Here is a 1,000,000-nt window from a genome sequence, read left to right as displayed (position 1 = left end):
ATTGAATGCCCGTGCAAGAAAATATAACTTAACTCTTATCCAGGCCAAGGAGAAGGAGCAAAGACATGGAGTTGACTGGGCCTAGTGGTGTATGCTTGCCATCCCAACTACATGGGAGGCACAGGAGGATTACAATCTCAGAGTCTGCCTAGACTACAGAGTAAGTTCAAGGCCAGCCTGGACAATGTACCGTCCTCAACATAAAAATATGTTTTTACAGAGGAGGGGGCTGTGGCTATGACCTAGTGGAAGGGAGCTTGCCTGGTGTGAGTAACATGGTTGACTCACACTCTAAAACTAGACAGAGAGAAACAGATACTGAACACTTGTTTGGGCCTCAGCACTCATGAGCAGATAGGCTCATGTAAGCAAGTGACTCACTCAGTCATGGTCACACAGATGTGAAAGTTGGAACTGGCAGAAACGGACGTCTCCTTCAGGCCCCATCCCCCTTCTTTTCTTTTGTTCCTTCCTTTCGTCTTTCTTCTTCTGAGAAGAAAGATGCAATATAGTCCAGGTTGGCCTGGAAGTTAGACTCCTCCCACTTCAGCCTCCAGGGCTGGGGTTACAGGCCTGCGTGTGACTAGGCTTGCCTCAGAGCCTGCTTTGGTACACCGCTGTCTTCTATGATGGAACCGGTCTGAGGTGGAGAGCAATGTAGTATGATGGGGTGGAGACATTTTCTGTGAGTTTCCAGTCTTCTTAACCTGGCCTAGGGTCCCCTAAGAGCTTTTTGAAAGTAATGGACACGTGGACATTTTCCTCTGGAAAAGGAAGGCCCTGCATAAGCTACCAGAGTATTCAAGTTGGCCTGACAGTACATGAAATTATGTTCAAAGACTGTAATGTAAGCTCTCAATTAGTTTCATGTGAATTTGCTTTGACTGAATTACACCCCTGAGGCCAAATGAGGCCCTGGTATAAGGAAATAATTAGACTCTGGGACACGAAGAGCTAAAGTCCAGACTCCTGGTTCACGTCATGCTCCCAGAGTGGAGGTGGCCAGAGTGTAGTTTGTGCAGTGTCCCCAGAGCCTGGGGCAGTCTCTGTCCAGTTCACCACAGCTCAAGGCTCTGGACGCCCCGGGGAACAGCTCTGGCAGACACTGTAGATAAAAATCAAAGTATTTATAGACATAAGTCACTGGTGGAAGTTGTTGGATTGGAACAAAGGAAATCTTGATGTTATTTCAACTAGAAGTGTAAAGCAGGACTGGGAGTGGGGGGAAGCCAGACTGGGGGTGTAAAGCAGGACTGGGAGTGGGGGGAAGCCAGGCTGGGGGTGTAAAGCAGGCCTGAGTGGGGAAGTCAGGCTGGGGGTGTAAAGCAGGTCTGGGGGGGGGAAGCCAGGCTGGGGGTGTAAAGCAGGCCTGAGGGGGGGGAAGCCAGACTGGGGGTGTAAAGCAGGACTAGGGTCGGGGAGCCAGGCTGGGGGTGTAAAGCAGGCCTGGGGGGGGAGCCAGGCTGGGGGTGTAAAGCAGGCCTGAGGGGGGGGGGAAGCCAGGCTGGGGGTGTAAAGCAGGCCTCAGTGGGGGGGGGGGGAAGCCAGGCTGGGGGTGTAAAGCAGGCCTGAGTGGGGGGGGAAGCCAGGCTGGGGGTGTAAAGCAGGTCTGGGGGGGAAAAGCCAGGCTGGGGGTGTAAAGCAGGCCTGAGGGGGGGGGAAGCCAGGCTGGGGGTGTAAAGCAGGCCTGAGAGGGGGGGAAGCCGGGCTGGAGGTATAAAGCAGGCCTGAGGGGGGGGAAGCCAGGCTGGGGGTGTAAAGCAGGTCTGGGGGGGGGGAAGCCAGGCTGGGGGTGTAAAGCAGGTCTGAGGGGGGGGAAGCCAGGCTGGGGGTGTAAAGCAGGCCTGAGGGGGGGGGAAGCCAGGCTGGGGGTGTAAAGCAGGACTGAGTGGGGGAGCCAGGCTGGGGGTGTAAAGCAGGACTGAGTGGGGGAGCCAGGCTGGGGGTATAAAGCAGGCCTGAGGGGGTGTGGTTCAAAGGCTTCTGCATAGATGTGAATACTGGTGTTTGGATCCCTAGGTCACTTGTAAAACCAGGAAACATGGCAAGCACTTGTAAGCTCAGGAGGAAACAGGGATCCCCAAGGGCAAGCTGGCCAGCTAGGTTCGCTGGAACCACCAAGCTCTGGGGTCAGGGAGAGATCTCAACTTAGTAACTAAAGTGGAACACAATTGAAGAAGACATCTAACATCAACTTCAGGCCTCCTCACACAGACATGTATACACACACCTGAGTGCAGTTGTGTGTGTGTGCACATGTGGGCATACACACGCGTGCACACACACACACACACACACCACCACCACCACCAAAACCAACCAAACAAGAAGAAATATAAAAATGGGTAAATGTGTGGTACAGTTCCATTTAAACCATAGAATCCAAATAAGTTATAGGATATTTTGAATATAATTTAAACTTAAGTTGATTTTTAAAAAGAGCTGTTAAAGGCTTGTGCTAATAATCTCAATTTTGTAAACTAGACTTTCCTGGCGACATCAGAGTAGTTTTTAAAAATCACTTGATTATAATCAAAGCACTGTAATTTTTTTCAGATGTATCAAAAAGATAGTTTGGCATCATGATGGGATCATTCATATATATATATATATATATCTCCACATAAAACATCACAGATCATAGGAAAAAACCTAAACTCATCCTCCAAAATATACAATAGGATAGCAAACCAAACCAACATGGGCCCAAAACACCTGGAGACAATCTTAACAAGGTACATAGAGACTCATGTGAGTATAAATAGCCTTAAACATTACTGAAAACTTCAGTTTCTACAGGATTTTTGCTCCTATTTCTGGGTAGCATTTCAGCTTCTTCTCTGACATCAAATACCCTTGTAAAGTGCGAAGCCTGGACTGTGGCCACGGCTGAGCAGAGATAAATCCAAAGGCCTAGCCCCTTACCAAGCCCACCTCAGCAAGAAAGAGTTGGATCTTGTTCAGAGGTTGTATAAGTACAAGCAGTCTCAGAGAGTGTCCATCAAGGCTGCCAAACCCTCACCAGGGCCACCTCTGAGCTTGCTGTGACAGTGGAAGCTTTGGAAGCCTTGGAGATCATTCTACACCTCCCACTGCTGTATAAGGACCAGAATGTCCCCCAGGGTGCTTGCGTTATCCAGGCAGTTGCTGGAGCCTGTTGGTGGAGTCTCCAGACCTGTTCTGTCACCACCAAAGAAGACTGCAAGCTTAAGGTCTGGTGTATTTACCAGTCAACTAAAAGATGGCTGGGAGGGCGTCGTATCTCGATTGATAGAAGGCTTATCTGGCATGAACACAACTCTGGGTTTGGTTGGTCTCCAGCACCAAATAAACTGGACGCATGTCTCACACCTACTCATACTACTCCAGAGGTGCAGACAGGAGGATCAGAAGTTCAGGTTAATTTTTGTGGTGTTACATGCTGAGTTCAAGGCCAGCCTGGCTATTCAAAGTCCATTTCTAACAAAGAAACAAATTAATAGCATCAATGTCTCCAAGGCCATTCAGGGTGCCACATGCCTGTAACCCTAGCATTCAGGAGGCAGAAGCAAGAAGACCCCATAGCCTGACAAACTTGGGAAGATGATGTATCAAAAGAACAAAACAAAATGGTGTTCTGTTGGAGAATATAGAGAAGGACCATCAAGAAGGTAATCTGGAGAGTAGAGAGGCAAGAGAGCTCAGCGAGTAAAGGCACGTGCTGCCAAACCTGATAGTCTGAGTTTGAATCCCCAGCCGCACACCATGCAAAGAACCAATCCCCTCAGCTGTCCTGCGACTGGCACATGCATGCCATGGCACGTGCATGTGTCATTCCTCAAAAGAAACAACACCGTACTAACGTTTTAAAGACTTCTTCAGAAGAGTATCGGGACAGATGGTTTGCTGAGTGAAGTGGGTCTGTGCAAGCCTGGTGACCCCCATTCGGATCCCCAGAACCTGCATAAGAAACCAGAAGCTGATGCGCAGGTCTGTGATCCCAGCACTCAGAATTACCCATACATTCACAGGCCAGCCAGCTTGGAATACATAGCAAAGTTGCAGAAGCCAGAGAGGTGCTGCTGCGGAATAAGGTGGACAGTGAGGACTCACTCCAAAAAACTGTTCTCTTACCTCTACATGGGTGCTAAGCCCCCCTGTCCCCATCTGTCTGTCTGTCTGACTGACTGTCTGTCTCTCTCACACACACTTGCAGAGAAAAGTTGGTTTTTTTTTAAAAGAAGCTCATTTGTAGGCCTAGGGTGATGTTAGAACACCAACACCTACAATATTTAAATGTGCAACAGAAAAACAAGACTCAAGCAGAAAAGCAAAACTTTACACAAAATATTGATACATTTTCCTACTCATTAGCAATCTCATATCTGCAATATTGCCCTAAAATGCTATCAGGAAGGAAAAGATTTGGAAGCACAGCCATTGTAGCAGTGTTCATAATAAGGAAGATCTGGAGCAATTGCCTTCAGGACCATGATTAAATTGTAGTCCATCTCTACAGCAGAATGCTTCTGAGGGAAAAAGAAAAAAAATCTGATGTGCTAAGAGCTAAATTCTAGACTTTGCACATACCAGACAGGCTTTCTGTTGCTGTGTTCTAACCCTAACACAGTGTTTTTGAAGAATATTTAGTAACATGAGAAATTATGAAATGAGTTAAGAACACAAAATACTATTGTTAGTGAGCATGTCACAGAAATTTATTTCTTCTTTCCTCTTCCTCTTCTTTCCCTCCTCTTTTTCCTTCTTTTCTTTTTCCTCCTTCTTCTTTTTCTTCAAGATAGGGTTTCTCTGTGTAGCCCTGGCTGTCCTGGAACTCACTGTGTAGACCAGGCTGGCCTCAAACTCAGAAATCTGCCTGCCTCTGCCTCCCAAGTGCTGGGATTAAAGGCATGTGCCACCACTGACAGGCTTAGTCACTTTCTACTTGTTATGTCTAACTCAGAAGAAGCAATTTAAGGTCAACAGAAGTTCATTTGGCTCACAGTTTGAGTGCATTTGATCTGTTTGATCCGTCACAGAGTGGAAGGCATGGCAGAATTCGAGTGGTAGGAGTATGTAGTACTCCTTGTACCTTGATTGGCCTAGAAGAAAAGTACACTTAGATTGTTTTCTCCTCTAATGCTGTTTATTCAGTCAGAGGTGCCAGCTCATGAGATGGTGTTGCCCACAGCTAGCTTTCTATAGGGTGGCTCTGATGCTAAGGTCCTGTACCCCAATTGGTTCTTGATCTGTCAGTAAAGAAGCCATGGGCCAATTGCTGGGTGGAAGGAATAGGCAGGACTTCTGGGTTCTGGCAGGCAAGAGAGAGAGAGAGAGAGAGAGAGCGAGAGAGAGAGAGAGGAGAGAGAGAGAGGAATGGAGAGTTCACCATGCTTCTGAGGAGAAAAGGTGACCAGCCATGTGAGATCTCTGATGGAGAGGCCATAGGCTGCTCCTACAGGCAGGAGGTTGGAGATGCTTAGCTGGGACTAGATGTAACTGAGCAGCTAAAGTTGAAGGCAGGTGGAGAGGTGTGGAGCTAAGAGTATTGATAAGCACACGCTTCTCCAGGCGGGAGATAAGTAGCGCCCAACAATTGTGCCAAAAAGGCAAGTTGAAATTGAACTGTGTGTGCCTGTGTTCTTTATTCTTGGCTCCAATATTCTCTGGGTCGGGGCTGGTAGCAGGGGTCCGTTCCTGGAGCTTAGGTTGGGTAGCAAAGGCAACATCTTCCCTCCTTAGCCTGTCCACTCTGGAGACACTCTCATGGTCATTCCCGGATGTGCCTCCTAGTTGGCTCTAAAACCAGTCAAGCTGGCTGTGAAAACCAGACTTTACAGATGAGTATTAGCTTGTTGGAGCTGCTGTAACAAAATACCAGATTGAGTGGTTCAAATAATAGAAACATATCTTCTCACAGTCCTGGAGGTTGAAAGGCCAAGTTGGAGGTTTGTAGACATCTACCTGCTCCCTGGTCTGTCTCTGTATGCCCTAATCACTTCTATTTATACAGACATCAGTCTTACTGTATTATGGCCTACCTCAAGAACCTCATTTAAACTTACCTCTTTAAAGGCCTTCCCTTCAAATACTTTTACAATCTAAGGTCCTAGGGAATGATTTTTAACATGTGAATTTGTGGTGTGTGGGCACACAATTGAGTCTGCAAAAGTAGGATCCGGCTTTTGTTTTGAAATGCACAGAAAGCTGAGCATGGCCGTGCATTCTTACAGTCTCAACTCTTGGCAGGCAGGAGGCTGGGAAAGCAGTCAAGGTTTACAACCCTCAGCAGCATCTTGAGTTTGAGGCCACCTGGTCTCATGAGACCATGAGAGCCCACTTGGAAAATAAAAAGTAAATAAAAAGGAAGTATGCACAGATAAAAAGACTGGGAGGAAACGCAGTAGCCTTTTGGGTTTATAGTGCCCCGAGGGTTCATATTAGGTGGTAATTGGTAGATAGCTGTGTTTCCTGATTAGAGAGTTGAGAACAAGGACCTTTGAAGATGGCCTGCAGCCATCTTTACTAGAAGTTCCTAGTTAATAAATGGTTTCAAGTACCCTTGACCCCCCTCAGCATTCTTTTTTTTTCTTTCTTTTTTTTTTTTTGGAGCTGATCTTCCAACATAGCCAAAGCTGGTCTCCCACTCTTGATCCCTTTACCTCTGCCTTCCACTTCTGGGACTGCAGATTACTACCACACTCAGTTAAAGCATCCTCAACTTTACAGCTCCCACCACCAACAGGGTCTCCTGTGTCCTGGCTGATCTTGAACTTCTGGTGTACCTGAGGATGACTTTGAACTCTACATTCCAAGTGCAGGGATCACAGGCGTTTCACCATTAGATCCTCTGTGCTGTGCTGGGGATTGAGCCAGGGTTTTATGCTTGCTAGGAAAACTATTCACAAACTGAGCCACGATCTCAACACATCAGGCATTTTCATATTTCTCCCATTAATCTGAACACAGCAATTATAATTTGGAACCAAGAGTCAATACTATACTGTTTTATCAGGGGTGTACATTACTAGGTTATTTATAAAATGGCTGCTGTATTTCTCATGGATACATAATTTTTTTAAAAAAAGATTAAATAAGGATACTGGAGTGGTTCTGTAATAAATAGTTTACCTTTATTGCTTTTTATGTTATCTGCTATAACAAGATTGGATCACCTTTGTAACTATAAAAAAATACATCTGCTCTGTGTAGTATACACCTTTGATTACAGCACTTGGAAGGCAGAGGCAGGCAGATCTCTACCGTTTGATATCCACCCTGCTTTCCATAGTGAGTTCCAGGGCATCCAGGACTACACAGTGTGATCCTGTCTCAAAAAAAAAAAAAAAAACATATTGAAAACCATTAAGAGTATTCCATAAAATATTCCATTGATGGCAATGGCCTAAACCTCTAAAACTATAAGCCAGCTCAAGTTAAATATTTTCATTTATAAGAGCTGTCTCAGTGATCATGGTGTCTCTTCACAGCAATAGAAAAATGATCAAGATACTTACCAAGATCCTGCTTCAAAATAAAAACGCTTTTAAGAAACTGGGGATTAGGGCTGGTGAGATGGCTCAGTGGGTAAGAGCACCCGACTGCTCTTCTAAAGGTCCGGAGTTCAAATCCCAGCAACCACATGATGGCTCACAACCATCTGTAACGAGATCTGATTCCCTCTTCTGGAGTGTCTGAAGTCAGCTACAGTGTACTTACATATAATAAATAAATAAATCTTTAAAAAAAAAAGAAGCTGGGGATTAGATATGTGAGGCCCTATGTTCAACCCTCACATTGGAAAAAACGTTTCATTGTTTAGAAAAAGAGAAAAAGGAAGAAACCTAATGCTTTTATACTGCTCTAAAAGCATATTTAGTTGTAAAGGACAAAAATTTATTTATAGATTTGGATCTAAGAAAACCAAGAGTGAGAAGCCAGCATCTAGTGTGAATCTTTTTGCTATTTCATCCCTAGTCAGAGGACAGAAGCACAAGATAGCACATGTTCATCCTTGCATCACCTAAGAGATGGGGAGGGGAGGGGAGGGGAGGGGAGGGGTATGAGTCATCCTGTTATCAGGAACCCTCCCCCATAGCAGGCACTAGCCCACTGGTTAAGGCTGAGCCATTACAATTTTTTCCCAATGTGAGGGTTGAACCTAGGGCCTCATGTATTCTAAGCAACAGACGATATCCCCAGCTTTGTAAAGTTTTGTTTTGCTTGAACCCAGGACTTCAAACAAGCAGAGCACATACTCTACATTTCAGCCATTCCGTGCACTGTTTTTGATTTTTCAAGAATTTTTGTTTTATGGTGCTGGAGATTGAATATTGGGCTTCACACAACTGTTGTGATTTCCAACAGTTATTCAACTAATCTATAGCTCCAGCCCTATGTGTACTTTAATTAATTAATTAATTAATTAATTAATAATTGATAAATTTTAAGATAGGGTCTCTCTACATAGCTCTAGCTGTTACTGTCCTGGAACTCACTATATAGACCAGGCTAGCCTTGAATTCACAGAGATCTGTTTGCCTTTTCTTCCAAAGTACTGGGATCAGAAGTTCACACCATCACCCATGGTCTTCCTGCATGTGTTTTTAGTTCAACGTGTTTAGGTGGTGTGTTTGTGTGTGTGCGTCTCTCTCTCTGGGTAAATTATATTAAACTACAGGTGTTCATGAACAATCCTACCAAATAATTGTTATTACAGTGCTATTCTGAGTTTATAATTCGTAGAGTATATCTCAAAAAGATTATGTTTTAGAAATTTCTCCATAGCCATTGAATTATCTCAAGGCTACATTTGGCTGTTTGTTTTCAAGTGGTGATTAAGATGACATCAAACCAGACTGTATTATGTGACATAGCTAGAAACTGCACTTACATGTAGCATAACTGGAATCTCACTGCCACAGATTCAGCAGTTCAGAACTTTGTATATTCAATTTATTAATTTATTTTTAATTTTCTCTTTTATTTTATTTTATTTTAGTTTATTTATATATGAGTGATTTGCCTAAATGCATCAGAAAGTGTCCAATCCCCTGTGTCTGAGTTTGGGTTTCATTGCTATGAGGAGATACCATCTTAGTTAGGGTTTTACTGCTGTGAGCAGACACCATAACCAAGGCAACTCTTATAAGGATGACATTTAGGGGCTGGCTTAGAGGTTCAGAGGTTCAGTCCTTTATCACCAAGGTGGGAACATGGCAGCATCCAGGTAGGCATGGCACAGGAGGAGCTGAGAGTTCTACATCTTCATCTGAAGGCTGCCAGTAGAATACTGACTTCTAGGCAGCTAGGATGAGGGGTTTTAATGCCCATACTCACAGTGGCACACTTACTCCAACAGGGCCACATCTTCTAATAGTGCCATTCCCTAGGTTGAGCATATACAAACCATTACAGCTCCCTACCTTGATGATAATGGACTAAATCTCTGAAACTGTAAGAAAGCCCCCAATTAAATGCTTTTTGTAAAAAAAGAGTTACCTTGGTCACAGTGTCTCTTCACAGCAATAGACAGTGACTAAGACACCAAAAGAATTTGAGGGGTAATATATATCCAAGCTATTGTGCTATTTTAACTTAATCTCTAAAGCACCCACATTGCCCTGTATTCCCAGAACACTCCTCTGGACCCTCCCCTGTCTTTGGTTTCTTCTCTGTTTCTTTGGCTGGAAGGCTCTTTGCTTGTCCTTGTCCACAGAACCATGTGGCTAATCATAGCTCAGCTCAAACTTACTTTCTTACATACTATCCTTTTTTGGGGGGTGGGGTGGGGGTATGGGGGTAGTTGGTTTCAAGACAGGGTTTCTCTGTGTAGCTTTGACTGTCCAGGAACTCACTCTGTAGACCAGACTGGCCCAGAACTCAGAGATCTGCCTGCCTCTGCTTCCGGAGTACTGGGATACAAGGCTTGTGCTCCTACCTCCTAGCTGATGTCCCAGTGTTTAACCCTATTGCACCCCACTTTCTATTTCTGGACTGTTTTTACTTACTAGTTTAGGACAGAGAGAAGCAAGAATGTGATAATCACAGTTATTGTATAACCCACCACACTGGTGCTTAAGTAACTAGCATATTTTGATTTTGTTTGGAGTGAGTAATCTAAATATCTGAGAAATTAAGAAGATACATCAGAATAAGATGCTTCAGGGGGCAGAGGAATTGAATATAAGTGTTGGTTCTTTATTTAGTGTGAGGACAACTTGTGAAGTTTAAAAGTATTGCTTTCTAGCTGCCCGTCAAAAATGTTTGTTAGTTGAAAAATTTAGAATCACAGTCTGTCTTCCAAAATGAGCATCTTCATTGTGCCAAGTATTCAAAACAAACTGTATGTTCGCGGAATTGGAGTAATTAAACAAGGTCTCTGATTCCTGAATTGCCTTTTAAGTAGGTACGTGGCATAAGGAATCTTTTATATTATAACTAGCACAAAAGGGACAACAAATATGAAATTTAAACTGTCATTTGTGACTCTCTATTCCAGTGAGGGTAAGCATTACCTGATCGATTGATCACCTTCGCAGGCCACACGTAGGAGACGCTCCCCAAGAACTTCTAAGGTTAATGCTGAGAGGAGGTGACATTACTCCTGGAGGTAGCTAATTTGGCGGCACGCCTTCAAGCGCGCGCGCGCGGGCGGTCATTGGACACCCCTCACGGGGCGGAGCCTCCGCTTGCGGATGCCCAATCACCTGTGGGCTCAGGGTGTAAGGCCCTCTGGTGGCCACGCCCCTAGGCGGTGCGGGAGGGCGGAGGGGCGCTTTTAAGAGGCGGCTGGAGGCCGGCGTAATCAGGCGCGAGGGGCAGCCGGTGTGTCAAGTCCTCTGGCCGCCTTAGGCGGTGTCTGCGGTGTGCGCCTCTCGCCCGCCCGCCCGCCCGCCTGCCCGCGGCTCCAGTGTCCTCGCCTCGGCCTCCCTCCTCCGTCCGCGCGGCTGTCCCAGGCTCCGCGAGCCACCCCGGGACCTTGCGCCCGCAAGCTTTCTCGGTGCCCGACGGGGCCGCCTCGGGACATGGTGCCGTCCCAGGAGGAGCCCGCCGCCGAGCGGGAGACGAACGAGGCGCAGCCGCCCGGGCCCGCGCCCTCGGATGACGCTCCGCTGCCCGGCCCGGGACCCTCGGATGTCTCCGACGTGGCCGCAGAGAAAGTGGAGGTGGAGCTGACGAGGTCAGCGGGCAGTGAGCCCCCCGTTCCCCCCGAGGGCGGCTGGGGCTGGTTGGTGATGCTGGCGGCCATGTGGTGCAACGGGTCGGTGTTTGGCATCCAGAACGCCTACGGGGTGCTCTTCGTGTCCATGCTGGACACCTTCAAGGCCAAGGACGATGACAACATGGCCTTCAAGACAGGTGGGACGTTGCTGCGGGCCGAGGGGAGGAGGGCATGCGGGGTGGGAAATGGGAGCTTTTGGTGCGTCCTCTTGTGTTGGGAGGGTGTGAGCTTTGAGCCTGACCCGTCTCACTTGCAACCTGCAGCTTGGGGCTTCCCTCTGCCAGTTTTGTATGGAACCCAAAGGCAAGCAAGTTGCAGAGTTGTACCTGCCTGAGGCTTTGGACTCCTCCTTTCTGCACAGTGGGCGCCAAGAATCCACAGTACTTTCCTCTTAGTGGTGGGAAATAAACTGAACGTTCCAGCACCAACAACACTGCATTATCACTTTTACAGTCTGCTTTGTGACCGCCACGGTGGTGTGGTTATCTGCCTGCCATGCTGCAGAAGGAAAGGTGTGTTTGGGTAGATGCAGCGCAGGCCAGGACGGGAGATTGGCAAAATGGAAAAGTGGATCCCAAGGTCACAGGGAGTCCCAAAGGCAGCCCATTAAAAGTGGTAGTCGGTTGTCTCTCTGCACGCTCTACTATATTTAGACAGCATAGGAGGCAGCCACGTGGGATGGTAAGAGGAAGATAAGGGGTTGGACCTTCTGTTATGTTGACGTTTTTTTTGCCTTGTGGAAATAAAATGCAAAAGGTGCAGACTCCGCATTTTTGTCAAATGCTTTCTGACTGATTATGCAAAAGTCAAGTCTAGGACCGTCTGCATAACATTTCCCCCATTATTTCATCTCATGCTGCCGGGCAGGTGTTGTCAGCTCTGCTTGGGTGAGAAAATGGAAAGTCAGGGAAATGAAGTGTTTTAGTGAGGACCAGAATAAAGATAGACCTCATCGCCTGACTTGGAGACTGAGAGTCTCTTTGCTAAATCGGGCCACTGCTGCCTTTTGGGAAACTTAATAAGATCAATAATTTCTGTGTTTCACTCTGCTCAGCCTGGCCTTGAACTCAAGATCCTCTTGGCTCAGTTGGGATTATAAGAACATTCTGCACCATACTGGGCAATAATAGTCTTTTAAAAACTACAGCAGGGTCTCACTATTTAATTCTGGCTGGCCTAGAACTCACTATGTAGGACAGGCTGTCCTCAGATTCACAGAGACTTGCTTCTGCTTCTCAAGTGATGGGATTACAGTCATGTAAAAACCCCTTTAGTTTCTGTTTTTACAGTGTGTATTGCTTAGATTTTTGGTGTACACATAAAATAAACAGGATTGTAATTATAAATTGGAAGGTTAAGATGGGGTGGAGGAGAAAAATCCCTTTCTCTTTCATTCATTTCTTCCTTCAGTGCCAGGGATGGAACCGGGCCTTGGGCATGCTGCTCAAGGGCTGCACCAGTCCTCTACATTTAAAGCGATTTCTCATCATCTGAATATATTGTAATGTATTGTACTTTATGCATTTTTTTTTTTTTTTCTGAGACAGGGTTTCTCTGTGTAGCCCTGGCTGTCCTGGAACTCACTTTGTAGGCAGGCTGGCCTCGAACTTCTGCCTCCCAAGTGCTGGGATTAAAGGCGTGTGCCACCCTTGCTCGGCTATGCACTCTTGGACATTTAGGTTGCATTCTAAAACTTCTGTATTAAGTATTATTGTCCCCTCTTCTATGTGAATAATGATGTATCATACTTGATGGGGAATTTCTGTTCCTAAAGTGACTGTTGAAGTTGCTGTGTTGGGCAGATCAAGGGTTAGGCACCGATTGTTAGTTTTAGCTGGAGGAAGGTAAGCCTTTTGTGCCACTGCAGGACAGATGTGAAGACCCAATAGCAAACAGGATGATTCCACACAGTTCCTGATGCTTCTGAGGCTGAGTCCTTCCCTCATGAACACTATTTCCATCTTTAGGCAGTTCTGTGACACAGGCTTCCTCTACAGACATGGAAATCTGGGCTCACGTGAATTTCGGCTGTGAGCAAGATTCAGTCTTGGGTTTGTCTGACTTAAGGAATTAGGTTTTTAACTGCTCTGGCTAGATAACACTCAGCGAATCTGATCATTTAATGTTTATACAATGCTTCTGGGGCTAAACCTCTGAAAAGCTAGGGGCTTAGCTCAGTTGGTAGAGTAGTGCTTCCATACTGTATAGTCCAGCACTCCGTAAAGCCATGGTGGCATGTGCCTGCGGTCCCAGTACACCGAAGGAGAGGCAGAGAGACACAGGAACTCAAGGTCATATAACTTTTCTCTTTGAAGCAAGTGTGAGGTCTTCATAGTCTATAAGAGATCCTGTCCAAAAAATGCTTTTTTCTTTGCAACTAGTAAACAATGACCATGAGTTCAAGGCCAGGTTGAGCAGAAATTATTGATCGTGGTCTTGTCAAAAGATTTTTGAAATGTAGAGACTTCCACAGAGAAGTCCACTTTTTTTTTTTTTTTTTTGAGACAGGGTTTCTCTGAGTAGCCTTGCCTGTCCTGGAACTCACTTTGTGAACAGGCTGGTCTTGATCTCAGAGATCCACCTGCTTCTGCCTCGAGTGCTGGGAATAAAGGTGTGCACCACCACTGACCAGCTGAGAAGTAGACTTTTAAAATGGTATTTATGCAAAATTCTGGTTAGAGTGTGCCATGCAAGGCAGCTCTTCCTGGCAGCTAAAAGGAGATTTCCTTGGCGGTTCTCTTCTTAAGTGTATCTTCTTTGTTCAGTTATTTTTTGAGAAAGGTCTCACTGTGCAGCTCTGGATGGTCTCTGCCTCTGCCTCCAGAATGCCCACATTAATTCTCACATAATATATGATCTATTTCAGAATTCTCATGAAAGGGCTAGATTTATTAGTAATAAAGGGCTAAATTTAAATGCTGGGGTTGGAGAGATGGCTTAGTAGTTAAGAGCACTGGCTGCTCTTCCAGAGGTCCTGAGTTCAATTCCAGCAACCACATGGTGGTTCACAATCATCTGTAATGTTTGAAGACAGCTACAACGTATTCATACACATAAAGTAAATAAATAAATAAGTCTTTAAAAAATAGTAAATATTGAGATTTACTCCCACTGAAGTATAAGTGACTTCCATACCTGTTTGGTTCTCCCCTGCTAGTATATCTCCCTGTCCCCTCTCCTTCTTTTGAGATAGGGTCTCACTTTGAAGTCCTGGTTAGCTTAAAATCACTGTGTAGGCCGGGCTGTCTTGTCTTAGAGTTCTGGTATTAAAAATATGTACCGCCATGTACCACCGCCATGTACCACCATGTTTACTGTTTGGAACTAGTGGCAAGAAGAAACAATGCCGGCTATTCTCAGAGTTTAGGATCTGCTGAAATACAGATGAGTATTCCAGAGAAGGAATTCTCCCCTGAAACATTTGCACTATAAGGATCCTCAATCCTGTTCTAAAAGTCTGAGATTCCAAGGGAATTTAAGCAGTGGTGGAAACTGGGAAAGGACTGACAGCCTGTTTTTCTGGTTTCTCTCAGTTTCTCTGTGAAACTGAGGCTCTGGGCTGAGGATGGTAGCTGCAGTCCAGATTGGTCAGCAAAGTCACTAAGGCATACAGAGGACAGACACCAGTCTCTGCCATGCACCCATGTGCTGCTGACAAGGCAGTGTCAGTAGTCCAGGAAGTTAGAAGGAGTGAGAGAGCTTGCGCTGTCCTTTTCATTTCAGTTTTACCTATTCCTAAGCTCATGCTGTTGCCTGAGTGGAAGGCAGTCGGACGCTTTGGGAAAGAAAATGGGTACCACAGTTAACTGGAGCATTGGTTTCTGCTAGAATCCATGCATTTGTCTCAACTGCCGGAGCCTGGAAAACAGTGGACTGCTGAGTCTAGAGTTCTCTGTCTCCTCATGAAGTCCATGGTAGTCTTGGGGCTCATGGAAGGGTGCTAATCTTACCTGCTGTTTTCTTCTTGTGAATGTGTGTGTGTGCATGTGTGTACATGTAGATGTGTGTGCGTGTGAGGGTGTGCCCATGCCATGGTGTGTCTGTGGAGGTCAGAGGACAGTGTGAGGTGCTTGGTCTCACTTTCAGCTTTTACACAGGTTCTGGCGCTCAGGCTTGAGCAGCCAATGCCTTTACCCACTGAGCTATTTCTCTGGGCCCCACGTATGCTCTTTAATGGCCTTTCTTGAAAGCGGAGGTCTGTTTTTAAGACTGGGAAACACCACACAATATACTTCTCTCCAGACTATTTAAAACGCAAGTTAACATTAGGGTTTTGTTTTTGTTTTTGTTCTTATTTGTTTTTATTTTTATTTTTTAAATCAACCATTAGATGTGGAAAGAGAGGCTCCCTGTTCACAAGCTTTACTGTTTCACCACTTTCCCTTTGTGGTGAAAGTATGTTCTTTAGATGGTTCTGCCACTGAGCAGGAATTGGGTAGCATTCAGAAGTGGCAGCATGTCGCATTACCTCATTACTCTCTTTAGGAATAATAATAGGGTTTTAGCCGAAGCTTCAAGCCAGCTCGTGTCAAACCCTAAGTTTCCACATTTACCTTTACGTTGATATCTACTATAAAATCTAGACCTTCCATTTCAAACATCACTGAGTTGAATTGGCGGTAGACAGATTACCCAGAGAAAAACCACAGTTATTTGGTTATAGTTACGTGTGACATGGAAGCTTTCAGATTGCCATTCAAAGTTAACGGGTCCATTTTTAGTCATAGGGTTGATGAAGCTTAGTCAACTGTGTTGGTCAACAAATAAGAAGGGTACAGTAGCTAGCAGTCTAGCAGCAGCACTGAAAGGGAGACCTATAGGGACTGTCTGGCCAGATCCCTCTCCATTCTTCAGTTGCAGTGTTAGGGACCAACCAGATAGGTCCAAGAATTCCTCTACAGATAGCTCTTACACAGAACCTGCTAGTGTGTAGTGGGGTATTACAGGATTATATTTTAGCTTTTATGACTGGCTTTGAGGAAAAGGGCTTTAATTATTATTACCCACCTGGGAACTGGAGGGAGAGAATTCAAGTTGGGACAGTTTGCCTCAATGGAAAGTGAGTGAGAGACAGGAAGGGAAGAGAGGATCTGAGAAAAACTGCTTTTTAGCTCGGTTTGGGCTAGTTTTCTAAGCCCTAGAACAACAATGTAGTTTTGTGTTACACCTAAATTACTAGAGATTTAGATTGTCAAAGCCTTTGGCTCTGGAAGTCAAGGTTAATCCTGCTGCCTTTATCCTCAGGAGGTTTAGTTGGCAAGGAAAGCTGCCAGTACAACCAGGCTTGCCACTGTCTTAATGAAGTAAGTAATAACTGCTTTGTTGAGACGATTATAATAATAGAGAGACCTGGCTCATGTTCCTATACATCTATCCCTATAATAGCAGCACACGCTTCCTACTTCATTGGAGGGAGAAAAGCTAAGAAGGCTTACTTGTGCCAATAACTCATCTGAACCACTGGCTAGTAAGTCATCAGAACGCAAAAGCCATTCACAGAATTGGAAAATAAAGGATGAGCATGGGGCTGGGCCTGATAGTGTCCGTCTGCCTGGAATCCTGGGTGCTTGGGAGGTAGAGCCGAAGGAAAGTTCAAGGTCAGCCAGGGGTACTTAGTGAGTCACCACAGTAAAAGAAAAAAAAAAAGGTCCGGTCATGGTCATTTCCTTCCCTTTCCTTCTATTTTAACTGCCAAGTCAACACAACTAAAGATGTATCAGACTTATGTCAGAACAAGTTCTGAGATAACTTTTAGAATAAATTGTGGGTTAAGAGCACTGACTGCTCTTCCAGAGGTCCTGAGTTTGAGCCACCCACATGATGGCTCTGTAATGGGGATCCGATGCCCTCTTCTGGTGTGTCTGAAAACAGCTACAGTGTACTCAGATACATAGAATAAATTGTGTTCTGGGCTTTTGTGTTTGTAACTTCCGTACTGGAGATGAAATCCACACACACACACACACACACACACACACACACACACACACACACACATATATGTGTGTGTATGTTTTATATATATACATATACATACCCACACATATACATACATACATATACATATATACATACACACACACACACACACACACATATATATTCATGCTAGGCAAAGGCGCTATTGCTGCTTACAGTGCCAGCTCTGAGTTCTTGACATGATTTGTTGTATCTTTAAATTCATCCTTGTTAACCCAGGCTGCAGTTTCTGGAGGCCAATTCTATAGCTAGGTACTTGGCCCTTTCTGCCTATCCAGGTCTTTCACAAACCCCATGGCTCCATTTACTTTCTTGGGACCATTATTTCTAAAGTTAAGATGAGTGTTTACAATTTCTGGGCAGTCCCATTTGGGTTTAAATGCACACAATACTCAGTTAAAGTGAATTTGCCTTTTATCCAGCCCAGGGATCCTTCTCCCATCACCAGACACACCAGTTCCCTTGGGGACACACGTCTTCCCTGCATTTTCAGAGTACAGAGTATTTTGGGTTCCTTAAGTCACATATACATGGTGTGATGGTTTTCCCAGAGAGCATGTGGGCTCTGACTTAATTAATGATCAATCCATGGTAGATGTTATGGCATTAATAGGAGGTGGTGAGGGTAGTGAGTCCTATGGAGTAAGCAGGTCTCGAGGGTGTGGCCTTGAGGGTGATTGTTGGCCCTCACTCTTTCCTCCATTCCCACATCTCTGTTTCCTGGCTGCTGTTATGTGAATGTCTGTGCTCTACCGGACTCCACCATGGGTTAACACTTCAATACTACGAGCCCAGGTAAACCCTCCTTCAAGGTCTCTCTCTTCTCAGGGGTTTGGTCACAGTGACACAACAACTGAAACAGCACATCCAGGATTCGTATATATCCCCCTTTCCATTGTATTGGCATCCTGCTTCTTACATTGCCCCGTCCCCTTCTCCTTCATGCCGGTGTCTTTGTTTCATGTCTTTATTACTTTGGGCCTCAATTGCTAGGATCACATTATGGATTGTATATGTTTTGCTGCTTCAATGCCATCAGTGGCATGTGTTATCTGCTGGAAAATACCAGACTCCTAATTCCTGAGGTTTGCAAATCATGGCCCTTGTCTGACCTGACATTCCCTCCCTCCCTCCCTCCCTCCCTCCCTCCCTCCCTCCCTCTCTCCCTCATTCCTTTGTTCCCTCCTTCTCTTTCTCTCTTCCTGATATTTTTGAGGCAGAGTTTCTGTAGTCCTGGCTGGCTTCACTATGTAGAACAGGCTTGTCTGACATGCAGAGATCCACCTGTCTCTGCCTCCATGTCTGGCTCACCTCTCCTTTCTTGTTCTTTGTGTCCCAGCTAAGCTGGCAGCCTGTACATACCCAGGAGTGTCACATTACCTTTGTTTCTGTCCCTGTATGTGTACCACTCCTCCTCAGCTTGGTTGTTAGTCCTGTAGGGTTCCAGTGCCTTTCAGTCTTTATGCCACAGTCCTGGAACTTTAGGCAACAATGGTCACATTTTAAGCATTTGGGATGATTGGAGCTATTACATTTCGGAGATTTGAGACTAAATTAAAGTGGGTTATGAATTAAGCTTAAAGTGAAGGACAGAACTCAATTTCAACCTATTCTAAGTTAATCAGTAATCTGTGAAAGGATTCAATTTCTTCTCTTTTCTTTCTTTCTTTCTTTCTTTCTTTCTTTCTTTCTTTCTTTCTTTCTTTTTTTTTTTTTTTTTTTTTTTTTTGAGACAAGGTCTTGCTGTGTTTGCCTCTGACTTCTGAGTGGTGGGAATATAGGCATGTATCACTATGCCTGGCGAACAGAAGGCATTTTAAAGCTACCCATGCTTATTTAACTGGTAATTTGTATAGTCCTTTGTCATAAAGAGAAGGCTTCCATGCATTACCTTATTTTAAGTTTTCATTTATTTTGAGCCAGGATCTGGTGGTGTCCAGGCTGATCCAGGCTCCTGGTCTAATGGTCCTTCTGCCTCTTTTTCTCTCCTATCTGAACTGTACACATGTATCTCTTATTTTGGACTAGCCTTCTGTGTCAGCTTTTGGAGGCTACGTTTGGGCAGCAGGATAACAGTGTTCACATCTACCAAGTTGGACCTAGGAGTATCTGTTTAACTAGGGACATAGTTTTGTATTCATATGAAGTAAAACACCCTGCCCTTTCCCCTCAGTACAGTTCTCTACATATTTCCTTGTATTTTATCTAGATCCTCAAGAATGCCTTCTGTGTAAGCGTCAGAAGTCATGGTTTTGAAGACAATTCCACTTCAAGTCATGATAGCTCCATCAGAAAACTGACTTCATATTCAAATTAAACAAACAGATCTCAACAAAAACAAACTAAGCCCCAAATGTAACTGGAAAAGTCACCTCCCCAAAGCTCCAGGCCTCAGCTGCCTCAGCTGGTACTGCCCGCATAGGAATGCCGGTTGATGCTTTGGCAGTCATTCAGGATGGCCATCTCTAGTACACCTGAGTATTCCACACAGGAGACTGCCTGTCAGAGCCTGCAGTGGTGGGGGAAGCGCTACCCCGGACCCTGCTGAGTGTGTTGAATGTTTGTGGTTACACCGTGTCTTCAGTAACGGCGTAGAGAAGCCAGAACTAAGGAACTGAGGTGGAGAAGTCTTCGTTTCACCATGGCAGGGCATATTTGGGAGCTACTGATTTGAAATGCTGTATATGGACCAAAGCAGAGTTTCCGTCTTCTGTATTCCTCTTACTAAACATAAAAATCTCACGCTCTTCAGAGTGTCTGTACTCAGCGTCCCAGGGAGTTTATCTTCCCCTGAGTGCGCCCATCGTGCTAAGGAGTAAGAGTGGCATCTGCATCTCTCACCAGGCAAAGCTATGCCAGGCTTTCTCTCTAGCTCAGTTGTGAAAGCAATTAGGGCTCTCATTCAGTTTTTAGTAATTACTAGGTTTTAATACTGAATATATTGTTTGTGCATCTCTGGAATTTTGATGTATTCTTTCTTTTTTTAAAGGACTTAAAAAAAAAAGATTTATTTATTCATTTATTATATGTAAGTACACTGTAGCTGTCCTCAGACACTCCAGAAGAGGGAGTCAGATCTCGTTACCGATGGTTGTGAGCCACCATGTGGTTGCTGGGATTTGAACTCCTGACCTTCAGAAGAGCAGTCAGGTGCTCTTACCCACTGAGCCATCTCACCAGCCCTTTTGATGTATTCTTGCTATAGTCTCCTGACTTGAGAAGCACAAAGTGGAGTTTACAGTTAATTGATGGGGTTGAGCCGGCCCCATAGTGTTTGCCCAGCTTGTGGGAGGTCCTGGCTCTGGCCCCACCTTCAGCACTGCAGCAGCAACAGCAAAATAGTAAAAATTGTCAAGGTCTGCCTTAGCTAGTTAAATTCAAGCAAAAGATAATTGTTAAATTAATGTAAAAAGGTCAGGGGAATGAAGCAAGCCTGGTAGTTTACACCATCAACCCTAGTACTCAGGCTAGCTTGAGTCTGAGGCTAGCCTATCTATGTCGGAAATTCAGGTTAGCCTGGTCTATATTGCAAATTCAGGCCTCTATCATGAGACCCTGCCTCCTCCTTTCCATTACCCCCAAAAGTTCAGGGAATGTTGTTGCCTCCTCCAATTCCCTCCCACCCAGATAGTCAGGGCTTTGTCCTACCGTGGTCACACGTCAGCTGGTACTCGCCTTCCTCCGAGAGTAAATTGCTTTGACAGTGTTCTGCAGCAGTTCTGAGAGCTGAACATGTATTTCTGTTGTATACACAGATGAGATCTAAACTCCAATTCTCTTATATTTTATAAAAATAGAAAGCTAGGGGACAAGGGATGGGAAGGCTCAGAGGTTAAGAGCACTTGTTATCTTGCAGAGGACAGAGTTGCTTCCGTAGCAACTACGTGGCTGTTCACAGCCATCATAACTCCAGTTCCATGGGAGCCCATTTCCTTATCTGGCCTCTGCAGGCACTGCATGCACAGGGTGCTCAGATGGATAGACAGACAAAACACCCATACACTTAAAGTTAGAAAATGATTAAAAGCAGATAACTATGGCAGAAGTGTGTCTTGGGACCATAATCTCAGCACTCCAGAGACCGAGGCAGTCTACAAGTTCGAGGCCAACCTGGTCTACATAGTGAGATTTAGGCCAGCCAGGGTTATGTAGTGAACCCTTGTCTCAAAAGAAGAAAAGAAAAGAAAAGAAAAAGAATTAACTTTTTAACAAGTTGAGTTAAGCCTTGCACACGGCTTCTCTTCCTTTCTGCTGGGGATCGAGCTCACGGCCTAGACTAGAGCGAGCTCCTGGCACCTGTCTCCACTTCTGAGCCTACCGCCAAGCCAGCTGCCCACAGCCCCAGGCGGTGGTTTTTGATAGTAGAGAACCTTTCATTTGGTCTATTATGTCTTATTTTTATTTTTTATTTTTTTATTTTTATTTAACTTGATGTGGGATTTCTAATGATAGCACCGGGATGGCTTCATATTTGTCAGTGATTGGTTATTAGCGACAGTAATTGAAAATAGAAAATAGTAAAAGGAAGCAGAAGCTGTTTTGTAGGAATGAATAAATGACATAGCCTTTAGTCATACAAGCATTATTGTCTTACTTCTTCCTAGAGAATTTTTTGTTATGGAATAGATTGGAACTGGTAACTTGATTTGCTTAGTTTTATAGTTTTGTCTTTTAATAGTTTTATAGTATAGTTTGTTTTCTGAGAAAGGATCTCTCAATTTAGTCCTTGTTGTCTTGAAATTTACTATGTAGACCAGGCTGACCTTGAACTCTCAGAGACCCGCCTGCCTCTGCTTCCTGAGTTCTGGGTTAAAGGCGTGTGCCACCAACCTGGCCTTAGGGACCAATTTTAAATAAAATCAGATTATTATTCATATTTTGATTTTGGATTAAAAAAGGATACTTATTATCATATACATAATCATTTTCTTATGTGTTTGTTTGTTTTTATGTAGCTCAGGCTGATTTCAAACTCTGTAGCTGTAGGTGCTGGACCTGAACCCAGGGCCCCTGCACGAGCAACAAGCTGTCAAACGTTGAGCTAGTTTTCAAGCACCAGCCATCTTTAGAAACTTTTGAGTTTAGGATTTCAAAATTGTAGATGATAAATGATCGATTTAGTTCCTTTGTGGGTTTGTTTATTTATTTATGTATTTATTTATTTATTTTGTGTGCTAGGGTCCAAATCCAATGCCTGTGTTTGCTAGAGAATGCTTTGAGCTAAATCCCCAATCCAGGGATTATAGATTTAAAAAGAAGAGCAAGCACACAAAAAGGAGCTTTTGATTCCTATACATATCTACTTTCTCCTTTTGCTGATCAGCACATTTTACTTAGAGGATATTTCTCTATCCTGAAGGTCACCCACTTACTAGTTGTATTCATTGTGGTAACCTACTACCCTGGCTACTCTGGCCTTCAGACCAGGCCTCTGTGGCTAAGCTGCTGGCAGGGTTGTAGTGTCCCCTGTTCTCTTTCCTCAGCTCTGCCAGCCTAGGTGTGTTGAACAAGGCCTACCTGGAGCTGAGAGAAGGGATGGAAGCCAACTGTCAATGGTCCTTCTGAAGTCATCTTAACTAGCAAGAGCTGCTGTGCTAGCATCCTGTCCTCGGTGTTACTGCTTTTCTCTGCTTCCCTGGGCCCAGGCTCATTCTGTTGAAATACCTTTAATCAGTTGGTTTTGGTGTATATATAATATATGTCTTCAATAATTTTTTTTTGCTTTTGTTTTTAAAAGAATGCAGCCCGGCATGGTGGCACACACCTTTAATCCCAGCATTTGGGAGACAGAGACAGGCGGATTTCTGAGTTTGAGGCCAGCCTGGTCTACAGAGTGAGTTCCAGAACAGCCAGGGCTACACAGAGAAACCCTGTCTCGAAAAACCAAAAAAAAAAAAAAAAAAAAAAAAAATGCAGAGAACTCACTCAGTTTGTTGAGCAGTTATGTGCTTGTGCCATGCAAGCCAGAAGTGTGACTGATTCCATGCTTTTGAGAGGTTATAAAGGAGCAGGAATAACTCTGCTGTCTGTGTTGACAGCAATGCAAGACGCAGGGCTTTCTCAGCTGGCTAACGACGTCTTCATGAAGTGAAGTGCTAAAGATGACTTTTGAAAGATTTATTTATTTATTTAATGTATGTGAACACTGTAGCTGTCTTCAGACACACCAGAAGAGGGCATCAGATCACATTACAGATGGCTGTGACCCACCATGTCATTGCTCGGAATTGAACTCAGGACCTCTGGAAGAGCAGTCAGTGCTCTTAACTGTTGAGCCATCTCTCCAGCCCTAAAGAAAGTTTTCTAAAGTGGTTAAAGATTTGTGTGACATGAATGTATGACAGTAGCTTTTGAGTTAGGCTGTAAAGATTGGTAGGCTTTCTTCAGCAGAGTTAACAGATGAGGGCCCAGGCCATTCTAGTGTGAGTGTTTCCACTGAACTTGCCATCAGGCATGTGAGCCTCTGAATTCAGGGCACTTTCTGTTCTTTTTTTCTTTTTCCCCTTCCTGCCTGCCTGCCTGCCTGCCTGCCTGTTTTTTTTTTTTTTTTTTTTCCTCCAGAGTACTGGAATTAAAGTCATGCACCACCATGCCTGGCTAGGATCCATGACTTTAAACTTGATCACACATGGGGGTTTATTAAGTTTGTATCATTGGATTTGGTTGGGCTACAAAGCAGGAGTCAGAGTGGAGTCATAGAAGGTGAAAGCTGATAAGAAGAATGTTGTAGCCAGAGAGTGGAAGACTAGAATCTAGCTTAAGTTTGAACATTGATGAGCAGGCATAGAGAGAGACTGAGGGCTTTGGAGAGCGTTTCTGAAGTGTTTGAAAAGATAGTAGAAGGTTAGTGAGATGGCTCGGCAAGTAAAGGTGCTTGTCACCCAAACTGACAGTCTGAGTTACTGTAAGCCCTCTCACACACCATGCACACACACACACACACACACGCACACGCACACACACACACACACACACACATAAAGAAGATTTTTTAAAAAGACAGTTTGGGTTTCAGAAGGAAGAAATGGGCGGGGCATTAAGTTTACGAAATCCATAACTGAAAGGAAGCTGCCTGATGTTTTAGGGAAGTAGCTGAGAAGGACAAGATAGACTAGTTAGGAGGCGAGAAGGGCAAGATAGACTAGTTAGGAGGCGTTCTAAAATAGATGGAGGGAAGTGTGGGCAAGATGAGTGTGGAGCATGTGGAAGCACTGGGGAAGTACAGGGCTGTGGAGATGACTCATCAGCAAGAAGTGAGACCTGAGCCTCAGAACCTGCTCACAAAGCCGAGTGCACTGGTGTGAATGTGAGATCCTTAGCACTGTGTGCATGGATGCAGGAGAGTCGCCTAGAAGCTTGCGGGGCAGCCAGTCTGGAGGAAGCGGCAAGGCAGAAACAAGAGGGCCATGCTGCAGCAGGCAGGTGAAGAGAACAAACCTCAGAGAACCATCCTCTGACCTAGAATATGCTCTAGAATATGTATATCTGCGCACGCTGGTAGCAGGGGTCCGTTCCTGGAGCTTAGGTTGGGTAGCAAAGGCAACATCTCACACACTCATTCATACACTCACTCACACACACACACACACACACACACACACACACACACACACACACACACATTCATACACTCACATACACACACTCATTCACACACACACACATTCATACACTCATACACACACACATTCATACACATACACTCATACACACACACTCATCCACACACATACACTCAACACACATTCATTCATATACACACTCACACATTAATATACATACTCAGATACACACTCACATTCAGATACACACTCACACTCATTCACACACACATACACTGTCTCTCTCTCTCTCACACACACACACACTCATACACATTCATACACACACTCAGACACACATTCACACACATTCACACTCATTCACATACACTGTCTCTCACACACACTCATCCACACACATACACACACACACACATTCATACACATACACTCATACACACACACTCATTCACACACATACACTCACATTCACATTCATTCATATACACACTCACACATTAATATACATACTCAGATACACACTCACATTCAGACACACACACTCATTCACACACACATACACTGTCTCTCTCTCACACACACACACTCAGACACATTCATACACACACTCAGACACACATTCACACTCATTCACATACACTCTGTCTCTCACACACACTCATCCACACACATACACACACACACACACATTCATACACACACTCCCATACACATTCATTCATATGCACACTCATACGCACATACTCATATTCTCTCTCTCTCTCTCTCTCTCTCTCTGTCTCTCTCACACATACACACACACACAAACACAGTTAAAGTTTTAATTCATTGTGTGCATGTAGGAAATAACCAAAGAATAAAAATATTATATAAAACCTCAAACTTACTTATATAGAATGTTGGGCCGGGGATGTAGCTTCTTGGTAGAACACTTGTGAGGCCCTGGTATTTAATTTCTGTACCATAAACAAAAAAACATTTACTACCTACTCCAAACCAACTCAAACGTAAAGCCAAACCAGTCTGGGAGTTTAGGCTGTAGTTTGGTGGCCTCTAGATCATACCTTTTCAACAGCTATGGCCACTGTCCAGTGCTATAAAATCTAACATTTCTGTGCATGAGACTATTTTTTTTAAAGATTTATTTATTTAATGTATGCGAGTACACTGTAGCTGAACAGATGGTTGTGAGCCTTCATGTAGTTGTTGGGAATTAAATTTTAGGACCTCTGCTTGTTCCGGTTGTCCCCGCTCACTCTGGTCAACCCTGCTCACTCAGTCCCTGCTTGCTCCGGCTCAAAGATTTATTACATAAGTACGCTGTAGCTGTCTTCAGATGCACCAGAAGAGGGCATCAGATTTCTTTATGGGTGGTTGTGAGCCACCATGTGGATGCTGGGATTTGAACTCAGGACCTTTGGAAGAGCAGTCAGTGCTTTTACCCGCTGAGCCATCTCGTCAGCCTGAGACTTTTTTTGAGATTGTATTTTTTTTTTTTTTTCTAGACAGGGTTTCTCTGTATAGCTCTGGCTGTCCTGGAACTCACTCTGTAGACCAGGCTGGCCTCGAACTCAGAAATCCGCCTGCCTCTGCCTCCCGAGTGCTGGGATTAAAGGCGCGCGCCACCATGCCCGGTGAGATTGTATTTTTTTTTAACTGTTTGTGTACATGTAAGTACAGGTCATGTTTGAGGTCAAAGGCATAGGATGCTCTTAGAGCTAAAGTTATAGGCAGCTGGACGCCACCCAGCATGGCTGCTGGGGACTGAACTCAGGTCTTCTGCAATAGTTGCTGTTAGCCACTGAACCATCTCTCTAGCCCGTTATGTATATGTCTTTAAAACATTTAGTCAGCCATGGTAGTGGATATCTATAATCCCAGTACTTGGGAAGTAGAAACTATTTGATTGCTGTGAGGTTAAGGGCAGCCTGATCTATATAGTGAGACCCTGTTTCAAAAACATTTTTTTTTAAAAGAGAAATGTGTCTGAGTAATTTTTGAACAGAGTACCATAGTTTTATTCTATACTGGGATTCCTAGATTATGTCAGCCATTAGCAGGACCAAGGGTACCGGGGGCTGAGGGGAGCAGTTACCAGGGAAAGGCTGGCTCGACTTGTTTTGTTTTGTTTTGTTTGTTTTTTGGGACAGAGTTTCTCTGCGTTAACAGCCCTAGCTGTCCTAGAACTTGTTTCGTAGACCAGGCTGGACTTGAACTCCCAGAGATCTGCCTGTCTCTGCCTCTCTTTTTTGTGCCACCAACCCTGGTGAGTTTTTGTCATATAGAACACTGTTAAAGAGCAGAGAGATGGATATAAGGAGGTGGTGCCATAGATAAATGAGGCTGGGCATGGTTGCTTAAGCCTGTTTTCCTAAATCCCTGAGGCTGAGACGGGAGAATTGTGAGCAAGGGCATCATAAATTTGTAGTGTCTCAAAACTACAACAGAAACCCAAGATGGCTGGGAATGCACCTTTCACACTGGAGAGTAAAGCTGAGGCCAGCAGAGAGCTTTGGGAAGAGTGTGTATCTTCCACAGAGCATAGCACAACAGGAGTCAGGAATTCTGTTCTAGACAGACACAGGAGTGCTCCTGTCTTAAGAAAACAAAACCAAAACCAAAACAAAAACAAAAAAAAAAATCAAACACCCTCCCCAAACAAACAAACAAACAAACAAAAAAAAACCCAACACAATTCGTTTCTGCACATGCAGACACTGAAATCTGACCAGCAGAAGACATACCCTTGTGGCACTCATTGGCTGAGAGTGGAGCAGTTCCGGTTGAGATAATAACTGGTTACTTGGCTACATACAAGTAACTTTTTACTTAGTTTCCTGTCAGACAGTGAGCAGGGAGGGGAACAGATATAGACTCAGCCCTTGGAGATGTTCGAAGATACGTCCACCACTTCTGCTACTGAGCACGCCAGCCTGGCGCCTGTCATTGGATGACGACGAGTGTTGACTTGTGCTGTGTTGTAATCTCTTGGACGCAGGTCCTAGGTTGTTCTCTTGTGACTGAGGCTGAACCGAAGGTGCTAGAAGTGCAGTGACCCTGGAGGAAGAACCAGTCAGAGCAGGGGGTGGATGGGAGGGAAATGCAAGTTGTGCAACCATAGGATTTACTTTTTTTTTTTTTTAATTAAATTTATCCTTTTTGTGTATATGTGTAGGTGTGCACATGCCACCTTGTGCATGTGGAGGTCAGAGGACATCTTGTCGAGATTGCTTCTTTCCTTCCACCATGGGGATTCCAGGAACCAAACTCAGGTCGCCAGGTTTGGCATTACACACAAAACCATCTCCCCAATTTGCCCCGGCTCCATTTTGTAAGCGATGACGCCCCTTTCCCTTCAGTAACTGTTTCATCTTTTAGCATCATTTTCTATCAGTTACAAAGTCTGCCTGAAGGCAAATAGTGGCCCATGCCAGCGTTTTTATTTTCCTCAGCTGCTATGTGTGTTGGGAGGAACTAAGATGTGGTTTTCTGATTAGCAGGTATAAAGGCAGATGCTTATGGAAACTGGGGAATGGGGAAAGACAGTTGAGATATTTTTCTTCTGAAGAGTTTGAGAAACAGAAGGGCTGTGGACTTTTTTTTCACAAGGAGATAGCAAAGTTCAGGGGTTAAGATGAGCGAGGTTAGGCACTCCTTATGAGAATGCTATCATAATTAATTTGTTATGTGGTAGAATTAAAATTTTTTTTACATCTTTGATTGGGAAACAAATGCTGAGGCATTTAAAACACAGACTAATTTTGCAAAAAATAAAATGGTAAAAAGTTATCCTTAATCAAATTAAGCTGTCCTTTTCCTCTTAATTCATCATGATGGCTTTGGATGTATGGTGGCAACTGAGAGTGGATAATGCAAAAATGTCAAAGCAATGTAATCCCCATTATTCATGGTCACTTGAGAGGATAAACTAACCATTGGCCACTAATCTTGGGATGCTTACTCCGCTGACCTGGAAATATCCTTAATTTTTTTTTTGGAAAGCAAGTCAGTGAGTTAGTAAAGCTGTCAGAATTGATCAATTTCTCTAACTCTAATAGTAAGTGACTAGAAGCCTTTCCCTTCCTGCCTCATAGCACAGTCATTCCTTTACTCTGAAAACTATGGAGTGCATGCTAGAAGGGCACTCTATCCATCCAAGTTCAGAGACTTAGTTAGTGTAGGCGGAACAGAGCTGCCTTCAAGGTGCAGGCTGCAGACCACACGTCTTGTCTTGTTTTGTTTTAGAGACAGCATCTCATCCTGTGGCTCTTACAGACCTGGAACTCAGTTTTGTTTAATAGATAAAAAAAAATACAGTATTACTGTCTTATGGAATTTAAAATATTGATAAATACAAAATAAAACAAAAACATGTCCACCCAGAGACTTAAAGACCAATGTTCGTAGCAGCACTATTTATGAGAGGCAAAAACTAGAAACAATTAAAAAAGACCCAACATCTGGGATTGGTGATATAGGCCTGTAATCCAAACAACTTGGGAAGTTGAGTCAGGAGGATTGAAAGTTCAAGGCTACATAGCAAGACTCTGTATGTAAATAACAGAAAACAAACAAAAAATAATTCACACGCACAAAGAGAAGGAACCTGTAGAGAGGAAGAAAGTGAAGTTATCATGAGGGTAATTAATAGAATACGGTTTGTGAGGCTCCTGTAGTTGGGTTTGAGATCTGGGAGTCCAGAATCCATCTGGGTATTTGCAGGAGGGACTATCTACTTGGGATCTGGGGAGGAACTTGAGAAAATGTATGCATGTTTACTGAGAACCAGGGTGCTGACAGCAGGAGGTCTAGTTATGCAGACTGGAAGAGGATGGCAAAGGTTTGGCAACTGAGCGGTGATAAGACAAAGGACTGGAACCTAAACACAATGGGATCCATGCATCTGCAGTAAAGCCAGTTCCTAAGATTGTGCCTCCCTCCCTCCTGTGCTGTGCTCTGAGAGGTGATCAGTCAGTGCGAAGTGTACAGCTGATATAAGAACCAAAGCCAAACCATTTCATGTTTCTGTTGCCATCTCTGTTGATGGCTTCTCTCTGCCTGCACGCTGTCACTGGAGACTTGGAAATACTTGTGTAAGTTTTGGGTGATTAAATGTATAAAGCCTTACATTTTCACTTATGGTAAATATATATCATAAAGCTTGCCAGGTTGGTCATCTTAAGTGGCATTAAGCATATTCACAATGTGCTCACCTGTCATCGTTACCCTAGTGTTACCGTGAAGTGTAATTGTGTTATCCCTCTTCTGCCCTTTGTGTCAGTCCTGAGTTACAGACACAATAGGTTCCTTACTGAGTAGAGTACTCACAGCCTTGAAACCCAGACACTGCTAATACTGTTTAGGAGGCTTCAGTTTGCCAGGCACTTTGCAAAGCAGAGGATTGTGCTTATGGCATTGGGTTTATGGCTATTAAATTGCTGCATTGGCTTTATAGTTGTGTGGTTGTGATTTTTGTCACTGTCTTTTCCATAGCTGTGGAAGGTCTACAAGTGTGGGAGCTTTTATGTGCAGTGTTTACACAGTGCTTGGCTTGTGGTAGCCCATTCATTGGTGATGATTTGGTCTGTGTGTGTGTATGTACGTGTATACACATAGAGCCCAGAAGACAACCCTCTTGTTCTTCTTCAGGAGCTATCTACCTTGTGTGTATGGTTTTAAAATATGATAATTTTATTCATGTGTATAATAATTTTGATTATGTTTAGCGCACGCCCCATTTTCTAACTTTTCAGGATCTCCTCATCTCATCCCTACTCTCCCCCTAAAGATAACTCAGAGTTCAGTTAGAACTGCCTGTGTGTGCATGAGTGTGGGGCCACTCCCTAAAGCTTGCTCAGCTGACCAATGGTCATACTCCCAAGGAAGACTGATTCTTTCTCCACAGTGAGAGGGGGACCTCTGAGGGTTCCTCATGCTGCAGTGTTTACCTGTTTGATCATGTGCAGGCTTTGTGTAGGCAATCACAGCTGCTGTGAATTCATGAGTGCAAAGGCCTGTCAAGTCCAGAGGACATTGTCTTGCAGTAGTCCTCCTCATAGGATCATGTTAAGTGAAAGGGTGAAATTGAGAATGCTTAGTAAGATATCATTGTATATTCTTTAAAATGTGTAAAACAAGCTTTGAGAGGCAATAGCTTAGATGGTAGAGTTTTTGCCTGGCCTGCACAAGGCTATGGGTTTGAGCCCTAGTACCACATAAAACGAGGTGTGTTGACGTATGCTTGTAATACTGGTACTTTGGAGGTGGTGAAGGGAGGGTCAGAAGTTCCAACTCATCCCTAGCTACAGAGCAAGCTTGAGGCCAGGCTGAAATATAGGAGACTGTGCATTAGATAAAATAATTTAAAAATAATTCTGTTAAAAAGCTCATGTAAAACAGTTCTGCCATATTTTGATGGGCTGTAAAGTGTTACTGATACAAAGATTCTCTTCTGTGTGCACTGAAAAAGGGGAAGACTGGCAAACTGTGATATAACACTCGTTGTATATTGTAAAGACTTCTGAAAGTTTTCCATTGCTGTGAAGAAACACCATGACCCAGGCAAGTCTTGTACAGACATTTAATTGGGGCTGACTTATAGTTTCAGAGGCTTAGTCCATTGTCGTCATGGCAGGAAGCATGGCAGCATGCAGGCAGGCATGGTGCTAGAGGATCCAAGAGTTCTACATCTTGATCTGAAGGCAGGCAGAAGGAGACTGTCTTTTGCAGGCAGCTAGGGGGTCTCATTCCACATGGGTGGAGCTTGATCATAGGAGCTTTCAAAGCCTGCCTACACAGTGACACATTTCTGTACAAGGCCCACCTTGTTCAAAAGGGCCACGCCTCCTAAGAGTGCTACTTGCCATGGGCCAAGCATATTCAAACCACCACATGGACTCCCGTTTTAGGGATGCTGTAATATGAAAACTATGCATCTTAAAATGAAGGTCAGTATATTATTGGTACATTGGAGTAAAAGCATAGAACCATGCATAAAAATGTTATTATAGCCAAAATGTGGTTAGCTTGATGAGGGAAGAAGGGGGAATAGGGCCACATGAAAGACTTTAAGTGTATTTTGTAAAGAACTTAAAGCAAAAACGACCAAGTTAAGATTTGACAGTCAGTTGGTGAATGCTTATAGTTTTCTATATATTTTATGATGAAAAGCATATTTTAAAAGGTATATAAAAGTGAGACATGGTGCTACAAGCTTGTGATCCTTGTAACAAACCTATACATAGTGGATTTCCCTCACTTTTGTAGAAAGGTGGGCAGAACGCTTATATATCTTTGTTTAGAAATTAAAAGAAGTACCGTGTATTTTCTTAGTAAGGCTAACAAGGGGAGAATTTGATTTTAGATACATTTGTTTTTGCTGTTAGTAAACAGTAAAAAAAAAAGTTTCTGTTTTTTTCTTTGAAGCCAATTTTTTTTTTTTTTAGCTATTCCTTTATTCTGTCTTTCTTAGACATGTGATGTCTAGGAGGCTCAGGAAATGGAGGACCTTGCTGAAGTGTATTTATTATACAAGGTGAAGAAAATCCATTATCATGCCTGGAGAGCGATAAGGAAGCATTTATTTATTTATTTTCAAACCAGAGCCTTGAGCATCCTATGTAAGGTCTGTGTAAGAAGTGAACATATTCTACAGCCTCCTTCCCCAGCCTGGCTCTTCATATAGATGACATTCACTTCAAGCTCCGCCTTCCTGCCTCAGTTTCTACTGTGCTGAGATGATCAGCATGCCATCATGCCCAGCACAAATCTTTCTTTTTTTGCTTTTTACTAAGACCAACAGAGGCTTGCAGTATTGTATTCCTACTGTCAGCTGAAGGGAGTAGTAGAGTGTTTGCGTATAGTTCCCTAGACAAGAGTTGTGGAACTGAGAAGGTCATATTTGTTCTGCAGTACCTTAAGGACCCTTACTTTGTACCCACATGGAAAAGGAATCTTTTGTATAGCGTCATAGTATTGTTCTAGCTTTCATACTTAGGCATTTAATTGATGGTTTATTTACTATTGTCATATCTTATGTGTATGGGTGCACCAAATGAGTGCAGTGCTTGTAGAGGCCAGAAGAGGATGTTTGGTCCCCAGGAAGAGGAATTATAGGTACAGCTGCCATGTGGGTGCTGGACACTGAACCCAGGTCTTCCGGAAGAACAGCAAGTTCTTTTAACAGTGGAGTCATCTCTCTAGCTCTTGGTTATTGTTTTAAAGATAGGTCTTATTCCATAGCCTAGCTGGCCTGGAACTTGTGTAGCTCAGGCTAGTCTCAGGACATATCACTATCCCTGCCTCAGTTTCCCAAGTGCTGAGTACAGAAAGGAGCTACCACATCTGGCTTAATAGTTCTTACTATTAGTTAGAATGCTTATCAGGATCTATTTTAAAATATCAACGGTTGTCACATCAGGTCAGAAATCTTGCTTCCTGGTGTCTTACTTAATGAAATGTAAGGAAGAAAAGACTAACTGCTAAAGATGTTCGCCACTCTATTACTTCAAAGAGTAAAACACTTTACATGCCTTCAAAAAAAAAAAAAAAGAAAAAAAGAGCTGCTCAAATCAACGAGGATGTACTTTATGTACTGTGTTGCACTGTAAATGATAATAGTTGCTATGTAGTGTCATGACAACGCCAGATGGTGAAAGAACAGGCTATGTCACATGACTACAGTTCTAAACATGTGCATATAAAGAGACTATGGAAAAATTAAAGAAGTATATTGAGATGAAGGATTTCTCTTCTCACTATTTGTATAGATCTAGATCTAGATCTAGATATAGTTTTTTTGGGAGCCAGCCCTTTAAAAACTAAATTAGAATTTGTCCTTTTGAAAATGGCATTTGGTAAGTTGGTAGAGTAGAAGGTACTGGAAAACTAATAGTGACCCCTTTGAAGTTAAAATGAAAGCATTTTAAAGCCAGAACTGCTTTATTTAGCAAAACACACACTGACTATTTAATCTTGTCCTTTAGAAGGGAGTTGGCCTCACAGAATTGCTGGGAAGTTAGAATATTGAAGAGGATTGGTAAAAAAAAGTGGGAGGATCAAAGGCAATGTGATTGGCTTATTCATCTGCATTACCAAATAAACCAAGCTTTTGAACTGTGTCTACTTCAGTCAATATTTGGGTGTTTGCTTTGAAGCTATTTGTTTGCGATAATGCCATTAACATCCTGAACAGAGCCAAAGTCTGACCCTGAGATGGTAGAATCTTAACTAATCTTGTCATTTTTATAGAACTTGAACCCTCTGAGGACACGACGTACCATTTCTCGAAACTTCTTGTTTTGATTGTGGGTTCAGTGCTGATTTATGAGTGTCAAAGCCTAAACATCCCACTGTTGATGATGCCACTGTGTCACCAGAGCCAGGTGGGAGCTGACGAGTTGACAAAGACTCAGAGAAGACAACATGCTGCAAGAATCACAGCCCTTGATGCCTTACTGACCAGCCCAGCTTTCTGTACTGGGACTCATGAGTGACTGTGTCTTAGGCTCCAAATCCCATCCCTTCTGCTGCACTGCAACAGGGGAAGGAAGGAAAAGGAGGGCACAACCAATCGCTTTCCATTAGGTGCCATTAGAAAGTTAAGCCAATAGAGACTATCATGCCAATCAAAAATAAGTAAAAGGCATGTGCAAACAGGTCTCCAGATATAACACATGAGATTACGTGTAGTAGAGTTAACTATAGGTGAGAAAATAAAATAAAGGTCTATTAGAAAGGTAAAACATCTGCCTGTGGGTTTTATTTTTCAGACTTATGGCCTTGTAAGGCTTTTTTTGATGGTCCGCTCTAGTTTCAGTAAAAGTAATAGGAAGAGGAGATACAAAGTATAGCTTTCATGCGGGCTCTGCTGCTGGTCTGCCATGGCCTTTGTGGGGACAGAATGACATGGTTCCTGCCCGTGGGACAGGGCCAGTGGAAGAGTTCCTCCATGAGTGTTGGTTGATGGCTTGTTTGTATAGTAATGTACATATTTTATGTTTCTCCTTTAAGGATATCTTTCCTGTTAACATTAATATCTTCACTATAATCAAAGATAACAGGATTCTGGGAGGCAGAGGTGTGGCTAGTGTTTCAGCAAAACGGTAAATGCTGGGACCTTTATGACGGACCTTAAGACTGTGAAGAACTCTAAGGCAGGATCAGGTATTGGAAGAGACAGGAGAGAAGTATAGAGGGTCAGGAAATTGAATAGAAATGTGTAGCAGTGGGGGATGGGAAACTGGGGGTGGCCACTAGAAAGTCCCAGACTCCAGGGAAGTGAGAGGCTCCCGGGACCCAGTGGGGATGACTTTAGCCAAACTCCCCAACAAAGGGGAGACAGAACCTGTAGAGACTACCTCCAATGGATAGGCATGACCCCCAGTTGAGGGATGGGGTCACCCATCCATCTTAAAGTTTTTAACACAGAATTATTCCCATCCAAAGGAAAGACAAGGACAAAAAAACGGAACAGAGACTGAAAGGCCATCCAGAGACCGCCCTACCTAGGGATTCATCCCATCTGCAGATACCAAACTCAGACACTATTGCTGATGCCAAGAAGTGCTTGCTGACAGGAGCCTGGTGTGGCTGTTCCCTGAGAAGTTCTACCAGCACCTGACCAATACAGATGCAGATACTCACAGGCAACCTTCAGAATGAGCCCAGGAACCAAAATGGAAGAGCTAGGTGAAGGACTGAAGGAGCTGAAGGGGATTGCAACCCCATATGAAGAACAATATCAACTAACTGGACCACCCAGAGCTCCCAGGGACTAGATGACCAACCAAGGAGTGTACAGGGAGGGATCCATGGCTCCAGATACAGAGGCAGCAGAGGATGGCCTTGTCTGACATCAATGGGAGGGGAAGCCCTTGGTCCTGTGGAGGTTTGATGCCCCAGTGTAGGGGAATGCTAGGACAGTGGGGCAGGAGTGAGTGAGTGGGTGGTGGAGCACCCTCATAGAGGCAAAGGGGAGGGGGGGAAGGGGGAATGGAATAGGGGGAGTTTGTGGAAGGGAAACCAGGAAGAGGGATATCATCTGAAATGTAAATAAAATGAGTAGTAATAAAAAATGAGTCTAGAAATACATAATTTCTCAACTATGCAAAAAATGATGCAATATGAATAATATGAGGGCCTTCGCAAATCTAAAGAATGAGCCAGTTTATCAGAAAACTACAAAGGCGGACAGATACAAAGGCAGGTTGATTTCTGAGTTCAAGAACCTGGGACACAGCCAGTCCAGGCCCAGATGTGGTAGACATGATGATTTCAGGACTGAGTCCACCCAGCCAGTTGACCATCTGTGCCTAACAGAGGCAGGCAGGTCTGTGAATTCTTTTTCAATGTTAAAAGGAAATGTGTGTGCATGTTGTCTCCTAAGAGTCAAGAGGCTGAGGCACGGATCCTGATTCCTAGGATAATCAAAAAGAAACCTGGAGTAAATGTCTGGATTGATATGTAAAATAAAAGACTGGTTCTATGACCTGCAAGAGATGAGCTATCCAGAGAATTTTTCAGAATGGCAAGGGAGAACTGCATGGAGAACTGTCTCGAGCAGAACATAGAGAGAGCTGTCTGGAGAGCTCCAGAGAAAGTAGAACAGAGAGAGAAAGAAAGCAGAGCAGAGAAAGCGAGCTGGAAAGCTGTCTTGAGCTGAGCCTAGGGCGCCAGCTTCGATCCACGACTTGATTTCAAGTCATTTGTTTCTGCTGCTCACACACATCCCTTTTCTCAAAACCCCACTCCAAGCCAGCCATCCTTGGCACTCTGAGGAAGGTGTGCCAAGTGTCTTGTTATCTATGCACTCTAGTTTAAAGGAGCACTTAAAGAGGAAAGATCTCAGATATGGCGTGGGGAGGGTAGATTTCAGTGGCTGAGCTGATTTTCTTTTTCTGAAGAAGAGCTGACACTCACCTCTGACAGGGGAGCTCTCCCAAGCCTGTTCAGAAGGTGCTGCAGGGGCTGGAGAGATGGTAAGTTCAGCACTGAAGAGTACCTGTTTGTTGCTCGTGTGTCCCAGGCAGGGTCAGGGTGCATCAATGACTGGGGTATGGAGTACAGGTTTCAGAGGTGGACTTTTTCCTTCTATCATGTGGGTCTTGGGGACAGAACTCTGGTCATCAGGCTTAGTGGCAGGTGCTGAAACTTCTTGCTTGCCCCAACATCTTGACTCTGTGTTTGAGATAGGGTCTTGTTTGGAACTCACTCTGCAGACCAGGCTGGCCTCCATCTCAGACAGGTCTATTTGCCTTTGCCTCCTGAGAGTCAGGATTAAAGACATGCACCACTGTACCTGACAAATCTTTTTTTTTTTTTTTTTTTTGTTTTTGTTTTTGTTTTTTTGAGACAGGGTTTCTCAGTGTAGCCCTGGCTGTCCTGGAACTCACTGTGTAGACCAGGCTGGCCTCGAACTCAGAAATCCACCTGCCTCTGCCTCCTGAGTGCTGGGATTAAAGGCATGTGCCACCACTGCTTGGCACAAAATTCTTTATATTAGATCTTGGTTTATAATAAAGCCCTGTGGGCAGTGGAGCCTTGTCTGGTGGATTTGTACTTCAGGTCATACACCACTTGCTCTTGCACCTAGGAAGGACTCCTTGTGTTGGCTTCTAGTTCCATGACACCCAAGTCTTTCCTGTCTGACTGCTACTGCTTGGCTTCCACCTCGGGTCTGCTGTAGGCTTCCACATGGAGTGATGAGTGATGAGGAAATTGGTGCTCTGTACTTACCTTCCACCTTCCTCTGTGGCCTTGGTGACCAGGATGATTGAATCTCCTGGTCTTCCGGACTGTTAGTGGCCATCTCCACCACTGGCAGTGTGTGCGTGCATTTGGTGGGCAGCTGACTAGAGGCTCTGAGCACTGAACTCACAGCAGCTCAGGAACTCACAGAGATCAGCCTGCCTCTGTTTCCTGAGTGCCAAGAGTAAACATATGCTCCACTATGCTATGCTCACTGCCCTGCCTTTTTTGATTGATGTGATAAAATGCCTGGACAAAACCAACTTAGAGGGAAAAGCTTTTCTTGTGATTTACCATAGCAAGAAAGTCACAGCAGCAGGAACATGAGGGAGCTGGCCATATTATATCTGTAGTCAGGAGCTGAGGGCAATGGCTGTGAGGGAGCTGGCCATATTATATCTGTGGTCAGGAGCTGAGGGCAATGGCTGTGAGGGAGCTGGCCATATTATATCTGTAGTCAGGAGCTGAGGGCAATGGCTGTGAGGGAGCTGGCCATATTATATCTGTGGTCAGGAGCTGAGGGCAATGGCTGTGTTTCCAGTGCTTAGTTGACTCTTGGACCCAACCCATGAAGAGGTGCCGCCCACATTCAGATGAGTCCTCCACTCAACTCAAGAAAGAAACACCCCACAGGCATATCCACAGGTTAATTTGCTCTAGACAGCTTTTTAGTGGGACGGCCTTCCCAGGTGATTCTGGATTGTGTCAAGCGGACAATTAAAACTAACCATCAAAGCCCTCCTGTGTAGTGGGGCCCTTTGACTCATCCCTCTCATTGAGAGCCTTTTGTGATTTTTGTTTGTTTGTTTGTTTGTTTGTTTTTGTTTTGTTTTCTGCCCTCACATGTCCTGAACCCTATTACTTCCTGGCATTCCTTGGAAACTCACCTTAGCTGCTGTACTGGATGCTGTAAAGTCCTCTGAGAGGAGAGCACCTCAATTAAGAAAACGCCTCCAAAGATCAGACTGTAGGCAAACCTGTAGTGCCTTTTCTTAATTAGTGATTGATGGGGGAGGGCAGCCCACTGTGCGTGATGCCATTCCTGGGCTGGTGATCCTGGGTTCTATAAGCAAGCAGGCTGAGCAAGCCAGTAAGCAGCACCGTTCCATGGCCTCTGCATCCGCCCCTGCCTGCAGGTTTCTGCCCTGTTTGGGTTCCTGTCCTGACTTCCTTTGATGATGAACTGTGATGTGGAAGTGTAAACCAAATAAACCCTTCATTTCCCAACTTGCTTATTGGTCATGGTGTTTCATTCTAACAGTAGAAACTCTAGCTAAGGCAGCGACATAGTCAAAGACAGATAATCTTTGGGATTTTAAAGATGGAACCCAGAGCCAGGGATATAGTTTAGTGGTAAAGCACTTATCACTCATGGGTCAAATATCCAGTTCTACAAAATACAAAGATGATGGCTGGTGGGACGGCTCAGCAAGTAAAGGTGTCTGTTGCCAGGCCTGATGACCTAGAGTTCAATTCCCAGAACCCACGTGTGGAAGGAGGGGACTGACTCTCGAGAGCTGTCCTCTGACTTCCTTACCTGTGCCCTGGCACCATCCCTCCTTCAAATAGACAACACATGCCAAAGTGGTAAGAGAACAGACATGGAGCCAGTGGGCGACTGCTATTCTGAAAGGAATTCGGGTTGTGGAGGGTTGCGTCACAGATTTTTTTTCCCAGACAGAAGCTTTCAAACTGCTTGGTCTGTCAGTGAGAACTCCTTTCTCCATAGTGGGCTGTCAAGGGAGGAATCCTGACTTTCAAAGCAGCTTGGTGTTCAGTGAAGCTGCCAGGGTACAAGGAGATCCATCCTCTTAGTGCAGCCCTTTGAAGCATGGTTGGGATGAGGGCTCCTGTCCTTACCACGCTTGGCTCAGCTCAGCTCAGCTCAGCTCAGCTCAGCTCAGCTCAGCTCAGCTCAGCTCTCAGCTCCAGCTTCCTGCTTCCCCAGGGAACTGGTGGCTTCTGTTTCAGGCAGGTCCAGGTAGATGGAGTTTACTCTCCCTTGGCAGTTTTCACCCTGGGAGAGATACGAAGCATAATCACTGGGTACTGCTGCTGGTATTTACTCTCCGTTTCCTCCATTGCTAAGAACCATCCCATTTGGATGTGCATGTCACCCCACCTGTCAGTATAATGTCTTTACACTTGTCTTGGATGCTGCATTATTAATTTTCATTGTAGAAAGATCATCTTGCTCTCAGAGCCAAGTGTGATCTGGATCTTATCACGTCCTGTTCGTGTTTTTATTCTCAGTGTATGTGTGTTACCCATTCTGCCCACTTGTCATCATCCTGTCAAACTGACGGCTGGCTACCTTGTCCAATTGGAACTTTGCTTATGAGGTCTTGCTTCTTTCTCTCCTGCCCTCTCTGTCAAGAACAGTTCTCCCATTTGTAACTGTGCGTGGTAATCCTCCCAGCAAGGCTCCTTCCACACCTGGAAGAAGCCTAGCGTCGTGTAAAAGAATCCTTTCCCTACCAACCTCTCATTGCTTTCCGGATCAATTATTTATTTCCTTGTGTAGTTTGCATCCACTGAAGTATGTGTTACCATAGCCCTAGACTTGCTCCCTTAGAAAGGTCTTGGTCTGGAACAGCTGCCTTCTTCAGGGTGTAATTTAGTTAGGATCGACTATGGGAAACCCATTGGCTGAGAGTGTTTGCTTGTTGTTTGGCCTATTACTGAGCCTCTTAGCTATAGTTGTCTGATTTTGTGTTCACTGCTGCTATACAGTAAGGGTCTGCTGAAGGGCTGAAGGACTCTGAGGCTGAGCCTCAGTGGTTCCTCTGGGGTGCTGGAATGAAGTCTTTGTTCTCCTTTACCACCTACTTCTGTGAGCCCATGACGTGCTCAATCCTTTCTAACCTAAGTGCCCTTCTTAAAGAAGTGCTGATGTCTAGAGAGAGAGGAGTCGGGTTTGTGTGGTGATACATTAGGACAATGCTGGTTGTAATCCATCCTTTACTGACTTTCAGGAAGCCTCAGTTTGGAGGGTTAGTACTAGGAGCACGGAAACCAGTGGGCACAGGCAGAACTGGGGGCCGGGTCCTGGCGTTGCCTCCAGGGATTGCCGAGAGGCTGGTGTAGGGCAAGCCAACTTTCCGGAAGCCCGAAGAAGTAGCTTGAAATCAGGACGACTGTCATATCAGACGGGGGCTCCTGCTGAGTAGTGGGCTTTCAGTTGGCTAGAAGTAAATACACTTTAGGCGAGGGCTAGGCTCTATGTTTTCAGCACTGCAGAGTGCTTCTGTTTTGTGAAGTCAGTGCCACATGACAAGGAACAATCATTTTTGGTGTAATCTTAAAAAAATTATTTTATTTTGCTTTTTTGAGACAGAGCTTTGCTGTGTAGCTCCGACTGTCCCAGAACTCACTGTGTAGGCCAAATTGTGCTCAAACTTGAAATGATGATCCTGCCAGTGTAAGCTTTCTGGTGCTGGGGATCAAACCCAGGGCTTCTGCAAGCACTCTACACTGACCAATTTTACTTTTTAATTAGCTGGCTTGCTGTGTAGCCCAGGCTGGCCACAGATTATTGCTTTCTTGCCGCAGTCTCTTGAACAGTACTGTACCTTCTCAGATAGTCTTTAGTATAAGTCTCTAAAATTGTGAAAGTAGAACATATTCTTGAGAGACTTTCTAAAGGAGAAACAAATGTTTATAAATTCTGCTTATCCACTGTTACTCCTTCATCCAGTAATAGCTATCAGAGCTCAAGTTCACTTCAACTGTACAGTGTCTTTGCATCAGGTGCTAGTGGGTAAATGGCATATCATTAATCATGGTTATACTTGGTCAGGGAAGATAAAATATAGTTAGGAAATGTTTTAAATCAGGAAATACTTTTATTAAAATATCCTTAATTTTATCAATAAAATTAATTTTAACTGCAAATCTATTTTTTGGTTCCAGTGACATTTTGATGCATGAAATCTGTTAAGAAATGTGTTTTAATGTGAAGCTCTTTCTTCTGTCCTTGACCATAGTCAAAGTGACATTATATGTAAGTGGCAGCTCATTTGATTGGTTCATTCACCAACAGGCTGTTCTGTAAGCATCCCACAACAGTGTCCTTAAGGTCCCTTCAGTGTTAGTTTTTCTAGACATTAAGAATAAGGAGGTATAATTTCTGTGACATTTATGTGGCTAAAAACATTCCATATTCTTGAATGTCAATGATCATTTTTTAAACTTTTTATTGGTTCCTTGTGAATTTCATATCTTGCACCCCAGTCCCACTCACCTCCCCCACCTTGGACCTACTTTCCACCCTTGCAATCTCTTGTTGTGGAAGCAGCAGCACGCCACAGTGTGTCCCACGGATATTCCCTTTGCCCACACTTCTTTGCTTGCAGATGTTCATGGCTATGACTTGTTGGTCTGGTCTGAGGCCTCTGGCTTCTGCTAATCTCTCAATACTGGGATCTCACTGGGACTCCTCTTGGCTATCTTGTTGTTTCTCTGAACTCCAGCAGTTCATGTTCAGGTGGGCCAATTCAAAGCTTTGGATCTGGGCTGGAGAGGTATCAAGAGATGCTCAGCTTGCTGACTCTCACACTTTCAGGGCTGGCTCACCAGCAACCACAGCAACCAGGGCCAGCTCCACCCTGCTGCCCAGATGAGGGGCAAGTCTCACTCTCCCAAGTATTGCAGCTAGTGAGGGACATGACCTGTTATACTATCCATCCGCCATAGATGGTGAGGGATGAGAGAGGGGAGGAGCCTGTCTCTCCCTCATCCCTGCCACAGCCTAGCAGGCAAGAGTCAAGGCTAGCTCACACTAGCTAGCTAGTGTCCTGTGCTCACACTCTCTGGGCTGGCTCATTTGCAACCCCTACAACCAGGGCTAGTTCAACTGTGCTGCCCAGGCAAGATGCAGGGCTTGCTCTCCTGATTGCTGCAGCAGGTGAGGGGGACGGCCAGCTCTCTGGCTCTGATGACCTCGAGGTCAGCTCTCTGTCTGCCGAAGGTGGCAAGCAGTGTGTGTATGGGGGAGAATCTGTCTTGCCCATGTCATCACAGGGCTGACAAGTGGTGGGGCCAGCTCTCCCATGGTCACCTGCCACCAGCTCTGCAGTGCTGCCCAGGAGTGGTGTAGGGCCCACTCTCCAGAGTGCTGCAGCTAGGGGAGGACAGGGCCAGATCTCCTGCTTCCATGGCCTAGGCCAGGTCTCCCACCTGCTGTAGGTGAGAGGGAGGGGAGGTTATCCCTCCTTTGTCTACTAGAGAAGACAAAAGGTAGGGCCAACTCTCCCATGCTCACATCCTCAGGACAGGCTCACCTGCAACTCCTACAATGTGAGGTCTGAGCTCTCGAGGACTGCAGCTGGCTAGGTAGGGTGAGCTCCCCTGTTCTCCTGCTTCTAGGCCAGCTCTCCCACAATTCCCAGGTGAGGAGTGGGGCCAACTTTGCACAGCCCTCCGACATCAACCTGTCCTTGAGTGGCAGCCCAGACTAGGGACATCTGCCTGGTATTTGGTAACAGACCCCTGTTGCTGCAGAGCCATCAATTCAGACATGGCCCCTGGTGGAAGCATGGGCCAGGACCTTACTCACAGCAGGCTGTTTCTCACTACCCTTGAGTTTCCAGTTCCCCTTCTCTTCGTTGTGCCCCTGTTCTTCTGTTTCTCCTTCTCTTCCATTTCTCCACCACTGACTTGCTCCTGGGCAGGGGTCACCTTGATCATTGTATGCCCTCCAGGCGTGCACAGCCCTGGCCTGGTATCCATCTCAGGCTGGGTCTTTGTCTGGGCCCCATGGCACCAGTCTGGTGTTCATCTGGTCTTACTCCTTGCCCAGCATGCCCGAGTGTCCATCTGATCTGTCTTGGGCTCACTCCTGCCAGGGGCCGCTGTCCCAGGCAGGTTTCTTCTGGTCTTAGGCTTGTTTCTCTACCTGGGAGACTCTGGGCCTGACTGGCGCCAGACTCGTGGTTGTCTCAGGCTCACCTTTTCTCAGGGAGTGCTAGGCTACTAATCATTTAGCCATTCATAGTCAGAACACTGTGTAGACATAGCCTCTTTCCTCTCTGCCGTCTACTGACACACACGTGACAGTGCAGCCACATCTGCACTACGTCTAGGGGCAGGCAGTTATAACTTATACTGAGTATCTGTTGGAACTGACTCACTTGCTTTATAAGAAAGGAAGCCTGTGCACCATTTTACCGTGCTAGTTTATCTTTTATGGTATTGGTCATTATATTCTGTATACTGTGGTTCACATTCACCAGATGAAACAGATCTTTAGAACAGTTAGGAGACAAGCCTAGATCTTTGGTTTCACACAGGCCTTCCGTCTACGGTATTGAATGCTGATATGCCGTGATTACATTGCACTTGGAGAGAAGACAGGCGCAGCAGTGGGAAACACGAGACCGTGGTGGCTTTACTCAGACACAGCTGTGCCTTACACTGTGTACCCATGTGTTTGAGATGCGTCTTGTAAAGGTCAATATTCAAGTTTCTAGTGCATCATTTTAGATTTGAAGTTGAGACCCACTTAACTATTTCACTAAGAATTAAAGTCTTAAGCTGGAGGGATGGCTAAGTGGTTAAGAGCATTGTCTGCTCTTCCAAAGGTCCGAGGTTCAGTTCCCAGCACCTGCATGGCTGCTCACACCTGTCTGTAACTCCAATTTCAGAGGATCTGACACTCTGACACAGACATACATGTACACAAAACACCAATGTACATAAAATAAAAAGGAAAAAATATTTAAAGTCTTAGAATAAAGGATTTGCGAGCTTGAAGACTATATAAGTGAGGAACAAACAGGCTAATATAAGGCTGTAGAGGGGAGGTTGACTTTACCAGCAGTAAGTAGTTCTCGTGTGTGTGTGTGTGTGTGTGTGTGTGTGTGTGTGTGTGTGTGAGAGAGAGAGAGAGAGAGAGAGAGAGAGAGGAGATATCTTGCTGTTTAGCCCAGATGAGTCTTAAGGCTCTCAATCCTTTTTCCCCAGCCTTGAATGCTGGGAACAGACATGCACTACCACCATATCTAGCTGTGTGTGTGTGGGAGGGGGGCATGCACATTCATGTATGTGTGTTTGCTTGTGGTTCCCACCCTCTTCCTAGTCCTTCTCCTTCTCCTCCTCTTTCTTCTCCTTACAGGGTCTTGCAATGTAGCCCTGCCTGTCCTGAATTTACTATGTAGAACAGGCTGGCCTCAAACTCATAGAAATCTTCCTACCTCTGCCTCTCTACCTCTGGTAATGAGGGCACTATACTGGAGGGTCTTCTTTTTAATGGATGCTGACCCATTGGTTGCCTGCTCCTTATACTTTGGCCTTATGCAGTTGCAGCTGAAGGGTGGGTGGAAAGGCACATTAACTTAGGCTGAGCTGTGGCTAAGGCTGTCAGATGCATGCTGTTCCTGATAGCTGTGCCAGAGATGAAGCATGAGATCATTTTGTTGATTACCACATTTCTTCTTGACCTAGTTAGATTCATACTAGGCAGTCTGGCTATTTTAGGATGTTGTAATACATCTACACAGTACTTTCCAATTTGTTTTTACATATTTGCTTCTCATAATAAACCTGTTGAGTGAGACGACATGGCTGTTTTTGTATCACAGGAATAAACCAAACTAGAAGGTCGTATAACACTGTGGTTAGGAATACTTGTTATATTTTATATGAGTTATATGAGTCAGACTATAAGACCAGCTCTACCGAGTTGTTCATGCTGTTTTACTTTTTTGAGACACAGGGTCTCATGGAGCACAGGGAAGCCTCAAACTTGCTATGTAGTTAAGGCCCACCTTGAACCCTTGATTCTCCTGACTCTGCCTCTTGAGTGATGGGGGTTAGAGGTATGCACTACTCTCTCCAGCCCAGATCTACCAATTACTAACCTAGTAACATTGTAACAGTAAGCTCTCCCCTCCCTGTCTCTCAGCCTCTCTGTCTCTTTGTCTCTCTCTCTCTCTCTCTCTCTCTCTCTGTGTGTGTGTGTGCGCGCGTGCGTGTGCGCATGCACATGTCCATCCATATGTGTGAAGATCAGGAGACAACTCCTAAGAGTCAGTTCTCCCACAGTGTGGGAACTGTGGACTGAAAGCTTGGTGCAAGCACCTTTACTTTCTGGGCCATCTTCCTGACTTATAGCTTGTTTATTTTTTAATGCATGTATACCATGTGCATGGCTGCTGCACACAGAGGCCAAAGGAATGTATCAGGTTTACGGGAACTGGAGTTATGCTAGGAAGCAACCCGGAGCCATCTCTGCAGCCTGCCCTACCCTGATCTTTGAGGAAGGTCTGTCTTTGGAACCTAGGGCTTTCTGATTACTTAAGGCTGGTTGGCCAGTGGACTCTATGGATCTGCTTAATTTCTGCTTCCCCAGTGCTGAGATTATTGGCGCCTGCGACCATGCCCTGATCTCATCTTTACTAGTCGAGCTGTCACTCCAATTCTAGGACCGTTGGACACTTTAAATGGTAGTGAAGAATAAAGAGTGTTTAAAATAGTGGAAACAGGTACTTGCAAAATGGTTCAGCAATTCAGAGTACAGGGTCCTCTTCCATAAAACCAGGATTTGATGCCCAGCACTCTAGTGGTGGCTCACAACTATTTGTAAGTCTGGTTCCAGGGTATCTGACAGTCTTCATCTGGCTTCCACAAGCACAGGGTGTGTATGTGGTGTGCAAATATACATGCAGGCCAAGCACTCATACACATAAAAATAGTGGAAGCATGTACTAGGCACTCAACATGTATTTGGTAAAATAGTGCTCATTTTATTTATTTAACAACAAAAATTCAGAACTCCTCTGTGCTAGACATCAGGAACACACAGTAATCTTACATCTGAGCTGAGGTGTTTGAGACTGTATTCATTAGAGTCGTGTGACATGCATGTGCAGTGCAAAGTGCACACGTGTGCTCAGAATCAATGCTGCAAGTAATATGTTGAGCATTGCCAAAACACCTGGGATTTGGTAAGCAATTGATTCTGAGTTGATCATTGCATGTTCAAAACTCCTATCCTGTTGCCCTTTTCCCTTTAGCAGCCTCTACATTTAATTGTGTTATCCCTGAGAGATTTCAAACTTCAGTTCAGGAAGCTGTGCTCTGATGGAATCACATTTTTGTGGTAGAAATGGCAGTTGAGTTGCTAAGAATTTTATAGGGTGGCACGACCTTTGAGAAGAGTAAAGTGGGAGAGTGCTTGAGGAGGATGTTGTCAATCAAGACCTCATTTCACAAGGAGTGACACTGCTCTGAGACTTAGAGTGACCACATGAAGCTTTGAGGGAGAGGTGAAGCTGATGGTCAGGATCATGGTTAATGTGGTCTGCTGTGAAGAGGTGTGGAGACCAGATGGTGTGGGGCTTGAAGGCAGGGGCCGCCTTCTACATGTAGCAAGTTGAACAAGGCAGTTATGTGTTCACGTTGAGCAGACGATAGGTCAGGAGCAGTGACGGAAGCAGCAGGCATGTTTTTCTTGAAGTCATTTAGAGCCAGCAGTTAGCACAGGGCTCAGCATTCCTGCTTCTCTGTTGTGTTCTAATTTGATAATGGGTGGTACTTCTCTTGTATTCTCAACAGTCATGTATGAAATAACAGCTCTTATTATCTGTGAAGGGATCTGTTCTAACTGTATAAAGTGGCCTAGGCTAGAGAGGTGTAAACAGACAATATCTGAACCTCGGCTACAAACTAGGGATGAGGTAGTAGGGGAGTGAAAGGGAAAAGCAAGCTCCCCGAATACATAAAGCTGGGGATGCTGTTGGCCATGGCTCCTTCCAGTTACTCAAGGCTGGTGGTGGCTGCAGGGTGGTGGGCCATGCTCACCTCTCCCTGTTCACCAGGGGAATGTAGGCCGGGCTGCCCTGCTGCTGCCTTTGCTCTAAGGTCTTAAACTCTCAGTTTCCCCATCCCCACCAAGGTGGATGGGCAGAGACACCCATGAGTTCTCTCTGCAAGGGTTCTAGCTCCTCAGAAGTCTGCTCCTTTGAATCACCCTGTAAGATTAGATATTGGAATTTTCCCTTGCAATTGGCCTTGCAGTGATATGTATAATTATTACATATTTATTGAGTGCTTACTAAGAACTAGTTTCACGTCTTATAGCCCATGATTCTATCATCCTTTCCTGTCTTAACTGCAAAGAAAATGAATTATAGAGAGGTAAGCTAATCTTAGTTCTGACAGTTGGTGAGTGATAACAGCCTTCAAAACTGTGTTTAATCATCCAAGAGACTATGTTCTTAACTGTTTCTTTATAATCATGTGTTCAGTGACTTTTGTTGGTTATTTAATGTTCTGATAAGGAGAAATGGTACTCTTTCTTATGGAGAAAGAAGCTTGCCAGATGGAGTAACAGCTGGCTTATTTAAAGAAATAGAAGCCAGGCACACAGGTGCTCCAGCCTGACATCCCAGAACTTGGGAGGTGGATGGAGGAAGATGAGGGGTTCAGGGTCATCCTGCATTATGGAGTGAGTTTGTGGCCTGGGTTCCACAGGGACATAAGAGTTTGTCTTAAAACAATGGTGGCTGGTGAGATGGGTTAGCAGGTAGAAGAAAGCTTAATGGACTGAGTGTGATTTCTAGAAGTAGAGGACTGCCTGGAAATCCATCCTCTGAGCTTCACATGTCTGCCATGCCATGCCACGCCATGTCCATGCTCTCACACACACACACACACACACACACACACACACACACACACACACACACACACAGAGAGACACTAAATAAAATAGAAAACTTTAAAGAATTACTTATTTTTTATTTTATGTATGAGTGTTTTGCCTACATGTATGATAAGTATACAACATACATGGATGACACCCATGATGGCGAGAAAAGGGTGCTCGACCCTCTGGAACTGGAGTTATGGATGGTTTTATACCAGGGTTGCTGGGAACTGAACCTCTGCAAGAATAATCAGTGCTCTTAACCACGGGGCCATCTTTCTAGTCCCAGAAAAGTATTTTTAAGTCAATAAATAGAAGAAATATAGAAGTCAGTTTTGTAGCCCATATTATAGGCATATGTTCTGAAGAGTCTTCTGTAGACCACAGAAGTGGGAAGCGTTAAAGAAGCCTGTTTTCTGAGCTGAGAACTGTTCTTTTCTTTCTTCAAGCTAAGTGTATTATAGCTGGTGTGTGTGTGTGTGTGTGTGTGTGTGTGTGTGTGTGTGTGAAAATGACAGACTGTGGTTACCTCTTCAGTTTTATTATCATTGTTATTAAATAGTAGTAAAGGTCTGTAAATCAAGAAAATTATTCACCCTGACATTTTAAATACTCATTTCCAGTTCAGTTTTGTCTGTGTACACATAATTTACAAATTATTATAAGATATCCACTCATTTCTCATTTAGTATTTTTTAAGATAATAGACTTTGGAGTTAAGAAGTCTCCAGTAGAAAGGAAGAGACTGGGCCATGTAAAGGCTACAAGGCATTAATAATTGATTGGAGGATGCTTACCAGGCGGCCCACGTATCTGTATCTGGCCTTGGAAGGAGTAGCTATGTATTTGGACGTTGGAAAGTTCATCTTTCCAGACAGTCTGTCAGGCTTCCAAGAAAGCCAGAGGGAAATGGAAAAATACAGTGATGGAGAGCTCATGTGAGACTAACGAGCTGTTGGAGCTGGCAGAGAAGAGGAAGAGCAGGGAAGAGTGGTCCCCCCATAGAGTGTTTTAACTGTGGTTAAATTTTAACAAATGGGCAGTACCACACAGTTCGTCAGAATTGTCAGTGTTTTAGTCTTATTGATGGCTTTGTGGTTAATAATTTTATCAGGGTGTAAGAACAAAATACTTGACAAATACTATTTTTTGTGCTAAAACTGTTACTCTATATTAAATTTAGGGTTATATGTTATAACCCTATATATAATAAATCAATACTTTCTTTAACTAAGGGTGGATTTAAAGTTTCAAACAGATCTGACTGTATACTGACCATTAAGTATTCAAATGCTTCTATGACATAACCCTCAGAATGAAATCCTATATTCAGTATTGTCAACGATAGTTTCCTTTATCCAAGTTATTGTCTTTTTTTTTTTTTTAAGTTTAAAAGAGTGTGTATGTGCGTGTGTATGTGTCACACAAAGGCACATGCACATTTGGTATGGCACTCTCTATTCTGTCTGTGGGCCCTGGGGGTTGCACACCTACACTTGTACGTGGAGGCCAGAGGAGGCTATCTTTATTTTCTTGAATCAGGGTCTCCAAGGACACGCTCCTGTTCCTGCTCCTCACACCCCACAGCTGGGTCTACAGATGTGCACGTAGCCACACTTGGCTTTTCACAGGGACTTGCAGGATGTGAATGCAGATCCTCATGCCTGCATGTGCAGTGCTGTTTCCACCAAGCCATCCCAGTTCCAGCTCAGCAATAAACAGCAGATAGGCGTGTGAGGCCGCTAAGAGCACAAAGAATGCCATCTAGACGACGGCTGTCTTGGCATCCTGATGGGGTTGTTTATCAGTGGTGACGTCTTGAGCAAGTGACTTTCTCTGTGCACCAAGATGCTGGCTATCTGGTTGTGCTGGCTCCTCCCAAGGCGATTCCAAGGATTAAAGGATGTATATTTGTAAAACAGCACCTGCCTTATGGTAAACCATAAGACAAGCCAGGTGTATTTTTTCCTAATAATGAAAGTAATACATTGCTAAATATGTGTAGAATTCAGAAAATTGTGCTGGCTGCCTTTATGGGAGTAGCAGCGATGTTCCAGCGATGTGTCTTGCCTGTGAACCTTTGATTACTTGTTTCCTTCATTAGGTTGGTTTGCCTTGAAGAAGAATTCTTTTTAAATCCCTCAATCATTCTTTTACCACTGATAAATTAATACATTTGATGTATTTGGTGAATGAGTCTCCAGAGAACTGTATGCTTGTTTTACTACTAACTAGCTCCATGGCCATTTGGAGAATTATTTAGTCGTTGTGACCATCTCCTATCCTCCCAGTTAATAATTGTTTTGCAGGATTACCACAAAGAGTTAATGACATCTGTATATGCAAAGGCACTGGCTGTGTGCTTGGCCCTTTGGGGTGTTTGGGGGATATCTTTTCTGTTCATTTTCTTTATGATCTAACATTGGAATGAAATTCATTCTTCTCCGCTCCCTCTCCAGTTGCTTCAGGGAAGAAATCCAGGAACATTACAGGGCTTGCCTCAAATCTCTGAAAAGCCACATGTAAGCAAAATGAGTGTTCCTGCCAGAATTAGTCGCAGGTTCATGCCTCGAAAGCCTCAGCCCATGGGAGTTGAGGCAGGAGGATTTTTCAGAAACAAAACAAGGAAAGGAAAGGAAAGGAAAGGAAAGGAAAGGAAAGGAAAGGAAAGGAAAGGAAAGGAAAGGAAAGGGGAAAGGAAAAAGGAAAGGGAAGGGAAGGGAAGGGAAGGGAAGGGAAGGGAAGGGAAGGGAAGGGAAGGGAAGGGAAGGGAAGGGAAGGGAAGGGAAGGGAAGGAAAGGTAGGCAATAGAAAGCAGAGTGAGTGTGCAGCCCCTGTTTCCCACTAACAGAAGGTTTGCAAGATGATCCTGGTGCCTGTCAGGCTCATGGTGATGGCATTTGACATGCTTTCTGTCATTCCACTGTGAAATACAACCTGCATATGTATAGGAAGGTATGAAAACATGCATATATACTATCAAAAAAACATTGTGGGGCTGGAGGGATGATGGTTCAGTATTTTTAATACTAAAATTGATTGATTGATTGATTGACTCATTGATTGTGTATGAATGTTTTCTATACATGTATGTGTGAGAGATGAGCTCCTAGCACCCACACTGGGCATTTTACAACTGCCTCTAACTCTGCTCCAGGGAATTCCAACACCACTGGTTTCCAGGCACCTGAACTCACGTGCATATACCGCCCTCCCCCTAGAAATGCATACAGACACATAATTAAAAATAAAATCTTTACAAAGAAAAACATTTGCCAACCCAGCCAGATCTAAAATATTTTCATACCTTATGTCTGTGGAGACTTTAAAGTATGCCAGGAGATATTTGTATACTTTTGTCTAAGCTCTTAAAGCTATTAATAAAAAGTTTTAAAATGTTAAAATTTTCAGTTTGGATTCGGATTATAGCTCAGTGGTAGGAGTGCCCTAAATAGCATGAATGAGGCCCTAGTTTCAATTCTTTAACAATTCACAAAACAGTCAAAACCAGTGAAATTATGCTTTCCCTGATAAATAAAAAACCTTTATAACAAAATTAGAAAATATATAAAATTAGAGTATATTAAATAATTGAAATCAGTAAAATGTCAAAAGATGATGGAATTTAGTTATCTAATATATTTTTTGTTTTAGTATGCTTATATTTGGATGAGTAGTAAAGATACTGTAAATTATGTAGTTAGTTATCCTATAACATTAGTTTTATTTATTTATTTATTTTTCGAGACAGGGTTTCTCTGTGTAGTCTTGGTTGTCCTGGCACTCACTTTGTAGACCAGGCTGGCCTCGAACTCAGAAATCTGCCTGCCTCTGCCTCCCAAGTGCTGGGATTAAAGGCGTGTGCCACCACTGCCCGGCATAACATTAGTTTTAACCAGTGGTTCCCAACCTGTGGTTGCAACTCCCTGGGGAGATGTTGAATAATCCTTTAACACAGAGATTGTCTAACACCATTTGCATATTAGACATTTACATTACAATTCACAACAGTAGCAAAGTTACAGTTATGAAGTAGCAACAAAAAAAATTTTATGGTCAGGGATCACCACAACATGAGGAATTGTATAGCATTAGGAAGGTGAGAACCACTGTTTTTTTTTTTTTTAACTTTTTAAAAAAGAGCTATTTATTTTATGTATATGAGTACACTGTAATTCTCTTCAGACACACCAGAAGAGAGCATCAGATCCCTTTTATGGATGGTTGTGAGCCACCATGTGGTTGCTGGGAACAGAACTCAGAACTTCAGGTAGAACAGTCAGTGTTCCTAACCACTGAGCCATCACTCCAGCCCCAAACCAATGGTTTTTATCAGACCTTCTGGTATGATGGGGCATACCCTAAGTTCTAGGACTTGGGAGCAGGACAGGTGAATCTCTGTGAATTCCCAGTCAGTCTGGTCTATAATAGTGAGTTCTAGGCCAGCCAGGGAATACTGGGAGACCCTGTCTGTGTGGTTTGTATTTGCTTGGCCTATGGGAAGTGGTACTATTAGGGGGTGTGGCCTTGCTGGAGGAAGTGTGTCACTGTGTAAGTGGGCTTTGAGGGGTTCTTCTATGCTCAGGCTCTGTCCAATTTGGATGATACTGGCCTTTGGCTGCCTGAAAAGGACAGTTTTCTCTTGGCTGCCTTCTGATCAAGATGTAGAACTCTTGGCTCCTCTAGCACACATCTGCCTGCACACTGCCATAATGGACTGATCCTCTAAAACGCTAAGCCAACCCCAATCAAATGTTGTCTTTATAAAAGTTATCTTGGTCATGGTGTGTCTTCACAGCAGTAAAATCCTAATTAAGGCATCATCTAAAAGAATAGCTTTTAACCATTTCTTCTGTAAAATCACCAATTATGTCACTATTAAAATGGCATTTTGGTGTTCTAGTAACAGGAGTCAGTCAGAGACCCAAGGATTTAAAAATGTGATCAGTGTAAAGATTCTGAAGTTAAAAGCACAATTCCATTTACATTAGTACCTGCAGTGAAACACTTAGGTATAGATATATGAAGATTTACATAATATCTGTATGAGGAAAACTGATAAACACTATCAGAGAACCAAATAAGTGCAGAGATTTCCCCATGGTCACAGGTAGATTTAATATTGTCAACTCTTAAGTTCTTTCTAAACGCAAACCTTAACAGACACTATAGCATGTAGATCTACACATGGAAGCAAACATGAAGAAATAATACACATGTATCATTAGAAACTGAACAGAGTGGTTCCGTGTGCTTTCTTCAGCACTGCGAATGTTGGGCCACTGGAACAGCCGGAACTTCACATGCTGGGAGATTTTGAAGTAAAAATCACTTTAGTAGGAAGTTTGGCAGCTTGCAGCGAAGTGAAATACACTTTTGCATAATCTAGCAGTTGTGTTTCTTGATCAAGTTGGGAATTTACCACTACACAGCACCCTGCATATTGATGCTTTCTGCAGCTTTCCTCACACTGGACAGAGATGGAAACAACCAGGATGCTATTCTGTAGGTAAGTGAAACAAACCACGATACACCCAGATAATAGAATATTATTAAACACTACAGGAAACAGGCTGTTGAGGGGCTGAAGAGATGGCTCAGTGGTTAAGAGCACTTGTTGTTCTCCCAGAGAACCCAGGTTTCTAGCATCCACACTGTAGCTTAGAACCATCAGTAATACTGGTCCCAAGGAATCTGATGTCCTCTTTTGGCCTCCATGTGGCATATGGTGTACACATCCATGAGGAGATGATGCACATGTATCATTAGAAACACATACAATGGTCACTTCTTCATAAAGCTATACAAAACATTTTGTTTTCAAAACATTTTTCTTCTAAATATTAAGAATTAAGGTGGACAAGCAAGCCAAGACCCCTCAGTGAAGGAGAGTCTTCAACAGATGCAACATACAGTGCTGGGACAACTAGATTGCCACAGTGAAAGGAGCAGAGTCAGACCCCTACCTCGTACTGCATTCAGTGAACTCAGATGCGTCAAAGGCAAATTCAGGACGTAAAGCTATAAAAACCTTAGCAAAGAATGAGTTTATACATTGGTGACTTTGGACCAAGCAATGCTTTTAAAGATATGGAGTTGAAAGCCTAAGCAAGATTAAAATAGATAGTGCCTATGTCATAAAGCCAAGAACTTTTGTGCATCAAAGAACATCATTAAGAGAGTAAAGAGGAAAAAAAAAAAAGAGAAAATTCTAAAAATAAAAAGGAAAGAGAAGAGTAAGCCAGTGATGACTCAGTGGGGAAAAACACTTCTTATGCAAGCTTGGTAACATTAGTTTGATCTCTGCAACTCATATAGAAGGGGAAGGAGAGGCCTCAACACATACTATACCATTCTAATGTAGACACACACACACACACACACACACACACACACAGAGAGAGAGAGAGACAGAGAGACAGAGACAGAGTAACAGAGAGAGGGAGAGACAGAGAACGACAGTGAGATAGTTTTTAGAAAATGAAGAGGATGCATAGAATTTGGGAGAGTATTTGCAGGCCAGATATTCAAGGACTAATTTAGACTATGTAAAGAATCTTACAATGTAACAATGAAAAGATAGCAGCCTAAGAGTAAGCAAATGATTTCAATAGATATCTTTCTTTTAAAAAGTGGTATAAATGTCCAGTAAACATATGAAAAGTGCATTAGTCATAATCATTAATATAATAATTGCATGCTACAATATGGATAGGTCTTGAAAACATGATACTAACAATAAAATATGTTTTGTCTCCAGGATCTTATGTCAGTGTCACAATATAAAACACAGTTTCAACTTTAAAAGTCTCATAGTTCCTAAAACTTCCAATACTTTAATCATGTCTATAAAGAGAAAAAAGGACAAGTTATAAACTTTCTTATTCCAAGGATGAGGAGCGAGAGCAGTGACAGATCAAAGCAAGCCCCACATCCAACAGTGTAAAGCCCGTGGCGCAGAGGCCAGCGTCTGGGACTCATTCATGGTCATCAGGCTCCCACCCATCATCCACACCACGCACAGCTTGTCTTTTAAGATCAGAACTGCTCCACACCTGCAGCCATCTTTGGTAGCCATCCCATAGTCCCGGTATCTCAGATATGCTGGAGTCTCCAGGGCAACTGAGGCTGCACTGGGACCAGTGCCTCAGCCTGTCACAGTGCCACACCTCGGCTGCTCTGCTTGTCTCCCTCCTGCCTTCAGACCAGTGCCATGTGGTTTCTCTGCCACACTGTTGTGCAAGCTTGCTGTGCACTCTTGCTTCCTTACTGGACTTCAGCTTCTGTGTGCTGGCCCTGAGGAACTTCTTCCAGAAGGTTTCACTGTAATACAGATGAGCATCTTTTTCAGCCTCGGCTGGCCAGCACTGTTGTGTCAGTAAAGCACAGGTTTCCGTTCCGACGATTCTTACCTCAAATATATAAATGGCCCTGATAGTCTGCTTCCTCTGAAACGTCACAAGCCAGGTCTCCATTCCTGCATTCTCGCAACATTCTTTCAACAGTAGCTTTTAAAGCTATGGGCACATCCACACCAAAGTTCTAAATAAATACTTCCACAATCTCCGTCCCAATACCCCACCTCCCAAACAACCCAAACAACAAAATAAAATAAAACCCAGCACAGATCAGGACCATTGCAACAGTACCCAATGTTCCTGGTACTGATTTGTCTTCTAATTTGCTTTCTGTTGTCATTATAAACACCATGACCAAAGTAACTTGGTGAATAAAGGGTTTATTTGGTTTACAATCCATCATCAAAGGCATTAAGGCAGGAACTGAAGTAGAGACCTGGGTTGCTTGCCTGATTTCTCTCTCTCTCTCTCTCTCTCTCTCTCTCTCTCTCTCTCTCTCTCTCTCTCTCTCTCTCTCTCTCTGTCTCTCTCTCCTCCTCGTTCCTTCCCTCCTTCCCTCCCTCCCTTTCTTCTTTTTGTAACCCGCTTTCTTTCACACCCCAGGACCACTTGCCTGGGTAAGTGGTAGCACTTCCCAAGTGGATTGGATTCTCCCACTCCAGGCTTCAGCCTGTCTAATGGTGGATGCAGTTCTTCACATGCAGTTTCCTCTTCCCAGCGGTGTCAAGTTGACAATTAAGATTGGCCATCACAACTTTGTAGGCTTGCTTTCAAACTATTTCCTTCATTTATTCATCAGCTTCATTTGTCTTTTTAAAAACTACTTTTATGTGTGTGAATGTTTTGTCTGTATATATGTGTGTGCACTACATGTATGCCTGGTGCTGAGGAAGCCAGATGAGGTGGCTGGGTTTTCCACAGAACTGGAGTTAACAGACAGTTGTTAGCTGTCCTGTGGGTGCTGGGCATCCAACCTGGGTCCTCTGCCAGGTAGCGGTGCTCTTAAATGGTGAGCCATCTTTCTAGCCCTAGCTTAATGTCTTAAGAAACAACTTTTATAGTAAGTAAAAGATGTTTCTGATTTTATATCTACTGTTAAGAAGAATGTGTGTGTGTGTGTGTGTGTGTGTGTGTGTGTGTGTGTGTGTGTGTGTGTGGCTTGACTCCAGCCTGCCCAGGTAGTTTGTTTTATCTTGGCCCTTTAAATGGCTTAGTTTCCTGCAACTCAGTGGTACTTCCTGATAGCTTACTGTGAGAAGGAAGGTTGTTACCAGAGCATAGTTGGATAGCTGATATTTAGGACAGAAGCGTTGGCTATTTGAGAGGCCAGCAATCCCTAGACATTTGATTCACTAAGATAGAAATCTGTTAGATAGAAACTTGCTGTTTGGGTTGGCATTTTCTTAATTAAGACTTGTTTGTGCATGTCTATTTTAGGAAGAGACCTAAGAGTGTCTCCAGAGGTTTATTGTGACCTTTTATAGAAGGTGGCTGCCTCTGATGGGTAGCATATGATTCCAGACTAGTAAATCCCTTGCTTCTAGTTTTTGTGGTCTTGGGCAAGTTACTTAACACATGCTTTGCCTCAGTTTCATCATCTCCATGGAGGTTAGAATACTTTGACATGGATTGTTGTGAGAGCTGGGGTGGAGGACACAGGTCTATAATCCTAGCACTTACACAGAGACAGGAGAATCACAAGTTTGAGGCCAGCTTGGTCATTTCAGTGACAATGAAGCAGACTGAGAGTGAGACCCTGACTCAAGCAAAGCCTTGGTTGGGGCTGTGGTGTAGCTCAGTGGTAGAGTACTTGCCTAGCATGCACGGGGCTCCAGGTCCCCAGAAGAGAGTTGTAAGGATTAAACACATATAATAACTATAAATACAGATACAAACGCATATAAAGCTCTGAAGTAGGGCTCGGTACATAATGAACACTTAATAAATGTTACGTAGCTCTGCTGGGATGCAGAAGGGACAGTGGTTTGAGAATAACAGGAAGTTTACCTTGGAATTTGTCCTGACCTACTTAAATTACTTGTACTCAAGTAAACCCTTTAAAGTAATCACCAGCCTTCACCTTTCTCTTGAATGGGAGAACAGTGTAGCTCAAGTAACCTCAGTTAGTCTTTATTGTTCCATGGCTGGCAAGGTAGAATATTCATTTTCAACTTTTAAAGCCACACATGTAGGGATAGCAAGATAAACTTTATGGCGTTCTGAAATTCCACAAAGCAATCTATTAATTAAAGATTAATGTGATTGTGGCCCAGGCAGACCAGCTAGGGGCACACGTCTGCCCCAGCCAGGGGAAGCTATGCTTTGATTTGTCTCAAGGAATCTGCCTGTGTCTTGTATAGTTGATCTACAAATTCAATCTGTTCCTAGGCATTTTGATCACAGTTTCCAATCATGAGCTATATTTTTATGACCCTGAAGAGTAGTGCTCTCTTTGTGTTATTTGTTAGGTAGTTGTACTGCTGTGTTCATGTGATTTTAGAGACTTAGTCATAGGCCTTGATTGGTTCACTACCATTGATGACAGGTTTCTTTACAAAATGTTGATTTTGTGTGTGTGCATGTGAGCATGAGCTCATCGCACCCCAGAGGGTGGGGTTGGATTCCTTGGAGCTGGAGACATTTGTGAATCACTCAGTGCGGGGTGCTGGATTATACATCCAGTCCTCTGAGAGAGCAGTAACTGCTCTTAGCCACAGAGCCCTCTCTCCCCCTGATAAGTTACTTTATAGGATTAGTGATTGTATGTACTTGTAGTAAAAAAGGATCAGGTTTCTAGAGAGCCTATGCCTTGCTGCTTTCTCCAGAAGTCCTATTACAAAGGCAACAGCTTTTAACTCATTTATTTCTCATGCTTATCTTCATATTTCTTATTTTTGTATTTTTTAAATAATATGCCTATATGGTTATATTTTGGATTTTTAAACTTAGACTTTCTCTACAGATATCCTTCAACGGAATCTATCACATTATCTTAATTGGGCTGTGTGAAGGTGTTTGGTTAAATCAGTTAAAAGGTAATTTAACATACACTAAATGAGGTACTCTACTCAAATTCCAGCCTCACTATACTCAACGTTTGTGTGAATGTTTTCTCATCTGGGCAGGTACCTCTTTAAATGACTTAAATGGCTTAATGTTATGGTTCGTGTTTATTCCCCTGAGTTCATCTGTTAGGGTTTGGAGACACAGTCTCCCTCTAGTATATGCCCTGGCAGCTAGTGCATGTTTTCCTGTCATTGCAACACAACACAGGCTAAGATAGGTAATAGAAAGCATCTTGACTCTGTCTGACATCATGTGCATTAAATAAATTCCAATTGTCAGCTAGTCAGTGGTAGCACACACCGTTAATCTTAGCAATGGGGAGGCAGAAGCAGACAGATCTCTGAGTTCGAGTCCAGCTTGCTCTATAGATCTACTTCCAGGATATCCAGGGCCACACAGAGAAACCCTGTCTCTAACCTTCCCACCCCCCCAAAAGCTGTAAAACCATTACAGTTGTCATAACCAACATTAGTGGACATCAGTATCTCCCTCTTCATTTAAGGAAGAGGCTGGTATGAGTTAGAAGTGAGCTGGTCAGCTGCAAACCCTTCTTCCAGGCCTTGCCTGGTATGTTTATGTTATTGATAAGAATAGAATTTGGAGCCCCTGAGGACAGGTCACTAAGAAAGACAGCAGAAGCCCAGTGGGGCTTCTTAAGCAGACTTAGCTTCTTCTACCAAAGGCTAGGCCTTTACCCCAGAGCAGCCACTGAGACTTTGGGGACAGTTCCTGCTTTGGCTCTGATGGAAGAGGTCCTGACTGGGTCAGAGGTCAATGGATGAGGAAGGTTCTTGTGTTACAAATCTCTACTTGCACAATATCAGGATAGTTGTTTTTAATTTGTTCTTTGGGTTCCTATTTGTGCTTTCCATACTATCACAACATACTGTGTTGCTTTTTAAATTTTATAACATCCAAAATTATAAATGTGAGGTATCTTTTTCAGAAAAAGTATTTGTTATATTTCTCGGCTCTGTTGAAAGGAGTTCTTTCCAGCAAGTAGTGGTCAAACCTAGCAATACCTTGAGATTGTTTCTAGCTTACTTGACTTCTGCCCCAAATAATCTGTTCAAAATTCTCTGGTTTTTGGGACCACATTTGTAATTCCAGCATTTGCAAGGCAAAAACAGTTGAGGGTCTCAGCACAAGTTTAAGGCCACTAGGATTGCATAGTGACTTCTAGGCTAGCCAGGGTTAAACAGTGAAACCTTGTCTCAAACAAAACAAAACAAAACAAGGGGCTGGAGAGGGGGCTTAGTGGCTAAGACTGCTGCCTGCTTTTTCCAGAAGACACAGGTTCAGTTCCCTGTACTCACATGGCAGCTAACTCCAGTTTCAGGGGATCTGATGTCCTTTTATAGCTTCTGCAGCTCCAGGCATGCACATGGTACACAGACCTGCATGCAGACAAAACACCCATCCACATGAAATGAGTTAATTAAAAACGGAACAACCCCCTCCAAAAACTAAAACCAAACCTAGCCAAATGACAACAAACACTCAAAATACAAAAATTCATGAAATTCTCCATGGTATAAAAAACTTTAAAGAGAGAATTTAAAGTCCTGGAGAGATGACGCTGAAGTTAAGAGCACTTACTGCTCTTGGAGAGGACCCAGGTTCAGTTCCTGGCACTCACTTGGTAGCTAACCACCACCTGTAACTCCAGTTCCAGAGGACCTAACACCCTCTTCTGGCCGCAGTAGGGATTTGCATGCACGTGATCCCCATTTCCCCAGTACTGAGACTATAAAAGCGCATATGTGTGTCTGTCTGTGTGTGTGTGTGTCTGTGTGCCTGTGTGTGTGTGTCTGTGTGTGTGTGTGTGTCTCTGTGTGTGTGTCTGTGTGTGTCTGTGTCTGTGTGCCTGTGTGTGTGTGTGTGTGTGTGTGTCTGTGTGTGTGTCTATGTGTGTGTGTGTCTCTGTCTGTGTGCTTGTGTGTGTCTCTGTGTGTCTGTGTATGTCTGTGTCTGTGTCTATGTGCCTGTGTGTGTGTGTCTATGTGTCTGTGTGTGTGTGTGTCTGTGTGTGTGTCTGTGTCTGTGTGTCTTTGTGCATGGGAACTAGATAGAGGAGGATATCCAGTGTCTATCCTCTGTCTATCATTCTCTGCTTTATTCCCCTGAGACAGTGTTTCTCTGAACCTGTGGCTAGGCTGGCGGCCAGCAGGCCCCAGTTAGTTGGTCCTTATGTTTTATGTGTCGGGACTTTTGTGGCTTTGCAGAGCAAGTTGTTGGAGGCAAGAAGCACTGTTGCACTGTGGACAAAGAAACTCAATTCAGATGCAGGCGTCTCTGAGTCTGAGAAAGGTGGAGAGGTGAGGCAGTGGGTATATAGTAGCAACTTCCCTTTCAAAGACTGAAAAGTTAGGGTGACTATTTTTGCATGCACATAAGGATGTGAAGAACAGCAGAGAGATACATTCAAGGTGGCGTAGCATTTGAAAAACTTAGACTGAGTGACAAGTGGTGAGTGCCCCTCCCCCTATGTGGGGCACTGATGGTAAGTGCTGGAGAAGGGAGAACACTGAGGGAGTTTAGCGGAACCTTCTTGGAGTATGCTGGTCCTGATGTATCCTTCACAGAAGGGTGCTTTAGCAGCTTTGTTGGCTCCTAACTAGCTAGTTGAAAGAATTACTAATTTGATCTCCTACATTTAAAGAAAGTAAATTTTCTTTTTAAAAATTACTTACATATTCATTTACTTATTACTTTGTGTTTATGTGTGCACAATTCATGGTGTGTGTGTGGAGGTCAGAAGACAACTTGCATGAGCTGGTTTGTTTCTTCTGTGACACGGGGCTCAAGGATTGAACTCAAGTTGTCAGACTTGGCAGCGGGCTCCTCTTATCCAATCCTGAGCCATCTTGCTGACCCAGAAGCTGTGTTTCTTGATGTTTGAGAATTTTAAATATGTCTGAGCTTCTTAAAGCTGTACAAAGAAATTGACATTTAGGTGAAGAACAATGGAGTAATTCTTCACTGTTTTGGAGAATATTTTTCAATACCTTATGTAAAAAGTTAGTTCAAAGCTTTCCTTGTTAACCACTTTCCTGCTATCAGTCATCAATCCTGTTATAATTTCAAAGATTAAAGAACTGTATTAAAAGGATTATGTGTGTATTTATTTATACTACTTTATAGCTGTCAGCTTAGGTGTGCTGACTAGAAGTAATAAAAGCAGCATGGCTGTTTATAAGGAGTAATGGAATGCACAGAGCTGGGCTCTGGGCCAGGCCGTTGCAGTGGTAAATCTAGTGGCTTCCACTTACAATGTTGAGCATGCTTCGGCAAAGTGCTTAATCACCAAGCAGTGGCTACTTCACCTGTGGCTCTTGAAGAGGGAGTGGAGTGCTCTGGAACTTTTTTCAAACCTTATTTTTAATGATGGTTCTTAAATGCTTTAACCTCCCTTGTAGCCCATCACCCACCAGAGGTAGTGGGAAAGAAAGGATACGGGGAGGGGGGAAGTGGACCTGTTTAAAAATGTTCTTTGGAGCAACTCCTATCTGTGTTGTCTGGAAATTGGCAGTTCAGTTCACAGGTTAGCAGTGGCAGCTCGATCCATTCACAAACACCTCACAGATACACCAGCAGTCCAGTTCAGTAGAGTCTGGTTAAGCAACAGTGGTGACACGTCCTAGCAGAGACAGCCAGGCTTCAGTCTCCATTGGAGTCAACAGGAGGGACCAACAGGAACACCAGGAGAAGTTCTCGGCTGTGCCTTACTCAGGGAAGCAAAGATCAGGGAAGACGTGAGACCCACAAGCATTGCACAGCTTGCTGTACCAGCAAGCCAATCTCTGTCTCTGTCACTCCGTCAAGTGCTATTTATACCCTCTAAATATCACGTGTTCTGAGCTAGCATCTTGCCTTGGCACATGCATCCAATCAGCCCAAGTCTGTGAATCCCAACAAATGGAGCTCAACGATGCAATATAGGGCAGACCAATACATGCACGTTGTTAGCAAAGAATCCTTCATCACATGTCCTTTCATGTGTTTGCTTTAGCATAACATCCTCTCTCCTGTGTCTGCTTCAGTGAAACATCCCCTCATGAGTCTGCCTTAGTCTTTCACCTGTGTTCACTTCAGGAAAACACTCCTTCACGAGTTTGCCCCAGCAAAACACCATCCAACATAACTGACTCTCGAAAGATCCCTTAAGTTCCCAGTTCAGTGCTCCCACAGTGTCTCCCATGTGGCAGGAGCTCACTAAATGTTGGTTTCCATCCTCCATACAAAGACAGAGATGTGTACTCTGAGTATCTTTTAGTATCTTGAATGATATTAGTTATGGCTTTCATTCTTGATTTAGATACTCACGGCAGTGGTTCCTTGAGTCAAGAGGGAAACAGTTACCACAGGAAGAGGAGGGGCTTCGGGTTGAGTTAGGGGAGCAGGTTTCCTTGACAGTTGAGAACTTAAAATAACTCTTTAGAGTCTTCTGAAGAAATGATGCTTCCCCACTCACTGTAAGGCAATCAATCCATCTACTCCGTCAAAAATTAAAGATCTATAATAATAATACTGTGTGTATTTATCTATGTTACCTCATTACATAGGAATTTGATGTGGTTTTTCAGCCATCAGCAAGAACACAAAACAATCAGAAGTAAGATGTGGAATATGATGTTCAAGCCAGATGGAAATAACCCTTGGCATCAGCTGTCCTGGCTACATAGTTATTATAAAGCAATGAGAACAAACGTGTGCTAGGAAGCGGGGCATCTGGCTGCAGGCGAGAGTCACTTACAGAAGTACGGAGTACTGAGTGGACTGGGATGAGGTGGCCATAGAGCATCAGGAGCTGCTCTCATGCCTGCCCGTCCCGTCGGGGAAAGCAGCAGCAGCAGCAGCAGCCCCACCAAGCACCAAGTGCTCTCTCAGCAGTCCTCTGAGGGCCCTGGGAGGGAAGACCTGCGTACATGGCCTCCGTCAGGCTCAAAGTAAGGTATTTATTGTGTATATGTGTGTGCCCGTTTTCCTGGATCGTTCCACAAGTGTGTAATGACTGAAGAGGCCAGAAGGCATTGGATGCCTTGGACATGGGATTATAGGTGATTGTGAGCTGCCCAGTGTGATTGCTGGGAACTGAATTTAGGCTCTTGGCAAAAGCAGCAAGTGCTCTTAACTGCGGAGCCATCTACTCAGTTCCTTAAAAGACACCTTTATCGTGTGTGTTCTTTTGTGATTGGGTTACCTCACTCAGGATGATGCCCTCCAGATCCATGCATTTGCCTAAGAATGTCATAAATTCATTGTTTTTAATAGCTGAGTAGTACTCCATTGTGTAAATGTACCACATTTTCTTTGCCTGAGGAAGAGACTTGAGCATAGCAGTGACACACAGGAAGAGCCTCCCATAGAGTTTCTGATCACACTGCCCAGAAGATTTCAGTCCCGTGAGATGGACATTCTATTGTTGAACTGCACTGGCTCCATCTCTGTTAGATTGAAGTGGGCATAGTGTAAGGGTGCTGTCCTGTAATGGGAACCTAATTATGACTTGGCACACTGCCTTCTGGAAGCAGGCTGAGGGAGTTTACCTGCTACAGTAATAAGATTAAAGCATTTATTACTAGGAGAGGAATAAATCTCAATAAATGAGGTTTGCAGAAGTCTGAACTGTAGATCTAGGTTAGTGGTGAGAAAACTTTCCCAAAGACTATGTGTTAGTGCTGTTAATTTCCACATATAATGCGGAGCCACAGAGGCTCAGGAGCTGGTAGAGGTTTACTGTAGTGTGACTTATCTCTCCCAAAAACCCCAAACCTTGTTACTTTTCTTATTTAGGGTGATATATGCTATATAAGTTTGCCTTAGAACTACAGGTGTATGCCACCACGCCTGGTATTACTTTCCACACTTTCTGAGATTAAAAGTATATTTCTGGAATGAATGGTTACAATCAAGACAAATGAAGCCTAGAACAACTCCTGTGGCAATGGAGTTGGAAACACAAGTATTAATTTAAAGCGACTTAGTGTAGATCCTGATGGTTACAATAGATACATAGAAGCGTTACAGACGATAGGCCTGTAATTCAGCTACTTGGGAAGCTGAGGCAGAAGGATTATGAGTTTGAGGCAAGTCTAGGCTATATAGAAGAACCCTGACTCTTAAAAAAAATTAAAACTCCAAAATTATGTAAGTGGGGGCTATGTCAAAGAGTGACAGAGTCAAATGGAAGAGCCCTCAAAGAGCTTCTGGTAGTCCACAAGGTTTGACTATAACTAAAACCATATAACTTTGTGAGCCAGTCACTAGTGGGAATAAATGTCTGAAGAAATGAGTGTGGGTGAATATATTGATCTCCCATACAGAAGAATTCCAAGTAGTTTATGTAGGCAGACACTTAGCTCTCCAGCCTGCAGTGTGAACCTCTTTCCAAGAGCACAGTATGCAGAGGGGAAAGGAAGGCAACATCACAGTGGGGGATCCTAAGAACCCCCCTCCGCTAGCTAGCTGGTGGAGGTGACTGTGGGATTTGATAGAGTGCTGCTGATCCTTTCCACAGCAGTCACATCTAGGGGTGTTCTACAGTACCCCTGGTGAGTGCTGCTCAGGGCTGCCAAGGCTGTCAAACACAGGGGAAGTCAGGAGAACTGAAAGTCAGAAGGAGCCCAAGCAGACAGCCTGTCAAATATAATGTGCTTTCCTAGACTGGGTCTCAGAACAAAAGAGGACATTTGGTAAAATCTAAAGAAATCTGAATATGCTGGGCAGTGGGGGCCGACGCCTTTAATCCCAGCACTTGGAAGGCAGAGGCAGGCCAATTGATCTTTGTGAGTTTGAGGCATTCTCTGTGTCATCTGGGTTAAGGTGATTCATGTTATCATCCAGACTTTTATTTTTATGTGCCTGGGGCTTTTGCCTGCGTGTTACTGTATACTACCTGTATGCAGTGCCCACATAGGCCAGAAGAGGTGTCAAATTCCCTGAGACTGCAGTTACAGTTTTGAGATCTCATGTAAGTGCTGGGAGCTGAACCCCTGTTTTCTGAAAGAGCGGTCAAATGCTGAGTAATTTCACTAGCCCTTATATTTTGATTTTAAAATTGTCTGCCCATTCTTTTAAGTACTGAGAGAAACACACTAAAGTCTATGATGATTGTGGGTTTGTCCTTGAGTTCTGTCAGTTTTCATTTTGTGTTTATTATCTTTTTATATTAAATCCATATGTATATAGATATATAGGTATAGATATAGCCACTACCAGATTCAAGGAAATAAACATATTTGTTTTGGTTTTGACTAATCTTTCATGTAGGTTTGTTCTTCTTTAAAATCAGCAGTATTGAGATATAATTAAAGTATATAATAAATCACTATCTAATATAATTTTTCTTTTATGTGCATGAGTGTTTTGCCAGAATGCATGTATGTACGTGCACCATGGATTGCCTGAATGCATGTATGTACATGCGCCATGGATTGCCTGAATGCATGTATGTACATGCACCATGTATTGCCTGAATGCATGTATGTACATGCACCATGTATTGCCTGAATGCATGTATGTACATGCACCATGGATTGGCGTCCGGAACTGAAGTTACAGTTACTTGTGAGCGAGCGGCCATGTGAATGCCAGGAATTAAATCTGGGTCCGCTGGAAGGATCAGCCCGAGTCCTCTCTTTAGTCCCTAAGCTGCTACTTTATAAATACATTTTTAATGTGTCTGTGCCTGTCAGGCTGCTACCAGGCTTGAGGTAATAAATGTATTCAGTGCGCCAAGTGTCCTCGGCCCTCTCACGGTCCCTTCTTTCTCTATACCCACTGACCCAACCAGATGCCCACGGATGTTTCCCATCACTGCAGGTTAATTCATATCTGACAATGATCTGAATGTCTCTTTGATCTGCTTTCTTTTGCTGAAAATAATTATTTTGTATTCATCTACATTGAAGGTGATGGGGGATATGAAAGAGATTCCAATATTGATGGATCCAATCTGAAGGGCTGGAAATAGAATAATATATGTAGTAAGTCCAATGAACTCTGGAAAGTCTCAGCAATGGGTGGACCAAGGAGAGGAGAGACTATCTGAGCTTGCAAAGAAGATGAGGGACAGAAACAGCTCAGCAGATGACACAAATGAATAGTAAGTGGGAACTGCAAGATATCTACAGTGCAGGAGACACCAGAGCTCTCTCTAAAGGGAGAGGAAGCGTTCTCAGAAGGACCAAAACAGAAACTTTCCTGGAGCTAGGAAAACATACTGGAGGCAATTAGAGCACCAAACACATGCCTAGTGTTACAGTTAAAACACGGAGTATGCAGAGCAGAGACGTTAGATTGAAAGCGGTAAGAGAAACGCTGCCTAAAAAGGCAGGCTCATCCGAACAAGCCAGTTTATAGAACAGAACCTGTAAAAGCTAGAAGGGCTTGGGATAATGTATTACAAATTCTGAAAGATAACAACTGCCAACCCAGAATACTAAGCCCAGCAAGGCTTTTCTGTAATGACTGAAGAAGTAAAAACTTTTCATGACAAAAATAGACTAAGAGAACTTATGACTTCAGAGCCAGCTCTACAGAAAATACTTGAAGAATCCTTCAGACTAAAGAGAAAAACAGAATCATCCGTGAAGCCACAGGGAAGAGTACAGCAGAGTAATACAGCAGGAGAGGAAGATAAAAGACCCAGCACTACAAATCAACAGAATGGCAGATATTCTCCCCCCACCCCCTCTCTCTCTCCTGGAACTTGCTTTGTAGGCCAGGCTGGAGTGCTGGAATGGCTATGCCATCTTTTCCTCCAGCTCCTAGCCCTAGAGTTTCCTTTTTTTTTTTTTTTTTTTTTTTTTGTTGAGATGAGAAGATGAGATAGAGCAATTTGTTTCTCGGGTGGGTCTTAAACTAGCCACATAGCTGAAGATGCTCTTGAAATAATGACTCTCCTGTCTCTTATCTGCGGAGTGCTAGAGTTACAGGTGTGTGTCATCACCCTGGCGCATGCAGTTCTGGGGACAACCCCAGGGCTTGGTGCTTGAGAGCCACTTTACCAGCTGAGTTGCAAACTGAGTCCAAGGGCTTGAATTCTTTAATATCTTGAAACTTTACAGGAAATGGACATCTTAGGAGTTTCCAGTAGCAAATAATTATTCATTCAAAAATCTAATTGTTCTCAAATGTGATTAGATTACCCTAACTTCAATTGCCAATTAACAGAATGTTCTAATGAAATTTCAGCAGAGGTACTAAGATTCTCAAGTGTGAACTCAGAATGCCTCTTGTGTTTGATAGGTTTTCAAGGGTTGGTGTGATGCTTTAAAATAGTACTGGCAACTCTAAAACCTCCTAGAAGGAGTCTTGTTAGAAAGATCATTTTATGAGGTTTTTTTCAGAAATCTATGCGGTGGTCTCTTCCTCCTATGCAGGAAGATGACCTAGAGCATGCGCTCGCACACTTGGGATTTAGTAGAGTCCTCGGGCATCTCCATCCACTGCGCTCGCACACTTGGGATTTAGTAGAGAGTGCTCGGGCATCTCCATTCACTGTGCTCGCACACTTGGGATTTAGTAGAAAGTCCTAGAGCATCTCCATCCACTGGGGAGCACTGAGGCCTGAGGCAGCTCCTGGAAACCTCATCAGGGAGGGGCAGGAGGGACTTAAGAGCTGAGAGTTAAGAGCACTGGCTGCTCTTCCTCCAGTCTTGGGGTGTCCCGCTTCAGGTTTCCTCCAGCACTGCATGCACAGGATGTACAAACATACATGTAGGCAAAATGCCTGCACACATTAAAATGAGTAAATTAAAATATCCAGCAAGGAAAGAGCTATTGTTAGCCAGCCGCTCCCACAGCAAGAGCTGTACAGGAGGTGGCTGGGTTGGGGTTTGAAAGGATTTGTGAGTGCTTCTGTGCCTCCTACAGAGGCTGAGTAGGTGAGGGGTAGCCCCACAGCTGTTCTGACTCCTGCCAGCATAGACTGCCTGGAGGGGCGGGGCGGCTCAAACAGTCTTGTGAATGACAGCCAAAAAGCTGTCAGGTAGAGCTGTAGCCAAAAGGACTCAGAGGTAGGACTCTGAAGAACTCAGAACTGCATCTGAGAAAAAGTCAGCTCTAATCAGCATCATCTCTGTTGGCAGTGTCACTGATGTGTAATTAATGTCCTTGCTTTCCTTCCCCGGCCTCATTTCTCCCACACCCATCTTAGAGAGAAGGAACAGTTAGGGATGGGGAGTGATGGGAACGGCTGATTCCAAGTTTTTCCTATCATCCTTGGATCCTAGAAGATAGTCAGTTACTGAATGAAGGCTGGCTTGTTAGCTGGAATGGCTGCGGGCTTTCTGTTATTTAACATGAATAAAAAAGACCACACAAATATGCTGAAGTGCTCATCCAGTGACAGAGGAAACTGCTCCCCCCACAGATAAATTTGAGGGGGTAACTATTTAATAAACTTGCAAGCCTGTAAATTTTCATGTTTGACATAGACTTAATGCCCTATGAGATCACTCGTTTTTTAGCACAGAATTATGACTAATGACTATTATGACTGCTTATCTTTCAGTTTTTGGCTTTCTTTTGTATGCTTACAGAATCAGCAGGAAGGTGTGATTTTTTAATTTTTAAGATTTTTTTCTCGTGAAAGATAATATATTTTTTAGAAAAGATAAAACCATGTATAGTTTTACCAAACTCCACACTCGTCAAAGACTTCGGCAGGGGCTTTGTTGTGGCAGTGCTGTCTTTATTTTGTTTTCTTGGGCAGAGTGTACGCTGACTCATGAACATTGCATGTAACTGTACTCTTAGATTTCATGATGTGGGCTACTAGTTGATGTTCATGCCTTGCTTGTAAAAGTGCCTTTATAAACTAAGAATGGATGCTGGTGTTCTGTTCTGCTGGGTTTTGATAGTGTATTCTCTCTTTTGGTGGTTGTTTGTTGTGTTTGTGTATTTTTGAGACATTGTCTCACTCTGTCACCCTGGCTGTCCTGGAAGTCACTGTGTAGATCAAACCCCTGGAGATCCCCTGCTTCAGTCTCCTCAGCACCACCACGCCTATCCCAGAAACTGTATTTTAGACATAGGTTACTAAGATTTTTTTGAATGGGATTACACTATTATTATGAGTGATTTTTTTTTTTTAAAGACAACATCTTTGTAGCTCAGGCTGAATGGAAGCTCACAGCAGTCCTCCTACTTCAACCACCCAGTGAGCCACCAGGCCTAGCAAAAACCTTTCATTCTAAACCACAAATACTTAGTAGGTGGCCACAGTTATCCAGGCTTAAAATTAAAATCACAAATAACCACAAATATTTGCTCTAGAAAAACTGAAAAATTCAACTGTGTATTGTAAAAATATGCACAAAACTAAAAATTTAAATCAAATGTATGGGATGCTGAATCAACTTTATATACATCTTCCAACATCTATTTTACTTTCAGATGATGGAAATTTCCAAAAAAGTATGACTCAGTGTGTGTGTGTGTGTGTTTTGTGTGTTTTGCAGGGGGCAAGGGCGATGTAATCCAATTAGTAAAGTCCTAAAAATTAGCACTCACAAACTACTTAGTAAAAATAGCTCTGAGAAGTTGTTCCAAGAAGTACATAAACTCAGTCCAAACTCCTCACATGGCTCGCTCTTCCGTGTTGTCTGCAGACCAAGTTTTCAGCCTCTGCAGACAATGCCAATACCGTCTTTCCAGCTAGCTCCCTCCCCTAGAGCCTCTGCTAATGTTGGTTCTAGGTTGGTTCCTCGCGGATGGATGTTTTTCTTGGTTTCAACTCAGGCAGGTTTGGGTGGGCCAGGTTTCCCTGACGGTCTGGCAGAGCATCCTGTGGTCTCCTGCTAGTTAGTTAGGAACTGTGCTGCGTCCTCTGGAGATGTTCTCTTCATCATAGTGCGGATGTTGGTGCAGCAAAAATAAAGCAGCAGGCTGGAGAGATGATGCTCTGTGGTTATGATCATTTGTGCTCCTGTGGGGACCAAGTTTGTGTCAGACCCAAAAGAATTTTAAGATAACAGTCTTCTTTCTGATAAAGGAGGAACATTAGAATCATAGCTATTTAAGAATATCACATAATTTAAGAACAAGCTAGCCAGGTGGTTGCGGTGCACGCCTTTAATCCCAGCACTTGGGAGGCAGAGGCAGGCAGATTTCTGAGTTTGAGGCCAGCCTGGTCTACAGCGTCAGTTCCAGGGCAGCCAAGGCTATACAGAGAAACCCTGTCTCAAAAAAACGGAAACAAACAAAACAAAATGTCAGAAAACCCAAAAAGGAATAACTTAAGTTACAAGAAAACAAAAAGATCATGAAGGTATCAGTTTGGGCATCTTCATTTAGATGTTAGACATTACATTCTTACCTTTGTCCGGACTTTACATTAGGATGTATGGTCCAGCACTGAGGTTCACGGAACCCTCAGTAGTTCTGAGAAGGTAAATGACTAATCCATTTCCAAGATACTTAAACCAACTCAGAAGGGAAGTGACAGCTTTAGTGTAGGGTGTACTGTACACCCTCATGGATATAGGCCTTATTGGCTTATTTATTAAACTGTTTTGGGAAAAGCTTCTAGGCTTGATGGCAGATCATAGATCATTTGGTTCTTTGACATACTGCTATGGTTATTTATATCCTATGCTTTCTGCTTTTTTAAACTTTTTTATTTTTATAGAATCAGAAACTATGACTTTTGATTCCTACTACCTTTTTTTTTTAAGTTGTGGAAAATAGCATACTTGCAGAGAAGAAAATAAAACATTGTAGTTTCATAAATAATGGTAAAGCAAATACCCTAAAGTTATTGTCCAGGTCAGAAATAATACTATGCATAAGCAGAAATATACTATATAAAAGTCAATTTCTTTAGGACAAAAACCAAACAAACAAAAAAAGCCAAACAAAGCAAACCAAAGCCCTAAGTCCCGATGCTCCACAGATGTTCACTTCTTATCGCCTTGTTCCAGAATGATAGTGACCTTTTCTCCACTGAGTTACTCACAGGCAGACATGGTGGCTCACACCTGGACGTCTAGGAATCTGGGGGCCTAGTTGAGACAGGAGAACTGGGGTGAGTCTGAGGCCAGTCATGGCAACATAATCAGTTCCAGGCCAGTGGAGGCTACAGAGTGAGACCCTGGATTACAGAAACATCCTAAAATAAAAGAGTTATAGTCACTGTCCTGATTTTAGTGGTCATTTCTCTGTATTTTGACCTTCCTGGCATAAATTCCTAAACTAAATGTATTGTGAATGTGTGCGTGTGTGTGTGTGTGTGTGTGTGTGTGTGTGTGTGTGTGTGTGTGTGTGTGTAGGGTCTTACTGTGTCATCCAAGCTGACTCGATCTCATTTTCCTTCTATCCTAGCTTTCACGGTGCTGGGACCATAGGTTGCTCCACTTGTCCAGCTTTTATGAATTTTGTCTTTTAGATTATAGATTGCTTAAGATCACATATCAATTAGACAAAGTCATAGAAGAGTGTTCAATTAATTTAAACACACAAACTTTTTAAGAATTCAATTAAATACAGTTGCTGTATGAATTACTACTGTCCAGGTACTTAAGCAAGTGTTGAGGCTTGCGACTGATTTGCTGTGGCCTCTCTTTCCTCTGCCTGTCAGTGTGCACCAGTGGTCTTCTTTGAAGTGATTTAGCCACCTTCTAAATACAGCTTTCAATGTTGTAATGCTCTTCCTCTTCCTCCCCAGCGTGGGTGGGCTCGCTGTCCATGGGCATGATCTTCTTCTGCTGCCCCATCGTGAGTGTCTTCACGGACATGTTCGGCTGCCGGAGAACAGCTGTTGTGGGGGCAGCTGTGGGATTCATTGGACTCATGTCCAGTTCTTTTGTAAGGTAAGGACGTGGCCGCCACTTCACGTTGTTCTTGAGCCTTCCAGGTTCAAACTTCGCTGTTTACAAAGAGAATCCCCTTAAAATCTTAACATTCCATAGATCAGCAGTATGCCAGAGGCTAAACATTTAATTCATTTGCCTGCAGGGGCCAATTTAGATGTCAGGATGTATGTGTTCACTGGAGCCAAGAAAAATGTGTTTCCATTTGTCTTAATCTATTTATGTAAACCCATAAAGGAAACTATTTATATTTGTGAGTTATCTAAACTTGTGGCTTGAGTTTAAAGTCACTGCCATCTTAGATCTAAAGGGTTGAGTAAGTGATATTTAAAGTAATAAGCTTGATAGGAAAATTTATTGATGAGAATAAGGTCTTTTAAATCAGTGCCAACCCAGATAGAGAATTCCAGTCTATGGTTTAAGAAAATAATAAAAATAATAAAAATTTAAAAATATTAAAACATTTTAATATCATGACAAAATGAGGTGGTTAAATATTCTTGAAAACTTAATGTCATAAACTACATCTATTAGAAGAAAAGATGCAGGCCTCCAAAGACACTAATGACAGGACACGCTGTGATGTTCAGAGCTCTTGTCCTCAGTTCTCTTTGTGGCTCTGAGAATTTCAGTTAGAGGAACACTGGTGTACTCTGCCACACTGGTTGGTAGCAGGGGCCATTAGCAAGGAGAAGCCCAAAGACCATTCTCCAGCTGGGGCTTATCTTGCCTCTCCCCCATGCCTACCCTCGTGTTCCTTAGTTGAAAACCATGATGTAGTCCTTGGTGGCAGTCAGAAGGAATCCAGCTTGTAGAGTTGCCCTGCTTTCTAAGTTTCTTCTTATTTATTCAGAGGCATGCTTAGCTTCTCATGTCACTCCGTACACACACAGCTCTTCCTCAGTCTAAGCAAGCAGCTAGCATTTGTACTTTTCCCTTCAAATTCTACTCAGGTTCCTTCAAATTATACTTATTAGCAGCATAAGAAGGTTTTCATCTTTAAAGAGCCTTTCTGAGGGCTTCTAAACCTCCTGTATAAAAAGGAAAGTTTGTTTGAGATTCTGTAGGTACTCATGTACTGGACCTATAGCTTTGCCTCTCCTGAGGGCTTGGAGAGACTGCTAGGAGGAAAGGCTCAGAGCCTGCTCTCCAGCTGGATATTGTAACCAGTGTGTGCCTCTCCTTCTTCTGTCTCCATATCTCAAAGCCCAGGAGAAGCATTTCCAGAGACCACATTGACCTTGATATATGTAATATCCTCGCATGACTCAGTTTCGTTGTTTAACCTGATAGTGAAAGGCTGTCAGACCATCACAGAGTGTCACAGAGAGAGTGTAAGCTACCAGTGTCAGGTGGCAGGTCCACTTTTCCTGTGACTCTTCTTCTGCCTTCTAGGGAGCCTTCTCTAGCACACTGGTCACAGCAGTGTCCTGGCTCTGAGTCCTTGTAATCGTACTGACTTACACTACAGTTAGATGTCCAATCTCAACCACTGAAAGCAGCTGTTTGTCCTGAGGACAGACATGAGTGACAGAGGTTCTAGGAGAACAGTGACACAAAGGTTCACAAGAAGATGCGAGGCCAATCTCAGTAAGTGCATGAGATTTCAACTCATTCTCCAAAGACTGCTTCTGCTATATGCACATGCCCATCTGGCTTCATCATCTCCGTATTGTGAAGTTCCTCTAGCACTTGATATTTGTGATAATAATGCTATCAATACTGCTTCTAATATATGTTTTGAGGGAGGCAGAGAAATGCACAATAGATTTTACCTTTTCTTTAAAATTGTTTTGATTTTTGAGAATTCAAGAACTTGCAATTATTTTGGAAAACTGCTTATGTGGAAAATTTCATACAGAATGAAGCATTGGGAACTCGAGGCTAATCTCTGCCATACGGTGAGAGACTTTGTCTAAAAACAAAACAGGCAACTTCCCCCTCCAACCAAAAAGAATGAAGCAGGGGCTGGAGAGATACCTCAGTGATTGAGGACATTGGCTGTTCTTGCAGAGGACCTGGGTTTGACGTCCAACAGCCGCATAGTAGCTCATAACTGTCTATAACTCCAGTCCCAGGGGATTCAGTCACTCTTCTGGCCTCATAAGTACCAGGCACACATGGAGGACGATGTGCACGCAGGCGAAGCATCCATACACACAAATGCAGTAGTAGTAATTAAGATATACTTTTAAAGTGAACCGTTACTTGTTCTGTACGATTCTTACTGGGATAGAGATAAAAGTATTTCTTTAAGCAGGCCGTGACTAACTTGAAGCCACAAACACTTTTCAACCAAGTTTCTGTTTATTGTGTCTTTTGAGTCAAGAGTAGAGATTTGGTTAGTAGTCATCAGAGTGAGGTGAGATTAATCTGGAAAGGTCCAGAAGTGACTCTTAACGGTGGCAGAGCTGGGTGTGAACGAATGGGGCGGGGGAAGGGCTTCTCAGGATTGCCAGCGTGCCTTCATTTGATCAGATCCGAGTCCATGTGATACCTCAGTATGCTGGTAAGTGAGCATTATTGTTCAAAATTTAATTATTAACCAGCTTTATCTTTCTTAGTTGGTTTTACTACTGATAAGTCGCCTTTTGAATTGACTTTGCAAAAAGAAAGAAAAGATGGCAACTTTTCACTTGATTTCCTTTAGTCCTTACCTAAATTATTTCAAAGCACATATCCCTTCACTGTCCTAAGAAATGTAGTTATTTGATTAAATTAAACATTCTTATATCCTTTACTATTCTTTTGAGACATAAGAGCTTACTATAAAAGTCTGCAGACTGAAATCACTGCTGGGCACACTTAGTTAAGTCTTAGTGCAATCGGGATGTCACTTCTTCTTATCTTGCACAATGCAATACAGGAACAGCGCAATACAGGGCAAAGGTTGGTTGGCAGCCCTGGGCCAGTGCGGGTGGGAGGAGTCCAGCTGCTCTTCAATGCAAATGTTCTTGACAAAACACTGGAAGACAGTACCAAACATAGTCTTTTCTTGGTGTATATTGCTTAGTAAGCACCTGGGATGTGCCATAAAAATAATGAGTGTACACAGTTGAAATGTAATTTAAAAGTATTATTGAGGAAGATTTTATTGTCCGTTCCTGGCAGCTCTTTTCTGAGCTGTGCAGAGCACAGTTCTTACTCAATGCTGTATATGGTTCAGTAGAAGTCCTTGGCAGGGAACAGGGGACAAGGCACTGATGACCTTAATGGTCAGTTTTCAGACATTCAGATTAAGTGAAATATTTTACTGCTGTATTCTTGATTTATTAGGCTTTTCTCCATTTTTGATTTTTATTTTCAGAGAACATTGACAAGATCTGTTTTTGCTAAGGGAATTCCTTTAAAGATTTGCTCCATATTCCATGTGTATGAGTGTTTAGCTGCAGATATGTATATTCACCCTGTGCATGGCTAGTGTCCACAGAGGCCAGAAGAGGCTATCTTTGATGCCTCTGAGGTGGAGTTATGGGATCATGAGCTGCCATGTGGGGTCTGGGAACTGAGTCCAAGTCCTCTGCTAGAGCAGCAGATGCTCCTAACAGCTGAGGCCTCTCTCCAGCCTCTCTCTGAGACTTTCTTTTACCAAGCACCATTAAGAAAAGATTAAAGCTCTGTTCTGTCTTTTTCATCTTTACACAGCTCCATCGAGCCTCTGTACCTCACCTATGGAATCATATTTGCCTGCGGCTGCTCCTTTGCCTACCAGCCGTCACTGGTCATTTTGGGACACTACTTCAAGAAGCGCCTTGGACTAGTCAACGGCATCGTCACGGCCGGCAGCAGCGTCTTCACAATCCTGCTCCCTTTGCTGTTAGGAAATCTAATCAGCAGTGTGAAGCTCTTTAACACGCTGCGGATCCTCTGCATCTTCATGTTTGTTCTCTTTCTGGCTGGCTTTACCTACCGACCTCTTGTTCCCAGCACCAAAGAGAAAGAGAGTGGGGGCAGCAGAAGCTCATTCTTCTCCAGGAGAAAGCTTAGTCCTCCAAAAAAAGTCTTTAACTTTGCCCTCTTCAAGGAGACAACCTATGCAGTGTGGGCTGCTGGGATACCACTTGCACTTTTTGGCTACTTTGTGCCTTACGTTCACTTGGTAAGTATGCATCTTTGGCTCTGTTTGTAATAAATATCATCGGGTCACAAGGGAGATCTATCCAGATGAGCAAGACATGTCAGGAAGCCTGCCCCCAGACTCTGAGAATGAAAGGTTTTTCAAACAAGAGCAGTTCCCCCATCAGACAATCAAACAAAGGGTCTAATGGTGTGCTTCAGCATTTTAAAAATCCCAAGCAAACGCAGTTTTTTAAAAGGGGAACTAAAATCTTGGAATGAATTATATCAAGGTAAGATATGTGAAATGGGTAAGATGCTGCCAAGCCTGACAGCCTGAGTTTGATGTCTGGCAGCTCCCACAGTGGGAGGCGAGAGCCAGCTCCTGAGGGCCATCCTCCAGCCTTCACTGCTGCAGCTAGGAGCCCCTCCACCACCCATTCCCCCAGGAAAGAAATGTAGCAAAAAGGTCTGATCGATCACTTCCAGAAGGAGCTTGCTGATCTCATTCAGGGATCAATTGAGTGTAATGACCTTGTTAATATTAATAATTTTGAACAGATGGATGCAGAAATTACGTAGTTAACAAAATGACAGTGACTAATACAAAGAAACATTGTATCTATTTGTGAGATATTTCTGGAAAACACGAGAATTCTCATCAGAGAAGTATTTGAGAAATGACAGGGAAAATTTCAATGAGAGAAAAGCCTTAAAATTTTATGGGAAATTAGGATTTCAAGTGCTCAAGCCTTTTCTGTCGTTTTCTTCAATGTCAACATTCATCCTGTTTATACTGAATCACCAATAAACAGCATCAAGGTATTTGCCTTAGGCAAAATGTACTCAAAGGTGTTCTCTCTCTCTCTCTCTCTCTGTGTGTATGTATGTGTGTGTGTGTATGTGTGTGTATGTGTGTGTGTGTGTGTGTGTATGTATGTGTATGTGTGTGTATGTGTGTGTATGTGTGTGTGTGTATGTGTGTGTATGTGTGTGTATGTATGTGTGTGTGTGTATGTATGTGTGTGTATGTATGTATGTGTGTGTGTGTATGTATGTGTATGTGTGTGTGTGTATGTGTGTGTATGTGTGTGTGTGTGTGTGTGTGTGTGTGTTGTCTTCTTTCTCTTCCCTTCTCCTTGTGGTCCTCCTCTTCCTTTTTTTCTTTACTCTTTGTGGTGGAAAATAAATACAGTTCAATAATGAACAAAAACAGCGTTTGCTTCAGTTTTTCTTTGGTGTATGTTCTAACTGTGTGGGTGGGTCGGTTGGTTGTTTCTGTTTAAACCTTATAGTCTACTTTGGGATAGCTGTAATTTATCTTCAGTTAAAATTTTTGTTGAAAGTAACAGTGGCTCACAAAGTTCCTAGGCCTAGAACATCAGCTGATAACCACACCATGATTCCTTAGTGGGCTCCTGTGCACAGTTCAGGCCTAGAACATCAGCTAATGACTACACCATGATTCCTTAGTGGGCTCCTGTGCATAGTTCAGAAAGATATTGAGCCAAGGTGTTGTGATGAGAGGTGGGGAACATGTCTGGGTTTGAGAATAGTTTTGCTCTGTGAATTCTCTGTTGAGGACAAGCTGGGATGGTACGAAGCAGCTAGCCTGGCAATGGAAAAGCATGAGCGAGAACTAGGGGCAGGCATGGGAGTCACGTGGCATTCATAGTAAGTAAATCTGGTCTGTTAGTCCTTCTTTATTCTTTCAGGTATCTCTGCAACCATTGAATTAGGTTTTGTTGGAATATGGGTCTGTTGAGAAAGACTCAGCTTTACCAACCTACCTCTGTGACAGTTTCTTAGTTGAAGAAACACTTATTGTGTATCTCCACCCCTAGCCCCCTGTTTTGAGACTGGCTATGTAGCTCAGGCTTTCCTCTATGAATTTCCTTCCTCTGCTTCTGTAGTTACAGCATGTGTCACTGAGCCCAACTTTTTTTCTTTTCTAATTCTCATTGGTGCTAAAAGTTGAAAACACTCAGAGAAATGGCCATATCTGGTTATAAGGTTTACAATTAGTTAATTTCACATATTACTTAATCTGTCCCTTATAATAAATCTGTAAAGTAGGCAAGTACATCATTTTAACTCCTGGTTTATAGCTTCACAGGAGAAAGATAGTTTTTGCTTAGAGAATTAGAAAAAGTTTATGGCATTGGGTCTTCGGCATGAGGTGTTATGTAAACACTGGAGCTTTGATTAACTAGGGGATGAATTTTTCAGTTTGCTTTTCTTTGAACTTAAGCATCATGAAGTGCTCTCGGCTCTATCCATAATTTGAAAGTCAATGTGTATGCTTATTCTCAAAGCAAGTTTGGAAATTTTATTTTTTTGCATTTGATGTGGTGTGTGTGTGTGTGAGTGTGAGTGAGATCTTATGTAGCTTAGACTGTCTTTGAACTTCTGGTCCTAATGCCTCCATGTCTCAGGTATGGGTATGCACCACCATGACTAGTTGCAGTTGACTTTTTAAAAAGGAAGAACCAGATAACTCGCTGTCAAGCCTGTTTGCTTACAATCTTAATGTGCGGCTGCAAGTCTCATGGATCAGAGTAAGCAAATTGTGAACTTTAAGCAATTCTACCCTTCCAGAGAGTCAGGCCTCAAACCTTGAGTTTTCCTTAGCTCCTCCCTCCTGGACATTACACCCCTGATAGAATCAGGAAATTCTGGTGGCTTGCCACTCAAAGTCTATCCAGTATCTGACCACTCTTCACTATCATTAGCACCAATACTCTAGCCCAGGCCACCCCTGTGAGGAGGTCAAGGGACAACTCGGAGGACTTAGTTCCTCTATCATGTGGGTTCTCACACTGATCTTGGCTGTCATCCTTGGCTGCAAGCGCCTTCGCTCCTGAGCCGTCTCGATGACTCATCACTGTTCTCACTGATAGATAAGTTGATATATGACATATAAATTATTCTTACACTTTCGTTGTTTTAAAACTGTATGGTCTGTTACATAGGTCCTAAAATGTCTTAATTCCTCTGTCATGGTTGCCAAGGTAATTAAGTTTGTATAAGGCAATAAGCAGCCACCAGTTCTATTCTTGTCTTATAGGTCCTGGATTATATTTGTTTGCTGACATTAGCAAGGCTGTGCTTTTCATAAGAGAATGCTAACAGAAGCTTTGTGGATGGATCTTAGATGTTTATTACAGGAGAATTAAGTGCTTTCAATGTCCACAGGGCAGCAGTTGCAGGATTAACATTCTTGTCCCTTGTATACTATACTCAGGGGCTCCTGTTAATATGTTATACTTCCTGCTTCCCACAGTTAACCTTAGAGAGCTTTTGTAAGAACTTAATTCTGATGCAGTAAAGTGGGGGATTTTTGATCAAAATTCCTTTCAGCATTTTACCCCCAAGGGATAGTTTTAGTATGCCTACAATTTATTCAGTTAGTTTTCCTTTTTTTTTTTTTTTTTTTTTTTGGTTTTTCGAGACAGTGTTTCTCTGTGTAGCCCTGGCTGTCCTGGAACTCACTCTGTAGACCAGGCTGGCCTCGAACTCAGAAATCCGCCTGCCTCTGCCTCCCCAGTGCTGGGATTAAAGGCGTGCGCCACCACACCTGGCTTTTGTTTTCCTTTTTTTTTTTTTTTTTCTCCCATTAAAAATATACATCATATGTAATCTTAAAAGGAAAAAAATATCTAATGACCTTAAAGTGGCTAACAAGATTCTCCATGGTCTGGCTTCTGTTGCCTCAAGGGTCTCTCCTGGCATAATGGCCTTAAAGTGGCTTACAGGAGTCTCCATGATCTGGCTTGTGCTGCCTCGAGGGTCTCTCTGACATGCTGCTTTGCTCACTAAGCTCCTGTGTCCACCTTCTCTCTACTTAGATGTGCAGAAGGCACTAAACTGCCCTGAGTTCTATGGTAATCTGGCCATAAGTGAAGATTTCTTTCCCACCCAGCATTCCCAAACTCCTCACATCTGTCCTTCTTCTTTTTCCTTTTTTTTAAAAACAGCACTTAATAGTTTCTAATCTGTTTGAATAATTACACATCTACATGTTTTGCTAGGATATAAATCCCATGGAATTGGGATCTTTTTCTGTTTGGTTTGATATTAGTTCTCAAAGCAAATAACACAGTGTCTAGCACACAGTAGGTGCTCAAACATTGGCTGGAAGATAGCTCTATTATGCATAAGTCTAAAGCAACACATATAGTATTTACAGTCTTACCATTTTGCTCTTTAAACTCCTTTACATTCATGTCCTAGTGAAACTCATTCAATGCTTAACACATGAGCTCAAACTCAGCAAACCCAAGAATAATGAAATAACTACCAGTGTTGGCAGTTGTTGGCAAGGGGATGGGGGTGGGGTGGGGAGACGTGAAGCCTGCTTGCTGCTCTGATGCCCACTTTATAGATCTGTACTGACACTACAAGACAGATCAACAGTTCTGTCTCTAGAGGAGAAAACCTCAGATCCTGAGGTGTTGTCTATGGGAACAGATCTTGGGTGAGGAATTTTAGCATGGCCACAGATCATTATAACTTGGGTCATGTCTGTTTAGAAATGACAGTGATTCTATAAGTTTTTGTACTGCTTTATGATGTTGGCAGTTTAGTTTCAGTTGCTGTCAGTGTCTCTTACCAGTAGAGACACCGCAGCTCAGCAGTTCAGCACCTGTTTTCTTTGACTCAATGTGGCCAACTGGGCTTTGTTTTTAGGCTTTAGGCTTTGAATCACAAAAATCTTTATCAGGATGGCAGGCTTGTACATGGAAAACATGTAATGTGTTATTCATTAGCTCTATTACAAAATGTTTTGAGACAAGATCTTACTGTGAGGCTGGTTTCAGAATTTTTGTTTGTTTTATTTGTTTGTTTGTTTGTTTGAGACAGGGTCTTTCTGGGCAGTCCTGCCTGTACTGGAACTCACTCTGTAGAACAGTCTGGCTCCCTGTCTCTGACTCCATAGTGCTGGCGTTAAAGTTGTACATCACCATCCCTGACTTGGTTTCAAGTTCTTAATCTTTCTAGTTCACACTCCCAAGTATGGGGGTTAATCATACCATACATTATCATAGCCAGCCAGCATTAGTTTTTCTTTTCTTTTCTTCTTTTTTATTTTTTATTTTATTTTTTTTTCTTTTCTTCTTTTTTAAAGAACAATATATAAATAGATTGTTTTTGTGGCAGATGGTTCCAAAAGAAACTTTGACCTGGTAGAGATAGCCCATTTATGTGCTGTAAGATGGTAGATCATTTGCCTGCTAACAGCGCAATTAAGTGGATTCCTAAGTCCACTTATAATTGAGAATAAACAAGATGTACTTTTAAACTAGAATCACTCCAAGGCAAACAAGCACATAAATAAGAGATACTGTTCTGATTTGGATGGTGCCAGATGTTATCAGGGTGTGTCGTGGGCATTGCACGACTGGGACACTCGAGTAGCCCAGCAGCTCTATTCACTCAGCTCCAGCCAGATCATGTGGTGCAGAGCCATGCAAGTAGGGGAAACAAACAGTCTTTTATCTTTCCATGGTTTCCCCAGAGTTAGGTTCTGGTCCATTTCTCACCGAATGGATTGTATGAAGCTGTTTCGGATCCGCATAGCACTTCAGTGGGGGCGCAGAGCACAGAGCTCAAAGCGGGGCTGGGACGGTCACTGGGATGCTCAGAACTAAGAGTGGAATGGGTAGCAAACGTGTGGGAAAGCCCTGGCTCACTCTGTAAATCAGTCTGCAGCTGCTCTCCAGCCACACTAGGGTGACACCCATTGTATTTGTCCTGCAGATTCCTCTCATGTCAGAACACAGGCAGGGGTCGCCTAGCTATCCTAATGCTTAGGGTATGGTTTACAACCAGAGAAAGGACTCAGAAGGGAACTAGCTCTTGTTCTAAAGTGACAGAATAAGAGGACCCGTGTGACCCTATCCCTAACTCCTATATCCTCTCTTCTAATGGGCAGGTCATCTGAATATGAGAAAATTAAATCCACATAAAGCTACTTTCTATAGCTGTCACAAGCAGAATATGAACTTCAAAGTACTTTATGTTCAGTTTTATTTTCTACAATGAATGTTAACCATAACATTGAATAACAAAAATGTTATTCTTTCAATAGTTATTTGTTAATCAAATTTAGGCTTTGTATCTTACAAATAACTATTGTAAGAATGTAAAGGGCCTCAGCTTAGAGTCACCTACATTTATCTGAGGCCATTGGCCTACAGCAAAGGGCCCTACAGACTTAGTGTGCTGGGAAAGTCACCGCTCTTCTCTCTGGCTAGCAAGTGGTTTCACCAGGGGTTTCTGTCTGTCTACCCTTCCTTCCTCCCCTCCCTTTCCTTCCGCTCCCCTCCCCTCCCCTCCCTTCCCCTCCCTCCTTCTCCTCCTCCTCCTCCTCCTCCTCCTCCTCCTCCTCCTTCTTCTTCTTCTTCTCTCTCTCTCTCTCTCTCTCTCTCTCTCTCTCTCTCTCTCTCTCTTTCTCTCTTCCTCTCTTTGTATTTAAATATACTTTAGGCTTTACTTGTTAAGATGCACCATGCTTCTGGATAATAGCAGATTTTAATTGTAATATAGATATTTGCTCATGCTGCAAATCCCCCATCAGTATCAAAGTTTATTCAAGTTTCACACTCCTGTATTACACTAATGAGGTAGGGGCCTCTCATACTTCTTACATAAACTGAAAGTGCACTGTTATGATACAGGATAAACAGGGCTAGGAATCTTAATTTGAAACATCTCTCCTTTGTAAGGTTCTGCTTGGAGACCTGCTTTTGTTTGATTTACCAGGAGGCTTTGGACAGTGGAGAAAGTTGCTTAAGCCACTTTTACCGTAACTCCCAAGTTACAGGACATCTTTTTTGAAGCTCCTGCCATGAGCAATCACTAACTCTCAGGAGTACAGAATAGAAGGGAAACTAGCCTTCATATGAGTTAGAGCCGCAGTGAGTCTTTGACACCCAAAGAGTTTAAAGCTGTTGTCTCCTGGCTGGCTGTCTTCTGTGTGGTTCTCCCTTCTGTCCCTGTTGTACCTTTCTATCCTGCCCTACCTGGCAGCTCGCTCAGAGACTGACAGGAACTTTATCTTCTCTCATAACACATGGGGGGAAAAAAACTCACTTTGGAGGCATGAAATTGAAACATGGACAGTTATGCAACCCAGCTATCTGCATCCACGTCAGCTGAGCAGATTCTTGGCATAGCATGGCTTGCAAGAACAGCTGCAGTACCTAGGCGTCAGAGCACAGTTTGGTTAACTCCGCATGTCTGTTCTCAGAGCCATGCAAAGATTTGCTTTAGGCCAGTGAGCTCTTTAAACAAATGCAACATTGATTGATACTGTTTTCCCCTCTATTTTTTTAAGCCCCTGTTTTTATTAGCTTTTGTTTTCTACCCCGTTGAATGTGTCCACAGCATCAGGGCTTCCAGAGGAGACCCGGGATTGTTAGAGTGTACTCAGGAGTGTCACACTGCTGCGTGGGGCAGCCAAGAATCAATCTGGTATTCTGAAGAGCTTTAAATAAAAAGCTCTCAAATAAAAAAAAAAAAAAAATAAGAGCTTTAATAAGGAGCTTTAAATAAAAAATAAAATATTTAAATGCTCTCCAGAAGTATGTAACAGTGATGCAGGGGTAGCAATGCTGCTTTTGCTGGGTAGGACAGGAAGAGGAACGAAACACAAGAAAGCTGAACTACTGGCCCAGTTCTTCCGCCTTGCCAGTAACAGCTGCCTGTTCTTCTCTTCTGGATATGTTCAGAACTCAGGTTGTCATGTGAGTGACCTCTGCAGAGAACACAGGCTCACAGTAAGAGCCTTCTATTTTGCCTGTTGTTCATTCATCATTGTGTCTGTGTTGCATGCCCGCACTGTGCGAGTGCAGGTCAGAGCATAACTTTTAGGAGTAGGTTTTCTCCTTCCACTGAGGGTTCTGGGGATCAAACTGTGGCCATTGGGCAAGCACTCGTAGCCACGGGGCCGTCTTGCCACCCTAGCAGATTCCTTTAAAGCTAACGGTCACTGCGCACGGGTCAGGAGTGTTGTGTTGCTGCTGCTCTCTTTCTTACCACTCTTCTCCTTCCTTTCCTTTTCTTTCTCCTTCCCCTTCTCTCTTTCTTTCTTGATTTGTTTTTTGAGATATTTTCCCTATGTTTTCTTGACTGTCCTGCAACTCTCTATATCACTAAGGCTGGCCTTGAACTCATAGAGATGCCCATACCCCCCTCCAAGTACTGGGATTAAACTTGTGCACCACCATGCCCAGCTATGCTTAAATTTCCTGACTCCACCCAGGTACAAGCTCTGTCCGAGGGAAGCAACATCTACCACCATTACCACTGCCTCTCACTGTTAGACGAGGGCTTTAAGTTCCATTTTGCTCTAGGTTGCAAGGTTCTATTCTACACTGGCTTTAAAATGTACTTAGGATAGATTTTCCATTCTTTCAGGGTCCCTTGTCCTTGTCTATGTGTGACTTGTTTTAATTACAACTTAAACAGATTCAAGCACTCATGCATTGAATAAATTCAGAGTGCCTGTTGTGTGCCTCCAGCATTCCAGGTATGAGGCGTGAGTTGATACAGTGTCTCTAATGCAGAGAGCTTTATGACAGACAGCAAGGACATTCTGTGTTCCTGCTAGGATTTAGAGGACTTGGGAAGCCTAGGACATAGGACTTCTGTAATTTGTCTTTAAAGCCAGACAAAGGTCAAACACTTTTTAACCAACTTATTTTTTTTCTTGTGTAGTATATTAAAATTCTGAATGTTGAAGTTTCAAAATTTTTAGCCACTCTAGGATCCAAGCACTGTGTTTTCCTCCATGTATGTGACTCTTCTAGAAATCCTCTAGTGTTGCTCATTTCTTACTGGTTACTATGGGAATGGCCTCTTGCTGTGTTGCTGCGTTTTTCAGTGGTGTCTGTGCCATCTTTGCTTTTCCAGCCTTTCTAACCTTGCATTTATTTCCCTTCAGATCTCAACATCTGCTGCAATTTGACTTTTCAGGTTAGTGCCAATTTGCCTCCTGCTATTTTTCTTTTCTTTTCCCTCCCTCCCTCTCTCCCTCCCTCCTTCCCTCCCTCCCTCCCCCCCTCTCTTTCTTTCTTTCTCTTCCTCTCCTCCTCCTCCTCCTCCTCCTCCTCCTCCTCCTCCTCCTCCTCCTCCTCCTCCTCCTCCTCCTCCTCCTTTTAGCTTAATGGCGTAGGCAGTATTTGTCAGCATTCTCCTGCTTGAGGAGACTAAGAATCTTTACTCTGCCTACTGTGACTCATTAATGGTGAAGTTGTATATTCATTCACAAAACATTCATCAAAACATGTTGAGCTTGGGATATTTTAAAAAAACATTTTGAAGACTAAAATAATGTACAATATAGGAAGTTGATAGGAGGGGAAGGCATGATTAATAAATGTGGAATCTAGAAAACATACTGCTTACAAATAGATTAAAATGACCTGTTACCAAGGCATGGCTGAGCATGCCTGTTACCCCAGCTCTTGGGAGGTGGAAGCAGAGATCAGATCCAGGCTAGGATGGGCTATAGCAGACTCTGACTTAAAAAACAAAAACAAAAATAAGTAAATGTAAAAATTAAAACAGACCTGCTACTTTTAGCAAGGCAGAACAAGTTTGTCTTGTGCCTCAATTTGTGGCTGTCCAGAGTAAATATTTACAGCTATTACTACAGTAGTCTTTGGAAATAATGCATGGTTTGCTCTGCCATGAAATTATCCCTAGGAAGTAGGCCCCATCCTCTATATGATTTAAGATTTATAGTGAAAAGGGGAATCTACTTGTGTTTAAAACTATCTAATCTTAACTTACAGTAAGGAACTGTAGGACTATAGTTTTGTTTAGCCCTTGGGTTGTCTGGTGTATTTAATGTCAATATGGGAAAGGCTGGTGAAAACTGGATTTTGTTTACAGAAGTAAACTGGGGACTTCTGTGGAGAAGTGTCATATACATCAGGAAGTGGAAAGAAGGAACAGATAGGGGCGAATGGGTGTCCACATCAGTAGGTCAGGCTTCTGTTTGCTGCTATAGACCTCTGCCTAGCACATGCCTGGCACAATTTTTTTTAAAAAATAGATTTCAGGTTGAGCTTATATACTTTACATTTTAATACTCTATTGTTTCATTGTGGTTTTTTTATTCTTTGATATGTAACCCATGTTCTCTCCCAAAGTGATAAAAAATTTATCTTCATCTTATAGAGAAAAAAAATTTAATAAGATTTAGATTAGTTCCAAATTTAGAGCATTTAAAAGATTTACAAATGGGGCCAGAAGATGTCTCAGAGAGGACAGGCACTTGGCATGGAAACCTTATGGACTGTGTTCAATCCCCAAACCACACGCCAGGTGAGTAGAGTGCTGTGACTTCCACATGTGTGCTGGAGCCTGTGCACCTACCCACATATAATGCACACACAACAATCATAATGGATGCATTTCTTTTTAAAGGTATATCCATGAATGGTAAGAGACATGCAGTCTTGCTCCCTAGGACTTGCCCCTTTTCCCAGCTGCTCCCAGAAGAGCCAGGGTGACCACAGCCCAGCAACTCAGCAAGATGTCTGTGATCCTCTTGGCCCAAGCATATAACCATGCAATTTAAATGCTTGCATATTGCCAGATGTGTTGGCACACACCAGCAATTACAGCACTCAAGAGGTTAAGGTGTGTGTGTGTGGGGGGGGGGGTGTCACCGGTTCCAGGCCACATAGTAAAACCTTTAAAAAAAATCTTTAAAAAAAAAAAAACCTCACAAGGCCCCAAATAACAAAATGCTGTTATGTATTAATGATTGGATTTATGGTTCATTATAATGTCTTCAGTATGAATGTAGGGTGTTAGCCTGCTTGATCAGTTCTTTGTTTATGTGAGCACATGGCTGTCTTTATAAAGCTCCTGCCTTCAGGGCTTTTCACAAATCCTGTCTTTGTCCTTACTAGTTTTTCCTCAGAGGAGAATTGTTAGCTAGAAATTGATTCCTTAAGCACAAGCCGTCTCTTGGGGTCTACCTTCTCCACTCTTCAGCCCCAGGCCCTTCTCTGACGGGGGTTAGAATTGCCCAGGACTAGGGGTCAGATAATGCCTTGTCTCCTCTCTTCCTCCAGAGACACTATCTAGGCTCTGTGTCACGTTCATCTTCACAGCAGTCCTGTATCCTGCTCCTGGGCAGAGTACCACCCCACTGCTTCCCTTTCTTTTCCAGAGTAGTCTGCCTCTGCAGACTGGAGTTTTCTCTTGCTGTTGTTGAGACAGGGTCTTGTGTATCTCAACCTGGTCTGGGAGAGCAGGGGAGGGGGCCATGGGAAGGTAAGAGCTAGAGGCCTAGTTGGGGGAAAAAATCCTAGAAAGCAGCTAATGATGGCGCGTGTCTGTAGTCTCTGCACCTGGGAAGCTGTGTGAGGAGGACCACATATTCAAAGCCAGTCTGAGATGACACATAGTGACACTCCAAACAAGCCAAATCCCATCAAACTTAGGCAACAACAGCAGCAGCAACAACAAAGCCCAGCTTACTTAATAAGAACTAACTTCTAAATCAGAAAAGCCTTAACTAAATAATACTTTAATAACTAACTATTTATGAATCTTTTGCCATTCAAGGGGAAATAGAGCTAATTGGAAGGGTTTATATGATAATCTGGCGTATTGATACCATTGCCAGGAACGTTTTAAAAGGTAACGTTACTGTTGCCCTGAATCCTAGGGACTTGGTAGTGAGCTGATCTCATCCTTTCCGAGGTTAGCGTGAAGTCTGTCTTAACTTGCAGATGCCAAGCTCAGCTGGCTTCTCTTGCCTTTGTTCACTCTGAACTATTTTTCCAAGTTTGTGTGAATGTGCTATTGACGAAAGGTCCTATAACCACACCAGTTGGTTATTTAGCCAGGAGAAGACTTTATCACCAGGTAGTAAGAGTAAACTAAAAGATCACATTCCTCTCCTCTCCTCTGTCTTAGTCAATGTGAGCTGTGGAAATGTGAGATCCCTCAACAAGCCGGCTCACCACCACGTCCCTAGCTATGAAGTCTCTGTAGCTGTTTGTGTTCTCTGACTGCCCCTCCTTATACCCTGGCTGTCCTCTGTGGCTGAGCCCAGTGCCATCTTGACAGTCACAGATGAACACTGAATTCACAACTCAATGTGCTCCTGTGCACTAGCTAGGACCTAGGAATCCTAGAGTGTGAATATGATGCTCTGAGAAGAAGAAACTTTACAGAATCGAAATCAGAGCTGAGTGGGCTCAGTGACACTCTAGAGATAATAGGCTAAACAACGCCTTTTGTCATCCACAAAGAATTAGAAATTGTGGTGGTGGTGGTATTTTCCCCCTGAGACTGCCTGCATAAAGGTCCATATTCTACTGCTTGAGCTCCGAGAGCGACCATACCAGCAGCCTACAGTGTTTGGTAACTTTCAAAATACCTGGCATAAACAGTGACAGAGTAACCACTATCAACTTACTTAAAAAACCTAAAGTCTTCTTTAAAATTCTAAAATCCAAGATCATTTGAATCCAAGGCTATCATTTTCCTGCAGTGCTGGAGATGGACCCTCAGGCAGCTGAGTGCTAAGTAGTCGAGCTACCACCATTCAAATACATTTAAAGGCTATTTACCAGGCATCTAAAAATCCAAAGTGGGTTTGGTTAATTACTCAACCAGAAATTCTAAATCTTACTGAATCTTGATATTATCTAAGTGATGCTGTCAAAGAAATATATTTGCAAATATAAGTATATATAGTCTTTTTACTCAGAGGAAATTACTGTTTTTAAGGGGGGTAGATGCTTTTAGAAAAATGTTTACTTAGAAAATGTTTTCAAAATTGGACTTTAAAAAAAAAAACCTCTTTTCCACCCATTAAGTAATCTATTAAGTAATCCATTAAGTGATCTTTATTCCAGAAAGCTTTTTTTTTTCCAGTTGTTTTTCGTGTCTTAATGGTGCTGTGCCATTATCAATACCATGGAAACCCATTTAAATGAAATGGAAAGACTGGTTGTTTAAAAAAACAAACATAATCAGCAGTGATGCCTCCTGCAGTCCCCGCAGGGCAGGCCGAAGGTCAGCTTCCATCTGAGTCAGCTGCTGAGGAAGCAGGAGCTACTCAGAATCTGAAAACAACCCTGGGCAACCTAAAGATGTTAGTCCTTAAGGTGGCAGCAAGCAGGGACGGGCTTCCTTCTCAGCACATCTGTGAGTTGATCTCAAAGCACAGTTGGTCCGAGGGAATGCACCAAAATGACATTTTGTGGCTTATCAGATCCTTGGCTCTCCTACTCTGTCCATAAAGTTGTAGTTGAGTGTTTTGGTATAAAAGGCTTCATTTTATCAGAATACGTTTCTGCAGCTAGCTGCGGCCCACCTTTGTAACCACCTCCCATGGCTAGGGAAGCCAGTATGTAGTTCTCTTGCCAAACTTCCTTCTAATTTACTTCTAAATTTCCCTTTTTAAAAACCAAAAACAAAGATAGAGAAAACAAAATTGTAAAAAGAAGCACTAAGCCCGTTCCATTCAGATTTCCAACGATCCAGCTTTGAAGCCAGAGGGTAGCTTAAAGTTTGGCTTTGTGACTAATTCTGAGATTAACTATTAACGACTCTTAGCAGGGTTTCTACTCCCTTTCAAAGGTACAGTTTAGTTTTGTTTTGTCTTTTAAAGGAGCCAGGCTCTTTTCTTTGATTTTGCCTGTTAAAGAAAGACTGCCGGCTATGCTCCTGAACTCTGGAGGCAGAAGAATTTGAGAATGCGGATGGCTTGGACCGTGCAGTAGAACTGTGCTTCCTCCTCAAGCCACATTCAGTTAAAAAGAAAATATATTTAAACTGCATGCTCTTCTAGAATTATAGGATAGCTTTTTAACACTTTTAGACAGAGATACACATAGTTTTTTTTTTAACTTTTAAATTTATTTATCTGTTAGGTTCACTTATTTTCTGTGTCTGAATGTTTTTCTTGCATGTATGTCTATGTACCACTTGTATACCTGGTGCCTGAGAGGTCAGAAGAGGGCATCAAAAAAATCCCCTGGGACTGAAGTTACTGATGGTTGTGAGCCACTATATGGGTGCTAGGGACTGAACCCAAGTCCTCTTAACCCCTGAGCCATATCTACAGCCCCTTATTCTAGGTTTTTAATACAAGGACTAAACACATAGCTTGCTTGAAACTAAGTAGACAAAGCTGGCCTTGAAGTTGTGGCAATTCTCCTGCTTCTGTCTCTCCCAAGTACTGAGATACAGGTGTGTGCCACCATGCCCAGAAAGATGAGTGTATTTTTAGAAATTATTCTCAACCTCATGCAAACAAGAAGCAGGAGGCTCACGCTGCTTGCTGATCTCTGCTGTGTTGGCCTGAGAAATGCACTCCCCGTTAGGAAGCAGGGAGTTAAAGTCCCTTTGAATTCCAGAGTCACCCAAACATTTCAAAGCACTCATTAGCCAGTTTTAGCTGAGCCATGTAAACTTGAGATACAGGTTTTCTTTCCCCACAAAGAATTTACTGTAGAATTTAAGCAAATGTACATGCTTACCTGTTCTTTCCAGTTTGATGATGCGCATCTCAGGAGCATGGACAGATAGTTGACTGAGAAATCAAAATTGCCCCAAACCTGGCAAACCGTGAAAAACGCTGACTGGAATCTTGTCATCCTTCTAGAGAACACAATGAGCAGCAACAGCTGTAGGTGACAGACACTGGGGCATTTGGGGTTTTAGGTTTTTTGTCGTTTTGTTGTGATTTTCAAAGACTGCTCTTCCTCTTGCGGCCTGCCGTGAATGTCCTCTGGAGCTGCACTTCTGGTGGCTTCTGACCTCTCCATACTGCCTTGGCTACACTGGATAGAGAACTGGTCACTTGTTGCTTCAAGTCTACTGTCCAGATTCTTTGTTTTTTCTTCTGTTTTGAAGGGTTTCAGTAATTTCATTCCTTATTCTAACTGATAAACACTAAAATTTTCTATCACATTCCTTGTGTGGCAGGCTACATAAACATTATATGGAAGAGCGTGGACAAAAGGCACTTATACCCCTCAGAGTGCATATGTGTCTGAAGGAGGATCAGTGATAGCTAGTGATCTTGTTTCTTAGCCAAATAACACAAGTGAGGAAAGAGTTTGGACCTTTCTGACCTAAGGCATTTGTGGTTTGCAGGTATGTGCAGCTACGGGCTTCTGCCGTAGCACCACTGGGCTGTACAGTAACTATCCATTTCGTTTCCTTTCATGCCTGAGTACCTGAGAGCCAAAGCAGTCTGCTGTGTTTCCTCAGTGGACGATGCCTCCATCCCTGTGTGTCTTGCACTGTGACTCCCCTATGGGAGAGGCTAAGGGAGGGGTGCCAGAGAGGCTATTCTAGTGATTTGCATAAGCTGTGCCTTGAAAAAAAAAAGGAATCTATTTTGCCTTCAGTTGTCTGATCAGAAAAATGCCATTGATTCTAACAAGGACCCTCTGTTTAGTTACATTGAAGATGGTTAGGGAAAGGTGAACTGACACGCTTGGTCTTGCTGCTCATGGATATAGAATGAATACATTTTCTTTGGTTATCAAAACAGCAAGTTTCACCCAGTGTAAAACCAACTTCTGTGTCAGCAAAAGCTGCTGTTACTTGAGTGATAGAAAAATGTTTTACGAGCAAGTGATGCTCAGGATGTTGCCGGAGGTACATATTTCCATATTAAACTCGACACCTCAGTAAAAGATAGATGCTTGCTTCTGCCGTAAAGATGCATATGCATTCAGATAAAGTCTACAGCTAAGGCCAGTGTGGAGATGGCTCAGCAGGGAAATGTCCGTGCCCTCAGCCTAATGGGCTGAGTTCCAGCCCCAGACCCATGTGGCGGAAGGAGAGAACTCAAGACTGAAAGTTGTCCCCTGACATCCACACGTGTGCTGAGGTGTGCACACCCATCCCTCCTGCCACACGCATGCTCACTGTAAAAGATGTCTGTTTTGTTTCCTAAGCCAATCTAGCAGCATGGAAAGTTTGAGGCCAGCCTACACCATGTAGTGAGACCCCTTTTCAAAAAAAGACAATTTACTTATTGTTGTTACAAAACTAAACTTGTTTTACTATGGAGCACCCCTTATCCCAGTAAAGTTAACTTTAAATAACTGATCCCAAAATAATATCTCCTGAATAAATACTGGGTTCTAGTGCAAGCTTTCTGTTTGCTTTATAACTGAGTTAGCTAAGTGTGAAAGTATTTGTTCTATACATTTCTGTCTCTGCCCACATGAGTATTAGAAATACCAGTTTGACCCTATGCCGCGCTTTCTATTAAACTGAGCACATGATGGTACCCAGAGATGTGAAGAGGCAGAAATTCATAAGCCAGAGAGCAGCCATCCTAGAGGCTCAGCCAAGCCTACTTGGTACTGATGCCTCAGAGAGGAAGGACGCAGACCTGGCACCCACAGACTGTATCTCGTACAGTCTCTCACCTAATAAACACACTTTTAGTTTGAAGTTTTGTAGGGGCATGTAGAGAAGTTTTACACGTTGGTGCCCTTTTTTATTTACGTGATACTGACACAAATTTGATGTAGTAGTGTCCTTTATTATTAAAGAACTAAGTTTCTAGTTAAGGCAAAACTGTATTTTATTAAATTTAATAAGTAAAATAATATATAAAATAAAACATATATCAAATTAAATAAAAATATTAAAAATTATTAGTGTATATTCATTGTACAAAATAGTGGGTTTCATAACTGATCATGTGAGTGATCATTGGTGTATTTTGTATACTCCTAATATTCACACTCACATTACCTAGCCTCTTTCAAATCTTAAATATCTTACCTTATTTCTTATAAATAGATTGGGGGGAAAGGTAAAAACCTCAAAGAGTAATAGAAATGTATTAGGTTCCTATTCCTCATCTCTGAGTATAAACCAGCATCTATGAAAGCTGTAATAAGGGCAGGCTGGCCGTGTAGCCAGGTAAACACCCGCTTAGCATCCTGAGGCTCTAGCTTCGCTCCTCTCCTCAGCGTGGGGTGGGGAAGGTGGAGATCCGCTGGCTGCTTTGTAATTTTTCCTTCCGAAACCTCGGGAACATGCAGCCGTTGTAGCCATCTGTCTGCACTGGGCTGTTTTCCTCCAGAACGGGACCCTTGTTTAGCTCTGCGAGTTCCTGGTCCCTTCAGCAGTGCTTGTCACGTGCTTGCAACGACAAGGGAATTCTTCAATCATGCAATTCAAGGCACTGTGTAATTTAAATTAGAAAAGGTTTTAAGTTAGCTACAGTAAAGAAAAAGTAAAAAGGTAGTAAAATGAGATGTTTTTAATATTTTACTTAACTGAAATGTTGTCTGAACAGGCACTCAATATTAGGCAATTTTGTATGTGTCCCCCTCGCCGGTGACTTGTGGTTCTGGGCATGCATGTATTCAGCATATCTCAGCTTAGGCTTGCCCGATTTTAGTGCTCCTCACCGTGAAAGGGCGGTCTATCTAAAGGGGCAGTGGGAGGCAAGGCTACAGTAGCAAAGTAGGGGTCATCGTCAAATGAGGAGTCTGCACTATAGTCTACAGGCTGTAAACCCAAGGGGGGAGTAAGCCTACAGGCTTTCAATGGTGTGTTTGGAGATCAAGGAATGGGGCTCAAGCAAGAAGCATGTTAGAAGGTTGCTAGAGTGTGCAGGGAGGGAGGGACAAGAACCTGAACACAGGGAACAGACCAAAGGAAGTGTGTGTGTGTGAGTCACTCAGCCAGGAGACCATTACCATTTGGCGGCACTCTGATCTCAAGAGAGAGTGGAGTAACCTAAGATTTCTTTTTTATTGGGTTTTTACTGCTGTCCGTGAGATGATAATACTGTTAACCAAAATGCAAGAGAGCAACTTATAAGGGCTGGGTGAACTCAGTATGAGCTGTGCTGACCTTGAGGTGTCTCTGAAAGAGGCCATAGGTAATCCTAGTCTAACATGGAAGAGTGCCCAGAGACTTTAGCAAGACTGTGTAGAAACACTTTGGAAACTGGAGGAGCTACGAAGCCTGAGGGCACGGTGGAGGGAGAGACCTGACAGCCCCTCCCTCTGGAGGTGGCTGGGGTTGAGGCTGAGATCAGAGCTGCCCCAATGCAGATTTCAGCCAAGCACTGTTCTGTTTATGTAGCACTGGGTCTCAAAACGTCCTAAATTAAAGTTAGGTGCTAACATTTCTATACATGACCCACACTTTATATTTCTTCTAAATTTTAAGGGTTTTTTTTTTGTTTGTTTGTTTATTTGTTTTAATAAAAGAAGTCTGGGAGGAAGAATCAACAGTGTGGGTAGTAACGGTCCCTGGAAGTGTGCCTTTCTCTACATATGTCTGCTTCATTTGTCACAGGCTCAGTAGACATTTGAGCCAAGGATCAGGAGTTAATGAACATGCAAAGGTAAATCAGTGACAGATTATGGAGAGCTTTGACCAGCAGTTGGAATATAGGATGTAGGCTGTAACAAGCAACTTTTGAAGACAGAATTAGTGAGATTAACGCCCTATATAGGAAGATTATTCTGAAGCAGTGTGAAAACAGAGACGTTTAAAAATTACCATTTTTTATTTTTAATTAAAATTTTTAATTATTTATTGCTACGTGTGTGTGTGTGTGTGTGTGTGTGTGTGTGTGTGTGTTTTGCCTGCATGTATCTCCATGTGCTGTGTGCATGCCTACAGGGGTCAGAAGGGGTATCAATCCCCTGGAACCAGAGTTAGGCACAGCTGTGAGCTGCCTTGTAACCCAGGTCCTCTGAAAGAGCAGTCAGTGCTATTAACTGCTGAGCCGTCTCTCCAGCCCCAGTGACCGTTTTTTAATGAAGAGAAATGAGATATACCACTTCCCCATTGCCACATTGTTACTTGGGCTGTTGAGCTTGGTGGGAAATTTGCTTGCAGTCTCCTAGAACTCCAGTGGATGCTTAGCTTATAAGGGACAATGAATGCTAGGGTCAATATGGAAAAGTCAAACAAAATATGCTTCCTGGCTATCTGTGGCTCAGAGGTCACCATAGACACCATTTTACTAACCTTTAGGAGAAGAGAAAGACTCTTTATTTCCCTCCCCCATCTTCTACTGCACAGCCAGTATCCAAAAGATCCCGTGTAAAAGGATGGTCAAAATAAATATCTGTTCATTAACTGTATGCTAGCCACTCCTCCAAGGTGGTGTTAGTGTTGGCTAAGGCTAGGGTTTTGCATGTGCTTTGCAGGTGTGTCAGACTGTCCTAATTTTTAACTTCTCTATGCATATGTTTTACTTGATTCTTATAATCACCCTTGAAATAGCTACTGTTGCTCTCTCCATATTGTAGACAAACCGAGATCCTAAATCATAGCTCAGCCATGGGGCTTAGGTTTGGCAGTCTGAGAGATCTGACCACTACAGATTGTTTTGTGTCTGTATTTACTGGCATGGCACACGGAACTTACACTTCCATGTAGGAAGCTCTGGTAGGACATATTGCAAGGGCATCAGTTTTGTTCTGGTTCCCAGAAGAAATAAAACTCCAAAGATGACCTTCAGCCATCTTCCAGGGGGCAGGTAATCTTCCAGGTCTCCAGGCTCCTTTAAACAAATAGTGTGTGCTGACCGATCTGTTTACTAAAAATAATAATTATGGTAATAACTCATCTTTTGAAGTTTTGGTCTTCTGAGTCAAGGTCTTGCTGTACAAGCCAGGCTGCTCTGGATTGTACTATGCAGCCTTGCATTCTTAAACATTCCCTAGTCTGCCAAGGGCTGGGATTCCAGCGTGTGCCACCACCCTCAGGAAACTCATTCCGCTTGTGCAAGCTAAATCACGATAGATTTTCTTGATATGTTTTTCTAGATCACGGACTTATCACAGGAGCTGCTTTTAAATGTTTTGATTTTGAAGGGGGGTTGGAGTAACATTGTGGAGGGAGACAGAGCACATTTGATGTTTAATGATGCAGGCCTCCAGTCTTGTGAGGTTGCCTCCTGTACTCAGTGCAGTTTCCTTTTTCTTGACCTACAGATGAACCATGTAAAGGAAAGGTTTCAAGATGTAAACAACAAAGAGGTGCTCTTCATGTGCATTGGCATCACTTCAGGAGTTGGACGGCTTCTCTTTGGCCGCATTGCTGACTATTTGCCCGGTGTGAAGAAGGTCTACCTCCAGGTACTCTGGGCTCTCCTTCCCCTGTAGATGCAGGTTTGCCTACAGGTCCTCTCTGGGCACTCCTTCCCCTGTAGATGCAGGCTTGCCTGAAGGTCCTCTCTGGGTGCTCCTTCTGTAGCAGACTTCGTTCCTTGCACCTAGTGGTGCACTTGCACTAAATGTACCTATATGCATATATGCTGTAAAGATGTTAAATGCATTATAGAATAGAACTTCTGTAGACAGGTATTCTTTTCTTCTTTTCTTTTTTTGTTTGTTGAGACAGGATTTCTCTGTGTAGCCCTGGTTTTCCTTGAACTCACTTGGTAGACCAGGCTGGCCTTGAACTCAGAGATCTGCTTGCTCTTCCTTCTAAGTGCTGCATTTATGAGCTTGCTACTGTTACCAGCTTGCATATAGATTTTCAAGGACAAAGTAATCAGATTGCCTGCTAGGTGATATGGAGTGTGCTTAAACAGATTTTGATTCCAAGATTATTATTGACGGTCAGCTTGTAGTTGACTTGAGTCTTTCTTACCAGAACTCTGCAGCTTGCTAGATGTTGCAGAGCTCAGCACATTCTGTGATCCCTGGTTAGTAGTCAAAGGTCTTAGGGGACATGATAGTACAGTATTACAGCTCAGTGCGATAACAACTCCCTGGGAAAAAGCTGAATCACTAGTGAGGGTCTAAAGAGTATAAAGACATGAGAGCTACTTAAAGAGCTGGGATGTAACTTAGTAATAGCGCTTACCTTACACGCACACAGCCCTGCTTTGTTCCCTAGCATCACAGAAAAGTGGTTTTCTATAAGTGAGTAGGTAACTAGATGGAGACAGACGGAGATAAGGAAGAGAAGAAAAGAATGTCCTAAGGAGGGAAACCACAGGGTCCATAGATGTGTATATGTGTGTGCCTGGGAAGCTGGGCGCTTGAAAGGCATAAAGGAAGAATAGTAGAGGGTATAGCTGGAGTAAAGCCGGGTTAAGAAGACATTTATGGGCATGAAACTTGATGACCTTCCACACATAATGCTGCATAGAACCCTAGCATCGGGGACAGGGCGGGGGTGGGGTGGGGGGTGGGGGGTGGGGCATAGGCAAGAAGATCAACACAAGTTCAAGGCCAGACTGCTCTACATAGCAAGTTCCAAGCCAGCTGGGGTTACACAGCAAGACCCCACTTCAAAAAACACAGCCAAACAAACAAAAATGAAAGGGGATGAATGTTATTCGTCAGTCTACCTCAAGTCACTGTAGAGTTTTAAGGCAGGTACTGACATGAGCAGTGTTTTATGAAGATCAATATGGAAATTGGGAAGGAAAGAATGCAGTGGAGAATGGAGCAGCAGGAGTTGACAGTTACAAAAGGCCACATGTTGAATGGTTCCATTGATCTAAAATGTCTAGAATAGGCAGATCACTAAGAAGGTAAATAGGTGGTGGTTGGGGGAGTTGATAGTTTCTTTCAGGGGTGGTGAAAATGGTCTAAACTAAGATACGAATGTTGGTCTAATAATACACATAAGCTGGGTGGGGTTTATAGCAGCATTTAGAGGCAGTGACATGTTGCACAGATGTAAATTGGAAGTTGCTGATGGGGTCTAGATAGGAAAAAAACAAGGGAAAGCCATTGGGATCAAGCAGTAAATCAAAGGTACAGAGAGCAGGTGCCCGATGGAGCCACTTACGCTGGCCACACCCGAGATCTGTCGCTTGGCTAATGGTGGTTTCATCATCCTGTGAAATTAGAAACTCAGTAAATCCAAGGAAGACAGACTGTTTGTCTTTGCCACATTTGTGTATGGTACCTGTAAAACAGCCAAGTTGAGCTTGGAGCTCGTGGGTGGGTAGAAGCACTGTGGGACTTGAGCATTCAGGCTGCCAGGGAACTGCGAGGAAGGGACCAGGTTGGTAAGAAACATCTGGGAATAGAGTGCTCCTAGGGATATCAGGAACTAGTGGAGTGACTGAGTAAGAGGCCATCGGTGGCCACACAGATGAGTAAATGGGAATATAGGGAACCACATCCAAAGGACGGAAAAGGAGAGCCAGAAAGGGAGTGGAGGATTGATCATGACAAGTTGTGTGAGCAGTCTCATAAAAGGTGAAGTCTGGGAGCAGGAAAATACGTGGCACGGGTGTGCATTACAGATAAAGTACCTTCCCTTAGTCAGCTATAGTAATGCCTTGTACACGTTTAAGTAGTTACATTAGCAACACTGTGATGACCTAGATGATGAACGGAGTGTTCCACATGCACCATCTCCAGTCCTTGCCTGGCCCTTCAAGGAAGGCATAGTTCTTTGCTTCCACTTACAGATATGAACACTTGGGAACAGGGTCTGCCTTGCTGTGGGTCCAAGCAGACAGTCATGGGCCAGCATCTGTTACACAGCTAGAAGGAGGTGGAGACAGCGGCTGCCATCTGCCTCCTCCCACCAGTACTGGGAGTGAGATCCAGGCCTCGTTCATATTTATGTACTCTTATTAAATGTAGAGCCAAGTTGGGCACAGTGAAGCAGGCCTCAAATTCCAGCACTCGGGAGGCAGATGCAGGCAGATCTCCAAGTTCAGGGCTGGCTTGGTCTATGTAGTAAATTCTAGGACAACCAGGGCTATGTAGAGAGACCCTGTCTCAAAAGGGAGGGGTTTTGAAACAGCTCCATGAGTACAGCTATGGGCCTCAAACCTGATGGCCTGAGACTGATGCCCAGAATTTAGGGAAAGGAAGAAGGAAGAGCAGTACTCGACTAAGTTGTCCCTGGTCTCCACATGTGCTCTGTGGCACATACTACCCCCAACCCTACACACCCTGGGCAAGGCAGCTCACACCTGGATCCAGTACTCATGGGGCAGGGTTGCCAGCCATGCCAGGCCAGCCTGGCCTTCAGATTGAGACTCTGTCTCAAATAGTATGGAAGTCTTTATTTTACGACAGTCTTTCCACTCTTTATAATACTTCATTGTAGATAGACTTAACTAGCATTTTGCTGATCAGTTAGGTTTGTTTTCTAATGTCGAGATGCCCTCTTCTGGACATCTGTTGCACTGAAGACTTTCAGCTTTCATTTTGTAAAAATAATTCTGAATACTTCCTATGCTCTTAGACATTAGCCCAGGTAGAGTGGCACAAACAGGACAGACAGGGTCCCTGGGTTCTTAGCACAGCTCATAGCTGGGAAAAGTTAGGTGGTTTTAGACCTAGCAAAGGAGACTGGAATGGAGGAAGGTGGGAAGATGGGAAAGGGCAGTTATCCATGTCTTCAGAACCAAGATTGGAGATTTTACCTTACTGGAGAATGTTGGTATAGTTTTCAGTAATTTAGGGTTGGTAGCTAATTGGCCCACAACTGTCACACAAACATGTCCTGGTCTGCCTTGAACTTGTCTTGCGGTCTGGAAGGTGAGGAAGAAGCCAGCCATCTTGGAAATTTGCCACCTTTATTACCTACATATGGTCCCTCTCCTGCCTACTGAGGTGTTTGTCAAACTCCTAGTCCTCATATGGACAACATGTCCATATGTGTGGACTCAAGTGCCCTGGACTCTTGTGCTCATCCTGCGTGGGGTACAGAATGGGCTGAGGGTAGGAGGGCTCATGTTCATGTCCGGCTTCGTGTGTAAACTCTCTCTTCCTTTGAAAATGACAGTGTTGCTTAAGCTGTTTTTCATTTACTTATCACCAACATTTTACATGAGGGTATGGAGTTTACCAAATGTTTAGATAGAATCCAAGTACTTAACTCTGCCCAGACTGAATCAGAGGCCCTGCAGTCTCATTTCGGCTGGCACTGCTTTGTGTGGCCTGTTCTGTGCAGAAAGTCAGCCATGTTCCCTCACTCTCCTCCTGTATAGGAAGCACCTCCACAGCACTGCCGGCCCTCAGCGTCAGGAGCATCAGTCAGTCAGTGCCGGATGAACAGCCCTCGCCGCCTCTCCCGTGGCCACAGCCTGGTTTGGTTTGCAGCCTCCTGGCCAGAGGCTGTGACTGTCTGGAAACATTGTGTTAAGTAAGGGTGTTAAGGGCAGCAACTGAATCTGACTTGGTCAGATCAGTGATGGATCTGCCTGGAAGGATGCTTATGCTCGCTCAGGTGGAGCTTAGCTTCCCATGGAGCCCAGGGTCTGAGGAGAATAGGTCAGTGTTGTCTCTCCACAATGCTGTGCTTAGGAGAAGAAAAAAAAAGCTTGTGTAATGAAAAACTCATTTGTCTTCCAAACCAGGTTCCGGTATTGACAGATCAATATTTGTTCTGCATATTTGATATTTATTTGCAAATGATAAGGAAGTACTGATCCTCCTGTGTGGACCATTTATCAAACCTTGACATGTGCTTCCTGTGACCAGGAATCTCTGCACAAAAAGGACAAATATTTATTCCTCACAGCAGTTACATTCTGACCAGCTTGGACATAAACTCTACAGGGAACTAGCATTTTCCTCCCTTATCTCCTTAGTTACTGCCGAGGCAAAACACGGCTCTCAACTCAAAAAGAGTAATGTATTCTGGAGCTAAACATGAGTGACCGTGGTTCCAGAACATAGACTAGGTTAGTCCAAATTCCATGCTTCTAAGTGGGGATGTTTGGTGAGGTGTTTACCGCAGCGGAGCATTCTTAAAGCATGCCACTTTTCAGACGTGTTAGAAACATCAGGCAGGTAGATTAAAGCCAAGGGAGGAAATGGAAGCTCCAGGCCTCACGCCCTATCTCAGGGCATTCACAGCCACTTGGTCGGTGGCATTGGTACACTGAAGACAGTCACAAAGATATTAGCTCACACATAGAGGAGGGCAGGAAATGTCTACAAAAGAGCTAACAGTGGCTCTGGACTTGTAACATTCTAACTCCAACATTGTTGAAGTCCTAATAAGTTAGTTGGCCTTGGGCATTTCTGGTGGGGGGTGATGGGGAGTCAACTTCTTCCTGAGAACTTTCCTTCAATACAAATAAGGTAAAAGGGGGATGGAGAGATGGCTTAGAGGTTAAAAGTACTGACTACTCTTCCAGAGGTCCTGAGTTCAGCTCCCAGCAACCATGTGGTGTCTCACAACCATCTGTGATGAGGTCTGATGCACTCTTCTGGTGTGTCTGAAGACAGCAACGTGGACAGTGTACTCATATACATAAATAAATAAATCTTAAAAACAAAAGACTTAAAAACACACAAACAAGGTAAAAGGAACTAGGCATTGCTCTGAAGTGCTCAAGGAAGTGCTGTCTGTGTGAAGAACCTTGGAGTTCAATCCTCAAAGGAATACAAATTTATTTTATTAAATTAATCTTATCCTTTTTCATTCTGTATGTATATTTTCTCTGCATGTATACCTGTGCAGCACAAACATGCCTGGTGCCTGCAGAGGCCAGAGAGAGCATCAGATTCCCTGAAACTGGAGTTACAGATGTTTGTGAACTTCCATGTGGGCCCCAGGAATAGAACCCAGGTCTTCTGGAAGTGCAGCTAGTGCTCTTAACCACTGAGCCATCTCTCAGTTCCAAGTTAATAAGTCTTACAGTAGGCATGATAGTACATCTGTATTACTGTACTCAAAATACTGGGGCAAAGGGACAGCCTGGGATTTATTGCTACACCATATCTCACAGGAGCAGCAATAGTAATAAATCTTGGTCAAATAGCTGAGAAAGAAAGAACATAAGTTAATATAGGTTAACGAGAAAAAAGGTCTTGCACTTAGGTAAAGATTAAGAAATGCCCCAGATACGGAGTCTCTGGACACCCACAAGGAACCACACAGGATTCCCCACGGGATCCTAAGACCTCTGGTGAGTGGAACACAGCGTCTGCTCCAATCCAAGCGCTCGGGACCTGAGACTGCATTAATTAAGGAAGCAGATAACCCGGCCTGAGCAGGGGCACAAGTCCCTTCCAGTTCACTCCAGCAGCGGATTCCTTGTGCGCGGAGTTTCTGGACACCCCCAAGGTCCTCACAGGACCCTCCACAGGATCTTAAGACCTCTGGTGAGCGGAACACAACTTCTGCCAGGAGGCAGGTTCGAACACCAGATATCTGGGCACCTTCCCTGCAAGAGGAGAGCTTGCCTGCAGAGAGTACTCTGACCACTGAAACTAAGGATAGAGCTACTCTCCCAGGTCTGCTGATAGAGGCTAACATAATCACCTGAGGAACAAGCTCTAACCAGAGACAACTATAAAAACTAGCTCCAGAGAATACCTGATGGCGAAAGGCAAACGTAAGAATCCTACTAACAGAAATCAAGACCACTCACCATCATCAGAACGCAGCACTCCCACCCCACCTAGTCCTGGGCACCCCAACACAACCGAAAAGGTAGACCTGGATTTAAAAGCATATCTCATGATGATGGTAGAGGACATCAAGAAGGACTTTAATAACTCACTTAAAGAAATACAAGAGAACACTGCTAAAGAGTTACAAGTCCTTAAAGAAAAACAGGAAAACACAACCAAACAGGTAGAAGTCCTTAAAGAAAAACAAGAAAACACATCCAAACAGGTGATGGAAATGAACAAAACCATACTAGATCTAAAAAGGGAAGTAGACACAATAAAGAAAACCCAAAGTGAGGCAACGCTGGAGATAGAAACCCTAGGAAAGAAATCTGGAACCATAGATGCGAGCATCAGCAACAGAATACAAGAGATGGAAGAGAGAATCTCAGGTGCAGAAGATTCCATAGAGAACATCGGCACAACAATCAAAGAAAATACAAAACGCAAAAGGATCCTAACTCAAAACATCCAGGAAATACAGGACACAATGAGAAGACCAAACCTACGGATAATAGGAGTTGATGAGAATGAAGATTTTCAACTTAAAGGGCCAGCAAATATCTTCAACAAAATTATAGAAGAAGACTTCCCAAACCTAAAGAAAGACAGCCCATGATCATACAAGAAGCCTACAGAACTCCAAATAGACTGGACCAGAAAAGAAATTCCTCCAGACACATAATAATCAGAACAACAAATGCACTAAATAAAGATAGAATATTAAAAGCAGTAAGTGAGAAAGGTCAAGTAACATATAAAGGCAGGCCTATCAGAATTACACCAGACTTTTCACCAGAGACTATGAAAGCCAGAAGAGCCTGGACAGATGTTATACAGACACTAAGAGAACACAAATGCCAGCCCAGGCTGCTATAACCGGCCAAACTCTCAATTACCATAGATGGAGAAACCAAAGTATTCCACGACAAAACCAAATTCACATATTATCTTTCCACAAATCCAGCCCTTCAAAGGATAATGACAGGAAAAAACCAATACAAGGATGGAAATCACACCCTAGAAAAAGGAAGAAAGTAATCCCTCAACAAACCAAAAAGAAGACAGCCACAAGAACAGAATGCCAACTCTAACAACAAAAATAAAAGGAAGCAACAATTACTTTTCCTTAATATCTCTTAATATCAATGGACTCAATTCCCTAATAAAAAGACATAGACTAACAGACTGGCTACACAAACAGGACCCAACATTCTGCTGCTTACAGGAAACCCATCTCAGGGAAAAAGACAGACACTACCTCAGAGTAAAAGGCTGGAAAACAATTTTCCAAGTAAATCGCCTGAAGAAACAAGCTGGAGTAGCCATTCTAATATCGAATAAAATCGACTTCCAACCCAAAGTTATCAAAAAAGACAAGGAGGGACACTTCATACTCATCACAGGTAAAATCCTCCAAGAGGAAGTCTCAATTCTGAATATCTATGCTCCAAATGCAAGGGCAGCCACATTCATTAAAGACACTTTAGTAAAGCTCAAAGCACACATTGCACCTCATACAATAATAGTGGGAGACTTCAACACACCACTTTCATCAATGGACAGATCATGGAAACAGAAACTAAACAGGGACACAGTGAAACTAACAGAAGTTATGAAAGAAATGGATCTAGCAGATATCTACAGAACATTTTATCCTAAAAAAAAAAAAAAAAAAAAAGGATATACCTTCTTCTCAGCACCTCATGGGACCTTCTCCAAAATTGACCATATAATTGGTCACAAAACAGGCCTCAAACAGATACAAAAATATTGAAATTGTCCCGTGCATCCTATCAGACCACCATGGACTAAGGCTGATCTTCAATAACAACATAAATAATGGAAAGCCAACATTCACGTGGAAACTGAACAACACTCTTCTCAATGATACCTTGGTCAAGGAAGGAATAAAGAAAGAAATTAAAGACTTTTTAGAGTTTAATGAAAATGAAGCCACAACATACGCAAACCTATGGGACACAATGAAAGCATTTCTAAGAGGGAAACTCATAGCTCTGAGTGCCTCCAAAAAGAAACTAGAGAGAGCACATACTAGCAGCTTGACAACACATCTAAATGCTCTTCAAAAAAAGGAAGAAAATTCAACCAAGAGGAGTAGACGGCAGGAAATAATCAAACTCAAGGGCGAAATCAACCAAGTAGAAACAAGAACTATTGAAAGAATTAACCAAACGAGGAGTTGGTTTTTTGAGAAAATCAACAAGATAGATAAACCCTTATCTAGACTCACTAGAGGGCACAGGGACAGCATCCTAATTAACAAAATTAGAAATGAAAAGGGAGACATAACAACAGATCCTGAAGAAATCCAAAACACCATCAGATCCTTCTACAAAAGGCTATACTCAACAAAACTGGAAAACCTGGACGAAGTGGACAAATTTCTAGACAGATACCAGGTACCAAAGTTAAATCAGGATCAAGTTAACGATCTAAACAGTCCCATATCCCCTAAAGAAATAGAAGCAGTCATTAGTAGTCTCCCAGCCAAAAAAAGCCCAGGACCAGATGGGTTTAGTGCAGTTCTATCAGACCTTCAAAGAAGATCAAATCCCTGTTCTTCACAAACTATTCCACAAAATAGAAGCAGAAGGTACTCTACCCAAATCATTCTATGAAGGCACAATTACTCTGATACCTAAACCACAGAAAGATCCAACAAAGATAGAGAACTTCAGACCAATTTCCCTTATGAATATCGATGCAAAAATACTCAATAAAATTCTCGCTAACTGAATCCAAGAACACATTAAAGCAATCATCCATCCTGACCAAGTAGGTTTTATTCCAGGGATGCAGGGATGGTTTAATATATGGAAATCATCAACGTAATCCATTATATAAACAAACTCAAAGACAAAAACCACATGATCATCTCCATAGATGCGGAGAAAGCATTTGACAAGATCCAACACCCATTCATGATAAAGTCTTGGAAAGATCAGGAATTCAAGGCCCATACCTAGACATGATAAAAGCAATCTACAGCAAACCAGTAGCCAACATCAAAGTAAATGGTGAGAAGCTGGAAGTAATCCCACTAAAATCAGGGACTAGACAAGACTGCCCACTTTCTCCCTACCTCTTCAACATAGTACTTGAAGTCCTAGCCAGAGCAATTCGACAACAAAAGGAGATCAAGGGGATACAAATTGGAAAAGATGAAGTCAAAATATCACTATTTGCAGATGATATGATAGTATATATAAGTGACCCTAAAAATTCCACCAGAGAACTCCTAAGCCTGATAAACAGCTTCAGTGAAGTAGCTGGATATAAAATTAACTCAAACAAGTCAGTGGCCTTTCTCTACACAAAGAATAAACAGGCTGAGAAAGAAATTAGGGAAACAACACCCTTCTCAATAGTCACAAATAATATAAAATATCTTGGCGTGACTCTAACTAAGGAAGTGAAAGATCTGCATGATAAGAACTTCAAGTCTCTGAAGAAAGAAATTTAAGAAGATCTCAGAAGATGGAAAGATCTCCCATGCTCATTGATTGGCAGGATCAACATTGTAAAAATGGCTATCTTGCCAAAAGCAATCTACAGATTCAATGCAATCCCCATCAAAATTCCAACTCAATTCTTCAACGAATTAGAAAGAGCAATCTCCAAATTCATCTGGAATAACAAAAAACCTAGGATAGCAAAAACTCTTCTCAAGGATAAAAGAACCTCTGGTGGAATCACCATGCCTGACCTAAAGCTTTACTACAGAGCAATTGTGATAAAAACTGCATGGTACTGGTATAGTGACAGACAAGTAGACCAATGGAATAGAATTGAAGACCCAGAAGTGAACCCACACTCCTATGGTCACTTGATCTTCGACAAGGGAGCTAAAACCATCAAGTGGAAGAAAGACAGCATTTTCAACAAATGGTGTTGGCACAACTGGTTGTTAACATGCAGAAGAATTTGAATCGATCCATTCCTATCTCCTTGTAGTAAGGTTATATCCAAGTGGATCAAGGAACTTCACATAAAACCAGAGACACTGAAACTTATAGAGGAGAAAGTGGGGAAAAGCCTCGAAGATATGGGCACAGGGGAAAAATTCCTGAATAGAACAGCAATGGCTTGTGCTGTAAGATCGAGGATTGACAAATGGGACCTCATTAAACTGCAAAGCTTCTGTAAGGCAAAAGACACCGTCAATAAGACAAAAAGGCCACCAACAGATTGGGAAAGGATCTTTACCTATTCTAAATCAGATAGGGGACTAATATCCAATATATATAAAGAACTCAAGAAGGTGGACTCCAGAAAATCAAATAACCCCATTAAAAAATGGGGCTCAGAGCTAAACAAAGAATTCTCACCTGAGGAATACCGAATGGCGTAGAAGCACCTGAAAAAATGCTCAGCATCCTTAATCATCAGAGAAATACAATTCAAAACAACCCTGAGATTCCATCTCACACCAGTCAGAATGGCTAAGATCAAAAATTCAGGTGACAGCAGATGCTGGCGAGGATGTGGAGAAAGAGGAACACTCCTCCATTGTTGGTGGGATTGCAAGCTTGTACAACCACTCTGGAAATCAGTCTGGCGGTTCCTCAGAAAATTGGACATAGTACTACCAGAGGATCTCGCAATACCTCTCCTGGGCATATATCCAGAAGATGTCCCAACCGGTAAGAAAGACACATGCTCCACTATGTTCATAGCAGCCTTATTTATAATAGCCAGAAGCTGGAAAGAACCCAGATGCCCCTCAACAGAGGAATGGATACAAAAAATGTGGTACATTTATACAATGGAGTACTACTCAGCTATTAAAAAGAATGAATTTATGAAATTCCTAGGCAAATGGATGGACCTGGAGGGCATCATCCAGAGTGAGGTAACACAATCACAAAAGAACTCAAATGATATGTACTCACTGATAAGTGGATATTAGCTCAGAAACTTAGTATACCCGAGATATAAGATACAAATTGCAAAACACATGAAACTGAAGAAGAACAAAGACCAAAGTGTGGACACTTTGCTCCTTCTTAGAATTGGAAACAATCACCCATGGAAGGAGTTACAGAGACAGAGTTTGGAGCTGAGACAAAAGGATAGACCATCTAGAGACTGCCATATCCAGAGATCCATCCCATAATTAGCCTCAAAACGATGACACCATTGCATACACTAGCAAGATTTTGCTGAAAGGACCCTGATATAGTTGTCTTTTGTGAGACTAAGCCGGGGCCTAGCAAACACATAAGTAGATGCTCACAGTCAGCTATTGGATGGAGCACAGGGCCCCCAATGGAGGAGCTAGAGAAAGTATCCAAGGAGCTAAAGGGAACTGCAACCCTGTAGGTGCAACAACATTATGAACTAACCAGTACCCCGGAGCTCTTGACTCTAGCTGCAAATGTATCAAAAGATGGCCTAGTCGGCCATCACTGGAAAGAGAGGCCCATTGGACACGCAAACTTTATATGCCCCAGTACAGGGGAATGCCAGGGCCAAAAAATGGGAATGGGTGGGTAGGGAAGTGTGGGGGAGGGTATGGGGGACTTTTGGGATAGCATTCTAAATGTAATTGAGGAAAATACGTAATAATAAAAAATATTTAAAAAAAAAAAGAAATGCCCCAGATGTAAACCTTAAAAAAAATCAAGCAAAAAAGCTGGTCAAAGACAATAATTTTTTTGTTTTTGTTTTTAAAGACAATAATTTTAAGACGCAAAAAATTAGAGAAATTGGGGAAACCACCAAAATTAAAGAGCCTGGACTTCATTATGTTAATTGTTCCATGAAAACATTATTAAGTAAAATTGAGTGTGCCAAATACTGTACGAGATTGTCAAGTTCCAAGTAGTTACTGCCTGTGTGTTAAGTTTAAACTCCAGAGCTGGTCTTCTTGACAGCAATTAGTATTGAAAAAAATAGGAAGAAAAATAAGGTGTGTATCTATGTCTGTTGTAATTATGGTGAGGTAGCTGGAAGTTTGGTCTGTGATTTTAGTAGTGAAGGGCATTGAATTTGAACCAGGCATGATAGTTCACACCTATAGCATTCAGGAGATGGAGGCAGGAGGATTATGAGTTTGAGACCAGCCTGGATACATGATATCTATTTCAACCAAGCCAAGCAAGACAAAACAAAAATTAATTAGTATAGTTTAGTTTTCCTGGAGTTTGTTGGATTGCGACTGTTTCTAAGACTATCAATGTTCCTTTCATAGTTGTGGACAGAACAGAAAGATATCTGTAACTAGGAATAGTAGGCTCTTAGGCTCTGTGTCTCTGAACCGCTGCCTCCTCTTCCTGCTTCTTAAGTAGAGACTAGACCTTTGCTTGAGCTCACTGTCCTGGGGGCTGTTGGCTTCTGGGGTCATCTCTCGGAGCATCTTAATATAACTGAGGCATCGTGTGGCAATAGAACCTGGCTAACTTTTGGATAAAAATAACTCCTTAACTCTTTGGCTACTTGCTACCTTTTAGACATTTTGGTTATGTTTAGGCCTTTTGTCTCAAGCATCAAAATGTCTTTTACTTGTTCAGGATCATAGAAAGCGAGAGTCTGGTTGTGTCAGTTAGTTTTAAGTCAACCTGATACAAGCTAGGGTGATTTGGGGAGACAAACTCTCAGCTGAGAACATCCTCTGTAGATTGGCCTATAGGCATGTCAGACAGACATTTTTTTGATAAATGATATGGAGGGGTCCATCTCACTGTGGGCAGTGCTACACTTGACCAAGCCAGGAAGCAGCATTCTGCTTTCTTTGATGATGAACTGTGGTGTGGAACTGTAAGCTGACGTAGCCCCTTTCCTCCCTAAGCTTGCTTTCGGCCATGATATTTTATCTGAGTAACAGAGACCACGGCTCAGACAGACCGTACTCTCTTATGCATCTTATTCACTATTGTGAAACTACATTTATGCTTTCATTGAAGTTGGGTCAGTGAAAAAAAGACATTTCAATTTTTTAAAAGTGGGAGAATGGAAGATTTTATTCTTTCAGTATGAAGCTGGGTTTGTTGCTACACACTATAATCTCAGCCCTTTAGATGTGGAGACAGGAAGGTTGTATGTTTTAAGACCAGAATATCTATTCTTGCCTGTTTTGGTACCCACTGTACTTTTAGACATACAGTTATTGTACTATCAAGACTACGCAGCTGTTTAACACAACGGGGTCAGAAAAGCCACCTGGATTATGACTGTTTTTAAGTGTTTCTTAGTGCTATGTCAATAGACAGCGTGTGTAACGGCAGTGGTGAAAGCTGCCATTCCAGAGTTGGTTTCAGTCACCATTCTTCAGGAACTGCCCTGCTTCCAACTTCTAGCACACACCACTGGCCACCACACCCATTCTTTTTATGTGGCTGCATAGCGTCTAACTCAGGATCTCATGCTTTTATGGATGAAAACTGAAAACTGCCATTGTGAATCCCACCCTCTCTCAGGTTATGCACCCCTAGAGCCCTTAGGTTGTAACCAAGCTTGGTGTGGTGATGGGTTCTGTCCACTTGACACAAACTGCAGTGGCCAGAGAAGAAGAGACCTCAGTCAAGGAATCACTTTCATCAAATTGGCTGTGAGCGTGCCTGTTAGCGTGCCTGTGAGCGTGCCTGTGAGCGTGCCTGTGAGCGTGCCTGTGTGTGTGCCTGTGAGCGTGCCTGTGAGCGTGCCTGTGAGCGTGCCTGTGAGCGTGCCTGTGGGGCGTGCCTGGGGGGCGTGCCTGGGGGGCGTGCCTGTGAGCGTGCCTGTGAGCGTGCCTGTGTGTGTGCCTGTGAGCGTGCCTGTGAGCGTGCCTGGGGGGCGTTTTTTTCTGACTAATGACTCGTGTGAGGGCCCAGCCCCTGTGAGACTGCATCCCTAGGCAGGTGGGCATGAGCTGAATAAGAAAAGTAGCTAAGCAAGACCGAGGAAAGGAAGCCACCCTCAGTTTTAGTGCCTGCTTCCAGGTTCCTACAGGAGCTCTGCTTGGCTTCCCTTAATATAGGAAACAAGGCTTTCAATCTGTAGTAACAAACTTAAGGTCAGTTTAGTGAAAATGAAGCCATTTTTAGAATACCAGTCTGCAGAAAAGGACACCAGCATGAAGATAGGCAAAAGTGGCTGACATGACAGTTAGTGCAAGACAGTGAGGTTAAAAATTCCTGATCTGGAGAAACCCTGCTCTCCTTTTCCCATCAGCTGTTGACCCAGTTGCACAATCTTTCTAAACTATACTATCTAGTCCAAAGACTATCTATCTATCTATCTATCTATCTGTCTATCTGTCTATATGTACATACACACGTATTTACACATTTGCTACAAAGCCTTAGCTAATGACTCTTCTGGGGCTCAGTCACATGGCAGACTCCTGCAGTTTCCCAACTCAGTTCTAAGACAAGCAGGTAGCCCCTGGGGTGGAAGGCAGCACCTCTTGCTTCTCTACGACTCTTTGAGCTCTAAAAGCACCTCAAATTGAAAATGGACCAGAATGTTCTAGTCCTCACTCTGGCCATGGAGTGTTACCTGGAGTATAAGCCAAACAAACCCTTTCCACCCCAGCTGCTTTGGTCTTGGTATTTACCACAGCAATAGAGAAGCAAATTAGGACTGTATCCTATAGGCCAGTAGGAGGGAAATCAGAAGGGAAGATGCAGTGGTGCCTGCTTCTGTCTCTCACGTCCCTGCTTTGTTGCCCTGCTGCCACTGGAGGGCACCTGGCAGGAGCGTTCTGTCCACTCTGAGCCGCTGTGCATGTGGACAAGCTCTAGGCTAGCTCAAGTGACCCGTGGAGAGGTCAGAACAGTGCCTTGTAAACTAGTGTGTGTGCACAAGCTTTCTTCTGATCATCCATTTGGGATTTTCTAAGGCTTAAGACAACTTTCAGGAATTGTTTCTTTCCTTTCCCCATGGAGTCCTGGGCCTGGAACATAGGTTCCCAGCCCTGGTGACAAGAACCCATGTGTGATGGGCTCTTCCTGGCTCATTGTTTTCTGTCTGAGGTGGGCTCTCACCATATACTTCAGGTTGGCCTTAAGCTGTCAGTTCTCCTACCTCCATTTCCAGGAATGTAGAACTTACCCATAAAGTATAATGGGTTTCATGGGTTAAAAAATAATCAAGTGCTTGAAGAATAAATGTGGGCATGATCTCTCTAAACTTTATAATATCTAGTCCAAAGATTTATTCATATGTACATATACATATATGCATATTCTTTAGTCTTTATATATACATAAAATATATATATATAAATTCTGACTAAAGAATGTGCAGGCAGGTAAGGGGAGTTACTATTTAAATGGTTATGCTCTTGCTCCCTAATGAAAATAGTAAGGAAATATGATGGACTCAGTGAAGTTGATTCTGTGTTATCAAAGGAAGAGGGCAATTTCCCGAGAGCAGAGTTAACGTGAAGCTGTCTGTCCTAGGTTCTCTCCTTCTTCTTCATTGGCCTGATGTCCATGATGATTCCCCTGTGCAGCGCCTTCGGAGCCCTCATTGCTGTCTGCCTTGCCATGGGTCTCTTCGATGGATGCTTCATTTCTATCATGGCGCCCATTGCCTTTGAACTAGTTGGTCCTCAGGATGCTTCCCAAGCAATTGGATTTCTACTTGGATTCATGTCGATACCCATGACTGTAGGCCCTCCTATTGCAGGTAAATATAACAATTCTTCTATAGTAATTATACTAATTAGTAACATTTCCTACTTTGGATCCTAAACCTCATTTATTTGTAAAATATATCATTAATAGTCTCTTGTGAGCTTTCTCCATCTCATTTTGTTTGTTTGGTTTTTGTTTGGAGTTTTTGTTGTTGTTGTTGTTGCTTGTTTGTTTGATGGGTTTTCAAGATAGAGTTTCTCTGTGTAACCCTGGCTATTCTAGACCTAGGCTGGCCTCAAACTCAGAGATCCGCCTGCTTCTGCCTCCTGAGTATTAGGATTAAAAGGGGTGCACCACCATCTTCTGGTGCCTCATTTTTAATAAGACCATCTGTTGACAGTAGGTTAAAAACGTTTGTTGGGAACAGTCTGCGAGTATGTGTGTGTGTGGTTTTTGGGGGGTGGGGGTGGGGGTGGGGGAGTCTGTTAAGTCCAGGGCCTTGTATATACTAAGCAAGAACTTGCCACTGAGCTACATTCCCAACAAAATAGTACTTGTTGGGGCATTATGGGTGTTGAAACTTGGGCATGGGGTATACTAAATGCATATTCTTCCATTATGCTATGCATTTAGCCCCTACTTTTTCACAGTTCTGTTAGTATATATGTTAAGCAAATGGAAACATAAAAATGAAGATTCTGATAGAGTTCTAAGCATATACTACTTTTACCTAAGAAAACATACTCCTTGAAAAATGGTTGAAGAAAATTACATTTAGTGGAGAGAACTTGGTTGTCTATCAAAACATAACTATAAAAATAATGTGGTGGTACAGATCTATAATCTCCATATTCAGGAGGCAGAGGCAGGAGAAGAACTGCAAGTTCAAGACCAGCTTGGCCTGCATAGTGAGTCCTAGGAGAGCTATGGCTGTGTATAAGACTTGACTCCAGGGGGCTGGAGAGATGGCTCAGCTGGTTAAGAGCACTGACTGCTCTTCCAGAGGTCCTGAGTTCAATTCCCAGCAACCACATGGTAGCTCACAACCATCTGTAATGGGATCTGATTCCCTCTTCTGGTGTGTCTGAAGAAAGCTACAGTATACTCACATACATAAAAATAAATAAATATATCTTTAAAAAAACAAAACAAAACACTTAACTCTAGTCAGCCCATAGCCAAAAAGAAAGACCCAGAATCTACCATCCATGCAATGGAGAGGGATACTATTCAGCCATAAAAGTACTAGAGTGGAACACTGATACACACTACCAGGTGAATGAGTGCCACGAACATTACGCTAGTGAGCAAAGCCAAGTATGAGAAGGTCATATATCTCATGATTCCACTTAGATGAACTATCCGACATCTCCATAGAGACAGAAAACAGGTTAGTGAGTGCCAGAGACTGGGGAAGGACTTGAGAGGAGTACTTAATAGGGATGGAGTTCTGTTTGTTTTTTAGCATCATGGGAAGTAGATGTAGCATAGAGCATTGTGAGTTTACTACTTGCCACTGAATTGTTCACTTTCAATAGCTGACTTCATGTTAAGTAAGTTCTACCTTTAGAAGTCTTCTAAATAACTGAGTGATGTCTTACTTGGGTACTGGGTACTGAATTAGATTTTTCAATACAATTAGGATAAAGTTTTAATTATATATAGTTATGTTGCATGATAGAAGGGGCTCAGTGAACCTTAGTGAACCTCAGTGAGATTCACCTTAATTCATTCTTGTGTCTGAAACCACATTGCTGATCCAGGATGCAGGACTATTACTGAGCATATTAAGAGAAGCCTCTATTTCTTGATTGTTCATTTAGCTCAGTTTGGGAGATTTCAGGTCTACAGGCATTATAGTGGGAATAGCGTTGCTTCAGTAGGAATAGTAACTGCTTACAGACCAAGCGTAATGAGAGAGGTGTAGCAGGACACTTCTGAAGTAGGAAGAGCACACAGCCACTGACCTGGAGAATTACTCTGCCCGTTTCCTCAGTGGTTCAGAGTGCTTATTTACAGAAAACCTGTGTATTAGCGGCCACACATGCCGGGCTGGTTGATCTGTGTGAGACGCGTGCATTCTGAAGGCAGGGATGGTGTGCATGTACAGATCTGAGTTCTTTATGTTAGATGTGGGATGACTGCATTCACTTGTGTGCATGTGTTGCTGTGCCTCGGGATGCCTCTTAGCTGGGCATTACATGAAGTAGGACAGGCATTCTGTTCAGTATGGTTCCTGGATATTTTACATAACTAGAAGTTGCAGAGTAAAAATTCAAACACTAAGAAAACATAGAACTTGGAGCCCTAGATTTCTTGGGAAATTTAGAAGTAAACAAATACTTTTCAGAAGCAGAGTTTAAGAGTCCATCAAATTACAAACACACTTTAGGGCTTTCCATTTATTTTGAAACAGGGTCTCTATGTAGCCTACAACTCACTGTGGGGACCAGGCTGGCTTCAAACTCAGAGACCCATCTGCCTCTGTCTTCCAAGTGCTGGGATTAAAGTCTTATGCTGCCAGGCCTGGCCAAACTTGTTACTTCTTCCCAAGGAAGGGAAAGCCTTAGTGTCTTTCTCAAATGTACTTTAAAACTTCTCTTTTGGGCTAGTGAGATTGCTCAGTAGTTAAGAGCACTGTCTGCTTTTCCAAAGGACACTTTTCCTAGAACCCACACAATGGACAACTGCCCCTAAGTCCAGATGCCTCCTTGGACACCAGGTAGGCATTTGGTACACAGACATATATTCAGACAAAACACTCATACATCAAAAACGTTGAGTCTCTTTTTATCCTGACTCTTGGATTTATAGCTTTTAATGTTTTTGTATTACAATTTAAGGTGTTTCTTGTTAAAGTCAAATAAGACTATCTTGAGGTGTAGATATTTTAAAGAACTTTAATCTAGATGCTCCACCCACCTTCCACTGAGACAAGGGCCATTACATCATTTTTTAAAATAATTTTATTAGGTATTTTCCCCCATTACATCATTTTTAAAATATCTTAGGTGACCTCTGACAGGCTTGGGAATGCCAAAGCCTAGTTGCAAATGTTTTCCACAAGTGGTATTTTGGTATGACCTGTATTCTGCAGTAAAATTTAAAATCAGAGGATTTTTTTTTTCCTTCCTCATATCAGAAAACGTTTACATTTCAAATCTGTGATCTGAGCCTGCGATCAGTGTGACTGATCTGGGAGCCAGACTTGTTCCTCTGTCTGACGGCTGCTGTCTGCTCTTCCAGGGTTACTTCATGACAAGCTGGGCACCTACGACGTGGCCTTTTACCTTGCTGGAATCCCTCCCTTCGTTGGGGGTGTTGTGCTCTGTTTAATCCCGTGGATCCATAGCAAGAAGCAAAGAAAGATCAGTAAGAACGCCGGAGGGGAGAAGATGGAGAAAATGCTGGAGAACCAGAGCTCTCTACTGTCAGGCTCATCAGGAATCTTCAAAAAAGACTCCGCCTCGATTATTTAATGCCGTACATACCTCACCTCACGGGATTTGCTTTTGAATTTTAAGCCAGTTTTCCTTTTTATATGAATTGCAGATTTCTTATTTTTTTAATCATCCTTGGAATAGCACAAATGGGACATGAGCCCTTTATTATGACAAGAGCCATCTCTCTCCCAAGCAGCTTTGGTATTCCCACGAGTAAGGGGGAGACTGTCACAGGCAAGCACGTCTGGAAATCCAGCGTGAGCGTTCAGAGCTCCGAGGAAGGAGCAGCCTTGGCAGCCTCAGATGCTGTCAGCTGCTGCGTGCTTTGAACGTGCTTGGAGCTGCGCTGGGTGGGCAGCTCCGGGCTCCTCCGCACCGGAAACATTTTGTCAGTCCCTCTTGGTATCTTTTGTTCCACTGTGTTACTTTCTCCTTCATTTTTGGAATTTAAGCCTAGATCCTAGATAATAAGAGGCCAACCTAAACCTTGAGTCTGTTAAATGACTTAAGCTATGAAATTAGGAGGTTCTTACATGCTGTAGTCAAGGGACCTCCTGGGAGCAGATGCTACTGCTACCACAGTGGACATGGGGGAGAGAAAGGCCCTCTTGTAGGCGGCAATCAGGTGTTTCTTCCACCAACCTTTGTTCCCTTTGGTTTGTAGTGTGTTTTACTCCAGTAGCCAGAAACACCCCAAATTTCTGATTTTATATAAACAATAAAGTGAAGTAGAATGTATAAAAGATATCCTGGCAATTTTATCAGAGTTTTTCTGACTTCTGGGTTTATTAGCACTATGTTTGAGTGTTTTGTTGAGCGTATTATCAGCTGGTGGAGTGGACACAGATTGGAAGTTCTGTCCATTAGAAAATGTCTGATAGAAATAATTGCTTAAACTGATTTATGGAACTAATGATTTTTTTGGAACTAATGATTTTAAAATGTTAAATATATTTATAAGAAGCCCAATTTCTAATTTTTCCAAATTTTTTTTTTTTAGCAAAACTTTGCATTTGTATGTACAGTCTTGTGATATGCCAAGGAGCCTGACGGCCGGTGCTTTCCCAGCCTGCCTCTTGTGGAGTTTACGTACACAGACTGAGAGACTCCATTGTAACTAGGTGATACAATCTTTCTGCACAGCATCGAGTATGCTCCTTCCTCTTCTTTGGCCAGAAAATTAGTGTAGTATTTATTTATTGATTACCTCCATTGTCCCCCGTTTATGTCCCAACTGTAAGAAAGCTTTGAGGATCTAAAATTAAAACCAAAGTTGGGCCGTGACCCATTACTCATTTATCAAAGCAGGAACACACTGTTATATCTTTGAAATTGTATGTTAGACTTTAAAGGTTAAAATGCCAAGTATTCTTAAATCATTAGCCTCGATGACTGTTAGAGTGGAACGTAGCTTGCTTGTTCATGGGAGAAGAATGCTATCTTTTCCTAAGCACTTGCAGGGTCCTTCTGTTTCTAAGTTATCTGGAAGGTGAGACTTAATTTTATCATCTCCCTACTCAGCATTCCCTTTCTGTTGCATATAAAAGGCCGACCTCCCTCTCTCCATCTGTCAAGGGCGGGCTGCCTGGAGACAGTATAGACTCATTTTTGTTGGGAGTGGGGGTAGAGGTCTGGAGGGAAGAGGGGCTAGGAGTTGAAAGATGGAAGCTCTTCCTCTTAATTACAGCTTGCTTACCTATTGTCTTGTAAGAGCTCACAGCCTAAATGCTAAGTGTACACGTTCTTTTAATGGGTTTTGAATAATTGTAATTTATTTATTATTTATTTATTGTGATGCGGAGCCTAAGTAGATCTGACTGGCCTTCAGCTCCTGTCTGTTGCTTCAGACCTGTGTTAGGATGCAGCGGTGTGCTACCATGTGTGTCAAAAAGTTTGATTTTGAAGACCCAAGCTGGCATGGAACTCACCATGTAGCCCAGGCTAGCCTCAAACAAACTCACAAAGCTCTTTTAGGTGTTTTTGAAGCAGGCTTGGTTGTGGCCCAGCAGGGAGTTGGAACTTGAGGTCCTCCTGCTTCAGCTTCTTACACAGAGGGATCCCAGAGTGTGCCACCACCGCCAGCGTCACCGCCAGCGTCACTCACTGCCGACAGGTGCTTCTGTTTTAAATTGACAAAGGGGTTTTAGCAATTTGTTTGCAGTAAGATCTCTTTCAGGAGGGAAAATATTTTAACCATATTGGCCTTTCTTGTTCTTTTCTTTCTTGTTTTAGATAAAGTTTTACTAAGTAGACCTGGCAGGCCTGGAGCTCACAGAGACATGCCAGCCTCAGCCTCCCAAGTGCTGGGGTTCAAGGGCGGGCACACCACCATGTGGGCTCTCTTCCATGGGCTTATATTGTACATCTGAGAAGTTTTGCCTATGAAGTTATTACTGAGTTCGAATATATGGAAGTGTCTGATTGTTGCTAATGCTTAATGATTTAAGGTTTATTTACAAGAAAATGATCATCAAATCCAGTCTTGTGATGAACATGGCCTCCCAACAGAGTAACTTTAAAAAAAAAGTCCCTTCTCAGGGTATCTAGCACAGAGTGGATGTTTAAAATCACTCATGGGTGAGGATATGGCATAGAGGTAGGGAGCTCTCCCAACAGTCCGAAGCCCCAGCCAGCCAGACTCACTTCAAGGAGTAAAAATGAACAACAACAAAAAGGGCATATAGAAACTTTAACTGGATTTGATTAAGGGGATATTTTGAACATTTGAGCTATTTGTTTTTCAGTTTTTGGAGTCATTGGTCTTAACATTTTAGATCTTGATACAGATTAAAACTGCTGTGAGTGACAGTGTCAGTCTCCTGTCAGGTCCTCTCAGGACCATGCTGTGACAGTATCAGATTCCCCTCCCCACAAAACAAAACATGAAAACAGTGCCACCAAGAAGTGCACCCTTGTCCCAGGTCCCGGGCCCCAGCCTGCGTGCTTCTGTCAGTGGGACCCAGATACCTGGAGGTCACAGACTTAGGTCAGTCCTGCTTTCCTTCATAGACTTTGCCTCGGCCATTTTATAAGAATGAGACAGTAACTCACAGCCGCTGTTGCCTTTCTAGAGAGACGGTGTACTCAGGCTGAGGATGCTGGGTTCGCTGTAGACTACCCTGAGCGTTGTGTGCCGGGGTCTCACTGACTGCTGTACAGCTCCTTTGACAGCAGCTTCTACGTAGTGGAGCAGTGAGAGTGTCAGATAACAGAAGGCTGGAGAGGCGCCTCACCGCACCCAGCACCTATGTATTTCAAAAGTTCAGACTCTGTTAGCAAAACCTAATATTCCAAATATACCTAGTGCTCCAGGTGTGAGCTCCCTCCTTCCATCCATCATTCCCTTCCTCCCTCCTCTCTCTCCCCACCTCTCTCCCTCCTACAGAAGGTGCCAGCTTACTCCATAGCTGTATAAATAAAATATAGCTGACTGTGTGAAAGAGTCATGCTGGGTTCGACCAACATAGGTATTTTCCTAGTTTTGAGAAATCCTGTTCTTTTAAAATAATATAATTTATAATTGATTTTTTTAAAAATGTGATTTATATATTTAATATAGACAACCAAAACCTTTTTAATGAAGAGTGCTTTGTACTTTGGAGAATACAGTCATTTTACTGTGGGGAAATGTGATATTCTCAGTAAATGCAATAAAATTTTTAGCAAATTCCTGTAAGATCTTGTGATTGTGTTTCTGGGGCAGGGGAATTACTGAAATGAACAGTGTCTTGAAGAAAAGTAAAGTGTTTGTGTTTTATGCTGTGCATTTTCCTATTGTGTTTGGATATTGCCAAGGCTATAGAGATGCCTCATCGCACGCCTCAGGGGAGGGAATGCCCTGGCATGGTCTAATAGTTAAAAGCTTTTAGCCCTGAGGAGTCTGCCCAGGGTCTTGCCCAGCCCTGGCAGTAGCATGAGACCCTGTGGATCAGTTCTTTGCCTCTGAGCTAGGCTTCCAGAACACCAAACCTGCTAGTTCTTCTGGCTTTTGGCCACTCCATCCCTGTCTCTTATTCATCTCCTGAGTATTGGGATTGCATCAGGACCTGATTCTTGACTCACCCTTTGGAGGCAGAGTTGCTAATTGAGACAGGTTCACCTGAAGCTTATGTGGGCTCTTGCCTAAGCCTCCTGAGTACTAGGATTACAAATGTGTGCCACCACGCTCAGCCAGATACCTCTGCTTTGAACCCCATCGTACTTGGCTGACCTCTGTTTCAAACTGTATGCTGACATCACCCTTGACTCCTCCCAGCCTTGTGTTTCCCAAATTAATGACTCAAAAATGGGACTAAAAAGAATACACCAGTTTAATCTATGCCGAACTGAGTTCTTGAGATGGTTTCCTTCAGTGTGTGGTGACTTTATAATTATGTGGGTTGAAAGCATCCACCCCACTGTCTTGTCTCCCTCTGATCCACCAACAGTATACTAGCAAATCCGTTCCAAATATATCTAGAACTTCTCCCCTGCCTACATGGAGACAAGTCATAATTTATATGTTTTGCTTCTTTGTGGTTTCTGCTGCCTGGCCGTCAGAATGGTCTTGTGGAAATGTCAGATGAAGTTAGCTCAAAATCATTCTCTGGTGCCTGTTTCCCCTCGGACACAGTGTCATTGCTCAGCCCCCTACTCCTCTGCCTCCTGCCCTTTTCTCCTTCTCTCTCCCCTGCCCTCCCTGGCCTGTCTGTCCTCCTGTCTGGGAGGTGAGTGGGCTCTCCCACCAGGTAGCCACCCAAATTGGCCCTCTCTTCCTTAGATCTTTTCTCAAAAGTCCCCTTCTCAATGAGCAAGTCTGTTGGTCTCTCCGCCATGAAAACTTACATTCCTTCCCAACTGAGTCCGTCATTAGTGGTTGCCATTAGCATGCCATCTTTTTATCTTGTCTGTTTACCTTTCCCACTAGACCGTTAAGATTTATGAGCATAGAGCTTTTGGGGTCAGTTTTCTCATTTTTAGCTGCAACACTTTGAAAGGTACCCGGCATGAAGTACGCACTCAGTAGTTAGTTGTTGGGTATGTGTTTCTCAACTCCTCAATGGCAGCTTATTGGTTTTACTTTTAAAAACATTTCCTGAGTTAAAAACAAACAAACAAACAAACAAACAAACAAAAACAAAACCCCACATTGTGAGGGCTGGGGCCAGGGAGAAAGTGGCTGGTATGTCACTTCAGGGCCAAGATAGAGGATTGCTTCTACCTACACAGGCTAGAGATAGGAGGTATACTATACTAAGGAAAGCAGGGGCCAGGTCTCTCGCTGTTGTAGAAGGGGAGCTCATATGGAAAGTGGAAGGCTAGAGTCAGCACTGGTGACAGAAATGGAATCGGGTCACCATATTCTTACCTGGATTCCCATGTCTGCACTGACAGTCTAGCAACAGTGACACTCAGCAATACAGCAGCGATTAATATACCTCCATATCGAGCCTAATAACAGCAAAACTCAGAATAGATTCTCAATGTAGACATGGCTGCCCTTGAATGTACAGAGGCCTGCCTGCTTTTGTCTCCTGAGTGCTGGAACTAAGGGAGTTTGATTCCATCACCTGGCTCAGGATAGAGTCTCATTAACTAGAAGCCCATCCCCAAATGTAGACAGAATCTTCCCTTTGTTTCCTCTCTGGAGATGGATGCCCTTACAGACACACCAAGAAGTGGGCTTTACAAGCATCATTGCCCCTTCTACCTAATCAAACAGGCAGTCAAAACTAACGGACACAGGCGGTCTACCTCAGGGAACTACCGTGGATCGTTTTCCTCCAGGACAACCCAAGACTTGTGCAAAACTGGGCCCATGAACTTTCTGGAATGGTAGGGGCAGGGAGTCTCATAAGACTCCCGTACTCCCCTAGGAGTCACACAAAGTTAACAGTTCCTGAGCCACATCTTCCCTGGTGGTAAAACTGTTCCTAACTGTTCTTAAGGGAGCATGTTTCTGTCACCATAATTAAACTCACTGGTTCAGCAGACTAAAGTTGGTGGGATCTTTGGTTTGCCATTGATATCCTAGCTTGGGTAGGTAGCTGTTTGTGCATCTCCCTAGGAAAAGTTTGCAAGGAGTATTTGTAAGGTCTTTGCTGTGGGTGAGGAGACATGCATTTGAAACTAGGCTGTCTAAGGGTGCAGCAGCCACAGGGGAGATGCTTGTGTGGCATTCCTCCCCACATCTTATGAACTGGCACGGCTTGTTGCTACAGTGACAGTGGCAATGCCCCTGGTATGGGTGAAAGGCATGGGCGTCTGTCTGTCCGCCATGTGGTATGACATGCGTGGCAAGCCTGGATGAATCTGCTAGAGAATGTATCCCAGTCTGTGAAAGTACCACACACAGAATGGGACTGTAAGAGGGCTGTGGCCTCTGTCCTGGAACTCAGTGATCCATCTGTCTCTGTCTCCCAAGTGCTGGGATTGAAGGCACCATATCCTTCAGTCACGTGGTTCTTGTCCTGGGCAGTCATCCTTAGAGCTGAGTCCGAACTGCTTGATCAGAAAGAACTCGTCCACATAAAGGAGGAATGATAGAAAAAAAGACATGTGAATGTTCTCTACGGTTGCCTCTAAACTGACAGAAGAGTTAGAGAGGGAAGAAGGAGGGTGGAAGACGGAGAGGACTGGCTTGCTGTTTCTTAGGCTAGGGAGGCATTGGAGTACAAATTGGATCCATACTACACTGCCCCTCCCAAGCCCTGGAACCCATAAGAAGAACTGGGCAGTGACGAGGAGGATTGCAGGATAAATGTAACCGATGTTCTCCAGGACTGGCCTTTAAAGGAAGGGAAATCCATGGTGTGGCACACAAGCAAAGACCTTAATATAGATCAAGACAGAACGCTATGAAAACCAGGGAGGGTTTTTTTTTTTTTTTTTTTTTTTAACCATTGAACTGCTTGAATTAGGAAATATTTAAGATTCTCTCACAGCCTGGCTATGACCCATGGGGACAGATAGAATCAGTTTGAGTGCTGTGGACACAGACAAATGGTATTCTAACTAACCCATTTCTCCTTGAAACAAAGACTGCACAATTAGAGATAATACAAGGGAAATCAGACTCTGATGGACTAGCTCATGTGAGCCATTAGTTGCGTTTAGTTATTGACAGCTGAGATCTCATGAACTGGAGGACATAAAGGAAAGAGTGTTAGAAACAGCTCTTTTCTATCAAAGGTGTCTAGGCTGTCAAGGACCAATAGTCCATAAATATCTCCAATCTTATACAATTTAGGCACAAAGGAGATCAAATCTTTTACTGTCCTGCACTTGGTAAAATTCTTGCTTAAGCCAAGGCCGTGCTGCCTTCCTGAACTTGATCATAGCAGCCAATCTCTTCCCATTTTCCTTCGGAGCTGCTTTCCAAATTAGCCAGTTGGAAGCAGATTGTGAGGTTGAACCTCATCCAGTGAGAAACTGCCAAGCTCTCCAAAGCAATTCTTTTAGACAGAGGCCATCTTGGCTGTGTGCACTGCTTGCTTGCCTGGTTTGGGCCATGATATCCCCTTTTTACAAAAAGTAAGTACCTTGCTTTCTTCTTTGTCTTCATCTCCTTCTCCTTTTCTCCTCCTCCTCCTCCTCCTCCTCCTCTTCCTCCTCCTTCTCCTTTTCCTCCTCCTCCTCCTCCTTCTTCTTCTTCTTCTTCTTTCTCCTTTTCTCCTCCTCCTTCTTCTGTGTGTTTCTTTGTGTGACACTGACAATATTCCTTTCTAATAACAGGAATTCCAGGGATTAAGTGGGCATTCATAAGCAGAGGTTGATGCTAATTTTACTGCAGATGAGACTGTTTGCAGGGGAGTTAAGAAAGCGGTTGGCTCAGCTGAGACCTATGTCCTGTCACTGGGCTTTGGTGGCAATGCCGAGTCCCGTGGTGAGATCTGGTTTTTATGAAGCAGGAGGGGCTGTAACAGATTTGGATGGTTTAAATTGATATGTAAATTGGGTTCATAAAGTGCTAAAGAAGTAAAAGAGAAAAGGAAAAGGAAAAAGCAGGTGAAGGGCCAAATCACTAAAAAGGAAAAGCGAGGAAGATTTGCGAGGATCTGGAATCTCTAAGAACAGAAATCCATAGCCAAATTCAATGCTTGGGAAACACAGAGATGTTCAAAGCAAACGTTCAATGCAGACAAAAATGGTAGAGCTGTTCAGTGCAGACACTAAGTACATCCCAGGGGTAAAAATTGTTTCTGCATCCAGGGTCCCCTCAACAGCCATGTAGCCAGGGGCAGCAGGTAGCCACAGCATGGGCCAAAAGGCTTTCAGACTCGGGGGTCCTATATCAGCATAGCGGTGGAAACATAGCATGCTTTCCTTTGTGCCTGTGTTGGTCCGAACCAACAATCCCAGCTCCACCAAGCCTGGAATTGGGGAAGTGCATGGACATCCTGTGGCAAGAACCAAGACTGAAGAGGCAAGATGGATTGTGGAGACTTTCTGTGGATTCTAGGGGGTTTTCTAAACTAGAGCTGCTAGTTCAGGCTGCTGTATCCAGCGTTAATGTTTATATAGTGTTACTATATTTGCATCATTTCTATCCCTCTCTTCCTCCAGCTCTTCCCATGCCCACCTTCAGGCCCTCTAAATGGATGTCCTCTTCTTCTATAATTAGTTTTATTGCATTGCAACATTAATTTTTTGAGGAAACATTGGTACAAGTAATGGAATCTTGCCATGTTGTAGTGGACCTTGCTAGCCTTTCTCTTATCTTAGTAGCTCCTGGCTCCCAAGAGCAACTGGAATGGTGGGTGGTGGGCCTGCCACGATCCTGTTCTCCATTTTCAGAAAGCTCTCAGTTCCTAGTCGATGCACTGATAATGCCTGAGTGATTCATCTACTTAGAAAAGCATCGGAAAGACAGGCACAGATGGGAGAACAGGTCACACTCTGTGCAAGAACTCTTGGCAAGTGCACAGTTGGGGAAGTCACGGAAGACCCCCAACGTGGCGAGTGAGACTCTTCAGCAGCTTGTGACTGTTAACATAAACACAACACCAGCGGGGCAGTGGTGGCACTCTTTAGAAATCAACTAGAAAAGTTGTAATAGACTCAATGAGATTCCTGAAGAATGAACATTGAGACAGAGAATGGGAGTCGGGAACTGGTGAGAGATGCTATGAGGCAAGCTGGGAAGATGGAGGAAGCTGGAGAAGTGAAGAGACTAAAGCTCTTATGCTAAAGCCAGCAGCAGGAGGAGAATGAGAAGATAAATTGAGAGGGTTTCTTTTTCTTTTCTTTCTTTTTTTTTTTTATCCTTTTTGTAAAATGGAAGAAAATGAACCAATGGCTGTAAGTGGTATGTGCCTTTCCCCCCAAGATGTGAGAAATCGTGTGTGTGTGTGTGTGTGTGTGTGTGTAGAAATGAGTAACTTGAGAGAAGAAAACTGAGCCCACGATGTTCTAAATGATAGCTCCAACTCTGTGGCTACAGAGAGTCCTGGTTAAAATCATTGGGCCACAATACAAAACTAAAAGACATGAATGTGGAGAAAGGGACGGGGGAGGGGGGAGTGTGACAAAGAAGGAGGAAGATAAGAGAGGGTGGGGGTGAGGCCAAACATCCTGCACTAGTCACGTATGAAACTGTCAGAGAACATATGTAACCATTTTGTTAACAGGTTAAGGAAGCTAGAGTTATTTAATTTTGTGGAGAAAACACCATGCCATCAAGCGGTGGGCTTACCACTGAGGCAGTCATGGAGGTGCCATAGACCCCACAGCAGCTCAGGTGAGGGAAAGCTGGATTTTAAGATTTCAAAGTAAGCCATCACCAGGGATGATGGTTTGAGTGCTGGTATTCAGCCTGTGGAAAATAAAGTCTCGACAGACTTGAATACTGAGTCTTAGACCAAAGCCATGGCTGGAGGAGCTGACAGAATTGTCTGGGAGATCCATAGACAGCTGAGCATGCACAGACCAGAGGTATCAGGGAGTCCCAGCTCAGGGTGGACTGTTGGGAGAGGGACAGTGGAGTGTGAGGGTGAGCTATCTTTAGAATGATTTTTAAAAAAGACAGAAGACTCTGAATTAGAGATTTTTAAAAACCTGAATTTTAAGAGTCTATGTTTATATTTATCTATAAGAGACTGATAACTTTCAATCCTAAATCTGATACTGTGAGTTATAATTCTCAAGTTAGGCTTTATGAGTAAGTTAGAATCAGTTTGTTTTCACTTAAAAATTATTTTATCCTGCTTAGGGCCAGTGTAGAGGAATTTTAATCCAGCAACATGGCTGCTCTGGCCAGAGATCACATTAGCTTAGGAAAGGAAAAGAACAGGTCTGTGTGAATTGCCTGGAGGACACACTTTTAATCCCTCTGACCGGAATACAAACCTGTCTTTAGTGCACACCTTTAATCCCAATCAATGACATCTACTTGAGGGACAGACAAAGTGATGAATCAGAGAAAGAGTTGACAGAATGAGCCAGAGATAGGATGCACCCAACTGACAGGAAAGGAGCATCGAAGAGACTGGGGCTGGGCCAGAGGGAGTGAATCAGCTTAGTCCGTTCAACTCCTGCAGTGCAGTTGAGTTCAGCAGAGTTCATTCATGAGTTCCGTTCCATTTGTGCAGTGCATGCAGGCCAGCAGAGCCAGAAAATAAGGAGCCAGAAGATTAGAACAAATTGCCAAATTGTTAGAGGCCAAGCAGAGCGAATCAGTGGGAAGCTGAGAGAAGCCAGATTGAATCAGTCAGCTTGGAGAGGAGTTTGAGCCAGAAGAGCTGAGTTGAACCAGCCAGCCAGAGTTCAGAAAGAACTGGAAAGGGTGAGTTTATGCAGCAGCAAATCTAAAGCATTCTAGATTAGATTGTATCTAGGCTAAAAGTTTCCAGGCCTAGGGCTAGGGATACATAGAACAGAGAACGGAAATCCGTGGGCTCAGCCCAAGCTGTGTATTCGCACAGCTGTGTATGGCTCTCTTTTCATCCCATCCCATCATGAGGAAATAAATGTTTCTTTTACAGGCCAGTAACATTTTGTCTTTTTGTCGTATTTTTTATTTTCCTGATTTTCTCAGTGACCTGAGTGGTCAGCATGTTCTGGTATGTCAATATCTACTAGATTAAATGACATCACAGATTACAAACTTTTAGCCTTTTTAAAATGCCATTAAACATAATGACTTGTTCTGTAATTAAAATTAAAATTTATCAGATAATAAGCAACCTTTAACAGAAGTCAGGTTTTCTCCAAGTGGATAATTTACAGGAACATGGTTGATTTTGTTTGTTTGTTTTAAACAAAACAAAACATTCTTCCAGCTTTCTTCTTGACCATCTTATGAAAGAATGTTTTTCTCGGTATAAGTGATCAGTAATACAGAGATCAAGGAGGTTTTCAGGTGGAAAGAGCATTTTTCAGATAGATGATAAAGTTACATTGTTGTGTAACTTGAGTATAGCAAACGGAACAAATCCCGACAGCTGTACAGCCTTTCTCAGGCATTGCCAGGCTCTAATCATTTGTGGAAATTTGAACTGCCGTGCTTTTGAAACCACAAATTTGAACCCACACATGTGTCTTGAGCTATTTGGCCGTTGACTAGGCCCGTGATTGCTGACTGATCTTGGGGAACTGTATGTTCTCTCTGTGCTTGGATTCTCTCTGGACACCCGGGCTAAGGTGAGAAAGGAGCGTGGGGAGGATTGATGTGGCTCCAGGAGCCTATTCCGGAGCTTCAGCAGGTATCACTAGCCTGAAAGTTGAATAAAAGACCTGGAAAGCTCAGGTGTGGACGGAGGGTAGGGGTGGGGCGTGTAAAGACGACCTCCCAGCTAGCACTGGCGTGTTCCCTCAAGAGTTAGCAGCACACTTTATAGAAGCAGTAGCTAGGCTGCAGTAGCAGCTCTAACACGCGCTGAGCTCCGTTTCCTAGGCAACCACCATGACTTCCGGTTTGACTCCAGGTTGGCTAGTGGCCTGACTCTGTCACGGGAACCGCCACGATTCTGCAAGATGGAGAGTGAACATAACTCGGTGGCCAGCTGGGGCCAGGGTCGAAGTCCAGCCGCCGGAGGTCTTGAGTCAGGACGGTCCCTGGGGACAGTGCTATCAGGAGGGACCTCGGAGACTGGAGGAGCCTGAGTGCCGAGCCCCAGAGGGTGCACCGGCCCCCAGTAGCTCTCCGCAGCCGCCAAGCTGGAGCTGGACGTGAAGACCGGGAGCGTCGGGCCGGTGGCTGCGGCACAGAGGCTCCACCAGGCGGAGACCCGGGCGGAGAGCGAGCAGGCCACGGTGGCTTCCCGGCGGAGTGGCCGGACCAGGAGCGTGCTGCGCTGGTTCTCCACCGCGGTCATGTATGCCGCCTTCCTGGGGCTGGTGAGAGCCGAGGCTGCACCCCTCCCAGGCTGGGGCGCGAGCCTCCTGCAGGGGACCTGCCCTTCCCAGCTGGACTCTCACATTCGCTGCCTGCATGTTGTGTGACCTTGATCGCTGGGGCTTCAGTTTCATCCGCTTAACACATAGGCACTATTCTAATCACCGAGGGTCACTGTCAAGAGCGCGGGTGATTTTTGCCTAACATGATTTCCCCCTACAATCTATCTTTGTAGGGCTCCTCTTAGTACTAGGGAGACAAAAAAAGAGAATGCCAGGATCTGTAGCCACTGTCCCCTACACCTTAATTATTATACAGAGAAATACTTGGCTGGGGTGGGGGCTCTCTTTCTAGTGGCTTGATTAAATTACACCAACTGCTTGATTTTTACAGATTTTACAGATATAATGGCAAGAGCAAAATGACTTTTTCTTGTTCATACAAATGTTTAAGCGGTTGAGTCAAGCGCAGCCCTTACTCTGGTACAGCCCTCTTCAAACTAACTTCCATTGTATAAGTGATTTTCATGGAGCAAAGTACAAGGCTGTATGCGCTTTTTACAGATCCTGGAGCTACCCCCAATTCAGTGTTTGTGGCAAAGCTCCCCATTCCCTATCACTTCATGGTTGTAGGCCAACAGGGTCGAGAGGGTGAGTCCCCAGAGGAGAATAGCTTACTCTCTTCTAGACTCTGAGCCACACTCATTTCTTAGATTGTACTAATGGGACGGGATAAAGAAATCCCTGCAGATGCTTACTGAGCGCTCGCTCCCTGGGCTGGGTTTTGAGTCTTTGGAAGACGTGAAGTGTTTTCACTCTTCGTGTGTGAGCTACTTATTGCGAACCTGCGCTCACTCTGGTTCGTACCAATGCTGTCTAGGTAAGGTGCACAATTAACTTTGGAGCACAATGGTACAATTAGAATCGGTAGTTCTTGAAATGTAAGTCAATTAGAAGCTTTAGTTAAGGGATTTCTTCTAAGTTCCAATTTATTAGCCTGTAGGTCTTGTTACTCCTATTAAAAAGAAAAAGCTGGAAAAGTTCATTTTTGCTTCTTCTTTATACAAAGTGATGTTGCAGGAACATCTGAGTCAGGACTTAAAGACAGAACAAGAAAGTCAAGTTCAGAAGGAGCAGATTTTGATAGTAGGTCAGTTATCACTGTTGCCCATTTCTGGGCAGTGGCAGCCTAGTGGGCTGAGTGCCTGTCTGCTCAGTCCCTTTCTCCTGAACTTTGTCTTAGTTTGTAGTTTGTTGACGTTAAGGTCAGTTACAGTGTCCTACCCAAGAGTCTCTTTCTATTTGGTCCATTTGTGGAATTGAAAATGTCAATGGCAGGTTATTTTTCATAGTTCTTTAAGCTTTCCTCATGTTTTGTTACATAAGTTTCTATGGGTACAGAAAAACATTCATGACTCTTGAGGTAATACAGTATACCCGGAGTCAGTTACGATAGCCCCTAAGAGGATAGTGCCAAGACACTGAAATGGACCAAGATCAAACAATACACTTCATGCAATAGGTGCTCAATAAACTTAGACTCCCATTGGTCTTGGCTGGTATGACGGTGGTTAAGGTCCACAATGGCTGTAAGAGTGATTGCTGATGTAAAGAAGTGTCCAAGTTTGGCATGGTGACACACACCTGCAATCCCAGCACATAGGAAGTGAGGTAGAAGAATTAGGGTTTAGGACCATCCTCAGCTATATAGAGAGTTTGAGGCCACCCTGAGCTACATGGGGCTCTATCTCAAAAACAAAACAAAAAAAAGGTATCTTTTGTTTTCCTGAAGAAAATCATTAGTTCAGTAAGTTCTACATCCATCAACACTGTATGTAGTCTGAAGTCCTATGTATTAGAATTAAGAACATCAAAACTGTTCTGAAGCACGGCTGAGGATAACTGCAGGAAGTCTGTAAGACTGCACTGAGGCACAACATTAAACTAGAAACTTTGGAAGCTTTTCATGGCAAACTGAAAATCAGCACTTAAGTTTTACCAAATTTCAGCCCTACTGTGACATCTTTTAAAGTCAGACTAAACTTTCAAATGCTGTGAATTACGCAGACATTCTCTCACCCCCGAACTCCTTCCCCCACACCAAGTTTGTCCAACAGTTTGAAATGGCTGCAGAAGTCAAACCTTTAAAAGGTCAAAATTTACTCTACACTTTTCTTATGGGTTAGTATTTTCCATGGCAAGAAACCAAAACTACCAGATAAGAGGTATTTTAAAACCAATGACTAGTTGCTGGAGAGGTGGTGCAGCGTACTGCTCTTGCAGGGAGCACCATTTGTTCCTTAGTACCTAGGCTGGGCTGTCTATAACCCCCAGTGACTCCAGCTATGGAGGGACCTGATGCCTTTGTCCTTCTGGGGACCTGAGTATCTCCTGTGCACAGCACATCTGTACACATAATTAAGGAATAGTTAAATAATTAAATCTGTAAAAAAATATTTAACAGGCATTTGATTGCTTTTTTTGAAATTAGCAGAAAATAACAGACAAAAATCTCCCAGGATTTTGTAAGATATTGTTCCTTAGATTTAAGTTTATCTTCTAGAGGAAGAAAAACTCCATATCAATTGACTTCTTTTGTGCTTTCATGGTTCCTTGATAATCAAAGAAAAATTTAAATAAATTATGGTTCATGTTTCCTGCCTTTAATAAAAAACTAAAAGAAATTTTCTTTCATCCTTTTACTCCTCCCTCCTCTCTCCTCCTCCTCCTCTTCTTCCTTTCCTCCTCTTCCTCCTCTTCTTCCTCTTCTTTCTCTTCCTCCTCTTCCACTTCTTCTTCCTCCTCCTCTTTCTTTCCCTCCCCCCTCCTCCTTTTGACAAAATCTCTACCCCAGGCTGGTCTTGAACTCATTTTGTAGCTGATAATGACCTTGAACTCGTGATCCTCCCAACCTGACCTGGCAGGTACTGGGGTGACAGGTGTGTACGAGCATGCTCCATTTATGTACTGTGAAGGAGCCCAGGGTTTCATAAAAGCTAGGCAAGTACTCTACCCATTGAGCTACATATCCTGCCCCAATTGTTAATTTTGAGGTGCCTGTAGCTCTTCAGAACCTTTCCAAAAGCAAAGAGAGTGTGTTATGTGTTGGAGTTCTACTGAAGACACTCCTGAAATCTGTCCAATGGTTTTCCAACTGGTCCCTACTATACCACCTTTTGGATCATTTCAAGAGTGGCTGGGTAGTTCTGATTTCCATTTGGATTCCTCTCTCTTGGTTTTGGCTTCAGCATCTGCTTCTTTCACTGTATTTATGGTTTTAAAACCCTATGTGTTTCTAGAAGCTCCACGTGAGCAAGTTCATGGAAGCACTGTCTGGTGAACTGCACGCTGTGTGTAGGAGCTAAGCAGCTGTGAAAAGATAAAACAGTCTGCAAACCTGCCCCGCAGTGCTCTCCCTCTCCATGCTGTGCCCGGCACGTGCTGGAGCCAAGGTTGAAGGATGCTACACTAACAAGCAATAGTCCATAGACAGGATCCGATTCCTACATATTCTACAGGGAAATCCCCTGGAAAGATATCTGAACTTGTAGTTTTTAGAATTCAGGTTTTCAATGTAGTGTGTGTGTGTGTGTGTGTGTGTTTGCAACGTGGTGTTCACATGGCCATCAGGGGACAACTCCAGAGAGTCCATTCACTCCTTCCAATTATGTGGGTCCAAGGGACTGAATTCTGGTTGTTAGTCTTAGCAGCAGGTGCCCTTACCTGCTGAGCCATATAGAAACAGCTTAATAAGCCTAGTCCAAATTCCTTTTACTTACATGGCTTTAAAAGCACACCAGTAGGGTCATTAATACAGGGCTGTTGTTTTCCTGTATTCTGCCACAGTCAGACTGTCACAATGGCTGTAACTTGTCTTCGCTTGAGACTTTAGTGCTTGAATAGCATTTGGGGGGGGGAAAGAAACTTTTGTCATTCTTCTTGCACAAACTTTAAGTTGTTCCGGTGCAGCCTCAGCAGCTCCTTTACCCCCAAATCCATCGCAAGCAGTGGGAGCTGTAGGAAGTCCTCTGCAACAGCACACAGTTCACCAGGATGAGAAGGCCACAGTAGCAGAGTGGGCAGAGAGGAGCCAGAGGTTCAGCAGTGAGGAAGCCACTCTCATGAATCCACTGGGGACTCAGAGGTCTCCTCCCACCCCCCACCCCCAGTTAGTCTTGTGACAGGAGACATATGAACTTAAATATACATGCTATACATGCTTGAAACCCTTGGTAAGACAGGCTTGGCATCCACCACGCCAGATGCTTGCAGACCAACAGAATATTTCCAGGAATGCATCACATGGCTCTTTCCCCTGGGAAGTTTTCCTAATTTATGTATGAGCATGTCTAGAGAAACAGAAGTATCACCATGGGGGTGCTGGGTTTGTGAACCTGGACCTCCCACATCTTTACCCCAGCCCCTCAGGCATCTTTTAAATCAGAGCCACACTTTGTGCAAGGGTAAAAGTGAGGGGAAGGAGTTTGGCAGACCGTTCTGGTTTCTTCTTCACCACACCCTAGTCCCAACATGGAGGAAGGAAGTCTACAACACTAAATTTGTTCTGTTGATTGTGAAATATAAATGTTCTCACCTATCCTTAGGAGTGGCTTCTCCCTCCTCTGAACCCCTGCAGCATCTGATTGGCTGTAAGATTTATCGTTTCCCCAACTTAAGTGTTTGCCATGTAGCCAGCACCCCACAACTGCAGAGACTAGCCACCCAGGCATACTGTTAGAAACTTCCTCACTTGGAACTAACTTATTCTTACCACTTCAGGACAGGTGCTAATTTTTCATATTGACTGTTTTAGCCTCTGATTATCTGAAGGTTTAGGAAATTTCAAGGAAACCCACTCAAAAGGCAGGGACTGGTCATGCCAAACTGCAAGATCCAATCATGTAAGAAGCTGAAGGCAATAGGAAAGTCCTCCGCAGACCCAGGAGTTAAGTCCTTGTGGGTAGAAGAGTTTGAGCAGAAGTCTGTTAGATTTGTTCACCCATCTGTAAGCTTAGAGATCTAAACAAAGTCTGACGGCAAACATTGTGTGATCCTTTTCGTTCTCTGTTTCTGCTGGTGAGTAGGTTATTAATGGGAAAGGTCATGTTATTTCCAGGGAGTATAGAGAGCAACGATGAGAGCTGTGTGGCCTGTCAAGGAGCATTTCCCCTCCTCCAGTGTGACAGTGTCTCACTGGAGACATGTGACACTGTTGGCAGTAGTAATGTTTCCTATTTGGGAGCATCTAGCTCACCACCCCAGCACTGCTCTGGTGCTTGCAACAGCATTAGCTTTTGCTGTATCCATACATTATGGTCCCAGATATTTCTCTCAAAGGTGGGGATGGGGGGGCACCAGGTATTGGAGGGAAAAGGGGAAAGACAGAGTTCCCTGTAATGACAGAGAAGAACTCGCCTATGACCTTAGGGAAGTGACCCATAATTAGAGCAGTGTCTGATTTCTGAGAAGAACTGTCCCAGACCAGCTTTTCCTTAAGGTCTCCAGCAGAGGCACAATTTGAGCAGACATGAGTAGTCTCTTCCAATTAAGAGATACAGATTCAAGACCAAAGGCCCAGAAGTTTTGCTGCAGAGAAAAACCTGGAATGGCTCCTGCCAATGAACGAAGTGAAGGGAGGTTAACTTAATGGTTTCTAAAAGACCATTCTCCAAGCTCTAGATCAGGGAAATTCTGACCAGCACCAGTTGGTGGGTTTGATGGGCTTTTTTCAACCTAGAGAAATTATGCTTTGGTGTAATCCCTTAAATCCATGACTTCTGGGTAGTGCTATAGTTTATGAAAGTACAAGATCCATGTGTTCCTATCACCAGGGCTACAGCCCTTTAAAAAAAGATTTTCTGTGGAGTCCAGAAGAGATTGCCAGATCTCCTGGTCCTTGTAGCCCAGGCTGGCTTCACACTCAGTGTGTAGCCAAGAATGACACTGAATGTTTGATCCTCCTATCTCTCTCTCTCTCTCTCTCTCTCTCTCTCTCTCTCTCTCTCACGCGCGCGCGCACACACACACACACACACACACACACACACACACACACACACACAGCACCTTTATTGTGTGGACCAAAATGAAGGTTTGAAAAGCCAAACATTGGTTCGGAGCCTCTTTTTCATATCCATCCACAGATGCCTGGTTATGTTTTGAGTCACGTTAGCTCCTCCACGGTGAGTCTTGAAGAGCAGAGCTCTTGTTATCACAAGCTTTAAAGATTCAAGAGAGTCCCAGGCAGACAGCCAAGCTCCCCATGGGCCCATGCTTGGCAGAGGGTTTCCATCCTCTTAAACACCAGTTTTGCCTTTCCACTTCAGGTGCCTAAAACTGTTCATTAAATAGATTATGGTCGGTAATTAGACTTTACTCAGTCTTACAGAGTGCATTCAAACTACATAGCTTAATAACTTCACCGCTGGCTACTTAGCATGAGAATCTGCCAAGTCATTCCTTGGTACTTAATTCTGATTGTGCTTGATGCTGGGTTAAACATCAGCTTGAGGTTTATGAGCCACTGGGTCCTTCATTAGAAGTCTGAGATTCCTACCCAATCCAATGGAACAATCTTAAAGTCACAGTTCCTGGAAAGTCATTTCTGTGAATGTCCTTGAACATCAAACTGACAGTGGCTTCACAAAGTACCACCCTAAACAACTGTAGGTGACAAGTCTTAAAATGCCCATGGCCAAAGGCCTCATGAGAGTTAAAATACTGATGCACTTGGCATGTTGGTTATGTTTATCATGTATGACTTCCATGCAGTAAACCATGTTGTGTTGCCCATTGATCAAAAGTGCATTCATCCTTCTGATCAACTAGGAATACAGGGCCACAGTGCCTGGCTCTTGCATATAGCACGTAAAGATAATAGTTAAAATTATGATTGGAGAATTTTTATGACTGTTGCACTATTTCTGAGGCACACACCTTCAAAAGAAACAAAAATTATATCATGGCTTACTTTTTATCAATGTTTCCCATGTACTTTAATGGAACAAACTAGCCAAATTAATTGAATATCTCTGCTTTTGTAAAGAGAATTATCTTTTTGAGATATTCCAAGGATCCGTCTGGAAAACCTGCAAATTACTTAATTCAAGGTCAAGAAGACTCTTTGGGGCTCAGAGAGACGGCTCAGCAGTATCAAGCACTGGCTGCTCTTCCAGAGGGCCTGGGTTTGATTTTCAGTATCCACACACAGCTCATCTATGATACATGTTACACGTCATGGTTACATGCATGTAACTTTAGTTCCAGGGGATCTAATGCTCTTCTGGCCTCTAGAGCACCAGACATGCATATGGGACACAGACAGATGACTTGATTTGGGAAACTTCAGCAAAATGTCAGAGGTCACAGTAAACAACAGTCCCTCTTTAACCAAAGTGACACTAGCATTTTAAAGGCAAATGCAAATGCAAATGCAAAAAAATTGCAAATGCCTTGTTGGGACAACTTAGCTCTTTTACAGAGGACTTAGTTTCTTCCTGTGAAGAGAAACTTAATAGATAAAGCAGGGAGCACAGGGACAGTGGAAAGCAGGGAGCACTGGGCCAGTGGGAAGCAGGGAGCACGGGGACAGTGGGAAGCAGGGAGCACAGGGACAGTGGGAAGCAGGGAGTACGGGGACAGTGGGAAGCAGGGAGCACTGGGACAGTGGGAAGCAGGGAGCACGGGGACAGTGGGAAGCAGGGAGCACGGGGACAGTGGGAAGCAGGGAGCACGGGGACAGTGGGAAGCAGGGAGCACAGGGACAGTGGGAAGCAGGGAGCACAGGGACAGTGGGAAGCAGGGAGTACGGGGGCAGTGGGAAGCAGGGAGCACGGGGGACAGTGGGAAGCAGGGAGCACGGGGACAGTGGGAAGCAGGGAGCACAGGGACAGTGGGAAGCAGGGAGCACGGGGGACAGTGGGAAGCAGGGAGCACGGGGACAGTGGGAAGCGGGGAGCACAGGGACAGTGGGAAGCAGGGAGCACAGGGACAGTGGGAAGCAGGGAGCACAGGGACAGTGGGAAGCAGGGAGCACAGGGACAGTGGAAAGCAGGGAGCACTGGGACAGTGGGAAGCAGCGAGCACGGGGGACAGTGGGAAGCAGGGAGCACGGGGACAGTGGGAAGCAGGGAGCACTGGGACAGTGGGAATCCCTGTTTTCAAGGCCAAGTACTTCAAATGTAAAGCAAAAGCCTCCACAGTAGCCCATTAAAGACTGAGCCTTGCTGACTGGGGAAGGAGGTTGTAATGAATAAAATTGATGTTCTAATATTAAAAAGGAAAGGGGGGCAGCCAACATGTTAGGAAACCTTGTTTGTTGTTGTAACAGCAAACACAAAACTTGAGGTTTTGCAATGAACCTCAGATTTTAGAAAACCTTGTAAGAGATTCTCTTTAACCTCAGCAAATATGGCCACGTGTCCACAGCGTTCCACGGTGTTCTTTTTGTTTTTAATTATTATTATTAGATATTTTCTTTATTTACATTTCAAATGTTATTCTCTTTCCTGGCTTCCCCTCAAAAAACCCCTTATCCCCTACCTCCTACCCCTGCTCACCAACCCACCCACTCCTGCTTCCTGGCCCTGGCATTCCCCTGTACTGGGGCATAGAACTTTCAAAGGACCAAGGGCCTTTCCTCCCATTGATGACCAATTAGGCCATCCTCTGCTACATATGCCTCTAGAGCTATGAGTCCCACCATGTGTTTTCTTTGGTTGGTGGTTTAGTCCCAAGGAGATCTGGGGTACTGGTTGGTTCATATTGTTCCTCCTATGGGACTGCAAACTCATTCAGCTCCTTGGATACTTTCTCTAGTGCCTTCATTGGGGACCCTGTGCTCAGTCCAATGGATGGCTGTGAGCATCCACTTCTGTATTTGTCAGGCACTGGCAGAGCCTCTCAGGAGAGAGCTATATCAGGCTCCTGTCAGCAAGCTCTTGTTGGCATCCTCAACAGTGTCTGTTTTTGGAGGTTGTTTATGGGATGGATCCCCAGGTGGGGCAGTCTCCAGATGGTCCTTCCTTCAGTCTCTAATCCACACTTTGTCTCTGTAACTCCTTCCATGGGTGTTTTGTTCCCCATTCTAAGAAGGACTGAAGTATCCACACTTTGGTCTTCCTTCTTCTTGAGTTTCATGTTTTGCAAATTGTATCTTGGGTATTCCGAGTTTCTGGGCTAATATCCACTTATCAGTGAGTGCATATCATGTGTGTTCTTTTGTGATTGGGTTACCTCACTCAGAATGATAGCCTCCAGATTCATCCATTTATTTAAGAATTTCATGTATTCATTGTTTTTAATAGCTGAGTAGTACTCCATTGTGTAAATGTACCACATTTTTGTATCCATTCCTCTGTTGAGGGACATCTAGGTTCTTTCCAGCTTCTGGCTATTATAAATAAGGCTGCTATGAACAGAGTGGAGGATGTGTCCTTATTACATGTTGGAGCATCTTCTGGGTATATGCCCAGGAGTGTTATTGCTGGAACCTCCGGTAGAACTATGTCCAATTCTCTGAGGAACTGCCAAAATGATTTCCAGAGTGGTTGTACCAGCTTGCAATCCCACCAGCAATGGAGGAGTGTTCCTCTTTTTCCACATTCTCGCCAGCATCTGCTGTCACCTGAGTTTTTGATCTTAGCCATTCTGACTGCTGTGAGGTGGAATCACAGTGTTGTTTTGATTTGCATTTCCCTGTTGAACATTTTTTCAGGTGCTTCTCAGCCATTCGGTATTCCTCAGTTGAGAATTCTTTGTTTAGCTCTGTACTCCATTTTTTAATAGGGTTATTTGGTTTTTTGGAGTCTAACTTCTTGAGTTTTTTGTATATTTGAATATTATCCCTCTATTGGGTTTAGGATTGGTAAAGATCTTTTTCTAATCTGTTGGTTACCTTTTTATCTTATTGACAGTGTCCTTTGCCTTACAGAAGCTTTGCAATTTTATGAGGTTCCATTTGTCGATTCTTGATCTTACAGCACAAGCCATTGGTGTTCTGTTCATGAATTTTCCCCCTGTACCCATATCTTTGAGGCTCTTCCCTACTTTCTCCTCTATAAGTTTCAGTGTCTCTGGTTTTATGTGGAGGTCCTTGATCCACTTAGACCTGAGCTTTGTACAAGGAGATAAGAATGGATCAATTTGCATTCTTCTACATGCTAACCTCCAGTTGAGCCAGCACCATTTGTTGAAAATGTTGTCTTTTTTCCACTGGATGGTTTTAGCTCCTTTGTCAAAGATCAAGTGACCATAGGTGTGTGGGCTCATTTCTGGGTCTTCAATTCTATTCTATTGATCTGTCTGTCTGTCACAATACCATGCAGATTTTTAAAAAAATCACAATTTCTCTGTACTAGAGCTTGAGGTCAGGGATGGTGATTCCCCCAGAAGTTCTTTTATTGTTGAGAACAGTTTTTGCTATCCTAGGTTTTTTTGTTATTTCAGATGAATTTGCAAATTGCCCTTTCTAACTCTGTGAAGAATTGAGTTGGAATTTTGATGGGGATTGCATTGAATCTGTAGATTGCTTTTGTCAAGATAGCCATTTTTACTATATTAATCCTGCCAATCCATGAACATGGGAGATCTTTCCCTCTTCTGAGATCTTCTTAAATTTCTTTCTTCAGAGACTTGAAGTTCTTATCACACAGAACTTTCAGTTGCTTAGAGTCACAACAAGATATTTTACATTATTTGTGACTATTCTGAAGGATGTTGTTTCCCTAATTTCTTTCTCAGACTGTTTATCCTTTGTGTAGAGAAAGGCCACTGATTTGTTTGAGTAAATTTTTTGTTGTTGTTGTTTTTTGAGACTGGGTTTCTCTGTATAGCCCTGTCCTGGCTGTCCTGGAACTCACTTTGTAGACCAGGCTGGCCTTGAACTCAGAAATCCACCTGCCTCTGCCTCCCGAGTGCTATGTCATCTGCAAATAGTGATATTTTGACTTCTTCCTTTCCAATTTATATCCCCTTGATCTCCTTTTGTTGTCTAATTGCTCTATCTAGGACTTCAAGTACTATATTGAATAGGTAGGGTGAGAGTGGGCAACCTTGTCTAGTCCCTGATTTTAGTGGGATTGCTTCAAGTTTCTATCCATTTAGTTTGATGTTGGCTACTGCTTTGCTATTGCTTTTATTATGTTTAGGTATGGGCCTTGAATTCCTGATCTTTCCAAGATTTTTTTTCATGAACAGGTGTTGAATTTTGTCAAATGCTTTCTCAGCATCTAATGAGATGATCATGTGTGGTTTTTTTTTCCTTTGAGTGTGTTTAAATAGTGGATTATGTTGATGGCTTTCCATATATTGAACCATCCTTGCATCCCTGAGATGAAGCCTACTTGATCATAATGGATGATCATTTTGATGTATTCTTGGAATCAGTTTGCAAGAATTTTATTATTTTTGCATCGATATTCATAAAGGAAATTAGTCTGAAGTTCTCCTTCTTTGTTGGGTCTTTGTGTGGTTTAGGTATCAGAGTAATTGTGGCTTCATAGAACAAATTGGGTAGAGTACCTTCTGTTTCTATTTTGTGGAATAGTTTGAGGAGTATTGGTATTAAATCTTCTTTGAAGGTCTGAGAGAAGTCTGTACTAAATCCATCTGGTCCTGGGCTTTTTTTGGTTGGGAGACTATTAATTACTGTTTATATTTCTTTAGAGGATATGGGACTGTTTAGATCGTTAATCTGATCCTGATTTAACTTTGGTGCCTGGTATCTGTCTAGAAAATTGTCCTTTTCATCCAGGTTTTACAGATTTGTTGAGTATAGGCTTTTGTAATAGGATCTGATTATTTTTTTGGATTTCCTCAGATTCTCTTGTTATGTCTTTCCTTTCATTTCTGATTTTAGGGGGGGGGTGCAGCGAACTTTATTGTGTTATTATGAGGGTCTGGGCTGGAAATTGTGAGGGAGATGCTCAGTGTTGGGGGCCGAGTTGGGATAGGGACTCCTCTGCAACTGAGGGCCTCTCTCTTGCTCTCAGTGTCCTTGCTGGGGTGGGTGGTCTAGGGTTTCTTACTCTTTGGAGGCCATGTAGGCCATGAGGTCCACCACCCTGTTGCTGTAGCCGTATTCATTGTCATACCAGGAAATGAGCTTGACAAAGTTGTCATTGAGAGCAATGCCAGCCCCGGCATTGAAGGTGGAAGAGTGGGAGTTGCTGTTGAAGTCGCAGGAGACAACCTGGTCTTCAGTGTAGCCCAAGATGCCCTTCAGTGGGCCCTCAGATGCCTGCTTCACCACCTTCTTGATGTCATCATACTTGGCAGGTTTCTCCAGGCAGCATGTCAGGTCCACGACGGACACATTGGGGGTAGGAACAGGGAAGGCCATGCCAGTGAGCTTCCCGTTCAGCTCTGGGATGATCTTGCCCACAGCCTTGGCAGCACCAGTGGATGCAGGGATGATGTTCTGGGCAGCCCCACGGCCATCATGCCACAGCTTTCCAGAGGGGCCATCCACAGTCTTCTGGGTGGCAGTGATGGCATGGACCATGGTCATGAGCCTTTCCACAATGCCAAACTTGTCATGGATGACCTTGGCCAGGGGGGCTAAGCAGTTGGTGGTGCAGGATGCATTGCTGACAATCTTGAGTGAGTTGTCATATTTCTCATGGTTCACATCCATCACAAACATGGGGGCATAGGCAGAAGGGGCGGAGATGATGACCCTTTTGGCTCCACCCTTCAAGTGGGCCCCGGCCTTCTCCATGGTGGTGAAGACACCAGTAGACTGCACAACATACTCAGTACCTGCCTCACCCCATTTGATGTTAGCGGGGTCTCTCTCCTGGAAGATGGTGATGGGCTTCCTGTTGATGGCAAGCTTCCCATTCTCAGCCTTGACTGTGCTGTTGAACTTGCCGTGGGTGGAGTCATACTGGAACATGTAGACAATGTAGTTGAGGTCAATGAAGGGGTCATTGATGGCAACAGTCTCCACTTTGCCATGTGGAAAGCAGAAGGCAGCCCTGGTGACCAGGCGCCCAATACGGCCAAATCCGTTCACACCGACCTTCACCATTTTGTCTATGGGACGAGGCTGGCACTGCACAAGAAGATGCGGTTGTTTCTGGAACAGGGAGGAGCAGAGAGCCCATTTCTGATTTTGTTAATTAGGATACTCCTTGTGCCCTCTAGTTAGTCTGGATAAGATTTTAAATATTTTGTTGATTGTGTTTGGTTGATTCTTTGTATAGTTCATTTTGTTCTTTTGTTTCCACTTGGTTGATTTCAGCCCTGAGTTTGATTATATCCTGCTGTCTACCCATTTTGGGTGAATTTGCTTCCTTTTGTTCTAGAGCTTTTAGGTATGCTGACATGCTGCTAGTGTATGCTCTCTCTCTCTCTCTCTCTCTCTCTCTCTCTCTCTCTCTGGCAGCACTCAGAGCTATGATTTTTCCTCTTAGGACTTTTTTCATTGTGACCCATTGGTTGGGTATGTTGTGGCTTGGTTGCGAGCCAGCCAGCGGCTCACATGTCCGGGTTCGAGCATGGGAGGCAACCTGGAGCTGAAAGAAAAGAGGGAACCTTGGCGGGTTGAGAAATAATGGAGCCAAGACATGCTAGTCTGTTCAAGGTTCAGATGTTTAATGGCGACTGCCCTTATTAAAAAGGGGGGTGGGGTGGGGAGCCCATTCCTGCCAATTCATCCTTGGAGCCTGGAACCAGCTGCAGGTGATGACGTGCAGGATAGGGCCGTAGTCTCCGGAATAGCTCCAGGGTCTCTCATCAGGTAGCAGTAAATTGAAGAGGACAGTGGCTGAACAATAGAGTAATCTAGGGAGGAAGGCTCCACCCTAGGTAATCTCCTTAGTGGTAGCAAAGTCAAGGTCTGGCTCAGCCTGCTTCAGGCTTGTGGGAGGTTGCATGGCTTCATTTTCATTAAACTCTAAAAAGTCTTTAATTTATTTATTTATTTATTTCTTCCTTGACCAAGATATCATTGAGTAGAGTGTTGTTCAGCTTCCACGTGTTTGTGGGCTTTATGTTTGTGGGCTTTATTTATGTTGTTGTTGAAGATCAGCCTTAGTCCATGGTGATCTAATAGGTTGCATGGGATTATTTCAATATTTTTGTATCTGTTGAGGCCTGTTTTGTGACTGATTATATAATCAATTTTGAAGAAGGTACTGTGAAGTGCTGAGAAGAAGGTATATCCTTTTGTTTTAGGATAAAATGTTCTATAGATATCTGTTAAATCCATTTGTTTTATAACTTCTGTTAGTTTCAGTGTCTCTGTTTAGTTACCAGGATCTGTCCATTGATGAGAGTGGAGTGTTGAAGTCTCTCACTAATATTGTGTGAGGTGTAATATGTGCTTTGAGCTTTAGTAAAGTTTCTTTAATGAATGTTGATGCCCTTGCATTTGGAGCATAGATGTTCAGAATTGAGAGTTCATTTTGGTAGATTTTACCTTTGATGAGTATGAAGTGTCCCTCCTTGTCTTTTTTGAGAACTTTAGGTTGAAAGTTGATTTTATTCGATATTAGAATGGCTACTTCAGCTCCTCCCCCCCCCCCCCCCCCCCACACACACACAAAAGAAATCTGGAGAGAGGAGACTCAGCTCTAAACTTGCTCCTTTGCAAATCAAAGGCAACTTAATCCAATTCCCAAGAGCTCACAGCAGAGTGTGGAAGCCGGTGGAGGCAGCTGGCCACCTCTCTCTCCTGAGCCCAGCTCAGCATGTATTCTAGAGGAAGGAAGGCTGGGTTGCCTCTATCACTTATGATTTATTATTATTATTATTATTATTATTATTATTATCTGAGACAGAGTCTCTGAATGTGGCCAAAACTGATCTAGAATTCTTTTGTTTTTGTTTGTTTGGTTGGTTTTTGGTTTTTTGAGACAGGGTTTCTCTGTGAAGCCCTGGCTGTCCTGGAACTCACTCTGTAGGCCAGGCTGGCCTCGAACTTAGAAATCTGCCTGCCTCTGCCTCCCAAGTGCTGGGCACAGGTCACACAGGTGAAGCAGGGTGGGTGGAAAGCCTTGCCCAGGGCCCCGAGGACATGCTCTTGGACCACCTCTCCGCACTTGCCACACTTCTCCAGAGTCTCCTGGTAGCAGGGTTTGCACAAGGGCGCCCATCCTTCTGATAGAATCTCTGGCGGCGGCAGGTATGACAGGTGAAGCACTAGGCGTGGTACTGCCTCTTCATGGCCTCAACAGCCAGCTTTCGAGGAGACACGGGCTTGTGACAGAAACCACAGACATCCGTGGATGCTTCTCTCTCTCTGGAAGAGTGACGGGCTCTTCTGGAGGAGGAGGAAGCTCCTTTTCTGAGGGTTTGATGTGGCCAAGTGGAGGGTGGACAGACGACCCCTTTGATGGACCCTCTAGCAGGGGCAGAGGTGCTATCTCTTTTATTCTGTTGGTGATGCTTGCAGCTATGGCTCCTGATTTCTTTCTTAGGTTTTCTGTCTCCAGAGTTATCTTCTTTTGTTTATTGTTTCTACTTCCATTTTTAGATCCTGGATGGTATTGTTCAATTCCTTCACTTGTTTGCTTGTGTTTTCCTGTAATTCTTTAAGGGCTTCTACCTGTTTACCTGAGTTTTCCTTTATTTCTTTATCAGCATCATGAGATATGATTTTAAATCCAAATCTTGCTTTTCTAGTGTGTTGGGGTATCCAGGACTCACTGTGGTGGGAGTACTAGGTTCTGATGATGCCAAGTAGTCTTAGTTTCTGTTGGTAAGATTCTTGCCTTTGCCTTTTGCCATCTGGTAATCTCTGGTGTTAGATGTTCTTGCTGTCTCTGGCTGGGAGCTTGTTCCTCCTGTGAGTCTGTAAGCCTGTGTCAGCACTCCTGGGAGACCAGCTCTCTCCTGGCAAGACCAGTGCACAGCTTCGGAACAGCACCATCTGGGTGCAGATGTAGGCCCAGCTGCTCTGTGTGCTTCTGCAGCCCGTGTGCTCCTGAGTGGACCCACCTTAGAGAGTCACTGGAGAGAAAATGGTGATCTGCCCTGAGTCCCAGGGTCAGACACTTCCCGGAGGCAAGCTCTCCCCTGGCGGTGAAGGTGCACAGAGGACTGGGATCCACGGTGTTCTTATCTGTTCAGTTTCTGCCCTGTTTCCTCCTCTTATTTTTGAACTGATTATCCTATGTTAGTATAAAATTTGCTTTATTTTCCCTTTAAAAAAGCATCAGCAAGGCGCTTTCTAGGACTTCCTGCCTAAAGCGCATCTTAGCATTCCTGTAATCATTTTGGTCTTGCTAATTTTAGTTTCGCACACTAATTAAAGTTTTTTTAATGATTTTAAAATTACACCTGTGTGTGTGCACATGTGGGCGTGTGCATATGAGTTCAGGTGCCTGCTGAAGCTGGAGGTGTGAGTCCCTCCTGAGCTGGAGGTGTGAGTCCCTCCTGAGCTGGAGGTGTGAGTCCCTCCTGAGCTGGAGGTGTGAGGCCCTCCTGAGCTGGAGGTGTGAGGCCCTCCTGAGCTGGAGGTGTGAGGCCCTCCTGAGCTGGAGGTGTGAGGCCCTTCTGAGCTGGAGCTTCAGACAGTTGTGAGTAGCCCACTGTGACCCATGCTGGGAACTGACCCTGTGTCTTCTGAAAGAACAGCCAACCTCTTAACCCCCCCCCCCCCAGCCATCTCTCCACCCCTCTTGAATTCATTAGAATTCATAATATTTCTCTCAGGTGCTGTCACCTATTTTGAGACAAGTCCCTCACTGGCTTGGAAGTCTGCCATGAGGCTAGGCTGGGCGGCCAGCAAGGCAGCCCTGGGGCTGCAAGCACGTGTCCTCAGGCCCAGCTTTCTAACATGTGAATTCTAGAGCTCTAACTTGGACCTCATGCTTGCGTGGCAAGCTCTCCACTCACGGAGCCCTGCTGTTTAAATTTGAGGCAGTGTCTCTCTCACTCAGGCTAACTCTGAACTCATGCTAGATCAGGCAGGTCCTGAATTCTGTACCCTATTGTGTCAGCCTCCTGAGTTGCTAGGCTTGTATACCTCTGCCTTTAGGCCAGGTTAACATCTGCATAAAGTACATTTGTAAATATGCAAAACTATTTCATGACTACATCATATGGAAAAAGATTGAGGACCCCCCCCCCCCCACACACACACACAGAATTGTGTAATTTTTATATTAGGACTGAAAGTCCACACCTGTAAACTCAGCACTTACGAGGTGGGGGCAGAAGGATGCGTTTAGGGCCATGCTTGGATACTCAGTCTGAGGCCAGCTGGGGCTACAAAAAACCTCTCTCAAAATAACTGTATGAAGTCTTAAAATTGAAGGCTGTACATAGACAAAACCCAAAGGATCATATTGCTTTAGCAATAATTGTTTGCCATTGTAGATTTCCCTGAACTGCTGCGGATCTCAAAAGCAACCACAGTCTTCCATCGCGCCACTCCATGATAGAACAATCTGTTACCGCTCTCTTTAGACACTCTTTCAATTATTGTAGGTAAAAAGGTTTTGCCTGTTTTAAATTTTAGGGAATGAGTGTTGCTATCCTGGGACCCACATTTCAAGACCTGGCAGAGAATGTCAACAGAAACATCAGCAGCCTGTCTCTGATTTTCGTGGGCCGTGCCACTGGGTTCTTGTCTGGCACCATGATTGGCGGGGTTCTCTTTGACCACATAAATCAATTCTTTCTTTTGGGTGAGTAAACACCAGCCTTTGTTGTTCCATGCCTGCCGCGACTTTACCCCTTAGTCTCTGTGTGGCAAGCACAGCCTGCAGAATGCTTGACAACAGATGTGGGCGGGGCGGGGTGTCACTCCCTGGAAGCTGGGTGTCTAGAGTCCCTGTTCTTGGCAGCAGGAGTGAGTGTGTACTGATGACCCTGGAACCCGATGGGACGCCGGAAGTGAGTGTTGGCAACCCTGAGCAATGCAGACCTTTATTGTGAGTTTGGCTCCACTCTAGGTACCTGTGCCTCTGCCAGATAACCCTGAAGCTCTGCGTATCTGGGGGGGGGGGGGGGGGGGGGAGGAGGGGGGGGAGGGGCAACAGGGTCAGAATGTGTTCCCGGAACCTAGCTGATTCTGTGGATTCGGGATTGAGCATGAAGGGGAAGGGGTTTGTGAGAGACATGGTATAGACTGGTTTTTGCCTCTGTTGGCCAGTATCGCAGATGAACCCAGACTGGGCCTTCCCCATCCTGAAAAGACGGCAAAGCTCTTAGTGTAATTTTCCCAATAAATTGACACAACTATGGAAAATTGGTAAATGTAAGACACAAAACAAGGAAAATAAGTTAGTGCTAATGAATAAATAATTTATTATATTTAATGAATAAATAACTTATTATGGTACTTCTTATATTTCCCTCCCTATTCCCCCAAACTAATTAATTTAGGAACATTTAACCAGAACTTTTATATGAAAAGCATTGTTAACTCACGACTAGAATCTCCTATATTCTTATATGTGTGGCAGTAGTAAATTTCTGGCCTGTTTCCTTTGCTATTAAACTTTGTTTTGCTGTATAATTTATTATTAATAGTACTATAATCGTGTTTAAGTCACAGTAATTTATATCTTAGGTTACAAAAAGCCTTTTAGACTTTACATGGTTTTACATAACCACTGTAGAAGCTGCAACTCTGTGTTAACTCAGTCTTATTTTTTATGTTCTTATAGGTGTTTGCGATCCTGAGGGATACAGGGTTTTATAGCTTATTCTCATTTTTTTTTTAATATGAAAGTTTATTTTTGCAGTGGGGAATCAGACCCAGGGGCTCGTGCATGTTGGACAAGGTTTCCACTCCTGAGTTACGACCCCAGCTCCAGTAACTGACTGACTCTCTTCCTTTCTCCCCAGGAGCCTCAATGGTGGCAACTGCAGCGGGACTTTATCTCATCCCGTTCTGCAAGACAGCAGTCTTATTGATCATCACCATGTCTGTCTTTGGAGCTTCCGTTGGTGTTGTGGATACAGGTATGTGACACCTGCAGTGTCATCTCTAGGGCTGGTGGAACGGTCCAGCGGGTGGTGTCGACTGTCCTTGCATACTTTGGAAGTGACACAGACTTTCTGACTTGCTCCCGGGGCGGGGGTGGGGGAACGCAGACAGTACACCCTTGTAGCAGCTACACTTGTGCTGATTTGGGGATTGAGCTTTGAACAGCCAACTTAATGCCTTTGTTCTATGAGAGACAGAGTTACAGGAGCTAAACTTAGAAAAGCCCCCATCTGTGGTTGGCGATGCAGGAGAAATGGGCTTTCACTTGGGGATAAATTTCATCACTGTAAAGAGGAATTGATGGTTAAAATCAAGCATGGCCAGCATTTGGCTGAGAAAGCACTGAAGCAGACATGCAGCTAAAATACACCCTGTTTTCTGAGCCAAGAGAAAACGAGCCCTTTGATACTTTCTTACTTTCCTGTTAATTTTTCTTAGGTGTCCTAAGTCTTCAACGGTATAGCTTGTCTATATGCTAATATCTATTTGAAACCCTACTAAGCAGCGCACAGGATGTGCACTTTCCTTCAGCACCTGCTCTCTAGCCCTCTCTTGATGGTTTTTCTCTTTTCTTTTATTGAAAAGGGATTTTTTTCTAGCCTTTCCCCTCCCCCCACTCCTCCCACTTCCTCCCTACCATCCCTACCATCCAGATCCACTCTTTTCTGTCTCTCATTAGAAAAGAACAGGCGTCTAAGAGATTATAATAAAATATAAGATAAAACAAAAACCTGCACTTTGGAATTGGACAAAACAAACAAATAGAAGGAAAAGAGCCCAACTTAAGGCACAAGAAACTGAAACCCCTCCCCCACTCACACACTCAGTCACCCCATAAAAACACTAATCTGGAAGCCATACTATATTCGAGAAGATCCTGTGCAGGCCCAGCGCACGCTGCCTCCACTCTCTGCATTCATATGAGCTGTGTTCATGTTGACTTAGAGGTCTCGTTTTCTTAGTGTCCTTCATGTCCTTAGGCTCTTACGTTCTTTCTGCCTTTTCTCCCATGTGTCCCTGAGCTCTGAGGGGAGGGTTTTGATGGAGACAAGAAGTTTAGGGCTGAGTGTTCCAAGGTGTGTGTGTGTGTCTGTCTGTCTGTCTATGTCTCTGTGTCTGTCTATGTATGTATGTATGTGTGTGTGTGTGTGTCTGTCTGTATCTCTGTGTCTATCTCTGTGTCTACCTAGCTGTCTGTGTATGCGTGTGGGTGCGTGTGCCTGTGTGTGTGATGTCTGACCGTGGATCTCAGTGCTTGTTCCTATTTGCTGCAGGTAGAAGCATCTCTGATGATGGCTGGGCAAGTCATTGATCCACTTCCTGGCTGCAGTGTCCCTTGATGTTCTAATGTTATCTGATAAATCACACAGTACCTTATAGCTCAGGTTTCACTTGGTTGCAAAGTTACATGCTTATCTCAAAATATCTGGTTAAAATAAAATAGCCAAAGGCTCGGTGCTTAGGGCTTTTCAAACCCTTACAGGTATTCAGACAGTGTTGTGTGGATTCTGAAAGGTGTGGTTGTTTCCTGTAATGGGAACAGCAGCTCTTAGAGCATTCAGGTTCTTGATGGAACATTTTACATTGATTTCATCCACAATGTTCAAGTGGTTGCCAGAAAGCTTTGTCATTTGGCCAATCTGATGGTAAAAGTTTTGCTGGGTGTGATGGTTTGTATATCCTTGGACCAGGGAGTGGCACCATCTGGAGGTGTGGCCTTGTTGGAATAGATGTGACCTGGTTGGAATGGGTGTGTCACTGTGGGTGTGGGTATAAGATCCTCACCCTAATTGCCTGGAAGTCAGTCTTCCACTAGCAGCCTTTGGATTAAGACATAGAACTCTCAGCTCCTCCTGTGCCATGCCTGCCTGGATACTGCCATGCTCCCACCTTGATGATAATGGACTGAACCTCTGAACCTGTAAGCCAGCCCTAATTAAATGTTGTTTTTTATAAGACTTGCCTTGGTCATGGTGTCTGTTCACAGCAGTAAAACCCTAACTAAGACACCGGGTAAACACATACATTTCAAACATTTACAGTGCTATAGTATTGCTCTCCAGTGTGGTGTCAACACTGTTTTAACAGCCCTTTGCTAGTGTGCCTGGCTCCAGTGGGTAGTGGTTCCCCAGCTTGTAGTATTCCATATATGAATCTGAGATATTACAACACATAGTTTTCTGGAGTTCGTGGGTTTCCCTTAATCAGAGTCACTTGAGGCTAAGGTTGGGTTACTTAGAACGTTGTAGCATTATCGTAGCATTCCCACTGTGTGACACAGGCTCAGCCTCTTTGTAATGACTTGCTGGGTTGTTCCTGTATGATTTGATAATTTAACTTTATTCCTCATGTTTCATTGGCAGGTGCAAATGTTCTCATCTTGGATCTCTGGGGGGACAAAGGAGCCCCACAAATGCAGGCCTTGCACTTCAGTTTCGCCTTGGGTGCCTTTCTGGCTCCCCTGCTGGCTAAGTTGGCCTGGGGTACAGCACCTGCTCAGAACCACACCGAGTCCGACCTTGACACTCTGATGCTGAACCGATCCTCCAACGGCACCTCAGACTCCGTGTTTGCGGTACCCGATGACATGAATCTGCTGTGGGCATATGCTTCCATTGGCACCTTTATTTTAGTAGTTTCTGTCTTTCTGTTTGGTCTGTTTTGTAAGAAACATTCAAGGCAGAAAAAACCCAGAGCATCTGCTGAGGGAGCTCGAAGGGCTAAATATCACAGGGCCCTGCTATGCCTGCTCTTCCTCTTCTTCTTCTTCTATGTGGGAGCCGAGATAACATACGGCTCTTACATATTCTCCTTCGCCACCACCCATGTTGGCATGGAAGAGAGCGAGGCAGCTGGCTTGAATTCCATCTTCTGGGGAACCTTTGCAGCCTGCAGGGGCCTGGCCATCTTCTTTGCGACATTCTTACAGCCTGGAACCATGATCGTGCTGAGCAACATTGGCAGCCTGGTCTCATGTTTCTTTCTGGTACTTTTTGACAAGAGCCCTCTTTGTCTCTGGATCGCGACTTCTGTGTATGGAGCCTCAATGGCAGCCACGTTTCCCAGCGGCATCTCCTGGATTGAGCAGTACACCACCTTAACTGGGAAATCTGCAGCATTCTTTGTAATTGGCTCTGCCCTGGGAGATATGGCCATTCCAGCGGTGATCGGAATTCTTCAGGGACACTACCCAGATCTGCCAGTAGTTCTGTACACATGTCTGGGCTCAGCCATATTCACAGCTATTTTATTTCCTGTGATGTATAAATTAGCTACCTTGCCCCTGAAGAGAGAGGACCAGAAAGCTTTGCCCACTAGTTCTAGACTGTGAGGAAGAGACTACATGAGAACTTAAAAAAAAAAAAAAGGAATGAAACAGATTTTGAAGTTGCAGTGAGTGGTCCTTGAGGCCATGTGTAATGGAGACGTCTGGAGATGTTGTGATGGAGCCCACAGAGTGCCTTTCTATTGAGTTCTCTACACTGAATAAAAGCAACCCCCCTGAGACACACCTGGACAAAAGGGACATATACTGAGAGAGAATGAATTACTTAGCAGCTTTACCAAATAAAGAGTTCAATCAACTGGAAAGTGAAGATTTTTCCAAAACCTATTGGTGCTCAAGCTTTCTGACCTATTTGTAGAGAATGCTAGAAAATTTAGAAATGTTCTATGATTCTCAGTCATCCATAAACTACCAAATGGTCTCATATAGTAAGATCTCACTAGGAGACTTCTTTTTTTGGCAGACGAATAATTAGGTAGTGTTTATGGTCACCACCTTTCAGAGCCTAGGAAGAAGGCAGAGGAGGTTGGGAAGCTGTGGGCATTCTGATATATCAGCTGGGTTTTCTCAGCAGTGACCACCCACCCACATTCTACCATGTGCTTGTGAAATCTTTCTTGTAAGAGTCAGATGTTGCTATAACTGCTGTAGACCTGGGTCACAGCATGCCAGAGTGACAAAGACCGATTTCAGATTTTTACTGCTACAAAGGAAACACAGAGCAGGATTTAAGTTATGCATAGCTCTTCAACATGGCTCTGCTTTCAGGTCCTCCTGGGGGCTCTGAGTCATATCCTCTAGGTCATATCCCTGAAGATAAGATGATTCCTAAATTGATAATCTATGCATCATAAAGTTTTTGCAAGATGTCTCCTAGAAACTAATGTAACCTCTAGCCTACTCTTCATTGCAAATGTTAAATGAACCAAAGATGATAAAAAGATTAATTAACAATTTGATACTGATTACATGTGCCATTTAATGTACTTAATGCTTAATCTTCCTTTGAAAAATACTATTTCAGTGCAGAATTGGGCACATTTGAAACCAGGATATTCCTTAAAATAAACAATCATTTAATATTGGGACAAAGCTACTTTACGGTGTTTTTTTCATATACACATATAAAATAATGATTCACCCACAATTCATCCAGTAAAATAGATTCCAGTGTAAAATTCTGTCTTACATCATTATAAGTCTCAAACATATGAAGTGTTTGCTTAGACATCTGAGTTCAGTCGCTGAGACTCAAGGCAAACTTGTAGCCATGAGCTTTTGGTAGCTCATGGTAGCATGAGTTTCAGGCCAGCCTGAAATACAGCAAGGCCCCATCTGTAAGAAAGTTACTTCCAAACTTTGATGCAAGACAGTCACATTAACACCTCCTCCCACAGGGAAATAAAAAATAATCAGATCCAAACAAGACAAAGCCGTGAGGGAAGACACTAAATCCTATAACTCCATGTACAGAATGCGAGGTGTAACATGGCGAGCTTATGGTGGACCCCCATATCCTGAGTCTGCTGTTTGTAAGACACATGGTCATTCTCTTTGGCTGGATCTGTTCACTGCCTATAGCTTACTGTGTGTTTCATGTTCTTGGCAGTCTACATGCTTGTGGTATCTTTAATAGCTTTGCCTTCCTTCCGATAGGTTCATGTTGTTGTCCTGCAAGAGAATACCTGAAGGCATTCTGATTCTTTGGCACATACCCTGGGCTCCTGGCTTTTCCTTTGAAATGTGGGCAGAAGCCCCAGTTACTCCATAACTTTCACTCTGTATGCTTGCAAAATCGCATCTCAAGGCTGGTGCTGCCTTTGGCAACTGTACCTGAGCACACATGGACCCAGGCTGTGGTAGCTCCTCAGTGTCTTGCTGGCTAAACATGGGATTTTAGTTACTTCTCTGTTGTGATAAAATGCCCCGACAAAGGCAACTTATGGAAGGGAGTCTTTGAGGCAGCTGGTCACATTGCAGCCAGGAATCATAGTGCTGAGTGCCAGTTCTTTGTTGCAGGATATTTGATCACACTGTGAACTCCAAGATTGTGTTATTTACTGAGACAACCTTTTGCTAGTTATGGTGTGGCTCAACCTTAGCACACATTTTTAATCCCTTTGGCTGGAATACAGATATAATCTTAGGATACACCTTTACCCTCAAACAATGAAGGAAAAGTTAGTTTGTCAAAGGAAACATTTGAAAGTGGTGTCTAATTGAGAGGCAGACAAAGTGATGAATCAGAGAAAGATTTGACAGAATAGGATATGCTCAACTCACAAGAGGAGAGAGAGGAAATAGAGGTAACTTAAGAGAGAGAGCAACACAGAGAGAGAGATCAAAGAGAGAGGGGACTGTTTTACTGGGACATTTATACAGTTACAGAGACAGGTTGCAGAGAGAAAACATGTTAGAGACAGGTGAAGACAGAATGAGCCAGAGAATGAGGAGACAGAAGATTAGAACAGATTGTTAGAGTTAATATGAAGCCAAGCAGAGCAATTCAGTCAGAACCTGAAAGAGAAGTCAGTTTCAGTCAGTCAGCTTGAAGAGGAATTTGAGCCAGAACAGCTGAATGGAACCAGCCAGCCAGAGAGAACTAAAAAGGGAGTGACTTTATTCAGCAGTAAGTCTCAGAGGCTGAAAACTTTCTAGGCTTAGATCAGATTCTCCAGAGGTGAGAAGCTTCCAGGACTAGGCCTAGGCTAGCAGACTGAGGTGTCAACAATTACTTCAGAAGAATAAAAGTTATATTTACATTTCTTTTCTCTGTTTCTCCTTGCTTATTCAGTTCAGGACCCCATCCATGGAATGCCACTCAGGTAATGTGGGCCTTTCTACCTCAGTCTAATCTGGGTAATTGGCACCATCATCCCTGAAGCTGCATGTATGGCAGGAGATGCTAGTTCCTCTTTGGTTTACAGGCAAATCAAATAGATCCATCTGTGGGCACCTTTGAGCACAAGGTTCTTAAAGGAAACAAATTTGTTTCTCTTTGAAACAAATATGCACCACCACACCTTTGAGCCTGAGTTGTGGGGTGGTCCCAGGAGGTTCCTGCGGTGTCCTCAGGGAAGGCAGCCTCGCCAGCCCCTCTCTGTGCAGGGTGCTTTTTTCCTGTATGGCAGGCAGGACCAGGGGCCAACCTGCAGGATTCCTCTTTCCTTCTGATCTCTACGAGGACTGGCCCCATTCCAGCCTTGACGGATTGAGGGATGGAAATGATCCCAGGGCCCAGGCAGCCCAGATGAGTGAGCAAAGGCAGGGAAAACAGCTCTGTTTCACTCTTCTCTTGGCTCTGGGGCCCTATACAGCATCTTTCTGCCCCTTCTCCTTCCCCACTCTCTTCATTTCCCAGTGAGGACCACTCTAATGAAGTGGTCCTCAACCTAGGGGATGCAACCCCTTTAGGGGTCGAATGAACTTTTCACAGGGGTCACCTAAGACCACTGGAAAACACAGATATCCACATTATGAATTATAACAGCAGTCAAATTACAGTTACAAGGTACTAATGAAAATAAGACATGGGACAAGCATTTTCTAAACAGTCACTCTTTGTGTCAGGACTTAAAGAGTCCCTCAAAATGTGAGGTACTAGAGTTAAGAAAAAGGATTTGAAGAAATTTTTAGATTTTGTGGGAGGCATTTGTCCATGGCTCCCCCAGGAGGGAATGATTGATGAAAAAAGGTGGCACCAAGTTGGTGATTGTTTTGGTTTTTGGTTTTTGGTTTTTGGGTTTTTTTTTGGTTTTTGGTTTTTGGTTTTTGGTTTTTGGTTTTTCGAGACAGGGTTTCTCTTTATGGCCCTGGCTGTCCTAGAGCTCACTCTGTAGACCAGGCTGGCCTCGAACTCAGAAATCTGCCTGCCTCTGCCTCCTGAGTGCTGGGATTAAAGGCATGTGCCACCACGCCCAGCTAGGAAAAAAAAGATTATTATGAAGCATTTGGACCTACAAAAATACCTGTTATGGCCTTTAACTATTGGTCTCTTATTAATGATATTCTTAGAACCACCCCTAAATGGCCAGATCTCCAACATCTAGTGTCCAAGGGAGAGCAGCCTCTTAAACAATCCATCTCCCATCCTCCTTCTGCTAACCTAGCAACTCATACACTACTTTTGACCCCTTTAAGAGAGGGACCCTTGACCGCTCCACCTTCTGTGGCTGTTGGTGTCTCAGATTCCCCCCCCCCCTTACTGCCCATTAAGGATCTCTCTTTGCCCCCGCCTAGGGAAGAAAGTAAGATGGCAGACCCTTATCCTTCCCTCATTGATCTTGATAACGACCTGCTGCCCGATGACGAGGCAACCCTCAAGGAGGAGGCAGTTCGTTATGGATCAGAGCACTATTATGATCTGCCTAAAATGGCCACAATCGCCCTAGCCTCAGCCTTTCCCCTGAGAGGTGCTGCCACACTCCCATCTTTTCCCCCCACCACCCTATGGGACTTAAGATTTAGTTTTTGATCCACCTGCCATGTCCAGTACCTACCACCAGTTAACTGCTGATGTGGCATCCCTGTGCCACATGGTAGCGACCCAAAAGGTACAAGTACAACTGCTTAGAGCCCTCCAACACTTAGAGGCCGAATTGCTTGATCTAACACCTTGCCCCCAGCAACTGCCTCAGGTCCCCGTTAAAACTAAGAATGATCAGAAAAAGAGGGTCTTAGCCTTCCCCCTCTCCCTGCGATGGAGAAATCCCCTCACTGGACAGTGGAAAGGACCAGATCCCATTTTTATTTGGAGACGAGGGTCCACTTGCATCTATGACAAAGAGAATGCTGGCCCAAGATGGTTACCAGAGAGGCTAGTAAAAACTGTTAACCCACCTGTGTCCATAATGGAGTGACCGTCTCCTCCTAAGACAAATCTCATTTCTTTTCCAAATGCTGCTCCAGGCGAGGATACTCATGATCCTGTGGCTGACTAGAATAACTACCAACCTTCAACTGCCTCCTTCCAAATATCCTAACAATAAACATATCCCTTGGAATTACACTTGGGTGGTCCTCTCAGAGAGAAATGATGTTGTCTGGACCATTTCCAAGAGTACCACCAATATTTGGTGGCCAGCCAGCCTTACCCCCAATCTTTGTAAATTAGCACAAGGAGTGGCGGCCCCTTAGGGTCTTGAATACCAGCTAGATTTACACAAAGCCCCAGAAGATAATGTTCCCAACACCCAGAGTATTAATCCTCACAATTTATTGATCTCGGTTCCATCGGTCAGTCAAACCTGGCTGCTATAATTCCATCAAGCAAACCTTACTTCAAGGACAGATTTTTATGTTTGCCCAGGGCACCATCATGGCCGCTCCTTCCATCATAAGTGTAGTGGCAAAGCTGATTTTTATTGTGCCAGCTGGGGTTGTGAGACTTCTGGGGTGGCCTTTGGAATCCTACCTCCTCCTGGGATTATATTATTGTCCCCTGGAATTTCTCACACCCCCCAGAGTTCTTTAAATGTCAATCCTCTCTGTAAAAATTCTGACCACGTCACCTTGGGTTGGTGCAGCTCACTATTCATTACATTTACAGACCATGCTAAGTCCAAAGATTGGGTGCAGGGATTCTCATGGGATCTCTGCCTTTATCAATCAGGCACAGATACTGGCCTCACTTTTACCATTAAGCTCCTCAAAAAAACCCATTCATGCCAAATTGCCAGTTCCTATTGGTCCCATCATGTTCTAGTCCCTGAGCCACAGCCATCCAAAAAACCTGACCCTCCATCTTTTACAGAAACTGCTCATACCTTTACCTCAGAAACTCCCTTGTTCCCATAGCTGATCTTCCCCCCTCCACTCAGACCAAGAACCTTATCCTCACCTTAGTGAACAAACCTCCTCACACTCAATGCCACCTCCCCTAACCATGTTGATGACTGCTGGCTGTGTTACCATTCCCAACCACCTTTTTGTGAAGGCATTGCTGTTCCTGGCTGTTTTACCCCTACAAATGATCCCCACCATTGCCGCTGGCAACCTGGGGAGTGGAATGGTTTATCCCTCTCTTAGTCTCAGGATTGGGCCTCTGTGTGACTTCTAATACAGCCCCTTCACAACATGCTCACCTTTGTAATATTACCCTTGCACCTGATATTTATTAGTAGCCGGTATTTAGTTCCCCCAAATGATACCTGGTGGGTTTGCCTTGATGACCTCACCCACTGCCTCTCAGCCAGTGCCTTTTCTGCAAAAAATTCTGATTTTTGCATTCTTGTACAATTGGTCCCTCGATTGATTTCTTATCATTCAGAAGATTTTTTTTCATTTGTGAGATCAGTCCACTGATTTCTCCCCTTCACTGGTCCACCAGTGAAGAGAGTCCCTAACTGCCATCACCATTTCAGTCCTCCTAGGTCTTGGTGCCGTGGGCGCGGGGACTGGCATCTCTTCATATGTTCTCTCCAAGTCTAGGGATCAAGAACTCAGTGTCACCATTGATAAAGACGTCCACATCTCCAACAAGGCATTGACGACCTCTCTGATTCCCTCTCCTCCTTAGCTGAAGTCCTCCTCCAAAACTGCAGAGGACTTGATTTACTCTTTCTACTGCAGGGAGGGCTGTGTGCAGCTCTTAGGGAAGAATCCTGCTTTTATGTAGACAAGACAGGGGTGGTCAAAGAAAGCATGAGAAAAATCAGAAAAGGACTAGGGAAGAGAGGAAGAGAGAGAGAGAGAGAGAGAGAGAGAGAAGAGAGCTGGTATAAAAATTGTTTTTCAACCTCTTCATGGTTGTCAACCCTACTTCCTTCCACTTTGGGACCATTAGTTGGGTTTGTTTTTGTTTTTTGTTTTTTGTTTTTTGTTTTTTGTCTTTTCCTTATTTCTTTTGGTCTCTGACCTTTAACAGACTTACCAACTTTGTGAAACAACAGATAGATAATTTGGCAGCAAAACCTATCCAGATACCTATCTATCCAGGGTGCTCCCCAAACCCATCTTCACCCAACCTAAAAAAAGGGGACGCCTGCCCCTGGAACAAGTAGAGAGGGGCCACCCAGAACCCCCTCTGACTGGTAAACTAAGTTCTTGCTTGGGCTGCGAGGCAAAGCACTGCAAGGGAATATAAAACAAAAACTAAAAGTATCTTTCTGTGTTCCCTGAGGGATAAGCCTGACTGCATAGGAGTTGATGTCCAAACTATCCCCTCACCAGGAAAAAAACATCAGGACAGGTATGGCCCCCATGCCTCAGTGGACAATATCAGGTGGACCGGAGCCATTACAAGGCCCCCTTTAGTCACTGGAGGTCAGGCCTCTATTCCAGCCTGGCAAAGATTAAAATCGCAACAGTCCTTCTATACAAAGAAAAAGGGGGAGATGTTGGAGATGTTGACCTTGCTTGAATGTTACCTCCTTGTCAGCCATAAGTGCTTACTGGCACAAAGTCTTGGCCTCTGTGGGAAAGTACTAGCCCAGTTGAGAACAAAGAGCTATAGATCTTGTGGTCAGGTGCCTAGCAGCCCATTCTGTTCTGCTCTTTCTGCTGAACTTTTTACCCAGCCAGTATCCTGTTCCTGAAAACAGGTGCAGTCCTCAGAGACAAAGCGACTCTACTCCATTCCCTGCACCTCATATCCTGCTTCTATGAGTATATAAACTGTGTAGGAAAAAATAAAAATTTGTCAGCTTGATCAGACTTCCTGATTTGCTGTCTGTTCTTTGTGTCTCTTGTCCCCCCATTCTCTTCTAGGTGTTCCCCCAGTCCCTGGACAGTCCCCAGAATGACAATTTGCATTGCCCTGAACAACTTGCTTTAAACGAAGACTGTTTTGGGATGACTTTACAGAACAGAAGATGGTCACACATCAAGGCATTTTTGTAAACCCATTGCTGGGAGTATCAGGTAGGCAGACTCCACACAGTGAGGATATTGCTTCTAGATGGTCCCCTCAGCTTTGGGGATTGTGGAGACTAACCATCTAACTTAAAGAAAACTTGAAAGATTTCACCTGACAGTCTGACGGTTGTTAGGTCAGGCACAGGAGAAGGCAATGGACATCTAGGAAGGGTCTCTGGGCTTGCAACATTCTGCTTTCCACCATTTCCCCAACCAATTGGCCTTGCAGCACCTTTAACATGGGTGTGGTTTTTATTGCCTTTCTGAGAAGTTCGGTTTACATAGGCCACTCTAGGAGGTCCCTGCTTGGAGATTACCAGGAGCCACACGGTGGCTCACAACCATCTGTAATGGGATCCAATGCCCTCTTCTGGTGTGTCTGAAAGACAGTTACAGTGCATTCATATTTATAAAATAAATACATAAATCTCTTTTTTTAAATGTTGGTCTCTATTTTTTTAAAAAAGAAAGAAATGTGGTATAGTTATTTATAAGTTAGCTATAATTAAATATTATTTTTTCACAGAAGGCCAAAACTTAGTGTTTTAATGTAAATCTTAAATCTAATTCTGTTTAAATTTTTAAAAAAAGATTTTCTTAATATGTTAACTGCTCTTAATGGTATCTGTTTATAAAGTATTTTTATTTACTTATTGTTTATTTAATTATTGAGGCTGATCTCACTATGTAGTTATGGCTAGACAGGAACTCCTTTATGTAGACCAGGATAGTATTCAAGTCACAGTAATCTGCCAGCTTCCCTCTGAGTGCTGGAACCAAAGGCATGCGCTACCACACCTGGCCAAGTTTTTATTATTTTTAAAAGATTTTCTTTTGTTTTTAACTATGTGTATGCCTTCATGTCTGTGTGGGGCATGTGCACTTAAGTGCCTGTTAGACACTAGAATCAGGCATTGATCCCCTGAAGCTGAAATTACACTCTGTTATGAGCTAGCTGCCTGTGTGGACTAGGAACTAAATTCAGGTACTCTGCAAGAATAGTAAATACTCTTAACCACTAAGCCATCTCTCCAGCCCATAAAGTCATTTAAATGATCACTTTAAACTCTTGTTAGGTAGGTGGATCTCTGAGTTAGAGGCCGGCCTGGTCTACAAAGTTCCAGTCAAGCCAGGGCTACCCAAGGAAACCCTGTCTCCAAAAACCAAAACTAAAACAAACAAACAAACAAAAACAAAACACCAACAACAAAACAGAACCAAAAACTCTAGTTAGATACTTTAGATGGTCATGGTATATTTAGTGCTATATATACCTAAAACTGTGTGTGCATCTAAAAGCCAGGTGTTGAGCTCCATCTAGATTTTATTCAAAAGTAAAAATCAAAGCCACTAGCTTCTATTCAAGACTGCTGACACCAACATAGTTATTCAACAATCAAACTTCCGAGGCAAAGACAAGAATATAAGGCTCTAAGAAGGTTGTCAGTATTGTCCCCTACACTTCCCAGTTTGGCCAATTCCCAGGGGAAAATGGGAGGTTCCTAAAAGGCTCCCAAAACTTTATAAAATCACCTATCCTTCTGATCAGAGAGCCTACAGAGACCTCAAAGGACAATCTGAAGAGAAGCTGTCACCAGTGTTTCCAAGGGGACCGGGACCCTGACTGACCTGTCCCTACAGGTAGTACAGCTGGCACTTTAGGATGGACTTACCTATTCTGGACATTCCCACCCTCCTTGTGTCCCCTCCACAAACCCCACATCTCACATGGCCACAGATCAACATGGTAGCATACACCTATAGTCCTAGTACTTGTGAGTTAGAGACAGGAGGACCCAGAGTTCAAGGACTACAAGGGTAGTGAGTTCAAGGCTACCCTATGCTACATGAAACTGTCTTGAGAAAACAAGGCAAAACAAAACACAGCCACCTTAGTTTCCTCCATACAAGCCTGAACGACCTCCCTTGATATACCAATCAGGATTGCATTAGGCACCAGCTAGCTTTAGGTTACCTCTTAGCACAGCAAGGCGGAGTCTTGCTGGTACTTTGGTTGAAGGAGAGGAGAGCTACGTACGCCAACACTTCAGGAATGATAGAGGTTGAGATTCATGAGGTTTATAATCATGCTATCTGGTACCATGAGCTTAGCCAGGGCTCTGATCTCGATTGCATTTGGTTTAGTATCAAAAGTTTCAAACTGGGAGTCTGGAGAGATTGCTCAGGGAGTTGAGTGTTTGCTATGCTGTTGTGAGCTCTTGGATCCAATCCCTAGTGGCCACAGAAGAAGTTGGGAGTGATGGTGGAATCCCCATGCTGATGGGTAGAAACAAGAAAATCTCCACAGCTTGCGGGCCAGCTGGCCTAGCCAGACTGGTCCCAGTGAGGGACTCTCAAAAAGCAAAGTGAAACAAAACAGAGACAATAATATGGACAGGTTTTGAGGAGCAACATCACACACACACATGCAAGTACACATGCACACACACACATGCTTACACATGTACTCCTCCCACCAAAAAATATATATGGAGGTGGAGATATTCCTCCATGGGGCAAAGTTCATCATCAGAACCAGAGACTGGAAAGGAAAGAAGAAAAAAAAACAACCGTTTTCTCCTTAGTTAGTTTTCATCTGCTTTTGGTCTCTGGTCACCATGGGGGATGGCTTTCTTAATATATAGATGGTTCTTCTTCAATCTGGGAAGTTTACATGCAGTCAGGGAAGCAGCAGGGATGCCAGACACTACTATCAGATGGAGGGCACAAGCTGCTGAGAGCTTTGGATCCAGTGCTCATCCCCCACTACAGTGACCTACTCTTAATTATCAAAGATGATAGCCCTTATGAGTATTTTATTTACTCCAAAAGTCTCAGGTCAGAGGTGGTTGCCTGTAGACCTTCATTGCTGGGTCTGATGCAGCATACATGAAGTTAGGAACTTACAAGGCAGATTTAAAAAAAAAATTTATATTTATTATTTTAAAAAATCTTGTCTCGTGTGTGCGTGTGTGTGTGCGTGTGTGTGTGTGTGTGCATGCCTCTGTGTGTGCGTGTGTGTGTGTGTGTGTGTGTGCATGCCTCTGTGTGTGCGTGTGCATGCCTCTGTGTGTGCGTGTGTGTGTGTGTGCATGCCTCTGTGTGTGCGTGTGTGTGTGTGTGTGTGTGCATGCCTCTGTGTGTGCGTGTGCATGCCTCTGTGTGTGCGCGTGTGTGTGTGTGTGTGTGTGTGTGCATGCCTCTGTGTGTGTGTGTGTGTGTGTGTGTGTGTGTGTGTGTATGTGCAGGTGCCCATAGAGACCAGAGGAGTTGGATTCCCTGTGAAGCCGGAGTCACAGGTCATTGTGAGCCACCCAGTGTGGATTCCAGAATCAGACTCTGGACCTCTGCAAGAGTTGCTGACCTCTCTCTCCATCCTGGGAGGCAGATTTCAAGCACTAGAATGTAAAATCTCTAAGCTGTTGGCTGATCTTCCCTTGTGGGTTAAAAATGAACCAGTTGGCCTGTGAATGAATGATAAAGCCCTGCAAGCTGCCTGGGGTTCATCACAGGTTAAAGATAAAACCAGCTTTGAGGCTTCCAGTGGAACTGATCTAGTGATAACCGTGAAACATCCGGCAGCTTCTAGCCTGGAGCTGACAAGACTAAAAGGTGACTGGAGGGCGGTAAACAGAGTCATCTCACTCCTTCCTGGCTTCACGGCTCAGGTAAACCTCTGACCCGAAAAGCTGGCAGTCTGGGCTGACTCCTTTCTGTCTTACACACAGCCTGCTTTCTCTCTTAGCCACACAGAGCAACTCTTACCTCATTACAAGGTTAGACCAAAAAGACTAGGGTAAAATAGTTCCTCCCTGTTTGGCTCAAAAGTACGGAGCATTGCTTCTGTGCCTGATGCCCAAGCCGCTCGGGAGGAGGGCAGAGTTGTGCCTTCCACAAGAAAAACTTCAAGGAAGGCCACACATGGTGGCCCATAACTTTGATCCCAGAACTCAGGAAATAGAGGCACACTAATCTCACATGAGTTCTAGACCAGCCTGGACTACATGGCCAGTCAGGGCTCTGGAGCAAGACCATGTATAAACAAAAACAAAAACTACATCAAACAAAAGGTCCCGGTGTCTGCTTCTTCCTGTTTCACTCTCCACTCGGTCTTGTTTCTCCAAGGTGCACCAATTTTGTTTGTTTTATGTATTTTTGTCCAAGATACATCTTTTAGTCTATTAAAAATGAAACGTGGGCCTGGGAGGTAGCTCAGTGGGGAAAGCACCTCCCATGTGAATGTGAAGAACTGAGTTTGGCTTCCCAGGCACGTGTAAAGCTAGACAGGCCCGGGTGCACATATCGGACAGTGACTTGGGAGGTGTGACCAGAATTCCCAGAAGCTTGTGGGTATAAAGTATACACTATATACGTTACAGTATACAGTATACACTAGATACTATACACCATATACTATTCAGTATACAGTATACATTACAGAGTATACACTACATAGTATACAATGCACACTATACAGCATACAGTATATAATATACAGTATACAGCATATACTATATAGCACACAGTATGCAGTATACAGTACACACTATACACTATACAGTACACACTATACACTATACTGTACACAGTGTACAGTATGCATGTACAGTAGTAAACAACTAGAGAGCAGGGCTCAACCAAGATGGAAGGTGAGAACTAACACCTAGGGCAGTCTTCTGACCTCCACACAGGTGGTGTGTCACACTTGTACACACATGTACACACATACATATACACACACACTTTGGGGGAGGAGGTTTCAAGACAGGGTTTCTCTGTGTAACAGCTATGGCTATCCTGGACTTGCTTTGTAGACCAGGCTGGCCTCAAACTCATAGAGATTCACCGGCCTCTGTCTCCCAAGGTCTGGGATTAAAGGCTTGTGCCACGCCCACCCCAGCAATCCCCTTCTGTAGAAGTGTGAATTTCTGGCTGGAGATACTGCTTAGATGATTGTATTGCCTAACACATAAAAGTTCTGGTCCCCAGCACAGCATCAGCAGGGCACGGTGGAAGGCATCACTAATGCCTTCATTCTGGAAATGGAGGCAAGAAGACCAGACATTTAAGGTCACCCTCAGCAGCATAAAAATTTCAAATTCAGCCTGAAATGCATGAAATTCTATCCCGAGGAAGTAGGGGAAGAGAAGGAACAACTTCCTGCCCCTCCCTCTTCTATGGCCATCTCTCCACAAACAGCCTTTATTCAGGTGCTTGCAAATTTTCTTCATTGTCCTTGAGTCTTCTCTGTGTCTATTGCAGTAATTTTATGGGGGGTTTCTGCTCCACTCTACTCTGTTTAGTTCCCGATCAAATGACACACAGAAATCAGATCTTATTAACAAGCTGCTGGCCAGGTTCTAATCTGTCTATTAAAAACAAGAGAAATGCCCAGTTTCTTGCCAATGTGTCCTGCTTGGGCTATTTCTGTTGTAGCTGTCTGTCCTCAGGGTGAGCTTCTCTTGGCCATGTGCTCATGGTTCATCCTGCTTCATGGTGACCTCCTCCCCCTCTCCTCTTTTCTTCCTTCTCTCCTTTTCCCTACCCGAAATCCCCTCAATTGATCTCAAGTCCTGCCTCCCTCCCTCCCGCTGCCCAGTCACAGGCTCTAGCTTTTTATTTACCTACCAGAGATTATTCTTTACAGCACATTGGTCAGTGCAATGCCCATGACCAGATTGCAACCTAATCTTGGGGCACAGAACTCAGCATCTGAATACACAGTGCAGAAGAAAAACCCTAGCATCTCCCTTTTTTTAATCCAATAAAAGGCTATTCCTTTTACAACAATAAACTATATGCAAAAAGAATAATGATGGAATAATTTCTCTACAATGTTGGAGCATCTATCTTCAGTGTTCTGGCCCAGAGTATCTAACAGACATTTTGTGAAGCAGGAATTATGGAGGGCTTGCCTACCTTGTCTTTGCAAAGCTCATCAGTCAACTTCCCTGCGTCTCATTTGTCTAGTTTGGACAGCATTCTGTCTGTAGCTGAGACAAGGGCAGTTTTTCTGTCCCGTGGCTAGCTTGCCACATTTGAGGCAAAGTCCATATGGAGGTTCTTCACTGCTCATCATCTTCCTTGAGTTAGAATGGGGTTTCTTCCAAGAGCAGATCTGTCTCACTGCAAAAAAAAAAAAAAAAGCCATATTCTGTAGATCTCTGAGGTTTTTGAAGACCATCTATCTGTCTGTCCTCTGTACTGTTTGGTGGTGCACACATGTGGAGGTCAGGGGACAGCTTTTAAGAGTTGTTTGTCTCCTTCCACCATAGGTTCTGGGGACCACACTCAGGTCATCAGGCTTTCATGGCAAATGCTTCCACACACGGAGCCATCCTGACAGCTCCCGAAACAAGATTTCACATAGCCCATGCTGGCCTCAAACTCCTTATGTAGCCAGCAATGATGGCCTTGTATTTCTGATCTCTCTCCTCTCCTCCGAGTGCAGACTTATGCTGCCAAGGCTAAGAAGGATATGGTTGGCTTCAGTAAAGAAAGATCCAATAAAAATTGGCTTTAAGCTGGGTATAGAGGTTGTAACATCAGCACCAGGAGGTTGATGAAGGAGAGGATTGTTATGAGTTTGGCACCAGCCTGGGCTACAGAGTAAATTCCAGGACAACCTGTGCTACAAAATGAGACCCCCTTTCCTTCCTTCTTTTCCTTCCCTTTCCTTCCTTCCTTCCTTCCTTCCTTCCTTCCTTCCTTCCTTCCTCCCTTCCTTCTTTCCTTCCTTCCTTCCTTCTTTTCCTTCCCTCCCTCCCTTCCTTCCTTCTTTTCCTTCCCTTCCTTCCTTCCTTCCTTCCTTCCTTCCTTCCTTTCCTAGGTTCCTTCCTTCTTTCTTTCTTTCCCTGTTCTTTCTTTCTTTTTAAGATCTTGGGTGTTGCTGGAGCAGTGACTCAGCAGATAAGAACAGCAACTGCAGGTCTAAAGGACCCTGGTTCAAATCCCAGCAACTGCTTGATGGCTCACAGCCATCTGAACTGTCACTAGCTGGGCAGTGGTGGCACACACTTTTAATCCCAGCACTTGGGAGGCAGAGGCAGGCAGATTTCTGAGTTTGAGGCCAGACTGGTTTACAGAGTGAGTTCCAGGACAGCCAAGGCTACACAGAGAAACCCTGCCTTGAAATGTAACCGCCATCCCCCCCCCAAAAAAAAAAAATCTCTGGTGTTTTCTTTCCTTTTTTAAAAAAGATCTGTCTTGGTTTCCCTACCCCCAGGTGATGTACCTCAGCAAAGACTCACATTTATGGCCCTTTCCCATTCCTCACAGCCCTTCCAGTACCTGGAAGTATCTGCAGGAATTGGGGTTAGTGTGTGTATCTGAGAGTGAGCCAATGAGTTAAGTATTTTTCAGTCCTAGATACAGAACCCAGGCCCCTGAGTATGTCGGGCAAGCACTCAAGCTCTGAGCTACAGCCCCAGCCCAGCTTTTGTTCATGAGCTATTATTACATGGTCCATAGCAGAGATCTGCTGGCCATTCTTGGGCGAGTTGTTATGTACTCTGTAAGCCATAATCCTCTTGGCTGCACAGGGCTAAAGTGGATTGTGTGTCAGGAGGGTTGAGATGCTCCGTGTGAAGGCTGACCCACAAGGTTCAACCCGTATTGGTATTGGTAGCATGAATGTGGTCAATGGCAGCTTTAGAAGCTCAGTTGTTGATGGACAGGACTGGGAGTTTGGGAAGTCGTGCAAGGTGGGTCCTGACTTAACCTGAAGGGGAGACTCCCCCTTGCAGAAAAGAGTGTTGGAATCCCTCGGAGCTAGAGTTACCGGTAGGTTGCAAACTGCCCAGTGTGGGTACTGGAAACCAAAGTCAAGACCCCTGAAAATTCTGAGCCATTCTCCAGCCCCAGAGCCTCTTGGCTGGGTTGTTCTGAGGCTGTGCTTTCTGCTTTTTCTCCCTCAGGGTACCAGTGCGTCCATCTGTGTGCGCTTACGTGGGAGAGATACTGAACGTGCTTCCAGGAAAGCATCCGGTCTTCCAGGCAACCACATTCCCTTCCCCCAAGAAGCTGGGTCCCTGATTGCTGAGAAAGACCTATTTCTGCCAAACGGTCTTCTTAGGGGCTGTGCAAGATGGGTGCGGGTGTCGGCACCACGTGTACAGTCCAAAGTGTAACTTCCCAAGGTCCTGACTGAGGACTGTCCGTGGGGGAGGAGGCACTGGGAGAAGTCTTCTGGTCAGACAGAACAGGGGCTCAGAGCTCCAGGGACCCTGCTAAAAAGCCAGACCGCACCAAAAACCCTTTGTTTGGAGCCTCCAAGCTGGAGTCGGAAATGGGGTCCCGTGGGTCCGGGCCCACGTCTGTTGAGCAGCACCTCCTCCAGGTTGAGACCCAAGGGAAGAACGGGCTCCAGGCTGTGGGAAGAACACTGCGCTGGTTCACCACTGTGGTTCTGAACGCTGCTTTCCTGGGGATGGTGAGAGCTGAGGCTGTAACCGCCTGCACTTTGTATGGCCTTTGTGCAACATTATTGAACTGCCCTGGGCCGTGGGAGAATGGCTACAATTTTAATCAAACCTGAAATTGATGACCCTAATATTTTCCAACTGCAGCAAACCTTACTTGGTTTCTGTATGAGGGAGAGAGAGGACTGTGCTGGTGTGTACCAATGGCCCTCCCTGTCCCAGGTGGTTAGACAGAAACGGGCTTTCCTAAGAGTTCTTCCTTGGGTCCTGACCAGATCCAGCTAGCAGCATAATTTCACTCCAAGTAGGAAGTGACTTTTCCTAGGTTGCAGAGTTGGTTAGGTTGATAAAATCAGGACGATGTCTCTCTATGATAATCCTTCTTAAATTGAGCCTTCGGGTCCTTAAATGTTTTTCCTGGAGCAGAGTGCAAAGCAAGAAGTGACTTTTACTGACCGCTTAGACTTCTTTTCAGTCCACTGTTTGTGATGGCCTGCCTTGGTCCTTTGGTAATTGTGACCTTGGAGAAATGAAAGTGAGTTGTCTGTGGAGTGATTGCAGGTAACTAAGGATCTCAGAGAGGGAATCAGAGGTGGCTACTGAAATGAGCACAAACGGCACTTTCTGTGAAGACAGCCATGGTCAGTTTGGTCCAGTTATAGAATTCATAATGAACAATAACAGATTGGTTATGAAATTCTTTATACCTTCAAAGGATGAGCGCATAGAGACATCTGTGACTCAAGGTAACCCAATAAAAACAGGAGACAGACGTTATGACAGTTATCAGGTAGAGAGGACTAAGAAACCAGAGCACACTCTTTTATAACAAGTTTCTGCGGAGAGCCACCCAGATCAAAATCAAACAAGCCAACACTCACATAATAAGGAGATCAACAGGCTTAGGGTGCAAGTCTTCATGGCCTTTGTCTAGACCAGTGGCTCTCAACCTTCCCAATGCTGCGACCCTGTAATACAGTTCCACATGTTAAGGTGAACTCCCACCCCCAACCATAAAATTACTCTTGTTGTTACTTCACAGCTGTAATGTTGCTACTGTTATGCATTGTAATGTAAATATCTGAGATGCATGTGACCCCTGTGAAAGGGTTATGACCCATAGATTGAGAACTGCTAGTCTAGGGTATAATAGCAATTAAGACCATTAGTTGCCTGTAAAATTGCCTAACTTAAAGAGTTACTTATTTTTGCAGTTAGCCTGGCAACATAAGCTAGGGGAACCTGGAGAGCCACTAACCACAAGTATTTGAAAGCTTTGTCATAGCTGGGCTTGCCCTCTGCCACCCCTGATGCTCGCAGACTACCTGATTGCTGCTGCTATGAACACACAGTGTGCTCTCCCCAAGACATTCCCTTACTCAGTGTTAGTGTTGAGGGAAACCAGAATCAGCAGTCATGTGTATAGGAATGTGCATGTGAATATGGTGCCCAGGAAGCCAGTTAGATGCCCAACCTGGGTGCTGGGAATGGAACTGAGGCCCTATGAAAGCTAAGTACGAGTCCTAGATCATTGAAGCAATCTCTCCAGCCCCCAAAAAGGAGCTCTAAAGTGAAATTTTGTTCCACTCCATATGTGAATATTCTCAGCTTTCAGAGAGTGGCTCTACATTTCAGAACCCTTGGGAGGTTTTACCCGTTACAAAATCAGAATTCTCCCCAAGTTACAGGCAGCTTTACATTTCATACCACTCACACTCCACTGCTGCAAAATGAATACACAGAAACTATTAGAAGCTTTCTTCCATGTAGATTGACATTTTTATCAATGTCAAAGGTGGGCATTCATTTTGAGTATTGACTTCTTTGATTATGGAAGGTATAGAAACTTCCAGAAAAGTAATTCAGAAGGCAGAAGTCTGCAGTTTCAATAAAGGCCCTTGAGGTGCCACCTAATGGCAGCCAAGGAGACATCAATTAAATTAAATTCACCTCTAAGGAAACATATATCCATCAAGGTCTGGGGGGGGGGGGCTTCCTATGTTCCGTCTGCAGAGGTATAGCATCTCACTTAATGGCATAGAGGTTGACCTAATGTGACACCACTCAAGTGTTTGGTTTTATCCATAGTAATCCCTAGGTTTTGTGCATGGGATTAAATGAGGGTTGTGCATGCACAAAACCTAGGGATTACTATGGATAAAACCAAACACTTGAGTGGTGTCACATTAGGTCAACCTCTATGCCATTAAGTGAGTGGACAGTCATTTCCAGTGAGTGTCTCACACGCAGCAGTGATCTCCAGAACATCTAGGAGAGCTTTCCACTCTGCAATTCTAGTCAACTTGCTACGGATGTGCAGGGGCTTTGGCAATAGCGTCTGCCTGCGTGTGTGCTAACACCTTCAAAATGGCAGGGACATCATAGCCTATGTTCTTGGGAAAGCTGTCTGCCTGAAGGCTGGTCCTAGTGAGAATGTTCTTTGGATTAATGCACGGTACCATTGCTTACTGGATCATATCACAGTTTAGGTGGCTGTAAAGGACTCAGATGCTATCACCAGGGGTGCAGCAGTGACAATTCAGAAGGGCTCAGTCTATGCTCCCCAGTGGGAGTGGATCCAATTGCCACCCCTTCGAAGTGCTTGTGACTGAGGCCATCCAGGCAATGCAGGAGCTGGGCTCCCTACTGCCTTTGTGTCTGTACTTCCTTTTCTTTTCTTTTTAAGTTTATTTTACATATGTGAGTACACTGTAACTGAAGAGGGCATCAGATCCCATTACAGATGGTTGTGAGCCGCCATGTGGTTGCTGGGAATTGAACTCAGGAAGAAGAGCAGTCTGTGTGCCTAACTGCTGAACCATCTCTCCAGCCCCTGTGCTTTCTTATTTGATGAACAATTAGAGTGGCACTGTGGCCAGGAACCCTGCTGGGAAACACAACTTCTAATTTAACTGCAGCTACTGTTATAGTGTCAGTCTTTCTGCACAGGGCACCCTCCGATCACCTAGACAATGGGCACTTCAGGTGGAATGTGAAAGAGTGTGTCTGACTCAGCCAGCCACTAAAATCACGGGATTTGGTGCTTTATTGTCTTAACTAAAATGATGGATGGGATGAGGATGCAAACACAGGTTAGAAACCCTTCGCAGTGAAAGTACAAACCCACCAATGTTTTGTTACAGTCTGGGTCTCCTGGACCACGGTGTATCTTAGAGTGCAGAGCTTCTAATGTAGAGGCTTTGAGGACTGAGGAAGCACCAGGAGGCAATGGAGCTCTCCATGTGGCCGCGCTTAGCAAGAGATTTACATCCTTTGAAGTTCAGGTCCTTAGTACCCCATACTAAATAGGTTCTGATAGGTAACTGGACTTGGGTCAATCCCTGGAGTTCATTCAAATTGAAAAGCTTAATAACTTCACCGCTGGCTACTTAGCATGAGAATCTGCCAAGTCATTCCTTGGTACTTAATTCTCACTGTGCTTGATGTTGGGTTAAACATCAGCTTGAGGTTTATGAGCCACTGGGTCTGGGACTTCCTACCCAGGCCAGGGGAACTTGATCGTCCTTTCCGTGGTTGCCCTTTCAGACTAAACAATTAACTGCAAGACTTAAGGTGCTCGTGGTTAATGATCAGAGGAGAGTTCTGTACAATATTAGGGCATTTGGCAACAAAAGTTGTTTGTGTCTGTTGCGTGCCAGTTTTATGAGGTGAGTCTTGCTATGTTGCCCATGCTGACCACAACTCCTGGGCTCAATCCATTTCCCTGCCCTGGCCTCTTGATTAGCTGGGACTTCGGGGAGGGCTGCTGGGCCTGACTCTTACACATAGGACTTAAACATAAGAGAAGGCTGGAGTGCAGATTAGCTGAACTCAGGGCTTCCTGGAAGGCACTGTGCCAACTGAGCTGCACCCCAGCTCTGTAATGTTCCCATCTATTCAATATTGTCCTATGTCTTTCCTCTTCTCATCTTCCTTAATAAAATAAAACACCTTCATATCATATAGGCAGTATTTGTTTATTTATTTATTTATTTATTTATTTATTTATTTATTTATTTATTTATATGAGTACACTGTGGCTGTCTTCAGACACACCAGTAGAGGCCATCAGACCCCATTACAGATGGTTGTGAGCCACCATGTGGTTGCTGGGAATTGAACTCAGGAGTTCTGGAAGAGAACCACTGAGGCATCTCGACAGCCCCAACCCCCCCTTTTTTTTTCTTATTTCTAGTAGTTTAAGCTTTGTGCATTACTTATAATTTAGCATTTATTTACCTTAACGTCCAGGGCACAGTAGGAAGGAAGTCAGTAGAAAGGTTATGAAACAAGATTCAGATTGGGAATGTGTGAATTGTGCAACCTCTAGATGCCTAGGCCTTTTCAAATTCAATCAACAGCATCCTATGAACCATACACTACCCAAGACATATAAGTCAGGGAAGAATGTGGCTCCTCCTCTTCCTTTTTTGTTTTTTAAAGAATACTTCATTCACATCAGCTTGCCTAGGAGTGCTAGGATCACAGATAGTCACCACACCTGCTTTAGCATTTGGTGATAGAAGTCTCTTACAAGTTGGCAAGATCATAAGCAAATAGAAGAGTAGATATGTGAGAAGATATTTAAGACTTGTTTTTCCTTGCCCAAGGGATCCCATAGGAAGGGGCCATTAACTCATTTAACATTTATTGTATTACTATTTGTTTAAGCTTCACTGCTCTACTTAGAGAGGGGAAAAACCATGACTCTGACAGCCTCAGGACCTTGGAGGATCCTTCTGGGCTGAGGGGTCCTGACCATTGCCTCCCCTGCTCGAAGGCCTCCCCTGAGCCTCAGTCCTGCCTATTTGCTGAGTTGGAACAGCTTGTGGGTGTGTGGATTCCCAGGCCGAGGTACTGTGCCCTCAGCCTCATTTGGCTTAGCTTCTCTGGCTGTTGTGTCTCTATGTCATGTGTCTCTAGGACGCTCTGGTGCTGTGAGGGTGTCCACACCTTCTGAGGACAATAGCTATGGCAAACACCATGATCTCTCTGTGAGTGACTGCCCCTCATGTGTGCCGCTGTGAACCCTTTAAAACAGTGGTTCTCAAGCCTGTGGGTCCCCACACCCTTGGAGCCGAATTGCCTTTTCATAGGGGTCTCCTAAGACCTTTTGAAAACACAGTATTTGCTATTTACAGTAGCAAAATTTCAGTTATGAAGCAGCAACTAACATAGTTTTATGGTTGGGGGTCATCACAACATGAGGAACTGTAGTAAAGGGACGGAGCATTAGGAAGGTTGAGAACCACTGCTTTAACGAGTGCAAGGCACTGATTTTAAGACATTGGATTCTTTTCCATTGTACATCACAAGTGAGCAAGGTCATCTAAGTGAAAATATCACCGTTCTAGCTACTATGTACTTCAAAGATGTCCCAGCCCCACATGTACACAGGTTCCAGGCCCTTAACTTTGTGATGATAAATTAGTGTCCAGACACCTTCCCCTGAGGGATCCATTCCAAGCACGCCCTCTGGCTGGCAGTGCAGTGAGGTATCACTGCACCACAGAGGACTCTACATAAATCCATAGAACTCAAATCAAGAAGCAACCTGCAGCTGCCGTCTGCCGTCCAAGATCACTGGGCACAAGAGACTCTGGCTAGCACATGTGTATGCTCATTTGATGTCACGGCCATCACCGGAAGTCTCTTTAGCACTGCACATCTGATGCCAACCATTTGGTGTAATGTTATTTAAGGGGTTGCAGAGGGAAATCAGGAGTTATGAGCACCTACTGCTCTTGCAAGGGCCTGGATTTGCTTCTCAGCCCCATGTCATCTGGCTTCAGTGACTTCAGCACCCTTTTCTGGCCCCTGAATTCATGTAAGTGCATGTACACCCACTCAGGCACCCACACATATACATAAAACAAATATTGTGAGAGCTTTTTATTTGAGCAAAGGAAGATTCATAAGTCTGGCAACATCTGGAGTCAATGGAAGTAGACAACCCTACCCAAGAGTAGGGGAGAGGAAGATCTGTAGATAGAAAAAGAAAGGGATGTATGGAAGTACCTGTGATTGGTTCAGTTTAAATTTTGCCTTGTTTGAACATAGCCTACACATTGTGCAGCCCATGAAATTGCCCATGTGTTATGGAAAATATACTTGGAAGTTAGTGTGCTGACAGGTTGCATTAGAGCTCCTCACATACTGAGATAGCTATAGACCAAATTTACTTTGAACAATAAATTGTCATTCTTTAACATTTTATCGTTAAAGTCATGTTGTGCCTGGTGTGTGTATCCTATTGCAAGGAAGGTTGACAGTCTGTGCTTCTGATGACTGAGGGTTTCTTTGAAGGAAAGTATAGATTTGAGTAAGCTCAGTCGACTTATCTCCTATGTAGTCTATATATGTAGAACCCCATCTGTACCAGAAGGAGTTCACTTTTAATATAATAAAAATTAGAAAAATCATTTATGATTTTGATATGTAAATTATCATATTGGTACTTAAATTATAAATACTATACTAAAATGTATTTCAAATATAAGATTAATGGTGCATCTTATAAATTATGGTGATGATGATGATGGTGATGGTGACTGGTGAGATGATTCAGCAGTTTAAGATGTAGGCCATCAGGCTTGATGGTCCTGAGTTTGATCTTCAGAAGTTGCCGCAGACTGGCCTCCGTCAGCCCCTCCATCCATGGGAGAATCAGAGTCCCGGTACAGGTGGGTAGGGAGTCAGCGAAAAGTGACAAACAAATACGGACACAAGGGATGTTGTAATCTGAATGTAATTTGTCTCAAAGCGAGCATCATACTTATAAGTGACTTTTACACAAAACAGAGGAATGCATACAAAAAGCTAACAGGAACCAACTGGGATAAAAATCAATGTTAACAACTGGGATCTAAAGCAGCCCTACATAGCTTAATCTTAGAATCCAGGGGCAAGGGCTTCATGTCCTTGCCATAGTTCCAATTCTAGTCTATTGTATAGTCCACCTTCCCCCTAGGCCATTGTAAATTCCTGTGTATGGGAGTGACTCAGGTATCTATTGTTCTAAGTATATTATGTAGACTAGCCCTGAGATTACTAGCTCTATTCTAGTAAATTGTAATGCCTGATTTCTTTCACTGTCTCTCTTTCAATACTAGAGGTGATTTTGAATGTTACTGAATAGGTAACATTCTTACTGAATTCCAAGCCCAGAGTCGGCTCAAGGACTGCCTAGGACATTGGAACACTGGTGGAGGCTAATCTAACTTAGCTATATGTCAAAATCAATCCTTAGAGGGACTTATAATAAAACAATATTGAAGGAAAGCACACAGATCCACTCACTGACTAAAGCAAGGACAGATTTGGAGCATTTGTTTTATAGGATGCCACGGTTCCAGGAGACTAAGTTTCTGTGAACTTTTTGCCTGGGGACTGCGTCCAAGCTTTTGAACCTGTCACACAAGTCACTACTGGAATGGGTGTGGCAAGAAGCCACATGGTGGAAAGAGAGAACTGGTTCACACAAGTTTGTAGCCATCTAGCAGCCATGGGTTAACTGGGTACACCTGAAAGGGAGGCTGGAAATGAAAAAGGACAGGGGTTGGGGGGTGGGAGAGAAGAATGAAGCCAAGACAAAGGTTTCTGATCTAGTTTAATTTCAACACTATGTTTATATAGGGAAAGTCCACAGACCTATCCTTTTTTTTTTTTAAAAGATTTATTTATTTATTATATGTAAGTACACTGTAGCTGTCTTCAGACACTCCAGAAGAGGGCGTCAGATCTTGTTACAGATGGTTGTGAGCCACCATGTGGTTGCTGGGATTTGAACTCCGGACCTTTGGAAGAGCAGTCCAGTGCTCTTACCCACTGAGACATCTCACCAGCCCCCACAGACCCATCCTTTGTTTCAGCTGGATTGAGTTGCAAAGCAAGCTCAGCAGGTGGTCAAATTCTCAAAGCTCCTGTAGGAAACTGCAAATGCAGTGAGGCCTGGCCACTCCAGTTAGGTTGTAAAACCATGGGGGTGGGGGGAGTTGTTTAGCCTACTCAAGGCTGGGGGAATGGCACATTCCCCCTTTTTTTGTTTTTTAAAGATAAGCTGAATGGAGGCACAGGATTTACTTGTTTTCCATGATCCCATTTAGGGAATAGAGTGGTTAGGCAGCCATGCCTGTCTTAGGTCAGTGTCTATATTGCTCCTTCTTGCCTGTCAGGGAGAACAAACATAGCTTTTGATGTACATCTCTGGCTTAGGTCAATAGGAGCTCAAGCGCATGCTTACCTGTCTCTGGCCACTGGCCTTCAAAAATACACTCTTTCCCATTCAGGCCAAAGCCAGAAGGACATGTGAATGTGTACTCAATGCATTTCTTCACAGCAACAAATAACTGCCATGGTGAATAGCTGTGCTTGCTCAAAGTGTTCCTGTGTGAAGGCCACCAATCTGTTTAAGATACTGAAAGACCTCAGTGGGGAGACCCCCACTCACAAGTCCCGAGATGGCACGCATACCCAAGGAATCACGAGAGACCGTCTTGATGCAAACACATGAGGTAGTTTAATGACAGGGCTCCAGGCCGACACGTATCTCACGCAGGAGACAGAGGGGTCGACCACGAGGCTCAGAAACTAGGGGTTTATATACAAAAAAGTTGGGAGCAGGGGAAGAATTGGCGCGGTTACACAGATTTGAACAGTTTAAACATCAGCAAATTGTACATGCAGAGCAAGGTAACACCAATTCTGAGGGGCAGGTGCTTAACTTGGCTGAGATAGTCTAAACGACCCTGCTGAGATAGTCCGGACATCTTTGTATGCCTCTATCTTTATGGCTATCCAGTTCCTGGAATGACTTAACAGCAACAGCCTTTGTTCTTTGCCCTTGGTCCAAAAAGCCCTCCTGACTAGCAAGCCGCATGAGTCATGGACCTTGAATTTAATTTTCTTTCAATACATAGTCAAAAGTTAAAAAAACAACAAGATAAAATTTGTCTGCGAGAATGTCCCAGGTAGTCAATTCAGCTGCTATTGGCAAATATCAAACACAAACTCTGGCCATCAGATGTATGGGGGTGGCTTTGAGAATTGATAGAAAAACACTTACTGTCCAGTAAGAGTGGAGGGAGACTACACTGCAGGTTAACTCTGCTGGCTGATAGGGATTTTGAGCCATCTTCATCACTGGTATAATAATCATTAGAAGGCTCAGGATCTGTGTCCACTTGATGAACCAATCTTTCAGGCAGCCATCGGGCCAGTACTCTATAACCAACACATGCAGAACATATTTATGCCTTTAAAACCAGTCAGAAACAAAAATGAAGTGGCTACACACCTTATAAATTTGACCTAACAAAATTTTTCTTATCCTTTCTGGCTGTAATTTCAAGAGAAAAAGCACATTGTCAGTTGCTAAACCCAATAATTACAATTGCAGAGATATTTCTAGGAAAAAACAGCCATCAGCTTACTTGCCACAGAACTTGAGAAGCTGTTGGCCCCTTTAAAAGCAGGTTTACTCCAGCTGTGCTTGACTCCCAGCTCCAGTGCAGGGTCACTTTTCAGTTTCTGCTTTGCAGATTGAGACTGCCTTCTAAACCAGCTAAACTAAATCAAGGGATGGACAGCCAGCAGATTTCTTTTCAATATGAAACATAGAATAATCATTCAAACAACGAAACAAAACCAGACACACATGGACAGATTGGTGCACCAAGGAAAGACAATAGACAGAGAGGGAAGAGAACTTGAACCTGAACTAAGAATATCTCCAGTAGGAGCCAGAGAGGAAGCAGGATGTCTCCTGATTTCCTCCTGTCCCTAGGACAGCTGGACAGCTTTGACCATTTTCCTTCTTTTTTACTACTGTGTCCCAGAAAGGGGGCAACTACTTTTCTGAAACCTAGTCTCTCTCTCTCTCTCTCTCTCTCTCTCTCTCTCTCTCACATGTCATTTGTAAATTTACCATTCCTACTTCTGGGAACCATGCACAGCATAAATCTACTTAGCTAAAATCTTTTCTAACATCTGTTTCTTAGTTTGTTTTTGTTTTTAAAACCCTGCTCCTTTCTCCTGATGTAGGTCTTGCCTGCAAACAAATGCCTATATAGAATTCCCCCGTCCCATTTGTGCTGTCAACCCCTAGGTGAATTCAGCATTGGACCCAACACCTGTTCAGCCTAGCCTGTATCATTTCTTAATGCACCTCCTGCAACAACAGCCTCCAAAAAATAAAATTTATGGCTAGTGCTAGCATTAATGATATTTGTTGCTTAGCACTGTGCAGGATACTGTGACTTTTCTTCTGTTTTCTGTGGCGCTCCACTCAAGACAGTGTTTCTCAGTGGATCCTCTCAGTTTTCAGTCCCCTTGTTCAGGCTCCACCTGTAGCTGTCCAGCAGTCAGGGATGAACTGGGTACCTGAAAGGGAGGCTGGAGATGAAAAGGGACGTGTTGGGGGTGGGGTGTGAAGGGGGTAGGCTGAGATAAGGGCCAAGACAAAGGTTTCTGATCTAGGCTCAAATAATTCAGCACTCTGTTTATATAGGGAAAGCCTACAGACCCATCCTTTGTTTCAGCTGGATTGAGTTGCAAAGCAAGCTCAGCAGGTGGTCAAATTCTCAAAGCTCCTGTAGGAAACTGCAATTGTGGGGAGGCCAAATGACTCCAGCTAGGTCTAAAACCATCATGGGTTTGTTTAGCTTACTCAAGGCTGAGGAAAGATGTACAAGTTGTCACCTGATCTAGACATTCATTCACACAATGTTATACACATGTGTGCATGCACACAAACTAAATAAATGGAAAAAATAAAAATAATTATTTATTTGTTGTGCTAGCCATTGAACTTGGACTTGTGCATGCTAGACAAGCAGTCTACTACTGTTATACCCACCCCCATATTAGCTTTTATACAGAGCAGCCTTTTAAGGTATTGTCAAATAGGAAACAATGCAAGATAAAGTCACAGAATTAAAGAGCTTCCGAAAAGTTGGGAGGCTATAAACGAAGAAAAGCAACAGGAGCTTCATGGCTGTGCAACTTCAGTGTTACTGAATATTCCTCCGTTGCTGTGGGCCTTAAAGTCACTCTCTGCCTTGTACCCACACCCCATTTTTTTTACAACTATAAATTTAAGTAAGAGCTTTTGATGTTGTAAATCGCAGGGAGTGAGTGCTGCTGTGCTGGGACCCACATTTCCGGACCTGGCAAGAAATGTGAACCGGAACGTCAGCAGCCTTTCAGAAATCTTCGTGGGCCGAGCCCTCGGCTACTTGTGCGGCTCTGTGGTTGGTGGAGTGCTTTTCGACTGCATGAATCATTTTCTACTTTTGGGTAAGATAACAGTGGTTTTCACTCCTTTGTTTCTGTTACTAAGTTTGCAATTTGTCTCTGAATATGAAGTAGTATATTTAGCCTGTAATTTAGCATATTTAGTAATAGCCCGGAGATGTGGACAATCGAAGTATTATTATGTTTTGTTTTCTCCCACAACAACTGCTTTGCCAGAGTCTACTGTCCCGTGTCAGTGACAGGGACCCACTAACCCTGTGGAAAGAGTGCTAGCAATCCCAAGTCTTGTCAGCCTTCATCGAAACTCAGGCTCTATTCCAGGTGCTTGTTGGCCCCAAGAGTGGTGCTTATCCGAGGCAGCAGGATTCCTAGAGCTGAAGAGGTTAGAAACTTCTGCTCTTGAAATCTGGATTGGACACAAAGGGGGACAGAAGGTTGATGGCTACTGGGGGCTGTGTTTTTGTCTGGGCCTTGTATTCTCCTCCCAAGTCCGCAAACTAAGTTATTAAAAGTTTTACTCTAAACTGCTAAACTAATCCCTCCTTCTTTTGGCCTTTTTGTTATTCCATATATAAACATCCCTTTTGGTTCTTGGATTGTTTGTTTGTTTTTGTTTGTTTTGTCCATGTGTGCATGTGCGTGTGTGTATGTGGTATGTATTCATATGCACATGTGTGTGGGCTCACATGTGTTTAGATATGTGTGTGAGGGCATGGAAGCCACAGGTATGTTCCTTGACTGATTTCTGCCTTATCGACTGAACCAAGCTCTCTCACTGAGCCCACAGTTCACTGATGTGACTAAGCCAGCCAGCTTGCTCTGAGGAGCCTCCTAAACTCTGGGATTACAAGACCATGACCACCCAGCTTTTAGGTGGGCTCTGGGGATTGGACATGCAAGGCTCATGTTCAGTCCCTGATCCAGCCTTCTAACTACGCCCTCTCCATTTGAATTATTATTTTTTAATTATTAAAGTATGTTTAATTAGTTATTGTGCACATTCTAGAGCCCTTGTGTACAGATTGGAGGACAACTTTCTCCTTCCACATGTGGATTCCCAGGCTCTAACCCAGGTCATCAGGTTTGGCAGCACTGAGCCATCTTATTGGGCCTCCTTGTGGTTCTGGAGTGTAAAACATTTAAGTAAATAGTTTTTACTTCTTTTGTTATAAACTATGGCTTAATGGTATAATTTATAGTCCAATTCTGTCAATGACAGTATTAAATTCATTTCATAACTTTTTTAATCTTATAATCCATAAAGATTATACAAGGGCATGGCTACTTGTAGAAGGTACAACTCTCACCTTCACAAGGTCACCCTCTTTTAATTTGATCCTGCTTGCACTTGGAGGAGCTGTTATTATGTTGACTTGACTATAGGCTGCTCAAATACTGATCTTGACAGCTGAATTTCAACTATTTTCTCAGGGCTGTCCAACCTGCTCACCATAGCCGGTCTTTACCTCACTCCTTTCTGTAAAACAGCGGCCTTACTGACTACCATGATGTCTGTTACCGGTGTCTCCTTTGGTGTTCTGGATACAGGTTAGTGAATCACTCAAGGTCACATCTAAGACTTGGGCACACTACTGCTGAGAGGGGTGGAGAAGGCATTAAACGGCTCCCCATGATGGACTTGAAATGACAGGGAACTATGGATCTTGTCATAGAGCCATCGACTCAGAACCATCCTGCTAGCAACTGTTCTTCATGTAAATTAGGGCATGGATTTTCTAACTATCCAATGATAAATGATCTTAGAGATTCTATCCTAGGAGAGACTATGGGTTGTTGCTGTTAGGATCCAAAGAGGGAAAGCCAAGAGCCAGCGCTTTGTGCTATTTTCTTTGCATTTATTTATTTTTGTTCTTTGCTTTTCCAAAACCTCCCTCTACAGTAAAATTTCTGCATGTGTGATGATGTCTTTGAAACCTACAGGGATGGGGGGTGTGACTCAGGAAGATCTGAGAACTCACTGGCCATCTAGTGTAGCCAAATGGCAGGCTTTCAGATCAGTGAGAGAGATTGTCTCATGGCAATAAGGTGGGGGATGATAGAAGATGCTGAGCATTATCCTCTGGCACCTGCATGGGCACACAAGTCTGTGCATGTCCACACACTCATTTACCCTGCCCCACACAAAAGCCTGTTGAATGACATATGTGATACTGGTGTACTTCTAAATTCCAACCTTCTATCCTTTCTGCCTCTGTCTAACGTTGTCTTACAGATTTGGAAATATTTCATTCTTTAGGCTTTGTTTGGATGCAAATTCAGAGTAGAATGAATTTTTAAAATCAATCATTTTAAAAAAGAGATAGCCATGGGCTTGAAGTTTTAGACTTCTCTTCTTGTAGGTCCTCTGATAGAATTAATTATGTATCTGATTATTTATGTATCTGATAGATTAATTATGTATCTGATAGAATTAATTATGTATCTGAAATACATATTGTTTCCTGTAATAGGCTCATCAGGGCCAGGATTCTAAATGGGTATGTTGCATCTGTTTTAAGCATAAATAAATAGTATTTTTATTATTGCAAGTACAAAAAGAATTGATAATGTGTCTGAAGTGTATGTATACATATGCATATGTATATTGTTGTCTTAGTTAAGGTTTTGTTGCTGTGAACAGACATCATGACCAAGGCAACTCTTATAAGGACAACATTTAATGGGGGCTGGCTTACAGGTTCAGAGGTTCAATCTGTTATCATCGAGGCAGGAACATAGAAGCATCCAGGCAGGCATGGTGCAGGAGGAGCGGAGAGTTCTACATCTTCCTCTGAAGGCTGCTAGCAAAATATTGACTTCCAGGCAGCTAGATGAGGGTCTTAAAACCCATACTCACAGTGACATACCTACTCCAACAGTGCCACTCCCTGGGCTGAGTTTATACAAACCATCACAATTATATAATATATGTAAACAAGTAAGTGTGTCAAATGAAATTCCCCAGGGGCTTGTCAGCATATTTTATGAAAAGCCTTTGCTAATGTGCCTGGTTGGCTGTCATGTGTAAGTACGAGACAGTGTGTGCAGCGATCTTACGTCATGTGTAAGTATGAGACAGTGTGTGTAGAGATCTTACGTCATGTGTAAGTATGAGACGGTGTGTGTAGAGATCTTACATCATGTGTAAGTATGAGACAGTGTGTGTAGAGATCTTACGTCATGTGTAAGTACGAGACAGTGTGTGTAGAGATCTTACGTCATGTGTAAGTATGAGACAGTGTGTGTAGAGATCTTACGTCATGTGTAAGTACGAGACAGTGTGTGCAGAGATCTTACGTCATGTGTAAGTACGAGACAGTGTGTGCAGAGATCTTACGTCATGTGTAAGTATGAGACGGTGTGTGTAGAGATCTTACATCATGTGTAAGTATGAGACGGTGTGTGTAGAGATCTTACGTCATGTGTAAGTACGAGACAGTGTGTGCAGAGATCTTACGTCATGTGTAAGTATGAGACGGTGTGTGTAGAGATCTTACATCATGTGTAAGTATGAGACGGTGTGTGTAGAGATCTTACGTCATGTGTAAGTACGAGACAGTGTGTGCAGAGATCTTACGTCATGTGTAAGTACGAGACAGTGTGTGCAGAGATCTTACGTCATGTGTAAGTATGAGACGGTGTGTGTAGAGATCTTACATCATGTGTAAGTATGAGACGGTGTGTGTAGAGATCTTACGTCATGTGTAAGTACGAGACAGTGTGTGCAGAGATCTTACATCATGTGTAAGTACGAGACAGTGTGTGCAGAGATCTTACGTCATGTGTAAGTACGAGACAGTGTGTGCAGAGATCTTACGTCATGTGTAAGTACGAGACAGTGTGTGCAGAGATCTTACGTCATGTGTAAGTATGAGACAGTGTGTGCAGAGATCTTACATTACAGAGTTGAATCAGGTGCAACCTTTGATAATTTAGAACATTTGTCATGTATTAGGTAAGGTACTGTAATCACTTCTTTGTTGGTAGGTGGAAACGTCCTCATCTTGGATCTCTGGGGGGACAAAGGAGCCCCACATATGCAGGCCTTGCACTTCAGTTTCGCCTTGGGTGCCTTTCTGGCTCCCCTGCTGGCTAAGTTGGCCTGGGGTACAACAACATCTGCTCAGAACTACACAGAACCCCAATCAGACCGTTCAGCCTTGAACCAATCCTTTGAAGCCACCTTAGACTCGGTGTTCGCGGTACCCGATGACAAGAATCTGCTGTGGACATATGCTTCTATTGGCACCTATGTTTTAGTAGTTTCTGTCTTTCTGTTTGCTCCATTCTTTAAGAAAAACTCAAAACAGAAAAAATCCGAGGCATCTGCTCAGGGAGCTCGAAGGGCTAAATATCACAGGGCCCTGCTATGCCTGCTCTTCCTCTTCTTCTTCTTCTATGTGGGAGCTGAGGTGACCTACGGCTCTTTCGTATTCTCCTTTGCTATCACCCATGTTGGCATGGAAGAGAGCGAGGCAGCTGGCTTGAACTCCATCTTCTGGGGAACCTTTGCAGCCTGCAGGGGCCTGGCCATCTTCTTTGCAACATTCTTACAGCCTGGAACCATGATTGTGTTGTGTAACATTGGCAGCCTGGTCTCATGTTTCTTTCTGGTGCTTTTTGACAAGAGCCCTCTTTGTCTTTGGATTGCGACTTCTGTGTATGGAGCCTCAATGGCAGCCACGTTTCCCAGCAGCATCTCCTGGATTGAGCAGTATACCAGCATAAATGGGAAATCTGCAGCATTTATTTTGATTGGCGCTGCCCTGGGACTAATGGCAACTCCTGCACTATCTGGAATTCTTCAAGGCCACTATCCAGATCTCCCAGTAGTTCTGTATACTTGTTTGGGCTCAGCAGTATTAACGACTGTTTTATTCCCTGTGATGTATAAAGTAGCCACCTTACCTCTGGATCAAAAGCAGGAGAAAAGCATCAACAGTGAGGGCCAGAAAACTTTACTTTCTAGCTTTAGGCTAATCAAGGAAGCTAAATGAAAGTGGAAGGTGGAAAGGGGTGTGTGTGTGTGTGTGTGTGTGTGTGTGTGTGTGTGTGTGTGTGTGTGCTGTATGTGCACACATGCAATGGATTTTGCAGTGGTTAAAATGAAGAATGAGACATTCTCTAATAGAAATATAGTAGAAATGTTTTTTATAAAACCCACAGCCAAGGTCTCCAAGCTACTCTCCTGAGACACTCTGCAGCCTGTGTCCTCTCCAGCTGACAGTGAGTATGCAGTCATGAGCACCAGGTCTCCTGAGACTCCTTACACTGCCCCTATTGAAGTTATCTCCCCAACCCATGATTCCAGAAAAGAAAAGAAAAGAAAAGAAAAGAAAAGAAAAGAAAAGAAAAGAAAAGAAAAGAAGAGAAAAGAGAAGAGGAGAGGAGAGGAGAGGAGAGGAGAGGAGAGGTTAGGAGAGGAGAGAAGAGAAGAGAAGAGAAGAGAAGAGAAGAGAAGAGAAGAGAAGAGAAGAGAAGAGAAGAGAAGTATTTTTAAAATAAAACCCATGACCTCTATAATTCCTGTAAGACAGCTCTGAGAAATTAATGTAATTGCCAGCCAATTCTTAATTTCAATGAAGTGAGACATGAAACAGAAATAGCTTTAAGAGTGTACTCTTGAACTGGCGAGATGGCTCAGCGGTTAGGAGCACCAACTGCTCTTCCAGAGGTCCTGAGTTTAATTCCCAGCAACTACACTGTGGCTCATAACCATCTGTAATGAGATCTGGTGTATCTGAAGACAGCTACAGTGTATATAAAATAAATAAATAATAAATACGTAAATATTCAAAAAAAGAGAGAGAATATGCTCCTATTGTGAACATGGAACCATCTAATATATTTAATAATATACTCTGGTTCTAATTTTCTGAGAAGTGATTTTTAAAGCTATATTTCACCAATTCTAACTATAAAATTATGATACTCCTTATAATAAGTGTTGGTTCAACATTGCAGCAAGGCTAATCAACAGTTCCCTGCATCTTCATATATAAAATGTTGAATCTCATGATTTGATCCAAGAAAACATCACTATTTACTGTATTAAGATTATGAAGACACCTAGTTCAACATTATTTTTCTATTATCTTTGGCATGTGTCTGTTGTACATAACACTGGGTTTCATCAGAGCTGGGAGCTGGAGACTACACAGTGTCTTTTCAGGCCCTTGAACTACTCTACAGCTTGGGTTTGTGCTTTATTATTTCCGGGTTTGATTCTTACTGGTTTTGAGTCGTAGCTATGCCATAAGCATTGCAAACGTTTGACGATTTTACTTTTATTTTTTCCTATGTCTTTGTGTGCATGCATATGTGTCTGCATGTTCTCATGTGTGCAGATGCCTAGGGAGGCCAGAGGTTGACATTGAGAGTTTACCTTGATTGTTCTTCACTAAGGCAAACTGCCTGAATTGACAAGATCTCTGACACTCCTGTCTGGCTAGCCACTGTGTCTTAGAGACCCTTGTCTCTGCTCCCTGAGGGTCCCTGCCATTACAGAAGGACAGCTACAACTATCTGGGATTTAGGCAGTGTCTGGAGATCTAGACTCTGGTCCTCACACTTGAAAGATAAGTATTCTAAGCACTGAGCCATCTCCCCAGCAGCACCGTGTTAATCTGCAGTTCTCATCATCTGAGGCTCCTCTTCCCTGAGTTTAGAGCCCCTGGGAATGTGAGGAGTGGGTGTGGCCGCAGCCCTATGATGGCGCCCAGGACTGCTGCCAAGTCTTATGACTGGCACCTGACTTCCTCATATCCCTCAAGATAGCCACGTACCTTGAGCTGCATTGCGCAGATGCACCACAACGTAAGATCGGATGATGTGACAAAAGTAGTCCTGAGCCAATGAACGGTGCCTACGTGGACTGGGGTGATGGGGAGAGGACTAGAGGGTATAAAGGGGGATGGCGGAGAGTGGTGGGGCATTCTTCTTCCTGCACATTGTTAAGTTCCTGAATAAACTGCCTTGAGAAGGACATCGGTTTTGTCGCTTCTTTTCTGCTGGTCGGAGACGGTAGCGACATGGGAAACCAAGCTAAAGATGAGAAGGTAGTTTGATTGCTTGGGAGTCAAGGATGAGAGGATTTATTCGATGTGAGTGTGGTAACACTGGTGTGGGCCAACCTCAGATGAGTGGCTGGGTTGTTTCTTCAGTTGGTTCTCAGCCATTTTGAGTGGTAATTACACCATAAGCACACTAAACCGACAAAGGTTCCCAAGGTTTATGTTGTCCGACATTGTGTTTCTCTATTGCAGTGTGCTTGGATACTATCATCTCATGTCTGTAAATAGGAAATGTTGATGAGAATTGATTTCGTTTGTTGTAAGTGATGTTCAGCTCTTTTCAGTGCTCAGGACCAAGGCCAGAGCCTTACACAGGCAAGGCCAATGTTCTATCCTTTAGCTACATTCCAGACCCAGGACAGCTCCCTTCACAGCAACTGCTGTTAGCTCCCTTCACACCTGCTGCTACATATTGTACATAACACTGGGTTTCATAAGAACTGGTAAGCTGGAGTTCAGAGGTTCAGTTCATTATCATCATGGCAGGAAACATGGTGGCATCCAGGCAGTGATCCACATGCATCCAGTCAGAAGTCAGCAGAAAGAAAGCGTGACACTGGGCTTGGCTTGAGCTTCTGAAGCCTCATAGCCACACCCAGTGACACACTTCCTCCAAAAAGGCCACACCTCCCAATAGTGCCACTAACTATTGGCCTTCTCATTCAAATCACCCTACCCCCTAATCCTTCCCAAACAGTTCCACCACCTGGGGAACAAGAATGGCTCTATGGGGCCACCATCACTCAAACCACCACAGGCCTAGACAGTAACAGTTTGTGGTCACTTTGAAACTTGTTAAATGTGGATTCTGCCTTCAGCATCTACTTTAAGAGCTCGGGAGATGGAGCTCAGAGAGAGAAAAGTGGTGCTAAGAACATGGAATAAACTAGGAATCCACACTAAAAAAATCTACTTGGATCCCACAAACCAAAGTGTGAACTGTTTTCTATTACTATAACAAGTACTTGGGATGACCAGTTTATAAACAGAAAAAGGTTATTTAGGATCATAATTTTGGAGAATCTGGTTCATGATTGCTTGACTCCACAGATTTGGGGCTTGTGGTAAGGGTACAAAATGAAATAAAATCACGAATTTTACACCCAGGATACAGGAGGGGGATGAGACGGGCCAGACTCCCTAATTACTTTAAGAGATGAATGCACTGTGGCCTAAAGGTTTGCCAGCAGTTTCCAAGCTGCATTTCACATACTCAGTGGAAAACCATCAAAAGCTTTGCATGTTTGCCATGTTCCCAAAGGTCCCTACAAGTCTTCCGATGTGGACAAGAACAAAATCGCTCTGTGAAGCAATTGTTATTTTCAGGTGAGAATCAGTTACATGACATTGCTTTTCACCTTGGTGTGCAGACTTTTTCCCCAAGCTGTGATATGACAAGTGCTCAGTGACAAGAAACAGGACAATGTGACATTCTGCTTCTGCTACATCCAGGATGCATAAGCACAAAGAGAAGGGACTTAAGGTATAGAGTTTCAAACCCAGGGGGAAAACTGTTGACATGCCTATTTTGACATATCAAAGTGAACTTGGCCTCTGAGGGTTTCACAGCATCCCTCAATCCCTAGCTATTACAAGGTATGGCTGGCACACCCAGCCCTCTACCCTGAACTTTCCAGCCCAGGGCCTGACTGCCCTTCCCACAGAGGCTCTTTCCCATATAATCCAGACATTTTGGTTACCATCTCCCTCTTCTGTTCCTTTGGCCTCTTGGCTGCTGCACCTGGTTCCCCTCTCTTCCTCTCCTTTCTTCTCTCCCCTCATGGTCCAGCTCAGTCTGGCCATGTTCACTCTGGACTCTCCCAGATGCCCTCGCCCCTGACTATGCTCTCCCACACATCTATAATGAACATTCCCCCTCCATCACACTTAGAAACAGTCATGTCCTTCTCGTTTCTTTTTATTCATTTTCTCATTCAAAGGGAAAACAGAAAAACAAGTACATGTGTAGGCAGAGGCCTGCTGTTGATGTCAATAAAGTACAGAATGATCACCTTCAGACCTCTGCACACACATGCCTTGCATACTGTATAAAGTGAGGGCATCACCAACCCAAGGTATGGGCGAGGGGAAGGTTTTTGGTTTTGGTTTTGTTTTTTAAAGATTTATTTATTTATTATATAAACACACTGTAACTATTTTTAGACACCCTAGAAGAGGGCATCAGATCTCATTTTGGATGGTTGGATGTGGTTGCTGGGGTTTGAACTCAGGACCTTCGGAAGAGCAGTCAGTGCTCTTAACCACTGAGCCATCTCTCCAGCTGGAGGGGAAGGTTTTTATTGTAGATATGAGGAAGAATACAGCAGAAAGAGAAAGTAGTACATTGAACAAGGCCAGCAGAATGGATTGGGCCATGAGAAGAGAGAGAAAGGTGGGTGGGGAGAGCAGAGAGGAAGACCAAGAGAGAGAGAGGCAAGGGAGGCCAGCATGAGCTTTGGTATGCTAATAGTCAACCATTTGCCCTCAATTTCTTTTGGACCTGACACATACATACTTTCTTACAAGGGCTGGCGTGTGTGTAAAGGTGCTTGCCACCAAGCCTGATGATGATCTGAGTTATATCACCAGGGTCCACAAGACCTCTGACAGGTACATCATGTCAGATGTGTGTACATATGCACACATACGAAATAAAGAAAATAATAAGGTCATTTTTAAATTCCAAGGCAATATTAATAAAAAGGACAGCATTATTGTACATTGTTCAAAGTCTCTTTAATGTTTGGCTCAATAGAAAAAAGTTGGATTTCCACATTTCAATCTATAATAATAGCAACGTAACAAAAGCCATAGAAATGAAAAACAAAACAAACAAGCAAGCAAACAAAACAACCCACAATGTCTTAGATAAGCACGGTTTGGGCCTTGAAGTCCCCTGAAAAGAATCTTTAGTCAGCTCCAATTTATTGATTAACTTTCTTTGGATCCTCCTTAAATGACCTGACTTCAAACTGGAACAAAAAATAAATCTGTAACTGCAAATTTTCTGCATACTGCTTGCCAGCTGGATGGGCTCTGGAGTCAGTTAAGGTGCCTGCGAACCTCCAGGTTGGTGTGTGAAGCCATTCCAGAAAGGATTAACTGAGACCCTCCCCAGGGTGGGAGATACCTTCCTTCAGTTCTCCAGATAAAAGGAAGCCTCTTAGCCTTCCAGCATGGGCTGAAGGCCAGGTGCTTCCAATCCTTTCTGCACCAGACTGGGGCTTTTGAGGCTTCCAGCTTCGTGAGTCAAGCACCTACTGAGCCCTCAGGTTCTCCAGTACAGAGATAGCCGTGAACGGACTGCCCAGCCTCTGCCACGTGAGACAGTTTTGTGACTCCTCTTTCACAGACGCAGTCTGTCAGTTCCGTTCTTGTAGTGAACTCTAAAATATCACTCCCGTGTCAGCCTGTCATAAAATTCAACTTGCTTTCTATCTACTTCCAAATATCAAATTAAGATGCTGATGAAACTGAGCATTTATACTGTTCTTTCTACTCTGCCAACCAAGTAAGCAACTTCCCAGACTCTACACCTAGGGAGTACTTGGGGCGCCATTTCCACGCCCAAGCTGGGAGCAATCTACATTAGCAAAGCGAATCATGAGTAAGCTTTAAACTATCAGTGTAGAAGCCTGGGGGTGGCTCACTAGGTAACACACCTGCCGCAGAAGCAAGAGGACAGGCTAAGTTTAAAGGGACCTGGAGAGATGGCTTAGCAGTTAAGCGTTGGCTGCTCTTCCAAAGGACCTGAGTTTCATTCCTAGAATGACACTGTGACACTGTGCCTCACAAGTGTATATAGCTCCAGTTCCAGGGGGCCTGATACTCTCCTCTGAACTCTGAGGGCACTGCCTTTGAGTGGTTTGCAGACCACACATTCAGGCAAAACATTTATTTTAATTTTGTTCTGTTTTTTGTTTTTGTTTTTGTTTTTTTGTTTGTTTCTCTATGTAACAGCCCTGGCTACCCTGAAACTCATTTTGTAAACCAGGCTGACCTCAAATTCACAGAGATCTTCCTGTCTCTGCAGGGATTAAAGGCATGTCCCACCATGACCTGCTAAAAATAAAACTTTAAAAATTAAAATCAACTTTTAGAAGCTGAGTGATTGCAGTCCACCTGTGTAGCTCCAGTCCAAGCAGAGAATCTCTGGATCAAGGCGACCAGCCAGACTAGCTCCAACAAATGAGCTACATGCCAGTGTGCCCAGTGACCTGAGTTCAGATGAGAAAAGCTATGGTAGAAGGTGTCTGGCCTCCTCACACACAAGCGCATACCTCGAATGTATGCCCACATGTGTGAACACACACACCTGCCTGATAAAACTCTTATGTTGTGAGACCAAAACAGGGACAAGAACAATACATTTTGCAAGTTAATGGGAGACCAAAGCAGGAAAATGAGTCCTTGTGGGTTACAGGTTCTGTCTGCAGGTGAGGCAGTTAAATTACATTCCAGTTTGCCCTATGTTTGCTTGATCCATCTGTTCAGGATGTGCTTGGCCACATGTTGGAGGGAGGGACATGCGCAGGAAAACATCAGAATTTATACTGGCCCTGACTGGATGTGGGTAGGACACAGGGATAAAGGAAATGTGTTAGGATGTACGTTTGCCCCTGACTGGATTTATGTGAGAAGTAAGTTAGTCAAGAAATAAGTCAGAATGTATGCTTGGACCTGATTGGACCTCATGGGAAATGGGACGAATGTGAGTTTTTTAAGCCTCTGCAAAACATGATGTGTGGCCATTTCCTGGGAACCCAGAGGCGGGCTTGACCAGAGTCTATCATCCTGGCCAGTATTTAAAGTTTGCTTCATATTTGGTTCAAGTTGTCCTGTCAGCCACTCAATAATAATAAAACCAAGAGTTGAAATATATAGCCAGTGACTTGCTATCTGGTACTTGACAAGTTATTCTATATTATTTATTTATGCCCTAATTTTTTTCTATCTGTAAATAGGGTTAAGGTACAATTAGGATGTTTGTTGTGAGATAGTACACATAAAAACTTACAAATCACATTCAAAAAATATTTGTGGACAGTGAATAGAAAGACAGGCCAAGAAATATCAGGTATGGTCAATGCAAGGACACACAGGAATTTCGGAATGTCATATAAAAGGCAGCACCTCTGGCCTCCCTCCGTTCCCTAGATAACCTGGGCGGTTCGCAAGAGTTTCTACCCCCAAGTTTGAGCTTCTACCCTCAAGTTTGAGCTGGTTAGCTTTTTTCTTTTTTTTTTTTTTTTTTTTTTTTTTTTTTTTTTTTTTACTTCTTTTATTTTATTTTTTTTTCCATTTTTTATTAGGTATTTAACTCATTTACATTTCCAATGCTATACCAAAAGTCCCCCATATCCACCCACCCCCACTCCCCTGCCCACCCACTCCCCCTTTTTGGCCCTGGTATTCCCCTGTACTGGGGCATATAAAGTTTGCAAGTCCAATGGGCCTCTCTTTCCAGTGATGGCCGACTAGGCCATCTTTTGATATATATGCAGCTAGAGTCAAGAGCTCCGGGGTACTGGTTAGCTCATAATGTTGTTCCACCTATAGGGTTGCAGATCCCTTTAGCTCCTTGGCTACTTTCTCTAGCTCCTCCATTGGGAGCCCTATGATCCATCCATTAGCTGACTGTGAGCATCCACTTCTGTGTTTGCTGGGCCCCGGCATAGTCTCACAAGAGACAGCTACATCTGGGTCCTTTCAATAAAATCTTGCTAGTGTATGCAATGGTGTCAGCGTTTGGATGCTGATTATGGGGTGGATCCCTGGCTATGGCAGTCTCTACATGGTCCATCCTTTCATCTCAGCTCCAAACTTTGTCTCTGTAACTCCTTCCATGGGTGGTTAGCTTTTTTCAACTTGACACAAACTGGTCACTTGGGAGGAGACCTTAATTGAGGAAGTGCCTCTACCAGGTTGGCTTGTGGGCAGGCCTGCAGGAACGTTTTCTTGATAATGATTGAGTTGGGAGAGCCCAGCCAGCTGTGGCAGATGGCTGTGGGTGTGTAAGGAGACAGGTTAGGTAACCAATAGAAAGCAAGACAGTAAGCAGCATTCCATGGGCCATGGGTGTTCCAGTTTCTGATCCAGGTTCCTGCCTCAGTTTCCCTCAGGCATGAGCTGTAAAGTGTGAGTGAAATATGCCCTCCTCCATGATGCTTTTGGTCATGGTGTCTACCCTGGCCACTGAGACGGGCACCAGAACACAGTTCTCAGCCTCCATTTCTTCATACAGATTCCTCTGTTATCTCCTTGCTTTCTGAAGTTTGAAATATTTGCAGTTGTTGAGACATGCTGAGAGCTGAGGTTGCTGGCAGCCCAGTGTTTTTCAGCTGTTACCAGCACACTAATATGAAACTGTATAAGCAGCAAGAATACCAAGAAATTGAATATGTGATCCTCCCAGTTTACCCTCATCCATTCCCCCATCCCTTTTAGAGTTGTGTTCCTTTAAATCCATTAATGAAGTTGCATCTATGATAGTCCTGTCCTCTGAAGTTCCTCCAATGGCTGGATCCATATTTGAAATGCCACAGCTGATGTCATGTGGATTAGAAGCAGCAACAGCTGATCAAAACGACACAGGTCATGACAATGCACTACCCCAATTCCTCTTCTCTCTCTCTCTCTCTCTCTTGTTTGTTTGTTTGTTTGTTTGTTTGTTTTTTGAGACAGGGTTTCTCTGTGTAGCCCTGGCTGTCCTGAAACTCACTTTGTAGACCAGGCTGGCCTCGAACTCAGAAATCCACCTGCCTCTGCCTCCCAAATGCTGGGATTAGAGGCGTGAGTCACCGCGCCCAGCTCCTACTTCCTCTTCTCATAGCGAATTTATTTCTGAACATCTGTCCATTCCTGAGAAAAGCGCCTTCACGTCTGTCCAGACTGCCATCTACAAGGATTACTTAATTCTGAAGTCTTTCTAAAATCCAGACAATCAAGAGGTCTTTCATCGGGCCCATTACACAAGGAGCTGGTTTTTGATCTAGAGGTTTTAGAAGGAGTTGACCAAGGTCAAGATCTGTTAGCCTTGAAAGTAAAATGTCTTGGGTTGGGGAGCTCGTAAGTAGAGCACCTCAAAATGTTTTCACTGTTTCTACATAGTCCACTCCAGGTCTTGCACCGCTTCTAGAATTTGGAACGTGGACTCCTTGTTCCTGACCAGAAATTGGGCGGTGGTACTTTTACTTTTTCTGTGGCCTTCATCTGCATCCAGCTGCACTCCATTTAGTACTGCATTCGACTGGTCTCTGCCATCTTGGCCACAGCGAGAGAAGGAAGCGCTACTTTGCTGTTCTGTAATAACTACCGGTTGCTATCTGCTCTAACTTAGTTCACTGTGCATATGCTGGGCTTTGCGTCTCTTTCCGTTCCCTGGACCTGCTGGAGAGTTCCAGGGCAGGACAAGGCAGGGCAGGGCAGGGCAGGGCAGAGCAGGTAGTCCTGATTATGCTAGATGGCTCCAAGTGGTTCTGGTAGGCGCTTTTACAGTTCCTTAGCAGAACATGCTAGTGAGGTTAGAGAGACGCAGGCACCTACAAGCTTCGCACTTTTTTGCTTTATTTTTCAGACAGGATCTTTCTACGTCGACCTCCCAAATGCTGTAATTAAAGGTCTGCCTGCCACATTTCTTCTCTTTCGAAGCTGCACTTCCAAATTTCTCCGCCACGCGGCACCCATCAGTCAGCTGATGTCTGAGGTTCTGAGCAACAAGAGGTCTCCCGGGTAACCACGTTTCGCTTCCAGCAGGAGACCCCGCCCTCACTGGGTGGATCCTTCTTTAGTATCACGTGCTCACACTGGCTTGTGCAAGATGGGGCTTGAACGTCTTCCTCTTGCAACACAGGCATGTTCGAAGTCCAACTTTCCTTGACCTAATATCAGAAAGGTTCCTGGGGCAAGGTGGCACTAGGCGGAACCTACCGGATCTAGAAGGACGTTGAGTTCAGAGCTCCAGAGAGTTTGCCGAAAAGCTCGGCAGTGGCAAACCCAGTAGCCTGGAGTCGCCAAGCTGGAGCTGGAAGTGGAGTTCCGGGGTTTCGGGGCCGCGGCTGCTGGGCAGCGCCTCCTCCAGACCGAGACCACAGCGCAGAATGACCAGAAGGCGGTGGCCTTCCGGCGGAGTGTCCGCGCCAAGAGCGTGCTGCGCTGGTTCTCCACCGTGGTCCTGTATGCCGCCTTCCTGGGGCTGGTGAGAGCTGAGGCTGCACCCCTCCCAGGCTGGGGCGCGAGCCTCCTTCAGGGGACCTGCCCTTCCCAGCTCGACTCTCACATTCGCTCCCTGCACGTTCTGTGACTTGGCACTTCGGGCTCATCAGCTGTCTCATGGGCGCTATTTTAATCACTGAGGGTTGCTGTCCAGTTCGAAATTAATCGCACTGTTTTCTAACTGCAGCAAACTTTCCTAGCATTGCCTGGGTCTGTAGCCACCGCACTCTGAACTATTACTAACTCTACAATAAACTGATTTTTTTTCTAGCACTTCCATTTCTGGGTGGCCATCCACTTGGTTTTACAAATAGGCCCAAGAGGAAAGCGGCTTTTTCTTGGTCACACGGGTGTTTTAATGGTAGAGCCCGAATGTGTCTTACTCTGCCCACGATTCTATTGAAATCAATCCTGCTGCACTTCAGACATTTTCATAGAGCAAAATGTTACATTGGAAGTGCTTTTCGCCAATCCCTGTGTAAACTGTGAACATTTCTCTGTTACTTGGTAAATGTGATCAGGGGAAGTTAGGTTGGGTTCCCCCAAGAGAAAGCTACCCCCGGCCCTTTTAACAGCTTCTCAAAATTGGAAAGACTGACTGAAACCTTAAACACAGAGAAGCTTTCCTGTCAACTGATTAATTGCTTGGTGCAAACAGGTTCTCAATTCATTGCACTGTTAGACACGTTTAGCTATTCGTAACAAGAAAGTCTGAAGATGGCCAGGCTTGCCACCACCATTCTGTATGTCTGCAAACCAGCCGAGCTGCCCCTGCTACCACAGACATGACACCTCTCTGAGAAGTTTCCTTAAGGTATCATTTACCAACAACACCATCAGCTATTTTGACATTATTATTATTATTGTTGTTGTTGTTGTTGCTGTTGCTGTAACTGAACCCAGGATCTTATCCACTTAGCACACATGCAGTTGCAGCTGATCTGTACCCAGATCCTCAGCTGCCCTTTTTAGTACTTTATTTTAATACAAGGGCTCTCACTATGTGGCCTTGGCTGACCTGGAACTTGCCGCATAAACCAGGCTTGCCTCAAATTCATAGAGAACCACCCACCTCAGCCTTCTGAGTGCTGGGATTATAAATTCATGCCGCCACACTCAGCTTCACCGCTCTTTGGATAGTAGTAAAACTCAAGGAGAAATTAGATATAACATTGTATTTTACTAAACCTACACATGAGCTCACAACATGGGCAAGAAGATCCAAAGCTTAATTTTGTTCCACTAATTGAGGAACATAAATGTTCTCGTTTATCTTTCCGAGAGCGCTTTTCACATTTCTGAATAGGGAGATTTGATTTACTACACAACACACAGAATTTCCCCAAACTTAAATCTTAGCTTAAAGAACCATACAACAGCACCACCTATTGCCCAGAGTGAATTCAGAATTATCAGGACTCACTTAACATTCATGGCATGGTTGGAACTAATTTTGGAAGCTCGCTTATTGCCTACTGCATGGCCAGAACTAACTTTGGATATTGGCTACTTTGGTATGACTGTGGGAAGAATGGGAATCTCAAGGAAAACTATTCAGAAGACAAGAAAGAACTATGTCAGACAGCAAGTTCTAAATGAGCAGAGAACCTGGATAGAGTCGAGAAATGCCCCATAGACCAACCTTGGGCCTTGGGGACTGAAGAAATATGGCTTCCTAGGGTCCCTGGAACTCAGTCACATTTGTTCACTCCTAAGTCTGTATATCTCTTGAACATGGTCCAGTGGGAAACATTTTGTGGTTCCTTAGCATGAAATAAAGGCACATAGGATCACATAGCAGAAAGATCTTTCCTGAAGTTAGTGTGACCACTACATGTGACAATAGATCATGTGTGCTCAAAACCAACCCCTGCAGACATCGCTGAGACTGGTTTCCTGTATTTGCTGATGACTAAGTTATTAATTGCAGAGTCAGGGCTGTATTCCCAGTAAGTGTATGAGGCACAGAGTAGTGCTGTCCAACATATCCAAGAGAGCTTTCTCCTCTTCCTCTGGGGTCCTAGTGATGGATTAGATACACAAAGCCACATTGGCCATAGTAGCAGTGTTTCCTGATTTGAAGGTATTGATTAGTCCATAAACCCAATAGCTGCTGATTTGTCTTTGTGTTGTTGTTGTATGACATTAGCCTTAGATAGCCTCCATGGTACTATGTATCTTCACATAAGGAAGTGGAAAGGGATCAGGAGAGTTGGTGATAGGAGAAAAGGTTTTTCAGTAACAGATCAATCTTGATCCATGAGTTAAGCTGTCCGTACCAAGGATGTCTTCTGTTTCTTGGGGGAAACAATCCTGGTCAGGTTTGCTATAAGGTTGCCAAAAGATGTTTAGTTTCAAGAGTCTTGAGAGTTGTCCATCAGGGACTGAGGGCATTAATGTTTTGTGATACCAGAGCAAACACTAGTATGGTCTCTTCCAACAGAGGAAGCCACTTAATGGTGTCATTTCTAAAAGACTATTGTTCAGGATCCAGGTCGTGAAAGTACAGGTCATCTTCAGTGGGCTGCTACAGATTTCTTTCACTTGGTGAATATGCTTTGGCCTTAACTCCTGAGTCACATCACACTTCATTTGAATGGAGTGAGAGATACTTGGAGTCTATCACCAGGGGTGTGGCCCTGCAGGGGATTTGTCACAAGGCTTAGTAAGTCTGTGCTCTCCTATGTGAGTCGATCCAATTGCCACCAATGGGTCACACCAGTGATAGACAATTTGGCCCATCTAGGAACTGGCTTAATGTTACTGTGTTTGTGACAGTGGTGCTGGGAAACAAGTATTGATTGCTATTGCTGAAGAATTGAGGAGGGGAGGATATCCTGAGAAGAAAATACATATTTTTTTTGTCATGGTAGCTGTTTATAGCATTAGCCTTTCTATATAGAAAAGCTTCCATCCACCTAGAAGAGTAGCACTGAATTAGCAAATGAATAAACCTCAAACTGTTCAGGAGTTGCTATGGGATAAGGTTTTTATTATCTTACCAAAATTATGAGTGTGACTAACCAAATATCAGCAATGAGCCCTTTGTGCCATTTCCATAGAGCAGCCATCCATTGATGTTTGTTAATGTTTGACTTATTTCAGCTCTTCCATGATGAGTCTTGGAGTGCTGAGCTTTCACTGTTGGAAGCTATGAGGACCCAGTAACACCAGGCAGCCATCCAAGCTATCCCGAGACCAAGCTTGGCAATGCATTTACATCCTTCACACCCATTTGCATTCTACTACAGGTGCCTGAAACTGCTTATTAACTAGGCTAACATAAGTATTTGATTTGGGTCCATCTTGTGGAGTTTGTTGTAACTACACAGCTTGATAATTTCACCAGTAGCTCACGTGGAATGAAAATCTGCCAAATCATGTTCCCTTGTACTTAATGATTGTGCTTCATATTTAGGAGCCATTTTGTTTCTTCACTAGAATTATAAGTTTTAGCTATTCCATGGAACATCCTTGGAAATACCAGAACTCTGTACTTAGAATCCTTCCACAGATGTCAACACTAAACAAACACAGAGCAAACAACTGCCCACGACAAGACTTAAAATGTCCATGACATGAATCTGATGAAAAGTCACTACAGTAGTGAAGCACTTGACAAGAAAAGCTGGATATTTCTGCCACATACAATGTGGCACAAAACATGACATGACTTGTAGCTATGTCATTTGTGTTGGCCAGAACTCCCAGGTTGATCCTCCTGCCTCAGCCTCCTGATTATTTAGGACGACATGTGTGGACCATTGTTGTAGGTTCGTCTATACAGTTAAAGATAAGAATCAGAATTATGACTGCTGGTGGCATAGTAGAAGCATTTCATTTGTACGAGTCTCTGAACTATTACCACAGCGACATAAATGCAACTCACGGAGATCTTAACATTGCTTATTTGACTGTGTTTCCCATATTATATATCAAATTCACCCAATTAATTTGCCTCTACTATATTTATAGGAATATAGATCATGTTTTTGAGAAAGTCCAAATGACTTTCTGAAAGACCTCAGATTAATTCAAGGTAAAGAAAAACATGATTTAATTTGAAGAAGGTCATAAAAATATCAAAAGTTTAACACGTTTGATCAAGGTAGAATTGCTGGTCATAGTGAACAATAGTCTTTCATTTAACCAAAGTGATATTAACACTTCAAACTAAATTTTAAAAATCACAAACTGAGGGGTAAACTTGGATCTGTTAGTAAAGAGAACTCGGTTTCCTTAAAGGTGCTTTTTAAAATGTCACAAGTACAGCATGAATCACAGGAAATGATCTTGGTCATTTCTATGAATCTTTGTTTCTTGGGCCAACTACCGTAAATGAAACAATAACAACAGACCCTTCATACTTCCTATTGCACACCATCCACTGTACCAGGAAAACAAGAAGACCAAATCCTAGTTCTACAGTGAGTGTTAGCATTAATGCTCAATTTCTAGGAAAACTTCCAAACAATTCTCTTCTACTCTCAGCCAGCTAGGCCCACAGAGAGTTCTTTTCAGAGATTCTTTTAGTACAGACATCCTGCTGGACTCTAATCCTTTCTACTTTGGCCATATGTTCTTAGTTTAGAGAACTCAGAGAAAAGTGAATTCATTTTTCCTTCGTCATGCATTACTTTACAATTTTCCTTACTATTTTGGTGATAGTAAGGATCACCATGGCCAAGGAAACTTATAAAATAAAGACGTTATTTGAGAATCACAGTTTCAGAGAGCTAGAATCTATAACCACCATGGCAGGGAACATGACAGCAGAGACAGGCAAGCATGGCACTGAAGCAGTAGCTGGGATATTATGTGTTGAGACAACAACCACATACCAGAGTCAGAGAGACAGAGACAGAGAGACAGAGAGAGAATAAACACTGGGAATGTCTAGGGCTTCTAAAATACTGAAAAAAAATACAACAGATTAGTTTAATTTATAGTAGCCCTAAGGAAAGAAAAAGTAATAGACATTGATATATATATAATATATATATATATTATATATATATATATATATATATATATATAAGTATATAGTATATTACATTTAATGGTGAAAAAATCTATAAAAATATAAAATATTTTTTAAAAATCTATTTTAAAACTTCAGTTTTATTAACCAGACTACCCAAATCATATAAAGCCAAACGGAATGTGGTTAATCTTTTTTTAGACATTTGTAATACTATTCTCTTTTTAGATTTATTTCTTTTATTCTTTGTGTATTAGTGCTTAGTCTGCATATATTTATATACACCACATGCATTAGCTATCCTGTAACTAGAGTTATAGATGGTTGTGAGCCACTATGTTAGTGTTAGGAACCAAGCCAAATCCTTTGCAACAGCAACAAGGGCTCTTAACTGCTGGGCCATCTTTCTGGGTCCAGGTTCTATCTTCTTAAATAAAATAATTCTTAAATTTAAATTAGGGGCTGGAAAGATGGCTCAATGGTTAAGAGCACTGACTGCTCTTCCAGAAGACTCAGGTTCAAATTCTAGCACCCACATTGCAGCTCATAACTATCTGTGACTCCAAGATTTGACACTCACACAGACATACATACAGGCAAAACACCAGTCACATAAAATAAAAATAGATAAATTTAAAGAAAAGAAAAAAAGAATTAAATTAAATTTAGCAATATAGTCAGTATAATAGTACATACAAATATAGACAGATATACTTCAACATATAAGCAACAGATATTAATTATTTCATTTAAAAAGTCTAGGCAGAGCCAGGCAAAGGCCTTTAATCCTAGAACTTAAGAGGCAGAGGCAGGCAGATCTCTTGAGTTCAAGTCCAGCCTGGTCTACAGACTGAGCTCTCAGAAAGCCAGAGCTATGTACAATACTGGGCAGTGGTGGCACACACCTTTAATCCCAGTACTTGGGAGGCAGAGGCAGTTGGATTTCTGAGTTTGAGGCCCGCCTTGTCTAGAGTGAGTTCCAGGACAGCCTGGGCTGTACAGAGAAACCCTGTCTTGAAAAACCAAAAAAAAAAAAGAAAACAAAAAAACAGTGTCTCAAAAACAAAACAAAACAAAACAAAATAAACAACAAAGAAAAAATTCTATTGATCTTATGTTGTGTGTAATTAAAAAAAAAATTATTCTTGTTCCTTTGTTCAGGGTTGTGTTCTTGCTGAGCTCTGAGATCACTGTCCCGCCAGCCCACACTTCACCCGCTTACCTCTTCCTTCCAGCTAGCTTTGCCAAACTAGAGCTCCCACCAGCCCACTTTTGCTCCATGGATGGAAAACACTAGCACAGTTTTAATATTTTAAAACTAGCCAGATAGTACAATTGTTCGCTCTTACTGGCTACCTAGCCAACTGCAGGTGTCGGAGGCCACCATTACCAGCCCCCCAAGATCTTACATCTTGCATTCTCCCATTCCAAAAACTGGTCCGAATTCCTCTTTCCCTCCCTCATCTTCTCCTGGAACCCAGAAGTCCCACCTTTTTCCCTTGACCCAGCAATTGACTTCCTTTATTGACACAATCAAGAACCAATTAGGGACTCCCTCTACAATCTTGTGGCATCTTTGAAAGCTCTACTTTTCTTTCTTTTCTTTTTCTTTCTTTCTTTCTTTCTTTCTTTCTTTCTTTCTTTCTTTCTTTCTTTCTTTCTTTCTTTCTTTCTTTCTTTCTTTCTTTCTTCCTTCCTTCCTTCCTTCCTTCCTTCCTTCCTTTCTTTCTTTCTTTCTTTCTTTCTTTCTTTCTTTCTTTCTTTCTTTCTTTCTTTCTTTCTTTCTTGTTTATGTGAGTGCACCGTAGCTATCTTCAGACATATACCAGAAGAGGGCATCCAATCTTATTGCAGATGGTTGTGAGCCACCATGTGGTTGTTGGGAATTGAACTCAGGACCTCTGGAAGAGCAGTCAGTGCCCTTAATCGCTGAGACATCTCTGCAGCCTGAAAGCTCTGCTTTTCAAATGCTCCTTCTAAGTGAACAATCTAAGCAAACACCCACATTTTGTCTGCTACAAGTCTATGGTACCCTTAATAGGGTTAACTCATTTTCCATCAAGTACACAGGTTCTGGGTCCATAACCTTTGTTAATGAAGTTAACAGATGTTAATGAAGTTAAGGAAGTTAGCAGACTCCCAATTCCTCCTTAGACTTTTTGAAAGGATCTGCCTGAGGCCCCTGGTTGGATACAGTCCACTTAATTATCAGATTGAAAAGCATCCTGGACTTAATCCAGTATGAAATGCTCAAGTGCAATCAAGAGTCCAGTACACACATCTATATCATCCTAATCAAAGGGGAAACCTGCTCGTGACCCTGGCTGTCATGTGAGATTTTAGGGATCAGGGAACTCTGGCCAGAACATCTGTTCGAGTGTTTGGTGCTGTCATGATCCATAGAGGTCTAGTCCCAATCATCCACCTGAAGCCAAGAGGTCTAATTTAGTAAGAATTCATTTGAGCAAAGACACTAATTGTGAATTTGGCAGCTCCTCAAGCCAATGGAAGTAGGCAACCCTACCCAACGGTGTGGGAAAGGAAGGTTTACTATAGACAGAAGAAGGATGTCTTATTTGGACATAACCACGTGTTATGCAGCCCTTGAGATTGGCCATGTGTTATAAGAGATAGGTTTACACAGTTGCAGTGTGCTGACAGGTTAGGTTAGACTGTTACATACCAAGGCAGCTATAGACTAGAGTTATTGTTAAAGTTGTGCTGTACCTGTGCCTGTAATATGTTGCAAGGAAGATTGATATTCTGTGCTTCTGATATCTGATGCTTTCTTTGAGAAAAAGAGTTGATTTAAGCAAGTTCATTTGACTTGTCTCCTATGTATTCTACAAGTGTGAACCCCATATGCACCAGAAAAATTACCACTCTAATGATATAAGAAGTGAGGCCAGGTCTGGGATATAGCTCAGAGGTTCAGATTCCTTGCTGTTCTTCCAGAAGATCCATGTTTCATTCCCAGAAACTATGTCAGGTGACTTGAGATTGTCTAAACTTTCATTCCAGGAAATCAGAAGCCTTCTTTGGGCCTTCTTGGAACCTTCAAACACATGGCACACACACACACACACACACACACACACACACACACACACACACATAAAAATGTAAGGTGAGAACAATTTGGTAATTTAAACTTTTGCCATATAAATTCTCATGTTAGTGATTATAGTGTATTTCACAATATTGAAAACAATTTCAAGTACATATTTGAATATATATTTTAAAAGTATTTCAAGCATATGATAAATTCATATTCTATAAATTTCCTTTATTTATTATTTTATTATTTTGAATTGAGGTCTCATGTTGCCCAGGTACAATTTGAACTTGCTATAAATGTGAAAATGATTTTGAACTCCTTGATCCTTCTACATCTACACCAGGAATGCTGGGGTTACAGATGTGCACCACCACACTCAGTTTTGCTCAGTGCTGGGAAGTGAGCCCTGGCTTTGTCCATGCTAGGTAGGCACTGCACCACTGTGCCACACCTGCATCCAGATTTATTATCATTGATATATTGCCATGCTAGACATCCAATGTCGACTTGACCATGGTTGGCAAATACTCTACCACTGAATTATATCTCCAGTTTTACCTTGATGTTTATTTAAATGGGAAAAGCTACAAGAGTTAAATCAGATTGGGGCTGGAGAGGTTGCTTAGCACTTAAGAACGCTGGCTATTATTCTTCCAGAGGACATGGGTTCGATTCCCCAGTTCCCAGAGATCTGATGCTCTCTTCAGGCTTTCAAGCACACTGCACACCATGGTGCACATGCATTTAAATCACGTACAAACATAAAATAAAAGTAAATAAATATTTAATATTTTAAAGTAATTAAATAGTTTTGAGGGGAGAAACTTTGAAATGAGGGAAATCAACTAAGCTCTATGGCTCTAGTAATATTAGTATCATCATTATAAAATTTTTGCTTATTGTGAATGGGCCTTAAAATAATTTTCTGCTTTGTAACTCACTCCTCAGAACTTTTTTTGTAGTAGATAAAAAAACAAATGAATATCATCTTGTTTACAAGTACATCTTGCATCTTTTTTTAATTTCAGGGAGTGACTGTTGCCATATTGGGACCCACATTTCCAGACCTGGCAAGAAATGTGAACCGGAATGTCAGCAGCCTTTCTGACATCTTTGTGGGCCGTGCCCTCGGCTACTTTTGTGGCTCTGTGCTTGGTGGGGTGCTTTTCGACTGCATGAATCATTTTCTACTTTTAGGTAAATAAGTATCAACGTTTGTCTACAACTTGACACTAAGTATGAAAAGCTCAGGCTTAATGCAGACTCCACAGCAGAAATGGGTGGTGTGTGAGTGCCTTCCCTGGAAGCTGCACGCCTGTGCCTTCTACCTTGGCAGCTGGAGGGACTCTGTATTGAGCCCTCTGGAAGCTCAGAAACCCTGTATCAGAAATCCTAAAGCTACACTTCCCACTCTCAACCCTGATCAACCACGCAACTCTGCATATTTGGGGGTAGGGCAGAGCTCCTGGGGTCAGAGAGCTCAGAATGAGCTCTTGACACCTGCCAGGCTCAGGTGGATTGAACATGAAGAGGCAGGAGAAGGAGGGGAGTTGATATAGGCTGTATTTTTGTCCATAGTTTTCTATCTATCAGCCATGAACCCAGACTGCTTTTCCATATTCTGGGAAAAAAAAATTGACAAAGCCCTTACTATACTCACAATTGAATAAACTGATTTTCTTTATGGAATATTTAGCTTCACATTACTACCTGTGGAAGAAAGGAAAATAGTTTATCATTTTGAGGGTGGGGGTCCCTGCAAATACCATGGCACGCAGAGTAATGACCCTTATGAAGCATGAAGAAATTCCAGTTCAATATGACTTAGCTAGTTGGATTGGTTCAAACTTCAAGACTCTGACACCATCCTTTAGACATTTAAGTACAATTTTAGAAAAAGAAGTTTTCTGGTAACCATGACCTTAATCCCATTGCTACTACAATAAAGCTTAAGGCCTGACTACATCAAAACTCTCTTGAAGCCTTGCAGGATAGCACAGGCCTTTGATCCCAGCACTTGGGAAGGGGGAGGGTATACAGAGTGAGTTCCAGAGCAGCCAGGGCTACACAAAGAAATCTGTCTCCAAAACCCCAAAACCAAACAAAGCAAGGGACATGCTCTTAGTCATGGTGGAGGAGCAAGTTTACTATAGATAAAAGGGAGAGCATAGTTAGAGGCAGAGACACCTGGGAGAGTTCAGAGTGGACATGGCCAGACTGAGCTGGGCCATGAGGGGGGTGAGGGGTTGAGGGGGAAAGGAAGAGAGGGGAACCACATACAGCAGTGAAGAGGGCAAAGGCACAAAAGGGTCAGGTAGCCAAAATGCAAAATGGCTGGATTGTATAGGGAAACGCCTCTGGATAAAACGCTAGGGTGGAGGGCAGGGTATGACAGGGTCTATTAGCCCTGGCTGTCCTAGAACTTATTACACAGGCCAAGTTGGCCTCAAATTCAAGAGATCCACCTACTCTCTGCCCCCTAAATCCTACCATTAAAGACATGTACCACCACACCCAGGAATTACTTTTATCTTATAATCCATAATGATAATATAAGATTTACATGACATAACCCATTTGTATAAATTCCATAATTACCCAGTTTTAATGTGACTTTACTTTCACTTTTGCTTTGAGACATTGGCTTGCCCCTGTGGGAATACTGTTTCTATTACTGACTTTCTCACCTCTTCTTAGGAATGTCAATGTTGGCTACCACAATTGGTCTTTATCTTACTCCTTTCTGCAAGACGGCAACATTACTGATTGCCATGATGTCTGTATTTGGTGTCTCCTTTGGTGCTCTGGATACAGGTTAGTGACTCCAACTGTCACCACAAGGGAAAGTGGATAAAATTACACTGTCACCTGCATAGCCTCGTGACATGACATACTGAGATGGTCATAGGTTCACTCATTTAAACCCACCCTTTTAGCAGCTGTGTTTTGTGCCAACTAGGGCACCAGTTCTGAACAACTAATGGTTAAGTGAGCTATATTTCCCTGTTTGGGAGTATTGATTTGTAGTATCCAAATGGGAAAGGACCCCTGCCCTGTGGGTAATTACAGTGTGGTTTAAAGGGCTTTTAACCCTTTAAAAGATGGAACTTGATCATATTAAGATAAGAAGAATCAATGGCTTATTAGGATGAACTGAGGTTGGAGCCACAGTCGGGCTGTGAAAGAACTGAGACAGCCATGAGATGGCCATCTAATTGAGGACCCAGCCATTTCTGAGTTCAGAGAAACATACACTGTTCCCAAGTTATCTCCATTTACATCGTTGAACAGTAAGCATGATGTCTGTTGGCCCCAACTCTGGCTTTCTATCCCTCCCCTCCTTTCTCTGGCAGGATGAAGTTGAAGGTGGAAATATCTTATGCTTTAGCTTCATTTAGTTGAAAATGATAGGATGGAATTGGGTACTTGTCTGATTTTTAGAAAGAGCCACAGACTTGATGCTGCTTCCCTCTGGAGCTCCCCAGACAGTGTGAGCTCAGCTTCTAACAGACATTCTGTTTCCTGTTAGAGGTCCTAACTGGGTGTTTTGCTCGTATATAAATAATCTTTAGTGGCTGCCAACTCCAAATACATAAAGTACTCTCCATTCCTTTTGTAATTTTTTTTGTGTGTGTATTTTTACTAAGTTACAGTGTCTAGCAATTTATTTTCTCCATGTTTCATTGGCAGGTGCAAATGTCCTCATCTTGACTCTTTGGGGGGACAAAGGAGCCCCACATATGCAGGCCTTGCACTTCAGTTTTGCCTTGGGTGCCTTTCTGGCTCCCCTGCTGGCTAAATTGGCCTGGGGTACAACAGCATCTGCTCAGAACCACACCGAATCCGACCTTGACACTCTGATGCTGAACCAATCCTCCAACGGCGCCTCAGACTCCGTGTTCGCGGTACCCGATGACATGAATCTGCTGTGGACATATGCTTCCATCGGCACCTATGTTTTAGTAGTTTCTGTCTTTCTGTTTGGTCTGTTTTGTAAGAAACATTCAAGGCAGAAAAAATCCGCGGCATCTGCTGAGGGAGCTCGAAGGGCTAAATATCACAGGGCCCTGCTATGCCTGCTCTTCCTCTTCTTCTTCTTCTATGTGGGAGCCGAGATAACATACGGCTCTTACATATTCTCCTTCGCCACCACCCATGTTGGCATGGAAGAGAGCGAGGCAGCTGGCTTGAACTCCATCTTCTGGGGAACCTTTGCAGCCTGCAGGGGCCTGGCCATCTTCTTTGCAACACTCTTACAGCCTGGAACCATGATTGTGCTGAGCAACATTGGCAGCCTGGTGTCATGTTTCTTTCTGGTGCTTTTTGACAAGAGCCCTCTTTGTCTCTGGATCGCGACTTCTGTGTATGGAGCCTCAATGGCAACCACATTTCCCAGTGGAGTTTCTTGGATTGAGCAATACACCACCTTAACTGGAAAATCTACAGCATTCTTTGTAATTGGTGGTACCGTGGGAGAAATGGCCTTTCCTACAGTGATTGGAATTCTTCAAGAACACTACCCAGATCTGCCAGTAGTTCTGTACACATGTCTGGGTTCAGCCATATTCACAGCTGTTTTATTTCCTGTGATGTATAAATTAGCTACCTTACATCTGTAATGTGATCGAAAGGAAAACATCTCAGGGTCAGAACACTCTGCCCTTTAAGTTTGGTCCATTAAGAAAAGAATGAATGGGAAGGCACAGAAGAGCACCATGGGATGGATTTTGAAGTAGATGAACAATGCAGAGCAGTCTATATCAGATGCTAGAACCCAACGTTGGTGTCCTCACCAACCTTCTCAGGCACATTGTTTGGATTAACAGTACAGTTCATCTGTCTGTGAAATACTGTGTTCATCTGTTTACTTGTGGTTGTGACCAATACATGACAAGAAGCCAAGGAAAGTCTTGTTTTGTCTCACAGTTTGAGGGTACAGTATATCACGGGGGTGTGAACATAGCTACAAGAGGCTCCTTGTGTCAGGAGTGGGGGCTGGGATTCTCATTCCTTCACATCTTGATAGAACAGGATGTGGCGAGAAGAACAAAGGTGTGGCCAGGTGCAAAATCTTCACACCTTGTGCCTACTAATGCACTTCCTCCAGGGAGCCTCACTTCCTCCAGGGAGCCCCACTTCCTCCAGAGGAACCCTACTTCCTAAAGGTTCCATAATTCTCTAAAACATTGCCCCCAGACAGGAACCAAATGTTGAAACAGGTAAGTCCATTGGGGGCAGGGGTGGGTCATTTCATATTCAAGCTATAGCAAGTACCTTGTCAGAAGCAAGGAAAAAGGTGCTAAGAGAGAAAACAGAGTTTTTACTGATTCTCTGTTCCTTGGGGAAGTGGGAAATTGGAGGGTTAAACTCTGCCTGGGTTAGCCAAACACTCTACCAGTCTTCAGATCTTCAGCCCTTGGTTTCCTTGAATCCACACCTCTCACTAGGCCAACCAGAGAAGATAGATCATCAGTGAAGTTTCAGTGGTCTTTGCGGATTTATGTTCTGAGGTCCATGTGTAGGAAATGCTAAGATGTTTTGAAATGTTCTGTAATTCCAGCGTGTTACTTAAGTATTTCATGGTTTGGCGATCTTAATTTCTTGTTACCAGGCTCCTGATTTGGCAAGGGTCATTAGGCAGTATTTTATTGTCTCTTAACTTGCAAAGTGTGCAAAGAATTCTTTCATGTTTGAAAAGTTGGGTAGTGTTCAAACAGACCAGCTGTTGAGGAAGACAATGTATTTGTTGAGTCAGTGTCAGGCCATCCATACTCACCAGGGGAGTTGGGAAGAATAGGTTCATGAAAGATTGGACATGGACAGATGTTTTCATTTTGCTTGACTTTACTGGTCAGTGGATTAAAGAATGTTAATGACATATCTTCCTATATCTACAAAGAGATTATGCAGTGGGTTTTAAGAGAGCTGGCTGCAAGGTTTAACTCTGCCTTTTAGGTGTATCCATGCTGAGGCTCTTGCTGAGGCCTCGTTTGCCTCAGCCCCTGAGTTGTGATTCTAGGAATGAGATCGAGAAGCAAGCTTTCCAAGATGAGTTTGTCCAGTGAGTCTGCTGGAACGGACAGCGGTTCATTTCAAATGAAGATCGAGGCAGAAAGCTAGAAAGGCTCAGAGAGGTGCTACTGAATTTTGATACATGCCAGTTTCGTGTGCTACTTTTCATATACCCTCTGGCTTTCTGAACAGTGTGTTTGATCTAAAGGTATGTGTTCCTTCACACTTCAAGCCTCAACCAGTGTTTTGTAGTCAATGATCATTTAATATCATGACCAATTATAATTGACAGCTGCTTTCTATATACAGAGTAAAGGTAACATGATTTACATTCAGTGTCTTATTATTAGAAAAAAATGGTAACTACAGCTACAGCTCAGTAGACATTATACTACTTTAAAAGACAATTTTTAGGAAGAGATGCTATTTATTTCTTTGTTTACTTTGAGATGGGGTCTTACATTGCCATGTTAGCCTTGTCTCAAACTCTGGGACTCAAGCAGTCTGCCTTTCACAGCCATCTGAGACCCTGGGAGCCTTAAGAATATACCACACATCAGACTGAATATTTTTAATATATGAATTTGTGTTTATTTTCAGAGAGGATGTGTAGACAGTTTGTTTCAATACCTTGACAATAGAATTAATTTGGTTATAGTTGTGTTCAGAAGGGATTGGTGGCACTTTATTCTACTACATTAGTGGAAGGGTGAATTTTTATACTATATCTAGATATCTGTAGATACCTTGTACCCCTGCCTTTAAATATGAGAACTGTAGGTGGGTCTTTTTGAGCCCCCAGCTACCTCAGTAAGACATAATAGGTCTTGGCCTTGCCGTTTATAGATCTGATGTTTCCTGTAACAATTTGAGTAACAATCATGTTACAAACACTGTGAATACCTGACAACTTCCTTTTATAGTTAGGCAGTCTTTCTAGGGATTGGAACAGTTGGGTCACCCATCAGACAAGGCTCTGCCTCCCAGAGCGTTAAGCACCTGGGAAACCAGAGTAACACTCTGATGGTGGACTGCTGGTCTCAAGTAGGGGAGGAGAAAGACTACTGCATATTAAGTAGGACAAGAACTTATGTGTGCTATCTTTTATAAATGAGTAGAATTTCAGGAATGGTTTTATTTACTTCTTCCCAAGTTTTATTGTGAATGGCATTTAATTCCAACCTGATTGCAGTGAGTTTATTTTCTCTTATCTCTGTAAGTTGCTTCTGAATAAATCTTTGGTTTAAATGAAATGTCATACCTTTCTTCAGTATAGGCCACTTATAATATGCCCAGCACCAGGTGGTTCATGTAAGTACACTAACAGCTCTGAAGAGAATGGTGCATATTCTTCCACTGAGGCCAGACTTGTCAGTCCTCTGCTGCATATGCGCCGGGGGCCTTGGACCAGCCAGTTTGTGCTCTTTGGTTGATGGCTTAGTCTCTGGGAGTGCCCAGGGGTCCAGGTCAGTTGGTACCGTTGTTCTTCCTATGGGTTGCCATTCCCTTCAGCACATACAATCCTTCTCCTAACCCTTCCATTGGGGTCACTGACCTCAATGCAACACATGGCTATAATTATCTGCCTCTTTCTCAGTCAGTTGCTGGTAGAGTCTCTCAGAGGACAGCCATGCTAGGCTCCTGCCTGCAAGCGCAAGGCATTAGTACAAGTGTGAGGGTTTGGTGCCTATAAAACTGCTCTGAACTTAGTGGAGCATGTGTCCTTGTAGTATGGTGTAGCATCTTTAGGTATATGCCCAGCAGTGGTATAGCAGATTCTTCGGGTAGAACTATTTCCAGGAACTGCCAGATTGATTTCTAGAGTGTTGTACCAGATTGCCACCTCTTGAATCTGTGCCCCAGCTTTTGTTTTGGTTTTGTTTTATGTTGGATGTATGTAACTTGTATTTATTTAGTTTAAGGAGAAGCATGTCTGTTAGTCGCGTAGACAATGTCCCAAGCTTCTGACCTTCAGGCTAAACTCCTCCCCAGTTACCTAGTAATAGAAAAGATAGCAGCTCACCATAAGAGGGGCTGTTTAGCCCCTCCTAACTCTCTTGCTCTCTTGTTCTTACTCCTCTTACTCCCCTTACTCTCCTCTCCTCTCCTCCCCTCCCCTCCCCTCCCCTCCCCTCCCCTCCCCTCCCCTCCCCTCCCCTCCCCTCCCCTCTCCTCTCATCTCTCCTCTCACCCTCGTCTTCTCTTTCCCTCTTACTCTCTAGCCTTTCTTCTCTCTCTTTTCCCCTCTTCTCTCCTCTTGGCCAAGGCCAGTCTCTCTCTCTTTACACCTTTTCTCTTTCTCCCTGTCTTTCTACAATAAAGCTCTAAAATCATAGACTGTCTCTGCTCATCAAGGCCTGCTGCGCAGACTCTGCCTGTGTGGGAACCTCTCTCCCTCAGCCTTCTCCCCCATAACCCCGGAGCTACAGGGTGTCATTCTGGGGCTCCTGGTCAGGGGCTGCCACTTGTCCACCCCCTGCCACTTGTCGAGTGGGGTCAGTGGCTTAGATGCCCACCCGGGGCTGAGTGGAAAGCGTCTCACAGCCCTCCCACGTCTGCCTGCCCAGAGCATAGGAGGAACTCTGGCCAGACGTGGGCTATCCTCCCTTCCCTCTCCTTCCCCTGCCCCCTTTTAGTTCCCACATAGGTCAATGGTTATCAACCTTTAATATACTGCCTCATGTTGTAGTGACCCTGAACCATAATTTTTTTATTGGATATTTTTTATTTACATTTCAACTGTTTTCTCTTTCCAGGTCTCCCCTTTGGGAACCCCCATTCCATTCCCCCTCCCCTCCCTCTATGAGGGTGCTCCCTCACTCCTCCACTCCCATCTTCCCTCCCTGGACCATGACAGCCATCCCTACCTGATGAGATTCTCCGTTGTGTGATCCCAGTTCTCTGGGGCTGTGGTATTAGACACAGAAGTTACAGATGTAACTAAGCATCCATCCAGGGTTTCTGTTTTCTCTGTAGAGGACTTGTTTGCACTCTTTCTCTTTTCTTTTTTCTTTTTTTCAAGATTTATTTTATTATTATACATAAGTACACTGTAGCTGACTTCAGAAGAGGGCGTCAGCTCTCATTATGGGTGGTTGTGAGCCACCATGTGGTTGCTGGAGTTTGAACTCAGGACCTTTGGTAGAACAGTCAGTGCTCTTACCCGCTGAACCATCTCACCAGCCCCGTTTGTACCCTTTCAAATACTATGACCACGAATTCTCTTTATTCAACTGTCTTGGGTTTGGGCATATTCTAGGATGGACAGATAGTCTCAGCTGGTCCTCAGGATAAAAGGAGAGGGCTAGGATGTGTGTGTACTTAAGAGACCTTTGTGTTCCTTCTAAGTTCCACTTTATCATTTATTGTAGATGCCCATCATTCTCACCATACAAGTTCATGGAGTTCTGGGATGAATCTTTTCTGTGGCATAGCTGGGTCTCCTCTCTTATTCTTACTAAATTCTTTAGGATCATTGTGTTAATAGAAAACCAATGACATACCAGAGAAACCAGGACATTCAGAGTAGGACAACTTGACAATTCATCCCAGGCAGTGGGCCCCAGGTCACTGTGGGCCCCAGGTCACTATTCTGAAGAGCCACAGGATGGTTCTCAGTAAGGTTGCCCTGGTGAGCTCATCAGAGTTTGTGCAGTCTCAGATTCTCAGTGTAGTTTTTAGCGAGTGTTGGTTCCTTTGTCACATTCAAACTGTTCCATTTCTCACTTGATCTGACTATTCTTGTGATGTGATGTGTGTGTGCGCCCGCGTGCGTGCGTGCGTGCGTGCGTGCGTGCGTGTGTGTGTGTGTGTGTGTGTGTGTGTGTGTGTGTAAAACAGAAAAGAGAGTAGATGGTAAGCCACTGGGCGTGTGTGTGTGTGTGTGTGTGTGTGTGTGTGTGTGTGTGTAAAACAGAAAAGAGAGTAGATGGTAAGCCACTGGGCTTTTACCTAAGAGTTCCTCATATATCATGGCTAACTCACATTAAGCATAGATCCTAAGACTGACACATCTAACTCTTACTTTTCTTGGCTTTACAAATAATAGTAATTGCAACAACAGGTTGTGTTCCACTGTGATAAGAGAGTGGTGAAGGTCTCCCATCACTTTAGAATACTCAAGGGTCAGTCAGTGGTAGTGGTTCCCTGGAGGTCCAACCCCCAATCCTTCTCTTTTTTCAGACAGGTGTACCGAGGCCTAGCAGAAGACATTCTTAGCTGTCACCTCTCCAACAAAGGCTGAATTGTACAGTCACGTTTCCTCTCTCTCACGCTGAAGGGAAAGATTGCAAACTTTCAGTTTCCACTGTTGGGCTTTATTTTCCTCAACATGATCATAGTTTTGGTGTAGTTCTTATGGAGAACTCCAAGTGATAGGGTTAAGCTATGGATTTGAATCTGTTTTGAACAGAAGGAAGGTATAGCAGGGTTTGTAATTATTACACCAAAGCTACGCCCTCTCTTGGAGGCACCATGGGCCCTGGCTGCACTGAGAGTAAGGATCTGAATGGGGTCCTGTGGATACTATTTGAGGCCTGGATAAAATGTTGACACTGGGACTCAGTTCCTGCTTAGGATTCTATATCTTTCTGTGGCCTCCCCAAGATGCTCTTTCAAACTACATGAAATCACTGGATTCCATTAACAGGGAGTGTACTGAGCATCCCTAGTGTGATTCAGCTTGTCCCCCACCATCACGGGGTAAATTACCCATCTGACTGACATTCTGCAGCATTTTAGTCTCTGTTGTGGCTAATAATTGTTGTAAGTGGAGAATGCTGAGTCACCCCTTCAGCTCAGAAAGATCTGGATCATCTCACCTGGGACAACAAACTCCAGAGGGTCACTACTCTATAACAACAGGTATAGAGATGGGTGGAGATATCTATAGCTCCTGAAGATGGTTCTAAGTGTGGAGGTCACAGAACTCATAGAGAATCTTAGAATTATGCCCCGTGAGGTAGACCGAAGGAGCCTGGATCCCGTGCCACGGCATTCGACACACACTTGCCACGCATCAGCAGATGGTATCACCAGTGGGCCAGACCCACTGCAGAATCTGGTTCTGGAGACTTCCTCTGTCAGGAGAGGTCACAGCCACCCCCAGCACAGAAAACATCTTAGACATGTGAACCAGGTTCTCCCATTTATACTCAGAGAACCAGCAACCCAGAAATGGAAGGGATTATCCAAGTAGGATCTGCAGAATCCGCTGTGTCAAGCCCAGAAATAGCTGTTACCTCTCTGGGTCTACATTCCAATAGAATCTTTATTGGCCCTCTTGGGCCTGACTCGATGCAGGTGAGATGTTTGGATTTTTAGGGGCATTATGGAGAGGTGACTGTCTGAGTTCTTTGCTCACAACCTTGCCCACCTGATGCATCACCCAGTGTGAGGCTAAATAGTTAAGCCCCAGCCTCTGGTTTCTCTTTTGGGATATTTGTTGATCTCTCATACTCACAAGCTGAAGTGACTGAGAAATGAGAAGTATGATTAACAAGGGCTGTTTGTTAGGCTACCTGTGTTTGCAGCACATTCCCTACAAAGAGGTTCTTGATCCTTATAGTCTGGGGGATGGGCCTTTGTGGTGGCCAGCTGGAGACTTCAATGGATCCTAGGAAACAGAACAAGAAGAGGATCTTCTTCCTGTTGGCTGTCCTGTAAGCTCCCTAAGGACCGAGAGAACATTGCATGGAGGATCATTGCTGGCATCCAGTCCTGGGTTGTGGAATGTTCCTTCTGACTAACCAGTCGTATTGTCCACTTATTCCCAGTCAAATCAAGAGGTCTCCTAAGCTTTGATTTGCAAGTCACTCTGAGATGTCAAGATCACGTCACCTAAGACTGTGAGCTCCACAGGGGCACTGGCATATGACAACAGGTAGAGAGATGAGTCTTGAGAACCACAGCACCTGTAGGTGCCTGAGAGGGTGGAGGTCACAGCACTCATGGAGAATTCTACCTGATCATGGGACTTTGATGTTAGTCGAAGGGGTTGCTGGACTAATCCCTCCTTGGACAGAATGAAAGCGTCCGTCCGCAGTGTATACTGACCAACACAGCGGGTTCATGTTCTCTCCTGAGTATACTGTGGAGTTAGGCTTCACTGAGAGGAAGGGAGTGCCATGAACATTTCTTAAAGAGAAGAGGGATTGATGAGAGGCTGGCTTCCTTGTTTTGAGCTCAAACCACACATGATTCCACCCTGAGAACATGGGATTCAGTCTCTTTTATCTGACTGAGCTCATCTGCTGATCTGTCTCTGCCTCCGTTCCTCCCCAAGATCTCTGTCCTTCATCCCAGTCCTCAGCTCCAGGGATCCCCCATGACAGCATGAGCAGAGGTTAGGCACCTGATTGAATCTGTTGAGTTCCTCACCTGTGATGAGGATGTCCAGGGAGTCACTGGAGGATGACCACTCACAGGAGAGGTTGTGAGCACCATAGTGTCTGCATTGGCCTCCAGTGGAGCAGCTCATATAGCCCAGTGTGAAGTTGGTCATGGAAAGGCCACTGTCGTTCTGCTGGCTAGGGTGCTGCATGATGTCAGCTCCTCCCACCTTGTACAGAGCAAATCCATCATAGTTGATGTCAGAGCAACACTGCAGGGTGAGGCTCATTCCAGGGTCCAGGATATGGCCCTAGTGAGTCAGAAGAGAGGGCTTCTTGGACACTTCTATAGGGAAGGCGACAGCTGTGGACTGAGGTGTGGATCTTACCAAAAATCTTTGTCCTCCCATCCTGCCCAGCCCATGTCACAGCTTCTTCCAAGCAGGACTGGGATTGAGGACGCAGGCTTTCCATGTAGTCCTCTTTCTTCAACTCGGCAGAGGGACAGGCCTTGGGCAAAGGGCTTAGGGTCTCAGAAAATGATTGAAGAATGACAGTGGGGACTTACCTGAGATGAGTATTTGTTGGAGCTCACTGGATACTGACCACAATTGTGGGATATGCTTGTAGTGACCATAATATCTGAATGTCCTTCTGTGGCTGGGGATCATGGGTCCAGTAACAAACAGGGCTTGGTATTGTCCACTAAAGGTATGTACTGTGTGTCCAGTGAGCTGGTGAACTTCTGATCTTCCTTGGTGAGAATAAATTTATCATAGTGTCTTTGTGAGGCAAACTGGAGTGTTATGTTCCTTCCCACTGTCACCACAGGGCTGGGTAGTACTGACAGTCTGAGTTCAGAGTAGTCATAGGTTCCTAGGAAAGAAGGAGGCAGTTTGATACAAGTTCTCACACTGTCACAATGTTCTCTAGGACCACTCTGTGAGAGGGAAATACTCCTGAGAGCAGATCCTGGGATTGAGAATCTGACTGTCACCTTTGGCTTTGTGCTTTGACCAACCAGCTGAGCTGTAACAATAACAGTGATATTGTCCTGCGTGATCTCCTGTTACAGAAAGGATGAAGAACTTGCCATTGTCCCCAGGCTGTTGGAGGGTCTGTGTGCTCCAGGTTTTTTGGCTTCTCTCATTGTGCAGAAAATTTATTTCTGCATCCAGGTTCCCCTGACACCAGAGGTCACGGCTCTTCTGTAAGGGATCCCAGATCAGCCTTGATGGCTGGTTTGGAGGGTCTCTACATAGAAGAATGAGAGAAACACATGGGTGTGTTTGAAAGTAGCACAGAGAATGACCCACAGTGGATGTTGCTTTTTTCTTTTTGATTTATTCTTCTGTTATCCAACACACTGGAAGATAGCCTCCCATCCTTCCCTCCTTCCTAATATTACACAATCCTCCCCTCTCCCTCAGATTCACTGTTCCTCTGTGTCCTTTCAGAGAAAAGAAGGCTTTTCAGTGATATCAACTGAACATGGCATAACAAAATGCAAGAACACTAGGCACATACCCACATACTAAATACTGGACAGGGCAAGCCACTAGAAGCCAAAAGATCCCATGTGTACATACAAGCATCAGAGACATTCCCACTCCTGCTGTTGTCTGAACAAGAGCCTGAAGCAAGCCAGGTGATTGCTGCACCCTAATTTAATTTGAGCACTCAGGAGTCAGAGGCAGGTGGAAGTCTGATTTGCAGGCCAGCCTGGTCTATAGAGTGAGTTCCAGGGCAGAAAACCATGACTACACAGTGAAACCTCCACACACACCAAAAACCAACCAACTAACCAATCAAACAACCAAACAACAACAAAAAACAGACAAACAAGCAAACAAAAAAAAAAAAAAAAACCAAGCAAGCAAACAAAGTCCAAAACTATTCAAAACAGCCACAGCATGTATGCAGCAGGCCTAGGGCATACCCATGCAGGCTCTGTGAGCCCTTATGATACCTGCTTAGTTGATTCTGGGGGCCGTGTTCTCCTGGTATCCTTCCTCTCTCTCTCTGACCTTCCAGACTCCCTGAGCTCTAGTGGATTATGCTGAAGCTGATGCAGAGTAACAGAAGGCTTCATGAAGAATTATCTTCTATTGCACACCTTGGGCTCGGCTAGCACTGTCAGCCTTGCATTCTGTATTTTGGGTCCAACTGTCACCCATGCTCTATGTCAAAGTTCTAAAAAGTCCTGGATCCTCACATACACCACATACTATGTGGTTTCTGAGCAGCAAGGACAGGACACTCATCCTCAGATTGCTGCACTTAGCCCCATGGCCTTCCAGCCACCCCAAGAATAACACTGTCACGGCCCCAGGCCTGGCTCCTGGATGTGACGAGAAGAGCATTTCAGGACAGCCGCAGACACTCACCTGTCAGCACTGGGATCCAGAGCCTCAGAGTCAGTCCTGGAAGAGAGTTCTTTGTAAGAGATTTGTCCCTAAGGCTGAGCAAGTCCTCCCCTGTGCAGAACTGCCTGAGACTCTGGGCTTTCCTGATGGGTAAGTGCTGAGCTACAGGCTCTGATCATTTCCAGACCTCAGTATCCCTCCTCCCTCTCATATCTCACTGAGATGGAGCAAGGCTGTGAAGGTAAAGGTCATGGCATCTCCTCTCAGAGCCTGCAACTCTGCTTGAGGGCAGAGCTACAGAGCTTGTCTAAAGGGATTGGAATCGGGGTGTGGCCCTGGAGGAAGGGCTGTAGTTATGATGTGGTAACATTTCAGCAGCCCCACAGGCAGGGGCACTGTCCCGCTCAGACACCAGGCTCTGACTTCCTCAATGCTGTGACTCGGCCAGGCAGTAGACCCTCTGTAATCAGGTCTTACACAGATGGCATTTCGTCAGCCCACCAGTGTCCACCTCACCTGGGCTCATCACGGCAGAGCCGTTTGTAGCAGACTCGTGTGAACATCTCACACAACAATGCAAATTTACATGTGGTTTTGCTTTGTTTCTTTTCACATTTTTATGTGAAGTATTCCCTTCTTTTCAACATTTTTGATGCTCCTGAGAAGGGCCCTGCTGTGTATATCTGCTTGAAATAAGATTTAAAGTCTTTTTTTCATATTCTCAAGTGATGCATTACAATTGGGCATTGCAATACACATACTGTATATATACATATTACAAATATGCATACATATATGTGCACATTTGTCAAAGCACAGGTCTGGAGATCAGAATACAACTTGAGTAATGTGTTTCTCTTGTACAATGTCAATGCTATCTATCAGACTCAGGTCTTGAAAGTGGCAGCAGGCGCCTATACACTGAGCCATCTCACTGGCCCATCACTTACACTCATCATTTCCTAAGTCCTTCTACTTCAGTCGAAAAAAAAATTGATCCTGGGTGTGCTGGACCCCAAATGTTCCCACATTTATTTGAGTTTCTTGGGATACAAGTTGCTCCTGTATGAATATGGCCACGATTCTTCTTGCTGCAGTTCAGCACACAGCGGTGCAGGCACGGGCAGCACTTGTGAGCACCACGGTGTCATTGTGCTACTGTTGTGAACTTGAGAAGCTAGCAGAGGGGCTGCTGGAGGATGCCACCACACAGGCACAGCACCAGGTGCAGGGTGGACTATTTCTGGATGCTGGCCATGCTTGTTCTCCAACATTACCCCATGGGCTCCCACCAAAGGCACCCCACATCCACCATAGTCACTGAGCATACAGTGAGATAGCCTCTGCTGTGTTAGACCTGCCATCCTATGTGTTTATCAGGGTTTCCCCAGCTAAGAATGACTCTTGTTGTTTCTCAGGAACAGGATCATGCTGGGGGTAGGGGATCTCCCTTAGCCTTGGGCCAGAACTAGTGGCCGTATCTTGAACTTGGGTTGTGTTTTTGTGTGATTTCTTTTGCATCCACACTCTAAGTTTTCTTTTCTTTTTTAAAAATTGGTTATTTTATTTATTTACATTTCAAATGTTATCCCCCTTCACAGTTTCCCCTCCATAAACCCTCTATCCATGACTCCTTCACCCCTGCCTCTATGAGGGTGCTTCCCCACCTACTTGCTCATGCCTGCCTCAGCGGCCCTGGCCCTGGCCCTGGCCCTGTCCAGACTTCTGGACACGTTCCCCTATCCCATGTCATCAAGCCTCCACAGGACCAAGGGACTTCCCCCCTCCCCCCCCCCGTGATGCTAGACAAGGCAATCCTCTGCTACATATTCAGCTGGAGCCATGGGTTTCCCCTGTATACTCTTTGGATGGGTTTAGTCCCTGGGAGCTTTGGGGGGCCTGCTTAGTTGATATTGTTGCTCTTCCTATGAAGTTGCAAACCCCTTCAGCTCCTACAGTCCTTGCCCTAACTTCCTCATTGGTATCCCCACATTCAGTCCAATGTTTGGCTGTGTACATCTGCATCTGTATTGGTCCAGCTCTGGCAGAGCCTCACAGGGGACAGCTATAACCCGGCTCTGGTCAGCAAGTACTTCTTGGCATAAGCAATAGTGTCTGGGTTTGGTGTCAGGAGATGGGATGGATCCTTAGGTAGGGCAGTCACTAGATGGCCTTTCCTTCAGTTTCTGCTCCACACTTTGTCCCTGAATTTCCTTTTGACATGAGGAACTCTGAATTTATATTTTTAGGTGGGTGGGTGGCCCTATCCCTCAACTGGGGGCCATGCCTTTCCACTGCATATTGTCTCTACAGATTCTATCTCCTATTTGTTTAGTATTTTGGCTAATGTCTTCCCTGTTGGGTCCTGGGAACCTCTTGGGTCTTTGGCATCTGTTACTTTCTAGTGAACACCCCCAGTTTTCCCTCCCCGACTGCTACTTTCAAATTTCCAACCCTCTGAACTTCTCCCCTATCTCCTCCCATAACTGAACTGGTCCCCCTTTTTCCCTCCCCTCTCCCCCCTCTCCCCTCTTCCCTCTTCCCTTCTCCTCCCTCTCCCCTCTTCCCTTCTCCCCCCTCTCCCCCTCTCCCTCTCCTCCCTCTCGCTCTTCCCTCTCCCTCTCTCCCCCTCTCTCTCCTCCCTCTCCCTCTCTCTCTCCTCCCTCTCCCCCTCTCCCCCTCTCCCTCTCCTCCTTCTCCCTCTTCCCTCTCCCTCTCTCCCCCTCCCTCTCTTCCCTCTCCCTCTCTCTCTCCTCCCTCTCCCCCTCTCCCCCTCCTCCCTCTCCCCCTCTCTCCCCCTCTCTCTCTCCTTCATAGAGATTATTCTTTTCTCCTTACTGAGTAGGACTGTAGCTTACTCAGAATTACTCTTTGGTGTGATCCTCTTTTTTCTTGAGTTTCATATGGTCTGTGGGTTGTATCATGGGTATTCCAAGCTTCTTTTTGGCTAATATCCACTTATCAGTGAGTACATACCATGTGTGCTCTTTTGTGACTGGGTTACCTCACTCAGGATGATATTTTCAAGTTCCATCCATTTGCCTATGAATTTCATGGAATCATTGATTTTAATAGCTGAGTAGTGGTGCGCCAATCTTCCGTGTGAACTCCAAGGTTCCCAGAAGACTCTCCACGCCGCAGGCCTCTTAGCACATCCAGTACCTCGGGATCACTGGTGAGTAGAAAGCAACATCAGTTACAAAGAATCCCAGAAGGTCTTGTGCCAGCAGGAACAGGGACAAAGGAACCCTGCCTGACCAGAGGCTGGGATTCATTCTGGTAGGGGCCAGCCATGTACCATCTTCCGCACAAACCCAGCAGAGGGCCCCAAGGACCCAAGAGGACTCTCCACACTGCAGGACCCCTAGCAACCCAGGACCTTGGGGTCACTTGAGAGCACGTGGGCAGCAGAAGCAACAGAGCTTCTTGGACAGGGTCCCTTCGGGCCTTCTTCCTCAACCAGGACATGGAGCTGAGACCCAGAACCCAAGGCACCTTCCTTGCCAGAGGAGAGTCAGCCTACAGGTAGGGCTCTGACCCCAGGACTCAGGAAGTAGATCTGAGCTCCAGACTTCTGGACACCTTCCCTGCAGGAGGAGAGCTTGCCTGAAGAGAGTGCTCTGACCACCTGGGCGCAGGTGAGAGTTGAACTCCTAGGAGTGCTGATAGAGGCTAACAGAATCACAGGAGGAACAAGCTCCAGCCAGAGACATCTAGAACATCTAACACCAGAGATTACCAGATATTACCAGGCGAATATAAGAATATTACTAACAGAAACCAAGACCACTGGGCATCATCAGAACCCAGTACGCCCACCACAGCGAGTCCTGGATACCCCAACACACCCGAAAAGCAAGACTTAGATTTAAAATCATATCTCATGATGGTGGTAGACGATTTTAAGGAGGGCATTAATAAATCACTTAAATACATAAGAACACTGACAAACAGGTGGAAGCCCTTAAAGAATTACAGGAAAACACTGCTAAACAAGTAGAAGTCCTTAAAGAGGAAACACAAAAATCCCTTAAAGAATTACAGGAAAACACAACCACACAGGTAATGGAATTGAAAAAAACCATCCAAGATCTAAAAATGGAAGTAGAAACAATAAAGAAAACTCAAAGGAAGACAACTCTGGAAATAGAAACCCTAGGAAAGAAATCAGGAACCATAGATGCAAGCATCAGCAACAGAATACAAGAGATGGAAGAGAGAATCTCAGGTACAGAAGATTCCATAGAAAACATTGACACAACAATCAAAGAAAATGCAAAATCCAAAAAAAAAATCCTAACTCAAAATATCCAGGAAATGCAGGACACAATGAGAAGACCAAACCTATGATAATAGGAGTAGATGAGAATGAAGAATTTTCAACTTAAGGGGCCAGTAAATATCTTCAATAAAATTATAGAAGAAAACTTCCCTAACCTAAAGAAAGAGATGCCCGTGAACATACAAGAAGGCAACAGGACTCCAGATAGACTGGATCAGAAAAGAAATTCCTCCCGACACATAATAATCAGAACAACAAATGCACTAAATAAAGACAGAATATTAAAAGCAGTAAGGGAAAAAGGTCAAGTAACATATAAAGACAGACCTATTAGAATTACACCAGACTTCTCACCAAAGACTAGGAAAGCCAGAAGATCCTGGACAGATGTTATATAGACCCTAAGAGAATACAAATGCCAGCCCAGGCTACTATTCCCAGCAAAACTCTCAATTGCCATAGATGGAGAAACCAAGGTATTCCATGACAAAACCAAATTCACACAATATCTCTCCACAAATCCCGCCCTTCAAAGGATAATAACAGAAAAAAAACCAATACAAGGACAGAAGCCACGTCCTAGAAAAAGCAAGAAGGTAATCCCTCAACAAACCTAAGACAGCCACAAGAACAGATTGCTAACTTTAACAACAAAAATAATAGAAAGCAACAATTACTTTTCCTTAATATCTCTTAATATCAATGGACTCAACTCCCCAATAAAAAGACATAGACTAACAGACTGGCTACACAAACAAGACCCAACATTTTGCTGCTTACAGGAAACCCATCTCAGGGGAAAAGATAGACACTACCTCAGAATGAAAGGCTGGAAAACAATTTTCCAAGCAAATGGTCTGAAGAAACAAGCTGGAGTAGCCATTCTAATATGGAATAAAATTGACTTCCAACCCAAAGTTATCAAAAAACACAAGGAGGGGCACTTCATACCCATCAAAGGTATAATCTGCCAAGATGAAGTCTCAATTCTGAATATCTATGCTCCAAATGCAAGGGCAGCCCGAAACTTTAGTAAAGCTCAAAGCACACATTGTACCTGACACAATAATAATGGGACAGTTCAACACCCCACTCTCATCATTGGACAGATCCTGGAAACAGAAACTAAACAGAGACACATTGAAACTAACAGAAATTATGAAAGAAATGGATTTAACAGATATCTACAGAACATTTTATCCTAAAACAAAAGGATATACCTTCTTCTCAGCACCTCATGGTACCTTCTCCAAAATTGACTATATAATTAGTCACAAAACAGGCCTCAACAGATACAAAAATATTGAAATTATCACGTGCATCCTATCAGATTACCATGGACTAAGGCTGATCTTCATTAACAACATAAATAATAGAAAGCCAACATTCATGTGGAAGCTGAATAACATTCTACTCAATGATACCTTGGTCAAGGAATAAATAAATAAATAAATAAATAAATAAATAAATGACTTTTTAGAGTTTAATGAAAATGAAACCACAACATACCCAAACTTATGGGACACAATGAAAGCATTTCTAAGAGGGAAACTCATAGCTCTGAGTGCCTCCAAAAAGAAACTAGAGAGAGCATACACTAGTAGCTTGACAGCACACCTAAAAGCTCTAGAACAAAAGGAAGCAAATTCACCCAAGAGGAGTAGACGGCAGGAAGTAATCAAACTTGGAACTGAAATCAACCAAGTGGGAACAAAAGAACTATTCAAAGAATCAACCAAACCAGGAGCTGGTTCTTTGAGAAAATCAACAAGATAGACAAACCCTTAGCCAGTCTAAGAGAGGGCACAGGGACAGCATCCTAATTAACAAAATCAGAAATGAAAAGGGAGACATAACAACAGAACCTGAGGAAATTCAAAACATCATCAGATCCTACTACAAAAGGCTATACTCAACAAATCTAGAAAACCTGGATGATATGGACAAATTTCTAGACAGATACCAGGTACCAAAGTTAAATCAGGATCAGATTAATGATCTAAACAGTCCCATATTCCCTAAAGAAATAGAAGCAGTCATGAATAGTCTCCCAACCCAAAAAAAAGCCCAGGACCAGATGGGTTTAGTGCAGAGTTCTATCAGATCTTTAAAAAAGACCTAATCCAAATTCTCCTCAAACTATTCCACAAATTGAAACAGAAAGTACTCTATCCAATTCATTCTATGAAGCCACAATTACTCTGATACCTAAGTGACATAAAGACCCAACAAAGAAAGAGAACTTCAGACCAATTTCCCTTATGAACTTCGATGCAAAAATACTCAATAAAATCCTTGCAAACCGAATCCAAGAACACATCAAAACGATCATCCATCATGATCAAGTAGGCTTCATCCCAGGGATGCAGGGATGGTTCAATATACAGAAATCCACCAACATAATCCGCTATATAAACAAACTCAAAGACAAAAACCACGTGATCGTCTCATTAGATGCTGAGAAAGCATTTGACAAAATCCAACACCCCTTCATGATAAAAGTCTTGGAAGTTCAGGAATTCAAGGCCCATTACTAAACATAATGAAAGAAATATACAGCAAAGCAATAGCCAACTAAATGGAGAGAAACTTGAAGCAATTCCACTAAAGTCAGGGACTAGACAAGGCTGCACACTCTCTCCCTATCTATTCAATATAGTACTTGAAGTCCTAGCCAGAGCAATTAGACAACAAAAGGAGATCAAGGGGATACAAACTGGAAAGGAAGAAGTCAAACTATCACTATTTGCAGATGATATGATAGTATATATAAGTGACCCTAAAAATTCCACCAGAGAACTCCTAAGCCTTATAAACAGCTTCGGTGAAGTAGCTGGATATAAAATTAACTCAAACAAATCAGTAGCCTTCCTCTTCTCAAAGGATAAATAGGCTGAGAAAGAATTAGGGAAACGACACCCTTAACAATGGTCACAAATAATATCAAATACCTTAGTATGACTCTAAGTGAAAGATCTATATTACAAGAACTTCAAGTCTCTGAAGAAAGAAACTGAAGAAGATATCAGAAGATGGAAAGAACTCCCATGCTCATGGATTGGCAGGATTAATATAGTAAAAATGGCTATCTTGCCAAAAGCAATCTACAGACTCAATGCAATCCCCATCAAAATTCCAACTCAATTCTTCACAGAGTTAGAAAGGGCAATTTGCAAATTCATCTGGAATAACAAAAAACCTTGGATAGCAAAAACTATTCTCAACAATAAAAGAACCTCTGGGGGAATCACCATGCCTGACCTCAAGCTGTACTACCAAGCAATTGTGATAAAAACTGCGTGGTACTGGTACAGCAACAGACAGGTAGATCAATGAAATAGAATTGAAGACCCAGAAATGAACCCACACAACTATGGTCACTTGATCTTTGACAAGGGAGCTAAAACCATCCAGTGGAAAAAAGACAGCATTTTCAACAAATGGTGCTGGCTTAACTGGCGGTTATCAGGCAGAAGAATGTGAATTGATCCATTCTTATTTCCTTGTACAAAGCTCAAATCTAAGTGGATCAAGGAACTCCACATAAAACCAGAGACACTGAAACTTATAGAGGAAGAAAGTGTGGAAGATCCTCGAAGATATGGATACAGAGGAAAAATTCCTGAACAGAACACCAATGACTTGTGCTGTAAGATCAGGAATTGACAAATGGGACCTCATAAAATTGCAAAGCTTCTGTAAGGCAAAGGACACTGTCAATAAGACAAAACAACAACCAACAGATTGGGAAAAGATCTTTACCAACCCTAAATCCTATAGGGGGCTAATATCAAATATATAAAGAACTCAAGCCGGACGTGGTGGTACATGCCTTTAATCCTAGCACTTGGGAGGCAGAGGCAGGTGGATTTCTGAGTCTGTGGCCAGCCTGGTCTACAAAGTGAGTTCCAGGACAGCCAGGGATATACAGAGAAACCCTGTCTTGAAAAAACAAACAAACAACAAACAAACAAACAAAAAAAGAACTCAAGAAGTTGGACTCCAGAAAACCAAATAACCCTATTAATAGATGGGGTACAGAGCTAAACAAAGAATTCTCAACTGGGGAATACCGAATGGCTGAGAAGCACCTAAAAAAATGTTCAACGTCATTAATCATCAGGAAAATACAAATCAAAACAACTTTGAGATTCCACCTCACAGCAGTCAGAATGATCAAAAATTCAGGTGACAGCAGATGCTGGCAAGGATGTGGAGAAAGAGGAACACTCCTTCATTGCTGGTAGGATTGCAAGCTGGTACAACCACTCTGAAAATCAGTTTGGCGGTTCCTCAGAAAATTGGACATAGTACTACCGGAGGACCCAGCAATACCTCTCCTGGACATATATCCAGAAGATGCTCCAACTTGTAGTAAGGACACTATGTTCATAGCAGCCTTATTTATAATAGCCAGAAGCTGGAAAGAACCCAGATACCCTTCAACAGAGAAATGGATACAGAAAATGTGGTACATTTACACAATGGAGTACTACTCAGCTATTAAAAACAATGGATTTATGAAATTCTTTGGCAAATGGATGGATCTGGAGGATATCATCCTGAGTGAGGTAACCCCTATCACAGGGAACACACATGATATACACTCACTGATAAGTGGATATTAGCCCAGAAGCCCAGAAACTTGGAATACCCAAGATACAATTCACAAACCACATGAAACTCAAGAAGAAGGAAGACCATAATGTGAATACTTCTATCCATCTTAGAAGGGGAGAACAAAAGGAAGGAGTTACAGAGACAAAGTGTGATGCAGAGACTGAAGGAATGATCCTCCAGGGACTGCCCCACCTGAGGATACATTCCATAAACAACCTCCAAAACCAGACACTATTGAGGATGCTAACAAGAGCTTGCTGACAAGAGCCTGATACAACTCTCTCTTGAGAGGCTCTGGCAGTGCCTGACAAATACAGAAGTGGATGCTCACAGCCATCCATTGGACAGAACACAGGAATCCCCATGAAGGAGCTAGAGAAAAATATCCAAGAAGCTGAATGGGTTTGCAGCCCCATAGGAGGAACAATATGAACTAACCAATGCCCCAGGTCTCCCCAGGACTAAACCACCAACCAAAGAAAACACATGGTGGGACTCATGGCTCCAGCTGCATTTGTAACAGAGGATGGCCTAGTTGGTCATCAATGGGAAGAGAGGCCCTTGGTCCTGTGAAGATTCTATGCTTCAGTATAGGGGAATGCCAGGGCCAGGAAGAGGAAGTTGGTGAGCTAGGGAGCAGAGGGAGAGGGGAGGGAATAGATTTTCGGAGGGGAAACTAGGAAACATTTGAAATGTAAATAAAGAAAATGTCTAATAAAAAGAAAACTTTACTCGACCATCTAATACACACCATGCTTCGTTAGAACTGTGCTGAATCGGAAGAGTCATACACTGAGAACCACAGCTTTGAACTTAGATTTGTTTCTGGAGTTGCTGTTGCCCTGTGGCTGGGGACCGACTGGGTAGCAGTGTTGGTGAGGATTAATCTGCACGTATGAAAGCTCCTGAGTGAACTTCATCGAATGTTTGAGGAACGAAAGAAAAAGATAGGAGGTTCAGAAATCTCAGGCATCAGGACAGGGCTTTGGGAAGTTCCTGAAGGCCAAACCTCCTTCCCTTCAGCAGGAAACCCTGGGGACCGACCTCATCTTCAGGTCTAGCTGGGCTTTTCGTTGGGGCGCAGCAGAGTCTTCTGTGGTCCCATGGCCAGGCTGCCTTTGTGCGGTGACCCGGGAGACCAGTAGAGGTGCGAGCACCGCGTGGACCGGTGGCTTGCGAGGCGGCGTGGGGAGAGGCTCGGTGGGGCGGGGTGGGGTGGGGCGGGCTGCGCCCAGATCTTAGTCGCCGGGGAGAGATTGAGGGAGTCCAGAGCCTTTCCGAGCCGCCAAGCTGGAGCTAGAACTGGAGCGCCGCGGGGCTGTGGCCCCGACGACTGGGCAGCGTCTCCTGCAGGACGCCGAGGTCCCAGCGACGCGCAGTGAGCTGGAGGCGGCCGGGCGCGGCGGCAGAACCCGGGGCGTGCTGCTCTGGCTCACCACGCTGGTCCTGTACGCCTCCTTCCTGGGGCTGGTGAGAGCAGAGGCTGCCCCCTCCAAGGCTGGGGCAGGAGGCTCCGTAGGAAACCAGTTCTCCCCAGCTGCAGACCTGCTCCCCCAGCCTGCACAGAGGGAGCCCGGGTGCATTCATCTTCCTGGGTCTCCGTCTCCTCACTTAGAAAATGGACACGGTTCTAATCTTGGAGGGGTTTGTCAACTCAAACGGATTACGTTAATGTATTTTCCAAAGTCTTTAAACTTTCATTGTCACCTGTGCGATGGAAGGAGATATAGGAAGGGGAACCGGAGCCTTCTGTTCTGAGCCGGTTGCTCTTCTCCACAACCATCCCAGCCAGCTCCAAACTATTAAACTGTCAAACGCCACCTTGCCTCTTCCTGGTGGCCTAACCAAGTTTTGCCAACTGGTAATTTTCCTGACGGAAAAATGGGCCCTGAGAGGAAAGTGACTTTCTTCATCACCCAGGAGGTTAGGTGCTAAGACTCAAAAGCCCGCGGCTTGTAGCCGGGCGGAGCCACGTCCATCTTTAAGATTTTATTATTTTTAGACATTGTCTCACTAAGTAGTCCGGACTGCAGCTTAATTTGTGGTGCTCTCACCTCAGTCTCTGGGCTTGCTTCTCGGGCCACTTCAATGTAGGAGGGCCTACGATGGAAAGTACTGCAGGTGCTAAAGAGTCTTCACTGTGTGCAAAAGTCTTAAGTTCTGCGAGGGAATTTGGTTAGAACCTGTAGCCAGTCTTTCATTGAACCTGGTGCTTGCTTCGGGCCTGTCCACGCTGTAGTACAGAGTTCGTGCTATTAAAAAAGGGAGGACATTTGGTTTAGGGCAGCCCAGTGCATAATCAATTACTCTTGAAATATTGATGACTTAGAAACTTTTTTCTCAAAGGCACCAGTGAATTTTCTCTTCAACCCTTGATTCTTGCTAACACATTCTGCTACAGGCAACATTTTATTGATAAAGCCTTTTGTATATGTTTATGTAAGTATTTCCTAAAAAGTCTTATAGTCTATACTCCTGCCTGGTAGCTTTGGACTTTCATTAAAGAAGCTTATAGGTTTGGAAATATTCAGATGGTTGATTTCCAGCATATTATATGTGTGTAGTTCAGAGAAAGAAATCCATGTGTGCCAGAAGTATTGCTTTCTAAAAACATAACCAACATAAGCAATACGTTGATTACTTAATAATATATCAGTCATAAACGGAGTAGATTTAAAATAAAGAAAATACTTTGAAAATAAATTTGATATATCTTAACTATAAATGCAAGAAAATCTTTTAAGATGTTCTTCAAAGTCTAAAAAAGATTTGCAACCAAAGGCAAACCAATACAATTTAAAAGTTGAGCAGAAAAAAATTAAAAGGAGCAGATGACTCTAATAATAAAGGGTTGTGAGTTTTCCTGTTTATATTGTAATTCTCCTCCCATTCTCTATAAAGGAGAAGACAAATAAACATAAGTTTAATGGCTGTAAGTTCAGAGCTCCTTGCTTTTTAAATTTCAGGGAGTAAGCACTGCTATCCTTGGGCCTACATTCCAAGATTTGGCGAGAAATGTGAATCGAAACATCAGTGACCTTTCTATCATTTTCGTGGGCCGCGCCTCTGGATTTTTATGTGGCACTATGATTGGTGGCGTTCTCCTCGACTATATGAATCCTTTTTTACTTTTGGGTAAGCAGACACTGCTTTTTACTGTTTTTTCAATGAATTTTCAATTTACTCTAAATATTAAAAGCATAGACTGAAGAACGGTTGGCTTTGGAAACAGCTGTGTGCAGCTCCTGGGCAGTCGGGCTTCCGTAGCCTTCGCTGGAGGAAAACTATTCGGGAACCCTCTAGAAACCTGTTGGCCACCCGAGCAACGCTGACTTTACTGTGATATAGGCTCCACTCCAGGCACAGGCACTGGCTGACCCTGAAGCTCTGCTTATCTGGGGTGGGGCGGGGCTTCTGGGGCCACGGGGGTCAGAATGAGTTCCTGGAACCTGACCAAGCTCTGTGGACTTGGGCTTGGAGATGAAGGGACAGGGGATGCTGGGAAAGTGATAAAAGGCTGCACCTCTGTCCTGCCCTTGTCAGAGCTGAGCATGGACTGAGCACCTTGGATCCTGACCCTGGAAAAGAGGGCAGAGCTGCTGGCATGCCATTTTCAATAAATTGGGAAGAATAAAGACAATCTAGATTACTATACTAACACATCTTTGGAGGCAAGGTCAATAATTTATTGCTGATATATAAGTAATCATTATTACTTCCAAAGTGGGCTGAAAGTCTATTCTTTTTTCTGTACTTCATTTCCTTTTATCCCACAAATGAATTTATTTGGTAAAGTTTTCCTATAATCAGTTTTAACGATGGTGTTTTACTTTTGCATTTTTACATTATTACCTTATAGAAATATTCCTTGAATTAACACTTTTTGGACTGACTCAAACACTATAAAATTTATCTTTTGTTACAATTTCTAACTTGATCATTAGCAATGATAGAATTGGATTCAAGTCATAGTAATTTACATTTCTATGGCCACAAAACTTATAAAAGCTTTAGATTTAACCACCACATATCACCACTTCGTCTTTCATCTACTCATACTCACATTTTTGTTGTTGTGATTCGGTTTTACCTTTTTTTGTATTTGGGACAAGCGCTCACTATGTAGCCGGAAACTATCTATATAGATCATGTTGGCCTCAATTCATAGAGCTCTGCCCACATCTGTCTCCCAAGTGCTGTGATTAAAGATGTGCACCGCTATGCCCAGCCCAAGACCAAACAGCTTTAATTCAGTGTTAGTTTTCATTTTAGAATTTCTTATGATGTCCCTTTGACTTCTGACCTTCACAAACACTTGTTTTCTAGCTGGCTTTATTCTTTTTCCTCAGGTGTGTCAATGTTAATTACTGCAGTTGGATTTTATCTCATTCCTTTTTGCAAAAAGGCATTTTTACTGATTATCATGATGGCTGTGTTTGGTGCTTCAATTGGTGTTGTGGATACAGGTTAGTGAATTCTTCAGCTTCATTTCCAGTATCAGGACCAGTACTATGAGGAAAAGTAAAGTATATGAAATTAGAGTGCTACTTGTCTTGCTGTGAAAACACCATGGACTCACACCTCAGCACCTCATAATCACACCTCAACACCTTAGAATCACACCCCAGCACCTCAGCACTACACCTTAGCATCACACTTCAGCACCTCAGTACCCCAGTATCACACCTCAGCACCACAACTCAGCACCACACATTAGTATTTCAGAATCACACCTAAGCACCTCAGAATCACACCTCAGCATCACACCTCAGCGTTACACCTCAGCATCACACCTCAGCACTACACCTCAGTACCCCAGAATCACTTGTCAGTACCACACCTTAGTACCTCAGAATCACACCCTAGCACCTCAGAATCACAACTCAGCACCCCAGATTCTGGGCTTAGAGAACCTTTGTGGGTACCACATTCTTGTCTTTCTTCTTTGTTTTTTTTTTTTTATATCAGAAAATCTCCATGCTTCATCCTATCATTAAAGACCTCCTAAATTACATATAGATCTTTATTTATCCCTAATCCCAGTTTTCCATGCCCACCGTTCTTGCTGTATGGGAAGAAAAGCTATTTGATAGATCATGGAAATAGTTACACTTCTAGATTCATTTGAATGTAAAACTACATGCTTGTCTCCAAATATCTGATTTTTTTGAAGATAGTCAAATCCTAGATGCTCGTGGCTTTTTACATTGTGAGTGTTAAAACTGTGCAGCTCACAGTTCGGAAAATTGTTTTTGTTTCCTGCAACAATTAAGACAGAATTCAGGGCAATCTGGCTGGCATCTAGGTGTTTAGTATCTAGTTTAGACCTAAGTAAATAATCACTCCAATTGGAATTAGCACCCAAATGAAATACTGAAGCTTTGGTAGTTTTCCCACCATTAAATAACATTTTGCCTAGTATTGCTCATATATTTATGCATGGACCTGGGGATATGGCTCAGTTGGGCAGAGTATTTGTCTACAAAATACTGGGCTCAATCCCCATCACTGCATAGACTGAGTGGCACATTCTTGTAATCCCAGTACTTAAATGATTCTGATGGGACTTTCAAAAAATCCAAGATCATCTTTTGCTACATAGCAAGCTCATGGTCAGGAAAACATTTACGAGGGCTCTCTCAAAAATTACAAATAAATTTATCAGGGTTTTGTTGTTCTATTTCTGTGAAGAGATACTAAGACCGGGGCAACTTACAAAAGAAAGCATTTAATAGGGAGTTTGCTTACAGTTCCAGAGTATTAGTCCATAAGCATCATGGGAGGAAGCAGGGTATAATAAATAGTTTCTAATGAGTGATGGTTTACTAACTTGTAAATTCCATGTATGAGGATAAGATGTAACACAGTCCTCTGGTAATGGTGGGTTACAGCTCCTTAATTACAGAGGGGCTCTTGTATAAACTTAGAATGTCATAAAACTCCTACAGCCTAATATAAACACTAATAAAATATTCCTACTAAGTGACTGTCAGATTATTTCTTTAACTTGTAGGTGGGAACGTCCTCATCTTGGATCTCTGGGGGGACAAAGGAGCCCCACATATGCAGGCCTTGCACTTCAGTTTTGCCTTGGGTGCCTTTCTGGCTCCCCTGCTGGCTAAGTTGGCCTGGGGCACAACAGCATCTGCTCAGAACCACACCGAGTCCGACCTTGACACTCTGATGCTGAACCAATCCTCCAACGCCACCACAGGCTCCGTGTTCGCGGTACCCGATGACATGAATCTGCTGTGGGCATATGCTTCTATCAGCACCTATGTTTTAGTAGTTTCTGTCTTTCTGTTTGGTCTGTTTTGTAAGAAACATTCAAGGCAGAAAAAACCCAGAGCATCTACTGAGGGAGCTCGAAGGGCTAAATATCACAGGGCCCTGCTATGCCTCCTCTTCCTCTTCTTCTTCTTTTATGTGGGAGCTGAGATAACATACGGCTCTTACGTATTCTCCTTCGCCACCACCCATGTTGGCATGGAAGAGAGTGAGGCAGCTGGCTTGAACTCCATCTTCTGGGGAACCTTTGCAGCCTGCAGGGGCCTGGCTATCTTCTTTGCAACACTCTTACAGCCTGGAACCATGATTGTGCTGAGCAACATTGGCAGCCTGGTCTCATGTTTCTTTCTGGTGCTTTTTGACAAGAGCCCTCTTTGTCTCTGGATCGCGACTTCTGTGTATGGAGCCTCAATGGCAGCCACGTTTCCCAGCGGCATCTCCTGGATTGAGCAGTACACTACCTTAACTGGGAAATCTGCAGCATTCTTTGTAATTGGCTCTGCCCTGGGAGAAATGGCCATTCCTGCAGTGATCGGAATTCTTCAGGGACACTACCCAGATCTGCCAGTAGTTCTGTACACATGTCTGGGCTCAGCCATATTCACAGCTGTTTTATTTCCTGTGATGTATAAATTAGCCACCTTACCCCTGCAAAGCTAGTGCAAAGGAAGGAAGAACAAGGACCAGAAAGGTTGCTCTCCAGCTCTGAACAACATAAATGGAAACATTGCAGAAAAGTGGGATGGAATGGATTCTGAAGTAGTTGAAATGAAGAATCAAGGCATTCTGTAATAGAGAACTCTAGAACTATTCTGATTTGATACAGCCCACAACCAACACCTCTAAGGCAATTCCCAAATGCCTCTGTGTTTGAGCCCTCTCCAATGAATAGAGGCAACTCCCTTGTGATACACCAGGAGAAAATGGACAAATATTTGGGGAAGACAAATTGTTTAATAAATGCATATTGCTACTCTCAAGGAATCCAGGCCAGGTGGAGTCATAGCAATTTATCAGCAATTTCTAGAGATAACTAGAAAGTTTCCACATATAACTGCTAAAATGTTTTGCCTGCTCTGGAATTTCCAGAGTCTTCTATAATGTACCATGCTGTAATGAACATATTAAAAAATGCCTTTAGGCATGCAAAACTTAGCTCAGTCAGGATCCCCACTATACCTAAGGCTGCATCTGATCACCAGAACCCAGTGACATCACTCACTTAAGATAATCAGACACAGTCCTAGAACCCCATGGCACGCACTGGACAGTATATAAGCAGAGACCAAGAGCAAGGCTCATTCGGCACATCTGGGGAGATGTCACTGTGATCTGCCCTGCAGCTGGGGTCCCCCTCCAGATGCTGACCCTCAAGTCAGAGACTACTCTTAGAGACTGGACCTGACCTTCTGCTAAGATTCACTGCACAGGTGAGCAGCCTGGGGGAGATAGGATTAGGACCATAGTTAGGGACTTAGTGTGTGAACATTGTATAAAAAAATCTCAGCATAATAAAATATAACTTCTGTTATACTAACTATGCCTTCTCATACAGTAAGATTTTGTGACTCCAAACAGGAGTCTCATTAGGAGATATGATATTTTGTGGTGTGTGCAAAAAGATATTTGTATTTGAGAAGTTGGGTAGTGCACACATAGGGAGGCACCATGGATATGTAGAAGAGATAGTCCTTTGCTGAGCAAATCACCAGACATCCATATTCTGTTTGTTGGGACAAGGTTTTGCTATATAACCCTGACTGTTCTGGAACTCAGAGATACCCCTGCCTCTCTCTCTGCCTCTCTGCCTCTCTGCCTCTCTGCCTCTCTGCCTCTCTGCCTCTCTGCCTCTCTGCCTCTCTGCCTCTCCTCTGCCTCTCTGCCTCTCTTCCTCTCTGCCTCTCTGCCTCTCTGCCTCTCCTCTGCCTCTCTGCCTCTCTGCCTCTCCGCCTCTCCTCTGCCTCTCTGCCTCTCTTCCTCTCTGCCTCTCTGCCTCTCTGCCTCTCTGCCTCTCCTCTGCCTCTCTGCCTCTCTGCCTCTCTGCTTCTCTGCCTCTCTGCCTCTCCTCTGCCTCTCTGCCTCTCTGCCTCTCTGCCTCTCTGCCTCTGCCTCCTGAGTTCTGGGATTAAAGACATGGAACACAACAACAGGCAGTGGAGAGAGTAATTTTGATGCAAGAGAAACTTGTAGTAAAATTAATGCTATAAAAGATTTACTAAAAAACTTGCTTAGGAAATATTAAGTTATATGGAGTAGAATTTAGTTGAAGGGTCATTACCTCCAAGATTACTGTACTCACCAGGTGTGTTAGAAACTGTGAAAAAGACATTTTTTTTTATCATAATTGAAGTTTAGGGTTGCTGAGGAAGTTTCTGCTAAATGTTTATTCAACATGAGCAGTTAGGCTCTATCCCCATAAAGGACTTAGAGCCAGTCAGTGGGTCCATCTCCATATCAAAGAACATGCCTTTAACAGGCAGCTCAAGTGGACAGAGCAAAGTTACAACCATCATTGTGCCCTGATCTGCCTTAACTCTCCTGCACTCTTAACAGGAAAAACATAATTCTGCCAGGTGGGCAAGATGAGCCTGGGTGACAACTATGTGAAAAGAACAACACTGGTACACTTAAGAAACAATTCTGATAATACCTTTGTTGTATAATTCTCTCATGTGCCCAAGTCTCCAGACTTGCAGTCTCCTATGTCCGTTTAAATTGTTTGGCATATAACCTGGGGCCAGGACCTCAAAGAGACTTAAGGATGACAGCACCTGTGGAAAGAATAAGCCCACTGTGTGTGTGTGTGTGTGTGTGTGTGTGTGTGTGTGTGTGTGTGTGTGTGTGTATGTAAGTGAGCAAGATCGTCAACTGGAAGCCTGTTCTTCTTTGGGCATTATTCACAGCCAGCCTTGTGGGTTTTTGATGTTTCATTTAGTAATCTCTCTCTCTCTCTCTCTCTGTCTCTCTCTTTCTCTCTCTCTCTCTCTCTCTCTCTCTCTCTTTTTTCCTGGACCCACTCACTTTGGTCCTGCTCACTCTGACCACATTTATTTCATATATATGGGTACACTGTCACTGTCTTCAGACACAGCAGAAGACAACATCAGATCCCATTATAGATGGCTGTGGGCCACCATGTGGTTGCTGGGAATTGATCTCAGAACCTCTGGAAGAGTAGTTAGTGTTCTTAACGGCTGAGCCATCTCTCCAGCCTCTTTACTATTCTCTTAAGTATGCACAGTAATTTCTCACTGGGTAGGCATATTATTTCTGTAACAGTTTCATGGAAGAGTATTTGGAGATGAAGTGTTTTTTTAATTATTTACCTTACTAGTAGTGTTGCGTTAAAGAATGCTAAAGACTTGTTTGGTTTTATATTTTATGGTTTTATATTTTATGTATAGTATGGTGGTTTGAATATGCTTGGCCCAGTGAGTGGCATTATTAGGAGGTGTGGCCTTGCTGGAGAAGGCGTGGCCATGTTGAAGGAAGTATGTCACTGTGGGGGTGGGCTTCGAAACCCTCATCCAAGCTACCTGAGGACAGTCTGATCCTGGCTTCCTTTGGATGAAGATGTAGAACTCTCAGCTCCTCTGGTGCCATGCCTGCCTGGATGCTATCATGTTTCCTGTCTTGATGATAATGGACTAAACCTCTAAACCTGTAAGCCAGCCCCAATTAAATGCTGTCCTTTGTAGGAGTTGCCTTGGTCATGGTGTCTCTTCACAGCAGTAAACCCTAACTAAGACTGATAGGTTTACAAAATGCAGCATGATGCAGCAGCAGGAGGGCGTGCCTTGGTGGGTCCATGCTGAGACACCCCCTCCCACTCAGTATCAGTCACACAACAGGCCTAGTATAAAAGGAAGCTTATTTGGGACCTGGAAATGGAGTCTGGAGAAGAGAGTAGAGGCAGAGATGGAAAGGGGACAGAGAAGGACAGGAAGAGAGAGGAGAGAGAAAGAAGGGAAGAGGCTGGGAACACGTGAGAGAGAGGAAGAAAATGGGGGTGGGAGGGGAGAGAGAGAGAGAGAGGGCGAGAGAGAGAGAGAGAGAGAGAGAGAGAGAGAGAGAGAGAGAGAGAGGGAGAGAGAGATCGTTTATAAGTGAGTTAAGTGAGCCAGGCTCATACATGGGTGTTGCTAGGTAACTGTTGGGTGGAGCCTAGAGGGAATGCTAACAGACACATAGGGAATACTTTTCTTCAAGATGCAACTCTGTTTTTTTAGATTCATGCAGGTGGACCATGGGCCTCTTTTATGTCATCTGCTTATCCTTCATGTAGAAATGAAAGTTAGATGATTTTCAAAGGGAAAAACCCACAGGATTCAGAGTTTGTGTGAGACATCTGATAGAACAGCCCTTCCTTCACTTGGGAATTAAAAAAAAAAAAACTTAAAAATGTGCTACTATGGACATAAACTAACACTTCAATACTTCATTTGAGTAATTATATGAAAAACCACTTTTATTGCTCCATTTTTGTTACTATTATTGTCATTTTATGTTTTGGTTTGAGACAATGTCTTGCTGTGTATCATACACTGGCCTGGAACTGGTCATCCTCCTGCCTCAGCCTTCTGAATTAAACACCTGCACTTCCATGTCAGTTTAGTACTATATTTGATCCATCTTAAAATATGTCTTTTCTATACTTTAACATCTCTTGGAACAGGTCTTATATGAAATATATTTGTTTTCCATACAAATATGTAGTATACTTCATAATTAGTGTCTTAACTACTGAAATGTAGTAATTCTTTTGATTATGACAATTATACTATTTTACAGTTAATTTTTAAAAGTTATGATATTCTCACTGTGACAGCCAGGCTGCTTCCAAATACCTTGGATGGAGTGATTCTTTCTCAGTATCCTAAGTATGGTGCTTAGAGAGAGCATGGTCCAATACCTGAAGCTGTTACAGAGATGCTATGTCAGTGTATAGCTGACGGTTGGGTCTGTCGTATTCTCAATGAGGGCAGTATTTACACTATAAACACTATTAAACAACGAGATAATTTTTAATTATTTTAACTTAAAATGAACCAGGCTTTCTCAAGAGCTGGAGGCTTGTGCAGCCCCCTGGCCTTCTCCTTGAACTTGAAACACCTGGGACTCCAGTGTACAGATGCAAGGGTGTTTTGTAACCAAGGATCAGGGATGAGGAAGGCTAGTTCCTGTAAGTATGGCAAAGGTGGCCTGTGCTACCCTTAGATAAAGTCGAAAATTAACATGTTAGCTGAATGACATTGAACATCTACCATATTGTACTCTGTTTTCTCTTACCTGATTTCTATAAATTTGCTTTTGATAAAAGTGCTTTGTTTTAAGTGAACCAGCCCTGTCCGTGCACCCCTTATGGCAGCCATGAGTTGGTCTTAGTGACTTAACACCTTTGCACTGGTCAGGTGGATAAATGGATGCTAAAGGCTGCTGTTGTTTGTTTATGCTCTATCTTTTCCTTAGGCAGATATTACAAATGACCTCTGCCTCCCTTTACTGCATTTTCTGAAGCTCTTACGCCTTAGGCAATTGCTGTGAAGCTTGATGAACAGGGAGTCTATCTTTTAGCCTCACTTTTGGAGGGCAGAGGACAGAGCCCAGGGAGATAAGCATGGTGGTAACAATGTGGCACACATTTCAAAACCCACAATGAGCCCCACCAACCAAAGGAGAATGGCTGTTGTGTAGGGTTACAACCTCTAGATGGTGAAGTTGCTGGCCCACAGACCACATTATGGGTAAAGATGGTCCTCCTTTTGGGCGTCCCTGAGGACATTTGCTCCCTTTCTCCCATGACTCATGCACATAGCACACAGTGTGTACAAAACAAAATACCCTGCACAAACATCCATAGCTGCAATCCAGTTATATTTACTTTTCTCTACTCACTCCATTGACTGAAGGTCATATTTTTTCATGTCTGTAGAATACCAGTTTTTCTTTTTCCAATACTGGAGACTAAGTCCAGAGCCTTGTACATACTAGACAAGTGCTCTACCATGGAGCTATAGCTCTAGTCCAAGCTGCACGGATTCTACATCTTCTGCTGGCATGCATCCGGGGTGGGGCTATGCTGACACACACAGGCACTGTTCCTATGGGGCTTCACCCTTAACGCCGTCCTGTCATTGACATTCCTGAGATGATGGGCATAGTCCTTATCTGTGATGGCCTGTAATGCTACAAGCCACATTTGGTCTGAGTTTAGATCTTAAAATATGGCTTACATGCCGGGTGGTGGTGGCACACACCTTTAATCCCAGCACTTGGGAGGCAGAGGCAGGCGGATTTCTGAGTTTGAGGCCAACCTGGTCTACAGAGTGAGGTCCAGGACAGCCAGGGCTACACAGAGAAACCATGTCTTGAAAACAAACAAACAAACAAACAAACAAAGGCTTATATTCATCTCCCTCACAGGACAATTTGGGGGTTATATCAATGAAAGGATGTCCTTAACATGGTCCCTTGTTCATACTGATTCAATAATTTTTTATTATTTTAAATAACTATCAAATTTTATTTATTATATGGCTTGTATGATAGCAAATATAATCATAATTTAAATATACACAGCTTTATTGACTACTGGCTGCTGTACTGGAGTCTAGCCAGTTATCAAGAATCGAGTTATCACATACAGAGGTGTTGCCAGGAGGCATTTATTTCTTGTTCCTCTGGAAATTAACAGGAACTAGAATAAATATTGTGTAAATGCTTTATTAAATTGCACAATTTAAATTGCTACCATCTTTGAGAAAGGCCTAGACTCTGGGGCTGGAAAGATGGCTCAGCAGTTAGGAGCATTGAATGCTCTTTCACAGGACCTGGGTTCAATTCCCAGCACCAACGTGGCAGCTCCCAATGTCTGTAACTCCAATCTGAAACACAGACACACAGGCAGGGAAAGCACCAATGCACATAAAATAAAAAGAAATTCTTTTTAAAGAGGGGAGGGCCTAGACTCAAAGTCACTTGCGTAGACACTAGAGCTGAGAGGTACCAAAGATGTGTATAAAATCACAGTTGGTTATGAAGAGGTTTTCGACTCCCTTCCTAAATGTACCATGGTCAGCGTTTGAGCTGGGCTGAACAAGAGTCAAATGTTTTGTCTCTTTCTTGACAACTTCCTCATGTATAAAGTGCACACACCCCAACCCCCTGCTTTCTCTCTCACATTAGTCCATCTCCCATAACTCTTGGTGACCAGGAGACTGGGTTCAGCAATTACCGTCTACTCTTACTCTTATGGTCTAGTGTTTTATGTTGCCTTACACTTTTAACTTCAGAATTCACTTAGTATCGGATCTCTTAAATTTATTGAGATGTTTGTGGGCTATCTGGAGTGCTATTTCGGAGTCATCGCGTGGGACAAACAGCTTGAAGGTTAGCCCTTGTAGCTCCTGAAGGGAATAAGTGAACAAACTCTATCCTTTCCCACCAGCTTTAACTGCCAAGGTTTGCTCTCTCTTGTGCAAAGGACAAGAGTATAAAGGTGTAATTGGCAGTGGAGGGGTAAAACCCTAAACAGAGCTCCAGGGTTCCAGAACGGCTGCTCTAACTGGACAATGAAATGTACAGTTTGGGACTGGGCAAACTTTTGAGTGGTTTCCTTAATCTAGCCTTATAATGTTTTTATTTGTTTGTTCATTATAATAAAGATATTTTATTTAATAAATTAAATGGTATAAGGTTCTTTGATTTTAATGATGATAGAACATTTATATAACAAATATATTTACCTACTTTCATATTTGCAGCTCAGTGACAATACAGACACTCACATCGCTGTGTATCCAACCACTAGAGCCAGCACCAAAAAACTCATCTTGTAAAACTAAAACTCTCTTTTGTACATGAGCACTCCATTCCACATACCTGTGCTCCCGCTGATATCCACCACTCTAAATTCTTTGCCTGTGATTTGAGTCAGTGCCTTATGCAGGTATAATGATATAAAACCTGTCATTTTTATTAGCTTCTCTCACATGCCTTTGACTCATCAGTGTTGTGACACTCTCCAGCACTGCTTCCCATGTTCAGCTACATCTGTAGTGGACACTTGAGTTGCTTCCACTTTTTTTGTTACTATGAATGATGTTTCTGGGAATCACTTCAAGTATGGTTTTCAAATCTTTGAGGATAACTAAAGTTTTACCAGAGTGAGACATGGATATGACAATTGTTTTGGGGTTTTTTGTTTTTGTTTTTGTTTTTGTTTTTTTCGAGACAGGGTTTCTCTGTGTAGCCCTGGCTGTTGTGGAACTCACTCTGTAGACCAGGATGTCCTCAAACTCAGAGATTTGCCTGCCTCTGCCTCCCAAGGCATGCACCACCACTACCTGGCAGCAATTGTATTTGTTTTAATATTTAAAAAATTTATTTTTAATTTTCAATAAATATTTGCAGTACAGTCATATCCCCAATGATAAAACAACTGTTCTGAGTTAGCAAGAAATTAGGTTTACACAATTTTTCTAAGAAAAAATATATCCATTATGTAGCACTTAATAATAAAGCTGTCTGAAGAGGTCAAATGTGACACACCTGTGGCAAATTTTAAAAGACCATGAATCAAAACACAGTATCAATATATGCCTAGTCTATAACCTCAAAATCTTAATATATGCCTATTCTGGGACATCAATCTAGTCACTGTATGTTTCCTCGTCGCTATTCCTTCCTGCTTCCACCTCTAAAATAAGCCCTGATTATAGAACAGCGAGCCTGTTATGGGACCCTTGATATCACCCATTAAAATTCTGGCTGTGGTACCATGTGGTACACACCTTTAATCCCAGTATTTGGGAGTCAGAGGAAGGTGGATCTCTGAGTTTTGAGGCTAGCCTAGTCTACAGATTGAGTTCTAGAATAGCCAGAGCTACACAGAGAAACACCCCTACCCACTCTTCCCTAGATTTTTCTTTTTGTTGTTGTTGTTGTTGTTGTTGTTGTCTTAACAAAGGGGTGCTAATGCTACTAAATATCTAACACAAGCCAGACCCCTACAACAAGATGATCCAGGGCCAGCCATGATAGAATCAAAGGTTTTCCCAACTCTTTAAAGTAAAGCTCACTTCCACCTTATGACTAACCATCTTTTTCACTATGACTGTAAACATATTTTGCTGCATAGCTAATCAGTTACCATTACTACCAAAAGTAACAGTTGCCTTTAAGTAGTAAATAATAAGTTCAGGATGGTTAAAGCACAAAATCAACTGAGAATGACAAAAATTAGTATACAGAACTGGCCTTTTAAATCTGTGGGTCAAACCTCCAAGGGCTCAAAGCAACTATCTATTAATATTTGATCTGTACTGCACATGCAGACTTCTCCTTATCATATAGTACAACAACCATTTACATGAGCATTTACATTGTGTTCAGTGCCACGACCACGCCAGAGATGAGGTGAAGTGTTGGGGAAGATGTGCCTAAGTTATATGCAAATATGGTATCATCTTTATTAGACTTGAGCATCCATGGTATTGGTTATAGAGGGATTCCTGAGATTAATCATCCTGTATGAAGACCAAGAGAGAGAGCCACGTACTTTCCTCTGAGCCTTCTCCGTCTGTTATCACTGTTGTTACAGTTATCTTTAGGATTAGGGACTCAACAGCCATGACATCATGCCTACAAGACATCATGGTACACTCAGCTATATCCTGAGCCCTGACCATTTAACCTCTTAGTGCTGTTTCAAAGCAGCCAAGCAGCGTCTTCTGCTCAATTTTCTGATGTATGATAAAAATCTAATGATATAAAAACATTTGGCAATTAGCAAAGTGTTCTGAAAGTGTCTGTCAAAATGTAAAATATGAGTTCTAGTTATTTCCTCAATCTTGTCATAACTAGGAATTTGGACAGGCTAAATTAAATTTTACTTATAGCATAATTTCACAATAACCTCACCTAAATGTCTTTTACAAACATCAGTGCATATATATGGGATATATAATATAAAACTGTAAGTCGGTTGAGTTTTTCTTTTCTCAAAACAAATTCTGGTTGTAAAATACCTATGTATCATACAAGAGGGCCCAACTTAAAACCAAACCAAACCATTCTTACCAGGTAGAAAAATTTTCAAATTATTTACACATTCACAATCTATGTATTTTCTCATGGTCAACAAGTGGACTCAAATGGTTTAAGTTATCCCGCCATTTGAAGAGGAAAGTATCTGCAATTATCTTAAACCACAGAGTTAACTTAATTTTACCACTGACAGCCGTTTTCAAAGTTTCTCCCTTGATACATAGCAATAGCTTTTACTCTCATTGGGATCTGGATTCAAGGTTAAATTCTTCCTCAGAAACAGAATGTAATCAATTTCATGTTCACCCCAGATACCATCAGATTGGGTCTTGTAATAAACTCTTGTTAGATAATTCATTTAGATCAACCTCTTCCAAGGATATTCCCAACTCGGCTTTTAAGCGCCTCTGTGCCACTTACTTCACACCAAAGGCATTGTTCTCTTCCCGCTCGCCTGGATGACTACAGCAACTATTGGTGAAACAACCTGGAAAGGCAATTTTAGCACCTGATCTCTGCTGTAACAGGAGCTTATTTTCAATATTAAACAAGAAGACACTAAAAGCTCAATGTATTAAACCTTTGCCGATGTTTTCATTAAGGTGACAGTTTTTCTTGGTGTCAGCCCCAATTTTATTGTCATTTTCATCAATAAGAATACACATCTCTGCTAGAAGCTGAACCTGTTTCTCATTAAGATGGCTGGTATTTATTTCAGGCATTGTGACAGAATGTCTGATTTGATCTAGAACACAGAGATTCTAGCTGGAGATGCTCAACCATTGTATTCTTAATATTATGATATTCTTTTAACTTTACTATGTGGGCTTAGTCCTAATCCTATTTATCCAGAAGAGACTAGCTATAATAAGAGGACACAGAACACTTTTCCAAGTGTTGTTTCAAATCTGCATGGTATGCTGGTACAGTGGTGGCAGACACACCGTGGGAGTAACCAACCATTCTCTGTTGGATTTAAGGCCTACACCACGAGATGGAGATGGCCACTATTTGAGTGGCCAAGAATGTGAGACTAGATAGACTATGGACTTAGGGGAAAACCAAATACTATTGCTCTGCTAAAGGAATGTAGCAATGACTCCTAATGACATGCTGCTATACCTGTAGATCAGCATCTCACTTAGCCATCACCAGAGACGCTTTCTCTCTGGAGGAATTCAGAGAATGCAGGGACCCACAGTTGCATAATGTACAGAGAGTGAGAGAGATTGGAACACTTAGTCCTAAATGGGATGCCATCATCAAACTGCCCCCTTCAGGACTCAGGGAGCTACGTAGAAAAAGAGGCAGACAAGTTGTAAGAGACATGAGAATGGAAGATACCAAGGAATCAGTGACTCCTAGATACAACCAGCTGAGGTACATATAAACTCACAGAGACCAGGGCAGCATGCACAGGTCCAAGGCAGACTGGGTCTAAGCACTGGGAGAGGTAGACACATGCCTCCATCCATAATGCAGAAGCTATCTCCCACTGTCAATCACTTACAAAGCAAAAATTACTTTCCCCCAATGGAGTCTCAGTGTAGTAAGAGAAAATTTAATGGAATATTTGGAGATTTTTGTCTTCTAATACTTTGGGCATTTTTTAAACTTGCTGGTCTTTTGCTTATATATTATGGCTTCAAATTTTATGTTTTTATTGGTTTTGTGTGTGTGCATGTGTCTCAGCATGTATGTGGTATATGTGTTTCTTGTACATTTTTCTGTATTATTTTATTGGGGTTTTTTTTGGGTGGGGGGTTGTTTGTTTGGATAGCTGTTTTCTAAAGAGACAGAGAAAGAAAGTGTGGAGTTGGATGGCTGAGGAGGATCTCAGAGGAGATGCCCAGGTCAGAATATATTGTATGAAAAGATACTTTTTTTTTTTTGAGACAGGGTTTCTCTGTGTAGCCTTGGATGTCCTGGAACTCACTTTGTAGACCAGGCTGGCCTCAGAAATCCACCTGCCTCTACCTCCCAAGTGCTGGGATTAAAGGCGTGTGCCACCACGCCCGGCTGATACTTTAAACTTGAAAAGGTATTGTTTCAAATTGTAGATTGGTGTCTGACCTGTGATGATAGGTCTCACCCAGGTAGTAAGAGAACAAACTCAGAAAGTGTGCAAAACTGTGTTTCTAGATTGCTGTATATTTTAAGCAACTGTTTTGAGAGCTGACCACATGCTAGGTACTTCAGACTTAATGAACTTCCACCCTTATCCTTGGAGTTCTGTTTATCACTATGTGCACTAGGAATTGAGACATGAAGGAAATGTGGTCTACTTATATAAGTGAGGCACTGGAGGTAAGCCTCTGCAGGATGCTTCTTGTCCATGTCTATCCCTGTGTCTGTTTCCTGGCTTCCAGGAGGCAAATGGCTCTGCCTCACCATGCCCTTCTTCACGATGCCCCCCCTCACCATAGGCCCTGAAACAACAGAGATGGTTGTGTATCAGGTGAAGCCCGTGGAAGGTGAGCCTGGACCTTCTCTTATGTGTTAAGCAGCTTCCCTCATGGACTTTTGGCACCGCGGTGAAAGTGCTGACTGCTCAGGGCTTGGTCTTACTTTTCTGCTAACTGAATAGTGCTGTATTATATGAATCATTTTCTACTTGGGCTGCCTTGGAGGGAGAGGTGTGTGCCAGAGAATCATGCGCTGGGCCAGTCTGAGCCTCTCACAGCAGCTCTGCCCTTCTTTGGAACTGTTCCCTCCTCCTCTTCCTAGGCTCTCATCGTCTGTGAGTAAAGGCCCACCATTGTTCTAGTGGGACTAGCTGCTGGCGTTTCTGGTCAACCCACGAAGGGGTGAGCGTTTGGCTTTAGGTCTGCCCCTCTGCTCCCTTCTAGAGAGCTGGTTATCTCCCACTCCTGCACCCGCTACTCTGAAAGCACAGGCACTTACCGCTCAGCAGGAAGTTTCACTTTCAGTCTATTCCAGGGTAGACTGGCCTCAGTGATTGATGTTAATGGATACTTGACCGACGCTGGTAGACCCGAGAACAACATTATTTCAAATATAATGGGGGGGGGGAGCCCAGCTAATTGTAAATTTCTTTTTGTAAAAGTCTATAAGTCAAAGTTTGTAGACACTATTTTTAAAAACTTAGTTAGTGTATTCCATGTATGTGCAGGTACCCCTTGGAGGCCAGAGAGGGCACTGCGTCCCCTTAAGCTGGAGTTCCAGGCAGTTGTGAGCATCTCTACATGGATGCTGGGAACTGAACTCTGGTCTTCTGGGAGAGCAGCAAGAACATTTAACTGCTGAGCGATGTCTCCTGTCTCTGAACTGTACTTTTTATCCAGAATAAGTGCTAATACAATAGGGTAGACTTTACACTTGCAAGAGCTATGAATGGATCTCTTTTGTGGGAGACAGAATTACACCCTAAACCTGTGGACCAAAAAGTCCCCAAGCTCCTGCAGCTCAGTCAGTTGACAGGCACTGACAAAGACTTGCTGTGCTCAGTGAGCACTGCTCTGGGGCAACAGGGCAGGCAATCCCCTGCCTGGGCGGAGCTAGTCTCGCTCTTGAAAGCGGTTATGAGGCCGCAGTTACAAAGCCAGGCATCAAGTACAACCTGATGGAGTGCCAGAGACAAGACGCACTTAAGCGTTTGCTCTTCGAGAATTCTCAAATACTTCATTTGCAGTTTTTCTTTCTTTCTTTTTAGCACAATTCATATGGGTTAATGAACCTAAACCCAACAACAGCAGCAACAAGAAGAAGTTCCAGAAAACCAGCATCGGGGTTTGTCCAGTGGAGCTAAGAGAGCAAGCACTCCAGAGGCTGAGTTAGATCTCAGGTTGCAGCTCCTGATACCCAAGGGTGACCAAGGGGTTCAGCTTTCAGCTCTGTCCCTTACCACTTACAGAAAATGCAACTTCTGCGAGGTGTGTGTCCTCTTCTGAGTTAAGACAACCTTTGGGCCTTTTAATCCTTTTAACCTTGCTTTATTTTAAAATTGTGCATGTGGCGTGTGTGCGTGCATGTGTGTGTGCATATGTGTGTGTGTGTACATGGCTTTACACGTATGTGGAGGTCAAAGGGCAACACTTTAAAAGTCAGTTCTTTCCATCTGTTGGATCGAATTCAGCTAGCCAAGCTGGCATGGAAAATCTGTCACCCACTGGGCCACCTCTCCAGGCTTGACTCAGAGGCGGATGCATTCCTGAAAGGTCAGTTCACCTGATGAGTGCCTGAGAAGGCTTAACTGAAAATAAATTTGATGGAAAAGCAAAAACCTGTGAAGGTCTGTAAATTTGCAGCCTTGTGTCAGAAACAGAGGAACTGTAGGCACCCGTGGTCATCATGTTCATGATAAAAGTCACAAGTCCTCATAACGGAGAATGCAGGTACAGAAAAACGCACAGACCTGCCCTTGATAGAGTCCAGGTTTATGAGCAATGATCAAGGTTTTATTGTTTTAAACACAACCAGGAGGTTGATACTGCCATTCTTATCTTGGAGTACAAAGTGCTTTTCTCTGAACTGTGACATGAGAATCGTTTAATAATCCTGAAGGAGGCCAAAGTGCTTTCTGCTTCTGCCCTACCAGAGCCCATAAGCTCCAAGAAGAGAAAGGACCCTGGAGAGACTGACCTTTGAGCTCAGCGTAGTGTAATCTCAGGCAAAGCTCAGGACCAGTGCCTTTGGGAATGCAGACAGCTGGAACAGAGACTGATTTACAGGCTGGTGACTCCTTGTGTGCTCTTTGTGGGTGATTTTACTGTGTGTCCCCCTGAAGGACAAGCTGAGATGAGGAGATGCCATTTGCTGTTAGCATCGATGCTGCTCGCTCAAGTATGAAGAAAGGTGGATTCTGTCAGACACAAGCAGCTCCAGGCTCAGCAGCTCCGACCTCCTGCATACCACAGAGCAAGTGTGTCAATCACGGGAAAAGTAGCAAGAGTCCGCTCTCTCCTTCCTCTACATAGGTTCCAGGAATCAAACTCATGTCTTCAGGCTTGGGGGCAAGCACCCTTAACTGCTGAGCCACCTTGCCAATCCTTTAAATTATTGTTTGTGTGGTGTGTCTGTGTAAGTGCACCATAGTGTGTGTGTAAGTCAGAGGTCAACTTGTGAGAGCCAGTCCTCTTCTTGGGTTCTTACTGTGGGTTCTGGGGACCAAAGTGAAGCCATTAGGATGGTGTAGCAAACCCTTTTTACCCACTGAGCCATCTTGCCAGCCCTGACATTTTGATCTGTGTGCCTCTAAAGCCCATACTGATTTTCTAAGCTATTCTTTGTTTTCTCACAGTTGCCATATATAATCTGACCTCTAATGCGTGTTTAACCCCTTCACTGCTAGTTCATTCACTGTAATGTGGCCTTTGTTCCACACACACCTACAGATCTGCTCTAGCTCCAGGGACAGTTCTAGTCCTTGGGAACACCTTTATATGGTCACTTGTGTATCAATAACTTAAGTGACGGACTTGCCAGTCATTGTATGGATGCTGGGATGTGTTGGGAAGCAAATCTGACATGATCACTGTCAACAAGAGTGTAGAGTGTGATGGCAACAACCAATCAGAACACAGCAGTTCGTCGGAAGGGGACAGGTGACCTGAATAGGCATGATAAATGGGTACGTCTCCTGTTTTCCACCTTGGGGCTGGAACTCAGGTCCTTGTATACACTAGAGAAGTACCCTACCAGTGAACTTGAACCCTAGATTAACAAGTCTCTTTTAGCCCCCCGAGAGGAGGAGCTTTTGGCTAAGTGTGGTGTGGTTTGTGCTTATAATCTCAGAACGTGGAAGGCCAAAGGCAGGAGCTTTTAATCTACCAGAGGCTACAGAGTCAATTTGGGGCCAGCCTGGAATATACAGCTTTCTTTTCAAACAGGGTCTCTTGTTACCAGGCCAGATTCAAACTCAGAATTGTAGCCAAGGCTGGCCCTGCCTTACTGATCTGGCCTCTACTTCCCAAGGGCTGTGATCAGAGCCATACACCACCATATCAGACAAGAAAAGCCACTTGATGGATCCATCCAGTTTTCTTTTTGTTTCTGATTTCTCAGTGTCTTCTGTGAACAAAGCCAAATACCTCTGTTCAGCTCAGCTTGATGCGATTCTGTCTCATAGAGTTAGATGCTACCTAATCCTAGCATCCATAATCGAAGTCGATTGTATCCTGAAAGTAAATTTGATGTAATTAAACTTTGGCAGAGAGGAAGCCAGATTTTAGAAATATCTGTAGAAGTAAAACTGATGGTGTGGTCGTGCACACCTGCACCTCCTAACTTGTGGGAGGCAGAAGCAGGAGGGTCAGGAGTTCAAGGTCATCCTTGACTCTGACTCAAAACTGAACCAAAACAAAAAGATAACACATTAAGCTGATATACCTGGGAAACGGTTTCTATTTTGTTAATCTTGTTTTGCTAATAGATGTGCACTGGCCAAACCCACTAGTTGTGGTAGGGCACCTTTCCCACATCATCTTCCCTTCTCTTTCATTACTTTGTTTTCCATCAAGTGTCTCTCAAAGGCACTCTCTAGGATTAGTCACCTCTGTCTCTTTTACAAAATATCCAAGCTAACAGACTCATAGAAAGAAAGGTTTATTTTGGTCATGAGCCCAGAGGATTCGATCTGGAGTTGCTTGGCCTGGCTGCTCTGGGTCGAGACAAACAGATAAGCATGGCAGGATGCTCAAGTAGAAGATGGCTTCTCACATGGAAGCAAAAGAATTGGCCCTTTGGGTGCCATGACAGGGAAGGAAGGGAGGGAGGGATGGAAGGAGGGAGGGATGGAGGGAGGGAGGGAGGGATGGAGAGAGGGAAGAGGGAGGGAGGGAGAGAGGGAGAGAGGGAGGGAGGGAGGGAGGGAGGGAGGGAGGGAGGAGGAAGAGGAGAAGCTTGGGCAGTTTCACTTGCTTTCCTTTTAGGACTTTGATCAAACAGATCACTGACACTAAAGGTCTTGCTGTGACTTAGGAACTATCTCTGCTGTGGTACCCAAGTTTTTCCAGAAATTACTGACTGGGCCAAAATACAGCAGTGTAAGATCAGGCTAGAGAATCATACCTGACTTCTATGTCACATCTGCAGCCACTCAGGAATTCCTATAACTTTGAGGTCAAGGAAGTGATAGCTTATTAAATTCTGCATTACTGAAAGCCAGAAGATATGGGTCTCCCTTTGCACAGACAGCCTTGGTACTTTAGTAATTTCTAGAACTATTATTAAAAAAGAAAAAAAAGACACTACTATCCAAATTATGAGCTTACAAGACATAAACTCACAGAAAAGAAAACATAATTCATTCCATCTTCAAAAAGACAAAGATCTTTGTAACTATTGCAAAAAGCCCGGCCATTTCAAGAAGACTCCAAGAAACTGAAATAGGAATTCTCTCACTGAAGTAGCAGGCCTGAGAGAACTTGAAAGAAAATGGAGAATAGAACAGGACTGCTCCCCAAAATAAGGGAGGTTTTCATTGCTACCATGGTAAGAGAAATGGATTATTAACCAACAGGAAACAAAGCCTGGGGCTACTGGGTTAATTCCTACCAGACTTAAAATCAACCTCAGCATAAAAATAAAACGCAAGTGGTGGGAATTACTAATTTATTCTTATTGACTTTAAGGCAAATCCTATTGTCTTAGTGCTGTTCTATTGCTAGGAAGAAGGACCACGGCAATTCTTATAAAGGAGAGCATTTAACTGGGGCTGACTTACAGTTAAGAGTCTTAGTCTATTAAGCTCATAGCAGGGGACAGGAGCTGAGAGTTCTACATCCAGATCAGCAGGCAGAAGAAAGAGAGAGACACTGGGCCCCTACTTCAGCATCTGACACTTCATAGCCCACCCCTAGTGGCATACTTCCTCCAACAGTCATAGCTACTCTAACAAGGCCACACATTCTAGTCCCTTCAAATTGTGCCTCTCCCTATGAGCCAATGGGAGCCACTTTCATTTAAACCACCACACCTATAATTTAAATAGGAAGAGACTAAGGCATCCCCTCTTTCTACTGGTAAACTGTGTCCCTGTTCATTTGTTGAGATGTGACTGTTAGGAAACAAAACGCTCACATATTCACCTCCCAAAGCAGATAGTAACTTTCTTTAATTCAGGAACACTGAAAAGCCCCTATCCCAACATATTCTCCATGCCACTTGTGAAGGGATCAAACAAGACCTCATAGAAGAAAACCAATCATCTCCTTCCACAAATTTCAGGAGAGTTTGTGCAAAACAAACAAACAAACAAACAACAGATGTAGAATGAATAAGATTAACTGCCCCAGTTGAGGTAACAATAAATAAAAGCAGACCCTTGCCTAATATAAAAGATAAATACCCTTTGAGGCAAGAAGTTCCAATGGACTCAAACCCATCATAGAAGACTATCAAGAAAACGGGCTTATCACCCCTGGTATGTGATGCTTCACATCACACCAATATTACATATAAGGAAGCAAAAATGGAAGATGATAGAGACTTGTGCAAAATCTCCAGGCCATAAATGGCTAGTATTCTCTCACAATGCAGTGGTGCCTAAACCCCACTCTGTTATCTAGAGCTCTTCAAACTACAGCCTGTTTTTCAATGACAGACCTTGCAGTACCTCTTTTAGTAGTCTTCTTGCACCAGATGAACAATTCTTGTTTCTTACACATAGGAGAAATGGCAGTTCACTTGGTTTTATTGGCTAACATTTGTATTTATGAGCATAACGGGACATTTTCAGACAGGATATGCAGTTATCTTTACTCTTGACATAATTGAGAGTGCTCATTTGCCTGACATTGCATCTGCTCAGAGGAATGAACTGCATTTAGCCAGAGTGTACTGGTTAGTTTTGTGTCAACTTGACACAGCTGGAGTTATCACAGAGAAAGGACCTTCAGTTGAGGAAATGCCTCCATGAGATCCAACTGTAAGGCATTTTCTCAATTAGTGATCAAGGGGGAAAGGCCCCTTGTGGGTGGGACCATCTCTGGGCTGGTAGTCTTGGGTTCTATAAGAGAGCAGGCTGAGCAAGCCAGAGGAGGCAAGCCAGTAAAGAACATCCCTCCATGGCCTCTGCATCAGCTCCAGTTTTCTGACCTGCTTGAGTTCCAGTCCTGACTTCCTTTGGTGATGAACAGCAGGGTGGAAGTGTAAGCCGAATAAACCCTTTCCTCCCCAACTTGCTTCTTGGTCATCATGTTTGTGCAGGAATAGAAACCCTGACTAAGACACCAGAGTGTCTGTGCACTGGGCAAAAACCAAAACAGCTAACATTCACACACGGCTACTAGACATATGGAGTGGTGCATTATGGCATGCTGTGGAAACAAAGAGGATTTATGACTTCCTCTGGCCAACCCTTTCAAAATAGTTAACAAATCACAGAATAACTAGACGTTATCTATTTGCCCAAATAATTAGCCACCATTAAAATCCCAAGACCCTCGACTGGCAGCGGTGGTGACAACAGTGGTGGTTGTGATGGTGGTGGTGCACACCTTTAATTCCAGCACTTGGGAGGCAGAGGCAGGCAAATCTCGAGTTCGAGGCCAGCCTGGTCTACAGAGTGAGTTCCAGGACAGTCAGGGCTACATAGAGAAACCCTGTCTCAAAAAACAAAAACATCAACGACAAATCCCAAGACACTCTAAAATGGTGATTTTTTTCAACCTGTGGGTCACAACCCCTAGGAGGCCAACTATCAGATATCCTCACAATCAGATATTTACATTTGGTTCATAACAGTAGCAAAATTACAAAGTTATGAAGGAGCAAAAAAAAAAAAAAAAAAAAAAAAACCAACTGTATGGTTGGTGGAGCCGCATGTGCTGTCTGTCTTGTTCATGATGTCTCGTCCATGTCTAGCCTCTTCCATCAGGCTAACAGAGGTGCCACACTAAAGGACAACTGGCAAGAGAAGGGTGGAAATCGCATCCCCACAGTAATCTTTGGGTGGGTCCACATAGGAAGCCTATAATACCCCTAGGTGCCCAACTGCCTCTTCTGGAACATGTACATACACACTGGGCATCAGAAAAAAATGATCTCTTAGGGTAAGCTATCGTTCTGGAAACCCTCTCCAACAACAACTTACAAGGTATACTCAGGATGTCCTGTCTACCCCAAACACAAATACATAAGCCACTTCATGGGACACAGAGGCACCACCCTTTTCTGAATCGGCCATTTGGAACCTCACGTCCTCGGTGATCCCAAGCCTTGGGCTGGGTGGAAGAGCATCACTGTGTCTCACTTAGGACTGAGTGATCAACAGTCTCATTCTCAGCCCTCTGACTGACTTCTACCCACTGCAAAAACAAAAGGCTGAGAGTAACACTTATGTAGGGGTGTAAACACAAGTCTTTAGAAGGCAGTTTGAAACTACATGCAATCAGGAAACCAGAAGTAGGCTCCTCCCTGGGTCTAATGATTGCCCCAGCCATGGGCTTTGAACTGACTTACAGCACTAGTCTAGAGTTCTGTCCTGTGGAGTAGGTCTCAAAACCAAGCAGAAAGTGGTTAGTTACCTCCACGACACTTATGCCACCATTATACGCAGGGGGCATCTTGCCTAGTAGGTTGGTATTGTAGCAGGCAGAGTTATTCTCACTTTAAAATGCCCTTAAATTTTTTTCTTTTTTTTTTTAAAGATTTATTTATTCATTTATTATATGTAACTACACTGTAGCTGTCTTCAGACACTGCAGAAGAGGGTGTCAGATCTCATTACAGATGGTTGTGAGCCACCATGTGGTTGCTGGGATTTGAACTCAGGACCTTTGGAAGAGCAGTCAGTGCTCTTAACTGCTGAGCCATCTCTCCAGCCCAAATTTTTTTCTTTATCAATCTATTTTTAGATTTTTATTAAAAATGTTTATGATACAATGTATTTTTTCTTTTTTAAAAAAATTAGATATCTTCTTTATTTACATTTCAAATGTTATCCCCTTTCCTAGTTTCCCCTCCGAAAACCCACTATCCCCTCCCCCCTCCCCCTGCTCACCAACCCACCCACTCCTGCTTCCTGGCCCTGGCATTCCCCTATACTGGGGCATAGAACCTTCACGGGAAAAAGAGCCTCTCCTCCCTGACTAGGCCATCTGCCCTTAAAATTTTTGTGTTCTAAAGGTCCCACTAAAAATTTCAAAACACACACTTTGAGGCCAATCAGAAAACATCTGAAATAGTCTAAGCAAGAAATGAAGACAAGCAGAGTAGGAATGGAGAGGAGTTGGACGCCAATTTAAGAAACCTTTCCGAGACAAACAGGGAAGAAGTTAATGATCGTATGATTGAAGATAGAAAGTTGGTTTATGGGTAACAAGACCAAGTTTTGTAGTAGCTTGGGAGTCTAAGTAAGAAGGGATATCAGAGACAGAAGTGTAAGTGGAAAAGAACTTCAGATAAAAAATAGAATGTGATAACATTTGAGGCTATGGTCCCTGTGGTCAAATCTGTAGTCACATAAGAACACGGTTTTCCTTTTTCAGCTAGCATAGCTATTTGGCAAAGACAGACTGATGTCCAAGTCCATTCAACAATGGAATTGCCTGCAGGTTAAAATAAGTGTGGGCATGTGGGACCCGATTTAGAGCGTTTCTCCCAGGAAGGTAAAGCCCCTGGACGTTCCCCAAGCTTGTTTTCCCTGATCTCTAAAAATACAGCCAGAAAGAAGCTCTTTGTTCTCTATAGCCAGCAAAAAGCCTTTGTTTCTATACTTTACAACCAGAGATGCCTGCCTTCCTGTGCTGAGGACACGGAGATAAAAATTCAGAAAGAACTCACTCCCCACTCCTGCCTTATAAATTTCACCAAGGATACCCAGAAGAGAAGAACTCTCCTCCCAACTCCTCCCAACTCCTCCCCAATTCCTCAGCTAGCTGTTAAAAGCCCCCTACTGTTACCACTAAGGGTCAAACTCCCCTGCCCTGCACGGAGGAGGGACATCGGGACATCGTCCTCAGCTAGCTGATAATAAAACCTCTTGCAGTTTGCATCAGGTGTGGTTTTCTCTCGAGTCACTGAGGTGCTGGCCAGCTCATCCCAGGACTTGAGCGGAGGCCCAGCTTCGGGGGTCTTACAGGCAAGTGCATGCAACTCGTTTTGTCCCAGATTCTTTCTTTAGCTATTGTTTCACCATTCAGTAAAGGCCAGCGGGTTGTTGTCTGGCCTTTAGAAGCTGCTACTCTAACCTAATATTCCTATTTATAGATGGGACTGCGGTGGGATTCTGAGTGTTGTGTAAACTAACTGAGATACTTCACGTGTGAGTTTACACGTAAGGATCCATAACTATCTGTTCAGTGAGAAGCTGACGTTCAACATTCTTGTACGTCTAAGGAGCAAGGGCAACAGTTTGTAAATCATGTAGAGACAAGACCTTCGGGTTTCCAGGTGACCCAGGAGGCTGCGGAAGTTGCCATCTTGCAGTTCCAGGCCGGGTTTCTTCCAACGTTTTGCAACTTTGGATCGTCTTGTGCATGGGTTGCAGCTTGTACATCTTTGGCCTACATTCCCCAGGCCGGGGAAACTCACCTAATTGAGACTTCTCACCTGGGCCAGGCTGTCCGATCCCCAAGGCAACCACATCAACTTCCGGTTTGAGGAAGTCTCCTGATTGGCCGGCGGCTTTATTTCCGGCCTGTGATCCATGCAGGCGCTCTGCTACCGTGAGGGACACCGCGCCTGCGCGGCGGGGAGGCTCCGCTCCCAGGTCACGCTCGCGCGGGCAGGTCCTGGCGTTGTTGGCTCCCGGGCCGGGCGGGGCCGGGCACCTCCCTGCACACCGGAGGCCTGGTGCACGGAGCACGGCAGGTGGAGCCGCCACACTGGAGTTGGAGCTGGAGTTCGGAGGGGCGGGAGGGCAGCGGCTCCTCCCAGCCGGCCCGGGCGCAGAGAATGAGTCAGAAGCGGTGGCCTCCGTGCGGAAAGGCCGTGCCCAAAGCGTGCTGCGCTGGTTCACCACCGTGGTGCTTTGTGCCGCCTTCCTGGGGCTGGTGAGAGCTGGGCCCAAACCCTCCAGGCCACGGCTGGAGCAAGCGTCCTGCAGGGAACGTGGTCTCAGTGCCCTGCATCGTGCGTGACCCCTGGTGTATATCGGTTAATCCTCCTGAGTCTCAGTTCTGTCATCTGGAAAAACGGGCAAAATTAATACGTTTCCAGCACGAGCAAGCTAAGTTTCCTCCGGAAAACGGGGAGATACAAGATGGGGAGCCTGCTCCCCTTCACCCACTCACTGAAGCTCTAAATTGATCCCAGAAAAGCAGCTTTGAGGGGGCCTGACCAAATCCAACCAACTGCTTTATTTCGCAGATGGAAAAAAGGGCCCAGAGAAGAAAGTGGCTTTTCTGGTTAAATGATAGTATCAAGGACATGTTGCTTACCCTGTACACGGCCCTATTTAAATCAAGCCTTTAGATACTTAAATGATTTTCTTCACTCAAGTGCAAGAACTAAAAACGCCATAAAGACAGTGTTCCCCAGTGTAGCACCTGCTGCTGACCCGAAATGTCCTTTTGTGGACCAGATGGCTGTAACTCATTGTGTAGATCAGGATGGTCTCAAATTTCAGAGATCCTCCTGCCCCTGCCTCCTGAGTGCTGGGATGAAAGCTATAAACCACTGACCTAAAGTGATAACTTTTGACTCGAGTGCTATGAGAGCTAAACCTTTGACGGAGTCCCTTCTGGTCCCTCAATTGGAGCTTCAGTTTCTTAAAATTATTTTGATGGGAAAGTAGGGAAGAAAGAAAGCGTTGCAGGTACTGGAGCCCCTCGTGTGTAACAGGTATTGCAAGTGATTGCAGGAAGATCTGAATGAACATGCTGTGGCCCTGTGTGCTCCTGGTCTTTGTTCTTGGTTGCTGGTGCTTGGGGCAGGGAAACCACACGTGGGTTGGAGCAGAACAGTGCAGCACAATCAGGTTTTGTTGTTTGTTTATTACGTACAGGGCGCTGGCTGGCCCAGGACTTCATGCTAGGCTTTCACCCAGCTGTGTCCCCAGCCCACAATCCACAGTTCTCAAAACTCAGAAACGTTTCCTTAAAGGTTTTTAGGAACTTCATCTAAAACGCAAGTCTTTAGTTCTTGGCAGTATCTTGTGTAACATCTTATTGTTAAAATCATTCTGTCCGTGTTATATTTTGCTAAGAAAGCCTTACAGCCCTTACATCTCCTGATAGCTTTGGAGTGTGAGGAAAACTGTAGATTAGATTATTTATCGTCAGCATTAGACAGTTCAAAGGGACAACTTCTTGTGTGCCAGAAATATTGGCATCTTAGTGTAAAAATCAAAATTTGGTGCTTGGTAATTAAAAATTTTTAGCAATTAAATTTCGTATTTATGCATGTAGCATATTTGAAAATATAAGTATATATTTTGAGAATAGTTTGTTACATTCTAAATCCTTGTGCAGATGGTGTGCGTCGAGGCCAGAGGTGTCTTGCTCAATTGCCCTCCACCTTATTGACAGGGCCTCCCACTGAACCTGGAGCTCACCCATTCAGCCAGACTAGCTGGCCGGTGAGCCCTGGGGATCTCTTTCCTTTTTCTTCGGTGTGGGGTTCTAGGCATGCTGCTGTTTCTGTGTGTCCTGGCTAGTTTATGTCAAGCCAACACAGGCTAGAGTCATCTGAAAAGAGAGAACCTTAATTGAGAAATGCCTCCACAAGATCTAGCTATAGGGCATTTTCTTAATTAGTGACTGATGGGAAGGGCCCAGCCCATTCATTGTGGGTAATGCCATCCCTTGGGCTGATGGTCCTGGGTTCTATAAGGAAGCAGGCTGAGCAAGCCAGTAAGCAGCACCCCTCCATGGCCTCTGCATCAGCTCCTGTCTTCAGGTTCCTGTCTAGTTTGAGTTGCTGTCCTGACTTTCTTCAGCGATGGACTATGGTGTGGAGGTGTAAGCCCTTTCCTCCCCAACTTGCTATTTGGTTATGGTGTTTCATCGTAGCAATTAAAACTCAAACTAAGACAAGTTGGTACCAGGATAGTGGGGTATTGCTGTGACAGGCCTGAGCGTGTTGTTTGGGATTGTGGAAGGACCATGCTGTTCTTGTAGGAATGGGGAAGATAGGAAATGTTGAGAGCTGGGGCTGGAGAGGTGACTCGGGTTTAGAGCACTGGCTGTTCTTCCAGAGGTCCTAAGTTCAATTCCCAGAGCCCACAGCTATAGCTGTCTATAATGGGATCTGATGCCCTCTTGTGGTATGCAAGAGTGCGTGCAGACCAAGTACTCATATACATGCCGACATCTAAAAAGAAAAACAATGCTGAGAGCAGTACAGTCGATGGAGGCCTGGCTTGGGAAGTTTCAGAGGGAAGCAAAGACTCCCAGGCCATTGGAGTTGAGAATCTGTGCCTTTGCTTTGCTGGGGTAATAGATGCTGCTCAGCTGGGCCTGAAGAGTCCATTCCAGATTGTCTGGGAAGTGTTTTCCCAGAGTCAGCACACAGGAGCTTCGTCCCAGGAGTGGCCAAGGTTGCGCCTCCTCTTGGCAGCCCACTGTAGTATAAGTCACCAGGTAGTGCTGTCTTTGGAGGCATTAAGGAGTCGTGGAGAAAAGCTGAGGCCTGGCACTGTGTGGTAGGGCTGGAGTCTATGAAGAGAGCCCAGGAGAAGCTATTAGTGAAAGCGTTGCAGCAGAAGACCCCCACATTTTGGAGATGCCAGTACCTTGGGATGGCCACCAAGATCAGTGGGTGTAAGTGGAGTGGAGGGGTTGGAGCCTAAAAGACAGTTTGTGTACTACAGAAGGCAGTGCTGGAAAAGTGACCCAAGCCCAGAAGATCATGACAGTCGGACATTGAATTATTCACACTTTTAGAGTTTGGTTTTGCTTTTCTTAAGATTGTAACTGCTCTGGGTTGTCCCCCCTTGAAGTAAAAAAGTATTTAATTTTTATTTTACAGGAGTCCACAGCTGAGAGACTGGATTTTAAAGTGTTTGAATTTGTAAAGATTGGAACCTTTAAAGTTTGCAAAATGTTTTATATCGTGTTGTTGATGTTAAGGTGGGATCCTGGGGATGAACAAGACAGGAAAGGTGGTGGCTTAACAGTGACGTGTTTGTGTATCAGGTTGACAGGGGTCACTTGCCCTGGACTAGTTTTATGTCAACTTGAGAGATGCTAAAGTCATCTGAGAGGAAGGAACCTCAGCTGAGAAAATCTCTCCACAAGATCTGGCTGTTAGGCATTTCTTAGTGATTGATGGGGGATGGCCCAGCCCATTGTGGGTGACGCTATCCCTGGCTGGTGGTCCTGGGTTCTATAAGAAGGCAGACTGAACAAGCTGTGAGGAGCAAGCCAGGAAGCAGCACCCTCCCATGGTCCCAGCATCAGCTCCTGCCTCCTGTCCTAGCCTGCCTTCCTTCAAGCATGGACTTTAATGCGGAGGTATAGTCAGATAAACAAACCCTTTCTTCCCTAACTTGCTGGTTTTCCTGGTGTTTGACTGTAGCAAGACAAACCCTAACTAAGACACTGTCCTTTCTATGTGACTGGTGGGGATCCAGACTCAGGCCCTAATATCCACGCAGCGAGCACTTCACTGACTGAGCCATCTCCCTAGCCTCTGGTTTGTTGCATATTCATTATTAATATGGAATGGTCCTTTAAGGTATTGTTTAATGCTAGACAGTTAAAAGAGAAAGTTAAATAGTTGTGTGTGCTGGGATTCACTGGTAGTAGCAGCATGTGGGAGGCTGAGACCAGCAGATAGAGGACATCTTGAGCTACAGAGCAAGTTTGAGTCTCCAAACAAGACAAAAACTTTAAAGAAAGGATCAAAGGTTATGACTAGAAGGCCACTGGGGAGTCTGTGGCTTTACTGCTGATAATGTGCATGTTTTCTTAGTTCCACTGTGGTAGACTGTCATCTCCCTCCTGTGGTTTTGTTACAGTGGGAAAGCTACTTTTTGGTCAGTGTTCCAGCGATAGTAAGAGGCTCTCTTGCTTTTAACTATAGGGACTAAGTGTTGCTATCCTGGGGCCCACCTTTCCAGACTTGGCGAAGAACGTGAACAGAAACATCAGCAGCCTGTCTCTGATTTTCGTGGGCCGGGCCTCAGGATATTTATGTGGCTCTATGATTGGAGGAGTCCTGTTTGGCTGTATAAATCATTTTTTACTTTTGGGTAAGTAAACACCGCTCTTCTTTGTTTCTGTCAACAAATTTACAACTCAGCTCTAAATGGGGAAGATGGTGGATACCTGAGCCAGGTAGCGTGCTGGCATCCACTGTGGGAGCTGGGAAGTCTGGACTGATTCCCTGGGAACTCGATGGGCCCTGGGTGTGAGTGTTGGCCACCTGAGCAATGCTGACTTTACTGTGATATAGGCTCCACTCCAGGCACAGGCACTGGCTGACCCTGAAGCTCTGCTTATCTGGGGTAGGGGCGGGGCTTCTGGGGCCACGGGGGAGGAGGAGGGGCTGGGGGCGGTGTCAGAATGAGTTCCTGGAACCTTGCTGGGTTCTGTGGACTTGGGCTTGGAGATGAAGGGACAGGGGATGCTGGGGAAGTGATAAAAGGCTGCACCTCTGTCCTGCCCTTGTCAGAGCTGAGCATGGACTGAGCACCTTGGATCCTGACCCTGGAAAAGAGGGCAGAGCTGCTGGCATGCCATTTTCAATAAATTGGGAAGAATAAAGGCAAATCAATTGATGTATTAAAACTCACATTGAAGCAAGAATATTTTGTTGGTGATGATTAAGTAAATACTGTGTTACCAAAGCAGTGCAGTGCTTTAGCTGAGTTCTTCCTGTTTCTTCTCAGGGGTTTCCCTTTCTGCTACCACAGTTGGTCTTTATCTCATGCCATTCTGCAAGACAGCAGCCCTACTGATTGTCATGATGTCTGTCTTCGGGGTTTCCATGGGCATTCTGGATACAGGTTAGTGGATCCTTTATTGTCACCTGTGCTGTTTGGGACACTACTGCTAGGAAAAGGACAGCTGATGACATCACACTATCACAGGAACATCAGACTGGGACCGTGGCACCTAGCCAGACCACTGTCCTAGCAATCAGAACATCCGTTTTCCAGCACTCGCCTGTGCAGGAAACAGAAAGTGTGTTTCTCTGTAAGCAAGAGCTGATTTAGAATAGCCTAACCTGAAGGATGGTCTTTCCCTGGACAGACACGCAGGCTTTCCTTTTAGGATAGAATCCGGCCATCTTACTGTAGGAAGCTGTAATGATTGGGAGGACAAAGCAAGTAGAGAGCTGCTGGGCGGCCCCAGAAGAACAGACACAGCGTCCAGCCGAGTTGTGAGCTCAGTGAAGCCTTTCCTGGAAAGTCCCTGTTTTCCATCAGCAGAGCCTCTTCATAGAGCAATGTAGCATTTGTTCACCTCTAACTCCAGCATTCTATCCCTTCCTTTCCTCCTCTCATGTTTCATTTGGTTGTGAAGTTACAGAGTAGAAATGTGTGTTTATCTGAAAGTTAAGAGAGCCAAAGAATGTATGCTTCTGGCCGTCACCTCATAGGGTCTTCATTGGGACAGTGCAGAGTCTGACAACTGAGCTTGGTGCATCAGGACCTTTGGTGTTGACTTCTGTGACAGTTACTACTAGGTGCAAAAATACAAGGCTTTGATGATTGGCCACTATCTGATGCCAATCATCTCTCTCTCTCTTTCTCTCTCTCTCTTTTCTCCCTCCCTCCCTCCCTCCCTCCCTCCCTTGTAAGTAGATAGGTGTGTTATTTCAGTATGTCCCTCAGTGTGGTGTTGGCACATGCTATGAAAAGCCTTTGCTAATGTGCCTGGCTCTAGAGGGGCAGTGGTTTACCAGCTTATAGATTCTGTATGTTAGGAGGAGATGCTATGATGCATAGTCTGCGGGTGATCGTGGGTCAGAGCTCCTTAACTGAAGCCTTCCTGGTTATAGGTAGTGTCAGCTTCCCTTTTGTTCTTAAGTAGCAACGTAGTGTTCTCACTAAATGATTGTTAATTCAAATCATTTCCTTTGTTGGTAGGTGGAAACGTCCTCATCTTGGATCTCTGGGGGGACAAAGGAGCCCCACATATGCAGGCCTTGCACTTCAGTTTCGCCTTGGGTGCCTTTCTGGCTCCCCTGCTGGCTAAATTGGCCTGGGGTACAACAACATCTGCTCAGAATTACACCGAGCCCCAATCTGACCGTTTAGCCTTGAACCAATCCTTTGAAGCCACCTCAGACTCTGTGTTCGCAGTACCCGATGACATGAATCTGCTGTGGACATATGCTTCTATTGGCACCTATGTTTTAGTAGTTTCTGTCTTTCTGTTTGGTCTGTTTTGTAAGAAACATTCAAGGCAGAAAAAACCCAGAGCATCTGCTGAGGGAGCTCGAAGGGCTAAATATCACAGGGCCCTCCTATGCCTGCTCTTCCTCTTCTTCTTCTTCTATGTGGGAGCCGAGGTGACCTACGGCTCTTTCGTATTCTCCTTTGCTATCACCCATGTTGGCATGGAAGAGAGCGAGGCAGCTGGCTTGAACTCCATCTTCTGGGGAACCTTTGCAGCCTGCAGGGGCCTGGCCATCTTCTTTGCAACATTCTTACAGCCTGGAACCATGATTGTGTTGTGTAACATTGGCAGCCTGGTGTCATGTTTCTTTCTGGTGCTTTTTGACAAGAGCCCTCTTTGTCTCTGGATAGCGACTTCTGTGTATGGAGCCTCAATGGCAGCCACGTTTCCCAGCGGCATCTCCTGGATTGAGCAATACACCACCTTAACTGGGAAATCTGCAGCATTCTTTGTAATTGGCGCGGCCCTGGGAGAAATGGCCATTCCTGCAGTGATCGGAATTCTTCAGGGACAGTACCCAGATCTGCCAGTAGTTCTGTACACATGTCTGGGCTCAGCCATATTCACAGCTGTTTTATTTCCTGTGATGTATAAATTAGCCACCTTGCCCCTGGAATGCCAGCACAAAGGAACAAGGAAGAGAGAGGACCAGAAAGCTCTACTCTCCAGCTCTGAGCTACACGACTGTGAGGAAGAGAATGAGGAGGACGATGCAGAGAAGTGGAACGAGATGGATTTTGAGGTGGTTGAAATGAGTGATCCCGTTCAGGAGTCTGCAAGGGAGACTTGTAGAGAAGAGGGCTCTGGTCAGGTCCTTCTGGATGGACTGATTGCTGAGCCCTTTTCAGCCAACAGCAGTAATTCTCTTGGGAATCATCAGGACAAAAGGGATTAACACGAATTGGCTTACTGCGTGACTGCCACTCCTGAGGACACCATTCAGGGCAGAGCTCTGGCTGACTTTGAGCACGCTCTTGCACTTGAAATTTGTGTCTGTTTACAGGAAGCAGTGAGATCATTTGGAGTGTTTCGAATTCTCAGTCTTACCGTTCGTTGTGCACTGGGATCTTGTTAGGAGACTGTTTTGTAGTCTCCACCTTCCAGAAGGTGTTGGTGTGTGAAGAGCTGGGTAGTGTGCCAGGGGTCAGCACTGTAGAAAATGAGCTGATTTGCTGAGCAAAGACCTGTGCTGTGCAGTCACACCCCGACACGAGCCATTTGTCATGACAAAGAGCATCTTTGGAGATGGGAAGATAGTTTTCTTTTACCCTCTGTGTAGGGTTGGACTGAAAAATACTGCTGACTATTTATTCCCACACATAGGCTATGCTTCCTCCCTGACTTCATGCTCAGCTCTGACAAAAACCTCCTGTGATTCTAGAAATGCAATGAGATTATTTTTAACCTCCAGGGATTGTGTTTGTTTTGTTTCTTGAGTCTTTATAGTCCAGGCTGGCCTGGAATTTACTAAGTAGGCCAGGTTGGCCTCTAACTCACTGTTTTGTTTCTGTCTCCTGAGTTTTGTAATAAAGACGTGTACCACCATGCATGGTGAAACATGTAAGTTTTAAAGTTGTATCATATTTTTGCTAAAATAATCCATTCATTTCAAATGTACAAACCAAAACTGCCGGGTAGCCCTATAGTGCTGGAGCTTGTGCAATCCTGACGTTAGACAGGCATGGTATTTAGTGGCACTGCTGCGTTCATTGATCTACAACATGACCTTTCCCTTACTCTCAAGTGTCATCATTTAGTATTCTAGTAAATTTTAATTCTTGTTTCCCTCACATTTAAGAAAAACCAAAACCATCTTGCCAATCACTCTTGTGTTCATTGGTACAGCGGTTCATTGCATTTCAGAGATTATAGTATTTTTGCTGACACTTTAAAAAGAGGTTATTTTTATATGCTGTTGTCTGTGTCATTCAGAGAGCATCTGGGGACACGTTGATTTTATATTATCTTCTTAGCTTTTACTTTTGTCTAGTGCTGTTGACTTGACACGGGGCCTTGCACTTGCTAGTTAAGTGAGCTACCAGTGAGCTACGTGTCCAGCTCTTAGGTTTTACTTATAGGAGCTGTTTTAAAGTTACTATGTAAGTTGCAGCGGTATGAACGGGTCCTCTGGTGCCCTCAGCCTGCCTCATTAGCAAAGGCTGGAGCTGGGTCTTGCCGTTTTAGGATTTGACCCTCACTGGGTTGGGGTATTACATATATTCTGTAAGCCAGGCTAAAAGTTTAGTTTACAGATAAGGCCTCATCTGGTTGTGGTGATTGGAGAGCCCATGTCCACCTCCAGGACCACTCCATGAGTTTGAAGTACCTGGAAACCAAATCAAGATGGAAGACAGTGGGATGGTCAAGGATGAGGAGTACAGCTTCACAAGTGTGACAGAGCTAGCCTGGGCCAGCCTTTGGTGACTCTAGTCTGGGCCAACCTTTTGTAAATGACTTTCTCAAGTTTTATGCTGAGTGACAATGAATTGCTATGTGACTGCAATATGTTTGAAATCTCTTATAAAATTTTATGAATTTGTTTTTTTAAAGTGCTTTCCTAAAAAAAACATTATAATAAAGATTAATATTTTTTTCTGTGTGTGACTGTTGACTGCTTTGTAGCATTTGTGTATGTATAGCACATGGGTGCCTGGTTCCCAGAGAGGTCAGGAAAAGGGGTCAGTTCCCCTGGAACTAGAGTTACAGACATTGTCAGCTATCATATGGTTGCTAGAATTGAACCCAGGTTTTCTGAAAGAGCAGCCAATGTTCTTAACTGCTGAGCCATCTCTCCAGCCACACAACACATTTCTTGAGTATTGCCCATTGGTTTCCCATATGCCCATGGCCACCCTGATTCAGGTTACTAACACAACACTGGGGTGCTGGGTGAACAAGTTGGCAGTGGAGATTGGGGCTCCTCCTATACCTGTTGCTCTCACTAGAGATTGGGAATGAGCTTTGTCCTGCTTTAGAGCAGGGCATTAGGCAAGCAGTGGTTATTTTGCTAAAAGCACATTCTACCTTCAACACCTACTTTACAGGGCAGAAGATGGCATCAAGGAGAGAGGCATGGTGATAAGAACTTGGCATCAAGCTGGGTGGTGGTGGCACATACCTCTTATCCCAGCACTCGAGAGGCAGAGGCAGAACTCTTAGTTTGAGGCCAGCCTGGTCTACAAATAGAGTTCCAAGACAACCAGGTCTGTGACACAGGGAAACCCTATCAGTATAAACCAACTAAGCAACCAAAACAACAACAGAAACAAACCTTGACATAGAACTTGAAAATCCACATTAGAAATTCACCAAACCAAAATGTAAATGGCCAAATGAGAATATAGCTCTTGTCACAGTGTGTAATGTATTTCTGTATTGGAAAGAAACAATTGAGTTCAATTATAAACATTATTCTTGGGAGCTGGAGAGATGGCTCAACAGTTAAGAGCATCAACTGCACTTCCAGAGGTCCTGAGTTCAGTTCCTAGCAACCGCATGGTGGTTCACAACCATCTGTAATGGGATCTGATACCCTTTTCTGGTGTATCTGAAGACAGCAATGGTATACTCATATACATAAAATAAATCTTTAAAAAAAAAAAGACTAGAAACACTATTCTTAGGAAACTATTCTTGTAACCAATGGCCAGGTTTATTGCAGACAAATCAAGTAAACAGCTCAGCATGACTTGACTGCACGCTGAGGGTCACTGACAGGGAGGACTGTGCTCTTTGCTGGAGCTTGGACATATCTTCCAGGGATGCCTGCTTGTTGGCAATGTAACTGCTGACTGAAGCTCCTATTTCCTGCTGGCTGTGCCTGGTCGGTTCTGTGTGTGTGTTGACATTTCTCCGGGTGCTAGTCTCAGCTCCCCTTACAACAGGCATCCTGTTCAAAACTATCAGAAGGATCCCCTTCCCTAGTCAGCAGATTCCTCTGCCTGGAGCTGTGTGGCCTGTGATGTATTTACAGGAGTTGCTTCCTGATACAGTTACCCTCTTGGGCTGGTTTGAAGTAAATCCCAGGCTCTGCCCATCCAGAGAACAGCCTTATGAACCTGGAATTCATTGCAGGGAGTGTCTCATATTCATGCAAGTCAATTTCAAAAAGGATTAAAAACTATAGCTGAGGTAAAACGTCTTAATGATCTGAGGTGTAGCCTTGTATTAGAGGGTTCTCTAGAGGAACAGAACGTATAAAATGAATGAATTGTAGAATGAATGAATGAATGAATGAATGAATGAATGAATGAATATAGGCTGTAATGCCAGTGAAGGGGAGTGGACTTGAGGAATGAACTTGCTAGCGAGAACAAGAACAAGCAGGCAAAGAGAGTGAGTTCCCCCCTTCCATGTCCTTTATGCCAGCAGAAAGTGTGGTCTCGAGTGAAGATGGATCTTCCCACCTCAGAGCTCTGTGTTAAAGTTGTATCTTCCCTCTTCAGTTTTTTTTTTATTAATTAAAAAAATCCTGCATAGGTGTGCCTAGTCATTTTATGTTTTAAATACAGATAAAGCCAAGCTGATAACAAAGAATAGCTATCGGAAGCTCAAACCTTGTCACCTTGACACAATCGTATCTCCATAGGTCATGCTTAACTTACAAATGAAAACAATAACTGGGTATAATTACATCTAACATAATAGATAGAACTATCCCATGCATAATTGCAAACAGGTATACTTAGGTCATAATTATGACTAAATGATATAACTATCCATCATACACAAACACATTATGGATTTAGAATAGGTGGCAATAGAAGGTTGATAACTGTCCAACTCTAATGCTTTAAGGCTTATTATAAATATAAAAGTTTTGTGTCTTTTATTTGGGAACTAAATGATCTAAGGTGGGGTAGAAATCCTCAAATAATATTTACCATAACAAATTTCATGATTTCTGTTTAGTTTCTATATTGATGATGTAAGAGCCCTGAGGCCTTACCCTGGGTGCGCGACCCCCCCAAAACACAACCTGATGACAGATCGCTGCAATGGCAAGAGGTTTATTGTTCTGACACACGTGGGGTTGCTCAGCCTCACAGAAAGTCAACCTCGAGCTCAAAAAGCACAGCTCTTTTATACTCTTTTTATGGTGGGTTGAATATTATAATTGGTCAGCAAAGCAGCAGTATATTTTTAAACTCATTGGTTAGCTATTGATGTGGCAGGAGGTTCTGGTGGCAAGGTCAGGGTAGTTCGTGTTTTTTTTTTTTCGGAATTTAGTGTGGTGCAGGGTAGGAACATTTTTCTGAGAACTGTTATTTTTGTTATGGTTATTTTTCTGAGAATAGCTAATCTTATTTTGGCAGCTATATACTTGGTGTGGTCATTTTGATTGTTGAAACTATGTTTCTACATTTGGTGTCAAAACTATGTTTCTACAATGGTCCACTGGTGAGAGTGGGGTGTTGAAGTCTTCCACTATTAATGTGTGGGGTTCAATGTGTGATTTAAGTTTTAATAATGTTTCTTTTTTGAATGTGGGTACCCTTGCATTTGGGGCATAGATGTTCATAATTAAGACATTATTTTGGTGGATTTTTTTCTTTGATGAGTATGAAGTGTCCTTCCCCATCTCTCTTGGTTAAATTTGGTTGAAGTTTATTTTATTATATATTAGAACACCTACTCCAGCTTGCTTCTTGGGTTCATTTGCTTGGAAAAAAAATTTCCAATCCTTTACTCTGAGGTAATGTGCTGTTGTTCTTGTTGAGGTGTGTTTCTTGTATGCAGGAGAAAGAAGGATCTTGTTTTCACAACCGTTCTGTTAGCCTGTTGGGGGAAGGGGGTGCTTCCCTTCCTTTGCTTTGCTGGAGTGGGGCTGTTTATTTATTTCCTGTGTTTTCTTGGGTGTAGTTAGCCACATTGGGTAGGAATTTTCCTTCTAGTGTCTTCTGTAGGGCTGGATTTGTGTGTAGATATTGTTTCATTTTGGTTTTGTCATTGAATATCTTGCTTTTTTTTCATTCAGGTGACTTAAAGATTTGCTGTGTATAGTAGTATGGGCTGACATCTGTGGTCTCTTGGAGTTTGCAAGATTTCTGCCCAGGACGTCCTGGTTTTTAGAGTCTCTGTTGAGAAGTAGGGTATAATTCTAATAGGTCTGTCTTTATGTTGCTTGGTTTCCCCCCATCAGCTTTTAATATTCTTTGCTCTGTATACTTACTGTTTTAATTATTATGTGGTGGGTAATGTTTTAATTATTATCCAGTCCAATCTATTTGGTGTTCTGTAAGCTTCCTGAATGTTTATAAGGCATCCTTTTCTTTAGTCTGGGGAAATTTTCTTCTATGATTTTGTTGAAAATAGTATCTGTGCCCTGTATCTGGGAATCTTCTCCTTATTCTATTCCTATTATTCTTTTTTTCCTTTGATTTAAGTTTTACTGCATTACGATGGGAAAAGATACATAATTTCAATTTATCTGAATTTGTTAACATTTAAAAACATATTTTGAGTAAACAGACTTACATCACATTCTTCTTTCCCTTTTGTGCCCCAACTATTCCTGGAGAACCCTCTCCTTCAAAGCCTGGAATACCTTTCGTTTTTTATCATATTCTTTAAAATTTATACAATATTATAATAATAAAAATGAGTATTATAAAAGTTTTTTGATATAAAACAACAATCAATTGAACAGTCTTATGTAGATGTTTGTCTACAGCAATACTGAAAATACATTTTTCTCAATATAAATTTTGAATAACTCCAAGTATATTACCTGTATGATGTTTTAAAATATATCACTATTAGTTTTTTAAATGAACATAAATAAAGGCTTTCTGTTTGTTTGTTTGTTTGTTTTTAGTAGAGCTTAAAATCTTGGCTCTTACTGTGGTACAAACACAAAATAAGAACAGTTTTTGGACATTGGAGTTCATTGTAATAAGGCTATACTTCAATGTCCCTCACATCGTGAAAGGATTTTACCTCCATAGTAGCTAAGCTAAGAGTTGACAGTTCTGCTGCACCACGGAATGAATTGTAGGCATGATTTTTGGATACAGATTTCCTGCTACAGTCAAAGCTATTTGACTTGAGTGATTGTTGTCATTCTCAGCCCACAGGGAACAGGTTACATCCATTTAAGAAATGGTGTGTGTGCTAAGATGGTCTTTCCATGAAGTCATTCATCAACTGTTTCAATGAACAATGGTTCTGCTTGGAAGGTGGCACAGACATTAGGTGAGGGTAAGATTCTGGTTCATTGGCTGTGATGATTTTGAAAAGCATCCATCTCAGAAAAAGAATAACTTATAAAGTCTGCTTCTTCAAAATTGATACAATAATTATAAATATGAAGCAAAGCCTTCAGTCTCACTCTTTACTATTCTCTAACAAGTCACCTCTCAAATTAATTGTCTACATTTCTTTTGGATGTACAAATAATTTTGAAATATGTAAGCTGTTCTGAAAACCATAGTATAGTGTAAAAGCATTAAATAAACAATCCTACTAATAGAGAGGCTGAGATAGAAGAAACATGATTCCAAGACCATTATGTGGCACAGAGCAAGACCCTGTCATGTACAAACAAGCAGAAAGTGTATATGGATTATACAATATTGGACCTATTTCTCCCATTACCAAATTAGAGAGATGACGGGTTGACAGCCGACATATTTCTAATTCCTCATATTTTTGAATTTCAACTGATTAGGATATGTTGGTAATATTAATTTTCATATTAAGAGATATTAAGGAAAAGTTTGTTACTTCCTGTTAATTTTCTTGTTAGAGGTGGAATTATGTTTGTGTGGGTTTATTGAAAGGTTACTTTCTTGCTTTTTTCTAGGGTATAGTTTTCCTCCTTGTGTTGGAGTTTTCCATCTATTGTCCTTTGTAGGGCTAGATTTGTGGAAAGGTATTGTGTAAATTTGGTTTTGTCATAGAATATCTTGGTTTCTCCATCTTTGGTGATTGAGAGTTTTGCTGGGTATAGTAGCCTGGGCTGGCATTTGTGTTCTCTTAGGCTCTATATGACATCTGCCCAGGATATTATGGCTTTCATAGTCTCTGGTGAGAAGTCCGGTGTAATTCTGATAGGTCTGCCTTTATATGTTACTTGACCTTTTTCCCTTACTGCTTTTAAAATTCTTTCTTTGTTTAATGCATTTGGTGTTTTGATTATTATGTGTCAGGAGGAATTTCTTTTCTGGTTGAATCTATTTGGAGTTCTGTAGGTTTCTTTTATGTTCATGGGCATCTCTTTCTTTAGGTTAGGGAAACTTCTATAATTTTGTTGAAGATATTTACTGGCCCTTTAAGTTGGAAATCTTCACTCTCGTCTATACCTATTATCCTTAGGTTTGGTCTTCCAATTGTGTCCTGGATTTCCTGGATGTTTTGAGTTAGAAGCTTTTTGCTTTTTACTTTTTCTTTGACTGTTGTGTCAATGTTTTCTATGGTATCTTCTTATGCCTCAGCTGTGTTAGGATATCCAGGGTTTGCTGTAGCAGGAGAGCTGGGCTCTGGTGGTGCCATATTGCCCTGGCTCTTGTTGATTGTGTTTTTTACATGATATTTTAGACATATGGATGTACCTAGTGTTGGCTGTATGTTACTGATGCCTGAAGGACTTCTCAGAGAGGCAGGCAGAGCCTGACAATGGCTCTCAGAGAGCAGGACATTGCTCATCTCTGTCGGTTTGCCCCAGGTGGACCTGGCAGGAAGGGGATTGGCTGTAGACAAGTCTAAGCTAGATGTTTCTTGGGACAGCAGGTGAGCTATGGGTCAGATGATGGAGGTCAGGGGACCTCTTGTGACTAACCTCTGCTGGCTATGTCCCAGGTGGAACTGAATGGTGGGGGTTGCTTGGGGGAAGAGCCTAAGGTGGATGTTCCTGGGCCACTGTAGGCCTCTTTGGGAAAGCAGGATGCTCCTGGGGTCCTGCAAGTCTCCTTGGAACAATAGGGAGATCTATGAGAGAGAGGTCAGGGGACTACACACAACTCACCTATACTGGGTATGCCTGAGGTGAACCTGAAGCCCAAATAGGGAATTTTAACTATAAAATAATTTTTACTTTTTTTTTTTCCTTTTTGGTTGTGAGCCTAGCCTTTAACAGCTGAGCCATCTCTCTAGCCCAATTTTTACTTTTTAAGTTCAAGAAACCACATACGCATACTAAGATATTTTAGGGCTGGAGAGATAGCTTAGCGGTTAAGAGCACTGACTGCTCTTCCAGAGGTCCTGAGTTTAATTCCCAGCAACCACATGGTGGCTCACAACCATCTGTAATGGGATCTGATACCCTTTTCTGGTGTGTCTGAAGACAGCAATGGCACACTCATATACATAAAATAAATAAATAAATCTTTTAAAATGTTTTAAATAATTATGACGGCTGCTAATGTCAGCCATAATACCTCAGGAAACTAAAGAGGGTATACCTGTTGCTCTGTAATGTTAGCAAGGACAGCAGATCAGCTGACTAGTCCTTGACCCTCAGCCCCACTGAGGCAATTACTCTATAACCTTTGTTCATCTCCATAATCTATCTATCTATCTATCTATATACATATATATGTTTTTATATACATAATTTGATATATTTTTAATTGACAAAATTGTGTTATGTTGCTAGGCCCAGTGGGGTTTGCTTGAAATCCTAGCACTAAGGAGGCTGATGCAAGAGAATAATGAATTTGAGGCCAACCTGGGCTAATGAGTCCTTGTGAAAGAAAAAGAAAGGAGAAAAGAGAAAGAAGGAAAAGAAATATAGAAGGAAATATACAGTTGAGCTGATGTGTGCATTCACTTGTATTTACTTGCATTTGTTATGCTGCTGGCAATTAAAGTTAGAGCCCTGTACCTGCTTGGCAATTGTGGCATGTAGTCAGTGTGGAGCTGCTGACTGGATCATAGATGACTTTCTAGTGGCTACATCCTTGAAGGAAAAAAAAATGGCCCCACCCCCAGCAACTATTAACTGTCACTGCTCTTCTGTTATGGATAAGGTCTCATGTGTTTTGCATATATGTGTACCTCATGTTTCCTGGAGGTCAGTAGAGGGCACTTGGTCCCTTGGACCTGGAGTTAAGATGGCTGTGAACTGCTATATAGGTGCTGGAAAACACACCTGGGTCCTTAGCAATAGAAACAAGTGAGCCATTTTTCTAGCCCTGATTCCCAGCACTTTGACCAGTTATTAGTCTTTGTATTAACCACTGTCCACTGCAAAAAGAAGCTTCCAGTACTAAGGTTGAGAGCAGTACTAACATGTAGGTATACATTTAGCAAGACAATAATTGTAGGTGCTTCCAACCAAGGCCTGAGATCCTTACTAGCAACGGGCATTTGACCAGATTTATAATCCAGGCATGACTTCCTTCCTGTGGAGTGGGTCTCAAATCCAAGCAGAAAGTGACTGGTTATCCCATAATAGTCATGCCACTACTGTACCAATGGACATATCCTGCCTGGTAGGTTAGTGTTAAAGTAACTTTTATTGGCCAGATGTAATTGTTGTCTTGGAGGGTTACTGCTGAATAACCTCACCCTTTCTAGTTCTTTCTGAATCCTTGCTGGCTGGTTCAACTCAGCTGTTCTGGCTCAAACTCCTCTCCAAGCTATCTGACTCAAACTGGCTTCTCTCAGATTCTCACTGAATTTCTCTGCTTTGAAAAATTGCCTCTGAATTCCATGAACTGAACTGCACTGAGCTGACCTCAATTGATCTCTATGGCATTGCCTGAAGTAAGTCCACTCATGGAACTGCCCTCCCCTCCTGACTCACTCTGCACTGTTCTTAAGAAGCCTCTTTTTCATTCTGTCAAAACTTTCTCTGACTGGTCACTTTGTCTGCCTTTCAGTTAGTCATCACTTTCAAACATGGCTACTTCCTTCTACAAACTAACTTTAACTTCATTGGTTGGGATTAAAGGTGTGTACTTAAGGGTGTGTTTGTATTCCAGCCAGAGGGATTAAAGGTATGTCATTCTAGCCAGATCACACAGACCTAGGTCTTTTTGATCCCTTGCCAGAGTGGCCATGTTGCTGGATTAAAATTACTCTACAGGTTAGTACTGTAGCATTCAGAGATCCTTGCTAGGGAAGAACATGGATGACTCTTCACAAGCAGCACGTATAACAGCTCTGGCTGTCATATGTCATATGGCTGTTATACACAAGCTGGACGGTAAGGGGGATTCCAGGTTTATCTCTTTATGTCCTGAAACCAATATATGGCACCATTAGCAACAGGGTCTTACCATCAAGCTTTACTTGGTGGGCAGCTAGGAGGAATGGCAGTTGTATTATTTCAGGGGCTCCCTGGCCAACACCATAGGGAGGTATCTCACAACTGGCACTGAAATTTTCATTTAACGGCACATGGCTTCTAGAGTAGCATTATCCATCCATGCAGGGGACTTCTGTTTAAACTCCTTAAAAAAATTAAAATTACCTTACAAAGTAGTGGGTTTTCATAACCTCCTCCCTTGCAGATCTATTTTGAAATATATTTTGGGTATAAACTTACATAAATGTATAATTTCAAATAAAGATTATAATTTTTTATGTAAGTGTGCTTCCTAAGATAGACATAAGCTTCCCTTTACTTCTGATCTATCCATTACATAATAGAAGGGGCAGTGTAAATACAGGTAAGTCAGCACTTAGCTGTCATAAACCTTGGCCACACTTGGAACACTGTGTACCTTTCAACAATCATGTTAAACCACCAATAACCTCTGGAGCTGTAATATCCAAAATAAGTTCAAGACCACCTAGCCCCTTCCCCTCTGAAGGGACTTTCAGAAACATAGTGGTCAAAATGACTGAGTCTACAGCTGCCAAAACAAAATGAGCTGTTTTCAGAAAAATAACCATAACAAGATAGCAGTTCCCAGAGAAATCCCCCTATTCCACCCCACACTGAATTCTGAAAAAACAAAACAAAACAAAAAAAAAAAAACACAAACCGCCCTGACCTTGTTGATAGTTGTGACGTTAATAACTGTGACGTTAATAGCTGACCAAAATGTACTACTGCTTTGCTGACCAAATCATAATAACCCACCATGGAGGCAAACAAAGTGAGTCACTAGGCCAAAGGTAGTCACTATGCAAACCAACCAATGCCTGAAAAGGTTACTTGCTACACCAATTAGAATAAGCCAGCTACTCTGCTGCCTAAATCTGCCCCTTACAAAGGTATAAAAAGTGTGTTCTTTCTTTGTTCTGGGTCTCTTCTCTGGCCTGCGTGCTGAGAGGGGGGTCCCCAACATGTTGGAATAATAAAAATCCTCTTGCAGTTTGCAGTGATGGTGGTCTCTGTGGTCTTTGTGAGTGAGGGTCTTTTGACGCACTCCAATGGAGCTAAGTGTCATTTGTTGGGCATTGAGCTATGCAAAGACAGTCTGGTTTCCAGTTGAGGCTAGATGGTGAACCCCAGGACCCGGTGGGACAGAAGGAGTTCTCTTATGTCTCCTGGAACTCTGGCTCCTGTTAAAGTTACCGCCCCCTCAGCTCCCACAAGAGAAGCATGGTTAGTGGTCACATAGGCAATGTCCCAAGCTTCTGACTTTCACAGGCTACACTCCTCCCCAGTTACCTAGTAACAGAAAAGATAGCAGCATACTTTAAGAGGGGCTGTTTGGCCCCTCCTCGATCTCTCACTCCTCTTGCTCTTGCCCTTACTCTCCTTACACTTACTCTCCTCTCTCTTCCTCTCTCTCCCTCTTACTCTCTCTCTCTCTTTCTCTATAGCCTTTCTCCTTTCTCTCTGTCCCTTTCCCCTTTGTCTCCTCTTGGCCATGGCCGGTCTCTCTCTCTCTTTCTACATTTTCTCCTTCCCTCCTGCCTTTCTACAATAAAGCTCTAAAGCCATAGACTGACTCTGTTTATCTGAGCAGACTCTCGCCTGTGTGGGAACCTCTCTCCCTCAGCCCTCTCTCCTGTAACCCTACAGGGTGTTACCCTGGGGCCCCCTTGGTTTGGGGGGCTGCCCATTGTCCACCCCCCTCATCAAGTGGGGTCAGTAGCTTAGATGCCCACCTGGGGCTGAGTGGAAAGCATCTGGCAGCCCTCCCATGTCTGCCTGCCCAGAGCATAGGAGGAACTCTGGTTGGACATGGGCTATCCTCCCTTCCCCCTCTTTCCCCAGCCCCTTTTAGTTCCCACAGTCATTAGCCATATTGTATAGAATAACATGAAGGCTGGGGCTCTTCCTATTGAAACCCTCCAGATCATAGCAAGTGGAGGTAAGGTAGATTCAAGTTTAGGTCTGTGTGTAGCTTCAAAGCCAATGCTTCCTTCACTGAGCTAGTCTACATTTATACTGAGTTTCCCTGTGTGACTTGACCTAAGGTGGTTATTGAATCCTCTCATTCACCATTCACTATAATCTGACCTCAGCCCCCACCAGCCTGAAGAACTGTTGTAGCTCTAATAGGATCTCTTTATATGGTTGCTTTTTGTGGTGGGCACTTTTTAACCCCTTAATCCATGTAGTCATTTATGTATCAGCATTTGGAGTGATTTCCACATGCTAAGCAGTGCTACTTGGTGCTGGGGTATCTAGGGAACAAGTATTGTGATCTCTGACTTCATGGTTTTATTCTCTTGGATAGATGATTCCAAATACTGACACAAGCAACCTCCTTTAGGTCAGCAAACATGGACGTGGGAGCTTAGACCTGATTTGTAGCCAGTCTGTTGCACTACAGCAAAGTGTTCAGTAGGAAGCATTTACCTCCAAGGTGAATGTACCCTTAGTTACGATTTCCATTGCTTTCATGAAACACCATGACAAAAGCAACTTGGAAAGGAAAAGGTTTGTTTGGCTTACACTTCCATATTGCTGTCCATCATCAGAGGAAATCAGTCAGCACAGGAACTCAAACAGGGAAGGAACCTGGAGGCAGGAGTAGATGCAGAAGCCATGGAGGGTACTACTTACTGGCTTGCTCAGTCTACTTTCTTATATATCCCAGGAATGCCAGCTCAGGGATGGCACCACCCACAGTGGGCTGGGTTCCCCTCCATCAGTCCCAAAGAAGAAAATGCTTTACACACTTGTCTATAATTTAATCTTCTGGAACCATTTTTAAATTTGAGGTTCCCTTCTCTCTGATGACTTTAGGTTGTATCATGTTGACATGAAACTATCCAGCATATAGCCTTTGCCTACCTCTTCTCACTGGAGCGTCTCACTGCCCAGGTCCCAGGCTAATGACTTTCTAGTTCTTACAAAGCCAGTCAAATGTATATGTTGGAGTAGTACTCTGGCTAGTTTTTATGTCAACTTCACACAAGCTAGTCATTTGAAAGGAAGGAACCGCAATTGAGAAAATGTCTCTATAACTTCTGAGTGTAGCACTGGAAACTCTAAGACAGAAGTTGGTATCAGGAGTTGGGTATTGCTATGATAGGCCTGCCCATGTTTTTTCTGTAGAAATGTAGAGTTTAGGAGTTGGATAACAGAAAGCTGGTGATAATGTAATAGAACAAAGGGGCCATGTTCTAGCTCCAGCAAGCAGCAGAACTAGGCAACTTCTGCCATGTCGCTTTGGCTTTAGAGTCAAGAATAGAAGGGACTACTGAGACAACTGGTTAGCTGGAGCTAAGAAATTAGCAGTGATTAAGAAGAGACCAGCATCACTGAGGTGAAATCTTCTGGGACATGTTTTGTAAGAGCACAAAGAAGCTGTCTTCCAGGTGGCTGGACTTGGTAGTGTGTAAGAATTGCTCAGGTGGTACTGGTTTTGAAGGCATGAAAAGGCCAATGAGAGCAGCTGAGACTTGGAACTGTGAGGGCCCTGGGAAGGTCACTGGTGAAGGTGCAGCCTCAGTTGCAGTTAATGGCCCAGTACTGAAGGGGTCATGCAAAGAAGTTGAGCCTTGGAACCATGAAGGAAGCCTATGAGAGGCTACTGGTGAAGCCTAGTTGCAGTAGAAGACTCCAGCCAACTGGAGATGCCAGTACCATGGGATGACCACAAATAACAGCAGCAACAGTGTTGTCAGAGTGCTATAGAGGGCAAAGCTGGAGAAGTAACCCAAGCCCTTTGGAGGAGCCCGGATCATGTGTGGATCCTAGACACTGGTACAAGAATCTAATGTTGAGTTGCCTTGTAGACTCCAAGATGTCACATATGCTAGAGTCATGGGATACCTGCCAAGGAAAGCTGCTAACAGAGTAAAACCAGCCCAGAAGAAAGTTTGTTGCTGTCAACAAGAATTAAAGGAGCTGGAGATCTGAATGTGCTTTGACATCAGACATGGAGATGCAGTTTGGAGTTTGCCCAGTTGTTCTTTTGGTCTGGTCTGGTCCCATATTCCTTCACTATGTTGTTTTGGAGTGGTAATGTATATCCTTGTGAAGTTTGTGGTATGTGATCTGCCTTTTGACTTTATAGGGGATTGTAGTTAAGTGACTGGGTTTAAGAAAAGACTTGACTTTGGGCTTTTAACACTGTTGAGACTGCTATAGACTTTGGGGACTTTTGAACTTGCACTAAATGTATTTTGCATTATGCTGTTTACCTATGGCCCCCCATAGACTTATGTGTTTGAATAAGCCTATGGGGGCCAGGGAGTGAAATGTGGTTTGAATATGCTTGGCCTAGGGAATGGCACTATTAGGAGGTATGGCCTTGTTGGAAGTGTCACTGTGGGGGTCGCCTTTGGGCCCCTCCTCCTAGCCACTTGGGAGCCAGTCTTTTCCCACTTGCCTTCATAATATGCAGAACTTGTAGCTCCTCCAACACCATCTGGCCTGGATGCTGCCATGCTTCTTGCTTTGATGATAATAGATTGAACCTCTGAACCTTTAAGTCAGCACCAAAAATGTAGTAATTTTTAAGAGTTGCCTTGGTCATCATGCCTCTTCACAGCAATGGAAACCCCAAGACATCTTAACAAATTAAGGGAATGCTTAATGAAATTACTTTTGAGCTAGTTTGTGTGTGTGTGTGTGTTCACAAATGCAGAGGCCAAAGCACGATGTCTGGTGTCTTCCTTATTAATTTCTCCTTTATTACCCCGAGACAGAGTCTCTCAACCAACTGGACTCTTGTCATTTCTGCTAGGCTGGCTAACTACAGAGCTCATGGGACCTGAATTTCCACCTCTCAATATACATCCTTGCCTGGCTTTTTAAAAATTTAATGTAGGTGTTGGGGATTTGAAGTTAGGTCTTCATGCTTAAAGCACAGACATTTTTACCCACTGGAAAATTTTCCTAGTTCTTTTTGAGATAAATGAACACATGCTAAAAAATAAAATTTCTTCAGTACTACTAAAAATGGATCTGTCTGACCCGAGGAAAAACAAAACTATTAACAGCTGACTTATGATACAAAATGATTACTATTGAAATACTATTTTGCTACTATGATACATGTGAAAGTTCTGACACTACAGATAGCTCCAGCCCCCACCCCCCCCCAACAAATAAAAAAAAGATCCCAGAAAGTGAGGATTGACTATGGTTTAAAAAGACTTGTGAAGGATATGATTTGTATCTCTTTGGTTCCATAATTGTTATTTCCAGAAAGTTAATCTCTTATTTATAAAAGTACGTATTTAAATTCTGGCAGTGGTGAGGCATGGTGGTACACACCTTTAATCCTAGCACTGGGGAGGCAGAGGCAGCCTGTTTCACGGAGTGAGTTCCAGGGCAGCTGGGGCTACACACAGAGACCCTGTCTAAATAAAAATAAAACTAAAACCCCTGGCAGTGGGAAACTCCTGCATGGTGATAAGCAGCTGGCAGTCTATGAGCCCTTTCTATGGGAAAATAATCGGCATTTAAGCTTTTAAAAGGAAGGAAATGTTGCTTTGTTTCCCCTCCGCAGTCTTAATCTAAAAGTCTGACTGCATGGAAGTGAACTTCCTCTTACTGGCAGCAACCAATGTGATCTAAAAGGTGATGCTAAATTTTGTCTAGAATATTCTGCTGTCTTAAAAAAACACTAATCCCAAAGTTTTGGTAAAAGAATGGAAGTCAGGTTGTAAAAATGAGCCAAGTTTACCATTCTCCTCCAAGACAGCTAGCGTACTACATGTAGCCCAAGTTGAACTAGAATTTGCAGGTGCCCTGCCTCAGCCTCCCAGAGGTCTGGGGTTACAGGTAGAGGGGTGTTTGTTTATTTTGATAGGATCTTTTGTAGCCCAGCTGGCCTCAGATCTACCATGTAAATGACCTTGAACTCCAGGCCGTCCTGCCTCCACCTCCTAAGCGCATGCTTACTGTGCTGTGTTTATGTGGTGCTGAGGATGGAACCCAGGGCCTCCTCTATGCTAGGCAAGTACTCTACCAATTGAGCTACATCTCTAGGCCCCAAATTTACCTCATTAGAATTTAGGAAAGTCTAGGGTTAGATGGAACCCGTGTTGCTTATAGAACCGATGAAGAGAATTCTGCTTATGTTAAGATAAAAGTCATAGCACTGTATTTCATATTTTATTCAATTTTTAATTTGGTTTCCATTATTAACTCTCAAAACAAAAGGATTTCCAGTTTAAAAAACAATGCACTGACCACATAATTCCTTTTTCATTTTATACAGTTATACAAATATCCTAAATACACATTTGTGTTCAAGGGATGGCAAATAAGATTAACTGTACAGTACATAAGGAAAGAAAATATTTTAAGCATATTTAGAAGCAATAGAAATGTCTATACAAAACAAGCAAAATGGAATAAATTTTTTTATTTTATTTTTAAAGTATTGCAACAGGCCCACAGGTTTGTAACAAAAATGTCTTTGCACAGTTCCTCACAATGCCCCGTTAGTAGCTATAGCAAGACAGCGGTCTTTAGAAAAGAATGTTTCAAAAATGCTACACATGGTACTATTTGCACAGTTTGATCAAAGTAACAAATCTACCTTTGAGTCAAGCAAAACCTAGAGGAGATATACCAACAACGTGAAAATCATTGTATAAAATTCATTGCACATTATTTTACTCAGTTATTTGAAAAGTAAAAAAGTGTATTTACAAAATATTTTGCAGTCAAAATTATAAAGTGAGTGGATATCTCTAAGCAACACATCCTGATACAGACAGTTTAAGGAATACACACGAATGACTTTAAGAGGTTTTCAGTGTTCCTTCCACAGGGAAGTAAACATGATCTGTTCAAATGGATTTACAAGATGGTACATAAACTGGAGCAAATCCAACACCTGTATTATTATAAAACAATGTTCAAAGGTGAAATGATGCGGAATTTGTACATTGTAAGAAGTAAGCTATCCAGAGAGCAGCATGTATCCTTTTTAATCCCGTTAGCAGAAATCTTCATAGTCTTGGATGGCAGACAGACAGTGAACATCTTTGACTTGATGGAGGTTGAGAAAGCACCATGCAGAGGAACTGAGTGGTAAACACTGAGCAGAGAGCACCTGGAATTCTGTGACACTGCTAACTTAAAACTGGTCCAGTAACTGTCGCAGGTACGGGGCCTTGGATAATTCTCTGTTTACTCGTGAGAGTTTGAAAAGTACCGGGCAGTTGAGGGAAACACACGGGATATGTCGGTCAAAGGAACCTGTACAGTTCCTGCATATCTGAAGATGAAAGAAAACAGAATAGGAATGCTTCTGTGTGTATATACATACACACACACACACACACACACACACACACACACACCTATGTAAATAACAGGTTTTTAGATTCCTTCTTTTCTGCTACCTCAGTTAACTGGCAAACTTAACTCAGTACAGAGAATTCTGTCTGTTTCCTATCTCAGAAGCCTAGCCATATTTCATGGAAAGTACAAAACGGTCTCAAGATTCATTTTATTTCTTGGTTCACTTTCATTTACAATGCTACCTCGTTACACTGAAAGGCACAGGCAGGCTACCTGTGCTTGCCCAGACTACTGAACCAGAGCCCAGCACCTGGAAAAGCCCTGTCTCAGATCTAGTCCTACAAGACTGACCTAAGCCACTGAGACTTGCACACACTGCTGACAAAGTCACAACTGAGGATCATGATTTGAAAACATGAGCAACCAAAGCAGGAACCAACACTGTGATTCTATTAAACGAGGTGCTTATGCATAGCAAAGGACGGTGGATTGGGAGAAAATGTTAGGAAACTATTCATGTGATGAGAAATACCTACAATGAACAAACTTAACGGCAAGCCCCTAAAATATGAAAAAGCAGCTAACATCACTAACAAGCAGGATGATAAGACCACAGTGGAGATATGGGGGTACTGGCACATTCTTATAATCTGCCATATATAAGAATTAGATCTTATATATAAGAATTATATAAGTATAATTCTTATACTCTGGAGCGTCCTGAGTTCCAGGCTAGCCAGGGCTGTAACATTCTCTCTCAAAAAACCAAAAACCAACAAACAAATCTACAAGGAGATATCAGTTATCTCAATTAGAATAGTTATTTTTAAAAAAAGATATTAATGAATCAGAAGACAGTATGGGGACATTAACATTTAGGAATAGAACTAGTCGTGATGCAAGTATTTCTACTACTGAGCCTATATCTAAATGAATGAAATCACTATATCAAAGACACATTCAACTCCTATGTTAATTGTAGGTTCTATTTTCAACCATTCAAGATATGGCATCACCTGAGGTATGTAGCAACAGATGAATAGGAAAAATAAGGCATACCTACAAAATAGAGTATTGTTCAGTCATAAAGGAAAGCCCATCATTTGTAGCAATAAGGATGCAACCAACTGAAATAAGCCAGATATATAAGAAAAAAACGCCATATTTTCATATATAGAAATTAAAATTGGTCACATCTCATAGAAATAAAGAATGTAATAATGATCACTAGAGGGTTGGGAGAGAAGAAACAAACAAAGGCTGCGTAACAGGTATCAAAATACACTTACATTGGAAGAATAAGTTCTAGTCATGAACACAGCATGGTGATAACAATCAATAGTAATTATCCCAAAGGAGGTAGAAGAGAGGCCTTTGCTTAATCCCCAGTGCTGATATACATAAACCGAGTGCAGTGGTGCATACCCATAACCCCAGCAGGCAGGAGCTAGAGGCAGGGAGGTCAGCACAAATTTAAAGTCATCCTCAGCTAGACAGCAAGTTTGAGACCAGCTCTGGATATAAGGCCCGTCGGCCAAAAAGGGGAGGAGAGGATATTACTAATACAAAGAAATGTCAATTAACCTGATCCAGTCATTGCATACTGGCCGCACACTAAGTCATCACATTCTAATACATAAACATGTACTGTACAAGGTACATAAGGAAATATGTAATGGAAGAAGGGGCTGGGTTCCAGGGCCACTAAGCAGCAGACTTGGTAGCTCTGACCACACGGTTCTGGCTTTAGAGTCAAGGATGCAAGAAAGACATTGCTGAATCTCCCTCAAGTGGTTAAGGAAAGCCACTAAGGCTAGGGGAACATCAAGGGGTCTCTGTATGGAGGTTCAGAGAGACCACTGTATGATGCTGTGAAAGTGAAGCCTGGTTGCCTTGGGGACCCCAGGATGTTGGAGATCCAGAGCCATGGGATACCTGGCAAGGTGGGCTGCTAACAGGATGTGCGACCAGCCCAAGAGAAAGAAGCATGTTGCAGCCAACAAAGCTGACATTAGCTAGAAATCTGAAGAGTGCACACCAGACATGGAGATACAGAATTTGGAGTTTGCCCTGCTGGATTTTAGTTTTGCTTTGGTCCAGTATTTTCTCAGTTTCCTTTCCTACGTTTGGACTGATAATATATATTCTATGCCATGATCTGTTGAAAGTATGCCATCTGCATACAGAGCATTACAGTTAAGAGATTGCCATGAGTCTCAGAAGAGACTTTGAACTTTCTACTTTTAAACAGTGTTGAGACTCTGATAGACTTATGGGGACTTTAGAGGTCAGACTGAATGCATGGAATGTGGTAGTCTGAATGAGAAGGGTCCTCATAGGACCATAGATTTGAGTGACACTATGTGAAAGGCTTAGGAGGTTCGGTCTTTTTGGAAAAGTGTGGACTGTAAGCTAGACCTCAGTCGCATGCTTTCTTTTTAAAGAGTTGCCTTATCATGGTGTCTCTTCACAGCAGTAGAATCCTTACTAAGACAGTGCTTAAGAATAATTAATCACAGAACACATTTCTAGCAAAGGGGAAACATTATGATGCCTTACACAATCAGGTATAAATAATGCTTAGCTTCAAGTCATAAATGTAGTTAATATGATTACTAAATATGAAAACTAGTTTAAACCAATACTAGTGAGAACTCTTCAGAGTCAAGGAAATACAGAACAACTATGTGGTTAGAAAGGGGGCCAAAGGTGCAAGCATTCAGTCTTAAGCTACTTTGGAGTCTCAGGTAGGAAGATGATCTGAATTAAGCAGTTCTTAGGCCAGCCAGCTTACACTGCCATTTCAGAATCAAGTGAGACAGCATTAGACTGTGATTAAGGAGATGAACAAGCTTTAGTTCATTTGTGCAAGGGGTTCTGGTTTAAACATAGCTCACAAGGCACTGAAATTCTGATCTGTAAAATGCCTGTCAACTGAATGCACATTTTCCTAAGCACACTGGTCACTGTATCTAATGTCACATTATTACCACAAGCAAACTGTTTAGAAGCAGATACTCTGCAAAGGCAGTGTACTATTCTAGGAAGCATCTTGCTAATTAGATCTTTACCAAGAGCCTCCATCTACTCCCATTAGAGCATCTCTGTGCTGCAGCTGTACGCACTACAGCCACACTAAGGTGCCAGGACAAACTGATGACTAGTTAAGACCTTTCCATGCCTGCCTGGTAAGTAATCTAGCCTGGGACACTTAACTTGCTAAGTCTAGCTGAAATGTTTACTTGTAAGGCTTTTACTGGTGATTAAACCCAGAGTGTTACAGCTTGATTCACACTTAAATTTAAAATTTTAACACAAAAGGATACCTATGTTTTACCTTAAGAAGGCAGACATTTAAAAAATATCATTGTGAGGTCACAGACCCTGGAGGCAGACCTACAGCCACCACTTTACTAAACTAGTATAATCTCTACATTCTAAACATCTGTCCTTATACCTGCAGATAAGTGTAGTGTTCACCCCTCATCAAGGAAACTACTCTGTGCAAGAGAATCAATATAGAAAGCCACATGTAATCAAAATGCAGCCTTGGAGCACAGAGAACATTTTGGAAGAGAGAGCAGAAAGGTTGTAAGAACTAGAGAATCAGGGAGTTTGCCTTGCCTAGCAATGTCAGTAGCTACACTTCTAAAGTCTAATCAACATGACTGCCCAAACATGAACAAACAGACATATTAAAGTTGACTAACTCCAACAAAGAACTATAGCAACTCTAGGAATACTGAGAGCAGGAGAAATACAGTCTTTCTCTTTGGAAGACTCCATCAATTGGGGAAATCAAACCCAGGTCACCCTTTAGCTGATCTCCTTGATCTGGCCATGGACAACTGAGGGGGCCCAGGCTCCCCTGGCCTGACCACTGCCATCTCTGACAGGGAGCTTTTGGTAGTCACCACAGTATTAGGACACTCAATCTCCTGCCTTCTGGACACTGGGGCCACATTTTCAGTTCTGACAAGGTTCTGGGGACTCACCTCTCCTCATTCCTCTATTGTTGGAATAGGGGGACAGCCTTATCAGGCGCACCAAGCCTCACCACTCAGCTATATATTTCAGGATATCCTTCTTAACCTTTCCTTTTTAGTGGTGCCAACCTGTCCCAGCCCTTGCTGGGAAGGGCCTCCTAGCCAAAATGGGAGCCTCTATTTCTTTTGCTCCCTACATCTGCTTGACCTCAAACTCACCAGTTGTTCCCCTCCTGTTCTCCAAACCACACACTTTGACATACCTTTTCCCTTACTAGCCTCTCTCAGGTAGATCCCTGGGTATGGGATACCCCAGCCCCTTTATAGCCAAACATCTACCCAACTTATTTGAACCATCCTACCCCAGGGGGTCCAGGACAGCCCAAATCTATTTGGCCAGGTTCTGGCCTCTGACTCTCTTTATCTCTCCCTAAATCCAAGCTTATACAATATGTAGATGATCTTTTTCTTTGTAGTCCATCCCTGCAAATCAGCCAGGCAGATACCTCTACCTTATTAAATTGTCAGGCAAGGGATATAGAGTCTCATCTTTAAGGTCCAGCTGTTTACTCCTCAAGCTACTTATCTGGGATTAGCCAAGGCCACTACCATAGATAGAAAACACTTAATCCAGTCATGTACAGTCCCACTAGCAAGCATGAAATTCTATTCTTCTCAGGGATGTCTGGTTTCTTATGCTCCTAGATTCCTTCTCTCTCTTCTTGACCACCTTATATAAGGTGGCCCTTGACCCCTCACATGAACCCTTTCTTGAACCCATTACTAAGCCATCCCAGCAACTTGAACAGGCCCTCCTCCAGGCTCCAGCTAAGTATCATTAATTGTCCAAGGAACCCCTTATACTTTTCACTTTAAAGTCAGAGCCAGATGGCTGAAGCTGCCACGTTCTGCTGCTTGGTAGGGCTGAAATATGGCCCCGTTTTTCTATTACATCCTTCACTGCCTAAATTTGGCTTTCCTGGAACTTGCTCTGTAGCCTGACCTTGAACTCAGAGATCTGATGGCTCTGTCACCTGAATGCTGGGATTAAAGGCATGTACCACCATCCTTTTCTTTTTCATAAGATCTTTGTAAGTTCTGGATTGTAATTTATTCCAGATATAGTCAAGTTGACAACCAAGAATAGCCATCACAACCTATCTCTTGTCAATCTGACATAATCATATATCTTTATGTCCAAATGAAAACAATTACCAGGTTATAATAGCACCTAACATGATATAACTATCCCTAGTTCAACTTTAAACACATAAACAATAAGCTTTAAGTTGGGTGGGATCTTGCCCCAAAGTCACCACTCCTTTAATTACATGTAATATCCCTGAATGGAGATTTAGCTCTATTCCACTTCCTGGTGCCTCTTTAATCCTTGAACCATGCACTTTGTATTTTTCCTTTCTAAGCTTGCTACACTTGATAAAAATGTTCCTCATAAGAGTGAACCAAAGGACAAAGTCTAACTAGGCTTTTCTGAGACTTCCTTTGTCAATTCAATTAATCTAAGTATTTTTACCTTAGCCTCAGGAAAGCTCTTTGGACAAGGACAAGGAGCAGCCATATTCTTCACTAAAATGAAAAGAACCATCTCTAGGCAACTAAAATTCTTCTCCTCTGAAACCTCTCGAGCCAGACCCCACAGATCATATCACCTTCAGCACCACCGCCTTCTATGCTACTGCAAGAATGGCCCACTAAGCATCATTTACAGCATTCTTCTGCTTTCCAACATCCGAAAATCCATATTCCTACAAGCAAACACAGCAATACTCCAGTCCCTGATACCAAGAAGCAGTGATATTTTTTAGAACGCTCAGATCCTAAGTGGCAGGATGTAAGTAAGTTTTAATAAAGTGAGAGAAAACCTGGCTATTAGGGTGAAAGATCTAATGCAGATACTAGCTGCGGTGTTCCTTGCCAGGATACCTCTGGGAACAGAGCTGTAATGCTTTTGCTGGGGAAACCCTTCCCCTGTGGGTGCAGAGCTGTAACACGTGTAGTGGGGAAACCTCCCTTCCTGGAGCAGAACTGTTACATTTGCACTGAAGAAACCTTTCCCTGCAGAGCTGTAACACATTATTTTTAAATAAAAAATATTGGGTAGATGGCCATTGTAATCTAGGTTTAATAAACAATATTCAATCCTATAAAACAAAAAAGTAAATTATAAAATAACAAACCATTTTTACTTTAAAATTGTTAGTGTTAATTAAAAATATTAATATTTATTTGTGTGTTCCTGACTGAGCTTATGTGTATAATATTTTTGAAGGTCCCCATAGAGGCCAGAAGGCACCAGATCCTGAGAACAGGAGTTCCAATAGTTGCTAACTGTCTGTATTATGGGTGCTAGGAACTGCCCGAGCAGTAGACACTGGTATAGTCCCTGAGCCATTTCTCTACCGCCAACTGTACTAAGAGTCTATATGGTTAGAATGCTCACTTCACTGTTCACACTGGATTCACATCTCATTCTACCCTGAAGAGCTGATGCTGTCTCCCTGAAGAATCAGACCGTCTGGGTGTTGGGATCTACGGATCAAGGCTGTACCTTTATAAGCTGCTCCTGTTTACGCTCCAATTCTCGAATTTCTTGGTTGAGGATGATTGCTACATGCTGAGGTTGGCTCCGACATTTACTACAGATACCATGCTGAGTCAGGTCATCACACACAGGACAGTGCAAAGTAGTGAAATACTGAGAGATAGTGCCTTTCCGCCCTTCAAGTTCACTTCTGGAGGAGCTGGTAGCTTTCTGGATCTATAAATACATCAATTCAGAAATAAGTCAGAGTGATCTTCACAGCAAAGCAGCTACTCACCTAATTATAGTTTTTTCTTTCTCTTCTTTAACAAATGTTGAAAAATTGTTTTAGATAAGGGAGTATATAGAAGTGATCAAAGTCTTTATGGACCAAAGTCTTTTTTTTTTTTTTGGTTTTTCAAGACAGGGTTTCTCTGTGTAGCCTTGGCTGTCCTGGAACTCACTTTGTAGACCAGGCTGGCCTCGAACTCAGAAATCCGCCTGTCTCTGCTTCCCAAGTGCTGGGATTAAAGGCATGCGCCACCACCGCCTGGCTTTGGACCGAAGTCTTTTTAAGACTTATATGGACCTTACATTGTAAAAGATTTTATTTATTTTACATGTATGAATGTTTTACCTGCTTGCATATATGTGTAATACATATATTCCTTTTGGATCTCCTGGAACTGGGGCTATAGGTGGTTGTGAGTCACCATATGATGCTAGAAATTGAACCGGGGTCCTCTATATGAGTAAAAAGTAGTCAACCACTAGACTATGTGTCCAGCCCCTGAGCTGACACACCACTATCAGATGTCTTGTTTTGTTAGTCAGCAGAGTGTGGAAGTTCCAATGAAAGTAAATACAAAGCATTTCAAGTTAATTGGATACATACCCCCAGGAATTCTTTAGCTGGCATAGTATCTGTTTCAGAGATCAGGTACTCTTTTGACATGGAAATAATATTCTGTTCTTGGAGTTTATAAAATCACTTTGCATAAATAGGGAGTAAAGCATTTTAGAAATGTCACTGACTTAGAATTCTTGCTGGTCATGCAATTATATATAAAAAAACCAAAAAACAAAAAACTGTATTTCCTGGCTTCTAGCCAGGATATAGCATTTTATAATAACCAGCAAAGCTTCTCTGAAGTAGTTCTAACCTTAGTTTCCTTGCTTATGTTTCCCCTTCTTTCTAAAAATGTAATATAATTAAAAAAAGAAACGATTTTTCTTTATTAGTTTGGCTGAATACTATGAATTATTGACAAATGACTGAGCACATTTGAAGTAAATTCTCACAAACAGATAAAAAATGAATCCTCTTTTAGAAAAATGTGCCCCAGATGCTTCGACTTTTACCTTTCCAGGCCCCTAAACTAAGCAAGAGGAGTCCAAGCAAAGCTCTGTTCTAAGCTTCCACACCGGGCATTTGACTCAAGTGAAATGGTATCTGGAGATCAGTTCTTTCATCTGTTTTTTTGCAGGATTATGTCTAGATACTAAATCCCATGTATTCTTTTCCTTGAGAGACGATCTTGCTATGTTAACCTGGCTAGGTTAACCTCAAGTTCACCATTTTCCTGCTCCAGTTTCCAGAGTTCTGGAAGTATAGGTGTACACCACCACCTGGCTTATATCCCATGCATTTTATGTGTGCTGTGTATAGCATGTGGAGCTCACAGCTTGATTTCAGGTACTTACTTTCACTGTCTTCACTCCCCCGACCCTTTGAGACAGGGTCTCTTACTAAATTTGGAGCTAGACTGGCTAGACTGGCTGGCTATCCAGCCACTGGAACTCTCTTATCTTATCTCTGCCTCCCAGTGTAGGGGTTAGGGCATACACTATCTACCATTTTATGTGGGTGCTAGGGGTCTGAACTCAAGTCATCTTGTTAGTGGCAGCAACCACATATCCTCGGTCCCCTCCAATGTATTTCTTTCTTTTATAAAAAACATTTATTAATGTATATGAGAGCACTGTAGCTGTCTTTAGTCACATCAGAAGAGGGCATCAGATCCCATTACAGATGGTTGTGAGCCACCATGTGGTTGCTGAGGACTGAACTCAAGAGCTCTGGAAGAGCAGTCAGTGCTCTTAACCGCTGAGCCATCTCTCCAGTCCTCCTATGCATTTCTTAAATATCTACTTTAAAGGGCTGGGGCGATGTCTCAGTGGTTAAGAACACTTGCTGTCCTTTCAGAGGACCCCAGTTCAGTTCCCAGCACAAAAAAGGCAACCCACAAACATCTGTAACTCCAGTTTCAGGATATCTGATGATCTGATGCCCTCTTCTGATTTCCACTGTTATCAGACACAGTCATGTGTGTATACACCCACATAAACAAAAACACTCATAAAATCTTAAAAAAAAAAACCTTCCCATTTTGAAGTAATTTTGTAATTCACTTTTTTTTCAGTAGCTGATTTATTGAGTTATCAATAAATGGCCAATCAGCACTGAAACTCTTGGGGATTCATTGAATGTTTCTGTGGTTTGGAACTTGCTAGAAGCTGAGACAGTACACACAGATATTTATAATCTCTCCTCCAGGAAGCCTGGCGAGCACGACGTCCGTGCAAGTTTCAATAATGGAGGCTAAGTTCTCACTGCACACATAAAATCCAGTTACACTGAATTCTGAAGTGAACTATTTACAGGACATATGTTATTTAGTAAACTTACCCTTGGTAATTCTTGATACCAGCTGAAGACATCAATACCAATAAGAGAGAAGATTCTGGCCAGGGGTGGAAGAATTTGTTTGGTGATATAGTAAGTGGCATTCAGCCTCAGAGTGGGATCCTGTAAGACTTCTGCTGGGCGCCTTATCAACTGGATAAGGGGTAGTCCAGGGGTCCCATAAATGATGACATATGGCACTCGTTCTCCAACTCGAGGCTCAGAGCGCCGATCATAAGCAAGCATTTTCCTGTTCAAATCCAAATTAAGTACATAGACTGTCAGAGAAGGCATCTTGCCAACAAACTATTCAGAATTAAGCCTGAAACCAAGAGCAATCCTTCAAATTAGATTGTTGATTCTTTGAGAATTATGTACACTTTGCTCAGCTGATATCAAGTAGACAGTGCTGTAACAGTTTGAGACTTATGCTCTATAGCACTGTTACCTGGTTTAGGGATGAGTCCTTAGTGTTATTATATATAAAACAGTGAAAGAAGAGAGAAATTATCTAAACAATCTGACTGCAGAATGACATCTAAATGCTTTGTCATTTCAAATTTAAGGACTGTGAGTGATTCTGCTATGGAAGAAACAAATGTAATCAGACACATCAGCTTGATTGCATTTAGTTTCCTAAGAAAAGCTCAGAAGGAGAAATCTTACAAAGCACAGGGGAACATTTTGATTTTCATGAGGTTAGGGTGGGGACGTAAAGAAAACACTGCAGTTCTAACTCGATGTCTTTCTCCTACTGTGCTGCAGGCGACCTCTGGGCTATACTGGCTATGCACGGAGGATTATACTGGCTATGCACGGAGGATTATACTGGCTATGCACGGAGTACTATATGGCTATGCACGGAGGACTATATTGGCTATGCATGGAGGAACGGGCTGGAGTGCACATCATTACCTTGTAAGTTCAAGGGCTGGAACACAGGCTCCAGGCCTGTAAGAAAAACTTCCTCTGTACTCTTTAGCAAAGATAAAATCTTGGATGCTGGCCTTCCCTTCCACAAGTTTCATACATTGTCGCTGTACATACTGTTTAATTAGACTAATATCTCTTGTTTCGAACAGCAGCTTTAGAGAACGCTCAAGTATCTTAAAACAAAAAGATGCAGAAAAGATAAAATAGCTCCCAGTATGTTTCAGTATTATTGTTAAGTTTTCTTTAAAAAGCTATCTGGTACTGGAATCAAACACACACACACACACACACACACAGACACACACACACACACACGCGCGCCCATGCTCAATCCTGTGATTAGATACTAAAAATGATTAGAAACTGGAAGTATTTGAGACTTTATATAGCTTGTTATTTCTTAGAATATCACATAGTGTGAGAAAAATTATGTTGGAATGATATTCAGAAGAAACATTTGCTATGTGAGGAAAACATAAAACTTTGTTTTTCTTCAACAGTCAAAGCACCTGGAGAACAAGAAATATAGAAATATGAGAAAATATTATGTACTGAAAGAATCCAAGTTAGCTAAAGAAAAAATGAGAAATATAAATATTACCGATGAGTCACATAAAATAAAATAAAAAATCTGCCTTTTGCCTATTTTAATAGTGCAGGTAAGGGATGGAGTTTCTGTATGCACGGTTTCAGATATAGCGTGACGCAGCGGGCTGTGGACTGATTTAGTGGATTTCTCAGTCAATCTGGAATGAATTGAGTTTCTTTGGAGGTATCTGATGATTTCTTGTCTGAGTCCTGCTCCCTACTTCTTGGGAGCTGTTACACGAGAAGCTGTCCTATCTTCAAAGGCAATGCCCAAGAAACTCATAATTTTGATAGAAACATTGATAGAAAGGTATGGTAAGAGGTCTGAAACTAAACACTAGGGTAGAATAGTCTCCAATTAAAAATAGAATTCCCACAATTCACGCTTCTCCGGTATTTTCATGTAATTATGAGGCATAGTTCTTGAACTAGATGTGTGTTTAAGGACAGTTACGTTTCTTACTGCTGAGAACAACAGACACAGGACTCACCTTAGAGACAGCAGGGCAAGAGTCTCTTCTGACTGTTTCTATTCCTTTCGCATCAAATACTGGCTCCTTCTGATCCAGCGTTTCATACATGTAGCCCACATATCTCTTTTTTGTTTGCAAAACACAGGGCAAATACACCTGCAGTAAACAGGACACATGACTTACAGTACCTGTTTCCCCCAACTGGGACATTCTCTGTTACTGTTCTCTATATTCAGATGTCACTATAAAATATTTCAATATTCCCAATGAATTCCTATCTAAAACCTAGAATGCAAAAAGCACACAGAACAAATTGCCATTCCTTCTTAAAATCCACTCTTTCTGCACTAACTTGCTTCTACTTCAAGTAAAATTGCTTTTCAAAAGCCACTGATCATATATTAACTTTAAATTACTTTATACTTAGAGACAGCACAAAGCTAAAGTTCTAAGAATAAACAATGAAGAGTTCCTAAAGGCGCACCCTTACTGGCCTCCTCTGGATCTGTCCAGAGAGTCTCGGCAAACACATGCACTTAACATTCTAGTCTTCCCCCTCCTCTGCAAGCTTACCGCATACACTGCTTTGCACGTTGTATATTTAAGTCAATAGCTTTCTAGAGTATGCCATTAAAATGTGGATGGCTCGCCATCTGTCCTGGATCCACAAGAGAAGTCCATGGTAGAGGGGTAGTATGGCTCAGGTAACTGAGTACCCCCAGGACATGGAGGTTGCCTTCAATCTTTAGGCATTTAGCTATAGTAAACCACCTCACACCTCACATGATTTAATCTTTACGATAAATCCTTTTACTTTAAATTATAAAATTTATCCTTTTTCTTCCCCTTAAGCTCCCTTCCAAAAACCTCCTCATTTAACATTTCTTATTTTTCTTTTTAAAAATACAGTATATTTTTCGCAGAGTAGCATTGAATTTCCTAGGCTTAAGTAATTCTCTTTTGACATCCTCCAGAGCAGCTACAGGCATGTGGCATTATGTCTGGTCCATTTACTTTTTCTCAATTTGAAAGTACAAACTTTATGTTTGTCATGGTTAACATGGTAATAAACCATGTTTATATGGAATGCCCAGGCTTTATTGATAAACACATTAAAAGGCCTTAATATTTCAATTAAAAGGCAGGAATGACCAAAATGAGTAAAAAAAAAAAAAAATGAAACTATTCTAAGATCTATTAGAAATCTATTTAAACATAAGGGCTCAGAAAAGTTGAAAAAAAAAAACCCTAAAAACTAGACAGTTACTCACATTAAAATTAATAAAAAGAAAGGTAGGAAAAGTGGTTTTCATTCAATACAAGGAATATTATAAAAAAATAAGGATAAAACCTAACAGCACAATAGTGAACGAAGGCAAATTCATGATTACAGTGGAGACTTTAGCATCTTCATCTCAGCGAGTGACAGATCAGGGAGAACAGGCAGACTTTCACAATACTACCATGAAAAAACAAACCCTGAGCAACACTTCCTAGAGCATTCTAGCCATTGACAAAAAACCATAGGATTTCAAGGTCACATTAAAATTTACAAAGGCATACTATACCAAAGAAACAAATTTCAACAACTTTATGGACCACTAAAATAATACAAAGTATATTCTTCGACATAATGCAACCAAATTAAACCACTAACAAGGAATTTCTTACACAATTCCTAAAGACTAGAAATGAGCACATTTCTAAACAACCTATGGGTCAGTATCACTGAAATGAATAAATCAAGAAAACAAAAATGTTAAACTTGAACCTTAGCAGGTTTAGGCAGAAATTATTATATCTTTCAAAGTTTATAACAGATTAGAGAATCAATGAATCATATTTACAAATTAAGAGACTGGAAAACAAAGCAAACTAAACCTATAGCAAGCAGACCGACAGTGCAAAGTTTTTAAAGTAGTTTTGTTTTGTTTTTTAAAGTGCAATAAAGCAACAAATGCATAGCTAGAATGAAGAAAAACAACCCATAAATTACCAATTATCACAATGATGGGATGCCACCAAAGACCATGAAGATCCTAAAGCAATAAAGAAACATGAAGGATTCCTGCCAACAAATAGGACAATGTAAAAAAGAAAGGAATGCCATGGCAACCAAAAGTCACTAAAACAGGCAAGGGAAGAAAACTGGGAAAATGCAATAGCTTTAATGATATTTTTAGTTTAAATTAATCTTCCTGTAGATAAAATTCTGCTTCCAAATGGCTAAGTAATTCTAACAACCATTTAAGGAAGAAGTAATTGTATTAATTTTATACACTATTTATGTCTTTTAGAAAATACTTCAAAAATTTAAGTTAGTGTGTGTTTTTATGTGCAGGTGTGTATAGCTGTGTTTGGGAATTTGTGTGCCTTTGGGCGTCAAGGCCAGAGGACAGCCTTGGGTGTTATCAGGCCTCATTTCCCTGTTTGTTTTTGAGACGAGTCTCTCACTGGGCCTGTGGCTAAGGTAAGGCGGCCAACATGCGTGCTGAGATCCTCCTGTCAGTGCCCCTCACCACTCATGAATCAGGTCTTAATGTTTACATGGCAAATACTTTACCAACCCCATTTTAGTTTTACTAATTAAAACAACAAAAAAGTACCCAAGGAGCTGAAGGGGTTTGCAGCCCTATAGGAGAAACAACAATATGAACTACCCAATAACCCCCAAAGCTTATGTCTCTAGCTGCATATGTAGCAGAGGATGGCCTAGTGGGCCATCAATGAGAGGAGAGGCCCTTGGTCTTGCAAAGATTATATGCTCCAGTATAGGGGAATGCCAGGAGCCAGGAAGTGGGAGTGGGTAGGTTGGGGAGCAGGGTAGGGGGAGGGTATAGGGGACTTTCGGGATAGCATTTGAAATATAAATGAAGAAAATATCTAATAAAAAATTGTTTTGGGGGAAAAAGAAAATAACAAAAACAAATATTGATATGTAGCCAGGGTGGCCTTGAATTATGAAGACCAGGCTGGCCTCAAACTTGTAGCTACCGGATTGCTGCAGTTCCAAGAACTGGGATTACAGCAGTCCAAGGGCTTGGGCGTGTCGTCGGGGGATGTTAGCCCCTACTTGTTGACTGCTGGGATTATAGTCAGCCTTTGCAGCTATTCAGTTGAGGGCCTGGAAAATATGAAGCTGAGACGAATTACTTTGGTGTAGTTTTTCTAAACCCCTGAAACTGAAAAACCTACTGATATGCTGGCTGTTTTACAGCATTAAGCTTGGAGTTGACTGCTTTACAGCAAAATAAATGAAACTCTTTTCACATTTTAAGACAGTATTGAAAAAAAGAAATCGGGAGGCCTGAGGGCTACAGCTCAGTGGCCGTCTTGTTAGTATAAACCCTAATATTAGTATAAGTAATATTAGTATTAGTAACCCTAATGTTAGTATAAGCCCTAATATCATACCCACACGCCACACACACAATCCCCAAACCAAACCAAATGAACCAAACACCACAAGTGTACACATACAAAACGCTCCCAAACTGAGAGATCATATAAAACTAAAAACTTTAATATTCAACATATTTATAGAGCCAGAGACTGCCGATTGAGTAAGTCAGAAACATCTAAGAAGCACGTAAGCTCTGTGTGACTATTAACATTTTCCTCCCCTTACCTTTTCAAACTTCAGTTTCACTGGCCTAGGATTAGTAGCAGTAACAGCTTCAGCAATTTCTTGACCAATCTTAAAAGACTGCTCCTTGGTGGCTCCTTTCAGTAGTACAAACATACTAAGAGATTAAAAATATAGCAGGTAATGTGGAAGTCATAAGAACAATTTCTTCAAGAATTACTTCCTGGCTAATAAACAGTCTAAAGCAAGGATGACCTACTTCGCCCTCACTGTTCTTTCTCAAGTTGCTTTCTTTCAAGGCTTTCCTGTCTAACTAACTCCCTCCCCTTGATACTTACAGTATACCTTGTTACAGCTCTGAAAGGCTCAGCTCCGACTAAAATTCAGACACTGAAGCTGCCAAGGTCCCAGGATCATCCCTGGACAGCTAAGGTTGTGTATAAGTTAAGTCAATCAAAAAAAGTCTTTTAAAACTGTACTCCTGCCCCAGGATTAACACATGATTGGCTTTCTGTTATTACAGATCAATTTTTTTTTTCAAGAATTTTGTATAAATGGGACTATGTCATGCATACTCTGCTGGGTCTGGCTTCTTTCTCTCTGGATACCTGAGAGTCGCCTATGATGTTGGGGATAGCTAGCTCCTTTTTACGACTGGGTATTTCACTGTATGAATAAACAAACTTTCTATCTATTCACTTGACTCTAATGAGGAAAGTTCCAAAGAAGATTTATATACACATTTCTGCATGGACATCCTTTTTCCTTTTCTTAGGCAAACATAGAAGTGGGATTGCTGGTTTTTATGTATGCTAAGGGTGTGCTTAATAAATGACCAAACTATTTTTATTATGAAAGGTTATTATTTTTAAGTTTTTCAGTTGCAGTGATGAATATAAGCATTTAAAAATCAGGATGCATATATACATATGTTTGAGAACAAGTAAAATTCAGCTGTGGTGACAGACATCAGAGGTGGAGCTACATGGGGTGCTGGTCGGGAAATAGAAACGTGCTGTGGCTTGGCTAGAGTGGCGGCTGGCTCATCAGGCAGGCTCTTATACTTTCATATAAAGTAGATACATGCTACATATTTCTACTATGACCATGTTTCAATAAAAATCATGTGTGTGTGTGTGTAAGGAGGGTGGGGGGAGAGATCAATACATGAAGTATTCATTACTTTACCAGACGGGCCAAGTGACTGCAGCATGACACACACATGTGGAATAGCACTCCCCTCTACGTTCTCTAATTCCTCCCCATCTGTCTCCTAGAGCACACACTCTTCAGGACCAGATGTAAGAAAGCACATACTGTGTAATTCCATTTATATAAAATACTTGAAAAAATAAAACTAATCTACAGTAACAGAAAGTGAGTCACTTACCCCTTGGGTCAGGAGTACAAAACCTAGATATGTGTAGTCTGTGTATGTACAGACACATACAAGCATACTCACTATATTTTGAAAGTTATTATATATGAGGTTTTACCTAAGAGTATCAATGGGCTTGTTAGTAGATACACTGTTATGGCTAATTTGATTTGGAGCTATGCTTCAAGAGAACTGGCTTAGACGAACGACAAGTTTTGGTGAGAGTTCAGAGATGACTAGTCTAAAAAGGAAAAGATGTCTTTGTTGTCACTATTGCTTGTGAGATGTCAGGCATGCCTGGCCTGGAGCTCACTATGTAACCCACTGAGCCTAGAACTTGGAGTAACCCTTCTGCCTCTGCCACACCTGAGGAAAAGGTCTTACATCAGAGTCTATTGTCACTGTAATGTTAAATAACATTTATCTTTGGGTTAAGAGGTTCAAGTACACATTTAGAATATTAATTAGTATACATAATAGGGAGTAATTGGGGATATAAATGCTGCCTAAGAGGACTTTCTTAATTATAGTCCGATGAATTTCCCAAGAGATTCTGATTTCATTTCCCTACCCTGTAAGTATATATATTCTTATTGGAAGTCAATCCCTACACTGACTATGAATTACCCTTATAAACAGCTTGTCATTGGCTGAAGCAGGTAATATCCCACCAGATGGAATAAATATGAATGAGAAGCATTACCATATGAAGTAATGGTTTGAACCATGGTAATATTTAGTGTTCCTATTAATTACACTTAAGTGGGTAGCAATAAAAACTGCTCTAGTGGTAAAACAGCCTCCTCAGTCCTTTAGATCCCCCACAGATGGGAACCAGGACTCTATGAATCATGATCCTTGAAACTGAGGGAAGCAGTGGTCACTGATCAGCAGTTACCAAACTCCTCCATTCCGCTGATGAAGTAGTTGAGGCACAGAAGCTCAGTGAACTGTGATTGGCCATGTTAATAAAGTATAGCTGACAGCTTTTTAGATCCTTGTGGCTAAGATCTCTTTCACTCTGCCAAGCATTAGCTATTATTTCTAAGGCAGTTTTTCAACCTTTTATCATAATTATCATCCCAAAGAAAGAGTTACTTATTTTTTAATGAAAGTAATTATTAAGAAAGACATATATTTTGGGAACTTTTTGTACTTCTAATAACTTACTTGTACTCTGCTGGGGTGCTACTGTTCTTGTTAGAGTGCATATTCTAAATGAATTGTCCTTGCACAGATCAAGTAATGAATGATGGGCAAAGTGATACTGTCCTTGTATTTCACTGACTGGAATCTCAACATTCCCGTGAAATCTGATATACAGAAAAAGCACTTGCTAAGAATCAGAGCACGGAGCTCACATTTATGTCTCAATTATTGACTAGCTGGTGATAATTTCTTACCTAGGGTTGTGAACTGCCAGCCTAAATAATATCCAACTCTATCTTTTCTTTTGTTCTGAGAGCCTGTGAGTACTGGACTTTATTTGAAATTATTTTTCAATTTTTAAGATGTTTATATATTTGTTTTAAAGGAAGGGTCTCACTGTGTAGTTCTGGCTGGTCTGGAACTCTAGGTAGACTAGGCTGGACTTAAACTCACAGAGATTCATCTGCCTCTGCCTCTAAAGTACTGGTATTAAAAGGTGTGCACCACTCCCTGTGGCTTGTTTCAATTCTTAAAGATCTTAAATGGTAGATAACGTGCAATAAAAATCATGTTAACTTATGATTCTATGTGCTAACAACCAACACATATAGACTCTGGGTTAAAAGTAATAGTTTAAGTATTTAAAGTTTTTTGCTTTTCTACTAATTTTACAAAGAATTACAACATAACAAAGTTTGTTTTAGTAACTCATTTTGATATACTACCAAGCAGAATTTTAGTTGAGCAGTGAACTGCCCAAAGACAAACGAGGAGGGACATTAGGTAACACTGACAGAGCTTGGGAAATAGCAAGCTACCTCTGTCTGATGGTAATGGGAAAGTGGTTACGGGCAACAAGCTCTCACTTAGCATTAATATAGTGTTCACTTTATATACACTTTAACGGACTGCAAGATTAACACTGTTTAAGGATCACTTACAGGTTATCTTTATTAATTAGGGACACTATCTCCAACTGCTCTGTTGTACTAGATAGTGATCAGAGTTGCTGAGGGAAGTGCTCCAAGCACGAACACAATGTGACTCCAAACGTACTATGAAAACCACTTAAAGGATTTCCAGGTGCCATACAAGTAAGATGTTATATAAACAATGGGACCCTGAAAAATAGTAGTGTAAGTAACCAAGCAAGCAGGCTGGAGCTAGTGATCCAGGATCCAAAGCCACCCCATTCTTTGCCAGGCATGAGTGGGCTTGCAGAAGTCAGCACATGCCCTGGGATCTAATGGGTAAGTGGATTTGACTGTTTCTTCTCTTAGGACGTCAACAGATTTTATAATAATTTAACAGCGTAAGGCTTTGGCAACTGCCTTTTAAGTGCGTGGGTGGGTGCGTGCGTGCTTGTGTGGACATGTATGCAGGCGTTTATCTAGGAAAGACTATGACAATGAGTGCCCCTTTTTATTGTTTTCTACCTTATTCTTAAGACAAGGTCTCTCACCAAACTTTCCTGATTTTCCTGCAATGCTGGCAGCCGGGAAACTGGAGATATTCTTGTCTTTGCCCTCCTTACTGCTGGGGATACTCATGTGTCCATGTCTAGCTTTTAATATGGGTGATATAAATCCAAATTCAGGCCTTCATGGTAGTATAGCAACTGCCACGTTGAACCTTCTCCCTAGACTGTACTTGTTTGCTGCTGCTGCTGATACTACTACTACCACCACCACTACCACTATTTCTTTAAGGGACTTAAATACAGAGACTCAGAAGAATTATCCAACCAAAAGATCATATGGACGACAACAATGATGGAGGAGTGTTATTTAAAAGGATCTCCCCTAAGCTATTTCAAACACCAAAAAGAAGATATAAATAAATGTAAACAAAACAAAAAATCAACAAGAAAAAAACCCCACCTGTAAACCAATGCCCCAAACCCAAATACAATCCTCTAAATTCATTACCTGTCAGTATCACCATAAACAACCCTAGCACCCCATTTCTTGGTATCATTCACTAGTTTAATTGCTCGTTCCAAGGTCTCTCTGGCTTTGTGAACAATGCTATCACCAACCTGTTGATGATACAAACACATTGGAAATGATTTAACATAGCTCGGTAAGAGTCAACACATTTTAATAATACTAAAATCTTAATTATTAGATATTTTAAAAAATGAAATAATACAAAAAAATAACTACCAGTGCATCACAAAGTAAAAAAATGAATTTAAAAGAATCTATGACTATAGACTTGCCTTTGACTATGTCAGGACATAAGAAGGACTTCACATTTTTACAAGGTACATAGGTACGTTTGATTCTTGAAAGAATAAGCCTTGTATACGCACAGCCCAAATAACTGTTTGTTTGTTTGTTTGTTTGTTTATTTATTTATTTATTTATTTATTTTTTTGAGACAAGATTTCTTTGTGTAACAGCCCTGGCTGTCCTGGAACTTTCTACTGTAGACCAGGTTGGTCTTGAACTCACAGAAATCCGCCTGCCACTGACTCTTGAGTGCTGGGATTAAAGGCATGCATCGCCACATGTGGGTTTTCAAAGCCTCTCCTTTATATTCATAAAATCAACCAGGGTACAAAGTACTGTGTGTTGGGTCCAAGTATAAGGTAGGTGTGTCTACCTTATTTTCTACCTAAATTTCAAAAAAATTCTGTTTATGATAATTTATTTAAGTGCTGAAATTAAATCTCTGAGATTGATAATACATAATTTTTGTTAAAACTAAGTAAAAGAAAAAAGTACACAATTATATAACAAATTATATTTGCAGTGTTTAATTACAAACAAGTAAGTACAAAAATATGCCCATAGGGATCTTTCACTGTGACTACTGAGTTTTAGTAAGGATAAGGGCACAAGCTGATAGAAAATTCTAGGCCTTAAGCAACGTGAAACACATCTTCATTAGATTATGTAGTTTGGTAAATTAAAGAGATTTTAATTACTAAATCAACTGAGGTCAAAAGACAGAGAAGACTGCCATCCAAACCAAATGGAGCATTTCCCTTGAATTTTACAGTAAACTTGTGCATTCTTGTCTTTTTGTTAATAACCAAACAACAGTAATAATGATACTTCCCTTTTTGTTCCAAAAGTTGAAATTCCCAAACTAAATACAGATCTAACAGTATTCAGAAAGCTGTCTAAAGCTGCACTGCAAAGGAAACTATAGTATATGAGGAAAGGAACAGATCATAAAATGGAAGCAAAAATTTGATTTGTATTTTAAGTTAAGATAATATATCATATTGAAACTTTGAGTATATTAGAAAACGACAACTTAGTACATTAAAACACACTGAGAATCAGCATGCATGCTGGTGCATATCTTTAATCCCAGTAGTTAGGAGGCAGAGGAAGGCAGATCTCTACGGGTTCCAGCTAGGGTTTCACAGTGAGATCCTGTTTCAAAACAAAAAGCATAACCAGAAAACCAACCAACAAAGCACTAAATCATGTTATCTAACTGAAATCACAAAGTTTTAACAAAACGTTGAATCTCTGCTCAACCCAGAAGCCACCTTCTGCCCACCTTCCCATCTTCCTTGTAACACTGGAGTTACAGACATAGCTATGTCCACCTTAAGTGGTACTGGGAAGCTCAAGCTCTCTAGTGTGCACAGTGCCCCCAAGCCCTGACTGAGCCATGTTCCCATCCCGCTTCTCTCCCCTTCTCCCAGTGAACCATCTCTCTAGCCTTATGTTGGTACGTGACTGCGCGCGTGCGCACACACGTACACACACACACACAAATGTGTGTGCGTGTGTGACTGTAGCATACACAGGAAGGCAGAAGATAACTCCATGGAACCCACTTTTCTCCTTCCACATTTTTGTGGGTCCTAGGGACTGAACTGAAGTCAGCAGGCTTGCTTCATTAAGCAGCTGACCTGATGAACTCTAATGTCAGCTCTTGAGCAGGTGTGAGATTCACTTTGCCTCTTGTGAGCTGTGCACAAGACATGTGTGTGCAGTGGTCAGGGGTTGACATTAGATGTCTTAGTCACTTATTTCCCACCTTTTTGAGACAAGGTCTTCCATGGAACCCAGAGTTTATGCAGTTAAACAGACTAGTCAGTAAGAGCCAGTGAGCGCCAGGGATCCTCCTGCCACCACCCACTCAACACTTGGATACACGTAACAAGTTGCTGTTTCTGACATTTCGTGTGGGTCCCTCATGTTTATACAGTAGGCACTTTACTGAGTGAACTAACTATCTCTCCAGTCCATGGGGTGTTTTTTCTTTAATGTAATATTTGGACCTAACTACCAAATTAAAAGGAGTCAGTCATGGTGCTGCACACCTTTAATCCCAGCACTCGGGAGGGAGAGGAAGGCAGGTTTCTGAGTTCTAGGCCAGCCTGGTCTACAGATCGACGGTAGCCAGGGCTACCCAGAGAAATTCTGTCTTGAAAAATCAAAACAAAACAACAACAAAATTAAAAGGAATTATTTAGTATCAAAATTACTGTAAATACTATTATAAACTGGCACTGAAACCTTATGTTAGTAAATGTGGAAATATGCATATAATTTAAAAATTATTATTGAAATAAGAAAAGATGCATGTTTATAGATCCAATTTAAGAAAAACTAGTATGTCATGGAAATGACATTTTAAAGTTTAGTAACAAAGCAAAATACTTCAGTAACTACTCTCTTATTAAATGTGTTACCTCAATGCACGGCATTCTCCCAGAAAAATTAGCAGCCGTATAGCCAAACGTGACATTTGCTATCAGCTTTAGTCCTAGTTGACGGGCATTGAGCATCCGTGACAGGGCTCTGTCCTGCTTGTAAGACTTCATTGACTGCTTCACCATCAATCTAGTCTTCAAAATTTCTTCAAGCATTCTTGGTAGAACACCCTTTCGTACAGAAGGCTACCATAAAGGAGAAAAAGAAGAAGAGTGTATAAAATGCCTCAATCACACCCACATGCATATAGACTTCGGTAACTAAGAAGGAAACAAGCATACAACGGCCAACTGTCATAAACAGAAACATGCTACTAACAGAATAACCACAGGACTAGTAGCTGCCATTCACAATCATCACAGTTTATTTCTGTTGAAGAGTTTTTCTTTTAAAAGGTTCTGGTATTGTTTAAAAATTGAATGCAGCACTTCTATACGAGCTCTGAGAACTCCAGGAAGCAGGATGTCAACTAGTACATAGATAGCCATACAACAAACTCAGAGGGAAATGCTGTTCAAACTCTGATCGAGACCCCCATCCTTCTAGAGAGACACATGGGCCTTGTATCAGTCATAAACCACCTCAGTTGGTAAAGCGCTCACCCTAGCGACCCCACACAGTGCTCTGCAGGGAACTCCATTTATCTACCTTGGAAGAGTGATGAGCTGGGTTGACTCTGCTGACATTCAAACCTGCAGTTCCAGGGACTCTAGGTATTTCAAATCTGATGCTTAGAGCACTAAGCCATCCCCTCCGGCCTACATTTATTAGCAATCTGGAAGAGGGGATGAATAATGAAGTGATAACATTTGTTGTTGCCAAAAAAAAATCATTTGTATTAATCAAGACTAGGGAGGATTTATGAGAACTCTGGTAGGAATGAAAAACCACAAAACAGTATTAACTGATGATTCACAGACACGTGCAAAATAACGCATGTCAACCTGAACAATTAAAACTTCAGTTATAGGATAATCACACTTTTGAATATTAAAAAAATTATTTTTAAACTTTACATACTAGGTCAAAATGTAAATGGGGTTTTTAAGATGCTATTGAAGGGAGCTTAAGCAAACACCCACACATGTGACAGAAAACGTAGGTCAGTCTCTAATTCATTTGGTGTACCTTTAGAAGCCAGCCCAACTCTCCCTTTGTTTTATCATTTAAAAACCTCTAATTATTAGTTCGTATCAACTGTGAAAACCTTTATACTTATATACTACTATATTGTCATCATTGTCCAGCCCTTTCCCACCGTCCTCTCTATGATCTCCTTGCCTTTGCCTTTCCTAGCAGATCCTGCTTACTTCAGGTGCTCTACTACAAGCTCTACCTTCCACATGTAACAGACAAAGCGGTGTCTGTGTTTGGGTTTCAGGTTCCATTCATTTCCCTGCAGATGATATGCCTTACTATTCATTATGGCCAAATACTACATACATACATACATGTATGTATGTATGTATGTATGTATGTATGTATGTATATATATATATATCACACTTTTTAATCCACTTGTCGACTGATAAGTAAGATGGGTGTCCAGGCTGATCCTATTGCTTAGCTGTTGTGAGCAGTGCAGCAATAAGCAAGTAAGCTCTTTTGTATTCGGACTTTCTGGTTTATCCCAAGCAGTGATGTTGGATTCCATGCTAGTGGTGTTTTAGTCTGAAAGGCCTTCACAGCATTTCCATGGCAGCCATGTCATTTACCCTCCTACCCAGCTGTGGAGAACAAGGCCCCTTTCTGCTCTCACACGTGTTGGCCTTTTTTATTTCCTGAGCAACAGCCTCGATGACTGTGGTGAGGAAGTCTCAGTGCAGTCTAACTTACACTTCCTGATGGCCACAGACACCTGGGACCTTCCTATTCTTCTTTGGCCACTGCTATCTCTTTGTGATCACAAAGAAGATTATTTACTGACTGGATTGTGTGCTCATCTGGTATTCGGTTTCTTGAGTCCTTTACATATTTCAGACACATCCTGATCCAGGCTATATCTTTACTTGTGATTAATCCTGATTGTTTACTTTGCTGTAAGAAGCCTTGGAATCCCATTGGTTAATTCAAGTTTTGAGTCTTACTCAGGAAACTGTTACCTGTATATCTGTCTGAGCACAATGTACATGTCTGGTGCTCAGAGAGCCCAGATCCCCTGGAACTGGGCTAGCAAGCAGTTGTAAACCAGATGGGTGCTAGGAATTAAAACCAAGTAACAGGCAGTGCTTTTAACCACTGAGCTGCATAGCCCTTTCGATGCCTTCTATATTGAATGAATGGTAAGAGGGTTGTTGTTTTAGTCTTCTACATATGGATAATCAGGTTTCCTAACATTGTTTGTTGACATGACTTTTTTTCTTATATATATTTTTTGGCAGTTTTGTCAAGAATAAGATGGCATAGACAAACAGGTTTATTTCTAGGTTGCCAATTTTATTCTATTGGTCTGTGTTCTTTTTATGCTAATCCTATACTATCAAGCTTTTATTACTTTGGCTTTGTCAGTGTATTTGACATTAGGTATTCTGAGGCCTCCCCTCCACCATCACTCTTTTTTGCTTAGGATTGGCTTTTGCTATTTGATATCATTTGTGTTTCCATAAGACTTTTAGGGTTTTTTTTTTCTCTTCCAGTTTTGTGAAGGTCATAGGTACTTTCACAGGGTCTGCATTATGTAGTTCAATTTTGACATTATTTCATTTTAACAATATTAACTCTTTCATACAGTGGTGTTTTCCCATCTTGTTGTTCTTCAGTCTCTTTCTCCAGTGTTTCATAATTTTTATTTCTTAGATAAGGTCTCACAGTGTAGCCCTAGCTGGCCTGGTACGAGCTCTATAGACTAAGCTAGCTTGAACTCATAGATACCTGCGTAACTCTGCCTCCTTAGTGCTGGGATTAAAGGCATGCACCACCATGTCCTGCTTACTGCTTTGCAATTTTTATTGTTGAGGCCTTTCACTTTTTTGGTGAGGTTTATTCCCAGGGTTCCATTCCCCAATTAAGAATAGGATTGCTTTCCTGATTTCTTTCTCATGGAGGCATAATATTTTAAGATATAATACAAAAAGAACCATGACCAAATATGTAGAAATGCTATTTTAAAATGGATTTTTTTAAACATGGGAGAAAAAAAAACCCATCAAAACAAATCAATTGCAATTTCTCCAACTTTACCTACACCAAAAGCTGGGGATAGTCTATTCCAAAAATCTCTAAGAAAGAAATATACCACGAACTTACTGCTAAAAAATTTCTTCACATCTGACTTGTAATTAAAGTTCAATATCATCTCTTAATTGGTAGAGAATGATATTTTTGATGAGTACACCAGAATGAATTGGAGGGTTGGTGAGGTCTGCCTGTTCCATCAAATACCATGCATACCAGTAGTATACATAAATTCACTGCTAGGGAAATTGAAAAGAAATGAAGTTGGCATATAAGAGGTAATACAACTTCTGAAATCTATTTTCTTTATTCAACTAGAAAGATTTCTTCAGTTTTTCTTGAGGAGAAAGTATATAGAAAATAAAGGGCTCTTGTTAGTTTGAATGTCTTTTTAAAGAATGCAGTTATTAAATGTTAGTTTCATTCTATCTAAGATAGCATCGACTTTATTTAAAATAATGTGGAACAGCTGAAGGCTGTATACACTAAAGCAACTGAACTCTTTACCAGTTAACATCTTTGACCATCAGACTCTAAGCATGTCTGCCAGATTCTACAGAGGTAGATGCCATAGACACGCACTCCCCTCAATAGCTCATTAGTTAAATCCAAGTCTAACCAAAGCAAGATGGTTATTTTTCTTCAAAATTGTTTCCCAGAAGATTTTGGTTTTGATTTTATGAGAGAAAAGTCTTCAAGTAGTATAGCCTTATGTGCCAACAATACCCAAACCACGACTTGCTTTCTTAAAGGTAAGCCACAGTTGACTCCTTTCATTTACAAGCGAGTATTACCTTGACGAAAGCTACTCCATTGGGGGACACTGTGACGTCATGCCTAATTTGATAAAGTAAATCTGGAGGTACTCTTAGAGAGGTACAGCCAAATTTGAACTCATCATACCTGTTAAGAAAGAAGATGTTAAGCAGAGACGTTCTCAGAGCTTTTAGACATTTATAAAATTTAATCACAACTTCTCTTTCAGAAATGAAAACATGAATTTATGTAACTGGCAATATGATTATTTGGTTTATTAACAAAAATTCTTCATATATGTACGATTTATAGAAAGAAGCATTTCTTCTTTCTTTCCTTTCTTTTCTTTCCTTTTTTACTTTTTCCAGACAGTGTTTCTCTGTGTAGTCCTGGCTGTCCTAGAACTCACTCTGTAGACCAGGCTGGCCTCAAACTCAGAGACCCAACTGCTTCTACCTCTCAAGTGCTAGGATTAAAGGCATGTGTCACCACCATCCCACCAAACAAGCATTTCTAAGTGGCAGTACTTTACTACTTATGACTAAATACACACTCAAATACAAAATTTCAACTCAACATATAATCATGTTATATTAAACTCCCTAAGGAAAAATTCAAGTATAAGGTAATTTCAAATTTTCTTCTTAATAAAAGACAAATAATGATACAGCTTCCACAAGTGTTTCCTATGAGAGTTGGATCACTAGATGTGGTCTCAAGTACACAAAATAATTAAAAAGAAGATTCTATATTTCTTGAAATTAAGAAAAACATCCACTCCTTTGACAATTTAAAACATTACTCTTGTTTAACCTGAATTAATAAACTGTCAATCATTTGAAAAATCACAGCATGTTTCTAAGACAGAAGGAACTGATGACTGGAATCATTAATTTCAAAGTGCTGCAACGGAAGCTGATTTAACAAACAAAATCTCATTCTAAAGAAGACTACTGATATCCATGAAGAATAAAACAGAAGATGCGTCTCTCTCTCTCTGCTCACGGCTCTCCTCACATGAGCCATCTGTCTACAAAGCTAAACTAATCACACCACAGTTCATGTCCATTAGTAAGACAACTGCAGTAAATGGGTTAGCTGGGCTACATTCCAATTCATCTTATTCTTAAAAACAGTGAAGAAAGTCTATAATATTAATGCAAATAAAGTACTATAACATGGCTGTAAACATAAGAAAGAAATCTTACTTTCCCAAATTCTCTACATGGCCAAGGCAAGTGGAAAAGCAGTAGTTATATGCTATCACAATTGAAGGATATAGTGACTGGAAATCCAGAACAAGAACAGAGTTGCTATAGAAACGAGACTCAGGCTCCATAATGAGGGGAACACACTGTGGGGCTCTCATTTGGGATCTCTGTTGAATACTAGGTGTCACAGGAATATAGTTCATTGGTTTGGCAATACGCAACATCATTGACTCCACACGGTACTGCAAAGAGAAAAGGATACTGTTTAAATAAAAATATACTGTTCACATATATGAATGTATGTATGGTTTTCTACATCTGTTAAGTATTGTTTAGTCAAATTTCCAGGTGTCACTTAGATTGACAGAACCTTTATTTTTATGTTAAGAATATCGATTAGGATTTAGAAAATGCCAAACTTATAAAAACGTAAAGCGTAAAACATGGGAGAAATCGTCTTTCTTGGTTTCCCTGCTGGTAAGGGGCGCTTTTAACGATACTACAAGATTCAATTACTCAAGTACTGATAACAGATACAAAGTTAAAAAAAATCTAATCATTTCAAAGAGGTCAAAACCAAGTATCTCACTTGTGTAGAGCTTTAAAGTGTACAAGAAAAATTTCTACCTGTGAACCTCTTGTTAATACATGTAAAAACTGAATGCCAAAAAGTCTGGCCATTTCACTGGTTTTCCCAATTAGGTCCAGCTGTTCTAACATCTGGAGATTTCCACGGACACGGCTGACATAATGATCAACCATTTTCCATCTGTCGAAAGAGAATGCATGCGTGAATACAGGTAAAGTGGGGTTACTTAGGGGCCGTCACAACATGAACCTTTACATCAGTATGTCAGAACAGTACAAGGAGAAACTAGTAACAAGACAACATTTAAACTAGTACTTATGATAAGGAATTATAAGATAACTTGTTTCAAAACTTCCCTTGAGTTTTTGATAACCCAGGCCCAGTTCTCTATTTCACTTAGCAAAAAAAGGGTTTATTTATCCTGGATAATACCTAACTAGAGGTGGCAATATATGAATTTAGAACAGTTCTACCATCCCTAAACAAATCATCAAATGTAGGTTATGGTGTTAAGTTGAATATAAATGTTATTTATAGGTTTATGTATTACTTTTTCCTTGAGCTGTCACTGAGCGATAACCAACTTCTCTGTAAAGATTTAATACCAAAATCTAGTCCTTAATGTAGGCTTTGTTTTGTTGTTGTTGTTGTTGTTTTTTATTTACTTTTTTGCTTTGTTTTGTTCTGTTTTCCAAGACAGAATTTCTCTGTGTAGTCCTGGCTGTCCTGGAAATAATAATGTAGGCCAGGCTGGCCTCGAACTTAGATCTCCACCTGCCTCTGCTTCCCAAGTGCTGGAGTCAAGGGTGTGAACCATCAGCACTCAGCCCTTACTGTAGTTCTACATCACTTCCCTGAGGTTCCTCAAAAGGGAATGGAAGATGACTAGAAACCATGAGAGAGAGAATGAGTGTGAATCTGGGTAAGTGGGAGAATGGCGAGGATCTGAGAGGAGCTGGGAGAGAAGGAAACCAGGATCAGAATATATTTTAAAAGTATTTCCAATAAAATTGTTTTTTTTTTCCACACACATGAGTTGTTTTTTAAATGCAGTATCTTTTGCATCTTTCCCATCATTTACTCTTGTATTTTAATAAGCCAGAATGCACTAATTTTTAAAAACTGAACACCTGCCTTGCTTTTTTCTTCTTCTGGAGTCTAAGTCCTGTCAAGGTAGAAGTGTTTCTAGAGGAAGCAATCACAGACCTGGCATTAAACAGATGAACAACAGGTCTGCTAAGGGGCAGGGTACTTCTCATCCCAGAACCCGCGCCAAGGAGCTCAGCTGCTAAGGAGACACAGGATAGCACTGCCTGCCTCTGCAGACAGGCAGAGGACTTGTCTGCACCCAGACTGTAGTTACACAAAGCAGAGGTTCTCCCCACTGTGCTAAGAATAGGAGTGCTGAGAAAGCTCATGTCTAGGCCCCAGAAAACAAGACATTCCAAAGACTAAGGTTGGGCCAGGAGAAGCGAGTAACGCACTCCCTCCAATCCACTCTACGACTTACACAAGGCAACAAGGAGATGACTTCTGTTTTATACAACTATAATCCTTGCACTCGGGAGATTGAGGGAGAATTCCAAGTTTGTGGTCATCCTGGGCTACATTATAGTTCAAGGCTACCCTAGGCTATGTACAGAGATCTTGTCTTAAAAAAAAAAAAAAAGAGAGAGAATGAAAGAATGAAAGGAAGGAAGAAATCAAATGAGTTGGACAAATTAGAAAAATGTAAATTACTGTTGATTTATCAAAAACAATGAAGGACAGATAGGGAAGGCAATCAAAATCTTCATAGTAGTTAAGAAAGAAAGAAAGAAAGAAACAAAGCAAAGCTCAAGCCTAGAATGAGACAGTAAAATATCAGTCAAAAGTGTTTTCTTTGTTTCTTTTGATCAGTGAGGGTTAGGATAATTTATTTCCAGCAGATTTGCAGTAGATGAACTTCTAGAGGAAGCAGAGAAAGTTAACAGACACTAACCAAGAATATGGCCCAGAAATGTGTCAACTATAGAAATGAAAATATATGTTCATATAGACTTGCGTACATATTTATAACAGTTTTATTCATAGTAGCTACAATGCACACTGGTGTCTCTATTAAGAAGTGAATGAATAAACTGTGTATTTCATATAACTGAATAATAAGAACAACATGCAATATATTGAATCTCACAACAGTTACAAGTTAAAAAATTATATTGAATTTCATCACAGAAGTCCAACAAAAATCAACAGATTACTAATATTTCTATTTATATGAAGTGGCAAAAATAATCAGCTAATAGAAATCTCCTTGGTATTTACTGGATAGTTAGGCTTTGAGTGGACTGATTTGTTTAAGAGCTCTCTCCTGTAGTTAGTTCTCTTCCTTATGATGAGGCTCTGGTACAGAGTGAAGGCACATATTCAAAGTCAGAGACAACAGACTTTAAATGTGTGTCTTTTATTGGAATGTAACAGAAAGCTCAATGATACTGACTTTTAATTTTATTTTAAAAATTAACTTATCATTTTATGTGTACAGGTACTTTGCTGGCATGTGTGGCTATGCACCATGTGTGTGTCTGGTGCCTGCAGAGCCAGAAGAGGACACTGGATCACCTGGAACTGGAGTTACAGACAGTTGTGAGATGCCACATAGTTTGCTGGGAACTCGAACCTGGGTCTTCTGGAAGAGTAGTCAGTGCTTGTAACTGTGGAGCTATCTTTCCAGCCCCTAATAATGCTGATTTGAAAAACAAAAAACCAAAAAACCATACCATATCCTCTTGAGAGTGGTGAAACATTACCTGTAGAGATCTGTCTTATTATCAAACCAGTCCGACAAGACTCGGAAGGTAAAAAGGGGGAAACGCTGATGGAGAACATGAAAGCTCACATTTTCAAAAGTGTAGTTAGTCAGGGCAACCTAAAAAAAGGGCAAAGCAGAATTATAATTATTATTTTCTTTATGCAGAACATTTGTTGCCTTTTATCAGTCAACCCAGCTCACTTGGTTTTAAAAAGACCTAATACCACTTAGAACTTTCCACAGCAAAGATTATCTGTTATTAGTGAACCTTAATATGCTCAGCTTACAAGACATAAAATTTTTCCAAGTTTACAACTCATAAAGTATAAAACAGGGATTTTTAATTTCGATCCCATCTCAGTACAGTGATCCAAAGTCACATATTTTTATTTAAGATTTCTGTCATCTGCAGAACAACATCACACTTCAGCATTAAGTACACACTCATGCTCTCCCTTTCCCCGTCTCTCTCACACTGTCTGGAAAAGGTAGAGAAGGCAATGTTGTTGAGGTAAAGACCCAAAAAGTTTAATTAAGGAAGGACTGCCAAGACACTGCTAACAGCAGAATAAAGCCCACTGTTAAAGCAGCAAGTAGAACACATGTATCACAGATCGACTAAGTGGTGCAGAGAATTAATCTACATGGTTTTCTCAGAACTCAGACAAGGAGCAAAGAGATGAAAATAACAGAAGGGACCATATGGGGAACACATGACTAGAAAATAAGAGTGTTACCATACAGGCAAATCAAGTTCTTAGAGGAAGCTGAAAAATCTCAACAGTCAAATCTAACACTGTTCTCTGTATTGCCAAAATCTGAAAGTGGATGATTTAGAAGGTCTGTAAATATATTCAGTTTTCATGGTAACAGGCATATATTCCTTTAAGCAGCTAATATGCATCCAATGAGAATTATTACCTAAGAGTCAGTCAGTTTATCACTAAGGGCTCAAGGTCCAGTGGGAGCAGAAGATATCTAATGTTTATAAGGATCACACATTATAAGGCAGAAGATATCTAATGTTTATAAGGATCACACATTATAAGTTGCCAAGCATTATGAAAAACACAAATAAAAGGTAAAAAGATTAAAAAGGAACCTTTAGAACAACTCAAATCCAGAAAACCTAATTTGAATGTCTCTAGTATGAAGTAAATAAATACTCAAGGCTAGCTCTGGTCTGAAGGCTTGATTGTCTAGAATGGCTGGAGATACAGGGTACAACTAGCATTCAGGACTTTAAGGAAACTGTCAAATTGCCAGTAATTAAACTTTTAAGAGGCGAGAGGAATTTTTACATGGGTTAAAAAGTCACGCAAAAAATGTCACTCAAGGTAGCATAGCGTGTAATCTGAGTACTGGGAAGGAGGGAAGATCCAGACCAATGAGAGACCCTGTTTCAAGGTACAAGGTGGATGGCTCCTGAGAAACGATACCCATGTTGACCTCTGGCTTCCACAGACAGGTGCATACACAAATCCTCTGTGTGCAGCACACAACCGCACACGAAATAGCACCGCCCTCAAGCAGATTCACTCATGCACTGTTTCAAATTAGATTACATGTAAGCACAACTCCCGACTCATGGCACAAAGAGGAAACGGGAAGAAACCGAGGTTACGTAAATCTTATATAAAGAACCCACTGCCTTATCTGGCATGGGTAGCATGCCATAGTGTCCCAGCATGCTTGCAAAGTCAGTGTTGAACATAAATTCAGGACAGCCACAACAATCAGTGAAGAGAAAGGAAAATATAGAAATTTTATAATGAAAACGTAGTTTCAAATAGGAGACGCAATTGGAGAATGAATTATCATCTAGACATTTTAGCTATTATTACCCAAAAGTCCAGAATCAAAAAACAATCAAATTATAGTAGGAAACTTATATTTCATTTAGAGAAAACAGACAACTTCAAAGACGTAACATCTAGTAAGCCCCACAAGTGTATTTTTATTGTGTGTAAAATAACTATTTCTATAAAGAATTGCAAAGTAATGGGAGAATTTGTTGAAATCATTTAACCCAAAAGCCCATCCAACTGGATGCTAGTATTAACTATTTCTAAATACCTTCTCTCCAATTTTGCCTAGTATTTAAATTTATGTATTTTGAGAGTTTCCTTCCTAAGGCTAGACTAGATTTTCTTAATGATGAAATTCCACAACACTGAACACAAACCTCATAATACTCCATTATAGCTGTAGATTTTATCATTTTAAGGGTATTATTGTACAGCCCAGGCTAGCCAGAGATTAATGATCTTCGTGTCTTACTCTCCCAAGTTCTGAGAAGTACAGGTATGTATGTATGATATTCATTTTTCTTCTAGTTAAGTTAGAATAAGTAGAAAAACAATAAAGGTATAATTCTTTCTTATTTAGCCATCTTATATTTTGTAACTTTATTTACATATAATAGTAAATCACAAAACAGAGAATTTACCCTAATACTTTGTAATGAGTACACTGTTATAATGGCCTAATCTTACTTCCAAGCATTTCTGAGCAAATACCTTACCTCATTTCTCATTATTCTCCAAAGGTTCAGGGTAATTCTTCCAACAATATTGATTTCACTCATTGTATCTGATCCATAGTCATCTCTTTCTGCTGCAAATCTGTTTTCAATTTTGTCATCTATAGAAAAAGAATGTAGACTGCATCAAGACATCAAGACTCACAGAAAACAAGCATTTGGTAAATGATGCCAAAGAAAATGAGAACAATCTAAAGAACTAAGAATTAAGACTAAAGGTAAAATTTGATTCAGTTCTATCCATATTTCATATTAGAATAAGGGAATACCCATTATTTTAACTAAAAAAAAATCAATATATATATTTGCATTATATACATACATACATACATACATACATACATACATACATATTCTCTCAGAATCTGAGATACTCAAAAAATTCTCTTAATAGTTTATGGAGAATTCTGAGAGTTCCTTAGATCAAAGAGAAGTGAGTCTAGTCCTGTGGGTGATGGTTTTCTGAGAATAAAAGTAACAATAGATTTGGTGAATGTTGTTGACTACAATATTGAATATACATATTGTACCTTATACATCCATCATGTTCTAGGAACTGTACCAACATTGCTTCTTTACTTTAGTACAACCACTCTAAGTTTCCCTCTGTATTATAAAATTCTACTTAGAAACATTACATCTTGTCCTGGTTCATATGGTAGGAACAAGTAGTATTGCAAAAAAGGATGTCTTCACCCTGACGGCCACGTACACTCACCCACACACCTCTCATTTCTTTATGCTAAGGAGATAATGTTCAAAAATGATATTAGCAACAACATTCACACAGTGTTCACTGTTTTCAGGCACAATTGCAATCACCCTGGAAATTCTACCAGCACCTCCACTTTATGGATGAAAAAATTGTGCAACAGATCTATGAAGTCAGTTGCTTGACATTATACAGGTAGTTAGAGGCCTAGCTAGCATTTGAACCTAGGAAGACGTTTCTTCAGAATCTGTGCACTACACTACTACTGTGCTACCTCACTAACCGCATATCCCTTCTGCTGTACTCTGCTGCTTGACAAGTCTTAGCAATGACTCTGAAAGGGCACGTGCTCTCCTTCCCTCCCTCCTTCCTTCCTTCCCTCCCTCCCTCCCTCCCTCCCTCCCTCCTTCCTTCCTTCCTTCCTTCCTTCCTTCCCTCCCTCCCTCCCTCCCTCCCTCCCTCCCTCCCTCCCTCCCTCCCTCCCTTCCTTCCCTCCCTCTTCTCCTTTCCTTTCCTTTCCTCTTTCCACAGCTACTTTCTTTTCTGTGGTGCTGGGATCAATCTCTAAACCTCAAGTCCTTCAGACAGACACCCTAGAGCTGAGCTACAGCCTAATCTAGGACATTTTCAATCAGTCTTTTCATCTTTATCTCTTACAACCAAAGTAATTAACAAGTATACCTGATGGCTGCCTCTCTTAAACACTTGGAAAACTCTCCCAAAAGCTGTGGGAGCCAAAACAAATGTAAAAATTTTTGTAGTTATACAGACAACTAATGACTGCCCAGAGAGGGAGAACTAGTGTCTCCCAGGGACAAAAGCCCCAGTTAGTTATCCAGCACCAAGGGTCAGTCTTGAAATCATATACACATAAGGGACAGCAAACTAACTCAGCAAATTATATTTATGTTATATAAAGGTATATGACATATACAGTAATCACCATCAGTGTGAGAGTGAGTGAGTGGAGGTGTGGAGAGTGGGGACAAAGGATGGTCTAGAGTGAGGAAGGAGAAGTAAGATGTAATTAGATTTGAATTAAAAATTGAAAATTAAAAATAAAATGAACTTTAAAAAGAAAAAAACTAAAACTAAATAAAAAGCAAAATGAAATATGGATAATAAAAATGTTATAGTTGTAGAGGAAACAAAAAATTATTCACAAATCACAAGCAATTCTGATATAAACATTATTACTCCTTTTCTGTAAACTCAGTACCAAACTTTTGGGAACTGCTCTTAAAATTCATAGTATGTTTTTTGACTTGTCCTTGTCGTTTCCTACCAATTTAAGGAGCAAAGATATAAAACATGGCAAAACAGTAAAATCACAGTTTATAAAGCCAAGGGTTATGCAGCTTCAGATAACCCTTCATGAGGACTGTGAGAATATGAGAAACTAGTTCTAGGATACTGGATGAAGGAAGTACACGAAGGATGGAGTAGATGGTACGATCTGCTATAAAGATTTATATATGGAAATGTGACTAAGCGTGGGAAAGACCCACTATATAAAGCAGCACACGAACGCAGCTGTGAGAATGCAGGCCTTATTCTGCTGCTGCTTTAACCTTTCTATAGGTTACATCTAGAGCTTACCATAGCTTAGTTAAAATGTACTGAGCTGGAATTATGGTCTTTCCTTTCTCTAATGTTGTCACTATTTACTCTATAACTTCTCCGTAGTTGTAACAGAACATCTGCAGTTCTACGTACCCGGCACTCGAGAGATCATCTGACATAAGTCCACGCTCAGAGCAGCCGCCCTCTGTAAGAGGTAGCCCCAGGAGTGCATCTGAATCTCATAGCCTAGCAGAATGTCAGGGTCATACCTAGACAAGAAAAACATCAGCGCACACAACATTACATTTGGAATTGTGCCCAAAAGAACCACTGTTCTCATGGTGGAGGAAAAATTAAAATCTATATTTCCCAATGGCCATTGTCTTGGAAAGGGATGCGTCAGTAGCAGCTGTAAAGCTGTAGAATGACTGCTATAGAATGACTTAGAATAAGCCTAATTTCACTAAGACTGTGTTGGCAGAGTTTGACAACATCTGGAGAGAGAGACAAGCAGTCACTACTGTACTGAAGGCATGACTGCAAATATGATGTGGGCAGGGAAGGTGAAGGGTGAGACCTGAGTGGGCATGGTATTAGGATAAAGATCTTCCAGGTCACAGACTGCCATTTTTACTTCTTAACCTATACAGCCTTTCAATAGTGTTAATGCTGAGGGAAAAAAATAGGATTCAAACACTTTCCTTGTGATTTTAGTGTTGACTGGGTTCTCACACAAAGTAATGTCTAAGAAATGATAGGTCTGTCTTCTGAGAAGGAGCAATTCAGTTGGTAATAGATGAAACTACTGAGAGTATAACTAATGTAATGCAGGAAAAGCAAGCTTGAGAGCCTAAGGGAGGGGGCCCTCCCTGCCACTGCATGATTGTCCTGGTAAAGGCCACCTGACAATCTGTATCAAATTCAGGACTTACTCTGTGGCTCCTCTTAGGTCCTCTATGCAGTGACTATCATGAAAATATTTTTGTTACAGTACAAGAGAAAATAAACTTATTTAACTTCAAAGGGAAAACTGTAGGAAGAGAGGAATTGATTATTTTGTTTTGAGACTAAAACCTACAGCTGGCATAAAAAAACCCTCAAAACTATGTTGGTGGGTTTATTTATTTATTTTTTGATCTATGGGTTTCATTTGTATAATTTACTTGTATATGTAACTTATTATTATCATTACTAGCTGTTGTTATCTGTAACATGCTAGATAACTACTCTACCCATGATCTACATTTTTAACCCCCTATTATTTTTGAGACAAGAGTCTTACTATGTAGCCCAGGCTAGCTTCAAACTTCCAATCCTGTTTTTTTGCTGGGATTATAGAAGTAAGTCATCAATGCCTGGTTTATTTTTCATTGATTTTTATATTTAGCATATATTCTTATACAGTCAGTCAATGAAGTACTGACTGAATGCCAGACAATAAGCTCTTAGTTTTCTGGTGCACTGACATATTTTATGTAAGTTATTAATTTTTCAGATGTAGGTAATTAAAATTATGGAGGTAAGTGCTTATGACAAAAATACATTACTAGATGTACTTTCAACAAAGATTAATTATTAAAGTGAAAAGCAATAAAACAAACTGATTCAAAAATACTACTAAAATAGTGGCCAGCTCCCAAGGTAGAAACTTCTTTAAGTGAATAACACAGCTGAACTTTTGTACAATCCCCATTACTTCGGAACCATAGAAAAGTCATCTTAAAATCCAACTGAGAAGCTAGAAGCACATACTTTTCTTTGTTGTAACACCATAGACTTGCCTTTCCTGTCCCGTATTTGATGGACTGGGACTGAGGACAGGAGGCTGAGTGCGGTAAACTTCCTAAGGATGATCACACACTTCCCAGGGTCCTGCAGGTGACTCTCACCCTCTTTTATATCTTATGCCCTCTGCAACAGCAGGAAATAACTGAATAAGGCAGATGGAAAACTCGGAAAATACAAGACAATACCTCTTTATTATATTTGTAATCTCCTGAAAGAGAGCCTTCTCATCAGCAGCGTAGGTTACTTCTAATCCTGTAATTCCAGATCTGATAAGTAACGGGGTCTGACTTCTAATATCTAAGGAAATAAAATATTTGTTACATATAACATTGTATTATATACCACTATATAAAATTAATATTAGTCTTTACTTTTGCATTAAGGAATATAAAAACAGATCCCCCCCCAATAGTCCAACTACTTGAAAATGTCCTTGAATGGTTTTTCTAATGTAACATAGAGCTAAAATCAAGTTCTACATTTTTAGTTACCTTTTTAGTCTTCATTTATAAAATTCCCAAGCTATAACATACCACTTGAAAGAAAATTATTGTTTCTGTGCTTGTTTTTCCTAATGCTTTGTCTAGCAGATAATATTTTATTCACTAGTATGCTAGAAAATGGTTAATACACATTTCAAGAGAAAAAAAATACTTTAATGGGTTTTTGCTTGCCTATTTCCATTATGTAAAGCCATCTCACCATGGGTTATGAAAATTCAATGATTGGCTTGTTAGCTGGTGTTAGCCATGATTAAACATCAGATTCTTAATGTCTTTCTTCTATACTAAATCTTCCTCAGGAGACCTAAATAATTTGTAAGGGTTCCCTTTAAAAGCTCAGAGAAATACTTGCATTTCCTAAAATGCTTCTATGGTGTATGAAGAACCTTTGAACCAAAGTGCAGTTACTTAGGAAGATATATAAATAAAAAACATGGTAACTCACAAACTATTAATTTGTAGTAGTTAGCAATGTTCTAAAGCAAACATTCTGTGTTAGCAGCAAAATATCTGCAGATAATGAAGATTGTTTACCCAAGCTAATGATTATTTGGATTTGTGAATAATCAGTCGTGTATGAGTTATGTGTTAATTAAAAGTTTTATTAAGATCTTTGTGTCTGTCCACAGGGTTTCTGGTTTTCCCTCCCTGGTGGTGCTGAAGACAGAACCCAGAGCACTCCCATAACTAGGTAAGGGCTCCAACCCACCTCCAGGCTACCTATGGTTGTAATAATTAAAATAAGAATCACAAATCTAGGAAAATGTTACATATAGCTTCCTATCCAACCTCAGCCAACGTTAGAAAAGAGTATTCCTGCTTCCTTATGGCTCTTCAAGAAGGCAATTTTGTTAAGAGCCATTCCAAGCCAAGCATGGTACCTGGCAGATGCCTGTTATCTAGCACTTGGGAAGTAGAGGCAGGAAGGATCTATGCTCAAAGCAGGCCTCAGCTACACAACTAGTACAAGATCAAACTGGGCTGACTATGTGAAAGCCTGTTTGTCCCTCTTCCCCCACAACCCCCAATTCGTGGACAAGCACGTCATTGATAAAAATGAACAATACCTTGATGGGTGACTGTCTTGTCCTTATCAATTACGATTACACCCGTGAGTTCTGTTTTTTCTGTGTCTGGGAGTGGAGTGTCAGATGAAATGCAGTAGAACAAAGCACAGATTGGGTCAAACTCAGGATCTGGTTGTAAGTCTCTTCTAGTTCGAGCATGTAACTCCACACTGATTAAGGTCAGATTTTGTATCTACCAAAGGAAATTAAAAATTATGCTTAAAGTGGTTTGCAGCATGAATGGTCAAAGAAGTGCTTTTCACTAAGACTCTGAGGAAACAAACAAGCAAAAATATAGAAAATATGGACATAAAAGACAAACAAGCAATTAACCCATGATTTTCATAAACTTAAGATGTTTGCTTCCAAAATTAGATTTACTCATGCTCTCATTTCAAAAACTGCTTGAGCTGTCACTTCTCAACGGCAGCACTTAAAAAGTATTTGTTTAAAATATATGCAGTGTGACTTAATTTGTTCTTGAGGAAAAGAAATTAGTTCAAATGCTTATCCACATTCAAATCAGTCTATCACATTTCATAGTTAACTACATTAGAGCTGTGCCTTTAATTACAACTCAAAACAGAAACTGTCTGTTCCTATGTATTAATCTATATGTTCCTATGTATTAATATGCTACTACATAAGGATTACCTAAATTTAGACCTTTTGCACATGAGCCAATTTTTAAATTTTAATTTTACCTTAAGAAAGAAAATTAAGAGAACTGTTATGAAACTGACTACATAATAAGCCATTTCATCTGACAACGTATATGTGCTCACTAGCATGCAGCACACAGTAAACTGTTTCTACACTCACGCTTTGTTAATAAAAACCTCTCAATTGCAATTCTTAATTTCTTTTTAAAATCAAGACAGACAGGCACAGTGGAGCATGCCTGCCATCCTAACACATGGGAGCTTCAGCTTACAAGCTCAAATCCAGCAGGGCAACAGCAACAGTCTGTCTCAAAGACGAGGAAAAGTAAAAATAAATTAAAAGTCAACATCTGGATTTGGCCTGGATTCATGATTGCATGGTATATGCTACCATATACATACAGCTGGCATTGGAAAGTAAGACTATTTGGTGTCTTCTCATAATTATTCAGATCACATACATTAGAAAGGATTTGCAGTTATGATCCATGAGGGCTAATGAGGAATGTAAGTGCATGACTTCCATTCGTCATAGGAATAGAATCTGGCAAATCCATTCAAAGTACAATTTAGGAATATCTATCAAAATTTAAAATGCACATATCTTTAACTAAGAAATTCTCCTCCTGAGAAGGTATGCTATAAACTCACTCATTTAATCAAAATATAAGTAGAAGGAGTTCACTTGCAACTCTAAGAGCAAATGACTAGGAAGGACCTGAATGTCCTGATGGGAGATTAGCAACTAAGTTAGCGCCAAAGGTCACGTGACGACAGAACAGTTGGTAAATTTTAGCATTTTCAGAATAACAAGCCAGATCTGTATTTCTTACTACGAAGACATCACTATAATATACTGATAAATGGAACAACTGGATGGGGTCTTACATATGTTAAAATGTAAGTACATGCACAGAAAAGTCCTACAGAGGCCGGAAAATGTAAAACTCCTCAGAGCTTTCGGGGAATAAAACTGCCAGCCTGCTGTAGGACAGATGCTTACTTTACCATGTCTATCTTTAACACATACATGTAGAGTTTGTTGATATATATACTACATTCCTTTTAAACTATGAAAAATATTAATTATGCGTGTATAAGGAAGGTACAGAAATAATAAAGCAACCCAAAATCCATCACATTCCTAAGAACTGTATCTTTCAGTTTTTGTAAGAAAAACACTACAAAGAGTAGAGCTGTGAGCTAAGGGAAAGATTTGACTTATTTTCATTTAATCAGGGATTTCATAGCCGTTAGGTAAAAACTCAACAACTCAGCTGTATGTATATTCAGCCTAGAAACCCTGCTGGTGTGTGTGTACACAGAGCAGTGTGCATTTGTGTATGCTGGAAATAGATGGTGGGTGTCTTTCTTGGTTGCACTCCATCTTCTTTTGAAGCCAGGTTTCCTGTTAACTTAGAGCTCACTCACTTACTAGGCTGGCTGGCCCAGAAGCCCAGGGATTCTCCTTACTTCCCAGTCCAGGGGCACTACACACACATTGCCATACCCAAGACTCACAGGTGGGCGCTAGGATCTGAAGCAGCAAGCATCTCAGTGACTGAGCCATCTTCTAAGCATCCCCATGCCCCAGAATGTTTTCTTAGAAACTTATATCCTATAGGTTTTATTGTTAATAATTAGCACACATTTAACTTAGTAAACACAAAAACTTTAAGGGAAAAACCTCTGTCCTATAGCCAAGTAAAACAAAACAACCAATTTAATTAGGAAGAATGAACATGTATTAAGGGTAAAGAGAAGACTTGTATACATAATTCTAAAATTTCAAAATATTTTCTAATTTAATTTCTATAAACTAAATTTTAGTTATTAATTTTGCAAAAATGTGAGAATATAAATCAATCTCAGTAACTGGTCAATATTTACTTTTTTCTGTTTTACACAAGTACAGTAGAATAGCAAGATGGAGATCAACAAAGAGAATTTAATATATCCCTTTCTGGTTAAACATTTCCATCCTTGTCCTATGGACAAATCCTGCTAACTAAGCATAGTGTGTGCAGCCTTAAAGCTGCAGTTTTACCTCGTGTAAAGCCTTTGCCTCCTGTAAGTTCTGTATGCTGACTTTGAAACCGTAGGTATTGTTTAAGGACGGTCCATCAATCTGAGAAGTTTCTTTCTTTGGAGTATTTACTGCCGCAAACTGATTCTATTTAAAAAAAAAAAAAAAGGCACATTCAGAAAGGGCATAAGCAACCATTCTTTCTTTGGATTATTCTTGCTTAAACATTTTATGTACTTAGTAATAAATAATGAACATGATAAACATAAAGATTCTCTTTAAGTTTAAGAAAAAGTTTATTAACATTCATTTTATTTTAGTAACTGTAGAATAGGATGCAATCTATAAACAAACCCTGATTGACAAGCCCCAATCCTGAAAGCAGTGGTCAGGCAGAGCTCACATATACTTATATCATTTACACTACATCACTACATGGATATGGACCTTGACCTTTCTTGAAAGAACATCAAGTATTTAACATTTACAACTGCTTGGCTAACATTTGCAAATGGTGCACCTTACCCCACTCTACACATATTGGAGAAAAGCTTTCAAGCATTTAGAATAGACACTTCCTATTTCTTTTACAATTTTCTTCTTTTCTTGCTGCCCCCCCCCTCTTTTGTTAGCCATGTCTCATGCTACTGCCCAGATTGGCCTAGTACTCATGGTGATCCCTGTCTCAGACTCCCCAATGCTGGGATTACATGTGTGACCAACCATATCCAGCTCTCTCTGTTCTTAAAATACCTCTTATGCTATTTAAGTAGATTAACCATTTTATGTAACATGTTGACTTATGTTTACAATGCACTGCTACTTGTTTTTAATATCAATAGGTTATAATTCAAAACCTTTATAAATCAAAGTTTGTAGTATAGCCTCAGTATAAAAATACATCTTATATGTAATGACCTTTCTGAGTAGTAGATAATATGGAAGTGGTTTCTGTCATTTATTTCCAAAGATAATGTCTAATATGTATAGAAGTTCTACCTGACTACTGCTTTCATACTTCTCAATTAAGAACTATCATATCTTTAGTATTTGAATAAGGACAGTTATAATTCCTCAACTTCAATAATACATAATGCTGCTTTCTTTTGTAACTTGGTGAAGAAAATTAAAAATTAAGTAATATTTGGGAAAAAACCCAAAGAAAAAAATATATTTTTGTTGAGATTTAAAAAAAAAAATCACTTATTTAGTCAGGTGGTGGGCGTACACGCCTTTAATCCCAGTACTTGGGAGACGGAGGCAGGTGAATCTCTGCTCGTTTGAGGCTAGCCTGGTCTACAGAATGAGTTCCAGGACAGCTGGGGCTCTATTACACAGAGAAATCCTGTTTCAAAAACAAAACAAAACAAAACCAAACAACAGAACACCAACTCAAGCAACTGAACCATTCCTTAAGCTCTGCTGTGATAAGATGCTCTGATGCTGTTACCAGCTAATGTATATGTATCGGCATAACCTACATTCTGGCTGTCATAGTCACTGTCTCTGGAATATTTGCATTTACACATAAGAATCTTTTCTATCCCAACAATAAAAAACTAGATTTTTCTCAAAGATGTGTAAATAATGATGGCAAAAATAATACACATTAAGTTAGTACACAGAGAGCTCTGAAGCGCAGACTTGGCCTTGCACTGAGCTGTAGGTGTCTGGCACAGTTACCTCCACTTGCGTTGTCAGGAGAACTCTCCTGAGACCATCAGCATCACTTCCTTTCTTATTATACAACTTCTGGGTTTTTGGTTCTGTAGAAAGAAATTTCATTTTTAACTTGTACATCTGCTTCTCTTTCTTAAAGCAAATTTTGTTGTTTCAATCAAATATCATTTGTGAATACTGCTATATGCATTTTTTCAGATTTCATAATTTTAAAATGAAATTAAAACCTCCAATTTCTACAAAATACTTCATACTTCTACATTTTAAAATAAGCACATTTATGTTTTACTACTGAGCTAGAAAACTTAGTCATTACTCTTGGGGCTAATTCACTCATTTATCATGTGTTTCTGATGAGGAGGGAGTGACATAGTTTCTTTTGTATTCTAGAAAGAATTGTATATGGAAGTGAAATGACAACAGTTTCCCTTATCTGTGCTGATTGTTCTGGAACCTCTGGCTTCTGTTTACACTGTTTTGCTCTACCTACCTACCCCCATAATAATAGCTTTTAATTCATAAACTAGGCCCAGTAAGATTAACAAACCCAGTAATAAAACAGAATTATAATATACTCTAATAAGTTACATGCATGTTAGCTCTTTCTCAAACATTCTTATTTTCCCCACTGTTTCAAAAAGACTGTGTTTTCCTGTTCCCCTTGGCATCTATGAATCTATAAATGGTCAGCACCATTACTTCTATGCTCCAGAGCCATGAAGTAAAATAAAGGCTATTTGAACATGAGTGCTCCAATCCCACAACAGTTGGATGGAGTACTGAGACAACTACTAAATGATGAAAAAGGGTATCATGGATAGAATGCATACATCAGACAAAGAGATGGTTCATATTTCATGATATTCAAAATAGCACATGACTTAAAACTTATGGATCATGTACTTACAGAGTATTATAAGAGTATTTTTGGACTGCAGTTGTCTGTATGCAACTGAATTTCCTACAAACCAAATTCTGAGTGAGGGAGGAACTAATTGAGAATTTATATCTATCTAATTAAAGCTTGGTGTCTTTGAACTGAAATATGTGTAGTAGGTACACATAAATTATTTCTTCTGATTGCCATGCACCGAGAGTGTCTAAGAAGGCCTGTAGACACTTAGGCCAGAGATGATAATAAGCCACATAAGGTTGTGGTGGCAGAGATAAAATGAAAGAACTTGGTAATGGATTGAAAATCAAGGTGCTTACCAAGACAATCAGGTGGTGCTACATATATATTGTGTCTGACTCTGGTGACTGACGGGGTCATAGTACTATTCACTGAGAGAGAGAGACAGAGACAGAGAGAGAGAGAGAGACAGAGAGACAGAGAGAGACAGAGAGAGAGATGGACGGGGTGGGGTGGACTGAAAGATCAGATGTACCTGTAACTACTCACGGGGCACATGAGGTGAGATGGTGGTGAATGCAGGCATTGAGATCATGATTTAAGGGTTAACCCTTGTAGTACTTTGCACTGTCAAGCAGAAATGCCATATGGTCAGTGTTCTACTGCCTAAATTCCTGACTGGAAATACAAATTTGCAAATTACCAGAATTAACCCTATGGACAGGAATTTGATCATTTAGGAGAAAACCCAAGGAAAGCTTAAGACTTAATAAACTGCAACACTTAGATGACAACTAAGAATAGTAAGATATATTTAACAGAAAATTAAGTAGAAAAAAATAAAAATAAAGACAAGAGAAATTCCAGAAACTAAGCTGTGGTCAACATGTCAATGACTGCTTAGAAGCCATGATTAGAAGAATAAATTCATCCACTAGATTTAGTTATAAGAAAAATTTGAGGAACTTTTTAAAAAGTGTAATTACAGGCAGAATTCAGATTAGAGTAGGCTGATAAATAAATACAAAGTAAATAAGCAGAGCTGTTTTTAAGAGAATGTTTTTAAAAGAAAGTTGGCTTTGAAGAAGGAAATTTGGCTTGAGATATAAGGTTGAGGGAAATTTTTGGTTGTTTCTATATTAATCAGCAGGAAAGAGGCTGGGGATATACCTCAATAGTCAAGTGTATGTATAGGCCCTGGGTTTTTGAGACTCAGAACTGGGAAAAACAGTAACAAAAAGGTGGTGGAGATTTGGGTGTATGTGAAAAAGCCAATGGGGAAAATCAAGTTCAGAAGGTTTCTGAGAGGCTCCTGTACTTTGCCCAGGAGGTAGACAGGTACAATGGTGTTTGCAGAAGAAAGATGGAAGCATTTCCATGTTATGATTCTCTAAAGCATGATGCATTAATCATAATCCTTCATCTCCTGAGCTGCCATCTCGCTTACAAGCCAAGGACGTTTACCACATAGTCCAATGCTTCATCTTTGAAGAAGGATGTTGCCTTTCTACCATTTCTACACTTACCTACAGATAAAGGGCTAAGGCCAGTTGCTTCAGGAAGCTTTTCCAGGAATTTCCTCTGCATAACTGGTGTGCTATGAAGGCAAAGTGGATCCCACTTCCCAGTTCTTGCCCTAGCATGGATTGGAGAGATCACTTGAGGCTCCCACGATTCAGAGCAGGAGCTTTTTTGGATACCATCTTTTATTGGCTTTAAGAAGTTCTCAACAGCTAGGGAGCAAAGCTCCTTTCCTGGTGATGAATGTCTGTCATCCCCGTTTAATGATCTGAAGTCTGGGGATGCTGCCTGCTGCCAAGGTGGAATACCTGGAGAATCAGGGGAGCTGTAACTAACATAACAGTTATCATTATCATCTTCATCTTCCTCAGGGACAGCTGCAGAGGCAGCTGCTAGCAGTGTCTGACTGCATCCTGTAGTTGATGTTTGCAAAGCAATTTGAGACTTACTGACTTCTTCCTTGGTATGTGCAGAAGAAGAAAGTGTATGTGGGCATTTATCCACTTGTGGAGAGACTGCACATGTGTCACCTGGATTAAGTGAAGGGCTGACATTTTCAGCAGATTTTGTCACTGGAGTTAACTCGGTTTTAGGGAGTTTCTTTGAACGTTCATATTCTTCTTTGGCTTGAAGCCATGCTTGAACCAGTTGCCGACTTGGAGCATACTTGCAAGGCATAATTACAATTTTTTTATCTTCTACCATCTTATGGCTATTACTTGACTCTTTATTGACAACTGCTTGGCCATTACGAAGTGGGGACCCTGGTCTGGGATTCTGAGTCATTGCTGAGAATGCTGTTTTCCACAGGCGAAGTCCTTCCAAGGAAAAGTCTCCTTCAAATTCAATCAGGTCGTTTGGAAGTCGAGTTTCCACCATTAGGAGCCGGCCACCAATTTCCCTATAAATACATTTTTAGAATAAATGTTTCTGTTTCAATAAATAATTACCCAAAATAAGTTCCTATCTAACAGACTTAGGGTCCTCTTTGGTGTCTCAAATATAACAATTTCTTTTTCCCCATTCACCCCAATTGCAGACAAAATACTCTATCTGCAGCTAGTAATATGCTTTTCTATTTAACTACAAAATTAATTTCTTTTAGAAGGCAGCACCAATTCAAAAGAAAAAAGGTTTTACTTTTATTTTTATTTTAGCATCCCATGACACTAACTCATCAGAATCCTTATCACTATTATTAGTCTCTGTGTGTGTTTGGAGTATGTTTTTATATGGCCGAGTTAGCGTATGTGGAGGCCAGAGGGTGACATCCTTTCTTAGTTGTTCCCCACCTTATATTTTGAGATAGCAACTCAAACTAAACCATACGTTCATTAATTTGATTAGCTGGATGGCCAATTAGCTGCAGAGATCTGCATGGGTGCAACTCTTCCCGTGCTAGGGTTATGGGCAAGGGTCCAGATTTCCTGTGAGCACTCGGAGTCCAAACTCAGGTCCTCATTCGTCTGCAGCAGGGACTTTACCAGAGCACCCATCTCCTCAGCTATTCATTATTACTTTAGAGTACTGTTCCACTGTCAACATACATAGATTTAAAACAATGACGTTATCATGCGTTTCTCTATAGCCTCTTTCTGTAACTCTTTCTGTGCCTATCGTAGTTTAGCAAAGCCAATTGATTCAAACAAGACTTTGTATTTAAATTCTCTCAATATTAAAAAAAGCATATACTTGCTGGTGGTATACCACGAGGCCTAGGGTTCAATGTCATGTATCAAACAAAATTCCCATCTACAGAGCTGAGGTGAACTGCCATAATTCCATTCTGTTAGGTACCTGAGTTTGATATAAACATATGAACTTTGAAACTGGCAGAACACCAGAGGTTTGGTCCCTAGCTTGGGAGTTGGGGAGTTGCCAGAAACTTTAAGATGGGATTTGGTGAGAAGTCTTTAGAGTATGGGCACTTGTCACAGGATTTTCCCTGTCCAATGCCTGTGATTAGACTGGGAAAAGGGAGGTGGAATGAAGAGTTGCAGAGACAGGGAGGGAAGGCCAAGATGGAGGCAGATGTGAATCAGCGTGGCTTTAACAGCCACAGGTAGTTATGATATTATAAGATTAGAATAATTGGGATAGAGCTTTTATCATTATCAATTGGTTCTGAAATTATTGGATTGGTATCTTGTAAATTGAGATTTATTGAAATATAAATCTGATTAGCTATTTTTTAAAAAGTCACAGGATATTCCCTGTCTAATCACAGACCTCCTGCTGCACTAACGTAACTGGACAGGGAAAATCCTGTGACAGGCACTAGTCTCCTCTCTTCGGTCCTCTGCCACCCATGCCTATGCTGATGTGCTCTTGCCATAGACGTAATAAGCTCATCAACTATGCGTTCAGACAGACCTCTTCTCTTTACAGACTGGGCGGTATCCAATATGTCTCACAGTGACAGAAAGCAGACAAACAAAAACTTTAAAGAAACAACTTTTTAAAAAATCCAAAAGCTTAACTTTAGTCTGGTGAGATGGTTCTACAGAAAAAGGCCCTGCTGCCAAGCTGATGACCTGAATTTGATTCCTCAAGACCCATGTGGTGAAAGGTACAACTTGATTCCCACAAGTTGTCCTCTGACCTCCATACTTCTGAAATGCATATGCTTACACACACAGACACACACAGTATATACAAATATATTAAAGCTTATTGAGTAAAAGTTCCACTTCAAAAAGGACCATTGTGGGGTGTCCCGAGGTAGAGTGCTTGCCTATGATGTGAGGTCCTGGATCCAGTTCTCTTTCTTTCTCTTCTTTTAAATATTTATTTATTTTATTTACATGAGTACACCGTTGCTCTCTTCAGACACACCAGAAGAGGGAATCGGATCTCATTACAGATGGTCATGAGCCACCATGTGGTTACTGGGAATTGAACTCAGGACCTCTGGAAGAGCAGTTAGTGCTCTTAACCACTGAGCCATCTCTCCAGCCCCTGGGTTCAGTTCTCAACCTCAAATTTTCATGTACATACATAGTCTCTTCATTTTGTCCCTCCTTCCCACCTTCTCCTGCAATACATTGAGGTATTTTGACATTCTTTCAAATTCTGCAACATGTCAAAGTGATTCCTTGCTCCTCTAATCCCCAATGGTGACATGGAATTCAGTACTAGTAAATTTAAGTCTAAGAGTCATCAACTTAATTTCTCTAGGTACAGTTTTCTAGTTTGTGAATTTGCTTAATCAGTCTATAATTACAAATAATTTTCTTCACTGTTCTTAAAAATGCAGTAACACAGCTAGAAGACTAGCAATCAGTTATGAAATATTATAGAAATAAAAATTATTCAAAGTGACCCAAGGTGGGGGAGGATTAATTCTGATTACCTGGGCTTTTCTGGCACATCCGAAGGATTACTGCAAAATGGTTCCTGATATATAGCTTCTGAAAGATCATGATCTAGCAAAGTTGCCACAATTTCTTCCCTACTTGGTGGGGACATAAGTGGTTTCAGAATATGAGCAGTTCGAGGAGTAAAACTGCCATTTTTAGACTGTAAGGGAGAACTGGTAGACCTTGGTGAACTATCAGGAGTTGGTGTCAACACATCATTGTTCCTTGAGACATACAATTCTAAATCTTCCGAAGCTGCGTCCACAAGTTCCCCATCAGGGGAGGAAAGTATGGTAGTAAAAGAGGTATTAGCAGAGTGGAGAGACTGATCTGCTTCTTTGCGGTTATGACCTTGAATCCAGTCTGAACTGTTTGCCTGTGGGAGACTGAGAAACACTTCCTTACTCACTGAACTCCTATTCAGTCTTGATTTTTCTGTTAGACAGTTCTCTGCTTGCTGGACACAGAAAGATTCCATTATTGAGTTAGAATGAGATGTCAGAGGATGAAAGCTATTTTTCCACTGGCTGTGCCGATGATTCTCATTGTTATCCATAGCTACTTTCTCAAAAAGTTCGGGGTTTAAAGTACTGGCTCTGATCCATGGGCTGGAGTCGGAGACATGGTGCTTTTCCTCACTACAACTCTGTCTGTCGTGACTTAGCAGCTCACTCTTGTCTATAGCTTGTCCTGGAAAAAGATCCTGAACAGCATCGCTCAGAAACTTCTGCGGCAAATTCTGATCAGCTGGAACAAACTGACTACCAGAGTAAAAGCTACAAAATCCAGTCTGGCCAATTGTGTTAATATCAAAATTATAATTATGTTCAGGAGACAGGCTATCTTCAAGTGAATAACAACTTTCAAAACCTGGATCTGAGAAAAGGATGGGACTGTCATCTGATAGGGAATTATCCAAGTGGCCAGAGGTCTGCAGGTTTAGAGGGTCTACTTTTAGACGTCTGGGGGTTTGTTCCTTAGGTTTTGTTCTTCTGGGAGTTCGAGGTTTTCTTGGAGAAGTCACTGGTCGTGTTCGTTTATTTGCTTTCTTATGCTCATTAGAAACAGAAATATTCTTATCTGGCTGATGAGTAGACGTTGAGTCTTGTACGACATTTGTACTTTGTGCTTTCTGTTGTCTTTTTTGTAACAATTCTTTTAGAACAGCTAGCCCAGATTGTCCTTCACCAAATACTGAAGGTGTTGATACATTTTGATTCTTACATTGAGACAGCGCTTTGGTTTGTGAAATTGCTTCTGACAATGACCTTTGTTTTACCTTTTCAGGCTTAAAATTAGACATATCTAAAATAAAGCCCCTCTGTTTTTGCTCCCATGCTATTTGTTTGATGGGACTTTTCAAAGAAGTGACAAAACAATTAGGTGTCTGGCTCTCCTCAGAAGCTGCATTCCCTGGAGAACAAGTTTCACTGGTTTTTGATTGTTCTGACACACTCACAGTCTGCTGCTGACTGTCTTTGCAGTGCAAAAAATTAGGGGCACAGACTTGTTCTGGCTTTGATTCTAGGGAACTGCGATACTCATTTAACTTTCCCATAGATGACCCACAGTTTTTTTGTGTACTTGAGCTCTCCTCTGTCTTTGGAGATATTATACCTGAACATACCTGTGTACTCTGTGCTACCTGAGACAAATGGTTAGAAAGGTCAAATATGCTTTTTTGAATCAAGGTTGTTTCCTTTCGAGTAAACATAGCACTTTGATTATGAGATCTCTGAATATTAATTTTTGAGATTCCGGGCCCTATAGAACTATAAACAACAGAAGAATGTGAATCATCTCTCGAACTGGGGAATGTTCGCAAATCTACAGACTTCTTGCTTTCTAAGAATGAGGAAAAGCAGTTAGACAGCCGCTGTTGTGCACTAATTCCAGTGGGTTGGGCAGGAGGAAGAGGGTGATCCACGGCAGGGCCTGTCTGTGACATCTCTTTCTGTTTAGAAAGTGCTTGAGCGCCAGAACTACTTGTGAGCTCAGACACACTCTGGTGGTTCGGTGTGAGCTCAGCCTCAGAGTGCGGTTTCATCTTTTCGTCCGCAGGTATTGCATGTTTCCTTGACAGACTTTTCTCATTGGCTCTCTGTTTCTGCTTTGCTCTTGGTTTCTTCTTTCCATCATCCACTAGTTTAGTTGTCTGATTCCGTTTGTTTCTTTTGTTAGTAACTACAGAGGAGTTAGCAAGTCTTGCTTTTGACTTCTTAACCTGTGCTCTTGCTCGACTAGCTTTTCCTACCCGAGGACTAACAGTCTTAGTGTTATATACATTAGGACCCTTAAAAAGCATCGATTCCTTTTCTGCAGCAGCCATAATTTCTTCAGCTCTCGGGTCTGTGGGAGACCAGCAGCGTGGTGGAGAGGAATTGATAGGGCTTGTGCTTCTCTCAGAAAGAAAGCCTAGCTTTGACATAACGTCACTATAACTCAAGTCACAGTCTTCGGTTTCAGCAATGTATGATGGGGAGGGAGGAGAAAGGACAGCATGTGTCCGCTTCTTTCGGAAAGATAAAGTTCTTTTAATATTTTCACTGTTTGTTCTGTGTTGCTTACCAGGTTTTTTCTTAGCAGATTTATGTTTTGACTTCCTTCTGTGACTCTTCTTTGGTGTTAGTGGATAAATGGGATATTTGGTTGCAGGGGAGTCAGGAACTTTTGGCCAGAAATCCTTCAAAGGTGCAAGCTTTTTATAAAGTTCCATTTTTTCCTCAGTTAATATTACTTGTTTTTCTTTAGAATCTATTTTACCTAGTTTCACAAGCATATTTTTTCTCCCTCTAAATCTATTAATAATAATATACTTTATAATGACAGGGGGCAACTTTTTAGACATTTTTCTTCGTTTTCGGGATTTGAGAGTTCCATCTAAATTTTCACCGATTTCCATGGGATGAGGTAGGCTAATTTTTGAGTTCTGTGTTACAAAACTTGACTCACTATCTTCTGTTTCATAATTCACCTTGCGTTTGGCTCTCAGAGTATATTTATTTCCATATAGTCCAAAAGACTGCTCAGCTTCTAACGACCCATCTCCAAAGTGACAGTCTATAAAATGTTCTGTAGGTGGTTTATTTTCAAAGGTCCCATGAGTAGCTTTAGCTGAGTCACTACTCAATCCATTCTCCTTTTCGGAAGCACCAGTGTACAGATCGTTATGTGTACAGCTGTCTTTTGTGGCTCCAGTTTCAGTACTTTTGGTAGAAGTTTCCTGAAGACCTATTAATTTCTTTTTATTCAATTTTAACCTGGAAGGTTTATTGCCAGATTGTAATTTGTATGTGACAGGAGAAAGTTTCTGTGGCCTAGTGAGACAATTAGAAAGAACAACACTGGGGAAAAACATATAATGTGCTGCTTGCTGGCTGAGACTTGGCTTTTCCATCTTATGCTCTTGGAATTCTTCGTATCTGATTTTAAGTTTGTTTAGTCCACTCTCATCAGTGATGCTCTCAAGAGAATGGGCCATACTTCTGTTCTCCCCCGAAGACGGCAGCAAGTCACAGTTTTCCGTTAGCGAAGAGGGAAATACACCACTGAGAGATGTGCTGTTTCCCTTTTCGTTTCCTTCAGAGGATAATTTACGTTTTGAATGATTTAAGTCAGCAAAGTTGAAAGAGTTTTTCCCCAATATAGTCTCACTAATGTGACGGTTCACATGTATGCAAGAGGCATCCTTTTCAATCTTTCTCATGTTCGAGTACTTTCTACTTGGTACTTGTCTTGTAACAGATGGAATATCTTCTTCATAATCAAAAACACTACTTTCACAGGAAGATACCGGCAAAGACTTGTCTTTCTTACAAATCTCTTTGTGGGAATTATCTGAATGAACAGTACTACTTAAAGAGCCAGAGTACTTCATGGAGTAAGTACTTTCCTTTGTAAAAGTGACTGAATTATCTCGACCTTTTTCTGTACTGTTTGGTTGTGAAAGGTCTTCAGTTAAACCATCTTTGTTTAAAACATGGGAAGAAAGGGCACTTGTGTGTTTACACTGAAAGGTAATCTTAGCAGAAGACGGAGGTTCTAATGTAGCAGCATCTTTGTGAAAGATGGAGGGTCTTACTGATAGCTTGCTCGTTGCAATCACAGAAGAGTGGGCTCTAGAATTTTCATTGTTTAATGGATTGTCTAAAATCAGAAAAAAAAAAGAATATATTCACTCACAGTGTTAATTTCTTAAGGAAGAATTTATATTAAGTTTGTATGTCTGAAACAGTGACCTGAAAAAAAGAAATTATACAATCTAAACAATCAAGAGACCATACTAGTCATTATTTTAAACATATATTCTTTTGATCAGAAAAATGTTATAGTAATTTTAAAGGAATATGCAAAAATACTACCATATTTAAGCTTTTTCATAAAATAATATGCTTCCTCATGTTAGCATATTTCTTAGTTTCTTATGCTACTTCAATGATACAATAGATTCAACCAAGCAACTCACAAATATCCTACCCTCTTTAGAATAAGCAATCACACAGCTATAGTCACTTATATAAAAAAAAACCACAATATATAGTCATTTAAATTGTAGTCACTTAAAGATAAATTATAATCACTTAAACACAACACAAATATGTCACAAATAAAATACATTTTGAGTCACTAAATAACCAAATACAATAGGTTTGTTTTCTTACCACTATTTTCATCTGCAGTTCCATCTAACTGAGGTATAGAGAGATTGGCAAAAAGCAAACTATTATCGGTCCACTCCATTTCCTCTTCTGAGGACGAGTCATCTTCTTCGGTAGAACTTCTGTGGGCATTTCTGCACAGTGACCTAGAGGGCATTACAACTCATTGGTGAATACAGTCATTAGAAAACAAGGCATTTGGGGCTGGAGAGGTGGCTTAGCGGTTAAACACACTGGACTCTAGGTTCAGTCCTAGCACCCACATGATGGCTCACAACTGTCTGGATCTCCAGTTTCAGGGCATCTGATACTCTCTTCTGTTTCTGTAGGCAATACATGCACGTGATGTACAGATACACATGCAGGCAAACACTCAGACCCATAAAATAAAAGTAAGATCTTAAAAGAAAAAGGTGCATCTTAGATGCAATTTTTCTGACTTGATTATGACACTAAAAAATATAAAGATATGGAAGTAGCATTTTAAAAAGAAAGAGGTTTATTTTGCTTTATTAACATGCACTGCTACAGGACCGGCAAAAAGTTACCATAAACAGGATTTATAATCTCATTCATGTGACATAGAAGGCATCATAATTATTTTTTCTTTTTCTTTTTTTCTTCTGGTCAAGATAGGTTTCCCTGGCTCTTCAGGAACTATGCAGACCAGGCTGGCCTCAAACTCATAGAGATCCTTCTGTCTCTGCCTCTGCCTCCTGAGTGCTAGGATTAAAGGCCTGAGCTACCACTGCCCAGCATATAATTCTTACATTATAGCCACAACATCTTGGATTATTATCCTATATAGTCATGCCCTTGCTCACGTTCTCCCCTCAAACTATCTGTGGATAGGATATATACAAATATAACAAATGAGAATTAGGTGACTTCTAAAAATGTAGCATCCTAATATATTTTAAGGTATTCATACAGTGATCACTAAACTATGAAATGAAAATCAAGAAAGGTGAGATGGGGCATTCAAATATCAAGAGATTTTCTCAAGAGAAAGTAGCAGTGACCTAAAAAGAGCTAGAAGACAATGTGGTAACTGAGTTGCAAGGTTCCTGAAAGTTTTAGATGAATTGAGGTTTAGAGCCTCTAAGTTCTATCCCATATTTATGTTAGTCTGATACTTTCACTCCCATCTAGATACATCTAAGTCTTTCTTTCCATACCCAACTTGTTCCCTCTGGCCTCAGTTGCTTGAAAACATCTCTTTGTTATACACAGAACAGTTTCCCCTTTAAGCCTTTTACAATCACAATTTGTCATAAAATCAGTTATGTGCTAAAAGAAACTTATTACATCAGACATCATATAATGACTTTAATCAAATTGGTTATCTGATGTAAAAATCTTAATTTAATAAATGATAATTTTTGTTTTCATATTCTCTGCATCAGGAGCTTGCTGTCTCATACAATAACTCTCTTACTACCGACTCTCTTAGCAGATAACTGCTTTTTGATATAACAATCACATGAATATTTTCAATTTCCATGAAGTATTCATGAGTTATCCTCTGCCACATAAGGAATGGGTATGTGCCATTTTCTACATGTTAATCTTCAATCTACAAATGTTGATCACTTCTCCCTTAGCTACCTAATTAGACCAAAAAGTCTCTATTCAAATGTTCTTTTAAAATGATAGTGTTTGGCCAGGTAATGATGGTGCATGCCTGCAATCCCAGCACTTGGGAGGCAGAGGCAGGCGGATTTCTGAGTTCGAGGCCAGCCTGGTCTACAGAGTGAGTTCCAGGACAGCCAGGACTGCACAGAGAAGCCCTGTCACAATAAAAAAAAAAAAAAAAAAAAAAAAACACCACAAAAAATAAAAAATAAAAAATAAAAGTGTTCACCAATCTTTCTAGCCTTCCTTTTCTTTCCCTTTATTTTCTTTCTTCTTAAACTGTGATAAACATGGCTAAACATAACATTTAATATACATTTAACTAATTTCTTTCTGTTTCTATTATTCAATTTCTCTCTAATATGGTCATAAAATGTTTGAGTTTTAGAGGCAGACTCAAACTACTCAAGCTCCCAGAGGCTGCTCAGCTAATCACAATGCCATTTGTGATGGCTACTCTTGGTTGCCAACCTGACCAGGAATCCACTGAAATGTCTATCTCTGGGCCATCCTGTGAAGGATTTTTCTAATCAGATTATTTGAAACAGGAAGTCCCACCCTAAATGTGGGCAGCACCCTCTGGTGGCGCCCTAGATATGGAAAAGAACTTGCTTCTTGCCTGCTTGCCCTCACTGTTTCCAGCATGTCCATCCAATGTAGAATACCCAGGAAGCCTGCTGGCATTCAAGAACAGAATGGGGCGGCTGAGACATCTGCCTCATAGACTGAGTGACTACCAGATTCTTGGTTTCTTGACTGTAAGCCAATCCAATGGGTTCCTCTTAATATATATTATACATTATATATACTCATTATAAGCATAAACATACATCCCTGCTATCATTTCTACTCCTTTAGAGAACCCTGAATAACATATCAGTTCTGCTTGTTTCTTTCTTTTGAGACACAGGGTCTTATTCCGTAGCTCTATCTGGCCTGGCACTTACTGTGTAAACCAGGACAGCCTCTTACTCACAGAGACCCATTTACCTTTACTACACGAGTGCAGGGATTAAACTCGTGCACCATCACACCTGGGTCTTACTGACTGATCTTAAACCAAAGTAACAGTGCCTACTTCGGAGACTTTATTTTGAGATAGGTTCTCACTTTGTAGCCTTGGCTGGTATTATAGGCATATGTCACCCAGCCAGCTATTTGCTTCTATTACTATGTAATTAACTCAGGCTAATTGGATATGAGAGTCACTTATTTTTAAGTGGACTCTGCACAGGGCTACTTAGCTCTGTTAACAGTTACTCTCGGGAATTACTTTCCGAGTTCTATGGTAAGGAGGAGCTTTAGTTTTACCCATTTGTCCTTATAGGTGTCGGCACTGTATATAAAACACATTGTTTCTAGGTTTGTTTGTTTGTTTGAATGTAGCAGAACATGACATTTCTTGGAATATTAAATATATGCTACATGAAAAAAGTCATTATTTAAAGGAGATTTGGAAAGTTAATTTAGTTCTCAGGGCATTTTACAGTATGAATAATAACAATAAATTTTTACTGAAGTGCAGCAGTGACAAAAGGTACGTGTTAGAGTAACTGAAATAACTTTTAAGAGAAATCACCTCTTTTTGGCACAATGTTCTTCAATGTCACTGTCCCATCTCTGGGACATCACCACACTAAGCTCCATCTCCTCCTTCTCAATCTGGGGTTCGTTCTCTTCATCGTCACTATTTTGGGGGTTTTGAGATTCTCCAAAGGAGTGACATGGTAATGGCATCCTATTCTTTTCTCCTTGATATCCATCACTTTCCAAACCAGCAAGAAGATGGACCAGCGACTCATCAGGACTACTGCCCACTATAAAACAAGCAAATCAATCACCAAAAAAATAGCATAAGGTTTCCAAATGCTCTAACAGTTGAGACCAATCTCAAAACAGTGCAATGGACGCTGACACACACTGTAAGAGTGTAATTGGTGCAAAGGCTCAGGTGTTAATGCTGTAGCTCCCTTATCAAAATGAGTGCCTTCCACCATCCGAATGACAAGAACTTAGTGACTTTATTTAAGTGAAGGTTTTCAGGTTCCATCTCTCATCTATATGAGAATTTCTGGAGCAGCGCTCAGAGATCGGTGCCTTTAAAGAATTTCCCAGGCTTACCTAGGTATGAAGAGCACTAAAGAAAATACGGCCATAAGTGTTCAAAATTAAATACACCCAAAGCAGTGATAACTAAGTATAAGAAATAATCATGTAAGCATCTTATCTTTTACTTCAACTATACTCACAGGATAGTAAAATAAAATCTAGTTGAGAATCGTTAAAAGAGTTAATAGCTCAATTTTTATGAAGCCATACTATATATGCTAAGATCCTTAAAGTTACAAAGTCACATAATATCAAGTATTGAAAAGGCTGTGATGAAACTGGAATCTTAATTTACTACTGGTCAGGTTGTAAAATTTCCTTAATTTCTGGCATACATCTAAAATCTTTGTAATCTTCAAAGTGTCTTTTAATATGCTAAATATGACAGGATGGATATTGACAACCAGAAAGAGAAAGGCAAGATTAGAGTTGACTCTCAGTTCCATCCTCCAACCTGCAGTGTAGTCAGAGTAACTGATGGTTGACTTAATCACACTGGGCAATCAGTCATGCCCACATAATGAAATATTCACAGACCCCAAAGACTGCACATTTTCTTCCATTTGTGGTCCCCAGATTTTATACAGACACATAAAATCTAAAATCTCAATCTGGATCTCTCTCTCTCACGCAGACAGACAGACAGACACACACTTTGAAAGTAGAAGTAAAACTGATTAAACCAGTGGCTCTCAACCTTCCTAATGCTGCAACCCTTTTCTACAGTTGTGGCCCCAACCTTTCTGTTGCTTCAAAGCTGTAATTTTGCTACTGTTATGAATTGTAATGTGTTTTCTAATGGTTTTAGGTAACCCCTGTAAGAGGGTCATTTCAACCTCGAAGGGGTCATGACTCACAGGTTGAGAACTGCTGGTCTAAATGGACTTACAGGAGGGAAGGTGAGGTGAGAAAAAGGAATTACCAAGAATGAGGAGGATATATTCAGTGTACAATATATACATTTCAGAAAGCTCAAGTAAACAAACAAAAACAACATACAACAACAACACACACACACACACACACACACACACAGACACAGACACAGACACACACACACACACACAGGTATGTTCCTAGAAGCTGGCACAGAACATGGGAGCTCTGTGCATTTTCTCCTATCCCTTGACTTACTCATTGATTCTGGCTGTTATTGGTAACCTTTGTAAGAGCCTTTAACTAATTCAGTAGTAAGTCTGCTTGCCCTAGTTTGGTGATCTGCTCAATCAAATCTATTGAGCCTTGGGAAGGGGAATGGGAGCCCTCACCTGTGGATTCTGATTTAATCTCCAGGTTGATGCAGGTTAGAACTGAATTGAGCTAGAGAACATCAAGGAGATATCCATTCCAAAACTGACAGCTTGCTTGGTATGTGGGAAAATGCCTAGACATCCAGTCACAGACTTGTTCTGTGTTGACTGTTGTGGTGAGGAATATAGGAGAAACCGAGCTTATTTTCCCCTATATCCACACTACATAACCCATTAATTCTACTACCACATGTATATGCAAGAAAGCTGAAAGCATTCTGGTGGTTTCACACCTCTGATGTCCACTCTGAGTCAGCATATGAACTGATGGTTCATATCACCTCACTACGTTTCCATTACCTTTTTCTCCTCTTTCACCTTCCTCTCAGTGCCTCCCCAAATCAACTGGCACACCTGCTGTCGTGACATACATATTTTTTTTCCTCTTTTATGTTTCTGTGTGTGGTATGGGTGCAAATGTGTGTGCAGACGTCTGTGCATGCGCAAGTAGAGGTCTAAGGTGGATGTTGGGAATCTCCCTTCATTTCTTTTCCACATTAGCTTTTGTGAAAATACCTTCTCAAGGAAGTTTTTATATTATGGGATAGACAGCAAGAATACATAAAAAATTCAAATATGCAATATAAAAACTTAAAGGGACAAACAAGGAAGCAGCGTAATATTGGTGATACCAAGCAAACTGAGACACATAGATAACTGCTTCTGGCTGAAATGCATCGAGGAGGTAAAACAACACTCAGAAAACACTGTGCTTCTTCAGGACTCCTGGCTTACATGTAAACTCCCTCCTACCACAGAGAAGCATCCACAATTTTATTACTATGCTTCGTTTGGATACTGTTTTAAAATGAGTGTGTTTGGTTGGTGGGGAGCTGGCTCAGTAGTTAGTGTACACTTACTCTGCAAGTGTAAGGACCAGAGTTTAGACCTCCAGGAACCCTTATAATATTGGAGGGCAGAGCAGCCCACCTGTAGCTCTTGCCCTGGAGGTGAAGAAGGGCATTTCAGAGCAGGCTGGCTACCAAGACAAGCCGTAACAGTAAGCTGTGGGTTTGACAGATTCTGTCTCTGTGAAGAAGGTTGAAGAACAATTAAGGATGTTCTGACATTGTTCTGGAGCCTCAAGATGCATGGACACAACACATCCCTGCTTATCCTTACACATGCTAGAACATGTACATTTATATGCATACTATACACATAGAAAATAGGAAAATAAAACAAAATAAATTTGTTTTACCCCTAAAGCAATATGCTTTTATACAATATAGTTCAAGAACTATAGATCTTTCACAGTTGTTTATTTATTTTTTTTAAGGAAAAATGAGAAAACATAGAACTACTTGATCTAATGAGATAACTAATTTTTATACTCAGCATTTACTTAATGTGAAATGTTCACTTCTTCAAATCAAAGGAAAAAAAAAAAACCAACCAGAAACTTACTTTGATTAAAACATGACACATTAAGGTAGTGTTGCTACTTACTGAAAACTGGTGTCTCACTCAGTCTTTGAGTCAAAGGCTGAAAAGTCTGACTATTTTCTATGAGGTTCAAAATTGCTTCTTCATTAATAAGTGCTTCTTCTACTTTATGTTTAGTATTACCTTAAGACAACAAAGAAGACAAGAATATTAAGGCAATGCCTTGGTTCTAAAACCTATCAGCTTACACAATATAGAATTTGTACAAATTATAGAATATTACAGTATAAATTTACTTTAACATTTTGAAATATACTAAAAATGCAATATGAATGTAATAAAAAAGTCCAAAGAATATCATTATCAATCACATGTATTTTAAAAAGTAAAAATAAACAAGCAAGCTGAACACTGTGACACACATCTCTGACCCCAGCAGAGGGAGGAATACATATGCAGGCAGACCTCCCTGAGTTCAGGACCAGCCTGCTCTACCCAGTGAGCTCCAGTCTAGCTCGACCTATACAGTGAGACCTCTCAACAACAGAAACAAACAAAGGGCAAAGCACCATGAATTTATACATCACCAAGTACTCATAAACGCTTCTGCATTTTATTATATCCATACAGTTATAGTACTCTGATAAAATCAGTATTGAGACATACAATGTGTGTGTGTGTGTGTGTGTGTGTCTTTGTTCTTGCTGCGTTTTCTGATAAGATCTCCTGTAGTCTCATCTGGCCCGTAACTTGCTAAGATCTTAACTTTTGATAATCTACTTCCACTCCTAAATGCTGGGAATATAGGCAGGTATGGTGTTTTGTTCTCTGTGGTTCAAAAACAAGTAAATTCCCTTTTGCATTAATTGTATATTTTTCAAAAGCTTCCCATTTGTTACCTAAAAATAGTTTCTTTCAACATGTAAAAGAGGGTCTAAAGCCCAAAAAGAATCAATAATTTTGAGAACCCCATATTAAAATCTAGTAAGGGAGAGGAGGAGGAGAAAAAGCATATATTAAAGGGAGGGGGAGAGGGAGGGAGGGAGGGAGAGACTGACTACACACACAAAATCAGCAGCTAACTGCAAGTATTACAACTAACTGGAAAAATAGTTTTTGCTTAGACATTTAAACTGACTTGACACTTAAATGCTTTTGATTTATTGGAAGTTAAATAGGAAAAATATTTTTATATAAAATATACTACAAAATAGTAGATCTAAGACAGAGTATTTAATCAAAACAAACAAACAAATAATCAAAACCCAGAAAACAACTTTCTAAAATAAGCATTTGGTTAAAAACAAATCCTGGTTGTCTGAAACCAATGATGATACAGATAATTACAAACAATGATCAAAGTAGTTATGGGGAAAGCATAAATACACAGTACAAAAGAATGCTACAGGTAAAAATGTTAAGTAATACTATCAGCAGCTTTGTGCTAAACCCTGGAAAACTCAGAAAATGGGTAATGTCTTAGGGGAAATGGTATAAAAACAGACTCAAAGCAGAACAGAAGAACACCAGAGCAGAGTTAAGTAGCTACTTTACAAGGAAAGCCCGTCAACACAATGCTAGCATCTGGAGGGGCTGGGGAGTTTAATCTATGAAACCCGAAAGAGACAGATGATCCCAACTTAATAAGACTTCTCAAAAGGGAAGCTGAAACCTTACAACTTATTTAATGAGGAAAGTATGGCTTTTTCACTGATACATACAATTCTAAGAAAACTATTAGAAAAATAAATAAAAATAAATAAATCAATTCAAAAAAACGTAACTCACCATATTAAGAGTATAAAAGAAAGACTAATTTCAATATATTCAGAAGATTAGTAAATCTCAATCTAATATTCATCATATATTAAGTGGCTACAACTTCTAGCAAAATAAGAATAACAAAGGCTACTAACCCAATTAAAGTACATTTACCATGATCCTATGTAAATTTCAGTCTTAGTGATTTTTAAAAATATCTCCATACCTGCAATGCCAACATTGAGAAGACAGGGACATAAAGACCACCCCAAGACCAGCTTGGCTTATACAGAAAGTGCTAGGCTCACCCAGGCTGAAAACAAAAATTAAAAAAAAAAATACAAACAACCTCAAAGAACAAAAAACAAGAAAGGAGGAAGAGGTGGAAGAAAAGGTGGAAATTGAGGAAGAGGACTAGGAGAAGAAAAGAAAAAGGGAAGGAAAAAAAGAAGTGCTGGGTTTGAAGACCCTGATCACCAAAGTTTTTATCCTGCATCATTGTTGATGTTGTGGCAGGCCATTAAGATATGAGAAAAAGAGGCTATGAGAGATGGTTCAGCAGTTAAAAGAACCGGCTACTCTATCAGAAAATTCAGCTTTTATACCTAGCATCCACATGGCAGCTGAAAACCATCTATACGCCCAGTTCCAAGTGGTCTGATGCCCTCTTCTGGCCTTCACGGGCACTGCAGACATGTGCTACTCACTGTGGGTGGTGCTATACCCCTGGAAGCTAAACAAGGACCTGGGTATAAGCCAGGAAGCAGTGTTCCTCTGTGGACTCTGCTTCAGTTCCTGCTTCCAGGATCCTGCCTTGAGTTCCTGCCCAGACTTCTTCATTGAGCAGTGATGAACTGACACCAGAATGAAGCCAACTCTTTTCTCCACAAGTTGTTTATCACAGAAAGAGAAAATCAAACTAAAACTAGGATAGACATTGGTCCTGAGAGTGGAGAGTTGCTGTGAAGGGACCATGCTGGGCTTGTGGAGGATGGTGGAACCATTCAGAACTTTAGGATGGTAAAGCCACTAAGTGCTTAGACCTAATGAGCTATGGTGAGCTTAGAAGGTAAAAACTGTGCAGAGAAATGGAGACATTGGGAGACATGGCTTCTGAAGTTTCAGAGGAGAGCTAGGAATCCCCCCAAAAATCTATTGAGGCCATTTGTGTGATATATTTTTATTAAGAATCTGTAGAAGTGTAAGACCTAAACCCTATACAAAGAACTATGGGCAACTGAGAAAAGCTGGAGGCAAGAGAGGTAGCCTTCCCTAGCGAAGAGCACACCAATTGGGTGTTCAGTACCAAACGGTCAACCCTGAAAACATACACACATCATACAGACTGAAAAGGTTATATTTAGAAATATACACGCAATAACAATTAGTGAAAAAAAAGAGGCCATGAATTTGAAGACGTATGGGCAGAGGCTTAAGCGGAAGGTTTGGAGGGAGGAAGGAGAAGGGACAATGTTATAATGTCACAAACACACAAAGGAATTGGTGCAAGGAAAATTTGTGCTTTACTGGAGCAGTGGATGCTGCTTAGCTGTGGCTGGAAATCCATCTATGATTAATATGTCATCAGCATCACGGGGAAGTGTCTTCTGGGAAGTGTTTTCTTATGTCAGCACATACAAGTTGTAGTGGTGGTGGGAGAAAGACTGCGTATCAAGCTGGCACCTAAAAGTTATCTCTGCCTGGTACTGGTTTTGAAGTCTTAAGCATCCTCCACATGGTAATATGCATGTCAGATGCAAGATTGAAGAGGACACAGAGAGCAGCTGAGATCTAGCACTGTGTGGCAGATTTGGAATCCTTGGAGAGCCCAAGAGTAGCCATTGATGATGATGGTGCGGTGGAGGTCCAGCACGCCAGAAATGCCAGGACCAAGGTCTGAAGTGCAGCCAACACGAGTCTCTGAGACATGTCCCATGTGCCGGGATGGCAGAGAAAAAGAAGCAGAACTATCCAACTCTTCGGAATGCAGAAGATCACGAAGAGGTCGCAGGTGTTGGGCACCGAGTTCTTTACATTATTGGATGTTAGTTTTGATTTGACGTTAACTGTGCCATGGTTCTTCCCTCTTTGTATACAAAGGTTTATAGAGTTTTGTTGGTCTTATAGGTGCCCCTAGCTAAGACACTGTGGTGGCTAGAATGAGATGGTCCCTATCATCTTGGGCATCTGAATATTTTGTCTGTAGTTGCTGGGTCTCTTTGGGGAAATATAATATGTTGAATGAGAATGGCTCCAGTCAGCTCCGAGGTTTGGATATTTGGTCCTCAGTTAGCTTGGGAAGGATTACAAGTTGTTGGAAGAAGTGTGTCACTGGAGGTGGGCTTTGATGCTCCAACATCTTCTCCACTCTGTTAGTCTTCCCTCCCTCCCTCCCTAGTTCCCTCCCTCTCTCCTTCCCCTCTCTCCCATCCCCCTCTCTCTCAGTGCCTCTTTCCTGTGGATCAGGATGTAGATTCTCATTTGCTAGTGGGTACCATGCCTGCCTGCTGCCATGCTCCCTGCTATGGTGGTTATAGGCTCACTCTCTGAAACTGTAAGCCCCAAATAAATTGTTTCACCGACAAGTTGTCTTGGGTATGGCACCTTAACACAGCAAGAGAAAAAAAAGTAAGACAGAAGGCTTAGAAGGCAGAGCCTTGTTGGAGGAAGTGTGTCGCTTCAGAGTGAACTTTGAGGTATGGTTTAAGAGGTGATTCTCCACAGATGCCCTGCTGCTACACTGTCTTGCCATGATGGTGATGGACTCCTATACCTCGAACTGTACGCCCGAACACTTTCTTCTCCAAGTTGCTTTGGTCATGGAGTTTTATAACGGCAATGGAGAAAAGGAATACAGACAATTCAGGATTGTTAAAGAAAATCTAGACTTTTAAACTGTTGGAATTTATTTAAAAGACTGTGGGGCTTTTAAAAGTTAGACTATTTTAAATCATGGTAGTATAAGATCTTGTACATAAACCAGAAAGAAAATGCTATGGCAAAAGTGATAGGTTTATGTGTCTAGTTCAAAGGATTACTAGTCTCCTAGTGAGCTTCAACTGCCAACACAATTCACAGTGATCTGAGGGCATATCAACTGGGAACTGCCTGGATCAAACTGGCCTGGGGCATGTCTGAGGGACGCTTTCTCCATCACTTATTGCTGTAGGAAGGTCCATCCCATTGTGGGCAGTGCCACCTGTGGGCAGGTGGTCTTCTGCTGTGTAGGAATGGCAGCTGAGGAAGCCAGAGGAAGCAGCTCTCCTCCATGGTCCTTGCCTCTACTCCTGCTTGAGTACTTGTCCTTACTTTCCTCAGTGATGGACTACTACCTGGAAACATGAGATGAAATAAACCCGTCTGTCCTCCTCCAAGTTGCGTTTGGTCATAGTATTTTCAACAACAGCATAAAACAGAGTAGAACACACACCTAAGCCTTAGAATGACTTGAGGAAACTTTCCTTACATCAGGATAGAGAAGGATTCACGCCCCAGGTACAAAACCTAAGCCATCAGAAGGAGGTAAACATGACATTAAACATGACATGCAAAATACTAAAGAATTAAAAAAGCATGAGGAAGAAATAAGATGGATAAAATAAGCTTTAAAAAGGGATTTGTCTCCGGAATAAGTTTTGATAGGGAGAAATAAAAGAAGTTTTTCTCTACAAAATATCAGGAAGTCTTATACAAGAGTCCAGGACTTGAGAGATGGCACTACAGTTATGTCCTCAATGCTCTTGCAGAGTTCACTCCCCAGCAACAACATCAGGCAGTTCACAACCTCCTAGTCACTTCAGCGTGAGGGGACACCTGCACATACTCACAAACACACACACACACAATCTTTAAAAAAGATTTCCTAATGGGAAATGGCCTTTAATTGCTTCAACTTCCTGATAGTCCGAAAGTGAAGATTAAAATAAGAAAATTCCACATCAAAGAATCACAGTAGCATACATTCTTTGTATTTCATTTCAGTCTATTGTTTGGCACCTTAAATGTGATCAAGGGTCCTCCTGCCTAAGCACATCACATCTGAAACAAAGACTAATCTACAGAACCTTCACTACACTCTTGCCTACCAACTGTGTACAAACATAGTTTCTGCATGCATCTTATCAGCCAACTATTCACTTGTGTTCTGTAGAGAAAACGTTGCACAAAGCCATTGAGATGGCAGTCGTAGCCCTGGGCAAAAGTGAAAACGATCTAATATTTGTAGAGAGACCAATAAGTGTTAAAGTAAAGCAGTCAGCAGTTAAGGTGAATAATCAATGATAAATCTCAAAGTGAACATGTTGACATAAAAAGATGATAATCACTACTATTAATAAATAATAAATTAAAGGGAAATAAAAATTAAGCCTCAGTAAGATAGCATTTCATATACTCTAGAACAATTAAAGACATAATAGCAAGTGTTAAATAAAAACATTAAATCATAAGAAGCCTTACACAATGCTGGTAGTAACATAAAACAGAGTGCCCACTATGGAAACAACTTGGCATTTCATTAAAAAACCAAACACAAATTTACCACATGCTCTACAAATTCCACACTCTAGTGACTACTGAAAAGAAATGAAAACATACTTGGCTAAGCATTACTTTATAGCAAAGCTTACTTTGCAATCGGTTTATTTGCTACTACTTCCAATATTTTAAATTTCATATTTTATTGTTCATTTGAACATTATTTTTATTCAGTCAAAAGTAAAAGTAACTCAAACATCTACCAATTGATAAGTGAATTAACAAATATAATGATTGGTAATAAAATGAAATGAAATATTGATAATTACTACAGCATAAACCCTGAAAATATTTGCTAAGTGGTAGAAGAAAAAAAAGCCATATTGTATGATTTCATATGACATATCTAAGAATGTAGACAGACAACAATCTAAGAAAATGGTTGCTTGGGAACTGGAGCTGAGAATGGTCATGACTGCCAGTAAGGAAGCCTTGTAGGGCTGATGGATATTTTCTAAAATTAGATTACAGAGTAATTATGTACTTAAAATGAATGAATTTGTGCTATCCAAATTATTCCTCAATTGGCTGTTAAAAAATACATTTTGAATGAAAATGCTAGTCGCTTAATTTATGCCAATAGTGGCTTTGTATAAAATTTGAAACATTAAGTAACAGTACTTACTGTGGACATACACATATAAAAAATCATCATAAAATTTTACATCATAACAGTTTACAGAAACTTGACTACAGTGTTTATCTTTAGAGATTTAGAAAGGGTCAAAGAAAAGGAAATAATTTTTGCTATATCCATATTTATTCTGAGGGGTAAAACAAACAAGGAAACAGCCAAATACTAACATGAGTGTCCAATGAAATGTTTGTTTTAGTAGTTTTTGTTTAATTGAGAAGATAATCCGATAATCTCACCTTTGCTCAAATCTGTGTCTTTGTGGACTTCTATCATATTAGCTGGTGAACACGGTAGCATTTCAGGAGAAAGAATCTCCGAGTGTAATGTTAACTCAGCAGAGAACTCTTGGGATCCATTGCTGTAGTCCACAGATCCTGATAATGTTCTGCTTCATTAAAACATAACTTTTTATAACAAAACATTTAACAAAGTAGTAAATTTAGCTCTGAGATCTCCAATAAATAACCACTTACACTGAGAAATCATTCTGTTTGAGAACTTCTTGAAGTCTCTTCTGAAATTGTTTTTCACTTTCTGTTGCTGGTACAAATCTGCAATCTTTAAATTTAAAATGTACATTAGATAGCAAGTGATGAAATACTTTTCCTTTCTCCTTAAAGGAGCTTTGAAAATCACAGCAATTTATCTTTCTCCTGGCCCATATCCCACCATCTAAATGCAGTCCTGTTATAGGATCATACAAAAGGGAAATGGAGGTTATTAAACAATGAAATTAAGAACTTATTACCACTTCAAGTTTAAGTTCTATAATTATAACCTAAAACAAAACAGAATAACAACAACAAAACTATTGCTCTCTATTTATAAATACATCATGTACCCTGAAATTAGAAATTTCCTCCTTTGTAAAATACATTTCTATTTTAAAGAGCATAGAAAGAGATACTTAAATTTTACCAATGCATTTCTGGCATGCTAGATATTACAGTGACATGTAAATTTTGGACTGGGTTTCAAAGAGACTCATCACATGTGTTTTCTGAGCTGTCCTTTACATTTTTATGTTTAAAATTTTGCTGCATCTACAGTGTGTGAGCCTTCAAATTCTTTCAGATTATAACATTTAATTACGAAGGACTATTTCCCTCAGTTTCACATGATGATCAAGGTGCGTTTATATGACAGTTTCAGAGAACAGTGAAGACAATGTTTCATGGCCAACATTTTCAAAGTAGAACAAATAAAAAGGTGTTTCTGAGCAGGGATTCATGGTTTCAGTACCTTATTCGGAAAAAGAAGACAAGAATATATTTGAGGATGGAAAGGAAACAACTAACTGTGTCAAGAAGATACGGCACATAAAACAAGAACACAGAGACAGAGGGATGACTATAATAAAGTGATATTTTGTAGATAATTATAAAGATTTACTGGTTGTACAGCAATGACCACAGGAGATTTACATAGAAAAATTAGGGGTAATTAAGACACAACATTTAGTGCTGAGAGCACTATTTTCCCATTAGAAGCATCAGAGCATTGTTGGGCCTTTACCTTGTGACTCGGGCTGGCTGATTTGAGAGCTTTCGTTCCTGTTTCTTCTCCGCTGTTTTTCATCTTCCCATATGGCCTGCAGCCCAGGGTTTCCACCAATCTGAGCTACAATCACAACAATACTACAAGGGTCAAAGTGAAACACTCTTCTCTATAAACTCTTAAACTTTAATAAGTAAAGTGGGGGCTAGTTTGCAGTGCATCCCTGACTGGCCTGGAACTCATCATGTAACCCAGGCTGGCCTGGGACCCAACAGAGATCTGCCTGCCTCTGTCGTCTCAGTGCTGGGATTAAAGGCATGTACTATCATGCCTTATGATATTATTTTAGAAAAATGTGGTGTGTGCTATAATGAGCAAATTATCTCTATTCCAAGTTTATCATGGTGCGTCCATTTTAATTTTTTGGATGGAACCCATCCCTACCCCCCACCACCAACACACACACACACACACACACACACACACACACACACACAAACTAAGTAAAATTCAAACACTGATGAGAAATGAGTCTAAACTTCTGTCCATGGTATATAACCCGCAGGTAAACCTTGCCTTCTCCTTCCGTATCTCACTTCTCTGGTAACACCTCTGCTCTGCTTTCTCATTACATTTTGTGAGTAACAATGCATATCAGGAATAATCATGCGCATACCCTCAATGTCCAGCCTATTTAAGATGTCAGCAGCTACGGCATCCACTTCTAGTTCACATGTACTCAGGGGTTCAACACCTTCCAACAATAAAGAACTGTAAAGAAAGAATGTCAACAAATATAGTAATTAGTACAAACTTCCCAAGTTGTTGTTGCTGGGATCTGAGATTTTTCTTATGCAGGAATTCACACTTTGGCAGTAATGAGAAAACCTGAGAATATTAAATGAATTCATGATTATTCATGATACAATGTGTATGAAATAATGGGATGAAAAATTACAATGATAACCTATGGATACCATATAAATCGGATGCCATTTACTGTCCATATATTCAGAATCATATTTTATATGTGAGAAATATTTAATAATTAGCATGTGGATCTGGCTAAAATATGGTTAAGACAACACAAGAATTCACTAAAATTCATAAATATTTAAAATAAGCTGCCTACGGGCATTTTCCCCTACAATCATACATGAGGTAAGCATACTGACAGGTGGGCAAGTGACATTCCCTCTTCTTGTCCTCAGCCACTGCTGAGCTGGAGGCACTAACATTCTTCCCACGTGAGCAGTGAGTTCCAGCCGGCACAGATGACAACCTTTCCTTCTGATGAAAACTACAGACTGTTCTCACTGACACTTTTTGACCTGAAAACACTGCTTAGTTCCTGCAGAGCCACTAAAAACAAAAAGAGGAAGACACCATGTAACCGTCCATTCCTCCCAGAACTCATAGACACCTGGTGCAGATCCCAATTTTTCTGTTGCAAACTTTGTATCTCATGCCTGAGATACGAATGAAAATGAAAGATCAGAAACTTTGTTTGTAATAGAGGATGAAAGTTTTTAAAAAAGTTTTAAGAAGAACACTAAGAAACTTTCATTTTCTACCACCTTTCCTAAAGAGAATTTGGTGAACATTCAACACTAAGTTATCTGGTTGGTGGTATACATACAGCTCAATGGAAGAAAGGCTGCTGGAATGCCTAAGGTCTGGCTCTCATCTTTTACAGTTCCCTCACCACCATAAAACAGAACAAAGAAGTTAATTTGTTAAATCACAGACACACACACAAAGATCTTCGTATCATTTCTAAAGAAGGGCAGAGTAAGCTAACCTATCACAAACATATCCCTTTACCTTTCAGAAAAAATAATTCCCAAAGTAGGCTGGCCTCCATGTCCATTAACTAACCCAAATCCATGTTTCATGAATTAAGTGCTAGAGAGAAGAGTTCAGAGTTAACAACTTTCTTCTTACACTAACATGTTTTGAGACTTGAAAGAACTACATTGACAAACATAGGAGTTATAATAAAAATGAACATTATTAAGAGTGGTACTTTAGGGGAAAATACTTAGCAATACTGAAAAAATATAATCTCACAGTAGAAAAAAATTTGTTTCTTTTCGAGACAGGATCTCTCTACATAGCCCTAGCTGTCCTGGAATTCATGGTGCAGACCAGGTGGGCCTCAGTCAGATTCACAGGGATCTGCCTGTCTCTGCCTTTCAAGTACTGGGACTACATGTACACCACCATGTCTTGTGGTTGTTGGTTTTTGTTTGTTTGTTTGTTTGTTTGTTTGTTTTTAAGACAGCGTCTAGCTAAACATATAGCCCAAGCTGGCCTGGGACATGGGATTATAGGTATGTTATGTATCAACATAAATTTGCAACTATTTTTTGTCTTTATTACAAAACTATTTCAAAAATTTGATGCAGTACTTCTAGAGGGGAAAATCTTTTCAAAATAAATTATTTTCAGTAGAAAAAAATGGTAAAAGTTTTGGGTTATTAAGTAAATGCAAAAAATTCATGCTGGTGATTAAAGTTAGATAAAATTACAATGGAACTTACAGGATTGTTCCTAAATATTCTCTGACAACTAAATACAAGAGATTGACTAATTAGAATCATGGCAGACAGAATTTAAACACTTATACTCTTAAAAATACCTACAGGTTGGTTCAACTTGCCTTACAAGTGTGGTAGCCTAAGTTCAATCCTTGAAGCCAAACCCATGCAACAGTAGGAGAAACTCACTCCTTAAGATGTCCTCTGATCACCACAATACTCATTCTGGCTCGTGAATCTACAAATACATCTCTCTCTCTCCTCTCTCTCTCTCTTTCTCTTTCTCCTCGCCCCCCCCCATACACACACAGACACACACAATCTATTGGGTAGACAGTGGACTTCCTGTACTCAGACTGCTATAGCTTCATCTCTGTAGCAATTAACTCTGAGAACCACGGCACCTGATAATTTCCACTTAAAACACAAAATCAAGTAGAACATCTGGGTTGTATAAAAAACAAGCTAAGGAAACCAGACAGAGCAAAGCAGCAGGCAGCATCCCCTGTAGTTCTGCTTCAGTTCCTACAGTCGAATTCCTGCCTTGAGTTCCTGCCCTGACTTTCCTTCATGATGCACTGAGCTGAAATAAATCCTTTCCTTCCAAAGCTGCTTTCCATCACAGCAACTGGAAGTAACTTAGGGCAATTAGATAAGCTCTAAGTAAAACTGATCCTTTGGATTGATTGGTTTATCTGGCAGGGTTCTAGTTTAGCCTCAAACTTCCAATGCTTGTGCTTCAACTTACTTGAAGTGTTAGGATTATAAAGATGTATCCACCACTCAAAACAAATATTTTCATGATCATTTTAAGTTCAACCAGTAAGTTCTGTTTCATTTTGTATAGTTTTGGTAGCCCCAGCTGTCCTTGAACTCATTTGGTAGATCAGGCTGGCCTTGAACATGGAGATCTGCTTGTCTCTGCCTCCTACATGCTGAGATTAGTGTGCACCACCACTGTCTGGCAATTCATTTTCTTAATATGTATTAGAAATAAAGTCAAGGAATACTATGTGCCCACCCCATTTCTTCACACATATAAATGCACAAATCTGCTTAAAGAGAAAACAATCATTGAGTTGGTGGGCTGAGAGCAAACCCAGAAAAATGCTTGCCACACAAACATGCGACTCCATATTCACATCTCCAGTATCCATGTACAAAAGCTGGGGTAGCACCCTGAGTCTGTAATTCTAGGTCTGAGGACTAAAGGAGGATGCTCTCTGGAGCTCTTCAGCCTAACTGGCAAGTTCCAGGTTCAGTGAATGACTTCTAAGAAGTAAGATGGAAAGTGAGTGACTAAGGATTCCTGACTATGACCTCTGGCCTCTTCACAAACACACACACACACACACACACACACACACACACACACACACACACACGAACGAACGAACGAACAAACAAACTCCACAAAGATTAGTGAGCTAGTGAGATGGCTCAACAGGGTGCTTCTTGCAGGAAGATCTACTAATAACCTAAATTTGATCCCCAGATCTCACAAAATAGAAGGAAAGATACAACCTGACATTTGTCTTATGACTCAAACAATGCATCAGAACATATATGCACACACACTCACCAAATAAGTAACCACATAATATGAATTAAAATAAATATAAATTTAAAAAATAGGGTCAGTAAGATGGCTCACAGGGTGAAAACATTTGGTATCAAACCTATTTCTAGGATCTACAGGGTAAAAAGAAAAAAATGACGCCCACAAATTATACACTAATTTCTGTGCATGTGTGCACATATACAACAAATACATAAATTAATGTAATTAAAACCTTTTAAAAATTGGATGAATACATGAAGTTAAAAAGAAAAAAAAAAGCCAGGCGTGGTGGCGCACTCTTTTAATCCCAGCACTCAGGAGGCAGATGCAGGTGGATCTCTGAGGCCAGCCTGATCTACAAAGTGAGCTCCAGGACAGCCAGGGCTACACAGAGAAACCCTGTCTCAAAAAAACAAAAGAAAAAAAAAGAAAAGAAAAAAAAACTTTAACTTTGTTGCCAATACCACAGTAACCAAAATAAGAGGCTTAAGAAAGCTTTGGGCAATGCTTTGTAGGGCAATCTACAAAGGAAAGATGACTGATAATTGAGAAAGGCGATGGTTATGTGTCTGCTTTGTGATAGGAAAATCTAAGCATCTGAATATACTAAAAGCATAATCAACAAAACAAGTTGTATTTTGTCCTGTATTTATTTCCATAACTCCTTAATGTTTAGAAACCTAAAGAATTATTTTATTAAAAATATGTGCTAATTTAATTTAAAATTGCTATTTTATAATAACTGAGTTTGTAACTTGGTAACTTGCAAGACATCAATTCAGAGTGCATGATGAAGATTAATAACGGCAAGAAATGTAACAACCGGGGCTGGTGAGATGGCTCAGTGGGTAAAAGCACCCGACTGCTCTTCCGAAGGTCCAGAGTTCAAATCCCAGCAACCACATGGTGGCTCACAACCATCTGTAATGAGATCTGACGCCCTCTTCTGGCGTGTCTGAAGACAGCTACAGTGTACTTACATATAATAAATAAATAAATCTTTAAAAAAAAAAAAAAAAAGAAATGTAACAACCTACTTCAGGTCCTTTTTTTTTTTTTTTTTTTTTTTTTTTTTTGATTTTTCGAGACAGGGTTTCTCTTTCTCTGTATAGCTCTGGCTGTCCTGGAACTCACTTTGTAGACCAGGATGGCCTCAAACTCAGAAATCCGCCTGCCTCTGCCTCCCAAGTGCTGGGATTAAAGGCGTGTGCCACCACGCCTGGCAGGTTCTTTTATTAGTTAGGTAATAACTATGTCTTTCTGTCATCTGCCTTTTGTATATTTTAAAATGCCACTTAACTTTATATGGTTTCTCTGTGTCTCTGTGTGCAGGTGTGTGTGCCATCACTTGCACGGAGAGGTCAGACACTGTCTATAGGAACTGGTTCTCACCATGTGGATCCCAGGAATCAAACTCACCAAATTTGGAGGCAAGCGCCTTTACATTCTGCCATTTCATCGTCCTCTCCGCCACGGTCTGTTCTTTACACCCATGATTCCATGTTATGTTATTGATATATTTTAAATATAAATGTTTAAAAGACCCAATGTAGTAAAAGTTAAGTTTTAATTATGATGACCACTGCTGACTAATCACAAACATAGATATATAAAATGTTCATTTCTTTGACCACAGAGGCTAACCTTGGTATTTCATCCTCTTCCCACCTAAATAAAGTGCCAGCAGGAGAATTTCCTGACAATTGATGCTTGAATAATCCAGTTGCATGTGATGCATTACCTAGAGAAAGAAAGGAAAATTTAGATAAATTATGCTTTTAAACTTATTTTGTCTAATCAATCCATCTACCATTTATTTACTGGTGACAGGGTCTCATTACACAGCCTTAGCTGACCTAGAACTCACTATGTAGACTAGGGCAGTCTCAGGCTCATAGACTTTACATCCTGAGTACTAAGATTACATGCATGAGCCACTACATCTGGCAAATTGTATTTATAATTTGTACAAGATTATCCTTTGTAAAATAATTTACAAATCATGTAAGAACACCAAAAAATATTTTAAAGGATTACATATGTACAGTTGAGAGCAATAATTCTTAACTAGGAGTAGAAAAAAGTATTTGCAATGAATTGAGTAAGGAGCACTTATAAAATTTGATAGCATAATAACTATATCTAAATGGTTAACACTTCATTAAAAAATAAAGAACTAAGGTGCCAGGGTGGGTTGGTAACTAGGGAGACCTTCCCTTTCTCAGAGATAAAGGAGGGAGGAGCTGTGGGGAGGGGATGGGAGGAAACAGGTGGGAGAGCTGTGATCAGGATGTAAAGTGAGTGAATGAATAAATAAGTAAATGGAGAAAAAGAACTATATAAATATATATACACATATGTACACACACACACACACACTCTCTCTCTCTCTCTCTCTCTCTCTCTCTCTCTCTCTCTCTCTCTCTCTCTCTCTCTCTCTGTGGAATGCACAGACCTAAATAGGCCATCTACATCCATCCTCCTCCTAAGGCTCAGGGACCACTGCAGAAAAGATGATGGGAAGATTCTAAGAGTCAGAAGCAGTGGAGTACTAACAAGGACACAGCAGGGCAATTGCATATACAAATTTACAGCAGTAAAGACATCATGCACAAAACCTAGGAAAGCTTAAGCCAGGCAAAATTCCAGCATGGAGAGGGGAGTTGGACAGCCACTTGAAGCTGCGGAACTCTTGGAGAGAGGAAAGTCAGTTTTCGGTAAGCGTGTGGCCCTCACAGGTCGGTCACTCCAGTGAAGGCTCTACATCTACAAGGATATGGCCAGCACAAACTGTATTTGAGGAGATGAAAAATAGGACACAAAGCTGGGTGAGGAAGAGATGGTATGGATCTGGGAGGCATAGAGGGAGGCAGTAAATATGATCTAAATACAATATATAAAATTTTCAAAGAACTGATCCACTGGGAAATACGTTTTTATTTTACCTGTATGAGTATATGCTTGCCTGAATAGATGTGCCCCATGTGTGTGCCTGGTCCCCACAGAGGACAAAAGAAGGAATTAGATCCCTAGAACTGGAGTTATAGATTGTTGCAAATTTCATGTGAGTGCTTGAAACTTTGGGTGCTCTATAAAAGAAGCAAGTGTTGTTAACTGCTGAGATGTCTATTCAGCCTTTTCTTTTTACTCTTTAAAATGTGTTTTCATCTCTGAGCAGAAGTTTTAAATTTTAAGAAAAATCCAACTTACCAACTTTTCCCCTCATAGATATATCTAAAACTTCCCTTTCAAATTCAAGGATGGGTAGATTTCTCATCTAAAATACTTGATATTTTACGTTTGACATACATATACTTATTTCATATATCTATACTATATATTTTACATATATGTAATGCATTTTAATGACTTAAAAATGTGTAATTCATCTGGAATGGTGGTGCAGGCCTGAAATCCCAATTAAAGCAACTGAGGCAGGACTATTATAAGTCCAATGCCTACATGGGCTACAGATTGAGTTCAAGGTCAACCTGAACAACTTAGTAAGACCCCATGTCAAAATGAAAAGTAACAAGAGAGATGTGGATTGATGTAGAACATTGGTCTAGGATACACAGATCTCTGGATTCAATTTGCAGACAGATGCATGTGTGCATATGCATGCACACACATACACAGTATAAACCAATAAACTATATGTCCCAGTCATAGTATGTGGACATCCAACAATTCTACATTCAAAAATTTCTGAAATGACTATTCTTTCCCAACTGAATTATCACAGTACCACCGTCAAAGTTAAGGTGACTATATGTGAGCTGTTTCAAGTGTGAACCTATTTCTGGGCTCCAAAGTGCCAACCTTCCACAAAGAAATCAATAGGAGGTCAAGCCTATCTCATCCCTCCTTATATGACTTTTTTCTTAATGGTTTTTAGGATTTAAAGAAAACTACTCGTTCAGACCATCTGGTTCCTATGAGAGATTTTATATTACTCCAATCACCAAGAGGTTTGAGAAAAGAATGTTGTTAAAACGAGGTTATTAGCTAGTATTATAGTTTATACATAAATAAATAAATAATTTTGGTCTTTGAAGGGGAGTAATAGTAATAGTCTGGGTTAATGTGGACTTAAAAACATAGTATATAGTATATGTTGTCACTACAAAAATTTTCTTTCTAAAAGAAGTTTCTTTCACTGAGACTAAATTGTTCCACATCAAGATACTATTAATAGTTGGTGAGCCAATTTTATTTTAAAAACTACTGGTGAATATAACATTGTATAGTAGAACTCTGCACATAACATTCTTACTTGATGAAGATTACAATGTTAATTTTTCAATAGCCACTAATAATGACAACATCTGGATTCTCTGCTGATTTAAGGTGTGTTTTCTAGGTTTTATTTATGAAGACTAGATCTAATATACGATAGTACTAGTAAGAGAGGACACTCCAGGGAAGATCTACATTCACTTCTTCAACCAGATCCAAATATATTACCAGATTAGTAACATCTCAGCTCACATTCTGGGTTTGAGAATGGTTTAGTCCTAGGAGATAAACACTGCATTGAATGTATCAAGAATGTTCAAGTTGTCCATCTGTGTTCAACTAAAGAGTGCATCTACTGGCAATCCTACTATACTCTGGACTTTCCACCTACCAGGCAGACCTGGGTTTGGGTTTCTTTTATAACCAGGATGGTTGCCTCAAAGAAGATTCTAAATTTCCCATAATAAACATATGTCCTCAGAGCAAAAATCATCCTTACTAAACTACTATCTCTTTTTGTTTAAAGCTTTTATTATTATTGCATTTTTGGTGTGTTTACTATTATTCAACTATTACATAGTTTTTAAATGATTTTTTTAAAGAGATTGATCTGAAAATATAGCCCATTATTCATGGGCACAAAAAGAAGTTTGGGTAGAAAAGAATGGGAAGAATAAACCAAAGGAGAATGTTTAGTAAATTCAAACAAAAATGCTCGTCCCTGGCTGAAGACGTATGGCAACGAGGGAAGGAAATGTGGCAATCAGAAGGTACGTGCTGGCCAGAAAAAAATGTCCACTTTATTTTGTTCTAAAAGAAACAGAAAAAAGAGTAGGTAAAGTGTTTGCCTACACAAGTACATGTGTGAATGTGTACACACACACACACACACACACACACACACACACACACACACACACACACAGTCTCTTATGTAAAGGAAAGGAAGACCAATGAACCCAGAAATGTTATTCCCAATATATGTTCAAAAAAATTTTTTGTACACAAGAGTAAAAAATATGGAAAAAAAATCTCCAAATGCCCACCAACTGGGAAAAAAATGTACGTTATACACACAGCAGACTATTACTGTGTCACTCTAAGGAATGAAGTACTAATCCACGACACATAGATTAACCATAATAGGATATTAAGTAGAAAAATTATGAACCACATCTCTACTAATATTAGATATACAGGATGGGTATTTATTGGAGATTGGTTCTGATGCTTTTGTTTTATTTCGGCTCACAAAAAGCTGAGCTTCCAGACCCGAGGATCCCTGCCCCCAACTGGCTTCGGTTGATAATAAAGAATTGCGGTACAGCCATTGGCTGGGCAGGGAGAAGAGGTGGGACTTTTAGATTGTGCAGGCAGGAGACCAAGAGAGAGGGGAAGAAGAGGAGGATCACTTTCCACAACTGGAAAGCAGAGGGATCAGACTTAGGAGCTGCAGGAAAGAAAGCAAGCAGGCATGTAAGAATTCGAGAAAGAAACTCCCTGATTGGGTCAGGGCTAGCAGAGATGAAATGTTGATTTAGCAAGATCACTCAGCAAAGTTGGAGGGGAGACTGTAGCTAGACTGTAGCTAGCCTTAGGGAGGATGAGAAATGCCCAACCACTGAGCCAGTCAAGGCATACCAAAATAAGCTGTCACACGTGCAAACACACGTGTGCGTGTGTGTGTGTGTGTGTGTGTGTGTGTGTATGTGTGTGTGTGCGCGCGCGGGTGCGTGCATACATCCAGAGAGCTTTTGGGCGGGTGTTTAACTAATTCACCGCTCAGGTACCTATGCACAAACAGAAAAGTTTATTACTGATTATTTAGGAGTTGCAGAGTTGGGAAGTTTGCAGATTTCAATACCAAAGTATAAAAAAGTTTCCTTCAAAGTGACTAAAATATTTTAAAACTATGACAATGCCTATATAGTTCCAAACACATGAAACATCTTCAGCGTGTCTCCTTAGGAGTGGGTGATTTATAGAGCATGTACGTATCTCCACAAAGTAGTAAATTTATATATATGGGTATTTTGCCTGTAAGAGTATCTACTTGCCAGTTGTGTGCTTGGTGTCTTAAGATGACATCGATTCCTTGGAACTGGAATTAAAAATCGTTGTGAGGCAGGCACTATGTAGGTGCTGGGAATCAAACCTGTTGCCTCTGGAAGAGCAGCCAATGCTCTTAACTGCTGAGCTCTTAACCTCTACAGCTCCAGAAAATGTCTCCTGCAAAGCTCTTCCTGATAGTCTCAAACCCTGCTCTCAGCATTTCTCTATTCTTTATCCACTACGCATACTACTTTGTAAGCCACTGATTACACAGCACCCTTAGTCTGACTTGAAAAGTAACCGTACCTTTCCTTCTTGCTTTTCGGAACTTGACAGCAGCCAGGTTTATTAAATTCATTCCATAAAGATTGTAGTCAATGAAGAGCTGTAGGAGGTAGGGAATATGCGCTTCATGAGGCTGGTAACATTTATTCATTATGGCTCCGCTTTGCAAAAGTTCACATATCCTAAATTAGAAAAAGAAAGTTAGAGAATTATGTTCATTATCAAATGAAGCAATGATTACAGAAATATAGAAGACAAAAGAAATTCCCACTAATACTTAAAATTTTCATTTCATTTTTTCTAGAAATATGTATTTTATTTCAAGTTAAAAGTTTAAACCACAGTCTTAAAGTAAAATGAATTTTTCTCAATGAAAAAAAACAATTCATGGATTAAATGGGAAAAAATTAAAACCACCTAAGAAAAGCATTAGAGAAATTCATCCTAGGCCTGGCAGTGCTTGCCTATACTCTGAGCACTCGGCAAGGCAAAGCAGGAAGGAGGCCTGTGGTCTGCCTAGGCTTCCAACAAGATCCCATCTTAGATTACCAAGATGGAGCCAGCCCTTCCAAAGGTAACTAAAAGCCAACAGGTTTTTTTTTTCCAAATTTTTTTATTTAAAACAATTTTTAACTTATTTTTTGTGCACAAGTGTTTCCTTTCAGATATTTTTGTCTACTAAGTGTACTTGCATGGAGGTCAGAGGACATCCCATGGTGCTGGAGCTACTGATGGGTATGAACCATCATGTGGGTGGCTTGGAATCAAACCTGGGTCTGCTGCAAGAGCGACACATGCTTTTAACTGCCGAGACATCTTTCTAGCCCCCCAAAATGGTTCTTATACGTGGCTACTTGGCACTAATTAAACATGTTCTAACCTTAGTTCCTACTTGCATTCTTTTTAGATGTAGGTATTAAACAGAAAACGAAAAACTGTAACTGGTCTTGACAAATGAAGACATTTTAAAAAGACACTTGTGAGTCTCACACTACTGAGTCTCAGACTACTAAAACAAAGAATTACCAAAGTGAGGAGGGAGTCCCCTAGAAATTTCATGCTGGGGGAAGAAAAAGGCACCAACTGTATAGGAAACTTGTCTCTAGAAAAGAATTCACACAGTTCTAACAACGTGTCTGACTAATTTAAAGGATGAAACTCAGGCCTAGTCAATGAGGTCAATGGTGGGCTGTGTCACACCTTGAGTAAAACTGTTTAAATGTGTATATATTCACTTTCTAAAGTTTACTCTTACTTCAGGATGTTGAAAATAAACTGGTATGTAAGAGGAGAGGGTTTCCTAGCTAGATGTCTTGGTCCCTCATCTCAATTGTGGCAACATTGGATAAATCTTTTTCTGCTTTCCAATATTAAAAAAAAATACAGAAATAACTTCATATACACCACTAAAAATTCCCCAAAGAAATATCAACCATAAGTCCACCACTAGAGACAGTGTTACCATGGAAATGCTAGTTCCTTCATAATAGGGAACATAAGCAACATCAACAATGCACATCAAAAAAAGTCCTATGCCAAGAACTGAGAGGCAGAGGTGTCTCCGGAAGGCCTCTGTGAGTAGTCTAAGCAGGAAGTTAAACAAACCACAGGTTCAACTCTCTGAAGAGAGGGAAGAGTGTTTCACATTAACATAGTAGGGTACAGTAAAGGTTATAAGAAAGCAGTATATTCAGGAAGGGAAGCCATAGATACTGTATGTAGTCTAGTGTCAAAACTGAAAGAAATGCCTGAAGTCAGATTATAGACAACCTACTTAAAATGTGAAGTCAGGTTACAGTCATCCTACTTAAATATGAAGCAGTATATAATTTGCTGGAGAAGTAAATAGCAGGCAAACAAAACAATCATATCAGGAGGCTACAGTGGAAAACCTAGATTGATAGTTATAAGACAAACATCTGCCAAAGAGTCAGGAGAACTGTAAGGGTGACATGGTCACATCTGAGGAACTGACTGGAGATGGATGGTAAGCTAGGGAAGAATTGAGATTAAGCCAAATGGTGGTCATGTGTTTATTGAAAATGTAATGAATGAAAGAAAAGTAGTTTTGGTTTGGTTGTCATTTTGGTTTCAGAAAAATTAAAAACAGCTCTAAACGTCCTTAGTTTTAGTATAGTGGGACATTCTAGCGGAGGTCCCACTGAAAATGAACAGGAACAATCATAATGTTTTAACACTGAAGGCATAGCTAACATACTTTTGAGGTCTATATACTGAATAGGTTATATATTACAAACGCTTAACCTCAAGCAGAACTTACTACAAGTCCATGCTAACATTTTATAAATGAAGTGATGAATCTTCAAGAGAATTTAAATGGTATTAAAGATCACACAAAAAGGGCTGGAGAGATGGAATGGCTCAGTACTTAAGAGGGCATATTAGTCTTGCAAAGGACCCAGGTTGGTTCCTAGCACACACGCTGGGTGGCTCCAGCTTCACAGGACCAAATGACACTGGCCTCTGCAGGCGCCTATACTCACATTCACAGCCCACAATGTATTTTTTAAACTCACACAAACAAAAATGAAAAGGCTATAAAGCTGACATCACATCTTCTCTGTGAGTCCTCAGTCTTAAGCACACTGAGAGTCTATTTACCCTGTTAGTGGTTTCATGTATTGACTGGGAACTCAAGAGGAAAACTGAGACATTCATACTAACTTAAAGGTCACATTCATAAAAATGAATAAATAATATAAATATAAAAGGGAGAAGATGAAGACATAAAGGCAGTCCCTAAGAAACAATCACCAATATGAAAGAAAAAACAGCAACAATACGCAGCGGCACCAAGATGAATGATCATGCAAGTATGAGGATAATCAAAGGAGGTGTCAAAGTCTCAGAAACCAGCATATGCAGTCATTTGAAGGTTTCCTAAGTAGTACCACAAGCTCAAAAAGGAAAGACATAAAATGAATTTAGCGACAGTTAGTGAACAGAAAATTCAGTGGATTAGTTTGGGTAGAAACCATATGAAGTAAAGAATGGATGGGAGGTAAGACATTTGATATGGAGAGAGAAATCTTTCATGAAGAATTGATATGTGAGAGATGGGTGTGTTTATATGTATAAATGTCTGTATATGAGTATTCCAAGTAAAATTATGAGTATTGACATTAAAATGGCATGAAGAAGGCAAGTGGAGCCAACTGAAAGATGTAAAGCCATCACTGACAAGGAGCAGCAAATCAGTGTGGCGGTGGTCCAGACATCAGAATCAAACATAGGAAAGCATGGCAGAAAGGAGGAGGAAGGCTCTTGCCTAAGGTCACCTAACTAATAAGCCACGTTGAACTTAGACAATTTGCTCTTAAAAGGAAGTTTTGTGTTGCATTTATTTATTGTTATATGTGTCCATAGGGCCAGAGGGCAATTTGAAGGAGCACTGCTTACAGGATGTGTATCCTGGGGATACAGCTCAGGTGTCAGACTTAGCAGCAAGTGGCTTTCTACTGAATCATCTGGCTGCCCCCAGACTCCAAGCCTCACCCCTGTCAAATTTATTTTTAGAGTCTGAAATTCAACTACTTGATGCAGAGGACACATTAAGGGGAAAGAAAGAAAGAAAGAAAGAAAGAAAGAAAGAAAGAAAGAAAGAAAGAAAGAAAGAAAGAAAGAAAGAAAGGAAGGAAGGAAGGAAGAAAGGGAGAGAGAGAGAGAGAAAGGAAGGAATGAAAGGAAAAGAAAAAGAAAGAAAGAGAAAGAGAAAAAGAAAAAGAAAAAAGAAAAAAAGAGAAAAAGATATGGGGAAAAAAATCAGGATACAAAACAGCTAATAAGGAGTCAACAAAAAGTGCCCTCACTGCAGTCTTTACTTCAACAAAATTCTCCTTATTTTGAAACTACAATATTATCTTGTTTTTAGTCTTGAACATATGGACTGGTCAACAGGCCACTAATATTGTATCAGACAGTTATCATCTCTTACAAAAAATTCAACAAACTCACAACATCCAAAACAGAGAAGTAGGCAGGGGCCATAAACAAATGACCTACCTTTGAAATATCCTCCACACAATCTAAGCAGTGGCTCTCTTTCTACTCATAATATACAGTTTACATTCTTTACTGTAATGGTGTTATAAATTACAAAGCCTTTCTTCTATCGTCTTCTTTTTATTAATATAATATTTAAGTCATGTTTATTCATACTTTGGTTTCATTTATCTTTGTACCTTTTCACCATTGCAGGATTGTAAAGATAGATCTTCATAAAGTGTCTTTCCTTCTCATGATAACCATAAAAAGGCCTGAAATATAAGAAAAACATATTTTAAAACATTTCTGTAATTCAAAGATGAAATAATACAACTTATTGTCCTAATTAGGCTCTGCTGGCCTAATTCAGTCTTCTTACATTTAATATTACCCAAAACACATTTAAAAATACCCCACAAGCTTGCAACTAAACCTATCAGAGATTTATATATGAAGAAACACCAAAGCAGTTTTAAGATTTTAAAAGTTCCCCTTTGACAAAACTCAGGACCAAAAGGGACAGTGAACCCATTTCTACCTTACATTTAATCACTGCAGCTCTATAAAGAAGTTGTTCTTGGTGGTTTGATCCAGAATGGCCTGGATAGACTCATATATTTGAATACTTGGTCCTCACTTGGTGGAACTGTTTAGAGGAGTTATATCATGTGGGGTGGCCTTTTTTGAAGTCTCAAAAGCCCATATACCAAGTCCAGCCCCCAAACTCTTTCTTTTGCAAGTTACCTTAGTCATGGTGTTTTTATCACGGCAATAGAAAGGTAACCAATGAACCTATCAAGCAAAACCTCTAGACACAGAAGAGGAGCTTTACAATTGTGTTGGCTCAGCCTACTGAGGCCCCTACAACATTTCCCGATTAGTTTGGCTTGGCCTGCTTGAGGACCCTGGGGAATCAACTAGACAAACCTAGTGGTTCTCCTCTGGCCAAGAAGTAATGGAACAGCCTATTCTTAGAAGCTTGATCCTACATAGCCATTCTTAACTCAGGAAAATAGCTGGATAAACTTTTCTAGGAAGGTCATCTTTCAGGGGCCCAATGAAGTCACTGATGTAGCTCTCAGGCATCAACTGTACCACTCATCTCTCTGTAGCCTGGTCAAACAAGCATCTTTGACCAGGCATGTTACACCTAGATGGAACAAGCGAGTAGTCCAACCCTATCTTGACCTAGAAAAGCTTACTCATATTACAACCTAGCTGGGTCCAAGCTAAGGAAACTACTTTCTGGCTGGCAATATAATCCCAAAACCACCACTGGCTATAAAAACTTGCAGATACTGCTAGTGTTGATTACAATTGAAAAAGCTGAATGGATACATATATATATACATACATACATACATACATACATACATACATACATATATATATAAACACACACGTCTCATGAGGAACACAGATCAGCATGGTATATTCACTCAACACAATAGTTAGTCTCTCACTACCAAAGTCATCCCATAAACTGGTACAGGGAACTGATTAACCACCAGATGCACAAATGCCAGCATAAAGAAGCGTGAGAACTAATTCTGTAATATGGGCTTCTAAGGAAGGAAGCACAGTGATTGCTAGTAAGAGCACAAAGAAAAGGATATAAATTAGTTGGCAAAAATTCGAGAGAACGAATTTTCTGAAAAACTTAGTACAATATTAAGGAAAAACAGACAACTAAATGAACTTAGGAAGAGAATTCAAGACCTAACTGAAATTCACTAAGGAAAGATCATAAAAAAAAAAAAAAAAAAAAACTCATTAAAAATCTTGAAGATAAAAAACATAATGAATGAAGTTACATATGTAGCTGATTGAGAACTTCAACAGTTGATCGGAACATATAGAAGAATTTCTTGGCCTGAAGATAGTCTTTTGCAATAATCTACTTAATTCCATTAAACAAGTCAACGTTCACTTCATGAGATTTCAGAACAGACTGGAAAAGGCATTTTTTTAAAAAAATCTAGCCAACAAAACCCATGAGTGAAAATGCTATGACTGGCCAGGCAACTGTTGAGGTTAACGGTATGAGGGTCAGGAGTTCACAGTAGCCCTGGCTACATTACACTGACATTCACAGCCAGAAAGTTCAAAGCACGTCTAAAACATTTCATTTAAAATGCATCTTTCTGAAGAATATTATAGTCAAAATTCTGAAAACTCAAAGACAAAGTAAAAAGTTAAAATAAGAAAAGAATGACATCAATGGGATAATGGTAGAAGTCTCAGGGGAACTAGTGTATTTTTACAGCAATAGGACACTGACTAAGATACTTGCTGACTTTGGAGCTAGGCTGGCAGCCAGTCCCAACAACTACCCTTCCTACCCTATACCCCCCCCAATCCCCCGCCTTTGCCCATCAAAGAGTGGAGTTATAAGTATAATACAGGGATGCACACAAATATTTTTAGGGTGTCAGAGACCCAAACTCAAGTCCTCATGCTTGGACAACAACCATTCTCATTCATTGAACTATTTTCCCAGCTCAAGAAATGTTTTTTTAACAAAAGCAAAAACTGAGGGGCACCAGAGGGGACAACGCCTTCCACATCAGAAGTCACAGAGTAACAAAAACTCCAGTACCTGACAAACAACACCTCCCTTCAGGTTAAGTGGAAAGTCCAAGAAGCTCTAAAACAATATAGACTATTGCCATTTCTCTTGGACAGTGTTTTTTAACAGCACCTATAATCAGCTATCAATTTCACAAGTTTACTATCAAGAGGCAAACTATGTATCATATGCACTCATGTGTTTTATTTATAAAAAGTGTGTCAACACATGACACATTTTAGTAGCTGATGTCTTCAACATCTACACATATTAAATGAATCCAGTGAAAATTAAATAGATCAGAGATTAAGAGCTTGAAATGGGGATAGTAAGATGGGTTAGTGGTTAAAGATGTCTGCCACCAATGATGACTGAAGCTTATTTCCTGGAACCCACATGGTAGGAGTATTAAGTCCCCCAAGTTGTCCTCTGACCATCCCCCAAAATAAAATGAAATGAAAATAGATGAATAAATAAATGAATGAACGTATCTATGTATGGCTGGGGGCTTAAGAACCCTATTATGCTATCTCAGGCCATGAGACTGAACAGGAAAAGGGAGATGCAGGTGATTATACTGAGGAAGAAGTGTTCAATGAAGGCTCAAGAAGCCGGTGTTTCCATATAATTTTAGGAGGGCATGAAACTCTACTTATACCTACGATACGCTGACTGCGATTCTTCTCAAAGATGATGTAATGTAAACAATGCATCAGTGAGGAGCTAGGGAGATGGCTCAAAGGGTAAAAGTGCTTGCCATTCAGAAGCACAAGGACCTAAGTTCAAATCCCAATAATGCATGTAAAAGCCAGATGCACAACATATGTGTAAGCTTCTTGTTCCTACAAGGAGGAGGAAGGCAGAGACAAGAGAATGCCTAGAAATCATGGGCCAGCAAATGCAGTCTAACACATACAGCAGAAAACAAACAAACAAAAAAACCCCCCTATCTCAAAACAAGGCGAAAGGTGAAGTTGACACCTGAGGTTGTCCTCTAATTCCATGTAATGTGCCACAGCACATAAGTGCCCACACCCACACAGACACCACGTACATACTCACATAGTAATAATGCTTTAGAAAACCTGTTACTCATACTCTGGGTCAGAGCTATCTCTATTATTGTCACCAAGTAATTTCTGTTAAATTTTCATTTTGCTAGTTCCCAACATCTGAAATGTGCACACATCCATCCTTGTTTCTTACTTTAATCCTGTCTTACCTATCACTCACTGTCCCCATCCCCCCTGTCCACCACCGCCCACCACCACTCTAAACCACATTAGGCTAATTTCATCCCTCCTCATGAATTCCCTTGCTTGCTACCTCAGCCTGGAAAGCCCTGTTCCTGGCTTTTGCATAGCTTCCTTTCATCCTCAGAGATGCAGATTTCAGCTTAACTAACCTCTTTCAATACTGTATTCTCTGATTGTCTCTCTCCATCTTTCACTCTTTATGTTAAGATGTATTTATTTTGTGTGTATATGAGTGTGCTACATATGTGCCTGGTGCCCAAAGGGCCAGAAGAAAGTGTAAGATTGGATGTCCTGAAACTGAAGTTATATGTGTGTCTGTTAGCCATATTCTGGGTCCTAGGAAACAAACCCTGTTTGAACAACAAATGCTCTTAACTACCAAGGCATCCCATCATGCCACTTCTATCATTTTATAAATAATACTTACTACTTCATCCTATGTATGTGTGTGGCATGTATGCTCACATATGCACACACATGTACAGGATACACATGTATTGTATGTGTGCACACACATTCCTATAGAGGCCAGAGCTCAATATGAGTTGTAACAATATTGTTTCTATAATTTGCTACTGTTTCTATGAAGAAAAGGATAAAAGATGTATGGTGCTGAGATAGCTCTTCTTGGGGTGTCCACTTGACTACCCATGGAATTAACTACAAACCCAAGCAGCTGGACATGCCTGTAAGGGACGTTTTTGATTGGACCATTTCAGGTAGGAAGACCACTCTCAATCTATAGAAAGGACTTGGAAGGAAGAAGCTTTGTGCCTGCTTGCCTTCGGTCTCACTGGCAGTTCATTTATCCTGCTGCTGAGGTATTCCTGTACCCCACTTCTTCAGAATTCCAATGTATACTGAAGATCAGCTCAGACATTCTGCCTCATGGGCTGAACAATTACTGGATTCTTGGACTTTTTGATTGGAAATAACTATTGTTGGACTAGGAGGACCACAGTCTGTAAGCCACTCTTAATAACCCCCCTTTTATACATGGATAAAGATTCATTCTATCCATTGTTAACCTAGAAAGTCTTGGCTAATATACATGGGATCTCATTTTTTTAATGGTAAATTTCAACCTTTTCCTACTATTATGGTATTTTTCATATACATAAATGCAGCTCTTAGGAGATAGTCATCTTTACTCAAATAAACAGGAAGACAACCAACACTTATGTGGACCATATTATCTTTGCTTTGTCTTGGTTTTGTTAACAATCTCTAGTGCCTTTTTTTTTCAGTCTCTTAATTTCAGATACCAAATAAATATTTAACTATTAAATTAAAATTATTTGGAAATCTGTAATTCTGGTTTCATATATATAGCCCTAAAATATAGCTTAGAAATTCTATACATTATCTTCTAAGATTTTTTAGCCAAAAAAAAGTCTCTAAATAATTTTATCTTGCTAAGCTGGGGAATAAAAAAGATCTGTTTACATGCAGATGAGTACCATCCAAATCTCAACATGAACAAAAAGTCAGAAAAAATGGGACTTTCTCTCCTCTTCCTAGAACTGTGATGCAATTATCCTCCTGCTCCTGCTGACCACAGCTTCAAGCCCTCCAGTTCCTGTACATGTTGATTCTGCTTCTAGGACTTGTATCAAAAGTGTGCACGGTCTCAGGCCTTCAGCCTGGAGCTGAGAATTATACCATAATTATGCCATCAGCCCTTCTGGTTCTGAGGCTTTTCAGACTTGGACTGGCTACCAGCGTCTAAGGGGTTTCAGCATACAGACTGACTACTGTAGCTACTCAGCCTCTCTAACCACATGACACAATCCCTAACAAACGCTATCTCAATATCTGTATCTGTATCTGTGCTCTTACCACAGCTACATCTGTATCCTATTCTTGTCTCTCTTTTGCCTAATATAGTGCTCAACACTGTGAAAAGGTGCTGGTGTCTTCTAGTAAACAAGCAAGTGTGGTTATTTCTTCAGCTCAACTATTAGCTAGTGAAGAACAAAACCTAAAATAATTAAAGTTCTGTTAAATGCTAAAGTAAACAAAAATGAGCTAATATATAGACTGTACAGTCATGATGATCATGGCAATATCCTACTTAGATAGGAGTCATGCTTGAAACATCCAGATCTTTCCTCCACTGTGCTCCACCAACACAGACTCAAAGTTCTGAGCAACACAAAATAAATCCTGCTGTCATTCTTGACACATATCACAACTCTCAACTAACTGAACAGCAAATTTTGACTTAACACTCAGAATACATACAGAAGCTGATTTTACACAACTTCCTTGATATTACTGTACTTCAAGCTACCATACTTTACTACTGAGCTTCTTGCTTCTCTGTCCTTGTCTTCCCATATCTTTGTTCACCTACATAGTTGCTGAAGCAACCCTAGTAAGTCAGACCCTGGCAGCTCAATATCATGCAACAGCTCAGAAGAAAATGTAAAGTTCATAGAGTAGTTGCCTATAGTGATTCTCAAATTTGAGTATGCATCGGAATTGATAGAAAGGCTTTCAGCTGTCTGAGAAAGCAATGCCATGTAAGAAATGTATTAAGGAGAAGCCATGTGAAAGGAACCAAGCAGAGATACAAAAGGCTAGGATGCCCATCAGGTTTAGATCTGGTCTGAGCTAAGACAAAGGAGAAGAAATGGAGGCGGAAGCTGGGAGTCATCTTCCACTGCAGTTCAAATCAAAAGAAAGAATAGAGCAAAACTATTATAGAATTGTCAATCTTCAAGTAAGAGACTGCCTTAGTGCTCTTGTACTCAGAGACTGGCTCACGGAGCCTATGGGAAGCCCTGGATTTCATCACGCCATTGTTCAGGTACAATCCTGGTCCTTAAGAGATCTGAGAACCACAACTGTCAAATCAAACAGAGCTAATGCTGGAATATCTAGAAACTTGAAAATAAGTGGTCTACATGGTTTTGTTCTCATTCGTATCTGCCCACTCTCTGTCATTCTCTCCATCTCCTATTCCAGCCACCTGGACTCTTGCTTGCTCCCTCACTTCCACTGTATTCTTTTACATCTTACATCATTTAGTAGTTAATGTCACTGATTTTGTCAATGAGACCCTTCCTGAGCACCCAGTCTAAAACTGTACAGATCCTTATATTCTTCTTATAGTGCTTTCTGTTTTCTTTCCTTCTATATCAATTACCATGTAATAAATAAACCTATCTCATGTCATATGTACCGATTATTACCCTTTTCTTGTTACTAGAACATAACCTCTATGGAATTTTGTTTTGTTTAGCAATATACAAATAAACAGGTTAGATCTTGAATATCCTCCAAAGGTCCTACTACTACTGAGGAGGTACCTTTAAAAGGTATAATGGGGGGCATGTCTTTAAGTCATTAGGAGCATGTTCTCAAAAGGATTTATGGAACAGGTCTCTTCCTTTTCCTTTCTTATGTTTGCTGGTTTATAGCAAGTAATTTGTTCAGCTACATGCTCCTGTAATCATGTACTCTCTTAACACAGGCCCAAAGCTACTGGACCAGTGGATCATAATACAAATAGAATCTAATAAAATGTGACCCAAACCAAGTATTTTCTCTTTATAAAATGATTGTCTCAGGTGTTTTGGTACAGTGACAATAAGCAGAGCAACATACCAAGGACCTACAACAGTATACACAAGACCAAAAGGTCCCATAAAGTAAGAATTACATGAATTTCCACAGTTCTAGGAAGCAGAAAAATGGAAAGGGGTTAAAATAAAAATTCCAGTAAAAATTTACTTTGTAAAGCTTCAAAAAGAAACTCACCATAGCTCCATTATTATGACAGTAAAAAAAAAATGAACAAAATATATTTCATGTTTTCTCTAATTAAAATAACAAAAGAAAGGCAAAAGTGAAATTTAAAAGATATTATCATACTTACATTCCTGATACTAATGACACTTTGAACACATGCTGAGCAGTGGAAGATGGATTGCCTAAAGCCACATTAAGTGCTCTGTCGATACTGAATGCCATCTGAGAAAGATAGCTTTCTGGCTGCTGTCCATAACCATCGTATGGCACATAGAGGTAAGGAAAGATGCCATGTAGATGAAGACATGTCTTCTGACCTAAAACGTAACACATTGTAAAGTTTAGTCTTGAGACACATGCAGCAATATAACATTCAGAGTACAAGTCATTTAAATGTTCTAATGGCGATATAGCTTATGTAGGATAGAAGAAAATTAGTTCATAGCCACTGTGTTAACCATATTTTAATATAAGTCATTTGTAAGCATGTTGTAATCATAAGCACTGTACTAGATTACTTGTCTTCATGGTTTTACATACATAAGGACATGTAGCTGCTTTACTATTACAATCTGACAAGTTTCAGGTACCTCATTGAATCATAGTGTTAACAAAGCTTACAAAACTCACTCAACACTTACTAAAGTTAATGAATCTTCTTTGCATTAATGTTTTAAAGTGAGAAGTTTCCCTAAAATAGAGATATCTCTAGAAGAAAACATAGCAAAAAGGAGTTCTTGTGTATGAAATTTTGCTAGTGGGGACAGGAAGGGAAGTAAAGATAAAATGTTGCTATTACAAAGGGAAAAAAAAAACCAAGGTATATATCAGTTGAATGTAACAAAAATGGACTTCTGCTTATTTAAAATTCCTACTTGATGAAATGGTATTATAAGGAGAAACAATGTGATAGGGTGGGGGACCCAAAAGTATAAACTAAAAAAACCCAAGAATGCACATTTTTCAAATGCAAAAGGGGGGACTGACTAACCAGCACACTACCACTACCTGGGCACAGCCAAGATTCAGAAAGGAATGAGGGGCTGGAGAGATGGCTCAGCACTTACTGATCTTGCAAGATCTGGGTTTCGTTCCCAGGAGCCACCCTCTTCTGGCCTCCTAGGCTCCTGCACACATATGGTGCACATAAATTCATACAGGCTTTCATGCATACACATAAAAGATAAGTCTTTTTTGAAAGGAAAGAAATACTAGAAAGAATCAAAACAAGAAAAGGTGGGGGGGGGGGGGAGCCACAAAAACAAAATCCACAAGAGATGAAAAGAAGAGGCACACTACTTTCCTGAGCCTGGCAGGGCTCCTACGCGAAGAGCACTACCCTTAGTTCCCCCTGGGTACATGCCATGTGTTTGATTCCAACAGAGAGAACAGCAGCAATGGAAAAACATACCCATATTTCTCATGTTGCTCGTCAGTACCTTGCACTATTTCTGTCAGAAAGCTGTCCAAATTTCTTTCTACCTATGTATCCCTCACTCTGACCAGCTGACCTTTCTTTTGGTAGAAGTGGCTATTTTTATTGATCACTATTTCCCATTTCTGGCTTAAATATTAAAAAAAGTACAGAAAATAGTGTGGACATTTTATCATAAAAACATTGGTCTCCCAGACATAGATCCCACCCTGAAGACAGGGTCTCTTTATGTAGCTCTGAATGTCCTAGAGGCACAAAGATCCAACCTGTCTCTGCCTCCTGTGTGCTGGGATCAAAGGTGCATACCACCACATCCACCATCTTATTTGTAAGGTATTGTTACAAGCAGAAATAGCATATCTAAAAGTGATTATTCCAGCTAACAAAACTAGAAAGGTCAGCTTTATAATAAATAAAATCTACAGCTCCAAGGCCACAATATTCTGGTTTTTTTAATGCTGGACCCAAACTCACTACCTAAGAGTGCATGTGTGTGAAGCGAGTCCTGTATCACTGATCTATACCAGCCATGGGCAGCAATACTCTATCTGAACCACCAACTGTTCTAGTTTTGAAAACTTAGGAAATGCGTATCACTGCACTGGAAATTTAGTTTCTATTTAGACCAGCAGCTATGAAACTTAATTTCAGAGGAAAGAAAAATCATTTTAAGTTAAAAGCAAATTGTGTAATAAACTGAGTTCTAAATAAAATTATTTCCCAAAATTATAATTGAAAATTCTTCAAATAAAGAAAATTCCAGTACTGATGATGCGTGAGTTAAGAGAATGTATCATCTACAGATGACCTGCTTAAATGCTTCCTAAATAACTCATTAATCAAAAGTTTAAACACTACAATAGTAGATTTAAGCCACAACTCAATTAATGGCAAATATGCTAAACTAGAGACTGAAAATTTCAGAAAGACAAACATGTTTCCTTGAAGTTGGCAAATAAATTCAAGACCAGTAATTTAGAGAATCACTACTAACATCCCACAGGCAACTGTAAGGATTTAAGAAAATATTTTTTATTATCAATATATCTTAATCAAATATTGGTTAAAATGCTTAAGAGAAACAATTACAAATTTGATTCCCATTAATAAGGTATCTTTAAAAGTGACTTTAAAAACAATTCTAAAAACAACTCTATACTACACTTTTTACATTTTCTCCTTAGTAAGAGTCAGGAAATCTACTTTCCTATTCATAAGCTTTGGAATTACAAAAATCTGTGAATATATGACTTAGGGAAAAGGTAGAAACTACGTAGAAGGTACCAGGCTGAATGTTAATATCTATTTCCATTGCTGGAGGGATTGCAAGCTGGTAAAACCACTCTGGAAATCAGTTTGGTGGTTCCTCAGAAAATTGGACATAGTACTACCTGAGGACCCAGCAATACCACTCCTGCCCATTACCCAGAAGATGCCCCAACTGGTAAGAAGGATACATGCTCCACTATGTTCATAGCAGCCTTATTTATAATAGCCAGAAGCTGGAAAGAACCCAGATGCCCTTCAACAGAGGAATGGATACAGAAAATGTGGTACATTTACACAATGGAGTACTACTCAGCTATTAAAAACAATGAATTTATGAAATTCTTTGGCAAATGGATGGATCTGGAGGATATCATCCTGAGTGAGGCAACCCCTATCACAGGGGACCACACATGATATACACTCACTGATAAGTGGATATTAGCCCAGAAGCCCAGAAACTTGGGATACCCAAGATACAATTCACAAACAACATGAAACTCAAGAAGAAGGAAGACCATAGTGTGAATACTTCTATCCATCTTAGAAGGGGAGAGAGAACAAAACACCCATGGAAGGAGTTACAGAGACAAAGTGTGGAGTAGAGCCTGATGAAATGATGATCTAGAGATTGACTCACCTGGGGATCCATCCCATTTACAATCACCAAACCCAGACACTGTCGTAGATGCCAACAAGTGCTTGCTGACAGGAACCTGATATAGCTGCCTGGCTCTGCCAGTGCCTCACAAATACAGAGGTGGATGCTCACAGCCATCCATTGGACTGAGCAAAGAATCCCCAATGAAGGAGCCAGAGAAAGGACCCAAGGAGCTGAAGGGGTTTGCTGCCCCATAGGAGGAACAACATGAAGTAGCCAGTAACCCCAGAGCTCCCTGGGACTAAATCACTAACCAAAGAGCACACATGGTGGAACTCATGGCTCCAGCTGCATATACAGCAGAGGATGGCCTAGCCGGACATCAATAGAAGAGGCCCTTGGTTCTATGAAGGCTGTATGCTCCAGTGTTGGGGAATGCCAGGGCCAGAAAGCGGGAGTGGGTGGGTTGGTGATCAGGGAGAGGGGGGAGGAGATAAGGGGAGGATGTTCTTCGGAGGGGGAACCAGGAAAGGGGATAACATTTGAAATGTAAATAAAGAAAATATCCAATTAAAAAAAATCTAAAAAAAAAAAAAAAGCCAAAAACTTAGAAACAACTTTGCCAACTATGCAGCAGTTCTCAACCTTCCTAACGCTGAGAGCCTTTAATACAGTTCCCTCATGCTGTGGTGACCCCAACCAGCAAAACAAAACAAAAAACTGCTACCAACTTGAAAATGTCTAGTTTTCAAAGAAAATACTATAAACACGACAGACGATATGGTCTTATAGAAGGGAGTATAAAAGCATTGAGACTTCGTAAGTGTGATTTTGCTGTTAGGAATTGTAATGTAAATATCTGATATGCAGCACTCAGAGGGCTTGCAACCTGCTGATCTAAGGCACATGGCTTTTTAGTAACTGAAGCTAGACTTGATGGCAGACGGACAAATCTGAAACCAACAATCTTTTTATTCAACATTAATTAAATGCTCAATTTCTAAAAAGTGAATGTTGGCTTCCTTAATCTCAGTTCTTGATTTGTATTAAAATTGTGTTTCCTTAACTCATTTGATGACAAATTCTTTGGAATCTAAAGGACTTTATGTTTGAAGAACAGTAAATTCAGAACTAATGAACAACATACATGCAATGTGTTTACTAAATACTTGCAAAATGAAAGAATGCTCAACAAAATAGAATAATTGATCCAGGGGAAAACATGAAGTAAAAGCCTGAATGTATCTGAAGACAAAGTAATGCATGAAAGCAGAAACTGTGGCACAGGAGGAGCCGGGCATGTGAGTCTGTTGAGAATGCCTGTTGATTTAATTTCCTGCTCCCAATATTTCCCTCCACTCACGACTATACTGACAACAACAACACAGACTGACCTACCATTCTCTGCTCCCTAGGGACCATTTCCCCAGCAGAAACAACTGCACATGAATTCCTGCCATAATACTAACAGCCCTAATATGGAATGGGCATCACAGAATGAAAATGAGGAAAAATAAAACTAGAAACTCAAAAGTGAGAGACATGTACAAAATGAATATGCACACCAACTGCTTTATAGCAGCAGCTTTTACTGTAAACTCTGTAACTCCACAGTGGCACTGTTTTTATCTTTAAAAGTAGGACCATATCTATTGCCTTATGAAAGTGCTACCTCATATCAGTGCACGGATGACACAGCTGCAACATCTTATTAGAGACAAACTATTCTATTTCAACTTCATTAGTCGGGATTCGGCTCAGTAAGAGAGAGCATTCTAAGACGTACTACAAAAAACTGCATAATAATAATAATAATAATAATAATAATAATAATAAGCAGTACTACAGAGAGTTGCAGTCATGTCAAAAACCTTGCCTTCAGTCCAGAAACCTGTCTGCTACACTACACTAAAAGATGTGACAAAGAGAGCAATCTTTTAAGAATATTTTTGCAAAATTAATAAAAATTAAAGTATTTTAATCTAGTAAATGGTTTTGAATTCTTACAGACTTAGGGTATTAGCTCTTTCTAGGTGACATGTGGATCTAAGGAAACATTTATTTCCTTGTCTCCAGAAATTTTATTAGGGTATAGTTTATAATAAAAACAGAAAATTTTATAGGGTATATTTTGATATGTATATATTGTAAGATGACTAAATAGGATAATTAATATACCCATTCCCTTGCATATTTATTTTGTGATTAAAATTTTAGTATCCACTCCTAGTCAAAAGGTCATTTATAATTGATAGTTGCTGGCTAGGGAGGGATAATCAGTTTTCTTCAATGCAATGACACTGGATATATCAACCACAGTCCAAGGCGGGCCTCGTACTCTGGAGTAAGTGGTCAATACAGATCCAAGTACATGTATTTTGTGGGGTTTGTTATAGTTATTTTGAGAGAAAGAAAGAGCACATGGTTGGGTTTGTATTTGGGGGAGAGGGGGTGATCTGAGAGGAGCTGGAAAAGAGGAAATAATATGATGGAAATACGTTGCACAAAATTCTCAAACAAGTAAAAACATCTTTTAAAAGCTTGGAGAAAATTTAGCTCAAAGCCTTTGGAAAAAAAAAAAAAAGCTGGTCAATCATTAACTGTTCTAGGCTAGCTATGCAGAGAGTTCTAAGAATGGAGACTACAACTACCAGCCAGCAAAATTACTAAAGAAATAAAAACAACAAACAAATATAAACATCGAAGGTGTGGAAAACCTGACTTAAAAATATTGCCACCAGGGCTCAGTGGTTAAGACTGTTCTTCCAGGGGTCCTGAGTTTAATTCCAACAACCACATAGTAGCTTATAACCATCTGTAATGGGATCTGATGTCCTCTTCTGGTCTATCTGAAGACAGCTACAGTGCATTCATATAAATGAAATAAATAAATCTTTTTAAAAGAGGTGGTGGGAGAGGCTGGATAGATGGCTCAGCAGTTAAGAGCACTGGTTACTCCTCCAAAGATCCTGAATTCAGTTCCCAGCAACCACATGGTAGCCCGCAAGCATCTGTAATGGGATCTGATGATGCCCTCTTCTGGTGAGTCTGAAGACAGTGACAGTGAACTCATATACAAAAAAAAAAGTGAATCTTAAAAGAAAAAAAAAAACCGAAAAAACTTCTACCAACTTGAAAATGTCTAGTTTTCAAAGAAAACAATATGGTCTTACTGTAGGGCGTAAAAAAGCACTTCAGAGAAACTGTACCCTGATGTATGCTAGCCACAGAACTTACTGAGCAAAGGCTTCAAGGCCAGTTACTACGAATATTTCAAAGAACTAAAGCCACAAAAAAATTACACTTTAGACTCTAACCATTCTATGTCATTTAAGAGATAAGAGCATAAAGTCATAATTATAAAATTATGTTGAGGGGTTTAAGGTAAAAAGATGGGCTTTGTATGATGGCAACAGCACAAAGTAAGAAGAGAATGACACACAGTTGATGAAAATTATACAATAAAACTACATAGGAGCTAATCCAAATAATACCACGGTAAGATGGGGAAGGATAATTACCACAAAGAGAATAATCTTAAAAACTGCGTAGAAAACAATAAGGGACATAAACGAGAACAGTAAAAAAACAAAAACAAAAAACAACTAAGATAAAAGTAATGGCGGTATAAAAACAAGAAACAAACTACCAAATATGAAATGTAAAACTATGCAGAATCATGACGGAGTGTGAAACTTATCATATCTCACTCCACTCCACTCCACTCAGTTACTTGACAGAGTAAGTCTTTGGAGGTGGATTTTAACTGAGCTGAGAAGGCCTACAGGCTGGGGACCCCCAGAAAACAACAAAAAGACACAGAACCACCCCTCTCTCTGCTTCCCCACTGTGAACACAGATGAGTACTCTCACACTCCTGCCATCACACCTTCCTGAGAGCCAGAATAAACCTTGGAAGGCCTTGTAAGAAAGAGGACCTGCAACTGAACATGTTAGAAAATTGTTTCATTCTTATAATTCCTTTCAAATGCTAATAATTAAAATACTTATAATGTCCTTGTATCTTCCTTTTTTTGTAAAGAAAGGTCTCTTTCTAGGTTGAACAACTATAACAGAAAAGTATACTACAACTTTTTTTTTTCCTTCAAGACAGGGTTTCTCTGTATAGCCCTGGCTATCCTGGAGCTCACTTTGTAGACCAGGCTGGTCTCGAACTCAGAAATCTGCCTGCCTCTCCCTCCCAAGTGCTGGGATTAAAGGTGTGCGCCACCACGCCCGCTACAACTATTTTTTTGATAATTATACTACAAAGTTGTTGAAATAATACATAAAAGCTCATTTAACTTAATTGTCATACAAAAGAAATCAGTAACTACTTTGACTTTTAGTAACTATGAAACTCAATTTGCATACTGCCAAAAGCCCTACACTGTGACTTATCATTTTCTTTTTTGTAAAGCCTGGACCAAAGTGTGGATGCTTCAGTCTTTCCTAGAAGGGGAAACAAAATACTCAAGGGAGGAAGTAGGGAGACAAAGTGTGAAGCAGAGACTGAAGGGAAAGCCATCTTTCCTTCAGTCTGCCCCACTAGGGATCCATCCCATATATAGTCACCAAACCCAGACACTATTGTGGATGCCAAGAAGTGCTTGCTGACAGGAGCATGATATAGCTGCCTCCTGAGAGGCCCTTGCCAGTGTCTGACAAATACAGAGGTGGATGCTCACAGCCATCCATTGGACTGAGCACGGGGGTCCCCAATAGAGGAGTTAGAGAAAGGACTGAAGGAGTTGAAGGGGTTTGCAGCTCTGGTTGGTTGAAAAACAATAGCAACCAACCAGACCCCAGAGTGCTCCCAGGGACTAAACCACCAACCAAAGAGTACACATGGAGGGACCCATGGCTTCAGTCACTTATGTAGAAGAGGATAGCCTTGTCGGGCATTAATGGGAGAGGCCCTTGGTCCTGTGAAGGGTCAATGCCCCGTGTAGAGGAATGCCAGGGTGGGGAGGCAGGAGTGGGTGGGTCAGTTGGGGAATACCCTCATATAAGCAGGATGGGATAGGAGGTTTCCTGGGGGGGGGGGGGAGATGCTGAAGTGTAAAAAAAAATAAAAATAAAAATAAAACCACAACAACAGGTAAGATGAGTAGTTTGGTTTTTTTGCTTATTCTACTTCTAGGAATTAAACTCAGAGTGAGTGCTCTACCAGTGAGCCATACCTCCTGCTGAGGAACCAAGTGGGGGTGTTTTTTAAACATTTTAAGACTTATTTTGGGTATATAGGTAATATCCTTGTTTTGTATGTCGTGTTTGGAAGCTATTTAACACATGCACAGCTGCCTTATAGTTCTTATAGTTACACTAGAACTGTTGAAAGAAGTTGAGAGAGAGGATGTGTGTGTTCTATAGCTCCATGACTAGATTTTAGCTGGTCAGTAAGCCTGTAGCCTAGGCTAGGGTTTCATAAGCACTTCTCAGCTTTCCTCCCCTTTTCCATCAAACAAGAATGCGAGTGGTGTCTGCAACTGCATTTCTCGTTCTGGAAATGACTAGCCTCTGGGTAGCTTCCCATTTCCAGCTTCCCGGCTAGCAGTGCAAAGGCACCCCACCATCACCAACACCTTCAGTGGAAAGTCTAATGGAAGGCTGGGGGCTGCTAACGTTGGGCAACAGCAACTGTTAATACAGATGTTCACGCTCAGATTCCAACTACTTAGACTTCATTTCCTCACCACTTCCTGGCTCTACTGGCTTCTTTAGCAAGACGTGGCTCTCACTACTCACTTGTCTTCTAGCTTGGACATTTACCTTGTGACTTTGTTTTTTTGTTTTGTGTATTGTTTATTTTTATTGAGAGAAGATTTCACTATACAACTCTAGCTGTCCTGGAATTCACTATGTAGACCAGGTTGCTTTCAGACTCATAAAGATCTGCCTACTTCTGCCTCCCAAGTGCTGGGATCAAAGGTGCCAGCTTTGGTTTGGTTCCTTTTTAAAAAATAGGTTTTCAGGTTGTTCAGGTTCTTTTTTTACTGTGAAGACAAGCATGACAATCTCACTTCCTCCCTCTTCCCTCTCATCCTAGTCAGGTCTTCTATGGAGCTCAGATGGCCGTGAGCTGCAGATCGTGCCTCGGCCTCTCAAGGGCTGCTGTGTGCCACCAAACTTGGCACAATCTCTCATTTCTTTACATAGCTAAATTGAATCATAAATTGCAATATCTAATTGAATTTCTCTTTCTGAGAATAAGATGCCTTAGGTTCATCTTGTACTTTGTCTGCCCCAGATCTAGAATAAGTGATTTCTGTAGAGACACCCCCCTTTTTAAAAATGGGTAATGTTTAGAAATCAGAATCTGGAAACAGTGTAATCACAACATTAAGATGTTCAAGAATTCCTCCTTGGCTACATAGCAAGTTTGAGGTCAGCCTGGACTATGAGATTTGTCTGAAAATTCCCTCTCTTCCTAATCAGGTCTTTTATGTAGCTCAGATTGTCTTGAACTCCCAATCCTGCCTCAGCAACTCAAGTGCTGGTATGTGGCATCAAACGTGGCACAATTTCTAATAATTTCACCGACATATATTTCTGTTTCTATTCTATGAAAAACTATGAGCTCAAAATGATACCTCAGATCTCAACCCAATAACGTAGAGACATCCTGGTCCTCTATATGTTACTCTCCTGAGCAATAACAAGAAACCTGGTTCTGCTATTTGAAATATATGGTTTATTTATTATATATTTATAATTATATGGCTTCATACAAGCTTAGAACACACACAAACATACATACATACACACACACAATCGCAGAGTTACTACTTCACCACTGAGAAAATTTTATTTAAAAACTAAGATTCAGTGTTTTCTGAGTATAGAAAGTTCCTATAGAGTGAAATCTATAAATGGGGAATTTAGTGAACCCTGAATTTTCACAAGTGCAACTGTCATGTTATACAACATTTCCATCATCTGTGTTGTCTTTTTTGTGTGTTTGTCTTCATTTATCTTGTCACACAGTGGATCAAATGCTTAAAGTCAAGAGAAAGTCCATTCTTATGTGTTTGGCCAGCAGCACACCAAATCACATCACAATATTCATGCCAGTGTTTGGAGCTAGGTAATTTGCTCTAGTCATTTTAATGGTTGTATTGTGATATATCATAGTGGCTTTAATTTGCACTTATATGATGACAGGACTGTATAAAGTATTTTTCCACACTTGCATACTGGATATTCAAGAATATTCCTTAATGAAATGTCTATAGTCCTTTGCTGACTTTGTTTTTAAATGAGCTGCCTTTATAATTTAGCATAGAGTTGCTTAGACATAGAAAAGTTGTTAGCTATATGTTTTGGAAACATCTCAAAATCTGTGACTCACTTATTTCATTGTCCTATAATCACCTTTGTGGATGGAGGCGGGTATATGTATGTTGCATGTGGCTGGGTAGGGGTGGGGGAATCTATGTGTGGCAAGCTCCCAAATCACAAGGACTTGAATTTTTCCTGACACTCTCTCACTTCCTAATCGGGAATCTCCCACTATGAAGGTCATTGCCTACAGTATTATTTACATAAATGATATATTATGCTTATATAATAAAGTATCAATAGTCAGCACAAATCCAAAAACAAGCACCAGCCCTCAGACTGACTTCCTCAGGGTGTTCATCAGGAAGGGCACAGTGCCACATGTGCAGCACACATGGCATGGTCAGGGGCTCCAAGATCAGAGCAGCATGTAACAGGGACATGAGCTGGATAGCATGGGGGAGGGGCAGTGGCTACTGGGGGCCCTCAGTCAGAAGAGCTCTTGTCTTCTGGAGTACGAACACTGGCCAGCTAGAGCATCTAAGAGTGACAAAGTGTTAAAGATGACTGGAACTCTACTCTTCACATAGCAGAGACCTGAAACACAAGGAACTTTATGAAAATCCCATGAAACTTCTTTGCTTTGATCAATGGCGACCATGAAGACAAAAGAACTGGTCTCAAGCACATTTAGACCCAGGATGGTAATTTCTGAGCTTCTGTGTTTAATTTTTACATTTTGCAAGGGGGAAAAGTTAATTTTCAACCATATTTAATCTTCAAGTATAATACTCATTGTGTTAGCATACTGAAGAGGAAAATTGTATTTACAAAGATCCTTTACAGTTTGTAGTTGCATGGGTGGTTGCAAGAGTCGGCCTTTAGCCTCTTGCCAACAAGCATACACATATGTTCGGAATCACAAATAAACCCAGATACCCTTGTATTAGACACTTCAAAGTCAGCTTTCAAGTGCTAGAAAACCCTCCTATAGAAAAAAAGCAATCTTAGTAACACTAGGTTGAAGTTAACTAAGAGTCAATAACCCTTTGACATAAAGAGAAAGTGAAACAGAGAACTTCTAATATAAACTCAAGACTGTGGAAAGTAATTTTGATCATTTCACATTATTAATTGTTATTCAAGTTTAAGACCCAATTAAAGAAAGTCTGGACACTGCAAATTAATTAACTAATTTAATTTTATGCAATGTCAGAGGCTGGCAAACTTTTTCTATAACAGGACAAAAAAAAATTTAGGACGTAGGAAGCAATCTTTTACAACTAATTCCTACCTTCTTTTGGAGCATGGAAACCATCACAGATAATAATGTAATAAGGAGGACGCAGCATGATATATTAAAATTTTAGTAACAGAAAATAAAGATGGGGCAGAGGTGACATATGTACACAGGATGCTTCAGGTTCTAACATATAAGCCCCTTTGTTTCAATAGTATCTTAATGCCTGGTACAAAACACATGTTCTAAATTGTTTATAGATGTTTTTATCTTTAAAAAAATCAAAGAATTTAAACAAAATACCTCTTACCTGAGTATAAACAATATTTATCAAGCATTATTAAGAATTAAAAACTTTTGATAAAATGTCCAAACTATTCCTCATATTAAGCTCAAATATTGATTTTTTTACATTAAAAAATCACTTCTATCAATTTTAAAGAATCATTGTGCCAATTCTGAAATCCATTTAAAAGTAATATTAATTTTCTGACTCCCTTGGGCAATTTGACTATTTTTTATAAGAATAAAGCTAAGGATTGGCAAGATTGCTCAAAGTGCTTGTCATACACACTTGACCCCCAGGACCCATGTCAAAAAGAAAAATGGGTAGATGCAGTGGTACACATCTGTAACCCCAGCACTCCTGCAGTAAGATGGGAGGCAAGATCAGGAGAATTGCCTAGAAGCTCACAGGCCACTTAGCCTGGAGTATGCAAGCAACAGCAGAAACAAGAAAGAGCCTGCATGGGCTGGTGAGATGGCTCAGTGGGTAAGAGCACCCGACTGCTCTTCCGAAGGTCAGGAGTTCAAATCCCAGCAACCACATGGTGGCTCACAACCATCCGTAACGAGATCTGACTCCCTCTTCTGGAGTGTCTGAGGACAGCTACAGTGTACTTACAATAAATAAATAAATAAATAAATCTTTAAAAAAAAAAAAAAAAAAAAAAAAAAAAAAAAAAAAGAAAGAGCCTGCTGCAACAAGGTGCAAAGAGAGACCAGATTCTCCTAAGTTGTCTTCTGACCTCCACATGCATACACAGAATGTGTATACGTAATCTAATTAATACACATACACACTAAGGAATTTAATTTTATTTTTGTTTTGTTTTGTTTGTTTTTGTTTTTGTGATAGGGTACATATAGCCACCTACTGCTGGCTAGCCTGGAACTCATTATATAAACTAGGCTGGCCTTGAATTCACACTAATAAAAACTGTTTTTAATATGAAAAAGAACTAAAGCTGAAAAGTCATATTCCATTAGTTATTATTAATATCCTGGCAAGTGAGAGCCAAAGTCAAAAGAATCCTGTGAGTCAAAGGTGGTGCTGACTGACACCTTTAATCCCAGCACTGGTGAGGCAAGAAGCTAGGGCCAGCGGATCTCTGACTTTGAAGACACTCTGGTCTACAAAGTGAGTACCAGGATAGCCAGGACTATACCAAGAAAACCTGTCTCAAAAAAGAAAGAAAAAGGAAAAAAAAAAAAAAAAAAAAAAAGGAAGGAAGGAAGAAATAATGAATTTTGTGAAGCAATATACAGATATGCAAAAGATAATGGAAGTTGTACCCTGTTTATACAATGCAATGAACACCTGTAAGATTTCTCATAATATAATATAAATGACCTTATAAAATTAGAGCTTCCTCTTTAAATATTCGAATGTATTATTTTAAGTGTGTGTTTCTGTGTGTGTGTGTCTGTCTGTGTGTGTGTCTGTGGATATGTGCACATGAGTGCATATGTCCACAGAGGACAGAGAGACCAGATCCCCCTAGAGCTGGAGTTATAGGTATCCACCCAGCAAGGGGTACCGAGAATCCAACTTGAGTCCTCTGTAAAAGCAATAAGTGCCCTTAGCCACTGAGCCATTTCTCCAGCCCCTAGAATTTTCTTTGAAATAGCTTTTCTTCTTTACAATCAAGTAATTCTGACTAGAAAATATAGTATGAAATACTCTGGAGAGGATTTGAGCTGAATCTTTAAAAACTGAGTAGAAAAGGCTTTGGGTATAGATGAAATATGGAATGGATTTTTCTGTCTAAAATAATTTAAGGGAAAAAGGAATATATATATATATATATATGCATATATATATATATGTATATATATATACACATATACATATACACATATACACACACATATGAATGTTTTGTAAATAAACTGTTTTATTTTTAAATATATTTGTTTATACATATGAATGTTCTGCCTGTGCACCACACGCATGTCTGGTGCCTGCAGAGGCCAGAAGAAGGTGTTGGGTTTCCTAGGACCGGAATTACAGGCAATTGTGGGTGTTGGGAATAGCAGCCAGTGCTGCTGAACCATGTCTCCAGACCCCAGTGGGTTTTAAACACTACACATCGGCTATGTGGGAAAGGAGTACCTCAGAGAAAAACCAAGAAAGCTCCGCATCCAACACTTCCCACTTACAGTCTCTAGCGAGTACAGGGAAGAGAAACCCACATGAAAACTGGGAGTCTCCCTGGTTGGAAGAAACAAAGCCCTAAGGCTTGTTAGAAGTTGGTAGGCAGGGGCTGGTGAGATGGCTCAGTGGGTAAGAGCACCCGACTGCTCTTCCGAAGGTCCGGAGTTCAAATCCCAGCAACCACATGGTGGCTCACAACCATCTGTAACAAGATCTGACGCCCTCTTCTGGAGTGTCTGAAGACAGCTACAGTGTACTTACATATAATAAATAAATCAATAAATCTTAAAAAAAAAAAAAAGGAGATATTCTAACTTAATTTAAAAAAAAAAAAAAGAAGTTGGTAGGCAGAGTAACAGAGTAATAGTGCCGACTGAGTGTAGTAGGTCTGCAGAGTCCCCTAAAGTCTTTGCTGAGAATATCAGCATATGCCTCTGTAATCTCCTCCAAACAGAAAAGAAACATCCGAAGGCAACATTGAGACCAGGCTGCTTGCCCAGCACTCCCTAGCTAAACTTGCCTGACTCTACCTTCCAATAGTCAAGTAAGTGTTAATTTAGGTTTGACCATATGAAATGTTTTCTTTCATTATCACTAAGTTTGATGATCAATAAGACGACGACAACCCTGGGCAGCTGCTGGCTCCCTTCTTTAGCCTATGTCCAAAACTATTTATGGACAAATCAGTCAATAACAAGAACAGCCCAGGGGAATAATGATCTTAGTTCTTGAGATATGCAAAACTGAGAAGTGGCTGATCAGAATTCTCTGAAGTACCTGCTGTGAGAACACAGCCTCCCAGGCTTTGATCACAAAGATCTAAGAAGCCATTCACCAGGCTGACAATGCTCATCAGTCACGTGTGGAACAACTCCTCATTCAGCTCCAAGCAAAACTCCATCTTTTTGCTTAGGGAGCTCTGTGAATTAAGTGACCTTTCTTGTTTTGACTCCTCAACTCTGAGTACACTGTTCTGTCATGTGGTAATCAGACAGATAACCCTAGGAAAGTATATACGAAGCATCCACAGAGAGGGCAGCCTTACAGACTCTCAGGTCAAATCATTATAAGGTTATCATTTCAGTAAAACTACCTCTAAGCGGTAGTTCTGATCCTACCTACCTAAGAATACAACTAAAGCTTAAAAGTATTAATTGAAGAAAACTAGCAAGAGCAGTAACAGATGAGTCAAGAAATTATACAGATTTAGCAAGCAAAGCCTTCAGAACAGTTAAGCATTATTTATACACTCAAGAAATTGCCAGGTCTGGTGGTTCATGCCTTTAATCCTAGCCCTGGGAAGGCAGAAGCTAAGTAAGTTCAAGGCCAACCTGGTCTACATAAGTTCCAGGACAAGTGATACACAGTGAGACCCTGTCTTTAAAAAGCAAAACAAAACAATAAATTAGAAAAATACTTAAGTAAAGATGTAAAAAGAATACAAATCAAAATTTCAACTTAGTGATGTAAATACATATTTAAGATTAAAAAGTTATATATCAGAAATGCCAGATTTAAAGATCAATAAACTTGAAGACACAACAAATTGAAACTATCTTAAGCATAAGGAAAAAAAAAAACCCAAAACCCTGAAAATGTTTCACCAAAGCATGTGTAAACGATGACAACTTTAAACAAACCCACATATGGTATGTATAATTTAAGTCTCCAGAGAAGTGCTACAGAAAACTACTCAAAAGCAGGGAGGGGAAGGGGGTGTATGATAAGGTCTTAAAGTAGCACATGTGAGAAAACTACTACTATGGAGATGAGGAGAGAATTATGAAAAACTGTATATATGAGTCATTTAAGAACAAGTGATGAGACAAAAAATACACATTTTAAAAAAACTCTTATTATGTCTATTGTAATAAGTGAAAGCAGGTTTTCCATATCTGCTTTTGTTTGTTATTTTGACTGAAAAACACATCAGCTTATTTATTGTAGAAAAATATTGCCAATAAACCATACTAGTTAGCTCACAAGATGAACTGAAGATCCTACTTTATTAAACTTATTCTGCATGGCAATTTGGCAGATAAGACCGAAGCATCAATAGGACCCATACTAAACTATATATATTAATCTTACATGAAGATAGTAGATGCCTGGACCTGAGCTGGAAGTGTGAAGTGTTAGGAGCCAGGTCTCTAGCAGTTATAGAAAAAAAGAGACTCAAAAACAAATCCCAACAGGGAAAAGGCAGTTTAGAGCTGTGTTTAGTTAAGGGCACCTCACCGGTATCCAAAGGACACGGTATCTAGCTTTGCCACTCATACAAACTGGCTGCTTTTCAACTTCTCAACAGTAAAGCTACTTAGAAAGGCATTTGATTTCATTCATAATCTCCTTAGGTCAGAATAAACACAAATCTGTGTGCAAGTGCGCACACACACACACACAAACTGAGATGGCATTTTTAGACACATATCGCCTTAGCTGTGAATGAAACATTAAGTGTACTATTCTCAGGTTGATACTAACACTTCCCAGGAAGTCAGAATGTAAGTCCCAGGCCTCACACCTTGACCAAAATTAAAGCAAACGTTTGGCCAAATATAGAAAAGGTGGTTTTATAAGATACATCAAAGTAAAAATGAGCCTGACTAAAAATTTTCTCTGACTAGCTGGACATAGTGGCACATGCCTATAAGAAACAGTCAGGGGAAAAGATAGAAAATGTGAATTAAAAACAAAAAGGGGGGGGTGGTTAAAGAGATGGCTCAGTGGTTAAAAAAAAAATCAGATAAACAAATCTAAACTATCTTTTAAAAAAAAGTCGGGGCTGGAGAGATGGCTCAGTGGTTAAGAGCACTGACTGCTCTTCTAGAAGTCATGAGTTCAATTCCCAGCAACCACATGGTGGTTCACAACCATCTGTAATGGGATCTGATGCCTTCTTCTGCTGTGTCTGAAGACAACAGTGTACTCATATTAAATAAACAAATAAATAAATCTTTTTAAAAAAGTTACATAGCAAGACCCTGTCAAACAAATAAACAAAATAAACAAATAAAAAATAAACAAAATAAAACTTTTTTAAAAATCTTCTAAAAACTTGGAAATGTGAATGTTTTGAGCTATAGCCTGTTAAAAACACATTATGAAATCCTATAGACCATAGAAGAAGCATATCTGGTATCTTACATTAGCCAGTAAGTATTTTGGTAGGTCATAAAAAGCATTAATCATAAAAGAAATACTTGGACTTTCCAGACTGAGAGAAAATAATTATACAACAGGTACCTGATAACAGATCTGGACAAAATACAGTTTCAAATAAATGATAAAGGAAATTAATAACTCAAAAGCCCCACACCCCTGGCATACATATCTCCATCATAGAAGGAAGTGGTGAAAATACATTCAGTACTAAAGCTGAAGAGATGGCTCAGCAATTACAAGCACAAATGGTCTTGCAGAGGACCCCAAGTTTAGCTCCCAGGACCCATGTTAAGTGGCTCACAACTCCAGTTCTAAGGGGATCTAATGCTTTCTCTCCCTCTCCTAGCCTCTACAGGTATCATGGCAACACATTCATGCATGAACACATGAATGCACCCACATGAGCTTTAAAAAATATAACAAAAATTTTAAAAGATGTCCTTAGTCGTTAGGGAAATAAAACTAAAGACTACAATGAAATGTCATATTTTTACAAAAAGGGATACAATCTAAATACTGCATATAAACAAATGTTAGTAAGAATATGGAGAAACTTGGCCACCGACACACTGCTAGAGCTAATGCTATATTATAGTTATTTGGGGGTTAGGAGAAGCTTGGCAATCCTACCCTTGTAAGAGAAATGAAAGTATATAATCATGTAAAAAATACATCAGTGCCCACCGTAGATTTATTTATAACAACTCTAACTACAAACAATCTAAGAACCAATAGTTTAGTGACTGGCACAGCCATGTAATGGAAAACTAATTGAAAAATTAAAAATACCACATTGCTGACAAATGCAAGAGAATGAAAGAAACATATTCTGTATGATTCCATCTATATGAGATTCTAGAGAAGGCAGAACCATAGGAACCCTAGGAATACTGCAGATCAACAGTTGCTAGGGTCAAGGATGAGGAGACAACTGTACAATAAACGTTTTAATGTAACAGACATGCTGAGATGACTCATCTTACTGACCAACTTTACTATATGCAAATTACACCTCAATAAGAACTGATTTAATTTAGGCAGAGAAATGAATACACCTGCCCTTGATCTTACTTCACTCACAAAGATGTATTAACACTTGACAGATAAACAGCAACAGATAGGAAAATAAGATGTGGCAGTGACTGACAAGAAGAAAAAAGAAGAAAAAAGCAGCTGGAAGGAATGACTCAGCCACAAAGAGAAAGATGCTGCTACACTTATGTTGCATTTTAACTATTAGAATATTTAGATTAAACTTCTTATAGAAACACTTAGATGATGCCAAAGTGTTGGGAGCCGCCCCCACATTCGCCGTCACAAGATGGCGCTGACAGCTGTGTTCTAAGTGGTAAACAAATAATCTGCGCATGTGCCAAGGGTATTTTTCCACTACATGTACTCTGCCTTTCCCATGACGTCAACTCGGCCATGGGCTGCAGCCAATCAGGGAGTGATATGTCCTAGGCAAAGGATAATTCTCCTTAAAGGGGACGGGGTTTCCGCCATTCTCTCTCTTGCTTGCGCTCTTGCGCTTTTGCTCTCTGGCTCTGGCTCTTGCTCGCTTGCTCCTAAAGATGTAAACAATAGAGCTCTTGCTCTGCGCTCTGGCGCTCTGGCGCGCTGGCGCTCTGGCTCCTAAAGATGTAAGCGGGGGGCTTTTTCGTTTTTGGGGCTTGGGGCTTGCGCTCCTGCTCCTGAAGATGTAAGCAATAAAGTTTTGCCGCAGAAGATTCTGGTTTGTTGTGTTCTTCCTGGCCGGTCGTGAGAACGCGTTTAAGAGTTGGTGCCGAAACCCGGGACGAAAAAATCCGGGACGAGAAAATCTGGGACGAAAAAATCCGGGAAGAAAAAACCCGGGACGAGAAAATACAAGAAAACTCGGGACGGGAGTTAACCATCACCGGCACAAGGAAGATCCCTCATTCCGGAACCAGAACTGCGGGTCATGGTAACGAAGGTTCCCGTAAAACAGACTGTTGAGAAGGATTCAACTGCGTGAATTCAGAACTCTTCAGCTGGGGAATGATGGTAATAAAGTGTTCCCGCATCACAGACTGTTGAGAAGGATTCAACTGCATGAATTCAGAACTCTTCAGCTGGGGAACAGGAGTACCAGTGAGTACAGCTTTACAAGGTAAGTCTGGTCTTAAACTTTCTAAGGAAAGTCAAGACAGTCTATCAGAAGTAAAGTGGGAAATAGCTTTACAAGGTATGTTTGGCCTTAAACTTTCTCTAGTGTTAGAAGCCCTTTTGTTCCTTTTCACATGTTATCAAGTGGTTAAGGCAGGGCGGATTCTGGACAAAATTCGAGACAATCTATCAGAAGTAAAGCGGGGAGAGAGAGTAGGAGCAAAGAGAAAATATGGTACACAAAATAAGTATACAGGCCTTTCCAAGGGTCTTGAACCCGAGGAAAAGTTTAGGTCAGGTAAGAATACCTGGGGAGAGATTAAAAGGAAGGAGAAGAAAAAAGAAAAGAAAAAAGATCAATCAGCGGAGGCTTCTAGGAGAAGGAGCCTCTACTCATCACTAGATGAGCTCAAGGAGCCAGTTCTTAGTAGTTCTGAATCAGATGAAAAGGCTATTAGGGCCTGGAAGGCGCTCTCCCGAGCAGGTGAAGCCACTAGACAATTAACAAAGATCGTCCAGGGACCTCAAGAGTCCTTCTCAGATTTTGTGGCCAGTATGACAGAGGCAGGCTCTTGCAGCCTACAAGGTCTTATTGTCCACCCTGGAGTTGTAGATCAGGATTGTAAAGGGGAACTTCAGGTTCTCTGTTCTTGTCCTCAAGTTGTCTTTTCTATATCACAAAGGGACAGAATAGCTCAACTAATAATTTTGCCAAGCCTACATGGCTGTTTTTCCTTCCTCTGGTATTCCTAGAGCTGCCAGAGGGATTGGTTCTACTGAAAGTGATTCTGATTACTTAATAATGCCTTTAGATTGTTGTCAAATTTTATCTACTCCTCATGTAGGGGTAAACCCTCGTGGCATCAGGCCATTACAGGTCTGACAAATGGATGTCACGCATATTTCCTCCTTTGGGAGAAATCAATATTTACATGTTTCTATTGACACCTGCTCTGGTGTAATGTTTGCCACACCTTTAACAGGAGAAAAAGCCTCACATGTGATTCAACATTGTCTTGAGGCATGGAGTGCTTGGGGGAAACCCAAACTCCTTAAGACTGATAATGGACCAGCTTATACATCTCAAAAATTCCAGCAGTTCTGCCGTCAGATGGACGTGACCCACCTGACTGGACTTCCATACAACCCTCAAGGACAGGGTATTGTTGAGCGTGCGCATCGCACCCTCAAAGCCTATCTTATAAAACAGAAGAGGGGAATTGAGGAGACTCTACCCCGAGTACCAAGAGTGTCTGTGTCTATGGCACTCTTTACACTCAATTTTTTAAATATTGATGTTCATGGCCATACTGCGGCTGAACGTCATTGTTCAGAGCCAGATAGGCCCAATGAGATGGTTAAATGGAAAAATGTCCTTGATAATAAATGGTATGGCCCAGATCCTATTTTGATAAGATCCAGGGGAGCTATCTGTGTTTTCCCACAGAATGAAGACAACCCATTTTGGATACCAGAAAGACTCACCCGAAAAATCCAGACTGACCAAGGGAATACTGATGTCCCTCGTCTTGGTGATGTCCAGGGCGTCAATAATAAAGAGAGAGCAGCGTTGGGGGATAATGTCGACATTTCCACTCCCAATGACGGTGATGTATAATGCTCAAGTATTCCCCTGCTTTTTTACCACTAACTAGGAACTGGGTTTGGCCTTAATTCAGACAGCCTTGGCTCTGTCTGGACAGGTCCAGACGACTGACACCATTAACACTTTGTCAGCCTCAGTGACTACAGTCATAGATAAACAGGCCTCAGCTAATGTCAAGATACAGGGTGGTCTCATGCTGGTTAATCAACTCATAGATCTTGTCCAGAAACAACTAGATGTATTATGGCAAATAGCTCAGCTGGGATGTGAACAAAAGTTTCCGGGATTGTGTGTTACTTCCATTCAGTATGATAAATTTACTAGGGCAGCTAATTTGTCAAAAAGTCTTTTTCAGTATATGTTACAGAATTGGACGGCTGAATTTGAACAGATCCTTCGGGAATTGAGACTTCAGGTCAACTCCACGCGCTTGGACCTGTCCCTGACCAAAGGATTACCCAATTGGATCTCCTCAGCATTTCCCTTCTTTAAAGAATGGGTGGGATTGATATTATTTGGAGATACACTTTGCTGTGGATTAGTGTTGCTTCTTTGGTTGGTCTGTAAGCTTAAGGCCCAAACTAGGAGAGACAAGGTGGTTATTGCCCAGGCACTTGCAGCTCTAGAACATGGTGCTTCCCCTGATATATCTATGCTTAGGCAATAGGTCACTGGCCACTCAGCTCTTGCATCCCACGAGGCTAGTCTCATTGCACGGGATAGAGTGAGTGTGCTTCAGCAGCCCGAGAGAGTTGCACGGCTAAACACTGCAGTAGAAGGGCTCTGCGGCATATATGAGCCTATTCTAGGGAGACATGTCATCTTTCAAGAAGGTTGAGTGTCCAAGTGTCCTTCTCTCCAGACAAAACGACACGGGAGCAGGTCAGGGTTGCTCTGGGTAAAAGCCTGTGAGCCTAAGAGCTAATCCTGTACATGGCTCCTTTACCTGCACACTGGGGATTTGACCTCTATCTCCACTCTCATTAATATGGGTGGCCTATTGCTCTTATTAAAAGGAAAGGGGGAGATGTTGGGAGCCGCCCCCACATTCGCCGTCACAAGATGGCGCTGACATCCTGTGTTCTAAGTGGTAAACAAATAATCTGCGCATGTGCCAAGGGTATTTTTCCACTACATGTACTCTGCCTTTCCCGTGACGTCAACTCGGCCATGGGCTGCAGCCAATCAGGGAGTGATATGTCCTAGGCGAAGGATAATTCTCCTTAAAGGGGACGGGGTTTCCGCCATTCTCTCTCTTGCTTGCGCTCTTGCGCTTTTGCTCTCTGGCTCTGGCTCTTGCTCGCTTGCTCCTAAAGATGTAAACAATAGAGCTCTTGCTCTGCACTCTGGCGCTCTGGCGCGCTGGCGCTCTGGCTCCTAAAGATGTAAGCGGGGGGCTCTTTCGTTTTTGGGGCTTGGGGCTTGCGCTCCTGCTCCTGAAGATGTAAGCAATAAAGTTTTGCCGCAGAAGATTCTGGTTTGTTGTGTTCTTCCTGGCCGGTCGTGAGAACGCGTTTAAGACCAAAGTATCAATAGTGTCTACAAAGTAACATTCTTTTTCTTTTTTTGATTTTCAAGTCAGGATTTCTCTGTGTAGCCCTGGCTGGCCTCCAACTCAGTTAGGCCTGTCTCTGTCTCCTGAAGGCTAGGATAAAAGGCGTGTGCCACTACTGCCCAGCTCAAATAACTTTTTTATGGTAGGTTCTCAGAAGCACCAACGTATTTCCGAGCACCATTCCATTCTACTGCATTAGAATTCTAGGCGAAAAGGGTCTAAATCTACTGTTTAAGTTTCCTGGAGAGCCTTAAGCCGCAAGTACAGGGCTTCCAGTTTAGTGTCTATGGGTTCCTGAGTATGTGAACAAGCAGGTCTCTTTCTTGTGCTGTCTCTTGGGCTCTTTTCCTGCTGGTTTGTCTTGTTCAACTTCAATGTGATGGCTTTTATCATTTTATCTTTGATAATGTTATATATTTTGAATGAATGAATGAATGAAAACCTAACTACTAACGTAAAGGTTAACAACTAAACTGTCCCTTCCACCTGATGGGTGGGGAAACATTAGTTTACTCCAATAGAGTGACACTGGGTATATAAACCACTCCTGAACAGGCCAATGTATAATGGACTCCAGGTTTTTTGGGGTTGTGTGTATGTACACTTTTATTTGCTTGCAGTCTGGTGTGGGGTGTTTTGTTATTTTGTTTGGGGGATTTGTTTGTTACTCATTTTGGGAGTGGCTTTATTTTGTTGTCTTGGTTTGGGGGCGGATTATTGTATTGGGGTTTTATCTGTTGTGATGAATGTATACACTCAGCCCAGGAAGTGGTACTATTAGAAGGTGTGGCCCAGTTGGAGTAGGTGTATCACTGAAGGCATGGGCTTAAGACTGTCATCCTAGCTGCCTGGAAGCCAGTATTCTGCTAACAGCCTTCAGATGAAGATGTAGAACTCTCAGCTCCTCCTGCACTATGCCTGCCTGGGTGTTCCTGCCTTGATACTGGACTGAATCTCTGATCCTGTAAGCTAGCCCCAATTAAATGTTGATCTTGTAAGAGTTACCTCAGTCACGGTGTCTGTTCACAGCCGTAAAACCCCAACTAAGTCTGTTTTTTGAGAAATAACTTAAAGTTGGGTGGGGAAGAAGGGGACAAGGATCTGGAAGACTTGAAGGAAGGAAAGAATATGATCAAAACATACTTAAAGTTTCAAAGTTTTAAATAATTGAGAATATATGAAAAATTAAAAACTATCCCATAGAAATTCTTTTATAAATAAGTCTTGAAGAACTCATTAGAACTTATTTGCATTAGAAATTCAAATATGCACAGGTATACATGCACATCAATTTGTTTTAACAATGGACCAAGATCCAAGTTGTCAGGAAGCAGAGAGAGGATTCGGTGAATAAAAGCACTTGGTACCAAACCTAATGAACTGAATTCAGTCCCTGAGACCCACATAATCGACGTCCAGACCACTTACAAATTTGAGGGTTGTCCTCCATACTGATACATAATGATAATCTCTTTTTATCTGTAGCTATACACTATATGATTGGAATACAGTTAAGTGGAAATTCAAACATACACACACACATATACATATACATGCATATGTATAATAAATGTATTATATAATACACACACACACACACACACAATTTTAGTGTGTGAATATACAGCCTTAATATATTTACATGTACCTGGTACCCATAGATGTCTAAAAAGGATGCTGTGTCTCCTAGAATTGGGAGTTATAGATGGTTGTGAGCTGCCATTAGAGTGATGGGAACTATACTGGATCCTCTAAAGTACTCTTAATTGCTCAGCCACCTCTACAGACCCACAACACATAAGCTGCATCCATTCTTTATAGCATGATGAAACCTTATACATGCTTTGACCCACTATGCCTAGGAGTCCTTCTTTTGTCTAGGCGCCACTCCTAGACAAAAACATGGTATGTTCTACCCATGCATTAGTCACTTAGTAGCTGTCTTAGATTCTGTCACAGTATCGTAATGCTTGTTTGTGTTCAAGTAACTGCAGCTTTCCTTATGACCCCCAAACACAAGCTAATAGTGATCCTAGTATTTCAGACATGCCAAAGAGAATCTGCAAAAAGCTCTCTTCCTTTAAGTGAAAGGGATAAAGTACAATTAAATATTGAAACACAAGACTACATTCATGTACCTTTTATTATAATGCTACTAATTTTTCTTTTATTAATTTATTGTAAGATTTAAAAATTAAGCTTTATAATATGTATGTATAAAACTAAAAACTATTATCCATATATGGTTTAGAACTACCACAATATTAGCTATCAACTGGTAGTCTCATCAGCAAATGACAACCACTTCAATCATTAATTTTATTTACTACTAAAAAAAAAAATCACAAGAATATTTTATATGTGACGTTTTCTATTTTATAAATTTTGTTTTTTAAATGTTATTTGTGATGAGCTTGCTCTCTGAATCCAGTTTAATTACAAATATTTCTCTATGATCAAGTATTATATCAAAGGAAAACATAATTTGAGAGGGAGTGGAAGGTGGATATGATCAAGATACAGTGTACACACGTATTAAGTTTTCAAAGACTAAACATTTTAAAAATATTTAAACATAATTTCAACAATAAATCTAAAGGAACAAGCATTACAAACTGTGGAGAATAAAAGTGAATGAAATAGACCAAAATCCTTATCTTTATAAATTTTAGTTTTTAAAACAATTGTCAGGGGCCAGAGAGCTGCCCAATGGACCCAAATCTAATCTCTAAGACCCACACGGCTGAAGCATAGACCAATCTCCAAACATTGTCTTCGGACCTCTATGTTCTTGCTATGGGACATGTACACCCACAAATATCTGGAAAAATAAATAAGTAAGTAAAGAAAGAAACCTGCCAGGGCTGGAGAGATGGCTCAGCAGGTAAGAATGCTTACAGCTAAGTGAGATCACAAACTCCTAGAAGTCCAGCACAGTGAGGGGCCAATTACTAGGGCTTGCTGTCTGCCAGCATGTCTTCCTGTAACCTCTACCCTCACACATACACATACGCACATGTATCACACACAAATACACATATGTCATGCACAATATTCATATATATACACAAAAAGTAAAACATACAACACAACATTTATCATTTTAACCTTCTTGGGGTACACAATTCAACAACCCTGTTGTTCAACCATGATCACTAACCACCTTCCAAACTTTTCTGTCACCCCACACTAAGACTGTACTTATTGAACAAGAAGGTTCCATTTCCTCCTCCCAGCCTCTGTTAACTACCGTCCTATTTTATGGAACTGATTATTCTAATTATTTCATAAGTGAATCATGCAGTGTTTTTCCTCCACAAGACTTCTTTCCTAATTGTGGCATGTCTAGGCACTGTACACTGAGGACACAGAGATGCAGAGCATACTGTTCTATTCTCAAGAGCTCATACTGTAATAGAGAAGACAAACAAAAACTCTCAAGTCAAGATAATATGTTATCATAACTCTCAAATCACTTGTTTGCTCTAACAAGTATAAAACACAATGATGGCACAAAAGCCAAAGTGACTGAAGCAAGGCTTCACAACAAATGTAATGTCTCAAGACTGTTCTGTATGAAGATCCACATGAGCAGTTATACCAAATATAAAAACAGCATTTACTCATTCAAATCTATTTGAGGAGTGACATTGGTAGATAGTCTGCACACTTAAAACAGCCAAGGTCTGTGTTCCTTAAACCCTGGGCATATACAAAGCCTGGAGATATTCACCTGAAGGAAGAACAAGCAATTTAGAACTAAAAAAAGTCAGCAAGAACCAGTGGTAGCTGAATCAACAGCTCAGTGCCACAGCATGAAAACCTGTTACCCACAGTCTGTTTGTCTCTTTGTTTGTTTGTTTTTTCGAGACAGGGTTTCTCTGTGTAGCCCTGGCTGTTGTGGAACTCGCTCTGTAGACCAGGCTGGCCTCGAACTCAGAAATTCGATTGCCTCTGCCTCCCAAGTGCTGGGATTAAAGGCATATGCCACCACGCCCGGCGTTACCCACACTCTTATGAATACAAAATAGTTTGAGAACCTTAAAATATGTAAGAATACCAGTGGTACTGGTTAGTACTCACTCCTAGGACATTCCTAGAGATTTTTATTTCCTATAACTGGTAGATAGAAGCGAGATGTTATATATATGTATTATATATAATATATATACACATATATTATATATACACATATATGTATCATTATATATATAAAATTTCACAGGTGTATAAATGTTTTACCTGCATGTACGTCTGTGCACATGTGTGCTTGGTGCCCACGGAAGCCAGAAAAGGACATCAGATTTCCTAGAACTATATGGTTATGAGCTATCATGTGGGTGCTGAGACTTGAACCCAGGTCCTCTCAAGAGCAACAAGTGTTCTTAACCACTGAGCCGCCTCTCCAGCCTCAGAATTAATTTGTATTAATGAGAACATTGTAATGTCAAGACAATTTTGTTCAGGAACTACAGTTTGGGAAATATCTTTAGAATACAGGAAGTTGGTGATGGTCTCAGGCTGGAGAAGACTGTCAGATTATGTTTTAGGATTAGTGTTTTTATACATTGTTTGTCACATGTACTCTGTGTGTGTGTGTGTGTGTGTGTGTGTGTGTGTGTGTGTGTGTGTGTGTGTGTGTGACTGCCTCATACCTAGAGGTCAGAAGACTACTGGTGAGAGCAGATTCCCTATTTCCACCAGGCAGATTCTATGGATCAAACTCAGGTTGTCAGGCTTGACAGAAATCACCATTTACTCAACTGAGCCCTCTCCAGCCCAATTAATATTTTCTTTAATCATAAGATGTTGCTTTTATTTTACAAATAATCAACAGCACAAAAGTAGACACATCACCCACCTTTTCGTGCTTTTATTATGTTTGTCTGTATGTTTTCAATATATACATTTTTAAACAAAAGGATCATACTACACAAATTATTGAAGCTGCTTCTTCACATAGTCATGGAAAAAATTTCCTCCTTTGGTTTCTTTAAATTAATTTATTTATTTTATTTATTTTATGTATGTATGAAGAGAGTACAATGTCACTCTCTTCAGATGGTTGTGAGCCATTATGTGGCTGCTGGGAATTGAACTCAAGACCTCTGGAAGAGTAGTCGGTGCTCTTAACCGCTGAGCCATCTTTCCAGCCCCCCTTCCTTTGATTCTTAAATCTTTTGATGACTGCACAAATGGTACTATAAAAATCATTTAATACATCTGAACATTTAGCACATTAGATTTTTTTTTTTTGCTATAACATTATATACAAGTTGAACACTCATTCCTTAACAGGAAATAGAAAATCTTAAACTTTTTGAGTACCTAAATCATGCTCAAGAGATTTTAGAGCACTGCAGATTAATATTTAGCCTCAATCAATTCCTCTTTATTCAGTAGACATACAGGAATCTCATGACCAATGCCTCTGCAGACATCTGTATACACATGACATATGCTCACACAGTCACATACACTCATTAGTAATTAAAACGTTTAAAGAAAAACTAACTTAAAACCTAACGTCTGACAATCATAAATGCTGGAGCATGAATCATATACATTGTCAGTAGGTACATCCATTTTGGAGAAATGTTTGGATGCATGTGCACAATTTATAAATTTAAATTCTTATGGAAAATAAATAACAAATCCATATTCATTCTACAATCAAACATTAAAACAAATAACAACATGATAAACAGATGTAACCAGCCCCTTTAGCTCCAATTGAACATTCAGACAGAACCCAACAGATATTACTTATACTTCTTGATAAGATGTAGAACATGAAACAGCATGCCAGCATTATGTTTTTTAGTAGTCCTCAAAGCTACTCAGGAACTATTTTCCTTTGCCTCCTCAGGAGACAATCCAAGTGTACAAAGATGAGAGTCCAAGGATTGATGCATTAGCAATTCAGGTTTGGAGAGCCAAAGAGCAAACAGAAATAGCTGCCAAAGCTTCAGCAAGAGGCTCCTTCAATTATAGGAGCTGCCACACCCAGGAAGGCCCAAAGCTAGAACTCCATTCCCCAGAATTAGAGTTCATCTACAACCTTCCCCATTTTTATATAATTTACTAAATATGAATCATTTTTACCAAAACCAATGGCGCTTGGATATATAACTGACATTTTACCTTACCACCATCCCAGTTGAATAAAGCTACCAAGTTAACCTAAAGCCACAGGGATCTTAAGAGAAGAAAGGCTAATATTGGTCCTATCTTTACAAGAAACAAATAGAAATCAATGTAGAATAAAACCAAGCCAAACATCTATTGATATATTTCATTCATCAAAACTGCTATTGCTTTTAACACATCATAAACTTATTTCTGTACTAAAAGAAAGTAAAAGCCAGGCACAGTGGTGTATACTTGTGCTGGCTAGTTTTATGTAAACATGACACAATCTGAAGTCATCTGGGAAGAAGGATCCTCAATTAGGAAAATGCCACCATAAGATGAGGCTGTGGGCATTTTCCTAATTAGTGACTGATGGGGAGGGCCCAGCCAACTGTGGTTCTATAAGAAAGCAGGCTCAGCAAGCCATGATGAGCAAGCCAGTAAACAACACACCTCCATAGCCTCTGCATCAGCTCCTGCCTCTAGGTTCCTGCCCTCTATGAGTTCCTGACCTGTCTTCTTTGAATGATGGTCTACAGTGTGGAAGTATAAGCCAAATAAACCCTTTCCTCTCCAACTTGCTTTCTGCCATGGTGTTCCATTAAGGCAATAGTAACCCTAGACTCAGACAGCACCTATAACCTCAGGACCCTGAAGACTAGACAAGATCAAAAGTTTAAGGCCAGTCTGAAATACATAGCAAGACCTTCCCAAGACAATCAGGCAGAACACTGACAACTAAATGAGGCATTCACATTCCAACAGCTGGTGTATAAAAACACAGGGAGAAAATATGCTTTTTATAATGAAGGGAATATAAAATAACTCTTCTACCAAATTTTCATTAAAATATTTATGAGGGGCTAGAAAGAAGGCTCAGTAATTAAAAGTGCATATTACTTTCACAGAGAAGATCCAAATTCTCAGCACATCAAAAGCTCAAAAGACCTGCAACTCCAGCTTCAAGGGACCTAATGCACCGGAACTCACACATGCACTTGTGTGCACACGTAATGAAAAGTTAAAAACTAAGTCATAGATGGATCCATATGGAATGGAACTTGTACAAATAATCAGCAGCATAGATCGATTTTTAAAACTGTTACTGCGTGTGCTCACACATACAAGTAAAGACACATGTGACGGTAAGAAGATAACCTGTGGGAGTTAGTTCTTTCCACCATGTAGGTCTCAGGGATCAAACTTAAGAGGTATTCAGGTTTGATGGCAAGTTTCTTCCCAGTCCAATAAAATTATCTTTATAAAATTGCCAAAGAATCTCAGATGGACTAATGAGATAGCTTAGTTCATAAGCTGTGTGCCACACAAAGGACCTGAGTACAATTTTCAGAACCTATATACAAAGCCAAGCATGGTGGTACCTGCCCACTTTTTGGCAGGTGGAGAAAAGAGGATCCTTTTGACTCAATGACCAGCCATTATGATGACCTTTTATGATGATAGCCTAACCAGCAAGCCACAGGTCTGAATGAGAGACCATGCCTCCAGCCCCAATACCAAGGTGGACAGTTTTCCTAAGGAACACTTGACATTGACTTCTGGCCTTTAGCTATACAAATAAACATATGCATGCCCGTGCATGCTCACTGTGCGCACATCTGTACCGCCCCGGACCCCACACATAGAATTGTGGTGATTTACCATTAAAAGAAAAGAGACAAAAGGGATTGTGGGAGAAAGCCTTCTTCCTTTCCTCTGGCGGCAGCCATCAGGTGAACCAAGATGGGTGCATACAAATACATCCAGGAGCTATGGAGGGAGAAGCAGTCCGAGGTGATGCGATTTCTTCTGAGGGTCCACTGCTGTCAATACCGCCAGCTCTCTGCGCTGCACAGGGCTCCCCGCCCCACCCGGTCTGATAAAGCTCAAAGACTGGGGTACAAGGCTAAGTAAGGCTATGTCATTTACAGGCTTCGTGTCCATCGTGGTGGTCGCAAACGCCGAGTTCCTAAGGGTGCAACTTACGGCAAGCCTGTCCACCATGGTGTTTACCAGCTGAAATTTGCCCGAAGCCTTCAGTCTGTTGCTGAGGAGAGAGCTGGGGGCCATTGTGGGACTTTGAGAGTCCTGAATTCCTACTGGATTGGTGAAAATTCCACATATAAATTTTTGGAGGTTATCTTCATTGATCCGTTCCGTAAAGCTATCAGAAGAAATCTTGGCACCCAGTGGATCACCAAACCAGTCCACAAGCACAGACAGATGCGTGGGCTGGCATCTGCTGGCTGAAAGATCCGTGGCCTTGGAAAGGGCCACAAGTTCCACCACACTATTGGTGGTTCCCGCAACCTGGAGAAGGTGCAATATTCTCCAGCTCCACCATTACCGCTAATACATATGGTGTTTGTAAAATTCATATCCAATAAATGATTTAGGACAGGAAGGAAGGAAGGGGAGGGGAGGGGAGCGGAGGGGGGGAGGGGAGCGGAGGGGAGGAACGAATGAACAAACGAACGAACGAACAGACTGAAGAATGAGCCTGCCTATATTCACAATCCCACTGGGCTGGAGGTGGCTCAGTGTGTAAGTGCCTGCTGCATGAGCACAAAGAACTTATCTCAGATCCCCAAAGCCACTTAAGAAGCCAGCCATGGCTGTATGCATGTATAACCCTGTGCTGCAAGAGAGAGGAGGCAGGGACAGGCAGACCCTCAGAGGCCTGTCTCAAACAGAAAGAGAAGCAATGAAGCCACCCAATGTTCTTCTCTGGCCTTCACATGCACACACAAATATATGCATGTATATATGCACATATACACACAAGCATGATACACATAGACACACACACACAAAGTAAGACTTCTGTGAAATATCTGTCATGAGGAAAGCAAATAAACTGAAAAGGCCAAGAAGAAACAAGACAATAGACATATGTAGAACTAAGATATAAAAACAAAATACTATGAAAGAGAAAAAAAAAAAGAAAAACTATGCTGGGAATGAAAAAGAACAGATTTGATTTTGTTGAAAACTAAATCAGTAATGTAGTAAACAATAAAAGTGCTTATCAACTATGCAGAAATCAAAAACTAACAGAGTTAAAATGGAACTCAAGAGATGGCCCACACTATGGAAGAAAACCAACTCCAGCAAGCTGAGGTCTGACTTCTATGTGTGTCCCAGCACATTTGCACTCATGCACACTAAATAGATAAATATAATAAAAAAATTTTAAACCTAAAAAGATGAATGCTTAAAAATAAGACATTGAGGCCAGGACAACTAGGGCTACGCGGAAATCTTGTCTCAAAAAATAACTAATTAATTAAAAATAAAAAAGGAGACAGTGAAAATGGGTACAATATGTTTTAAAAGGGAAAGAAATATTATTCAATCCACAAGTAACAAAGTACTTTTAAAACTCCTTACTATTTATTTTTATATTAAAATTATCATAAAAAGGAATAAAAGGAATAAATATCACAAAAATATAATAAAAGAATCCAAAACTAAAAACGACCTGCATCTTTGTATCAAAAGGAGTTTCTTCAGCCCAGTGAGAGATAGCTGCCAATACTGACAATCTCAGTTCAATCCCCAGGACTCCCCAAGTCATCCTCTGACCTGCACACTTATTCATTCACTCATATTCATTCTCTCTCCCCTCTCTCTCTCTCTCTCTCTCTCTCACACACACACACACACACACACACACACAAAACTTTTTTAAAAAAAGTAAAGATATCAGAAAAATATTCAAGAGAATTGTGAAAAAAAAAAAAAACCTCTAGGACACAGGCACACTAAGGTATACTTTAGCTGACCATCCTCAACCATGCCAGTCAGTAACGTGTACACGCAACAAGTCATTGTCAGATAATCTAGGGTTCAGAAAAACCATTCTACATGCACAATCACCCCAAAACAGTATCTGAAAACATTATTTGGAGAAACTAAGGTAATAAAATTGGAGCCCATGCTGGGAGTATTAAAGCACAGTTGTAACTGTGTATCACCAGGCAGGAAGAGCTAACTGAAACGCCGGCAATTCCTCAGGCTCAAGGCCAGTCCCGCAGCCTGGACAACTTGCTACCACAAACAAACCGAGACAGCAACTCAATCTGTGGTGCTCTAGGGCAAAGCACTATGTTCAGTGGAACCCAAGCTACTTTAATTCAATATATAAGCTATCTTTGTTGTTATTTAATAATAAAAATAATCTTTTTTTTAAAAACGTATCTGAGAGTTCTGCACTTATTTGATCATCTGCATTCCTCCACTGATTATTCCCAGACCCACACCCCCTCCAACTTTATGTCCTCCTTTTCCCCTGTCAAAGTCAATTTGTGTTGCTCAAAAATTCTTGGATCTAAGGCAGATTTAAGGAATTTGTGTCCACTAAAAAAGCTAATTTTTTTGGCCAGGTGGTGGTGGCCCACACCTTTAATCCCAGCACTCGGGAGGCAGAGGCAGGCGAATTTCTGAGTTCGAGGCCAGCCTGGTCTACAAAGTAAGTTCCAGGACAGCCAGGCCTACACAGAGAAACCCTGTCTCGAAAACAACCAAAAAAAACAAAAAAACAAAAACAAACAAACAAACAAAAACTAATTTTTAAGAGATCATGTATAGTTTAGAACACTGAATACTTACAGAAGTCTTACAAAGCTGGGAGTACCAAAACCTGCCATTGTTTGTACACGTTCAGTCTCTCCACTGTGAAATCTGAAACCTGCAAGGCTCTACAAACCCAGGCAGTCTTGAGCATTGGCACAGGATCCTACACTCATCCTACAGTGATGGAGTCGCACTGTCAGCTGTGATTTATGTGTGTATGAAACATGAATGAATTTCATAGGGCCTGTCCTTAAGATATTTCATTATCTACAAGCAAACACACAAAATCTGAAACATTTGTGATCACATGTATTCTGAATGAGGGATACAAATCTGTATTACATAAGAGAAAATATTTTACTTTGTTCTTAAATTTTATAATTTCAACTGTATTTCAGTATATATGCTTTTTCCTCTGTACTTATGCTTTCTTTTTGTTGTTGTTGTTTTTGTTTTTCAAAGATCTGCCTGCCTCTGCCTCCCAAGTGCTGAGATTAGAGGTGGGTGCCATCACCACCTGGATTGTATTTATGCTAAGATAAAAAATATATGAGACATTTTACACTGTAAAGCCAAAACTAAGAGAGGAAAACAAGGTTATGTTAAATGTATAAAATTATGACATAGGTAGCAATGCCTTAACTATATGCGTGTTGTTAGGCCCAAGAGCGTCTTTTATCCCTGTCAAGAGGAGTGCTAACCTCTCTCATCATATAACACTAAATGTATAAAATGAAAAGGATAAAACAACAAAGCGATGGGTTCACACGGGTTTTTTAAACACAAAGTGACATAAGAGAATTAAAATACAGAACAGGCCATAATTTACATTAGGTATCATAGAAGCAATCATGTTTAAAAAGAAACAGAAATAATGACACAGGACAAGAAATATGATTCAAGAGGGAATCAAGTAAAGAATCCCTTCGGATTACTACAGAGATATCTATAATGTCATCCAAGTAAACTTGCTACAGATCTACAAGAAAGCAGATATAAAACCCTAAAATTAGCACTTAGAACTTTATAACAATATGACAGCAATTCTATCACTGTTATATAATGATTTTTATAATGCAGCTTGATTTTTTTCTAGTAATTCATCTTATTGTAGTTTCGAGTACCAGGAAAAAAAGTTTCTTCATTATAAACAGTTTAAAGAACTGCTATAAAAGTCCTATCAGTCAAGAAGCTGTGTGTGTGTGTGTGTGTGTGTGTGTGCAAGTGCGCACGCGTGCCAAATAGCATACACAGAAAAATTAGTAGTACAAAGTAAAACAAAAACAGAAATGGAAAATAAACTGTTCACAACAGACGAGACAAAAATAAATAGAATATACAACATTTAAAAACAAAATTTGGGCTGGTGAGATGGCTCAGCAGTTAATAGCACCCGACTGCTCTTCCGAAGGTCCAGAGTTCAAATCCCAGCAACCACATGGTGGCTCACAACCATCCATAACAAGATCTGACACCCTCTTCTGGAGTGTCTGAAGACAGCTACAATGTACTTACATATAATAAATAATAAATAAATCTTTAAAAAAAAAAACAAAAAAAAATTTTTTAAATGTCATATTTCCCTATGTAGTTGTACATTCTAAGATATGGCATCGGTTTAATATCAGCTTTTTTGGAAAGGAAAATCATTGTAGCAAAAGAACACACTGTGAGCTACCCTGCAACCTCTGAATTTTTGTTGTTGTTTGTTTGTTTGTTTGTTTGTTTGTTTGTTTTTCGAGACAGGGTTTCTCTGTATAGCTCTGGCTGTCCTGGAACTCACTTTGTAGATCAGACTGGCCTCGAACTCAAGAAATCCGCCTGCCTCTGCCTCCCGAGTGCTGGGATTAAAGGCGTGCGCCACCATGCCCGGCTTGAAATGTTTTTTTTTTTTTTAATGTTTAAAGGAATAATCAAAGAACTATCTGTCAATAATCTGTATCAAATAAGTGAGAAATTACTTATAATGCAGTGCATATAAATTGGTGACATAATAAATTCTAAAAGAAACCAGTAATTTGAAAAGTTAAAAACCATGTAAAATATAAAATACTGGTTTTCAACCATGTTCTCCCATGTCACTTAAGAATTACTATTTGGTTTTGATTCTTTATTATACTGCTGAGTAAAATTAACTATGGAAAAAAGATCTGGCAACCTTAAGTATGGTTGGTTGTTGGCTTGTTTGTTTGTTTGTTTGTTTGCTTGCTTTTTCGAGACAGTGTTTCTCTATGTAGCCCTGGCTGTCCTGGAACTCACTCTGTAGACCAGGCTGGCCTCGAACTCAGAAATCCACCTGCCTCTGCCTCCCAAGTGCTGGGATTAAAGGTGTGCGCCACCACTAGCCCGCCTTAAGTATATTTAAAACTACATTAATTTACAGAAAACATGATAATCTGTCTACTTTTACAGCTTTGAATTCCCTCTTATATCGAGTCCAGGAGAGTCAAATGCTTCATTCCAGATGCTACATAGGAGACAGACATGTCTGCATTCCATGGCTCCCTGAAATCTTACATAATTTGTACATTATTATTTGATAGTGGGACCATTATTATTTTTCCCAAAATGGCCACTTTTTTATTTATCTTTTTTATTATGTGATCAGTGGGAGACTAACAATCAAGTCACTCTAGTGTTGTCTAGTGTTGGGGAAGGGCCAAGTGACCGAAGAAATATTTTGTACTGATTTTGTGTATTTTTGTGTTAAAAATCACATCTATATATACAATGTAAAATAGGCAAGACTCAAAATAATACTCTGAACAATTATTCAAATTGACATTAAGTATTTTCTATCTATGCTATATAATCTGATTATCTAAAAATAGTCCTTTAGAAGATGTCCCTATTTCTTGACTGTAATATCAAAAGAACAGTCTCAAAATAAAAACAAATCTAGAAGAGGGAAAAAAAAGGACAGGTTATTTTTGAAATTTTTAAATCACATACTTTTAAAGATGAACTCTCCAAATAAGAAATGCCCATGCTGGATCTTTATTTATTTATTTATTTATTTATTTTTCATTTCTGTTCCAAGTATTCAGGTATAGCATCATCAAAATGTGTTTGAAAAGGTTCATTTAACACACACACACACACACACACACACACACACAAATTTATAAAATTTTTAAAATTACTATTTAAATAAAGAGCATTTGCTGTAAGAACAACTAATAGATACAAGCCAATTTTCTTAATATGTAAAGAACATCTCAGAACCAAGACTTCTTGTTGGAAAACAAGAAAATGAGCAAAAGAGAAATAGTATATTTAAAAAACAACAACAACAAAAACTATATGGACCAAGGACATAGCTCAGTTGGCAAAGCGCTTAACAAGCTCCAGGTCTGACCCCCAGTACCACATAAACCAGGTCTAATGGTGAATGGCCATAATTCCAGCACTTAGGAGGCAGGGGCAGGCCAGTCAAGTTCAGAGTCACTAAATAGTGAATGCCAGGACAGCCTGTGCTACATGAAACACTTTGTCTAAACATGCTTGTATGACTCTCAAACAAATGGGAAGACAATATTACTATAATAAAAAAAAAAAAATACAGGAATCCAGAGACAGATAGATCAGCAGGTAAAGGTACTTGCTATACAAGCCTGGTGCTCAAGTTGGATCCTGGGAACCCACATAAAAAATGAAAGAGAAGACCTGACTCCACAAAGTTGTCTGTCCTCCAACCTATATCATGCATACTGTGAAACATGCATGGGCATAAACACTATTATAATTTGAATATACTTGGCCCAGGGAGTGGCACTATTAGGAGATGTGGCCTTGTTGGAGAAGGTATGTCACTGTAGGCATGGGCTTAAGACCCTCATTCTAGCTGCCTAGAAGCCAGTCTCCTAGCAGCCTTCAGATGAAGGCATAGAACTCTCAGCCCCTCCTGGGCCATGCCTGTCTGGATACTGCCATGCTCCTACCTTGATAATGGACTGAACCTCTGAACCTGTAAGCCAGCCCCAATTAAATGTTGTCTTATAAGAGTTGCCGTGGTCATGGTGTCTGTAAACAGCAGTAAAAGACTAAGTCAAACACATACTGAAGAAGAAAAAAGAGGAGGAAGAGGAGGAGGAGGAGAGATGTACATTGTATTAAGATCCATACTTCCACCCATCAGATTTATGATAAAACACTTGAGAACATAATCCTCAGTATATGGTCTCATTTCTAGTAGCAGTACAGATTAAATAACCTCTATATTATAATTTTTATAATTTAAGAATGCCTGATAAAACATTTTTTTAAAATGTGGCACACAAGATAATATATGGTCTAGGGTCATTTTTTAGAATTAGTAAGTGTCTGCTTTCTCAGGTCTCTGAAAGCAGACAGGTAACTTTAAGAAACTTAAATGACTAGAGTAGTCTTTCTTACTCCACCTATTGCCTATCTAATAATACTTTCTGTACAGTTAGTACATGATGTATTTGTGAATGAGACGCAGAAGAATAGAACAAAAGTGATTAACACAAAGAATGACATGAACTATCAAATATATTACTTAAACACCTCCAGCTGAGAGTATAGCTCAGTGATAAAACATGTTGTCTATCACATAGGGTTTAAACCCTAATGTTATTATTAAAAAATTGTAAAAGTACTACTTAGTTTAAAAAGGTGGTAATATCATACTGTTAGCATACTTTGGGAAAATGAGTCAGCCAGCAACAGTATAAGTGATTATAATAATGACACCTAATTAGCCATACATCCTTAGGAAACCCCTAAAGACAAACCCTGTGATTTGTTTTGGACTATCAAACAAACAAACAAAAAACAGTATGGGACTTGCTTTTACTTGTTGCTCCTGTAAACTCTGGTGCTAACTTCAGGTGAAGAGTCACGGCTATCTTCCTAGAAACACATGGTTCTCTAGCACCCAGCCAACATCCAGTACTAAATTCCACAGCAAATAAATATTTTTGACTAACCACTTGACCTATCCACTGATGGCAGACATATAAGCAAGCCCATAGAGAAGCAGTAACAGAGATGTTTTAACTAATAGATGCCCAGAATCATAGATTAATGCAGCTATTTCTTGACAAGTTTCAGGGGGGATTGTTGTACAGCAAAAGTTAGTAAAAGTAGGTATGAAAATAAGATTTCTGATCAAATAAAATTCCACTTTACTTTTTCTGGTTTTTTAGCTCCCCAAATCCCACTGTCTGTGGAGGACTGGTTCCAGAGTTCCTACTCTTCTACCTCAGATATTCAAGTACTTATGTAAAGAGGAGTGGCACTTGTAAATGGCCTATCTACAGCATCCCCTGCATTGTAAATAACCTCTGGATTACTTAAAGTACCAAATACAATATAAATTCTAAGTAAACATCTGCTACCTTCAATTATTTAAGAAATAACAATAAAAAAAAAAAAGGTCTGCACACACGCATGCACACATACAGCATGGGTGCAATTGTTTTTCCCCACAAATACTTTCTCAGGCTGGATGAATCCACATATGAAGGTCTGACTATAGATTCACATACTACTTGCTTAATTATACTAAACTTACAAAAGTATTTTCTATTTGATTAACTGTAAAGTCCAATTTCCTTATAGAAACATTTACATAAAGTACTTCAGTCTAAATGATCATGGACTGAATATTGTTTAGAAGAAAACAGATCAATAGGGAGACCAAGTGTACTGTTAATGTGACTAAGAACATGCGCACAGTCACTGTCAGATACCAATAGTAACTATTACTGTATTCTGAAAACTCTTTATCTTGCTTTTGTACTTGCTTTGTCTAGTGAGTAACAGGTTAGCACCATTCTCTCACGTGCCCTCACTTGCTATGAGGCAAACATGCTCCACTCTCAGATGGAAGTCAATTAGCCTCCTCACGTCTCATTTCCTCCAGTGTAAAGTGGGAAAGCAGTACTTGTTTTTACAAATATAAAGACTAAATTACTTGGAAAATGGCATATAGTAAAGATCAATAAGAAGCGCAAAATTTGTTACTAAAAATAATATTAAAACAATTAACTAACATGTTTTCTATTTTAAAAACCTTAAGTGTAATCAACCAAAATATGATTTTTCTGATTTTGTGGCGGGGGGAACACTTAGAAATATATTCACAAATATACGCTGAAGACAATTGAAATATTAGCGAATAATGAATCACTTGGCCTATATTCCTCAATCTTAAATAGGTTTTAAAACCAGAGGCTTCATTTTTTTATATGTGTACTATAAATTCATAAAAGGCAAAAACAATCAAAGCAATAAATCCCTTTGATAAGTCACCTTTATTTTGACATTGGCACATGATTTTAATATGTTCTACCATAATTTATGTATTTTTTAAAGCATTACTAATGGCTTTGGAAAATAAGGCTCCTTCAAAGAAATACAGTTAGCCTAACCTGTAGCACTGAGAAACTACAGTTACTCCCTAATGGTTTACCACTGCCCCCTTTCAAGGAAAGATCAGACATGGACATTTATTTCCCTGCCCTACATAAAACAAGTTTTTGGTCTTTTTAAGTTATGCCTGGATAGGTGATTATAAAAATTGGCCAACTTTTAAGAGGTGTTTTAAATAGGTAATAATCTCATCTATAGACATGAGTCACTGATCAATACAAAGACCATACCCACAGTGTGCAAGGGATCTTACAGTAATGTGAGGAATACAGAAACGCTACACAAGTACATTTTCCAGTTCACTTCAATTTGAACATTTTAAAGAGCACATATGAGGTAACAAGAAGATTCTAGAGACAAGTATTTAAAAGGGTAACATTATGCTACTATATATGGCAGACATTTGCTGGGTTTTTGGGTTTTTTCCCCCCTGTTAATCCTGTGAGGTAGAAATCATTAAAATTTGTTTTGCAGAAAAGGAGATTAAGGTACATAAAAGTAAAGTAACTTGCCCAGGGTATCTCAGCACAAAAGGTAGTAGGACAGAGGAGTTATTTGGGGGTGAGGGGGTTACCTGAGGATAGTACTATATGGCTATTTCTACAAACAATATTCAAGGCAATAAGTCCTTTAATAGCTGTGTGGGAAAGGGGCAGGCTTAAGAAAACCAAGGAGATAAACTTTGGGAGTGGTAGAAGGAGCCAGAGGCTTAAAGAATGTGATATCTGAGTTGTTATTTTAAGGATGAGTACCAACTTCAATGCCAAGGATCACCCACCCCCCTTGCCCCCAATATATTAACCAAAATAAATTACTTACTTGAAATTGAGAAAAACAATTTTGAGAGTAATCTTCCTCAGATATATTATTCCATAGTTTTAAAACAAATAATATGATGACAGTTTAATTTTTAGGATGCTTTTATGTGGCTTGTCTTGGTTTTTATTCTGAAATGAAATTTAGATTAGTCATTTTCTTGTTCTGAGAAACTAGGAGTATGCCAACATGTTTTAACTTTACATTCTTTCACATAGCAACATGTATTCTTACTTACAAAGCCATCTATTTCACATCTTAAACAAACCTAATTTAATATATAAGTTACTTTTTAAGTGTAAATATATGTATATGCAAACTAAAATATTTCTTTTAATTCTTGTTATACTTTCTTGGCAATGGTAAGAAGTATAAGAAAAATAGAAAACTTTTACAAACTGTCAAATATCAGACAAGGCATTTCTGAAGTAACATTTATTTGTTAATATAGTTAATGTTCTCTGAACCCAAAGAAAATTCAATAATTACCCCCAAGGAAACTGACTTCAAATTCTTAGTATTTCCCAACCTCTCACCTAAAGCTACAATAGAACTGGCCAGAGGATACGTGTGAATCATCGCCCGCGGATAATGACTACCATGTGCTTCAGAAGCCACTCTGCTGAACATACACAATTTCTGCTGCAGAAAACAGTCCAGTTTCACAATACTAACTAAGCAACCAGAGTTTTCATTTAAATAATTTGAAATACTTAAAAAAAAAAATTCTGTTAGAACCAGAAGAAACATGGGATCATCTGGAAATCTTCAAAAAAAAATAAGTTTTTTAAAATCTCCCAAAGGTTAAAGGATTGTAACTAAGAGTCTGATTTTATTTCTAATTTGTTTTGGTCTCCTAATGCATCTGCATCATGTTTGGACAGTGAGTATCTTTCTGATCTTCTAAAATACCCATTTCTGTATTCTTTATATTTGCATGGCAATTGCAAGTTAATATAATTATTCATAATTGTATCCAAAGTTCACTGTAGCTTAAGTCACACTATTTCCTCTTATTTAATACCACTCTAGTGTTAAAACAGCAGCTAGGTAACAAAGTAACACACACTGCACAGCATATCACATATCATACTCCTTAAATTTATAAATATTCCTTTGAAACAACTAAAGCTGATGGCAACCAACACTATTTAAATGCAACCCACTTAAACTGCAATCTTTTTTTTCTTTTTTTCTTCTTCTTTATATTAACTGAATGAAAAGCCAGAAGAAAACGCATTCCAGCAAAGGAATCTGAGAAGTCTGATACATTTTTGATTATGTCTAATTTGAATATTGATTTTCATTTATAGGTGTCCTAAATTCTTTGTTATATGTTTTACTTATTCTTAAAGAACAATCATCACACTCACACAAAGCCTACTCAGATCTATTCTACAATTATATTCTCTCCTCTTCTAGACACAGTTTCAAACTATGTAAAAGAAATTAGTAATTCTCCCAATGTTCTGTATTTCATCTTTCAATTGTCATCAATAGCATCTCATTATAGCCCTTCAAATTTGAGAGAGAAAGGGCCAATGTGAAGTAGTGAAATCTGTCACGATTCACAGTTTTCATATCTTGACCCATACTAACCAACTAGTGTACACAGCCTGAAGATGTCTGTCTAAAACTCATGTGTGAATATTTATATGTATCATATATAGTATATGCATGCATTACCATACACAGTTTCATACACACACACACACACACACACACACACACACACACATATAAGGATGTCAAGAATGGTGTTTTTCCACCCTCACTATGATACTGGTAGTTAACACTTTGGACAGCAGAAGAATACACAGAATATCTGCATGGTGGTTAGTGGAAAATATACATTAAGTTAAGATTTAGAGTATTACAATAGATATTCTTTGATATATATATATATATATATATATATATATAGTGATATATATATATACATATATATAAAATGCAAAAGTTCATATTATGTGTAAATTGTAAATTCAAACTTCACATCAAGAATAATTTTTTTAAAAAGGGACACACATCTTCTATTAGATAGCTACCTTGCAGCCATCTAAGATGGTCCACCAATGCACACGGCAAGCATTGGCCCTAGAGATGGTCTTTCCCCAACCTGTCTCTAGCTCCCCAAAAGCACCTTCTGCTTCCCTGTCATCACCAGTGAGATGCACCTTGCACTGGATGGCATGCTCCTCAGGTACTCTGAATACAAGCTCAGAGCAACTCCAAAAATCTCTATTCCTCAAGAAACAGCTGTGGCTTACGGCTGATGTCATCCCAATTAGTGAAGCACTTTAACGCACTTCAGGTATCTAATAAAAACATTACTCATCCTGGTATTTATTAGTACCCCCCAAAAGCCTCCTTTTTGGATTCTCTAATTCACTATGGCCACCCTCCAAGGAGCTACACCCATCAATTAAAGGCTCCGATTAAAAGATCACTAACAAAATAAAATGTTAAACAGCACTGTAACAATCATTTTGCAACTGTTCACAGCAATTATTAAGACCTGTTCTTTCTCTTTTTTTGTTTTGTTTTGTTTTTCGAGACAGGGTTTCTCTTTATAGCTCTGGCTGTCCTGGAGCTCACTTTGTAGGCCAGGCTGGCCTCGAACTCAGAAATCCGCCTGCCTCTGCCTCGCGAGTGCTGGGATTAAAGGCATACGCCACCACGCCTGGCTTCTGTTCCTTCTCTTTTGCTTTACTCATTCCTGTAGCTACAACTTAAGCAGTTTTAATCTCTGGTGGCAACTACTATCACCAAATTTCCCTCTAGTTCTGAAGTCAATAGTACATATGCATTCCACTGTTATCTCTATATAAAACATACTCCAGTCCTTCACTTTGCCCTTTTCCTCTTAAGACATGGCACTACTGCTGCACAGGTATTATTTTATCACAGTGCTGCCACAGATAATCTTATATTTCATTTGACACATATGCAAAATGGGAAGTATAAAAGCCTTCGGTGGGATTGCTGATTTATAATAAAAGCGCACTTCCAATTTTGAACCTTTCCAAACTGCTTTACATGGGGCCCAAAGGCTTTATGATCTTACCACCAATGTCTGAGACTGCCGTTCTTTCCTCACCATTCTCAACTTATCCAAAGTAGCTTTGCAAATATGACAGATGATGAAATATGCTGCAGCTATAATTATAACTGTATAAGGCATATTATATACATATAACACTTTTCACATGAATTGTCTTTGTTCACTTCTCTACTAGTAGGAGCTATTTATTGGGAAGAAAGTGGGCCCTTTTCAAAAGTACAAATGAGCTTACAAGTTTTATTTACCTTTTACCTTGTGTTTTTTCCACAAATGGAGTTTTATTTGTGTTATAAAATTCAGAATCTAGCTGGACAGTGGTGGCACACGCCTTTAATCCCAGCACTTGGGAGGCAGAGGCAGGCGGATTTCTGAGTTCGAGGCCAGCCTGGTCTACAGAGTGAGTTCCAGAACAGCCAGGGCTACACAGAGAAACCCTGTCTCAAAAAAAAAAAAAAGAAAATTGAGAATCTAGCTTCAGTTTTTTCATACTCTGAAAGCCATTCATCATTCCTAAACCACATCAAAAATATGATCCTGTTCCTTATTTCACATGTTTTTGACAACTCTGGAAGCCAACTTACTTTTTGTTCAGAATAGTAGCAATCTATCTACAAAGATCATTATTTAATAATCATTTCTCAACTATAAATCAAAAATAGTATCTTTGTTTTAAGGTGCTAACACATATGAATTCATTTCTGAGTTTTACTCTGTTGCATTGCTATTGTGTGTCAAAACCATCTTAAGTCCTGGAGTGAGAACTCAGCTGGAACACTCACCTGGTATGCACAAGCCCCAGCGTCTGACTGACACTCATTACAAGAAAGCACATTTTCAGACACCTACTCCCACACTTTAAAATTAAAACAACTTCACAAACAAATAGATATGTCAATCTAAAAATTGCTAGTTTGCTTTACAAAAAAAAGTTTTTGACATTTTCTGAATTAATAATCAAGATCAAAACACCATAATGTAATTAATTATGCACTTTAGTGGATATTTATTTTGGAGAGCTGAATGAGTCTCATACCTTTTTCTTACTATGCTTCTGAAACACATCTAGAAAACTGGCTTTCTCTTAACAAACATGTGAGCAGTCTTTTACAAACTATTAAGTCAACATATGTTATCTGCAGAAAAATCTGAAAAATACAGAAGACTTTCTACATAGAACCAACCTTTATTTCAATAAAATTTTCTGCATTTAAATGATTATTTTGTAAGCTAATACTTTCACAACAGTTATATAATCTAAAACATGACTTAGGAATGAATGTTTTGCTGGAATATGCTCCATTTATGAAATTACTTCCCATTTGTTAGATATATGGGTTATTTTCTGTGATGACTATCATCCATTGATTAGTTTTTGCAATGAATGCTCATGTTTCAAGCATACTAGTAAGTATAGGTCTATAATTGTAAACAACAACAAAAACCATTACTAGCATTTCTGGAGGTTACAATGAGGAAAAACTAAATATTAATCTCCAACATATACAGAATAATAACTACAGCAATGCTACAAAGGAGCTTTAAACTTCTGGATTGGGAAGGCTTCCCTGAGGAAAGATAAACTGGAGTTTTAGAAGAAGAGGAGAAAATCTTCTACTCAGAGGGAACAGCAAGTACAACCCCCTCATTGTGGGAGGAGCATAGCAAGAAGGGGCTAACATAATGCCAATATGGCCGGAATACAAAGAGCCAGGCAAGAACATGGCTCAAGCCATGACTGAACAGAAAAGTAGGGCCACAGTATGCAAGACCTTGTGGACAGGTGGTTGACACCACATTAAGACAAGGAATTTTGTCTGTATTCTAAATATAACTGAAAGCTACTAAAGCATATAAGGTGATGTAATCAGGATTAAATTTTGGAAAAAAATCTGATTACAGTGTAGTAATCAGATTAGCAGGGGCAGAGTAGATTGGGATTAAATCAAGATTAGGAGGCCATTGTAGTAAATGCTATCAAAAATGCTAGGAGCTTGCACTAGGATGGTGATGGAATAATGAAAAGTAGATGGATTCAAAAGAGAATCAGATTTGCCAAAAAGGTTTCTATTCATCGATTAAAATCCCTGAAACTAGAACTAATGGGTCAAAAGGGAACATTTTAATGCACCAGTTCCTGGTGTATCAGAATACACTGCTAAGCTTCCCTGCAGAGACAAGTTTTCCTCATCTGTAAATTACTTTGTAACTGTTCCTCTATTCAAAATATTTAATTCTTAAAATTTTTAGATTACTTGATCCATACTTCCTTCATGAAGCCTTCCCTGGATTTCCCTGTCAGGGTGCTCATCAAATCCTCCTTTTGGAGCCATCACTAACTATATCCTACATTTCTGTATTAGCCTAAGAATTTTATGTTCAATTTATATTTTCATATTTGTTGCTTCCTGTTTTCTGAGTTGCTGGTGGGTAATCCTGATTTAACAAAGGCACAGAGAATAGGTTGATACACACATAGTAGCTTCTCCATCCTGTTCTAGACGTAAGAGGGTCCCTGCCTGTTCCTAATGTGCTGATCTGACTTTAGCCAAATATAGTATGTAAAACTGGTAAAGCTTTCTATTCAGGACTTAAAATATAAATTAAAGTGGACAACTTCGTTTGTGATTAGCATGACTAGATCTGTGCGCTCCAAAAGAAATCTCTAACAATTATAACTGAATAGGTCTTACATGATCTTAAAATATTTTTGAATGTTTAGCTAAAAGAATGAACAAGGTTCAAATTTTTTATAATCTGAGTTAAGCGTAATGGTTTACAAATTCATACTCATTTCAAATATATTTAATAATCTACCAATTATAGTAGTTCATTACAGTTAGGTTTATAAAATATAAGAATAAATCAATCAAGTAAGCACCTATAACTCATGTAGAATTCCAGAATAATAAAAAAAAAAAAAAAAAAGAACTCACCAGATTTCACGTTACTATCTACAACAATCTATACAACTATTCACCAAATAGGAGGAAAATGTACAAGAAAGTAGCAGAAAGCTGGGTGTGGTGGTGCACGCCTTTAATCCCAGCACTTGGGAGGCAGAGGCAGGCAGATTTCTGAGTTCGGGTCAGCCTGGTCTACAGAGTGAGTTCCAGGACAGCCAGGGCTACACAGAGAAATCCTGTCTCGAAAAGCCAAAAATAAATAAATAAATAAATAAATAAATAATAATAGTAGTAGTAGTAGTAAAAGTTCCTTACAGTAATCTTGAAAGCAAGCAGCTCCCTCAACAGTCTGTTTGACCTACTTCATTCAATGACTTAGACGGAGAACACCTTACTTACTCCTCCTCTGCATCTCAGCAGGGAATCTCTTTCAAAGGGTAACTATGCTTAACCTGGGGCTGAGAACAAGAAAGGCTCAACTAGGCTCAGCATGCACGGAGCACAGGAGCACTGAAGCAAAAGTGGAGATGTGGATTCTGGACGCATCCAGTTCCTCACCGGAGTCAGGTCCTCAGCAGCCTTGTATGTGTAGTGCCACACCCATGCAGATAGAAATGAAAAAGACATCATCCCATACTTTAGTCACATTGCTTCCCCCCCCCCCCCACAAATTACCAGAGCGTTATTATAATTTTTTTCTACAATGATAATGCTTGGGACACATCAAATAATGTATCAAAGTAATGTTTAAGACTTTTTAAAAAATGAATTTAGGGATCTGGAGAGATTGCTCAGCTGTTAAAGGCTAGCTATGCTCACAACTCAAAAACAATGAGTTTAGTGCCAATGAGAAGGCTTAGCTGGTAAAGGTACTTGCTGCCTGGCCTGATGACCTGGGTCCTAGGAACCCACAAGGTGGAACGAGTCCCTCTGACCTCCAAATGTCACCGAGGTGCTTGGGTACTCACATACACACACACACACACACACACACACACCATGGTGCTTGAAAACACACATGTACTCACACACACCATGGTGTTTGAAAACATGTGTACACATACACACACACACACACACACCAAAGAGATGTAAAAAAAAAAAAAAATTAATGAGTTTAAAGAACTAAGGGTTTCTAAAACGTAACTCCCTCACTCACATGAAAGAAATGAAGTGACTTTTATAAGGAATCACTATGTTCAATTAGCAAATGATCAAACCAATCAGTCAAAAATTCACATTCAAGTCTGAATATGCTATTTAAAAAAATATTTTCAAATTTCACAAACTCAAAACACAGGTGTTTAAATCCAAGACATTTATTTACATTACTCCAAATATGTCCTTAAGACAGGACAACAAAAGTTAACTGGACTGTTTCCTAAAGCAGAAAATTACTTTTCCTGCAACAGCAGTAATCCAATTGACTCGGAATTTATAATTCAAATAGCCATTTTGAGAGAAACTTTCTTCTGCTGATATTGGATCTACTTTGAATAGCAAATTCTGTTTAAGAAAAAAAAATCTTTTCTCCAAATCAAAGAATTACGGACTTCCAAAGTTAACACCTACAAGGTGAGGACTTACAGGTGTTACAAATGTCCATTAACATAGTTTACACATTAGTAATATGTCTGAATTTTGTAATAGTAAATTTGTTTTCATTAAAAAATTCTAGCATTCAAATTGTGTTTGGTTAGTTGGTTTGGTTTTTCAAGACAGGGTTTCTCTGTGTAGTCCTGGGTCTCCAGAACTAGCTAAGTAGGCCGGACTAGCCTTGAACTCAGAGATCCACCTGCCTTGGCCACCAGGGACAGATGATAGGCATTCAGCGCCACACCCACCAAACACTGATTTTTAATAAAATATTCTGGCCGCTCTATTACATTATTTCCAAGTTTTAAATCTACATGGCCTGGACTAGTTTTCTTTGGGAAGAGAATTTAAAGCAGAAAATTCTGCAGGGTAGTTTTCATTGAGTCTGGATTAATATTAACTCTACTGGGGGGCGGTCTATGACATTAAAAATGCTTGATTTATAAAAACTGGAGACTTTAAGTGTGTGCCAAGGACTTCAATTTTTTTTTCTCACATTGAGGAAACAAGATTTGTTTTATACTATGTAAGGAATTATTTTATTGTTTTCCTCTGACCTCAGCACCAAGGTATCTCACAAGCACTATTACCATATATTAATGAACCAATTACTGAGGTCTAAACTGACATTTACATCCATCTATGTGTCATGCTTGAAACAGAAACTTTTGCTTTAACCTGTGAATTATACCTTCAACCTTATACTCCTTAGCAACCTGATACTCCTTAGCAACATGATACTCCTTAGCAACGTGATGATTGCTTTTGCCTGTATCACAAGTACTTATTTTTTCTTCATTTATAGTATACATTTCCAAGTACACCACAAAAAACACAGAGGGTTTCTCTTTTTAATTGGAGGCTGGCGACCTATTGTAAGATATTCAAGAAGAAGAGATAAATATTTCTTATGAAATAGTTCACATTCCAACATTCAGAAACACAAGTGTCTACACCAGTCTATTTGTAAAAGATACTCTTTCACAGAATCGGCTAATAGCAAGTGAAATTCATGCAATCGCACAAACAAAAGCTTTCCTACATAATAGTTTTAAAATCACTCACGTATACCTATTGAGTGAGTGTAGCAGGAAAACCTATAACTCGACCACCATACAAACTGGACCACCACAACAATATCCTATTAGCATGTTGCTCTACAACTTGAAAATCAACTTCACTATCATCCTCTGCAGCTGAAAGGAGAACAGGCAGTGTATTACCCTGAGATTCCAAATCAAAACAAAGACAGCAGCACAGCATTTAAAAAGGTAGAAAACCTATCCTCCAGAACATTATAATGCCTCTGATTTTCCAGTCTTCCACGTCTCAAATGCTATACTTTCTACCAACTGTTACCAGCATTCCGGTTCTCGATCTTCCAAGGTTCACAGCATCAAACTCTACTTGAAAAAGGAGTCTTTTACCCAGCCTTATTTATGTCATTGGCATTGTTAACAAAGAGAATTCACATTAAAAGGTAGTAGCTTAGAACGAGTGTCTGTATTTTGGGAAATGGTATTGTCTTGGTAGTCCACAGAAGCTGACTGTAGTAATAAAGATGAATGGCGACGAAGGCAAAGAGCATCAAGTGGGAAATGCCGTCTGAAACCCCATAGGGCTATACCTTGGTAAGAATCGTCTTCCAGAATACGGCTTTACCATTTCATCTTAACAGTTTAAAGCATGTAAAAAGACGCAAAACTGAAAGATAAAAACGCAAAACCTTGTATATCTGGCCCCTAACCTATTTATATTATAAACCCAAAGAGTGTTCCAGAACATAGCTTGTCATTTCCCCCCCCCACCATTTCTTCAAAATGGCTTTTTTTTTTTTAATCTATTTTTAAAATGCAACCCTGCAACCCAGCCTAGAGGAATTTTAAAATGCCTATGCTGCTGAGCTTGGCTGTGTTTCCTAACGAATCCACCCCCATTAGGTGTAGTATTTTATGTTGGGCGACACAAACACGTAGTTCCTATTTCCATGGATGCACATTTCCTGAAAGCATTGCACCTGAGGATGCCGCTCTGTCCCTGTCGAGGCATTAAACTCTAAGCAGTCACGACCTGCACTCACAGAAGAGCCACATGGTCACTTCAATGAGAAAAATTATCTGGCCCCGGGCGCCACTTTCTACAGCCACAGCATCTCCGGCAGGGGCAGAGGAGAGCGAGGGTGAACAGAGGCAACCGGGAGCGACGGACAACACGCCTGACACTTCGCCTCTGCCCTCAAAGCCTTTTCTCGAACGGGGCACTAGGGACACGTAGCGAGTGGCCGGGGTCTCCGCCGGGGACCGACCTCTAAGGACCCGCGAACTCGTCCTTGGGGACGAGGCGCAGCCACCCGACCCACCGAGGCAGGGGCTCCAGCCTGCTCGCCGCTCGCAAAGGAGAGACCGGGCGCCCGCCGCCTCTCTGCCGCGGAGGGGGGCGCAGCGCTCACGCGAGCCCACATTTTTTTTTCTTTTGCGCCTCCTGTCACGCGCGCGAGAGAGAAGGCGAGCAAAGCCGAGAACAGGGCAGACTCCGCAGCGACCCTGTAGAGGGCCGCCGGCGGCGGCGTGCGCGCGAGTGCGCGGAGGGAGGGCAGCCCCGACGACCCGGCGCCCGCGCTCCCGCTCCCGCCCGCTCCCGCTTACCTGCCGGGGTCGCCCCGAAGACTCGTACCACCGGCACCTTCTTGACAGGGAGCTGGGTGAGCGGGGATTGGCAGGTATCCAGCCCCGGCAGCGGGCTGGCCATGTAGTAGTCGGCAGTCACTATCCGCACAGAAAACATGTTCGCCGCCGCCGCCACCGCCACCGCCTCCCCTCCACTCAGCGACCTGGCAGCAGCGGCGGCGGCGGGCTCCGCAGAGGCGCCTCCTCCCCTTCCTCCTCGGTTCGGCTTTTCCCCCCCGCCCCTCGCACGGACGCCGGGACGAGCGGCAGCGGCGGCGGCGCGCGGAGGCTGCGGAGGCTGTGTGCTGCCGCCGCCTCCTCAGACGCTCCGGGCGAGAGGCAGCGGGAGAGAAGCCCTCGCGCGTTCGTCGGGTCGGGTGGTACCGCTGCTGCTGCCGCCACGGCCGCCGCCGCCGGGAATCACACGGGCTCCTCGGTCCCAGGCTGCAGCTCTTGTTGCCATGATGATGATGTCACGGACGCAACCACTGGGGGAGGGGAGGAGGGGTGTGTGTGTGCGCGCGCGCGAGCGGCGACGGGGGGGGGGGAGGAGGCGGGCGGGCGCGCGCCCGGGGTGGGAGGGGACGAGGAGGGGGTTCTCCCCCGCTCGGAGCGCGCGGCTGGGGAAGAAGCTGGCGGGAAGCCGGGCCGCGCGCCGAGGAATCGATGATTCGGCCTGTGGGCCGGGTCACTGCGGCGGGGCCCGGGGAGCGCCGATAGCATGGATAGGCTCAGAGGGGCGCAGGGTTTTGGCGGCTTCCCGAGTTCCCCTCGCCGACCGCCATGTCACATCTTACGGAAGAGGCGGGGGCTGCCGCGGAGAGGATATTTTTTGTTTTGTTTTGTTTTCACAAGGTAAGGGAAGCCGCCAGCGGGAGAAGGGAGGCGCGGCACAGACCTCGGGCGGCCCTGGCCGAGCGGGAGGGTGGGAAGGAGGGAGGGCGGGCCGGGCGGGCGAGCGAGCGGGCGGGCGGAGCGTTGGACGTGCCGGCCCTTCTCAGGTAACGCGGCGGCGGAGCTGGAGCCCGGGCCAGCTCGAGGGGCGGGGGCGCGCGGGCCTCGGCCTATAAAAGGGCCGCCCTGGCGCTCGCTCCCTCCTCCGCCCTCCCCTCCCCCCAGCTCCGGGCGAGCCTCGCGCCCCGCCTCGCCCGCCTCCTCTTCTGCGGTGCTGCAGTGACTGCGCCCGGCCACTTAAGGAGATTTATTCACGCGCGGCCCTGCCCAGCTTTGCCCAAGCTGGGCAGATACACCGACAGCACAGGGATTTCCCACCGTCGTGGTTTTCTCCACCCCCCCACTCCCCCACCGCCTGCCCCTCTCGCACTAGGACAACCACTGTGGGTTCCCCCGCGCAGGCTACACACACACACCCCACACACACACGCGGCACGAGCGAGAACACGGAAAGACTTGTTTGCTCCACTCACCTCCCTCCCTCCACTCCTCTCGCGGCTGCTCGGAGAGCCCCGAGAGCCTTTCAGAGAAAATGTTGGCAAAAGGGAAAGGCTCCTAAAAGTCGGCGTGTTTTCATTCACTCTTAGTGCAAGATTTTACTACGGGTTGACACAGAAGAAAAAGGGGGTGGGGTAAGACATAAAATAAAAACCAACTTTATTTGGAGCTAGAAAGGAGATGAAGTGGCACAGTTAGGGATTGGGGGGTGCGGGGGCAACAGATGCTGCTGGTGAGGATGTTAAATTAGAACCTATGGATTTTGTCTGGCTTGGTCACTAATACTGGGCGTGACCTCGGACAAATAATTTGATTTTTTTAGGCCTCGTTTTTCACAGGTGAGTCGTCGCCGCCGCCCCCCCCCCCAATTCCGCCCCAACAAAAAGATTAAAGTAATAGGAAGCAGAAACTACAGTTTTCAGCTTTGAAATTTGCCACTGAAATTAGGACACTTGACAGTCATTATCCATCCAAAGTAGAGTTCATTCTGTCCCACTTAAAAAATTATACAGGTGCATTTTACTGCTTGTTATATTGCCTTGTATCTGGAGTGGGGTGAGAGCTCCTTGTTCACAGTCAATTGTGGATTTTCACATAAAATCAAAAGGCTTAAAGGGACACATTGCAGAACGCAGCGTTCCATACTAACAAATGTTAATATGAATTTATGCTTAGGGTGATTTGAGACTAATCAATACAGTAAATTTGCCTCAAGAGCATCATAAGAAGTGGCAAGACTAGGATGTAACCTACTAACAGCTATAGTACAGAGAATTTTTTACAAATTGACTTAAGTATTAGAAGACTATAGAAGAGACTTTAAAATATGACTTCCACACACAAGCCTTTTGTTCATCAGCAGTGTATGTATGCACTTACCGTGTGTTCTTTGGTACAAATAAACATTTTATACAGTCAGAATGTCAGATGGACAACACCAGTGATTTCCATGATGTCCATCAGTTAGAAACAATATAATTTAAAAATTACGCATAGACTTCATCAAAATATAATATAATAGTCTCAATTTTATACTGCTTGAGATATACAGGGCTGGCTGGTGGGGTTGCTAAGAATATGTTTCCATTTTCCATCCCCCCAACATGTGATTTAGTAAGTGACAAAATATTAAAATTAACAAAAAATATCCTAAATTTGTAGATTGGTGGTCTTGCTGCATGTCCTGTAGCACTTAGGATATTTTTTTGTTAATTTTAATATTTTGTCACTTACTAAATCACATGTTGGGGGGATGGAGAATGGAAACCTGTATGCTTAGCAACCCTACCAGCCAGCCCTGTATATCACAAGCAGTTAACATTTGTCAGTTATTGGAGCTCATTGACTGACATTTATCATCTCACCTATTTACCCAGAGCCTTTCAACCCTTCCATGACAATACTTTTAAACATCAGGTGAAAACATTTGCTTTTAACAATTATCTGTAATTGTAGGCAGAGACCATCTATATGAGGGGGAAGGAGTAGGTATATGGTGACTTAGTCAACAACAGGCAGCCCATTCTATATCACTGGCTTTCCTCACTATGTCCAGAACACTTGACAAGAAGAAACATAAGGAGGAAAAGAATTTATTTTGGTTTAAAGTTCTAAGGAATAAACTCTGTAAATGTGAGGAAGACATAGTCGTGAGAATGTGAGGTAACTGCTCATTTTTGTCCACTTAGGAAGCAAAGAAAGATGCTCAGTTCAGTTTCATCTTTTAATTTATGCAGGGATTCAAGATTATAAAATATTGATGTTCACAGTCGGTGTGGGTCTTCCCTCATCCGTTAAACCATTCTAGAAATACCCTTGTATTTCTGTGGTGATTCTAAATCTGACCAAGTTAACAATGAAGATTAACCATCATAACCTTCTAGCTTGCTCTTCTGTACTTTAGAAGCTGGCTTTTATAGTATTATAAATATAGTAATAAAAACTGGTTTTCAGACTCCCTTGCAGCTAGGGTACTAAGATTAGTCATGTGATGATAAATTTTCTAATTTTAGCCAAATAGCTAAACTCTAATATTTAATATTCAAGTTTCTAAAGTTACTCCCAAGCCACCAGAATGACTTTTTACTTAAATATAAATTAGTTGAAAAGGGTACTAATTAGTTTTCAGCAATCAAATGTACCGAATCAAAGTGTGTTTCTAAAAGTAAACAACATTACCATTCACCTGTATTTGGAAAGGAGCTTTTCTGGCAAACACCATAATGAGAGTGTCTGATTCTTCTGTGAGGAGTGCTAACTTTTGTCTGTTGTCACAAATGATGACTGGTTAGATAGTATGTATTTATGAGTTTCCACAAGAATTACACTAATATGAGGTGTACGTTTTTCTAGGCATTGTTTTTCCTGGAAGTTGTTTCTAACTACTTTCTGAACCTGACTCTCTGGCTTTGAGAGATTTGTGTGATATAAATCTCTTACTACTTAAAAAAAAGAAATAAAATAAAAATTTTTTAAAAGCCCAGTCATGTCTAATTGCATTAATTTGTGGGCCTCAGAGCAATATGAAAATGTAGGCTTGTGATTCAGGTACAGAGACAAAATGTCATTTTCTATACTAAACTATCATGTTGTTACTGCCTCCTCTTCTTCTCTTTCCCCTTTCTCCTTCCATTGACAATGTTGTTTTCCAAATTTGCTGATTTGTAGCCCAGACTGGCCTGGAACATATATGATCCTTCTGTTCCAGCTTTCTGAGTGCTAGGGTTAGAGGCATGCAGTGCCATCCTTGATTTAATTTGTTTTTTACTGTCACTTTAAGAAAAAAAAATGAAAATGTAAATTCCTATGATGAATTACACCATTCATCTTTATATTGCACAAAGCAGTTTAAAATGCAAATTTAACAGTACCTGATCGGAATTTCATGGCTTCTACATTCATATGTATTTGTGATGTCACAACAGTGTAAACTCAGCACAAAATGAACTCAACTGTTTTTATTTCCTTTCCTGTTATGCATATGGTCTAACAATATTCTCTACCTTCTGCTTACTGGTGAGTAAGGAAGAGCTAAAAGAAACAAAGACTAGATTGTTCTTTTATGTTATTTTCAAGTAAGTGATTGGTCTCAGGAAAGAAACATGAGTAAGAAGGGACTTATAGGATGCTTTGCTCACTTGCATTTCTTGTATGTTACCACCTTCTTTATGCACATGCAGCAAATTTTAATTCAAATGAAAATCATAGCATCTTAGAATTTTCAGTACCTTGACTAACTCAGTCATATATACAACATGCTTGTCACGTGGACTCTGATTTTGTCTTGTCCTCAGGAAACATCATTCAGACAGTATACAAATAGGTAGTGTACTGCCTGGTTTTGTATGTCAACCTGACACAAGCTGGAGTTATCACAGAGAAAGGAGCCTCCCTTGAGGAAATACCTTCATGAGATCTAGCTGGAAGGCATTTTCTCAATTAGTGATCAACGTGCGAGGGCTGATTGTAGGTGGTACTGTCCCTGGTCTGGTAGTCTTGGGTTCTATAAGAAAGCAAGTTGAGCAAGCCAGGTGAAGGAAGCCAGTAAGTAACATCTCTCCATGGCCTCTCCATCAGCTGCTGCTTCCTGCCCTGTATATGTTACAGTCCTGACTTCCTTTGGTGATGAACAGCAATGAGGAAGTATAATCTGAATAAACCCTTTCCTCCCCAACTTGCTTCTTGATCATGATGTTTTGTGCAGGAATAGAAACCCTGACTAAGACAGGTGGCTAGTAGGAAAAGACATATATAGTCTTTGCCTTTATGTATGTTCTGTTGTGTCACTGGACTTAACTTAGTAATTGTCTTAGTTAGTTTTACTTCTGTGAACAGACACAATGACCAAGGCAACTCTTAAAAGGACAACATTTAATTGGAGCTGGCTTACAGGTTCAGATTGAGTCTATCATCATCAAAGTGGGAACATGGGAGCATCCAAGCAGGCCTGGTGCAGGAGTTGCTGAGAGTTCTACATCTTCATATGTAGGCTGCTAGCAGAATATTGGCTTCCAGGCAGCTAGGATGAGAGTCTTAAAGCCCACACCCAAAGAAACACACCTACTCCAGGAAGGATACACCTACTCCAATAGTGCCACACCCTGGGCCAAGCATATACAAAAACCATCACAATAATCAAATATTCAGGCAAAAAAAAAATCAGGAATTTATAGATTTTTCTGACAGCAGATCATTAAACCAAGCAAAGGGATTTCTGTGTTTCCTGTGAAACAGTCATTGTACAGGACATTTACCATCCTCATTCCCTGGATATTACATGTTGTAACAATCAGAGATCCCCCATATATTTCTAAAGCCAGCGAAAACTTGCTATTCTCTACCAATTCCTAGAGTGCTCTCTTCACTATCTATAGCTATAAACCATAACATATACACACATAAATGTATTATATATATATGTGTATATGTATATATACACATATATATATACATATATACATATATATATATATTTGAGCTTATCAAGTAAGGAAGTGGGGGAGGAAACAACAGAGTTGAGTTTAAAAGCTTTCAAATTTCATACCCAGGAGAGCAAAATCAAGGTTTTTCTCCCAGTTGTCAGCAAAAAAGATCATTTATGTTGATTATAAAACAAATTTGAGGGATAAGATTGCTAAGATAATTACTTGGGCTTTTGTATATGTGATGCTGTGAAATATGTTCAGCCTAGTTTCTTAGCATATGAGTATATAATCCTTGAGTTTGTCAAAGTAATGTGTCTTTTTGTATGCTAACAGTTGATGTCTGGCCACGCCTAGGTACCTTCTGGGTGGGACTAATCATCAGAAAGATCAAAGCAAGATTAGAGATTAAGACTTTCAGCCCCATCCTCCAACCTCTGGGGGCTTGTGAATAGTTGAAGGTGAATTGAGCATTAATTTTATCAAGTATGCTGGATAACAACCTCCATAAATAAAAAGCACAGGATAGGATTCAGAGACCTGGAGAGCTGAACACATGGATGTTACTGGGTAGTAGTATGCTGGAGGTGCATGGAAGCTGTGTACCTTTCAGCCATCTTCTCACAAATTTTCTTTATACTAAACTGAAGCAAGTTAAGTGTTTCTGAGTTCTTTAAACCACCCCTGAAAATAATTGAGCCTTAGTAGGAGTTATGGAAACCTGGAAGTATTGCCACTCATAAACACAGATTAAACAGCCTGGGGTCTTCTGTAAGCCGGAAGACCACTGATGATTGAGCCTTCACCTCTCAGATCTGATGCTGTTCCGTAGATTAGTGTGAGAACTGAGCTGAACTAGAGGCACCAGTGGCTTGCTAAGTGAGTAGGGGGAAATCCTCACACTTGTGGGATCAGAAGTGTTCCGTGACAATAGAAAAGACTTTTGAGTTTGTTCTTTCTAGTCAGTGTCAAATACAAATAAACTACAATAAATTATAGTTGACTTCAGATGGTGATTTTTGATAAGATGTGTTTTTAAGCAAATAAGGTAGGTCAGTGGTTAAGAGCATTTGCTGCTCTTGAGGTTCTGCTCAGAGTTCAGTTCCCAAGACTCTTGTTCCAGTCACCTGCGGGAGATCTGATGTCCTCTATGGACTCCATGGACATGGCCACTCATGAACATAATACACATAATTAAAAATAAAATCTTCTAAAATTAATCAAGTATTTGTTGGGCCCCAAAATGTTTTGATTTCTCTCATTTTAAACCAAACCATAGATGAATCTTTTAAAGGTCTTACCTGTTATCTTTTAAACTAATTATTGGGGGGGTGGGGAGAGTGGTATGCTGGAAGTGCTAAGTTGAAGGAGAGAAGCTAAATTTTTCTCTCTCCTATTTTTGTTCTTTAGCAGTAAGGAAGAATCTCTTAAGGAGAGACCTACTAATCCTAGAAGAGATATTTTTTTGAGAAACCAAAGCTAAAAAGCTTTCACAATAGCATATATTACAACTGAGGTCTGAGCTTTCTAGGACCCTAATTTAAATTACATATTCAGAATTTATAATGTACTTCGGGCAGGAGGGGGAGACGAGATCTCATTTTGTAGCTCAAACTGACATGGAACCCACTGTGTAGCCTAGGCTGTCTCAGGACTCCTGGCAGTCCTACCCTCAGCTGCTTAAGTACTGGGTATGAGCCACCATACCCAACTGCTACTGAAACATTTCTAATGGATTATATATATATATAAGTAGTCTGGAAGAGACTGGAAAAAACACATAAAGTTAAGACTAGATTGGTTCCAATTTAAACAATTAACAGACCAAAGAAATCTTATTTGGAACAACATATTCCAAGATAGTTTTCCTGGCCCTGAAGTTCTTACCACACCTTTATTTTCACAGTTTGAATCAAATTCCAGGAAAACTTCCCTTAATAACCTTTTTATTGGTGCTGAATTCTTCTGAGATTGATCCTCATGCTATATCTTTATTCCAGAGATCAAAAAAAGACTATTCTTAGATGTCTAAATATGGACTGTCCCTTGTATTTCTTTAGTTTTTCAATCAAATGGGTTATTTTCAATTTGATATTTTAAATGTATATCACAGATATTAAGGAAAACCATAAAGTAAGCATATTCAATCCCTCCTAGAAATGGTCTGATTAACATTTTAGTTCAATTATTTCTAGAATTATTTTCTCTGAACATATTACACAGTGGAAATAGTGCCCTAATTTTGTGTGGACAGTTTATTCTGCAATGTACTAAAGCTCCCCATGCCAATTAAAACTTTTCATATACATTATTGACTTAGTCACTGTTCTATTGCTGTGAAGAGACACTGTGACCAAGGCAACTCTTATAAAAGAAAGCATTGAAACCCATAGGCCTGCTTACAATTTTAGAGGGTTAGTCCATGATCATTATGTTAGGGAGCAAGGTGACAGGCAGTCAGACATGGTGCTGGAGAAGTAATTGAGAAATATGTCCTGGTCCACTGGTCCACAGGCAGCAAGCAGAGAAACACTGGGCTGTGGACTTTTGAAACTTCAAAACCCCTACCTACCTCAGTAACTTAGTTCTCCAGCCATCCATACTTGCTAATCCTTCTAATCTTTGAACAGTACTACTCCCTGGCGACTATCATTCAAATATATGAACCTGTGGGGGCCATTTTTATTCAAGCTAGCAGTTACTTTAATGACTGCAGGACACACAGTGACAGGGATCTAGAGTAGCCTACTTATTTTCTATTGTTGGACAACAAACTGATTCAAACTTTACAGTGTTGTAAGTAGTACATTGAGAACTTTTCTTAATTGAAACCCTTTGTCTATTTAGAATGATATCGTTAATGTTTTTTAATATTCATATTATAGTTTATTAATTTACAAGAGTGCCAATGACTGACACTTGCCATATTTCCCAACAATTACATGCCATGTTCTTGTTGCCCAGTTTGTTTGCTCTGCCTCCCCCATGTTTTTCTGATCTGTTGACTCTTAAAATTTCATCTGAAAGATCGTTTTCTTAGAGAAGCCTTTCTAAACCCTGATTATGATTCATTGTTAGGTGCTCTTTATTTTTTCTATGGCATGTATCTGATTTGTATATTACTTGAGTAATTCCTACTTTCATTGGACTACAATGCTGCAGTCATCTGGATTAGAAGGGATTATAAAGTATGTGATAAATGGTGGATGATTCATATGATCCCATAAGCATCACAGAGATATATTGAAGTCTGAGATTTAAAAGGCTGAGGAGTTATCTCTAGTTAAGAGCACTTGTTCTTGCAAAGAATCCGAGTTCAGTTCCTAATACCCACCTGGTGGCTCACAACCATCTGTACCTAGTTCCAAGATATCTGATGGCTTCCTTTGGCCCATCTGGGTATCAGGCATACTCATGATGCACATAGATACATGCAGACAAAACACAAACATAGATCTAAAAACAAACAACAACCAGATTTAAATATAAGCAGTCAAAAGGTATTTTTGTGCCAAGTATTATTCTGTGGGCTGGAAAGACCAAAAAGAAAATTATAAACATGATTTCAGTTTTATGGAGCTTAAAATCTACTGAAGAGGTCAACAAACTTCCCATTAAGGTACAAATAGTTACCATTCTAGGTTTCTCAGGCCTTATGATCTCTGTTCCAATCATTAATAGATAAAACATAAACAAGAGTGTGGTTGAGCTCTAGTCAGACTTTAAACAAAGGTTGTGGGCTACATTTGACCTGGACCCTGTTATTTATTTTTTCTAACAGACAAGAACAGCTACTAAACAGATGATTTAAAGTGATTACTTAAAAGGACAGGATAGAAGAATAAAGACTGCTTTCGAGAAAATGATTGTCTTGGTCACTTTTATTACTATGAAGAGATGTCATTACTAAGGTAACTCTTAAGAAATAAAGCATTTAGTTGGGGGCTTGCTTACAGTTTTTAGAGGTATGATCCATTATCATCATGGGCCAGGAGCATGGCAGTAAGCAAGTGGACATGGTGCAAGCTCCTGAGACTGAACTGCAGGCAGAGAGATCGACATGGGCTTCTGAACCTCCAAAGCCCACCCAGTGACAATGGGGCTGGTGACTAAGCATTTAAATATGTGAGCCCATGAGAGCCATTCTTATTCAAACCACTACAGAGACTTTAAGATTTGAAGAAGACTATCTGTTTCAACAGTAGTAGGGAACTCAGAGAAAATCTAAATGATGATAACGTGAGTTAAAAAAAATTGATTATTGAGCTTCAAAATTAATAGAAGATAAATTTGTGTGAGCAGGGCATAAAATAAAAGGACAGACTGAGAGCATGAAAAAGAGTTGCTAATAAGAACAACTAAAGAATGAGATTCAGCAGTAGCAAGAAATTGAAAACCTACAGACTCTAGTCTACTATTTGATTTGGACATTCATTGAGACATGAAACATTCAGGTTGGAAAAGATAAACCTAAGAATCTTGAGACCCTCGGTTTCTGAAGGATGCCAGTTCTAAAGGATAAATAGTAGAATAGAGCTGAGGAGTGTCTCTTCCTCTCCTGAGGATGTCCTCAGGAGTCTGGAAAGGGATACAAGTGCAGCAGCTCAGGGATCCTCAGTCCCTAGCACAAATAAACCTGACCTCCACTCCCATCCTCCAGGAAAAACTGACCTGGTTGGCAATATTTTTCCCCCTAAAAGTTTTTAAAGAGTAGGAATAAAGTTATTTCAACATCAATAAAAATGTTACAAAGTTTGCACAAGGACAAGCATAGTTTGTGTTCAGAAACACCAGCTCAAACATTTTCACTTATATTAAATGTGCATTTTATTATTTAGTTCTAATCTTTTCGAGTTATTGCCCTAGTATTCCTAAAGTCCTTTGTTAGATTCTCTGGGTGATTCTAAAAAGCAAAGCAAGACATAGCCCAGGGCTCAAGCATTGCACTGCTGTTGACGCATGTTGTAAGTTTCTTGACACTGAGAGCCATACTTGATATTTCCTTTTTACTTTGCATAGTAATAAACATTTGGCTGTTGATGCAGAAATCCTTTTTTCCCATTAGCCTCTGCATTGCACCGTTTGTTGAGTAAACAGTGCCCAATCTGGCAACTTCTGTATGACTTAAACAAAACATGCAGCCGTCTAAACCAGTTAATATTCTCTAAAGCCGTCAGGAACACCAGTGTCCAGCTTGTTGAAGGTAGAAATCTTATGTGTAAAGACCAGCCTGCCAGGAAATAGTGTGCTACCATGTTCTTTGAAGTTTATAAAGAACTGTTGTATATCTTTATTTTCACATTTACCAAAAAAAAAGAGAGAGAGAGAGAGAGAGAAAAGTAGTTGATAGCTACCCTATATTCTCACCAGAAACTTTCAAGTCAGAACTATATAACAATCGAGTTATAATTTATTTTCCTAAACTTAGGAGAGCAGGAGCCTATATTTTGCTTGTTACCAGAATTAGCAAGAGACATCATTCTTCATTCAAATTAGCCAAGAAAACCTAGCCTCAGAATGAAAAGATGGACCAGTGGTTCTTCATGAGTCTGAAGAACTAGCTTATGAATGAAGATGAACATTACTTATTCTTGCTAAGCTCCTGCTTGGGTGTGGATTTGTGTGGTTTACACTAACAGTTTACAGCACAAGAAGGACCCCTCTTTTAGAGTATTCATTCACTTAAATTAAGTATACCCAGTATCTTTCAAGACTTAATTTATTGAAGGTTTAAAATGTAGCCTACAGATTTTCTTCACCTGTTTTTCCTGCACTCATCCTAATGAACTCAGTGTCCATGTAGTTAGCCTGTGTACTACTGTTGATTAAGAAAGGTTATATCTTGTAATACCTCAGACCTAATATTCTAAAATATAGTGTTATAAATTCTCCCATATCTACCCCAAATTAGCATTTCCTTAACCTGCTTGTCTCCCTTGATTCTCATTTTCTTTCAGCCACTCACTGCTTTTCTATACCTTTGCTCATGCCATATATCCAAAGTTCATAAATGTAGGCCTTACGTTCTCCAGCCAGTCTTGATTTTAGCCTTCTCAATAAGTTTGCTTGCCTGACACTTCACCTCCAGTGCTTTCCCCTCAAAGTCAGTCTGCTGTCCGTTTCTGATCTGTCTGCCATGGGACCTGTAGTCTGTAGACTTTGATCTCCCTCACAGCCTTCTCCTGTCTTCACTTCCTTTCTTCCCTAGCTGCCTTAAATTATGTCACTACTCTTGCCAGAAGCCAGACTCTCTTTCCCTGATCTGCAACTTGTGTAAGTAACCACCAAATTTAGCCTGGTGCCTGTACTCAGATGATACGGTGCACCTACATGTAAAAAAGACTTCAGTGTAGCTTGATATTTTAGCATGGTACATTTAAGATCACAGGCTTCGGTTAGATTCCTCTTTATCCATGCTGATGAGAATGGAGCTCTGTACTTTATAGCATATTAGGTTCATACTTTAAATGCCAGCAAATTCTCCTTCCTATATCTCAAGTAGTTAAGAGCACATTTTGGGTGTTATCTACTCTAACTCTGGTATAGCTTCTGGGCTTACTTTCCTCTTTTACCTTATGGTTGGGGGAGTCTAGTACATCTGATAGGGTAAATTACTAATACTTTGGAAATTAACATTTGATCAATTTAAAAGAACACACCTTAGATATTCTGGGATGAAATTATAACTAAAGAGAAATCACTCCTAAGGATAGTGACTAGCTAAGGAGGATTTTATAAACCTAAGTACTCGAGACTCAGGTCCCTTGACACATTTCATTCTTCCCTTTCACACTTTCCAAAAAATTATATGCTTTCCTTTCCTTAACGTAGCTTAGAGACAGTGCTAGTTGAGTGAGCATTGGTGATGTTCTTATTTATAACTACAGATAATGTAGTACATGGTAGAATAGAACAGTAACTAAGAATTGAGGCTCTGCAACCCAGTTTCTCTTTCCTGCTCCATAACTTGACTTGTTACTTTCTGTGTTATATTTGTCTCGTCTGTTAAATATAAACATGGCAGTACTTACCTTACAATGCTGTGACAGTCCAATTATGTATACTAAATGAGTTAACCTTAGGCTGGTAAGCACTCACTGGTTTAAGCTTTTAGTCTCAATTTAGACACATCTATTTCATAAAAATAGCCTTATTCACTAATAATATTAGAAAAATTTCAAAAGCTAGGAACTATAGGAATTTCAGTGATAATATGTTAAAAGTAACATTTAGAATTGTAAAATATTGAAGAAATTATTTAGTAGATCATTGGTTCTTAATCAGTAACCTGCATCAGAATTGTTTACAAGGTATTTAAAGACAGTTTCCTGAGCTCTCCCTTTCACATCCACTAAGTCAGAATGGCCATGGGCAAGCCTATCATAGGCTTCCAATCAAGAACCAATGGAGTGTGTAAAGATTTTAGATTGTAGATGGGAATATTGAGACTCGAAGTAAATGCTCACAGAGTGCTCCCTAAAACAAGAGTCATTCAAGCATCCACATCACTTACCTCCTCTTTGCATAATCTCCCTCTGTATGTGCTTGCCTCATACACTGAGAGAATCTAATAGAGAAATGTGTCTCTCTTTCAACAAAACGAAAAGAGTAAGAAGCACTCTTATTTATTTATTTATTTATTTATTTTTATAGTAAGAATAGAGTGCATGGGGAAGGGAGTTAAGAGTGTAGTAGAGGCAGAGAAAGGGAGAGACGGACAGACAGAGACAGAAGGAGTGAGTAGAGTATGTAGAGGAGTAAAGAAGTAGAGTCGGCCATGAGCACATCATGGAGTGGGGGAGGGAGGAGAGGACAGAGCGTGTGTGTGTGTGTGTGTGTGTGTGTGTGTGTGCGTGCATGCGTGTATGTGTGTGGTGGTGGTGTCATTATGTATTCCACATTCTCCATCTTATTTTTTTTTCAGACAGTGTCTATCAGTGAACCTAGAACTTGCTGTTTGGCTAGCCTGACTGTTCAGCAAGCCTGTAGGATCCACCTATCTTAGTTCACCTAACCCCAGTGCTGGGGTTACAAATGTTATCAGCCATACTTGGGCTTTTGTCTTTGTGGGTGCTAGGGATAAAAATTCGGGTCTGCAGGCTTGTGCATCGGTCACTTCTACTGAGCCATCTTTACAGCCCCAGTAAGTATTTGTGATGGTTTGTATATACTCTGCCCAGGGAGTGGCACTATTAGAAGGTGTGGCCCTATTGGAGTAGGTTTGTTACCCTGGGTATGGGCTATAAGAACCTCATCCTAACTGCCTGGAGGCCAGTATTCTACTAGCAGCCTTCAGATGAAGATGTAGAACTCTCAGCTCCTCCTATACCGTGCCTGCCTGGATGCTGCCGTGTTCCTGCCTTGATGATAATGGACTGAACCTCTGAACCTGTAAGCCAGCGCCAATGAAATGTTGCCTTGGTCATGGTGTCTGTTCACAGCAGTAAAACCCTAAGTAAGACAGTACTTTTAATGGGCACTTTATTAGGCTTTAAAAGTAACATTTTCTATGTAATTCATGCTAGGACCCTTTAAAATAAGATTTAAAGTAAATTGTGTTGTGTTTTTCATGTGGGCATCAGCCTTTATCTCAGTACTTCCCGCCAGTTAGGACAAGAGGCACTGTGTGGTAGAAGGCTGCTTAGTTCATACTCAGATTGAGAGACTAACAAGTGTTCCACAGCTTACGTTAGTTGTGCTGAGGGTTACAGCTTTCGGAAATAAATGTGTAGTGCTTATAATTAAGTGGACTTTTTTATTTACAACTTTAAGGGATTTGTTTGCTTTATTTTTTAGCATAACCATTGTAAACTATTTTAGGATTTTCTAAAATAGTTGCTGGAAAAAAATTAATAGCTGTTAGGTTCTTGTGTAACTTTAATGATTGGTAAATTAAAAGACTAAAAACCGTGTTGAAAAGGAAGACTAAAAACTATGGTAAAGAAGAGGAAGAAAATTTAGGTTTTTTTATTTTATTTTATTTGTTTGTTTTGGTTGGTTTTTTTTGTTGTTTTGTTTTGTTTTTTGTTGTTTTGTTTTGTTTTTTGTTTTTGTTTTGTTTTCTCTATACAGAGAAAACAGGGTTTCTCTGTATAGCTCTGGCTGTCCTGGAACTCACTTTGTAGACCAGGCTGGCCTCTAACTCAGAAATCCGCCTGCCTTTGCCTCCAGAGTGCTGGGATTAAAGGCATGCGCCACCACGCCCACCTCTGGGCTTTTTGTTTTGTTTTGTTTTTAACTTTAAACTTTTTTAAAATTAGGTATTTTCTTCATTTACATTTCAAATGCTATCCCAAAAGTCCCCCATACCCTCCCTCCCCCGGTTTTTTTTTTTTAATTTTATAGAGTAGTGATATTATCTTTTAAAAATTCTGTTCTTAATCTATAGTATTAGTTACCTTTTGTTGATATAATAAAAGATTATGATTGAAGGAAACTGGGGGCAAGTAGAGGTGTTTGGCTTATAGTTTAAGAAATGTGAGTCTGCTCTTCCCAGTGTTCTCTTGTGGGTTAAAATGGTGGCCCATGTGGAGCCCAGGACTCTGGCTGCTGGGTGAAGCAGAGCACTGGAAGTTTGACAGTGCACACCGCATGCTGCCACCAGGTGGGTGTTAGGCTGTGAGAAGCCTCAGGACTCCGCTTTTGGGATGAGAAAGCACAGTCTATGGTCCCCGTGGACTGCCGGAGTTGGCTTGGACTCTTAGGCACCACAGAGCCGCTGGGTGCCACAGAAGAGCCTGTTCTGGGGTCCCTGGGCCTGCAAGGAGGCTGAGAATGACAAGTTCTCAAACTCTTGGGCACTGCAGATGCTGCTGGATGCCTCAGAGGAGCTGAGAATGGAGTGTCAGCCTGCAGGCTGGCTCTAGCCCAGGGCCAAAGGGAAAAGATGGGGAGGAGAGTGCCCTTGGCTTGTTCTGGCGAGCCTGAGGTTAAATACCTTTTGCAGGTAGGAGTGTCTAGGAAGGGGAGCTAAGAGGTAGTAGAGGCAGAGAAAGGCGGGGGGGGGGGGGGGGGGGGGGGGGGGAGGGAGAGGAAAGGAGAGGAGGAGAAGAGGAGAAGAAGAGAAAAGAGGCCGGCCATGGCCACATGGAGGGGGGAGGGGAGGGAGAGAGGGGAAGCAAGAGGGCAAGAGAGAGAGAGGCAAAACTAAGAGAGTAAGAGTAAGAGAGGGAGGAGGAGGAGGAAAACAGCCCCTTTTATAGTGGGCCAGGGGTACCTGGCTATTGCCAGGTAACTGTGGGGTGGAGTTGAAACAATACCAGGAGCTTGCTTGGAACATTGCCCTATACGACTGATGGCCACAGAATTATGGAGAGCTGAGACTTGTGTCAGGAGCCTGGTGTCTGGGGGTATGGCAAACACCTTCCATTCCTTGCAGGAACATCTGCCGAGTCTCCGGGCTTTAAATCGTCACACAGATACAGTAAGACCTTAGAAGTAAGTTCTTACTGGCAAACAGTTCCTTTCTTACTTGGAATGTGGTTCTTCGGCCTTTATCTTGATTCAGTGAGATCCTTGATAAATTCTGCTTTGTATTGTTTAGTCCAAATTACAAAATTGTTCCTAAGCTTTAGTTAAAAAAAAAAAAAAAATCCCTACATGAAGGTTGAGTGTGCCTTTTTACCAGCACTTAGAAGGCAGAGACACATGGATCTCTCTGAGTTTGAGACAGTTGCTCTGCATAGCTAGTTCCAAGTCAGCCAGGGCTACACAGTGAAACTTCTGTTTCAAAACAGACCACAACAAAATGCCCGTTGATAACCAGGTGCAGACTGTTAGACAGTTGGGAACATGGAACGAGAGTATTGTCCTCAGTGTGGGGTCATTGATTCAGCAGCAGCATCACCTCAAACTCTGTTGGAAATTCAGTCTCATGGTCCACCTTAAGCTTATTAATTTTGACTTTCTGAGTATGGAACTCCAGCATTTTGAATATTAACAAGCTCTCTCATAGAGAAACTAAACTAGAGCTTAATGTGAAGATTAAGGTAATAGTAAAATTGTGTGAATCAGATATATGATGCTCACTCTTGAGAGTAGCTCATTTCTGGAAGAATGAGAAAGGATGGACAGCTAAGGTAGTAAGTAAGCAATAAGGTAAACAATGACACAGCAGCCTAGGGAGGGGGTGGGTGCTGCACACCTTTAGTCCCAGCACTTGGGAGGCAGAGGAAGGCAGATCTCTGGGAGTTCGAGGCCAGCATAGTCCGCAATTTGAGTTCCAGGACAGCCAGGGCTACACAGAGAAACCCTGTCTTGAACAGGGAGTTGGGCGTGGAGGGGTTGGGGAGGAAGAATGAGAGAGAATGAGCATGAACAATTCTGCTTAAAAAGGAGGGAAATTTTTAACAGTGGTGTTGGGACAAATAGGAGGACACATTTCCCTAGGTCACCAGTAGATGTCAAGCACTGTAAAAGCATTATTTAGCTCTACTAAGATCACTATTAGTGTTGGTAAATTCTTTATGTTTGTATTTTAAGCACTTCTTGTGATGCTCATTTCCCTGTAGATATGCAGTGATGTTGAGAGGCGGGAGCAATGTGGCTCCCAACAGCAGCTGTTGGAGTCTCTCTTTCTATTCCCACTGCCTTGAGCAAAAGGACTCTTGGTCTCATAACCAAGTGGGCTGCAGTAGACCAGCAGCAGCTCTCTGGAGCACTCCATAGACACCTTGAGAAACTACAGAAAAGTGGCAGTGGATTGCTTCTGGTTCCTGATGGTATAGCCTCAGCCAGAGCTGTTTGAAATAAATTGTACTACACATTTTGCTATCACAAGTCTTGAAAAACTCTAGGTGACCCTGCAACTGTTTCCTTGGCCAGAGCAAGAGCATTTCTGCTGATAGTGTAAGGATAGTTGTAACTAGTGCTAAGAGGCAAGGCTGTGTGATTAGTCCAAAATGTATGCCTTAATGACCATGATTGATGCTAAGAGGCAAAGCAAAGTGGTCCAGACATCCCTTTCTAGGTCTATATAAGCAGACAGCTCAAGCTCACTTAGGGATGCCGTGAGAGACACCACTGTCCTGCCTTTCTTGGTGTTGCAACATCAGGCCCAATAAAAGGCTTCTCTCAAGTGGCCTTTTTTTTTCTGTAGAGTAGTGTCTTTTTCTTGTCTGTTAGTAGTGCTTGCTGAGCTGGTAATGTGAAGAAGGCAACAGCAGAGACAGCAAAGGAGTGGTGGTCATGGCAGAGGTAGCAGAAGCCCAGTGGCAGGAGTCCCTGAGCAGTGAGCAGTCCCTGTGTGAAAGCAATCAGACAGCTATCTGCTTTCCAGCTAAAGAAGCTGCAGTGACCAGGAAAGAGGTAATAGAATGAGAGTCGGAGAAAGAGGACAGAGATCTGAAAATAAAGCAGGGTAAGAGGCTGTAAGATGCTAGAGAAGAGGACCTGCATACCAGGGTGCTAGAAAAAAGTCAAGGCCAAGGGTCTCAGACCCTGGACTGTAATAAACACAGGTTGCTGCTAAGGGTAGCAGAACTTGTGGCCTGCATGAGGACTATAACATTAGAGGTGCCACTTATTTGCTGCTGCTGTGGCCACTGCCTGCCACTGCCGCTCAGTGCATGAAATGAAAAATTGCCAAAGACTAGAACTTAAAGGGCTTCCTTCTCCTTGCCTTCCACAATTGGTCTCTGGATATAACCCGAAACTATGGACTTGTGTGAAATATTTCCATTTAGGTGGGTGAGGAAGGTCCCAGGGCTTTAGAACTCAGTCACACATTTTTTGGTAGCAGTTGGAAGAGAGTTGTTTGTTGGCTGTAGTTGTACATTTCTATCATCTCAGCACTGGGAGGAGAGATAGGTTGCTGCAAGATTGAGATCAGCCTGAGCTATGTAGTAAGACTATATCCAAGGAGAGAGATGGGGACAGGGAGGGTGAATTAATACAGATAATAGATATATTTACCTTTAGTGGTTTGGGACTACAAAAAAGTAAGTTAAAGTAATGTCAGAATAAGGTTTTGATAGCTTTTTTAAAATAAAGAATATGTACTTTAGTTGTGTAACAAACATTCCAAAACACAGAGCCTATGAAAATAATTACTATTATACCTCTCATGTATGCAGATTGGCTGGTGTCAACAGAAATTGCTTGTACAGCTGCAAGCCTACTGAGAGTTTTAGTCTAAATTAGGCTATTCCACTTACCATCATTTTTATCTTTATTTAGCTTGCATGTTCTTCTCTTAGAAATAGGGAACATTCTTAAGGCAAATAGAAATGCATAGGTCTCTTGAGATCTAGAGTCCAAAATCACATATTTATACTTCTGATTCATTCTGTGACCATAGCAGTTTGTGTGGCCCAGTCTATATTCAAGGGGTAGGAAGTAGAATGTCTCTCTGGAGAGGAATTGCAAAGTGACATGACAATTGTATGTGTTCAAGACAGGTTAAATAATAGAATGAGGAAGAGAAGAAAGGAAGGAGAAAGTTGAATGCCATGGGTGTTAAGGTTTAGTATCGCCACAGCGGGCCATGTGCTAACTTTGTTCCCAGGCTGTCATTAGGAGGTGATAGGAAAACTCTGTAGAATAAGTGGCAGATCCTTAAATCATTGGGTCTGTGTTCTTGAAGGGAAATCTGGAGCCTGTCTCCTTGTTTCCTAGCTCATGGCAGGTTCTGTCCTGTGTCCCTGCCATGTATCTTTACCAGAGGCACAAAGCATTTGTGCAACTGGTCTGAGATTGGAATGCCTATAAGAATGGGCAGAAATAAAGCTGTCTCTTCATAAACTAATTGCTTTAAGTGTTTCATTATAATGATAGAAATCTGACTAATACAATAGAGAATTAACCTTTGAAGCGAAAAAAGACACTTCTGGGGTAGAAAAGAAGGAATTTGATTGGATTTGACTTAGTAATAAATTACTAGATATTTAGTTAAATTTGAATTTCAGATAAACAATGAATACTTTTTAACTGCTTGTTCCCCCTGGTTTTGATTTTGTTTTGAGTTAAGATCTCAGTTGCCCAAGCTAGCCTTAAATTCACCATCTTCCTGCCTTGGGCTCTCGTGGGTATATCACCATTCTAGGTCTGTAGTGAGTATGTTTTCTAGTATTAACTGTATCACACAAATAGTTGGTAGTTTCTCAATTTACTATTTTAAAATCATTTTAAATACCACTTAAGTACTTCTATAACATAATATTTGAGATATGTTTTAGTTATATTTGAAATTTGAAGTTTGAAGTTTATCCAGGCATCCTTTATGTTATCTGCCAGCTCTCCTGTGGGTAGATTTTAAATAAACCCATTCTAAAGTAATTTCTAAAAGGATACATAGGCACATTGGGGAATTAGGTCTGGACAAAGTTTGGAACAGCTGTGGCCGCTCCAGAGGATCAGTGAAATGTTTGCTGAGCAGTTGTGAAGGCTCGATTAACTCAGGGGCAAGCTTTTCCCTGGATAAACCAACAGAGGTTTGCTGTAGTAATGATTACGGTTACAGGAACAATGCCTGCCTGTCCTTCCTTCCTTCCTTCCTTCCTCCCTTCCTTCCTTCCTCCCTCCCTCCCTCCCTCTCTATCCCTCTTCCTTCTTTCCTTCCTTCCCTCCTTCCTTCCTTCCTTTTTTCCTTCAGCAGCTGTGGGAAGAGTTTTCAGGCATTGAACAAACTTGAACCTAGGCTATCAGGGAAGCAAATGAACCCAAAAGATGAATGGGAAGGACTGAGAGTCTCTTAGTCACGGTGGGCCTTTACGTAGAAACTGAATCCACAGCCTTGAACTGAAGGAATAGTCTTGCATAATAATACAGTTAAAATTCAATTTTATATTAAGTGGAGCTAAATTAAAAACAAGAACACTGGAGACAAGATACTTGATTCTGAACTCTTGTTTTGTGATTTCTTGTTTGCACAAATATCCCTGTGTTTTAACTCTTTGTTTGTAAAATAGGAATAATACTGCTTGCTTAATAAACTTTTTTGTTTGTTTGTTTTTCAAGACAGGGTTTCTCTGTAGCCCTGGCTGTCCTGGAACTTGCTCTGTAGACCAGGCTGGCCTCAAACTCAGAAATCCGCCTGCCTCTGCCTCCCAAGTGCTGGGATTAACAGCATGGGCCACCACCACCCGGCACTTAACAAACTTAATAAACCTTATTAAGGAGTGAATAAGCCATGCCAAACACCTAAAACATATCTAATGCATAGTAAGTCCTCAAATGTTTCCAATTCTTATTATTTATTTTTATTATTTCAAATATCATTTAAGGGTATTAATAATTAGTAAACGAGTGTCCTAGAAATATTATTTTTAAAAAGAAAAATGCCATGTATAATTCATTGTGTATAGTGTCTATACAGCTAGCAAAGGGTGTGTTTGGTAAATGCATCATCACCTGTTGAAGCTGACGCTCACACAGCCTTATCATTTAAGGTTGTTTTCTTTAGTGCTATTACTGAGAAATAATTATACTCAAGTCATATATGTCTCATTTCCCTCTAGGTGAGCATGCTTTGGGATTTTCAGTTTGAGTAATTCCTATGGGGTCTACCACTCAGCAAGTTAAAGAAGACTGAATTCCTCCCAGGGGGCAGTGTTTGGGGAATGTGAGCAGCTTGTTTTCAAAAGATGTGTACCTTAGTCTGGCCCCTGTTAGAAGGTGTTCTGTTCTTTTAATTTTTGTTTTTCTTTTATCATGAAACACCTTTTCAAGTTATTTACACTTAAAAAGATTTTTAAAAAGTAAATGTTTTAATGGGAAATTTTGCTTTTATAAAGAAAACTTAAAACTAATTATTCATCTGTATTTTTCTGAAAATAAACAAACATTAATTGATATGTTATCTGGAAAGAAAATAAGACAAAAAATGTCTTTGCCTCTAATATTATAAAATAAGACAATATTCTCTGTTGGCATCTTCTAAGGAATTACCAGTTTCATGTATAACAACTTAAATGCATTCTTTAAGAGGAAGGACTGTTAGGTAAATCACATTCATTCCCAGCCTTGTCTAGTATAATGATATACTACACAAACACACTATTCTGTCCTCAGGAGGATAAAGGACATCTGAAACAGGACATGCCCTTGAGGAGACCTTTTTCTGTTTAAAGAGTGGTGAAGTAAAAGACTGAAAAGTAGAAGATAACAGAAAACAGTTTCCAGCCTTCTCCTGCACTGATGCTTGCTGTTCTCCTCTGTCCTCTAAGGACATTTGCTGTAATGACTACTCCATACAACTCATAGGTACCCTGTAGAGGACATATCACATTTCATTTATTATTATTCTACCATAATTATATTGTTTTCTTTTATATCCTACCATGGGGTTGGGGGGGTTGTTTGTTTATTTCTGTTTTTCAAGATAAGGCTTTTCTTGCATAGCCCTGGCTGTCCTGGAATTTTCTGTAGACTAAGCTGGCCTCTAACTCAGAGACAGCCTAGCCTGCCTTTGCCTCCCAAGTGGTAGGATTAAAAGTGTGTGACACCACCTTGTAATGTCTTAAGAGTTTTAACATTTTTTTTTTTTTTGTAAAAGATGTGAAGTATGCTATAGAAAACTTATAATTGACTGCAGGTATCTTAAAAGTAAACTTTAAGCTCCGAACTCAATAAAATTAGAAGCCTAATGGATTTGTTTTAAGCTACATTTTACAGGTGTTTTATTAGAGAACTAGATACTGTAAAAAGAGATGTTTTTAAAAAGATTAATTGAAATATTTATATTAATTGTATTGGAGTTTTCAATATCTTAAAATATAGTAGAAATGTATAAAGGTGATCAGTATTGAGAGATTCTATTTGAAAAATTGATAAGAATATATATTTGCTTGTGTGATTTTAAAAAGAGCTAGTTGTAGTTCAATCAGAAAGTAGAGTTAAGATTTAAACAAAATGAAATTTTAACATACTTAGAGATATACAGATCTTTCATTTGTACCCATTTAGTAAGGAAATCCACCTCAATTCAGTTAAATTTTATATTGCTTTGTCTTCTTTGAAACAAGTTTTCACTCTAGCTAATACTGGCCTTAAGCTTGCTTTAATTCTCCTGCCTCAGCCTCCCAGGTGCTAAGATTGCAGTCATAGCCATCATCCCAAACTTAAAATGATTTTTTAAATGTCATACATTGGAACGATGCTCGTTTGTTTGTGTGGTGGGTTGCTGTTAGATAGACTATCCCATAGCCCAGGTTGACCTCAGACTTTGAATGTAATCAGGGATGATCTTGATTCTCATTCCTCCTGCACACTGCCCCACCCCATGTGCTGGGATGATAGCAGCATCTAGCTTGAAACATTTTTAATTATTAAGAATGATGGTGTGACCTTTTGGAAAATCCAAGCTAGATAAATGATTTCAAATGTTTTCAATATTAAAGAATTTGTTTGCTATCTATTGTGGGTTTGACAACATTCAGGATATATATATATATATACACACACACACACACACACACACACACACACACACACATATATATATGCCACCTAACTTTATCTTCTGCTGATGCTTTGGAGATTTCTGAAATTAATATCTAAAGGGTTTCTAAACCTTTTTATTATGAAAATTTCAAATGTGTAGAAGAGAAGTAGATAGTATAATGAGATCCCTCATTATGTTTGATCTTTAATAATAAATGCAGATACTGTAATTACTCATGTAGTAGATGTTTGACAAATGCAAAAATGCTGTTGCTTTGATGAACACTTGAAAAAATTTGTGTAAGTCAGAATATTTTAAATATTTGCCAACCTGTAGTAGTTTGTATTTCAAAACTTGTTAGAAATTAGCCCATGTTTTGAACTACAATTGTATTCCTTTTTTAAGATTGATTTTATTTTTACTTATTTGTACCTCAATCTGTGTGTGGATACGTGCACATGAGTGCAGGTGTCCCTGTAGTCCAGAGACATTGTGTGTCCCTGGACACAGGCAGACTTACAGGCAGTTGTGAGTCACTAGAACTTGGGTCCTCTGCAAGATGCTCATTCTTTATAGCTGGACCATCTGTCCAACTACCTATCTTTCTTGCTTGCTTGCTTGCCTTCTTCCTTTCTCCCTTTCTTCCTTTCTTTTCTTTCTTTTTTCTTTCTCTTCCTTCCTTCCTTCCTTTTCTTTCTAATTGTGTTTTTATAATTCTCTAATAATTTGTAACAATGTATTTTGTTTGTGTTCATCTCTCCATCCAAACTCCTCCCAGATACACTCCCTCATCCTCACCACCTAACTTCATGTTTCCCTCTCTGTCTCTCCTCTTCACTCCTCCCCCTTCCCCTGCCCTCTTTTCTAAGGCCAGTTTGTGTTGGCCTACTCTTTGGAGTAGGGCCTGCTCTGGGTGTGGTTGCTATGGTTGCTATAGGTGGGGGGTCACACCATTAGAGAAAATGACAAATGTCACATTTCTGTGTTTCTTCAAATCTTAGCCAAGCTAGAGAGAGGCTCAGTGATTAAGAACAGGTGTGCTCTTGCAGAGGCCCCCAAGTCTGGATCTCATTGTCCATACAGTGTAGGGACTTGCAACCTCCTGTAACTTCAGCTCCTAGGGTTCCGACACTCTCTTTGACCTTCCAGGGCAATTGCACTCACGTGCATATACTCCCACACAGACATATATACAAAATTAAAAATAAAAATTAATCTTTAAAAAATAGATGGTAAGATGTTAGCTTTTGGGGTCCAGCTTTCAGTAATTTAGCCAATTCATCATAGTTAAAAAATCTATCCAATATAATGAGAAAAATTACTTCTTTGAACTGAAATACTAGGAAATATCACATGTGTTTCCTTCTTTTAAGAATGGGAATCAAACTTTTCTGCCACAGAGATTATTTGCCATGTTAAGCTTTAAGCTGACTCAGCAAAAGTAGCAGTACCTCACAGAACAGTATAGAGATAGATGACTTTACTCTCTGTATATACCACTCTGAAATTGTTCCTTTGTCAGGGTTAATTAGGGAGTCAAATCTCATATTAAGGATGATGTCTGTAATGGGTCCTTAGCTCTCACAACAAAAGTAGTAGGAATTAAAATGCATATTTTTCTCAAACTTGGCTTCTGTGGGCTAGAGTTGGCTCTTTTGGTAAAATACTTGCCATTAAAAAAAAAAAAAAATGAAGGCCTGAGTTCTGACCCCTAGCACACATGTAAAAAGCCAGACATAATCCAAGCACTAGGGATCCAGAGACCAGAGTTCCTTGGAACTCTCTGGCAAGTGTATCTATCTGATTGGTCTCTCACCCTTAGTGAGAGACCCTGTCTGCAAAACTAAGGTGGAGAATAGTCAAGGAAGACACCCAGCATTGACCTCTAGTTTCCACATAGAGCAAAACTGCATGCATGTGCACATGTACACACATTTGCATATGCCATACACACCAAAAAGTTAACTTCTGATTATTTTCATCTCTAAGGAAGTTTCTGACATAGGGAAATTTTGGTTAAGATACATCAGAGACCAGAAGAAAAAAAGTTTTGAATTAAAACAAAACATTGGAATATAAACATAGATCTTAAATTGCCAACCAGCTGGTATGAAAGTCATGATGATTATCAGGAACCTGTGAGCAGTAGTTTAGTTTAGTTTCGACACCTGAGGATGGGGAGTAGGGCAGAGATGAGCTCCACTGCTTCTGGCATGCCAGCCTGTTTCACGATTCCAATTGGACCTTTAATTCCTACTTTACACAGTGCTCTAAGCAAGACTTTAGAGGCAAAGAACAGCATCTATGGTTTCCTAAAGATCTGTAGACCAAACACTTTATGGCTAGAACAAGATAGGCAGGATTCAGAAAGTGTAGCAGATGGGAATAAGGCCCCATTCAGAATTAGAAATCCTAAATATTAAAGTGTTCTTTGAGCCTAAACAGATCACATAAAACTCCCCAGAATAACCCATAAAATGATTTCATTGAAATAAACTAGCCCTGTTCCTTCTAGCAGTAAAAACCATTTCCTTACTGTGAATGGTAATATTAGATCATGTAAATCTTCAAATGCTAATGTGGTGTGGAGGTTATATCATCTGCTCATAGGCTCCAACCTTGCATGGCAGCCAGAGAATGTGTATATTTGTGAGTAACTGACTGTAGGCTCCCAAAGCTGACTCCCAAAGCTTTTCCCAGAAGCAGTGATATTACCCAATGGGAGTAATGCCAATACTCTTACATGCTAAGAGAATAACATGCATTGAGTCCACGAAATTTCCTAGAGCATGGTGAACCTCAGCTTTGCCCCAGACCATTAGATGGAACTGCCTACTGTGTGCTAAGTACTATGTTAACTATATTTTCTGTTGTCATATTCATCCACTCAATAACTCTCAGGTGGAAATGTCCTCCTTTTACAGATAAGACAATTTCCCCAAAACTAGGTGATTTTTGTCTTAGGGTTTTTATTGTTATGAAGAGACACTATGACCAAGGCAACTCTGATAAATGACATATAATTGGGGCTTGCTTATAGGTTCTGAGGTTCAGTACATTATCATCTTGGCAGGAAGCACAACAGCATCTGGATAGGAATGACTCTGGAGAAGGAAGCCAGGAGCAAACTGTTTCTTACAGGCAACTACAAGGAGGGTCTCTTCCACACTTTGAAGCCCACCCCCACAGTGACACACTTCCTCCAGCAAGACCACACCGCCTAACAATACCACTCCCTACCATCCAATCATATTCAAACCACCACAGTGATGGACCTAATGAATAGTGAAATTGTATTCAAACATGTTGTGATTAAATCCACCCACAAAATAGTTAATGGATTTTATGGTTACAAGGCCTTTCCTTCATTAGTTTTTGGTTTGGTTTGGTTTTTTGTTGTTGTTGTTTTTTGTTGTTGTTGTTGTTTTTCTCTGTATAGCCCTGGCTGTCCTGGACCTCACTTTGTAGACCAGGCTGGCCTCAAACTCAGAAATCCGCCTGCCTCTGCCTCCTGAGTGCTGGGATTAAAGGCGTGTGCCACCACGCCCGGCTTTATTAGTTTTATAATCACTGGCAACTTGAAGTAACTCTGGTTTCTCTACTAGTGCCTACCCAACTCAGCGCTAAGAAACTTACTTTTGTGCTAAAGACCCCTCATACCACCTCAGATAGTTTTCATTCCTTTTCTGTTTGCTGAGATAAAAATACCTTGACAAAATCTACTTAAGGGAGGAATGGTTTGTTTCAACTCAGAATTCAAGGTTTAGTAAGTGCATCGTGGTAGAGAAGTCAAGGAAGCAGTGGGCACGTTGTACGTGCAGTCATAAGGAGAGCACTGAATGCATGTATGCTGCCATTCCTCTTCTCCACTCTGGGACAGTCCATACATCCCTGCCTGTGGAATGGCGCTGCTCATGCTAGGCAGGTCTTCCCACCTGACTCACATAACATTAACTCCCAGTAGATGTGCTGATGCTCATCTCCCAGGTAATTCTCCGGTTTTCCAGGGTGACAACACTATGCATCATGTCAGCAAAGGCACATGCATGCTTCTGCCACCTGCTCTTCTGAAGCCCCATATGAAGGGCCTGGAGACTTCATAACGTTTTGCATCTAGGAACACTAGCTGTGTTTATTATTTATGTTAGCTTTCTCTTACTGCGATAAATACCTGAGACACCTGATAAAGGTGTGTTGTTGCTCATAGTTTAGAGTTTCAGTGCATGGTCATTTGGCACCATTACCTTTGGGCCTCCTGTAAGGCAAGCGTATAGTGGTTGGAAACACATGGTTGAGCAATCTGCTTATCTCATGGCAACTAAGAAGCAGAGAAAAAAGGACTCCATGTCCCACGATCTTTACCTAAAACCTTCCATGCAGCCTCACCGGCTCAAGGCTCTACCTCTCTGGGGTAGGCACATAACCTTTAATACACAGGCTTTGGAGGAACATTGAAGATTCAAACTACAGTAAGCCCAAGAAGCAATTCTCAAATGATATTAAGTAAAATCCTTCAAGAACACCAATCCTGCAACTGGTGGTGCTAAGAATGCCAGAGGATGAGTTTCCTGTCAAACACTGTAACCCAGGAAGGAGCCTGCCCTGGTGATGGTAATTTCCATCCAGAGGATGGAAATTAAAACCCCAAAGCCCTGGATTTGTGAGAGGAATATTTAGCCCACAAGACTTTCTTCTGTTTCAGTAAATGAGCTGTTTTTTGTCATCTTGACATGAGAGTCATCTGGGAGGAGGGAACTTCATCTAGCAGATAGCAGATGGTCACTGATAGTTATTTTTTCTTAATGTTTATTTTCATTTATATGTGTCTTCCATGTATGTACGAATGTCAATGATCACCAGAGCAGGTGCCACATCCTCTAGAGTTGGAATTATAGGTGGCTATGAATTTCCTGACAGGGAATTGAAACTCAGTTCTCTGGAAAAGCAGTATGGGCTCATAACTGCTGTGCCATGGCTCCAGCTCCTTACTGTGCTGTCTTAATTACAGTGGATATGCAGTCAAAAGAACTCATGGGACTAGCTGGTCAGTTAGCTAGTGTACATGACACTAAATCCTAGCACACAGAAGGCAAAGGTGGGTGGAGTCAAGGTCAGCTGGTCTATAGAATGAGTTCCAGACTGCCAGGGCTACACAGAAGAACCCTGCCTCAAAAAAACAAAAACCAAAGGAACACCTCATGCTTAAGATAAAATTTACTGTAGATACTCAATATATAATACTCTATATAATCCATATGCTTGACCTTTTAAAAAAGTATTATCTTGGACTACATGGTTTGTTAAGGTAAAGTGTGCATTTCTAGCAGGCCCCGAATTTCAGTGCTGCTTTGTCATAGACCACCCTCTTGGTTAACAGGCTCTCAGACTACTCTGTCAATATAATAGCCACTAACTATATAGGAGTCTACACACTTGAAATGTGGTTAATCCAAGTTAGGATAAGTGTAAACACTTCATTCTGAAAACTCCATACCAAAATAAAAGGTAGGGGTAATATAACTTTTTTAAAAAGATTTATTTACTTTATTTATATGTGTACACTATAGCTGTCTTCAGACACACCAGAAGAGAGCATCAGATCCTGTCACAGATGGTCGTGAGCCACCATGTGTGGTTGCTGGGATTGAACTCAGGACCTCTGGAAAAGCAGTCAATGCTCTTAACTGCTGAGCCATCTCTCCAGCCCCTGACATAACTCTTTTACTTGACCATATTTTGAACATACTATGTTCAACCAAAACTTAAAATTGATGTTAACTATTTCTTCCTACAATTTAAACATAACTACTAGAAATTTTTAAATTATATTTGTGGTTTATATTCTGGACAGTGTTGGTATAGAGTAACTTGACAGTATTTTACTTCTCTTAACTTCAGTCTAGATTTTGTTTATATAAATATAATTTAGGAAAAGGATTAGTACCTTATTAATGACCAAATTAGCAACTTTTGCGTTTTATTATAAATATTCTTAGGTCTTCAGAAAAATTACAGATAGAGTTTAAGACAAATAGAAATCATAGAATTTGATCTCGGGGTGGGGGGAACCAGAGGTCTTTATGTTAAAACTTTTTACCTTAGAGGATTATTTATCAGTCTAGCAGGAGTACATTTGACATAGAATACATAAATGGTTCTTACATGAGAGGTGAGTTGCTTCTAACAACAGTTGTATTAGACTATGATAGCATCCATGGTACAGTGGCACTCTGAAACTTAGAGACTAAGACAGAGTTTTCTGAATCAGAGAAGGTCGCCTCACCAATTTACCAGGCTTACTTGAAATGCCCTCAGGTTTTATGGCTTCTCTCTTTATATTAGTGGTGCAAATCAGGCTTTAGGATTAACTCTTCATTTAAATACTCCATGTAATAGATGCTTATCTTTCTATATTTCTATATGTATAAACATACCTTCTAGTATTTCAAAGCAAAGGAATTGACGACCTGAAATGCTGAAAGTCTGAAGATGGTTTGTAGCAGAACAAAATCTGGGGGGTGGGAGGTGGGGGTAGCATTCCAGCCCTCAGTTACATGTGCAGATGAGGGCAGGATTGCTGGGATCATCAGAGGCTATTTAAAAAGGCTTATGTTACCTGTCACTTCTTAAAACATATTTATCTGGAATATATTTTTTCACCTTACAATTTTTTTAATTAGGTATTTTCTTCATTTATATTTCCAGTGCTATCCCAAAAGTCCCCCATACCCTCCCACCCCACTCCCCTGCCCACCCACTCCCACTTCTTGGCCCTGATGTTCCCCTGTACTGAGGCATATAGTTTGCACGACCAGTGGGCCTCTATTTCCAATGATGGCCGACTAGGCCATCTTCTGATACATATGCAGCTAGAGATACAAGCTCCAGGGGGTACTGGTTAGTTCATATTGTTGTTCCACCTATAGGGTTGCAGATCCCTTTAGCTCCTTGGGTACTTTCTCTAGCTCCTCCATTGGGGGCCCTGTGATCCATCCAATAGCTGACTGTGAGCATCCACTTCTGTGTTTGCTAGGCTCCGGCATAGTCTCACGAGAGACAGCTATATCAGGGTCCTTTCAGCAAAATCTTGCTAGTGTATGCAATGGTGTCAGCGTTTGGAGGCTGATTATGGGATGGATCCCCGGATATGGCAGTCTCTAGATGGTCCATCCTTTCGTTTCAGCTCCAAACTTTGTCTCTGTAACTCCTTCCATGGGTGTTTTGTTCCCAATTCTAACAAGAGGCAAAGTGTCCACACTTTGGTCTTTGTTCTTGAGTTTCATGAGTTTCACAAATTGTATCTTATATCTTGGGTATTCTAAGTATCTGGGCTAATATCCACTTATCAGTGAGTACATATCATGTGAGTTCTTTTGTGATTGGGTTACCTCACTCAGGATGATGCCCTCCAGGTTCATCCATTTGCCTAGGAGGGACATTTTGATTAGAATATGTTCTTGAGTTATTTTTCCCAACTGTGAGAGAATGAAAAGACAAATTTAGGAAAAATAATAAAGCATATGAATTATGAAATTTCTTAATTCAAGAGAAGAATGGACTTAAAATACAAAATATTTTTGCTGAAAATCTGGATTCCCCCTAAGATAATAATGATACTTCATAATAAGAGTACTAGAAAGTCCAAGTAGGGAAGCAAGGCTGATTTATTTTTGGTTCTGCAGGAATCAGCCTGGGAAAGGGTAAACTTAGCTGACATGAAAAAGCAGTGGTTTTTACATTCCTGCCCCCAGTTTCTCATTGGCTGAGTGCATCATGGACGTATAATCTTCTAGGTGTCTAGATTGCTCCCTCTTGAATTCACCATCCTGTTGGTTTGGGGCACAAAGTTTTATCTGATGTGTATTCCAGGGCTTGAGATTCCCTCCTTTTCTGGTTTGTGGTTTAGTCATAGAGCAGGCTGCCTATAACATTTCAACTCTAGGAGGAACTGAGAGCTCTCAGACAAGCAGGCTCCAGCTACCAGTGAGGGGAGACCCAGTGCGTCCTGCTCACTCATGGTTCCCCAGGACTGCGAGATGCACCTCATTCTGCAAAGGAACAATGGATACCCCCCCCCCAGATTATTCCATTTTCTCTGGAACACATTCTTAATCCATAGAGAAATTTTAGGGGGAAAAACCCCTCCGTTGCAGAATGCACAGTGTTCTGGCCTTTATGATTATAAATTGAACCTAATTAGAGTATTTCTATCATTCACGGTCATTCAGTGTTTCTCAAACTATCTAGATATGGGTGAGTCAAACTGCACTGGAAATAGCTACATAGACATGGTCTGGTAGTGGACACCTGTACAAAGCCATTAAAAACCAAATTCAAAACCGAAATTTGAGTCAAACAAAATAAACAATTCTGCCTAAGAATTATAATTGCTTTTCTTTGTTCTTAAGAATAAGAGAAAATTGCTGTTTTTAGACCTAAAATACATTTTTAGTAACCATTGAGTTTGTTTGTGTTTCAGTTAGACTCCCCCAAAGTGTCTAATGAGTCTTTTGAGTCTTTGGTGGTTTGTCAGTATTCATGTTGACTATTTTTTAGCATATTTATTGTACATAAGCAGCAATTGTTTATAGGAATCGGCCTTATTTCTACAAAATAACCTTTCAGGGAAGAGAGAAGAAAGGAGAGGAGAGGGAGGAGAAAGAATATGAATTAGTTTGGTCTCTAATAATGGTGAAATTTAGATATGAATTACCTTTCTCAAATAAGAGAGTAAACTTTAGGACATGCTGTGTAAGTTTTATAAAACACCGTGACTACCTTCCTACTCTCCTGAGTGCGCATTGAGCTACAACCCAGCCAATATCCCATTTACTCAGCTGTGTATAAACGGAAGTACACAGAAGAAGAAGCCCATCTAGATCTTTAATGCCCTGGTTTTTCTTAGGTATTATCATGTAATAAGTTGTACCAGTATAAGGGCATTAACTGATAATTAGTGTCTGTATAAACCTCATATGGATTTATGGTACTGTTAAATAGACATCATGCATATGATTTATTTATTGGAGTACTTTTATTAGAAGTGCTTGGGCTGGTGAGATGGCTCAGCGGTTAAGAGTGCCGACTACTCTTCCAAAGGTCCTGAGTTCAAATCCTAGCAAACCACATTGTAGCTCACAACCATCTGTAATGAGATCTGATGCCCTCTTCTGGAGTGTCTGAAGACAGCTACAGTGTACTTACATATAATAAATAAATAAAATATTTAAAAAAAGAAGTACTTGCACAATATGAAAAAACATGCCACTTCAAGCTTTCTATGTGGGTTGCCTATTCAAAGTCGTCATGGTATTTCTGAAAACATTTTTTTATCCCTCTCACAATAAGCATCTGTCTTCTTTGCACATGAATTTTCTCCATAAGGTTTTCACTTTTATTGTAATATTAGGGTAAATGGAAGTACATATAATATGAGGCCATCTAGATTTGTAATGCCTTGATTTTTTTAAGGCATTCTTGTAATAAGGAAGGAGTTCAAAGCAGAAAACATCAGTTCTACTTGTGCATATTGAGCTGCGAACAGGCCATTATTCCATTTACTTGGCTGTATATAAGTGGGCACATTCACCCTTACTATAGGACAGGCAAGATTTGATCTCTCTCCCTGGAGTAGCATATACATGATAAAAAGTGAATAAATATTGATAATTGCTTCTGTGTGTGCAGAGATCTAGAAGCAAAATGTTAGAGAACTGTTTGAGATGCATATAGGATTTAAAGACCAACCATGGCAAACGTAAGCATCTATTCTCCAGGTTTTGTAATGTACTTCATCGTACCTTTCTCAGGCCACCAGTACTTCCTCTCTCACTTCTCATCCTTTGCTTAGTTGTTTCCTGAGAGAAAAGGAGTAATCAGAAGAAACCTTGACAAACCACCCCACTACAAGCACTGCATGCAGTCACCTACCTGCATCAGAATTGCCTGCCCTTTCCTGCTTCTGAAGCAAATGTTCCTAGCTCTGCATCTCTGTAATTGGAACATTAGATCTTGTCACTTCCGCTACTCCATGATTGTGATTTAACAACTTTCCCATCTCTCCCACATCATCATGCTCATTTGAGTGAACCAGAAACCACCTTGTTAGAAACAACCGTCAGTTCTCTGGGGTTCTGTTCCTAAGATTTTTTTAAGGTTTGTTTATGTGCATATATTGGCACAGCTTTGGTATCACCCTGACTGGGGTAACAGGAAATGAAGAAACATCAGACTCATATACAGAAAAACTGAGATCCATGGATTATACATGCTGATAGAGATATGCCAGCTGCAGCCCAGAAACTTGATATGTTTATTATACACAATATGAACAAGGAGCATGTATGTTCTACATAGCCAACTGAGGAGGCAGGTTAGCTAATTTTGATAGGGGGTCTCAGTAAGGGAGTAGTCTCAGGCTGTATTCATCCTTGAGGAAGAAGCTGTAGCTCTTTCTGCACACATTGTCAACAGCTGTACTTGGATGAGGGTAAGGCCTTGCCATTCTCCTGAGCCTGAGCCAGGGAAGGGGGTCTGAGGCATTGCAATCCTTGACATGGCAGTGCTCATGTCAACAGTACACATTCACTCACTCATTCACGCACTCAGACCTTGCTCTCTAGCCGGGCCTCTGGGTATGTTCTGTGTGGTTGGGTATCCAAAGAAGCCAGAAGATGACATGAGACCCTCGAGTTAATAGCATTTGTGAGCCACCTTCCATGGGTGTTGGAAAACAAACTCAGGTCCTCTGGGGGATCATGAGCTCTCTTAGCTGCTGAGTGAGCGCTCTAGCCCCCGTTTTTATTTTTAAATTATGGGGTGGGAGCATGTGTACATACATTCAGGTGCTGGGAGAAGACAGGTGGTGGGTATTCTAAGAGGTTCTGGGCTGCCCAGAGTGGGTACTGGGAGCCAAACTCAAGTCTTCTGCAAGTGTAGAGTGCACTCAGCCGCTGAGCTGTCTCTCCAGCTCCAGTTGTCAGGGGTTCTTGCCGTAGCCTATCTGGTGTGTTTTCAGTTCCTTTCACCTTTCACATATTTTCATCATGACAGCCAGAATGATACTGTTAATATCCAAGACAGTCACTTCACCTTTCTGCTCAGAACCTCCTGGAGTCTCACAATTACTGAGGGTCAAAGTTAAAGTCCTTACAGACCCTTACTTGGTCTTCTCTGTCCTCTGGTTCCTTATACCTCCCTAATGTTATACCCCAGGTTCCCTTAGCTCTCCCTGCACCTGCCATACTAGCTTCTTTATTCTTTCTTGAATACCCAGGTATACTCCTAATATTTGACCCAAATTTTCACATCTTGTTCCTTTTAGTGTTCTCAAATATCACCTAATCAATGAGGCCTTTCCTGCCCACCCACTCTTTAACTCCTGGACCTCAGAAGGTACAGCTATCTATAAAAATATACTTGCCTACCATGCAGGAAGGACCTGGATTCTGTCCCTTGTAGGACTTGGAGGAGAAATTATTTCCCCCTTCTCTCTGCTCTCATTTCCCTTGTTACAGTTATCTCTATCTTATAAACTACAGCATATTCTTATTAGTTGTTTATACTGCGTCTTAGTTTGAGTTTCATTGCTGTAAAGAGACACCATGATCAAGGTAACTCTTATAAAAGAAAACATTTCATTGGAGCTAGCTGACAGGTTCAGAGGTTCAGTCCATTATCATCATGGTGGGAAGCATGGCAGTTTCTAGGCAGATATGGTGCTAGAGGAGCCAAGAGTTCTATATCATGATCCAAAGGCAGCCAAGAGGAGGCTCTCTTCCGCACTAGGTGGGGCTTGAGCAAAGGACCTCAAAGCCCACCCCACAGTGATACACTTCCTACAACAAGGCTGTGCCTTGCAATAGTGGGCCAAGCATATTCAAACCATCACAGTCTTAGAGCAGTTTCAGCTGCTCTGAGATCCATAAGTACATTGGTATTTTCACTTTTGTATCTCTCATATGTTTCTAGTGTATTACTGGGACATTGCTAGTACTCTACAAACACTGTTGAAGTACAAATCTGTTTTTATGAGGGTATAGCTGGAAATGACTTAGGAAAATAAATGCAGATTGACTTTGTTTTAATCTCTTTCACCAATTGTTTCATGGACATAAGTTAAATTTGTGTTTAGCTTCAGTTGGCCTATGCTAGACATTCTCCAGTCTAGGAATTATGGCTATCTTCTGTATATTTAAGAGTAATACATTCTGAAAGAAGTGTGTACCTTCAGGCTAGCCAGATGGCGCAGCTGGTAAAGAAAGGCACTCCACCAAACCTGATGATCTGAGTCTGAGCCTTGGCACTTTTATGAAAAAAGGAAAAACCATCTTATACACACATTTTAAACTCACCTTTACATGTTCATGGCATGTGTGTGCTCACATACAGGTGATTTTGTCTATTTTCCTCTCACTATTGAGATTATAACATTTATCCCTTCTCTCTCTCCCTCCAAACCCTCTCATCTCTCCCTCCTTGCTCACTTTCACACTCATGGCCTCTTTTTCATTAACTGTTGTTACACATATATTCCTAAATATAACCTGTTCCATTCATATGTTATCCATATGTAGGTTTTCAGGGCGGACCATTTGGTATTGGATAGCAAGTTTGTGTGCTTTTCCATGTCTCCCACCCACAGTGTTGCTTAGTTTCCTGTGGTTCTTTGTGTAGGTTTGAGACGTTATGGGCTTCCCCATCCACTTTGGCATATCTATTGGTGTTCTTCAGTTTGTGTTTTAGGCAACCATGATGATAGAAGTTCATAGATAGTTTATGTCTTTAATCCTAGTAGTCATGAGGCACAAGCAGGCAGTTCTCTGTGAGTTTGAGACCAACCTGTTTCTACATAAGGAGTCCAGGTCAGCCTGAGTTTCTAATGGCACTAGCCCTGTCAAAATGATGATGCTCAATTTTGGACTTTTACAATTACAATTTTCTTGATTTCTAATTTAATTATATTTTATGATTAGGAACTCTTTTTATAATTTTAAATCCTTTTAAATATTTTTGAGACTTGCATACAGACACAGTAGATGGTCTGGATGAATGTGAATGTTTGAAAAGAGAAATGTTGTAATATGGTGTATTTTGCAACATCAAATAGGCTGAGTTGCTTGATAACATGACTGAAGTTGCCCATGTCTTTGTTGATTTTCCATATGTTTGTTGCATCAATTATTTCATCAATCAAAGAAGATGAAGTCTCTGTTACTGTGAATTTATTGTGCCACCTTTCAGGTGGATTAGCTTTTACTTGTACTTTGAAGCTTTGTTAAGTAGATGAATATTTAGAATGGTTATAGTTCTTGATGATTCCTCCTTTTCTCATTATGAAATAGTTCTCTTTATCTCTGGCAATGCTTATCCTCTGACCTAAAATATACTTTGATATAGCTACCACTTCAGTGTTATTATGACAGTATTTAAAATGTATAACTTTATCTATCATTTTGCTTTTAATTCATGCCTTTATATTTAGAGCATATTTCTTATTGATAGCATACAGTTAAACTGTGCTTTATTGTCTAGTCTGACATTTCTGCCTAATTAGTGTGCTTAGTTCATTTGCAGCTAATGTAATTATTGGCATGATTGGGCTTATTTGCCATCTTGTATCTTGCTGGATTTTTTTTTATTCTGTCTCTGTTCATAGCCCTCCCTACCCCACCCCATTTATCCCAACCTCCCTCTTTCTCTCCCCCTCTTCCCTCTGCCTCCCACCCACATTGTATGTCCATGTATATATAGAGAGGCCCAAGTACAGCCTCAAATATGTGTTTCCTTAGCTGCTTCATGCTTTGTTTGTTTGTTTGTTTGTTTGTTTGGCCTAGAGCTTACCAAGTAGGGTAGACTGGCTGGCCATTAAGCCTCAGGCATCCTCCTGTCTCTGCCTTCTCAACCATTGGATTACAAGTGTGAACTACCACACCTGACCTTGTTTTCTAATGTGGGTCTCAGCTCTTGGGTGGCAGAGGCAGCAGATCTTTTGAGTTTGAGGCCAGCCTGATCTTTATAGGATGTTCCAGGCTAGTTAGAGCTACATAGTAAGAGCATGTCGAAAGAAAGAAAGGAAGAAAGAAAGAAAGAAAGAAAGAAAGAAAGAAAGAAAGAGGAAAGGAAAGGAAAGGAAAGGAAAGGAAAGGAAAGGAAAGGAAAGGAAAGGAAAGGAAAGGAAAGGAAAGGAAAGGAAAGAAAGGAAAAACACGATGTTTATTCCTGTGAGCAAGCATCCCACTGATTGATGCAAGTGGAAGTATCTTAAGCAAAATATTTGCACGTATGGTAGCCCAGTGCTGCCCATGTAGGTTATAGTGAAGTTATAGCTAGCTGAGGGTTTCCAAGAAACTGGAAAAGTTAAAATACTAGTGTTAAATCTGGCAGTGATCTTCTACCCAATAAGTTAAGTGAACTCATATTTAGACCTATTACTAGTATGTATTGTTAGCTGAGCAAATAGTGTATAGTGTTTAAAATATTGAGTACTTTAAAAGTCCTAAATGGAATGCTATATCACAACTTAGTATTTTAACAATAATTTAAAATACCATATATTAATTGTCTAATGCATTGTTTAAGTCTGTTGTCAATTTGTGAGCTCCCTAGTTTATATTATGCTTCTGATTCCAATCTCTCAACATGAATCAGTTCAGTGAATGTACTCCAAACCCCTAATGTTTGGGTGCGATGCTCATTTAGAGATGTGCTCCTTTTTAGATACATACATACATACATACATACATACATACATACATAGATGATAGATAAATAGATATCTCAAAGATATAATCCTTGAGACAGGGTCTCACTGTGTAACCGTCATTGGCCTGGAACTCACTGTGTACACTAGGCTAGCCTCAAACTCAAAGAGATCAACCTGCCTCTGCGTCTTGTGCTGGTATTAGAGTCATTCACCAACAAACCTGGCTGTTTTTTGCTAAATGATCCTTGTAGTAATATTGACTCCTTCAGATTTGTTTATTTTTTATTACTAAAATAATCATATTTAGTATTGAAGATGGTAAGCAAGTGCTCTACCACTGTACCGTATTCCCAGCCCGTGTCACGGTTTATAATCCTGTATTGCATTTAAGTTTTGGGATGATGTGATGGCTAGTTTTATGTCACCCTCACACAAGCAGAGTCACTGAAGAGGAAAGAGCCTCAATTGAGAAAATGCTTCCATAAAATCAGTCTATAGGCAAACCAGTAGGGCATTTTCTTAATTAGTGATTGATAGGGAAGGACCCAGCTCATTGTGGGTGGGGTTCTGATAGCTCTGGGTTCCATAAGAAAGCAGGCTGAACAAGCCATGGGAAGCAAGCCAGTAAACAGCAGTCCTTCATGGCTTCTGGATAGGGTCCTGCCTCCAGGTTCCTGACCTGTTTGAGTTCCTGCCTGACTTCCTTCATTAATGAACAGTGATGTGGAAGTGTAAGGCAAATAGACCGTTTCCTCCCCAGTTTACTTGTCATAGTGTTTCATCACAGCAATTGTAACCCTGACTAAAACAGATGATACAGTAAATACAAGATGCTTTTCCTATTTTTTAAAAATCTCCTAGCTAGGTGTGGTGGTGTACACCTTTGATTCCCAGCACTTGGGAGACAGAGGCAGGTAGGTTTCTGTGAGTTGCAGGCTAGCCAGAGTTGCACTAAGAAATCCTGTCTCGAAAAACAAAAACAGCAACAAAAAAATATCCTAAATTGAGAAATAACAAAAAGTTATTTTATAAATTTCATTTCCAGTATTAATTCCTTTTAATCTCACATTTTCTTTAACCTGAAAATTTTGTAATCTTACAGTTCATGTCAGCTCAGAAACAAATTTTCTAACTTGTTTGTTTGAAAGAATTTTTAATTTATTATTTTATTGGTTTATTTTTGCAGTAAGATACATTATCTTGTGCATGCTAGGCAGATGCTGTACCACTGAGGTATATCCCAGATCTTAGTATAGGTTTTATTATTATTATTATTATTATTATTATTATTATTAGTGGGGTTTGTTTGTTTGTTTTTTGAGGCAGGTTTCTCTGTCCTGGAACTGACTGTGTAGTCTGGCCTCTAACTCAGAGATCTGCCTACCTCTGCATCCTGAATGCATGAGCTACCATTCCAGCTTAGACTTGTTTTTTGTTTTGTTTTGTTTTGTTTTGTTTTTTTGAAATTGGATATCAATGGAAGTGCAGAGATGACTGGCCATAAACTCTCAGTCCTCCTGCTTCAGTCTTCCAGCACAGAAATTAACAGACCAGAGCCTACATGCCCAAACATCATTTTAACTTTAAAAGCACCTTTGTGGGAGAGGTGGCAGGGGTACCAGGGGAGTCTCGGGAAGCCCAGGATGCTTGGTCAAGTTAGTTATTCTTCTGTTTCTGGCTTCTTGTAACAGAATTGGCTTTGTTCTGCATGTTGGGTAGCATGTTGGAGTTGGAGTTCCATAAAAACTAAAATTTTCATTATCTCCAGCTGCTTCAAGAGCACACCCTAAGAGTATACTTAACCCAGCTCACTACTTGTATTTCTGTTGTGTTGCTGGTCCACAAATGATTTTTCATTTTATGAGAAAATTGATCCTGGGCTTTTTTTCCCCCGTTGTATCTATGACTACCATGCGTTTAGAGCAGACAGGATGTTGAAGCATGATGGGATGTCTTGGTTGGGGCTTTACTACAGTGAGGAGACACCATGACCAAGGCATGTCTTGTAAAGAACAGCATTTCCCTGGGACTGGCTGGTGAAATGACTGAGGTGCTTTACCACCCTTCCCTCTTCTGCTCTGACTGATCTCCCTCTCTCATTCTCTCACTGACTGGAAAGAGGAGCGAAGTCTAAGGGAAGCTAGGGCTTTCCAACCTCTGTCACAGGACAGACTATCTTTATGAAGCCCTTAGTCACGTTAGGAAGAATAATCAGATTGTCCTTAAATTTGTGATAAAGTAGGAGCCTCCCCAGGAAGTTACTACCCCTGAACTGGGGACAAAGAAGTAAAGCCTTTTTTTTTTTTTTTTTTTTTTTGCCTCATACTATGTTCTATCTACATTTCACTTAAATATGAAAAAAATTAAAACAACTTTCAGATTTTTTTTTTATTCCAGTTACAGCAGTTCACTTAGACTTGTGATTTGTGGAAGTATTTTAAATATTTCTGGAGGGATTGACTACAGAACTTTCTACATCTAAACCCTAAATATCTAAATACCATGCAAAGTAAATTCCTGTTGCAGTACAAAACTAGTGAAGTGACAAAAACACCTGCTAGCGTGACATAATTCTCACCAACCACCTTAGCGCCACTTAAAAAACAAACAAACAAACACACCCTAGTCTCTTAGGTGTACAATCTGTTTTTAGTTGAAGTATAGATGTGTGTGTGTGATCATTCTTACTGACTCATTTCAAAACTGGCACTGTCCTTGTAAGACTAGTCTGTTCTTGACGAAAACTAAAATAAAAATGCAAGTTAACTGCTACAGAAAAAATGTAAGCATCTTCCGGGAGGCAGTCTAATAGAGAGCACGTGACTGAAGAAATGACTGCCTCATTGTTTTACCAACGCCTTGATGGGACACCTTTAAATAGCTTCTTAACTGCTGGGGAACTCCCGAGCTGGGGTGGGGGTGGGGGTGGGGGTTGCAGAGTGAGAGGGAGAGCCATCAGTTAGCAATGGAGAGCAGACTTTGCTTATTTAACTGGGATTAAATACTGCAGGACAAGTGATGTGCTAAAATTAGATAGTAGAGTCCATCCACTCGCTGTACGCGCTATAATCCTTAGCAACTGGAGCTTTTTGGTTCAGATCAGGACACTGCAACATGAGAATGTAAATCACTTGCACCCCATTCTTAGGCCATTATACCACGGCTGCCTGCAGTTCAGGGCCACCGAATTATCAAAGACAGAATTTCCTCATCCTATTGTTTGGCCTTTGTTTTACTTTTCCTTTTTGTTTTTCTTTCATATGTGGGAAGACACTTTGAAAATAGTATTTAATTCTCTAATGTCCTGCTCTCTGTGTCCCCCTCAGCCATAAAACATAGACATTGGAAAGCAAGAACTAGGCAAGTACTGGGCACAGCACATTAGAACTTGTAGGAACCTAGTGGGAAAGATGATATAGAGTGGAGACAGAATGACTTGAAATCAGATAGAGCACTGGTTCTCAACCTTCCTGATGCTGTGACCCTTTAATACAGTTTCTCATGTTGTGGGGACCCCACCCATAATATTATTTTTATTACCACTTCATAAGTGTAATTTTGCTACTGTTATGAGCCATAATGTAAGTATGTGTTTTGTGATGGTCTTAGGCAACCGCTGTGAAAGGGTCAGCCAACCCCCAAAGGGCTCGTGATACACACAGGTTGAAAACCACCTAAGGAAGACCTACCAGCTTTTCCTTTCACTTTGCTGTTCTTCACTGAAAGAAGTCAGGACAGGAACTCACACAGGGCAGGAGCCTAGGGGGCTTGGTGCTGATGCAGAGGCCATGGAGGGATGCTGCTTATTGGTTTGCTTCCCTCAGCTTTTTTAGCCTGCTTTCATATAAAACCCAGGAATGGCACCACCCACAATGAACTGAGCCTTCCCCCACCAATCATTAATTGAGAAAACATAGCTGGATCTCATGGAGGCTTTTCCTCAAGTGAGACTCCTTCCTCTCTGATTACTCTAGCTTGTGTCAAGCTGACCCAGAACCAGCTAGTACAGCACCTTCACTCGATTTGGACAAGGGTAGAAAATAATAGATGCTGAGAAAGTGTTGTTATACTATTTCTGCTTCAAAAGACACTTAGGTGACTAGACAGACATGCTAATTGAGTGTTTATTATGTTGTATGATACGGTGCTGTACATTTGCTCACTTAGTTCTAGCAGGGACATACAGTACTGGGTCCTATACCTTCACTGCCTATGTCTTTAGGTTTTGCCTGCCCAAAGTTTCCTAAGTGGCTGGACCAGACTTAACACAATATTCTTAACCACTGATTTTCAGCCTCATAAAAGTGAAAACCCCTTCCAGGTATTCTACCAAATTTAATGGCAAGCCATTACTTTTTCATTTATAGTCACTGTTTGCCACATCTAAAAAGTGTTGTAAATTAAATGAGTGGCTGTAAAAAAACAACAACAACAGGGTCTCACACGGCCCAGCTTGGCCTAGATATCATTATACATTTGATACTAATACTCCTGTCTCTGCCTTGCTAGGATTAGATATGCAGTCCCATTTGTGTTTGGTTGGTTTGGTCTTCCCACCCCCGGCCCGGCCCCCACTCCCAGCAGGCAGTCTCCAGCTGAGCTATATCCCCAGCCCCAGAAGATTACATTCTAACAGTTCTGGAGGCTGGGAAATTAAGATGAGAGTGTTGACCAGTAAACTTTGTTTCTTATAACTCTTTGCTTAAAGACAGCCACTGTTGTACTGGGAATGTTTATGTCTCCAGGATTCACATGGTGATATACTAACCCCAAGGTGGGGCAGGACACCCTCATGAAGGAAACTGTCCCCTTATAAAAAACACAGAGAGATGCCTCATCTTCTGCACCACATGAGGACACGTAAGATGGTGTCACCTGTATGGAAACTTCTCACCATGTCTGCCAGCTCCCTGCTCTTGGACTTTCTAGAAATCTGAGAAGTGAATGGTGGTTATTTATAAGCCATTAAGATTCCTGGTTAGTTGTTTCAGTGTTCTTTGTTTTATTTTAGTGTTTTGAAAGATCTTGCTTTGCAACCCAGGCTATCCTTGAACTCACAGCAGTCTTCCTGCCTCAGCCCCTGAAGTGCTAGGATCTCATGGAAGCTTCGTGTCCAGTTTACCCTGGTTTGCTCCTGCAGCCTGAAAAGACTAAGACAGCTGTTTGTTCTTTGTGTTTGATCATTTATTTATTTAGGAATGTTTCCCTTTGTAGCCTAGATGGCCTAGACCTTTCTGCCGCTCCTTCCAGGAGTTTTGATTCTCCAGCAGTGCCACCACTTCCAGCCTGACAGCTGTTTTCTTGTGACATCCTCAGATGTTGTATGCCTGTGTCTAGTTATTAATAGTGTGTTGGGGTGACCCCATTTAAACCTCCCTAAGGGTAAATAAAGTTACAGTGTAAAGTAGTTAGGGCTTCAGCACAGGTTGAAGAAGGGCACAGTTCAGCCTATAACTGCACATGAAGCACAGAGCATGTGGTCCATGTAGAAAGGAGTAACCTGCCTGTCTTATCTATAAGAAGTAGATCCTCGTCTCTATTTGAGGTTTTTGATTCTTGGGCTGGAGAGTTTGGCTCAGCTTTTAAGAGCACTTGTTCCTCTTGCAGAGGACTCAGTTTTGACTCCCAGCACCTATATGATGGTTTATAGCCATGTATAACTCCAGTTCCAGGAGGTCTGATGCCTTCTTCTGACTTCTGCAGATACTAGGCATGTAATATAAAATGAATAATACATCTTTTAAAATATTGCTTATCTTAGCCAGCTGTGGTGATGCACCCCTTCAGTTCCAGCACTCAGGAGGCATAGGCAGGTGATACTCTGACTTCAAGGCCAGCTTGCTCTACATACATAGTTAGTACCCGACCAACCAGTGCTACATACTGAGACCCTGTGTTAAAAACAAAAAGTAATTATTTTAAAAATGTTTTTAGTTCTTTCATAGTTTTATTCATATGGTTGAATATACATGCATGTACACACACACCATATATACATATACATATGTATACACACGTACATAATTTTCAAACACCCATTACCTTCTGTTATTCCTGCTGCTCTGAAATCTTTTTCCTTTCCAAATCTTCTTCCTCTTTTGATGTCTTTTTGTATATCTGAGAGAGAGCAGCTAAATTTAGTTAGGATTGCATCCATGAGCATAGGCGGGAAGTTATTTACTGCAGCATATGCAGCCAATGGGGGGGGGGTGCTACACCGCTAAAGAAAGTGGCCAACCCCACCCTTCACCCCTAACAGCCATAAACTGCCAATAAGCTCTCAGGGAGGCCTGAGGCCTGATGAGCTTCCCCTGTCTGTGATAAAGTTTGACTAGCCCAATCTTGTGCATGTTTTTAAAACTTGTTTACTCTTTGATGATTTCATTCATGTATATAATGAATTACGGCTGTGTTAGGTACTCTTTTTATCCCCATTTATTTTATGGTAGGCCTTGCTGAGTGGAGATCAAAGGTATTTTAGAGAGAAGTCAGTGACTGCTGAGGCGGGAAACAGAAATGACGGAAGCATGTGGTAACAGCAAGGAGATGCCTCTTCTGGAGAAGAGCCAGCTTGAGGAACTGTCAGGATGGCCTTTATGACTGAGTGGAGTCAGATACTGAATACAAGTGCAGTCCCAGCTGAAGGCACCAGTGTCAGTTTAGTTGCTTGGTGAGGTTCCTCTGTAGACCCATGCTTCAGGAGTAGGATGCCTGCTCTTCTTCAGCCTGCTCAGTCAACAAAATATTCTGTACACTGAGGCCCCTCTTCCTTCTGCATTTAGAGTTGGGATATGCCTAATTGAATTCAAAGGTTTTGCCACGCAGTGCCTCTTCCCTGTGAAGGCATACAGCCTGACAAACAGCTTAAGCCTTGTAGAATGAAGTATGCATTCTCTGCCTGCAGTGTGTGGACTGTAAGAAAGATGAACTTGATAGAATTCTGAGACAGTAAATCTCCCATTTTCTTATGGTAAGTGATAGTAGCAGGAAAAAGTTTTGAATTGTCACACACCCTTACTGAATTCTGTCTCTCTTATTTGATTTTAGGAAAATTTCGAAATCTTTATGAGCCTGCTTTTAACCTGTTAAGCAAGTCAGTAACCATCACTGTCTTCCTCCACTCCCCACCCCCGATATTTTAGAAGAGCTTTTTTTTTTTCTTTTCTGGTCATAAATGCTCTCTGCCCTCAAGTAGCTGAAGACTTCATTTTGGTGTATCATGTATCCTGAAGAAAACACAGCTGGGCAGTGGTGGCGCACGCCTTTAATCCCAGCACTTGGGAGGCAGAGGCAGGCAGATTTCTGAGTTCAAGGCCAGCCTGGTCTGCAAAGTGAGTTCCAGGACAGCCAGGGCTACACAGAGAAACCCTGTCTCAAAACAAACAAACAAATAAATTAAATACAAAGGAGTGGAGTTGGCTTGTTCCTGCACCCTCCTCTGGTTAGCATTTTGCATCCTAAAACTAACCATCTTATGAGAACAAAATGAGCTGTGTGAAGATCATGTTTCATTTTGCTAGAAAAGGAAGGTCTATGTCCCCCTCATTTCTCAGCACCTGTGCCCTGTCTGAGGCAGATATATTTGAGCAGCTGTAGCAGCCTATGTCATCTGCTCCCCATGAATACACCAGTCCGCCCCGCCCACACTCTCCTCCAGCTTGTTCAGTTCTCTTTTCTGGATGGCTCACTGCCCTCTTCTGCCCAGTCCTCCTCATGGGTGCCCGCTCCTCCTCATGGGTGCCTGATTCTCCTCATGGGTGGCTGCTCCTTCTCATGGGTGCCTGCTCCGCCTTGTGGGTGCCTGCTGCAGTCTCAGGTTAGCCCAATAACGTCTTCCTTCCTTTTACCATTCTTTGTTTTAAATTTAAAAAGTGCTAGTGAAACATTTGATTTTAAGGTGGAGGGGGACAGAAAAAAAGAACCTATCTTAGATTATCAGGTGCTTTCCACGGCTTGCTCAGGTTCTGCTTGTGTTTGGTGGCATTCTCTATCTTGTGAATCTAATCTAAAGCTTTAATTTTACATTTGCATAGAGAGGCTACATGATTGCAGCCACGAGGGAAGGCCTCCATAGAGTTACCTTGAAAGAGGTGATGGAGTCTTCCTATGCAGAACACCATCCCAGAGGCTTCCTATAGCTCCCCATAGTGTCAGGGGACTTGCCACTCCCAACTCAGTGTGCAAACCAGTAGTTACGGACTTATTAAAAACAAACTAACTAACAAAAAACATGGTGGAGCAGAAACTTCTAGCTAAGGTCGGTTATAGAAGACACTGAAGGATAAAGTACCTTTTCACAGTATGTTAATGGAATTTATGTCCCACAGTTTTTAAGGAAGAACCTGTTCACATGGACTATTTCCTATAGTGTTGCTTGATTTTTGTTCATTTTGAAAATGAGGTTGCGCCGGGCAGTGGTGGTGCACACCTTTAATCCCAGCACTTGGGAGGCAGAGGCAGGCGGATTTCTGAGTTCCGGGCCAGCCTGGTCTTCAGAGTGAGTTCTAGGACAGCCAGGGCTACACAGAGAAACCCTGTCTCAAAAAAAAAAGAAAGAAAGAAAGAAAAGGAAAAGAAAAGAAAAGAAAAGAAAAGAAAAGAAAAGAAAAGAAAGAAAATGAGGTTGCTGCATAAGCCTGGTGACCAGAGTTCTAGAGGCCCATGTAAAAGATGAAAGGAGAGAGTTGCTCCATAAAGCTGTCCTATGAGCTACACACACACACACACACACACACACACACACACACAAATACTAGTAGTAAAGCTTTTAAAAATAGGAGACTATTCTATTGTTTTAAAGCAGACATGTTTTTAGACTTTAGGTAATATATAAACACTAATTTTTTTTTCTTTTCTTTTTTTTTTTTTTTTTTTTTGGTTTTTGAGACAGGGTTTCTCTGTGTAGCCCTGGCTGTCCTGGAACTCACTCTGTAGACCAGGCTGGCCTCGAACTCAGAAATCTGCCTGCCTCTGCCTCCCAAGTGCTGGGATTAAAGGCATGCACCACCATGCCCGGCTCTAAACACTAATTTTAAACCAAGTACTACTTAATATATTTGATTTAAAACATACTATAGGCACCAAGCATATAAAGTAAGTATAAAAAACTGTAAATTTAAAAAATATTTAAAAAAAACAAAAAAAAACCCTGTAAATTTTATTTTATTCTGTTGGCAACAGAATAATCTGCCTTACAAAACCAAGTAAATCGTCTCTTATCATTGTTCTTCAAAAACATTTTGTTATTTGCAAGTCTAAATTACACCTGCCAAAACTGCAAATAATATTTTTCATTTTCATTGGCTGCATTCTCCCTTCACTTCCTCTGTGTCTTTAGACAAATGGAACTAGTATTTCTGCAACAGTTTCACAAGAAATAAAAGAAAGGAAAAGAAAGACTCTCCATGCCTTGAGGGTGTGAAAGGATAGATGTTAGCATCCACTGTCTCTCAGACCAAGTGTCTCTAGTAAGACATTTGGTGTATTTCTGTGCCTAACTGCCCATTTTCTCTCAAACTAAGTTTCACTGCCTAGCAGAAAACATATTAATATATCATGTGGGAATTCATTAAATGGCTTTCTTAAATATCACAGTATATAATAAATGTATCTTTGCATAGAATGTAGAAGTAACTTGCTTGGAATGCTAATTAAGTTGAACTGAAAGCACAAGCTTAATGAGGACTAAATAAGAAAACAGAGCAGTTGTGCCTCGGCTGGCCCCGGCCGGCCGACTGTGAAGCTTGGTGAATGAGGTGGGGTCTCCAGGAGGAATGGAACTTGTAAGATAAACATATGGAAAGGCTGCTGGGTCTTAGCAGCTGCATAACTCCAAGGCAGGACTTTTCCACAGCAGATTTCACCCCTCAGAGGCTGGCACCCTGGGGAGGGGCAGGCTCAACAGTCCCAGCCTAGGAACTGGCTCTGATACCAGTGAAGGAGTTAGCAACCATAGGGTAAATGGGCTTGCAGCCAGAGAGGGAAGGTCAAGGGAGCAAAAATGGAGGATAATCTTCCTTCTGCCACGCCCTTTAATCTTTGCTGCTACCGGAAGGTGCTATTCACACATCAATTAGGGCAGCCGGGACAGATCTTAGTTAGGATAAGGTTCCTACTCAGATGATTCTAACTTGTGGCAAGATGTCATAGAAGGAACAGTGCCCTATGGAGAATCCCAAGGGAACTAACTGCCACTGTCTCTGTTTTATCACTACACTCATTTATCAACACAGCTCAAGGTTTTCTTCTGTAGAAAAATAAACTGTGTATCTTTTGATTCTTACGTTCCCTCTCCAACTTCCACAGAATAACCCCTCCAACAATCTTGCACGTATCTGAAGACCATCACCTTATCTTAGAACTGCCCTGCCAGTGAAGCTTCACTAACAAAGATGCTTTCAGAATCAGGATCTTTGTCCATGCGAGGCGTTCAGCACTGGGATGTTCTCATCCCTAGAGTACACAGGATGGAGTCCTTCTCAATGCCTTTTTCAATGGGTCACTACAGCAGAAAGGAGGGAGTCTTAGGCTTGGGACGCAGGGAAGAGTCTTAAGACTTAATTTAAGAGCCAGGCGGTGGTGTTGCACACCTTTAATCCCAGCACTTGGAGGCCAGCCTGGTCTACAAAGTGAGTTCCAGGACAGCCAGGACTATATGGAGAAACTCTGTCTCAAAAAAAGAAAACAAACAAACAAACAAACCAAACAAACAAACAAACAAACAAGACTTAATTTAAACTTGGTTGCAGCAAATGCCAGAGCTATTAACATTTCATCTGCTCCAATACATTTCATCTGCTCCAATAAACCAAGACAAAAGTTTTGATTCCTGTCCTTAACATTTAGGTGAGCCTATGATTTTAAGTGTGAGCTTTGAGTTCATTCTCCTGCCAATTTTGCCACTGGCCAGTTCTGTGTCCTTGGGCAATCCTCCCACTGACTCAGAGCTTCCTATACAAAGACACATGTGATGTTCATACCAGTGAAGATACATGCCTCTTCTCTGGGCTCCCTTCTCAACTCCCAGCACGCTCATCCAGATTAGCCTCTGACTGCCATTGCACCTTATGTGCCATTGAAACACTGGGTGTGGTTTTGATCACCTGAGGCTTTTGTTAGTCTGCCTGTGAAATACTAGGTTTTGAAGGCTCGACTCAGTCTTAGTCTATACTTGGTATGGATACTTCCTGGAAACATTATTTTTAAAGGCGCAAAAAGAAGAGGTAAGAAATTAGAATGATCAAGTAAGACTAAATTGTCTAAATAGCCCCACAGCTAAACCTCTATAGTCCTCTAGTCTTAAGTGCTTAGATTCCTAAGCAATTTCAGAGTTTCAGAAATTCTGTATGAAGAGGCTGAGTTTTTAAGTGGTTATATCAGAACAAGGAAAATGTAAATATATATTCATATATGTTATAATTTTAGGACTGGAATTTAGAATTCACTTAACGAGCTAAGCTTTATTTTACAAACGAGGAAACTGAGGCAAAATTAAATTATCTGCCCAAACTCCTTCACTTGGATCATCTTACAAGCTTTGAACTCTCTGGACCCTCAACCTGAATCTTGTCTTTTGAAAGAGTAGCTACAGATGTGGCTATAGATAAGAGTGTCAAGCACTGCCTCTGCTGGGCAAGTTGTATCTACTTACACATTTCTGGCTATCCATCAAACTTCAGGAAACAAACATCTCCGAGAAAATTAATACAAACCTGCCTCATCTTCTTCCAGAATGTCAGAGCGTGCTACAGTTCTACATTAAATTACTCCTTTAGGGAGTTGGCTATATAGATTGTAGTCATATAAATGTCTAGTCCCAGACTGGGACTTCAGACTCAGTGTTAGGGTGTTAAGCCATGAGTAGTGCTACCCTAAGACCAACTTCTTGGCAAGTAGCCTTGAGGTACAGCTGTAAGGTGACCCAGTACAAGGCCAAGGGCCAGAGCTCAGTGCCAATGCAAAAAAAAAAAAAAAAAAAAAAACAAGCCAAACACATTGGAACTAATTCCCAGGGTACTAAAAATGGTCTCAATTAAAATTTTAGATGAAAAGATTTTTCTTTCTTAGCCCAAGAACTACTTCAATTTATAAGGTCACAGAAAAAATATTTTCATATTTATGTTAATAAATTTTAGGGACCAACATTTTGAAACAATGTATTGAAAAATATTAGATTATTTAAGAAACTATGAAACTGCCTTTTGAAAGTAACCATTTTCATAAGATATGGTAACTGAATATTTTCTGTCTTTGAATATGGCGTAGTATAAACTTCTTCAAATGTAAGGTGGCTGTCCTGGTTAGCCATGTCAACTTGACAGAGAAGGCAACTTCAACTGGGAAAACACCTCCAGAAGACCCAGCTATTGGCAGGCCTGGGGCATTTTCTTAATTAGCACTGATAGGGGAGGGCCAGCCCAGTGTAGTTGGAGACACCGGTAGGCTGGTGGTCCTGTGTCCTACAAGAAAACAGGCTGAGCAAGTCAGTAAGCAGCACTCCTCCTGGCCTCTGTTTCAGCTCCTGCCTCCAGGCTCCAGGCCAGTGTGGTTTTCTGCCCTGACTTCCTTCAGTGATGAACTATGATATGGAAGTGCAAGTGAAATAGACTAGGGTTTAAATTTTACTTAATGAGCCATGCTTTATTTTTACAAACGAGGAAACTGAGACACGATGCGATTAAATTATCTGCCCAAACTCCTTTACTTAGATCTTACAAACCCCAGACCCTCTGGATCCTCAACTTGAATCTTGTCTTTTGAAAGAGTAGCTACAAATTTGGCTACAGGGTCAAGGGCTGCCCTCTGATGTGCAGGTTATACCTACTTACACATTTCTAGCCATAAACCAAACCTCAAGAAGTCGGTCTGGCCATGGTGTTTGACACAGCAGTGGAAACCCTGACTAGGACACAGACGTTGGAGTAGAAATGGTAGAAGAGGTAACCACAGTGGCAGTGATGACAACCAAAGTGAATTCATACAGATTTGAATTTGCAGCACTATTCACTAGCTACTGACTTTGGACAGTATGCGTAAACATGGAAGTTGAATTATTTATTGAAGTGATCCTTATCCTGTGTGTTGTAGAATCACCTGGATGCTTCTAAAGAGGATGTCTACCAGACCCCATGCCGCACTAATTAGCTCAGAAGTGGGAACCCTTCGTGAGTCATTTTTTGGAATAATTCTTATTTATTCTAATGTTAAAGGCTGTTCTGGTTTGCTTTCTGTTACTGTGATAAGACACTTACCAAAACCAACTTGGGAGGAAAGGGTTTATTTCATCATACAATTCCCAGGGCACAATCCATCCCTTGGGGAAGTCAGGGCAGCAACTCCATGGAAGAACCCGGAAGCTGAACTGAAACAAAGACCATAGAGGAACAGTATTACTGGCTCAGTTCCTAGGACTTGCTCAGCTTGCTGTCCTACATGATCCAGGACCACCTGTTGTGCCTAGGGGTGGCACAATGAGCTGGGCCCTCCCACGTCAATCATTAATCAAGAAAATATTCCGCAGATTTGCCTACAGGCCTATCTGATTGTGGCAGTAACTCATTTGAGGTTTGTTCTTCCCAGGTCGTGGCAATACTGCACAGAAAGACTAACTCTTGGTTATTTACTCAAGTGGGTCTGATTTATTCTGCATTGTTTTGGTCTCCTGTTCTAATCTATGAGAGATTAATGTAAGAAGTAGAAGTAGTCCTGAACAAAGGACGTATTCTGAAAATCACAGAAAATATGGTGACAAAAATGGATGAGGAACGTTTGTCCTAATCAACCTTTTAGAGGAGTCTCGAAAGGAAGAAAATTGTCTTTCTGGCCTTGCTGACTCAGAATAGTGCACAAAGCCACAATCAGATATTATCACTCTGTGCCAGTGTTGTTTCCAGCACACTTGTGGGAGGGCCGTTGCTTTCGGCGTCTCCATGTTTTCAGTACCTGCCTTAGACCTGGTGGGCTGTTGGGAATGGCCCCCAAGGCACAGCTATTTACACACCTGGTCCCCAGGTGGGAGAACTCTTTGAGACAGCTCCTCCATGGTGTCTGTCTCAGTTCATCTTCCAGGTTCTCACTGACCAATCCCCAGTTAAGTGTTTTTCCTTTTGTAAGACTGGTCTTGGTCATGGTGTGTTTTCACCGCACACAACAGTGGCTAAGACAGACGTGGCTGTGTTGTTCTGAGTCAGAAGCCTGAGAGATCCACGAAGGAAAGATAGGGGTATGGTACAATAGGGTGTCCAAAACACAGTAAGATTGGTTATGATGGTTCTTAAAGGCAGCTGGTTAGTTCTGAATACATTGAGTATATAGCTGTAAATTATCATGAAGTACATTATTACTGTTCTTGGTTACAGGTTGAGTAAAAGTGTGAGTTAAGGCAAGCTTTAAACACCATTTCCCAGAAAACCCATTCCAGCACCAGATGACTCTAGTTTGTGTCAAGGTGACAAATACTAATCAACATGAGGACCAATAGCAAAGTGGTTAAAACTGTGGCTGTAAAATCAAATTAACTGGACTCAAACGGCAGGTCTGCCATCTCAAGGTATTTGCATCTTAGCCTGTTTGAGCCTCAGTATTTTTATCTGTAAAATTGAATCATAATTTAGCATTAAGGTGTTAGAAGATTAACTAAGTCATCTAAAATGTAGCACACTGCCTATGGCACGGTGTCTAATTTTAGTTACTGTTGATATACTTTTGTTACCTATACTTCTATAATGGGTTTGAATCCCAGTTCTATGATATTCACAATCCAGCATAGCATTCTGAAAAGCCAGAAATATCTTACTAATGAACATAGAAATATGTGGAAAGTTGGGGTGGTTTGAATAGTAATGGCCCCCATAGACTCATCTGTTGGAATGCTTGTCCCATAGGGAATGGCACTATTAGGAGGTGTGGCCTTGTTGGAGTGGGTGTGGTTTTGTTGGAGGAAGTGTGTCATTAGTAGGTGGGTTTTGAGGATTTAGAAGGTCAAGCCAGCTCTCTTCCTGCTGCCTGCCCATCAGGATGTAGAACTCTCAGCTCCTTCTCCAGCACCACGTCTGTCTGTATGCACCTTGCTTCCCATCATAACAATAATGGACAAAAGAGTTGCCATGGTCATGGTGGTCTCTTCATAGCAATAGAAACCCTAAGACAGAAGTTCTATATGAATATACGTGTGTGTCTAATCCTCCTGCCAGAATTTGAGTGAAAAGCTGAAGTTGAGATTTTTCACTGACTTAAGTCCCTGTAAGATCTTCCGAAATATTGTTTCTTCACTTCGAAGAGGAAGGAAAAAACAATAATCAAGAGTGGTAATGTACACTTGTAATGCTAGCACTGGTCAGGCTGAGGCAGAAGGGTCACAAATTTGAGGGCAGTCTGAATTACATAGTGATTTCATGGCAGGCCTGGGCTACACAAGACTCTGGGGGGATGTAGGGAGCAAGGGAACCAATAACAGAACAAGCTGAGAAATGTATAGAAAATGTGCTTGCCTCCCTCGTGGGAAATACTGGGAGGAAGTCAGTAGAAAGCTGGAGGCTTCTAGCTAGGAAAGTATTTCTTGCTTTAGTAGTCTGTCTTAGTAGTTCACTGGCCTTAGCTCATGGCAAAAAAAAACAAAAAACAAAACAAAAAAAAAGCATCTAGATAAAGATTGTTCCCCATTCTTGGAGATTCTGTGAATCGGTTTTGTTTGGAGCCTGAGAATTCATATTCTCTCTGTGTGTCTATCTTGTTCTTCTGTGTCTTGATGGTGCTGGGTCAGAGACCACACTTGAGAACCTCAATAACTAGACATGGACCCTTATGTAATGTGTGCTCTCTCTCTCTCTCTCTCTCTTTCTCTCTCTCTCTCTCACGCTCTTCCTCTCCATCCAGATGACCTCCATATTGCCAGAGTTCAGTCTGTTCAGTAGTCTCTTCTCTGCCTTCATCTTGAACTGTATTTTCTGCAGTCACTTGAAGGTTAGAATACTGTTAGAACCTTGGGGTGACAATAGGCTGATACTGTGACACACTCACTATTGAACCTTGTCCCAACACAAGTGCTGACTTCCTGGTTTCTGTTAGTATCACTTTAATCCTGTTTACCCAGACTCAAACTGTGAGCATAATGATATCGTTATAATGAATAATATCGTTATCCATTTGATGTATAAAGAAACAGAACCTTAGTGAAGTTAGAATGTGGCTACAAAGTATGTACCAGAGAAACAAGTTCTTTATCTGTTTTATTCTCTGATACAGCCAAAGTGCCAGACCATGCTAATGTTTACTGAATGAATTAAAGGTCGTAACACAAGCATGAGGGAGCCAGGACTTGAAAGCAGATGTGCCTTAACCATAGTTACATATTTGCCTCTTATTTTTAGCCACTTTCCCCTTTCTTGTTCTGAATCAATCCCTGAACCAATCAAATTCATCTTTTACATCAGCCTTGAGCCTATCGAGTCTTATATTGTTTTGTGTCTGTGAACTCCCCTTCCCCATTTCTGGTGTTGTCTAACCTCATTAAATATATCGTTATTTGTTTATTGAAATATTTCTACTTTTCCTTATCCACACTCACTACTGTCCTCTCTGTTGTATACACAGCTTTTAACACAGGCTCTTTTCCCCTTTGAGGCAAATTCAATGCAGTATCTCTGTTCTAAGGCGGGGAGGTTGAGGTCGTTCTGATCCAAGCCAGTTCTTTAGATAAGTCACACATCCCTCTTTGGTTCAGTCTCCCCATCTGTAGCCTTAAACAGTTAGGAAAGATGGCTTCTTGCTGCCCAAACACTGCCCGGTGCTTAGATGTAGGGCTTGTAACACCATTGGCAAGATCAGGAAGGAGGAAAGCTGCGTGTCCAAGGGGTAAAATAAAGACATGTGTTTTAATAAAATCAGAGCAGTGTGTCATCAAAGAAGTTACATAAAATCAAATCACAAAATGAATAAATAACCAATGATAAAAGAAACTAGACATGGTAGTGCACACTTGGGAGATAGAGGAAGGAGTGGGTGTTGATATCCACACCAGCCTGGGCTACATAGCAAGTTCAAGGCCAACCTGACATGTACAGTCACAAGACCTTGTCTCAAAAAAGAAACAAAGGCTGGGGGTGTAGTCCAAAGATAGAGTGCTTGCCTAGCTGGTGCAAAACCCAGGGCTTGATACCCAGCAATGAAAAAGAAGGAAAATACAAAGACCTGTGTTCACTAGGGAGGGAACAGTCCTATCCACTTGCTGTGGCAGGGCTACAGTAGTCAAGGCACAGATGTTAGCCCATATCTGATGTCACATCCTCTTAGTATTTCAGGCAGAAAGGCTGCTGAGATTCCAGTACCTGTAAGCCAGGTTGGTGGTTCCAGAAATACATTGCAAATACTAACTCTATAATCCAGAAGTTGTCTGCTCAAGGCACACAAATTGTTTAAATGCTTGGGAAACTGCTCCCAGGGACTAAGAGAAAAGAGAAAAATTGTCATTCGTGTCTTAGTTAGGGTTTTCATTGCTGTGAAGAGACACCATGGCCAAAGCAACTCTTATTAAGGACAGCATTTAATTGGGGCTGGCTTACAGGTTCAAAGGTCCAGTCCATTATAATCATGGTGGGAAGAATGGCAGCATCCATGCAGACATGGTGCTGAAGAAAGAGCTGAGAGTTCTACATCTTGATCTGAAGATACCCAGAAGGAGACTGTCTTCCTCAGGCAGCCAGGAGGAGGCTCTCAAAGCCCGCTCCCACAGTGACACACTTCCTCCAACAAGGCCACACCTCCTAATAGTGCCACTTGCCGTGGGCCACATATATTCCAACTACCACACCTTGATAAATACCCTGTGCCTTACTCTACCTTCACCATGCTGGTGGCCTTGAGTACAACACATCCTCTCAGAGCTTTGGTTTCTCCTGTTCCTCATCTAAAGATAATAATAGGGGATAATAATAGCACCCTGCAGGATCATTGTATAGAATAAGTTTGTGGACTGCATAAGGTTGCTAGTGTAATGCGTGGAGCACAGTAGACACCTATGTCTAAACATGCCTTTGTTTAGAATTCCTCAAAACCCTCAAAGAGGGGAGAGGGCATTACAATGGTAACAGTGTCTATTTATACTCTGCCCTTGAGTATATTCGGAGTCTGGAATTATATTCATATTTATCTAGGAAGCATCCCGTGTGGGCTTAGATTTTTCAAAATCTATGCTAATTATGATTCTTCAACGCTTCAACTTCCCTTCTAGCCCACCACCCAGACTCAGGAGAGAAGAAAGGCTAAAAGGAAATGGGGTTGTGGACAATTCAGAAAGAGTTCTTTGGGATGATTCCAGTCTTCAGTGTCAGCAGTCCAGTTCACTAGCAAACACCAACATGAATCAGTAATAGCAGCTCGAGGTGTCTGTGGACATTATTATTGACAAGGTACTTCTGAAGTAAGACTGGAGTGCCAGGAGATGTGTATGAGAGATGTGGGGTGGACCTCACTTTATGTGCCCTGCGGTGGGAGATGCCTGTGTTTCTACAGAGAAGCCAGGTAGGAGGTCAGGGTGCCAGGGCTGACATAGAAAGAGAAAATGGCCAGAAATTAGGTCAGAGAGACAGTAAAGGTCAACACCCTGCAGGATCATTGAGTGCTTTATGGACACAGACACATCAAGGCCTAGGATGAGAAAACTACAGTAAAATACACTAGCACAAGTTTCATTGACCACGCACTCTGACTACTCTGCTAATCTTAGTACAAGTGCTGGTTTGTTGGTGTGTTTGTTCAGTGCTGGGAACTGAACGTATGTCTTCATGCTCTACCCTGATCTATACTCTCAACCCTCGAGTGTTTTCTTTGTGGACCTCACATAACTTTTTAAGGTGGCAAAGACTATATTCCCAGTTTTCTAGCTAATGAAAACAGAAGACTAAAGAGAGTAAGTACCCTGAAGGTCACACAGCTAGGAAGGACAAAACCAGAGTCACCCCCAGGTAAATGTGACCACATTTAAAATAAAATTACTACATTCTCTTTCATGAATATCGAACTTCTTGAACTGATTAAAATTTTCCAGTATTTTGCTTTATAATTTCAAAGTTAATAAAACCTCAATTGTGCACACTAATATGCATGCTGGTGTATCTCTCTTTAGTTATGCAGTGGTTAGCTGGGAAATTTTATTTTATTGTTTACACGCTTACCCTAGCGCTATCTAAGTCATTGCTGTGTGATTTGCTATTTATAATTTATCCTTCTCTTTGTTATTGGATGAAACATCCTTTAAAGCATTCCACAGCAAGGTGAGCACAAGTCAGACCTGCAAAATTTTTGGATAAATAACTGCAAAGATTCATTAAAGAATAATGAAGGTTGGTTCACATAGTACCAGGGATGCCCAGTTTAGCAAACATAATCATTCCAAGTCACCTTCAGAGGCACCCAGACGCCAGCAGCTATTTGTTTTAAAACCATCTTTTAGGGAATAACAACAAAGATACCTCCTTTATTAAAGGCCCTAAAAGTAAAATCATGAATTCACTTTGCTGGATTTCGTTACTGCTACAATGGAAACAATAGACATTTAACACAGGGAACACAGATGCCTTTCAGTCCGCTGTGGCTTTAGCATTCCCCCATTGTAGCCAGCCAGAGTCCTTGGCTGCTGGGCCAGTTGCCTTTTGCATGCTGATTTTCCTGAGACAGTCACTCAAGAGTTCTTCCTCTGGAGCAGAGTGTGGTGATCTCAGCCCCTGTAGGGAGTAGGGAAGCGCAGTGTGGGAATGAAAACACTGGGGAACAATCTCTCACAGAAGAATCAGTAGCTTAGTCTCAGGTTAGGTTTTGGGCCCCCAGCAAACATAATACCTGTTAGATCCTTTCCCTGAAGGACCACAGCCAAGACTTAAGCAAACATATATTTGTTCTGGCACAATACTTTTCAGTGACTAAGTGAGGTACACGGATGCATTTTATGCACACGTGCAAACCATGTGTCTGTGTTCCCACACTCAAGTATTTATAGAACTCACAATAGGGAAAATGGTCAGAAAGGGTTTTTTTCCATAAGCGCTGTTGAATATTGTTTCTTCCACCACTCACAATCAAAGGGATTAATATGTTCCCAGAAATAGTATTATTGAGATACATGAAATAAAATTAGGAGATATTTGTTGCTGGCAATAAGCTTTAGGTAAGAGCTGTTCTGGTATTGAAACTGCATCAAATCTAAAATGGTTTTTTGAGAGTAAGTGGTTCTATGGTGTATCTTGAGGCTGGTCCCAATTAGGCATAAATTAGAGTGTGTCTCGCTTTTCAGAAAGGGTCAGGAAATCAGCACTTGGCCTTGAACTCTTCACCTCTGCCCCTGTTGACCGTAAGAATAAGCCATTCCTCTCTGTGAAAACTAACAGATGCAGCCAGGCTTTGCCATTCCTCTGCAGAAAAGAGCCAGAGTTGTCAGCCAGAGCCGGTCAGAAGGAAGTAGCTGAGGAACTGGGGACTTTTTGTAGAGTGACAGCTTTCTGTCCATAAAGAAAAAGTCTCTAAAGCCACCAATGTGAAAGTGACATACTTTAAAGTGTCCAAAGGAGGCCTCCAAAGCTACTGGAAGCCTGTGCTGTCCTTTCTCAGAGCCTATTTTCTGTTTTCCTCCCATTCTGCAGCACTGATCTGCGACACTCATTGGTACACTGGACAAATAATTCCCCCATCTTTATAGCCAGCATAAAGCTCACAGCTGTGGAGTCTTGGTAATCTTTGCTGTGATTAATTGCCAATTACAAACATTTGATGACTATTTAAAAACCTTCCTTAGATGACTTATGTAGCTGACATGTGTAGTTAGTTGAAAAACTGAGGCTATGAAGATGGGTGTCACAAAAAAAGCTGAAGTCAGTCAAAATGTCACACTTTTCTGATCTCTAATAGAGTATTTTGCGCTTTCAACACCTAAAACATACCTGTGCCTGAAGGTCCAACTCAGTTCCTGCCTCCTACCCAGTCAGTCCTTTTCCTGACAGTCCTCTCTGAGCCATCTCAGCAGCTGTAGTGGATTTGGATTTGCTATCAGATGTATCATTGATCCATGAACTTGTCACATCAAAGGTCAGGTCAGAGCAGAATGGCTGCGTTAGCCGCCCCCTCGCCCATTTCCTCAGCACCACCAGACGCATCCAAAGTTAACTTCAAGGTGGGCCACTTCAGTAATAGAGTTGTGAGCCGGTGGTTTGAAGTTTGTAAGTCACTGTTGTGTACCACCCACAGAAAGTGTGCAACCAGTGATGTGCCTTGTCATAGTCATTAGGAGATTAATTACTAGTGTATAAGGAGAGGGAAGGGAATCATTGGAATAGAGAAAAGAAAATACAAGGAGGAGGAAAAGAGATAGTTTGGAAAAGGCAAACCCAGATCCAGCCTTCTCATTCTGGGATAAGATGCATTTCCTGTTTTCATGACAAAACATGGAAAGACTCCTTCCAAATGCATTTCGTGAATGATTGCCGACCCATCTTGCTAATGCTTGCTCTTTAGGGAACTGCACAGAAATCATGCATTTCCAGTTTGAATTAGGAACTAACTGGAAAGGCAGTTGCTTTGTGAGAAACCAGTAAACGCAGAAGCCTCATAACACTGGAACATTGTGGCAGTGGGAAAAGGCAACTCAGAAGGAGGCTCACCTCTCCTGACTGGTCCTGCTCTCAATGACTGTGAGACTCTCACTCCACAGTCCCTGCTTCCCACTGGCAGCAGCTGAAGCAGCTCATTATGCATGTCTGTCACGTGGTCCACTCCATCACCCAAATCTAACTGGGAGAGTAAGTCACCCTAACAAGACCCTTCAGTACACTCTTAAAAACTACTTACAGATGGACTCTTCCTCTGTAGGGACACAAAGAGTTTCCTTGTGCTGTGCCACATGATACAGGAAATGCATTATCCCTGTCCCAATGCAGGCACATGAGGAGGAAGCCCATGAAAGGGCAGCAGCTCACAAAAGCCCACACAGCTTTAGGGGGAGTCCTCGGAGGGGCTCACAGGCCAGTTTATGATAAGGGCAGAGAAAATCCTGGCTCTGTGAAGCTCCATTCATTTCGAATGCTAATGTCCACACCGGGAAAGGGAACCACAGCAGCATTCAGCTTTGACACAAACACTGCTAATCCTTGTTAGTTAGATTGTCACCGACACCTGCCCCCACACCCCCAGCTTCGTGCTAGATCTCCATTTATCCTTACAGTTTGGGCCACTTTATATTCTGTTACTTGAAGGTGAGTTCTCCTTTTAGACCCTGGGATCTTGAAATGGGTTTCCATTAGCTTGAATGGACATTTCTGTAGAATTAATCTTTACAGGGTTAGATTTACCTGCCATTGTTAAATCTCCTGTCTCACACAGTGTGATCAAGCCATGGTTCATGCAGCTGTCCAGCTAATGCTGAGAATAGAACCTGTGTCCACTATTCTAGACACTGGGGATGCAGCAGGGAACAGAGTCCTATATTTATTTTTTGGTTTTGGTTTTTGGTTTTTCGAGACAGGGTTTCTCTGTGTAGCCCTGGCAGTTCTGGAACTCACTCTGTAGACCAGGCTGGCCTTGAACTCAGAAATTCGCCTGCCTCTGCCTCCCGAGTGCTGGGATTAAAGGCGTGCGCCACCAACGCCCGGCTGAGTCCTATATTTATATAGATAAAAATTTAAAGAGGAGAGACAGAAAACAGATAAATATGTTAGTCAGGGTACATTACACTGGTTGGTGGCAGTAAACACGCTTGTATCTCAGAGGTTGAAGCAAAAAAAAGTTTTAGTCCTCATCAAAGAGTGGTCACTGAAGGTCAGAAGGAGGGACTTTCCTCTGGGTCACTTCCACATGGCACCCAGGCCATCCAGAGAACCACCAGGGGGTAAGGCTAGTCTTAGGGAGAATATCAAATGATACACGGATTCTCAAAGCTTATAACTGATACATGGCATGTCTCTCATTTTCAGGGCCAAAAGAAGCCATAGGGTTACAGCCAGCTACAGAGGGCCAGAAAGTGTAGTCATACCACATGTTCAGGAAAGTGAGCCACTCTTGGCAGGCAGAGCTGCCCCAGATGCTGATGGCTGCTGTGAAGAAAATCAGGGTACAGGAGATGGTGTCTGTGAGGTTGCAGAGAGTCTGAAGAGAGTCCTCCCCTTGGGCAGAGGATCAGGTCCTGTAAAGGTCTGTGAGAGCCATCAGTCTGGCATGTTTGAGGGAAGGCAGGGGAATCCAGGGGCCAGAGTGCTGTGAGTAAGAAGGTAACTTCAGAATCTAGTCAGCGGGGTGGCTGGGTAGAACCTTCTAAAAGGTCGGCCGTGTAGATTTTTGTATGAGGTCCAAGTCTTTTAAATATTTCCCTTATAAGAGTACAACAAAGCAGAGGGTCACTGTTGCCTGAATTAAAGACTTAATCATACAAACTTAGTGGATTACAAAGAAGCAAGAACGCTTAAGTGAATATCACAATAATATTACTGCCGAGAGATAACAGCGTCACTAGTAGTTTGAACAATTCAGTATAGCTTTGAACAATGGGCACATTTTACATATCCTTTTACAAGAAATTATTTCTTTTAAAACAGCAGCTTTTTCCCCCCTAATTATAAGCCAATATCCTATGGCGAATGTTTGGGCAAACACTGAAAGCTCAACAGGAGGATCCAAGAATCCTCCGTAGGCCGTCGTCCGGGACTGCTGTTACCATTTCGGTATGTTCTGCAGTCTTCTCTGGACAGCGAACAGGTTCTGTCGGGCCAATCACAGCCTCTCTGTGCTTCAGACTCCTCATCAGTGCGATGCGAGGAAGTAGCAGCACCTACATGTAAGCGCCATATGAAGTGTAGGTGAGGTGAGGAACACACATTCCTCACACATCTAATACTGGACACAAAGTAAGTGTGTGAGATTGTGTGCTGCTTTGTGTATTTCTGAATAGTTATCACACTTTATACATTATTTTATTCTTTTTTAAAACATTGTATCACCAGTATTTCCCCAAATCTTTGCTTATTTTCTACCCAGTGAGACAGTCTCTCTATGTAGCCCAGGTAGACCTCAGACTCACTACTATCCTCCTGCCTCTGCCTCTGCCTCAGCCTCTCCAGTGCTGGAGTTACTGATGTGGACCACTAGCTTGCCTTTCTAGTGACTACATACCCTGAACAGATAACTTTCCCTTAGTCATGCCCCTTTATTAGACGTTCTTCTTTAATATGTAAATGTTAAGACAGCCTCAATTTCTCAGGAAATTCAAAGGCCTTCTTTGCCTCTGAACAACTTGAAAGAAGCTGCCAACTTGATTTCCCCATCATTTACAAATATCTTTGTGAAAGATTTCCAACAAGACATTGCCCTACATAACTCAAGTTCAAACTGTAAAATTGGAAAATTAACATAGGAACATTGGAGTCTAATCCTCAGACACTAGTCAGGTGTCTCCACATCTCTCTCTCTTTAACATTTTAAAAAATGTGTATGCTTGCACGTGTGCCTGTGCGTGTTCCGGCGGAGTCAAGAAAGGATATCAGATCCCCTGAAACTAGAGATACAAGCGGCTATACGTCACTGGATGTGGATGCTGAGAACTGAACACAGGTCCTTTAGAAGAGCAGCAGATGCTCTCAGCCACCGAGATACTCCTTAAGCCCCTCTACTTCTTAACAACAAATTCCAATTCATAGACATAGATATTTAAACTGCGTGCCATGTCTTTTTAGTCTCTCTTTTGCTCTGGAGTAGTCCTGAGTGTTTACTGACACTTCTGAGGACTGTGAGCTGGCTGTTGTGTTAGAGCGGCCTTCACTGTCCGTCTGGCATATTAGAGTCACTAGAAGTGTTGCAGAGGTGCCGTGTGTTCTTACTGTGCGCTGTGCTATATACCATGTCTACTTTGACTTCGACAACCTATGACAGAGAATTTTCTTGGACAGACACTTCCCTTGCCCCACCCATGCTCTAGTATCTTACATCAAGTAACCTCTCTTTTGGGGATGCTCTCTTCAATTTGCCTGGACTCCAGCTCACACACCAGCCTATTTTTGTTTTTTGCAAAAATCCTGTACCTCATGTAGAATCTGAAACCATGTGCCAGATTGTACCTACAGCCTCAGCCAACCTGGGGTTCCAGTTCCCTGAACTATACCATCACTGCAATATGCTTTGGCTTTGACACTGTCTCAGGCTGACCCTAGCAGGAATGCCTTTCTCACCTGTTGGCTTAACATCCTACAGAAGCCCTCCCATGTGAGCCCTTCCTTCCCCCATTCTTCTGGTGCAATACTTCTTTAAGATTCACATTGTTTATGTAGGTTCTAGTAGGTTCCCTCACCTGACAAAAGCTTTCATTAGATATATTGTTGATAGTCTTTTGGTAGTAATGGTGTACTTTCATTTCAACAATTAAAAAATAACTTGGGTAATAAAATATACACATACATGATTTATCTGAGATGTTCGTTGCATTATCACATAGAGCCATTACTTTCTGTTAAAATTGAATTGACACTGTAAGATTACTTACATGACAATATTTAACTTTTCATGTGTTGGTAGCCATTTTGTAGGCATATCTTAGCATCAGAAATAACCAGGCTATGTTATGTGGATTCGTGAGAGTCATACTGGGTTATCTTACCACTTTTAGAGCTAAAACTTCTCAGTGATGAGATACAATTGAGTTTAGTTTATTTCAGTTGTTTGGTTTTGTTGAGACAGTATCTTGCTATGTGGCTCTAGCTGGCCTGAAATTCATTATGTAGCCCAGGGTGTCCCTTCAGTTTGTATCACCCTTTTACCCTCTGGATGCTGGGTTACCAGGGAAACAAATACCACCTCCCAACCCCCCTTAACTTCTTTATATGGGGGTTTCGTATCTTAATTTATTTAATAAATTGATTGTGGTTTTGCATCATAAAAACAGTCATGCCCCTGCTTTAATTGTCACAGACTAGTGAGAAACGAACGAGGCGAGTTTAGTTCACAAACAATGCAGCCGTGCAGAGTGCAGGTCACATGATTTCATAGCGCCCAGCACAAATGAAATCTCTAGTTCAAGTAGAAAAACATTTGGAGGAATTGGGGCCATGAGGAATGGGGCTTATAGTAGCCCAGGCTAAACTCAGAAGCACCCAAGCAAAGCTATCACTTTACTCAAGGTGTGAGCATTATATATTAGTCTGGCTTTGTTTATGTCACATTAAAACCTCAAAGTAATCTCCACCATGAACTTTTTTTTAGATTTTTTTGTGTATGTACTATATATTATATCTTACTATAGTTAATTATATATTATTGCATAATATATATGTGAGTGTCTTCCTTCATGTGTGCCTATGACTTCAGGGTCAGAAGAGGGCATTGGATTCTCTAGGACTAGAGTTATGGATGGCTGTAAACCAGGGAATTGAACCTGGTTCCTCTGCAGGACCAACAAGTACTCTTAACTTGGTGAGCCATCTTTCCAGGCCTATCAAGAACTTTTTATTAAAAGCTTAATTAAAAAAAAAAAAGTCAGTGTTGTACCATTTTTAAATCAGTTGTGCTAGGCTGAAGAGCTGACCTAGCTGTTAAAAGGCTAGTAGGTTCACAGTAAGAAATGTAAAAATCAGTTGGGTTAATCACAGTAATGAATGGGGCTAGATAGGTGGCTCCACTGTTAAAAGTGCATAGAGCTCACTCAGAGGACACACACTTGGTTCCCAGCATCCATGTTAGTGAGCGCACAATCACTTACAACACCAGTCCCCAGGGGAGATCCAGTGCCCTCCATGGGCACTGGCAGTTGTGTGCACACACCCTTACACACATATACATAATTGAACATAAAACAATGGTGGCTTCAATTGAGCAAGTTGATAGGAGGAAAACCTGTTAAGAATAATGATCTCTAGTCACATAATTGCTCATGGTGCTCAAATCAACCATCCAAACAAAATGCATAGCACCACTCTATTGTGCTTTTATTGTGTATTTATAGATGTATAAATTACAACTAACTCAACACTGGACATTTAGCTTTAGCAGTAACTGTAATCTAGAACTGACGTTTCCTTCTTTGAATTTACCAGGTGATTTTGTTTTCACTAAACCTACTTGTTTGATTATTTTCTTCCAGCTTTTTAAATTGTGGTTCTAACACTTGTAAAACTTGGGAGATGACTCAGTGGTTAAGAGCACTGGCTGCTATTCTAGAGGACCCAGGTTCAGTTCGCCAACACCAACATGGTACCTCACAACTATCTGTGACTCCAGTTCCAAGGAGTCTGATGTCTACTTCTGGCTTTCCTGGCACCAGGCATGCACCTGGTACACAGATATACATGCAGCAAGACAATCGTGCATGTAACATAAAATATTATAAAATGGAGCTTGGGAGAGGGTAAGGGCAAAGCACTTACCACACAACTACGAGAGCACAAGTTTGAATCCTAGCACTCACATAAAAGCCAGAAGACATGGCAGCCTACCTGTAACCCCAGAGCTCAGGAGGTGAAGACAGGAGATGCCCAGTGCAAATTGATGAGTATCAGGTTCAGCAGAGAGACCCTGCATTAGTAAATAAAGTGGAAGTGATCTAAGAAGGTGTGAAACACTAGCTTCCAAACACACGTGGGCACACACACACAACACACATACCTACCTGAGCCCATACATACACAAAGACAGAAAAGTTACCATCTTGACCAACTCAGTATTATTAAGAATGTCTGTAGTGGTAGGCAACAGATCCCTAGGAATTTTTTCCCTTTGTGTTTAGTTTTTAATCAACTATTACTAGAAAGCATTTATACTTAATTATGTATTTGTATATATTTAAGGAACATTTCAATGAATGCTCTTTAAGTCCCTATTGGGAGTGAGGGTTCCAGGAGAACTTTTTTTTTTTCTTTTAGGAAAATAATGAAGTTTGAAATACACCAAGCATTGGGATAGCTTTCTTTCAGTTTAATAGTACCCTGCCAGCCTTCCTGGCTTTTTCCTGTGTTTGGTCTACCCAGAGACTGGGCTGGAGATGACAATAAATCTTCATTTCTTAGGAAAGCAGAGCTTGAGAACATAGCAGGATTCCCAACCCAAATCCGGGTTTTCTGTCGTTAATAATAGGTATAATGTGAACACAATAAGCCAGCCACATTGTTTGCAATGTGGCTTACAAATCTATTATCCTATCTTTGAGGCCCCACAGGCAGCTTTAAAGTTAGCACTGTTACCAAGTTTTGCTGTTATGCCTTTAATTATCCTAGTTAATGCTGCCCAGGGCCTTGCTTCTAAGCAAGATTTAGCTTTAGGGAAAGAAGGCCATCTCCAGGTGCCCTGACTCTTCAATGACTTCTCTCTGACCTTGTTAAGAAAACAAACTATGCTGATCTGCACCTTCGGAAAGACTTCCTGAAAGCTTTAGGTTTAAAAACTTGTATTATCGACATTTTATAAGGTTTCACTTTCAGACTGTAAGAGTTTTGCTGTTAGAATCTGCTGTTAGATCTGGGGGGGGGGTGTGAGGGTGAGGGGCTGGGGTATGATTCAAATTTGGTCTGCTGAGATGGCTAACCGCTCCATGGCCTGAGCTTCAGCTTCATCCCAAGAACCTTGGTGGGAGGAAAGAAGCAATTCCATAAAGCTCTCTCTGTCTCTCTCTCTCTCTCTCTCTCTCTCTCTGTCTCTCTCTGTCTCTCTCTGTCTCTCTCTCTCTCTCACACACACACACACACACACACACACACACAAACCTAAAGACATCCAAAGTCCCTATAAACATTCCGTAACCATGGGACACAAAGCTAGATGAAAACCCGAGAAAGGGAGGAGGGCTTTTGAGGATTTACCACACTCAGGTACAACTGTAGACTCTTTCCTTCATCCTGACAGCCTCCCAGGGAGTCAGTTCTCTCTCTCTCTCTCTCTCTCTCTCTCTCTCTCTCTCTCTCTCTCTCTCTCTCTCCCTCTCTCTCTCCCTCTCTCTCTCTCTCTGTCTCTCTCTCTCTCTCTCTCTCCCCCTCTCTCTCTCTCTCTCCCTCTCTCTCTCTCTCCCTCTCTCTCTCTCCCTCTCTCTCTCTCTCTCTCTCTCTCTGTGTGTGTGTGTGCGTGCGTGTGTGTGTGTGTGTGTGTGTGTGTGTGTGTGTGTAGCCTGCTGTGACAGAGTAAAGTAACATGTTTAAGGTCATGTTATGTGTAAGAGACTTGGGCTGCAAACCTAGGCGTGCCTGATTGGTGCTGAACCACACATTAGAACCTGTGACGCCTGCCACAGATTTGGCTTGGCAGTGTTGCAGGTCGCATACTGTGACTAGAGAACTTGGACAGTACCGGTATTCAGTCATAGAATTTCTTCACCCACCCTGGCAACTTATCATTCTCTGCTCTCTTGCTTGTTTGTATATTTAGCTGAGAGGCTCAACTGCAGACATTTCCCACACCCTACTAAGCAGAGTGCAGAAATTCACTTGCTTTGTTCCAGCTATGCCAGCATCCAACAGGGTTCAGCTAGCCCTGCTGTGAAGCTGGTTTCCTCTCCTTCCTACCTGCAGCAGGCAGTGTCATCTGGCCCTTCTCCAGGAATGGAGCTGGGCTGCTCTTTAGAGAGGTGTGATGGATGGCCAGTGGTCTCGGTTGTCATTTATTGGTTGAATACGTACATTCTGCAGTGCTGTTTCTCCATTTCTTACATTCTGTCTCTGAATCTTTTATCTCATCTTCATGGTGATTTATAGGAGCCTTGAATACAATAATCTTAAAAGTGAGGAATAAGGAACCAATCTTCTGTTTATTAGGAATACACACACACACATACACACACACACACACACACACTCACTCACTCACACACACACTCACTCACACACACACTCACCACCACGTGCTTCTTTGAAGATTTGACCCAGAAACTGATCATCAGTCAAAGGTTCTATGAAGCTCAGAGGCAAGAGACTGACTTCTTAACCTCATGAGCTTTCCCACCCTGGCATGCATTCTCCTCAGCTGGACTTTAAGTAATTGCAGAACAAGTGTGTGTGTTACTTCTTTTGTGTATACTGCCTTACAAATAGTAGACTGTGAGTGAGTGGTGGAGATTCAGGTTGGTTTCTTTGTTGCTGTGGTAGCTGCTAAACTCTCCTTTGAATGGCAGTTTCACTAGAAAAGATAACAAGAGAGGATTGGGGCTTCCACCTCAACACTGGTGTGTCTGAGACTCTGGTTGGTGTCTTTTCAGAGAATGATGAGTGATACACTGCTATCCAAAGACTCGGTTCGGGATCTTGAATTTTAAAACCCTGCCTGTAGAGATGCTCTGCTCACATACTTTGGACACACACTTAAGCTCATCTCCCAGCATCCCCTGAAGCACTCAGATGCCAGCCTTGTCAGAAGTGGGTTAAACAGCTGCCTATAGACACAGCAGGAGATGCCCCAGATATGCCCCCTTGCTGATGTAGATATTGGGCTTCTCCTTTCTACAAGGCAGTTTAGGGTCAGGCTGATAGGTCCTTGGCTTGGGTGCAGGATTGTCTTTCACAGAGGAGTTAGTAAATGACTTCACTTAGGGAAACCTTCTAAATGAGATGCATAACTGCTTTCTTAAGCAAGATAGAGCAAACCTGATGTAATCTTTCCCTGATAACTAAGGACATTATAAAACTAATCAGGTGTTCAGAGAGCTGTGATGTGGTTGCTTGCTTGCTTGCTATGTTTTAAGACAAGGTTTTGTGCTGTAGCCTAGGTTGGCCTTGAACTCACCATTGTAGCCTGGCTGGCCCTGAACTTTCAGAGATCTTCCTGTCTTAAGCCTTTCAAGTGCTGGAATTCCAGCTTATCAGGAACTTCTGATGGGTTGTCTTAGGGTTTCCATTGCTGTCTTGAAACACCATGACCAAAAAAACAAATTGTGGGGGAAGGGTTTATTCTACTACTCTTCCATATCACTGAAGGAAGCCAGGACAGGAACTCCAACCAGGCAAGAACCTGGAGGCAGGAGCTAATATAGAGGCCATGAAGAGGTGCTGCTTACTGGCTCACTTCTATGGTGTGCTCAGCCTGCTTTTTTTTAATAGAACCCAGGACCACCAGCCCAGGGAAGGCACCACCCACAAGGGGCTGACCCCTCCCCCATCAACCACTAATTAAGAAAATGCTCTACAGGCTTGCCTACAGCCTGATCTTTCGGAGACTTTTTCTTTCTTTCTTTCTTTCTTTCTTTCTTTCTTTCTTTCTTTCTTTCTTTTTTTTGCTTTACAAAGTGACTGTGGGCGCTTGTGGTGAGCTTTCAGGGGCAGGAGTGGATGTGTGTGAAGAGCTGGGATCCTGGCTTTGGCAAGAGGAATGTCCCAAGTCACTTGGTGCTAATCCTGGTCTGCTCCATGGCTGGCTACTCAAATGAGCAGTTCTCTTTGACCCACAAAGTAATTTGAAGGTGGGGCAAACTCAGGATCTACCTCAGTTCGGAGTTCGGACTGCTTCTTCAACCAGTCCAAAGGAAAAATCTTTCCCTCGGTCCCACTCTCGGATGTGTGGCACCCCAGGCTTGGTGTCCCTCCTCTCCTGGATGATGACCTCCACCTTGCTATTCTGGGCCAGAAGAGCTGGGGCAGGGACAGGCTTTGGCTCTGAGGGCTCAAGAACAACTCCATCTCTTCTCTGCTTTCTTCTTGAGTTCCATCCTCTTTTGATTTTTTCATCTTCTTTTGTCGAAGCTTTGCCAGTCTTGCTTCTAACATAGCTTTTCTCTTTTCCTTTATGTTTTCTCGTTTTATTCTCTGATCTGTTGTTTGTTCACAGAGCATCTCTAAAGTTTTCATTTGCTTGTTTCTTAACTCTTTGTCTCGGGCAAAGGCAAAATACCCAACACCAAGTTGTCGGGCCTCATTTTCCCGATGTCTTCATGGTGGCTGGGCCCCATTGGCTTTTTCAAGGGCTCCCTTTCTTCTTCCTCCCATTGCTGACGCTGAAGTTCTTTTCCTCATGTCTTCAGATAACAAAGTTTTTTCATTAGCAGGACTAACAAAAAGTCTCCCCTGAAGATTTTTATCCATCTCCAATAGACTTGGTAAATCCTTTCTCATGCAGCGCTGGGATCGGCCCAAAGAGTCCACATAATCCACCCATCCCTCACTGGGGTCTGGAGGAGGAGCGATGTTTTTTTCAGAAAACTCTCCTTCATCATCATCATCTCCCTCTCCCTCGTTTCGGGACTCTCTCGTGGCACCAAGCACCTCCATTTCTTTTCGCTTGTCTGTGATCTTCTGTGTGAAATCCACAAGGTACATGTCCTCCACTTCCTCATCTAGAAAGCCTCCTTTAGTCATCTTTTCATATAATTTGGCCTTTTCTTCCAATTTTTCCTTTGCTTTGTGTAAAGTCTTCTGCTCCTCAAGCTTTTGTCCAGCGTCCTTCTCTGCTCGGCTTGTAACACCCACATTTTGTTGGCTTCTTATTAATTGTCTTTGGTTTTCCAAAAACTCCAGAATCTTTTAGAAGTTTTTCTTGTTTGAATTCTTCTTGTTTTCGAAAGAGCTCCATCTTAAGATCTACCAAGGAGGAGGTTGTAGCGTCCAAGCTTTTTCTTTTGGTCCATCGTCCCGCCAAGGTGTCCGGTCCCAAGACGCAGCCTCCCTGTGGCCTCGGTCAGACCCTACGAGTTCGCCCCCCCCCCCCAGACATTTTCTTAATTGAGGTAACTTCCTCTCAGATAACTTTAGTTTGTGTCAAGCTGACATAAAACTGTCCAGCACAGGGGTATTTATTACTACAGTATATGAATCTGAACCACTGAACCCGTGATTCATTTGATTTCACTTGGGAAAAAAATAGATATAAAGTTGCTTTTGTAAATGTCACTTGGCAGCATCTTAAAAGTTGCATATTTGGGTTTTTGGTTTTTTTGTTGTTGTTGTTGTTTTGTTTTTGTTTTTGTTTTTCCAAGACAGAGTTTCTCTGTATAGCTTTGGCTGTCCTGGAACCCACTTTGTAGACCAGGCTGGCCTCGAACTCAGAAATCCACCTGCCTCTGCCTCCCATGTGCCGGGATTAAAGGCGTGTGCCACCATGACCAACCGCTAAAAGTTGCGTTATTTAATGGTTTGTTTTTCAGTCTGTTGTGATGGGTTGAATAATAATGGGCCCCATAGGCTCATATACTCAAAGGCTTGGTCACCAGGAAGTGGCACTGTTTGAAAGGATTAGGAGGTGTGGCTTGTGGGGGGGGGTGTCTTTGGGGGTGGGTTTTGGGTTTTCTAAGGCCCAAGCCAAGCTCAGAATCCCTCTTCCTGCTGCCTACAGATCCAAATGTAGAACTCTGAGATACTTCCCCAGCACCATGTCTGCCTGCTGTCATTCTCTCTGCCATGATGTTAATGGACTAAACTTCTGAAACTATAAGCAAGCCCCAATTAAATGCTTTCTTTTATAAGAGTTGCCTTGGTCACGGTGTCTCTTCACAGCCACAGAGCAGTGACAAAGACATCTGTTTAAAATGTTTTCATAACAAAATCATGTTGTCAGGATGTCAGCTGCCCCTCTCCCAGGTTGCCAGTTTCTAGCCCTTCTTCCCTGGTGTCTTCTTAATCGTGTAACTGCTGACCTCCGAAGGGTGGAGAACTCGGCACTGCATTCAATAAGACTATAGACAAAAGAAGCTAAATGTAAGCACAAGTGTGACAGGGTCAAGGTCTGTGCTTGTGGTAGAGGAAGAACAGTAGAGGGTTAATGCCTTGCACCACAGCTTGGATCAGTTCTTAAGTCAGCCATGCTTTTCTTATTGGGGTCAAAGGTCAGGCAATATGTAAGGGGCCAGCCAAGACAACCTCTCAGGCCAAGAGCTGACTGGCTAAGCAAGCTGTCCTCGTGTCAACTGTTTGCCATGACCATGCTCACAAATTGTTTTAGGAGCCATTGAGAATGAGCACCTTGTTTTAAACGTTTATTGTAAACTACAGTGGAAGACATGTCTCTCTAGTCACAAAGGAGAATACTGAGAATGGTTATTTCACACTAGTATGACTTGGGCCTTATAAAATTAAATGTAAGCTTCCTTAGTCTCTAGCTTAGGGGTTCTTTATAAAACCTCTGCGGTTGTGTATATTTCAGACCAAGAATCTACTGCTCTGGAACCTACTGGAGAGGGATTTCAAGCCAGGGAAACATAAGTTCTCTCAAGTTTCTAAGTAAACAAACTGTGGATAACAGCAGATTGGAGAGCAAAATCAGTCCTTGAACTCAAGGAACCGTGACAGACAAAATGCAAGATGCTAAATCAGTCAGGTCCTGACTACGCAAACACATTTCTCTGGTTATAGAGAAAGAAGCCTTTGACCAATGCCAGTGAGGTTCAGACAATACTGTTGTACCCAGATAAACTCAGAACCAGCAGCTTTCAGCCCAAGGCATTGCCTGGGATTTGGCAAAGGCCGGGCAGGTACCCGAGGCCAGCTGCCACTCTGTGGTGAAGCTGGCAGCCAGGCTTATAGCCAGCCTTTTCCAACGCAGTCCTTTGATAACACTGATTACATTTCCCTCGATAGAGCCTGGGGCTGATTGAGCAACAGCCAACTTCTCTGGGTAACAAAGAGGAGGGAAAGTAATCCAAACACAGGTTTTATTATAAAATCCAGGGAGTGAGAGAAGTATGTTTATTCTGTAAGATAGCACACCTGCTCAGGCCCCGGAGGCTCATTTCCATCAGTTGCCATGGCAAACTCGTTATACTTCAGGGCCATGTGGCTTTGTTTCCTTTTGAAATCTGGTCCTTGTCCTACCTTCTCTAACAACTCCAACACAATGGCATGGGAGCCTGCAACAGCATAATTGATTTCTCTGTCTCTCTATCAACAGTTCACATTTGTTCAGCACCGGCCTGAGTCTGCCTTCTCCTTTGAACTCCTTGCTAACCGTGAAGGCATGCTTCGAAAGCTATCCTCATTAACATTCCAGGTCTCTCTTCCCTGTCAGCAACAACAAAGCCCGCATCAATGGCCTCCTTCCTCCCTGCTTTACTGAGTGGCTCTGTTCCATGTTTTGCTGCTGATCCAGGTGCCCAGGCAAACAACACTGGGCTAAGAAGCATGCAGGAGAGAGTAAAAATAGAACAGCAGCTTGGACGCATACCAGAGCAGCTACTTCATCTCCACTGCTTTGCACACTAAGCCTGCTGGGATCCATCAGGCAGGAGTCCTCTTGCCCTCACCTTCTCCCCTCTCCTCCCCCCTCTCCAGCTGCCTTCTTCCATCAGCACCTTCCCAGTGAAGGGAGCAGAGGGAGGTCAGGCATGGGACAAGAAAGATGTGCCCTGGTGGTTTGAACTTTGAAGCCATAAGAGATCTGGGGGCTGTGACTATGCCTTCCTCACAAGACTTTCTAGAAAAGAGTGAGCAGGCGCTGACCTTGTTACCTCTGCCTAGTCACTCGAGCCCATGCTTCTCATTGTTTATCAAAATCTCAACACTTCCTAAACCATAAATGTGGCCTGGGACCACACCCAGACATCCCCTGAGAAGGTAAATACACAAGTCAGCTATGCTGACCTTTCTGCAGATCACCTGCTGGGCTCGATGCTAAGAGCTTGTGAGCAAATCCACACTCACACCGTCACACTGAAGGGGCACTGAACTGCTCACCATGTGTTCTGAGTTGAACCCACTTTTCAAGGGGAAAAAAAAGGAAGACTTGGTATGAAGTTAGGAATGTGCTATCCCTTGGATGTAGGTCTTCCAGAATGCTAACTATACTGGTTGGATTCTTTTGTGCTGTTTTATGCCTCGTGGTGAACTGTACTGTTCCTGCAGCCAGCCCTGCCACCACACTCTCCCAAGGGCAGTTACTCAGGCATCTCATTTCTCCATATTTCTCAAAGTACCACTTTTGTAGCATCAGAACAATACTATTATATTTAAATATCACAGTATTTAAAGAGTAAAACACATTTTTAAAAAAAATTACTGATTTTTGAGTGCATGCACACACACACACAGCTTTAAAAGAAGTTGATATAATTGCAGATTATTGTCTTCAAGCTTCAGGAAGGTTTTGAGGAATTTTAAGTTGGCCTAAGGTTCACATAGAACCACTATAAACTAAATATGCCAAACCATGTCAAGAGAAGCCACACTCCATATCATCACAGCAATAATTAATTCCCTGAAGAGATTCTCCCAGCACAAGTTGTGACATGATCATTTACTCTTGAAGTCACCAGAGGGTAGAGGTAATCTTCCCTCAGTCCTCCCATGTTCAGGAGGCTGTGTTTACCTCAGGGAGGAACTCTGTCACTGTGGATAAGAACACCAGTAAACCCCAGAAGGTGCCATAGGCTCGCCAGCCTTGAAGCTAGATCGCTGGGGCTAATAGCCCTGGAGTGAACTTGGATGAATCAGTTTCTTTGGATCCTGCTTCCTTCCTGCATAAAACAAAACTCAGGGCCCCTTTCAGAATGAAAATTCCATGACAGAAAAGTTACTTTACAATGTCATTATTCTGCTGCTTCTTTTGTTTTGTGTGTTGTTGAGTTGTGTCATATAGAGCTATTTGTGCTGGAAAATAGCACAAGACTCTCCGAGACGAGAGGTGTGGCTTCTTTGTAGTATTTTCCCACGGTGTAATCTACCTTCTCATTTCATCTGCTATTAGGAGAGGGTCTTCCAGATTCTTCTAGGTACAGTAAAGAGAAACAGAAAGATCCTGTGGTTTAAAGACTCTCTCTGGGTCATTTCAGTGATCACAGGACTTTGCAATCCATCTGGCAAAGATGGCAGTGTAGTGCCTGATGAAATGGCTGGGCTTAGGGAAATGCTTTTGGCAAAACATCCCAAAACAAGGATGGAAAGTTCAAACTGGAGAACGTGCAGCCCCTGTTGAGATGACTCAGAAAAAGTCAAGTCTACACAGGGGGGATTTGTTCAAGGGGTAATAACTACAGCGACGATGATTCCTCTGATCGAAGCTGAGAAAAACACATCCCAATACTTGGATTGCAGCCCTATGCCGAGACATCTTTGAACTCTGTAGAAGTTAAATTAGACAGGCAAGTGTTTTGAAGACAGTCACTGAAATTAAAACTAGCCACTAAATACCAGAAAATAATCTGAATCTATACCCAGTATACCTGACTCAAATCAGCTTATTATGACTAACATCAGGGGTTACAAGGTTATTTTTACCAAGCTATATCCAGTTTCTACCCTACAAATAGATACCCAAGGACCAGAGTAATGTTGAAATAAACCAAGTGTTAATCTGAGTATCAGTGTTCTAAAATAATTGTAAAAATTCCTTTGCTGGTGGTGGTCATCAGATGTCAGACACTTCAGAGCCAAGTTGTCAACTCTAGGTGACTGTGAGCACGAACACACACACACACACACACACACACACACACACACACGCACACACACACACACGGGATGCTGTTTGATTATTTGACTGGTTTACATTTTGTTTGTTTTACACCGACTGCCTACCTACTGGTAAGCTGCAACCCTTTCGGAACTGTGTGTGGCACATGAGGGACTTTTTCTTAATCACCTGGGATAGTATAGAAGGAGCAGCTGCTGAATGCTCTTGAGAAGTTTCTTGAGGGGGAGGGGCACTAATAACATTACATTCTAAATCTTTGCAAACTGGGAACACTTCAAAGAAATAATTGCTGGGCTATTTCTGCAGATGTAGAATCCTCAATAATAGTCTCACCTCAAACGGAAACAATAATGAAGAAAAAAATGGCCGGAAGTTTGAAATGCTTTCCAGGAATTCAGGGTTGGCCAAACAAGAACACCCTACTAGGTCTCAAGTGCCTCAAAAGTAATTATTATTTCATAAGGCCATACAAACAAGCACTTAAATTATGCTATTTTTTCCTATTTAAAACCATTTATTCAATGTACATGTTGATCATAAAATCAAACTGCATTCTTTGTAACTCATTAGGAACTTTTCTTATTTGTAGTTGAAAGTATTTGTCCTTCTCTACAGTGACATTTGAGAGATGACAACCTCATAGTAAGGTGGAGACTCGTTTACTAAGTCAGGCAGAGAAAGGAAGAGATGGCTCTCATGGCCCAAGCATCTCTTTATTGACCTATCGGGCCAGATCACACACATTTTCTAAAGGTCTATGTGTTGTTTCTTGGAGACCAAATAAGCCCAAATTATTGATTTGAGAGTACTGTTAAGAACATTTTGAAAGAAGGAGCACCTCATGAGACAGTGTACCTGAGGACTGTGGGTGTTAGAACCTCAGTGTTAGAGCACCCAGGGCCCTAGAGTCACTCTCTAGCACTGGGGTGGCTAGGAGCAAGTTCTGTCAGATACATTGGTTCATGCTTATAATCCCAACACTCAGGTGCAGAGGCAGCAGAATTACACGTTTGTTATAAGCCAGCCTGGGCTCAGCAGTTAGAGGGCAGCCTGAACTGCACAGTAAGGCTCTTCTCCAAATAAGTCAGAGGTATATTTTTGTTATTATGAATCTGTTAGTTTCCTGCCTTTTAAAAACTGGTTACATTTACATTTACATTTAAGAAAGAAAATATATCCAGGTGTGGTGGTTTGAACAAGACTGGCTCCAAATTCATATATTTGACTGTTTGGTTCGCAGCTGGTGGACTGTTCAGGAAGGATTAGGAGGTGTGGTCTTATTGGAGGTGTGTCACTGCAGGTGGGCTTTGAGGTTTCAAAAGCCAATGACAGGCACTCTCTCTTTCCTTGTCTCCCTCCCTCCATCCCTCCATCTTTCAGATAAGATGTAAGCTACTATACCAGCACTATGCCTGCCTACCTGCTGCCACATTCCTTGTCATGATAACCATGGACTAAGCCTCTGAAACTGTAAGCAAGCCCCTAATTAAATGCTTTCTTTTAAACACAGTAATAAAATAGTAAATGCTGGTATATATACCTGTAATCCCAGCACTTGGAGGGCCAAGACAGGAGGATCACTGTAAGTTCAAGGCCATCTTACTGTCTATATTGAATTCTGGGCCATCCAGAACTCCATAGTAAGACTCCATCTCCAAAAACCAAAAACAGAACAGAATAAAACAGAAATAAAAAGTATAATTACATTTATCCCCTGGGAGATGTGATTATAAAAAATAAACACCCAGTTACTTAACTAAAGAGAATTTAAAGTTTAAGACCCACATTTCAGACCTTCTAGGGTCATTAGAAATAGCTTACTCAGGCTGGTGAGATGGCTGGCTCAGTGGCTCTTCTGAAGGTCCTGAGTTCAAATCCCAGCAACCACATGGTGGCTCACAACCACCCGTAATGAGATCTGACGCCCTCTTCTGGTGCATGCGAAGACAGCTACTTATGTATAATAATAAATAGATCTTTAAAAGAAAGAAAAGAAAGAAATACCTTTCCATATGATTTTATAAGTCTCCCAAATCCCAGAAAAGCAAAATGACTTGCTTAGTCAGAGGTACACTCAGGAGTGGGACAGAGATAGAAAACTAGACCATAACTCTGGTTACACAGCCCCTGTTCCTTTATGCATATTCTCAGATAGTTTTACATAAATGGCCAGACCTTTTTCTCTTCGTGAAGGGATGGGGGTTGAATCCTGGACTCCTACATGCTAAGCAAGTGTTCCACCACCGAGCTACACTCCCCACCCAATTACTCTGTTTACAATTAGGATTGCTTCATTAAAAGCCTCAACTGCAAGAGAAAGCCTTTCACGTTAAAAGGATGTATAACTTTCTGGTTTTAATCCTTTTATACAGAGAACTTTGTCACATTTATCTACTACTATATCTGAGCAGTTTTGTTGATATCCCAGAGCTGCCCTTTTCAGTATAAATTAATATGCCCACCTCCACTGAGATAAACACATTCTTACAAAGAATAATCATTTTATTATTTGAGCATGATTTAGACTGGTCTAAGGACACAGAGCATCTGACCGACTCATAAAAGTAGCTGAAGTGATGAGAGTTTTTGTGGTCATAGATGTTTGTTTCTGTCACCTGCAGCATCCAGGCACTGAAGCTCTGGAAGCCCAGCGAGGACAACTCAGACTCAGGAGACAGAGGACTCTGTAGAAGAGGTGTTCCAGGGCCTGGGTGCCACCAGCCAGCTCCGCTAGAAGAATGCTGTGAGAACAGGCTGGCACTGAGCTGGAGTGGCCATCGTCACAAGGGTACCACCTGAAGGGTGGGCAGAGGGCCTCGGGGAGGAGCCACATACTCTTCCTCCCTGAGCAGCCGCAGCAGGATGTTTTTCTTATTCTTGGGCCAGCTGTAAACATGAGTGTTCTGAAGCCAGGTCGGCACATGCTCCTGTGGAAGAGAGGGCAGGAACAAGGGTCACGGAAGGGAGCGAAGCCTGGATTCCAGATCCAGGGCTCAGTTCTGAACAGCTCTGGATGCCTCCGTAGGTGTTCCCACCAGGCTGTCTTGGGAGCTGCTGGTTTGCTTTTGGAGAGTATAGCACACGAAGCACTTTTGGCTTCTGGTGCAAGCTGTGTATCTCATTATGGAAGCCATATGTGTGCAGCGTTTTCCGTCAGTCTCCCAGGCTACCTGCCCTTTGCATGCCATGTGCTTTTCACCACCTCACATGAAAGGGGTAGGACTGAGGTCACGCTGAATGATGTGAATTCCCCTGGGGCTTTGGGGGAAGGATGCCAGGGCTGTGGGCTTAATCTAATTCATGATTCTTTCACTTCAAACTGAAGGAATAAAACAGAGCTCAGAGCTGTGAGCCTGGGGTTCCACCAGCCAGTCACCCTCAGGACAGCCCTCAGGACTGTCCGTGTGGAGCACATATTCTGGTGAGGAGAGACCATGAGAAGCTCAGCAGCAACCAGAATCAAAATCTGGAATTCTGCTGTCAGAGGAGGAGTGTGCAGCATCTAGGAGGATGCTTCGGAAGAACCACACAGTTATAGAAGTTGCTAGGCATGTATGTTCAAAAGCAACAGTGTCAGAGTGTCCAGAACAGCAATTAAGTAAGTCAGTGGGAAATGGGGAAATGTCACAGGTTTTAAAACTAGAGAAATAGAGATTGGAGTTCCCAGATGGCAGAGAAGAAGGTGGATAGTATAGAGTTCAGAGGAGGGTGAGACCAATAAAGAGATTTGCCAGTTAATAACTGCATTTAGTCCCCGGACAAGCCAGGGCCAGCAAGGATGAGGGGTCCTTTCATATGTATTGTGCATTGTTCGACCTTATGCGTCCAGTCCACAAATACTGGTGTCTTAGTTTGGGTTTCCATTGCTATGACATGACACCATGACCAAAGCAATTCTTTTTTTTGTTTGTTTGTTTGTTTGTTTGTTTGTTTTGTTTGTTTTGTTTTGTTTTGAGAGAGGGTTTCTCTGTATAGCCCTGGCTGTCCTGGAACTCACTTTGTAGACCAGGCTGGCCTCGAACTCAGAAATCCACCTGCCTCTGCCTCCCAAGTGCTGGGATTAAAGGTGTGCGCCACCACTGCCCAGCTCCAAAGCAGCTCTTATTTTATATATATATACATATTTTTTTTATTACGTATTTTCCTCAATTACATTTCCAATGCTATCCCAAAAGTCCCCCATACCCTCCCCCCCACTTCCCTACCCACCCATTCCCACTTTTTGGCCCTGGCATTCCCCTGTACTGGGGCATATAAAGTTTGCGTGTCCAGTGGGCCTCTCTTTCCAGTGATGGCTTACTAGGCCATCTTTTGATACATATGCAGCTAGAGTCAAGAGCTCTGGGGTACTGGTTAGTTCATAATGTTGTTGCACCTACAGGGTTGCAGATCTCTTTAGCTCCTTGGTTGCTTTCTCTAGCTCCTCCATTGGGGGCCCTGTGATCCATCCAATAGCTGACTGTGAGCATCCACTTCTGTGTTTGCTAGGCCCCAGCATAGTCTCACAAGAGACAGCTATATCAGGGTCCTTTCAGCAAACGCTTGCTAGTGTATGCAATGGTGTCATCGTTTGGAGGCTAGTTATGGGATGGATCCCTGGATATGGCAATCTCTAGATGGTCCATCCTTTTATCTCAGCTCCAAACTTTGTCTCTGTAACTCCTTCCATGGGTGATTGTTTCCAATTCTAAGAAGGGGCAAAGTGTCCACACTTTGGTCTTCGTTCTTCTTCAGTTTCATGTGTTTTACAAATTGTCTCTTATATCTAGGGTATACTAAGTTTCTGGGCTAATATCCACTTATCAGTGAGTACGTATTATTTGAGTTCTTTTGTGATTGTGTTACCTCACTCAGGATGATGCCCTCCAGGTCCAACCATTTGCCTAGGAATTTCATAAATTCATTCTTTTTAATAGCTGAGTAGTACTCCATTGTGTAAATGTACCACATTTTTTTGTATCCATTCCTCTGTTGAGGGGCATCTGGGTTCTTTCCAGCTTCTGGCTATTATAAATAAGGCTGCTATGAACATAGTGGAGCATGTGTCCTTCTTACCGGTCAAAGCAGCTCTTATAAAAGCAAACATTTAACTGTGTCTGGCTTATAGTTTCAGAGGTTCAGTCCATTATCATCATGGCAGGAAGCATGGCACATGCAGACAGACATGGTGCTGAAGAAGGAGCTGAGAGTTCTGCATCTTGATTTGAAGGCAACCAGAAGAGACTCTTTCAGGCAGCCAGGAGGATTGTCTCAAAGCCCACTTCCACAGTGACACACTTTCTCCCACAAGGCCACACCTCCAATAAGGTCACACCTAATATTGTCACTTCCCATTAGCCAAGCATGTCCAAACCACCACATCCGGGCTCTTCCTCTTGCAGAGTAGAGGTTCCAGTACATTCCTAACATCTAGGAATCCTCCAGAATGAGGCTGCCCCCAAGCTCTGAGTGCTCCAATCTGAGTGTCAAGCTATTTACTTAGCTTCTGTCTTCCCCTTTGCCAGGCCTAGAACATTCTCTGATGGCTTGGCTCATATTCTCTAAAGCTGTCAGCATACCCTTGGGAAAATGATGAAAACCCTAATGCGAAACCCAGCAAGGTTCACTTAGAGACCCGTGAGGATTCAGGCCTGCCTTCTATAGGTGTGAGGGTTGAACTGTGTGCAACAAAATAATTATGTGGAGCAGAAAGCAAAGTGTCCATCCTTTGGCTCTAACGTGAGAAATGAGAAGCATTAGATGATAAATGCCCTCATATTCTTGGGCACTTGCATACTTGATCCCCAGTTGGTGATGCTGTTTGGAGAGGCCTAGTAGGTATGGGATGGCTGAAGGAAGTATGTTACTTGAAACGGGCTTTGGGGTTTCAGAAGCCACACTCTCTGCTTCCCGCTTGTTGTTTGGGATGTGAGCCCTCAGCTCAGTGTCCAGCTCTAGATGCTGTGATTGCATGATTGCTGCCTCACTTCCCTGACATGATGGAGAAGCATCTTCCCCTCTGCAGTCACAAGCCCCAGCGAGCCCTTCCTTCCATACGTTGCCTTGCTCATGGTGTATTATCACAGCAACAGGACAGTCACTATGCACAAACCAGCCCTTCCTGTACACAGACGGAAATTAAGACAGCCATGGTCCTACCCGATAACACTTCCAGAATGCTCGGAGCCCAGTGCACAGAAAGCTAGTTGATCTTTCTGGGAACTCTGTTATCTCTGAGGGCTGTTAAAGAGTTGACAAGATTTTTAACCTAAAATCCCAGGTAGTCATCAAGCCAGACTTGAAAACAAAGATAGAATTATTGAGGACTGCTTGTTGGTTGGCTTGCTTACCTTCTTGGCATTTGGGAAGAGCACAGGGATGAATCTGAAGTTCATGCTTCCCTGACTTATGAACTCAATCTGCATCTAAAACCAAAAAATATGAAGACTTAATCCAGGGTCAAAGATGAGTTGATGTGTCAACAACACTACCAGCCCACAGGACAACTTTATTCTGGGTGGTTTATTTGAGTGCCAAATTGCTTAAAATTTTAAGCTTCCTCCAGACACATTATGCCACTTTTTCTGTATAGACCACTATGATGGCTATTGTTGGCTGTCAACCTGAGTACGTCTAGAATTAACTAAAAACTAAAGATGGGTGGGTACACAAGTGAGGGATTTTTGCTTAATTAACCCATTCAAAATGGGAAGATCCACTTCTAAGCCTGATCTTTGAGGTGGGAAGATCCACCTTTAATCCAGATCTTTTGAAATGCAAAAACCCACTTCTAATTTGGGCCACACCTTGCGCTGGAAGCCTTTATGAATGGAAGAAGGAAGCATTCCTCTCTGCCTGCTTGCTCTCACTCTCACTAGCACATCCATTCCTACACTAGATTAGAGCCTGCTTCTTCAGGATTCCAGTATATACTGAAGAGCAGCTGAGAAATCTGGCTTCGTGGATAGAATAGCTACTGGATCCTTGAATCTTCTGTTGGTAGACAGCCATTTTTAGACTAGCTGGACCAGAACCTTTAAGCCTTTAAGCCATTCTAATAAATTTCCATATGGAGAGAGTTCTATCCTTCTAGAAAATCCTGAGTAATACAGCCACTTACTGAAGACCTATTAAAATCACTTTCTGCTGGGCGGTGGTGGCGCATTCCTTTAATCCTAGCACTTGGGAGGCAGAGGCAGGCAGATTTCTGAGTTGGAGGCCAGCCTGCTCTACAGAGTGAGTTCCAGGACAGCCAGGGCTACACAGAGATTGTCTCGGGGGAAAAAAAAATCACTTTTTGGGGACCAGAAAGCTGGCTAGCAGGTACAGTTGCTTGCTGCCTTGTCTGAGAACCTAAGTCCTATCCCTGGAGCCCACACGGCGGAAAGAAAGAGAGAACTGACTCCTGCAAGTTCTCCGTGGATCTCTACTGTTTAGTGACACAATTTGTTTTCAGTTAGGGTCTCACATGTAGCCTGTAATTCACTACATGGCCCAGGTTGAGTTTGAACTAAAAGCAGTTCTCCTTTGTCAGCCTCCTGAGTGCTGACCTGGGTTTTAAAGATTAGGAGTATGCAGGGGCTGGGCCACCTCAGTTTATAAGATAAGGCTGGGTGTCCCTCTCTCAGTTCTTTAGTCTATGGCTTTATATTACTTGCTTTCTATTGCCAAGTATGAGAGTACTTCTAATATGAAAATGAGTAAAAGCTAAAACCCAGGGTTGGTTGGTTGGTTGTTTAGCAGGGCACCACTGATACGATTTGGACAATCCTCCCAAAGCTATCGATCTAGTGAGCAGGCAGGAAGGAAAATTGCTAACCAGAGGACAGACAGCAGAAGAGTGTGATGCTCAGGGGCTATCTGTTCTGCTTCTGGGAGCCTGGAGGACAGTAACAGGAGAGGGATCCCTGGGCATGAAGAAGGTTCTGGTCGGGTAGACAAAGGTGGGGGAAAGCGAGGGCAGAGGGCACGCAAGCCTGGAGGAGGTGTGTTGTTCTGACTGCAGCCATCTAGCAATTCACTTCTGGGGCACAGTAGGCCTGACAGAGGAGGCTAGGAGGTTAACCATGAGGAGCCCACTCTGTCAGGCCTGAGGTTCCCTCACCAGATCAGTCAGACTCTGCTCACCCAAGAGGATTTACCTACAAGAACTCAAACAAAATCAGAATTTTTCAATACTGAGAGAGTTAAAGTTTTCCAGATTCCCAAGGCCAGCACAGAGCTTTTAGCCATCTGATGCCAAAGATAAGAGCAAGGCATTATGTACCCTGAACAGTGTCATCCTCCGATTGATTTTCAGAGCAGAACCTTTTGTTGTGCATGAAAATAAAACTGAGAAGTGAATGTGGAGGCGCCGACAACCTCACTCTCACAGTGCGGATCTGCCACCCGGGTCTTCTCAGAGCCAGCTCCCTTCCAAACAGAAGACAACACCAAAAGCATACACCACATACTCAGTTCAAGTACCAGCCATGCCATCTCGAAGAAAGCGCCTGCAGTCAGGGGCTGAGTTACAGTAGAGGGAGGGTTCATTCCAGCTTCAAGGGCAGTGTGGGCTACTTGGTCTGTCCACTAGGCTCCTGCTCTGTCAAAGACAAGCCCTCAGCAGTATACTTTTGTTGTCTCTCATAATTTCTTTCAGAGACTGGCTTTCTAATGGCATCATTTGATTTGTGTAGTAACTACTCAGATGCCTAGAGGAGGCAAGGAAGTCGGCCTATCAATGGGGAGATACTGATGGCGCATCCAGTCCCTTCTGTGACGAGGAGAAGCCAAAGACATTAGGGCCAAGAAACCAAATTTGGAGACCACATGGCTATAGCTGGCACAGTCATTGGGTTGAACTGTGTGTATTACTGGCTGGCTTTTCAATATACTAGCACAACTAAACAGGTTTGTCCAGGAACTGGTAGGGACCTGGAGTCCTTCCCAAGTACCAACTGCTGGTTCCTGGGACTGGCAGGTTCTTAGAGATGTAGACAGAATGTCAGTATTCTGGGAATGTGCAGACATGATACAGACAGCTAAGGGATAGAAATATCCAGTCAGTCATGACCTTCATGGATCAGTTTATTTCTAAGAATACTATTTTTCAGACTCCACAGGCTGGCACTGGGTAAGACTGGATATGAGGCAGACTTAGCTCCTGACCCTTAGCCAGACCCTTGAATTTTACCACCTTACCTTAGCTTCCACTTTGGGTTGTAAACTCAAACAAGTGGTTCACACTGACAGAGATCCTAAAGACTCAGATGATAAGGGTGCTGCTTACACACCTTCCCTGCCCTCTACCCACAGGGTGGATGGTGGTCAACTTTTCTTTCCCCTGGGGAAAAGGTGGCCTGAGGCTACTGACTGTGTCCTGCCCTATGCTGCTTACTTAGTCCTTGCAGTGAGGTGTGATGATCCCCGATCTCCGTGCAGGATGAGACTGAAACTGGGTTGTGAGTTCAAGTCCAGTGACTTCCCTGCTCTTTCTCTAATGTCAGAATCCTTGGTAAAAAACAAGCCAGAGAAACCAGGGCCACTCTTGCCTTCAGACACACAGTTCCCACAGGACAGTGTGAAAGTCACAGGTCTAGTCTGGCTTCCTAGTTAAATAGAAATGGTCTCTAACGTATCTCTAAATCTACAAAGGACAAGATGGCAAGCAGTCCATAAAACAGCTAGCTCTGAAGCTGGGTAATATTTCCTCCAAGTTGTTGAGCAAGTTTGATTCCTTCTAAATTCTCCCATGGTTTAAGTGTAACCAAGCCCCACGGCACAGGTTAGGGAGTAGAATGTTCCCCACCTATCACAAAAGAACAAATATCTCTTTGGTTAAGTGTTTTCTTGTGCCAAATGCTTTGAATATCACTTCACTTATCTTCACAGCACCGTGTATAGTGATGATCCATTTTGTGAACAGGGTTGCAGAAGGGCAGGATTTAAGAACTTGGGCCATGGCCACATAGCCTGTGCTTAGGAGGCTAATGTGACACATGCTTTTTTGGCATGACAGAAGTGTCCTTCCCAATTTTCACTTGCCTCTCTGAAAAAGGGAGGAACAGAATGTAACAGCTACAATGCCCAGCCCACTCCACCACTCTAGCCTCCTAAAACTTCACACTTGTTGGTAAATAGCCAAGCAAACAAAGCTCTACTTCCTAGAACTTTGACTGATACCTCTAAGTTACTGGCAGGACCAGTTTGAGTACTGGGTGGAGGAGTGATGCTGCTTCATAGGTCTCAAGGTTCAAAATATCCTGAGCCATAGAAATAACTGTGGCATCCCCAAACATCCCAGTACCTTGAATGAAGAAACAACCCCCCTAGAGAGGGTGCCTGCCCCAGAGGAAGAGCCAGGCGCTGTGGTCCCTCACTCACCATCCGATGAATGTACTTAGTATGTAAGCCATGCTCGTCCTCGTCCAGCTGCGACTCAGCGCCTTCCACATCCTGTTTGTATTTGGGGCTGATTGCTACGATTATCATCACTGTCTTCTGTAATGAGAAGGAGGAAAGCATGTTTATGGAAGCAGGAAGCATGGTTCGTTTGGTGAAGGCCAGCTGGAAACTGGCCAGCAGGACCATACGCGGTCCCTGACCTGCTGGCCAGTACACGACCAGTCCCTCTGTGAAAGCAAAAGGCATCAGCGCCGCCCAACCCCCACAGGCCTGCTGTCACCTCTACCCCTCCCCACTGCCTCTGCGCCCAGCACCCACAAACATGCAGAACAAATGGTTCTGAGAGGAATTCTCCTGCCGTCCACAACCTTCTCTAATAAACATCTGATGAAATCTGAAATCACTGACTCTGCATGGAGGCAGAAAGACATCACCACTGCACGGAAAAGCACCCTTCTTCCCTGCAGCCTGATGTGAGCTGTCAGTCACCATGCACCTCCACTGCCCTGCTTCACCTGTGCACATCAGCACAGTCAGTAGGAGCAGACCCTTCAACACACAGCAAACGCCGGGCTGCAGGCAAAAGGAAGGCAGCAAAACCCAGCCTGCTGAGACTCCCACCCCACCCACTCCTGCCCAAAGAAGTACCCAGACACAGACATGCTGGCAGCAATCAATTTCTATCTTGTTAAAGCACAGAGTGTCCCAGTGGCTAGTATAGATTCTGTCTGTGGAAAACGAATCACAGGGCTGCAAGTGGGTGCCCTGGGGTAGCATGCTGCTTAGCTTTCAAAGCTGCCCAGAAACCTCTCAAGCCCAGTCCTACAAAATGCTTGGAATGGCCTCCAATTCAGCTGGGTTCTGCTGCACCCTCCCACCCCCCGCTATCATTTCCTCCTTTCCTATTCTGCTCTAGAAATTGTTTGTGCTGATTGTTATCAACCACCTGTGTCTGGTTTGACCATTATTTCCTGCCTCTGCATGTCCAGGAGGGTGACCCCATCCTTCCTTTCCAAGTTTTTGCATAGCTTCTAACAAGAGAGGCTTTGTCCAGGCTTCCTCAGACTCAGACTTGGGGAGAGTATCAGTGTTTCTACTATGAAATATCTTCACAAGCTAATTGTTTTTCTCACCAGCACACATCCTCAGATTTTTGGAACATACTTACATCTCGAAGATAGCGCTCCATCCATTTAATGATATCAATACCCCGGATTCTATCCTCAAATATGTCAATCTACAAGAAAAGGATGCGCAAAAGAGCTCTTAATGAGAGCTTTCTCCGAGTGCAGACCTCAAGAAAACACAAGATCCTACATACATGTGCAACCCTAAAAGTAGTGCTCTCAATAAGGAGGAACACGTGAGACCAAACAGAGAAGCAAAGAGGTTCGTGAAATATGCTCACTTCAGTGTTCATAGATATTTAAGTATATAATATCCATAGCTAGAATATAGTGTTTCATTTCAAAATGTGTCTGCAGCTACACAGTAATTATATGTTCAGAAATCTAAAAGACACAGTATATCACAAAGTTAAAAATAGTACAGTTATGTATCTGCAACTTGAAACATTTAAAGGCAGATTCTGTGACTTTAGTGAATATTTTGTGTACAAATGCTGAGATACAACTGTGGTGTTGGGTCATGATGATAGGATTATGTCAATTATACATCTCTACAGGATTGGATGAAAGTTGGGCGAAATCCAAGGAATCATCACAAAAACAATCACTGAGCTGGTAGAGAGGGGCTAAGGATGAAAGTCAAGAACTCTGGGACTCTGATAAGACTCAGAGTAGTCTTCTCTCCTGGAAGTGTGTGTGTGTGTGTGTGTGTGTGTGTGTGTGTGTGTGTATGCCTGTGTGTCTGTGTGTCTGTGTGTGTGTGTGTGTGTGTGTGTGTGTATGCCTGTGTGTGGTGTATATATCTGTGTGTGTGTGTGTGTGTGTGTGTGTGTGTGTGTGCCTGTGTGTGGTGTATATATCTGTGTGTGTGTGTGTGTGTGTGTGTGTGTATGCCTGTGTGTGTGTGTGTGTGTGTGTGTGTGTATGCCTGTGTGTGGTGTATATATCTGTGTGTGTGTGTCTGTGTGTCTGTGGTGTATGTATCTGTGTGTGTGCATGTATGTGTCTCTGTATGCATGTGTGTAGTGTGTGCACATGTATGTGGTATTTCTATTTGTGTGTGTGCGTGTGTGTGTGTGTGTGTGTGTGTGTGTGTGTGTGTGTGTGATGTATATAAGGCACTTCTGGCCCTGATATAGTTGTCTCTTGTGAGGCTATGCCGGGGCCTAGCAATATTAAGTATATAATAAATAGTCAGCTATTGGATGGATCACAGGGCCCTCAATGGAGGAGCTAGAGAAAGTACCCAAGGAGCTAAAGGGAACTGCAACCCTATAGGTGGAACAACATTATGAACTAACCAGTACCCCGGAGCTCTTGACTCTAGCTGCATATGTATCAGAAGAGGGCCTAGTTGGCCATCATTGGAAAGAGAGGCCCATTGGTCGTGCAAACTTTATATGCCTCAGTACAGGGGAACTCCAGGGCCAAGAAGTGGGAGTGGGTAGGTAGGGGAGTTGCGGGGGGAGGGTATGGGGGGCTTTTGGGATAGCACTGGAAATGTAAATGAAGAAAATACCTAATTAAAAAAAAAAGTCACTCCTGGTTGGAAGAGGCAATATACTGTGTACTAGAGCAGATGAGTTCAGAAGGTCTCTGGAGAAGGGTTATTTGATTAGACTTACTGTACACGTATTAATCAGCCTAGTGTTACCCTGCTGTTTCGAATGGACCAAACCAAGTCTCAGGTCTTCATCAAGCATCCTGAACCAGCTACTATCTTTTCCCCACATTAGTTCCCTTGTAGCACAGCATAAGCCCTTCTGCAGTGTAAGTCACACTGACCATCCCCCCATCCCCTAACTCTCACACACTATGGCCATAGTAGCAAACAACCCATTACAGCATCCTATCATTTACTCAGTGTCTCACATATGACCTCCTCATCCTCCTAAGCTCCCTCTAGGAGAGACTGTGATGAGGTGTGTGCTGGCCCATCTGCCAGTCTGTGATGTGCAGTCAGGCATTGCCATTTCAGACCAAGGAGGAGAAGCTTGGGCTCCACTCAAGCTTGCTGCTCTTCACCTTCATGACTGTGCTCATGAGGACTTATGGCAATACAGAAGAGACAAACGTCATGGTGCCATACACGATGTGAACACACCATCAGTGGTCATTATTCCTCAGCACGGACCTTGTTCCCATGCTCCAGAGACAGACCCACGTTCTGGGAGGTGTCTGCCTCTCTACGTTTCCATCAGAAATCTAGACTTGTCTATGACACGTTTTCCACACTGCTGGTGTTACGAGCTAAATTGTGTCCCTCAAATGCATATGTTAGCTGGAAGTGGTGGCTTGCACTTGCAATCTCCCTACTTGGGAGGCTGACGTAGGGGGATTGTCAGTTTGGCCAAGAAAGTGAGATTCTGTCTCAAAAAATAAGATAAAAATTAATTTATTGAAACTCTGCCATTACCTCATAATGTAACTGGATGTGGGATAGGGCTTCTCAGATGATAATTTGGGTAAAATGAGGTGCTGGTGAGCCCCAATCCAATAGGATTGGTGTTCATTGGAAGAAGAGAGAATCAGTATACAGCTCTGTGCATACACAGGGGAGGGACCATGAAGACACAGAGAGGATAGCCATCTCCAGCCAAGGAGAGAGGGTCCAAGATGAAACCAACCCTGTTCCCCATGTTCTAGGCCCAGCAGCCTCATGGCTGCTTTCAGGCACCATCCCCCATCTCTAGTAACTGTGTCCTGCTGGTGGCAGGACATGGCACTCTTCCTAAGGGTTTCTTTCCTAAGACCTACCCAAACCGGTATGCTGCGGTGGCTGCTCTTGTTGTTGTTGTTGTTGTTGTTGTTTTAATTAAATTCTCCTTAAATGACTCTTTGCTCCATTTCACTAAGAGGATCCCAATGTGTCAAGTATAACACATAGCTGCTCACAGACACAGGCTTCTACGGATAAGAGTCAAGGGGCATTTAAATCCCCCCTGAATTGCCTTGATTAGAGGCATTTAAAGGTTAAAACTGTGGCTATTCTCCAGGGGCAGTCAGAATCCGTATGTTTATATTTGAAGAAGGAAAAAGTGAGCTCTTGTATGCTGCCTCACGGCTCACGGCTCAGCTTTTATGTCACAGTTGCCCTAGCACTGTCTTATTCTGGAAATGAGAGAGTGAAACGTTATTCTAGGGAGTTGTGAAGTTGGATTACATAAATTGTAGGCATATCTTTAAATTTTTAGGTACTTTCATTTTTTAATGAATTACAGGGGGAAAAAAAAACCTTCAAATAAAAACTAATCACAGCCAGGCAGTGGTAGCACACACCTTTAGTCCCAGCACTTTGGGGGCAGAGTCAGGCAGATCTCTGTGAGTTTGAGACCAGCCTGGTCTACAGAGTGAATTCTTGGACAGCCAGGACTACATAGAGAAACCCTGTCTTGAAAAACGAACCAACCAAAACAAAATCCAAAACTGTTGAACACGCTAAGCAACTGCTTTATCCTCCAGCACCCCCACTTTACTGGTTTTTCACTCCTCTCTGGAATCTACTGCTGCTGCGTGCCTAGGAGAGGCTTCTGGGAAGGGAGGGAGGGAGGGAGGGAGGGAGGGAGGGAGGGAGGGAGGGAGGGAGGAAGGAAGGAAGGAAGGAAGGAAGGAAGGAAGGAAGGAAGGAAGGAAGGAAGGAAGGAAGGAAGGAAGCTCTATGATTGAGGAAAGCCAGTCCTCTGAGTAACAAGCTGCAGCATTTTGTTTCTCCTAAGGAAGAATGTACACAGCTTTAAGCTGTGCTGTCTCGGGTTAGCAGGGAGACAGAAAGATTATGTGCTTGAGGGCTTTTGGACCAAGATTACAGTGGACTGACTGTAGGGAGTGAATTAAAGTCATCTCCCCAGACCTAGCCCAAGCCATGATTTCCCTGAACAGAATCTTCACTCCTGAAAGAAGGTGTAAAAAGGCAGCCCTGTACAGTGGGGTACTCAGGTTTCTAACTCAAACCTCATAATCCAGTACAGAATAGAGGGGTCTGGTTTGGTACAGCTACCTTGGTGACTTTGCAGCCTCCTGTACCAAGGAGGGACCTTGGTGGCTAATGGCTGATGAGAAAGGGCAAGGGTAGAGTGCAGGAAAAGCCAGGCCTTTCCTTTAGCTAGGGCCAGCAGGACCCACGGCAGGAATTACCACTATTATAGATTCGGGGAGGAAAAATGTTGGAGACTTTGGGTAGTTTACACTGTGGTGGAATACTTGTCTAGTATGAATGAGGCCCTGGCCTTGACTCTCAGCATCAAAGAAATAGATAGATACCTAGAAAACAATTATCTAAACTCATAAGCATTTAGTTCATAATCACATAAATAATGAAACTGTTTAAAACAACAACTATTCATACTTTTTCATTATTGTTGTTGTTGTTGCTATCGTGTCCGACTGAACTGTAGAGCTTTTTCTCTTTGAATCGAGTACTTACCGCAGTTTGGAAGCCGTTCACCAACAGAAAGTTCACAAATTTCACCACCTCCATGGCTGTGTCCATAGAATAAGTGATAAAGACTTTCCCTAAGAGAAAATTTTCACAGTTGTTGAAAGCAATCGAATTATTCTTTTTTACACAGCCAGTCTATGTAGTATGCATTGCCTGTTGTGCTGGAGGGTGGTCCAAGGGCTTATGCTTGTAGTAGTGTGGGTTGCTGTCCTCTGTGAGACGGGCTGGGAGCTGTCCAAGCGAGTACATGCTGTCCAGAGTGAACAGAAGACAGAAGGGGCAGGGGAGAGTAAGGGCAGGCTCAGACAAGCCTTAGCGGGTCTTTGGAACGCCACAGGAGATGTTACCACCCACAGCCCAAGTGGCCTTCAGCTCAAGCCACTGCCTTGTTTCTTAGAGACACTTGGCCCTGTGCCCAAGGAAAATACTCTCCCAGCAGGCTAAGAAGCTAGGCTTGCTAAGGGGCCACCCAGCAGTGCCTGCTTTTGATCTCTTGATGCTCTCTGCTGCCCTGAACTCTTGCCTGACAAGACCAAGTAGGGGGTGGGAGAGGATGTGTTTGCTTGCCCTGCCCCCTTTGGCTCATTTTGGAGAGAGGTCAGGAAGCAGGAGTAGTCTGATGCCCAGATCAGAGACGTGAGTGCAGCTTCAGTGGTTTAAGGGGGACACAGTGCCTCAGGACAGTTCAGTGTTGCAGGTGGTCTCTTCTCTCACAAGCAAGCAAGGAGCCGTGGACAGAACTGTTGTGGACAGGCATGCCTTATCCAGCCAGAACCACTCTTTCCTCAGATTAAATAAAGTATTGGAGAAACGTCTTCACTAGCAGTTTGCTGTGGTAGATGAATAATCTCTATATGTTGCCTTTTAGTGTGGAATGCATCAGTTAAAATCTCAAGAAACCCCGAGGCAGAGGATTAAGAGATACTGAAGAGAAGATGAGTCTGTGTGCATTTATCTGTGCTTAGCCTGCTCCGAATGGGAACTCAGCTCTCAAATGAAGGTGTGTGTGGTATGTGATGGTGGAAGTAACCAGCAGCCAGGCAAATGGCAGAGCGTGGCCCTTTTCCACCTCCATGTGTAATAATTGCAGGACTCCCTTCCCAGGTAAGATGACAGAATATTGGGACCGTATGCCATGTAAGCCCATGTCTGTCCACTCAGATATTTTGTTTAATTGAAGTATATATGATTTTAAAGTGCCTCAGAAACAGATTTTTTGCGTGAAAACCAGAGTTATCATGGTCATAGAAGTCTTCCAGAGCTGGAAGTGACTTCAAGTAGAGATTCAACAAAAGCAATTAGCAAAGCAAAGGGCTGGGCTTGGTTCTGAGTGTCCCAGTTCTGGAAAGAGCGAGCCTCTCTAGCAGATGATGATTCAGAAGTAGTGACTGATTGCTTAAGATTTCTGGAACTAAGAATCCTAGCTGGCCTCACTCTCAGAACATTCTGGTGATATTTCAACATGTCTGGTTCTAGCAGCAAAATGTGGGGAACGAATCACTGCCTGACAATGAATGGAATATTTCTTTAAATAAAACTAAATTTCTTGAGTTTGCATCGGGGTGTGAAGCAGTATGGGCGATATGAGACAGTTTTTGTTTTTGTTTTTTCAGACAAGACTGCTCACTCCTGCAGAAAATGACCTTGTTCTTGAGAGCTGCTGCTAATTTACAGTGAGGCACTAGGTTTCTACCCAGTGCCACGTGAGCAACCAATCCATCTACCCAGGGGCACGGCACTGACGAGCAGCATCATTTAGAAGGAAAGAAGTATGGGTGGTGTTTGTTGTTTCCTGTGTGTTAAGGAAAATCCAGTGGTAAGCAGTTTGGGAGCATTGCTTCTGAGCTAGGCTCACTGAGGAAGGGGAAAGCTGCATTGTACTATCTACATAAAAATATAGCCGAGATTCCGGATGAGTGGCTAAGCCAAACCCTCTGAGCATGAAACCCCACAAGAAGAAGCCACGATGCAAACAACTCACGTAATTCTTCTGGCAAATTGCTGGTTCTTAGAGTTCCTCGGGCTAAGGGGTTGCTAGGGGGTCTAGGCACGGCAGCTAGGGATGGAGCCTGGGGACCATGTGGTCTCAGCTCTGCAGGAAGGTCCAAGGACTCCTCAGGGGCTTCCACTCCATTAGATGGTGGGCGGTAGAGCTGGTCCCTGCAAGGGAGTATGTTTACAGCAAATTTTTATCTTCATCACAAACACAGTTTAGGCAGACAGAAAAACTTTACAAACTGTGGGACCATTCCAATGCATGATCTCCCCTCTGCCTTAACTTCTTATCTGACACAGATGGAGAGGTGGGGCATGGAGTTTCCTTTGTAAAAAAACCAAGCCAGCTGGTTCCCATATGTGAGGACCTGTGCTAGGGGTCAAAAGAGGGACGAGGGATTTGATTTCTTTATTCAAGGTCTGTCTAATTGGGAAAATAAATCCCATGTACAGGTCAGACAAGGTCACCAGCAAAACAAAATAGCGTGATGGGTGACATAGAAAGATAATAGTAAAGGCTGCAAATAAAAAGACACAGCTTTTAGCTCGGGAGGGATAACATTTGATTGTGTTTCATAAGTTTTTTGTTTGTTTGTTTCTTTTTTTTTTTTTTTTTTTTTGCCATGTAGGTTTAAAAGCATTTCTCTTGGTAACAAGGATGGCTCAAGGGAGGGATACATGAATCTCGCTGAGAAGGGGAATCAGAACAGACATCTCAAGTAGATGGGGAGAGGGGACTGGACAGGGGTGGGGACAGGAACAGGAGGGATCTGGTGGGAGGACGGAGGGAGAGAGTCCTGAAGAGACAACTTGAAGAGCATGGGAGCCCATCGCTGGGATGCGCTAGGGCAATAGAAACTCCCAGGAATAAGTGAGGGTGACCCTAGCTACAACTCCTAGCAACGGGGATTTGGGGCCTGAACAGGCCCTCTCCCGTAACCAGGCAACACTTCCAGTGGAGGGGCTGGGACAGCAGCCCAGCCACAAAACCTTCAAGGTACAATATGTCCTGCCTACAAGATGTGCTGGGGTAAAGGTGGCTCAGAAATTGTGAGAGTGGCCAACCAATGACTGGTCCAGATTGAGACCCATGCCGTGAGAGAGATCCTACCTCTGACATTGCCCTGAAGGCCAGGAGCCATAACTGCCCCCCCAACCCATGTTAGAACCAAACAGCAATGGCAAAAAAAAAAAAGTCAAAGAAATTATTCCTAATCATATTCTGCTATGCTCATAGATTGGTGTCTAGCTCAATTATCATCAGAGAGGCTTCACCTAACAACTGATGGAAACAGATTCAGAGACCCACACCCAAACACTAGGTGGAGTTTGGGTAATCCAAGGAAGAGGGGGAGGAAGGCTTGTAGGGGCCAGAGGGGCCAAGGACACCACAACACCCCCCCCCCCGCCCACACACACACACACACACACATCAAGTAACCTGGGCCCATAGGGGCTCACAGAAATTGAACCACCAACCAGGGAGCCTAACTGGGACTCACCTAGGCCCTTCACACATATGTTACAGTTGTGTAGCTTGATCTTGTGGGATTCCTGACAGTGGGAGCAAGGACTGTCTCCCTCAGACTCTGTTGCCTGCCTCTGGGACTTTCCTCCCTACTTGGCTGACTTGTCTAGCCTTAATAGAAGAGGCTGTATCTTTCTGCAACCTGACATGGCATGGCAGGTTGATATCCACAGAGGCTGGCCCTCTTCTGAAGAGAAGTGAGAGGAGTGGACTGGGGGAGGGGAGAGGTGGCAGAGGCATTGGGAAGAGCAACTGCTGTTGGGATGTAAAATTAATAAAATCAAAAATTTAAGAAAGTTTTTTTTTTGTTACTCTGTAAGTGAAAAAAAATCTGACTGGTGACATGGCATTTCTATTATTATGATGCCTGCTGGCATTCCTGTGTGTGTCATGCAGAGGGGAAGAAAAACTGCAGGCCCTCCTGTGTGAGTTCTAGAAAACAATAGAAACACAGCTATTGTTTCTGCCACCTTTCTGATTTCTACTGGCACACAGTCACAGGTGTATGTGTTTTGCAGAGAACCCAGCATCCCTGGATGTTAAGGACAGGGGTGGCATCTCTCATTTGCCATAGCAGTTCTGCAGTAGAGAAGTCCCCGCCATCTGCATCAGTTGCGGTGATGCTGGAAGAGGAGGCTCCATTCCCTGGACCATTTTCTGACCCTTCTCTAGGCTCCAATTCTATAAGCGCCCAATCCCCTCTGCCTAAGACAGCTGCAGGTGACAGGTCAGATGGTGCAGCTACAGAGGTGCGTGCTGTCAAGGCTGATGCCTTGGGCTGGATCCCTGGGACCCACAGTGGAAGGAGAGAACTAGCTCCTCACGAGCTCTGTCCTCATGTGCTGTGTGTGGCAGTAGGCGCACACACCTCATGTGCTGTGTGTGGCAGTAGGCGCACACACCTCATGTGCTGTGTGTGGCAGCAGGCGCACACACCCAGAGAGGAGTGAGTGAAAAATGAGAAGGCACTACGGCTGGAAAGACGTCACTCCTATAACATACTTCTCCCATGGAAATTAAAACTAGACCTATAATGTTTTGTTTCTTTTTAAAAATTGGAGGTGAATATGTAAATGTGTTAAAGTCAGGAGAGTGAGACCATGGTTGTCATTTATTTTATATTTTCAATAGTTTCAAATTGTAAAATTTTAATGTTATGATATAAGTCTGTGAATGTCTAATTTTAATAGGCTTTTACTTATGTATTTACCCCAAAGTAATTTAAGTCTTAAAATCTTATGTAATATTAGAACTTAAAAAAAATCACAGCCGGGCTTGGTGGCGCACACCTTTAATCCCAGCACTCGGGAGGCAGAGGCAGGTGGATTTCTGAGTTCGAGGCCAGCCTGGTCTACAAAGTGAGTTCCAGGACAGCCAGGGATATACAGAGAAACCCTGTCTCTGGAAAAAAAAAAAAATCACAAAACCTCAACTGCATGAGAATGTTTAGGGAAGTTATTTATTTTATGTTTTCATAAATGTTGAGCAAATGAGGCCTCTAAAATATACTTTCAGCTACTAGAGATTCATTTCCATATTATTTATATTAACTCTTTTAATACACAAAGTTGTTTTATTGTTTCAAAAGATGATTACTGGTTTGATAAAGAAATGTTAAGGCCTTAATAATTAATACTGGCTAGTTTTATGTCAACTGGACACAAACTGGCATTACCTGAAAGTAGAGAGCCTCAAGTAAGAAAATGCTTTCGTAAGGTCTGACTGTAGGGCAGTTTCTTAATTAGTGATTGGTGGGGAAGGCCCAGCCCATTGTGGGTGGTACCATCCCTAGGCTGGTGATGCTGGGTTCTATAAGCAAGCAGGCTGAGCAAGTCACAACGAGCAAGCTGGTAAGCAGCACCGTCCATGGCCTCAGCATCAGCTCCTGCCTCCAGGTTCCCACACCGTGTGAGTTCCTGTCCCGATTCCTTTGAATGATACAGAGATGGAAGTCAGACAAACCCCTTCCTCCCCAGCTTGCTTCGGTTGTGGTGTTTTATCGCAGCCGTAGTAATCATAACTAAAGCAATGATGTTCAAAACCTTTCACATATAAATAGCATCATTAGATTAGTGGAAGGAAACTTCTGGTATTAAAGTTCCCCTTCAGATTAGTGGTAGGAGAATTAGCTCCTTAGTTAAACATTTTTTGGTATACTAAAATATAACTCGGATACCAGAACAGGCTTAAATTAGTGCTATAGAAACATCTGCTATGCAGTACCTTTCAACTCTCTTATAAATCTTTTTTTTTTTTTCCCAAAAAGAAAGGTTTATTTTAGGACTGGGTACGGTGACTCACATCAAATCCCAGCACTCAAGGTTAGAGGTAGATGCAGGCAGATCTGAGTTCGAGGCCAGCCTGGTCTACAAAAGAATTCGAAGACAGCCAGGGCTACACAGAGAAACCCTGTCTCCACCAAAACAAACAAAAACACAAAAAGCAAAACAACAGAAAGTAAGTCCAAAGTTTGGCCCAGTGGTACACGCTATTTGTGAGGGCCACTCAGGAGGATAATGACTTTGAAACCAGCAAGGGCAACACAGTGTGAGTTTGAAGATAGGAAAAACTACACTTTTAGCTCCTGAACACAAATGAGTTAACTCAGAAAAGGAAAGGGAAAGGGGAGCTTTCTTCTTCGTTGATCTGTCCCTCATCATCCACACCATCTTCCCTCTACCTCATAAACTTGCCGTGATCTATCTTCCATGATGGTGGCAGAGCCAAGATGGGCCTTTGGAACTTTGAACTAATGAAATAAGCTTTCATTAATTCCTCAGCTTCAAATAGCTTGTTATACCAGTGGGAAGCAGACCAAAACAAAGGGTTAGACAATGTTTTGAAAACCAGCATTATTTTTCTGGAAGAGGCATAAGAGAGATCAGCTCGTTTGGATGGTCTTGTTACGCAAGAAACTAACAAGAAGCCAAACGTTGAGGGCAGAAGGAACACCCTGTCAACCACTTCCTATTGTGCTCCAACCTGAACAGTCCATACTGAGCATCTCACTGTGGCTGCGCTGACCTGGGGGCGGGCCTACAGAGACCCTCCATGCATCTTTGTTGCAGCCACATCCTTTTCACGGGAGGGGGTGGTGGGGTTGGGGGCGAGGGTGTCTTACCATACCCATACCTCGGGAGCCTCGGGAAAGAGAAGTCTCTCTGTGCAGGTCTCTCTTCTTGGTCTTGGGGGCTGGAGTCATTCAGGATGACCTTCTGCACAGGGCGTGGGCCTCTTGCCCTTGCCCCAGGAAGGACCTGCCCAGGCAGAGCAGGCTGGAGTACTTGCTGGTAGGCTGCTGCTGGAGGGTAGCCATGGCCGTCTGTGAACACAACAGGAGCAGAGGTGGTCCTCAGCTACTTCATGCGAAAGACATGCAAGCTCGCTGAACAACTTTCTCCCAATAGCCACTGAGGGGTCCAGAGAGTAGCCACCTCCATAGTATTTGTCATATTTCTGTACTACTAACTACTTTTTAATATTCATGAAACTGATATACTTCTTTTCTATGAAAAACATCTGTGAAATCACATGTTTGACATTCTAACTAGAAAACTCAAAAAAAATTTAAGTCATGTTCTAATAAAATACTTAGAATAACACAACCATGAAGAGCCTCTCTGGCACCACTGTTCCTAATATCCAGAACCTAGTGCCTAAGTGTGATAGACTTAAGATTACATGCTGGGCTGGATGTGCTACATCCAGCAGATCTGGGAGCAGATCTCTGTGAGTTCAAGGCCAGCGTGATCTACATACTGGCACCCTGTCTTAAAAACAGTCAAACAACGACAAAATTACTGTGCACCCCACAGCTACTAAACACACACACACATAAACATAAAAATATCAATTAATTAATTTTAAAGAGCAACGATTAGAGTAAAGCCAAGCTGGCAGGAACCGACCCGATGTGAATATGTAACCTGGGAGAAAGTTGGTCCTAGGAAGGCCCCAGAGCAACAGGGTTCCAAGAGAAGGCCAGCGAAAAATAAAGAAAAATTCAAGGCTGGGACAGATGCCTCATAAGTTAAGAGTACTTGCTGTTCTAGAGGATTTGAGTTTGGTTCCCAGCACCCATGTCAGGAGGCTCACCATGGCCTGTAACGCCAGCTCCCGGGGACCCAGCACCCTCCTGTGGCCTTTGGCACATACTCACACAGACCTAAAATGAAAAATTGAAAAGAAATGCAGAGGAGAGATGTGAGGGTGGGGGTGGGGCTATGAGGGCATTACACAGGCCAGAGGGGAAGCTGGGAAACCTGAGAGGTGCAGGCACATGGGCTGAGAGAAGATCCTCGTGACCCAGCTGTCGCATCTACTCAGCACAGAAGCACAATGAGCCAGGAAACATAATCACTAAGGCCATAGAAAGCATTTTTTTCTTGTTTAAAAAAACGGTCATTGGTTTTAAATCCTCGCTTGACTTATAGTATTAGTTCTGTTGGCCTGCCAGTGTAACATATATGAGGGAGACACAGAGAAATAAACTGGCAAAGAACCTAGAAGTGACACAGTTAGGATTCACCCCGCAGGGTCAGGAATAGGGAGAATGGCACTGTCCTGTGTTTGGTATGCATAAGAATCCTTGCGTACTTTAAAGGCTTGTTCAGGGGAGTGGCAGCCTCCACCACAGAATAGCAAGCACCGATGTATGTGTACTAGTGTGTCTGTTTCCAGGTCCCCACTGTCTGCACTCGGCTTGGTTGGGTGACCCTGGCAGTTTACTAGGGCTACTAAGACTCTCAGGCCTGGCCAAATCCCCTGGAGCCGTTTCATTGTGTGCCTTGACCCTTATATCAGCCGTATCCTTCCTACCATTTTTTTTTTCCTCTTGCAGAAAGTGACTGTGACCCTCCAACCTAGACTGTCTACTAGCTTTGACAATGACCCCTGTCCTGCTATTGGTAAGCCCTAACTATTGCCAACAGAATGTTTGAGGGAAGGGAGGAGAAGAAAGGGATTGCCCAGGCTTGTCCCAACACGGGGCTGACAAAGGCAACCAGGACTGAGGGGGCCTCTAAGAATGGGGAGACAGAACCATGGAGATTTCTGTGGTCTAGGAGAAAGTCTGCCACTAAGGTTTTGCTTTGATGGCCTTCCTAGAGCCGGTCAGATAGATTCCAGGTCTAGATTGCCAGTGGGAGTTTGGGGCAGCCAGGCAGGTTGCTACCGCTGCTCAGGCTAAAACAGAAAAACCATCCTGCAGTCACGTCACTGACCAGAGCCCAGCTCTCCATTAGGTTAGCCTGCTTGGATTGAGAGACAGCTCAAGCTGCAATTCTGCCAGGCTCTACTGCATTTAAGATCCAGCCTTTGTGACCAGGTCCCTCTCCATCGATCTTGCCTCCCACAGCGCTGCCACAGGCTTATCATGGCCCACCTTCATCTTGAATACCCCAAGCTGGTCACCACCTCTGGGATCTGAGCTTACCATCTTCACTACTCAGAAAGATCTTGCCCTAAATCTTCACAGATCAACTTCATGACCCCTATCACCTACCTGTTCTAGGAGACCCAGCCCTCGACACGTTAGCCTCTCCTTCCCTTGGTTTATTTCACTTATCACGGGGTGGGTGGAGTTTTTGACATCATTCACCAAGCGAAGTGCAGCTACAGAGGCAGTGTTCAATGACTGAGCAGTTAGTAACACAGGCAGCTTATGCACGGAACAGGAGCCATTTTGAACTGTGCAGCCTGCTTGCTAAGTCTTGGTTTGCTATACTGCCTGCTTCATGTCTGCTGTTCACTCTTTTAGAAATCAGTTTTGCCCTCCAGAAATGAGAAAGACAAGGTCAGAGAGGAGAAACTGGCAGGGCCCTGAAAGCTTTTCAATGGGAGATGCTGAAAGTGAACTCAAGTGAAGTTTTCACTCTTTGGAGCCATTTTTTGCTTCCCGCACCCATTAATGAGTACCTAATAACATTTGATTCGCGTTAAAGGGACTCGAAAGCTCTAATCACAGGGTGTGCTTCCTTTCCAGAAGGCGGGTGTTAGTGCTGTTAATCAAAAGCCTTTGAATCGAGGTCAGATGATTTCGAGCAGATTACTTCCCCCGCACAACATGTTTTTGTCTCATAGCAACAAATCGTATCATTAAAATCGCTAAGCACGTGGGCTGTTTGATGAGCCGTAACTCATTTCTGAAATAGCCACCTGTGATAAGAAGTTACACCAGTGCGTATGAGCAGACGAAATGGCCCACCTTGTTGCTTCTTAGGGTATCAACAATATAATCCTCCATGCCATCCTCTTGTTTAAAACACAAAGTGACTATCAGAGGGTCATCCGAAATGAACCCGTTCCTTCTATGTGTGGAACTCGGGCCGTTTTGCCTGGACATTTGGCTAGTTGTTAAATTAGAAAGTCTGTTTATTAGGTAAATAACCATCTCTTCATTGCTTGAGTTTTATGTTGTTTTTTTGTTTGTCTGTTCTATGTTTTCATTCCCTGGGTCTATGTGCACAAGTGTATACCCCTCTGCATGCTTGCAGGTCAGAAGACAACTCGTGAGGATTGGTCCTCTCTGCCCTGTGGGTCCCAGGAGTGCATCAGGGATCAGGCTTACTGACAGGCATCCTTACCCACTGAGCCAGACTGCCTGGCCTCACTGCTCAAACTGTAATCCTTCTGTTCCACTAGCGTGGCCAGGCCTTTCTGGCTCCGTGCTGTGCTGAGTGCTGGTCTAGGTGTGCTGAGGACTGGAGAGTCGGAGCTTCTGTTTCCCAGAGAGAGTGGTTTCCCTCAGAATGGGATACAGATTCCTTCCCATGCTTTGCATCCTTCCTGCTCTGGGCTATCACTCTCTCTGCCCTCGTGGCCTCTGTTCTTGGCGCCATAGCAACATCAGTCTCTTTGCTTCTTTGACCTTCTCGTTCCTTAGCTTTCAGCTCAACTGTCTGTCAAATGAGACCTGCTCTGCCTGCCTGCCTATTAATAGCCTTTCCAACCCCTGGCATTTTCTTTATAGCATATATGCTTTCTCGTGTTATATGCATATTTTTATTTATTTTCTGTCTCCTCTGCTTGTGTGCTGTATTTGACATTGTGTAGTGCCCAGTACACAGCACGGCATGTTTTACTAAATAAATTGATAAATGAATGGGCATGTTTTATTTACAAGTTCATTTTCCTTCCTTCTTTCTTTCCCTGCTACACAATTAAAGATGGCTTTCAAAGACTTGATGTCACCAAGACTCTACCAATGATTACAGAGAGGTTTCTCCTTTCCCCAGAAGGTAGAGCCTTCTTTTCATTCATTCAACAAATATTTATAGAACCTCTACTCCCAGGCACATAGTGAGCAAAGATAAAAATGAGACAGTTCCCTTATGCAGTGCAAGATAAACAGAGACAGAGAGAAATCTGTGTGTCTGTAGGTGTCTGTTTTTCAACACAAACCCACACTAGTCAGTGTGTGAGAAGGCGAGGCATATAAATCAGGAGCCACCTACTTGAGAATTGCTACTCAAAAATAGCTTCCCACCGGCTTGTCTCCTGAGCCTAAAATTCCATCAGGAGAGTTTTCTCTGTAGGAGATGGAAGGTGGGTGATGTGACAGACAAATGACTTGCTAGCGAGTAACTCCTCCGCTCCGAGGCGGTGGGTGCTGAGCACAACATGAGAACAGCCGATGGAAATCTTGTACCGTGCTAAATGAGCGCCCAGCACCGCCTGTTGTTTGTCAGTCTCGTGAGCCGCTTGGCTCCAGTACAGACAGTCTTCATGTCACTGGGCTCTGACCACTTGGAATTGTAAACCAAGCCCTAAATGAGGTTTTCTGTGTATCAGGAAAAACCGTCAGCATTTTTCTTCCTTATTAAGATGGTAGTAAAAGAGCTTATGAGGGAGGAAATAAAAATCTGATTTTCAAGTTGTCAAAAAACATCACGATGAAATGTGATCAGTTTAGCCAGAAAGCAAAATGGCCAACATAAACTGTTAGATGAACTCCCACAGCTGGAAGCAGCTGTGGCTCCAGCAAGGCAACGCCTTCCTCTGTCGTTTCTTCCATCTGGTGTAGTGTTCCCTGCTTTAATTGTAAATGCATTTTAGCATACAGTCACACGGACTATCTCTGTGTGTGTGCGTGTGTGTGCATGTGTGTGTGCGTACATGTGTGTGAGGTGTGTGTATATGTATGTGTGCCTGTGTCCATGGGAGCATGTACCTATCATGTTATCATATTCTGCCACCTTAATAAAGGAAGCAAAAGTTGTATATAACATAAGGGCTCAGACTTCATCTGTTGACCTTCAGTTGAAAGGTTCTCAGACAACAGAGAACGACTTCTCCTGGAGCTTTAGTGAGGAAAACATTTCTTGTTTTCATCTACTTTGGATTTTTTTTTTAACATGAAAAGGATGACCAGTAACGTTACTTTTGCTTTAACTTGCAAAGCGTGAAGAAACACCATTTACATGGTGATCATTATTTATTTATATACTCATTAACAGGCAAGGAAGCACTGCTCTTCCAAAGCCGAGCAGAAGAACCACGTGGCCCTGGTTCCACTGCACAGCCTCTGTCAGGTGAAGAGCTCTTCTGAAGTGCTTTTGTTGGCAATTAAGTGCAGTTATAGTTCTGACATGAAACTAAGCATTTGTATACCTGTCCTGAATGTCTAAAATCCGTGCCAGCAAAGAGGGATCTGCAAGTGAAGGCTTCCTCCACAGGGCTGGGCTGCGGGATCCATTTCCAAATAGCAGCAAAGCTAAGAACTGCTCGCGCTGGGGCTTGCTGTCAGCCAGCCTCTTTGCTAGAGCCTTTAGTGCATTATCTCATTTAGTCCTCACAGCAACCTCCTGGGAGGAGTCCTTGATGCCCTGCTGGGCACTTCATTAATATTCCAGGGCCACAGTACCTAGCACAAACCCCCACAAGCACTGGGCCACCCTGATCCCTCTGATTAGGACTCTCAGGAGCAAGGGTCAAGGGTACGCAGTGTGAGCTAAGGCAAGCTCAGGTTTTAGACATGTTTGTTCCTTTCCACTTTTATTTATATTTTAATCATAGAAATAATGTTATAAAAAATTAACGCATGTCTATTAATATTACAAGGAAAAGTAAGTTCTTCCTTGATCCTTCTTAATTCCCGGCTTCCTCTCATGTTAGTACAATCCTTCAGGACTTTTAAAGGTGTATATTAACACAGGTAATTTCCTTTCTAGTAAACACATAAGGGATCAACACTGTATCTTGTCCCCACCCCCTTAATCCTTTTTATGTCAGAACGTATACACTGTGTTTATGCCACACAATACGGAGCCAGTAGACCACTGTATAAATAAGCCATGGCATGCAGGTGCTCTTCAGCCTGTGTTGAGCTATGACTCCATGCATTCATTACAAATGGAAAATGTCAAGTCAACCCCACAGCACTGTTACCTTCGGAGCTGACCACCCTGTAATGGATGGGCTGTTTATCAGAGACCTAAAGCTGAGCAGGCACTGTGGCTCTCTTCAGCCTCTGTCCAGTCCATCATTCCACACCATCCTCAAGTTAACTCTCAGATCAGAGATCATCGCTACTGCTCCTGCCCAGTATTAATTGGCAGTAGCTTGCTTATTTTCATACAGTGTTTTAAAAATATTATTTATTTGTGCATATCATACAGAGAGAGAGAGAGAGAGAGAGAGCATCAGATCCTTTGGAGCTAGAGTTACTTGGTTGGGTACTGGGATCCAATCTCTGATATTCCTGATTGAGCAGAAATTATTCTTAATCTCTGAGCCATCTCTCCAGCCAGCACAAAGTAGTTTTTTGTTTTTGTTTTTTAATAAATAACATGTGAGCCAGTATGTGGGTTTGTGGACTTTGAGGGCAGGTGCCCCAAGAAGCCAGAGGCATCAGATCTCCCTGGAGCTAGAGATGTAGGCAGCTAGGAGCTGCCTGACATGGGTAGTGGGAATTGAACACAGGTTAACTGGAAGGGCAGAGTACTCTCGTGAGCTCCTGAGCCATCTCTCCTGCCCTCCTGTCCTCCTGCCCTCCTGCCCTCCTGCCCCCAGTGTTTTAATAACATGCTGTTTGTATATATTTTTGCTTCTTTGATGTTTCTATTGGATACATTACTAAAAGTAAGGCTGCTGGCCAAAGGGTATGAATCCCCTTTTGATGAATAGTGAAACTGCCTTCCAGAAGTGCATCCAATTCTGCTCTTACCAAGAGTATATACAAAAGTATTCATTATCTTATACCCTAAGTATGTGCAAGGTTTTATTTTTGCATCCATCATTACATAAAATGTGTCATTGATTTTTTTTTTTGCATTTCTTTTTTAATCTGTGTGTGTGTGTGTGTGTGTGTGTGTTTGGGTGCCACAGTGCACATTGTAGAAGCCAGAGGACAATTTGCACAATGGCTATCCTTCCATTATGTGGTGCATCTGTCTCGGCAGCAAGTGCCCTTAGTCACTGAGCCATCTCACTAGCCCAAGTGAGCATTTTAAAACAATGCTGGAAGTACACTTAAAAGCACTGCAACCTATTTTATATTACGTATATATGCAAAGGATTTTTTAAAAAGCCCACTGGAAGTAAATATATCAAAAATCCCACAATAGGGACTTCTCATTGGGTAAAGGAAATAGCCCCTTTTCACCGTCTGGGCATATTTCATTTGGAGGAAACTACCCACACATTGCTGTTCTGACCAGAAAAAGTATCATTAGGTAAGGAGAAGTAGAATTTCAGAAGCCTTTTAAACTAACCTGGAAATGTTGAGAACTAAACCCAACATCTGCCTTACCAAAGTTTAGTTCCCAGCGTTTCATAGGTAAGAAATCCAGCACACCTGTGCTGTGACTGGCACTCAGCAGGCACCCGGCCCCGCCCACGTCCTCTGCCATCTGTGACAGGGAAAGGAGAGGAAAAGGAAGAACCCAGGAAGAAGCGCCAAGAACTAGGAAAAAACGAATTTTCTAGAACTCACTAGGATCTTCTCTCTGTCTAGAGGCATGTCTCAATGTGCTCCAATTGGGGATCCACTTTGTCCTAACTTTCCTAGAGATTCGAGTGAGGCAGGCCTTGGCTAACAAAATGCACTGTTAAGGTCCCTTTGCAAACCAACTGCTCATGCAAACGCCTGCACCAGAGAACACTCCCCGACAGCTAGTCTCTGGACGTTGGCAGTGTTGTGAGGTCTCGTTTCCTCAGTCCTAGTCCAGAACGTCCAGAAGCGGTAAGGATAACTTACGTGGCACCTGGTGGTGGTAGGGCCCTCCGGGGCAGTAGTACTGACAGTTCCATGGGGCCTGTGGGGAAGGATGGGGCGGCAGCAGCTGGGCGTTCATTGGATACCTCTCAAGTTCAAACTGAGGTGGCAATTCCCTGGACCTCAGAGGCCCAGGGAGGTCCTGCAGGTAACACGAGGAGGTGAGGGGCAATGGCCTCTCCAACTGCCTGATGCCCAGGACATCTTGGGGCTGGGAATCATAGCCAGTGTCTATCGTGGGCACATCTGGGGCTGCCCTGTGCCTGTGGGGCCCAGGCCGGGGCCGGGGCCGGGGCATCATCTCTTGGCCACCACTGAAGGAGTCTGCCAAAGCATTAGGTAAACTTGGGTCTGATTTGTCTGATTCATGGCCAGTGTCAGGAGAAGCTGCTGAAAGCTGAGATCCCAGCCATCTATTGCGTTTTTCCGTAAGTGTGAACCGATGCTCTGGAGGGAGGGCTCCGAGCTCAGACTCAGGCTCGCTGGCTCCAGAGGAACATGAGGAAATATCTTTGCCAAGTTCAGGGTGCCTTCTAAAGAAACTGGCTTCACCTTCCTCCAGGACTTTAGCTCGCAGGCAGGTGACCTGTTGTGACACAGGCTGGTGGTTTGCCAGTTTCAGGGGAGGGCACTGGAGCACAGACAAGCTGCTGGGTGCCATGTTCCTTGTATTGGGGGCAGGTGGTTCCAATTCCTCTTCTGGAGAGTATTCTGGGATCGGTTTCAGCAATTGACTCGGGAATGGTTCTGATTCATCAACCTCCACGGGAATGCTTCGGTTCATTCTAGTTTCTGAAACAAGAGAAAACATGCCAGTCTCAGAAGATAGATCAGTGCTTGGAGTTCCCATTTTATGACCTTAAAGGACCTGGTTCAGGATGTGGTTTAAATTAACAGTAGTGTGACAGCATTGTGCTCGCAGGGCCCCAGTCACATAAAGTTGTTTACTTAGCCTGCAGGCAAAGGCTCTCTGCTTATTAAGATATTTTATCTGGAAGGCAGTTGAAGAAACATGACCAGAAGTTGGTCTGTGGTAGGAATTGCTTACCAGCAAGGGGAAAACATGGGTGAAAGTCCACTGCCACATACTGAGGAGCTGAAGTGGGCTTCACACTGATTGGCATGAAGTGGGCTGCTTGTGTGCTTGGAGTGCGAGGATGAAAACCCCAGGAGCTGACACAGGACGGTCTCCAGAGCACGCTGTTGGTTGCTTCTCGTGGTTTTAAAGTGAGAAGCAGGACAGCATCTGCTGGTGGTGCATAACCTCCTCTCGGCCTGCAGGATGCAGGATGCAGGATGCAGGATGCAGGATGCACACAGCCCCCACACTGGGGCAGGAGAGAGGAGTGGGAGGACGACTTTCACCTTTTGAACTTTTTTTTTTAAACTTCATATGGCTATTGCTTAATTGAAAACTAAACAAGTTTCTTTAAAAAAGAAAGCACAAGCTTAAAACACATTGAAACAGGTCATGGTGACATTTTCTACTTAACAACTTGGGTCATTTGGAGGATGTATTTACCTCTGGGCACTGTGCCCGCAATGAAGGTAGCGAGGCCAAAGGCTTGTTAAACTATCCCTCAGCCCCTAGAGCCGCCTGATCCAAGCCATATTGCTTTTATCTCTTAGAATCGAGTTAACACAATGGGGGTGGGGGTGGGGTGCTTCCTTTGTCTAATCATTAGCCAGGTGCTGTGATGTCCAGCTGTAGGGCAAATAAAGGGGAGCCTGGAAAGTAGGGTGCTGTAGGGACACTGGGGCTTCACGGGAGGTTTCAGAGCAAGCGTTATAAAACAGCAAGTATCTGTAGGAAATCCCAGCGGTTTAGTCTACAGAGGGCCTTTGTACATAGCTCACTTCAAATACTAGAGAGAATAAGGCTGTGTGCGGAGCATTAAATTCCAACTTTGGATCTACGCAGCCTTTCAACCGCGGACATTTACTGAGAGCATACTGTGCCTAAAGTCACAGGTACATAGATTATTGTGTCAGCTTTGGGAGAATAGGAATTTACTGTCTCTCGCACTCTGTGCCCACTCCAGTGGAAGAAGACAGCCTGCACTATACCGTTTGCCTTTCAGAGGGAGGCCAGCAGTTGGCTTCTCACATAGTAGGCAAACATCCTATCTACTGAGCTACAGCGATGGTCTCTATCCAGTGGGCTTAACTGTCTACAGAAAACCATGCATGCCTGTAGACAAGCCTGTTAGCACATGCCTGTAATTGCAATTATTAAGGAGTCTGAGGCAGGAGAATCACTTAAGCCTAGGAGCAAACCACTCCTCTCATCTGCTCATGGCACACAGGGCATATCTTTAGCTTCCAGCTGTCCTCAGCCTCCCCTTTCCAGGCCAGCATGTGCGCCCCTTGGAAGAAACCCCACTGTCTAAATTCATTAGAACTTGTGAAAATGGTTAAGAACCTACCAAAAGATATAAAGTGCTCCAACTTTTATTATTTTTAAATGCACTCCTGTTACATTACCCTTGCAGTTCTGTCCATGGTTACAAAATGGAATGCACTGTGAGACATGCTTGGCAACCCAGCTGGTTAGGAAACAAGCATCCTCTCTGGGATGCCTGAGGGCTGCATGGTCTGCATGGTCTGCATGCATCTGTGAGCCCCGGATGAGAGGGAGGGCGAGGAGAAGGACAGTGAGCCAGCTAACAAGAAGACGCTCTGCCAGCTCACGTCATGTGATTCGCCTCCGTTGCTCAGTGTCCAAACAATTCAGGTGCAAATGTTCCCATGCCTTCTCTGGGTTTTCAAATATGGATATCTGGGAAGTACTTCCTACCAACAGATAAACTTGCAGATTTGGCTCTTTTTTTTTTTTTTTTTTTTTTGCTCAGGGGCTATAGGAAAGGTAAAATCACAGGTGACAAGTGTGACCATCTCAGGTGACTTAAAACTGGTCTGTAAAGGGGGACATGGCCCCTCAGATAATAGTAAACAAGCCTGTCCTGGCAACAAAAACCCTCGAGGTGAGACTGTAGCAACAGTAGTGACTACAAAATTACAACAGGCACTTGAGATTCTCAGTGGGTCACTACACAGTGGGCCCTTACTCCAGGTTAGTAGCCCCACCCCAAGCATAATCTCATACAATGGCTCTGCTTTTCAGCTGTCTACAAGAAGTACTGAATGAAAGAGGATGAGATCTTAACAAAATGGTTCCTAAGGCCCGGGACAGCACTGTCATGTCTGCCAGCCACTTGATCCGACTCAGAGAGAATGCACACAGGAAGGCACAGGGATCCTACCCCAGGGCCTTTGCACTTGTTGCTGTCTCTTAGAATATGCTTCCCTCCAAATACCTTCATGCCTTCCTTCCTTTCTCTCCAGAGGTCCCTCCTCACCTGTCACCTTCCCAGTGAGGTCTCCCTGGGCTCCCCCATAAAGTGTTTGCACTCTCCCCTCACCTCCACCCGCTTCCGTCTCTCCTTCCTCTCTCGAAATTATTACCACCCAACAAAGATATAGAATGGAAATATTCAATCCCATTTGTTTCCAAAGTTTAATTTCATGATAGCATGTTCTCATCTTCTAGATGCACCAAGACTCAACACCTAGACCCACGAGAGTAGATGCTCAGGAAAGATTTGCTGACTGAACACATGATTGTGTCTACGCCTAGCAGTACTTTGTTGCGGGATGGGCCCTGGCAGGGTTGGTAAAGCCCTCATTTGTAGACATGGAACCTCCCAGCTCCAGCCCTGCTAAGAACTGACAGAACTTGGTGAGCCCTGCCCAGCCTTCCTGGCTATTCCAGGGAGCAGATGCACAGAATGGTGGGGTTTATCAGAGATTCATTTTTAACTGTAGTAAATGTAAAATAAAATATTACTCTTTTAAAAAAACAACCCAGTGTTTCACCTCTGCTAACCATTTCTACTTTCCTTGTTTTCTTCTAGGCTAGCTCCATGTTTTGTTCACGTGACTCTCAACCTGGTGTGGCCTGGACTCTAGTCCCTGCCTCAAGGAAAGTCCAGACTGACATAGAAAATCCCTGCTCACCAGCCTTGACCTTGGGAGAAAGCCCCTGACCTGTGAGTGGACAGAAGGCCTGGTGGTCAGCCCGTGGGAGCCCTGGAGCGTGCACTGCTGGAGCAGCTCAGAAAAAGCTGAGAAGCCAAGACTTGACTGTCAGTCCTGGAGAATTAGAACATGCCTGCTAAATTTCAGTCCACTCTGAGGAAGGGGCAGTGCCCACAAGGAAACCTAGTGGGTGGGGTTCTGGCTGGGACTCATCTGGAGTTCCCAGGGCAGATGCCCGGCCCCAGCTTATAGACCATGATGCGGCTGGGCTTCCGTGTCTGATTCTTAAGTGCCTCAGGTAAACAGACTCTCCTTTGCTTTGCCAGGAGGAATGACATTACTATCAGCATTGTAAAAGTCTGTGGCCTTTGGGAGAGTAATTTTACTTCTAAGACTCTCCTCTACAGAGAAGTGTGCACACTGTTCCCAGTGGAGTCTATAAAGATAGCAAAGAGCAAAGACTTAAAACAGAATGGCTCTGGGTTTGAAGTGTTGTGTATCTAGACAATGAACAGCCCACCTTTAAACAAGCCCCACATGGACTGAAGCGGAGGCAGCTCCAAATGTATTAGGTGACAGTGCCACATGGCTCTGTGTGATGGTAAGATTATATGTGTACATGTCATCTCGAAAGGAGAATTCGGCTTATCTCTGGGGAGAGAGTCTGCATCTTTTCTCATTTGTACCGAGTATGGAGTGTGTATCTATCTCTCTGTCAGAAATGTCAAGGGAAGGGTTCACCATTGACCTGATGCTCACGAAGGTTAGGAACCAATGCCAACCACAATGCCCACCTCTACCTTCAGGAGACAGTAAACGCCTTAGAATACAAAACCCATAAACAACCAAGACTGTGGTGCCTGCTGGGGCTGGGCCTGAGCTGCACACAGAGGCTAGGTACCGAACAGCTGCCATGGTAAACTGGCACAGTTAGGCACGCGGCCGGGTTCACACGCCCTCTGCCCTGACTTTAAAGACAGCAGTCTTGGCCCAGCTTCCCTCACCCCCTATGTATGAGCAGAGAGCTATACTTGCTGGGTTTCCAGCTCTTGTATTTGGACTCCTCTTCTCTTTTCTCTTTTTTGAGAGAGGGTCTCACTGTGTATTCGTGGCTGCTCTGGAACTTCCTGGACCAGGCTGGCCTTGATGTAGATCTCTGCCTTCTAAAAAATAAAAATATGTTTTATGTGTATGAGTGTTTTTTCAGCATATATGTCTGTGCCTGGTGCCCTCAGAAGTCAGAGGAGGACATTGGGTCCCCTAGAGCTAGAGTTACGGGTGACAGTGAGCCAACCCAGAGGTGCTAGGAACTGAACCTGGGTCCTCTACAAGAGCAGTGGCCTCTTAGTCACTGAGCCATCTCTCCAACCCTCTTCATTTTCCTCAGCTCACTGTCAGTTTCTCTATGGCTTCCAAACCTCTAGTTTTTCTTTCCCTCTCCTAGGTCTGAGGCCAATATCCTCTACCCTCCCGCAACCCCTGCAGGATAGGGTTTGCAGAGAAGATCTTATCCAGCAGTCGAAAGCGTTGATACTTGCTGACAATGTGTGCCCCTGGTGTCCCTCCCACAGAACTGTTCATGCTCCCCTCTCCAGCCTTTCTCTGTACACAGCTCAGCCAGTATCCCTGAGCTGCCATGAGCTCTGCTCAGGTCTTTCCCCAACGTCCATGTCCTACAGTAGCATATCATACCTAACTCACCAGCGTCTCAGAAAGGAGGCCAGTAGTCTCCACAGCAGCTTTATGATCTCACCAGGGCCTCTGTCCTTCTGCTCATATTGGCCCCCCTTCTTGCACGTCCATCAGATAGCTTCCTACCCCTTCCTGTTTGCAAAGCAAGACTGTCTCAGGACACAAGTGAACCGACCTAATGCTATGCTCGAAGTTCACTGTCCCCTGCAGGTATACCAGGTAGTAGTAGTGTCACTGAACCTGTCACTGTGGTTCTAACTTAAAAGTGGCCTTACCCTGGACCAACCTGTATTCCTCAGGAGTGACAGCTACACAGAACTAAACTGCTTCTGGGTACAGACTTCTAGATTTTGATTGCTTCTCTACCAGCTGTGTAAGTCAAGGCTATGACCACAATAGAGTTACTTAGCTTCTCGGGGCCTCATCTACAAACAGAAAGGATTAGCAGCTCCGTCCCATAGTTGTGAGGCTAAAGAGGTCTATCTAGCATGGCCAGCATAGAGCCTGCTCCACACTGCAAGACACACGGCTTTCTAGATGCTGTCTCCTGCATGGTACACCAGGTAGTGGGCGTGTCACATGCTCCTGGCTGTCTAGGAGAGGATTCCCACCACACTGGATTCACATCAGCTCGTCTGGCCTTGGTCCACAGGCAGGGTATCAGGAAGCATTCTGCTAGTCCTTAATGAGACACACAAAGGAGCTTTTCCAAAGCCACACAAGAGCTTGGTGAAGGCAGATCAACCTATGGATTCTTAGCAATTGCCACAAGCCACTGTGATCCAGGGCTGGCAACTTTTTCCTATAAAAAGCCAAATAAAATATCCTTTCTGCTTTATGGGTCATATATTGTATTTCACTGTGTGTGTGGTACATGCACAGATACGTACACATTTGTATGCATGTGCTTACACATGTATGTGTTTGTGTGAGAGAGAGTGTGTGTGTGAGTGTGTTTGTGAGTGACTGTGAGAGCAGGTGTATGTGTGTGTATATAGGTGCATAAGTATGTGAGTGTGTGTGTCTGTGTGTGCACGTACACACCCATAGAGACAGGGCAGTTGCTTTTACTTTATTCTTCTGAGACAGGGTCTCTCACTGACCCTAGCCTTTCTGACAAGTGAGGTCCTAGGATCCACCTGTCCCTGACCCAGCACTGGGACAACAGGGACACAGGCATGCACATCCCTTTCCACGTGTGCTGGGGATTTGAGCTCGGACATCATGTTTGCACAGCAAGTGTCCTTATCCATGAGCCGTCTCCTAATGCCTCTCTACTTTCTTCCTTCCTTCCTTCCTTCCTTCCTTCCTTCCTTCCTTCTTTTTTAAACAACCCTTTAGATGTGTAAGGATAGGGGCTGGAGACATGGCTCAATGGTTGGGACCATCTCCTGCCCTTCCAGAGGAACTGTGTTCTGTTCCCATCCCCACGTGGGATGGCTTCTAACAACCTGTAACTGCAACCCCAGAGGGATCTGCTGCCTCTGGCCACCACAGGCAACTGCACTCACATGCATATTACACCCCCCGACACACACACACATACACACACACACACACACACACACACACTTAAAAAATCACTAAAAAACAAAAAATGTAAGCCGAGCGTGGTGGCACACGCCTTTAATCCCAGCACTCGGGAGGCAGAGGCAGGCGGATTTCTGAGTTCAAGGCCAGCCTGGTCTACAAAGTGAGTTCCAGGACAGCCAGGACTATATAGAGAAACCCTGTCTTAAAAAACAAAAACAAAAACAAACAACCAAAAAAAACCCAACAACAACAAAAAATATAAATTAACATAAAAATGATTCTTGGCACTGGGCTAAGACTAGAAAGACCTCATAGACTACGTTTAGCCCAAGGGCTACAGTTTACCAACTGCACATAAAAATTATGCTGGTGTGGCAAACTGTAAGCCAGATAACATGGATCTGACTAAGAAAGGTTGCCCTCTCTGACCTGTCTTTTGTTAATCTTCACTGAATGGTGGTTATTCCTAAAATGGTTACAAGGATTTTTTATAGATAGTAACTCATGTAGTTCTCACTGTGATCTGAGTTGACAGGTACTGCTGTTGGTTCTGTTTTATAACGGGGCGGGGGGGGGGGGGAATGAGGTACAGGCAAGTTAAAGAACTTTCTCGAGGTCCTATGGCCAGTAGCAGTTCAGCCCTAGAGCCTGCGGAACGGACAGCCCGCCACTGAGACAGAGGCTGTGTATTTGGGAGGGCAGGATTCAGAGCGTTCACCTTGACCTGAAGGGTTGGACACACCCCTCCAGTGCTCGGGAAAGCTGCTAAGAGGAAGCCAGGGTGTCTGCCTCAAGCAGTTACAATGGAGGCTGCCATCAGACTGCAGAGGCCGCTTGATTTGGAAAAAAGCACTTGATTGGATCTCATTAAATTTTAATCATAAACTGAATTCAAAATAAATTGAAACCTGGTTGACAGAGCACAAACAAAGGGTGATGATAAATGCGGGCAAAGCAGCTGGAAAGGTGATCGCTTCCAGGAGACATCTCTGAGGCAAGGACGGGTGGGACTTAATGAAGGCATTGTGTCCCTGGAAGAAGACAAACAGCAGAGCCAGGGAGAGGAAGGCAGGAGTGAGCAGCCTTCCTAACTCATAAACGGCCTAACAGCTCCTAAGTAATCAAGACTAGCTGATCACCAGAGGATTGGATTTGTGTCTCATGGATCCTAGCCTGGCCTTGAAATCCTGATCCTCCTGCCTTCACCTCCTACATGCTGAGATTATAGGTATGTACCACTATGTAGGCCGGATTGAAAGAAATGTGTGTCTGCGTGTTTGTTTGGTGGGGGTACAGTACATATGTGTACGTGCTCGACTGCTTTTGGAGGCCCGAGATCCAGGTCAAGCGTCCTCAATTGCAGGTGCACTCGTGTGGAGGACTGAGTCCCACACTGTGTCTTCTTCCATTACACTCCACCTTATATACTGGGGCAAGGTGTCTCCCCACCTCAACGTTGTGGTAGTTCTCCCAGCTAATTTGCTCTTCAGATTTTCTGGCTCTGTCTCCCAAGCACTGGAGATTCCAGGAGGGCTGCCACACCCGCTTGGCTCTTGGGTGCTCTCTGTGGGTCTGAACTCCAGTCCTGAAACTTGGGCAAAAAGCACTTTACCCTACAGAGACATCTTCCTAGGCCTGAACTTTTTTTTATTTTTTTTATTTTTTAAATACTGTCTGGGTTACTGATAGAGTTGAAGAGTCCTAAAGGCATACAACAGCATATTCCAGGTGAGCATAAGAAATAAAAACATGCATTAATAATACATGCATTAATAATTGGGAGGATCCTAAACTCTAATTTGGATATTTTCTTGTCTTGTCTTTTCTTTTGGTTTTTCAAGACAGGGTTTCGTCTAGGTAGCTCTGGCTGTCCAGGAATCCACTCTGTAGACCAGGCTGGCCTGTAATTCAGACATCTGCCTGCCTCTGTCTCCCAAGTGCTGGAACAAAAGGCATGCGCCACCCTCCACCAGATCTGGATCAGATATTTTCAGTCATAGATTCTCAAGGTATTTTTTACTCTCCAGAGAATAATTTGAATTTTCTTCTTACATTTATTGATTGTTTATATGTTGCACTGAGATGCCATGGCACCCAGGAAGACAATTGGTCAGGAATCTGTCCTCCATTTACACCATGTGGATTCCTAGCATCAAGCTCAGGTTGTCAGGTTTGGTGGCAAGTAACTTTACAAGCCGAGTCATCTCGCTGGCCCCAAAGACTAATAGGGTTTTTTTTAGTATGTCTAATCACAGATCTTTAAAACTATCTGTAAATTTCTTTGTCTACTGCCCAAATGTATGCAAATTACCATCAAATTGGTTTCCCTAGTAGTAGATTAGTTTGGAGGGAACTGTCTGGCTCACCTGAGTGATTCAAACCCCAGTGAGCAAACACTTCCAAGCTTGCTGGCAGAATTTGCCTGAGAGAGAAGCTGTTCCGTTACGATGATTTACCAGAGACTTTGAGGTGGTGTGAGCCTTGGAGACAAGGGAACATTTGCTGGATCTTACGAGGAAGACTCACAACAGGCTGAGGGCAGTCATAACACTCTGACGTGCAAAGTGGACTTGGGACTTAGTGCTGAACTTGAAATGGGGAGGAAGACTTCTGGGAACAGACTGCCTACCACATTGAAAGCTGGTGATAGAAACATGGAGAGAAACAACTTCAAGCCAGTTCAGGAGCTTTTGTTGCCATGGTCTGTCTGTCCGGCCGGCCGCCCACCTTCCTGCCTGCTTGCCCGCCTGCCTGCCTGCTTCCCATAAGGTGGCCTTTCTAATGCATCTGTTTGTGATTCCTAACTCAGTTCAGGCCACAGAGTGAAGCGGAAGGGACAGGAAGGGGATGGAAGAGAGGAAAAAGCCTGGGATCGTTACCGCTATGGGAGAAAGACCTTGTAGTCTGTGTGCATGGCAGGTCAGGAAGGATCGCAGGGGAGAGGCACGCCGGTGTAGAGTGGGCCACTGGCCAGGATGTCGAGGCAGATGACTTGGGATAGGAAAAGTTCAGAGATGGGCATTAGGCCTGAGAGGAGCAGTAGAAGGCTGGGCACAGGGTTCCACCACGGCAGAGGAGCCAGGTGTCCTGCATTGCTGAGGGAGTTGCCAAGACCCCATGCAGATTGGGTCTGCCGGGTGTTCAAAGGGAACAGGCTGTACGAGGGTCTCCCATCTACCCAAATATCTTGCTTTCAGCAATGCCATGAGGGAATCGAGCCAAAGTGGCAACATGCTAAGGGCAGCCACTGGATGGAAACCCACCCTTCCTTGGCTGCTTTCTAGTCTATGGTCTGTCTCCAAGAAGGCCTGGGGGCACACCTTCAGCACACACCTGCACGCAGCACACACCTGCACGCAGCACACACCTGCATGCACACCTGTACACAGAAGAGTGGGCAGAGCACCGAGTCTGGAGTACACATGGGCTCTGGGATGCCCCCCAGAGCTGGGCAGGAGACAAGGAACACTGGAGGGGAGCGGGGAGAGGAAACCCTGTTTCATGACTGAAACTATCTGGGAGACAGAACATTGAGAAGAAATAGGAGAGGCCTGGAGGACAGCGTCTAGATTCCAGCCATCCGATGCTTCTTGTGGAAGGTCAGCTGGACTATTTTGATAAAGAGGATCAAAGTTTAAGGGTCATTTACTTGGCTACGGAAGGACCTGGAAGTTGACCACACCTCCACCTGCATCCTTTCCTAGAGCCTACAGTTCATACAGATATGCTTTTTAAAGCTAATCTAAAATTGCCTGCTGCAGAAAATGATTTGAATTCAGGATCTGAGATTTCCATTCTGCAACACGAAAGACATTGATTTAATTTAGACAAACTACGCCACCGTAATCTATCTTGCTGATGCCTGAAAATAGGGCTTTCTCCTCTTAATTTTCAGTGTATTTGAAAGTCACTAATCCCTTCATTCAGGGACGTGCAGGCTCGAACACTGTGTGTCTTCGGGCCCTCTGAGAATCACTAAGCTAAGAAACTCTCTTGTCCCACAGTATCCTGCAACGTTGTCTGACCCTCCCTCCTGCTTAAGGCGGCCCCACAAAGTGAACCTGTCAGAATGGCTGCATCATTTGCCCCCTAACGCTTGTCCTGTGTGGAATGACTGGGGAGAGCAGCACCACATTAAGAGTGGCTGTGGTGGCACTTCTACCATCAAAGTGCTGCTACCCCACTTTCAGATGATAACACTTCAGGATTTGAAATAAGAATCAGGAACTCACCACAAGCAAACGTGCCCTTATTCCAGAATACAGAGAAATGAGGCTATAGACCAGAGCCTGGATTCCCTACAGAGAATTTAGCAATACCCAAAGCTCCTGGAACTGTATTGACAGTAAGTAGTTGCTCAAAAGAAACAATAATAACGTTTCTTAAAGCAGTGGTTTGGAAAAGGTTAAGAACCCAGCGTATCTGCCAGCTGGTGATGACTCTAATCATAGTCACCAGCCTTACATGGTGCTGGGTGGTTGCTCTGTTCCCTTTCCCCTCCTCCCATTAAAGGCCCACACACGGACTGCTGGGGCCTGGAGTGCCTTCCGATCCAGCTCCTGGCCTCTGCAGCAGGATCGTCTGCCAGCTCTGGAGCCTGCCTTGACTCTCAGTAAACACATGGGACATGAGCTAAATTCAAGAAATCCCATTTCCCCCTGCGTGGTTAAAGCCAGAAATGATGGCTGGATTCTAGGCTGCTCTCCTGCAGAGCTGCAGCTGCTACCCCACCCCCACCTCACCACCACCCCACCACCCCAACACCCCAACACCCCACCACCCCACCACCCCACCACAGGCTGCCTGCCCTGACAGCTGCTTGACCTTCACCCTGGAAAGCAGATGAGGGAAACTGAGAAAAAAAAAAAAAAAACTTTTTTTCAAAGTTTACGTGCAAGATTGAGTGCCTCTACAGCATCTGATGACATGCCAGGTTCTGGGGGCTGGAAAAATAGAAGCAAAGGCCTTCCTAATGCACTAGTAGCAGGGGTAAAATATATATGTGTAGTAATCAGTAAACAAAACAAGTTTTAGAGACCACCCATTATGGTAGTACCCTTCTGGGACTACCCTGGCCTTGGTTTCTTAGAAAAGAATTTAGACATAATCATGTTAGTGTGTGAGTGCACACATATGTATACACACACACACACACACACACACACACACACACACTTTGTGGATGAAGAAATCCAGGCATCTGGGAGCCAAAGAGAATTGCCTAAGAGATGCACCCACACCAAAGTGGAGGGAGAACTTGGAAGCACGTTTTCTGCTTTTTTCAATTACTAATTTGGTTTCTTTCCACGACACCCTTAGAAAAAGTCTCTAGTCTAAGAGGCCACTGTGAACTAGGAAGTCACAGAGAAGGCAGCTTCCAAGATCCAGTGTTTCTTCTCTGGCCTCCCCAGCACCATCCAGACCCAGCAAACCACTGGCTAAAGGAAATGGAGGCCTGGGGGGGGGGGGAATGTGGGGGGGGGGCGGCGAGCACTTTCTGACCCAAGAATGTGAGGCTGGTATTTTCCCCCAGCATAAAATAGAGAAAAACTGGGAGTTGGCCTTCCCGCAGTCCCTGACGTGTCTTGGGCTGAAAGCCAAGTACTTAATCCTTTCTACCATGGCTCCCTCCTTGGAGAAACAGTTTTGATTCGTTTTTAAAGACAGGTTCTTGCTACGTCACCCAGGCTGGCCCTGAACTCACTGCGTACTTTGATTTCTTGATGGCTGACTATGAGTACTGAAAACTCCAACCCGGCAGCGTGTAGTGCTGTGTGCCTCTCCTTATAGAGTTAAACTCAGCCAGGCCTGCCCGAGAGAAACCCTAAACTGGCGCCACATTCCTGCTGGAACTCTGTCACAGTCTCAGCTCAAACTGGCCTCCAGATGGACAAGGTAAAGGTGGGGGCATGAGGGCGGAGGGCGGAGGGAAGTGAGATCAGGACCTTGTGGCAACAGAGAAGCCAGTGGACTGGAAAGCCGGCCAGTGGTTAAAGAGGTCAGAGCAGCCAGGCACCAGTGAGTTCACTTACCTAAGATCGCCACCGACAGACGGCCCAGGGGGTGGTCGCTGGCTCTGCTCACGGGGATCCACCTTGGGCCGCTCAGACCTCCCTCGCCCTCTCCAGTCCCAGGTAAGTGGTGGAGCAGGCTCTCGAGCAGGAAGTGGATGCTGTATGCAAATCTCTACGGAGAGGAAGCCTCTGCTCAGCCTCTCCCCGTGGGGCAGTGAATCAACCGCCAAGAAGTCACTTTATTTCTTAAAACAGAAACCTCTTGCGTTCACCAGAGAGAACCAGCAACCAATTAGGCTGCATCCTGCTTTTACCACCCAGATAAGAAACTGTGAGGAATGCCCCGGGCTTCTGGGTTACTGCAGCGCCTGAGAAGGTGTCTCCCGGAGACAGAACTTGCGGTCTTCACACTGCTTATTCTTGAGCAGCTTCAAACGAGCCTGGGCCTGATAATGGGAGGGAATATGAAGCAAGAACTTTTAACTGTGTTTTTTAACTCACCAAAACAGATTTGCTGCCTGTAACTATGGGGCAAAGGATTCACTGCCTACAGCCCTGTGCAGGACTGTATCACACACACACACACACACACACACACACACACACACACACACACACCTCTGACTTCTCATTTCACAATCTTTTGATTTGGGTTTTTGTTTGTTTTGCTTTTTTGTTTGTTTTTGTTTTCGAGACAGGGTTTCTCTGTGTAGCCCTGGCTGTCCTGGAACTCACTCTCTAGATCAGGCTGGCCTCGAACTCAGAAATCCCCCTGCCTCTGCCTCCTAACGCTGGGATTAAAGGCATGTGCCACCACTGCCTGGCTCTCATTTCACAATCTTAAGTTTATTTCTTTCTTTTCCCTTTGTTTATTCAGTACACTACAGAATTTATTGCACAGACAGGGATCCTGGAGGCAGAACAATGGCACCATGCTATGTGTGGGTAATATAAATCCAGGTTATTTCTAAAGCACTGGAGGGTGATGGGAGCCAGTCCGGGTGTGAACTCTCAGGCCACCAGCCAGCACTGATCGCAGCCACTGAACTTCCCCCCTCTACCATAGAAAGTGTCTCAGACTGAGCCAGTCCAGTCTCTCCACTCTTGCATAGGGAACATTGCCCAAAATGTCCTCAATCAGATTGCCCCAGGTCTGCCTAAGTATTACACTTAAAGTTGTACCACACATTATAAACAAAGGGAATGTGGCTTGTTTTTAAAACTTTATAATAAAGTGGTACACATTGTGGTGTGTTCTTACAATGAAGTACTACTTAGCTGTTAAAACAATGAAAATTTGTATTCATTTGTATTATTTGTACAAACATGGGAAGGTGGCTTTGAGAAATTATTTAATAAAACATTATTCTTGACAATATATATATATATATGTAGTGACAGAGAGAGAGAGGTGTCCCCAGCATGTAGGACACTGCTTATGACATTGTAGGCAGTCACTGTATACCTGTTGGATCATCACGTCAGAAATGGCTGTAGCTGAGCCTGGTAACACAGGCCTGATAGTCCCATATTTATTAGCTCAGCCTTGAACTTTCTGCCTCGAACATTATTATTAGATCTTAGGGGTTGGGGGAAAACAACACTCCTTGTGGAGTGGCTGAAACGAGGGTAATTGGGGAGGGGCAGCTGTCAGCATTGAAAGGAGAACAGGAAAGGAAGGCATGGAAGGGGTGGTAGAGGAGAGAAGATGAACTCATTTCTCATAGCTGTCCTTAAATGGGCTGAGATGAGCCTCAGAGTAGTTTCTGGAAACCTCTGCCTTTGGAACCCTTTCCATGAGGAGTCAGGACAGCCAGTCTCCACCCAATGAGAGCTGTGGCCTGGGGGAAAGGCAGCAAGCCTAAGGCTTGTCTGAGGTTGCTGGGCACCCCTCCTCTCTGAATCCATCCTGAGTTTGGGGAATGGGATAACAGCTCCTTGCTGAGAGCATCTGCTGGGCCCCTCCTGGAAAGCAGCCCAAGGATGTAAACTGTTTATAGAGAGTCTCCTGCGCCGAGAAACTTCTGTCTGCGCATGCCTGGCAAGCTTAGACTGAAAGGAATGACAGAGGCCATGCCTGAGGACTGGGACATCAACATCTCAGGTTCCCAGATGCTATCCACTGCTGTCTGGATGCTCGTGTGTAACCTCCAGGGAGCAGCTCTTTCCTGAGGACCTTTGCACACCTTTAACAACCTTTAACCTTTAACCTTTAACTTTCAAGCAGACCCGAGAGGTGCAGAAGCTGCCATTTGCGCTGTGCCTTCGAAGAACACAACACTCAAGAGACACCTGGTAGCTTCTAGAAGGGCACATAGCTAATTTGTGGAGCAGCCAGAGCTGTCTCGCTTGTAGTGTCTTTCCTCCCTCGGCTGCTTGGCTCTGGACTGTTTCCTACAAGTTTGAGTGCAGCTGAGGTACTTCCCTTTCTTTATACAATTCTTGACAACACTCAAGAGGGGAAGGAAGGAAGCAGTAAACAGGCATGGCCATGGCTGCCAGTCACTTGGGTCTGTGTTTACTGTGTTTACACATGGATCGCTGCTGTCAAAGTCAAAAGGAGCAGGTCGTGGTGTCAAGACATGGGCTAACCATCTCACGCTGAGTTAAAAAGTCCAGAAGTCATTCTGTAGACCAGGCTGGCCTTGAACTCAGAGATCCGCCTGCCTCTGCCTCTTAAGTGCTGGGAGTTCCAGGACAGCCAGGGCTACAGAGAAACCCTGTCTTGGAAAAAAAAAAAAAAACCAAAACCAAAACAAACAAACAAACAAAAAAATCCAGATGTAAAGGATTTATGTTTGCCAAGTTCTAGGGCTTGTTTTGGTTGCCTTTCTGTTGCTGTGAGAAGATACCATCACCAAGGCAACTCAGAAAAGAAAGTGTTTAGTTAGGCATTACTGTTTCAGAAAGTTAGACTATGTGGTGGTTTGAATGATCGGCCATAGGGAGTGGCAGTATTAAGATATATTGCCTTATTAGAGTTGGTGTGACCTTGTTGGAAGAAGTATGTCATATGTTACCGCCTCCTATGCTCAGGCTCTGCCCAGTATGGAAAAGACCCTCCTTGCTGCCTGCATAAATGAGTCTCCACCTGGCTGCCTTCAGATCAAGACGTAGAACTCTAGGCTCTCCAGCCCCAAGTCTACTTGCATGATGCAATTCTTCCATTGATGATAATGTACTGAACCTCTGAACCTATAAGTCAGCCTTGGATATACTGTCTCTTCACATCAATAAAACCCTAAGTTAGTACTAGGGACTAGGGTATTACTGTGATAGGCCTGATCATGCTTTTGTTTGGAAGAATGTGGATTTTGGGACTTTGGATTTTAAATGCAATGGAATGCTTTAAGTGGGACTTAATGGGCCATCCTTGTAGGAATATGAAAGACTTTGTTGCTGAGAGTTCTGCATCTTGTTCCAAAGGCAGACAGAAGACTGGCTAGGAAAAGGATCTTAAAGCTTGTGTGATCTTAAAGCTCACACTCACAATGACACACTTCCTCCAACAAGGCTACACCTACTCCAACAAGGCCAACTTCCTAATAGTGCCACTCCCTGGACCAAGCATATTCAAACCACCACAGAACTATAATTCAAAAATGGAGGGCACACCTGTGAGAGATTGAGAGATTTTTCTGATTAGTTGAAAGTCAGTGAGTTCACTTCTAGTCCAGAACTTTGAGGTAGGAAGATAAGCCTCTGATTCAGATTTTGAGATGGGAAGACACAGGTTTTTTATCTAGACTTGAGATGGGAAGACATCTTTAATCTGGGCAATACCTTCTTCTGGAAGCCAATATAAGGACATGGAAGAAGGAAGGTTTTTGCTTTTTGCCTGCTTTGCCTTGCCTTGCTCACACAACCATTCCTTCATTTCCATTGGAATATACTTCTTCAGAATTTTTACATATACAGAAGACCAGCTGAAATACCCAGCCTTGTGGGACTGAGCAACTACTAGATTCTTGGACTTTCCATTCACAGCTAGCCATTGTTGGATTAGATGGACTGCAGCCTATGAGTCATATATGTGCGCATGTGCGCGTGCCTCTGTGTGTGTGTGTGTGTGTGTGTGTGTGTGTGTGTGTGTGTTAGAGTTTTATTTGCTGTGAAGAAACACCATGGCCAAGGCAGCTTTCATAAAGGACAATATTTAATTGGGGCTGACTTACAGGTTCAGAGGTTCAGTCCATTATCATAATGCAAGAAGCATGGCAGTGTGCAGGTAGACATGGTGCTGTAGAAGGAGCTGAGAGTTCTACATCTTGATCCAAAGGTAGCAAGAAGGAAACTCTGCCTTCCACAGACAGTCAGGAAGAGGCACTCAAAGCTCACTTTCACATGACACACCTCATCCAACAAGGCCACATTCTGCTCCAACAAAGTCATGCCTCCTAATAATGCCACTTCTCATGGGCCAAGTATATTCAAATCACCACATTCCACTCTCTGGTACCCGCAGGCTATGGGGGAGGGGGTGTCATACCTAGCCATAGCATAACAAAATATATTTAGTCTAATTTCAAAAGTCCCCATAGTCTAGTACAGTATCAACATTTAAAATTTCCAAGTCTCTTCTGAGATTCATGCAATCTCTTTACTGTAATCCCCTATAAAATCTAAATAAAAAAGCAGATCATATACTTCCAACATATTATAACACAAGATATACATTATCATTACAAAACATCATAGTGAGGAAATACTGAACTGCTACATCCACTCCAGTAGTAATACATGTGACCTGGAAGCAGTCCCGAGGCGAAAAGTTCATGGAAACTTAGTTTCCTGAAACCTGGAACCCTGGCATCTAGTATAACAAATGTTCCAAACTTGTCCTTGTGAATGGATCTGTGTGCTTTCTTTCAGTATTGTTTTATTATAGGTGCCTCTAAGCAATAGCTTGTCAAATACCTAAGCAAAATCTAACTTTGCTTCCTGGCCTTCACCAATGCCCTAGGTAGTCCTTGAGCCGACTCTGGGCTTGGAATTCAGTAAGAATGTTACCTATTCAGTAACATTCAGAATTGCCTCTAGTATCGTAAGAGAGATAGTGAAAGAAATCAGGCATTACTATCTACTAGAGAGTTAGAAATCTCAGGGCAAGCTTAGCAACTAAGTTTAGAATTCTTATTATAGTTAGGTACGGCAGATTACATTACTTGTTAGTAGAAGTCCCCCCATACAATCACTTAGAATAAAAGCAAACTACTCACATATACAGGAATTTACAGTGGTTTTGGAAGTATATCAAACTGTGGTTTAAGGAGGAACTAGAATATTGCATTATTCATGAGAAGGTTAGCTAGAGTGGAACTCCCTAATTAGAACTATGGCTTGGAAGCTGGGCATGGTGGTGCACACCTTTAGTCTCACCACTCAGAAGACAGAGGCAGGCAGATTTCTGAGTTTGAGGCCAGCCTGGTCTACAAAGTGAGTTCCAGGACAGCTAGGGCTATACAGAGAAACCCTGTCTCGAAAAACCAAAAAAAAAAAAAAAAAAAAAAAACAAACAAAAAAACACAAAAGAAAAACAAAAAAACAAAACAACAAAAAAAGCCAGTATCAAAACATGGCCTAGTCGGCCATCACTGGAAAGAGAGGCCCACTGGACTTGCAAACTTTATATGCCCCAGTACAGGGGAATGCCAGGGCCAAAAAGTGGGAGTGGGTATAGGGGAGTGGGGGTGGGGGAGTGTATTGGGGACTTTTTGGATAGCATTGGAAATGTAAATGAGGAAAATACCTAATAAAAAAATTAATTCTAAAAAAAAAAAAAAGAAGAAGAAGAAGAAGAAGAACTATGGCTTGGGCGTGAAAGCCCTTGCCCGGGGAGTGTAAATACCTCACACCTGGCTTCTAAGAATACAGCTGACCTTAGATAGAGCTAACTTTGTCTCAGTTGTTTTATTGCCTAGTTCCTGCCAGTCTTTATGCTTGCATTCCTCTGTTTTGTGTAAGAGTCATTAAGCATCCAGTAACCTCATTGTACCTTGCTGATGTGTCACCTAACTTCCCAATTTTCTTCTGTACTAAAAGTCTGATGTTCAATTTGACAAATTACATTCAGATATCACACTCCCTTGTGTTCGTATTTGTTTGTCATCTGTGCCAACTCCTTGCCCACCTGTACCAGAACCCCGTTTTCTTGCAGATTGAGGACCCAACTGAGGTTCATGTGCAGCCCTGGACCAAAGCAAGATCACAAACCATCTGGGCAAACTCCAAACTCTGCATTTCCACGTCTAATGTCCAACTCTTTTTGTCTTAGTTGACTACAACAAACTTATTTCTCTCTGGCTGGTTACACTCCCTGTTAGCAGCTTTCTTTGACTAGTGTCCCACAGCTCTGACACTTCTAACATCCTAGGGTATCCAAGGCAACTTCAACTTCACAGCTTCTTGTTCCAATTTCTGGTACCCACACATCAAATTCTGGGCTCCTCCAAAGGGCTTGGGCCCCTTCTCCAGCTCTGTCCTCTGTAGCACTCTAGGCTCTGACTGACTCCCCTCCATTGCTGCTTCTGTTTGTGATGGTCATTCCATGCAACTGACATCTCCAGTACTGTGGAATTTTCCACTGCAACTGGACTTCATCAAGAGGCTCCAATCATGATGCCAAGCTTCAACTTCATTCCTGGACTGTAAACTGCAACTGACAACTGAGGCTGCACTTTCACCAGTGGCCTTTCCTGGCCTCTCACAGTGCCAAGTCTCAGCTGTTCTTCATGTTCCCTTTATACCTTCAAAACCAGTACCACTTTGGTGACTAAACACATTACCAAGTCCAGCTGCCGCATGAAGTACAACATTGGTTATTTCTGGAACAGAGCTTCTTTGTGGTCTCAGAAAACACTTCCCAGAAGATTTCACCTCCATGATGTTTGTCTCTTCTTAATTGCTGCTACTTTCTTAGCTCCAGCTAACTAGCATCAATTGTCCTAGTGGTCCCTTCTATTCTTGACTTTAAAGCCAGAGCCACATGGCTGAAGCTACCAAATTCTCCTGATTGCTGGGGCTTGAACACACCCCTCTTGTTCTATTACATCATCACCAGCTTTCTGTTTTCCAACTCTTTCACTGCCTAAGCTTGGCTTTCCTGGAACTTTCTCTGTAGACTGAACTTGAGACTGCATGCTTCTGTCTCCTGAGTTCTGAGATTAAAAGCATGTACCATCATGCCTGGAACTAAGGTTTTCTCTACTTGAAACTTTTTCTGTCCCAGGTTGGCTTTGAGCTCAGAGATCTGCTTGCTTTTGTCTCCTGGGATTAAAGACATATACCACCACCATGTCTGGGCCTAAGCTTTTCACTGCCACTATGCATTAAGCTCTTAATCAAAAGCCTGTATCTTTCACCCTCAAGATCTGGGTCACAGGTATTGTCTTAGTCAGGGTTTCTATTCCTGCACAAACATCATGACCAAGAAGCAAGTTGGGGAGGAAAGGGTTTATTCAGCTTACACTTCCACATTGCTGTTCATCACCAGAGGAAGTCAGGACTGGAACTCAAGCAGGTCAGAAAGCAGGAGCTGATGCAGAGGCCATGGAGGGATGTTCTTTACTGGCTTGCCTCCCCTGGCTTGCTCAGCCTGCTCTCTTATAGAACCCAAGACTACCAGCCCAGAGATGGCACCACCCACAAGGGGCCTTTCCCCCTTGATCACTAATTGAGAAAATGCCTTACAGTTGGAGCTCATGGAGGCATTTCCTCAACTGAAGCTCCTTTCTCTGTGATAACGCCAGCTGTGTCAAGTTGACACAAAATTAGCCAGTACAGGTATGCATTCCACTTCTGAATTGTAGTTGGTTCCAGATTAAAAGTCCAAATGAAAACTGTTGAGTTGTGCTTGGCCATGTAGAAGGGGCGATGTGGCATGGTTTCCTGCCCCTGGAACAGAACCAGTGGGACTCCAAAAGTGTTGACAATTGCTGAGCATGGAAGATATATATATATATCTTCATATTCCTCTGTTAGGAAATATTCTCCCTGCCAAGGTTATTGGGGAATGTCCTCTCTGCCAGGGTTAATGACTCCATGACAATTAAAGACAGAATGAATCTGGGAGAGAAGGGTGTATGCATGTTCTTAGTAAAAATGATAAATTTTGAGATCTTCTGGATAGCCCTTAAGGCTGTAGGAAAGAACTCTGAAAACATGAGTTCAAAAATATATAATTTCTCAACCATGCAAAATATAAGGATGCAATATGAATTATAGAAGGGACTTTATGGACCTAAAAGAACAGAGGCAGCTGCACTATGAGCCAGCTTGTCAGAAAGATACAAAAGCAGGCAGATTCCTAAGTTCAAAGGCAGCCTGGGTCAGAGTGAGTTTGGGCCTTGATATGGTAGGAATGGTAATTTCAGTACAAGATCATATCCAGCTAAGTTTATTGTCTGTGCTTACAAAGGCAAGCAGATTTCTGAATTCATTTGCAATGTTTTATTTAAAAAAAAAAGTGCTTGCTGTCTTTTTCTAAGCATTAGGGGGCTAGAGTCAAGAAATGCTGATTCATGGGATAGTCAAAAAGGAACCTGGAGTAAATTACTGAATTAATATATAAATAAAAGACTGGGCTTTTGGCCTTCAAGAGATGAACTATCCAGAGTGTTTTAGAATTTTTTGAGCAAGAGAGATCTGTCTTGAGCAGAAGGCTATTTTGGAAAGTACCTCGAGCAGAACATAGGCCATGAGCTTGTACCCCATGATTTAACATCACTCTCAAACACCCCTTCTCTCTGGAACACGTCTCCAAGCTGAGAAGAGTCCTTGGCAAAAAACAATAGCTAGTTTATAATAATGCCTAACATGATATAACTATCTCTTGTTCAACTGCAAACACGTAAATAATAAGCTTAGCTGGGTGGGATCTTACCCCAAGATCACCACTCCCTTAATTCCATTTAATATCCTTGAACACGGGATTTAGCTCCATTTCACTTCCTGGAGCTTCTTTTTTACTAGAATCATAAAATTTGTATTTTTCCTTTCTAAGCATGCTATGCTTGATCAAAATGTTCTTCATGGGAGTATACCAGAGAACAAAGTCTGTGCTGGGCTTTTCTGAGACTTCCTTTGTCAATGCAATTAATCTGAATTTCTTCACCCTAGCTTCAGGCATACTCTAAACACTAGGGCAAAAAGCAGTCATATTCTTCATCAAAACATCACAAGAACAATCTCTGGGCAACATGCTGAAATTCTCTGAAACCTCTTGAGCCAGTTTAAATCTCTACAGTTTAAATCACCGTCAGCACCACTATTTTCCATATTCCTACTAGAATGTCCCATTAAGCCCTACTTAAAGTATTACTCTTCTTTCCAAAGTCCTCAAATCCACATTCCTCCAAACAAAAACATGGTGAAGCCTATCATGGCAATACCTCAGTCACTGGTACCAATTTCTGTCTTAGTTAGGGTTTTATTACTGTGAAGAAACACCATGACCAAAGCAACTTTTATAAAAGACAACATTTTATTAGGGCTGGCTTACAGGTTCAGAGGTTCAGCACATTTTTATCATAACAGGAAGCATGAAAGTTTTTAGGCAGACATGGTGTTAAAGAAGGAGCTGAGAGTTCTATATCTTGATCTGGAGATAGAGGCAGCCAGGAGGAGGCTCTCAAAGCCCACTTCCATAGTAACACATCTCCTACAACAAGGTCACACATATTCCAACAAGGCACCATGGGCCAAGCATATTCAAACCACCACTATGTGTGTGTGTGTGTGTGTGTTGTGTACCTGTGTGTATGTACATCTATATATATGCAAATACATATATATTATATACATATAGCATATATGAGCAAGAAATTCATTCCATAAGTTTTGTGAATCCAGAACCCTAATAGTGTACAACTCTTTTGTGTCTCCCACCTGACCCCCCACCCCCAGTGACAAACCTCCTCCAATGAGGCCATATCTCCTAAGCATTCCCAAACAGTTCATGACGGGTGTGGGGCTGTGGGTATAGGGGAAGAGCAGAGTAGGAGAGGGAGCCCACGTCCCACCAGAGTTCCAGTGCAGGCAGACTCGGGAGGATTGCCGGACACTTTCCAAGTGGCCCAGGTGGGCATCTGGCTGTGTGAAGCCACTGACCCCACATGGCAGGGGGTGGACAAAGGGCAGCCACCAGTACCAGGTTCTCAGTCTCTGGCATCCCACACAGAGGAGCTTGACTGGAGACCAGACTGTCTGTGCATAGCCCATTGTCCCACAGACGGGGACCAAATATTCAAGTATATGATGAACCTATGGAGCTATTCTCATTTAAACTACCTCAGGGTTGCTATAACAGAATACCAGAGAGTGGGTGGCTTAAATTATAAGCTTTTATTTCTTAAAGGTTCGCAGGCTAGAAGTCCAAGACACTAGAAGTGTATTGTGTATTGGTGGAAAGCCTGCTTTATGGTTCATGAATGGCCTTCTTGCTCTGTCTCATTCAGTAGAGAAGCCTGGGATGTTCTCTGGTCCCTTTTACAGGGGTGCTAATTCTATCCATGAGGTCTTGTTGCCACAATGTAGTTGCCTTCCAAAGGTTCTATCCCCTAATGCAATTGTATGAAGTAGGTATGACATTTCAGCATATGAATTTGAGGGAAATGGTCCTAAGAATGTAGTTAATAACACTTGGCAACTTTGCACATAACAAATAAAGGTAGTTTTCTCCACTCCCATAAAACTAAATCAAACCAGAGATGATGCTCAGCATTAATTCATGGAATAAAAGGGAAGAAAAGATTGATTGATTGATTGATTGATTGATTGATTGATTTATTACAAACCCGGTCTTTTCATGTTTAAAGCTTTACTTACAATCATGAGAAGACAGAGTGAACTGTAGTGACCCACCATGTATAAAGGGAGATAGCCACTCTCGTGTTGTCCTCTGAGAATGTCCCCAGTTCAAAGGGTCCTGAGCACCAATCATAGGCTGCCTGAGGAGTGTTCACTGCCCCAGTGTGTCTGTCCTGCCCTGGACTTTCACTCCAGCCTCTCAACCTTCCCGAGTACTGACCTTGGTCCTGACGCACACTGGGTGTTGGACACAGAAGCAGAAACTTACTTCTCAACACTTACTTTGGTCTCCTGATGGACAGGCAGTGGCAAGCAGTAGTTCCAACTAAGCAGCTAAGATGAGGCAGAGGCCCACGGCATGCTGAGTCTCTCCTGCTCTGCTTGGCTCCTTCCGTTCAGAATGGAAGCCAGCACAGGCAGGTGCACAGACTCAGCCTCACCTCTGCCGTCCCCACCAAGCCCTGGTTCCTCTTGCTACCTGTCTAGATGGCCTTTCCCTTTCAGCGGCATCCTCTCTGGGCATGTCTCCTGTCCTGTTGGCACACTGAATCAGGACCTCCAGAACCTAACAGAGGTCTTGGTATCACAGACTAAAAGCAGAAGAGCGAGTCTCAGCCACTAAGAGGCCTGCGTGATTTGATGTGTTATGTACTGAGACTCAATTGTCAATGAGATGGTCTTAGCAAGGGAAGGTCCCGAAGGCAGAGGTCTGAGGAGTGATACTGGTCACGCATTTCCCCTTTGCTTTCTCACCAGGTGAAGAGACAGAGGTCATACCCATGAGGAAGAGGCTCTTGGCAGACATGGAATCTACTGTCACCTTATTCTTGGATTCTTAAGCCTCGTAAACACTGGTAAAGAAATGTCTACTCTTTATAGTTTACCCAGTCTAGAATAGTCCCCTTTAGCCCACAAAAGATACATTCCAAATGCCTAAATCCTGAAACTCAACATACCAAGCCCTGTATATACTAATTTTTTTCTATGCATACATATCTATGATAATTTAATTTACAAGTTAGAAACAATAAGAGATAAACAATGGCTAATAAAATAGAAGTTATAGCTCTCTAAAATTACCAACATTTACTTTTATTCTCTGATGTCATTTTTAAATAACACAAAGATTGCTGGATGTGATGGTGGGAATGTGAAATGCCCCTCTCTCGTTCCTGAATGTGAACATTTGATTTAGAACTTGAGATACTGTTTGGGGAAGCTGTGGGAACTTTGGAGTGGACTGTGTGGCTTTTGGATGTGGGCCACTGTGGTCAGGCCTTTGAGAGTTACAACCTTCCTCATTTCCCTCCCCACCTCTGTGCTTCCTGACCCACCACAAAATATGTGCATCTGTTGAGAGCTCCGGCCTCCGAGCTTTATCACCATGATGCCCTAAATAATCCTCTCCTCTTTCAAGCAACTTTTTTCAAGTTGTTTCTGTTGGGTGTTTTGTCAGAGTGTCAAGACAAGTAGCCCACACGCGTGTCATACTTTTCCACAGGAATCTGATAACCAGGCTACTAAGCGACTGATGGGCATATTGAATATTCAGCAGGGGATGCTGGACAAATAGATGAGTCACAGGCAGACAGCGTGGGCAGTCCAACATCTCACCACACTATTCAAATGACGTACAGTTGTAATTCTTAAAAACTCATTTATTTATTTTGTTTATGTGTGTTTGAGGAGTACACATATACCATAGCGTGTACATGCTTGTACCATAGCATGTACATGGAAGTCAGAGGACAATTTTTGGAGGTTGGTTCTCTCCTTTCATCATGTGGATCCTGGGGACCAAAGTCGGGTCATCAAGCTTGGCAGCAAGCTCCTGTAGCCACCGAGCCATCTTTCCAGCCCCCCTGACGCACAGTTTAAAATGGAAGAATTGTTTGTTTCTGGAAATTTCCATTTCACACTTTCAGGCTATATTTGATGCACATAACTGCAGGTGACTGAAGCACAGATAAGGGAGATTATTGTAATTTGTTACAGATGCAGGTACACATGAAGATAAGTCTCCTTCTCCTACATAGTTCAGATTTATTCATCTCCTTCTCTTATGAAAGGGGATGCTGAGAACAGCAGAATTGTCAAGCTATGAAATAGCCTGTTAGACCATTACCCACGGCAATGGGTGCCTTTTACCAAACATTTGCATACTTGAAGGAGAGCATTCTAAAGTTCTGGGGGAAAGTCAAAGATTACCTGTTCCTTGGTAGCTTCCTGTGGTTAGTTGGTTCTGAAGTTTGGGGCAGTGTCTCTAGAGTAAGCCCTATAATCAGCTTCCTGTTAAAACCACCACTTCACTAGTAGCTAACCTTCAGGGTGCACTTGGAGGGCATTGCTCACTGGTACAGTGCTTTCCTGGGTCCAGAAAGGTTCCTATTCTAGTCTACCACCAAGAACAGAATGAGAGGTTTTGGAAGATGATAAGTACTAACCCTAAACATGTTGCCTGCTTTACACATGGCTTGTTAGAGCTTCTGTGTGAGGTGGGTTCTAGGAAAGGATACTCAAAAATAAAATCGAAAAATATGTTCCAAAGAGCAACTCTCCAAAAGGAAAATTAGCACTGAGGTCCCAGGCTCACAGCTAGGAAGATCAGACAAGGGAAGAATGTCAAAAAAGAGGCAGAAGGATGCAGTGAGGATTCTGGGATTTTGCTTAAGCATGTGCTTTCGTTTTAATCCCAGGTACAGGTGTGTGTGTGTTGGGGGCGGGGGGTCCCAGACTGTCCACAGCAGCTGACTATGATTTGCCTCGCGCTCTAGTAGAGGTGTGGTTTTGCCAGCTGCAGAGAGTTTCTGTGATTGTGTGACATTGGAATTCTGGCAACTTTTCAGAGGGTACATAAATGCTAGGGCTCTGAGAGGTGGGGATGGTTGTGGTTTGTTTGTAGTTGAGCTCAAAGAAGAAATAAAAGGAAAGCAATTAGATTCAGGGATTTTCCTAATTCCTCTCTCCCCTCTATCCTTGTTTCTATTCTATCTAGTGACTGGGGGGTGAAACTAGGGAGATAAAGGATGGAAAAAGAAGAACCCACACCAAATGTCATGGAGCCCAGCAGATGAGAAGATGTGACATCAGGATAGGCAAGAGCTTTTGTGCGATGCTTGATAGCAGGGGGGCAATGAGGATCCCCAACACTGTTTGGTGTGTGGCCCATTGTGTAAATCCTGACATCCAGTCCTATATTTTCCCAGTCTTCTTTTGTTGGATTCACACAATTCCTTGGCTTCTGGATGTACCCACAGGCAGCTTTATTTAGTTCACATAAAAAGTAAACTAAAAACTTTATTCTTAAAGCCTGGCATGGTGACATATGCCTGCAATCCTAGCACTTGGGAGGAAGAGGCAGGAGGATCAGGAATTCAAGGCTAGCCTTAGCTCCATGGTGAGCTCAAAGCCAGCCTGGGCTACATGAGACATTGCCCCATAGAACAAACAATAACAATAATAACAACAGCAAAACAATCCCACAATGAAAAATAATAAATATTACTATGGTTATTTGTAGAAACTTGGAATTCTTGTATACTCATTTCTAAAGTTACAGTGTGACCCAGAAATTGTGTGTAACACAATAGTAACACCATCACAATTACTAAGCAGATAAATGGGTAACAAAATGTGGTGCATACATAGAGTAGAATATTGTTGAGATCTAAAAAGAATGAGGATCTGACACATGCTACAACATGCATGAATCTGAGGATCTGACATGTGCTACAACATGCATGAACCTGAGGACCTGATACATGGTACAACATGCAGTAACCTGAGGACCTGACACGTGCTACAACATGCATGAACCTGAGGACCTGACATGTGCTACAACATGCATGAACCTGAGGACCTGACACATGCTACAACATGCATGAACCTGAGGACCTGACACGTGCTACAACATGCAGGAACCTGAGGACCTGACACGTGCTACAACATGCAGTAAACTGAGGACCTGACACGTGCTACAACATGCATGAACCTGAGGACCTGACACGTGCTACAACATGCATGAACCTGAGGACCTGACACGTGCTACAACATGCATGAACCTGAGGACCTGACACGTGCTACAACATGCAGTAAACTGAGGATCAGATACATACTTCAACACACATGAACCTGGGGACCTGACACATGCTGCAACATGCATGAACCTGAGAACATCTTCTCAATATAAGCCAGTCACAGAAGGACAAATGTTGTATGAACTACGTACATGAGGTGTCCAGGGTAGTCTTTTCAGATAAAAAGAGTTTTGGATATGTTGCAGTGGTGATGGTCCCAGAACTATAAAATGACCCCTATGCTACCTTGCAGAACAGGGCTCCGCAAAGATGTGAAGTGTAAGGCAGGGGAGCTAAGGGGCCAGGCAGTTTATATCCCTAAACATGGCTAGATAGATAATTTCCTGGTGTGTACTTTACCACAATTAAAGAAGCAGCCTGTGAGGTAGGCTCTGTGGCTCTCATTAAGATCCAAGGTGTTCAGTGGCTTGCTGACATACACAGAGCCCACCACTATCCCCTCAGGGCCACAGTCACCTCTGTACCTGGCTGTACAGGTCCCACTCAGGAGGAGCTCAGGACACTGGTCACAAGCCAGCGCCACAGAGATTGGTCTTGGTGAGCTCTGGCCTCTCTTTTCTGTGCCCTTCCTCCAACACTTGATTTTTCTGGCACTCATGTTTCCTCCCTGCCCTTCCCTCTTCAAAATCTGCTGGGTCGGGAGGCGGGGTAACTGATCTCTCATTTATACCTAAAGCACAGGGTGTGCATTTGAATCAATGTGCTGCCTCTCCAAGGGGTGCTTGCGTTTTAAGCCTCATCGGCTTCTATGAAATGAAAGGCTTTGTTTCATATTGAAGGACTTTCTGGCATCAGGGAGCAAGAGGGGAGGGATCAGAGAGGCACGGTAGCAGGTAGGGCAACCATAACCTAAGAAATGCATTGAATGGAAGCAGCTTTAAGCTGTGTTACAGGGAGGTGTATTTAATGGACAGGCAGATTTACAGGGCTCTGCAAAGATGTGAAGTGTAAGGCAGGGCGGCTAAGTGGCCAGGCAGTTTATAAACCTTCCCCTTTGAGCAAGCCTTGGCTCCTGATCGCCATCCTCCAGACTGGTTTGTCATCAGAACTATTCACACCCAGGAAAAAGAAAGCAGGGGGCTGATTTCCTTAGGGTATCGTTTTCCTGACAGCTCTCCATCCCTGTTCTCTGCTTTGTTGCACTGTAAAATTCCAAGCAGCTGGGCTTGGCAGCCGTACATCTCTGTCCACAGAGCCTGAGCAATGTGTGTGTGTGTGTGTGTGTGTGTTTTTTTAATTTTAATGCACGGCTGGCATAGAATGCCATACTATGTGGAAGGCAATCATTTATATGAGCATGCACGTTTTTCAGGTGCTTGACTCAAGACAGCAGTCCTAAGGAGCAGAAAAGCCCCTATGCAAACAGTGTCCGGAGTAAGAGCTTTTGTCTGATATAGGCCTCCTGGTTTAAGACTGGATACCACCTCCTGTCTACATATGACTTTAGGAAGTTTAACATTTTTACACCTCTATTTCCTAGTCTGTGTAATGAGTAGGAAATGAGGGTGTTTGTGTCTTGGTTCACCAAAGCTATAAATGCACCAGTCTGGCTGTCACCTTTGTGGGGTATAGGGCTTCTTGCCCCGCACAGCTTATGGACCAGAGGCAAGGTAGCCTGAAGCCCCACCAAATCCCTCGAACCTTCCTTGCCAGCACAGATTGTACATGTGCACCCAGGAGTCCTGGAGGCTGTTTTGAGAGTAAATGAATTGCCCTATATGCTTTATCTGGTGTTTCACTCAATAAAGACTAGCTACTATCATCCTAATAAATATTAAATAAATGCACAATTCACCTAGCAAACCAGAATCAGATCTGAGTTGATACCGTAAGAGAAGCAACTCAACTCAAAACTGTAGATAATTCTAAAATATTCATGCATAGCAATGAGATGAATTTTTATGCTAATCATTGACTAAGGATTCCTTGAATGTCAGAGAATTTAATACCAATCAGAGACTCCTATGTGGATGAGACTACAACTGAGGAGAAGCCGTTTGAGGGCGCGTTAGGTGGCTTTGTTCTAGTTAAAAGAATTGAATCTGAGTTCTATCTTTGGCCTTGGGTGGAAAACTGACAATCTAAACTGCACAATACATTACTATTGTCTTCTCATTTAAGAGTGAGTCCAGCTGGACCTGTCAATCACCTCGCCTGGAGACTACCCCTCAGGAAAACTGATTCACCTGAAGATGTTACAGAGATGGGGGAAATAATTATTCTCTTAATGAGATAACATGTGTGTACCTCCCTGAGAAGTCCCTCCCTCAGTCCAGCTGTTTGCAGATCTTTCCTACTAAGACAGCCTGCTTTCCCCAGTTCTAACTCCAAAACTGTAACTTCTCCTTTCCCCTTGTCTCATCTTTGGCTAAAGGCCAAAACCTCCTCCTGCTTCCAACCTCTGTACACTCTCTTTCTTTAACCCCCTCCAAGCCCCAGTTACTTGGCGCCCTTCCTTGCAGAACCTGCCAACTCTCCTGAAACCTACCTCGGAAGGCATGTCATGCTCTCCTCTCCAGCTCCCCTTTCCAGGCAGCAGTTGAGGTTTGTAGCTTCCTGACCTTGTGGTTTACTCCTGAGCGCCAATAAAAGAGTCCACAAGCTTCCCTCTGAGTCTATCTGAAATTATTTTGTCTCAGAATCCACAAAAGGAAACCCCAGTTTCCCTATAACAGGAGCTGAGCCTCCCAAGGGCCTTTGGTCTCTCCTGGGCTCTGCCCTGCCTTGCCTGGTGGTCCCTCTGGGGACAAGGTGATGGTGGAGATCACGACAGGCAAACCTGAGCTTGGCAGAGCCATCCTCATCTGTAAGCTTGGCGCCTTCCTAGAAGAAGAAAAATTGTTTATTCCATCAATTTAAGACATTTTCTCCTCTCAGCTCTGCCTACTTTTGGCAGACTACATGGAGAAGAAAGAGTAAACACAGCTAGTAATGCAATTTATAAAAGAGACATTCTTAGAATTGCAGTTTACAAGCAGAAGGCCAAGAGGACGACTCTTGGGCAGAGATAGACAGAGACACAGAGAGAGAAATTGCACTTAACATGCACACCCTCCCCAAAGCCCCCCAAAGCTCCTAAAACTCCTCCCCACTGGACTGAGAGGAAAGGACCTATGGTCTTTGTAAGGTTGACCCAGGGGCTAGGGAGATAACTCAGTTGCTGCCTTGTGGGCATGAGGATCTGACTTTGATCTTCAGGACCCCTCCCCCTCCCCCCACAAAATGAACCAGACATGGTGGTTCATGGTTGCAATGGTTTCTGGTAGCTACCAGTGGCCATGGAGAACTGGGTATCTGGAAGGAGAGCTGGGGATGGATAGGAAGGACAGACAAGAGAGGAATGAGACCAAGACAAAGTTTCTGATCAAGGCCCAATGTTTAATTCTTAAGTCTGAATTTAAAGGGGGAAACCCATCCCCCCACTTTGCCAGGATCTCCTGGGGAAAACAAGCTCAGCCTCTCAGCAGGTAGTGGCAGGACAATAGACTTCACCTAGGTCAGAAGACTCCACCCTAGGTGGGCTAGGGAACTGTGACAAACAAGGTCTGATTTAGGCCACTCAAGGCTAGGGGGAAGGGCACAGTTCCCAGTACTAGGGAAATGGAGCCATCAGTTCCCCCAGGCACTCTGGCCTGTCAGCCTGGCTTGGCAGTTTTCAGATTAGTGAGACTCAGTCTCAAAGCGTGGTAAACTGCACCCTCTGACCTGTACATGTACCATGCATACAGATTAATGTACAATGCACATCTGCACACACATATGTGCAAGCTTGTACACAGAGAAAGAGAGGGAGAGGGAGAGGGAGAGGGAGAGGGAGAGGGAGAGGGAGAGGGAGAGGGAGAGGGAGAGGGAGAGGGAGAGGGAGAGGGAAACTTGAGCTCTTTTTGTTCAGTCCAGTAGTTTGGTCCTCTCTGTAGTACTCTTACTCTTGTCTTAGTTAGGGTTTTACTGCTCTGAGCAGACACCATATCCAAGGCAACTCTTATAAGGACAACATTTAGTTGGATCTGGCTTTCAGAGGTTCAGTCTATTATCATCAAGGTGGAAGCATGGCAGCATCCAGGCAGGCATGGTGCAGGTAGAGTTGAGAGTTCTCCATCTTTATCTGAAGGCTGCTAGTGGAAGACTTGATTCCAGGCAGCTATGAGTAGGGTCTTAAAGCCCATACCTACAGTGACACACCTACTCCAACAAAGTCACACCTACTCCAACAAGGCAACACCTCTAAATAGTGTCATTCCTTGGGCCAGGCATATACAAACCATCATACTTGTTAAGTGAGAATAGGCCCTAAGGTCCATACCTGGTTTTCTGACCTCTGTGGGAACAGCCTTCACAGGCCCTCTGTTCCTTGAAGATGTGCCAGCTGACCCTGTAGGTTCACCTGGGTCCTCCTTGGAGGGTAAGGTGACTGGCTCTTCACCAGAAGGCTAACAGATGAAGCCTAGAGCCCACTCCTTACTTCCTCCACAGTATTCGAATAGTTAGTCAGGTAAACTGCTACCCAGAGGAAAGACTGACTGCCTTCCTCAGCCTTCCCTGTGGCTAGGCATGGTGCTGTGTCCTGATCAAGAATCTCTGAGATGTGTTGTGTGGGGCTCTGGAGTCACACAGACCTCTTTTCCTTCCTTCATCATAGGTTAGAACATAAGTGGAATACTGGTGGGAACTGTTAGAGACCATGTGGCTGACAGCAGCATTCAGGAATGATGGACCAAAAAGGAAGGCAACTGGGTCTGTATTGGAACCTACATCCTTCTGTGCCTAAACTCTTGATTTCCTTGTCTGATGGGGGGTTTTCCCATCAAGATGAATCCTTCATGTGAAAGACCCCGTTTTGGGGAGACCCATGCTGAAGTCCCAGGATGAGCCGATGCCCGATGCAATATCCCATGAGGTTTATTTGGGAATCAGCATGCTGAGGCCGAGCTTGTAACCCACACAGGGTCTTTAAAGAATAAACCGTAAAGTGAGGGGAGGATAAGATCACAAAGACTGGGGAAGTTGAATAAACATCGTAAAAATGGGGATGGTGAATTACAGCTCATCTCTCATGGAAAGGTTACAGGCTATTTTTGGTAAACGTTCATGGTCCCTTACACTATGGGTCAGGCGCCTGGGTGGGAAAGAACTCCATGCTGGGCTTCGTTTCTAGGGGTCTAAGAAACACACTGAGTTGGGGCCTTACACATGCTCTCTCTCTTGCTTCACCCCATTCCAGGGTATACTCTCTCTTCCCTTAGTCCTTCAGTCACCACAAGTCAAGGCCAGCATGGGCTAAGCCGTTACAAAGTATTGGGGTATTTGGTGTCCACAACAGGACACAGGAAAGAGCTGGAAATTCAAAATGGGGTATCACATAGACCCAATCCCGTATTTGCAGAAACAGGCCAGTTTGGATGGAGGCTCCATGTATTGCCTTCTTTCTCCCTCACGTCTTAATATCAGCTTTGCTCTCTGTCTCGAAAAACCATTCATTTCAAGTCCTAGGTGGCTTGTCATGTGGGAATGTGTGACCTTATAGAACATAAGATGACCATTGAACGACCTTGCTAGAATAGCATGCTGGGGACCTTCCGCTAGAAGGCTGTGATTCCTTCCTGGAATGGCCCAGCAAAATAAGCTTTACAAGAAAGCCCTGACCAAAAGACAGGCGCAGATAATGACCAAGAATGTTTCAGTTCCCTCTTCTGGTGACTAAGACCTCCCCTCACCATCAATGCTGCTTAGGGAAGGTCATGAGACACTTGCCTCCCTGAAAGGGAGAGGCTAATTACCATTTCTAAAGGGGGGAATCAAAAGGTCAGCTCAGGCCAACAATGGCCTTAAACCAACTTATGTTGTTATCAAGGCCTACCCTTAAACAGTATAAAAAGTGTGTGCTTAAGGGATTCGGGGTCACCTTTGACCCCCCACACCCCACACGCCTGAGCAATAAACCTCTTGTATATTGCATCAGTCTCCATCTCTGCATCTTTGTGAGTGGGACATCCCAGACGTAAGGCTTTTTGGGTCTTACAGGTCACCAGGTTGGCAGCCATATCCACTCCAGCCTTCTGGGCAGAAAACAAGTTCTACAGTCCTTCCCTTGAAGGACAACGCTGTGAGCTTAACATCCTAGGCTCGTGTGGTGTGTTTGCCTCCTACACGAATCCATTCAGAAGGAGCACTTGCTCTTCTGTTATCATTATTATCGTTATTATTATTAGTGTGCGCTGCCCTGTGTGTGATGAGTGTGAGTGTGGGTGCCCTCACATCATGGCTTGCATGTGAAGGTCAGAGAACAGCTTTGTGGGGCAGGTCAGGGGCTGGCTCTCTCTTCCTCTGTGCACCTGGGGATTCGACTCAATTGTTAGGCTTATATGGCAAACTCTTTTACCCTCTAGGCCATCATACTGTCACCAAAGATGTCTTTTAAAAAGCTTCCTATATAACTCCAAAGCACGGGCAAGTTACACACCAATGCTCTGAAAACACCTCATCAGAATTCAGGGCTGAGGACATAGCCCCAAGGAGCCTGCATGTAATCTTGGGTTTATCCTCCAGCACTGACAAAGTGTTTTCTTCTTGTGGAGTATGAATGTGTTTATGTATGTATCTATGTATGTATGTATGTATGTATGCATGCATGTATAAATTGCTTGATGACAGATTATAGTTCTATAAATCTGGATGGGGTTAATCTGGAACTGTGAATTCTCTCTCTCTCTCTCTCTCTCTCTCTCTCTCTCTCTCTCTCTCCCTGTCTGTGAGTGTGTGAGTATGTGTGAGTGTATGTGTGAGTGTAAATGTAAGTGTGTGTGAATGTATGTGTGAGTGTGTGGGCATGTGTGTGTGTGAGTGTGTGAGCATGTGTGAGTGTATGTGTGTTTCTTAATTCTTTTTTCTTTTTCTTTTTCTTTTTTTCTTTTTTTCGAGACAGGGTTTCTCTGTGTAGTCCTGGTTGTCCTGGAGCCCACTCTGTAGACCAGGCTGACCTCGAACTCAGAAATCCACCCGCCTCTGCCTCCCAAGTGCTGGGATTAAAGGCGTGCGCCACCACACCCGGCCGTATGTGTGTTTCTAAGGACTGAACTCAGGACCTTGCTCGTATCATGCAAGCACTCTTCCACTGAGCTACATCCCACCTGGGACTCTGCATCCCTAACATACTCTCATTGCTACTCGGATCGGTACTCTGTTGACCACAGTGTGAGTAAAATGTTGGTACCACGGGGACTGAGGACCCTCTACTTTGTCTGTTATCAGGGATTTCTGACTGGAATTATCTTCATTCTTAAGCCCTGACCTAAGCAATTTTGTTTGTTTGTTTGTTTTGTGTTTTTCCATCACACTGAACAGATAAGGTGGTGTTCCTTCTGTGCTGGGCTGTGGTGAGGGAAACTTACTTTCACAACCAAGCGTGTCTAACTTGGTTTCTGTTGCCCTAAAGCAAGGAAGATGTAGAGGGGAGAATTGCTTTGCATCACACTTTCACATCACCGCCCATCATCCGGAGCTGTCAGGGCAGGAACTCAGGCAGATCCTGGAGGCAGGAGCTGGATCAGAGACCACGGAGAAGTGCTGCTCAGTGGCTTGTTTCTACTTCTGCTCACCCTGCTTCCTTAGTTAACCCAGAACCACCTGCCTGTGGTGGCGCTGCCCACAGTGAGCTGGGATCTCCTCAAGCAACCACCTAGCAGTCCAGTCATGCCCCCAGCGCAGTCTAAGGAAGGCAACTCCTTAATTGAAGCGTCTTCTCCTCAGATGTCAAGCTGACAGTAAGAACTGCCGTATTTTCCTAAACGCGCCATTTCCCTCTGCCCACCTCACACCTCCAGACCCCACGTACACACATGCAGTAACTTATTTTTCGTGTTCGCTGTCCTTTCTTGTTGTATTAGTAAAGACTGAGACCTTGTGGTCCTGCTTTGCAAGGCGCCTGCCCTGAGCACCCACGTGGGATGAGAAGAGGCAGAAGAGACCTCCTAAGCCGGCACATACCTAATCCTTGCCACAGGATGAGACCTCAGACCCTGGACACACAGGACTCACCTAAGTGCTAACGACAGCGGCCAGTGTTGTGAAATCGTATAACCAGACTACAGAGCACCGTTTCTACCCAGGATGCTTCTGTTGCTTTCAGTCTTGAGCGCTGAAGCGCATGCGTGTACAGAGGGGCCCCTAGACAGAGGCACGCTGATTGGGAGGTTGCAGATCCGAGATTGTGTAGTGATTCTATCCTCAGTAAGTCCATACATCCCAGCGCCAAGTCCCTGCCCTGCATCAGAGACGGACCTGCCCTAGAAGAGCCCTCTTTGACATGTATAGTACTCAGTGAGGGGAGGTGACATCTAATCTCAGCCTCCCGGGTGACACCCCCCCCCCCCCAAATGCCCTGAAACCCACACAACTCTGCCAGTTGTATGTTTGGCAAACTTTTCTCCCAACGGGCAAGCCCTGACTGAGACCCGTTGGCCGTTCAGTAAGCTGAGGGATTTTTGCCCAATGCATGACTTGACATTTTCCTCACTGCATGTCAGGTGCAGCAGCCAGTGGCTCGCACTTCACTGTGCAAAGGGCCTGATGTTCTCAGGACACTTAAGAAGCTCTAATCCTTCTGCTTCTCCTGGGTCACCCTGAGAGGCTGCAGCCCCACCTCACTCTCTGTAGAATCTCTGAAGAGCCTCACAGCTACCTCCCACTCTGAATTCCTACTCCTCCAAAATATGGATGCAGCTCACCCCCCTACAAGAGAACCCCGAGAGCAGGCCCCCCACCTCACTCTTCCTGCCATTCTTCCTATTGGCCCAAAGGTCACCATCGCAATTGTGCTTACATAACAGATTTTAGCCCGAGGGATTTCAGGAAATGGTTTAAGATGGACTGGTTGTGGGAAGTCAGACTGGCATCTCCGCCTAAGCAAGTGTCTCACCGGCCAGCTTTCTCCCCTGGTTGCCCTCTCCCCAGAGACCCCTTGTCTTCCCTTCAGGGTCTCAGGCCTACATCTCAGCACCAGACAAAGAAGACAAGAATCTTGCCGCTTTATCAGCCAGTGTCATCTAATCCCTTCCCTTGATGGCAACGCTATCCCAACCATTTCTGATATTTCGCTCTTTCACAGCCAAGTCCTGTAAAGACTTAGCAGTTCCGCACGCAGCCGCCTACCACGGAGATCAATACTACCCCTGTGTTTTGTTTACTGGTAGCAACTAGCAAAAGAAATAAATAGAAATCAGGAAACACTTTGGTAACTCCACGTCTGGGTTCAGCCCAAAGGATGGAAAGCAAGAACTCGAACGGTTATTTGTGTGTGCATAGTCAAAGCAGTGTCAGTCTCAGGAGCCCAACAGTACGGAGCACTGAAATGTCTACCAGGAGGTGGACAAAGTAAGGCACATGCATACAACGGGCTGGGCCTTTACGGGGAGTTTGCATTCTGACGCCTATGACAACACGGAAGAGCCTTTAAATGTTGAGTGGAAGAGATGGCTCAGTGGGTAAAGGTACTTACTGTATAAGCCGATCCTGGCATGGAAGGAGAGACTCCTGAAAGTTTTCCCCTGCCCTACGCATGCACACTGTGGTATATGTGTACCCCCTGCCCCGCACACATGCACGCACACATGCATACACACAGAATAATGATAGTAAATACCAGCTTCCCAGATACAGGAGCTGAGGACAAAAGGGAAATACACATACTGTTAAAAGAGCATTTGCATTTTAGTAATGGATAATAGCAATGGCTGCACCACACAGTATAAATGTACGCTATGCCACTGAACTATATACACTTGGAGATGGACGAGAACCACATAAGGATTGAGTTACTCATAGCATTTACCACAACCTAACAATGCCTCTGCCTCTCGAGGAGCTTGAGTTCTTTTGTCCTCTACCCCTGCAGGCAAGGCACCTCCCCACACCCATCCCCAGGGAACCCCTAGATGGGGGCAGGTGAAGGCAGAGGGCTGGGGAGGGCCAGCACAAAGGCACTGCTTGGCACAGCTGTGCCTGCCGGGCAGCAGAAGGGGCTGTTTTTCAGCCTGCCTCTCCTTGGGATGCAGTATGAACACTTGCTCACAGGTAAGCTCCCCCTGAAAGACCCCAAATGCTTTGCTGCTTTCTGCTCTCACCTGTCTTGTGATGGAGTGGGAGCCAGAGCTCTCCCTGGGATTATTATTCACAACAACCAGCAAGCGATTAATTGCAGCAGTTGAAATTTATTGTGTGCTTGCTTCGACTCAAAGCCAGCCTCTGCTGGGTGTTTATTTTTCACTGTTGATGCATTGCACACAGCAGCCCCGAAGCATCTGAATTTAGAGCACATGCACTGTTGTGTAGCATCCCTGATGTCGCCTCCCCTAGCCTGAACCCCTGAAATCCATAGAGCTCAGAGCAGGGAATTCTCACTTGCTGGCCTATAGAAACAGTTGGGAGCAGGGGAAGGTTTGTGCTTTGTGCCTGGTTTAGGTGGCTGGTGTCTCAATTCATTTCAGGGGGCCCAGGCAATAAATCCTGACTAACCTGCCAGCCCAGGCCACTCTCACACTCCAGCTACCACAGAAACCCCCCAGAATCAGGCTATGTCTCAGAATGACCAGGAGACATTCTGTGGTCTGTACCTTCTTCAGGGGTACTGTACAGATACTAAGGGACATCTTGTGGCTTCTCCAGATCCCAGTCCCCTGTCCCCCCCCCCCCATCACTGCACTTGGCATAACACTACTCCCCACCCCACCAAGTGACTGTCTAGAGAGGACTGTGAGTATTAGTCCTAACAAGGCAAAACAAAGGGCTGCGTGCTCACTGAGTGCTGTTTGGAGTGCATGACAATTGAGAGAGAGAGAGAGAGAGAGAGAGAGAGAGAGAGAGAGAGAGAGAGAGAGAGCTTGCAATCTATAGCTGGCTTTTTATCAAACCAGAACTTGTAGGTCCTGGCTGACAATCAGCCAACAGCTCAAAACCACGAGGGACACTTCTCACATGCAGCTTCTGGCTGGCTATTAGCTCCCAGCAGCCTCCTGACCCTTTTTCCAGGGAAGTAACAGCTGGCAGCTGGCAAGGGGGCTGGCAGAGTGGGCAGCTTTTGCATCTCTGGGAACGGATGTAAGATTGGCAGGAAAGAAGGGATTTAAAATATGACGATTGTAAGCATTTTCCACTCGCCTCTCCTTATTATACATTTGGATCCTGGCTCTGATTGCTAAAATGCATTGTGCGCTAAGGAGCTTTGAGTCCCACCCCACCACTTCCAACTGTAGACATCCCAGCTCTCTCTATGATGAGCACCAGCCTAGATAATGATAGATTCTGCGAGTGTTTTCAACTCTGTTCTCTTTCAAACAGTTCTTAGTAGCAAAGATGATGGACAAATGACTCCTGAGATAGAGCTCAGATGTAGAGCTGGTGACATGGAAACACCTTCAGCTCGCTTGGGCCTGTCGGGCAAGGCCTTGTGTGGTGTCACAGCACCAGCGAGAAAGGGAAATTGGGAAGGCGAGAAGTATAGGCAGATTAACGCCAGTGGAATAGATAGAGATCAATTTCTTTCTTGTGTGTGCTCACAGGCTCTCCATCTTGTATGAGGAAGTGTGGGGGTGGGGACATGAGACAGGAGGCCCTGGGAAGTGTCAGGCAGAGCACCACTCAGGAGGATGAACGGCTTGTGACAGGCTTGTGCTGTTAAGGACAGTGAGGACATTCTTTGTGTAGCCCCATGTGAGGAGGAGTGGGGTTCAGGAATTAGTGGTGTGAGAGACTTACAACTTGTTGTGTGACTTAGGGTTTCTATTGCTGTGAGGGACCCCATGACCACAACAATTCTTATAAAAGAAAACATTTAATTGGGGCTGGCTTACACTTAAAGAAGTTTAGTCCATTATCATCATGGTGGAAAATATGGAGGTATGCAGGCAGACCTGGTGCTGGAGAAAGAACTAAGGGTTCTACATCTTGATCCACAGGCAGCAGGAGACTGTGCCACACTGGGTGTAGCTTGAGCATAGGAGACCTCAAAGCCCCCACAGTGACACACTTCCTCCAACCAGGCCACACCCACTCTAACTAGTCCACACCTCTTAATAGTGGCACTCCCTATGGGCCAAGCACTCAAACACATGAGGGTATGGGGACCATTCCCATTCAAACCATCACACCATGTGGGTCTTTCTGTACCAACTGTTCTTAGTCACACAGATGCATTGATAAAACGATGTTAAGTTGGAAGGAACACCAGTCATCCTGTCCCTACTCCAGCCCTGTGTCAGGAGCGCATAGGCCTTCCAAAGAGAAAAACTGCTTTCCTGCGTTCAAAAGCCCCAGGGGAAGGGAGCACTGATCTTGCCTTAATGGAGACACTTCCTTGTCTGAAGGTTCACGGACGTGAGCTTTCTTTGCATCCAGAAGTAGATGGTGCCTTCCTTGTGTGGAAGGCCTCATGCATAACCCTGTGTCTTATGTGGCTGCATACTTTGATTCATGATTAAGAAATGAAGCAACGAAGGTGAACGTGCTGAGTTTATCAAAGTGCAATGGCTGCTGTTCCCTCCGCTCTTACTTCTTTGTCTTGCTGGTGCCGTCACGCTGACCCTGGGGAACCAAAGACATTCTCCGTGAAATAAAGAGTAACATACAACTGTTCTAGTCAGCCCACGGCCAAACGTGAAATAGGCAAAGTTCATTATTAGAATCCCCACCCCCTTGCTTGGTTTTTCTTCTCTACTGTTTCCCGGCTCATCCCCAAGGTATTTACTGTTCTCCAGTGCCAGAAAAACAAAATAAACTACTTTATACTAGAGTGTCATTGATTCTCTGTGAATTCTACCCCAAGGACATTTGAATGCTACATCTGTCTGGATTCAATCAAGAAGGACAAACTACACTGTAATTTGAACAGGCAACATATAATACAAAGAATTATTCACCATAATAAGGGATTAAGTCAACAAAGAACTGGCTAATAAGAAGTAAAGAGAAGTCTAAAAGATGTAAGAATGGCAGATGGAAGGAGCGACCCTGAAGGATGAGATGGAAGGAGCGACCCCTGAAGGATGAAATGGATATGTGAGGGCCAACCTCAGGCTTTGTTGAAAAGGGTGCAGCTTTGGCACAAGATGGCAGAAACAACTCTGGGCTGCTGCAGTGGAGACACATACCAGAACTCTGAAAAGTTGGTGGGATAGGTCACTGTACTGTACAACTTGAGGTAAGGAAAATGCCACGAAACTGCTGGTCTCAAGCGCTGCTGGCCACTGTGCATCCTAGACCTGGAGCTTGAAGTAGCTGGTGCTATGGGAATGGGAGAGCTGCGGACATGGCACGCATAAGGGCTCCAGGGCAGCACACACCACCTCCTCACTGTCTCTCCAGTGCCTTCTACTGGAAAGCTTAACGTTGTACTCACCACAAAGGAAAACTGTTCGAAGGACACAGGTCCAGTTTTGAAGTATTCAATGAAGGATGTGTATAGAGCTGAGAGGCAATGCGTTGACAATTAGCACACATTTTAAAAGACAGGGGTCAGGTTTGGTGGGTAAGAATGTTGTGCAAGTGTGAGGACCGAGTTCGAATCCCATCACCCATGTAAAAAAACTACCATCAATGATCAGTGTGCCCGTAATCCTAGCATTATGGGGCAGTGACAGGCAGGTCTATGGAGCACTCTGGATAGATAGTCTAACCAAAACAGCAAGCTTCAGTTTCAGTAAGGAAATAAGTCAGACAGTGGCAAGATGCCTGACATCTTCCTCTGGCCTTGGCATACATGCAAAACTACACACCCAAAGTATTAAAGACAAAAATGAATGCGCTCAGCAACATGAATTTCTTGTAGTAAAGTTCTACAATAGGCTACAGGAAGGCTTAGCCAGAAGAGAGAGAGAGAGAGAGAGAGAGAGAGAGAGAGTGTGTGTGTGTGTGTGTATGCCTGCCTGTGGAGGCTGAAAGACCATTTCTGATGTCATCCTCCTCAGAAACACTACCTACCTCAGCAAGACAGGGTCCCTCACTAGACTGGCTGGCCAGCTCACCCCAGGGCTCCTCCTGTCTCTGCCTCTCGCTCAGGGATTTAAAAAGGAAAACTGGCATCTTTACATGATTTCTGGAGATTGACCACAGGTCTTCATGCTTACAAAGCACGCACTTTACCAACCGCCTGGAACCTTCTTAGCAGGGACTACTCATGGCCGACGCATCAGCGAAGTAGGCAGCAGAAAGGTAAATTAGGATTGGGTCAGATTATTAAGTGTGCTTCGAGGCGGGACAGGCCTTAAAGTCTCAGCTCCATTTCAGCTCTAGGCCTAGATGCCTTTGGGGCCAACTAGATCCCACCAATTTTATTTCTGCTTTTAAACATGTGAAGAAACAGCGCTCTCCAGCTGCTTTGCTCCGGAGTATGTAACGAGTTGCAGGCACTGGAACACAGCCCCCAAGGCATCTCCCAGACAGTTGCTGACATGCAGAGAAAGGCAGGGATTCTGAAACCAAATCCAAGGAGCGTTAGGGGACAGTGGCTTTGTATGTTGGAAGCCTGAGTCATAGCCCACAGTAGAGACACTCCGAAGGGCTGCTCATCCCACGTGCCACATGGCGAAATTGCACTAAAACCTGAGAAAGCTAAGAGTTTCGTTACCGAAGCTATTGCTGCACTAGGAAAAGAAAGAATTCAAGGATAACGTCAGTTCAGACTTACCCGAGAAACAGGACCCATAATTCCTGGTGCTCGAAGAAGTGAAGTCATATATTCTCTGATGTTGGGTGTCTCAGAGTGGTATTTTACAGAGCGCAGTGCGGCGCAGTGGGGAGGACAAAGCATGGCCCCTTGCCCACTTTACTGCTATATTGTGGATATGAAGTGTCCCCCTGTTGGTGACACTATGGAGAGGTGATAGAATCATGAGGGGGCTAGCTAAGCTCATTGGTGGATTACCGGACTATGAGTCTATGTAGCTGAATGGGCGGTTGGAAGGCAGAGCCTACTCAGAGGAAGTGGGTCACTGGCGCGTGCACCTTTGAAGTGTGTGCGTTTTGCCCTGGACCTTCCCTTCTTGTCTTCCCTGCTTCCTGTCTCACCACAGCCAGAAACGATGGAGCCAGCTGATCACAGACTAAACCTGAAACCCACAAGTCTTTGGAGTTGTTTTATTGGGCATTTTGTATTTTCTTTGTTATTATTGCCTGTTGGGGGGCAGGGGCCGAGCTCCTGGGTGCTAGTGTGAGCATGTGGGCACGTGACAGACAGAGAACTCCTTTATGGAACTGCCTCTCTCCACCTTACATGGCTTCCCAGGATCAAAGCCAGGCTTCTGCAGCAAGCTCTACTCTCTGGGTTAGCTACAATTACTACTGCTGCGATGAGACATTGTGACCAAAAGCAACTCAGGGAGGAAAGGGCTTATTTAGTTTACACATCCTGAACTCAGGGCAGGAACTCCATCTAGGCAGGAACCTGAAGGCAGGAGCTGATGCAGACCACCGAAGAGTGTTGCTTACATGGATGGTTTGCTCAGTCTGCTTGTTCACTTTACTGCTTGTAGAACCCAGACCCAAACAGCCCAACGTGTCCATACCCACAATCTACTGAGCCCTCCCACCGCAATCACTAATTAAGAAAATGTCCTACAAGCTTGCCTACAGCCTGTTCTTATGAAAGCATTTTCTCAATTGAGGAGCCCTCCTCTCAGGTGACTCTAGCTAGTGTGAAGTTGACAGGAAACTAAACCAGTATAGCCACTGAGCCTCCTCGATGGTGCTATCAGGCAATTTTAATACAGTACAAAAGCCTAACTAATCCATCCATAGAACATGAAGCGCAACCTCAGGGCATCTCCTCTTTCCCCTCCTCTGTGGGAGTGGTCACTGTCCAGGAAAGGCTGGAAGTGGGAGGGCACAACAGCATGCACAAGTGAACCCTATTGGTTGGAGAAGTCCAGATGAGACTCAGCTGCCCCATGGGAGGAGCCTCAGGGTCTGCAGGCACCCTTCTCTCTATCCCCTTATTCAGGGTTTCCTTTTACAAGTGTTTAGAAAGCACTCAGTATTTTCTCCATTTTAAAATACATACATCTACACTAAATATGTATTGAATACACATACACATTTTCCTTCATACAAACCTCCCACTATGGACTCTCTTTGGATGTGGAAACGCATTGCACATGGGCTTCCTTCCAATCGGCACAAACAAGCAAGGGAACTTCCACAGTAATCTTGGATTTCAAGGGTTTTGTTTCTTGTGGGGTTTGTTTGTTTGTTTGTTTGTTTGTAAAGCGGTTAGGCTTTGAACAGACCAGTGGACCCTTCTAACAAGACCTCTCATCTTGGGAACCTATGACCCTCAACCCTTGTGAGGTGAGCCTCATGTGAGAGGGTCTCAGTCTCTCAGGGGGTGCCTTGTGTGATACGGTGGGGTCGGCAGAGATCTCCTAAGCTCTGGATCCCGTGAGTCAACGCCCTCCAAGTAAATCACGTTTACCAGCAGCACGGTGCAGCATAAAGTTTATGGAAAATACACATAAATTTGGGAATGGAAAGAGCAGTTTCCTGTGGTGACAGGCAGCCAGGCTGGCATGCTTTTACGCCCCTCACCCCGGTTATGGGGCTGCAAATGGTATCAGGTAGAGGCTTCCATCATAGGGAATGAAATGAGTGTCTGCAGAGAGAGACAGCACCTGGTACCTGGGGTCTGAAACCAAATCCAAGACTGCTTTTTGTACTGTGCAGTTCAATTGATAAACTGGCTGGCGGCAGCTCAGCTCCCTCTAAACCCAGGCAGACATCTTTCTAGAGGTTATGGTGAACCAGGGTAAGGGGTTGGAGGAGGAGAAAGGAAGAGAATATTCTTTTATTCTCTCACCTTCTGTAGAGTTCTACTTCATGATTTTGTTTGGGGGCCGAGGACTTTGCAAAGGACTTCTAAGAGTGCACTCTAAAGCTGACATCCTTGGGAACCTTAAATACTGACAGTAACAGAGCCCTGTCCCTGAAGGGTTGTCTCGTGATCTGTATTTTCAGCTTTGCCATTGTGCTATCTGTGACTGCAAGGGGTCATGGAGTCTGTAGGGCCCAGGGCTTCTCATAAAGGCCAAACTCCTAGGCTTCCTGGTAGCACCTGTGAACCCATCCAAAGCATTATGAAGCATCCTCTCCAGGAAACGAGATGCTGGACTTGGGAGCTTGAAGGTGAGGCCATGGTGTTGGGATGTAAAGTGGTCCATCTTTGTTAGATGAGGACACCCCAGTGCTCCCCCACTGGAGTTGGGGGAGGCTAAAAGCCAGTGGAAGAGAGACCCAGTGAGGCACACAGAAAGGGAACTCTCATCTGGAACCCAGGGCTGCTGCTCCTCAGTCCTGTATGGGGGAGGGGGAGTGCAGCAGAGTGCATCCCAGAGCTACTAATGACCCAGGAAGATTTGCACAAAAGCTGAGCCTCTTGAGAGGAACCAGCCTAGGGGGCAGGGCAGTGGCAGTGTACCATTGGTCTGTGCTTGACTTCTGGCCTCCCTGTTTCTTAGCTGTGTAGCCTGAGCAAGTTTTATAAGCTGTGATATGAGGTGACAAGCTTTACCATGGATTCGGGGTGACTGACAGGCCTTACTGTGATGTCGGAGTGACAGGCCTTACCATGTGCCGCTGTTTGGAATTAGACCTGGGTTAAAAGGTGACTTAGTGGGACATTCCTTTGCTGTCCCATGTCATCCCCTGGATTCAGAATCTACTGGCTGACACAGAGGGCCTGGCACTGAACAATTCTTCCCTGGGTCCCGTCCCATCCCGAGCAGTGTGGAGTGCTGGGAAGATGGACGAGGAGAGAGTCAGCGGACCCAGCCTTTCTCCTCAGCTTTGTTGCAGAGACACAGGTCACACCCAATCCTCCTGGCCCGGCTTTGGTAAAACTGACAGATGTGACACTCAGTTTACTATGTCTCACGTGCTCTGTGCTCAGTCAGCTCAGAAGTGCCTTCTGATAAGAGACACTTGCAATCCCATTTTCCAGATGGGAAATTGAGGAGGAAATGTTACATACAATTTTTGTAGACATTACCTCATGGTCAAATTAATACCCCACAAGAGCAGTAATCTCTACAAAGAAAGTTGAGGTTCAGGGAAGTTTATTTAATATTGCATTTGTTGTTGGTTTTTCCTTCCTTCCTTCCTTCCTTCCTTCCTTCCTTCCTTCCTTCCTTCCTTCCTTCCTTCCTTCTCTCTCTCTCTCTCTCTCTCTCTCTCTCTCTCTCTCTTTCTTTCTTTTTTGGTAACAAGGTTTCCATTTTTAGATCTTGGATGGTTTTGTTCAATTCCATCACCTGTTTGGTTGTGTTTTCCTGTAATTCTTTAAGGGGTTTTTGTGCTTCCTCTTTAAGGCCTTCTAACCTGTTTAGCTGTGTTCTCCTGTATTTCTTTAAGTGAGTTATTAATATCCTTCTTAAAATCCTCTACCAGCATCATGAGATATGATTTTTAAAACGAATCTTGCTTTTTGGGTGTGTTGGAGTATCCAGGACTCGCTGTGGTAGGAGTGCTGGGGTCTGATGATGCTGAGTGATCTTGGTTTCTGTTAGTAAGATTCTTTTTCGCCTTTCGCCATCTGGTAATCTCTGGTGTTAGTTGCTATAGCTGTCTCTGGCTAGAGCTTGTTCCTGCTGTGATTCTGTTAGCATCTGTCAGCACTCCTGGGAGTCCAACTCTCCTGAGTCTGAGTGGTCAGAGCACTCTCTGCAGGCAAGCTCTCCTCTGGCAGGGAAGGTGCACAGAGGTCTGGAGCTCAGCTCTGTCTCCTGGCTGAGGATGAAGGCCTGAAAGGGGCCCTGTCCAAGAAGCTATGTTGCTTCTGCAGCCTGCGCAGACTGGTGTCTCTGTTTTGGGTATTTAAAAGTGTAGTCCCCCCCCCCACCCCCAGGAAGGTTACCCCTCAAATCAGAAGAACTCATGAATCTACATTTAACTAAAGCCAGCCCTGATTGACAGCTCCCGAGGGAGCAGCTAGCCAGGGCAAATGTGATAAATCTGAGCATGTCAGGGCAGAAGGCGTCATGATCCTACCCCTGTGACCAAGGACAGAGAATCTCAGAGATAGCATTGCTGTGATGAAACACCATGAGAGGACAGGGGTTATGTGGCTTACTCATTCCTTGAGGGAAGCCAAGACAGGAACTCAAACTGGGCAGGAATCTGGAGGCAGGAGCTGATGCAGAAGCCACAGAGGAGCGCTGCTTACTGGCTTGTTCTGCAAGGCTTGCTCAGCCTGCCCAGGGTGGCCCCATCCACAATGGGGGTCTGGGGGGTTCTCATATCAATCACTAATTAAAAAACTGGCCCACAGGCTTGCTACAGCCATATCTTATGGAGTTGTTTTCTCAATTGAAGTTCCCTCCCCTTGCACTGTGTCACACGGACATAAAACTAGTACAGAGGTTTGGGTTTTAAGAAAGAAAAGTGGGCTCTAGAACCCCTGGCTCCCCAGGGAAGACCCCTTGATGATGGCTCCAATGGCCTCTTAACCCAACCTTGAGAAGTGTGTCAGGATCTTAGAGGGGATGAGGGACGGTATATGACATAGCTACATTTATCCAAAGAGCTTCTGAGAAGGGAGTGGTGTGTCTAAAGAATGGCCATTGCACGGTAGGATGCCGGATGCCGCTCACTTTGGTGACATAATGTCAAAAAGAGTTGAGGTGAGGACAGAAGAAGGCCAATCAGGGTTGCCAATGTAACTTTTGACATCCCATCTATAAAATCAGGAGCTTTCCCTGAGCATCCGTCCCCATGCCCTTATATCTGTGGTCCCCTGGGACTCTCCTGAAGGACAGGCTCATCAGAACCAGCGGGGAAGCATCTCCTTGAAGTTCTCAGGGTTTGATCCAACCCAAAGCCCCTTACAGCCTCAGCTGCAGCAGCACTGGGGTGCCTGAGTCAGGTGCTGCCTAAGTCCCCAGACCAGCTTCACAGCCACTCCCAGGAACCGATCACAGGCCACCTGACCAATGATCCCAGGGACTTGCCTATTCAAGAGTTAAGGCATGCTGACCCTGTCTGGCCTGACCTGGCTTGGGTGGCTTCTCCAAAAGCTGAAGGCCATGGCTGAAGCAGTCTTAGGCCCTCACCAGAAGGTTGTATTCCCTATGTCAGTAAGGAGTGACTGATCTTGAGACAGTTGCTTCCCCAGATCAAGGCTAAGGACAGGAGCCTTGGAGGTTGAGCCAGTGGGGCCAGGCCTGGACCTGGACCATTCATGTGTGTCATGGAATATTCTGCTGCCACAGTTTTCTGTAGGAGGAAGGTGAGCGGGCACAACGGTAAGCACCCTACTTGCTATGTACTGAGGTTTGTGCCCCCCTCCCCCTGGGTCTATATGGTGAACTCCAGCGTGACAGTATTAGAAGTTGTGGATGCTGAGCGGTGACTGGATCATGAAAGCAGAGCCCTTGTGATGAGGGTTTATGCAGCACGCTGCTGTGATCTCCCACATCTCGGCCGTGTGAGAACACAGTAAGATCGCTCTTGGACTAGGGTACTGGTTTCTATCTCAGGTTCCATTCCCAGCACCACTTGGGAGCTTACTCCCACCAGCAACTGCAGTCTCAGGGAATGTAATGCTCCCTCTTTGCCTCCACAGACATAAGGCACATAAATACTACACAGACAGACATGCAGGCAAATGTCCCCTGTAGACTCACTTGTTTGGATGCTTGGTCACCAGGTGGTAGCACTGTCTGATGAGGCTTACAGATGTGGCTCTATAGGAGGACCTCACACTGTGGGGGTGGGAGTGAGGGGGAGGGCTTTGATGATTAAAAGACACAGTTTGCTCTCTGTGTGTCCTGCTGCCCTGTCTGCCACCTGGTGTCTTGACCTCCCCTCCCCCCCATGACAGACCTTATGCCTCTAGAGCCATTAAGCCAGAATAAATTCTTCACTCTGTAGGTTGCCTTGGTCCTGGCACTCACTTTCTCATGGCAATAGAAAAGTACTAATACAACCACACACATAAAATAAAAAATTAAAAAAAATCAAGATGACAGCTGTCTATGGACCATCTTGGTGGCAGAGACTCACAGATGCCAAATCATTTGACGTCTCCATGTTGGATTTCCCAGCCTTTAGACTAGTGAGAGACAAACATCCTGCTTGTCCTGATTTATAAGTCACCCAGTCTATGGTGTTGTGTTGTAGCAGCCAGGACAGACTGAGCTCAGGAGGTCTCAGGAAAGCCCAGGCCAGTCTTCATAAGGATTCTCATAGGGGATGCCAAGGCAGGCCTGGGGTCTGTGGTTTTAGGTAAGCTTGGTTGCCTTCTCTTCAGTAAAGTTTGAGAAGAGTCCAGGGTCAGTGCAAGAAAATGTACTTTATTTTAGCCTTTGGAAGCCTCTTTGAGAGGGCTCAGAACAAGTTCTTGATGTATCTATACCTATGACCATAAGGGTAAGTCCACAGGGGGAGAGAGAGGTATGGGAGCCAGGTGGGGGATAAGGATTGGGGTAGACACTGGGACATTTGGGCAATGAGCCATCACTAGGCTGGGGGTGTCTGGAGCTGGCTGAGCCCCAGGGCTCAGGGCCCCAGACTAACTGCCAGACCCACATCTGCAGACAAGATTGCCATGGGAAATTCCTACATGCTGGCACAATGCACTAACATCTCAGCACTGTCTGCCTTGAGGGAGCTGCTAGCTATTCTTGACCTGGAGCCATAGAATCTTGCAGTTGAATAGATGCGTATCCACAAGTAACACACATACACACAACCCTCTCCTGATGAGCCTGAAGCCAGGGGTGTCTCTTGGTTCAGCTAAGGGTGGGGCTGCACAGGCTCCCTATCCACATGAAAGCCTCTCGGATCAGGTGCACAGATGGCTTTGCCCGGTTTAGTGCTTTAATTGGAGACCACGGCAATCCTAACAGTAAGGGGTGACAGCATTTTTGCCAGGCGAACAGTTCCCGAAAGTCTGATGCTAAGCACCAAATCCAGTGTCATGGCTCCAATCAATTCAGGAAACAAACAACAACAACAACAAAATCCACAATTTATTTGCATCTCCGAGTCTCAGAACTTCTGGCCAAAAATGTGCCCTTTGATTTTTCATTCCTTTAATGTGAAGCATTCTCAAAAAGAATTTCCATTTTAGAAGAAGGGAAATAAGGACCTGATGCTGGCAAAAACTCTGCATTGAAGGAAATGAGACGGCAGTTGAAGTCTCCCGTCCTTGGACTGAGGTCAGTGTAGTATCTGAGGTCTAAAGTGTGTCAAGATCCCATCCGTGGCGAACTTGGAGGCCAAGAGAAAAACTCTAGGACCCAGACTAGCATCCATAGCTGGGGTAATGTGGTGGTTCCGTCAGGCAACCTGCAGCCAGGTTCAGTTGCTTTTAGAAGGCAGGCATTGCTTGGTGTTAGGGCCTGGAGGATGGAGAAGCCTTTAAGGACAGAGTACATCCTGTCTGGAGGTGTGCACCATTTTCTGAAGCCAGGAGACTGGGTAGGATGGTAGGGCAGAGAGAGTGGGGCCAGCTGGTATGAGTGGAGCCCCCTTGAATTAGCTCACAAGGAGATGACTCAGCTGATTCCAAAGGAAGAACATTCAGGTAGCATGGCTGACCTCCCCACGTGGGACTGTGGGCAGTAGGTGTCCCAGGATTGCTCGCTCTGGTGGCCCGTGGTGGTCTTCAGCCACTGATTCTTTCTGCAGTTTTTTGTACCGTACTCTACCATGGGACCTCTACCTCCAACTCCATCATCAACTGTCTATCCAGTCTCTTAGTTCTTGGTTCCAGCTTAAGGGAGATAATATGATGGCCAGTGGCTAACTGCTTGCTTCTCTGCGGCCAGACTTGACCCCTCCTATAGCGATTCTTTCTGCACAGCTGTGCGTCATGTGGTAACATGGCCGGGCCTACTTGGTACTGGGTTGAAAAGTGGAAGCTGGGTGAGGCAGGTTCTTCATACACAGGTCTCCTTCCAGTTGGAAAGAAGATGATGTCATGAAACATGTAGCTCTAGCTTATTCTTGACAAAAGGTGAGGCTGGAAATGAAGGCAGGCTGCTAATGTGTATCGAACTTCTGCCCCAGCCAAGCCCTTTTCTAGGAGCTGTTGGCTGATGTCTTTTTAAAAAAGAGCCTCCTTGTACCTTGTTCATCTCCTCTCATCATCCTTGCAACTTCTCTTGCTGATCTCCCACCCCACCCCTATCCCATCCCCACCCTACTCCATCCCACCCCACCTCACTCCTATCCTCACTCTTACCCCACCCTACCTCATCCCCATGCCACCCCGGCCCCAGCTCATTCCTACCTCACCCCTATCTCACCTCACCCAGTCCCCATCCCACCCCACTCCCACCCTGCCCTGTCCTGACCTCACCCCCACCCATCCTCACCCCACCCCATTCCACTCCCACTCCACCCCCATCCCACCCCACCTCACCCCCCACCCCCACGCCATCCTCACCCCACCTCCACACACTATCCATTTCTGCTTTCATATCCTACACATAGGACTTTTTTTTTTTCCTCAAAAGTCCCCTTTACTAACTGAGGACCCTGAAGCTAAGCAAGAGGCTCAGAGGTCAAATAGCTTGCCCAGAGTCACACAGCTAGCTGGTGACAGAACTGTGCTTTGAATCCCAATGCTGTATTGATTTGAAACCCTTCCTAGCCATGTAGCAAGACATGAGAGGGCACAGCCCAGCACATGGGGCTGCAGGTGCCTCACCAGTCACCAGTCCATGAGTCCTTTCTGTTCCTTTGGCTCTTGTATCCCTGCTAACAGCATCGCCATGTGCTCAATCAACTGGGCCCAGATCTCTCTAAATTGGTTTCCTTGTCAGTAATAACTGACAAGTAAGTTATTACTTGTTACTCCCATGACTAGTAAGGGAGGCAGAGGCAGGCAGATCTCTGAGTTCACAGCCTGGCTGGTCTACAGAGTGAGTTCCAGAATAGTCTTTGTTTTGTTTGCACAGAAACAAAACAAAGCAGCAGAAAAAGACTAATAGTGATGACAGATGGAAGTCCCCATGACAGCGGGGATGTTCAGGAAGTGCTTAGCCCGAACGCGGCGGTACTTGACCCACAGTGCCTACAGAATCCACAGAGAGACAATTCTAAGTATTTTCAGAGTTTTGGGTCAACCAGTCACCCAACATTGTCAGTGTTGAGTGAAGCCAGCTCTGGACAGGACAGAATCAAATGGGGATGGCTGTGTTTCTAGAAAACTTTACATACAAAAGAAAGCAACCCAACAGGCCCCGGAGGGTGTCCTTTTCTAGTCCTCACTCCTTGTCTCCCATTAGCTAATGGACTTTTTTCTCAGCCATGAGAAACTTGGGTTGGCACTGTTGGGTTTAGGGACTTAGGTGCATGTTTTACACATCAAAGCAGACCTGGCCTGCAGGTTCTCCCAGCATCTCTCAGTTCCTACCTGGCATACCCTGCCCCCAACCCTGAACTTTCCAGCCCAGGGGCTGGGCTGCCCTTCCCCCAGAGGCTACTCCCTATACAATCCAGACATTTTTTTTTGGAGGAGCAAAAAAAAAAAAAAAAAAAAAAAAAAAAAGAAGGATAGTGTGTGGAGGTGGGGTGAGGATGGCATGGGGTGGGGGGTGAGGTGGGGTGAGATGGGGGTGGAGTGGGAGTGGATTGGGGTGGGGTGAGGATGGGTGGGGGTGAGGTCAGGACAGGGCAGGGTTTTGTTCTTGCTCTTCCTCTCTCTCTCACCTCTCTCTGTGCGAGCCCTTTCTCTCTTTCTCCCACCCCTCCTCCCCACCCAATAAACCTGCCTATATATAATCTAATCTGGCTTGAACTGGCTCATTTCAACGGGCAGAGAAATAACCCACCGGCACAAGTATAGATAAATACTAAAAGAAAGACCAGCGGGCTGAGAGTGCTTGATAAGTGTATTGTATTGGAGGCTTCGGTTCCATCCTCAGCATGGAAAGAAAACAAGAGTGCCCAGTGAGAGAAAACGAGCAAGCAAGCAAGGACAGAGAGATAGGAGATGGAACAGTGGGGCTCACCTGGGGATGCTGACTCAGGTCAGCCTAGGATGCATGCCCCACCCTATGGCTTTTAAGTGAAGAGAGATGTAATGTAACAATTTATGGACTTACTGGAAGGGCTGGAAGAGGTTCACCAAGGGAACCACTCAGACAGCGGAACTGTGGTCTCCTGCATGAACCAGGAGGGTGAGAGACAGAAAACCAATGTTGGAGCTGCTGCTACAGAGCTGTGGCTACATGTTCTTGCTTCCTAGGGCATACACAAGCACAAGCTTCAGGGGCCTGGCATATACCTCCCTTTGGCCTTACAAACTTTCCACAACTACATCTGACCGGTATAGTCTAATTCACGGTTGTGGTGCAAACAGTATAGCAGCCTGGGAGATTCGGTTTTCATTTTCCTAGACACAGCATGAGGGGAGGCATACGAGGGAGCTGTGATAGCCTACACATTCTGGTGATGAGCTGCTATAAAACAACCCCAAACCTCATAGCTAGAGTCCTCAGTCATTTCTTTTGTTTAGAAACTTGGTTTGGGCGGGGCTTGGTGGGAGCAGCTTGTCTCTGCTTTGCCATGAGTCAGCTGGGATGTCTCAACACGGTTGATCCCCACGGTGTGAGCCAGCCCACGGGCCACCTGGGAGCTCAGGTCCTCACCCACAGTCCCAGCTGGGTTCTTGCTCAGCAGCTAGGAGCTATTGTGAAAGATGCCCAGCCTCCTCCATGCAGTCCCAGCTGCGGCCCTGAGGAGCAGAGGCCAGTCGTAGCTAGAAGTCCCTCTGAACTGCAGAGTTCTGTACAAAATGCACCCATGTGCATCTATTTCTGCCATGAGGTTTTGGGGTTGATTTGTGTTGTAGATTACCAGAAAGTGGAGGTGATGCTGGAGTGATTAGTGAGAAGGCAGAGGGGTGTGGTGCACCCCCTGCCCCACCCTGGTTGAGCATGGTCTCTGCCCTAGCACCCTCATGGTCAAGTGTGCCCACTCCTTAACTTGGATGCTTTTGTGTGCCCTACACTAGAGTCCACGCTCTGGCTGAGTTCTAGAAAGAAGTCTGTCATTGTTACAGGCTGCTACCTGGGGACCGCCTCTCCACAGTTTCTGATCACGGTTGAAAGGCTTAGATTTTAAAATTGCTACGAACAGGCAAGGCTGACTTCATGGGGCCATGATTTTATGCAGGGTTTCAGGACAGCTCCGGTGATTTCACACTGCAGGATTGACACCCCAGTTTGTGCCGTTTTTTTGTACTGCAGGATTTGAAAGGGTGGCATTCACATTTGAATCATTATCCTTTTGCATATTTATTGTAGCAATTTCCTGGCAGATGGCAGCAAAGCTTGTTGAGGTAGGGTCGCCTTTTCTATTTGCATAAAGCTGATTGATAGCAAGTCGCTGGAGACTCAGGTATAAAGTCTGATAAATCATAGGTCGGGGGCAGGGCTGGGGGCTGGGGGCTGGGGGCGAGGCAGGGAGGAGAACTGGGGTCAGGGAACTGCCTACCTAAAATGGGCTCCCAGGAGAGAAGTGTTGAGATTTGAGGGTTACAAAGTTCAACTTTGAGACCAGTAAGTTTCCAGAGGAGACTGGGCAACTCTCCTACAGGATGCCTGCTCAGGATGCAGTCCAGCAGCCACAGGTTTGCCTTGAAGGGTAGAGACCTAAGGGATACACGCCCCAGATCCTAGCAGTTGGGAGGGAGGCTGAGGCAGGCAGGTCTTGAGTTTGAGGTCAGCCTGGGATGCATAGTGAGAATACATCTTAAAAAAGAAAGAAAAAAAAGTCTGATTTTAATAAATTAACAGGGATCCTATGAAGGGAGGTGTGCCGAAGCAAACAAAGGAGGAAGCAAGAATGGTCTGATTGTAATGGGAAGAGGTGGAAAGGCGTGGGGGCTGGGACAGGAAGGAACGGAAGCAGGGAAAGCTGGCGGACATGGCTGTGTTCTGCCAAAGGGCAGAGGATGCTATAGCTACAAATGCTACGCTGCTTTGGAAAAATCTGTATTAGTCGTGAGCAAATATCATAATTCAGAGCACCAGTGCAGCTTCTGGCTGTCACAGTAGATTACAGGGCCCCTTTTATTGCAAAGGAACTATAGATGGTGAGACCTTTATGGTTGGAACAAGGCTCTCCATTTTGCGTTTGCTTTGGAAACCAGACTCTCAGGCAAGCATAGCGTTTTGTTTCATCTGTGTAACTTCCAAGGTCCCCTTTGGCTGCACGCATGCTGCTTTTGTTCTTGCCTTTGCCGTTTTAAGTACAGCTCTGCTCCATTCCAATCCTCCCCCTACTACTCAAAACCCAGAGACCGTCTGAGTCAGCGCAGACATACAGATAGAAGGAAGCATCACTTTCCTGCCCTCCAACATGGTGAGGTCATGGTTTAGTGATAGCAGAGACAATGATTAATGCCTTCCATTTTCACTTAGAGACCTTCAGGAATGTACAAACAAATATTTTCTGATATTCGCAGGTTGAGAGGAGGGGGGTGAAATGGCTTATGAAGGCCTTCGATGGTTTATCTTCCTCCTCCTCCTCCTCCTCCCCCTCCTCCTCCTCCTCTCACAATGATGCTCTGCTGGGAGCTTCCTGGAGCTGCCCATGTTTTTAAAAAATCAAAAAGTCTATCAAATTAAAAAAAGAGTCAATGCATTTTATGTAAAGGATTTGGGCAAATTAGTATTCATTTTTCCTAATCGTCCCTCCGTTACTGTGTGCATGATGTAATATGGCTAATTTACCAGGAACCATTGTTACTCATCTCTGATTCTCTATGCAAGTGCTGTCTCGTGCTAACCATTTCCTCATGCACTCTCTGGGAACTGACAGCCCTTCAGCTTCATTTAGGACGGCTGGGGCTCTAGTTCTCCATCTCCTGAGGCCTGGCCTCCGCCTGGTATCCTCCAATGCCCACTCACCCCCTTGGGGGGGGGGGGATCTGGAAAATGAAACAAAATGATCCATACACTTGGATTTGGTTTGTGACAAGCTTATGTGAATCTGTTTGTAAACACATGCAAAAAAAAAAAAAAAAAAAAAAGAAAAAAAATTCTCTTGTGCTGTTTCCCTATAGTATTTCATGTGTGCTTTTCATTAAAAACACTATTCAAATAATACTCATTTCATTCTCTCTTGCTTCCAATTAGCTACCCATTGATTATTACAGAGCAAGCACTAGATAATTAACTAAAGGAAAAATACCCAGAACAAAACAACCAGAGCACCTTGTGACTCTGAGCAGTAACTTTTATAAATTTGCAAATTGTATGACAGAGCAAATGAAGCGGCCAACAAGCGAAGAACGGACAAACAGGAGAGCTCTGTCAAATGTCCCAGGGAGAGCGACCGAGTTAGTACAAGTTCTTTGCCAGCAATTCTTGGATTCTATATTCCTAGTCATACTCCAGCAGGGACCCTGGGAATCAACACCCTGTCTGGTCCCTTATTCTTGGGACTGGAGAGATGACTCACTGGGTAAAAAAGTGCTTGCTTTGCCTTTGTGAGGAACTGAATTTGGGTCTCTTGTGCCCATGTAAATTTGGAGGCAGAGGCATATGTCTGTAATCCCAACATTCTTTGCACAAGGCAGGAGGCAGAGACAGGCGCACAGTGACACCGCATCTCTGACAGGCTGGCAGGTAAGGAAGGTTCCATATGCACTCGCTACACCTCCCCCACCCACACATCGAAGCACCTTACCCGTCTTTGACTGCAGCCATTTACCACACCTCCATCTAGAAGGACAGATGTGTGTGGGGAGGTGATGCATGTAGCTTTGCTTTTTCTTTGTTCAGATCCATTTACTGACCAGCTTCTGTGTTCAATGCATGAGAATCAGGTGTCACCTTGAAAGCAAGAAGTTCTGTCCCTATTATGTGACACCTAACCCACTCCACGGTGTGCTGCCTGCCCTGCAGACCCCATGCTGCACGGGTGCCTCCCTTCGACTCAGCCCTGGGCTTCCCATCTACAGACAGCTCTGGGTCTCTGTCTTCACTGGGGTGTGAATATTAACATACACCTTTGAGTTTCTGGTACACGTGGTCTAGCTCGGAGTGAACGTTCATCAGAAGTTTAAAGCAAGGAATAACTAGTCCTCATGTGTACCTCCTGTCATGTCTGCCTTCCTCCCACTCTTCCAGAGAGTGATGACCAGGGCGCCTCTCTTCCCAGCTCAGTCTTCTCCTTTATTTAAGGTTTCCATCCCTCCTGCTCTGATTTGCAACAGACTGGCCAGGAAAGCTGATCTGACCTCTGCTTCCAGAGGCTCCAGCTGGCTTATCTTTTCCTTTCTGTCATAAAGCTCTCCCTTGGCTTCCCTCCCACTCAACCATGAGGCTGTTCTTGTTTGAGTGGGGAAGTCAGGAAAGCCCCATGCGTAGGGGGCAACAATACCTTTTTCACGTTTAGTCTTCACACTACAATAAGTTACCACTTCATACAGAGCTTCTCACGTAGGCCAGAAGTACCTGGGTCATGAGAGCTGCAATAGGGGCATTGCAAGCCACAGGCCGTGGACACTGAACATCTGGAGGGCATGGAGATACTTTTTTTTTTTTTTTTTTAATTTTTCAAGACAGGGTTTCTCTGTATAGCCTTGGCTGTCCTGGAACTCACTCTGTAGACCAGGCCGGACTCGAACTCAGAAATCCGCCTGCCTCTGCCTCCCAAGTGCTGGAATTAAAGGCGTGTACCATCACGCCCAGTTGAGATACATTTTTATATGAACACAAAGATGGTTATCTTAGGAACTGGAATATCCAGTTGTCATAAAATTATCAAATTCAAATGGCACCTCACTTGCATGCATTGTGAACTATACCTCACTTGGTCTTTTACTCTGGGCAGTCACCTAGCACGGTCCAAGAAGTCTGACTTTCTACCGAGGGTGTTGTGCCGAGACCTGGGGGAAGGAGTGGGGTCACTGGTTGTGCCTGGTTCAGGCTGGAGAGAAAGCTTTCACAGTTATCCTGAAGACTGATGACTTCGAGTTGTAGCAGGCCAGGCTAGTGCTGGGGCCGCATGCCGCAGCTCCCCCACACCCAGCAGGCTCTGAGATAAGCGTGTCATCTGAAGGCAAAGCGCCACCCCACTGGGTGGTAGGCACCATCCATCTAACCATCCACTCATGCATTGGCCCCACATCTGCCAGAAGCTCATCTCCGTTCAAGGTGAGGGAGAGGAGAATCGTTAATGCTGGGCAGTTTCTGGTCTCCAGGAGTGCTCAGTCTGCCACAGAAAACCCACTGAAAGAAGAGAAGTGTTACTGAACACACGGGTGGTTTGAAGCACACAGTGACATGAGTTCTGAGGACTCCAGAGAGGAAGTCTGCTTGTTCTGGCTGCTGTCTAGGACTGCATTCTTACAGGGTGGTTCCTACAAAATCACAAACCGCTTTATATTTCAATGCCTAGAGTTTGAGAGGGGTGGGGTGAGAGGGTGAGAGGGTGAGAGAGAGAGAGAGAGAGAGAGAGAGAGAGAGAGAGAGAGAGAGAGAGAGAGAGAGAGGGAGTCAGAGAGAGACAAGAGACAAAGGCATGCAAAGTAAGTGGCTTACCACTTAGCTATATTCTCCCGCTTTTATTTTAAAATAAAGATATATAAAGAGGTCTCCATGTCCTTCCCATAGGATTCTGTATATTTCATACATCGGGAAAAATGAGGAATAGTTTGGATGTTTGTCATAAAACTTCATGGAATATTGATATAAACACAGTTGTGAAGGTTCATTTGATATTTAGAAGATAATAAAGGCATTTTTATTACATTCTGTAGAGTTGGAATCTACATTTGAGAATTAAAAAAAAAATTAAACTTAGATAATGATGCCACAGGCTGTTTTTCCCCTTCTTTCAGGATCAAAGCTAATCTCCTTCCTTCCCTCCGTCTCATCTCCCTTCCAGAAAGTATATTTCTGACACTAGCCTAACAGAAAGAAGGTCAGTGTAACACACAGTGGCAAGAAAGCCAACAAAAGCCATCTGAATGTATTAAAATATCTTCCAGAACAAACTGACCAAATACCATTTTACTCAAATACACCATTAGGAAACGCCCACCCTGTGGGCCGCCTTGTTCTGCGTCAGGGCCAACAATAGACATGGCATCTTTTCTGCAGCAAAGCTATGGCGCTTTTCTCCTGGGTGTACCGCTGAGCATCTTACCTTCCCAGGAAAGAACCATCCCAATTAATACGGCGGGCGCTGTTATAGCCCCGTGAGAAATCATAGATAGATTTCATAGCTCTGCTGGTACTAGAGAATCCTCTGCTGCCAAGACTTTACTCACAGGATTCCTGTCGTCTCCGGGTGAGTAAACACAGCCAGGTGCCTGGAGATCTTGAGTCACACGGCAGGTTTCGAGGGACCATGGTTACCCTTGGCTTTCCCCATGGAAACACCTGGTCACTGGGGCAGGGCCCTTAAAGTCCACTGAGTCGCTGCTGACATGTGGCACCCCGCATCTGCTGGGATCCTATCAGGTCCCTCAACGCAGCAGCCTGAGTGTGTGGTGCAACGACAGTGGAGTGAACCAATGTTTACTCTTGTGTTATGAAAATGGCCTTCTCCAGTGAGCTTCCTATGTGAGCTTTTAAGAGAATAGCTTATTAAAAAGGTATCCAAGTGCAAACTAGGTAACCCCAGTTGGCTCTCAGAGAGTAAGTCCTTAGTCCTCATTCTGGGTTACTAAAGGAAAGCAACAGGGGCTGGAGAGATGGCTCAGTGGTCAAGAACACTAGCTGCTCTTCCAGAGGACCCAGGTTCAGTTCCCATCATGACAGCTCACAACTGTCTGTAACTCCAGTTCCAGGGGATCCGACGCCCTTACACCAATACACATAAAAATGTTATTATTTTTTTTTTAAAGAGAAACAACAAAGAGGTTTTCTCCCCAAACATTTTCACCTGCTTCACAGTAAGTGCTATTTTTCCTTTGTCATAAGAGAACTTTCTGGTGAGCAACTTCAGTTTCCCGATCCCAGTGTCTATCACTTACGAAGCAGACACTTCCAGATGGGAGTTGAGCCTCCCTAGAAAGCACACTGGACTCTTGGAAAAACCTGTACATTTCTTTGGTTTCTTCCTGACTGTAGTTCTTCTATTCTAGAGTGCTCCAGGACTCTGACCTCGTAAGCGTGCTCTCTCAGTGATGCATGTCCTTAGTTTTCTTTTATATACAGGAACCCACAGAGAACTCACTTGATGAAATTTAAAAAGCTGTATGAAATTAAAAGTGCATTTTTTTTTCCCTCAAAGACTTTCAATGAGTCAAAACAAAAACCCTCCAGGGAATATTTGCAAATTGTCTAATGCAAAGTGAGGATTGAAAATAAAATTATCTTAACAAAAATCTAAAACCTGCTAATGACTAATCCTATGTGATAAAAACTGCACCTCGTAAGTTTTCAAAACTCTATCAATGGTATTCATATCCAAAATAGTAACAATTTTGATTTAAAAAATGTTTCATCTTCCTCCCCAAAACGCTATAATCTTTTCTAAAGGTAATTATTTCCACAACAATGAAAGATTTTCCTCCTTATATGGCTCCATATGACACGGTGGACTTAGAGTTGTAAGAAGGCAGGGCTGCCAGAGGCTGGGAGAGCATCTTGTCTGTACTTTGTCTCCAGACACACTGGCCTGCAGGGGAGGTTCGGAGTTCTGCAGGGAACCATGGTAGATCCAGGCCTGGATGGCTACCCAGTCCCCCCTCCCCCTCTCCCCCATACCACATGGTCACATGCTTAGCAACTTCATTTTAGAAGTAGGATACTTGGAAATGTATTTATGACTTGAGACCAAGAAAGACTACTGTCTCCTGTACAAATAGGACACGGTGAATTCCAGCGAGAGACAGTGCGGGATACACTATGGCGCTCAAGTACGCCCAGTTTTGCTTTAGCCACTCTGAGTTAGCCAGATAACTGCTTTGCCTTTTGGTGGGGAGGGTCTCCAGATGCTCTGCATGTTTCTGTCGTTTGGAAATCGCTGCACAGTGGCCCGATTTACCAGGTGCTTCCTCACCATCTGGGACGGGCCAGGTATGTCACAGAACGCCTAGGGTACCTTCTGTGGTGTACACAAATAAACAAAAATTTTTTTTTCAAATGTAAAATGCTCTCTTTTTAATTACTAAATTAGGAAAGTTAAACAATTTAAAAATGTAAACTCACAAGTAAATCATTAACAAAAAAAAGGAATTAAGACTTCAGAATTGCTAGTCAGTATTAAAAAACTCAATAGAAATAGGAATTGATTTGTTGTTAAACATACGTAATTCGAGGTTGGTACAAACAGCAACTAAAAATGTAATACTTTTTTTTTTTTGTGCACCCCCATGAAATGTAAAGTAGTGCATAGTTATTCACTGGAGCACTCCTGACACGGAGAGTCACTCATTAGCAGTACAGGACAGTAAAACACTTATTTTACAATGGGACGTGTACAACCCCCCACCCTTGCCTTCCCATAATTTTTAGTTGCATGAGAAAGTTTAGTAGGTTGCCATGACTACAATGCTATGGGTTTAGACCATTTAAATGTGGTTACAAGATTTATTAAATAAAAGGAAAACACCTGAACCCTTCAGCATTCATATTTATACAGGAAGTTTGTGTGGTCTCCGTCTTGCAGCTCTTGTGGTAGAACTGGCTGGCTGCTTTTTGCTTAAAATGCTCACTCCTAAGTTTCAAGAACGAATCACAGTTCGCTGGAGCAAAAACTGGCACTAAAACTCGTGACTAGGCCCTGGGACCTGAAAAAAGTCACATGAACAATCTATAGGTATGATTAGGAACCAAAAAAGTGCAGTCCAAATGGAGAGGACGTCATGCTTCGTAGAAGTCAAAAAATGAGGCCACCGGCTTGCAGGCTGACACCAGTGCTTTGCTGGCAGGGTTCTGCAGTAATCCCCACTCCGGTCCTGTAGCTATGTGGCCTACGCTGGCCAGTCTCCATGGTAGCACCCACATGGTGTATGTACAGGAACATATGTTAACATATATATCATATGTATAAAAAAGGGAAAAAAAACCCAAACACCTGTCCTGATCATTTTTTGTTAAAACATGAAAAAAAATTTTATTGTTTTAGACAAAGAGGCCACTTTTGGAAAATAATACTTTTTTTTTTTTAGTTGAATCAGGTGAAGACAGAGTTAAAATCACATAGGATTTGCTTTTTCTTTTTTAAAAAAGGAAAGCACTGGGATTGTTGGCACAGGAGCAGCTATTTACACTGAACAGAGGTTTGGCCTTTGACATAACATCGATACAATGCATTTCCAAGTCTGAGAAATAACACGCTTCTGTCTCAGATGGTTCACAGAGGAGGTTCGGACTGGGGGACAAGTGTCATTAATGAGGGCCGTGGAAGTTCAGCTTCAGAGTCACATGCAATCTGATCCTGGACGGTTCTCGCTGCTCTGGGGCAGCTGGCTACAGAATTGGAAGCTAATGGGGAGGGGTAGGGAGGCCTCGGGAAGAGGCGTCTGAAGCGCAGGCTCTCACAGGTTTTCACCGGGCTGATACTGGGGCTCTGTGGCCGTAAAGTAGTCCTCCAGGAAGCCCTGCAAGTACTCGAAGGTCGGGCGCTCTTCCGGATCCTTTTTCCAGCAGTGGATCATGAGCTCGTGCAGGGAGATCGGGCAGTCCTGTGGGCAGGGCATCCTATAGCCTCTCTCCACCTGCTCCAGCACCTCCCGGTTGTTCATGCCTGCGAAGACAGGGGCCAGTGAGAATGGGCACGTGGCTAAGGTTAAAGCATAAGGAGGCCGTCCTCCCTCTCAGGAGGGGAACCATGCCTGTAATAGGCTATCACAGCACGAAGGAGTGGAACAAAGGAATGGAGAACTCATAGATGCAAAAGCCCAGACAGTGACTCTCAAAGCACTACACGTGAAAGAAGCCAGACACAAGAGGCAGCGCACTGTACGATTTCACCTGGATGAGACCCTAGAAAGGCCAGAGACTGCATGATAGAAACCAGATCAGAGGTTGCTGCGCACGGATGGGGGTTGGGGTTGGGGTGGGGGCCACGGGTGAAAGGGCAGAGGGAGCTGAGAGGTGACAGAAGCCATGGTTGAATGCCCATGTTTTTCCTGTGAAAGGCCAACAGCAAATATTTTGTTTGTGTGGGCTACATGCAAGCTCTGTCTTATTTCTGTCACTGAAACAGTTTAAAACAAAGCCAGGTTGGGAGCCATGCTCTGCCATGAGAAATAACTCAGGCTGCAGTCCATGACCCCAGTGTAGTTAGTCCGTGTGAACAATCAAATTTCACTAGTCAAAACTCATGGGAGTATACTTTTAAATTAACCTTTGTTATGTGTAAATTATACTCACTAGGAAAGGTAAAACACAGGACTAGGGGAAGGGGCTTAATGTTGCTAGAATGTTGCTTAGAGTTGCAAAGTACCCAAGTTCAATTCTCAGCATGCATTCATACTAGGCGGCCTGTCATTCCAGTTCCAGAGCAACTGACACCTCTGGTTTCAGGAGATACTGGTACATACGTGCACATATCCTCACACAATTAACAAGAAACATAATTAAAAAGGAATCTTCGGGAGATGGAAAGATGACTCAGTCTTCCAAAGGACCCAGGTTCAAATCCCAGCACCCACATGGCAGTTAGTTCAACTGCCTGTAGTTCCAGTTCCAGAGGACCTGACACCCCCACAGAGACAGACATGGAGGCAGAACACCAATGTAAAGTTAAAGAAATTAAAAAAGAAATGTTTGTATGACTAAAGCACACAAACACCCTGTAGAATAAAAGCAACAGGTCTTCTATGTGCAGAGCTACAGTGAATGTCACAGTTTTCCTCATGCTTAGGCATGGCGTCTGAGGTTTGCCTTCATGCCAGCAGGGCTTGGCACCATCTGGCCTGGTGACCCTCACAGTGCTCTGAGGTTTGGGAACTGTGACAGGGAGGCAGGGTGTCTCTGGGGCCTTTGCTTATGAATGACAGCATCCGGCCATCTATCATCTGAGACCTCCCTGCCCCTCTGCAGGAGCTGCCTAATGCTGACATTCTCAGGCTGCAGAGCAGAAGGCATCATGGGAAGCTGAAGCAGGCATCACTCAGTGTGCTCCCTTCTCAGCTGCTTCCAGGTACTCTCTCCCTTGTCCGCCCACCCGCCTACCCTCCCTCCCTTTCCTCCCTTCCTTCTCCCTCTCTCTGCCAAGACCTTGTGAGCCTGACATCTAAAATCTTCCCTAACTCTTGACAGTTAGTTTACAGCAGCAAGAATCTGCTGTAATTTACAGCATGAGTCTCAGGGTTGTCACTAGTAAGGAATCGACATAATATTCAACACAGCCTTCTTTAATTCTGGGGGAGGTGACCACTGGGTCAGAACCTGTCACTTGGCCAGAGGTCACATTCCTGTTTCCCTCTGGAGGGAGCATCCAGGCTTCTGGGTTGCTCTCATCTTTGAAGCTGGACCTATCCTAGCTAGGTCTTCCTGGATGACAACTATTTCAGTCATCTGTTTGTCTAAGTCCTTGTAGGATGCTCTTTTATTCTCTGTACTTATAATTTCTGGTGGTGACAAAATTTAGCATTCCTTTGACTGTGTTTAAGTAGACCTTTAATATGACCAAATAATTTCACTCTAGCCAGGCAAGCCCCTTGCCTTGGGAGAATGCTGAGGCCAGTGTGGGAGTACCTTTTTCTGTTGGGTGTTCCCTGGAGCCAACGAGCTCAATTCCTCCCCCAGATACTGAGGAGCCAGGATCTAGGATGGAGAGCTGAAGGCAAGGGAAGGTACACGGATTGCAGCTCTCTTCTGAGATACTCCAGACAGAAAGGGAAGGAACGGAGGCCAGCACTTCCTCAGGAACAGTTCAAACCCCAGTAAGCTCAGGAAATGGCACTCGGCAGAATAACAGAGCTGAACCTGTTGGGGTTTGGTCTTCTTGTCTATTGTAATATTGTGTGTGTGTGTGTGTGTGGGGCAAGACCTGGAGTTTTCATGTAGACCTGTGACTCTGCCCCCAAGTTATTTTTGATTGGTAAATAAAAATGCCAACAGCCAATAGCTGGACAGAAGAGACATAGGTGGGGTTCAGGTTTCCTGGGCCTGGGGTGGGGGACAAGGGGGAATGAGGAAGAGGAGAAGGTGGAGGAGGAAGGAGAAGTGCCATGGGTTAGGAGGCCTGAAACTGTGGCCCTGAGGGTTGGCCAATTGGAATTAAGTGCAGCTCAAATGAAACAGTAAGTAATAGCTCAGGGTTATCGATAGGAAAGTAGGCTTAATAGCATAGATGGTAGGTATCTGCCCAGCTCTAGTGCTGATTGAGGCTTACTCTAAATATAGAGGTTGTGTGCATCTTTTACCTGCTAACTAAATGGTCAAAAGTGGCTAGAAACATTGGACTGGGATTAAAAATTTCTACAAACATGAAGCAGCCATAAACCCTCTGTGTTGTGAAGCCCTGATGGCACTTCCTTCCTATGTTCCATCCCAGACTCCCCTTCTGTGTTATGTAACACATCAGTGCACTGCCTTTAAAACAATGTCTGATTCCAATGTGCATTTGCTCCCATGGGAGGTTAGCTGAGAAGCTGGGGCTCCAAGACAGCCACCTGTCTCTATTCCAGGAAGCCTAAAGGGCCAAGACAAGAACACAGCCATACATAGGGGCTGGTATTCTCTCAGGCAATTCCTTGCTGCACAATTAAGTAGATAAACCTCTTAGTTTCATGGTGCTTCTGGAACTACACAGCTTGGGTCTGCAGGAATCTCCCTTGTTCTGGCTCCTGCCAGGAGCCCCTGGAGGAAAGGTCCATAGAGGCCTGAAGCTCAGAGGTATGACAGTAGACTCTCCCTAGAATCTGGCTTCTAGGGAGCAGCTCCAACCGCTCCAACCGCTCCCCAAATACATCTCAAGGCTTTAACCTGGCCCTGAGTGCACAGCACAGCACCACAGGATTCAATTAACTACTTTCCCAGAATTCCGTGAATTTTTTGTCAGTAAATGGTTTATTTCATTAAAAATCCAAATTCCTCAAATGGAAATACTTCTTTTCTTTAAACGTTTAATTCAGTCTCTGCCAATGGAAAGTTTAACTGGCCATTTGGGTCAAGCCTATTTTTCCAGTGCTCCACCCAAGACTTGGACATAGTACATGTGACAACCCAAAACAGCATGTCACATTTGCTGAGAAGGCCTCCGTCCATGGGACAGAATATATGCAGTATACTCAGTATATGCAGAGTGAGGACTGGACTAGACTGCAAGGCCACACTGTCAGCTTTGATATGCATTCTTAGCTTGCTGCCTCCTTTCCTGCAGCACCCAACCCCCACCCCATTTCTCCTTTTATTTTTCCAGGTACTCTCTCCAGACCTCCCAAAGTCCAGGGAATATATGAACAATTCTACGCACTGGCTGAAACAGACACATACCAACGGCAGCTTTGTCAAAAGAGTAGACACTGCAACTGACTGAGTGACGAGTGCAACAGAATAGCTGTCTTCCAACCAACCAAAGGCCAGAACACACGTGGGTGGGCGGCCCTGCAAACCTGCCACTTCTGCAGTGAACCTTTGCAATGGTCAAGATGTTCTGGCTCAGCAAGGACTCAGTGAGTTTGCCATTCATAAACAGTACTTCAATTAAGTACACCATGCATGATAATATTCTTAAAAAATACCCTTCCGTTACCCAGTTTGATCTCAGCTCTCCTCTGCTCCAGAGCTCAGGAGAACAGCATGTCTCCACTCTTTCCGAGGACCCAGGTGATGGGCCTGAGTTCACAGAACTCCACAACCTGCTGCTCTGAGATGTCCCTTCAACTCCTTCTTTCATGTTTTCAAACATGGTCATGGCTGTAACAGCTCCAGTCCTTCTGCCTAAAACATTGTAGCTGCGAGCCTCTGGCCAAGTGGACTGCACTCACTTCCTGACATGATCTCTGTATTATTCTTTCTGAGTCATTTTGCTGGCTTCCTTCTCAAACACGAGAAGTCAGCTCTCCAACTCTTCCTTCAAACTCAGACATTGTGCAGTTGCCACGCAGACTGTCATATGTACCCATGTTTTCTTTCCCTTATCCTTTGGGTCCTTGCCTCTCCTCTTCTTGTAGGCATCAGTATTATTCTTTGAGCTGTCCAAGAACTCAGTAGACCCTCCTCACTTTTCTTTCTGGCTCTTGAGGAAAGGAACAAAAGCCACTTCAACAGGCAGAACGCCGAACAGATGTCACTTCCAGACTCTGTACCTCTTGGCAGGGGACCCGATTTGCTCCAGCCTCAGCGCCTCCTTTTGTTAACAGAACACCTTATCCATCACCTTAGCACAAGGTCTCACCAAAAAAGTATTAATACTTTACTGCTTCCCACTTGTGTGGCTTCTCAAGGGACCTCAGAGCAGACGTACCTGTAGTCTGTGGTTTATTTTCTAGTCATGCGTGGACTTCACCATGGCTGTGGGAATCGGGACAACTGCATGGTGTAAATAAATGTTTTAACAATGGAGATGATACTCAGGCTATCTGATATCAAATTTCTTTTTCGAACTGAGCTTTTCATTCAAAGAGAATGATACTATATTGTGTATGGATGGGGCCTTCTGTCTCAGGCCCCTTGCTTCCCTGTATAAGCTCTCTTAAAAACCCATCTGTCTGCTTGCTGTTGTGAGCTGCCACACGGGTGCTGAGAGAGAGGCCAGTGGAGTTAATGGTGCTTGCTCAGCGAGCCTGCAGTGCACCGCTGCATGTGTTATCAGATTACCCAGTGTTTTCCCTTATCTTACAGGAACAACCAGGAGGTTTGGAGAGCCACTCCATGGATCAGAGTACAAATGTGGAGCAGAGGGATACTGACCAGAGGGTACAGATGGAGATGAAGGACTGACCCTGAGAAGACAATAATTACTAGTTTTGTTTACTGTTAGCCCCCTCACCAGTCACCTGGGGCAGCAGTTTTTATTAAAACCGCTGTATTAATAAAATCAGAAATGCTGGTTGGGAGAGCTGCGGCACACAAAGGTGATTTGAAGTGGATAATGCAGCATTATACTTTCTGGGCTTTTCCTTTCTTGTTTTCTTTTTCTTTATTTTTGGAGACAAGGGCTTGCTACGTAGCCCAGGCTGACCTGAAACTAACAGTAATAATCCTGCTCCTGTCTCCCAAGTGCTGGGATTCCAAGCCTGAGCTTTCGATAATACAGTGCTACAAAGAACTCCTCTGTCCTCTGAAGAGAGGAGTGAAAAAAGAGGGTGAAGGTGCCAGTGTGGGAGGCAGGGGCCTGACCACAGCTAAGACCAGACAGCGGCAGAGCGCTGCGCTCAGGCTGTACTGGGAGACTGCCCCTTCTTATGCCCTCCAGCTTCACGGACAGCCTCCTATCCTTTCTTCCCCTTATCAGCCACGTCAGCCAAGAGAAACCTTGCAGGGGAGGAGACAGCATTCCGAGCTCTCTGAAGGAACACAGTGTACTGCAGTGCTTTGGCCCTGGGGCCCATGGGCTGCGGAGGCAGAGGACCCATCATGCACTGCTAAGGTCAGCTGTTTTCAGACTGTTTCTCATGGCCCCTCTACCTGGACAGTCCACACTTGCCTCCTTGAGGGAGTCTGCCCCTGTCAGCAGCTTGAACACAAGAATACCTGTCTTCATGGCATGTGATCATGCCGGGGGGGGGGGGGGGGGAGGGAGGGGGCAGAGCGGGCGCTTGGCTCTTTACAGGAGGTGCGAGCAGTTTTGCTTGCTCACCTTACTCCTCCAGGTCATTACCAAGTGACTAGTTCTGCTCAAGGAAGTTAAGCAGCTGACACTTGCTGAAAGAACGATTTGAGGAGGCTTCCAATGCACAGACAAACAGATTTGCTTAAGAGAAGAGCCCTGTTCTGCCAGATCCCGCCAGCACACAAGCAGGTGTTCAGTCGAGGGCCACGGCTTGGCATGGCCAGGACATTCTGCCTATCGGGTTACTGGAATATGAAATTTGAACGTGGGGTCAACTTCTCAGAACTCTGGGGACAGAGGCTACCTTGCGGCTGGGAACACTCACCCCGTGTTGGCCATATGTGAGGATAACCGGGCAGAGTTATAAGGCTCTGGAGGCTATGGGGCAGCTTTAAAAATGTTTAAAAACCTATGAGTCTTCCTTTTTTTTTTTTTTAAAAAAAAAGTTCAAATGTTTCCCCTTTTATTCACACATTCCCTTTATTTGCTTCTACAGAGTCTACTGTGGGCAGACACTGCTGGGAATCAGAACATGGAAGATGCCCCGTTCCTCTCAAGGAAGGCAGAGCTGCCGGGAGTTCCAGACAGAGGCAGGCAGAGAGACCTCTGTGAGGTTGATGTCAGCTTGGTCTACATAGCCACTTCTCGGCTAACCCAGTGAGATGCTGTCATAGACAAATTCCTTGGGGTGTCCAAGATGTAAAGGGAGAGAGACAGCAGAGACACCCGAAGTCAAGTCTTCCCCTCACACTGCTCACTGCACACACGTTAGGAGAACACTCACACCTACAATACACAGCTACACCTAAGGCTCCGGACACTGCAAAGAGGAGGCAGAAAGACTCTAAGAGCCAGGGGACCAGCATTCTGTGAGGTTTTGTCTCCTAGTAACATCAGAAGCTACGCCTGTAAAGTCTCACCAGCATCACTGCCTAAACATGACCTGACGAAGGAGGACACCAATGGTTATGTCAACTGAATGGAAAAAAAGCCCAATGAGACCTGAACCCTACACAAAAACTATTGGCAACTGAGTGAAGCTGGAGCGAGAGGTGGCCCTCCCCAGGGAAAAGCACACCAACTCGTCATCTAGTGTGGAATGGTGACACAAGCAACCCTGTATGGACTTAGCAGGCTGTATTTAGAAATATATATGCATGTGTATACAGACACATCTATGCATGCAATATCAACTGATGAAAAAAGAGGCTATGAGTTTGAAAGAGTGTGTGGGGAGGGGTAACTAGGAAGGTTTAGAAGGAGGAAAGGCCAAGGAGAAACATTGTAACGAGAATACAAGCTCAAAACTAAACCCCAACAAAAAGAGTAAAAAGCATGCTTGCTTACAACCCCACAAGCCACCAGTCATCGCTCCAGGCCTCTGGCTCCCTGGCTCCTTGGCTCCCTGCAGGTGGCACAGTGCCCCTAGACACCCACCTGGCCCAAGGCTAGCTCCTATCAGAGTTATAGTCAGCGAGCACCTCTTAGTGACTTCCACTGTCACCATCTCCTAACCACATTCCTCTTTTGCTCCACTCAATGCTACTAGCCAGGGTGAGTGTAGTTTGTTGGTTTGTATTGCCTATATTCTTCAAGAAAAAAAAAACGTTCCTGAGGGCAGGAACTCTCGTGTTACTTCACTGCTATAATCCTTGGGTCTGGAAAAGCACTCAATGCATAACAGGCATTCAATAAATATTTGTGGACTTGTGCAGGGTGCGGCCTTCTGGAGTTATCTGGAGGGCAAGGGCAAGAGCCCTTGGCATCTTTAATCAGGACCAGAGTGAGATAATTCATCTGTTTTCCAGGATAACATTTCTGCTGGCGACAATGACAAAATGGTGGAGGATGAGGGGAGGAAGGGAGAGGAACGGGGTGGGGGGGGCAGGAAGTTCCATTAGGAGGTCACCACCCAGTGGTGACAGCCTGATACAGGCAGGGGCAGGGAAGGCGGAGGGGGAAAGAATTTGAGAAAGCTTCTAGAGGTGAAATGTCATGCTAAAATGCAAAGCTACGATTTTACTCAGCAAGCTCAGGAAACAGCTTTGGCGCCAGCATTACCATTGCGCACATACAACAATCCCTTAGCCTAAACACAGTTCTAATCTCGATGCAAAGAACACTTAAAGCGCTGCATACAGAAAGCAGGCTGGACTCCAGCAAGGATGGCACAGCTGATAGGCTGTCTAGGACTGTGAAAGGCAGCCTGTTTTCTGGTTGAGTTAGGTTTAAACCCTGGAGACCCAGCAGGTGTTCCTGCAAGGGACAGAAGGCGTTTGCTACGCCCCCAGACACTGGGCTCCTGACATGAGGCCCCAGCTCCATAATTCTGTGGCCACCAGTCACACAGGGCCCCAAGCTCCTGGTATTCTGTCTGGACTCCACCCCCACGGTTACTTGGCAACAGCCAGATATGCTCCTCCCCACCGTTACCTGGCAAGCTCAGGTTTCAAAAGGGATGTTTGCCCCCTACTCCCTCTCTTACTCCTGTTTCTGGGTTGCTTCTCTCTTGCTCTCCTCTCCGCACCCCCCTCCCTCCAATGTGGCCATGGCCGGTCTCTACTTCCCTAGTCTCTTCCTTCTCTTTAAACACCTTAAGACCATGGACTGTCTCTTCTCATGGGGACCCGCAGTGGGGAACAATGCTCTAAAGAACAGAACCTAATCTCACACAGAAGGCCTCTCTGCATTCTCAGCCACCCTTTTAACCAACCTGAGTTGACCACTGAGCAAGCCAAAGACTCTCCTCCCCTCGGGAACCAGCCTGAGCTCTCTTCCCACTCTTTTCCAGAGCCAGCCCCTAAGGCCCCTACTCTGTTCTCAGCTCTTCTGAGGCATTCTGTGGTACCCAAGAGCTAGAACCTGCTGTCCTCAGCCTCTGTGCAGGCCCGGGGACCCCAAGCCAACCCCGGCAGGTCCGCAGAGACCTCAGAATGAGCTACCCTGCCCCCAGAGCAGGGTCCTGCAGCTTCTCAAGCCTGACAGTGGCATGGGGTGCACCAAGTCAGACTTCCCATGTCCTGCCTTACCCAGCAGCCTGAGCCCTGGGCAGGATGCGGGACCCCATTTTTAGCCCACAGGGCTGCAGCAGGCGAGCTGTGCGTTGCAATGGTGTCCGTCTCTGTCACCCATCTTGGAAGTGGATAGGGACCTGACCAGCTCCCTTTAACCTCAGGACAACACTTCAATATTCCTCTACGGCTTCAAGGCCTTGTTCAGTTTCAGTGTGTCCTTCTTTCCTTCCTCCGTCTCTGGTCAGTTCAGTGAGCACAGCCTGAGGACACCAGCAGCGCCTACTCAGTGCTAGGTTGCCCTTCATCTGGCCACGCCTCTAGCATCACTCAGTTCTTCTCCAAGGCTCCCTTCTACGCTGACTGCACTGACTTACATGCTGGGTGGAAATGTCTGGGGATCTTTGCCAAGCTCATTTGTAAGTCAGCCCCCATCTCCTTTCACTGTCACTTATGAGCCAGAGCACTTTCCTATGTGACGTGGGGACAAAGGGCCAATCTCAGGTATGAAAGAACTCAGGCAAGTTTATCACCACCTTCCATTCTTGAGAAGAGAATTACATGAAAATATGTTCTAGGAAACTGAGAAATTAGTGTGTCAAAGTGCATAATGGAAGCATCTGATACACAGAGACCTGGACTTTCTCCTGGACTCCCACCAGCAGGGAATGGGAGATCCAGTGCAGGAGGGCTGAAGCAAGGTGAGCACTCAGCACAGGCTGGCCGACTGGGCCACAGCGACAACCATGGTGACATGTGGACAATGCTAAGTGCTACCCTCTGCTAGGCTAGCAACCCTGTAACTATAATGTCTCTGCAGGAGCTCCTCCCTTAGAGTTTCTGTCACTTTCAGAAGCCCAACTGAGTAGCTGAGTTACAAAATAAAACTAAGCAGTGTCCGTGGCTATGAGAACAGGTCTGGAATGGCCTCTCTGCTGCAGGCAGCTCTCTGGGCCATCAAGTCAACCTGCCAGGCTCCAATGGCTCTTCACGGCAGCACACAGACCCCTCACAACTGGCTCGGTCCCCTTTCTAAGGCCATCAAGGACGTCACCTCATCCATCGTCTCAGACCCTCCCTACAGTCTCTGCAGCTTTTCCGGGTGACAGGCAGGACGACACATCTTGTTCATCGTGAGCGAGCCTCTTGCTCTCCATGGTCTCATTTACTTGCCTTCTCCCTTGCCCATGGCCCCTGCAGGCAGCTGCAGTCATGGAAGGCATAGTAAATACACATACTCTGCTGGACCCAGTTCTCACTTAACTCCTCTGCTCTCTTCATGGGTCTCTCAATGAAGGGCTATCTTGTGTCCCCGATTCTGCCATATATATAATGAGAACTCAGGTCGGGGAGCACACACAGTCTGCCCATCTAAGTAACCTCCCCTCCATAAGCACGGCACAAACACTCTCCCGCAGTAACGCTCCGTGAGGGCAGGACTATTTAGTGGCTCATGGTTTTCCCTCCAGCTCGAATAGTACCTGCTCGGGGACAGGAACTCATCAGTGCCACCTGAGAGCTGAATGGCTCATTTGTGCTACTTCCCAAGGGAACAAATGCTAGGCCAGGCCACACAAAATGATGCTGAGTGAAGGCATCCACTCAGACTTGTAAACCTAGGTTATTTTCTTTGTGCTAAAACCCAACCTGACAAAACCCCGGTCTCCAAATACTTCCTCTTCTGAGCCCCCACACCCACCTCTTTGTCTTGGCCTCTGTGTGTGTGTGTGTGTGTGTGTGTGTGTGTGTGACCCAAGAACAAAAAGCATCTTTGTGTTACTGTAAGAGAAAGCTTCACGGAAATGCAAAACAACATTAACCTTTTCCTGTGATTGCTTTTAACACACCGGGTGTCTATAAACCTGGGGAGATCAGGAAGAAATTAGTTCAAAATATAGACAATAATAATTTTTAAAAAGTGCCTTCTCACTTTTAAAACCTGGAGACGGTATATTTTCATCCTTGAGAAGCAATTCAAAAGCACCCCTGCTGGGCCCCACCCCCTCCTGGGCAGCCCTTTCTTCTCTGCCAGTTGACTATTCCCAGAGTGTCTGCCCACTTGTGCATGCCGGAAGCAGCAGCCGCTGCAGCAGCCGCAGCCACAGCAGCAGCAGCAGCAGCAATAAAGAAGACGCACACACCCACACCTCCCAATGCTGGGCTGGGGCTTCAGAGCCTGGCACTTGTGAATCCTGCCTCAGTGCCAATCTTCCTCCCTTAGAGGTCTTGAGGCTGTACTAGCCTAGACAGAGGGGCTCTTTATGAACACTTCTCTGTTCTCTGATGATGACCAGAAACAATCAGACAAAATGAACAAAGGGATTACAAATTAATCGGCTCTCGCTGGCTCCTCTGACTGCAGAGATATGATTACAAGCCCAGGATTTGCAAGAGCCCTACATTCCTCATTAATCTCTACTATCGGTGCCATCACTGTGGGCCTTTTCTTTTCTCCCTTTTTAAGAGGCAGGGAATGAAGGGAGTGAGCCAGCTATGCTCTTTCTTTGCTCAGCAGTAACTGAAAAATATGTCCTTAACATTTCACAAAGCAGACCGTCCCTGCCCTGAAACCAGTAAAGTGTGGAGGCGAAATGGTGCGTGTCCTTTATGTCTCCGTCTGGCTAAGTTAATGAATTTAAGCATGGGCAACCTTAACCCACAGCTTCTTCACAGAGGGAGCATCTGACAGCCCAGAACAACTGCAGGCTCCCAGAGGCCCCCGCACCCTCATAATACACTCCATTTTGTGTATCTTGGCCATTCAGCCACAGGCAGAGAATGGGTTGGTCAGCCTAAACTGCCTTTCCTGCACCTCCGCCTGGGGCCATCTGGGGCTGGAGCCTCAGAGAGAACAGGACGGGCATCTTCCTGCCAGGCTTGCTCTGTGGGTCAGTGCTACGAGATCAAAAGGCAACAGGACCCTTTCTCCTTCCCTTTCCCAGACGTGTCTACAAGCTCCATTTGGGCACAGGCTCTGCCAGGGACATTTCTGCTGTGGGAGCCATGACACATGCACCTACTGAGACAGGACAAATTCCATGACCTGTGGGAACTGGAACATTTATACCAGCTGCTTAGCACATTGAATTTGGTGTACAGGTCACGGCAATTCTGAGTTCTGCATTCCCCTGGCTAAATACCTTGGCAGAAGGCTGAGCACAGGGCTTAGAAAGGCAGCTGGGCAAGACTCCTGTAAAATGAAGTTAAAATAGAACCCAACAGACAAACCGTTTCTCGGGTCTGTGTCCTTACCTGGGTATGGCACTCTTCCTTTGGTGACCAGCTCTGTGAGTAAGATTCCAAAAGACCATACGTCAGACTTGATTGTGAACCTTCCATACAGGGCCGCTTCGGGGGCTGTCCACTTAATGGGAAACTTCGCACCTGCAGAATGGAGACGCGGTTACTCACGAGCCGGAGATCCTACACTGGGGTGAAGAGGGAAGACGAAGTATTGGAAAGTCATCTGCAGGGGACAGGTTGGGGGACGAGAACAGGAAGAAGATGGTGAAGGAATAGCGGGTGTGGCGATGAATTATGCCCTGGGCCTGGCTCAGTGACTTTAAGCAAATAACTTTAAATCTTTCTTCAAAGAGTTGGACTTCAAAACTCTTGTATGTCAGTAAAGAGAAGAGCTAGCTAGCTTTCTGAACACGATTCCATGATCACACTGAATGGTATGTGCTTGGTCTGGAGTATGATTCCTGATTTGTGCATGTGTGTGTGTGTGTGTGTGATTTGAATAAGAATGGCCCCCAGAGGGTCCTGCATTTGAATGCTTAGTCAGCAGGCAGTGACACTACTTATAAAGATTAGGAGGTGTGGCCTTGCTGGGGTAGGTGTGGCCCTTATGGATGGAGTGTGTCAGTGGGCTCTGGGGTTTCAAAGCCCAAGGCAGGCTAGTGGTATTCTTCCTGATGCCTGTGGATCTGCATGTAGAACTCTCAGCTACCGCTCCAGCACCATATCTGACTGCACACTATCATGCTTCCCACCATGATGATAATGAACTAAACCTCTGAACCGTAAGTCATCCGCAATTAAATGCTTTCCTTTATAAGAGTTGCCTTGGTCATGGTGTCTCTCATAGCAACAGAACAGTGTCTAAGATAATATGTATGTATACATGAATACTCCCATATCTCTCTCAAATAATGCTATATTTTAATAAATACACACAGGATTAGGTCATCATACTATTCTCCTGTGTCCTGAGGTATATAAAGTCACAAATTGGTCTTATGAGGTGCCACAAATCACAGAAGTTCCAGCTTCCCCTAGGATGGAGTGAATGGATAGAGCCCATACATTATACTGAAATGGGCCATATTTTCTATTTCTTACACATACCATGGGGAAATGATTTTGCCCGTGGCTGACTTCTCACTTCCTCCTACCCATTCTGTCCATCTTTATTCCTGGGACGTTTTCATTCTGCACTGTGTGACTGCTTTCCTCCTATTTTTCTCCTACCAGCCAGAGAGGGTTCAAGTGAATAACACTACTAGACAGGGCATGCCTGGATGGCAGCTTATGAGTCTGATGGCTAACATTTAAATATATGAGCCTGTGGGGGACCATTCTTATTCAAATGAACACACACATAGACACACACACACCTGAACACACATTACACACACACACACACTCATTTCAAAGGCAGAGACACTTTCAAGAGTCTCTGGTTATTAGAAGAATCCGCTTTCCACATCTAAAGGACAGGCACAGCCCACCCTGCTTGTCTCAGAGTTAGAAAGATGTGGACAGATGAAGATGGACCTAGCAGCCTGCGTTTTCATGTTAGGGTCAGCAACTATAAAGCAGTTCTGGGCACTGCTTGAACAGCCCAAAGGAAAAAAACACAAGGATTTTGTATTAGTTATGCAAACAATAGCATGCTGAAATCACACTAATGATGCTTAGGAGCTGCCACAAAGCATATAAAGGCTGATAAAAATCAGAATTGTCACAGCATCATCTACGAAAAGTCACTATGTGCAAAAGTGGCAAATGATTAAAATCTTTAAATTATGGAGGTTTTAATAGCCAGACGTGATAAATTACAGCAATTACATTTTTGCTTTAAATACAGTACACCATAGCAATGTTAACAAATATACCCTGGCGTTTTCCAGCAATGCAATTTTCTTTTCCATCTCTTTCATGCCAGTATGAAATCAAAATTGCAGAAAATCCTCTGATTTCTCTCTGTGGCATCTCACCCTAACACTGGAGCAGGCAAGTGCTTATCACTCTCTTCCACTCTTATGCATTCCATTTAAAGTGAGTTTCTCTCTTTCCTTAAGTGCTGGCGACCGCCTGCATGATCTGGGATTCTCTGAGCAGTCATTTTGTTTTAACATTTCGTTAAAAGCATTCTTTACACAGCTCTCTGTCCTTGGTATTCTGTCCGTCCAGCTTCAACTCCAAGCCACTGGGGTCAGGGGGTCAGGCTTTCCTCAGTGTCGAGTGTACAGCCAGGACCGCACCTCAGCTGGAATTCTCTTGTTCATAAATAAATGAATGGATGGACAGATATTAAATACATCCTCACTTAGAGCAATCCATGGCTCTATAATCTGACAATATCTAAAGTAAAATGGGATATTTCTCTCTGGCATACATAAAAACCCTGTACCATAAATGGCAGGAAAAGAATCCTGGGGTCCTCCTCAGACTCCTGCAACAATGGCCAGTGGATGGGGTTCTGGCAGTAAACTACGCACAATTCAGACAGTTATCTTGGTCTCCCTTCTTTGAGACAGACTCATGTAGCTGAAGATGCTGTGCCCACCAACTCCTGGTCCTTCCTGCCTCTGTGGCTCGAGTCCTGGGATTACAGATGTGGTAACCTGTGGCTTTCACTCTGATTTTCTGAGTAAAGATTTTTTAAGATTTCAGGTTTTAAAAAGTAAATGTATCAGCCAGCTATACTAATCTGCTTTCTCATTTTCTCATTTTCTAAGGTATAATAAAGATATTAAACCAGGCAGTGGTGGCACATGTCTTTAATCTCAGCACCTGGGAGGCAGAGGCAGGTGGATCTCTGAGTTCTAGACCAGCGTGGTCTACAGAGCAAGTTCTAGGACAGCCAGGCTGTTACACAGAAAAATCACAAAACAAAGACAAAACAATGACAAAAAAGATACGCAAAATTTACATAAAGAACAGAGTCTGCATCATCTGAGGGTTTCTGACAGGAGGGCATTAGTGAGTATGCATGTGATGGGTGGGAGGGGACTTACATACAGTCAGTTTGCATTATTGCTTTGTAAGACAAAGTATTTTTCACACCAAGCAACAAGTATTTAAAAGGATAAAATTTAAAGAATGGCTTTGTCCATATTTTTAGTAGCTACCTTCAACACAAGCTTAAAAACATTTCTTTTATTTGTGTGTAAGTCTATGCACTTGTGTGCTGGTGCCCTCTGAGGCGGAAGGAGAATGTGGACTCACTTGGAGTCTGAGTGATAGGAGGTTGTAAAACCACTTGACTTGGGTACTGGGACTGAACTGAGGGCTTCTGGAGCCTGAACAGTGAGCCATCTCTCCAGCCTCAACACAACTTTTGTTTGTTCTTTTGTTTATTGAGACAAGGTTTCTCTGTGTCGCTTACTGCCCGGAAGTCACAATATACATGAGGCTGGTCTTGAACTCAAGAGATCCACCAGCCTCTGCCTTGGCAGGATTAAAGGTGTAGTTTTTGTTTGTTTGTATTGGTTTTCAGATTTTTAAAAAAAAAATAAAATTAATGTTTTCTTTTTCAAGACAAAAGGTTAAAATGAAGCAATGACAAGCTATTACTGAAAAGAAGTAAGCAGTGCTTAGTTTCCGACTTCTATTTGCTCTTGTCTTAGCTTCCTCCCTCCAGAGGGTACAAAGTCCCAGGCCTGACAGTGTGGTTCTGAGAGTGGGATGTCAGAGAGTTGGTTTCTCCTGGTCTCTCTGCATATGCCTATGCAGGGTGCAGGGGTAAAACCTGAGACTGAGAAGGGTATGTCTAAGGTCACCCAGCAATGGGGCACATAAGGGGTCCTGCTAGGGGCTGGAGTAAGTGCTTCATTTGGGCCAAATTAGAGAGCTTAGAGACTCAGAAGGAGATGAAACTCCCTGCTGTGCCACCCTCCCCACCCCTCTGCTCTTGGCCTGAGTGCTACGTGCTTAAAGACTTTGCCTGATCAATAACATTTGGACAGGTTCCCCAACTCCATGCTGCCATAGCAGCCTGTTTTTCCGAGTTATTATAGCTTGAAATGTGACAGATGCATAGGTTATCATTAGTGTATCTCTTGGCAGCACTGTCTCTGAGGGTTGGAACATGTCTTTGGGACAACTGTGTGTGTCTCCAGCTCAGAGCCTGGCATGTCTGGTACACAGAAGACTCCTGAGAGAACCAACTGGATGAGAGCAGAGCTGGGCAGTGCGTTAGCTGTCCAGCTCTCCTTCCTGCTGACTAGCCTTGGTTTCCTATGGGTAACTTATTTGGTCTCTTGTCTCTGAGGTGTCTTCCCTTGTTCTTGTTGACAGTACTAGTGTCATGTCTGGATGGCTGTTTAAGGGTCTAACAACTGCTAATTAACTACAATGAGAAAGCATCTGCCACACACTAATGAAACCTAAACACTTGCAGATTCCGAATTTTAATACCAAATGCAGAGTACTCAGAGCCCCTTAGTGTCAGAGTGAATCTGAGAGATGTAGAGGGAGCCATAGCTATGCTTCAGGGGACCAGGGAGGGGGCAGTTCCTGGGCTGCTACTGGGATGTTAGTGGTTTTGGTGGCAGAAAGAGCAGGCAACAGGGGGCCTTGCAGTAGTCATAGCAAGACGAAGTGGGCAGTAGTCATTTCTGGCTTGCTGGGCACTGGTCCTTACCATCGAAGCAGGTTTGTAATCATCTGTGTGCCTAGTCAGGGGAAGAGGCATGGCAGGTCTTACTCAATTACCTAAGTTTGTCCCTAAGAACAGTAACAACAACAAGACCCCACCTGACCGCTGCTGAGCTGGCTTGCTCTCTCCTTCCCACCATAAGTGAGCCTGGAGTTTTCCCCACAGGCCTAGCATCTGATCTACGCATAGCCTCTTCCTGTCTCTCTCGTCTCCAATGTCCAATTTTCTTCCACTCACTCTAACCACAGCCATTGGGGCTTCAGTGTTCCCGACTCTTCTCTCCACTATGTCCTCTCTTGTCACTAATTTTTCCTGCTGCGTGTGTGAGGGGGATGGGCACATTCAGATGTTTCTCATTTGAACTCCTGGCTCTTTATTTCCAAATATTTATGGGTTTCTAGGGTCTCCTGGCTTTACCTAAAATACAGCAACTGTAAGCTTAATTTATTGTTCAGTATATCATCTTACTATGTGCAAGATTATAAGAGAGTCTTGCAGTGGGCAGAAAAATGTCACCAAATGACTGAGTTAGAAATTAATTTTTTTTGAGGAGGGAGAAGGGGATGGGGAAAGGGTTTTTTTTTTTTTTTTTTTTTTTTTTTTTGGGAGGGGAAACCAGGAAAGGGGATAACACTTGAAATGTAAATAAAGAAAGTATCTAATAAAAAATGGAAAAAAAGAAATTAATTCTTACTTTTTACATCTAAGAAAGGAACAAAATCCCTTCATTTGTTTGTGTTTTACTATCCCTTTCTGGGGTTTGGTCACTGTGTTGCTAGGCTTCAGGGCAGAAACCTTAAGCTGGGACTTTTCTTCCCCTTGCTCTTTCCAGACCACTGTCCTCTTGCTGTTAACCTGGCACCTTGGTTCTGCTCTTTGACCTGTCTCTCAAAATTACCCAGATTCTAGTCACCAGTCCCGCTGAGTCCTCCTGCCTCGGTACCTAGCCTTCAGCAGTGCCCCTGCCGAGTCCCCCTGCCTTGGTACCTAGCCTTCAGCAGTGCCCCTCCAATTAATCCTTGTAAATGGCAGCTTCTGTAGCCATGTGGGAGGGTCCCAACTGAATTAAATCAGAATCCACCACCTGGTTTCCAGGGCGCACATATCCAGTCAGCCTCGGTTTTTCCTATTGCAAACATACAGCTAATCCAGGTTAGTTTGCGTTTCGCTCCTGTAGCAGGTACCACACCTGGCGTGATCACAGACCTTCTGTTGTATCGGCTTGTTTGAAATGCCATCTTTCCCTCCACTTGCCTAGCTGCAGCCTTCTGTCTGTCTCCTCAAGACTTCTTCCTGAAGTCTTCTGGGAGGAACCTGATCAGAAGTGGCAATTTAATGCTGGACACTACAAGCGCCTGCTATTATGGAACAGATCATCGGTACTAGCTCTGTGTGCCGCACATCTGACACACGCAGACGTTTCTGTTCTTCAGCTGAGAGAACAACACGTCGAGGAACAAGTGTAAGGCATGGAAACGGGATGTGTGGAAGGAGACTGGCTGCAGCGTCAGAGCACTTAGACCCCGTGCTCCATGCTGCTGAGTGTAGCTCCGAGCACAGCGCAGACCTTCAAGGTTGGCGTATTCTATACTTACACTGTCCCAGTACTTTGGCTAAAGCTGTTAAACCACAACTGCTCAGCAGCAGCAGCGACAACAACAAAACAACAAAGGCCCACTTGAGCAGTGACTTACTCAATCCCCAATGGCCAAATATGTTGTCTTCTTTGACCAAGATTTAAAAAAAACAAAACAAAACAAAACAAAAAACCCAAAAAAACAAAAAACAAAAAAAAACCCCAAAACAACAACAACAAAAAAAAAACTGACTACAAAGAAAATACTAGCGATATAATAATGTAAGAGATGATGGCTTTTCTCAGCCTACCCAGCCTAGTGCTCTCTGCTTTAAGTGAAGACGCGATGTCCGGTTAGAGTCACATCAGGATGGGCCACTCCAAGCCCAAGTCACAGTCCAGTTAAAGGAATGGCTGCATGCCCAATGGTCAGCCAGGAAACCTGTCCTCTACTTCTGCCTCAGACAGAAACGGGTCTTGACTTAGTAGCTTCCTGTAGCGGACTCTCCTTCATACGTTAAGATGGTGACAATGTTTGAAATGCTCACAGGGACACTCCAGATACCTTTTGTCCCAAGGCTGCTTTCTGAATGATGTAAAAGGAAGAGCTAGGAAAAAGGACCACCTCTCTGTAGTGACAGTGGCAGCAAGCCCGACGGTGGGCTGGGCTAGAATGTTCTTCCAAAGGGCAAGAATGGTCATGTAGAAATCAGGCTCTGCAGATACGAGTGGAGCTGGTAAAGACGGAATTTAATGACGTTAAAATAAATGAAGAAAAGGAGTTTTGGAGTGAGGCAAACCTGGGCTTGCAGACTGGGTTTGCCAGACCCTTAAAAGCCCAATTGTCAGCCGGGCAGTGGTGGCGCATGCCTTTAATCCCAGCACTTGGGAGGCAGAGGCAGGCGGGTTTCTGAGTTCCAGGCCAGCCTGATCTACAAAGTGAGTTCCAGGACAGCCAGGGCTACACAGAGAAACCCTGTCTTGAAAAACCAAAAAAAAAAAAAAAAAAAAAAGCCCCAGTGTTAGTTTCCTGTCTGTAACTTGGGATGGCAGGAGGTACACAGGTCTCAGCAGAGTGTCTGATGCCCAGTAAGTAACAAGCTGAGAGCTGAGAAAATGCTTTGATGGAGTTGCACTGACAAAGGCCCTCAGCATCACTGCCCTTCGAAACTTCCAAAAGCTGGAAAGAGGATGCAGAGAATCCCCACACTCATCCATCAGCCACCGAGAATTCCAAGTGTCCTCCGCCGAGTCCCTGAGCACAGCGTGGGGCACTCCAGGGTCGCCAGGAGGAGGGAGCCACTGAGTCCCTGAGCACAGCGTGGGGCACTCCAGGGTCGCCAGGAGGAGGGAGCCGCCGAGTCCCTGAGCACAGCGTGGGGCACTCCAGGGTCGCCAGGAGGAGGGAGCCTCCTGTAGGAATGTTCTAAAGCTGGAGGAATGCAGCTACTGGGCTGAACCTACAGAGCTACAAAGTGGTTTGTCTCGAAGATGATGGCTCGGGCCATGGAGGAGATGAGGGAGATGGGGGACAGAGAAGGGACCAGTGTGACTCATGACTTCCCCAGACACAGAACGGATCACAGCTGGGGTCAATACAAGCCTGTTGGGGCCATCACACACCACAAGCTCAGTCCAGCCTGGGACTGTCGGTGACAGTTCCACTGCACTGTCTCAGAGATTATCTCCTCCAGCTAAAGAAGCAGGGCATCGGAGGAAGCGATCCAAAGAACCAGGGCAGCAGAGGAAGCCATCCAATGCACTGGCTTCAACAATAGAGCCTAGGTTTCTAAACCAAAGAGCCACCCCCAAAGCCTCTTTAACTCCAAAGCCACAGACTGTGCGAATTATCCTATACAATGCTGAACAGTATGTAGTACTTTGACTGTACAGTCACCCTAGAGAAGAACAGCAGCCATGACTATGGCAGTAACAGTAAGCTGACTGGATGGTGGAGACAGCAAGAAGTCTAGGACAGGATATCCTGTGTTAGGAGCTGAAGCAAAGCTGACCCAACCTGGAATTTGGTGGTGATTCAAGTACAATAATAATTTCAAACCCGGTCAAATTTGGCAGAGGAAAACTCCTAATTCTCATAATAGGCCAAGGATGACGTTCAAATTTCCCAAATGCTTCTGAAATCATAAACTGAGTGTTTCCAGTTACCCCTGGTAACATATTCTGCTGAAATTTCCACTCTAAGTTCATAGAGTTTAGCGTCATGTTTTGAGAATAAATATAAAGGAAAATCCAGCTGCACGAAAGGATGATTGATATTCCATTTGAAATTTTTAGCTTACGGGGCTGGGGATGGGGCGTGGAGGAAGGAGTCTGACAGAGAAGGTGACAAGGATTAAGACAGTGCTGTCTCATCAGGGACTCTGAGAGGGGAGAGATGAGTGAAACCTGAGTGCCAGGAGACAGGAGTTGGGCCTGAACATAATGTAAAACTCTGGGCTGATTAACTAGGCGCAGATCCAAGGTCTGTTTGGGATAAATCCATGGAAGAAACGTTCAAGCTGAAAGCGTGAGCAAGCTCCCCGGGGGCTGAACAGTGAGCATGGATAGAGAGGGTTCTTGGCAGGCCCATTACTCGGTTAAGAATGTAGCAGAACACAGACAGAGTGAGCCACCCACCAGAGGGACCTGGGCGACGCCAGGCCACACTGTGCTAGGCAGTGTGGACAGTGGGGATACTGAGTGGGACAGGCTCATCATACTGGGGCTTGGCTCTGAGTCTAGAAAAAACGTCCCAAGAGGAGGGGACGTACAGAAGACAAGCATGACCACAGGTTGGTTTAAACTGTCTTCTGCTTTCCAATCTGGCAAAGTGCCTATGTTTCTGGGACCCTGTGGAGAGCAGTGTGTTGGGCCCAGGTACCTTCCTTTGGTTAGGAGAAAGGCTCGTAGCTGCAGGCAGTGTGCATGTGCTCTGCCTGTCCCTCACTCTCCAGCTGATGCAAATGCAGGCTCCTTCTGCCAGCCAGCAGAGTACGACAAGGAAGCCAGAAGACGTTTCTGATGTTTGATGGCAGTCTGCAGTTCCTATTTAAACACTTTAAAATCACAGAGGGTGACCATCTGCTTCCTTAGTGACGATTACCAAGAAACGTGGGCTGTACAAAGTGAGGGCTTGCTCCTGACCATTCATAAACAACTGCCAGGCAGCTCTGCCCAAAACAGCACAGAGGAGAGGACGATGCCCCTGTGAGCACAAAGCAGGACTACTGGTGGGCTGGGCAGACAGAGGAAGGTGCTCAGAGTCGGCTCAGGGACCTGTGCTGGCACCAGGCCCTGTCTGCATTCCCTAGGCCACCTCACAGAGCTGTCCAAGGATGGAAGTGGTAGAAATCAGTTTCCTGCCACCCTGCAAGCATTTTTAATCTTAAAAGGGACTAGGGAGAAATGAGTGATTTAAAAGCCCCCTTCGTTTATTTCATCTGGCTGTCAGCACAGCCTTGCTAGGAGGGGATGATGCTCCCAACAGTTCATCTCCATTTCCCAGCATCTGCCCTGCTCCCCTGACTACTAATCTAGGCGGAAGCTACAGCAGATGAACAAAGCTGTCCCTCCCAGAGACACCAGTGGTAGGAAGCCTAGAGACAGAGGCAGCGGAATACAAATGAAGCCGACTTCTGCCCAGGGACAGAGGTGCACCAAACTCTGGCCCTGGACAGTTCAGGGAGGCAGCTTGGCTCAGTTCTGCACGTGGGGCTCAGCACATGGCTTCTGGCAGCTCTGGGGATGATAAACTCCCCGTGTGGGCCTGTGGGGTGGTGTGGCCTGGTCACTTCACTACAGCCTTTTAAAAGCTCTGCCTGGGGAATAAGAGACGGGAAGAGGTTTGCTTTTCTTAAAAGATGGGTTCAGTTCTTTAGCAAGGAAAGAATTAAATTAAATTCAACAATTAACAGGATTCCACCTCCCCCCTTCTCTGCTGACATTTGCTGTTCAGGTCACAGCACACAGTGTGGGAATGGCGATGCTGTTGTTGACAGAGAACAAGAAATTCATACGCTGAGGGGAGCAGAGGGAGGGCACCTCGTGGTGAGATCAGCCTTGATCTGCCACTGGATTACAGGGCCTCTGAAGCAGCTGATTAATAATTCTGCAGGAGTCCTTGAGCTGGAACAGCGGCGGGCGGCCTGAGTCTAATAATCCCCAGTCATCAGAACAAAGGAAAGACAGGAACTGCATTCACAGCTCTGCATTGTGAAACTGGAAAGCTAAAAGAATCAGGGACCCAGTCCTTCCTGACCGTGTTTGTCAACCTAGCTGCCTGCTCCTTTGTGCTAAATGGCTACTGTGCTTTTTGAATCCAAAATCTGATTACATTTAATTAGCACCGGCATCTGGGATTTCTAATACACAAAGAGTTATTAAAGTAACAAATCTTTCTAAAATATGTTCTCCAAGAAAGAACGTGTTAATTTATGCAGTAACAATTTTTAACGTGAACGAATGAACATGGAAACTGTAACAATTATGAATTCTTTGTAGTCTAATTTATAAGTGAATTTTACTCTAGACAATAATCTATTCAATTTAAATGCTCAATACTGGGAGTATTTGAACAGACACATTTTTCTTGTTCTACTTAATATATAAACCAGTAACAAAGTTACCCAGAGTTCTGAGTGTTCTCCTTTTGTCCAAATAGTCCACAGACTCAAAGATTACATCGTTTTGACATGTGTTTCCTATATGCTCGTTTGGTTGCTGCCTTGGAACAAATCAACCAACCCACCAAACCCACAGAGAAACTCCATGTTCCTGCTCTTCATGATTCAAATGGGGACAAGGCCTGGCAGGAGGCAGTGGGAAGGCCCTGTACAGCATGGCTCGTGGGTACTATCTGTGGGCGTGTATGCAGAGGACGGCTGTATGTGTCTATAGGGTCAACTTATCACTGCTTTTGTTAATGCCACTGCCAACTGCACTAAGTCCTCTGTGGTGAGTGCTTCCTGTCTGTTCTCAGACCGTGTGACAATTTTGTTTGCAGAAGAAGGCAGGTTCAAAGCAACTTATCCCAGGTGCCCGAGCAGATCTGCAGAGATTCCAGGACTCATACTAAGATAATGCCACGACTTCTCCGGCCAGGCTCAGAGTCAGCCCAGGCCTGGCCATCTTTTTGAACAGAGTGAGGAATACAGAGAAAGGAGGTAGGAGGTCTGGGAGGAGAAAGTCCTGTGAGGGAGAACAGAAGCAAAGGACACCAAACAGCTCTGCCCTTTCTAAGCCACAGCCACCAGAGAGGGGGTCCCAGATGACTATGCTGAGGCCCAGAGAGGCTGCAACCCAAGGGAAGGCAGAGCTAGGCTAGCATCTGAGCACAGGTCTATCTAGCTGGGAAGCTAGCTCCTGAACTTCCCCCAGAGACCAGCTCACAGTGTGCAGCAAACACCGACATAAGCAACAACCTTCTCTAAGGGTTCTTGCAGGATTACAGAATTCTAGCACTCCATTTCTGGGAAGCCTGTACATACTGCACAGAGAGCAGAAAAGTGTGTCTGCAGAGAGCGAGGAGAAGGGCAGTGATAAGAGCTATGTCCACTGCTGTACACAGACAGTGCCAATAAATGTTCCGTGCTCATGAGGGCTGTATTCAGTCTTTAGGCCCCCATCCCCACAGAGGAACAGCGAGACCTGTGTTAGTGATATCCAGGAGAATTGCTACCAGGATTCATGTGAGAACTTATGTACATATGTGATGTCAGACACAATAATGATATATAATAAATATAAATAAAAACCATGTGCATGCAGCTCGGGGCTGTGGATAGTTCTTTTCTTTCTTTTTTGGGGGTGGGGGTGAGGGTGGGGGTGGGAGTGGGCAGTCTCTCTATGTAGCCCTGGTTGCCCTGGAACTCAGACCAGGCTGGCCTCAAACTCAATAGATCTGCCTGCCTTTGACTTCCTAGTGCTGAGATTAAAGGTGTGTACCACCATACCCACCCAGCCATGAATGGTTCTTAACAGGAGGAAAGAATGAAGGCCTGCCCAAGACAATGGAGGGGCAGGGTTAGTTGACTCTCCCTTCGTTGAGTTCAGAACAGAGGGTCTGTGGGACATGTAGATAGAACCAGAAAAATAGACTGGTCTGGGCTATAAATAATGATATGTGTGTGCTCTTGTACACATGCACATTCATATGCACACATTCCACACACATCCACTCACCTATCTATCATCTATCAATCAGTCAATCAATCAATCATCCACCTATCTGGCTGTGTATTATGGCTTTATAAGTACCTTTCCTCTATTGATTACTAACATTTTTTTCTCTTTAAATGATTTTTAATACCATAAAACCCTCTCTATGGAAAACATGTCAATCACAAAAAATTGAAGTTTTAAAATAATTCTTCATATTTTACCACCCTCAAATTTTTATAGATTGCTTACTCAATCATATAGTATCCATGTGAGGCAGGCCCTGTTACTATCTATTTTACAGAGGATAAACATGATGCTCCAAAGAGGTAGCTGATTTGCTTGAGGCCACCCTGTGTGTCAGTGACAGAAGTGGTTTAAACCTGGGGGTTCTGATTTCCAAACCAGGCAAGTCACCTAGCTGCAGTTGCCTTTTAAATCGGTGTTCTTGGGACAGCACCTGCTGCTGACAAGCCAGTACCAGCCCTTCTGACAGGGTGAGTACCCGGGAGATAGGGGTGTGTCTCCCGCCCGGCAGCTTCATCTGTACCAGCCCAAGTAGAGTTTGCCCTACTGCTCCTCCGTACAGTGATGGGGCACATGGTACCTCTGCTCAGTGAAATATCAGTCTGCTGTGAGAAGCCAAGGCCTGTTACAGGAAGCAAGAAGCAGATCAAAGAGTACGTCACGGCTAGGCGAGGCTATTCCTGAGAGTGGTGGCTTACTAAGGAAGGGATCTGTGAAGTCACACTCATGAACTTCCTTACAGGCAGAGGGAATCTGAAGCAACAGAAAACAGCCCTCTCTGGGGCCGATTGTGGACTAGAGTGGAATGAAATGGTCTTTATAGGTCTGTCTTTCTCTGTGAGGTGCTTTCAAAACTATGTAAACACATACCCAGTTGCATACCAGATTTGTCTACTTTACTGGATGAATGTAAATTTTAAAAAAGAAAATAGAAAAAAAAAAGAGAAGAGAAGAGAAGAGAAGAGAAGAGAAGAGAAGAGAAGAGAAGAGAAATCAAGTGTCCACAAGAGCAAGTCATTGCTAAACATGGCCAGGTCTAGCTGAGCTGAGTGTGCCAGGTTCAAATCAGCATTAGCCAGCTCTCAGCTGCTTGAGGAATGAGGAAAAAGACCAAGTCTGTGGAGAGTTCTCCCACCCATTTTCATTTTCCATGAGAAGGAACGGATGGCCAGGGGCTGTGACAGAGGAGCAAACAACTGATGCTGAGGAGAGGGTGTGGCTCAAGAGCACAGCCTCACCTCGAAGCCCTGGGCCCAGCTGGGGGCTCCAGTAACTTCTGGAAGGATCGTGGGACTGGGGGTAGAGAGGTGGCTGTCAGTAGAGTTCTAGGAGAGGCGTAGGTGACAGAGTGGGAAGGATGAGGGTCAGAGGACCCTGCTGTGGCAGTGGATCAGCTGCGATGCTGCAGCAGCTTCTCTGGGCTTAGATGCACCGGCACAGACACCTCAAATACAACAAATCCCAACTCATACTCATTCTCTCTCGCTGAGATGTTAAGATGGCCCCGACGTTCTCCCTTCTCTGCTGCTGACAGTGCCACTCTAACCATAGCCTACACCTGCCTCCTGGAAAGGGCCTTTAGCTTCTTTTTTAACCCTGAATGGTAATTGGCTCTTTCCAGTACAACTGCAACCTACCCATTTGTTTATTCTCTAGCAGCCTGGTCCTCTGTATAGTAAAAACAGAACAGCAGCAAGCGACACTGTCCAGTTCCTACTCGCTGGGGCTAGGTTAGACACACAAGTGCTTTCCAGTAGCTGCAAACACGCACAGACAGGGAAGATGCATTTGCAGTTAAAAATAAGTAATCTGCCCATGGACGAATCACCCAGCTTGCCCAGGGCCCAAGTCAGTGGGTATTGCTGGGCTTTGCTGCATGAGTTTAATGTTCTTGTGTTCTTTCTCATGCTAGCCAACTGTCCTTATGTGCCCTTAGGCTTCCTCTGCGTTCCCCCCTCCCTCCTTTCTTCCTTCGACGTGGAATCTTACAGTTTTGTGCATGCCAGTCTCGAACTCCTGGGCTGATGAGATCTTCCCTCTTCAGTCCCCAGAGGAGCTGAGACCACACAGGGCCTCTGCTTTGGCCTGGGTATCTCCTTAACAACTTTTAGCCAAGTTCCTTTGATAAACAAACTATTCAAACACTTGCTATGGATTATTTAAGCGACTCCAGATGGACAGAATTTAGTGCAGAGCTTATGACTAAACAAGAACTAGTTCTTATTTTGAAGTGTCCAGGCCATTACAAGGAACCCCAAATGATTCTAGTTGCTTCTAGAATGCTGTCAAGTGAAGGGTAACCTTCATAGGCACTAGGCCTGGTCTTGAATTCTTCTTTGACACTGGGCTTCTCCTCACAAGCCAGGCAGGCAGGGGGTGAGTATGGGGCTTGTAGGAGACAAAGACACATGGAAGACCTGTAACAGAGCTCCATACTGCAGTGTCCTTGTGTCCTGTGCTGTCACACCTTGTGTGTGTGTCTGTCCGTGGTGACAGACATTTCAGAGCACCTTGAGATGGGAAACTCACAACTGTTTTGCAAACAATTTGTCATTCATGGTCCTAAAATAGCTACATTTGGCACATGTTTCAGAACACTGCCTGCACTCCCATAATCAACACGCGGCACGGCTGTGGCCTGCGGGTGACATAAAACCCGACTTGCAAATATTATTAGGCACATGGACCAGCTGTCTAGAGGAGCTTATTAATCCCCGGCAGGAACGCCGGCATGCAGCACACATGCCATCTGCAGAATACATTGGCAAACACATGCCGGACCTTTCCATCTCGTGGACAGGCCAGGGCAGGGCAGGCACAGTGAAGGAACTGTAGGAACAGCTGGGCTAGCCAAGGCTGCAAAAGGAAAAGTCTCTCTGGTCCCCTGACACATGTGAATCTGAGAGGTTGTCCCTTGAGGCTTTTTCCATAAAATAAAGGGGAAGTGGGACTTAGGACTAATTCTCTCTGGTTTTCCATTCTATTCTCTGATTCACTGTCTTGGGGGGAGACAGTGGGCACAGCTCAAGAGCACACCTGGTCAGGTGGGCTGTACTGTTTTCAAATCCGGACCTTCCACTTGTGAGCTTTGTGATTTGTATGAACAAATATGCTAACTATGGGTCTATTTCCTGCCCCTTCCAGGTCCTGACGTGCCTTGGCCTTTCCTGGTTCTCAGCTTCAGGACAGCACAGACTGCCCGTCTCTCCTGTCATACTCTAGCTCCTGTAACCCTTATTGCTTACCCTTTTCAGTGTTTGGTATGCATCTGAAGACAGTTGACAAAGATAAGAAAGAAGAAATAATATTCTAAGAGGGAAAGGTGGACTCTTCTGTCAAGGAAATGCTGAACAAAGGACTGAGGCTTGTCCTTGGAAAGGGCCTCAGACTGTGGTCTGGATGTCATGGGGGGGAGGCAGGGCAGAGAGGCAGTCATGGTGGGAAGTGGGAAGGAAGGCTGCATGGCCAGGCTGAGAGGGCCCTGGATGGGTTCCAGTGCAGAACCTGACATGAGAGGTGCCAGCCGCCTGAGGCCACAGTCTTAGGCACCCTTATGAATGATGCATGACTTATGTACCCAGTCCATCCCAACAGTACTCTGGTAGCATCTGTTAGCTCCTGGCCTGACACCTCTCATTCACAGATGGGTCAAGGGTGTTAACCATAGACTCTACAGAGTTCAAAGTCTAGTTAAAAGTAAACAGTCTTGCACTGCTCCCTCTGCCACGGAGACTTTCTCACACACAGACGGAAGCTCCTGAGTTTCTTTGGAGCCATTTCCTAAATGGAACATGCTGGTTATCAACCCTCACAGGCTCTCCCTCAGGGCAAGGCCTCTGATCATATTCACTCAGACCCTCTTGGCATGCCCTGTCACCAAGTCACGTCTGTATTCCTCTCTGCTTAGAGATACAGCCTGCTTTTGTGACCCCTGACTTTGGGTGTGTGTCTGTGTGCATACCCCCCCCCCCCGTACCCCCCAGGATCCCACAAGGGCAAGAGATGGCGTGTGCCAGGGGTGGGAGTGGGGAATTCAAATAGCTGGGCGGTTTGTCCGACATGCAACCGAGCACTTGGATAGTGTCAGTACCTAGGCAGGGCCCCAGTTTAACATTTTCTCACATCATTCACTGCACTTCCATTCTGAGGCAAGTGAAAGGCGGAAGGAATTGCCAAAAATGAGCGAAACAACTACTATTCAACATAAAACTGCAGAATGCACCATCCTGTAATCCATCCCCACTACTGCTCAGCTTGGCTGGGGTGGCCAGGCTTCGGTTAGTTTCACCAAGGAAACCTACTCCCTGCCTGAGTTCCGGCTTTAAAACCCACACAGAGGCCTCCACTGTTGCTAGTTCCTCAGTGCTATGCCTGGACACTGCCATGCAAGCAGCCAGCCAGGAAGGCAGAAAACACCTTGGGAATTCTTTCCTGACATCTGGTGCTTGACAAACAATCCCTCCTCCCCAAGTGGGTTGGCTTCTGGTCTGGTACGTGGTTTACATAAAACTAATGTCTTTGACCCTTTGCAGGGGGTGGGTGAGGCAGGAGAAGAGACGGCTTCTCCAGCACTGCAGTCCTCCAGGCCCTCCAGACCATTTCTTTTCTCCTCAGCGCTCTGCAGAGCTCAGTCTCAGGCTGGTCCCAGCTGGTCCTGGCTGGGCCTGGCAGGCAGCTGCTGACTGAGATCAGGAATCGCCTCCATGTGCAGGCTCTCTACCAGGAGGTGTCTTTGCTCTGGCGCTACCTACTCCTGTTGCATTCTGAGCCTTGGCTCCCCTGCTATTTATTATGTTCTCCGTTTTCCAACACCACGCCTGTTCCTTTGTAAAGGAACTTGTCTGACTTGGAGTGTCACCTGATTTCTGCTCAGAGGTGGCTAATGGAGAATGAGCTATAACTTGGCTTCTCAAAGCCTTCTTTCTCCAAAAGTGGAACACCGTGGGCCTAGATACTTCCCAAAAGCCAGGCAAGCCATGGGAACAGACGCCCACTTACTAGACCAGCACTGCACACGCCAACTAGATCCACTAGCTCCCACCTGAGAACTGTGCAGCTCGCGCCAGATCAGACAAACAAAGGGAAGAGGGAGGAAATGAAGGTAAGGAGAAGGCTGTGCAGGCAAAGATCAATCAGGAGCCACTGCCCTGGAAGTGCCCACCTTGTCTTGCTGTGTATTCATTGTCTTCAATCAACCGAGCCAATCCAAAGTCAGCAATCTTGCAAATTAGTCCATTCCCCACTAGAATGTTTGCTGATCGCAGATCTCTGTGGATATAATTCATGCGCTCGATGTAAGCCATTCCTGCAGCAACCTGTGGAAACCCAGGGAAGGGGGCACAGCTGTTACACCACAACACCTTGAGAGTCCGTGCTGGTACAGCCACAGCCTGAATTAAGACCCCAGGCCCACCTGTGCCGCCATGTCCACAAGGTTTGGCAACTTCAGAGCTCTTCCTTCACCATCTTTTAAGAAGTCAAGCAAACTTCCTATGAATGAAACAAAACAATTTTAGTTTACTCAGAGAGGCAAAGATTCTCAATAGTGGCTGTATTTGATTTCCTTAGTGGAAGTAAAAGGGAGATGAAAAGGATAATTGCATCAATGGAAAAAGAAAGCTTTGAACAAAAACCAAGAAATCAAGTTTATGTTTTAAGAAGCGAGTTGTAGCTTCTGAAAATAAGCAGTGAGAAAGGAGTTAGTAAAACCAGAAGAAATGAACGTCTCCTTTTATGTTGTCACCAGGAGGAACCAAACCATCCTTCATGTCCCAGTAACCGACGACGTACAGGCGACTGATGTGGAGAGCCAGCTCAGGTGAGCAGGCTGAGGCTCCGACAAGTAGCAACAGTAGTGACAGTATTTGCTGGAAGGGCGTGTCCTCAGGCTCTATCCACTACATCAGGAATCCCAGAGTCAGACACAGATGCCCGTATTTTTAGAAGCTCTCTAGGTGCCTCAGGTACAAGGGACTTTCAGAACTGCTGACTTATTTTCAGATTTTAAGCATCCAAGGAATATGGGTGGGGCAGGAGCTTCCTAATTAGATCCCAGCCAGTCACGCCTGTGCCTCGGACAGCCAGAGCTTCAGAGCCACTCGTGTGAGGCTGAGTGAGGAGGCACGGATCTGACACCGAGGCGGAGATAATCATTTGCAGGGGCTGGATGGCTGTCAGTGTTTTTTTTTTTTTTTTTTTTTTTTTAATGCTTTAATCACAAAGTTATTTACAAAATAACCCTGGATCCAAAGGGCATATAATCTGCCAGGAAAAAATTCCAATTATATTTTAAAAGAAAGTACACAGAGAAGAAAAATTACCCTGGTGTCTTCTGATGTACAATGCACACAGCCTTTTAAGGCTGTTTCTTGTTTGGCTCATTTATTTTTCCAAAACAAAATGATCTCTGGCTTCATTCCCCAACAATGCCGGTTTGATTATAATGATGTACGCATGCTCACGTGTGCGTCAACACATGCATGCGCCGAGAGGGGAGGGAGGGAGGTCATGACTGCGTGTCACCTCTTCACCTGATGTTTAAGGGGAAAGCTGGGGGGAAGGATGTTGAGATGGGGACAGAACTTAACTCAGCAACCATCTGCTATTGATTACTTAGCGCTAAAAAGGGAAACCGAACAGAAGCCACCCATTCAAAATGGCAGCAGCTCTCACAGCCTCAGCTCTGCATTAGCTTGGATAGAAAGATGGATGTTTTAACTGTGCAGAGGAACGTTCCTGATGTGGAACATGCAAAAGGCACTGCACTTCTCAGGAATCCAGGGGCAAACTCCATGTTCCCCTTTTCTAAGTGTTATCCTGAGTGAGCAGAGTGGAATCCCTGAGGATTCCGGTCCCCGGCAGCCCTGTGAGGGGAGGAGGGAGAGGAGGGGAGGAGGGAGAGGAGGGGAGGGGGAGGGGTGCGGCTGACCTTTGCTCATGTACTCCGTGACGATGTAAATGGGCTCCTCAGACACGACCGCGTAGAGCTGCACCAGCTTGTCATGCTTCAGCTTCTTCATGATCTGCGCCTCCTCCAGGAAGGACTCCGGAGACATGGTGCCTGGCTTAAGGGTCTTTATGGCTACTTTTGTATTTCCATTCCAGGTACCTACAGATACCCCACAACAGTAAGTCAATCCAAAGGTACTCTTTTGATGGGAAAAATAATTTTGACCAGCAACTTTGTGCATAAAATCAGACTTTAAATTTTGAAACCTTAAAGTAGTTCTTACGAGCAAAGATAATGGCAAGGACTCTGTCAAGTATTTAAGGAAAAGCAAGTTTACTCACAGCTGTTTAATAATTCACTAACTTTTCCCATTTGATATGTATCACTCTTTTTATGGCTTATGCATATAATTGTGAATTTACACCAGAAAGCTCTGGGCTCTTATTTAAGTCATGACAGTCTAGGATTTAGAATTGGCCTGAGTATCCAACAGCTGTCCCTTAGATAAAGGAAAAGCCTGAGAGAAATTAGATTAAATTCCATCTTAGAGGCTATAAAAATCTGGCCATACCAAGGATGCTTGGAGTAGGCTTTCAACTGTCTACTGGATGAGACACTTGACTGAGTCCTTCAGAAGACAAGCTAAGTGCACCCTTAAGCACAGGCCAGGAGCACACCATCTCCTTGCCCATACTTTCCCAGGTAAGGTCAATTTCTCCAGCTTCCCATGAGTTAGCCACAGGAACAATGCCTTCTATCAGGTGGGCTGGGAAATCAAAGAGCAGCCAGGAAAGAAAAGTACGTACATGTGACATGTTTAAGTACGTCTTTAAAAATCAAGCTGACCCAAAGGCCAGACCTGGCTCATGGCCACTGTCAGTTCATCAGTAAAACAGGAATGAACTAGCTTGGCTTTCTGTTCTCAAATAAAAAGACAGAATTCTGGCTTGTTCTATTTCTAACCAATGGCTTTGAAGGATAATTTTATAAAAGGAAAATAAAAATCTAATTTGAGATTCTATTGCTTACAATTTGAAAGAGAATCCAGGTTCACACTAAGATTTACCTAGGTGTCATCTATGACTTTCCACTCTAAGGGGTCTATATCTGAAGCATTTATTATTCTGTTAAAACATAAAATTACAACATGCATCCTACAGGGGAAAAACAAGTGAAAAAGAACCAGTGGCAGGTGTAAAGAGTTCTTCTATCTCAGAGAGTGTCTGCCTTTTGGTGTAACGGGAACTCTGACATCATTTAGGTGGTCTACGGGATCTGACTGATAACATTTTGTAACTTTAAGCATAGTGCCATCTCCACTCCTCACAGCTTGGGTAACTGCCTAGGCACCTACGCCAGCTCTGATGTCCTGTGGGAAACACCCTGGTGCTTATGTAATGGCTTAAGATTGACACCTTACGACCATCTGTACATGTTGTATTCTTGTAGACTCTAAGGAAGGGAGACCCCAATACACTTTGTTATCATTTTATGGACAAACATTTTGGGGAGGGGTCTAAGTTTATAGTCTGTCTGTAAGTAAAGTTGCAACTGACCCAGAGGGCTATGAAAGCCATCTCAAGGGCCCAGTGCAGTTGCCGTTACTGAAGAATGTGCACACAATGAAGATATGTGTGCATGGATCCAAGATCTACAGGAGATTTTAACCATGTCTGATATAATCCTTAAATAATCCAGCGAAGCAGGTACTATTCCAAGTTTACAGATGAGGACTGGAGCCAGAGGAGTTAAACAGGCCCTGCATTTATACTTAATCACCCAGCAAGGGTTTAGACCCAGGCTTGGTGTGAAGAAAGCCCAGGACCTTACTCTATGGCATCTTACCATCCCATTTCACAGGAAGAGAAAGCGTCACCATCACTGGGTTCCTGTCCTGCAGGTGTTTAATGAGCCACATGAAATAGGACAGGTGAACACAGCGAGGTGCCACTGACTTCTGCAAACCTGGGTGGCTTGAGCCCATCTAGTCACAAAGGTTAAGGGTCTTTGTCCCAACGGCCACATACACATTTCTGTTCAAAACTGTCCTTTTCATTGGCTTTGAGATGCAGCCAAAACAGAATGTGCCCTCTGCCTTACCAAGCCACACTTCAGCGAAACACCCCTGCCCCAGCTTCTTCTCCAGAAACAACGAGTCACGTGCAACTTCCCAAGCATCTTTAGCCAATCCAGAAGTTTGTGGGGTACAACTTGATGAAACCACAGTTAAGTTAAAACACAAACCATCAGCTTTCTCTACAGGAAAGGGAATTAATAAAGAAAACAGTCCTTATAATCCATAATCATGCATGCACTAGGAAAGATGGAAGGTGACTTCCCTGACGGCAACATTGAGCCAGGTTGGAACACTGTAGCACAACTGGAGACAGCTGTAGTTCTTGCCTGTTTCTAGCTCTCTTTGAGAGATTCCAAATTTTTCCAAATAAAAGTTGAATAATTCAAACTGTCTGTTTGTCCTGATCATAAAATATCTTTATTTCCACCTTCCATCTTGATGTTTGGGATTTTCCAAACGAGGAAGCTAATAAGAGAGTAATTGAATCTCAGCATACCCATCCATACTTCCCCAAACTGCCCATTTCCCAGTCTCTTGATCAACTGCAGGGATTCTCGAGGGATTTCCCAGACATCTTTGGTTTTGACAGACAGATCGGTAAGCCTTGGCATCCCTTTGTGACAGGGAACTACTAGGCGGCAGCAGAGACCTGCGGCTCTCTCTGGAGGAGCAGGGCAGCGGTGAGGGAGAGAAGAGCAGAATATGTAACGACAACACGCACAGGCCACAGGAGATTCGACGCACATGAGCAAACATTTGCTGGAGGCAGATGAGGATGTGTCAGATATGGACACCGCTGTACCATCGGGCATGCTCGCTGCTCACAGGCACGGCCTGCTTTGGCTTCTGTGTACTTTAGTCTAATGAACTCGTATTCACTGCCTCAAATTCAAAATGCCCTTGCTACTTTCAAAAAGTACATATAAAAATAAAAACTGTCCCTGTCCCTTCCGGTATCTAGGGACTGAGGGACTCTCCCTGGTAAATGTCTGTTTAAAATGTGACTTTGGCATAGGAGCCTCCCACAGACCTCTGGTCTGTTAGAGCTAGCCGGTCTCAGGAGGACACCTGCAGCGGGAGAGGATGTCACATTCTCTGCAGTCCTTCTGACTCTACTGCTCCTGTGTGCTCACATTGCTTTTTTGCAATTTTCCACTAAAAGCAAACAAAAACAAAAACACGACCTTTTAAACAGCTTTCTATGCATAATTTAGGAGTCTGGATTTAAAGAAGTAATGGAAATTAACAACATTCACAGAAACTCAGTGACATGAAAAGCAGGGAAACAGTAGCTTCCATTCAGGTTACTGGGAACTTGGTCTTCCCCCACCCCTTCTTTTTGAAAAGAATATTCCTTTGAGAATCTAGCAAAGGTATGGGGAGACTGACTAAACGCCAACAGAGAGTAAGCAGGCAGGGAAAGATGGGGGCCAGAGAGACCCTGAACCGAGGGGGCCAAAGCCCCCTACGTCCCTGGAAGCCTCTTGGATTCTAAGCACAAACTGTGGCTGTCTCTTTTCTGGGAATTCTTAACTTACTTTTCATTCCTTTTTTTTTTTTTTTAAATCTGTTTCTGAGATGTTTAGGCAGGAAATTATTTATGTGTCGGTATTTCAAAGGCATTCTATGTGCAAGAGAGAAGAGGAAAGAGGAAAAGCCAATATAAAAACAAATCTAACTCAAGATGGATTTTTTTCCCTGAGATTAAAACTCGTCTAGGGTGCTTCACATCGGCTCCCTCCTTCAGCTTTATGATGTTATTAAGGTGCCCTTTCCAGCACACTATTTTCAAATGATCCAAACCCTGGGGACCCTGCGGATGTTTGCCTGTAATGAAATATATTTCAGCATTTGAAAAAAATCCTTATAACATACAGGCGTTTTGTGTATATCACTGAAGTGCAAGGAGGTTTTCTGCTCCATTTCTCTCAGTATTTCATTAGAATCCACATAGAGTGAGAGAGCTAATGCCCAAATCACTGGCTCAGCCACTGTTAATTTCTTAACTGCTCATCAGTGGCCAGAATCAGTACATAGGCATTTCGTATTGTTATTTTTAAAAGGCTACAAGTCTCTTTGGTGTGGCAGAAACAGCACAGGTATTTTTCAATGGTGGTAAAAAGGGTGTGGTGGCTCCGTCCGTAATCCCAGCATTTGGGATGCTGACACTAGAGGATTGCTCAAACTCTGAAAGTCCACCCTGGGCTACAAAGTGGATACTGGGCTCCCTAGGGCTACAAGTGAGACCTTACCTTGGAAAAAAGGAGGGGTCATGTACACATGCATTGTTTAGCAGGACACACTTGTTAACCAAGGAGGGCAAGCGGCACACACTAAACACTGCGCATAGAGCTACATATTTACATAAGACGCACATGAACGCACATACACCCAATAACTGAATGGCCAAGAACAGCAGAAGAACAGGATTATGGGACGTAAAGACAAAGTCTAATCTTTGTTTAAAGTCATCACAGTAGCCGGGTATGGTGGCGCACACCTTCAGTCTCAGCAGTAGGAGGCAGAGGCAGGGGGATTTCTGAGTTGGAGGCCACCAGGGCTATAGCGAGACCCAGTCTTTAAAAATTGAAAAAACAAAAACAAACAAACAAACAAACAAAAAACCAAGAAAGTCCAGGAGATGGAGGTAAGGGAGCTGTGGCCTCAGCAGGCAAGCTGGGGGGGGGGGGGGAGTGGGGGCGGGGCGGAGGGAACCCTGCAGCAGCACAGATTTTCTTCTACAGAGTGCAAGAATGTGCTTCCCTCTGCTGCGGTGAAGGATCAAGTGAGGCTCCCTGGGGGCCGTCTGAGCCTGCCTAGGGACAGCTCCTTTCCTCCTTTCCTCTCACAGTTCTGCATGGCAATGAAGGCAAAGGTAAAGAACGTGCAAGGATTTTTATTATGAAAATTAATATACAAATACAGCTTTCAAGATTTAAACTACTGCCTTCTACTGGGGGGAACTTCTGGAAAACACAGGAGGAAAATCCTATCTGGGGCAGAAGAGCAACAGAACCCCGGACTCCATCTGTCTGTCTGACTGTGGGGGTGGGCGGGCAGAGGACAGCTCTACCTAGTGACTCTGTCCCGTATCTCCTCCTCCTCCCTCACAGCCTCCAGTTTCTAACCGGTGACGGTGACGGTGACGGTGACGGCACTGGGGTTACCTGAGTAATGCTGTACCAGTTGCTGAAGTGTTTCAAACTGGGCCCGCGTTGTGATATAGTATCCACCATTGTCAAGCTTGCGGATTTTATAATGTTTGACGTGGTCCCCTTTCATATCATCCCAATCACGGATGGAAAGTGAGTAGGCACCTGGTAAACGTGCAAGCATTAGCCACACCAATCATCGGAGCCCCAGTCTGCTCTGCAGGCCTCATTTATGTGACTATTCTGATTAATAATTATTACAAACCATATGCGCACGCGCACACACACACACACACACACACACACATACGAAAGAGACAGATATATCTCCACTCTGTAACAGGACAAAGACAACTTTTGCTATCCTGCCAGTGTTCAGAGATGTTAGCAATACAGTTGACTTTGCTCTTGGAACTAAAAACTTCTGGTTTTTCTCAAAGTTTCCTTTCAGTTTCTTGTGTTGTCTAATATTGCACAGACCAAATCCCACTGGGATAGATGAAGAGCAGACTCCAGGTGAGCTTGCCTCCTGCTTTCATTTCCTGTGGCCTAGCTGAGAGGCAGGGATAGTGAGGGGCTGGGAGACAGGGATGGCATATGTGTGTGTGTGTGTGTGGTGGGGCTGTGGGTGTGTGTGTGTGTGTGTGTGAGGCAGGGATGGTGGGGGCAGAGGTGGTTGGTGGAGAGGCAGGGGTAGGGACAGAGGTGGTTGGTGGAGAGGCAGGGGTGGGGACAGAGGTGGTTGATGGGAGGCAGGGGTGCGGGAGGAACAGAGGGTGGGAACAAAAGAAATGGAAGTCTATCCCCTAGCAGGAAGCTCCAAAGCTCTGCTTGGCAATCTGCACAGGGACAGGTCACCAGTGTGTGGCAGCATGGTTCTCTGCCCCTCTGCCTGCTGAAGTGAGTTATTAAACAGAGGGAAGAGGAAGGAGTCCTCCACTAACAAAACAGAGTGGAAGGAAAGAAAAACAAATTTAAACTGGGTGGTGGTAGGGCAGGCAGACCTTTGATTTTAGCACTTGGGAGGCAGAGGCAGGTGGATCTCTGAGTTCAAGGCCAGCCTGGTCTACAGTGTGAGTTCTAAGACAGTTAGGGCTACACAGAGAAACACTGTCTTGAAAATACACACACACACACACACACACACACACACACCCCAAATCAAAAAGGTAAGAAAAACCAAGTTCCCGCCCTTCACTCGAACAGGAGAACAGGACGGAGTCTGAGCTGAGGCGGAAGCCTGGCCTCTGTTTCTGGAGGCGCCTCCCTCTGAGCCCGATCATCTCTGGGAGCTAAATGCAGTTCCAGCGTCTTCAGGGGAGCTGGAGAGCAGCAGGAGGCTCAGGCTAGAAGGCCCCGGACCAGGCAAGAGCCACGCCTTCCGATCCCAAAGACCTTCAGATCTGAACAGCACATCAGTTTTGCCCTCTCCTTAGCTTACCTTTGGTGGTTTCGCTCTCGCGGATAAGAAAGGTACCTCTTGGGTTTCCAAAGGACAGGAGCTGTCTCTCAGCATCTTTGCGGCCAAGTTTTCCAAAGTACCACCTTCAAGGGAGACACAGGCAAGAAAATAAATACACTTGTGACTGAGCAATGTAGCTAGCTTTTCCTCCACAAATTCCTTCGCCTCTAATGTTGCTTCCACTGCCCCAAACTAGTTTTTTCTAGCTTCATTCAGTCCTTTTTCAATCTTTCCTGATTCTATCCACTCTGCATCTCTTCCATTCTTAAAAAAAAAAAAATCTTGAATCATGGATTGTGTTCCTTCCCTCCAGGACGACAGGGATGTGTGTGTGAAATGCCACCTGCACGCACAGAGAGAAACCCACCACCTTGTTTGAAATGCCAACTGCAGGGGACGATTCCATAGCTCAGCTGTACGACCCTTGATTTCTGAGCATAATTACAACTCCTGGGAAATACCAAGACTCAGCTCTAGTATAAGGATCATCAATCAAGCATGATTTTTTTTTTAAAGGAGCCCACTCAGGATGGATAAAGAAGGAAGACAGATAACACTTCTACTTAGTCTCTACCTACAGGAATTCTGAAGACGGGAACTCAGCTCTACCCCTGATCTGAGATGGCTGCTGTTCTTGGAAGCCTGGTTTGATTTTCTCTCCCTGTCCAGCATTCGTGAGGAGCGTTTACCAAGTACCTGGCCTGTGCCCTGCAGTTGCGCTTCTCTGACACAGCTGCAGGGATTGCTTACTGCACATCTGAGAGAAAGCTGTGCACGGTTAATGGGCATGTCCATAAAAATGAGTCGGTGGTGCAGACATTTTAACATTCCCTTGCAACAGCACTGACAGCACACTTGTGCCGTGGCAGGAAGCCTCACAGGCCTCCTCAGGACCGGAATGCGTCTTTTGTCTCTCCACTTGAGCTGCTGAGTCCTAACCAACGCCCGGCAATCCGTTCACATTTCAGCACTGGATTGTATATGAGAGGATAAGTATGCCAAGAGCCCAAGGGAGAGTTCTGGAACATTCCACCAGAATCTGTGAGTAGGAGCAGCTTTCAGGACCAAACCATCACAGTATTCATCTATGAAAGCAAATGGTTTTAAAAATGAAGCTTCAATTCACCATGCCTGAATGTAGCTAGGAAGTTCACCATCAGATCCTTCTGTGAGTCAAAGAATTTCACCGAAGGAGCGTCACCTTCAGTGACTTGAGAAGTACCCAAACTCTCCACAATCCCAGCGTAGCAATAGCTGCTGTAAAGGATACGACACCAGCTATGTGAGAAATGTCTTTTTTTGGTTTGTATCAGTAACTCAATTAAAATGCTGTGTAAAACTGGTGAGAGGAAGGCCTGCAGAACAAGAGGTTACACTTAACCACACGCTGCTTGTGCAAAATACCGATTAATTGCACGTGTAAAAACCACAGGCTGTATTTTAAAAAGCTAACTTATACTCTAAAAAGCCCAAAATATTAAAAAAAAACCTTATCATTATAAATATGACTTAAATATGCACCCCCAAGTGGATTCTCAGTTAAATCAAAGGAATGTTACTTTGTAGTTAAGTTTTAAATTCCGAAAAGACACAGGAGATATTTACCAATCTGTCCTAAAAATTCAATACAAATACACATATTTCCTATTTTCTGATAATGAAACACACTAGTAACGAAGGGGGTAAAACAGCTCAAAACACAGTGCTGGAGAAGCAGAAACAGATCGAAGTGTAGGAGTACAAAAGACTTAAAGAAGAATGATGGACGCATGAGGATTAGGCTAGGGTGAAGGTCTACTCCTCTGTGCTGTGCCTCCGCAAATCCACAGCAGGCTGCAGGCCGTGAGCAACCGACAGTGACTCCTTTCTCTTTCTGGTGAGGTCTGTCCCTGTAGGTGGGGTAGAGGCCATCCATGTTCCTGAGCTTGGGACATCAACCTCCCTCCCCATTTCCTAAGAGTTCCTACAGGTTTCTCTGGAAAGAGAATGAACAATGACCAGTCAGCCATCCTTTGAGAGCCCCAGACTCCTACCACTTTCCAAAACTGCCTCCCTCCAGTGGGAGGGTGGGGCCAAATAACTGCTGGTCAAGGTCGACCAGCCACAACACCAACCGAGACCTCAGTCCAAGGAAAATATCCCTCGAAGCCCACAACTGCAGTAGTTTCCAAGTTGCTCTTCTGCCTGGGGAACAAAAAGCTATGTCTTTTCAGAAGGCTCAGTATTTCTGATTATCAAGCAGAGGACTCCTGTGTGTGTGTGTGGGCTTAATCTCTCATAATTATCTGCCTCCCAAGTGCTCAGGGAGCAGACTGCAGGCGCACGGTGGGCTCTCAGTAACACACACTGCAGCTGTGGTTTCCCCACATTGGTTTTTCATCTGGAGCAAGTTACTGGGTTTTCATCTAGGGTACTCACATAGAGCTTCTCAATCAGAAAACGGACGGGCTCAAAGGAAACCACGAAGTGAATAACAGTGTACTGCGCAGACTCGACAGCACAGCAGGACTGTAGCCTCTCAACCCTTAACCACTGGGAAAGGTCTTCTCGCTCCTGTGCTGTGTCACTGGCATTTTATGTGACAATTAAAAGCAGATATTTAGACAGACAACAACAACAACAACAACATACTCTTCTGCCTGGATGGAGTCAACTGGAGCCACGTAATTGCTGGGAATGTAACCAGTTTCCCCGGTTGTCAAGGAGCGGGCTTCCCACCAGTCTCCTTCCCTGCAAAGGAAAAGAAGGGACATGAATTGAACGCACCATCCAGCTGGGAATTCTGCAGGCCGACCCTATGCCTTTTCTGTAGCCTTGTGCCCCCTTCTGCAAACTTTCAACACGGGCCCTAAGAAATCCAAAGCACCACGCGCTGAAGTCAGAGTGCTTTTCTTACGTGCACGAGGCTCTAGGTTCAATACCCGGCCCCACATAAGCTAAGGGTGGAAATCCCAGTAGGAGGTTGAGGAGTTCAAGGGCATCATCAGGAGATCCTGAAACGGAAACTTTCCCACTTAGGGCTCGGGGAGGAGCATCTTTCTGGGTAGGAGGCAATCTTGAATGAGGGGTGTGTGTGTGTGTGTGTGTGTGTGTGTGTGTGTGGAGTACACACACCAGCCTCAGTTTACTTTGGAGAAGCAGTAGGAGGCCCAGTGAGGGTTGGATGTATGCTTAGTGGACCTATCAAGCTTGCTCTTGACGAAGTAGGAAGAAGACATGACCTTCTGCAGGTAGTATAAGAACACCACATAACAGGATTTCCTCAGACACTCTCAACAGGATGTTACTCTATTAAACATTCATAGCTCCCCCCACCCCCACCCCCAGATTCAGATGGAGGCCAGGCAGTTGTGTAGCTGGAGGGCAGAAGAGATCTCTGAGCCACTGCAGCAAAATTCTCAGAGTGTGAATCAGGAAGGGCACTTCCGACTCTCAGTTTACAGTCACTATATATAGAACTATTATCCATACGCTTGGATTCATGAAGGTTTATGGCATGTGAGCTTCCTCCCATTAACAGTGGGTGGGCCAATGATCATGTGCGTGGAGTTTAGCTGTGACTTGCACCAAATGAAAGCCTCTCTATCTATGAGGGCCAGGGAAACAGGCCTGCCGGTCACCATATTAGGCGCCTCAGCCTCTGACCATTACAGACACATCACCTCCTTTTCTTCTTTTTTTAGTCTGTGAAGGTAACAAGAGAAACCTCAGGCCTTTCTTTTCTTTTTCTTTTTTTTAAAATTGTCTTTGGCTGGGCTCTGTTGATGCTCAGTCAGGGAAGAAAACGTACTGATTTTGGGCTGGGAAGACCTTCCCCAGGTCAACATTAGGTAGACACCCTGGCCTCCTGTTAAGCCAGAGTCCTCCCTCCTTCAGGTTCCCTACAGAAAAAACTTCTGAGCAGGGGTACCAAGGACCAGTGACATCTGGTGGGGCTTTAGAAAGTCACAGAATAAAAGAATAAAATGGGAACTCATCCAAGTGGGTGTGGCTATGAGATAAATAACAGTAGAAAACACACACATACACACACACACACCCAAAGTGCTAATATAAGTTTTAAAAAATTATATTAAAAAATTATGTGTAGGCATGTGTGCCTCTCTATGCAGTAATGTGCAGAGGAGTGGAGGTGCCCTTGGATACCAGAGACCTCTATCCTGCTGGAGCTACAGATGGTTATGAGCTTATTGATGTGGGTGCTGGCAGCACACTCTTAACTCCTGAGCTATCTCTCTAATTTTGAGGGATTATAAAACCTATTTCTTGGTTAGGGGTGTTAGAGCACACATTTAGTCCAAGCACTTGGAAATAGAGCCAGGTGAATCTCAATGAGTTCAAAGCCAGCCTGGTCTACAAAGTGGGATCCAGGACAGTCAGGGCTACATAGTGAGACAACAAACAAACAAAGAAACTCCTAGCATCTTTCCTTTTTAACCTTATTAAACTAACAGATCAACCATGAGAGTGATACTGTAGTTCTCTTACCCAGAAAACTGTTTAATTATAATCACATTGTGTCCATATTCTTATTTGAAATATTTATACACATCAAAGAATTTACATAGACAAAACTCCCCCAAGGAGAGCCATGTCCTTTGTCAAGTGAACATCTCTCTTAGCTACCATTCGTGCATGTGTGCATGTGTGCCTCTGCCTTGTACATCTCATGACGTAGATGCTTTGTGGCCGCGTGCCTGCCTAGTGCACACAAGGCCAGGAGCCCATCCCCACCCCCAAGGAGAAAACCAAGTTAACATTTTAAGTCAGCACTGTTCCCATTTCTAGCCCCACAGAAATATATGTAGTTGTAAGTCTAGCATCTAAATGCATATTGGAAGTTATACTGACCACCATGTGTTTAAGAAAAAGGCTTTACCTTCATTTTAATAGTGAGTGTTTACTGCTCTGAAATTCCACTAGATGGAGACATTTCATCATTGAAAAACATAAAGATCACCCACTGGCTCTTCACAGCAACCAACCTTCACTGCTCCCAGCCTGGGAACCGCTCCAGACAGTGAAGAAGAATGAAGAGCTGGCAGCCCAGGCTTGTCTCCTAACGCATGCTAACCTTCATCAAGTTACTTCTAGTTAAATCAAAGTGAAAAAGAGCGAGCACCAATTTCAGGTGATGTCAGGATGTTGGGGGATCTTGCTGCAATCGGGGACAAGCCCAGTCTTACTCAGGTGACTGAGTAATCATGAATTGACTCACTAATGAGGCAATTTCCAATTTAAGTTAGTATCAGCTGTCTTGTTTTGGTGTAGCCATCTAAATAAGTTTACACACATTAGAATGTAACAGTTGTTCAGAAGAAAGATAGCACCACTCTGGACTTAACGTTTCTGGGCCATTTTTCCCCCTCACAAGAGTGACACACAAATGACAAACAGTCACACATTATAAGGCAAATGTCACATCTTGTGGCATTTTTCTCACACTCTATTCTCACTGGTCCTAGACTCAAAATATCTACTACAAGCTGTTAGGTAAATAAACAAGCAAAAACTATTTAATTCACTGGCAGCACCCATTCACCTCCACAGTCCTGCACACAGTGTTGGTTTGGAGCGGGATCTCTAACAGGACCCTTACACTTATATTTTTGGTTGTGAGCCTAGCCTTTAACGGTTGAGCCGTCTCTCCAGCCCAGGACCCTTATTCTTGACTTGAGCTACTGTAGTTAATCAGCATTTGAAAATCTGTGCCTGTGTGTGTGTGTGTGTGTGTGTGTGTGTGTGTGTGTGTGTGTGTGTGTGTGTGTGTGTGTGTGATGCATGCTGTTCAGGTATTCTTGCCAGTGTGTTTGCATGTCTACAGAGGCCAGAGGACTACATGGGCATCTTTCTCAGTTATTCTCTTCTTTGTTTTTGAGAAAGGGACTCTCACTCTCACTGAACCTGCAGCTAGCTCATTTAGCGAGACTGGGTGAGCAGTGACTCCTCCTGTCTGTCTGCTTTCCCAGGAATGGGTTACAAGTAGTGCTGCCTGCCACACTCAGCTTTCTGCGGACTAGACAAGGTTCCTAGGACTGACTGCTGGGGTCTGGACTAGATTCCCAGGCCTGAGCTGCTGGGAACTGTAGTAGGTTCCCTGGCCTGAGCTGCTGAGCTGTCTCTCCAGCCTATAAAGCTGCAGTTCTTTAAACTGTTCTTACAGTTCAGCTTTTTAATTCACTCGTACCTGGTAAGATACTGTCTTATTGTCTGACCCAAACCCGTGATTTAATCCGACACTGGTTGAGAATGGCTTCTAAGTTTTTGTAACAGACTCTGTTCTTCCATCCCGTCTTTAATCCTCAAGTCCCTCACAGGGCTGCGGCTTCAGGTGCTGGAAGTCCAGATACTTTGGAGATCAGATGGAGGCAGGAAGTGGCTTTGCCAAGAGCAGCCAGCCTTGAGCTGTCTGGCCAGCCAGGGATACTGGATTCTTCCTGCATTCCACAGCTGTACTTCTTACTCAAAGATAAGACTCTTGAAACTACTTTTATCACATGTCTGGGTAATACAAACTTTTTTTTTCCCCAGCTGGGTGGTGGTGGCACATGCCTTTAATCTCAAGCACTGGGGAGGCAGAGACAGGAGGACCTCTGGGTTGGACACAAGCCTTGTCTACAGAGTGAGTTCCAGGTCAGCCAAGACTACACAGAGAAACCCTGTTTTGAACACCAAACCAAACCACCAAACTTATTAAAAAAAAAAAAAAAATCAAACCAATTTTTTTTTTTCCTGATTATGACAGAAACTAGCTTTCAGTAGGTCCTGGGTCAGGCCATGATTGCACCTATGTAAAACACCCACTGCATTTTAAGGACATGCTGTTTCAAGGTGGGTAAATCACCAGTTACAAAGTGTGAGAACGGGGGTGGGGAGAGAAGGTGAACTTACAGTGCTGTGAACGCAAGCCTTTTACTACTGAGAACTCCCAACGGGTCAGCGAGGACCCCTCCAACCCTGTGTGCACTGGGAGGAGCCTTCTGAGCACGTCCTGATGGGAGGGGTAGTCAGAAGGAACACATGGGGGGGCAGCTGCCCCGGGGAGGACAGAGCCCCATTCCTCTCCTGTCAGGGCTGGTGGTGGTGGAGGGAGGGAGGGAGGCCTTCACACCATCTGCTCTGTCTTTTGCTCTGTATTCCCTTCCCTGTTATTACCCTTGACTCCAGGATATCGTTTTGCTGTACAAACCTTACTTTTCTTTTCCATAACCGTGAAAAGGGGCACTTAAATACCATGTAGGACAAAGAATTTTATCCTTAAAGGAAAAGTCCCTTAGCAATGTTCTCTTCTAGGAGAACAGGGTCAGAGGACCAGAGAACTCTGCAACCGTTAAAAGCTATGCAGTCAAATAAAATGCACAGTGAGATAGGCTGCATCCCCTAAACATTCCTCTAAAATCCGCTTTATTGACTGTGTAGACTCCTCCATGTTGACTGTGTAGACTCCTCCATAACAAAGGACAATGACAGGGACTTGACTTTGCCAGTGACTAACTGGGCCATGGCTGCAACCTCAAAACAGGCCTATGTCGGGAGTGTGCACAGGTGCCCAGAATTGTATGTGCCTTTTTCTACCCCTCTACTTCTTACTTCCTAGGGCCTACAGAGTTTCAAACTTCTAGTGACCTTGTCAGTTAAAGGACATTGTACCCACTGGGGAGCTTTACACAAAACCCAGTCAATAGACTCTGACAAGCAGCGCTCATCTGAGACTCAAACTAACAATAAGCAATCATAAACGGGAAGAGATCAAAGGCAAACGCCCCTCTCTCCAACGCTGCAGCCACCTCCCTCCATTCCCACCGTCACTTAAGACACTCCAGCTGCCTTTGATGGCAGCATCTGGGCTTTTCCCAGGTCACACCTGACACCACACTCTGAATTCTCAGCCCCACATCTCACCCTGGGCTTTGCCACCTGCCAGGACGGTGCACTGGGCAGCTCCCTAACCCGTGCTCTCAGATGTCACGGCACATACTTCAGACAGCTGTTGTGAAGGATCAGCGACAGCAATGACATGGTCAGTGCATACGGCACTTTCAATAAATGGCAGCCATTTACTATTTTAAAAACCCCTGTGCCTGCAGGAGCTCTCTGGGGGTGGAGGGGGAGGTAATTCTGGCTGCACGGACATGCTTAGTATGTGAGAATACAGTAAATTCTGTCCTTGAAATTTGTGGTAAAATACATGTAACATCAATGTATCACTTTTTGTATTTTTAAATGTGAGGTTACGAAACAGTAAGTCAGCATATACACTGCTGCCCAACCAGCACCAGGCGTGGTTATACACACCTTTGCCATGCATTTCAATAAATTAAAACACCAAAACACAGCCACCTCTCTTCTGGTGTTGACAACTGCTCCTAATTTTAAGCCTCCTGCTTTATGCAGACAGTGCCTGCTGGCATTTAGAAGAGTTACTAGTGTGTCTGGAGGCATGGGGTCTTGCTGTTGAAAATGTTCTCCGTGCAGTGCTGAGAGCCAGGGGCACCCTGGAGAAGGGCAGGCCTCCCATGGAGACACTCTTGAGGTTACAGGGGGTTCTCCATTGCCACACCCTCCTCTTTCCAGTATGTGTTACCTCTTACCTCAACCCCTAGGTTCCTCTTTTTTTTTGGGGGGGGGGCAGAAGGGCCAAGCTTCAAGCCATTCAACTGCCTTGAAATTCAGCCAGAGAAATCGCAATCAGACTTCTTAGCAAGAGCAGCGCCCACCCCACCTCACCCCAGGTGCCTCGTCCCAGGTGGCAGTCTTTGCCCATGAGTGGGGAGCACTCATCAACACACTTGAGGTGCTGAGGCACGACAGTACCATCTCCTTGGGAGTGGATTTTCCTTCCGTTCTCTCATCTATGCATGCTGAGGGAGGTGATGCTCTGGCACTGACAGAAAGCAGAGGCACAACTGCTTTTCCTCCACAGGTGCTAACTGTGGGGCTTGAAAAGGGTGTTAACCTTTACCCTAAGTTTGCCTGCTCCCTGGTGACAGTTGTTCCTGGTGGTCACATTCTCAAGTCGGTGAAAGGCCTCTGCTTTCTTCTTAAGAGCACAGACACTCCCATATTTTCCCTCAGGAAACCACCTCAACAGGCTTCACAGTTGTGAAGATGGGGGGATCTGGTTGCTGGCCTGAAGGGCGAGGCCTCTGACAATGCCCACACCTGAATAATGGAGAGCAGCTCAGAGCAGAGAGCACGTGGCTGGCACCCAAGCCGTGCGCCAGTCATCTGAGAATGCGGCTTTTCCCGGGGATGGGCACGGCTGCTTTATGTTCTTTACTGAGATGCAAACGCACGGACCCTGGGGTTAGAGAGATGCTAGAGAGATGCTCAGTGGTTAAGAGTGCTCGCTCACAAGTCTGCATCCCAGCAGCGTGTCTCTCACAAGCCTGTAACTGCAGTGCTGGCCGAGGGGGGTGTGGGGCGGGGGAGGGGGGGAGGCCACTGCTAAGCTTGCTGGCTGCCAGCCGAGCTGAAACCTAGGTGCTCCAGGATCAAGGAGAGACGCTGCCTCAAAGTGACGGAGGTGGACACCCGATTGCTTCCTCTGACCTTGCAACACACACACACACACACACAGAAGCTTGCTCTCTCGCGTGCACACTTAAGAAGTAGGCTCTAAAAGGACTCTGGTGCCCTCTTTAGCACTTAGTACCATGTAGTATTGCACTTTGTCCTCAGTTCGCTCAGGCTCGAATGCCATGAGCTAGTGAGTGCAGAAGGCATTCTTTCCTTACTTTCAGATAGCACATGCATTTGCTGTGAGAACCTTTCCCCCAAACCAAAGAGCATGTGTGCTCCACCCCAAACTTACGAGCTGTTCAATATTTGAAATTTTTCTCCTTTGTGAAAACTCAGGTCATCTTCCGTCCGTGCTTCATAGTCATAAAGCGCCACAAACAGTGTCACTCCTGCCAAAAAAAAGAGCGGAGACTATTACACAGGGAATTGATACTAAGAAATCACATTTTTGTTAAAGTCTCATCCTTAAAAATCTACACTTAGCATTAATAAACATATTGAGGCATTGTAATTAATATGGTCATAGTCACATGGCTGGCTTTATAATGTGGTCTGTATAGAGGAGGCTTTATGACAAAACCCTAGAGCTGACGGACGTTGACTCTGGATGAGCACTGAGTAAGAGACAAGGCTCTGACTGACATCAATCTGTGGCAAGTACTGGCCTACTTTATCCCCCACGTGTTTCCCTGAAGGTTGAGCTAAGGTCTGGGTAAATGGATCACTCTTCCATCCCTAGCACAAGGTAGCAGTGAATGGAAGAGACTTGTTCTGTGGCTCGGGGACATCGAGTCGTCTCTGCAATGCTCACCCCAGGTGGGAGATGCAGTGCCCTTGGCCCCCACCCGCAGCTGTGGTCATGGTTGTCAGTTCCGGGGTCTTGCTGTTGCTACTTCCTGCCCCCTTGGTTCTTCCTCTGCCTTGCATTTACTTCTCTCACTCTGGCTACTCCCTCATCCTCACGTCCATCTTAGGTTCTCTCACCTGCCGACTCCCATGGACTGTCCCACATCCCAGAAGTTCCAACAGCAAAAATCAGCCCAGCATTCCACTCAGTCTAGGGCTTGCCCCATGCAGTAGACAGAGCACAGTGACTCCTGCCTGGTTCTCATGCCCTTGTTCAGCACACTCTTCCTTAGGAACATAACAACTTGATTTACTTAACACAGTGTACAAAGGGGACAGATGTCCCCAGTGTGACACATGTTTCAGAAGAAGGTGACTTCTCTACTTCCACACTACCTTAAGGAGGGTGTCACGCCAGCATGATGACAGACTGGCTAACCCTGGCCAGGGACCTGATTCTGCCACTCATGCCTACAGCCTCTAACCGGGCTCTCCCTTCCAGATTCAGACCCACAGAACGCAGGTAATAGATATAGATCATAAATGTATGTGCTGTTTAAGCTGTTAATTTTGTGGTTGTTACACAGGATGTGATACCTAATGGGAGCTTTGAATTTCTCTGTAATTTGGCTTCTTGTTTTAATTTCGGCACATTTCCCAGTGTGATGGCTTATCACCACCTGGCTTCCCCTCTCCCAAGGCCACACTGCTGTGGGGATCATCCTTTCCAGGGAGGACCTGCCTTTCATCTGTCTCAGGTGCATGTCCTGACCGGGGAGCTGGGCTCCTTCAGTCTTCCTTTCTTAAGGTTTCTCTGAGATTAGGGGAGTCTGGCTTAGAACACACTGTGGGAGCCTCTACGGCCATGCCTACTCTGATTCCGTACTTCATTCACAGATGTCTCTTCTTTTATAAGAGCAGATCCAAGCCATCTTCACTCGTGGAAAACAGCCCTTCCTGCACTCTTTCTCCATCACTGGGGGGTTTTATGCCCTGGGGATGGAGGAGGAAGCAATGAAGACTGCTCACGACCTTAGGGGTCTGACAGCAAGGCATCCAGAAAGCCCAGGACACACAATGCAACCACTCCCCCTCCCCAAAGATGGAACGCCCGCCCATATCCCAGGCTCTGCCTCTTGAAAATATATCTTTAAACATATGTGCTTTTGCCTATGTGCACCATATGTGGGCCAGAGCCTGTAGGGGCCAGAAGAGGACACTGGCTTCCTCTGAACTGGAGTTGCCAGTGGTTATTAGCCATTGATGGAGGTTCTGGGAAGAGAACCTGGGTCATCTGTCAGAGCAGTAAGGGCTCTTAACCCCTAAGCCAGGGCACCTCTCCAGCCCCAGGGTACTGCGGTGTACACTTCAAATAATATAAGGAGTCAGATGGCCTCTTCCATTAAGTCTATCCAAGGAGCCCATGCTGGTGACCTTAATGAATGAGACATGTTCACTTGGGATTCACATCCAGCCTTCATGAATGAATGAACAGGGTTGATGCTTCTGTTTGCTTAATTAAGAGTCAGCAAACATAAAAATCTCAACAAACACCTCTCACAGTGGAGGTGCATGTGTGTTGAGTATTCATTTGGCTTTCCTTCTTCTTCTGTATTTTCTAAGGACAGAGGGCCCTAGACTGTTTGTCTGTTTCCTTTCCAGGCACCTGAGGTGGGGGGCAGGTACAGGCCATGGAGGTTTGGTTAGGGCCTCATACAAGGCTGGATTTGAGGGTAAGCTGGTGTCATTACAGCACAGGGGTGAGCATAGGGTTTGTTCTACAGGGTAGACATCGACAGTGCAGTGCTGGAAGAGACACGTGTCCAAAGGCCGGTCAGGACCCTCTTCCAACTCCACTGCATAAGCTGTCCACAGAGAAAGAGCCCTAGCCTCGGCAGCGTCAGCTCTCCGGGTAAAAAGCCATGATAGGTTGTCAGAGCAGACACGAGGCATCTGCCCCCAGATGAGCCAAGAGACGCTACATTCTTTTAAACTTTTGTAATAAACAATTTTGGAACAAATAATGCAAAATATCTGGTTACCATGGTTCACACTCTGGGACAGTATTTGGAAGACTACAAATACACGAGGCAGCTTACAAAGACTGTAGGGAATGTGTGTGAGGATGTATGGCAGATACGTTATAGAGCACTAGCTAAGTCAGCAAATAGATGTGCGGGTGAAACCCAGCCCTGTGGTGGGAAACAGAAGGAGCCCTGGGGGAGGAAGGGACGAGAGAGAATATGAAATGGTTTTGGCACACAGAGCTCAGCTTGAAACTCACACAGCCGGTGTGATATTTCATGGCTGTACTCCCAACGCTCACTAAGGCAGAGGGATTATTAACAGTCTGAGGACAGCCTGGGCTACAAAATGGCAGCCTGTCTCAAAAGTCACACAAAGCAAAACAACCCACACAGAGAATGTAACAATAGAATATAGAGATGAATGAAAACTCGAGGGCTGTCCAGGCTGGAATACTGACAAGCAGACGGAAATGAGGAACATGCTGACAACCACCCACACTGGCCAGGCAGGCCGAAGAGTGGGAAGAGGGACAGAAACTACCCCGTAAGTCAGGAAGGGTACATCACACTGGAGTGCTTGGGTACCCCCAGAGCTGGCCCTATTCAGGGTAGGCAGGACTGGGAGCCCTTGGCTGACAGGCCACAGTGGACACTGCAGTGCAGTTAGCAGCACTAACTGGTGCTGAATTCTCAGAGCAGTGACAAGAGGTCTCCTGCTCCTGAGAAGCCAGGCATTTGGTTCTTGGATAGTCAACTTGGGCCTAAAGTTGACCAAAACTTCTCTGTTAAAATGAGTCAACTGAAGCATGTATATGTATATGTATGTGTGTGTGTGTGTGTGTGTGTGTGTGTGTGTGTCTGTGTGTGTATTTGCCAAGATAATTAGGAGCATAACCAAAGGGCTGGTCAGATGCTCAGAGGGTAACCCACTCTTGATGATCCCTGGAACCACGTGAGATGAGGGAGCCAGTTCCAGTTGTTCTCCGATTACCACACACCTGTGGCATGCTTGCACCCACCCCATCCACACACAGCAATGACTGTGAAAGAGCACAGCTGTGCCCTCACCCATCCTGATTGACAATGGCTTACCTGTCCCTCCTCTCGTGCGTAGGGTCCCAGTGTGAGAGGAGGAGTTCACACCCCCAAAGACGGTGAGTCCCTGGCCCCCAGCTGCGTGGAAGTTGTTGTAGTTCGGGATGGAGGTCACGCCGAAGCTGGGGTAGTGCTGAGGGGTGGGGTCTGTGCCATAGCGGTACCCAGAGCTCTGGTTCAGGCTGCCGTCCCTCTCCTCTGTCAGTTTCGCTGCTTCTTTATCCTTACATTGCACACAGCCCATTATCCAAGCTCCTGATGGAAGAGAAAGGAGGCTGTGAGCATGCAGGTTTCCTGGCTGCTCTAACACGGAAGACGGGCAGGAGATGCATCAGGCTGATCAAAGCAGGGCCAAGGGGCAAGGATGAGGAGGTATCTCAGTCCTCGGCCAACCACTGCCCAAAGTTGGCCACCAATTTCTTAGGTTTTTCTTTAGTCACCGCAAGGACTAATATGAGCAATAAAGTGAGTTTTTCAACACTAGAGCAAAACCTTCCAATACAGTGCCCTCTAAGGAGGATGCTGGGTTACCTGGACAGGAGAGGATGCAGCCCCAGGACTATTTACCAGACACTCCCACTGTGAGCACTTACTACTCACAAAAGGATGGTCCGCATTAAAACTGAGAAGTAGTGACTGCGTGAAAGTAAAGCTGGGCAGGACCAGAGGCTGTCATGACAGCCTCCAGAAGCACAAGCACTTGACGCTGCTAATTAGCATTTCAATTTTCTATTAGAGTTTGACATTCTTAAATGCTCATTTAGAGAGAGTGTTGCTATGGTCCAGAGGCAGTGGTGGACGGAAAGGCTGAGCTATGCCGCCCCACCCTCCTCTCTCCTGCCTTCCCAGGGCTCCTCATCTGGTAAATCCCCAAAGATCCAGCTGCTCCTATCCGAATCCTGAGGGGCCTCCTCCTCAGGGCTGCTCTGTTTACTTCACTCTTCCTGCGTCAGCTCTTACCTTCCTGCTGGGGATGAGGCCTTGACCACATCTGCCCTTTCTTCCGGACAAGCAAGGAACCCACCATGTCCCAGTGCCCACTGGCTTCTATGCTTTCCTTCAGCTTGGGACCCACTGTGCCACATTAAGAGGTGGCCTGTCTACTGTCCCTCTGCCCCATGGACAAAGGTCCATTTCTTCACAGATATACGGCCAATGCCCAGCACACAGGAGTTACTGAAGAAGTGACAACCGGATGAGGAAAAAGTCTGTTTTGTGCTGTATTTCTTTTTCTTTCTCTCTGTACCAAACCCAACCTTTCTGCCAGTGACTTTCATCAACAATATGTCCTGCTTCCCTCGACCCCATCCCCCCTTTTTGGGGACAGGGTCTCACTATGTAACTGGCTGTCCATGTAGACTAGGATGACCTGGAAGCTGTGCATCACCATACTGTCCTGCATTTTCTAATGTTACTGGTATGTAGGTGAGAAGTGAGAACTCAGACATACAGGGAAGGTAATGAATGTTACCACTGTAAGTGCACTGTGGGCAGACAGAACTTGCAGGAAGTGTCCCTGCCAAGACTCTGAAAAGTCGCTTTGGGACCAAAGCGTCAAATAAGAACCACGTGACATGATGTCTAATAGCATACACTCTCTGGGGAAGGCAGGGCTGGCACAGACCAGGAAGAGATTCAAGACCATAAAGGGTAACTCATATCCACGTAGGAGCTGTCACAGGCTGAGGAGATGCTGGTGGCAGTTCTTAAGCACTGCGCTCGTCTTACCAGGACACATTAGACACTCCAGAGCTCTCACAACCTACACTTCAGCAAATGCTTAGTGAGTTGACTTCAAGTTCTTGGGAATGAGAATGTTTGTCAGGCAGTCGCCTACTACTTGAGCTGAGATCACCAAATCTGGAACCCATTTCCTCATAAATCATTCAAGATGAATTTACAGCATGCTGTGTCCAAGGCGTTCTCTTGTTTATGGACAGCGAAGGATTTTAATGAGTTTCCAACAGGAAACTATCGCCAAGGCATAATCTACTGAGGCATTTCACCACCACTGCTGCACCATCAGATGGGTATGTACCTCGCTGACTTTGTCTTAACTCTTCCATGGTACAACGTTGCTTTGAGCTTTGGCAAGGACCAGACAGAACATACTTGCTCCAAGTGCTTTTTTTCTTGGGGATTTCATTGATTTGTTTAAGCAGAAGATGTGAGCCTAGAATTAGAGGGTCACGCTCACACCTGGCACCCCTGTCCACCAGGAGACATAGTAGGCAATGCTTGCAGATGTTTTCAGTTGCCAAAACTTAGGGAAAGGGGTACTTGTACTCTGTCAAACTTCTTACAAGGCACAGAATAGTCTCCTGCAACAAGCAATTCCCAGTGTCACAGGTATTACCCGGGAGAAACCCTGATTTTCTCCGAAACCTAAAACCAATGAGAACTTTCACTGCAAACCATCTTTTTAATGCAACAAAGCCACCTCATTAGAACTCTTGCAGAAAACAGGATATCGTGTCTCACGTAACAAAGAAAAGGCAACATTCTAAAGTCCCTAAAAAGAGTTCCACAGTGTTAACACAGAATTCACAGTGAAGGTATGAAAGGCATAATCCCCTTGAAGTCAGGGCCTGGCTGCTGGTCCTCTGCTTCCCAGCTGTGTGCACCTTACAAGCCTGGTGCAGAGCTAAGCATGCTACAGACATCAAGTGACTAAACCAAAATGATCAAAAAACAATTTTGGAGAAGGTAATCTTTGCAGAGGGAACGCAGTGCATGCCCTTGATGTTCTGAGTTAACTATATGCTTCTACTCGGATCTCGCTCTATTCTTGACTGATTTAGAGGAAGAATCAGGAGTAACGAGAGAAATGGGAGCAAGACAAAACAGAAATAATGCAGACACTAAGAGTCCATCATGATGATCTGTGTGAGAATCTGTGGTCTTCACCCTCCCATGTGGCCCAGGCAGCCTAACTACTCCTAGACAGAGTGTGAGGAGACACTATACAGATGGCATTCTGTGTCATCAGGCTCCTCACTGTGAGGCAAACTTCTGGGCATTTGGACTAAGATAAGAATCTCTCTGCCGGGCGGTGGTAGTGCACGGCAATCCTAGCACTTGGGAGGCAGATGCAGGTGGATTTCTGAGTTCAAGGCCAGCTTGGTCTACAAAGAGAGTTCCAGGACAGCCAGGGCTATTCAGAGAAACCCTGTCTCGATAAACAAAAACAAAAAACAAAAAACAAACAAAAAAAACCAGAAAAGAATATCTCTATTATTCGGTGTTTTCTGTGTCCACCAACATGGAGTAAGTGTACTAACTATTCTAGTTGCTTTTGATTTGTAGGTCACTGCAAAGCACTGTCAGTGCCACTCTGACAACACTGGGGCCCTGGAGTGCTGACTCGTAAGACACCACATCCATGTACCTAGTCAATGTGTCTGTCTAGAAGAGCTGGCAGCAGAGCGTCTTCACTAACCTGACCTTGTGCGACCAGTCCAGATATCCAGATTATAGCCTGTTTCTCCATCCCTTTGAAAGCTAAGGGACCCTGTTTCCTTAAATGGACATAGTCCCACAAATCTATTTAAGTTACACAACAGGGGAAGAGTTGCCAGACACACTGAAACACAGCCACACCCTCCTCCCATGAGCACAGCAGATATGATCGCTTTATACTACGGTCATGGTGTGGCCTCAAACCCTCCACACAGTTCTTCTGTGACAGAGGGGGCCCTGCAGTATGGGGGGGGGGGCTCAGCTATCACAGGTCAGGTACGTTCTGACCAGAGGTGGGCCCAGGTGGGTACCCACTCTCAACTTCTGAGGCTGGGCACACAAACAATGAGAAAGCTTCCATTTCCTCAGCTGCCAACCCAAGAGCAATGCCCATGATCAAGTTCTACAGCTGCTGGGTAACAAGGCCTGGATGAGACACCGGGCATGCTGGCAAATGCCTTTCTCTGCAACATACAGGGAAAAGAGCCAATGAGTAGCCGCCATCTTAGCAGAGTAGGCTGCTACCTTGGAGCCAACTTAAGAAGGAATGGAGAAGTGACAGCTCTAGACTTAGCTCTTCATCCCTATCCCCCTCCCATGCCCCATTCTCACCCTGGGAGCCTAGTGGGCAGCGCTGGCCTGGGAAAGGACAGTGAGGTCTGGCCACAGAACTCTGACACGACTTGCCTCATGGTCCCTTCCACTCTAGCATCGCTCTTTCTTGGGCAAAGCTGACAATGGAGAGTAAGAAAAGGATGGGAGCCGGACCAACGACACATAAGCAATGAGGAATTCAGAGCAGAGTTGTAGGTCCCCTGCAGCTCCTCACACTGTGTCAGGGGCAGAGGCAAAAGTGGACCGCTTCATGAATGAACAGCAGTGGGATGAGAGAGGGCAGGAGGAGGCGGAGCACAGTCAGAGTGAGGCGACCTTAGGAGAGAGGCTCCTGGCACACAGCTTTTGATGCTGAGAAAATCAACACCATCCACAGGATGAGTAACTTTACTAGGACTTTAAGGAACTTTACTAGATTCTCGGCAGACAGTGAATCCCCTGAGGAGCCAGGGCAGCTGATTAGGAGTTTTCCGCACATAACTGCTAGAGCCTCATTTAGGCAGCTCAACACTATGCCCGGAGCAGTGGTAGCTGGGTTACAGAACCTGCCAGCCAAGTTTCCTGATTCACCAACACCTTTCCATCCTGCCCAATGGGTTGTTCCTTCTTCCTAGAACACAGCCAGATGACCCTGGCAGCTTAAGGGTCTTTATCTGTCTTTTCGGTACAGTCAGAGAGGTCCTAGGAATTAGGTGGATGGAGAAAAAGCAGGGTGCCTTGGTGCCTCTTGGTTGCATAAGCACTGGTGGAGGTCCTAAGCCAAAGGAAAGATCCAGCCGGGTTTGCATTGTGCAACTGTAAGACCTTGGGGGCTGAGCCGCAGACAGCCTTAGTGCTGGGTCCACCCTGTGTCAGCGCAGTGCAGTGCAGTTCTGCCCACTTGGCAAAGTATACTTGCTGCCAGATGGATGGAAGAAGTGAGCCATTTGTCCCTGGCCCTGCTGAGGTTGTGCTGTGGTGCGCAGAACTGTAAGCTACCTTCCAACTTCCTGTACAGTCTCCAGGATGTGTGAATTAAACAGCCGCTCCTGTGTTAGGCTGTGTCACTTGGCGTAGCCAACCTTAGGAAGGACAGTGTCCCCGTGAGCTGACCTCATCAAGTAAGCCCTGGAGGTCATGGCTCTTCTTGCACATGCAGAGCCGAAGTGTGAGAAGAAGCATTCAAAGTGAGGATCCTCTCTCCTGCAGCTCTTAACACGTGGCCAGATGTGGGCTCTCCACTGCTGAGGAGCGCTCACAGCTGGCAGAGCAGGGAACTGGCATGTCAGTTCCAAGACCACAGCAAACCAGAGCAACTGAGACTGATCAAGAGTCTGTGTGAGTCAGGAAACCGATTCTTCCCTAGCAAGGCCCCAGTGACAGCTCAGCTGACACCCTTAGTTCAGCCTCGCTGATCAGAGATTCCGGTCATGCTACGTGCCGGCTTACGGCCCACAGAATGGTGAGCTAATACACGGATGCTGTCCGAAGCCTGCAGAAGATGAATGCCTAGTTACGGGATGGGGCACTGTAGAGGTGGTGGTTCCACATCCTGGCAGTCATAGCCAACATCCGAAGTGTATGTATGCATACTCATGTATGCCAGGCACTGCACTGTACTGCACTGGAAAACGCAACCCCACCACCACATTCTAAGTCCTCAAACATGGGCCCTGTTATAGAGAGGTAGGGGAATGTGTCCACAGCTCAGCTCGGGGTGGGGACGAGAGGTGACAACAGGTGACTAGAGTCCATGTCCAGAACTCAGGACTTCTGCAACAAAGCTGCTTTCTGTACCATGGAGCCCTGGTAAGTCCACACAAAAGTGTACAAAAGAGGCATGGCGGGAAAGTCAGAGGGAAGGACGCCTCTTGACACCACGTCCAGGGACAGAGAGCACAGTGCCTCTGTTAGCCTTGGTGCCTCTGTCTCCATCTACATTCCACACTGTGAATAGTGGGTTCTATGGAGGTGCTGGAACCACAGTGAGTCACCTCTTCCTTGGTATGGTTTGGCATCTTAATGACTGTTTGAGCCAACAAAACTAAAGCAGCCCTCAATTTCCCCGTCTTCCCTATCTGTGGCAAGGGTATTTATACATACCACGAGGGAGGCGGTAGCGGAAAGTTTCCTTGGTATAAAAATGAGCTCTCCTATTGCATTTAAGACATGATTCACTTTACAGGCAAATTAACTCATGAAGTGAAGTGTTCGTATAATCTGCCCCACCCCCAACCAAACACAAAAGACGTATGTACTTGTGGTAGAATGCTGTGAAGGAAAGCCCCTACCAAACGCTCCTTCTGACACCCTGCAGTCTCTCAGGTGAGAAGGCCACGGGACAGGGGAGTGTGCACAACGCAGACACTGACCACATGCAGTGGCCAGAAGACTGGACCTGCTACGCATCAAATCAAAGCTTTACTTCACAAACAGCAAGTGTCTGGATCATCCATGTGTGTGGTCACTGCAAAGGCTCTGAGGGGACGAGGATGGATCCTGTCCCACCCTGACAGCAATGGATGAAACCAATCACTCATAGAACACCATGGCACAGCAGAAAAGAGGCGCATTCCCGGCACCTGGAATCAGCTCTGTCGATGCTTGTGTAGATAACCCCTAGGCTGAGAAACTGCAGTCTTTTCCTTTTTCCCACCCCACCCCCCTCACTGCGCCTGGAGCTCTGAAGGCTTAATGGAAGGGAGACAGAAGCGTGAGCCCCCGAGAGTGAGCATTCACACTGCTGTCAGCCAGCCAGCCACTGGATGGGCTCCCAAACCTAAATGGCCAAATGAAGTTTTAACAGGGAATCATGGAAGGGCTCCAGGGAGAGGGAGAGATGCTTCTTGCGCCCAGTTTGCTTTGGATCTCTGAGTCGACAGAAGAGAGAGAGAAGGTGCTGATGCAAATGAGAGTATTAGCCCTGTTTGTACGAAGGGATTCTGGAGAGGCAGGGCACACCTTCCCCAACTCTTCCAGACCACAGAAGAGTGTGGCACAGTTGGTTTTTATAAAGGAGCCATTACTGCCATTTAATTCCAGAACACATTCTTCATCCTCAAAGAAACCCCTGTGCTCTAAGCAGCCACTTGCCAATGACCCCTATCTTCCCTGACGCCCATCTAACCTACCTAGGTCTCTGTGGGTTTGCCTAATCCAGATATTTGGTATGGATTTAATCACATGATACACAACCTTGGTTTCGTTCTATTTTTCATCAGGGCACAACGCATTTAAGATTCATCTGCAGTGTAGTAATATAGCATTGTATTAAAGTTATCATTACATTAATCACTAAATATCTGTCACTGTATGACTATATCATAAGGTGCTCATCCATTTAGAAATCATGAATATCCTGGATACTTCCTCCTTTGAATAATTCTGTTATCCACATTTATGTACAAGTTTATTTTGTAGATAGATATTTTAAAAAATGGATTTATATAGATAAGACAAACCAACTAGGCAGGAAATGAGGGAACACTATTGGTAGCACCTTCCTCTCCCCCCACACCACTGAAGCTTTAGGGGAAACACCAGTTTCCACAAGTAATCAGGGAAACACTTAGATTAGTAAGTGATTTAATTAGTAACTAAATTCACAGATGAATCCTCTACCCAACAGTGACAGAGGGTCCCTTGAAATGAGTTTGCTCCTACAGTACTGTGGGGACTTCTGGTAAACCAAACTGGTAATGTCAACAAGGGGCCTAAGACAGGCTTGCCTTTGGGCCTGTGAGTATGTGCTAAGTGAGGTTTTATAAAATGCTGTTCATCACTTTGGAAATTAGAAAACATGCAAGTGTTTAATGAGAGGTGGTGAATTTATAAGGTATGTCTACGACAGAATGGTAAGCAGAGGAGAAAACAGACACGGTGAGTACTCTGAAGCAGTGCGCTGTGTCAAGGCAGCACTGGGCCATTCCAGCTACAAAATGGATGCCTGCGATGCGCTTTAGGGGGACAGGCTGAATCACCGCAGGCGCGTGACAGAGACTGCACTGTGAGAATGCACCATGTTGATGAGTTCAAGTTCCCTTGTTTCAGTTCTCAACTGAATTTGTATGTAAGTTGAAACAATCACATAGTAATAAAGCATAAAACTGGAGATGGGAGGGGAGCACATTAAGAGGCAACTTCTGGAAGGCACAATAGCTAACCAGTCAAGAGCAGTGAGCGTGCTTTCTACTCCTTGCTGGGTGCTGAGGGGTTGTGCAGCAAGCAGGCAGTGAGAACACACAGAGAGAGCTGCAGAAACCTTACTGTGGCAAGGGAAGCAGAGGCACTGATGTCAAACCTGAGGACGCAATGGGTGATCACGCCAGACCTGGGCATGAAAAGGTCAGCTTAGGAACTTTGGGAAGGTCATGAAACACCTGACCCTCCGGAAGGGAGAGGCTAATTACCATTTCTCAGACCACATGGCAGGATCGGACCTGCCGGTGGGGACACATTCCACAGTACTGACTGTTGCCACCTTCAGACAAGGAAAGTCTTTGTCACCTCATTCCCTAAAGACCAATCAGTTTAAAGGGTGCACTATTCCACCAATCTTATTGTGCCTAGTTGCTGATGCTCTATTCTGCCCCTGGAAACCATATAAGAACTCGCTGGGATATTGGGAGTAGCCACCACTCCTTCGGGTCTGGGATGGCCCCAGTGCACTGGAGCAATAAATTCCTCTTGCTTTTTGCATCGATCCCGGCTTCACGTGGTTCACTCAGGGGGTCCCAGGTAAGCTAAGGCTCCCCAGAGTCTTACAGGCAGACAAGGTGGGGGCAATGAATATGCTTCAGTTCTAAGTCCTATATGCTTGGAGACCCTAACCATGTAGGAATGACAATCCTTAATTAAGCAGGCTCTTCCTGGAACTGAGGGCTTGGACTGGGCTGAGCTGTGTACTGGCCAGCCCTAGGGAAGGGAGGTCTAACCAGCACTCACTCTCTGGATGCTGCTGGTTGTAGAGGCAGGGGGATTTGTCCTTATGCTTGTTGTTTTCACCCTTTCCAGCTGACACAGCTTTGACTTTTCTTTTTTCTTTTTCTTTTTTTTTTTTTTTTTTTTTTTGAGACAGGGTTTCTCTGTGTAGCCCTGGAACTCACTCTGTACACCAGGCTGGCTTCGAACTCAGAAATCCACCTACCTCTGCCTCCCAAGTGTTGGGATTAAAGGCTTGCACCACCACTGCCCAGCTAGCTTTGACTTTTGAGCTAGTTTTCCTGAATCCCGGTGGAGCACAGGAGGGAGCAGCCCCACTTTATACAACTTAGCACTCTTCTGAAACACTAAGGTCTGCTGGATACATCACTTCTCACTGCCCATATCCAGTCAGGCTTGTTTCCCCCACTCTGCACATGCTCTGTAGAACCACGGGCTTCTAGTCGCAAACTAGCACAAGCAGGAAAGCCAGTGTCACATCTGCGGCTCAGTCGCAAAGCCTGGCTCTCTGGCCTCCTCTGTTTTAGTAACAGTTGTAGCGGGACTGGCGGTGGGCCAGGAGTCACAGTGTCACCTGGCATAGGCACAAGCAAACACACTAGAACAAAGCGGCTGCCTGAACAGGCATCGCCAATGTCCTTTCTATAGGTAGGAGGAGGATGAGAGCCCAGGAGGTTCCTTCTCAGGCAGGACAAAACCTCACTCCGCAGATCCCCCCAGTCAGCATGGGGGTTCCTGGACAGATGATTCTGCATGAGCCCCAGCCTTTCAGAAAACAGGGGGTTCTTTCTCTTCCTTTAATTCAGTAGCACTAGTCACGAAGATCCAGCTCTCACAGAAGCAGATGGCCGGAGGGTGGGATGGCTCAGTGAGTAAGGATGCCTACTGCAAAGCCCACAGGTCTGAGTTTGATTCCTGCTAGAGGGGAGAACTGATGGCTCCCAAGTTGTCTGACCTCCACTCTTCCATGCCACGCCTTGCATGGAAGCTTTGCCCGGGCACACACACAGATTAAGTAAAAGTGTAATAAAAAAAAAAAAAAACAAAACAAAACATGAAAAGCGCATCGAAAGGAGCAAGCTTGGGACAGTGGGCGTGGCATCCCCATCGCTTGCCCCTTTGCTCGGAAGCACGGTTGTGGAAACAGCCACAGCAGAATCTGCCAGCCGCCATCTGCATTGCAAGTCTGAAGTGAGGCAGGCGTCTCCTCTGAAGAATGACAGGGAGCCCTGTGTCTCCCAACCACTGGGACTGCGTGTTGGCACTTCCTCCAAGCTACAAGGAACGCAGGAGCACAGCAGCAGCCTCTGCATCCAGCAGTGATTTAGGATTTCAAAGCTGCAGCAGCAGATTGGTGTGAATGTTGATAAACCAGGCAGTTGGGAAACACACTCAGCTTGAATTCCTGGGCTTCTAAGAGCAAAGAGCAGTGACAAAGGAGGCAGAGAGGCAACGCCAGCCAGCCTCCTCCCTCCTCTTCATGGTACAGAGTCTGAGAGGGAGGAAGGGGGTGGGGGTCTCTGCCTTCCTTGAGTTTCCTTCCTGCTGAGGAGCCTGGCTATGCAATCCTTTGGTCTTTCATAAGAGGTCAGCATTTAGGATTGCCCAGTGCCCAAGACCCAGGGGAAATGAAAGGAGGGAGAGAAGAACATGGAGCCACCTGCAGGCAGCCAGCACTGGTTCCCAGCAGCCCTTGGAGAAGAGCATCTGAGGTGACAAACTGGCTACTCTGAGGAAGGAGCTGCTACCGCCTCTGCTAACGCACTGAAGGCATGACTGAAGCCTGACCTTGTCAGTTAAAAAAACCTAAGTCAATCAAAAAAGGCGGCACACGTGTTTTATGAGCCACCATACATTTATATACACTATTAACTGAAAATAAATGCATGCTAAGGTAACCTAACAGTGACATTTACTCATGTATATTACTATTATTAATATTTTTATTATTACTATCATCAGTGTTGTATCAGAGAATTAGGAGCTTGGAGAATTCTGCTCGCAGTAGGCCTGAAAGAATTCAGTTTTGGGATGAGCACGGTGGTGCACGTCTGATCCCAGCACTCTAGAGGCCAAGGCAGCTGAACCTCCGTGAATCCTGCGGCCAGTTTAGTCTACATTGCAAGTTTCAAGACAATCAGGGCTACATAATAGAGAAAGCCTGTCTTAAAAAAACAAAAACAAAACTTTAAAAAAATCTCCCCCAAAATAGTTTTGACAATCCTAAGGCCCAAATTCATCTCTGATAATAATTGGAGTCACAGAAGAGGCCAGGAGAAGGGGTGTGGCACACTGCCCCTCATCCCACTAGACAGCCACAGTGGCGGTTTCCAGTGGGCCTATGACCGTACAGCTGAAGACCACACCTTGAGATTTTCTTCTATCCAGCTGTTTCCATGTCATTTCACCTGTGGGCTGACAGCAAATGGCTGTGAAAACCCGAGGGTCTTTATCTTTTAGATGACGTCTCCCTTCTTGCATCCTGTGGCATAGAAGGAGCATGCAGTGTGGTGGAAACCAGCTTCAACAGAGAGATAACTGGCTAAGGAATGGTGTGGCATCATGACAACAAGAACCTTGGAAGGCATCATTCACCCTAACTCATCAGCTTTAACCTTCAGGCAAGAGAAGCATGGACATCTGTCACGTGTGAGCCCTTACATGGAAGAGGGAAAGGTGTAAGGGGCATGGTCATTCTGTTATGACAACCTGGACTTAAAGGAATAGGAGGAAGTGATTATAACACAGAAATGAAGCCTGGATCCCTGGGGCACATGTCCATGTCCCTTTACCACTGGCCACAAGCTCCTCTGAGCAAGAAAACAACAACCATGAATTACGACACCTGAACAAGAACACGAGCCTTCTCAGCGCTTTAAATACGGTCTCTTTCAGTGCTCAGAGTGATCATACCCAGGCATTCAGGTAAGGAACATCGGCTTAACAGAACTAAAACACCTGCCCGGATTATGTAGTTTGTAAGGCTTCGGTCTGAGTCCACGTTACTACATTCATGTCTTCTATACTATACACTAAGCCATGATGTCTTTTGAGTGGGACACTCTGCATTTAGTCTCCTAGGTTGCTTCATACGTGTCTATGACATCTTAGTTTCTTAGTATTGGGCTCATGCTTTACAGAAGGGCTGAGAGTAGTGGCATCCTGTAGCAAGGATGCTGAGTGGCCTGGAGTGTAACCTCTTAATATCCTGGAGTCTAGTGTTCTCACTGATGGGCGATGAGGCTTCAACTAGAAGTGGTGATGCTGATGTTTTTGAAGAAGCCACAGCTTTTCTTTATAGATTCAAACAAAACCATGGAGCCCACAGACCAGTATAGTCCCTATGCTACGTCCCTAAGCTGAACCTTTGGATCAAGGGTTCTTGTGCAGTAACCTGGCCAAAGGGTTAAGTTTGGCTGCAAGTGCACACGTGCTCCTGCCGACTGTCACAGTGCCTGCAGTTTTACCTTAACCCTTACGCTAGGCTTCAGGTGTCCCTTCTAACTACAGTTTTCAGAAGTTCTCCATGTGCCCTTGTGGCTAGTATGAAGGACAACTTATGGTCTGGCTCTGTGGCTTCTGTCCCTACCTCTTCCTCGTCCTAGGGAGGCTTCTGTTCTCTCTCCCTGTCTGTTTCCATCCAGGAGGTTGCTAGGTACAGCTCTTCTTCTGAGCTCAGATGAGGAAGAAAGAAAATAATAACAAAATGAAGCAACTTCCCCATCTCATCCTTCAAACAAAAGATACCAGAAATCACCATAGTAACAATTCACCAGTTCTCACTGGCTTCATTTCCCTCGTGATTTTGTCCTTCTGCCCATATCCTTGTATCTATATTCATCTCTGCTCCCAGACTTTATTCGGAGAGCACAGTTTGATCCCTGCTCTGTGACAGACGCTGTGCAAGGTGAGCAGCTTCTGCCCTTAAGGACCTTATTTATACTGAAGAGGGAGACAGACAAACACACGGGCTAGCTGGCCTCAAGTCAGGAAGTAAGGTGAGGGAGTCGGTGATTTAAAAGGCTCAGAGAGGAAGGGGATGCCTCTAGGAGCAAGGAACAGCACACTAGTGAGAAAAGACCTCCAGCACACTGGAGAGCTACTACAGCAGGATGCTCTCAAGCAGCAGTAAGTGGCCCCATGGCTGATTCATATTTATAGAGCACTCAGCCATGTGCCATGCCAGGCCAGGCTCACTGGGTCTCTGCTTGAGAGAAGCTTGCAGTTAAACGGAACCGAAGCATGCAGATGAGAAAGTGGAGAAGCAGGCAGAGGCCAGATCGTACGTGTTGATTCTACCGAGGATCTGTACTTTATTCTGCAACATATAAATGACCTCCTTTGATCTACAATAGCCTCATAAGCTGAATATTATTAGCGTCACTGTTATATAGCAACAGCACCAGGCAGGGAAGTCAGTGGAAGGAGGTCAAGTAATCCGTGTCAGGCTTCATAGCTAGTCTGAACTGGAATTTAGCCAGGGTGTGGCTAAATCTAAGACCTACACTCTTAGCCATGGGCTGATAAGCCAAAGCATTTGTATATTACCCAGCGGGTGGCTGTCCAGATGCACTGAAACTGGGGAGAGAGGAACACAGTGGGGGGCAGTCAAGAGGAAAAGAGCGGGAGGACTGTGTAGGTGGCTGACAGAGACTTAGCTAAGTGAGATGCAACTCCGTAAGCCGGACAAACCACTCCATCCATTCTGGCTACCCATCTATACATAAACCATGCAGTGACCACAGAGGGGTAGCTTCTGAACCATGGATGCCTGCAGAGGTGACCTGCGATTGGCTTATGGAAGTTCCACTACTGGAGATCCCTGCACTAAAAGAGCCTTGTGATCTTTGGGGGTTTCGAGGAGTGGGGATGGAAGCTTATTGTGCAGCTGTGTAGGTGGTAACTTAAACATGGTGAGGGCAGATTGGACATAGACATCTGCATTGCAGGGCACCCAGAAAGCAATTCTACTGCCCACCACAGGTGCATGCGCTGGCTGGTGTTTAACAACAGACTGATATTTTGGGTTAGAATTCTACGGGTCTACCACCCTTCTCTGTCTGCAGAGTCTGCTCTGTCAGGCCAAATGGGAACATCTTTATCACAGCACACAGGAGACAGTGACTTCTCAGTTTTACATGAAATACACAGTTCAGTTTTCAGCTACAACAGGCAGCTGTGCTTGCATACAGAGGGTCGGTGTGGTCGGAGGGACTTGCTCACCCAACCAGCAGCACTCAACTCAAGGCAGCTCAGGGATGCAGTGCTATGTCCTTGCATAAAGCAAACTGGTCTGTTTTGGGAAACAAGCCTTATAAGACTCTAGGTGATGGTGACCAGAGTGTGGCTTCATGTTCTGCTCCAGTTCTGGCTCAATACCACCCAGACTGACTCAGCAAACAACAACGGTGCACACTTAGAATAAGCCATACTCCTGACAAAGGTTGATTGCAGACTGACTATCAGACGAAGGATAGTCCAAGGGGGGTGGGATATGGCCCCACATACAACAACCTAGTTCTCAGAGCGTCCTATCCTTCAGCCTTTCATGTGGATACAGTTCTCAGATGCATGCCCCTCTGGATTCCTCATTCCCAGTCATTCCCCTTCTCTCAAGACCTGCACTTTCTCCATAGGTTCTGCCCTAAAGCAACAATGTTGCTTAAAACTATGGTGGGGACTATGGGACAGACAGACCATGCCAGCCAGCATCTTGGAGGCTTCTTATTCAGTTTTCTTACTTTGTCAGGATTTTGCAACTATTTCTGTGCAGGCTTGTTGACAACCCCCCCCCCTTTTGTTCCTTGTTATTTCTTTTGTGCTTCCAGCATTTGACTCTTTAGGTTAAAACAGCCTCAAATTGTCTCCTCTTTGTTCTGACTTTTTTTTTTTTTTTTTTTTGACAAAATGAATACATAAAATTTTATCTTCCCTTTGTGGTACCAGAGTCTTTGGGAGTCAAAGCCAGGTGACAGAGTGTGGAGAGCCGTGCTGTGAGCAATCGCCATTATAAGATGGCGCTCGCTTCCACTGTGCCTAACTAGTAAACAAGCCTTATGCGCAAGTGCAAGAGTGAACTCACGCCTAGTCACTGCCCATCTCGGGGTGTAGTAATGGGGTGATGGGCGAGCAACTAATCAGGTGCTGTCACGCCACATCAGGTGCTGAAACGTCATGCTGCGGGCTATATAAGCAGCACCATTTTCCGGGTTCGGGGTCTTCCCTCCTGATAAGTAAGCAATAAAAGCTTTGCCGTAGAAGGATCCGGTTGTCCGAGTGAATTCTTGCCGGCGAGATACTAGCTCGGGCAAGAACAGAGCAATGAGAACTTTTCTTTCATTGTGACTTAAAGCTTCATTATAGATTACTGGCAAAACCAATCAAACAAACCAACAAACATTTCACCCACGGTTCAACCTAAAGAACGCATTTCACTTGATTTTCCGGACCTAAGCAAAACACAACACTGGCCACAGAGATCCTGCAGTCAGTGCTGTAATCCGAACACCAGGTCACCCTTAGCAGAGTTTTCAGCCTGCCAGGAGAAGTGCAGGTGAACACGCGGAGTAAGAAAATTCATGGACAGCTCTGGCAGCATGAAAACTAAGGAAACTTCAGAAAAGCACCTTCACACCCACTGAAGGTAAAGTCGGCCTTTCCTGTGGCCATTCTACTCCTAGACATGAATCTGAAAGGCATGATCGACAAAGCAGGGAGCTGTGCACTGCGCAGGCTGGGGCTTAGAGATGTGAGGAACTGTCTTCTCCCACAGCCCATAGGCACCACCCTCAGAAAGCCACCATGAGAGCTGGAGCTGGACAGCACATCTCTGAAGGCTGCTTTTCCTTCTCAGTGCCTTGCTGTTGGGGAGGCAGCCTGGCCCCATCTCATGGGGGAGGGGGTTGGAGTGTGGGCATATCCTCTAGCAGCCCTGAAGCACTCACACAGGCCTGGTACCCTGAAGCAAACACTCCCCAGGGTCAAGTGACATTATAGCAACATGTCAAAGCAAGGGTAACTTTCTGCCTCTTGTCCTCACTGTTTTTCTTCTTCTGGTTCAGGTTAACTGTGTGACAGTGGCTCCTTATCACCCTCATGACCAATCATTTCCCCTGCTGGGAACAACCTCCATCTCTTTAGAGAATGAAAGGGGAAGCCCATGGGTTGGCCAGACAGCCTCCTCTTTATGTTCATTCCCAGGGTTCTAGTTTGGAACTGACAAATCCTCACTGCAAAGAGCTATTGCCCTGTTAGGTTTAAAAATGTCTCCAGGTGTCAAAAGCTGTACAAGATCCACTGGGCTCCTGAAACCCACCTGGTCAGTAGCATGCGGAGGGTGGGGACAGTTTGAACTGCTAACTAAGAGCAGGCCTTGGCAAGATGCCTACGTGGGGCAGATACTGGGGTTGCTAAGAGGAAACTGAGGTGCTGGAAAGGTAAATGGCCTCTGGGATGGCATCAGGGAGAACACACAATGCTTACCACACACCCAGTCCCACCGCCTGCCAGAACTCTCCTCCCCATGTGGGGATGCTGTCTGACAACTGCCCAGCCTGTTTCCAGTAATCTTTGTTTGAGACTGCAGGGAGGAGAGGGTTGGGAGTAGAGATTCCATTGCACTCCTCGGCCTTACTGCCACGCTGGCTTCCCATCCTCCCAGATGGATGCAGGGCAGGGCAGAAAGGCATGGCTGACAGGGAGGCTCCTAGGTTAGGAAGGTGGCTTCTTCCCTGTCAGGTGGGGATCACGCCACTCCAAGGCTCTGCCACAGTCAATGCTGGTGAGAGAGAGGCAATTGGTACTGCAGCACTCTGATGTCAAAGGGAAGGGACGGCTGGGCCATGTGGCACAGGCAGACCTATAATCCTAGCTTCTCGGGAGGCTGAGGCAGGAAGCGTCTGGCCTGCCTGAGCTACATACAGTGACTTTAAATCCAGCTGGACAACTTGGTAAGAACATGCTTCAAAACAACAGCAACAACACCCAAAAGGAACATGCTGAAGAGAGCTCACTGGTGGAGGCTTGTCTAGCATGTGGTGAGGCCCTGGGTTCAATCCTCAGGGGCAACCTTACGTGTTTCAGATGGGCAGCCATCTGGAGCATTACCTAGTCACACAGACAGTAAGTAGTTGCTTAGTAGACACCAACAGATGTGTGTATGTGAGGACAGATTTACACCGGGGCTGAAGTGTTCTCTTGCTGGCAGAGCTAACCTGTCTGTCCTGGGTATGAATGAACCCAGAGACTTCCTGACCCCTTGAGACAGGCAGGCATCTACTGCAGACATCCAACCACCTCCTAAACAGAGACTTCGAGAAACAAGTTGACTGACAACATGGGTTAATATGATAAAAGCCTAAAAAGAAAGAAGAAATTAAGGAGGGAAATACTGTATGTCTGCCCAACATATCTGATCTCAGTTCAGCAAAGAATCTACTCTTTTTTTTTTTTCCAAGACAGGGTTTCTCTGTGTAGCCCTGGCTGTCCTAGAACTCACTCTGTAGACCAGGCTGGTCTCCAACTCAGAAATCCACCTGCCTCTACCTCCCAAGTACTGGGACTAAAGGAGTGCACTACCACTGCCTGGCAAAAATCTACTCTTTTATAAAAGGAATTACTATCATGGGACTGCTGTCCTACAAGGACACTTCTGCTGTGTTAAGACAGCATCTCCCTGTGTAGGCCAGGTTGGAAATTTTGTCTCTGCCTTCTGAGTTCTGACATCACAGGAATGAGCCACCACATCTTGCTAAGATGTATGTACTCTGTTGTTTTTCTGATTCAGGGTCTCCCTGTGTAACCTTTGGTAGCCTTGAACTTGTGACTTTCTTGCCTCTGCCTGCCCTGAGATTACAGGTGTGTTCAACTGAGCCAGGTTAATACATTTCTGATCTACTATTTGGGAGGAGGTGGTAGAAGATTGCTTATATTTTATTACAACTCTTGTGTTGAAAAATCTTAGTTTGCATCATATCATCTGAGTGCCAATTTAAGACTTACTAAATGAAGGCATTAGGGTGAGTGGTATTACTGCACAAAGTATACCAAGTTTACCTAAATTTCAATCTTTAAACACAGCCTTTCCTGAAGCATCTCTTTGGTGACTGACAGAAGAGCAAGGGGATCTAAGGGCTGAGGGGTTACACCCATCTCCACTACTTCTTAAAGCCACAGGCAGAATTCTGAGAACCCTGGCATGTTAGGCAGAGTCCTTTGCAGCCTGGGAACTCAAGGGGAACCAAGAACATGTGGGTTTACAGCAGTCATCTTTGAATTCTTCCGTGGCTCCTTGAAGGGCCCCCATGCTCTCCTCTCCCCCAACAGTGTTCCTGGCATACCAGGGTTGTCTGACCAACATGACTTCTCTACCTTTTCAAAGAAGGGGCTCAGACACCCCCACAGAGCAGTGTGCTGCTGAAGCCAACCAGTCCCTAGACGCTGTGGACAAGCCACCATAACCAGTCATCTGAACAAGGCCAGCTTGGCCTTCCTTACCTACGCTGTACTGACGGGAAGGGGTAAGTGACAGAGGATACCCCAGTTCAGCTAGAATCTGGAAACCTGCAAAGCTGACCAGGCTGTGTGGCAGAGCAGTCAGGGAGACTGATGCTTAGCAGAAGCTTGCGGGCTATGTCCTCAAGGTGAGCTTGTCAGGATGGTACAAGCTCTGTGGCTGAGAGATTGGGGATGGCTCCTAAGACACAGGTTCCATTTTTCTCTTCAGTTAGGTGCTGAACCATGCCTGAAAGACTGATGACTTCTGGGTGGAAGCCAAGAACTAAACAGAAGGAAATCAAAATAGAGAACTGAAAACCTATTTGGGCACTTGAAGAGATTTTTCTCTTTTTGAGTCTGGCTACTTTCTTTTGCTTGTTAAATGAAAAAGCTTTGACTATATAACTTTCAGTCCTCACATTTTTCTGTAAATTAAAGGATCTGAGTGGATCAGGGACCGGGAGCGGGGTGAGTGTTGGTTACTGCTGGGGCTAAAGGATTAGGCTGGTGACACACTGAGTTGTAGTGACCACATGGATAGCCACTCAGAACAAGTGAGCCACATCAAGGGCACACAGCACATAACCCTCCTGAGGCCAGTGAAGAGGACACACAGGACAACAGGCCCACAACACACCTGCTGAAGGGACACATGTACCCAGGACCTATGTGTCCTGCATCTGGGTTAGAACTTACCCGAGGACGAAGGTGATAATGGAAGGATACAATGACAATATACAATGACAATACATAACTAGCAACCAAGGCTCTGGGCTCAACATAGGAGATGTCATCCACTAAGGGTGTGAAGTGATTGGAAAACGGCCAGTGAAACAATCACAGAAGACATGAACTAACAGAGTCAGGAAAAAAATCTCCAAACGTATGCTACTCCTGGCCAAGGACTTCCTCTGTTAGACATTATCCTAAGAACAAAAATGTATATAAAGACTCAACAACATTCATTTCAGTGCAATCAGTGATAATGAAAAACTGGGAATAATCTAGGCACTCACCCACAGGAACTTAAGAAAACATATCAAACAGACTCCTATGAGGTGATTACAATGACAGCGTGGCAGACTAGCTGGATGTTCATGCCATGTTCAAGGAAAATGAAAGTTACAAAACCACCAGCCGAATGACGATGGCTGGCTCTCCTTCTAGCCCTCTAACCCAGCCACTCCGGAAATGACAGCTGGGGATGCATCCCTGCTGTATGGGGGATACATTGTAAGTATTTTATCAGATTTGCCTCGGCTCCCACAATCCTCTCTCCTTTGTACACCCTTTGTCTTGCTGTTCTTTGAATGCACACTCCTTGACTCAGTCCCTGCCAACGCAAGCTCTGCCTACCTGTGTGTGCCCAGCACCTTAAACTACTTCCACCACAAAGCACTCAGTGGATGGATGTTGTAATCTCATTAGGGTGTGACCTTATACATATGTAGATTAATCAGTGGGTATACCTTCATAGATGCAAACATGCCTATAATCCCAAGGAAGTGAGGCTGCCTGGCAGCAAACCTAACTCTACCAGAGGACCAGAAATATAGCTCAATGACAGAACATTGGCCTAGTCTGAGGCCCCGGGTTCAATTCCCAGTTACACACACACACACACACACACACACTGAACATGTACAAGAGAGAAGGGGATGACTAGGAAGACATGAATACACCAATACTGACTTCTGTGCTTGAGAGTGTATGTGTGCATGCACATACAAACACACACAAATGTGAGTACATACCCCCCACATATATACACAAAGGAAGGGGTGCAGGAAGATCACAGTATTGAAGATATGAAATTCTGAATTTGTTTTTTCCCTTCTACATTCATCTCCATAACAATAATACTTAAAGGATTTATTTTTATCTATATGCATATGTATATCTGTGTGCATGTCTGTGTCTGCTGTGTGTGCTCAGATGCCTTCAGAGGCCAGGAGAGGGCATCAGATCCCCTGGAGTAGAGATGGCAGGTAGTTATGAGCTGCCTGACATAGGTGTTGGGAACTCACTGTGGGTCCTCTGCAAGAGCAGCAAGCACTCTGAACCACTGAGCCATCTCTCCAGCTCCCATTAATGCTTTCTCTTGAGGCAACACTGATAAGGTTTTCCCTCATTTAGTTTTTAGAGTGTACGCATGTGCTAAGAAAATGCTGTCACAGCTGGCTTAAGACCAGACATCATAAAGAGAGGTCATAGAAGCCTTTGGTTTCATGTCCTTCCTCCTTCAGAGGAGGGGGGGATGAGACTCAGCATGGGTGTGTATGTGTATGTGTATGTGTACGTGTGTGTATGTGTGGGGGCTGAGGGGTCTGAGGCTCAGCATCGGTCTATGTGTGTGTGGAGAGGGTTGTCTGGTGGCTTCTACAGCTGAACATGAATTTGTCCAGTGGGATTTCCTGAATACTAGTGGCCCTCAAACTTCATGCTCTTGACCGTCACCTGGAAGGCTTGTGAAAACCACGCTGGGTGGGCCCAGCTGCTGAAGCGTCTGACTCAGTAGTCGGTATGAGGAGGGGCCTGCAAGCTGCACTCTGACAAGGCACTGGGTGATGCAGTTGCTATTGGCTGAGGCTGCACTTTGAACCCACTGGACTGAGCCACACTGCCTCTCAAGGCTTCCTCAGCATTTCTGACTCGTATTGCAGAAAGGGCACTGATTTAAGCAACAGCTCAAGCCAAAGAATTCACAGGAAACCTTGTTCTGTCCTCTCCCAGAAGTTCCTACTAAAGGAAGGAAAGGGAACAGGGAGGCCTGTATTACACTGTGTTTGGGTCCTCTCCATTTCATGTTCTGTTTAGTCCTTTCTACTACTGAACAGCAACACAACACACAGAACAGTCTATACCCAGAGGCGACAGTGGGGTTAGTTCAGAGCAGCAGGACCCTGAAGTCATTGTTTACTCTCCATCTTTCATTCTGACATCTGTCTCTAGTGGCATTCAGAGTCTCTGCAACAATGCCCCCAAAGTAGGAACAAGCATTCCCAAGAAATTCTAGTGTGATGTCGTAAGTTGGGTGTGCTGCACACGCCTGTAAGCTCAGCTGCTTACAGAGCACAGAGGGAAGACTGTACGGGAAGAGTGCAGTGGTGCTGTGGCAACACAGAAGGAAGAACAAAGAACTTCCCCCCAGTGACTTGCATGGCAGCATGAAGATGACCTGAGCCGATACTTACTACAGCAGGTCTTCTGAGAGGCATAGTTGTAGGATGCAGACTTTATCATGGATCTCAGCCTGCTGCACAGAAAGTCTTCACACATAACCTGTGTGAGGTAAGACCCTAATGGGGCCTTGTCTCAGAACATGACTACCCAACTCTTGGAGAAAGCTTGAACTGAAAGGCTAAAGCCAAGCACAGAGGTGAGAATGGAGGGCTGGGGAGATGGCTCAGTTGGTAATAGGCCTACTGCACTGAGAACCCGAGCTCGGATCCTTGTCCCTGCAGGAAAGTCACACAAGGCTATGACAGTCTCTAAGTCCCTACCTCTGGCTACCATATACATATGCACACACATACACCCGCACCTACACACCTGTGCACACAAGCATGAACTCTTTGGCATGGACACACACATATACCTGCATGTAAACACACACATTGGCATGTGAACACACACATGAACATGAACATACACACATACATAAGGAATGTATCATTTTCTGTCTTAGGGAAAAGTAAACTAGAAACCAGTGATTGCTTCTTTTCCACTCACTAAAGAAATGAAGGAGACAAGTCTAAGTGACCAGGTCTCCATACCTACAAACGTCCACATAATCGTATATTACAATATGTCCTACACCGTTAAGGGTCAGACTTGACCCCACGTTTGACAAAGTCCTGAGATCAGAAAGAGACAGGCTGACATTCCCTAACATTCTACTTTTGACTTGTCCTCCGCAGAGGCACGACACTGACACAGCTGCAAACACGGCTTCAGAGGCTGGGCACCCTACTGCTCAGCGTTTCTTTTATCAGCCTCAAGTTTGGGGTCAAAAACTTGACTCAATTCAAAATTGAGACCAAGGTTTAGTATTAGTGGGTTATTTAGGATAACACAAGGACAATGTGGTTTCTGTACCTGTCTGCCAGACTTCTTTCTCCCCTTGGTGACTTCCCTCCACATGTGTGACTCTAGATTTCTGGATCAGCTGCATCAACAGGTTTAAAGGGAATACTCTAAGTAATTGTGGCCATACCATCAGAGGAACCCCGGCTTCAGATGAGAGAGCTCACAGCTCATGTGATCAGTTTCCTGTGCCCTCTGCTAAGGGCCTCTGTGCCTCCTCCAGGAGGTACATTTTCTAACTGTGGCAGTTTAGCCAGAAAGACAGCAGAGGGGACCTTAAAAGGAAGGCAAATGACAAGAAGGAGCAGGGCACAGTGAGTGGAAAAGTGGAGAGGACCCCTGAGATGGAGTCCCAAAACTGTGCCGAGTGGACTCCAACAGTGAGCTTGCAGACACCCAACTGTAAACACCAAACTGTCAACTATGCCTGCCTGTGTTCTTCTCAGTAGAGCGAGTCCAGGTGGTAGGCAAAGTCTAATTGCTTGCTAACACCCAAGCTTCCACTCCCAGGAGTGTGTGTGTCGCTTTATATAGTATGGAAAATTAAAATTAAAGCTACCTCTTCAGTCAGCTTTGCACCAGCCATCCAATGTGAACTCCAGGCTGGGCTGAAGCAAGATGCAGGAGCAAGCCCTCTGACCTAGCAGAAATAGTTGCTTCATTCTACCAGAGTCAAGTTTAGGGACAAAGTTCTCCTGTACGGCATTAGTGCCCACACCTGTGTTCCTAGGGGTATTTACAAAAATATATTGTCTAAGCACTATGTGAATCAATGGTCACTTATTCCATAAGTTCAAATACACTCCTGCAGAGGATCACCACTCTGCTTCTCACAGACGGGACCCTCAGCCTGGGGTGGTTTATGAAGAAGATAAAAAGAACAGCTACTTGGCAGCTGATACTCTTCAGGCCATAGGGAGGGCACTCAGCTGGGAAGATCTGTTTGCCTTGGAGTTCAGAAGTGCTTTTACAGCAACTATTTGATCTTTCCTGGGAACTCACCCTTTCCCAGGCTGGTGGGAACACATGGGCTCCTGACATGGCCTCAGTGTTATGGCTAACCTGATGCGGAAGCCGGAAGATCGTCCGGCTTTTATCTTTCCAGTTTTCTCATTCTCACAGGGCCAGATGACACAGGCTGGCATCTGAGAAAGGTGTTTGAGCATGCAGGAAGCTAACTTGTCACCAGCAATGGTTAGATTACGGTTCCCCCACCTCCGGTTTACACTGTTAGTGGTGTATGCTCTTGTTTTCTTCTCAGACCTGAGTAGGGATTTCCTCATGCAGAGAGGGCGAGGGAGGAAGAACAGGGTGCCATCAGGTGTCCTCGCCAGTTTGGAATATAAAGCAAGGAGAGCAGGGCCAGCATCCCATAAACTGATGCTAGAGTCTGCTTCACTGGAACACTCTGGTCCTTAGCTGCCTGGAAGGCTGCTGCCACAGCGCTGAATGGATGAAGGACGGATGCAGGGATTCATTCACGCACGGCTAATGAGAAGGCACTGCACAGCACACAGTATGCACACCACACAGTGCACAGGATACAAAGATGGAAAGCCCGGCCCCGCTGTTGAAGTGCATTAGTGCAAGAGACAGTGGACAGACAGACAGACAGACAGGGATGTTTCTGCTCACCTAACTGACAGTGGTGTTTAGGGAGTTAGCATGCTGTTATTCCTTGCCTGGGGGAGCAGACTCAGGGTCTATAGTTTGAGTGTGACTGAGTGTCCACTGTGATTCAAAGTTTGGTCCATAACTTGGTGGTAGACTCTATGGGATCTGGTTTTAGTGGGAGATATTATTATTAAAGATACGCCCTGCAGAGATAATCTAGTCGGATTTGTGGGAGTGTGTGCGCGCCTGTGTGTGAGACTTTCTCCAGTGAGTTATTACAAAAGCCAACGTTGCCAGCCCAGTCCTTTCTGCTCCCAGTCTGAGAAGCAACCATACACTTGCTCCCATTGTTGCTGTCCCCGCAGTGAGGGGCTGGCACTCACCAAATCTATGCTCTGCTATTTGGACTTTCAGGTTCTGGAACCGTGAACTAAATGCACCACCTCACTGCTTAAGTGGCCTGCTCAGTTACTTTGTTATGATGACGTAAGGCAGATCCATACAGCGTCTGGGCAGCACCCGCAGAAAGGACTGGTGAAGGAGGGGTGGGGGAGGAGGTTCCTGGGCTGAGAAAGGGGGAAATCTGTTCCAGGGAACAGTAACGGTATTTGGCAAAGGGCAGGGCCTAGTGTGGAAAAGGGAGCAGGCCGTGGCAGTTTCTAAGCAGCAGCCACACAGCAGACTTGTGTTTTCAAAAGGTTAAAATTGCAGGTTAAGTCTGATGAGATGGCAAGGAAACAACAGGATGTCTCAATACTTCACGAAAAGTTCTGGTTTAAGAGCACACACACACACACACACACACTTTAAAACATATAAATAGGGACTGGAGAGATGGCTCAACTGTCAGGAGCACTGGCTGCTAGAGCTTCCACAGGTCCTGAGTTCAATTCCCAGCAACCACATGGTGGCTCACAACCATCTGTAATGAGATCTGATGCCCTCAATAGTGTACTCATAAATGAAATAAATAAATCTTTAAAAAAACAAAACATATAAATAAGCCCCAGGGGGAGTGAATACACACTGCCCCCAGCAGAGTTCAGAGATTTCTGTTTCCCTCAAGTTACTCATGAGCCCCTGATCTTTCACACAATTCTCGGAAAGTCTCCTGTGAACAGGAAACACTGTTTCTCACGTATGAGTGACCTGTGGCTGTCCTGAAGAAAATGAAGAGATTTTTCTGTGAATCTGGGGAGGCTGAAGGAGGCATGTGCATCTTTCGGCTTCTTTTCAACTGATCACCACCCTTCCAGCCCTCCATCCCCTGCTGTCTACATTATTTTCCTCCTCCTCAGCTCCAGATCCTCCATCCTCCTCCTCCTCTCCCTTGCCCCCTCTTCTGAGTTCACACATAATTTAGATACAGTGTGATATACAGACTGTAAATTTATAGTTCAGTTGGCTCCTTTGCCAATCCCATCCCAGTTGAAGGCTGCAATTTCACCATAATTTTTCTCTGGTCCAAATTTTCATATACATATAACCACATGGTGTGCATTCTTTGTGTTTATTTACTTTATTCAGGACATTCCTGAGATAGTTTATTATTCCTGAGTACTGTGGTAATTTCCATTGATTTATTCATGTCAGCAGTTTGTTGCTTAAAAAATGATCTACTATTTTTTGGCAGGCTTTCTTTCCCCTCCCCCACCAAATTTCTGTCAATCATGTAATAACCACTAACTCACAGCAGAGCAAAAGACACAACAGAAAAGACAATGGTATGTATGAGTCCCAACGAAACCATTGGCTGTCCTCCACGTTAACCGGTGCCCTCAGAATCCTCTAAAGGCAACTGAGGCTAAACTTCAGTAAATTAGGGCACACGCTCCCTTTGTCTTAGTGCTCTAAGTCTGGATCACATAAACAGATGGAAAATGGGTCTTAAGAGAAAGATGTCAACTTACTTGTGTAGTTGGGGGGTCACACAGATCATTTAGTTAACTAAAATACTTGTGTAACGAATTTAAAATGTGAGTTTGGGAAGATGGCTTGAGATTAAGAGTATTTGTTGCTCTTTTGGAGACCAGGTTTCGTTCCCAGTACCCACAAGGTGGGTTACAACCATCTTTAACTCCAGTTTCAGGGCATCGTGTACTGTCTCCTGGCCTCTGCAGGCACCAGGCATGAACATGGTACACAGACACACTGCAGGCAGAACACTCATATGCATAAACTAGAAGTTTAGAACTGTGCCTACAGAGGCTTGTGCAGGCTCGAGATGCGCTCCCTTATCTGAGTGACTCCATGGGAGGTAGGCTAAGACTGTCCAGCCAAGAAAGGAGATGATTAAAAGGCACTGAAGAATTTGTAGGTTTCCTTTCAGAGAACCACCACACTCATGCCAGTAACCGTTTGATTACTTCATGTATGTTCAACCAAGAGACAAGACACTGAAGCCTTACGAACACCCAGGAGCTCCAGCCAAAAAGGGCTCACAGAACAGCACAGTCAGGGGGCAAAGTCAGAGAGAGGTGGCAGCTGATGCTCAGTCTTAATTAACCTAGAGATACTTTACTCTGTTTAAAACACTCGCACTGACACCCAGCAGCTCACTGTCTGCCCTGCTGCCAGGATTTTACACAAAAGCTGGATACTGGTGTCCTGCTGATTTGGAGTACATTATTTGGGTCGGTTGGCTCTTCCCTCTCACACTACCCACTGCTTGTGCTGTAAACTGAGCAGTCATGTTAACTCCAACACGCCCACCACTCTTGGGGAATGATGGTGTTTCACACTCCCGTGCTGAAGACACACATCACAGAGTGCTGAGCTGAGCCCAACTGGATTCTGAGAACCATGTGGCTAGCGTCCCGTAAGAAGTCCTGAGGCATCCTTTCTGCTTCTGAGACTAGATGCACTGTTAGCTCTCTAGTGTTCCAAAGCAGCTTAATATTTGCTGAGCATCACTTATAGGCCTGATACTGTGCTTTTAAAAGTTTCCTTCTCAGCTCTCAAAGATGAGCAGAATGAACAGCCTGGGCGTCCCCTTTCATTACCGTCCTCCACACAGCCTTTCTGCAGTGCCATGAAGGAGGTGGCCGGCAGGGAGAGGCGAAGACCAAGCATGAACAAACAGAACACCAACGGCTTCCCTCTTTGATCTCTCTCCTTATACATTTTAACATTACATTTGGTAATTAGGTCAAAGTGAGAGATGCCACTGTGGAGAGCTAAGTTAAAGCTGAACAATTATTTCTCAGAAGATTGCTAATTAGACTGACAGGAGGAGGCTCTGGAATGTATAATCACTCTGATAGGCAGCTTCGTGCAAGGCATCTCGTAAATGAAAGCCATTTGAACACTTCACAGGAAGCAGCTGCAGCTGCTAAGGGGACGTGTGACATTAAGGAAATGCAGAATTTCATGGGGTTATTTCATGGACTCATATATCAGATATTTCCCCTTCTAAGCAGGAGAGGGCTGGGTTTCCACGAACTGTTCTCACTTCATATTGCTCTCATTTGGCTTCCCCAGCTTGGCTTCCAGGAGACAACTGTGGCATATTAAGAATAAAAATCCAAAGGAACATGAGCTGGCATTGAGAGACATTTATATTTCAAAGGATAAGGGCCTTTGTCTGGGTAGACAGTTTGGGTTTGATCGGCTATACAGAGCTGCACTGTCTAATATACTAAATTGGCATTAACCAAACATGGCTGGTACAACCTGAAATATAACTGTGAAGTACATGAGCGAACTGTAAAAACTTAACATGGACAAGGGATATAAAAATAACAATAAAATTTAAAATGTCATTATTTATAAAAATGATGTTTTAAATGTGCAGACTTAAATAAAACTTATACCAACATTACCGTTGTATTTCTTTTTGCTTTTCCAATGTAGCCAGTAGGAAATTTAAAACTACCCCCTCACCTGTTTCAAAGATTAATCTTCATTGTCAATTTGACAATATTTAAAAATCACCTTGAAAACACACTTTTCAGTGTTTAATGAAAGCCCTTCCTGAAGGGCTTAAATGAAGAAGGAAGACACAGTCTGAATGTGGGTGGGTGAGTGGCATCCTCCCCATGGGCTGAGGTCCCTAAGAGAAGGAGGAAGTAGGCTGGATATGAGCACTCTGCTTCCTAACTGTAAACAACAACAATAATAATAAATAACAAAAATAATCTAAGTAGCTGTTGAATGCGCCAGCCATCATGCAATGTCAACTGCCCCTCCCCCCATGAAGGACTGTGTCTCATCAAACTGTGAGCCAGGAGAAGCCTTCCTTCAGTGACCTCTTTGTCAGGTATTTACCACAGCAGTAAGAAATCGTGAGTCTACCAGTGCTTTAGTTTGCATCTTGTCCCTGGGACAGCAACTGGTATAGAGACTCCATGACAGACGACATCAGCCTAAGTTGCAGGTTTGTGAGCCATCCACAGTGAGATGTTCCCCAGGAGAGGAACACAACTCCAGAGCAGACAAACCCACATATGGTTCTGCGCTGGCCAGAGAGTGGGTGACCTTAGCTAGGCCACTTGCCATCTCCAGACTTTAACCTGTGCAACAGTTGATCCAAATACGGTTGAGAGTTTCTTCTCGTGATGATAGTATTTTCAGTCTCTGGCGATTCCTAAAAGCTAGTAACTCCTAGGTGAACAGGAATTAAACATCCCACATACACACACCTCAAAGTCATGCAGCCAAATGTTGCCAGCTTCTCTCTCTCTCTAGAGTGACATGCCTTTAAGGCTTTCTGGAGCAACAACTGCAAGCGACAATAATAATCATGCTCATGGTATACACACAGGGCTCCCCTAAAGCAAGGGAGAGAGTGTGGCTCTATGGACTCAAGTCTTAGGTGCTTAGATTGCAGCAGCATGGAAGAGCTCGAGAGTTCTTTAATGACCAAAGCCATGATCAAAGGTAATGGCAAACTCCTCTCCCTGAGATGGAGAATAAAGTGCTTTATTTAGACTGGGCTTCTTCCTGCTTCTCTTCATTTTCAAAAGCATTTCATTATCTGTGAGAAATCATTCCATATTTCTGGGGCAAATTACATAAATGTTTTTGTTGTTCATGATTCTAGTCTCTTGACTTTTTTTTTCTGGAAAAGGTTAAAAAAAAAAAAAGCAAATGTAGATAACTTAAATAGTGCTTAAGGTCTGCTGGGCATGGTGGCGCATGCCTTTAATGCACTTGGGAGGCAGAGGCAGGGGGATTTCTGAGTTCGAGGCCAGCCTGGTCTACAGAGTGAGTTCCAGGACAATCAGGGCTATACAAGAAACCCTGTTTCAACCCCCCCCAAAAAACCCCCCAAAAAACAAAACAAACAAAAAATTATAATAAACAGTGCTTAAGGTAAAGGTTTTAGCCTAATCTCAGATAGGTAGAATTCAAGCCCCTATATTTTAGAAAAACACATATTCAAATCTACACATGGAAACACATGTGGATTATAGGTAATGTCCTAAGTGAACCATAAAATGAAAAGAAATCTCTTGCTTTATCATGAAGATCTCTACAAATTCCAAACACCAACCCAGGGGTAGGAGTGTGTGTGTGGGGTGTCTCCTAATTCCTGTCTCCACGTCTGTAGGACCTTCTTGTGCATCCTGCATCTGACACCTTTAGCTTCTGACCAGGCAGGAGTGTACTCTGGTGCTGGTCCCCACATCCCAGTGACGATGCCTCTGCCTCTCTCTGCATGGCTCTGTGTTCTTCCTAAGGCTCCCTGGAGCTTGAGAAGCACGCTGGGTCCTGCTCAGCTTTGCCTGCACTGGAGATAACACAGTCGCAGCTGCTGAGGAGACACAGGGTGAGGGTGCTCTGCTCTCTTCTCTTGGGTCTTTCCTTTTCCTGTGGTCCACATAGATATCATGCCAGTTCGTGCTATTGTTAACTTTAAAGTCAAGCTGGCATTTTGACTCAACTGCTGAAACAAAACAGCACATGCTTCTACCCATTCTGTAATTTCTGGGGAATTCGGAAAGCAAAAAACGGGCTTAAACAATATTATCCAGTACCTTCACTTACAAGGACCATGGGTGACCGACAACTGGCCCACTTGTGGTGACTTTCAGCTCGCCTCGGTGGATCAGTTGTGCACGATCAGAGTTTTGTTTGGAAATGGACAAAGTGGCCTTACATTTCTTTCCAGTTGCCATTATCTATGGAACCACATTTGACAACAGACCGAGATTCTGAGGAACAGTGCTGTTGGCTTTCGATAGAGCCACGTGGTTTTATTCCTTTACTTCTCCATCATCTCCCTCACTCCTCACTGTTCCACTACTATAAAGCATTTTAATCCGCCTGATTTCTCAGTGGATTTTCTCAGCATCTTTGTGTAGGAACAGGAAGGATGCAGCTCTCTTTCAGATTTAAATGAGGCAAATGTGCTCCAGGGTGAATCCTTCAGTGGCCTGAGAATCCCAGAGCAGAGCTCTCTCTTTCAGGTAGGGTGAGTGTTTCCTCTTGGGGATTAATCTCTACTTTAACCTCAGAGACCTGGGTTCAATCAATCTAAAACAACAACCGTCAACGGGAAACAAAAGTGTGGAGATGGTATAGCACGTGTGAAATACTCCTTAAAGTGAATTCTGATTTTTGGTGTTGAAAAATGTTTCCAACATCTTAACATATTTTAAATTGTATGGTCCAGTCTTTAAGAAATGACAAAGACAGCTTTCAAATTATGTCTGATTTTTGAATAGTGTAATAGGAAAGCCCACAGTACCGTCTTCTCAAATGTATGCAAAAGCATGCAAAACTAAGGACTGATACAGTTGTAATGTGGTGAACAACAACAGTCTTCTAAAAATATCAAAGCAAAAGCGTGGGAGAGACTTGGGAGTATTGTTAGTCAAATCTTTGAGTAACAAATTTTATTACTAATTTGGTTAGTGGAAATATTGCCGTGTTATTTACCCTGTCATGGGTCAATCCTGACTCTCCACCCACCCTTTCATAACCACCCTCTCACCTGTCTCGTTATGCATCCATCCAATACAGCCTGTCAACTACTGGTAAGCTAAAAAGATGAATGCGCAGTCATCCTGCCCCTAAGCTGCTTTGGATAAAGGGAACATACAAATGATTATACATAAAACACAGTCCCGTGGCAGCTGTATGAGGAGAAATGAAGGAAGAAATGTCTCCCAGTGAAGAGATGAGGCAAGGCTGCATTGAGTTATTGGTTGGGTTATTGCTTTAGAATATAAGCCTTCTTAGAAGTAGGTGGGGACAGTCCTGGCCACAGGTGCAGGAGACTTGGGGGACAGGGAGGAGTCCACTAGGTGGCATAGGGCTTGAAGAACAAGGTCATTGCTGCTTTGAATAAATGAGAACCAGGAAAAGCCAAAGGAAAGAACTGGCTTTTGAACTCGGGCAGCCCCCTGCAGGATGTGCCAGCTTGTACAGCATCTGGAACAGGGGCATGACTAGGAAGAGCTTCAGCCATTCAAGTCAGTCTTGACTTCAGAAGAGAGGGTTGGAGCAGAACGGAAAGAGCCTGGCTGTCAGCTGGTAGAAGGAGGCGTGAATGGGAAGACTCAGTGGACTTCTTACAGTCTAGTTGACACACGTTGATATTTGATAATTTATCACCTGCAAGGGAAACTCAAAAACTGTGTAAAAATAGTTCTATGTGAACTTCCGTCCTATTTCTGTACCCTAAATCTTAGTAATAGTTGATTTTCTTTAAGGAAGAAAAGTCTCACGGAAAAAGTCTTAAGGTATGGTAAAGCGGTGTGTACGAAATCCTGCTTCAGTGTCTTAGCACTGAGCCTTGTCCCTCAGTCAGGGGACCCTGTCCCGGTTTGTTTTGACAGGGATCATAAATGTGGATCTTCATGGAGCTCAGCATCAGGTCTGGCCTCTCACAACACACTTGATGTGTGGGCTGTGGCCTGGGTGAGGAGAGGAGTGAGGGATAAGTCTGACAAAGGTTGAAGGAGACCCACACCTAGCCTGTGGTGTCCTGGGCATCAAGTGGGGCTCTCAGTCTTTCACCAACCTTGCTAATCTCTCAGTTGAAGACACAGAAAACTATCTTGGGAAAGCATTTAGATGAAGAGAGTTTTGGAGAGGCGGGAAATGCTGGAAGTGACAATATTAAGACATGGAAATACTTTGACAGGCTGGAGTAAGGGGTCACACCTGAGATGTCACACGGGAAAACAAGGCTTGAACAACAAGAAGTTACCAAGCACAGGATGGGGGGGATGTGGTTTAGTAGCAGCAAGTGTGAGAAAGATGCTGGGAGTATTAGCTGAAAGTAATTTCAGTTTGAGTCAACTGTATGAGGCAGTCACTTAACAGTGTGCTTTATTGTGACAGTAACTCCAGCTTCACTTAAGTTGGGGTTTCAGAGACAATGAGAAAGTGGGTGCTTCTGAGAAGACCAAGTTGGGTGAAGTTACTTAACATGCTAGCCACACTTGCCAAAGACAGGTTTTGCTGGTCAATACTGTGCCCACCTGTAGCTCCACTGAGCTAGTGAGGCTAACAGAAAGGGCAAACAGAACCTTGCCAAGCTAGGAGCCGCATGCCATTCTCAGCAAGTCTGAACTCTGACTCTCTAAACTGCAATGATAATGCAATTTTAGGCATCAAGAGAGTGATCTGTCCCAGAGGTGACAGTGCCCTCCTACCCCTCCCCATACAACCGCTGAGCTGTGTGAAGACACTGTACTTGCTGCTTGTCGAAGTGGAGACTCTTCACTCAAGGGTTCCAGACCCCAGTCTAGGTTTGCTTTCTTGGTGGTTAGGAGAGGATCCTAAGGGCGAGGTAGTGTGGCCCTTGGCTCACAGACCACTTGTAAGCACAGCAGGGCATGCCTTTCTACTCAGAGCTGGTCTCTGAGACTCTCTCTCAGTGTGTAAACTGTACAGTTGCTACTGTCAAACACAGCATGCTGGCAAACCAAGACCAGTATCACCTCCATAATGACTGTGAGAAACCCAGCCAGCCAGCCAGCCAGCCAGCATGATTTCTTAATGCCGCTTGATTGTATTTTAAAACAGGAACCGTGCTGCTGTGTGTATTCTCCCACCTTGAGCAGGATCCTGCTTATCTTCAGCTTGAACCCCCATGGACCTTGGTGTTCGTGCAGAAGAACACAGACAAGAACCCCAGCCTCGGGCTGGAGAGGTAGCTCAGAGGTTAAGAACACTGACTGCTCTTCCAGAGGTCCTGAGTTCAATTCCCAGCAACCACATGGTGGCTCGTAACTATCTGTTACAGGATCTGATGCCCTCTTCTGGTGTGTCTGAAGCTACAGTGTACTCATATCCATAACATAAATAAATAAAAAAAGAACCCCAGCCCCTACACTCACTTGTCCATCCCAAGTCAAAGTGATTCCCTAAGTCCTACAATGCAACTGGTTGGTTTCAGCCTCAGAACAGGATATTTCCCCGAGAGCTTGCCTTAATAATGTAATAAAACATATCTAACAACATATATAAGTATATATATACACAGAAAACCTGCCTCTATATACATGTGGTGCATCAATAATTTAGTAATCTCACAAGCCTTGACTATATAGAATCTAGGACTTGTCCACAAAAGAGTGATCGTATTGAAGGAGTTGAGACCGTGGTAATAAAGTCTAGCCGAAAAGCTGAAATGTGTTTCACTTAGAAGAAATGCTTGAAGCCACCTTTAAGCAAGCCACCAAATAGGATGGGGTATTGTATAGAGGAATATTCCTCTGGCCAAATGAAGGGCTGGACCCAGGACCTCACACATGCATACCCCACCACTAAGCCTATTACTAATTCACTAGCCCCTCTTCTTGTTTTAAAATTTGAGACAGGATCTAAGTTGCCTAGGCCTTGAACTCTCTGTAGTCTTGGAAGGCACTGAACTTGTGATCTTCCTGCACTGGCCACCCTGCAGCTAGGATTACAGGCTTGCACTACCAGGCCTGAGTCAGAACGATTTCCCTGTGATTCATTTGATGAGAATGTCCTAAACGTGGTAGAGATACCTAGACAGTAAATAGTTCTGGTGGAGTTTTGATGGATGAACAGATGGAAGGCAGGACCATCAATACTGATGATCCCGAAGCTTCCTTCAAGTATAAGCACTATGACGATATGGTTTTCCTTTTAAAAAATAGTTCCTGGTGTTGAAGATAACTAAGTAATATGAAAACAATGCTCTGAGACCAAGGAGTTTTGAGAAACTGGATTACTGGTTGCTTAGAAGCCAAATAATTCCAATGGTCTGAGGAGAACAGGCAACTGGTCTACCCACATGGAAAGCATATCATGAGAAATACAAAATGACAATATTGCAAGACATTTTTAACAACAACTCCTTTAGAACCTGATAGATTAATAAGGATAGAAAAGATTAGCAAGTATTAGGTTTAATTTAATGTGTATTTATTTACAAATCAGTTCTCTCAGCCCTACTATAGAGTAAATTTTGTGGAACTCTTATAAACATTTTATTCTTTTGTTAGAAACCCTTAGCAAAATGACTATGAAAAACTGTCATTGATTCAGGGATTTAAAAATGACGTTGATAGGGCTGGAGAGATGGCCCAGTGGGTAAGAACACTGACTGCTCTTCTGGAGGTCCAGAGTTCAAATCCCAGCAACCACATCTCATCTGTAATGAAATCTGATGCCCTCTTCTGGTGTGTCTGAAGACAGCTACAGTGTACTTACATATAATAAATAAATCTTTGGGCTGGAGTGAGCAGAGCCAACAAAAAAAGACACTGATAATAACTCACGAATCAAAGAAGAAACAGTTATGAAATGTTTTTGAACTTTTCATAACTGTGATGGAAAGTATTCTATATCAAACGGTGATAGAGTCCTCTAAAGTGGCACTTGGAAGAAAACAAAAGAGTAAAAGATTGAAAGCTGGAAGCAGAAAAGGACAAAAAAAATCAATAAATCAGAAACAAAGATATACTAGAGAAGATCAATAAAAAGTCTATTTGAGAAAATTAACAAAATATAAGTTGCATCAAGAAAGCCACAAAACTGGTACACATTAGGAATAGGAACAAGATTGTAGACTTAGCAGAGGTGAAAATAAGAACATACCATAAACACTGCATGCCATGACGAAGAACTTCATAGGAAAGGTCAACTATTACTGAAGACAAGAACCCCAAGCAGTGATGTTAACTGTTAAAGATACTGATTCACTAGCTAAAAACCTATTGATCTTCACCAAAACCACCAGGGTCAGGTAGCCTTAGAAGGGAGAACAAAAATCAGAAAACCATTTTTTTTAAAAAGAAAAACAGAAACAAACCAACACAGTAATCCATCCTCTTTATATTTTACAAATGTAAAACACCTACATAAAATCTGCTCAACTTACTCCAACCATGCAAAAATATATCGTGAGTAATTTGGGTTATAACAGTAATTCAATTTTACTTGGTTCCCTATCTTCTACGTCATCGGAGACAGGGTCTCTATGTTGTTCCCTGCTACGTGCAACAACTGACTCTCTGATGATTTAGTTTCCAAGTCACACTTCCTGGTCAAGCATTGTGATCTGGATGGGTGCTGCCACCCATGCCTTGGTTTATACATTCTGGGGATTCAGTTTAGGGTCTCATGCTTGACAGTGTTCTATTCACTGAGCATCTCCCCAGCTCCAGTAACACAACTGTTATTTACTGTGCTCGATAGAACTCTGGGCCTCACACATATTCAGCAAGAACTTTATCCTGAATCACACACAAACAATTGTTTAACTTTAGAGAATTGATAATAGCCATTCTCTTATCAGGTCAAAATGAAAAACCCTGTGATTTTAATCAACAAATGCTAAAAATAAATTCAAAAATATTTTTAGCACTTAGTGATTCTTTGAAAACATAAAATCTGAGTAAAGTACAGTCAAAGGGACATACACACACACACACACACACACACACACACACACACACACATATAGGAAGACTGTGTCTCATAGTCTGGAACTTGCTATGTAGACCAGGCTAGCTATTTTCTTTCTTCCTTCCTTCCTTCCTTCCTTCCTTCCTTCCTTCCTTCCTCCCTCCCTCCCTCCCTCCCTCCCTCCCTCCCTCCCTCCCTTCCTTCCTCTCTCTCTCTCTCTCTCTCTCTCTCTCTCTCTCTCTTTCTCTCTCTCTTTCATTCATTCATTGGAAGACAGGGTTTCACAGTCTGTAACTTGCTATGTAGACCAGGCTAACTTCTCTCTCTCTCTCTCTCTCTCTCTCTCTCTCTCTCTCTCTCTCTCTCTCTCTCTCTCTCTTTCTCTCTCTCTCTCTCTCTCTCTCTCTCTCTCTCTCTCTCTCTCTCTCTCTAGACAGGATCTCACAGCCTGTAACTTGCTATGTAGACCAGGCTAGCCTCTAACTTTCAGGAAATCTGCCTCTTCTGCCTTCTGAGTGCTGGGAATGAAAGGTGTGAGCCATTAAAAGGTGTAAACATGGTGATGTTCTGCCTTCATTTTAAAATTATGTGTATGTGTGTTTTGTCTGTGTGAGGATGTGTACATGTAAATGCAGCTGTTCTCAAAGGCAAAAGTCAGAAATACAGATTCCTCTAGAGCCAGAGTTACAGATGGTCATGCATTACCCAAGAGGGTGCTGAGAACTGATCTCAGGTTCTCTTAGCTGCTGAGCCATTTCTCCAGCCCCCAAGGGATCCTTTCTCAACCTTAATAAAGCACCACACTTATGGGTACCACACTCAAGGGTACTATACTCAAGGGTACTATACTCAGGGCACCACACTCAAGGGCACCACACTCAAGGGCACCACACTCAAGGGTACCACACTCAAGGGTACTATACTCAAGGGTACCATACTCAAGGGCACCACACTCAAGGGTACTATACTCAAGGGTACCACACTCAAGGGTACCATACTCAAGGGTACTATACTCAAGGGTACCACACTCATGGGTACTATATTCAAGGATACTATACTCAAGGGTACTATACTCAAGGGCACCACACTCAAGGGTACTATACTCAAGGGTACTATACTCAAGGGTACCACACTCAAGGGTACCACACTCAAGGGTACCACACTCAAGGGTACTATACTCAAGGATACTATACTCAAGGGTACTATACTCAAGGGTACTATACTCAGGGCACCATACTCAAGGGCACCACACTCAAAAGCATCATACTCAAGCGTACTACACTCAAGGCTGCAATGTCAAGAATCCTCCTTTATCATCAGTAGACAACCTGTGCTTTTTAAAACTGCAGCATTACCATCTCTTTTGGAGTGTTAAGTCAGGAGAAATAAGAGACCAAGAAGGAAGAACTGCAATTATTTAAGACAGTGGGACTGGTTATACAGAAAACCCAAGAGGACATGGATTAAGTCTGGGGACTGATAAGAAGCATCGGTTAAACTGCCAAGTATGAAAAACTTCAGTATGAAAAACTGTGTGTAGGGGCTGGAGAGCTGGCTCAGCGGTTAAGAGCACTGACTGCTATTCCTGAGGTCCTGAGTTCAATTCCCAGCAACCACATGGTGGCTTACAACCATCTGTAATGGGATCCGATGCACTTTTCTGGTGTGTCTGAAGAGAGTGGTAGTGTTTTCGTGTATATATAAAATAAACAAATCTTTAAAAAAAGAAAGAAAGGTATGTAGCGCTGGTCATGGGAGGTAACTTAAAAGGAGGACGCTGGTCTCTTTCTCTTGATCTCCATCTCCTGGTCTTCACCAAGCACCTCACCCAGATCAGCATGTGATGACAAAAACAACTCAGAACAAAAAGTAACCGAATTACACTGCAAAAGTACACGACAGGGACCGCAATTTCACAGAAGCCACTCAGGTTCCAGTCTACTCTGCGGTTCCCAACAAAACTCCAAACTCTACTCATTACCAGAGTCACATGTAGAAATTCTAGTCCCTGCATCTTTACCTCAAATGGAACACAGGGCTGAGAGGTCCTGCTGTGTGAGCATGTGGGTCTAAGTTTGGACCCCCAGCATCCACAGCAATGGATGCTGTACCATTCATCCACAGCCCTGGTGCTGCGGGCAGGGATGAGTGCCTCTCTGGAGCTCTTTGGTCAGCCAGCGTGATGGAATCAGTTAGCTCCAGGTTCAGTGAGAGTCTGTTTCAAAAACTAAGATGGAATCCCAGCATCAGGGAGGGAGAAATAGGCAGATCTCTGTGAGTTTAGGGCCAGTCTGGTAGTCTACACAGCAAAGCCTAGGCTAGCCAAGGCTACAAAGTGAGACCCTGTCTCAAACAAAATATAACACAACAAACACACCCACAAACTATGGGGGAGATAGGTTACAGAAGGCTCTCAGCATGGACACCTGGCCTCTGCATGCACACACACACACACACACACACACACACACACACATAGCACACATACACAAAACACACACAAAAAGAGGGTGGAGGGGGAGAGAGGAGGAAGAGGGAAAGAGAGGGAGGAAGAAGGCCAATATCTTTCCTTTACATGATTTAGAATCAATGCCAGCAGGAACAGAACCTCCAAAATGGCATCCACATTGAGTAGGAGACAGGTGTCATAAAGGGACACAGGTAAGAAGGAAGGCAGACAGATGAGAAGGTAAGATATTTCCTTCATCTCCTTGAAAATACTGTTAAAGGTCGCACTGAAAGAACCTGTTGAAGTCCCATGAGGCAGCCACCACATGCCATCTCTACCGGAAGAACTGCCTGAGCCGTAGCCTGCACTCCTAGTCCAGACTCAGGTGGCACTGCCGGTGTGGGAGTGGTGGATGTGTGGGGCATGATGCCAACAGTACCAGGAAAGCACGTGGGAACACAGTTTTCTTCCCTGAGAGGTTCTTGATTAAGTGAGAATACACACGAGGCTTACAAATAACCCTGACTTTCTGTGTGCGTGTGGGTCTGAATCAGCTATTAGTTTAGTAAAAATAAGGTTATCTGAGCATACTGCACAATGGTGTTACCTTTGAAACAAGTTAAAGGCCTAACTGACTGCAAACAATCTGAATCAACAAAGCTTGAGAGACGAGCTTTCACAAGATATAAAATGTGAAATACATTTCCTGACACAGAAAAATATTTATGATACATTGTAAACTTGTTTTAAAGCAGTACATAAAACATGTGGTATAAGTTTGAAATCATTTTTAAAAATATTTAGATATTTAGCAGAAAAGGACATTGAGCAAATACTAACAACATGCATGCTTATCTTTGTACAGTAGCTCAATGGCTTTGGCTGTTTTTCTGTATTTCTAACGACATCACACTTGGGAGTGTGCATTGCCCAGAACCATGAAAACACTTCCATTTAGCAAGGACTTTGAAATAGTGACTAATTCCCTTTCTGACCGTCCAAACCAATAAAAAGTCAAGTGCTTGGTAACAGCTATGCTGGACCCAGGTCTACCAGTGTCCCCAGGAGACACTGAAAGGACTCTGGCCAACCCAAGAAGACACCCACAAGTTTAGTCAAATAGAAAGTCACCAAGTCACTCCTGCCACCAGCAGCCAAACAACAACAACACCTGACAGCCTTCCTGACAATACCAGAAAGGAAAATACAAACGAGCAAGAGGCACACACCCAGAGAGAGTGGCAAACCCACACTGCTGCACGAAGCCTCTAATTGCCTCCGCACTCCTCTGGCACCCTTCCAGTTGCTTACACTTAAGGAAACCCAATTTCTGCACTCCTGGCAGCTGTGGAGGAGACTGGACATGTGGCAGGCAGGGACGAACAAGGACAGAGATCCATAAGCAAGGCTCAACTGAAGATCTAACAACAAGCTGAATGTGTGCTATGCAAAACGGAGCAAACAAGCGCGCAGGGCAGGGAGACATCAAGAAACAATAAAAATCATTCTGGGGACAAAGGCGGCACTGGCCTGTGTGGGCAGGAATGTTTCGGTGGCCCACACATCCCAGCAGCCTGCCAGTCTCATGCAGTAGGCTGGCAGAGGAGCCCAGGCTGCATTCAGGCTTCTGAAGGGGAAATGACCGGAAATGCAGGCACCCACGCTCTTCAGCGTGGTGCAACCAAGCTTCCCCTGGCAAGAATTCCAATGCTTCGAAATGCCAGCCCTTGATTCCATTCTCATGTTGATCCTGTCTCCCCTGCTCTCTGTACAGGAATGTCACCAATCACTCCCAGCCGGCACCCTTTCTGGGTCCTGCCACTCACCACTCATACACCTTCTTAGGAGTAATTACATAGGAAGTATTTAAAAAAAAAAACAAAAAAAAAAACCAAAAAACAAAACTACTCCAAGCACCACAGACAGAATGGTGAAGAACAGACAGTCGATGGCACCATGGTGTGAGAACATGTGTTCGCACCATCAGCTGCTGGAGGCAGGGCTAAGCCTAAGGGCAGGTTCCCCCGATCAACTCCACAACATGCCACACACCTCTGTCAGAGAAAATGACACTTGCTGTGAACCAGAAATGAAGTTAGCTATATTCTACATACTTTTTTTAATTCAAGTTCAGAATCTACATTTTTTTCTGTGAGCAAGCCCCAAAGAACCTGGGCAACTTTACGTCCATCTCAAAGGCAGGAAAGAGGGTGTTTGGGACTTGTGGTTCAGGCTGATTGCAAAGCTTGCTCATCACGCTTCTGAGAGGAGCAAGAAGGCGCTCCTCACTTACAGGATGCTCTTGGCACCATAAGGACAGTGTGAATACCAGAGTTGGAAAGTGAAGCTGAATGTCGCTGAGAAGGGTTGCTGTTAAAATGGCTTGGTTTCCTGGTATACCCATCATTTTGGAATCTGTAGGGACCAGGGAGATCTGAAGGTGGCTGCTTTTGTTTCCCCAGGTGCTCCCTTCTCCCCAGCAGCTGAAGCAGAAACGCAGAGCCTTTCTTGAGCTAGAACACACAGGGTCCAATGAAGAATCAAAGAGCTTTCTGCTGGGCAACAGGAGGTACTCACAGGTTACCCATTCAGTGCCTCCTTCCCTCCTCAGAAGGAAAACTCCGTCATGCAGCCCCTGAATGAGCATCTCTACCTCCAGCCATGCCTGCCTGTAAAGTCAAATAGGTAGGTAGCAGTTTCTGGATAGGCCAGCTCATCACCAAAGCAGGACTGAAGCACACTGGAGTGGGTGGCTGGATTTTTTTCTTTCTTGTGTTGTGTACCAAAAAAAAGGTTATGTTTTTGTATGTGGGACCGCGTCAACACGTATGCTGTGTATGCACAGTTCTTCTGACAACAGTGGAAAGACATCACATGGAGTCTTACATAAGTCGCCTCAGCTGGAGAAAGGGCCATTTTTCCTATGTGTGGTTTGGACTTCCCAAGGACAGCTCAGTGAGGAAGCTTGCTGGGCAGCAGGCCCACAGCCTTCTGGGAGATGCTCCACTTCTGCATTGGGCTCCTCCTTCTCCCATCTCCTAGCAAGTCTCAAATCAGTCTCACGGGGCAGAAAGCAACAGGGTAGAAGTTCTGGAAACAGCTTTTGTTTCCTCCACTGCTTGCGGTTAAGACAAGCTTTGTTCTGTTGATATCCTCGGCCCACATCAACATTTTACTGTGACAGCTTTCACACCAAAAGTTTCAAGTGTTGCTCTGAATGCCCAAAGCGGCCACTAAGCCATTCTCATAGGTATACAATGTGTTTGCTTTATGGCTTACCCACCCATCCAGCTATCCCATGAGTTTTCAACTACAAGTTTTTCAAGGTTTTCACTCTTAGGGGTGTGGGTGGCTGCACACATGGGACCTTGCTAGCTAGGAGAGCTTTCACAGATATGCAGTTGCTTAGTGCTTCAGTTTCTACACCTAGAATATCACCCGTAGCATCCCTGGGTACTGCAAAGGGGCCAGGATAGAATGGGAAATACACGCCTCATCCCAATTCAGTACGAGGTAGGGCCACACAGCCAATTTTAGTTCTCAAACTATGCTTTCTTTCTAATCTTTAGAACAAAATTGAATCATTCCAAAAAATAACAGCATCAAGTCCGAGATAAGATAATCAAGACTAGCTCATGGTTGGAGCTGGTGAAGGCATGGAGCTTTTTTTATGTTCCTCTGTTTCCTCTTGTGAATGGAAATGTTTCTATGACTAAATGTTTTAAAAAGCAAATTTGTCACTGATTTTTGTCAAGTCAAAATAAAAACTGAGTCTATTATTTCCTGTGTTTGAAAGATTTAATAAGAAGCCTCTGTGGCACGTGGTGAGGCTGTGGCTCACGATTCAGGGTTGGGGGTTCATGTCACCTCTTTCCATGGGTGCTGTAGGAGGTGGAGAGGGGAGCACGGCTCAGTAATCTGTGAAAGCGCCCCAAGCGATCTCACTCCGGGTGAGAACCTCTGTGCTGGCACAAAGTGCAGAAACCACACTTTCCAGTGTGTTCATTGTGAGAATCAACATCTTGCACAATCCAAAGCTGAGCCTGCAGCTCATCTGCAGGCTGAGGAGAGTAGGGGGCCTCTGACTTAGCAGAATCAAAACTGTTTCTAAGTGAACAGTCTCCCTCCGTTAAGTCAGGGGTGGCTTAGCTAAGCACCCAACTGGATTGCATTCTCTCACCTCCCTTACCAACTCAGTTGTAGAGCTAAGGAGTTACTTCACTGGCTCTCAGACTCAGGCACTTGGAGACACAGGCATGGTTGCACAGAAGCAAAAAGAAAAATGTCATGTCCTTTACCATACAGCTGCCCCCTCTTGTCCTAGTCCCTAATTCTTGTCTTTTCTGCGGAGGCTCATGCTCTCCTCTACCTTCACTTCCTGCTGAGGAAGACAGAGAGGGCTGTGAGGAGAGCAAGAGATAGCAAGTAGGGGAGCCCTGTCCCAGTGACAGGGATGGGATCATGTGAAGGCAGCTTCAACAGAGACCAGAACCATTGGCCCTTCTGTGGAGTTCCTGAATAAGGCGGCGGGGGGTTGGGGGGGGGGATTCCCAACAGAGAGAAAGTTCCTGAGAGAGAGAGAGAGACTCTGCACACATGCACAGATGCACAGTCAGTCTGGTAGTATTTTCATATCTGTAGATGATGCACTGAATCGAGTCCCCTTAGGGTTCATGGACTGAAGCCGACTTCTCACAGTGACTGCATTTAGAGACAGGGACTTTGAAAGAGTTCATTAAAGCTAAGAAGGTCACAGGTGTAGATCTTTCAAAGAGGGGAGGAAGGCTGGAATGTAGATCAATCTGCAGAGTGCTTACCCATGGTGCACAGTTCTGCCTAGATTCCCCACACCATATACAACTGGATATGTCAGTGCACTTCTGTACCCCAGCACACGGGGGGTGGAGGCAGCAGAGTCAGAAGTTCAAGACCATCCTGTGCCACACGGGCAGCTCCAGGTTAGCCATTTCGGGGGGAGGGCAGTTGGGGGGTGAGGGTTACTTGTTTTTTTTGTTTGTTTTTGTTTTTGTTTTTTTCTTCCACAAGACAGGGTTTCACTGTGTAGCCCTGGCTATCCTGGAACTTACTCTGTAGACCAGGCTGGCCTCTAGCTCACAGAGATCTGTCTGCTCTGACTCCCGAGTACTGGGATGGAAGGGGCATGCCACCACCCAGCCTTCTCCTCTTTTGAAATTTTACTTTATTTACTTTCTAAAACAAACCAAAACAAAACCAAAACAACAAACTAACTAAGAGGAAGAATCCTAACTTAGACCTCGTATTGTGGAACCTGTGGCAGGAAGACTGCAAAAGGCCAGCCTGGGATACGTAGTGAGACAAACTAATAACAATAATTAAAAAAAAAAGCCTAAGAAGTAATTCCAAAACAAGAAATCAGAGAAGGTGTGCACACACAGAACAGGCCATGTGAGGAAGCAGGGAGGCTCTTGGCATCGACAAGCCAAGGCCTTCAAGAAACTCCCTTTCTGGAACACTGACCTCAGACTTGTAGCATCCAGCCGTGGGGAATCTGCTTCTGCTGCTCAGCTCCCCTTGGCCCTCAGTCTCAGGCCTTTCGTTACGGCTCCCTGAGCTGATATACCAAAGGTGACCTGGATGGAAACAAGCACCCGGAAGTGACCTGTATCTGTTTCTCTGATGTGCTAAGGGTTCGAGACCACATTACACTGTTCTTTCACAAAAAGGAAACAGCGTGGGACATGGAGAAGAATGCTCAGCTTGAGGGATCATGAGGAAGGGGTCATCTCAAATAAGCTTTCCATTAAAAAGAATTGAGTGTGGTGTGTGCTGGGAACTAAACCTGGGTCCTCTGCTAGAGCAAACAGTGATCTGAACTGCTCAGCCATCTTTCCAGGCCCGCAGAAAGACTCCTGAGAGGGGGAAAGAGTTCCTGAAGCCTGGGGAGGGTGCAGAGTTGGTGTGGGTTTGCTGCTAGACTGCACATGAAGTGTAACAGCTGGATGTGGTGGGAGGCAGCTGGACAGAAACCATAGAGGCTCTAATGTCGCTTCAGCCTTTCTAGGCCAGGGCACAGGGCCAAGCGGACTGGGAAAGGTCTGAGGGAGAAAACGTGGAGACTGACACAGGATGACGAGGGAAGGCAAAGAGAGTGACGCTTGTCAGCACATTGTCTGAGGTGCATAGAGGGGAGGTGTAAGAATCCACAGCTAGTAATGCAACTCTGCTTCAAACACATGCCTAGGACCGATGCCTGTCCATTGTTCTGTTTAAAGTCCCAAACCAGGCTGCAGACGTGGCTCAGCTGTGAGGAGCACTGGCTGCTCTTTCAGAGGACCTGAGTTCAATTCCAGGTAACCATATGATGGCTCATGACCATCTATATGGGATCTGATGCCCTCTTCTGCCAAGCAGGTACACATATAGATATAGCACTCATATACATAAAATAGATGAATAAATAATTCTTTTGACAAGTTGTGATGGCACAGGCTTTTAATCTCAGCATTCGGGAGGCAGAGGCAGGTAGATCTTCATCAGTTTGGGGCCAGCCTGGTCTAGGGAGAATTTCCAGGACTGTCAGGGCTACACAGAGAAACCCTGTTTCAGAAAACAAAAACAAAAACAAAACAAACAAAAAAAGCAAGCTAGCTCCTGGTTGTCACCCCCACCCCACAGAATGAAGATAGGAAATTAGTATTGCTTTTAGATTTGAGAAATAGAGAAATTAACCATAAGGCTTCTAGGCCACAGGCCACCTCAGAAATCAGCCTTTTAAACACAGCAGTTGTGACTGGACTGGCTCTTGATGTCCTTCTCCACTAGAGCACAACCTAGGGTCAAGGTGAAATGTCCCTGTCATGCCCTGTGGCAGAGTCTCAACCTGTGTGCGTCTCAACCCCACAAGGTTGCACATCAGATAGTCATATGACAATTCATTAACAGCAGCATCATTTCAGCTATCAAGTAGCAATAAAATAATTTTATGGTTGGGGGGTCACCACAACACAAGGAACTGTATTAGAGGGTCACAGTATTAGGAAGGTTGCGAACCACTGCTCTATAGAATCAAAGAACCAACAAGGGTAATTTGGACAGACAGCTACAGAAATGTATAGAAGAGTGGTGGATGGGAGGGGTACTGACCACACCGACTGTATTTTCAGTGCAGGCTCAGCATGTGCTCATCTTCTGCTATAGTAACAGAATGGGTCACTTACGGAGCAGAGAGGTTTGTTTGAGCTCACAGTTCTGCCTGGCTTCTGTGGAGAGTGATCCCAGGGAGAGAGAGGGAGCAAGAGGTAGCAGAAGGAGCAGAACCTGCTGCAGCAGGCCTCTTCTAAGAATGAACCACGAGAGAAGCAGCAGGCCTTCTGGGCGACAGATCAGCCCTCACACACCCTCCTCTGGGCACAGGACAGCACCTTTCACTGCATCTTGTGAGGAAAACCTGATTTATACCATGAGCTTCCAGTACCCATGCAAGTACAACGCTGCCGTCTGTGATCAATGAATGACAGACACAATAACATTTTATCTTTTTGCCCATGGCTTTTCTAAAGCCTAAAGATATATGGAGATGAAAATCAGGTTAGCAATAACAATTAACGCTCCTAAGGTAAAATGGTGGCGTGCTCTTCACCTTCTGGTGCCTTAGCAGCCCGGCTCTAGGGTTTCTCTGTGAATACTTCCTGATGGTACCAATGTGTGTAGGTGTGTGTGTGGTGTGTGTGAGTGTGCGCTTGTGTATAAATGTGGGTGTGTATTTGTGTGTGTGGTGTGTGAGTGTGGGTATGTACTTGTGTGTGGTGTGTGAGTGTGTGCTTGTATGTGTGTACATGTGGGTGTATATTTGTGTGTGGTGTGTGAGTGTGTGCTTGTGTGTATATTTGTGTATACTGTGAGTGTGTAAATGTGGGTGCATATTTGTGTATGCTGTGTGAGTATGTAAATGTGGGAGTATATTTGTGTGTGTGTGTAAATGTGGATGTGTATTTGTGTGTGTGTGTAAATGTGGGTGTGTATTTGTGTGTGTGGTGAGTGAGTGTGTGTCTGTGTTTGTGCATCTCCTGCTCCCACTCTGCTTTCCAGGTACATTCCTATCACAAGTTTCCTCACACACAGTGATTACAGGATATTATTTTTATCCATTAAATAAATCTCTCTGTACCATGTGATTTCCCAGGGCAGTACCAACCATACACTCTATCAGCAGCCTCCAGGGGATTTGATAGATAAAATATCTTCCATGGTGGCAGATGTTAAAAGCTTGAAAAATGTTGAAGTTGTTTATATGCACAGAGTTTAGGACAAGTCTGTCAAGGTACAGGCTGCCCACAGCTCAATTCTCCCTAAGAGTGATGGATGCAACTGGGTCCATGTGAGTGGTTCTTACACTCTTCTTAACTGGACCCAGTTCCCAGGACACCGACTGGGCACTGAGACATCTGCTATCCCCCTAGAGAGATTCAGAGACAGGCTCCAGGTCAAGGGCCACTTGAGTCAGATTTATCTGCCCAAAGCCTTCGCCATGTCCTTTCCCATTCCTCCTTCCTCAGCTAACCACTGGGATAGCAAGCAAAAGAGAAACATTTTTACTCAAGAGATAAACTAAACCTGGGAACCAAGAGACACTTGTCTAGAGTCAATGACAGTCTCTGGCTACTTGGGACAAATACAGCCACTAAAAAGACATTGTGAGATGAACAAGAGCTAGCCACCCAAGGAAATAAAGATGGGGTTAAGCCAGGACTAAGAAGAGTGTTGTGCCCGTGAGCACTGCTTTAGGGAAGGGCGGGTAAGGAGAAGGCCTTCCTTCCCATTGCTCTGATTCCACATCACCTCACACTACAGCAGTCTGAAGGGCAGGCTGCAGGCACTCTGGGAAGAGGAAAAGCCACATCAAGTTACAACCTCAAGGACACACCACTGAGGGAATCAGGAGAACCCATGCACAGCTCAGGACAGCAGCTGGGGTGGGTGCCACTCTTCCTTCAGCTGCTGCATGACCTCAGAAAATGCACTGCAGGTATATCCAATGTGTCACCGAGAGTGGTGGACGATATGGGTCTGGGCCCCAGGTAAGAACATGAGACAATCTTTTCCCTACGAAACTTAGGTTTTACAAATCAGTCTGTGTGGGGGTGATCACCATAGATTCAAGGTTTCTTAGTCCCAGTCTTTTGCCAGCCTCCTCTCCACACCGTGATTATGGTCTAATAGGTCACACAATGGAGTCAACAAAGAGCTGCATTTGACAGAAACAGAAGCTGACCTTTCTACTGCTTTAATATACAGTGGTATAGTATATAAAAACTGATTCAAAAGGAAAAGCTGGGGAGATGGCTTACTGAGACCTAAGTCAGGATCCCCCACGACCATACAAAAGCTGGGTACCATGACACACGTCTGTAACCCCAAAGCTGGGAAGTGTGACAAAGAGCCATTGGGCTTCCCAGGCTTGCTAGCCTAAGTAATGAGCAGGGAGAGACTCTATCTCAAAAGGTGAGGCGGAGAGAACAGAGAATAGCATCAATGCCAACCCTGGGCCTCCACATTTATACATGAAGAGTGCACCCCCACATACACGCATGCAATACATACAACACATACACACATACAATGACACAGAGTAGCAACAAAAGAGGGACATAAAACTGGGTGTGGTAGAGATGTCTGTAACCCATTACTCCACAGGCTGAGATTATAGGTTAAATCTCCCAATACCATCCCATCAAAGGAAGCATTTGTGACATTTAAGAATATGCAATACCTGGGGGTGGGGGAATGGGAGACTTTTGGGATAGCATTGGAAATGTAAATGAACAAAATACCTAATTAAAAAAAGAATATGCAATACCTATGTGTTCTATGTGTTCTCTGAGAAATTACTAGATAATAAATATTTAAGAATCTATTGATTAAGAAGGAATGAATTATCACATCAACTTGGTCTTGAAAAAAAAATGACATCAAGCACTTCTAAGAAAAAGAATCGTGTAAAGTCCCATGGAGAAAGCAGAGCTATGCTCTAGCACGCGCCAGCATTTCCAGGCTGTGGCCTCCCTGGCTGCCAGGTCAGAGGCAAACTGCTGAACGGGCAGTTATGGTCTCACGAAGCATCTCCCTGTAATTAGGGTGCCAGGGGAAATGGCACAAGGAGGAGAGAAGAATGTGGCCTCAGATTCGGGGGAGGTGAGAGCACTGATTAGGTTTCTCTGGGGAGATTTAAGTGAAAGACCAAGCTACTGTGACCTCGGCCTGCTATGGGGCCCAGGAATGCAGCCAGGAGTCACCATGAACACACCTGAAAGGTGACTCCTTCAAAGTGAGAGAAAGACACAAAGTGAGAGAAAGACACAGAGTTCCAAAGGTGTAGTCTAAAGGTTTCATGGCACACAACATTTTGGGTATACATTGGGTTAGAGAAGACATGTTACAAGCACCAAGTTTACTGGTGTTGAGACAATGATTCAGTCTGCACTAGTGAGTTCAAGCCAGTGGAGGGAGCATGGCGGCTGGAAGGCTCAGGTGGTTTGAGTAAACACTGTAAGCCAGGAGGTGACCTGCCAGGGAACATGTTCTGGTTGCTACTGGAGAGCAGGCAATTTTCCCTTCAGGAAGCAGGAGAAGTAATGCCAAGAGATTCAAGATGATCAAGTGTAACTGGCAGGGAGCTGCGGCTCTGCGCCTAGAGTGGTTAATCTGTTAACCGGGAGAAGGGTGGAGTTCTCACACACGAAGGAAGGTGACGGAAGCTCTCAGTCTGCACTGCTGCTGCTGCCCTCCAAACCAGCGCAACTCTAGAGAAAGCAGGCTGGACCTCACGAGTGCTGTCCGCAGCCAGGCCCCTCCTGGAAGCTGTTTCTGTGCTCACTCTGCTTTAGTTCTTCCTGAGTACAGGCTACAGAGTTCCCTATGCTGTGTACACACTGATACACACGGAAGACAAGTGAGCACAAAATGGGCAAATACAGGACAGCTTGAAAAGGAAAATCCTATGATACTCAGAGGGAAGTGCCATTTAAAGGAGACATAAGAAATATCTACTTCTGTGCTTTTAATCAACTAATCAGAACTCTAAGGCTTTGATTTAAGGAAATCCAATGCCTTGGAGTATTAAATAATCCAGTTAAATAATGCTTTTGTAGCCTGTAAATCACGGCAGTGATACAGTTTTACTGCAGGATAACAGTTCCTTAGGCAGAGAAGAACCTGTGAGGAGCAAACACTCAAAGGACAAAGGAGCATCCAGTTCCTAAACACGGCCCCGCCATCAGGCCGCCTCAGCCAGCAGCAGTGCTGGGCCCAACTTCACACCAACAGCCGACTGCTGATGAATACCTAAGTCAGGACAGGGCACGCCCAGACCCAGACTTCCAGCTGCTCATCTGAACTCTAACACCATCTGCTCCTTTCAAAAGTGAGGGTCTTGCATCTCCCCAGCAGTTTGGGGACCTTCCCAGACTGGCAGCATCTGCAGCCTGAGGCAGGTACTGCACAATGGGAAACAGCCAGTGGAGATCTTGGGCATGGAGCCATGATGGAGAGAAGTGGCTTGATGTGAGCCCCACTTCACTGGCTGTGTGACCTTTGCAAGTTACATCAGTCATCTGAAGTGTGTAAGAAACAAGCAAAAGAAATCCTACATGCAAGGAGGCCATGAGACACTAGGTTATAAGAAGCGCTCTGCAGAAGTTACCCCTTTTGATCCCTAAAGGCAAGAGAGAAAATGTGTAGTACAATCTGCTATTACAATAAAATCTAGCTGACTACCACAAAAATCAAACATATGAAGATGTGTATCATATGGTACAGAGAATTCAAGACAAGAGAGAGCAAAAACTATCAGGTAGTCTTCCAAAAATAACTAGGATCCAGGCAAAGCTCATGCAGACACCAGACACAACCAGACGAGAGAAGGTTTCGTCACAGCCCCAAGGAAGGAAAACAAGCTGACATTACCTGCCCTGTGGTGTGGCATCATATTAGACACAAGGCATCGCTTACGATGCATTCTTCCTGAAAACAGTTTAATCTCTATTTTCACAGATTCATACTTAGAACCAGAACACAGAGATGCTTTTCTAGATGTCGCAGAACACACACACACACACACACACACACACACACACACACGCACGCGCACGCGCACACACTTACCCCTTTATATGTAACTGAAAGAGAATAAAGCAGACATATTACACATAGAACAAACGGTAACTTTAAGTAAACTGAGAGGTGTCTGTGTCATTGCTTACTCTCCTGACCAGTAGTTTTGACATTTTTCAAAAATACAAAGTTTGGGTGCTGGAGAGATGGCCCAGCAGTTAAGAGCATGCATTGCTCTTCCAGAGGACCTGGGTTCTGTCCCTGGCACCCACATCAATTGGTTCACAACCACTTGTAACTTGAGCTGCTCCAGGGCATCCTACATCTCTGTACACCTGCACTTAGGTAACATAAACCCCATACAGTCACAGAAAAATACACAGTTAAATAAAGTAAAAATAAAATAAAATATTAAAAGTTAGTGAAGGAAGGCAGAAAGAAAATAAAACAACTACTACTGCCACCTCCAAACACAGAAGGTAGTGGTGGTGAGCAGGTACCATCCCACCGGAGCATCTGTGTGGACATCTTCCCTCCATACACTCTCTTCAGTATTTCACTTTACTGCTTTAACGAATCTGGTGCATACTCATTCAAGCTGGCTTGCCATTGTTTCAGCTTCTTTGCTGGCTGACACCCAAACTGAACTTTACACAGATCTCTGTCAGCAGGCTGTGTTAATCCTCCAGGCAGGATGAAGCCTCAGGGCAAATCTACAACTCAGGATGGGACACCCATCAGAGATGCTGATATCTCTATTAGAATGAGTTCTTAAAGTTTTATTTTTTTTTAATTCTCTCTGTGTGTGTGTGTGTGTGTGTGTGTGTGTGTCTGTTTGTCTGTCTATTCTTGGAGGCTGGGGCTGCAGCTGGTTGTCAGCTCACCAAGAAGGATGTTAGTAACAGAACTTGGGGCCTCAGGAAGAGCAAAGAAACATTTAACCACTGAGCCATCTTTCTAACCCTATCAGGATGGTTTCCGGTTGGTAAGATTTGATAAAAGTCTATGGCCAGAGCATCTTACCGGACTCATCTTTCTCTCAAAGAGAAGGGTCTCATTTTCCTGTGCTGGGCAGGTACAGGGGACTGATTAGCCACTCCATGGCGTGTCAGCGAACCTGTTCCAGGAACAGCACGCTGTGCTGAGTTCTGGTGCATAGCGCAACATCACCCCATCTGCAGAACAGCCGCCTGAACCCCATGTCTAGAGTTCCCAGTGAAGCAGCAGTGAGGACTTAGATGCCTTCAACCCAATCATGAGTGTGCAACTGGCTCCACTTGTGTTCATTGCTCACCTAGCCCTGCCTCTCAGCATGGTGCTATAGGTGCTGTGGCAGCAGAGCCTTGTCTTTCACAGGCTCTGAAGGCTAACTGGCATCCCCACGCCACTCCCTATCAACAATGCCTCTAATTCTTCCGAGGACAACAAACACTCCCACACATTACAAATGCCCTGCCTTACACAGGCAAATTCAGGAGCCTCCGACTTTGCCTGGTGACTTGACTCCATCATCTAAGAACTAGCTTGGGAGGATCAAATGCATTGCAACCCTTTATAAACTTTGGAGGAGCAGCCCGAGTGACATCTGGATACGCAGCCTCCCCAGCACAGCTGAGACAGGGCTGGCCACTTGTGTCCCGGTCTTTTCTAACATACATGACAGCTTCTGACTCTGAAAATACTTCCCCTAAGTCAGTGAGCAGTTGGGGCTTCTACACGTCGCTACAGATTAAAGCCACACTGTGGCGTGAGTGCTGGAGTGAGGGCAGATGGCAAAGCCATGGGCAGGTCCTGGAGCAGCTTCACGGAAACTGGTTCAGGATGCAGCCAAAACTGTCCTGGAGAGAAAATGGCACCTGTCTTGTGAGCAAGTGATAAAAAGATGGCCATGGTGGCCTCGGCTATCAGGATTACACAACAAGGCAGAAGATGGCCCGCCCCTCCCGTATACAGGCTGGGCTTCAAACTTTAGACATCTCCTTACACATCTGAAAGGGAACCTTGGAGGCTGTGCCAGACCACCACACACAACAGTCTCTTGAAGTGTAAGCTGCGAGCCAAAGCTGAGGCGGGGCAGGGATTCTCCGTTCCGTGCCTCCAACCTTCTACAGAGCCTCTTAGCAGGACATATCCACCGAGAGACAAGCTGGCCCTGGTCCCTTTCCAGAAACTCCTCTGATAAAAGGCTGCCCCCACCCTCCTCAGGGTTCATGCTTGCTCTCCTCTGGCCTTCATGACTCAGGATGTAAGTGAAGCGCCTCTGTCCTCAGGACTGGTCAGTGCTTGGGGCTGCAGAGCTTTGTCTGCATGTCTCTGCTTCTCCACACCATTTAAATGACAAGCTGATTTCCTTATGCAATGTGGTTTCTCCCTTTATCAATCATTTTTAATTAGGCCTGGAAAATGCTGACTGGGCAGAAATACCCAGCTTCTCCTTTAAGGCTGGGAACCTTCTGTACAGGCAGAGCAATGAGGCCACGAAAGGCTGTGGACAGGAGGCGGAGCTCATCAGAGTCATGTGTCTAGAAGAAGAGAGAAAGCAGATGCTCACTGCAGATCACAGGCCACCAGGGCAGGACAATGATGTTCTGGTGTGACCCATGGCAGGGGTCTGGACCTGAAGCCATACAGACACTTGTCCCATGTAAAGCACAGTGTCTTTTACAGCCTCTCTCAACCATTTATCTTGGACACTTCTGTACACTGCTCCAAGATCTCTTCATCTTAAAGACAAGAACTGACAACAAAGAGTCCCCACATCCCTGGGCCTGGCCATCTGAAGCAAGGCTTTCTTGTCTGCCTTTGTTGAACACATTTCCACCTCATTCATGAGAGAGCAAAAAATACAAGAAAGGAATCAAGGATCATAAAGGCGAAAGAACATCACAGCAGAGCTTTCGTAAGAACATATTTATGTCCTCAGCATATGCCACGCCCTTTCTGGCCTGGAAGCTGGGTGAGTGTAACCTAAAATACACCACACAAAAAGCACAGTTACCCTCCCAAAATAGGCCCATAATTAAGTAAAGTCTTTTCAAGAGAATTGTTCTGCATCACAGTTTGACATATGTTGCTTTAATCTCCCAGCTTCAGCAAATGCAGCCATATTGGGCTACAGAAGTGCTTAGCAATCCACACTTAAGCCAGACTGTGGTGTCATGGCAAGTGGGTACAAATAAACAGCCCCGTGTCTCAAAATACTTGATCTCAATCAACTGTACCGAGACCTGTCCCCTCTCTCAGCACACCTTCATCCCCCAGAATCACTATCCATCCTTGACTCAAAATGAAGGACCAGCCCAGATGGCGACACCATTTCAACTAAAGACAAACTCAGCTGAGGAAGCTGGGGCCTGCAGCAGGAGACTGCCTCTTCTCTGCAGATGCTGAGGCCTGGCTGTGAGAACCTCTCTTCTCTTGTGGCCCATCATTCAGAAGGATCTGTCTGTCTGAATTCATTTACATCTGCTTTTCTTGGAGCCAGGGGTAATGAAGGAGGCTGGTTCTTGAGAGCCATCTCAGGCCTGTGTATTCTGAGCCCTTTTCAGGTGTATGTGTGTGTAGTTAGATATTAAAGTATTGTAAAATCTAAACTCTCAAAACAGGCACTTTCAGTATTTTTACTGGCTCTATCATCAGTTTCTCAGTTTCAGTACCACTGACATCTGAGGTCATTTGTGGGGTGTGTGCACATGTGTAGTTCTAATACTGCAGGGCATTTAGCAGCATCCTTGACATCACCAAACACCGCCTGGAAGGCGCACTGACCTCAGATGAGAACCACTGTTTTTATTCCTCATTGCATTTATCTTTCACGATGATATGGCCTAAAGGAGAGGGAGAATCTTGGCCATCTCAAAATATTCACAAGCTGTAGCTTTAAGAGTCTTACATTTCTTGAGTCATAACGAGGAATGAGAATCTGGGAAACGCTTGCGCCTCAGAGATTCGTCCACAGCAGTCTGCCCACGGCCTCAGCTGAGAGTGCCAAGACTGTTTCACCCGGACGGGGAAGGTGGATTTGCTACGCTGCCCTCCTTTCTCCATTCTCAGAAGCCCACAAAACAGACCACCTGCATGACCCATCAGTGGGCTCAGTCCTGAGAGTGATGGGTGGGACGGAGTTTAGGGCTAGGTGTCTACTAACATCTACACAGCAAGGCATTCCAGCCAGATCCTGACAGGCGTAGTGCTTCAGTGCTGGGCAGGTGCACAGGGAGGAACTGTAAGGCAGGAGCCTCTGCTAAGAGCTTCATGGGATGGGGTGTGACATGGACATAACAAGAGGGAAGGAAGACGGGGGGCGGGGGGTTGTTTAGTTCAGAGGACAGGGGGTGACAGAAGGAGGAGATCATCTAAACATGGTAGACAAGTGTGTGGGACACCAACATAACCTATCTAAGATCGGCAGGTGGCGTAGTGGGCACTTAAGCATTTGTCACATTACCTCCGTGTGACAGGCACTGTGGGACTCAGCCTAAGTCCCCATCCCACATGCAGTTCACTCTCCACCATCACACTTTAACAAGCTGAGATAACTGTCTTCTACAACTCACTCTTTCCATCTTTCATTCCCACAGAAGAAAACCCAGTCTCCTTACAGTACAGTTCTGTGGGTTTCCACAAAAGCCCACAGTTGTAGAAATAACACCACGATTAAGATATGGAACAATTTGGTCACTCTTCTCAAACAATTTCCTAGTGTCCCCTAATTGTTTATTATGTTATTTTCTATTAAGACAAACCATCTGGGCTCAGCACAATGAGTCAATGCATGTACACAGTGTCTGACAATCAAATCAGAATGAGCATTCTCACCTCCCAAAAGTAAGTATTGCTACAGGCTTGGGACCGTTATATCCCTAGTTATTTCTGAAATAAATCCTGTATTGTACTAATTAAACTTGCCGAGTGGGCTATTCCCTCCAGTGGCAATGTTAGACCTCCCAGTGAGCTGCCCGGGCAAGTTCCTCTTTATCTCTGAGAAGACTTGAAGCCTCTGGTTAAAATGTTGCTGAAGACACTTTCTGGCTCTTTAGAGATTATTGTAGAGACCTCCTGAGGCCACGTCCATGTCCTTGTCCCACAGATGAGACATGTGGCTTTAATATCAGCACTCTGTACAGCAGCAACAAGGCTGGTTCTCTCCCAAACACAGGTAAGCCAAACTGTTAGTTCAATAATCGATGTCGGCAAAGGCACATAACCACGGCACGTAACCACGGTAAAATCAAAAGGAAGGGTTGGAAATAAAAGCCCATATGAGCCAAACATATCGTGCACCTCGCTCTGTCCCTTCTCACTGACATGAATGAAAATAGTATCAGAACTTAACCAAAAGCTGGAAGGATGTGACCTCACTCGACTGTAACCGTGGCAGGAAGGTAGGCTGAGCTAGCAGTGCTTGTCTGACAGTGGCTTCCTTGGGTTCTAGAAGGAGGCCCAAGTAACAGCCGCTCTCCCTTACCTCCTCCCATGCCCCATCTCCGGGCTCATTATGGAGAAAATGACAGAGAAGCTGCTGTGGTAGCTAGTCACTGGGAAGTGACATGTCCCATTTCTCAAGTCTTCCTGCTGAAAACATGCACCTTCTGAGTGGCTTATCTTCAGAGGCAAATGTCCCCAACAAGGAGTCTGTCGGAAAACATGGCTGCTGTGGAGCACCTACTGTGCACCAGCATGACTCGGCTCACTAAAGGCCTCCGTTTACAGAAGAGCTCGAGACTCTGAGGGTTATTGTAAAGCAACAATGAGTACAGAGATTTAACCTAGGTCCCCTGACTACAGCCTGCCCTCCACACCACCAGCTGTCAGGACAGTTCTCTGCCTCCCAAGCTTCTGCTCCAGCCTGGGGCAGCTTCCAGGAAGAGTTGCTGCTTACTTTTTTTTTTTTTTTTTTCACTTCCCATTCTTCAAGCAGGTAGCTTCTCTCTCTGTCAACATGCAGGCCGTTTGGACTCCTGGCTTTGGAAACACTATCCCTCTCGCCTGTGCATTTGTTGCTCCTGTTACACAGCTGGCTTAGAGCATGAACTAAATTGACAATGGTGACCTGGGCCCTTATTTTGAGCTTCCCCAGATCTAGACTTTTATAAAATCCCATATCACTTAATAACGTTAGTTTTAACAAGAAAAATGGCATATTGTCAGAAAACACCAATTTAGTGACACATTTACTTAAAAACGTTCATTTGAGGTTTAGAGCAGGTTTGAAAGATACCTGGGCAGTGCAGGGCACCTCTCGGTGGCACCATTTTACACTAAATGTGTTAGAAATAAATGGAACAACACTTACCCAAATTTCCACCAACTATCACAAACTTTATATACACCACATGTCTTCGAAACCAGCGGTCGGACTGACTCTGAAAAAACAATGCAGATAGACTCCTTATTTACAATCTGTTTCAATGTGCCCAGGGCTTGCTCTCTTTGTTCCTCTTCACCTACCGATCGATCGATTGGGGCACCCATCCATGCAGCAAACTCCCCACCACCTGTTCCTTTGCTTTGTTTGCCCAGAAAAATGAAACCAATTTATGAATTATCTTAGCGTACACTAATAAGAAAAAAATACAAACCTGTGAGCAGTTGAATCAGTGAGAAACTATGCTTACAAATCCGAGAATCTCCAATCCTTTAAAGCGACCGAAAGCAAGAGAACAATGGACAATACCTAAGATTAAACTCCTCACCTTTCCCCCTGGGCTAATTCCTCTCCTCTTTATCATAGCTCTTCCTTCTGCCTAGTTCTGGGAGGTCGAAGGCTACTTTTCTCTCTCCTCTTCAGTAAATCTTATTTTCTTGTCTGTAACATAGGACCTGTGTTAGGCACTTTCCAGGGTCATCATTACTGTATTAACTCAGTCACACACGGGACACGGGGAGGCTGAGAACAGCAGCAGCTACTAGGAGCTGAGCACACATAAGCTTTGCCCATCTCGCTCCTCACTGCCCCATCTAACATGGCTTCTCACCTCTCCTGCACACCAGGCCCCAGACCTACTGCTGAGCTGTACCCAGGCTGGGATTTCTCTCCTGACATTCTATCTGGTCTGCGTCATGCCTTGCTTACAGAAAACCCATGCCCGGCCTTCACTGCCTCCCTCCCACCCCCTCCACTCACTCTCCTGGCTCTGCAAAGCATTTTCCCCGAACACCTTTTTCAGGGACTCTTCTTGTTACCCACACGTTTCCGCATGAGATAATGTCAGCCTGGGCTCATGCCTGTCCAGGCTTTATTTCTGCATGTTCTCAAGCAGGTGGGGCCTTGACAAGTGCCTTCCCAGGCTCTTCCCATCCCATCCATAACAGTAGAAGGCCCCAGGTATTTTCTTAGGCAGGAGCTCTTTGCCCTTCTGGACTATCTAGGCCAGTCTATAGCGTTTCTCAGAATTCTAAATGAAATTTTTGTTGGTGTTACTGTTAGTTCAATTTTTTTTTTCTTTTTTTAAGACAGGGTTTCTCTGTGTAGCCCTGGCTGTCCTGGAACTCAGAAGTCCGCCTGCCTCTGCCTCCCAAGTGCTGGAATTAAAGGTGTGCACCAATTTTTTAAAGAATAATATCTTTAAGTACTTCAAATTAACATGTGAAATTCACAGTTTAAAAGGAGGAAACTGCATCCATATTCAGTTATCAAAATATTTAACAGCTACATAGTGAGACTGTGTCTCAAATAAATAAATAGATAGATAAATTTGAGATTGATTTCCTTCGATAGTTCAATGATTTTCTGCAAAAATCTAAAGTAAATGCCATTTTTAGGAATCCTTAAATGAAGTCGTATTTTAGGATGTCCTTAATTGTAACATAACATAAAAACATTTATGAATCTACTCATATTCTATTCTATACAGAGCTAAATCTATTACATAATAAAGGAAATGCCCCAGTAAAGGAAAATGGAGAGTAGATTCCTGCCTGCTAGACTGGGGCCCTGACCCGTTAACTCCAGCCATGGCCCCAGTCCTTGCAGCCAAGAGTACCAGATTCAGGCCTCTCCTCACTCTCGTTATCTCATCATCTTCCATTGTTTCATTGATCTTCCTAGTTTGGGAGAGTCACATTATTTCTACCTCTTTATTCCTGGTTTACTAATACCCTCCCCTATCACCGGCACAGTAAGGGAAGCAGTCATCAATACTATCTGAATCAATCAGTGATTAAGTACACTGATTGTACAAGCTTGGCTAATATTAATATTAGCTCATCTCTTTGGCAGCATATGAGGTCCTAAAAGTGTAGATGGACATCTCAACATTCTATATTTAGATTATAAATGACCGAAGTTAGGCAACAAAATGTTCTCTTCTTTTTAGAGAGTGGATCTTCATGTGTGCTGATGACTGACAGGGCTCTGGGAACAGGCCAGCTGTTCAAGTATTTACTGACAAGTAACACCCTGGATGCCTACATGGGCATACGTGATAAGTATGGCCCCTGCGTCTCTAGAGCATCAAGTCCAGCAACCTCCCTTAGCTGGTCCAGAGCAGCCAGGAATCTCTCCATCTCCCAGGGTCGTGCATAGTATAGAATGGTGAACCATGTTGGCCAGGCCAGTTAGCAGCACTTGGAAACTAGACCAAGATCCAACTTCCTGTCAATCAAGCAGACCTGACCCTGTGGTGCTGCGGCAGGTCGACTGAAGAACTAGCCCCAGGAGTGATGTCTCTGCATATGAAACCAGAGGTGACAACTTCAGGTAGGTCAACTTAGTATCTGGCTACATCTTTTATTCCAAGCTCTGCGGCATCTATGATGAATCAGGGTCATGGTAGACAGGGTTTGTCCATATCCTTTTTATCCAAGCAGCTTTGTCAAGGGGTGACCGGGTATCTTTTGCCAAAAGCAAACAAAAAACAGGATAGCTATCCCTTTTCAAAGTGAAGAAAGCCTAATGATTTCCTCCAATGAGCATCAGTAACCAGGGCACAGTGACCAACTGTTTGGGCAGAAATTTACCACTGGCAGCATTTTCCACATCTAACATCATGTCAAGTGACTCTCAGGCCATGTGGCAGTGTGTTCTTCCTCTCCAGTAACTCCCAAGGCTGAGCTATTTATCTACTGTAGGAACGAGCGCTGGACCTAGCACATAACTCTTTTATACTACAGCACATTTATCGCCATCTCATTAGGATTTGGATATATGCTTTTAGTTACCAGTAGAAACAACTAACGCATAACAAAGAGTGGTTTGTCTTCTGCATCTTTGTGCAGTCGTGAAGGAGTAATGCTGATTTTGTGGGCACTCCCACACAACAGTGCATAGCCCCCTTTGTACTCTCTGTTTCTAGGGAACACCAAGGCTGTGCATGACATCTGAACACACTATGAACAGGGATGGTTCTCATCAATGCAGGGTTATGCTCAATTTCTTCTTCCTAAGGGAGCCCTCGCATACACTTCCCCAGCCACCGTGCCTTAAGAGCAGGGCAACAGTCCCTGAAGGGGAGCCATCAGGATGGTTTAGGGCTTTGCAGGACACTAGCCCACTGACAGGACCTTTCACAGGAGTTGTCAAACCAAGCTTTCCCAGGTGACTGCTGTGAATACTCTGTGTATACTCAGGGTGGAGACCCCCAGACTCTTGCCAGTGACCGAGTCAACAATAAACTTACAGGTCAACATAAGCCAACGAGACAGAAGAGTTTACTTACTGGGAGCTTCCTGCTCTTCTGGGAGGATCTCTTTTGTCCGGTGTGTGTGTGTGTGTGTGTGTGTGTGTGTGTGTTTGTGTGTGTGTGTGTGTGTGTGTGTGTGTGTGTGTGTGTGTGTGAGTGATATGCCTGGGACGTTCACAGCTCTGCTGCTGTAGCCTGGGGATGCATGCTGCTGGTCCTGGAGCTAGGGAGAGCACAGGGAAGCAAGCTCAGTGTAGATGAGCCCAGCACCTCTGAGTTCCCATGCACTCCTCACTGCTTAGGTCTCCGTGAGTGGAGGAGCTCTCAATCCTGAGTAAGGTTATAAATGAGAGAGAGTGGCAAGGCCCTGGTCACGCCCCTTTCTGAGGAGTCCAACTCTGCAGAGCTTCATTCTGTTCAGGGAACTGACCCAGCAGTGCCCTGGTTACGGTGACCGTCTCGTGTCTGCATTTCCAGAAGCTTCCAACTCAGCTGGACTCAATCTGCTAGCGGATATGCTGAGCACTTCCCAAATTATCTTAACCAGAGTGGCCACTGGTTGCCTTCCTGAGAAGTCACATGGATGTCATTTCCTGTAAAGACAATAGGAGACTAACTGCTCAGCCCCAGCCTCCAATAGGGAAGGTATGTAATTACTGAAGGGTAAATAAGGAAGAGCTTGGGGCTTCTGGATCTGCTCCAATTACTTGTGGGATCCGGTAGGTGGGTGGGTGGGTGGGTGGGTGGGTGGGTGGGTGGGTGGGCTCCCTGGTCTGGAAAAGATCTGAGGGCTGTATCCTCTGCAGGCATTTATACCCTTTCACATGTTGCTGGGTCTCAGTAAAGACCCAGATTTCTGAGGAAAGCAAGCAGACTGGCCATTACACAGAGCCACATGTGGCTTCAGTGTCATTTTGATTCCCATGTAGGAGTTGTGTATAGTTGTGGAGGTCGGGAGTGTCCCACAGACAACTCTGGTGTTTCCTTGCTTGTCAGCCCCATTGGGGAGAGGCCTATGCTGGGATTTACCTGATTCTGTGTCTGTTGTGGTGGCCTGCTGAGAACGAGTCTTCTGTCAGGCAGTGAGACGCTGCTATCTGCCTCCCTCACAGCTTCTGCCGCAGCTGCCCACCTCTCAGACCCTTTCTGCTTTCCCTTCCCTGCCCGCTTCCCTACTTCCAATTTCCCCAGTCCCAGCAGCATCCTGTGCCATCAATTCAAGCTGCCCTGCTGCCATTCTGGCTTGCGCCTCATCCGCTACCTTCAGCTGGAAGGCAGGACCTCTCCTTGGTCACTGCTGTGTCCCAGTGCTTGTGCAGATCCTGGCATGGGACTAAGAGAGTGTCTCACGGGAGCTCCTGCTACTTCCTGTCTCTGGCTTCTCTCCCGCCTTACTGTATATATGAATATTTAGGGCACAGGCTGCTTAGGTCCCAACTACAACCTGTCATCTGGGAAGGATTTATAGCCTAGACCCATACTTCAAAAGTGAGAAATGTTTTACTGTGGCTAAGAAGCTTGTGAGAGGCCTTCTAAGCAGAGGGCAGCAGAGATGGGCATTTTAGCCAGGCTGCTAACCCAGCGCTTTGGCTGCTATGTCAACACTCGTGCACACACGCACAACAGTCTCTCCAGGGAGCCTACTATGCAGTGAGCACTCAAAAATATTTGTTGACTGGCTGAATAAATGACTGGGTCTCAATGAACGTTGCAAGGGGTTGATCAGTTTGTCATATAGTGGAATGCTCTCCAAAAATACCGACAAGGAATGGGGGTTACGAAGCTGCCAGCCAGAAACCAGACTCTGTCCCACACGGTCACTGAGTCACGTCCATCCCGGACTGTTGAATCAATGACACTATTAGAAAGTCCATGACTACCAGGTATGATGACACACACCTGTAATCTCAAAACCTGGGAGGCTAAGGCAGGAGGATTACAAGATGATGCCAGCTTGGGCTACACATTGCTAGACCCTGTCTCAAGATAAAACAAAATCAGTGAATAAAAAACAAAACAAAACAAAACAAAAAACCAACCCAAGTACCTATTATTTATAAGGTTGAACACAAGCAAAGAATAAGGTCTGAGAGAGGTGGTGAGCCCTTCCCTGCCTTCTCCACTCCCCTGTGGCTACTGCTGTCATGTGTAGAGCTGGCATCTTTTGAGCACAGTAACAAGAGATTTAAAACTCAGCCCCAACTCCACCTCCTCAGCACAATATTCTCTGAAGACCTATAGCCAAATGGTCCAAAGATGAGAGCTCTGAGTGGTCCACTGACACACTGAACAAGCACCATACAAACAAAGCTTCACCCACCGCCAGAGCCAGGACGGTTTGCTAGTGAACCATACCCACTCTGAGTGACTGCAGACTTCCCTCCTCCTTTTGGGTGGAGTCGGGGGCTGACTAACAGGGTACTCTGGGAAGGCCTCACTGACCTATGGGCTAGCCCCGCCTGCCAATTCTGCTTTCCCTCCAGAAAGCTATATGGCCTCAAGCAAGGCTGTGGTTTTATGATTTGCTGGAGTAGAAGCAAACAGCAAAGGGAGGAGGGGGAGGAAGGGGAGGAAGGGGAGGAAGGGGAAGAGGAAGATGAAGATGAGGAAGACAGAGTGGAGAACAGCATAGGAGGTACTAGGCCAGCAGGAAGGAAGTACTGACCAAACACAGACTAAGGGAATGTCAAAGTCAAACTTCAAAAGCTGGCTGCTCCTTTTATTTTGAGCACTAGGAAGACACTGCAGAGGCTCACTTGTGTGCAAGGAAAGCACGGGCAGGGCAGAGGTTCACTGTGTGCAAGGCATCCCAGAACCAGCCAAGAGTTCATTCTTGGCTCCTAAGAGGCTAAGTGTAGATTCCTGAGATTGTGGCTCTGAAATTAGATTGGGGGCTCATGGGCACTGAGGCATGGACTGTAGGCAAATGGGTAGCTGAGCCTAGGGGGTGCAATTGCCACCACCAAAGCAACGTCCCAGCAATACCATTACCAACATAAGTTCATATCTTTATTATTACTACAATGAAACCTATAAATCAAGGGTACCCCACTCATTTGGGATTGTCACTAGAACAGTGAGTTGACTGTCTAGTGTGGGGTTGACTCTGAGCCTCTAACTCATTAAGATGAACTCATTAGGATTAGTGCCATAATCCTATCTTTCTGCCCAGTTGTGAAATCACCTCAGGCAGCAGATAGAGTGAGAAAACAAAGCAAATACTGTTTTTTATAGCAAACATGAATTGTTTCTGAGTTGCCCATTTATGTAAGGCTGTTTCTAGGACCTGCAATCTAGTCTGGATTAGAAACACTGCATTGCTGTGATGCCCACCTCCCACCCCGGCTCCCAGTCTAACCCGAGGGCTCCAGGCAAGGCTGGGGAAATGCACTTCTGTGTAATTTTACTTCTAGCCCAGAAGGCAGGTTAACAGTGAATCACACAAACCTGAGATGTAGGCCTTGACTGCATCAAGCTTGAGAATGGACAAGATTGCTAAAGAGTGTCTTAGCATTTAAAAATTAGTTTTTAGTACCAGAACCCAGAGTGTTTCTCACATACCCAGTGTACACACACACACACACACACTAACACACACACACACACACCTTTATATAGAGTCGCATGGTCAAATTTACTCATACACACTCATAAATACACACAAACATGCACACTCACATACATGCGCACACAACACACACACATTCAGCTTAACATGTACACACATACTTGTATGTATAGGCACTCATAAATGCACACCCATGCTCACACGTACACTTCTAAGGCTTATACTAACTTGTCATTATGAGGCAGAAGTGCAGCAGGCCAGGTTTCTTTAGATCCCATCTGCCAGGCCCAGCGTGCTAAGGGCACTGACAATTAGGGCTCTGCTTCCTCCTTGAGCCAGTACCCAAGTCTTAGCCTTGAATCTCAGAGCCCAGGTTAAGGTTCTTAGTTACAGCACTGATGAGCCAACATCTTGTCAAATTTATCCAGAACCTGTTTTTACCACCCCTGAGGACACAGTGTTTTAAACCAACACACCTCCCATAAAACAGGATTTCTCTGGTGTTCATTTTATTTGCCCAGCTCTGGTCTGGAGTCAGGGAGACTGATTTAAGTGCAGTTAAGCTTAGTAAACTTGGAGAAAATCCTTAATGACTGAATACAAAGAAGAAAATGCCCTTCTCTCCCTTGTGCTGTTAACAAACCTCCATCAAAAGACAGCCCATTCCCAGCACCAGGAGATGGCTCTGTGGCTCAGGAGCTCGCTGCTCAACCCCGGACTGAAGGACTGTGGTACATGGACTTGTAGACATCAATTCTCTCACAAATTCAATCTTTAATTTTAAATAAAAAGATAACTAGTGCCCCCCCCCGAAAGTAATCAGTAAATAGAAATTATCAGGAAATGTAAAGGACAAAAAGCAAGAAAAAGTCTGAAAAAGCAAACAAGGCTTTATCAGATATGGATATTCTCTATAAAAACCATGGTACAGGAGAGCCAGACCAATAGAACACAACAGTCCAAGACAGACAGACACCGAGTCAATGTAGGCATGACTGAATGTCAGCACATAGTTCCGAGTTCACCGAAGGAATTAAGTTGAATTGTACCTTCCCAAAAGATATGCTGAAGTCCTGACCTACAAGGACTTCACAAAGTGGCCTTAATTGGAAATTACATCTACACCTCCCTTGTAGATATAGAGACGAAGTTACGTAGAGTAACAGTGAGAGCTGGAGCCAGCGGGATTTATTTATTTATTTATTTTACCTAAAACAAGAAGAGACACAAGGAGACCCCAGAGAAGATGATCACGTGCTAAGGAAGAAAGACAAGGACCAGAGCAATGCAGCTGGAAACCAAGAACTGCCTGTCCCCAGCAGCCAGCAGAGGACTCTCCCTGCCAAGCCTGAGCGCTGGCTCTGGCCTCCAGAGGACATGTCTGAGAGGATCCATTTCTGTTGCTCAGGCCATAGGTCTGGTTGTCCCTGTTACAACAGTCCCAGGAAGGGAGTACACATAACATCAGTATCTTGAAGAAGACTGTATGAAAATTAGTTCTAGGGGCTAGAGAGATGGCTCAGCAGTTAAGAGCCCTGACTGCTCTAAAGAGGTCCTGAGTTCAATTCCCAGCAACCACATGGTGGCTTACAACTATCTGTAATAGGATCTGATGCCCTCTCCTGGTGTGTGTGAAGACAGTGACAGTGTACTCATATACCTAAAATAAATAATTAAGTCTCTAAAAGAAAAAGAAAATTAGTTCTAGATGAATGGCAGAATTAAGAAAAAAAATCAAAAAAAGGGGTTTCAGAAAACAACACCTTCACATTTTTCAACAGGCAAAGTTTTAAACCAGAACACACAAAAAACATACTGGGCAAAAAGGAAAATATCATAATTTGAATTATAGTGAAATTAAGAATCCCTTTATGAAATGACATCATCAGAATCAGAAGACGAGGAAGAGGTAGTAATAGTGCAGCTATCTGACAGCTAAGTCTACACATCGCTGAAGAAAACCCAAGGAAACGGGCAAAGAGTTGAGAAGGAAAACATGGGAAACAGCCAACACACTTCAAATATTTTAGTTTAACCATAAAAGGAAAGCAAATTAAGATCACGACAGCAACAGGCCCTGCTCAGACCGGCTGATGTAACCAGGACAGGCACAAGGAAAGGCCGGTGAGGAAATAGTGTTTGTTCACAGGCAGTCTTCTTGTTCACTGCAGGTGCGCATGCTCAGAGAGTGAACAGACACATCTCAGGACTTTGACCCCCAGGAGTACATACGTCCTGCAGAATACTGCATTTGCTTGCCCACTGAGGGCACTAGCAATAGTTTCACACTGGGGACAACGTAAAAGTCCTTCTGTGGTACAGCTGAATGAGTTCTGACATACAACGTGGGTCATACGGCCGCGGGAATGGATGATCTCCAGCTTTAACAAGGGCATGGGTAGCCGGGCGTGGTGGCGCACGCCTTTAATCCCAGCACTTGGGAGGCAGAGGCAGGCGGATTTCTGAGTTCGAGGCCAGCCTGGTCTACAAAGTGAGTTCCAGGACAGCCAGGGCTACACAGAGAAACCCTGTCTCGAAAAACAAAAAAAAAAAAAAAAAACAAAACAAAAAAACAAACAAAAAAAAAAAACACCAAGGACTTGTGCTATTCATGGAAGTGTTCTGATAGATAAAGCCCAACCTTTATTATTTAAGAACACCATTCCTAACTGCACTTGGTGGGCGTTCTCTGCTGAAGACCACAGGGGCCTAGGAGTTTCCAGTATTTGAGTTCATTCCTTTTCCACCTGGCTGCTGCTAACAGGTGAGCTCTCCTGAAAAATTCCTCCTCAATGTGCTTAATGACTTTTGCATTTTTTATGCAAGAATGCTAAACTTCCATTAAAAAAAAAAAAAACTAGTACTCCTGGCATTATCCCAAGGAAATCAGAAACAAAAACAGAACTTTCCTAAGTGCTGAAAGCTAAGCAACACTGCAAATTAATTTAAACAAGATAAGATAATTCAAAGATTTATAGTGCTAAAAGCTTCAAAGTGGCATTTCATTAAATTAGGGGTTTTATTCACTTAAGATGATTATCAAGGTGCAGACATTTCATACTGCATGTTCAGATGGTGCACAGCAGACAGTTTCAGTACAGTAACACAGCTATTTTAATTTTATCTTAATTGATAATTTTAAGTAAAATTTGGCTATTCAAGGCAAACTTCATGCACATCAAAAATATTTTCTGGAACCTTGGATTTACAGCCTACACTATCCTAGAAGGACAAATCTTGAAAGAGGGCATTTTTGGCCTAAGTTACACAGAAAACACTCAAGATGTCCTTCCAGCATCACTGTATGAGACCAGCCCATTCCTTTCTCATAGCAGCGTGTGTATAGGTGACTATTTCCAAGGCGTGGTCTCTGGTACTGAAATGGCTCTTAGAACTCCACCCAGGCCTCTGAATTTCCAGGTGCTTCGAGTGTTCACACAGGCACATGTTCACATCCTGAGAGTTAGCAGCAAGCAGTTACTGGCTGACCTCAGAGCAGCCAGCTTCAGAGGGAGGGAGTTGTGGACGTAGGTTTTGGGAATAACCTGTTCTTAGTCTTCTGGTCAGAATTAGCTGTTTTCATCACACACACACACACACACACACACACACACACACACACACACACATTCAATACAACAGTCTCAAGGAGCCCTGGTGTGTAGAACGCTAGCCAGATTGACCTTTTCGGGCAGTTTATTTCTAGGACCCTCTGGAAGAGAGGCTCATTTTATAATTAGGACAGCACCCTAAGAATGAAGGCCACCTGCACAGGCCGTGAGAGACACACACACGATGGCTCTATCCCACAGCCTCACATACTATGCTTTGAGAGGTATGTACAGACTGGGGGTCGTGGGGTTCCTGAGGAAGAAACCTCACTCAGCTAACCTTCATCTTGAGAGAAAGGCCAGGGAGCCTGGTCCCATGGTTGCTCACTCTACTCTCCACATCCACACTGTGGAGAGCTGTGAACCTTTAGTCACTGTTTCTCTAAACATGAGCTCTCCAAAGAGGAATACTTCTCACAGTCAAGTCCTGTTGCTCTTGCCCAAGCTTTCTGATGCTAACCCTACCCACAATTCCACCAACTGGCAGAGGATGATACTGCAGGTCCTTTAACCCTCTAGTCCCTCACTGGAATTCTCTAAAATGACATATGCTTCTCAAATAATTCCTCATCATGAATTCTGAAAGTGGAGATATATGACAGAAATCAAATATGCTAATCAGTTCAGAATTTATACAGATAGAAGAAACTACCCAGGTCAGTTCTATTAAGAGCTGAAAGTTCTGTCACAGGGCCAGCAAGTCATAGCTACAGCTGTGGAAAGATCTGACCTGGTTGTGTATGGTCTGTGGAATTAAGAAAGGGCGTTGACATTGTTTAATGGTTGGAATTTCAAATAATGAAAATGTATGGGCACACTGCCACTCCATTTGCTTGATTTGTCTGGGGCTGTGTCAAATAACAACAGAATTGTCTGAGTGGAGTCCATATGGCCCACAGAGATGGAAATATTTATAGTATGGCCTTTACAGAAAACCTGTGCAAGCCCTGAGCTAAAGTAATTGCTGGGTTTGCAGAAGGCTATCCCACCCTATTAAGGTCCCCTGCAACAAGTCAAAAGCAAATCCTAGAGCAGGTGTGATTCCCCCATCCAGGTATAAGGCACATCCCTGGAGAGCCGCCATCCAACCTACTGGACACAGGTCAGGAAATTCAAGTCATGTCTACCATTTCTTTAATTAAATAAAAGATAAACATTCAAGGACATTGTCACAGACTGAACTGTGCCCCAACCCTGTATTTATATTACCCCCCCCTTCCCCGTGGTGTATTCCACAGGACCATGGATGTTTGACGATGGGATCTTTAAAGAGGAAATGAAGTTAAAATGAGGTCACCAGAAGAGGAACCCTGCTGGGAAGGTGATGTCCTGACAAAGGTCAAAGACAGACATCTGCAGCCAAAGAGAGAAGCTTACAGAAGCAAACCCTTCCAGCTCCCAGAAGTGTGAGGAAGTAAATTTCTCTTGCTGATGCTACCCAGTCTGCTGTACTGGTAAGTAACTCTAAAAAGCAAGAGTACACAGAACCACTCTGAGAAAAATGGTTATCAGTCACACATGTATTTGACAGACACATCACAGAAAACTATTACCAAGTTCTGTGTGCCACCAAAAAAGTTAAAACTACAGAACAGCTTGCTGGAGGAAGAGATGTACATACACCCGCACATACATACATACATGCACACATTCATGAAAACAAAGCCACCACCAAAGGGATGCTATCACTGGGCCTACCTGGAGGCCATAATGAACATCTGAGGCACTTTGAAACGTGGCCTCCCAGCAATCCTACCTGACAAGTCACAGTTCATGGCCTCGGTTGAAAATGACACTGAAGGACAGGGAGAATAAGCCAGCTGTATCTGCTTCAAAGCTCACACAACTTCTCATCATGACTTAATTTCCATGTCACTGAGTCACAGGTCATAGCTCAAGTTTCAGGAGAGGTTGTTGTTGCTAAGAATATTTACTGAGTATTTATTATCTGCCAGGTTCTGTGCTGGGGGTCGCCCTACCCTATACAGTGCATGGGTTCTAGCTCTGATTTGCAGGTGAATGGTGGAATCAGGAAGAAATTAATTAAGTTGCTCAAGATTATACTACAAAGCTGCCAAGAGCTGCAGACCCTCATCTATCTGGCAACTGCCCTAAGCTCTTGACCACTAATTATCAACTCTCCTTCAAATTGTCTGCATGATTCCTAATGTAAGGACATAATTGCCTGTCTAGGTGTCTCTACTGATGGGGACAGAGGAGGGAGGAAGGGGAGGGGAGAGGAGGAAGGGAGGAGGAGGTAGGGAAGGAGGAAAGGAAGAGAGGAAAGGAGGGAGAACAGAGGGGGAGAGGGAAGGAAGAAGGGGAGGAAATACGCTGCAGACTCATACATCCAGCATACTACAAGTGGCTACTCTGTGTCAGATCTTGGTCACAGGGCTAGGGACACAAAAGCAAACAAAGCAGAAATCTTGGCATCATGGGCCATCACAGATCACACGGGTAAGAAAAACTCCTTAGAAACAGGATTTTACCATGTAAGTAATAATCACACAGGAAAATTCATGTGTGTTGAGGATATGGGCCAATGAAATTGCATTAGTTATATAAATTAGAAGAAGGTAAGAACTTTCTGGTAAATTAATTTCTGTGGCACCAAGAATCCATCCTAGGACCTACCTGTGTCAGGTAAATGTCTCTCACAGAATACTTCCTCACTGTAGTTTTACTTTATGAAGAATTAAATGTTTTTCTTTTAAGTTTTTATTTAGAATCTTTTTTAAAAAGGTTTATTTATTATGTACACAAAGTTCTGCCTGCATGTATGCCTGCAGGCCAAAAGAGGGCACCAAATCTCATTATAGATGGTATGAGCCACCAGGTGGATGCTGGGAATTGAACTCAGGACCTCTGGAAGAGTAGCCAGTGCTCTTAACCTCTGAGCCACCTCTCCAGCCCCATTTAGAATCTTTTTATGTATCAAAAGTTTATATTTTTACTTAATTCAAGCCTATTCTTGCAACAATAAATAACCAGAGAGACAAATACTTTGGTGCCAGAGCCTTTACAACAATGCTACTTACAACGTTAACTATGAGAATATTTAACTACATAGTAAGAGTGTAGTGAACGGCTGTTTACATAACTGAAAAGATCATAGTTCTTTAACCACATTACAAAATTATAATGTTAAGTGGAAGAAGCAAGATGAAAGCATGCACACAGAAATAACTACACTGGAACACTGTTACCTTGATATTGTAACACTCTTACCTTGATACTGGTGTGACTAAGAAACAGCTTCTTTACCTTCTTTATAGCTCACCACCCTGCCTACACTGAAAACTTTAAAATCAAGAACATTTTAAAATGTTACTATATAAGCTTACATCAACGAGAAGCTCTGCCTCCATCTTTTAACACCCGAAACTTGCTGAGGAACTTGGTCATCAAATAGAGGCCTCTGCAACACCACCCTAGGTGTCAAATACTAAAACTGTTATTTACATTTTTAAAAATTAATTTACACATTGTATGTGTAGTCTATCTGTTTGGTGGTATGTGTGTGCCGTGGTGTGTTTGTGTATAGATCAGAAGACAACTTGTGGGTTGGAAGACAACTGTGGAAGTCAGTTCTTGAGTTTGCCATGTGGGCTCTGGGGATCAAACTCAGGTTGCCAGAAGTGGCTCAAGTGCCTTTGCCTGCTGAGCCAGCTCTAACAAAGAGGTTTCCAAATAGATTCAACAATGACCAAGGACATCAACAGGATGAGACGAATAATCATAATCCATTTAACACACACAGAGTGGCAGACCTGCTCAGGCACTAGTGAGGCAGGTACCAGAGATCAAACTAGGTCTCTGGGAACAAATGAGCCACAGGGCTGACACTGGCCCTCTGCACCTGACCTCAGCAGGACGCAGCAGAAGGCAGAGCTCGGCAGCAATCCTCATGAGGCTCTGACCCAGCCTGGCCGTGTGGCTCCAGAAAGGCTGGCTTCGTGTCTGTGGTTCCAGCTGCCTCATTTGTAAAACCAGGATAATTCTGACCCAGTTGGAAGTGCTGTGGTGAGCAGTAAGCACAGAGTTCCGTGGGCTTGTTTTCACCTCTGCGGGGCTTGACGGATTCTGCATGCACACAGATAGGCAACGCTGTCTCCTGCCCTGGAAATTTTAGGTTTACTCTTTAAGAAATGAAGCTGGAGATGAGGCTGGGTGATTAAAGGGACAGTTCACAGACCTTTTCTTCCACATATTCTGATTAACAACCCCAGAAATACCCACTTCCCTATCCAGACAAAAGAAAGGGACCTCAGAGTTGTGGGGAAAGTACATTCACATTCTAAGGGCAAAGCTCGGTGTGTCCAGGCAGCCAGGGAACTGGTGCAATTGTGACCAGCACTTTAGAAATCTCTGAACGAGACTCACAGCTTTTCTTCCACCTCTAAGGAATGTTTTGTTTTTCAAGGAACATTTATTGTTTGTTTTTTTCCAGACAGGGACTCTGTCTATGTAGCCTTGGTTGGCCTGGAGTTCACTATGTAGACCAGGCTGGCCTTCAACTGAAGACATCTGCCTGCCTCTACCTCCCAGCTAGCTCCTGTTCATCTCCCAAACTGAAGTTCATTTTCTAATCAGTGGGAACACCTGAATCAATGAATTCCCTGCTACAGGCAAGGTGGGGGGGAAAGGCTGGGCAGGACGTGGTAGAGGGGGACACAGTGACCTGATTCCTCTCACTGACTGTGGGCACACAAGTGGGCAAATGCAGGCCCTGGCAGCGCAGGCCACTTTAACGCCTGGTGCTCTATTTTTTGTAGAAGCTAAGGATATTTGCTAGTTACAAAGTACCCGTTTTCACAAGTTCAGATTCTTTGTGTACAGTAATGACTGGGAACTGTAATGTTTAGATAGTTCCACAGGTAATGAGACCCTGGAGCCCCCTCCTCCTGGTTGTGTTTCATGACATTGGCAACCATCCAGTCAGTGCTGGCCGTGGATGCTCAGGTGAACACAGCAATGAGTTTGGAGTCCAGCCTGCTGGTCTTCCTCACCCACTACATCCTTTATTTCGGAGCCTCCTGAACTCCAGCTCCTACTGCAAATGAGCAGGCACAGCAACCAGGTAAAATGGACAGAGCTTGCCATCTGTACCCTGGGTGGGGTCAGCGCACCCATGGCGACAGCCAAGCCCAACTCTCAAGGGCATGATGAGCATGCTATGATAGACTCAGTAACTGCTCCACTTTAAAAAGGAGAGCTGTAAAAATTATCTTTAAAACGCTTGTTGATGCCCTGTGGGTATGAGTCGCCTTGTGAAGCAGGATCAAAATGGGTCTCTGTTATGGGTTTCTGCCAGCTCTTTGATTCTAAACAACTTTATTAATGTTAATAGGAGTTATGCACACATCAATGAGAAAATAAATTCCTTGGGTTTAGGGGAGCTTCAATTAGTGATCTGTATTAAGCAATGTAAAATGCTTTTTAATTTCCTTTCAAGTAATGAGACATCACCCCAGCTGGGTTGAAAATGAGGCTAAGGGCAGGAAAGACAGGCGGGAGCAAGCTCTGCAGCCAGCTGGGCTCTGCAGCCAGGATCTCAGCATCACTTAGAAAGTACAGCAGGAGGCAGGGACACATCAGGCCTAAGGGGCAACAGGTGAAGGGAAGCGAAGGCTGCAGGGGCGGAGACACCTGCAGAGGAATTTACTATCATCCAAAGCCGGACCCGCTGCAGCTGTGGTTCTCCAAATCTGTCACCACACTGTCCCATTTCCCCCAGAGCATACGCTAATACCATTCAGTGACTTCCAAAAGCATCAAGGCAGAAATGAAAATGTAAGCTAGAAGGAATGATGCGGCAGGATTCCCAAGAAGCAGGTCATCTTGCAACAGCAGACCTGCCTGGCATTTCTGGAAACTCAGCTCTTAAACTTCCCCTACACAACCTGAGGGTCTCTCAACTCTCCTCATGGGGAATTAATTCATGGCCAGACTACTGTTACCTCTAAGGATCATGGGTAGGATGCAGCAGAGAGCAGCACAAGTGTTGAATGTCTAATCTGCATGGCTTAAAGAGAGACCTGATCACATCTAACCTTGCCATCTCCTCCATTCGGTTTTCACTGTTTCACAGCTCTTGCCTTATACTTCTAACGCCTCACAGACAGTAAAAAGAAAACGAAGAAAGACCTCTGCCAATAAATAATAAAATCCCGCATAAAGTGAGAGCATGGTTAGTTATCAGGTGAGATCTGGAAAACTGGCCTGTAGTGTGGGAGGCCAGGCAGCACCTGAAACCCAACACACCCCACCCCCACCCTGGTCCTCAAGGGAGCAAAACCTTGACTTTAGGCTTACTGGTGACTCCCACTGTAAGCGTACAGACACCTTACCTTTGGGGTGTCTTGCAGTTAGGTATCTTAATGTAAATGGTTTCCACCATAATCAACATAGGACTCCATACAGTGTGTGCCTTTTACATTGGGTTAGCTGGCTTTTCAAGGGAGTTCCCCTTTTTTCTATAATATTTGCCTTTATCATCCTGTAGCAGAACAAATGATAATTCTTATAGAGTGTAGTTCAGCTGAACAGTATTCACGGACAGGAACATGCTGTCTGAGGAGATGTCTGAATAAAAATTCAACACATCTTCCACGCCAGCCACAAAGGTTCCTGGGAATACATCAGTCAGTCAGGAGTGTCTCCAGTGCTCCAGAATGACTGGAAAAAAAAAAAAAACACCAAAAAACTGAGCCAATTACAAAAGCAGTGTGTCTGAGACTGTGATACAAGCCCAGCCTGGCTTGGGCACTGCCTGACAATGTCAGCTTCTCTCAGTTTGGAATTGGAGTGTTCTGGAGACAGCCTTCCTGAGAGCAGCCACATGTTTGGTTGTCATCATCTAACCTGAATCTGCTGGGCCCTAGGGGAAGCTCAGGTTATACTGTGTAGGTGACAAGGAAGAGCCAGGCAAACATTCAACACATCTCACAGTTTAAAATGTTTGCAGCCCACTTGGCAGATAAAACTCAATGGGTACCATTAACCAACTGAGGAAGAATCCTTAATTACTATTTACCAAGATGGACTTGCAGCTAGCTTTGAAGAAAGTATGTAAAACTCTTAGGTTTCTCACCAGGTATGTTTTTGCTTGATAGGAAATGGCAGTCTGATACCAGATGACCAGAATTCAGATGAAATTCTTCTAAAACAAGACAGAATTCCCACTGCTGCTTTCTCATCTCTCTCTCCAGTAAACCTGTTCCCAGAATCAATCCCCTGTCTCCAAACTTCAGAACACCTGCTTCCAACAGGCTGTTTGAGTGTATGGTACTGCCTCATTTCTTTGAGCAATCTTTTTACACAACTCATAATTTTCAACTTTTCTAGTTCAGGTGATTATATTATTTGGTACCTATAAAAGTAGCCATTGAATTATCTGTGTTATCTGGGGTCTATTGAGAGTATCTGTAAACAAGGATTATGACCTGTCAAACCTTTGGGATCTCAGCCAGTCTCCTCCATCACATACTCAGCTTTTTAGTCATAATCTGCTTCATCTTCTCCAACCTGGCAAGGGGAGTCTCGTGCTATTAAGGTCATGGAACAGTGTTTCTCAACTTTCCTAATGCTGTGACCCTAATACAGTCCCTCATGTTGTGGCAAACCCCAACCATAACATTATTTTCATTGCTACTTCCAACTGTAATTTTGCTACTGTTATGAACTGTAATGTAAATATTGATATGTCTGATATGCAGGATATGATGTGATCCCTGTGGGGGGGTTGGAACCCACAGGTTGAGAAATGCTATCAGGAGGGAAGTAATGTGTAACATTGACTCCTGGCAGAGGTGTGAACAAACCCCAGAGATGAAGGGCAATGCAAGATACTGAACAACTTGCCTAGGATAATTTAATTTCTGAAGTAACAAGTCTAAATGCAGAATTACCTAAAGGCAGATCCAAGGAAGACAGATGCATACATAAAGAACACTACTATATTGATATTGGATATTTACTTTCCAAAGAAATACCAGAAAATACCTACCAAGGTAGGAGTGGGATAAACTACATAAAGAGAGTACAGAGAAGGATCAGCTTATGCCAAGTCCCTGAAGGAATACTGCAGTGGATACAGTTACTGACTTCTACTGATTTCATTGGTGTCTCCTCATCTTCAAATTAGTTTGTTTCAAAAGCTGCTAGTGTAAACTAAATAAACTTTATAAGAACATTTCATTTCTGAGAAATTAAAAGCCCAAGAAGTTACATCACAGACCCCAAAATAGAGAACCCAGAAAGGGGCCACACACACACTCTGAAGTTTCACTTTCCTGCTACTGAGTATCTATGCTCGGGAAACACACGACATGTCTCATACTACACCCACTGTCATGAGTGACATCCCTGTAACTATCTGGTGCCCAGTCTTTGTTAACTGGCAACAAAGGGCTACCTATGCAGAACTTAACAGTAACAAAAATCAGGGCTGTGTCCACAAAGCAGCTCTGCTGCCTGACTGTACGGACAGTTGAGAGTCACTAAGAATCCAGTCACAGCACTGAAAGACCTCAGCGGCCTCCATCTGAGGTTTCCTTAGCACTGCTTCAGGAGTCCTCAGTTCCCTTATAAAAACAAGAGAGTAGTAGGCAAGCTGGCTCTCGGCCTTCATCCTAAGTAGAAGAACCTCCAGGAATTTGTCAGGCCGCGTTCATCTGAGGAGGCCTCTGAGGACCTTCTGCCAACTGAGACAGCACCTGTGACAAAGCCAGCAGTTTGGTCGTACAGTGTCTTCTCCGTGGGGAAAGCTTGGAACATTAATTTTCCCACCAACTAAGAGGCTCTCAACCACAATCCCTTCCTCCCGGCCTTGTCATTACTCTGTGAAAGTGTCACAGAGCTGTCCAAATGTTAGGGGCACAGCCAAGCAGAAATATCACTGAGTAAAATCAGAACATGAGGCCAAACTCGAATTCAGATGCACAGTTTGGGACAAAATTATATTCAAAATGATTCAATGCGTATCTCTGATAGTCCCTGATGTTATGTAAGCCACAGTTATTAGCTGGATGTACTGATAAGCTATGGTAAGAATTACAGTCCAATACTTGGTTTCTCTTTTTGTTTTTCAAGACGGGGTTTTTCTCTGTGTAGCCCTGGACCAGACTGCCTCTGCCTCCCAGGTGCTGGAATTAAAGGTGTGTGCCCTGATTACCCAGCTTCACTGTGCATCTCAAATCCAAACTCAACTGGGCATCCTTATGCTTCTGCTGCATCTGGCAATCCACACGTGACTCACGCTGCTGCTGCTGCTGCTGCTGCTGCTGCTGGTAGGCTGCTCCACCCACTGGTCTTTACCTACACTTAGACCAGCACTGGCTCACCTTCTGAGCCTGAGGAACAAGGGTCTGCAGTGTCTGCTTAACCCTTTTCCATCCAGATGTCTACCGCCACCCTTTCAGCCACAGCCCCTTACCCTGGTGCCCACTGTGAGTCAACTCACAGTGTCACTCACTGCTGAATGACTCAGCCACCCTCTCTGAACCAACTGCCTCTTTTTTTTTTTTTCCTAAAGAAAAGGTCATTTATAACCACAAATTTAAATGATCGGATTACAAACCTTCTAAATACTTAAGTGGAAAAACAAATGTAGGCTGTGTGAAAGGAAAGCTGGGGCGGGGGCAAGAGAAGAGGGGGCTGGCGCTGCTCATGGGTTGGCTCTCTAGATTCTTCTACAGTTCTGCTTTTCTAACAGCTTCCTTTCTTTCCCGAGTTCACAACAGCACTTTAGGGGATGGAAAACACACACACACACACACACACACACACACACACACACACACGGAGGCTTAGACTAAGTAAGAAGTTTCTACTGACTTATAAACTGGTCTCCCACTGCCCCAGTATATGGCTGCACTCTAAGACTCCAGTGCAAGTCGGAGGGACTCTTAACATCTAATCCAGACTGTGCACAACTCAAGGCCCCACTGCCCACTCTTGCTTGGGCTACTTGGAGCCACACTCTTGCTTGGGCTACTTGGAGCCACAGAGAACAACTGTGCATTCCAGTGATTCCAGGTACTGTGGTAAATCAATCAATCAATCAATCAATCAATCAATCAAACAAACAAACAACAAACCATTCCAGGAACCCTTGAAAGCCACCTCAGGCTCTCCAAAGCCAGCAAGTCTCGACGGGACAGAAAGCTAAGCAGTGGAAGTGCCTTCGACACTACAGCATGTCCTACAGGGTCAGGTGTTTTAAGTCCAGCTCCACCCCCTAGAAGAACCTGTCTCCACTACCTCCCATCAAAGATGACCCTTTTCCCTAATATCTACAAATATACTAGTTTGTTTCTTGTTAATGTGACACTAACTAGGGTCATCTGGGAAGGAGCCTCAACAGAAAATGCCTCCATTATACTGGGTTATAGGGATTTTCTTGATTACTGATTGATATGGCAGGGCCCAGCTTACTGGGTGGAGTCATCCCGAGATGGACTGCATACGAGAGTGGGCTGAGCGAGTGATGAAGCAAAGCCAGTCTGCAGCACTCCTCCGCAGCCTCTGTGTGGGCCCCTTGCCTGTCTTCGCGTCATGCTATACTGTAAGGTGTAAGGTGACACAAACCCTTTACTCCCAGGTTGCTTTTTGTCATGGTGCTCATTACAGCAACAGAAAGCAAACTCGGACAGCCACCCACTAGCCAAAGGACTCCACCAAAGTCCCAAGGGAAGAGACTTAAAGTCAGCATTACATTGCAAAATAGGAAAAGCATTTAATACCCTTCTTTAGCAATTGGCTCTTAGTAGCCGTCAAGCTGCTGGGAAGATAGAAATGCCACAAGTCCTGGTCCACCGTGACTGAGGACAGAGTTTGTCACTACTAAGCTGAGTTTGCAGACCCATTTAAGGAGCTGGGGCACTTGGGTCTGCCCCACCGAATCAACACCTGCCAATGACATTTACGTTCTTGTCCTGAGATTTGGATGTGAAGTGTTTAAGATGGCAACAAGGCTCTGACTGGGGAGGGGAGGGGAGGGCTGGAGGACAGGGAGTGACACTCTGAAGATGTCATATGCTCCAAGAATTTTACATTTAATCCTCTCAACAACTGAAGGGGAAACTTATCTAAGCAGGCTGAAGCCTAACTCATGTCTTTTGGGCACCAGTGCTGTCTCCAGCTTGTCCATCTGTTCCACTCGGGCACCCAGTTTCAGCTTCTCCTCCTGGGGTCAGCACAAGGCCACTGCCTTCTCTAGCCATGCCCTTGGTAGACACAGACTGAGCACTTCATGGGCTTATAACAAGGGCTCTACTGAAGAGATCCATTCTAACAGAGGGCTTCTTTATATACTTTCTGCAATAAAGCTGTGTCCATTATGTAGGTAATTGCATTTTGTATCTTGGGGCACACTTAGGGAACCTCCACGAGTTGCCTGACTTAGCAGACGATGGTAAGAAGGCCATCACCAATGCTGAGCTTTGTCCTACATGACAAGAAAAGTCTCAAACTCTTAGGCAGGGAGCCAGAGGAAGCCGGTCCTTGCTGTGGTTTGTAGGGAGGTCAAAGAACACTCACCCCTCTATTTCTAATCAATCTCTCTCACTCCCCGAATTAGTCCCTTTCCCTTTCCCCGCCTCTCCCTGATCTCTCTGGTAATTTTGATGTACAACCAGAAGCGGCTTCCCTAGCTCAGGCTCGGCTGGCATGACAGCTGCCCCTCCCCCAAGACCCGACGTCCTTTAGGTTTATCATTTGTAATTTGAAAATCTACTGAGAAGGAGTGCACTATGGTTGAGGTCAGAGTCCTCTACAGAGGTTTAGAGTCCCTCTGACGCAAGCGGACCTTTGTCTTGTGAAGGCAGTGCAGCAACAGTACAGGTGTACCCCGTCGGTCAGCATAAGCAAGAAAGCACAGCAAAGCCACAAGGCCTACTGTGGTCCAGCAGGAAGCCTGTCAATGCAGACTCTATTACATTCCAAGGCCTGAAAGAGCCAGAGAGAACAGACACTTGAGCTGGGACAGGAAGGCATAAAAAGGTGGTAGGGAGGGTTCCCAATGAGAACTGTCCCTGCTCTTCTAAGGCCACTGCCAGTCAAGAGAGACCCCCAGAGGTGTCAATACTCCCACTTCCCCGTCCATCCCTCCTTCCAGTATCTAGGTGCTAAACCCAACCACAAGCCAGAGGTGAAAGAACTAAAGCTGCTCATAGAAATCAGATTGCTGAGGCATAGGCGAGAGGGAGAGGGCAGAGTGTCTGGGGGGTAGGGAAGTGTGAGGACGATGCCTGTGGGAAAATACCAGGGCATGCCAAACGCTTGGCATCAGTAGGAGACGGCATCTCATGCCCACTCTTGAGAGTACCTGATGCTACAGGTAACTGCCGAGTTCTGTTAACAGTTTTGCCAAAATACGGCTTTGTTCTGGCAAGCATGTTTTTTTGTTTTTGTTTTTTTTTTAAGATTTATTTATTTATTTATTATATGTAAGTTCACTGTAGCTGTCCTCAGACACTCCAGAAGAGGGAGTCAGATCTCGTTATGGATGGTTGTGAGCCGCCATGTGGTTGCTGGGATTTGAACTCCTGACCTTCGGAAGAGCAGTCGGGTGCTCTTACCCACTGAGTCATCTCACCAGCCCAAGCATGTTTTAAGAATACATTTGCAAATGTATTTCTTACATCTCAAATATCTAAAGGTACTTAATTCCATGAAAGAAACACTATTTTACTTTAGTCACATAAGGACAATCTCCATGTATTTTACGCTAAACTCCATTTCTTCTAAAAGAAGTAAACCCAAAACCACTGAAGGCGAAGGAACCTGTGTCTTTAAGTGGAAGGAACCACGGTGCTTAGGTCAAGCCTCACTCTGGAGCCTAGAGCAGGTGTCCTCTCCTCTCCGCTTCCTTCTCCTCCCTCTCCTTCCCCTCCCCCCTTTCATCCCCTTTCTCCTTTTCCATGTGTGTGGCTTTCCAGTCAGATTCATCTTAGCACACAAAGGCACAGTGTCTTCTAGGTATAAATGGTCTAAGGGGCAGAGCCATCCCACCTTTCAGCTGAGCTAGAGTTCCCAGGAAGCAGCATGGTTGGCTGACATTCCCAGCTGAAGGGTTACCCAGTGAGTGCTTTTCAAATATCCTTGTGTGTATCTCTTCTGGCAAAGAGGAAAGAGGCCAGGCTCCTGTGTTCCCTGTCAGCCAGGAGCTGCTGCATAGTGGCACAGGGGACGGACAGTGTGTGGTTCTAGGGACAGCGAGGTAATTTCTGAGCACAGACATGACAGGTGGCCCTAAATAACCTATGACCACAACATAAGAGCTTCCTTCCCTTTCAAGCTGTCTGGATGCTGCTGTCATGCCTGCAGCCATCATGCCTGTAGTACTCCTGTGTCACACCCAATGACCCTTCCTTCATCAGAGATGCACAGTCATTGGCACAGGTCTTCTCTCATTTCCATGATGTCTCTTATTTTCAAGGATGGACTTCAATTTATCTTAAATAATACTGGTTTTCTATGTAAGGCGATCATGAAATTTCACTTTTAAAATGGCTTCTAATAGAAAGGATGAATCTGAGAGACTACTAGTGAGGTAGCAGATGTGGTATACAAGTGACTCAAGTTTGAGAAACACTGATACATACAGCCGTGAGTCAGAAACACCCGGGTTTTAGTTCTAATTGCCACCAAGTAGGCAATAATGACTAATTTTATTGCCTTATAAAGAAATAATTCTTTCATTGAAGGTAGTAGCTCTTCCGGGCAGCTACTACTACTAGCTCAAAGAGAGCAATACTGTTTTAGCAAACTGCATTGTAACCTGAGTCCTGTCTCATGTATAACATAAAAGATACCTGCGGTAAATGATTGAACATTAAGGTCCAAGGATTTATATTACAGGTAAGATGATAAGAGAACATAAATACGAAGCAAGAAGACAGAAGCAAAGGGCAGGTCTCCTTGCAAAGGATCTAATGAGGGCCTTTGGCTGTCACTAGAATGTGAAGACAGGTTTGCAAAAACCTCTGATTCACACAGGCCTCCACGGCAAGTACCCAAGGCCATCAGGGGAATCAGATTACAGAGGCAATCTGTCATGGTTTGTGACTCCTTTTGATGTCAGGCTGGTATATTATTTCCACAGCACTGATCGGCAGAATCACTTCCCATAGCCGCCTCCCACACGACCTGTAAGTCTGACATTTTTGTGTAACTCTCTTCCATCCCAAGACACCCAAAGCCCTTAATTCTAACTTCTTGAAACGAGCATCCCATGCATGCTTATGGTTCCCACCAAGTTGAGAACTCGGGATACAGTAAACCCAGTAGTGCACAGTGTGTCTTCCAACAGTCCAAGCGTACAGACGCCCAACCCACATCACGCATGCCTGCATATCCCTTTCCCCAACTCAAGCCTACCCAGCAAGCACGGACTCTGCCAGGCCTACTCAGTACCTCAGGAGGTGACGTTTGAATCAAAATATTCTATGCTTAAGCTCATGTACACTCCCACTGTGCTGAGTATCAGTCCCAGCAGACCTCAGTCGGGAACTAGGGTCCTTCTTCTGTGCGCTGTTGTTTACTTGTTTTAAAAATGTCTCCACAAGGCACCCACTGCTTTCTACTCACTGTATCACCGCATGATATACTGACAAGTTACTGCTCCCGCATAAGGAAAAGTGGTTTCCCCAAAGAACAACAGGAGTTGTCTGGCACTGGGAGCAAGTTGTGTCCAGCAGTAACTGATGTGTGTGGCAAAACCAGCTAGCCATGCCTTCTGTACCCACTGAACCTTCGAGTAAATAGTCAGCAGCTGTTAACTCTAGGGGCTCAGTTTTAGACATACAACAACAGAGGGATACTTTTTATGATGTGTGGTTCCACTAGAGGATTTCTTTAGACTTGCTAAGTTGCTAGAATGACAGGGAATATCTAATTTTATCTAAGTCATCAAACTGATATTCAGAAGCAAAGGCTTTAAGCATAACGTAGTACATAACAGCTGATTTGCTGGTGGGCGTGGTGTTCACATAGCACAGTGTTCAAATCTACAAATGTAAGCCTAGCCAACAGTGAGCAGCACCAGTGAAGTTTCCTTCTGTACACTGTATTCTAATGGCATCCAGTTCCACCGAGAGATTTGCTTGAGAACAAAAGGCACAGTAAGGTTTCTGTTCATGGCTTCTCAGACTGCACATTTTGAGTGACTGTCCCGTCCTTGCCCCCTCCAGGAGTCTTCCTGCCTACAGTTCGGCAGCAGGGCATGTAGATGACTGGATAGAGGTCAGGAACTGACTTAAGACCTAGTCCTCTGTTGGAGAGGATCCTAGAAATGGTGTGGCCTGGTGTCCAGTGAAAAAGTTAAACCAGTCGGATTGCTCTACAAGGAGTCTAGAATTGAAGGCTGATACTGGCTAAGCTGACAGACAATGCATCCTTGGGTTCTGTGGGATCCATTGGGGCCAGGTCCCACAGGGCTACAGCTGCTTTGCAGATCCAAAGAATGGAGAAGACAGACAAGAAGACCCAAAGGCTATGGAAGCTGTGGAAACAGCCACAGAGAGTGGTTCTGTTTTAATGACTTCCCAGGTCCCAGGAGGCTCTTCAGTGATATTTTCTGTTTCTAAATTCTGTGAGATCTCTTCCTTTAAGAGCTATAAACTATAAAGGTGAAATCATCTACTTTGCAGATGAATATAGTCCTTACCCCACATCAAAGAAACTTTTCTTTGCAACATAGACCATTATAGAACACCACAACCAAACAAAATGCCGAGTTGTGGAATCCAGTCCCAAAGGAGCCACCTATAAAACACTCCTGGAATTATTACATAATCAGGGTAGGAAGACTGCAGGAGCCAGAGAATCAGGAAGTTTGCTATGAGATTGTGCCTTCTAGGAATGTCAGAAGCTACACCCATAAAGTCTCAACAATTCCTAAACAGGAGCTGAACAAGGACGACAAAATGCTCATATGTACAGCTACACCGAACCACAGGCAACAGAAGAAATGCTTAGAATGGGAGCAAGAACCTTCCCTCGGGAGGAGCACACCAGTTGGTTATCCGATACTAAGTGGCCAGCTCTGAAAACATGCATCCAAGTAATGTTATATATGTTTAGGACATAATATATGTATGTGTGTGTACACACATATATACACATATATACACATGCACACACATATACATTTTGTAAGTACAATTAATGAAAAAGGGGGACATGAACTTTAAAAAACAAAAAAAGAGTACAAGGTGGTGTTTGAAGGCAGAAAAGGGAAGGGGAAATGATATAATTATAGGATAATATAAGAGATACACTACATTATATCTTATATAATAAATATATAACATAAAATATATTAAAATATATAATTATATATACTATATAATGTAAATATATAAAACAGACACATATAATATATAATTTTATATTATATTTATATATAACATACATTTATATTATATAATACAGGATATATTATATATTTATAATTATACTATATGTAAAGATTGTATATATACACACATACTATACACTAAATATATACAAGATAATTCTGTAAAGAACAATAAACTCTTTACCTGAAGTAACTTGATGGAGCTTCTGTTCTGGTAACTGAAAACAAGTTCTGACTAAGACAAGAGCCCACTGGGGCTTACAGGGTAATCCACAGCATGACCAGTGATATGAAATAACGTAACAGCGGATCAAAGGAGGCTGGCAAGGCTCGACATGGGGCCTCGTGGTGGTTGCGTGCTGAACATTCTACTGACTGAGCCATTTCTACAGCTTTCTCTGTGTGTATATGTCTGTCTGTCGTCTGTCTTAATTTTAGATAGAGAACAACAGTAAGTAGAAATGACTGTGTTTTGGTTAGAAACTGTTTCTATAACTAATAAACGTTGGTCCAGGGAGAATATTTGGAAAAGGAATACTATGCTCATGAATCCCTTGGTGGACATCGGGAAGGAGCCTGGTGTTCGGTGCATCTGACGGCTGCTGCTTTCCAGGTAGCCCATCTCACCAGGAACGCTGGCTTTGAAACTGCATTCAAAAGAAGAAATCTTTGTTTTGATGTCCAGAGATCATGCTCAAGGACCTTAGTGTGTGGACAGCGAGCACTCAAATGTATAAAAGGAACCACACGGAACTGAACCTGCCCAAGAACAGTTTCCTTAAGAGCTTCCTACCGCTCATGTGGAAGCCAGACAGGCCTGGAGCTAAATGGGTTGAAGTGAGAAACAGAGCAGCTGCAATCAGCACTGTCTCGGTGAGTGTGTAAGAGGCCTTAGGGAGAACAGGGCATGGCTGGGTCGCAGGAGGGGAAGGGGCCAGGCCTCTGGGAGGGGGCAGCAGATGCTGATGCTTCAGGGGAGAAGAGCAGAAATGCCCAAGGCAAAACCCCAGACTCTTTCATCTAAATGAATGTGCTAATGGCTCCTGGGGAACGGGTAAGGGAGAGCTTAGCACATATGCCTTCTCTACTGTACTGGCTGTAAATACCCCATGTGCTTGTCTGTGCCATCTGCTTGGTGTGCATTTTGTGGAACTGTGTAGAAAAATACGAGGCAGAGAAAGAGCAAATGGCTACTAATATTTAAGTTGATAGGCTGAAAACTCAAATATGCTTACACAGCAGAATTATTTCACTCCCTTTAAAGAGCCAGAATTGTTCCTTTTTCTGTTTTTATAGGGGAGAGGGCAGGGCAGTAGATAGCTACAGAGCTTCTGAAAGGTCAAAGATCAGGTCATGAACAGAATGAAGTTAAAGGGTAAATCTCTTATTACTGGATTCATGCATCTTGGATTAATTACATGCAACCAACCTAGGCTACGATTTCTTCCTCCATACATGAGGGCTGTGTGCCACTTGTTTTCCAAGTAACATGTGATTGTCATCTCTAAAATACTGTGTTCTTTACATAAAAGACATTCTGGACACTTGCTGTGTTTTTGCAGAGGGAATCACACCCTTGATAAAGGCCCTACTGAAAATGACTGAATATTAATTACCTTCATACACACAGTGAGGTTACTCACACACTATTAGTGCCTCGAGATTAGATAGATACTGTAAACAATCCATCTGCCAAAACAGCTCTGTGAGGAGTGAACATTTACTTCACTGTGCATTCCTCACTGTAATCAGAAGGTGCCTACAAGAGTGTACCAACGCAATGTGCTGCGTGTAATCTGCAAAGCTGGATTGGTATTTTCAAGCTAAGACTTAGTATTTTCCCTCGTACAGATCTGCAATCACCTATAACCTATTACCTAACGTAGTGATTTGAAAGACTGTATAAAGCCCTGCATGAGCCAATGACTGGGTTAAGAGCTGTAACCTTGACAGTGGAGTCAAGCCTGTGTCGCATGGACAGAAACATCCATCCAGTACAATGGATCCCCAGGGTTCCTCAAACACTTCTGATGGCTTCCAATTCTGCCCCTACCAGAAGGTGCTTGGAAGAAAGATGCAGAGTGAGTATGGTAATTAACTGCTAACATGCAGGCTACTCAGACAGACCCCATATTTAGATGAGTAATTAAGTTACAGTCTTAAATGAGATGCCTCATCTCTCCAGATCTGAGTTGTCTTTGATAAAATGGATATAGTCATAACCATTCACTCACAGGATTTCTAAGACAAATCAGTGAACCAATGAGAGTCTTCACATGTAAACTCGTGTCACCTGGACCTTCATTGTGTCGGCGCAAGAACTTACATGGATACCAGCATCCCAAAGGGAAAGAGGTCTTACCTGAAGTGTGAACAAGCATGAGGATGGGTATGGAGCACCTACTGCTAAGCTCTCATAACAGAAGTGCCAAGAAAGTGTCCTAGTGAGACAGGAGCTACAGCAGACTGCAGGGCATCTTAGTAGCAGTTCTTGTAAGCCCTCATTTCTCACCCTAGCCCATGTGGGTGCCCCACTGCCATTTTCATGAGTGTATCAGTTCTGCAAGAGAAGGTGCAATGCTTGCTCTATGGAGCTGAAAACAAAGAGGGAATCCTACAACACACTCAAACACCATTCTGAGGAAAGACTTTAAAAAATAGGTCAAAACAGACAGGCTCGGTGACATATGCCTTTGATTCCAGCATGCAGATGGCAGAGGCGGGCAGATCTCCGAGTTAGAAGTCAGCCTGATTCACATAGCGACCTGCAGTCTAGGGAGGGCTACACAGTAAGACCCTGTCTCAAAGAACCAAAGCAACAACAACAGAGTGAAAGGACAATAAAACCTAACTGTTGAGTAAACTTTCATAAAAGAGGTTTAGAGTTTATGAATTAAGTTAAGACTCAAAAGACATAAAATGGGGAGGAGAATAATAAAAGTCAAGTGGGAGCGCCCGCCGCTTCCTCGGATGAGACCTCAGATTCTCCACAAGAAGAGAGTAGAGTGAAACCCTGAACGTGAAGAGGGGACGCTCTGCTTCTGCTCTTCCACTGGAAGCTTTCAGAATCCGCTAAGGGAAAGGTAAAAATACTCACTTGGTATGAGCCTTTAAACCAACTCTGTCCATGTGTGGCTGTTTCTCTGTGTGTCTATGTATGTGTATACATGTACACCTGTGTGAATACTGTATGTGTGTATATGCTTTAAAGACTTCCCAATAGTTTCTCTGAAAAAAAGGAGCTTCTCTTAAAATAAATCTGATAAGACAAAGTTCCCAAAGATGTCAATGCTGCCATTGCCACCATCAAAACCGTGCACAGCATCCAGTTTGTGGACTGGTGTCCTGCTGGGTTCAAGACTGGCATTAATTACCACCCTCCCTCTGTGGTACCTGGTGGAGAGCTGGCCAACGTACAGAGAACTGTGTGCATTCCAAGAAACACCACAGGCATTGCGGAGGCCTGGGCTTGCCTACATCACAAGTTTGATCTGATGTATGCCAAGCTTGTCTTTGTGCACTGGTATGTGGGTGAGGACATGGAGGAAGGGTGTTCTCTGAGGCCTGTGAGGACCAGGCTGCCTTACAGAAGGATGGGGAAGCTGGTGTGGATCCTGATGAAGGAGCAGGTGAGGAAGGAGAGGAATATCAATTTATTCTTTCAGCCCCTGTATCATGTCCGACTTCCAGAACTTGAGCTTCAGCATTAGCGGGCAGGTGTCTAAGCTTTTGTTATGTTCACTGTGTTAGCATGTCTATCTTTTCCATGTGAACCTGTAAGGTTTTTCCAGGTTGTCTCAAAGTGAAAGCTTTAAGAAGGAAGGAAGGAAGGAAGGAAGGAAGGAAGGAAGGAAGGAAGGAAGGAAGGAAGGAGAGAGAGACAGACAGAGAAAAAGAAAAATCTAGAAAGATACAGAGGAGGTGCCTGTCCTGGAAGGCTGCAGTCAGAGACAACAAGTCCCCTCTCCACAGGCCCCTGGGAGCTATGGACTGGGAGCTATGGACTGGCTTCAGCAGCAATCTCCTCCCAGTCCGTCAACTGTTTGAACACTTCCCAAAGAACAAAGACAACAATCACATTATTGCATAATGTATTTGACTGCGTAATAAGCAGCAGGTGGAATTTCAGTGAAGAATTCTATCATTTTCAGAGTATTCCTCATCACTGAAATTTCCTATTATATTAAAAATAATACATATGGTGTTTATTATTTTAAGTTGTCAAGAGAGTTTGGCACCTTGCTCTTGACAGAACTGCCTAGCTTCAAAAAGTTGCACATGTGGCTGGAGGAGAGGATTCCTGGTATTTGTAGAGATATGTCAGCACCACCTAGCCAAGTGGGAAGAGAAATGGAGATAAATACTTGGATTTACCTACAATATTTATATTAGCTATTCCTCAAATGCCTTTGATTTAGTTATGTTTTTAAAAGTATGGTCTTAAACATGAAGTTGCCAATGCTAAACCCAGCTCCATTTAAGGTGGTGACAACATGAATATGTCATGCTTACAGCAAGGATTCAGTAACTGTAATGGACAACCTATCTTTAACTCAAACCTGACCATCAGAAGGCAGTAACAACAACACAAAAACTCTCTTTAGGAGAAATAAAATTAAAACTTAAAAAACTGGTGCTTCATAGATCCTATGAAGTCACGGTTTCTCAGTAAAAACTCCCGTTCACTGCTACAGAAGCTCGTTGCTGTATTACCGGATCTCAGCATGGCAACTCAGTGCCAACTACAGGGCTGGAACAAGAAAGAAAGTAAATCTTGTGAATGAACAGCACCATATATAAATTACTGAGATACAATTACACAACTGAATTTAAACATTTTACTTGTATAAGGACCTAGGTGATGGGGAAGTCAATTTAAGAAAATGGCTCCTGGTACCACAACAGTAACAAAACTATGCCGTTTGCTGAGATATTGTCTTTTACTTTTTTAATGGAGTATGTTGGATACTTCTGTAATTTTTGTTCAAATGGTGAAGCTGTTGCTGCTCCTGATGCATTGCCATGAATGATCTTTTTATATTACTATCTCCACGGCTATATCACCTGAAGCTTTAGACACATTAGCTGTGATGTCAGCTTCGGGGTAAGCATCCCAGTTTATTGTGTTGGGCTGGCATTGCACATAAATGAGCAGCCATACTGATCTAGAAACACTGACATTCATTTTCCTCATTTTTAAAGGGGTGATGCGCTGTATTAAACATGTCAGGTCTTGTCTCCATGGATTTGATTACAGAAACTAATAAAGTATTCTTTAAATAATGAAAAATTGTGATATAAAACTATAATCAACAACCCGAAATCTACAGTGCTTTCTTAGTGTGTTCAAAATAGGTCGTAAACGAACGTACAGAGTTCTAGCCCCATGAGGAAACACTGCTGTAAGCCTGGATACACAGATGCAGATTTCTAGGGCAAGGGATGGGTTCTGGGTCATTTCACTTTTCTCTCTCGATTTTTCAGTACTTTTTGGATTACAAACAAACAGTGCCCACACACTTCCTCTTGGTTGTCAGTGGCCCTGTTCTCTAAGTGTCGTCCCCACTAATCACATCAAGAAATGGCTGGCAAAGAGGACAAACTTCAGACAATGTCTTCTTGATTTCTCAAACGTTCTGTATGTTCTGTGTCTGCAGCCCTCTCATCTGTGAGTTACTCCTATGACACGCTCCTAACAGAGTGAACAGAGGCACATGCATTTTAAAAGCACAGATGGGCTGCTTAGGTACAGCTCAGCTATTTCACCAGTCTTGACACACTGTCCCTTGTGCTGAGCCTGGCCTTCTCAACGCTCTGGCTGACCATCACAAGCCAAGGATGATCCCCTGCATTCCGTATTTATCCAAGTATATTCACCATTGATGGTCTCCATCTCTCAGCTCCACACACAAAGACCTCAACTTATTTAACCAAAGAAGCATTGCTTTTCTTGAAGGCTAGATGAGTTTGAAAGTAGACGGCCTGTACTAAGAACCCATGGTTTATGATCACTCTTCTCTTTCAATCGAAGAGAAAATGCTTGCATTGCCTGATAAACAAAAGCTAAGTGTCTCTCTGCAGATTCCACTGACAGCAATGTGTGTCCTTCACTGGGGCACTAGCCTGGTTCCTACAGTGCTGGGCTGTAGTTTGGACCAGCCTCAGGCCATCCTCTGAAACTCTGTATCTATGCACATGTGCCCTGAAGAATCAGCCAACTGTGAGAAGGGCAGAGCGAACACAGACCAATAACTGGCAAGCATCCCGCTCTGTGTGCCATTTATCTGAATTACTAAAGTGTGATGAAATTTACGCATGCCAAGCTGAAGCACCGGTTTCACCATACTGAGCCCAAGCATCATGTTTTCAATCCTGCACAGAGATGGCAACGTGGTGGGCTGAAAGAAACCGACGCCCGCTGGCTACACATTCCCTCCAGCTTCTAGGTGCGGCATCAATCCAGTAGGAAGGGGCTTTCTGAGGACAGCTACAGCATGTTCTCAACATGCACACCATTCTATATACCTGAGGTGCAAGAGTGGCTGGGTTAATCTGATCAAACTGGTTATGGCCTTAATGACTTGAGATAAATCCTTTTTTTTTTTCCTTTCCTTTTCAGACAGGCTCTTACTTTGTAGCCTAGGATCTCCTGGGAGTATACAACACAAGCTGCTGTTTTTCTTTCCTTTCTTTCCTTTTGTATATACAGTATAGAATAACCCCAGAGGCGTGAGTGCTGAGGTACCTTCCACTGGAAGCGACTGGGCTCTGCCACCAGGCTCCTTTGGTGTCAGTACTGTTCATTTACAGGATGCTGGTGAACCCAACAACCGCATTTTCTGACTGCTGGCACGGAGCCCTGGCTGTGGGCTGCCTCAGGGATCTGGTTCTACCTCAGCAATGGGACACGTCTCTGGGCCTTGATGCTGCAGAACTGCTCACTAGTTCCCTCTGATGCTGCTGTCATGTGCCTTCTTCCCCAGCACTGTCTACATGTGAGCCACAGTTATTTCCTTAGGGAGAGAAAACTCAACAAACTGCAAATAAATAGCACAGAACATGACCTCAAGCTGTCAGGTTGCTGTTCTGTTCTCTCCCCAAACTGGAGCAGTTACTTGGGCAAGTCTGACTTACAAGTATCACTTTCCTGTTTTCTATTCCTTTGAGTTCCCTAACTCAGTCCCCATGGACTTCACCATAGCAACCCACCACACCCCATTCGAACCCGGGCTCTCAAGTTCACTGAGCTTCAGAAATCATGTTCTTATAAACTTCCCTACCTCTGAACTTCTGCTCTCAGCCTCAGGCGGGACTTTTGAACTAGAATGACTCCCGTCACCAGCCTGCCTATGATCCTTTCTTACTGAAACCACCCCCTCTCTCTTCCTGTTCTCATCAGAAGCCCAGAAAACAAGAGCAAGGCAAGTCTCTTTTGCCTTCTCAGTTCTCCTACATCCCACCAGCCAGTCACAATCCTATAGAAAAGTAAAGTAACCATTCCCAGAGGAGCTCGTAAACGCCTGTCCAATATCTACATACAGGCGGCTGCCTGGACACAGACACTTTGCTTCTTTTCTGTTTCTGTCCTTTAAACATGTCTTATTACATCATGTCATCTGGACTCAAAGTCTCCAACTCTTGTCTGTTGATACTGAAGTCTTTCCTCTCCACCCACCTTTAAAGAGCAGCTTTCTTAAGGTCTTCACCAGAGTAAACAGAACTTTTTACCATCCTGTAACCCTGAGGGCAGATTTCACTTATGTACACACACACACACACACACACACAGAGAGAGAGAGAGAGAGAGAGAGAGAGAGAGAGAGAGAGAGAGAGAGAGATTCCTGTTTCTTTAGTATTAAATTTGTGCTTCTTTACTTGTTTTCAAAATTTGTCCAAGTAGGGAATTACATGATCAATGATTCCTACCCAGTCCTGGTAACAGTTCCACCTTCCCTACTTTCCCAAATATATGAATAAAATTTTAAAATATTCCCACACACTCACCCTTGGTGTCGTCTCCAGAGGGTCTGGTGATGAGAGATTTTGAGATGATTTAAAAGTCTCATTTCACCTCAGGATAAAGAAACTCATCCACTTCTAAGACAAACAGCTTACACTCTAAACACCCAGCCCATAAACCCAGGACCATTGCATGAGCATGGCACGGGCCGAGAAGCCATCCCACAGCTATCAGATGATAGACTGCACTGGCTTCCTCTTTAATCAGAGCTAGTAACAGCAGCGGAACACTAAATGGAAATAGACTCAAATTGTATGTGACAAGGCTCGCTTCATGAGCCCCAGAGACTTCCTACTGAAAGATGCTGTTCTATGGGAAGCCCTGCCTATCCAGCCATCGCGCCCTTACACCCTCTTTAAAGACAGATAACGCTTTTATGAAGAATGAACTACACACAAAATATTATCTGTTTTGGCAAAGATACAGAAACATAAACTTGTTTAAAATATTCAAAACCAAGCCACCAGATTCCAGTACTTCTTACAACCAGAGCAAGTGACATGTAAAGTTCTCTTTTGAAGACAGATACTTAAGGGCTGCTACTTGCTCCTCCTAAGAGGAGGAAGGCAAAACTAACTCAAAACCATTAGAAAAGGACCCGAGAAACAGGTTAACGTAACTTATAATAAATATACTAATATGTTGACTATGGAGCTTAGAATATTAAAATTTGGATTTAAATTATTACATAAATATTATATACACAGCTAAATTAGAATGACCTTACTGAAGGGGCAAAAACACCACATTTTCTTGTTGACTTAGTGAACATATATTGACAGGTACTTTGACAGAAGGAGACAGGCGAGACATGTTTCAAACAGCTCACAGTCCTATGAAAAACAGACAAGTGACCTTAAAAGCAACAACATGCTAAGTAGTATAATTACTAAAATGCCGTGCTGAGAAATAGCAACACGAAAGTGCTGCTACAGCATAAGGTACATAAGGCAGAGATTCATTTATGCCAGCCAGGGCTGGGATGCTGTACCGTAACATGATCCTGCTATGTTAAACAACAACAAACTATTTACATAGAAAGGATCAAGAGAAGAAAACGTATCCAGGGGTTAATCACGGTTAACCTGGAAAAGGAAGCAGGAAGGTGGTTTTAATTTATCTTATGTGTAAGAGTATTTTGCCTGCATGTGTGTCTGGGCACGGTGTGCCTACCTGGTCCCTATGGAAGCCAGGAGAGGGTACTGGGTTCTTTGGAACTGGAATAACAGGCAGAGGCCAGCTGCCATGTGGGTGCTGTGAACTGAACCTAGGTCCTGTGCAAGAACAACGAGTGCCCTTAACTGCTAAGCCTTCACTCCAGCCATGAAGGGGCCTTTTAAAAAGGACTGTCTTGTTATTATTATTATTATTTTTTTACCTTATTAACCTTCTTTTTTAAAGGTTTTTCTTAAAGTTTTTTAAAAAGTATTTGCTATATTACTTTTTAAAGATTTGAAAAGTTTTGGGTATAATACTTGAATAATGATAAAAAAAAAAAACTGTTGATGTCAACAGTGGAGGAGGTGGCAAAGCAGAACAGGACGGAGTCACCAGGAGCAGAAGAGGCTGGTGCTGGGTGTGGCAGCAGACGGAGCACCATCTCTCTGACTGTGAGGACCGCAGCTCCGCTATGGTCTGGGGCATGGCTGTGTCACTGTGACTGCGGCAGGGTGAAATGGCACGGGAAATGAGCTTCAGAAGATCACATGCCACAGGACAAGTGACAGCTTGAGCAAGGGAAGCCGGGACCAACTGATACCAGGCCACTGTCTGTCTCTTCCATGTTCATTACAAAACTAATTGTAGTGTGTTTGTGAATGACAACCAACCCCTGTGGCCAGAGGAAGGAGACAGAACCCAGGAAGCACTCACAGGGAGACAGCCAAGAGACTGGCTACAAAATGGCAAAACACCCTCTTTTTAAAAGAACATAAATCTACATTATTTTAATATGAAATGTCATGATTTTTAAATGATGGCAAAAACCATTCTAGCAAAATCAAAACATGTTTGAGTGCTACCTCAGTATTAAGACGTCCTAAAGGCTGGGGACTGAAAAGAAAAAGTCAGATTAAAAAGTGTGTTCCTCCCCCCTCTTCCCTTCTTAGGAACACTTTTTTACACAGTGTTCTTCCTTTTAAACACATGCAATATCTGAATTAAAAAGTCCCCTCCTCTTCTTTTTGGGATTCTATATACAGAAGCTCTGAGCTCTTACATCATGCTAACATAACAGACAGCTGGGGGCTGTTGTAACTGTTAAAATATGTGTCTGGGTGGGACTCACAATTAACTAGTAAAACATTTAAAGGACAGCATAAGGAGGGGCAGAAAAATCCCATACACAATTGTCTGAACCTTCCAGCTAACTTTCAGTTTATCAGACTTCCTCAGGAAACAACTTCCCACTTGTAGCTGACTACAACACGCCCAATGATTTCATTAGAATGCTTTTTTTAATCAGTGCAGCATATCACTTGTGCTTGCTCGCTGTGCCTCAGGGCCTGGAAGCAAGCGCACAGTGCCATTATAGGCCACTGGGAAGCACATAGCACCGGTAACCAGAAACAGTTTTAACAGGATAGCGTCTTCACAAAGAGCTGAGGCTCTCATGTAAGTATATGGTCTTTAAGGTCTTCACTGCAAATGCTGGAAAATGGAAAGAGATTTGATTTAAGACATGTGTTTAGTGACAGCCCCTGGGCTGGCATCACCGTGAGCTCTCACCACTGGACCTCACCACGCTTCCCTCTGGTCTTCATGGCATATTAGGGGACAAATATGGATGGTGATAAATGAGTGTGCCTACTTCCAAATGACCTTTCTCCTGGGACAGCAATCACAATCTCAGGCATCTGGAAGGGCTCCTCTCTTTTCCCCAGGGCAGGACTGTCCAGTGGGATCTGTATGAGAACCAGAGGCGACCCTGAAGAGAACAGAGAGGCTGCCCTATTTTTTTTAACTGGGAACATGGCTGCCCAACATGCCCCTCTTGCCTGTGTGCCAGACCTCACACTCAGTCCTGTGCTGGGTCATCTCCCTGCCTCGCCTCTTTGTTTACTTGCTTTCATTCATTACTCTGAGTTTCCTTTGCTGTGTGCTTTGGGTTTCGTTTAATTATTTTCTTCTCTAGACTTTCTTCCTTCTCCCATGTGGAATTCTTTCCCCACCACCTCCCTGCCCAGTCAACACCAGCTTTCAGCCACCGTGCTGCCACCAAATGCACCCTGCTGGCACTTCATCTGAGAACTCTTGTTCCTATCTTATTTCTATCAAGTCGCAAGTGCATACAATGAGCCCATCATAAATGAGTCCATATGTTTGCCAGAGACCATCTTTAGCCTCCCATACTTATGACGAGGGACTGCCTGTCATTTTCTCTGTTGCAGGCATTGCCTTAGCAGTCCAGACCTACCACAAGCACCATGTTGGTATTAAAGGACAGAAAGAGCCCATCGCCTCTGACTTGTTGGAACAGGGCTCCACGGAGCTTGCTAGGATCTCTTTGGACTGTATTTTCAAACAAAACAAAAGTTCTATGTCCTAAGGTGTTGCCTGTAGGTTTTTGTCTTTAACTTACCTACTATGCTTCCAAGATGTATGCTAACTGCTTCGGTGCTAACAACAAATAGTTACAATTTTGATCTGGCAACTGATGGAGTGCAGAGTATCGAAGGCTTGTGCTATTTAGAGGTAGCATCAGAAAGAAGATAGATGGCCAGAGAACTGGGCTCCCATTTCAGCATTTCTCCATCACACAGTACTGGTCAGGTTCCTTCCCATCAGTTAACGGAAGATGCCAACACCCGCCACACCAGGTTTCTGTACGGATTACACTCCATGTGGTAATTTAGGAGAGAACCTAAGAACAGAGCATCAGCAGCATCAGCAGCAGTGAGGAAACGAACGCTGCATGCTCGCTCCTATGCTGTCTCTATGCAGCTGCCTCGGTGAATTCTCATGCCTTTCTTCGCCCACCTTTTGGGAAGATCTTTCCTAATTTTGGTCTTTTTGTGATGTAGATCAGGAAGAAAGGGTAGGAATGTGAGCCTTGGTTAGGAAAGCTTTGGGGACACACATGTGAAGGTTAGAATGTGTGGGGAAGACTGAGGGGACAAAGGAGGACTTGGCTTATGTAGATTCTGTATCCTACTACAGCACTGAGATAGCCAGTACTCAGTTTATTGTTTTGAAACTATCTCTAGATTATATAATGTTTTTCACTATCATTATAAAATAATTCAGAACAGTTGGAGTGTCTTGCCCATTTTTTAAAAACTAACCATATAAATATGGGGGTGGAAGTAGACCACAGGTAAAAAAGAAGAGAGGTGAAAACTGGGCTTTTACTGTGGTAATAGGAACTGGGAAGGCACAGGAAGGTGGCCACTGCCAGTCCAAGGCTGGAGGCCAGGCCCAGTTCCCACCTCTGACTCACTGGCTCTGTTGAGTCATTAGCATCTCTCTGTGTTCAGTTCCCTTCCTGTAAACGGCAGGCTGGGAGGACTGCATTACTACGGCACCCTAGTTGGACTTTACAAACTGGTTTGGAAGAGAGACAAGAGCTGTGGCTTCTGCTGTGGAGTCATGCATGTATGTGCATATGTTTATTCATCTACATGTGTGGGCACATGTTGAGAACACACACATACACACACACTTTGGAGGTAATCCTTTATCAAGTTAGATCATTTAAGAAGAAAGCTTTCCAAGGGATCATTTGATACCCATTTATGTCCAAACAACAGAACTCTGAATCTAAAATAAATAGATTTCCTAAAAGCCTCACAGGTAGATTAATAGCCTCCCCTTATGCCTGGGGCATTCCCCTTTCTCTTCCCAGAATACTTTGTTTCCACGTCAAACAGACCCCTTTTTACACTGCTTCAGTATGTCTTGGAGATCACTGCCTGCCTCTCCTCTCTTCCCCAAGCAGGCTAAGTGGTCTTATTCACTAATTTAATCCAAATACCTAGAACAGCCAATAGCAGCCAATCTGCACACCTTTACAATTAGAAACTGAATTCTGTGTTTAATTTTTGGTAAAAGTCACAAAGCCATAACACTAGAAGGGACATCTTAGGATCTGCAGAGATGAGAAAACAGGCTTGTGGAAGAAACTTGCTGGATTCTACATAGAATTTCCCTTACATTTGGGTCTCGGTGCCTCCATGTACATCTCTGATCCTGGGAAACGGAGAACCTAGGTGGGAGGGGCCAAAGCAGTAAGCCAGCTCTGAACTCACTTGAAGGAAAGGAGTCTGAGAACAAACAGTAGTGTTTATTTACAGAACAGCAAGCTCCATAAAATAATGATAGTTTTGCTAAGTGGCAGCTGCCATCTAAGGGTCTCAGAACTTACAAGGGCCTCTCTCCACCATGGGAGGTATCATCGTCTGCTCTTGGTCAAGTGGGTTAGGAAGCTGAGCGCCCCTTGACCTTACTGCACGCTGGTTTGAAGACACTTTGGGGTGCTGGGTCCTCATCATAGTTTTTCGAATCCTTATCGACACCAAATGCAGCTTTATAAGGCTATCACAGAGACAGCAGTCTGTCTTCTCTTGGGTGTCCCTACAACTGTTGCTTTAGGGTGTGGAGAACTGACAACACTAGACTCTGTGTGCTGAGTCTTTCCATCCCTGCTGCCAGGTCAACAGAGACTGGGACTTCTTGAGCTTACCCTAAAGACCAAGCATGGCCACACTTGAGGTCTGTGAAAGACAAAGCAGGGGAGGACTGGCCTGCCCAATGACAGTGTTCCCATTTACTCCTCAGCTATTTAGACTTACACAGCAGGGCAATTGGAGGGAGTTACAACAGCAAGCCCTGCAAGGGACCTGGCTAGACAACATTCTTCCTTCTTTGGGGTAATGAGCAAACAGTAGAGCTGAAGCTGAAAGCCCCTCCTCACCAAGCTACCCAAGCCCTGTTCTCACAGGCAGGAGGGCTCAGCCTCTCGCTCCCCTGGCCTGAGATGATAGGGGTCACCAGTGGAGAGCAAGGTAAAACCAGTACCATGGGGCCCACCTTCCCCATACTGTGCTCAGAGCCCTGGTCTTTCCTGACACAGGTAGCTGTGCTGTCTTTGAGCTCCTCTCATCACAGTTTCTGGGACTATGTTGATCTTATACTCAGGCCAAGAGCATCATGACCCAGATCCCTAGCCTTTCTCCTCCAGCTCTGACCTCTGAAATAAGTGTATGTATGTATGTGTATGTATGTATGTATATATATATATATATATATATATATATATATATATATATATATATATATATATATATATATATATTTTAACTAAGCTTCCTGAGGTTTTTCAAGATACCATATTCTGCATGTATCATGGGAAAGATAATTCTGTGTCCAAGTGAATTTCAGAGGCCTGGATATAAAACATGTTAAACAACTGTGGATTCTCAAATATTTTAAAAAGTTACTGTATTATCATGTTTTGACCACCTAGACTCCAGCTGGTGTTACTGTTTTGTGAGGTTTCAGAAATTTTAGGAACTTAGGCCTGCTTGGAGAGGAAGCAAGCTACTAGGAATGTATTATACCTTTGGCTCTCCCTTCCTCTCTGTGTGTCCTAGGCACCATGCTGTGAAGTGTGTAAATACTACACTTAGATACACTTAAATGAGGTACTTAGAATCAGAATAAATACAAAGAGAGAACAGAATGTCTGCTGTCAGGGGCTGGGAAATGGGAAGAAGAGGAAGTTACTGTCTTGGTGGAACAGTTTCAGCTTTGCAAGGTGAAATGTCATGGCTGCGTCACTGAAAAGTTTCCTATCATGTGTATTCACCTAAAACAAATACATTAGATGGTGTTCTTTCAGTATGAACTCTCAGAGCCTTCAAATGCTTCATGCGGCAGGAATGCTCAAGACCGGAAATGCATCAGTTCACAGACGTCTCCAGGGACCCGTGTGCTTCAGAACTCACTGTAAGAATGAGATGCTGCAGGAAAACGGCTAGAAAATATCAGCTGCATCCCTCACTAGCCGACAACCCCTCACCTGATACACAAGATCACGTCCGGCGTGACTTATCTCGTGGACTAATAGCAAAATCTAGTTTTAAAAGAAACTACATACACAAAAAAAACCCTGAAGTATACCAAAAGCTATCTAAGATGTCGCTGTCAACTGAAAGCAGAAGTGAGCCCCTCCACCCAATCTTCTAAGCAGCCATCGGTTATCAGTGGGCAGAGCGTCAGACTGGGAAGCCGTGACCTGTGCATTTGCGTTATGGCAAACGAGGAGAGTAGGAGCCTGAAAGCTGACGCTAAGGGCTTGCTGATGTCACTGCTGTCTGAGGTCAGACAGGTCATGTGCCCACTCTGACCATAGCTTTTTCTGCTGTCAAAATGAAGTAGTCAGAGGAGATAATCTCAAAGGTTACTCCCAGCTACATGTGTCTGTGAAATACTGACACAGACAAGTCGTGGGTACCTGCCCAACTCCTTCCTCAGGTGTTAAGGGGTGGACCCTGTGCCTGGCTGGGTGCTAAAAGGGAGAACAAACGGAAGTATCTGTATTCCCTAGTTAGCCAAGAGGAGGTCACTTACTCCTCACAGGCAGAATCAGGAGAGGACAGAGAGGACATTGCCCATGCAGGGCCGCCTGGGTCTTTCTTCTAATCTCTTGGTACTGCTCCCTCTCAAATCTCTAAGTATTTCGAAACTGTACAGATTCCAATGGATCCAGACAGCATAGGATAACTGCTGAGTGAAGAGAACTACAGACCTCCACAGCGACAAGGATGCTTGGAACCATCTCCTGCAGAGCTCAAGGACATTTGTGAGATACCCAAGCACGGCCACAGACTGGCAATCTGCCTAGAGACCCTTTCAGTCCAGCAATGAGTCAGCAGTGCTGAGTCAGCAGTGCAGGGAGAGATGTAGTGCGAGTTCCTGGAGGAAACCTAGGGGAAACTTCCTGGTGGGAAGTGAGAGAGTTCTGCACCTGCTGTGGACAGAAGCAGACCCACCAATGATCACAAGGAGGAGGGAAGCAAGATACCACACACAGGAAGGACTCGGCTGGCAGTGCATAACTAGATGAGGCTGTGAACAGGAGTTGTTTAGGGATGGGGGCAGGTACAGGAGACTGGGACAGATTAAGACAGAAGTTGAAGGCCTGTATCAAAGTAGCATTGCGATAAAGACGGCACAGCTGTCAAAGGAGCACACGGCAGTCATGCCTGCCCAAAGGGAGTGTCCCAGAGGCTGAGCAGAGGAAGATGTCTATGACTGTCTATATGACTGAGGCTGCAATGGAGTAGCCTGGAGATCAGTGGTAGTGGGAAAGAATCTGTTTCTGTCTTATTGAAACATTATAAAGATAACGGGGTGCAAGTGTCTGATCTGTAGGCAAGCAGACTTCTGAGAGAAGAAGTGATGAGGTGCTCGGCACGGATCTGTACATCTCGCCTTTCTAGAGTGGACTTCTGTCTTCTGCTCTTGAATAGGCATTCAGACTACCCAGCTACTTTTTGAAGTAGTATATGCCATTTATTCTTGGACACTTCTCTTTATTTGCGTGAAAAATCTGCTGTGCTAGAGTACATTAAGATTAATGCACTAAGCCAGGCGTGGTGGTGCACACCTTTAGTCCTGCACTTGGAGGCAGAAGAAGACAGATACCTGAATTCAAGGCCAGTGTGGCAACAGAGTGTATTCCAACCAAGATGATCCAGAGAAACCCTGTCTCAAAGACCAAAACAACCACCACCGCCAATAATAATAATAACAGTAATAATAATAATAATTAATAATAATAATAATAAACAACTATCACCAAATTTAAGAACTATGGATGAATTCTATGGCTGCTGTGGTATCAAAGTTAAGATATAAAACCCTAAAGACGGTTGACATTGATTTAATTGGCAAAAAGTTTAAAAACTAAAATGTTAAAAAGCATACTTTTTGTTTTTGATAGGGTCCTGCTACGTTGCGTGAACTGGCCTTAAAGCTGAGGTTCTGCTCAGCCTCCACAGTGGTGAGGTCACAGGTATACAGCACCATGCCCAGTATGCCCCTCTTTTTTTTTAAAGTGGCAAAGAAACAAAAGACATTTTTATTGTTTGCCATGGTCTAATTAACTGTACTATCTGTGGATCCTTCCGGGGACTGATACAGTGTCTCAGTCTCCACTGAGCCCAAAATAAAACATCAGTAGTCTAATAATTCCTATAGCTCCTGTATTGAAATAACATAACAAGATCTCACATTGGCAGGGAATTAAACTCCAACTTGTGTCATCTACTATTTATCTATCTGAAAGAACTAGGTACCTGAACATGAAATTTTATACTGCAAGCCTCCTTTCCTAAAGCCTGTGTACTTTATTCACAGGAAAACCCTATAGTCGTTAGCCTCAAACCAACTTCTTGCTTTTTAAAACACTTTTCATCGACTCTGTGAATCTCACATCATGGACCCCAATCCCACTCATCTTCCTGCCTACCCTTGCAACCTGCCTCACAGAGAAACATTTTTTAAAAAACTAAAAAACCAAAATTATAAACACAAACAAACAAACAAAACAACAACAACAAAACTCTTCTTGTCCTGGAAGCTGTAGTGCCACAGTGTGTCCCACAATGCATCCTTCTGTCCACACAGCATGACTTAGAAATGTTCATTGCAATGAGTCCCTGATCTACTTTGAGGTCTCCGGCTTCTGCTGCACTATAAATACTAGGTCCTCGAGGGGACTCCACTTAGATATCCTGTTGTTGACCTGTGTCATGGAGCACTTTGTTATGCAACTTTGGATCTGCAGGACCGGTCCCTTCACACGCTCCAGCAGTGCATAGACAGGGTAGATGTTGGGGTGGGCCAACTCAGAGCCTTGGATCTGGGCCTGAGTGGTAGCTGAGCTGTTCAACCCGCCAGCTCTCCAGCACTGGCCCAGCAGGCTCACCCAATGCAGCAGCCAGCAGGGAACAGGGCAAGCTCTTCCAGACTCACCCACACCTACAGCACGAGGGGCCAGCTCTACTGTGCTTCCCAGGCAAGGTGCAGGCTGCTCTCAAGTACTGCAGCCATTGGTGAGGGGCAAGGCCAGCTCTCCTGCCTGCCACAGGTGCCGAGGAATGAAGGGGTGGCAACTCTTCCTCACTCAGGCCACAGTCCATGCCCCTCTTATAAGCACATTTAAGTCCTTGTAAATATAGGCTTTGTATAAAAACTAGTAGGAATGACCTTTCCAAACCTTGATCTGTTAAGACCTATATTCGCAGCTAGATCAAAGACGGCCAAAACCAGCCACTGGCACTACTTTTAACAGTCCCAGCCTTTTAGTCCTTGAGAGGATGCAATCAAGTGGAGTGTGCAGTAATGATGATAAACGTGACGTGCCTGTGATACTATAAATAAGTGTAACATATTCTCCCAACCCAGTTAATTACTTCTTGTGTAAAGCAGAAGAACCAAACTGTCTGAATTCGGAGAGTGGGAGAGCCCTCCTGTCTCTCTTAGGTAGTTTTACAATCCTAATTTTAGACTTAACAAAGCCTTTTAAAAGAAAGACGGTTACATTAAGATGACGGAAGTATGTAAAAATGTATCACAGAGATCCTCCTGTTATCTGATGGGTTTAATCATTCATCAGACTCTAGAGAGGAGGAAGAAAGGATGAAGAGTAATCACAACTGTCTAAGGGAGCATTGTGGGCCTGAGGCATATGTGTCTCTGTAAGCCACAGGGGACAGTGCCCCACACTAGAAGTTCAAGAGAGGGACATACAGCAGCATATCAGGTGACTCAGGAGATGGCCTGAAGAAAGATGCTTGGTGGATGTGAGCTGATGTTATGTATCCATTTCTTGATAAATCCAAGCAATCATGCATGCCAATGCAACACTTTCCCTCAGAAATTAGACCAAAGAAAACAAGCCCGTGTTTACTTCCTGGTGGGCTGCCTGTGGCTGCTAGAATCCACTACATCCAAACACCCAGAGACAGCACCAACTGATGGGTTTGTATGAAATTCCACCCCTATATCCTGGTTTGCCTCATACTAACTTGGGCTGGTATTGGGCCATGAGGAAATGTGGCCTTGCTCAGAAAGGTGCTATTCCCACCAACCCACCTATAGACGAGCCTGGAACCTGAAGTGACTAAAACTTACTGTTGTTGTTCTCTTATGACTTTAATTAGTTACATATTCCAAGATGCTAGCAATTAAAATACACAGTGGAATTGCTGCATCTTTTTTGGACTGTTGTGATGGGAGGGCCCTAGAGATGATAGCCCTTATTCTACTCTCAGCATGCCCAGTATCTTGCCCCAGGTCAGCCAGAAGCAAATGAAGAGTCTGCCGTTCTGAAGTGGACGTAGGGGAGACAGTTAGATGCTTCTCTGAAAAAGAGCAAGACTGTACTTCTGTTGCTTGTGTGTTTACATGTCCACAAGCCTGGGGAGATCTCAGATGCTCCAAGTATGATCTAAATACAGAATAACTTGAACCCACATGAATATGGGTTTTACAGAACAGATAGGTGCTAAAGATATTCCTGAAACCTAGGGCAAGATTATCCAGGGTTTCTGGTCAAGCTATTGCTGGCTACTACTGTTTAGAAATTGGTTTTCCTTTCTGTATTCTGAATGAACTTCCTCTGAGGTACATGAGACTCTACATCTCTGTGATCTCTGGTCCTGTTCCCAGCAGCCTGGGGGTCTCAGCAGCACCACCTCTGGGCTCACATTCAGCCCTGGAGACTTAGCCATCACTGCCACCAGTCTGTTTAGCAAACACATATTTCTTCCTCACCAAAGAAAGGGAAGCTAACATGGATGCCCTCAAATTAATATGAATGTCATTATACACATACTAAATATTTGTATGTCAAAATACACATTAAAAACAGTTGAAATCCTCAAGCTTCAGAAAGTTCAGTTTTTCAAATATCCCCTCTTGTGATGTGTCTTAGTCACTGTTCTATTGCTGTGAAGAGACACCATGACCAAAGCAACTCTTATAAATAAAAGAAAACATTTGATTGGAGGCTTGCTTACAGTTCCAGGGCCTTGGTCCATCATTATCATCATAAGGAGCATGGTGGCATGCAGCCCGACATGGAGTAGTAGCTGAGAGCTAAATCCTGATCCATAGGCAGAAAGACACTCTGAGCTTGGTGTGGGCTTTCGGAACATCAGAGCACACCCCAAGAGCCACTTCCTCCAGCAAGGCCACACCTGCTCATCCCTTTAATCCTTTCATACAGTGCCCTCTTCATGACTATGCATCCAAATACATGAGCCTATGAGGGCCATTCTTATCCAAACCACCACATCACAGAAAGCCAAGGAGTCTTCCCTACTCATCAATCATTTCTCTAAAATTATCATCAGTTGTCAGTGAAGTCCCAAGAGGGCGTAATCAGAGCCATGCCACAACAGGACAGAATAGAAACCAGACAGAAGGACATCATTCATAGCTTCTGGGTGTGGACTGGGTGAGGCTAGTATCACCAGGGAAGGGGAAACTGGGACCCAGAGTGGAGAGAGGGGGCTCTGGCAGGCCAACTGACAACAGCCTTGTGAATGGGGAAGATGACACATCTTTTTAGTTCCTGAGGCGCCAGTGCCAAGCAAAAATGTTTACCCATGGCCAAACAGCTGGTTAGTGGGAGAGCAGCAACTGAAATCCAGATCAACTTCCCTTACACCTACCCTTCTAATTAATTTTATTATAAAACTCTATAGTCACATTAGCAAACACAAACAAGATTATGGGAAATCCCATAATCTCAGATCCCAAAGACAACTATTAGCATTCCAGTGTGGTTTCTGTAGGCTTTTCCCGCATAGGAATTTTGCTTTCAAAATTAAGCTTGTATTTCACAAGTGATTTTCTCTCCTACTTTCTTCTTATTTAGCAACCTAAACAGCTGTCCGGCTGACTTATTAATTTGGGCACTCCACATTTTAACCAAGACTGACCTGCACCCCATGGGGCTTTGCAGGTTGGTTACACGAGGCAAACTCAAGCATGGGACATTAGGGTTCTTTCCCACCTTTTTGGCAGTGTACAAGTGTTAGTTACAGAACAACAGGATGTTCCTCAAATTGGAAATATCACCCTCAAAAGTGTCTAACCCGCAATACTACTAGTCAACACATAATGAAAAGCTACGATATATTTATCTTGAAGGTTTCAGCATCAGTGATCTCGCTGGCCTGGAATCAAATGTATCTGACAAATGTTATTATTAATGAAGAGGGTCCAAAAATAACAAGTTAAAAAAAGCTGCCCTTCTCAGCCTCCAGAGACCACGTGCTTTTAATGGTTTACTGCTCCACTTTCCAATTCAGAAACAGCAACAAAGGAGCTACCGGTCCCCACGTCTACATTTGGAAGAACGGGAATTCTTTGAAAAGCAAGCATACTCCTTTAAAACTCAGAGTGGTCAGTCAGTCACTAAGGACTGTGTCACAGCTCAGAGCCATTGCTATTCTTCACGCCATAGACATTTCTTCTCATTCTGGTCAAGTGAATGAGGAGCCCCTGGGAACTTCTGAATTTTCATCAGGTACAGGTAGGAAGTAGAAGAGACTGCAATGTGTAAGTAAGTGTGCCGAATAGGAATGACACAGAGCATGGCTGGCACAAGGGGCCACTGTGACTGCACGGAGGTAACTGGACAAATATTTGCATGCTCCTGTGGCTGTTGTGAAAATTTTCTTAGAGGCCAAGACACCATGCATCTGACCTGGAAACAGACCTGTCTGAGCCTGGCAGCACATGCTCCCCAGGCAGTGCCTACAAGTGCTGCCAGCTCGAACCTGGTGAGGAGAGGACTGGGCATGCCCACTGCAAGCAAGACGGACTCTGCTCCCTCAGTGTAATGTGACTCCTGTCCATGAGGTCACTTGCTACTGTTTCCCTGGTGACAACTTAAAACCCCCTCACTCTTCCTCAGTATCCCACGGTTACTCCACTCTTCAAAAGGAAGCTTACTTCACCACAGCCCAGTGGTGTCCCTTTCCTGTCCAATGTTTAGCTAACCCTGCTTTCCACCTTCTCCCCAGACTTCTCTCTCCTCTTCAAAGTTACTGTTTCCTCATAGGCATGCCAATTGTTGACCCACACTTCGGAAACCAATCTGGTTTTATCCAGTGGAGTGGAGGGTGCACACACACTCTGACTCAGGAGCTCTACCCTCGCGATCTCTCACAGAGAAGCTGCTGTAGTATGCACACTCAATGCTCACGGCAGCACTGATGAAAATAGCACAAACATAAAAAAATAAAAACAGAAATGACCCAGATACCCACTGACAGGAGAAGATACTTAAAAACTGTGGTACATCTTAAAGTGGATACCATGGGAGACAGCAGTAAGATAAATTAATTTCATCATGGTACACAGATGAATCTTGAAAAAGGTCAATGGTATAAGAATATCACTTAATATGGCACTGAGAGGAGCAAAACTTCACAGTAGGTTGGTTATTCATGGAGACTGACTGAAAGCCTTGGACGTACTAGGAGAGTACTGTAACCACTGAGAAATATCTTCAACTCCAAGTTAAAACTTTCAGAGAAACATATTCTGTTAGATCTAGGTTGTCTGTGACTTCTTCAGAATAGTTCACAGCACCTGTAGAACAGCAGGAATCAGAGCAGCACAAGTTCATTTTCCTCCAATGAGTTTATTTCCATCAGACACAGAGACCATGCCGAACTGAAACAAGATCATGAAAGGTGATCACAAAAAGGTGAGGGGAGGCTGACGCTAGGGGAGGATGCTGGGGAGCACCCACTGAAGTGAGGGGAGGCTGACGCTAGGGGAGGATGCTGGGGAGGACCCACTGAAGTGAGGGGAGGCTGATACTGGGGTGTGGGGATGCTGGGGAGCACCCACTGAAGTGAGGGGAGGCTGATACTGGGGTGTGGGGATGCTGGGGAGCACCCACTGAAGTGAGGGAAGGCTGACGCTAGGGGAGGATGCTGGGGAGCACCCACTGAAGTGAAGGGAGGCTGATACTGGGAGCGAATGCTAGGGAGCACCCACTGAAGTGAGGGAAGGCTGACGCTGGGGGGCATTTATGCTGGGGAGCACTTACAAAGCTTGGCAGTTAGAGACAAAGACAAGTGGGTTAGAGCACAGGGCTGGGCTAGCAGGTCTTTCTGAATGCCACAGGAAACAGGGTAAGAGAACCAGTACAAAGTATCAGGTGAACCAGGAAGACTCCAACAGAGGTAGCCGACTGGGACACGGGAAGGCTGTGGGAGAGAAGCCAGCAGAGGTAGCCGACTGGGATACGGGAAGGCTGTGGGGAGAAGCACCTGAACTCGGGGCTTCCTCCAGGTTAGTGAACAACACTGCTGACTGCAACCCAGTCAGGAGACGGGCTGACAGGAAAGGAAGCAGAAATCGGCTGTGAGCTGCCTCAAACCTGCACTGATAGGGAAGGAATGGGGCTCCTGGGGTAAAGTTCAGGGGTAAGGATGGCTGCCGAGACTTTTATGGAAACAAGTGTAAGAGTCTCACTGAATTGCATTTTACCTCCCAGAGTCAGATGGAGACAACAAATCAGAAAAGTTGCATTCCCAACAGATAATGAGTCCTTTTTCCTGAACAGCACATTTGCTCTGTCGGTTTGAAGTCATCATTTCCCAAGCTTTTTATTTTTTTCCTCTAAACAATCTTACTCTGATATAGTAAAATCTATAAAAATAGACCCCGATCATCACCTCTTCGTCACTACAAAAAAAAGAGACAGGCAAAAGATACTACATTGGCTAGTAGTCAAAACTAATGAAATCCAAATATTTGGAACTCCAGTGAGCATCCTGGTCTTGCTCCAGCAGGTGATGGGCTCTGATCAGTGAGCATCCTGGGTTTGCTCCAGTGAGCATCCTGGGCTTGCTCCAGCAGTGGCTGGGCTCTGATAGTTGACTCATGGCCTCCCAGACTCACAGCTCAAAGTGGGCCACTACCACAACTGCTATGTCACCTGCATATCTGAGGGCTATTCCACTGTTTTCCCACGATCAAATTTGCTTTTTCTTTTTTCCATAAGCAGCAGCTGAATGCACGTCCAGCTCTTTCATAATGGGAAAAGGTGCTTCTTCATTAACATTTTAAATTATTCTTTTCTCTGGTCTAGAAGGCCTACTTTTAAAAATATTCTTCTAAAGATGGACAAAATCACCCCCAGACAAAGAGTCTCTTTGCTTGTTTTAAATTAATATAACACTGAATCCTGACAGAGAACTACAGAAGAAAGCCAGGCAGAGAGGAAGGAAGGCTTCCTCTGGCCTGCTGTATAAATCTCCTACCCAGTAAAGCTGGGAAGTAAGCCAATGCTTGGCCAACTCGGCCCAGTGACAGGGAAAGGCCAGTCACGACCCAGCTCCCACTTGGGGCTCCCCTGCTTCAGGTGCTGTGGTATGAAAACCTGGCCTTTGGACACACAGCATGGCATCTATGGTTTTCTGATAGCACTGCATGTTTTGTCAGCGCTGAGGTCAGGACTTGCTCAGGACCCTCGATCGCTGTGCCCTTTCTGCCACGTGGTACACCCCACGTGCAACGCTGAGGCAATCTCAGTCTTTTCAGTCCTCACCTGGAGGGGCGGTGTAAACTGACAAACTCTTGACTCATTCCTGTCGACAGGACCGCACACAGGGACCCGCATTTCCTTCCCTTTACACTCTGACTATACTCACCACTGAGTGGCACGCCTACACCATCTGAGCAGTAGCCATACTCAACGGCTATGAGCTCTCTATAGAACGCACGGACCTGGAGGACCAGCCTTTAGCAGAGGTGAGCCCTTAAAGAGAGACTGGGAGCCGGGGGTTGAGGGGGCCATTGGTAAAGTGCTTGTCTTGCAAGCATGAAGACCCGAGTTGGACCTCCAGTACCCACATACCAATGGCAGATGTGTTAACACAAACGTGTAATCCCAGCAGCAGGGAGGCAGAAACAGGAGGATTCCAATCCCTGGAGCTTTCTGGTCATTCACCCCAGACCAGTGAGAGGCCTTATCTCAAAGGAGGTGACAGCTCTGGGGGTGACATCTGAGGCTGTCATCTAGCTTTCCACAAGTGTGTGTGACACACACACACACAGAGCTTACTACATCTGAGCACAGAATTCCTGCCCCTCCTTTAAAAAAACAAAACACTCACTACCTGTGCTGGGCAGTTTTCTGTCAACTTGACTCTACATCTGAGAGAACCTCAACTGAGAAAATGCCTCCTTAAGATCTGGCTTCAGGTATTTTCTTAGTGATTGGTGGGGGAGGGCCCAGCCAATTGTGTTTGGTGTCATCCCTGGATTGGTGAACCTATGTTCTGTAAGAAAGGTTGGGAAAATCACAAGGAGCAAGCCAGTAAGCAGCACCCCTCCATGGCATTCTGCATCAGCTCTTCCTCCAGGTCCTGCCCTGTTTGAGTTCCTGTCCTTACTTCCTTCGATGATGAATAGTGATGTGGAAGTGTCGGCCAAAAAAGCCATTTCCTCCCGAACTTGTTTCAGTCAGGGTGTTTTTGTCAAAGCAACGGAAACACTAATTATGTGACAGGAAATAGGCTCAGAATTTAAAACCACAGACACCAATGAAGGACCTTTCAGCACAGTGGCTAACCAAGAACCTTTTTCTCAGACTCAGGTCAGGGCACTGTCACATGACTACTAGACTCTGGGTACAGCACAGTACTAGACAGCCACTCACAGGGAAACCCTGGACCAGTGAGGATTTCGCCGGGTGGGCTGTGGAGAGAAGAAATGGTTCCACCTGAGGGCACCAACATCCCTGGAGAGCATGCTCTTGGGACAGGGTTTTGCAGTGTTCCTCAGTCAACATTTTCATCAAGCTGTTTTTAAAGAAGTAATAAATAACAAATACACAGTAAAAGGGGGGGGGGCCAGTTAGTTAGAAAAAAATAGAGATTTCAAGGTATTTCAGCAAGTTAAAATTACAGCCAAAACTGACTCAAAAATCTATACACAAGCACATGTTTAAAGAGATAAACCTGCTTTTCACTGTAACAGGTCTACACGTGGGATGGTGTCAGGGATGGTGCCATCACCTGCCGCTCACCCCCCAATCTGCACAGCTTGTTTACCAGCTCTGCTGGTGACCCCCTCCCAGGAGACCAGAGGATAAGGATCTAGGCCAAGGACACTCAAAATGACATCAGTGTTATGACCATGACCCTGGACTGGGGTTCCTGTTACTCTTTAGGCTCAAGCTTCTACCCTGGGCCTTCTCGTATTCAGTAGGAGGCTAGGCTCTCTTTACATTAGCTGCATGCCTATAGCTTGCTCTTAGCTCCATGAGGTGCTCAGCCAGAGATTCCACTGCCAAACATCTGTCCATCCAGATGACCAACTATCAGAGAGTTTCCCTCATGCCATGCTCAGGACATCATCTGAGCTAGGACCCATCCCAGGAGCATGGTCCAACCCTCAGATCTATTTTTCCTCTGGCCCTAAGCTGATCCTACCTGGCTGTTGACAGGAAACCAGATCTTCTAGCATCCAGAAGAAAGGAAATGTGTAAGGAGGATTCCCACCCAACACAAGCTCCATGCAAAATGGAGATGCTGCCTAGTTAAGCATATAGCTTGGCTCCCACCGGGCTAGCATTTGTTGAAAGATACAGCCCATGAGATGACACAAATGTACACAGCAGAGGAGGTGATATGAAGACAGAAGAGAGACAACAGGATAGGCCTCAAGCCAAGGACACCTGAAGCTACCAGGAAGAAGGGGAGAATGGATTCTCCCCAGCCTCTGGAGGTAGCACGAGCCTGCAGACAACCTTAATGCTAAACTTCTGATCTCTAAAGCCGCCAGGGGTATATCTGTTGTTTCAAGTCACCAAGTCTGCAATAATTTGTGACAGAATCCATGAACCAACCAAACAAAAACTGGTTGTGGGCTGCAGAGATCCTCAGCAGTTAAGAGCACTGGCTGTTCTTTCAGAGGACCCAGGTTCAATTCCCGGCACCCATATGGCAGCTCACAACTTTCTGTAACTAGTTCCGGGAGATCTGACATCCTCATACAGATACACATGCTGGCAAAACACCAATGCACATAAAATAAAATAAAAATTTAAAAACTGGTTGTGGGTTAAAGATGGGCAGTAATAACCTTCTTTAAGGCAAAATGTTGACATTGTATGCATCTTTATGGCTGGGACATGACTAGTCTCACATTGAGTGCAGCTCTGATTTTAGTGAGTCTAGGGGCAGTGACAAGCATCTTTTAGGAAGGCCCTTGTACCGATTCCATTAAGAATCATTCCTTCACATGCAATTTCTGCAGACAAGAAGTCTATGCAAGTCATAAAACCAAATACACCAACCTCTATCACAGAGAAATCAGACAGTAGCTCACAGCTCTTGAGGAAGGTATCCATATCAAATAGATATCAAAACAGATAGACCCAAGTAGCTGAGGCCTTGTCATTCTCTGTTGTAAGGAGGGCAGTATTTCCTCCCATCCAGCCCATGTCCTGTTCCATCTTCTCTACTGATGAGTGCTGCTGAGATGAAAATATAATAAAACAATCCCTAAACTCAGCATCAGAGAGACAGGCGTATCCACGGCTTCCCCATACCTACTTGCTGGTCCAGGGGAAGGAAGACCAGGGCTGGTTTAAAGAGACTTCTGTGGTGTGGGGCTTCTCATTGTCCCTGATAAAAATACCATTACTATTTTGATTACAGTAAGTAAGGGTGAACATCCCTTTAAATTCAGTGAAGAGATGAGTATAAAATTGCCAGTTAAATTGTGCACGGCTAATGACTGCCTTTTGCTCGACTGTGTTCCACTGCATCCACCAGAGAGTGGAGAGAGAAGGGTGCACCTGGCCTGTCAAGTGCTTGGAGTCCGGCCACTTCCTGGGTGTCAGTCCTTGGGTAGGTCATGTCTCTTCTGTTGAGCTTCATTCTCCTCAGAGGCAAAATGGCACAGTGGGCACAGCTACGCTGGCTCAGAACAGAGGCTGACCTGCTGGTGTTGGTGAGTGGTTCCAGAATGAACGGATAAAATGTTCTATGTCAGGACTAACAATCCACCTCAAATTGGCCCTCTTTTCTTGAGTTACAATAGTAACGTTTTTATTTGTAGCTCTTTTCTTGCAATTATCAATATCTCCCTGGCTTTACAAAGTCTAGAAGGGCTGTTTATTATCTTGGGAAGTCTGTGCTGGCAGAGAGCATGTTTTCTCTTCTTAGACAGTGGCACTTTTACAATCCAGAGATTTATGTAAGAGAAAGTTGGTCAGTTATTATGGGTGATACATAACTACTATTTTTGGCCCGGGACTAAAACGATTGCCTTTGAGTCTAAAACAGAACTCAAAGCATGCTCCTTCATTCAAAACTTACTGCCCCTTTGGTCCCAACTCCAAGCCTGGCCCCAGTCAGCAGCAGGAGGGTGGGCTGAGTGAAACACGATCCCCAGTGAGACTCTGAATTTGTCCTTAGCCTGTTACAACCAGAATGGGTCAATCCACTAGTGAGGGTGGATTGTCAGAGGCAAGGAGACTGTGAGCAAGTCTCTTATCCTACAGTCCCCTGGATGGGGCAGCCCCGAATACATGTGTCAATCACTAAAGGGCATGGCACACCTGCACATGGGAGATGCCCTCTCCCATCCCCACCAACGGGCAGGCAAGACAAGCATGGTCCTGTTACTCCATCCAGGAAGCGATGGCTTCCTCAGAAGGCTGGGAAAGGTCTTCCTTGTCCTCTTCCCTCTCTCTCCTACCTCCCCAAAGCAGCCATCACATGCACAGGAAGGTGGGACATCCCAATCATGCCCTCCCCACACTGGCAAGGGAGGCATATCATGTCACCCAAAAACTAGACTTTTGAAACCTCTGGATGAGCCGTACCATCATTGCTAAGTATCCGAGCTTAGAAAGTCCTTTGCTGAAACTGAAGAAAGACTTGCTAGCCTGGCTACCTATGGACCAGCTATCCAGTAGTCAAACTAGCATGACTCAGTATGTGGCCTTCCATTCAAAAATGTAACTATTTGTAACTAGGTTCTCTCTCTTCCCACAAGACTAGTAGTTCCACTGTAAAAACCCGGGGCCCCACCTCCGCCTTGGGAGTTAAGATGCAAACGACGCAGCTCTAGATGTGCAGGCCCACAGTCGTCCAGCAGGAGCGCTGCTCTGTGAACTCTGCTTTGGTAGGGCACTCTGGCTGTGGAAGGCCACCATGCCCTTTGGACAGGCAGAGACCCCATGGTCTTCAGTGCAGCTTTCTAGCTGCAGGAACTAGCTTGAAGGATTCTTGATCCTCCCGAGATGTAGATGTGCCAGGGCTTGACTCTCATGGAACGCACTGGAAACACTTTCAAGCTTAAGAGACAAAGGCCATCCAGGGCACAAGGAAGTCAGCCTGCTACATGAAGAGCAGCTATGACTGAAGTAGGCATTATTGTAATCAAATCTATTTAAACAAGGTTTTAAATTACTAAATTGAATCAATTTAATCAGCTTTTCATAAAAAAAGACATTTTCACCCAAAATTCATGTGCATGCAATTTCATTTTCAGAAGACATTCTATATATTTAAAGTAGTGAGCCACACTCCAAAGAGTAGCCCCCAGACTGCTAGAAAAAGTACAAACAATACAACTACTTTGATATTTTCAATTTGCTCTTGTGTCTTCTTTTATCTCTGGATTTGTCTGATTGCCCGGATTACATTATTCTTAAGAATTAGCTATTCATTTGTCTGCTTGACACTTTGTACTTCTGGAGAGAAAGCCAAAGAATGGCTATCTTATCTCCACATAATGCTATTAACAAGCACAATTTCCACAAATAAAATCCCTAGGTGGAGAAGAGAAGCCACTGTTTCTTGAGTGTATAATGGGATTGCTTCCACGATTTTACCACATACCAAAGTGGCTTCTCCTGGCTTGCTGCCCTTTCATCTGACTCTCATTCACTCATTTGTGCCTGCAGCTAGCAGTGTGAAGGGTCTGCTATGATTTAGGCATCAGGTTTAGCACAGATTTGGACTAACAAAGACTCCAGTTCAACAGGGAACACAGCTCCCACAGTAAGTACACAATTGCAGTGCCAGCTCTGAAAAAGACCGTGGCAATCAGCCACCAACTTGGGTGGAGGTGTCATGGAACAGTTCTTTGAAATGACACTGTTTCCTTACAACGTAACCCTACAACTTTCAAGAAGGTGGCACACGAGTATATTGACTGGCGCACAGTGTCCATTCTAAGGTAAGGTCTGGGTGAAAGGAAGGGTCTGCATGCAGACAGACAGACGCCACTGGGATTCCTGCTGTAACTACAGAACCTGGGGCAGCTCCATGGTGGGGCCACGTCCACGTGGGTACCACTAGGTCAGCAGAACATGCACAGGGCACACCAGTCAACCGACGACTGATGCTAGGTAATTCGGAACTGATGCTGACTTATGTGTGAGCTTTGGCATTCAAAATAAAGTTGCTTCCAATGCAGAGTTCTGTCTTCAAAAAAAGTCCACAACCAAAAGAAAAAGTAAAAACATCCCACAGCAAACACCAGGCCGGCAGTGGCTTTCCTCTGTTCATATGGTCATCAGAAATGGTTTGTTTATACAACAGGAACTCCTGTACCAGACAGACTTGGCACGTGTAAGCATCAGCAAAAGCAAGAGCTGGTACACGGTGCTTGATTGCCCTCTAACAACAATTGGAAACGATTCTGAATTAGGGTTTCTGCAAAGGGTAAACTTCATACGGCATTAAGTGATTTTCAAGTCATTAGGTGCTTGACTGAGGATTCAGGCAGAGCCCTTTAATGGCAGCTACAACCCACTTGACATCTACAAAGTTATTTCCTACCTCTAGTCAGCACCCCTTAATCTGTAATCCCTACTACTTGGAAATGCCCACAGGACAAGGTAAGTCAGATCTGCTCAATCCTTGGCTGGATACTTGTGCTGTGCCCTTGTACCTGCAGGGGCAGCCAGGAAAGCCTAGCTTCTAGGAGCCCCCACACGTTGGTCGGCCTTACAGAAAATTCTATAGCCTTGTGACCAGCAGCCCTTTTCTTATTTTGGTACAATATGTACATCAAAAAAAAAAACAAAAAAACAAAAAAACACACACACACACACACACACACATAGGGTCTGTGTTTCTAAATGTAAAACACGGATAATTTTACTTAGTTCCGAAAAGGAACAACTTTTTTGGTGTTTTTTTCCGCGGGGGATAAGGAGAAAGAAAAAGGGAGGGCCTCACCATGTAGCCCTGGATTGACTTAGAACTCAGAGAGATCTATCTGCCTCTGTCCCCTGAGTGCTGGGATTAAAAATGTACAACTCTTTTTCTAGCTGGGACCGCTGTAGTGGCGGGAAGTTTAGAGGTTACAGGGACAGTAATTAGCTTAAGGCCTTACAGAAAGTTAAAAGTTTAATTCCTTCGCCCTTCCCTCAACTCTTCTTAAGCTCCATATCTACCTGGGATTAGGGACCTAGATTAACTTTCCTGTAGTTACTACAGGCTCGGGCTGCCTGATCTGAGGGTGCAGAGCGAGCCCACGGCCTGGGCAGCACCACGGTTCCCCAGCAAGCCCTGGGATGTCTCTGAGCACCCAACCGTCTGCTGTAAGCCTGACCAGGCTAACCAAAGTCACAGCATGCTGACCTTCCATAATGGGGTCTTTCAACTCCTGACATCAAACCAAAGTGCACAGAGACTTCCAAAGCCTTCTCTGTCTTGTCTCAACTACAGTCCTTTTATGTCTCCAAGACCCTCTTGTTTGTATGAGCTGAAAAGCTCACCAATGCATCAGATCCCAGAAGTAAATTCTGTAGAAGCCAGAGGGCTGCCTAAGATACAGGGTCAGGATTACTTGTGAGTGCTCTAAATCAATGTTGCGGATAATATATCTCTTTGACTCAAAAGAAAAACATATCAAGCAAATTCAAAGGAGTTCTAGGTCAAGGAGAAGAATTTCACCCACACTGAAATTCAAAATGGGAAATAATTCTAAGTCATTCTTGGTGATGGTGGTGGTGGTGGTGGTGGTGGAGGAGGAGGAGGTAGTGGTGGTGGAGAAGGTGGTGGTGGTGGTGAAGGAGGTGGTGGTGATGACGGTAGAGGAGGAGGTGGTGGAGGAGGAGGTGGTGATGGACGATGAGGATGAGGAGGTGGTGATGGTGGAGGAGGAGTGGGAGTTGGGGGTGATGATGGTGCTGCCTGAAAGGGTGGAGGTATTGTTGTTGTGGTGGTGATGGTGGTGGCGGTGGTGGAGGAGAAGGTGGTAGAGGAGGAATAGGAGGTGGTGGTGGAGGAAAAGGAGGAGGAGGTGGAGGAGGAGGAGGAAGTGGTGGCCGTGATGATGATGATGTGACAATCTTCCTCCCAGAGGCAAGGAATTGAGAATGGATGGAAATCACACTCTAGGTGATGTAGTGGGACAGAAAAGAACTCCTCAGGAGAAGCCAGTACGGCTGACATCTGTTCAAGAGGGAAGAGAATTCAAAAAATATGCAGCCACTCTTGCAGAGAGCGCGGAGGAGTAGTCTCTTCACCCAGTCCACCAGCTGCTTTCTGGGTAGCTCAGCCCTTTCTAAGCTTCCAGATCTGCTCCAGTGTCATTCCATCACACTTTATCGCCTAAGTGGGTCCCTGTCACATCCTTTTTTGCCTCAAATGAGTTCAATATAATATCTAAAACCCAGTGGGCACACACACACAAATGTTAACTGAATGAAAGAATGGCCTATTACCCAATAGCCATAATTCAAAGACACAGCTTGGGCACAGTGAGCATTAGCCGTCGGGGGTGGAAGAGAAGGTGACATGGAACAGACTAATAGGGAGACTTTCACTCATTTAAAGGCAGAGCCCTGCTTTGGAAGGCTCTGCACCCATCCCTCAGCCGTTCCATTTTACTTAGGAAGAGGAAACCTAACTTGGAGCTAAAACATTGAAGTGAACTGGGGTATTCTATTTTGTATGCCAATTTTACCTCTAAGTCAGCTTCTCTCTTAGAAACCTATGAGGCTTGGCAGGACCATGCCTGTAACCCCAGCACTTGCAGGTAACGGCAGGAGAATCATGAGTTCAAGGTCATCCTCCGGTACATAGTGATTCTGAGGCCACCATGAGCCCTTCTGGATTCGACTGCAATCACAGGGCTCCACTAGACACACTTTCTAACGCACAAGGCACAGGATTTGTCAACTTACTTTTGCCACGATTAGATCAGCATCCTGTTCCTTTCAAACACTGTAAAACAAAAAATAAAGAAAAACATTAAAGAAGAACTAAATGGTGTCTATATGTAAACTAACACAAAGCACTGCCATATGGTCCCCACTTGTCAAGGATGATCAATGTGCCCACAGACTGTCCTCATTCACGTAATTTCTGCAGTTGCTACAGTCACCTGCCTGCAACAGCAAAGGCCAGTGGGACAGGAGGAATAAAGGGTAAATCATGACTTTACAACCACACACATGTGTATACACACACACACACACACACACACACACACACACACACCTTCTTAGGGCCTCTATAAGTCATGCATGGTTGGTGGACATGAGGAATGAGTATTTCAGCTCAGTAAGACGGCTCACATCCACCATCCAGGCACTCAGGAAGCTGAAGTCAGTGATCACACCCTGGGCCAAGGGCAAGTCTGGCTACAGAATGAGACCCCAATTCAAAGAAAAACAAAACAAATCTCTCTCCAGGCCCCGGCCCAAATTTGCCTTAGTTCTCCTGACTTTGTCAAGCCAGGCTCTTTTCGTTTCCTTCTTGTGAGAGTCTCACTGTGCTGTGTGAGCTGCCACTGAACTGAGAATCCTCCTGCTCAGCTCACCAGCTGTGCACAAAACCCGTTCCAAGGTGGCTCTTTGCCTGTTACCCCTGTCACCCCTGTTACCCCAAGAGTCAGTGCCTCCCTCTGTAGGCTCACTAACTTAAGTCTCTACTGACTGGTCTGCTGCATGCTAGCCCCAAGATGACCCTAGGGCCTTGACAGCACCCCTGGTCACGCTGGGAGCTGATGTACATTATCCTCTACAGTTTGTGGGGTAAGGTGGGTGATTTCCAGCTGGTGTGTTCACTTTGCCTACAAGCTGCAGTATTATAGTGTGTGGTTTGTTACCTGCCTTTAGCTGTCTGAATAAAAGTTCTGTTTTAGTAAAGTATCTCAAAAAAACAAGAACCGTGGCTGAAGGATGAGAGTGTCTGAGAATGCATGGAGGATGTATCAAGTCTTGAGTTGAGGAAGCTGAAGGCGAAGGGGCAGAAAGAAACACTTTCTTTCTTCCTTGGGACTTGTATGCCTTTGCAGTATGGTCTTTATCAGTTATCCTTCTAGCCCATGGTTTAAAATACTCCCAAATGCACTACTCTTCCCATCAAAAGCATCCCCTCCCACATGTACAAAACAGAATTTTTGCAGTGTTTGACAAGTTGCACTAATAACAGGATCATCATTGTTTCAAAGATGTCTCCCAAATTGGGGGTTGACCATAGGGAAGAAATCAGAAACTCATACACTACCCTCTGAAGGTGGGCATTCACATTATGAGTTCACTGAAGACAAGCAGGAGACCACCTCCAGTTAGACAGAGGCCCATCTCCCTGGCTTTTGAGACACACTGACCTGACTGAACCACCATGGTACCACAGTCTATGGCCTCTCTGCTGGCTAACCCACCAGGGATCCACAGCACTGAGCTGTGCAACACTGGGACCTGCTCTGTTCAGAAACTTTAACGTAGCCCCTAACAACCAAAGAAGTGTAAATCAGCACCACAAGGACGTCCAACTGAAGGCATTTGTGTCAAAGTCTTCCTTGCTCGGACACTCCCACAGGTTAGGAGAGCTGTTCTGACTTAAAGGTGACAACAGAAGAGGTTTCTATTTTCAAGGTGAGTGACTCCTTCATCCAATACAGAGGGCTTTAAGAGTCCTCACCTTTTCCAGCAAAGGAAGGGTATTTAATACTCTTATCTCAAGTGTGCTGCAAAATTGCGCAACACCAGACGCCCAATCCATAGCAGACTGTCAAGTCTTCCTTCCCTCACAACACTCCAGCAACTGGTACCAACAGGAAAACTGAAAGCCCATTTGGAGCTGGAGCTGCTGGCTCACTCCTGCACAGTCTCATCCATCCATATATACATACATACACTACCATCCAATTTCTCTTTCAGCCTTATTAAACAGATGGAGTTAACTAACAACGAGTCTATGAATTTACAGCCATAAGCACAGAGGGGGGTGCCACAGTTTTGACTTCAAAGCCTCGCATGCAAGGCAGTTTGGCATCTTTTTAGGCATCAGCTACCTTGTTTCAAAGAGAATATGGATGAATAAAAATAAATGTTGAAGAAGAATGTATGTGGCAGCCCCATCCAGAATGAAGAGTGTCATCCGCCTCTAAAACCACACATTGTTTTTCTTTATAGCTATGTTTTTGAAAGTGAAAATAAGTTTTAGCCTTAAAATGTTTAAAGGAAACAAATATTTTAATTAAAGATGACCTGCTTTTCTAAAATCACTTTAAAAACTAACTCTCCTGATTTATCTATATCGAAGCCTGACTGTAGGATATACAAATTTTAGGTTTAGATTTCCAGGTTTAAGGTGGGATAAATCTCCCCTACTCCCTGTGTAGGCCAGTAGAGATATGTATATGTAGATGTGGATATGCATATGTAGATAGGGATATGCATATGTAGATGTGGATATGCATATGTAGATAGGGGTATGCAGTGACAGAGTAACTAATAAAACTGTACTTGTTCACACATTATAAATAGTTGCCTGTATAATCTGTTGTAGGCTTTGGGATAGAAGGAACATGCTCCACATCTTTAGCCTTTGCTGTAGTAGTCCTGGTGTTTTGGATCACAGTGACCCTGACAGCACAATGGAAAGAGCTAATCATAAATGTCCAAATATCTGGTCTATTGCAGGAATAGAGACCAAAGGACAGACCCCCACCAAAGTTGTAGCACAAACACTACTATACACACAACTCTTTCAAACACATAACCCTCCATCCAGCCTTTGGGGGAATACATAAATACTCGAACAATGAAACCAGGGTCTAAGTGTGAAGGTACAAGCTTGTAACGCCAGCACTTAGGAGGGGAGGTAGGGAGGTTGGAGTTCAAGCATATCCTTGGCTTCATGATAAAACCAGCATATACTACGCGAGACCCTGTCATGGAAAACAAACATAAATACTAAATAAATAAATAAATATCTAGACTACAATTTTATAGTCTCTTGACATGGTATATTCCAGCTTTTGCTGATCTGACATTTCTGAGCACCCAGGGACACCATGACTTAACTTTGCAACAGGAACAGAGAAACTAGTGCATAAGGAACACAGTGAATAGCAACAGGTTGGAAGTGCTCTAGGCTAGAGAGGTGCGGAGGCCGACTGCCCGATGGAGGGCAGAAGGTGGGAAACTGAGGTAGACACCAGGCTGTACGAGAAGGAAGGGTAGGCCAGGCTGAGGTGAAGTGGTTATTTCTGGTTTCTTTGGAGACTCAGTTATGTCATGTGATGCTCCTCTGGAAGCTGTCTTATGAGAGTATGCTTGCTGGAACAGACGTGGTGTTTTTCTGGAAGCTGCCCTGTGAGAGGGCATGTGATGGAGCGGATGCTTGGGAGAGAGTGTGCATGATGTTTAGAAAGAATATGAATATAACCCTACAGGGGGTGAGAGGATGCTCTTGCATTGGTTCACCTTGCAACGCTTTGCTGGTCTTCCCTGATCTCCGCTTGTTGTGACTTCAGAGACAGAAACATGTAGTATTCCGGCTGCGTCTTGCCGCTTCTGCGGTCTTGTTCCAATTCGGCAGTCTCACAGTTTCTTCCGGACCGAGCCACTGCTACTGGTTCGTGTTTGCTGTTTGATTAGATTGGACTGCTGCTACTGATTTGTGTTTAGAATCTCTGCAAAGAACTGCTTCTAAACAGGTCCACATCCCTCATTTCCTATTAACCCTTCTTCTCCCCTACCTTTGGTCGGTGGTCTAGAAGGGAGGATGAAGGGATTAAAAACCCTTATTAAAGTAGGTTTTGAAAAATATAGGCCTACACTGAGAAGCCATGGAGGGTTAGGAGCACACTTCTGCACCAGAGTCTTGTGTTATGTTCTCCATCTCCCTGACTCGGGAAGTAGCACAAAAAGAGATTCAGTCTGCAGGCATTACCAGCACTGGGCGGAGCAGGGTCCCCCTATCTCACCAAGCCTATGGGCTAAGTGTAATTCTCTGCTTGTCAGTTTGCAATCATCCTTGAGTCTTTCTTTGGCTATACTTCTATGCAGAGCTAGAGTTCCTTCTGCTGTGTACTCACTTAATGTTACCGTTATCATTGTTTTTCTGGTTAGACTGGCAGGCAGCTCAGGGGAGCACTGAGCACGGTGCCTAGAGCACACAGGGGCTGTTGTGCCATCACCGCTGATGACTGAGAGCAGCGGTGACAAGGGGCAGTGACAGAGTAACTAATGACCCTGTGCAAGTCAAGCCGACCTCACTCCTTCCTGTGTGAAGAGTGGTCTGTGTGTGCACTGGATGGCGAAGGGAGGCAAAGTGTACAGAGAGTACGCTGCCCCACAAACTGAACTTATATACAATTAACCAGAAGATAACTTACCTCTTTAAATTTAGTCCTGGGGCTCCAAATTTAAAATAAATGACAAATATCCTATTGGAAAATTTTGCTTATTTTTCTACAAATCACTTGTGGTGATCCTTTTCATTTAAAAAAAAAGGTGATTAAACTCAACACTATGTGCTAAAATGTATGAGTAAAATGAAAATAAATAATAAAAAGGTGATCAAGAAGGCTAAGGAGATGGCTTAGAGGATGAGAGTCCTATGGAAGGCAAGGCCTGCTCAAATCCTAAGTGCCACATAAAGGCTGGCAGGCATGGCCAGCTGCCTGTAACCCCAGCATCAATGGGTGGAGGCAGGGGGATCCCAGTTTCAGGTTAAGTGAAAAGATTCTGTACCCTCTCCCCCAAAATGGAGGAAAACACTCAGGCTCCCTCTCTGGCCTCTCTGTGCATATGCACAGGCATACACACATACACACACACACACACACACACGCACACACACCTCAGTTACTGAAATGTAATCAACTATTGTCATAATCATATCTTATATGTAACAAAGGAGATTTAGGGTCCATGAGAAACTTGGGAGCATTATTTTATCTTACAAATGGAAGACTGAGAGAAAAATGAGATGTGTTTTCCTCTGTCACAGTATCTTCTTCATTCCACCTTCAACACTTCTCTCTGCTGGCAAAGGTTTAAAATATTCATTGACCTGCCAGAACCATCTACACACACATTACTGGACACACACCGCATCTGAATGGCTTCTTTCTGCTCCAGCAATCACAGCTCTATTCAGTCACAACTGAAGGAGGAACCTCAGGGCTGTACGGTGTGGTGTCAGTGGCAACGAGGATAGAGGATAAAATAGCCGTTTGATAGCAACGTCCCGATCAAGCCTGTCAACAGGGACAAGTGTTCCTTCGGTTATTCTTAACTTAGAATCCAAAGCACAAAAAAGACCAGGCAGGGACAGACTCTGCTGTAATCCCACAGAAAGCTTAGGCGCAGACAGAACACACACAGAAGCTCCTCAATGCTCTCCAGCGCAGGGTGCTCCTGGCTCGCTGCCAGGCCGTGGGGGAGAAGCAAAAACAGGACCACTTTCACAGTGGTCTACCCAAGGCCTGTGCAGCTGCAGACAGACACACAATGTCTGGAATCTTCCATGTTCATGGCCACCATGATGGCCCGTGTGCCCAAGTCTCGGCTCAGACAAGGCTGTTTATTGCAAGGCTTCTCAGCTCCCCATTTCCCTAAGAAAAATGGATTTTCCTCTAACCATTCCTCCTGGTTCCAGTCTAGCACTTTCTCTAGTTGTGCTGACCCAGAAACCCAACAAGGTTAAACTTGAGTCTAACTGCCACCTCTTGTCTCGGCTTCCCTACTCCAGTGTGGGCGCAGTGATGACATGTATGTGTAAATGGCGACTCCAGGCAAAGACAAAGCTGGAGCATAATGGTGTGGTACACTGACATCAAGAGGAAAGCCTAGCCGGTAGCACAGGCAAAGATGGCCAGCAGTCTCTCATGCTTCGAGTAGGACGGAGGCTTCAGCCAATGCTATGTGTGCTCATTTACTCTTTGTTTATAGAAGTAAATAGTCCTTACGCCTCCTTAACAAGGTGCGATGTACTCACTGAAAATTTTGTAAAATACAAAAGTCAAGGGCTGGGAGATGGCTTAGTTGCTAAAACACTTCCCTTACGAATCACAAGGAGCCGAGTTTGACCCCCAGAACTAACACACACACACACACACACACACACACACACACACACACAGAGCTGGGGTGTGGTGACACATGCTTGCAGTCCCATAACTGGGCAGGCAGAGGGAAAAAGATACCTGGTGCTCACTGTCCAGGCCACCTAGTCTCTTTGGGAGTTCCAAGCTAATAAAAGGGGGTAGATAGCATTTCTGAAATGACACCTGAGGCCAGACACACCCCCATATACACAAATGTGGATCCAGTATCCGCACATTAAAATATAGCATTGATCACTAACACCTTCATCCTGCACACCACAGTGGGGAGCACACATGTTCTCTGGAGGGAACCAGTAGGAGAAGTCTACCAAATAAGAACAATGCACTCAGATCAACCGCAGGGTCCATCTCTACTAGGCAGTCTACCCTACCTACCTAATGATGCCCCTCACCACCGACAAATCAAGTACACTCTAATAGAAAAGTCCAGTCCACAGCCAGGGAGAGAGCTGTTGGCCAGGAAACCAAGTGTTATCTACCCCTAGCCCTTCTATTTATATGCTCTGTGACTGGGCCTGTGGGTGCAGCCAGGGTCACATACTAAACCCACAGGGTCAGGCAGGTAAACAGCATGTGCAAAGCAGACAGATGAGGGAGAGCCAAAGACTGTGACTCCTTCCCAAGGTGTCAGTCGCACACTGCCCTGCCCTGGGAGTAGGGGAGTGGGGAATTGCTGTCCTTAGACATTTTTTATTTTTTTAAATCTCAGTTTTTATGTAAAACTGCCTGTTTGAAAGTATGATTCTATGTTTTAAAATGTGTTGTCTACTCCATGAGGACTACGCCTCACCTTCTCTTTCTGTCAGAAAGGAACCTGAGTGACTCTTGCATATCCACAGAGACTTATTAGGAACGTAAGCGAGGCTTGTATTTGTCATAGACCAAAAGCAATCCACGTACACTCACAAGCACGGAGCAGAGTGGCACAGTCTTTCATATCTGCTTAAACTGCGGGATTAGCACACACATTTGAAAGTAGACATGCACACTGGCTCCTGGATTTAAAACCCCCGGAGGATGAGTGCAGCCAACTGCAGATTTAGCAGAGTGTGGCGTACAAGCCTGACTGGAAAGTCCTGGTGACAAATGCAACGTGGAGGCAGGCAGTGTAGACAACCAGCATAAAACTGCAAAAACCAGGAGCTGACGCGTGGGAGAGTGGCCTGAAAAGCAGGCCGAAGGGAGCATACAACACGGGCGGCACTAAAGGAAAGAGACACGAAACCAAGGACTGACCAAAGGCATGGTGTCAGCAAAATACCAAAGTGTGCTGGATGCAGCAAAAATTGTATTAGTATATTAAGAAGTCAAGATCTAGCTACAGAGGTTTTCCTGAACAGGTCAGAAAACACAGACACAGACATGCACATACACAAACACACACACACACACACACACACACACAAACAAAAAAGACATGTCTTTACAACAACACACACTGCCCCACATTTTACACTGTGCCAGTTCTGTATCTGTCCCTTTTAGCCTACTTCTATCACAGTCTCTCTTTGCTAAAATACATTAGTTACTATGGAAACAATGTCATAGCGTGTAAAACCATTTACTGTCCTTGGAAAGGCGCTTGTGATAAAACTGAACAGTGGCACGCTTACAAAAGAGAAGCAACAGAAAACAGTTGCTCAAGAGCACAGTCTCAAAACTGTGACTTCAAAGTATCCTCTACCCCAGTGTCCTATGTTCCTGGTCGCTTGTCACATCCCTGTCAACCACAGAAGTGCCATGCTAAGTTATATAGGCCGTGAGTACTTAAAACAAAGCCTCTCATCTAACATCCTGCAAGCAATCAGCTCCCTTTAGCTCACACTTCCTTCCAAGAGAGAAGGAGAAGGGCTAGAAGATATAATGGATGGTCCAGGGTACATCTGTTCTCTTAACTGTCTTTGAAGATAGAAATAACACTAGAAACGTAGACCTGAATTTCCTTACCACCATGGGTAAGAAATAATCGCCTTCCGTTCTTCCTTCTGATTTCAAGTCAAGTTCACTACATTAAAACGATGTGTAGGAACTAAGCATGGTGGCGCACACCTGTAATCCCTGCACTTCAGGAGCTGAGACGAAGGACTCTGAGTTATGGGCCAGCCTGGAATACATAGTAAGACCCTGTCTCAATTAAGAAAATTTTTTTCATTTTAGTTTTGCTATATTTTGCTTTTTTTTTTGTCAAGAAAAGCTAGCAATCTCAGATTCTGTATAAAACTGCTCTATTTAAAAGCATGAGACTGCATTTTTAAAGCTGCTGTGTGTCTCCTAAGTTCTATACCTCGAAATATGTATAAACATATATACGCAAACACACATGCACAAACTTGGCAAGCATCATGTTAGTTACCCCGACAAAGCAAGCAGCGGGTATGTGTCAGAGAGGCCATGGAGAGCAGGTCTATATCCTGTCATAGAAGAGGGAAATGACGTGACCGCCGTGACAGGCTTCCTTTAGAGCCCACTGCTGTGGAAGTGAGGCTGGAAGGGCAAAAGCAGGAACAAAAGAGGGCCAAGGCGGGCGGGCGTGGAAACACGACCCCTGACCAGGGTGACTCTGACGTGGGACTCACTCCTCTGGCTCAGAGTAAGATCTACACGGGCTGCTTCACTTCAACAGCCACCTGTTACGGTGCCACCGACCCACCAGGCCTGGGCTTTGTACTCTGATGGTCTGGCACTTTTCTAACACAGAACTGCCTACCAGTCAGGCCAACACAGTGACGGGAGGTTTAGTTCAACTGTGACAGTCTCTTTCCTGCCCTTCCCAGTCATGTCACAAGGAGCCTTCCTGGGCTTACCAGAGTGCCTGGGACAAGAGAAATCCAGGTCGGCTAGCTCCATCCAATCCTGACTCGCAGTGACACATGCATTCCTCTGTCACAGAGGAAGTCACGGTGCCTCGGCCATACTGAGCCTGAGATGCACAGAATGCCAGCCGGAAGAATTCAAAGGAGACACAGAACATAAAGCAGGTGTGCATTAAGTATCTGGAGCAAACAGACCAGGGCAGAGCTTTTAAGAACCGCTCTCATTATAGCACTTCTGTCATTTATAGAACGGTCATGTTTAAATTGTCCACTATCTTTTCTAGCCACAGCGAGGCCAAAGAGAAAGAAAATGCAAGTTTAGCTTTTAAAACTAAGTGTGGCATCGCTGGTTTTCTTTTTCACACCAGGCAAACTCTACTCCTGAGCTACAGACCCAACCCCAAATCTTGTGTTTCACGGAAGTTGAAGATAAATGTCAATGGGTACAAATGTCTGTTGCTATTTACTATCCACTACGGGAATATCACACATCACAAATCTGCTGAGGAAGTACCACACTCCACTTCAGATGCTGACAGCTTCTGCAGTGAGACAGCTAGCAACGATGGCCTCACCCACGTGCCTGCAGAAGATTCATTATCATAGCACTGTGGAAACACTGTCCCCTTAAAGCAAATGATCTGGTCTAAATTGGTTTTGCTTACTTGGAGACTAAGGCTCTATGTGTCTGCATGTATACGGTGTGCACGGAAAGCGTTTTCATGTATTACCTTTGTTAGAAGAAACCCTTCGTCAACAGGGAAAGTTAAGGGAGTCTAGGTTTAGGCTCGTTTATCATGAGTTTTAAAGAAGGTCAACTGGAGTTCCCATGCATCTCAGGAGATCAGAATAAACCTTCTGGAAGTTTCATCTGTCACAGGTGAACTGTCTGTGATTGTTACTGCTGCTGTAATGGTAAAAAGCTCTACTCAAGAGATAAAATGACTTCTTTTTCTTGGGATGTTAAAACCTATGGTCTTACTTCTCTGACTATTATGAAGCAGAAAGTTACTTAAATTTTGGTTATGAAATACCAAATTCATAACTGCATTCAAGCAAGTGGCTAAATCCTACTAAATACAAAAGACATGAGGGAGCAGAAACTAACAGGTCACATTTTATACTCCTGTTCAGAAAAACCGATTGACAACATTTTTGCTGAATGCAAAAGGCCCTTCTTCACAGCAGCACACACATTATCTTTTGCCTCCTGTCAGCTGGGTGGCCCCAGTATGAGAAACCACGCTAACTCCACCTGACTCAATGGAACACTGATCAACAAGACCTCTCAGGCTGAGGGGTATTTTGCTTAAAACCGTTTGGAAATCTCTGAAGTCGAAGTTCATGCCAGCGAAATCAAGGGAGGACATTGAGCACACAAGCCGCCAAGATTCTGTGTGGAAACTGCGTCGTGATACTTGGGACTGCCTTGCCTTGTGGCAGGCTTTTGATGGGGCTCCCAGTTATAAGTGGACACCAGTTTAAGCTCTACACTAAGATGAAGTAAGCAGAGAAAACTTTGGTCCTTCTTCATCTAAGTCAAAGCACACAGAAGCGCTGCAAAATGACTTACTTCACTAAGTTGTGGACTGCAGGTATTTATTGGAGGTAGTAATTCTAAAATATGGAGGAAAGATTCATGATACTACTTGGCAAAAGTGTTTACACATTTCGTTATGGGGGAGGGGAGAATGCCCGGGAAGGGCCTCCATTTAGTAGAATTTGTTCTGCATTCACCAGGGAATCTGCACCTGCAGAAAGAGCCTCTTTTTCAAGCAGAGTTACTATGGTGTGTGCATAACTGCTACTCACAGGCATCCATTTCAGGAAGTAACCAGAAACATAATTCTGAAGGGATTGAAGTAACCTCGTGAGAAAATTAAAAACTCACTCTTCATTAAAAAACAAAAACAAAAAACAGTGACTTAGTGAGCAGCAAATATCACGACATTCTTGCTAATGCACAAATATTCAGGATAAGTGACGGTTTCTCTAATGTGTACATACATGTGCTTTTAGATTTTAGATGTGTTATTTTAGTCTTTAAATAGAACTATTTCACAAATCCAAATTTTTTAACTTGCCAACTAACACATCAGCATGCATATACATATATATGTATACACACACATATGTACATATATACATACACATATTTCTATAATTATATTTAGTGACTCTTCAATTAACTCATGGCACTTCATCTCTAACTCTCCTGGCTCTCACGGATAAGGGAAAACATTTCGGATTGAGATGGGCCCAAAGTGTCACAGTGATTTTTGTAGCGTGGACATCCGTAAGCATTGTCCCACCAGGCAGCTCCCACCACACCTCCAACCAACACATGTTTTTAAAAACAGGCCTAAAAGTTTCCTTTCAAAAATTACTAGTTATTTCAGGACATAGCAGGTTTTCAAACACATCTTCCTAAGTGTAGCAGCATGCTTGTATGCATGTCAGTGAGAAAGGACACGTAATTAAAGAGTTTGTCTCCCTCTCTCTTGAGTGTTCTGGAAAGTACTTATGAATTATACTTGGAAATGAATCCCTGCATAACGGATGCTTTATTTAGTACATGGGGACTGAATAAAAATGAAGGGCATCTCCCCTTGTGTTTAGGGATAGAATTTCTAGCATTTCCCCATTACGTTTAAAATACTGAAGCAGAGAGAACTAGGCAGAACTTTTATACACAAAGTAAAATTTAGTCTCCACCATCAGGGCCCAAGAAAGGCTTGAACTTCTAAGATATGTTTCCCTGATCTGAGGTCCCTCCTTCTGCAGGACTACAAAGAACTCACAGTATGCAAACCCTTGCTATAATCTGTGGTTCCATGTAGACAGCTCTAGCCTGAAGGTCACTTCGTGCTCAAAGCAAGCCTGACACAGGTATACTAAGCGGTGACTTCCTCAAAGGAGCGTATTCCTAGCCCTCCCACAAAGTGAAGGAAGACACAGCCTGACTGCTCAGCACACTCAACCATGTATTTTGAAGTATGCTACTTTATTTCTTAATGGTTGGGTCCGACCTAATTATTAACATTGCATTTCTGCTTATGACAGAAAAATACCACCTTGCTACAGTCTCTTAGGAGTTAGTACTTTGGTTGCTTCAGGCAATTAGTCAAATTAAACTCACCTCTAAGTGCCTCTCAAAGCCTCTTGTCCTCCCTCCTTCCCCCAGGGAGATTACAGACCACCACTGCAGTGATAAGAGGGTCTGGTCAAGCCTGATCTCTAAGTCCTTGCTGGCCCCTATGGGATAGCTCTTCCTCCTTCCTTGGGTACGGGCTTGGGAAGGCTGTCATACTGGTCAACTCTTTAGGATTTAGTGGTATCTAGCCATGTTCTCAAGCCAGTCTCTGGGGGGGTGTCTGAAATACTTCCTTCTCTGCATGCTCCACTCTGATCCCAGGATTCCCAGCATCTCTACACCCACTCAGAGAGTAAGTATGACTCTCAGAATTTCCCCCTACGCCATGTGAAAGCTTTGGGGTACCAAGAGGGGACAAGAGTTTCAGACCTGGTTCTGCCTAAATATAACCACTACTTCACGGTGGTTTCCTTCCAAAGTTCCACACAGGTAACAGGGTACACATGTCTTCTGCTTGCAGTGGTTGCTCCAAAGATCTTGAATGGCCCCTTAGAAGAATCCCTGAGGAAGGAGCATTTGGGTCTCCTTAAGTCTAGGCTTCTCCAAATCTCTGTAAGCACTTCTCACTAACCCAGGCAAAGATGTCTCCTTTCCATTCAAAGGGAAACTGTCCTTTCCTTCATGAGTGTCATACATCCATTCTAGCCTACTGAGGTTTGATTCCTTGGGATCCACAATTATTTTCCTTCTAAGAAAGCCTGCCTCTTAAATAAAGGCTTGGGCTATCTCTGGTCTCCAAAAGATGCTTGAAAGGCCTGCTTGAACATCAAAAGCTGAGCAACGCATTCTTGTCCTTGGCCATGTTCTGTCCTCCCCTTATCAAGAATCCTTAGCCCCAGTGGGAGAATAGTCCCAGGGCAGCAAGAATTAGGAGGAATCAAAAGAAAACTGAGTATCAGTTGAAAATGTTATTCCGGTCAAACTAGCTGCTCATAAGGTAACGTCCCCAGGGTTCAGAACACTCATTAAGGATAAAAGCAATACATGCACACATCCTTCTTTCAAAATATTTATAAATGCTTGAACCAAGGGCAATAGGAGCCAATGGTTTCCCGTTCTTAAATTCCTTACATCTAGTGTCCGTACTGTCTACAGGTTTTCTATTGCAGAGCAAAAACCCACTTAACAAAGAGTTACCTCTGCATCAGCATCTTCCTGGAACCTTCTATCTCTGAGTTTCCTTAGATGAGGAGGTCTTCAATTCTGTCTTCAATTCCAACATAGCTCCCCAGCGATCAGACCCTTCCCTACCACTCATTTCAAGCCTACAACCCATCCCTGATCCCCACTTTCAGTTGACTGAAATGCTGTTTTCTTTAGTGTCTTAGAGCATTCCGATCGCTTGACTAGTCGAATCAATACTAAACTCTAGGTCAGCACAAGGCCAGCTTTTCCATTCCAAGGCCAAAAGCACAGCTACACAAAGTCACAAAACTGCCCTAAGGGGAACCACAGAAACCCTCCAAGTCCAAATGGAGTGCCAGACCACAGATGCTACGATCCATCTGGTCACAGCTGCCCAGGATCCGTGTGGTCACAGCACACAGAGAAGCTGAGTGCTCTCGGAGCTTTCTCTAGACTCCCAAGTCCTCTTCTGTCTGTCATGCCACCTCTTCCTACCTCACCAACATCTCCCTTGTAGGTAGAGGACAAAGGGCAACAAGAACCCAGTGGATGCTCTGGAAGAGCAAAAACAACTGTTGAAGGGGCAGGGCCAAGATGTTTCATCCAATGAAAAGAGAACATCTGTCACAGCTGGAGAGATGAGGAACAGGGAAGGAGACAGGCTTGCCTTGGATGTAGCAGACTGGGAACTCAATCCCATCTCTCTGGATAATACTTGAAATAAGTGAGCTGCACTCTTTCCTTTTCCAGGAGCTGCCACACTTCCAGAGCACCTGGTTGTGTTCCTTCTATCATGGTCTCAGCTGCTTCCCAGGCACCCCTCACCACTTTCCACAGAGTAATTTGGCCTCTAAGGAAACTACCTCCAACTCCAACCATAGGAAAACAAGAGCATGTTCAATAATGACAAACCTGTGAGTATTCTTCAAAGAATTCTTCTTACAAAGGAAAGGGCGCAGTGTGCCCTGTCCTCTCTGCTTTCACCTTCACTTGCAGGAAGGCAAGCAAGGGAGTCACAGCACTTTCACACAAGAAGATGGAACATCTAAATTATTACCTAAAAGCAGAATATGAGGGAGGGGGGCTGGAGAGATGGCTCAGCAGTTAAGAACACTGGCTGTTCTTCCAAAGGACCTGGGTTCAATTCCCAGCACCCACGTGGCAGCTCACACCTGCCTGTAACTCCAGTTCCAGGGGATCTGATGCCCTCACACAGACAGACACGCAGGCAGAACACCAATGCACATAAAGTAAAAATAAATTATAAAAAAGAAACAAACAAACAGAATATAGATTGCAAACTGACTCTGAGAATCTATAAGCACAGCGGATCATCTGAGGGACTGCCCACAACAGGGAAGGAAGGTTTCTTAAGACAACCTCCATCTAGAACCATTCCTAAAAACATGCAGGAACACTAGCCAGAAAGCAAATTAGTGCACAGCTTGCTGTAGTTTAATACAACCTTTGAGTCTAGTGCTACTAAAACAGACAGTATTGACGGTGACGTGCACAAAAGAGGCTGGACATGAACAAACTGGGTAAATATGTCACATGGTGACATTAGAAGCCAGCAAAGGGTAAAGGCCATCTTGTCACAGGAGAATGTGACCTCCTACTCTTAAGGTAGGGGGCAGGGGAATTTTAAACTAGACTCTGCATGGCTAAAGCAAATAGCACACCCCACCCCCACTTCTCAAAGATCACAATAGCATTGTGAACAACAGTGATCACCAGGCACACTCCCTTTGCTTCTGCAGCTGTCCTACATCCATAGAAAATGTTCTTTCCACGCTAGCACATGAAACCCAGCACTCAGGGGAGGGCTAGGTAGGGGAAGCCATTAACGAGGAACCCCGGTGCAGCTCACAGGTGGCTCAGAAGACTCTTAGTGAATGCCTGACAAACACCTCCCATTGTGCTGTTCTGTCTTTTGTTGGGGGGTAAAAAAAATGACTGGACTGATTCCTCCTGTAACCATGGAAAACATTTTATAAAAAGCTCATTTCCTACCATCCCTTTGAAAGACACAAAAAAAAAGGGCTGAAGTCGAGCTGCAGTGTCAAATCCTCACTTTACCAGACCTTGGCTCTGGTACAGAGCCCTCCTACCTTGCTAAAGAGATCCTTCAGATGCTGCCACGTAGAGAGGGTCCTGCCATAGGCAGAGCTGAATGCAAAGTCCAGCAATGGCAGGTCCACTGTAGGTGAGGCTCTGCTTCCTCTGCCTCAGTCAGTGGGGCACAGCAACTGTGGGCCGGTCAGCTCCGGCTCCTTGACCACCCCCTGCTATATGCTCCCAGTCTCCTGCAGGCCATTCTGTATATCCTCCCTGGTCTTGCGCGTCCCTCTGCAGTGTGGGAGCCTCCATCCCTTGTCTTAGCTCCTCCTCTCCCTTTGAGAACACGGTAGCGGGGGGGGGGGGGGCGGGGGGGGACCTAACTACTTTCTTGACCATCCGAAATTTTCAGCGAAAGGCAAAAGCTTCCTAACAAAGATCTTTAAACACATGTCATGTTCAAGATGTGACGGATGGCCACTAAGCCTACACCAGTCAGTAGGGAACACATGCATCTTCTGCCACCATAAAGCTCGGAAGCTCGCCGTTTTGGGAAGATGCCAATCTAATACCATGATATCCGGGAAACCAGCTGCACCTCAGACCTTGTCCTGGGGTCTGTCCAAAGCAGCATCCTCTGACCTGCTGCAAAATGCAAGTAGACCAACCAAAGGATGGACCAGCAAACAATATGCTGGCACATAAAGGCCCAACAATCTCTTTGGAAAGACAGAACTCTCAGATAAGGACTTCAGGAACCTGGAGAGCTGTTCTTAGCTAAATTAGTAGCTGGAGTATTCACCTGGACAAATCCTAAAGCTCTTTGAACCTTGGACTTCTCGTATCAGCTTTTAAGTAACACGGCATGGCATCATGTATTAGAACGTTACAAGAGAGATGGATGCTCAATGTAAGAAAATACAGAGACTGGGATTCTAATTGGGCCTTGACAAACGGGAAGAATTCTAAGGGAAAGGGAAGACCAGGGTCCAGGAAAGGGCAATAAAAGCAAGAACACATGAGCCATGTTAAAGATTCAGTGAGTGGGCTGCCATCTTGGCTTAGTAGGGAGGTGAGCCAGGTGTAACTAAGGAAGGACATGGAGGGAGGAGGTTTACAAGGCCATCCTCAGGAATCTGGTCTTTCTCCTCCTACTCTGTGGGTGGTTAGCACACAGGAGGAACCAGGGTCAACATCAGCTCCCGCTGACAAGGATCAGGGCCTGGGAGTGAGGCAAATGTTCTCTGCAGGCCAGAGTCACAAGGACTCATATCCCAAGGACATGGACCAGACCGAGGTGTACAAAGAACTGGCTCAGAGCGACACTGTGGGGGAGGAGCCAATGGTAAGTGATAAGAATGGCCACAAGTTAGAGAGTTTGCTGATCCGCCAGCTTGGATTCCTGCGGCTGAGGACAGTTAGATGCTGGGCTTGCATTTCTAGGTGAGAGAAGAAACTAGAGCAAAGGGACACCCCTCAGACTGACAGACTAAGCAGGGACACTGGGAACAGAAACCAGTGCTACTTAAAACACTCTGATGTTACTCATGCGGTGAAATTAAAATTGAAACAAGAACCAAATTTTACCCTTGTCAGTATTTGAAAATGCCATGAACTGAACAGCATATGAAAATGAAGGAATCCATGGACGGTCACCTGCCTTCAGTGGGGTTTAAGCGGGACAGGCTGTCATGGATGTACAGACCCTATCACTTTTGGGGGCAGTGAAAGGAGGATTGGGGAAAGTTCCTCAGGCTTTGTTGTGGTAAAGAAAAACTGGCTCATTTTAAATTTTCCATTAAAGCCCTACTTTTCAATATAAAGCAGATGGGTTCCTTACACAACTTCTAAAAAGCCTACTATTTTGGGGTACCTCAAAGATGGAAGTTCTAAAGAAAATAAAGTCTCTGAATTCACCAAATAAAATCCCACTAGCACATTCAAAAGAAGCAGGGACTTAGAAATCTTTAAAATGCAAGTTGAGAGGTCTTCTTGTATCAGAGACCAAGGCTCCTCCAACTCTTGGCTGGAGGATCACCTCTAGCAGCTCCTTCGTGCTCCCATCACAAGAGCTGGAACTCTGCTTGCTTTATTCCCTGCCTTCCGAAAGTGCCTCCTCCCCCTCTATTCCCACCGCTCCTCCCAGCTACAGAAAAGATTTCAAAGTGTTCTATCTTCCCTGGCCTCCTGTAATCATAATGTGGCCTGGGAATGTGCACTCCAGCAGGGCCTAGGTACTCTGCACTCCCCGACACCCCGTGCCCTTTTAATGAGGTAAGACCTGGCTTTATTACCTGTTTGCTGTTCTACAAAGGAGGATGACAGAGGAAAGGGCAATGTGCTAGCTCTGGGGTGTTGGCATGGGAGCTGCTGGCTCAACACACTCCCTCATAGGCTGCTATCTCTTTTGAAGGATGGAGCGAAAGGAAAGGATGTAGACACTGGAGCCAGACCACCTGGTTCCAATCCCCAGCTCTGCCACTTACCAGCCCTGACAAAAGTCACCTTTATACTTCAGTTGTCTTGCTAAGTTGGGCTAATAATGTCATGGAATAATGCTGTGTGTCACTCTCTCAAATCACCCCGTACACCCCTGATTTGCCAAAGGCTTACATGGCGTTGTAAAAGTCCAGTACTCCCTGTCCCCCACCCATCTGACTCCCTCTTCAGCATGAGTCAGGCTGGGCTGTGGTGACAGGAGGTGGTAGGCAGGTGCTGTGGGAGTCCTGCGTGGGGTGGGGGGAACAGAGAGGGGGCTTCGCAGGAAGTGAGACCTCACTGCTATGTCAGGAGTGGGGTAAAGGTGCTTACATGTGCCCTAGCGCATGACAGAGAAACTGCAGCGGACAGGAAGCAGGGAAGAGGTAGTAAGCCTTCAGAAGCATGAAGCACTCAGGCCCAGCCTCACACGCTAGTAGCTGTGTGACGTGTGCAAGTGACCTCACAGCTTTAGGCCTCGGTCTCCCCGTGTGACTAATGGGGATAATAATATTGTGCCTGTCACATGGAGTTGTTATGATTAAAAAATTACCGTGTGTAGAACAGCAAACACGGGCCCCCAGGGGTCAATAAAAGGCTGGTGTTATCTGTCCAGCATATTCAGCCAAGAATGAGTAGCTGTGGTAAGCTGGGTACATCTTTTATTAGCAACAAAAATGGTGAGGAGCGTAAAGGCCCACAACATGTAATTCTCTGGCAAAGCTTTCTGAGCAGGAGTAAGGCCCAAGCTATAAGCCCTTCTGATACTGTAACTTTTTTTTTCTCCCAAAAGCTTACAGGAAATAGGTGCTCAACCTCTACTTTCCCAAGGCCGCATGGTATTGCTTTGAGATGGCAGACATACTAATGCAGAATGGATGTGTGCTTCCTAAATGTACTCAAGAAGACCAAGGTGGCCGCCTATCCTGAGGGAAGCCCGACACAGCCCTGTGGAAACAGGCGGAGAGCAACAGAAGCACCCTCTTCCAAATGCCACAACTCCGAGTCTAGCAAGCACTGTTAAAGTTTCATGAGTCAGTTAGCATTATCTGCTCTTCCCATGTTTTTATTAGGCCGTAAATCCAGTTCAATTTATATCCTTCTAGGATTACTGCGTCCTAATCAAGTCCAGAGTGTCACTTATCCCTACGCTGTCTATGCTACGTGTCACCCAAGCCCATCTAGATAATGTTGTTGAGGCTACTTAGGTTGTTTTAAGAGCTAAAAATTAGATTTCCTCAACGACAAACTCTCAAAGATGACCATATTTCTGAATAACCCAACACTTTTTTTCCCCCCAGAAATCAAATGCATGGTTTTTCTTTCTTTGTGGTTTCTTTTTCCTTTACAAAATCAGTACACATTCTGAAGTCAAACTCCAGGGGCTGAAGTATAAATAGGTTGCCTGACAAAAACAAAGAAACCCTTTAATAGAGTTGACTTCAAAATGCCTTAATGTTTTTGTTCTCAGGGATTAAAAAAAGGGAACACCCTCACAGAAGTAGGGGGAGAGGGGATGGGATAGGAGGTTTCCGGAGTGGGGAGGAGCCAGGAAAGGGAATAACATTTGAAATGTAAATAAAGAAAATATCTAATAATAATAATAATAGTATCTTTCTTAAAAAGATTCACCGAAGATGTTGTTTCAACCACACCATATGAGCAAATGTCCTATTCTACCTAACATTCTTGATCTGAGACAATCTTTCATTAAATCTCATTATAAACACTAAAAACTCCCTAGTATACACACAATACACTTTTAAACACACACATATACATACACATGCACTCATACATAGATCATGAACATACTAAGATATTAATGTAATTTCTGCTCTGTAAATGCTGGTGTGTCTGTGTGTGTGTGTGTATGTGTGCACGTATATATTAACAGTAGCGAACAGTTTACTGATATGTGCAGTGTGATTCTAAGTTCTTTACATTTGCCAACTCAGCCTCCATTCAGAAAGAAACGAAAGCAGAGAGAAGGCTCAGTGGTTAAGGATGTGTTGTGCACTTGGAGGGGACCCTAGTTCAGTTCCCTGAACCCCCATCAGGCAGCTCACAACTGCCAGTATCTCCAGCTCCAGAAGATCGGACCCCTCCAGCTCCTCAGACACCTGCACTCACGAGCACCAGTCTCACTACCACCCCCAATTTTAAAAAAGATAAAACAACAGAAGTGAAGATAAGGTTACACATCCAGGATAATCAATCTGGGGCTCTACCTTAGCTCCAGACTCTACACCCCAACCCTCTCCTGAACTGAAAGGCTCAAAACCTGGTGATGTAGGCACTTGGCATATGTTGCCAATTCTCTCTGGATTTCATTTTGCCTCCAGTGAAATTAGCCTGTTAAATTATATGATCCTTAAGATTCTGGGTTCCATGACCTTTAACCTTGGAAAAACTCTGAGTGGATTCTTTGTGATTACACATACGACTTCTGCACTTGTCTGTGGAGAGGCAGATGCCAAGATGGATACCTCTCTGATAGCTGGGTGATTCTCTGGTCTGGTTCCCAAACTTCCCATGCTAAATCCAATGGCACTTTTCATCTGTTTATCACCTCTCTGGCCCCAGCTAGGACAACCCCCCCCCCCCGGCCTGTCCCATATTTGGGATCTCCACTGAGGGCCTGTACCCCTGCTTCATTACTGGGTTCACCTTAGCCACATCTATTCTTTCTATTGGCACAGTCTTCCCAAGGGACATATTAACAGCTTCAGGTATTTTGTGATTTGCTACTAGCAAATTTATGTTTGATTCTAAGGTCTCTTCTGTAGCTCCAAGCCGAGCCATCCAGTCACCTGCATAAACATCCGAAGTGGCCACAATGAAGCCATCCTTCTGCACCCTTACTGGTCTCCATATCTGCAATCATTTCAGTGATATCTCTTCTCTGCCTCAATCTTTCTCACCTATCTCTGCTAAACCCTTTCCATACACACTTCATTTGCATTCTCAGACTCTGCAAACAATTCTCCCAGAATGGCTCTTGTCCACCCTTGGCCAAAGTCCCACACTATGACCAAGTTAGTTCATAAAATACAAATGAGGCTCATGCCACGGGTCTACTTGAAACTCCTCCTCTAAGGCACTCAGAACACGCACTTTCAAAACAATCTTTTCAATTTCTCCTTCAGCTTGGTTCTAGCCCTCTGTCCATATCTCCACTGTGCCCATCTAGTTTTGAACTAGTTACAGCATCCCAAACGATACAAAGGACTTCCCACAATATCCAGCTAACCAAGTCTCACTCCCACCTACCTCCTCCTGCACCTGGTGGCCTAGGGTAAAGATACTGTAGCCACACTAACTGTTCCTGATCCCGACTCTTCCCTTAGAATTAGCTACTCAAGACTATTGAAGCTTGTAACTTTCCTTTCACAACACAGTGATTATCAGAGACATTGTTTCATATCATTATCGCTCAGATTAGCTTGTAAGTGGAACATGACCCAGGGTGAGTGCTCAATAAACATCAGCTATTGTGTGTTGTTGCCATCTTCTCTAGTAGGCTGTGGGCTTCTGTAGAACAAGGGCTCCGATGCATTCAGTGCCACAGCCCTATCTCATTGCTTTTTTGCATGAAACAGCACAGTGTTTGTAGGACAGATAAATGTAAGGAAATGGTCACTGAAAAAAATAAAAGTACAATATAAACTGTAATCACCAGTATGGGCTGGACTCCTATACTAATGTAGGGGGTCGGTGGAGACCAGGAACCATTTGGAACACTAGCAGTTCCCCTATTCCAGGTCCAGAAGCTAACGGATTAGCCTCCATGTAACGTGTTGGATGAAAAGACACAGCCAAGAAAGCTGGTGATGGAAAGATGCTGAAGGAAAAGAGGAAAAGCCTAATTCCCAACTAAACCAGCAACTGTCATAAAAGAAAGCCGTGTCAGTGAATAGACAGTAACGGAGGTTCAGTCCTTAGTAACCTAAGCAAATAGATACGACTCTCACTCCCTTGTCTGCACTGTCCAGTCCCCATGAAGCCCTCCCTCCTCTGGGGTCACCAAGTGTCAGTTTAATTGTTAAGGAAAGTACGTAAAATGGTACTGCGATCTGTAAGGCTCTTCCCTTACAGAAACTCTCTGGAGTTTCCAGACTTGCCTGAAGAAGACTAGGCCAAGATGGGTGCTTCTGTGGTAAAAGAACCCCATCAAAGACCGCAGAGCCAGGACTGAGTGGTGGCTAAGGATCGCCCCGTGATAAGTGGTCCCCCGAAATCACAAAATGCCAGGTTTTTAAAAAACATGCTGAAGATGAAAATCAAAGCAACCAAACAATGATGGCTTTTGTTAAGTGTTATTATGCAAAAGTGTTTACCAAACACACAAGCCTTTTCCTTTCTCGGGGCACATGGCTAACCTACACTTCTCATTGGATTCTCTTGCTGTTAAGCATGGTCATATAGCCACGACTCTTCTAAAGACAGAGTGGAAGTGACATGTGCAGACCAAAGCATTTTAAAGGTAGATGCACCCTCCCCAACTCTTCATCCCACCAATCCGTTGAAACAGGTTGAAACTGTTACAACAGGTTATGGAAAGCTGTGGCATGATAGGATAATGGGACCCAGAATCACTCAGGACAGAAGAAAGCCAGCTACTGAGCAGAGACACCTATGCAGGGCTACATGTGAACAAAAATAAATATATTTTGGTTTAGCACCATTATACATTTTCAGGCCTGCTCTAGCTACTAACATGAGTCTCTTTTAAAAGACGTTGGGTCCATATCGTTGATCTAATTCACATTTGTCGCTCATTAAATGGAACTACCAGGTAATACCAACAAAAGTAAAACCTGACAGAAACCAAGAAACCATTGGGTTAGGTTCTCTACCCAATGGCAGAAATGGACAGAAAACAAAAACAGAATCTGATAATGGTGTTGGAAGACAAATTTGAAGACATGGTGGCTTGCCTGGAGCAGAGAAGCTGGCAAAGGCTTCAGAATTGACACGTGTGCTGGGCCTGGGCTTCAAGAACATCAGACGATGGGGGAGGGGACTTCAGACCTCCAGAAAGTAGAGGTGTTCGCCCACACTCATGCAACCTTATCATTAATAAGTGCCTCTGACTTGGTCAGTACGGTGCAAGTTTATCGTGTACTGACTTTCCTTTCTGGGTCTGGCATCCCAACAAACCAGCCTTTGTTTTCAGAGAACATTCAGTATTAGCCCTTCTACTGTGTGTGTATATGTATAAATATATATGTTCCACAAAAGATGTCAGCTTAATGGATCACAACTCTTTTCAGATAAAACAGCTAAAGAGTAAACTTGGGACAGTTTCGTTACTTTCAACAGTTGAGACCCCACAACCCAGGAATCAGCAGATCAGACCTAAGTTTTGACAAACTAAGCCTGAGACTTACATTAACATTTCTACCTTCAGAGGAACACCATAGGTTCTGAACTCAGACATCTACATCCCCTGTTCATAATTAACTAGACCCAAAGTGTGAGAGTTGAAACCACTTCCTCCAAGTCTGAATGTGTGGTACTCACTGGGTAGAGCCAGACAGGGAGACTGAGCACAAAGGGTGAGAGGCCGGATGTGAGCTTCCAAAGTCAACCTTGAAGCAGACAAGTGGTACACCTCCAGGGTCTTCCAAACGCCAGCCCAAGTGCTTGCTATCCATGGCCCCAGTTTCTTAAATAAAAGGGCTAGGCAGCATTGCTGGGCAGACCAGAGCACATTTCAAAAGACTTCACTCAGCAAAGAGGCCTTGGACTTTAGGGAATCCAGTCAGGCTGCCTCACTCGTGTTAAACAGTTTGATTCTGACTCAGACACAAAATTCTTCTGATCCCTCATCAATTTATCCTGTCTCAGGTATCAGTAACTATCCCCCAAGAAGAAAAGGGGGGAAATGAGGGATAGGGGAAGGTTCCTTGAAAGTATAGCAACTCCTAAAACAGCTGAAATAATCCCCCCCACCACCACCTTAAATAGAGAAAACTGCAGTTGCCACTCAATGCTACCAGTCTGTAAACACAGCTAAATGCCTGCACCTGCCACCCGGGATCCGGGAGCCTTCATTTTTTGGTAAGTGTGGCAGAAAAGACTAAGAGATCAACTGCTTCACCAGAAAGAAAGGGACGCCCCAGGGATGAGACACAAGAAGCATGGTGCCCTGGGTACTTTATGTGTCTCTCCTCTATGAACTGAAAGGGCTCTTTGTGTCACACACACACTCACACACACACACACACAGAATGAGTCTGATTTATTAGAGGAAGGAGGGGCAAAACGGGTGATTTTATTATCCCTCCTCCCAGTGAGTCCCAGCAAACGCCTCCTGGGCCCAAGCTTGGTGGCCTCTTTCTAGCTCAGTCAGTCCCTGTGGCCTCAAAGATAAGAGAGCCTAGAGGAGACCAAACAAAACCGTCTACCGACCTAGGGAAGTAGGGAGGAAATCCAGCGTGTCGAGAAGGGAGGAGAAATAAGCTTGAGAGAGCAAAAGGGGTGGGGGGACAGAGGAAGAGGAGGCAAGGCCAGACACAGGGGAAAGGGGAAGGGTGGGTGGGTGGTAGCACAGGAAGGGTGAAGGGGAGGGTGGGGGAAGTGCAAGGGAGGTTCCAGAAATAGGCAGGAGGATGCGCTGGGGAACGGCAAGGGCCACCGAGGGAGGAAGCCGAGAGGTGGAGGAGTGGGGCAGGGGTTGGGTGGGGAGGAAAGCAGCACGGGGCATCAATTATTAAGTGATTACATCATCCCTGACATTAAAACAACACACACAGCCCTGGTCCCCGCGGGGGGCCGCGAAAGGAGGGCGGGGGCGGAGCTGGGCCAACCTCACCCCCAAGCCAATTCCTATTTTCCACCCGGCACCCGCCGGCGGCCGAGGAAAGACACCCCGGTGCCTGCGCAGCCTCGGGGCGGCACCCCGCATCAGTGTCCTGCGTCGCGGGGCGCCCTGGAGGCTGCGCGGCGGGACCGCAGCGGGAGCAGCCCGTGCGGGGGCGCTGGGCCGGGCGTCTCCGCAGCATCCCGAGGCTCCGCGCATCCCCTGTCGCTTACCTGCTTGGCTTGGCGCTCAGCTCCGGAGCACATTCACATGGTCCTCTCCCCGCCCTCCTCCGGCGCGGCCCAGGCGGCTCCCGCGGCTCCGCGGCGGGGCCCAGGAGCTCGTGGGCCTCGCGAAGCGCCGAGGGGGCGGCGCCGGTGTCCCCGGCCCGGCAGCCCGGTCCCTCCCTGGCGCGGGTGGCGGCTTTGTGTGTGCCCGGGGAGTCCTCGAAACGCTCCGGCTAGAGGCGGCCTCGCTGAGCTCTTGACCAGCGGGCGGGTCTCGGAGGCCCGGCGCACGGCGACCCCTCCTCCTCTCTGCGGAGCCCCCTCCCCGCCGGCTGCGCTCCTGACAGATGGCGCAACTGCACCGACGCGCCGCCGCCACCGCCGCGGCTTCTCGCAGCTACTCTCGCTGATGCTCGGGCTGCTCCGGATCCCGAGGGGTTCGAGAGGGGGCGGGACACGCCCTGAGACTGTCAGGTCTTTCTGCCCTATCAAAGGGCCCGCTGAGGGCTGAGCGCCGGCAGCCATTGGTGAATGCGTCGGAGGCGGGACGGCCATGGGTGGGGCCGCCGAGTGGGTTGAGCTTTACAGTGGTGGCGGGCAGCCTGCGGTGCGCACGGCCACAGGGTGTGTGAGAGGATGCGAGGTTGGCGGAGAAGGAAGAGTTGTGTGTCTGAGGATCGTGTGGAGTTGCGAGTTGGTGAGGTGGGCAGGAGAGTGCGCAGGGAATGAGCTGCTTTCCACTTTGCCAGTGGAGACTGGCACCTGCCACTCCAGCCTCACAGCCATGGGAACCTATTTCTCCAAAGAGATAGCCTCGCCTTTGAGAGTGGGAGGATAAAATGGAAAGGTGTTAAGAATGGCGATGGCAAATTAGGGAAGTGAGGAGCAAAGTAGAGAAGTACCATTGCAGAAACTGGGAAAGCTAGGACCAGCAAACGCACAACAAATAGTAAGAAATTAATGACTTGTTAGTCTCATTTTCTTGGGTACCCAAATATGCTCCCCGCCCCCCCCCCCACACCTACCCCAGGAAAAGTGAAAGAGAAGTATGACTGAAATTCAAGGGGCCTGCAACAAAGAGTCCCAAAACCACCCAGTAGAGATTGCTTGTGCTTTTCCCTAGCTGTTTACCAGTGGCCATTGCTCGTCTGGCTCCTTGGGGCATTCAAACTTCTCTTGGTTTTCTTGTTTTCGCTGGTGGCTGAGCTGAGCTTTTTGCTCAGATTTTCCTTGACGAAATAATAGCCGGGTTGGTCTGCAGTCTTTATTTCCGATTCAGCTTTTCTATGGCAGGATGTAACTTCATAAAAAGAAACATTTTGCCTTCCTGATTTTCTTTATAGGCAATTCCTGTTTACTGAGAACTCTGTTTTAAGACATGTTCAGAATCATTTTCTTTAATGATTTTGGTAAGAAACTCATCCCTCCCCCTCAGCAAATCTAATCTTCTAAGAAGTAAGTTTAAGCGAAGCAGCCTTGGCTTCCTTAGGCGCTCAAGGTCTGTGTTATCTTTCCTGCTCAGTACATTTCCCCTGTAGTTTAAAAATACCAGTCTCTTTTGCTGACTTTTTTTTCTTTGTCTTTTCCGCAGTGCTCTTTTGAGAAATTTGCTGCTATTCAGTAAATGATCCTCATGTGATGGACGAGGAAACTGAGGACAAGAGAAGGTGACACTGAGGAATTCCATGTCCGATCTCTTCCTGAAACCTGGAGCAGATGGTACTAAGTCACTCCATTGTTAATAATTTCTTTGAGAGGAGTCTCATTTTTGGCATCTGCAGCATAATAGCTTCTTCACGTAATTAGTGGACCAATAAGAGGCAAAATGATTAAATGACAAATTAACCAACTCCCAGCAAGACTCTGTTCTGTTTTTTTCTCTTTACTTACTTTTGAAAAAAATAAATAAAAACAAAAAAACAGGAAAACCCCACAACTCTTCCTCCGGATAGCTTTAAAGGGATTCTGTCTCCACAAGAAGATTTGCTGATGTTGTGAACAAGTGAGAAAGCCCTGGAAAGATGTTAGCATTATTTCCCATTTTGATCTGCTCCCAAAGGTCATCAAAGTAGATTTGACTTAAACAGTGTCCTCAGCCTACCCAAGGCAAGCCATGCTTTGTTCTAAACCTGAAATTTTATTTTCTTACAGGCAGTATCTATTACCCAACAAATGGAGAGACATTGTTCTAGAATTTCTCTTAGATTTGGTTGTTATTTGCTTGGGTTTTTGTTTGTTCTGTTTCTCTCACCTTTAAGTCCCCTGTTTCTAGTCTAGTGTTCTTTTTTGGTTTGTCTAATCTGTGTTTCCTGTTTTGCTTTCAATGTATATTTAGTGTTATTAGCTAAGCTGTTTCCCATTTTGAGATTTTTGTTTTCTTACCAATCAAACAAGAAAATAAAAATGGTTACTGAAACTGGAAAAAAAAACTAATGTGCAAGGAAGGGAGATGGATCAGTGAATAAATGGCTTGCTGCTGTACACATGAGACTGAGTCTGAGTCCCCAAAACACACATTAACAAAGCCCCAAAACACACATTATCAAAACCGTTACAGCCGGGCGGTAGTGGCTCACTCCTTTAATCCCAGCACTTGGGAGGCAGAAGCAGGTGGATTTCTGAGTTTGAGGTCTACAGCCTGGTCTACAAAGTGAGTTCCAAGACAGCCAGGGCTATACAGAGAAACTCTGTCTCAGAAAAAAAAAAAAAAAGAAAGAAAGAAAAAAGAAAAGAAAAGAAAAAGAAAGAAAAGAAAAGAAAAGAAAAGAGAAAAATACAAAACAAAACAAAAATGAAAGCCGTTACAGTGGCAAGTGTCTGGACCTCCAGAAACAGTGAGAGACCCTGTCTGAGAAATATGTTAGAGAACCAATTTAGAAAGCCCAGCATTGACCTCTGGCTTCCACAGGCACTGCATATGTGTGCAAGTGCACCCCCAAGCATGTATGAACACCTCTAAACATGTATGCATACACACCTTACACAAAGACACACAGATATGTACAAAGGAAATGCATTCTAAGTGACCACGCCTCAGCATATGCCCAAAAGACATGATGACATCATACCTCACAGCTACTTGCTCAGCCATATTCATTGCCATTCTAGTCACAATAGCTAGGACATGGTGACAACCTAAATGTTCTTCAGCTAAAGACAATGTGGGACGCGTACCCAGTGGAATACTCAACTGTAAAGAAAAATGAAACCATGGAATTTTTCAGGCAAATGGGTAGAGCTATTTTGATAGAGAGCTATTTGGATAGCTATTTTGGGTAGAGATCATTTTGAGTGATGTGACTCAGACCCAGGAAAACACACATCCCATGCTCTTTCTCATCTGTGGTTCCCAGTTCCAAGTTTTCATATGTGAGTGCGTAATCTGGAGGAACTGCAAAGCCCCGGAAAGTAGAGGAGAAAATGGCAGAAATGGGGAATGGTGGGGTACAGGCAAATTGGAGGAGGAAATAGGAAAAATTGAAAGGGGTTAATTTGGGAGAGGGGAGAGAGATAAATACAGGAGAAAGAGGCATGTGGGTAAAATAATAGCAAGGGTGTCAAAAAGCCATAGTCATATTACTATCTATATATATAAAATTAAATACAAAACATGACTTGTATACATATACACTATTTAGTTTAAATGAAACTTTTCCATTGCCCCCCCCCCCCACAAGATACATAGACCATCTAAAAACAAAACAACACCAGGCATGAGAAGTTCTCTTTTGAGTTGTTGATCAAGGTTGTCCAAGTGACTCCCAAAACATTATAGAATATTGCTGTCATCATTGGTTGCCTCCAAGGTAGAAGATAAGTCCCTATTTCTTAAGGCACCATCCACTTCAGACATAGGACCAAAAGTATGTGAGCCGGGTCTAATCTGAAAACCTCCTCTGTGATGACTAACTTCGTGGCACCAGGACATTCCATGCAAACTTTCAAGGGAGAAAGCATCCAGTTGTCCTACCCAGCTATGATGTCTATGAATAGCAGCAGTCACCAGCATAGCATGATAACTGTCAGGGCACAATAATGGCACGCATACCTTGGTGATAACCAACAGCTCTCTAATTGGACTTATGGCCTGCTCAGAAAGAAAGAAACCATGCCTGCTAATAGAACCTAGTCAGTTAACTGGGGCTAAGTCAGGGATCTTAGATGAAAACCAATAACAGCCACTTCCTAACCAGCTTATTTCCTAACTACATTTTAAATGTCCCACCGATAGGTGTTCTTCTCACCCCCTCATCAAAGAGACTTCTCTTTGCAGTAGACGAAGATCATTACAGAGACCATGCAGTGCCTGGTCTCAGCCAATACATCAACACGGTTCCTGTACCTAAGGCTCAGGGATTGTTGCAGAAGAGGAGGTGGAAAGGTTATAAGCTAGAGGATCAATCAGGTGCTTGCTGTGAGTTTATGTCTTCCAGAAATGTCAGTGAGGTTACACTCATGAAGTCTAATCAACAAGGATACCTAAGAAGCCTTGAACAGTGACAACACCTATGGGGCATGCTAACATGGAAAATTAAAGCTCAAGGGATTTCCATTCTTAACAAAGAGTTATGAACAACAGGGGAAGGTGGTGAGCAAGAGAAATGGTCTTCTCCGTGTAAGGAGTCCCCAGTTGGTTATCCAATACCAAGTAGTCAGCCTTTAGATCATATGCATACAGGTAATGTTATATGGACAAAAAAATGTTGTGATATATACATATATGTATATATATATATACATACATATGTGTGTGTGTGAATATATATGCCATGAATTTGAGAAAGAGTAGGGAGGAATACAAGGAATGGGAAGAGTTGGAACAATGAAAGGTAAAGGGAGAAATTATGTAACATTAACTTCAAAAACTAAAATAAAATATTATAGAAGGAAAAATCCAATTGTTTGTACTTTTTCATAGACAAAATCTGCAAGTATATATACAAAATTTATCTGTGAGGTTCCCCTAAGAGATTAATAAGTCAACTTGCTACTTCCAAGAAGATACCCAAAAGCAACCCATGAGACCAGCACAACACTGCTGACAATGTGAGCTGCTGTAACATCTTTTTGTCTGGCAGAGGTATTAGACTGTGCCCATCATGATCCAGACCCTTTTAAGTCACACATTTCAGTAGAATTATTTTTCTTAAAGATCATGTCTCGGGCTGGAGGGATGGCTCAGAGTTAGAGTTAAAAGTACTGACTGCTTTTCCAGAGGTCATGAGTTCAATTCCCAGCAACCGCATGGTGGCTCACAACTATCTATAATGGGATCCGATGCACTCTTCTGGTGTGTATGAAAACAGTGACAGTGAACTCATATACATAAAATAAATAAATAATTCTTTTTAAAAGATCATGTCTCACCTTTTATCTAATGTAGCAATCACATCTGCATAAGATCTTATACTATATATGGCTACTGTTTTCATGAGTTCAAATGGTCTGTTATTAGGCTGTCAATGGAAAGATCAACAAAAGGCAGAGAAAATCATTGTATCAGTCAAGGTTCTCAGCTCTCTTTTGGGAGGAGTACTGCTCTCTGAGTTGCATGGGGGACCCGTCTCATTGTGTTCCATATGAGCTGAAGGAATAGAATATTCAGCATTAAAAAACATACTGTGTCTAATAAAGCCAAAAAAGGACTTTATTAGGAGATTGGCTCATGGATTCAATGGGTAGATAAGAACTCCGCTCAGGAAAGAATCAGCATCCAGACACACACCTGAGAACTGGCCAGGACAGCTCTCAGAGAACCCCCATACTACCACACTACAACCACTATAGGAGAGCAAAGTCTAGATGTGTATCCTAACCTGTCTTCCCATCCACGTCACTTATTAACAACTCCAGTCCTTAGGTGGAACTACCCAAGTGGCTGATAGGGCACTAGCTGTAGCTCAAATAGGAGGGACCTGAATATTCTATTCCTTCAGCTCATATGGAACACAATGAGACGGGTCCGCCATGCAACTCAGAGAGCAGTACTCCTCCCAAAAGAGAGCTGAGATGTTTAACCAGAATTACCAAACTGATACAGCAGTTGTTCACCTAAACCTGTGTTCTGGGATTGATGTTACATATTAAACAGGAACTTCTTCCTTTCTACTCATGATTTGTCCTCAGTAAAAAGATCACAGGCCAGAGCTCATCTTAGCTTCCTCAAACAGTGCCTGCTTAGACATAATAGGAATGAGCTTTTGGCTTTTATTTCATCTACATTTCTCAAGGGAGGGTTGATTGTCTCTGAGAGTTAATTATCTGGATTTACAGACAGTCTTTTGGCATGAGGGCTCCTGAGAAATAGGAAGATGGATGGAATAGTGCCTTTCCTCCTTCCTTAAGCTTAAGGGGTCCAGTCAGTCTTAGCGTGTTCCTGTTAATATCCTTCATGTAGAAACTCTAGTGGTGGTTCCTGGCTTTCAGTGTCCCCAAGTGGACTCTGGGTGGCTATGTTTATATGAAATTACTTACTGTAGGAGCCCACCCTAACTATAGTCAAATGATCAAGCCTAGACACTTATCCCAGAATAAGCCAAGTATTAGTTACTGAGAAATCAAAAATTAGACCAAAGTTATGCAAATGTGAATATATTAGTTAGGAAATGCCAGTTACTGTAACAAACAATCCTATCTCCATGATTTTACAGAACAGAAATTTAGATCTCTCTCAAGTCACAGTGCAGCTGTTCAAATGTGGTTTCAAACCTGGGTTTCATTGAAATCATTCTGTTCAAACAACTGGGAAATAAGGAAAAGAAGAAATGGCATGGCAGGGTTTAGGGTCAGTCCTAAAATAGCACACACCATTGTCTGTTAGTCACATGACTGCACCTCTATGCAAGGGAACCTGAAATGTAGAATAGTGAGCTCCCAAGAAGAAGAAATGGCTTTGGTGAATATCTTACCATATTAGGAGCTATTATAAGTAACCTGTGTTCAAGGAGACAGTGGATAGATACACATTTCACATCAGTACCAAACTCATTTTACATTTCACTTAGGTATATAATATAAATTCATAAGATAGTTCTAAACAGTAATTGTACAACCAACTACCACCCTTTAAATTTCACTTTGAATATCACTTTGTTTAATTGGCCAACATTTTATTTTGTTTATTGTATGATCTAGCAGTCCGTATCAAGCCAGATACTAAGAAGGCAAGGGATTTTTTTTTTTTTTTTTGCCAAGGTATGTGTCAGATGGCACCAATCTTCAGTTTGCAACCATCTGTTGATAGTATGTGGAGCGTAAAACTTACTCCGTGATTGCTATGTTCCTTTTTCAATTGCTGTGATAAAATACCCTAATAAAAGAAATTTAAGGGAAAGAATTTATTTTGTCTTTCAGTTTGAGGTCACAATCTATCATGGCTGGGAAGACATGGTGGCAGGAGCTGGAGGTGACAGCTGGTCACATTCCACCCACAGTCAAGAAGCAGAAATACTGAAGCTTGGTTCTTTGCCTTTCTATGGGGATCACAGCCCAGGGAATGATACCTCCCACTCTTAGGGTAGATCCCCCTACCTTTCTTAATCTGGTCAAGATAATCTTTCACAGGCACATAGAGAAACTTGGCTCTAAATCCTGCCAAGTTGACAATAAACATTAACAGTCACACTTGAAAAATCCTGTACCTAATTTTTATCCTTCAGAAATGTTAGTTGTATTCTTTCAGTGTGCTGTACTCCCAATTTTCTACAGATGAGTATAAGCAGGGTCTGAGTCGGTTATACTTCACAAGAGATGAGGGGGAATTGAACATTTTCACCCAGTCTGAAAGACACAAGACACGATCTACTTAAAGGCACATCCATTTTAAGGACCCCAGTGTACTCAACTAATCACCTATTATTGACATGGAAATCATCTACAGATTTTGGTTTTGATAAAATTGCCTAAATGCTTGTCTTTTTTCAAACACCATTTATGTTTTATTTGTTACATTTATTTATTTGTGTGTGTGCATGAGTGTGTGCGTGCCGTCATGCATATGCCACAGCAGGAGCATGGATGGCTTTGAGAGTCAGTTCTCTCCCTCCACTATTTGAGCCTCAGATTGACCTCAGGTTGTCAGTCAGGCTTGGCAGTGAGCACCTCTATTCTCTGAGTCATCTCACTATCGACCACACATGATTTGTACGTGTACATAAATCTGTCTGCCGGGAGCACGCGAAGCTGAGTGTTGAGTAGACACTGAGGTATCTTAGGGAGCCCAAGATGACTTTACATAGTCAGAGCTTATGAAATATATCTATGTGAAAATACACCCAAGTGTGTGTGCGTGTGTGTGTGTGTGTGTGTGTGTGTGTGTGTGTGTAGCCATGTGAGATTGTCAGATGCTTCCCTGCAATATGTGAGTCCGGATCCCTCTACCCCTTTTATGTTCTCCAAGTTTAAGTTTGCTGTCTTGCAAATTAGGCTCAGCTGCCCTAATATCTTAAAGCCCCGGACTCACTTAAGGAAGAATGCTGCTCATTACATTCCACAGAAACAGAACCGGAACCAGAAGTCAGGAAAACTGAAGCAGTCAGGGAAGGTACCAAATAGGCTGACATCATTCAGGGACCTTGGCAATTGAACTCATTTTAAACCAAGAAAACCAACTCTACTAAGATTAAGTTTTGTAGAGCACCTTTCAACTTAAGTAAAAGTAGTTTCATCTTGTATCTTTCTTTGTTTCTCTCTCTTTCTCCCTTCCTTTCTTTCCTTTCTCTCTCTCTTTCTCCCTTCCTTTCTTTTCTCTCTCTCTCTCTCTCTCTCTCTCTCTCTCTCTCTCTCTCTCTCTCTCTCTCTCTCTCTCTCCCTCTCTCTCTCTCTCTTTTCCCCTTGTTTCTTCCCTCAAGACAGGGTTTCTTCTAGAGTGGGCAAGAAGTCCACAATAAGACCAACAAAATCAACTAACCTGGACCCTTGGAGGCTCCCAGAAACTGAACAACCAACTGCAGAGCATAAAGGGGCTGGACCTAGAACCCCCACACACATGTAGCAGATGTGTAGCTTGGTCTTTCTGTGGGTCCCCTACAACTGGAGCAGGGGCTTACCCTGACTCTGTTGCCTGCCTATGGATCCTATTCCCCTAACTGGCCTGTCTTGTCTGGTCTCAGTGAGAGAGGATATACCCAGTCCTGCAGTGATGCCAGGGTGGGTTGGCACTGGTGTTGGGGGGGGGGGGTTGTGGACACCTCCTCCTTCTCAGAGGTGAAGGGGAGGGCAGAAGGGACCACGAGAAGAGGTGGCTACAATTGGGATGTAAAGTGAAGAAATAAATAATGGAATAAAAAAAAAAAAGACAAGGATCCTCACGTAGCCCTTTTTGTCCTAGGACTCACTCTGTAGACCAGGCTGGGATCCACCTGCCTCTGCCTCCCGAGTTCTGAGTCTAAAGGCATGTGCCACCATGATCAGCTCAGCCTTTGTGAATTTTTTAAATTGTTTGGGCTAAGGTCTATGTGCTCCCCTGCATTAACTCTCTCTCCATTAAAAAAAAAAAAAAAAAAAAAAAAAACAGAAGCATTCTATTTCTACTCAAATCTGAAGCCACACAATGGTATTCCTTTCAGCACTAATGCTTAATATTGTTCTGAAATCCTTGTAAATACAATAAGAAGGAGCCACATGTACGAAAAATGAGGAGACAAAATTCTTAATATTTCCTGTTAATGTAATTGTCTACTTGCAAAGACCAAAAGAGTTGATATTGTAATACTATTAAAAGTAATAAGTGAATTCAGAATGGGAGCCAGCTTCCAACAATACTAAGCCAGGTTTAAGAGCAATGAGTGGAATAAAAATTGCATGAAGTCTAAATACCCTTGAAAAAATATTTTTAAATTTTATTATATATGTGTGAGTGTTTTGCCTGTATATATGTCTATGTGCCATGTCCATGCCTGCTGCCTGCCCAGGTCAGAAGAGGGAGTCAGATCCTCTAAGACTGTCATTATAGATGGTTATGAGCTGCCATGTGGATGCTGAGATTTGAACCTCTGTCCTCTATAGGAACAACAATACTCTTAACTGCCAAGCCTTCTGTACAGCCCAATTATTTTTTTAAAGTGATACAAACACTTTATTAAGCAGTTGACAGGTTATGGGCAGGTATCTAGGACCTAGCAGCAAGTTTAGTCCAGCTTCAGGCCTTTCTTCTTAGTCCTGCAGCTAGAGCACAGCATTCTCTTATACTGGGCCTTTCATGTTATGGTGATGGAGTGGCTAGTAGTCTATAAATTCCATGAACATCTGCATACACTGTTCCTTTGAACCAGCCCTGCCCAATACCCTGGTTACTCCGGCAGCTTGATGGGCTTGCACATGACTAATGTCCATGATGGTGGTGACTCAGCAGGAGCACCTTGGTAATTATAAACATTGCCTTGTATACGTATATGAGCATATATGTATACTGTATATATACACATATATGTATATATGCATATGTGTATATATATATATATATATACACACAGTATGTATACATATATACATATGGTATACATATGTAAGGGGTGAGCATAAATCTAGATGATGTATTTATATTTAGGTGTACATATAGTAACTTGTACTATTAAAGCACATATGTAAGACAGTTTCACAATTATAATTTTTGCATGTCAAACACTTGTGTCTGGGTATGATCTTATGTGGACACATATCTGCCTATAGTTATAAAAAAATAGAATTTGTATGTATCTAGTTAGAAACTACAGTTTCTTACAGTAGTACTTAGAATACCCACTAGACACAAAAAGGACTTGTGTCTTGCTTTAGGTTTCCTCAGAAGCTGACCTGAGACAAAGATAAGTGTTAGGGATGATTATAAGACAGTGGTTCCAGGTCCCCAAGTCTAAGAGTAAGGATGGGGAATGAGGATGGGCAGGGCGTGAGCGGAGGATGCATCAAGCTGTCTTCCCAGGGTTAAATACAGCAGCGCCCATGGGAGCCTTGGGAGTAGGTATCTGGGGCATTCCAACAGAGGGGGCATGGAGCCAGATATTTACTCACTCTCTCAGCCAGGGTTCTCAGTGAAACCAGAACCATGCATATGAGCACACTGCACAGTTTAGTAGGCACTGGCTCATACAGAATGGAACTAAGGAATTGTATTATCTACTCTCCACAAACTTGAGACTCAGGAAAGCCGATGCTATCCAGGAGACTAAGGATTGAGTCCCAGAGAAGACAGGAGGGCTGATGACCCAGCGCAAGCTTTAAGAAGAAAAGGAGAGCATCTCCTCCCCACACTTTTTGTTCTCCTCAGGGGCCCAGATGATCAGATGGTGTCCACCTACATGAGGACAGAAATATGCTTTATTTATGCCACTGACCCTGGTGATGGTCTTACCTGGAAACAACCTCACAGGCAAGCTTAGAATTACCACATAAGCTGGGCACATTGCTGCCCAGGAAAACAGACAGGCAAAATGAATCGTCTCACTCAACACCACTGGCACTGAGAGCATCACTCTAGATTGCCAGCTTGCCCTGCTAGCAAGTTGAGTGTGTTCTTATAACCATATACTGTGGTAGGTAACCACAGTAGAGTCTACACACCCGGCATACAACAAACTGCTCCTAGCCAGCAGTGTGAACATCAAAGTGCTTGGTGATTCAGTGTCTCCTGTGTTCACCTAAAAGGAAGTAGGATGTATTTGTAAAAAAAAAAAAAAAGCACAGGGTTTTTTTTTTTTCCTGAAAATCATAAATTTAAAAAGAATTAAATGGAAAGACAGACCATGTTCCTGGGAGAGAAGACTTAATAATGTTAAGATTTCAATTTCCCCAAATTAAACTATATAAATCAAATGCAATTTCAATTCAAAATCTACTGGGGCCTTTTTTTTTTCTTTCTTCTTTTAAGTGTATCTAGAAGGGGAAAAAAAAATCCACGAATGGGAAGAGAGAAGACACTGAAACCTTTGACCACTGTAGATGCCGGCCTTATCAGATGAGGAAACAATGTCACTAACTCAGGAGTAAACAGATGCCTGAAGGGACCATTCTTCAAACTGCTGGGATACACTCAAATACTTACAAGCACATAATAAGTTGAATGTGTCATTTCAAATAAGCTGTAAATGCAAAGAGTATTAAATAAAGAGTATTGGGATAAGGTAAGTCTTAACATAGAACATAGGACATAGAACAAATCTAATATGAATTTACGATAAAAATGTAAATAAATGAAACATTAAAGTACAAGCTAGAAGAAAGTGAACATGAATATTCATGAGCTCACTGGATAAGTTCAGCATAAGCGTGGCATCTCAGTTTATTATAGAAAGACAGATGCAAAAATATCAATGTGCAAACATCTGTGGACCGAAAACTTCACAGAGAAAGCAGAGCAAGAGACCCTCACATGCTTAATATCTAGTAATATTGTATTCCCATAATATATAAACTCAACTCCTGAAAAATTATAATATACTTAATATTTAAAATGCAGTACATGTATGCAGCCCTTTCCAATCAGGAAAAAAATTTAAAATTCAGGAAAAGCTAAACAGGGAAATCTTTATTATTCAACAAGTATTTCTTTCTAGTCTGTCACATGGCAAGCACTGTGCCAGGCACTGTGGGTAAGCTGCTGAATAAATGCTATGTTCTGCTCTCCCAAATCTTTAAGTATAATGGCAAGGTACAACTGATAAGAAAAAAAACCTGAATGTAGCGACACATGGCTGTGAAGAGAGCAATTGGGTTACAGTACAGATGTGAAGGAGGGCATTGGTAGAGGCCAGAAACGCCTCTTTGAAGAGTTTAAAATTAGACTTGTTAGTGTAAGGGGTAGGAAGAATCATGGCGAACACTCCAACAAGAGGAAACCTCGTGTGCAAAGGCTCTAGAGTAGCCAGACAAAGTGATGCAAAGAGCAGAAAGGAGGAGGCTGGTATGGAGGGAGGGGAAGATGCGTGAGGCTGAAGAAGACATGGGTGAGAACATACAGAGCCATTATGAAAGCTAGCTTGGAGTTCAGTTTATACACTATGTGAAAACCATGGAGGGTTCCGACAGGTGAATAATACCAGTAAGTTTTACATGAAGAAAGTGCAAGGTCTGGGGAGACAGCTCAGTCCGAGAAGTGTTCTGTCATTCTGGGCAAGCGTGAGGACCTCAGTTCAGACTCCGAGCAACGAAGCAAAGACCTAGCTGTGGCTACGTAGGGCTGCAATCCCAGTGTTGGGGTGGCATATAGAGGTAGATTCCTAGAGAGCACCGGCCAGCCAGTCTAACCAAGGATAGGTGAAGAGTGTCTGAGGTAGATGCCCAATATTAACCTCTGACCTCTGCACAGGTGTAAGTGCACCTGCACACATGACGTGCACACACACATCAACACACACACACACAAGGCTGCTACATAGACAGAAGCTCAAAGCCTCTGTGCCAGGATCTGACTAGGATGACGAGTTAGCATGTTGCTGGGTGGAGTCTGACGACACAGATTTGGACTGAATTCAACACTGAGTAGAAAGGTCAAGATGAGTGCTGGGAATATAAACCATATGATTTGATTATGAGCAGGAAGGCAAGGCGAGAAAGAAACCCATCAATCTTTGGGCTTTTAACTTAGGTGGATGTGAAAACAGTGATGATATTTTCTAACAAATCCGAGGGGAAAAACAAGAAGAAGAAGAAGTGTCTGCAGCAAATTTTTTATGTGTAAATCCTGGCGGCGATGGCTGCGTTCCTTGTTACCTAGTCCCGATGTTTTGGGTTCCCGAATGAAAGACACACACACGCAGCCTTTATATTTTGATAGGCCTAAAACAGCTCAATGGCTGGGTCACTGCCTAACCTCCACATGGCTGATCTACCTCCCTCTGATATTTTGGTTCCAGTTAAATAGGAGATTCCTGAGATAATCCAAGAAGAGATGTTACTGTCGGTGAATATATGTGTTTCAAGCCCAGTGATTTGGAGTATACATATGGTGTCAATCCGGTGATTGAGCCATGGGTGGGTGAATGAGATCATGAAAGGAGAGACTCTTGCACTAGGATTCCTCATCAGGAAGATGAGGAGCCTAAGAAGGAATGAGTAGATAGTCAAAAAGGAGAGGAAGAACACCATCTAGGAAGGCAGGGTATTTTAAAGAGGAAGTGTTAAATGGTGGTTCTAGGTGACGTGGAGGTCATCAGTGACTGGCTGGAGAGGCTGAGGCCAGGGACCATGAGGAGGTGGAGGTAGAATATAGAGTTACTCATGATATCTGAAGGACTGTCCCCAAGCTCTCTGGGATACTTAAATCGTTACTCGAGGCAGTGTTTACAGTCTGTCTATGCACATCCTTCTGTAGATTTGAAACCTTAGGGTACATGTAATACCTAATATAATGAGGCATAAATAAGTGTTGTTGTTCAAGGAATGATAATTTTAAAGCTGACTTGTTTGGAAAGATTTGATTGAAAACAATTTCTGATTTGTAGTTATTAAACTCATGGATGCAGAGAGCTGATGCCTCTTTAAGAGCTTTGGGCCCGAAGAAGTGCTGGTGTAGGCACCGCTCAAAATGAAAACACAAATAAATGTTCACAAACAAACAAGCAAATAGCTCAGCAGTAACATGAACAACAAATTAAAATTAGGAAAGACAATTTTTTTACCTTATCAAATTGGCAAAACACTGACTATGCTCAAGCCGGGGGTGGGGGTGGGGAATGTACTCTCATTATTATAGAGATTATAAATTCATGTCACATTTTAGCCTCTTACTAACCCCTTCCCACAAATAGAACTGGGGATGTCATCATAGATAGATGCAAAATGGAACTAAATTCCTCTCCCTCCTCCTCCCTCTCCCCCTCGCTCTTTCCTCCCCATCTCCACAGAACCATTCTTGCTATCAAGAGGCTCTTGCCAGGACAGAATGGAGGGCTGTTGGGGAAGCACTTAGCCCACTATTCCCTGTCTCTTCTGGGCTTCCATTTATTCTGTTATCCTGCCAACTTTCTCAGATTTTTTGACAAGAACAGGAAGCATGGCTTACTCTCTGTCCTGAACATATCTTTTCCCCACCAGCTAACCTGAATGGCCAATGAGTTCTTGAAGCTCGTGTCCAAGCTACCAATATTTCAGTACATAAAAGTTTATTGAAACCTGTATATTGATTATATGCATTAGAAATATGAAAGGCCCCAGCACAACACTATTGTAGAAATGATACAAATGATCTCAGCAAGCAGGAGGCCATATTGGGCAACTCCTATGATTCTGAGTATAACTTGTTAGCATGAAGCCATAATGTACCTAGTTACTGGTGTGGCTTGACTATCCCCCTTCCTGTCTGCAGTGCCAGTGTCTTCATCTTTTCCAGCATCTTTGTCTTGGAATCCTGCCTGCTTTTCTGGTAAATCTTTTAAGAGTCAGGATCACTCCAGGTTCTGTTCTTTTGAAATCTATTAAGAGGGCTTCCTCTCTGCTCACCCGTGGTGTGTGTTCTTTCATTCTTTGTGTTCCCATAGCTATTTCCACTGTGGCTTTCAAGTCACACAAAGAAGCAAGGAGGAGAGGGGAAACGGGGTGAGTATTTTCAAGATTGGAGAATTGGGTCTGTGTCAGAAAGTATAAGCCTGTTTTCCCGATTTGCTCCTCTGTGTGCTCAGACCCCTGAGGATGGGAGAGACGGGGGAAGGAAGGAAGGAAGGAAGGAAGGAAGGAAGGGAGGGAGGGAGGGAGGGAGGGAGGGAGGGAGGGAGGGAGAGAGAGAGAGAGAGAGAGAGAGAGAGAGAGAGAGAGAGAGAGGAAGGAAGGAAGGAAAGAAGGAAGGAAGGAAGAAAGAAAGAAAGAAAGAAAGAAAGAAAGAAAGAAAGAAAGAAAGAAAGAAAGAAAGAAAGAAAGAAAGAAAGAAAGAAAGAAGGAAAGCCAGGAAAGTTATCTTGTGGGCAGAAGCAAGCAACCACACATTTGCACGTTTTGACCTATCATTTAGTATGCGGTTGGAATTCTCTCAGATTCCTGAACATCTATGTAAGTTGAAGCAAAAATGTGTTTCTAGCATTTCTGAAAAGAAATGTTATTATTTTACCTGAAAATCCTATTCATTCTCATTTTCTTAGCCCATGGTATCTCCTTCCTTAGGTTTAGCTCAGCTTCAGGCAGGAGGGTGGGAGATGTCAATTTAGCAAGATATTCATTAAGATGGGGCAGCCCCAGGATGCTGCTCCATCTCAGGAGCAGGGCCTCCGCCAGGAGAGAGCAAACTTCTAGGGGTACCTCAGGGAGCTCTGGCAGGATTCAGGTTCTCTCCCACCCCTTTTATTTCCCCTCACCTACCGCCCAACATTCCAGCACCTGTGTGAGCTTATTGTGGGGTTTGTGGGTTTTAGCCTTTATAAGCTCCTCCTGAGAAATGTTCGGTGCACAGCTTTGGGGTGTATATTCAGTAAACCATCCCTGTTTAACTGAATCAGTGTTCGTGTGGTTTTGGGGTGGTTCTGGAACCCCAACACTAGGGATCTTACTTTCTTCCCCAGTGTCTCTCTTTCTTTTAACACTTGTGTTTCAAAATCTGTATCAAATCTCTTTTAATAAACTCAAAATCTGTTTTGAAAAAGAAAAGGGTTCCTTTTAGAATTACCACTTTATGGTTCCCCAATTAATTGAGAGGTTGTAGTCATCGTTTCTTAATTAATTAATTCAGTGAACACCCACTGAACACCCCTTAACACAAGCAGTGAGGGGAGAGTTCTAGGGGTGTCTCATCCACAGTGGGGTACCCGGGTGAGCTGTTTAGAGACTCGGGAGGACTAGACAGCAGAGAAGATGAAGAGCTGTGAGGAAGGGTTTATACAAAGACAAAGACTCAAGGGACTCCATTATTTATAAACGTTCAGAACAAACAGACCATACAGCTGCTCCAAAGGTTTGCAAAAGACAGTATACAATGGTACATGTCATTTATTTAGTAGAAGTTAGGGAAGGGGTGTGATGGATAGGTTTGTTTGCCAACTTGACAGGAGGTAGGGTCGTCCAGGAGACAAACTTACGGATATGTCCCTGAAAGGTTATCTCCATTAGGTTAGCCTCTGGCTATATTATGTGAGGGATTATCTAGATTAGGTTAGTTGAGATGGGAAGGTGCAATCTCAATTCAGGGAATTCCAACCTATGGACGGACTAGGATCTTGGACTAATGAAGAGGAGAGTGATCATCTGGTCAGTACACTCATCACTCTCGGCTCCTTGGATGCTGATACAAGTGTCCAGCTGCTCGGGCACCACTGCCTGAAGCAGTCACTGCAATGACTGTCCACTATGACACCCTGACACTGAGTCAAACAAATCCTTCCTCCCCTACGTTTGCTTCTTACCCTCTTTTATTCTTCATGACAAACAAGCATGTAACTAATGCTTGGGCTTTAGCTTTGGGTTGAAGGGGATACAGCCCATCATTGCAGGGAAGGCGTGAGAACACACTTCTGTGGCATTGGAAACATGAGTGACTGGCTGCTTGTTGCATCAGGGTAAATCAGAAAACCAAGAAACTGGACCAAGTGATCACTCTTGAAGCCACCTCCGCCAGAAATACTCTACCTCCTAAACTACAACCTTCCAGATAGTGCCAGCAGTTAGAGAATCTGTAGGGGACATTTCATAACGTAACATTTTTTCCCTCCTTTTCACACGTTCTGAAATGTGTATTTGCATATTTCTTATTTTGTGAAACTGAAGTGTGTTCATTCATTAGGAAGGTTTAACCACAAAGCGATGAAAGTCATTCAAGGACGCTGACACAGTGACTGTCACCAGAGATACGCAGCATCCTAATGCTCTCCTGGGCACAGCTCTTAGAATCCATCTACAGAAGCACAGCTTGCTGCCCACTCTTCAGCATCCCTGCCTTTATCTGATACAGTTGCCATGTAAACACTCCTTAAAGCCAGGTGGGGGAGAAGCGTTCTCAGGTAAACTTTGGCTGTCTTCTCTTTCTTTGTAGTCTTTTTGCTTCTAATCACCATCAATATCCAGAAGAAAAGAAGGGGCATAGAGTCTGTAGACATGCTGGAGACAAGCCAGAAACCACGATATAGGTTACAGGTCATATATTGAAGAAGAAACAAACAAACAACAACAACAAAATTGGCACACACAACTTGGAACAATGGCAGGAAACCAGGGATGTGGTGATTTCTAAGTAATTAAGAGCTACTTAAAAAAAAAAAAAGTTGTGGTATTTTGTTTTGTTTTGTTTTCCATATTAACCACCTTGCATGTGTTCAAAGAAATTAAAACCAGAAACAGGTGAAGTAGAAAGAAAACAACAAAGTATCAAAATGATGTTAGAAACAGGATCGCCAATTAAGAAATTAAGTTGCTGGCTGGGTGTGGTGACCCACGCCTTTAATCCCAGCAATCGGGAGGCAGAGGCAGGTGAATTTCTGAGTTCGAGGCCAGCCTGGTCTACAGAGTGAGTTCCAGGACAGCCAGAGCTACACAGAGAAACCCTGTGTCAAAAAAAGAAGAAGAAGGAGAAGAAGAAGAAGAAGAAGAAGAAGAAGAAGAAGAAGAAGAAGAAGAAGAAGAAGAAGAAGAAGAAGAAGAGAAGAAGAAGAAGAAGAGAGAGAGAGAGAGAGAGAGAGAGAGAGAGAGAGAGAGAGAGAGAGAGGAAAGAAAGAAATTAAGTTGCTATACAAATATCGAAGGCTGAGGGTGTCACCTGTGTGCTTTGAGCTCAGTAACTCATAGCAACCCAGTGAAGAAGGTGTGATACTTCATTCCAAGTGTAAGTGGACAGTACTGAAGTGGACAGGCCAGAGCCACTTTTGGTTAAAACTGCTCTTGCAAAGACATGCATTTAATGTGCTTTCCAGAAGAGATCATTCTTGTACTAGACTATTTTCTCCTATAAAGACTATACTTTAGTGGTTTGTATTATATTCAGAATTGCTTAGTTATCACCAAGATATAATTTTGGATATTTTTGTCACTTTCCACTCTCTACCCACCCAAAATAAACCAAACCAAACCAAAACAAAAAACTCAAACCAAACTCCCCCCAAGCAAACAAGCAAGCAAACAACAACAACAACAACAAAACTATACCCATTAGTTGTCGCCCCATGAGCTTTCTCCCCGTGGTCATAGCAAGCGCTAATTACATCTTTATGGCTGTGCTCACTCTGCCATTCCTAAACGCTTGGCACCGTACAGCACGTAGCCTTGCCGGTTTGGTTTTGGTTTCTTCCTGTTTGTTGCCATGTTTTCAGTACTACCACATTAGAACTTCATTTCTTCTGAGAGTAGAGCACTACCTCAGATTGTATGTCCCGTTCTATGATTCCATGCCCTTGTTGGCCTATATGCTCCCTGCCCTATTAGAGTCACATTACCCAACAGAGACACCTAGAAAGCTGTTTAACTTTCCTGTCCAGTACTCCTCCAACTTCCACAATGCTGGAGCCTTCTTTCTCAGGACAGTGTTAACATTCTGAGGAAAGAGTATGCTATGCAACAAATTTTGAGAAATGCTACCTCAAATATTGAGCAAGAGAGCCTTTCAGGAGAGAGGCAGAATGGAATCATTCTAAATGCTTCTTTCCCTTAATCTGTCCCCGCATCTTTGCATATGAAATGCACATTATAATAATAGCACTAACATTGTGGCCCCATTTCTATTTTGAGTTGGGGAAAATAGGTTAAAATTTTCCCTTTAAATATGCCTCTTTTTGGTTAAAAAAAAAAAAGTAACCACTAGGTTGCTCTGGCAGAATTGCCATCTGTCACAGCAGAACATGTCACTCAGCAATAGGTAACTGCTGGAATGACATTTCCTTTATGGGGTGGTTCACCCCATCCCCATCCCTGTGACTTTCCGAGAACCCAGCGGTGGGTTTGGCACACAGTTAGGCATGCAAACCGCTGATGAAGAAATGGGTGTGGATGATAGATTTGTGACTGTATAATTTTGTGCAAATAAAATTGGAGACCCCTCCCATGTACTTTGTAGGGGAAGATCCATCAACCCTGGAAGCGCTAAGCATCCTGCTTCAGGGAGCAGTGAGTGAGGCACTGTAGCCAGGCTCAGTCTGCGCCCTTCTGCTTTATAATTTTGCGTTCTGACATCTACAACTTAAAGGTTGGAAACTCACTTCTCAATCTAAATTTCAAATGAAAAATGTAAAATTATGCCTTTTTTAAAGGAGGAAAAAAGAAAACTGGGCATGAGTTGTGCTAAAGGGAATTATGCCAAGAAAGCAATATCTGGGGTTTTCTTTGCTTGGAATGTTGGCGGTTGGGAAAGAAAGTAGGCACTGGTTCTCGGTGGAGGTGAAGAAGTGACAGGGCTTCCGCAGCGAACAGTTAACAGACCGCAAGACCAAAAGAAGCTGAAGGGCAAGCGTTGAGTGGCACCATGCCCGACTGTAGGGCAAGCGTTGAGTGGCACCATGCCCGACTGTAGGGCAAGCGTTGAGTGGCACCATGCCCGACTGTAGGGCAAGCGTTGAGTGGCACCATGCCCGACTGTAGGGCAAGCGTTGTGTGTGGTGCTGTAACCCTACCAAAAGGCCAGCATCGTGTGGCGCCTCAATTTTAGTCCTCCTTATTTGCACACCCAGTTTCTGGAGTGACAAAACTGTCACCCAAAACCAAAAGTGGATCTCAAGGCAACCTGTGGTAGAAAACTTGAAGAGAAGTGCAAGTTGCTTTGATCTTTGAGTGGATTGAGTGGCTCTCCCCACCGTAGTCCTCAATCAGATGTACAGCAGAGGATAAAAACCGCTATCTGTGTATTACCAGAGTCCATGTCCGAAGTGAATTAGACACTCCCAAGGAATGAGAAGTCCATTTAAATGATTCACTAATCATAAGATTATGCTAAAAATGACTTTGTTTCAAATTTGTACAGGAAGGTGTCATATTCGAAGTGTGGCTAAGGATGTAGTTCAGTGGTAGAGCACTAGCCTAGCATGTGCAAGTCCCTGGTTTCTTTGCCAACACTTTAAGGAAAAACAGAAAGAAATTAAGTATAAACCCAGGAATCTCTCTTCTCTCTTCATCTCTTTGCCATTTTATGTGTAATTTTGACATTCTTAGAGATGGCAAATTCCAAGCCAGCACATTTTGTAAATCATTCTATAGGTCACTTTGCCAATTTTCATTAAAAGTCATGAAGGTACCAAACAGGTCACCTGGGTCCTCTCCTGGGCCTCGGGAGCCCTCTTGGCCTATTTTCCTGAATTAGAATATGAATCAGTTCCTTGCCTTTCCCATCACCTCCATGCCAATCAACAGTTCCTCCTCCAGTATTTAATTTGATAGTAGCACACTGTACTGTCTTAACACATTTGAATAATAATAATAGCACTTCTCTCCAACTCTACCATGGTGCTGACCTCAGTGTCCAATATAAATTCTTTCTGAATAGAGGGGAACACTTAAAATAGAAGTTCCTTTTCTGAGAATGGGAATCAAGTGTGAAAAGTGATGTTTCTATTATTTGTTTGCAGAAACCTGCCAGTAAGGGAATCCTGTAGGCTGTGAGGCAGAGACCGATGCTGTGCCTGTCGGGAGGAATGCTTCTCTTTCTCCAGTGATCATGGTCCATCTGGGAGGAGAAAAGAATTTGGTCTTCAGGAGTAGAATTTGCAGGTTGGCTTGGAAACTGGACCACTTAACCCCTTGCTTACACTGGACCTGGTCTGCCATTTTGACATATTTGTGCAGTGGAGGGAGCCAACTTCTATTTGCCTTCTCTTTGCAAGATAATCTTCTTTTCTTGCTCCACAGCCCCTCCTGGGGATGGAACAGCTATAAGTAGACCAAGCTTTGATCCATAAGCCAGCCACTCATTAGGTAGAGTAAGCTTCCTGCTTCCTGCTTTCAGCACTGTGGAAGTCCACTCCCTGGGTTTGAACTGGGGATGAGGTGCTTTGGGCAGCTTGCTCATGAGCTGTCTGTTCTTCCCAAGTCACTCACCTCTGTGAACTTTCATGTTTCTATAAAGGATCTCCAAGTTGGATACACTCTACCCACAAGAATTCAACTCAATGAATTGTTAGGATAATGATAATAAAAAGTAACACACTTAGAACATTTTATAAATATCCCAAAGACCCACACAAATGGGGCAGACACTGAGCTTGTTGTGCAAATCCTTTGACTGGATTCTTACAGTTTCAACAAAGAGATCTGTGATCTCTTAGTGTGATTTTAAATAATGAGATAAACACCATGACCAAAAACAACTTGGGAAGGAAAGGGTTTATTTCATGTTACAGCTTACAGTCTCTCATGAAGGAAAGTGGACACAGGAACTTAGGGCACAAACCTGCAGACAGGAACACTGCTTACTCTCTTGCTCCCTATGGCTTGCTCAGCCTCCTTTCTTTGAACCCAGAGCTACCTGTCCAGCGATGGCATCACTCTCAGTGTGCTGAACTCTCCCACATCAATCATTTATCAAGAAAATGTCTCACAAATTTGGCTACAGGCCAATTGGATCAAAATTTTTCTTTTGTTTTGTATTTTTTTTTTTCCAGTTGAGATTCCTTCTTGCAAGATGACCCAAGCTTGTGTCAAGTTGAGAAAGAAAAAAAAAAACACCCAAAAACAAAAACTAATCAGCATATGTAGGAAGTAACAGTTTTCATGACAGATGAGACAGGCTTTGGGAGGCACAATATACCCACTGACAATTAAAGAAGTAAGGAGAAGGTTGGAGGCTGGAGAAACATATCTGGGGTTGTGTCCATCTGAATAGCACAGGGTCGATTATTTAACTTCAGTTCCTTCACAGATGGCGTCAGGAAGTGGAGCCTGTTCCTCATCACTCTGGTTAGGGTTGAAGAAAGACTAAAGAAAGCATCACTGGGTTAGCTAGAATTTCTAAGACCCACGGACTGGAAATTCATGTATATCTGTCATCTTTCAGAATTGTTCTTGAATCCAAAAAAAAGGTTCATTCCTTTCCTTTTGAATAGATTCTCACAAGTCAACACTTTCAAACCAAATGCTGGCTCGGCCTGCAGGAGCTCTCACTGTCTGTTCTCTGGATGAGGAAGGACAGTCTTGGATCTAACTGAGAGTATAATACGGAGTGTCCTTCTAAACCGTGTCGTTCTCACTTTACCAGCAAGATACATTTTGCTCTCCAGATTCTTGTCAGAGATTCGATAATGAGTAAACTCTTCTAACACATACTATGGCTGAACTCAATCAGATTAACACTTGAAAGCAAAAACTTAAAGGCCATTCTCATCTTGAACTCTAGTTCTATCTGTCCTTTCAGATTTAATCAGAAGTGCATGAGCCCAAGTGTGGGAGATGAAAGGGGAATGTCTGGTTCAGTCCTGTCTTTTTATGGATGGAGACCTCTAAGTGAGTTGCTGGTACAGAGCCCAGGTGCTGAGTATTACACCTGCTGAGGCTAAGTACCTGGGCTGTTGATGACCTAGCTTCAATTTCTCTTTCCTTTCCAGAAACCGGTTATATAAGGAAGAATGGATACATGTAGTAAAACCTTTCTAAAATGTGTTTCATGGAAACAAAATCACTGGTCCTTCCTTGAAAAGAAAATGCTTGGTTGGTCAAGTCTAAAAACCGAGCAACCTGCAGTCTACTCAGAGAACTCAGTGCACGATATAGTCCAGTTATAGAGAACAACACATTCCAAATACTCGGAAACATCCATTTCTTCCAGGCCCCTTTGATGGCCTCGATGCTGGTGTCCTAATCATACACTTTAGCTTACTCTGATAAGCCATCTCAGATCCTTTAGAAGGTAAACGGGTTGTGAATCCTAAACAAATAAAATGGGGCCTCTGCAAGCCTTGCTGTATGTTCCTGTTGGGGAGAGTGGTCTGTAACCGTCCTTCCCAATTTCCTGCTAGGGTCTGCAGCCACTGCCTCCTGGAGGACCCCTAAAGCTCTGTCTTACATCTCCTTGACAGTTGTGGAACACCAGGCAGGAAGTGTTCCAATTCACTTCTCACTAAAGGTGGAATGGGTATTAGACAGACTGAATTCATTACAATATATGTCGTCATTAATTTGGTCAGGCATCCAACCTTCTGCTATGAATAGGAGGTTGGACAAAATGCAGCTTGAAGTTGTGGGAATTATCCCCCAAACAAATTCCTGGGACTATAGAGTTACCCAGCCTAACCACTCAAGCCAGAAACTTTGTTACTATAGTTCCTTTGTGGAGCATCCAAGTACTGAATACTTTAACTTCTACTCATCAGTGTTTTCAAACCTGGTACACAATAGAAAGAACAGGGAGGCTTTCAAAACAGTATGCTTGGGCCTTCCCTCCAGCTGTTATGATCATTAACCTGTGTGTGGGCCAAGGATATCAAAGTGAAGCCAGGGTTAAAAACCATCCTTCTAACAGTGGCTTTAGTCAATCCTATCTTTTCTACAGCATGTCAGCATGTCATGGGTCTCTGCCATCACTGTGTCCCTCGTGGGACATGGAAACAGCTCCCTAACTGACTTTCCTGACTTCTGTCCCTTCTGAGCTTTTTTGTGTGGTACATTTTATGCATTTAAAACACCAATTTGGCTATTTAATTTTTTTTGGCTTCATGTACCAAAGTGTCCCTCTCTGCCTTATGTAAATCTTCTCCATTTGCATAATGGCAATCACCAGATTTATTAAGGAGCTGCTGCGTGTCAAGTACTGCACCAGGCATAACTACAGTATTTCATTTGATCCTCTCGGCAACCTGAGAGGTAGGTGGTAGCATTATCCCTGTGTCACAGGGAGGAGATTGAGAGTTCCAGAAGTGAAGTAAATTGCCCTGTCTTAGAGACAGTGTGTGCTAGAGGCATAATAGAAATGCAGGTCTATCTGTGCTCTTATCGGGTCCAGTGTTTTGGTACTTGTCCAAGTTAAAGACAGAAGATGAACGCTCTGGTTTGTAGCCTCTCCTTTCAAAATATCTGGAAGGATAAAAGGCGTTTACTTGCAAGTACAAAGAGGGTAGGAGAGGGGTCACTAGTTGAAATACTTCAAAAGACAGAAAAAGGATGGAGAAGGGGTCTTGCATAACATCCAGAAAGATGCATGTCTTATAGGACAAGTGGAACCAAGGAGGAAAGAGTGGGGTAGCCCTCAGCTAGAGAATCTAGAACAGCTGAGAGTGTGGGAGCTGAGTACATTAGAAGAAGTCTATTCACCTTGCTTGGGTCTGGGGCACAGAAAACTGACAAATACATAATCACCCCTGGGCAGCAGGAGGAGGTGTTACTTTAAGAAATGGTTGAGAAAGGGGGCAGAATTTGGAGACCACATGCATGGTATCATAGTGTGTGTGTGTGTGTGTGTGTGTGTGTGTGTGTGTGTGTGTGTGTGTGTTGGAGGGGTTGTCTCAAACTGCCTAAGGGGTCTGGAGATGTTGCTCAGGTGCTAGAGAGTTTGCCCAGCATGCACCAATCCCCAAGTTCAACCCACAGAACCATATAAAACCAGTGAGGTGGCACATGCTTATAATCTCAGTACTCCACAGACTGAAACAGGAGACTCCGAATTCAAGAGCATTCTCTGCTATGTCATGAGTGCAAGACCAGCCCTTGGATACACATGACTCTGACTTAGTGGTATGGGGGCCTGGGGGGTGGGTGGATGAGAGGAGCATATAGTCAGAATGGCCTGTCGGTGCCTTTCATTCCTGAACTCCTAGGATGAAAGAGACTTTCAGAGAGAACAGAGGATTCTACTGGAGAAGCCAGGGTTTGCCTGGAAGAGAGCACTGGGTTTCTGTTGTGTGACAAAGTTTTTCTTGGGGAAACACTACACAATGTCTACTCACTCCAGATAGGAAACCCTATGACAGACCATATTAAGGAGTAACTTGGTGAACCAATGAGTTTTATTGGGAATTATTTAAAGGAAAATCGGTGAGGGGTAACTTACAGGAGCAGAGATGACTCAAAGACAGCTGCATCACCAAAGCCCACTGCAGTGCAGGTGACAACTCACAAGGGGCAGCTGGAACACAGTGCAGTGTGCATGTAACTGAACAGGTTAGAGAGTGTCCCTTCCAAGTGACTCGGTTGGTTCATACCTCTTCCAGGAAACTCAGCTGTTTTCTGCTTCTTCCAGCTGCTGTTGTCTCAGAGTCTTCTTTGAAACTTGGCTTTGATCTTCTGAGAGGGTAGCTTGGCTTGTAATGTTTGCTTTGGCAGGGGTGGGGGTGGGGGTGAGGGGTGGGGCTAGTGAATCTAGTCTGTTTCAGGGACTTCCTAAAGCTATTTTGATTTGTTTACCTTTCTGCTTAAGGAGATTCTCAGCCTGATGGAATATTTCAATCTCAGGAGAAACTGTTACACAACAGCTACACTGGAGTACTCTGTCTGAAACATTGTTTTCTTGCCAGTCACTCCATATTGAGTGGGCTGAGGGAGCATGCATCTGGGGTTGAGAATGGGGGGGCAGGGGTGTAACCACAAACAGAAACCTCATACAACACTGGTTGATCTACTGGGAGGGTTTCCAGATCTTAACAGAACTATGATCCTTTTTGGCGACTTCAGGGGAACCTCATTTCTGTGCCTTTCTCCAGATTCCTTGGCTGAACTCCTCATCCCACCATTTCCAAGCCAGCAACAGCTGCTAAGTCTTCCCACAGCCCTTTCTCTGCTTCTCTTCTCTCTTCTTTGCCCTTTGAAGAATCCTGGCCATCACACTGAGACTGGTGGATGATCTCAGTCACTCTCTCATCACAAGAGATCTGGCTTATAGTCCAGTTCCTCCTGACATCTTCCTCTTTGCTGTACTGTGTGATATACACATAGGTTCTGGGCATAAAGCGTAAGGGTCAGAGAATCACTGGAGGAAGAACCCAGACTCAAATAGTATGCATAAGCAAAGAGTGTTTATCCTGCAGAAACAACCAGCATGCAGGGGTCAGCCATTTATTCAAAATAGCAACAACCAGACAAGCTTGCAGGCTCGCAGGCTCCTTTTAAGCACAGCTAGGGGAATTTTAGGGATAGTTAGATAATTTTTTGTACATTTCTAATTGGTTGCTATATTAGTTTTACCATTTTTTGTTAGGCCTTCTAGGAACTGTTTCAGTCCTTGGATTGGCTATCTCTCTCAGCTAAATGTCAGGGCCTTTGATTACTAAATACTCATTATCTGTGTTTTGTTGTTGTTGTTGTTGCTTTGTTTTTTGTTTTGTTTGTTTTTTGTTTTGTTTGTTTGTTCTGAGAATACTTGCTTGCTTCTTTAGCGTAGAGCCAAACATGGCTGCCTGTTCTAAAATGGAGTGAGTTAGGTCCTCTCAGAAGGTGTGGACATCTTTGAGAGAGGCTACTATTCTATCTTCCATACTCCCCAAGGTGAAAGAGTAAGAACAAAACCAAGGGAAGCCTGAGAACTTTCCACAGCTTAAGAGTTGTCTCAGGAGACATAGTGACTAAGTTTACTGTGGGGTCCTGTGACAGACAAAAGGCAGAAAGCAAAAACCCAAGAAAGCTGGCAAGATAAGGATTGCACAAGTGATATATTCATGTTGGTTCATGAATTATGACAAGGTACATACAACATGAGTAAGATATTAATCCCATTTACTTACTATATTCTATTAACTAATAGAATGCAATATGTCTTATAAAGAAATCTCCTTGCTATCTTAGACGTTTTCAAGGAATCGGAAACTATTCTAACATAAATGAGTTATTCTTCAGAACAGGAAAACAAAGGTTTTCCCTGGGGATACAGCAAGGATGACAGTGCGAGAGAAGTTTCTCACAATCTTCCTGGGTATTAGATCATTTAAAAACATATGCATATATTATCCTGTTAAAATACCAAAAAAGAAAAATATATGAGTGTGCAGTTCCTGGTCTTTACTTATTCAGCCTTCTCCTTGTAAGGTGACTTCTCATTTTTACCCAGCAAATCTTTAAAACCTTGGTCTAACTGAGCTGGAGACAAACTGATCATCCCAGGACTGAGGCAAGGAATGCCTGAATTTGAGGAGGCCTAGGCTATATACTAAGCTCCCCACCCCCTCTCTCTTTGTGTGTGTGTGTGTGTGTGTGTGTGTGTGTGTGTGTGTGTGTAGATCAAGGGCTTTGTGGGGTCTGTAACAACCAATGTAATGACCTGCTTCGACATTAGGCATCCTTGCATCTGCTGTTATAATTACGGATATGTCACATGGCATCGTTATTGGTTATTCAGTGTCTCCCTCCCCTACCAGGATGTGACAAACTCCTTGAAGGCAGACACTGTCTGATTCATCTTTGCATCCCCAAAGATGATGGAGGGCCTGCCTCACAACAGATTACTAACATGTTATGATGAGGTAAGAGTTGAGCAAATGAGTTGATAGATGAATAAATGAATTATTGAGAGAAACAGTCCACTGGCGGACCATGGGTCACTACAGGCTTAGAGCTGTTTTTCCTGGTAACTGCAAATGTTATGAATAGGAGATCATATCAAGATAATGACTATCTTGGCACACATAGAGGGAAGATAAGGTGATACCAAAACACTGGACTTGTCTGCAAAAGAAATATATGGGTTTAATATGCCCTAAATGTAAACTAGATGGAAGCTGTCGGTGGATAAACAGGTAGGCCTGGGAATAGAACTCAGTGCCTGTCTAGCATGTGCAAGACATGTTACAACCCCAGAAGCACAAAACCTTGCCAGCAAAACACAATAGCTGTAACTCACAACAGCACAACTGGGAAGAATACATGTTACTTTATTTGGTAACAGTGTAGGATAAATAATTTGTGGAAAATAGAGTTGTTGATATGAAGTACATATTTAAGGCCAGTGCACAACGAAACTTGATACACTGAGTCTAGTGTGGAACACAACAGATCCAAACAGGAAGTTGTTTATAAATAATAAAGCAGTGCGTTGTTTATTTATTTTTGTTTTGTTTAATTTGTTTGTTTGTTGAGACAGGGCCTCACTAGGTAACTCTAGCTGGCCTGGAACTCACTATGTAGACCAGGCTGGCTTCCAAATCACAGAGATCTGCCTGCCTCTTTATGTAGGGTAGTGGGATTAAAGGCATGTGCCACCATGCCCTGCTGAGTAGTGTTTGAAATCCTGTTATACTCAATCATATTTCCATCATGTCTAACTTCCAGCTTCTTGGAGAATCTGAAAGCATCCACTTGACATGCCCCTGCCTGCGTCTCTGAGCTCACTTTCTTCTTGTCATTGGGTTTCTTGAAGACTTCTTTCTTGTCCCAGGGAGCCTAGGATTTGCTCCCTCTTCCTGGCCTCTTCTTCCCTGATCTTTGTCTCAACCCAAATCCAAAAGGTTATCTTATGTTAACTAGCTCCACCTTCAAGTTCCTTCTTCCTACACGGGCCTGTGTCCTTTATTGTACACACTGTTGGTAATTATCATGGTTATTTGCATGTTTTCCAGATCTTAGCTTTGATTTGTTTGTTTGTTTTCCTCCCCTGCTAAAAGAAATATCACCTCTGGCCCAGACAACTTCTGTGTCTATTCTAGAGTCCAAGCTTAAAGACTGAACCCTTCATGACCCTCTGCTGGGCCATTATAAATGATTCAGGAAACAAGGGAAACGAACAACTGCTCAAAAGGCGATGGCTAAGGAGCAGTTAATTAGGGTGGGGCTTTATTCTTTTTCCCCCTCTTTGGGTAGGAGCCAACCTCTCGCCAAGCCATAATTTGTGTCTTCATATGTGCTTTTCAGACATTCATGTTTAAATGCCTTTCCAGGAATGCTTTGATGAAAAACTGGCTCACCTGTGTGGTCTGAAAGATGCTTACCTGGAGACACTATCCAGGCCCAAGGATGGCTTCTTGCCCGGAAATACCCCTTTCTTATTCTCCTTGCCTTTCGTCTCAAGGGTCTACTTTGTCAGCCCTGGATTTTAAGTCATGCCATTTCTGTGGGCATCTGCACCTGCTTCTTCTAACCTAAAGCACATGTTAAGGTGTGGGTCCTAGCACACAGGTATTCCTAGCTGGGCAGAAGCATATACATCTTCATGTGTCCTGACAAATAGTTTTTTAAATCTTTTTGATGTCACTGGTGGTGTGACTACTCAGACAATGGCTCAAGCCAATAGAAAGTCATTATTAGCCTAGCGGTGACTACACTGGGTATTTGGGACCCAGTGAAGTCCCCAGCCTTTCTCAAGGTAAGCTTCTAAGCATAAAACCACATCCTCAGTTAACATGCCTCGGTTAGCAAGAAGGGTTAGCCAGAAGCAGAACTACAGAAACCAGAAAGCAAGGTTAGTACATTTAGAGACCTTCCCAGAAGTAAGAGCTTGGTTGGATTAGGTCTTTGCTATTCTGGCAGCTGTTGCTGTCTTCATGCTGGGCTCCAAGGCCTGAATGGTGCCTCTGTCATGGTGTCAGCTGTGCTAAGGTCTGGGGCCTCTTACACTTGGCCTGCCTCTAGAAAAGAGAGGAAGGAAAAAATAAAATAAAAACAGAAAAGAAAGGGAACAGGAAGGAAATAGTTCACAGCTTATGTGATAAGCTACAACTTCCGGAGTCAGGAAGTGATAGGGACTACTGAAAACCTATAAGGCAGAGATAATATCAGAGAGAGTTTTAAAGTACAGAGTAAATAAATATTGATAATGGTCAGCTTGCACAAATAAAGGTATTCAGTGTCTGATTATTTTTTGCTCTCATCATATTTCCAGTCAATTAGAAGCCAGTATTGTTAGGAATTTAGTTTTGATGGAGTTATGTTAAGACAATTTTACAAATGTGGTGGTTTGAGCAGGAATGCCCCCCCTCCCCAGAGGCTCGTGTGTTTGAATGCTTGGTCAATGCTTGATCAGGCAGTGTAGCCTTGTTGGAGGAGTGTAGTACTAGGGGTGGGCTCTGAGGATTCAGTGTGTCTCAGTTCACTTCCTGCTGCCTGCTGATTTGACTATAGAACTCTCAGCTGCTTCTCCAGCACCATATCTGCCTGCACAGTGCCATGTTTCCTGCCATGATGATAATGGACTAAACCTCTGAAACTGTAAGCCAGCCCCAAGTAAATGTTTTCTTTGTAAAAGTTGTTATGGTCATGGTATCTCTTCACAGAAATAAAAGCCCTAAGACACTGAATAATATAGGTGTTTTCAATATTAGAGAACTTTCTGGAAAGAATGTAGGTCACATAAGAGCCATCAAATTGATCACTTTCATGGTCCTAATAATCCCTTGCTTGAAAATTTCCACGGAATTAGTTGGAGGAAATGCTTCTTTGCACAAAGGTGTTTGTAGCTAGTCCATATGTTTTGACAATAGCAGCAAACAGCAATGGGCCCAGTATTATGTAAAAATCCCATAATTGGTAATATGGACATAATTGTTAGTTTGGTTCACCATTTCAGCATTAAAAATGGTAGATATGAGAATCATATGGACATATAAGGAAGTATATTTTAAATAGCAAAAAAAAAAAAATAGACAACAGAGCATCACACAGTGTTCACAATTCTGTCTATATATTATGTGCCTTATATGAGTACCCATGTTTGTGTAGGTGAGCATACAGATGCCAGATGCAGAGTTAGTTGTGTTTCTCTGTCACTGTCCACCTTATTTTTGAGATAGTATCTCTCACTGAACAAGGAGCTCAGTGAAGTGGTAGACCAGCTGACCAGAAAGCCCCACTCTTGTGTGCACTCCCCTTTTTATGTGGGCCATGGAGATTCATACTCAGGTCTCCATTCCTTCAGGACAGCACTTAACCAGCTGAATCTCTGCTCAGGTTGCAGGTCAGCTTCCAGATATCTTAAGAACAGAACCTCATAAAGAACAATAAGGGCTTGCACTGGATATTTATGGAAATGGGAGTGGCTTAGATTTAAATATATATAATTGTCTTGTTATTTACTTATATTTTAATTGTAATGTTGATCAAATATATTCTAATGGCAACATTCCAGTAGACAGAATTTAAAAATAAGCTCTATCCCCAGCTCTGTAATTTCCCCCTCTGCATGATCAGAATGAGCAATCACTCTGGCAGACTTTTCCCTTCAGGGAAGTGTTCGCTTGAGCTCCTAGCAAACTCACAGGGAGAAGCACTAGCAGAGAGAGAAATCTGCCTCCTGCTATATTTTCACCAGCTCAGCTAAAAAGATGCTGTTTTTGAGCGTCTTTTGTGTGTTTGTGCATTATATTGCAACATTCTGGATACAAGTATGCAAGCAGACATCCTGAGTAGGTTTCCTCCTTCCTGTTCCATCTCCCTGGAGAGCAGACATGATGGCTGGATCCCCAGAAGTTCTGTCCAATCACAAGATTCAATAGAATGGTTCAGTCACTGTCCTTTGTATCTATATTATCTGTACTTTTTTGTGACCTGTGTTCTCATTTACAATGTTGTGTCTAAATTTCTGGTTCATTTAAATGTCTTTTAAATATCTATTTGTGTGTTTGGCTGTTTTGTCTTTTTTGTTTTGTTTTGTTTTGTTTTTTTGTTTGTTTGTTTTGAGATAGAGGTTCTCTGTGTATTCGCCTTGGCTGTACTGGAACTTGTTTTGTAGACTGGAACTTGTTTGGCTGGCCTCGAACTCACAGAGATCCTGCCTCTGCCTTCTGAGTGCTGGATTTAAAGGTGTAAATACCATCTTTAGTGAACTCACTTAATTTAATTGCATAGGTTATGTAGTCTACTGAATCCTGAAGCAAGTTAATCCCATGGTTTGGACATTTAAGACATTCCGGAGTTTTGTTGTTGTTGTTATTATTATTGTTGTTAAAGCATTCTTTTATAAATAGATTTTTTTTGTAAATAGCATTCTTACGCATTTGTTTTCAGTCTGATCTTTGCATATTATAGTGATGTATTAGCTCAGTTAAAATGAAGACAAAGAGTACTTTCATAGTCCTGACCTTGGCCGATTTATTTTACTTCCACATCTCCATTGCCAATGTAAAATAGTATTATATCCCCTGCAAGTTTATACTAACCCTGGATGCATCTGTCCATTCACTCAAATCTTTGTCTTTGTCCTATAAACTTCATATCCTGTGACTAAAAACATATGTAACAAAATATATGTATACATATAAACAATAAACTATGTATAAAATGTATAAATATGTATAAAAATATAAACATTTAAACTATTTCCAGGTGTAATAGTTACCTTCGGTTGTATCAGTTACCTTGTGCTGCACAATCAATAGCATTATTTATTTCAGCACCTGCACCTATCAAATGCCAATCATCCTTTCTCTCTCTCTGTGGCCTGTGGCAACCCTTCATGCCTTCATGCATTGACTGATGTAGGTATTTCATGTGCGTGGAATTAAAACAGTGTCTTTTGTGTGCATTTTCAGACATTATCCATGTTGTAGCTCATGGAGTAGGATTGTTTTCCTTCCAGAGGCTGAATGTAATGTATATGTGCATATAAGTATGAGTGTGGATGTATATACACACACGTCACATCACAGTTTTATCCATTCATCCATCACTGCTACTTGGATTACGGGCATAGGTCAGCCGTTGTGAGTAATATGTTGTGGATGTGAGTATATAAACATGTGTGTTTGTGTCACTGCCTTGCTGGGTCATGCAATAGACTTATGTTTAGTTTTTAAGACCCCACCTTAAACTAAATTTAAGGACCCGCCGCACTGATTTTCATTGCCTCTGCATCTGTTCACATTTCTCTAATTTAATTTTTTTATTCATTTTACATCTCACTCACTGCCCCCCTCCCAGCCACCCTCTCTCACAATCCTTCTGCCACCGGCCTTCCCTCTCTCCTTTAAGCACATGGGGGCCCTGGGTATCTCCCCACCCTGGCACTTCAAGTCTCTGCAAGGCTAGGTGCATCCTCCCCCACCGAGCTCAGACAAGGCAGCCCAGGTGGAATAACATATCCACAGAAAAGCAACAGCTTTTAGGATAGCCCTGCTCCAGTTGCTCAGGAGCCAGATAAAGACCAAGCTGCACATCTATTATATATGTGTGGGGAGGCCTAGGTCCAGCCTATGTATGTTCTTTGGTTGGTGGCTCAGACTCAGAGAGCCCCCAAGGGTCCAGGTCAGTTGAATCTGCTGGTCTTCCTGTGGAGTTCCTATCCCCTTCTGGGCTGCATTCCTTCCTCCTGTTCTGCCATAAAAGTCCTCAAGCTCCATCCACTGTTTGGCTGTGGGTTTCTGCATCTGTCTGAGTCAGCTGCTGGGTGGAGACTCTCAGAGGACAGTCATGCTAGACTCATGTCTGCAAGCTTAACAGAGCATCATTAATAGAGTTAGGGTTTGGTGCTTGCCCATGGGATGGGTCTCAAGTTGGGCCAGTTATTGGTTGGCCATTTTCTCAGTCTCTATTCCATCCCCAACACCTGCATTTCCTGAAAAACTTTCAACCCCAAATTTATTGTTTCACATTCTTTTCAACAGAACACATGGTTCAGGAAGCTTTATATCCTATTCAGCATTTATTTTTCACATTTTTAAATGATGGCCATCCTGTGGGTGCTTCTCAATCTGTGGGTCGTGACCCTTGAAGGGCTGCATATCAGATATTTATATTACAATTTATAACACTAGAAAAATTAGTATAAAGTAGCAACAAGATAATCTTATGGTTGCAGGGGTTGGGGGTGGTCACGGTAACATGAGGACTGTATTAAAGGGCCACAGCATCAGGAAGGCTGAGAGCCTCTGGATTAAAGCATCTTTTCATATGCTTAATGGTCATTGTATTATTCCTCCTTGGGAGAAGTGTCTATTCAAGTACTTTACCCATTTTTAAAATTGAATCTATGTATTTTTTGTTGTTAAATTATCGTATGTGTTTGTATATTATGGACACTAATCCCTTACCAGACACATTGTAGCTATTTTTGTATTTCATCGTCGCCCTTGGCTCTTCATTGAGTCATTTGATGTATAGACATTTTGAACTTTTACCAAGTGAAATGTATGTTCTTTTGTTGCTTGGGCCTTGAGTATTTGTTATGACTTGACCATACAGTGCTCGCCCTCTCCCGACACACACACACACACACACACACACACACACACACACACACACACGGGCGTTCACATGCTGAGTGTTTGGTCCCCATATTTTGGAATATTTTAAAGCAGGGTCTACCTGGAAGAAGTAGGTTACTGAGGGAGAGTCCTTCAGGATGCTTGGCCCTGGTCCCCTCTCAGCCCCTCTCATTGCTTCCTACCTGCCATGATGTGCACAGGTCTTAGTCACAGGACTCTTTCACTGTCTGTTCTATTCAAGCACATAGATAGGCCTGAGTGGCCAAGAACAGAAACTTCTAGAACCATGAAGCAAAAAAACTCCTTTCCTCTTTTTAAGTTGTTCTGCAGGTATTTTGTTATAGTAATGACAAGCATAGCTAATATTGTCTTTCTGGAGATTTTTCACTACGTTTTATCTCACCAACTTTTCTTTCAGGAGTATGCTTAAGACATTGGCCTATTTCAAGTTAATTTTTGCTGATATTGTAAAGCCAAGCTCCCTCTCTCCTCTTCCTGTTTACCCTTCCTCTTCTTTCTCCTCCTCCTCCTCCCTGTCTCCTTGTTTTTTGCAAATGCTCTAACACTGATCTGTACCACAAGGCCCCAGCCTCAAGCCCCCTTTTAATTCTGAGACAGATTCTTAGAGAAGATCCAAGGTTAGCCTTAACTGACATCCTCCTAGGGTACCCCATGGAGTAACTGGTATTTTTGGTGTGTGCCACCACACTTAGCTCCAGCGACATTCTTTGCACATGTAATGTCTTTATCAACGCTAACAACAGTTCCTGACGGTTTTCTGGCTACAAGCCATCAGTCATTCATTCTTTATTTGCTGTTGTGAATAAATCACTCCAGTCTCCCTTCTCCAATACATATGTGTTAGATTTTCTGACTGCTTCTTGTGGGGGCTTTTAGGAAATGGATTTTCCCTATTGATCACTAAATAGCTAGTTTCTTTTATTCTGGATTTTTCAGTTGATTTTTCTCAGGATTTCTAAGTAGATAAGAATATTTTTTCCTATATACCACATGAAATTTTTTCCTAACAAAATGAAGTTTGCTGCTTTCCCTAAAATGGGACCTTAATTAAGCCCCATTTAATTAATGAAGCCCAGGAACATGCATGTTTTAATTGTGTGTCATTGCCAGACATCACTGAGCTCTCGGCCATGTCTCTTGTATATATTGATTAGCACATGCTAATCAATGTTTGTCCCCAGACCAGCAAATCAGCATCACTTGGGAGTTTGTTAGAAATGCAATCTTGGGCCCTCCTCTAGACCTGAGTCAGAATGTGCATGCTAAAATATGTGGATAATTTCTATGTATCTAAAGCTGTGGCATTCTGCTTTAGAACTTGGTGAAATAATAGTTCTTCATTTCTTTAAACTTTTCCTCCTCCACTTCACAGGTAATTAGAGACTAGAGTCGCTAGAAAAAAAAATCATTCAAAAATAGCAGTAAATAGACTGTGAAGTCACAGGATACAAGAGAGAAATCGGGATTAGGAAGCAGCTAGTTCAGAATGCCCAAAATATAACCCTTGTAGCAGCTCTCTCAAGTTTAAATGTGGCAGAGTACCCTAATAATTCTAACTCAAATAATTCTAATCATCTTCTTTACATGGAGTCACTTTCTTTTATATGGCAAATGAAAGTCTATATCACTCCCACAGTCAAAACTTGTATTACTCTCCAAATAATGAATTTATTTATGAAACCTAATGTCAACAAATTTCAGAGTAAGGGGAGGTTGTACATCAGTGAAAACATTTTTTAAAAGATTCATTATTATTATATGTAAGTACACTGTAGCTGTCTTCAGACACCAGAAGAAGGTGTCAGATCTCATTATGGATGGTTGTGAGCTACCCTGTGGTTGCTGGGATTTAAACTCAGGACCTTCAGAAGAGCAGTCAGTGCTCTTAACTGCAGAGCCATCTCTCCAGCCCCCAGTGAAAACATTTTTAAAGGTTACTTAAAAATCAAGTTTGGAGGGATGAGGATGTACCAGGTACAAATGTAAGAGTTTTGATCCTTTCAAGGGTCTCAGGAGGTTTTCAGTAATATTGCCTGTACCCTGCAGATGAGAACACAGAGATGTGCAGATTTAGACAATGTGTGAGATGCGACACAGCTTTGAATCCAGGCACATCCAGAATCCAACAGTGCTACACCTTCCATGACTTCTGAGTACCAACAAATTCAAGTCAAAGTGTGTGTGTTTTTGGACAGTACAAAGTCTGTGTTTTCTATTTACATTTATGTTCAGTATCATGTATTGTGGTGACTTGAACAATAATGCCCCCCACCTCAGGCTCCTTTACTTGAATGCTTAGTCACCAGGCGGTGGAACAGTTTGATAGGATTAGAAGGATTCGGAGGAGTGGCCTCATTGGAGGAAGTGTGTCACTGGGGGTGGGCTTTGAGGCTTTAAAAGCCCACACCAGGCCCTGTCTCTCTCTCCTTCTCTCTTCCTATGGATCAGGATGTAGAACTCTCAGCTACTCCTCCAGCACCATGTCTGCCTGGATGCTGTCATACTCTCTGCCAAGAGGATAATGGACTAAACCTCTGAAACTGTAAGCCAGCCCAATTAAAAGCTTTCTCTTATAAGAGTTGCCTTGGTCATGGTGTCTTTTCACAGCAATTGAGCATTAAGACACTTATGGTAAGAGCTTTTACCCTAATTGAATGCCATCATTGTTTTACATTACTCAGTGAAGGTAAATGAAGTGGAAATTTCTGGTTTCTTTGGAGACTCAGTTGTGTTGTATGATTTTTTTTTTTTCTGGAAACTGTCTCATGAGAGTATGCTTTTGCTGAAGCAGACACATGGGAGGATGTTTTGCTGAAGCAGACACATGGTGGTTTTCTGGAAGTTGCCTGGGAGAAGGGCATGTGATGCTCTGCTATAATGGGTGCTTGGAAAGGTATAAATATAACCCAATAGACAGTGGATAATGATGATAACGGTGCTGTGTGGTATTGGTTCGCCTTGCCACTCTTTGCTGATCGTGACTTTGTAAAGAAAAATGCACCAAATAATTCCTTGTGGTGTTCCAGGAGCTTCTCTTGGCTTCTGCAGACTTGGGCCAATTGACAGAGCCTCTTGGTTTCCTCTGGATCAAACTCCCATTGCTGATTTGTGAATGGTGTTTGCTTGTGGATTGAGCTACCACTGCTGACTGTGTAAACTGAAATGCTGAGGTCCTGACAATGGAGATTGGATTCTCCCCAAAGAACTATTTTTAGACATTCTCCTTTGCCCTATTAAGTTTTCCTTTCCACTACCTCTGGTGGGTAGTGGGTTAGAAAGGAGATTAAAGCATTTCGGTACAGTTATTAAAGTAAGTTTTAAAAAAATCTAAGCCTTCATCACATATGTCATGCAGAGGACAGTTGTGGGCCTAGTTCCCTTCTTGCACCATGTGAATTCTGGGAATTAAACTCAGGACATCTGGATTTGTGGCAAATGCCTTTACCAGGTGATCCCGAACATCAACTCTTGAAAGGAATAGCTTGCCATATGTAGATAAAATATAATAATGTAACTAGGAATTCTGAGCATTATGGCTGACAACTAGATTCCTTGGTTCTAAAACCCTTTCCATGTAATCTAGTAATTAAAGTGCTTTCTTTAAAAAAATTGTTTATTTATTTTACATAAGTAGGAGTTTTCCTGCATGTAAATATGTGTTCTATGTACATGCCTGGTGTTCTTGGAGGCCAAAAGAAAGCATCCTATCCCCTGAGACTGGAGTTACAGAGTGTGAACTACCATATGGGTGCTGGGAATTGAATCTAGGTCCTCTGTAAGAGAAGCAAGTGCTTTTAACCACTGGGCAATCATCTAACCCCTTGAAGTGCTTTCTTGATTTGAATTACCAATGCCTGACAGACCCCCTTCCTCTCAACAAAATATTGGTAGTCACTGATATCCTGTGATAATTTGCATTTTCTAATTTTTATTAAAATATGGCTAAAATAAAACATGTGTCCTTATGTTCCCTAAAATTTTTGCCTGAGAATTATTAACCTCTTTGGTTTAGTTTTTGTTGTTGTTTGTTTGTTTGTAGGTATGTGTGGTTGCATTTAGAACCCAGGGCAGGGCACACACTCTACCACTGATAAACTCTCAGCATCATATCCCTCCGTTCATATGGGAAAAACCAGAAACCTATTAATGGCTACAAGGGAGTCATAGGGTTGGGGCATTAGTCTCTACTTCTACATCACTGCCCTCTCTTCAAATTTAGGAATCGATTCTTGGGTCTTTTAAAACTAAAATGGCTTGTTAGTCTTCATAAATCCCACTGTGGTCTATTGGTAAAGATGTTGGTATCTTTGATGTAGGTAAATGTGTATGGTGGAGATAAACTGTAGCCCTCAGATTGATGTTCAATATGTAGAACTTTGTTAATCAACATAAATTCCCCATGTGATCTTGCCTCCTGCCAGCTGGATAGGAAATCTATCTGCAGTCAGGTATAGCATCTGCTTCTCTCCAGCTCCAGACATTCAGGGGTCATGATCAGTTAAGGCTCCTAGCTATAGGGTGCAGTGGTTGCAGTGGTGACCTCTGCTACCCTGATGGTCCCTCTGGGGTTCTGCTGCTTCTGGCCTGCTCTGAGGCCCAGGACTGGCTGAAGATTTCTGGGCTCCTAGAAGTCATTTTGTCACAAGGATGGATGGCCCTCTATACCACAGCCTGCAACATCCTTTTCTTCTTTCATGATTGTGGACTCTAAGAAAGTGTCCTGGACATCAGCTTGCTCATGATTTTTCTGGAGTCATAATTTTCCCAAGCTATATAACATAATTCTTTGATTAACATGGGAAAATGGGACTCTAGGTGCTGTTGTCTGAATACCTTAAAATACCTGTTCTGAAAAGTAGTCATCGTTGTAGTGGTAACAAGAGGTAAGACTTTGGGGAAGTAACTAAGTTCTTCCATTATGAATTGATCGTTGCCTTATAAAAGGGTTGTAGAACATGTCTCTGATTTTTGTTCTTCTACTGGGTTAGGTGTTAACCTGAAGTAAACAGCACGGAGAAAGCTCTCCCGAAACAGCCCATTTAAAAGTGGCAAAAGAATGGTGATCTGCAATATATCTACCCTGCAATATATGTACCCTTCACCATGTGAAGACAATAGGTATATATTCAAGGAGGCAAGGGAAGGCAAAGCTTTGGAAATGCAAAGTGAACAAAGCTACATAAGTTGTTTTTGGAATCCTTGGGAACAGAAATAGTAGGGCAGCCTTGGTCCAAAGCTGAACAGATAGTTGTTATGTAGACATCTTCATAGGGAGAGCCAAGATTCTTTGTGCAAGATTGGTGTTTTGACAATCGATTGAGATTGTTCTTGTTATGAGGTGGCTGTGCCTATGGGTCTTCCCTTGATGGCTTCCTGGCTCTGCTGTGCCTGGATTTGGAAGCAGAGAGCAGCCTTGGTCAGCCACTAAACCTGTTGGTGTCTTAATCTAAAACTTCCAGGCCCCCTGAATGTGTAGAAATACATTGCTGATCCTCATAGGATACCCATACCAGTCAGGAGAAAGGCAGAATAAAAAAAGACATAGTCTACTAAATCCCTCTCACATATACAAAAGCATTTAACTGTAACCCAAATTTCATAATAACTAAACACTGATCTTTGTAGAGTTGGCCTTCAGTGTGTATACAGCTGACAACAGAAAGACTGAGGATGCCTTTGGAAAAGTCTTGCCTAGCATTGATGAGTCCCTGATCTCCAGTAGGGCAAAAAGGAAGAGGCGAGGGAGGAAGAGAGGAAGAAGTGGGGGAGGAGGGAGGGGAAACGGTTCATTGCAAGTGATTATGAGCACAAGCTATTAGCATTTTTCACAGAAGAGGAGCCTGCTTCCAACACCTCTCTTCCTGTAACCTAGCCACACAACCTTTGGCGGAAAAACATCTCATGTTTAAGAGGTAAACTCTTCAGGCATTATATCAGTGTTTTATTCATAGAACTTGCTTAGCCATGATTGAAGCCAAAGGTTGGCACTATCCTTTTTAACTAGGGTGACTACTGTTTTTGTGTATAGAGTCTATACTAATCTTCCTAATCCTGTGACCCCTTACTACTGTTCCTCATGTTGTGGTGACCCCCAACCATAAAATTATTGTCATTGCTACTTCATGACTATAATTTTTCAACTTTTATGAATTATAATGTACATGTCTGCTATAGAGATGATTTTAGGTGACCCCTGTGAAAGGGTCATTGCAACCCCTTTGGGGTTGTAATTTTCAAGTTGATAACTGCTGGTATAGATCCTGAGTCCCCATACGCTTTAGCCTATAGGGCTTGCCTGTGAGGGTCATCAAATGCTGACAGATGCCCTTTCATGGCTGGAAACCTTGCCAGTTCATGACTAGGGTGAAAGATGGCCAAGTTGCCAGAAACTGGACCACTGCCACAGTAACCACTAGCCAAGAGGGTTGGGCCCAGGACCCTGCAAGGTAGACCTTGTGTGCTAAGCAGAAGCCACCTTCAGCATGGAGGAGGCTATATCCTTAATCCATCTCTCCTCTTGAGTCATCTTCTTTTCTCCTTCTGTGCTTAGGCCACTTGGTTGCCCTGTATTCTTCCCGACCCATCAACTTGGGTCTGCTGACTTTCATTAAAATGACCTTCAGTCATTCCTAGGAATCTACGGGGCCCGCCCTAAGGAAGCAAATTCTTATAAGCCTAAGTAGGTTTTCTGGTACTTCTATTTCTAGAAAAGTTAGAAAACCACACAGTTTAAATTCTGTGGACCACCTAGTATGAGTGTATATGCATGAGAGAGAGAGAGAGAGAGAGAGAGAGAGAGAGAGAGAGAGAGTATGTGTGTGTGTGCTGAGTGTGTGTGTGGTGTGAGTGTATGTATGTGTGTGGTGTGAATGTGGTGAGTATATATGTGTGTGTATGTGTGTGATGTAAGTGTGTGTGTGTGTGTGTGTGTGTAGTGAGTGTGTGGTGTGTGGTGTGAGTGTGTGTATATGTGTGGTGAGTATGGGGTATGAGTGTGTCTGTGAGTGTGGTGAGTGTATGTGTGCTATGAGTAGTGTGTGTATATTTTTAAAATAAGCTGCCAGCTATAAAAACAAATGAAGAGATCAATGTTGGTGTCTATGCATGGCCCATGACTATGAATCATGATACAGAGAAGGCCTGGGCCCGGGATCAAGGGAGCTGGGTTTTCACCAGCCAGGCTACCTGCCTGTTTGTTGCCTGCTGACTATGTCCAGGTCTCCATCTCTCTGCTGAGTGGGGTGTGTAGATTAGGGCTCCAGGCGGAGAGTGGATCTTCCTCTCACACTTTGGTTGGTAGGGTTAAGAGAAATTAGGGAACCACAGGGTTCCTTTGTGAACAGTCTGGCTCTCTCCAGGTGTAAAGTATCATGCTTATCTGTGGTATCTGCCACACTGCAGAAAACACTGGATTTTTACTTACAAAAACTAAGTTAACCTTAAGATCAGCAAGATGGTTCAACAGGCTAAGTGTTTGCTGCATGGCCTGATAACTTGAGCTCATTCCTGGAACCCACATCAATATGGAAAGGTGGTCCTAGAGGACCAGTCCCAAACCTTGTCCTCTGGCCTGTCTCCCCTCCCCTGCTTCCCCACAAGCCATTATTCACACACACAATAATTATTAATTAACCAAACATCAGCATTGGTGTGATTTTGACAACATAATATAGGCTCAAAACTTAACCCATGTCATGGAAGGGAGGGAGGGGCAGGTACCCTGTGAGAACCTGAAATTGTCCAAAGGGGGCATTTTTTTTTCAAGTTCAAGCCATGCATTGTAACTGTGAACCTGCTAGGAGACCCTCAGGATGCAAAAGTCCTTGTCTCCCCTCCACTCCCCTGAGATGCCTGTCCTTTGTTTAGTTATCTGTGTCACCAGGCTCCATCTGGTTGTCTCCTGGATGGACTGGGCCCATCAGGTGGTAGAAAAGGGCAGAAGGTTCCTGAATGACTGTGTCTTTTAAAGGGACAGAAACCCTCAGTGATGTCTCCCTGTTGTCCAGAGGACTAATTTTATAATTCCTCTTCCCTTAGCTATTGTGTCAAAGCAACTGCCTGATTCAGGTGAAAGGCCCAGTGTGAGGCCAGCCACTCCAGGGGCTGTGGTCAGCTCGTGGACGGCAGGGGCCTGTTGTACTTGGGGAGGAGCTCCTGGGTAGGGAGTGTGGGATTGGAGGGTCAGCTTCTGTAATGATCACCCATTGAAAAGGGTCACTTCAAAAATATAGTCATTAAGGTAAGACATGCAAATTAGTTTGGAAAGACATGCTACCAATCAGATAGTGAACTACCTAAAGTCTTTTCACTCCTACTCCTAAAATGGTATCTTGGCTAGAGCTGGTCATTCATTCACTCATTCATTCATTTGCTCATTCGTTCATTCACTCACTTATTCATTCATTTATTTACTCATTCATGCATTCACTCATTCATTAACTCACTCATCAATTCATTCACTTACTCACTCATTCATTCACTCATTCATTTATTCACTCACTCACCCACTCACCTCATTTTTTTTCTCCAAGTACCAGGACTCTATCTGAAACTATTTTCTTTGGCTCAGCTCTTGACTTCTGTGAACTCTGGGCAGATGTTGCCCCCCTCATGGTGGCTGCTGATCACCAGCTTATCTTCCTTTCCCTTCTCTGAGATAATTTCCAACTATCAGCTGATGAAAACTAGAACCTGCTTCCTTTTGTGCCGATAGGCAGCAGATCCTGGGAGCATCTGTCTTGTTGTATAAAGCACTTTAATTTTGCATTTAAATTCCAAAAATCCCTTAGATGCTATCATTTGCAAACTGACTCCAGAAATACCAAATCATAAGGAAATTACAGCACAATAAGTATTTTAATCACTTTTTATTGCTTGCAATCAACTTGACAAATAAAAAAAATTACTGGAGTATTATTTCTTAAAGCATCCGGTAATTAGGTCTCTTGTTTCCCATCTTCCTGGAACCCAGTGAGCTTTGCAGGACATGCTGCTGAAGTCTAAAGTAACAGGCATAAGAGCTGCCTCGTCTCTGCACAAACGTGAATTTCTTTATTAAGAAACCTTTTTAAAAATCTTTCAGGGACTGGAGTCGTAGCTCAGTGATAAACTGCAAGGGTAGCTCTTGCAGAAGAGCAGAGTTTGATTCCCAGCACCCGCCAGAGGCAGTCACAACCACCTGTAACTCCAGCTGAGGGGACCCGCCGACAACTCTCACCTCTTCCCTTGGACAGCTGTGCTCACCTGTGCACACTCTCACACAGGCACACATCCAAATACAGAAATAAAAATAACACAAACAAATTTAAAAAATGAAAGCCTTCCTGCTGTGTGTGGTGGTACATGCCTGGAATCCCAGCACTCAGGAGGATTATCAGTTTGAGACTAGCATAGGCTACCCAGAAAAATCATATCTCAAAACAAAAACAAAACAACAGACAAACAAACAAACTCAAACATGGGCCAGCAAATGATTCAGAAGGTAAGTCATGCAAGTCTGATGACCTGAGTGAGGGGCGGGGGGAGTGACAGCAAAAGTTCCTTCTAATTAGCACGTGTGTATACACACACACACACACACACAAATACATGCTCACATATATATACATCCTCACACACACACAAATGCTCACACACTCACAAACATACACACATTCATACATTTATACACACTCACACATATACACACGCTCACACACATATACACATTCACACACACACTCACAAATGTATACACACTCATATATATATATATATATACATATACATATACATATACATATATATATATACACACACACACTCACACACATTCATACATTCACACACACACTCACAAACATATACACACTCACATGTATATACACACTCACACACATACACACATTCACACACACACTCACAAACATATACACTCACACATATACACTCATTCATTCATATACATACTCACACATGTATACACACACTCACAAACACACACACTCATACATATATACACACTCACACATACACACACACTCACAAACATACACACACATATATACACACACTCATACACATACACTCATATTCACACACATACATACACACCTGGACACACACTCTTAAGTACATAGATACAACCTGAAACTTCTAAAGCTTTTATCAGTGTTCCTTTGGGAATCTTATATTTTGAATAATAGCATATCTGTGTGCGGTGGTATGTACATGCAATACCAGCATTCTGGAGGCAGAGGCAAGAGGATTACCACAAATTCAAGATCAGCCTGGTCTGTATACCAAGTACCAGGCCAATTAGGGCATCATAATGAGACTGTCTCAACTAATAAAATAGATAGATAGATAGACAGACAGACAGGTAAAAACAGTATAATTGCAGGCCCCTGAAAGGTGTTTCTTGGCAGCACTCTCCTGCCCACCTCTGATCTTCCTGAGAAATCCACAGAGGGTAGTCTCTTCTCTCTGGGCATGTGCCCCAAACTTCCCTCTCTTTCCTGCATCCCTGTTACATCTCCTTCTTCCCTTTTTATTTTCTTTGTATCTTAAAAAGACAGATTTAGATATTCAAAAAAAGAATGATTATTATCTGGGAGGACATTGTCTCATCATCCTTTCCAAGGTGGAAGAGAACACATTATTTTTAGTTTCTTAGACAGACATTCCTAACAGGATAGTGAAATTATCTGTCATCTGTGACATCAGACTTTAGGGAGGTCTGCGGTCACACAGTAATTTGAAAGTTGCAGTTGGAATCTGATGAAATCACAGGGGGTGTTGCAAGAGACACCCTTGCAGAAATTTCAAAGTGATCTGAAGGCTGCTTAGTTAATGTATTGGCTTAAATATATTTTCTGTGTACTTCTTGCAAAGTCTAATTAGCATGCATGTTCTGTCACACTGTAGGTATTGTCGGTGGCTTTTTATAAATAAGCACTTGCTTCCTAATGACTCCATGAAACTGAATGCCAGCCACATATGTGCTCACCTTTAATCATGGTGCAGCTCTGCCAAAGACTTAATTACAAAGGAAAGGTGGGATCCTTTCCCGCTGGCTTTACACGCCTCCATCAGGCGTGTTGCATTGTGGGACATTAGGACGTCACTGTGTTTATCTCAATGCCAACAATACTTGCTTTCATGTACATTATATTCGTTGATTATTTCTATCTTTAGTGAGCAAGATCTATATCAGGTACTGTTCTGGAGTCTGAAGATAGGGAGAAATACCAGAAGACAGTTCACCCAATGTTTGCAGTCTGGATCTAACTAACCACCACTCTTAAGTTGAAGCACTCCAAGTGAGCCGCGTAGAGTAAGGGGGCCTGGCCAGGGATTTTTGGGAACAAATTTATTGGTGTAAAACCTCTATGTAACACTGTCAGCAATTTCATGATGTTATGAGTTATAAAAACCAGAAATGTATTTAAGAAGGAAAAAATACCTGGACTCTTCTCAATTAGGATAAAGTAACTATTATAGATATGTTGCCTGAAGGCAGTGTCTTAAAAGTTTAGTTTCCAGCATTTGGTCCTACTGGGTGACAGTAGACCATTTTAAGAGACGTGGCCCATTGGGAGGGTAGTTAAATCACATAGGGTATGTCCTTAAAGGGAATACTGGGACTGGATACCAAGAAAAGAGCAGCTACCTCCACCATGCACTTTGACATATGAGTCTCTCTCCCCTCAGGCCCCAAAATAAGGAACCATTTGGATCATGAGCCAAAAAAACCCTTCCCTCCTAAAGTTGATTTGCCTTAGTGTTTGTCACAGTAGCAGGAAGCTCACACAACAGCGCTCTGCAAAGTGCTTTATGAACTCATCAATGCTGCAAGACATAGGAGCTTCTGTTTGTATAGTTGACCATCAGTTAGATGCTCTGCATATAGTGGACCACCAGTGAGATGCTCTGTGTATAATGGACCATCAGTGAGATGCTCTGCATATAGTGGACCACCAGTGAGATGTTCTATGTATAATGGACCAGTAGTGAGATTCTCTGTGTATAGTTTACCAGAAGTGAGGTGTTTCGATAGGAATGAATTCTTCTGATTTGAAACTTAATGTTTTCAGAAATCAGTGCAGGATCTGTGATTCTGGAAGGAGACATGGATGAAAGTGCAAACGGCATGTGATGGTGGTAAGGCACAGCCCTGCCCCTCCTTTCCTCCTGGCCAATTCTGGTCTTCGCCCTATATATTATCCTCAGAGAGACTCTTCAAAGGACAACTCCATTTACTTACCTCAAACCATCACAGTCAAACTGACATTGCAATTCTATAGTATTTGGTTTCAATAAGACAAAAATAAACACAAATTACATCCACTTAACTTTATTTTAAATCATCTGCTGGGATTCTAGTCTCCTTCTAGAAACATAATTGTGTATCAGTTAACAATCCAGCATAAGAAGATTATAGGTATAATTTAGGGTGGAAAATGACTAGGGAACATTTTCTATAATTGTAAATTGAAATGAACTCTTTAGAAACAGCTAAATGACTTTTGGCAATGCTAAATCCTAGCCAAACCAACTAAAGATGGTTGTTGAGACATCTAGCTCCCTAGATTAGTCTTTGCTACATACTAGGAGGCTAATAAGGTTTCAGTCGTCTTTCTTTTGCTTCTTTTAGCTTGTCTATCTCCCCTACTCTTACATTTTTGCGGATGTCTGTCTTGTTTCAGTCAGGATCTAGATCTGGCTGTGGTGGACAGACATCCAAAACAGCAGAGGCTTAAATAATGAGAAGAGTTTGATTTTTTTCCATAATTGAGTTCAAGATGTCTGAAGGAATCTATTTTACTGAATCATCAGAGCACTTGGCTGCCTGCCTTTTCCATTCCACAGTGGGGAAGAGCCTGCCTTTCTTCAAGACCACAGTCTGAAGGTGGCATGTGTTACAACTGCTCATAAACATCCCATCAATGATAATGTCACATGTCACACCCAGCTGGAAGGGAGCTAACAATTTTCGTTTCTCTTTTGGTTGGCTGTGTGCTCCCAGCTGACTGGATATTACTGCAGGAAAAGAGGCAGATAGCTATTAAGGAGCCAATAACGACTTAGAGATAAATGTCGTATTAAATACTCAGCCTCGGGATCAAAGCTTTATACTGATTGCTCTCAGAGTGAAATGTCTAGTCCACAAGCATTAGTACCACGTGGGCACTTGATACAAACTCGGACTTTTCCATCGTCTACTCAACAGCGCCTTGGGTAGAGAGTCTTGAGTCTCAGGGAGCCTTCCCAGTGATTCCAGTGCCTGGTAAGACTTGAGAACCACTGAGCAGGGACTCACTTTTCCAAAATAGCTAAGCTGGGGTCAGGAAGGCTTCGAAGCGATCAGCTCCTGACCCTTGACTTCTCTGGTCCATGTTAAGTCACTCTGTCTGAATCGGTCCTCGTGATGGCTCATTGACCCAGCAACCAGAACTTCCTCTGATGACGCTGACGAGCTTGCTTACCACTGTTCCTTTGCTTGCCAGCATGGAATGACAGATCTGACACGGAGGACACATCTGAGTCCCCACTAACCATCGTCATTACTCCTCTCCCTCCTTCTGGGACTCGCTTGCCTCAGTCTCTCCCTCTCCATTCTAGAGTTATTTTGGGAGGATCTCTGCTGAGCAGCTGTCCCCGAGGAGGCATCCAGTGTCTCATACTGTATTTTCTTTTCCCCAAACAGCTAATTATGCTGCTGACGTCTGTCCAGTCCAGAGATGGGGGAAGGGAACAGTGGTTCAACAGTGAGTTGATCCCATGGAGAATTCTACCTCACACAGCGCATGCTTCCCCCAGCACCCTCCTAACTGTCAACAGCGGTGTCTGTCATCTGGTGGCCAGACATCCGAACAGACTTTGCCAATTAGAGAAGTCACACCTCTCGGTTGGCAGGCGCGTGCTATTGTGCCTGAGACCAAGGCAGAGAGCCATATGGCTTTCATGAAAAAGATTCGCCAAGGGAGAAACAAGGGGGTGCCCCTGAGGGCAGCCTGTGTCAGATGGGAGGCCTTTGCTGATGAAGTTCACAGGTAAAGCTGGAGGGTGGGCTGTTAGGTGGTGTAGATGTAATTCAGACTACTGCGACACCACTTCAAATCAGCATTTCCTTCAGGAATGCTGACATTGAATTTGGCTTGGCAGCCTTAAGCCCCTTCTGTTCTTTTCTCCTTTGTTATTTCCCCAGCTCTCTTATGGTGAACTCTTGAGTTTTGCTCCACTGTGTGAGGAAAACAGAACAGGGAAAATAATAGCAATCACCCCACCTCCTCAATGTGCGCGCGCGCGCACACACACACACACATACACACACACACACACTCACAGTTGTCAAGTTGTAAAGGCTGCTGCAATCCAGTTCATCGGCGTTCATTCCACCTCAAGGCAATTTGCAATGGCACAGGGAAAGTGCATTTGATGGTGGTTTTCCACATGAGTAAGGAAAAAGGAAGTTCTCCCTGTTTGGATTTGAATCCTGGTCCTCCACGGGTGAGCCATGAGTGGCTGCATCACTCAGTTGTCATGTTGGCCCCTGTTTCTCAATTAATAGAAGGGGCTCTGAGGCTGTGCTGGACTCCAGCATCCTTTATGTCCAAGAACACTTACGTTGTAAATAACCCAAATGAGGCTGAAGCGCAACACCACCATGCTCTCCCATAGAAACTATAGACATGTGAATTTATCTTTCTTCTAATTTTAATGTTGAAAAATTTCAATACTCACAAAGATAGTGAAAAAATATAAAGAGCCCTATACACTAAAAACCAGTTTCAACACTGTCTTGTTTTCTCTAGTCTAAAACCAAACCAAACCAAATCTACAATATAATATTTTATTGTCCTATTTAAATCTTTATTGTGTGTGTGTTCCTTGTATATATGTGTGTCCTGTATATGTGCGTGTGTGTGTGTGTATTGGCCTCTGACATTGTTCCTTAAAAAGCTAGTCATCTTGCTTATGAGACAGAGTTTCTCATTGACCTGAAGCTCCCTGGTTAGACTAGGTGGGCTGGACGTTGAGTCTGAGAAATTCTCCTGTCTCTGCCTCCCCAGTTTTGGATTATAAGCACATACCACCATACTTGGCTTTTTACATGGGCTAGGTGGAATTTAAGTCAGACCTTTGAATTTGTACAATAAATACCTGACCCACTGAGCTCCTAAATGTTTTACTTTTTAAAAAATCCTTTGCATTTGTGTGTGTGTGTGTGTGTGTGTGTGTGTGTGTGCGTGTGCATGCATGCATGCACGTACGTGTATGCACACATTATGGAACAGCTAATGTGAGTAAAGAACATATGCTTATCTCACATTTTTTGTGGTGAGAATATTTAAATCTGCTTGCATTTTCAAGAATATTCTATATTGCTATTAACTGTAGTCATCACATTGTGCAGTAGATGTCTTGAGTGTGTTTCTCTCGTCTAAATGGCATTTGTGTCCCTGGCAGCACCACCTGCCCTTGCCCCCTTACCACTCCAGCTGCAGACAACCACAATTCAATCTGTACTATTTCCTCCCATCTGCACCCAGGATTCGTGATTTTGTTTGTTTGGTTTTGGAGACAAGGTCTTCCTATGTACCCCCAGTTGACTATGATATATAAGTGAGGCCACCCTTGAACTCACAGAAATCTGCCTGCCTCTGCCTCTCGAGTACTAGGATTAGAAGTGTGAACATTCTATTAACTTTTAGATAGGATTTCATATAGTCCAAACTGGCCCTTAGCTCACTATGTAGCAGAGGATCACCTGATCCTCTGATCCTCCTACCTCTGCCGTGCCTGACTATATATTTTTCTAATTGTACAAAGTAAGGCATACAATCAGAACATTTCAGTACATGTACATACCATCTATCAATCATATTCAAACTTTCTCTGGTACTTAGTCTTTTGTCAGTTTATATGATCCAGCATCATCTGGCACCAAGGAACCTCAGTTGGTAAAATGTTTTCATCAGACTGGACCTGTAGGCAAGTCTGTGGAGCATTTTCTTAATTACTGATTGATGTCGTAAGCCACAGGTTAATATGATGGTGGTACCCCTGGGAAGGTGGTCCTTGGTGATATAAAAATGAAAGCTGAGTAAAACTGGAAAGCAAGCCAGTAAGCAGCATTCCTCCATGGTTCCTGCCTTGAGTTCCTTTCCTGACTTCTCTCAGTAATGGACTGTAAGTTTTAAGCTTCAATGAGCCCTCTTGTCTCCATGTTTGTTTTGCTCAGTGTCTTATCGCAGGACAGAGCTTGGTTCCTAGAATTAGGGGTTGCTGTGAGGAGCCTGACTGTGGTTTTTGGTGAAATGTGGAAGACTTTGGAATTTAGGATTACAAGAGTAATTGAATGCTGTAAGTAGATCATAGAAGCTTGGGAGTCCAGTCTTGCTTTGGTATTGTATTTCCTTACTATGCCCCGTTGCTTCCATAGTAATGTGCCGTTATATGTCATGTGCCATTACATGTTAGAGGTATGTAACTGACTTTTTATTTCATAGGAAATATCATTTTAGATCTGGTCTTGAGTCTCAGAAGAGATTTCTGAGTTATGAACTGTCTTAAGTCTATGAAAGATGTTGGACAAAATACATTTTGTATTGTGATATAGCCACAAGTCTATAGGGGGCCAGAAAATGGATTGTGTTTGAATACAAAATGTTCCCCCAATAAAGTATTTGGACACTTTGTCCCCATTTGGTGGTGCCATTTGGGAAGGCTTATGAGGGGAAATTTTGGTGAAGGAATTCTGTCACTAGAGGCAGGTTTTAAGAACACTGACTGCTCTTCCAGAGGTCCTGAGTTAAAGTCCCAGCAACCATATGGTGGCTCACAACCATCTGTAATAAGATTTGATGTCTTCTGCTGTGTCTGAAGACAGATATAGCATACTTATAAATAAAATAAATAGTTTTAAAAAGAATAGTTTAAAGTATTGGACTATTTCCATTTCACTCCCTCTGCTTTTTGCATGTGGATCAAGATGTAAACTCTCAAATTCTGGCCCTGGCTGCTATGCCTGTCTGTTGCAATGCCTCCCTGCCAAAATGGACTCTCTGGCATGATATCATAATCTCTCTGACATCAAGAGCCAAAAACAAACTCTTCATTCCGCAAGTTGCCTTGGTCATGGTGCTTTACCATCTCCTCTTCCTCTTCCTCCTCCTTCTCCTACTCCTCCTTCTCCTACTCCTCCTTCTCCTACTCTTCCTCCTCCTCCTCCTCTTCCTCCTCCTTTTCCTTCTCCTCTTCCTCCTCCTTCTGCTCCTCTTCCTCCTCCTTCTCCTACTCTTCCTCCTCCTCTTCTTCTTCCTCCTCCTCTTCCTTCTCCTTTTCCTTCTCCTCCTCTTCCTCTTCCTTCTCCTACTCTTCCTCCTCCTCTTCTTCCTTCTCCTCTTCCTCCTTTTCCTCCTCCCCTTCCTCCTCCTCTCCCTCCTCTTCCTCCTCCCCTTCCTCCTCCTCTTCCTCCTCCTCCTCTTCCTCCTCCTCTTCCTCTTCCTTCTCCTACTCTTCCTCCTCCCACACCCTAGATATTTTCTTTTACCAATTTAAATTTTCATGTACATCTCTAATTCAAAAATAAAGATTTAGAAAATATAACTATCATGCCATTGTCTCATCTAACAAGATTGAGGACTCTCCTCTATAGACTCTCTCAATAGTATTCATATACTCAAAATTTCTGAGAGTCTCAAGGATGCCTCTCTTTTAAAATTTCTTTTTCGTGACAGGATAACACTATGTAGCTCTGGCTGACCTAGAACTTGTTATATAAACCAAGCTGGCCTCGTCACACAGGGATATGTCTGTGTTTGCCTCCTGAGTGCTGGGAATAAAAGCATCACTCCCTATACTCACTGGAAGGTCTCGTCTTACCCTGTAGACCAGGGTGGCTGTGTAGCCCAAACTGGCCTGGAACTCATGGCACTTCTACCTCAGCTTCATAAATTCTGGTGAAAACTACCATATCCCACTCCAAAGATGTCTTGCTTTATGTTGGTCTGAGACTGGATAGAGACAAGATCCATACACCTATTTGCTTATTGTGTTTTTTTCATGCTTGACAGTTCTCTTTTGATGCTATTGATCTGTGAAATAAAAGAGGTCATTTGACCAGAAGCATAACCCACATTCTTGGTTTAGCTAATTACTGCCTGTGCCTTGTTATTTGTTCTCTATATTTTCTTTAAATAGTAGAGAGATTCATCTATATCAGATCCAAGTTCAGTTTGTTTGTTTTTTAAACACAGGCAGTGTTGTGAGCATAAAGTCTTGTTGGTATTTTTTTTCTGTATATGATGGGCATGCAAGTATATTTGTGTGTCCGTATGTGTGAGGGTGCACTGGTGTTTGTGGGTATATGTGCATGGTAGAAGGATTGCAGCTGCAGAGGTCTAAAGTTGATGTCAGCAATCTTTCCTGATGACTCTTCCGCCTGATTCTTTAAAACAGGCTCTGTTTGTCAAACCCAGAGCTCACTGATAAACTAGTCTCTCCAGCCAGCTTCCTCTGGGGCTTCCCTGTCTCTGCCTTCTAAGCCTGGAGTTACAGGCAGGCCGCCACACCCGCCAGCATTATGTGGCTTCTGGGGATTTGAGGCAAGGTCCTCTTGCCATGTGCTGAACACTTTAACTGCTGAACTTTCTTCCCAGTCCCTTGTTGATCATTTTTAATAATTTTGAGGCTGAGACTGAATTCAGATACTATCAAGAGTATCCATGTATTGTAAATCAACTTACTTTTATTTGTATTTTTTGTTAGCCTGTATGCTAGCTGTTCTATCAAATATTTTTAAATGTATATCTTTTATTCTATTCTCTTTAATCTTTTTCAGCCCTTTCCTGTTTCCTAAGGCAAATATTCATTTCCTCCCCCTCTCTCTCTCATGTTGAAGACAATGAGAAGCTGTGTACTTTAAAGAAACCTTTAACATGTAGCAGGACATTTGACCAGATGTCAGGATAAGGTGTTGCTCATTACAGCAACGAAAACAAATGCACTTTGCCTGGACATTTTGTAAACCTCTTGGTTGAAATCCCTAAAAGTAATTGAGAATTTATGCATGGGTAAATTATGTTAATGGGAGGCCTCTGAGAAGAAGATAAATAATGGTTTCAAGACTGCAGCTAAGATTTTAATTTTTTTTTAAAGTAAATGATTTTTGAAGAATCTTTTTGCTCAACAAGTACATTTTTGCTGTTTTTCTTGTTCCACTCCCAGACAGGAGCATTCTAGGGGACCGCAGGCTATGGCTGGGCCTGCTGGACAGGAGCCCATGTTGTTGGACAGCCTTGCTGATTTCCACTGCAGAAAAGGGCATGCCACCGAGCTGTATTCACACCACACTACACTTGCCTTGACTTTATTGTGACTTAGATCAGGAAATGAGACAAGCAACACACACGCGCGCACGCACACACACACACACACACACACATACATACACACACACACACACACACACACACACACACACACACACACACACTACTGTAGAGAAGGCTGAACTGGCCAGAATTAATTCCTATGTGGTTATAGTGGGTCTCACACAAACTCAAATGTGTTCATTCCCCTGTGGAGATAAGGCACTACAAGACAGGTGAAGTTAGCTTTGAAAATACAAGCTGTCTTTCATACTGGCCTACCAGGGGAGTTCCCTAGCTATCTACCTCTCTCTCCTCCCCTCTTAACTTTTCCATCCAAGCTCTACCTCTTACAGTTAGTGAGTGACTTTGTACAGGGTGCTGAAATTCCCCAGCCTCATTTGCCTGCTGCTTGCTTGAGGCTAAAAGGTTCTCACTTGGGTTTGAGGATAAATCTGAGGAGATTGGCATTTGGGAGTCTAGGGAGCACCATCCATATGAAAGATGTTGCTTTTATCTCTGGCTTCCCTGCCTTGCTTGTGATATAGGGCAGACTCTCTGTAGGGCTTATAGATGTATGGGATCCAGGCTTGCTGTCTTCTCTATACCTTTTGGTCTCCCCTAGATTCCTTCCATACCTTACCCGGGCCTGCGTTCTCATCTCTTTGTCTTCTCACGTGTTCTCTTCTGCACCTGCTGCTCTTTGCATGGCAAGCACAGCCCCAACTGTTTTGTTCTGTTAAATGCAGCCTCATCCAATGAGCTTCCTCTAATCTCCTCAAATGGCAGGGAACCACCAGGGGCTTCTTCTCCCTCTTGTTGCCCATCTCTCTATCTGTCTGGCTTATATTAAACCTCCTTACTTGAAAGCAGGAATCCTATCCTTCTAGCTCAAAGTCCTTTCAATATACAGCAAGGTTGGTGCTCGGTTTATTTGCTCCAAAGACAATTTAGAGACTAAATACCCTATGTTATTTTTAGCAAACGGATGCCGTCTTTCGCTAGCTCCGGGGCTCTCAACCTTCCTAGAGCTGTGATTCTTTATGACAGTCCCTCATGTTGTGGTGACTGACTCTCAACCATAACCTTATTTTCACTTTCCTTCACAACTGTACTTTTGCTACTGCTATGAATTGTAATGTAAACATCTGACATGCAGATGGCCTTAGGGACTCATGTGAAAGGGTCATTTGACCTCCAAGGGGTTACAACCCACACTGTTCTAGCTTATCCCTCTCCTATTCTTTCCTTCCCTCCCCTGTCCTTCTCTCTCTTCCCCTTCCCTCTCCTCTGTTCATTTTTACGGTGCTGGACATCAAACACAGAGCCTTGAAACTGCTGCACAACGGCTCTCTCAGGAGCATTGCAGCCCCAGCTCATTTTTCACATCTTAGAATTTTCACTTCCTGCAGTGTACAGCTTCATTTATGCACCTAATTTATGTATTCTGTCCCACCGTTAGCAGACCAGGCACTTGGTATTAGCCATCCATTGCTGTGTAATGAACTGTTCCAAAATTTAGCAACTTGAGAACAAATTCTATCTTATACTTTCCATGTGTCTTTGTTCAAGTTTCATTGCTGTGGAGAGACACCATGACCACAGCGACTCTGGTAAACGAAAACATTTAATTGGGACTGGCTTATAGTCTCAGAGATTTAGTCCATTATTGTCAAGGCAGGAAGCATGATGGTATACGGGTAGCCATAGTGTTGGAGAAAGAGTTGAGAGTTCTACATTTGATCCAAAGGCAGCAGAAAGAGACTGTACACCCCACTGGGCATACCTTGAGCATATGAGACTTCAAAGCCTGCCCCCATAGTGACATAATTCCTCCAGCAAGGCCACATCTCCTAATAAGGCCTACTCCCGGTGGGCCAAGCTTTCAAACACATGGGTCTGTGAGGGCCATATATATTCAATCCACCACACCACGAGTCAGAAGTTCATGTGCCACCATATATTGGTGGTCCTGCCTTGAGAGCATTAAGGTCATTGTACTCAGGTGACTGGTTAGGGATGTAGTTATCTGAAAGCTTGGTTGAACCTGGAAAGTCACTCAGAGACATGGGTGCTGGCTGGAGGCCCCAATTCTTTACCATGTAAACTTTCCTGTAGCTTTGTAAATATATTTGAACCATGGAAGACGACTGGGTGGTGCAAGGTAGAAGGAGGTAGAGAGAAAAAAGGATTGAGAAGGGAGAGGAGAGAGGAAAAGGGAGAAACTGAGGGAGAGCAAGAAGGAAGGGGAGGGAAGCATAGAAGGAAGGAGAGCCGTGGTTCCTTTTATGACCTGTTCTCTGGGCTTCTATCATCTGTAGCTTCTTTTCCCTGCTTGTTCTAAGCCAGTGTCAACTTTCCTAATGCTATGACACTTTAATACAGTTCCTCATGTTGTGGTGACCGTCAACCAAAAAATTCTTTCATTGCTACTTCACAACTAATTTTGCTACTGTTATAAATCATAATGTAATTATCTGTGTTTTATGATCATCTTAGGAGACCCTTGTGAAAGAGTCATTTGACACCCCCAAGGGGTCAAGACCCACAGGTTGAGAACCACTGTTTTTCTTGTATTACCTCATTTGGTCTTGTAAGATTCTGAGAAGTTATCTCAGATGGTGAAACACACCCGAAAGTTAGATTTAACTATGATCTCATTTTAAAAGGTCTAGATTCCAAATCTGTTTGTACCAGTCAACTTTCTGTCTTGTAACAAAATACTTAAGGCAATTAGTTTCTAAAGGAAAAATATTTATTCTGACTAATGATTTTGGAAGTTCCAGTCCAACACTGAGTGGCAAAAGTAAGACAGGAATAGGAAGAGACTGAGTGAGTGAGGTCTTTCCATCCCCTTTAAGGGCACACCTCCCACAGGGCCTTTGACTAGCAGTACCTTCAAAACCAAGCCTTGAACATGTGGGCTTTTTTTAGGACATTCACTGGAGCTAAAGAAGTGACTTGGATTTGATACTTTTATTTGCTACATTTAAGTGAACGACACAAGGAAAATAATTTATACCCTGGGAGGATTTTAGCCCAATTGTATGTGTCTATTTATATACACATGAATATACATGTGTGGCTGATGTAATAAATGAAAATCATAGGCCAAATACTGTTCAACATCTGAAAAAAAAACAAACAAGGAAAGGAAGCTAAACTTTGTAGTGAGAATTTTAGTTTCTTTAAAAAACACAAATAAGAATATGTTTTGTTTTAATCCCAGGTGTGGGATATGAGGTTGCTTCAACTGTCCCCAGCAGCTTACTATGATTTGCCTCGTGTTCTAGCAGGTTCAGATTTTGCCCTGCAGATAGTTTCTGCAATTGCGGACCTTTGGAATTCTGGGAACTTTTCAGAGGGTCTATAAATGCCCCAATATGTGGGTTGTTGGTTGGATGTTGGTGGGTTGTTGCTTGTTTGCTGTTGGTTGTAGTTTATTAGGCAGTCATTTGCAAAGAAGAAAGAACAAGAAGGAATTATATATCCTGATGGTGAGGATCAAACTTGCCCCTAATCAGCAGAAAGTAGTCTAACAATATCGTTGTCCCCTTTCTCTTTATCCTTTTTTCTCTCTTAACTAGTGTGAGGGGTTGAAAGAAGGGAAGAAAAGGCTGGGAAAGGATGGGAGAAAGAAGAACCACAAAGTAGCGAAAGACAACTACAAAACTTAATCAGTTTTTTAGCATAAACTTAGTTATCTGGATGTTTGTTAAAACTCCAACTGCCATTCTCTTTCCCATTTAATTTAGGGAGCCGAGCCATCTGCCTGGAGACCATAAGAAAAGTAACTGGATGTGACCCTGGAGACAACTGAGGGAGCAGCTTCTTCCATGGTTCTGGCCTCAGGTACCTGCTTGTTTCCTGATCTGACTTCTCTCAGTGACAGGTTGTTCATGTCGGAGGGGCTTTCCCTTGCTCTCCCACAGACATAATTGTTTTGGTCACTGAAGACCATTGGAAAACACAGTACGGTTCTATCTTTATCCATTTCATTAGTCCTCTATTAGTAAACAATCTGTTCATACTTCTGTCATTTGAGAAGGCACCTGACCTCATTTAATTGATGAAGCACTAAGTTGCATAAATGTGAAGTAACTTGTCAAGGTCACCTGGCCCATGACGGACAGTCAGGATTTGGACACTAGCAGCCTAGCTCCTGTGCCTGCTGTGTAAGTGCTTCATCATGCCACCTGTTGTTGTGACTTACATTTCAAGAGTCCACAAAAGGATATATATTAAAAGCCTGAGCAGCTGTGGTGCTTTTGAGAGGTAATGGGGCCCTTCAGGGGTGGAGTCTTGTGGGAGGAAGTTAGGTCTTAGGTCTCCCCATTATGATACTTAGCCTCTCCACAGGCACTAAAATGGCAGTCACCTGACAATGGCCTGAAACCACCATCCCCAAATAGTTCTTTCCTTATTTGAGTTATTTGGGTATCGTTTCAAAGCAATGGAGAGATGGCTTGTTGTTCTAGTTTGTTTTCTGTTGCTGGGATAGAATTTCATAACCAAAACCAACTTGAGGGAAAAAAGAGACTTTGTCTCATCCTACAACTCCCAGGTCACACAACCTGTCACTGAGAGAAGTCAGGTCAGGAAACAAGCAGGTACCTGAGGCCGGAACCATGGAAGAAGCTGCTCCCTCAGTTGTCTCCAGGGTCACATCCAGTTGCTTTTCTTATACCACCCAGGACTGCCTGCCCAGGGGTTGTGCTCCCACAGCTAGCTAGACCCTCCTCCATCCATTAAAAATCAATAAAATGCCCCCCATAGACATGCCCATGGGCCATTCTGTTAGAAGCAATTCCTCAATTGGGTTCCATCTTCCCAGAATGTCTCTAGCTTGTGTCAAGTTAACAAAAACAAACCAACACATGGATACACACCTCTTCCATTTATTCAGGTCGACAAAAACAAAGTCTACAACTCTGAAGGTATGATGTAATTCATGGATAAAGTGGGCTGCAATGTAGTATTGCTTTTTGTTGAGTAAGTGAGTAACTCTTCTTTCCTCTCACACTAGGAAATTTTCATCCTCTCCAATTGATGTTTATGTAGTGCTCAGGAACATACAACACGGCTGAAGGATACACACACACACACACACACACACACACACACACTCGCTGAGGGACAGCCAAGTTTCTGGTCTTCACACAAGGTGGGCTCCTTGATTTAAACATGAATCCCATCCTCAGTCTGTCTTCCAGGAGCAATGACAATTGGCATCCTTGAAGCAGCTGTAGGAAGTCACCCTCCCTTCATTTCTTTGCTTCATAGTTGTTTGGTAATCAAAGTAGCATTTCCATTTAAGGGAAGATACTGTAACCACGTATACCTAGCTCTGACTATTGGCTGCTACAGCAAAGGGGGCCTGTGAGGTGCACAACAAGAGTCATAGTCTCAGAGTGTTCACTCAAGGACATTTCTGTCCTTCAGGTACACTCTTCCACTCACCAGGATGCCAAGTCAAGCAGGTTAGCACCAAGTACCTCTGGGTACATGGTAGAAGGAAAGCTCCCCCAGTTCTTTTTTTTTTAATATTTTTTTATTATGTATTTTTCTCAATTATATTTCCAATGCTATCCCAAAAGTCCCCTATACCCACCCCCACTCCCCTACCCACCCATTCCCACTTTTTGGCCCTGGCGTTCCCCTGTACTGGGGCATATAAAGTTTTCCTGTCCAGTGGGTCTCTCTTTCCAGTGATGGCTTACTAGGCCATCTTTTGATACATATGCAGCTAGAGTCAAGAGCTCTGGGGTACTGGTTAGTTCATAATGTTGTTGCACCTACAGGGTTGCAGATCTCTTTAGCTCCTTGATTACTTTCTCTAGCTCCTCCATTGGGGGCCTTGTGATCCATCCAATAGCTGACTGTGAGCATCCACTTATGTGTTTGCTAGGCCCCAGCCTAGTCTCACAAGAGAGAGCTATATCAGGGTCCTTTCAGCAAATGCTTGCTAGTGTATGCAATGGTGTCATCGTTTGGAGGCTAATTATGGGATGGATCCCTGGATATGGCAGTCTCTAGATGGTCCATCCTTTTGTCTCAGCTCCAAACTTTGTCTCTGTAACTCCTTCCATGGGTGATTGTTTCCAATTCTAAGAAGGGGCAAAGTGTCCACACTTTGGTCTTCGTTCTTCTTCAGTTTCATGTGTTTTACAAATTGTCTTTTATGTCTTGGGTACCCCCAGTTCTTAATAGGAGTGTAGGATAGGCCAACGATTGTTTTCCTTAATACAACATTAACGCTGGGAAATCCTGAGTGGTGTCTGGTGTCTAGAATGAGACCTGAATGTGAAGGGGAAAGAACCTGATTCCAAAGAGGTGGAAGGAGATAATCACGGAGCACATGTGAGTGACATGGTGGGCAGTGCCGGCTATTCTCTTGTATCGGCTATTCTAGGTCTATCACCTTGACTACATCTAGAAATAACTAAAATCCAAAATCAGAGGGCTCCCTTGTGAGGGGTTTTGCTTAATTTAAAGTAGGAAGATCCACTTCTAATCCCAATCTTTATGTAGAAGATGCCTTTTATCTGGGCCATACCTTCTGCTGGAAGTCTATATAGGGACATGGAAGAAGGAAGCTTTTGTTCTTTGCCTGCTTGCTCTCATCATTCCTTCACTGACATTAGAGCCTACTTCTTCTGGATTCCAGTGTCTACTGAAGACCATCTGAGACATCCAGCCTTGTGGACTGAGCAACTTCTGGATTCTTGGACTTTCCATTCATAGCCAACCATTTTCGGATTACCTGGACCATAACCTGTAACTTATTCTAATAAATCCTGTGTGCATGTGTGGTTGTGTGTGTGTGTATGCTTGTGTGTGTGCATATGTGTGTATGTGTATGCGTGTATGAATCTTTTTAATTTTACACGTGCATGTGTGTATGAATAATTTTCTTAATTTTACACATGCTTAGGCAATGTTATTTGGCTGTTATATCTACCAACTCTCAGGCTTTTAAAATAACAGTTTTATAGAGTAAAAAGCACATTAAATAAAGGTTACTATTTCAACCACTTTTAAAGCTCAACTTCAGTGGCAGGAAGTTGGGCATTCTTAATCTAAATGTTCAGAATCTGAAACTTCTTTTTTTAGCAATGTTATGACTCCATACAGGGAACAGTCCACAGCTGACTTCATGTGACAGGTGGTAGTCAAGATGCAGGCACAATAAGAATATTGTATAAAATTTCCTTCAGGCTTTGTGTGTAAGTTGTAGATGACACAAAGGAATTCTCTCTTTAGACTTACACCTTATCCCCCAAATATCTCATTAGATATATACAAATTTTACCAAATCTGTAATCCTAACGTTGTGGTCTCAACATTGGATAAAGAGTTTAGCCAGTGATTTTACCCCAAGTTTGTCCAGAGTACACGTTTTATGTATTTTGTCTTGGTTCAATATTTTCATGTCCATTGTGGTTTTCATTTCCACTTTTTAAGCTCACTGTCTCTTCTGTGTTTACCCATAAACTACGTCACCCTGATGGCAGGCAGGGACTCTGCATCGTGAGGACTGAGACTAAGTCTCAGCTCAGCCTGTGTACACTGACAGCAGGACCACAAACTACGCCTGACTAGGACAGACTGGCTCTCGATCAGCAAGAAGGAGGTGACAAATGCTGTGTGGTTCTGAGCAAACTGTGTCTCTGTGGCTTTCTCAGCTTTAATGAAAGTAACATGTGATTTAGAGATCTAGGAAGAGGACTTAATATAAAGTATTTGGTAAGAGAAGGAATAGACATTTTAGAAAAGAGATGATCCAGGAATGGTGCTAGGCTGGATAAGGGAAGTACAGCTGGAATCACACATTACACACTGAAGTGACAGGATGGGAGTGAAGTGCTTAGCTAATTTGGCACAGAGTGAACTTTTAGCAGCTCTTGCAATAACTGTCATGGATTATGGTGCAAAATCCTCTCTTTTATTACGTATGAGTTTGGGAATCTGTCATTTTATTAAAGTCCAGTGTTGTGTACTTATTCAGACCCTTCTATTCTTGTTATTATTGTTGTATTCATGAATGCCTCATTAAAATATCTCAGGAAGATATGTGGATATGTGGATACTGCGGTCTGGGGATAAGATTTGCTATATTCAGCCATGGATATATAATAACAAAAGCAAAGTCAGACTGGAGGTAACCCATCTAGGATACTCAGCAGTTTATTTGCATTTGAGGGTTTTGAACTCACAAGGAAACATTCTTTATTAAAAAAAAATCAACATTAATCGATTGCAAAATAATTGAAGAATGCTAACAAATAAAGGAAATCAGGCAACTATGTCCCTAAATGCCATTAATGTTGACACCTATTGCGTTAGTCTTTTCTCTTTTCGTTCTCTGGGCAATGCAGCTTTTGGCTGCGTGTGCTTTGCGGCAGCTGTCACTCACAGTGACTGAGTCAGGCCAGAGTGGATGCTTCTGAAGATCTGGATTCGAGTGTGACAGAAGCAGGACACACAGACTGACCAAAATACAGACTGAGCTGGCTTTTATCAGACATAACATAAGAAGACAGTGTGCTCTTGTTTCTGAATGAACCACCCACTTGGCTTCTCCCTTTCCAAAGCCTGATTGTTTAGGTTTCCTTCTTTGCCCTAAGTTATTTGAACTCCTTGCAGAAAATTCTTCCTCTCTCCAAATATGAGTTGTTGTTTTTTTAAAAATTGAATCCCAGCTGTTAACAACCTTGGCTTAAACACTGTCAGTCTTACACCCATGGATTAGAACAGGGACTCAGAAAGTGGTGTTCACACATGCAATACTAAATCTAGTGTCAGGAAATAGAATTTTGAATGTGTATTAACAGTTCTGGGGTTTTTCTTGTGGAACACATGGTTCCTCTAAACTTTCAGCATTAAAAATAGTTTAAATCTTGTACACATTCAATGTGTATTTCCTCAGGAAAAATTTCTATACAGCTAATTGTGGAGTGATTATATTGGAGCTTTAGATAAGAACTGTTAAATTCTATCTTTCCACAGGTCCAGTACCTATCAAGTTTATACTCAAATGATTCTATTACGATGAAGTCAATGTTGGTGCCTATTGTTACATCAATTCTCAGCATGGTGTCTGGCTTATTTATTCAGTGACTAATGAATGCTACATATATATTCCATGCCAGAAACTTACCTATAGAAGCCAGCTTACAACTGCTATCTTTAGAGAAGTAAAATAACTCACCTAAAGCCTTTGTCTTAGTTCAGGATACAATGACAAATTATAGACCAACTGCAAAATTTACTGCTTTCGAGTCTGGAAGTTGAGAAGTCTAGATTAAGATGCCAGCAGATCTGATGTCTGATGACCACTTCTTAGTTTGCAGATAGCGAGGTTTTTGTTTTGTTTTGATTTTTTTCAACCAAAGGTGGAAAGAGACATGATTTCTGTCTTATTTGATGTTTCTATTACTATGATAAAACACCATGATCAAAAGCAACTTGGGGCCAGGCGGTGGTGGTACACGCCTTTAATCCCAGCACTTGGGAGGCAGAGGCAGGCAGATTTCTGAGTTTGAGGCCAGCCTGGTCTAGAGACTGAGTTCCAGGACAGCCAGGACTACACAGAGAAACCCTGTCTCAAAAAACCAAAAATAAATAAATAAATAAATAAATAAAAAATCAACTTGGGAAGGAAAGAGTTTACTTCAGCTTATACTTCCATATTATAATTCATCACCAAGGGAATTGAGGACAGGAACTCAAGCAGGACAGGAACCTGGAGGAAAAGAGTGAAGCAGATGCTATGGGAAATTCTGCTTACTGGCTTGCTCCCATGTGATCAGGTTGCTTTCTTATAGAACCTAAGATCATCACCCCAAGGATGGTACCACCCATAGTGAACTAGAACCTCCTACATTAATCATGAATGCCAATGACCAGCCTCAACTTGGAGAGACACCCTGAGAGAAGGGGTGTCTGGGAGCAGTGAAACAAAAAATTTGAAGTCAAATCATGTGGTAAAAGCTGAAGGCCTGTGCTCTGTTTAAAACAGCTTTCCGACTCTTCTCTATGTTCTCATTTCTCTGCAGATCTCCACACAGCTCTCTGCTCAAGACAGCTTTTTTTTTTTCAACTCTTAAAAACTCTCTGGATAGCTCATCTCTTGCAGATCAAAAATCCAGTAGCCCAGATTTTCTTTTGATTATCCCATGAATCAGCATCCCATGACCCCAGCTCCTTGATTCTTAGAAAGAGACAGCAAGCATATGAATAGACAATAAAATAGCTGGGTGGGCTTCTGCACCCAACAGCTGGGGCCAATAAAATAGCTGGGTGGGCATCTGCACCCAACAGCTGGGGCTGTTCCGCAGCCCTCTGCGCCCGGGTCCTTCCAGGGAAGAGCTGGTCTACAAGGAGTGCTCTGACTCCTGGGCTCGGAGATGACATCACTATTTTCTCTCCAATGACTGTCTAAGGCAGGAACCATCCAGGAGTACAACAGGGAGCAGGACTGATAGAGCAGCTGGAACAAGATCCTTCCGGTTGCCATCTGCATCCAGGAGCTGGGGCTGTTCTGCAGCCCTCTGTGTAAGGGTTCTGCCAGAGGAGATCTGGTCTCCCAGGAGTGCTGACACAGGCTTACAGGCCCACAGGAGGGACAAGCTCAAGCAAGAGACAGCAAGACCAAGTAACACCAGAGATAAGCAGAGGATGAAAGGCAAGCACAGGAACTTTACCAACAAAAACCAAGGCTACATGTCATCATCAAAAACCCAATTCTCCCACAACATCAATTCCTGGATACCCAAACACACTGGAAAAGCAAGACTTGGATTTAAAATCATATCTCATGATGCTGATAGAAGACTTTAAGTACATAAATTACTCCCTTAAGGAAATACAGGAAAACACAGGTAAACAAGTAGAAGCCCTTAAAGAGGAAACATAAAAATCCCTTAAAGAATTACAGAAAAACACAACCAAATGGGTGAAGGAATTGAACAAAACCATCAAAGATCTAAAAATGGAAGTAGAAACAATAAAGAAATCACAAAGGGAGACAACTCAGGAGATAGGAAACCTAGGAAAGAGATCAGGAGTCATAGATGCAAGCATCACCAACAGAATACAAGAGATAGAAGAGAAAATCTCAGGTGCAGAAGATACCATAGAAAACATTGACACAACAGTCAAAGAAAATGTAAAATGCAAAAAGCTCCTAACCTAAAACATCCAGGAAACCCAGGACACAGTGAGAATAACAAACCTAAGGATAATAGGTATAGAAGAGAGCAAAGATTCCCAACTTAAAAGGCCAGAAAATATTTTCAACAAAATTATAGAAGAAAACTTCCCTTACCTGAAGAGATGCCCATAAACATACAAGAAGCCTACAGAACTCCAAATACATTGAACCAGAAAATAAATTCCTCCCATCACATAATAATCAAAATACCAAATATGCAAAACAAAGAATATTAAAAGCACTAAGAGAAAAAGGTCAAGTAACATATGAAGGTAGACCTATCAGAATTACACCAAATTTCTCAACAGAGAATATGAAAGCCAGAAGATCCTGGGTAGATGCCATACAGGCCCTAAGAAAACACAAATGCCAGCCCAGGCTACTATAATCAACAAAATTCTCAATTACCATAGATGGAGAGACCAAGGCATTACATGACGAAAACAAATTTACACAATATCTTTCCAAAAATCCAGCCCTTCAAAGAAAACTCCAATACAAGGAGGGAAAATACACCCTAGAAATAGCAAGAAAATAATTTTCTTTTAAAAAACCAAAAAGAAGATAGCCACATAAACATAATTCCAACTCTAACAACAAAATAACAGGAAGCAACGATCCCTTTTCCTTAATATCTCTGAATATCAGTGGACTCAATTCCCCAATAAAAAGACATAGACTGGCAGGCTGGCTACATAATCAGGACCCAATATTTTGGTTCATAAAGGTAACCCATCTCAGTGACAAAGACAGACACTACCTCAGAGAAAAAGACAGGAAAACAATTTTCCAAGCAAATGGTCCCAAGAAACAAGCTAGAGTAGCCATTCTAATATCAAATAAAATCGACTTTCAACCTAAAGTTATCAAAAAAGATAAGGAAGGATACTTCATACTGGTCAAAGTAGATATCTACCAAGATGAACTCTCAGTTCTGAACATCTATACTTCAAATGCAAGGGCACTCACATTAAAAAACAACAACAACAACAACAACAAACAACAAACAAACAATCAAAACCAAAACTTTGCTAAAGCTAAAAGCACAATAATAGTGGGACACTTCAACACCCCACTCTCAGCAATGGGCAAATCATGGAAACAGAAACTAAACAGAGACACAGTGAAAATAACAGAAGTTATGAAACAAGTGGATTTAACAGATATTTATAGAGCATTTCACACCCCCCCAAAAAAAGGATATACCTACTTCTCAGCACCTCACAGTACCTTCTCCAAAACTGGCCATATAATTGGTCACAAAACAGGCCTCAACTCATACAAGAAGATTGAAATAATCCCATGCATTCTACCAGATCATCACAGACTAAGGTTGGTCTTCAATAACAACAAAAATAATAGAAAGCCCACATACACGTGCAAGCTCAAGAACACTCTACTCAATGATAACTTGGTCAAGGAAGAAATAAAGAAATTAAAGACTTTCTAGAATTTAATGAAAATGCAGCCACAACATACCCAAACTTATGGGACACAATGAAAGCAGTGGTAAGAGGAAAGCTGATAGCTCTGGGTGCCTCCAAAAAGAAATTGGAGAGAGCATACACTAGCAGCTTGACAGCACACCTGAAAACTCTAGAACAAAACGAAGCAAATAGACACAAAAGAAGTAGACAGCAAGAAATAATCAAACTCAGGGCTGAAATCAATCAAGTAGAAACAAAAAGAAATATACAAAGAATCAACCAAACCAGGAGCCAGTTCTTTGAGAAAATCAACAAGATAGATAAACCCTTAGCCAGACTAACTAGAGGGCACAGAGACAGTATCCAAATCAACAAAATCAGAAATGAAAAGGGAAACATAACAACAGAAACTGAGGAAATCCAAAAAAAAAAAAAAAAAAAAAAAAAAAAAAACCACCAGATCCTACTACAAAAGCCTACACTCAAGAAAACTAGAAAATCTGAATGAAATGGACAATTTTCTAGACAGATACCAGGTACCAAAGTTAAATCAGGATCAGATTAATGATCTAAACAGTCCCATAACCCCTAAAGGAATAGAGGTAGTCATTAATAGTTTCCCAACCAAAAAACGGCCAGGACCAGATGGGTTTAGTGCAGAGTTCTATCAGACCTTCAAAGAAGACCTAATTCCAATACTCTTTAAACTATTCCACAAAATACAGACAGAAGGAACACTACCCAATTCGCTCTATGAAGCCACAATTACTCTGAAAGCTAAACCACACAAAGACCCAACAGAGAAAGAGAATTTCAGACCAATATTCCTTATTATTATTGATGTAAAAATATTCAATAAAATTCTCACAAACCAAATCCAAGAACACATCGAATTGAGCATCCATCATGATCAAGTAGGCTTTATCCCAGGGATGCAGGGATTGTTCGATATACAGAAATCAAACAACATAATCCACTATGTAAACAAACTCAAAGAAAAAAAATGATCATTAGATGCTGAGAAAGCATTTGACAAAATTCAACACCACTTCATGATAAAACTGTTGGAAAGATCAGAAATTCATGGCCCATACCTAAACATGATAAAAGCAATATACAGCAAACCAGTAGCCAACATCAAACTAAATGGAGAGAAACTTGAAGCAATCCCACTAAAATCGGGGGTTAGACAAGGCTGTGTTAGACACTACCTGTTCAATATAGTACTTGAAATCCTAGCCAGAGCAATTAGACAATAAAAGGAGGTCAAAGGGATACAAGTTGGAAAGGAAGAAGTCAAAATATCAGTATTTGCAGATGATATGATAGTATATATAAGTGACCCCAAAAATTCCACCAGAGAACTCCTAAACCTGATAAACAACTTCAGCAAAGTGGCTTGATAGAAAATTAAGTCAAACAAATCAGTGGCCTTCCTCTACTTAAAGAATAAACAGACTGAGAAAGAAATTAGAGAAACACTTCCACAATAGTCACAAATAATATAAAATATCTTGGTATGACTCTAACTAAGCAAGTGAAAAATCTGTATAAGAACTTGAAGTGTTTGAAGAAAGAAATCAAAGAAGATCTTAGAAGATTGGAAAGATCTCCCATGCTCATGGATTGGTAGGATTAATATAGTCAAAATGGTCATTTGCTGAAAGCAATCTACAGATTCAATGTAATCCCCATCAAAATTCCAACTTGATTCTTCAGAGTTAGAAAGAGCAATTTCCAAATTCATTTGGAATAGCAAAAAACCCAGAATAGTGAAAACTATTCTCAAAAATAAGAGAATTTCTGGTGGAATCACCATCCCTGACCTCAAGCTGTACTACAGAGCAATTGTGATTAAAAAACAAAAAACAAAAAAACAACTGCATAGTATTGGTATATTGATGGCAGGTAGATCAATGGAATAGAATTAAAGACCCAGAAATGAACCCACACACCTATGGTCACTTGATCTTTGACAAAGGACCTAAAACCATCCAGTGGAATAAGGACAGCATTTACAACAAATGGTACTAGTTCAACTGGCAGTTAGCATGTAGAGGAATGCAAATTGATCCATTCTTATCTCCTTGTACAAAGCTCAAGTCCAAGTGGATCAAGACTTCCACATAAAACCAGATACACTGAAATAATAGAAATGAAAGTGGGTAAGAGCCTTGAGCACATGGGCACAAGGGAAATTTTCCTGAACAGAACACCAATGACTTGTGCTCTAAAATCAACAATTGACAAATGGGACCTCATAAAATTGCAAAGCTTCTGTAAGGCAAAGGACTCTGTCAATAGGACAAAACAGCAACCAATAGATTGCGAAAAGATTTTTAACAACCCTATATCCAACAGAGGGCTAATATCAAACATATACAAACAACTCAAGAAGTTAGACCCCAGAGAACCAAATAACCCTATTTAAAAATGGGATACATAGCTAAACAAAGAATTCTCAACTGGCTGAGAAGCACCAAAAGAAATGTTCAACATCCTTAGTCATCAAGGAAATGCAAATCAAAACAACTCTGAGATTACACCTCACACCAGTCAGAATGGCTAAAATCAAAAACTCAGGTGACAGAAGATGCTGGCAAGAATGTGGAGGAAGAGGAACACACCTCCATTATTGGTGGGATTGCCAGCTGGTACAACCACTCTGGAAATCAGTTTGGAGGTTCCTCAGAAAATTGGACATAGTACTACCAGAAGATCCAGCAATACCACTCCTGGGCATATACCCAGAAGATGCTCCAAACTGTAATAAGGACACATGCTCCACTATGTTCATAGCAGCCTTATTTATAATAGTCAGAAGCTGGAAAGAACCCAGATGCCCCTCAACAGAGGAATGGATACAGAAAGTGTTGTACATTTATACAAGGGAGTACTATTCATCTATTAAAAACAATGAATTCATGAAATTCTTAAGCAAATAGATGGAGCTAGAAAATATCATCCTGAGTGAGGTAAGTAATCCAGTCATGAAAGAACACACATTTCAATTTCAATTTTCTCTTTTTTTCATTTTTATTAGATATTTTGTTTATTTACATTTCAAATGTTATCCCCTTTCCTCGTTTCCCCTGGGAAAACCCCCTATCCCATTCCTGCCACTCCTGGCCCCAGACCTAAACTCCCTCTGTCCCAGGCTGACCTTGAACTCAGGAATCTGCCTGCCTTTGTATTTGCCTGTCTCTGTATCTTTCTGACAAGCTGGCTCATAGTGCAGCTGCCTCTGTTCCTTTAGATCTGTGAAGCTTCTTATACTATTCATATTACATCCTTGCATTTTGTATTGTTGAGAAATTATATATTTTTGAACTCTTGTTTTCAGCATTCTTTCCCACAGCCTTAAGGGCTGTCCAGAAAGTCACAGTGATCTATCATTTTGCTGAAACTTTAGACATACCTTCATCTCCTAGACTCATGCTGTGTCTGATTATCATAGAGTCATTAACTTTGGCAGTGAGGACATTCCTCCAAGAGCAAAATGAAAATATGTACACTATTATACAAACAAGCCTTACAACTAGAGCAACCATCAACAACCATGGAGGTCCATGCCCTGATGTCCCTGTCCCAGGGGCAGGAACCATGCCATTTTGTCCCTTACATGGCCATACTGGACTTGGCACATGAATCAAGAAAATACACTATAGACTTGCCTATAGGCCAATCTGGTAGGGGAATTTTCTCAATTGGAGTTCCTACTTCCCATATGACTCTAATTTATATTAAGTTGGTATAAAACTAGCTAGCACAATTGACCACTTATCAATTTGACACACAAACACATCACAGTTAAAGCACAGCCTTTCCTTTTTTTGTTCATCCACAATATATTAACACCAATCACAATATAAAACATTTTTTGTTGTGTTTCTTTTTATAAGGGCAGTAATTCCATTCTCAGCACTCCACACTCGCAATTAGTTTATTTCCAAAAGTTCTATCTTCTCACCACATTGAGACTTAAGTTTTCAATATCTGAATTTGTTAGTTAGGAGGTAAGGGGAGCACAAACATGCATTTCATTATCATCTTCTACTAATAACTGTCAGGGAGAGTTTGAATGGTAGTGGTCTTAACTACAGTCTGTGCTTTCACCACAAAGTTCTTCAGAAACTCAGGGATGACTGATTCTTTTTATTATCAGTTTTCATATAACTTTCTTAGAGAAGGCTCCAGAGAAAGGCCAGAATAATTCTTTCCATTTTGTGTTACTTTATACTCTATCGTGTTTTTTTTTGTTTTGTTTTGTTTTTAGAACTTACCAAAATTGCATTTACTTAGTGAATAATTTTCTCCTGTCAATGTAATATTTGTGAAAGTGGGAGCTATATCATTCACAGTGACATCTCTATGTTGTACCCCATTCATGGAGTTAGAGGCCCTGACAGCTCAGCTGTAGTCAGATAGTATTGTGTGTGTAACAACAGCCTTTAATGAATGGTGGACTAATATTATTTGTATGTGATGCAGAGAGGGAGTGAAAGACACTTAGAGAAATTAAAGCCCCCAGGGATGGGGCAGCATCGTTTATCCTCAATCTCTGAGATGTTAGAAGCAACTTGCCAAACATTGTTTGCCAGGCAATAAGATATGAAGAACAATGTATCATTAATAAAATACATTTATAAAATACATAAAGGACAATTGCTTACTGCTACAGCAATGAAAATATAATTTTAATAGAAATATATATACTATATATCAAGGGGTATTTGACATATCATTAGAACAAAGTGTGTATGTATGTACATCTATAATCTCCAACATCTAAGGACAAGTGGCACAAATGTAAAAAAATTGGAATCAGTGTGCAGTATTGGTGGGAAGGTTAAAAGGTGCATCATCTATGGTGTGGCATGATATCATACTTACTATTCTGTTGCTGTGAAGAGATACCATGACCAAGGCAGCTTACAAAAGAAAACATTTAACTGGGGGCTTGCTTACAGTTTCAGAGGGTGAGTCCATGACTCTCATGGCCTAAAACATGGCCCAGGGTGTGGCAGCAGGTAGGGAGGCATGGTGCTAAGAGTAGTAGCTAAGAATTTACATCTTGATTTGCAAGCTGCAGGCAATGGAAGATACTGGGCCTGTCATGGGCTCTTGAAACCTCAAAGCCCACCTTCAAAGACACATCTTCTCCAAGAAGGGCATACATACCTCCTGATCCTTCCCAAACAGTTCCACTAATTGTGAAGCCTATGCAGGCGATTCTCTTAAACCACCACACATGACAGTATTCTACAAAACTATTTTTTGGTTGTGTTTTTCATTGTGTTTTTCAAGACAGTGTTCCTCTATGTAGCTCTGGCTGCCTTAGAACTATCTCAGTAGACCAAGCTGGCCTTGAACTAAGAGATATGCCTGCCTTTGCCTCCCAAGTACTGGGATTAAAGGTATGTGCCATCACTGCCTGGTTTAGTCTACAAAACTTAAAAAGAGAATCTATTATCTGAATCTTCAGTTCTCTGCTGGTTATACATCTAGAAAGACTGAGAGAAGGTACTTGCATAGATATTTACACCCATGTTCATTCCAAAGAGCCCAGATGTGAGAGTAGGCCAGAAGCAATTGCTAGACAGTGGGTAAACAAAGCACAGTGTTGACAGAAAATGAAACACCACTTATCCTTAACAAGGCAGAAGATAATGTCACTCACTGCACCCTGACTGAGCTTGGTCATATGGTGCTAAGTGAAATAAACTTGTCATAAAGGACAATTGCTGGGTGATTCTACTGAAACAGGTGCCTACAGTAGTCACATTCAGGTCAGGAAGCAGAATGCTGACTGTCAGCAACTGAGGGGAGGGCAGATGAGAGATTATTCCATGAGCACAAAGTCTCAGTTTTATGAGGTAAAAAATGCCCAGTGGGTAAATGGTGGTGATGATAACACAGCTATGTGAGCACTGACCCATACACTTAATAATGCCAAGGTGATATATTTTATATCATGTATACTTTGCCACAATTAAACATTTATAAAAAGGTCTTTCATGTATATGTGTGTGTCTAGATAAGATTGTACAGAGGCTAGGACTAAGTTTGCAAAGGGAGGCAGTAAGCCTCCAAGATGACAATTACACCAGGAGAACAAAAGTTACTTTAACACTGTGCATAGCAAACTGGATCATATATTAGAGCACAAAGTTTACTGTGCAGCACTAAATGTGAGTTACCCAAGCTGCAATATGAGTATGAATTGGGTATATAAGATGATGTGTGTGTGTGTGTGTGTGTGTGTGTGTGTGTGTGTGTGTGTGTGTGTGTGTCTTTAATTAGTAAAACAAAATACCCACCTGATATTAGCAAGGCAATTTTTTCTCCTCCCCGGATCATCTCTCAGCATGGCCAAGCGAGTGAATGGAGATGCTCTAGGTCTATCTTACTAAGGGGAACCTGGCACTTTTTCTTTTAACATCTAGGGAGCTGAAAATAATAAAGAATAGATACGGTGTGTGTGTGTGTGTGTGTGTGTGTGTGTGTGTGTGTGTGTGTGTGTATGTGTTGAACAAATGTGTTGCCAATAAGGTGCTCCCCCAGCCTGCCTTCAGGACTCAGTGCCAGGAGCTATGTCATCACTAGCAGCTAAGTCATCACCCATTGCCAAATGCCCTTTAGAAGGTCCCTGACGTCACAGACTTCTCTCTTGCTCTCTTGCTCAGCCTGCCTCCCTCTATATTCCCCACCCTGCCCTTCTCTTTCCTCCTATCTCTCTTGCTCCCACTCTAAGATGACTGCCCCCACTAAATCTCTTGCATGAGATCTGCCACGTGGTATGATCTCTATGACATTCCTTGGCCCTGGCAAGTGTGGACCCGGACTCCACTGCTAAATTCTAACAAAGTGAACCACAGTGGGAGAATTTTGAAGTTAAGACAAGAATTGGCAGGATGGAGCTGGGCATGGTGGCGCACACCTTTAATCCCAGCACTCGGGAGGCAGAGGCAGGCAGATTTCTGAGTTTGAGGCCAGCCTGGTCTACAAAGTGAGTTCCAGAACAGCCAGGGCTATACAGAGAAATCTTGTCTCAAAAAAAAACAAAAAACAAACAAACAAAAAAAAAACAAATCAAAACAAAACAAAACAAACAAACAAACAAAACAAACCAAAAGATTTGGCAGGATGGGTGACCCTACTTACTCTCTGCATGGCCAGTTGTCTCTGGAATGAGCAGATTAGTGATGAGAGTAGAGGAGAAGAGAAAGTCTCCTGCCAGCTGTGGTTCCTTGGACTGCATCATAAGCCCAAGGCATAGAGTAGCACGGAAACATAGATGGCAAATGTTAGCACACTCTGCATCACCCCTGGAGAGCATCTGTGTTGTTTTAAACTAAGCACTGCTCTGGGTATCATGCACTTTAAACCTGCCCCTTTGTATGACATTGACATCTCAAATTCTCATTGCTGCTTTTCTCTCTCTGACTTTCCTAGTAAATACTACACAAAGTGAGCACTTGATAAGTACACAGAGCTGCAAAGGTTCCCTTCCGGTGACAAATCCCCAGCAAGCACTTGTTCCCTTCCGGTGACTTTAACAAGGCATAGTATTCAATGATGCCTGCTTCCTTTGAAAAGTATAAAAAGCAGCCAGGCAGAAGTGGGGCATCCATTTGTCCTCATTACCACAAGAAAAGGTGTCAAACGATGCCTAAGTGTTTTTCCTCCATGAGCCATGTTGAATCATTCAAGGAGAAGCCCAAGCTTTGCTTCTGAAGTCTCTAAAATCAGGAAGATGGTGGCCTCTAATCCTGGTTTTCTTGGGAGTGGCAATCTGGATGTTAAAAGATCCTAGCAGCCCACAGGTTTCCTGCATGTTTATGGACTGCTTTCCCCTGGTGGGCTTGTTGGTGTGGTTTTTGAAATGACGGTACCTTGGGAGGGCCATCAGGGGAGCACACACAGGCTCCACTTCTCAGTGTTCCTGTAAACAAAGCCAAGATTCTGTTTTTCCCACATGTTTCTAAACAAGACAATGCTCAAGTTGAAACAACAATGCCTGAACCCTACTCCTGCTTTGTCCTGCTCTGTCCTGCTCATGCTGCATTTAGCAGGCTGTGTGCCATCATTGTGGACCAGGCTCCCCTCTCACCTTGCTTTGAAGAACCAGCCACCTTCCATCTCAGACTTAAAGGCCATCTTATCATAAAGACAAACTAGGTTCCTTCCTGCTTATGAGTAAACCTCTGTTTCTCAAGGATTGGACTGTGTCCCTCCTGTAACCTTAACTACAAATGGTTCTGTAATGCCCGTTCCAGGACACGATGGCAATCATGTCTTTATTTCAAAAAGTTAATAACCATTTTGCAACCCTACCTTTGTTCCAAAAGGTTATCTGAACACCTGTTGTCATGACTACCTTGCTGTGCTTATCTTGCAGCCACATCTTTGTGCTTAGGTTCTGCTCCTGTAACCCCACCCATTTTGCCCGACAAGTTTCCCATTTAGAAACCCGTACCTCCAGAGTGGTTGTACAAGCTTGCAATCCCACCAACAATTGCAAGCTTGTACAACCACTCTGGAGAAATTACCCAAGGAGCTAAAGGGAACTGCAACCCTATAGGTGGAACAACAATATGAACTAACCAGTACCCGGGAGCTCTTGTCTTTAGCTTCATATGTATCAAAAGATGGCCTAGTCGGCCATCGCTGGAAAGAGAGGCCCATTGGACTTGCAAACTTTATATGCCCCAGTACAGGGGAACGCCAGGGCCAAAAAGGGGGAGTGGGTGGGTAGGGGATTGGGGGGTGGGTATGGGGGAACTTTGGGATAGCATTGAAAATGTAAACGAGGAAAATTCCTAATTAAAAAAAATAATAAAATAAAATAATAATAATAATAAAAAAAAAAAAGAAACCCGTACCTCTGAGCTATAAAAGCCTTGTTTTTCCTCACATCCAGTGCTGAACTTTCAAATCCTGCCTTAGGGGGAGGCAGCCTGTATATACCCATAAAAAATGTTGCTTTAATTAATTGATTGCATTGATTAATTTAGCCCTAATGATTTGGGTTGGTGGTCTTTCTCCTTCCCTCTTTGGGATGCACAACTTCCCTAACTTTCTCCTTCTAGAAGAATTTCTCTTGGCTATTTAGAATAGTCTCCTTCTCTCTCAAAAGAGCTACTGATATCTAGGTACTGATGCTAGGTTCCCCCTGCTTTATACAGCCTTTCCCTGATCATAGCTGACCTAAGGTGGTAAACTTAGATGTTCTCTGTCGTGTGACACATATGGACAGAAGGCAAACATCACCGCTGCTAACTTACAATGTAGCAGGCAGAATTTCTGTTCCTCTCTCCCCTATCAGTAGTAGGATGAGATGAGCTATCACTCCCACGGTGGTTGTGTTACATGCCATAGTTGCCTTGAAGTATGGGGCCTGATGGAGTCATGTATGCTCTTAAAATGGCCTGGAGCAGACAGGGAGGTTTGGAGCATGAATTTGATACACTGTTGCTAACTTGGAGATGGAAGGTCTATGTGAGAAGAGACTACAGTGACCTCTGGACACTGGTGAAGAACCCAGCTGACATCCAGGGAGGAATCAGGACCTAAGACATACGTTTACAAGAAAATAGATACAGCCAACAATCCAAGTAAGTTTGTAAGAGGTTTTATTCCGTTTCCAGACAAGATCTCCCCATGGTAGACACCTTGGAGAATCGGGGTTACAAATATAGTTGAAGGGTGTTAGGCAGTTGACTTCTATGACTATGAGATTTTAAATCATGTTGCTTTAAACCACTGCTTTTACAGCAATTGTTTATTGCAGAGTTAGCTACTTTTGTATCGTTGTGACCCAAATATGTGACAAAGACAAGAGAATAGGGGAGGGGCAGGGTTTATATGGGCTTATGATTTGAGAAGTTTCCAACCATCAAAGCTGGGGGACGGGCAGGCAGAGCAGAGAGACCCGAGAGACATTGACATCATGGTGAAGAGGATGCAGTGGATGCGACAGGAAGTAGCTAGTCATCATATACCTACCAGGACATTAGCACCACTGCTAACTTCCACAGCTCTCCCCCATCTCCTGAGGTTTCAGAACTTCCCAAAATAGAGCCACCAGGTGCTGTGACCTGTATGACTTTGGACTTGATTGGGGTGATGGGACAAAGGACAGACACATACACAGAAAATCTGGGAGTGGGTGGGCCGAGTGAAGATGCAGGAGCAGACAAGCATGTTTATCATATACTAGTGAGTGAGGAGGCAGGTTTATTGTATTCGTCTGAGCGAGGAAGCCTATTGGCTATCACTGCTGGAGGCCTCTGTACAGAAGCAGTTTCAGGTTGCAGCCATCTGGGAGGAGGAAGCTGTGGTTGATAGTTTTCCGCATACACTGGTTTCAGACAAAGGTCAGTCATTCTTAACCTCCTTAATTGGACCAGAAGGAGGCTTTCCCATTCCTCTGAGCCTGGTCCAGGAAGGCCTCACCATTCGCATGTGTCTGAGGCACTGGGGTTTTTCACACGGCTGTTCTCATTTCAGCAATACACATCTACTCAGAACATCAGCAGCGCCCCGTGAGCCTGTGGGGAAAAGGATGTCTACAGCCCCAGCATAGCTCCTGGCTTCCTTCCTGTCCATCATTCCAATTTCAGTCCCTTCCAGTGATGCCCTCTCTTCCTATGTAAGCTAACAGATCTGTTTTCTGCTGCCTATGACCCAAAGAACAGTCACCTAAGGACATGTGGACTTGGTACAACATGAACATTTATCTAGTTCTGGTACCTGGGGTTATGGCTCTGTGAAAACTTTTGAGGCTTTAGTAAGCTTTCAGAGGTCTTAAAATCTTAGGCAACTTGGAGATCATTGGGAGAAATGCCTACCCCCCCCCCTTTTTTCTGTTTAAAATTGTGTTAAAACCATGTTTAGATGTAGTGACAATTTCACCCTTGGTCCACAGATATGCCCACCAATCTACTTTGTACACAAGGAAAAAATCCATTGCAGTTGGCCTGTTAGGGTATACACTCCAAAACTCTACTGAAGCCAGGAGATCTGTTCATAGTGAGTGAAAAGCTAGGTGAGGCCCAAGCATGGTCAGGCAGTTTGGGGCTTGAAACGTGCCCAATCATCCTCCCTTCCCCGACCAGCTCCAGCTGGCTGCCTGCAGTTGTGCACAGACCCCAGCAGATACCCTGCCAAGCTGGCCCCTGGCCAGGCAGAGTGAGGAAACAGAATGACAGAGATGTCCAGGTGCAGACAGCTGGCTTGGCAGAGAAGGACCTGACTGACACAGAGGAAGAGAAGGGGTGAGCCACAGGCACCATCCAGACCCTGGGAACCATCCTAGACCAAGACTCTCACTCTGAGTCTGGAGGGTCTCCTCCCTATGAGAAGAGAGGATCGCATCCCTCGAGCCTCCTTTTGCTTTGCCGAGCTAGGCTGCTGCTGGAAGCAGAGTGAGAGCAGCAGGCACGATACCTCCGGTCCTGTGTACCCTTCTCCTCGGTGCTTACCTGGCACGAGGGAAACAAGACTGATTCCTACAGGCCTTCTCTCTAGATGTTTCTGTAGATGCCACGAATTATTGTAATCTTCTCTATGAAAGGGTGTTCTTGGTGCAGAAAGCATAACCAGGTTAGTTGCAGACAATGAAATACTGTCTTCTGTAGAGTCAATGGGGAAAGGAAGTGAATTGGGGCCAAGGATGGGGGTTGGGAGTGGGTGGGATGTAGGTGGGTGGGGGCAGGGACAAGAACAGTCAGAGCCTGGACATCTTCCAGAAGTCTTGCCCCTGAAGGGAAGAACACAGAGAGCTCTTTGGAGGGGTCCTCTCTGGGCAAAAGACAGGAACCCCACATTGCTTTGGTGTCCACCGTAGGGGAGAAGGGGTTGGCTCAGCCTGCCAGTCCCTGGGGAGAACCTAGCTGGTGTGAGGCCGGCTGCCAGCCCAGCCGCACACATAGCTGCATGTATTTGGATTGGAGCCCAGCAAGCTGAGCCTACTTGGCTTTTGCTGGTCCCCGTCCTCCCCCTCTCCCCCCTCGCTCCTAACCAGTTTCTTTGGAGCTTAGTGTGTCCGTTTATAGTATTTCTTTACAAGGAGAAAGAAGTAATGAATTGGCCGAATTCCTGGCTGAAAGTCCATCTTGGTATTCCATTGAGAGAGAGGATCTTATCTCTCCTTCTCTTCTCCCAAGAGAACCCAGAGATTAGGCGTTTTGCCATTTTTCAGATCTTTCCCCAGGCTTTAAAGCAACCAGATAACCGTCTTTAAGATAAAAGTTACTTTTTATGATGGATAGAACAAGGAAATAAAATATTTGGTTTTTTGTTTTTTCCTTTTCTATGCTTCTGTTTTCCTACTTGCAATGTTTCAGCAGTTTTGTGTGTGTGTGTTTGTTTGTTTGGGCTATAACATACTAATTCCAATCACTTTCTTCATAGATTGGTGAGACTAATTTAATGTTTATGGATCATAAAAACTTGTTTCTCCTATACCATTGTATGGCTGCACATATGTGCATTTCCTGCCATCTTTGCTGGAGCCTAGATAAACTCAGCTTGGCCTTGGCCCTGGTATATTTTGTTCCTTAGGAAAGAAAACAATGTATCCTTCCCAGATAACTTGGGTTGTCTGACTCTAGCTGGCTTGTGCCTCTGACCTCAGTGGAACCTTCATTTGGCTGATCACAGACTCCCTTTACCCATTTCAAAGGCTGAACTGGACTTTTGACAGCTGTCTGTCGGTGTGCTCTTTAGATAGTGACACAGGGGACCAGTTCCTCTGACCCCCCTGAGCCAACACTTTCATCAGCCCCAGGCTCTGCCAGGGGCCCAGCCCCTCCCCCTTCTTCTCTCACTTGAAGGCATTTAATTGAGAACAATGACAGAATATATTGAGAGAGAGGCTTAGTATTTAAAACTGGTACTCATGAAACCCCTCTTTCTGGTATGCAGTGTCTTAGAAAGACTTACTTATAAAGGATACTAGTTGTGCTGTTGTTCACACATGAAGTGTAATAGAAAAATCAGGGGTAGGGGTTGGGGCAAGGGTGGGAGTGGGGGTGGGGGAGGGAGCGGGAGCTGGAGTGGGAGGGGGTGGTGGGAGGGAATGGGGCTGCCATCTATGTTTTCTGGCAGAAGGAAGGGTGAAGGGAGGGATGTGAAAATCCACATCCACTGATGTTCTGAAGGAATGATTGCTTCTCCCTCTCTTTCCGTCTCCCCTAGTTCCCAGGGTGGCTGTGGGTTGTGGAGAAGCCTGTGGAAAAAGGAAAGAAAAGATCCCACCCCCAGCACCTGCACTGTGCCTGCTCCCTCAAGACATTTTTTTTTCACTGAATTAGCTTGAGTTACAGCCAGGCTGCCTTGCCTCCCTGTTAATGGAGCAAAATCTCCAGTGTCAATGCAAAAACACAGCTCTCACCTTAAAGGGAACAAGAGATCATTTATTCTGGAGCCAAATATGAGTGACCATGGCCTGGGAACACAGATTTAGGTTATCTCCAACTCCATATTTCAATAAAGGAAGAGTTTGACAAGGTTTGTACGGTAACAGAACAAAGAAATTCATAATTAAGGTACCTTTTAAGTGGAGTGGTGGGGATGTTGTGTAAGTGGACGTGGGGAGGCCTGGGGGGTTAAGGGGGCTTGGAGGTGGGCATGTCTTTATTATAGGCCAAAAATGCCATCCAATGGCCTTCCTTGGGCTTTTGGTTGGTGGGAATGAAGTGTCTATACCGATGGTCACTAGATGTTAGGTCATACACAGAAGAGAGTAATGAATGGCTATTAAAACTACTAAAGATGGCCGGCCTGACCAGGGTCACAAGTCCCTTCCAGTCGGCGCCAACACCAGGTCACCTGGGCACAGAGTCAGCGGACACCCCCAAGGTCCTTAGAGAACTCTCAATGCGATCTTAGGACCTCTGGTGAGTGGAACACAACTTCTGTTCCAATCCAATCACGCGGGACCTGAGACAGCAAGCATTAGGGAAGCAGAAAACCCGGCCCGAACCAGGGTCACAAGTCCCTTCCAGTCAGCACCAGCACCAGGTCACCTTGGGCACGGAGTCGGCAGACACTCCAAGGACAGCTTCTGAGGCAGACCCTGTTTTGGGCTCCAGACATCTGGGCACCTTCCATGCCAGAGGAGAGGTTTTGGCCTCGCCCGGAAGGGGTTTGCAGGAGCACCAGGGAAACTCATCTTGGTTCCTGGATCTCTTTGAGACTAGTCTGCACACATGAGAGTGTGGTCTACAGAAGCTAACAGCTTCTGGGACAGGCCCTGTTTCGGACCTTCATCTTCTGCCAGGAGGTAGGTCCAAACGCCAGATATCTGGGCACCTTCCCTGCAAGAGGAGAGCTTGCCTGCAGAGAGTGCTCTGAACACTGAAACTCAGGAGAGAGCTAGTCTCCCAAGTCTGCTGATAGAGGCTAACAGAATCACGAGAGGAACAAGCTCTAACCAGAGACAACTATAACAACCAACTCCAGAGATTACCAGATGGCAAAGGCAAATGTAAGAATCTTACTAACAGAAACCAAGACAACTCACCATCCTGAGAACGCAGCACTCCCACCTCACCCAGTCCTGGGCACCCCAACATACCCGAAAAGCTAGACCTGGATTTAAAAGCATATCTCATGATGATGGTAGAAGACATCAAGGACTTTAATAACTCACTTAAAGAAATACAGGAGAACACTGCTAAAGAGTTACAAGTCCTTAAAGAAAAACAGGAAAATACAACCAAACAGGTAGAAGTCCTTAAAGAAAAACAGGAAAACACATCCAAACAGGTGATGGAAATGAACAAAACCATACTAGACCTAAAAAGGGAAGTAGGCACAATAAAGAAAACCCAAAGTGAGACAACGCTGGAGATAGAAACCCTAGGAAAGAAATCTGGAACCATAGATGCAAGCATCAGCAACAGAATACAGGAGATGAAAGAGAGAATCTCAGGTGCAGAAGATTCCATTGAGAACATCGGCACAACAATCAAACAAAATGTAAAATGCAAAAGATCCTAACTTAAAACATCCAGGAAATCCAGGACACAATGAGAAAACCAAACCTACAGATAATAAGAGTAGATGTGAATGAAGATTTTCAACTTAAAGGACCAGCAAATATCTTCAACAAAATTATAGAAGAAAACTTCCCAAACCTAAAGAAAGAGGTGCCCATGAACATGCAAGAAGCATACAGAACTCCAAATAGACTGGACCAGAAAAGAAATTCCTCCCGACACATAAAAATCAGAACAACAAATGCACTAAATAAAGAGAGAATATTAAAAGCAGTAAGGGAAAAAGGTCAAGTAACATATAAAGGCAGGGCTATCAGAATTACACCAGACTTTTCACCAGAGATTATGAAAACCAGAAGATCCTGGGCAGATGTTAAACAGACACTAATAGAACACAAATGCCAGCCCAGGCTACTATACCCAGCCAAACTTTCAGTTACCATAGAGGGAGAAACCAAAGTATTCCATGACAAAAACAAATTCACACATTATCTTTCCACGAATCCAGCCCTCCAAAGGATAATAACAGAAAAAAAAAGCAATACAAGGAAGGAAACTACACCCTAGAAAAAGCAAGAAAGTAATCGTTCAACAAACCTAAAAGAAGACAGCCACAAGAACAGAATGCCAACTCTAACAACAAAAATAATAGGAATCAACAATTACTTTTCCTTAATATCTCTTAATATCAATGGACTCAATTCCCCAATAAAAGACATAGACTAACAGACTGGCTAGACACATAGACACAAACAGGACCCAACGTTATGCTGCTTACAGGAAACCCATCTCAGGGAAAAAGACAGACACTACCTCAGAGTGAAAGGCTGGAAAACAATTTTCCAAGCAAATGGTCTGAAGAAACAAGCTGGAGTAGCGATTCTAATATCTAATAAAATCGACTTCCAACCCAAAGTTATCAAAAAAGACAAGGAGGGACACTTCATACTCATCAAAGGTAAAATTTTCCAAGAGGAACTCTCAATTCTGAATATCTATGCTTCAAATGCAAGGGCAGCCACATTCATTAAAGAAACTTTAGTAAAGTTCAAAGCACGCATTGCACCTCACACAATAATAGTGGGAGACTTCAACACACCACTTTTATCAATGGACAGATGATGGAAACAAAAAGTAAACAGAGACACAGTGAAACTAACAGAAGTTATGAAACAAATGGTTTTAACAGATATCTACAGAACATTTTATCCTAAAACAAAAGGATATACCTTCTTTTCAGCACCTCATGGTACCTTCTCCAAAATTGACCATATAATTGGTCACAAAACAGGCCTCAACAGATACAAAAATATTGAAATTGTCTCATGCATCCTATCAGATCACCATGGACTAAAGCTGATCTTCAATAACAACATAAATAATAGAAAGCCAACATTCACGTGGAAACTGAACAACACTCTTATCAATGATACCTTGGTCAAGGAAGGAAGAAAGAAAGAAATTAAAGACTTTTTAGAGTTTAATGAAAATGAAGCCACAACATACCCAAACTATGGGACACATTGAAAGCATTTCTAAGAGGAAAACTCATAGCTCTGAGTGCCTCCAAAAAGAAACTAGAGAGAGCACACACTAGCAAACTTAACAACACACCTAAAAGCTCTAGAACAAAAGGAAGCAAATTCACCCATGAGGAGTAGATGTCAGGAAATAATCAAACCCAGGGGCGAAATCAACCAAGTGGAAACAAGAAGAACTATTCAAAGAATCAACCAAAGGAGGATCTGCTTCTTTGAGAAAATCAACAAGATAGATAAACCCTTAGCCAGACTCACTAGAGGGCACAGGGACAGCATCCTAATTAACAAAATCAGAAATGAAAAGGGAGACATAACCACAGATCCTGAAGAAATCCAAAACATCATCAGATCCTTCTACAAAAGGCTATACTCAACAAAACTGGAAAACCTGGATGAAATGGACAAATTTCTAGACCGATGCCAGGTACCAAAGTTAAATCAGGATCAGGTAAATGATCTAAACAGTCCTATATCTCCTAAAGAAATAGAAGCAGTCATTAATATTCTCCCAACCAAAAAAAGCCCATGACCAGATGGGTTTAGTGAAGAGTTCTATCAGACCTTCAAAGAAGATCTAATTCCAGTTCTTCATAAACTATTCCACAAAATAGAAGCAGAAGGTACTCTACCAAATTCATTCTATGAAGCCACAATTACTCTGATACCTAAACCACAGAAAGACCCAACAAAGATAGAGAACTTCAGACCAATTTCCCTTATGAATATCGATGCAAAAATCCTCAATAAAATTCTCGCTAATGAAATCCAAGAACACATCAAAACAATCATCCATCCTGACCAATTAGGTTTTATTCCAGGGATACAGGGATGGTTTAATATACGGAAATCCATCAACGTAATACACTATATAAACAAACTCAAAGACAAAAACCACATGATCATCTTGTTAGATGCAGAGAAAGCATTTGAGAAAATCCAACACCCATTCATGATAAAAGTCTTGGAAAGATCAGGAATTCAAGACCCATACCTAAACATGATAAAAAGCAATCTACAGCAAATCAGTTGCCAACATCAAAGTAAATGGTGAGAAGCTGGAAGCAATTCCACTAAAATCAGGGACTAGACAAGGCTGCCCACTTTCTCCCTACCTATTCAACATTGTACTTGAAGTTCTAGCCAGAGTAATTCGACAACAAAAGGAGATCAAGGGGATACAAATCGGAAAGGAAGAAGTAAAAATAACACTTTTTGCAGATGATATGATAGTATATATAAGTGACCCTAAAAATTCCACCAGAGAACTCCTAAACCTGATAAACAGCTTCAGTGAAGTAGCTGGATATAAAATTAGCTCAAACAAGTCAATGGCCTTTCTCTACACAAAGAATAAACAGGCTGAGAAAGAAATTAGGGAAACAATACCCTTCACAATAGTCACAAATAATACAAAATACCTTGGCGTGACTCTAACTAAGGAAGTGAAAGATCTGTATGATAAGAACTTCAAGTCTCTGAAGAAAGAAATTAAAGAAGATCTCAGAAAATGGAAAGATCTCCCATGCTCATGGATTGGCAGGATCAATATAGTAAACATGGCTATCTTGCCAAAAGCAATCTACAGATTCAATGTAATCCCCATCAAAATTCCAACTCAATTCTTCAACAAATTAGAAAGGGCAATATTCAAATTCATTTGGAATAACAAAAAACCTAGGATAGCAAAAAGTCTTCTCAAGGATAAAAGAACTTCTGGTGGAATCACCATGCCTGACCTAAAGCTGTACTACAGAGCAATTGTGATAAAAACTGCATGGTACTGGTATAGCGACAGACAAGTAGACAAATGGAATAGAATTGAAGACCCAGAAATGAACCCACACTCCTATGGTCACTTGATCTTTGACAAGGGAGCTAAAAACCATCCAGTGGAAGAAAGACAGCATTTTCAACAAATGGTGCTGGTACAACTGGTTGTCATCATGTAGAAGAATGTGAATTGATCCATTCCTATCTCCTTGTACGAAGGTCAAATCTAAGTGGATCAAGGAACTCCACATAAAACCAGAGACACTGAAACTTATAGAGGAGGAAGTGGGGGAAAGCCTCGAAGATATGGGCACAGGGGAAAAATTCCTGAATAGAACAGCAATGGCTTTGTGCTGTAAGATCGAGAATCGACAAATGGTACCTCATAAAATTGCAAAGCTTCTGTAAGGCAAAAGACACCGTCAATAAGACAAAAAGGTCACCAAAAGATTGGGAAAGGACCTTTACCTATCCTAAATCAGATAGGGGACTGATATCCCATATATATAAAGAACTCAAGAAGGTGGACTCCAGAAAATCAAATAACCCCATTAAAAAATGAGGCTCAGAGCTAAACAAAGTATTCTCACCTGAGGAATACTGAATGGCTGAGAAGCCCCTGAAAAAATGTTCAGCATCCTTAATCATCAGGGAAATGCAAATCAAAACAACCCTGAGATTCCACCTCACACCAGTCAGAATGGCTAAGATCAAAAATTCAGGAGGCAGCAGATGCTGGTGAGGATGTGGAGAAAGAGGAACACTCCTCCATTGTTGGTGAGATTGCAAGCTTGTACAACCACTCTGGAAATCAGTCTCGCGGTTCCTCAGAAAACTGGACATAGTACTACCAGAGGATCCTGCAATACCTCTCCTGGGCATATATCCAGAAGATGTTCCAACCGGTAAGAAGGATACATGCTCCACTATGCTCAGCAGCCTTATTTATAATAGCCAGAAGCTGGAAAGAATCCAGATGCCCCTCAACAGAGGAATGGATACAGAAAATGTGATACATTTACGCAATGGAGTACTTACTACTCAGCTATTAAAAAGAATGAATTTATGAAATTCCTAGGCAAATGGATGGACCTGGAGGACATCATCCTGAGTGAGGTAACCCAATCACAAAAGAATTCACATGATATGTACTCACTGATAAGTTGATTTTAGCCCAGAAACTTAGAATACCCAAGATATAAGATACAATTTGCAAAACACATGAAACTCAAGAAAAATGAAGACCAAAGTGTGGACACTTTGCCCCTTCTTAGAACTGGGAACAAAACACCCATGGAAGGAGTTACAGAAACAAAGTTTGGTGCTGAGACGAAAGGATGGACCATCTAGAGACTGCCATACTCTGGGATCGATCCCATAATCAGCCTCCAAACGCTGACACCATTGCATACACTAGCAAGATTTTGCTGAAAGGACCTACATATAGCTTCTCTTGTGAAGCTTTGCCGGGGTCCAGCAAACACAGAAGTGGATGCTCACAGTCAGCTATTTGATGGATCACAGAGCCCCCAATGGAGGAGCTACAGAATGTATCCAAGGAGCTAAAGGGGTCTGCAATCTTATAGGTGGAACAACAACTAACCAGTACCCCTCAGAGCTCGTGTCTCTAGCTGCATATATATCAAAAGAGGGCCTAGTTGGCCATCATTGGAAAGAGAGGCCCATTGGTCTTGCAAACTTTATATGCCTCAGTACAGGGGAATGCCACGGCCAAGAAGTGGGAGTCGGTGGGTAGGGGGGTGAGGGGAAGGGTATGGGGCACTTTTGGGATAGCATTGGAATGTAAATGAGGAAAATACCTAATAAAAAATGAAAAAAAAAACTACTAAAGATGGCCCAGGATGATTTGGCTGTGGACTGACAACATTCTAACTCTCTACAACTGTTGAAATCCTGATTAGTTAATCAGGAAGAGCCAGTGAAAGTCACCAGTGTGTAAAGGGAGGCCTCTTTTGCCCCAGATACTTCTCTGGACCCTAAAGCATACCACACACCTCTGAGGTCCCATTGGCCAGACAGTGGCCATCAGTGTTGAAGGCAGTTTGTAAACCCTGTTCTGAGTCACAGGTAAGATGCTGCAGCTTCAATATACACTCCTTGAGCTGCCTGTTCAGGATTGCTTCTCTGCCTCAAGGTGGAAGTGAAGGAGAACACGCGTGACTGGTCCCAAGTTACCTGCTTCTGTCTTCCTGTACCCCCTGCCTGTTGTCACCTTCATTTTCTCCACACCATTCATGGTGGTTTGAATAAGAATGGTCTGCATAGGCTCATGTATTTGAGTGCTCAGTCACCAGGGAGTGGCACTGTTTGAGAAGGATTAGGAGGTGTGGCCTTGTTGGAGGAGGTGTGTCACTGGGTATGGGCTTTGAGGTTTCAAAAGTCCATGCCAAGCCCCAACTCACTCTCTCTCTCTCTCTCTCTCTCTCTCTCTCTCTCTCTCTCTCTCTCTCTCCCTACCTAATGCAGATGAGGATGCAAAGCTCTCAGTTCATCTCCAGCACCATGTCTGCCTATGTGTCCACCATGATGATAATGGACTAAGTCTCTGAAACTATAAGCAAGCCCCCAAGTAAATGCTTTTCCTATTTTAAGAGTCGCCATGGTCATGGAGTCTCATCAGAAACAGAACAGTAACTAAAACACCATTGTAATAAATTTATTGAATTAAATGTGCTATCCAGGAAATTTTCTTGAGGAGTTGGTATAGTGAATGTGTCTGCCCTCAGGCAAGTGCTTCGTGAGATAGTTTGCACTCAACACTAATGCTGATTTTTCTATATGCGGTGCCTTCAGTCAGTCCTCCCCTGATCATCCTCTCACTGGAAGGGGGGGCGGGGAGGGTTACCCACTTTTACCTATTATGCATATATTTTAATTATTAAAATCACATTTATTTATTTGTTTTTGTTTGCTTGTTTGTTTCTGTGCATGCAAGTGGAGCTAGAGGACAATTTCCAGGTGCCAGTTCTTCTCCCTCCTCCTCATGAGACCCAGGAATTGAACTCAGGTCATCAGGCTTGGCAGCAAACACCTTTAGCCTTTGAGCCACCCCACTGGCCTGTTTCCATTTTCGTTTTATCTTTCCTTTTTAATAAACTTTTCATTGATTCTTTGTGAGTTCACATCATGCTCTCCAACCCTGTTCATCTCCCTATCCCTTCCTATCCACCCTCTGCTCTTGCAACTCCCCCCCACCCCGATAAGAAAATAAAAACAAAACAAAGCATAAAAACATCTCATCGTGGAAGCTGCAGTGTGTCACACTGTCCACCCTTTTGTCCACATAATTTCACTTGCAGAAACCTGTCCATTTGCAAGGAGTCATTGGTCTGGTTTGAGGCTTCTGGCTTCTGCCACACTATCAATACTGGGTCCTCACTGAGTCTTCTCAGATATCCTGTTGTTATCCTATGTCATGGAGGTCCTAAAGCTTTGGATCTGCAGGACCGGCCCCTTCACATGCTCAAGCAGTTCACTGAAAGGTAGATGCTGGTGTAAGCCAACTCAAAGCCCTGGGTTTGGTGGATCTGAGCCTGAGAGGTATCTGAACTGGTCAGATCGCCAACTCACCTGCACCCACACCACCAGATCAAGCTCTCCAGCATTGCCCTGGCTAGATCACCAGTACCACAGCCAGCAATGGGCAGGGCCAACTCTCTCGATTTCATGTCCTCAGGGCCAGCCCACCCACACCCACACCACGAGAGCCAGATCTACTGTGCTGCCCAGGTGAGCTGTGGGGCCCACTCTCCTGAGCAGTCAAGGGGCTGAGCCAGCTCTCCTGCTCTCATGACCCTCAGGCCAGCTCTCTGACTGTCTCAAGTGGCAAAGAGTGCTTGTGCCATCTCAAGGCAGATGACGGCAGGGACAGCTCTCCCTTGCTCATGATACCAGGGCCACCCCTACTGTGCTGCCCAGGTGAGATCTAGGGCCTGCTCTCCCAAAAGCGGCAGCCAGTGGGGGGTGGGGCCAACTCTACACAGCCCTTCGATATCAAAATGGTCCCAGGCTGCAGCCCAGACCAGGGACATTCGCATGATCTATAGTGGTAACATGCTCCATGGACAGTGACACAGACCCCTGCTGCTGCATGGCCACAAACCTAGACGTGTCCCTCAGCAGCAACGTGGGCCGGGACTTCACCATGGTCTCAGGTGGCAGCGCAGGCTGCTCACATCAGGCTACTTCTCTCCACCCTCGAGCTTCCAGTTCTACCTCACTTCATAATGCTCAAACTGTTCCACTTCTCTTTCTCTTCCAACTCTCCACCACATACGTGCATGTTGTAGTGGCTCCTGCTGCAGGCCAGTCAAACAGCTGGCAGACCTCTGGGTGTCTTCCCTCACCCGTGCCACGTGGTGTGGCTGTGGGCAGGCCTCTGGGTATTTATAGCTAGAGCTGCCTAACTCTGGTCTCTGGGTATCCTCTGCTCACCCTCACCGCATGGCATCTGTTTTTTCTTTCTTAATTTCACTTCTCATTATATTACACACGTTATTATCTGACTTTCCTAGCAGAAGGCGTGATCTCTGGGGATTTTGGATCTTTTTTTGTCCTCAGCATTTCTATGATCTGGTACATAGCAGGTACTCTATAAACATTTATTGCCAGCAGACACACAGTTGTTTCCCAACTTACCAGTATTAATTCTGGGCACCCTGGTACTGATTTAAGAGTCAATTAAAAACAAAGCAAAGCAAACAAACAAACAAAACCAGTTCAGTCAATTCAGTGTGCATTCTACCCAGTTCCGTGTTTCATGATGTTATACAAGTGGTCTGAAGGCAGCCATGATGAGTCTATTTACACCATATAAAGTGGCAAGTACTGAATCGAGCTCCCTTCTCTCTATTGTTCCCTTGGTTGATAAACATTTATCAGCAACCACTGTTACTAAAACCAAATCTCCTACAGCTCCTAAGCAGTGGGCACAGATGTCTGCCCGCAGGGCTTGTTTTAGAATTTCGTTCCCTGTCCTCATGACTGTTAATCTCCAGAAGACAACAGAAGCAATCTACAGGTCATTTCCAGATGAAGGCAGGACTGGTACTTCTGACTTCCTCCTGAGCCACTGGGGAGTCCAGTGCCAGCTTGGCTCTGTAGTATGTTGAGGATGAAATCCTGGTGAAAATGCATTAGACTGGATGAGAGACAAGGGAATTCAGACATCACTTCTGCGAGCAACTAGACAGAGTGTTATGGAGTCCTAACTAGAGGGCCCAGTCAAAGAAAATACAGATTTGTAGAAACTCAGGAGCGAGCAAGTGGGGATGAGAAATAGTAACACTGTCATGGCTGATGAGATGACCTTTGGGGCCCAGGGTCTAAGCAGATGAGAAGTTATGGAAATGGTCCCTTTGCAAGAAAAGGCTTAGTCTTGGTTAAAACTATGCTTATATCAGGGCTAGGGACCTGGCTCAGCCAGTAAAGTGTTTGCTGGGCAAATGTGAGGACCTGAGTTCAGATCTCCAGCCCACAAAAGAGCAGACTAGGTGGTATGTCTCTAACTCCAGCCTGGAGCACTGGAGAGTGCTTGAGGGGAGGAGGAGAGGGGACAGGTAGATCCCTGGATATCATTGGCCAGCTATTCTGTGTATGGTTTTATTTTGGTTAATAAGACAGGGATCTACTGAGGAAGATGCGTTGCACCAACCTTCACACAGACATGCATGTGTGTGTGCATACACATGATCAGGCACATACATACAGCACATAAACACAAGAATATGTACTTCTGGTCCATTTCAGGTTGGTAAAATTGTAATGTACAGCTACACGTGCCCATAGGCTAATAGGATGGTTAGCGGAAAGATGAAGTGATTCTCAATAAATTGAGTGTTTTTGTTCATGAAACAAAAGATTTAATCACAATAAACGACTGGACCGAAGACAGACTGATGATTTTAGGAAAGGGGAAAACGTAAGAGCAGTCTCTCAGTAAAGTAGGATATTTAATTGCGATTAGAGTTGCCAGACAATGTACTGGATCGAGCAAGCTTGACAAAGTGTGCCTGCCTAAGCTTGTGAACTATAGAATAAAAACTGGGTCAACAGTAAAGGTAAAGAGAGATTGGGGCAGGAGTGCAAGCAGCAAAAGCTACGGATTGGAAGTCCCAGGCGGGGACTGAGGGTTGTTGGAAGGAGTAATAACACTAAAACAAGTGAGAAAAGACAGGAAGTTATACTCAAAAGATAAGGAAGTAGAACGCACATCACAGAGACGCAGGTATAATGTAGATGGCTAAACTGGCATGGAAAAGGACAGAGAAGGTAGCTCAGTTGGTAGAGCACGCTGGTTCTCAAACTGTGGGTCACAACTTCTTTGGAGGTGAAAAGACCTTTTTGCAATGGTCTCCTAAGACCAACAGGAAACACAGATATTCACATTATGATTTCTAACAGTAGTAATATCAGATGTGACGTAGTGATGACAATAATTTTATGGTTGGGGGTTGCCACAACATGAGGAACTGTATTAAAGGGTCACAGCATAAGATGGTTGAGAACCACTGGCCAGTGCTTGCCTAGCCTGTATGAAACCCTGGATTCAACTCTCAGGACTACAGAAAACAAACATAGTGGTACACACCTGCCACCCCAGCATTCCAGGGGCAGAGGAAGGACAATCAGAGGTTCAAGGCCATCCTCGTGGCCATAATGGATGGAGGGACACAGAGGGAAGAAAGAGAGAACATGCCTTTCCTTCAAGTCTAAAGAGCAAAGAAGAGTTTTGTCTTTTGTGGGTGGGGGGTGGGGTGCGTACCCTTGGCTATCCTGGAACTCCGTAGGCCAAGATGGCCTCAAATTCAGAGATCCACCTGCTTCTGCCTCCTGAGTGTTGAGGATAAAGGCGTGTGCCACCACCGCCCAGCTTAGGTCTTATTAGAGACTTTCAGGAGTATGGGCAATCTTCATATCATGCAGTTTAGCTGGCCTGGCCTATCTGCTGATGGGCACAGAAGTAGGCACTGGAAGATAATAAACTTGTCTTATAGCTTTAGCCTTAAACCTCATCAATATTCAAAATTCTGTACCAATGCAACAAAATACAAACTCATTTTTAAATCAATAACAAAATTTTGTACCAATGTAAGATTATGGCTACAAAATGCCTTTTTTTTCAGAGTAGATTCAATAATCTACCTTTATTTGTCTAATTTCTTATATGTCTCTATCCTCTCTTTTTCTTTTCAACCCCCTTCTCCTTACCTAGGAAAGAAAGGAAGATAAAAATCCCCAAGGCTAAGCTCTCTATTTTGTTTCCTCCCTATCTAAAACCATAATTATTTGTAATCATCCTTTAAGATGACAACATATCTATAAAACAATCCAAACCGTCCTCCCTAGCTCAAGGGACTGGGATGATGGTCTTCTTATGACTGTTTCCTGCTGAACTGGGGCAAAAATTCCTTTGGAGGGGGGCCCAAGAAAATGAGAAAAATGGTTAGTTTTAAGAAAACTGCCTGTAGTATTGGTTGTCCAGTCTCTGTGTGCTTCGAAAGTGTAGTTGAAGGTGAAGTCCTGATTGGAACAATCTGAAAGGCTGGACCAAGTGAACTTGCTGATGTGAGCTTGAAAATGTCCGAGAACCAAGTCTCCCCACCCCCCAGACAGGGTTTCTCTGTATAGCCCTGGCTGTCCTGGAACTCACTCTGTAGACCAGGCTGGCCTCAAACTCAGAAACCCACCTGCCTCTGCCTCCCAAGTGCTGGGATTAAAGGCATGTGCTACCACTGCTAGAAGAAAGTTTCCACGCAGTTGAGTTAGGATCAAGCAGGGAGCTATAACAGCAGGTCTCAGCATCTCACCATCCCTGAGAGTGAATCCTGTCAGGGCAGCCCTCCTGATCTTTTACTCAGCACTATACAAACTACAATACGTATCTGTATAAAGACATATGTATGACTATGCAGTGTGCACAGAACAGTTAAGGTTGATTTTCCTGCTCTTTGTTTCAGTACGTGGAAGATAACTGTCTTTCTTTAGAAGTTAATTTGAACATATAATCAAACTGTAATATAAATCTCTGTTCATGTCATATGAAAGGATGGTATGCAGTAAGTCTGAGAATTTTGTAGCCAAGAAGACTTATTGGCCATACAAGCTGAAGTTCTGGCTGCAGACATGTATGTGTCCCATTCAGCTTCAGAGTTGTTTTAATGGAGGGTTTGGTGTTGTTTACCACCGGCTTGTTTGATCGTTTTGATTTTCTTCTTGTCTGTAGTTGATATCTTCAGGAGGTCTTCCTCTGTCATGTCTGATTTTTAGCAATTTGGAAGGAACCCATAGCTTTCCTTTTTCTGTTGAAATATAGGCATAACCCCTCCCCCAGTACACTAAGTTTCCTTTCTCCATTCTGAGGTTAGGACATCTTTAAAATAAGCAGGATGGTTTAGTTCAGCAGTTTTTCCATAATCCAATGTCTTTCCGCAACTGTAGTTTTTTGTTCACTAGCATTCAAAACATTTAAAGTTAATGAAGTACTATGTAACCTACCTCTGAGGGTCTTTGTTCCCCCCTTTGCTTGTTAAGCATCTCTTTTAAAGTACAATTGGATCTTCTATCACAGCTCTCACTTCAAAAGGAATAAGGAGTAGTTTATTCCAGAGCCAAAGTTATGTGATCTTGTATGGTGGTTTGAATGAGAATGGCCCTTGTAGGATAATATGTTTGAATATTTGGTCCTCAGTTGGTGGAACTGTTTGGGAAGAAGTAGTAGGTGTGTTCTTGTTGGAGGAGGTGTGTCACTGGAGGGGAGAGTTGAGGTTTCAAAAGCCCACACCATTCTCTGCTAGGTCTGTCTGCACTATGCCTGTGGACCATATGGGCACTCAGTTACTGTTTCAGTGGTATTGTGAGGTATCCATCAGAGAAGACCACCCTGATATGGGTTCAGGCCAATAGAAAGTCCTTACTAGTCTGCCAGGGACTGAACTGGGTGTTCAGGACACGAGTGCAGCCCAAAACCTTTCTCAGGCTGCCAGCACAAGTCATTGAGGTGGGCTGGAGGGACTACCTGGTTCTATAAAGTAGGTAGTTTCTAATTAAAGTTAATAGATTTTAAAAGTTTTGTTTTGTTTTTCTAAATCTACTAATCACAAGTTGTTAGTTCCAAGAGAGAGGTGGGAAAATATTGTACTATGGTGTGCCTATCTGCCTGGGGGGCCCAAGCACCTCTAGCAAGCCAGCTTGGGGGAGGCAGGCCAAAGACCAGAGAGGAGATTCCACAGCCCGTGTTTCCCTGTGGGGCATGAGATGCCACGACACACCAGACCGGAAGCAGAAAGCAGGGTCCCGGATAGATGCTGTAGTTCCCAATCTCCCCCTGGGTACCCAGGTGCTACGGTGTACTGTTGGGAGAGGAAGTCAGGAATGGGAGTCCGAGGTCCACCTTTCTCCTCAGGGCATCTGAATGCCAGGTAGGGAGGGGAGGCAGAGCCCAGCATGAGCAGGATCCAGTATGGCTGGGAGTAAGTGCTGGGGACCTGAGGGGCTGGAGACTTGAAAACCTTCTTCAGGAGTCTTAGCCACAGTTCTTTGAGGTGAAGGCCTTCTCAGCAGCGATCCTTAAGGAAGCAGCTCTCTGAGACAATCCTTGCTTGTTCATATTGCTTTATTTGGTGGTGGATGTGAGTGCACACACTTTATTTGGGGTGAACAGAGATTATATACCTCTTGGGGAAGGAATCTAAGATTCCCTGGGGTCTGAGCTCACTCAATCTTGCCAGTTCTTAAGCCTAAGAACTGTGTAGTAGTAAGGTCCCATGTGCCCTACAGGCAAGGAATGGCTGGCTATTCAGTGGGCTAAAGCTAGCCTAAGGTAAGATAATTAGAACCTGTAACACTCCAACCTCTTTCCTGTGATGGTTAAAGTTTGTCTTAAGTTTAAATTATTCTGCATAAGAGATCATAAAACAGAAATGCCTCTAATCTGTAAGTCCCTCTTGCCCAAAGGAAAATAACTTCCTGGGAAGCTGGGGGTTGTTTGTTGTTCATATAAGATAACAAGCCCCGTGTTTTTACTTCTGTAAACAAGCTAGATTGCTCCAACAGGATCTGCTCGATCACCAGGAGGCAGGAGCTGCACAGTTCATCAGGATGCATGCTTGCCTCCGATTGGGTAAAGGTGGGAAATACAGAGCCTTGTGGGTTTCACCTTCATAAGCCTCTGACTAATGTAATTCACGGCCATACTCTGGAAATGCTTGATATGGACTGGCTAGTGCTTAGTTAAGCTTTACTTCAAATTTGCTCAAAAGTTGTTGTAGAGGTCTTATTCTTGCCCAGTGGGGTTAACACTACAAGATTGCAGTTCTAACCGTTCAGTCATCCTTTGCAGACAGTTTCCTTCTTTCCTTATTTGTATATGTGTATGGGTTCCCTCAGGGGCCAGCAGAGGGTATTGGATTCCCTGGAATGATGGGAGTGATGGAGTGACAGGAGACTGAGTTTCCTGGTGTGATCCTGCAGACAGTGCTTTTGACTGCTGAGTCATGTCTCCAGCCCTCAGCTTTCTTATGCAAAGTGAATTTCATGGAGGGAGAAGTGTGTGTGTGTGTGTGTGTGTGTTGTGTGTGTGTGTGTCGGGGGGGGGGGGCAGGAACCCACACCAGAAAGGGGAGGGGAGAACTAGAGGGTTTGTGGTCTAACACAGGTATGTTGTAATGCAAAGATAAAAAGCAAGGTGACTTCATTTTGAAGTGTAAAAAACGACTACACTGAAAGGCTTAATGAAGTTGCTGGGTTTTGATCTGTCTGTTTTGTAACCTAGGTCCTAGACACTGAGAGTCCAAAGTGAAGTGACATGCAACTCGTAAGATGTTCACGAAGCAAAGACTAAATGTACAGATAATCCATGTGAACACATTGGGTTTATTTGTGGAACAGAATTAAATTCGAGGTTCTAATAATTGCTCCAGTAATTCTCTACATCACCTGCCAGCCTGCCAGCACAGGAGGCAGTTCTTGCAGCATCTCTGTTCTTTCCAGAACATTCTATCCACTTGGTAGAAGCAAAGTCCTGCCATTCTGATAACCAGCTCTTCATGAGTCCAAATGTCTGCTGTCCACCCACTGTGTTACTGTGGGGGTCAGGTGGGTGGGGGATCCAGGGCCTTTCCTGATAACAGTCACCAGTGGGACACCCTGGGGAGCCTTGGGAGGTGGGACGGTTAAAGACTCACTCCTGGCTCCCAGTAGACTAGGAAGGGAGAAGTGAGACCTGACAAGGGGCCCTTCCCCGGGGACAGGGAATCAGGTCAGAGTCGAGCTTCTGGGAATGCCCCAAGGCTGTGTGTAGAGAGGCCTGGATGTGCTGAGCCCAAGGTAGGCCCCCTTAGGGACAGAGGTGACAACCCTCCTGTTTTCAGCTTAATGACAAGGGTGCTGGTTTCAATGAATTATTAAAGCATTACCCTGATCCCGGAAGTCTAGGTTGGTTCCTTTATTTTTTATTTATTTATATTTTGTTTGTTTGTTTTGTTTTCTATTTAAAATTCATTGCAGAGATTACTTTAAAATGTGCCTCTGTTTGTTTCCGTTGAAACATCTCCTGGAGATAAGCTTTTCCTCATACACACCTTCCCAGTTCCTTCCTGCCTTCCTTTGCTGCTCAAGGGATGTTCTGAAACCTATTTGCAAAGGCACCCGAATCTGGGAGCACGGTGGTTTCATTGCAACCTTGTCAGAATTAAGTGTCATTGAAAGCCTTTGCTACTTGCTTTTGCTTTTGTTGGTATAAAATCTAATCTCAAGATTGCTTTTAAGTTAGTTTTTATTTTTCAGCCAAAAAAAAAAAAAAAAAAAAAAAAAAAGGTTTACATCTGTTTACTTTGGGTGTTTCTTGGTCCGTGAGTCGTTCGTTCATCAGCTTTTTGCATTTATGGCCCTTTCGAGGTCTCAATGTTTTTGTTCTAAACTGAGTGATCCTTTCACAGCGCATACATAGCCACTATTATTCCGAATGTGATATTCTATCTTCTGTACTCCACTCCTCCCCACCAGCAGCCAGTCTGTTTTCCTTAATGACCGTGCTTTGGAAAAAAGCTAGGCAGTATTCAATTTATTATTAATGAGGGTACACTCCTAAGACAGTGGCTCTCAACTTTGGCTACACACTGGAATCACCAGAGAGCTTTAAATTCTACCAAGGCTTATGGTTGGCTTCTGCTTTAATTGGCCTGGGCTTTGGGGGGTTTTAAGCACTCCCTAGGTAGTTCTAATGTGAAGCTAAAGCTGCGAATCAAGATCTGAAAGTTGGTAAATTGGTTGTTGGGTTAACCTGAAGTGTGAGCGGTGGTGGCTAGTAGCCATGGGAATGGCATTGTATCGGGCAGTGGTGGTACATGTCACTGTTGGGTGTCAAGGGCTAAGGACGATGTCAGGCTTCCTGCTGGTGTTAGCATGACTCAGGCAGCTCTCTTGGTTCTAGTTAGTGTTCTTTGTACTTATTTGCTTTTTCAACAAATCCAAAGCCATGCTACCTGCTTCTTTTAATTTCTCAACATTAGTCCTCCCAATCCTATATTTTCCTCATTTACCCACTGTGGAGCAGAACCTACCAGAACGTGCCTAGTCTCACAACTTCACCTTTATCTGCCCAAACTCATCACCTTTGAAAAGAGAAGTGAGAAAAAGCTCACCCTGGGCATTTAACTTAGCCCTCTCTGATCCTGTTTGCTCTGTGTGATTTATGTTAGAGAGGGAAGTCGATCTATGTGTTCTGAATGGCCCTGGCTCCCAGTTGCTTTGATGAGATGAAGTTGCTTTAAGCTTAATCTCAAATCTTTGCTGATTTGTCACCCCCGTTTATTGGTAAGATCACGCCTGGCTTTATACTGCACATAGAAATCCTCAAAATATGTGTCCTTTGTGCTTAGGGGTAAAATCCACTCTTTTTCTTCTTCTTCTTCTTCTTCTTCTTCTTCTTCTTCTTCTTCTTCTTCTTCTTCTTCTTCTTCTTCTTCTTCTTCTTCTTCTTCTTCTTCTTCTTCCTTCTCTTCTTCTTCTTCTTCTTCTTCTTCTTCCTCCTCCTCCTCCTCCTCCTCCTCCTCCTCCTCCTCCTCCTTCTTCTTCTTCTTCTTCTTCTTCTTTTCTGTTTTTGCCTTTTCTCTGATGTCAGTCCCTGTAAGCCCATTTAAGGATGGACTTAACTCTGTCAAGAGAATCTCTTTTGCTTGGGGACCTACTCTGGTTCACAGAAGCACACAGTCACATTTGGGGACAAAGCCTCATAGCAGATTCTACTGTGTAAACTCTGAGGATGGGAGGGTTTCTTCTAGTGAGGTTAGGAGGAAATCTGGGGTGCTGGGATATCTCAGTGCCTACACCGCTCCCCCAAACTGTACCCTAGATTGAGATGAGCAAGGGACACTCACAGGGAGCCACCAAAAGATGAATGGGAAAGAAAAGGCTGTCTTCTTCACTGTCCACCTGGATGTCTTGGCCTGCCTTAGACACTACATTCCCTGGAGCTGGCACTCGGCCTTAGCTTCTGTGATGTGCAATGTCGAATGCATCTTCAGCAGATCCACAAGCAATTATTGTGAACATATCCACCGAGCGTGGGACTGACTTCTCAGTCCTGCTTCACTGCTTGTATGTAAGTTAGAGTTTCTTGACACTTGAATTCCTACCTAACCCTTCTCCTAGGGTTTTAAAAAAGAATTGAAGTAGGCTCAAATGCTGTGCTGGGGTTTTGGGGAGGGGGAAAGAGGAAGTGGGAGGGGATGAATCACAGTTGGACGGTCTTCACAATGGACTGATCATTTGCTTCTTGAATCAACGAGTGAAATTGCATTTCCTGGCTTGTGGAAGAGGCATGATCCCAGTTATCCGCACAAAACCATGTGGGAAAGAAGGATTAGTGGGAAACAAAATCAGAACTAGTTGAAGCACACAGAATTACTGCACAGAATTAAGCAAATGTATTTGTTCCGCCATCATCTTTTTCTTTGTTTATTTTTCAAGACAGGGTTTCTCTGAGTCCTGGCTGTCCCAGAACTCAGAGATCCATCTGCCTCTGCCTCCAGAGTGCTGGGATTAAAGGCACGCTCCACCACACCCAGTTCAACTTTATTAATTTTGCCTCCTTAAGAAATAAATAAGTGCTGGCTGGATCGTCTTAAAAGCAAAATCAGAGCCTTGACAGGTCCTTGGACAGAGATGCTTTCAAGAAGACTGAAGGGCAAGATGACTATTGTAAGGAATCAGCAAGCCCATCTCAGTGAAGAGAAGCTATCTGAGCAGAAACTACTTTTACCAAACAGCAAAGATATTTGCCAAATGGCCGAATCCCAGGGGGAAAAGGGCCTGACCAGCGTAGGGCCTCTATCCAGAGAACTCCCTCTGCAACCAAGACTCCATATCATCTCTGCTTCCAGAAGCCTGCAAAGGAAGTGGCTTTGCTTCCAAGCAGAGGTAATATTGGGAAAGTGACCCAGACACATAACCATGAAAATCTGCCTTTCAGTAGAAAATTCTTATTATTTGGATGGTGTCAAGTTTTTCAAACTTCTGAGCTGAGGCTGTGGCTTAGTCAGAGTGGTTGTCTGTCACCCACAAAGCCTGAGGATGGATGGACAGCACTGCAGGTGAAAAAAGAACAGACGCCTAGATTCCCATTAGGTCTGAGCGGGTGGTGGCCCAGGTAGCCTAGAAGATGGTCCAGTGAGATTTATCTGGACGGAAGCGTCTCCACAGAAGCCTTCAAGTCTCCCAAATAAATTTCTGCAGAAAATAAGTAGCTCACAGAAAACAGAACAAAGCCAACCACATGAGAAATGTGTACTATCCAGGAAATTAATTAAAAACAAAGCAAAACAGACAGATAAAAGCTATACATTTAGAGAGGCTCTGAATAAAGGATTATTAGTCAAGAAATGTAAAGTCACAAGCTGGGGATATAGGGAAGCTAGGCATAGTAGCCTGCACTTGTAACCCAGTGCTAGGGAGGCAGACACTGAAGGTCCCCACTACCCACTAAGCTGCCAGCCTGTCCTACTTTAGGAGTTCTGGGTCAGTGACACACCCTATCTCCAAAGAATAGAAGTAAATGGTATCTGAAGTTATGTTCTAGTCTCTACAAGTATAACACACACGCGCACACTCACACACACACAGCCTAAACTACTCCACACTTGCTATGTTTAAACAAATAAAACATGAACTTAAAAATGTCTACATAGAAAAAAATTAAATATGGTCAAGCAATTCTAAGAAAGAACCAAGTAGAACTTCTAGAAAACATGTAACTGAAGTTTAAAACCATTATGTTATTTTAAAAAATAGAAAGAAAATTGAAAGATGGGTCAGAAGAAACTAGCTGGCATGAGGCATGTTAGTCGTGATGGCATCAAACTCAGTGTTCTAAATTTTGTACTGGAGGCATAAATAATACATTTCACAGTTTATTAGAAATTCAGTGTGATGCACATACAATGTTTCTGTGCAATGTATGTTACTGTTTATGCTGGGCTTGCAATATTACACAAAATTTCTTGTGTTTACTTGAAATTAAATTAGAATACAGTTTGATATTGGACTTAATAATAATCTGAGATTATTATTATTATTATTATTATTATTATTATGTAAGTCTTCCTTTCTAGGTTTATAACTATTTTACATTTGGTCCATAACATTTTATTTGATCTATTTGTATAGATCGAGGTTGAGATGGTGCTAGTCACATAGTCTAACACAGTAGTTACTCCAAACATATATGTGACTTGAAAGACAAAAAACAGAAAGAAAGAAAGAAAGAAAGAAAGAAAGAAAGAAAGAAAGAAAGAAAGAAAGAGAAAGGAAAAGAAATTCAGAGAAAGGAAGAAGAGAGGAATGAACTGATAACCAAAAAATAAGGTAACTACAAGTGAATTCCCTTACTGAGTGTGTTTCTAGAAGAGGTAAATCAAAGACAGCATAAATTCGGAGTTCTAAATGGACGATTCTGAATTACCTCTTGGGAGCTCTCAGTTCAAATTTGGCAGATAACGTGCATTATCAAGGGATAGCATAAGGGCTTTAGAAAGGCAATAACAACTTGGTAATCTTTTTAAAAGATTTTAAATGTAAAAAGCATTAATAAGGGACAATGGTAAGAATAAATTATGGAGCATAATAACTAACAAAGAATATATGTGCTTACTGTCTACGAAAGGTTCCGGAGCCAGGTGTGACAGCGCATGCCTTTGATCCCAGCTTTCCTGCGGCAGACGCAGGCAGATCTCTAAGTCTGAGGCCAGCCTGGCCACAGAGTCCCAGGACAGCCAAGGCTACACAGAGAAATATCATCTTGAAAAACAGACAAACAAACAAACAAACAAACAAGATCCTAAAAACAGCAAGGAGGTATAACACTTAGTAGAAGATGCCAGCTAGACAAGGGGAAAACAATTATACAGACAGGAAAACCATTTACCTTCATCACATAAATGATCATCATCAAGAGTCGTAAAAAAAAAATGAGAGGTGACATTCACAGTCCCCACAGATTTCTTGTTACTTTAAAGGAGACTAAAATAGTGGTAAGTTCTGGTGGATCCTTAACCACAGAATCAAACTTAATAGCACCACCAGCAGCTTAGTGAACGTTGTGCATTCTTGGTAGCATGTAATGGTAAGGACATAATAGTGTGCATCTTGAACTATATGAAATCTTGGGTTTTGAACAACAAAGCTAACAATGTCATGTGAGTCCGTGTAATAATATTTCTGTTTCTTGACATAAACGTGATTGCTCAGATTAACTAATGAAACTCAAAGTGAGACTCTGTGAAATGGCTGACTTAGAGTTTCAAACAGTGTTTTTAGAGAATTGCAGGGGTGGGGGACCAAGTGGGGAGATGCACTGGAGTGCCAAAAAACGGCCACAGGGACCAAATACAACAGTTCCCAGTGAGATCCTGGATGGCGAGGACAGAGCTTGGGTGTGATGGCATCCTTGCATGCATTCTACGATACATAATAAATCTCATTTAGGAATGTTTACTGGCATAACGATTATACTGTGGTTTTCCAGGGATATGTCTTTATTTTAAAGAACTTGTAGGGTAAAAGGTAAGAATTTCTGCAGATTCCTCTCTAAAGGTTCAAAGTTTGGCAAAGAATGAGGACATGTGCGTGTCACATGCAGAAGGCAGAATATACCATGGAATACAATGGAATGTCTAGGTGTGTGTGGGGTGTATGGATAGTCTTTTCATCCCTCTTGTAACCTGTCCCCAGAATTGAATAATTTCAAAATAAACAGAGGGTGGAAAAATGAATTGTCCTGATTTCACTCAGGCTCTGTATGCTGAGGGTCTGAATGCTGAACTGTCCGGTGCTTTTCTGAATGGAATCTTTTGACTCTAGGACCAGCTGTGTAATGACTGGGGTGCTTAAAAAAAAAGTCCCAGATGAAACAGATCCTGTCCCCTACCAAAGGGAAAAACCGAGTTCTACTCCTGAACAAATGGAGCTGCCCAGCTACGTGCCCTGCATCAGTGCTCTGGTGAATGGGACTCTGCTATGCACGGCGCAGCTGTTCGCTGGCACCTGAGAGCCATCTTCATCTTTGCATTAGGACAAAGCTCCCCCAAGACTGAGTGATGTTTTAAAAATATTGAATTTTTTACTAGGATCTTACAGCAACTGGGAAATTAAGATTCTGTAGAAGGATGGCACAACTGGAGATGAAAGTCCTTACTAAAAATAGAAATGAGTTCCCTCTTCAATGACTCAAGTATCAAGTTGGGTTTGCCTGGTGAGCAGAGGCTCAGGGCAGGCAAAGGGGAAGAGAGTATGGAAGAGTGTCTCTTTTTGTGTGTGTCTCTGTCTCTCTCTGTGTCGCTGTCTCTCTGTTTCTCTTTCTCTTTGTCTTTGTTTCTCTGTGTATTTCTGTGTCTTTCTGTCTTTTTATCTCTCTTTGTCTCTGTCTCTCTGTTTCTTTGTCTTTCTGTGTCTGTCTCTCTGTCTGTGTCTCTCGGTCTCTCCCTCCCTCCCTCCCTCCCTCCCTCCCTCCCTCCCTCCCTCCCTCCCTTCCTCCCTCCCTTCCTCCCTTCCTCCTAGTGCTATTGTGGCTCTAGCAAAGTCTCAGGCCAGGCTTCCTGCCAAGATCTTCTTTGTATTTCCCTGGCCTTCAGTCAAGTTCTGAGCGCTTTGTGCAAGTCCCTTCCTGTCTGCACCCCCACCCCTGCTCTTCCTCCTGTCCTGTCAGCCTTGCTTTCCTGTGTGCGCTTCCAGCCACAGCAATTTCTCCACAATTTGTTCTTATTTCCCTGGGAAGTAGAAATGATTGAAAATGAAAGCCAACCCTAACCACTCGCAGGTTAACAGGACAGGCAGGAGAGTGTTCAACAGGAAGAAAGGCCTCTTGGGAGTTCTGACTTCTCAAAAAGACTTAAACAGTCGAGTTTTAAGCAGACTCAAATGAACCGTGTACTACAGGCTGTAATCTGTAGCAAACAGACCTGGGTTGAGAACCCAGCTTCATCGTGACAGTGCAGTTACAGGTGAGTGTTAGGTTTAAGCTCTGAGGCATTCCCAGGTTCATATGTGGTAGGCTCTGTTCTCAGGGCATCTGTACACACATGAGACTATAGAGAATATTTCATATTCAAACCAGTGACATATCTTCCTTTCTGACTTGGTTTTGTAATGTGTGTGTGTGTGTGTGAGAGAGAGAGAGAGAGAGACAGAGAGACAGAGAGAGACAGACAGAGACAGAGACAGAGACAGAGAGAGACTGTCTGTCTATCTGTCTCTTGTTCACCGCTGTGTATGCCAGGCTAGCTGACCCAAGAACTTCTGGGTGAGTCTCCTTTCTCCACCTCCCATCTGGCTGTAGGCATGCTGGAATTACAGATACTCTTCTGGCTTTAAGTTGGCTTTAAGATTTGAACTTCGATCCTTACACTTGTGTAGCAAGTACTTTTACTCACTGAGCATCAACCCAAACCCCTTTATTAATTTCTTCTTTTTAAAAAATTTTTTCTCACCCACCAAGACTTAAACACACACACCCACACAACTTTGAAAGTTAAATAATTAAGGAGAGATTGAAGGTAGAAATACCATAAAGGCAGGGTTAGGGAGAGGAATTCACACATACCATAGTCAGGTATAATTGCTAGCCGATGCTACAACTTTACTGAGTTCCCTGGCAGCCAAAGAAAAGATGGGAACAAATAATTAAGAATAGCGAGGCCCCTGAGATTAAGAACATACATAGGATTATAATTCTTTACTTGAGCTTTTTTTTTTTTTCTTGTAGATTCTCATAAGGAGACCAAGTAGCAAGGGATGCCTAGCCTCAGTGTATCTTTACTTTCATAACAGACACGATGATCCGCTGCAGAGAACGGATCTTAGAACAGCTTTATTTAAGCTGGCGATGTACAGCTGGTGTGAAGTCTTAGGAAAGCAGCTTTGTGAGAAGCTAAAACAGCATCCTGTGTGTATACAGACCTCCAAGGCCCTACATTCCGCATAGGCTTGAGAGCTCTGTACACACAGGAATAAACAGCCTTGTGTCCTCTAGGCAGTGTGATCTTCTATAGCTCTTACTTCTGACAGTCAGTCTTCGGAGAACTGTAATCAAGTACAGTCGTAAGAGCGGTCCCTTTCTGCCACAGTGAAGGGCAAGGAGATGTGATTGGAAGAGGGGTACCAGGAGGACTAAAGTCCTTTTAACTAAAATCAGCATTCAAACAAGCACACCTGGCTGAACAAAGTCACTCCACCTTTGCATGTCGGGGGCTGAGAGACTAGCTACAGGGACAGGCAAAATAACTGATCATCCTGACACTGGACAATTCTTTGAAGTTTATTGTTGATTTTTAAAAACTGGATTCTACCTTGGTGGGGGAGGGGGGCAGGAGAGAAGAGCACAGACTTGTGCCTCAGAAGGAAGCACCCCAAAACATTGTCAGGAGAAAAGTTATGACTGGTAGGACTTGGGCTGATGTTCCTCTCCTGTGTTTTCCTGTGTTTGTCCTTTGTGGTAAAGATATATCACTATCACTTTGGCGGTAAGAAAAAGTACAGCAATGAAAGTATTCTAGGGGAAGATAACTATAGTGATCTGCTTCCATAGGGTAAGAGCCGGTGACGTTCTAGCACACTGGTTCACAACTCTCAAAGCATTTTAGAACACTTAAGAGAACTTTAAATTTAAGGGTACCCTGGCTCCATCCCCAGTTAAACAAAGTAGCATGTCTGAGACAATGGTTCAGGTACTGACATTTAAATAATGCCCTATAGGAGGAACAACAATATGAACCAACCAGACCCCTCAGAGCTCCCAGGGACTAAGCCACTAACCAAAGAGTACACATGGAAGGACCCATGGCTCCAGTTGAATATGTAGCAGAGGATGGCCTTGTTGGGCATCAGTGGGAGGAGAGGCCCTTGGTTCTGTGAAGGCTTGATGCCCCAGTGTAGGGGAATGGCAGGGTGGGGAGGCAGGAGTGGGTGGGTAGGTGAGCACCCTCATAGAAGCAGGGGGAGTAAGGATGGGAAAAACCGGGAAAGGGGGTAACATTTGGAATGTAAATAAAGAAAATATCCAATAAAAATATTTTATACTAAGTAAAAAAATAAATAAATAAAAATAAAATAATGTCCTATGTGCTGTTAGTGTGCAGCTGGTTAAAGACTACCCCACGCACTGTAGAACAGCTGCAATCATTTGACCGTAGACAGCGTTCAAACAGATACTCTCCTTAGTGGTTTATATACCTCTGTGATCTTGTCTTTGCCCTGTTGTTCAACACTGGCTCATTCATTAGCTTTCAGAAGAATATCCAAATATGGCACGTTGTAGACTGAAAGCAAAGCAATGCTGAACCAATCTGTACACCATGGTTTTCTGTCTGGGGTCATGGGAAAGAGGCATCCATGTTTAAACCGCAGTTGGTGGTTTGTTTTTAACGATGTGGTAGTGACAACTGAGTTGGACGTCTCAGTGGGTACACTGCTTTAGCTAGGAATGGTAAGGCTAACAGCTTACAGTCCTCAGTAGTTGGGGTTTTATTGTTTGTAATCATTGGACACGAAGACCTTGTATCTGATAGGTGGGTTTTTGCATAAGAATGTATGCCCTCAGAACAGGGCTGTCTTTTTAATACTGTGTTTCTATGGCTTAGGAAATTGCCTGATGCAAAATGGGTACCCATGTATAGTCAAGGGATGACTAATAGCACAGTTCGAATGCAGGATGGAGCAGCCCATACCACCTCGTGATGGAGGAGAAGGACAATGAAGCTTACTTCTCCTAACTTCATTTGCTCAAAGGCAAAGCACACACAGAACAAGGAGGAGGCCACCTTTCCAGGGCTCAGCCTCTGTCACTGTTTGCCCAGGTAAAGAGCCTTTCTGTGGGTTCTAAGTTTGTCCTGCTCCTAATTAGGTTCCACTTTGGAACTTCTCCATGACACTTCAGGGAGCTCAGTATCTGTTTCTCCACCAGTGAGTGTGTCCCATAAAAAGAAGCAGCTCAGGTCTTGGGGACACAGAGTCTGGGCAGGATGTGTTCCAACTGCTGCAGCATTTCTCCACATGGCTGGATTTTTTTTCCTCAGAAACAAAAGGTCCTGTAATCTGAACCTTGCAACAGCAGTAATTTATGCTTTTATGTGAGAGCTTGGTGAATTTAGGGTAGCCCGTGTGTAACAACCGGGTTATTGGGAATCACAGTTACACGATATTTTAACCATCTATTTTTATTATTCTTATATTTAGGTGTGTGTGTGTGTGATGGTATGTGCATGTGCAGGTACCCCACATTTCTAGGAGAGGGTGTTGGATCTATTGAAACTGGAGTTACCTGCTATTGTGGGCTGCCTGACATGATGGGTGCTAGAAACCAAACTTGAGTTATCTCCCATAGTTGTAAGTTCTCTTAATTGCTGAGCCATTCCTCCAGACTCACTTACATGCTAGTTTAGAAGCAACTTTGCCTTCCAGTGGGGAAGGAGAGGAGGATGGCCTGAGACAGCAGAAAGAGAATAATCTGGGTTCAGAGTCAGTTTGAACCAAGACTGAGCTCCGCAGCCTATGACTCCCATTCGGCTTTGCTCTCTTTACCTGTGGGATCAGATGCCAGCTCTGTGCAGACAGAAATGTTGAAAGGATCTGCATTTTTGAAATGCTGGATGCTGTTTTCTTTAGCTGCAGCAGCAACTGCTGTCTGTGACTTTCCTCTGGACTGTAAGGAATGTTGGTATGATAATCACAGGAAAGACCCTCTGCCGCTGGAACCACGGTGCTGCTCAGTCTTTCAATTTGACGTCCATGGCGGCCACCAGGGAATCCACGAAGGCTCATAAAACTTTACCCACACTGTCTTCAGTCACAGTGGAGGGGAGAAATAGAAAGAGAGGAGTGGGAAGGGTAAAAGTCAATTTCGAGCTTTGTGTACTGTGGGTCCTGTGGACTTATACACAATTCTCTCTCTCTCTCTCTCTCTCTCTCTCTCTCTGTGTGTGTGTGTGTGTGTGTGTGTGTGTGTGTTTATGAGAGAGAGAGAGAGAGAGATTTTGTTTTCAGAAGCTTGTTTCTTGGGGTACCTCAGAACAACATGGCTAGATTGTCCAAGGAATAAAAATCATTAATAGAGCTGTCTTCTGGGTTCCCCTCCAAACCACTGTCTGTATGCTCTGGGGAAAAGGCTCCAGCTTATTCACTAATTGTGTTATCTTTCCACAAGATATTCATTGTTTTGAAAATAGGAGAAAACCTCAACAGCTCTGAAGCATATAATTATGCTTTCTCATTACCCAACAGGAATGTTCCCTAGCGCTGTGATGATGCACTTGAGGATGATTTGGGGGGCGGGAGAGAGCTCAGGGGGCAGAGCTGGAGGCAGTGAGCAGAGCAGCTGGCCCCCATCCCTCTATTCTGTCATGTTCACTTTTTTCTGCCTAAGGGTTCTCACACATTGGTAGCTTTTCCACAAATCAACAGCCTCGGCAGGCAGTGTTCTGGTGCATTCCCAGGCCTCCTGTCACCCCCTCTCCCTGGTGATCAGTGTAATAAGTGATTTCAGAGTATTAAAGTGAATTCCACTACCGCTGAATCATATACAGACCCAAGGCCAAGCGATGACATCAGGAACATATGTGTTATTCTGAAGGAAAAACTTGGCTTTGGAAATGAGAACAAGATCTCCAGTGGGGAAGCCAGGGATACAAAGGCTAGGGGAAAACACAAAGAGGAAGAGTCCTCTATGGCTTTACCTCCATTGAAGTAGTTGCCTAAAAGGACTGCTGCCCTGAGACATTTGTGCAGTGCTGAAGCAGGTCTAGGAAGCTAGGATGTGTGTCCTGCACCAACAAGGCAGAAATGGTGAGAGGGATACTCTACTGGCTGTAATTCTTGATAACTATGATTTTATAAGCCTGGAATTTTTCAAGCAAGCTTTATTTTCATTCAGAGTGGTATCTGTGAAGTATTAATTCATTAATCACACAAGCCTGTCCCCATGTTGACCAAATGCAGAAGAAGATGCATTCAAGATCTGTGTTTATCTAAGCACATTGCGACATTGGGATGTGGTCATTTCTCCTTGTATTCTTTGGAAGCCACGGGACAAATTCTGATCACTTCCTAATTTGACATCATGCTTGAGCTTTATATAGTCCTTCTTGTTTCCATAGCAATGAAATCACTAAGCAGTATAAGGAGCCTGTGGAACAATATAGGAAACAAGACGGAAACTGAGTAGAAGAAATGACAGAAGTTAAGGTCAAAATTTCTTGTGCTCTAGAAATTTTTTATTACAGTTTTATTTATCTCAATAGATTAAGCCAAACCTCCTTGGTGCCACTAGGTATAAATTGTGTTTGTTTTCTCAGATCCTCTCAGGATTCAGGGTTATCTTACTGCAATCTTCAGTCCTGCAGATGCCTGCTGTGCTAATCTGCACAGGCATGAGTATGTGCGTACACATGCTGAGTCCATGCTCCAGTGTGTGCACACGCATGCTGGATCCATGTTCCAGTGTGTGCACATGCATGTTGGATCCAAGCTCCAGTGTGTGCACACACATGCTGGATCCATGTTCCAGTGTGTGCACATGCATGCTGACAATCTGTGCTCTCTTGTTTTAAGTCTGTCCTCCTCATCTTTCCAAATGGCCTTATTTCCTCGGATGCACTCACACTAGGATAAGCGTAACTCTCATGTGAGTAGGTAGTAATGGAATACTGGACAACATACTCATTCACCTAGCCACGCATTTGTTAGAAGTCTAGGCTTTGAGCAAGCATCCTGCGTGACAGACAAGAAGCACAATAGACACAGAGGCATAATTAGGTGGATGCAGTCATTGTTATGTGTTTTTTTTTTTTATGAGGAGCTCAGTGTGAAACCTTCCAGGCCCCCTGGGACTAATAGCTCCCCTTTTGTACATTCTTAGTCCTTGGGATGCTTGATTGACAACTGAAGTGTTTGGCCCTTCACCTATTAACTTCCATTGATGAGAAAATGTATGCCACAAGTCTAGTTTTTCCACTAGCTAGACAGACAAGGCGAATACAAGTGCAACATAACAGCAGCACTTCAGCTTTCGAAGGATGAGATGGATAGGCTTGTATGAGCATCTCCACAACTGCAGGGGTGGGTCCCTTGCTGCAACTGGGCTGCACTTTCACCAATAGCCTGCCATAGGCTCTCTTCCTGGTGCCAAGCCTCAACTTCTTTTCGTGATTCCTTTAATCTTGGGCCTTCAATGGCCATTGAGACTGCAACCTCACAAATGGCCAATCCTAGTGTCTCGCAGTGCCACGCCCAGCTGCTCATCAAATGGTGACTTCAGCAGAGGAGTTCAATAATCAGGTAGATAGGACGACCTGTTCTGTGGACAGTCAGCCTCTTTCCCCAGCCATCCTGGTTATTGCTCAATGGGCATGTGGACAAAGTGGCCATGGGGGCAGAGATGGAGGTTTATGTAAGGGCTCAACAACACAGACTTCCATACACCAAGGCTGACCTGGCTACCAGTGGCACCACTCCCCAGGTTGACTACGCAGCATCCTGGACCACTTCCTCTGTGGAAAGGACAATGTTTTGTTCTTGCTGGAGTAGATACTTATTCTGATTATGGATTTGCCTTTTCTGCACGTAATGCTTCTGCCAAAACCACCATCCACGGACTCACAGAATGCCTTATGCACCATCATGGTATTCCACACAGTATTGCTTCTGACCAAGGAGCTCATTTCACACCAGAGAAGTCCAACAGTGGGCCCATGATCATGGACTTCACTGGTCTTACCATGTCCCCATCATCCTGAAGCTGCTGACCTGATAGAAAGATGGAATGGCCTTTTGAAGATACAGTTACAGCGTCAATTAGGTGGCAGCAGCATGGAGGGCTGAGGCAGAGTTCTTCAGAAGGCAGAATATGCTTTGAATCAGCGTCTGATATATGGTACAGTTTCTCCCATAGCCAGAATCCACAGGTCCAGGGATCTGGGGGTGGCGGGAGCGGGGTGAGGGGGAGAAGGGAATAGTTCCACTCACTGTCACCCTGGTGACCCTCTAGGAAAGTTTCTGCTTCCTGTTCCCATAGCCCTAAGTTCTTTTGGCCAGGAAGTTTTGGTTCCAGAGGGACAAGTGCTCCTGCCAAAGCCTAGAAGACAAACTGTGTATGGCATAGAGGGCAGAGCTGGAGAAGTGACCCAAGCCATCTGGCAGAGCCCAGATAATCATGTGTGGATCCCAAACATTGGACATTCAGTTACTTACACTGCCGGAATATGGTTTTGCTTGGTTTAGACTGTGACTGTGTCCTGGTTCTTCCCTCTTGAAGAAGGTATTTAATTTAATTTTGACTTTTACAGAAGCCCTCAACTGAAGGACCTTGAAATTTTAAAAGAGATTTTGGATTTTTAGAGGTTGGCTTTTTTTTTTTTCTTGATCTTAGATTTTTATTAGTCCATGAATTCGTTTTTTGCTTTTTTTATTAGATATTTTCTTCATTTATATTTCAAATGCTATCCCGAAAGTCCCCTATACCCTCCCCCTTCCCTGCTCCCCAACACACCCACTCCCACTTCCTGGCCCTGGCATTCCCCTGTACTGGGGCATATAATCTTCGCAAGACCAAGGGCCTCTCATCCCATTGATGGCCGACTAGGCCATCCTCTGCTACATATGCAACTAGAGACACAAGCTCTGGGGGGTACTGTTTAGTTCATATTGTTGTTCCTCCTATAGGGTTGCAGACACCTTTAGCTCCTTGGTTACTTTCTCTAGCTCCTTCATTGGGGACCCTGTGTTCCATCCAATAGATGACTGTGAACATTCACTTCTGTATTTGGAAGGAACTGGTATAGCCTCACAAGAGATAGCTATATCAGGGTCCTGTCAGCAAAATCTTGCTGGCATATGCGATAGTGTCTGGGTATGGTGATTGTTTATGGGCTGGATCCCCGGATAGGACAGTCTCTGGATGGTCCTTCCTTCCGTTTCAGCTCCGAACTTTGTCTCTGTAACTCCTTCCATGGGTATTTTGTTCCTCATTCTAAGAAGGAACGAAGTATCCACACTTTGGTCTTCCTTCTTCCTGAGTTTCATGTGTTTTGAAAATTAAGAGACTGAAATGTGTTTTCATTTTAAAGACGGTGGGAGTTCTAATGCTATTTATGTTTTTAATGTAATATCTTGTAAGAAAGGAAGGGTTGTGATGTAATAGTGATGTGGTTGTGTGTCAAGTTGACAAGGGGTCAGTTGTACTGACTGGTTTTGTGTGTCAACTTGACACAAGTTAGAGTCACCAGAGAGAAAGGAGCCTCAGTTGAGGAAAAGCCTTAATGAGACCCAGTTGTAAGGTATTTTCTCAATTAGTGATCAGTGGTGGAGGGTCTCAACCACTGCGGGTGGTGCCACCCCTGGGCTGGTGGTCCTGAGTTCTATGAGAAAGCTGGCAGAGCAAGCCATGGGAAGCAAGGCAGTGAGCAGCACCCCTCCATGGCCTTTGCACAGCTCCTGCCTCCAGGTTCCTGACCTGTGTGAGCTCCTGCCCTGATGTCCTTTGGTGATAAACAGGGCTGGGGAAGCAGAAGCCGAATAAACCCTTTCCTCCCCAAGTTGCTTTTGGTCATGGTGTTTCACTGCAGCAACAGAAACCTACAAAGACAGGTTGGAGTATTAGCTAGTCTGTGTCACTGCACATAACTGAGAGGAATAATCTCAAAGAGAAAAAGGTTTATTTGAGCTCACAGTTCTGGCTATTTCAATCTGCAGTTGGTTGAACTTGTTTCTTTGGGTCTGTGATGGGCAGCCAAGCTCATCATATTGAGGAACACTTGCTAGAGGAAGCTTCTCACCTCAGGATAGCTGGCCAACAAAGAGACAGGAGAGGGGGCCAACTTCCCCTTTAGGGAGACACCTTTAATGACCTAACTTCCTTTGGCTGGGCCACAACTCCTAAAGGTTCCAATGAAAGGACACTAGCCAGCTCCCAAACATGGCTTCTCCCTAGTTCCCTCTGTCTTGCTTTAAAAAGGACAAAAAAGCTGTATTACATTCCTATAGCTAGCCCCTAATGTCTGTTTCCTTATTTGGCCAACTTCTCCTCCTAAGGCTGACTACCAAGGTCCAGCTATCAAAGCATTGAAGTCCAGCATTCAAAAGCCCCCTTTGGCTCACCTAATTAACATGCCCAATTAAAACTAAACTCCTCATCTTAATTGGGGGTGGGGGGGGCGATTACATTTATAAACTGCCATTTGCCTATGGGCCACTCTGTCTCCTTTCTGTCCACGGGCAGTCCTTTGCCTTCTAGGACAAATACCCCTTCACCCTCTCTTTTGTTTTGTTACCCCCTTTTCCTTGTACTCTACCTTCTGTTTTTGTTCCTTATCTCTGTCCACTGTCCCTCTGAGGCAAATAAAATTCCTTTGTGCCCAGAACTTGGTCTCAGGGGTATGTTGAGCCAATTTCAAGGTTCCCTAAAGGAACTACTTACCACACTGGTGACCATGCCTGAACACCCATGGGCCCTGGGGGAACACTTAGCAAACTTTGGTTTTGCAACAGTATCCAGGTCTGATGGGAAGGCTCAGAGCATTAAGGCTCTCAACCTTAACCCTGACAACCAGAGTTTAGTCCTTGGAAGGGGAGAAAGCCTGCAAGCTGTCCTTTGACTCCCACATGTATGTAACAGCACAGGCACATGTGTGCCCACAGCACATTCACATGTGTGTCCACATCACATGCACATGTGTGCCTCAACACATGCATACGTGTACTCACAGAACAGGCACGTGTGTGCCATAGTACAGGCTCATGTACATGCAAACAGCACAGGCACATGTTTGCCACAGCACATGTGTGACACAGCACCTGTGTGCCTACACTGTAAGCACACGTGTGCCCACAGCACATACGCATGTCTGCCACAGCACATGCACATGTATGCCCACAGCACAAGTGTTTCACAGCACATGTGTGCCAGAGCACATGGGAAATAAATGGGTAAAAAATTAAGTGGCATGTGTCTTCTGTTATTCATTAGGCAAACACCAACTTTCTTGGGCAATGTGTTTTTTTTTGGTCATGCTAGAAACTGGAGCTAAATCAGAACCTTTTGCCTCAACTCCTCTTGGTGGAGCTAGAAATGTTAATTCAAACACCTCCACAAAGACTGGCACCCAAGAGAATTCTGACACCTTCCCTCAGTTCCCATGCAACAACTTGATTGGTTTTGATTGTTTGTTAAACAGGGCGCCACACAGCACATTCTGGTTGTGAACTCACTAGGCAGAAAAGCCTGTCTTGAACTCTTGATCTTCCTGTCTCTACCTCCCAAGTGCTAGGTTTTATAGTCATACCTGACCATGCTTGGCTTACCTTGACAGGTTTTGAGGACTTTTCCTGTGAGGGTGGGCAGGTTGTGATGACGAGCCTTTGCTGCAGGTGCTCCGGAGAACACAGCACAGGTATGGAGACAGACTCTGGATAGGGGTTCTAGGAATCTGACTATCTGGTACCTTGCTTTGTGAGGTGGGTTTTAGCTCATGACAGCACAGTACTGATAAATGTTTGGCTTAAGTACATGGCCTAGCTGAAAAGAGTAACCTGCCTTTGTCCAGCTTCCTTCCTGTGTCTGTCCTCCAGCCTGTCCTTGTGTTTCTGGTAGCTGAACGCATATATACATTTACAGATCACGTCTCTTTTACAACTGTATTAGATGTTCAACAGATATTTATTTATTGAGTAAAACAGTTGCCGTGACCACCACTCTGAGTTGAGGTAGATAAGTAAACAGATTTTCAGGTCTATGCCTGTGTTTTACGTATGAATTCAAAAAGTTGCCCTGGAAATATATCCATTTTGCTTTTCTTGATTGTAATATAAAAAGATAAATATTCAACCGGGCCTTTATTCCCAGCACTCAGAAGGCAGAGTCAGGTAGATCTCTGGTCTACAGAGTCAAAGAGAGGGCTCTTCTTGTGGGGGTGTGTACAGCCAGTACACAGGGAAACTCTGGAAAAAGAAAACAAAACAACCAAACTAAAGCAAAAACAAAAAAGGAAAGAGAATATCCTACTAATGTCATGGCATTTGATTAACACTCTAAATACAGGTTAGCCTTCCGAGGCAAGGTTACATCTGAGAGTGACTACACTGTCTGAAGTGGCACACTTTATGTTCACGGCAGAACCATGAAAGAAGAAGTCACAATGTATGCAGTATTTTTTCTGCATTCAGAGAAAGATCTTTTTTTTTTTTTCCTGTTGATATCTGAATGAGCCTTTGTCTGGAAGTTAAACCTTGTTTTACACCAGAGAAAGTGACAACAGAAATAAAAATTTCATTTAATTTCTTGCTTTAGTTTTTCATCACTGTATCAAAATGTTTGAGAAAGAGAATATAAAGGGAAGAAAGCTTTATTCTGGGTCAGAGGTTTCTATGTACAGTCAGATGGTCAGTTGTTTTGGGGCTGTGCCAAGTAGGAGCATCCCTGTGGGAGTGGTCAGGGCATAAAGCCACTCACTTCACACATCTAGGAATCAAAGAGAGTAAAAGGCTGGAGTCCCCATATCCCCTCAAGGAAACACCTCCCAATTCCTTCCATTAGGCCCCACCTCCTAAAAGTGCCTTTGCCTCTAGATAGCACTATAGACTGGGACCCGGCCTGTAATGTGGCCTTTGAATGACATTTAAGATCCAAACCATAACAGTAGTTGACAAATAAGTAAGATACACACTCCCACCTCACCACTGCCCCTTGACACAGAGCCTCCATGAAGACTTGAAACCAGGAAGGACGTTAGGTCATTGGTCCTCAAAGTTACAACAGAACATGAATGGTACTGTGACAAATATCTGACAGAAGCAAGGAAGGAGAGCAAGGGTTAATTTGGCTCACAGTTTGGTATGCTTACAGTTCATTTCAACAAGGAGGGAACACTGAGGTGATTTGGTTAATGGCAACTGAAGCTCCAGACTAGAACAGAAGGGGGACGGGGGTTGGGGGGGGGGAGATGTATCCATATAGAATCCAATAGTGTGGGCAGCTTTTAGCTGAGTGGAGTGAGCACTGGATGTGGATATGCACGGGAGATCTTCTCTACATTGCCTGCCTCTGTCCAACACTCCTTTGTCTACCACTCCCTGATTCATGCTTGAATGGTACCAAACAATTTGTCTTTCTCTGCATATGATGTGTCCTTCCTTGCCGGTTCAATTTTGATCATGCCGTTCCCTTTGCCTGGAAGCTTGCTTCAGATGTTCATGTCCACTTGGATGTGTGAATCCCTAATTAATATCAGTTAAGGCATCATTTCCTTCAAACCCATCTCTCCCTCCTCATCCTGCGTTAAGATGCTTTTGCTTTTGTGTAAAGTTGTACAGTTTTGAAGCTGGGTAGTTCTTGGACTTGAACTAGGACTTCGTGGATGTTAGGCAAACATTCTACCATTGAGATCCAGCTCTGGCCCTTGTGCAAGTTTTTTTTTACTGTAGAAAATCACCAGAGAGGAATTCCTGCCCAAGCTCCAGTCCTTGCTGAGTGCCCAGGGCTGGAATTCTTGGTATCTTAGCGTCTCAGATGTTTTCCAATATGTGAGGATATTCAAACCACTCCTTTTCCATCTTCTTCCTCTGTTTGGTTACAACAGCCTTGCTAGCTATAGAATAAAGACAAGACGATAGAGAAAGCACTGGAATCGCCAGCTTCAAATAAGAAATGCTCCTGCAGTCGTATGAGGGCAAGGCATTTGGTAGTCAGGAGCTCAGACTCCCTCTCACTCTGACTCAGTCTGTGGCCTGTGGGTGACTCGGTTTCTTAAACCTTAATACAGGTAATAATGACACTCGCTGCTTTGTGAGGGACTATTAAAGTTAGCAAACTGCGTGCCAATGCAGGGATGAAAGGGGTTAAAAACTGTAATTTGTGAGGCCTGGTAAATTGTGTCGCTTGTATCTGTGTTGGGCTTGAACTGTAAGGCCAGATGATTCTTGGCCTTAACGCTGTCTTTTTAGAAAACAGGAGAGCCAGAAGGAAGAAGTGAGGTGTGTCGGTTGGCGTGCGGAGGAAGAGACGTCAGCAGAGGTCTGAAGCAGCTCTCCAACTTCCCTGAAGGCAAATGTGGGAAAATAAGAACTCTGGTAGACTTGCTGGACTGCACACTCCACTCTAGAATTTCCCAGGCAGACTCCAAGGAGATCCCCTGATCTTTGTGACCATTTGCCTTGTGACATCCAGGACTAGTTCTGTCTTCAGTTGTGGTGGTTAGCACAGGTTCTATAAATCCTCTGCTGAATTAGCTGAAGGAGGTTTTTCATTTTGTTTTTAGTATTGATGTACAAATAATTTATCTTAAAAGCTAGGCTCTAAGCTAGTATGCTGGATTACTTTAAAACCTGTGTTAGAAGCCACACTGGTCCCTGAATTCATTATTTTTGTATTGCTGTGACCAAATATCTGACAGAAGCTAGCAAGGAAGGAAAGGGTTAATTTAGCTCACAGTTTGGGATGAATACAGTCCATTTTAGCAAGGAAGGAATACCGAGTGAGTCGGGTAGTGGCAGTAGAAATGTGTGGTTCAGAGCCTTTGTGTAGCTTGGACAGAAGAAGAGACCTCAGAAGTTAGAAAAGAGGGCCAGCAGCCCCCATCCTTCTTCCATCCAGGTTCCATCTTCTGCAGACTCCACAGCCTTCAAAACAGGCCTGTAAGGTGGGAACCGACTGAAGACATGAACCTGTGTGAGAGATTTCAAATTCAAACCGTAAGAGCCCCAACTAAAGTCCTCTGAGACCTGGTTACAAGCTGATGCCTTCTCTGGGTGGTTTTGCTAGGAGAGAGATGATTTTCAAATGTCACACCCTTTTACTTTCTCCTCCTATTTGATGGGAAACAATACCTTGTAGGTGAACAAATCTTGGCAGAGTGTTCTGGGAGGGAATAAGAAATGGGCGGGGTGGAAATACGCACTCCCATGGCCTGTCTTCTTATCCCAATCCTTAAAGGCCTATGGCCAGATCTTCCTCCTAGTCCCTGACCCAAAACCATGACCTTGGAGCATCCCCAAAGCATCACCATGTGCAATAGGTTGTGACAGTGCTATGACTTCAGAGTGACCCTGGGACAGGGTTGTGAGTCCAGAGCATCCCTGTCATGGAGCTGAGTTTAAAGATCACCCCTGTCACTGTGACAAAACTGACCACAGCCCTCTCTTACCTGTGCCAGATGCAATCCTAAAGTGAATTCTGCATTAGTCAGAATGCTGTCCTGAGAGAGGCTAATGACCCAGAGGTGGAAAATCTAGTCTCTTGGGGAAACTGAAATGTTTCACAGGTCCCAGGGGTTGGCTGTGTCACCTGCTATGTGCTGGAGTCTGGAAGAGTGTTGGGCATGCTGATAGGACTTGGTATGTAAAGACATGTCATAACTAAGGGGTTATCAATGCTGGGAAATCTCAACAAAGCTGGAGAGTCTCCTGCTTTGTTAAGTTGGGCAACACTTGGGCTTCAGGAGTTCTCTCTAGGTACTGAGCACTCCCGGATTCTGTTTGAGCATGTTGCTAGGAGCTGACACGGCTACAGCTAAAGTGCACAATCATCCTTGTCTTTGCATCTATCATTCTGATGGGAAGATGTGCAAAGCAGAAGAAAACGTACCCATAGCACCACTGACAGGACAATGAGTGCTCTTTCCAGTCCTAGATACACATCTCTGCATCTATTTGGGATTGGGATCTTGGTCCAATCCCTCTCCCAATAACTCTCTTTCTCTATGTCAGGGCAAGCCAACAGGGGCTAACATAGGGAGTAGTTGTGGTTGGTTTTAACTTAGATGTAGGAGTGATCTTTACAATACTTGGCACCCAGTATAGCACAGGTGCTACAATCAGATGGACGCCTCAAGCTCATTTCCTTTCATGGATCTCAGGAGAAAGCCTGGAGTAGCTGGTGTGATCTCCTTTCCTGGAGAAGGTGCCTGCGAGATTGACTATGAGAGGGAATGGAAGTAGCCACGGAATGACTGGATCAGACAAGAGCTCTGGATACCAGTTCCACCCCTCCATTCTAGAAGAATCTAGAAAAAAATGGTGAGCTCTTGTGAGTTTTCAGCTGGAGCTCCATTCAAAAGTTTAATTTTTTAATGTATATGGATATTTTGCCTGAATGTATGTATGTGACCCACCAGAGGCCAGAAAAGGGTGTCAGGTCCCCTGGATTGAAGCCAGGTCCTCTGCAAGAACAGGTGCTCTTAACTGCTAAGCCATGTATGTCTCCAGGTCCCTACTTTAACTTTAACATTTGGATCTGGGTTAAAACTCATAGCTACTGAGTCCTCCTGTAAGATAGCTTTGAAATCAGATGACCTTAGCAATTGTGACATGTGACACCTAGGTAGAACACCAGCTGTCAGGGCACCAGCCCCTTGAAAATACTTTATTGGGAAGAATGTGGTAGCCCTGCTGTGAGCTTTGATGTGGCGCCCTTTTCCTTTGGATCTGCTTTTGCCAGGCCATGACCTGCTTTACAGAAGAATAGCCATGACCAGGGCCACTCCTCCTTGACAGGAGACAGGACACACTGTTTGGAGGGAGTGGCAGTGACCCAACCACCCTAGTTGTGGTTGTTGGAGAGCTGGCACATTACTGGTCCTACAGGTTTCTAACTTGTCATCGTGGCTGGCAACGTCCCCTGGCTTTTATTGAAGACTTAATTGAAGAGCATCTGATGCCTGAATGTCTTTGCTGCCTGACAGCCTTGAAAATGGAAGAAGAAAGAACCTGAACCAAATAACAGTATGCCCGGTGCATGCTCTCAGTCCTCAGGTGGAGCCTGGCAGGGACTATCTTTTCTGTGGTGTGCACAATAACTCAAGGAGGCTAGGCTGCTTAGAGGCTGCTTGGAGAGTCACGCATCCATCTAAAAGGACAAAATGTCAATCATTTGTATTTTTTTGTAAGGGACATGGATAAGGAACTGCTCCACTCTTGGCCTCTGGTGGTGACCCACATTCATATCATGGTGGCCAGAAGATTCCAGGTGAGTTCATTTACAGCTGTGCCAGCATACTGTGACATGGGACACAAAGAGAATTGGACCAGTTTAGGTTTGCCTCTTGGGATTATGATCCAGGAACTATTGAGAGTCTGGGAGAGAGGAACAAGTGGGTGCAGTGACTGTGCAATCATTGGGTGGAGACAGAGAGCGGGTATTTAAGTGCATCCTCGGCGGTCAAGGATGTGGGAAAGGAAACAGGATTGCTTCACCCCACTCTTATTAATGAGCATCTATTATGTGTCAGTCACCCATCTGGGAGGGAGGGATGCCTTGGTGAGCAAAGATGAACAAAAATCTTACCTTCATACAGCTGATCTTCTAGTGGGGTGACACCAAGTAATCAGGGGAAATTGGAAATAGAAATTGGGTGCTAGGGAGACTTAGAATCACCACAGGGCGCGCTGGAGTTGCTGGTGCCAGGCTCTGGGCTCCACCTCAAGCAACACACACCCAAGACAAGAAAAACGCTGGAGAAGAACAGAGTCAGCGTGCCCAAAGCTCAGACGTCTGCGTGATAACAGACAAACAGTGACAAAGAGAATTCATTATGCTATTTTTTTTTTTTAGTAACTTTAGACTTTTTTTCATAATAACAAATTTTTAAAGGGACCAGGAAGCCGTGAAGGAAGGATGTGGTCAAGGGGCCTTTAGAACATTGTGAGCAAAGAAGGGAAATTAACTGGACAGGGCGTTTTGCTCACCTTGGAGCTGTGGGTGTGAGGATCAACTGCTGTCCTGGGGTCTGTGGAGGTCCTGGGGAGAGGTCTGTTACAGTTTCTGTTTTTTACAGAGCTAAACATCCCCATTTGTTGTTGTTGTTGTTGTTCCCTCGTGTATTCCCACAACTAATTGCCTTTCAGCTACCATTAGGACTCCTTGTCCTTCATGCAGGAATGATTGATGACAGCAGCCGCTCTTTTGTACCTTTGGCTGGAACTCTCGGTGATCAGGGAAGGTGTGCATGATGAATACCGTGGGCTGCGTTTTTTCTCTGCTCAGGAGATCACCTCACAAAGGCTGGGAGTGGTGCTGTCTCTGTGATTTCGTAAAGCCCTGAAGTGGCCTAAGACTTTTTATTTTATTTGGAAAGCCTAGGACAAAAAGTACATTCAAGATCAGATGAAGGTCTATGCATGTTTTATGTATGTATGTATGTATTTGTTTGTTTGTTTAGAAATATCGTGTTATTGGAAACTGAGAAATTACAATAGCAGCAGTTGGAGAGATGGCTCAGTGGTTGAGAGTGTTTACTGCTCTTATGAGAGCAGTTTCCTGGCACCCACACTGGGTGGCTCATACTATGCCCCCTTCTGATCCCTTGGGCACCTACACTCATGTTCACATACAGACACACAAATACACATAATCAAAAAATTGTTAAAAGAATACAAAGACACTGTGTTCCTCGAGTATGGGAAAATGGACTCTTCCCTAGAAGTCAGCAGGTATATCTGACCAAAGATGGCAGCCACTGATGTGAAACACTCTCAGTTCTCATCCCCCCCTGGTTTCCATGGGTGGACCAGGCCTCCTCCTGTATAACTTGGCATTCTTCATGTCTATAAGGTTGAAGAAATATTATCTAAAAATAGAATTGAATCTATCCCTGACGCCTGTCCCATCTCGACCTTAAAACCTCTACTATTTCATCAGACTTTGCCCACAAATAACTCCAGGGAAGCCAGGAGTCATACTTACGGGTGTGCTGCAGGTGCCCACGTGACCTTGTCATAGTAGAATGTCATAGAACCAGTTTGTCAGAGAGCACCTTAAGCTCTTACTGATGAAAGAGCAATATAAACTGGAGGTCTTCTAATAACATCATTCTGCCTGTAGATTCCTTTTGTAGCACTTGAGCCAAGTGCTAAATTTACTTTTTCCAAGGAAATGTTTTCCTGAGGAAGGGAAATTTGGAAAAGATACGTTGCTTTCTTATACCTTGTAGGAAGAAGTGTTGAAACTTTGAGACTAATTAGCATGCACGCAGTGTTCGCATACAGTGCTCCGCGTCTTCGTGTTTATAGCTTGTTATCATCCAACATCTATAAACTACCCCTCCCCCGTGAACTTGGCCAATTTCATCAGTCCTGTTTTACAGAAAACCCTGGAGGAGGCGGAGAAGGTGTTTTGGATGCTATAATGCAGATCAGATTGTTGTAGAGATATTTGGAACCAGCCCACACACTGGCCCGGGACTGATGCAGACAGAGCAGCAGTGTGTTTTCAGTTGAGACTCACCACAAAGCTGCAGGACCAAGCCTTTTTGTGTAGCTGTGAGAAAACTGCAGGACGATCCCCGAAGTTGGGGCTCCTGTTTGGTCTCAGTATTCATTCTTTTGGGTATTGGGGGTCATCATCTAGAAAGGCTCTTGGAGAGTACACCTCTGATTCTGCAGGAAATACAGCTTTGGTTTAAATGACCTATGCATAGAGTCAGTTCTGGATGAGATGTGGCTTTGTAGCTATCTTTCTTTCCACCCAAGACTCATAAATCAGATTCATCCCCGTGGCCAACATGATCCCCATGGCCACCATGAAGAGAGAAACAATGAAAACTTACCTGCCTCTTAATAGCGGCCAAAGCAAGGCGCTTCACAAAGAGTTTTCAGCTAACAGTATTCTAAAAAGTACCTGATACTTTATTAGTCTGCTTAAAGATAAGTTAATTTGTTCCCATCAAGGCCACCCAAAACCAAAGCTTTCTCTGGGGCTAGTATCTTCAGATGGATGGTAGCAATTATTTTCTTTCTATTTAACAACTTACTTCTTCAGGTAGACACTGAAGCACAGAGAGCTAAGGTGGTTAACATGATATATGTCCTTGCATGGCAGGTAGCTTTCCCCTGGTTGGTGCCCCTCAGCGTGCTGGCTAGTGTTTTGTCAACTTTACACAAGCTAGAGTGGTAGTTCTCAACCTTCCTAATGCTGTGACCCTTTAGTACAGTTTCTCATGTCGTGGTGGCCATCAGCTATAAAGTTAGTTTTGTTGCTGCTTCATAAGTGTAATTTTGCTACCATTCTGAATAGAAATACAAATACCTATATTTTCCAATGGTCTTAGGAGACCCCTGTTAAAGTGTTTCACCCCCAGGGTGCTCCAAACCACAGGTTGTGAACCATTGAGCTAGCGTCATCTGAGAAGAGAGAACCTAGATTGAGAAAATACTTCAGTCAGATTGATTGATGTGGGAAAGTCCAGCCCACTGTGGGAGGTGCTACACCTAGGCAGGCAGGCGGTTCTTGGTAGTAAAAAGAAAGCAGGCTGAGCAAGTCATGAGGAGCAAGGCAGCATTCCTCACAGGCTCCTGCTTCAGGTTCTGCCTCCTGTTTCCTGCCCTGGCTTCCTTAATGATAGATTTCGGGGAGGAAGTATCAGATAAAATAAACCCTTTCCTCTCCAAGTTGCTTTTGGTCATGGTGTTTTAGCACAGCAATAGAAACTTTAGACAAAGGTACTCCCCTGCTGTCCTCTGAGCCTTTCACACTCTAAGCTGGCAGACTACAGAGAACACAAAGCCTGTAAGGCCAGATGTCACTTCTATTTGTTTTCCCTTAGTAAGACTGAGCCACATAGGAGTAAGCAAAGGTGGGAAATATGAACCCTGGCTGGTCAGCCAACTCTTAGCAAGAATGTCGCATTGCAAAAGAGGGGACGAAAATGCTGAGGAACTGGGTATCTCTCATCTCTGCCACTTCCCGTAGTAATGAAAGTATTGAGTGCAGACTATTTCCCATGGTGCTCTTAAGCTTGGCACCACTTTAGAAAGTACCTGACTTGTGCAATTCCCTTTCTTGTCAAATTATCTGTGGCAGTTGTAGAGCAAGGACCCATGTCACACAGCTATTGTGTGCGGGTCATGCCTGACCTGTGTGGAGGGCTGGATGGGGTTCTGTTTGCAAAATACATCCCAATGAACTCCAAGGAGAGGCAAGCGAGGAGCTGAATGGGAACCTTCCAGGCAGTGACGTGAGTGGGGACAGAGCCACTGTGAGAGAGGCTGAACCCCTTAGGCCTACAGATTCTGTCAGCAGGGAAGACTGGCTCTCTACGATCAGAATGGAGAGATACAATGGAGGACAGTGAAGCTGGCATTATTGGATCTTGCTACTATTTCAAACAAAACCTCTACATTGTATACAATGTAAACACATAATTTCCTATGTTACCATCTTCTTTTATATGACTGTTTACCCAGGGAACTCCTCAGGAGATAAAACTTAGAGCTAGCAGCATTGTTCATTTCAGAAACTTTCCCCAAAACTAACCTTTAAGAAATAGTATCAAACAACAGGTTACATCTTAAGAGTCTTGGAAACTCTTGACTTAAAACAATGCTTTAGCTGGGCTGAGCAGAGGTGGTGCACGCCTTTAGTCCTAGCACTTGGGAGGCAGAGGCAGATGGATTTCTGAGTTCAAGGCCAGCCTGGTCTACAGAGTGAGTTCCAGGACAGCCAGGGCTACACAGCAAAACATTTTCTCAAAAACTAACAAAACAAAACAAACCCATGCTTTGTTTTGTCCACAATTCCTAAACTATGATATTATTATCCTTGATCAGATTTGAGCATGCTTCCACATCAAAAGACTATCATCAACATCTCCAACAACATCAACATCTCCTTTGTTCTTATTCCCAACATCTTCGATGCTACCAAGTCTGAGGAATGTCCTTGTTTACTGCCATGAAAAACTGGACTCTCACCTGTTAGCAGGATGTTTGTGGGATATTATGTGCAGCCAATGTCCCACCGAATCTCTTAGCTCAGAAGGCGTACGCCAATTTCTAAAGGGAAGGAAAACTAATACTTCTACAAATAATGCAATAAAAATGTCACTCTAGTGACAAAGTGGCCTCTACTGGCTACTGAGAGGAGACCAGGTAAGGCCACTGGTCTCATTCTTTGGCTAAATGAAGAGATTGTTAACATTGGTGGGGACTGGTTCAACCTTCACTGAAACTCTCAGAAAGACTAGAACTCAGCAGAACACACCCAAGTGACTAATGTAGCCGAAGGATGGCAGGGACCCAGATGTCTCACAGGGACGACCTTGAGGCTAGAGGTCAAGAGTAGCCACCCTGGGGCACTCCAGACATGAGCAACATTGTGCAGGCAGCAGGGACGACTTCATGAACGAACTCTTACCTTGGGTCCCATTTGCTTGTCTCTGTAACCTTCAAGCATGCTCATACATGCTTTTGCTGAAAGGACCAGCATCAGAGATCCCATGACCTTAAGAATCAAGTGGCTCTGTCTTCATTTCAGACCACTGAGCAGCTAGAGAAAGGCGGTTATCAAGCAGGTTCAGGTTGAGCAGAATGCCTGTGCAGTTGGGATGGAAAAGAGCCAGGGGAAAGAGGCTGCTGTCTTCCCCATACACCCAGACTCTCAGGCCTCCAGGATCCTCCTGTGGTAGGTAGGTCAGTAGGTCACAGGCTGATATCTAACCTGGGATGGGGGAGGGAAGAAAAGGGAAACAGGAGGATTTGGAGGATTGGCAGAGTGAAAATCTGCACAGAGCACTTCAGCTCACCTTTGTTTTTCCCAAGAGATCCCTGAGCCTGCTCAGTCACGCTATACATTCTGTGAGTGAGACAGCTTACTCTGTTTTTCTTTTTTTTATTTTTAAATTTTTTTATTCCTTAATCTTTTTATACAGTCCAGCCCTAATTCCCCTCCCAGTCTGCCCTCTGACTGTTCCTCATCCTATACCTCCTTCTCTGTCTCCAAAAGGTTGTCACCACTCCCCCACCTCCACCCCGTCAGACCTCCCCACTCCCTGGGGCCTCAAGTCCTCAGGGTTAGGTGCATCCTCTCTCACTGAGGCCAGACCAGGCAGTCCTCTGCTGTATATGTGTTGGTGGCCTCATATCAGCTGGTGTATGCTGTCTGGTTGGTGGCCCAGTGTCTGAACAGTTTCTAAGGACAAGGGAAATCTGCATTGTAGGGGTGCAGGGCTCTGAGAGGTATGGAGGTGTTGAGGGAAGGAGAGGGGGTCCTGTAGAGTTTGGCACATTTCAGAAGATGTCAGGTCTGACAGAATGTCATACGAGGCTCTGAGGAGGTAGCATGGCATTCGGCATGTGTGTGTGCCGGCAGCTCACAAGTGAGGGTGGGTATAGACAACCCTGCCTACAGACTCCTTCGGTGCTCCACAAACCTCGCACATTTGCATTAAGTGCTCTGGAGAACTTAACCTGTGTGATGAGAACATCTGGCCGGCATTGACCTTCATGCCTAAAAAAAATAAGTATTTCATAGTAAAAAGTATCTAGGGTAAGAAACATTAAGAACAAAACAGAAAAAAACATCAGTGGTCTGAACTCTCTCTATAAGGTGAACAGCCCCGTTTGCATGGGGACAGGGAGGGGAACTGTGCTCAGTTGCAGCTGCTGAGAAACTTACAAGCAGACAGGTCAGGTTTTAGGTCTGGAGACTGACACCCCACCCCCAACCCCAGTGATGTGCAGTTGAGTGGTTAAAAGTTCTGAGACCCTGTGAGAACTGGAAATTCTTGGTTCTCAGCTGTCAGATGGAGAAAAGGGAAAGCAAGCAGGAGGAAGCTGTTCCCACTGAAGATCGATAGAGAGGTGAACGCATTCCGGTGGCGTGAGTGTGGGCGGAACAGCAGAGGGACTTAGATGGAGAGCTGGAGATGGGATTCTGTGGAGAGCTGTCCCAGATGCCACCAGGATTCCCCTCCCCTATCTGAAGGTGACTGTCAGCACCTTCATAACCTCACCACAATCAATATACATTTGTTTAACAAACAGATTTAGAATAGAAAATATTTATGTGAAAAGTTATCAGCAGGCACAATAGTAGTGCATGCCTATAATTCCAGCACTCAGGAAGAGCATTAAAAGTTCAAAGCTGGGCTGGAGAGATGGCTCAGCGGTTAAGAGCACCGACTGCTCTTCCAGAGGTCCAGAGTTCAAATCCCAGCAACCACATGGTAGCTCACAACCATCTGCAATGAGATCTGACACCCTCCTCTGGTGTGTCTGAAGATAGTACAGTGTACTTACATATAATAATTAAATAAATCTTAAAAAAGAAAAGTTCAAAGCTATCTTAGTCTACCTAGAGTTCAAGGCTAGCCTGGGCTAAAAACAGAGTTACTGAACACCTAGGCTAGGATTAGACCTTGTCCAAAACCAAAACAAAACACCAGCAAAATATGAGTATTTACTGAACTACTATTAATAAAGAGGACTATGAAGAGGTAGATAAAAGGGCAAACTATAATCACTTTTGATAAACTAATAAACTCATCCAGGGTTAAAAATACAAATATACAGAGAAGCATAACCCATAATTTACTCACATCTGGATGGATGCACACATTAAATTTGTCCCCTTTTTCCTTTTCTGGTGTCACAGGTTTTGCTGCTGCCAATACACCTGTAAGAACATGCTGTTGAACCTTCACTCATACCTACAGGCTAAATTAGAGCGCTGGCTGACTGAGCTAATAGGTGCACATATAAAAGTCATTGTAGGTTATACCTGCCCTTTGCAGAGGGGCACAGAACAGTTTTATACACGAGTCGGTCTTTACGTTATGATAGCAACGTGATCGCAGATGAGGTTGGAGAGGAATCTGCCCTGGTGAAGAACTGAATAGTCACCCATGCAGAGCCAGCCGAAAGTTACAAGAGAAGATGCTAAGAGTGGAAAGACCTGGGTCATATCCTGGCCTCAGCCTGGCTGCATCACGTGAGACAGAGAGACACCACTGTGGAGCTAGATTGGGATACAGCAGCTACCCTGAATGACAACCTTCCAAGTGCTATTGTGGGTTTGCATGTGTGGGCTGTGGAGGCCTTTCTTCCCAAGAATTGCTGTTTAAAATGCAGAAACTCATCTGCTCTGCTTCAATCATGGGAAGTAGCCGTGAGACCTGGTTCTGGCCTGTTCTTCCCAAGGTACTTGTGAGGGACAAAGTTGGGAGATTCGCATGTGTACCACCCTGCCTCTGCGTGGGGAGTTCATCACCCATTCTTGTAGCATTGGCAACGGTGGAAACTGGTTGGAGCCAGTTAGTTCGGGTCATTGATTATGCCATCAGGAAAGGCTTCGGGCACAGGGGAAAGACAGGAGGAAGCCTAAGGAAGAGAAGCCATCAGAACATCGGAGGTTGTGAAGCTGTCTGCTGCTTGAGGTGGCTCAAGTAGAGAACCCTCAACCAGCTTAGGCCAGATGCTGCACAAGAGATGAGTTCAAATATCAGGAAACCAAACAGGAAACTCTGCTTGAATCATCAGTCAGCAGACTGTATGGAGAGGGACCGCACGACTTAGTTAGACAAGGTGACTCTGAAGAGTATAAGGCGGTGAGCAGAAGTCATATGAGTGAAATCTAAGATTCAGATGTAATTCCAAGGTTGTACAAAGTTGACAGGAATGGGTTTTGTTGCTCAACAAAGGACAGGTTAACACTGAACATGACCCTCGGCTCCAGGCTCCATGAGAGAAAGCCCTATTGACTCACCAGTCAGTTAGGCAGGTGCTCTATTTCTGAGCAGCTGTTAAAAACCTTCGGCTTACGTGTCCCTGTAGCTCATTTATCCACTTATTTCTGTGACACCTGCTACCATGGGGGCTGGGAGGCAGCATAGGTGTACGTCTTGGCAGGCACAGAATAATCTGAGCTCCATTCAGTCAGAATGCTATCTGGCATCAGGGAGGTTGCCTGTACTCTGAGGGGCTTTGTGCCAGTGTCAAGAGATGTCTCCCTGTGAGACAAGGCCTGGAGTCACAGGTTTCTACTTAAGTTGGTTTCTCTCACATACACAGGACCTCACAAGAGGGTGCAAACAGGCCATCCTGAGCCTTGAATGCTAGAGAACACCACACTGAAGAAAGCCTGGGCCTCATTGTCTCAGGATAGTCTAAATGATGGTTCTCAGCCCGGGGGGTCAAACAACACTTTCACCGGGGTCACCGAAGACCATCAGAAAACACAAATATTTACATTACAATGCATAAAAGTAGCAAAATTATAGTTGTGAAGTAGTGACAAAAATAATCTTTCAGTTGGGGGTCACCGCAGCATGAGTACTAAAGGGTCCCACATTAGGGAGGTTGAGAGCCACTGGTCTAGAAGCAGCCCCCTTGCTCACCCGAGCCTTCGGAACTGGCTTTCACAGGCCATTGACACCAATGTGATGCCAATACAGGCATCCAAGTGGTTTGGAAGCCATCCCACTTGTATTCCGAGAGGACATTAACACAGCACTGCAGTCTTAAGTGGAGAGAAAGATGGAGTGTGGTCCAGAGAGCTCTGGGCTCAGACCAGTGGTGCTGTTTCAAAGCTCTTCTAGGAGCTGCACACTTGGCCATCCTTCCTTCTGCCTGTCTTGTGCGTGTTGCTCAGGTCCATTCCGGTTTTGAGGGGCAGCGGGAAAATAGTCCCTGACTGCTCCCTATATCCAGTCTCTCCCCTGTCCAGGCCAACTTGAGTAGAAATAAAATTTAAAAATATAAAGTGCCTACTACAATGCTATGCAAAGTGCTATGCACTTACTTAATTCTTGTGTAATTTTATAAAGATAGATAACTTCATTTTTAAAATGTTCATTAGTTTTTTTGGACATGTTTTGATTTTATTTACCTCACTTGCCCAACTTTTCTCTGGTCCATTCTCTTTTCCGTCCACCCAACTTTGTGCGTGTTTTGTCTTGTTTTGTTTTTGTTTCTTAAAAATCTCTGATAACCAATTTGTGCTGCCCAAATATGCTTGCACATGTGGCCTTCTACTGGAGAGTGGTCAGCTTCTCAGGGCCTACTCGGATAGACTAGGAGGCAGCCGGGCAGTGCCCTGGTACATTGATAACAGCTTTGACTACACTCTCGTTCTTCACCTTCAGAGCTCTAACCATTGAGAGAAGCTGCAGGTACTAAGGGTCTTTACTGCTGCTGTCTCCTCGTGTTTCTTGGTTATTTTATACTCTGGGTATAGCCCAGCAGAGAAAGAAATAAGCCCCAGTGGTGTGGGGTAGTAGTGGCGATCAACAAACATATAGTTAGTATTTCAGCTTGGCTTCTACTCGGGTCTGATTGTTTGATGGTCGTCTGGGAAGAAATGATACAATAGGGCAGTGGGGGAGGCATTGGAACCCGTTGAAAAGTCAAACTGTGCGGGGGTGGGGGGTGTTGAAAACATTCTTTGATGATTTGCTGTATCTTCTTTTGACTTCTGTGATGAAAAGCAATGTCCTTGCAGGCAGCACGAACCTACCCTGGGGAGTGAGGGAGCTGATTTTCTTTCACTGAAGTCTGCAGATTGCTTTGCAGTGAAGACCACGCGGCTCGGGCTTCCCCGCCCAACGGGGGAGCCGGGTTTGATTGTAACGAACAGCGACCTCTAGTGGGTATCTTAGAATTTGCATTTGGCAAAGACTACACAATGAAATGGGAATCCTGATCGAATTCCAAAGGAACAAAGGAGGCACTTTCCCATTGTTTTCCCTGGTAGAGAAGTCCGGGATCCAGGTCTGAAGAGTTCTCCTCATCTGCACCACTCACTCTTGGAGGTGATACTCGACACATTGCCTCCCCTGCCCCTTCCTTCAAACCTGTCACTGGCTTTGATTTTTAAAGGCTCTCCTGCTTGGCTCAAAGATATCATAGTCATCAACTTCTCTTAGTGTGATTGTGCATGTGTATATGTGCGTGAATGTGCGCGTGGGTGTGTGCGTGTGGGGGATATGAATCATCATGGCACTGGAAGATAGAAGATCAGGGCCATCCCAGAGAGCTATTGGGAAGGCTATTCTCCATAGGGGAATAGAGTGCCTGTTCACCCTAGTTCATTATGGCTTCTTCCTTGGGCTGCCATCCCTTTTCCCATATGAGGCTGTATGTTGCCTTTGAAAACAAAATCCTCTCCGTGACCCTACCTCTTCCACATAACAGCAGGTGGCTAGTGTAGGTTTCTTCCTGTTCTATAGCTCTGATCTCAGCCTCACCCACACCTAATATTCCAGGGTCTGCTCTCCAGGCCGAGTTAGCTCTGTCGATGGTATTCATTCCCAAGGAAAAATGGGGGCAGAGAGTGACCTCTGACTTTGTCAGGAGCTGGGAGAATTCTACTGGAGAAAGGCTGAAATCACAGCTCCTGGCCTGTGACCTCACAGATTTGTGATGGGAACAGGAGTCTGAGGTCTGGGGCATGAGAGCATAGATAATAGAATAAATTTAGAGACGTTTAAAGCCAACACAGTCTTGATATGTGGATGCTGTGATCACTGGGCTGGGGCTTGAAACAGCCTTTTAAACTAAGTTTCAAAATGGAGGTGCTGTGTGCCTTCCTGTAGCTTTAAGCTGTGTGTGACAAACTTCCTGTCCCCTGGGCTTTCCTCATACTTTGAACAAGGCTTAGGCATTTGCTCAAAGCCATGGCTCTCAGGGACAACCAGCCCATACCACCACTGCTCACACAAGCTCACGGCGTGATGAAAAGTTACCTGTCAGAAATAAAACATACATTACATGGATACTTTACTCCTTCCTATTCGGCAGCGACTGTTGTTCTGACAAAGACTCGATTCTTGGCTCAACTCCAGGCTGGCTCCTCCGGGCTCTCTTCTTGACAAGCCCTCAACCTTGACCTACAAAGACTTGGACAAACACTAACACAGTTTCTAAAGTTCAAAAGCTGCACCCCCCATGAACGGCCCCAGGCTTCCCAAACAAGCTGACTAGAACATTCAAAGCTATTAAAAGAACTTAATGCTTGTCGCAGTCGGTACCTGAAGACAGGACCCCTGCATCTCCATCGTTGTGGGAAGAAAGAGCCAAGTGGCAGTAAATATCGAGTAGACCAGGCTCCTCTTATAAGACTATTTTAAAAAGCAAATGGACCTGTGTCCAATCCCAAGCACACACATAAACTCTAAAGCAGGCCTGGCAACATACACCTATATGAGATTCATCACTGGGGGCAGGAAGGCTGGAAGAATGACATCATGAGAACTGAGACAGGGGGATGCCTATGTTCAATGAGAGACCCTGTCTCTAAAACCAAGGTGGTAAACAATTGAAAAGGACCCCCAATATGCCCAACTTTGGCTCCCACACATGCATATACACACATATGTGTATATATCAGAATACATGCATACACAAGCAATATTAAAACATAATTTTATAGTTTTTGAATAATTTTATAATGGCTTTCATTATAGATGATAGATTATGAAAATCTCTTATCTACTTTGTCTCTGTTTTCCTTCCCGCTGATCCCCATCCATTCTCCCTTTAAAATTCCTAGTCTCCTCTGCAGATTGAGGCTGAAGTCAGCTCAGGCTATAGTCTTTCACCTATCTATAGTCAATCAATTACCAATGTATATCTTCACCACTCTAATGGCAAGCTTTGTTTGTCTCTGACAGTCCATTCAGTGGATGATGGGCACTGGAGTCACTGCTTGTACATATTTGCCATGAGATATAGTACTGGATGGGATTAGAGGTGAGGAGGACACATCTGCCCCAACACCGGGAGTAACTGGGACCAGCAGAACCCAGACATCCAGGAACTCAGCCCAACCAGTGGCATGGGTTCCTTCTGGTCTGAGCCAGTGCCCTGAGCAGACCTTGGCTGCAAACTCCAAAGCCAGTTACACTGGCTCCACACCCAGGCACTCTAACACGCCCAGGATCACAAGGTTAACAGGATTCCAGGAGCTTGGTCACACCAGGATCTCAGAGTCCCAGGAGTTCTGACACAACCAGGATCACAGGAAGGACAGGCTCCAGTCAGATATAGTGAAGGCACGTAGCACTCGTGATAATCAGATGGTGGGAGACAAGTGTAAGAACATAAGCAACAGAAACTAAGGTTACTTGGCATCATCAGAACACAATTCTCCCACCATAGCAAGTCCTGGAAACACCATCACACCAGAAAAGCAAGATTTGGATTTAAAATCACTTTTCATGATGGTGATTGAGGACTTTAAGAAGGTCATAAATAACTAACTCCCTTAAAGAAATTCAGGAGAACACAGGTAAACAGGTAGAAGCCCTTAAAGAGGAAACACAAAAATCCCTTAAAGAATTACAGGAAAACACAATCAAACAGGCAAAGGAAATGAACAAAACCATCCAAGATCTAAAAATGAGAATAGAAACAATAAAGAAATAACAAAGGGAGACAACCCTGGAGTTAGAAAATCTCGGAAAGAGATCAGGAGTCATAAATGCAAGCATCACCAACAAAATACACGAGATAGAAGAGAGAATCTCAGGTGCAGAAGATACCATAGAAAACATTGACACAACAGTCAAATAAAATGCAAAAAGCAAAAAGCTCCTAACCCAAAACATCCAGGAAATCCAGGACACAATAAGAAGACCAAACCTAAGGATAGTAGGTACAAAAAAGAGCAAAGATTCCCAACTTAAAGGGCCAGTAAATATCTTCAACAAAATTATAGAAGAATACTTCCCTAAACATTATGAGATGCCCATGAACATACAAGAAGCCTACAGAACTCCAAATAGACTGGACCAGAAAAGAAATTCCTCCTGCTACATAATAATCAAAACACCAAATGCACTAAACAAAAAAGGTTATTAAAAGCAGTAAGGGAAAAAGGTCAAGTAACATATAAAGGCAGACCTATCAGAATTACACCAGACTTCTCAACAGAGTCTATGAAAGCCAGAAGATCCTGGGCAGATGTCATATAGACCTCAGAGAACACAAATGCCAGCCCAGGCTATTTTACCCAGCAAAACTCTCAATTATCATAGATGGAGAAATCAAAATATTCCCTGACAAAACCAAATTTACACAATCTCTTTCCACAAATCTAGTCCTACAAAGGATAATAGATGGAAAACATCAAGACAAGGAGGGAAACTATACCCTAGAAAAAGCAAGAAAGTAATCTTTAAACAAACCCAAAAGAATATAGCTACACAAACATAATTCCACCTCTAGCAACAAAGATAACATGAAGTAAAAATCACTTTTCCTTAATATCTCTTAACATCAATAGACTCAATCCTAATAAAAAGACATAGACTGACAGACTGGATATGTAAACAGTACCCAGCATTTTGCTGCATACAGGAAACGCACCTCGGTGACAAAGACAGACACTACCTCAGAGTAAAAGATTGGAAAACAATTTTACAAACAAATGGTCCCCCAAGAAACAAGGTGGAGTAGACATTCTAATATTGAATAAAATCAACTTTCAACCAAAAGTTATCAAAAAGGATAACGAAGGACACTTCATACTGGTCAAAGTAGAAATCTACCAAGATGAACTCTCAGTTCTGAACATCTATGCTCCAAATGCAAGGGTACCCACAGTCATTTAAAAAACTTTACTAAAGCTCAAAGCACACATCACTCCCCACACAATAATAATGTGAGACTTCAACACTCCATTCTCAGCAATGGACAGATCATGGAACCAGAAACTAACCGAAGACACAGTGAAACTAACAGAAGTTATGAACCAAATGGATCTAACAGATATTTATAGAACATTTCATCCTAAAGCAAAAGAATATACCTTCTTCTCAGCACCCCATGGTACCTTCTCCAGAATCGACCATATAACTGGTCACAAAACAGGCCTCAACAGATACAAGAAGATTGAAATAATCCCATGTACCCTATCAGATCACCATGGACTAAGGCTGGTCTTAAATACCAACAAAAACAACGGAAGACATACATACACATGGAAGCTGAACAACACACTACTCAATGATAACTTGGTTAAGGAAGAAATAAAGAAAGAAATTAAAGGCTTTTTAGAATTTAATGAAATTGAGGACACATCATATCAAAACTTATGGGACATCAATGGTAAGATGAAAACTCATAGCTCTGAGTGCCTCCAAAAAGAAACTGGAGAGAGCTTACAGTAACAGCTTGGGGGCACACCTGAAAGCTCTAGAACAAAAGGAAGCAAATTCACTGAAGAGGAGTAGACGGCAGAAAATAATCAAACTCAGGGCTGAAATCAACCAAATAGAAACAAAAAGAACTATATAAGAATCAACAAAACCAGGAGATGGTTTTTTGAGAAAATCAACAAGATAGATAAACCTTTAGCCAAACTAACCAGAGGGCATAGAGACAGTATCCAAATTAATAAAATCAGAAATGGAAAGGGAGACATAACAATGAACTATATCTTAAAATAATTATTGTTTGTTGAATATTAACAGTTGAAAATATTAAAATCATGTTCTACACACATCATGGAAATATTACTGATAATTTTTCTCACTGTGCTTGAAATTAGCATTTTCTTAATGTTTAACTTCAAAGAGTTTTTGCTATTTTGACATTTTAAAAATATGCTTACTGATAAAATAATTTCTCTCCTAGAAACACTGATAATATTTTTAAAGTAAACTGATTGTTAGACAATGTACTCAAATGAGTTTTAAATACTTTCTCACTATGTCAGGTGGTATCATACAAGGGCTTTTGAATATATTTCTTAATGATTCATTTTTAATATTTTTTGCTCTTTTACTATGCTTAACTCCCAAAGAATATTTTGTATGTTTTGAAATAATTTTCTACTCAACATTAGATATAGAATCCTCAGTTATGGATAGTATTAAATGTTCATTATGATATTTTTAGGGTATGAAAGGATATGAATATAAAAGCGGAACAATTTTATGTATTATTTGATTTTCAAAATACTCAATATTATTAATATGTTTGATGTATAAAATGAATTTAAATAACAAAAATTTTAAGAAAAAACAAAAACAAATATAGTACTGACTATTCAAAGAGACAACAGGAATAAACTCATCATCAAACCAAACAGAAGATGTTAAGCCACAACAAGTTTTCAGGAAGGAGTCTGAAGAGGACGAAGGTTCTCATGGGAAATGATCTGTGCCCAGCTTTAGAAATGTGGCCATATAAAGCAAAGGCAGGCGAGCAACTGGGGAGGAGGTCTGAGTAACAATCGGAGCTGATAAAGCAGACTGCAGATTGAAGACCACAGAGAGGGTCTCTGTCGTGGGGTTGGCAGGATAGTATCCTTTGATGAGTTGGGTTCTCAAGAAGGATCAGCCTCATCTGGAGATAAATGGAGAAGCAGATACAGGCTGTGTGCGCCCTGAGGCCAAGTCCTCATGGCCTTGCCTCTGGCTTAGCTCCTCCGGAAGCTCTGCCTGGCTCCTGGCCATCTGCCCAGCAGATGTACCTGCTCCGTGCCAGTGACGGTTTCAGACCCAAGACTCCTCTTAGGGTGCCTCTCCCTGCTTATCCTATGTTCTCACCATGTACTCTTCCCAACCAGGAGAAAGCTCCGGAGGAAAGATGCTATTCAGTCCCTGGTCTGTCTGGAATTCTATTCAAAATGTGGCTTTGCTAGCTAGGCTGTGTAAGATTGCCTTTGCACCTTCATCCGTGCCAGCCCTGCTTCATCTTTTCTTTCTAAGTGCCTGATGCATGCTTATTTGGGGCCTCTGCTCTCCTTCACTGAAGTGTAACTCTTTTGAGCCTTAATCCTCACCCATAGCATTATTGGGAAGTGATAGAACAGTGGAGAGAAATTAGGTCACTGGGATGTGCCCTTAAAGAGAATCTTCTCTTTGCTTCCTGGCTGCCAAGAGCTAAGCAGCTTTTTTTGATAGGGGCCCTGCCGTGAACCATTGCTTTGCTACGGGCCCAAAATGACAGGGCAAATCAATCAGGGCTTGAAATCTCTGAAACAATGAGCAGAGACAAGTCCTTCCCCCTAAATGGTGTTTGGTTGTAGGGTTAAGGGGGTTCCGAGTCAGCTCTGCCCTATCACGGCTACTGGTGAGGCAGGCTGTGAAAGAGTTGACCACACTTACCCCAAGGCTGTTGCCCAGTGGGTGTTGGGCAGTATGGAAGCTCTGGGACACCGCTCCGGGGTGGTGAAGCGCAATCTGAGGCTGGGGCTGTCTGGTTCTCAGGCTCTTGGACACCCAGGCGCTGCTAGGAAGAGCTGAGAATGGAATGCTCCCGGCCCACCCCCCACAACCCCCACCCCGTTGGATCTGTTCCAGGGCCAAGGGGGAAAGGTGGAGCTCTGGCTGGTCCCATGGGGAGAGTCCTTGGCTTGTCACTGGTTGGCTTGAGCTTGTGCTAGGTTGTGGCTGTGACTGGGAGCACAGAGAAGCCTTCTACGGGTGATTAGGTGGCAGCTCTATAGGCAAAGGCCTTCTCCATGGCTCCCCACAGCGGATCCCAATGAAAACAGACAGTCCATGGTTTTAAGGCGTTTATTGTTATGGTGGAAAGTGGATGAGTAAAGCGGATCTCACTTCTCAGGACGGGCTTGAGATTAAATACCTTTTACAGGGGGGAGTGCCTGGGAAGGAAAGCTTATTGGCTAAGCCCTCCAGGCCTTTAGGTACCTCATTAAAATGGAGATCTGTCTTGAGCCTATGTGACCACAGGTCATGTCCTCTACCTGTGGAGGAGTTTGGGGCATTGGCCTTACATGACTGATGGCCACAAATTTATGTGGTTCAGCGGCTAGTGACAGGCCTGGTGGCCAGGAGCAGGTGAAACGCCTACAGGTCCTTCAAGGTCTCAGGGCTTCAAGCCTTAGCTTACCTGGGGACCAAGCTGCATTTCACTGTTCCACATTTGGTTAGTGATGGAAAGATAAAAAACAAGACATTTTTCTCCCGGTGGGGTCTGTGTGTAATTTCAGATGTTATCTTTCACATCCATGTTTTCCAGTTTTAAGTGTTCTACTTCCTGTGTTCATGTGAATGTCTTACTGTCCCCTAAAACTCAAACCATCTTCTGCTGTCAGGAATCCTATCCTTACCAATAATCTGACTCTTCATCCGTTAATCTAACCCAGAAATCCAAGTATTTTTTTTACTGTTCCCTTTTTAAAAACTTTTCCAAAATCAGCCACAAGTCTTAAGGGCTTTTCTTTATAATTTTATTTATTTTTCTGTTTCTTTGTATGTGTGTAGGTGATGTATGCATATATGTGTGGATATGCTCACCTTTACATACATGTGTGGAAACTAGAGGTCAACTTCTGGTACCTGCTTTATTTATTTATTTATTTATTTATTTATTTTTCATAAGTGGAGGCTCTTAGGGAACCAGGCTCACCATTTTGGCTATGCTAGCTGGGCATCTGTCAGAATCTGCCCTTCTGCACTTCCCAGAACTCATATCATAGATGTGCCACCACAACCATCTTTTTCCCGGGTGCTGGGACCCAATCTCAAGCTCTCAAGCTTGTACAGCAAATACACACTGAGCCAAGTCCTCATCCCTATAAATTTACTTAAAGATATAAAAGGGGTTTTGCCATATATTGGCGGCGGGGGGAGGGGGGGCAGTGCACACATAAAGTCGGAAGACAACGCAGAGAGATGACTCAGTTCTCTCCCTCCCCAAGTCAGTTCTGGAGAGTGAACTCAGGCTACCAGGCTGGTGGTGAGTCCCTCCACCTTTTTTACTGATCCTTACTTACTTGTTTTTTTAAACTCAGGGTCATGTGTAGCCCCCACTGACCTCAATTTCACTATGTAGCTGAAGATAACCCCACCTGCTCCCACCTGCCAGGAGCTGGGATCCCGTGTGTGTGTGTGTGTGTGTGTGTGTGTGTGTGTGTGTGTGTGTGCTACAGTGTCCATTTTACATGGAACCCAGATTAAGCTCAGTTCAGGGCTTTGTGCATCCTAGGAGAACTCTCTACCAACTGGGCTGTGTCCCCAGCCCCCTTCAAAATTGTTAATTAAGGAAATATTTGTTTATTGCCTAATATATGCAAAACACTGTGCTAAGCACTCTGAGGGGGCGTGGTATAAAGAATTCTATTCTTCTCATGAAGAGTTTTATAATTTTGGCTGATGAGTAAAATATTCAGGAAGTATAATTTAAGGTCAAAAACAATGAGTCACATGTTACAGTTTATGAGAATCTAGATGAAAGGAAAAAAAAAATCCCTTCTAATTAGATTAGGGAAGACTTCAGAAAGATGGGACATCTTGAAAATCAGGTAGTATTTGGATATACAGATCCCAGGGGAGGAAATAAGCCGGACAGGATGCCAGAGACAAGACAACTGTGGGTCTGGATGGGAAGGCTCGGTTGGGGGTTCTTAAGTTCATTTGAAAGGCACTGGGAGGAGGCTGCAGAATACTGAGTGGATAATAACGCATCCGAGCTGTACTTCAGGAATGCTAATCTAGTTGCAGATTCTAAACCGCATTATAGAAGAGAAATGCAAAGCAGGGGTAATTATCCGGGACAGAGGACAGAGCACAACAGGGACAGTGGGTGGAGAAATGCAGTCTTGGGAAGATGGAAGAGAGGGTAAGGCGGGGCAAGCAGAACTTCACATGCCGTCGAATGTGGAGGACCAAAAGAAATCTGTAACAAAGGAATGCTGAGATGGTGGACCCCCCCCCCCCACAGGCTGAGCCCAGGATCCTGAAACCACAGTTGGATAGTGCAGTAGCTGTTGGGGGACCACGCTCCTCTCTGTCATGATGAGCGATAAGGCTCAGAAGTCACGGGCCATTGCCAGGGTGTGGCTGCAAAGACAAGATCACCACAGATCTGTCTGAAGCACACTGATATGGTGAAAGGAGGAGGGTATGGAGGAGGTGCCTCAGGAAGTGAGGAAGAAAACAATGTCAGAGAAGACAACCATGGTGGTTCGAGAAGGAGTCCCTGGCACTGCCCGATGTGCTAAGACCTAGGAAAGGTGGAAGAGAATGCTGGGTTCATAGGACCTTATCTCCTTCCTTCATCATACTCTTAATATTATTTTCTGATAGAAGTCCTTGTTTCATAACCCTGGGATCCTCTCTCTTTTCTTCTCTCAGCTCCTACAGTCCGCCAAACAAGTCCATTGTTTTGTTATTTTCAGGATTGCTAAGGACCAGCCTCAACTGGAGAGGGGTTCTGAGGGAGGAGTGTCTGGGAGCAGTGAACGCAATGACTACAAGTTCATGGGTTCAATCTGACAACCTACGTTCTGTTAGAGATAGCTTTCCAGACAGCTTTCTGTAGGTTCTGCTCTCTCCGGAGATCTCCAGGCAGCTCTCTCTTTCTATGTTCTGCTTGGCAATTCTCCAGGCAGTTCTCTCTTTTTATACTAAAAAATTCTCTGGATAGCTCATCTCTTGCAGATCACTGCCCAGCGTTTTATTTACATATCAATTCAGTCATTACCCCAGGTTCCCATTTGATTTTCCCATGAATCAGCATCCTGTGACCCCAGCCCCTTGATTTTTAGGGGACAGCAAACTCACTTTTTTTTCTTCTTCCTATTACAAAAGGATTCAGAGATCTGACTGTCATTGTGAAGTACAGACAATAAGCTAGCTAGGTGGGACCTCGAATTGAAATTAACCATTTCTACCATGCCTGGGCCTGGATCTCTCTGTCCCAGTCTGACCTCAAACTCAGGAATCTGTCTGCCTTTGTAAACATAAAAAATTTAGCTGGGTAGGGTCTCCTGCCATTACCACTCCCTAAATCTTTTTATCTCCTTCCTTAGTATCTTTCTGATGAGTTGACTCGAAGCACAGCTGTTTTGTTCCTTTAGATTCTCGAAACCCCTCATTTAATTCATATTGCATCCTTATATTTTGCATAGTTGAGAAAGTATATATTTTTAAATTCATGGTTTTAGAGTTCTTTTCCATGGCTTGCAGGACTGTCCAGAAAGTCCTAGTGTTTGCCATTTTGCTGAGCCATAGCCACACAGCACTCCTGGACATCTGCTGTGCATGGAGTCACTAACATTAGCAGGGAGGACATGCCTGGAGGGAGGAACAAGAAAATATGTACATTATTATAAGAGCAAGCCTTATGCCCACCACAGCCATTGACACTCATGGAGGCCCATGCCTTGTTGGCCCTGTCCTAGGGACAAGAACCACGTCATTCCACCCCCACTAAGGGCACAGGATTCTGTCTATTTTGTGTACACACATGGGGGGGGGCAAGGGGGAGAGGAATTATTTTAATGAAACAGTTGTTGTGGTTATTTTAATGATAGGAACCTAACAGTGCAAATCTGTTGGGCAGATAGCAAGCTGGAAACCCAGGCGGGGTCTGACCGGATGAACTCCGCCCAAAATTATTGTTGTAAGCCTTCACCTTCAATGGCCTTTCTCCCTTCCCAAGTTTAACAGGTCTACACATTAACCTTCAAAGAAACACTTAGATTAGTATCCAAGTAAATAGCAGTGGTATAATCTACTAGAGTTGACATAGCCGACTATCACTATGCAATTTCTAGTGGAGTCGTACAGAGTACAAACAAGTTCTGGTGTGTCTGAAGGCAGCTACAGTGTACTCATATAAATGAAATAAATCTTAAAAAAAAAACCACAAGAGAGAGAGGGAGGGAGAAGGGGGAGAGAGAGAGAAGAAGAAGGAGGAGGAGGAGGAGGAGGAGGAGGAGGAGGAGGAGGAGGAGGAGAAGAAGAAGAAGAAGAAGAAGAAGAAGAAGAAGAAGAAGAAGAAGAAGAAGAAGAAGAAGAAGAAGAAGAAGAAGAAGAAGATTGTCACTGGTACAAGGCTCTGGAAATGTTTGCATATAAAGACTGGGACAGGGGTGGGGGTGGAGGTGGCGTGGTAGAGAGGAAAGAGGGCTTGAAAATCCTAAGTCACTGTTGTATGTGGCTGAACTGAGATAAATTTTAAGGGGCTCAAAATTAGAAAAGAAGTTTGCTGTTGCTCAGACAATAGACAAGAACTAATACTACAGTCTGGAACTGTGAGAATGAAGTCAAAAGCGACCTAATAAGGCTAAGTAGATACTCCAGTGGCAGAGAGACAGTTCTTGACAGATTTTTTTTTTCCTCAGATGATAAAAGAATAATTTTTGTCTGGAAGTTGGTTGATTAAAAAAAAAAAAAGGTGGGGGAGATAAAACCCTTTTAGGAAATAAAGACACACACAAACACACACACAGAGTCATGTGTTTGGAAAACAAAACAGCTTACAGCAGATATGCAGATATTGCTGCAAAACAATTGGAATTAGCATTGCTGAGACATTCCCAAGCCTGAGGAGTCTCCCCATTAGCCTTCTGTGCATCTAGGCAAGGAGGCATCATTACACAAATTACAAGCCTGGAGAAGGGGCTTTTCACGGGGTGAACTTGCGAGAACAGTTAAACCAAAAGCAATTTTGCCTGACTGCAATTTACTCTATTCCCTCCGCTGCCGTTGAAGATATTTATGCTTGAGCAGAATTCTCACTCCCAATCTGATTTCTCCTTTTTCTCAATCCAGCCATGAAGTCATCCAGTTCTCTGTTTGGGACAATATGATTTGCTGCCATGGAAACAATTAAGATATCATAAATTTATCTTGCCCCTCGAGATCAAAGAGGAAAAGCAATAATACTAACATTTTTTTGCAGTTCAATAATGCCGTTCACCCAGCATCTCTGCTTAGTAAAGAGCATCGATCCGCAGATGGAGAAAAATGAAGGGGCACGCACGCTCCCGCTGGCTCATAGACAGGGTCGAGGATGTCCAGAGAGTTCCAATCCCCACCCAGCGCGGCTGTTCAGGAGTCAGCTCTCAGTTTCTATCTTTGTGAATGACAATGAAGAGCTGGCCCGGCTCAGCGCCAGCACTTCACCAGCTGTTCTTCATTACAAGAGTATTTGGTGGAACCTGGTTTGATAAAAACAGACAAACAAAAGCCCTTGGCGACTGTCACAGGGTGAAAATATTTATAGAGGGGAGGAAAAGAGGTCTGGTTGGAGAGCATTAACGCGCAGGCTTTCCTGCCCAGCTCGCTCCTCCAGTGCCCCTCCAAGTTCATTCTCTGGGCTCCCAGCCATGGGCCAATCGCTCTAGAAGCTAATGGCCCTTACTTAATGAGCCTCTCACTTGTACAGACCCTTCCCCCCAGGATCTAGGAGAGACCTTAGTGATGTGTTCATTTGAATAGAATAAAAATATTATTTTTTTTGTACTCTAGTTTCCTCTTGTGTTAAAGGATTCTGGAGCTTTGAGGGGAGCCTGCTGTGGGAAGATGAGTTAGGGAGGAATTTGGGTTAGGTAGTGTATTAAACTTAAATTATTTTCAGTTGTTTCTCAGTGTTAGTGGCTCTCAGGAATATTGTTAATGCCCACTACCTGCTGACTCCTCACTCCGTGAGTGGTGAGAAATTTGAGTGTGCCTTGGGTAGGAGTCATTGGAACAAGACACTGCAAGCTTTCCTTGTGAGTGGGATGTACAGGGTGCAATAATGCGTCTTTTACTTTGAGGCAGATGGATGCCTTAGCTCTTCCTGGACCACACTGACCACCTACAGCTGATTATGATGAGAAAGCTCCTAAATCTCCACTGAGTTTGTTTCCTGTCTTAGTACCCTTGGCCTTGGACTTAAGTATGAGGTACAGTTTCGGGGGCTTCTCTATGCCCATGGCTACTGCCCAAGAAGCCAGTTTGCACCTATAGGTGCCTAGTTTACATCTGAAGTCAATTTAATATCCATTGATTCAATGGCTCCCCTCTGAGTGACACTGGTATAACACAGATCACCTTCATTATTAGCTGCAGTTCTTGTTCCCTTGCTCTAACAAGAGGCTAATGATGATGCTTTGATGATGCAGTTAGTTCAAAGACTGGCAGCTGTGACTGGGTAGCCACCTTTGCCCCAGTGACGGTGTGCACTTTCTACAATGTCACATGTGCTTTCTCTTAAGGACTCAGCTTCTCTTTCAGTCAAGTTTCCATGTCGACAAACTGGCTCATGCCTAGAAATTTGGCAAGGACATTTGGTTGTAATTTATTTTTGTTAACAACTGTGATGGCAGATTTTGGTTGTCAACTTGACTGCATCTGGAATTAATTAAAACTTAAATGACTGGGCACACCTGTGAGAGACTTGTTTGTTAGAAGACCCTTTTCTGATGCAGATCTTTGGGGTGAGAAGATGTACTTTACTCAGGACCACAGCTTCTGCTGGTAGTCTATACAAAGGACATGGAAGAAGAAAGCTTGCTCTGTTTGCTTACATGCTTTCACACTCTCTGGCAAGTCCATTCCTTCCCTGGCATTACAGCATACTTCTTCAGGATTCTGGCGTATACTAAAGACCAGCTGAGACATCCAAGCCTCATGGACTGGACAACTACTAAATCTTGGACCTTACATATCAGTGTAAGATGGCCATTGTTGGACTAGCTGGACCACAGGCTGTAAACCATTCTAATAAATCTCCCTTATATATAATATAAAAATAATAAATATATATTTGTTCTATAAGCTTTGTTCCTCTAGAGAACCCTTATATACCATCTGAGTAGCATCCTTGCTGGACAGCCATATTTTAGCCTAGGGAAACTATTTGTTAATAGTGGAGAGCGTTTCCTTTGAGAGGGCTCATAATAATCCAGTAATCCAAAATCTTTCTCTAGGACTAGATAACTTCGCAGGTAAATTCAGCCACAGGTATCTCTTGGGAATTGCCCTTGTAGATCCCATCCTAACATTTCCCCTAAGCAGCAAGACACAAGCTCTGGAGACAGACAGTAGAGGCTCTACCACATACTATCTAGGCACCATTTAACAAGTTACTTAATATCTTTGGGACTCATTTTTTTTTTTAAAGCTGCAATCTGGGTATAGTCCAGTACTCCTTTGGCAGTTGTAATGAGTTCAGGTATATAAAGCATTTATAATAATGCCAGTACACTTTGGCATCATTACCTGTGATGGTTTGTATATGTTGACCTAGGAAGTGGCACTATTAGGAGGTGTAGCCTTGTTGGAATAGGTGTGTCACTGTGGGTGTGGGCTTTAAGACCCTCCTCCTAGCTGCCTGGAAGCCAGAATTTTCCTAGCAGCCTCCAGATGAAGATGTAGAACTCTCAACTCCTCCTGCACCATGCCTGCCTGGTCACTGCCATTCTCCCACCTTGATGATAATGGACTGAACCTCTGAACCTGTAAGCCAGCCCCAATTAAGTATCCTGGTAAGAGTTGCCTTGGTTGTGGTATCTGTTCACAACACTAAAACCCTAAGACAGAAGTTGGTAGCTAAACATATACAAACCATCACATTACCTAAGTCTCTGTTATCCTGGTGCTTTCCTTCAGCCAGCTCCCACTCAGCTTCACCCAGTTCCAGATGCAAGCTGTGGTTTCTGCCTCCTCTCTGCTCCTGCAGTAGACTGTGATGGCCTGCACTGCCATACTCTTCATGACCTGGAGGTTCCTGCCTGTCTGTTTTCCCTGCCTGGTTTTGTGTTCTTCCAGGGCTCAGATCTTGACACGGTGCAGCTATTTTTGAAAACTTTTTTTTTTTTTTTAATTTTAAAATGAGCAAGTGATCATGTATCATGGGAACTGGTTAATTTCAGGCCTGGTTCTGAAGTGATTTTAGAACTGGCCATCTCTCTACCAGCTGTGGCTAAGTCCTGTCAGGTGTGCATAACCACATCCATAAGACTACTTGCTAACCAGGCTCAATAAGTCACACTCCTCAGCGTGTATCTATAGCTGTGCAGCAGCTTTGGTTGAACTTTGTACCTGAAAGGAGGCTGGAAATGAAAAAGGACTGGGGGGTGTGGATGGGGGTGGGGTTGGGGTGGGGATAGGAGTGGTGGGAGATGAGAGAAGGATGAAGCCAAGACAAAGGTTTCTGTTCCCGGCTCAAAGTTTCATTTTCCAGCACTGTGTTTATATAGGGAAAGCTCACAGACCCATCCTTTGTTTCAGCTGGATTGAGTTGCAAAGCAAGCTCAGCGGGCAGTCAACTCCTCAAATCTCAGGTAGGAAATTGGAAATGCAGCAAGGCTAGGGGACTCCAGCTAGGTGGTTTAGGCTACTCAGGGCTGGGGGAAGGGCACCTGTACTCATCTCCTATGATAGTTACCACCCTGATTTGTTCCGATTCTGGACGCTTGCCCTGTCTGGGCTGTTGGACTCACTCATTTCTGGTTTCCAGGTTCTTAGGTCCTGAACTCTGACACCTTACATCCTTCAGCATCTGCTTAGACCTCCAGGTTCCCAGGCTTGTGTAGACGTTAGACCCTGGTTCTTCCTCCCAGCCCCATGCTCCCAGAATTAAGACTCACACATGAAATATATTTACAAATACCTTGGTCATATAGCTAGTCTCTTCTCTGGCTAGATCATAACTTAGAATAACTCATTAATTTTAACCTACATTCCTCCCAAGAGATACCTGTGGCTGAATTTACCTGCGAAGTTATCTAGTCCTAGAGAAAGATTTTGGATTACTGGATTATTATGAGCCCTCTCAAAGGAAACGCTCTCCACTATTAACAAATAGTTTCCCTAGGCTAAAATATGGCTGTCCAGCAAGGATGCTACTCAGATGGTATATAAGGGTTCTCTAGAGGAACAAAGCTTATAGAACAAATATATATTTATTATATTTTAACCTACATTCTGCCATGTGGCTAGTTACTTGTGCTCAGGTACCATACGTCCATCTCCTTACATCTTCCCCAAGCGAATCTCTCCTGTGGCTCTACCTCAGAATTCTCTCTTCACCCGGATGTCCCACCTCCTATTTCCTGCCTAAGCCATATAAGCCATCAGATTTATTATTGACAGATTCCACATCCATACAGTCATAAGATATCCTCTCTACAGGCTTGTGTTCTGCTTTTAGAAAGGTGACATCAGATCCCTTGTTTCTGTTGTGGCTTCCTAGTTCACAGCTTTTAACAGCCCAAGAAGCCCCAAGGTCCCTTTTTATATGTTTTTCTTAGCCAGTTGACCATGCTACTATCTCTGAGTCAGTCAGAACAAGGGCTTCCTGGAATAGTTGGGCTTAAGCCACTTCTCCATTCAACTACAACTGGCCAGTTCCATGCATTGTCAGGTCTAGCCACTTTTGACACTGTCTTTGCCCCCAAAATAAATGTAAACAGGCTCGGTGTGGTGATGCATGCCTTCAAGCCCAGCAATCAGAAGGCAAAAGCAGATGGGTCTCTGTGAGGTTGGTGCTAGTCTGGTCTATAAAGGTAGTTCAAGCCAAATAGGGATACATAGTAATGTTGTGGATAGCCCTGGGGCTAATTATATTTGATGTTAATTTCGTTCTCCTGTGAGTGGTTATGAACAAGGAATGAGTCAGCACTCAGGTGATTTCCTGTAAACCTACTTCCCACCTTAATTTGTAAAATAAAGAAGAGCTGATGATTGGGCAGATAAAAGGGAAGGTGGAGAGGAGAGAAGGAGAAAATGGAAGAGGGAGAGGATGCAGAGGAGGAAGAAGAAGAAAAGTGGAACAGAAGAACATGGCCTGGAGAAACCGCAGATTCTAAGGGGTCTCATAGATGTGGAAGATGGTAGTGTAGCAGTAGATCTGCCCAATCTAGGCACACAGCCTGTATTCATATTAATTGAGTCATGTTTTCATTGCTGGGGCATATTTGGGTTGGAGATTTACTGCAACATAGTAAGACCGTATTTCAAGAATTAATTAAAAATAAATATAAACAAGAGTTTCGGGCTTATGCACATTTCTGATCACTGTCAAGCAGCATGTGTTGGGAAAGAGATGGCACTAATTCTTGCTATTGGATTCCTGTTGGGCTCCTGACTGTAGCCCAACAGGAAGTTGTCATTGCCTGATGCCTAACATAGGTGTTTGGCAGTACTGCACAGCCTATGAGAACGGGAGCGTGATTTTGTTCACTCCCCATTCTGTGCCCAATGGAGATGATGCTCAACAATTACAGGGCTTTTCTTCAGCGTGCAGATACATTTGTGGACAATCTACACCTGACATTCCAGAAGCTGTTCTCAAAGATTGGCTTGTGAATCACTCAGAATTCTCTGAACTGTGCCCTGGAAGCATGGTTCTCAGCCAGGCTTATGGAAGTCAAAGCACTGCTTTCTAGTTGCAGGAAAGCCTGAAGTCTTATCAACATTGGGAACTACAATGGAAACAAACGTCTGGGTGTGTCTGGGAAGAAGTTTCTAGATTATGGTAGTCATGGGTGGAAAGACTCACCCTCGATGTTTTGTGGGCCAGCACCATGGACTGAAAAATGAAGAAGCATCGGAGAAGCAGCAACTATCTATCACTCTGCTTCCTGAGAGCCCAGCACGACCTGCTCCTGTTACTGTGCCTTCCTGCTGCAAGAAACACTCCATGTGAAAGAAAATAAAACTTGAGACCTGTGATTTATGTAATTTATGTCAAATAGCCCAAAGAGTTGTTTGTGAGCTTTGAAACCTGGGGCTGAGAACATAGCAGAACAGGCCAGGACATGCCCGGGCAGGCCCGTTGTTAAGACATTCCTGAGGCTGCTTGGCCATAAAGATAAAGAGAAAGACATGCTGGACTGTCCCGGCGCCTCCCTATCTCCCGCCCTTCTGACCTAAGTTAAATGTTATCTGCATGTACAGTCTGCTGATGTTCAAATGAACCAATCATGTGAAACCGCGCCAATTCCTCCCCCAGCCCCAGCCCCTTTTCTATAAAAACCCCTAGCTTCCAAGCCTCATGATCGAATCCACTGTCTCCTGGGTGAGATATGTTTTGACCCGGAGCTCTGCCATTAAACTACCTCGTGTTTTTACATCAAGACAGTCTGTTTGTTCGTGATTCTTGGGTGCACGCTGAATCAGGAATTGAGTGGGGGTCTCCCCACTAGGTTCTTTCACATGTTAGTCCCATCTAACACCATGAAACTTTTGTTTGCAGCAAGGAATTAAAATCCTTTTTATCTCCCCCACCTTGGAACACCTTTATGTAAATGTTTTAGTTCAACTCCCTGATTCCTAGTAAAGCTTATATTTATTTACACATTTTCTTTTCCACTACATTTCAAAACTCAAGTGGCCAACCCCTTCTGGCTCTCCTTTCTTTCCTTTGCACCAATTCATTTAAAAACAGTCAACTGTGAAAGACTGAAAGGCTCCCCAACCAGCAGTCACCACCTGTGACTGCTTTGATATTTTTGTTTTGTTTAAGTGTTCCTTTGTGTGACACTGAAATTATCCCTAATTCTTCCATTATGGACTATATCCCTTGGAACTGTAAGCCAAAAGACACCGACCTTTCCTTAAGTTGCTTTTTACAAGTAGTTGATCACAGTGATGAGAAAAGACACTTCTGCAAGGCTTTTTATCTAGAGAATGATAGATTAAAGAGTTAGAGGCTCTGGATTTGAGCCCAACATCTGTGCATTTCATCCTAAATAACCAAATACTTAGGATTATTTCAGAGTGAGAGTGACCTCAAGAGAGAGCAGGATCAAGAGTTATGCAAATTGCTCCCCTAGACTACATTCTGGGGCTCTTGGCTGGGTTTGAATTCAGGAACCTGAACTAGGGTGAAGTGGTCAGTGGGGAATCCCGGAAGGTAGAAAGGCAAGCATGGAACAGAATGTGATCAAACAGAAAGCACCTATGGGACATTAATACAGGGACGGAGGCAGCAAAAGTGCTTGGAGGAAAATACGTCAAAGAATGGAAATACAGGACAGGAGAGTTAACAAAGAAGGAGGCTAGTCTCAAAAGCATAGAGAAACATCACCAGGAATTCTGTAGACTGTGTATGGCTTTGTCTGCCAAATGAGCATTAAAGGCACTGATAAGGGATCCACAAGGCCAGGTGTCCTAATTAGGGCGACTGTTGCTTCGATAAAATCCCATGGCCAAATGAAAGTAAAGTAGAAGAGGGCTTGTTTGGCTTACGTGTCCACGTCATTGTTCATCATCAAATGAAGTCAGGACAGGAACTCAAACAGAGCAGAACCTGGATGCAGGAGCTGATGCAGAGGCCGTGAGGGTGTGCAGCTCACTGGCTTGTTCCATGTGGCTTGCTCAGCCTGCTTTCTTATAGAAGCCAAGTCCACCAGAATAGGCTGGGCCCTTCTCCTTCACTCACTAATTAAGAAAGTGCTCTACATGCTTGCCTACCACCCAGTCTTACAGAGAACCTTGATTTTCTCATTCAAGATTCTCTCCTCTCAGATGACTATAACATATATCAAGGTGATATCAAACTAGCCAGCATACCATATTGCCTTGCATCATGTAAAAGATCCTGAGATTGTGTAAAAGATTCCAGGCCTACATCTGGGATGTATTAGCCAAATTAAAGTATGCATAGGAGAAAGACAATTCTACTTATTTCAGCCCCCTTAGACTTCCTCCAACTCAGTTGCCCACATAAACAGCCAGGAACCAACATGATGAGTGTAACCACTCCAGTCCTAGGCTTCCTTTCTAAGACAATGTATTCTAATTTTGATAACATATTTATGAGAGGACATGGCATTTCCCTCCCCTTTCATGGTTTTGATGGGGGTGGTTCTCATTTATACTGTGGGGGAGTGCAGGCCTTTAAGTGAGACATTGAATCAAAGCTCAAGGTGGAGTTGACTGTGCGGAAGATCATCTCAACTATGCAAGCCACAGACTTATCATGAAGCAAGGCCGGTGCCATGCCTCCATTACTTTAACTTTTCATGAGGTATGGAGGAGATAAGTCATTTTTGTCCTTTTTGCAACATAACTTTATATAATTAAAGACTAATTGCTCCCCTGGTCTCTTTCTCACAAACCAAATACACGCTCTCTTCAGTGTATTTTCTCCCAAGACTTATTTTTCAAACTTTTAATAGTTCTAATTTTTTTTCCACTCTGAAACTTCTTTGATTAGTTTGCATTGATTTTGAGATTTGGAACTGCAGAGGAATATGCTTAGCATTCCCACTAGGTTTGAACTTGGCAAAGGCCAATCAAGAGTAATAAACACATTCCTCTTGGCTGAAGAGTAAGCTATCTACACACCCAGCCCCACATGCCATGCTCTCTGGTTGCAGTGCAGCCCTCTGTGGACTTCCAAATCATTACTGACGCTGCGCTCAGCCAGTCCCCCTAACCCCCAGTTCTCAGCTGGATCCATATGGAAGCCATTTGCTTGCCCTTGCTGAATCTTATTTTATTGATTGGAGCTCAGTCTCTAACTCTGACTATACACATATTCTATTACCTTCCTCCACTCCATAAGGTAAATTTTCCCCAGTGTTCCAATGCTTCAGCATGAATACTTTGTCCAATAAGATTCACACCTTTTGAGTCCATACTAAGTGAGCTAACGAGAGCTTTTGCTAATTTATTCTTTCAATAATGATTGAGATTCCAGCATATGCAAGGAGTAGAGAATGTTCATGGAAAACAAACAATAAGAACGAAATCTGTATTTGTCCTTTTTTGGACATAATTCTAATTCAGAGTTTATGCTCATCAAAGGGTTTTGTCCCGTGACTAAGTAAGCATAGTGGCCTAACTGCTTCTAGTAGCTCCCTCCTCACTCTCTGCAATGCACACACTACAACCATGTACAGTTTAATGCTGTAACTGGGAGGAAGTCAAGGAAACAAAGGGTTGAAAGAGATAATGTAAGAGCTTGCACATATAGCCATAAGACTCATGGTGGGGCTCTGAGCTGCATGCCAGGAGCTGATAGAGTCACTCATACTCTGAGTATAAACCCAGGCTACAAAGCCAAGAGTTGAGGGAGAGAACCATTATCCTGGCCTATCTAGAAGTTTATTGTTCTGGAACATTGGTTACTGGACATGTTGAGCCCACTGCAAATATTCTTCTTGACAGGAGGCCTTCCAATAAGTGTGTATCCATGTAGCATATGGGAGAGGCCCGGTGATGCTAAATTGGCTCCCATCTGGGAAATTCCTAAAAGCACAGGAAATGGGGATGTGACAACTAGCTTGGAATGTAATAAGTAGTAGCTAAGATCACAAGTCAAAGACTTGATCAGAGCAGGCAATGAGAGAGAGTAGGAAAAGGGAAAATTAATATTGTCTTGTTTTTTTTTTAATGTGTCAGGACTATATCATACACTGATATTGTTGGGCTTGTCTTTCCATACAGTAACCCTCTGAGACAGATAACATTATCCTTATTTGCAAATAACTAACGTCACATTAGTAGGGCTAAGTAACTCAGTCAAGTCTGGATTTGGCTATAATTCAGCTTGGCTCAGAGAGTACATCTTCCATGACATCATTTCATTGTTTACGATGACTGAGATTCATTTCCTATTGTCACGTGTCATATGAGCTAGTTGTGTGAACTTAGTGTCCTGTGGGAGAGAGGATTCACTCTTACAGTTTCAGGATGTTGTTGTGATTCATTATTGTCCTCTCATAGGGAATCCCTGAGGGAACAGTGGGGAAGGTGGATAAGACCCCTCGTTTCTCTAATAAAACGATCACAAGCTTGCCCTGGTGTAGAGCTTTTCTTCTGTGGCATAGAAATTTGTCACTTCTTTTGAAGGGAAGGACACACACACTCAAGTTTCTGCTGAAAGTTAATAATCCTACTATTATCATTTGATCTAGGAAACAGTGATTCACCCTGTTGATTCTCAGATGGTTGTTAAGAAAGAGTTGCGAGGCTCTCAGCCAGTCATTTTCTTTTCTCAGTGTTCACTTTGTAGCATTTCCAGCATTCTCCGTTCCCTTGACTTGGTGTGCGTGAAAGTTTAGATGAGAATGTCCCACACAGGCTCGGATGTTTGAATACTTGGTCCTTGGTTGGTGTTTCTATTTGGGGAGGTTTAGGAGGGAAGGTCTTGCTGGAGAAAATATGTTGCTGGGGGCATGCTTTGAAATTCCAAAGTGCCATGCCCAGTTAGCTCTTTCTGGTTTGTGCTAGTGATCTGAGATATGAGCTCCAGCCATCATGTCTGTCACTAGGTCCCTCGCTGTCCCCAGCATCACAAACCCTAATCCTTGGGAACTATAACCATACCACGAAACTCTTTCTCTTATGAAGGCTTGGTCCTAGTCCTTTATTGCAGCAATAGAAAAGTGAATAAGACAATTTACTACAAGCCCTTTTTACTTGCATTGCATTACTAGTAGTAATGTATTCACACTTGTGCCCAACTAGAACATCTTAATACTTTTCTTTTGTCAACCACAAATAATAACTAAATCCATAAAATGTATTCAACTCCTACTGGACAGGTTTCTAATCACATGATATTTTATTATCCTTTAAATATCTGATAAAATACATCCCACAGATGAGCATGTGGAGACCCCAACTTGTAAACAGAACCTCATGACTTCTCAGAGACCTAGTTGAGTTTATTAATCCAGACTGTCTGATTCCAGGCTTACACTTCCCACTGCCATACTGGACAAGCCCCTACAGTGTATCAAGGCTGCTGTCTTCTGTCTTCAAAGCCTCGACTACTTTCCCCTTCACAAAGCTTTGTATATCAAGATGGTGCTGTATATGATGGTTATATATATTTTTTGAGTTTAGATTAGAAAGAGAGATCCTAAACAGTTACAATTAATTTTGGGTCAGAATTATATATGTCCTTTTAACCATCCTTTCAATCCTGCTCTTCAATTAAAAAAACAAAAAACAAAAAACAAAAAGCAAAAAACAAAGTTAATTAATGTCTAAATAGACATCATGGAAGCTGTAGGAGAGGGTGGAGGAAAGTAAAATCATATTTGGAAAATCTTCTCAGCCATGTCTTGTGTAATGATGATTGATTGCTATTAATCTAAGGGTTATCGAGTGAAGTTCCCAGCACCTGATAGCAGTGATTGTACAATCTGGAATGAGCAGCGAGAGGCCTTGGGAGAGGTGAAGGATCTGATTGGAAGCAAACACAGCCAGATGTAAAACAAAACTTTGTGAAGCTCTTTAGTAATGATTAACTTCTGGGAAACTGATGAGCACCAAGGCCTGCTACGTGCAAGTGAGTTGTATGAGCAATTTAAAGAGAAAGTAAGACAACAGTCTGTCCATTATCAGTAGCCATATGGTAGCATTTCACAAAGCAAATTCAGCATTATATTGACTGTATTATACTTTCGTGTTTTGTTACTATCAATGGGCCACTCATCATTCCAGGTACTGGGTACATAATGGTGGTGAGAGAATATTTTGTTAAGACCCTAACTGTCCTCTGTTAGGACAGACTCAAGGGAAATGACTTTAATTAGTGAGGACACCGGTGTTTTATGAGCCTGGGAAACTGAAGGTTAACCCTTGGAAGCGAGGGTGTGCCTGCTGTGCAAATACGAGGATCTGAGTTTGGATCTCCGGCATCCATCTACGAGCCAGGCATGGTGGCATGATGGTATCTGTATTTCCAGTGCTGGAGGGACAGAGACCGTCAGTTCTAGGAGTTCATTGGCTAGTCGGTGTTGCTGAAACAGTGAACTTCCGGTTCACAGAGTGACCCTGCCTGACGAGATGGAGAACGATAGAGGAAAAGACAAAATCGATCTCTGGCTTCCGTATGTACATATACCACCTTTCCTCCATGTGTGCACATGTGTTCGCACATACAAAAATAAAGAAATAAAAAAGATGTAATGGCATGTTTTGTGTGTCTGGAGGAGTGCCCTTACAAATAAGATATTTTGAAGGTTACAACTGTCTTGCCTTTTAGAACATGAACTACTCTTATACCTAACTTATTTTGTTCTTCTTGTTTCCCTGAGTGACTACATATAAACCTATGTATTTTGATGTACTTTGAATCTGCTCTATCTTCCTCATTAATAAGTGACCTGAAAATTATCTCATTATCAGAATACATTTTAAGAATATTGTTTTCACTTGTATCTGATGAGTACCAGGGGAGAAAGTAGAAGTTTACTGAGTGGGAAGAGCTTATGAGATTAAGTAGGGTGGTCCCTGGGGACTTTGCTGACAGTGTGGCTTTAGAACTCAGCGCTCCCTCCTTCCCCCACCCGGACCGACCCTACAGGGCATGGCCCCTGGGGAGTTTTGATAGCGCTTACTCCATGTGCTGGTGTCGGGATATGGGCTACGGAGAAGCCTCAGGACACTGCTGGGGTGTGTGCGTAGAGGGGGGGGGGGAGCGCAGTCTGTGACAGGACAGCCTGAGCTGGCTGGGGGGTCCCTGGGCCTGTGACAAGGATGGGGCCATCTGGTTCTCATGCTCTTGGGCACCCAGGTGCCACTGGATGCCACAGAAGAATGGAGATCGGAGTTGGGGACCCTGAGGACTGGATCTAGCCCAGGGCTGAGGGGGAAAAGAGGTTGAGCTCTGGCTGGTCCCATGGGGAGAGTTCTTGCTTTGACTACATCTGAGGGTTTGAACTTGGTGGCAGCTGTGGCTGGGAGCCCAGAGAGGCCTTCTACAGGAGATTAGACAGCGACAGCGGCTCTGTATTCGAAGGCCTTCTCCATGGCTCCCCACAGTGAATCCTGATGAAAAGAGACAGTCCATGGTTTTAAGGCATTTACTGTCATGGTGGAAAGTGGACAAGTAAAACCATCCATATCCCACTTCTCAGGGTGGGCCTGAGGGAGGAATGTCTGGGAAGGAGAGTTTATTGGCAAAGCTTCAAGTCCTTTAGGTACCTCATTAAAATGGAGATCTGTCTTGGGGCTACATAACCACAGATCATGTCCTCTACCTGTGGAGGGGCTTGGGGCATTGCCCTTACATGACTGAAGACCATAAATCTATGGAGGGCTGTGGCCAGCGCCAGGAGCCTGTGCTCAGGAATCAGGCGAAAGACCTACTGTCCCTTAGGGTCACCTGGGTTTATAGCTTTAGCTCAACCAGGAACCAGGCTGCCTTTCAACGTCCCACAATGGACTGCTGATGTACAGTCCCTCCCTCTTTTTCCTTGTCCTTTTGAGACAGGGCATCACTAACTTGCCCAGGCTGTCCTTGAACATACCCGTAGTTCAAGCATGACTTAAAATTTGTGCTCTTAGCAGGGCAGTTGGTGGTGTACACCTTTAATACCAGCACTTGGGAGGCAGAAACAGGTGAACCTCTGAGTTTGAGGCTAGCCTCATCTGCAGTGTGAATTTCAGGACAGCCAGGGCTACACAGAGAAGCCATGTCTGGAAAAAAAAATCTATCCCCTACCTCCAAAAAAGTATATGTGTGTTCTTCCTGCCTCGGCCTCCTGAGGAGCTGTGATTAAAGTTGTGTGCTATTGACCCAGGGGAGCCTGGCATTTTCTAACTACAGTAAAGAGTTTCAGAACACTCTGGAAGGCCTTTGAGGCTGACCGAGAGAAGGGGGGTGGTATGGAGCAGATGAGCTCAGAGAAACAGGTCATGGAGCAGAGAGCCAAAGAGCCAAAGGCTCCTTGGATGTTTGTAAGGCCATCTTTTCCTGAAGTTTTGATCTGAGGTGAAGATCTTACATATCTTCAAAGACTCACTCCGGGATCTACAAGAAGGGCCAGGGTGAAAGCAGTTAGACCAACCAGAAGACTCCTCAATCCACACAAGAGCTGATGCTGTTCTAGACCCAGACATGAGAACTAGCTACTCTGTGTTTCTACTAAAGGTACTCTCAGAAGGTCTAGGTTAGTAATAGGATAAAAAGACAGAAGCAGCCTGGCTGGAGCCACATCTGTGGCAGCCTGAGGTGAGAAGAGTTCGTCAGCTGAGCATGACTTCTAGAAGCACTTGTATGTGGACCAGAGGGATCCTACCCAGTTCCCTCCATCCCGTAGTACAGAATTCCAGCAAGTCCTATTCGGGATTTTCTAATCACTGGTCCAGAAGATGCAAATATTCATGATTCAAGCTAGCAATTCTCCCCTAATGAGCTGTTTGTAGGAGCACCCTTCTCATTACCTATTTCCCCAAGTTGTGTTTCTTATAATGTCATTTAAAAAAATTGATTATTACTTTTTTTTTGAGACAGGGTTTCTCTGTATAGCCCTGGCTGTCCTGGAACTCACTCTGTAGATCAGGCTGGCCTCAAACTCAGAAATGCCCCTGCCTCTGCCTCCCAAGTGCTGGGTTTACAGGCATGTGCCACCACTGCTTGGCTTGACTTCCATATCTAAAATGCCTTTTTCTGGGGCTGGGGAGATGGCTCAGTTGGTAAAGTACCTTTTGTGCAAGCATGAAGACACCTGCTCAGATCCCCTGGTGGGATATAAAAAGCAGTCTGAAGCCCCACACATCTGTGATCCCACTGCTGGTGGTGAGGCCAGGATGGGGTGGGGAAAAGACATGGCTTGGATCTCTGAAGCCCATGGACAAGCCAGTTTAGCTGAACCCATGAGTTTTAGGTTCAGAAAGAGACACTGTCTCAAAAATTAAAGATGGGGCGTGAGAAAAGAGATCCCTGCTATTGACCCCTGATTGCCACATGCATGCACACAGACCTCTACACACACCCTCACATACCTATACAAACATGCACACATGCACACACATATACACATGCACACACACATACACACATGCACACACCACATCATACCCCCACACACCACACACAAATTCACACACATGCACACCATACTCTTACATACACCACACACACATGCACACATCTCACCATTCCCACACACACCACACACATGTGTACACCAATGTGCGAGCACGCACTCGCGCACACACACACACATATGCATGCATACACACACATACACACACATGCACACATGCACATACATGCACACTATACTCTTACATACATCACACACCCATGCACACATCTCACCATTCACACACACACACACACACACACACACACACACACACACACACGCACATATGCATGCATACACATGTATGCACACATATAGCACACCCCTGTCACATGCACACACAATTTCATTTTCCATGTTGTGGTAAATATCTTTTGAGGTGTTTGGCAGGCTGTAATTCTTACCTTTGAGGAGAGTCATTTCCCCAAATCTCATGTCTGTTATGTAATTCTTGATATATATCTTATGTAATCCTTAACAAGTAAATAATCACTCTTTGATTTGTCAGTTAATAAGCCTTCATTTTCTTAGGTAAGCTTTGGCTGTCAGTATGAGAAATCTCACGGTATCTGCAGACAATGTCATTTAAGTGACTAATGCACACATTTGCATCCATATATGTTCATATATTGTGCTTATTTTTTATAGTTTGAATTAAAGTATTACCCACAGGTTCATGTGTTTGACACTTGGTGCTCAGCTTTTGTTACTGTCTTAAGATGTCCTGCACTTTGATAGGTGGGGCATAGATGAAGGAAAAGGGTCCTTGGGAACTCAGCCTAAACTGCTTTTAGTCCCAAGTCTCCACCCCCTGTTCCACAGCCAGAACAAGTCCCAGGAGTATTCCTCACACCAAGCACGCAACTCTGCCTTCCTCACCATGCTGGACGGAACTCTTCCAAACTGTGAGCCAGAATAACTTCTTCCTCCCTTAAGTTGCTTCTCTCAAGCATTTTGTCAGTGATAAAAAAAAACAGTATCTGGTTTGAATTCATACACATTGACATCCGAAGGCTGTCAACATCTAAAGTATGGGCTCTGGGGTTATTTCTCAGCTGTGGTCTCTAGATACTCTCAGATTTCAGGCTCTTACTCAAGTCTTCTTGAAAGCTTTGTTATCACACAGTGGGGCTAGAATCAGAGACTGCTGAAGCTTGGGTACCCAGCAGCCTCCCCAGGGCTCTGATGCTTCAGGAGAGGTCGCTATGCCTCATACCCTTTTCTCCTGAATTCTAACTCAGGTCTGTTTCTGGTACCCAGTGATGCCACCCAAGATATCTGAGTAGCAGCCAACAGTCCACCTTGCTGAGTGCTTGAATTAAAGTGACAGAAACTTGGATAGAGCTGATTCTGAACAAAATTAAATCACTGAGTAACTGTGGTGGTTTGAATGTGAATGTCTCCCATAGGCTTGGATGCTTGAATACTTGCCCCAGCTGATGGCACTGTTGGAGGTATGGCCTCACTGGAAGAAGCGTGTTACTGGCAGGTGGGCTTTGAGAATTTCAAGACTTGCCCATTTCTAGTTTTTTCTCTCTGTTTCCTGCTTGTTTCTCAAGATGTGAGCCCTCAGCCTCCTACTCTTGATACCATGTAAAACTATCTTTTATTTGCCTGATGTAATTGTCGTCTTAGAGGTTTATTGCCTTTATCTGCTAACCTAGGCCTAGTCCTGGAAGTTTCTTGCCTCCATATAATCTAATCTAGATTAGGCCTAGAATGTTTTCAGCCTCTGAGACTTGCTGCTGAATAAACTCATCCTTTCCCAGTTCTTTCTGATCTCTGGCTAGCTGATTCAACTCAGCTGTTCTGGCTGAAACTCCTCTCCTGACTGACTGATTCAATCTGGCTTCTCTTGGCTTCTCCTGAATTGATCTGCTTTGCCTCATACTAATTTTGGCGATATGTTGTAATCTTCTGGCTCCTTCTCCTTCTTTGGCTCATTCTGTCTTCACTTATGTCTAGCTTGTTCTCTCTCTGCAGCCATCTCTGTACAACTGTCCTGGTAAAACTGGCCTCTCTCCTTTCCTTTCATTGCATTGCTTTATCTTAAGTAGCCTCTGTTTTGTTTTGTTTTTTCTCTGTTCTCATGAGAGTTGGGCATGTATTGTTCTGTCAAATCTTTCTCTGATTCATTACTTTGTCATCTGCTCAATTAGACATCACTTTCAAACATGAGTGCTTCCTTCTACAAACTAACTTAACCTTCATTGTTTGGAATTAAAGGTGTGTGCTAAGGCTGAGCCACACCACAACTAGAAACAGGTTTCTCCAGTAGACAACACAATCTCAGGGTTCCCAGTGTGATCAAATATCCTGCAACAACACCATGCCTTCACTTTGCCATCATGGAGTCTAGCCTTCTAGAATGGTAAGCTCAAATAAACTCATCTATAAGTTACCATGATGATGGTGTTTTATCCCAGCAATAGAAAAGTAAACAGTACAGTAACAAACATAAGGGCTGATCCAGGGCAGTCTAGTTTCAGAAATAGACAGATTCAGGTGTTCATTAGAGCACCTGGCATAACATAAGTTAGAGATGCTCACTCCCTGACTCAGTTGGCTTTGGTTTTCAGGTGGGCTGAGCTATGAATCCCCAGGCATTGGCAGCTCCAGGTTAGTTCCCATGATCTTATGACTGGTGAAAGGGGAACAGAGTCTAACAGCTCCATCTCATGACTTAGATCATGTGCCAAAGCTACCCCCATCTCCAGAGATGATGGTGTCTCACACAGTATAATGGGTTTGACTCTGTAGCATGAGGGTGAGAAAATGACAGAAAATTGAAAACCAGCAAAGGAAGGAAAATGGATGCTAAGCTGACTTACCATTATGGGGACCCCCTTTTAGCTCTCTCCCTACCCCCTTGAACTCCCCTCTAAGGAGGCCTAGCAACCTCCCCTAGGGCCAGTGTTCTGCTGCCCACTGAATTCCCAACTCAAGACAGATTGTGTCTTTTACAAGTAAAACAATGGGGTGGCTTCTTGAGGGATTTTAAGGAAAAACATCCTCTCCCACTCCCTGCTTGAATTTAATCTTTTATATTTCCACCAGAAATAATTTCTAGTGTTCTTTCATTTGCAAATAAGGGCTGGTGTTGTTTTTTACCACATGTATTATTCAATTCATGGTAAGCCTCCCTCCCCTCCTGGATCAGCCTGTGGGTGTGTGTCCTTGAATTTAAATGAGAATATATCTGGATGGTCAAAAAGAGTCCATTAGGAAGTCTGGGAGGCCAGCAGCCTGGCTTTGTGCTGGTGGGGGAGGCAGGGAGCCTGCTAAGCCTGCTTGTAACAGTATGACCTACAGTGGAACACTGGACCCGTGGGCTCTAAGATTATCAAAGACCTGGCTCCAGATGCATGGGGCACGTTTCACAGATGGATTCCAGCTCTTTTACAGCCAACGTTCTGCCCTGCTGAGTTCCTAGAATTTATACTGCCAACGACATGGAGTGGCGGATTAGTTTGTGTCTCACAACCCGTTCCTGATTATGATTTATCATTCTCCTGAAAAGAGAAAACAGTGCTCGAGAAAGGAGCCAAGTGTGAGTTCTCCTGCTCCTAGTTGGGTATAGGTGTTCTGAGCTGTTGGTTGGAATTATAGGTGCAGCTTGAAAAACAAAAAAGAAAAAAAAAATAACAACAAAAGCAATGCATTTCCACATGTAGCCAGGGATGGATGTAATAGCTCTCCCTTCCAATGGGCTCTGTCCCCATAGCAACGGGAACACTGCAGATAGAAGCTGGAAGACAAATATCCCAGGGCCCTTTGGCTCACTCTGTGGACCCTGGGCTTGGTTTTGTCCATCCTGGCTCAGAGATTTTGTTGGCTGACTCAGCAGCTAATGTCCCTGGCCTTTTGGAGCTAGCTCCATCTTGATAAGCCCCAGAATGCCGCTCGTAAGTGTTCTCTGATGTGTTAAGGAGATTTGATTGAAACTGGATGCTTTTTCAAAGAATGGCTAAGTTGGAAACCTTTCTTAGGAATTCCTAAAACATAATTTTTTTTAAAAGGAAAATCTCCTTAAAGTTTTCTTCCTCTTTCCTTCCTTGAATACTAAATGCTATTAATTAAACACGAGGCAGGGCAGCAGTCATCCTGGAGAGAACACAGGGAGAGAGATGCGCTCACTGCCCTGTGCATGTGATGACTATACCAGTCTCATAAACGTGAAGCAATGCCAGGCAATAATTGTTCCTTTTGTGACTCTTACTCAAGAAAACATTTCAACATCAAATAAGTCCTCAGAGCATTGCGCAGCACTCATGAGATTAGACAAGTTGTCCCTGTAACTGCCAACACCTGGCTGCATTTGAGATGACTCTGGGAATGTGATTCCATTCCCTATGCCCACCTCTTCTGTCTCTATGTCTCTGCCTCTCTGTACCTGTCTCTCTGTCTCTATGTCTCTGCCTCTCTGTGCCTGTCTCTCTGTCTCTGTGTCTGTCTCTTCCTCTGTGTCTGTCTCTCTGTCTCTGTGTCTGTCTCTGTCTCTCTCTGGCCCATCTTTCTTTATCAGGTTTTTGCACAGCATCTCTTCAATATCTAGTTCATGATGAATTTTATTCTTGGGGAGATGAGGGTGAAGGAAGGTTGGAGAGAGAAAGAAGGGAGAGAGAGAGAGAGAGATCGATCTTCACTTCTGGGTTTCCGTTTGAAACATTCCCAGCGGTGAAGCTAAGCACACTAAAGTCAGAACCACTGAGCTTGTAAAGGCTCTGTTCTAATGGAAGCCCTTTCCAGCAATAAAGTTTGCTTATTGTTGAGATCTGCCCAGATCCCACCCTATGTCCGTACATATTGTGAAAAGTGGTGATTTTTCAGCCTGTGCCTTGCCCTGGGGGGCCCTTTACAATGATGCTATTTTGATTGCAAATTCAGAAGTAAGATGCCTGCCTCTTGGGGCCGAAAATACAGTATCTTCAGTCCAGCACTACCTATGAAGCTCAGGTTGATGAAGAATTTATTTCTAACAGTAGAAAGGTCCCCCACCAATGGATCAAAGTAAATGGAGACTGTAGGAACACATGAACATAAGAAGGCCAAATGAGGAGAACTAGGCCCAAGAACTTACCAGACACACCACACTGAGGAAAGTTTGCACTTTCCTTACCTGGACCCCAGAGGCAGAGAGTATCCAATGCTGTGATGGTGGTGGCCCCACCAACCTGTCATCTCACCACCCAGTGTGTACATCAAGTGACTGACAGGCTGAGAACTCCTAACTAACCCAGGTTCTTCAGCCCAGCCTACTCCCTATTACTGACATAGACTGCTCAAATTATCATCTGTTCATCTGTCCAGTGGTCCACGTGGGCCAGCTGTTCATCTGTCCACCCAATTGTCCACATGGATTCCACCCTGGCCTTCACCTCTACATCCTCCTTCACACCTTGAATCTTCAGTTCAACTCTGGCCAAGCAGCCTGACTATAGAGCAGTGGCCACATCTGTAACAGGATCTTTCTGCAACCCTATATTCCCTGCTTTCAGCAGCTCAGACCTCTTTAAAATTCCTTGAACAGTTTGTAGCCTCTTTAACCCTTTGTTGCCATTCTTGAACCTACATATGTACATACATACAAGAAAAGGGGAAGGGGAAAGAAGGGAAAAAAGAGGAAGAGAAGAAAGAGGAGAAGGAGGAGGAGCCAATTACTGTGTCATGCGTAATGCATGCCCTGAGAGTCAATGATTAAAATTGAAACAGAAGAACTCTGTTTGTCTTGGAAAGCTATCTAGGAAAGTGACACTACTTGACAAATTCTTGTATCGTGTGAATTGTCATTCAACAGATTCTGACACTCAAGGAACACAAGGGTGTTCATCTGTATTTCTGACATAGCCAGGTCACAACATTTATTAACCTTTTTCTTCTAGGGAGAGAGCCCATGCATAGCATCTTCTTAGCCTCAGCCAACAGGACTTTTCTTGCTATAAGACAGAACCCAGCTTGCCGTGAATCCTAGAGGCTTTATCAAATGTCACCAACTAAACGTGATGGTTGTAGTGAAGAGTGTGGCCCCTGCTGCTGCTACTCTCCTTGGGTGGGTCACTTTTCTATATGACTTTGGCAGAACACATGATCCTTCTGTGCTTTCCCTTTCAGCTTTTCCAGATAAGACAATAGTGCGCATACCACAGGGTGGTTGTGAAAAGTATGTGCTGGCTAACTAGTGTCAACTTGACCCAAGCTAGAGTCGTCTGAGAGGAGGGAAGCTCAATGAAGAAAATGCCTCTATAAAATCCAGCTGAGGGCTGGTGAGATGGCTCAGCGGGTAAGAGCACTGATTGCTCTTCCAAAGGTCCTGAGTTCAAATCCCAGCAACCACATGGTGGCTCACAACCATCAGTAATGAGATCTGACTCCCTCTTCTGGAGTGTCTGAAGACAGCTACAGTGTACTTACATATAATAAATAAATAAATCTTAAAAAAAAAATCCAGCTGAAGGCAAGCCTGTGGGCATTTTCTTATTTAGCGATCGATGGGTGAGGACCTAGTACACTGTGGGTTTGGCGGTCTTGGGTGTTGCTATAAGAAATCTAGGCTGGGTGGTGGTGGTGCATGCCTTGAATCCCAGCACTTGGGAGGCAGAGGCAGGCAGGTTTCTGAGTTCAAAGCCAGCCTGGTCTACAAAGTGAGTTCCAGGACAGCCAGGGCTATACAGAGAAACTCTGTTTTAAAAAAAAAAAGAAAGAAGAAGAAAAAGAAAGAAAAGAAAAGGAGAGGAGAGGAGAGGAGAGGAGAGGAGAGGAGAGGAGAGGAGAGGAGAGGAGAGGAGAGGAGAGGAAAGAAATCTAGTAAGCAGCACCCCTCCGTGTCCTCTACATCAGCTCCTGCCACCAGGTTCCTGCTGTGATCTCCTTCAGTGGTGAACAGTGATGAGGGAAAAATAAACCCTTTCCTCCCCAAGTAGTAGTAACCCTAACTAAAATAGTACTTAAATTGACCTAAGCACTTAGAACAGTACTCAGTGCTGGGTCAGCTATTGTTAATAAGTCACACCACATGGGCTCCCTTCCAAAGGCTTCCATGTTGGTGCAGTCAGCAAATGGCACAACAGACTCTGGGTGCTTGCTCCTGAATTTCTTCAGCTCTCCTTTTTCAGTTTATAAATGCCATGCATACTTTGGAGGGATTAAGACTTGGCACCATGTTAAAATTCAGTTTGTTAAGAACATTACCATTATGTATTTAAAAAAAATCTCTATGTGGGTCACCCCAACAACTGGAGTGGGGTCTGTCCCTAAATCTTTTGCTTGCCTGTGGAATCATTCCCCTAACCGAGCTGTCTTGTCTGGCCTCAATTGGAGATGCACCTAAGTCCTGCAGTGATTTGATGTGCCAGGGTAGGGTGATATGGGATGGTGGTCTCCCCCTTCTCAGAGGAGAAGGGGAAGAGGAATGGGGAGAAAGGCTTTGTGAGGGGAGTATAGTGGGGCAGGGACTGCAATGAATATGTAAAGTGAATAAATAAACAAATTAATGAAAAAAGGGGGAAAAAAGGGTAATTTCTTCTGCTGTGGTGGTTTGAATTATAATTGTTCCCATAGGCTCATGAATTTGAATGAGTGCTCATTAGGGAGTGATGCTGTTTGATAGCAACTAGGCGGTATGGCCTTGTTGGAGCAGGTGGGGCCCTGTTGGAGGGAGTGTGTCACTGAGGTGTGTGTGTGGGGGGTGAGCTTTGGGATTTCAAGTGCTCAAGTCAAGCTCACCCCCCCTTCTCTCCCCCCCCCATGCCTATGGATCCAGATATAAAATTCTATCTACTTCTGCAGCACTATGTTGGCCTGCATTCTGTCAGACTTCCTCCCAATGATGACAATGAACTAAACCTCCGAACTATTTATCTTTATAAGAGTTACCATGATCATGGTGTCTCTTCACAGCAATAGCAACCCTAACTAAGCCAGAAATTGGTACCAGAGACTCAGATATTAGGATGGAACCTGTTTTTGTTTGGAAGACTTTGGTACTTTGGCTTAGAAAAGTAATTAAACATATTAAGCAGGGATTAATATCCTGTTAGGAACACGGAAGAGTGTGATACTGAGAGTTATTAGAATTGTGGGGCCCCCAACTCAAAAAGTTTCAGAGGAGGTGAATATTAGTATGTAGCTTAGAGACCATTCTTATATTTTGGTGAAGAAGGGGGATGCTTTTTGCCTTTATCCAGAAACTGTGCCTGAGGTTAAATTGAAGAGTTTTAGAGTAATGGCATTGGCAGAGGAGATTTCAAGACAGCCTAGTATTGACTGTGTTGTGTGGTTATTAGTGGCCAGTCTTATGAAGATCTATAATGAAAAGAAGCATGGAAAAATACAAAATGTACAGTTTTAAAAAAAGGGGAGGGGTGTACCCAGAAGTGAAATGGAGCTCTTATGTTCAAGGAGATAAACAGATTAAAGAAAACTCTGATATAAATAGAATAAAGGTGACCTCAGGGCAAGGCCATACCCACTTAAGATTTCAATTTATAAAAAGAGATTAAAGAAAAACTTAAGGTGAGTATACCTTTTTTAAAAAAATTTTTATTAGATATTTTCTTTATTTACATTTCAGTGGGTACTCCTTTAATCCCAGGACTCAGAAGGAGGAAGCAAGTGGACTTCTGAGTTAAAGGCTAACCTGGTCTACAGAGCAAGTTCCAGGACTGCCAAGTTTAAACAGTGAAGGAAACCATCAAAAACAGAGAGTTGATACAGACATTGTTGAGTGAGGGGGCTAAGTTCCAGCCCTAATAAGCAACAGAACTTGGCAGCTTGGGCCACATGGTTCTGGATTAAGAGTAAAGTATATAAGAAAGGGGTTGTAGAATCTTGCTCTGAGTCTAAGGAAAGTCATTGAGGCCAGACATGTGGCAGGAGTGTACCTGTACGGAGGCCTAGAGAGGCCATTTTGTGAATCTGTGAAAGTGAAGCCTGGATTGCCTTGGAGACCCCAGGATGTTGGAGACGCCATAGTCGTGGGATGCCTACCAAGGAGAGCTGCTAACAAGGAATGGAACCAGACCAAGACGGAGAAGCATTTTGCAGTCAACAAAGCTGAAAGGATTTGGAACTCTGAAGAGTGCCTTGACATCAGACATGGAGATGCAGAATTTGGAGATTGCCCAGCTGGTTTTCAGTCTCCTTTGATCCAGTATTTCCTCACTTTGTTCCCTTTCCTCCTTGTGGCTGTACTTTTGTATACTTTATTGGATTCTTTTATCTACCACCTTTCTTCACCCTTATCCCTTCAATCCCCCAATACTAGGTAGGAGAGAAAGAAGAGTAGAGGGGAAAGTGGATTTAGATCTCTTTAGACTGCTTCTTGCTGATCAGGAACCTAGAGTTCCTAGGGGCATTTTCAATTTTCATTGTCAGGATATCTCTAGATAGCAGTCCAGAAATCCAGCAATCTAGCAATAGCCAAAGCAGCGAATAGCAGGAACAACAGCAGGGACCAGGAGCAGTAGCAGGGGGAGCAGCCACTGCCACAGCTCTTCTCAGGGCTCACATATTTATACCATATCTCAAGAGTCCCCAGAATTTGAATGTAAACTAACTGTAGCAAAAAGCATTCCCCTCCTAGAGTACAAGACAAATCATAGTTGGTGGTTGTGGACTGTGTGTTAAAATGGCCAGCTGTCACAGAGCTAGGACCACTAATGGAAGTTTGACTTGGCGCACCCCATGCTTCCACCAGGTGGGCTTCAGGCTTCGAAAGAAGCCGAAGGGCCTGGCTCTGGCGGTCGGGAATGCAGTCTGAGGTCCCTGGGTCCTGCACGGAGGCCAAGGACAGCAGGTTCTCACTCTTGGACACCACAGACACCACTGAATGCCTCGCAAGAGCCGAGAATGGAGTACGGGGCCCGTGGGGCTGGCTCTGGCCCTGGCATGAAGGGAAAAGGGCAGGGAGAGAGCTCCAGCTGGGTCCTGAGGGGAGGAGAGTCCTTGGGCTTTCTTGGTCGGCTGCTTGGGTTGGTGGAGACTGTGTCTGGGAGTGCTAAGGCCTCCCGTGGGAGATTAGATGCATGGCGCTTTAGAGGAAGACCTGTTCCATTGCTCCAGTATGGCGGGTCCTGATGAGAAGAGACAATTCAGGATTTTAAGGCACTTATTGTAGAAAGGGAGAGAGTAGAGAAGTAGAGGCCGACCATGGCCACATGGAGAGAGAGGGGAAGGGAATTTAGAGAGGGGGAACAAGATGGGGAGAGGGAGAGGGAGAGGGAGAGGGAGAGGGAGAGGGAGAGGGAGAGGGAGAGGGAGAGGGAGAGGGAGAGGGAGAGGGAGAGGGAGAGGGAGAGGGAGAGGGAGAGGGCGGAGAGGGAGAGGGAGAAGAGGGAGAGGGAGAAGCAAGCGAGAAGCAGGAGTAAGAGAGGAAGGAGGGGGCAAACAGCCCCTTTTATAGTGGGTTGGCCTACCTGGCTGTTGCCAGGTAACCGTGGGGAGAAGCATACCTGGCTGTTGCCAGGTAACTGTGGGGGTGGAGTCCAGACAGAATACCAATAGCTTGCCCTATGTGACCAACAGCCACAGAATTATGGAGCTGGGGCCTCGTGTCAGGAGCTAGGGCCTCCCATCCCTTGCCTAGTTATCTGCTGGGTCTTAGGAGTTTAAATCTAGCTCAACCAGAAAACATGCTGCCTTTCACAGTCCCACAGTGGACAATCTGAAGTAATCCGGTTTCCCACACAAAACAAAAACACAATCACATAACAGGACACATACTTGGGTTTTTTTTGTTTTTTGTTTTTTTTCCAGATAGGGTTTCTCTGTGTAGCCCTGGCTGTCCTGGAACTCACTCTGTAGACCAGGCTGGCCTCGAACTCAGAAATCCACCTGCCTATGCCTCCCGAGTGCTGGGATTAAAGGCCTGCACCACCACCGCCCGGCTCATAATTGGGTTTTTAAGAAACCAAAAATTCTTACTAGGCTTCCCTCTTGGAATGGTAATGTTTATCTCGTGGCATTGTATATTGGAAGTATGTGATCTGCTTTTTGATTTTCGATTTTACAAGGGGTTATCGTTAGACGATTGCCATGAGTCTTTGAACTGTGGACTTTTAAGTATTGGAACTGTTGTAGACAGTGGAGACTTTTGAAGTTGAACATTAACAAGACAGCAAGAGAAATTGAAATTATATTTTGCTTGTCCCCTCTCTTCTTTTTTCAGCACTGGGGAATTAAGCCCAGATTTCAGGCACACAAAGCAAGTTTCCTACCATTGAGCTTCAGTTCTATTGTTTCTCTCTTTACATGCTTAGTTAGGGTTTCCATCGCTGTGAAAAGACACCATGTCTAAGGCAAGTCTTATAGAGGAAAACGTTTAGTTGGGGCTGACTTACAGTTTCATAGATTCAGTCCATTATCATCAGGAAGGAAGCATGGCAGAATCCAGGCAGACATGCTGCTGGAAAAGGAGCTGAGAGTTCTACATCTTGATTTTAAGGCAGCCAGGAGGAGATCTGGACCACACTGGCCAGACTTGAGCATATATTTGAGACCTAAAAGCCCCATCTCCATAGTAACACACTTCCTCTAACAAGGCAACACATCCTCCAATAAAGCCACACCCTCTAATAGTGCCACTTCTCATGGGCCAAGCATCTTCAAGCCACCACACATGCTAGTCCAGCTGTGTGATAAAAAGCAGCTTCCATTGGTGTTCTCAGTGAACTGCCTTGATCAGAAACAAATGTCTCTATGCTTATAAAGCTTATTTTAAAGCAAGGAACAACCCTTTCTCGTATACTTACTCTTTTCTGTGATCCTTTCTGAATTTACAAGTAAAATATTTCAATATTTCTTTCTCTTTCTTTCTTTCCTTTCCTTTTTTTTTTTTTTTTTTTTTGGTTTTTCTTTTTTTTTCCCCCTTTGGCCTTGGATTTCTTTAATTTCTCAATATATTTTAGATTTAGCCTCAAAACATTTACAAAATTTTAGGCAGATAATTTTTTTCTATTTATAATTTTTTTAATATATTTTTTTATTTTGTATTTTCCTCAATTACATTTCCAATGCTATCCCAAAAGTCCCCCATGCCCTCCTCCTTTTTTTTTTTTTTTTTTTTTTTTGGTTTTTCAAGGCAGGGTTTCTCTGTGTAGTCCTGGCTGTCCTGGAACTCACTCTGTAGACCAGGCTGGCCTCGAACTCAGAAATCCACCTGTCTCTGCCTCCCAAGTGCTGGGATTAAAGGCATGTATCACCACTGCCTGGCATGTTTCATTTTCTTAATGAATGATTCTTTTAAGTAAATGTTATTTAAAGTATGTTTTAAAATATTTTTACTTGTGTGTGTGTGTGTGTGTGTGTGTGTGTGTGTGTGTGCATGCTCCCTTGTCACTGTGTGAGCCACATGTCTGTCAGTCACCTGGAACTGGAGTTACAAGCATTGTAAGTAGCCCAGTGTGGGTACTTGGAATTGAACTCATGGTCCTCTACAAGAACAGCTAGTATTCTTCACTGCTGAGTCATCGCTTCATCCCCTTTAATAGAGACTTTTAAAGGCAATTTAAGATGTAGGGCAACGAATCAGTCTGCTATCTAGACACTGGGCTTTTCCCGGGGTTTGGGTCTAGTTCTTTCTAGGCTGCAGGCCCCTTCCTCATACAGATGTGGTGGCTATGTACCCACCTTCAGCTTCCACGGAAAAGAGTGATTACCATGTGATCTCACTGAGCCTCATTAAGCTGCCTATAAAATGAGACAGGGAGACACCACTGTTGCACAGGACTTTTATGGAGATTAAACGGCAATGCACATGTGTATACTTGTCACCTTGCAAGCACTCAGTTTGTGATAGCTGGTGCTAGAACTCCAGTCTTGATTGAAAATTGTCCTGGTGACCTCTTAAGTGTCACCCTTTTGAAAAGGTAAGTGCATTAACCCTTTCCTCATGCAACCCTAAGCAAGAGGCTTGTGGAATCTTCTAGCAAACTCCACACAAGCTGTTGCTAATTCAGTATGCCTCCTGCCATTACCTTTGAAATAATGCCTCACAATTTCTCAAACCTGGAATTAAAATCAGAGAATGTAGTCATTGCCCTGAGTTATATGAAGCATAAATAAACTTCTCTGGGAGAGTTGGAAACTTTCCTAGTTTGAAGATAATTAGCTCTATATCTCTAGAGTCAGTATATAAACACGCAGTGGCTGCCATCAACTCAGAACCTTATAGAATTTGGAAGCCGGCTGGGTATCAACTACCTAAGAGCCAAGGAATCCCTTCTTCTTCTTCTTCTTCTTCTTCTTCTTCTTCTTCTTCTTCTTCTTCTTCTTCTTCTTCTTCTTCTTCTTCTTCTTCTTCTTCTTCTTCCTCCTCCTCTTCCTCCTCCTCCTCCTCCTCCTCCTCCTCCTTCTTCTTGGAATTTGGAAGCCGGCTGGGTATCAACTACCTAAGAGCCAAGGAATCCCTTCTTCTTCTTCTTCTTCTTCTTCTTCTTCTTCTTCTTCTTCTTCTTCTTCTTCTTCTTCTTCTTCTTCTTCTTCTTCTTCTTCCTCCTCCTCCTCCTCCTCCTCCTCCTCCTCCTCCTCCTCCTCCTCCTTCTTCTTCTTTTTTGATTCATTTAAAAATTTATTGAGAGCAGCTAAGGATACAAAGGTTAAAACATGGTCAAAGAAATGAGGCATATGCACAAGTGGTACAGAAGCAAAGTTTTCGGCATCACAAGAGTAAAAGAAAAGTGCTTTAGGAAAAACAAGATTGCTTCCAGCCTGCAAGGGGGAATGGATGGCCAATCAGGAAAGGGGATTGAGATGTCTGGATTGCTGATGGTACTATATTTGTTTCTCCTTTTCCTCTTTCCCCATCTTTGGGCTTAATTTACCAGTAGTGCCCAGGAATGTTCCATGTGCTTTTTCTGTACTTGCTTGCATTTTTTTGCCTTAATGTCTTCTACAGAACTAGGTCCTTTTGGTGTTTTAGTAGTCTTTTCCTGTTTTTTGAAGGACTCTTGACCCTTTGATCTTGGTGTTGACGGTTTTAAGTCTTTTCCATTTAGGTTTGATTTTTGTGCATTTTTGGCTGGGGTATCTCGTACAGATTTCTTCACTGGTACCTTTTCTTCAGTTTCCTCTTCTTCAAAATCATCTTCTTCTTCTTCTTCATCATCCTCATCATCGTCCTCATCATCTTCATCAAGTTTTACTTTTTTTCTGTGGAACCTTGTTACCACCTCCAGGAGCAGATCGCTTTCCAGACATGCCTAAGAGTTTTACGTCCTCCTCATCTTCATCTTCAGACTCTGCATCTTCCTCTACAGCTACTAGATGCTGTCCACTAATGTGCACAGGCCCTGAACTACACTTCAACCGTAAGACCACAGGAGGTGTAATTTCAAAGCCCCCAAGGGAAACTGTTGGTTGTACAGACATTTTCAAAGTTGCCAGTGTGACTTTAATTGGACTGCCTTCATAGTTCATTGCTTCTGCCTCTACGATGTGTAACTCATCTTTTGCCCCTGCTCCTAAACTGACCGTTCTTAACGACAACTGGTGCTCATTTTCATCATTATCCACTTTAAAGTGATAGTCTTTGTCAGCCTTTAGTTCACAGCCGAAAAGGTAGTTCTGAGGCCTAAGAGGACTCATGTACATATCCATCGAGTCTTCCATGAGGTGGAGGCGCGCACTTCGGTGTGGGGGAAGCCGGACGGAAAACAACTGCCTCCTGTTCCACAGAACAGCCGCACAGGACGGAATCACGCCCCAAGGAATGCCTTCTTGTGTTAGTATAGTCAGCTTACATCACAAAGGAGAGGTTCAATGTCAAGGACAAGCCTTTTATTGGGAGTTTGCTAGAAGGACTCACAAGATAGACTTTGGGAAAAAGAATCAAGGAGAAAAAAAAAGCCTTACCTCCATCCCTCTCTTTCTGGTTCCTAGAATTCAACAACATCAGCCACAGCTGGTCTTGTAAGTTGGGGCAGGAGAACGAATTCTTCCTTCCCAGTAGAATCCTTCTGGACAATACACCTTGAAAAGCCTTCGGAAGTTCAGCAAAATGACTTAGTGTCAGCATGGTGCTATGGAACTTTAACGTGAGTGACTCTATTTTTACTTTTAGACTGATCTGTTAACATTCAGTACAATGAACTCTATAATCTTTATTTAACAGCATTTAGGTCATCTCCATGTCTTGTCTGTTGTGAGCAACATGTGCGATGGTTTGTATATGCTTGGCCCAGAGAGTGGCACTATTAGAAATTATGGCCCTGTTAGAGTAGGTGTATCACTGTGGGTGTGGACTTTAAGACCCTCATCCTAGCTGCCTGGAAGCCAGTAGTGCCTGCAGAAGAGGATGTAGAACTCTCAGCTCTTCTTGCACAATGTCTGTCTGGATGCTGCCATATTCCCACCTTGATGATAATGGACTGCACCTCTGAGCCTGTAAGCCAGCCCCAATTAAATGTTGTCCTTTTAAGAGTTGCCTTGGTCATGGTGTCTGTTCACAGCAGTAAATCCCTAACTAAGACAACATGTCAATGTACATGGAAATGATATCTCTTTGTGATCTTTGGATATATAGGTAGAATTAGTGGATCAACTAGTACTTCCTTTTTTTGTTTTGTTTTGTTTTTTGTTTTTTCAAGACAGAGTTTCTCTGTGTAGCTTTGGCTGTCCTGGAACTCACTCTGTAGACCAGGCTGGCCTTGAACTCAGAAATTCACCTGCCTCTGCCTCCCAAGTGCTGGGACTAAAGGCGTGTGCCACCACGCCTGGCTGTACTTCCCTTTTTAATTGTTTGAGGGCCCTCCATATCGGACATCTTTTATCTGTATTCACCCCTGGCTGCTCCAGACTTTCATTACTTACCACCCAAGTACTAAGAGTGTGAAGATTCATCCACCTATCTCTGACTACTCTGCAGAGAGAGAGAGAGAGAGAGAGAGAGAGAGAGAGAGAGAGGCTTTGATTTTCTTACTAGCATTTATAACTATGGCTTTTACTTATTTTGATCTATGATCATATTCCCAACCGTAAAGCAGTACCCAGCATATAGTAAGACAAATCCTTGTGCAATGACTGTCAGAATGCATGTCCTAGTGGCAAGAGTCACACATGATGGGGGTGGTGACTCACACCTGTAACCTCAGCACTTGAGAAGCTGAGACAGAAGGATTATGGAGAATGTGAGGCTAGCCTGATGTGGTGGTTTGAATGAGAAAGACCCCTTGTCAACTCCTATGTTTGAATACTTGGTCCCTAGTTAGTGGAACTGTTTGGCAAGGATTAGGAGGGGTGGCCTTGTTGGGGAAGGTGTGTCACTGGGAGTAGCAGATAGGGTTTCAAAATCCTATGCCATTCCCAGTGTGCTCTCTGCCTCCTGCTAGGAGGTTTCGGATTTGATCTCTCAACTCCTCCTGCACCATGCCTTCACTTTCATGGGCTCTACCTAACCCTCTTAACATGTCAACCCAATTAAATGGTTTACTTTATAACTTGTTTTAGTCATGGCTAAGAGGGGGGTACTGTTGGTTAAATAGAGGATCCTCTGGGAGACAAAAGGACGAAAATTCTTGAATTTTCTTTGGCTTCAGACGTTTTCAATTCTTTTATTTACATAGTTTTAGTTCTACTAAAATTCTCCTGCTAATTTGAGTTTTCTGATAGTTTCACAAATTTAATTAATTAGTTAATTAATCAAAATCATAGGAAGACCATTATTGATTAAAAAAAAAAGTCACATCATTCTAATTTCAAGGTTTCACTTTAGGAAAAAAAAATGCATGTAATATTTTCCCTGTGGTCCCCCCTGTTCCCACCTGGTCCCACCCGGCCATGCAAGATCCTTTGCTCTGTGTGGCACATGGAGAACTTATTCCATTAGTGTCTAGTGAATGGTCATAGTGGTCCCACAGTTGTCACTCTCATTGACCTTAGGTGTCCCTGTTCTATATTGAAGATAAATTGTGAAGTATCCCAGCACAAGAGTGATTTTCAAATGAGGACCTATGCCAGGATTTATGACATCTCCTGCCATTGCCACAGGAATAGAAGGGATGTTTAACCGTGTAAGGCCAATTTTTGCACAAGTCACCATTCATGCTGCATGAATATTAATCAAAAGAATCCTCAAAACAATTCCACAAAGTAGAATACTTATTTACTCCATAATTACTTTGCAAAGGTCATGTTTTTAGTTTTCCGGGGCTACTGTTAGAAACTTATACAGATAAAGTGGCTTAAACACCAACATTTTCTTGTCTTATACTACTGAAGAGCAGACACCTGAATTGAAGCTGTATCACAAGCCCTCTGAAGATCCTGCAAAGATACTGGCTCCAGGTTCCTAGGATCAATCCAGCATAGCTGATGTCTTCACAGGAATTCTTCTCTTACTTACTTACTTACTATGTCAAATCAGCCCTCTTCCCCTCAAGTCATTTTGGATTGGGGACCCAACCTACTCAAGTATGACCTTGTCTTAACTCAGAACATGCACAATTGTCTTAGTCAGGGTTTCTATTCCTGCACAAAACATCATGTCCAAGAAGCAAGTTGTGGAGGAAAGGGTTTATTCAGCTTACACTTCCACATTGCTTTTCATCACCAAAGGAAGTCAGGACTGGAACTCAAGCAGGTCAGGAAGCAGGAGCTGATGCAGAGGCCATGGAAAGATATTACTTACTGGCTTGCTTCCTCTGGCTTGCTCAGCTTGGTTTCTTATAGAACCCAAGACTACCAGCCCAGAGATGGTATCACCCACAAGGGCCCTCCCCCTTGATCACTAATTGAGAAAATGCCCACATCTGGATCTCATGGAGGCCTTTCCCCAACTGAAGCTCCTTTCTCTGTGATAACTCCAGCGGTGTGTCAACTTGACACACAAAACCAGCCAGTACAGCAATGGTCCTGGTTCCACACACATTTTGAGGTGCTGGGGATTAAGCCCTCAATATGTGAAATTTGACTGACTGTGATTCCACATTTATAGACACCCACTATATTCACCATAGCAGAGATTAAGTGCCAGAGATGTGGCTTGAACCTGGCTCTGTCCTGTTGGCAGCACACAGAGCTCTGTTCAGCATGCTCAGAGTAGAGTGGGGTAGGTGTTTAGTTTGGATATTGTGGTAGTTTGCACAGGAATAACCCCCATAGACACATGTTTGAAAGCTTGGCCAAATAGGGAGTGGCACTATTAGGAGGTATGGCCTAGTTGGAGGAAGTGTGTCACTGTGGAGGCAGGCTTTGAAGTCTCATATACTCAAGATATGTCCACTGTGGCTTGTAGTCTTTTTCTGCTGCCTGCAGATCAACATATAGAACTCTCAGCTCCTTCTCCAACACACAGGTCTGTCTGTCACACCTGGAGGGAGCCTTGGAAGCTCAAGAGCAAACACACACAAGGATAGCAGTGACAAATAACCAACTTGTAAACATTTTGTTTATTCTCTCCCAGCCCTGTCATCATAGCCAGAGGAGGATATCAGTTACCTTCATAGTCACCTTCCATACACGATCTGTCACTGATTCTGGAGATAGGCTGGCAGCCACAAAGCCCCAGTGATCCTCCTTTATCTGTCCCCTGTCACTGGGGGGTACAGGCATATGGCCACACACAGCGTTTCTACGGGACTTCTGAGGATTTGAACTCAGATCCTCACACTTGTGCAAGCGATTTTATAGGACCGAGCTATCTCGCCATCCCAGAACCAAGTGTTGATATTGTTGAACACTATTTTACAGTTCAAGGGAAGACTGGATTCTAGCTTCACATGTTAAGCAGTTCTGAGGCTATGGCATCTAGGCCAGGTGTCTATTACTGATTGACAAAGAGACCTGAAGAAGTAGAAGGAGGTAATGTCAAGATAGCTGCGCTACCAGGTCCCTTCTGTGATTTCCTACCTGATGATTTCCTGCTTTCTGCCCAGCTTGACTGTGTCAGGGCTAGCATCAGAGGCTATGATAGAAAACAAGCCACAGAACATTGAACAGTTTACATGGGAATACTTAGAGTCTGATTCTGCTCAAAGTGAAAGACTCCAAGAGGAGCCCCTCGCTCAGGCCTCAGGACAATAGTGGACACCCAAGAACTCACGACAGACCTGACAGACCGAGCTTGTTGCAAACCACATGAGGCTTTATTCGGGAAAGCCAGAGCTCTGGGGACGACTCATATCCCACGCAGGGGTAGAGGAGTCGAGGGGAAAGAATTCCCAGTTTTTATAGGCCCTCAGGGGGGAAAGGAGAAGGGGGAGATTAGGGGATTTCCAGATCTAAACAATGTCTATTTTCAAGAAATGGGTATGGGAGGGGTACAAGGAAAGAGTCTAATGAAGGTGCAGCAATGGGCACACACCTGGTCAGAACATTGGCAGACACACAGGTTCAAGGAGTGGCCAGATCATTGTGCACCTCTATTTTTCTAAATCAGCGAAGCTAGTTCTGCTAACACTGACGTCTATCTTGCCAATTTCAGGGCTTCTGTGTCCTTTTACATTCTGCCAGGATCTTTCAAAAGCAGGATCTGCCTTTATATCAAGCACCGGGTGTGGGAAGTGGCTTCTTTCATCACATTCTTTCCTCCCGTCTTTTTAATAAAAGCACAGGTAGCTCAGGGCACTTGTGCAAGAAATGCATCCACAGCTGCTCTTACTGCTGAAAAATGCAGAGAGAATGAGATGCAGCTTCTCAGCCCAGAGAGAAAAAAAAGAGTCGCAACTAGCACCTTGGGAGATATTGCCAATTCCCAGCCTCTGAACTCAGACCTCGTCTTTACATGGGTTTCCACTAGTGCCCAAATGACAAGGAGGTGGAATCATTCCTCAGAACCCAATTCATGTCTTTTAGAATTGTGTGCTTGGAGACATCTATGTGAGCTGTGTGCCAATGGACACAGTTCTTTCTGGTATATCATTTGCTTCAGTCTTTTCATAGCAAATGCTTTGTTTAAGAACCCTCCTAGGTACTCCTTCAGGTGGCCTGACAGAAGTGAACCCTAGATAATAACTCAAATCTATTCAATTGTCAGAGTGGGAAAACCAAAGTCCTTCCAGAGTGGAGCTTAGATTGGGTTTATTTCAGTCTAAGCCTGTAGAGTACTGCACCCTCACTGCAAGCAACCATTGTCCCTTATGCATGAAGCACAATGTATTGTACATGGTAGGCATTAACTAAATATATATTTAATGAAACTGAATTTCCTAACACTGTCAGCAAAACTTGCATATTATAGGTGGGGATTTTCAGATACCTTCTTCTGTCTTGCCCAATAGGGCTCTTCAGATCTCTGAGCTTCAACCGCCTAACCACATCCTGTTGTGCTCAGGCGCTCACAGCCAAAGGCTTGCAAAAGCAGTTGATTGTACTGAAGTCTACAGTGATAAGTGATTACCGATGATAACATTCTATAGTTGGCCTCCTGAGTATGAGAGTTATTGCCTCTGATGTTTAGAAGGTAGATGTGAGCTGGAGTCTCTTTCAGGACTGTAGAGAGGAACATATCCCCTAGGTAGCATTCCTCAAAAATGGATCAATTCAAAATGGCCTCTCATTTTGAGTCAAGATATTTGATACCTAAGAGTATTCCTACTAGAAGGACACAGTATGGACAGAAAATTAAGCTTAGGTGGTAAAATACTTGCCTAGCATGTACGAAGGAAGTCCTGGGCTTGATCCCTAGCACCAAATAAAACCTGGTGTGGTATCACATACCTCAGATCCCGGTATAGGAAGGATCAGGAGTTCAAGGTCATCCCAATTACATAGGAAGTACAAGGCCAGCCTGAGCTACCTGAGAGCCTGTCTCAAAACTAACAAAGTATGATAATTAGTTCTATTATCAACTTGTCACAATTTAGAATCACCAGAGAAGAGACTGAGCAGGGGATTATCTACATCAGTTTGGCTTGTTACAGTATAATTGAACCTGTTTCTAGTTAGGGTGTGACTCGCCTTAAGCACACCTCTTTATTCCCTCTGGCCAGAATACAGACACAACATTGGTACTCACCTTTAATCCCAAACAATGAAGGTAAAGTTATTTTGTAGACGGAAGCAGCCATGTTTGAAAGTGATGTCTAATTGAGTAGCAGACAAAGTGACAAAAATCAGAGAAAGATCTGACAGAATAGGATATGTCCAACTCTCCTGAGGAGAGGAAAGGAAAACTACTCAAGGAAGAGACAGACAGCATAGGAAGAAGAGAGTACAATACAGGATACAGTAGAGTTCCTGGAGAGGAGGACAATTGAGTTGAGAGGGAGAGTGGAGCAGCACAGAGAAGGAGAAGGAGGCAGTTTTACCAGGAGAGTTTTACAGAGACAGATGGAAGAGAGAACAAGCTAGACACAGGCAGACAGAACAAGCAAGAGAATGAGAAGGAGCCAGAAGATTAGAAGAGATTGTGAGAGTTAGTTGAGGCCAAGCAGAACAATTCAGAGGCTGAGAGAAAAACCAGATTGAATAAGTCAGGTGGGAGAGGAGTTCTCACCAGAGCAGCTGAGTCAAATCAGCCAGAGTTCAGAGAGAACAAAAGAGGGAAGGTGAGTTTATTTAGCAGTAAGTCTCAAAGACTGAAAACATTCTAGGCCTAGATTAAATTGTAAGGAGGCTAGAAGCTTCCAGGACTAGGTCTAGGTAGTAGACAGTCAGTAAACCTCCAAGACAACACTTTTAAAAGGAGAATAAAAGTTACTTTTGCATTGGCCTGTGAGCCTGTCTTGGGGGGTTATCATGATTATATTAATTGATGTGAGAAGACTTGTCCACTAAAGGTGGCACCATTTCCTATTCAAAAGGATCTTGAATTGTGTGAGTGGAGAAACGGAGATGAACACAAGCATCCATGCATTAATCCATTCCTCTCGGCTCTTGACTATAGATATAATATGACTCACTATTTTAAGTTCCTGCTGCCTTGACTTCCCCACAGTGAGGAACCTGCAACCTGGAATTGTGAGTGGAAATAAACCATTTTCCCCTTAAGTTTTATTTTTTGGGGGTGGTGGTAAGGTTATTTCATCACTGCAACAGAAAATGAAGACACAAACAGGCAAAAATAAAAATCACACATGTGAAAGTAAGTAAATAAGTGAATACAGTCACAGGCCAAGGTGGAGGTCAAAGGACTCCTCCTCTGGTGGGAACGTTGTCTGGTGATGGGTGACTACTGCCCTCCAAGATGCACAGCTTTGCTTTGGCTTGCATTTACTTCCCCTTCCCTCTTTCTCAGTTGTCCTCCAGTCCACCCAGCCTTCCAGCTCACTTTAAAAACTGTGGACTTGTGAGGTTAATGGGCTCTGTGTTGTCAAACCTGCTAAGGCCTAGGGGAAGTGTTAAGGCCTGGTAACCATTACCTGTCTAGCCTCCCATTTTGTGGTATTACTAAGGTCATAAGGAAACTTTCTTCTATGTTGTTACTAGTGTTACTGAGAAACTCTCTCATGCTCAAGTTGATTACATATTCTGTTATGTTCTGTGCCCTTGGAAACCAATCCCAATAGAAGTCAGAACTGCTTTGTATAGTTACCCACTATAAGCTTGGACCTAAACCAACCACCCAACAGCACTTCCTGCACCTGTGTATAATCTTTTATTATTTTTGCTTTTGTACATTACCCCTGGGATAGACCCCCAACATAAGAGTGACACCTGCACTAGTATAAGAAACTCTTTGGAATAAGACTTCCATTCTGAGTAAGAGCTAAGTAAAGTTTAAATTCCCAAGACCTCCCTGGGAACTGACATGTTACTTGGCAGAAAGAGACATGTTTATGGGCAACTGACATCCTGGTTGGCAAGTTAAGACATGAATATTAAGCAAGGCAAGTCCCATACCACAGTTGAATGCCCCAACCAGTGGGCGCAGGATAAGTGTACAACAAAGACATGTTCCTACAGAAATACCCTATCCCTAAGTCCTGATTGGTGAAATAACTTGGCACAGATGTTTGTAGATCACAGGCTTTAAAAGCCCTATAGGATCTTTACTCAACATCACGGTTCAGCCCCTGAGTATGGAACGTGTCCCTGATTGATCAGTCTTGGAGTGTGGCATTCAATAAACCACTCCTGCTTGACTGAGATTGGTTTCCAGTGGTTTGTGTGGCAATTCCTAGACCCCAACAAACCCAAGCTCCCAAGTCAATGAAAGCTGCAGAATCATAGTTTTACATTTGAACTTTGTGAGTTTCCCCTGGCAGCTCTTTCCTTTATTTTGGCACAAATAAAAATGCAAAACCAGTGAGAGAGTCAGGAAGAGCAGAGTCGAGAGGAGTGGCAGGCTTATACCTGAATCAAGTGCTAGTTTAGGCAAATGGTACAAAGAAAGAACAAAGTATGGTCCTTGAAAGGCCTGTCTTTCTGTTTGACTGTCATGCAATGGTAAGGGGAATAAATGGCTTCAGAAATGCCCTGATTTGGCTGAAAAATGGCTCAGCAGTTAGGAACACTCATTGTTCTTGGGTTTGATTCCTAGCATGGCAGCTCATAACCAGATGTAATGCCAGCTCCTGTCAGCCTCTTCTGGCTCTCTGGGCATTGTACCCACACGGTGCACTTACATACATGCAACCAAAATACATATGTAAACTAATATCTATTATTAAAAAAAAGTCCTAATTCTCTCAACTGCTCTGATGTCAAGTGCAATGTGGACAATTTTTTTTGATGTTTATATATATTTTATTAATTCTTTGAGAATTTCATATATTTTGATTTTTTTCAATTTTCTACCAGATATTTTCTTCACTTAAATTTCAAATGCCATCCAGAAAGTCCCCTATACCCTCCCCCTACCCAACTCCCCCACCCACCCACTCCCACCTCTTGGCCCTGGCGTTCCCCTGCACTGGGGCATACAAAATTTGCAAGACCAAGGGGCCTCTCCTCCCAGTGATGGCCAACCAGGCTATCCTCTGCTACACATGCAGCTAGAGACATGAGCTCTGAGGGGTACTTGTTAGTTCATATTGTTGTTCCACCTATAGGGTTGCAGACCCCTTCAGCTCCTTGGGTGCTTTCTCCAGCTCCAATGTGGACAAATTTAATGGAAAGAGACTTAAGGGATCTATTAGAAGAAGTATTCCACCTGCTAAGTGAGGCTTGATTCGTTCACCACACTCCTTTTGGTCAATACTCCCCCACCCTTTGGTAGTTGTCACAAACCACTTGTTTATTAAGATGGCAACAACTTTTTATAAGTTCTTCCTTGTTATGCACAGATGGTTGAGTTTGGAAGCATAAATGCAAAGGAGTGATTGCTCTGGACTAGTCTAAGGGTCACACAAACACATTGTAGCTTGTGTACAGCTAGAAGCAAGAGGAGAAATAGGAGACAAATGCAGACTTCTCTCTGTAGAGCTTCTGCATGGATTCCTTCTGTTGATAACTTTCTCCATGGACGACCACACTTTTCATGAGGAGCTCTTGACTGTTTAATGTAGAGGGAAAGTTAGTAGAGTCATTGCATCTAGGGTAAACATCACAACGAAGTAGTTGTTTTTTAGAATGACTTAGTCCTTGAAGAAATCGTTGTAGGAAGCAGTGATTGTTTTCTGTGATTCATACAGCTGCTTTTCTGAGGAAGCTTCACAGCCTTTGCATGACTTTAGAAACAAGATGGTCCTGGAAAACCTGGAAGGGCTTGCATTATTGAGTACTAGAAAATATGTACAATAAGAACCGAAGTTGCAAGGGTGAGGTGCGCCTTCAAAAAACACATAGATTAGATCTGGGTTTTAGTTTGAGGAACTTGTTTTACTCTAAAAATATCTTTTGTGTGACAATCAATAAGTATACTTCTGTATGGCTGTGTGTGGTTCAGCCCATCAGAGACTGTTCCACCCTGCAACTGAGAATCAATCCTTCATACATCCTGCAGGGACCCTCTTTCTTTGATCGACCCATGTGATTCAGAACACCAACAATTTAAGGTTCAGAAATTGGCTCTTTTACATACAGATGTCCTATAAGTTCTATGTCTTTGACACTGTTCTAGAAAGAATTTTAGGGCTCAAGAATTAATATGGGCTTCCCTTAGAGAAGAGGACTGTGTAGCAGGGTCACAGCCTTGGGCAAACAGCTGTTCCAGTGGCTGCTTTCCCAGTGGTGGCATTCTCAGTGGTAGGACAACCATCACAGTGATATGTTGACGTTCTACTCACCATCTGTCCAGATGTCCCCTCTGTCGTAATGAGGGTTTTCATTGCTACGAAGAGACACCATGACCAAGGCAACTCTTAAAAAGGCAACATTTAATTGGGGTTGGCTTACTGTTTCAGAGGTTTAGTCCATTATCGTCATAGCAGGAAGCATTGGTAGCATGCAGGCAGACATAGTGCTGAGGAAGGAGCCAGGAGTTCTGTCTTGATCCGAAGGCAACCGGAAGAGACTAGCATCCTCTGGCAGCTAGGAGGAAGCTCTTTTCCACAATAGGTGGAGCCTGAACATAGGAGAAAACCTCCAAAGCCCATCTACATAGTGACACACTTTGTCTAACCCGGCCACACCTCCTAATAGTACTACTCAGTATGGGCCTAGCATATTCAAATCACCACATCCTCTAACTCCTGCCTTGTGTCTAAGCTGTTCAACAGACTGGGGGAATCCAAAGCCATGAAAAGCTAGAATCTTGTCCACCTGTTATCTCATAATAATCCCACAAAGATGCAGATATCACATAGGCATTTGGATGCAGTGTAACAACTGGGACCTGTGACTTGGAAAGGACTGTGTCCTGGGTCTGGAACAATTTGCTCATTTCAAATCAAGCATGAATTCAACAAATAACATTCAGACACTGCTCTGAGACTTACAATTAAAGGCCTTTGAGTAGATCTCCTTCTTCCTTGGGCACGTTGTGATATGGCCTCACCCTGCGACTCAATCTTACTTTCCACTATGGCACAGCTTGCTTTTCCTGGCATCTCTCTGGGCAGTTGTGAGGTGCACTACTTCCTGCTGTATGCAGGGTTCACTGACAGCCCCCTCTCTCACCTACCATGTCAATTTTCTTCATCATTTTGCCCGTTTCTATAACGTGCGGAATGTTTGGTGTCTTGATGAGCTTGTGAGATCACCATCACTAGGCATCCAGGAAAACATTGGTAAGGAGTTTTTCGAACCTCTTGGTACAACAGAAAAATGGGCGTTTTGAAAAAACAGGAATCGAGGGCAGTTTCTGTTTTGCATTTTGAACTAAAGCTGCCATAAAAGACTGCCAGAAGTCTGGAACCATTTTGCTGGCTGCAAGTTGTTAAGGAAAGCATGAGCAAGAATGTTTCTTTTTTCTTGAGGCCAGTTCATAGCACCCTGGAGCCTGTCCTTGGCTCTATCGGCTCAGCTCTGTGCTCTCCATGCTGCCCTTTCCGGACTTCTCAATTGGCTCATCCTTCCCTCCAGACTGACATAACCCTGATTCATGTCCTTTGAACTATTTGCCCCAGCATCATTGGTCGTCTCCTTCCTTCTGGTTCTCAGAATTCATTACAGTCTGAATGCTACCAACATCAAAATGATCTTCTTCTGAAGGGTTTCGAAAGTGACTTTTCTAATGCAGTGCTGAGCTGGACAAACACTGGATAGGTTATAATGCAATTGAAGTAGCCGTTGGGTGTGCAGTCCTGTTGACAGTCACATGCATGGATGTTCAGGACTTTGTACCAACTAATAAGTGCTTCTTGCCCTTCTACTTTCTCTCCCTCTTCCATGATCTCTTTTCTTTCATCTGTAAAATGTATTTAAAGAAGACAACCTGTTTCACAAATTATATAATTTACCCCCAAACTTCAATAACTCTAAAATCTCATATTTATAGTGTCATTTCTGCCATTTGGTATCATGCCCAGTATGTCATGTGTCATGCTTGGTAATTTTTTTGTTAGGATACTGACTGACTGACGGACTGACTGAATGAATGAATGGCATGAGGAAGCATTATATTTGCATGTGTTAGAACCTGGCTGTAAAATGGATGCTCAATGTGCAAACAGCCAGGCACAATAAAACTTTGCTTCCCAGCATGCCCTTTTTTAGTCATGGTAATTTAAAAAGAAGAATTATTTATTTTTATTTTGTGTGTATGAGTGTTTGCCTGCAGATATGTGTGTGTACCACAGGAGTGCAGTGCCTGAGGAGAGCAGAAGAGGTGTGGATGTTGGGAACTGAGCCTGGGGCCTCTGCAAGAACAGCAAGCACTCTTAGCCACTGAGCCACCCTTCCAACTGTAGGTATGGCAATTATCCAGATCATAACTGGTCATTAGTGTCCCTCAAACAAACAGAAAAGAGCCCCCTAATGTCTACCCAAGTTCCATTTGCTTCACTGAATTCCTCTGGCCATCTTTTTCTATGTCTGTCTCACCTGCTGCCATTTCCTAAAACAGTGAACAAGTCTGAAATACTCCTATGTGTTGAACACAAGTGTGGGCCTTGTTCCCAAAGCCTTCTTCCCGGATACTGTGTAAATATACACAAGACCACTCATGAGCAAATCCAACATGGAAGGAGGGCTTTCTCTCCTGAGGGCCCTACGTTGGCTCCTTGAAATCTGGCGGATTTGGTTAGCAAACATATATTCAGTGTACATTTTTGAAATGGCACAGAGGGAAATTTGTTTTGAAAGGAGGGAAAGAAAGCAAAGCCCTTCTCCCGTAGGTCTGTGGCTGACAAGCTTCAGTTTAAGGGTTGGCTTGGACTCTGTTTTCCTTTCCAGCGGGTATGCTTTGAGTTGGCACACAAATGCCATGTGTGAACGGTGTGGGAGTCGAGAAAGTTGCGATGCTGCTTGACTTTTTAAAATTAACAGTGGAATCCTTATGAGAGGAGTGTAGGCCTGGGAATGTGCCATGCACCATTCTCTTGACTGCATAATTAGGGAGTTCTCCATAATAAAATGGTTCTCATCCTTGCCAAAGTCGGTGCCCCTCCTCCACCCTCTCCTCCAAGACACAGTGGACTGACAGTTGCTTTGCTGGCTTCCCTAAGCGTTATAATTCATTCTCAACCTAGCAAAATGACCTGGCAATAGGGTTTTTCAGGGAAGGCTAAGAGATTGTAAATCCCTGCTCCTCAGTTTGTCTGTCACCTTTATCTGTCTGGCTTTTCTGACCTGCAGTGAATAATTAGCTCACCTACACAGTGTGCACAGGGGCGGGGCGTGGTGGAGTGCTCCCTGGTAAGGTCAATTTCTGGGGGCTGGCTGCTCCCTTTGTAGGAAGATTGCAGGGCTGTGGTCCTTCACCTGCAACATCTCACTCAAGGGAATTAAGAATACAGACTCAAAGGCCCTTTACTAAGTCAGAGTGCTTTTAAAAAATAAAGATGATTCCTGAAGTTGAACCCAGTGCCTTGGTCCAGCTAAACAAATGCCTTCTCATTCAGGCCGCGCCCACCTCCAGAGTCTATGTCTTAAGATATTCCTCCTTGGTGACTCTTGTGCCCATGAAGTCTGAGTATACATCTGGGGGCAGTTCAGAAGACAGCCTAGGTTTCTGCATTTAGTATCAAGCAAGCACGCAGGAGCCACCCGGTCAGTTCTCAAGGAACATTTATCATATTTTAAGTGTGGAAATGAGAATTGTAAGAAGGAGCTGTCCTTGGGGTTCCTAAGAAAAACTCCTCCCAAGCTTGCAAGGTCTAGGCCAGGACCTTGGCCTAGGAGTGGAGTAATGTAGGGACGTCCAGTGTTCTGCGGCTCTTACAAAGCCAGCAGCTGTAGTGCAGGCTAACCCTGCTCCTTGTGTTCATATGGACTGGAGAGTCAGCGCTGTGAGGAGAGAAAGTTAAAAATGCATATGGATTTGGAATTTTGATAAAAAGCAGCAGTTGGAGCAGATGCACGACTGGGCATGAAGGTAGGCCTGTGTCCTGTGTCCTGTGTCTGGTGTGGCTTTCCCACTGGTGACATCATGCTTAGTGATTCTACGATGGCTCCAAGACTGTCCCTCAGTGACCCATTTCAAGTGTTCTTTTCAGGTTCTCAGAGCAAGGCTTACGTCTTTACTTTCTCTCCCATCATCCAGCATCTTTCTAGTGCTGGTTACTTTTCCTTTAAAATTGCTTTCCCGTTCATTTCTTCCCCTTCTCTTCCTGTGACATTCCCATAGTCTAAGATATTAGGGCAATGGACTATACCAGTTACATGGCTTTCTTGTGTCCAAAAACTTACCCAAGCCTTAACTGTAAGAGCTTATTTTTTTTATTATGTTATGTATGTGCATACAAGGGCAGGGGCCCACAGAGGATCTGGCCTGGAGCTATAGTTACAGGGGCTTTGTGAGACACCAGATATACTGGGATTTAAACATGGTTCCTCTGGAGAAACAGTACGTGCCCTTAACAATGAGTCATCTCTCCATCCCCCAATCATATCTTTAAAGTGCCTCTCGCTGCAGAGCTTCTTAAGATCACGTCCCTGCTCCATGATACATCGACATTTTGGCCAAATGTTTTCCTTTGGCCTTCAAAGCTCTAACCACTAGACCTCCCATCACCTGACAAAGCTTGCCACTTATCGATGCCCCACCTCTAGCTATTCCACCCAAGATAAGAGTCCAGTGTTCAGTCACATTATAGTTAAGTCTTTACAAGATTTTTGTACAAGACTTGCATGTGGATTGAAGCAGCACCTTATGTCTAAGCCATAGGTGGCCATAAGGATGACGTTTGTTCTCTGTAGGCAAGGTGTGACTATAAGTCCTAGTAATGGCACACACAGAGTTACAACAATTATTCATTAAAAAATTGTGAGAATGGAGACAAGCCGAGTTTGTATGTTGTGTTAACATGTTCACAGCTTGTGCACAAGATAGAGGGAGGGGTGTAGTTTAGACTCCCTCAAGGAATGGCTTGCTCCTGAGGTGCTGGTAGGTCACTACTGCTCAGATCAAGAGAGCACTCCAGCCTAATGTCTCCCACTTGAGGCAGCTCAGTTTGTGAAGGAATGGACGAGGTAAAACTATGAAGGCCTGGCCACTTTAGCCTCAGTCTCGTGGAATGAATAGTTCCAGAGTGTGGAAAATGTAGGACCTTTGTCAAGTTGTGCTCTCAGGTTAGTGTGTTTCTCTGCCCATCTCTGCTTCCTGCCCCTTCCCTTCACAGCTTTTGGTCTCCAGGAAGCATTTTGCCCCTGAACCACCACCTCAGCGTCGAAACATATCCTTTGGTGACATCACTAGCACCTTAGTAGCTCCTGAAGACACCCCTCCCCCACACTGCATCACTGTATTCTGCCCAATAACCCGGCTCATGCCATCCCTGTTCCACTCAGTGCCCTTTCCTCTGATGTCTTGCACATCTGATTCCCCTTATTTTTCAAGGTCTTTGAGGAAGCTATCATGTCTTCCTGGAAAATTTTCTGATGTGTGTAGTACTTTCCTTTATTCCTACACTTATTTGTATTAAATAAATATTATTGTTATTATGTGTGTGTTCATGTATGTGTATGTTTGTGCACGTTTGTGTATGGGTTATAAGGGTTTGAGCCTGATGTGGGAAGTTTTGACTGTGCATACCCCATGCAGCCTCTGGGCCGGTGTTGGGCTGTGAGAAGCCTCAGGACCTTGCTCTGGGGGTGGGGAAGTGTAGTTTGAGGTCCCCAGGGACTGGCAGAGTTGGCTGGGGGTCGGGGTGTGTGTCCGGACCTGCACAGAGGCCGGGACTGGCTGGTTCTCAAGACTCTTGGGCACTGCAGATGCCGCTGGTTGCCGTGGAAGAGCTGAGAACAGAGTGGGGACCCGCAGGCTGGGTCTAGCCTGGGGCCAAAGGGAAGAAGGCAGGAGGAGAGCTCTGGCTGAGTCCTTCCGGAATGAGAGAGTCCTTGGCTTGCTTGGGCAGGTGGCTTGGCTTGGTAGAGAGTGTGACTAAGAGTGCAGGGAGGCCTCCCGCAGGAGATTAGACGTGGCTCTTCAGAGAAAAACCTGCTCCATTGCTCCCCATGGCGGGTCCCGATGAGAAAAGACAGTCCATGGTTTTAAGGCATTTACTGTCATGGCGCAGAGAGGTGATGAGTAAAACCGTACCCCACTTTCTCAGGGTGGGCCTTAGGTTAAATGCCTTCTGCAGGGAGGAGTGTCTGGGAAGGGGGTTTTATTGGCTAAGCCCATTAGGGCTTTAGGTACCTCATCAAAATGGAGATGTGTCTGAGGCTACGTGATCTGTGGCCATGTCCTCTACCTGTGGAGGAGTTTGGGGCCTTGCCCTTACATGACTGATGGCCACAGAATTATAGAGAGCTGAGGCCTCGTGTCAGGAGCCTGGTTTCTAGGAGTGTGGCAAAACACCTACCATTCCTTGCCGGAACACCTGCAGGGTCACTGGGGTTTTAAACTTAGCTCAACCAGAAGCCAGGCTACCTTTCACGGCCCCACATGTATGTGCATGTGTGTGTGCCTGTATGTATGTGTGAGTACGTGTGTGTGTGAGTACGTGTGTGTGTGTGTGTGTGTGTGTGTGTGTGTGTGTGTGTGCAGGCTAAATGTTAACCTGGGTTGTCTTCCTCAATTAATCTTCATCTTAGTTTTATTTTTCCAGAACCATTAAGAGTTTAATGAGGTATCTAGAAATAAGATCAGCATCTCCATGTCAACAATTTTTCTAGAAACCTGCCTAACAAGAACATGACCCTTTTTTCTATAACAAGAAGTCAATGAATAGGGCATAACTCCAATCAAGAGTGATATTACAGCCGGGCAGTGATGGTGCACACCTTTAATCCCAGCACTTGGGAGGCAGAGGCAGGCAGATTTCTGAGTTTGAGGCCAGCCTGGTCTACAGAGTGAGTTCCAGGACAGCCAGGGCTACACAGAGAAACCCTGTCTTGGGGGAAAACAAACAAACAAACAACATCAGAGTGATATCACACTGAGATAGAGATAGAGACCGCTGTCACATCAAAGGAAAGGTTTGATGTTGCAGAGCTATTAATATGCTCCAGATTGATTTTTGAGACACGTTTTCTCACTGAGCTTGTTGCTCATGGGTAGATTGGCTGGCCAGTGACCCCAGGGATCGGCTGTCTGTCTCCCAGGTCTGAGGTTGTTATGGGTGAGCATTGCTGCCCTCTGACTCTATATGGGTTCTGGGATCTGAAACCAGCTCCTCACGCTTGCCCAGAAAGCACTTTATTAACTCAGCCCCTTACCTTTACTTTAAAAATCAAATAAAAATTCACTTCACCCTAACAAAGCAGCTCAGCCGCCACAGCTTTTCTCTGGCTGTCTCATGTGACTCAGAGACTGAGGGCATCTGTCCTAGTTTTGTTATACCAAAGAGCATGCGGCAACTGATTAAAATGTATGCACGAAAACCATGTTGACACATTAGGATACAATCAGGAAAAGACTTAATGCTCACAGCCTGGAGCAGTACATTCCAAGGCATGATTTCTGCATTTTTCCTTAAAAATAAATGGGAAAATAAATAAGCTAATAACATTCCCTCTGTCAACTTCATTAAGATAATGTTGCCTGCGATACCTTCCTCCTGGGAGCTGGCACACTGGCCATGAGATAGGGGCAGTTTGGTAAATAAATCTGGTTACCTTTATTTAACCCAAATCATGTTACTAAGAACACCATACTTATGTCCCCTTTTTAAATGGTGTTGATGTCTCTACAAAGTTTATATTTTGCAGAGTAGCACCCATGTGTTGGTCAACAGTATAGTGAACATAGGCTCTGAGAGTATGGATAGTCTTAGATACCCAGAGATGGACACTCCACAGCCAGTTGTCACTGATCTCCACGAAGGGGGAGAATGTCACCATTAGAGAAGCACAGGAGGTCACTGGAAGTTGGTGGTTAGCCCCAATGGTTCATGGTCTTGGGTGGCCAGGCTAAATCCTGGCTGTGCATGGGTAGCACTGGAAGTTTAAAAACACCCTGAAGCCCGCTCTCACTCCATAGGCACTGACCTGGACCCTGGGTTGCTAAAAAACTCTCAATGCCATTCTATCAGCCACCAAAGTTGAGCGACTCTGTTCTGGGGTATGGGGATGCTTAAACACTTTTCTTCTAGGGTCTAAGATCCTTCCTTTCCAACTCACTCTTTCCCCTTTCCCCTTCTCCTCTTTCCCTCCAGTCTCTCAGCTCTTTTTCTTCCATCCCTCCCCCTTCCCTGTCTCATGTGTGGTAGGGGTTGAGCTCAGGTCCTTCTGTGCATGCTAAGGTGAGTGCTTTACTACTAAGCTATAGTCCTAGTCCCTGTATTCCCTTTATGGGAAATCAAAAGCTGGATAGAAACACAGGATTCCAGGCCCTACCCAGCTCTCCATGTGCACACACCTGAAGGGTAGAGGTTGAGTGTAGGAAGCACTGAGCTGTACCTCCTGAGCAAGGGACACTCCAAATGCCTGTCTTGTGTGACTGCTTCCTAACTCATGATCATCTCAAAGCTTGGTCAGTCCTGGCCCATAGCAGCCCTGGCTCCAGAGCCATCAGCTGCCCTGGAGGATGGTTATCTGTCACTCAGATGGTCCTCCAATCAAAGGTGTAGAAGGCTCACTAGTTAGTATTTTAAATGGGGATCCTAATTTGGTGATAATCTCTCCAGATCTGAGCTAGTAAGTTGGAAAAATAAGAAGTGTAATTTTATTTACATAGATGACAAAGAGTATCAGAAATTCTTTTTTTTGAAAGATTTATTTATTATTATATATAAGTACACTGTAGCTGACTTCAGACGCACCAGAAGAGGGCATCAGATCTCATTATGGGTGGTTGTGAGCCACCATGTGGTTGCTGGGATTTGAACTCAGGACCTTTGGAAGAACAGTCAGTGCTCTTACCCGCTGAACCATCTCACCAGCCCTCCAGAAATGACTCTTTACCCTCTTTGTTTTGGATTGCATACAGGAGAAGGAGAAGTAAAAGATGAGGGCTCCAGTGGACGAGGCAAGGTGGGGAAAATAGAGTGGACAGAACCTGGCAAGCTCCTGCCTTCAGAGCATCTTGCTAAATCCATCAAACAGGGTTTTGGCTGCCCCAGGCAGGACTACTGTACTGCTGTAGCTCAAGTCTGAATTCTGATGGTGTTCTTGTTCATTAGCAAAAAGTTTCTGTTTGTAAGGTTTTTGTGTGTGTGTGTGTGTGTGTGTGTGTGTTTAGTGAAAAATAAACTAAATAGCCTATGTTGGGTGATAAGTTGATGTTGTGGGTCCCCAAATCCATTCTTTTTCTCTACCACCAAGCTTGCCATATGTTGAGAGTGACCACACACCCTTTCTGAGTTTTTAAAAATTCATTTGTTTATCTATTCTATCAATTTATCTTTTTTCTTCCTTCCTTCCTTTATTTATTGCTCTTTTTTTGAGGCAGGGTCTCTCTCTCTCTCTCTCTCTCTCTCTCTCTCTCTCTCTCTCTCTCTGTGGACTAGGTATCCTCAAACCCACAGAGATGCCTCTGCCTCTGTCTCCCACATGATGTAATTAATGGTAGGATCCATCAGGCTCAGCATCTCTTAGTCTTAAGCAGCCATAGCTCTTGTTTGCCTTTGGGCTTTTACTCATCAAGTGGCTTCTTTAATTCTTGTTGTTGTTGTTGTTGTTGAGGCAGGGTTTCCATGTGTAGCCCTGGTTTTCCTGGAACTAGCTTTGTAGAGCAGAGTGGCCTCTGCCACCTAAATTCAGGGATTAAAGGCCTGTGTCACCACTGCCCAGCAACTAGCTCCTCTGTTGACCCATTCATTCTATAGACCTTGGTTAGCCACTGTGCTCTGAGGAGCAGCACTGGCTTCCTGGTATACCAGTGCTTGCCTGCCCACAGCAGAACACATAGACAGGACAGTTTCCAGGAATAGCCTTGTATTAAAAGAAGACACTGATGGGGCTAGTGAGCCCAGCAGCTGGGAGGTAGAGGCAAGATGATCGTGAGTTCAACATCACCCTTAGCTACATAAAGGACTCGGGGCCAGACTGAGCTTCATGAGATCCTGAAGTGGAAACGTCTGGTTTCTTTGGAGATTCAGTTGTGTCATGTGGTGGTTTTCTGCAAGCTGTCTTATGAGATATATTTTGCAGAAGCAGACACGTATTTTGCTGAGGCAGCCACTTGAGAGGACGTGTGATATTTGGAAAGAGTATAAGTAGAACCGAACAGACAGTGAATGATGCTCTTGTATTGGTTCGCCTTGCAATGTTTTGCTGGTCTTCACTGATCCTTTGTCTTGGATTTGTAGAGAGAAGTGTGCCTTGTAGAATTCCAGCTTCCTCTTACCACTGTCTTGGAGCCTCACAGAGTCTTCTGGATTGAGCCACTGCTAGTTTGTGTTTGGTGTTTTGGACTGGACTGCTAATAGCCTGACAGTGAAGATTGGATTCACCCTAAGGAACTACTTTTAAACAGGTCCACATCCCCCATTTCCTATTAACCTTTCTTCTCCCCTACCTCTGGTAGGTGGGCTAGAAGGGAGGTTGAAGCTTTAAGAACCCTTATTAAAGTAGGTTTTGAAAAAATCTAAGCCTACAAGATCCTGTCTTACAAAATCAAAAAGAAGGGCTGGAGAGACAGCTCAGCAGTTAAGAGCACTTCTTGCTCTTACAGAGGAATTGAAGGGTTCATGGCACCCATGGCTTACAACCATTTGTAACTCCAGTTCCAGGGGATCCAACACTCTCTTCAGCCCTCTATGGGTACAGGACACATACATGTATGCAGACAAAACACTTATACAAAAAAGTTTTTTTTAAAGAAAAACCAAAAAGTTTGATATATTACCTCATCAATAGAGCAGACTAATCTGTTTGTTTGTTTTGTTTTGTTTTTTCGAGACAGGGTTTCACTGTGTAGCCCTGGCTATCCTGGAACTCAGAGCAGGCTAATTTTTTTTAATCTAAACTAGAAGATGGTTATTTTGAATGCTTGCTCTAGTACATTGATTTTAAATTCCATTTTAAAAAGAAGACAAGACATTGATTTGTTTATAAATATTATCATCTGATGACAACCTAATCTCCCCTCTACAGGAAGTGAGGACATCTGGCCCAAACCTGATGCCAGTAGCCTTGAGAATGAAGGGTGTGGTCCTTCTGGTGCTTCCGGCTACACGGCTCTGCCTTGGTCTGATGAGGCTAAACATAAACAAGTGCCGAGAACTGAGTAAGAACTGATGACGCTCGCCTGTGTTGGACACTGCAGCAATGATATTAATTCTTATAGCAAGAGCCCAAGAAACAAAATGTCTATTTTTGTATCTCTGAATTCTTAAAAGGGGTAAAAGGGAAACACAAGGTTCTTGGTTACAAATCAAGGACATGTTTTTGGTTGTCTTATGCAAAAAACCAAAACAACAACAAAACCTGACTCAATGTCCACATGCTGGGCAGCTTAAAGAACTAACAGGAAGGCAGAAGAATTAAGCACAGGAAATAGGCAACCAAGAAAGGTTGGCCTGGAAGGCGGTGAGAGCATCATGGTGCAGGTGCAAACATGCACTGGTCATCACACCAACAGGCAGTGTGCAGTGACACACAGTGTGCAGTGTGCAGTGACACACAGTGGACAGTGGGCAGTGACACACAGTGGGCAGTGACACACAGTGGGCAGTGACGTGTGCATCACCATCACTGTCACACTGGTGGTGTTGTACATCTGTCACCCTTCATGTATCCAGCCTGGGGCTTACACCCACATCGCATATTCCAACATGTGGACACAAGTATTATTTGTTTTGTGACTTTTCTTGGGGAGATGAGCACAAATGGCTATTTGCCTCAAGTAGAGTACCAACAACAGACCAAGGAAACCATCATCTCCATCTAGTTTGGTAAGCCAAGGAATTATCTGCTAAGAGGTTGCATATAGAGATGTGGCCAATCTCAAACATTTGCATCACTAGAAAGTCCCAACGTAGGATTCCCACATGGAAAACTGCACAGGCAAAGTCTCCTCTCCAGTCAGCCTTCTACTTCCTCTATGTTCTAGAATCTCCCAAGATCACCTGCAGCTGGAACAGCATTGCTTGCAACCATAGGGGGTGATTCAGGAAGGACTGAGTGCCTAGAGTTTCAGGTGAGGGTCTGATGTCCCTCCCCTAACCCTACAGAGCGAACTTGACATTCCTCATCCTGTGAGTGTCTGTGCAGTAGTCAAAACTGCTCCCATTTCAAGATGTTAATGGACACGCCATGCACAAAAAGATAACCTCTACAATGGGTCTGCAACTTCTCACTGCAGCAGTAAGAAGTCTCCTATCATAATAGTATTGGAAGAGAATGGGGTGTGTGTGGGGGGGGGGGAGGTGGAGTGTGGGCCAGAACATGACATGTCCAGTAATATAACATAATTATATTATAACTATAATAAAGTGACTGGATGATTTTAAATAAAGGCAGTATCTTTAAGACTGAGTTCATCCATCCTTTTCTATGTCCTTTACCTGTGGTAAGAGTCTGTGAAGGTTTGGTGTTGGGATGGTAGTCACCAGCTAGATTGACACAACCTAGAATCACCAGGGAAAGAATAGAATCTCAATGACAAATTGTGTAATTGTGTACATTAGATTGGCCTGCCTGTGGGGAACTTTTTTTTTTTTTTTTCATTCAAGACAAGGTCTTTCTGTGTAGCTCTGGCTGTCCTGGAACTCGATTTTTAGGTTAGGTTGGCCTCAAACTCAAGAGATCTGCCTACCTCTGTGTGTTAGTTTGAATATGCTTGGACCAGGGAGTGGCACTATTAGGAGATGTGGCCTTGTTGGAATAGGTGTAGCTTTGTTGGGAGAAGTGTGTCACTGTGGGTGTGGGCTTTGAGATCCTCCTCCTAGCTGCCTGGAAGTTAGTCTTCTCCTGGTTCGCTTTGGAATAAGCTGTAGAACTCTCAGCTCCTTTTCCAGTGCCATATCTGGAGGCTGCCATCCTTTAGACTGAACCTCTGAACCTGTAAGCCAGCCCCAGTTAAATGTTGCTCTTCATAAGAGCTGCCTTGGTCATTGTGTCTCTTTACACAGCCATTTAAGATCCTCCACCTCCTGAGTGCTGGGATCAAAGGCCATGTACCACCACTTCCTGGCAGGGAGTTTCTTAATTGGATTAAGTGAAACAGGAAGACCCACCAGGAATGCTGGGTCTGGACTGGATGAAGAGCAGAGGTGCTAAGCATGGGCAGGCAGGCAAGCACTAAGTTACTGCTCTCTGCTCTCAACTGAAGATATAACTCCACTGGCTGCTTCAGGTTCCTGCGGCCCTGACTTGCCTGCGGTGATGGACCAGAACTGCAATTGTGAGCCAAATAACCCTCCCTGCTCTCCCCCTTTTAGTTGCATTTGTCCTAGAGTTTTACCATAGCAACAGAAAACAGAGCTAAGACAGGTCCTTGCAGCTCGCCTGGCCTCGTGTGTAGGGAAGGAGACAGGAAGTCTTCTCATGGCAGGTCCACAAGTCCATCTGAATTAGCTTAAGCAAAACCGACAATTTACTCCAAGGGTATGGAAACTCATAAACCACAGCTTAATAAAACATGAAAAGAGGAAACAAGAGGAATGCGCTTCTTATGGTACCCAATAGGAGAGGCTGACACAAATCCAGAATCCAGAATGCTGTCGGGCTTTGACATTAGTATTATTATAGAATTAATATAGAGTGGTTTTCTATCCTAGGAATGGTGAGTATCTGTTGGGTCCATTAAATGTTTTCTTTTTAACTTTATGAAATCAGAACTAAATCTATGCCATTTTACAGAGCAGGAAACCTAGTCATAGAGTGCTGCCACGCCAGGTCTCCTGTGACGCTGAGCCTGTCACTGAGGCCATCGCCGGGTCCCATTTTCCTGCCTCAGGGCAGTGCTCTTTACCCTTTGCTCCACAGATTCTGAGCACCGCCCACGCCATCATCAGCCCAGTGAGAAGTCACTTTTCTGTCTCTAAAGTTCAGTCCCTCAGAGGTGGGACTGAGGGACTTGTGTCTGGTGATGGGGCCAGAAGGCAGGACGTAAGCACTCAGAGCTATGCCTGCCGGCCACCATGCTCCCCACCACAATGATCATGGACCAACCCTCTGAAACTGTAAGCGAGCCCCCAACTAAATGCTTTCTCCTGTATGTTGCCTTGGTCATGGTCTCTTCACAGCAATAGAACAGTAACTAAGGCGAGATGTTAAGGGACGTGGCCTACAATCTGGGGAGATGGGTGAGCATGGGGCTTTGCATGCAGGAGAGACTGAGGCTGTAGGGCAGCCAAACACTTGTCAACTGGTATTCCAACTTGGCCTCCTGCATGCCTCCTTTGTTTTCCTTGCTTTGCAGACATTTAGAGAAGTATTTCACTTTCAAAGGCAGCGACTTGCCCATTCTATGTGCTATGTGCATCTGATTCTCGTTCTCTTTCGTGTATTGCTTCCTTCCACCACTGTCTTGTCATTAAAAAAATTAAAATAAAGTCAGGCCAGTTCTCCTTTGATCATGCTGCGTTTCTTTTCTCTTTCCTTTTCCTCTGTTCTTTTTTTCATTTTTTTTTTTTGGCAGACTGTCTTAGAATAATCATGAAATAGAGGGTGTGGTAATCATTGGCCAAAAAAGGGAAAAAAAAATCAATCAACAAATAAACACATGACTCCGGAATTATGTTGTCCAGCATGGTAGCCTCTAGTTACACGTGGCTATCTCAATTTAAATAACTGAACTAAATACAACTAAAGTGTCTTTTCACCATTCACAGCAGTCATCCATTTGGTACTTAATAGCACACTAGTATTCTATATTATAGAATATTCCAGTCACTTTACATTGTTTTGCTGTCTAGGGATGTTACTGATCCCAACAATAGTGCAGATGGCCTGAGAAATGAGCTGAGTGGCAGAAGTGGCCCCTTGACCTGAAATGGCTCTCCTGCTCCCAGGGGCGGCAGAGTCCAGCTTTCTTCCCCCGCTCCCAGGGGCGACAGAGCCCAGCTTTCTTTCCCACAGCTGCGCTTCCTGTCGATTGCTTCCTGGCAAGCTCCCATGTGTGTTTTCTCAGGACCAACATTTGTATCACGTGACCGTGAGTTATTTCTTTTACAGCGAGCAAAAGGCAGTAACGCAGTTTCTTAGGATTGAGACTGACATCCACTTCTGGAAGTGAATTTTTTATGCACTCGCTTAGCGAGGGGCGGCACTGAAGGAAGCTACAGATCGGAAATGCTGGTAAACAATGTGAAGTGTTTAGCAGAGAAAAGCTTCGAGATGCCGGAGGAAAGGGAGTCCCCATGGTCTCCATCATGGGAACCCTTCTGTCTCTCCTTTTTATAACCTTCCAGAAATGGCAGGCCATTCATGACAGAGGCACTTCGGTTCCTTAACATTATCTTGTTCCCACTGGGACAAAATTTACTTCATGCAATAGCAAACTATAGACGCAGTTTCTGGAATCCTTTGCTTCTATTGGGGACAGGAGGATATCCTGTAGTCTGACGGGGTTCCCGGTGATGTTTCTTCCTAGAATGGGAGGAAAGGAAGTCTTTCACAGTCTCCAGGCTTCAAGTGAACCATAGAAAGGAGGACCATGTGACCTGCAGGCTGCGAAACCTAGAATCCCTACCCAAACCAAGGCGGAGGAGGAGCCTAATAATGATGGCTCTCAGCCTAACAGAAGCTGGACCTGGGACCACAGGTAACTTGATGGAAAGGATTCTAAATATAGCTAAAATTCTAAATATATCGGGATAGTTAAGCTTGAGAATGAAAATTTTTGGTTGCAGCAGTTGTATATACTAAGGTTGGCTATAAAGTCTTGAGACTGTTCTGTGATAGGCCCACCCAGCGCTCAAATGACGTTTGAGTAGCAGCATCCAGGACGGAAACATGCTTCCCACGGTGAAATCTTGACTCGGGTTTATTTGGGGGATCTTTTGTGGAGGGCTCTGTCAGCTGACAGTCCCATTGTATACAAGAATGAGCTCGGTCAGGATCCACTTCAAAGCAAAGGAAGATGTGTTTCCCGTGAAAGTCTGTGTAATGCTTCGGAAGTCTCAAGGAAGAGAAGTAAGGGGAAGATGGAGAGTTGCATTTGAAGGCTGTAGGTGCAAAAACTCTAGGATTTGTGAGCTGAGTCGCTCTGGACTACGTTTAAATACTTATTTCATTTAGGCGAATGCAAATGAGACAACATAAAGATGCCTCCTATGTCTGATTTGCAAAGAAAGAGAACAATACTACATTCTAATCTACAAATCTGTAGTCAGAGAACACACCGACCAAATAAAAGGACTGCTGCGTTAACACATTCGCTGTTTACTCTGAAATGTGTTTGCATTGTCTGAGATTCCCATTTAATCGATTGGTCGCCCTCTACTGGTCAGAAGGGCGAGGCTCCAACCGCAGAGATCACGTGGAGGCCCCACCCACGGTTGACTGTCAGAGCATTTCTGACTGTCCAATTGTGCAAATTTCCGGTGACAATGATTGGTGAACACTTGGCTGTGTTTAAATCGACACAACGAGACCATTTTATGTGAAGAGTACTTCCGTTTATCTATATAAGCATGTTTTGTGATTGGAAAACCAAAAGGAGAGATGGACCCCCGCCCCGCCCCAGCTCCACTATCTCATTGTCTTTCTGCTGCTGGTATATTATGTATCACTACTTGGTAGTACTTTAAAACAAATGTGGATTTAAATGATTTAAATATTTCAAAGGCTACAGCCGCTGTTCAGAACGCAGTGTGTAATGATTCTCATCACAGAGAAATCTGATCTTGCTATGGAATGAAAAAGCCGAATGTTTGCGAAGGAGCAATGCACGTTCCCTACCCAGCCAAGGACTTTTTGTAGGGATGGAAAAGCCTCTTGCAGCAACCATCCTAGCGCTACTGCAGGAGTCTGGGCGAGATGGCGGCGGGGCTCCTCCCACCTCTGCGGCAGCAGAGATCAATAATGCAAGGCTCTGCGGCAAACGCGCGCCTCCTTTCTTCCCTGACAGCGACCATAAGAGCCTTCGGCTGGAACATTGACCCGTTGCGCCATCTACCGACCACCAGGGTCTAGTGCAGCTTTGAGCTGGAAAGTCCGGAAACAGCGTGAAAGCTGCATGGGTGAAGGGAGTTTTCAACACCTAATCTCATTTAAGAGGACAAAGAAAAAATAAGTTTTTTCTATCTGCCTGTGAAAAATAACACGAAGGCTTGAAGCTCCCAATGCCCATCATCACATGAAATATAGACTTGTTAGGTTTTTTGCAACATGTCTTAGGGTTACTATTGCTGTGATGAAACACCATGACCACAAGCAACTCCGGAAGAAAAGGATTTATTTAGTTTACAGGTCCATGACTGTCCATCGTCGAAGGAAGTCAGGACAAAAAACTAAAGCAGAGCAGCAACCTGGAGCCCAGAGCTGATGTAAAGGCCACAGAGGAGTGGCATCTTACCAGCTTGTTCCTTATGGCTTGCCCAGCTGCTTTCTTACAGCACCCAGGACCACCTGCTCCGGGACGGCACCGCCCACAATGGACTGGACCTTCCCCATTAATCACTAATTAAGAAAATGCCCTACAGCCTTGCCCACAGCCCCATCTTAGGTAGGCAGTTTTTTCATTTGAGGCTCCCTCCTCTCCGATGGCCCTAGCTAGTGTTAAATTGACATAAAATTAGCTAGCGCACCTGTTATTTTGAAAATAGTCTGTTTTCTACATGATCCAGGATAAAAGAAAGCCCTGTACAAGCTTATATGACCAAATTTGAATTTCAGGTTAAAAACCAACAATTAGTATAAGCATGCCACATATACGTTAAAGCATCTCACTGGGCATCCTGTCATGATTATTACCTTTCATCTTGTTAGCCAAGGCTGACAGCCCTCTCAGTAAACCTGTCTACAGGTTTTACAAAGGTTGGTAGCTCTGCTTGGACTGCTCGAGACTGTGGCGCCCTCTTCTGGCTTCCATGGGCACTGCATTTGTGTTCTCCCTCCCCACACACCTTCATGACGCATTATTAAAAAACTCCAAGTTAAAAAGAAAGCCAGGAACAGCACACTGCATTTGCGTGCTTTTCTTTGCTTGTGACATTAGCTCCAACCGCACTCGGGAGCATGGTTAATGCTCGGTCCTCTCTTGCCCTCCCTCCTTTTCATGTGGCGGTTTTCTGTGTCTGTGGCTAATTAACTTAGCTCTCCTTCCCACTCAGCATTCCCTCTGCAAAAACAAATGACAGAGCGAATTATACCGCACGGACTTACATTTGGTCTTGCTTTTTTTACGCCCGTGGAACGAGGGCGCCTGCTTATTTTCAATAAGCTCTGACCCAGGCCCTATACAGGTGGCAGGGCAGGGCATATGTGGTTTGAGGGTTGCTAGGGACCTGGTTCATTAACAGCCAAGCAGAACGTTGTAACTTCTCCATTCCCCCTGCATGGGAGTGGCACTACCTCCCCTTGGCCCTCTCCCCATCGCTGGCTGCCTCAGGGACTGCACAAGTGTTCATTAACAAGGCTGCATACGGTTAGTGGAGGAAGGGAGAACATGCCTTCTCTCATGCCTGCTTCACTGCAGTCACGTAGGCAAAGCACTGAGTCGTGTTTTGCCCGCCTGTATGTCTGTGTGAGGGTATCGGATCCCCTGGAACTGGAGTTACAGTTAGGAGCTGCCATGTACATGCTGGGAATTGAGTCTTGTTGATGAGCAACCAGTACTCTTTACTGCTGAGCCATCTCTCCACCCACTCATGTTGGAATCTTGAAAGTAGAACTTGGTAAAATTTGGAGATACATTTAACAGAAACGCTCAATAATTAGTATAAGTAAATGGACACAACTCTAAATGACCAGTAAATGTCCTCAAGAATATACACTGTAAAAGTATCTTTTATTCGCCTGATCTAATTGTTCTCTTTGTGGCTTACTGCCCCAATCTGCTACTATGGGCCTAGCCCTGCCTGGAAGCTTCTGGCCTACATATAATCTAACCCAGGCTTAGAATGCTTTCAGCTTCTGGAACTTACTGCTGAATAAGCTCATGCTTTCTGAGGTCTGGCAGGCTGCTTCGACTCCAAGCTGCCTGATTCAATCTGGCTTCTCTCTCTGCCTCTGACGTTTTGCTCTGCTTGGCCTCATACTAAATCTGGCAATCTATTCTAATCTTCTGGCTCCTTCTCCTTCTCTGACTTGTTCTGTGTTCACCTGTGTCTAGCTTGTTCTCTCTCTGCAACCTGTCTCTGTAAAACTCTCCCCACAAAACTGCCTCCTCTCCCTTTTTGCTCTGCTCCCCAAAGTAGCTTCCCTTTCCTCTCTGCCCTTGTGAGAGTTGGGCATATTCTATTCTGTCAAATCTTTCTCTGATTCATCCCTTTGTCTGCCACCCAATTAGACATCAAACACAGGTGCTTCTTTATACAAACTAACTTTACCTTCATTGTTTGGGATTAAAGGTATGTACTAAGGGTGCGTCTGTATTCCAGCCAGAGGGATTAAAGGTTGCGTGTTATGAGTGTTGGCATTTAGTCTAGGCTCTGCCCCACAGTTCCCTGGCAACAGCCAGGTGTGCCTGACTCACTATAGAAGGAGCTGCTTGCCCCTTCCTCTCTCTCTTGCTCTCTTGCTCTCACTCTGTCCTCTTGCTCTGTATCTTCTCTCCATTCCCCTCCCTCCTCTCTCTCCACATGCTCATGGTCGGACTCTACTTCTCTATTCTCTCTCTGCCCTTCTCTATCTCTACTATCCTCTCATCTCCCCTCCTCACGCCCTGAATAAGCTCTATTCTACACTTCACCATCATGTGGCTGGTCCCTCAGGGGGAAAGGGATGCCTCGGCATGGGCCCGCACCCGACTGCACATCCGCCAAAACACATCCCTTCTCTCCTTATCCTTTATAAACACCACAATGGGTGAGCCACACCACAAATAGAATCAGGTTTTTCCAGTAAGCAACACAATATCGGGTTCACACAGTGATCAAATATTTGGCAACAATACATATGCTTATCACTGGTATTTAGAATATTATTTTCCTTCCTTATATAAATAAGGAGGAAGCTTCAATGACATAGCTTCTAAGTATGGCAGAGGAGAAAGTTTATCATAGATATGTGGGAGAGCAGACCCAGAGGCAGAGACACCTGGGGGAGGCCAGTGTAGATGTGATCCTGAGCTGAACCATGTGGGGGGGGGGGGAAGAGAGGGGAACCAGGAGCAGCAGCCAGGAGACCGAATGGGACAAAGAAAAAGAGCGGATAATCAAAATGGTTGGATTAAATAAAGAAGAGCAGCCCAGTGTGTGAGGGGTGGGGGGGAGGGGGCGGGTGTTGGGTATGCCAGCCAGGACAGCCTGGTAAAGGGTAGGGGCTGAGGAATGTGGGGGTGGGGTGATAGTCTGGTGGCCAGGTCCGGTTTGGTATGTTAACCTCAGCCATCTGTTTCAGGTGTGGACGTTGCTGGCTGCGTGAGTTACTTTTCCGACTGCTGTCAGGAAATGAACTCACAGCGCATGTCAAGGGTTCACATCTGAGGGGGCAGCCCCTCGTGATGGGGAGTCCCGGGGCAGGAGCCCAGGCTACAGCTCCACTCAAGGAGCAAAGGGCAGTGAACGCCAGTGCTCAACTCCATCTCACGTGCTCCAAGTCGGATGCTCCAGACCTGGCTTTGACCCTGAGGCTTGAAGATTTCCAAATTACAGTGCATGCCATCACGTGTGTTCCCAGGATTTATATCAAACGTGAATATGGCTCCTCAAGTTCATTTGGTCTGGCTCTAACCTTCAAACCCCTACCAAGGGCTGGATGGCTCCACAAGCTCACCCTCTCTGGCTCTAACCCTCAAACCCCTACCCGAGAACGGACTTTTTTCTAATGGATCGGTGTGTACCCTTCCTCCTCACCTTCAATACCACCACCGCATACACACGACTTCCTCCTAGTAGATACCGAACAGCAGCAATGTAGGAGGCTAAGATGGTGCCCGGACAAGAGGTCAGTCACCAACTGGGCTTCAGTTACCAACTTTTCTGACTGCACCTGGATTTTCCACCTCTGCCAGGTGCTTCAGGCTATGCATCGTTGTGAAGTTCCTCATGGAAGTTTGTCCACACAGGAACCTCTGCGGCCAAGTGAATCTCCTAACACCTCATGCTGAGCCAAGTCCCATTGGACTCTTGGTCCCTCTTGATATCTAGGAGGAGACCAGGAAAAAGACATATACTGAAAACACAGGCAAATTACCATGATACGGGCGACTGTGTGATGTATAGACTCTGTGGCGAGGCTGTGGGATATGGCAGGGTGACAGAAAGCTTTTGGTCCTGGCCACACACTGGCTTCCAGGGAAGGCAAACAAAGGAGATAGCAGTGGTACCCATCCCACATTGTGACCAGGAGAATCAGGTGGTTCATATACAACACTGAGTGCCATAGGGAGTCCAGAAAGCCAGGTCAGATGTTATGTGTTATTATAATTCAGTCTGCTTTCCCTGAGGGGAGCATGGCCCTCCCTCAGAGTGTGCTTTCTTTCCAGTAGGTTACCACGCAATAATCGCTGTTGCTCTTTCAGACAGGGTGAACATTGCCTGCTCCATAGCCAGAGAGATTGGAGAAGAAGTGAGCTTCTCCTGTGCCAAGCTTGCTGACCAACATTAAGGTTTCTGACTTTGCCTCTGCAGAGGCGGGTAGACTAGCTGTGAAGATATCCTTAGTAATGGGCTTTGTCCTTTGCTGACAGCGTCCTGTCACTAGAGGCAAACCTAAACCTCCTGCCTGAGCCATGGGGCAGAAACCCTCTTTACCTGGCATTGCCTCTGAACTTCGGAAGCCACTTGCTCAGACTCCCCACTGCAATCTAAGTTAGCTCTTGCCTGTCACTCCTTCTGAGCTCTTTTATGTCATGAGCCTTTATTCAATTTTTAATGATAGATATTTTGTGTGTTTATTTATTCAAGGTCTGCTCTGCCAATAGATTGCAGAGCTCCAGAGGGCAAAGACTAAGAGTGTTTTATTGACCAAGCACAATGACTTAGCTTTAACTTTTTAATCTGTTAAATGAGGACAGCGATAGGGCTTTTGTTCACCTCACTGAGCTGTGAAATTAAAAGAGATAATACACGAGAAACATCCTTGTAACTCACGAAATGTGCTTCACATAATAGAGATGCTTAGGGCTGTGTCTGTTGGAGGGGACATCAGAGGCTGAGTGTTTATGAATGAGATCATAGTGAGAGACTAGATCCGAATAGCAAGCACTTGGAAATGGATACACGCCGGGACAGCTTTTACTGCATAAAGCTGAACACAGCAGTTCCAGCCTCTAAAAATATCCCATCACTCAGAACTCTCAGTCAGTGAAATAGTTAAGCACAGAGAAGTCTGGGGGAGCCGGAGCTGGCAGCGAGTAGCCCAGAGCCTCTCAACCGCAGGAGGTTTTGCTAATTAGTTCTCCATTTCCTACTGAGAGGCAAGGACAGACAGACAGCAGTGACATCCTCCCTGTTCCACAGTGGAGTTCAGAGTAAAGGAAGACATTTCCAGAAAAATGGCCGCTGCTGCCAGTTTTCCACAGAGTGAATGGGAGGAGCATGAATCTCTGCAAGACCAATCGCTGCCAACGAAAGCAGCTTTATGTCTGAAACAGGGAGTTAGCGCCAGAGAGATGTCGTTGACTAGCCAGGGATGAAGAAGTTATCAAGTCTGGTGGCCAGGAATCACTGAGCCTGGGGGTTCAAAGGCCAGATGATCACTAAACCAGGACAATCAAAAGAGAAAGATCAGGCTGGATCAAAAGCAAGCACAGTCTCTTCTGCTGAGCCACTCTGGGGTTTTGTCTTAATTCTCAAGGAGCAGGATACCCCGGGGATGGTTAGTTTTGATTATCAACTTGGCAAGCTCTGGAACCAATTATGAAATATGTCCTTCCTTGGATCTGTAGGGGTGTTTTTAGAAAGGATTAAGGGAGATGGGAAGACCTACCCTGGATTTGGGCGGCACTGTCCTGCGGGACAGGGTCCCAGCCTAGATAAGGATAAAGCAAACTGAGCTCTGACTTTCATCTCTGCTTCCCGACTGTGAATGCATTGTGAACAGTGGCCTTATGTTCTTGCCATGACTTCCCTGCCATGATTGACTGTGCCTTCCAAGTGTGAGCCAACATAAGCCCTTCTTCAAGATCCATTTGCCAGACATTTAACTGATCCAAGACCTTAGGGTGGCAAATGAAAAGGGTACTGTGAGGTTTGTATAAGCTTGGCCCAGAGAGTGGCATTATTTGGAGGTGTGGCCTTTTTGGAATAGGTGGGTCACTGTGGGCATGGGCTTTAAGACCCTTGTCCTAGCTGTGTGGAAGTCAGTCTTCTCCTGTTTGCCTTGAGATGCCTGCACCATGCCTGTTTGGATACTGCTATGCTCCCACCTTGATGATAATGGACTGATCCTCTGAACTGTAAGCCAACCCCAATTAAATGTTGTCCTTATAAGAGTTGCCTTGGTTATGGTGTCTGTCCACAGCAGTAAACCCCTAACTAAGAAGGGTACCATCTGGGTGGCCCAGTGCACATATAGCTGCAGGCTACTGTGATGTGTGCATGCTCATGTGCTATTGGCTCTGTGGGAGCACAGCCTCCCAGAGGTCACCGCTGTGGGAGGCCTTACTTATGTGCTAAATTCATGCTCATAAGGGTGGGAAGAAAGAGGCCCGGACACTGTAGATCACGTGACAGGCCAAAGGGAGAAGAGCTGTGGGAAGGTAGGTTTCGCCTGCTGGATCTTCAGGAAGACAAGACTTGGACAGAGAAAGAACAAAGGTTAAAATGGATACTCTTAACTCTTGTCCTGGTGACAACACAGGAGGGGACAGGCTGGTGGCCACATGTGTGTGCACACATGGTGTGTTTCTGGAGAAATGGTTCAAATTCAGAGTAACTTACTTTTTAGAGTTTTAAAGATTGTTTTAACTGATACACAAAAACAAAATTATATGTATTAATGGGCATCTTGTAGTGTTTCGTATGTTAAAAAAAATTCTCACTCCAATTTTCTAATTGGGAAAATCTAATTGGGAAAACCTAATTGGGGAAACCTAGGGTTAATTTTCTGTTGTCTCCCACAAAACTACAACTGCAGATAGGAGCCTAGTTTAAGCAAATGTGCTGTGGGGAGTCTACTTACACCCACTAGGTTAACCCCTTACCATTGCCCCAGGGGTGAGATGTGTCGGAGTATAGGACGACATGGGGTGGGGGCTGCTCACCAGCTCAGGAAAGGCCTCTAGAATCTGCTGTTGGTAGGACATGAAACTCAAGTGACATGAAATGGGGAGAGACTGGACCAACACCCGGCAGAGAAATCAGAGAGACCAAGGGCAAGGTGGGAAAGATGTCCAATGCCACCCAACTCCTGGAAGACGGGCTTGGATCTCAAGAACAGGATGTCCGTCCTCCCTCAGAGAACAACCTCCACTTGCTCTCGCAGAGTCCCTGTAGGAAGGTGTTGGCCCCTCCTGACGCACACCGTGCAGACCCAAGGAGCTTCTAGAAGTCCAGTGAAATCCGCAGGGCACTGGGACAGATCCTCAGACGGAAAGTGCAACCCGGGAGTCTGAAGCCCAGGAGGTGGAGACGTGGTTCCTTGTGCAGGAGACAGGGGAGCTTTGTGCCTGGCGCTTCTCCATCTCTCCATCCTCCCGGCATCATGCGTAGGCTCCTCTTTTGCACTCTGCTCATGACTGGGCTGACACAGGTAAGTCCTTGTTTCACATTCAGACTCCAGCTGTACATCTCCAGGCCCAAAGTACAGCTGCAAGGTAGAAATGGGGGAAATATACGGGTAATTATTTAATGAGAAATGGGGAGCCATTTTCCTTTCCAGAACGTTCAGTTTTAGCTTGGGAGTTTCGTCTCGATGCTGGACACTTCCCCCTTTGAGGTGTACACACTGAAGCCTTCTTGCAATGTGTGAACAGTCCACTAGTGTTCCCTTATGTCTATTTACACAGTCCACCCCAGCTCTCGGATGGGTAGCACTGACGGCCACAGCTGTAAACATGATCCCTTCATGAGAGGTTGCAGGCGCGGGCGGGCGAACACAAGGGCAGGCGGGCTCGCCTTTTCACAGCTTGTAGCATGCAAAGAGCTCCTGGCAAAAAAACGGGTTTGGCAATGATTTTTTTTTTTTCCCCCAGCTAAGCCTGTCCTTGTTTGAAAGGAACGCTTAGGAAGGAACATTTAGTGTTAAACTTTTACTTTATCTTTTCTCAAGCCTTGGGTCTTTCACTTTTTGTGAGTGAATCTGTCCGTGGAAGCTCTAAATAATTCGGAGGGCAGAGCATATGAAGTTTAATTTAAAATGAGCAATTCATTGCCTTAGTGTTTTTGATTGAGAAGATTAAAGCAGACAGAGTTACTTGCTGATTTATTTACATGAAGGTCACTGCTGGCTCTGACCTCTTCCGGTGACATAGAAAACATGGAAGGGTAAGGAGTTGGAGCTGAACATGGCTGGGGCAGCAGAGGTATTCTATACAGTAAGGGGAGTTGTTATACCGTCTAGAGGTGTGAGGTTTCAGAAGGCTCCTAAGAAGGATCTCAGCGATGGGTTCTTCCTGCTGGCACAGCTGGAGGACATTTCTTCAATAGCTCTGTGCCCAGCTCTCTCCTGTTCTACACTCTCAGGAGAGGCAGGTGGTTACTGTCAACTGAGGACTAGGGCATGTTCTTTTTTTTTTTTTAGTTTTTTTTAGAGCATGTTCTTAAACAGCAAATATTCTAGCACACAGAGAAATGTACAGAATAGAAAACAAGTGCAAATACAAAGAGATATTGTACTTAGACCACAAATTATCATTCGTGATTAATTTTGCCTTAATTATGTGTGGGTTTTTTGTTTGTTTGTTTGTTTGTTGTTTTGCTTTGTTTTGGTCATGGTGATAAAATACCTGAAAAATAATTAAAGGAAGGTTTATCTTGGCTCTCGGTTTAAGTTCATGGTTCTTGGCTGGACATTTCAGCCTCTGATGAGACACAGCATGGCAGCAGAAGTGTGTGATAGAGGAGGCAACTCATCTCACAGAGAGAAAAAACAGAGAAAGAGGATGTTATGAAATATAAAGAGGCAAGGTGTGCCCCTGAGAAATTACGCCATGCAACAGATCTGGTATAAGCGAGTTTATTGGGGGAAGGGAGAAGAGTGGGGGCCTGGGGAAGGAGTAGAGGCATCAAGTGATCCATGATGGGGGGCAGCAGAGAGGGGAGAAAGGGGCTCCAAGGATAAAGAGGGGGGAGAGAGAGAGAGAGAGAGAAAGAGAGAGAGAGAGAGAGAGAGAGAGAGAGAGAGAGAGAGAGAGAGAGAGAGAGAGAGAGAGAGAGAGAGAGAGAATGTGGAGAACAGAGAGAGCTGGGTGTCAGGCAGTCCTTTTATACACAGCCTGCATCTGCTGCACCTGGTGGCAGGGGCAGGTGATGGTGGCAGGTGATGATGTAAGCAGATGTTAGGTCCCTGAGAGCAGCCTAGTGGAATCACCTGTGAGCTAGTAGAGGCAGGAGACAAGATGTACTGATACAGCCCCAGTGATGCACTTCAGTAAGGTGCAGTCTTCCAGTTGTCCATTCAACTGCGAATCTACAAATGTGTGAATCCATTGGTCAGGTCAGCACACTCCTGACAGCTGCTCCCCCAGAGTCCACTTATGAGTAGTGATGACCAGGGGTGTGTGTACATATGGCATAAGTGTGAGCACACATGCATGTGCTCATGTCTGTGTCTACATGGCAGTCAGTGTACAGCACTGAGTGCCTGCCTCTAACTCTCCACCTTATTTTGTGAGTCAGGGTTTCTCACTGAAACTGGGCCTTGTGGTTTCATCTAGACTGGTTGCCTGCAAGCCTGGGGCACTGATTCTTCTATTTTTACCCCTAGGCCAAACTTTCCTGGGGCACACTTACAAACATAACCAAGGGTTTGATGACATCACTGATATGGTGAATAGCCACTAGATATCAAACACTATGCCAGACATTTAGTCCTTATCTTAATCACCTTAACTGTCTAAACAACTGTACCAAGAGCATATTAAGCTCATTTCACAGAAGACTGATGCTCAAAGAACAAATAATAGGAAATTAGTTAAGATCACAGAGCTGGCCCAAAGCTCAGCTCTGTTTTAAGAACATTCTCTTGCTTCATTCTGTGGTCTGAAAAGAAAAATATGCAAACTTCCTTATATTATCAACATATTTTCTCTTTCTTATGAGACCTAGTTTGTGTACTTTTATATTACAGTCTATTATAATTTCCTTGGTAATTTTTGTGAGATGAGTCTCCTAGCCAAAAAAAAAAAAATATTTTTATCTGGAATGTTTTATTCCTTCATTAAAAACTCTCTGTGCATGCCACTCAGGTGTTGGGTCTCGCCGTTCACTGTGGTTGAGACAGTTTTCCTGTCCTGGCTTACATGGGACAGGTGGTCCATGAGCTTCTGGGCCGCTCCTGTTTCCACCTTCCATCTGGTGTGCTGGAGGACATGCTCTGTGGCTGGGGTACAGACTCATGCTCTGCATTGCTGGGATATGGACACATGCTTTGCATTGCTGGTGTATGGATGCATGCTCTGCATTGCTGGTGTATGGACGCATGCTCTGCATTGCTGGGATACAGGTGCATGCTCTGTGTTGCTGGCGTATAGATGCATGCTCTGCATTGCTGGGGTACATTTGCATGCTCTGTGTTGCTGGGGTACATGCACATGCTCTGCGTTGCTGGGGTACAGACACATGCTCTGCACTGCTGGGGTACAGATGCATGCTCTGCACAGTGTGTGGCTTTACATGCCTTCTGAACTCCTGTCCTCACATTTGCAGTAAATCTCTCCACGGAGCCATCTCCTTGGCCCCATTTGCTTGTCTTTATGTTAGGCTCACTTTATGTTAGGCTCACTGAATTCTAGGTTGACAGCTTGGGGTTTTGTCTTTCCTGTTAGCATCGTCTCTGGGTACCTTTCCTGCCCCCCCTCTTGCTTCTTTAGCTAAGTCACTTCTCTTCTGTATGTAATGTTCCTCTCTTCTCAGGCCACTAGCATGACTTTCTCTTATTCATGGATTTCCCCCAGTGTTACTCTTTAATTTTTGAGATGGTCTAAAGATATTTCAAGACTGGAAAAGAAACATTTCCAGGTGGACAATTTGGAGAGTGGACATTGCATGAGGGAGTATATTAGTCAGTTTTGCATTGGTAAGGACTAAATGTCTGACAGAAACATTTGGCTCATGTTTCATAGGGCTTCCTTCATGGTGGGGAAAAGTCAGGTGGTAGAACAGTTCAGATCACGATGGCAGAGGCTGCTCACATTGCAGTGGACCAAGAAGCAGGCAGGGGTAATGGGATCAATACACCCATTCTCTCCCCAGTGGCTTATTCTATCCAACCAGAGCCTCCCACCCCCTACTCCCAAAATAGCACAAGTCAAGGACCAAGTTTTCAAAGCAGCCATGTTGATATTTCCATTCCAATAGGGAGACAGTGTGGTGTGGTGTAAACAGCAGGGCGTGGTGGGGTATGGAGGGCAGCCATGGCCAGGGCAGGCAGGGCTCCAAAGGTCCCACACTCACAAGTGTACATGGTAAGCCACAGACAGTGTAGACCACTGGGGTGATACAATCAGATACAGTGGTATTTAGTACCTGTGAAAAGAGAAAGAATAGACCAGAGAATGTGAGCGAGGCGCTTGATGACTCCAAACACTGTATGGGTGCAGGACAAGGGCCTCTGGGTAGTCAGCTATGTGGGCCCACAGGTCAGTGGGGCTATCTCCATTGGGAATTCAGTTTTGCAGATCCAAGCATGGGAGAAAACAGAAGATGAGGTGGTGAACAAGACTGCCAGGTATGCAGAACAGAGCAATGCATCAAAGTAACAGAGCTCATGTGTCCAGGGTGCCATTCAACTTAGGCTAAGCAGCTGGGAGATCTGGGATGGTGGTCCGGTGTGATGAAACCAAGGGAAAGGAGTTTACACTGAAGCTCGAGGGACTTGTGCCCTGTGGGCCTGGAGTGATTTGAACTGACTTAAAAAGTCACCGTGAATGCTGAATAAATGTGACTGTGTAGAAATCACCCAAGGAAAAACTAATAGTGGGCTGGCCCATAGTGGTAGGAGAGAGGCAGGAGGCTGGGCTGGACAGCAATGGTAGGAGAGAGGCAGGAGGCCGGGCAGTAGTGGTGGTGGATTGTGTTTTAAAGGTGTGACCAACAAGATCTGTCAATGACATTGGATGTTAAGGTGTGAGCCCAACATGACCCAATGTATAAGGTCTTTTGGGGGAAAATATATTTGCTTAAGTAGGAAAGAAAAAGACTGGAAAAGAACAGAGTGTGGTCCATCTAGTGGAACAATTAAGCAGGCCCTTTTAACGAGTTCTGAAGGGTGAGCTGGTTGGGAGACAAAGACAGGGAAGGGAGGGATCTTAACTAAGATGCTTCAGTGCAAACATCAGGAGGATGAAAGCTATGCAGCACAGGAGACCAAGGGGCAGCGCTGTGGTGGTAATGGTGTCGGGGGTGGGGGGAGGGTGAGGGGAAGGAGGAGGAAGAGGAAGAGGAGGAGGGAGAAGAGGAAGAGGAAAGAATGAGGAATTGGAAACCAATTGAAGTTGGGAGTGGCCATGCCAAATACTGATGTTGAAACTTACGAGACTGTAGCCCACCTGTTTGGCATATATCTCCTCCAGACCCATGAGTAGTCTCAGAATCCTCCTCTAACGTCACCTTTATCACCAAACGAAGCTCTGCTGCAGGACACAGGGCAGTGCACCACAAGACTCGACCCCTGGAGGGCGGCCTGGAGCAGCATTGGAGGTGTATCAGCGTACAGAGGTCTGCCGCTGGCCCTGCAGATGCCCCCCGCAGAGGCCCACTTGTCCTCCTGGGGTGAGTTTGGTGAGGGACGGCTGTGGATGCTGCAAAGTCTGTGCCAAGCAACCAGGGGACACCTGTAACGAAGCCGAGATCTGCGACCCCCACAAAGGCCTGTACTGTGACTACTCCGGGGACACGCCTAGGTACGAGACAGGCGTGTGCGCATGTAAGTGTCTGCTAGGCTCACTGTAAAAGGCTGAATTGAGACACACTTCTACTCCTATAACTGTTAATTCAGAGTGGAGAATTCAGTTTGGCTAAATACAAGATGGATTCAATTTTGCATACCTGTGGGATGGCTCAGTTTTACTGGATGACATATGAAGTCCATAGATATGAAAGCCTATTATTTTATATTGTATTAGTTATAATGTAGTTCTCAGCTGAGTTTTGTTGTTGTTGTTGTCTTTTTTTGGGGGGGTGGTCAGGCTTACCTGATCCTGGCTGCCCTGGAACTTGCTCTATAGACCAAGCTGGCCTAGAACTCATAGAGACCCACCTGCCTCTGCCTTGACTATTGTCAGCACGCTGTCATTTCAGATGGTCTGAGTCAGACATGAACTGAGACCCAGTTAAAGGCATGTGCCACCACACCTGTCTCAAGTAGCTGCTTTTCATGATAGAATATAGAAAAGATTATGTCTACAGGATCTGACTTCAAAATGGCAATTTTTGTTAATACTGTCTGAAATAAATCTGAATTCAGCCACTCCTGTAAGGAGAAATAATCCTCTTTAGAAATGTATGACATAAAATGTGAGGATATAGACATGGTATTCACTTTCTGATTTATTCTCCATCTGACTAACCACTGGGTCCTCACCCTCATCACCAAACATTTGCAAACCTGATTCTGGGCTCTCTGGGTCTTAGTTCATGTCTGACTCAGACCATCTGAAATGACAATGGACTGGCAATAATCCAGGATGACAAATAATTTAGGACACATAACATTTCTAGTAAAAGCCAAGAACTCAGTACTAGTCACCACAGGGAAGTTCAAGTGGGAATGCAGGACCTCAAACTGTTGGCCAAGGATGGACCTATACCTAGACCACAGTTTGATCTGTAGCTGGTACCTCATCAGAGCATAGCTCCGCCATCCCTGCTGCACAGAGGCAGAACACTGTAGAGACCACGCAGCCTGGAATGACTAAGCTATTCAGGGGCTTTTATTGAAAATGTGTTGATCTCTGACCAAGAACACTGGCTGTAAATCTTCTGTTCTAAAGTCTGTGGATCTTCTTACAGTCTTAGAAGTCACTGAGGACTGGACCTTCTGCTAATGTGGGCTTCTTGTCAATTGATAGTCAATGGCTTTTTAATTTAAAAGATAGGAATAATAATAATTTAAAAGATAGGAATAATACGTTTTCTTTAAGAAGACCATTACTGATAGCACAGAAAATTTTAGTGAGAAGAATGCTGTTTTACATTATTGAGAATTTCCCTAATGTCTGGCGCAATAGGTGAGTAGATCCTTCCATCTGCTCCTCCTCCAAGCTGTTGTATTTGTGGTTGAAATCTGAGAAGAGCGGCTCCACACGGATATGTCATTAGAAGAGGGTGAGCTATGTCAACATGCACAGACCCTCACACACACATACACACTTCTGATATAGTCAATGTGACACATGATAGTTCCTTAGAAATCAGCTGCATCATAGGATCTGAGACTAAATCAATGCACGTTAATTCTAACACAAAATACCCAAACTCACTGGAGCTGCCTCACACGTGATTCTAGCACTGAGGGCTTGACGCAGGATTGGGAGTTTGAGGCCAGCCTGGGCTACATGGGAAGACCTTATTTTTTAAAAACATTTTAAAAAAGTGTTTATGTTGTTCAGCTTTCATGTATGCCTGTGCACCACACATGCAGCTGGCCTCTCTCAGCAGTCAGAAGAGGGCACTTGATCCTCTGAGACTGGAGTTGCCACATGGGTGCTGGGAATGGAACGGAGGGGAAGACCCTATCTTAAAAAACAAAAACAAAACAAATACAAAGTCACCTGGAGTTGGTCTCCGACTCCGGCATGGCTTTGTCTCTGGATAAAGTTCCAGTTTCCTATGGTGCACCCATTCAAATGTTATCTCACTATGTTATCTCATATGTATTTTAAACTATCACTCTCAGCATAAAGTTACCGCATTTGCTAGAAAAGTCTCAGCGATGGCTATCAGTTTTCCAACATCCTTTTACTTAGAAGTGTGAGTTCCATCATTGGCAACACAGTTTGAGCTGTTTCCTTAGAAGTGACTATTAGCCAAGCTACTGTTCACGTTCAAGAAAACCCCTCCCCCGTACCCAAGTCTGAACACTCATGGTTCGTCTGAGAGCTACTTAAGAAAAGTTCCGACTGAAAACCTGACTCCTTGTCTTCTAACACTAGTACTTTCTCCAAGGCTGCTATTGTGCTTTTGCATGGGGAATCCTTGATTTACTTTGTCATACAGAATATTATACAAAAATGGGTAGGGTTTAATAAAGTTAGCTTACTTTACTGTGCCACTTAACACTGTTAAGGTAGCGCTGTCATTCTAGGTACAAGTGCAGGAGAGGCAGAACACAGCTGCTGCCTGTGCTGCCCAAGTCCTGCTAAGGCATCAGTTTCAGCCATGGCTGACTCTCTCCCACTGATGATGTCACACATCAGCGATAATGTCTATCACATCCCAGGATCTTGAAGAGTTTTGACTTTTCAGGTTCTGTAAAAATACTCCAGCCATTCCTGAGTGGTTGTTGGGACACACTGAAATTGCTGGCCTGAAAGGGAAGAACAGCCCTTGGAGAACATGCATGTCTCCTCTTTTCAGTTACCCTGAAGTAAACTCTGGTTTCTCCAGACTGCCGATGGATGCATTCTGGCTTGTATTCGAGTAGCGGATAGAATCGTCTCATCCAGTATCAACCACTTATTTATAACCATTTCACTGCAAGCTGAGGACTCCTCTCCCACTTCCTCCTCTTTGCTTTTTTGAGAAGGGTTTCTCTGAAAACTTTGGGTGTCTTAGAACCTGGCTGGCCTTGAACTTGAGATCTGAGAACCTCCGGAATGCTGGGACAATGGTGTGTGTGGCCACCACATGACCAACCTTTCTGTAGATGTTTCTGTGAAGGAAATTCTAAAGGAGGCTTAAGGAATTAAGAACTATGTTCAGAAAAGAGACAGTTACAACCGGAGTAGGTCTAACTAACTATAGTACTTTTGTTCTTTTTTGGTAATCTGCTTTTTTCTTTTTAGATCTTGTGGCAGTTGGATGTGAGTTCAACAGGGTCTATTACCAGAATGGCCAAGTATTTCAGCCCCACCCACTGTTCAGCTGCCTCTGTGTGAGTGGGGCCATTGGATGCACGCCCCTCTTCATCCCCAAGCTGGCTGGCAGCAACTGTTCTGCAGCTAAAGGAAGAAGGAAGACTGATCCCCCAAACTGTGGCCGGGGAACCCTGCAGCAGCAGAACTCAGCAAGCTACAAGACAATGTCAGGTGCTCCGCAGCAGGGCAGTTTCCGAGGGGTCACCTCCTGTGGTTCTTTCCCATTTTATGTACCACAGGCAGTAGGAACTTACTGGTTGCGGGCTAGAGATTTACAATGACTCAGCATTGAAGTGTTTGCCTCAGGCAGGTATATTCCAAGTATCCAAAAAGAAAACTTGACATTTCGGTTTTGAGAGTAAATATTCTGATTTTAAAAACCTTACTTGATCAGGAAACTTCTGAAATCTTACACCTCTGCTTCTTCGGGAAACTGAACAAATACTGCTCACAAGTACCTCAAAACCAACCCTGTCATTTGTAATCTACTAGGACCACCCCAGGTCTTGTGTGTTTTCTATAAGGTACCAGAATAAATGGGAAGTTGATTTAAAACAAATTTTTTTTTTTGAGAATTAACACATTTTGAGGCTCAAAATATCATTTTCAAAATTGTGGGAATAGCTCCAGTATTCACAACACTTTAAATCTATGTAGTCAAGAATGCAAATAAGATTCCTGCTTGCTTCTCCTGAGCATGTAGCTGCGGGTGTAAATGATGCTGTATCTCCCAGGCTGGGGAAGTTTCCAGACCGGAGCTCCTCTAGGCTTACCTCACTGTGTTCTCAACCAGTATCAATGGTAAGAGAAATGAGTTTTAGATATTTAAAAATATCTTAGGAAACTGTAACAAACTGAATTAAAGTTTTATAAACCAAGTCATTGCCATTTCTATTTCCTCTAGCTTGTCACATCCCTTGTCAGGCCCACAGTGTTCCCTACACCCATCACTTAAAATCACCCGTGAGATATTCAGGGAAGCAACTGTGGATGAGCTTTGAGTGGGGAACGGACCCCCCACCCCCCGCGCCCCCCACACTGCCTGCTGCTCAGAAGAAATCAGAAAGAAGATGACAGCTGTTCCATCTCCATGAAAAACGATTAGAGAGGCTGTTAGTGTGAACCTGACCCTTGGCTCAAAATAGTAAACAGCGTAGCGTATCGCTTCGTTACCTCAACACATTTCTTTAATGACATTTTGGGAGTAAGGTAGTGAGCAGAGTCTACAGTTAGCAAAGCACAGGTCTAAGAATTTAAGTACTAAGATCACATTGTTTGTATCCAGGCATGGTGATACATGCCTGTATTCTTAACGATTAGAAGGCAGAAGAGTCACAAGTTAGAGGGCAGTGTGAGCCACGCAGCAACAGTATGTCTGGAGGAAAGAAAGCGTGCGCTATTCTGACTAATGCCTTGGATCCCTCATCCTACCCATGTTTACTTCTGTATTTGCTAAAAGAATGTCAATCAAACAAAAGACAGTCACTGATGGAAACATGAGGGCTGATACTCAGGACGGGCGAGGCAGAGAGAAACAAACAGGTAAAGATAAAGAGCCTTGACCCTCTAGGAAACTACAAGGCCACACTTGACTGGAAGGTAATTTAGTAGTTGGAAGGGAAGGGGACTTAAAAGTGTAAGCTTTTATCCTTTCACGTAAAAAGCCTGAGAACTTTTAAGTACTGACTTAAATGTTTAAAAACGGAGTCCAGGTAAGCACATCATATAATGCATTCATACATATGATCTTACTCCATTTACTTTAGCTTATAGGAATCTCCCACTTACTTGGAGGAAAAAATGTCTCGTGCAAGCAACCAAGTGGACTCCCTGCTCCAGAACGTGCGGAATGGGAATTTCTAACCGGGTAACCAACGATAACGCCAACTGTGAAATGAGAAAGGAGAGGAGGCTGTGCTACATCCAGCCCTGCAGCAGGAACACATCACAGGCAGTGAAGGTAAAGTGTGAGCAGCGGTAACTGAATTATGACACAATGGTCAGGAGTTCATATGTACATATATTCTAGGGGGAGGGGTTATACTCGGATCTCATCAAAAACCAC

General features: G+C 43.5%; 8 protein-coding genes, 5 long non-coding RNA genes, 1 other non-coding gene and 9 pseudogenes across 41 annotated transcripts in view; 11 read left to right on the top strand and 12 right to left on the bottom strand.

Annotated features, from left to right (window-relative positions):
- Positions 1-10,772: 10,772 nt before the first annotated feature.
- Slc16a10 (solute carrier family 16 (monocarboxylic acid transporters), member 10) lies at positions 10,773-119,511 on the top strand. Of its 4 annotated transcripts, none has more exons than XR_380076.4 (7): positions 10,773-11,340; positions 72,236-72,380; positions 76,026-76,479; positions 85,384-85,415; positions 96,413-96,556; positions 112,216-112,444; positions 115,639-115,744. XR_380076.4 is itself a non-coding variant. In XM_006512863.3 (7 exons), exons 1-7 carry the CDS (start codon positions 63,492-63,494, stop codon positions 115,869-115,871), a joined length of 1,221 nt encoding a protein of 406 aa, XP_006512926.1. In that variant the 5' UTR covers positions 63,477-63,491; the 3' UTR covers positions 115,872-119,511. The 4 variants fall into 4 exon arrangements, 3 of the variants coding, with proteins under 3 accessions (NP_001107804.1, NP_082523.1, XP_006512926.1); XM_006512863.3 differs by lacking the exons at positions 10,773-11,340; positions 85,384-85,415 and adding exons at positions 63,477-63,500; positions 63,955-63,958 and having other exon boundaries at positions 72,233-72,380; positions 115,639-119,511; NM_001114332.1 differs by lacking the exon at positions 85,384-85,415 and having other exon boundaries at positions 10,789-11,340; positions 115,639-119,508.
- Positions 43,453-43,581, bottom strand: Gm25613. Its single transcript, XR_003949103.1, has one exon. It is a non-coding gene; the product is annotated as a small nucleolar RNA SNORA17 (small nucleolar RNA).
- Positions 119,512-127,774: 8,263 nt separating the features above from the next.
- Mfsd4b1 (major facilitator superfamily domain containing 4B1) lies at positions 127,775-151,470 on the top strand. Of its 2 annotated transcripts, NM_144821.4 has the most exons (4): positions 127,775-128,150; positions 145,615-145,783; positions 146,949-147,065; positions 149,454-151,470. In NM_144821.4, exons 1-4 carry the CDS (start codon positions 128,127-128,129, stop codon positions 150,419-150,421), a joined length of 1,278 nt encoding a protein of 425 aa, NP_659070.2. In that variant the 5' UTR covers positions 127,775-128,126; the 3' UTR covers positions 150,422-151,470. The 2 variants fall into 2 exon arrangements, with proteins under 2 accessions (NP_659070.2, XP_006512759.1); XM_006512696.4 differs by lacking the exons at positions 127,775-128,150; positions 145,615-145,783 and adding an exon at positions 145,863-146,029 and having other exon boundaries at positions 149,454-151,468.
- On the bottom strand, positions 140,010-141,195 carry Gm8055 (predicted pseudogene 8055; annotated as a pseudogene).
- A 14,926-nt stretch (positions 151,471-166,396) lies between the features above and the next one.
- On the top strand, positions 166,397-194,982 carry Mfsd4b5 (major facilitator superfamily domain containing 4B5). 3 transcript variants are annotated; one of them, NM_001113388.2, is made up of 4 exons: positions 166,397-166,661; positions 177,777-177,945; positions 179,335-179,451; positions 192,553-194,982. In NM_001113388.2, exons 1-4 carry the CDS (start codon positions 166,518-166,520, stop codon positions 192,591-192,593), a joined length of 471 nt encoding a protein of 156 aa, NP_001106859.1. In that variant the 5' UTR covers positions 166,397-166,517; the 3' UTR covers positions 192,594-194,982. The 3 variants fall into 3 exon arrangements, with proteins under 3 accessions (NP_001106859.1, NP_001001489.1, NP_001106856.1); NM_001001489.3 differs by lacking the exon at positions 192,553-194,982 and adding an exon at positions 183,070-184,890; NM_001113385.1 differs by lacking the exon at positions 192,553-194,982 and adding an exon at positions 181,891-184,890.
- Positions 192,890-206,136, top strand: Mfsd4b3-ps (major facilitator superfamily domain containing 4B3, pseudogene; annotated as a pseudogene). Its single transcript, NR_160808.1, has 4 exons — positions 192,890-193,173; positions 202,258-202,426; positions 203,927-204,043; positions 204,920-206,136. The product of NR_160808.1 is annotated as a major facilitator superfamily domain containing 4B3, pseudogene (transcript).
- Positions 206,137-211,116: 4,980 nt separating this feature from the next.
- Gm45962 lies at positions 211,117-214,092 on the bottom strand (annotated as a pseudogene).
- A 12,014-nt stretch (positions 214,093-226,106) lies between these two features.
- On the top strand, positions 226,107-232,661 carry Mfsd4b2 (major facilitator superfamily domain containing 4B2; annotated as a pseudogene). Its single transcript, NR_160807.1, has 4 exons — positions 226,107-226,308; positions 227,805-227,973; positions 229,188-229,304; positions 230,852-232,661. The product of NR_160807.1 is annotated as a major facilitator superfamily domain containing 4B2 (transcript).
- Gm8911 (predicted gene 8911) lies at positions 239,495-241,949 on the bottom strand (annotated as a pseudogene).
- Mfsd4b4 (major facilitator superfamily domain containing 4B4) lies at positions 253,837-263,030 on the top strand. Of its 2 annotated transcripts, NM_001384225.1 has the most exons (5): positions 253,837-254,129; positions 257,047-257,531; positions 258,103-258,271; positions 258,911-259,027; positions 260,114-263,030. In NM_001384225.1, the coding sequence occupies exons 2-5, from the start codon at positions 257,514-257,516 to the stop codon at positions 261,319-261,321; spliced, it is 1,512 nt and encodes a 503-aa protein (NP_001371154.1). In that variant the 5' UTR covers positions 253,837-254,129; positions 257,047-257,513; the 3' UTR covers positions 261,322-263,030. The 2 variants fall into 2 exon arrangements, with proteins under 2 accessions (NP_001371154.1, NP_001371155.1); NM_001384226.1 differs by lacking the exon at positions 257,047-257,531.
- A 14,801-nt stretch (positions 263,031-277,831) lies between these two features.
- On the bottom strand, positions 277,832-421,482 carry Rev3l (REV3 like, DNA directed polymerase zeta catalytic subunit). Of its 6 annotated transcripts, none has more exons than XM_006512623.4 (33): positions 420,430-420,961; positions 410,225-410,352; positions 369,711-369,900; positions 362,200-362,274; positions 358,019-358,179; positions 353,066-353,162; positions 347,997-348,091; positions 347,339-347,443; positions 346,297-346,381; positions 346,060-346,211; positions 338,953-339,072; positions 335,664-335,901; positions 332,453-332,595; positions 327,785-331,937; positions 324,438-325,333; positions 322,062-322,144; positions 320,400-320,525; positions 317,691-317,883; positions 316,306-316,417; positions 314,486-314,601; positions 312,040-312,158; positions 309,514-309,632; positions 306,760-306,901; positions 306,130-306,374; positions 304,960-305,068; positions 300,970-301,176; positions 298,235-298,344; positions 293,822-293,936; positions 290,212-290,349; positions 289,115-289,305; positions 288,203-288,449; positions 285,541-285,750; positions 277,832-278,959 (listed from the first exon to the last, which is right to left on the bottom strand). In XM_006512623.4, exons 3-33 carry the CDS (start codon positions 369,803-369,805, stop codon positions 278,819-278,821), a joined length of 9,138 nt encoding a protein of 3,045 aa, XP_006512686.1. In that variant the 5' UTR covers positions 369,806-369,900; positions 410,225-410,352; positions 420,430-420,961; the 3' UTR covers positions 277,832-278,818. The 6 variants fall into 6 exon arrangements, 5 of the variants coding, with proteins under 5 accessions (XP_006512686.1, XP_006512687.1, XP_006512685.1 ...); XM_006512624.4 differs by having other exon boundaries at positions 346,060-346,208; positions 420,430-420,937; XM_006512622.3 differs by lacking the exon at positions 410,225-410,352 and having other exon boundaries at positions 420,430-421,482.
- On the top strand, positions 392,226-400,784 carry Gm16210 (annotated as a pseudogene).
- Gm22105 lies at positions 403,611-403,726 on the bottom strand (annotated as a pseudogene).
- E130307A14Rik (RIKEN cDNA E130307A14 gene) lies at positions 421,036-531,632 on the top strand. Its single transcript, NR_038037.1, has 3 exons — positions 421,036-421,305; positions 471,494-471,570; positions 530,316-531,632. It is a non-coding gene; the product is annotated as an RIKEN cDNA E130307A14 gene (long non-coding RNA).
- Positions 489,563-493,101, bottom strand: Gm8899 (annotated as a pseudogene).
- Traf3ip2 (TRAF3 interacting protein 2) lies at positions 497,736-540,109 on the bottom strand. 2 transcript variants are annotated; one of them, NM_134000.3, is made up of 9 exons: positions 539,697-540,109; positions 526,384-527,193; positions 518,319-518,508; positions 513,645-513,823; positions 511,649-511,737; positions 507,267-507,335; positions 506,078-506,194; positions 502,063-502,137; positions 497,736-498,660 (listed from the first exon to the last, which is right to left on the bottom strand). In NM_134000.3, exons 2-9 carry the CDS (start codon positions 527,183-527,185, stop codon positions 498,514-498,516), a joined length of 1,668 nt encoding a protein of 555 aa, NP_598761.2. In that variant the 5' UTR covers positions 527,186-527,193; positions 539,697-540,109; the 3' UTR covers positions 497,736-498,513. The 2 variants fall into 2 exon arrangements, with proteins under 2 accessions (NP_598761.2, XP_011241407.1); XM_011243105.1 differs by lacking the exon at positions 539,697-540,109 and adding an exon at positions 527,450-527,729 and having other exon boundaries at positions 498,218-498,660.
- Positions 539,361-596,972, top strand: Gm16364 (predicted gene 16364). Of its 2 annotated transcripts, NR_152259.1 has the most exons (6): positions 539,361-539,559; positions 551,241-551,338; positions 592,907-593,159; positions 594,331-594,563; positions 594,944-595,078; positions 595,758-596,972. It is a non-coding gene; the product is annotated as a predicted gene 16364 (long non-coding RNA). The 2 variants fall into 2 exon arrangements; NR_152260.1 differs by lacking the exons at positions 592,907-593,159; positions 594,331-594,563; positions 594,944-595,078; positions 595,758-596,972 and adding an exon at positions 556,703-557,188.
- On the bottom strand, positions 552,125-562,695 carry Gm40627 (predicted gene, 40627). Its single transcript, NR_166645.1, has 4 exons — positions 562,616-562,695; positions 561,970-562,119; positions 557,070-557,404; positions 552,125-552,439 (listed from the first exon to the last, which is right to left on the bottom strand). It is a non-coding gene; the product is annotated as a predicted gene, 40627 (long non-coding RNA).
- Fyn (Fyn proto-oncogene) lies at positions 587,662-783,300 on the bottom strand. 7 transcript variants are annotated; one of them, XM_011243117.3, is made up of 15 exons: positions 782,853-783,300; positions 757,999-758,038; positions 697,908-697,977; positions 685,022-685,134; positions 641,047-641,304; positions 637,374-637,470; positions 630,191-630,289; positions 627,539-627,642; positions 626,113-626,262; positions 623,442-623,606; positions 620,848-621,027; positions 619,333-619,409; positions 619,081-619,234; positions 601,525-601,656; positions 587,882-589,279 (listed from the first exon to the last, which is right to left on the bottom strand). In XM_011243117.3, exons 5-15 carry the CDS (start codon positions 641,291-641,293, stop codon positions 589,071-589,073), a joined length of 1,614 nt encoding a protein of 537 aa, XP_011241419.1. In that variant the 5' UTR covers positions 641,294-641,304; positions 685,022-685,134; positions 697,908-697,977; positions 757,999-758,038; positions 782,853-783,300; the 3' UTR covers positions 587,882-589,070. The 7 variants fall into 7 exon arrangements, with proteins under 7 accessions (NP_001116365.1, NP_032080.2, NP_001116364.1 ...); NM_001122893.1 differs by lacking the exon at positions 685,022-685,134 and having other exon boundaries at positions 587,662-589,279; positions 782,853-783,244; NM_008054.2 differs by lacking the exons at positions 623,442-623,606; positions 685,022-685,134 and adding an exon at positions 622,969-623,124 and having other exon boundaries at positions 587,662-589,279; positions 782,853-783,244.
- Positions 783,301-783,430: 130 nt separating this feature from the next.
- Positions 783,431-785,327, top strand: Gm31616 (predicted gene, 31616). Of its 2 annotated transcripts, none has more exons than NR_168583.1 (2): positions 783,431-783,548; positions 784,438-785,327. It is a non-coding gene; the product is annotated as a predicted gene, 31616 (long non-coding RNA). The 2 variants fall into 2 exon arrangements; NR_168582.1 differs by having other exon boundaries at positions 783,431-783,795.
- Positions 785,328-897,914: 112,587 nt separating this feature from the next.
- Gm31562 lies at positions 897,915-908,232 on the bottom strand. Of its 2 annotated transcripts, XR_871584.3 has the most exons (5): positions 907,794-908,232; positions 904,347-904,543; positions 903,350-903,739; positions 900,139-900,331; positions 897,915-899,705 (listed from the first exon to the last, which is right to left on the bottom strand). It is a non-coding gene; the product is annotated as a predicted gene, 31562 (long non-coding RNA). The 2 variants fall into 2 exon arrangements; XR_380248.4 differs by having other exon boundaries at positions 897,915-900,331.
- On the bottom strand, positions 953,446-954,607 carry Gm6477 (predicted gene 6477; annotated as a pseudogene).
- Positions 978,667-1,000,000, top strand: part of Ccn6 (cellular communication network factor 6) — a 23,407-nt gene continuing 2,073 nt past the window's right edge. The window contains exons 1-6 of one of the 4 annotated variants that reach the window (XM_030245128.1): positions 978,667-978,829; positions 980,242-982,317; positions 985,155-989,450; positions 994,487-994,784; positions 997,864-998,106; positions 999,702-999,895. In XM_030245128.1, coding sequence (XP_030100988.1) covers positions 989,403-989,450; positions 994,487-994,784; positions 997,864-998,106; positions 999,702-999,895 — 783 coding nt within the window. In that variant the 5' untranslated portion in view covers positions 978,667-978,829; positions 980,242-982,317; positions 985,155-989,402. Of the gene's footprint in view, positions 978,830-979,550; positions 982,318-985,154; positions 989,451-994,486; positions 994,785-997,863; positions 998,107-999,701; positions 999,896-1,000,000 lie in introns of those variants that run through there. The other 3 variants (XM_030245127.1, XM_030245129.1, NM_001127376.1) reach the window with 3 other exon arrangements.

This window comes from Mus musculus, chromosome 10, assembly GCF_000001635.26.
Source record: "Mus musculus strain C57BL/6J chromosome 10, GRCm38.p6 C57BL/6J".
NCBI classification, from domain to species: domain Eukaryota; kingdom Metazoa; phylum Chordata; class Mammalia; order Rodentia; family Muridae; genus Mus; species Mus musculus.
This window is presented reverse-complemented; position numbering and strand designations above follow the sequence as displayed.

What these genes read in the sequence shown, in the direction of transcription:
- Mfsd4b1 (NM_144821.4), top strand. Translation starts at nt 128,127, where the DNA reads ATGTATGCCGCCTTCCTGGGGCTG. An exon ending in ATGCCGCCTTCCTGGGGCTG is followed by an intron (nt 128,151 to 145,614) that starts GTGAGAGCCGAG and finishes TTTAAATTTTAG; the next exon opens with GGAATGAGTGTTGCTATCCT. An exon ending in AAATCAATTCTTTCTTTTGG is followed by an intron (nt 145,784 to 146,948) that starts GTGAGTAAACAC and finishes CTTTCTCCCCAG; the next exon opens with GAGCCTCAATGGTGGCAACT.
- Mfsd4b4 (NM_001384225.1), top strand. An exon ending in AAATCATTTTTTACTTTTGG is followed by an intron (nt 258,272 to 258,910) that starts GTAAGTAAACAC and finishes GTTTCTTCTCAG; the next exon opens with GGGTTTCCCTTTCTGCTACC. An exon ending in CATGGGCATTCTGGATACAG is followed by an intron (nt 259,028 to 260,113) that starts GTTAGTGGATCC and finishes CTTTGTTGGTAG; the next exon opens with GTGGAAACGTCCTCATCTTG.
- Traf3ip2 (XM_011243105.1), bottom strand. Translation starts at nt 527,525, where the DNA reads ATGCCAATCAGTGTGAAGCCCACTTCAGCTCCTCAGTATGTGGCAGTG. An exon ending in CAATTTGCCAGAAGAATTAC is followed by an intron (nt 511,738 to 513,644) that starts GTGAGTTGTTTG and finishes ATTTTCTCTTAG; the next exon opens with GGAAAGTCTTTATCACTTAT. An exon ending in CTAAGTACATTCATCGGATG is followed by an intron (nt 502,138 to 506,077) that starts GTGAGTGAGGGA and finishes TTTTGGTTTTAG; the next exon opens with ATGCAGATTGAGTTCATAAG.
- Rev3l (XM_006512622.3), bottom strand. Translation starts at nt 420,568, where the DNA reads ATGTTTTCTGTGCGGATAGTGACTGCCGACTACTACATGGCCAGCCCG. An exon ending in ATGGAGTAGCTTTCGTCAAG is followed by an intron (nt 301,177 to 304,959) that starts GTAATACTCGCT and finishes CCTTTATGGTAG; the next exon opens with CCTTCTGTACGAAAGGGTGT. An exon ending in GGAGAATGCCGTGCATTGAG is followed by an intron (nt 298,345 to 300,969) that starts GTAACACATTTA and finishes TATCATCAACAG; the next exon opens with GTTGGTGATAGCATTGTTCA.
- Fyn (XM_030244881.1), bottom strand. Translation starts at nt 698,343, where the DNA reads ATGATAAAGAGGAGAGGAATTAGCCCAGGGGGAAAG. An exon ending in TTTCAAATATTGAACAGCTC is followed by an intron (nt 630,290 to 637,373) that starts GTAAGTTTGGGG and finishes TTTCCTTTGCAG; the next exon opens with GGAAGGAGACTGGTGGGAAG. An exon ending in TTGTGGACATGGCGGCACAG is followed by an intron (nt 619,235 to 619,332) that starts GTGGGCCTGGGG and finishes GGGTTTCCACAG; the next exon opens with GTTGCTGCAGGAATGGCTTA.
- Mfsd4b5 (NM_001113385.1), top strand. Translation starts at nt 166,518, where the DNA reads ATGGGGTCCCGTGGGTCCGGGCCCACGTCTGTTGAGCAGCACCTCCTC. An exon ending in ACGCTGCTTTCCTGGGGATG is followed by an intron (nt 166,662 to 177,776) that starts GTGAGAGCTGAG and finishes TGTAAATCGCAG; the next exon opens with GGAGTGAGTGCTGCTGTGCT. An exon ending in GAATCATTTTCTACTTTTGG is followed by an intron (nt 177,946 to 179,334) that starts GTAAGATAACAG and finishes CTATTTTCTCAG; the next exon opens with GGCTGTCCAACCTGCTCACC.
- Slc16a10 (NM_001114332.1), top strand. Translation starts at nt 11,007, where the DNA reads ATGGTGCCGTCCCAGGAGGAGCCCGCCGCCGAGCGGGAGACGAACGAG. An exon ending in ATGTCCAGTTCTTTTGTAAG is followed by an intron (nt 72,381 to 76,025) that starts GTAAGGACGTGG and finishes ATCTTTACACAG; the next exon opens with CTCCATCGAGCCTCTGTACC. An exon ending in TGAAGAAGGTCTACCTCCAG is followed by an intron (nt 96,557 to 112,215) that starts GTACTCTGGGCT and finishes TGTCTGTCCTAG; the next exon opens with GTTCTCTCCTTCTTCTTCAT.